This window comes from Scyliorhinus torazame, chromosome 20, assembly GCF_047496885.1.
Source record: "Scyliorhinus torazame isolate Kashiwa2021f chromosome 20, sScyTor2.1, whole genome shotgun sequence".
In the NCBI taxonomy this organism is placed as follows: domain Eukaryota; kingdom Metazoa; phylum Chordata; class Chondrichthyes; order Carcharhiniformes; family Scyliorhinidae; genus Scyliorhinus; species Scyliorhinus torazame.
This window is the reverse complement of record NC_092726.1, coordinates 10,302,070-11,381,793: the sequence shown is the minus strand read 5'-3', so window position 1 is coordinate 11,381,793 and position 1,079,724 is coordinate 10,302,070. Positions and strand designations below refer to the sequence as shown.

At 48.8% G+C, this 1,079,724-nt stretch overlaps 5 protein-coding genes across 8 annotated transcripts; 3 read left to right on the top strand and 2 right to left on the bottom strand.

The window, feature by feature from the left end:
* Positions 1–154,782: 154,782 nt before the first annotated feature.
* Positions 154,783–185,704, bottom strand: actr1b (actin related protein 1B). The gene is made up of 12 exons (XM_072485656.1): positions 185,532–185,704; positions 182,882–182,946; positions 181,904–181,979; positions 181,614–181,739; positions 180,064–180,188; positions 177,600–177,816; positions 173,611–173,703; positions 172,711–172,885; positions 170,836–170,897; positions 169,832–169,872; positions 160,208–160,335; positions 154,783–154,983 (listed from the first exon to the last, which is right to left on the bottom strand). Exons 1-11 carry the CDS (start codon positions 185,577–185,579, stop codon positions 160,233–160,235), a joined length of 1,131 nt encoding a protein of 376 aa, XP_072341757.1. The 5' UTR covers positions 185,580–185,704; the 3' UTR covers positions 154,783–154,983; positions 160,208–160,232.
* Positions 185,705–185,808: 104 nt separating this feature from the next.
* LOC140396865 (E3 ubiquitin-protein ligase MARCHF5-like) lies at positions 185,809–216,370 on the top strand. 2 transcript variants are annotated; one of them, XM_072485658.1, is made up of 7 exons: positions 185,854–185,979; positions 191,493–191,643; positions 198,706–198,908; positions 201,396–201,526; positions 202,618–202,801; positions 205,707–205,873; positions 215,066–216,370. In XM_072485658.1, the coding sequence occupies exons 2-7, from the start codon at positions 191,615–191,617 to the stop codon at positions 215,222–215,224; spliced, it is 873 nt and encodes a 290-aa protein (XP_072341759.1). In that variant the 5' UTR covers positions 185,854–185,979; positions 191,493–191,614; the 3' UTR covers positions 215,225–216,370. The 2 variants fall into 2 exon arrangements, with proteins under 2 accessions (XP_072341758.1, XP_072341759.1); XM_072485657.1 differs by lacking the exon at positions 191,493–191,643 and having other exon boundaries at positions 185,809–185,979.
* Positions 216,371–229,833: 13,463 nt separating this feature from the next.
* Positions 229,834–279,717, top strand: LOC140396863 (cytoplasmic polyadenylation element-binding protein 2-like). Its single transcript, XM_072485655.1, has 8 exons — positions 229,834–230,997; positions 245,073–245,163; positions 253,214–253,381; positions 256,587–256,676; positions 264,561–264,679; positions 269,192–269,306; positions 271,637–271,818; positions 274,384–279,717. The coding sequence occupies exons 1-8, from the start codon at positions 230,284–230,286 to the stop codon at positions 274,609–274,611; spliced, it is 1,707 nt and encodes a 568-aa protein (XP_072341756.1). The 5' UTR covers positions 229,834–230,283; the 3' UTR covers positions 274,612–279,717.
* A 41,724-nt stretch (positions 279,718–321,441) lies between these two features.
* Positions 321,442–844,791, bottom strand: LOC140396862 (netrin receptor UNC5D-like). 3 transcript variants are annotated; one of them, XM_072485654.1, is made up of 18 exons: positions 844,541–844,791; positions 708,735–708,901; positions 574,952–575,167; positions 501,685–501,828; positions 488,060–488,163; positions 437,707–437,887; positions 435,369–435,536; positions 430,348–430,512; positions 426,742–426,774; positions 421,802–421,987; positions 416,616–416,990; positions 388,514–388,598; positions 367,489–367,657; positions 349,191–349,418; positions 336,524–336,673; positions 332,381–332,548; positions 327,524–327,702; positions 321,442–323,516 (listed from the first exon to the last, which is right to left on the bottom strand). In XM_072485654.1, exons 3-18 carry the CDS (start codon positions 575,040–575,042, stop codon positions 323,324–323,326), a joined length of 2,619 nt encoding a protein of 872 aa, XP_072341755.1. In that variant the 5' UTR covers positions 575,043–575,167; positions 708,735–708,901; positions 844,541–844,791; the 3' UTR covers positions 321,442–323,323. The 3 variants fall into 3 exon arrangements, with proteins under 3 accessions (XP_072341755.1, XP_072341753.1, XP_072341754.1); XM_072485652.1 differs by lacking the exon at positions 708,735–708,901; XM_072485653.1 differs by lacking the exon at positions 708,735–708,901 and having other exon boundaries at positions 332,381–332,545.
* A 171,307-nt stretch (positions 844,792–1,016,098) lies between these two features.
* On the top strand, positions 1,016,099–1,016,977 carry LOC140396861 (stathmin-1-A-like). The gene has a single exon (XM_072485651.1). It carries the CDS (start codon positions 1,016,193–1,016,195, stop codon positions 1,016,625–1,016,627), a length of 435 nt encoding a protein of 144 aa, XP_072341752.1. The 5' UTR covers positions 1,016,099–1,016,192; the 3' UTR covers positions 1,016,628–1,016,977.
* The last annotated feature ends 62,747 nt before the right edge of the window (positions 1,016,978–1,079,724 follow it).

The window sequence follows — 1,079,724 nt, the reverse complement described above, 5'->3', positions numbered from 1 at the left end:
TGGCAGCTGAATGCAATTATCTTCCAGACTCTTCCGGTTTCACAATAACTGCCACTTAGCCCAGGTCCTGGCTACTAAATCCTTCACCTGCAATTTGAGACACAAGGATGGGACACTGCAGGAGATGCTGCAGTGTTGGAACAAACACACAATCATTTTCCAGTCAATATTATCCCAAAGATTGTAAAATAAATCAGGTTCCTCACCACTCTGGCACACTGACACTGATGTATCCTTCAAATGAGAAGGTCGCCTGGAGCATCTCCACTCAATGCCACGGGAGGCACTGCTGTAGACTGTGGCCTGTGATGTGCAGTGCCTGATAGTAGAAACAGATTAAACCTGCGCACACCCAAAAAGTGTCCTTATTGGTGCTCTCACACTCATCTGCAGATCGAGCCTACAGTCCAAGTAAAAATGGAGACAAACCAAGAGGCACTTTGTTTCTCATTGTCCATGTCAACTACACCGTGGTCTAGATGGAATATACCCGACACAATGGACATTTTTCTGAGAGGTAGCACGCCACCATAATCACCGTTAGAGGGAGAGGGGGGGGGGAGACCCAACACGATGAACGGTAGTGGGAGAGGGGAGATAGCCAACAGAATGGGCTTCTGAAATCTTGCAGCCGGCACTCAAGTGGCTATTTGCATTTGTGACGATGCAAGATTGGGTATTTTAAAGGAGAGATATTTGTTTACACCATTTTAATTGACACACTAATGGAACCTGAATAAATATGTGTCACCAAAACTCTCCAATCCTTTTAAATGTATATAGTCAGCTTGTTTGTGCAGAGTAATAGTGCTGCGGTTTTCTACCACTCGAGAGCTCCTGGCACAGCGACTCCATCCCAGTGGATGGTAAGAGTGGGAGAGAGACCTGGTCAGCCACACTTGATGTGGAGTGGTGCTCCTCAAACTATAAATTCCTGCCGACATGCTCGGGACCTATTCCCAGAATAACTAGCCATGGGAACAGACGAATGTCTGCTGTCGTGCAGCACTAGGTGCGGGAAGAGAATTCGGAATCAGAATGGAAATCTTCCTCTGCTTTGCCCTTTCAGCACTTCCAAGTCAGGTGAGGTACTGGAGCAGTAAAGAGCAAACCTCCCCTTGTTTCAAGAACCATTCCAAAGTCTGAAATGCCACAGTTCAGTGCTGCTGCCACCATGCCAATGTACCTTAACTGGATGGGTATTCTTTCCTTCACATGCTGGACATTTGTATTTCCCTTACCAGCATCTTTTGGTTCTGAATGCTTAACATTACATTTTGCAGCTGATTTTTGGATCCACAATAACTGGATTCAGGCTGCCTGAAGTCATTTCTCCTGTGGCTCACCCGCCTGAGTCTGAAGGTTGCACATTCAAGTCCCACTCCAAGGGCTTGAGTCAGATACTCGCAGTGGAGCACTGAGGGATGTTGTGTTATGTACTCTGGGATAACACAGGCTGCAACTGGATGCAGCTTTAACCAAAAGATACTCCAGACCTTGAAGTTAGTTCAATCTGATTTATTGAACCAGTAGCAGTTAGCACAGTTCTCTATGGGTTCGACTCTCTGCTAACCTAAGTGTGGTTACTCTGTCTGACTGATCCAGACTAGCTCTTAGCCACGTGCTGGAGGTGTGATACTGTACATACACACTGACTCACTCTGTAGATGTTCATCAGTGGAAAGAGGCGCAGTGTGAGTGCCTCGTGCCTTTTTTAGTGAGATACCACCCCTGAGTGTCCTGCCTGCTCATTGGTCATGTCCTGTTCTCTGTGTTCATTAGCTGCCTGTCTATGCCTGTCTGTATATCATTAGCTGCATGTCTGCATATCATGACACGGGAGAGCGCTGCACGGTCACAAATAACATCTTTTCGATGGGATCTTAGAACAAAGTCTAAGGGGCGGGTTTAGCACAGTGGGCTCAATAGCTGGCTTGTAAAGCAGACCAAGGCAGGCCAGCAGCGCGAGTTTAATTCCCGTACCGGCCTCCCCGAATAGGTGCCGGAATGTGGCGGCTAGGGGCTTTTCACAGTAACTTCATTTGAAGCCTATTGTGATTTTCATTTCATCTGTCCTCTCGGATGAATCCGAAGGCTGCTGTGACATGGGTTGAAGAAGAGCTGGGGAGTTCCCCAGCCCCTCAGCCACTGAAACAGAGTGTCTGGTCACAGACAATGGCTCTTTGTGGGAGCTTGCTGTGCGTGATTGGCTGCTACGTTTCCGACAATACAACAGACAGTTCACTTCAAAAGTACTTAAAGGGTCGCAGACGGCTGGAAATGACAGAAGGTGCGACCCAAGTATGTCTTCCTTTCTTTAAAACAGCAGCAGATACAGGCGTTGCACATCCATCTTGTGCAGTGATTTGAATCCAGACTGCAAAGGTGCAAGGTCAGAGTTCAACCCCACTTCCCACTCTTTCAATTTGCAGATGGAAATCAACAGCCCATGTCTTTTATTGGACTCACAGATGTGCAATGGAGCCCTGTGTTTTCTCCGCCCCGCCCCCCCCTCCAACTCTCGATTCACAGTTCCATTACACCATAATTGCGAGCTGAATAGAACTTAATGGATTCTAATTAGTATTATTTTAGTTTTAAATCAGAATGAAATGGGCAGCCTCGGGCAGATGTTACAGTCAGGCCGAACTTTTGCAAGACCATATTTGCATGTGCGAGTCTCCTGCAGATAATTTGGGAGGCCTGCTGAGTGCAGAGTCAGGAGCCCTGCATTATTGTTCTTTGTGCAGAGTCTTGTTCAGAAAATTGGGCATGCCCTTGATTCGCAGCGTTCCCAACTTGCCAGCCACAATCAGGAAAAAAGCTACTTCAAGACATGGGCTGTGAATACCTATGGGCTGATTAACTGGAGAACTACAAAGCCTCTGCCTGCTCAGTGAAGTGTCCAGCCATGTTGTTCAGCAAGAATTCCTGGCTCCACCCCGTGGCCAGGTCAAGTTAGCTGATTTCAGCTGAGGTGACTATATGAGCTTTGACAAAGGGTCAACTGGACTCAAAACGTTAGCTCTTTTCTCTCCTTACAGATGCTGCCCGACCTGCTGAGATTTTCTCTTTGGTTTCAGATTCCAGCACTCGCAGTAATTTGCTTTTATCCAGTGACGATATGAGTGCCGGCCGCAGTTTCTCAGAGAGTTGGCGGCATGAAATATAGGACGGTGTCCTCCCATTTTGAGACTAAGTGCTGTGGTGTGTGGGTCCGGCAGCACCTGTGCCGCTAGCCAGCATGGGGGGTTCCGCATTTCCGCATTAATTATGTTCTTCTCTGACTCCCAAGCGGGCCGACAGTTGATTCACCTGCTCGCCCTCAGCTGACAGTTTCCAAGGTCCTGACGCCATATTTAAATACCAGTCAAGTACACTCTTATTACTTTCTACAGCCCACCCGTCTTCACCAGAGTGTGCAGAATGTCCGCAACCCAGAGGGCAAAGGCTAGCAGACTCAAGAAGATGTCTGTTCCTTGATTCAACCAATCTCCCCCAAGCCCATCACCTGTGAGGTGCCCTTCCCCACATGGACCTCTACCCACCGCATCTGGGGTTTTGTGCATCCCCTTCCAGTAAACTATATAGTATCCTCAGACTCTCTAATTTCTGAGCTTGTCGGGGTCCAGCTTCCCTCCCCTCAGTCTTTCCTCCGCCTACCATTCTAATCCATCTCCTTGCCCCTCTGCCTCTCATGAGCCTTTCCACCCCTCTCCTTACATAGCCTTCCTTTCACAGAGCCCCCACTTGTTTTGTACAGGCCACCACCCCCACTACATCCCCAAGCCACCCTCCTCACAATCCCAGTCAAATTTCAGGCCTTTGCTGCGGTGGCTGCATCAGTCCTATCGCACAGTCCTGTCCAGTTAGACTCCCCCAGATATCTATCTGACTACTGATCTGACTCACTGTCACAGGAGGGTCCATAGATCCAGCAGCACAGTACTGCCGTCTACGCAGACCAGCTTTTCGCCAGACTGAGAAACCCTGCATATCGCTGACCCACACTCCTGACTTCGGGGGCTCTGAGTCCCTGACTGGTAAATCTTGACCAGGACACTGGGGATAGCCTGCCTGTTCTTCAAAATCCTGCTGTGGAGAGTTTCACACTCACCGCAGAGGGCAGACAGGGCCTCAGTTTAACCTTATATCCAAAAGGCATCTCTGACAGTTCAGCACCCACGCCGTACTGCACTGGAATGTCAACCTAGATTTTCTGTGCTCAAGTCTCTGGAGTTGGGCTTGATCCCACAACCTTCTGGCTTGAGGCCCACGAGCTACCACCTGAGCCACAGCTGATACTGCAGAGAGCACCAAGTCCCTCTGAGCATTCTTCAGAGATTGTTCCCTGGAGTGCCAGCTTGCAAGCACTCAGATGGTCCCATCAGGCATGGTTGTGGTCAAGAAGTGTGTTAAAGCGCACTGCCTCAGGATACAACAGGAGTTAGTCATCACCTTCGGTACACACCATCAGAACACGGGGAGAGTTTTCTTTCCTTTCAGAAGCAAACTAGAAATTAATGTGCAGATTGAGTGCTGCTGATAATCGCGCAGAGAAAACCCTGCTCCAAACAGCATCTTCTCCCATCCCCCCTCCCTGCAACTCCCTGGGGAGTTGCAGTAAACCCAGTCATAATTCCTAATGATAGGGCAGAACATCCTGTACAGTGCACACTGTGGACTGCCTTGACCATGATCTGAGATGTTGTGTAACAGAGACCCATTCATTGACAAATGAAACAGACCTCGGCTGTTAATGCTTCAAAGATGTTACCCTGTCCGCTCTCACCATCAGAGAGGCCGCTGTACATCATCTTAAAGGGGAACTGCATTCACCAGAACAACGTTTGTCCGACAGATGTAGCTGAGCACTTCCTGCCTGTATGTCCCTGCATTTCTCACAGCTGGATAATGTTTTAAAACATCTGTTGGGAGACTGCCTCCCACAGCCAGTTGCAAAGCACATGATGTGGTAACACAGAGCAAATAATTCCCGCTTCTCGCACAAAGTCAGATTCTGTGGAATTGGGAGACACTCAGTCCTTGGTGATGAGAGAATCCCGACCGTGCAGGAGGCCATTTGGTTCACCAAGTCCACACCGACCCACTGAACGAGCAGTCTACCCACTGCATCCCCTGTGATACCCCAACCCCACCTAACCTGCACGTCTTTAGACTGTGGAAGGAAACCGGAGCGCCCAGAGGAAACCCACGCAGACAGGGAGAGAACGTGCAAACTGAAAACAAACAGTGACCCGAGGCCGGAATTGAACCCGGGTCCCTGGCGCTGCGAGGCAGCAGTGCTAACCACTGTGCTACCCCATGATGCATGAACTTTCAGCCGTGGCTCGGTTGGTTCCACTCTCGCCTCTGAAGGTTACGAACTCCGTTTCAATTCCAGAGACTGGGGCACAAAAATCTAGAGACACTGCAGTGCAGTACTGAGGGACTACTTCACTGCTGGGGGTGCCGTAGCTCTGATAAGACATTAAACCAAGGCTTTCTCTCCGAGGTGGACAGTGAATATCCTATTGCACTATTTCAGTGAAGAGCAGGGAAGTTATCCCTCAACCAACATCACTAAAAATAGATCAACTGGTCATGACAACGCTGCTGTTTGTGGGAATTACTGTGTGTAACTTGACTGTTGTGTTTACTAAATGACAATACTGTAGTGATGGCACTGCCAATGTCCTGGCTTTGGGATGATCAAAGTTGTGAAAGGAGTTTGCTCCAAAAGTGTCTTTTTTTATTTCTTCCCTGTGCAGATTAGTTGCTATGAAATCATGGTTGCCAATTTTACCACACTTGCTGCAGACCTTCCCCAGTAAAGAAGGGAAATTCCATGATGGCCTGAGATCCTGAAATAAAACAAATAAATGTCACCACAGTCCTTGAGGACCGTGGGCTGCTCCCGCCTTGTGAGCTGGCAGGTGGTGATCTAACCTGAGGATCACCACACCTCAGACGAGGGGGCGAGGTTGAGAAGGCAGAACCTTCGTGAATAACCTCAGTCTGTATGGGAATTGAACCCACAATGCTGGCTTCGCTTCTCATCTCAAACCAGCCTGCCACCTAACTGAGCGAACATGGCAGAAGCCACAGAGTGAGCCAGTGCCTCATGATTGAGGTTTCCTTGCATTTGGAAAGCCAGCAATGTGGGTCATTGAACCTGTGCCACTTCATTGGTACCCTGTGGCGCACCTCTGGCGTTTTCTAAATGCAAACTGTTCTGCTACCAATATGAAACAAACAGTCAAATCTTCCCAGTACCATTGTGAATTTACAAATGGAGCTTTTCTTTTGTTGGACTTTCGATATTCAAGTCAATCACATCAAGAACTATGGGCACGATTCTCCCAGCCTCGCGCCGGGCCGGAGAATCGCCGCAACTGCGACACACTGCCCCGACGGCAGAGTGCGATTCTCTGAGGTACGGAGAATTTGCGCCATTTGCACCAGCGCATTTGGCGCGGTGCTGGTCGTTATCTGTGGCCGGGCCACCGATTCTCTGGCCCGGATGGGCCGAGCGGCTGTGCGGAAACGGCAAAGTCCCGCCGGCGCCGTTCCCTCTGGTTCCTGCCAGTGGGAACTCTGCGCAAAGGGTCGGGGAGGGCCTGTGGGGGTGAGGGGGGGGGTGAGGGGGGCTCCTTCACCAGGGGGGGGGGCCTCCAATGGGGGTCTGGCCCGCGATCGGGGCTCACCGATCGCCGGGCCAACCTCTCCCACCCCCGGGCTTACTCTGTTCCGCTTCCGAGCCCAGAACCCCCGCGCCATGTTGCGTCGGGGCCGGAGCATTGAAGACGTCCCCTGCGCATGCGCGGGTTGGCGCGGCCCAACTGCACATGCGTGGGTTGGCGCAGTGCCATTTGGCGCCGGGAAGGGAGGCTGGAGTGGCGTGAACCACTCCAGCGCTGTGCTGGTCCCCTGGTTGCCAGAATCAGTAGTCCCCGCTCCTGTTTCGCGCCATCATGAAACGTGACGGCGTTCACGACGGCGTGATCACTTAGTCTCCATTTTGGAGAATCGCACCCTATATTTACAAAAAGACATGTTTCATTGAGTTTGTCGCGCATTCCGTCCAAACAACGTATGGGTTCCAAGCGTTTTCCATTCTCCTGATTCTCCTGAACCGCCCCTTTGACTGAGCATTTTGGCCGCCTCTCAACCTCCGTCTGCAGCTCAGCAACCATTTTCCTCAAGCCTCAACCAGTCATGGGCACATGGACGGCGCTATTTAAATGAAAATTCTCACCACAGGTACTGTTATATTGCACACCATGCCAGTACCGCTGGCTCAGACCATCATATTACCACAGAAGATCTGCAGATTCACAGGTGTCATTGTCCGGGAAAAACTTGAAAAAAGACAGTTTTCTTGGTTGCAGAATATGAGAGCACGGAAAAAGGCCATTCAATCTTGAGTGTGTGTGCCAACACTTTGAAAGAACTATCCCATTCATTTCACACCTCAGCATGTCCTCCCATAATCCTGCACATTCGTCTTCTTCAAGGACACTTCCAATTGCCCTTTGAGCGTTGCTGTGGATCTGATTGTCGAGCCACTCATGTCAGCTCTGACCATCCCTCATCATGAAGATATTTTTCCTAATTTCTCCTCATTCTTCTGCCAACTGTGGCTACCAACCCAAATGCCAGAGTAAATGGCTTCTCCCCAGACCCCTCAGAATTTTGGGTACCTCTCTGATGACTCCCCTGTAACGTCCCCTGGTTGAAGGAGAACAATCCCACCTGCTCCAATCTCTCCACATAATTGAACCCCCTCATCTCGGGTATCATTCTGGTACGCCTCCTTTGTAACCTCCACCCGGAGTTAAGCCGATGATCGGTCAACATATCACTGAATGGCAGAGCAGGTTCAAGGGGCTAAGGATATCCTCAGTTCCTCTCTGGGTTACATTGTTCGATGAGTGTGGTGCCCAGAATTGTACACATTCTCCAGCTGAGGCCTAATCAGTGATTTGTAAAAGTTCAGCACGACTTCCTTGTTTTGTATTCACTGACCCTACATATGAAGCCAAGTCTCACGCAATGATTTCTTATGTGCCTCATCAACTCGTCCTGTTTTCCTCAAGGATGAGTGAATATGCACCCTGAGGTCCCTCTATTTTTGCGTTAACACCCTTTTCCTCCCAATGATTAGTTGCCTTCCCCGAGCTACAAGACACACACACACACACACACACACACACTAATGGAGCTGGGGGTGGGGGCACCGGTATTAAAGAGTCATTGAGCTTCACTCATTCAATTCAGAATCACTTCATCAACCCGGGAAAGCAGGTTCCAGGTGGATATCTTTGCAATGATTCACAGCTTTCTGTCACCAAATCACAATGCCAGCTCTATTGGCTGAGGTTCCAGGAAATGGGCTCCGGGAAATGTTCATGGTTTTGAGTTCTCTTTTGCTCTTTTTGACTGGATTAAGACACCCATTCACACCTCCTTTGTGCTAACAGCTATATTGTGAATATGGAATATCCTGCATCGGGGAAACCACAATTTCCTGTGATTAAATACGATCCCATTCAAACTTCATTCTTTGTCTTGAAAGGAATTGACAAGAGAGAAACTTATTCCACTGAAAGAGGACTGCAGGACAAGGGGATGCAGCCTTAAAATCAGAGACATGCCATTCCAGAAAGAAGTTTAAAACTCCTTCAAACAAAGTGCGGTAGAAGTGCAGAACACTCTCCCACGAAAAGCAGGAATGACTTATAATAACATAACGTCTTCAATTCATAAAACATCCTCAGGGGGCAGCACGGTGGCACTGTGGGTTAGCCCTGCTGCGTCACGGCACCAAGGTCCCAGGTTCGATACCGGCTCTGGGTCACTATTTGTGTGGAGTTTGCACATTCTCCCCGTGTTTGCATGGGTTTCAGCCCCACAACCCAAAGATGTGCAGGGTAGGTGGATTTGCCTTGCTAAATTGCCCCTTAATTGGAAAAAATAAATTGGGTACTCTAAATTTGTATTGAAAAAAAAAAACATCCTCAGGAACTTCACAGGAAACTTACATGAAGGCCTCGTCTTCTCAATCTTGCCCCTTGCCTGAGGTGTGTTGATCCTCAGGTTAAACCACCACCAGTCAGCTCTCCCCCTCAGAGGGGAAAGCAGCTTGTGGTCATCTGGGACTATGGCGACTTTACCTGACCTATGAAATGAAGTAAGACACCAAGCCACATCAGGAGAATATGGGCAGGTGACTAAAAGCTTGGTAACTTTTAGAACAGGGGTGGTAGAGGAATGGGACTTGCTGCAAGTTAAGACACGGGCAGCAGAGCTTTGGGTAACCTCAAGTTACGGGGATGAGAATCGGGCAATGTCACTGAAGTGGAAACAGGGCTGGAACAGATATGAGGTGAAAAGCACATCTCCAGGTCAAAATATAATGCCATGGTTGCAAACAGTAGAACCATTTCATATCTGAGATTGACAGGTTTTACTCCCAGACAAAAGGGTCTGAAGTGGTATGGAGCCAGGGCAGGTGGACGAGTTGCTCCAAAATGGAATCTTCCTCCTTCCTTTGGTTGCATGGCCATTCTTTATACGAGGTGACTCTAATTCTCGGTGACTTCAATCTCACTCTCTGAATTCACTGGCCGTCTGTCTCCTTGAAACCTGCTGCTCCGGACAAAATAGTCGACCTTCATTCTCAGCCAGTCCTTTGACCTCACCATCACTCACCACCTCGTGACTTTCATGTACGCAATCGTCGACTCAGACCGCTGTGACCTCCGATATTCTCCACCACCAAAATCCGTTAATTTCATTCTGGGGCTAACCGCAGCCAAAAGTGTGTTCCACACCCGCCGAGGGCACGTGCCCGATGGATGAAAATTTCAGGCCAAGATAATGTCCATCTTTCTTTTCCCTTGCTTGGGCATGGTGCCCGGGGCTGCCTGACTCGAATGGCCATTATTCTTGAGTACGGACGGAGGTTTCTGTAAATGGGGATGACATTGCAGTAAAGTCCTGTGATCGTACAGCATGAACTCACTCCCTTTCCAGCGGGTCAGATGGGGGAAGGGGTTGGGGGTGTGCTGAGAGGATGGGAATCAGGAGCATGAACCTCCGCTCATTTTCCCTGCTCCCCTGGCCCAGCAATCATGAGCTGAACGGCAGGCCCCTTTTCCCAACTGACAGCCCAGCACAGACTGAGGATCAAATCTGGAACAAACTCACCAAACCATCAGGTGTGCTTCTGTTTTAGATAGCTTACATTGAAAGGTTATCACAACTTTAAAAGAACACACATCAAAGAGGACTAATTGCGCTTTTTTTGGTGAACACTGAAATATCTTTAAGATCTTGATCTGATTATGTGTAACCCAGTCTGAATGTGATAGAGTGAAGATCTAATTACCTTCTGCACTTAAGGCTCTTACATATATCTGGAAGAAAAGACTTTTTATAGTCAGGTTTGATTCGAAAACTAGGAGTGCTGATAATTAATTTGGGCTTGATGCTGATTTGCACCAATGGACTTAACAAAGACCAGTCTCACATTACTGGGTGGGAACAAGTGAGGAGAAAGGACAACAGAATAACCTTCAGAAACATCAAACATCCAGAATCTGACTTGGGTGTAATTCAATCATATTCAGCGGACTGATCATTGAATTAACAGTGACAATGAACCTTGTTGATGCTTGACTGTGTGTCGGTTTCCAGATCAATGATTCCATTTGGTGGGAGTGCATGTGAAGTACTCCGAATAAAGGCAAGGGATCATCCTGTTTCCAACTTCTCCTCTCCTGATGAGCAACCTGACTCTCAATGGCATACAGGTCCCCCTGTCAGTGCTTCAGCCAAGTGACCGTTCTTCATCTGTGAGCCTTGGACACTCGAGTGACATGAAGTTGATGCACAATGGCACAGCCACATTTAATCCTCAGTCGACACTCATTCATTGATCACCTTGGCTGATCCAACTCCCTGCCCACACACCACTGACAGAACCGAGAACCTGCCTACCTTTGATGGCTTGGGTGCCAACTTAAGAATTCACAACTGGTAAGCTTTAATCGGGCCAAGGCGGTGTTGCATAAAAGGAAGGTCAAATTCGGAATGCTGCAACCGGCAAGACTGTGGGTCACACATCTAGGGAAACACCACTACTTCGAAACGGCAGACGAGGCGTGGACATTTATTGTCGAGGAGAAGCTGGAGTGAGCGGGCCAGAAAAAGAACGTTTGGGACAAAAGTGGGGGGGGGGGGGGGGTGAATTTGTGGGATGAAGGGGGGAAAGGGGGAAGAGAGGACTTCCCAAGTTGTTAAACCTGCGACACTGTAACTTCTCTCTCTTCCCCATGTCGTGGGGGAGGGGGTGAGGGAGGATGAGGAGCTGAGGGCGCCGGCCATTGGGGGCGGGGCCAAAAGGGAAGCGCGGGCTTTGTTCCCGCGCTATGGTAATCATGGCGGGAACAGGGAAGCAGGAAGGAGGGGGCCTCGCACAGTGTGAGCCGAGGTCACGGGGGGAAGCCGAGGTCGGCCAGAGTTTGCTGACTTCTGGGAGCAACATGGGGGGTGCAATTACGCTAGCTTGGGATCTAGCGGGGGGTTAACTGGGTTGCTGCTGCTGGGGAGAAGGGGGAGCTGGTATGGGAGGGGGGGTTGGGGCGGGGGGGGGCGCCTCCTGGGGGGGATACAGCTACGTGGGAACCGGGTGAGGAGCTGGATTGAAAAAGGAAATGGCTAGTCGTCAAGGGGGGCGGGGGGGTAAAGAGCCCCCCAACCCAGTTGATCACGTGGAATGTGAGAGGGCTGAACGGGCCGATTAAGAGGGCACGGGTACTCGCACACCTAAAGAAACTTAAGGCAGATGTGGTTATGCTTCAGGAGACGCATCTGAAGCTGATAGGCCAGGTTAGACTTCGCAAAGGATGGGTGGGGCAGGTGTTTCATTCGGGGCTAGATGCAAAAAACAGGGGGGTGGCCATACTAGTGGGGAAGCGGGTAATGTTTGAGGCAAAGACTATAGTGGCGGATAGTGGGGGCAGATATGTGATGGTGAGTGGCAAACTGCAAGGGGAGGCGGTGGTATTAGTGAACGTGTATGCCCCGAACTGGGATGATGCCAATTTTATGAGGCGTATGTTAGGATGAATCCCGGACCTAGAAGTGGGGAAGTTAGAACATAGAACATAGAACAATACAGCGCAGTACAGGCCCTTCGGCCCACGATGTTGCACCGAAACAAAAGCCATCTAACCTACACTATACCATTATCATCCATATGTTTATCCAATAAACTTTTAAATGCCCTCAATGTTGGCGAGTTCACTACTGTAGCAGGCAGGGCATTCCACGGCCTCACTACTCTTTGCGTAAAGAACCTACCCCTGACCACTGTCCTATATCTATTACCCCTCAGTTTAAAGTTATGTCCCCTCGTGCCAGCCACATCCATCCGCGGGAGAAGGCTCTCACTGTCCACCCTATCTAACCCTCTGATCATTTTGTATGCCTCTATTAAGTCTCCTCTTAACCTTCTTCTCTCTAACGAAAACAACCTCAAGTCCATCAGCCTTTCCTCATAAGATTTTCCCTCCATACCAGGCAACATCCTGGTAAATCTCCTCTGCACCCGTTCCAAAGCCTCCACGTCCTTCCTATAATGCGGTGACCAGAACTGTACGCAATACTCCAAATGCGGCCGTACCAGAGTTCTGTACAGCTGCAACATGACCTCCCGACTCCAGAACTCAATCCCTCTACCAATAAAGGCCAACACTCCATAGGCCTTCTTCACCACCCTATCAACCTGGGTGGCAACTTTCAGGGATCTATGTACATGGACACCTAGATCCCTCTGCTCATCCACACTTTCAAGAACTTTTCCATTAGCCAAATATTCCACATTCCTGTTTTTCCTTCCAAAGTGAATCACCTCACACTTCTCTACATTGAACTCCATTTGCCACCTCTCAGCCCAGCACTGCAGCTTATCTATATCCCTCTGTAACCTGCTACTTCCTTCCACACTATCGACAACACCACCGACTTTAGTATCGTCTGCAAATTTACTCACCCACCCTTCTGCGCCTTCCTCTAGGTCATTGATAAAAATGACAAACAGCAACGGCCCCAGAACAGATCCTTGTGGTACTCCACTTGTGACAGAACTCCATTCTGAACATTTCCCATCAACCACCACCCTCTGTCTTCTTTCAGCTAGCCAATTTCTGATCCACATCTCTAAATCCCCCTCAATCCCCAGCCTCCGTATTTTCTGCAATAGCCTACCGTGGGGAACCTTATCAAACGCTTTGCTGAAATCCATATACACCACATCAACTGCTCTACCCTCGCCTACCTGTTCAGTCACCTTCTCAAAGAACTCGATAAGGTTTGTGAGGCATGACCTACCCTTCACAAAGCCATGCTGACTATCCCTGATCATATTATTCCTATCTAGATGATTATAAATCTTGTCTCTTATAATCCCCTCCAAGACTTTACCCACTACAGACGTGAGGCTCACCGGTCTATAGTTGCCGGGGTTGTCTCTGCTCCCCTTTTTGAACAAAGGGACCACATTTGCTATCCTCCAGTCCTCTGGCACTATTCCTGTATCCAATGATGACATAAAAATCAAAGCCAATGGTCCAGCAATCTCTTCCCTGGCCTCCCAGAGAATCCTAGGATAAATCCCATCAGGTCCCGGGGACTTATCTATTTTCAGCCTGTCCAGAATTGCCAACACCTCTTCCCTACGTACCTCAATGCCATCTAATCTATTTACCTGGAGCTCAGCATTCTCCTCCACAACATTATCTTTTTCCTGAGTGAATACTGACGAAAAATATTCATTTAGTATCTCGCCTATCTCTTCAGACTCTACACACAACTTCCCATCCCTGTCCTTGACTGGTCCTACTCTGTCCCTAGTCATTCGCTTATTCCTGACATACCAAGAGAAAGCTTTTGGGTTTTCCTTGATCCTTCCTGCCAAATACTTCTCATGTCCCCTCCTTGCTCGTCTTAGCTCTCTCTTTAGATCCTTCCTCGCTACCTTGTAACTATCCATCGCCCCAACTGAAACTTCACACCTCATCTTCACATAGGCCTCCTTCTTCATCTTAACAAGAGATTCCACTTCTTTGGTAAACCACGGTTCCCTCGCTTGGCACCTTCCTCCCTGCCTGACCGGTACATACTTATCAAGAACACGCTGTAGCTGATCCTTGAACAAGCTCCACTTATCCAGTGTGTCCAACACTTGCAGCCTACTTCTCCACCTTATCCCCCCCAAGTCACGTCTAATGGCATCATAATTTCCCTTCCCCCAGCTATAACTCTTGCCCTGCGGTGTATACTTATCCCTTTCCATCCTTAACGTAAACGTCACCGAATTGTGGTCACTGTCCCCAAAGTGCTCACCTACCACCAAATCCAACACCTGGCCTGGTTCATTACCCAAAACCAAATCCAATGTGGCCTCGCCTCTTGTTGGCCTGTCAACAAACTGTGTCAGGAAACCCTCCTGCACACACTGTACAAAAAACGACCCATCTAATGTACTCGAACTATATCTTTTCCAGTCAATATTTGGAAAGTTAAAGTCTCCCATAATAACTACCCTATTACTTTCGCTCTTATCCAGGATCATCCTCGCCATCCTTTCCTCTACATCCCTAGAACTATTTGGAGGCCTATAGAAAACTCCCAACAGGGTGACCTCTCCTTTCCTGTTTCTAACCTCAGCCCATACTACCTCGGAAGATGAGTCCCCATCTAGCATCCTCTCCGCCACCGTAATACTGCTCTTGACTAGCAGCGCCACACCTCCCCCTCTTTTGCCTCCTTCTCTGAGCTTACTAAAACACCTAAACCCCGGAACCTGCAAAATCCATTCCTGTCCCTGCTCTATCCATGTCTCCGAAATGGCCACAACATCGAAGTCCCAGGTACCAACCCATGCTGCCAGTTCCCCTACCTTATTTCGTATACTCCTGGCATTGAAGTAGACACACTTCAATCCACCTACCTGAACACTGGCCCCCTCCTGCGACGTCAAATCTGAGCTCCTGACCTCTATACTCTCATTCTCCCTTACCCTAAAACTACAATCCAGGTTCCCATGCCCCTGCTGCATTAGTTTAAACCCCCCCAAAGAGCACTAACAAATCTCCCCCCCAGGATATTTGTGCCCCGCAGGTTCAGATGTAGACCATCCTGTCTGTAGAGGTTCCACCTTCCCAGAAAGAGCCCCAGTTATCCAGAAATCTGAATCCCTCCCGCCTGCACCATCCCTGTAGCCACGTGTTTAAATGCTCTCTCTCCCTATTCCTCATCTCACAATCACGTGGCATGGGCAACAACCCAGAGATAACAACTCTGTTTGTTCTAGTTCTGAGCTTCCATCCTAGCTCCCTGAAAGCCTGCCTGACATCCTTATCCCCTTTCCTACCTATGTCGTTAGTGCCAATGTGGACCACGACTTGGGGCTGCTCCCCCTCCCCCTTAAGGACCCGGAAAACACGATCCAAGACATCACGTACCCTTGCACCTGGGAGGCAACATACCAAACGTGAGTCTCTCACGCTCCCACAAAATCTCCTATCTGTGCCCCTGACTATAGAGTCCCCAATTACTAATGCTCTGCTCCTCTCCCCCCTTCCCTTCTGAGCAACAGGGACAGACTCTGTGCCAGAGGCCCGTACCCCATGGCTTACCCCTGGTAAGTCGTCCCCCCCACAAGTATCCAAAGCGGTATACTTGTTTCTCAGGGGAACGACCGCAGGGGATCCCTGCACTGACTGTTTTTTCCCCGTCCCTCTTACAGTTACCCATCTATCTCCAATCTTTGGTGTAACTAATTCCCTGAAGCTGCTATCTATGACCCCCTCTGCCTCCCGAATGATCCGAAGTTCTTCCAACTCCAGCTCCAGTTCCCTAACTCGGTCTTGGAGGAGCTGGAGATGGCAGCACTTCCTGCAGGTAAAATCAGCAGGGACACTAACTGCATCCCTCACCTCCAACATCCTGCAGGAGGAACATTGCACTCCCTTCCCTGCCATTCCTCTAACTTTCTACCAAGATCTGGCTAACAACTAAATTAAATTTTTTATATATAAAAAAAAATAAAAAATTATTAATAACAATAATAAAATATGGTACTTACCTCACACCAATGGGTTTAATTATTAGGTTAGAGGAGGAGGGCGGGTGGGAGACACTACACGTGCAGTGTCTCGGGTTTCCTCTCCACCAGAATTTATTGGTGAGGGTCTTCCCAGAAGTCCGCGGGTCGACTTCCTGTTCCCACCTTAAACACTAACAAAGAACAAAGAACAAAGAAATGTACAGCACAGGAACAGGCCCTTCGGCCCTCCAAGCCCGTGCCGACCATACTGCCCGACTAAACTACAATCTTCTACACTTCCTGGGTCCGTATCCTTCTATTCCCATCCTATTCATATATTTGTCAAGATGCCCCTTAAATGTCCCTATCGTCCCTGCCTCCACTACCTCCTCCGGTAGTGAGTTCCAGGCACCCACTACCCTCTGCGTAAAAAACTTGCCTCGTACATCTACTCTAAACTTTGCCCCTCTCACCTTAAACCTATGCCCCCTAGTAATTGACCCCTCTACCCTGGGGAAAAGCCTCTGACTATCCACTCTGTCTATGCCCCTCATAATTTTGTATACCTCTATCAGGTCGCCCCTCAACCTCCTTCGTTCCAGTGAGAACAAACCGAGTTTATTCAATCGCTCCTCATAGCTTATGCCCTCCATACCAGGCAACATTCTGGTAAATCTCTTCTGCACCCTCTCTAAAGCCTCCACATCCTTCTGGTAGTGTGGCGACCAGAATTGAACACTATACTCCAAGTGTGGCCTAACTAAGGTTCTATACAGCTGCAACATGACTTGCCAATTCTTATACTCAATGCCCCGGCCAATGAAGGCAAGCATGCCGTATGCCTTCTTGACTACCTTCTCCACCTGTGTAGCCCCTTTCAGTGATCTGTGGACCTGTACTCCTAGATCTCTTTGACTTTCAATACTCTTGAGGGTTCTACCATTCACTGTATATTCCCTACCTGCATTAGCCCTTCCAAAATGCATTACCTCACATTTGTCCAGGTTAAACTCCATCTGCCATCTCTCCGCCCAAGTCTCCAGACAATCTAAATCCTGCTGTATCCTCAGACAGTCCTCATCGCTATCCGCAATTCCACCAACCTTTGTGTCGTCTGCAAACTTACTAATCAGACCAGTTACATTTTCCTCCAAATCATTTATATATACTACAAAGAGCAAAGGTCCCAGCACTGATCCCTGTGGAACACCACTGGTCACAGCCCTCCAATTAGAAAAGCATCCCTCCATTGCTACCCTCTGCCTTCTATGGCCTAGCCAGTTCTGTATCCACCTTGCCAGTTCACCCCTGATCCCGTGTGACTTCTAGAATTTTAAAAAAAATTTAAAGGAGAAACTTACCTCCCAGAAATCACTTCCGCACTGCCCCCGCTGAAATGGACTAGCCTGCTCCGCTCCTGCTGAAATCGACTTGGCCTGCAAGGTAAGTAAGTTGTTAATCTGTACTTACCTCACCCAGGCAGCGACCTTTTAAATGGTCCCCTCTGCCTCGCAGCCCCCGCGCTTTTTCAAAATTCCCGCGCTGATTCTAAGGTCCCAGCTCTCACTCCCGAACTCAACAGCTGACCTGCAAGGTAAGCAAGTTAATCTGTACTCACCTCACCACAGACAGCGACCTTTTAAATGGTCCCCTCTGCCTCGCAGCCCCCGCGCTTTTTCAAAATTCCCGCGCTGATTCTAAGGTCCCAGCTCTCACTCCCGAACTCAATAGCTGACCTGCAAGGTAAGCAAGTTAATCTGTACTCACCTCACCACAGACAGCGACCTTTTAAATGGTCCCCTCTGCCTCGCAGCCCCCGCGCTTTTTCAAAATTCCCGCGCTGATTCTAAGGTCCCAGCTCTCACTCCCGAACTCAACAGCTGACCTGCAAGGTAAGCAAGTTAATCTGTACTCACCTCACCACAGACAGCGACCTTTTAAATGGTCCCCTCTGCCTCGCAGCCCCCGCGCTTTTTCAAAATTCCCGCGCTGATTCTAAGGTCCCAGCTCTCACTCCCGAACTCAACAGCTGACCTGCAAGGTAAGCAAGTTAATCTGTACTCACCTCACCACAGACAGCGACCTTTTAAATGGTCCCCTCTGCCTCGCAGCCCCCGCGCTTTTTCAAGTTGGTAATGGGTGGAGACTTTAATACAGTGCTGGACCCAGGGCTGGACAGATCGAGGTCCAGGACCGGAAGGAGGCCGGCTGCAGCTAGGGTGCTTAAGGATTTTATGGTGCAGATGGGAGGAGTAGATCCCTGGAGATTTAGTAGACCTAGGAGTAAGGAGTTTTCGTTTTTCTCCTGTGTACATAAAGTATTTTCACGAATAGATTTTTTTGTTTTGGGAAGGGCACTGATCCCAAAGGTGACGGGGACGGAGTACACGGCTATAGCCATCTCGGATCATGCTCCACACTGGGTGGACCTGGAGATAGGGGAAGAAAAACAACAGCTTCCACCCTGGAGAATGGACATGGGATTATTGGCAGATGAGAGGGTGTGTCTAAGGGTGAGGGGGTGTATTGAAAGGTACTTGGAACTTAATGATAATGGGGAGGTACAGGTGGGAGTGGTCTGGGAGGCACTGAAGGCAGTGGTTAGAGGGGAGCTGATATCTATTAGGGCACATAAAGGAAAGCAGGAGGGTAGGGAAAGGGAGCGGTTGTTGAAAGAACTTCTGAGGGTGGACAGACAATACGCGGAGGCACCGGAGGAGGGACTGTACAGGGAAAGGCAAAGGCTACATGTAGAATTTGACTTGTTGACTACGGGTAATGCAGAGGCACAATGGAGGAAGGCACAGGGTGTACAGTACGAATATGTGGAGAAGGCGAGTAGGTTGTTGGCCCACCAACTGAGGAAAAGGGGAGCAGCGAGGGAGAGAGGGGGGGTGAGAGATGAGGAGGGAGAGATGGAGCGGGGAGCGGAGAGAGTGAATGGAGTGTTCAAAGCATTTTATGAAAGATTATATGAAGCGCAGCTCCCGGACGGGAAGGAGAGAATGATATGCTTTCTGGATCAGCTGGAATTTCCTAAGGTGGAGGAGCAGGAGAGAGGGGGGCTGGGAGCACAGATTGAGACGGAGGAAGTAGTGAAAGGGATTGGGAGCATGCAGGCGGGGAAGGCCCCGGGACCAGACGGATTCCCAGTTGAATTCTATAAGAAATATTTGAAATTGCTGGCCCCGCTACTGATGAGAACCTTTAATGAGGCGAGGGAAAGGGCTATGTCAGAGGCAACGATATCGCTCCTCCTAAAGAAGGAAAAAGACCCGCTGCAATGCGGGTCATACAGGCCCATTTCCCTCCTGAATGTGGATGCTAAGATTCTGGCCAAGGTAATGGCAATGAGGATAGAGGATTGTGTCCCGGGGGTGTCCATGAGGACCAAACTGGGTTTGTGAAGGGGAGACAGCTAAATACAAATATGCGGAGGCTGCTAGGGGTAATGATGATGCCCCCACCAGAGGGGGAAGCGGAGATAGTGGTGGCGATGGATGCCGAGAAAGCATTTGATAGAGTGGAGTGGGATTATTTGTGGGAGGTGTTGAGGAGATTTGGCTTTGGGGACGGGTATATCAGGTGGGTACAGTTGCTGTATAGGGCCCCGATGGCGAGCGTGGTCACGAATGGACGGGGGTCTGACTATTTTCGGCTCCATAGAGGGACGAGGCAGGGATGTCCTCTGTCCCTGTTATTGTTTGCATTGGCGATTGAACCCCTGGCCATAGCACTGAGGGGTTCCAGGAAGTGGAGGGGAGTACTCAGGGGAGGAGAAGAACACCGGGTATCTCTGTATGCGGATGATTTGTTGCTATATGTGGTGGACCCGGCGGAGGGGATGCCAGAGATAATGCGGATACTTGGGGTGTTTGGGGATTATTCAGGGTATAAACTGAACATGGGGAAAAGTGAGTTATTTGTGGTGCATCCGGGGGAGCAGAGCAGAGAGATAGAGGATTTGCCATTGAGGAAGGTAACAAGGGACTTCCGGTACCTGGGGATCCAGATAGCCAAGAATTGGGGTACATTACATAGGCTTAATTTAACACGGTTGGTCGAACAGATGGAGGAGGATTTCAAGAGGTGGGACATGGTATCCCTGTCATTGGCAGGTAGGGTGCAGGCGGTTAAAATGGTGGTCCTCCCGAGATTCCTTTTTGTGTTCCAGGGCCTCCCGGTGGTGGTCACGAAGGCTTTTTTCAAAAGAACTGAGAAGAGCATTATGAGTTTTGTGTGGGCTGGGAAGACCCCGAGAGTGAGGCGGGGATTCTTGCAGCGTAGTAGGGACAGGGGGGGGCTGGCACTACCGAGCCTAAGTGAGTACTACTGGGCCGCCAATGTTTCAATGGTGTGTAAGTGGATGGGAGAAGGGGAGGGAGCGGCGTGGAAGAGATTGGAGAGGGCGTCCTGCAGGGGGACTAGCCTGCAAGCAATGGTGACGGCGCCGTTGCCGTTCTCACCAAAGAAATACACCACAAGCCCGGTGGTGGTGGCTACATTGAAAATTTGGGGGCAGTGGAGATGGCATAGGGGAGGGACGGGAGCTTCGGTGCGGTCCCCGATAAGAAACAATCATAGGTTCGTTCCGGGGAGAATGGATGGGGGATTTGGAGCATGGCAAAGAGCTGGGGTAGTACAACTAAGAGATCTATTTGTAAATGGGACGTTTGTGAGTCTGGGAGCGCTGACGGAGAAATATGGGTTGCCCCAAGGGAATGCATTTCGGTATATGCAATTGAGGGCTTTTGCGAGGCAACAGGTGAGGGAATTCCCGCAGCTCCCTACGCAGGAAGTGCAGGATAGAGTGATCTCAGAGACATGGGTGGGGGACGGTCAGGTGGCGGACATATACAGGGAGACGAGGGGGAGATCATGGTAGATGAGCTGAAAGGGAAATGGGAAGAAGAACTGGGGAAGGAGATTGAGGAGGGGCTGTGGGCTGATGCCCTACGTAGGGTAAACTCATCGTCCTCGTGTGCCAGGCTAAGCCTGATACAATTTAAGGTGCTGCACAGGGCGCATATGACTGGAGCACGGCTTAGTAAATTTTTTGGGGTAGAGGATAGGTGTGCGAGATGCTCGAGAGGCCCAGCGAAACACACCCACATGTTCTGGTCATGCCCGGCACTACAGGGGTTCTGGGTGGGGGTGGCAAAGGTGCTTTCGAAGGTGGTGGGGGTCCGGGTCGAACAAAGCTGGGGGTAGGCTATATTTGGGGTTGCAGAAGAGCCGGGAGTGCAGGAGGCGAGAGAGGCTGACGTGTTGGCCTTTGCGTCCCTTGTAGCCCGGTGCAGGATATTGTTAATGTGGAAGGAAGCCAAACCCCCGGGTGTGGAGACCTGGATAAACGATATGGCAGGGTTTATAAAGTTAGAACGGATTAAGTTTGTGTTAAGGGGTTCGGCTCAGGGGTTCACCAGGCGGTTGCAACCGTTCGTCGACTACCTCACAGAAAGATAGAGGGAATGGAAAAGAAGTAGATAACAGCAGCAACCCAGGGGGGAGGGGGGGGGAGGAATCGGACGGACTCTCAGGGATGTTATTGTATATGTATAGGCATTTGGTATATGTAATTGTATATTGGATTGTTGGATTGTATTTTTGGAGAGTATTTATTTTGGACAAGGCAGTTGCCATTTAGTTTTGTTTTTTGTTTTTGTTTATGTATTACTTATTTATTTGTTTAAAACTGGCCACGGTTATTTATATTGCTGTATTGTTATGTTTGTCCAAAAAACTTGAATAAAATATATTTAAAAAAAAAGAATTCACAACTGCTTCCAATTTTGCCATGCTTCCAACAACCATTTGGGGCAAATAGAGAACACACCCTTGCCTTTTTCTACCACTCTCAGACCAGGGCTTGTTAGTTTCGATTCTGGGAGAACAACATGCCATGGGCAAGCTTAAAGAATTTACTCCACTGAGCTCAGTGGCCAGACCATTGAAACAATATCAAACGTGGAACAGAGTTGTAATTTGCTGTGGATATTTGGGTATCAGCTCAGTCTCATAAATTTCAAGCTACATAAGAGGTCAAACTGTGCACACACTGATCATTCTGCTAAAAACATATTTTCAAGTTTAATTAAGCCTTTTCCCGAATGTGGGTCTGGTCCTTCATCCTCAGGTTCCATCCTACCAGCCTCTGCATGTGATGGATTGTCCTTTGCCATTTTTACCGTCACCTTCAATGTGGCCCCTCAGCCCAAATCCCACTGCCATCATCCCTCACCTCCTAACTCTCACCCGTCAGATTTGCAAAGGGATCGATCTCTCGGCCACACACTGATTCACTCTTCTCTACCATGTTCTCGCCTTTACCTGGTACCTTGCTGGAGGTGTAGCCTCTGTCCATTAACCTCTTCCTTCACCACTGTCTGGAGCCCCAAACACCTGAGTACAACAGCGTTCCCTGTCCATCCATCGTTCAATCTGGTTCACCATATTCACCACTCACAATGATCAGGATTAAGTGACTACTTGGCGAAATACCTCCTGAAAGGTTGACTTTTTGTTTGCTTCTTTCATTCCAGGCCCCACACCCAATTTGGACCTGTCACAAAAATTAAATGCTGCAGGTGCTGGAAATCTGAAATAAAAACTGCAGGTTCCCCTCAATGTCACCCGGTGGGCCGTCAGCTGACGGGTTCGAAAGTCCTGACGCCATATTTAAATACCAGTCCAGCACACTCAAAACACTCTGCCCAGCCCATCAGTCTTCGCCAGACCATGCAGGATGTCAGCAACCCAGAGGGAAAACGTGAGCAACCCTCCCGAGCCCATCGCCTGCAAAGCACCCATGCCCCACGTGGACCTCCACCTACCCGCATCTGGCGTCTTTGTATATTCCCTTGCAGTAAACAATGTGGTACCCCTTAGACCCCCTTGCTCGTGAGCCTTTCATGCAGGCTTGTCGGGTCCACCTCCCCTCCCCTTGGTCTTCCCTCTGTCCATTGTTTAGCATGTTCATCCAACTCCTCGCACCTCTGCCTGCCAGCGCGAGCATTCACCCTCCCCACCTCCACTCATTGCCCAGCCCTTCTTCCACATTGCCCCTCTTGTCTTTGTTACTAACCCTGCCAGGCCTCACCTCGCGCTCTACCCCGCTGCTAACAAGGATGCTGCTCAGGACCGGAGGACCCCATCAATGTGAACGGACGGAGAATCCCGCCCGGTGTGTGTGAATTGTGGGATGCGTGTTTTGACATTTCTGGAATGTGGTAATGGAGTGAACTGGAGACAGTTGGAAGCACATCCCCTGACCTCTCACACAGCCTCAGAACACCACTCTGGCGAGGTGGTCACAACTCTTGGCTTGTCTTCAGCCTCCTAGGACAATGCTGCCTTCACTGCTTCAGCTATTGTCCTTACCTGCCTGCTGCCTTTTTGGCTGTTCAAATTCTTGTGGTGTCTTTGACTTCCTCCTATTGTGTCATGTTTATATCACTTGCCGTTCTCCACTTCAGCTATTTATAGGTGATCCTGTGCTGTTTGTTGCTCCCTGCCCCACCATTTCTTTTGATCTGCTAATTTGTTACATCTTCCAGGTTTGATGAAGGATCCACACCCAAAACATGAACCTTCTCTGTGCATCCTGCTGAGTGCTCTTGCTGTTCTCGTTTGTTCATTCAGGAGATGAGAACATTTTCTAAGAGCACCGCTTTCATCTCCTTAATAACAGATCCAGTATTTTCCACATGGCAAATGTTAGGCAAGTTCCCGCCTTCTGTCACCCTTCTTTCCTGAACAGAGGAGTTACATTCACGATTTTCCGATCTGATGGGACCTTTCCAAAACCAAGGGTATTCTGCATTTAATATTTCAGCAGTCACTTCCTTTAAGACCCTCGGGTGAAGTCCATCAGGACTTGGGGACTTGTCAGGCTTTACTTCTGATAACGTTTTCAGTATAATTTCCCCGGTGATTGCATTGTTCTCCATTTCTCCCTTCCTTTCACCTCTTGATTGAACCATATTTCCTGAATATTAGTGTCTTCTGCAATGAAGGCAGACACAAAAATATCGGTTCGATTAATCGGTCATTAATTCACCAGACTTGTTCTCTGGAGGACCACCACTCACTTCAGTTACTCTTTTTAAATATCTGTAAAACCTCTCAGTATCTGTCTCTATATTTCTAGCTCGCTTTCCTTCATACCCTAATTTCTCCCTCCTTATTACTCTTTTGGTCTCATTCTTTGCTGGTTTTATATTCTGTCCAATCTTCAGACCTGCTTTCATCGTGACAGAATTATACACGTTTTCTTTCACTTGGAAACTATCTTTAAGATCCTTAGATTGCCACAAGTGATGCATCCTTCTCTTACAGTCTTCCTTTCTCATTTGTACATGCTTTCATTATTTGGATGGAGGGGGGGGGGGCATCACTCACCAATGAGTATGACTGTCCACCTAAGAAACTGTGATCCTGGTCATGGGTTCTTCCATGGATGATGAGCACACTCCTAGAGCCGTATCTTGGTCTGCAGCCTTGCCAGGTGCTTCTGGGAGGTGGAATCAGTCCTTGGACTTGAGATTACTGGTATTCCTTTCTCATGCTTCTTTACCGGGTCTTCTCTTGCCATTGGGTGTCTTTGAAGAATTGTTTCCCGTCAATCAGGAGGCGCCTCCAAATAGCTCTCTTCTGAGCAAGGGTCGCCCAGGCATTGACATCTATATTGCATTTCCTGAGGTAGGCCTTCAGCGTGTGTTTGAAGCACTTCCTTTGTCCTCCTTTTGTTCGGAGGCCTTCCTTAAGCTGGGCGAAGAAGATTTGCTTTGGCAGCCGGGACTCTGACATCCTGAGCACATGGCCGGCCCAGCGGAGTTGGCTTCAGATGATCACGGCCTCAATGCGGGTGCCGATGGCTCCTTCAAGGACACTGATGTTAGTACGCCTGCACTCCCAGTTGATGCGGCGAATCTGTCTCAAATAGCATTGATTTTCCGTCACTCCTACCAAGACGGATATGGACATTTGTGACTGGTAGTTTGGCGACAATCAGGTCAAGCAGGGTTTCTTGGTTTTCTCACCACAAGCAAATTTGCCCTTCATGACACAACCTGGCTGGTCAGTCGCGGTGCTGCCAAGCCACTCTTGGTGCTGGACATTGAAGGCCCCCACATAGTGTACATTCTGTGCCCTGTACCCTCACAACTAATGGTGCTCAAAATGGAGGCACATTGATTCATCATTGAGGGAGGGTGGCAGGAAGTAATCAGCAGGACGTTTCCTTGCCCATGTTTGACCCAATGCCTTTTTTTGTTTTGTATGAAGCCAGTTCGAAAGATGTCTGTCATAAGAATCAGCTGCGAGCCTTAACTTGCACTCTATGGACTCTCCTCTCTGAGCTCTGGGGTTGTGAGTTCAAGTCCCACTCCAGGGACTTGAGAAAAAAACCTGCCATCTTTCTGATGCAGTGCTGCATATCAGAAGTGTCCCCTTTTGGATAGACCTGAAACAAAGGCCCTGTCTGCCCTATCAGCTGGGTGAAAGAGATGCATTGGCACTCATTGGAAAAAGAGCTAAATACATCCAGTGTCCAGAAAAATACTTATCTCTTTACCAACTACTCATTTAGTTAGCTATCTCATAGTCGTCTGCTGGATCTTGCCGTGTCCTGGCTTTCGTGCATTCGTGCTTTGAAGCACTGGATATAATTCGTCCTTTCCCATTCTATCGCTTACTAAAAATTGGGAGCCTTTAGTGAAACACCTGTAGGTGCTCCAGGCAAGACCTTGTATATTAAAGGAAGACAATTTGAAGACAGAGAATCAAATTACACAACCCAGATTGCAGTGCTCCAAAGATGGATCAGTGCCAGAAAAACAGGAAAAACGAGAATTATATTTACTTATTTTCACAAACCTCTTCTCTCACTTTCGATCACATCATGGGCGGGATTCTCCCAGCCCTGCGCCGGGCCGGAGAACCTCGCGAACAAGCCACGCCACCCCAGTGCGGAGAATTGGGCCATTGGTGTCGGCGTGGTTGGCGTGGCACCGGTTGCGAGGTTCTCCGGCCCGGTGCAGGGCTGGGAGAATGCCGCCCAAGATGTGATCGAAAGTAAAAGAGGTTCGTGAAAATAAGTAAATATATTTCTCGTTTTTCCTGTTTTTCTGGCAGTGCGGAGAATCGGCTTCATTGGCGCCGGCGTAGTTGGCGTGGCTCCGGTCGTGGGCCTCTCCAAGCGGCTGGCCTGCCGATTCTCTCGCCCGCATGGGCCAAGCGGCCATAGGAAAAGAGCCGAGACCCGCCGGCGCCGTTCTAACCTGCTCTGGGCAGGCGGGACGTCGGCGTGTAAGGGTCGGGTGGTGGCCTTTGTGGGGGGGGGTTCCGACCCCGGAGGGGGCCTCCGTTGTGGCCTGGCCCGCGATAGGGACCCATCAATCGGCAGATCGGCCTCTGTGGCTGGGGGCCTCCTTTCATACACGCCGGCACCTGTAGCCTTACAACATGTTGCATCGGGGCCGGCGCGTTGAGTGAGGCCACTGCGCATGTGCGTGTTGGCGCCGGCGCCACTGCGCATGTCCTCGTTGGCGCCGGCACAACTGCGCATGCGCGGACCCCGCGGCGCACAGTTCACACCGGGATCTGCAGCTGGAGCGGTGCAAACCGCTCCAGCGCTGTGCTGGCCGGGCCAGAATTAGTTGTGGGAGCGACCCGTTCACGTCGCCGTAAAATGCGACGGCATTTACGACGGTGTGGAAACTCTGCCACGGGATGGGAGAATCCCGCCCCATATGTTTCCCTTCCTCCTCTTGATCTCCCATTGTGCAAAGTAAGACTATCCTGGTCATTAATTCTTCAAATGCAAGCAGTCCAGAGCCTGGGAATTATAAGGCGAGTACCTCACCTCCTGATTCCCCAAAGCCTGTCCACCTTCTACAAGGCACAAGTCAGGAGTGGGACGGAATACATTCCACTTTCCTCGATAAGTGCAGCTCCAACAACACTCAAGAAGCTCAACACCATCCAGGACAAAGCAGCTCTCCCTTCCACAAACATTCACTCACTCCACCACCGACGCACAGTGGCAGCAGCGTGTACCATCTATAAGATACCCTGAAGGAACACACCAAGGTTCCTGAGGCAGCACCTTCCAATCCCACGGCCGTTACCATCAAGAAGGACAAGAGTATCAGATACGTGGGAACCCCACCACCTGGAGGTTCCCCTCCAAGTCACTCACCATCCTGATTGGAAGTACATTGCTGTTCCTTCACTGTCGCCGGGTCAAAATCTGGGCACACCCTCCCTCACAGCACAGTGTGTGTACCTACATCACATGGACTTCAGTGGTTCAAGAAGGCAGCTCACCACCACCTCTGAAAGGCAATTGGGGATGGGCAACACATGTTGACCTCATCAGAGAAGCCCACATTGCATAAAAATGAATAAATTAAAAAAAGAAGCTCGCCACTATCCAGGTTAAAGTAACTCACTTGACTGGCAACTTGTCCACTATCTTCATCACCACGGGTGCACAGTGTCAGCAGTGTGATATCCAAGAAGTAATTCACTGAAGCTCCTTCGACAGAAGCTTCCAGACCTGCTCCCCTTACCACCCAGAAGGATGGTCGGGCAACAGAGGCATAAGAATACCATCACCTGTAGGTTTCCCTCCATTCTGACTTGGAACTTCCTTGTTGTTCCTTCACTGCAATTGGTTCGGAATTCTGGAATTCCCTCCCTGACAGTACATTTTCATTTCAAGAAGTCCATTCATTTCTCAAGGAATATTAAGGACAGATGCTGGCCTTGCCAGTGATGCTCTCATCCTCTGAATGCATACACTAAGCCTGTGCTCCCGGGTGGACATTGTTGAGGCTTGGGGACACAGTTGAGTAGGACAATGGGTTGTTGGTGTGCTCCATCAACAGGTGTGGACAAAATGGAAGGCAACTTGTCAATGACCATCTCTGCTGCCTTATCCAATTCATTAATAAAAGTTTTCAAAGCAAAGTGAACTTGGCGTCGGTCCAAGCCAACACGAGGAGCTGGAAGGTACATCAAGGTAAAAGCCAACAGCCTGGAAAACATCCATATTTCAGTAATTGAATGATGATGTGGTTTGCGATCTGTGTAGCCTAGACTTGTTAAATGAACAGTCCGCACATTTACATTTCGTGCATCCAGTGTTAGCTGTCTGTGCCTTTAACAGCGCAGCAAAAGTTACATTGAACAAGCCGATTTGTTACTTCCAGCAAACTGATTATTTTATTCAAACCATGTGAAAATATTATCTATTGCACACAAATCAACCAGCTATTACACCCAAGGGGAACGCCGTGTTTGTACCTTCCCTGGATTAACGCTGCAGCCTGTTTCTCTGTTTCCTGTGCTAAGAATGGACACAATCTCTACTCCTTGGGTGCTGGCGCCAAACTTTGCAGACTCTTGTCCCTTCATGTTTACTTCAAGTGGCCCCTGCCTCCAGATTATCGCATCCTGGAAGTTATCCCTATTGCCTGGCACCAGATCTTCCCATTCTGCTGCACCCTGGAGTATGTCATCTGCTCCAAAAGCCCAGGCCTGCTTTTATTTCATTCTCTCTGGGCAACATATCACAGGACATCGACTTGGGATTTGAGAATGGGAGCTCTTTTCCCACTGGGTGGTGGGTCAATGAACAGAAGGTCACAGTCACAGCAAGAGAAGTTTCTTCACTCAGAGGAATTCTCTACCTCAGAGGGCTGTGGATGCTCGCTTGTTGAATCCATTAAAGATGGTGATCAATAGATCTTTAGGTAGTCAGAGGATCAAGATGAATGGTGATAGACAGCAAAGTGACTTTCAGGTAGAAGATCAGCCATGATTTCATCAAATTAGTAAAGAGCCTAATGGCTGGACACAGATTTGATTTCTTATGTTGTAATGAACTGCTACAATCAGGTAATTTTTTTCTTTCCTCTCGATTCCTCTGGTGAAACTGCTGCTGAGGCAAAGTGTCATTATCGCCACAAAGTGAACAACAGAAGCCTAGTCAGCAAGTCTCTGGGGATTCTTCACCCACCACCTCTGAGCTCGATCCCGTAGTCACTTGATGTCCTCCTCAATGGTGTGCTTCATCGGAAAATCACTGATAACACTGGTATCCTGAAGAAATTCCCCCTCATCAGCACAAGGGTGCTGAGGCAGATCCTCCTACTTCAGCTGGGGTCATATTGGTCCAGATCCTCGAATACACAGAGAAAAGAAGAGCAGTAGAGGCATGAGCGGCGACCAATCTCAGTCAGGGAAAGCTGTTGACTTCAGGGTGGGTCCTTTCGCAAGTGAGGGTAATACTTGCCAGGGCTCCGCTTCGGAATTTAAATCCGGTAATCTTTCATCACAATGGCATTTGGTGTGTTTTGGGTGAAAACAGAGTCAAGGTGAGTAGAGCCTGACTCACCTTTGGGAAAACCCTGCCAACATTTGCATTTCTGCCTCGCTCTCCTCTTCAAAGTCGATCCTTAAAACCTCCCTCTTTGACCAAGCAACTGGTCGTCTGCGAGTATTACCTGACAGGCCTCAGTGTTATATTTGTCTTGCTATTGTTCCTCTGTGCTAATTCCAATCACGGCACGTGTTGAAAGAATGAGTCAAAAGCTAATTTTTATTAGTTTATTGTCAAGAAAGCTCAGTGGAGTGACAGACTCTTCCAGTTGCCTCCATACCCCACTGTTCCAGCTGTGTCCGCTCATACTCTTTTGAGCAAAGCTAACTAACTAAATTGGACAAACTGACAAAACAAATGAAAAGAGCAGCCCCTTGAAGGGATACCTCATCAAAGAAAAGACAATCACAAATGAAATTTGAAAGATTAACCAAAATGTGACAAGAGGGGTCGATAAACACCCCTATCCCTGCGGTGTTCACCGGGCATGGAGTGCCTTGATGATGCCGGGCCATGCCGAATGCTCCCTCTAAAGGGATATCTGGCCGCCAATATCCTGCGGTGAGGGGAAGACAGTCCCTCACTCGCCCTCTGCCTGGACCTATTTATGCCAAGTCTGACCAGGCCCAAGAGCGGGCTGCTGCGGAGATCATCCACCTTTCCTGCCTCTCTCCGCACCGGGTGTCCAAAGACGAGGAACGTGGGGCCGAAGTGCAAAAGTGCAAAAGTCTATGAACCGATGCAAATTGTGTCCTATGTGCGTCCATTTCTACGTTAAAGCCATTGTATAAACTCAAGTTGCTGTTGCTGCTGTTTAGCGAACTGCTGCTACTCCAGAGCACCAGAAGGCAGCTGGCACTCCTGGAACCGTAGCTCAGGCAGAATTAGCAGGAGGGGTGGGCAAAAAAAATCAGGGTGCAGGGGGTACATGTACAGAAAAAAAAAGAAGCTCCTGGATGGTTGGCTCCGAGCTGCGCGTTGAAATTAGACAGCTTCGGTGGAAAGGAAACGTTAATAGAATAGGTCCTGAAACAGCAGTCTGCAATGTGCTCTGACATTCAGTTGCCCTGACAAAGCCGTATTCCCAGTTTCTCCTTTGCTCGGAGGTTGCCTGGAGGTGGTGGGAGAGGGGAGTTGTAAATTGGTGCTCCTGGCACAAAGCTTTGCTCCACAAATGTGCATTAGGGATCGGAGCCCAGAACACGGAAGCTCCTGCAGAGCCCAATGAGTTTTGCATGGCGACTCCTAATTAAGTGATCCTACTGCATGCCTGAACCATGCAGTCATAAAATTTACCCGATGGCTGGAACGCTGACATAAAGAAATGGCAGAATATACATAGTGTCTATTAGCTCACTCAACATCTGCTCAAACCACTTCATATATGTGGCGGCATGTGGCGCAGTGGATAGCACTGGGACTGCGGCGCTGAGGACCCAGGTTCCAATCCCGGCCCTGGGTCACTGTCCGTGTGGAGTTTGCACATTCTCCCCGTGTCTGCGTGGGTTTCACCCCCACAACCCAAAGAGGTTAGGTGCAGGTTAGGTGGATTGGCCACGTTAAATTGTCCCTTAATTGGAAAATAAAAAAATAATAATTGGGTACTCTAAATTTTTTTTTTTAGCCACTTCATGTACAATGACTTTACAACGCACTGGCCATAATGCTGTAGCTACTTGTGACACCTCATATAGCATTGAAATGAATGATCAGCTAATCTGCTTTCTTTTCCGTTCAGAAAATCGTAGGATCCCTGCAGTGCAAAAGGAGGCTATTCGGCCCATCGAGACGCTCCGAAAGAGCACCTTACTTAGGCCCACTCCCCCGCCCTCTCCCCATAACCCCATCTAGTCTGCACATCTTTGGACTGTGGAAACCGGAGCACCCGGAAGAAACCCACGCAGACATGTGGAGAACATGCAAACTCCACACAGTTACACAAGGCTGCAGTTGAACCCGGGTCCCTGGCCTGTGAGGCAGCAGTGCTAATCGCTGTGCCACCGGGTCACTTAAATTGAAGGAATACCCCTGACTGTCAGACCTGGAATACTCACTGCCATACCTCAGATCATGCCATGGGTTGCCATAGCCTCCCGACAGACAAAGCCTCTTCAATACTGCAATTCAGCCAACTGGTGGCACCTCCGACACTGCGGTACAACCTCAGAGTCGTACTCAAGTGCCAGTCCACATGACCTGCTTTCATCCTGGAATAGACTTTAAGCTGACAATCTTCTGATTCAAAAGCAAAAGCACTGATAACTGGGCTGAGCTGTCTCAGTCCTCTGGGACCTCGTCTATACAGTGAGGATACAACGATATTTGTCAAGGCCCCAGCAATTTCCTCCCCTGCCTCCCTCAATATTCTGGGGTCGATCCCATCAGGCCCTGGAGACTTATCTACCTTAATGTTTTTCAAGACACCCAACACCTCCTCCTTTTTGATCTCAATGTGACCCAGACTATCTACACACTCTTCCCCAGACTCATCATCCACCAAGTCCTTCTCTTTGCTGAATACTGAACAATGAAAATGCTGCTCAAAAATTGACCCTCAGAGTCATCAGCAAAGGTGCATCCCCCATCCCTGCCCAGTACCTGAATGGATTGCTTGCTGTGTTTGTATCATCTCTCTTAGGTGTAAGGATGCCAACAACGACACCAGCCCGGTGACTGTCCCCCACAGCAAATCAACATTCACTGTCAATTTTGTAGAGTCAGGACCAGTGACCCTAGGAAATATTCTTTGCTCTGCGTGGCCTGTTTACTTCAATGCACAGTGCATTGAAATGTTTTTTTTGGTGGCTGCAGACGTCAGTCTGTCAAATGAGACAGCCTGTGAGTCGTCTAAATGATTGTTACCTGACTGCGAACAGGAAACGCTGGTCAGGACATGAAGGGATAAGCGGGGCAAAAATAAAAGAAGTTAACCCGGTCACGTATGCCCATCGAAGAGGTGGCAGAGGTTGGTGCAGCTGCCAGCAGGAACCGAGTCCAATTGCCTTTGATCGCTGCCACTCACCTGCACATTGCCTCTCACTGGTGTCTATTCATCTCAATCAGCTTCCCAGTGACGCCAGGCTCAGGTGGCTTTGCAGCTGTCTGTCAGATGATGAAAGGAGTTTGCGTTCAAAGCAAAAGTTTAAGAAAAAGAAATCTGACATGTTCAGACGTTTTTTTTGAATAAAAGGAAACACTATGACAACTGGTAATGGCTGCAACAACTGGCTTTTATCAAAGTGAAATAAACGTGAAGACGTTAGCTCCTGTTTCTCTGCTGCATTGTTCTGGCTAACTCAATTATCTTTCATTCTGTTCTGAAACCATTGACTCAAGCTGGAGTCCAGTTACACGGACACTCCTCATATTCCTCACTCAATTAACCAGAACCTCATATCACCGTCCATCACAAAAAGAGGCCATTCAAGCCATCGGTTCCGCGCCAGCTCGTTGGCAGAGCAAGTCAATTAAATAAATTTCCCAGCTCTTTCCCCTGCATTTCCCCACCCCCCCCTCCCAATTTGGCGTGTTGGTTCTGCCACCCTGGCAGGCAGCGCTTCACAGCCGAGGCAGAAAGCTATTCAACTGCGCGGCATCGTCGCGGAGCTCTTTATCCTTTTGTGAGACGTAGGTGCCCCTGGCAAGGCCAGCATTTGTTGCCCAACACGAGTGCCCCTCGAACTGAGTGCCTTGCTGTGCCATTTTAGAGGACAGTTCAAAGTCAACCACATTGCTGTGGGTCTGGAGTCCCATGTAGGTCAGACCAGGTAAGGATGGCAGATTTCCTTCCCTAAAGGACATGAGTGAATCAGATATATTTTTACAATCATGAATGCTCTTCTGACAATCACCATGACTGAAACTAGCATTATATTAGAGATTTGTTATCTGAACCCGTGTCCCCTGAACGTTAGCCTGGGCTCCTGGACTGTGAGTTCAGTGACATTACCATCCGGCCATCCCATACAGCCAGGGTCCCAGGTTCGATTCCCGGCTTGGGGCACTGTCTGTGCGGACTCTGCACGTTCTCCCCGTGTCTGTGTGGGTTTCCTCCAGGCGCCGGAATGTGGCAACTAGGGGCTTTCCACAGTAACTTCATTGCAGTGTTAATATAAGCCTCCTTATGACCTTATTATAAGATTATTATACCTCCTCACCCCACCTAACTTTCAGAAAGGGCTGAGATTGGGAGTGGATGCCCTGGCCAACTAATCTAAGGCCATGTCACAAATCCATAATCTAAGGCCAATCCTGTGGCCAACTGCAGCGCCCTTCTGCTGCCCTGGATATCGGTATTCCACTCAGCACAGACACCCCGGCCAATGTGCCCATTGGGAGAGCAAAGTTTGGAGTGCTTGAATAAAAGTTAGAAAAAAAAAAGGAGTGCACATTCTTAATAAAAGCAAATGACTGCGGATGCTGGAATCTGAAACATGAACAGAAAACGCTGTAAAATCTCAGCAGGTCTGACAGCATCTGGGGAGAGAGAAAAACAGAGCTCACGTTTCGAGTCTGGATGACTCTTCGTCAGAGCTCGAGAGAACTGGAAATAGGAAGTGAACATTCTTGTTTGGATATCCGATGTAGAGTTTTGGCAGGTGGGGAGATGGGGGTGAGTGATGGGGAAGAGTCAGCATCCCTACAGTGCAGAAGGAGGCCATTTGGCCCATCGAGTTTGCACCGACCCTCTGAAAGAGCAGCCTATGTCGACCCACTCTCTACCCTATCCCCATAACCCCACCGACCTACACATCTTTGGACACTGAGGGGCAATTTAGCACGACCAATACACCTAACCTGTACATCTTTGGACTGTGGGAGGAAACCGGAGCACCCGGAGGAAACCTACGCAGACATAGTGAGAACGAGCAAACTCCACAGAGACAGCCGACCCAAGGCCGGAATCGAACCCGGGTCCCTGGCACTGTGAGGCAGCAGTGCTAACCACTGTAATGCACACTGTAGTTGAATAATCTGTTCTGGCTCAAGCAAAGCACGCCAAGAGGGCACAAGCAGTGCCTGAAACCCAACGCAGTCAAGTCAGCACTTTACAGAGAGAATGGAAAACATTTACTGGCGGTGGTGGGGAGAACTTGATATTTGAAAACACGATTTAACTTTCAGGCTTTGAATTGAAAACTTGAGTCAGCCAAGAAAAAGAACGTTTGCAAATCTGGCCCATTGCATTGATGTTTTCACGAGAACATTTCTCAAAATCTCACAGCAAAACATCGCTGCCATGAAATATTTCCAGTTGTCACTGAAGGATAAAGTACTCAGTCCCCCGGTTTATGCATTTTTCATTGGTAAATATTTTGCAAGCGTTCGGAGCAGATCCAGCATCTTAAACAGAGAACCATGTCACAAATCCCAAAGACAAGAAAATGTGCACTTATTGGCAAAACTCTACTGGTGCCCTTTCCTTCCAGCGCGAGTAAAGGAATGTGGCTGGCTGTCTGTGCTCCCCTAATGATGTCTCTGCCTCAGGCATCTAAGAGGCTAATTAAATATAATGGGAATGGCCTTCGTACATGAGCATTTAGCTGTGCTTGCTGACTTGGCTGCAGCACACAGCGCTGGGAGAACGCTGCACCACACGATAACTCAGTAGTCCCCGTTTAAAACTCTGCCTTGACACCCACGGCCCAGGGATGCTGCGCCACCTGCACTGCCCAGCTCTGGAGCTGTTCAAACCTTGCCCTTTGTTTGCACAATTAGTCCTCCAAAAAATAAAATGGCCAAGCACTCAGCTGCATTTTGAACACTTCAGGTGCCCTTTGACTGCACAACAGATTATTCCAACAGGCCACCCAATGAGCGAACAAGTTCTTCCTTCCATCTACTCAAAAGCTTTTCATTAATTTACAACTTAAATCCTCTGGTCCCCCTGGCAAGCCTTAATTTAAAGTCGTATTCTGGTTCACATTAACCAGACCACGTAGTGTTTCTTGATGTTTTTCTCCCAGCTTTCTCTCATGATTTAAACTGACCTAATATCCACTGCCTTTTATAGTTGAAATCATTCTCCCTGCATCTGCTGCTTTTTTGGAAACACAGGAACTATTAGTCGGCAAAACAACAACAATAACCTATCTTTATATAGCCTCCTTCGGATTAAAGCATCCCAAGGTTTGGCACGTGAGCATTATAAAACCGACGTGACACTGAGCAACATGAACAGGGATGAAGTCAGATGGCAAAGAGCTTGGATAAAAGATGTACATTTTATCAAGAAGCAAGGAAGAGAGGCGGAGAGCTGTCGGGGGAGAGTTTCAGTGCTTGGAGCCTGGACAACTTCAGGTACTGCTGCCGATGGTGGAGCAATTAAAATTGGGGCCTGGAGGGCCGTGGGGACTGGGTGAGGGGGAGGGAGATTACACAAACAGGGAGGGGAGAGACCGCGGACGGATTCGAAAACAAGGATGACAATTTTAAAATCGAGGCATCACTTGACTGGGAGTCAATTTAGGTCAGTGAGCATAGGGGTGTTTGGTGACGGGGATTTATTGCAGGTTTGGACACAGGCAGCAGTTTGGATAACCTCAAGTTGATGCAGCGTAGAATGCAGAGCCCAAGCCAGGAGTGTGTTAGAATATTCAAGTCTCGAGGTAACAAAGGAATAAATGACTCCAACTTGCAAATTTTACAGCTTTGTCAGTCCTCTGTGGACTTGGGACTCCACTGCTCAGACAATATATCCTGACAACTTATTTGCCTTTTTATTAATTGCGTGACCAAAATTCCTCGACATTCCAAGTCACAGTCGCTGTGTTAATTCTATTCTACTTAAGTATGGCAGTGAGTAATTAAAGACCATTTTCAGATTTAAGCCCTTTTGCACAAGTTTCTATGTCTTCCCTCCCGCGTTTCTTCGATTCTTTCACAGGATGTGGGTATCACTGGCTAGGCCAGCATTTACTGCCCATGCCTAACTGCCCCTTGAGAGGGTAGCGGTGAGCTGCCTTCTTGAACCATGTGGTATAGGTACACCCACGGTGCTGTCAGAGAGGGAGTGCCAGGAATTTGACCCAGCGACAGTGAAGGAACGACAAGATATTTCCAGGTCAGGGTGGTGTGTGATTTGGAAGGAACCATCCAGGTGGTGGTGTTCACATGTACCTGCTGCCTCTGTCCTTCTTGGCGGTAGAGGTCCTGGGTTTGGAAGGTGCTGCTCCAGGAGCCTTGGTCAGTTCCCGCAGTGCATCTTGCAGATGGTATTCACGGCTGTCACTGTTCGTCAGTGGTGGAGGGAGAGGTAGTAGATGGGTGCCAATCAAGGGGGCTGCTTTGTCCTGGAGGAGTCAGGCATCTTGAGTGCTGTTAGAGCTGTTCTCATCCAGGCAGGTGGAGAGTATTCCATCACACTCCTGACCTATGCTTTGAAGATAGTGGTCAGGCTTTGGGGAGTCAGGAGGCGAGTTGCTCACCACAGAATTCCCGGGCTCTGACCTACTCTTGTAGCCACAGTAATTATATGGTTGGTCAAGGTCAATGGTAACCCCAGGATATAGGAGATAACACAATGGTAATGCCAGTGAATGTCAAGGGGAGATGGTTGGTGTAGCGCACAATGACTTACACAAGACGAGAAGCGATTAAGTCTATCTAGGCTTTATTAAGCGAGACTTGTTCCCCAGCAGTTCAGTGGCAGAATGAGACTGCGGGGAGAACTCGAGCTCTTATACTCCACCTTCAGGGCAGAGCCAGAAGTCGGTAGATCCAACCAGGACCCGAGACCTGTCAGCCAATAGCCTCTCGGCTTCACGGGTACCATATTACCCCTAATACATACCACCACATTCACCCCTTGTTAAAAAAGGAACCCAGCGGAGTGGTTGTTCGCATAGTGGTAGGGGTTTACAAGGCTGGCCCTGGAACAAATTTCGAACTGTGGCTATACATATTTAGCCCAACATTTAGCTATGTACAAGTTTGTCAGAACTATTTACAATAAGGAAAGAATTTTTTTTTTCTTTTCCAACAAAATTCTTGCTTTCTCGGTGTCACGCGGATTCCACGAGTCGAGCGGGCGGTCTGGTATTCCTCGTCGATCGCCTCAGCCCCGGTGGTGGTGCAGGTTCTGGCTCGGGCGCTGTCGTCTCCGGGAGCGTTGCGCTGTTTGTTCCTGTTTTACTCCTGGGCGGGCACGGGAGAAGGACCGATCCCCCCGGGAAGGGGGCGGTCGTGGGGTGCGCCAGTAGGCAGGGAGGGGGTGATCGGTGTTGGCGGCGGGCGCCAGGTCCCGCAGGGAGACCATGTCCTGTCGGCCGTCGGGGTACGCCACATAGGCGTACTGCGGGTTCGTGTGGAGAAGGTGAACCCTCTCGACCAACGGGTCCGATTTGTGCGCCCGCAGATGTTTCCGGAGCAAGATGGGTCTTGGGGCTGCCAGCCAGGTCGGCAGCAACGTTCCAGAGGAGGACTTCCTAGGGAAGACAAGGAGGCGCTCGTGAGGCGTTTGGTTAGTGGTGGTACACAGCAGCGACCGGATGGAGTGGAGAGCATCCGGGAGGACTTCCTGCCACCGGAAAACTGGGAGATCTCTGGACCGTAGGGCCAGTCGGACGGTCTTCCAGACTGTGCCGTTCTCCCTCTCTACCTGCCCGTTCCCCCGGGGGTTGTAGCTGGTCGTCCTGCTCGAGGCAATGCCCTTGCTGAGCAGGAACTGACGCAGCTCGTCACTCATGAAGGAGGACCCCATGTCGCTATGGATGTATGCAGGGAAGCCGAACAGTGTAAAGATGTGCCCAGGGCTTTAATGACCGTGGCCGCTGTCATGTCGGGGCAGGGAATGGCGAAGGGGAAACGGGAGTACTCGTCCACCACGTTCAGGAAGTATGCGTTGCGGTCGGTGGAGGGGAGGGGCCCTTTGAAATCCAAACTGAGGCGTTCAAAGGGGCGGAAAGCCTTGATCAGGTGCGCTCTATCCGGCCTGAAAAAGTGCGGTTTGCTCTCTGCGCAGATGTGGCAGTTCCTGGTGACTGTACGGATCTCCTCAACAGAGTAGGGGAGGTTGCGGGACTTTACGAAATGGTAGAATCGAGTGACCCTCGGGTGGCAGAGGTCCTCGTGGAGGGCTTGGAGGCGGTCTATTTGTGCGTTGGCACATGTGCCGCGGGATAGGGCATCGGGCGGCTTGTTCAGCTTTCCGGGACGTTACAAGATCTCATAGTTATAGGTGGAGAGCTCGATCCTCCACCTTAGGATCTTGTCATTCTTAATTTTGCCCCGCTGTGCATTATCGAACATAAAGGCTACCGACCGTTGGTCGGTGAGGAGAGTGAATCTCCTGCCGGCCAGGTAATGCCTCCAATGTCGCACAGCCTCCACTATGGCTTGGGCTTCCTTTTCCACTGAGGAGTGGCGGGTTTCTGAGGCGTGGAGGGTCTGGGAGAAAAAGGCCACGGGTCTGCCCGCTTGGTTAAGGGTGGCCGCCAGAGCTACATCGGATGCGTCGCTCTCGACCTGGAAGGGGAGGGACTCGTCGATGGCGCGCATCATGGCCTCTGCGATATCCGCTTTGATGCGGCTGAAGGCCGGGCGGGCCTCTGTTGACAGGGGGAAGGTAGTGGACTGTGTTAACGGGCGGGCCTTGTCTGCGTACTGGGAGACGCACTGGGCGTAATATGAAAAGAAGCCCAGGCAACGTTTCAGGGCTTTGGAGCAGTGGGGGAGGGGAAATTCTATAAGGGGGCGCATGCGTTCGGGGTCGGGGCCTAGCACTCCATTGCGCACTACGTATCCCAGGATGGCCAAATGGTTTGTGTCAAAAATGCATTTTTCCTCGTTATATGTGAGGTTCAGGGAAAAAGCGGTCTGGAGGAACTTTTGGAGGTTGGCGTCGTGGTCCTGCTGATCGTGGCCGCAGATGGTTACGTTGTCGAGATACAGGAACGTGGCCTGCAACCCGTGCTGGTTAACCATTCGGTCCATCTCCTGTTGGAAGACCGAGATCCCGTTCGTGACGCCAAATGGGACCCTTAGGAAATGGTATAGCCGCCCGTCTGCCTCGAAGACGGTGTATTGCGGTCACCTGGGCGGATGGGGAGCTGGTGGTATGCGGACTTGAGGTCCACGGTGGAAAAGACCTTGTATTGGTCAATCCGATTGACCATGTCGGATATGCGGGGGAGAAAGTACGCATCTAGCTGCGTGTACCTGTTGATGGTCTGACTATAGTCTACGACCATCCTTTGCCTCTCCCCGGTCTTTACTACTACCACCTGGGCTCTCCAGGGACTATTGCTGGCCTGGATTATGCCTTCCTTCAGCAACCGCTGGACTTTAGACCGGATAAACGTCCGGTCCTGGGTGCTGTACTGTCTGCTCCTAACGTAGACGGGTTTGCAATCCGGGGTGAGGTTTGCAAACAAGGACGGCGGTTCAACCTAGAGGGTTGCGAGGCCGCAGATAGTGAGTGGGGGTATTGGGCCGCCGAATTGGAATGTTAGGCTCTGGAGGTTACACTGGAAGTCTAATCCCAGTAATGTGGGCGCGCAGAGTTGGGGAAGGACGTAGAGCCTGTAGTTCTTAAACTCCCTCCCTTGCACCGTTAGGTTCGCGATGCAGAACCCTTTGATCTCTACTGAGTGGGATCCTGCAGCTAGGGAAATCTTTTGCGTGCTTGGATGGATGGACAGAAAACAGCGTTGTACCGTATCTGGGTGAATAAAACTTTCCGTGCTCCCGGAGTCGATCAAGCATGGCGTCTCGTATCCGTTGACCAGCACCGTTGTTGTCGTCGTTTGGAGCGTCCGGGGCCGCGATTGATCCAGCGTCACCGAAGCCAGTCGTGGCAGTAGTGTTGCAGCGTTTTCTTCGGACCCCGTGGAGCTGTCTATGCTGGGGTCCTTTGTTGTCAACCAAGATGGCGGCGTCCATGATTCGCACGCGGTCGGGGTGGACAAAATGTCCGCCCCCATGAATCGCAAACGGTCGGGGGTGGACAAAATGGCCGCCCCCATGAATCGCACGTGGCTGGGGGGTCACAAGATGGCGGCGCCCATCCTCCCCTCGTGGTGTCCGGGACCCAAAATGGCGGCGCCCGCGGGTCGTACATGGAACACTGGGGGGGGGGGGGTTGGGGGGGGGGGTCCGGGATCTGTTGTCCTCGTTCTTCTCCGGGGATCGCGGCGACCCCCCGGGACCGGCACACTGCCGTGTAATGGCCCTTTTTGCCGCAGCTTTTACAAGTGGCTGAGCGGGCCGGGCAGCGCTGCCGGGGGTGTTTCGCCTGCCCGCAAAAGTAGCAGCAGGCCCCCCTGGGATGGTCTGGCGCTCTAACCGCGCAAGCTTGCGGGGGGGTGGGGGGTGCCGGGGAGTCGGTCGCGACGGGGGTCCACGGAGCCCAAGGGTCTGCCGCGCGGTCGGGGCCATAGGCGCGGGCGTTTTGGGAGGCCACGTCAAGGGAGGCCGCAAGGGCCCGTGCCTCTGAGAGTCCTAGCGACTCTCTTTCTAAAAGTCTCTGATGAATTTGGGGAGAGTTCATACCTGCCACGAATGCATCTCGAATTAGCAGGTCCGTGTGCTCGATCGCGTTCACCGGCGGGCAGTTGCAGTTTCGTCCCAAAATCAGCAGCGCGTCGTAGAATTCGTCGACCGATTCTCCGGGAATTTGCCGTCTCGTTGCAAGTTGGTGGCGTGCGTGGACCTGGTTTACGTGCCGAATGGAAATGCCCTTCAGCAACGCAAGCGCCGTCGGGAAATCCTCCGCGTCTTCTATAAGCGAGTAAATCTCCGGGCTTACCCTCGAATGCAGTATCTGCATTTTCTGCTCTTCCGTGATCCGGCCGGGGGCCGTTCGAAGGTAGCCTTCGAAGCATGCTAGCCAATGTTTGAACAAGGCCGCCAAGTTTGCTGCATGGGGGCTGATCCGCAGGCACTCCGGGGCGATCCGGAGCTCCATAGTCTTTTAAGCTTGCTTAATAAATTGTAGCGCACAATGACTTACACAAGACGAGAAGCGATGAAGTCTATCTAGGCTTTATTAAGCGAGACTTGTTCCCCAGCAGCTCAGTTACAGAATGAGACTGCGGGGAGAACTCAAGCTCTTATACTCCGCCTTCAGGGCAGAGCCAGAAGTCGGCAGATCCAACCAGGACCCGGGACCTGTCAGCCAATAGCCTCTCGGCTTCACAGGTACCATATTACCCCTAATACATACCACCACAATTGGATTCTCTCTTCTTGGAGATGAGCATAGCCCATAGTGTGGTGCAAATGTGACTTGCCGCTTATTAGCCCATGGCTGAATGTTGTGCAGGTCTAGCTGCAAAAGGACATGCACGGCCTCAATATGTGAGGTGTCACAAATGGTGCTGAACGTTGTGCAATCGTCATCAAATATCCCTGCTTCTGAGCTTATGATGGAGTGGACGTCATTGATAAAGCAGCTGAAGATGTTTGGGCCTAGGACCCTACCCTGAGGATACTACCCTGAGGATACTCCTGTGGCTGCAATGATCGGCCTCCCACAACCACCTTCCGTTCTGCCATGTATGACAACAACCAGTGGCAAGGTTTCCAGTTTAGCTAGGGCTTCCTCATGCCACACTCGGTCAAATGCTGCCTTGATGTCAAGGGCAGTCACTCTCGCCTCACATCTGACGTTGGGTTCTTTTCTGCATGTTTGGAATAAGGCTGTAATGAGATCAGGAACTGAGGGACCCTGGCAGAACCCAAATGGAGCATCAATGAGCAGGATAATGCTGAGTAAGTGCTGCTTAATACCACTTTCAATGATCCCTTCCACCACTCTCGAGAGTAGACAGCTGGGGTGGTAATTGATCAGGTTGGATTTGTCCTGATTTTTCTGGATAGGACATACCCGGGGAATTTTCCACATTACCAGGGAGATGTGAGTGTTGTAGCTGTACTGGTACAACTTGGCTCGGGATGCAGCCAGTTCTGGAGCAGACAGCTGCTTGGCACCGTGCTTAGCTCAAGAGTGGGCATTCAATGACTTAAATTTGGATCCCATTTTAAACCATGGAAATTAACCCAAGGTGCTGGTGACTGGGAATGAATGCTGAGGGATAAATGGAAAAAGGGGGAACTGGGAGCAAAGTTTGGTTGAAGAGATGTGGCTTGGAGAGGGAAAGAGATTTAGGGAGAGGGTTCCAGAGAGCAGGACCTAAATGACCCATTCTTCTCTCACCAATGGTGGGATAATGGGAGGGAGGAATTCACATCGTAACACTAAGAGCTGTGACAACCAGACATGTCTTTTCCCTGTAAAAGCTGCTGTGTTATCTCCCTTTCTCTCTCCTCCCCGGAATGGGCATTGTTCATGTCTGAGCTTCATGCACGGAGTCTAGTTGATGGGGACTCTCATAGCCAAGCCCACATCCTGGACCCATCACTCATGTTGTTTCCAGTGACCATGAACGGGAATCCTCCAGTACCTTGTATTTCCAGGGGACCTTTAACATAACTAGCCTCCCGCGGTGTTTCAGAGGAGTGTTCTCAAATGATTCTCCGTCCATTCACGACAGCGCGATTCTCCAGTACCGCTGCACTGAATGAGGGATTTAGCTGAGCGCCAAATACTCCGTCCTCGCTAACAGAGGGAGCGGGACGGACCCACAACGGAGAATCCCAGCCAAAATCTGCCACAGCGTCAAATAAGGAAACACCGAGACAGGTGATCAAAGAGGGAGGTTTTAAGAGGTTCTGAAAAGACAAGAAAGAGAGCCACAGAGAGTATCAGGGACAGCATTAATTCCAGAGCTGAGGCAGCTGAAGGTATAGCTGTCAATGGTGAATTGACTCAAATTGGGTTGGAGTATCTTTTACATCCCCCAAAGACGGCCAGCTGCAAACTCTAACTTTCTTGCAACATATTTAGTAATGAGTACAGTACACTCCCTTGCACCAGCATCTTTCCATGCTGCTCTCTCCAAGACTCTCACATCACATGAATTTGTGCTACTTCCTTCTGTGACAGCAAAGATTACAGTCAACCCTTTATTACTTATTCCATCTAACTGCGAATTGGGATTCAAGCAGCAGAGCCTATGTCGGTCCAAGATAGGAGGTCAGCGAAGAAAGCAGTCCAATCGTCAGGTGGAGAGGTAACAATGAGAATACTAAAGGCAGTGAGTGGCCTTAGCCAAGATGAGATATTGTACCATTGGCCAGGAATGGAGCCTGAGGCCTTCGTCTTTGTCCGTCTTAGTCTCATTCTGCTATTGTCGGTCTGGCAAAGCGAGTCAATATGAACCATCTTTAATTGCCCTCAGCAGCTGCTTGCTAAATCGAATAGAAATTTGAACAAATTCTACAGAAGGCTTGATTACAGTTCAATCTTTAATTCCCGTCATATTAAAAAAGAATCACCTGTATCTAATTTATCAAATCAAAGCGGGGGTGAAAAAAAAAGACCTCACCAGATGCTGGTTGAAGATCTGACTGAGGCTGCCTGTCTGAGATTTCGCTGTGTCACTTATCCTCAGGCCACAGTCCCCTCCTCCCAAGTGCAAGTAATGCAAGCCAGGTGGTTGAGTGCAAAGGATAGAAAATCAAAATGGATCATGTTTTAGCACTAAACCTCAAGCATCTTAAAACACGATAGCCGGCTGGGAGGCCCAACATCTGTGACGTGCGATGATATTCAGAAACGCACAGAAAAGATTAGATGTTGCACCTCAATGGCTTTATTGTGGTCGAGACTTTTTAGCCCAAATCTTGGAGCATTTGTTTACACAATAAGAAGCCATCCTTGACATACCTTTCTTTGATGCCGGGACTGTGTCTGGTAGAGACTTGAATACATTCAGCAAAGCGTGGCGGTGTTCTGAGAGATTGTTCAAAACCATCTGATGAAAAATGCACAACAGATGTCAGGCAAACAAAGCTTGCTTCACTTTACAACACAGCTCAATCGTGGAATAGAGTGTAAAATAATGGTGATCAAACTGAGAGCAGAGCAAAATGGCAGACACAGCACAGTGTGCTGCCAACTATGGGGATTAACCTTCGCACATGTGCAGTCTCTATTTATATTGTGGCCTCAAATCCCAAATTAGGGTTATAGCAGACATGGGGGCATTGTGCTATGAACTTCAGAGGAACCTCGATACATTTACAGAAGTAAGAGTTCATTCTTTGGCAGATAAGGGTGTGTGTTGCTGATCTTTAACCTACAACTGCAATCACTGAAGTCTCCACGCTCTTTTTTCCCCTGGTATCTTTGACGTTTGGATCATTCGTGTTCTTGGCGCATTTGCTCCCTGTTGTGATATTTATCTCGGTCTCTGCATCTTTCTACTGTCACACTTCATTCATTTTGCTCTGCTCTCAGTTTGATCACCATTATTTTACACTCTATTCCACGATTGAGCTGTGTTGTAAAGTGAAGCAAGCTTTGTTTGCCTGACATCTGTTGTGCATTTTTCATTATTTGTAATTATTTTCTTGTTCACTTTGCTTCCAATGGATGATAAAAGAATCAGTATTGTCGTCGTATTTTTCAGAGAAGGTGGCCCTGAAAGACTTTTTGCTCCTGGTGTGTCAATGTCTTATTCATTACGTTGTTAAACAGGAGATGGGTATTTGTACATTTCTAAATGGGAATAGCTGGGACACTGGGAAGGTTGGAGCAATGTGGACTGTGAATTAAGTCCCGAAACCCTCTCCAGCAAAGAAAGCAGCTGTGTTTTAGCTTTAAGTTCACTAACCAGCGTGGATCCGGTGAACATGTTGTAGGACCCACGCTGTGCATACAGTTTATTCAGGTGACTGGCACAATGTCCTCCTTGGCTCCCACCTCAAGCTGATGGCAAGTGGGCTCATTGTGACCCTGAGGCTAAAACCTGCTGGAAGGCATGATTTGGAGGCAAGGAAAAATTTGGTGCTGAGCAAAGCTGAGCTGTAGAAAGGCGAGCAGGAGGTGCTGACGTTGCGCGTCAGAAACCAATGGGACATGTCTATGCTACAGTTAACAAACACTCAGTATTAAACTGGGTCAATGTACTCACAGTCATGAGTAAAACTAGATTTTTGATCAGAACAAACGGCACTCTGTTATCTGTGGTCAGCAGTGGTGTTTACTTTGAGGCTGGTCAGATTGGTTGGTGTGACAAGTCAGGTCATGGGATTTTTCTAACCTTCTGTAAACTTAATGCATCACAGCCCCATGTGAGGTGAAGGCAGCAAACATGTCAGCTGCTCACAGTCAGCTGCCAGTAACATGCCTCACCCCAGCTCACAAAGAAGTACCATAGAATCATGGCATTCCAACAGTGCAGAAAGAAGCTATTCGGCCCACTGAGTCTGTACCGACCCTCTGAAAGAGCCCCCAACCCTGCCCTATCCCCGGAAGCACACCTAACCTGCACGTCTTTGGATAATTATGTTGTACTTGCAACACAGAGACGGCCCAGCTTGTCCCGGCCCGTGTTTATACTCTTCACAAACATCCTCCTTCATCTCACTCCATGGACATCACTTTCCATTTCTTTCCAACTTGTGTTATCTAGCTTTCCTTCAAATGCATCAGTGCTATTTGCCTCAACCCCTCCATATTATCACCACTGTTTGAGTAAAGAGATTTCTACTGAATTCCTGATTGGATTTATGAATGGCTGTATCATACTAATTTAGACCTTATATTTCAGATCGTTCAGCCGTACATGACTTAGTAGCACTCTGGACGTAACCTCAACACAAAGATGGCAGCGGTTCAAGGTGGATCACTACTACCTTCTCAAGGACACTGAGGGAGGGGCAGCTCATGGGAGTTTCAGATTTTCACTCAGAGACAATGGAGGAACTCTGATCCGATGTATCCTGAAGAAAGCACGGTGTCCGATTTGGAAGTCTCATTCCCCAGGCTGCCATTGTCTTGTGAGGAATAGAGGTTGCATGACTGGTCATGCTACAGGGGGTAACATGTTGGCAAAGTAAAAGATTGGCTGGCTGGGTGGGTCGGCACGTGGCGCAGTGGTTAGCACTGGGACAACGGCGCTGAGGACCCGGGTTTGAATCCCGGCCCTGGGTCACATCCATGTGGAGTTTGCACATTCTCCCTGTGTCTGCATGGGTTTCACCCCCACAACCCAAAGATGTGCAGGCTAGGTGGATTGGCCATGCTAAATTTCCCCTTAATTGGAAAAAAAAATTATTGGGTTCTCTAAATTTATAGAAAAAAAAGATTGGCTGGCTGACAGGAGCAACAAGGTGGTCTTTTTCAGGCTAGCAAGATGGAACGAATGGTGTGTCACAGGGATCAGTTCTGGGGCCTCAACTATTCACAATTTATATAAACGATTTGAATGAAGGGTTGAGGAGATGGTTGCCACATTTTCTGATCGGACAAAGATAATTGGAATCGTAACTTGTGCGGGTGGCATGGTGGCGCAGTTTACACATTCTCCCCCTGTCTGCGTGAGTCTCACCCCCCACAACCCAAAAAGATGTGCAGGGTAGACACAGGGAGAATGTACAAACCCCACACGGCAGTGACCCGGGTCAGAATCAAACTCAGGTCCTCAGTGCCGTGAGGTAGCGGTGTTAACCACTGTGCCACCATGCTGCCTTGAGAAGAATGGTATCTAAATGATAAGAGATCTGGAATACAGAGGGATCTGGGTGGCTGAGTGCATGAATCACAGAAGTATGAAGGTACAGCAAGTAATTGGGAAAGCTAATAGAGTGTTACCGTTTAATGTGAGGGAAATTGATTACAAAAATAGGGAGATCATGCTTCAGCTGTACTGGGCATTGGTGAGACCACATTTTGAATATTGTGCACAGCATTGATCTCCCAATTTAAGAGATGTAAATGTGTTGGAAGCAGTTCAGAGAAAGTTTACCAGGTTTACCTGGAATGAAGAAGGTTGTCTAATCAGGAAAAGTTAGGCTTCTATCCACTGAAGTTTAGAAGAGTGATTGAAACATGTAAGATTCTGAGGGGTCTTGACAGGGTGGAGAGGATGTTTCCCCTTGTGGGAGAAACTAGAACTAGGGGGTCACTGTTTAAAAATTATGGGTCGCCGATTTAAAACGGGGGTGAGGCAAAATGTTTTCATTCAAGAGGGTCGTGAATCTTTCGAACTCTCTTCCTCAAAACGTGGTGGGAGCACAGTCTTTGAATATTTTTAAGGCAGAGTTGGATAGATTCTTGTTCAGCAAGGAGGTGATAGGTTACCTAGCGAAGGCGAGATGAAGCTTTAAGGTAACTATCAGATCAGCCATGACCTTATTAAATAGCGGATCAGGCTTAATGGACTGAATGGCCGAATCCTGCTCCTTGCTGTAGTTGTAAACGGCACACACTGCAGCCACGATGTGCCTACGGTGGGCAGGGGGGGGGGACTTGATGGTGACGAGTTTCTGTTCACTTGATTGTTAACTGCCCCCTGAAAGATTTAATGAAAGCACAGATTCCCATTGGAGCATCATTCGAAGAGCAATGCAGAGCTTTCGGATTCGCCCAATTGATCATTCATTGAGTATCAACATGAACATTGATTTTCTTCCTCGTGTGTCAGGGTTCTGAAAGGAATCGGTTGGCTAAATCAAGAGAAACATTTTCCACTGGCGAGAAAGCACAGGACAAGGGACATAACCTGAAAATAAAAACCATCCGTTCTTTAAATGAGAGTCATTGTTCATTAAAGAAAGAAGAGCGCCATTGAGCAGCAGCACTAGCTTCCCTCTGAATACTGCCCAATGGATCTTCCTCTTCCCTTGGGTCCCTCAACGGAAGATAAGAAAATGATCAGTTCAGAAAAAGGACCAGTAGAACAAGCCTGTTCATCTCGCTAACATCAACCCCACCTATCCGCCTTTTGACCATATCTCTCAATCCTCTCCCTCTGCATGCACCCAAGTCCCTTGAAACCATTTGTGCTCTGCATGTCAATATACCCATTGGGGAAAGCTCACATTCCTTCATTTTATGACAAGGAAACATGTATGAAAGATAACATTTTACACAGCTCTGGCTCCTGCCATGTGTTCTGGGTGTTGTGTTTCCACACTTCTCTTCTAGGATACATGCAGCCCCCAGACCTCTCAGCCAAGCTCAGGAAACAAAGGAGCTCTGTCCAAACTGTAAACGAAAACCCTGGCCTGATCGGCGCTGCCTTCAGAAACAAACCTTAAAAGGAAATTCAGCAACCAACTCTGCCCTATTCCCTCGTGGTCGCTTCTGCCTAAACATCAAGGAAACAGGCTATCAACTATTTATAAGATTACATCTTGGCCACGAACAAGCATGTAGAGATGCACAGCACCAGAAATAGTTGTTTTCTTTAAAAGAGGAGTCGTCTCAATATTTTCACATTTCTTAAAGTGCTGGTTCTTGCAGTGCCCTGGTGTTAATGGTGTCGGAGTCCCTCCAAGTGACTGCTTGTGTGTGAAAGTCGACAGAAAGGTTTGCGGAGTATCGCTGCAAAGGTGCAGGCAGTCCACACGGATGGGCTCTCTGTGGGGATCCGTGGATTGCGATCCAGAACTGGATGACTTCCCCTCAGCTTGTGGGGGGAGGGGGTGAGTGGGCAGGGAGAAGGAAGGAAAGAAAGAGGGGATGTGAAAACAGACCTGAGAGAGAGGAAGGATATTAAAGGCAAAGAAGCTTCATTTATAAAGTGCCTTATTCCACAACCTCTTCTGCAATGTCACAGTGCAGTAGCTAGCTCGGTGCACAGCAAGATCACACAAACAACAATTAAAAATAAATAATTTTAGAGTGCCCAAATCATTTTTTCCAATTAAGGGGCAATTTAGTGTGGCCAATCCACTTAGCCTGTATATCTTTTGGGTTGTGGGGGTGAGACCCAAGCAAACACGGGGAGAATGTGCAAACTCCACACGGACAGTGACCCAGAGCCGGAATAAAACCTAGGACCTCGGCGCCGTGAGGCAGCAGCGCTAACCAGTCAACAATGAAACGAGGAGACAATCCGTTTTAGTGATGATGGCTGTGGGGCAGGGAGAACTCCCGTTCTTTAGTGTAGCATCTAAATGTTCCAACTTACATCAGTGAATTTAAAGGAACATGCGATCCGTCTTGCCCAAATGGGCCAGCCGCGCAGAGGGTGGTGCATTTACAGAGGCATCAAGATTCGTAGGTGTGTTGTGTAAATCACATCGGTATACCGATTCGCAAAACAGACTGCTTTCATTCCAGCAGACGATCTCAGCCAAACCTAATTTCAGTTAATCACAGTATAAAGGAGGAAGAGTTTAGGGATTGGAGGGAGCTGTGGGTGTGGGCGCAGGCAGCAGCAGCACAAAAGTGATGTGTGACTGGAATTTATCATGATCACTGAAGCCCAGCAGGACTCCCCGCTGATGGTGTACAACACATGTGCTTTGCATTGGGCAAACTTGAACTGTAGCAATAAATACATGCCATGAAAAACACGTACAGCAGGACTTGGAATGGGAACACAGGCTGAACTTTGAATCCTCTCCCCACCACGCAATCCACTCTGGAGGCAGTGGTTGTGAAAACGTGTCAAAGGTGGGGGTATTCAGCAGCCAGGGGAGGAGTTGGCTATCAGCAAGGCCCCTGCCTTCTTATTGCTGACTCCCTCAATCAGGCACCGAGTGTCTTAGAGTGAGCGACCTCACCTCTGAAAGCCCACAGGCAACCCCAATAGCCCAATCTTGGGCAGTATGAGGCCCTGAGGTGGGCACTCAATGAACGGCACAGTACGAGACAATTATCGGCATCCTTCAAACAAAGCAGGGCTGGGAAGGCAGCGGGGTCCCCATCCAACAACCTCCCACCCGTTTTAAGTACACCCACCACCACCAATCTCGCCTATGGGGGCAGAGTCCATGAGCAGGGAAGCTAGGCTCAACAGATCTAAAATATTGGTTAGGCCCCAACTGGAGCATCTGGTTCTGGTCATCAGGCCTTACGCAGGATGTGAGGGGGTTTGAGAGCTTCAGAGGATTACCAGAATGATTCTGCAGGAATGACTGAGTTTAAATTCAAGTCAATTTATAGAAGCAAGCTGCACCAGCAGGTTAACCAGTATTTGAAATCTTTACTTCTTTAGCTGCCTTTTTACATTTACGAAGTCTTACAACACCAGGTTAAAGTCCAACAGGTTTGTTTCGATGTCACTAGCTTTCGGAGCGCTGCTCTTTCCTCAGGTGAATGAAGAGGTATGTTCCAGAAACACATATATAGACAAATTCAAAGATGCCAAACAATGCTTGGAATGCGACCATTAGCAGGTGATTAAATCTTTACAGATCCAGAGATGGGGTAACCCCAGGTTAAAGCGGTGAGAATTGTGTCAAGCCAGGACAGTTGGTAGGATTTCGCAGGCCAGATGGTGGGGGATGAATGTAATGCGACATGAACGGTCACCTCAGCACTTCGCTTTACCGCAAACCCACGGATAACCTCACGATGCTCCATTTCTCCAGCTTCCACCCTAAACACATTAAAGAAGCCATCCCCTATGGACAAGCGCTCCGTATACACAGGATCTGCTCTGACGAGGAGGAGCGGAACAGACATCTACAGACGTTGAAAGATGCCTTCGTACGAACGTGATATAGCACTCGACTCATCGATTGACAGTTCCAACGCGCCACAGCGAAAAACCGCACCGACCTCCTCAGAAGACAAACATGGGACACAACCGACAGAATACCCTTCGTCGTCCAGTACTTCCCCGGAGCGGATAAACTACGTCATCTTCTTCACAGCCTTCAACACGTCATTGATGACGATGAACATCTTGCCAAGGTCATCCCCACACCCCCACTACTTGCCTTCAAACAACCGCGCAACCTCAAACAAACCATTGTTTGCAGCAAACGTCCCAGTCTTCAGAACAGTGACCACGACATCACACAGCCCTGCCATGGCAATCTCTGCAAGAAATGCCAGATCATCGACATGGCACTTAGGCACTGAGCAGGCCAGTGGTAGGCCTCACCCAAGGATCAATGACCCTGGGGGCACAAGTCCAGCCCACCAGGAGTTGCAATCAGTAGCTCTTCTCCTCAGATGGAAGAGGGACCCAGGCACGTGAGTGCCGATGGAAAGGGAGTCGTGGGCGGGATGGGGGGGGGGGGGGGGAAGAATCGTGTGAGAGGAGGTGTGAACAGCTTTCAACCCCTCTCCCCCACTCCCTGATCAGGCACCAAATGCCTTTGAACGAGGGAACCCACCCCTCACCCCCGGGGGGCTTCAAGCAAATATGCCAGGGTTTGTTTGTCACGCTGCTGGTATGGAAACTCCCTGACCTGCCACTAGGTTAATGTATTTGTTCTGATTTGAGAGAGAGCTGACTGGAGGTGATTTAACCTGAGAGTCACCACACCTCAGGCAAGAGGCAAGGTTGAGAAGGCGGGGCCTTCATGGAGAACCTCAGTTGGTACGGGAATGGAACCCATGCTTTGACGTCGCTCCGCATCACGAACCAGCTGTTCAGCCAACTGGGCTAACCGACCCCCAATTCCTGTTCACTTCCTGCACCTCGTGGTGCACGAGAGCAGACTTTCACCTGTTTCCATAGTGAGTTATCCTGGAACAGGTCATTAGTCTTAGCCACAAGAGGTTTATAGTTCAAGGGGCATCACTCTTCCTCAAGCACGGCTGACCAAGAGTCTCTCCCGCTCTTACCAGTTCCCATTGGTGCGTGCTGGAAGGATCTGCAGCTTGACCACATTGTGAACACACCTCCCTCAGCCATCAAGTCCCAGGGCGGGACTCAATCTCTGAGCTTCCAGCTCAGGGGCAGGGAAGCTATCCGCTGCGCCACAAGACCCACTGGATTAATACTATTAGCGGCGGGATGAGGCCCTTAAATGGGCCTCAATTGTCCATCAAGGGCCTCAATTGGCGGTGGGGTGGGAAGGCCGTCCATGGGCCTTCTGGCCATGAACTTCATTGGGATGGAGGCGGGAAGGTGGCAGGATCCCACTCATCACCCTCCCGCCTCATTACATACCCCCTCCCGCCAGAGGGGAGAGCACAGAATTATGCCCAGTGTCTCACACCGGGATGTTGACGGGACCAGTCGTCACTTCAAACCGCAGTCTGCACCTAAGTTCGCAGCTCACAGTCAAGCCAGCAGTTGACCATCAAGAAAGGACAAAGCAGCCAAAGGTTCTTCCGTAATTGTTAAACCATGTCTCCTGCTGTTTGTGAATTGAATCTAACCCTGACGTTTACCATCGTTAAATAACATGAGTTTGCTCAATGTCAGGACTCACACAAGAATCACACCGCATGAGGGGAGCTACCAGAGGGTGGCCAGTGCTATGCGAAGCCAGTCAGTGCCTAAAGGACAGAAATATAGTGGAAGGTCATTGATTATATTGTGGGAATGAAGGGCCTGCTGCTTTTTCTAATTATTACTTTAATTTATATTTAGACACAATAAAAAGCAAAGATAATTACCAAGTTGTTTGACGCTGAAATGCTCATAAACAATTAAATCTTAATTTGAAGGGCCTTGAAAATACTGCACTTCACCGGAGATCAGACGAGCTTGAGCATCATCACCAAAAATAGACTCCAAGAAGGCGATGTCATTAGCATTCAGCAGATGTCATTCAAAGACAAATTTGTGTTCCTATCTTCTACTGAGCCAGGACTTGTGTTGAAAAGCTGCTGCTGTCACCAGGGCACTGCCACCGTAAGGGTAAAGCTCCTTCTTGGAAAAGGAATGGGCACTGAACCTCAGCTTCAGCGCAGCCCCCCCCCCCCCCCGCATGCTAATTCAGCAGGGGAAGAGCAGGGAATGTATGCCACTCTACCGACAAGGTCACAAACCCCTCATCTCACTGGCTTTTGTTGACGCTCATTAGGCACAAAACGGTTGCCACGAGTTTGCCAACAACAGTTACAGGTCATGCAGCTCTTCCGAGATGTTTGTAAGAGGTGCGACAAGGCGATGCATGAATTCAAACCTCTGTCAGGAAAATGATAGCCGTCTCTCTCCAAAAATGACCTCTGGATGAGTCACCCGCCCACTCTTTACATTTATGGAGAGAATGGTCGGTTGAAAAACAATTGCAGCAGTTGCATGAAATAAACTTACTGACATAAGGCATGATTTTTTTTTGCTCCAAAGTTGTTTGCAATCTTCTGTAATTACACAAAGTGTGTGCAGAGAATTCAGCTGGTGTCTTCTTTAAAGAGGAAATGACCATCATCGTGGTCAAGATGAAAAGCCATTTGGGGTTTATCTGTGTCTAAATGTGAATAACGCAAGAAATCTGTTGGGGTTCATGTGTCGACCTTTGAAAAGAGCCTCCTCCTCTTCACTCCCGCTCTGCACCACCAGATGACCCGATTATCCATCGAGTGTTTCTCTGGCCTTTCGTGCTGCAAATCATATTTATTGTGTTTTCTTCACACAGAGCAGAAAGGCACATTATTGTGGGCGGGCTGAGAGCCTTTGGGAATTAGTATGGGAGGGGAGGAGAGGGGGGGTGGGAACCTTCATCCTGATCCACAAAAACCGAGGAGCTAAACAAACAGGAAGTGGGAGATAAACACTCAAGTACACAGAAAAGCAAGAGATAAAGAGGCTGAGAAGGAAAGGGAGAAGGGAAAAGGGAAAGGAGGGTGGGAAAGCAAATGGGGGAGCGGTGACAAGAGGGAGTGGAGAGAAAGTTAGATAAAGAAGAAGAATTAAAGAAAGAAAAAGACAAAGACCATGACTAGAGATAGATAAAGGAGGAGAAAAAGACATATAATGATTTGAGAGGGACAGAATGATCTGATCTTTCAGTTCTTAAAAGTATTCAGCATCTGAGGCAGAGTAATTGTAGAGAGTGTGTCTGCTGGGAGCCAGAATCACTTCCATCAGCATGTGTTCAGCAATTTCAAAGTAAAGTGTATTTAAGAGACCGGAATCAGAGTAACAGCGGGTTCTGAGGAGGGTAGAGGTTGTGGGGAGGAGGTGCAGCTTGAAGAGTTGTTGATGCTGTGTATCATAGATTCATAGAATCCCTACAGTAGAGAAAGAGGTCATTTGGCCCATCGAGTCTACACCGACCCTCTGAAAGAGAACTCTACCGAGGTCCATTCCCCCATCCTATCCCCGTAACTCTATATCCCCCTCCTCTATAAGCCCCACTAAGGGGCAACTTAGCATGGCCAATCCACCAAACCTGTACACCTTGAGACCGTGGGAGGAAACCGGAGCACCTGGAGGATACCCACGCAGACACGGGGAGAAAGTGCAAATCCCACACAGTCACCCAAGGCCAGAATTGAATTCAGGTCTCTGGCGCTATGATGCACTGTGCCACAGTGTCGCCCATTATCATTAACGTTATCAAACATATTTGATTTGGACGGGAGGAGATAGGTTTTAAGAAAGAGTGAGAGGTAGAGAGGAAGTTTTAATGTTTTTTAATAAATTTAGAGTAGCCAATTTTTTTTTTTCCAATTAAGGGGCAATTTAGCGTGGCCAATCCACCTAGCCTGCACATCTTTGGGCTGTGGGGGTCAAACCCATGCAGACACGGGGAGAATGTGCAAACTCCACACGGACAGTGACCCAGGGCCGGGATTTGAACCCAGGTCCTTGGTGGCATGAGGCAACAGTGCTGACCACTGCGCCACCGTGCCACCCTCAGACTCAATCAATTAACTGAACTAAATTCCTCAACATTCCTGGTGGAACTTGTACCCGTGTTTGCGAATTACTAGTTTGGCGAACACAACCACTGTCCTACAACACCCATTTGACAACAACCTAGAGTTTCACAACCGTGTGGTTATTGTTTACAGGCTAGCCTGAGAAGAATGGGCGTTAAAACAAACATTGAAAGAGCATCTTATTCCATCTTGGGATCGGTGGCTATTGGTATTTCAGGCTGCGACTCAATGGAGAATCTCTGCCTGATGTATCAACCCATCTTTTCTCGATTTGATGCGGACTAGTCCACTGTGTTCTTTAAGTTTTTTTAATGTCCCACTTCTGGAATTCTCAGGTATTTTACTTTGCGTGTGTGGCTGTAGTTGCAGCATGGAGCATGTTATTTTCCAAGAAAAATAATAGATGCAACAAAAACAATAAACAGGAAGTGGATAAATCTGACTTTGGTCCCATGATAAGTGTGCAGTAATCTCTTAAATTATATCCCTTTGCTCAGCTTTCCTGCACAGACTTGCAATTCCACTGCCAACTCTTTTTGCAAAGAGAAATGACATTTATTTTAATCTACACACGGAAAGTCTTTCACTGAAACTATTTGTGAATCTCAATTGGCGGGATACTTCAAGATAAGTCCGCATAATAAGCTTATCTTTCAATATCTGCATGAGCCACGACCAAATTGGGAAAATAAATTATTTTAACCTGATCAGTATGCGCCTGGTTATTTCCACTCTAATAATTTAGCAATTTAGCATGGCCAATCCATCTAACCTCCACATCTTTGGTTTGTGGGGGTGAAACCCACGCAGGCAAGGGGCGAATGTGCAAACTCCACAGACAGTGACCCAGGGCCGGGATTCGAACCCGGGTCCTCAGCCCCGTAGTCCCAGTGCTAACCACTGCACCACATGCCACTCACCTCAGAGCTGCACTGCGGGGTGGCTTCCTTGGTCACTCCAGAGGGCAGTTGTGAATTTATCACTTTGACATGGACCTGGGGGTTACATATAAACCAGACCCCAAGTTGGGACAGCACGTTTGATGCCAATGGAAAGGTCACAGGCCTGTAACGTTAACTCTGCCTCTCCCCTCCTGGGAGATGCTGCCAGACCTGCCGACCATTCTCCAGCAGCCTTTTTGCTTTTCTTTCAGATTGCCGGGGTATTACACGTTTGCATTCCCCGCCGGACGTGAGTGAAACAAGCTCAATTTCTGGAACGTTCTGACCGTGCTGCTCACGTTTGCTGCTGTCAGTTTTCTCATTTCAGATTTATTTTGAAACGGGATTCAAATTCGCAAATGGCAGTGGTGGAATTTAGCACTCGTTTGTGGCTTCCGGATTGCAAGCCAGGTAACATAACCACCAGATCCCAGGAATGACTGTCGTGGCAGAGGTTCACCGCTCTGTCTTTCGGCAGGGCATTATGTCTGGAGTGGGCGGGAACAGCAACGAGCAAGGATGAAAATATATTTTTGGAAATGTCACCCTTAATATCAAACAGAATTCTACTTACGCCATTATGCAAGCACTGACAAGTAATGCTTGGAGCATTTATGGAAATTTTCTGTGCAGAATAAATTAATCTAATTAGCCTACTTGCACTAGCAAAAGATCATGCTGATTTGCAACCTGTCAGAAATATTCATCTGGGATGAGGTTTCAAAGTGAACACATCCACTTTATATATCCTGATTGGACAGAAGGAATCCTGGCTGTCAGCAGAATAAAGCGACCATTAATCCCAGTTGCCCTGGGCCATGTGCCAATCAAGGGGCAATGAAATGTTCACAGCACAATCCATGTGCTGTGGGCAGCACGGTAGTACAGTGGATGGCACTGTTGCTTCACAGCGCCAGGGACCCGGGTTCGATTCCCGGCTTGGGTCACTGTCTGCGCGGAGTCTGCGTGGATTTCCTCCGGGTACTCCGGTTTCCTCCCACAAGCCCGAAAGACGTGCTTGTTAGGTGAATTGGACATTCTGAATTCTCCTTCTGTGTACCCGGACAGGCGCCGGAGTGTGGCAAGTAGGGGATTTTCACAGTGACTTCATTGCAGTGTTAATGTAAGCCTACTTGTGACACTAATAAAGATTATAAAGAATGGGCAGAAGTGAAGGCTAAAACGCACGAGGGAGAAGATCCCCAAACCTCTCGAGCAGCACTGACCCCTTCATACAAGAGTGAAACATTCAGTGCCTTTGCTGCTCAATCAACACAAACACATACGTCCAGAACCAACGTGGAGCTGACACGGCAAAAACAAAAACCTCAAAATGTACTTTAAATTACAGCTGCCGACCAAGGAGGAGGGTTCAAAGAGACTGAGAGAACTTTTCAACTTCGAAAGCTTTCATTACTCTGCATCCAAGAAAGGCTGTTGCTGTAGGTTGAGATCACAGGCGCAGAAATTTGAAAGAAATTAACTTTTAACCAACAGCAAAAGCAAAAACCTGTAATCCAAATGCATTTGTAAAAGAGCCGACATGTGTTATGTGATGTTTGGTGACTGATGACTGCTACTCTGCTCAGCCTTGTGTTGAAAGTTACTGAGAAGCCACAGAAATACATACCTTCCCATCTCTCACTGCCAAATTACACGAGAGAAGGGGGTCCCGGAATTCTTGGTGAACCTCTTCTCACCCGTTAACTCCTCAAATACCTCAAGGCAGTTGGTGTCTCACCGACAACTTGCATGTATACAGCATAACAGCGGTGTTTAACCAAAGCGATATCAACCAAAAGCATTTTTGACATTTCACTGATGCCGACCCACAGAGACAGGCAAACAGGAAAGATGACAAAATGGTTGATCAAAGGCGGGGGGGCAGTGAGAGACGGTGAGGTGAGGGAGGAAATTCTAGAGCTTCGGGACAGGGCGGCTGAAGGCACGTCCACCAAAGGTACAAACAGTGAGAATCGGGTGTGCACAGGAGGCCAGAATTGGAGGTGGACAGGGGTCTGGAGAGGCTGCAGGGCTGAAAGAGGCAGCACCGATAGGGAGGGACAAGGCCGGGGGAGAGGTGGATAACAAGGCTGAAGATTTAAAAATTGGGGTATTGTCACAGCCAAAGCTTGAACAGCATGAAGTCACAATGGCACTCAGTGTGCTGGTTGCGCCAATCTGCAACACTATATGGGTTCAAAATTGATCAAAGGCATGCCTAAAAATATACCATAACTCCCCTGGAGTGATTTTGCGACCGATATCTAATCTCATCTGAAATATGAGTTTAATTTCCAGCCTGTAACTGACACCCAAGTTTCTATTATATTCTACTCCATCTATCACTCTAAGTGTTGACAAGCATCTGGAAAGGTTACTGGAAGCCTTTCAAATGACAAGTCTCAATAGGCAACACAACCACCTGAATTTCGTCCCTGTAAAGGGATTTCCTCATGGAGATGGATCAAAATATTCACTCTCTTTTTTGGGGAATACAGAGCCACAACGATTCTGCCTCTGGGCTGCTCTGTGACATCTTTCCTTGTGTTAACAGCGCCTTGGGATACTGCACGCAAATTTAATACTGTTTTCCTGATTGTCCCGAGAGAACAGACACAGCCTTGTGCAGTATCACTAATATATCTGAAGACGCCACTGTTGGGAAAAGTGAGTGCGTAGTTAGAGCCGTCGCTCCGGCGAGATGGGACTCTTGAGAGCCGGGGACTGGCTTAAACCAGGTCATGCAGCCATCTTTGAAGGGCACCCTGACCTGTTCTGCGGTGGACCTGCACCCAGGCTGCACCTCAGAAGCCTTGGGGGCTCTTTCCCCCGACAGTCATTGCTGGCAGATTTTTCCACCCCACACTGTTCGCTCTCCCCACCTGGCCACCACACAAATACGCACCCCCCACAGAGCTCCCACTAAAGTCCTGCCCTGACACTGCTCCATGGCATGGGTTGGCACTTCCAAAAGCTCATCACACCAGAAAGAATCACGTTCTTTGCTTCTCTCTAGATTTTGAGTCCACACTGCCTTTCTCACGGACTGAGGGAGAGGGCTAAATATCTCCCCCACTGAGTGTGGTTTTCCCCAGGGCGGTTCTCTGTTGGCTGCTGTTGGACTTAGATCAACAGGCAGATTTGGAAAGCCTCTCCACCCGCCTGGAGTGCTGGCACCACCCACTCCCCACCAGCCGACCTCCTTCAAATTGCCTGAAGTGATTCTTAATTACTTGACTCAGGTATACTCACCCTGTGCAGGATATCCCTGGTGACCCTCCCGAGCCACTTCCACGGAAATTGTCCATGGACAATATGGAGCCAGGGGACTGCCACGCAGGCTGGCACAGCTACTTTCCTTGCTCGCACACCTTCATTCCAAAAGGGGCATTCAAAATCCAGCCTCTGCTGTCTCAGCTGCAGTGCGTGAGTTGTCCTCAGTGCCACAAGAAGTGGGAGGTCAAATAATCAGTCCGGGATCCAGCCAAGTTCACATCGGTATCTGGTCAACCATACTTGAAAGTGCTGAGGTGCAGGGTGGCGCAGTGGTGAGCACTGCTGAGGACCCGGGTTCGATCCCGCCCCCTGGTCACTGTCCGTGTGGAGTTTGCACATTCTCCCCATGTCTGCGTGGGTTTCACCCCCACAACCCAAAAAGACGTGCAGGTTAGGTGGATTGGTCACGCTAAATTGCTCCTTAATCGGAAAAATTAATTGGGTACTCTAAATTTATTTGGAAAAAAGAAAGTGCTACAGTTGGATGAGGCCAGAAATGAAGCTCAGCTTTCAAGCTCCCACAGCTACTTAGAGCTGGAGAAGGGAGTGATTGTTTCCTGGGACGCAGGAGGGCCATTGTTATCCATCTCTAACTGCACTTGAACCGAATGGTTTGCTGGGTCATTTCAGAGGACGGTTAAGAGTCCTTTCAGGGGGCGAGCCCCCAGAGGGTCATGCGACCCAATCAGTCAATGGGGCCGGCGAGCCTGAACCCCGAGGGACAGAGCGCGGTTTCCCGGACCATTGGATGTCTGAGAACATGGTAGCTTTTATCTCAATCTCTGCAGAGAGTTTCTCACTTTCATAAATCGTTTCATTTGTTAAACCATCTGGTGGTCAGCGGTTTGTCAGCATACTGCAGTGGTGTTGAATTGAAATTCCACCAGCTGCTGTAAGTGGTGGGATTTGAACGTCCCGCTCCCTCCCCTGCCTCTTGAGTATTTGCCGAGGCCTCTGGATTAGCAGTTTGGTGACATGACTACTGCACCACCATGTGAAGCACGGAATGGGTGACCCGACCTGGTGTACAGTATCGCAGTTGGAGAAAACTGGGAAATCAAAAAGCAGCAGCTCTCAAAATGTGTTTTGTTCTCTTTTGAGGTTTCCTCCCGAGTGGGACTGCAGTGATTTCTCAGGGCAGCCATACCATCGAGGCATTCAGAACGTTTTTCATCCCGAAAGACTCTGGCAATCGGCTCTGTTGCACGGAGACTCTCATTTCCTGTTCCATTAATCTTGTCAAGGGGCACGAGTGACCTGAAGTAATTTAAATAATATGTCAGGAAATGAACAGGAACTGCAAGAGCCCCGTTTGTACCTCCCATTGGTAGTGTAATTTGTTACTCCCCCCGTACATTAGACATCTGTTGTGGGAAAAGGCTAAAGTCAGGAATACTGACCACTCTGGGAGCTGGTATCTGCTGATGCATTGTCATACGGGGAGGGAAAGGGATTTTGATGACAAAAATTGGCAGGATGCAGAATTGTGAAATGCTGTTCTCTGCTCGTGACTATTTATTCCTCAAAAATTAGCTGGAAAGGGAACTTCAACTAAAACATTGTTAGCAATGATCTTGCTTGACAAAGTGACATTTAAGTTCAAGGGTCCACTTGACGACTCAGTGGGCAAATAGTTCAACGGTGGGATATCGAGCCATTAATACGATCAAGGTCCGAGATTCAATCACAAGAAAGAGGAGCAGCCGGCCACTCGCCACTTGGTGCCTGCTCGGCCATTCAATAAAATGGCTGATCGACCTCAACCAAAGTTGGGTCTTGACAATAAGGAGAAAGTCAGCCGGGGATTCCACTCCTCATCGCCATCCAGTGAACCCGGTTGGAAAGTGCATCCGTGTGGATGGATGAGGGGTGAGACTGCAGTGCTACCACTGTGCCACCGTGCTGCCCTCTCCTCCTCATTCTTTACCCCTACCTCCTGAAGTTGTTTCCTCCTTCGTGTAGTTATCCAATTCCATTGATTTAGTTTACACCCCCCTCTCAGGCTTCCAACCCCCAAACTATTGTTGCACAAAAAAAACCTTTTCTTCATGTTCTTTTCCTGATCACCTTCTACAATGATGAAAATTTATTTAAACAAGCAAACACTTTGATCACCATGTTCTTACTTGAAGCATCTTGCACAGCTTTGATAGTGGCGGTAGATGTTCAAAACCACAAGCAGTTTGAATGAAATAAGCAAGGAAAGACTGGTTCCAGTGGCAAAGGGGTCTGCGAAACAGATTTAAGGTGATTTAAGAAGCAGAGGAGATAAAGGAAAACATTGTTCCCCCCTTTTGCAAAGGGAGCTTTTGCGATTTGTAAAGGTGCTGAAAGCAGATTCAACTGCGACTTGCGAAGGGGGGTGGGTGGGTCAATCATTGAAGGGTTGTGGGGAAGAACACAGAGTGAGTCTGGCTGGGGTCTGACCAAAGAAGAAGCAGATGAGGCCAATGGCCTCCTTCTGCGCTGCATTCCGAACTCTCCCCCAGACAGCTTCCCAGTGCAGGAGAGGAAACTCCCAAACTGGGTAGAAAAGCAGTCAGAGAACAGAAAGTACTCCCTGCGCAGAGTTGAAGCGGGGCTTCTTTACGCAGCGTTTAAACCCACGGAGGAGGCAGAACGTCACAAGCCCTTTCCTGCTCTCATTGTGGAATGATTCAAGACATCTTGCCATGCGTAAAAGAGAAACAGCCTTGAAGCAGATGTCTGAGGCTGTTCCCCACAAACTGATTTATGGGAGATAAATCATGGAAGCAGATGGCCTGTGGTGCTTCATGACTCGTGTCATATATCAAACAATAGCTTCTTCATAACATCAACACTTCTTGCCAAACAAAAGTAATACTTTTAATCTCATGACAGATGATCTATATTTGCTCTGGGAGAGTCGGCCTTTGTAGTATTTTCATCAGTTCAGGGGGCATTTGTTCTTTTTTTTCAATTCCCGAAATGCCCAGCGTGAAGAACAATGAAAGGAAACGGCTTCAATGGTCCAATGGCTGATGAGTTGAGGGATCATCCCAGGTGTCATCCGCGGTCTGTGCCAAACTGAGTGACGGTCACTTCAACTGAGTGACGGTCGGGCCATCACCGATGGGAGCTCCACCCAGTCACTTTCCAGTAAACAGGAAAGGGATCTTCCTGCTCCTCATGCTGGCCAGATAATTCTGCGCGAATCTGCCTCATTAAGCCCATGTTCTGGACTTATGGTCGGCGGGGGTTATCTGAGCTTTTATCCTCTGATAAAGCCTCTTCACGAAGTATGTCTAAAGGATCAGCTGGGACTGGAGTCACCAAAAGACCTCAATTATGCTACTGCTGGACTTCCGGGTGCGGTGATGACCAGCTAAGTCGCACGTTTCGGCAGCTCCCGTTGGAACGGACTTTTGGGCTCTTGATAAGAGCCCCAACGGCAATTTTAAACGGCCAATATCACTGTGCGGTGAAATAGAAGGGAAACCCCCGGATACTGATGGAAAAAGGAGAGGATAGCGGCAGGATTGCAGTGGATCCTTCGGAGCAGCGGCAAGGAAGGGAAGCTCGAAGCAAGATGGCGTCGGAAGATGGCCGTTCGATATGGGGCCCGGAGCAACAAGAGTTCCTGCGGCGCTGTGTGGAAGAGCTGAAGAAGGAGGTGTTGGCCCCGATGCTACAGGCGATTGAAGGGCTAAAGGAGGCGCAAAGGACCCAGGAGCTGGAGCTTCGGGTCGTGAAGGCAAAGGCTGCTGAAAATGAAGATGAAATTCAGGGCCTGGTGGTGAAGACAGAGACGCACGAGGCGCAGCAAAAGAGATGTGTGGAGAGGTTGGAAGCCCTGGAGAATAATTCGAGGAGGAAGAATCTAAGAGTCTTGGGTCTTCCCGAGGGCGCAGAGGGGGCGGACGTCGGGGCATATGTGAGCACGATGCTTCACTCGCTAATGGGATCGGAGGCCCCGACGGGCCCTTTGGAGATGGAGGGAGCTTATCGAGTTATGGCGCGAAGACCAAGGGCAGGAGAAATACCTCGAGCCATAGTGGTGAGGTTTCACCACTATAATGACAGAGAGATGGTCCTAAGATGGGCGAAGAAAATTCGGAGCTGCAGGTGGGAGAACGCGGTGATCCGCGTACACCAGGATTGGAGTGCGGAGGTGGCGAGAAGGAGGGCAAGTTTCAATCGGGCTAAGGCGGTGCTTCACAAAAAGGTGAAATGTGGAATGCTGCAACCGGCAAGACTGTGGGTCACATCCAAGGGAAGCACCACTACTTTGAGACGGCAGAAGAGGCGTGGACATTCATAGTGGACGAGAAGCTGGAATAGTCTGGCTAGAGAAAGAGCTTCTGGGACAAAGTGGTGGGGTGACTATGTGGGACGAGGAAGGGGGGGGCGGAATACGATTTTTCAATTGTTAACTCTTTAATCCTGTAAATTTTCTCTCTTCTCTTTCTCTCTTTGCGGGGGGGGGGGGGCAGTATGAGGAACTGTGGGCGCCGGTGGGTAGGAAAGCGGGGCTGAGTGGGAAACGCGGGCCTCATTCCCGCGCTATGGTAATTATGGCGGGAACGGGGACGCGGGAAGGTGGGGGCCTCACACAGTGAGAGGCCGAGGGCAAACGGGGAAGCCGAGGTCAGCCAGAGTTCGCTGACTTCTGGGAGCAACATGAGGGTTGTAATTACGCTAGAGGGGGAACTAGCGGAGGGGGGGAGCTAACTGGGTTGCTGCTGCTAAGGGGAAGGGGGAGCTGTTATGGGGCGGGAGGGCACCGTCGGTGGGATATACGGGCACGTGGGAACCAGATGAGGAGCTGGGGTAAAAAAGGGGATGGCTAGTCGACAAGGGGGGGGGTGGGGTAAAGAGCCCCCCAACCCGGTTGATCACGTGGAACGTGAGAGGGCTGAATGGGCCGATTAAAAGGGCGCGGGTACTCGCACACCTAAGGAAATTAAAGGCAGATGTGGTTTTGTTGCAGGAGACGCACCTGAAATTGACAGATCAGGTCAGACTACGTAAAGGATGGGTGGGACAGGTGTTTCATTCGGGTTTGGATGCGAATAGGGGGGTGGCTATTTTAGTGGGGAAACGGGTACTGTTTGAGGCAAAGACCATAGTGGCGGATAGTGGGGGTAGATGCGTGATGGTGAGTGGCAGACTGCAAGGGGAGGCGGTGGTTCTGGTGAACGTGTACACCCCGAACTGGGATGATGCAAACTTCATGAGGCGTATGTTGGGGCGTATCCCAGACCTGGAGGCGGGAAAGTTGGTAATGGGGGGAGATTTCAATACAGTGCTTGATCCAGGGCTGGACCGGTCGAGGTCCAGGACTGGGAGGAGGCCGGCAGTGGCCAAGGTGCTTAAGGACTTCATGGAGCAGATGGGAGGAGTAGACCCTTGGAGATTTATCAGACCTAGGAGTAAGGAGTTCTCATTCTTCTCCCATGTTCACAAGGTATATTCACGGATAGACTTTTTTGTCCTGGGAAGGGCACTGATTCCGAAGGTGACAGGTACGGAGTACACGGCCATAGCCATCTCGGACCACGCTCCACACTGGGTAGATCTGGAGGTAGGAGAGGAAAAAGAACAGCACCCACTCTGGAGAATGGATATGGGCCTGTTGGCGGATGAGGGGATATGTCTAAGGGTGAGGGGGTGTATCGAAAGGTACCTGGAGTTTAATGACAATGGAGAGGTTCAGGTGGGAGTGGTCTGGGAGGCGTTGAAGGCGGTGGTCAGAGGGGAACTGATATCCATAAGGGCACACAAAGGGAAGCAAGAGAGTAAAGAAAGGGAGCGATTGCTGAGAGAACTTCTGAGGGTGGACAGGCAATTTGCAGAGGCACCGGAGGAGGGACTGTACAGGGAAAGACAAAGGTTACATGTGGAATTTGACCTGCTGACCACGGGTAAGGTAGAGGCACAGTGGAGGAGGGCACAGGGAGTGCAGTATGAATATGGAGAGAAGACGAGTCGGTTACTGGCCCAACAATTGAGGAAGAGGGGAGCGGCGAGGGAGATAGGTGGGGTGAGGGATGAGGAGGGAGAGATGGAACGGGGAGCGGAGAGAGTGAATGGGGTGTTTAAGACATTCTATGAGAGGTTGTATAAGGCTCAGCCCCCGGAAGGGAAGGAGGGAATGATGCATTTCCTGGATCAGCTGGAATTCCCGAAGGTAGAGGAGCAGGAGAGGGCGGGACTGGGAACACAAATTGATGTGGAGGAGGTGGTAAAGGGGATTGGGAGAATGCAGGTGGGGAAGGCCCCGGGACCGGATGGGTTCCTGGGGGAATTTTATAGGAAATATATAGACCTACTGGCCCCGCTTTTGACGAGAACCTTTAATGAGGCCAGGGAAAGGGGGAAGTTGCCCCCGACTATGTCGGAGGCGACAATATCGTTACTTTTGAAGAAGGATAAAGACCCGCTGCAGTGTGGGTCCTACAGGCCCATTTCCCTTTTGAATGTAGATGCTAAGCTCCTGGCCAAGGTAATGGCGACGAGGATAGAGGATTGTGTCCCAGGGGTGGTCCATGAGGATCAAACTGGGTTCGTTAAGGGGAGACAGCTGAACACGAACATACGGAGGCTGCTAGGGGTGATGATGATGCCCCCACCAGAGGGGGAGGCGGAGATAGTGGTGGCGATGGATGCCGAGAAAGCATTTGACAGGGTCGAGTGGGACTACCTGTGGGAAGTGTTGAGGAGATTTGGTTTCGGTGAAGGGTTCATTGGATGGGTACAGCTGCTATATAGGGCCCCGGTGGCAAGTGTGATCACGAACAGGCAGAGGTCTGACTACTTCCGTCTTTATAGAGGGACGAGGCAGGGGTGGCCCCTGTCTCCGTTACTGTTTGCATTGGTAATTGAGCCCCTGGCCATAGCACTGACGGGCTCCAGGAAGTGGAGGGGAGTACTCAGGGGAGGAGAAGAACACCGGGTATCATTGTATGCAGATGATTTACTGCTGTATGTTGCGGACCTGGTGGTGGGGATGCCTGAGATAATGCAGACGCTCGGGGAGTTTGGGGAATTCTCGGGGTACAAATTGAACATGGGGAAGAGTGAGTTGTTTGTGGTACATCCAGGGGAGCAGAGCAGGGCAATAGAGGATTTACCGCTGAGGAGGGTAGCAAGGGATTTCCGGTACTTGGGGATCCAGATAGCCAGGAGTTGGGGAACCTTACATAGGCTTAATTTAACACGATTGGTGGAACAGATGAAGGAGGATTTTAAAAGGTGGGACATGGTGCCCCTGTCACTGGTGGGGAGGGTGCAGGCGGTCAAAATGGTAGTCCTCCCGAGATTCCTTTTTGTGTTTCAGTGCCTCCCGGTGATGGTCACGAAGGCTTTTTTCAAGAAGATCGAGAAAAGTGTTATGAGTTTTGTGTGGGTTGGGAAGACCCCGAGAGTGAGGAGGGGGTCCTTGCAGTGTAGCAGGGAGAGGGGGGGACTGGCACTACCGAGCTTAAGTGAGTACTATTGGGCCGCCAATGTTTCAATGGTGTGTAAGTGGATGGGAGAAGGGGAGGGAGCGGCGTGAAAGAGATTGGAGATGGCGTCCTGCAAAGGAACCAGCCTACAAGCACTGGTGACGGCACCGCTTCCGTTCTCCCCGAAGAAATATACCACAAGTCCAGTGGTGGTGGCAACACTGAAAATTTGGGGGCAGTGGAGACGGCATAGGGGAATGACGAGAGCCTCGGTGCGGTCCCCGATAAGAAATAATCATAGGTTTGTCCCGGGGAGAATAGATGGGGGATTTGGAGCATGGCAGAGAGCTGGGATTGTGCAACTGAGGGATCTGTTCTTGGACGGGACGTTTGCGAGTCTGGGAGAGCTGACGGAAAAATATGGGTTGCCCCAAGGGAATGAATTTCGATACATGCAACTGAGGGCTTTTGCAAGGCAACAGGTGAGGGAATTCCCGCAGCTCCCGACGCAGGAGATTCAGGATAGAGTGATCTCAGGGACATGGGTGGGGGATGGTAGGGTGTCAGATATATACAGGGAAATGAGAGACGAGGGGGAGAACATGGTGGATGAGCTGAAGGGAAAATGGGAGGAAGAGCTGGGGGAAGAGATTGAAGAGGGGCTGTGGGCAGATGCCCTACGTAGGGTAAACTCTTTGTCCTCCTGCGCCAGGCTTAGCCTGATACAATTTAAGGTTTTGCACAGGGCACATATGACCGGAGCAAGGCTCAGTAAATTTTTCGGGGTAGAGGATAGGTGTGGGAGATGCTCGAGAAGCCCAGCAACCACACCCACATGTTTTGGTCATGCCCGGCACTGCAGGGGTTCTGGGTGGGAGTGGCGAAGGTGCTTTCAAAGGTGGTGGGGGTCCGGGTCGAGCCAGGCTGGGGGCTGGCTATATTCAGGGTTGCAGAAGAGCCGGGAGTGCAGGAGGCGAGAGAGGCTGATGTTTTGGCCTTTGCGTCCCTAGTAGCCCGGCGAAGGATACTGCTTATGTGGAAGGAAGCCAAGCCTCCGGGCGTGGAGACCTGGATAAATGACATGGCAGGGTTTATAAAACTGGAACGGATAAAGGTTGCACTAAGGGGTTCGGCTCAGGGGTTCACCAGGCGGTGGCAACCGTTCATTGACTACCTCGCAGAACGAGAAAGGAAATGGGAAGGTAACAGCTGCAACCCAGGGGGAGAGGGGGGGGGGGGGGGGGGGGGAGGGCTCAGGTGGGTCCTCAGGGGTGTTTTTGTAAAGATATTGGTACTTGGTTATGTATATTGAATTGCTGATTTTATTATTTGGGAGAGCTATTATTTTTGTTATGGCAGTTGCCATTTAGTTTATATATTATTTATTTATTTGTTAAAATACGGTCACGGTTATTTATATTGTTTTGCTGTTGTAAAAAGGGGAAAAACCTTTGTACTGTTTTGTATGGCCGAAAAAGTTGAATAAAATATATTTTTAAAAAAAATTATGCTACTGCTGCTACTTTTGAAAACGTTCTGATAAAAGCTGGCCAGGATGGGTACTGACATCTTAGGTCCCAGCTGGGACTGATGTACTTCCCGTCTCTTGCAGCCTTGCATTTACTTGGTGAATAAACCTCTCTGTTTAAATCCTTCTTGGGTTTAGGCGCGGCACGGCGGTGCAGTGGTTAGCACTGCTGCCTCATGTCGTTGAGAACCGGGGTATGATCCCAGCCCCGGATCACTGTCCGTGTGTTGTTTGCACATTCTCCCCGTGTCTGCGTGGGGCTCACCCCCACCCACAACCCAAAGATGTGCAGGGTAGGCGGATTGGCCACGCTAAATTGCCCTTTAATTGGAAAAAAACATTTAAAAAAAAAATCTAGAGTACCCAATTCATTTTTTCCAATGACGGGGGCAATTTAGCGTGTTCAATCCACCTACCTTGCACATCTTTGGGTTGTGGGGGCGAAACCCTCGCAAACACGGGGAGAATGTGCAATACGGACAGTGACCCAGAGCCGGGATCAAACCTGGGACCTCGGCGCGTGAGACTGCAGTGCTGCCCCTGGAAGAAAACATTTTCAATACATTTTTCAAAATCCTTCTCGGGTCTTCTGATTGTACAACTGGCGACGAGGAAAGGCAGAATTACAGGCTGCAACTCTGGACTTCTGGACCACATTACTGAATCTCCCTTCATGGGAGCAAGGTCACACAAATTTTAAAATATCACTCTTTGGTACAGCAGTTATCATGGGGGATTTTAATCTACATGTTGATTGGTTTAACCAGGTCGGTCAAGGCAGCCTTGAGGAGGAGTTTATAGAATGTATCCGCGATAGTTTCCTAGAACAGTATGTAATGGAACCTACGAGGGAACAAGCGGTCCTAGACCTGGTCCTGTGTAATGAGACAAGATTGATTCAGGATCTCATAGTTAGGGATCCTCTCGGAAGGAGCGATCACAATCTGGTGAAATTTAAAATACAGATGGAGGGTGAGAAGGTAAAATCAAGAACTAGTGTTTTGTGCTTAAACAAAGGAGATTACAATGGGATGAGAGAAGAACAAGCTAAGGTAGACTGGGAGCAAAGACTTTATAGTGAAACAGTTGAGGAACAGTGGAGAACCTTCCAAGTGATTTTTCACAGTGCTCAGCAAAGGTTTATACCAACAAAAAGGAAGGACGGTAAAAAGAGGGAAAATCGACCGTGGATATCTAAGGAAATAAGGGAGAGTGTAAATTGAAGGAAAAAACATACAAAGTAGCAAAGATCAGTGGGAGACTAGAGGACTGGGAAATCTTTAGGGGGCAACAGAAAGCTACTAAAAAAGCTATAAAGAAGAGTAAGATAGATTATGAGAGTAAACTTGCTCAGAATATAAAAACAGATAGTAAAAGTTTCTACAAATACATGAAACAAAAAAGAGTGGCTAAGGTAAATATTGGTCCTTTAGAGGATGAGAAGGGAGATTTAATAATGGGAGATGAGGAAATGGCTGAGGAACTGAACAGGTTTTTTGGGTCGGTCTTCACAGTGGAAGACACAAATAACATGCCAGTGACTGATGGAAATGAGGCTATGACAGATGAGGACCTTGAGAGGATTGTTATCACCAAGGAGGGCAAGCTAATGGGGCTAAAGGTAGACAAGTCTCCTGGACCTGATGGAATGCATCCCAGAGTGCTAAAAGAGATGGCTAGGGAAATTGCAAATGCACTAGTGATAATTTCCCAAAATTCACTAGACTCTGGGGTTGTCCCGGCGGATTGGAAATTAGCAAACGTGACACCACTGTTTTAAAAAGGAGGTAGGCAGAAAGCGGGTAATTATAGGCCAGTGAGCTTAACTTTGGTAGTAGAGAATATGCTGGAATCTATCATCAAGGAAGAAATAGCGAGGCATCTGGATGGAAATTGTCCCATTGGGCAGACGCAGCATGGGTTCATAAAGGGCAGGTCGTGCCTAACTAATTTAGTGGAATTTTTTGAGGACATTAACAGTGCGGTAGATAACGGGGAGCCAATAGATGTGGTATATCTGGATTTCCAGAAAGCCTTTGACAAGGTGCCACACAAAAGGTTGTTGCATAAGATAAAGATGCACGGCATTAAGGGGAAAGTAGTAGCATGGATAGAGGATTGGTTAATTAATAGAAAGCAAAGAGTGGGGATGAATGGGTGTATCTCTGGTTGGCAATCAGTAGCGAGTGGTGTCCCTCAGGGATCAGTGTTGGGCCCACAACAGTTCACAATTTACATAGATGATTTGGAGTTGGGGACCAAGGGCAATGTGTCCAAGTTTGCAGATGACACTAAGATAAGTGGTAAAGCAAAAAGTGCAGAGGATACTGGAAGTCTGCAGAGGGATTTGGATAGGCTAAGTGAATGGGCTAGGGTCTGGCAGATGGAATACAATGTTGACAAATGTCAGGTTATCCATTTTGGTAGGAATAACAGCAAAAGGGATTATTATTTAAATGATAAAATATTAAAACATGCTGCTGTGCCTGGGTGTGACTAGTGCATGAGTCGCAAAAAGTTGGTTTACAGGTGCAACAGGTGATTAAGAAGGCAAATGGAATTTTGTCCTTCATTGCTAGAGGGATGGAGTTTAAGACTAGGGAGGTTCTGCTGCAATTGTATAAGGTGTTAGTGAGGCCACACCTGGAGTATTGTGTTCAGTTTTGGTCTTCTTACTTGAGAAAGGACGTACTGGACTGGAGGGGGTGCAGATGAGATTCACTAGGTTAATCCCAGAGCTAAGGGGTTGGATTATGAGGAGAGGTTGAGTAGACTGGGACTGTACTCGTTGGAATTTAGAAGGATGAGGGGGGATCTTATAGAAACATATAAGATTATGAAGGGAATAGATAGGATAGATGCGGGCAGGTTGTTTCCACTGGCGGGTGAAAGCAGAACTAGGGGGCATAGCCTCAAAATAAGGGGAAGTAAATTTAGGACTGAGTTTAGGAGGAACTTCTTCACCCAAAGGTTTGTGAATCTATGGAATTCCTTGCCCAGTGAAGCAGTAGAGGCTCCTTCATTAAATGTTTTTAAGATAAAGATAGATAGTTTTTTGAAGAATAAAGGGATTAAGGGTTATGGTGTTCGGGCCGGAAAGTGGAGCTGAGTCCACAAAAGACCAGCCATGATCTCGTTGAATGGTGGAGCAGGCTCGAGGGGCCAGATGGCCTACTCCTGCTCCTAGTTCTTATGTTCTTATGTTCAATGCTTTTGATGCAAGCGTAGAAAACTGGGCACAGTAGCTGAGTGACTGTGTTACATCTTTTGGGTGAATGTCATTATAGGGGATAACCGCCAGGAGGTGACACTCCTGACCGCCTCTGGGGCCCCTACATTTAGCATCATCGAAACCCTGACCTACCCTGCAGCCCCAGATTCCAAAACAAACTCTGGCACTTATGGCAGACCCCAAACCATCAATAATTCATAGATTATCATAGAATTTACAGTGCAGAAGGAGGCCATTCAGCCCATCGAGTCTGCACCGGTTCTTGGAAAGAGCACCCTACCCAATGTCAACACCTCCACCCAATCCCCATAACCCCACCCAACACTAAGGGCAATTGTGGACACTAAGGGCAATTTATCATGGCCAATCTACATAACCTGCACATCTTTGGACTGTGGGAGGAAATCGGAGCACCCGGAGGAAACCCACACACACAAGGGGAGGATGTGCAGACTCCGCACAGACAGTGACCCAAGCCGGAATCGAACCTGGGAACATATGGGTTCACCATGGCCAGAGGACCCTGGGGGAGTCAGTCACAGACATTTTGGCACACCTATGCAAGCTGGCCGAGCATTGCGATTATGGGCCAACCCTTTTGGAGATGCTGAGGCACTGCCTTGTGTGCGGTATCAATAACTTGGCGACCCAACCTAAGTTGCTGGCTGAACTACTTTTGGACCTGGAAAGGAATACAGATATATCCCTCTGGCATGAAAATGCAGAGAAAGGAGTCCAGGAGCTCCAGAGCTTGCTACATATGGAGGTGAATAGTCATAGGCTGGCATAGACAAGATGGGCTGAAAGGCCTCCTTCTGTGCTTTCCCTTTTCTAGGGTTCTATGGCAGATGTACCAGAAAGTCCGGACAGGAATCCAACATCTGGGCCTGAGGGAACCCAAGGGACCTTTGTATATGGGAGAGCCGTTGACCATCCTGGGGACGACGATGACTCCAGTTGCCTATGGGTAATAGTCTGTCCGTTTGCCATTGCTCGTGGTACGAGGGCCCAGACCCAGCCTGTTGGGCCACAACTGGCTGCAGAGGCACAAGATGGGTACTGGGATTTGTACCAAGTAGTGGGGAAATACCTGGACATTATCCAGGTTGGCCTGGGAAAAATAAAGGTCGCCAGATCCAAAATCTACTGAGACACTGAAGCCAAACTGAGGTTTTTTAGGGCCTGCCCTGCCTCGCTGCCAAAGATAGATGTCAGGCTCAGCTGGCTGGAAAGCTTTGGGATCATTTGTCCTGTGCAATTCATGGAGTGGGAAGTGCCGGATAAAACAATCCGCCTGTGTGACGTGAACAAGGCCTCACGGCTGGACGGGTATCAAATGCCACGCATGGAGGATCTCTATGCCAAGTTGGCTGGGGGAACACTCCTTCACAATACTAGACATGAGCCACGCTTGCCTCCACTTGGAGGTAGACGCGGCATCCAGAAGGTGAACATCAATACCCACTGGGGTCTTCACCAATATACCAGATTTCCATTCGGAGTATCGTCTGACTGCGCGGTTTTTCACAGGGTCATGGAATGCATCATCCAAGGATGCCAGTTTACTTGGATGATGCCCTGATCAACGGAGCAACCAAAAAGGAACACCCGAACAATTTAGTGGAAGCCCTCCACTGATTCTTTGAAGCAGGTGGCTGCCTAAAAAAAGCACGTGCAGGTCGAAGGTACGACTTATACCCGATGGAGGAGAAGGTACGAGTCATCAAACAGGCTGCCACGCCTGAGAATGCGACGAGCTGGGGCAGCATGGTGGCGCAGTGGTTAGCACTGCTGCCTCACGGCGCCAAGGACCCGGGTTTGATCTCGGCCCCGGGTCACTGTCCATGTGGAGTTTGCCCATTCTCCCTGTGTCTGCGTGGGTCTCACCCCCACAACCGAAAGATATGCAGGGTAGGCCATTTAGCCATGCTAAAACTGCCCTTTAATTGGAGACAAAAAAGAATTGAGTACTCTTAAAAAAAAGGATGCGACCGAGACACGGTTGTTCCTCGGACTATGAAATAATTCTGGCAAATTCACTCCGAACTTGACAACCAGCCTCGCACCACTGCATTCACTCCTCACAAAGTGGCGTTTGTCAATATAAAGCGACAACTATCATCCTCCAGGTTGCTGACGCGCTACGACCATTCCAGGCCACTCTTGATCATGTGATGCCTCCCCATATGGCACTCGGGTGGTGTTGTCCCATCGGATGGATGATGGGACAATAGACTGTGCAGTGAGACTTTGGCTGATGCACCCTACTCAAGCCCACGCTTCACCCTATCCCCATAACCCAGTAACCCCACTTACCTTTTTGGACACTAAGGGCAATTTATCATGGCTAACCCACCTAATCTGCACATCTTTGGACTGTGGGAGGAAACCGGAGCACCCGGAGGAAACCCACGCACACACGGGGAGGACGTGCAGACTCCGCACGGACAGTGACCCAAGCCGGGAATCGAGCCTCGCTCTGTATCCAAGGAAATCCTTCTTTCTATCCCTGGATATCTCTCTCTCTCTCGCTCTCCCTGGATCTCTCTTTCTCTCTCTCAAACCTCGAATCGAACCCGGCACCCTGGAGCTGTGAAGCAACTGTGCCAACCACTGTGCTACCATGCTGTCCGTGATAGAAAGAGAGCGAGAGAGAGATTCAATGGTATCGAGGGATGGAAGGATAGATAGAGAGAGAAAGTGATATCGATCCAGGGATAGAGAGAGAGAGAGAGAGAGATATATCCAGGGATAGAGAGAAGGATTTCCTGGGATACAGAGTGAGACATATCTAGGGTAGGAGGGGAAGATATATCGAGGGAGAGAAAGAGAGAGAGAAGTTCCACCAATACATTTATGTGCAGCGCTTTTCACTCATAGCAGACCACAAACCATTGTCTGTCTTGTTGAAGGAGGACAGGGAAATCCCGCTGATAGCGCCGGTCCGAATGCAGCATTGGGCGCTAATATTGGCGGCATGTGAGTATATGTTCGAGTATCACCGGGCGCACAAATCACACACGTGGACGCCTTGAGCCAGGTCCCACTGAAGCCCACCCCCACCCCCAATCTCATCTAGTGCCAGACAAAGTCATGTTGGCCTTGAATATTATGGACACCTTGCCGGCCACAGCCTCGCAGATCCCTGAATGGACAAAAGGGACCCGACCTCACCCAAGCTACGCCACATGTCACGATTTCAGAAGGGATTTGTTTATCTGATGTCTGAACCGACAGTTGATTTTGTTTCTAGACTGTGATGATTAGATTTTGTGAATGCTTCCTTATCAACCTTGATGAAATATCTACATTTAACCATTGTTCTAGCAGACATTCAGACTGGAGAGGTTCCAGGCCTGAAAGCAGAATATAGAGAATTAGGAAGAAAGTTCAGAAGTCTCACTTCAAAGGTAGTGATCCCAGGTTTACTACCGGTGCCACGTGCTAGTCAGAGTAGAAATAGTAAGATGTATCGGATGAATACGTGGCTGAAGAGATGGTGTGAGGGGGATTCCTGGGCATTGAGACCGGTTCTGGGGGAGGTGGGACCTGTACTTACTGGACAGGCTACACCTGGTCAGGATCGGGAATGATGTCCGAGGGGGGGGGTTACTTGCTAGAGTGGTTGGGGAGGGTTTAAACTAATTTTGAAGGGGAACTATGTAAGGATTCAGAGCAGGGAGAATCAAGAACAAGTGAAAAAGACAGACAGAAGAATAAGAAAAGTGATAGAAAATGGATGAATCAGTTGCACAGATAGACATAAAGGGATATGGTGCAGTTGGGATTGCGGAGACATGGTTCTAAGGGTGACCAAGGATGGGAACTAAACATTGAGGGCCATTCAGTTTTTAGGAAGGACAGACAGAACAGAAAAGGTGGTGGAGCTCTCACTACTGCCGATCCTTGTGTTGTGTGGGCACATTTGGAGAAGTGACTTTCTCCCCCATCATCTGATACAGTGAATACTTGAAATACCTCTGGTCACATCCTGCCAATGATGAACATTATCCCTATTCCCTGTCTCCTAACGCCAATCCATTTCCTTTTCTAAAAATAAATTTAGAGTGCTCAATTATTTTTTTCCAATTAAGGGACAATTTAGCGTGGCCAATCCACCTACCCTTCACATCTTTGGGTTGTGGGTTGAGACGCACGCAAAAACAGGGAGAAGGGGCAAACTCCACATGGACAGTGACCCAGAGCCAGGATCAAGCGTGGGTTCTCAGCACTGTGAGGCAGCAGGGTTAATCACTGCACCACTGTGCTGCCCCAATATTGATACAATATTGAGGAAAGATATCAGTACAGATGATGTAAAATTTCTTTTAGTGAGGAGCTGAAGGAAATTAGTATTAGTAAAAAAAATGGTTTTGGGGAAGTTAATGGGATTGAAGGTGGACAAATCTCCAGGGCCTGATAATCTGCATCCCAGAGTACTTAAGAAAGTGGCCCGAGAAATAGTAGATCCATTGGTGGTCATTTTCCAAAATTCTGCAATGGTTCCTACAGATTGGAGTGTAGTGAATGTAACCCGCTGTTCAAAAAGGGAGGGAGAGAGAAAATAGGGAACTATAGACCAGAGAGCCTAATGCCAGTAGTAGGGACCTTGCTGGAGTCCATTATCTTTTTAAAAAAATTTAGAGTACCCAATTATTTTTTTTCCAATTAAGGGGCAATTTCGCATGGCCAATCTACCTAACCTGCACATCTTTGGATTGTGGGGTGAAACCCACGCAGACACGGGGAGAATGTGCAAACTCCACATGGACAGTGACCCAGGGCCGGGATTCGAACCCGGGTAGTCAGTGCCGCAGTCCCATTGTTTTCCACTGCACTACATGTCGCCCCCGAAGTTCATTATCAAGGATTTCATAGCACAGCATTTGGAAAGCAGTGGTGCAAACAGACAAAGTCAGCATGGATTTACGAAAGGAAAATCATGCTTGAAAAATCTACTAGAACTCTTTGCAGATGTAATCAGTACAGTTAACCAGGGAGAACCGGTGGATGTGATTTATTTACACTTTCAGAAGGTTTTCAACAAGGTTTCACGTATTAATATCTAAAGTTAAACTGATTGGGGGTAGTGTCTGGAGATGGATAAAAAGCTGATTTGCAGTCAGGAAGCAAAAAGCTGGAGTAAATGGGTCTTTTACTGATTGGCAGGCAGTGACTAGTGGGGTACCTCAGGGATCTATGCTGGGACCACAACTGTTCACATTATATATTAATGATTTGGACGTGAGAACTAAATGTATTATCTCCAAATTTGCAGATGATACAAAGTTGGGTGGGAGGGTGAGCTGTGAGGAGGCTGCAGAGATGCTTCAGCAGGATATGGACAGGCTGAGTGAGTGGGCACATGCAGTATAACATGGACAAATGTGAGGTTATCCGCTTTGGTAGCAAAATAGCAAGGCAAATTATTATTTCAATGGGTGTAAATTGAGCGAGACCTTGGTGTCCTCGTGCATCAGTCGTTGAATGTAAGCGTGCAGGTACAGCAGGCAGTAAAGAAGGCAAATGGTATGTTGGCCTTCATAGCGAGAGGATTTGAGTATAGGAATAGGAATGTTTTACTGCAGTTTGTAGGGCATTGGTGAGGCCACACCTGGAGTATTGTGTGCAGTTTTGGTGTCCTTATCTGAGGAATGATGTTCTTGCTATTGTCAGGTGGGTGTACCTTTAAGAAATGGGCGTTTATCAAATAGCTGCAGTGATGTCAGAGTGTGGGTGGAGCTGGGCTGTCTGTCTGTCTTTTTACTTTTGTTTTGAGCTGAAAAGCTGCTTTATGGCTCTGTTTCTGGTTTTGTTTTGAGTTGGAGAGCTGCATTCAAACAAGAAGCTGTATATCTCTCTCTCTCTAAAGAATGTCTTCAGCTCCCTTGATGATTTCAAAGTAATACCTGTTTCTGTAGGGAATTTAAACCTGCTGTCTTTGTTAAAAAAGGGTTTAACTTATGGATGTTGCTAGGAAAGGTATTAAGGGTTACCTATAGAGTATTGTATCTGTAGGGTTAAGTGTGTTGATCGTTGATAAGATGTTTACTGTGTGTTTATAAAATGTTAACTGCGTTCATAGAATAAACATTGTTTTGTTTTTTAAAATATTTAAGTTCTCTGTTGCATAACACCTGGAGAGTGGACCCTTGTACTCCCCATAACCAAAATCTATTAAAAGTCATGGGTCAGGCAAACTCTATGATATACTTTGGAGTTTTCTGAACCCTGGCCCATAATACTATGGAGGTTGTGCAGCGAAGGTTTACTAGGCTGATTGCTGGGATAGCAGGACTGTCATATGAGGAGAGACTAAGTCGGATAGGATTATATTCATTGGAGTTCAGAAGAACCAGCTTTTTAATCCATCTCAGGACACTCCCCGCAATCATAGAAACGTACAAAATTCTTTTTTTTTTAAATTTAGAGTAACCAATTAATTTTTCCAATTAAGGGGCAATTTAGCGTGGCCAATCCTCCTAGCCTGCATCTTTGGGTTGTGGGGGTGAAACCCACGCAAACACGGGGAGAATGGGAAACGTACAAAATTCTAACAGGATTAGACAGGGTAATTCAGAACGAATGCTCCCGATGGTGGGGGAGTCCAGAACTAGGGGGTCGTAGTTTGAGGATAAGGGATAAACCTTTTAGGACTGAGGTGAGGAGACATTTCTTCACCCAGAGAGTGGTGAATCTGTGGGATTCGCTACCACAGAAAATAGTTGAGGCCAAACGTTGTGTAATTTCTAGAAGGAATTAGATATAGCTCTTGGGGCTAAAGGGATCAACTCATATGGGGGGGGGGGAAGGCGGGATCAGGGTATTGAACTTGACGATCAGCCATTTTCATAATGAATGGTGGAGCAGGCTCGAAGGGCAGAATGGCCTCCTCCTGCTTCCATTATCTATGTTTCTATGTTGTGTGCGTGAGTGTGGGTGGGGTTGCGAAGCGTCAAGACACATGGGATTAATGTCTTAAAATATTTTGGTCTCTACCTGGGTAGGTTTTTAAATTCAGTTAAAAACAAAGTCCTTTTTATTTTCAACCTCAAGAAAGCCGGTCAGACTTGTTTCTTTGCAATAATTGTGTGAATGGTTAAACACTGATGTTGAGCAAAATTCTTTCACCTTTGCAACACAGCTTATCATCACAGCGATTGTTACGGTGCAGGAGGCCATTTGGCCCATCGTGTCTGCACTGGCCCTCCAAACGAGCATCATGCCTGCATGCCATTCCCCAGCCTCTTTCTCCCCTCACCCTGCACCTTGTTTCTGCTCCAATAATCATCTCTTAAATGTGCATACTGAACCTGCCTCCATCACACTCCCAGGCAAAGCTTCCAGACCGGAACCACTCGCTGTGGTCAAACTTGGGGGGAGGGGGGGCGGGGTTAACGATCAGGGAGTGATATTCTCCCCCTCCACGTGGCCAAAGCACACAACAAAATGGAGGATGGGATGGAGTTTCACTTTACATTTCATTTGAGAGAGGAAGGACTGAAGAACATTGCAGCACATTTTGGGGGAAATGCTAAAGTTAATTTTGAGGTCGCTTGAGCAGTTTGCAAAGATGCTCAGTGTGCAAATTGCATTCAGTCACTCAGTGAGCCAGCATGGTATGTAATTGAAAGAAAAAAGCACTGAAGACCCATTTTGGGAAATAGGTGAACTTAACTTTCACAAAGATGATGGGGTAATTACGATCAAAGGTTTGACGAAAAGCGAATAAAATAGGACATGAGGACAAAGCAAATGTTTTCCTCACCATGACATGGTCAGGTGGCTGAATCTGAAGCAGCATCTAACCGATGCCATCCACAAGACCCCAGTTGGGCCCATGGCATGGTGAAGAATGATTGCACTGAGATTTTCATTCAGTGGAAGCTGTTCCAAGTGAGATTGCTGCAGATAACATTCTCGAATTAAAGAAACTCTCTCCTCACTGTGTGTATTTCCCCAAACTTAAAAAACAAACTTAGAGGCACAAGGCATCAAGAGCAATAAAATTCAAAACTTTTGGCCAAAGGCAATAAGCTCGAGTGGAAGAAGGAATGCGCAATGAGGCCACAGGCATGAAAATGGTGGAAAAGAATAGTTGCAAATTACAAGTTTTTTTCCTGAGCTAGCAGACGAGGTCCACTGAATTTCATGGAGAGCCAAGCCATGGCAGCCAAGTTCACAGCCACAGAGTCAGAAATTTAGATGCTACCCTTGCTGTGGTAGGCATCGACCATTTAAATGCTCCCCATTAAAGTGCCGTGCCTGTGGGAACGTTGGTCCTGTCCCGATGCCGTGCAGGTGGAGAGGAAAATGTTGTGCTCCAGGTTGTGGTAAAGCTTCAGGTCAGAGCCCTTTACCATGTCCAGATCATGGCAGATATAAAGCTGCTTCAGGAGTCTGAAAATCCTCGAATGAGCATACGATAGACAGGGAAACACATGTTGATGTTATCGTCCAGTAAGATCAAGAGTTGTATTCACTCTGAGAGCAAGAAAAACAGCACACGAAAGATAACAGTAATAGCGCTGACAATATAATCCCAGCACCCACATGGAGATTCCAAACTTACTTTTATCCTTGATACATCTGTGGCATCATCTGTTATCTCAGAAAGACAACATGGGAAACTCCTAATTCATATTCCCTCACACAAAACTGGTGTGAAACTCCTGAGTTATTCCAATAATTGCATTTCAGTGTTAGGCCAACTTAGTCTCAGGGTGATTATACTTCCTGTCACTTGCCTTCGCTCGCAATTGGAGAGCATAAAGTCGCCCTGATGGGAAGAAATTAGCTGAAGAAAATAGGGTCAAACTGGGCAGAGTTATTAGCAGCAGGCATGAGGAAGAGCTCATCTATGAGTTAAGGTATATCTGCTGCTGAAGTGCTCAGAGAGCACAAAGTGGTCTTTGAGCAAAAAAGACCAAATGGTAAAATAGCTAATCGGTCCAGTATTCAATATCGTGAGTCAGCAGACTATGCAAACTGTGAAGACTGATACGAATTAACCGCTGTGTGACAGCTGTGAATTACCCTGCATACACAAATGACATGCCAGTGTCTGTCAGAGAAATCAGTGAAGGAAATGCAAGGCTGTGTTGCTCAGGAAAGTGTTCAATGGTGAATTGCTGGCCTGAAGAGTGCGGTGATGATGCAAAGCTGCAGGAGTATTTCACATGTAGAAATTAAGTGTGGATCAGGGCTGTCTCCTTTGGAATGCAAGAGCCATTCCATGAAGGTTTGGACTGAGATTCTGAGAGGAACTCCAAGAGCATGTCGGGATGGCATGTGCGAAAACAGTAACAAGCAGCTTTTGTTTTGGTGTCCACAGGTGAACAGAGGTATTGAAGAGTTGGTGAAGTGTGCGTCAGAATGAAAAACGATCCAATCATGGTCCCGGTCATTCCAAGGTCAAAGACAAGAAACTATGGGAATGAGTACATGTCGATTTCTTTGAAGTAGCAGGGAAAGAGTACTTGGTGGACAGCTGAGTCTATGTTCAATACCACAAGCGCCAAATCGATTGAGGTTTTGCAAACGTGGTTTGTGGGTTGCGAGAGGCATCGGTGTCAGACAATGGTCAGGTGGGTTTGAGATACTTGAGCAATAATGTAGCCAAGGACACCCTAACCACCAATTCACCAGCATCGAATGTTGAACCAAAGCTCTATTCAGTTGAATGTAAAAGATCCTGTGGCATTATTTTGAAGAAAAGCACATTTATCATCCAACCAACTGCACTTAAACATCTGCTCGGTGTCACATGTCCAATATTCCAACACTGACGACATTTTAAAATCAATTTATTGGCCGTTAAGCACTTTGGAATGTCTGGAGGTCATGAAAGATGCCTGATAAATACAAGTACCCACTTCAGCTGCCGAAGGTGGGTTGACAAAACACTGCCTTGTATTTCCTCGAGTTTAGGGAAGTTGAGGGGCATCCTCAAATGATTGAGGGATTCATCGGCTGGATGGAGACGATATAATTTTACAGGTGGTGGGAATCCAGATCATGAAGGTGTTGTCCTGGGGCAGCACGGTGGCGCAGTGGTTAGCCCTGCTGCCTCACGGCGCCGAGGTCCCAGCTCTGGGTCACTGTCCGTGTGGAATTTGCTCATTCTCCCTGTGTTTGCGTGGGTTTCGCCCCCACAACCCAAAGATGTGCAGGGTCGGTGGATTGGCCACGCTAAATTGCCCCTTAATTGGAAAAAATTAATTGGGTACTCTAAATTTATAATGAATAAAAAAAAAGGTGCAGTCCTGAAAGAAAACTCAGCTGATCTGGGGTGAAATCAGGAAGCACTCTTCCCAGCAAAGGGCAGTGGAAATGCGGGACTCTACACCAAAAGTCTGGGGTGCTGAAACAATTGTAAGACTGAGAGTGCGAGATTATTATTTGGTAAGGATACCAAGGGATATGGAACGAGTAGCAGGGCAAGTGAGCGGAGGTGCAGGTTAGCAATGATCTCAGTGGACGGTGTGGAATAAGCTCATGGAATTCGGTGACTTATTCTTCCTGCTCTGGACCAAGTGTGGCAAACAGGAAGTCCTTGAGGCCGACGATGTCGGAGATGTTCCAATTCTGGACACTTGTGCATCCGCGAATTGAAGTGCCTAGGCCTCAGCTCTGGAATTCATTCACTAACACCAGCCCCCCCCCCACCCCTCCCCCCCCCTCCTCTCTCTCTCTCTCTCTCCCTGTGCCTTTAAGATGCTCCTTCAACCCGGCACTTTTGGCCCCCATCCTCATACCTCCTTGTGTAACTCAGTGTCCAGCTTTGTTGGGGAATGCAGCTGTGAGGCGCCTTGGGACATTGTGCCATGTTCAAGATGCCTTTGAGCTCTCATGGTTCTGACACAAACAGTCTGCAGAGCAGTGCGTCAACCACGAGAAAAGCAAGTGCAGATAAACATTTTGAATCAAAGTTCTGGAAGAAGGAGTTCTTTGTCAGGGTGCACAGTAGATTGTTTCAATAGCAGGACCTTGAACAGCTGTCTTTCTCATCAACACCAGGCAGGCATCTACTCAGAACTGTATCAGTGTACCGCACTCGATATTATGTTTCTCCAGTAAAAATGAATTTATTTACCAGACACTGTTGGAGAATTTACAATGTGATAAAATGAAAGAAAAATGTAAGTGAGAAGGATCGCGTTCCATAAAGCTACCTGCTCCTTCTTGCGCTTTTCAGCAGCTGTGAATTATTTGGAGATCTTTTGAAAGTTTTCTCTCCATCTCTGCTCAAGGTTCTGACCTGTGGTCCGCTGAAGATTCTGCCCCGATTACTGGGACATTGGCCGATTGTTTTTTTAAACTCCCCATGAACTGTTTCCCCCCGCAGTGTGTAAGTGCGGAGCCAGAGGTAAAAATCTGGGACAGGCCATTCAGGGACACTGCTAAAGGTGGTCAAACTGCGGAACTGGCACCCACAGAAAGCAGTAAATGTGAATGCAATCAAAATTTTCAATCGGCGATTGCTCAGATTTTTTATTCCAGCCAAGGATACAGATGGGTGTGCCGTCAAGGCAGGCTGTTGGTGCCAGGACACAGAGCAGCCGCAATCTCACTGAATAGTGGAACAGGGGGCAGCACGGTGGCGCAATGGGTTAGCCCTGCTGCCTCACGGCGCCGAAGTCCCAGGTTCAATCTCGGCTCTGGGTCACTGTCCGTGTGGAGTTTGCACATTCTCCCCGTGTTTGCGTGGGTTTCGCCCCCACAACCCAAAAATGTGCAGGCTTGGTGGATTGGCCACGCTAAATTGCCCCTTAATTGAAAAAAATGACTTGGGTACTCTAAATTTAAAAAAAATGAATAGTGCTCAGGGGGCCGAATGGCTTCCTCCTGCTCCCATGTTGCTGTGTTCTTCCTGTTCAGCCTCACCTTAACGAAAAGTGGAGCAGCATACGTGTAAAACTGATGTAAATGGTAGTTAATATTGTTATTTCTAAATTGGAGGTGGAGCGACTTCTGTTGACCAATGGTATTCGGGGAGATGAGGAGGAAAGACGAGTGGTTGGAATTCAGGTCACAGATCAGCCATGATCATACTGAATTACTGGAACAGATTCTAAGGGTCTCCTGTCCCTGTCTTCCGAATTCATGGTATAATCATCCATTTCGGGACTGACAATAGGTTACACCCGTGACCAAATAGCCTGTATTGCTCAGTGCAAAAGTCTTCTTTTAAAATTCATCCTTGGGAAGTGGGGGTGGCCGGCAATCCAGCATTCATTGCCCATCGCTCAATACCCTTGAGAAGGTGATGGTGAGCTGCCTTCATGACCCACCGCAGTCCATGTGGTGCGGGTGCACCCACGGTGCTGTTGGGGTGGGTGACCCATCGACAGTGAAGGAACGGCAAGGAGGGGAACCTCCAGGTCATGGTGTTCAGTGCATTTTCCCCAAAAAGGTATCACTTTAGACTTTCTTTTCAGGGAGCACTGCATTCATGGAGTGGTTTCAGGGAGCACTGCCTTCATGGAGTGGCACTAAAAGGTTCCAAAGGGACGGATATAAAGCGATTCGTACAAAAAAAAAAATGAGCCAGAATTATTCTTGCTCCCCAAATGAGGGTATTGGTGAAACAATTTGTTGTGAAGAAAATGGCTTCTGCAGGAGGCAGGGCTGCACAGGGAAATGAAGATCAAGTTGATGATTTTACTTTGTGGAGATGTTAACACGGAGTTAGCTGCTGAAAAGAGGTCACACATTTTTGTGATGAGGGGAGGAAGGGGAAGTGGCCCTGATTCAATTTTAACTCTGCCGTCCTCTTGGGATTTTTTTCCAATGGCAGGAGTCCAAAGCTGGATAGGATAAATCACAGCGCTCTCAGTTGGAATAGTAGTCAATGAAGATGGAAGTAGCACTTACAATTAGGAAGCGGGTGGAGGAAATATTAAAAGATCCTGCCTTGTGGTTTGAATGTGAATTTATTTCTATCCCGACAGTGAGCCTTCAGCTGACTGCAAAAAGCAACTGTAGCGTTCAGGACAACTCTTGCTCACGCACGCACACGGACACAGCGGGGGAAACAAAATTAGAGGGCAAAGCTGGATGGTACCAGTGGTGGTATGTATTGGGGGTAATACGGTACACCATGGATGCCGAGGAGCTATTGGAGGACAGATGCTGGGTCCCGATTGGTCTGCCGCCTACTGGGCTCCACCCAGATAAGAGGTGTATAAGAACCCGGTTTACTCCCCGCAGCTGCATTCTGTGACTGAGCTGCTGCGGAACAAGTCTGAACAAGTCTGCTCAATAAAGCCTCGATTGAAGTTCTCTACGTCTCGCCTCGTGTGTGATCGATGGTGCTACAATTTATTGAGCAGACTTAAAAAGGAATATGGAGCTCCGGATCGCCCCGGAGTGCCTGCGAATCGGCCCCCAAGCAGCTAATGCAACATCAGCGTTTAAACACTGGCTGGCGTGCTTTGAGCCGAATGGCCCCCGGCAGACCAACGGAAGACCAGAAGATGCAGGTCCTGCATTCCAGAGTGAGTCCCGAAATCTACGCACTCATCGAGGACGCGGAAGAATTCCCAGCGGCGATCAACTTGCTGAAACAGACCTACATTAGGCCCATCAACCAGGTCTACACACGCTACCAGCTCGCGACGAGACGACGAATCCCCGGGGAATCGCTGGACGAATTCTTCAATGCGCTGACGATCCTGGGAAGAAACTGCGACTGCCCAGCGGTAACGGTGAATGAACATACGGACCTCCTGATCAGAGACGCTTACGTAACAGGTTTGGCATCGTCGCAAATTCGCCAGAGACCTTTAGAGAAAGACTCTCTCGGACTCACAGAGGCACGGGCCCTTGCAGCCTCCCTCGACGTGGCCTCCCAAAACGCCCGCGCCTATGCCCCCGACCGCACTACAGCCCCTTGGGCTCCGTGGACCCCCGCCGCGACCGACCCCCCCGGCAACCCCCACCCCTCCCCAAGCTTGCGCGGCCAGAATCCCAGACCACCCAGGGGGGCCCCGCTGCTACTTTTGCGGGCAGCCGAAACACCCCCGCCAGCGCTGCCCGGCCCGCTCGGCCACCTGTAAAAGCTGCGGCAAAAAGGGGCACTATGCAGCGGTGTGCCAGTCCCGTGGGGTCGCCGCTATCTCCGGGGAAGAAACGGGACCACGGGCTCAACCCCCCCAGCGACCCACGGGCGGCCAACGGGTGCCGCCATTTTGGACACCAGACACCACGAGGGGGGGACGGGTGCCGCCATCTTCCTACCCACGGGCCGCGTGCGATCCATGGGAGCAGCTATTTTGTCCACCCGGCCGCGTGCGACACATGGGAGCGGCCATTTTGTCCACCCCTGACAGCATGCGATCCATGGACGCTGCCATCTTGGCTGACAGGCAAGGACCCCAGTGTGGATGGCTCCACACTGCCTGAAGACAACGATCTGATGCACCAACCACGTTTGGCATCGGTGACCCTCGACCAGTCGCGGCCCCAGACGACAACCACAAAGGTGCTGGTGAACGGGCACGAGACGCTGTGTTTGATCGACTCGGGGAGCACGGAGAGTTTTATTCATCCGGACACGGTAAGATGCTGTTCCCTGGTAATTCGGCCAAGAACCCAAAAGATTTTCCTGGTGGCGGGGTCCCACTCCATTGAAATCAAAGGGTTCTGCATCGCAAATCTAACGGTGCAGGGGAGAGAGTTCAAAAATTACCGGCTGTACGTCCTCCCCCATCTCTGCGCTCCCACCCTCCTGGGGTTGGACTTCCAATGCAATCTCCAGAGTTTAACATTTAAATTTGGCGGCCCTACACCCCCACTGATGATCAGTGGCCTCGCGACACTCAAGGTCGAACCGCCCTCCTTGTTTGCGAACCTCACCCCGGATTGCAAACCCGTCGCCACTAGGAGCAGACGGTACAGCACCCAGGACCAGACGTTTATCAGGTCCAAAGTCCAGCGGCTGCTGAAGGAAGGCATAATCCAGGCCAGCAATAGTCCCTGGAGAGCTCAGGTGGTAGTAGTGAAGACAGGGGAGAAGCAGAGGATGGTCGTAGACTACAGTCAGACCATCAACAGGTACACGCAGCTAGATGCGTACCCTCTTCCCCTCATATCCGACATAGTCAATCGGATTGCATAGTACAAGGTCTTCTCCACCGTGGACCTTCAGTCCGCCTACCACCAGCTCCCCAATCGCCCCGGTGACCGCAAGTACACTGCCTTCGAAGCAGACGGGCGGCTATACCACTTCTTAAGGGTTCCATTCGGCGTCACGAACGGAGTCTCGGTCTTCCAACGGGAGATGGACCGAATGGTTGACCAGCACGGTTTACGGGCCACGTTCCCGTACCTCGACAACGTCACCACCTGCGGCCACGACCAGCAGGACCACAACGCCAACCTCCGCAAATTCCTCCAGACCGCTAACGCCCTCAACCTCACCTACAACGAGGAAAAATGCGTGTTTAGCACCGACCGTCTAGCCATCTTGGGCTACGTAGTGCGTAATGGAGTGATAGGCCCCGACCCTGAACGCATGCGCCCCCTCATAAAGTTCCCTCTTCCCCACTGTGCCAAAGCCCTGAAACGCTGCCTGGGCTTCTTTTCTTATTACGCCCAGTGGGTCCCCCAGTACGCAGACAAGGCCCACCCACTAATCCAGTCCACTACTTTTCCCCTGTCGACAGAGGCCCACCAGGCCTACAGCCGCATCAAAGCAGATATCGCAAAGGCCACGATGCGCGCCATCGGCGAGTCCCTCCCCTTCCAAGTCGAGAGCGACGCATCCGACGTAGCTCTGGCGGCCACTCTCAACCAAGCGGGCAGACCCGTGGCCTTTTTCTCCCGGACCCTCCACGCTTCAGAAATTCGCCACTCCTCAGTAGAAAAGGAGGCCCAAGCCATAGTGGAAGCTGTGTGACATTGGAGGCATTACCTGGCCGGTAGGAGATTCACTCTCCTCACTGAGCAACGGTCGGTAGCCTTCATGTTCGATAATACACAGCGGGGCAAGATAATGAACGACAAGATCCTACGGTGGAGGATAGAACTCTCAACCTACAACTATGAGATCTTGTACCGTCCCGGAAAGCTGAACGAGCCGTCCGATGCCCTATCTCGCGGCACATGTGCCAACGCACACGTGGACCGCCTCCAAGCCCTCCACGAGGACCTCTGTCACCCGGGGGTCACTCGCTTCTACCACTTTATAAAGGCCCGCAACCTCCCGTACTCCGTCGAAGAGGTCCGAACAGTCACCAGGAACTGCCAAATCTGCGCAGAATGCAAACCGCATTTGTTCAGGCCAGATAGAGCGCACCTGATAAAGGCTTCCCATCCCTTTGAACGCCTCAAGTCTGGATTTCAAAGGCCCCCTCCCCTCCACCGATCGCAACACGTACTTTCTTAACGTCGTTGACGAATACCCCCGTTTCCCCTTCGCCATCCCCTGCCCCGACATGACCGCGGCCACGGTCATTAAAGCCCTCTGCACCACCTTTACCCTGTTCGGTTTCCCTGCCTACATCCATAGCGACAGGGGGTCCTCCTTCATTTTTTTTTTAAAAATAATATTTTATTGAAAATTTTTGGTCAACCAACACAGTACATTGTGCATCCTTTACACAACATTGTAACAATACAGATAATAATGACCTTTTTAAATTTAAACAAAAACAACAACAAATAAATAAATATTAAATAACAAAAAATAAAAACTAGCCCTAATTGGCAACTGCCTTGTCTCAGGCCACCCCCCCCATCCCCCCCCATCCCTCCCCCCCCCCCCCCCCCCCCACAAGTCCTGGGCCGCTGCTGCTGCCTTCTTTGTTCTCCCCTATCTATCTTTCCGCAAGATATTCGACGAACGGTTGCCACCGCCTAGTAAACCCTTGAGCCGACCCCCTTAGGACGAACTTAATCCGCTCTAACTTTATGAACCCCGCCATATCATTTATCCAGGTCTCCACCCCCGGGGGCTTGGCTTCTTTCCACATTAGCAATATTCTGCGCCGGGCTACTAGGGACGCAAAGGCCAAAACATCGGCCTCTTTCGCCTCCTGCACTCCCGGCTCTTGTGCAACCCCAAATATAGCCAACCCCCAGCTTGGTTCGACCCGGACTCCTACTACTTTCGAAAGCACCTTTGTCACCCCCATCCAAAACCCCTGTAGTGCCGGGCATGACCAAAACATATGGGTATGATTCGCTGGGCTTCTCGAGCACCTCGCACACCTATCCTCCACCCCAAAAAATTTACTGAGCCGTGTTCCAGTCATATGTGCCCTGTGTAATACCTTAAACTGAATCAGGCTTAGCCTGGCGCACGAGGACGACGAGTTTACCCTGTTTAGGGCATCTGCCCACATCCCCTCCTCAATCTCCTCCCCTAGCTCTTCTTCCCATTTCCCTTTTAGTTCGTCCATCATAGTCTCCCCTTCGTCTCTCATTTCCCTATATATATCCGACACCTTACCGTCCCCCACCCATTTATTTGAGATGACTCTGTCCTGCACCTCTTGTGTCGGGAGCTGCGGGAATTCCCTCACCTGTTGCCTCGCAAAAGCCCTCAATTGCATGTACCTGAATGCATTCCCTTGGGGCAACCCATATTTCTCGGTCAGCGCTCCCAGACTCGCAAACTTCCCATCCACAAATAGATCTTTCAATTGCGTTATACCTGCTCTTTGCCACATTCCATATCCCCCATCCATTCCCCCCGGGGCAAACCTATGGTTGTTTCTTATCGGGGACCCCCCCAGTGCTCCGGTCTTTCCCCTATGTCGTCTCCACTGTCCCCAAATCTTCAGTGTAGCTACCACCACCGGACTCGTGGTATAGTTCCTTGGTGAGAACGGCAATGGGGCTGTCACCATAGCCTGCAGGCTGGTCCCCCTACAGGACGCCCTCTCTAATCTCTTCCACGCCGCTCCTTCCTCCTCTCCCATCCACTTACTCACCATTGAAATATTAGCGGCCCAATAATACTCACTTAGGCTCGGTAGTGCCAGCCCCCCCCTATCCCTACTACGCTGTAAGAATCCCTTCCTCACTCTCGGAGTCTTCCCGGCCCAAACAAAACCCATGATACTCTTTTCTATCCTTTTGAAAAAAGCCTTCGTGATCACCACCGGGAGACACTGAAACACAAAGAGGAATCTCGGGAGGACCACCATCTTAACCGCCTGCACCCTCCCTGCCATTGACAATGCTACCATATCCCATCTCTTGAAATCTTCCTCCATCTGTTCCACCAACCGCGTCAAATTTAGCCTGTGCAATGTGCCCCAATTCTTAGCTATCTGGATCCCCAGGTAACGAAAGTCTCTTGTTACCTTCCTCAACGGTAGGTCTTCTATTTCTCTACTCTGCTCCCCTGGATGCACCACAAACAGCTCACTCTTCCCCATGTTCAATTTATACCCTGAAAAATCCCCAAACTCCCCAAGTATCCGCATTATTTCTGGCATCCCCTCCGCTGGATCCGCCACATATAGTAGCAGATCATCCGCATATAAAGATACCCGGTGTTCTTCTCCTCCCCTAAGTATTCCCCTCCATCCCTTGGAACCTCTCAGCGCTATCGCCAGGGGCTCAATCGCCAGTGCAAACAGTAATGGGGACAGAGGACATCCCTGCCTTGTCCCTCTATGGAGCCGAAAATATGCCGATCCCCGTCCATTCGTGACCACACTCGCCACTGGGGCCCTATACAACAGCTGCACCCATCTAACATACCCCTCTCCGAACCCAAATCTCCTCAACACCTCCCACAGATAATCCCACTCCACTCTATCAAATGCTTTCTCGGCATCCATCGCCACTACTATCTCCGTTTCACCCTCTGGTGGGGCCATCATCATTACCCCTAACAACCTCCGTATGTTCGTGTTCAGCTGTCTCCCCTTCACAAACCCAGTTTGGTCCTCATGAACCAGCCCCGGGACACATTCCTCTATTCTCATTGCCATTACCTTGGCCAAGACCTTGGCATCTACATTGAGGAGGGAGATTGGTCTGTAGGACCCGCATTGTAGCGGATCCTTTTCCTTCTTTAAAAGAAGCGATATCATTGCTTCTGACATAGTCGGGGGCAGTTGTCCCCTTTCCTTTGCCTCGTTAAAGGTCCTCGTCAGTAGCGGGGCGAGCAAGTCCAAATATTTTCTGTAAAATTCAACTGGGAATCCGTCCGGTCCCGGGGCCTTTCCCGTCTGCATGTTCCTAATTCCTTTCACCACTTCTTCTACCGTGATCTGTGCTCCCAATCCCATCCTTTCCTGCTCTTCCACCTTGGGAATTTCCAGCCGATCCAAAAACTCCATCATTCTCTCCCTCCCATCCGGGGGTTGAGCTTCATACAATTTTTTATAAAATGTCTTAAACACTTCATTCACTCTCTCCGCTCCCCGCTCCGTCTCTCCATCTTCGTCTCTCACCCCCCCTATTTCCCTCGCTGCTCCCCTTTTCCTCAATTGGAGTGCCAGCAATCTGCTCGCCTTCTCTCCATATTCATACTGTACACCCTGCGCCTTCCTCCATTGTGCCTCTGCAGTGCCTGTGGTCAGCAAGTCAAATTCCACATGCAGCCTTTGCCTTTCCCTATACAGTCCCTCCTCCGGTGCTTCCGCATACTGTCTGTCCACCCTCAAAAGTTCTTGCAACAACCGCTCCCGTTCCTTACTCTCCTGCTTCCCTTTATGTGTCCTTATTGATATCAGCTCCCCCCTAACCACCGCCTTCAACGCCTCCCAGACCACTCCCACCTGAACCTCCCCATTGTCATTGAGTTCCAAGTACTTTTCAATGCATCCCCTCACCCTTAAGCACACCCCCTCATCCGCCATTAGTCCCATGTCCATTCTCCAGGGTGGACGCCCTCTTGTTTCCTCCCCTATCTCCAAGTCTACCCAGTGTGGGGCATGATCCGAAATGGCTATAGCCGTATATTCCGTTCCCCTCACCCTCGGGATCAATGCCCTACCCAACACAAAAAAGTCTATGCGTGAATAGACTTTATGGACATAGGAGAAAAACGAGAACTCCTTACTCCTAGGTCTACTGAATCTCCACGGGTCCACCCCTCCCATCTGCTCCATAAAATCCTTAAGCACCTTGGCTGCTGCCGGCCTCCTACCAGTCCTGGACTTCGACCTATCCAGCCTTGGTTCCAACACCGTGTTCAAGTCTCCCCCCATTATCAGCTTTCCGGTCTCTAGGTCTGGGATGCGTCCTAGCATTCGCCTCATAAAATTGGCATCGTCCCAATTCGGGGCATACACGTTTACCAACACCACCATCTCTCCCTGTAATTTGCCACTCACCATCACGTATCTGCCCCCGTTATCCGCCACTATAGTCTTTGCCTCGAACATTACCCGCTTCCCCACTAATATAGCCACCCCCCTGTTTTTCGCATCCAGCCCGAATGGAACACCTGCCCTACCCATCCTTTGCGCAACCTAACCTGATCTATCAGTTTCAGGTGCGTTTCCTGTAACATGGCCACATCTGCTTTAAGTTTCTTAAGGTGTGCGAGTACTCGTGCCCTCTTTATCGGCCCGTTAAGCCCCCTCACGTTCCACGTGATCAGCCGAGTTGGGGGGCTTCCCACCCCCCCCCCCCTTGCCGGTTAGCCATCATCTTTTTCCAGCTTCTCGCCCAGTTCCCACGCAGCTGTATTTCTCCCAGACGGTGCCCCCCCGCCCATCCTTTCCTGTACCCACTCCCCCCTTTCCCCAGCAGCAGCAACCCAGTAATTCCCCCCTCCCCCACCCCCCCCCCCGCTAGCGTAATTACTCCCCCATGTTGCTCCCAGAAGTCAGCAAACTCTGGCTGACCTCGGCTTCCCCCCGTGATCACGGCTCGCCCCGTGCGGCGCCCCCTCCTTCCTGCTTCTCTATTCCCGCCATAATTATCATAGCGCGGGAACCAAGCCCGCGCCTCTCCCCCGGCCCCGCCTCCCATGGCCAACGCCCCATCTCCTCTCCCTCCCCACCTCCCCCCATCACCACCTGTGGGAGAAAGAAAAGTTACCATACCGCAGGATTAATCATACAATCCCTCTTCGCCCCCCCCCCCACTCGTCCCACCACTTTGTCCAAACGTTCATTTTCGTAGTCCAATCATTCCAATTTTTCTTCTACAATAAAAGTCCACGCTTCATCCGCCGTCTCAAAGTAGTGGTGCCTCCCTTGATATGTGACCCACAGTCTTGCCGGTTGCAGCATTCCAAACTTTATCTTTTTTTTGTGAAGTACCGCTTTGGCCCGATTAAAGCTCGCCCTCCTTCTCGCCACCTCCGCACTCCAATCTTAGACGCGGATCACCGCGTTCTCCCATTTACTACACCGAGTTTTCTTCGCCCATCTAAGGACCATTTCTCTATCCTTAAAACGGAGAAATCTCACCACTATGGCTCTGGGAGCTTCTCCTGCTCTCGATCCTCGCACCATAACTCGGTATGCTCCCTCCACCTCCAACGGACCCGTCGGGGCCTCCACTCCCATTAACGAGTGCAGCATCGTGCTCACATATGCCCCGACGTCCGTCCCCTCCACACCTTCAGGAAGGCCAAGAATCCTCAAGTTGTTCCTCCTTGCGTTATTTTCCAGTGCCTCCAACCTCTCCACAGATCGTTTCTGGTGTGCCTCCTGTATCTCCGACTTCACCACCAGGCCCTGTATATCGTTTTCATTCTCTGCTGCTTTCGCCTTCACGACCCGAAGCTCCTGCTCCTGGGTCTTTTGTTCCTCTTTCAGCCCTTCAATCGCCTGTAATATCGGGGCCAACAACTCTTTCTTCATTTCCTTTTTTATCTCCTCCACGCAGCGTTTCAAAAACTCTTGTTGTTCAGGGCCCCATATGAAACTGCCACCTTCCGACGCCATCTTGGTTTCTGCTTGCCTTCCTTGCCGTTGTTCCAAAGGATCCGCTGCAATCCGGCCACTTTCCTCTCCTTTTTCCATCCGTGTCCAGGGGGAACACCCTTCTGGTTTACCGCACGGTGTTTTCAGCCGTTAAAATTGCCGTTGGGGCTCCTATCAAGAGCCCAAAAGTCCGTTTCACAGGGAGCTGCCGAAACGTGCGACTCAGCTGGTCATTGCCGCACCCGGAAGTCCGGGGTCCTCCTTCATGAGTGACGAGGTGCGTCAATTCCTGCTCAGCAAGGACATAGCCTCGAGCAGCTACAACCCCCGGGGGAACGGGCAGGTAGAGAGGGAGAACGGAACGGTCTGGAAGACCGTCCTACTGGCCCTACGGTCTAGGAATCTCCCTACTTCCCACTGGCAGGAAGTCCTCCCGGATGCCCTTCATTCTATCCGGTCCCTGCTGTGCACCACCACGAACCAAACGCCGCACGAGCGCCTCCTTGTCTTCCCTAGGAAGTCCGCTTCTGGAACGTCACTTTTACCTGGCTGGCAGCCCCGGGACCCATCCTGCTCCGGAAACATGTGCGGGCGCACAAATCAGACCCACTGGTGGAAAAGGTACATCTACTCCACGCCAACCTGCAGTACGCCTACGTGGCGTTCCCAGACGGCTGACAGGACACGGTCTCTCTGCGGGACCTGGCGCCCGCCGGAGCTCCCCACACCCCCCTAACACCAATCACCACCCCCTCACACCCGCCGGTGCACCCCACAGCCACTCCCTTCCCGGGGGGATTGGATCTCCTCCCAGGCCCGCCCAGGAGTAAGGAAACAGAGAGGGACAGCGCGATGCTCCCAGAGTCGACCGGACCCAAGCCAGCACCACCACCACCACCCGGGCTGCGCCGATCGGAGAGGGCGACCAGAGCACCATCTCGACTCATCGAGTCGACTTAAGATGTATATAATTCAGTGGCCCAGTAAAGCGGCATTGTTGTAAATAGTTAACGCTGCGAATCGGGTAAAATGTGAATAATTTAGTGGCCCAGTAAAAGCGGCATGGTTGTATAGAGTTCAATGGTTAAAGTACCGACCCTGTAAACCCCGACCACCATACCACCCACCACCCCGCCGGGTTCCTTTTTAACAAGGGGAGAATGTGGTGGTATGTATTGGGGGTAATACGGTACACCATGGATGCCGAGGAGCTATTGGAGGACAGATGCTGGGTCCCGATTGGATCTGCCGCCTACTGGGCTCCACCCAGATAGGAGGTGTATGAGAACCCGGTTTACTCCCCGCAGCTGCATTCTGTGACTGAGCTGCTGCGGAACAAGTCTGCTCAATAAAGCCTCGATTGAAGTTCTCTACGTCTCGCCTCGTGTGTGATCGATGGTGCTACAGTACCAAAAGGAATAATGGCGTGATTCTTTTCAGTCCAGTCAAATTGATTGGGAAAGAGCCAATGAGATCTCTCCTTGATGCCAATAACTATAGGACTGGTGTTTGGTTTGGTTAATGCAGCCGGTACTTTGTGCACAGTAGTAATGTTTCAGTCAAATGAGTCAATGGAAATCAGGCACTGGCTGCCCACACAATTCATTATGCTATCATAAAACAAAGAGATTTCCATTTCTCAGAAGGGCAAGGGAGGAAAACCAAAATAATATTTTTATACTTTCCAAACAACTTGGACTTGGTGGTGATGGAAATAAAACTTCTCTCGGGCGAACAGCTGACATAAGCTCGTTCCCATTCACCTCTGAAGAATAGGAGTGATTGCCAAGACAGCAGTTATGTTCATTAAGCAACTGTCTGAACACTTAAGTGAAAGAAATTAGCAACTGCTATTCCCCCATCCTTGGACCATTCCCTAAAATCGCCTCTGCACCCTCACAAGGGCCCTCGGGTTCTTTCTAAAGTCAGAACTAGAGGCAATGCTCCAACTATGGTCAACTGGTTCACCTTAATTTCTCTGCTTTTGACTTCAACATTTATGGAGCCCAAGGTCTCCTATGATTTGTTAATTGCTTTCTCGATATGCCCTGCCACCTCAAAGACCAAGCCCATGGAACCCCAAGCCCAGGAGCCTCACCAGTCTTTGCGAACATTGTCATTCAGTCCATTTGATCCGAGTTGCCACTGACTCTCCTATTCCACGAGTCCCAAACGTCGAACAATATTTCCATAGAATCCCTACATTCAGCCATCGAGTCTGCAGCGACCCTCCCAAAGAGCACGCTACCTAGGCCCACTCGTCTGCCCTATCCCTATAACCCCATCTAACCTGTACATCCCCGGACACCAAGAGGCAACTTACCATGGCAGCATAAGTGGTTAGCACTGTGGCTTCACAGCGTTAGGGTCCCAGGTTTGATTCCCCGCTGGGTCACTGTCTGTGTGGAATTTCTCCCCGTGTCTGCGTGGATTTCCTCCGGGTGCTCTCTATCCCTGGATATATCTCTCTCTCTCTCTATCCCTCTCTCCAACCTCGATATCACTTTCTCTCTCTATCTATGGGCAGCACGGTAGCACAAGTGGATAGGACTGTGGCTTCACAGCGCCAGGGTCCCAGGTTCAAATCCCCGCTGGGTCACTGTCTGTGCGGAGTCTGCACGTTCTGGTAAATGGTTCTGTATCAGACTATTACGACGCAGGAATCAGTTGCAGAAAGTATGACTACTCACCAGCTTACACCACAGCCGGCTTGCTGACTCCCCAAAGGGCCTTGAAAGCTTGTTATGAGACAAAATGGCTGGTGTGCATTGAGATCAACTGTGGAAGCAAATAGAAAAGCAACCGATAAGTAGCATTTGAGACATCTTCTGTAACTCATGACAAATAATATAAAGCTAATTTGATGTGATTTAAACCATACTTCCTCCCGCACATTGAAATCCTGTGTTGCAATTTGGCACTGGCTTCATGAACCTGAACGATATAATTTTTAAAAAAAAGTACGCTATTTCTTTTCCAATTAAGGGGCAATTTAGCGTGGCCAATACACCTATCCTGCACATCTTTTCAGGTTGTGGGGGTGAGACCCATGCAGACACGGGGAGAATGTGCAAACAACACACGGGCAGTGACCGGAGCCGGGATCGAACCCGGGTCCTCAGCGCTGTGAGGCAGCAGCGCTAACCACTGCGCCCCCGTGCCACCCCTTAACGATACAATTTAGCTTATTCTGGTTTGTTCAATGTCGATCTGTGAACTATGTGTGCCAACTTTGAACTCGCTTTGGGGCGGGCATGACTTGTATATACAACAATGAATATGCAGGTTCGAGCTACATGATTTATGGATGCAAGATAACTGGGAATAAGTTCGCGGTGGGAAAACAATCAAAGAGTTTTAATGGTTTCCATCCAGATGGTTCCCAAGGTAATTATACAACAGAGGATACTGACCGCCAAAGCGAATCTTCTTTGCCCAGCTCAAGGAACACAATAAGAAGTCCTACAACACCAGGTTAAAGTCCAACAGGTTTGTTTCGAATCACTAGCTTTCGGAGCCCTGCTCCTTCCTCAGGTGAATGAAGAGGTCTGTTCCAGAAACATACATATATATATAGACAAATTCAAAGATGCCAGGCAATGCTTGGAATGCGAGCATTAGCAGGTGATTAAATCTTTACAGATCCAGAGATGGGGTAACCCCAGGTTAAAGAGGGGTGAATTGTGTCAAGCCAGGACAGTTGGTAGGATTTCGCAGGCCAGATGGTGGGGGATGAATGTAATGCAACATGAATCCCAGGTCCCGGTTGAGGCCGCACTCATGTGTGCGGAACTTGGCGATAAGTTTCTGCTTGGCGATTCTGCATTTTCGCACGTCCTGAAGTCCGCCTTCACACCTCTTTAACCTGGGGTTACCCCATCTGTAAAGATTTAATCACCTGCTAATGCTCGCATTCCAAGCATTGCCTGGCATCTTTGAATTTGTCTATGTATATATGTATGTTTCTGGAACCTACCTCTTCATTCACCTGAGGAAGGAGCAGCGCTCCGAAAGCTAGTGATTCGAAACAAACTGTTGGACTTTAACCTGGTGTTGTAAGACTTCTTATTGTGCTCACCCCAGTCCAACGCCGGCATCTCCACATCACAGCTCAAGGAAGACCTCCGATCAAGAGGAGGACAAAGGAAGCGCTTCGAAGACACCCTGAAGGTTTACCGCAGAACAAAAAGTGATATTGATGTCAATGCCTGGGAGACCTTTGCTCAGAAGAGACCTACTTGGAGGAATCTCTTCATGAAGGGACAGAATTATTCGAGGACACCTGATGGCAAGAGGAGGCCCGGAAAAGGAGCCTGAGAAAGGAATACGAGCGACCTGGAGTCCCTAATCCCACCTCCAGGATACACCTGCCAAGCATGTGGTCAAAGATACGGCTCTAGGGGCAGCATGTGGCACAGTGGATAGCACTGGGACTGCGGCGCTGAGGACCCGGGTTCGAATCCCGGCCCTGGATCACTGTCCGTGTGCAGTTTGCACGTTCGCCCCATGTCTACGTGGGTTTCACCCCCACAACCCAAAGATGTGCAGGTTAGGTGGATTGGCCACATTAAATTGCCCCTGAATTGGAAAAAAAATTGGGTACTCTAAATTTAAAAAAAAATTTTTTTTAAAAGGTACGGCTCTAGGACCGGGCTCATGAGCCATGCAAGAGCCACGGAACGCATGACTAATGACACAGAGTTTCTTAGATGGACAATCATACTCTTTAGCGCACAACACGGTAGCCTTGTGGATAGCACAATTGCTTCACAGCTCCAGGGTCCCAGGTTCGATTCTGGCTTGGGTCACTGTCTGTGCGGAGTCTGCACATCCTCCCCGTGTGTGCGTGGGTTTCCTCCGGGTGCTCCGGTTTCCTCCCACAGTCCAAAGATGTGTGGGTTAGGTGAATTGGCCATGATAAATTGCCCTTAGTGTCCAAAATTGCCCTTAGTGTTGGGTGGGGTTACTGGGTTATGGGGATAGGGTGGCGGTGTTGGCCTTGGGTGGGGTGCTCTTTCCGGGAGCCGGTGCAGACTCGATGGGCTGAGTGGCCTCCTTCTGCTCTGTAAATTCTATGATAACCAAGAGGATGACATTTTGAATTTCAATTAATCCGACCAGAAGGACCCTAGACTCACATTATGCAGCGAGAAGTGAGACTTTGAGGTGGCCCTCTTTGGAATAGAGATTTAACAGCGATGCAGGGGGAAACTGTTCGAGAAGAATCAGTAACCAGAGGACAGAGAGAAAGAGGCTTCAGGCAATCGGCAAGAGAATCAGAGGCGACTTGAGGAAACACAGGTCAAGTAGATTCAGTGGTATGGTTCAGAATAGATTGAGATAAATACTTGGAAGCAAAAGGAAATAGGCTCAAAGAGGAAAAAGGAAGGGAGTGGAGTAATTGAACATCTTTAACAAAAGAGCTGGAACAGACAGGATGTGCTGATTGGCTTCTGTCCACCTTCCGTCCACATGCAGTTATTTCCTAAATTATATTCTGGTCTCTAATGCTCAACCCAGATTCCATTCTACCATTCTTTGTGCTGATCACTCTGCGTGTGACAAACTGCCTGACAAATCCTACATTTGCCTTTCACTGGTATAAACATGAGTCACGTTGCCTAATCTCATAATACAATTGAAAGTAATTATCCTGATGCACTTTTTTCATGTTGGCAACTGCCTCTGCAAGATCACCTTTAACCGGCTGGAATCTAATTGACAGCTCCGAGTGGTCTATATATAGGACTGAGAATACCTCAGAGCGATGAGCAGAGTGTTACAGGCTGTAATCTAATCAAAGCATTTGACCAATGTTAGAATGCATGAAAGTAATGTCACTAGACCTCTTCTTTCAAAACAACCATTTGCATTTGCATTTCATGTAGAAAGCATCCCAAGGCATTTAACAAAGAGGGGGAGAAATATAAGAAACATATGGTGAGACATAACGAGAGAGAGCGTTACGTGAAAGCCAGCTATTAAAATCTGAGTTTATGAGACTTCAGCTAATGTGCATTGGGATATACACGCTCAGGGCTTTTATGGTGTTGTAAATTGTGAGGTGACTGTTTTCTGCCAGTGCAGAGTAACCTGGAACAGTGAGATACAGAGTTCCCGACCTGGGGCAGACACTGAAACACTGGCAGCGACGCAGCCCGGACCAGAAGCTGGGATTGATGAAACCATTTGCTGGAGAACCGCAGGGGACAGAATTGTTCTCTGGGGAGAGATCGAGTCAGCTGGGCCAAAAGTTGACAGGGTTCAGAAGGACGAGAGCTGATCTCATCAAAAGGCCCATAATTCCTGAGGGGCTTGAGATGCTGAAAGGATGTTTCCCCTGGTTGGAACTCAGAACACAGTTTCAGAATACGGTGCCGGCCACCTTGCACTGAGTTGAGGAGAAATTTGGAATTCTCTGTCGTATAAAGTTGTGGGAGCTCAGTTGTTTGAGTCAGGGATGGATGATTTTTGGATCCTAAATCAAGGGGATAGTGAAGGGAGGTTTCTCTGGGATAGAAGATCCGCCACGACCTGACTCAATGTTGGGGCAGGCCTGAGGAACCGAATGGTCTCCTCCTGGTCCTATTCCTTCAGCTCAAGAAGAGATAGATGAGGAGAGTGCAATAAGTCAAATCTTCAATGTGAGATAGCGAGAGAAGGCAGAACTTGTCAGTTATTAGATAGGGTATGGAGGGCGAACCCAGGTTTCATCCCTCTCAGAAGGTTAGTGTGGGTGGATTGAGAACAGGGGCAGGCTTAGCTGCAATACCCGCTTGGTGGAATAACTCTCGAGCACGGAGTACTGTTACGATCCCAGTTGATGTTATGATTGGACGGGATGGAATCCTGGCTCAAAAGACCACAACTTTTCCTTTTTTTAAAATCAGACTTGGAGGAACAGAGTCATATAAGAGCTAACATAAAAAGTTGGATTATAATACATGTTTACAACCCCTTAGTTTAATAAATAGACACAGATTAACATTCCAAAGTGTATCTGCTGCAATGGTCCCTTAACACAAAGTCCCTTTTAAGCACACGTGCCGACTGTGGTCAAATACATGCACGCCGCTCTGAACCCACATTAGTGCCTGTGGTTCAGAATCCCTGCAGATCATTGTCACATGAGAGCTTGAGAGTTTCCAAACTTCACTCCCAAAAACAGTCTTTAGAATCTTCTCTCACAATAGTGCTTTTCCTCAGCTGTTTGCATTCCGAAATCCAGTCCAGGTTTTACAAATGATTCTTAAACACTCCACTCCACTTTTTTTTGTTTAAATTTAAGAGGACTTGATTCTCTTTTTTTCCAAATTAAGGGGCAATTTAGCGTGGCCAATTCACCTACCCTGCACATTGGGGGTGAGACCCACGCAGACACGGGGAGAATGTGCAAACTCCACACAAGCAGTGATCCGTGGCCGGGACCAAACCCCGGTCCTCAGCGCTATTAGGCAGCAGTGCTAACCACTGCACCACTGTGCTGCCCATACTGCAGTGAATCCAGTCCAGGATTTATACCAACCCCTGTAGGATTTCTTTGTCTTGACTGTTGGTACAAGCTGTTCATAACTGCTTTAACTTTCAATTACCTGACTTTAGCAACATTACATCACTTTTGGTTGACCTCTGAAGTTTGGTGTCTCACCCCCAGGGTGAGAGCTCCACTGCAATTATCTCTTTAACTCAGAGACCTGTGTTTACGTTTCCTTGAATTCTTCTGAACAAACCTCGGTCTCTGTTCTCTAAACTCCAGTCATCTTGCACATTCTTTCTGACCCAATTCCCTGGTTATCTGGACAGTGACCTGACATTTTTTCCAATTGAGGGGACATTTAGCGTGGCCAATCCACCTACCCTGCACATCTTTGGATTTGTGGGGTGAGACGCACTTCACATCTTTGTCCTCCATAAGCACAATTGAATCACAGTTGCAATTGAAACCAACTCCCACACATACAAACACCTGAGTCCAGCATGAATCTAGCTAGAGGTTTTACCCTTCCAGGCACAAATATGAAATCAAACTCACTTAAAATTATGCCCTTTTCTAATATTTGCCAATACAAATACAAATCCCTTGAAACTACCTTTGCTTTCCGAACAGTACTGAGGCTCACACACGAAGAATGGGCATAGTGCTGGAGGGCAAATGATAGTGATACCCATGGAACTGGTCTGGCAAGTTAGCAGTTCCGGGAATGGTAGAAGGTATTTTTTCCGGGGTGCTGGTTGCAGCTGGAATACAGATTTTCAGCCAGTTGGATGTCGACATTGGCGGCTCACTGCTAGCACTCAGGCCTGAGTTGCAAGGCTATGTGTTCAAGCATCACTCCCGAGTCCAGAATACAAAGTCTTGGCTGGATCCAAACAGCATCACTTGATGAATGGTGAACCGCTGCCGATGCTGTCTTCCGGATAAGTCACGAGACCAAGGTTGCGCCTGACCTCTGGTGAACATCAAAGATGTGGAGATGCCGGCGTTGGACTGGGGTGAGCACAGTACGAAGTCTTACAACACCAGGTTAAAGTCCAACAGGTTTGTTTCGATGTCACTAGCTTTCGGAGCGCTGCTCCTTCCTCAGGTGAATGAAGAGGTCTGTTCCAGAAACACATATATAGACAAATTCAAAGATGCCAAACAATGCTTGGAATGCGAGCATTAGCAGGTGATTAAATCTTTACAGATCCAGAGATGGGGTAACCCCAGGTTAAAGAGGTGTGAATTGTACCAAGCCAGGACAGTTGGTAGGATTTCGCAGGCCAGATGGTGGGGGATGAATGTAATGCAACATGAATCCCAGGTCCCGGTTGAGGCCGCACTCATGTGTGCGGAACTTGGCTATAAGTTTCTGCTCGGCGATTCTGCGTTGTCGCGGGTCCTGAAGGCCGCCTTGGAGAACGCTTACCCGGAGATCAGAGGCTGAATGCCCTTGACTGCTGAAGTGTTCCCCGACTGGAAGGGAACATTCCTGCCTGGTGATTGTTGCGCGATGTCCGTTCATTCGTTGTCGCAGCGTCTGCATGGTCTTGCCAATGTACCACGCTTCGGGACATCCTTTCCTGCAGCGTATGAGGTAGACAACGTTGGCCGAGTCGCACGAGTATGTACCGCGTACCTGGTGGGTGGTGTTCTCACGTGTAATGGTGGTATCCATGTCGATGATCTGGCATGTCTTGCAGAGATTGCCATGACAGGGTTGTGTGGTGTCGTGGTCGCTGTTCTGAAGACTGGGTAGTTTGCTGCAAACAATGGTTCGTTTGAGGTTGCGCGGTTGTTTGAAGGCAAGTAGTGGGGGTGTGGGGACCAAATTCGTACCCCAATACGCCAACATCTTCATGCACAAGTTTGAAGAGGACCTACTCACCGCACAGGACCTTCAACCGATGTAATACACCAGATACATCGATGACATTTTTTTCCTTTGGACCCACGGCGAAGAATCACTGAAACGACTACACGATGACATTAATAAGTTCCATCCAACCATTAGACTCACCATGGACTACTCTCCAAAATCAGTTGCATTCTTGGACACACTGGTCTCCATCAAGGACGGTCACCTCAGCACTTCGCTTTACAGCAAACCTACGGATAACCTCATGATGCTCCACTCTCCAGCTTCCACCCTAAACACATTAAAGAAGCCATCCCCTATGGACAAGCGCTCCGTATACACAGGATCTGCTCAGTCGAGGAGGAGCGTAACAGACATCTACAGACGTTGAAAGATGCCCTTGTACGAACGGGATGTGGCACTCGACTCATCGATCGACAGTTCCAACGCGCCACAGCGAAAAACCGGACCGACCTCCTCAGAAGACAAGCATGGGACACAACCGACAGAATACCCTTCGTTGTCCAGTACTTCCCCGGAGCGGAGAAACTACGTCATCTTCTTCACAGCCTTCAACACGTCATTGATGACGATGAACATCTTGCCAAGGTCATCCCCACACCCCCACTACTTGCCTTCAAACAACCGCGCAACCTCAAACGAACCATTGTTTGCAGCAAACTACCCAGTCTTCAGAACAGCGACCACGACACCACACAACCCTGTCATGGCAATCTCTGCAAGACGTGCCAGATCATCGACATGGATACCACCATTACACGTGAGAACACCACCCACCAGGTACGCGGTACATACTCGTGCGACTCGGCCAACGTTGTCTACCTCATACGCTGCAGGAAAGGATGTCCCGAAGCGTGGTACATTGGCGAAACCATGCAGACGCTGCGACAACGAATGAACGGACATCGCGCAACAATCACCAGGCAGGAATGTTCCCTTCCAGTCTGGGAACACTTCAGCAGTCAAGGGCATTCAGCCTCTGATCTCCGGGTAAGCGTTCTCCAAGGCGGCCTTCAGGACGCGCGACAACGCAGAATCGCCGAGCAGAAACTTATAGCCAAGTTCCGCACACATGGGTGCGGCCTCAACCGGGACCTGGGATTCATGTTGCATTACATTCATCCCCCGCCATCTGGCCTGCGAAATCCTACCAACTGTCCTGGCTTGGTACAATTCACACCTCTTTAACCTGGGGTTACCCCATCTCTGGATCTGTAAAGATTTAATCACCTGCTAATGCTCGCATTCCAAGCATTGTTTGGCATCTTTGAATTTGTCTATATATGTGTTTCTGGAACAGACCTCTTCATTCACCTGAGGAAGGAGCAGCGCTCCGAAAGCTAGTGACATCGAAACAAACCTGTTGGACTTTAACCTGGTGTTGTAAGACTTCGTACTGAACATCAAAGATCCCGAGGCGTTGTGAAAAACGCATGGGAAGCTCACTTGGGTGTCCTGGCTGATGCTTAACCCCGAAATAGCACCACTGGCAAACAGGTAGCATAGCTCCCTGCAGTTTGTGGGCGCTTGCTGCGCACAATTTGGCTGCCGTGTTTCCTCCAACAGTGACTCCGCTTCAAAGTTACTCCATTGGCTGAGAAAAGCTCTGGGACGTGGGCAGGTCATGAAAGATGCCATGTAAATGGAAAATATTTTCTGTTCTTTTTCTGGTTTCTTTTGCTGTTTTTGGGACCATAGTTCTTACAGTCAGCAGATGTGTTTTTTGTTTAAATTTAGAGTGCCCAATTATTATTTTTTTCAAAAAAAGGGCAATGTAGCGTGGCCAATCTACCTACACTGCACATCTTTGGGTTGTGGGGGTGAGACCCACGCAGATATAGGGAGAATGTGCAAACTCCACACGTCAGTGACCCGGGGCCGGGATCGACCCTGGGTCCTTGGCGCCATGAAGCAGCTGTGCTAACCACTGCACCACCTTGCCAATGCGAATCAGCAGAATGATAAGCGAAAGATGGTTATCATCCACCAAAATCTGCAAATAAAATGGCAGATACAAAACTGCAAGGGTTAGATCGGAGGAAAAAAGCGTGACTGCCTCAGCATGATCATCAGAGCCTGACATGCAGCTATTATTGACTGTGAAAGGTTCTTTTATGTTTCTGCGCAGAAATCCAATTTGAAACAAAGCTTCCCTTTGATATACAGAACACTGGCAATGAAAGAACCAAAGCCTCACTCACAATACTCCTGATGGGTTTGGTCAAAGTTTCCAGCTAGGCATTTTGAGGTTTCTGCTTGCAACAAGCTTAATTTAACTTTAACAGTAAAAGGTTTTAACTCTTCTCTCAATGGTCTCTTTGCAAATGCACCATGGCGAACGAGGACACACAGACCTGAAGGGTGTGTGAGACTCAATTACCTGATGATGCTAAACTGGTTGGCTTCAGCTTTCTTTTTAAATCATTCACGGGCTCTGAATGTTGCCGGCAAGGTCAGCGATTTACTGTCCATTCCCTAAACTGCCCTAAAGCTGAGTGGCTGGCGCGACCATTTCCGAGGGCATTTAAGAGTCAACCACACTGCTGGGTGATGCGCAATCAATTACACTCTAGGCGAAGTGATTTCATAACTGAAGGCTTTAATCTACTAGAACCTGTTCCCCAGCAGCTTTGATACAGAGAGTGAAGGCTGCTGGGACGGCACCATCTCTCATACTCTGCCTTCAGGGCGGAGCTACGTAATACAGCCAATGGTAGACTCCTCGGTCTAACCACTGGTCATCAGCCTCTCAGGTACCGCAATACCTGGTACTACCACATTCACCCCGTTAAAAAAAGTCCGACGGGGGTGGTGGTCAGTGGTAACAGTCGCCTTTAACATGGTATGACCAGGTATGGAGGTACCGTGCTGTCGAGGATATTTACAAAGTTCACAGTTAGAGTCACAGCGAAGCAATCAGTCGATCGGGTGGCCTGGTCGTCCTTCTGGAGCGTCTGGGCTTCGGTGGTGATTCTGGTGGGGGTCCCGGTGGGTGCGACTCCGGGAGCGTGGTTTTGTCATCCCTGGCAGCTTCATCACCCCTAGGCTGCGCTGTTGGGGCAAAAGGTTGACACGGGAGGGGGGGTGCCTCTAGGGGGCTTCGGTGGGTGGGCGGGACTAGGCAGGAGCGGCGGGGGTATTGACCCTCCAGTGAGGTGCTGGGGGGGGGTGGGGAGGGGGGGCAATGGTTCTGGTGCGCATAGGGTTCCGGCGGGCGGCAGGTCCCGAAGGGAGACTGTATCTTGCCGGCCGTCAGGGAACGCCACGTAGGCGTACTGGGGGTTAGCGTGCAGCAGGTGGACCTTCTCGACCAACGGGTCCGACTTGTGCGCCCGCACGTGCTTCCGAAGCAGGATGGGTCCGGGTGTCGCTAGCCAGGTTGGGAGCGAGGTCTTCCTGGGGAAAACTAGGAGACGTTCATGAGGTGTCTGATTTGTGGTTGTACAGATCAGTGACCAGATGGCGTGGAGGGCCATCGGGAGGACTTCTTGCCAGCGGGAGACTGGGAGATCCCTGGACCGTAGAGCCAGTAGAACAGTCTTCCAGACCGTTCCGTTCTCCCTCTCTACCTGCCCTTTTCCCCGGGGGTTGTAACTGGTCGTCCTGCTCGAGGCGATGCCCTTCCTGAGCAGGAATTGACGCAGTTCATCGCTCATAAAGGAGGACCCCCTATCGCTGTGTATGTACGCGGGGAAACCGAACAGTGTAAAGATACCCTGGAGGGCCTTGATGACGGTGGTTGTGGTCATGTCTGGGCAGGGGATGGTGAAAGGGAATCGGGAGTACTCGTCAATCACGTTCAGGAAATACGTGTTGCGGTCGGTGGAAGGGAGGGGGCCTTTGAAATCCATGCTGAGGTGTTCAAAGGGACGGGAAGCCTTTATCAGGTGCGCCCTCGCTGGCCGGTAGAAGTGCGGTTTGCACTCTGCGCAGATTTGGCAGTCCCTGGTGACTGACCTGACCTCCTCGATGGAGTAGGGCAGGTTGCGGGTCTTGACAAAATGGAAAAAGCGAGTGACCCCCGGGTGACAGAGGTCCTCATGGAGGGATCGGAGGCGGTCCACTTGTGCAGTGGCACAAGTGCCGCGGGACAGGGCATCAGGAGGCTCGTTTAGATTCCCCGGACGGTACAAGATCTTGTTGAAGGTGGAGAGTTCTATCCTCCACCGCAAGATCTTGTCGTTTTTAATCTTGCCCCGCTGTGCATTATCGAACATGAAGGCAACCGACCGTTGGTCCGTGAGGAGAGTGAATCTCCTGCCGGCCAGGAAATGCCTCCAATGTCTCACAGCTTCTACTATGGCTTGTGCCCCTTTTTTGACCGAGGAATGGCGAATTTCGGAAGCATGGAGGGTACGGGAGAAGAAAGCCATGGGCCTGCCTGCTTGGTTGAGGGTGGCCACCAGAGCTACGTCGGACGCATCGCTCTCGACCTGGAAGGGGAGGGACTCGTCGATGGCGCGCATCGTGGCCTTTGCAATGTCTGCTTTGATGCGGCTGAAGGCCTGGCGGGCCTCAGTCGACAGGGGGAAGGTTGTGGACTGGATTTGGGGTCGGGCTTTGTCTGCGTAGTTGGGGACCCACTGTGCATAATAGCTGAAGAACCCGAGGCAGCGCTTCAGGGCCTTGGGGCAGGGGGAACTCCATAAGGGGGCGCATGCGCTCAGGGTGGGGGCCTATAACTCCACTTCGCACTACGTAGCCTAGAATGGCTAGACGGTCGGTGCTAAACACGCATTTATCCTGATTGTATGTCAGATTAAGGATTTTCACAGTCTGGAGAAATTTGCGGAGGTTGGTGTCGTGGTCCTGCTGGTCATGGCCGCAGTGACGTTATCCAGATACGGGAACGTTGCGTGTAAGCCGTGCCGGTCAACCATTCGGTCCATCTCTCGCTGGAAGACCGAGACCCCATTAGTGACACCAAAGGGAATTCTTAAAAATTGATAAGAGCCCCCATCTGCTTCGAAGGCAGTGTACTTGCGGTTACTATTACGGAGGGGTAGCTGGTGGTCGGCGGACTTGAGATCCACCGTGGAGAAGACCTTGTATTGCGCGATCATGTTTACCAGGTCGGCTATACAGGGGAGAGGGAACGCGTCCAGCTGCGTAAACCTGTTGATGGTCTGACTGTAGTCAATGACCATCCTATGCTTTTCCCCGGTCTTTACCACAACTACATGAGCTCTCCAGGGACTGTTGCTCGCTTCGATGAACCCTACACCCCAGCAGCCTTTGGACCTCTGACCTGATGAAGGTCCGGTCCTGGGCACTGTACCGCGTGCTCCTGGTGGCGATGGGTTTGCAATCCGGGTGAGGTTCGCAAACAGGGAAGGCGGGTCGACCGTAAGGGTCGCGAGTCTGCAGACAGTAAGGGGAGGTATAGGGCCGCTGAATTTAAAGGTCAGGCTTTGCAAATGGCATTGAAAGTCCAGCCCCAGGAGGGTAGCCGCGCAGAGGTGCGGCAGGACATACAGGTGGAAATTGTTGAATTTCCTGCCTTGGACAGTGAGGTTCGCTAGGCAGAACCCCTTTATCTCCACCGAGTGTGAACCGGAGGCCAGGGAGATCCTTTGATTTGCAGGGTGGGTTACAAGTGAACAGCGCCTTACCGTGTCGGGGTGAACAAAACTTTCCGTGCTCCCAGAGTTAATCAGGCAAGACGTCTCGTGGCCGTTGATGAAGACCGTTGTTGTAGCCGTTGCGAGTGTCCGGGGTCGACTTTGGTCCAGTGTCAACGAGGCCAGTTGAAGCAATTGCGAGTTCTGATCGGGCAGCGTGTAGTTGGCCGTGCTGAGGGCCTGGGGCCCCATCCAAGATGGCGTCACCCATGGGTCGCACATGGTGTCCGGGAATGAACAAAATGGCGGCGGCGATGGACAAAAAGGCGACGCCAACCCATCCAGCATGGTGTCCGGGGGGAGCAAGATGGCCGCGCACGTGGGTCGCACGTGGCCCTAGGATAGGGGGGTGGCGGTGAGCGCTGGCTGGTCAGGGCCTGAAGGAGGGGTTGCCGCGGCGGTCCATAGACGCTGGAGACCGTGGCGGGCCTGGCAGACCCCTACAAAGTGGCCCTTCATGCCGCACCCTTTGCAGGTGGCGGTGCGGGCCAGGCAGCGCGGGCGGGGATGATTCGCCTGCCCACAGAAGAAACAGCGGGGCCCGGCGGCGTTAGCGGGCCGTCTCGTAGCGCAGGCCTGCGGGGTCAGGGGGAAGGTCTGTGGGGATGCCGCTGCGGGATGCCACGCAGCCCAGGGGGCCGCCACGCGGTCGGGCGCATAGGACTGCGCGTTTCTGTAGGCAACGTCCATGGACCCTGCCAGGGATCGTGCCTCTCTAAGTCCAAGAGTGTCCCTTTCTAGGAGTCTTCGGCGGATATCTGGGGAGCTCATACCAGCTACGAAAGCATCCCTGATTAAAAGTTCCGTGTGCTCGCTCCCCGAAACTTTCGGGGAGCCACAGTTTCGGCCCAGCACCAGTAGCGCCCAGTAGAAATCTTATAACGATTCTTCGGGGCTTTGCCGTCTAGTCGCAAGCAGGTGACGAGCGTAGACCTGGTTTATAGGGTGGATATAGTGTCCTTCTAGCAGTTCGATCGTGGCATCATAGTTCGCCGCCTCCTCGATAAGGGGGTAGATCCCAGGGCTGACCCTTGAGCGCAGGAGATGCATTTTCTTTCCTTCTGTGGGGGTGTCTCCGGCCGTCTCGAGGTAGCCTTTAAAGCACGCCAGCCAGTGTTTAAAAATTGCAGCTGAGCTCTCCGCGTGGGGGCTGAGTTGAAGGCACTCCGGTTTGATTCGGAGATCCATCCTTCCAGCTTTAAGTCTAGTAGATTAAATTGATGCGCAATCAATTACACTCAAGGCGAAGTGATTTCATAACTGAAGGCTTTAATCTACTAGAACCTGTTCCCCAGCAGCTTTGATACAGAGAGTGAAGGCTGCTGGGACGGCACCATCACTTATACTCCGCTTTCAGGGCGGAGCTACGTAATACAGCCAATGGTAGACACCTGGGTCTAACCAATGGTCATCAGCCTCTCAGGTACCGCAATACCTGGTACTACCATACTGTGGGTCTGGAGTCACATGGGGAGAAGGGGGTTAATACCCCTGTGTGCGGAGGGTGACATTGTCCATAGGTGTGGGGGACCCACAAGCTCACTTCGAGATCGAGGCACCCTTTCAAAATAATGGCCCGATCTCTAAGGAGCTGGTCTCATCGGCGAGTTCAGCTGTCCACTGTTGAAAAGATTTCTAAGCAAGGGCTAGACCAGGGAGAAATTCCCCAAGACCTAAAAAAAAAGGCTGTGTGTGATGAATACTGGTGTGGATCTCACCCATAAAGCTGGCAGGGACCACCCTGTCAAACCCACAAAATGACACAAACGCTTTTTGGTTTATTTCCGCCCATAAGGTCAGTGGTGGGGGTATTCGCTCATGATTGCACAACATTTAGAACGATGTATGACATCTCCATGCCAATATATAGTGAGAACCGGACAACATTCAGGCTTATGTTTTTTTTTAATGCTTTCACGAGATATGGGTATCACTGGCAACACCAGCATTTATCACTCATTCCCAAATGCCTTTTGAGAGGGCCTTGGATCGCCATCGTTTTGAACCACTGCCGTCCATGTGTTGTCGGTGCACCTGGTGCTATTGGGAAAGGAGTTACAGCTTGGACCAGCGACACAGCGAAGGAACGGCGATATCGTTCCAGGTCAGGACAGCATGAGACCTGGAGAGGTTCTTGCAATTGGTGGTGTTTCCATGCATCTGCTGCCCTTGTTCTTTGAGATGGGATGAGTCACAGGTTTGGAGAGTATTCCCATTAAATAATTATTTTTTGATTGATTGATTGATTTGATTTATTATCACATGTACCAAAGTACAGTGAAAAGTATTTTTCTGCGGCCAAGGGAACGTACACAGTACGTAGATAGTAGACAAAAGAATAATCAACAGAGAACATTGACAAATGGTACATCGACAAACAGTGATTGGTTACAGTGCGGAACAAGGGGTCAAACAAAGCAAATACGTGAGCAAGAGCAGCATAGGGCATCGTGAATAGTGTTCTTACAGGGAACAGATCAGTCCGAGGGGGAGTCGTTGAGGAGTCTTGTAGCTGTGGGGAAGAAGCTGTTCCTATGTCTGGATGTGCGAGTCTTCAGACTTCTGTACCTTCTGCCTGATGGAAGGGTCTGGAAGAAGGCAATGTCTGGGTGGGAGGGGTCTCTGATAATGCTGTCTGCCTTCCTGAGGCAGCCGGAGGGGTATACAGAATCAGTGTGGGGATGACAAGCTTGTGTGATGAGTTGGGCTATGTTCACCACACTCTGCAGTTTCTTGCGATCTTGGACTGAGCAGTTGCCACACCAGGCTCAGTACCATAAATGAAATGAAGGCTTCATGACATATCCATTTGGAAGGGGGTCTGTCAACCAAGGCAGTTTCGGGGGCAGCACGGTGGTGCAGTGGTTAGCATTGCTGCCTCATGGCGCCAAGGTTCCAGGTTCGATCCGGGCTCTGGGTTACTGTCCGTGTGGAGTTTGCACATTCTTCCCGTGTTTGCGTGGGTTTCGCCCCCACAACCCAAAAGATGTGCAGGTTCAGTGGATTGGCAACACTAAATTGCCCCTTAATTGGAAAAAATGAATTGGGTACACTAAATGTATTTTTAAAAAACCAAGGCAGTTTCAGAAGGACCGTCGTGTAGGAAAGTTTACTCTGTATCTAACCTGTGCTGTACCTGCCACTGAATGTCCAGGGAGCTTTCCTCCACCCCTAACCTGTGCTGTACCTGTCCTGGAAGTCTTTGAAATGCAACATAGGACTTACACTCTGCAACTCATGTTCAGTGATTCACCTGGGAGTGTTTGGAGTGGCACCACAAAGGGAATGTACTCCTGTGTTGTGCTGCATTTGTGTTTTATCGTCGAGAAATGGTGCTGACTGGTGGGAATTGGTGTGACGAGCCCCATAGTTGCACCAGCCCGAGTGTCCACAGGTTACTGCAAAATGACTACTCGGTGCGGTGTACAGCGGGAGGCACTTGGCATGATACCAAGTTACACTGAGCTGTTTGAGACGAGCGAAAAACATTCCAAGTGATTTTTAAAAAAAACGGTTCCTGAAATTAATTAAACCATAATTGGAGAAAAAAGCAAGAACGGCTTAAAGGGAAACTGAACTTTAACCCAGTAAATTGCTGGCTTTCATACTTTACAAAGAAATGAATTATGCACAGCTAGCATGCTCCCCCCATTGGAGTATTATGTTACTGCTGCACACAAGGAGTGCTGACAACTTGTGAAAGCATTTCGCTGTGAGATTAGATACAGAGAATTTACACATTACACCTCCTGCCCCAACGAGGTATCAGCTTAGCCTTCTCAGGATGTCTCAAATTGTTGACTCCAAAAGTGTTGTCTGATTTGTTACAGTTTCTCCCCGTGTTTGCGTGGGTTTCGCCCCCACAACCCAAAGATGTGCAGGCTCGGCAGATTGGCCACGCAAAATTGCCCCTTAATTGGAAAAAATGAATTGGGTACTCTAAATTTTATTTTTAAAAAATGATTTGTTGCAGTTCAAAGAAACCTAAACCTTGACAATACAGCAACAACTGGGCGGTACGGTAGCACAGTGGTTAGCACTGTTGCTTCACAGCACCCAGGTCCCAGGTTCGATTCCCAGCTTGGGTCACTGTCTGCGGAGTCTGCACGTTCTCCCTGTGTCTGCGGAGTCTGCACTGTCTCCTTGTGTCTGCATGGGCTTCCTCCGGGTGCTCCAGTTTCCTCCCACAAGTCCCAAAAGATAATTTGGACATTCTGAATTCTCCCTCAGTGTACCCGAACAGGCACTGGAGTGTGGCGACTCGGGGCTTTTCACGGTGACTTCATTGTAGTGTTAATGTCAGCCTACTTGTGAAAATAAAGATTATTAATTATTATTAACTTCAATTTAACACAGCCAAACATCCGAAGACACTTGACCAGAATGTCACCAAACAAAACATGGCATCAGGAGACAGGGGGACAATTGTGCCAAAGGTTTAGTCCAAGAGTTAGTTTTTGAGGAGTGTTTTGTCTTAAAGGAGAAGCGAGAGGTGGAGAGGCAGAGACGCTGAGGGAGGAAATAACAGAGCTTCAGTCCCAGACGGCAGAAGTTATGGGTGCCAACTGTGAACTGATTAAAATTGGGGATGTGCAAGTGGCCAGAACTGCAGCAGTGCTGAGATCTTATGAGGGTTGGAAGACTGGAGGTTCCAGACGGACGGAGATGCATCTTTACCAAGGAAGGTCTTCACACACATCCATGGCAGGGCTAAAAAAAACCCTTGTGAAATGCAATAAAGTCTCTGCCTCACGAAGTCCCCCAAGATACAAACACCCCATTAAGCATTAATAAACACAGTAGAAAACATAAAGTACCCCCCCCCCCTCGGGTTGCTGCTGCTGCTGACCACCTCCTAACGCCCCGTTAGAAAGGTTAGGAACGGTTGCCACCGCCTGAAGAACCCTTGCACAGACCCTCTCAAGGCAAATTTTACCCTCTCCAATTTAATGAACCCTGCCATGTCGCTGATCGCTCGGGGGCCTCGCATCCTTCCACTGCAGCAGAATCCTCCGCCGGGCTACCAGGGACACAAAGGCCAGAATACCGGCCTCTTTCGCCTCCTGCACTCCCGGCTCGTCCGATACCCCAAATAGTGCTAACTCCCAGCTCAGCTTAACCCGGGTGTTCACCACCTTAGACACCGTCCTCGCAATACCCCTCCAGAACCCATCCAGTGCCGGGCAGGCCCAGAACATATGGGTATGATTTGCTGGGCTCCCCGAGCACCTCCCACACCTGTCTTCCACCCCAAAGAACCTGCTCAGCCTCGCGCCTGTCAAATGCGCACTGTGAAGAACCTTAAATTGTATCAGGCTAAGCCTGGCACAAGAGGAGGAAGAATTAACCCTACCCAGGGCGTCCGCCCATGTACCCTCGTCTATCTCCTCCCCAAGCTCCTCCTCCCTTTTACCCTTTAGCTCCTCCACTGAGGTCACCTCCTCCTCCTGCATCTCCTGTTAAATCGCCAAGACCCTGCCCTCTTCCACCCACAACCCCGAGAGCACCCTATCCTGGATCCTGAGTGCTGGAAGCAGCGGGAACTCCCTCATCTGCCGTCTTGCAAACGCCCTTACCTGCATGTACCTGAAGGCATTTCCGGGGGGAAGCCCAAATTTTTCCTCCAGCGCCCCAAGGCTCGCAAACGTCCCATCTAAAAACAAGTCCCCCATTCTTCTAATTCCTGCCCTGTGCCAGCTCAGGAACCCTCCATCCATTCTCCCCGGGACAAACCAATGGTTCTCCCGGATCGGGGACCAAACCGAAGCTTCTACCTCACCCCTGTGGCGCCTCCACTGCCCCCAGATTTCCAAAGTCGCCGCCACCACCGGACTCGTGGTGTACCTAGTCAGCGGGAGCTGCAGCGGTGCTGTCACCAGCGTTCTCAGACTCGTGCCCACACAGGACGCCATCTCCAGCCTCTTCCACGCCGCCCCTCCCCTCCATTACCCACTTGTGTATCATCGCCACATTGGCAGCCCAGTAATACCCACACAGATTAGGTAACGATAACCCTCCCCTGTCCCTACTCCGCTCCAGAAACACCCTTCTCACCCTCGGGGTCTTTTTCACCCACATGAATCCCATGATGCTCCTACTGACCCGCTTAAAAAAGGCCTTAGGGATCAGGATGGGGAGGTACTGGAATATAAAAAGGAACCACGGGAGCACCATCATCTTCACCGACTGCACGCTACCCGCCAAGTAGAGTGGCACCATATCCCACCTTTTAAACTCCTCCTCCATCTGCTCCACCAGCCTCGTCAAGTTGAGCTTGTGTAGGGCCCCCCAGCTCCTGGCCACCTGGATCCCCAGGTACCGAAAACTCCTTTCCGTCCTCTTCAGTGGAAGCTCGTCTATCCCCCTTCCCTGGTCCCCTGGGTGTCCCACGAAGAGCTCACTCTTTCCCACGTTGAGCTCATCCTCGGAAAAGTCCCCAAACTCCTTGAGGATCCGCATCACCTCCGGCATCCTCCCCACTGGGTCCGCCACATACAGTAACAGGTCATCGGCATACAACGAAACCCGGTGTCTCCCCCCCCACCCCGGACCAGCCCCCTCCAGTTCCTGGACTCTATTAGAGCCATAGCCAAAGGCTCAATTGCCAATGCAAATAGCAAGGGGAATAGGGGGCACTCCTGCCTCGTCCCCCGGTACAGCCAAAAGAATTCCGACCTCCTCCGGTTCGTGGCCACACTCGCCACCGGGGCTTCGTAAAGTAGCCGAGCCCAACTAGTGAACCCCTCCCCGAACCTAAACCTCCTCAACACTTCCCAGAGGTACCCCCACTCCACCCTATCGAAGGCCTTCTCCGCGTCCATCGCCGCCACTATCTCCGCCTCCCCCTCCACTGTAGGCATCACGATTACGTTAAGGAGCCTCCGCACATTGGTATTCAGCTGCCTTCCCTTAACATAACCCGTCTGGTCCTCGTGAATCACCCCCGGGACACAGTCCCCAATTCTGGTAGCCAACACCTTAGCTAACAGCTTCGCGTCCACGTTGAGGAGAGAGATTGGCCTATACGACCCACACTGTAATGAGTCCTTGTCCTGGTTCAAGATCAGCGAGATCAAGTCCTGGACATAGTCGGGGGTAGGGCCCCCCCTCCCTCGCCTCATTGAAAATCCTCACTAATAGAGGGCCCAGCAGGTCCATGTACTTCCGGTAAAATTCCACCGGGTACCCATCTGGCCCCGGTGCCTTCCCTGTCTGCATACTCCCCAGCCCCTTAGTCAGCTCCTCCAGCCCTACCGGTGCCCCAAGCCCAGCCACCTGCTCCTCCTCCACCCTCGGGAACCTCAGTCGATCCAAAAATCGACGCATCCCCCCCTCCTCCGACCGATACAGCCCCTCATAAAAGTCTCGAAATACCCCATTTATTCCCACCGCACTCAGCACCGTGTTCCCCCCTTTATCCCTAACTCCCCCAATCTCCCTCACTGCCTCCCGCTTCCGAAGCTGCTGTGCCAACATCCGGCTAGCCTTTTCCCTGTATTCATACACCGCCCCTTGCGCTTTCCTCCACTGCACCTCTGCCTTCTTGGTGGTCAACAGGTCGAACTCGGCCTGGAGACTTCGTCGCTCCTTGAGTAGTCCCTCTTCGGGGACCTCTGCATACCTCCTATCCACCCTTAAAATCTCCCCCACCAATCTCTCCCTCTCTCTCCTCTCCTTCTTCTCCTTGTGGGCCCTAGTGTAGATTAGCTCTCCCCTAATTACTGCCTTCAGCGCCTCCCAGACCACCCCCACCTGCCCTCCCCATTATCGTTAGCCTCTAGATAGCTTTCAATGCAACCCCGGATCCGCCCGCTCACCTCCTCATACGCCAGCAAGCCGACATCCAGGTGCCACAGCGGGCACTGGTCCCTCTCCTCCCCTAGCTCCAGCTCCACCCAATGCGGGGCATGGTCTGAGATGGCTATCCCGAATACTCCGTGTCCTCCACCCTCGGAATTAGTGCCCTGCTCATAACGAAGAAGTCTATCCGGGAGTAGGCTTTATGGACGTGGGAAAAAAAAGAAAATTCCCTGGCCCCCGGCCTGACAAATCTCCATGGGTCCACTCCTCCCATCTGGTCCATAAGCCCCCTCAGCACCTTGGCCGCCGCTGGCCTCTTACCCGTCCTGGACCTGGAGCGGTCCAATGCTGGATCCAGCACCGTGTTGAAGTCCCCCCCCCAGAATCAAGCTCCCTCCCTCCAGGTCTGGAATCCGGCCCAACATGCGCCGCATAAATCCGGCATCGGCCCAATTCGGGGCATATACATTCACTAATACCACCCGCACCCCCTGTAGCTTACCACTCACCATCACATACCTACCTCCATTGCCTGCCACGACGTTCAGCGCCTCAAACGGCACCCGCGTCCCCACCAAAATCGCCACCCCTCGATTCTTTGCGTCCAACCCAGAGTGGAAAACCTACCCACCCCTTTCTCAGCCTAACCTGGTCTGCCACCCTCAAATGCGTCTCCTGGAGCATAACCACATCTGCCTTCAGTCCCTTCAGGTGCACGAACACACTGGTCCTCTTGACCAGCCCGTTCGGGCCTCTCACATTCCAAGTTATCAGCCGGATCAGGGGGCTTCCCACCCCCCCTGCCGATTAGCCATCCCCTTTTTTAGGCCAGCCACGTTCCCGCACTCTCCATTCCCCCCAGCGGCAGACCCCCGCCCCGACTCTCTCTCCGAGCTCCAGCTCACCTTTGGCCAATGCAGCAGCAACCCACATCCCCCCTTCCCCCCTCCCCCAGCAAGGTCCCCCCTAGCTGCGTTGCTTCCCCCACAGCACTCCTGTAAGTCAGCTGACTCCTGCAGACCCCGGCCACTCCCGCTATTCCATCGACCCCCCAGTGTGGTAGTTTCCCCCCCCCCCTCCTCCTCCTCCTGTCCATCAGCGGGCACTCCTCTCCAACACCATCCTTCCCCCCCGGCCCTGCCCCCTTCCTTCCCTAGCATGGGAAAAAGCCCGCGCTTTCCATCAGACCGGCCGCGCCCTCTCTGGCGCATCTCCCTTTTGCGGCCTAATCCCAGCTCCCCCACCTCGGGCCTCCCCCCCCCCCCCCCCCGCCCAACGGGGCCCCGTCCTTCCAACCACCGACGCCCACACTCTCACAAAACCCCCAATTTGAACCATTTCACCCTACCCCACCCAGCACCCAAGGAAACAATACAGAACAGAATAGAACATCCCCCAAAGCACAGTAACCACAGCCCCCTGCGACCTCCCCTCACAACCGACCCTCAGCCCGTGTCCAACTTTTTGGCCTGAATAAAGGTCCCCGCCTCCTCCGGCGTCTCAAAGTAATGGTCCTTAAACGTGACCCACAGTCGCGCCGGCTGCAGCATCCCGAATTTCACCCCCTTCCGATGCAGAACCGCCTTAGCCCGATTGTACCCGGCCCTCTTCATGGCCACCTCCGCGCTCCAGTCCTGGTATATACGGACCTCTGCATTCTCCCACCTGCTGCTCCGCTCCTTTTTTGCCCATCTTAGGACACACTCCCTGTCCACCAAGCGTTGGAACCGCACCAATACCGCCCGCGGCGGCTTGTTAAGACTTGGGCCTCCTCGCCAGGACTTGTTGGGCCCCATCCAGCTCCAGGGGCCTTGGAAAGGCACCCGCACCCATCAACGTGTTCAGCATCGTGACCACATATGCACCAGCATCCGACCCCTCCACTCCCTCTGGGAGATCCAGAATCCGCAGATTCTTTCTCCTCGAACAATTTTCCATGTCCTCGAACTTCTCCTGCCATTTCTTATGTAGCGCCTCTTACGCCTCCACCTTCACCTCCAGGCGCAATATCTCGTCCTCATTCTCCGAGGCTTTCTGCCGCACCTCCTGGATCGCCACCCCTTGGGCCTTCTGGCTCTCGACCAGCTTGTCGATCGAAGCCTTCATCGGCTCCAGCAGCTCTGCTTTCAATTCCGTGAAGCAGCGCTTGAGAAACCCCTGCTGCTCTTGTGCCCACTGCGCCCACGCTGCCTGGTCTCCACCAGCCGCCATCTTGGCTTTCCTCCCTCGCACTTTTCGCTGCACCAGAATTACTTTTTTCACCGTTCCACTCCTGGTCCAATCCATACAGTGCCGGGGAAATCGTACTGTCTCCTTCCCACACTGGTAAACGTCGAACAAATGCCGCTGGGACCCCTCAAACGAGCCCAAAAGTCCGTTTCTGGCGGGAGCTGCCGAACGTGCGACTTAGTTCAGCATTGCCGCAACCGGAAGTCCCACATGTCCACAGTTAACAATTACTTAATCTTCCAGCTGATCTGTCACACAGATTTAATAGAATGTACTGATTGTCAAAAAAAACCCAAGAAATGCTGATTTTATTTTTTGGTTTTATCAGTGTCATAGTTAAACTGGGTGGTAATTAAAGGGACAGAGTGACTGTGTGAATAGAAACTGTGGGTTTGATGTGGCCGTGAGCTTAACAGGACTTCAAACAAATGTTCACATCAGGTAATTCAGTGTGGATGTTGACAGAACAGAAGTAGATTTTAAATGGGTTGCCGTGATTCAAAGGAGAAGATATGCAAGGTGGAAGAGAAAGGTGTCACAGGTAAAGCATGGACAGAGTGAGTTCACTTTTCTTTCAAATTTTAAAAGCTAAAGAGATTAAATGAATCAATTCCGGAGAGTGCAGTTCTAACGAGACCTGATGGGACAGTGGGGAGATGTAAGGGAAAGAACCTATTAAAGGAGATGCTGATAGCTACAAAGGCTTTAGAGCTCAGCAGACAGCAGGAATAGCTGGTCAAACTTCCAGCAAGCAGTGTGAACAAAACTATTTCTGAAAAGCCAGCTGCTGTTTACCTCAGAGGGCACCCCAAGAGAGAATTAAAGGCATTCTACAAGGTGCTGTGCAGCAGATGGGGAAGGTGAGCTGTGAAGGTAGTCAAATGAATCGTTACTGTGTGAAGTCACTGTCATGCTCAAGTGTAATTCTATTTTCCCTCTATTTATTAATAAACATTTACTTTATTATATTATCATCACAAGTCGTCGGGGACATCATTTCCGGATTTCAAAACGTCATGCCCTTAACATCATACACACATGTTTATAAATGGGCTTTAGGTCAACATAAATCACAAATTTACAGATGTGAAGTCAAACAAATGGATGTTGACTCATAAAGAGAAAAAGGAGTTGCATTTATATAATGCCTCTCATTACCACTGGCTGCCCCAAAGCACTTTACGCACAATGAAGTGCAGTCACCATTAAAATCTTCGAAACACACAGTTGTTACTTGGCACACAGCAAACTCCCACACACAGCAATGTCGTAGTGATAATTTGTTTTTAATGCTGTGTATTAAGGGTTAAGTATCGACCTCAAGACATCAGGGTTAACTCCCCTGCTCTTCTTTGAAATAATGCCACGCAGTCTTGCATGTCTGCCTGAGAGGGCAGATGGGAACTTGGGTAAATGCCTCTGAAAGACAACATCGCCAGACAGTGCAGCACTCCCTCTGGAGTGCCAGCCTGGATTGCTCTGTTCCAAGTCTTGGATCATCAAGATATGATAAGGTATAAGATGGGGGGAGAGCAGAAGGAATTTCAAAATGTGGTGCCTTGATAACTTTAAAAAAAATATATATATATTTTATTCAAAATTTTGTGGCCAAACATAACAGTGCATAGTTTTTCTTTTGAACAACAAAGCAATATAAATAACCGTGGCCAATTTTAAACAAATAAATAAATAATATAGAAAAAACAAAAACAAAACCAAGTGGCAACTGCCTTGTCCAAAATAGTTACTCTCCAAAGATACAATCCAACAATCCAATATACATTACCTATAACAAGTGTCTATACATATACAATGACATCCCTGAGAGTCCGTCCGATTCCTCCCCCCCCCCCCCCTCTCCCCCCCCCCCACTCCCCCTGGGTTGCTGCTGTTGTTTTCTTCTTTTCCATTCCCTCTATCTTTCTGTGAGGTAGTTGACGAACGGTTGAACCTGGTGAACCCTTGAGCCGAACCTCTTAATACGAACTTGATCCGTTCTAACTTTATAAACCCTGCCACGTCATTTATCCAGGTCTCCACACCTGGGGGTTTGGCTTCCTTCCACATTAACAATATCCTGCGCCGGCCTACTAGGGACGCAAAGGCCAAAACATCAGCCTCTCTCACCTCCTGCACTCCCAGCTCTTCTGCAACCCCGAATATAGCCAACCCCCAGCATGGTTCGACCCGGACCCCCACCACCTTCGAAAGCACCTTTGTCACCCCCACCCAGAACCCCTGTAGTGCCAGGCATGACCAGAACATGTGGGTGTGAGTCGCTGGTCTTCTCGAGCATCTCCCACACCTATCCTCTACCCCAAAAAATCTACTGAGCCGTGCTCCAGTCAAATGCGCCCTGTGTAGAACCTTGAATTGTATCAGGCTTAGCCTGGCACACGAGGACGATGAGTTTACCCTATGTAGGGCGTCAGCCCACAGCCCCTCCTCAATCTCCTCCCCCAGCTCTTCTTCCCATTTCCCTTTCAGCTCATCTACCATGATCTCCCCCTCGTCCCTCATTTCCCTCACCATCCCCCACCCATGTCTCTGAGATCACTCTATCCTGCACCTCCTGCCTCGGGAGCTGCAAAAATTCCCTCACCTGTTGCCTCGCGAAAGCCCTCAGTTGCATATACCGAAATGCATTCCCTTGGGGCAACCCATACTTTTCCGTCAGCGCACCCAGACTCGCAAACACCCCATCCACGAACAGATCTCTCAATTGTACTACCCCAGCTCTTTGCCATGCTCCAAATCCCCCATCCATTCTCCCCGGAACAAACCTATGGTTATATCCTATCGGGGACCGCACCGAGGCTCCCGTCTTTCCCCTATGCCGTCTCCACTGTCCCCAAATTTTCAATGTAGCCACCACCACCAGGCTTGTGGTGTATTTCTTCGGTGAGAACGGCAGCGGTGCCGTCACCATTGCTTGTAGGCTAGTCCCCCTGCAGGACGCCCTCTCCAATCTCTTCCACGCCACTCCCTCCCCTTCTCCCATCCACTTACACACCATTGAAACATTGGCAGCCCAGTAATAGTCGTTTAGGCTCGGTAGTGCCAACCCCCCCCCTGTCCCTGCTACGCTGCAAAAATCCCCTCCTCACTCTCGGGGTCTTCCCCGCCCACATAAAACTCATAATACTCTTCTCGATTCTCTTGAAAAAAGCCTTCCGGGAGGCACTGAAACACAAAAAGGAATCTCGGGAGGACCACCATTTTAACCGCCTGCACCCTACCTGCCAGTGACAGGGACACCATGTCCCATCTCTTAAAGTCCTCCTCCATCTGTTCCACCAATCGCGTTCAATTAAGCCTGTGTAATTGTTATAACCTGCCTACTGACGATTGGCTGGGGACTAATGATTATCCCACAATCCTATGGGAGTGTGAACTTCCCCAATGAGGGGGGCGGAGAAACTCCTACTATAAATAAGCTGGCCAGTCCAGGAACCAGGAGGAAGGAGAAGGTAGCAAGGGAAGTTACTGCTACTACTATGTATATATTGTCATAGTAAATAAACTTTATTATTTTGTATCCTCGTGCTGGATTATTCGGGGCCTTTACAAAACTGGCGACGAAGGTAAAAGTGAATAGCTGTCTACACTGCTGAAGCCACCTCCCTGGATTTTTGTTGGATACAGGTTGGAAGTTGTTCTCCATTATACCATGCCTCTGTACGGACGTTTGGATGTTTTTGATGCTGCGCTGGAAAGCTGGAACCAGTACACGCAACGGATGCGTTACTATTTCCGGGCAAACAATATCACTGAAAACGAGCGCCAGGTGGTCATATTGCTCACCGCCTGCGGGCCGCATACGTTTGGGGTGATTAGGAGCCTTACGTACCCAGCTGCGCCGGACACCAAAACGTTTGACGAACTTGTGAATATAGTGGGGCAACACTTTAACCCAACCCCGTCCACGATAGTCAAGCGTTACCGCTTTAATACCGCTGAGAGGACCCCTGGAGAATCCCTTGCCGATTTTTTATCCAGGCTACGCGGGATTGCGGAATACTGTGACTATGGTGAGACCTTGTCAGAAATGTTACGCGACCGTTTGGTTTGCGGTATTAACAATGCGGCCACCCAGAGAAAGTTGTTAGCGGAGCCAACATTGACTTTTCAACAGGCAATACAAATTGTCTTGTCCCGAGAGAGCGCAGAGCGAGGAGTACAGGAGCTACAGGGAATGGAAGTGCATGCCTTGGGGCGAAACCCTTTCCGCCCAAAAACGTCCCCCCGCACTCCTGCGGTACCTTGGGCGAGGCAACGACCAGACCGACGCCAGTGGCCATCGGACATTCCTCCCCGAAGGGAGCCTTCTCCAGAGCCAATGGATGAGGAGCCATGTCCGTGTCAGACTTGTAGGCGCCGACCCCGTCGCGGACGGCGGTCCTGGGGACGCCAGAGGCGCCGTCGTTCCGACCGAAACTGGGACCAGCCCAGGGGCCGTAACTGGGACCAGCCCAGAGGCCGTACCTTCCATGTGGATGAACCTGCGGCGACCACTCCTGAGGACGTGGAGACGGAGGACGACTGCCTGCAGCTGCATTGTGTGGCAGCTCCCCGTGTGGCCCCCATTAAGGTGACAGTACGGGTCAATGGCCACCCGCTGGAGATGGAGTTGGATACTGGCGCAGCGGTCTCCGTGATCGCCCAGAGGACATTCGACCGCATCAAGCAGGGTATACAGACCCTTACACTAACTGACTCACAGGCCAGGTTGGCCACCTACACGGGGGAACCACTGGACATTGCAGGAACTACAATGACCCCTGTTGTCTATGGACGCCAGGAGGGGCGTTTCCCACTTATCGTAGTGCGTGGCCATGGGCCCAGCCTGTTGGGTCGGGACTGGTTGCGCCATTTGCGGTTGCAATGGCAGCACATCCTCCAAACAGTTTCTGGAGGGTTGACTGAGGTGCTAGGACGATACCCAGAGGTATTCCAGCCTGGTCTGGGGAAAATAAAAGGGGCCGTAGCCCGTATCCAAGTTGAACCAGGAGCCACACCGCGCTATTTCCGGGCGCGCCCAGTGCCTTACGCTTTGCTCGAGAAGGTAGAAGGGGAGCTCACTCGTTTGGAGAGTTTGGGTATTATCAGGCCTGTCCGTTTTGCTGACTGGGCAGCACCAATTGTGCCAGTAATGAAGCCAGATGCCACAGTTCGCTTGTGTGGCGACTATAAACTTACAGTGAATACAGTTTCCCGACTCGACCGATACCCAATGCCTCGCATAGAGGATCTCTACGCGAAACTTGCAGGCGGACTCTCATTCACAAAATTAGATATGAGTCACGCCTACCTGCAGTTGGAGCTGGACCCTGCCTCCCGACCATATGTAACGATTAATACACACTGGGGCCTGTATGAATATACACGGTTGCCCTTTGGAGTATCCTCTGCCTGCGCAATTTTTCAACGTGTTATGGAGGGCATTTTGAGAGGTTTACCACGTGTGGCTGTCTACCTAGATGACGTGTTGATTACAGGGACGTCGGAGCAAGAGCATTTGGAAAATCTGGAGGCTGTCCTTAAACGCCTTTCGGAGGCTGGAGTCCGTTTACGTCACACAAAGTGCGTATTTCAGGCAAAAGAAGTAGTCTACCTAGGTTATCGGGTGGACCGCGAGGGTCTGCACCCCGTCGCAGAGAAGGTGCGTGCAATTCAACATGCCCCCACTCCGACTGACACTTCGCATCTTCGTTCTTTTCTCGGTCTCGTAAACTATTACGGGAAGTCCCTCCCCAATCTGGCAACTACGCTGGCCCCCTTACACCTGCTGCTAAAGAAAAATCACACCTGGGTTTGGGGTCAGCCGCAAGAAACCGCTTTCCGGCGGGTAAAGCAACAATTGTCGTCGTCTGGGTTACTAACCCACTATGATCCGGGAAAGCCTTTGCTCGTCACATGTGATGCATCCCCGTATGGTATTGGGGCTGTCCTGTCCCACAAGATGGAGAACGGGGCCGAGCGACCGATAGCTTTCGCCTCCCGCACATTGACTGCAGCGGAGAAGAAGTACGCGCAGATCGAGAAGGAGGGCCTGGCAGTGGTTTTCGCGGTGAAACGCTTCCACCAGTATGTGTACGGCCGCCATTTCACTATCGTGACTGATCACAAGCCCCTGCTGGGACTCTTCAGAGAGGATAAGCCGATACCGCCCATTGCTTCTGCACGGATCCAGCGCTGGGCTTTGTTGCTTGCTGCATACGAGTATTCTCTGGAGCACAAACCAGGTACGCAGATAGCAAATGCCGACGCACTGAGCCGATTGCCTTTATCGACCGGCCCCATGTCGACCCCCACGACCGATGAGGTGGTCGCAACCCTAAATGTTATGGACACCTTGCCTGTCACGGCATCACAGATCCGTGAGTGGACCCAGACGGAGCCAGTCCTGTCAAAGGTTCGGCACATAGTCCTGTATGGTGGGCAGCATAGACAGCTCCCAGGCGAGTTACGGGCATTTTCCTCCAAGCCGTCAGAGTTCAGCGTGGAAGATGGCATCCTCTTGTGGGGGACGCGTGTGGTTGTCCCGGAAAAAGGCCAGGAGCTGATATTATCAGACTTGCACAATGGGCATCCGGGCGTGACCAAGATGAAAATGTTGGCCCGGAGTTATGTCTGGTGGCCAGGCCTCGACACCGACATTGAGAAGGTGGCCCAAAACTGCTCCATTTGCCAGGAGCATCAGAAGCTTCCGCCGGCCGCGCCCCTACATCACTGGGAATGGCCAGGGCGGCCTTGGGCACGCTTACATGCAGATTTCGCAGGCCCTTTTCAGGGATCCATGTTCCTCCTACTAATTGACGCCCAGTCCAAATGGCTGGAGGTGCATAAGATGCAGGGGACAACGTCCTGCGCAACAATTGAAAAAATGCGTTTATCATTTAGCACGCATGGCCTCCCCGAGGTGCTGGTCACGGATAATGGCACTCCATTCACGAGTGAGGAGTTTGCTAGGTTTACAAAGATGAACGGCATCCGCCATATCCGCACTGCCCCTTACCACCCGGCTTCAAATGGGTTGGCAGAGCGTGCAGTGCAAACATTCAAAAGAGGCCTAAAGAAGCAGTCTTCCGGATCAATGGACACGAGACTGGCTCGGTTTTTGTTTACGTACAGGACCACCCCCCATACAGTGACTGGGGTAGCTCCCGCAGAACTCCTAATGGGCCGGAGACTTCGCACCCGCCTTAGTATGGTCTTCCCGGACATTGGCGCAAAAGTACGCCGCACACAAGAATGGCAGGGACCGGGATTGTCTCAGCATCGTCCGATTCGGCAGTTTGCACCCGGTGACCCAGTATTCGTGCGGAATTTTGCTGGTGGTGCCCAATGGGTTCCTGGGGTAATCTTTCGCCAAACGGGCCCTATATCGTACCAAGTGCAAGCCCAGGGTCGTCTCCAGCGAAAACATGTAGACCACGTCCGGTCCAGAAGATCATCCCCGCAAAAGATTCCCCGCCCCCGGAGCTCAGTTCAACAGCGGCAAAGACCAGAAACAAGGGAAGGTAGTCCTCCAAATCTTCCACTGGTGCCTCACTCAAAGCCTGCGCAGGTCATGACGGGACCGAATGGGGACAGAGACGCTGACATGACGGAGGCAGCAGACTCTGACTCCGAGATGGAGACACAGGATGAATCAGAGGGAGAATCCTCGGGTCCACAGGCCGTGGATGTACAACCGCGCCGTTCATCACGGAAGCGCCGGTCTCCGTCTCGTTATACGCCGCCTGATCCAGCGCCGCGTGCAAATGGCGTCCGGCCTGCGGCCAAACGAGTTCGACGCCTTCCTTCGCCAGGGCCTACGGTGGATTCCTTGGACTTTGGGGGGGAGGGATGTTATAACCTGCCTACTGACGATTGGCTGGGGACTAATGATTATCCCACAATCCTATGGGAGTATGAACTTCCCCAATGAGGGGGGCGGAGAAACTCCTACTATAAATAAGCTGGCCAGTCCAGGAACCAGGAGGAAGGAGAAGGTAGCAAGGGAAGTTACTGCTACTACTATGTATATATTGTTATAGTAAATAAACTTTATTATTTTGTATCCTTAAAACTCGTGCTGGATTCTTCGGGGCCTTTACAAAAGTAATGTACCCCAATTCTTGGCAATCTGGATCCCCAAGTACCGGAAGGCGCTTGTTACCTTCCTCAACGGCAAATCCTCTATTTCCCTGCTCTGCTCCCCTGGATGCACCACGAACAACTCACTTTTCCCCATGTTCAATTTATACCCTGAAAAATCCCCAAACTCCCCAAGTATCCGCATTATCTCTGGCATCCCCTCCGCCGGGTCCGCCACATACAACAACAAATCATCCGCATACAGAGATACCCGGTGTTCTTCTCCTCCCCTGAATACTCCCCTCCACTTCCTGGAACCACTCAATGCTATGGCCAGGGGCTCAATCGCCAGTGCAAACAATAACGGGGACAGAGGACATCCCTGCCTCGTCCCTCTATGGAGCCGAAAATAATCAGACCCCCGTCCATTCGTGACCACGCTCGCCATCGGGGCCCTATACAGCAACTGTACCCATCTGATATACCCATCTCCAAAGCCAAATCTCCTCAGCACCTCCCACAAATAATCCCACTCCACTCTATCAAATGCTTTCTCGGCATCCATCGCCACCACTATCTCCGCTTCCCCCTCTGGCGGGGGCATCATCATTACCCCTAGCAGCCTCCGTATATTTGTGTTCAGCTGTCTCCCCTTCACAAACCCAGTTTGGTCCTCATGAACCACCCCCGGGACACAATCCTCTATCCTCGTTGCCATTACCTTGGCCAGAATCTTAGCATCCACATTCAGGAGGGAAATGGGCCTATAGGACCCGCATTACAGCGGGTCTTTTTCCTTCTTTAGGAGGAGCGATATCGATGCCTCTGACATAGTCGGGGGCAGCTGCCCCCTTTCCCTAGCCTCATTAAAGGTTCTCATCAGTAGCGGGGCCAGCAAGTCCATATATTTCCTATAAAATTCCACTGGGAATCCGTCTGGTCCCGGGGCCTTCCCCGCCTGCATACTTCCAATCCCTTTCACTACTTCCTCCGTCTCAATCTGTGCTCCCAGTCCCGCCCTCTCCTGCTCCTCCACCTTAGAAAATTCCAGCTGATCCAGAAAGCTCATCATTCTCTCCTTCCCTTCCGGGGGCTGAGCTTCATATAATCTTTCATAAAATGCCTTGAACACTCCATTCACTCTCTCCGCTCCCCGCTCCATCTCTCCCTCCTCATCTCTCACCCCCCCTATCTCCCTTGCTGCTCCCCTTTTCCTCAATTGGTGGGCCAGCAACCTGCTCGCCTTCTCCCCATATTCGTTCTGTACACCCTGTGCCTTCCTCCATTGTGCCTCTGCATTACCCGTAGTCAACAAGTCAAATTCTACATGTAGCCTTTGCCTTTCCCTGCACAGTCCCTCCTCCGGTGCCTCCGCATATTGTCTGTCCACCCTCAAAAGTTCTTTCAACAGCCGCTCCCTTTCCCTACCCTCCTGCTTTCCTTTATGTGCCCTGATAGATATCAGCTCCCCTCTAACCACAGCCTTCAACACCTCCCAGACCACTCCCACCTGAACCTCCCCATTGTCATTGAGTTCCAAGTACCTTTCAATACACCCCCTCACCCTTAAATACACACCCTCATCTGCCAATAATCCCATGTCCATCCTCCAGGGTGGGTGCTGTTCTTTTTCCTCCCCTATCTCCAGGTCCACCCAATGTGGAGCGTGGTCCGAAATAGCTATAGCCGTGTACTCCATCCCCGTCACCTTCGGGATCAGTGCCCTTCCCAAAACAAAAAAGTCTATCCGTGAATAGACTTTGTGGACATAGGAGAAAAACGAAAACTCCTTACTCCTAGGTCTACCAAATCTCCAGGGGTCTACTCCTCCCATCTGCTCCATAAAGTCCTTGAGCACCCTAGCTGCAGTCGGCCTCCTTCCGGTCCTGGACCTCGATCTGTCCAGCCCTGGGTCCAGCACCGTATTAAAATCTTCACCCATTACCAACTTTCCCGCCTCTAGGTCCGGGATGCGTCCCAACATACGCCTCATAAAATTGGCATCATCCCAGTTCGGGGCATATACGTTCACTAAAACCACCGCCTCCCCTTGAAATCTGCCGCTCACCATCACGTATCTGCCCCCACTATCCGCCACTATGGTCTTTGCCTCAAACATTACCCGCTTCCCCACTAATATAGCCACCCCCCTGTTTTTTGCGTCTAGCCCCGAATGAAACACCTGCCCCACCCATCCTTTGCGAAGTCTGACCTGGTCTATCAATTTCAGATGCGTCTCCTGCAGCATAGCCATATCTGCCTTAAGTTTTTTTAAGTGTGCGAGTACCCGTGCCCTCTTAATCGGCCCGTTCAGCCCTCTCACATTCCACGTGATCAGCCGGGTTGGGGGGCTCTTTACACCCCCCCCTTGTCGACTAGCCATCTCCTTTCTCAATCCAGCTCCTCACCCGGTTCCCACGTAGCCGTATCTCCCCCCAACGGTGCCCTCCCGCCCCGACCACCCCACCCCATACCAGCTCCCCCTTCTCCCCAGCAGCAGCAACCCAGCTAACCCCCCTCCCCCGCTAAATCCCTTTCTAGCGTAATTGCACCCCCCATGTTGCCCCCAGAAGTCAGCAAACTCTGGCCCATCTCGGCTTCCCCCCCGTGACCTCGGCCCCCACTGTGCGAGGCCCCCTCCTTCCTGCTTCCCTGTTCCCGCCATGATTGGTGCCTTGATAACTGAAGACAACTCTGCCTGCGTGGACTGAGGGTTGGTTGGGGATCATCGGCCAGACGGAGCAGTAATTTGTCCAGTTTCTAGTTGCTCAGCTGACGTGTGCGCTGCATGGGAGGTACAGACAGCGCTGAATTACAGTTTCTGTTTGCCCTTTTTCAACTAATGTTGCTTTGGAAGAGTGACAATGTTACTTTCCCAAATTTAATGCTTGTTCTGCCCAGATCTGCTGGGTTCACCTATATAATACAACGACAGAGCACAAAAAGCATCAGGCCAGCTCCCGCACCCAGGTAACTGAATCCAGCGGTCTTCACCCTTATTTTCTTGTGTCTCCAATGACATCCGGCTGCTCAAATGACAAATGGATGGATGAAGGAACATGCTTTTATATAACGCCTCATCACATGTTACATGTCAAAACATTTTACAACAAACAAATTAACGATGTACAGTTACTGCCGTCAAACAGGGGGGTAGAGCAAATGAATGGCTGGCAGGATCATTAGCTCGGATATGCTGACATAGTAACCCAGACAAAAGGATTCGGCGACTCAAGTACAAATCCCACAACAGCAGCTGGAGAATTTAAATTCAATTAATGAAATAAATATGGAGTAAAAAGCTTGTTTCAGCAATGGTGACCGTCCTACAATCGCACTGTCATAAAAACCCATCTGGCTCACTGTGCCTTTTAGGGATGGAAATCTGAGATGCTGCCTTCCTGTGACTCCACATCCACAGGCACGTGGTTCACTCTTAACCACTCTCGGCGTAGAATCATGGAATGGTACAACACAGGAGGCCATTTGACCAATTTTGTCCGTACTGGGCCTTTACACCAGCCATTTAGCTAGTCTCGCTCTGCTGTCCTTTCTCCTCAGCCCCACAGATTGCTTCACCTCAGGTGGTGATTCAAATCTCTTCAGAGAGCCGCAATTGAATCTGTTTCCCGCCCACCAAGCAAGCCAGTCAGTTGTATTCTCTGGGGACATGAGGCACAGGTAAGAAATGCTGGCCTTGCCAGCAGCACCCACATCTGGTGAATGAATTAAACAAGGCCGCTGGTGCAGACAGAGCAAACAACACTGCCAGCCATGTCCAATGTGTACTCAGCATGCTCATCTTGGCCAAGCCCAGGAGCAGGTCAATGAGGGGGTCCTCCCATTTCACCTCCATTGCGCTCGGGAACCAAGCACCAGGAGCAAAAGTCTGAAGTACAGGCAGAAATTGGGAGTGGTTCTCTGAAATAAGAGCCACTCTCTGTCTCAGTTCTGATGTGAATCTGATGGCCACGTGGTTCTGGTTCCCAAGCTGTTGATTCCAGTATTGTGTTTTTATGTTTAATGTTCAATCAACTGCATCTAAAAATACTTTGATGGTTTTTCCAGATCGTCCTTTGCTGCAACCTATCGACATTCTTACCCGCAATATAAACTGTGTGATATCTTAATCTCCCATTGCATTATCACGCCGAATTACTGCAGATCCAGAGAACTCATCCGAGAACACAGCTCCTATTCTAACATGCCTTTCACATGGTGAAATATCCCAACATGCTTCACAGGAGAGAGGAACAAACTTTAATACTGAGTCACCCCGCTGATGTGTTACCCACGAGTGTCTCAAAATCCCAAAGGATAACTTGAAACACTAGTTCTTAGCGGTGTATTTTTGTTTGGAATTAATGTGAAGTACAATGTAGAACCCAATGAGGAACCAGTCCAGTCGCAGTGTAAACAATTAATAAAGAATATTTATTCAACTAAAAGAAAAGGAAAAACACACATGACAAGAGAGTTAAGTACATTAATAACTGAACACAGACTTCCGGTTGCGGCGATGACCAGCTAAGCCGCACGTTTCGGCGGCTCCAGCTCGAACGGACCTTTGGGCTCTTTTAAGAGCCCCAACTGGGAATTTTTTTGGCACGAAACCCGGTGTGGGGTGAGACAACAGGGAGTCCCCCCCCAACGAAAAAGGAAAATATCGGCGGCGGCGGCCAGATCGCGAAGAATCCTCGAGGACAGGGGCAGAAGGAAAAAGGAGCAAGATGGCGGCGGAGAGAGCCCAGGCGACGGACCAAGACGAATTTTTGAGACGGTGTGTGGAGTTGCTTAAGGAGGTGCTGGCCCCGATGCTACAAGCAATTGAGGGGCTTAAGGAGGCACAAAAGACCCAGAAGATGGAGCTCCGCGTGGTGGAGCAGAAGGTGACGGACAACGAGGACGAGATCCTGGGCCTGGCGGTCAAAACGCAGACGTACGAGGCGCTCCACAAAAAGTGCATTGAAAGGATTGAAGTCCTAGAAAACAGATCACGGAGAAAGAACCTTCGGATCCTGGGTCTCCCCGAGTGAGTGGAAGGAGCGGACGGCGGGGCTTACGTGAGCACGATGCTACGCTCGCTAATGGGAGCTGAGGCCCCCTCGGGCCCCTTGGAAGTGGAAGGGGCCCATCGGGTCCCTGCGAGGAGACCAAAGGCGGGAGAACCACCTAGGGCGACGATCGTGCGATTTCATCGATTCAATGACAGAGAGGTGGTTCTGAGATGGGCCAAAAAGGTACGATGGGAGAATGCGGTGGTACGGGTGTACCAGGATTGGAGTGCGGAGGTGGCGAGAAGGAGGGCGAGTTTTAATCGAGCCAAGGAAGTGCTACACAAGGTGAAGTTCGGGATGTTGCAGCCGGCGCAACTGTGGGTCACGCACCAGGAGAGGCATCACTACTTCGAAACGGCGGAAGAAGCATGGACCTTCATTAAAAACGAGAAACTGGATCAGAACTGAGGGACTGATGTTAGAGGGGAAATGACAATGCTGATGTATATAGAGATGTAAATTGGGGAGGGGGGGACACTAAGAAATGTGGGCGCCGGTGGGGGGGAAGAAGAGACATAGGCGGGGGATGGGGAATGGGAGTGGGGCGGCAGAGGGAGCTGCGCCACAAGGGGCGGGACAGCTATAGAGAACACGGGGCTTATTGTTCTTGTTCCCGCGCCAGAAAGATGATGGCGGGAAGATAGGCGCAAGGTAGATGGGAGTTCCCCACACGGGGGGTCAAGGAGAGAGCGGGAGAAGCCGGGGTCAGTTGAAGTCAGCTGACTTTCGGAAGCAATATGGGGGGAGCAATCATGCTAGATGGGGATCTAGCGGGGGGGGGAGATAACTGGGTTGCTGCTACAGAGATCGAAGAGGAACTGGTAAAAGAAAGGGTGGTCGGGGCGGGAATGCGCCGCCTGGGGAACGGGTGGGTGCGCGGAACCGGGACATGGGACTGGCCTAGAGAGGGTGATGGCTAGTCGACAGGGGAGGGGGGGCAGGCAGCCCCCCAGTTCGGCTGATCACGTGGAACGTGAGAGGCCTAAATGGGCCGATTAAAAGGGCCCAAGTGTTCGCGCACTTGAAAGGACTGAGGGCAGACGTGGCCATGCTTCAGGAGACGCACCTGAAGGTGGCGGACCAAGTTAGGTTAAGGAAAGGATGGGTGGGACAGGTGTTCCACTCAGGGTTGGATGCAAAGAACAGAGGGGTGGCCATACTGGTGGGGAAACGGGTGTCATTCGAAGCTAGGAACATTGTAGCAGACAGCGGAGGCAGATATGTGATGGTGAGTGGCAGACTGGAAGGAATGGAGGTCATGTTGGTTAACGTATATGCCCCGAATTGGGATGATGCGGGATTTATGAAGCGGATGCTGGGACGTATTCCGGACCTGGAGGTAGGAAACCTGATAATGGGGGGGGACTTCAACACCGTGTTGGACCCAGGGTTAGATAGATCTAGATCTAGGACCGGAAGAAGGCCGGCCGCAGCCAAGGTGCTTAGGGGGTTTATGGACCAAATGGGGGGAGTGGATCCGTGGCGATTTGTTAGGCCGAAGGCCAAAGAGTTCTCCTTCTTCTCCCATGTTCACAAGGTGTACTCCCGGATAGATTTCTTTGTTTTGGGAAGGTCACCGATCTCGAGGGTGGAAGGAACGGAGTACTCAGCCATAGCTGTTTCAGATCATGCCCCACACTGGGTGGACCTGGAACTAGGAGAGGAGAGGGAGCAGCGTTCACTCTGGCGACTGGATGTGGGATTACTGGCGGATGAGGGAGTCTGCGGAGATGTATCGAAAGATACCTGGAGGCCAATGACGGCGGGGAGGTCCAAGTGGGAGTAGTATGGGAAGCTCTAAAGGCGGTGGTCAGAGGAGAGCTGATCTCCATCAGGGCCCACAAGGGGAAAATAGAGTCCAAGGAAAGGGAAAGACTACTGGGGGAGATTTTGAGGGTAGATAAAGAATACGCGGAGGCCCCGGAGGAAGGACTATACAGGGAGAGGCGACGACTCCAGACGGAGTTCGACCTGTTGACCACAAGGAGGGCGGAGGCACAGTGGAGGAAGGCACAGGGGATGAGATATGAATATGGGGAAAAGGCGAGTCGCCTGTTGGCCCATCAGCTGCGAAAGAGGACAGCGGCGAGGGAGATGGGGGGAATTAGGGATGAAAAGGGAGCTACGGTGCGGAGAGCAGGGAAGATAAACGAGGTGTTTAAGACCTTTTACGAGAGACTTTATAGGTCACAACCCCCGGAGGGAAAAGAGGAGATGCGGCAGTTTTTGGACCAATTAAGGTTCCCGAGGGTGGAGGAGCAGGAGGTGGAAGGCCTGGGGGCGCCGATTGGGGTGGACGAGGTTACCAAGGGGCTGGGGAACATGCAGGCAGGGAAGGCCCCGGGACCAGATGGGTTCCCGGTGGAATTCTACAGAAAATATGTGGACTTGTTGGCCCCGCTGCTGGTAAGGACCTTTAACGAGGCCAGAGAAGGGGGGACCCTACCCCCGACAGTGTCGGAGGCGACGATATCGCTAATCTTGAAGCGGGATAAAGATCCGCTGCAGTGCGGGTCCTATAGGCCTATCTCACTGCTAAATGTGGACGCCAAGTTGCTAGCAAAGGTTCTGGCAACGAGGATAGAGGATTGTGTCCCGGGGGTGGTGCACGAAGACCAGACAGGTTTCGTAAAGGGGAGACAACTAAATGTCAACGTGCGACGGCTATTAGGGGTGATAATGATGCCCCCAGTAGAGGGGGAGGCAGAGATAGTGGCGGCAATGGATGAAGAGAAGGCATTTGATAGGATGGAGTGGGACTATCTATGGGAGGTGCTGAGGAGGTTCGGGGACGGATTTGTCAGCTGGGTTAAACTCCTCTATGGGGCCCCAACGGCAAGTGTGGTCACAGGTCGGCAAAGGTCGGAATACTTTCGACTATACAGGGGAACAAGACAGGGATGCCCGTTGTCCCCATTACTGTTCGCATTGGCAATTGAACCACTGGCCATAGCGCTGAGAGACTCCAGAAAATGGAGAGGGGTGATTAGAGGGGGAGAGGAACACCGAGTGTCACTCTACGCGGATGACCTACTGCTGCTGTATGTGACGGACCCAGTGGGGGGGATGACAGAGGTCATGCAGATATTGAGGGAGTTTGGAGATTTCTCGGGATACAGGCTTAACATGGGAAAGAGTGAGCTTTTTGTGATACACCCTGGGGACCAGAGTAGAGGGATAGATGGCCTACGCTAAGGAGAGTGGAAAGAAACTTCCGATACCTGGGGATTCAGATAGCCAGGAGCTGGGGAACCTTACACAGACTCAATCTGACATGACTGGTGGAACAAATGGAAGAGGATTTCAAAAGGTGGGACATGCAGCCGCTGTCACTGGCAGGTAGAGTGCAGGCAATTAAGATGATGGTCCTCCCAAGGTTCCTGTTTGTGTTCCAATGTCTCCCTATACTGATCACTAAGGCCTTCTTTAAAAAAATAGATAGGAGCATCACGAGCTTCGTGTGGGCAGGGAAGGTCCCGAGGGTAAGGAGGGGGTTCCTACAACGTAGTAGAGACAGAGGGGGACTGGCGTTGCCGAATTTGGGCGACTACTACTGGGCCGCCAATGTGGCGATGATTCGTAAATGGATGATAGAGGGAGAGGGAGCGGCGTGGAAAAGGTTGGAGATGAAGTTCTGCAAAGGGACGAGTTTAAAAGCGCTGGTGACGGCGCCACTACTGCTCTCACCAAAAAAATTTACCACAAACCCAGTGGTGGCGGCAACATTAAGTATCTGGGGGCAATGGAGGCGACAGAGGGGTGTGATGGGAGCCTCGGTGTGGTCCCCGATCAGGAACAACCATAGATTTGCCCCAGGGAGGCTGGACGGAGGATTCCAGAGCTGGCACCGGGTAGGAATCAGGAGAGTGGGAGATTTATTTATAGATGGGACGTTTGCGAGCTTGGGAGCGCTTGTAGAAAAGTATGAGCTGCCCCGGGGACATTTCTTTAGATATATGCAGGTGAGAGCGTTCACGAAACAACAGGTGAGGGAATTTCCACTGCTCCCGACACAAGGGATCCAGGACAGGGTACTTGCGGAGGTGTGGGTCGGGGAGGGCAAAGTGTCAGAGAATTACCGGGAGATGAGAGAAGAGGGGGAGGAGTTGGTGGGCGAACTGAAGGGGAAATGGGAAGAAGAGATTGAGGAGGGTTTGTGGGCTGATGCCCTAAGTAGGGTAAATTCCTCTTCCTCGTGTGCCAGGCTTAGCCTGATCCAATTTAAGGTGCTGCATAGAGCACACATAACGGGAGCAAGGTTGAGCAGGTTCTTCGGAGTGGAGGACAAGTGTGGGAGGTGCGGGGGAGGCCCGGCGAACCACACACATATGTTTTGGTTGTGTCCGGCACTGGAGGGGTATTGGAGGGGAGTGACATAGAACATAGAACAATACAGCGCAGTACAGGCCCTTCGGCCCACGATGTTGCACCGAAACAAAGGTGCAACATCGTTGACGGGAGTGATCTCGAAGGTGGTGAAGGTCTGGGTCAAGCCTGGCTGGGGGTTAGCTATATTTGGAGTTGCGGATGAGCCGGGAGTGCAGGAGGCGAAAGAGGCCGATGTCGTGGCCTTTGCGTCCCTAGTAGCCCGGTGTAGGATTTTACTCATGTGGAAGGAAGCGAAACCCCCCCGACTGGAGGCCTGGATAAATGATATGGTGGGGTTCATAAAACTGGAGCAGATGAAGTTTGCGCTGAGAGGATCGGCTCAAGGGTTCACCAGGCGGTGGCAACCGTTCCTCGACTACCTAGCGGAACGTTAGAGGGAAGATAGATGACCAGCAGCAGCAACCCAGGGGGGAGGGGGGTAAATTGTTTGGGTTTTTGGGGGGGGGGCGGGGGGGGAGTATTACTTTGTGTTATTTGGTTAGTTTACCATGTTAGTTACACAATGTTATATTGCAGTTATCATGTTACTTTTATTTCTTTGATTTGTAAGGGAAAAAATTGTGTTTGAAAACTTTAATAAAATATATATTTTTAAAAAAAATAACTGAACACACCGTGCTACCTGAAGTTACATTTTGTTCCCAAAATATACCCACGTTCCCTGAACTCACTTGAGACATCCCTTTCCTCCAGGGACCTGGGTTCAATTCTGGCCTCGGGTGACTTGTCTGTGCGGAGTCTGCACGTTCTCCCCATGTCTGCGTGGGTTTCCTCCGGGTGCTCCGGTTTCCTCCCACATCCAAAGATGTGCCGGTGAGGTGGATTAATCATGAGTCCGAAAAGGTTAGGTGGGGTTATTGGGTTACAGGGATAGGGTGGAGGTGTGGGCTTAAGTGCTCTTTCCAAGGGCCGCTGCAGCCTCGACGGACCGAATGGCCTCCTTCTGCACTGTGAAATCTCTGCTTCTAAGTCTGGGTAAACAGCTCTTCCTGGTTCAGCGAAGTCACAAAACTGCGTCTTTTAGAAACGGATATCTTCAATCTGTCGCGGCTCCACATGGGAGCTGGGCCAGGCCTCCCTGGCTTGGGTCACAGGTGGAACTACCTGTTTTGCGGTTCGATGGAGTACTAGCCTGCTTCCCGAATGAGGCTGCTTGCACTGTTCAATCTCTTTGACATTTCCCTCTGTGGATTCTGCTGTTGACTTGCTCAAATTCCCTGCCTTTTGAAGTTACTATTTGTCTAGCCCCACTGATCTCTGGTAAACAAGCTTCTTAAAATGGTCATTCACAGCTAAATGTCTGAATGCTCCTGCTAATCTTGTAACTGGGCAAATCGGATCTCATTATTCCCCATGGTGCCTGTTCGTATGGTTGCTTTCATGTTATTTTATTTTCACGTCAAATTCACTGTTAAATCTCGTTAATTTACCACATTCCTGACAGCCATGTAAGGAGGTATAAAGTGAGGACTGGCAAACAAACGTTTGGTCAACGGGAGAGATTTTAATGAACAATTTGAAGAAGGGGGAAGAGAGGCAGACAGGTTTCGGGAGAGCAAGTCCAACAGAAAATCTGGGCTTACCGTTCCACTGGCCAGTTCCAATGGATAGAACAAAAAGGTAGTTGTTCAAAAGTGCACTATACTTTTAAAAACTTGCTGAATAACTGGTAATTAGCCAAAGTCCACAAAGGCATCCGTCCACATCAGAAAAACACAATTGCTTATCCGTAACTCGAGTGGCCCCACACCACAAGCCTCGGGCAAAGGGAGGAGGAGGGCTCTGTGAAATAGCACTATTATAACTTATTATTATTAATAGCTATCTGAAGTCTTCCGGTGACGGGGGGGGTGCTGAGAAGTTGCACATCAGGTGGGCTCTCCTCCCACGAACCTGAAAAATAGGCTCTTTTCACTCGAAATAGCCCGCTAACACGAAGGAAAAAACATCCCCACACCTCTACCACCAACACTATGAGAGGCGGGCAGCACGGTGGCGCAGTGGGTTAGCACTGCTGCTTCATGGCGCCGAGATCCCAAGTTCGATCCCAGCTCTGGGTCACTGTCCATGTGGAGTTTGCACATTCTCCCCGTGTCTGCGTGGGTTTCACCCCCACAACCCAAAAATGTGCTGGCGAGGTGGATTGGCCACACTAAATTGCCCCTTAATTGGAAAAAAATGAATTGGATACTCTAAATTTATTTAAAAAAAACACGTTGAGAGGAAAATACCAAACAACAGCCACTCCAGAGGCCAAACGGAAACTAGGAGGGGAAAAAGACTGGAGAAACAAACGGCCATACCTGGCCGACACACGAGGCGGCAAAGCTCGGGCCTCACCAGAGCGAGGGGGACCGGCTGGCCTTGCAAGGAGCCCCCCATACCAGGGGATGGGTGGAGGATGTTTCTCTCAAGAGAACTGAGAGAACATTGGGAAGACACAAAATCAGATATTCAAGCTGCGGTCAAGGGTGTGGTTGCGAAGCAGTTGGCCCTTGACAAGGCAGAGAGGTGACTGGAAGCTCAGGAAAACACTACTAAAGAACTGGAAAAAGCCGCAACAGACCAAAAAAGTGGCAAGGCTGGTCGTGACGCAGGTGAGCCTGAAGGGGAAAATCGACGACCAGAACCGATCGAGGCGCCAAAACCTATGGATCGTGGGCAGGAACCCCACAGACTATATGGCCCAAATGCCGGGCAACCTGGTGGGAAGGGATAGGTCCCCACAACCCACCAGAAATTAACAGAGCACACCGGTCGTTCCACCCAAAGCTTAAGAGCCAGGAAACAGCAGAGGGCGATAATTGGCAAAATGCACCGGTACCAAATGCGGGAACGATTCATGCGCTGGGCAAGACAAACTAAGAACTGTAACTGGGAAGGTCACCGCAACTGGATCTACCAGGACATGGGGGCTGACCTGGCCAAGTGCTGGGCGGAGTCTGCACGTTCTCCCCGTGTCTGCGTGGGTTTCCTCCGGGTGCACTGGTTTCCCCCCACAAGCTCTGAAAGACGTGCTTGTTAGGTAATTTGGACATTCTGAATTCTCCCTCTGTGTACCCGAACAGGTGCCGGAATGTGGCGACGAGGGGATTTTCACAGCCTACTTGTGACAATAAAGATTATTGTTATTAAAAACCAACTCTGCTGGGCCGGCCATGTGCTTCGGAAGGCAGAGTCATGGCTTTCAAGGAAAATTTCTTCGCCCATCTCAGACAAGGCTTCTGAACACGAGGATAAAGGAAGCACTTCAAAAGACACCCTGAAGGCTCACCTCAAGAAATGAAACATAGATGTCAACGTGTGGGAGACCCTTGCTCAGAATAGACTGACTTGAGAAACCTCTTGATTGAAGGGACACAATTCTTCAAAGACAGCCTACGGCAAGCAGAGGCCCGGAAAAGGAGCCTGAGAAAGGAATACCAGTGATCTCGAGTCCAAGGACTGATCCCACCTCCCGGAAATACTTGCCAAGTGTGAGTCGAAGATGCGGCTCTAAGATCGGGCTCATCAGCCATGCAAGAGCCAAAGACTCGATGACCAGTGAGACAGAGTTTCACACTCGTTAGCGAGTGATCGCCGAAGATGATTAAGAATCACTTATGAAGCCGCTGTGATTAAGCAAATGGACTGTCGGAGTCATGTCCATGAAATGGCGTCAATAATAATACAATCCGACTTCTGGTGGCGGTCATGGAGAAGTAGGTCGCACATTTGATAGCTCCCGCCTGTGACGGACTTTTGGACCTTTTTCCCCTGTTTTTTCCTGGATTTTATGGGATAAATCGGGGAAGAGTGAGACAGTGAGGAGAAATCCTCCTCCAGTGTATGGAGAATTGGACCAGAAGTGGCCGTGAGAGGACAAAGTCCAATAAGGAAGATGCGAGCAGAGTTGGCAACGTGGGAAAGTCTGGCGGAGAGCAAGGGTCGACGGAGCAGCTGGTAAAGTTTTTCGAAGATTGCTTCGCCAAGCTGGACTGATTCAGGCTTCAATTGATCAAGTTGTGCAGAATCAAGAGACTCACGGACGAGCGATTCAGGAGGTGGAGAAATTATGTGTGAGCACGAGAAATACATAACCGTGCTGGAGTCCAAGGTGGAGATGATGAATGACCATCAGAAAAGAATGCAGTCGAAGCTGGAGGACCTGGAGAACAGGTCCAGGAGGCAGAATCTTAGAATTGTCAGCCTCCCTGAAGGATACGAGGGCTTATGTGACGGACATGTTGGAGAAGTTGATGGGGCTGAGGCGTTCCCTCGGCCGCCGAGGGCGATGGTGGTATGTTTTCACCGATTCCTGGACAAGGAACATGTTCTGCGGTGGGCCAAGAAGGAACGGAGCAGCAAGTGGGAGAATTGCGAGCTGCGTATTTATCAGGACCTGGGCGCGGATTTGGGCAAGATGCGAGCTGGGTTTAATCGGGCAAAAACGGCCCTCTTTGGGTCACACATGAGGAACGGGACTTCTACTTAGAAACACGAAGACAAAGTATGGACTTTTATGAAAGAAAAAGGCTGGAGGCGAACTAAAAGACACTGAAGCCTTGGAGAGTACTGTGCTGGCGAATTGTTGTGCTGGACTGTACAAGTAGTGTTATGTATATAAGGGGCTGTTTTGATGGCTAAAGTTAACTTTGTCTTGCAGGGAGCTGGTTCGAGGCAAGGTGGTCTTTGGGGCTTGTTCTGTTTTGAGGTGTTTTTGTTTTCTAAAGTGGCTGTTTCTTCACTTGTTTTTTCTGATGTTTGTTTACTGGGGAATGTGATGCTTTTAATATGTTTGCCCAAGTGGGGGGAGGGGGAGAAAACAATGGGGAGACAGTCTGCTTGGTGCCATGGGCGGGCGCTATCAAGTCAGCATGGGTCAGAGGACTCATGGAAGCACAGTGGGGGGTGAGCAGGTGTTAAGCTGGAGCTTGACTTGGGGGCTTTGGTTTTGAGTTCTGTTGCTAGGGGGGGGAGCTGCTTTGCTGACAGGGGAGGAACTATTACGAGGGGACAAATAGGAGGTCGGGAACGGCGAATGCCCGAGGAGGCGGAGGGCGCGAGCTAGAGGCTGGCCTAAATAGGGTGAAGGCTCGTCGGCAGGGGAGGGGGGGGCGGGAAGCCCCCCGACCAGGCTGATTACATGGATCGTCAGAGGGTTGAATGGGCCGGTCAAGAGGGCTCGCGTGTTTGCGCATCTGAGGGGGCCGAAGGCAGACGTGGCAATGCTACAAGAGACCAGACGAGATTGAGAAAGGAGTGGGTTGGCCAAGTATTCCACTCAGGACTGGACTCAAAGACCAGGGGGGGTAGCGATCTTGATCAATAAACGAGTGGCATTCAAGGCAGGAAGAATCGTGTCAGACAAGGGGGGTAGGTACATAATGGTGAGTGGAGAGGGGGTGCGGGTGGTACTCATGAACGTTTATGCTTCGAATTGGGACGATGTGGAATTTATGAGGCGTGTGTTAGGTAAGATCCGAGACTTAGGAGTCATTGATCCGGAATGGGACCTGTCAAAATCCAGGACGGGAGAAGGCCGGCCGCGGCAAAGGAATTGAAGGGGTTTATGGAACAGATGGGGGGAGTAGACCCATGGAGGTTTGCACGGCCAAGGGCGAAGGAGTTTTCTTTTTTCTCACATGTCCACAAGGTACCATCGACTTTTTTGTTCTGAGCAGGGCGCTAATACCAGGGGTGGTGGATATTGAGTACTCTGCAATCGCAGTGTCAGATCATGCCCCACATTGGGTGGATCTACAGGTTAGTGTGGAGAGAGGACAATGCCCGCTGTGGAGACTGGATGTGGGGTTGCTAGCGGACGAAGCAATCTGTGGGCAGGTTAACAAGTCCATCCAAGACTTTGGGGGGGGGGGTACAACTGTGGGGTATCATGTACGGTACTATCTTAGAGGCTGGATGGCGTTGGTTGGGGGGGGGGGGTGTAGAGCTGTGTAGATTAAGGGTGACTGTGGGTAATCCCTGATTCCTTTTTGTCATTTGTTTATGTAAACATGCGGGTTGAGGTTTGGGGGTTGGTGGGCGGATGGGATCGTTGTTATTATGGGGATTGACATATCTTGTTGATTATTGTTTATTGTTGATGGGTGTAAATGTGGGCGAAAACGTGAATAAGGAGAATTTTAAAAAAAAGTCCATCCAGAACTACCAGGAAACCGTCTCTGAGCGACTGTTTGGGAAGCTTTGAAGGCAGTGGTCAGAGGAATTAATCTCGATACGGGCCCACAGAGAAAAGGCGGAACGGGCTGAGAGGGATAGGCTAGTGGAGGAAATAATCAAGGTGGACAGGAGATACACGGAGGCCCCGGACGCAGGGTACTGAGGGAGCGGCGGAGGTTACAGGCGGAGATTGGGCTGTTTACAGGGAACGCGGTGGAACAGTTGAGGGGGGCGATTTATGAGTACGGGGAAAAGGTAAGCAGAATGTTGGAGCACCAGCTCAGGCAAAGGGAGACGGCCAGGGAGACAGGGAAAGTAAAGAGTAGAGGCGGGAATACTGTCCTGAACCCAGTGGGGGTGAATGAGGTGTTTAAGGACTTTTACAGTAAATTATATGAGTCAGAACCCCCGGCTGGGGTGGAGGAGATGAGGCAGTTTTTGGATCAGTTGAGGTTTCCGAGGGTAGATGAGGATCTGGTGGAAGGGCTGGGAGCCCCAATTGAGATTGAGGAAATAATCGAGGGGCTGGAGGGCATGCAGTCGGGCAAGGCCCTGGGACCTGACGGCTACCCGGTGGAATTCTATAAGACGTTTTCAGAGATATTGCGCCCACTGCTGGTGAGAACATTTAATGAAGCACGAGAGAAGGGAGTCCTCCCCCCAGCAATGTCGCAGGCCTCGATTTCATTGATCCTGAAACGGGAGAAGGTTGCGGAGTAATGTGGGTCATACAGGCCAATTTCACTACTGAATGTGGACGCCAACCTGCTGGCCAAGGTACTGACCACAAAGATAAGAGGGTTGTGTCCTGGGGGGTGATAGGGGATTTGTAAAGGGCAGGCAACTCAAGGCCAATGTCCGAAGGCTTTTAAATGTTATTATGATGCCCTCAGAAGGAGAAGAGGTGGAGGTGGTGGTAGCGATGGATGCGGAGAAGGCTTTTAATCGGGTGGAGTGGAATTACCTGTGGGAGGCGCTGGGAAGGTTTGGGTTTGGTGAGGGCTTTATTGACTGGGTGCTTTTGCTCTATCAGGCACCAGTAGCGAGTGTGCATACGAACCGGCTGAGGTCGAGATATTTTAAACTACACCGAGGGACGAGGGAAGGGTGCCCCCTCTTCCCGTTACTGTTTGCTCTGGCCATAGAGCCATTGGCCATGGTGTTAAGAGCCTCTAGGAACTGGAAAGAGCTGAGTCGGGCAGGGGTGGAGCACCAGGTCTCGCTTTACGCAGATGACCTGCTCTTGTATATTTCAGACCCGTTGGAGGGGATGGGAGAAGTAATGCGAATCCTGGGGGAATTTTGCAATTTTTCGGGGTATAAATTGAACATGGGGAAAAGCGAGACGTTCGCGTTCCAGGCAAGAGGAAGGGAGAAGAGACTGGGAGAACTGCCGCTTAGAATGGTAGGAAACATCTTTCGGGATCTGGGAATCCAGGTGGCCCGGGAATGGGAGGCATTGCACAAGTTAAACCTATCCCAGTTGGTAGAACAAATGAAAGGGGACTTTAAAAGATGGGACTTTCTCCCGCTATCACTGGCGGGGAGGATACAGACCGTGAAAATGACGGTCCTCCCCATCTTCATCCCAAAGGCCTTTTTCAAGCGGGTGAATGAGGTTCTTTCGGGCTTTGTGTGGGCGGGTAAAAACCACGCGAGTGAAGAAAGTGTTGGCGGAGCGCAGTTGGGGGGAGGGTAGGTTGGTGCTGCCGAACTTCTGCAATTACTACTGGGCAGCTAATACAGCCATGATTAGGAAGTGGGTAGGAGGGGGGTGGGAAGGGGGTTGGTGTGGGAGCAGATGGAGGCGGCGTCATGTAAAGGCACAAGTTTGGGAGCACTGATTTCGGCACCTGTTCCACTCTCGCCGGCCCATAGTCGACAAGTCGGGTGGTGGTGGCGGCTCTGAGAATCTGGGGGCAATGGAGGAGATATAAGAGAGTGGAGAGAGCATCAGTTTGGATCTCGATTTATAATAATCATCGGTTTGTACCGGGTAGGCTGGATGGTGGGTTCCGTAGATGGCAATGGGCAGGAATTAGAAGGCTGGGGGATCAATTTACAGACGGGAGCTACCCCAGCTTGAAAGCCTTGGAGGATAAATTTGAATTGCCAGCAGGGAATGGGTTAGGTATTTGCAGGTGCAAGACTTCCTGAGAAAGCAGGTTCCGGCCTTTCCACTGCTGCCGCCACGGGGGATACAGGGTAGAGTAGTCTGCAGTACCTGGGTGGGAGAGGGGAAGGTATCGGATATTTACCAGGAACTTTCAAAGGCGGAGGAAACTCCGGTGGAGGAGCTTAAGGGCAAGTGGGAGGACAAGCTAGGAGGATAGAGGCGGATCTGTGGGCAAATGCCCTAAGCAGGGTTAATACATCCTCATCATGTGCCAGGCTTAGCCTGATACAATTTAAGGTAGTCCACCGGGCACACATGACAGTGGTTAGGATGAGCAAGTTTTTCGGGGTAGAGGACAGGTGTGCGAGGTGCGCGGGAAGCCCAGCAAATCATGTCCACATTTTGGGCATGCCCAAATACCTTAAAAAAAAACAATAGTACAATCCAGTCACAGGAAATTTGGTGGCGTTCAGAATTGCCGAGTCCGGGCATCCTCAGATAGGTGTCAGACTAACCGTTTACTTGATAAAGTGGGATAACATTCATTAGAAGGAAGGCAATTAAGGCACGAGTTGATGGAGCTATTAAAAATGATGAAAGCTTGGTGCAGACAAGACGCAGGAAGACAAATCTCAATGACTGAGACCAAGGGTGTGTGGACATAGGAGACGCAAGAGATACAGGACAGGAAAATGGGAGAAACCTTTTTACCAAAAGGGTTGCGGGGCTGTGGAACACAGTAAGAACTACTGACTGAAGAAGGGGGCATTCCCACAATTAAAGAAAGTGGGAAAAAAAGAGTTCTAAGAACAGATTACAATGACTGACTGTTTACACTGAATGACCTATTTCTGTTCTGTAATTCTGGGCTGACATAAATTTGGAATACACATTTAAGCTTGCATTTACCACCCTCTTCTGTGCAGCAACAGCAGCAGCACTGAGTGGAAAGGTTTGAATTGTCGAATTTCATGCTTTTACCCAGACGAGGAAGAACAAAGGCACATTCCTGTGGCACCCTTGACAACCTCCACATGCCCTAAAGTTAACTACTTATTTTCTTTTACGAAGAGCAGTTACACAAGTAACATTTGGAATTGCAGCAGCTTGTTCACACACAGCAAGATCTGACAAGACAGAAATGGCCTTTTGGAGAAAGGCAGGTGAGATGGTGGCTTTCTAAAAAATAATCTTTATTGGCACAAGCAGGCTTACATTAACACTGCAATGAAGTTACTGTGAAAAGCCCCTAGTCGCCACACTCCGGTGCCTGTTCGGGTACAGAGGGAGAATTCAGAATGTCCAAATTACCTAACAGCACGTCTTCCGGGACTTGTGGGAGGAAACCGGAGCATCCGGAGGAAACCCACACAGACACGGGGAGAACGTGCAGACTCCGCACAGACAGTGACCCAAGCCGGGAATCGAACTTGGTATCTTGGAGCTGTGAAGCAACAGTGCTAACCATTGTGCTACCGTGCCGCCCGCTTGCGGAGTACCCAGAAGGAAACAACAGCTTTGTTCAGTATTTGTATTTCCCGTTTCACTGTTTTTGCGTTCTGGGCAGGGACAGCAGTTTGTCTCGGGCCGTTGCTTCAAACTGATTTATTGACACCAGTGGTGGGAAAACAGGGGGGTGAGTGGGCTGTATGAGTGGCCCCTCCTCCATCTCTGTGGGCTGCAAGGTTGAAATCGGGCTTGTTCACGAATTATGACGCCATGAATTAGATTAAATACATTTAATGCATGCTGAATATTTGATTTATAATTTTGTTTTTGCAATTCAGGGGCAAATTTAGCATGGCCAATCCAGTTACCCTGCACATCTTTGGGCTGTGGGGGTGAGACCCACACAGACACTGGCAGAATGTGCAAACTCCACACAGACGGTGACCCGGGGGTGGGATCGAACCCGGGTCCTCAGCATCGTGAGGCAGAAGTGCTAACCACTGCGCCACCGTGCCGCTCCCCCTCGGGTCTGTTATTGATGCTTCCAACGTAAAGATTTCATAAAATTTCCACCCAGTCCTTTATCTTTTTGTGTTCAGTTGTAAATTCCTTATTGCCCTCTGATCAGCAAAACAATTTTCAGTAATATGGTTGTTCCTTTTTATATCTGAAAATGCAGAGCTTTCCCCAACGATGGAAAAGTGACGTGGACAGCTCTGGAAAATCATTGCACAATTGCAACCTCAGAAGTAACAATGAGACACAGCTTTCTGCTTCAGTCTGAACTTGCCATAAATACACACACGGATCGCTCTCAGACGGCACTTAGTTTTCATGATTGCAGCTTTCTAACTGCAGAAACTCACACGAGTGGTGCAGTTGAGGGAATTATAGCAACCAACAAAAATGTAATTGGTGCCCCCACACCCAGCTTGTGAAACACAAACTCTCTACCATCTCCCTTTCATTCAGCCCTTAGAAAAGGCCCCTTCAAACACAGAAATAGTTCCTTCTCTTCCTCGAGTGGCTTGTCACTGAAACGTGTTGAACACAATTTCCTTTAGCAAGGGAAATAACTGGATATATTAAATAGTGGTTACCTCGTTTTCAATTCTCTCTATCGCCTCTCATCTCTGGAACTCCAGAACCCACAGCCCTCGGAAATATCTGCATTCCTCGAATTCTGGTCCCTTGTGCATTCTCAATCAAAATTTCTCCATTGTCGGGGAGCACGGCGGCGCAGTGGGTTAACCCTGTTGCCTCACAGCGCCGAGGTCCCAGGTTCGAATCCCGGCCCTGGGTCACTGTCCGTGTGGAGTTTGCACATTCTCCCCGTGTCTGCATGGGTTTCGCCCCCACAAACCCAAAGATGTGCAGGTTGGGTGGATTGGCCACGCTAAATTACCCCTTCATTGGAAAAAATCAATTGGGTACCCTAAATTTACATGAAAAATAATTTTTGGTGGCCAAGCCTTCAGTTGCCTCGGGCCTGAGCTCTGGAATTCCTACCCCAGTATTTTAGCACATAAGATGCTGCTGAAACCTACCTTTTGGACCAAGCTGTTGCTGAGCAGCGAGAACGCTGTTAAAGCTCCTTCCTTGCAGCAGCTCGCCCTGTTCCAGTGCATGAAGCAAATGGCAGTTGGTGCAGGTGGACATGATTACACTCGGCCTTCTCTCCCAGCTGTTCTCTATCTGGGCTCAGTCTCCCTGACGACCAGCTCGGCTGCTCTTCTCAAACAACAGAGAACAAAAAAAAGTCCGGCACAGGAACAGGCCCTTCGGCCCGTCTAAACTACAATCTTCTACACTTACGGGGTCCGTATCCCTCTATTCCCATCCTATTCATGTATTTGTCAAGATGCCCCTTAAACGTCACTATCGTCCCTGCTTCCACCACCTCCTCCGGTAGCGAGTTCCAGGCACCCTCTACCCTGTGTGTAAAAAACCTGCCTCTTACATCTCCTCTAAACCTTGCCTCTCGCACCTTAAACCTATGCCCCCCCCAGTAATTGACCCCTCTACTCTGGGATTCTCGCTATTCTCACCTGGAGTTCTGTTTTAAAGCTCACACATTCCCATCTGCACGGGCCCCCACATTTCTTTCCAAACTCACCTTTGCAATTGTCTTTGGGACTGCAGTCAAGGGTGTAACAAGTGCTCCACTGGCCAGGTGACGGTCTTTGGACAGCAGGCGCCCCCCAGAGGCCGCACTGGGCCAATACCAGCTGTCAAGTGTGTCTTTCTGAGTCTGCAGTTCAACTGGCTCCTGGGATCAAACACTGAAAATGCAATCGAGCCGTGCATTCCCAACAATGCATTGAGCCAAAACAAACAAGCAATGACTCGGACTTGGCAGCACGGTGGCGCAGTGGTTAGCACTGCGGCCTCACGGCGCCAAAGTTCGATCCCGGCCCTGGGTCACTGTCCGTGTGGAGTTTGCACATTCTCCCCGTGTTTGCGTGGGTCCCCACAACCCAAAGATGTGCAGGGTAGGTGGATTGGCCACGCTAAATTGCCCCTTAACTGGAAAAATGAATTGGGTACTCCAAATTAAAAAAAACACAATGATTCTGACTTAGCCCAAGTCAAAGTGTCCGGCTGCAAATCCTCACACGATGAACGGCCAGGTCCTGGAGGGAGAGACTCCAGCAACAATCCGTGAACTGACATGAACTGGGGGGGAGAAATCCAGGCCATGTTATTCTGTCCTGTAGACCATGAAGCAAGACACTTTGTGCGTTTTGTCTCCCGAGGGAGGTACATTCTTCCCGCAAGGCGCAACTCCACGAGCCTGATTTAAGTGCAAATGGATAACGCGTGACAGTGCAGGTCGTGCTGGGCAACAGGGAGGCAGTCATTCCCCTTCCAGCAAGAGCAGGACCCCAGTCTCACACTCCGACTCCCACAGGCACTGAGGCCGAATGTCTGTACCATGTGCCAAACTGAGATTAGATCACCGAGACCAGCGGGGAACCTGGGATGTCCATCGCCAGTGGACTGCCAGCAACTTCAGAGGGAAGTTGAGATACATTGGGCTGGGGCTAGGGTCACAAATGGCAGTGTCAAGATTATCAGGTTTCCTTCCTGAGCCAGTGAGCCAGTTGGGTTTTTAAACACATCCTCACTTTTACTGATACCATCTTTTATTTCCAGATTTCGCGGTACTTAATTCAAATTGGTCACTGGTGGGTTGAAATGAAACTTTCTCTGGATTATTTCATAGAATCATAGAATTTACAGGCCATTCATCCCATCGAGTCTGCACTGGCCCTTGGAAAGAGCACCCCACTTAAGCCCACACCTCCACCCTATCCCCGTAACCCCACCTAAACTTTTTGACATTAGGGGGCAATTTAGCAGGGCCAACCCACCTAACCTGCACATCTTTGGACTTTGGGAGGAAGCCGGAGCACCCGGAGGAAACCCACGCAGACACGGGGAGAACGTGCAAACTCCACACAGTCACCCAAGGCCAGAATTGAATCCAGGGCCCTGGAGTTGTGAGGCAGCAGTGCTAACTTCTGTGCTCCACTGCTGCCCGTTTGTCATGGTGCAGAACAACCACACCTCCTGCTTGAGGTTTCTTTGCCCACACTCGCAAATACATCAGGTTACTGATTGATGATTTCATACCTGGGTTGACCTAGTGCTGGAAACCGCGGTTTACCATTTGAGCTATGAGGAGAGGCTGAATAAGCTTGGGCTGTTTCCCTTGGAGCAGAGACGGCCAAAGGGACCTGATTGAAGTGTCTCAGGTGATGAGGGGCATGGACAGGGTCGACAGCGAGCAGCTGTTCCCCTTAGTTGAAGGGTCAGTGACAAGGAGGTGAGGTTAAGGTGAAAGGCAGGAGGTTCAGAGGAGTTTGAGGGAACGTTTCTTTCGCCTCGAGGGTGGTGGGAATCCAGAATGAACTGCCTGGGAGGGTAGTTGAGGCAGGAAATATCACAATCTTAAAAAAGAACTTGGGTGAGCACTTGAAATGTCACAGCATTCAAGGCTATGGGGCAAGAGTTGGGAAGTGGGATTTGTACAATTTGTCATTGTAGGTTGATGGGCTAAAGAGCCTCTTGTGTACAGTTTGATTTTAAATTTCTCTGTATCTCAGACTTGTTGTGTGATCGTGATGGTCTCACAAGGTGGCATGTTTAAAAAAAAATTTGGCGTACCCAATTATTTTTTTCCAATGAAGGGGCCAATCCAATAACGTGGCCAATCCACCCAACCTGCACATCTTTGGGTTGTGGGGGTGAAACCTATGCAGACATGGGGAGAACGTGCAAACTCCACACGGACAGTGACCCAGGGCCGGGATTCGAACCTGGGTCCTCAGCGCCGTAGGCAGCAGTACTAACCACTGCGCTACCGTGCTGCCCTACCTTCTGTCATGTTTAAGTCATCATTGCAAACCAGCAGTGTAGCAGGAGAGTATCTGTCATTGATAAGCAGGACAAGGGGTTTGGACCTGTCACCATCGCCTCATCCCGGTTGTCGGAAAGGGATGGGAAAATGCGGAAAGATAGGTTTCCCTACTCAGGGGCCCCTCGCACCATTGCATTGGCTTCAACCAGATTGGCTGGAACATGAGGGGCAAGGCTGCAGACAGAGAAAGTCAAGGAATTGAAAAGAGCGAGAATACGAGAGAAGAAATAGGATTCTCCGATGTGGCTCAGTTTACAAGACCATTCTCCAGGTCTTAAAGTGCAGAAGGTCCTGGATTCAGCCGATTACATGGTTTGAATTTGCTTCAGTGCCCTGTGCAGGAGTGGAGTGTATATCAGACTCCTGCTGGAAAGTGCATCCACCTGGGGGCAGGATGAGGTGTCCTGCCCAAGTACACAGAACAAGCAACGTAGAAACAGACCATTTGGCCCAACTGTCGAGTCTCCACGTTCTCCCCGTGGCTGTTGTGGGTTTCCTCCGGGTGCACCGGTTTCCAGTCCAAAGACGTGCAGGTTAGGTGGATTGCCCGTGATAAATTGCCCTTAGTGACCAAAAAAGGTAAGGAGGGGTTATGGGGATAGGGTGGAAGTGAGGGCTTAAGTGGGTCGGTGCAGACTCGATGGGCTAATGGCCTCCTTCAGCACTGTATGTTCTATGTTCTAATTTGATCCTGAATATGTGAACATGGATAGTTTTGATGACTGAACACTGGACTTTTATTCCTTGCTGATAGAATAATCCCTGTGAGTTGATGCTTTGCTTCAGGGCTGTTCAATTCCTGCTGCTTCCCCGAGCTGGGGGTCTATCGAAAGGCAATTTGAATGTGGCCTTTCATTCATTCTTTATGGGGCAGCTGGTCCAGAAGCTTGGGGTTGAGGTACTCAAAAATCTGGCTTCAGGAATGTCCTCCTTTTTAAACCTAGAGGGCAAGCGTCTTATGATCACAGGGATGTCCTGTATGTGAAGGACAGTCTGTTCAAATACAGAGAGCCATGGGAAAAATGCTAAGAATAGCCAACAGCGTCAGTGAAATCCAGTCTGGAATCCCATCTTGGCTGACCTGGGACATACGCAGAACTGGGGATTTGCTGACAAAAGTGGGGCAAACTGCCTCTTTATACAACTGACATTTTGCCCCCCTTCGTTCCAGCGCAGTCTTTCCTTGTCATCATGACTCGCCTTTTCTTGGGATCAGTGCCTGTCTCAGTGTCCCACTTTCCCAGCCTCCTTTCTGAACTTCATTTCCTTCACGGTATCCTCCCGGTCAGCAAGTCTCTCTCTCTCTGTTCTTTCACACCTCTTCTGCTGTTTATTCCTTGTTGATCGTTTCCCCCTTGTGCTCTGTTGTTGCTGTTGTGCATCAGCAGGGAGGGTCTGACCACATGCTTGCATTCAATGAGGGCTAAGAGTCAGGGAAAACGAAGCAGCCAAACGCTCAGGGAACCATACATACAGCAGTGAAAGAAATTTTCACTGTTCCAACTCTGCTCTTTGTTTTGCCGGTCTTTGCTGTTCCCTCCCAAACTGCAAATACACCTTCCTCCTCCCTGTGTTTAAATACTTATTCTCAGTGTCTCCTCCTCAAACTCTGCCTTGCCAAGTGCTCAAGTGTGGGAATTTTCGTCAAAGCCTTGCCTTAAGGAATGCAAACCTGGCACTACACAAACCTGATGCTGATTTTGTCACCCTTCGACTCTGCCAGCCCCTTACCCGAGTTTATGAATGATGAAGTAATTCAGAAAGAACTCACATTTCCATTGCACCATTCACAAACTCAGAATGTCTCAAAGAACTCCATAGCTCAGTGTTCTTCAAACTTTTTTTCCAGGGAGCCATTTTTACCAACCAGCCAACCTTCGGGACCCAACTCGGCCGGCCCTCGTGACCCACGCCAGCCGACCTTCGCGACCCGTGCCAGCCGACCTTCGCGACCCACCCCTGCCGACCTTTGCGACCCACCCCGGCCGACCTTCGCGACCCACCATTTTCTCTTGGCTTGTTTGCTGCTGACAAAAATGGAGGAAAGGGTTTGGGGTCCCTTTGGCCCTCGTACATGCTACTCCAATGGAACCTGTTGGATGAAGGTGAAGCCTTCTGGTGTCGGAAAGTATGGAGTCTCCAACTGTCCAAAGTTCTGCAATTTTTTCCTGTAAATTTTTATCAAATAAAACACCCCCGAACTTGTAAACCAAAAAATAAAAATAAAATGAATCAAAAAAATAAAAATAAATGAAAGCTGCGACTGTTTAAAAAAATGCGGCCGCACTGCGCATGCGTGCCCGGTCATCGGCACGCATGCGCATAGTTTTGCATGCGTGCCCGATGATCTGGCACGCACGCGCAGTGCGGCCGCATTTTTTAAAAACTTGTTCGCGGCCGTTTTGAAGGCCGCTTGCAGCCGGCGTTATTAACAGCCGGCTGCTGCGGCTGTTGCATGCAGATTTGCACGATCGGGAGCGCCGCGACGGACGGTTCCGCGACCCTCCCGACACCCGCCCACGACCCACCCGCAGATCGTGCTCCCGAGTTTGACAATACCTGCCGTAGCTAAATGAAATCCGACTGAAGTGTGGTCACTGTTTTTATGCATGAAACACAGCAACCAATTTTCTCACAGCAAGCTCACATGGGGTGGATGCTCTGCCCCGCCAATTTCTGCCTCACCACGCTAGCGGGATGCTCCGTCAGCCAGACGCTCAATGGGGTTTCCCATTGTGGGGCAGCCCCACGCCGTCGGGAAAGACGTGGGCGCCGGAAAAACGGAGAATCCCGACGGCGGAGAATCCCACCCATAATAAAAAATAAAAAAAATTTTGAGTACCCAATTCTGTTTTTTCCAATTAAGAGGCAATTCAGCATGGCCAATTCGCGTAGCCTAGATATCTTTGGGTTGTGGGAGCAAGCCCCACGCAGACACGGGGAGAATGTACAAACTCCACACAGACAGTAACCCGGGGCTGGGATTGAACCCATGTCCTCAGTTTCGTGAAGCAGCAGTGCTGACCGCTGTGCCACCGTACCGCCCCAAACAGCAACATGATAATAACCAGTTACGCTGGTTTAGGAATGTATACTGGTCAGGCCTCCAGGGAGAAATCTCCTGCTTTTCTTTTGAAATAGTGCCACAGCATCTTTTTCATCCAGCTGAAAAGAAAGATATTACATCTCATGTAATTTGACCCCACAAGCTGCTGAGTCATCAAGACCCAAGAGCAACGACTGATGGGGTTATTGTACAATATTACCTGTTCTCTCCATCATGTTCTCCATCTCCGAGGAGCTGGATACCCACCCAGTTCGAAATAATGAAAACTGCTTTTTAATGGATTACCAAGGTGAGGGGTCTAAAATTGTCTATCTGGTGTGGGAAAAGAGCGGGACAAAGAAAACGTCTCAGCTTCAAATGTCCCGGCTTAGACAGAGTTAGGCCACTGTGGTAACAAGGTAGCCTAAATTTAGCATCGGCAGCTCGGGGGAAGTCATACCGACTCGAAACGTTAACTCTGTTTTCTTTCTCCACGGGTGTTGCCAGACCCGCTGGGTTTTCCAGCATTTTCTCTTTTTGGTTCAGATCTCCAGCATCCGCAGTGCTTTGCTTTCATTTTTGTGCTAAATTTAGCTTCAGGGACATGGGTGGAGCGTGGAAAAATCTATCTGACCCCAGTTCATCCACTCTGCCGAAAACATGCACATACCTTTCCCCTTCTCAGCACGAAAGATTTACTTAGGTTCTGAACTGGAGTTACATACAGAGTGGAATGGTTCAGCATTTCAACCTCCCAACTATAAAAAAAACAAAAAGCGCAGGCCAAAATAAACAAGGGAACAAAATTCCATGATCAAGCTTGTTGAACAAGGTTTTTACGTTAGTGCCAGTGCCGCATTTCAGTTTCACACCTCATGTCCTGAAGGTGATGGGAGATAGTCTGCGGGGAGGGGGGGTTCAACGAAGGCAGAAAACACACAGGCCACATTCCCACCTTCGACTGGCCTGCACCCACTGGAGTTGGGTCACACACCATTCATGAACTCACCAAATGGTGTGGCGGGCTCTTCCTTCTTTCGTGTCGCAGTCAAGGCTCACCCACCAATTGCCCTTGAACTGAGTGGAGCATTTCAGAAGAGCAGTTCAGAGTCAACCACACTGCTGTGGTCAGAAAGCACACGTAGGCCAGACGGGGGGAGGGCGGCAGATTTCCTTCCCGAAAGGACACGAGTGAACCAGATGGAACTTCGCAACAATCGGTGATTGTCGTCACGGTCAGCAGTCCTGAAACTAGCCTCATCGTCCGGACTGATGAACCGGATTAAAATTTCTCCTGCTGTCCTGGTGGGTTTTGAATCCCTGCCATGGAGCACTGGCCTAGGGGTTCTGGATCTCTAGTCCAGTGACATTGTGCCACCACCTCCCCTCCCCTCGAGAGGATAAACAGTCGAGTCGTGTTCCGATATTCGTAACTGCTCTCCGAAGAAGGGGTTGATCTGTTTCCTGCCTTAATGTCTCAATTGTCTGCATTCCTCAGGAAAACTGCAATGCTGAAAGCAGCTGGGAACAAGCTGCCTGGAGCCCTGGGTTGGAAATGTTGACCGTCTGGCGGTGCATGATGAAGGCTTTAGGCCGTGCTCCGAAACAATATGACCGCGTGTTCTCATTTAGGTGAGGCAGGATGGACAGTAGGGAGGGAAAATGGTATTAATTTAGAAAGATTCCACGAACACCACTGAAGCGCATCAAAAAAATCACATTGTTCTCATTTAAATGCTTTTTATTTATATTATTTTAAATACATGTGAGGTAAGCCTTCCTGGTGCCAGTTTTATTCCCAGATTTTCCATAGCTCTTTGAACAAGATTAAAGGCACTGCAGTACCGACATGTTTTGAAATGTTTGCCGGAGGGAGGAAAAATGATCGGATCCAGAATTCTTTAACAGACTGTTCAATTCTCTGCAAGTTGATACAAAAAAAATCAAAACTGCTTTCAGTGTTGCTTCACAGAACTCTTGCCCCAATTCATGCTTCAGAGACACTTGATGCTCAAAGGTGGTCTCAAGGAGACCTTTGGTATCTTGCCAATAGTCCATGCTCCACCTGAGAGTCTGGGCACTGAGTGTCGGTAGCTTCTTCGTAATACATCACGACCAACTTTCTTCCCTGCCCGATGCTCAAGGGGGATGGGGGAAGAAGAGAGGGAAGGTGAGGGGGGGGAAACCACAAACCCTGGTCAGGAATGAGACCCATACCTGAACTTTCCCCTCCCACTGCCGAGCCTTATTGGTAACTCACTCTGAAACCCCAGCTGAGATCAAATGCAACACTTGATGTCATTCCGTCTGCAGGACACAATGAACAGCACTGGTGTAGACACCTAGTTTTCATTCTCAACGTACCAGGTTGGCAGTAGCTCACTTAAATGGAGGTGTAAGGCAGGCAACAAGGCAAAGAATCCCAACCGGTGCAATGCACAACAAACAAAGGTGAGTACCAGCCCCTGCTATTCAATGAACCCAACCATCTGGCCAACAAACCAGTGCAAGTGACACTCTCATGTTTGTCAGTGGTCAGCAAGGATGGCTGGAAGAGATAGCTGCCAAATTCTCATGGATTAAAGCCCAGAGGCTTAAGGAGTTGCAGACTGATATTGGGGCACTATTCAGGATTCAATTGTTGTATGCATGCACTGGGTAAAGAGCTGGAAGGACAAGTGATCAACCTCAGCAAGTACTTTCTTGAACTTGTCAGTTAGACGTCAACTTTTAAGACTCTCAGGGCAAAAGCTGACTGAGCATCATCTCATTTACAGAAGTGAATACAAAACAGTAGGAATACATCGCAATATTTCTTCAGTCTCCATCTCGACAATAGAATCGGTGCAAAATATGGCAAGCTCCATAACTACCTGATGTTGCGCTGTTTGTTGCAGAACTTGATGCAGCAGCCTCGAGATTGATGTGCTCACTTTTAACCTTTCAGCCACAGCGACGCGCCATGTGGCTGCCATGGAGAGGGAGAGCTTCTTCAGCAATGGAAAGTGACACAGGAGACCCCCAATAAACAATAACAAGCCCCTAAATTTACCCTTACAGGACAAACTGAGGTTCAAAATAAAAATAAAAATACACCCACCCCTTATTACAGGAGGCAGCAGGGCAGCTTTTACAAATCTTTGCTTCCTAATTTGTTTGAAATTATGTATGAAATATTCACTGAATTGGCCAAACAACCTTTGGCTCTCTCCTGCATGGTATGCATAAGGCAGGATTAGTCGACAACATGTTGTCGAGTGCCAAAATCCCAAGCAACCCTTTACCAGAGAACCCCCCATACAATGCTACCATGTGCTGCACCAGAGTGATGAATCTGGGCCCTGAACCAAACAGTAAGCAGTAGGTTTCAATTGTGCCACTGTGAGCAGCTGGCACGTGTATACCACACGTTTCTTGGCCTGCAGGTACAAGATTTGCCACGTCAACTCCTTGGGAGAAAAAAGTGAAAACTATGCTGCTCTGACACTGTTTCTGGAGAGAGAAATGAAGTGCTCACGCCTGCACACCATCATCACAACTGATAACACGTCTGAGATGCAACCGGCTCCAGGCAAGCACACAGGCAGGCAAAGGTGAGGCGGGAGTAGGGCGGTGCAAATGGAGAGCAAAAAGCAAGAACTGAGATAGAACAGAAGGCAGAAGAGGCCGAATGACGAAAGGGATGATGGTGCAAAGCCAAAGCCAAATTCAAAAAACACAAGATGGGTCTCCAGGAGGATTAAAGAGAAAGAGTATTGACATCTGGGGCGCGATTCTCCGACCTCCCGCCGGGTCGGAGAATCGCCGGGGGCTGGCGTGAATCTCGCCCCCGCCGTGTCCCGAATTCTCCGCCACCAGAGAATCGGCGGGGTCGTGAATCGCGCCACGCCGGTCGGCGGGCTGCCCCCGGTGATCCTCCGGCCCGCGATGGGTCGAAGTCCCGCCACTGTCAACCCTCGCCAGTTGGCGTGGATTGAACCACCTACCTTACCGGCAGCGGCAGACGGCACGGGCAGGCTCCAGGATCCTTGGGGGGGGGCGCGGGGCTATCTGGACCCGGGGGGGTGCCCCCACGGTGGCCTGGCCCACGATCGGGGCCCACCGTTCGGGCCTGTGCAGTGGGGGCACTCTTTTTCTTCCGCCTTCGCCATGGTCTCCACTATGGCGGACGCGGAAGAGACCCCCTCCACTGCGCATGCGCGAGGATGCAGTGAGCTTCCGCTGACGCTCCCGTGCATGCATCGCCCGGCGAAGTCCTTCGGCGCCGGCTGGCGTGGCGTCAAAGGCCTTTCCTGCCAGCCGGCAGGGCGGAAATTACTCCGGCGCGGGCCTAGCCCCTCAAGGTGAGGGCTTGGGCCCTAAAGGTGCGGAGAATTCCACACCTTTGGGGTGGCGCGATGCCGGAGTGGTTCCCGCCACTCCATTACGCTGGATTCCCCCGCCCCGCCGGGGAGGCAAGAATCCCGGCCCTGATGTCCCAAACACAAGGGCAGAGGTTATGACCTGAAATGACTTTCAAGTGCCTATGTCCTCGAGCTCAGATTGATCTTCTTTGTCCTCGGCCTCCTAGACTTTCTGAATGAACTCCAAGGAGGGGCATGGTAGAGAATTGGAAGGACAGACAACCGGAAGCTCAGGGTCACAGTTGCAGAGTGAACAAAGGTGTTCTGCAGAATGGTCAGCCAACCTGTGCTCTGTCTCCTCCTCTACTGATCCAAACAAGCTTTTTTTTTGGATAAATTTAGAGTACCCAATTAATTTTTTCCAATTCAGAGGCACTTTAGCGGTGCCAATCCACCTACCCCGTACTTCTTTGGGTTGTGGGGGCGAAACCCACGCAAACACGGGGAGAATATGCAAACTCCATATGGACAGTGACCCAGGGCCGGGATTTAACCTGGGACCTCGGTGCCGAGAGGCAGCAGTGCTAGCCACTGTTCAACCAAGCTGCCCTCTGTTCCAAACAAGCTTGAGGAACGGCACCATCTTTTCCCGAGAGGCTTTACATACTCCTAAACTCACCCAGTCCAACAATTTCAGATCACACTGCTGCCCTCATTTTTCCTGAAAGCAACGGCTGAGAATGATTAACTGTTGCCATCCAAAGCTCCTCTCTACCCTTTATTCTCTTGTTTCATTCCCACCCTCTTGTTGCATTCAGTCTTCTACCCGCCCTTTCATTCTTGGCTCCCCTTACCCCTTTCCCTCCCTTTGTACTTGAAAAAGGCCTGTTACATGTCCAACTTTTTTCCAGTTCTAAAAGACTGACCTGAAAGGTTAACTCTGCTTCTCTCTCCAGAGTCTGTCTGATTTGCTGAGTATTTCCACCACTTTCCAGATTATTTCTCAGCAGCTTGTCACAGCTATTTTAAATGAGGCCCACGCTCTTGACCATGGATATTATGATAACCCAGCCTCCCAACATCAATGCAGGGTTTCCACGTCACCACGTCCCTGCAGCACAAGAGGAAGCTATTCAGCAAACCGGATCCATGTCTGCCGAGCAATCCAGCCACTCACATTCCTTTGCTCTCGTCTGGTAACTCTGCAAGTTCATTTGCCCCAAGTGCCCTCTTTGGAATCATTCTCGATCTCCACTTCCACCAGTCACGTGGCAAGCAGGTTTCTGGTCATTTCCGCTCACTGCGGAATAAAAATTGCTCGTCACATCGCCCCTGCATCTCTTGTCCAAAACCCGCACCCTCCAATACTTGTACCATGAGCTGGCGGGAAAAGCTTTTGCCTGCCCTTTACTGGTATGTGCCGAATCCCATTTCAGGCAACAATCTATAACTACTAGGCCGCGAATGGGGAAGTATATTCGGGCTTCAAGCTCGTCAAGGGCAATAGGTGGAGGGGAGAAAGGACGAGAACGGCAGATTCCAATCCAAGCCCCATTAGACCCTAGTGCAATAGTGCTTCACAAACATGTTGAACACAGCAACCACTCCAAAGCAAAGCTCCCTTTTTAAGTTACAGAACCAGTCTCTCGCAAGCAATTTACTGCAAGTCAGTTTTTCCACTAAATGCAGTTGCCAAAGCACAGCATTAATCTGAAGCTGGGTACCTGTATTTAATCACTGAGTGCTCAAAGGTAGCCTCGTTTGTGAGCAATATGTTTGTCCAATTTGAAAATTTCCCAACTGGAAACAAAATGGTTTTGTCTTCTGAATGAATAACAGCTATGAAACCATCAGGAGTAAATTAAAAACCTATTATCTTTTGCCAGGAAACAAAATAGTTATTTACACTGCGATTGTAAGAATGATTACCAATTATTAAATATTCCTTCAATAATTTTATTCAGTGCCAGACTAGACCTGCAGCTATCATCAAGTGGTCCTCGATAGCCAACTCCTTCCCTCCTCCCCAACAACTGCAAATAAAATGCTTCTTCCGGTGTGTAACATGTTAACCATTTGCTGCGCGCAGCATGTGACATTTGTAGCGCTGTCTAGGACCACAAAATATTTAGCCGGGCCTTCTCTGCAGACGGGAATGCCCAGGGACACAGTACTCTGGTCCCAGCAGCTTTCCATTTCCTGCTAGCATTCCTAGCCCAGCTGGACATGAGAAGACTGCAAACTACTCACTCCCCTGCACATTTACGAAATGGGGACACAGGGAGAAAAGGGTTGGAATGCGGATCAAACACATAACATTACATAATTTCCTTCAGTGAACAAGTGCATTTTGCTTCCTTTATAAATGGCAAGGTTGAAAGCAATTCCAGCCATTAGTCTAAAGTTGTCCCCTCCACAGCAGTCAAATCAAATCTCATTCAATAAAACCAAACCCTGAAGGGGGCAGATAAAGTTTGTTTCGGTAAGTGGTATCCAAACCGTTTCTTCTTATACGTCGATAAATCTCATATTACTTATCCATTACTCATTCTTTTTTAATTTTTAATTTTGTAAATTTTAGAGTACCCAATTCATTTTTTCCATTAAGGGGCAATTTAGTGTGCCAATCCATCTGGCGAAACCCACGCAAACTCGGGGAGAATATGCAAACTCCACACGGACAGTGACCCCAAAGCCGGGATTGAACCTGGACCGCGGCGCTGTGAGGCAACAGGGTTAACCCACTGCGGTCCATTACTCATTCTGCATGGCTATTTTGTACAGACAGGAGACGAGGCTTACACAGCGGCACGTTCACTTCACAACGTTAAAATGTCTTCCGGTGGATCGCACGTGCCCCGTCCTCCTCATACTCTTTCTTTGACACCCACATTTTCTTAAATGTGTCTAAGGAAGCCAGGATGGATCCACTGCGAGAAGAAAAGGAATCAAAGAAACAGTTTTAAAAACAGTGAACTATGGACCCAGGTGATTCAACAGTTTACAGTGCTGCTCGGGAGAGAGATCAGGGGCGAAATTCTCCGTTATCGGCGGAAAGTCCGCCGATCGGCGCAAAAAACGGCGCAAATCCCACTTGCGTCACGTCATAAAAATGGGCCGATAGTCTGCGGCCCGAAATGGGCTAGCAGCGACGTAACGGGATCCGCGCTTGCGCAGTGGTTCACGCCGTGCAGCGTCATACGCGCTGCACGGCGTGACGGCTCATAAAGGCCGCGCAGCTCCCCCCCACCCGACCGGAACAGCCGACCGCAACACCCGACTTGATGGCTGGCCGTCGCTCAGCCCCGAGGTTCGAGTCACGCGATGTGGAGGCGCTCCTGGATGCGGTGGAGCAGAGGAGGGACGCCCTGTATCCCGGGCACGGCCGCAGAGTTGCCCCACGCCACAGCCGGCGTCTGTGGAGGGAGGTGGCAGAGGCCGTCACCCGCTGTGGCCCTGACACCACGGACAGGCACCCAGTGCCACAAGAAGGTGAACGACCTCGTCAGAGCAGGCAGGGTGAGCGTCCCCCATATCCCCCATATCCCCTCTCCCCCAAATCCCCCATATCCCCCCTCCCCCATATCCCCCCCTCCCCCATATCCCCCCCTCCCCATATCCCCCATATCCCCCCTCCCCCATATCCCCCCCCTCCCCATATCCCCCCCTCCCCCATATCCCCCCCCTCCCCCATATCCCCCATATCCCCCCCTCCCCCATATTCCCCCCTCCCCATATCCCCCCTCCCCCATATCCCCCATATCCCCCCTCCCCCATATCCCCCCCTCCCCCATATCCCCCATATTCCCCCCTCCCCCATATCCCCCATATCCCCCATATCCCCCATATTCCCCCCTCCCCCCATATCCCCCCTCCCCCATATCCCCCATATCCCCCTCCCCCATATCCCCCCTCCCCCATATCCCCCATATTCCCCCCTCCCCCATATCCCCCATATCCCCCATATTCCCCCCTCCCCCATATTCCCCCCTCCCCCATATCCCCCCTCCCCCATATCCCCCCTCCCCCATATCCCCCCTCCCCCATATCCCCCCTCCCCCATATCCCCATATTCCCCCCTCCCCCATATCCCCCATATCCCCCCTCCCCCATATCCCCCCCTCCCCCATATCCCCCATATCCCCCATATTCCCCCCTCCCCCATATCCCCCATATCCCCCCTCCCCCATATCCCCCCTCCCCCATATCCCCCCCTCCCCCATATCCCCCATATCCCCCATATCCCCCCTCCCCATATCCCCCCCTCCCCATATCCCCCCCTCCCCTATATCCCCCATATCCCCCATATTCCCCCCTCCCCCATATCCCCCCTCCCCCATATCCCCCCTCCCCCATATCCCCCATATCCCCCATATTCCCCCCTCCCCCCATATCCCCCATATTCCCCCCTCCCCCATATCCCCCATATTCCCCCCTCCCCCATATTCCCCCCTCCCCCATATCCCCCCTCCCCCATATCCCCCATATCCCCCCTCCCCCATATCCCCCCCTCCCCCATATCCCCCATATTCCCCCCTCCCCCATATCCCCCATATCCCCCATATTCCCCCCTCCCCCATATTCCCCCCTCCCCCATATCCCCCTCCCCCATTCCCCCCTCCCCATATCCCCCCTCCCCATATCCCCATATCCCCCCTCCCCATATCCCCCCCTCCCCCATATCCCCCATATCCCCCATATTCCCCCTCCCCCATATCCCCCATATCCCCCCTCCCCCATATCCCCCCCTCCCCCATATCCCCCTCCCCATATCCCCCATATACCCCCTCCCCCATATCCCCCCTCCCCCATATCCCCCATATCCCCAAGTGAATCCAGCCCCTAACCTTAACCTCTGCAATGCACGCGCAACCGATGGCGTGCATTCATATACCTGCCTAACACTGTTGCCTTTTACCCCTGCCACCCCCCCCCCCCCCCAGGAGAAGCGCGCACACAACAATAGGGAGCATGTGAGGACTGGAGGAGGGGCCCGCTGATGAGAGGCCACTGACCGTACACGAGGAAAGGGCCCTGGAACTGGCTGGCGGACCTGACGACCGGGAGGTTGCTGATGCAGAGGTCGGGGCCCCACGAGCAAGTGAGCCACCAACAGCCCGTCCCCATATCCCCCCTCCCCTACATCCCCCTCTCCCGTATCACCTGATCACTGCCTGATGTCTAACCATGCATGCTTCATTGTGTATCGCAGGACCAAACGTCATGCATGCTTCATTGTGTATCGCAGGACCAAACGTCCAGGCACCCATCCCCGCAGATGCAGACCGCCCGCAGGATGCCCCTCGGAGACCACGGGAGACGGAGAGACCCGCACCCTCCAGCATGCGACGCCCGCAGGATGCCCCTCGGAGACCACGGGAGACGGAGAGACCCGAACCCTCCAGCATGCGACGCCCGCAGGATGCCCCTCGGAGACCACGGGAGACGGAGAGACCCGAACCCTCCAGCATGCGACGCCCGCAGGATGCCCCTCGGAGACCACGGGAGACGGAGAGACCCGGAGCAACAGGGAGACGACACCCCCGTCACGTGCGGGAGCGACCACCCAGCGATGAGGGGGGCAGCCACAGGCCCCCGTCACATCCGAGCCAGGACACCACTACCCAGGACACCACTATCCAGGACACCCCTACCCGGGACACCACTACCCAGGACACCCCTACCCGGGACAGCACTACCCGGGACAGCACTACCCAGGACACCCCTACCCGGGAAGACGAAATACCGGACAGTGACTCAGAGTGGATGGGTGGAGACGAACCCCCACCCCGAAGTGCCATGGAGTCAGAGTGGGACGAAGAGCACGACACAACGCCACTGCTGTCACCAACACCCTCCACCATCGCAGAAACACTCACCACGGTTGGGCACTTTAGTGATGAGGCGTCTGGTACACTCACTGGTGCGCACAACACAGCCGTCCCGGTACAGCAGGTGGAGGTAGGAGCAGCAGAGGGACCGGGCGGTCGGAGGGCAGCCCAGGCCAAGCGAACATCTGCCGCCCAGATGGATCCCGGGTTCCTGCAGTTACCACACCCACACATAGATCCGATGCAACCACCGACACGGAGACGAGCGAATAGGGTGACGGGTGGCTTGCGGCGGCTGCGGTCGCAGGTGGAGGAGTCCACCCGCGTCCAGGAGCTGGGAGTGGTCCCGGTCATGCGTGCCACCCAGGCTGACACCGCACGGGTGGCGTCCGCGGTGGAGGCAATGGGTGCGACGGTGTCAGACATGGGGAACGGTTTGCGAGGCCTGGGGCCTTCCGTGCAGGCGGCGTCTGTGGCCCAGGAAATGGCTGCCCTCTCACAGGAGGCAATGAGCCAGTGCCAGCGCCAGATGGCAGAGGCGCTCAACGCCATAGCCCAGTCTCAGCAGGCCATGGCCCAGTCTCAGCAGGCCATAGCCCAGTCTCTGCAGGCCATGGCCCAGTCTCTGCAGGCCATGGCCCAGTCTCAGCAGGCCATCGCTGAGGGCATCGGCGCCAGTGGCCATGTGCGAGCTGGCGTCGCACTGTCGCAGACAGGGTTCGACAACCCCCTGGGCTCCATGGCTGCAAACCTGCAGACCCCTGTCGATACCAGCACGGGCCTCCAGGACTGGCAGCGCCAGATGTCGGGGGCGCGTCGGATGGCCAGTCCGTTCGCATCCCCCACCCATGTAGAGGCCTGGGGGCCATCGGGCACCCCGAGGGAGGAGGAGGTGGTGTGGTCCGTCCCGGCTCCCTCTGTAGGGGAGGTCCCGGTACACCGCGACACCTCGGACTCCCCCCCTTCCGTCCCAGGTGCATCGGGTGGGCAACGGGCAGGACAGGCTGGCAGCTCGCCATCCCAGTCGCCCGGGCCGCAGCCTGGCACATCTAGGCCAGGACGCCCCAGGAAACGGCCGCCAAAGGGATCCAGTGTCAGAGGGCAGGAATCACAGGAGTCCACCTCCAGTTCTGCTGTACCGTCTGGGGAACCACGTAGACGTAGTCAAAGGGCCCGTAAGGCCAAACAATTAGACACTGAGTAAGTTGGCACGGGTGCAGGGCACAGATGAGTTTTAGGCGCTAGGGCACGTGCATGAACTCCTTTGGTTATTAAAGTCAATGTTACACCTACCGAAGCTGCCTTTGTGCTCTGTCCAAAGTGTGCGGGGGTGTCATGTACGTTGAGCGCAAGTGTGTGTGTGAGGGGTGGTCTTACCTCAGCCCCAGGTGAGTCTGCCCCCTTCCCCCTGGGCCGCCATCAACATCCCCCGGGCAGAGGACGGGACCGTGCGCTGCAGTGTCACAGCCGCATGCAGGGATGGTCCGGGTGGATGGTGGTACTGTGGCCATGGGTCAGACATAGTCCAACGATGTAGAGCCAGGAGCTCATCGGAGGCGGGCTGTCATCATTCTCCATGGCCTGCGATAGACACGCGTCCACCCGCAACTGGGTGAGCCCGGCCCGTTGTGCCGCCGGTGGATCGGCAATTGGGAGTGGGGGGGTGGTGTGCATGCGGGTGGGGTGTGTGGGGTTGGGGAGGGGGGTGATGGTGCTGGGTGGATGGATGGGTGGGGGGTGTGGGTGGTCGGCTGTTGTCATGGTGTGCGGTCTGTGGCCATACTACCCGATTCCCACGCCCATCTAGTCAGTGAAGCGGGCGTCTATCAGTCTGTCCCGTGCCCGCTGGGCCAGCCGGTAACGGTGGACAGCCACCCGTCTGTGTCTACCCCGTCTGCCCTGACCATTGCCCCCATCCCCCTCATCTGGGGAGGACTGGGCCTCTTCCTGCTGCTCCTCCACTCCGCCCTCCTCTGCCTGCGGCACATCGCCCCTCTGCTGGGCTATGTTGTGCAGGACGCAGCACACCACAATGATGCGGCCGACCCTATCTGACCGATACTGGAGGGCGCCCCCAGAGAGGTCCAGGCACCTGAAACGCATCTTCAGCACGCCAAAGCACCTCTCGATCACTCCCCTTGTCGCTACATGGGCATCATTGTAGCGGTTCTCCGCCTCATTGCGTGGCCTCCGTATAGGCGTCATCAGCCACGATCGCAATGGGTAGCCCCTGTCGCCCAGCAACCAGCCCCTCAGCCGGGGATGGCGTCCCTCGTACATGCCGGGGATGGATGACCGCGACAACACGAATGAGTCGTGTACACTGCCTGGGTAACGGGCGCAGACGTGCAGGATCATCATGCGGTGGTCGCAGACCACCTGTACGTTCATCGAATAGGTCCCCTTCCTATTAGTGAACACGGCCCTGTTATCTGCAGGTGGCCGCACGGCGACGTGCATCCCATCGATCGCGCCCTGGACCATGGGGAACCCGGCAATGGCAGAGAAGCCCACGGCCCGGGCATCTTGGCTGGCCCGGTCCACGGGGAAGCGGATGTAGCGGTGCGCCATGGCATAAAGGGCATCTGTCACTGCCCGGATGCACCGATGCACCGATGTCTGCGATATGCCGGACAGGTCCCCACTCGGTGCCTGGAATGACCCCGTTGCATAAAAGTTCAGGGCCACCGTAACCTTGACGGACACGGGGAGAGGGTGTCCCCCGCCAGTGCCACGCGGTGACAGGTGTGCCAGCAGGTGGCAGATGTGTGCCACGGTTTCCCGGCTCATCCGGAGTCTCCTCCTGCATTCCCGGTCCGTGAGGTCCTGGTATGACTGCCGGGGCCGGTACACACGGGGCGCCCTCGGGTGCCTCCGATGCCGTGGGGCCGCGACGTCCTCCTCCCCCTCCTCGTCCTGTCGGTCAGGTGTCCCTCCAGCCTGGGCGGCTGCCGCCTGCCCCTCTGCGGCAGCCTGCGCCGCCTCTCTGGCACGCTCCTCCTCCTCCTCCTCCTCCTCCTCCTCCTCATCCAGGGCAACATAGACATGAGCGGCTGCCACCACGGCGGCCAACATCGCTGGATGATCTGAAAACATGACGACCTGGTGGGGGGGAGGGGAACGACGACATGTCATCATTGCCCATATCCCCTCCTCCCCCCAGCCAGGTGGCATGGACCGCATGGGTCCAACTGTTGGAGGCTGGCACCTGGCCAGGTGGACCAACTCATTTGCCCTCCCATCACCCACCCCGGCACGGACCCCCCCCCCCCGCCCCAACCTCCACCCCAGCACGGACCCCCCCCCCCCAACCTCCACCCCGGCACGGAACCCCTCCCCAACCCCCAACCTCCACCCCAGCACGGACCCTCCCCAACCTCCACCCCAGCACGGACCCTCCCCAACCTCCACCCCGGCACGGACCCTCCCCAACCTCCACCCCGGCACGGACCCTCCCCAACCTCCACCCCGGCACGGACCCTCCCCAACCTCCACCCCAGCACGGACCCTCCCCAACCTCCACCCCAGCACGGACCCTCCCCAACCTCCACCCCAGCACGGACCCTCCCCAACCTCCACCCCGGCACGGACCCCCTCCACAACCTCCACCCCGGCACGGACCCCCTCCCCAACCTCCACCCCGGCACGGAACCCCTCCCCAACCCCCAACCTCCACCCCGGCACGGACCCCCTCCCCAACCCCCAACCTCCACCCCGGCACGGACCCTCCCCAACCTCCACCCCGGCACGGACCCTCCCCAACCTCCACCCCGGCACGGACCCTCCCCAACCTCCACCCCAGCACGGACCCTCCCCAACCTCCACCCCAGCACGGACCCTCCCCAACCTCCACCCCAGCACGGACCCTCCCCAACCTCCACCCCGGCACGGACCCCCTCCCCAACCCCCAACCTCCACCCCGGCACGGACCCTCCCCAACCTCCACCCCGGCACGGACCCTCCCCAACCTCCACCCCGGCACGGACCCTCCCCAACCTCCACCCCAGCACGGACCCTCCCCAACCTCCACCCCAGCACGGACCCTCCCCAACCTCCACCCCAGCACGGACCCTCCCCAACCTCCACCCCGGCACGGACCCCCTCCACAACCTCCACCCCGGCACGGACCCCCTCCCCAACCTCCACCCCGGCACGGACCCCCTCCCCAACCCCCAACCTCCACCCCGGCACGGACCCCCCTCCCCAACCCCCAACCTCCACCCCGGCACGGACCCCCTCCCCAACCCCCAACCTCCACCCCGGCACGGACCCCCTCCCCAACCTCCACCCCGGCACGGAACCCCTCCCCAACCCCCAACCTCCACCCCGGCACGGACCCCCTCCCCAACCCCCAACCTCCACCCCGGCACGGACCCCCTCCCCAACCTCCACCCCGGCACGGACCCCCTCCCCAACCCCCAACCTCCACCCCGGCACGGACCCCCTCCCCAACCCCCAACCTCCACCCCGGCACGGACCCCCTCCCGGCACTCCCCCGGAGCCCAGCCTACTCTAACCACCCCCCCCCCCCCCCCGCCGCACACACACACAAGCCGAGACACACCTCTCCTCAGGCAATCAGTCTGCGGCCACGCATTTCCTGCCCAGAGCCAACCCCCCAGGCCGTCACTCACCTCCTCGCTGGTCGGCGTGAGCCTGGAGCACCGGGTCACGCCGATGAAAAGGAGGTTTGATTGACGTCGACGTGAACGGTCATCACGTCGACGGGACTTCGGCCCATCCGGTAGGGAGAATATCGGCAGGCCGAAAATCGGCTGCCTTGCGCAGGCCCGTGACATTCTCCGCGGCAGCGGCGCCATTAACGCCCCGCCGACTTTTCTCCCTTCGGAGACTTCGGCGGGGGCGGGGGCGGGATTCACGGCGGCCAACGGCCATTCTCCGACCCGGCGGGGGGTCGGAGAATGACGCCCCAGAATTTTGAACAATTGACAGTGAAGGAATGGTGACATATTTTCAGATCAGAATGGTTTGTGGATTGGGATTGGAGGTGCTCGTGTTCCCATGCGTCTGCTGCCCTGTTAACTGGGTCATAGAGGCTGTTATGTTCTGGTGCTTGGCCGGTCGGAATAAGTGCAGCAGAGAACGTCTGGTTCAACCAAATTTCTTATTCAAAGGTCGCCTGCTTTCCTATTTGAGGCCCGAGGTGTAAACAAAAGCTCCCACACTCGTGGCACATTGGGTTTAAAACCCAGCTTCTGGATCAAACGGTCTGCTGCTGCGCAGTGACTAGCACTGCTGCCTCATGGCACCGAGGACCATGGTTCGATCGCGGCCCGGGTCACTGTCCGTTTGGAGTATGCATATTCTCCCCGTGTCTGCGTGGGCCTCACGCCCACAACCCAAAGATGTGCAGGGTAACTGGATTGGCCACACTAAATTGCCCCTTTATTGGAGAAAAAGAATTGGATACTCTAAATTTTTTTTTAAAAAATGTCCACTGTTAGAAGCTAGTGCGCAAATGAAACTAAACAGGATTTTAATGGAGGTTGACCAAAACATGGTGCAAAGGAGCCGGTGTCCTTTTCATTTTTAGAAAATTAAACAAAAAGGAAAATCAAATTACAAGCAATGGAAACTTTGAGTGAGTGAATAAATTTTAACTGTCTGGTAGATTTTAATTAAAATGGTGTTCGAATTGAAAGAAAGGAGATTGATTCTTACCTTTAAAAAAAATAAATTTAGAGTGCCCAATTCTTTTTTTCCAATTAAGGGGCAATTTAGCATGGCCAATTCACCTACCCTGCACATCTTTTGGGTGTGTGGAGGTGAGACCCTCACAGAACATAGAACACAGAACAGTACAGCACAGAACAGGCCCTTCGGCCCTCGATGTTGTGCCGAGCATTGTCCGAAACCAAGATCAAGCTATCCCACTCCGTCATTCTGGTGTGCTCCATGTGCCTATCCAATAACCGCTTGAAAGTTCCTAAAGTGTCCGATTCCATTATCACAACAGGCAGTCCATTCCACACCCTAACCACTCTGAGTAAAGAACCTACCTCGGACATCCCTCCTATATCTCCCACCCTGAACCTTATGCCCCCTTGTAACAGCGACATCCACCCGAGGAAATAGTCTCTGAACGTCCACTCTATCTATCCCCCTCATTATCTTATAAACCTCTATTAAGTCGCCTCTCATCCTCCTCCGCTCCAAAGAAAAAAGCCCTAGCTCCCTCAACCTTTCCTCATAAGTCCTATCCTTTAAAAAAAAATTTAGAGTACCCAATTCATTTTTTCCAATTAAGGGGCAATTTTAGCATGTTCAATCCTTGCACATCTTTGGGTTGTGGGGGCGAAATCCACGCAAACATGGGGAGAATGTGCAAACTCCACACGGACAGTGACCCAGAGCCAGGATCGAACCTGGGACCTCGGCTCCGTGAGACTGCATTTAACTCAGATCACAGCCCTCCTGGAAACGCATGAAGGGACAGTAAAAAGGGAAACTTGACCAATTTTGAATTTGACCTGGGCAGAAAATTCATATTCCAAGGCCACAACATTCTTCAACTCACTGAACACATATTGCTGCCTCATCAAATGCCTCAATCCCAACTGCTCCAAGTACTTACCCTATCCACGTCGAGTACAGCCTCTCCTGTGGTGCAGAGATCTGTAAAGAGACACAATTTGTAACTGACTGCTGTGTATAACTAGCACTTGACTATTGTATCCACCTAAAATGGCTGATTCCCTATTAATTTGGCCAAAACCCGATTGAAAATGGCTAACCGAAAAGGCTGATGGGAAAAGCAGGCAACAGGACACAAACGGACAGCTGCAGGCAGAATATCATATTCGGCTCTGGGGAAGTCGGCCCAGATCGATACTCAGGACTATTAGCAGCCCATCAACCCAGACATCTGCAGTTTAATCGGCTATCCCCGGGAACAATTGCAACATATTAGCAATTGAATACCGGGCCAGACCTGTTGGCGCCTGCAGTGGCCGAAACAAAGGCAGGTGAACGACCACCCCCCGATCGGGGAATCGCCTCGCAATTGGACGTATCGAACCCAGTGATTGGGAACAAGTCCAATCACTTGGGACTCAGGGTCAAGGGCCGCCCCGAGAGGCGGGAAGCCCCTGGGCCCTATAAAGTGAGGGGCCAAGTTCAGATCTCTCTCTCCCTTCTTCGCCTGCTCGAGACCTTCGCAAGAACATCAACCAGCAACTGTAAGTTTGAATCCAGCGATCGCTATCCGATAAAGACTCCTAGCCATCGACCTGTATCAGCCTTTTGAATCCCGCGGGCCAGATCCGATTCGATAAGCCATTTGTTTCCCTGACCTGGTGGGCCCTTCCGAAAGTTAAGTATTGGCCAGTAGTGATAGGTTTCTATATAGATAGTAGGATTATTGTGTAAACATTACTTGTTGTATATAATAAATGACCGTTGATTTCAATCTTACTAAGCGGTGTGCTGACTTATTAATCATAACTCGAGCTTGAACCATGTGGCGGTATCAAAAAGATACCTGGCGACTCGTGAGCAAAGGTGACATAATCAGAGCTAATAAACTAAGGCTAAAAAGAGCAACACTATCATGTAAGAAATTCAAACTTGCAGCCATACCTTTATTTTCACGTCTTTTGGAGCCAGTTTCTTAACCTCGCTGAGTAACCGGTCGCCAAAGCCTGAGAGCAATGAAACTTCGATTAAAGCTCTTCTAAGAATGTTTTGACCTCTCTGTGGTTTTTGGGTGAGAGTTTCTGTCCCATCCCACCTGACTGGAGACTGCTAATGTGAACTATGTGCACTCTGCTTCAATCAGCTGGTGAGTCCACTTGGTTTTCCCTCACCATTGTCCCCCTCCTCCCCACCCCACTTGGGCTATCAGTTCCCTGTTCTGAGTTGTCCTTTGACACACTGCTTATCTTTGTTCTGCCATTAAAACATTCTGATCTCTTAATGTGCCACTATCAGCTCCCTTCTTCGTCATCATCTCCATCATTTCCATTCCCTTCGGCTTTGTTCCCATCTTTGTCAATCTCGACCTATCGCTGGCCCTCCATGCAGCCCCACTGCTCCACGTGCCCCTACAGTATAACTCTGATCCTATTTCCCGTTCTCCTCAGCTTTGACGAAGAGTCATCCAGACTAGGAATGTTAGCTCCCTTCTCTCTCCACAGAGAGAAGTCTCTTGCTGAGATTGTCCAGTGTTTTCTGTTTTTGTCTCCTTCAGACCTATTTGGGGGAATGACGCAGGGCAGAGGAGCGAGAGTGAGGGTGGAGTGGAACAAAGTTGGACGGGGGGGGGGGGGGGGGGGGGGGGAAGAGATGTAAGGTGCCTCCCATTATGTTAGGCACTCTCAGAGTCTCTGATTAGTTGAGTAAATCTTTCTGCACTCCCAAAGACATGGGTTTATTGACTTTTCTGGATCATAATGAACAGCAGGTACCATCTGCCTCGGTGAATTCAGCACGTGCAGAATCTGTGATTGATCACGGGAGTTATCAGGGCAGCATGGTAGCACAGTGGTTAGCACTGTTGCTTCACAGCACCAGGGACCTGGGTTCGATTCCCGGCTTGGGTCACTGCCTGTGCGGAGTCTGCACGTTCTCCCCGTGTCTGCGTGGGTTTCCTCCGTGTGCTCCGGTTTCCTCCCACAAAGTCCCGAATGACATTCTGTTAGGTGAATTGGACATTCTGAATTCTCCCTCAATGTATGCCATAGTGTGGCGACTGGGGGATTTTCACAGTAACCTCATTGCAATGTTAATGTGAGCCTACTTGTGACACCAATAAAGATTATTATCTAAGAACCCTCACTGCGTACACTGAGCGTACTTGGGGAAATCAGGTCAAGCCAAAGACTGAGGTTTTTTGTTACGACAAAGGTCTGAGATAACAGGTGCTGGGTGGCACATGGCTTTTATGTCATAAACATAGGCTTAAAGCCAACGCACGTTGGCATCTTGTGTCTGCTGGCTAAAACATTCCCTTCTGAATCTTCCTTGGAGCTCAGTCCCCAGTGGGAATGGCTTCACAGCAGGAAACTGTCTACAATTCTGTACAAACTCAGGGTGCTCCTGAGTTTGAACCTGAAGCAGAACTGGAGGAAGCTTCGTCCTGCCTCTCACCCGGACTGTACCTGCACCAAGGCGGCTTCATCTGTGACTCTCCAATTTAGGAGCAACATGTTGCACCATTCATCAGCCACCGAGCAGCCTTTCAACATTAAACAATAGAATCACAGACTAGTGCAACAGAAAAGCAATCACAGAGTGTGAGCTTGTTTGAGAAGCATTCCAGTTCGACCCAGGCCCCTGCTCTTGCTCATATCCCTGAACTCTCCCATTAAAATATTTCTCCAATTCCCTTGTGAAGGCTCCACTTGAGTCAGCATCTGCCACCTGCTGCTCGCCACACTGTTCCAAAGATATATTCTCAAACAAACACTGGTCTAAAGGCTATCAGCTGTGGGTCAGAAGGCATCTTGCGAGCACCTTTGAACAGGGTGGAACCTCCAGAGAGGACAATATTGCAGAATAACGTCCTGCGAAGGTCCATGTCTGACTTCTGGATCGCAAAGGCTAGCACTTCATGAATTCCTTCACTCTCGTCTCCGATCAGGTCAGGCTTAAAAAGCAACTCCGGGGCTCGGAATCGGGCAGGTCCCACCTGCAGGCAACCAACAAGTGACGGACAGAATGATTAAATACCACAATCACACAGATTAATTTGTAACAGAGTCACAGAATCAAGAGCACAGAAACAGGTTCTTGAGCCCACCATGTCTATGCCGACCACCATATACCAATCTGTACTCATCCCATTTTACCAGCACTGGGTCCATAACCTATTATGCCATGGCGATTTAAGTCATGTTTGCATATCAAGCAGCGAATAATGATTTATGGCAGAAAGCTTGAATGCAGCCCTTAATAGCCAGCACTCAAACATCCACAGGCAATGTGTTTATCAACTGAACCACTGACTGCATCATCCTGTGTGATGTCAAGGCACAAGAAGCCCCAGGATCAAGTCTTTGCCGACTTAGATAACTTTGGCCAGGCCAGAAATCCTAGGCTAAGGAAAGGATTAACACATCAGTCAGAGCTTCCACTCGTGATGACTGTCATATCATTCTGCTGTATACATCTAAGTCAGAAAAGGACAAGGTAGCAGTTGGCAGTGATGCTCTCCACCACTAAATAACTTGCTGATGGTCACCATCCAGGTTCAGACATGAAGAATGACCATTCAAATAAGTCCCAGAGCTTAGAGAATTGGATTTGAATGTCACCCAATACCTACAAGTCATTAGTAGGAGGTCAGGATGCAAGGGATTACACTTTTCCAACCACAGTGTGACCAGGTACTGGTAACTATCTCCACAACAATACCTCTAAAGTGCTCCCGTCAGGCAGGGTGTACTGTGCTTTCTCCGTCTCCAACGTCTCATCTTTCTGTGGGTTTATAGAAAGGTAACAGGCCCGCTGAAAAGCAAGAAATAGGTCAGTTTTAGTCCAAACCACAACAACTTCAAATCTTTTTGCTGAAATGCAAATCCATCACAACAGCTGTGTGGAAGAGAAGTGGTTATTGTTGTTTACAAAGCACAGAAACATTACAATCAACTGTATTTGAAATGCAACTTGTAGCTGTAATTGGTCACAATTTCTGTGATGGGGAGGGGGGGGGGGGTGTCTAAGTTGATTTTGTGAAGGGTTTTCTCTGTGGAATGATGTTGTAATCCAGTATAAAGGTGCGCAGAAGCAATGCTGAAATCAGAGACTGACGAATGAGGGACAGCTAGCTATAAAAAGAACTGTCAACATGGCACAAATCCCAGGTGTGAGGTGTGTAGTTGCAAGCTGTGAATTTGAGGAGTCAACTCACACTACATAATGTAAACACGTTAAAAGCAATGAGCTTGGCTCCCGCCATGGCTGAACAGGTTCCACAGTGAGCAGCTGAGGCACACGGACCTGGTCAGGATTTTGCACTCTCGGTGTGTGTGTGGTATTACCAGGTATTGCAGTACCTGAGAGGTGGATGCCCATCGAAGCCCAGGATGGTCATCGACTATAGCCAGACTATCAACAGGTTTACGCAACTGGACGCGTACCCTCTCCCCCGTATAGCCGACCTGGTAAACAGGATTGTGCAGGACAAGGTTTTCTCCACGGTGGATCTCAAGTCTGCCTACCACCAGCTGACCCTCCGTCATGGTGACCGCCAGTACACTGCCTTCGAAGCAGCTGGGCGGCTCTATCACTATTTAAGGGTTCCCTTCGGTGTCACGAACGGGGTCTCGGTCTTCCAACGTGAGATGGACCGAATGGTTGACCGGTACGGCTTACGCGCGACGTTCCCATATCTGGATAACGTCACCATCTGCGGCCATGACCAGCAGGACCACGCCACCAACCTCTGAAAATTTCTCCAGATCGCGAATATCCTTTCTCTGACATACAATAAGGATAAATGCGTGTTTCGCACCGACCATCTAGGCATCCTAGGCTACGTAGTGCGAAATGGAGTCATAGGCCCTGACCCTAAATGCATGCGCCCCCTCATGGAGTTCCCCCTCCCTCACTGCCCCAAGGCCCTAAAGCGCTGCCTCGGCTTCTTTAGCTATTATGCACAATGGGTCCCTAATTACGCAGACAAGGCTCGGCCCCTGATCCAGTCCATAACCTTCCCCCTGTCGACGGAGGCCCGCCAGGCCTTCTACCGCATCAAAGCGGACATCGCAAAAGCCACGATGCGCGCCATCGACGAGTCCCTCCCCTTCCAGGTCGAGAGCGACGCGTCCGACGTAGCTCTGGCGGCCACCCTCAACCAAGCGGGCAGACCCGTGGCTTTCTTCTCCCGTACCCTCCGTGCCTCCGAAATTCGCCATCCCTCGGTCGAAAAGGAGGCCCAGGCCATAGTAGAAGCTGTGCGACACTGGAGGCATTACCTGGCCAGCATGAGATTTACTCTCCTCACGGACCAACGGTTGGTGGCCTTCATGTTCGATAATGAACAGCGGGGCAAGATTAAGAACGACAAGATCTTGCGGTGGAGGATAGAACTCTCCACCTACAATTACGAGATCTTGTACCGTCCTGGGAAGCTGAACGAGCCTCCTGATGCCGTCCCGCGGCACTTGTGCCACCGCGCAAGTGGACCGTCTCCGAGCCCTCCACGAGGACCTCTGCCACCCGGGGGTCACTCGTTTCTTTCATTTCATTAAGACCCGCAACCTGCCCTACTCCATCGAGGAGGTCAGGACAGTCACCAGGGACTGCCGAATCTGCGTGGAGTGCAGACCGCACTTCTACCGGCCAGAGAGAGCGCATCTGATAAAGGCTTCCCGTCCCTTTGAACGCCTCAGCATGGATTTTAATAGCCCCCTCCCCTCCACCGACCACAACACGTACTTCCTGAACGTGATTGACGAATACTCCCGGTTCCCATTCGCCATCCCCTGCCTGGACATGACCACGACCACCGTCATCAAGGCCCTCTAGGGTATTTTTACACTGTTCGGCTTCCCCGCATACATTCACAGTGATAGGGCGTCCTCCTTTACGAGCGACGAACTGCGTCAATTCCTGCTCAGCAAAGGCATCGCCTCGAGCAGAACGACCAGTTACAACCCCCGGAAAACGGGCAGGTAGAGAGGGAGAACGGAACGGTCTGGAAGACCGTCCTGCTGGCCCTTTGGTCCAGGAATCTCCCAGTCTCCCGCTGGCAAGAAGTCCTCCCAGTGGCCCTTCACTCCATCCGGTCGCTGCTCTGTACTACCACAAACCAGACACCTCACGAACGTCTCCTTGTTTTCCCCAGGAAGTCCTCCTCCGGGACCTCGCTCCCAACCTGGCTAGCGACACCCGGACCCGTCCTGCTGCAGAAACATGTGAGGGCGCACAAGTCGGACCCGTTGGTCGAGAGGGTCCATCTGCTGCATGCCAACCCCCAGTACGCCTACGTAGAGTTCCCCGACGGCCGCCAAGACACGGTCTCCCTTCGGGACCTGGCGCCCGCCGGACCCCACGCGCACCCGCACCATTGCCCCCACCCCCACCCTCCCCGTAGCACCTGACCGGAGGGTCAGTACTCCCGCCGCCCCTACCCAGTGCCGAACAGGCACCGACGCCCCCTACAGGCGCCCCTCCCCCTGCCCACTTTTCGCCCCAACAGCGCCACTTAGGGGTGACGAAGCTGCCTGGGAGAAAGACACCACGTTCCCGGAGCCACAACCGCCGGGGCACCCACCAGGATCATCGCCGAAGCCCAGACGCTCCTGAAGGACGACCAGGTCATCCGATCGTCTGATTGCTGCACCATAAAACCCTCAACATCACGGTGCCTCCATACCTGGTCCTACCATGCAAAAGGCGACAGTAACGCTGGCCATCACCCCGCTGGGTTCTTTTATAACAGGGGGTGAATTTGGTAATACCAGGTATTGCAGTACCTGAGAGGTGCATGACCATTGGCTAGACCAGCTCCGCCCTGAGAGGCGGGGTATAAGAACCAATGCCGTCCCAGCAGCCTTCACTTTCTGTATCGAAGCTGCTGGGTACAGTTCTAGCTGATTAAAGCCTATTAGTTATGACTCACCTTGTCTCGAGAGTAATTGATTATGCATCAGTGTGCACCTTATTTTCTGAAATGGGGAGTGGGAAAACTCCAAACCACCCACACCGTGGCACATGACCCACCAATCTGTGCTGACCTGAATGCCTTTGTGTTGGTGCCAGGAGAGCATTAGGTTTAGTCTCAGTGACTCTCCCCCCACCCCATCCCACCCCCACCCCTGGCCAGCCCCCGCCAGCCCACCTCCAGAGTGAGAGCTCCACCGTGACCATCTATCTGGAAAGCGTTAACATCAGGAACATCTGATACTGATGTAACTTTTATGTAATGTCACATGACTACGGGACAGATTGATGGGAAGCAGAAGTATATTCTCGTGGAGCCTATTCAGACGTACACAGATATGTGAGGAATAAACTGTGTCTCTTTTAGAAATAACAGTCGACAGCAACAATCTTATGGTTACAGGCAAACCCTAAGAAACCCCATCTGGATCCCAAATCCAAGACAAGACACCATTCAGAAGGACAAGGGAAACAGGCACATGGGACGGCCATCACCTCCAGGTCACACACCATTCTGATCTGGCCAGAGATTCCCACTCCTTCACCACCCACTGCGTCACCAATCGGAGAACTCCCTATCTCACAGCACTGAGTGACACGTTGCACCAAATTAGCAGCTGAAGGTCGCAGATCACCAGCACCTTCTCAAGCACACTTGGTGATGGACAGTAAACACTGGCCATGCCTATGACACGCACATCTTGGAAAGGAATGAATGAGAAAGAAAGTGCACCCACCTCTTTAATTGTTTTGACAACCTCAAATTCTGCAGTTGTGTGGAAGTCGTACCCTTCTTTCCGGAGGAGCAGGCGCAGGTAGCGGGACACATCCCTGCCAGCTACATCCACCCTCATGATCGAGTGTGGCATGGCAAAGCCCTCGTAGATTGGGACAGCGTGAGTGACACCATCCCCGGCATCAAGCACGACGCCTGTGGTCCGGCCTGTGGCGTATCTGCAGTTAAGATGGAGACTATTGATCGACAGTGCAGGGTCACAGTGCTCAAGCACCAGGAATAGAGCAAAAGAACAAAGAAAAGTACAGCAAAGGAACCGACCCTTCGGCCCTCCAAGCCCGTGCTGACCATGCTGCCCGTCTAAACGAAAATCTTCTACACTTCCTGGGTCCGTATCCCTCTACTCCCATCCTATTCATGTATTTGTCATGATGCCCCTTAAATGTCACTATCGTCCCTGCTTCCACTACCTCCTCCGGTAGCGAGTTCCAGGCACCCACTAGCCTCTGTGTAAAAAACTTGCCTCGTACATCTCCTCTAAACCTTGCCCCTCGCACCTTAAACCTATGCCCCCGAGTAATTGACCCCTCTACCCTGGGGAAAAGCCTCTGACTATCCACTCTGTCTCTGCCCCTCATAATTTTGTAGACCTCTATTAGGTCGCCCCTCAACCTCTGCCATTCCAGTGAAGACAAACCGAGTTTATTCAACCACTCCTCATAGCTAATGCCCTCCAAACCAGGCAATATTCTGGTAAATCTCTTCTGCACCCTCTCTAAAGCCTCCACATCCTTCTGGTAGTGTGGCGATCAGAATTGAACACTATACCAGCCTCCCCGAACAGGCGCCGGAATGTGGCGACTAGGGGCTTTTCACAGTAACTTCATTTGAAGCCTACTTGTGACAATAAGCGATTTTCGCTTCATTTCATTTCATACTCCAAGTGTGGCCTGACTAAGGTTCTTTCCAGTTGCAACATGACTTGCAATTCTTATACTCAATGCCCCGGCCAATGAAGGCAAGCATGCCGTATGCCTTCTTGACTACCTTCTCAACCTGTGTTGCCCCTTTCAGTGACCTGTGGACCTGTACACCTAGATCTTTCTGACTTTCAATACTCTTGAGGGTTCTACCATTCACTGTATATTCCCTACAAAAATGCATTACCTCACATTTGTCAGGTAAAAAGAGGTAATGTGAGAGAAAAAAGACTGCCAGAGTTTGAGTGACTCAAAAATCCAGCTGCAGTGGGCAGCACAGTGGCACAGTGGTTAGCACTGTCGCCTCATGGCATTGGGTTCGATTCCAGCTCTGGGTCACTGTCCGTGTGGAGTTTGCACATTCTCGCCGTTTCTGCGTGGGTTTCGCCCCTACAACTCAAAGATGTGCAGGGTAGGTGGATTGGCCACACTAAATTGCGCCTTAATCGGAAAAAAAGAATTGGGCACTCTAAATTTGTAAAAGAAAATCCAGCTGCATGACGACTCAGGAGCCATGGAGTCACCTGTAACAGGAAGACATCAAAGACAATCTCTGGTCTGTGCGCAGTTAACTACCATAACTCAGGGAGTAGGTGGAGCACCCCATTTGACTTGAACAGTTCTGGGATGAGGGAACAATAAATCAGATCGTGCCACTGCCCTGATCCCTGTATATGGGCATGAGATGAGGACAGGGTGACATTTCCAATATCTGTCACTCGCCAGGCACGGTTGGCAGCTTAGTGGTAACACCAGAGACCTGGGTTCGATTCCCGCCTCAGGTGACTACCTGTGTGGCGATTGCACCTTCTCCCCGTGTCTGCGTGAGTTTCCTCCGGGTGCTCCAGTTTCCTCCCAGTCCAAAGATGTGCAGGTTAAGTGAAATGGCCACGCTAAATTGCCCCTTAGTGTCCAAAGTTTAGGTGGGGTTTCGAGGATTGGGTGGGGGATTGGGCCGATGCAGACTCAATGGGCCAAATGGCCACCTTCTGCACCATAGGAATTCTATGATTCTAAGATAAAGAGTGACTACATGGATGAAGTTTTTTTCTTTTAAAATTTAGAGTATCCAATTTTTGGTTTTCCAAGAAAGGGGCAATTTATCGTGGCCAATTTCTCTATCCTGAACATCTTTTTGGGTTGTGAGGGTGAAACCCACACAGACACGGGGAGAATGTACAAACTCCACACGGGATCGAACCCGGGCCTTCAGCACCCTGAGGCTGCAGTGCTAATGACTGCGCCACTGTGCCACCTTACATGGTGGAGTTCTAGAAGGCTGCTGGTATCCATGGAGCCATATCCCAACAAGGTTCAGTCTGTTCACGAGAACATGACAGAGAATTGGGAACAAGAAAGACATTGAGGCATTTACTTTCAATCCAAATTCCTTCATTTGTGTTCCCTATTACAAAGTACTTCAAAACAACGAACCACAGACATGTCAGAAAATCTGAGAACAATCGTTCACGGCAGGCAACTTACAGACTCAGGACAGCTTGCATCGAAATGAAAAGTGCGGGGACGTTAAATGACTCAAAAAACACCTCCGCTGCCCTCTCCCGGTTTTTGCTTGGATTTAATGGAGCTTCTGTGAGGAGCACTGGATGCTGCAAAAGAAAGAGATCAATTTTGTTCTGGATTGCCAACATGACCAATGGAATACGAACAAAGCTCAGAGATTCACCTGTTGGGGTCCTTTGAGATCAGAGTGTAGGACTATCGGCTCCACCATACCCGACCTGGGAATATTTGATGGAGAGAGCGCGATAGAGATAGAGAGCCCGAGAGAGATAGAGTGAGCGCGAGAGAGATAGAGAGCGCGAGAGAGATAGCACGAGAGCGTGAGAGATAGCACGAGAGCGATAGAGAGAGCGCGAGAACGCGAGAGATAGCGAGAGCGCGAGAGAGATAGCGAGAGAGATAGCGAGAGCGCGAGAGAGATAGCGAGAGCGCGAGAGAGATAGCGAGAGCGCGAGAGAGATAGCGAGAGAGATAGTGAGAGCGCGAGAGAGATAGCGAGAGCGCGAGAGAGATAGCGAGAGCGCGAGAGAGATAGCGAGAGCGCGAGAGAGATAGCGAGAGCGCGAGAGAGATAGCGAGAGCGCGAGAGAGAGAGATCCCGAGAGATAGAGAGTGGGGTGGCACGGTGGCGCTGTGGGTAGCACTGCTGCCTCACGGCACTGAGGACCCAGCCAGGTTCGATCCCGGCCCTGGGTCACTCACCGTCTGTGTGGAGTTTGCACATTCTCCCCGTGTCTGCATGGGTCTCACTCTCACAACCCACAAATGTGCAGGGTAGGTGAATTGGCCATGCTAAATTGTCCCTTCATTGGAAAACAAATTGGGTACTCTAAGTTTAAAAAAAGACAGGTAGAGCGTGAGGGACAGAGAGAGGGAGCGAGCGCTGCAATCCAGCATGGAAAGAGCACTACATGACATCAGAAAGTATGAAGTGGGGTGGGGGGGAACTGACGAGAAATCACTTCAATAATAGGTGTTGAGGGCCGGTATTGCACCCGGGTCCTCGGTGCTGTGAGGCAGCAGTGCTAAACACTGTGCCACCCCCTGAGATAAATATGACTTGAGTGAAAGATATTATTCAAGAGATGAAGACTAAATACTTGTATGTGATCATCGGCATTATGAGAGACTGTGAAAACCTATCACTACCTGCAATAATCAAAGACCCCTCCCACCCGGCTTACTCACTCTTCCAACTTCTTCCATCGAGCAGGAGATACAAAAGTCTGAGAACACCCACGAACAGATTCAAAAACAGCTTCTTCCCCCCGTTACCAGACTCCTAAACGACCCTCTTGTGGACTGACCTTCTTAACACTGCACCCCCGTGTGCTTCACCCGATGCCGGTGCTTATGTAGTTACATTGTGTACCTTGTGTTGCCCTATTATGTATTTTCTTTTATTTCCTTTTCTTTTCATGTACTTAATGATCTGTTGAGCTGCTCGCAGAAAAATACTTTTCACTGTACCGCGGTACACGTGACAATAAAATCCAAATACAAGCACTCACTTCCTCAGAGAAGGTCTGCAGTTGGTCCTTGCCATAAACATATTGCCAGATTCTCTCCATGTCATTCCAGTCTTGCACAATGCCATGTTCCATGGGGTAACGGATTGAGAGCAAACCTCGATGTTCCTAACGCGGGCAGGGGTATGAAAGAAGAGGATGAGAAGAACAAAATGAATGCACAAAAATAAGAATTTTAAGCACTGTGACATTTCTGTGGCCTCATGGTTGTTTGTTGGACGCGGAAGACTATTTTAATCGGCAAGGTGATCACTTGGAAAATATCACTATACCTCAGCTTTCGGTCCAATGAACAGGTCGCCCTCCAACGCACCCGCCATCACTCGAACGTGCTTTGGTCGTCCCACACTAGGCCGAAACAGAATAATTGTTAATGCTTAATGATGGGACTGACTGCCAGTGAGATTTTGTTGTGGATGGATCAGTTCCATTTGGTGTCACTATGTTATACCTCCTTTTGCACAACCCACAACAACTTCTGGATTTTGACTTGGCATATTCACACAAAGTTTAACCTGCATTGGAATACCAGATTCTCCCGACTGGACCAAAACTTATAATGCACAGCTCGACGGGTAACTTAGCCTCATGGACATTTCAGACCCGAGAGATAGAAAGAGAGAAAGGTGATGATTATCCTCCAGTGATAATTGCACACATACACTTGCCTGCACTCGGTGCTTTCATCCCATGTCTTTTTGTTTAATTTATTAATCTTTTTGTTTTATTAAACAAGTGCACACTAGCGCAGCCTCATTTATTTTGCAGTCGAGAAGGGCATTTACCACACGAGCCAAAGCTGGTATAGAATCAAAACACAAAGCCAGGGGTGGAATCTGGCACCTGCCGGCTCCCATTACTTGGGAGTTTATTAACTGGGCCATCAGGGACCCCAGCACAAAACTGCTCTGATCTCGACCACCTGTCAATCCTCCTTCAGCAGGCAACAGGATCATTTGCATGTGTGAAACGGGAAGGTAAAAAGCTGCTGCAGTTGTGGGGGCTGTTACAAAGCTGGGGAAAAAAAGAGTGTGCTTGCAGCAGCTGCTTTCCTCCACATCCACCTCAGCCCACATCTCATCCAGGAGTGCTTGCAGCATCCAGCCCCTGCTGTTAACATCTGTCACTTGATGAACATTTGTCTGGAACAAAGTAACTACAGAGGGCAAGGCCAAAATAGTCACGTTATTGACATGTTGACACCAACATAGTCACGCACGAAGTATACTGATGCATGTGAACATACTTACTAATTGGGGAAACAGTACTTGGGTATTTGATCTCCAGCAAATCCAGCTTTGACAACCCCGGAACCCTGGATGGATAAAAAAATAGAGAAGATAAGAAAAGTTATACAGGGCGCAAGAAATCTTTCAATTTCTCACCCAAATGAACATTCATCATTGGCCATGTGCTGCCACAGACGATGGCACCACAGCTGTAATCACACCTGACTCCCAGACAGGTTCTTGCCCAACATCCACAGGGACACGTGGCAGCCCTGGGCCAATAGACAGTGATCAGCGACAGGGACCTGGGCTGACTTTGCTCCTTCTCTTCTCCAGCCCAGTGGTACCGGACAAAAGACTGAACCTGGTCCTCGTGCTCTGTGGGTTGCAGCAAAACCATAATCACAATAACCTGACCCTCAGGGAGCTGGAGACGATATACCTCGGAGCAATTTTTATGGATTAAGAATAATAATCTTTATTATTGTCATAAGTAGGCTTACATTAACACTGCAATGACACAGGTGGTGAATTTGCAACACAAATTAAACTCTGGCTGTTGGACACAACTGGTAAAAGATGAGTTTGGAACATCACGAGTGATCACATGTGAGATTTTGGGTAAGGCAGTGGAGCAGAAGTCCTTGACTTCCACTGCTTAAAAGACAAAACCCATGTGTTGTTTTGAACACTCTATGCCTTCAACATTCTGTGATGTATAATCGGAAAAGTTAATCACTTCTGTATGCCAATCATATAATCTCTCTGATTTTGTGGACTGTGCTGCCACTTTAAAAGCCCAAAACACTATCACCATCTTCAGTATGCAGACATGAAGTTCTAATGTTTTACTTCAGCATAAAACAGGGTTCTGATCCTTCTCATCATTAAACTCTTCCATGACAAGTGCTGCCTGGTCACTGTCTAATTAGTGGCAGTATCAGCAATGGATTGAAAAACCATATCAAAAATCCACTGGTGCATGAATAGTGCAATTAAAATGTCAGATTTTGCAGTGTGTTCTCTCTCCCAAACATTTATGAGGATTCGATGGTTCCTCTTCCTGTGTGACCCATTAGAAGGCCAAGCAGGACTGGGAAAGGTGTCAGAGGAGAACTGAGGAGTGTGATCAGAGAGGGATCAGATAATCGTTTCCCCCAAACTATCCTCATCCAACATCTACATTCACTTTCCTTTTTTCCCATGCGAGTCTTTTACAAAAGAATAAGAGTTTCATTGGACTTGAAATATTAACACTGCTTCTCTTTCCACTGATGATGCCAGACCTGCTGAGTGTTTCTTCTCAGCAAGTACTATTTTATTTCAGGTCTCCACCATCCGCACTATTTTGCTTTCACACGAGGAGGATTTCATTTTTATTTAAATTCAAGGTGGCAGCCTGCAGTGACCAGATTAATTCATTCAAATGTGCACTTGGTGATGTGGAAACGGCAATCAGACCCTTCAGGAATGTGGAAGGACATATCCGGGTGTTTGACCCAGCCTCCTCAAAGCCCATCTTGACCGGTCATCTGATCAGCCACCTCTGCCACATAATACCATCACTTTTTTAAAGAACATTTAACCTCTCCTGCCTTTCATCCTGTCATAGGCCTCACCTCTCATTTCTTCCCCGTCTCCGAATTTTGGGAGGACTAACAAAGCAAGGGAATACACACTGAACAGTACGACGCTTGGATGTACAGAGGACCAAAGGGTTTCTTATGTGCATGTCCAAAGATCCCTGAAGGCAGCAGGACGGGTAGATAAGGTGGTTAAGGGATACTTGCCTTTATTATCCAAGGTAGAGAGGTTATGATGGAGCTGTATAAAACACTGGTTAGGCCACAGCTGCAGTTCTTTGTGCAGTTCTGTTCACCACACGATAAGAAGGATATGGTTGATTGAGAGAGGGTGCAGAGGGGATTCACCAGAATGTTGCCTGGCTGGAGCCTTTCAGCTGTGAAGATAGGCTGGGGTTGTTGTCCTTAAAGCAGCGAAGGCTGATGGGGTGACCTGATCGAGACGTCCAAAAATATGAAGGACATAGATGGGGTAGATAGGTAGAAACCTTTCCCCTGAGTTGAGGGGTCAGTAACCAGGGGGCATAGATTTAAGCTAATGGCCAGGGGATTTGAGGAAAAACCTTTCCACCCAGAGGGTGGTGGGAATCTGGAACTCGCTGCCTGATGGGGTGGCAGAGGCAGAATGGGCAACAGATCAAGCGCTGGAAAGCGGGATTGAAGCAGGTCGGTACTTGATGGCCAGCACAGGCATGATGGGCCGAAGAACCTCTTTCGGCACTGCGAAATCCTACGATTGTTTGGCTAACTTGTATTTTTCTCACCAGATCGAGCCTGTGCTCATTCTCCAACTCTCCCCAAATTTAAATACTCTGAGAATCTGACCCCAGCTGAAGCTGTGAATGAGGCCTGAGTGCTGGATGAGGTGCCTGCTGCAGAGAGCTGCAGTGAGAAGACCATCATGCAGAGCACTGAGGGGGGTGAGCTGGGCAATATTTTGGTCAAACAGCACCAAGACTTTAAGTGGCTGCTGCCCTCTTGTTTTCTGTCGGCGGAATTAAATGTCCGCGGGCATGAACTATCCCTTTAAAGGCTGCAGGCAGCCCCACGGACACCCTGAGGACAAGGTAAGAGGGCCGGTTACTCACGTTATCGATTACCACCGGCTGGTTGGTGATTATATCGTAGGACTCCATCGGCGAAACCGGTTTTTAAGTTGTTTCCCCTCAGTGGCCCCCCCACTTCGACGGCGATCCCTGACAGCCGCCAGCTCCCGCGGCGCCTGCGCAAACCGGCCTGTGCGCGCCCCCTCCCTACCCCACACTCCGGCCCACGGGTCCCGATTGGCTGAAGCGGCAGGGCGATTGGCGGACAGCACCGACCAACAGGATCCTCGTTCGGCGGCCCTGCACCAATCCACGGCGGGAAGGAGTCTGATTGGACTGTCGCTCCGCCCCGGTCCAGCCAATCGGTTCGCGGATCCTCGAAGTCGGGCCTTGCGGAGTCAGGCCCGAAGCCTGGGACTGGATTTTTGCGGGCGGCCACACCGGCGTTGGCGAGCATGGCCATGGGAGGGGCCTACTCCGGCATGGAGCGGTGAGTGCGGTCGGAAAGGGAGGCTTCCGGGTTGGGGGTGACGGTCCGCCCCTCCCGGATCCGGGGCGGATCGGATCAGCCGGTAATCCGCCACGGACAGGCCCAGTAGGCCTGGACCGCGCCCCCCCCCCCCCCATCCTCCCCCCCCCCCCCCCCCCCCCCATCCTCCCCCCCCCCCCCCCATCCTCCCCCCCCCCCCCCCCCATCCTCCCCCCCCCCCCCCCATCCTCCCCCCCCCCCCCCCCATCCTCCCCCCCCATCCTCCCCCCCCCCCCCATCCTCCCCCCCCCCCATCCCCCCCCCATCCCCCCCCCCATTCCCCCCCCCATCCCCCCCCCCATTCCCCCCCCCATCCCCCCCCCATCCCCCCCCCATCCCCCCCCCATTCCCCCCCCCATCCCCCATCCTCCCCCCCCATCCTCCTCACAACCCCCATCCTCCTCTCAACCCCCCCCCCCCATCCTCCTCTCAACCCCCCCCCCCCATCCTCCTCTCAACCCCCCCCCCCCATCCTCCTCTCAACCCCCCCCCCCCCCATCCTCCTCACACCCCCCCCCCATCCTCCTCACACCCCCCCCCCATCCTCCTCACACCCCCCCCCCATCCTCCTCACACCCCCCCCCCATCCTCCTCACACCCCCCCCCCATCCTCCTCACACCCCCCCCATCCTCCTCACCCCCCCCATCCTCCTCACACCCCCCCCATCCTCCTCACACCCCCCCCCCATCCTCCTCACTCACCCCCCCCCCATCCTCCTCACACCCCCCCCCCATCCTCCTCACACCCCCCCCCCCCATCCTCCTCACACCCCCCCCCCCATCCTCCTCACACCCCCCCCCCCATCCTCCTCACACCCCCCCCCCCATCCTCCTCACACCCCCCCCCCCATCCTCCTCACACCCCCCCCCCATCCTCCTCACACCCCCCCATCCTCCTCACCCCCCACCCCCCCCCACCCCCCCCCATCCCCCCCACCCCCCCACCCCCCACCCCCCACCCCCCCACCCCCCACCCCCCACCCCCCCACCCCCCACCCCCACCCCCCCCATCCTCCACCCCCCCATCCTCCTCTCACCCCCCCCCATCCTCCTCTCACCCCCCCCCATCCTCCTCTCACCCCCCCCCCATCCTCCTCTCACCCCCCCCATCCTCCTCTCACCCCCCCCCATCCTCCTCTCACCCCCCCCATCCTCCTCTCACCCCCCCCATCCTCCTCTCACCCCCCCCATCCTCCTCTCACCCCCCCCATCCTCCTCTCACCCCCCCCATCCTCCTCTCACAACCTCCATCCTCCTCTCACCCCCCCCCATCCTCCTCACACCCCCCCCCCATCCTCCTCACACCCCCCCCCCCATCCTCCTCACACACCCCCCCCCCATCCTCCTCACACCCCCCCCCCATCCTCCTCACACCCCCCCCCCATCCTCCTCACACCCCCCCCCATCCTCCTCACACCCCCCCCATCCTCCTCACACCCCCCCCCCCATCCTCCTCACACCCCCCCCCCATCCTCCTCACACCCCCCCCCCATCCTCCTCACACCCCCCCCCCCATCCTCCTCACACCCCCCCCCCATCCTCCTCACACCCCCCCATCCTCCTCACCCCCCACCCCCCCCACCCCCCCCCCCCCATCCTCTTCACCCCCCACCCCCCACCCCCCCCATCCTCCACCCCCCCCCATCCTCCTCTCACCCCCCCCCATCCTCCTCTCACCCCCCCCCATCCTCCTCTCACCCCCCCCCATCCTCCTCTCACCCCCCCCCATCCTCCTCTCACCCCCCCATCCTCCTCACACCCCCCCATCCTCCTCACCCCCCACCCCCCCATCCTCCTCACCCCCCACCCCCCCCATCCTCCTCACCCCCCACCCCCCCCATCCTCCTCACCCCCCACCCCCCCCATCCTCCTCACCCACCCCCCCATCCTCCTCACCCACCCCCCCCCATCCTCCTCACCCCCCCCCCCATCCTCCTCACCCCCCCCCCCCCATCCTCCTCACCCCCCCCCCCCCCCATCCTCCTCACCCCCCCCCCCCCATCCTCCTCACCCCCCCCCCCCATCCTCCTCACCCCCCCCCCCCCATCCTCCTCACCCCCCCCCCCATCCTCCTCACCCCCCCCATCCTCCTCACCCCCCCCCCCCATCCTCCTACACTTTCCCTCATCTCCCACACCCCCCCCATCCTCCTCCCCCCCCCACCGACCAACCCCCCATCCTCCTACCCCCCCCCTCATCCTCCTCACCCCCCCCCTCCTCCTCACACCCCCCACCTCCCACCCCCCCCCAACCCACCCCCCACCACCACCCCCCCCATCCACCCCACCTCCCCCCCCACCACCATCCCCCCCCCCACCACCCCACCCCCCCCCCCACCCCCACCACCCCCCCCCACCACCCCCCCCCCCCCCCCCACCCCCTCCTCCCCCACCCCCCACCCCCCATCCTCCCCACCCCCCCCACCCCACCCCCCCCCCCTCCACCACCCCCCCCCCCCCCCCCCCCCACCCCCCCCCTCCTCCTCCCCGCCCCCACCCCCCCTCCCTCACCCCCCCCCCACCCCCCCCTCCTCCCACCCCCTCCACCTCCCCCCACCCCCCCCTCCTCCTCTCCCCCCCCCCACCCCCCCCCACCTCCTCTCCACCCCCCCCATCCTCCTCACCCCCCCCCCATCCTCCTCACCCCCCCCCACCCTCACCCCCCCCCCCATCCTCCTCACCCACCCCCACCCCTCACTCTCACCCCCCCATCCTCCTCTCACCCCCCCATCCTCCTCTCACCCCCCCCCATCCTCCTCTCACCCCCCCCCATCCTCCTCTCACCCCCCCCCATCCTCCTCTCACCCCCCCCCATCCTCCTCTCACCCCCCCATCCTCCTCACACACCCCCATCCTCCTCACCCCCCACCCCCCCATCCTCCTCACCCACCCCCCCCCATCCTCCTCTCACCCCCCCCCATCCTCCTCTCACCCCCCCCCATCCTCCTCTCACCCCCCCATCCTCCTCACACACCCCCATCCTCCTCACCCCCCACCCCCCCCATCCTCCTCACCCACCCCCCCCATCCTCCTCACCCACCCCCCCCATCCTCCTCACCCAACCCCCCCCATCCTCCTCACCCACCCCCCCCCATCCTCCTCACCCCCCCCATCCTCCTCACCCACCCCCCCCCATCCTCCTTACCCCCCCCCATCCTCCTCACCCCCCCCCCTCATCCTCCTCACCCCCCCCTCATCCTCCTCACCCACCCCCCCCATCCTCCTCACCCCCCCATCCTCCTCACCCCCCCATCCTCCTCACCCCCCCCATCCTCCTCACCCCCCCCATCCTCCTCACCCCCCCATCCTCCTCACCCCCCCCATCCTCCTCACCCCCCCCATCCTCCTCACCCCCCCCATCCTCCTCACCCCCCCCATCCTCCTCACCCCCCCCATCCTCCTCACCCCCCCCATCCTCCTCACCCCCCCCATCCTCCTCACCCCCCCCATCCTCCTCACCCCCCCATCCTCCTCACCCCCCCATCCTCCTCACCCCCCCCATCCTCCTCACCCCCCCCATCCTCCTCACCCCCCCCATCCTCCTCACCCCCCCCATCCTCCTCACCCCCCCCATCCTCCTCACCCCCCCCATCCTCCTCACCCCCCCCATCCTCCTCACCCCCCCCATCCTCCTCACCCCCCCCATCCTCCTCACCCCCCCCATCCTCCTCACCCCCCCCCATCCTCCTCACCCCCCCCCCATCCTCCTCACCCCCCCCCATCCTCCTCACCCCCCCCATCCTCCTCACCCCCCCCATCCTCCTCACCCCCCCCCATCCTCCTCACCCCCCCCCATCCTCCTCACCCCCCCCCCCATCCTCCTCACCCCCCCCCCCATCCTCCTCACTCCCCCCCCCATCCTCCTCACTCCCCCCCCATCCTCCTCACTCCCCCCCCATCCTCCTCACTCCCCCCCCATCCTCCTCACTCCCCCCCCATCCTCCTCACTCCCCCCCCATCCTCCTCACCCCCCCCCATCCTCCTCACCCCCCCCATCCTCCTCACCCCCCCCATCCTCCTCACCCCCCCCATCCTCCTCACCCCCCCCATCCTCCTCACCCCCCCCATCCTCCTCACCCCCCCCATCCTCCTCACCCCCCCCCATCCTCCTCACCCCCCCCCCATCCTCCTCACCCCCCCCCCCATCCTCCTCACCCCCCCCCCATCCTCCTCACCCCCCCCCCATCCTCCTCACCCCCCCCCATCCTCCTCACCCCCCCCCATCCTCCTCACCCCCCCCATCCTCCTCACCCCCCCCCATCCTCCTCACCCCCCCCCATCCTCCTCACCCCCCCCCATCCTCCTCACCCCCCCCATCCTCCTCACCCCCCCCATCCTCCTCACCCCCCCCACATCCTCCTCACCCCCCCACATCCTCCTCACCCCCCCATCCTCCTCACCCCCCCCCACCCTCATCCTCCTCACGCCCCCCACCCTCATCCTCCTCACACCCCCCCACCCTCATCCTCCTCACACCCCCCACCCTCATCCTCCTCACCCCCCCACCCTCATCCTCCTCACCCCCCCACCCTCATCCTCCTCACCCCCCCACCCTCATCCTACTCACCCCCCCCACCCTCATCCTCCTCACCCCCCCCACCCTCATCCTCCTCACCCCCCCACCCTCATCCTCCTCACCCCCCCCACCCTCATCCTCCTCACCCCCCCCACCCTCATCCTCCTCACCCCCCCCACCCTCATCCTCCTCACCCCCCCCACCCTCATCCTCCTCACCCCCCCCACCCTCGCCCTCCTCACCCCCCCCCACCCTCACCCTCCTCACCCCCCCCCACCCTCACTCTCCTCACCCCCCCACCCTCACCCTCCTCACCCCCCCCACCCTCACCCTCCTCACCCCCCCCACCCTCACCCTCCTCACCCCCCCCACCCTCACCCTCCTCACCCCCCCCACCCTCACCCTCCTCACCCCCCCCACCCTCACCCTCCTCACCCCCCCCACCCTCATCCTCCTCACCCCCCCACCCTCATCCTCCTCACCCCCCCACCCTCATCCTCCTCACCCCCCCCACCCTCATCCTCCTCACCCCCCCACCCTCATCCTCCTCACCCCCCCCACCCTCATCCTCCTCACCCCCCACCCTCATCCTCCTCACCCCCCCCACCCTCATCCTCCTCACCCCCCCCACCCTCATCCTCCTCACCCCCCCCACCCTCATCCTCCTCACCCCCCCACCCTCATCCTCCTCACCCCCCCACCCTCATCCTCCTCACCCCCCACCCTCATCCTCCTCACCCCCCCCACCCTCATCCTCCTCACCCCCCCCCCACCCTCATCCTCCTCACCCCCCCCCACCCTCATCCTCCTCACCCCCCCCCCCCCCACCCTCATCCTCCTCACCTGCACCAACAAAATGACACTAAACCTACACTAATCCCACTTTCCAGTGGTTCTGCCGTAGCCTTGAATGTTATGACATTTCAAGTGATTTCATCTGTTTCACAATTGTCCTTTAGGGAAGGAAATCTGCCGTCCTTACCTGGTCAGGATGGTGTTGAGCTTCTTGAGTGTTGTTGGCACTCCACCCATCAAGGCAAGTGGAGAGTATTCCACCAGTCTCCTGACTTACACCGTGTAGATGGTGGACAGACGTTGTGAAGTCAGGAGGTGAGTTACTCACGGCTGGGTTCCAATCCTCTGGCCTGTTCTTGTGGCCACAGTGTACGGGTAGTCCAATTCAGTGGGGGACTCGATGATGGCAATGCCATTGAATGTCAAAGGAATTCTGTCTTCTTGGAAATGGCCATTACCTGGCAAGTGTATCACGCGAATGTGACTTGCCAAACCTGGATATTGTCCAGGTCTTGCTGCATTTTGACATGAATTGCTTCACTGTCTGACGACTTGTAAGTTGTGCAGCCATCAGTGAACTTCTCCACTTTTGACTTTATGATGGGAGGAACCCATTGATGTAGAGGCTGAAGATGGTTGTTCCTATCCTTTTAAAAAAAATATATATATTTTATAAAAGTTTTTTGATCAAACAAAAATTTCCCATTTTACAACTCTGTAATAATATATACATTGATCGTTTTTTAAATAAATAATATGCTGACTATCGGCAACTGCCAATAACAAAATAAGAAACAACAGAAATAATAACTAAGATAGTAACTTTGTGAAATCAAATATAAATACCAATATATAAACACACACATAAAACCCCTGAAGGCCCAAATGAGCCCTCCCTCTCCCCCTCCCCTCCCCCTGGGCTGCTGCTGCTGCCTTTTCTATTTTCCCTTATCGCTCTGCGAGATAGTCGAGGAACGGTTGCCACCGCCCGGTGAACCCCTGAGCCGAACCTCTTAATGCATATTTTATCCGCTCCAGTTTTATGAACCCTGCCATGTCGTTGATCCAGGCCACACCCGGGAGCTTAACTTCTTTCCACATAAGTAGAATCCTTCGCCGGGTTACTAGGGACGCAAAGGCCAACACATCGGCCTGTCTCGCCTCCTGCACTCCCGGCTCATCTGCAACCCCAAATATAGCCAACCCCCAGCTTGGTTTGACCCGGACCCCCACCATCTTCGAGATCACTTTTGCCACACCCACCCAGAACCCATGCAATACCGGACATGACCAAAACATGTGGGTGTGGTTCGCCGGGCTTCCCGCGTATCTCCCGCACCTATCTTCCACTCCAAAATATCTACTCAGCCTTGCTCCCGTCATATGCGCCCTGTGTAGAACCTTGAATTGTATCAGGCTGAGCCTGGCACACGAGGACGAAGAGTTTACCCTACTTAGGGCATCTGCCCACAGCCCCTCCTCAATCTCTTCCCCCAGCTCCTCCTCCCATTTTCCCTTCAGCTCCTCTACCATCGTCTCCCCTCGTCTCTCATTTCCCTATATATATCTGACACCCTACCATCACCCACCCATGCCCCCAAAATCACTCTGTCCTGGATCTCTTGCGCCGGGAGCTGCGGAAATTCCATCACCTGTTGCCTCACAAATGCCCTCACTTGCATATTGCGAAATACATTCCCAGGTGGCAACCCATATTTTTCTGTCAGTGCTCCCAGACTCGCGAACGTCCCGTCTAAGAACAAGTCCTGCAATTTCGCAATTCCTGCTTGTTGCCAAGATTTAAATTCCCCCATCTATCCTTCCTGGGACGAACCTATGGTTGTTCCTTATCGGGAACCACACTGAAGCACCCGTCACTCCCTTATGTCGTCTACACTGCCCCCAAATTTTCAGAGTTGCCACCACCACTGGGTTTGTGGTGTATTTTTTCGGGGAGAACGGTAACGGCGCCGTCGCCAGTGCTTTTAAGCTAGTTCCCCTACAGGACGCCATCTCCAGTCTTTTCCACGCTGCTCCTTCCCCTTCCCTCATCCACTTTCATATCATTGACACGTTGGCGGCCCAATAATAATCACTTGGACTCAGCAGTGCCAGTCCCCCTCTGTCCCTACTGCGCTGCAGGAACCCCCTCTTTACTCTTGGGGTCTTTCCAGCCCACACAAAGCTCACAATACTCTTGTCCACCTTCTTAAAAAAGGCCTTTGTAATCAGTACAGGGAGGCACTGGAACACAAAAAGAAACCTCGGAAGGACCACCATTTTAACCGCCTGCACCCTGCCCGCCAATGACAGGGGCGCCATGTCCCACCTCCTAAAGTCCTCTTCCATCTGCTCTACCAGTCGTGCCAAGTTAAGCTTATGCAGGGTTCCCCAATTCCTGGCCACCTGGATCCCTAAATACCGGAAATCTCTTCTTACCCTCCTCAACGGTAAATCGTCTATTCCCCTGCCCTGTTCTCCGGGGTGCATCACAAACAGTTCACTCTTCCCCATATTCAATTTATATCCTGAAAATTCTCCAAACTCCCTGAGTGTCTGCATTATCTCAGGCATCCCCTCCACTGGGTCCGCGACATACAACAACAAATCATCCGCGTATAATGACACCCGATGCTCTTCTCCTCCTCTAAGTACCCCCCTCCACTTCCTAGAGCCCCTCAGCGTTATGGCCAATGGCTCAAGTGCCAACGCAAACAGTAACGGGGACAGGGGACATCCCTGTCTTGTACCCCTATATAGTCGGAAGTGGTCAGATCGTTGCCTATTTGTAATCACACTTGCCACCGGGGCCCTATACAGGAGCTGAACCCATCTAATGAACCCCTCTCCAAATCTAAATCTCCTCAGTACTTCCCACAGGTAGTCCCACTCCACTCTATCAAATGCTTTCTCTGCATCCATCGCCACCACTATCTCCGCCTCCCCCTCCGGTGGGGGCATCATCATCACCCCCAACAGCCTTCGTATGTTAACATTCAATTGCCTCCCTTTAACAAACCCCGTTTGATCATCATGCACCACCCCAGGGACACAGCCCTCTATCCTCGTCGCCATCACCTTGGCCAAAAGCCTGGCATCTACGTTCAAGAGGGAAATAGGCCTGTTTGACCCGCACTTCAGCGGGTCTTTGTTTCTTTTCAGGATCAGCGATATCGTCGCCTCCGACATCGTCGGGGGTAGTGTCCCCCTTTCCCTAGCCTCATTAAAGATTGTCGTCAGAAGTGGGGCCAGCAGGTCCACGTATTTCCTATAGAACTCCACCGGGAACCTATCCGGTCCCGGGGCCTTCCCTGCCTGCGTGTTCCCAATTCCTTTGACCACCTCCTCCACCTCAATCTGCGCTCCCAGTCCAGTCATCTCCTGTTCCTCAATCTTCGGGAACTCCAGCTGGTCTAGGAAACGCATCATTCCCTCTTTCCCTTCCGGGGGTTGAGCCTTATATAGCCTCTCATAAAATACCTTAAACACCACGTTCACCCTCTCCGCTCCCCGTTCCATCTTTCCCTCCTCGTCTCTAACCCCTCCGATCTCTCTCGCCGCCCCCTTTTCCTAACTTGTTGGGCTAGCAGCCGGCTCGCCTTCTCTCCATATTCATACTGCACTCCCTGTGCCTTCCTCCATTGTGCCTCCGCCTTACCCATGGTCAACAAGTCAAAGTCCGTGTGCAATCTCCGTCTTTCCCTGTATAGCCCTTCATCTGGAGCCTCTGCATATTGCCTATCCACCCTCAAAATCTCCCCCAACAATCTCTCTCTTTCTTTACCCTCTTGTTTCCCCTTATGGGCCCTTATGGAGATCAGCTTCCCTCTAACCACCGCCTTCAGCGCCTCCCAGACCACTCCCACCTGGACCTCTCCGTCATCATTGATCTCTAGGTACCTTTCAATACATCCCCTCACCCTTACATATACCCCCTCATCCGCCAACAGTCCCATATCTAATCTCCAGAGTGGGCGCTGCTCCTTTTCCTCTCCTACTTCCAGATCTACCCAATGTGGGGCATGATCTGAAATGGCTATAGCCGAATACTCCGTTCCTGCCACCTTCGGGATCAGCGCCCTTCCCAGGACAAAGAAGTCTATCTGAGAGTACACTTTGTGGACATCGGAGAAGAAAGGGCAGCACGGTAGCCTTGTGGATAGCACAATTGCTTCACAGCTCCAGGGTCCCAGGTTCGATTCCGGCTTGGGTCACTGTCTGTGCGGAGTCTGCACATCCTCCCCGTGTGTGCGTGGGTTTCCTCCGGGTGCTCCGGTTTCCTCCCACAGTCCAAAGATGTGCAGGTTAGGTGGATTGGCCATGATAAATTGTCCTTAGTGTCCAAAATTGCCCTTAGTGTTGGGTGGGGCTACTGGGTTATGGGGATAGGGTGGCGGTGTTGACCTTGGGTAGGGTGCTCTTTCCAAGAGCCGATGCAGACTCGATGGGCCGAATGGCCTCCTTCTGCACTGTAAATTCTATGACTAAGAAGGAAAACTCTTTACTCCTTGGTCTGGTAAATCTCCAGGGATCCACTCCTCCCATCTGCTCCATAAAGCCCTTAAGCACCTTGGCCGCTGCCGGCCTCCTCCCGGTCATAGATCTGGACCGGTCCAGCCCTGGGTCCAGCACCATGTTGAAGCCCCCCCCCCCATTACCAACTTTCCCGTCTCCAGGTCCGGGATGCGCCCCAGCATACGCTTCATAAAGTTTGCATCATCCCAGTTCGGGGCATATATGTTCACCAGCACCACCGCCTCACCTTGCAATCTGCCACTCACCATCACGTACCTGCCCCCACTGTCCACCACTGTGGTCTTCGCCTCAAACAATACCCGTTACCCCACTAGTCTTGCCACCCCTCTATTTTTCGCATCCAAGCCCGAGTGGAATACCTGTCCCACCCATCCTTTTCTTAATCTTGATCCGCCAGTTTCAGGTGCGCCTCCTGAAGCATGACCACGTCTGCCTTTAGTTTCTTTAGGTGCGCAAATACCGCTAGATCCCTCTCTAGCTCAGTTGCTCCCCCCATATTGCTTCCGGAAGTCAGCAAACTCTGGCTGACCTCAGCTTCCCCCATTTATCCTCAGCCTCCCATTATGTGAGGCCCCCTCCTTCCTGCGCCCCCTTTTCCCGCCACAATTTCCATAGTGCGGGAACAAAGCCCGCGCTTCCCTCTCGGCCCCGCCCCTGATGGCGCAGCTCCCTCTCTCCTTCCCCCTCCCCTTCTGCACCGGCGCCCACATTTCTTTGTGTGTCCCTCCCTTCGAGGGGAAAGAAAATTTGCCCCCATTTGATTCACAGTCCCTTGCCACCACCTCGCTACTTCATTTCAAACACATTCTCAAATCTAGTCCAACTTCTCCTCTTCAATAAATGTCCACGCCTCCTCTGCCGTCTCGAAGTAGTGGTGTTTACCCTGGTGTGTAACCCACAGTCGTGCCGGCTGCAACATTCCGAATTTCACTTTCCTCTTGTGGAGCACCGCCTTGGCCCGATTGAAACTCGCCCTCCTTCTCGCCACCTCCGCACTCCAATCCTGATACACGTGGATCACCGCGTTCTCCCACCTGCTGCTCCGTGTCTTTTTCGCCCATCTCAGGACCATCTCCCTGTCCTTGTAGCAGTGGAACCTCACCACTATTGCTCGAGGTATTTCTCCTGCCTTTGGTCTTCTCACGAGGACTCGGTACGCTCCCGCCACTTCCAGGGGGCTGTCGGGGCCTCAGCTCCCATTAAGGTATGGAGCATCGTGCTCACATACGCCCCAACGTCCACTCCCTCTGCCCCTTCGGGAAGACCCAAGATTCTTAAGTTCTTCCTCCTCGAGCTATTTTCCAGGGCTTCCAGTCTCTCCATACACCTCTTATGCAGTGCCTCGTGCGTCTCCGTCTTCACCACCAAGCCCTGTATCTCGTCCTCGTTTTCGGCAGCTTTTGCCTTCACTCCACGGAGCTCCATCTCTTGGGTCTTCTGCGCCTCCTTTAACTCCTCAATCGCCTGCAGCATCGGCGCCAGCACCACCTCCTTGAGCTCCTCCACACATCGCCGGAGGAACTCCTGTTATTCCAGGCCCCATACCAACTGGCCTCCCTCCGCCGCCATCTTGCTTCTCACTTCCCTTCTTTGCCGCTGCTCCAGAGGATCCTCCGCAATCTGGCCACTATTATCTCTTCTGTCCATTCACATCCGGGGGGACTCCCTTCTATGTCGCCTCACAGTGAGTCTAGCCTTCGAAAATTGCCGTTGGGGCTCCCGATAAGAGCCCAAAAGTCCGTTAAAACGGGAGGTGCCGAAACGTGCGACTTAGCTGGTCATCGCCGCACCCGGAAGTCGTTGTTCCTATCCTGAGGAACTCTTGCAGTGATGCCAGGGGACTGAGATGATTGACGTCCAACCACCACAACCACCCTTTGTTCCAAGAATGACTTCAACCAGCAGAGGATTAGTCCCCCCCGATTCCCATTGACTCCATTCTTTAAAAAAAAATTTAGAGTGTCCAATTTATTTTTTCCAATTGAGCGGCAATTTACCTTGGCCAATCCAACACTGCACATCTTTGGGTTGTGGGGGTGAAACCCACGCAAACATGGGGAGAATGTGCAAACTCCACACGGACAGTGACCCAGAGCCAGGATCGAACCTGGGATCTCGGGGCCATGAGGCAACTGTGCTAACCACTTGCACCAATGTGCTGCCCTGATTGACTCCATTCTTGCTGAGGATCCTTGATGCCATACTTGGTCAAATACTGCCGCTATGTCAAGGAGAGTCACTCATTCATCTCTGGCGTTCAGCTCCATTGTCCCATGTTTGAACCAAGGCTTTAATGAGCTCAGGAGTTGAGTGACCTTGACAGAACCGAATCTGAGCATTAGTGAACAGATTATTGCTGAGTAAATGCCACTTAATAGCACTGTTGATGACCCCTTCCATCACGTTACAACTGGCTGATAGGACAGTAATTGGCCAGGTTGGATTTGTCCTGCTTTTTGTGTACAGGACATACCTGGGCAATTTTCCACATTGCCGGGTAGATGCCAGAGTTCTGGAGCACAGGTCTTCAGTACTATTGCCAGAATTTATCAGGACCCATAATCTTCGCAATATCTTGACGTCACGTGGAGAGAATCAACTTGGCTGAAGACTCACATCTGTGATGCTGGTACCTCTGGAGGACGAGATGGATCATCCACTCGCCACGTCTGGCTGAACATTTTTGCCAGAGTTGGCAACCCTACCCTAATTCCCTTGAAAATGTTGATTTTTATTTGCAATTATTTACACATTTAAGAAGCTATTATGGGTTGTGCTACTCTTAGTGAGATACAATATTTCCTTGTGTTTGACAGTATTGTCCTTGATTGCTTTCTGCAGGAATTGTTGGGTTTGCTTTGCTACCGACCTTGATGATCGCTCAGCAGAATGGGTAAGCCCGTGTCGATGTAAAGGATCCACAAAATGGATCCACCAGGCATGCCTACAACGGTGGCTGGATGAGAAACAGAAGGGGAACAGCACAGGCCGGGTGGCATGCCCACAGTGCAACACTGAGTACTTGATAGTCTTCCCAAAGTTAGGTACGTATGAGACTTTTGTCTTTTCCCCGTAGGTTGTAAAGTTTGAAAATAGATACCTTCCAGTAATATGTATTTATGCACCGTTCTGGTCTTGATTTGCCTTTGGATTATGTTTGAAGTAATTCAAGACCTCGAGATTGGCTTCAAGTTTGGGTGTTTGATCTATTATGAATTTGCCTCGCAACAGCAGTGAAACACATTTACCAAAACACAACCAACAACAGGCAGAGATCTGCCTGGAGACAGCAGTAGCCAGTATTCAAAAGGTCCCAATGAGATGTGTCCCTCCCAATAATGAGATTAGAGGACAGTTTCGGTAAGAATCAGCTGTGCCTGGCTTGTGAAGAGAAAGAGATCACATAAATAATTGGGGAAGGTCAATGAGGTATACAGATGTTAATGTCCAAAGTCAAGGAAGTTGATAGGGGAAGACAGCCAAATACATGGAGCACATAATCAAGAGGAACAAAGGTATAATTAGCCGAACCCCCAGAAACAAGGGAGGCCAGTCAACACTGAGCAGGCTCAAGAAACAGATGTGCCAGTTTTCCAGCCAGCAGCCTAAAAGCCAGTTACCAAGCCTGAAGGCCATGTCTACATCCAGCAGTCCCCACGTTCTAGAGCTAAATGGTGCAGAAAACCTTCGGAAAGGCAGTTTATAAGTATATCTTCTAAATAAAAGCAAATTACTGCAGATGCTGGAATCTGAAACCAAAAATAAAATGCCGGAAAAATTTCAGCAGGTCTGGCAGCATCTGTAGGGAGAGAAAAGAGCTAATGTTTTGAGTCCAGATGACCTTTTGTCAAATCTTTGACAAAGTGTTATTTGGACCTGAAACGTCAGCTCTTTTCTCTCCATACAGAGGCTGCCAGACCTGCTGAGATTTTCCAGCATTTTCTTTTTGGTTATAAGTATCTTCGCTGTACCAGGGCAGGACGTTTCCCAGACTTGATTATTTAAAAAAAAAAAAATTTTTTTAGAGTACCCAATTTTGTTTTCCAATTAAGGGACAATTTAGCGTGGCCAATCCACCTAACCTGCACATCTTTGGGTTGTGAGTGTTGTGGGGGTGAAACCCAGGCAGACACGAGGAGAATGTGCAAACTCCACACAGACAGTGATCCCGGGGCCCAGACTTAATTATTATCCATGTATTGTATGGTAACTATTTGCAAGTTTTATCTTTGTCGATTTATTTACTTTGGATGTTGTTTGGGGAAACAGGAAAGTCTGAAGGAGTTCAAAGATCGTATATATAATTTGAAACGAGGGGTACGTTCGACATAAATTGTTGGTGTGGTTATTAATTCAGATAACTTTGTTGTCATGGAATGGAATAGTCCTGTTCGTGTGTATTGGTCTTTACTTTCATAGTCTTTAATAATTGTTACATGATGACTGGGCAGCTTAATCTCACTGGGGTTCATTTGTATCCTCACAGCAAAACAAAACATTACACCCCCACCAACTGGTGTCAGAGGTAGTCAGAGGCTTTTTCCCCAGGGTAGAGGGGTCAATTACTAGGGGGCATAGGTTTGAGGTGAGAGGGGCAAGGTTTAGAGTAGATGTACGAGGCAAGTTTTTTACGCAGAGGGTAGTGGGTGCCTGGAACTCGCTGCCGGAGGAGGTAGTGGAAGCAGGGACGATAGGGACATTTAAGGGGCATCTTGACAAATATATGAATAGGATGGGAATAGATGGATACGGACCCAGGAAGTGTAGAAGATTGTAGTTTAGTCGGGCAGTATGGTCGGCACGGGCTTGGAGGGCCGAAGGGCCTGTTCCTGTGCTGTACATTTCTTTGTTCTTTGTTGGTGTTCCAAGTTGGGATATCCTTCAGATAGCATTAACGTGCTTCGTGACAGATCTAAACTAACACACTGGTGCCCTGCTGAAGTTGGCTGACCGTTACGGACAACCACATTAACTAGATGGATTGTACCTATTTCAGTGATTCGACAGCAGCTTACGTAACGCGCTCTTTTTTTCATGGACAAAAATGTCCCTGGACTCTTCATGGTGAACTGGACACTGAGCCAAAGGAAGAGACTTTAATATTAGTGATCTTGGTTTAAGAGCTGGATGTTAATGCAAGCATTGAAGCTGGAAAAGCAAAGTGGTTCATGGAGGGCTTCCAGTGTGGGAATGAATGGGTTTGGCACTGAGACTCTGGAATTGTGAGTCTTGTTTTCACCATGTTAAGTGTTGAGGAAAAAAATATGTTTAGGTTTGCAGGATTCAGACACAGATAGTGTTAATGAACTAGAGATGCCAAAAAGACCAAGAGAGAAAGATCGTCGATTCTGTCGTTAAAGTCCCCAAAGAGGTTAAAGTCCCCAAAAGAAGTTTTTAGAATCAGCACGACCAGCGATGCTTTCAAAGCAATAAGGATGCATGTCAAAAGAGAAACAAGAGTGTGGTGTGTGTTTGCCGTGTACATTTCTGAAAGTTCTTTCTGATGTTAGTTTTATGCATCTTTTCTTCAGGTCCAGTTGTGTACTCCTTGCATCAAGTTGACCGCATTCTGTCCAAAGCCAGCCCCTTTGCAGCAGCCAGCATCGTGGTCGGGACAGTGTACTGGTCAGCAGTGACATACGGAGCAGTGACAGTAATGCAGGTTGGCATCACACCCCCTCGCCCTCGCGTTCTATCAAATGTATTAGTCCTTATTCTCTGGAACCAAGAATTAGCTTACCACCCACTTCAAATCAGTAATTGTTAAGAGCTGGCCTTTCCCACATGGAAGCCTTGTTCCCCGATAGCTCAGTTGGTAAGTGCGCCGATTGCGTGGATAAGGAGGTCTGTATTGTGTTCTCCGATTACAATTGGCAACAGCGGTCCATCTCTATGTCCCTAGGCTAAGGAACAAGCAGCACAGTGACAATTGCAGTTGGATGGGAATGGGATGGATCTTAGGATTGTGATGCTAAAGAGCAGCACGGTGGTGCAGTGGGTTCGTACTGCTGCCTCACGGCGTCGAGGTCCCAGGTTCGATCCTGACTCTGGGTCACTGTCCGTGTGGATTTTGCACATTCTCCTCGTGTTTGTGTGGGTTTCGCCCCCACAACCCAAAGGTGTGCAGGGTCGGTGGATTGGCCACGCTAAATTGCCCCTTAATTGGAAAAAATGAATTGGGTACTCTAAAATTTTTTTTTTTTTAAAAAAAGGATACTCTAAATTTCTTTTTTAAAAAAGGATTGTGAAGCCAGTGTACTCCTGTCAGTGTTATTGGTTAAGGTTTTGCAGCACCGAGCCCATGTCCCATTTGAATACATAGTTTGCATGTCCTGTAATTGGACAGTGCCCTTTCAGCGGATGGCCATGATCAATGGCCACGGTGATAAGGAGGGAGCAACGGGCCTGGATAGAATGCTCTTTTGGAAAGTTGGTGCAGACTCGATGGGCCAAATGGCCTCCTTCTGCACTGTCGGGATTCTATGTAGGTACGGTGAGAGTTAGAGGTAGGAAGAATGAAGGCCACAAAAGAAGTGAAATAGAAGAATGGGAAATTTTAAAACAGGTTGCTGGAGAGAATGGCATCGATGGATATGGTGGTGGACTTGGGTAAGGAAAGATGGCTTAAATACCATTATGGGCGGGTTGGGCTAAATGATTTGTTTTTGTGCTGCACATCTAATGTAATCCGATTTGAAACGGGGAGTGCAGAAGATTATTCAGTAACTTGGCTCTATCTTGAATTCTCCGCAGGTTGTTGGACACAAGAAAGGTCTGGACCTCATGGAACGAGCAGACCCACTCTTCCTACTCATGGGGCTGCCCACCATTCCAGTGATGCTTATTCTGGCCAAGATGATCCGGTGGGAGGACTTTGTGCTTCGCATGTGGCGCAAGTACTGCAGCAAGTTGCAGGTTCTAAGCAACATATTCCCAGGTGAGACCCCAGCCCCATCCCATGTCACACTGCCCGCAATAAGCCGTCACCAAGGACTGCATGGCGAAAGATTTCAGCTTCTCCTTTATCATGATCCAGTAAAGCTGAGGAGCTGAACAGGTTTTTTGGGTCAGTCTTCACAGTGGAAGACACAAATAACATGCCAGTGACTGATGGAAATAAAGATATGATAGGTGAGGACCTTGAGATGATTGTAATCACTAAGGAGGCAGTATTGGGCAAGCTAATGGGGCTAAACGTAAACAAGTCTCCTGGCCCTGATGGGATGCATCCCAGAGTGTTAAAAGAGATGGCTAGGGAAATTGTAAACGCACTAGTGATAATTTATCAAAATTGACTAGACTCTGGGGTGGTCCCAGAGGATTGGAAAGTAGCAAACATGACACCACTGTTTAAAAAAGGAGGTCGGCAGAAAGCGGGTAATTATAGGCCGGTAAGCTTAACTTCGGTTGTAGGGATAATGCTGGAATCTATCATTAAGGAGGAAATAGCGGGGGACCTGGAGGGAAATTGTCCCATTGGGCAGACGCAGCATGGGTTCATAAAGGGTAGGTCGTGTCTGACTAATTTGGTAGAATTTTTTGAGGCCGTTACTAGTGCAGTAGATAACGGGGAGCCAATGGATGTGGTATATCTGGATTTCCAGAAAACTTTTGACAAGGTGCCACACAAAAGGTTGCTGCATAAACTAAAGATGCATGGCATTGAGGATAAAGTAGTAGCATGGGTAGAGGATTGGTTAACTAACAGAAAGCAGAGAGTGGGGATAAATGGGTGGGGACCAAGTGCAATGTGTCAAAGTTTGCAGACGACAATAAGATGAATGGTAAAGCAAAAAGTGCAGAGGATACCGGAAGTCTGCAGAAGGATTTGGATAGGTTAGGTGAATGGGCTAGGGTCTGGCAGATGGAATTCAATGTTGCCAAGTGCGAGGCTATCCATTTTGGGAGGAATAACAGCAGAATGGATTATTATTTAAACGGTAAGATGTTAAAACATGCTGCTGTGCAGAGAGACCTGGGTGTGCTGGTGCACGAGTCGCAAAAAGTTGGTGTGCAGGTGCAACAGGTGATTAAGAAGGCTAATCGAGTTTTGTCTTTCATTGCTAGAGGGATGGAGTTCAAGATTAGGGAGGTTATGCTGCAATTGTATAAGGTGTTGGTGAGGCCACATCTGTTCAGTTTTGGTCTCCTTACCTGAGAAAGGACATATTGGCACTGGAGGGAGTGGAGAGGAGATTCACTAGGTTGATCCCAGAGTTGAGGGGATTAGAATATGACGAGAGGTTGAGTAGACTGGGACTGTACTCATTGGAGTTTAGAAGGATGCGGGGGGATCTTATTGAAACATATAAAATTATGAAGGGAATAGATAGGATAGATGCGGGCAGGTTGTTTCCACTGGTCAGGGAAAGCAGAACTAGGGGGCATAGCCTCAAAATAAGGGGAAGTAGATTTAGGACCGAGTTTAGGAGGAACTTCTTCACCCAAAGGGTTGTGAATCTCTAGAATTCCTTGCCCAGTGAAGCATTTGAGGCTCCTTATTTAAACTTTTTAAAGAAAAAGATAGATACCTTTCTAAAGAATAAAGGGATTCGGGGATATGGTGTACGGGCGGGAGAGTGGAGCTGAGTCCACAAAGATCAGCCATGATCTCATTAAATGGTGGAGCAGGCTCGAGGGGCCAGATGGCCTACTCCTGTTCCTAGTTCTTATGTAATAGATACATAAGCCTGCTGCCATCCCAAAACCGGGTTTTGACCTTTCCAAGTCAGATTGTTAAACTGTAACAAATCTCTTCCTCCTTTTTATACATCTCTACTGCCTTGTCCTCTCTGTCACTGTAACCTCCACCTCATTTCATCGTTGATGGATGTGTCTTGAGCTGCCAGGGCCCCATCATTACCTCCCTCCACCTCTACCTCTTGTTTCCCTCTTCAAGATGCTCCATAAAAATCAACGTATTTTGTCAATCTGCTTTCATGTCTGCTGAAGTGGCTTTATATCAAATGAAGTGGCTTGTTTTTTTTTTGTTATCTTCATGGAGCTATATAAATATAGATTTTTGTTGTCTTGTGTTGATCTGTCTTCCCTCACTGTCTTGGTTTTTCTTTCCTGACTATTTGCGTCTGGCTGACCCAATCTTGCAATCACTGTCTCTCACCCTCTCTATTTGTTAATGGCAATTGAAACTGCCTCAATTTTCTAACCATTGACTGCAAGTCCACCTTCTGCTGACAGCATTCATCTGTCTTGCCAAAGCACTGCAGCTCAAGGTGTCAGCTTGGCCTGGAAATGATAGATCAGTAATTGCCACAGAGGAGCGGACAGATTTAATACTGAGTTGTTTCAAACTACGTTACGAAACAAGCAAACAACCACCCCCTCGAACATACAGTGTGGGTGGGAGGGTGTGTTTGCATCTCCTGCATTTTTGTGCATCATTCAGACTGTGTTAAGGCAGCATAGTGGTTAGCACTGTTGCTTCTCGGCTCCAGGGACCCGGATTCGATTCCCTGCTGGGTCAATGTGGTGTCTGCACGCTTCCCCCATGGCTGTGTGGGTTTCCTCCAGGTGCTCCGGTTTCCTCCCACAAGTCCCGAAAGATGTGCTTGTAAGGAATTGGACATTCTGAATCTGCAGTGTTAATGTAAGCCTATTTGTGACACTAATTTAAAAAAAAAAGTTTACAGTACCCAATTCATTTTTTCCAGTTAACGGGCAATTTAGCGTGGCCAATCCACCTCCCCTGCACATCTTTGGGTTGTGGGGAGAAACCCACGCAAGCATGGGGAGAATGTGTGAGGCAGCAGTGCTAACCACTGCGCCACCATGCTGCCCGGATTTGTGACACTAATAAAGATTGTTATGGTTCCATTGTGCAGGTTTTGGATGCCCTGTTCCCCGTGTACCAGCTGAGACCAGCTATCAGACTGATCACATGTCCGTATCCCGCATTCTGTGTGGTGCACTCATCTTTCCCACAATCTCCAGCATGGTCGGCAAGCTCATATTCAGCGGTGTCAACTCCAACCTGCAGCGGACTATCTTGGTGAGTATGTGTGCACATTGCCTCTGATTTTTTTCTCCCCCTTCCTCTCCCGGAGACACTGGCTCACGCTGGAGCACAACTACTCTGCATCACTCTGCGGTCATCAGCAAACATCCCCACTTGTGACCTGATGATGGACAGCAAGTCATTGACGAAGAAGCTAAGGATGGTTCAGCCTGAAGGAATTCCTGCTACCCTCTTGGGATGATTGAGATCCGACAACCACAGCCAGTCTGTACAAATGCAGCTGTATCTGGACAACATTCAAGCTTTGGCTGATAAGTAGCACACAAGTGCCAGGGAATGACCATCTCCAACAAAAGAGAATAGAACCATCTCCCCATGACATTCAATGGCATTACCATTGCTGAATCGCACAACATCCTGGGGGGTTTCCATTGATCAGGCATATTAATATTGTGGCCACAAGAGCAGGTCAGAGTCTAGGAATCCTGCGGCAAGTAACTCATTTGGTGACTCTCGAAGCCTGTCAACCATCTACAAGGCAGGAGTCAGCAGTGTGATGGAATACTCTTCACTTGCCTGGATGAGTGCAGCTCCAACAATACTCAAGAAGCTCAACACTATCCAGGACAAAGCAGCCCACTGGATTGGCACCCCATCCAGCAGCTTAAACATGCACTCCCTCCACCACTGTGCACAGTGGTGTTAGTATCTGATAGATTCTGTTTATGGATGTTAAATATCTAGTTGTATCAGGTAATATAGTTAACAGATTACTGAATTATACTCAAATGTGTACATAGAGAAGGCTCATCCAGCGCTGGGCAGAGGGAGTAAGCTCTACAATAAACAGCCTGGCTCAAAAGTATCCTCGTCTCTGTCTTCTTCATATCGCGGCTTGGGAATTTTTCTTCCAAGTAGCAGCGGTCTGGACCATCCACAAGATGCACTGCAGCAACTCGCCAAGGCACAGCATCTTCCAAACCCACTTCCGTTTTACCATCGAGAAGCACAAGTGCAGAGAAATGCATGGGAACACTGCCACCTGCAAGTTCCCCTCCAAACCCCACACCATCCTGACTTGGAAATATATCGGCGTTCCTTCACTGTCACTGGATCAGAATCCTGGAACTCTCTCCATAAAGAGCACTGTGGGTGTATCTGCACAATGCGGATTGTCGAGGTTCAAGAAGGCGGTTCACCACCACTTTCCCGAGAGCAATTATGGATGGGCAATAAATGCTGGCCTAGCTGGTGACACCCACATCCCTGAAGTAAATCAGTTTGCAAAAAATCACCAATGGCTTCAACCTGTGGTCTCATAGATACAGGAGGAGGCCTTTTGGCCCTTCGAGCCCGCTCTGCCATTCATCACGATCATGGCTGATCATCCAACTCAATAGCCTAATCCTGCTTTCTCCCCATAGCCTTTGATCCCATTCTCCCCAAGTGCTATATCCAGCCGTCTCTTGAACATATTCAAAGTTTTAGCATCAACTTCTTCCTGTGGTAATGAATTCCACAGGCTCACCACTCTCTGTGTGAAGAAATGTCTCCTTATCTCTGACGGAAATGGTTTACCCTGAATCCTCAGGATGTGACCCCTGGTTCTGGACACACCCATCATTGGTAACATTTTACCTGCATCTACCCTGTCTAGTCCTGTTAGAATGTTATAAGTCTCGGAGATCCCCCCTCATTCTTCTGAACTCCGGCGAGAATAATCCCAATCAAGTCAATCTCTCCTGATATGACAGTCCCGCCATCCCTGGAATCAGTCTGGTAAACCTTCGCTGCACGCACTCGAGAGCAAGAACATCCTTCCTCAGAGAAGGAGACCAAAACTGCACACACTACTCGAAATGTGGCCTCACCAAGGCCCTGTACAATTGTAGCAGTACATCCTTGCTTCTATACTCTAAACCTCTTGCAATGAAGGCCTACATACCATTAGCCTTCTTTACCGCATGCTCACCTTCAGCGATTGGTGCACAAGGACACCCAGGTCCCGCTGCACACTCCCCTCTCCCAATTTACAACCATTCAGGGAGTAAGCTGCCTTCCTGTTTTTGCTTCCAAAATGAATAACCTCATACTTATCCAAATTATACTGCATCTGCCTATGTTTTGCCCACTCACCCAACCTGTCCAGATCTTGCTGTTGGATCCCTGCATCCTTGTCACAATTCACCCTCCCACCGACTTTGGTATCATCTGCAAACTTTGAGATGTTACATTTTGTTCCCTCATCCAAATCATTAATATATATTGTGAATAGCTGGGGTCCCAGCACCGATCCCTGTGGTACCCCACTGGTTACTGCCTGCCAACTTGAAAAGGACCCATTAATCTCTACCTTTTGTTTCCTCCGCCAACCAGTCTATCCACCTCAATACATTCCCCCAATCCCATGCGCTTTAATTTTGCACAATAATCTCTCATGCGGGACTTTGTCAAATGCCTTCTGAAAGTCCAAATATACCACATCGACTGGGTCCCCCTTGTCGACTGTACTGGTTATCTCTTCAAAGAATTCCAACAGATTTGTCAAGCATGATTTTCCCTTCATAAATCCATGCTGACTCTGACTGATCCTGCCAGTACTTTCTAAATGTTCAGCTATAAAGTCCTTGATAATGGATTCAAGCGTTTTCCCCACTACCAATGTTAGGCTTACTGGTCTATAATTCCCTGCTTTCTCTCTACCTCCCCTTTTGAATATCGGAATGACGTGAGCTACCCTCCAATCTGCAGGGACAGTTCCAGAGTCTATAGAATCCCAGAAGATGACCACCAATGCATCCACTGTTTCCAGAGCCACCTCCTTAAGCACTCCGGGATGCAGATTCTGAGGCCCTAGGGATTTATCCGCCTTCAATCCCATCAGTTTTCCCGGCACCATTTCTCTACTAATGTTTATCTCCCTCAGTTCTTCCCTCTCACTAAACCTTTCATTCTCCAACATTTCTGGGATCTGATTTGTGTCCTCATTTGTGAAGACAGAACCAAAGTATGCATTCAGTTGCTCAGCCATTTCTTTGTCCCTTATTATGCATTCCCCTGTTTCTGTCTGTAGTGGGCCTACATTTCTCTTTGCCAATCTCTTTCTCTTCACATATCTGCAGAAACTCTTAGTGTCAGTCTTTATGTTCCCTGCAAGCTTCCTTTCGTACTGTACTTTCCCCTTCTTAATCAATCCTTTCGTCCTTCTTTGCTGAATTCTAAACTGCTCCCAATCCTCAGACCTATTATTTTTCTTGGCCAATCTGTATGCTTCTTCCTTGTATCGGATACTATTTGTAATTTCCTTTGTAAGCCATGGATTGGTCCTCTTACCCCCTTTGCTTTTGTGCCAGACAGGAATGAACAGTTGCTGTAGTTCCTCCATGCGTGCCTTGTATGTTTGCCATTGTCTATCTACTGTCATCCTTTGAAGTAACTCTCCCCAATCTATCAAGGCCAACTCGCGCCTCATATCCTTATAGTTAGTTCCCTTTATTAAGATTCAGCACCCTAGTCTCCGATCAACTACTTCACTCTCCATCTTGATAAAAAATTCTATCGTGTTATGGTCACTCATCCCCAAGGGGTCTCGTACAGCCAGATTGGCAATGATTCCCTTCTCATTACACAATACCCAGTCTAAGATGGCCTGCTCTCTCGTTGGTTTCTCCACACACTGGTCAAGAAAACCATCCTGTATACACTCCAGGAATTCCTCCTCTACGGCATTGTAGCTAATTTGATTTGCCCAGTCTATGTGAAGATTAAAATCACCCATGATCACCGCTATTCCCTTATTACATGCATCTCTAATTTTTTGTTTAATGCTATTCCCAACCTCACCAGTACAGTTTGGGGTCTATGACACCCACTAATGTTTTTTGTCCCTTGGTATTTCTCAACTCTACCCATACAGATTCCACATTGTCAGAGCTAATATCCTTTCTCACTATTGTGTTAATTTCCTCGTTACCCAGTAGTGCTACGCCACCACCTTTATTTTTGTGCCTGTCCTTCCTAAATACTGAGAATCCTGGGACATTCAGTTCCCATCCCTGTTCACCCTGCAGCCATGTCTCCGTGATTCCAATTATATCATATCCATTTATATCTATCTGCGTGATTAGTTCATCCATTTTATTGCAAATGCTCCATGCATTAAGGCACAGAGCCTTTAAGTTTGTCTTTTTCACAATGCTTGTCTTGCTCCCAATATTTTTCTCTCCTGCCCTGTTTGAATTTTGTCCTTGGTTTCTCCATCTATCACTTTTCTACCTTTTGCTTTTGTCCTTGCTCCCTCTTTCTCTGACTCCTTGCGTAGGTTCCCATCCCCCTGCCACATTAGTTTAAACCCTCCCCAAATAGCCCCCCTAGGACACCAGTTCCAGTTCTGCCCAGGTGTAACCAGTCCAGTTTGTACAGGTCCCACCTCTCCCAGAACCGGTCCCAATGCCCCAGGAATCTGAAACCCTCCCCCTGACACCATCTCTTCAGCCACGTATTCATCCTATATATCCTGTCATTTCTACTCTGACTGCACGTGGTACCGGTAGTAATCCTGAGGTCACTACCTTTGAGGTCCGATTTCTTAACTTCCCTTCCTAGTGCCCTGTATTCCCTTTTATTACCTATGTCGTTGGTACCGATGTGTACCACGACCACTGGCTGTTCACCCTCCCCCTCCAGAATATCCTGGACCTGCGCTGAGACATCCTTGACCCGAGCACCAGGGAAGCAACATACCATCCTAGAGTCTCGTTTGTGGCCACAGAAACGCTTGTCTATTCCCCTTACAATTGAATCTCCAATCACTATTGCACTGTCACACTTATTACTCCTCCCCTCTGCAGCAGAGTTTGTCACGAGTTTGCCAGAGGTGCCACATGTTTGTCTCAACTGAAGCTGAAAAGACTTTGCATTTGTACAGTGCGATTAGGACTCGCCTTGGTTGCATCCTTCCTGTTGGTGTGAGTCATCCAAGCCCAACGTGGGCATGTTATCAAAGCGAGCTGCAGAAATCTGTTCAGGTTAAAACCTGAGACCGTGGCTTCAGCTGAATTTCCTGCTGCAGAGATCTCGTGGTGTTTACATGATTCTCTCAATTGCTGTCCAACATTCCTTCCAGGATGGATGCCACCAGAAACAGATGAGCTGCCCATTCACCTTTCTTGCTTCTGCTTTCGCTGACAAAGCAATACATTCCCCGTGAATGCTCTTCTTATTGAGCGTGAAGAATGCGAGACGGCGCCAAATGAATGCAAGTGTTTTGGATTGTGGATTGCACGTTTAAGAAAGAGTTGAATGTTTGAAGTTCAAGGAAAGAAACATCAGGCCCATGAAGAAAGCTGTAACCATTGCAGGAATCCGTTGGTTAGCTTCAATTGGACTGTTCTGTCCAGTCCTCGGCACCCCACTTGAGGAAGGATGTGAGGGGGTGCAGGAAAAGTTCACCGGAATGTTTCCAGGGCTGAGACATCAAAGGGTAGCTTGAGCACTTTCAAATTCTTCAATGGGATATGGGTTTCGGTGGCAACAGCATTTATTGCCGGTCCTTAATTGCCCAACTGAGTGGTTTGCTCGGCCACTTGAGGCAGTTAAAAGTCAACCATGTTATTGTGGATCTGGAATGACATGTCGGTAAGGGTGACACATTTCCTTCCCCAGAGGATATTTGTGAAGCAGAAGGCTTTTCAAGTCCATTCTTTCACAGTTGCCAGATTGTTCGTTGAATGTAAATTCCACCAGCTCCATGGTGGGATTTGAACCCATGTCCCCAGAGGATTAGCCTGCTCCTCTGGATTACTGGTCCAGTGACATTACCACAACAATCACATGCTTGAGGTGTGACTTCAACTTTTAAAACCAGGACAGTTCAAACCAGCAATGATGGTGAAGATCACAATCCACTTATCCCTGCTGAAAAGTGTCCTCAAATTTCAGAGCCAGCTTGGACTGTGATGTGGTCTTTGGTTGACTCGGCTGTCCATCCTCCTGATTTAGACAAGTACCAGAAACTGGGGAGAACAAGTGGTCGCTGGAGCAGCTGAGCCATTCTATTACAAGCGTTTGTGACTAAGAATCACGTGATGCCAGCAGTGTGCCTCAAATACCTCTGAAGTCAGGCTGGGAAGACATCCAGACAGTGTGTCAGCACCCAAAATCTCCTTCAAGCTGTAGCCCAGCTCACGGAGATGGAAACTGAATCCCTACTTTATTGGCTCATCCAGATCTCAACCTGAGAGTATAAAGGGTTAGGCTTTTTACCAGAAGCATAAAATACAAGGGCAGGGAGGTTGTGCTGTCACTGTATAAATTGTTGGTTAGGGTACGACTGGAGTACTGTGCCGTTCTGGTCACCACATTATAGGAAGGATGTGATTGCACTGGAGAGCATGCAGAGCAGATTTGACAGGATGCTGTCTGGGCTGGAGGGTCCGGGCTGTGGGGAAAGATGGGATAGACTCGGGCTGCTTTCCTTGCGGCAAAGGTTGAAAAAGGACCTTAAAGAGATGTATAAGATTATGGGGCCATAGATTGGTTTGACAGGAAGCACGTAATCCATCAGCAGAGGGTCAATAGCCAGGGGGCATAGGTTTAACATAAGAGGTAGAAGGTTAAGAGGGAAGAAACATCTTCACCCACAGAGTCTGAAACTCGCTGCCTGAAAAGGTGGTTAATTCAGGAACTCCGGTATCATTGAAGAAGTATTTAGGTGCGCACTTGCGCTGCCATAACAATGGGCCAAGCATTGGAAAATGGGATTAGTGCAATCAAACCTTTGTTGACTGGCGTGGGCACGATGGGCTGAATGGCCTCCTGTGCTGTAAACATCCATGAATCCTGAGTGGGGGACAGGGCGCAGGATCTGGAGTACAAGACCATAAGCAATAGGAGCACAAGGAGGATGTACAACCCCTCCACATGCTCCCTCATTGTATACAACCATGACTGCTTGGATCTTGGCCCCAACTCCACTTTCCTGGATGTCCATAACCCTTGACTCCCCTGTGTTTCATCAACTAGACTTTCCAACCTGTCCCCGTATCTCTTAATTCCTCTTCTTTTCAGTGTCCAAAAGGTTATCAGTCTTCATCTTGAGTCTCTTTAGTGATTGAGCAGCAGCACCAGCCAGTCGTACAAAATTCAAATATTAGGGTGACACGGTGGTGCAGTGTCCGTGTGGAGTTTGCACATTCTCCCCGTGCCTGCGAACGTCTCATCCCCACAAACCCAGGGTAGGGTAGGTAGACTGGCCATGCTAAATTGACCCATAATTGGAAAAATTATATTAAAAAAGAAAACTCGAATATTCAGTTGTGAGAGTTTGGAAATCATTCCTTCCATTCCAACTCCTTATCCTGAGACTGTGCCTTCAAGATCGGGACTTTGCAACCAGGGACAACAGCCTCTCACAACCAAATCCTGCTGTGTGCTGCATGCATATCAGTGAGATCACTAAACTGAAGAGAATACACATCTATTATACCCATTTTTCCTTGAAGGACTGCCCCTTCGTCCCAGAAATTAATCCTGTCCAGTCCCTCAAAGGTAACTATATCAGCACACCGGGTGTGTTCGAACCAAAGCCTGGGATAATAGCAGCCAGACTTCATATTCTGAGACTCTAACCTGTTGAATATTGGAAAGCGGGAAGGTAAAGCAAGGGTTGGGTTCCCACAGTGAAATATCCTGCTGACCGTGCACTCCATTCTCCATGAATGGCCATTTGGGTCGAAGCAGTGTTGGGAGGTTTGTGCCTGTGGACCTGTATCCCATTCAGAGCTTTTAAAAAGAATTTCAAGTGCCCAATTCTTTTTTTATTCCCAATTAAGGGGCAATTTAGCGTGCCCAACCCACCTAGCCAGCACATCTTTGGGTTGTGGGGGTGAGACCCAAGCAGACACGGGGAGAATGTGCAAACTCCACACTGACGGTGACCCGGGGCCGGGATCGAACCCGGGTCCTCGGTGCTGTGAGGCAGCAGTGCTAACCACTGCGCCGCCATGCCGCCCAGATGCAGAGCTAACATTTGCAAGAGAGGGGCGGCACAGTGGAGCAGTGGTTAGCACTGCTGCCTCATGGCTTCGAGGACCTGGGTTTGATCCCGGCCCCGGGTCACTGTCCGTGTGGAGTTTGCTCATTCTCCCCGTGTCCGTGTGGGTTTTGCCCCCACAACACAAAGGTGCGCAGGTTAGGTGGGTTGGCCACGTTAAATTGTCCCTTCATTAGAAAAAAAAACAATTGGGTACTCTAAATTTAAGAAGAAAAAAAACATTTGCAAGGGAGGAGTTGGGGGGGGTTAGAGAGAACAGGAAAAGGCAAAATTGTTGAGTTTTATTTGCCAGTGGAATTGCCCAGCATAAACCTGTGCAAGTCCATCTGTGGTTAGTTTGGAAGTAGCCTCACTGACGAGCAGCTCCAAGGGCCAACGGCATATTTCTTCAGTTACGGAAAAAAAATAACTTTACAGCAGCTTAAATGTGTATTGAAGTAACAACCTCAAATGCAGAATATCAGGATGAATGGAATTCTGAATTCTCGGGTGCTTTTGATGAGGTAAATGGAGTGGGTGAGAGAAACTGTTTCCCCTGATCAATGAGCTGGGAAGTTGGAGACCGTCAACAGCCTGATGAAGGGAGAAGTCGGGTGAAAATTGTCTGGCTCTGGGATTCCTGGCTACTAATTGCACAGGAAGCAGAACCCGGTCAGCTCAGTTGGCTGGAGGCCTGGTCTGTGACGCGGAGTCACGGCAACAGCGCGGGTTCGATTCCCCATACCGCCTGAGGTTATCCATGAAGGCCCTGCCTTCTCAACCTTGCACCTTGTCGGAGATGTGGTGACCCTCAGGTTAAATCACCACCGGTCAGCTCTCTCAAAAAGGGGTAGAGCAGCCTATGGTCCTCGGGGGTTGTGGCGACTTTCATTCCAGGGGGCAGGGAAAAGGATTTGAGGAAGAAAAATGAGCCAAACTGTGGGACGTGCCGGAAGATTGACATGCAGAGAGATGGTTCACAGTTGACATCAAGATAATGGGCTGAATAACCTCCTCCTGTGTTGTGAAAAGCTCCAATTCTAAATGAGTATTTTGGTCGGGAGAGTGGAGGGTCGCGAGGATATCTCCAGGAGCCATAAAAGGTTACAGAAAGGGTAATTGTGATACCTTTCATTTTCCAGTTGCCTTTCTGTGCATTTCTGTTTCTCAATTTGTCTCTCTTCTCTTTTTAGGGCGGGATTGCCTTCGTTGCTATCAAAGGGGCTTTAAAGGTTTACTTCAGACAACAGCAATATCTGATGCAGGCAAACCGCCGGATTCTGAACTACCCTGAGCGGGAAGAGGAGCAGGAAGAGCTACATGCAGGCTATGAGGACTCTGGCAGTGACTGAAGCAGTGGTGGAGGGCATGATCGGCTGTGATATGAGCAGGTGCTGTGCTAAGATGGACTGTTTCCTCTTCCTCCTCTCCAGCCCACAGGAACCGGCACCGGACAGAATCTCACTCGGGATTGTCATGACATTCCCAGACAGCCAAGCGCCGGGTGGGAATCCAGCCGCAGTTGTGCTTATCCAGCTCCCATCATTTTTTTTTTTTTTTTTTGTTGAAACCTTGACTTCACATGTGTCTTCCTATTCAGCTGTTCTTCAATTATTTTTGCTGTTTTGTTCATCTCATTTATTTTTTTAATGTTTGAAACTACTGCCACTCAGTACGTCCGTGCCAGAGGCCTATATCCTGAGCAGTACCTCGGGAGTGCTGCACCATGCCATGGCAGGAGATGGCTCGGCAGCTGCCACACTCCTGCCGCTTCTGGGCAGAGACTGGGCATGCCCTCACCACAGGTGATGAACTATTACGCAGTGCTCTGCTGAATTCGCACCCCGTTGTGGCTGTAGCAAAGCTGGGACATCCGGTATTCCCGACAACGTTCTCGTGCTTATTTTTCTGGGGAGGAGACAGCACTCTATCTCGGCTCAGCCAATAGCCCTCTGCTGAGCATCCGAAGAAGAGATGCAAGCGGAGCAGCAGATTTGCCAACAGTGAAGTGCACGTGGGGGTCTGCTGCGATTTCCCCAGGCCTCGTCATTGGTTCAAACCCGCGGAGATTTTTCCATTCACTAATAATCCTTTTGCCAGATCCGGCGATACTTCGGGCCATAAGGAGATACAGAAATGTAGTGACAAGTTAAAGTCGAGGTTCAACTAGAGCTTCACCAGCTTTTGCCCTGAGGAGAGAGTTTTCTGTGCCCATTGCATGTGACTAAAATAGGCACATCCAAATAAGGTGACTTGATTTTATAAATATATATTTAAAAGTAGAATATTTTAGATCACATTATTTTTTTTCTACCCACAGGAAATAATTTATTTTTAATGGATCTTGTTTTTCTCTGCGGTGGGTGGTAGCCATCATAATTGCGTTTAAATTTGCGTTTTGCTTTCTAATTTATGCACAGCTATTTGGAATAATTAAACAGGAAGAAAAAGACAGGTATTCTCGATAAATTTAACTTAATAAAGATGCCAGCTCCGAATTGTTGCCGTCTTCTCATTCTGGTAAATCCCAGTCAGCCACAGGGAGTCTTGCCGTCGGGAGCATTGCTGAACCCTCTGGTTTTATTTCTGTGTGAATTTCAGAACCTCCACTCACTCTGCTATGCACGTACACCGGTTATTTTACGGTAATTGTGCCAGCCTGACTGTTCTTGAGTGACTTGGAGTGCTTGTTCTCTGATCTGCAGAGTTACAAGGGCTGTTGTGTTCCCTGCAGCCTCTCATTCTGCTCCCAAACCAGCTAATTGTTGGGACACCACTAGAAGGACATAACCATGCAGACGTGAGATATGTGCACCTACAACCCTCTGTTCTTCCAATTCTAGCTTCTTGCATATCCCTTTGGATCCCTTTCAGATGCCGAGGCCCTGAGCTCTGGAATTCACTCCCTGAACCCCTCCGGCTCTCCCACCTCTCCTTTAAGAGAGGCTACTTGAACTCTCCCTCTTTTACCAAGTTAATGTTCATCTGTCTTCACATCATCTTCTGGGTTTGGTGTCAGATTTTATTTAGTGTTACTATGTAGCACCTTGGGACATTTTACTACGTTAAGAAGTGTTATATGAAAGCAAGTTGCTGTTGTTGTATGTCAATGGTGCACTTTGATTTCCCTGTAGCTGTAATAACTTCTGACTATCAAACTTCGGAAACTGCACGTCAGCAGGGCTATCATTTGCTGGGATTGCCTATCCCACAGTCCTTAATGTTAACTATATGATGATGACCTTTGGTTTGAGTATTGGTTCCAAACCTTGGGACGCTGAAATCGTCCATCAGTTTCTTTTAGTTTAATGCTCACCATTACCTATACATTTGTGGAACCTCCAGTCCAGAGTTGGAAACCTGCAAAACGAATGACATGTCTGAACTTTGTTGGAAACTGAGCATGGGTGGATTGTTCAGTGAAAATATTGAGTTTGGATATGATGTTCACTGTGACCAGATACCTTCCGCACTGTCAAGGTGTGCAAGTCAAGTGTGGTCATTTTAGCTGAACGTACTGGATGTCTGAGCAAGGAGATCAAACCTAAAAACTCACCAAAGTTTACACCAGTCCTCTGACCTAACTGTGTTTCCTCTTGCCGGATGCTAGCTACATGTGAATTTGATGGGGGTGCTGCTGAGCTCCTGAGATTAACCTGAGCTCCATTTTCTATCCATGCCGAAGGGCTTAATTTGACATGTGGTACATTGCCAGCCTCTGTCCTTCCAAACCACCATCATTGTTGCAGAGCAGAAGGAGGCCATTCAGCCGATTATGTCTGCACCAGCCCTCTGAATGAACAGTTCACTCAGTGTCATTCTCCAGCCTTGTCCTCGTGGTTCAGCACATTGTTTCTTTTCAGAAAACAGTCTGATTCCCCTTTGAATGCTTCAATTGAACCTTCTTCCACCACACTCTGCAGCTGAGCATTCAGACCGTTACAACTCGCTGCGGGGAAATCTTTCTCCTCATTGCTTTTGCCACTCTTATCAGTTGCTTTAAATCCGTGCTTTGTCCTTCTCGATCCTTGCACGAGGAGCAACAATTTCTCACTATCTGCTCTGTCCAGACCCCTCATAATTTTGAATACCTCATTATTTACCTTCTTGTTCTCTTTGTCCATCTCCTCTGTGACTCCGTAATCTCCACTCTCCACAACCAGCAGCTCATCCAGGGATTCACTGCCCGTGTTGTACTGCAGAATAAGTCTCTCTCGCTCAAACCTCACCTTGCTGAACCTCTTGTACTCGATGGCTTTTGATTTCCCCCAAATTCTGTTGCACTTAAAATCGCCACCTGCTCGCCCTTCACTCCGACTGTTGTTGATCTACTTTGGCTTCTGGTCTCCCCAAAAAATGAACAATTTAAAGTTCTCATTATTTGGCTCTCACAGATCACTTCACGGGCTTGCTTCTTGTAATTCTGCAACCCTCTCAGCATCGGCTACTTCCCCACCCAAAAGAACACACTATTTCTCTCTGATTCTGGCTTCTCACTGCACCTCTCTGCCCCCCCTCACTGCACAATTAGCAACCAGCCCCTCAAACAGTCGATGCTCCAGGATCTGGAATTCCTTCTATAAACCCTCTGGTTCTGTCACCTTCCAGTTGAAAAAAATAATTGCTTCTTCTATCAAACTTCCAGTTGTGCATACTTTAGCATGATGTCCATTTTGACTGTGTCAAGTGCCTTGTGCATTTTCGGTAGCACAGTGGTTAGCACTATTGCTGCACAGCGCCAGGGTCCCAGGTTCGATTCTCGGCTTGGGTCACTGTCTGTGCGGAGTCTGCACGTTCTCCCCGTGTGTGCGTGGGGGTTTCCTCCGGGTGCTCCAGTTTCCTCCCATAAGTCCCGAAAGACGTGCTTGTTGGGTGAATTGGACGTTCTGAATTCTCCCTCTCTGTCCCCGAACAGGCGCCGGAGTGTGGTGACTCGGGGCTTTTCACAGTGACTTCATTGCAGTGTTAACGTAAGCCTACTTGTGACAATAATAAAGATTATTATAATTATTATTATAGGAGAGATGGTGCGGTAACTGATAATATCACTGGATCTAGAAATCAGGAGGCCCAGGATCACTTGGGTTCAAATCCCATCAAAGCAGCTGATGGGATTTATCAACTAATCAACCTGGAATATAAATTTGGCTCAGTTACGGTGACCATGAAACTCATTCGATTGTTGTAAAAAAAAAAAACATCTGGTTCACTAAAGTCCTTTGGGGAAGGAAATCTGCCATCCTTACCGGGTCTGTCCTACATGTGTGATGACATGGCACACAGCAGTGTGGCTGTCTTCTCAGTGCCCTCTGAAATGGCCTCCGAGCCGCTCAGCTCAAGGGCAACAAATGCTGGCCCTTCCAGTCACGCCCGTATCCAGTGAAAGAATAAAGACCAAAAAAAAAAGACTGATGAGAAAAGCATTTAGTGTATCATTCGTCACTCCCCGTCCGAACTCAGTGTCCAATTTACCCCTTTGCATTGAGCTGTAAGCTGAAGGAATAAGGGAGACACTGAGATTGGCGAGAGATCGAACGATGAGAAATCCCTCAGAGCAGGAGGAATGGGAGGACAATGCAAATTTCATATAAATAACTGGAAAGAAAGCAGGTCACAAGTCACATCGACAGCTCGGTTTCAGTGTCACTTGTGGCAGATTGACAGATGTGTAGTTGGAGTGGGACTCTCTGTGTACTCACTGACACTATATTTAAAACTTGCGGCATTTTGTGGGTATAGAAGGTTTTTTTTCTGGATCCTCTTTGGCCACACCTGCTGTCAAGCTTCAGCATCTCTCATTTGTCGTCACCATCCTCTCCTCTTGTGTAATGGGTTCACTGTTGCTGCTGCTGTCTGTATCCCTCCCAGCAAAGATATTTCATTGCAGTGAGTCACCCAAAATTGAGCACCATTGACAATTTTGTGGAGGAAAATGTCCCGAGTGTGATTCCTGGAAGTTTGGCTCAGATTCTGGTTCCGTTATTCTTTGCGCTTGCTTAATTGCTTCTCCATCTAAGGTGTGATCTTGTGAGTAAATTAACAGCGTGTGAAATGGCGCATGCTTTCATGAATGTGCCAATCAGTCAGCAAGTTCTCAGGGATCGAGCGATACGCCCTGGCCACCTTTACAATTATTCTTCACTTTTCATTTGTCATTTTTTGCTTTCCCTGAATCCGATCTTTCTTTCCCCCACTATTTCTGTTTCATGCTACTCCATCATGCCTCGGTTTCCCTCTCAGAATCCTTCAGTCCCATTGCTTAATTTGCCGGCTGTTGTTGGGCAGAAAGATTGAAAGATCATGGACAGGGTAGGTTTCGAGAAAATGTTTTCATGGTCGCAAGTATGAGATAGTCACTCATAGATTCAACAGGGGATTGAGAGAAACTTGCTTACCCTGAGAGGAGGCAGAAGGTGGAACTCACTACCACAGGGAATTGTTGAGAAGGTAGTATGTGTGTATTTAAAGGATATACAGAATAAAAACCTAAGGGAGAAAGGAGTAGAGAGATGTGCTGACTGGGTGAGATGAAGTCGGATGGCGGATGTAAATGATCAGCCCCTGGACAGAATTGCTTGTTGTTGTGCTGTACCATTAGAAGTAATTCATCATGGGTCTGCATGTGTTCACTGAGGAATGGTGGAATATAACCCTGGAATCAATCTAGTGAACCTCCTCTGAACTGCCTCCAATGCAACTACATCACTCCTCAAATACAGGGACCAAAACTGTGCAGAGGACTTCAGGTGCGGTCTCACCAATACCTTGTACAGCTACTCTATTCCTTCAGCCATAAATGCCAAAATTCCATCTGCCTTCCTTGTTACCTGCATTTGAGTTTTCTGAGATTCATGCACGAGGACATCCAGATCCCTTTGAACCAAAGCACTCTTATGTTTCTCTCCATTTAGATTCTAAGTTGCCTTTCTTTTTTCTGACCAAAGTGGATAACCTCATACTTATCCACCGGAGGAGGTGGTGGAAGCAGGGACGATAGTGACATTTAAGGGGCATCTTGACAAATACATGAATAGGATGGGAATAGAGGGATACGGACCCAGGAAGTGTAGAAGATTGTAGTTTAGTCGGGCAGCATGGTCGGCACGGGCAGGTTCCTGTGCTGTACATTTGTTTGTTCTATCCATATCCATGACATCCTGCTGCTAATTACAATCCTATCTACTGCATAAATCTGTTAGTGTTCGAGTGTGCACTGCACGTTGAGGGAGAGAATTACACACATTCATTTAAAAACAATTCCAATTAAGGGGCAATTTAGCGTGGCCAATCCACCCACCCTGCACATCTTTTTGGGTTGTGGGGGCGAAACCCATGCAAACACGGGGAGAATTTGCAAACTCCACACGGACAGTGACCCAGAACCGGGATCGAACCTGGGATCTCGGCGCCGTGAGGCAGCAGTGCTACTCACTGCGCCACCGTGCTGCCCTGAATTACACACACTCATGACACTTTGCATGAAATCATTCCTCTGCATTTGTGTTTTAAATCTGGCACCCCTTGTCCTAAAACAATGGCCTCTCATTCTCCAATATCCAACCAAGGGAAACTGTTATGGGTCAGGGTTTAGAGAACCCCAAAGTGTATCATGGAGTTCACCTGACCCACAACTTTTAATAGATTGTGGTATGGGGAGCACACGGCCCACTCTACAGGTGTGGTGCAGCAGAAATGGAAAAGTAATTTTTAAAGCAAAACAACGTTTATTCTATGAACTCAAGTTAACCTTTTAAAAACATACAGTCAACATCTCAGCAACCATCAATTCTTATACAACCCCCAAAGACTACAACACTAAGTAATTCTTAAAGCTTTCCTTTTAACATCCATAAGACTTGGAACACCTTTTACCAGAAGCACATTAGGTTTACATTCACTACTGGGAACATTTATAATTCTGAATTCACCAAGTGATCAAGAGATAGTCTGTTGATGGCAGAGAGATCAACAGTACACCTGCTCTGTCTGGTTTCAGCTCCAACACTGAAAACTAAACTAAAACACACCCTGCAGCAAACAGCCTAAAATGAAAGTAAAAAGTTGACTGACAGCCCAGCTCCACCCACTCTCTGACATCACTGAAGTAGTAAACATCCATTTCTTAAAGGCACTCTCACTACAGATATTTATATACACACCCATTTATAAACACCCATTTCTTAAAGGTACTCTCACATGACAACATTTGGATTACTTGTATTATCACCTTGCTATTAGTGGGAGCTTGACCTGTTTAACGGTGGCTTCGACTTTGTCCACGCTTGGTGGGAAAACAAGATCATCTTTGATTGGGACTTGGGGGATTTCCTCAAGCACATCTATGATTGTTGCACAACATTGATCTTTTTTTCTGAGCTGTTTCTTCATCTTCCGCTTCTTCTGGATGAGTTTGATGGACATGGAGGAGTCGATGAACCAGTGATCTACCAGCAGTCATCTGCACTGGTCGTCGCTTTGGTGATTTGGGCATCCTTTGGTCTCTGGATTGGACGATGTCGAAGTCCATCATGTGCCAGTGCTTTGATTGTGGATGTCTCCAAGAAGTCTTGAGCTTCTCTTTTTGGCAGAACAGTGCGTTAGTGATGACAAGCTGGATTCCACACATTTGGTGAGCAAGAGAACCCCTTTGAAGTTGCAATTCCCAACTCTTTCCTTCCTGATGGTTTCTTTCTCGAGTCGGGAGTTCTTTTTAACCCTCATGTTGAAGTCCCCAAGGAGGATGATCTTATCTTCTTTAGGAATGTTGGAGCGTATGGCTTCCAGGGTGGAGTAGAAGCCTCTTTGGACTCATCATTGGCATCGAGGACTGGGGCGCAGGCACTCATGGCGACCGTTGCCTGCTGGTTCTTGGCAAGTTGTACATGGAAGGTCATGAGGCATTCGTTGATGCCAACCGGGTTGACGAGTTTGGTCTTGATGGCTGATCTTTGGGTTTTCCTCTCTTTAAGAAGGTGTAACAACCACCATCTTCCCTCAGCTGCCCATCGTCTGCTCTTCAGGGCTCTTGCAGGGCAGCAACGTCAGTGTTGGCGCCTGAGTTCATAGCAATAAGGACCATTCTTTTTCCAGTCGATTGTTTTGTTCATTATCCATGAGGGTTTGTACATTCCAGGTTCCAAATTGAGTTTAAATACGTGAAGAATGGAAAAGCTTGAGGAGTGGGCGGGATTCCAGCGGAGATTTTCAAACTTGGAGGAGGGATCACTGTCATCTCCATCAGTTGTTCCTGAAAACCTGGAATACAGAAGAAATTCCTGCCGACCTCAGGGATGTCGTCATAGCCACCATCTTCAAAGCAGACTGTGGGAACTACCGAGGAATCTCCCTACATTCCATCGCCAAGAGGATCACCACCCAAATTCTCGCAAGCCGCCTTCTCCCAGTCTCTGAAGAAAACCTTCTGGAAAGCCAGTGTGCCTTCAGCCCAGAACGGGGAACAGCGGACATGATTTTCACTGCTCGGAACTTCAACACAAATGTCAGGAACAACACCAAGCACTCTACAAATTGTCTTCATCGATCTCACCAAACTTTTAACTCAGTTAATCGAGAAGTGCTATGTAACCAGCTGTCCAGAGAAATTCCTCAACATCCTCTGCTCCTCCATGACAAGTTGTCGACAACAGTCCTCACTGATCAAAAGAAGTCAGAAGCCTTCAAGGTCAAGACTGGAGTCAAGCAAGGATGTGTCATTGCCCCACCCTTTATCCCCATCTTCATTGCCACCATCTTTCACCTTGTCGAGAACAAGCTTCTCAGTCGAGTGGACATCATTTACAGGATAGACAGAAATTATTTTAACTTCAACCGGTTGAAACCCAAGAAGAAAGCAACACTGACATCGCTCGTGGAACTTCAGTGTACAGATGATATCGCCACCTCCACTCTCCTAGAAGAGAATCTCCAAGCCATGCTTGACACCTTCATGGAAGCATACCAAACAATTGGTCTCAGCCTCGACCTCAAAAAGACTCCAGTCCTTTCCCAACCCGCCCTGGGCAAGATCCGGTCTTTACCTCCATCAAGATCAATGGAGAAACCCTCCCAAATATGGAACATTTCCCCTACCTGGGAAGCTACCCCTTATCGAAGGCTGATATTCAATTCGCGAGCATCTTTGGTCGCCGAAAGACGTGATTCTGTGACGACTTTTCCATTCTTCACGTATTTAAACTCAATTTTGGAACCTGGAATGTACAAACCCTCATGGATAATGAACAAAACAATCGACTGGAAAAAGAATGGTCCTTATTGCTATGAACTCAGGCGCCAACACTGACATTGGTGCTGACATCAAGATCCTTGTGTACAAGGCGGCTGTCCTCCCAATTCTTCCGTACAGCTCCGAAACTTGGACTGCGTCACCTCAAGGCCCTGGATTGCTATTATCAAAGCTGTCTGATACTGATTCTCCGATTCAGTTGGGAGGACAGGTGTACTGGCATCAGGGTCCTTGAAGGAGCCAAGAGCACCAGCATCGAGCCGTTGATCATCCAAATCCTTTGCCCAGTTCATGGAAGGCTCCCGAACAAGAGGAGGACAAAGGAAGCACTGCAAAGACACCCTGAAGGCCTACCTCAAGAAATGCAACATCAATGTCAAAGCCTGGGAGACCCTTGCTCAGAATAAACATATTTGGAGAAACCTCTTGACTGAAGAGACACCATTCTTTGAGGACACCCGACTTCAGGAGGAGGCCCGGAAAAGCAATCTGAGAATGGAACACCAACGATCGAGAGTTCATGGACCGATCCCACCTCCCGGAAATACCTGCCAAGTGTGTGGCTGAAGATGTGGCTCTAGGATCGGGCTCGTCAGCCAAGCAAGGACCCACAGAACCGATGACCAGTAACACGATGCTGTGAGGTGGACAATCATACTCATTAGCGAGTGATCACCGAAGAAGCGTGGGAGTTTGCGAAGTGTAAATTGGTTGTCATGTTTCATGCATTACAACTGTGACTGCACTTAAAAAATAATTTCATTGGCTGTGAAGTGCTTGGGGGGAAGGGGGTGTGTGTGCGAGATGCCATCCAAGTACAAGTCATTGTTTTGTTCTTTTTAATTCTGCATAAACATAAGAGTGACTGTTCAGATATATTTCTGTAAAATTGTTTTACTGTTGTGTTTCCTCATATCCTCCAACATGCTCTTCTTTGGGGGTACAGTTCTCTGGGTGTTGGCCAACCGCCAGGACCTCACCTCGAGCCATTATTCAGGCATGTGTCCAAATGGCTGGGTAGATGGGAGACAACAAATGTCGCCAGCAGGCTAACTAGGGCAGTAGTTCTTTGGCTGTCCATGATTTTTCACACTATTACAACCACTGACAGTTTATAAAGTGCTTTTAACACAATAACAACACAAACATTTTGACAGGTACCACAAACAAATGCAGACTTCTAAGGGTGCAGAGTACTGGAGAACTGGATGTAAAGATGGGATTTTAGAGGTATTACATTGAAGATTGCAAGTGGCGGGAGAGTCTTAAGAGGTCAGAAATAGGAGCTGGAGAAGGCCATTCAGTCCTGCAAACCTATACTACCCTTCAATATGATCTGTCTCAACACTGTGGCCGCTATATCAATCTTTATGTTGAATATGCCCAAGCACTCGCCTTCCACAGCCTTCTGCAGTCGTGAATTCCAGATTACAAAACTTTCAAAATTTACTCAGTTTCATTGCCATCTGAAATATTCTATGAAACTTGCACACTGCCAACTTTTGCTATTTTGTCAACATTTGTATGCTCATACAAATGTAATGTTTCTGCAATAAGTATTCTGTACTTTTCTTATTCAAAGTTTGACACGTGTGGTGAATATTAAGCAGTTATACGTGGGCACTGGTGCAATGAATGTTTGAGGAATTCCATTCTGTCGTGGCACCAACTCTTTGTGGACCTTCACCTATTCATCCAGAATATCCCTCGACCATCAACCACCAGGGTGCAAGGCACAATGAGAGAAAGACAATATTTGGGTTTAACACATGAACCCATTCAAACCCCCACTCTTCTCATGTCATGTCTGCATGCTTGTGCTTTTCGCGGGTTTCCTGGTTAACCTTTCTTTCCCTACCCACTGAGGTGTGATGGACATAACTGTAACAATGGTAGGACCACAGCAGAGAGGGAGCCTGCTCGATACCACGCACCATTTACCAATGGTGCCAACCTAGGCATCAAGGCAATTCCACAGCCTGTTGATTCTCGATCACTGCCAGCTCACAAAAGGATGTGTGGGGAGAGAATTTGCTTGCGGTATTTCTCAGTGCAAGGAAAGACAATTATATTAACTTGAGTACGTCACCCTCTCTTCATACATTACAGAAACTCACACAACAAGGATAACCTCAGGACTCAAAACGTGCACACCCACACAAACAGCTGCAAAGCTCAGAATCTTTCTGTACAGGAATGACTCACTGCACAACAGAGATTGTGGACAAAAGGTGGGATCCTTCAAGAAATTACTGTGCAGCTGAAAATCCTGCATGTCAGGGTTAGCCAATTCATTTATGTACAATAAGACAAACACTAAGTATTTTTCAAGGGTGGTATCAGTAGCATTGGACAGATTGCCCTGTACAATCACACTGTTTCCTTTTAGCAGGCACGAGACACCTGAAGTCCCATCCTCTGTTGAAGACGGACTCGACAAGAGTGTGGTCCCATTTGTGCTGGTACCTTGCCCACCTGCCGGCTCTCCATCAGCAAATATCAGCAGACTATCCAGCCACAGTGGGCATCCCAGCTGAGGTTGATCCAGTCTTGGCCCAACATGCAGGATGTTGCAATTTGACTGGACAGTCATTGGGAGTAGTGATCATTAGTGAACTTAATGCACCACCGAGCCCATAGTGTTAAATGCTGATGCCTCGAACACAGCGGACAACCTCTGGACTGAACAATGCAGTTAGGTTCAGCTCGAATGGCAAATGAAGGGCTTGTGTTGGCATAGGCTACGGAGAATCAAATTCATCAAGGTTCCTGCTTCCAGCTTGCTTGTCAACGAGCAATGCTGGAAAATGCAGGTGTTGATTTTAGGTGAGGGTAGGATAGGTTTATCATATGCGATGCCTTCCATCGGCAAAGAGGTTACTGACGCTCAACATAGATTGAGAGATGCAGAATGCTGGCGGAGTTGGGTTCAACACTGAGACCTTGGTTCAAATCTGTCCTAGACTGAGGGTGTCGGCTTTGAAGGCTTTCCTGGAATCATAAATTGTGAGAGTGCAGAAGGAGGCCTTTTGAAAGAGCGAACCAATTGCACCAATGCTGCTCTTTCTCCACAGCCCTGTGCTCGAAGTTCAAGTGTTTATCCAATTACCCCATGATAGCTGCTGTTGTGTCTGTTCACGCCACCCATTCAAGTAGTGCATTCCAGGTCACATCGCATTATCTCCACATGGACTCTTCAGTGAATATCTGAAACCTGTGCCCGAGTCTGGGCCTAAAGTGCAAAACTGTTTCAATTAAATTGGAAATCTTACTCCGATGTACCCCCGGATGCTGGGTGTAAGTAAAATGTCATGCCTTTTCCAAAGTGTTGAAGTACGAGGTGGGTAGAAGGAGCTTTACTCTGGACTTGGCTGCACTGGACTTGAAAATGTTGAAATTGAAAAATGTTCAGGCCATGCAAAATAAAAAATTGACAAAGATGTGCGGTTGACCATACTAAATTGCCCCTTCGTGTGCGAGGAGGTGTAGGTTCAGTAGGTTGGCTGTGATCAGTGCTTGGCGGGGATAGGACAGGGGAGTGGGTCTGGATGGTGTGCTTTTGGAGGGTCAGTGCAGACTCGATGGGCCAAATGGTCTCCATCTGCACTGTCGGGATTCGATGAACTTTGGTTAATATTGCACCTTTAATGTAGTGAAACTGCCTGAGGTGTTCAGTTGGACTCAACTGACACTGAGCCATCAAAGGAGATGCAAGTGCTGATGGCTGAAAGCTTGGTCAGAGGCAGGCTTTGAGGAGAATTTTAAATGGGGGGTGGGAAGAGAGTGAAGATGCTGAAGGAGGGGATGCCACAGCTCAGGATCTTGGAGCTGAAAGCATGACTGCTCATAGAGTGATTAAAATTGGTGACACTCGAGGCCATGATTGGAGGAGTGCTGAAATCCTGGAGGGTGGGGGTGGAGGAAATTATAGGGATAGGCCACGGAGGATTTGAAAACCAAGGGCAAGAATTTTTGCCTCGGGAAGTGATGTTGGTCAGTGAGGTCAGTGGTGTTGGGTGCACGGGTCCTGGAGTGAGGATGGGATGGGGAGGAGGGGCGGGGGGGGACTTTGAATGCCAATGGGCTTTTGGAGGGTTGAGATGAGAAATGTCTTCACCCAGTCGGAGGTCAGCCTGTGGAATTCACAGGCACAAGAAGCAGTTGGGGTGAAGGGAATCAAACCATATGGGGGTGGGGGGGAAGGGGAAGAGGTGGGATCAAAGGATATGGAAGGGGGGGATGAAGAGGTGGGGTCAGGCTATTGAGTTGGATGATCAGCCATGACCATGATGAATGGGGAGCAGGCTCAAAGGGCCTCCTCCTGTTTCTATGATAAGACCCCAGATGTGGAGGAAGATGTCTTGAAGCAAAGGGGGTTCAGTTGATAGTATTAAAAGGACAATGAGCTGTGAGCAAGTGTCAGCATCTTGGGCAGAGAAAGCTGATGAGGGTACTGCAAAGGCCACAATGAGGGAGAGAGGGAAGAAAGGTCTGTGTTCCCCCAGTGAGCAGTTTGTCTTTGCTCCTCGTTTTCCACGTAGGGTCTCAGACTGAACGGGGGTCGGGCTGGGGTGGTGTTTTTTTTGTGAAGTTGTTGCTTTGTCAGGCCCTTTAAAAGCCAGGGTGCCAGTGAAGGTGTGGGCTGGAAATGATTACGTAAGGTGGATTTTTCAGGAAGTGCACGGTGACCCTGCTGTCACACAGCCGCTGGGAGCTGTAGTTTGCAGCAAGTTGCTGCTGCTTCCTCCCGGCCGCAGCACTGCATCTCCCAGAAGCCGGCAGGAGCCCAGGCCAGGCCGGGCTGGCTGCAGAGGGCAGGAGGTGGGCAGCTCAGTGGCAACCACCTCCCACCCCAGGCTGCTGGCCCAACCTCAGGGGTTTGCCCAGCTGGGAGGGAGGGAGCTACAGCCAGCAGCGTGTGAAATGGGGTGGGGGGTGAGGGTGGGGTGACCATCCGTGCCAACATGGGAAAGGGGCACCAAAGGCTGGGCTGGCTGCCCCTCCACAGCTGCCCACTTACCACCACAAGAGGCACCTGCAGACACCCCAGTGCGGAGGGCTGGGAGCTGGGGTGATCTTTGCAACTGGCACAGCATGTCCCCCGACAGAGCCCAATGCCCAATCGACTGGGCGAGCATGAACCACCCGGCTGGCTCTTCAACCACGTGGGCCCTCACACCCAACCGTGCATTCTCACCACGGGGGAACCACTGAGGGGCAACATGAGAACATGCTTGAGCACACATCACGAGCATTCCCTGCTTTACATTGCAGATCTCCAGATTACCCCCTCCCCCAAGGGCGAGGGATGCTGGGGATGAGATTCAGCCTCCAGGCGAACAAAGGGCAGCATGGAGCCGAGGGGCCGAATGGGCTGTGCTGTGACGAGTCTGCAGGCTGAAGTGTTTGGGAATTCTCTGACCTACAACAAACTTTCATTCAAAACAGCTTGTTTTGCTGCCCCCCAGATAGTTGAGGTGGGGGGGGGGGATATAAGGACAAAAGGGGGTTTATTAATTGAATGAAGACATCATTAGCCATTAATTATCCCTGTTCACAAAGAGCTGGGAAGCAGCAATTAGAGTGGGAGGGGGAGAGTGGTGAGGGAGGTCCAGGGGAAGGACACACACAGCGAGGGGGGTTAAAACGCAAAGGCGCTGCTGCAAACCGGGGCCAGATTCCCTGCGCAAGTCAGGTGCAGGAATGGAAAAAAAAATAGAGAGAGAAAAAAATGTGGAGCAACCAGAATGCTTCGGAGTGTCAGAGCTTCAGTTCCGGAGTAAAGCGGCGATGAGCAGGTCATTAAACAGCATCTTGTGATCTTGCTTGTTCCATTTTGATGTGATCGATCAGGAGCTGAGGAGGAGGCAGACAGGGAAGCACACACACACACACACAGAGGCAGAAAGGGGGGTTAGTCTGGGGCCTCCTGTCTTGTTACTGCTTTGGTTGGAAGGGACGCGTTTTGTGTGCAGCTGGTTGTGCAGAGTGGGGCGTCTCAGCTACTCCCTGCCTCACATCGCTGCGCTGGCTTAGGCTGGGCTGGGCAATCGCCAACCCAAGCCGCCACATCTTTTTTATTTTTATTTTTCCGTCTCCTGTGGATTGCAATCCCCCCCCCCCCCCCCCCCAAAAAAAAAAAAATCCCTCCCCTTTGCTAATCCAGTCATGCTCCAGAATGACACTAAAAGGCAATCAGTTTGCTGCCCCTATCTGGAGCAGAACCTGGAGTCCTTGAAAAGTCCTGAGGTCAGCACTGGGGATGGGACTTCCCAGCTGGACTGCCCACCTGCCCCCCCCACCAGCTTGGTTCTGCAAGATCAAGGGGGCAGCACCTCGACGCTGAGTGCCCTCGGTTGGTCGACCGGCCAGACCAGTGACGAAAGCCTTCTGCAGCAGGGGGTCCTGCCGACTGCGATGTTGTTACCAAAGATGGTCCACCTGGGTCCTCTCTTTGGAGGGACATTCCCCTCGGTGCAGCAGATGGGGTTGTCGCAGCAGCAGCAGCACAGGAGGTCACCGCTCACCCACCATCCTCACCAGGGGACCTTCTCTCAGAGGAACAACTTCAGTCCACAGCAGCAAACCTTCAGGGCCCTCAACTGGGGCAGCCATCAGCACCAGAGTGGTGGAGGGGGTGGTGGTGGCGGCGGAGGCTGGGGCAGCGTCACCAATAACTGCGGCAGAGGATTGAGAAGATCGGCTGGAGTAATGGGTGTCTCGAACTCGATTCCTACCTGCTCCTCCAAGAGGTCCTACTCCAGTCACGTGATGGTGCCCCCTAAACTAAACCGAGGCCGGCCGGCATTAGCTCCAAAATCCTGGATGGAGGAGAATCCGTTGAGGACGGATGGGAACAGCAATTGGCTGCCTCATCAACAGGTAAGCCACTTTGTAATTATGGAAATTTAACAATGTGGTGGAAAATACTTGTGTTATTGCTCTTTTAGAACAAGAAATCAGGGCAGGAGTAAGTGTTCCAGCCTGCTGATCTCCTTTCATTCCAAATCCTTACAATTTCCTCGTACCCCTTGATTTCCCCCTCTTGGTTCGGTCTGTTCAAGACTTGAGATCAGTGGAGGTTTGGCCAGTAAACAAGCAGAGCTCTCTGAGGTAGAGAATTCCAAAGGTTCACAACCTTCTGAGTGAAGACATTTTCTCTTCATTTCAGTCTCAGATGGCCAGTCTTGTATCTTGACATCCAGCAGCCTATTTCTTGATTCCTTGGCCAGAGGGAAATATCATCCCCACCCTCTACCCTCCGAAGGCCCCGAAGATATTTTGTGTTTGACTGAGGTGACCCCGTTGTTTTAAAGTTCAGGGAATGCAGCCCAATCTGCCCTGTCTCTCCTTATCGGACAATGGCCCTCACAGAATCAGAATTGTTACAGCTTTGAGGGAGACCAGTCAGCCTATCGTATCTGCACCGGCTCTCCAAGTGAGTCCGAATGAGCATTTCACTGAGTGCTGCTCGTCCCACGAGCAAGTCCAGTGAACCTTCATTGCATTCGCTCCAATCCTTACTTGAGGTCTCCTATAAAATGCACCGCTCCATGCAGATTCGCCTCATGGCCTAGTCAGAACTTAGTTACTCAGCACTGTGGGGAGGGGGGTTGGAGTAGCCTTGGGTTCTATCCCTCCATGAGCAGGATTTGGGGAGTACAGCAGATGTGAGGGAAGGGGGGGGAGAAATTGTCAGCACTTCCTACTTTAGCCACGCCTGGTCCCCTGCTGTGCTTGGAAAAATGCAACAGCTGACATTTACAGTGAGGGCAGGATGGGGACTTAAATGGCATTTCTGCTCACCCCCTTCTCAAATGTAAATATGCATTTCTGCATGCCAACATTATTCCGGGGTGTATTTATATTATTACAGGAGTGTAGCAAATATTTACCCAGTCTGCTTTTTAAAAATTCACATCACACTTCTCCAGACTTTATTGTCATGGGTTTCCCCAGAACCTTCCACGATCTCTGCTATGCTGGCATCCTGCACATCCTTGATTTTAACCTCCAGCACCAGCAGCCAGAGGCCCCAGCTGAACCTGTGATTTCCTCCCTCCACCTCTCTGCCTCTCTCTCTCTCTCTCTTTCTCTCTCCACCTTTGAAACATTGCTTAAAACCTGCCTCTTTGGCCGAGCTGCTGATCACCTGCCCTGATATCTCCCTTTCTGGCTCGCCATCAAAATTCTGTTTGCTAACGCTCCGGCAGGGCGGGGGATGGGGGGGTTAACATTCTGCTGCTTTAAAGGTGCTATAGAAATGCAAGTTGTTGTTTCCATAAATGAAAAGCAAGGTAGACTGAGTTAAAGAAGTGGATGGGTGTATGCAATTGGCAGTCTGGGAGGGAAGGGTGGCAACAACTTCAGCACAGCCTGTCTGATTTTTACCCAAAGCACTAACCTGTCCGAGCTCTGTTCAGCTGCTGGTGGATCTGCAGCCTGTTGAGCATTTTCTGGGCTTCTTTCACATTTTGCAGCATTCTGTATTTTTAAAAAATTGTAAGTCTGTGGCAGAGAGTTCTGAGCTGTCTGTTTTAGCTGACTCTCATTCCCTGAAGCAAAGGGATCGATTGATATTATTGTATTTTTTTTGAAGGCCTTAAACCTGGACTAAGATATCACTCTGGCTCGCGATGCTGGGGAACAAATTGGAGGGCTGCAAATTGTTTATCCTTGTAAACCTCTGAACTGGCGGGCAAAGCAGGCTGGAATCAGCAGAAGGACATTTGCAGAAGTGGCACAGTTTTGGGAGCTGTGACCTTTATTTTGAGGTCAAGGGTAACTGTACAGACCATGTGGAAAAATGGAGGAAGTACTGGTGAAGGATCAGCAGAGGCTGTACCCCAATCGGGTTCAGCCCACATTAACGGGGGAGAAGGAGGTTCACTGGGAGCAACCAGAATCTCCGGATGTAGAGAAGGTCGCTGAGACATGGGTACAATCTGACTGTGATCACCTACCCTTCTCCTTCCTTGTGGCTCGAAATGCCCCCCATGTCGTTGAAAATGGGCAGCTTGGGTTATAACTTGCAGATTTGGCCTCGCAGAAACATTTTCAGTAATGTCTGCTTCGTAAATGAAAACAGAAAACCTGTTTCTCTCTCCACTGACGCTGTCTCACCCGTGAATTTCCAGCACTTTCTGGGTTTTTTTGTTTTACATTTCCAGCATTCTGCTTTTCGATTAGTGCCTTTTTACGAATTGGTTCCAGGTAGGCCGGCTGCCTTGAAAGGGGGGGGGGTGTCTTGGAATGCTGACAATCTGACGTGCATTTACTTTGTTGTTTCTTTTCCTTGCATCTTGCTGAGTTAATCGGAAGGTGCTGCGGGTGATTCGTGGGGACAGGTAGCTAAATGTCCAGTGGCTCGGCCAGACATCCCTTTTGCAACTTGTAAAATTGTGACCGGACTGGATGCAGGGTTGTTGTTTCCCTGGCTGGGGCGGGGGGAGGTCTAGGACAAGGTGGGTCATGGTCTCGGGGCGTAGGCCATTTGGGACTGAGATGAGGAGAAACCTCTTCACTCAGAGGGCTGGTAAACCTGTGGAATTCTCTACCGCAGGAGGCTGTGGGGGCCAAATCATTCAATATATTTGAGAAGGTTACAGATTCATAGACTCTGAAAGGGACAGGGAGAGCGCGGGAGTGTGGTGTTGAGATCGAGGATCTGCCATGATCATGTTGAATGGTGCAGCAGACCCAAAGGGACAAATGATCTACTCCTCCTGTTTTCAAAATTTCTTCATTGTAATCTGGACAGCGAGTGCTCACCTGCGGACTTGAGGGGGCTGGGGTGGGAGGGCATAGGAACTGAACCCAGTGCACTCCAGAGCGCAGGTCACTGGATAAGCATTTGGGAACAGGAATCTTGGCTTCCTCTACTCAGCTCCTTCCCTCAACTCCTGTGAGCAATGACGTTGCTTATTAACTCCACTGACTGCTGCTCCCTAATTGGAAGAGTCTGGACCGAGTCTAGAGGATTGAAAAGCCATTTGACACACCTGCGGAGTTTGGAGGCAAAGTCTTTTTTTCTGGTGACAAAATTCTCAAGAAAGCCAGTTTGCATCAATGGTTTGATTGCCGCTGGCGGCCATTCCTTCAGCTGCCTTGGCTTAGCTCTGGAATCGCCTTCTTCAATCCTTGGGGCACCTCCATCTCTCCTCCTTTAAGACGTTGTTTAAAGTCCAAGTTTTTGGTCACTTCATAGCTTCTTATATGGCCAGGTGTGCCGGTTTGCTTGATAATGTTCCTCTGAAACGCCCTGGGGATGTTTCAGTGTGTCAAAGGTGCCCCGTAAAGACTTGTTGCCGTTGCTTTTAGAATCTGCCATTTGATCTTGGTTTCACTGTATTTTGTGGGAGGGAGTGGGCCTCGAACCCACAGTCTCGCTGGGATATTTGAGGGTCCGGGTTGAGGCAGCCTCTATAGCACCTTTCCTGACCTTCGGATGTCCAATCAGTGCTTTATGGCCATTTGAGTATCTCCGTTTTAAAGTAAGTGTGAGATGTGAGAGCCAATTTGCTCTCAGCAAGCTCCCATAAACAGCGATGAGGTGGTGACTGGAGAGTCTGTTCTTGAATTGGAGCCCGGGGTGAGCTCCCCGAATCCTCTTCAAAATAGGACAGTGGTATGTTTTGTTCACGCTCCAGAGGGAAGATGGGGGTCTCAGTTTAACACCTCATCTGGAAGATAACACCCTTGGATTTTGGTAGGGGTGGGGGAAAAAATGAGGATGCCTGTGCACCAATCATGCTGTGGCACGTGCCAGCCAAGGGCAGAGCAGACTGGTAAAACATTCAGACGTCGATGGTAACATCATGACAGTTTGAGGAGGTACAGCGGGAAATTGAGTTTCCCTGCCAACATACCTTGAAGGTGAAATTGGTGTTTCTGGTGTTAAATTAAGGGCAACTGCAGGGAAGCAGAAAAGAAATCATTCAAAAAAAATCGGAGGATTGCTTGTTTATTGTACGCATTATCTGGCCAGAAATCTGAAGGTCAGGGGAAATTTTCTACAGCTCCATCTACCAGAACCCGGGGAGTAGGAAACACAGGTGTTTCAAGGTGAGGGAGGGCTGCTTTACTGCAAAGTGAATTACATGGCCCAGAAAGATCACAGCTTGTCCTCCTTCTCCACCCTGTCTGAGCCGAACATCGCTACCTGCTGCTGAATGGGTTGGTTCCAGAGAATTGATGCGTGGGGTCCCTGAGCTAGTGAGGGGGCCACTCCGCTTTGCTTCTGATCCCTGTCCGTGACACCTGGCATGAGTGAGCATTGGCGAGAGCAGCTCTAGGGTTCGCCGTGATGCCCCTTGCTGGGCAAATAGCCAGCTGCTGCTGATTGCCTTGGCTCCTGTGTTGAAATGGCCCACTTGGATCAGCTGTTGTCCAGGGACTGGATTCTTTGTCACCACTGTTGTCGTCCCCCCCCTCCCCTCCCCCATTCCCAGCCCCTTGAGAACTCTTGTCCATGTGGTCCAACCCCTCCTTAGCCTCTGCCCTCTGTATTTGCCACATCATTCAGATCGCTCAAGCTCCCAAGAGCTTTTCCCTCTTCCATCTCTGGCCTCTTTTGAGTCAACCCCAATTTCTCTGACCCAGTGTTGGTGGCTGTGCTTTCAGCTTCTCGCTCTTAAGATCTGGGATTCTTACCCGTCAGGCCCTCTGTCGCTTCCCCAAACGTGTCTTTAAAACTCGGCTGGACATTTGCTCCTCTGTCTGAATAATCTCCTTATCTGGCTTGGTGGTTAACTTCGTCTGGTATAGCTCCTGTGAAGCACCTCGGGATGCTTCACTGCAAGGTGCTCGATAAATATAAGTTACTGACAGATCTCCTCTGCTTGTATAACTTTGACACCATCCAGTGCAGTTTCCCCACTCAGCCACTGAGCGAGATTATAACACACACTCAATCATAAAGCATTTCCATCGATTAGACCTGGGATATTGGGCCCAGAGGTCCCAGTCCCTAACTCCTCTGGATTGGACTACGGACTACGTTCCATCTCCTCTGGTACAAATAACCTAGTTATCTCAAATGAAGCAACTCTTGCAACAGAAGTAATCAGCGTTTGACATCACAGCCAAGGTCATGCAGCCTAAATTTAGGGCCTTGAAATGAAGGTTTGGTAGTGTTTACAATAAAACATAGAGCTTCCTGTGCTAAAGTTGCTGAAAATGTCTGCATTATACGGAGCTGCCAACACTGGATAAATTCTTGGTGTGAGATTTTCACTTGTCAGCAACCCGCTCGAGACATAGACCGGAGCCAAAAACCTTTTAATAGCAGCAAATGTGGCAGCCACATGAGATTTAAAAGGGAATCAGTGCTTATTTAGAATGGAAGAGTTAATCAGATAAAGGCAAGTTGTGTTTCAGGATTTTTTTTCGACATGTTGTTGGAAGATTTGCCTGTTTAGGTTGATGAGGGGTCTATAATAAACCAAAGAAGGTGTTTGATAAGGTGTCCCACAGGAGGCTTGTTGCAAATGCTCGGGCATATGGCATGAGGGCAAATGTAACAGCACGGAGAGAAAGTTGGCTGGCACACAGGAAACCCAGTGTAAATGGGTATTGTGCAGAACACTTGAAAGAAAGGAAGAACAAACTTACATTTGTGTAGCGCCTTTCACAACTTTGTTTGCTTTGCAGCCAATAAAATACTTTTTCAAGTGTACTTTACTGCTAAAGTGTAGTAAGTGCGGTTGCAAGTTTGCGCACAGGAAGTTCCCACAGACATCTGTGTGTTAAAAGGGTGAAACGGTGGCAAAGTCAGTGTCACGGGACTGGTAACCCAGAGGCCCGGGCAATGCTCTGAGCAAATGGGTTCAAAGCCGCTGCATTTCGACTCGTGGAATTTGAATTCCGTTCATAAAACTAGTAACTCCGAGCTGGCCTGGGTGAGAGTGACCACCGTTGTCCGAGATAAAAACCCACCTGGTTGACCAGAGCCATTTGGGGAAGGGAATCTGCCATCCTTGCTTGGTCTGGCCTACCTTCTGTAACCTGTTTCGGGTCGGGCCACTTGTGTTGGCAGCTTCCAGAAGTGGAGGCAATTTCACCAGAGGGGTGGCAGGGATGAGACCGAACCTGATGCCAAGAGGACCCCGAGTGAAATAGTCAGCTAGGTAACACATCCTAACTCAGCGTTGTAAAGTGTCATGGTTTAGTGCATTGGGAGGAAATGAGCAGAAAGACCAAGAGGTTTAAATACAAATTCCCTGCAATTCGAAAGCAACACAAATTGCACGTGGATGAACAGGCAAATCTTACTTCAAATACAAAGGTAAATTTCACTTTCAACAGTCTCTGCAACAAAGATTCATTTTACTTAACCACAAGCGTTTGCGTCACTTCCCACATAAATATGGCATTCCATCGCTGCACAGTTCCACAAAATGCTGTTCTTTATTCACGCAGAGGGTAGGTCTCTGACAACCTCTGAATTTCATAGGTACAATTCTCATCAGCGCACTTGCATGAAGCCTTTCTCCCTCAAACCACATCAGTCCTGATGATGTAGATTTCCAGAGTTCATTTTCAACCCATCAACCAGTAATGTTCCAGTTCGCCGTTTAGCCACTTCCGCAAAAACACCCAGCTCTTTAGTGTCTCCAACCTATTCACACAGCATACCAGGTTTTAGACCTATTTAGCCAGCTCAAGAGCTCCTGGGTCCCGTTCTGCTGAACAGAAAAACTGAATGATTGGGTTCTTTTCCTGACAAGAATTCTCTGTTCTTCCTGTGTCTTTCTGCGTTCTGTTGTGTCTGTATCTGCGCACTGATCACCTTCTGCTTGTATCTGCAGCTCTCCGTTGTGTTTGCGAGGCGTTAGGAATTTGGATAATGACACTCTGGAACACTCGTTAAGTGAATTCTGGTGTGTTCTATCTCATCCCTGCAGCTTCACTGTTTCTCCCTCTACCTTGCATTACATCTCTTCCTTGCATACATTATTACATCAGGGCTCTGGGTGAGTCAAAGGAGCAAATATATAACGCAAGCCACACAGCTTTTAGAACATAGAACAGCATAGTACAGGCCCTTCGGCCCACGATGTTGTGCCGACTATTTATCCTAATCTATGATCAACCTAACCGACACCCATTCAATTTACTGCTGTCTATGTGCCTGTCCAAGAGTCGCTTAAAAATGTCCCCAATGACTCAGACTCCACCACCTCTGTTGGCAGTGCATTCCATGCAACCACCACTCTCTGTGTAAAGAACCTACCTCTGACATCTCCCCTATACCTTCCACCAATCACCTTAAAACGATGTCCCCTGGTGACAGCCATTTCCGCACTGGGGAAATGTTTCTGGCTGTCCACTCTATCCACGCTTCTTATCACCTTGTTTCCCTCGATCACGTCACCTCTCTTCCTTCTTCGCTCCAGTGAGAAAAGCCCTAGTTCTCTCAATCTTACTTCAAAAGACATGCCCTCCAGTCCAGGCAGCATCCTGGTAAATCTCCTCTGTACCCTCTCCAAAGCATCCACATACTTCCCATAATGAGGCGACCAGAACTGGACACAATATTCCAAGTGTGGTCTAACTAGGGTTTTATAAAGCTGCAGGAAAAACCCTGGGGAAAAGTTTGAGGGAGCTATGTGCGGAAAGTTCTTTACGCAGAGGGTGGTGGGTGCCTGGAACGCATTGCCGGCGGAGGTGGCAGAGGTGGGCACGATCGCGTCATTTAAGATTTAACTAGACAGATACATGAATGGGCAGGGAGCAGAGGGATACAGATCCTTAGATAAATAGGTGACGGTTTTAGATAGAGGATCTGGATTGGCGCAGGCTTGGAGGGCCGAAGGGCCTGTTCCTGTGCTGAAATTTTTCTTTGTTCTTGTTTTTCTTTGTTCAAAACGTCGCGGCTCTTAAACTCAATCCCCCTGTTAATGAAAGCCAACCCACCATATGTCTTCTTAACAACCCTGTCAACCTGGGTGGCAACTTTGAGGGATCTATGTATGTGGACCCCAAGATCCCTCTGTTCCTCCACACTTCCAAGAATCCTGCCTTTAACCCTGTATTCAGCATTCAAATTCGACCTTCTCAGCTATTTTTCTGTTGATAATGTTTCCAGGTCACATGGACCAGTATTTATTCTTATCCAAGAAAGGTACAAGATGCTGACTTTGGAATTGATGCAAAACTGAAGTCATTTTCAAATATTTGTAAAAATAAATACAGATTCCACAAGACCTTTCAAAATGACCTATTTTCTTCACTGTTTCTGAGTCACAACAAAGTATTCTTGAAGTGTAGTCGCTGTTGTGATATCGGAAATGCAGCAGCCAGTTTCCGCACAGCAGCAATGTGATAATGACCAGATTATGCAATATTAGTGATGTTGGTTGAGGGATGGTCCTTGGTCACAGGGAATTGGGTCTTTAAACTGCTCAGGTGCTCAGCACCTCTGCATCCTTCAGTTTATGCTCCAATTCTAATTCTTCCCAATACTTCCAAAGCAATAATACTAAAATTGTACAAGGATGTTCATTGTTGGGAGACCCCGTTATAGGCAGGATAGGGAGGTCGTAGAGCGCATAAAGCTTGGGTTCCAAGTGTTGCTCAAGATGGTGGCCAGTTACAAGTGGAGATGTGAGGTGCAGGAACCTGGAGGTTTATATAATTGGTTCTGGGTTTGTGAAGGTGAATCGGCAAGGACGATTCTTTAATTTATGACTCAAAATGAGGGGTCACGAACGTTAGAAAGGCATTGAGGAGAGTGGTCCTTGGCCACCTGCTTAGTAACAATGGACCCCTGTGATGTATCAATATCTGATTCTCCGATCTGCCCTGCTTGTCTCTCTCCACAGCCTTGTCTCTTACTTGCTTCAATTATACTTCTACCCGTTTTATTTTAAATAGGTACAATTCTCGGACTCGGCCACTCCCTGTGACCTAACGTTCCATGGCCCAATAAATAATTGGGAAAAGGAGAACAATGCAGTTTGGTTTGATTTTGTTTGTTGCAACAAATTGCTGGTACAGGTACAATGTGTCGAGTAGGCTGCTTTTGGTGTTTGGTTTCCTTCGCGAGCAAGCCACTGTTGGGATGTTGGGATTCCTGCGTTGGTTCTCACTTCCAGGGGAGTTAATCAGGCAAGGCTATGGAGGCACAGTGGTCAACTGCAGGATCAGTCAGGGTTAAGACTCTGCCCCACTCCCATCGTGATGGCTTTCCCTTTTGCCTCTTCAGGTAGAGCTGATAAAGCTAAGCACTGCATCTCATTGCCATTAATACTTGAGTGCATCACTTGGCTATTTCCTGGACCTGCAGGCAGGCTGCACGGCATTCAGGCCAGAATCAAGCTTGGATTGGATGGAGCATAATCTTCGGAACTGGGCCTACATTTCTGGCCTAACATTTCTCCAAGCCAGTATGGGAAATGTGTTCTGTGACTAGTCACAGGAAGGAGGGTTAGACTCCCACATAGGAGGAAGCCATTAAATCCCTCAAACTTCCAAACTTCTACCACTTTTTGCCTTTCTAAGTATTTCCTAATTTTATTTCCGGAAGGCGGACTCTGCCTGGTTTTTATACGCTACCCCTTGCGTTCAATGCGATCCGCAGGCAGTGGAAATGATTGCTTTCAATCTACCCCATCTGTTCCTCCGTTGGGGAAACCCCTTGAGATCAGGCCATCCTAGACTAGGGACTGTGCGATGAGAAAGAAATCATTGGCAATCTAGTTGTGCTCCATGGGGCTGAGCGGCCAGAACATGGTAGAATTTTTCATCAAGGTGGAGTGTGGTATAGCTGATTCTGAGACGAGGTTCTTGAATCTTAATGAAGGAAACTACCACCGTATGAGGCGCAAGTTGGCTTTGATAGGTTGGGAAACGTTACTGAAAGGAATGATGGTGGACAGACAATGCCAAACATTCAAGGAGTGCATGGGAGAAACTGCAACAGCTGTTTCTTCCTGTCTGGCACAAAAGTAAAACTGCAAAGGTTACCGTGTGATGGTTTCCAAGTGAAATTAGAGATAGTATCAGATCCATGGAAGAAGCATACAGGTTGGCCAAGTGATTTTTGCTGGGATAAACCACAAGAGAAAATATTGGACAATCTCAGCAGGTCTGATCTGTGGAGAGACCTATCGCTGGGCCTCTATTCAGCCCCACGCCCCCTCTCCACAACATTATAAATCTGACCCTGTTTTCAGTTCTCCAGCATTGACAAAGAGTTTACAGTCAGCTCCCTTCTTTCTCCACAGATGCTGTCAGACCTGCTGAGATTGTCCAGTATTTTCTGTCTTTGTTTCAGATTCCAGCATTCAAAATCTTATTATTGTGGCTGGGATAAATGTTGCCCAGGAGATATCCTTACTCTGCTCAGATTCAAACTTGCCCTGAGATCTTTATTATTCACCTCCGAGCAGACTGGGCTCTTGTTTAATGCCTCGTGTGAAACATCCACTCCCTCAGTGTTGCACTGGGGTATTAGTCTGGATTCTTTGCCCAGGTGTCTGGGGTAGGTTTCGGGATCATGTCTCACTTGAATGAGAGTGATTAAGTTGCAAGAGGAGACAATTCGCTCAATCAGGTGCACTCTCTGCAGAGTGACCCAGTCCACTCTGTTTCCTCCCGCTCTATCCCCATAACCTGTGAAGTTTATTTCCCTGAAGCACCCATCCAATTTCCTTTTGAAATCACTGATTTTTCACCAACTTGGTAGGCAGCGAGTCCCAGGCCATTATCTCACACTGCAAGAACAAGTGCTCCCTCGTATCCCACCAATGCTTTCAATCTGTGACCCTGAACCCTAGCACCAGCAACGAATTGGAAAAACTTTTCTTTGTCGACCTTCTGCAAATCTGTCACAGTCTTGGACGCTACCAAACGTCTTTTCCAAGGAGAATAACTCCAGCTTCTCCAACCTAACCTTGTGCTTCAGATCACTCATCAGTGGAATGATTTTAGTGAATCTTCTCTCGAGGACCACTTACGGCGAGGCCACAGCTGGAGTTCTGTGTTCAGCACTGGTCACTGCACTAACTATGTGAAGGATGTGATTGCGTGAGAGAGGGTGTCGAGGAGATTTGCCAGAATGTTGCCTAGGATGGAGCATTTTAGCTGTGAAGAGAGGCTGGATAAATTCAAGTTGTTTTCTTTGGAGCTGAGAGGGCACCTGATGAATGTGTTTCAGGTTATGAGAGGCATGGGGACAAGGTGGATAGAAACAGCTGTTCCTCAAGGGTCAATAATCAAGGGGGCATAATTTTACGATGAAAGAAAACTCTCTCCCTCTCTCTCTGCCCCCCCCCCCCCTCCCCCCCCCCGCCTCCTCCGAGGGTGTTGGGAATGTGGAATGCACTGCCCTGGGAGGGTCGTTGAGGCACAACCTTTAACGAGTACTTCGATGAGCATTTGATGTCAGAACATTCAAGGCTATGGGCCAAGTGCTGGGGAATGGGATTAATGTAGATTTAGTAATGTTTTGCCGGTGTAGGCTTGATGGGCTGAAGGGCCTCTTCTGTTCGGTATGTTCACTTGGGAAAGTGGGGTAACCCATACTGGACATGCTACTCCAGTTGTGGCCTCATCAGGGCTTCATGATGAGAGCGTTGCCACGTTCAGCCAAAGCTGACTGCTGCTCCTGTGGAGGCGTTGCCTCGCTGAGCAGACGTTAAGGTCAGCTCTTGTCCAGAAGTAGAATTTATTGCCTTTTTATCTGAGTATCTTGTTCCCAATGACTGCAGTCTCTATTAGCTCTGTCATTCAAAGATGTGGCTTCAGAGGTTTGAAAGTTAAATTAGTGGTGAAGAAGCTGAAACGAGGTGGGGGTGGGTTACCATTGGCCTGGGCAAAGGCCCTGTTTGGGTGGGGAGGGGGTAAATTAAGCAGGATATTTGGCCGGATCTGTTTTTGATCAGAATTATATCAGACCCTGACCACCTCACCCCCTTCCCCCTTTTACAAAAAGCTGTTCATAATCTGCACTTTCCCTCTCGCCATGGTAAAACAGCCCGTTGATAATCACAGAATATACTCGTACGTCAAGAATGGGTGAGGTATCAGATCATGCTGGCTGGTTGTGTAACCATAACATAAGGATAAGGTTACAGCACAGAGGAGGTCAGTTCCGCTCATCCCTCTCGCGTCCTCTCCCCAGGTGCTTAATTCCCTTTACCCAGATTCAACCTGCTCCGCCACTCTCCACTGTTACCCAGGAAATTAAAAGATGAAAAGAAAATAGTGTGCACCTTCAGCAAGTGAAAGGGTGGAATCTGCAGAACAGGCTGCGTGAGAAATGCTGGAGTCATTGCTCCTGTTGAAGAGAGCTAGCCGGTGTTGGGTTTCTTTTTCTTCATGCTCTGTAACCTCTTCACAAACTCTGCCAGATTCTATTCTCCACCAGTGACTCAGCCACTTTTCTCTGTGTCAGAGGGTGCAATGTGCTGTACGATGCTCACTTTCCTTTCATTTCCCACTGTCTGCGCATCGCATCATTCAGGTGGTGGCATAGTGGTATTGTCCCTGGACTAGTAATGCAGACACCCAAGCGACTTCCCTGAGCACCCAGCTTCGAATCCCAACATGGCAGATGGTGCAATTTGAATTCAACAAAAATCTGGAACTAATATTCTGATGATGGCCATTGATGTCGTAAAAAAACTTACCATGTCTTTCAGGGAAGGAAATGCCATCCTTATCTCGTCTGGCCCTAATGTGATTGGAGATCCACAGCAGTATGGCCCTGTGAAATGATCCAGCAAGCCACTCAATACGAGGGCAATTAGGGATGGAAATTAAAATGCTGGCCCAGCCAGTGATGCCCACATGCAGTGGATGAATACAAATCAGGGTGGCACAGTGCAGTGGTTAGAACTGCTTCCTCACAGCGCCAGGGTCCTGGGTTCCATTCCAGCCTCTGCTCACTATCTGTGTAGAGTTTGCACATTCGCCGTGTCTGTGGTTTCCTCCCACAGTCCAAAGAGGTGCAGGTTGGTTGCAGTTACCCCCTGGTGTCCGGAGATGTGCAGGTTAGGTGGGGTTGCGGGGATAGAGTGGGTCTCGGTCGGGTGCTCTTTTGGAGGGTCGGTGCAGAGCCAAATGGCCTCCTCCTGCGCTTCAGGGATTCTGTGGAACAGAATGGTTAGCCTGTTGTGTTCGCACTAGCTCTCTCTAAGAGCAGCTTGTAGTTCCCCTTCCTCATCTTTCAGGCCTGCAATTTTACTCTTTATCAGATAATGATCTAGTTCTCCTATTGAAGGCCATAATACTACCTGTGACAACCACGCTCTGAGGCAGCGCATTGCAGATCCAAACCACTTGGTGTGTATCTTTTAAAAAAGCTTTTCCTGGTGTTGCAGCTGATTCTTTTCAATCACACGAAGATGTCCTCTGGTTCTCAGTTTGGCAGCAGTTTCCCTCTCTGCACTCTGCCTCGACCCCTCGTTATTTTGAACACATAAACACTGAAGGGTGACCTGATACGTGTCCATGTGATGCTGATAGGGCTTGACGGGATAGATGTGAGGAAGATGTTTCCGCTTGCAGGCGAGACCAGGGTTAAAGGCTGCAAATGGACGACCGTTGCTCATAAATCTGACAGAGAAGTTGTGATGAAGCTCATTGAAGGTTGGGTTCCGTTATGGAGGAAAGTAAAAGTAACTGTGCACCCAGGAATCGACTCTTGCCATCCAGGCTCCCACGGGAGAAACAGTCCATTTGCTGGACACATTGGGGAGCTTCAAGCAGCCATGGATCTTGACCCCAAAGGTCAGCAATCCCCAGGGAGGAGAGGAAATTACTTGTGTTTTATGAAAAGAAAGTTGCCACCAAGAACAGTTTTGCTGTACACACTCCCCTTCAGGAATGTGGTATCAGCGCTGGCTGGTTACATCTCAGTGAGTGAATTGTAACTTTTCTTGTGACCTCTGAATTCTTCCCATCTCCTTCCTCACTTTAATAGTTTCTTTTTTAATGTTTTTCCTTTGCAGGAATGGACACACCCGTATGATACATTCAACATGCACTCATTGGAGAATTCCCTGATTGATATCTTACAGAATGAACAGGAACCACTCAAAGGTGAGTCTCATGACGAACTTGCCTTGTGTATTCCTCCTACCTGCATTTCCCCCCCCCCCCCCCCTTTTAAAAAAAACAAAAACAAGAAAGCTTGGTGGACTGGGTCTTCCTGGATGCTGGCCACTATATTGGTTTGCCGGCTCTGTGTTCACACACGCCTTCCGATACCACTGAACCCATTTCACTGCAAGGTGATGTACGGCACAAGTAGGATAGCTGAAGAAACAGTTGTGCCCACATAGGGAGAAATGACTTGCATTTACGTAGCACCTTTGACATTCCCGTCATGTCCCCAAGAGATTTACAGACGACCATGAAGCATGGCCATTTGTGCTCAGCAAGATCCTACCCTCAGCGAGTTAACCAGCTGTGTTTCAGACTTTACCCCGTGGATTTGGACTTGTGAAGCGTGGCGAGGTGGTGGCCGAGGGAAGCATTGTGGATCAGCAGTGTGAATCACGCATTTACAGCCAATGCCTGCATAGCAGGTCCACAACTGAAACTAAGGTGGCAGCCCGTAAAGCGAGGGTCAGCAATGGGGCTGGTGGTGGGGGTTTAATCCACAACTTTCTGACTTGACAGAGGAGGGTGGCACCAGTCGGCCACAGTTGATTCCCCGTGGAGAAACCATGTTGGAATGCAAACCGGATGTTGACGTGGCCTGCACGGACCTAGACCTTGCAAGAGAAGACCATTAGGTTTTCTGGAAAAAAAACCCCAAAGCCTGTCAGAGACTGTCTATTTGCGCTCATCAGGGTTACCAACCCTGATTATCAGAAATTACCAACCGTAATAGTATAGATTGTTGCTTCCCCCATTACTGTTGTAAATTTCTTCTGATGAGTGCAAGACAAAAAACTTTGACAGCATGACTCCCTTTTCAACAATCTCCTGTGTGATTCTGACTCTAATGCTCCTATACGACCAGCAGGCCATCAGGTTGGTTGAAAAATGTTCCCACATTCCCAGATTCTGGGATACGTGGAAGAAGGATTAGGTTTGAATTAATATAGTGAAGAGCTGGTAGTGACATGATCATCAAATGGCGTCTCTTTTGTAATGTGAAGTCTGCTCGTTTGGAAGCAGTGAACTGCAGAAACACGAGCGACCCACTGAGCAATCTGGAGAGGTAGAGAACACTGCTGCAGTGTTAGATACCAGACTGTTTACAGAGTTGTCAGGGGAGGTTGCTGCATTGCCTGCTTCTCCATGTTTCCAGCTTCTCGCCTTTAAGGCTTCAAGATTATTGTTATTATTATAAGTTTCGGCCTGGTTAGAGGAGGGCTGAGGCAGCCACTCTGTGTGGAGCCTTCTCTGAAGGGCTAGTGGTGAAGTACTGGCCCAGTTAGATCACAAATAGGACGAGAGGGCTGTGGGCAGCGTTCCAAGTTCCTGATGGCTGCTCTCGACCTGCCAGTAACAACTGTTTGACAGTGCACAGCACACAAACAAGGGAGGGATCAATCTTTTGCTTCCCTCTGCAGTATATGTAACTGTTGTTTCAGTATGTACATCCCTTTTGTGGCTTGGTGACCAGATTGAACACAATGTTCAAAAAGTGGTCTGACATTATGAAGCCTTAGCATAAACAGCATAGTCTTCTGCCCGTGGCAGTTTGGTTTCTCGGTGACTGAACACACGCTCAGTTTTTTAATCCATCCGCAGCATGTCCTTGGAAGAAATAAGAGCATGTGGAGGCCAGTTGGTCCTCGGAGTCTGCCCCCAAGACTCACTTAGAACAGCAGTCGGCAACCTGTGGCCCATCAGGGTTCTGAGTGTGGCCTGCAAGATGTTGCCCACAGGCACAGTTGCCACTTTGTACTGATGTCTGGCTGCCTAGTTTTTGCCTGCCTGGTTTGACTGATTGACAGGTGAAGTGAGGTGCATGCTGATTGCTGACACCATTGACTGTGAGAGCCGTATACACACACTGTGCCCAATCAAGCGTAAAGATTTCTTTTTGTTTTGACCATTTGAAGTTGATAGTTCTATTAATATATGACAGAGGTCATGGTACATGTTGGTACCAATGACATGGGTAGAAAGAGGAATGAGGTCTTGCTTTAGGAATTCAGGGAGCTAGGCTGTCGACTAAAAAGCAGGACCTCTTGGGTTGCAATCTCTGGATTATTCTTCAGTCCCACCTGCTAGTGAGGACCGAAATATAAGAATAGCGCAGATGAATTTGTGGCTTAAGAGTTGGTGCAGGAGGTAAGGTTTTAGATTCCTGGAATACTGGGACCGTTTCTGGGGAAGGTGGGACATGTACAAGCGGGATGGTTTACATCTGAACCAGAGCGGGGCGGACAGCCTTGTGGGTGGGTTTTTGGGAGGTGTTTCAACTAATTGGGTGGGGAGTGGGGGGAGGGTGGCACGGGGGGAGCTCAGACTATTACCGGAATAGGGACACATCATAATACAGGAAAGCAATCAGGTCAGAGGGAGTACAGCTGAATTAAGTTTCAAGGGAGTAAGGCAAGTCTGGATGACCTGTACTTTAAAGCCAGGAGTATTAAAACGGATGAGTTAAGGGTGAGGTGATAGTCATCAGAAAGACATGGTTGAGGAACGGATAGGATTGGCAGCTCAAGATTCCAGGATATAGAATCTTCAGGCGAGACGGGATGGGGTAAAAAAAAAAAAAAGGAGTCAGTTACTGCAGTAAGGAGAGATGATTGGCAGGGCCATTGAATGAAGCTTTGTGGGGAGAGCTTAGGAATAAAAAAGAGGCAGCCACATTGCTAGCTGTTTATTATGGACCCCCAGCTAGTAAGTGGGAAATTGAGGTGCAAATGTGTGCACAATTCGCAGAGGTATGTGAAAATAATAACAGTGGGATAATTATATTAGGTGATTTCACCTTTCCCATAATGAATTTGGATAGTCAGAGTGTAAAGTGCTGGATAGAATTCTGAGGAATGAAGCCGGACTGGTGGTTGAAATGGTGGTGGTGGGGGGACAGTTTAATGATAGTGACCACAACATGGTACAATTTAAGCCTGTTATGGACCAAGATTATAGACAAGTTGCAAAAAATGTTTTGGATTGGGGGAGAGTGGACTTTAGTAAAATAAGGCAGGATCTGGCCAAGGCAAGACTGGGAAGAGCTACTCATGGTAAAAACTACAGATGAGCAGTGAGGCGGGGGGGAGGATTCAAAAAGGAAATGGGGAGGGTACAGGCCCAACATGTTCCTCGAGGGTGATAGGAAGGAGTAACAAGCCCAGAGAACCATGGATGACCAGAGACCAATATGTTAATGGTAAAATGTTAGTTAAGGAAAAAGTGGGACGTGTCAGAGATGCATTTTTTGTCTCTGTGTTTACGAAGGAAATGTATAATGCAGATACAGTGGTCCAGGAGGAACGCTGAGAAACTGGATGGGATAATCATAAAAAGAGAGGAAGTAATCGAAGGATTGTTAAGTCACCAGGACCAGATTGTTTGTTTCCGAGGTTACTGAAGGAGGTCAGGGAGGATATAGCAGATGCTCTTGAGGATGATTTTCCAATCCTCACGGGAGGACTGGAGAAATGCAAATGCGGTACCATTGTTTAAAAAGGGATCAAAGGAAATGCAGAACAATTATAGGCCAGGTAGTTTTACATAAGTGATGGGCAAATTAGTAGAATCAATTCTGAGAGAAAGGATTAACTGTCACAGAGAAAGGCATGGACTAGTCGGGGATAGTCAGCATGGATTTGTTAAAAATCTTTGAGGAAGTGAGAAGAAGGGTTGATGAAGGTGGTGTAGTAGATGTGGTGTACATGGACTTTAGCAAGTCGTTTGACGAAGTCCCACACAGTAGATTGGGCAAGAAAGTGAAAGCCCATGGGACATAGGGCAGTGTGGCAAACTGGATAAAAAGTTGGCTTAGTAACAGGAAACCAAGGGTAATGGTCGATGGCTGCCCTTGCAATGCAATGTTGTTTCTTTTGATGTTCCACAGGGTTCGGTGTTCGGACCCTTACTGTTTGTGTTATATATTAATGATTTTTGACTTGAACGTGGGGAGCACGATCAGGAAATTTGCAGACGACGCAAAGATTGGCTGAGTGGTGAACTGTGTAGAGGGGTGGACTGTGTAGAGGATAGCTCTATAAATCAGCAGAGGTATTTGTGCAGTATAGAAAGTGCAGGATGAAGCTTAAGAAAGCAATTAGGTGAGCAAGAGGGGATATGAGAGCTCTGGCTGGTAAAGGGTAAGGAAAATCCGATATTCTTTAAGTGTATTAATGGGAAGAGGATAACCAGGGAAAGAGTCGGGCCCAGAAGGGACCAAGGGGACAATCTGTGGGTGGAGCCAGAGGACATTGGTGGAGTGTTGAACAAATATTTTAGGTTCATCTTCTTCCAAGAGAATGAGGATCAGGTATGAAACTCTGGGAGAGAGACTGCAAGGTTCTTGAGCAAATTGACATAGGGAGTGACAAGGTGTTCGAAATGTTGGCAGCTTAAAAGTGGGCACATTTCCAGGTCTGGACTGGTTGTGTCCCAGGATGCTGTGGGGGGGGGGGGAGCGAAGGAGGAGACTGCAGAGACTCTGATCCAAATTTTTAATTCCTCACCGGCCACTGGGTAGGTGCCAGAGGACTGGAGAACCGCTCATGTGGTTCTACTATTTAAGAAAGGTTGCAAACATAAGCCACGGAACTACAGAGCAGTGAGTTTTGGGTCAGTGGCAGGGAAACTCATAGATAGAATTTACAGTGCCGAAGGAGGCCATTCAGCCCATCGAGTCTGCACCGGCTCTTGGAAAGAGCACCCTACCCAAGTTCAGCACCTCCACCCTATCCCCATAACCCAGTAACCCCACCCAACACTAAGGGCAATTTTGGACACTAAGGGCAATTTATCATGACCAATCCACCTAACCCGCACATCTTTGGACTGTGGGAGGAAACCGGAGCACCCGGAGGAAACCCACGCACACACAGGGAGGATGTGCAGACTCCGCACAGACAGTGACCCAAGCCGGAATCGAACCTGGGACCCTGGAGCTGTGAAGCAATTGTGCTATCCACAATGCTACCGTGCTGCCCGAAACTATTGGAGAAAATTCTGAAGGAGAGAATCTATCTCCATTTGGACAGGTAAGATTTGTTTAGGGATAGTCAGCATGTCTCTGTCGGGGGAAGCTCATGCCCAACAAATTTGATTGAATTTTCTGAGGAGGTGACGCGGTGTGCGGATGAGAGTTCTGCAATTGATTTAGTTTATATGGATTTCAGCAAAGCCTATGTAAAGGTCCCACGTGGGAGACTGACAAAGAAGGCAAATGCACATGGGATACAGGTTAACATGATGAGGTGGATTCAAAATTGACTTGGTTGTCGTAGATACAGTTTAATGACAGAAGTCTGCTTTAGTGACTGGAAGCCAGTGTCCAGTGGTGTACCACAGGGATCTGTGCTAGGCCCCCTATTATTTATCATAAAGATGGATGACTATGTGGAGTGTTTTGGGTTACAGGATGGTCAAAAGGGCAAGTAAGTGGTGGGTGGAAGTTAGCCCTGAAAGTATGAAGTGATACACTGTGCAAGGAATAATTTGACAAGGAGGTATTCAATGCACGTCAAGACACTGGGAAGTTTTGAGGCACAAAGGGACCTGGGTGTGTTCGTCCATAGATCTCTGAAGGCGGAAAGGCAGGTGAATATGGAAGTGAAAAGGCAGATGGGACACTTGGCTTTATCAATCGAAGCATAGATTAGAAAAACAGGGAGGCCATGGAGTCGTACAGAACTTTTGAGGCCACAGCTGGAGTACGGTGTGCAGTTCTGGTCGCCACATTGTCGGAAGGATGTGATTGCATTGAAGGGGGTACAGAGGCAATTCAGCAGGATGTTATTTTCATTGGAGCAGAGGAGATTGAGGTGTACAAAATTGAGGGGCATGGACAGGGTGCTTCGGGAGCAGCTGTTCCCATTAGTTGAATGATCAGTCACGAGGGGACAGATGTTCAAGGTGAGGAGCAGGCGGGTTACCTCACATCCTTTAAAAAGTACCTGGATGCGCACTTGGCTGTGGGCCAAGTGCTGGCAAATGGGATTAGGTAGGTCGGTCAGATATGTTTCATGTGTCAGTGCAGACGCAATGGGCCACCTTCTGAACTGTGTATTTTGGTGATTCCTTGAATGATTCAGCATTTTTTACAACTTGCAATGGAATATTCAGTGTTTATTTATTTATTTTTATCAAAATAAATTTAGAGTATCCAATTAGTTTTTTTTTCCAATTCAGGGGCAATTTAGCGTGGCCAATCCACCGATCTTGCACATCTTTGGGTTGTGGGGGCGAAACCCACGCAGATACTGGGAGAATGTGCAAACTCCACACGGACAGTGACCCAGGGCCGGGATCGAACCCGGGTCCTCAGCGCCGTAGGCAGCAGTACTAACCACTGCGCACTGTGCTGCCCGTTTCAGTGTTTATTTAATGTATTCCACTTTATTCAAGGGTTATAGTCACTGAACATCAGTGATTTCAATCGAGTGGCCGACTGAGATGAAGGAGATTGACACTTGCGGCCCAATCTTGGTCAGCACGGTGGTTAGCACTGCTGTCTCATCGCGCCAGGGACGCGGGTTCGATTCCGACCATGGATCTGTGTGGAGTTTGCACATTCTCACTTTGTCTGCATGGGTTTCCTCCCACAGTCTTGATGTGCAGGTCAGGTGGATTGGCCACGCTAAATTGTCCCATGAGGTTATGAGGGGGGCGGGTTAGGCCTAGATAGGAGGCTCTTTCAGAGGGTTGGTGTAGACTCGATGGGTCAAATGACCTCCTTCTGCACTGCAGGGATTCTTTGACTCACTAGGTTGTCCATCACTTGTTACACCTTGCTTGCCGTATTCCCATCTTCTTTGAATCCCTTGGTATCCAAAAATGCATCTGACTTGAATCTATTCAGTACCTGAACATCCATGACCCTCATGGGAAGGGGTGTGAAGGTGAGGGGAAAAAAGGGAATGGGAAGGGAGGGTAAGGAATTCCAAAGGTTCTGTACGCTTTGACTGAAGCAATTTCTCTTTGCGTAGCTTTATGGCTGCCTCTTAGCCCGAGGCAGTGACCCCCTAGTTGTAGACTCTCCAGGCAGTATCATGCATTATACATGATATACGATATATAAATTAATATTACAACCCGCCTGACATGTCCTGCAATGACACTTAGTGGTTGGACAGCCTCTCCTGGACTTCTCATCAGGGAGCTGTTTCCTTCCAATTTCCTAATGCCATTTGAAGAGGCACTGGGGAACTTCCAAAGCCATGCTGCGGCCTAAGGGAAATCTGTCCTGCCAGGACATGTGGTGGTTTCATGGTAGACTCTGACTGTCCTGAAGGAGGCCATGCATCCCTGTTGTGCTTCTCCTTGTCCAAAGCTGTCTAATTTAGTCCATTTGTCCTCTCGCTTAAATCAGCGACCTCCATTCTTAATCAGTTTGCCAGGGGAAACGGTTCTTGCCACGCTCTCCATCAGAACCACTCGTTTTTGCACTCTCCTTCAACCTTCTCAGAGGAAAACAATCCAAGCTTTTCCCAGCTCTTCACGTAACCCCTGTCCCTCATCTCTGGATGTTCTCATCTTGGTCAGCCTCTTCGTATCCCATCCCAGCAAGAACAGCAACAACTTGCATTTCTGTAGCAACCTTAGCAAGAGTAAAATCTCTGCGAGTGAGCTCATCAAATGAAGCTTGACACTGAGCCACGTGAGGAGACATCAGGAATTAGGACAAAATGTTTGGTTTCGAGGAGCAGTGCGAAAGGGGAAGAGTGCGGGAAGGTTTAGGGAAGGAATTCCAGAGCTTCAGGCCTCGACAACTGAAGGCACGGCTGCCAATGGTGGAGCAATTAAACTAGAGGCTGGCATGGGTGGAGTTCAGGAGATTTGAAAGAGGTTGTGGATGGGAAACGGTTGCGGAGATCAAACCGTGGAGAGATTTGAAAACAGCAATGCGCATTTTCACGTTGAGGCTCCACTTCACCAGGAATTTAACGTGAAATGATCAAAGCAATGTTTAACAATTGCCAATCCTCCCCCACTGCAGGTCGTTCAGCTTTGTTCCCAGTTGAAGACGGCTTCCTGGACAACGGCCAGGGTGATCAATCTTTATCTTCAGGCTTGAACTCTCCGGCTCTCAGTCAGAACGGCAAGCCAGGAGAACGGTATTCCCGAAAGGTTTTCGTTGGTGGTTTGCCTCCTGACATCGATGAAGGTGAGTGAACAGTCCTGGTCCATGGGACAAGTGCAACCTCCTTTTCCGAAGGGGCCGGGAGAATAGCCAATGACATGTAAAATTGTATCCTGTTCACCATTGCTGTTTGCGATATTATTTGAGAGGGCACCACCGTTCTGCTTCTTTGTTTCCAGTTAGAGAGAGTGTGCAACCCATTTGAAGACTTCAATAGCACAGGGCTAAATAGCTGGCTTTTAAAGCAGGACAAGGCAGGCCAGCAGCACGGTTCAATTCCCATACCAGCCTCCCCGAACAGGCGCCGGGATGTGGCGATTAGGGGCTTTTCACAATAACTTCATTTGAAGCCTACTTGTGACAAGTGATTTTCATTTCATTTCAATATCGTCGCTTTATTTGAGAGAGCAGCTCACAAGCCACTCTGTCTAGTAATTAGCTTTTCCATCGATTGGCTGGTGGGAATGTATGCTGGCAGGAGCAGGGTGCCTTTATTTGGCTGTGTGCAGACACCATCTCTTTAATCTTAGAACGCATAGAATGCCTGACCTCCTACATTGCTCAATGACAATAGAATTTTAATGTACAGTAGCTGCACTGTGGTGATGTGACTGGACTTGTAATCCAGAGGCCCTGAGTCACCCAAGCAGTTTACAAATTTAAATTCAATTCATTTAGGATCAGCAATAAAAGTAAGGATGTGACTTGAAACAAACCCGAATGGTTCAGTGATCTCATTTTGGGGAAGGAACCCTGCCCTCCTGACTGACGTGTGACTCCAAACCCGCGACAATCTTACCTGCCCTCTGACATAGTCTATCAATTCCCGCCCATTCATTGTCGCTGGGTTAAAATCCTGGAACTCCTGCCTTCACAGTGCAGTGGGTGTATCTGCCCCACATGGGAGTGCAGTGGAGGCAGCACACCACCATCTTGTCAAGGGCAATTGGTGAAGAAATGCTCTCTCGGCCATGCATTACGAATTTGGGAGGAAGATTTTACCCTTAAAAAGCAGAATGTGGTCATAATCAAAGGCAATATCCAGGAGAATGGACCTCTGTTAGATCCATAACCTGACATCACAGCAACGTTTTAGCACAACCCATCAGCTCCAAGATAAACGTGTCCCTGTCCTCCTGTTTTAACTAGTTATCCATTTCTATCCGAGACACGAACTTCATATTATGCTTGTGTCAAGAAACTTCCTGCCATTAAGTGATCTGATCTAAATTGAGCCCTTGCAGCTCCACACAGGTAAAGTAATATCCAAAAGAGCTCCATTGTATCTTCTCCTCGCATTCTCTGTGGGAATGCAAATATATCCAGTGTCACAAGTCTTTGCTCGTAACTACTTTTGCCATCATGGGCTTCTGTGTATACTCTCTAACTTTGTATAAATATGCAGCTCTCATTCGGGTCAATGTGGGTGCATGTTTACCATAACTACTTTATGCTTACTGTGTAAGACTTAAATGCCATGGAGTTCTTTCGGAACCTGACGTTGTGCCAACATGCGCCTTTTAGTTTTTTGGGTCCATGTCTTTCCATTGAGCGTATACTTCCATTCTGTTTTTACTTTCCCAAAACCTCACACTTTGCCCAATTGAGTTGCGTTTGTCCCATGTTCAAGCAATCCTTCCGAAATGATTCAGCTCACCGTTGGCAGTGTCCGATTAACTGGAGACTACTTTCCGAGAACGGTGTGTCATTAAAGGAACTGTAAGAGAGCAGGTGGCAGCATTTGCGTCTTGATTGTGGCAAATACAAGGCTGTTCCTCAGCCGACCCCTAACCCTTCAAAAACAGAGGATACATTTTGCCTTTAGCTGCTTTAAAAGCTGACTGAAGAGTTCTCGGCAATGTAAGCCCCACCTAAAAGACACGGGGTTTTAATTTCGATCCTGAGATGTCAGTGATTGGAGCGGCACTTGGGCTAACACACTCTGACCTTTGCCAGTGCGGCTGTACCTTTCACCAGTGGGTCAGAAGAATAAGGCCACCCGGGTGCTCGGTTTAGGCTTGCTGACGTGATTGAGGAGCATTGGAGGCCAAACCTCAAAGTGCCTACTGAATCAAACCTTGTCTTTATGCATATACACCGTCAAGGAGCTTATCCTGGTCAGGACCTTTAAATCTGGTGTATTGTAGTCCCTCTTTGACCTTTTCCGTCGCCCACTGTACAAGGGGAAGTGAAACGGGACACTTTACTCTGGATCAGACCTGAACAAGGCCTTGAATATTTGGTCATTCGCACACAATGCTGCCTTACCCACCAAGTTGCCCTGATAACTTCATTCAGCCAGTTGAGCAGTAACAGCCCCAACACCAGGGTCCCTTACACCTTCCGCTCGTGACCAGACCCCACAGGGAACCACAACCATTAATAACTGACTTTGGTCGACCAGAGTGTGCAGTCAGTTCCCTTCCTATTCCAGGAATAACCTCACAGGGTTTCATCTTGGTGTGTAGCCTGTGCGTGGCACCATGCAACTTCGAAATGAACAGACATAATCAGGTTAAGTGCATCCACTAGCTTTGTGACTCCTTCAATGACAGTCCACTGTACCGCCTTGTCCTGCTGCTGTTCCTTACTGATCCCCTTTCTGTCAAGGTGATGAGGAGTTTGTGTATAACACAGTGTAGCAAATTGCTGACAGATCAGTCAAACAAATGCGCTGATTAAAATTTTCCAGCTCTGACCTATTGCTCGTGTTCATCACTGGTGCCACCTGGACTTCTCCACCAGCAGTGCCGAGCACCAGGGAGCTGTTAATTTAACATGAGCAAGCTGCTTGTAGAACACAGGTCCCATTTCAAAGAGCACCCTTGGGTGAATGCTGTCTGCTGATGTGGGTATATCTTGCTGCACTGTGCATACCTCAAGAAACTAGTGCATCCTTCGACTCATTGCCAGGAAGCCCACCGATTTGCTTCTGTGGTTGCTCTGTGATTTAGTAGAATCCGAGGAATGGGGAAGGCCATTTAGCTCCCCGAGTCTGTTCCACCATTCAATAAGACCATGGCTGATCTGCAGCTAGCTCCTTTGCCCCAAAATCCCTTCATACCTTTGCTTAACCAATCTCTGATTTTAAATGAACAATCGGCCTGGCATTGGTGGCAGCATTCCCAACTTTACCAGCCTTTCCTTGCAACGGCAAGAGGCCAGTGCCTTCAGTAGAGGAGCGGAAGTCAGGGGTAAATATATCTGATAGTCTTACTTTTCTGTTTAGATGAAATAATCGCAACTTTTTGCTGCTTTGGACAGCTAATGGTGGACTGGCCTCACAAGTCGGGAAGCAAATCCTACTTTCCACCCAAAGGTGAGCAGTTACATTCACATGACCAACTGTATATTTAATTGTTTTTAAAGGGATTGGGCATGGTGCATTGCTAAGTTAGTGAACTGCCTGAAGTGGCACTGAGCTCTGAAGACCAACAAAGGCTTCAAACCAGTGGCTGGCCACTGCTGAATTTGCTTTGAGAGTGGCATTAGCCTGCACACCTTCGACCACGTTGCGCAAAGAGCAACACTGGCTCTCCCCTCATCCCTGCCCACGTGTCTCCGTAGGAAGCATACATAGAAGCACACAGAGATAATCGAAGCAGGAGGAGGCCATTCGGCCCTACGAACCTGCTCCACCACTCATTATGAACATGGCTGATCGTCAAGTTCAATATTTGATCCTGCTTCCCCCTCCCCCTCCATATTGCTTTAGCTCCAAGAGCTATATCTAATTCCTTCTTGAAATTACACAGTTTTTGCCTCAACTACTTTCGATGGTAGTGAATTCCACAGATTCACCACTCTCTGGGTGAAAAGATTTATCCTCCCCTCAGTCCGAAAGGTTTCCCCCTTATCCTCAAACTATGACCCCTCGTTCTGGACTCCCACCATCAGGAACATTCTTTCTGAATATACCCTGTCTAATCCTGTTGGAATTTTAAATGTTTCTTTGAGATCACCCCTCACTTCTAAACTCCAATGAATATAATCCAAACTGGTTTATTCTCTCCTCATTTTACATTCCCACCATTCCAGGGATCAGCCTGGTAAATCTTCGCTGCACTCCCTCCACAGCAAGAACATCCTTCCTCAGATAAGCACACCAAAACCGCACACAATACTCCAGGTGTGGCCGCACTAATGCCATATACAATTGCAATAAAGCATCCTTATTCCTATAGGTACATCCTCTCACTGAAGGCCAAAGTCCCACTTGTGTTCTTTTAAAAAAGAATTTCCAATGAAGGGGCAATTTAGCATGGCCAATCCACCTCGCCTGCACATCTTTGGGTTGTGGGGGCGAAACCCACGCAAACACGGGGAGAATGTGCAAATTCCACATTGACAGTGACCCGGGGCCGGAATCAAACCCAGGTCCTTGGCGCCCTGAGACAGCAGTGCTAACCACTGTACCACCCTGCCGCCCCTGCCCATTTGCCTTCTTTACTGCCTGCTGTACCTTCATGCTTGCTTTCAGCGACTGATGCACGACGACACCAATGTCTTGTTGAATATCCACCTCTCTCAATTTACACTCATTCGAATAACTTTGCTACCACTGTGGGCAGTGCAGTGGTTAGCACTGCTGCCTCACGCGCCTGGGACTCCGGATTCAATTCCAGCCTTGCGTGACTGCCTGTGCGGAGTTTGTACGCCCTCCCCGTATCTGCGTGGGTTTCCTCTGGATGCTCCGGTTTCCTCTCGCAGCCCAAAGATGTACAGATTATGTGGGTTGGCCAAGCTAAATTGTTCCTTAGTAACCACACCTAATATTTTGGATACTGGGTTCAGGGGATAAGAGTGCAGCGTGGGCCTGCATTGGAGGGTCGATGCAGACTTGATGGGCTGAACAGCCTCCTCCTGCACTGTTGGGATTAAAAAATATATATATATTTAGAGTACCCATATTATTTTTTTTCAAATAAGGGGCAATTTAGCATGGTCAATCCACCTAACCTGCCCATCTATGGGTTGTGGGAGGGCTGCACGGTGGCGCAGTGGATAGCACTGGGACTATGGCGCTGAGGACCTGGGTTCAAATCCTGGCCGTGTCACTGTCCGTGTGGTGTTTGCACATTCTCCCTGTGTCTGCGTGGGTTTCACTCCCACAACCGAAAAGATGTGCAGGTTAGGTGGATTCCCTAATTGGAAAAAAATAATAATTGGGTACTCTAAATTTAATTTTTTTTCAAGTCTTTGGGTTGTGGGGTGAGACCCATGCAGACACTGGCCGAATGTGTAAACTCCACAGGGACAGCGACCCGGGGCCAGGATCGAACCCAGGTCTTCTGCACTGTCCAATAGATTTGTCAAGCATGATTTCCCCTTCATAAATCCATGCTGACTTTGTCTGCTTATACCACTGTTGTCTAAATGTTGTGCAATGAAGTCTTTGATACTGGATTCTTGCAACTTCCATACTGCCGACGTTAGGCTCACTGATCTATAGTTCCCTGTTTTCTCTCTACCTCCCTGTTTGAATAGCGAGGTTATATTAACTACCCTCCAATCTGTAGGAACCATTCCAAAGTCCAAAGAATTTTGGAAACTGATCGCCAATGGATCTGCTACTTTCTGTGGTTCTCGGGATTATCAGACCCTGGAGATTTATCTGCCTTCAATCACATTTATTGCCCCAAAACCATTTCTCTACTAATACTAATTTCCTTCAGCTCCTCACGAAAACTTGTGTTTGTCAGAACCTCCGGTACATTATTCATGTCTTCCTTTTGTGAAGAGAGAAGCAAAGTATAAATTTAGTTCCTCAGTTATTTCTTCATTCCCCGTTATGAATTCCCCCTTTTCTGACTGTAAGGCGCCTACAAACGTTTTTATCAATCTTATTCTTTTTACATACCTATAGAAACTTTTACAGTCCGTTTTTATGTTCCCCTCTAGCTTACTTTCATGTTGTCTTTTCCCTTCTTAATCAATTCCTTGGTCTGCCTTTGCTGAATTTTAAACTGTTCCCAACTGGTCTATTGTTTTTTTGTGCTAATTTGTATGCCTCTTCTTTGAATCTAATACTATCTCTAATTTCCCTGGTTGGCCATGGGTTGGCCACAGTTCCCTGTCTACTCTTGTGTCAAATAAGAATACACAACTTTTGGAGTTCACCTATTCATTCCTTGAGTGCCATTACCTGTCCACTGTCCTTCCTTTCAGTAATGTTTCCCAGTCTGTCATTGCCAGCTCATGCCTCATACCATCATAGTTACCTTTATTGAGGTTCAGGACCTTGGTCTCAGTCAGCTACCTCACTGTTCACCTTGATAAAGAATTCTACCGTATTATGGTCACTCATCCCCAAGGGTTCTCTCACAACTAGATTGCCAACTAATTCTTTCTCATTGCACCATACCCAGTCCAAGATGTCCTGTTGCCTTGTTGGTTCCTCAACTTACTGGTCCAGAAAACCATCCCATATACACTCCACAAATTCCTCTTCTACTGTACTGTGACTAATTTGAGTCACCCAATCTATATGCAGATTAAAATCATCCATAATCACAGATGTTCATTCAACACATGCATCACGGTTGCATAATGGTTAGCACAATTGCTTCACAGCTCCAGCGTCTCAGGTTCGATTCCTGGCTTGGGTCACTGTCTGTGCGGAGTCTGCACCTTCTCCCCGTGTCTGCGTGGGTTTCCTCCGGGTGCTCCGGTTTCCTCCCACAGTCCAAAGATGTGCAGGTTAGGTGAATTGGCCATGCTAAATTGCCCTTAGTGTTGAAAATTGCCCTTCGTGTTGGGTGGGGTTACTGGGTTATGGGATAGGGCGGAGGTGTGGGCTTGAGTAGGGTGCTCTTTCCAAGAGCCGGTGCAGACTCGATGGGCCGAATGGCCTCCTTCTGCACTGTAAATTCTATGTTAATCTATGATTTCCTGTATATTATTCCCGAAATTACCACTGCAGTTTGGTGGTCTACGTACCACCGCTACGTGTGTTTTGTGCACCCTGGGTTTCTTAACTCAACCCATACAGATTCCTCATTGTCTGTGGTAATATTCTTCCTCTCTTTTGAATTGATATTTTCTTTAATCTACAATGCAGCTCCACCACCTTTTCCTTTCTGTCTGTCCTTCCGAAAAATTGAATAGCACTCAATGTTTAGTTCCCATTCCTGGAGTCATGTCTCCATAGTCCCAATATATCATACCCCTTTACATCAATCTGCGCAAATAATTCATCCATTTTATTTTGAATGCTCTGAGCATTCGGGTACAAAACATTAAGGTTAGTTCTTTTAACATTCTTTGACCAGTCCCTCCTATTTTTTAGTGTTGCTCTCTGATACTGGCGCTTGGGTTTCTCTGCCGATAACTTTTCTTATTCTCCTTCCTGCTTGATTTCTCTTGTTCTTGATTTCCCCCTGTTCTGAATCCTTACATAGGTTCCCATTCCCCCTGACATATTAGTTTACTATCCCCAATCGCTCTTGCAAGTGACCCCCACCCCCAAGGACATAAGTCCCGGTCCTGCCCTTGTATAACCCATCCAGTTTGTACAGGTCCCCCAGAACCGGTCCCCATGCCCCAGGAATCTGAAACCCTGACACCATCTCTTCAACCATGTGTTCTTCCGGTAAATCTTAATATTTCTACTCTGACTAGCACGTGGCACTGGTAGTAATCCTGAGATCACTATCCTTTGAGGTGCGACTTGTCAACTTTGTTCTTAACTCCTGATATTCTGCTTTCATCCCTTTGTTTTTTTAAACCTGTTATTTGTACCAATGAAATGGAGTCAACCTGAAGCCCACTGGACAATTCATTGAGGTCATGGTTTAAAAAAAATATATTTTTATTCTCCTTTTTCACATTTTCTCCCAAATTTGCACCTATCAATAAACAACAATCAGGAATGAATGCGATGTCAATCCCCACACCAATAACAGCGATCCCATCCTCCCACCAAACCCCAAACATTAGTCCGCATGTTAATATAAACAAATGACAAAAAGGAATCCAGAATCGCCCATAGTCACCATTAACACGTACAGTCCCCCAATCCTAATGTTCGATGTGATCCAATTCTCGAAAGTACAGAATGAATAACGCCCACTAATTGTAGAATCCCTCCATCCTTCCCCTCAGTTCAAATTTGACCGTTTCAAGAATTAGGAATTCCAGCAGGTCCCCCCGCCACGCCAGAGCACAGGGTGGAGAGGTTGATCTCCACCCTAACAGGATCCGCCTTCGGGCGATTAACGAGGCGAAGGCTACAACATCTGCCTCCGCACCCATTTCCAACCTCGGCTGATCCGACACCCCGAATATGGCCTCCCGAGGGCCCGGGTCCAGTTTCACGTGCACCACTTTAGAGATTACCCGAAAAACCGCCTTCCAATAATCCTCCAGCTTTGGATAGGACCAAAACATATGAATGTGGTTTGCCCAACGTTCACACACATCTTCTACCCCCTCCAAGAGCTGGCTCATCCTCGCCCTTGTAAGGTGTGGTCTATATACCACCTTCAACTGTATCAGCCCCATACTTCACTCCCAGCTCCTTCAATCCTGCAAACCGACCCCCAAGAAACAAATCTTGTAGTGTCCTAACTCCTTTCTCCTCCCATCTCCGGAAATTTCCACCCCACTTCCCTGGCTCAAATCTATGGTTCCCCCGAATCGGCATTTCCCTTGACCCTGCCCCCAACCTGAAGTGCTGGCAAAACTGCCTCCAAATTCTCCACAAAGCTATTACTACCGGACTCCCTGAATATCTCCCCGGGGCTGTCCGGAGCGGCGCTGTTGCCTGTGAGGTCATGGTTAATCTGTACCTCGGCTTCATTAATCTGCCAATGTTCCATATTCCTTCATGTCCTTATCGACAGAAGTCTGAACAATTTCAGTTGACCCACACAACAGCCATAGTTTGTGGGGGACAGAGAATTCCAGACTTGCACTCCCCTTGGAAATTCTTGGTGATTTGACCCGTCCGTGTCCAAGCTCCAGTTTTCAGCTTCTGACCCATCTTCTGGATTCTCCACAAAAGGAAATAGATTCTCTATCTACTCGGTAGAATCTAGCATTCATCTTTTAATGCTCGTTTTTTATTTGTCTAATTGTAGACAGACTATGACTTGTAACGGCTTCTTCCCCTCCCAACACCAGTAACCCACTATCCCTGGTGTCCCCTTCGGAGATCTCCCTCGCCCCATTCTATATCTTACCCACTTGCTGTTCCATGGCAAAACCACATGCCCAATGTATGCTCACTGCCACTTTTCACAACCGTTCCTTACGCTCTGACTAGCCTCACTGCTTGTCTGACGTCTGGTCCTGGTTGAGCAGAAATTCCCTCCACTAAATGTTAGAAAGTTGTTTCATTCAGTTTCCACCGCAAACCTGCTCTCCTCCAGCCACTGTCTCCACCCTTCTCTCTAGCACCTATCGGAGGCTCGACCTTGGTGTCACCTTTGAACCTGAGACGGGTTTGCGTCTTCAGAACTGCACCATCGCTAAGATCAGCTAATTCAACCTCCGTTAAATCGCTCGGCTCTGCCCCATTTCAATTCATCTGCAGCTGAAACTCTTGTCCGTCCCTTTCTTAGCTCTTGACCTGCTATTCTTGTTCGGCATCCCACATTCTATCCACCAACCCCAGTAAGGGTATGATCACCCAACACTCTGCTGTCCATGGCCAAACTTAAGTTCATAAGATATCGGAGCAGAATTAGGCCACTTGGCCCATCGAGTCTGCTCCGCAATTCAATCATGGCTGATCTCATCCCAGCCTTAACTCCACCATCTTGCCCAGTCTCCATATGCCTGCAACCCATTAAAAATCTGTCTAACTGCTCACATTTACTGACTGTCCCAGCATCCACCGCACTCTGGGGTAACGAATTCCACAGATTCACAACCCTTGAGGAGAAGTAGTTTCTCCTCAATTCTGTTATCCTAAGATGATGACCTCTCATTCTAGAATATCCCACAAGAAGAAGCATCCGCTCTTCGTCGACTTTATCCATGCCTTTTATCATCCTATATCAATTGGATCTCCCCTCATTCTTCTAAATCTAGAGAGTATCGGCCTAAACTGTTCAATTTGTCTTCATACGACAAACCCCTCATCTCTGGATCAAGCCAGTGAACCTTCTCTGAACTGCCTCTAATGCCACCACATCATTCCTCAAATAAGGAGATCAAAACTGTGCACAATACTCCAGGTGTGGTCTCGCCAATGCCGTGTACAGTTGCAACAACACTTCCTTACCTTTATACTCCATTCCTTTTGCTACAAATGCCAACATTCCATTTGCTTTCTTTATTATCTGCTGTACCTGCATGCTAGTTTTCTGTGACACGTGAACGAGGATCACTAGTTCCCTCTGCAACAGAGCACCCCAAAGCCTCTCCATTGAGATAAGTTGCCTTCCCATTTTCCCAACCAAAATGCATGACCTCAGACTTATCCACATTAAACTCCATCTGCCACATTGTGGCCCTCTCTCCTAACCTATCTATATCCATTTGTAAGCTTCTTACTTCCTCATTGCAACATTCCTCATGGTACCAAGTCCTGTTGTCCTATTGCACCAGTCCTCACTCCATTTGAGCAATGCCTTGATTTTTAAATTCTCATTCTTGTTTGCAAGTCCCTGGCATGGCCTCTCTTCTTCCCCACCCTCCTGTAATCTCCTTCAGTGCTGGAGCCAGAGATATCTGGGCTCCCAGGTCTGGCCTCTTTCCCATCCTGATTATTCCCTCCACCATTGATGGCTTTGCCTTGAGCTGACCTTTGCCGAACGTTTCTGTGCCTTTCATCCTTCAAGGTGCTCCTCAAATCTAGCTTTTTAACCAAGCTTTTGGTCATCTGCCCTAATATCTCTTTAGCTGTCTCATGGTTCGATTTTACTTTACTAAGCTCCTGTGAAGTGCTTGGGGTGTCTTTGTGCACGTTGGCGGTTCTACATAAATAGAATTGTTGTTGCTGAGTCCCTCAGCCATGCCTTTGTCACTTATAGACTTGACCAGCCAGCATTCTACCCATTAATAAATGTCAGGCCATCCAAAACGCTGCTGCCCATGCCCTAACTCACACCAGGGCCCACTCATTAGAGAACGTTTTGGCCGTGTCTTGATTTTCTGTACGGTGAAGGAAGAAGGCAAGACGCTGGGAGGGACGATCTTGAGAATGAGTGAGGTTCAGACAATTTTTTCCATTGACTGGGAACCTCTTCTTTTGCAGGTTACGCCTTCTTGCTCTTTCAGGAGGAATGTTCAGTTCAGGTTCTGATTGACGCTTGCTTTCAAGATGATGGTAAACTCTATTTGTGCGTCTCTAGCCGCACAGTCAAGGACAAGCCGGTGAGCACTGGAGTTGTTAACCCTTTGGTAGTGAGCTGTGCATGCTGTTCCAGTTGTAACACGTGTCTGGAAATGAATTTCAACCTCCTCGAAGGACGATGTTAGTGCTGGGGATCAGAATAATTTCCATTTCCAATCCGGTATTCTGCTGCAGCTTCGGGTTCAGCTACAGGTCAGGTTGGATGCATTGCCCCATCAGTGTGCACAAGGTGCTGGGAAACTTGCCCGGTATTCACACCAGTCACCCTGTGAGCCTGTTTAATTCGGCCAAGATCTGTTTCTGCTTTGGGCTCCAGTCCACTTGGTTCTGGATTGAGAACCCAACCCTTGTGGTGTAGGACCCGTACAGGGACTGTTGTCTGATTAGTCAGCACTGGAATATTGAGTTCAGGACAGACTCTTGTCTTTTATTTTAATCTACTTTTTAAGGGAGTGCACTTTGTAAAGAGAAATTTCTTATTTCAGAGTGGGCAGTGGAGGCTGGGTGGCTGAATGGATGTGTGTTTGAAGTACACAGATATTTGACAAGGGAGTCGAGGGTTATGGGGGACAGGCAGGAGACTGAAGTCAAGGCCACGACCAGACCAGCCATGATCTTATTGAATAGCAGAGTGGGCTCGAGGAGCCGAATCTGCTCCTGTTTCTTCAGTTCTTGTTCTTGGAAAGAATCAGTTGGTTTTAATATGTCTGACATTTCATGCCATCCCATTTCTGAAGGCTATATGGGTGCATCAACTGGTGGTCTGTTACCTCCTTTCTGTAATTTGATGGTTGCCTAATTGATAGGAACATAGGAATTAGGAGCAGAAGTAGACAATTCAGCCCTTCGAGCCTGCTCCACCATTCAATCAGATCATGGCTGATCTCCTCCTGGTCTCAAATCCACCTCCCCATCTGTTCCTCATCTCCCTTTAACCCATTTTGTATCAGAAATATACCTATCTCCTTCTTGCAACCATTTAATGTCTCATATTCCACCGTACTATGAGGCAGCGAGTTCCACAAATTCACTCCACTCCACGAGAAGTAGTTCCTCCTCATCTCGATTCTAAATCTACTGTCTCTCAACCTACATCTGTGACAGCTGTCATCTTAAACAAGTAAAGGTTTGAGTTCTTCGGTGACTGTTCTTCTGTGACCGGGCAGCACGGTAGCACAGGTGGCTTCACAGCGGCAGGATTCCAGGTTCGATTCCCCGCTGGGTCACTGTCTGTGCGGAGTCTGCACGTTCTCCCCGTATCTGCGTGGGCTTCCTCCGGGTGCTCCGGTTTCCTCCCACAGTCCAAAGACATGCAGGTTAGGTGGATTGGCCATGCTAAATTGCCCTTCGTGTCCATAAAGGTTAGGAGGGGTTATTGGGTTACAGGGATAGGGTGGAAGTGAGGGCTTAAGTGGGTCGGTGCAGACTCGATGGGCCGAATGGCCTCCTTCTCCACTGTATGTTCTATGTTTTGGTTAGGTTCTGTGCAAAGGAGCCTCTGGCTCCCAGATGATCTGTAATCCTTCACTTGGGTTGCATTCACCCGTCGAGGTGAGTACAAACTGGTACTGGGAGTGTACCAGGGGATGGAAACCTCAATTCGGGGTCAAAGATGACTTCCCAAGTTTGCAAACGGTCCGATTCCGCCTCCGGCAGTGGCCGGGAAAAGGGATAGAGTCACTGGCTTGGCAACGGAGATTGTGGTGAAAAGTGAGGTTGAGGTAATAACCTTATTTTCAACAGTGATCTGGATGAAGACATCAAGGGCAAGTTAACTGATAAAAAATAAGTCTTGCACTCTGTTACGACACCCTGGGCTGGTGCACGGTTATAGAATTCCAGCTAATTCCAGGTTAATTCCAGCCCCACTTGACCCAGAGTCGCAACACAGAAATTGGATTTTATATTAATACCCGTGGCTTTGCTTGGGTTAAATTGACCAGTCACCAGGTTTGCAAATTTAAACACGAGTAACCTTTTTATTATTCACAGTAATTATAATTAAAAAGGCAAAAATACAACTGTCTGTCTCTCATCTGATTCCCAACTCCCCCGCCATCAGAGGGAGGGTGAAAACACACCCCTCTTCATTCGAGGGTCGAGAGGATTCAGGCAGGTTCTCTGCGGGAAAAAAACCCCACCCGTCAGGAACCAAGCTAGTTCCTAAGATTCACTCGGTGCCGTGGAGTTGGTCTCTCCTCTCCAAGATACAAAACCTAGGAACTCACTATCCTGGCAAGCCCTCTTCTGCTTAAAGACACATTCTGATTATCGGTCCACGGACCAAACATAATAAAAGAAATTGGAACAAAGGGAATAAGTAGTAAGGACTCTTGCAACTCATACAAGACCTTTCACAGCTACAGGACAGTCCCATCATGTTTTACAGGCAATGAAGTGCTTATGACACATAGCTTTTGTTGTACTGTTATTGATGTTGTAGCTTTGTTGTGCACAGTAAGCTCCCACACAGTCATGTTTGTGGGTGGCACAGTGGTTAGCACTGCTGCTTCAGCTCCAGGGACCCAGGTTCAATTATGGCCTCGGATGACTGTCTGTGTGGTGCCCCTTGGGTTAAATCACCACCAGTCAGCTCTTTCTCATTCAAAAGTAGAGAGAGCAGTCTCTGGTCCTCGAGGACTATGGAGACCTTCACTTCCACACAGATGCAAGTTGTTGAAATAAATTGCTTGGAGGCCAATCTTGGTTTGATCTAACAATGCACCATGATGGGGTAAATGGGGCCATGATCTGGCAACTGTCCCTTGATAGGTAAATTGTCATTTTATACCCTTTGGTTGGAGCAAGACCATGATGGGTACATCCCAAAGGATCCAGAGCAGGAGACAGACTTACTGTTATTGGAGATTAATCTCTGAATGTTCACAACTAGAAGCCATGTTGTGACGTGTTGGATTTCAGTCTCATTAAGATATTCATAGTTATGGGTTGTTAAACAGTATTTATTAACTATTAAAAATGATATGCCTGTATACAGTAAAGATCCAAGCCAGGAACTGCCTCCATGATTGCTTCTACACACTGCTCTATCCAACACCACACTGGCCCCTAGGTACGAGTCATATGTTCTCTTACATCACTGTGTGTGTGCAGTACTATATTCAGTCTCATGTACTGAGAGCCACAGTGCTATTGTCAAGCAACGGCAGTTCAAAGATTGCTGGCAGGTACCTTCAGTATTTAGGTATTTTGCCATTTCCTCTCCTTCCATTAACTTCGCAAAGTAGCCGAGCCAGGAGTGCAGGAGGCCGGCATTCTGGCCTTTGCGTCCCTAGTCGCCCGGCGAAGGATCTTGCTAATGTGGAAGGAGGCGAGGCCCCCTAGCGTGGAGGCCTGGATAAACGACATGGCTGGGTTCATAAAGCTGGAGAGGATTAAGTTTGCGTTGAGAGGGTCTGCGCAGGAGTTCTACAGGCGGTGGCAACCGTTCCTAGACTATCTCGCGGAGCGTTAGAGGAAGGTCGGTCAGCAGCAGCAGCAACCCTGGGGGAAAATGGGGGATTGCCTGGGGGGATGGATGAGCAGGAGATAACATGAAGGGTGGGAGAAACTGGCACGTGCGGGAGAGAGCCAGTGTATAAAGCTATGTAAATATACCATTTTGCCATGTATATATCTTGCTCAGTGCAATTTCGTGTTATTTTGTTACGGGGGGGGGGGGGGGGGGGGGGGGGTTGTTTGTAAGGGGAAAAAATTGTGTTGTTAAAAAACTTTAATAAATATATATTTTTTAAAAACTTCGCAAAGTAGCTGCTTTTTCTACTCCTGCGCAATGAAGGTGTTGGGCGGCTCGGTAGCACAGTAGTTCGCACTGTTGCTTCACAGCGCCAGGGACCCGGGTTCGGTTCCCGGCTTGGGTCACTGTCTGTGCGGAGTCTGCACGTTCTCCCCATGTCTGCATGGGTTTCCTCCGGGTGCTCCGGTTTCCTCCACAAGTCCCAAAAGACGTGTTTTAGGTGAATTAAGACGTGCTTTTGGCGAATTGGATATTCTGAATTCTCCCTCTGTGTACCCAGACAGGTGCTGGAATGTGGCGACGAGGGGCTTTTCAAAGTAATTTCAGTGTTAACGTAAACCTACTTGTGACACTAATAATAATATAAGATTGAACATGACAGGGCAGAAGCCGAGCCCAGGAGGAAACATTTAGCATCAAGAGTCAAGAGCTGACCTTGCTGACTGATTGATTTTTACATCTTTCCCACCTCTCCACCCTGTGCTCCTTCCCACCTGTCCCTATTACCCATTCATTCTCCCCTGCCTCTACTGTCCCCACCAATCCTGCCCGCTTTTGCTGGGCTCAGTTGTGGCATCCCATTGCCCCATCTGAGAGGGTTTTACTCGCTCTGGTAAAAGGAAGGGTGTCTGCTTGGACCGTGGACTGCTGTGGTTGGGAGGGGTAACCGTGCAGAGCAGGAACAGCGAATTTGTTTGCTGCAGCTACACGATGGTGAATTTACCACCGGCGGTGCGTTAATGAATCACTTTTGCCTTCGCCCTTCTGGCTTCAGGTGCAGATCAGACCCTGGAGCCTGAGTGACAGCGACTTTGTGCTGGACGGCTCGCAGCCTCTGGATCCCAGGAAGACTGTCTTTGTGGGAGGTGTCCCGAGACCACTGAAAGCCGGTAAATTATTCATCACTTGTTTTAATTGAGTGGGGCCTTTGGGAGGCTGTCCATTATGCGCAGTTAGCTCAGAATGAAAACCTCACCTCTGCTGGGCTTCTGCTGCAAGCCTGCATCAAGTCACCGTGAGAGGTTCCAGTGTGGAGGGTGGACAACATGCTGCAGGGTTGTGTGGCTGGAAGATTTGGCAAAAGGGATACAGGGTATTGGTAAATTGAATTTGCATCAAATCTGATTTGAAACTTCAGCATCTGAGTTGATTTTGCTCACATCTATGACATGCTCAGTGTCTAGAAGCAGGAGTCGAACAGGAGAATAAACACAGTTATGCTGTTGTTGTTCTCCTCTCTGGCTTCAGCTTACACCGTGATCAAACCTTTTGTTCTTGTCTTTTCCTGCAAATGGTGAAGGGCACTCCAGTTCTGCAGAGCTCTCTGGTTCTGCACACTGTCCTAGATCATTCCTAATGGCATGGCAAGTGTTATTGTGAGCCATGTTCTACACCAACGTGAGATAGTTATTACAAAATATACAGTCACTTATTCACCATTGGAATTAAATTGTCTTGCATTCCCCATTTCAAGTTTACCATGGCTATTTCATTTCGCAATGTGTTAAGATCATAGAATTTACAGTGCAGGAGCAGGCCATTCGGCCCATCAAGTCTACACCGGCCCTTGGAAAGAGCAATTTACTAAACCCACACCTCCACCCGTAATCCAGTAACCCCACCTAACCTTGTTGGACACCAAGGGGCAATTTATCATGGCCAATCCACCTAACCCGCTCATCTTTGGACTGTGGGAGGAAAGCGGAGCACCCGGAGGAAACCCACGCACACACGGGGAGGATGTGCAGACTCCGCGCAGACAGTGACCCAAGGTCGGAATCGAACCTGGGACCCTGGAGCTGTGAAGTAACTGTGCTAACCACTATGCTACCGTGCCACAGTCAAACCATTTTGACGCAATCAATACATTTTCTTTCACTTAAAGGGCAGGAAATGTTGAGGGTTCACTCTTTAAGGGCTGCTTTTTTGCCGGCCGCAGCAAGGCCACCTCGAAGGTTGAATCCCCTTTTTCTCCCCCCACCCTTCTCCCGCCCCACTCCCTGACCGACCCAAACCCTCCTGGACTTAGCTGCTCTGGGGAATCCACAGGACTTGAGTCCCCCAGTCTGGGAGCTGCCACTGATACCCTCCTGACATGAATGGAGTTGCCGGCCAATCAGATTGGCTGGTGGCATCAGATGGGCGGGGACTTCCTCCCTGGTGAGGAGCAGAAGTCTCAGTCAGCCCTCGTTAAACCGCCCTGTCACGTTCCATGGTTGCAGGGAGCATTTTGCCTCGTCACTCACTTTGTTTCCGAGAGTGGGAGGGACATGCTGTTTGCCCTCCCTATCCCCTTCCCTCACTATTATTCTGTCTGTTGATGGGGTTCGATACACTCCGGTCGGAGGAGGCCTATGTGAGCATAAGCACAAGAGGAGAGCATTTGGACTCACTGGCCTGTTTCTGTGATGCATATATTGTGCAACTAAATAAACCATGAAACATCCTGTAAAATGAATAGTTTATGATTCCTCACCGCATTGCAAATCCATTCATCAGAAGAAAGCAAAAATCTTAAATAATGACATAGAACTAAATCCTGATGCCTGTGTATTAAGTCCACACAAATAGTATCTTCCAGTTGCTTTCGTAACAAAAGCTTCTGAACGCTTCTTGTTAAATCCTGAGAGACATCTCTGTCTTGACCTTTGCTGCAGTGACCCCTGAACTTGTAGACAAGGCTATCTCATCCCAGCTGTTCCCTCCTGATCAGTTCCTGCAATGGTGCAGGGGAGGAGATGCTGCCCGAGTAACGGGCAGAGCATGCCAGAGTCATGATGTTGTGCCTGTTATATGTGACCGTGTTCCCATGGTCTAGCGCTGGTCCTTCTAAATGGGAGGCCTTGGGAGGAGGTTGAGAGGTGGGCAAGATGGGCACTGACACAATCAGCCTGGTGAATTGCTGCCATCCCTGCTGCTTCAGACTAAATACATTTTTGCAACCCTTCTCTCTTTCCCCCCCCCCCCCAACAAACAAAACAACTGGGATACTCGTCAGAGAACCAACTTGCTGTGTGAGGATATGACTCAAAAAACCGACTTTATGGCCCAAAATGTGAAGCCGCTACCCAAGTCTCATTTTATGTGCATTATGTTTTTCATTCTGGGCCTATGGAACAAATGGGATGTGGTTTGGGAGTGATGCTGGGGCGGGGCTACGAGGTGGCGATGTCGCGTTTTCTTGGTTACTCTGGTAAATGGCATGAGTTTGCTATTGCAGTGGAGCTTGCCATGATCATGGACCAGCTGTATGGAGGAGTTTGCTATGCTGGCATCGACACTGACCCTGAGCTGAAATACCCCAAAGGAGCGGGCAGGGTAGCGTTTGCCAGTCAACAGAGCTACATTGCAGCCATCAGTGCTCGCTTCATCCAGCTACAGCATCGGGACATCGACAAACGGGTAAGAGACCATAGTGCATCCAGTTCGGGGATTGTTCCCCTAAGAAAAAGGAGAGGGGGAAGTTTAATACAGGCACTGAGAATCGTAAAAGAGAAAGCTTGCCTTTATTTAACACCTTTTCAGGACGTGTTTGCAGCCAAATCAGTGCTTGAGAAGTGTGCTCATGCTAGTGATTTACAAAAAGCAGCAGCCAGAGATGATGGACAGTACGAGCACAGCCAATTTCTGACTAAAGTGAAGAGGAATCTCTTCGCTCAGAACGTGGTCAGTCTTTGGAACTCTCTCTCTCAGGGGGAAAAATGGCACGAGGTAGATGATCATTCACGATCTGTTTGAATGGCGGAGAAGGCTTGACTTGCTAAATGGCCTGTCGCTCCAATTTTTAAAAATAAATTTAGAGTAGCCAATTCATTTTTTTTTCCAATCAAGGGGCAATTTAGCACGGTCAATCCACCTGCACATCTTTGGGTTGTGGGGGCGAAACCCATGCAAACACTGGGAGAATGTGCAAACATGGACAGTGACCCAGCCTGTTGCTCCTATTGCCTCTGCTCCCCCGGTGAGTGCTCTTCTGGTCTTGTTGAAAATGGTGCATCTCTTGTCTTGCGTGTATCTGCAAGGACAGATGGGACCTCAGCTTAATGGCGCATAGTTTGAGAGGAACTGTTGCCACGAATGGGTGGGTCAGTAAGAAGAGCATGCATGTTTCATCTGACTGGCCAAAGATTCAGAAGGAGAGATGAGGCGAAGCTCTTCTTCAAATCGTGAGCTGTGATCTGGAACGCACTGACAGAAGGGGTGGGAGAAGCAAGTTCAGCACTCTCTGCTCCAAAGCGCAGAGCATACAGAAACTTGAGCAGGGGGAAAAAATCACAGGGGCAGAGTGTGGTGAGTGGGATCAATTGGATGGCACTTCAGTGAAGGGGGAACAGACACGGTTGGCCAAATGGCTGCCTTCAGCCCTGAGAGATTCTCGGTCGGTTCCCAAACTTGACAATGAATGAAAGGAGCCATGGGTTTTCGCAGGTGAGGTGAGATATGGGCTGAAGTGGCAGCTGTTGACCAAGCTCCCAGATCACACCACAGCTTTTGGAACTGAGCCTTGCGGTGCTTTGCGTCCTCCTGGTCGCTTCACTTTAACCCTGCACTCGGCAAGGGCTTGGCTCGTTGCTATGTTCCCCTTGTCAGGTTCGAAGTCCAGACCAGGATCTGGGCACCCACTGCAGACTGCCACAAGAGGGCAGGAGAGAGCGTTGTATGTGCATTGTTTAGCACAGGGCTAAATCGCTGGCTTTGAAAGCAAACCAAGGCAGGCCAGCAGCACGGTTCGATTCCCGTAACAGCCTTCCCGAACAGGCGCCGGAATGTGGCGACTAGGGGCTTTTCACAGTAACTTCATTTGAAGCCTACTTGTGACAATAAGCAATTTTCATTTCATTTTCATTGTCGGTGAGCTAGTGTGACCATAATGGCTGTTGTTTTGCTTACATGGCTGCACTTCACTGTAATGTGTTACACTGAAGAGCACTGTAACTTTGAGAGTCCAGATAAGGTGCTATATTAAGAGAACCGCTTATTTATGAGTCGGAGATCTTGGACAGAATGAGCACAGCTGCACAAACTGCTGGCAGCTCTGAGTTCTTGACTGGTACAGGCTGCCCTCTGGTGGCTATCTGCAGATGAAGCATCTGTGAAGGTCTGTACATCTTGGGAGATTTGTATTTTTAATCTACAGCAGTGGACAATTGAGCCCCAGCTGGTGACAGAGGGTCAATACCGAAAGGAAAGTGATTTGTGGTGTAAATATCTCCCCAGCACTGATGAAAATGAACTTGGTTGTTTCCAGAAAGCCTGTGTGTGTAATCTGATCTGATAAGTGCCCCATTGCCTCGAGTTTACTCCTGCCATGCCTGTTCAGTGACTTGAGAGGAACATCATCCCTACCATGGACAATCAAGCAATTGTTTTTGACCCCAGTTCCCTCCGCATTGTTCCAAGAGTAACTGGCAGGCTCCCACAGAGGGTCAGATGTGCAGTGTGGGAAGGTGATGGGCGGCTGGACAGGTACAAGAGTATGCTAGCAGAGTGGTTGTGCTGTTGGACTCCTAATCCAGAGGTTTGGACGAAGGTTTTTGAGACCTGTGTTAACGTCCCACCTGTGGCAACGAGGGAATTCAAATGAAATAAATTCTGAAGAGAGCTAGAGAGGAACAATGACCACAAAATGCTCCAGTTGTCGTTGAAAAATCTAACTGGTTCACTCGTGTCTTTTCAGTTGACCCGATGTCCTCCGTCTTTCTGGCCTTCTATGTGACCCGCGTAATGTGGTTGGGATTCAGCTGTGCTTCCCCCCCCCCCCCCCAGCCGAGGTAGCTTCTCCTTACATTTATTCAACAAGGCAGCTCACCATCATTTTCTGAAGGGCAATGTGAATTGAAGGGGCCACGTCAATGAGTTTTAAAAGCAAGTGGCTTGAAGCAAAGGGGCGGTGGGGTGTTTGGTTGCGGGGGGGCACGAGGAAGGAGAGATATTGCTGAGTTTGCTTTGCTTTCTCTCGCTGGCCAGGTGGAGGTGAAGCCCTATGTCTTGGTGGACCAGCTGTGCGATGAATGTCAGGGCGCCCACTGCAATGGCAAGTTTGCCCCCTTCTTCTGCGCCAACATCACGTGCCTGCAATACTACTGCGACTACTGCTGGACGAGCATCCACTCGCAGGCTGGCCGCGAATACCACAAGCCGCTGGTGAAGGAGGGCGGGGAGAGGCTGCGACAGCTTCCGTTCCGTTGGAGCTGAGCGAGCACGGCCTGCCCCGGTCTGTTTTTTTTTTTTTCCTTTTTGGGAAGGTGGCGTGAAGCTGTGGACCCACGAATCGATATTTAGTGGCTATTTGTTAACCTGCCGTTCCTTTATCTAAAAGTGTTTGTGCACAGAATTTCAGACCCAATATATCTTTGTTTAAAAAAAAAAAAAATCTGGCTTTGCCTGTTCATCCATCTTGTTAGCGCAGATGTATAAATGAAGGTGTAATAAGTGTTTTTTTTTTTGCAGTTCTCGACCTATGAAATTGTTTCCTTTTCTTTTTGGTCAGGGGTGAGCAATTTAATTGTTATATGCACCAAGCAGGGTGGGTCTGGGAAGAGGGATCGATGATGCGGCCAGAAGCATGCGTTATTGGGCAAAGGGCTTGCCAGTGGCAGAGGGAGTGTGTTGTGTGTTAAGTGGCGTGGAATTATGTGAGTAGAGTGTGCCGGGAAGGTGCAGTGCTGAGGGGATTGATGGTTTGGCGGATGGGATGGATGAGGAATGGCTGGGGTTTAGGCCTTTTCCTCCTGTGTGCGAGGGGCTGATATGGAGAGTTATTTTGTCCGGTTTCTGTAGAGTGGTGCAGTTGCTTCGTTGGGAGCCTTGTGTTCGATTCGTCTACCTCCCCTTTCCTCCACCTTAGCATGACTTGGAGGAGGGTAGTTTTCACCACTGTGATGATAGTTGTTGAGCATGGGTCCAGAGGGTGTTAGACGGAGTCTTCAGCAGAGCTGCCGACAGCTCGAGGTGCGCACATGCCGGTGGGTCAGCGATTCTCACGCACGCACAACACCTTGGTCTGTGTCTCACTTTGATTGCTCCCGTGTAAGGATTTCGATTGACTGGAACTGATAACTGCAGGTGAGAGCACGGGATGGCCAGCAATACTTTCCACTGCAGACGTGAGTTGTCTGCTTTGGTGGGGCATCCTGCGGGAGGTGGATGTGTAGGGAAGGCGGGAGAGGGTACTGAAAGTTGGAGAAATTAGAGGTGAGGATAGATAAACGGATGAGGGAAGAAGTTAACTAGCCTCCATGACTGACGTACTGTGTACATCTGGAATGTTTTGTGTGTATTTCTAATTCAGTCGTGCAGGGTTTTGGTTGAGATCTCTGTAGCTCTGCTTGTTTTACAGGGGCCAGCTGCCTGATGAGGATCCACCTTTTGGAATGTATTCAGCAGGGACTAAGATTACTTTGCTTCAGTATGTCCTGGGAGCAGGTGTTTGATGTTTTCTGCCGTTAGGTAATCGTCCCAAAGACACTGGTGACAAGGATAGGACAGTCACATTTGCTGGTGAGGTGGATCCAATCTGCCATCGAAGGGAACGGGATGTTGTAGTGAATTAGTCACTGGCCTTTCTATAGCACCCCCTGTCCCGATAGAATGAGCTGTGGTCAGTCACCCAGTGGGCGTGGGCCCAAATCGCAAACTGATTTGCACTATGTTGACGTGGATGATTGCGAAAGAAAGCAATTCAGACAATATTGGCATTCTTTTGGTGTTTCAAGAACTCAGCAGGTTCTGGGGGCAGAAGAGAGTGCAACTTTGCTCTGCAGCTTTTCTGTCTCATAGAGCTTGCTGCTAATGCTCCATGCCTGAAATGGAAAGAGTTTGCACATCTCCTCTTGCTGCGGGCAGAATCCAAAGGATACTCTTTGATGGCCAACAGCAAATCAGACTCTTGCGGGTGCACAGGAGGGACAAGGTCCTGTGTTGACCACCGCACCTTTGGAATGCACACTGCCCCACAATGCTGGAAGAGTTGATGTTACTTTGGATGTCATGGGTAGGCTGGGGTTTGCCTGAAATGTTATTTTGAGACCAGCCATTTTTTCTCTGGTTGTTAGTTTAATGCTGTAAGGATGACAATTTGGAGCAGTGTCACTGTTCAAAGACAGTACCCCTTGGTTTGCAAGCAGACTTCATACTTTGCCACCGCTTCCTGTTCCAGCTGAAAAGGAGCAGCAGCGAAGGCACAATGTGGCTTCCCTCTGTTATGTGGTTCTGTGCTGGGTCGAGGCTGAAGGAGAGTTGGTGCATATCTGAGTAGTAAAGATCAAATGCATGCAGGCAGGCCTTCTGTTGCCATGGTGATGGAAAATGGGATGTCTCAAGGATAAGGTGTTGGTGGTGATCATAGCAAATCTGGGTGGTCTCTTGCTGCTGCACTGAATTGACGTTTTGGAAAGCTGGTTCAGTGAGTGCAGTGCAGAGTAATCTTGGCTCACGTCTATTGTGAGAGCATGCAGCCTTGCACAGCTATGCAACTGTTGCTGAATGGCAGGAGGGAATTTGGCATCCAAGCAGTGGAGTCCAAATGGGCATGTTCTGCAAATGCCCTGTTTTATTGGGGAAAAGTGGATTTTCTAACCTTGCTGACAGTTTGACAACTAAAACTGTTGTCCTCGCCCCAGTCCATCAACCTATCCTATTGTGTGCAGTTTGGGTTTTGAAGCTCGATTTTTATCGTCCGGTCCGAGGGTCTCTTGTTTCCCCCCACCTTGTTGGCACTCTCACTGCCACAGTATTGAACGACAGTGAAAGAAATCACTTCCCAATGTCTTTGCTGGTGTTCAGAAGCCCTTTGATGCGTCCTCCCATCTCTGTCTTTCATTAGCTTCACAGCAAGCCCAGTGTGGCAGATATTGGACCTTGCCTTCACATCATCTGTTGCCTGTCCTCCTGCTCAAGAATCCCCTTTACTTTATGTGGAGTGGGGTGCTGGATGATCTTCCTTTGTCAGGTCCTCTCACTGTTGCTTCCAAGTACAGTGTTCTTATGGTGAGGTTGTGACACCATCTTATGGATCGCACCTACTCTCCTCCCCACACCACTCTCTTCCACTCCCCCACCCTCATTTGTGCTGTCCTGTCTGTTTTGATCCACCTGGTCACATCCTCATTGTTGTATAGATGTCACATCATCCCTTGGGTTATGTCACAGAAGCACCTACACATTTGGGTATTTATCTCTTTCTCCACCCCCCCCCCCCCCCCCCACCCTGCAAGTTTAACCTAGCCCCAGCGTCAGGCTGGGTTTATTTGAGTGGCTTTCACAATGTTCCCCACAATATTATCCTTGTTGCGATCAAACACATCAATTATGGAAAGGCCTGAGTTAAGTGTGTCGTGTTAGCTGAACTGAGATTGTACGATTGTATCCAAAGCCCCGTCGGCAATATCTGGAGGGTGAAAGTCAGGCCAGGGACTCTGCTCACTGTTCCTTTGCGTAGGGCTTGGAGGAGGAGTGGTCGGAGTTCAACCTGTCTAATTGAGTATAGTGTCATGGGTCATTACTGTCATTTTATCGGGAGACCTGCATCTTGGAAGAATACTGGTGCAGAGAGAAAATTGTCCCAATAATTGGCTGCAGATGGTAGTTAAGGAAACTAGTTTAAAGTTGGGTTCAATCTGTTCTGCAGTATCTCACCCTTCCTCCTCTTGTCACCAATCCCCCACCTTCACCTCACCACGATTGGTATAATAATGACAACCCTTCCTCTTGAGTGAATTGACTTGTATGCACTTTGTTAACTTAGTCTTTTATTCATTTGATTTTTGTTCCTGATTTTCTATGAATATTCCATGTTGTGCTCCAGCACTGCTGAGGGAGGGAGCAGAGAGTGCCTGGGAAGGCTCTGCTCTGTCTACCCTCTGATTTCCCCCCCGCCCCCTCTGAAAAGTTAGCACCACTGTCGCAGTTGACTCCTGCTCTGATTAACACAAGTGTCATTGCACCATCCAATAGTGGGCACACATACCCAGCAGTGGGCACACATACTTCTTGTATCCTCGCACCGGGGGGAATTCTTCAGTGTTTGGCACAGTCTTGTCCCTTGGGTGTCAGCTGACATTCTTGAAAGTTGCTGATTAGATGTCCTGATCGACAGAATGAAAAACGGGGCAGAGCAAACAATGTTTGCTGGGGTCAGGAGCTCTCTTGGAGAAGCATTTCCTTTCACCTCTGCTGATAGGTGGTCAGCATGAGTTTGTGACTTAGGGATTCTTAACCTCAAATTGGCCGTTGCCTTTCCTGCAGTGAGAGACGTCTTCCGTCTGATTTGTGCTCCGTCAAGATGGAGGCACTTGGCCACTAACCACCTGCAGTTAGACCAAGCAGTACAACACGAGAGGGGCGGCATCCCCATGAGGTATCGACTTTACCCATCTCTACCTAGGCGGCAGGTGACTGGTCATCCAGGGTCTCCCTGTCCTGAATACCGCTGAGCAACGTCAGGTGGGAGAGGAGGGAGCAGATCACCAGGATGAGCTGTGGTGGCGTCGTAAACTCATTGCACCGAGGGGTGAATAATCGTGTCGGGAGTGCTCCTGCTCCTGGGCTTGCTGCAGGTGTGATTCGATGCAGTAAGAAAACGGCCTCTCTGAAGTGTGTACAAGTGCTCTGTGATACCCTCACAATCCCGTCATTATTGGGGGTAAGATTGCCAGAAGGGCAAGTGTCAGTGGTTCTGATGGGGAGTGGCCGAAGTATCAAGGTGGGGGAGATTGAAAAGGGGGTGGGGGTGGTGTCAGAGAGAACAGGGGAAATGGAATATTTCACGTACAGCAGCTGTTACATCTGCTCTTGCATTAACCTGACTAATAATTCAGCCCCCCTTAACTGAACTACCAGTGTTTGGTATAATTGACACTTGAACTAGATTTTAGCAGTTTTGTAAAGAAAGTATATAAATCAAAAAAATGAGATGCTGCTTTTTCTACTAAAGAGTCACATGATTTTTGTATTTTTGTATCGCAACTTTATTGTCCAGTGATGTTTTCTATTACTAATGCTTGTATGTAATGTTAAACATGGACATGTGACTCTGTAGATATCTAGTAGATACCTCAGTTTTTTTTTCAATTTTAAAATCTTATTTTTTTTTCTCTAAAATAAGTATATTTCGGTTCTGCAAAGACTGACAGATAATTTATCTTTTAGTTTAGTTGGGAGATAACATATGATATATAAATATATATAAATATATATATATAAAACTGTATGCACACTGTAAAATTAAAAATGTCTGAGGTCCTGAGGTATAATGTTTGACAATGAGAATTTGCCAAATAAACGCTTGGTTTCTGTGAGAAATATCCTTTGGTGCACTTTGTACGTGGAATGTCTGTGTGCTGGCCATTAGGACAAGCCCGTCACGCAATGATGTGACCCCAGTGACGTGCGTTTCAGTTCGGCAGGTCTCAATCGAGTATATCGGTGTGGACATGCCTTTTTCTGCCTGTCAGGAGTGCTGCTTGCCTGGTTTGGGGGCGGGGACTGTTGGAGAGGATTCAGGTTTGTGAATTGAGCGGGGGAAAGAAGAAATGGGACCTAAATCAAAGAGGCAACAGTGTCTTTGTGGCATTGACTCGATTTTCTGATTTACCCCTGACGGGCTCCCCATCAGAACACAAAACAACTAAGTCGTGGACCATTTTCTAAATAAAAACGTATAGTTTTGTCTGCTCCTGTTTGCTGAATGACCAACATTTGGGAGAATATGCAATACCCATGAAACCATTAAAGTAATGCAGTCAACCTCCGCTCACCCAGAATTCTGCTGCCCAATGTTTCAAGTCCACCAAGTATGTTCTCCCATTACCTCTGTGCTCACTTGGCTTGGCTCCCAACCCTGCACAAGCTTGAATTTAAAATTCTCATCATTGTTCTCAAACCCCCTCACCTTCCTGCCCAGCTTCCTCCCAGGACCTCTGTGTGCCTCCATTTCTTACCTCTTGTGCATCCCTGACGTTTATCTCTAAACACTGTTGACCACACCTTCAGTGCTGGAATTCCCTCCCTAAACCTTCCTGCTTTTCTGCCAGAAGAGGTTTGAATTCACCAGGCATTCCAAGGTAAATAAAGAGACATTGGGGTGAATTCTCCACTTCCCCCAGTTGCCTGTTTCTCGGTGGCGCGCAGTAGCTGGCAGCGGGATTCTCCGTTCCTGCGGCTGGCCGATGGGATTTTCCATTGTAGCCACCCCAGGCCGTTGAGGAAACCCACGAGTAGGGGGATGTACTGTCGACAGAACGGAGAAATCCGCTGGCATAGAATCGATCTCATTATTTCCAACAACTGAGACGAGATGTGGAAGGCACAGACTTCAGATTGACAAAATGACATGGGGCAATAGGAGGAAAATCTTCCTGACATGTTTGGGATGTGGAATGCACTGCCTGATAGCACTCGGTTGGAGCTTTCCATAGTGAATTGGAGCAATAATTGAAGAACAGAGCCTATGGAATACAGGGTGAGAGCCAGTAATTGGAACGAACTGGATTGCTCTACTCACGAGCCAGCGCAGACTTGCTGTGCTGCAGTATATTGGAGTTCTCCAGCCTCTCCTCATATTCTCTTTAAAACCTATCCTATTCTGACCAAGTTTCTATTCACCTTTCCTCATACATCTCTGGCTTCAAACATGTTCAATTGTTGGCTGTTCACAGTCCTGTCAAGTGTTTTGGCATGGGCAATAAATGCTGACCTTGCCAACAACGCCCACATCCCGCCAAATTATTTAAAAAAATGAGTCCTCGCTCGCTTTCCACTTAACAGGAAATGTTCTGTATCGTCTTGAGCGACTAACCCATGTGCTTTTGTTCACACCTGGCTTGGGCAAGGCAAACCACCATCTTTACACAACAAAAAAAATCTCCAAGTGACACTGGCAGTGGTGCAGTCATAAGGGACGATTCATCCACTTAACTAAAACAGTGGCATCACAACATTATCTGCTCCAAGACCAGATCACAGTCATGGACCATTTTCTAAATAAAAATATAGATGCCTTGCAGCCATTTACTGAATCACCAGCATCCGGGAGAACTCGCCGTACCCATGGAAACGCTAAGGTAGTCCATTTGATTGCAAGCATTAAAAACAGAAATATGAAGACTTCATGCAAATAAAGTTCACCCGATCACTGACATGTACATTGAAACATTTACCCTCAGCTTGCATTTGTTGTTCATTGATTTGGAGATGGCCAAATAGGGAGATGGCGGCACAGGGCAGAACAGTGGATAGCACTGTTGCCTCAGACATTGCCTCCAGGGACCCGGGTTCAAATCTGTGAATTCAGGTGACTGTCTCCCTGTGTCCGCGTGGGTTTCTTGCGGGTGCTCCGGTTTCCTCCCACAGTCCAAAGATGTGCAGGTTAGGTGGATTGTTATGTGTTATGCATGTCTGCATATCATGACAGATTGGTCGTGTTAAATTGCTCCTTGGTGTCCAAAAAGGTTAGGTGGGGTTACTGGGCTAAGGTGGAGATCTGGGCTTCAGCAGGGTGCACTTTTCACTGGCCGGTGGAGACTCGAGGGTTGCTCGCCCTCCTTCTGCACTGCAAATTCTATGGACCAGTAATCCAGAGGTTCAGATCATCATGGAAGTTAATAGAAGCTAGCTGTGGTGATGGTGACTAAGAAACTATCTTTGACTCACCAACTGGCTCACCAACACCCTGAGGGAAGGAAGTCTGCTGTCCTTACCCAGTCTGGTCTACATGTGACTCCACACCACAGAATCGCTACCTTGCAGGAGGCCATTCTGCCAGTTCGGTCTCTACTGACCCTCCAAAAGAGCACCCTGCCTAGACTTGCTCCCAGCCTGTCCAATTCCTTAACTCCACCGAACCTGCACTGCTTTCGACACCAATGTGGTTGACTTAACTGTCTCTGAAATGGTGTGGTAAGCCACTCAGTTCAAGGGCAATTCAGGATGCATAGCAAATGCTCACCCTGCCAGCGATGGCCACAAAATTAGACCCCTTTAGCCTGCTCAGTCTGTGCAATGCATCCTTTACCAGGAGTTGCTCAAAAACATGTGTAATATTCCAAGTCAGAAATTTCATGGCTGAAATTCATGATCAGTCATGGGAGCACAGTGGGTAATATTGTTGCTTCTCAGCTCCAGTGACGTGGGTCCGATTCCCAGCTGGGGTCACTGTGTGGAGTCTGCACGTTCTCCCCGTGTTTGCGTGGGTTTCCTCCGGGTGCTCCAGTTTCCTCCCACAAGTCGTGCTGTTAGGTGAATTGGACATTCTGAATTGTACCCGAACAGGCGCCGGAATGTGGCAACTGGGGGCTTTTCACAGTAACTTCATTGCAGTGTTAATGTAAGCCTATTTGTGACAATAAAGAGTATTATTATTATTACCCTCCCTCAACAAATCCTGGACAAATGTTTGTTTGCAACTTGGAGGAACGACTTGATGTCCCAGTGACTCCTCCTCGAGGTACCATACCTGAAGAGGGCACTGGCGACAGTGGGCATCCATTGGATTTGTCCATGGTTTTGCTTTGCAAAGGACAGCAGTGATCTGTCATTGCGTTCTGGGTGACCCGGAGGCTCCTCTGGTTCCCGCCTCCCAACAGGTGCATTGGAATGGTTTACAGGCTGGTGATCAACCCCTTTGGCCATGTTATACACGCAAGTCTTGGTAGTGTGGATGAGCAGAGAGATCTCGGTGTCCATGTACAAAGATCCCTGAAATTAGCTACCCAGGTTGAAAGGGTTGTTAAGAAGGCGTAGGGTGTGTTAGCTTTTATTGGTAGAGGGATTGAGTTTCGGAGCCATGAGGTCATGTTGCAGCTGTACCAAACTCTGGTGCGGCCGCATTTGGAGTATTGCGTGCAATTCTGGTCGCCGCATTATAGGGAGGATGTGGAAGCATTGGAAAGGGCGCAGAGGAGATTTACCAGGATGTTGCCTGGTATGGAGGGAAATTTTATGGCGAAAGGCTGAGGGACTTGAGGCTGTTTTCTTTAGAGAGAAGAAGGTTAAGAGGTGACTTAATAGAGGCATACAAGATGATCAGAGGATTAGATAGGGTGGACAGTGAGAGCCTTTTTCCTTGGATGCTGATGGCTAGCACGAGGGGACATGGCTTTAAATTGAGGGGAGATAGATATATGACAGATGTCAGAGGTAGGTTCTTTCCTCAGAGTAATAAGGGTGTGGAATGCCCTGCCTGCAACAGTAGTGGACTCGCCAACATTAAGGACATTTAAATGGTCATTAGATGAACATATGGACGATAAGGTAATAGTGTAGATGGGCTTTAGATTGGTTTCACTGGTCGGCGCAACATCGAGGGCCGAAGGCCTGTACTGCGCTGTTATGTTCTATGTAGACACACACACACACACACATCGTCCTTGACCATCAAGTCCTCCAGCGGGACGCGAACCCAGAGTTTCTGGCCCAGAGATAGGGCTGCTACCACATCGCCACACCTTCTCCCGCTGCCTTCTGAAGGCAGTAATCGAGTAGTCTTCCACAAGTACATGGTCTTCCACTTTCAATGCGCTCAAGCCCACAGGTTCCTGATACCTCATGACAACAGACTGACCAGCTGAGTCAAGCTGTTGTCAATCCCATCTTACTCACAAGTCCAGTCTCACTTCAAATAGCAATTTTGGGCAAGCAAGCAAAACCGCTTGAATGCCATATTTCACTCAAGCATTCATCCCAATTACATCACAAAACAGATGCTGGCCAATGTGAGGATGGTGCTAGCTCTGGTTACAGACCATCTGAACTTGGCGACCACCATATTCACCTGGAAGGAAGTGATGAATTGGAATGGTAACAATAGTAATTTACCCTGAAGGTGATCAAAACTCTCCAAATACTCTGTACACCTGTTTAGTTCTCCAGAAATTGTCAGAACATGTGCTTGAAATATCACTAAGAGGCCAGAGGAAATCTCCTCTCCTTAGATTCCGAAGACAGCAAGTTCAATTTTTTAAAAATTCATTCCCAGGATGTGGGCGTGGCTGGTTCGGCCAGCATTTATTGCCCGTCCCTAGTTGCCCTTCAGAAGGTGGCGGTGGGTTGCCTTCTTGAGCCGCTGCAGTCCTGTTGGGAGGGATTTCCAGGATGTTGCCCCAGCGACCATGAAGGAGCTAAGTCAGGGTGGGGAGTGACTTTGAGGGAACCTCCAGGTGGTGGGGTTCCCAGGTATGTGCTGCTCGTCCTTCTGGATGGGAATGGTCATGGGTTTGGAAGGTGCTGTCTCAGGCCTAAAGAACCTTGGTGAGTTACTGCAGTGCTTCCTGTAGATGGTACACACGGCTGCCACTGTTCATCGGTAGTGGATGGAGTGAATGTTTGTGGAAGGAGGAGCAATCAAGCAGACTGCTTTGTTCTGGATAGGGTCGAGCTTCCTGAATGTTATTGGAGCTGCACTCATCCAGGAAAGTGGGGAGTATTCCATTACACTCCTGACTTGTGCCTTGTAGATTGTGGACAGGCTTTGGGGGGTCTGGAGGTGAGATACTCACCGGAGGATCCCTAAACTCTGACCTGCTCTGGTAGCCAGAGTATTAATGTGGCAAGTCCAATTCAGTTTCTGATCAATGGTAACCCCCAGGATGTTGATTGTGGGGGATTCAGTGATGGTAATGCCATTGAATGTCAAGGCGCGATGGTTAGATCCTCTCTTGTAGGAGAGTGTCATTGCCTGGCGCTTGTGTGGTGCGAATGTAACTTGACATTTGTCAACGAAAGCCTGGATATTGTCCATGTTTTTGCTGCATTTGGACATGGACTGCTTCATTATCTGAGGAGTCGTGAATGGTGCTGAACATTGTGCAGTCATCAGCGAACATCCCCACTTCTGACCTTACGATGGAAGCCAGGTCATTGATGAAGCAGCTGAAGATGGTTGGGCCTCGGACTCTATCCTGAGGAACTCCTGCAGTGATGTCCTGTAGCTGAGATGATTGACCTCCAACCACCACAACCATCTTCCTTTGTGCCAGGTATGACTCCAACCAGCGGAGAGTTCCCCCAGTTTAGCTCGGGCTCCTTGATGTCATACTTGGCCAAATGCTGCCTTGGTGTCAAGGGCAGCCACTCTCACCTCACCTCTGGCATTCAGCTCTTTTGTCCATGTTTGAACCAAGGCTGTAATGAGGTCAGGAGCTGAGTGTCCCTGACGGAGCCCAAGGCCCGGTCACCCCAGAAGGGGCCTGCCAATGGGGACCCAGGGCGGGAATCCAAGCAGGCTGTTGTACCTTCTGGGAATCCAGCTAAACGTAGCGTTCAGACCAGTAAGGCCAGGATGTTAGACACCAGTTAAGTTGGCACAGGTGCAGGGCACAGTTTAGTGCTAGGCACAAACCTGTGAATATTCGTTCACATTAAATACCTGTTGCCACCATTACAACCTGCCTCGGTGCTCTGTCTGATAGGTGTGAGGGGTGGGCTGGCCAGCTGGGGGGAGGGGCAACAGTTTCTGCCATAATCCTTCCACGTCCAATTGCATTTCCCGATTTCCATGTCGGCTAATGGACAATCCTGCCCACAAGGTTTTGGCCTGAACTATTTCCTGTGCTAATGAATTCCACAGGCCGATCACTCTCTGGGTGAAGGAATTTCTCTGCATCTCAGTCCTGCATGGTCTACCCCGTATCCTCAAGACTGTGAACCCCTGGTTCAGTACATCCCACCATCGGGAACATTCTTCCTGCATCTACCCTCTCCAGTCCAGCTAGAATTTTATAGATTTCTATGAGATCCCCCCTGTTCCCTCGTGGGCTCCATCACAAGCTGTTCCAAAAAGCCCTCCTGTAAACATTCAATAAATTCCTTTTCTTTGGGTCCACTGGCAACATTATTTACCCAATCCACCTGCATATTGAAGTCCCCCATGATCACTGTGACCTTGCCTTTCTGACATGCCCTTTCTATTTCGTGGTGCAGTTTGTGCCCCTGGTCCTGACCACTGTTAGACTCCCATTATGGGTTTTTTGCCTTTGGGGTTCCTCAACTCTCCCCACACAGACTCCACATCATCTGACCCTGTGTCGTTTAGTGCTATTGATTTAATTTCATTCCGAATTGACAGGGCAACCCCGCCCCCTCTGCCCACCTCTCTGTCTTTTCGATAGGTTGTGAATCCCTGGATGTTTAAATGCCAGCCCTGAACCCCTTGCAACCACGTCTCTGTGATGCCTACCACATCATACCTGCCAGTCACAATCTGGGCCACAAGCTCATCTATCTTGTTTCGTACACTGCGCGCATTTAAATATAGCACCTTTAATTCTCTATTGACCGTCCCTTTTTGTTTTCTTAGTGTGGTGGACCTTGTTTACTGAGCCTTTCATACACTGTGTCATATTTTGTGAGATGGGGACTATCGTAACCTCTCCTGAGTTCTGTCTTTTCGTGCTTTTTTGTATTCCTAAGCAGCTACGCTTCCCACTGATTAATTCACCTCTTGGTTCCCTGACTTTCCCTTCCTCCCCAATCTCTAGTTTAAAGTCCTATTGACCGCCCTATTTACTCTTTTCGGCAGAACACTGGTCTCAGCTCGGTTCAGGTGGAGACCATCCCAACGGTATAGGTCCCCCCTGTCCCAAAACTGATGCCAGTGTCCCATGAAAAGGAACCCCTCTTTCCCACACCACTTTCAGCCACGTGTTAACTTCCCTTATTCTTGCCTCCCTATGCCAATTTGCACGTGGCTCGGGCAGTAATCTGGAGATTATGACCCTTGAGGACCTGTTTTTTAATTTGAATCCTAGCTCTTTATAATCTCTGAACAGGTCCTCTTCCCTAGACTTGCCTATGTTGTTGGTACCGACATGGACCACAACAACTGGATCCTCCCCCTCCCTCTCCAGTATCCTTTCAAGCCGGTCAGAGATGTCCTGCACCTTAGCACCGGGCAGGCAACATACCATGCGGGACTCTTTATCCTGCTCACAAAGGATACTATCTATCCCCCTGATAATAGAATCCCCTACAACTACAACTTGCCTATTTACTCCCTCCCCTTGAATGGCCTGCTGAACCATGGTGCCTTGGTCAGCAGACTCATCTTTCCTGCAGCCCTGTCCGCCATCCACACAGAGAGCAAGTGCCTCGTACCTGTTGGACAGGGTCAAGGGCTGAGGCTCCTGAGTTCCTGACTGCTGGTTCCCTTTACCTGCCTGACTTGAAGTCACACCCTGTTGTCCCTGGCCACTGGCAGGATTTAAACTACTTACTCTGACAGGTGTGACTGCCTCCTGAAACACAGTGTCCAGGTAAGTCTCCCCCTCCCGGATGTGCCTCAGTGTTTGAAGCTCAGACTCCAGCTCATCAACTCTGAGCCGGAGCTCTTCGAGCAGCCAACACTTACTGCCGATATGGTCGCTGCAGCTCGCAATGGGATCTGCCAGCTCCCACATCAAGCAGCTCAAGCACATCACCTGACTAGCCATCTCTAATTAATGAATTAGTTTAATTTAAGTTTGAGTTTAGCTGTGTTTTTAAAAAAATTTGGGGCAAATTTGTTATCAACCAATCAGATCACAGCTTCCCTCTGACATCAGATAATATGGCCATAATTATGGCCAGATAGTCTGCCGCCTTGTTTTTGCTGCCAAAGTGATAACCTTGCATTTATCCACAATATACTGCATCTGCCATTCATTTGCCCACTCACTCAGCCTGTCCAAATCCCACTGAAGCATCTCTGCATCCTCCTCACAGCTCACCCTCCCACCCAACTTTGTCATCTGCAAATTTGGAGATATTACATTTTGTTCCCTCATCTAAATCATTAATATATATTGTGAATAGCTGGGGCCTCAGCACTGATTGCTGACGGACCCCACTAGTCACTACCTGCCATTCGGAAAAATACCTGTTTATTCCTACTCTTTATTTCCTGTCTGCCCACCAGTTTTACATCCATCGTAATACATTCCTTGCGCTTTAATTTTACACACTAAACTCTTATCTGGGACTTTGTCGAAAGCCTTCTGAAAGTCTAAATAAACCACATCCACTAGCTCTCCCTCGTCAACTCTACTAGTTACATCCTCGAAGAATTCCAGTAGATTTGTCAAACATGATTTCCCCTTCATAAATCCATGCTGATGCTGTCCAATCCTACCTCTCCTTTCCAACAGCTCTGCTAGAAAATCTTTGATGATGGATTCTAGAATTTTCCCCACTACTGACATGAGGCTTACTGGTCTATAATTTCCCTGTTTTTTTTCTCCACCTCGCTCTTTAAATAGTAGGGTTACATGAGCTACCCACCAATTTGTAGGAACTGTTCCAGGGTCTATAAAATCTTGGAATGAATTGCTATGATTAGTTAACAACTCCATTCTCATGGTATCATGCACTTAGCTTTTTTCCCCTTATTTAGCAATTTCAATTACAAAACAAGAGGTGCTTCATCATTGCCCCAGGAACAGGGGGAGGGACAATTCTGTGGTTGTTTGTGTTCAGTCAATATGACCATTGAGATTTCCTCCAGATCGTATGTTTTGGCAGAATGGCAGTCTTGAGTTCTTGGTGGTATTTCGAAGGTCGGTAACTGAACAATTCTTAACCAATGTCTCTGCACTTCTGACTGCCGTCCACTTTGACATAGGTGACCACATTCGGGGTGATCCGTTTCTGCTCAAGCACCCCGGAGAAACTCACTGACAAGCTGAGTCTTTGTGTACCTGCTACTGTAACCTTATGCTGCAGTCAAAGAACACCGAAGGAGGCCATTTAGTCCATTAAGCTTGTGCTTAATCGAGTGATCTATCCAATCAGACCCCCCCCCCCCCCCAACCCTCCGGGCTCTTGTCCCATAACCCTGCAAATGTGTCTTTCTAAATCATCCCCCACCACTAAAGCCGAGCATATTTCATAATCTTTATTGTCACAAGTAGGCTTACATTAACACTGCAATCAAGTTATTGCAAAAATCCCTCAGTTGCCACATGCCGCCATCTATTCGGGTACATGGAGGGAGAATTCAAAATGTCCAATTCACCTAACAGTGCTTCTTTTGGCACTTGTGGGAGGAAACCGGAGCACCCGGAGGAAACCAACAGAGACATGGGGAGAACGTGCAGACTCCGCACAGACAGCGACCCAAGCCAGGAATCGAACCTGGGACCCTGGTGCTGTGAAGCAACAGTGCTAACCATTGTGCTACCGTGCCGCCCATATTCCCGTGATGTGCCCGATTCAGGGTATTCAGAAAAATGAGTTGTATGTTTGTACATTCTCCTCTGAAAGTTATTTCTACAGATAGCTCTTCTGTTTATAGACCACAGCCACAGAACAACAGCTTGTTTTCTTCACATCGCAAATGAATTGTACTTTGTACATTGAAACTGGGATAAAGAGCGTCTTATTTTTGAAAACATAATTATTGGTTGTGCTCGGAATATCAAACAGCAATCGAGAAAAGGGATTCAATCTAGATTCTGTTGTGGTAACCTGACAGGGCCTAGCTTTTTCAAATTTAGAGTGCCCAATTATTATTTTCAATTAAGGGGTAATTTAGCGTGGCCAATCCACCTGCCTTGCACATCTTTGGGTTGTGGGGGTGAGACCCATTCAGACATGGGAAGAATGTGCAAACTCCACACAGACAGTGACCTGGGGTCGGGATCGAACCTGGGACCTCAGCGCCGTGAGGCAAGCAGTGCTAACCACTGCACCACCATGCCGCCCCCCAACAGGGTCTAGTTTTGAGTTGGATTACATTGGATGTCCTAAATTAAAGAATTGAACACTTTAAATTAAACTGCAGTCCAAACCTCAAGCAGGCTGATGGGAATTTGGACTTAAAAGACACAATTTACAAAACACAGTCCATGTTTCTAGAAACATGCCTGGAACACACCTGTCAATCACCCATCAAGAGATCATGGCATCCCATTGACAAGCACCGGTCCATTGTCCGCAGCCCAGATCGAGCCAGACTCTCGGGCACCCAGTGTTTCTGCCGTCACCTTATATGGGGACAAGTTATGTGCAGACCAGACCACTAAGGATGGACGCTTGGGGCGGGCTCAGGTGACCTGTCAACCGGACCACTGGGTGCGGAGGCCCCATCCTGAGGCCTCATTGGCAGAAAGCCAGAGGAAATGGCAAACGGTCACGAATTGAGGGGGGATAAAAGTAGGCACATCAGCAGTGAAGAATCCAGGTAGAGGTAATCGAAACATCTGACCAGGGGCGGAAGGAAGCAGCATGCGAGACCCAGCTTTGCAACAATGGACCTGAGAGACTCAGAGAATCAGACCCACGGCTCAACCAAAGTCATCTTTATGGGGAACAGAACAATAAATGTTATTGGGTTAATTTAAGGTTAAATATTGTTGTTGCTGAATAAAGTTGGTTTGATTTTATACTTGTGTTGTCCTTTGTTCTCCTCGCTAAAGACACTTGGTTGAAACTTTGATTAAAATATTGGTCGAAGTAGCTGAGATTTTACAGATACAACAGTGAAGAAGGGGAAGAATTGAGGAAAATGGTGCCCTTTTGGCAAGTTTTGCGATAAGCGAGCACCATTCTGCATTTGGTCTCCAACCCTGGGAGTGACTTTTCGCAGAATCGAATCTTTCAGCTGGCTATTATACTTTATCAGGCAAAGACTGGTTCCCACTTGGAATCTTCTGGCCCAGTTTGAAGGACCGAGGCTGTTTCCTTGAATTCATAAAGAGCACCAGTTCCACACTGGGTGGTCACCAGAGCGGGAAAGAGGCGAACAGCCAGATAATAATGACTGCCTGAGAGGGAAGGTGATTACTCCTTCAGTCTGGCCACGAACCAAACTCCAGGCCCACGGGATATCCCAACAGTCTTTCAGACTGCTCTTTATTGCATGAGCGCATGGCCGAACGTGGGCGAATGGCACATTAAAGTGAGACATTTGGCAGAAGGAGGGTTTCACTCAGATAGCCAAAGTGCAGCTGTGGATAGTTTGGATCTTGGATCCAGGATTCCTCACACCTGGGCCAATTTATGAAACAGCAGCTGGTACGTTAACCAAATTAAAGAGATGAATTAGAATAAATTGTTATATCAATGCTCTCTCACAGCACACTGAAACATTATGACATTACTGGGACTTCTTATTTCAATTGCTTTTTGCTCACTGGATTTTACTTATCTCTCTCTGCTGACATGCCATTCCTCCATCACCCTCAGTGTCTCACTCAACCCGAGTGGAAATCATCTATCTCAGGGCGGTTTTGTTACCCGTCTGACACATCACATGAACACGGCTTGATAGGGTCAAATGATGAGGGCAGGTTGCATAAACTGGGTTGTATTTTGTTGAGTTTACTAACTCAAGGCGGATCAATTGAATTGGGCAGATACAGAGAGCAACCATTTCTTTTAACGACAGATTCCGGAGCAAGTGGAGGGGGCCATAGTGTTAAGTTTTAGAGCCAGGCACTTGTGGAGTCAAATCGTGAAGCACTTTACTACACAAAGCGGAATTCTCTCCTCAACATGGTGGAGATGCCGGGGGACAATTGGACTTTCAAGTCTGAGGAATGTAGACTTTAATTTGGTCAGAGTGTCAAGGGATATGGGTGCAAATGAGATAAATGGAGTCAAGCTACAGATCAGCCATGATCAGATTGAATGACGCAGCAAGCCACAGGGTTGAATGGCCGGATGATTTTTCCAAAGCTCTGACATTCCTATGGGCCATCAAGGGAGCTCTCTCTCCAGTCCCCCCCCCCCCCCCCCCCCCGCCTACTTTGAGCCACTCTTTGTGTGTAGACAAAGACAGCTCTTTTCCAAATATTTCAGGATGCACTCCATAATACAGATGCCCATTGTACCCAATGGGAGGTTTCTCATTTAGTGAGATCAAATATCCACAATGTGTGCAGTTTGACATGACCAGCCCAAGGTTCTTGGATTGTATTGCAGCGATCCGAGCCCTTGCAAAGACAGTTTCACTCCTTCCAGCCAGACTGTTGGCAAAATCAAGAGGCAATTGTGTTATTCCAACTGGCCTTGTCAAAATAGCAAAAGAATCCCTGAATGATGAGAATATCATTGCCACCTATGATGAGCATCAGTGTGCAGATGCAGAGCAGCACTATCCTGTACGTATTCCGATTTCAATTTCTGCACTCCAAACACAGGGGATCCAGCATAGTTCAGGCTGCCCGTGGCAAAGAACATGCGTCCCACATGAAGGGAACATGATGTCTCCGAGGGTGTATTTCCAACTCGCTTTGTTTGCAAATGTCAAGGAAATAACCTGCATGTAAAAAGACATGCGGACTGCAAAGGTTCAAGAAGGCAAATTACCCGCATGTTCTCAAGGGAAGGGCGATACATGCCGGCCTTGCCAGCGCCGCCCACATCCACTGAATCCATTAAAAAAAGACTTGCATTTCTATACCGCCTTTCACAACGTCAAGATGTCTCAAAGCACTTCAATGAAAGCCAATGTTTACAAACAGCAATGTAGCAATGACGAGATAATTTTAAAAAAAGTGATATTAATTGAGGGACAAATATTGGCCAGGACACTGTGAAGATCTTCCAGACTCTTCTGAAAATCTTTTCACCTGAGAGAGCCGATGGGGCCTCAATTAAACATTTCATCTGAAAGGTGGCATCTCTGGCAATCCGCACTCCCTCAGTACTGCACTGAAAGTGATATAAAGACTTGCATTTACACTCGAGCACTAACCTGGGATTTGTGCTGAGGTTTCTGCAGTGGGACTTGAACACAAAACGTCCCACTCAGAATTTTACCCTCTGGAAGCACAGATGGTAGTCAGATAAGCACCTTTCGCCTACCTCAGGACACCCACTTTCAGCATTTGGATGGGACTGGGAAAGGCACATTCCTGCCTGCTGAGCGTGTGGGATGTACGTCTTGGAAGTGAGGTTGTCAGGGTGCTTGATTAGAGAACAGGTAAGGATGAAGTGGGTTTATTTGGCAAGTTCACTTGTTGCAACTTCAGTTGGGCTCCCTTTGCTTCGGTTCAATGAAAGCTAAGGGACAGTATTCTCCAGTTTCCGACGCGGGAACCTGGAGTTGCACCCGGCTCCGCTGCTAGCCCCTCACTGGTCCCGGAATCGGTGAGGGATTGGCACCAATTTCTTCGTTGTCAACCTCCCACAAATTCTCCGTACAATCCGGCACTTAGCCACTGAAAGGAAGAATCCAGCCCAGGAGCCGCGAGTATCTGGTCCGGCGCCAGACTGCCGGCGCCAAAACAGGAGTACTTTACTCCGGCGCTGGCGCAGGTTCCGAGACCCGATTCTCGGGTCCTGGGGGGGCCAGCACCGCTCCAGCTGCCGGTCCCGGCGTCGACTCGGTGCCGTGGGGTCCACGCAAGCGCAAGTGGGCCGGCGCCAACTAGCGCATGTGCAATGGCCGTCATCCCCGTGATTGCCCCGACGCCAAATGGCGCAGGGATCCAGGAGCCGGCAGGGAAGAAAAGAGGACGCAGGCAGAGAGGCCGGGCCGCCGATCGGTGGGCCCCGATCGCGGGACAGGCCATGATGGAGGGCCTCCCAGGGGTTGGACCCCCCCCCACAGGCCACGTCCGGACCATTCAAACCCGAGGTCCCGCCGGCCCAGAGCATGTTAGAACGGCGCCGGCGGGACTTGGATTTTTTCGGACGGCCCATTCGGGCCGGAGAATCACGGCGTCGCCAGAGGATCGCCATTACGACTGTTTGCGGCGATTCTCCGTCCGGCCCGGCACCATGCCGCCCGCCCGTATTTTCACAGGTGGGAGAATGGCATCCCGGTGGCGTGGCACGATTCGCACGGCTCCACGCCGATTCTCCGGCCCGGTGGGGGGTCGGAGAATCGCACCCAAGGTGTTTGTGAATGGAATAAATGGGGCTGGATTCTCCGGTTCACCGGCACCACACTCACGCCCACGGTTTCCCGTTGGCGTGGAGGGTGCCCACAATGGGAAACCCCTTTGGCCAGCTGCTGGGATGGAGGATCCCGCTGCCGGCGGGGGCACGCCGCACCAGAATACGGTGCGGTGGGATGGAGAATCCTGCCCACGGACTTTATATCCCAGTTCCGTCCTATAAAATAGAACTGGAGTGTGATTTATTGTCAGGTCCAGTAGTTGTCGGAGTGGTTAAGTGGTTCGCAATAAACGGAGCAGACCTACGTTCGGGGAACGATTTGGCAGGAGTAAAGGTTATAACTTCACCGGTGATTACAGAGAACACAAGGAAAGATAAGGAGACAGAACAGGTCCAGGAACAGTTTCCAGACATGTTTCCATTATGTGTGGTAACCAGGGAAATGGCTAAACAATCAGATGGTGGGTAGCCAAAACTACCCTTGAGGATGTTTGGTAGGACCTCCTTAATTGAAGTCCAGAAGGCTGAGCCAGAGTTACATAGGTTAGCACTGTCAGCTTTCACAGAGGTTGAGGCTGAGGGGGCTCCAGAGTGCCATTATATTAAGAATGGAGGAGATCTGATGAGGACGTGGAGACATCCTCATCGACCTGCGGATGAGGAATAGACGGTTGTTCTTCAGATAGTGGCATAGCCTAAATATTGTTGATAAACACTGCTGATGGCACCTGAGGGACCAATGGCAGGACATGTGGGAATTCGGAAAACTCAGGCATTCGTCAGCAGGTATTGTTCCTGGCCAGGACTGCATAAGGATGCAGTGCTATTATGTAGAACTGCCATATCTGTGAGATAATAGGTAAACCACAATATGGACTTGAACCAGCACATTTAATGCCCATACCAGCGTTTGAAGAACCATTTAGTTGGGTATTGGTAGATTGCGTAGGACCATTGTCTAAAACAAAGTCAGGGCATCAGTACATTCTCACAGTCATGGATATGACCACCCGATTTCCAGAAGCTATACCTTTGGGAACAATTACAGCTGAGGTACTGATGGAGCAGCTGACACAGTTTTTCACACGCTGTTGCCTACCCTTAGAAGTACAATCTGACCAAGGTTCTAAATTTATGCCTAAAATGTTCCAGGACATAATTCTTAGTTTAGGTATAAAACAACTCTCAAAACCACGATTAAGACTTATTGCCATGAAAACCCAAGAGATTGGGACAACGGGTTGTATTTTTTACTATTTGCCACTGGAGATTTTTCTTTTTAAAAAAAAATATATATTTTATTGAAATTTTTCATTCACAATTTTTTCCCCTTACACATCAAACATAAAGAAAATTTAACAGTACAAGTAACATGATAACTACAATCTAATAAAGAGTAACTAACATGGTAAACTAACCAAATAACATAAAATGAAACTTTCCCCTCCCCCCTCCCTCCCCTCCCCCCTGGTCATCTGTCCTCCCTCTAACGTTCCGCTAGGTAGTCGAGGAACAGTTGCCACCGTCTGGTGAACCCTTGAGCCGATCCTCTCAGTGCAAACTTAATCTGCTCCAGTTTTATGAACCCCGCCATATCGTTTATCCAGGCCTCCAGTCCGGGGGGTTTCGCTTCCTTCCACATGAGTAAAATCCTACGCTGGGCTACTAGGGACGCAAAGGCCACGACATCGGCCTCTTTCGCTTCCTTCACTCCCGGCTCATCCGCAACTCCAAATAAAGCTAACCCCCAGCCTGGTTTGACCCGGACCTTCACCACCTTCGAAATCACTCCCGTCACTCCCCTCCAATACCCCTCCAGTGCCGGGCACAAGCAAAACATATGTGTGTGGTTTGCCGGGCTTCCGCCGCACCTCCCACACTTGTCCTCCACTCCGAAGAACCTGCTCAACCTTGCTCCCGTTATATGTGCTCTATGTAGCACCTTGAATTGAATCAGGCTAAGCCTGGCACACGAGGAAGAGGAATTTATCCTGCTTAGGGCATCAGCCCACAGACCCTCCTCTATCTCCTCCCCGAGCTCTTCTTCCCACTTTTCTTTCAGTTCGCCCACCAGCTCCTCCCCCTCTTCTCTCAGTATATATCTGACACCTTGCCCTCCCCGACCCACACCCCCGAGAGCATTCTATCCTGGATTCCCTGTGTCGGGAGCAATGGAAACTCCCTCACCTGTTGTCTTGTGAACGCCCTCACCTGCATATACCTAAAGAAATTTCCCCGGGGCAGCTTATACTTTTCCTCCAACGCTCCCAAGCTCGCAAACATCCCGTCTATAAATAAATCTCCCACCCTCCTAATTTCCAACTGGTGCCAGCTCTGGAATCCTCCATCCATCCTCCCTGGGGCAAACCTATGGTTGTTCCTAACTGGGGACCCCACCAGGGCTCCCAGCACACCTCTCTGTCGCCTCCATTGCCCCCAAATATTTAATGTTGCCGCCACCACTGGGTTTGTGGTAAATTTGTTTGGTGAGAACGGTCGTGGCGCCGTCACCAGCGCCTCTAGACTCGTCCCTTTACAGGACTTTCTCTCTAATCTTTTCCACGCCGCTCCCTCTCCCTCTATCATCCATTTACGGATCATTGGCGGCCCAGTAGTAGTCGCCCAAATTCGGCAGCGTCAGTCCCCCTCTGTCTCTACTACGTTGTAAGAACCCCCTCCTTACCCTCGGAACTTTCCCTGCCCACACGAAGCTCGTGATGCTCCTGTCTATTTTTTTAAAGAAGGCCGTAGTGATCAGTATAGGGAGACATTGGAATACAAATAGGAACCTCGGGAGGACCATCATCTTAATTGCCTGCACTCTGCCCGCCAGTGACAGTGGCTGCATGTCCCACCTCTTGAAGTCCTCTTCCATTTGTTCCACCAGTCGTGTCAGATTAAGTCTGTGCAAGGTTCCCCAGCTCCTGGCTATCTGAATCCCCAGGTATCAAAAGTTTCCACTTTCCTTAAAGGCAGGCCATCTATCCCTCTACTCTGTTCCCCAGGGTGTATCACGAAAGGTTCACTCTTTCCCATGTTAAGCCTATATCCCGAGAAATCTCCGAACTCCCTCAATATCTGCATGACCTCTGTCATCCCCCCCACTGGGTCCGTCACATACAACAGTAGGTCATCCGCATAGAGTGACACTCGGTGTTCTTCTCCCCCTCTAATCACCCCTCTCCATTTTCTGGAGTCCCTCAGCGCCATGGCCAGTGGTTCAATTGCCAACGCGAACAGTAATGGAGAGAGCGGGCATCCCTGTCTTGTTCCCCTGTATAGTCGGAAATACTCCGATCTGTGCCGACCCGTGACCACACTTGCCGTTGGGGCCCCATAGAGGAGTTTGACCCAGCTAACAAACATGTCCCCGAACCCAAACCTCCTCAGCACCTCCCATAGATACTCCCACTCCATCCTATCAACTGCCTTCTCTGCATCCATTGCCGCCACTATCTCTGCCTCCCCCTCTGCTGGGGGCATCATTATCACCCCTAATAGCCGTTGCACGTTGACATTTAGTTGTCTCCCCTTTACGAATCCTGTTTGGTCTTCGTGCACCACCCCCGGGACACAGTCCTCTATCCTCGATGCCAGCACCTTTGCTAGCAATTTGGCGTCCACATTTAGTAGTGAGATAGGCCTAGAGGACCCGCACTGCAGCGGATCTTTATCCCGCTTCAAAATTAGCAATATCGTCGCCTCCGACATTGTCGGGGGTAGAGTTCCCCCTTCCCTGGCCTCGTTAAAAGTCCTCACCAACAGCGGGGCCAGCAAGTCCACATATTTTCTATAAAGTTCCACCGGGAATCTATCTGGTCCCGGGGCCTTCCCTGCCTGCATGTTCCCCAGCCCCTTGGTAACCTCGTCCACCCCAATTGGTGCCCCCAGGCCTTCCACCTCCTGCTCCTCCATCCTCGGGAACCTTAATTGGTCCAAAAACTGCCGCATCTCCTCTTTTCCCTCCGGGGGTTGGGACCTATAAAGTCTTTCGTAAAAGGTCTTAAACACCTCGTTTATCTTCCCTGCTCTCCGCACCGTAGCTCCCTTTTCGTCTCTAATTCCCCCTATCTCCCTCGCCGCTATCCTCTTTCGCAGCTGATGGGCCAACAGGCAACTAGCCTTTTCCCCATATTCATATCTCACCCCCTGTGCCTTCCTCCACAGCACACCCGCCCTCCTGGTGGTCAGAAGATCGAACTCCGTCTGGAGTCGTCGTCTCTCCCTGTACAGTTCCTCCTCCGGGGTCTCCGCATATTCTTTGTCCACCCTTAAGATCTCCCCCAGTAATCTTTCCCTTTCCTTGGCCTCTGTTTTCCCTTTGTGGGCCCTGATGGAGATCAGCTCTCCTCCTTTAGTGCTTCCCATACCACTCCCACTCGGACCACCACCTTTAGTGCTTCCCATACCACTCCCACTCGGACCTCCCCGTCGTCATTGGCCTCCAGGTATCTCTCGATACATCCCCGCACCCTTCCACAGACTCCCTCATCCGCCAACAATCCCACATCTAATCGCCAGAGTGCACGCTGCTCCCTCTCCTCTCCTAGTTCCAGGTCCACCCAATGTGGGGCATGATCCGAGATAGCTATGGCTGAATACTCAGTTTCTTCCACCCTCGAGATCAACGACCTTCCCAAAACAAAAAAATCTATCCGGGAGTACACCTTGTGAACATGGGAGAAGGAGGAGAACTCCTTGGCCTTCGGTCTAACAAATCGCCATGGATCCACTCCCCCCATTTGGCCCATAAACCCCTTAAGCACCTTGGCCGCTGCCGGCCTTCTTCCGGTCTTTGATCTGGATCTATCTAACCCTGGGTCCAGCACGGTGTTGAAGTCTCCCCCCATTATCAAGTTTCCTACCTCCAGGTCCGGTATACGTCCCAGCATCCGCTTCATGAATCCCGCATCATCCCAATTCGGGGCATATACGTTAACCAACATGACCACCATTCCCTCCAGCCTGCCACTCACCATCACATATCTGCCTCCACTATCTGCTACAATGCTCCTAGCTTCGAATGATACCCGTTTCCCCACCAGTATGGCCACCCCTCTATTCTTTGCATCCAGCCCTGAATGGAACACCTGTCCCACCCATCCTTTCCTTAACCTAACTTGGTCCGCCACCTTCAGGTGCGTCTCCTGGAGCATAGCCACGTCTGCCCTCAGTCCTTTCAAGTGCGCGAAAACTCGGGCCCTTTTAATCGGTCCATTTAGGCCTCTCACGTTCCACGTGATCAGCCGCACTGGGGGGCTACCTGCCCCCTTCCCGTGTCGACTAGCCATCGCCCTCCCTAGGCCAGTCCCACGTCCCGATTCCGTGCTCCCACTCGTTCCCCAGGTGGCGCATTCCAGCCCCAACCACCCTTTCTTTAGCCAGTTCCTCTTTGATTTCAAACTCCTCTATGGGGCCCCAACGGCAAGTGTGGTCACGGGTCGGCACAGATCGGAGTATTTCCGACTATACAGGGGAACAAGACAGGGATGCCCGCTATCTCCATTACTGTTCGCGTTGCAGCAGCAACCCAGTTATCCTCCCCCCCCACCCCCCCCCACCCCCCCCGCTAGATCCCCATCTAGCGTGATTGCTCCCCCCATATTACTTCCGAAAGTCAGCTGACATCAACTGACCCCGGCTTCTCCCGCTCACTCCTTGACCCCCCCATGTGGGGAACTCCCATCTACCTTGCGCCTATCTTCCCGCCATCACCTTTCTGGCGCGGGAACAAGGACAGTAGGCTCCATATTCTCTGTAGCTGTCCCGCCCCTTGTGGCGCAGCTCCCTCTCCCGCCCACTCCCATTCCTCATCCTCCGCCTATGTCTCTTCTTTCCCCCCACCGGCGCCCACATTTCTTAGTGTCCCCCCCCTTCCCAATTTACATCTCTATATACACCGACAGTGACATTTCCCTCTAATATCAGTCCCTCAGTTCCGATCCAGTTTCTCGTCTTTAATAAAGGTCCATGCTTCTTCCGCCGTTTCGAAGTAGTGATGTCTCTCCTGGTACGTGACCCATAGTCGCGCCGGCTGCAGCATCCCGAACTTCACCTTCTTCTTGTGTAGCACCTCCTTGGCCCTCCTTCTCGCCACCTCCGCACTCCAATCCTGGTACACCCGTACCACCGCATTCTCCCATCTACTACTCCGTACCTTTTTGGCCCATCTCAGAACCACTTCTCTATCATTAAAGCGGTGAAATCGCACGATTGTCGCCCTAGGTGGTTCTCCCGCCTTTGGTCTCCTCGCAGGGCCCCGATGAGCCCCCTCCACTTCCAAGGGGCCCAAAGGGGCCTCAGCTCCCATCAGCGAGCTTAGCATCGTGCTCACGTAAGCCCCGCCGTCCGCTCCTTCCACTCCCTCAGGGAGACCCAGGATCCGAAGGTTCTTCCTTCGTGCTCTGTTTTCTAGGGCCTCAATCCTTTCAATGCACTTTTTGTGGAGCGCCTCGTGCGTCTGTGTTTTGACCGCCAGGCCCAGGATCTCGTCTTCATTATCCGTCACCTTCTGCTCCACCACCCGGAGCTCTGTCTCCTGGGTCCTTTGTGCCTCCTTAAGCCCCTCAATTGCCTGTAGCATCGGGGTCAGCACCTCCTTCTTAAGTAGCTCCACACACCGTCTTAAGAATTCGTCTTGATCGGGCCCCCATGTCGCCTGGGCTTTCTCCGCCGCCATCTTGCTTCTTTTTTCCTCCTGTCCCTATCGTCGAGGATTCTTCGCGATGCAGCCGCCGCCGCCGATATTTTTCTCTTTCGTTGGGGGGGGGGGATTCCCTGTTAACTCACCCCACACCGGGTTTCGTCCTGAAAAAATTCCCCGTTGGGGCTCTTAAAAGAGCCCGAAGGTCCGTTTGAGCTGGAGCCGCCGAAACGTGCGGCTTAGCTGGGCATCGCCGCAACCGGAAGTCCCACTGGAGATTTTTCAAACCAATCTACCAGGGTTTAGCCAATTTGAATTAGTTTATGGCCATGAAATATGGGGTCCATTAAAATTCATGTTTGGGATGTTTCTAAAACAGGATGAATCCTCAATGTTGGATTACATGTCCACGTTTCTGGAAAAACTCATGGGTACGTTTCATGTAGCCCAAGGACATTTATAAGTTTTTGGGGTAAAAATGAACATGTGTGCAAACAAACATGACCGGTGCAGGAAACTCCAAGCTGGAGATGAGGTACTGGTATTGTTGAAATGAAATTCAGTGACCCCTGCAAGATAGTTCGGAAGGTGAGTAAGGTGACTTACCTAATAGATACTCTAGACAGTAGGAAGAAGGACTGTTGATGCCGCACAAATATGTTAAAAAATACCACCGTAGGGAAGAGGATACCAAGGACCCTCTGTGTCAGGTGGCAGAAATAATGGAAGAGAACAGAGATGGGAAGAGTCTGTCGGGACTGTTCCAGAATCTATAGAATTTCGGAAGATGACAACCAATGTATCCATTATTTCCCTGGTCACCTCCTTTGGTACCAGTTGCACGCTTGCACTGTGGTTAGCACTGTTGCGTACAAGCGCCAGGGTCCCTGGTTCGATTCCTGGCTTGGGTCACTGTCAATGTGGAATCTGCACGTTCTCCCCGTGTCTGCGTGGGTTTCCTCCCACAAGTCCCAGAAGATATACTGTTAGGTGAATTGGACATTCTGAATTCTCCCTCCGTGTACCCGAACAGGGGCCAGAATGTGGCGACTAGGGGCTTTCCACAGTAACTTCATTGCAGTGTTAATATAAGCCTACTTGTGACACAATAAAGATTATTATTATGATGTAGATTAACAGGCTCTGGGGATTTATTGGCTCTCAGTCCTATTAATTTCTCCAGCACTAATGTTTCAGTAATGCTAATTTCCATCCTTTCCTCCTTCTCACTCGACCCTTGTTTTTGTGTCTTACTTTGTAATGACAGAACTAACGTTGTTTAATTGCTCTCCCATTTCCTGGTTCTTTATTATTAATTCTCCTGTTTTGGACTGGAAGGTTTATCATCACTAATCTTTTTCTTTTTTAATACCCAAGTTTTTACAGTCTGCTTTTATATTCCTTGCAAGTTTACTCTCTTTCTCTATTTCTCCCTCTTTATGAATCCTTCAGTCCTCCTTTGCTGAATTTGAAACCTCTCACAATCTTCAGACTTGCTTGTTTTTCTAGCAACTTTGTATGACTCCTGTTTGGATCTAATATTATCCATCCTTTCTTTTGTTAGTCATGTTGGGCCACTTTCACGTTTAACTCCATCACCTATTACCGCTCCTATTTGAAGGCATATAGAAAATTCTCACTATAATTCCATCCCTTTGTCGCTTTTTCGCCCAACCAGACTGATTCTCCATCTAGATTTTCTGAGCCAATACCCTTTCTCACTCCTGCACTGATTTTACACTTGACTAACTGTGGTAATACCAGGTATTGCGGAACCTGAGAGGTGGATGACCATTGGCTAGACCCAGGAGTCTACCATTGGCTGATGTACATAGCTCCGCCCTGAGAGGCGGAGTATACGAACCAATGCCATCCCAGCAGCCTTCACTTTCTGTATCGAAGCTGCTGGGGAACAGTTCTAGCACATTAAAGCCAATGAGTTATGACTCACCTTGTCTCGAGAGTAATTGATTGCGCATCAATTTAATCTGCTACAACTTCAGTTGAAAGGATTGATCTCCGTATCAAACCGGAGTGCCTTCAGCTCAGCCCCCACGCAGATAACTCTGCTGCTATCTTCAAACATCGGCTGGCGTGCTTTAAGGGCTACCTCGACACGGCCGCCGACACCCCCACGGAAAGACAAATAATGCACCTTCTACGCTCGCGGGTCAGCCCTGGGATCTACCCTCTGATCGAGGAGGCGGAGAATTATGCTGCAGCGATCAAGCTGCTAGAAGGACATTTTATCCGCCCTGTGAACCAGGTCTACGCTCGTCACCTGCTGACGACTAGGAGGCAAAGCCCCGAAGAAACGTTGGAAGACTTCTACCGGGCGCTGCTGGTGCTGGGCCGAAACTGTGGCTGCCCGCCAGTTTCGGGGAACGAGCACACGGAACTTTTGATCAGGGATGCTTTTGTGGCAGGTATGACCTCCCCCGATATCCGCCGAAGGCTCCTAGAAATGGACACTCTGGACTTACTGAGGCACGGGCCGTGGCGGGGTCCATGGACGTTGCGTATAACAACGCGCTGGCTTTTGCTCCCGGATACGGGGCGGCCCCCTGGGCTGCGTGGCACCCCGTTGCGGCAGCCCCTCAGACCTTCCCTCTGACCCCGCAAACCTGCGCGGCGAGACGGGCCGCTACCGCCGCCGGACAACGCTGCTTCTTCTGCGGGCAAGCGAATCATCCCCGCCCGCGCTGCCCGGCCCGCACCGCCACCTGTAAAGGGTGCGGCAAGAAGGGCCACTATGTCGGGGTCTGCCAGGCCCGCGCCGTGGCCACGGTCTCCAGCGACTGTCGGCAGCCCCCCTTTCAGGCCCCGGCCGTCCAGCGCCCACCGCCACCCCCCTATCCTCAGGCCACGTGCGACCCGCGGGCGTGGCCATTTTACCCCCCGGCCACCACGCTGGACGGGTGGGCGCCGCCATTTTGTCCCTCGCCACCACCATCTTCTTCATCCCCGGACTCCATGTGCAACCCGTGGCTGACGCCATCTTGGATGGAGGGCCTCAGGCCCCCAGCACAGCCGACTACACGCTGCCTGACCAGAACTATACCCCCTATACCCCCCTTACGTCTGCGGCCTCGCGACCCTTACGGTCGACCCTCCTTCCCCGTTTGCGAACCTCACCCCGGATTGCAAACCAGTCACCACCAGGAGCAGACGGTACAGTGCCCAGGACCGGACCTTTATCAGGTCGGAAGTCCAAAGGCTGCTGAGGGAAGGGGTCATCAAAGCGAGCAACAGCCCCTGGAGGGCTCAAGTAGTGGTGGTAAATGCCGGGGAGAAACATAGGATGGTCATTGACTACAGCCAGACCATCAACAGGTTTACGCAGCTGGATGCGTACCCTCTCCCCCGTATAGCCGATCTGGTGAACAGGATTGCGCAATACAAGGTTTTCTCCACGGCGGATCTCAAGTCTGCCTACCACCAGCTACCCCTCCGTAATGATGACCGCCAGTACACTGCCTTCGAAGCAGATGGGCGGCTCTATCACTTTTAATGGGTTCCCTTCGGTGTCACGAACGGGGTCTCAGTCTTCCAATGTGAGATGGACCGAATGGTTGACCGGTACAGCTTACGCGCAACGTTCGCGTATCTTGATAACGTCACCATCTGCGGCCATGACCAGCAGGACCACAACACCAACCTCCGCAAATTTCTCCAGACCGCGAATATCCTTAATCTGACTTACAATAAGGATAAATGCGTGTTTATCACCGACCGTCTAGCCATTCTAGGCTACCTAGTGCGAAGTGGAGTCATAGGCCCAACCCTGAGCGCATGCGCCCCCTCATGGAGTTCCCCCTCCCTCACTGCCTCAAGGCCCTAAAGCGCTGCCTCGGATTCTTCAGCTATTATGCACAGTGGGTCCCCAATTACGCAGACAAGGCTCAACCCCTGATCCAGTCACAACCTTCCCCCTGTCGACGGAGGCCCGCCAGGATGTCTGCCGCATCAAAGCAGACATTGCGAAGGCCACGATGCGCGCCATCGACGAGTCCCTCCCCTTCCAAGTCGAAAGCGATGCGTCCGACGTAGCTCTGGTGGCCACCCTCAACCAAGCAGGCAGACCCGTGGCTTTCTTCTCCCGCACTCTCCATGCTTCCGAAATTCGCCACTCATTGAATTTATAGTGCAGAAGGAGGCCATTCGGCCCATCAAGTCTGCACCGGCTTTTGGAAAGAGCACCCTACCCAAGGTCCACACCTCCACCCAATCTCCATAACCCAGTAACCCCACCTAACATTATGGGCAATTTGGACACTAAGGGTAATTTAGCATGGCCAATCCACCTGACCTGCACATCTTTGGACTGTGGGAGGAAACCGGAGCACCCGGAGGAAACCCACGCACACACGGGGAGAACATGCAGACTCCGCACAGATCTCGGTCGAAAAGGAGGCCCAGGGCATAGTAGAAGCTGTGCGACAGTGGAGGCATTACCTGGCCGGCAGGAGATTCACTCTCCTCACGGACCAACTGTCGGTTGCCTTCATGTTCGATAATGCACAGCGGGGCAAGATTAAGAACGACAAGATCTTGCGGTGGATGATCGAACTCTCCACCTACAATTCCGAGATTTTGTACCGTCCGAGGAAGCTGAACGAGCCTCCTGATGCCCTGTCCCGCGGCACTTGTGCCACCGCACAAGTGTACCGCCTCCGATCCCTCCACGAGGACCTCTGCCACCCAGAGGTCACTCGTTTCTTTCAGTTTATCAAGACCCGCAACCTGCCCTACTCCATCGTGGAGGTCAGGACAGTCACCAGGGACTGCCAAATCTGCGCGGAGTGCAAACCGCACTTCTACCGCCCAGAGAGGGCGCACCTGATAAAGGCTTCCCGTCCATTTGAACGCCTCAGCATGGATTTCAAAGGCCCCCTCCCCTCCACCGACTGCAACACGTACTTCCTGAACGTGATTGACGAGTACTCCCGGTTCCCATTCGCCATCCCCTGCCCAGACATGACCACAACCACCGTCATCAAGGCCCTCCAGGGTATCTTTACACTGTTCGGTTCCCCTGCATACATTCACAGTGATAGGGGGTCCTCCTTTATGAGCGACGAACTGCGTCAATTCCTGCTCAGCAAAGGCATCGCCTCGAGCAGGATGACCAGTTACAACCCCCGGGGAAACGGGCAGGCTGAGAGGGAGAACGGCACGGTCTGGAAGACCGTCCTGCTGGCCCTACAGTCTAGGACTCTCCCAGTCTCCCGCTAGCAGGAGGTCCTCCCGGTGGCCCTTCACTCCATCCAGTCGCTGCTCTGTACTACCACAAATCAGACACCTCATGAACGTCTCCTTGTTTTCCCCAGGAAGTCGTCCTCCGGGACCTTGCTCCCAACCTGGCTAGCGACACCCAGACCCATCCTGCTTCGGAGACATGTGAGGGCGCACAAGTCGGACCTGTTGGTCGAGAGGGTCCACCTGCTGCACGCCAACCCCCAGTACGCCTGTGTAGCGTTCCCTGACGGCCGCCAAGACACGGTCTCCCTTCGGGACCTGGCGCCCGCCGGAGCCCCATGCGCACCCGCAGCAGTGCCCCCACCCCCACCCTCCCTGCAGCACCTGACCGGAGGGTCAGTACTCCCACCGCCCCTGCCTAGGCCCGAATAAGCACCGCCGCCCCCTACAGGCGCCCCCCCCGCCCATGTTTCGCCCCAACAGCGGCGCCTAGGGGTGACGAAGCTGCCTGGGAGGACGACACCGCGTTCCCGGAGTCGCAACCGCCGGGGCCCCCATCAGGATCACCGCCGAAGCCCAGACGCTCCAGAAGGACGACCAGGCCACCCGATCGACTGATTGCTGCACCATGAACACTTTGCTATTACCCTCGACATCACAGCACCTCCATACCTGGTCCTACCATGCGAAAGGCGACATTAGCGATGGCCATCACCCCGCCGGGCACTTTTTTAACAGGGGGTGACTGTGGTAATATCAGGTATTGCGGTACCTGAGAGGTAGATGTCCATTGGCTAGACCCAGGAGTCTACCATTGGCTGATGTACATAGCTCCACCCTGAGAGGCGGAGTATAAGAACCGATGTCATCCCAGCAGCCTTCACGTTCTGTAGCGAAGCTGCTGGGGAACAGTTCTAGCAGATTAAAGCCGATTAGTTATGACTCACCTTGTCTCGAGAGTAATTGATTGCGTATCACTAACAATGCCACTCCACCTCCTTTTCCTTTCCCCCTGTCCTCCCTAGATATCGAGTACCCTTCAGCCATGTCTCCATAATTCTGCCACACTATTTACATCTCTTTGTGCTGTTAATTTGCCTCCCTAATTGCGAATGCTCCATGCATTCAGATGCAGTGCCTTTAGAATTGTGTTTTTAACACATTATCAGGTCGCCCTCAGCCTCCGCCTGTCTAGGGAGAACAATCCCAGTTTATTGCTAATACCCCCCATACCAGGCAACATCCTGGTAAACCTTTACTGTACTCTCTCCAAAGCCTCCATGTCCTTCTGGTAGCGTGGTGACCAGAATTGGACACAGTGGGCGGGAACCAACAGGATGGCAGTGAGGAGAGCGGCACCCCATTTTACATACGTCGAGCTGGAGAACCTCCTGGATGCGTGAATCCCGCCCCCGCCGTGCCCCGAATTCTCCGCCACCAGAGATTCGGCGGGGGCGGGAATCGCGCCGCACTGGTCTGCGGGAATCGCGCCGGTCGGCAGGCCCACCCCTGGCGATTCTCCAGCCCGCGATGGGCTGAAGTCCCGCCGCTGTCAACCCTCGCCAGCCGGCGTGGATCAGACCTCCTTTACTTTGAAAAAAAAAAATTTTTTTATTCAAGGGTTTTCATAAAATATCAATAACACAATGAAAAAGATACCCAACAGGGTTAAGTACAAAACACAGTCCTGAATAACAACCCTCCATCCCCCCCTCCCCCCCTGTACATAAATAATAAATTAACATTAACACCCCGACTTAATACAACAAGTATATACAACCCCTCAGACCCTCCAGTATAATAACAAAAACAAAAAAGTAAAGTGACTCCCCCCACACCCCCGAGTTGCTGCTGCCATTGACCAATGTCTACCGCTCTGCCAGGAAGTCTAAGAACGGTTGCCACCGCCTAAAGAACCCTTGTACCGACCCTCTCAAGGCAAGCTTCACCCTCTCCAACTTATTAAACCCCGCTATATCGTTGATCCAGGATTCAACGCATGGGGGCCTCGCATCCTTCCAATGAAGAAGGATCCTTCGCCGGGCTACCAGGGACGCAAAGGCCAGAATTCCGGCCTCTTTCGCCTCCTGCACTCCCGGCTCCTCTGCCACCCCAAATATTGCGAGCCCCAGCCCGGCTTGACCCTGGATCCTACCATCCTCGACACCGTCCTCGCTACGCCCTTCCAAAATTCCTCCAGCGCTGGGCATGCCCAGAACATATGGTGTGATTTGCTGGGCTCTCTGAGCACCTAACACACCTGTCCTCACCCCCCAAAAAACGGCTCATCCTTGTTAGACCGCCTTTTCAACAGTGGGACAAGGCGGCGCGGGCAGGCTCCGGGGTCCTGGAGGGAGGGGGGGGGGGGGGGGCGTGGGGCGATCTGACCCTGGGGGGGTGCCCCCACGGTGGCCTGGCCCGCGATCGCACCGATCTGCGGGCGGGCCTGTGCCCTGGGGGCACTCTTTTTCTTCCGCCTTCACCATGGTCTTCACTATGGCGGAGACGGAAGAGACCCCCTCCCCTGCGCATGCGTGGGGATGCCGTGAGTGTCCGCTGACGCTCCCGCGCATGCGTCGCCCGGTGAAGTCCTTTCGGCGCCGGCTGGCGTGGCGCCAAAGGCCTTTCCCGTAGCCGGCGGAGCGGAAACCGCTCCGGCGCGGGCCTAGCCCCGCAAGGTGAGAGCTTGGCCCTTCTCCGCACCTTTTGGGGCGGCCCGACGCCAGACTGATCCGTGCCGTTTTTGGCACCGGGTAGCGGACATTGCGCCGTTTGCGGAGAATCCCGCCCAGTATTCTGAATGTGGCCGAACCAAAGTTCTATATAACTGTAACATAATTTTCAAGCTTTTATACTCGATATCCCGTCCGATGAAGGCAAGCATGCCATATGCTTTCTTTACCTATGCTGCCACTTTTAAGGATCTGCGGACCTGGACCCCAAATCTGTGTGTCTATGCTCCTGATGGTTCTGCCATTTATTTTATAACTCCCACCTGAATTGGATCTACCAAAATACATCACCTCGCATTTCTCCGCCCAATTTTGCAGCCGATCTAACCACTGGTAGAAGAGTGCATCAGGTGTCTATTCACAGCGCCAGGTCCCAGGTTCGATTCCCGCTTTGGTCGCTGTCTGTGCGGGGTCTGCGTGTTCTTCCTGTATCTGCGTGGGTTTCCTCCGGGTGCTCCAGTTTCCTCCCACAATTCCCGAAAGACGTGCTGTTAGGTAATTTGGACATTCTGCATTCTCCCTCCGTGTACCGGAACAGGTGCCGGAATGTGGCGACTAGGGGATTTTCATAGTAACTTCATTGCAGTGTTAATAATGTAAGCCTACTTGTGACACTAATAAAGATTATTATTATTTTGTGCTACGGCCCTATTTGTTGCTAGCCCTTGTTTCCTATGCCTTCCACTTTTGCTTCCTACTTTCTGTCTTTCATTTCTATCTGTTTCCCGATCTTGTGTCTCCCCGTTCAGGTTTCCACCCCCTCCCACTCTAGTTTAAACCCTTCCAAACTGTACTCGTCAACACCGCTGCGAGGGTATCGGTTCCATGTCCTCCTATTGGAATGCAACCCATCCAGTTTGTACAGCTTCCTCAAGAAAACACTTCCCTCCTGCACCATTTCTTCAGTCACCCATTCATTGGGTCTACTCCTGAATTTGCTTGCACGTGGCACCAGGCGTAATCGTGAGATGACTACCTTTGAGGTCCTGCTTTTCATTTGTATCCGAGCTCGCTATATTCTGCTTTCAGGACATCATCTCTCTTTTTACCTGTGTTGTTGACCTCTAGCTGTTCACATTTTCCCTTCAGAATGTCCTGCAGTTGCTCAATGATATCCTTACCCTTGGCACCAGGGAGTTAACATGCCAGGCTCATGTTAGGTCTGCAGCCACAGAAATGTCTACCTGTTTCCTTCCGATAGAATCCCCTGTCACTCCTGCTCTCCCAACAATTTGGGGGGACTGTGTTGAGGTGAAGCATCTTAAATTGCAACAGCAGATTATTATTTATTTGCAGGTTAAACTCACTGAATCAGTGCACGGCTGCAGCTACCTTCTCCTACCAGTGGAGGGAGTTCAGATCCTTCTCAATGCTTCCACCCACAGTAAAGCCAGCTGCCTCGCAGCAGTGAGTGTGGATGTAAAGTGGTTCAGGGTTTCAATCCCCCTCCCTGACTGCTTTGGGTCGCAACTCCGATTCCATTCCACACCTCACCCACGCCAGGTGCCAGGGGGTACCCACTCTTCCCCCAAAGGTTTTTCATTGCATGTAATCGATGCTGTGCTTTACCATTTGTGGGCCGGGTGAAAGAGACCAAACTCCCTGACTAAGCTGGTCGATTGAGAGCTTTGCCTTTCACCCACTTTATGTTCAATGGATTAATCATTACCGTACCTTGCAGTCCAGTTTCCAGACTCACATTTACAACACATAATCAAACAACTTTTCCAAGAAGGGTGAAATGGGACAGCACAGTAGGCCACCCTATTCCTGTAACCCTATAACCACACTTAACCCGCACACTCCTGGACACTAAGGGGCAATTTAACACAGCCAATCCACCTAACCTTTTTAAAATAAACGTTCTCACCAGAGTTTGCTGCTCTGGACTTGGCTGAGCATCCTCACAGGTTCATCACGAGTGCTCCAGCCACCAACCTCACCAGCTCAGACACAAGGCAGAGCACCCGGGGAGACTATCCCTCCTTCCCGCATCAGAATGGAGCCGTCCTGCTGAGGGGTCCAGGTTTACATTGGGAGCGATTGAGCAGAGAGATGGATGAAGGTGAGCCGGGCTCTTCTGACCCCTGAGCGGTGCAGAGTGCATGTGCAAAGAATGCATATTTATTTATTTTCTGAGGGTGTTGGGATGAAACAGTAAAGTGAGAAAACCTGGGCTCGCTGCAGGCTGGTGTCTTCACTCACCTCCCTCTGGCATTGCCACATTGAGCCTGTGAAAACCCCTCTCGCAAACATCAACCTTCCTTATCGGCCTGCTCTTATCGACGGTACTTCCAAGCCTCCAAGAATTCAGTGAGCATGGTCGTTCAGGCAATGGTGTGGAATGATCTGGTCATGATCACAAGATTTATTCCTGATGAATGATCTCAGGGTGCGTGCTTGTGGCACAAGTCATTGCGTCCTTTGACAGTCTGAAAGAAACTAAGCTGCTGCCTGCATCCTCCGACACTCCCCAAATCTCAGAGTTCAATCTTGAGCCGGACAATTTTCATTGATATAGCGCTGGTAACAGAATAAAATGTCCCCAAGCGCTCTGGAGATATAGCGATGGCAAGGGAACGTGGGTGGGGAAAAGTAGAATAACTATTCTGCGGAAGGGTGGTCCAGGAAGTGTGTTTGGTGATTTTCCTCTGAAAGGATTTGCTTTGGAAGAAGCGAGACAGGGAAGCAGACAGAAAGGATGAGAGAGCGAGGGGTTTCATGACACCAGGCTAGGATAGGGATAGGTTACTGTAGGGGGTGGAGGAGAGAGATGGTGCTGATTGTTGGACATGGGAGGGTCAAAGAGGCTTCAGCTGGGGGTCATGCACTGGATTGCAGGTGCAGACAAATCCATTGCCGAACATTTTGGGGCAGCAAATAAAATCTAATATACTGGGAGTGGGATGCCTTTGTCACATATGCATCGCAGAGTTTTAGAGAATGAGGGGAATTCTCATAGAAACCTAGAAAATTCGAACAGGACTGGACAGAGTAGATGTAGGAAGGATGTCTATGGGCCAAGTGCTGGAAAATGGGATTTGAATACTTGGGTGTTTGTTGTTTTTTAAAAATAAATTTACATCACCCAATTATTTTTTCCAATTCAGGGGCAATTCAGCGTAGCCAATCCACCGACCCTGCACATTTTTGGGTTGTGGGGGCGAAACCCACGCAAACACGGGGAGAATGTGCAAACTTCACATGGACAGTGGCCCAGAGCCGGGATCGAACCTGGGACCTCCGCGCCGTGAGGCAGCTGTGCTAACCACTCGGCCACCGTGCTGCCCCAGGTGGTTGTTTTTGACTGGTGCAGAAGCGATGGGCTGAAGGGCCTTTTCCGTGCTGGAGACCTCTGTGGGTGTATGGCTGGGGGAGTTCAGAACTCAGGGTCACTGTCTATGCATACGGGATGGACCATTTAGGACTGAGATGAAGAGAAATGTCTTCCCCAGAGAGTGGTCGGCCTGTGGAGTTCATTACTACAAGAAGCCATTGAGGCCAAACATTGCATGTTTTCAAGAAGGAGTTAGAATGAACAAGTTCCAGAGTTGGATGATCATCCATGATCATGCAACTGGTTTAGCACACTGGGCTAAATCGCTGGCTTTGAAAGCAGACCAAGGCAGGCCAGCAGCACGGTTCAATTCCCGTACCAGCCTCCCCGAACAATCGCCGGAATGTGGCGACTAGGGGCTTTTCACAGTAACTTCATTTGAAGCCTACTTGTGACAATAAGTGATATTCATTTCATGTCATGATCAGAATGAACGGCAGAGCAGGCTCGAAGGCCAAATGGCCCTCTCCTGCTCCTATTTTCTATGTTTCTATGCCTCCCCTCGAAGGGGAGCACGCATGGAGGAGCATTGAAAGCGGCAATGAACAGGACTGGCAGCCCACACTCCCCAAGGGGAGAGGCCACTGCGATCAGCCTTGTTCGAGAGACGGGCTTTATAAATAGTTGAGCAATTCCATTCAACAAAGAGGCATCTAAGTACTAATTCACTCAGACATTCGGAGTCACATATCAGATTATAATTTAGAAGGGAACCTTGTGGTTGTTCCAATTCTGGGCGTCGCGCCCAACAATAAAGTTTGGGACGCACGGAGCGAAGAATAGATTTACAATAGTGCTTCTGATGAAGTTGACGCTCCTGATTCTTCTCACAGGTATTCAAATGCCTGTGAGAAGAGCCTCATGGACTTTGCACTAAGTGGACACAGTGAGAGGTAGTTTCAATGTGTGAACCAGTCATGTGAACCGTGTTGGCCCCCTGGATCAATGGTTTCAAAGTGCCACCATCTGTTCTTCCGCCTTGTGAATGTGAAGTGTTAAGTTCTGGTACAATGAGGCGCCACAGTGTGCACACCTCATCACAGTTCCCGGGATTGCAACTTGTGAAGCAGGAATGAGCCAACACTGGCCCAATTTTAAGACCTGGCCTCACTCACATCTTCGCAAAGCCGGACAGGTCCCTACGCGTTCCACTTTAATCGTTCATGTCCAACATTGCAAAGCCACAAAGGGTCCTTTTGTTATGGTCACATTCCACTTTTCAAAATCGATTCTACCCCAGTTCTGACCGCTGCCAATTCAATTCTGCATTTACTCGTTGTGCCTTTAACTTGGCAACATCCCCCCCGCCCAGTGTGGCCAGTTAAAAAAACACCCACTTGCACAATTTGAAAGCACATTTTCTGCAACTCTTTGTTCGCCTGCTTTCCTGATCTCCCACCTCAATTGTTTGTGAAAAGCCTTGACACAACTCATTAAAATGGGACACGTCCCTGAGCTGCCAAAACAACCTACAACCAGCAGTATGGTACAGAACAAAGCTGGCACGATGGAGGGAAGAATGTTGTGCTTGGATGGCACTGTGCATCAGCACAGCGGGATTCAAACAGGGAGAGCGAGATAGAATAACGCTGGACACCTGGCTTTCCATGGTGAATCCATGCGGTAGAATTTCACCTTGCATCATACTGGCCTTGGAGACGGGTCACCGCTGGAGCTAAAGCGCCCGCTTTTACATGGAATAACGCAAAAGCATAATCAGCCCGCTTGATTGCTCCCCCTTCCACAAACATTCATTCCCTCCACCACCAACAAACAGTGGCAGCTGCAGTAATTCACCAAGGTTCCATAGACAACACCTTCCAAACCCACGACCACTACCATCTAGAAGGACAAGAGCAGCAGATACCTGGGACCCCCACCACTTGGAGGTTCCTCTCCAAGTCACTCACCGCCCTGACTTGGAAATATATCGGCCGTTCCTTCAGTCACTGGGGCAAAATCCTGGAACTCCCTCCCTAATAGCACAGTGTGTGTACCTACATCTCAAGGACTGCAGCGGTTCAAGATGGCAACTCAACACCACCTTCTAACGGGCAACTAGGGATGGGCAATAAATGCTGGCTGATCCAGCGACGCCCACATCCCATAAATGAATTTTAAAAAAAGTAGCCAAACAACTCACAAAGCAAACCTACCGGGCGGGGGGAGAACGTGTCATGGGGTGTGCACCCAACTCTCCAGTGTCACTACAGGGGTTTCCATCAATCTTAAGCCGAGGGTTGGATTGTCAATCGATGGACTGTCCCCTGGTAATCAATGTTCCACGACATATACCCATGTAGATAATTCAGGTTGAGTTAAACCGACTCTCCAGTGGAGATTCAGCAGTATGAAGAAGTCGACGCAGAAATATTATGTAAATACCAATCAGACTTGTCAGCGGTCAGCATTCGAAGAAATGAAAAATCTACCTTATTTGAAAACAAATGACCATTTGAACGATAGTAATTGATGCACCAGGTATAATAGTTAAAACCGGGCTGTGGGCGACGAAATCAACCTTGTCCACTTTCCACCATCACAACTGATTAAATGGCCTTTTCTCACAGGAGGTGGTGCTGTGAAGGTAGGTGGATGCAACACTGCAGGCACAGTGGTCCCACTGTAAACCGTTTTAGTTGCTGTGATATGAAGGGTCTAAAGTTCTTGTTCCTTTTCACCAAACACCATTTATTTCACTTCCACAGCCTCTGCTCAAAACTCTTAACAACACATCACCTGACAGAGGCCACCTGAAGCCCCTTTACATATCAGGGTCAATTAATGGATACTTAACATAAATGAGACAACTAATTGCAATGTCTCTTAACCCATTACTTAACAGTCTCCCCTTCCTGGGAGAAAAAAAATAATTAGGTGAAAACAACATTTCAAGAAACTCAAAAACACACATGTCCCCCCCTTTTTTTTGTTTGGACGAGAAGGAGAAAAAAAAAGTCACAGAAACAAGCGCCCTTCGTTAACAATATCCAAAAGTTTCTGTGAACTCGCCCCTCTTTTTGTTAAACAGTCTGACAGTTGATAGCTCCTGTCGACCCATTTAATTTTTGTTATTTCCCCTCTGTCCAACATCTGCTTCAAACTTGCGATGTCTATCCGTAACCTCTTTTCATTAACACGTTTTCCCACAGGGATTTGTCACTGTGACAGTCAATAGGTATATTACCCAAATCCCCTAATCCCAAAATTTCTGTCAATATCATACTTATATAAAAGGTCATATCCACCGCCTCTACAAGGCATAACGTCTCAGCAGCCGAAGTGCTTTTTACCACTCTCCTTATTTTCTTTGTTTCCCACAAAAGCGGGCTACATTTACCATTGTTCCCCAAAAGGAAAATTATAAAAACCCCTGCGCTTGAAACCCCATCACATAAATTTGCGTAGGACGCATCAGTATAAACTATGAGTTTCAAGTGCTTAAGGTCACCTAAAACCGGGAACTTCAAAACACACTCCTGCATTTTTAGTTTGGCCAACGCTTTATTTGCTCTTATTATGTCTTCCACTTTGGGATCATTCATTTTTGTACTCAACTCTAAGACATTAAAACTTACGTCCGGTCTAGTCTGTCTACCTAACCAGTTCAGTTGCCCAATTAAACTTCGCAGTTGCTCTTTTTCTATCTTTGAAACCATTGCGTCTTTTTGTGAAACTCGGCCACGACTAATTGCTATTGGGGTCATGCTTTCCAAATAAGATTGCTGACGTAAAGTTGCCCCTAATTTAGTCTGTCCAATTTCCAGTCCAATATATTTAAACGCACCGGAAGCCTGATTTCCAACCCTGAATTCTTTCCTCAAACCAGAGATTACAATAGCTTCAAAATCACTAATCCTACCCCACAAAAAATCATCGACATGCATCATAAAAATGTCAGAAAGATTTCCTTTATAGTGCCAGTAAAACATTGCAGGATCTGCTTTCAACTGGCAACAGCCTAACTTTAACAAAACTGACCTTACCGAAAAATACCAGACTCTAGATGCATAATTTAATCCATATACACATTTGTTCAACTTTCAGAGTACCCCTTCTGTGTTAGCTGCTTCTTTAGGAGGACGGAGAAAAATGTCTCTCTGGAGCTGATGCCCCTGCAAAAAGGCAGCTTTTATATCTATAGATTTGCATTCCCATGCCTTTGTGGCTAATAGAGCCAAGAAGATCTTTAAAATAACCTTTCCTGCTGTAGGTGAATCTACCCTTAAATCCTGATCTTCTAAGTTTTCTTCAAATCCCCTTGCCACGAGCCTGGCCTTTGCCTTATAAGTTCCATCCGGAAGAACCTTTTCCCTGCAAATCCATCTGTGGGATAGAGCTCTTTGTCCCCTATCCGGTACTTCCGTGTATACCGCAAATTCACTCCAACTATGCAATTCTTGCTATTTAGCTTCTTTCATAACTTTTTCATCTAATTTAATTGAAGCCACCAAAATCTCACGTGCATGTGGGCTTCTACTCCTATTAGTATTCGTAGTCTTACTCATGTTCTGAGATCTTGACAAACTATGTCCCCTCTCCCGCCTGGTATCTCATTCTGTACTGCTGCTGCTTGAGCTTTCCCTTCTGCTGTGGGATGTCCTTTCAATAGTTCACGATCTTTTCTGCGGACCTGTTCACTATCCGATGTACTATCTGAACTGGCACTGCGTTTCTGTGCCCTCCATTTTTGAACTTCGTTTTCCCAATCTATTGTCTTGACTCCTTCCCCTGAATGCTGTACCAATGTTTATACTTTCCAGTGGCCTTCCCTGCTCTGCTAAGAACAGTTGCATCCTTCCATTGACTAGACCCTTCAGGCAAGTATGTCACTTTTGTACCAACTTTTGGCAGTTGCCCTTTCGGAATAATGGCCTGTTGTAATTCATCAGAAGTGTTGTGTTCCTTCACAGAAACCCTGTCTATATCAGTTAATTGGTCCTCATAGTTCTGTAACACATGCGTACCAGATGACTCTGGTTCCTCGTCATGTCTGTCTGCTGTGCCTAAGTTTGAAAATTTGTAATCTGTACCCATTATCCTTGATGAATGTACCCTAACAGTTTGATTACCATGTCGCAAAAATAATTGTTTTGCCATCTATGCCTATGATCTTCCCTGGGCCTTTCCATTCATTAGAATTGTCTCTCTTATAGTATACCATGCGTCCTTGCTGAAAAACGACATCTGATGGCCGTACGTTATGTCTTAAAGCTCTGTGAATTCTTTCAGAGACTTCTGCTTCCAAAAAAGCTTTTCTACTGCGCTGTAATGCATTTAAATGTTCAGCAAAACCAGAGCTAATTGTAGTCCCCTCCCAATCTGGAGGCTGGTCACCCAAAATCGACGGAATTTTAGGATTTCTACCAAACACTAATTGATAAGGACTATAGCCCCCAACCATCTGCAATGAATTCTTTGCATGTACTGCCCATGCTAAAGCTGAATTTAGCCTGCAATTGGTCGATCTGCCAAAATTTTCCGAAGCATGTCATCGATGACAGCATGATTCTTTCACAGACACCATTACTAAATGGGCTTTCTGCAGCCACATTCATAACTCTGATATTCATGTTTTCACACATAACCCTAAACTCATCATTAGCAAATTCTCCCCCATTGTCCGTAAGGAATTTTGCCGGTGGACCCATTCCTGACCCTATCCATTTTTCCACGATTTGATCCAGAATTACTCTCTTTTCTTTACTTCGTACAATCGTTGATTGACTAAATCTGGTTGCTAAATCTACAAAATGCAAAATAAATATATCATTTGCTTTATCCCAGATCTTAAGGTCCATGGCCACAATGTCGTAAAAATCCCTGGCCAAAGGTACGGTTACTATCGTTCGTGCTGGTCTCCTTCTGTACTTCCTACAAATTCCACAGCGGTCACTAACCTGTTCTATCAGTTTAGTATAGTCGTCACCCCTTACCCCTGCATCCTTTAATAAATTTTTCAGCCTCCGAGGAGACGGATGTGCAAATTGCCTATGCAGTTTTAATACCACAAGCTTTTTATCAGCTAAAGTCCCATTTTCAACTGCCATTAACACATCCTTAACCACTCTACTTGAAAAATTATTTGTCAGTAATGGAATACAATAGTGTCCCGACTGTGTAAATTGTAAGTCCACCGTCTTTCCAAAAACTGTTGCCTTATCCTGTTCCATATCGTTTCATGTGTGCTTTCTTCATCAACGGTCTGCTCAGAAGCAAAGGTATCTCACTTGATACAACATCCGTGCTAATGAAATGATTCACTCCGGCAATATTGCAAGGGATCACCACTCTTTTCAGCGACTTCAGAGTATATCCCCAAACCTGAAACTTGTGGAACTTTCAAATTCCTTAACCTTGTTACGATTTTCAGCATTCAAAGAGTCCAGGTAACATTTTAACCAGTCAATTCCACACACAGTAGATGTGCAGCCACTGTCCAATACAGCACAGTTGAAGGATTCTGCAACCAACATCCTCATTACCGGCGTAAAACTGCTTGTCAATAGGACAATGCCTTCTTTTTGGTCACTATCTTTTACCTCTTCTGACTCTTCCGTGTCATGTGTCGCTTCTAACACTCTATCATAACGAGTTGGACAGTTGAAAGCATAATTGGTATTGAGAGTCACATCGAAAACATCGTTTTATCATGCCCCGTGCATTTCTGGGGTTCATCTTCCTATTGTAGGTTCTAACTGTGTTTATGTCTTCATAATTTCCTTGCCTCGGTCTCCGTCTATCGTCTTGAGCCCTGTTCGTAGCCATACAATTTCGCTATCCTGTTAATAGTGTTTCTTCCATATTCTGCCTTATTGCAGGCAGACCTATTTGGGTCATCAGAGCCATCGGAATTGAATGTTTCACCAGAAACTTTTGTAAAGCTTTTGTCATCTGTTCGAATAAGGTATCCTTATCAGTAAACTGAACTCCTGTCAAAACCAGGAGCCTATCTATGTTGCTCACTCTAGCACAGTCAAGTAATTTAAAGGCCAACACAGACTGTGGAAATTCCAGGTTGTGTTTCTGCAGCCTTTTATATAGTCTGCCAAATTCCATTATATAGTCTTCCATGGAGATATCTTCAATTTCCGGAGCTTATCAAAATCCGACCATGCTTCATACGCACTTAACAAGTCATCTTTCTTATAAATCTTATCCATATAATGTAATAAAGTCTCCAGACCTTCTTCTGAGTCTAACTCTTCCAAAACCAGCTCAGAAAGCACTTTGTTTCGGATTTTACTGCATATGGCAGAGAAAGAGCCAATGCCATACCTTGTTTTCTCTTTCCCATAGCAGTTACTTTAGTCCACATAACTACTGCACTTCTCCATTGGTCGTACGATTCCCTTTCAGAAAATAAGGGAGGATAGTCATATCCAGCCATCTTTATCCTCGGTTCAGCCATATATCCTTTTTTTTTTATTTTCTCACTCACTCCTTGGTTTGATTCGGAAAAGTTGTATCTTTCAACCCTTCACATTTACACAGCAACCATCCTCTGCTACCAATTGTTAACCGTTTTAGTTGCTGTGATATGAAGAGTCTAAAGTTCTTGTTCCTTTTCACCAAACACCATTTATTTCACTTCCACAGCCTCTGCTCAAAACTCTTAACACACCACCTGACAGAGGCCACCTGAAGCCCCTTTACATATCAGTGTCAATTAATGGATACTTAACATAAATGAGATCACTAATTGCAATGTCTCTTACCCCATTATTTAACACCCACCACCCTCCCTCATGCTCCAACTTTGCCTGCCTTCTTCTCCCTGTTGGCCAACAAGCCAAGTGACTCTCCCCAGCGAGCTCCAGAAACCAGCGCAGGGGCTAAATTACAAACAAAAACCGGCAGGAAATATCAACTACCTGGAGTAAAAACACATACATTGTGCTTATTCTTGAGTATCACTACTTGTCACTAAAATTTATCTTCTCTCTCTATGAACGCTTTCATTCTTATCTCCAACTCTTTCTCTCCTTTAGACCTACCTCAGCATCCTATTCCTTTCATAGTTCCTGCTCTCCATCTTTGTCTCACTTGCTGATGTGTGCCTAGGTCTTCCTTTGACTGCAACTGGGCATTAAAGTAGCCTTAAGTGAAAGAGGCAAAAAGAAACCATTTGAATTTGAATTACTGATGTCCAAAAATTAATTTGACTCACTTAATGCAACGTCTAAAGATTGCCTTCAGGGTCCTTCCTGGTGGGCTGCTTCAGAAAGCATCCAGCAATCTAACAATCTTCAATTGCTACGGTGTTCATCACAGTGATTAGTGCCTCAGGAGGGAATGAAAGGGAAGGGGAGAGACAGGCAGGGCCGAAAGCACAATTCAGGGAGAACAAATTGAAAAGTATTCACAAGTTTTTAAGGAGGTTTCTAAAAGAAGGGAGGGAAAGGAGCCACAGTGGTTAGCACTGCTGCCTCACAGTGTCAGTGACCCAGGTTCAATTCTGGCCTCGGTTGACTGTTTGGAGTTTTCACATTCTCCCCGTGTCTGCATGGATGCTCCTGTTTCCTCCCACAGTCCAAAGATATGCAGGTGGATTGGCCATGATCAATTGTCCCTTAGTGTCCAACGGCTAAGTGGGGTTATGGGGTTTTCAGGGAGAGGGCAGGGAATGTGCCGAGGTAGGGTACTCTTTCAGAGGACTGGCGTAGACTCGATGGGCCGAATGGCCCCTTTCTGCACTGTAGGAATTCTATGGTGGTGAAGGTTGGGGGATTTAGGAGAAGTTCTGAAGGAAAACAATCAACAAGAGTAGAGAGCAAGGGGCGCTCCAGACCCTCAGCGATGTGGTCAACTCTTTAACTGACCTCGACAATGGCCTGGCAAGCCACTCAACTGTACGAAACCGCGTCAATAAAAATAATCATGGAAATCCCTGCCCAACAGCACACATTCACCGCATAGATAGCAGCATTTCAAGAAGGTGGCTCACCAACCCCTATCGAGGGCAGTTAGCGATGGGGAGCATGTGGCTGCCCTCCTCCCCTGAAGGAGGGGAAATAAAAAATCCACGCTGAAATAAAAACCAGAAAGCACATTCAGGCTCTATACCATTGTAGGGAAGGGCAATGTTGGGGTGGGAGGCAGGCAGGTAGCCTTAAACGGCACTGGGGATCATGCAGTCAATGCAATGGGGGGGGGGGGGGGGGGGGGGGGAACAGGGAGTTGGTATTGCTGCTGCAGTACAGCTAAACCAAACACAGTATTCTCAGAACTTCCCTCACAATCATCTCGCCATCCCGGGGATCCATGGAGTGCACCATCAATCAAAACAAAGAGAAAAATCAAGACCCACAGAGATTTTTATGATTATTCGTACACAAATAAAACCACAAGGACCCACCAATCTGTGGAGTAACCTGTTACAGGTGGATTTGGATAGAAATAGGGCTGTGTTGGCTGATGAGCAGAATGGAGGCATTAGTAAATAGCTTACAAAATCCGTCAAGAGTTCAGCTGATACACGTACGTCAGATGTGAATGAACAAGACAATATTCACAAGGAACAAGAGGAGAATGGGACAGTTACTTCAGCAGAAGGGTGCAACAATTATTTCAGCAACCGATTCAACCAGCGCTTGATTTGAATAAAGATACTGATGCGCCTCTCCGACCGCCAGATCGGGGAAAGTTGGTATTTTCCTGTGTCTCTCATGGTAATGTGAGCTTTTATTAAAAAAAACCAAGAACCATGGGACTCCAATGCTTGCAGGGCAAAACTTCCCTAACCCTCAGGATGTTTCGCAGATTAAACATTTAAGATTCAATCACATTGCGTGAAAAAGGGAAAATGGTATTTGAATGCTGAGGTGGTTGTTTTTTGAGTGGCGCACACACGATAGGCCCAAGGGCCTTTTCTGTGCTGGCGACCTCTGACTCTGCATCACGGTCCACACTCCAGAAGACCCTGACTTTGCCGTGTCCAGATGCGTCTGCCTTCAGCTGATTGTTTACAATGCCACGTTTACACATCAACAAGCACCGGACATTACCCTACTCAATGGCGTTGGGAGCATGGTTCATTGCCGGGAGTCTCTCAGGTTACCCAAGGTGTGACAGTCACTCACAGACTCAATGCTGAAGGAGGGTGAGGCTCACCCATTCCGTGCCTCGGTGGCCACAAATTTGACTGTTACTCGGGATCATTTAGGTGGGTGTCCCCCAAACGGGAGAGGCAAGAGATGGCAAATGTTTGGGAGGGCGGAAACTGAAAGCAAGGAAACGCCGACCGGGAGATTGTGATAAATGAATAGTTACAACGCGATGTGAGGGCCTCAGGTGCTTGCCAGCAACCGTGGCTGCCACAGCCCAGGAACAAAAACTCACAATGACGAGAGTATGGGCACCGCAAGCTGCCAGTGCTGTAGGCTTTCGAACAAGGTCTTCAGTTCGCGTAGGCTCAATGACATGTGTTTTATCCGTTTTTTCTTTCCCACAAAGAGTTGGTTGAGCGAGCAGGGGAAGTTTTTATTTCTTTGTTCATTCATGGGATGTTGGTACCACTGGCCAGGGTGGCATTTTGCTAACCTCTAATTATCTTGGCACTGCGGATATTTAAGAGTCAACCACATTGCTGTGGGCCTGGAGTCACATGCAGGCCAGACTGCCAAGGACGGCAGATTTGCTTCCCGAAAGGACATTCGCTGGGATTGTTGGTGGGTGTCCAGGTGGTGAAAGCTTCAGGAGTATGAGCGAAGAGAGTTGGCAAAACTGTACTTGCTCCCTCACCCTTACAAAATAAACCTGGCAGCTGGGAACTAGCTGTAATGTTATTCTGAGGCCATTTAACAAGCTCCCATCTGTCCCATGATCTCCTCACTTCACAGTTGGGAAATCTCGGAAAGCGTGCTTTCTGGGACTTCTGACGCAGAATAATAACTCCATGAATCTCTGAGCCAAAAAATGGACGGAACTGCTCTCATCTGTGACTGATCGACACTGATGATTAATTGGCCCGATCAATTATAATTGGTGCACCCTTTTTTTTAAGAAATATTTACAAATAAATCATATTTACATACACATCCAAAGATCTGGACAGTAAACCATATAGCATTTCCTGAGAAATCTTTCTGATAATGTGACTGAGCGGAGCTTGCTCAGGCCGGGGGGAAGTAGGGAGGTGAGCTGAAGCCCGGGTTGGTGGCAAAGAGCTCTCTCCCGCGATCATCCCCCATAGTTGTAGTCTGATTCATCACCATCGCCGTCGCCTCTCACTGGGACAGGGCAGTGGACTCTGCCGATTTCCTCCAGAGCACTGGCTAAGGAGTCAAGGTCTCTGTCATTTTGATGCTGTGCCTCCCATATGTCCAGGATTGTACCGGCTGGGCTGCTCTTCACTGCAAAGTAGCTCAGGTTCCTGCCAATGTTAAAAGAAAAAGGGTCAGAAAGTTCCAGTGTCCCTGCAGACTATTGGAATCAGTCACAGATCATGTCCTAAAACAGTTATGGGCAACTGAGGCAACCTTGGGCGGTGCCTTCGCCTCAATGGGCCGCAAGATTGAAATTGGGCTTGTTCACTAACTATGACCCCGTGAATAAGATTGAATACATTTGATACACGCTGTATATTTCATAACAAGTTATAGAAAATGATCAATCATTCCTGTGTCAATGGAACGGTCATCAACTTCAAGTGGTGAAAACAAACAAATATTTCCGCTTGATTGGACGCAGAGGGAGAGCACGGCTCTCACAGTCAATGTTGTCAGCAATCAGGGCGGCACGGTAGCACAGTTGCTTCACAGCTCCAGGATCCCAGGTTCGATTCCCGGCTTGGGTCACTGTCGGTGTGGAGTCTGCACATTCTTCCCGTGTCTGCGTGGGTTTCCTCCGGGTGCAAGCAAATGGACGTATTAGTGAGAGGCAGCATGGTTTTGTGAAGGGGAGGTCGTGTCTCACTAACTTGATAAGAGTTTTTCGAGGAGGTCACAAAGATGATGGATGCAATAGGGCAGTGGATGTTGTCTATATGGACTTCAGTAAGGCCTTTGACAAGGTCCCTCATGGTAGACTGGTACAAAAGGTGAAGTCACACGGGATCAGGGGTGAGCTGTCAAGATGGATACAGAACTGGCTAGGTCATTGAAGGCAGAGAGTAGCAATGGAAGGGTGCTTTTCTAATTGGAGGGCTGTGATTAGTAGTGTTCCGCAGGGATCAGTGCTGGGACCTTTGCTGTTTGTAGTATATATAAATGATTTGGAGGAAAATTTAACTGGTCTGATTAGTAAGTTTGCAGACGACACAAAGGTTGGTGGAATTGCGGATAACGATGAGGACTGTCAGAGGATACAGCAGGATTTAGATTGTTTGGAGACTTGGGCGGAGAGATGGCAGATGGAGTTTAATCCATATAAATGTGAGGTAATGCATTTTGGAAGGTCGAATGCAGGTAGGGAATATACAGTGAATGGTAGAACCCTCAAGAGTTTTGAAAGTCAGAGAGATCTAGGTGTACAGGTCCACAGGTCACTGAAAGGGGCAACACAGGTGGAGAAGGTAGTCAAGAAGGCATACGGCATGCTTGCCTTCATTGGCCGGGGCATTGAGTATAAGAATTGGCAAGTCATGTTGCAGCTGTATAGAACCTTAGTTAGGCCACACTTGGAGTATAGTGTTCAATTCTGGTCGCCATACTACCAGAAGGATGTGGAGGCTTTAGAGAGGGTGCAGAAGAGATTTACCAGAATGTTGCCTGGTATGGAGGGCATTAGCTATGAGGAGCGGTTGAATAAACTCAGTTTGTTCTCACTGGAACAACGGAGGTTGAGGGGCGACCTGATAGAGGTCTACAAAATTATGACTGGCATAGACAAGAGTGGATAGTCAGAGGCTTTTCCCCAGGGTAGTGGGGTCAATTACTAGGGGGCATAGGTTTAAGGTGCGAGGGGCAAGGTTTAGAGTAGATGTACGAGGCAAGTTTTTTACGCAGAGGGTCGTGGGTGCCTGGAACCTGCTACCGGAGGAGGTGGTGGAAGCAGGGACGATAGTGACATTTACGGAGCATCTTGACAAATACATGAATAGGATGGGAATAGAGGGATACGGACCCAGGAAGTGTAGAAGATTGTAGTTTAGTCGGGCAGCATGGTCGGCACGGACTTGGAGGGCCGAAGGGCCTGTTCCTGTGCTGTACTTTTCTGTGTTCTTTGTTCTTTGCTGCGGTTTCCTCCCACAGTCCAAAGATGTGCAGGGTAGGTGGATTGGCCAAGATAAATTGCCCTTTGTGTCCAAAAAGGTTGGGTGGTGTTGCTGGGTTGCAGAGGTGGGGTGGAGGTGTGGGCTTGGGTGGGGTGTTCTTTCCAAGGTCCGGTGCAGACTCGATTGGTTGAATGGCCTCCTTCTGCACTGTAAATTTGATGAAATCAGCACGCACCTTACTTCATCTGCCCTTGCTTTAGGTGCACATCACCTCAGTCAAACGGGTAGGAATGGAAATCAGCAGAATGTGACAACTCTGCGTATAGGCGACAGTCAGAAAGATGCACTCAGAACCCTGATGAGCAGCAGACTGCCCACCACTGTCCTAAAACCAGTCCTGTCTTTTTAAAAGTGACTACTTGCCTGCTTTTTACTGCAATTGTCGAGTCGAACAAAAACGAGTTGAGGGATGGTCGAGGACTCTGGGTCTGTACTCGTTGGAGTTCAGAAGGATGAGGGGGGATCTTATTGAAACATACTGGATACTGCGAGGCCTGGTTAGAGTGGAAATGGAGAGGGTGGATTACCCTTCTAGGAAAAACTAGAACCAGAGGACACAACCTCAGCCTAAAGGGACGATCCTTTAAAACAGAGATGAGGAGGAATTTCTTCAGCCAGTGGGTGGTGAATCTGAGGAACTCTTTGCCGCAGAAGGCTGTGGAGGCCAAATCACTGAGTGTCTTTAAGACAGAGATAGATAGGTTCTTGATTAATAAAGGGATCAGGGGTTATGGGGGGAATGGGGATGAGAAAAATATCAGCCATGATTGAAAGGCGGAGCAGACTCGATGGGCTGAATGGCCTAATTCTGCTTCTATGTCTTATGGAGATGAGTAGTGGATGATTGCTCCAGCATCACACCGAATACAATCCCATCCAAAGTAAAAATGATCCCCGATGTCAGCAGATCTTCGGTTGGGAGTTGCGATCTCTGTTATTGGTCTCATACGTTGAAGAGCAATGACCACTGATCAAATACCCTACCATTTCATGGTGTCTGCTGGGAATGTGTAGTATGGATACTGGCGAGGAATAATCGAAGTGGACAGCAATGTCATTCACAGTTGAATATCTTGGTTGATCAAGAGCCACTTGGGAAACGTTCCTGAGGACACTTGGCAGAGATGATGTGGCATTAAGAGGAAGAGAGCAAAGAAAAATATTGGGAAGGGGGGGTGATAATTTCCATCCCCAGATCCTGTCCTCTTCTGCCTCTCCGTGGCCACGTGATAGATACCCCTTCACAACATGTAATCACTGATGAGAGACTGACCCAAGAACTGAGTTTTATGCAAAGCCAATATGTGGGCTGCTGGACTGGGTCAGTGTCCACTTTCGTTTCTAACCTCCCCATCTCAAACACGACTCAAGATGATGGTGACTCTTTTACAGTTTCTCAGTCCTCGCAACACTGAACCACAGGGGTTCTCAAACGTTCCTGTGTTGGGGATGCAGCCTCGGAAAAACCTTTGCATGCTTCAATGTATCATGCCCGCATAAACAGTGACACACTGCCCGGAAGCTCTGCAAATACTGGCACACACTGAGGAACTCGAAGGACAATTGGCCCAATATCTGCAGTCTCTCCATGTAACTGAAGCCCTTCACAGCCACATCCCATTCTTGCAAATCCCCTCTGCACCCTCTTGACATCCTTCCTAAAGGGTGGAATTGGGGCAAAGGGGATCAAAGGATTTTGGGGTAATGTGGAATCCAGAATTGGATACAGTCTCAGATGAACTGAGGCAGGAGCAGTCACACAAGCTGGATGAGCTGTTACAGAGCTGGAAACGGCAGTTACAGAGCTGGAAACGGCAGTCCCAGCAATGGTGTGGCTATGTGCAGTCAGAATATGATTCCAAGGCTGCGAGTGGACTGCTTAAGGGAATGTTCATGTGTGACCAGTGAAATCGTACGCACTCTGGCTCTCCAGACACTCCTCCCAAGGTCCTTTTACACGACGACAGCAACACATTACATTAGATTAGCCCAAAATAGCCTGTTTGTCCCTTTCCCTGGTGACCCAGGACAGCCACATTCTTGTTCTGCACTTTCAGATACACTGAGGCAATATTAAGACAACTGTGCAAACTTAAATCCAAATGAAGGTGAAGTCTCACTTTTAGAAAGGGTGAAAGCTGCTGATTTCCTTAGTTCGCGCTTACCTGTCTATGTGGAGTTTTTGTGCTAACAGCCGCCAGTCTTTGCCTGAAGCACTGGGAACGTCAAAGGTGGAACAGATTTTCTGTCTGATGGAATACGGGATCTTAAACGTCTTGGGCCCTGCTAATGTGGCCACATCACTTGCAGCCTGTGCACAGAAGTGAGCAGCTTCTCTCTCGTTCTGTAAGAGTAGACAGGCATGTTTAATGATCATTGTGAACTGCAAATAGCTCTCACTCAGTTATATTAAACCATCGGTGGTTCAGCATTGTTAATAACTTGGATTTACAGAATCATAGAATCCTGCAGTGCAGAAAGAGGCCATTCAGCCCGTCAAGGCTGCACCGACCCTTCGAAAGAGTCCCCCCGCCCCCCAACCTAACCTTTTGGACACCAAGGGGCAATTTAGCATGGTCAATCCACCTAACCTGCACATCTTTGGACTGTGGGAGGAAACCGGAACACCTGGAGGAAACCCACGCAGACACGGGGAGAATGGGCAAACTGCACACAGCTAGTCACCCAAGATCAGAATCCAATCCCAGTTCCTGCTACTGTAAGGCAGCAGTGCTAACCACTGAGTCGCCCTTATATCACATTTAATTTTATAAAACACCCCAAGATGCTTCAGAGGAGCATTTTCATAGAACATTTGACATCAAGCAATGTAAAAAACTATTAGTTAAAGTTTCATGTCGATTACCTTTTGTTACAAATAATGAGGCATTATCATATTGTGATGTTTTGGGACTGTATCTTTAATTCAGGTACCATGGAAGAATGAAGAGCATCATATGATCCCTTCTGAATTGTGCGAACAAGCCTGGGAGGCTTGGTTATTAAAGGTTAAAGGGGAGGGGCAGGTTGTTTACGAGGAAGAATATGCAAAATCGCCATACTTATAAATAATGACCTAGTAGCTATGCTGATGGTGGATAGACTGTGAGTCTCCAAGTCACAGGGAAGTATTTGGAATGTTAGGTCTTGTAAATAGTGATACTTTAAACTGTCTATTTAATGCCAAGATAGAATGGAGTTGCGGGGAGACTCTGGAGGATAGCATATTACCGTTTCTACCTGATACAAGACCCATGTGATTCACACTAACATCGAGATGGATTTTGAGAGGGGAGGAATTCTGAGGAAGCCATTCTAAGAGTGGGTTTTCCGAAACATCACTGAACCTCACAGAAAGGATCGGTCTGCAAGAATCCAAGGGAGCGGAGAGATAAAGGTCGTAAGTCTTTATTGGTCACCATGCAAAATGAGGGTGGATGGTCATGTTTGGATTGCAGGGACAAAAGAGGTGACAGTTTAACTGAAGCTGGAAGATTTTCCTAGTTTGGGCTAAAGGGTAGAGTCTCCAGGATATTCAACACCTTAAAAGTTAATTTGGGGACGAGAAGTTACCCAGCAGGAAAATAAAAAGATTAGCTAAGAATCACTTTGGGGTGGCACAGTGGTTAGCACTGCTGCCTCACAGCACCGAGGACCCGTGTTCAATCCCGGGTCACTCTCCGTGTGGAGTTTGCACATTCTCCCCGTGTCTATGTGGGTCTCACCCTCACAACCCAAAAAGATGTGAATTGGCCATCCTAAATTGCCCCTTAATTGGAAAAAAAGAATTGAGATCTCTAAATTTATTTTAAAATAGAGAAAAAAACCTAAGAATCCTGGATCGCGGAGTATCTACTGAAGGGACAGTGTAAAGTATAACCAGAGAGGGATATTTTCCTTCATTTTACATGTAAGATGGGGGATCCTTTCTGAAGTTTAGAATATAAGTTGCCTCCTGAAAGTGTTTCCCAATGTTGCTTTGAGTTTGTGTGTTGCAGTAAAAGGTTTAAATCTTGAGATCTTGTCGAGTGATCCTATTAGCCATTTACTGAAAGTTCAAAACACTTCTTATAAGTTATTAGTCTCTCCAGGGATCAATCTGATCTGGTCAACCATCTGTAGTAAATTCTGTTGCTCTCTCTCTCTCTGCAGATGCTGCCTGACCAGCTGAATATTTGCAGCATTTTGTGTTTCTGTTTCCAAGTTTCATCATCAGGTTTGTTTTGCAAGGAGACAATAGCACAGGTGATGAAAAGGTTGGTCCAAGAGATAGGTTTCAAGGATTGCCTTGTAGCAGGAAAGAGAAGCAGGGAGGTTTGGAGAGGTTATTCTTCAGCCCAGGGTCCAGCAAGCTGAAGGCACTGCCATTTGCATGAATCAATTAAAACTGGTGACATGTAAGAGGCTGGTATTGGTGAAGCACAGAGATCTCGAAGGGTTGTGGGACTGGAGGAGACAGGGAGGAGGATAGGCCATGGACAGATTTGAAAACAAAGTTGGGAATTTTAAAATCAAGGCATTGTTATACCAGGAGCTAGTGTAAGTCAACAAGCACAGGGTGGTGAGGACTTGGTAAGAGTTAGGATATTGGCTGGAAAAGTTTGGATGAGCTCAAGTTATGGAAGGTCGGATGGAAGGTCGGGTGTCAGGCCGGAGAGCATTGGAATAGTTGGGTCTAGAGGTAAGAAGATGTGGACGGGGATATCAGCAACAATGGTCTGAGTTAGGGGATGAGTGACATTACAGAATAGGAGGTCGGCAATCTTGGTGATGGTGCAGATGGGTGCCAGCAATGTGCCCATCCTGCAAATGAAGCTGACAAAAGACCATTTATAACGCACCAGTCTGAAAACAGCTAATCGTGGACTTGATATTTTGATTAAAATGCTCATTAAGTACCAGCTGAAAATGGCCCATGGTTAACGAAAGAAGGCCACGTTGTGAAGGACTAAGCTTGATCTAACTCCGAGGAACATATTATCCTCTCCGAATGGGACACTCGCACGGAGCATCTATGTTGGCAGAAGTAGGTGACACCACAGGATCTGAATTAATCCATGTGGAAGCTTGATCAAATCCATCAGGCAGCTCCCGTCGAGGCCTAGAGCAAGGGCCATAATGGAGAACTAGAGCAGCTTAGGTTTAGAGGATCCAATCATCATGGACCTGACCTCCTGCACAAACCGAACTTGGAATGTTTTCTCTTGTTGGCAAAGGATCCAAAACTTGTACATGTTTCAAAAACAAAACACAGTAAAACCTGCAGGATGTTTTAAAATATATATATATATATATATACAGATAAGTACATCTTGCCTTCAAACAAAAAAAGCATTTTATTGCATGACACAGCTCAAACATTGGCCATTCAGCCCATCGTGCCTGTGGCAGACTCTTTGAAAGAGTTATTCATTGACTCCCACTCCCCTGCTATTTCCCCACAGCCCAGCAAGCTGTTACTTTCCAAGTATTAATACAAATCCCTTTTGGAAATTATTATTGACTCCCACCTTTTCAACACAGCGCACTCCAGATCACAACATGGTGTACAAAAGAATTTTCTTCCTCTTGCCGCTGGCTATTATGTCAAGCATCTTGAATCTGTTTCCTGTAGTTGATGACCGTTCTGCCAGTGAAATTACTTTCTCATTCATTCCTCGATCAAACCACATTCGTTCTCTGCACTACCGACACACAGCAGCAGAAGGAGTTGCCATCTGCAAGAGGCTCGGCATAGCTCCTTTGGCAGCTCGTTCCAAACCTGCCACCTAAAAGAACAAGGGCATCGGATGCACAGGAACACGACCATCTGCAAGTTGCCTTCCAAGCTAAACACCATCCTGACTTGGAAATATATCACCGTTCCTTCACTGTCGCTGGGTCAAAATCCTAGAACTCCCCCCTTTCTTGAAAGATTTCGACCCAGGAAATAAAGAAACAGTCCCCAATGATTGAAGAACTGACCAGCAAAGGACGCAGACTTCAGCTGACTGGCAAAAGAACCAGAAGTGAGTTTTTATTCAACGAGTGCTGAGGATTTGGATTGAATCAACAGATATGGTGGTTGACGCCATTCAATAAGAGGTCTCAAGAGGGAATTGAATAGATACTTCAAGGAGAAAAGGGGACACGGCATTGACTCAATGAACTGAATGGCATCTTTCTCTGCTATGGTGGTAGAATCCAGAGAACCAAAGAATCTCCACAGTGCAGAAAGAGGCTATTCAGCCTATTGAATCTGCATGGACCGTCTACCTTGGTCCACTCCCCCGTAACCACACTTATCTTTGGGACTTGGTGGGAAGTCAAAAGATCACAAATGGAGTTTGAGTAGCTGTGGCAACACACCCTTTTATAAATATTCGAGTCTGCAGCCATGGACAATGGGAGAGGCTCACATTTTTATTCCATCACATAGCTGACCTACTCTTACACACCAATGACAAGTGTTGGAAGGATTTCCAGGTTGATACTCAACCCGTGTGGCCATGTTATGAATGCACCTACGTTGGCCAACAATTCCCAGAGCCGGACATGAGCCCAGACTTTCTGGCTCAAAGACAGGCAAACTGCCGAATGGATGGACTGTGTGCATCGCTGGCTGGGCCAGCATGTATTGCCCATTCCGAATTGTCCATGGGTGGAATGTTAGCCCTGAGGGGCTTGCTAGGGCAGTTCATAGGGTAGTCAAGAGTCACCCACATTGCTGTGTGTCTGGAGTCACATGTAGGCCAAACCAGGTAAGGGCGACAGATTTCATTCCCAAAAGGGGATTACCACAATCATTTCATGGTCATCATTGGACATTTAATTCCAGATTTTTAAAACTTGGATACAAATTTCACCATTTGCCATGGTGGGATTCAAACCCAGAACATTAACCCTGTCCACTGGATAACTAGTCCTGCGACAAAGCCACTCGGTCACCACTCCCACCGGTAGTCCAGAATTTGGCTATTGCAATGGTCTCAAGTCCAACACAAAATCTAGACTCCCTGGGAAAAGTAGTTCCTAAAGTTTACCTGAAGGATGGAGGTATTGAGATGAAAGATCTGCTCGTCTCCTTTGCGCTGCCGGATGCAGATCTTACAGGAGAGCTGTGTGGTTGCTGAGTTGAATCTTTCCACCCTGAAGGCACACGGCAGAGGCTGCTGGTTCCTGCACCAGATATGGGAAAAGGCAAATTCCTGCTGGAGGTAGAAGGCACAATGAGATTTCCTCTGGAAAATACATACACATTTCAAAAAGTAGATCGACATGAGCAAGAGTTCACTCTTACAGTACTCCATTTCTCTTCTCCAGCATTCCTGAATCTGAAGACAAGGCAGGATTTAATTACATTGGGAAAGAATAGACTGAAAGGGGATGTGATCAATATATTCTTGGAATAATCCAAAGGGCTGGAAAATACGGAGGCGGCACAGTGGCATTGCTGCCTCACAGCGCCAGGGACTTGGATTCGATTCTGGCCTTGGGTGTGGAGTTTGCACGTTCTCCCCGCGTCTGCGTGGGTTTTCACCGGGTGTTCCGGTTTACTCCCACAGTCACAAAGATGTGCAGGTTAGGTGGATTGGCCATGCTAAATTGCCCCTCAGTGTCCAAAGGTGTGGCAGGGTCGTGAGGATGGGGCAGGGAGTGGCCTGGGTAGGGTGCTCTTTCAGAGGGGCGATGCAGGCTCGAAGGGCCGAATGGCCTCTTTCTGCACTGTGGAGAGTCTATGATTCCGTGAATACACTTGTAAGCAGGTTGACTTCAGGGGGTCCATGGAAGATAAAACAAGCATAAGAGAGGAATGGAAAGGTAGAATTTTCAGGAAAAGGGCTTCAACTTGTCGAGAGTGGCATCCATTGCGCAAGAGTTTGAAGAACCATCTGGCAGTTGATGCTTGGATGGGTAAGCTGAGACACAGGGCCATATTTCCATTCTTCATGGAGTAAAATTAATTTGCTTTTTATATTCGTTTTAATGGACAACAAGATGGCAGCTAAGTGCAGATGATTTTGGGAAGCGCAGATTGGCGACTGGGAACAATCATAACACGCCTGTGGCCTCACACACTTCTCCAGCTGCGACAGAGCCTCTGAAGGGGGACAAATGTCAACTGAGTCAGCAACCACGTAAGGCTCGAATGAAAGTCCTCCGGTGAACAAATTCCTCAAAAGCTATCTGCAAGACTCTGCAAATAATTCATCTCTGATGCTATTCATACCATTTCCCTTCCTCACAATATTCGCTGACCCACACCAACTCCCATTCGAGCAACATCCTGAGTTTAAAACTCTCATCCTTGTTGTCAAGCCTCAGCCCTCTCTGTCACCTCTTCCAGTTTTACAGCTCCACAATTCACCAGGACATCTCCGCACATCTTATTCTGGTCACTTGAACATCCTGGATTTTAGTTGTGTCATCACTGGGGGGCTGTGCCTTCACTGAGATTCATACGGCTTGGAAATCAAACAAACAAACTTTTTCAACTCTCTGTCTCTTATTCCTTTTTCTGTCTTGTTAAAGAAGCCTCTTTGGGCAGGTTTTTGGCTAACCTAATATTGCTTTCTGTGGTTCACTGTCGAATTATAAGCAATAACTGCTGCTGCAAAATGCTTTGGGATATTGTTTGAAAATTCATTGAAGTCATACACTCAACCGATAGTCTTTAACATAAATAAAATATCATTAAGATGGTGGGTAGGACTGTGGTTCAGCTGTTCAGTTCTCTGAGACAGCACCAGACTATGCGCAGCCTTGGTGTTCTAGTTAAACTTGAGCTCAGTTTCTGACCCCATGACCAACTCCATCACCAAAACAGTCTGCAACCACCTCCCTCCATCGCTGCCTCAGTTCATTGGCTTCTGAAAGCCCTGACCCATGTTACCTCCTGGCTTGCTTCAGCTATTCACTGCGGTAGAGAGCTCCATATTCCCAGTGCATAGGAAATGTGGATAATTACAGACCGCAAAAACAAAATCATCTTTTCATTCATAAAATCATTGCACCTGTTCATACAAACAAGTCTTCGTCAAAAGATACCGGCTGTTATCACAGTTACAGAGGTGATATCAAAGAAATTGTAGACTATCATTAGAGAGTGAACAACATCAATTAATAATTATGCCTATTGGTAGTATTTAAATTTATGGTCTGGAATATCCAAATAAAGTAATTTTTACATAATTTAAAAAGAAGTACATTCGCAATTTACAAAATGCATGGACTCACTGAAATGAATAGATTAATTTTATATATAATTACATTTCCCAACACTCAAACAGACATAAAAATAAATGGGTTCCTATGCAATATTAATATCAGTCTGGGTTTACTGCATCACCCTCTCAAAGTGTAAATATTTCTTTTATTTTCACCATTCGAAGTCGATGATAAGCATTTTCTAGAACTCATTATGAAATATTTGGTGTGTGCTAATTCATGAGGTCATGGTCAGTGAACTAGCCCGATTCGACCTCGTGGCTCACTGAGATGAAGGCGGGTCACTCATGCAGCTCATTCACCAGCCCAGGTTGCCCATTACTGGTCTAGTTGGAAAAGCGAGAAGGGGGGGGGGGGGCGGGTAGCGCACATCTTTTCTGTGTGTGTGTGTGTGTGTGTGTGCGTCTGGGAGGGGAGAGGGGGGGGGGCGTCCTGCGCACATTGAAATGGTAACCCCCTTTTGTGCCTCTCCTACCTGGCATCCAAAACCCGACCCAGCCCGTTCGCACCTGCTGCTTCCTTCCTGAAGGGTAACTGATCCGTTCCCACCCAAAAAGCTTCAACTCATCTGAGTCCAGGATCCAATGTTCTCTTGAGCTTGAGCTCTAGCTCTGCTGGGACGGCAGTCGATCAGATCGTCTGGCAGCTCTGAAGGGTGCAACTTCCTCCCACTGTGGAATGAAAAGTCCCACACACTCTCTGCTTGTTATCGCTACAGGGTGGCCTTTATTAAACTCGGTCGGTTTATGTAACTGGGGGTGGGGCGGCGAGCGTTATGCTCCACCCCTCTCTCTGTTAAATCCACCCCTTGAAGCACATCACCGAGGCTGACATTCAAATGCATTCCCGATTGGGTGCTGTCTCAGGTGAGATGTTAAATTGAAGCCTTTTGTGCCCTCTAAAGTGTGTATGCCACTAGCCAAATAATAACAGGGGGGTTCTCCAGGTATCCAGACCGTCAGCATCAAAATAAATTCTCCAGCCATTGATTCCAATGCTGCAGTGCATCTTGTGGCTGGTTGAGACTGCGCCAGTGGTGGAGGGGGCTGGCTGACTGTTTAAGGTGGTGGATGGGGTGCCAATTATGCTGCTTTGCCCTGAATGATGTTCAGCGTTTTGAGCTGCACTCCTCCAGGCAGGTGGAGAGTCTGCAAATAAAGTTTAAAACCCAATGGGGCACAAATTGATCTCAGGTGGCAGAGAACGGGAGGTAGTGGATCAGTGCAGCAGCATTCAATATTCAAATCCATTGCAGACAGTGGCATTCCAAGTTCGATCCCAACATTTTTAAAAATAGATTTACAGTACCCAATTCTTTTTCATCCCAATTAAGGGGCAATTTAGCGTGGCCAATTCACCTACCATGCACATCTTTTTGGGTTGTGAGATCAAATCTGGGCCCTCGGCTCTGTCAGGCGGCAGTGCTAACCACTGTGCCACCGTGCTGCCTACCCCAACATTTTTGACGCCATCTCGCTCACATCAAGCCCTAACATCTATATTTTGCACCTATCATTTTGTGTTTGTGGACCACCGCTGCTCCGGAAATCGTTCCCCGTGACTGGAATACCAATCCAACAGCTTCACACTCACCCTTACTGATCGCAGATCTCAACTAATTTCAGCGGTGCGATCTGAACTCATTTACTTGGAACGAATCTAGATGAAGGTCAGTCCAGTTGCATTATCACAATGCGACCAAACTGTCCATGAGGCAGGGTTTGTTTTGGCATTGGCAGCTTGCTGACGCACATATCGATATGAACTGAAGATCAGAATCTATCTGCGCCCACCTCCTTGGACATGTCTCGATTGTATTCTACATTCCATCCACCGCATTTACTCGCAACACCAAAATTGGACATGTTCACTCATTTCTTTATGGGCAAACATTCATCCACCGCCACTTCTGAGTTTGCACGCATGCGGCAGGTGGCATTCAAACAAACGGAAAGTACCTGAAATACACTCAGCGGTTTCATTCTCCACAAGAATTGGGGTACATCAAGCATGGAGACTTGAAGGCCGTAAGAGTTTGCTTTGAAGTGTAAAGTTCTGGGTTCGTCCAACAGGTGACCACCTTGGCTTCTCTCCTCGCTCATCACTTCCTGGCATTGCAAGAGCACAGCAGTTAATATCCGCCAATGAAGAGCACATTCTCTCACATCTACAGGCACATGGGCCACAACAACTTCCTGCTGTGCGACCGAACAAGAGGCTGAGTTGGTCAAGTGTAAATCATTCAGGACAATTAAAATAGAAAAAGAATGCATTCAAATCCTGCCTGTTCAAGTGTGCCAGGAAAATCCCAACGCACCATCCGATGTGAAATTCTTGGAAGTGCTTCCAACTGCCCTGCCCCCACCATTAGTTACACATGTGGCCATCTAAAATGGCCACCCGCAAAGGATAAAGGGAATTGTGGTCAAGTCAGGACACAGTGCACAGCCTCTGTGTAATGGGCAAAGGAAAACCAGATCGAATTGAAACTTGCACCTGTTAAAGGTCAATCACCGGTTTCCCCAGGACAATAGACTCAAATTAAGGAATAGCAACAGTAGCAGACTCCCTGGAGCCACCTCCCCTTATTTGGAAAAGCCTACGCACTTGGAACAGTAAGGACTAGGACCCACCCAGCCATCAAGGTACCCGTCCTGAATTGGCCCGTATCGATCGGAGTGATCGAGACTCTATCCATCCATTGGATCGTGAGTTAACCCCGCACAAAAGGGCGCGAAAGAGAAGACGGATAAGAAGCCCTACGCACTAGAGATCGGTCTCTTTTGGGACCGACCTGTGCCCACTCCAATTGCAGCATAACGACCAGCCAAGTTCAAGACCACGATCGCTAACTGAGAGAGACGAGCCGCAGCCGAGATGAACCTGACGACTTCCAGCCGACACACGTGGGGACACAGATAAAGGTCTTATCTACCTGCACAGAGCCGGTCACCCAGAAGTTAAGTAAAGGTCATCTTAGTTGATAGGTGTAGTTTCATACGTAGCCGCGTGTATCATTGCACAGGGAGATAAGTCTTGTGTTTAATAATAAACTGTCTTTTGAACTAACATACTGGTTGTGTGGTCATTTGGTCAATACAAGAAACATACTCGCGGCTTGAGGTTCGATAATAAAAGTAGCAACACCCAACATGTCCAGTCTTATATTCCCATGTCAACTGCAGAACAAACAGATTCTTCATAAACGGATCGTATGATTCCTAACTGTAATTCAAATTGAGGTTTTTTTTTCCTTCAGGTCTCTTTTCTTGAAAACAAATAATGGACAATAATAGTGTCCAGAGAAAATTAAACAAAAGAAACCCAATTCCTTTGTGCCCGATGATTTATCTCCCAGGTGGCTCGCAGCAGTGTGCTGAAGATTAATTGACAATTCCTGGAGACTCCCGGGCAATCCCAGGGGATGAGCAACCCTAACTTCACCGGAGAGTGAGGAAGATACAATGGTGTCAGAAATGAGTTTTAAACCAGAACGTCAAAATTACTAGGACTGAAGAAGAAATGAGAGCAGTGTGAATGAGAAATCCATGGCTCAGGAACACAAGCTGTTTCAGTGGGCAGCACAGGACTTATGTACAAGCACCATCATGAGAAACAACCATTCATTCCTTTCATAGAAAATATAGAAAACATAGAAAATACAGCACAGAACAGGCCCTTCGGCCCACGATGTTGTGCCGAACCTTTGTCCTAGATTAATCATAGATTATCATTGAATTTACAGTGCAGAAGGAGGCCATTCGGCCCCTTGAGTCTGCACCAGCTTTTGGAAAGAGCACCCTACCCAAACTCAACACCTCCACCCAACACCAAGGGCAATTTGGACATTAAGGGCAATTTATCATTGGCCAATTCACCTAACCCGCACATCTTTGGACTGTGGGAGGAAACCGGAGCACCCGGAGGAAACCCACGCAGACACGGGGAGGACGTGCAGACTCCGCACAGACAATTACCCAAGCTGGAATCGAACCTGGGACCATGGATCTGTGAAGCAATTGTGCTATCCACAATGCTACCGTGCTGCCCTTAAGAACAAATAAATCTACACTATATCATTTTCCCGTAATCCATGTACCTATCCAACAGCTGCTTGAAGGTCCCTAATGTTTCCGACTCAACTACTTCCACAGGCAGTGCATTCCATGCCCCCACTACTCTCTGGGTAAAGAACCTACCTCTGATATCCCTCCTATATCTTCCACCTTTCACCTTAAATTTATGTCCCCTTGTAATGGTGTGTTCCACCTGGGGAAAAAGTCTCTGACTGTCTACTCTATCTATTCCCCTGATCATCTTATAAACCTCTATCAAGTCGCCCCTCATCCTTCTCCGCTCTAATGAGAAAAGCCCTAGCACCCTCAACCTTTCCTCGTAAGACCTACTCTCCATTCCAGGCAACATCCTGGTAAATCTTCTTTGCACCTTTTCCAGAGCTTCCACATCCTTCCTAAAATGAGGCGACCAGAACTGTACACAGTACTCCAAATGTGGCCTTACCAAGGTTTTGTACAGCTGCATCATTACCTCATGGCTCTTAAATTCAATCCCTCTGTTAATGAACGCGAGCACACCATAGGCCTTCTTCACAGCTCTATCCACTTGAGTGGCAACTTTCAAAGATGTATGAACATAGACCCCAAGGTCTCTCTGCTCCTCCACAATGCCAAGAACTCTACCGTTAACCCTGTATTCCGCATTCATATTTGTCCTTCCAAAATGGACAACCTCACACTTTTCAGGGTTAAACTCCATCTGCCACTTCTCAGCCCAGCTCTGCATCCTATCTATGTCTCTTTGCAGCCGACAACAGCCCTCCTTACTATCCACAACTCCACCAATCTTCGTATCGTCTGCAAATTTACTGACCCACCCTTCAACTCCCTCATCCAAGTCATTAATGAAAATCACAAACAGCAGAGGACCCAGAACTGATCCCTGCGGTACACCACTGGTAACTGGGATCCAGGCTGAATATTTGCCATCCACCACCACTCTCTGACTTCTATCGGTTAGCCAGTTCGTTATCCAACTGGCCAAATTTCCCACTATCCCATGCCTCCTTACTTTGTGCAGAAGCCTACCATGGGGAACTTTATCAAATGCCTTACTAAAATCCATGTACACTACATCCACTGCTTTACCTTCATCCACATGCTTGGTCACCTCCTCAAAGAATTCAATAAGATTTGTAAGGCAAGACCTACCCCTCACAAATCCGTGCTGACTATCCCTAATCAAGCAGTGTCTTTCCAGATGCTCAGAAATCCTATCCTTCAGTACCCTTTCCATTACTTTGCCTACCACCGAAGTAAGACTAACTGGCCTGTAATTCCCAGGGTTATCCCTAGTTCCTTTTTTGAACAGGGGCACGACATTCGCCACTCTCCAATCCCCTGGTACCACCCCTGTTGACAGTGAGGACGAAAAGATAATTGCCAACGGCTCTGCAATTTCATCTCTTGCTTCCCATAGAATCCTTGGATATATCCCGTCAGGCCCGGGGGACTTGTCTATCCTCAAGTTTTTCAAAATGCCCAACACATCTTCCTTCCTAACAAGTATTTCCTCGAGCTTACCAATCTGTTTCACACTGTCCTCTCCAACAATATCGCCCCTTTCTGCCGCGAAGGCTGGGGAAATAGCAGCCAGCAGAAGTCAGCCTGGTAGTGCATTTGCCAGTCAGAAGGTTGTGGGATCACGCCCATACTCCTTACCCACATCACCTCTTGCTGACAAGTGCAGTACTGAGAGTCCTGCACCGTCAGAAATCCCACCTTGTTCTGCACAAACGTACACCGAAGGAGTAATGTGAAAGAGCTATTCAATTAATCACGCTCCCCCTTCTTTCTCTTGAGCCTTGTCATCGTTTTTTTTCCTTTTCAAGTTCATATTCAATTGCTTTTGAAAGTTATGATTGCATTTGAAACCATCACCCTTTTACACTGCAGATCATAGCAATGAGCAAAAAGGTTTTCCTCACCACGCCTCTGGTTCTTATGCCAATTATCTTCAACCTGTGTCTTCTGATTACCAATGCACATGTCAGTGCAAACAGTTTCTCCTTATTTGAGCCATTAAATCCTCCATGATTTTGGACACCTCTAAGTCTAAGAACGGTTGCCACCACCTAAAGAGCCCTTGTACCGACCCTCTCAAGGCGAATTTCACCCTCTCCAACTTAATAAACCCCGCTATATCGTTGATCCAGGATTCCACGCTGGGGGCCTCACATCCTTCCACTGAAGAAGAATCCTTCGCCAGGCTAACAGGGTCGCAAAGGCTAGAATACTGGCCTCTTTCGCCTCCTGCACTCCCAGCTCCTCTGCCACCCCAAATATTGCGAGCTCCCAGCCCGATTTGACCCTGGATCCTACCACCCTCGACACCGTCCTCGCTACGCCCTTCCAAAATTCCTCCAGCGCTGGGCATGCCCAGAACATATGGTGTGATTTGCTGGGCTTCCTGAGCACCTAACACACCTGTCCTCACCCCCCAAAAAACGGCTCATCCTTGTCCCTGTCATGTGTGCCCTGTGCAGCACCTTAAACTGTATGAGGCTGAGCCCCGCGCACGATGAGGAAGAGCTCACCCTCCCCAGGGCATCTGCCTCAATTTCCTCTCCCAACTCCTCCTCCCACTTACCTTTTACCTCCACCACCGAGGCCTCCTCCTCCTCCTGCATCACCTGGTAAGATTTCGAGATCATCCCCACTCCCACCCAGCCCCCCGAGAGCACCCTGTCCTGTACTGTGTGTGGCCGTAACCGCGGGAATTCCACCACCTGCCGCCTGGCAAACGCCCTTACCTGTAAGCACCTGAAGATGTTCCCCGGGGGTAGCCCGTACTTCTCCTCCAGCTCACCCAGGCTCGCGAACTTCCCGTCCACAAACAGGTCCCCCAACTTTCGTATCCCTGCCCTGTGCCACCCCGCAAACCCTCCACCTGTTCTTCCTGGGGTGAACCGGTGGTTCCCCCGTAATGGGGTCCCCGCCGAGGTCCCAACTTCCCCCCTGTGCCACCTCCACTGCCCCCAAATTTTGAGGGCAGCCACCAGGCTCGTGGTATACCTCCTTGGAGGGAGCGGCAGCGGCACCGTTGCCAGCGCCCCCAGACTCGTATCCACACAAGACGCTGTCTCCAGCCTCTTCCATGCAGCCCCCTCCCTCTCCATCACCCACTTGCGCACCATTGGCGGCCCAGTAGTATCCACAGAGGTTGGGCAGCGCCAGTCCCCCCCTATCTCTACTCCGCTCCAGGAACACCCTTCTCACCCTCAGAGTCCCTCCCGCCCACACAAACCCCATTATATTCCTGTTAACCCGCCTGAAAAAAGCCTTCGGGATAAACACGGGGAGGCACTGGAACAGGAACAAAAACCTTGGGAGCACCGTCATTTTGATTGACTGCACCCTACCCGCCAAGGACAGCGGCAACGCGTCCCACCTCTTGAACTCCTCCTCCATTTGCTCCACCAGCCTTGTAAAATTAAGCCTATGCAGGGCCCCCAGCTCCTGGCCACCTGATTTCCCAAATACCTGAAGCTCTTCTCCGCCTTTTTTAGTGGGAGCTCGCCAATCCCCCTCTCCTGGTCCCCTGGATGAACTACGAACAGCTCGCTCTTCCCCATGTTGAGCTTGTACCCCAAGAAATCCCCGAATTCCCGAAGAATCCTCATTACCTCCGGCATTCCTCCCACCGGGTCCGCCACATACAGCAGCAGGTCGTCCGTATAAAGTGACACCCTATGCTCCTCCCCACCAGCACCAACCCCCTCCAGTTCCTTGACTCCCTCAGTGCCATAGCCAGGGGTTCAATCGCCAGTGCGAAGAGCAGGGGTGGGACAAGGGACACCTGTCTCGGACCTCCTCGTTTGTGGCTACACTCGTAATCGGGACCTCATACAACAGCCTAACCCACCTCACAAACCCCTCCCCAAACCCGAACCTCTTCAGCACCTCCCACAGGTACCCCCACTCTACCCTATCGAAGGCTTTCTCAGCGTCCATCGCAACAACTATCTCCGCCTCCCCCTCCCTCGCCGGCATCATGATAACGTTCAAAAGCCTCCGCACATTCGCGTTCAACTGCCTCCCCTTCACAAACCCCGACTGGTCTTCATGGATGATCTGCGGCACACAATCCTCAAGGCGAAGACCTTCGCCAGCGCCTTGGCATCTACATTTAGCAAGGAAATCGGTCTGTAAGACCCACACTGCAGGGGATCTTTGTCCCGCTTCAGGATCAAGGAGATCAGTGCCCGGAACATCGTCGGGGGCGAAGCCCCCCCCTCCCTTGCCTCATTGAAGGTCCTAACTAACAGCGGGCCCAACAGGTCCATATATTTTTTATAGAATCGACTGGGAAACCGTCCGGCCCCGGTGCCTTCCCCGCCTGCATGCTTCCTATCCCTTTGATCAGCTCCTCCAGCCGAACCGGGGCCCCCAAACCCGCCACCAGTCCCTCTTCCACCTTTGGAAACCTCAATTGGTCCAGGAAGCGGCCCATCCCTCCCTCCTCCCGTGGGGGTCGGATCGGTACAATTCCTCGCAAAAGTCCCTGAAGACCCCATTGATGCCAACTCCACTCCACTCCACACTCCCTCCCCTGTCCTTAACTCCCCCGATCTCCCGAGCTGCGTCCCGCTTCCGAAGCTGATGCGCCAGCATCCGGCTTGCCTTTTCCCCATACTCGTAAATTGCCCCCTGGGCCTTCCTCCACTGCCCCTCCGCCTTCCTGGTGGTCACCAGGTCGAATTCGGCCTGGAGGCTACGCCTCTTCCTCAACAATCCTTCCTTGGGCTCCTCTGCATACCTCCAGTCTACCTTCACCATCTCCCCCACCAGCCTCTCCCCCCGCTCCCTCCGCTCCTTGTGGGCCCTAATGGAGATCAGCTCTCCCCTCACCACCGCCTTCAGTGCCTCCCATACCATCCCCACTCAGACCTCTCCGTTGTCGTTGGTCTCCAAGTACCTCTCTATACTTCCTCGGACCCCCTCGCTCACCTCCTCGTCCGCCAACAGCCCCACCTCCAAGCGCAACAGCGGGCGCTGGTCCCTCTCCTCCCCCATCTCCAAGTCCACCCAATGCGGGACGTGGTCCGAAATGGCGATTGCCGAATACTCAGTATCCTCTACTCTCGCTATTAGCGCCCTACTCAAAATGAAAACGTCGATTCGGGAATAAGCCTTATGGACATGTGAGAAGAATGAAAATTACCTAGCCCCCGGCCTTGCAAACCTCCAAGGGTCCACCCCGCCCATCTGGTCCATAAACCCCCTCAGCACTCTAGCCGCACCGGCTTCCTACCCGTCCTAGACCTGGAGCGATCCAGTGCCAGATCCAGCACCGTGTTAAAGTCTCCCCCCATTATCAGGCCTCCCACTTCCAAGTCTGGGATCCGACCTAACATACGCCGCATAAAACCCGCATCGTCCCAGTTCGGGGCATACACATTGACCAGTACCACCCTCTCTCCCTGCAACTTACCACTTACCATTATGTACCAACCGCCATTATCTGCCACAATGCTCGACGCCTCAAACGACACCTTCTTTCCCACCAAGATCGCCACCCCTCGATTTTTGGCATCCAGCCCCGAGTGAAACACCTGACCTATCCACCCGTTCCTCAATCTTACCTGGTCTCCCACCTTCAGGTGTGTCTCCTGAAGCATAACCACATCCGCCTTCAGCCCCTTCAGGTGCGCTAACACGTGGGCCCGCTTAACCGGCCCATTCAGTCCCCTTACATTCCAGATTATCAGCCGGATCAGGGGGCTACCCGCACCCCCCTCCCCCGCCGACCAGCCATGACCCCTCCTCGGCCAGCCACGAGCCCGCACCCGGCCCGTTCCCCACAGCGGCATACCCCCGTCTCGACCCCCCCACTCGCTCCAGCTCCTCCTTGACCAGCAGCAACTCGATTCCCCCCCAGCCAACCCCCCACTCCCCCCCGCTGGCTAGGACCCATCCTAGCTGATTTACTCCCCCCATTGCACTTCCGTAAGTCAGCTGACTCCTGCTGACCCCGGCCACTCCCGCCTCTCCTTCGACTCCTCCCATTATGTGGCATACCCTCCTCTTCCGTCCCCATCCATAGGCTCTCCCCCTCCCCCTTCCGTTCTAAGTGCAGGAAACAACCCTCGCTTCCCCGCCCCGGCCCCCTCCAGTCTGCAGCGCGGGGAAAAAGCCCGCGCTTTCCACCTACCCGGCCCCGCCACCTCTGACGCAGCTCCTTTTACAGGCCCGGTCCCCTCACCCCTGACTCGGGCCTCCCCCTCTCCCGCGTGGCCCCATCTCACCGCCATCCAACCCCCCCTGTTCCGTTTACTAACCCCCCTCCAAGAGCCCCCCCGACCAACCCAACCAAAACAGTGCCCAACCCGCCCCAGCCACCCTCACCGACCCAAAAGAGAAAAACACAGAGAAAAAGAAACCCGGAGCAATACATAGGCCCCCCCCCGAAACAAAAATAAACATAGCATATCAACCGCAGTCCCCAATCGCCCATCCCGACCCTCAATCTGTGTCCAACTTCTCGGCCTGAACAAAGGAGACTCAAAATAATGGTGCCGGTCCTTGTAGGTAACCCACAGTCACGCCGGCTGCAACATGCCAAACTTCACCCCCTTCCTGTGCAGCACCGCCTTCGCTCGATTGTACCCGGCCCTCCTCTTCGCCACCTCCGCACTCCAGTCCTGGTATATCCGAACCTCCGCGTTCTCCCACCTGCTGCCTCTCTCCTTCTTGGCCCACCTGAGCACTCACGATTGACGAACCGATGGAACCTCACCAGCACCGCCCGCGGAGGCTCGTTAGCCTTGGGCCTCCTCGCCAGCACTCTATGGGCCCCTTCCAGCTCCAGGGGCCCCTGCTCCCATCAGCGAGTTCAACATGGTGACCACATAGGCCCCCACGTCCGGGCCCTCCAGCCCCTCCGGGAGGCCCAGAATCCGCAGATTCTTCCACCTCGACCGATTCTCCACCTCCTCGAACCGCTCCTGCCATTTCTTGTGGAGCGCCTCGTGCGCCTCCACCTTTACCGCCAGGCCTAAGATCTCGTCCTCGCTGTCGGAGATCTTTTGTCGGGCCTCGCAGATCGCCACCCGCTGGGCCGTCTGTGTCTCCAGCAGCTTATCAATAGAAGCCTTCATCGGCTCTAGCAGGTCCGTTTTAATCTCTCTGAAGCAGCGCTGGATACCGTCCTGCTGTTCTTCCGGCCACTGCATCCATGCTGCCTGGTCTCCACCCGCTGCCATTTTGTCCTTCTTCCCTCGCACCTTCTTCGGGTCCACCACCACCTTTTTTGTCGCCCCGCTCCTAGTTGAAGCCATATACTGACGGGGAGCTGTTATAGACTCCTTCCCACAGCGGGTACGTTGAAAAAGTGCTGTTTGGGGCCCTGAAAAGAGCCCAAAAGTCAATTTTTGCGGGAGCCGCCGAATGTGCGACCTAGCTCCGCATAGTCGCAACCAGAAGTCCAGTTGGAGTGGTTAAACCAACGTCCCATCTACCCTCCCATAAAACAATCAATGAAAAAAAATGAAATGAAAATCGCTTATTGTCACGAGTAGGCTTCAAATGAAGTTACTGTGAAAAGCCCCTAGTCTCCACATTCCGGCACCTGTTCGGGGAGGCTGTTATGGGAATTAAACCGTGCTGCTGGCCTGCCTTGGTCTGCTTTCAAAGCCAGCGAATTAGCCCTGTGCTAAACAGCCCCAATTATCAGAGGTCCGAGCCAATATTTGCCACATAACTAACAATACCCAAACATTGTAAGTTCAGTTTCTATCATTGTCGTTTGCTGTGCCCAAATGGTTGCTTTGAACCAATTTATTACCACAGCGAAAAGACTTGGAAAGAACTGCAATGGTTGCCAAGTGCATATGAGTGTCCAGCGGTTGTGATAAGACATAATATGAATGCAAGTTCTCCATTGTACAACATGCACAGTGCACTTTCAGAAGTATGGAACAGAGCCAGACTTGAAACAATGGGTGGGATGTAGCGACCAACCTGCCACGTGGTTTTCAGAGGCAGAGCCAACGGGATTTTCAGGTTCCCGCCGTTGTCACAGGGATTTCCTGCTGACCGCACCCCTCGTCGTGAGAAACCCGCGCACCGTCAGTGGGTCTGGAATATCACCCCCCCGGCATGAACAGTTGGGAAATACCACCCAATATTTCTGAACACGTGGCCCATTCGTGTGAATCTTCCTTTGACAAATTTCTCCAACACAAAGCAAAATATATCATCCGTGCAAAAAGGGAGGGGTCACCTCGCAAAGTTGAAGCCAATGAGAGAAATGCCCATTCTCTCTTGTTCAGCTACAATCCTTGAAGGGCCCATGAAAGAAATGCGGAGTTCATAAAGTGTGGGAAGCCAGTTCCTTAAAGGTTCCTCTTTTTTGGGGTTTGCGTGCGAACAGAGATGGGGAAAGACTTGATTCAGGAGCTGGTGCGCCCGAGGTATGAAAATAGCAGTGGGCTCTGATAAAACTCCCAATCACAGTCTAAACGCAGTTGAACCTCACCATCCAAAATCAGTGAGAGCGAAAACGGACAGGGTGTAAAAAGGTTTTAAAATTGGGTTTCAGCTTTCCTAATGTGAATGCTCAGCTCTGTCCCTCATTTATATTCTCTGGTTACGAATCTCCCCAGAGATTATTTTTTTAAAATCCTTTTCATCTGAGAATGAAGTTTGATCTGACTCACATGGCAGGAAGGGGCTGATCTGATCGTAAGGCGGTTTGTGATAAATTTGTCACACTTTTTTGTGTGACAGGAGAACTCCTTTTATTAGATTAATCTTGCGAATTCATTTTGCCGTAATTATGTCCAATTACTGCAGCTAACGATAATTTCTTCAGCACTGACAGCGAGGAGTGGAGGAGGGGAGAATTTCCAATCAGTACAAAGGTTCTGCTGTCTGAGTTCTTACCTCCTTAATACACCTTTTTAAACCTGCCATTTTAGAAAGAGAGAGCACAACCCAGAGAACATCACTTGCATTTATATCGCACCTTTATCAGAGGAAAACATTGTGAGGTGCTTCACGGGCAACATTAGATACTGAGCCATATGAGGAGATTAGAAGGACAGAAGACCAAAATCTTGGCCAAAGAGGTATGTTTTCAAATTTTAAAAAAATACAGAAAATGCTGGAAAAAAACAGCAGATCTGGCTCAGCATCTGTGGAGAGAAAGAAGAGTTAACATTTCGAGTCCGTACGGCTCTTCTTCAGAGCTGAAGAGAGGGAGCAATGCGATGGATTTTACTGTTAAAGGGTGGGTGGAACAAAATAGAAGGTCAGGCACTGGTGGGAGCGAGGAGCGGTTGCACAAAGATGTTTTGGGCGCAAGGCAAAGGAAGTGTTAGTGGCAGTGCTGAGGACTAAAGGTAAGATTGCAGAATGTGTTAGCAGCAGGTAGGTCATGGGTTTTAATGAAGGTCTTAAAGGAGGACAGAGAGAAGCAGAGGTTGTAGGGAGGGAATTCTGGAGCTTAGGGCCCGTGCAGCTGAAGACTGTCAATGATGGAGCGATTGAAATCGGGAATGTTCAAGAGGCCAGGATTGGGATAGTACAGAGAACTAAGGGGGTTCTAACTAACCATCATTATGTCTGGTTGAAAGGATCATCATTTACATGTACATTACATATTACACAGCATTGACAATCCAGAAGCAGGCCAAACTGATCTTGTGCCAGCTATGTTTCATTAATACACATGCTGTGCACTTAATAAATCTGCTATACTTGGTATTCAGTGGATAAGAATGTAATTAATTGGAGGCGTAATTAAAAGTAAGAGTACTCAGGCTCGAATAGGAGGGTGGCGTGCTTTGCCGGCAGGGTGAAGATGGCTTATTTACCAATTCCACAGTCACCTCAGGATGCCCTTTGATTAGGGCTACTTCCAGGGATGCAGTAAAAGGTGGGAATCCTTTCGGAGCTGCACAGAGGGTGACGGCACAGATCGAAAATGCAAACAATATGTTCAAGGACCTTTCAAAGGAAGATGAGACTGCAGATGGGGCATTAGTTTACAAGCTCGGCGAGGAGAGGGGTGAGGATGGCAGATTTGAAATGGAGGAGGTCATTGCCTGAAAAGGGGAGTGACAGCACTAGGAGACATGGTGGGAAATCCCGGCTCATGGTTACGGTGAGATGTAAACACATTCCACTGCTCCCTGTGCGATCTATCCGTTTGGTCCAATTCACAGTGGAGCAGTCAGTTTTAACATGTGATGCCCAAGTGCAAATTAGATCTGAATGCGGCTCTTCGTTGAATGGATAGGCAGTGGAAGCTGATTCGGTCAGAGCTGTTAAAAGGGAATTGGGTATGCAGGTGACAAATGAAAAATAATGCAGGGCCAGTGGGAAAACGTGGGGGAGCGGGATGAACGAGAGCACTTTCAAAGGCCTGGCACAGCTACGATGACCCGAATGGCCTCCATCTGCGCTGTAACATTCCAACTGATTGCACCAGACAAACATCCAAAGTTCTCAAATAAACGTCTCAGCCACATTGCAAGCATGGGGTCAGATGTGAACCTCTGTTGTTGTGATGAGCGAAGGTAGTCAAGAAATTCTATTTTATTACCTGTAAAGTACTTGGAATATCGTCCATACAATATACTCTGAAGTTGTACTCAAGGGAACTGTAGGACAGACGGCCAAAGACAGCAAGCTTCAGTCTCTTCTCGGCGCACTCTGTTACTGCCTCACCCACGAGTGCATACGTGCCAAGGTGGTCCAGCAGGATGTGACAGGAATGTGAATCCAGCAGGCAGTAGCAGGATGTGGTCTCATCTTCAAGCAACATCACTTCCTGCAGAAGATGAATGAAAAATTGGCAATTGAAACCAAATTCATGTCAGCAATTATACAATTACCCATGATGAAAACAAAAAATACTCTGAATATTCAGGCCGCACCCGGCAGGGACAGAAACAGTGTCAACTCTGGTTGCAATTTTAACTTAACACTTCCCTTGGGAGGTGGATGTTCTGCATCTACATCGCCTCCCGCCCTCCCCCCCTTCCCTGCCTCACGTTCCAACCCCACCCTGAGCAATATTACTCCCCTTTGCAGTTAACAGCCAGAGATATTGGACACATTTGACACCGATCATCTGGGTACCCCAATCATGAGTGAGTTTGATGAAAATGAATGCCAATGTTATGGCTCAAAGGCCTTTCACCAGATTTCTCATCACCCAATACGTCTGTCTCATTCAAAACGAGTAAGCATGACGTTGCAGCCAAATTTCCACCTGGCACAGAATTTATTTTCTTCCCATTTCTCAGTTGACATGAATATTTGGGTGATACGCTAAATTCCTCAGACCGCTTTCTCCGAGAAGAGGCGTCAACCTGCTGGGTGGGCGGGCAAGGGATCCCTGTGCTGTTCGTCCAATTCCATTCGATTTTCACCCTTTTCTTTTGGGTCTCAACACGTCTCAAACTAAATGCTCACAGAATGGCTCAGGAAACGCTTGTGGATGAGAAACGACAGCAACTGAAAATCCTCCCTCCGACTTCTAACCAGTGCTGAACCACCGAAATGCCTTTTTGTCATACTGAGATAATAGAGGAAGACTTGTCACATGGGGCAACAGAGCTGGAGTAAAATTAACACATGTAGCGATTGGCATTGCAAGATTGTTAGCAGAACAATGTAGTGTGCAGTAACGAGAGTAAAAATGGTGGTAATTTATGTGGAAAAAGACTGAAGAAAATTTGTAAGAACTGGCGATTAAATTAAATTTAAATATTAAATATGAAGTCTGATTCAATTCACATTAATGTTGTCTTAATTCACTGAGACCTATTCTTCAGTGAGCCCTCATTTACACAGTACCAGGCAATTGTTTACACGAGGGCATAAAGAATCTACTTAATCACTGACGCATGTGAAGTGCCTTATCCACTTCAAACAGATGATGCTGTGTACATGCAGATGCACAGCGGGTAACCAGAATCTTATTAAAAGTGATAGATAATATTTCTCCATTTCTCCCTATTTGGATGCTACATTTGTGACCGATACGAATGACTTGAACCACTGCAGGATGAAAGGTGGTGTCGTTTTGAAGTCTGCACCATGCAGCACATCATGAGCTAAACTCATTCATTCTTCCTCTTCACTTGTATCAACATCACAGACAAGAAATTTGAATGCACCCAAAGAAGGGAGGTAACATGGGCCACAGAAAACCCCTGCATTTGAATAGACTGCGCAAGGCTGGGGGGGGGGGGAGAGAGAGAATTTACTGGACTTTGGGTCTCATTACTGTCAATGTCTTATCGATGACATTATTAAGGTTAAGAGGAACAGGTGATGAATATTAATTGTCCTGGAGCACATATAAGGAGAGGATGCCCCCAAATAATGATATTTTGGTTTAGTTAGTAAAGTTTCCTTTGAGATTCTGTTTTAATTGCAGTGCCCCACCAGGGCATTTTTATTAAATTTATTGATTATTGGTATTATTGCAAGAGAATAAATAAGGGATTCCTGGGCCTGGTAAGGTGGCCATTACCAGGTCCAGCCAGCAGGTGGTTAATGGGGTTGTCTGACATGACTGTCTGCCCTTATACTGCGGCAACATTTGCAGCCAGATGGCCCTGAAGAGGAAGCATGTGGAGCTGACTGGTACGCTATAGGCCTTCTGAGGTTCATGGGCTCCTGGTGCTCAGTGCATCTTCACCCCCAGGTAATGATATTTTAGTTTGATCAGTTAAGGTTCCATTGATGTTTTGTTTTAGTTAAATGCCCCCACTAGGGGCTGTTACCCCTCTTCAATTTGCTCATCATTTGGTAAGTTCGGAAGAGTATAAATAGGAGATGACTGGGACACTGGGTTATGTGGGAGGAGAGCTGCGAGACTGAACAAGTCAGTAAACTCTCTCAACACAGAAACACTCTGCCTCTAGGTTTCAGCTTCACCAACTGGCTTGACTACAGTCAGCAATTGGTCATTCCTTTATCATTGTGGGGTGAAAATCTTCGAACCGCTCCCTAACAGCGTGACTACACAGACGGTAGCGGTTCAAGAAGTAGGCTTGCCATTACCTTTTCAACGAATGGGCGATAAATGCTTCCCTTGCCAGCAACACCCATCTCAAGTGAAATAAATAATGTTTAGAAGTGAACATGGAGCCAGCGAGCTGCGGATACCTGACCGATATTCCCCCAGGCAGCTTGGCAGAGATGCTTCTCCAGTCCACCAGCCTCATTTTCTCGGCAGCCCGCCATTCGCTGGCTGCGGAATTCTCTCTTCCCGCCACTTGTCAATGGCATTTCCCATTGGAGCCCCCCTCGCTGGCGGGAAACTCGCGGACGGGGAGCACTGCCGGCGGGAAAAGAGAATCTCAACAACTGGAGAATTCCGGCCTAGGTCTCTGTGACTATAGCAGTAACCCTCTGCTTTATTTGTCCCTCCTCACAGGCAAACTATTGAATATCTAGACAGGTAACATTCTCTCAGCACAGCACAGTGATTCATATTCAGTGAGTGTGTGTTAATCGCAGGCTATCCGTATTCCTGTAATCCTCTCCGAGTTAATAACTTGGTTCCTTTTTTTTGGAGGAATTAAACAAGGTGGCTGAGATTTATTCACCTTAAACCCGTGTCCTTCAGTTCCGCACCCACGGTCTAAATCAAACACAGACTGTTTTAGTCACCATCATTTACTCAGCTCTTATGGTGGTCACGTCCAGTCATTAATCTTCTTTACAGAAGGAAAAACAAGTTAGCCGTCCTTCAGTTTAACGTCTGTGCTGACAGTGCAACACTTCCTCAATGCAGCACCATCTGTGCTGTTGGAAGGGTACGAACATCACTTCATTCACTCCTCCCTGTTGGCCGGTTTAATGGATGTAAGCAGGTCCCTCCCTCTTCTGGCTCAAGACAGAGAGTTTCTCTGAGCCTCAGACGGGAGGAGAGTCTGTTTTAGACCAGAGAGTCTCAGTTTGATGACAACACCTGTGGGGCTGGTGTATTCTGCCCCGCCCGCCGCAAGATGGCCACGGGCGGGACGCGGACTATGTAAAGGTCCACTGACCTCGGGCGGGAATTTCCGATCACCAAACAGGTGCGGCCGGAGAATCCCATTTATATATCCAGTGCGCCGTTCACACTTCCGAAGGCACTTCAGAGAGGTGTTAGGAAATAAAATTTGACGCCAATCTACGATTAAGGTTGGCTGAACAGAATGGTGGACAAAGTTGTAGGTTTCAAGGAGCGTCTTAAAGAAGGAGAGGGAGGCAGAGATGTTCAGGGAGAGAACACATGGGTGTCAGGGCCCAGGTACCGAGAGCATGGATGTTACTGGTGGACTGTTTAAAACTGGGCATTCGGACAGTGTTAGAGAGGGGCAATTATCTCGGAGAACTATAGGGCCAGAGGACATTACAAAGGTGGGGAGGGGCAAAACGATGAAGGGATTTGAAAACAAGGATGACATTTTAAAAATGAAGGCATTGCTTCATCAGGAGCCAAGGTAGATGAGTGAACAAGAGGTGATGGGAGAACGGGACTTGGTAAGAGTGAGGATTGACAAGTGCTGTCTGGATATAGCATAACCAAACACCGGGGGCGTCATTCTCCGACCCCCCAGAGGGTCGGAGAATGGCCGTTGGCCGCCGTGAATCCCGCCCCCGCCGAAGTCTCCGAAGGGTGAAACGTTGGCGGGGCGTTAATGGCGCCGCTGCCGCGGAGAATGTCACGGGTCTGCGCAAGGCAGCCGATTTTCGGCCTGCCGATATTCTCCCTTCCGGATGGGCCGAAGTCCCGTCGACGTGATGACCGTTCACGTCGACGTGAATCAAACCTCCTTTTCATCGGCGTGACCCGGTGCTCCAGGCTCACGCCGACCAGCGTGGAGGTGAGTGACGGCCTGGGGGGTTGGCTCTGGGCAGGAAATGGCGTGGCCGCAGTCTGATTGCGTGAGGAGAGGTGTGTCTCGAGTTGTGTGTGTGTGTGTGTGCGGCGGGGGTGGGGGGGTTAGAGGAGGCTGGGCTCCGGGGGAGTGCCAGGAGGGGGTCCGTGCCGGGGTGGAGGTTGGGGGAGGGGTCCGTGCCGGGGTGGAGGTTGGGGGGGGTCCGTGCTGGGGTGGAGCTTGGGGGGGTTCCGTGCCGGGGTGGAGGTTGGGGGGGGTCCGTGCCGGGGTGGAGGTTGGGGGGGGGGTCCGTGCTGGGGTGGAGGTTGGGGGGGTGGTCTGTGCTGGGGTGGAGGTTGGGGGGGGTCCGTGCCGGGGTGGAGGGTGGGTCCGTGCTGGGGTGGAGGTTGGGGGGGTCCGTGCCGGGGTGGAGGTTGGGGGGGGGTCCGTGCCGGGGTGGAGGTTGGGGGGGGTCCGTGCTGGGGTGGAGGTTGGGAGGGGGTCTGTGCTGGGGTGGAGGTTGGGGGGGGGGGTCCGTGCCGGGGTGGAGGTTGGGGGGGGGGGTCTGTGCCGGGGTGGAGGTTGGGGGGGGGTCCGTGCTGGGGTGGAGGTTGAGGGGGGGTCCGTGCCGGGGTGGAGGTTGGGGGGGGTCCGTGCCGGGGTGGAGGGTTGGGGGGGGGGGTCCATGCTGGGGTGGAGGTTGGGGGGGGGGGGGTCCGTGCTGGGGTGGAGGTTGGGGGGGGTCCGTGCCGGGGTGGAGGTTGGGGGGGGGGGTCCGTGCCGGAGTGGAAGTTGGGGGGGGTCCGTGCTGGGGTGGAGGTTGGGGGGGTCCTTGCCGGGGTGGAGGTTGGGGGGGGGGGGGGGGTCCGTGCCGGGGTGGAGGTTGGGGGGGTGGGGTCCGTGCTGGGGTGGAGGTTGGGGGGGGGGGGGGTCCGTTCTGGGGTGGAGGTTGGGGGGGGGTCCGTGCCGGGGTGGAGGTTGGGGGGGGTTCGTGCCGGGGTGGAGGTTGGGGTCAGTGCTGGGGTGGAGGTTGGGGGGGGTCCGTGCTGGGGTGTAGGTTGGGGGGGGTCCGTGCCGTGCCGGGGTGGAGGTTGGGGGGTCCGTGCCGGGGTGGAGGTTGGGGGGGTCCGTGCCGGGGTGGAGGTTGGGATGGGGGATCCGTGCCGGGGTGGAGGTTGGCGGGGGTCCGTGCTGGGGTGGAGGTTGGGGCGGGGGGGGGGTCCGTGCTGGGGTGGTGGTTGGGGGGGGTCCGTGCCGGGGTGGAGGTTGGGGGGGGGTCCGTGCCGGGGTGGAGGTTGGGGGTTGGGGGGGTCCGTGCTGGGGTGGAGGTTGGGGGGGGGTCCGTGCTGGGGTGGAGGTTGGGGGGGGGTCCGTGCCGTGGTGGAGGTTGGGGGTTGGGTCCGTGCTGGGGTGGAGGTTGGGGGGGAGTCCGTGCCGTGCCGGGGTGGAGGTTGGGGGGGGTCCGTGCTGGGGTGGAGGTTGGGGTGGGTCCGTGCTGGGGTGGAGGTTGGGGGTTGGTCCGTGCTGGGGTGGAGGTTGGGGGGGGGGTCCGTGCTGGGGTGGAGGTTGGGGGGGGGTCCGTGCCGGGGTGTACGTTGGGGGTTGGGGGGGGTCCGTGCTGGGGTGGAGTTTGGGGGGGGGGGGTCCGTGCCGAGGAGGGGGATGGGAGGGCAAGTGAGTTGGTCCACCTGGCTGGGGGGAGGAGGGGATATGGGCAATGATGACATGTCGTCGTTCCCCTCCCCCCACCAGGCCGTCATGTTTTCAGATCATCCAGCGATGTTGGCCGCCGTGGTGGCAGCCGCTCATGTCTATGTTGCCCTGGATGAGGAGGAGGAGGAGGAGGAGGAGCGTGCCAGAGAGGCGGCGCAGGCTGCCGCAGAGGGACAGGCGGCAGCCGCCCAGGCTGGAGGGACACCTGACCGACAGGACGAGGAGGGAGAGGAGGACGTCGCAGCCCCACGGCAACGGAGGCACCCGAGGGCGCCCCGTGTGTACCGGCCCCGGCAGTCATACCAGGACCTCACGGACCGGGAATGCAGGAGGAGACTCCGGATGAGGCGGGAAACCGTGGCACACATCTGCCACCTGCTGGCACACCTGTCACCGCGTGGCACTGGCGGGGGACACCCTCTCCCCGTGTCCGTCAAGGTTACGGTGGCCCTGAACTTTTATGCAACGGGGTCATTCCAGGCACCGAGTGGGGACCTGTCCGGCATATCGCAGACTTCGGTGCACCGGTGCATCCGGGCAGTGACAGATGCCCTATATGCCATGGCGCACCGCTACATCCGCTTCCCCGTGGACCGGGCCAGCCAAGATGCCCGGGCCGTGGGCTTCTCTGCCGTGGCCGGGTTCCCCATGGTCCAGGGCGCGATCGATGGGATGCACGTCGCCGTGCGGCCACCTGCAGATAACAGGGCCGTGTTCACTAATAGGAAGGGGACCTATTCGATGAACGTACAGGTGGTCTGCGACCACCGCATAATGATCCTGCACGTCTGCGCCCGTCATCCAGGCAGTGTACACGACTCATTCGTGTTGTCGCGGTCATCCATCCCCGGCATGTACGAGGGACGCCATCCCCGGCTGAGGGGCTGGTTGCTGGGCGACAGGGGCTACCCATTGCGATCGTGGCTGATGATGCCTATACATGGGTGTCAGGGCCCAGGTACCGAGAGCATGGATGTTACTGGTGGACTGTTTAAAACTGGGCATTCGGACAGTGTTAGAGAGGGGCAATTATCTCGGAGAACTATAGGGCCAGAGGACATTACAAAGGTGGGGAGGGGCAAAACGATGAAGGGATTTGAAAACAAGGATGACATTTTAAAAATGAAGGCATTGCTTCATCAGGAGCCAAGGTAGATGAGTGAACAAGAGGTGATGGGAGAACGGGACTTGGTAAGAGTGAGGATTGACAAGTGCTGTCTGGATATAGCATAACCAAACACCGGGGGCGTCATTCTCCGACCCCCCAGAGGGTCGGAGAATGGCCGTTGGCCGCCGTGAATCCCGCCCCCGCCGAAGTCTCCGAAGGGAGAAACGTTGGCGGGGCGTTAATGGCGCCGCTGCCGCGGAGAATGTCACGGGTCTGCGCAAGGCAGCCGATTTTCGGCCTGCCGATATTCTCCCTTCCGGATGGGCCGAAGTCCCGTCGACGTGATGACCGTTCACGTCGACGTGAATCAAACCTCCTTTTCATCGGCGTGACCCGGTGCTCCAGGCTCACGCCGACCAGCGTGGAGGTGAGTGACGGCCTGGGGGGTTGGCTCTGGGCAGGAAATGGCGTGGCCGCAGTCTGATTGCGTGAGGAGAGGTGTGTCTCGAGTTGTGTGTGTGTGTGTGTGTGCGGCGGGGGTGGGGGGGTTAGAGGAGGCTGGGCTCCGGGGGAGTGCCAGGAGGGGGTCCGTGCCGGGGTGGAGGTTGGGGGAGGGGTCCGTGCCGGGGTGGAGGTTGGGGGGGGTCCGTGCTGGGGTGGAGCTTGGGGGGGTTCCGTGCCGGGGTGGAGGTTGGGGGGGGTCCGTGCCGGGGTGGAGGTTGGGGGGGGGTCCGTGCTGGGGTGGAGGTTGGGGGGGTGGTCTGTGCTGGGGTGGAGGTTGGGGGGGGGTCCGTGCCGGGGTGGAGGGTGGGTCCGTGCTGGGGTGGAGGTTGGGGGGGTCCGTGCCGGGGTGGAGGTTGGGGGGGGGTCCGTGCCGGGGTGGAGGTTGGGGGGGGTCCGTGCTGGGGTGGAGGTTGGGAGGGGGTCTGTGCTGGGGTGGAGGTTGGGGGGGGGGGGGGTCCGTGCCGGGGTGGAGGTTGGGGGGGGGGTCTGTGCCGGGGTGGAGGTTGGGGGGGGGTCCGTGCTGGGGTGGAGGTTGAGGGGGGGGGGGGGTCCGTGCTGGGGTGGAAGTTGGGGGGGGGTCCGTGCCGGGGTGGAGGTTGGGGGGGTCCGTGCCGGGGTGGAGGGTTGGGGGGGGGGGGGTCCATGCTGGGGTGGAGGTTGGGGGGGGGGGGGTCCGTGCTGGGGTGGAGGTTGGGGGGGGTCCGTGCCGGGGTGGAGGTTGGGGGGGGGGGGGGTCCGTGCCGGAGTGGAAGTTGGGGGGGTCCGTGCTGGGGTGGAGGTTGGGGGGGTCCTTGCCGGGGTGGAGGTTGGGGGGGGGGGGGGGGGGGGGTCCGTGCCGGGGTGGAGGTTGGGGGGGTGGGGTCCGTGCTGGGGTGGAGGTTGGGGGGGGGGGGGGGTCCGTTCAGGGGTGGAGGTTGGGGGGGGGGTCCGTGCCGGGGTGGAGGTTGGGGGGGGTTCGTGCCGGGGTGGAGGTTGGGGTCAGTGCTGGGGTGGAGGTTGGGGGGGGTCCGTGCTGGGGTGTAGGTTGGGGGGGGTCCGTGCCGTGCCGGGGTGGAGGTTGGGGGGTCCGTGCCGGGGTGGAGGTTGGGGGGGTCCGTGCCGGGGTGGAGGTTGGGATGGGGGATCCGTGCCGGGGTGGAGGTTGGCGGGGGTCCGTGCTGGGGTGGAGGTTGGGGCGGGGGGGGGGGTCCGTGCTGGGGTGGTGGTTGGGGGGGGTCCGTGCCGGGGTGGAGGTTGGGGGGGGGTCCGTGCCGGGGTGGAGGTTGGGGGTTGGGGGGGTCCGTGCTGGGGTGGAGGTTGGGGGGGGGGGTCCGTGCTGGGGTGGAGGTTGGGGGGGGGTCCGTGCCGTGGTGGAGGTTGGGGGTTGGGTCCGTGCTGGGGTGGAGGTTGGGGGGGAGTCCGTGCCGTGCCGGGGTGGAGGTTGGGGGTTGGGGGGGTCCGTGCTGGGGTGGAGGTTGGGGGGGGGGTCCGTGCTGGGGTGGAGGTTGGGGGGGGGTCCGTGCCGTGGTGGAGGTTGGGGGTTGGGTCCGTGCTGGGGTGGAGGTTGGGGGGGAGTCCGTGCCGTGCCGGGGTGGAGGTTGGGGGGGGTCCGTGCTGGGGTGGAGGTTGGGGTGGGTCCGTGCTGGGGTGGAGGTTGGGGGTTGGTCCGTGCTGGGGTGGAGGTTGGGGGGGGGGGTCCGTGCTGGGGTGGAGGTTGGGGGGGGGTCCGTGCCGGGGTGTACGTTGGGGGTTGGGGGGGGTCCGTGCTGGGGTGGAGTTTGGGGGGGGGGGGTCCGTGCCGAGGAGGGGGATGGGAGGGCAAGTGAGTTGGTCCACCTGGCTGGGGGGAGGAGGGGATATGGGCAATGATGACATGTCGTCGTTCCCCTCCCCCCACCAGGCCGTCATGTTTTCAGATCATCCAGCGATGTTGGCCGCCGTGGTGGCAGCCGCTCATGTCTATGTTGCCCTGGATGAGGAGGAGGAGGAGGAGGAGGAGCGTTTCAGAGAGGCGGCGCAGGCTGCCGCAGAGGGGCAGGCGGCAGCCGCCCAGGCTGGAGGGACACCTGACCGACAGGACGAGGAGGGGGAGGAGGACGTCGCAGCCCCACGGCAACGGAGGCACCCGAGGGCGCCCCGTGTGTACCGGCCCCGGCAGTCATACCAGGACCTCACGGACCGGGAATGCAGGAGGAGACTCCGGATGAGGCGGGAAACCGTGGCACACATCTGCCACCTGCTGGCACACCTGTCACCGCGTGGCACTGGCGGGGGACACCCTCTCCCCGTGTCCGTCAAGGTTACGGTGGCCCTGAACTTTTATGCAACGGGGTCATTCCAGGCACCGAGTGGGGACCTGTCCGGCATATCGCAGACTTCGGTGCACCGGTGCATCCGGGCAGTGACAGATGCCCTATATGCCATGGCGCACCGCTACATCCGCTTCCCCGTGGACCGGGCCAGCCAAGATGCCCGGGCCGTGGGCTTCTCTGCCGTGGCCGGGTTCCCCATGGTCCAGGGCGCGATCGATGGGATGCACGTCGCCGTGCGGCCACCTGCAGATAACAGGGCCGTGTTCACTAATAGGAAGGGGACCTATTCGATGAACGTACAGGTGGTCTGCGACCACCGCATAATGATCCTGCACGTCTGCGCCCGTCATCCAGGCAGTGTACACGACTCATTCGTGTTGTCGCGGTCATCCATCCCCGGCATGTACGAGGGACGCCATCCCCGGCTGAGGGGCTGGTTGCTGGGCGACAGGGGCTACCCATTGCGATCGTGGCTGATGATGCCTATACGGAGGCCACGCAATGAGGCGGAGAACCGCTACAATGATGCCCATGTAGCGACAAGGGGAGTGATCGAGAGGTGCTTTGGCGTGCTGAAGATGCGTTTCAGGTGCCTGGACCTCTCTGGGGGCGCCCTCCAGTATCGGTCAGATAGGGTCGGCCGCATCATTGTGGTGTGCTGCGTCCTGCACAACATAGCCCAGCAGAGGGGCGATGTGCCGCAGGCAGAGGAGGGCGGAGTGGAGGAGCAGCAGGAAGAGGCCCAGTCCTCCCCAGATGAGGGGAATGGGGGCAATGGTCAGGGCAGACGGGGTAGACACAGGCGGGTGGCTGTCCACCGTTACCGGCTGGCCCAGCGGGCACGGGACAGACTGATAGACGCCCGCTTCACTGACTAGATGGGCGTGGGAATCGGGTAGTATGGCCACAGACCGCACACCATGGCAACAGCCAACCACCCACACCCCACAACCCACCTAGCACCCTCCCCCCCCCCCCCCCCCCCCCATTGCCGATCCACCTGCGGCACAACGGCCGGGCTCACAGTTGCGGGTGGACGCATGTCTATCGCAGGCCATGGAGGATGATGACAACCCGCCCTGCCATGAGCTCCTGGCTCTACATCGTTGGACTATGTCTGACCCATGGCCACAGTACCACCATCCACCGGGACCATCCCTGCATGCGGCTGTGACACTGCAGCGCACGGTCCCGTCCTCTGCCCGGGGGATGTTGATGGCGGCCCAGGGGGAAGGGGGCAGACTCACCTGGGGCTGAGGTAAGACCATCCCTCACACACACACTTGCGCTCAACGTACATGACACCCCCGCACACTTTAGACAGAGCACAAAGGCAGCTTCGGTAGGTGTAACATTGACTTTAATAACCAAAGGAGTTCATGCACGTGCCCTAGCCCCTAAAACTCATCTGTGCCCTGCACCCGTGCCAACTTACTCAGTGTCTAATTGTTTGGCCTTACGGGCCCTTTGACTACATCTACGTGGTTCCCCAGTCGGTACAGCAGAACTGGAGGTGGACTCCTGTGATTCCTGCCCTCTGACACTGGATCCCTTTGGCGGCCGTTTCCTGGGGCGTCCTGGCCTAGATGGGCCAGGCTGCGGCCCGGGCGACTGGGATGGCGAGCTGCCAGCCTGTCCTGCCCGTTGCCCACCAGATGCACCTGGGATGGAAGGGGGGGGGAGTCCGAGGTGTCGCGGTGTACCGGGACCTCCCCTACAGAGGGAGCCGGGACGGACCACACCACCTCCTCCTCCCTCGGGGTGCCCGATGGCCCCCAGGCCTCTACATGGGTGGGGGATGCGAACGGACTGGCCATCCGACGCCCCCCCCCGACATCTGGCGCTGCCAGTCCTGGAGGCCCGTGCTGGTATCGACAGGGGTCTGCAGGTTTGCAGCCATGGAGCCCAGGGGGTTGGCAAACCCTGTCTGTGACAGTGCGACGCCGGCTCGCACATGGCCACTGGCGCCGATGCCCTCAGCGATGGCCTGCAGAGACTGGGCCATGGCCTGCTGAGACTGGGCCATGGCCTGCTGAGACTGGGCCATGGCCTGCAGAGACTGGGCTATGGCGTTGAGCGCCTCTGCCATCTGGCGCTGGCACTGGCTCATGGCCTCCTGTGGTCCGCCAGCCAGTTCCAGGGCCCTTTCCTCGTGTACGGTCAGTGGCCTCTCATCAGCGGGCCCTCCTCCCTATTGTTGTGTGCGCGCTTCTCCTGTGGGGGGGGGGGGGGGGGGTGGTGGCAGGGGTAAAAGGCAACACTGTTAGGCAGGTATATGAATGCACGCCATCGGTTGCGCGTGCATTGCAGAGGTTAAGGTTAGGGCTGGATTCACTTGGGGATATGGGGGAGGGGGGATATGGGGGAGGGGGGGGATATGGGGGAGGGGGGGATATGGGGGAGGGGGGATATGGGGGAGGGGGGATATGGGGGAGGGGGGATATGAGGGATATGGGGGAGGGGGGGATATGGGGAGGGGGGGATATGGGGGAGGCTCACCCTGCCTGCTCTGACGAGGTCGTTCACCTTCTTGTGGCACTGGGTGCCTGTCCGTGGTGTCAGGGCCACAGCGGTGACGGCCTCTGCCACTTCCCTCCACAGACGCCGGCTGTGGCGTGGGGCAACTCTGCGGCCGTGCCCGGGATACAGGGCGTCCCTCCTCTGCTCCACCACGTCCAGGAGCGCCTCCACATCGCGTGACTCGAACCTCGGGGCTGAGCGACGGCCAGCCATCCAGTCGGGTGTTGCGGTCGGGTGTTGCAGTCGGGTGGGGGGGGAGCAGCGCGGCCTTATGAGCCGTCACGCCGTGCAGCGCGTATGACGCTGCACGGCGTGAACCACTGCGCAAGCGCGGATCCCGTTACGTCGCTGCTAGCCCATTTCGGGCCGGAGACTATCGACCCATTTTTCCGACGTGACGCAAGTCGGATTTGCGCCGTTTTTTGCGCCGATCGGCGGACTTTCCGCCGATAACGGAGAATTTCGCCCCAGAGGTTTCTCCCATTTCAGCACATTACCATGTAAAGACCTTCGTTCTTCAGGGTTTCAATGAATTCTCAACGGCAGTAAAGCAAACATTAAGAACAAGGGAAAATCTGTCGGGCTGCTAGGAAACAGCAGGGGGTGGGACTAATTGGATAGTTCTTTCAAAGGCATGATGGAAAGAACGGCTCCCTTCTGTGAGGTAAGACTCAATGACTGAAAACAATCCCAACCTGCATTGCAACTGATACTCTCCGAGAACTCTGCACTCATTAATATCTGGTGGCTTACGTATCCGCAATTTACTTTGCCCCACCAGATGCTGGGCCCTCGAATTCCCTCCCTAAACCTCTTACCTCTCTCCTCAGTGTCGACATGTTCAACAAAGATCATAGATCATAGAATTTACAGTGCAGGAGGCCATTCGGCCCATCGAGACTGCACCGGCTCTTGGAAAAGTTTGGTCGCATGTCACAGAACCTTTTTATTTAACTCGGTCAGGCTTTCTTTGATAACACCTCTGTGGTGTGGTGCCCTGGAATATTTTACCAAGTGAAAAGCCATGTCTAAAAGCTGGTTGTTGTTACTGAATTTTTGGATGCAACAAAATGGGGCAAACAAGTGAATCCTTCACCATTTGATAGAGCGGCTTGTGCAATTATATTTTTTTTAAAAAGCAGCCAACCAAAGACGTTTGAAAGAGGAACACTGACAAATTGTTGAGTAGTGACTGCACACACTGCACCCCGCATTCTAGGTGTTAAAAAGCTGTCTCTATTGCTATTAATGAGGCTTTGATGATTGCTATTTTCTAGCACTGAACAGCAGAACGCAAGCACGACACACTTGGAAAGCCAATTAATGCAGATTGGGAAAAAATAGAGTTACAAGAAGCATGGGCTGGAGGAATTATCCGTACTGAATATAGTTCAGTATTTTGTCAGCAAGAGAATACACAGGGTACTGAGAGAAACCATTAATACATGAAACCTGAATATCACAACTAGCTCGAGATTCTTTTTTAATAAGTGTTCTGCACAGAGAACGTAGAGGTTGAGAAAGGTCTATTCCGGAGATTTGACCTGGCTTTGTGCCTCATTAGCTCACAGGGCAGCCCACATATGAGGGAACCTTTTCACGCCGAATCCGCACCCAGTTTAGTCCAGGGCATCATGTCAGCGGCCAATCTGAAATGTGTGGGACATCGGCTTGCCGTTTCATCTGGAGGGCAACCGTCCCGCATGACAGTAAGTGGTTTCTGGACAGTACCTCGAATGGCTCCCTCCCTGACAGCACAGTGGCTGTGCCTCCACCTCGGGGACTGCAGCAGTTCAAGATGGCAACTCACCACCACCTTCTGAAGGGCAACTAGGGACGGGCAATAAATGCTGGCCAAACCAGCGACGCCCACATCCCGTTAATGAATAAAAATAATACAGGGGGGAAGGCGGCCATTTGACCAATCATGTCAATTCTGTGAAAGAGCTGTCCAATAAGTCCAACTCCCCTGCTCTTTGCCCATAGCCCTGAACATTTCTTATTTTAAAGTATACTCACTTCTCAATTGCAAGTTGCTATTTAATCTGCTTCCTCACCTGTTCAGGCAGTGCATTCCAGATCTTAGCAACTCTCTGTGTAAAATAATATCCCCATATTCCACAGGTATCTTAAATCTGTGCCTTTTGGTTCCCGACCTTCCTGTCAATACAAATGTTATGCTGCAGTGAATTGGGTAGGTACTCCGCAAGGTAACAAATGAAGTGGAACCTTGCTCCTTCTGAACCAATGTCATTTAACATTTCAAAAATCCTCTCCTGCATGGCCTGCATCGTTAACTAATGAAGCAAAAAAAGCCAGGGCAAATCTCATGATACCTTTCTCAACCTGCACTTTCTCCATCCTGAAGGCCTCCTTTTTTTCTGCTGTCAAACCCCTCACAATTCTAAACACCTCTATTAAATTCCTCTTGACCCTCCACCAAAACAAGTCCCACATCCCTGCCACCATTTTAATAAAGCAACTCTGTGCCCTCTCCAAAACCCTGCAATCCTTCCAAAAGTGTGCTGCCCAAAACTGCCCACAATTATCCAGCTGACGCTTCACCAGCCATTTTTAAATGGTTCAGTGTAGCATCATTGTTTTCCTCTAGCCGTTGATTCCTCTATTTATTAAGCCAAAGGTCCCTTGTGCTTTGCTCTATTTTACAACCTTCTGACACTGTCCTGTAACCTTCAAAGATTTACCAAACATGCATTGAATATGCTCAAGTTTGGATTTGAGGATGTACCGACAGCGGCTATTCCACAGGGAAAAGCTGGGACAGGAGATCAGGAACATTTCTCTGGAGGGGAAATGCATCAAGGGTGAGGGATGGTTGAGAAAATTAAAGGTGGAAAAGCAGCTGCAGCAAATGGAAAACGAGGAGCTCGACATTTGCATGGGGCTGCATGTTATTTGGGGAAGGTTTATTCTCGGGGCGATGTGGAAGGAAGAATCACAGAATCTTTACAGTGCAGGAAGCCATGTGGCCCATCGAATCTGCACCGGCTCTCCGAAAGAGCATTCTACCTCGTCCCACTCCCCTGCCTGATCCTCACAACCTTACACATTCTTTCGTTCCAGACAGCGATCCAATTCCCTTTTGAATACCTCGATCAAATCTGCCGCCACAATCCTCACAGGAAGTTCATTCCAGACTCCAACCACCCACTGGATGAAAACGTTTTGCCTCCGACAGGGAGGTTAAGGAGGACAAATTCCAGCGTTGCTGGAACAAAGTGCCTGGATTGGGAGCTTGAACCCTCTAAGCTTCTGACTCACTGGCCAAATTTGTCACAGCCAAGCCAGGCTGCTCTGGATGGTGTTTCTCAGCTCCTCGTTACTCAGCACCCATTGTAAGGGAAGCACATCAAAGAGATGACTTTGCTAAAATCATTCCATATTTTGAATTGATGCAAAAGCAACAATCCACATGGGAACAGGTTCCAGTTTATGCGCTGATGTGGTGGTGCATGTTGCTACTATATCAACTTATTAATGACTTTGGGCGCGACTTAATGGAAATCAAACAAAATCCTTGTGGTAGTCTGTGTAGAGGTATTACGGTAACTAGTAATGCTGGAACACCATTGGTAGATATAGTATGTTTCCTATTGGTCAAGCTGTATGTTAGCTGCCGCCCCAGCAGCCTTCATTCTGTACCTGAGCTGCTGGGAGAAACATCTAGCTTATTATAGCCTTCAGTTGGACTACAACCTCGCTTTAGTGGTCATTGATCGTGCATCAATCCTGTTTTGGACCCATTTAGCGGGATGTTTGCCAGCGATTGCTGCGCTAAGAACAACCTTGCTATTAGACAGGATTCTGTTTTGTTTCTGAGGCTCAGTGAGGAACATCCCACCGGGGCCACACTCCAGCTCATTTCCTGCACTAACAAGCGCAGCTCGCCAATGCAGGAAGAGATCCCCAACCTCTGCCCCCCCTCCGTGGCCTCCGGACCCCTAAACGCCCCAACCTCGAGCCCCCCGCATCCCACCTCATTAGGGTAGGGCACCTCTGGTTCTAATCCCCGTCACGGGCAAGTTGACACCTTGGTACTGCCAGCCTGGACACGTGCCCGGCAAGCGTCGGAAGTGCCAGGGTACCCAGGTGTCCCCAATCACTTGAGACCCAAGTGCCGGTACGCCTAATCCACATTTGTGGAAACCAGTGCTAAACAACGCCCGCTTGGAGTCTCCGATGCGAGGCTGTTGGTCCCGCACCTTGGGTAACTCTGGCATGAAGGCGGGATCCAGATTACGATGCCTCGCAAGGTCTTGTCCGATTTCATGAGAGGCCTCTTGCGAGATTCACTGGCCTTGTCGCGTGCCGAGTCGGGCACAACAAGGCCATTTGATCGTGCCTTTTGTGAACTCTTCGCACCATGACAAACTGTGACTGTGCTGCTCCTGCATTCACTCTCACTGTATTGATATCCAGGTTTCCCACAGTGTCTCCCACTCTGAGTTCTTCTTTCCCAGGACTTTGTTGAAGAGTGTGGGTGTTAAGAGTTATTGAACTAAGGTGGGCATTCCTTTCAAGACCAATCTGTCCTTTGTAAAGTGTAGTGCCCAGAACCGAACACTCCTCCAGATGTGGTCTGTATAGTTGGGCTTTGTATCGTCGCAGTGAAATTCAGTCACTGGCCAATAGATTCTGCTTGTGCTTCCATGTTGCCTTTTCTTAATTTAGTTATTAGCTTGCTCTGCCCAGCCTTCGTAAACGGTTACTCAATCCGGTTTGAACCTTCACAAAGACTCACAGAATATTTCCCTCATAATCGGCCATTAACTTTCATTGCTTTCTGTCAGTCGTAATCTTTTAGGCACTACTGTCTGTCCCTGGTATGTTCTGCAAGCTGGACGTGTGTACCCATGCCTGGGCCAATGTATGGCGGAAGCTGACCTACCAAAATCACACAAGGTGGGTGAGCAACATGTTCAGGCCAGCCACGAGCTGGGAACGGGATGGACTCCAGCAGAGAAAGAAACATAGGGAGATATACATGGACACGTATTGGGACAAAGGCAGATATCATTGCAGAGAAATGGATATACGCACGCACACACACACAGACACAAAACACTCGGAGTTCACGCAAATGTACTCGCACACCACATCAGACATACAAATAAAAGCAAAATACTGTGGATGCTGGAAATCTGAAATAAAAACAGTAAATGCTGGACAAGCTCAGCAGCACCTGTGGAAAGAAACAGTTAACGTTTTGAATCCGTACAACTCTTCTGCAGGACTGTAGTGGGATAGTTAGAAACATAATGAATTACATCGTTGGAGAGGGGGGTGGAGCAAAATAGAAGGTCAGGGATAGTTCGGAGCTAAGGAGGGATTGAGAAAGATGTCATTGACACAAGACCAAGGTTAATGGTCGCATTAAGGACTGAAGAACTGCTTAAAGGTAAGATAGCAGAATGTGATAATCGGACAACAAAGGCCAGTGCTTGACGAAAATCTCCCTTCAGTTCTGTGCACACAGTAGAAGCAAACTTAAGTTTGCATTAGAAAGGTTTTCAAGTTTTTAAGGCAACACAGTTCAAATTTCTGGTCTTCAACTTGATTTCTGTGCTACGTTGTTCAATCCAACTTTCCAATTTATTGAAAACATTCTGCAGTTGCTGTTGAGTAACTTCAGGAACATCAACACCACATTCACATTAAAATAACTTGATGAAATGTGCTTTCAAATGTTGCTTATAATTTGCTTCCATCATGTCACAAGCAAAGACTCGGCAGCTGGGCCAACATTAAAAATAAATCTATTTCTCCAGCTCTGCTGGAGCAGGGGTGGAGGGGTCCAGAATGAATGCAAATATGTAAATGTGGCCGTTGCGAGCGATCTCCAAGCTTCTCCAAACTTACCTCCCACTTTCCTGTCACTGTCTGTCTCTTCAGCTTTATGCTCCAGTGCTCTGAACATACCATTGCACAGTGAGGGACCGTCAGAGCGATGGGGTTGGACAAGGTCAAATCTGGTGGCCCACAGGTGACCTCAGGACTCAAGATGATCTCAGCTCCTTCTGTCTGCAGACTTTATAGAGAAAAGAGACAAAACAAAGAGTGATTAACACACCGATTCATGAGAGTCAACCAGTCCACTCACTGGATAAGTGGCGAACAATCAGACTTTGTTGGTTCATAATAACAATGTGCCAACAACTGACAAGCTTGTACAGTACTCTCTGCTATTTTACTCAAGGCATTTACTGATTTGGCACAGATAGGAAATGCCTTAGTTAAAATAGTAGACAAAAGAAGGTTTAATGAACACGTTCATTTTTGGACTTGAAGATTGACAATTGGCACTTTTGGCTTTTACTACCAGTCTGGGACTGGCATTACTGATTGCGGCTGGCAAACAGGTCACTAAGTAAAAGCTTCCAGATGCAGTCAATCTGGTGGCACCAGGAGTCTGAAGGTTCATTGCAGAGGTCGAAGAGGTTTCAAAGAAGGGTGAGCAGTGACTTATAGATTAGGCTGTGCATTCGCTCAAAGGTTGCTGGGGCTCTCTGCAGAGTTTATGATTGAACTCTCGGTGCTGTATGCCACTGACTTCAACTTGTAAATACTTTGGATCTCCTCCGTAACTAAAATACCCAAGCTAATGGACAAGAGTGGTCTGATTTTAATAAGTACTGCTCTCGCTGCTGCTCATGGCAAGTTGGGGCAAGCGCTGCTACATTATGACAGGACCGTTGTATGATTCCATGCATGCAGGTAGTGTGCCTCAGGCGAAGTATGAGACCATGACACTCGTCTCGCAGGTCACAAGTGAGTGGCTGTAAATAGATAGCTACAACAGAGGTCAGAAGTGATCAGGGTTTGAAGGAGCTTCCAGATCAGTGGTTTGATTTTGATTTGCTGTTGTCCTGTGATGTTTGAGTCCATCAGGAGCCAGTATAACACAAAGTGTCAATTTTTCCAAGTGTGACTGATGGATGCTGTAGATGGGTGACCTCCAGAAGGATATACAGATTATGGTAAGCATTGGTTTTGTCCGTTGGTTTTCAATCAGGGGATGGAATAAACCAAACGCCTCTGTTGCCTGCAATAACCAAAGCCAGTGTTCTCCAAAAGTAATTCAGTACCTGGAACATTTTGAGATGTTTCACGGGCGAGAGAAATCCTAATATTTGTTTTCTCCTTTCTGAATTGATAATTTAAATTTTTTTAACGAACAAATGCAAAACAGAAAACACAGATCACACTTTTTGACGTACTCACTGGGTGTATCCATGCTGGGAAGGAGCATGAAGACCTTAGATTCTTTTGTCTATCATTATTTATGCTATTTTCACTGTACTGTTAGAAACATAGAACAATAGAAAAGATACAGCACATTCGGCCCATCTTGTCCATACCGACCCAAAGACAGGTTCCCTTTCTAACCTCATCTCCCTGCACACAGCCCAAAACCCTGCAGTTTACAGCACTTGAAGTGCAGAGCTCCTTTTTCAGACTTTAGGGTGTCTGTCTCCATCACCAACTCAGGCAGTAAATTCCTGATACCCACCATCCTCTGCGGAAAAAGGTTTTTCCTCATGTCCCCTCTGATGCTCCTGCCACTCAGCTTGAATCTATAACTCCTGGTTATTGAACTACCTGCCAAGGGAAACAAGTTCCTCCTGTCTCATCTATCTCTACCCCTCAATATTTAATATATATTAATCATGTCAACACTCAGCCTTCCCTGTTCCAAGGAAAACAACCCCCCCAACTTCTCCTCGTAGCTGCAATTCTCTAGCCCTGGCAACATTCTAGTAAATATTCTCTGCACTCTCTCCACAACGATTACATCCTTCCTGTAATGTGGTGACCAGAACTGCGCACAATACTCCATGATGTGGAGATGCCGGCGTTGGACTGGGGTGAGCACAGTAAGAAGTCTTACAACACCAGGTTAAAGTCCAACAGGTTTGTTTCGATGTCACTAGCTTTCGGAGCGCTGCTCCTTCCTCAGGTGAATGAAGAGGTAGGTTCCAGGATTGTCTAGAGATATGCTTCTGGAACCTACCTCTTCATTTATCTGAGGAAGGAGCAGTGCTCCAAAAGCTAGTGATTTTAACCTGGTGTTGTAAGACTTCTCAAAATACTCCAGTTGGGGCTCACCAGTGTCTTATACAGTTCCATCATTATATCTCTACTTTTGTATTCTATACGTCTGCCAATGAAAGAGAGCATTCAATATGCCTTCTTTACAACCTTATCTATCTGTTCTGCAACCTTTAGGGACCTGTGCACTTATACTCTCACTCCATCCACCCCTCTCAGTATAGTCCCGTTTCCTGTGTAGCCCTTCTAATGTTTCTAGATGTATGACCTCACACTTATCAGAGTTGAACTCCAGCTGTCACTTTCCTGAGCATTCCACCAACCCATCGATATCATATTGGAGCTTACAGCTCTCCTCTACATTATCCACTACACAATCAATTTTTGTGTTGTCTACAAATTTCCCAATCGTGCCCCCAAGTTCAAGTCCAAATCGTGAATATATACAACAAACAGCAGGGGTTCCAACACCGAGCCCTATAGAACACCACTTGAAGCAGCTTTTCACTCGCAAGGGCAGCCATCGGCCCAACTTTGGATCCAATTTGCCACATTACCTTGTATCCCATGGGCTTTAATTTTCTTTACCAGTCTGCCATGTGGGACCTTGTCAAATGCCTTGCTAAAATCCATGTAGACAACATCCACTGCACTACCCTCATCGATCCACCTTGTCACTTCCTCAAAGAATTCAATCAAATTTGTACGGTATGACCTTCCCTTAACAAAGCCATGCTGACTATCCCTGACTAGTCCATGCCTTTCTGATGACCGTTGATCCAATCTCTCAGGATTGATTCTCACAATTTTCCTACCACCGAAATAAGACTAACAGGCCTATGATTGCTTGGCATTTTCTTCAGACCGTTTTCAAACAACGAAACCACATTTGCATTCCTCCATTCCTTCGGCACCTCCCCTGTGTCTAGTGAAGGTTGCAAAATAATCCTCAGCAATCAGTAAACAAGTCTTTCACACTACAGTCCCTGTTGTTATGCCACAAGGCAAACAATTGCACATGGCAAGATTCCACAAGCAGCAATTAGGTCAACAACATATCAATCTGTTTTTATTTGGAGGCATGTTGGCCAGGTCCCAAGCTCTCGATCCTTCTTTCATTGGTGCCACGGACTTGGTTGTGCTCATCTGAACTGGGGGTTTGCTTTTTAATGTCTCATCTGAGGAGTGACGCCTCTGGCAATATAGCACATACTTGGTGCGACGCTGAACTTCTGATTCAGAAAGATATCAATGGAGTAAAGCATGATGCCCAAATGGTGACCCATGTGACCAGGAGCCCCGTCAATCTGACCCACAATGCCCAGGCAGCTTAAACGTCTTTGCCTTCAGGCATTTGCTTGTCCTATTGGAAGTTAAAGAGCCTGTGGGATTTAAGTGTTGGTGTCACTAATGTCTGAATCTGAACACCACGAGTAGTTTCTTATGAGGACACGGGTTTATACTTGGCTTCTGAGGCTTCAGAATGGTTACTTGTGACGATTAAAGATAAAGACACAAAGTTAAAATTAAAATAAAATCAAAGATCACAGTGCACTTCCCTCATTTTCATCCAATTGAGTTGTATTGGTATGTGCATGCCATACAATGAGGGAAATAGAGCCGATCTTATGAACTTTGGAAAATGCATTGATCAAATTCTCTCATGACATTTAATGAAGAGTTCATTTCTGACGATGTCTCAAATTCAAGGAAATGGCCTGGAGCAGGGCCATCTGCCTACAAAGCCGAACACATCACACCGTGGTCAAAACCCAGGAGGGGTTATTATTTAGAACAAGGCAGAGAGATGTTCTTGCAATGCAAAGTGCATGAAATTGCTCTCTGTTCACAGAGGGAAAGAAATAGCAAACCTGTGCCCTGGTGGCAGCCTGACTAACTTCCCGTGAACAGGAATACAAATGAGCACGGCCAGAAGAACCACCTATCTTTCGATACTGATGACGACTCGGGACACTGAAACATTTGATGATACTGTGAAACTGCTACCTTACCCTAAAGCTAGCAAGCCCCGTTTCAAACCAATGTTTCTCACTTGTGTTTAATCTTCCAAACATTCAGATTAATCTGACTGAAAAGGCTTACTTGTTACTTCAACAATCAGAAGTAGAAATATCGGAGAGGCTCCTTGCACACAAACAGAATTTCTATCAATTTATTTTCATTTCCTCCACTGATCTGTTGTCCCCTCACCACTGTTACCCCTCCCCCTGCTCCCATCCCACTTGGACCATCAGTTCCCTGTTCCTCATTACCCTTTGACACACTGCTCACCTTTGTTCTGCCATTAACACATTCTAATCTCTTAATGTGCCACTATCAGCTCCCGTCTTCGTCTCAATCACCCCATTTGTTATTCCTTTTGTCTTTCTGTCCATGCCATCTTTGTCAATCTCCACCCATTGCTGGCCCGCTGTCTAGCCCCGCTGCTCCCCCCTCAAAACAGTATAAATCTGATCCTGTTTCCAGCTCTCTCCAGTTTTGACAAAGAGTCACCTAGACTCGTAAGGTTAGCTCCCTTATCTCTCCACAGATGCTGCTGAGATTGTCCAGTATTTTCTGTTTATGTTTCAGAATCCAGCATCTGCAGTAATTTGCTTTTATCAGATTGAGTTGGGTATGCTTTGCTCAATCTTCAGTGCTCACATAGCCAAATTGAATAAGAATGGGTTAGTTAGACCCGTTCACGCAGATCTCAGTTTTTTTTTTACAATAAACAGTTTCTAGAGGTACAAACCGATGTTCGCACACTGAGGGCATCGGGGCATAGAAATCACAGAATCATTGAAATATACAGCACAAAATGAGGTAATTTGGCCCTTGAAGAGCCTGCACTGACCAAGAATAATCCCACTCTTGCCTCCTTGCTCTGTAGCCTTGAAGGTTACTGCACTTCAGGTGCAAATCCAAGTACTTTATTAATGTTATGAGTGTTTCTGGCTCTTCTGCCCTTGCACAGCAGCAAGTTCTAGATGCTCACCACCTCCCAGGTAAACCATTTCCCTTCTAAAATCTCATACCTCTTTGCTTCACTCTATGCCCTGATCAACTATTCGCTCTATGAACCTTTGAGCAATCGTACAAATGGTCTTGTTGATGAGATTTAAAGCCTGATTCCCAGGATGGCAAGATGAGCAGAGATTGGGGCGACATGACCTGTATTCACTGAAATGGAGGAGAGGAAATTAATTGAAAAGTTTCAAATTCTGACAGCTGGATAGACTGGATACAGGTCTAGAACAAGGCTTCACAGTCTCAGGATAAGGGATCCATCAGTTAGGGCTGAGATGAGGAGAAACCTCTTCACACAAAAGGTGGTGCACCTGTGGAATTCTATACCACAGAAGGTTGTGGGGGCTAAGTCACTGAATATATTTAAGACAGAAATGGAGAGATTTTGAGACTCTAAAGGCTTCAAGGGTTATGGGGAGAGCGCGGGAGTGCGACGTTGAGATACAGGATCAGCCATGATCATACTGAACAGCAGAGCAGTAGGCTCGAAGTCCAAATGGCCTAAACTGGCTCCTATTTTCTATGTTTCAAGGCTGAGCTAGATAGATTTTGGATCGACAAGAGAATCAGAGGTGATGGAAAATCTCAGCAAGTCTGGCGGCATCTGTAGGGATAGAAAAGAGCTAACGTTTCGAGTCCAGATGGCCCTTTGTCAAAGCTTTGATAAACGTTAGCTCTTTCCTCTCCCTACAGATGCTGCCAGACCTGCTGAGATTTTCCAGCATTTTCTCTCTGGTTTCAGATCCCAGCATCGGCAGTAATTTGCTTTTAATCAGATATGATGCAAGGGCGGGGGCACACGGGGTGGCGGAGTGGTGCAGGAAGGAAAGTGGAGTTCAGGCCAAAATCAGCCATGGTGGAGTCCGGGTGTGGCGATGACCAGCTAAGTCGCACGTTTCGGCAGCTCCCGGTGGAACGGACTTTTGGGCTCTTAATAGGAGCCCCAACGGCAATTTTAATGGCTAAAAACACTGTGCGGTAAACCAGAAGGGAATCCCCCCTGGACACGGATGGAAAAAGGAGAGGAAAGCGGCCGTATTGCGGAGGATCCTCTAGAGCAGCGGCAAGGAAGGCAAGCACAAAGCAAGATGGCGTCGGAAGGTGGCCGTTTAGTATGGGGCCCTGACCAGCAAGAGTTCCTGCGGCGCTGTGTGGAAGAACTAAAAAAGGAGATGAAGAAGGAGCTGCTGGCCCCGATCTTCCCGGCGATTGAAGGGCTAAAGGACAAACAAAAGACCCAGGAGCAGGAGCTTCGGGTCGTGAAGGCAAAGGCCGCTGAAAATGAAGACGAAATACAGGGCCTGGTGGTGAAGACAGAGATGCACGAGGCACAACACAAAAGGTGTGTGGAAAGGCTGGAGGTGCTGGAGAATAATGCGAGGAGGGAGAATTTAAGGATTCTTGGTCTTCCCGAAGGCGCAGAAGGGGCGGACGTCGGGGCATATGTGAGCACGATGCTGCACTCGTTAATGGGATCGGAGGCCCCGACGGGCCCGTTGGAGGTGAAGGGAGCTTATCGAGTTATGGCGCGAAGACCGAGGGCTGGAGAAATACCTCGAGCCATGGTGGTGCGATTTCTCCGCTATAGTGACAGAGAGATGGTCCTCAGATGGGCTAAGAAGACTCGGAGCAGTAGGCGGGAGAAGGCGGTGATCCGCGTATATCAAGATTGGAGTGCGGAGGTGGCGAGAAGGAGGGCAATTTTTAATCGGGCTAAGGCGGTGCTTCACAAAAGGAAGGTCAAATTTGGAATGTTGCAGCCGGCAAGACTGTGGGTCACACACCAAGGGAAGCACCACTACTTTGAGACGGCAGAAGAGGCGTGGACATTTATTGTGGAGGAGAAGCTGGAATAGGCGGGCCAAAAAAAGAACGTTTGGGACAAAGTGTAGGGTGATTACGTGGGGTGAAGGGGGGAAAAAGGGGGAAGGGGTGATCTTTCAAGTTGTTAATCATGCGACCCTGTAACTTTTCTCTCTTCCCCATGCTGTGGGGGAGGGAGGATGAGGAACTGTGGGCGCCGGCCATTAGGGGTGGGGCCAAGTGGGAAACGCGGGCTTTGTTCCCGCGCTATGGTAATCATGGCGGGAACAGGGAAGCAGGAAGGAGGGGGCCTCGCACAGTGGGGGCCGAGGTCACGGGGGAAAACCAAGGTCAGCCAGAGTTTGCTGACTTCTGGGAGCAACATGGGGGGTGCAATTACGCTAGAAAGGGATCTAGCGGTGGGGGGGGGGTTAACTGGGTTGCTGCTGCTGGGGAGAAGGGGGAGCTGGTACGGGGTGGGGTGGTCGAGGCGGGAGGGCGCCGTCGGGGGGAGATACGGCTACGTGGGAACCGGGTGAGGAGCTGGATTAAAAAAGGGGATGGCTAGTCGACAGGGGGGGGGGGTAAAGAGCCCCCCAACCCGGCTGATCACGTGGAATGTGAGAGGGCTGAACGGGCCGATTAAAAGGGCACGGGTACTCGCCCACCTAAATAAATTAAAGGCAGATGTGGTTATGTTGCAGGAGATGCATTTGAAACTGATAGACCAGGTCAGGCTACGCAAAGGATGGGTGGGGCAGGTGTTTCATTCGGGGTTAGACGCAAAGAACAGGGGGGTGGCTATATTAGTGGGGAAACGGATACTGTTTGAGGCAAAGACCATAGTGGCGGATAGTGGGGGTAGATACGTGATGGTTAGTGGCAGATTGCAAGGGGAGGCAGTGGTTCTAGTGAACGTATATGCCCCGAACTGGGATGATACCAATTTTATGAGGCGTATGTTGGGACGTATCCCGGACGTAGAGGCGGGAAAGTTGGTATTGGGGGGAGACTTCAATACGGTGCTGGACCCAGGGCTGGACAGATCGAGGTCCAGGACCGGGAGGAGGCCGGCTGCAGCTAGGGTGCTCAAGGACTTTATGGAGCAGATGGAGGAGTAGACCCCTGGAGATTTAGCAGGCCTAGGAGTAAGGAGTTCTCGTTTTTCTCCTATGTCCACAAAGTCTATTCACGGATAGACTTTTTTGTTTTGGGAAGGGCACTGATCCCGAAGGTGACAGGGACGGAGTACACGGCTATAGCTATTTCGGACCACGCTCCACATTGGGTGGACCTGGAGATAGGGGAGGAAAAAGAACAGCACCCACCCTGGAGAATGGACATGGGATTATTGGCGGATGAGGGGGTGTGTTTAAGGGTGAGGGGGTGTATTGAAAGGAACTTGGAGCTTAATGACAATGGGGAGGTTCAGATGGGAGTGGTCTGGGAGGCGTTGAAGGCAGTGGTTAGAGGGGAGCTGATATCTATCAGGGCACATAAAGGAAAGCAGGAGGGTAGGGAAAGGGAGCGGTTGCTGAAAGAACTTTTGAGGGTGGACAGACAATATGCGGAGGCACCGGAGGAGGGACTGTACAGGGAAAGACAAAGGCTACATGTAGAATTTGACTTGTTGACTACGGGTAATGCAGAGGCACAATGGAGGAGGGCACAGGGTGTACAGTACGAATATGGAGAGAAGGCGAGCCGGTTGCTGGACCACCAACTGAGGAAGAGGGGAGCAGCGAGGGAGCTGGGGGGGTGAGAGATGAGGAGGGAGAGATGGAGCGGGGAGCGGAGAGAGTGAATGGAGTGTTCAAGGCATTCTACGAAAGATTATATAAAGCTCAGCCCCCGGAAGGGAAGGAGAGAATGATGTGCTTTCTGGATCAGCTGGAATTCCCTAAGGTGGAGGAGCAGGAGAGGGCGGGACTGGGCGCACAGATTGAGATGGAGGAGTTAGTGAAAGGGATTGGGAGCATGCAGGCGGGGAAGGCCCCGGGACCAGACGGATTCCCGGTGGAATTTTATAGGAAGTATATGGGCTTGCTGGCCCCGCTTCTGACGAGAACCTTTAATGAGGCCAGGGAAAGGGGGCAGCTGCCCCCGACTATGTCAGAGGCAACGATATCGCTCCTCCCAAAGAAGGAAAAAGACCCGCTGCAATGCGGGTCCTACAGGCCCATTTCCCTTTTAAACGTGGATGCTAAGATTCTGGCCAAGGTGATGGCGACGAGGATAGAGGACTGTGTTCCGGGGGTGGTTCATGAGGACCAAACTGGGTTTGTGAAGGGGAGACAGCTGAACACGAACATACGGAGGTTGCTAGGGGTAATGATGATGCCCCCACCAGAGGGGGAAGCGGAGATAGTCGTGGCGATGGATGCCGAGAAAGCATTTGATAGAGTGGAGTGGGATTATCTGTGGGAGGTGCTGAGGAGATTTGGCTTTGGAGATGGGTATATCGGATAGGTACAGTTGCTGTATAGGGCACCGATGGCGAGTGTGGTTACGAATGGACGGGGGTCTGATTATTTACGGCTTTATAGAGGGACGAGGCAGGGGTGTCCCCTGTCTCCGTTATTGTTCGCACTGGCGATTGAGCCCCTAGCCATAGCACTGAGGGGTTCCAGGAAGTGGAGGGGAGTGTTTAGGGGAGGAGAAGAATACCGGGTATCTTTGTATGCGAATGATTTGTTGTTGTATGTTGCGGACCCGGTGGAGGGGATGCCAGAGATAATGCGGATACTTGGGGAGTTTGGGGATTTTTCGGGGTATAAATTGAACATGGGGAAAAGTGAGTTGTTTGTGGTGCATCCGGGGGAGCAGAGCAGGGAAATAGAGGATTTACCGCTGAGGAAGGTAACAAGAGACTTCCGGTACTTGGGGATTCAGATAGCCAAGAATTGGGGAACCTTACACCGGCTTAATTTAACACGACTGGTGGAACAGATGGAGGAGGATTTCAAGAGATGGGACATGGTGTCCCTGTCACTGGCAGGGAGGGTGCAGGCGGTTAAAATGGTGGTTCTCCCGAGATTCCTCTTTGTGTTTCAGTGCCTCCCGGTGATGGTCACGAAGGCTTTTTTTAAGAGAATCGAGAAAAGTATTATGAGTTTTGTGTGGGCCGGGAAGACCCCGAGAGTGAGGAGGGCGTTCTTGCAGCGTAGTAGAGATAGGGGGGGGGGGGGCTGGCACTACCGAGACTAAACGATTATTACTGGGCCGCCAATATTTCAATGGTGTGTAAGTGGATGGGAGAAGGGGAGGGAGCGGCGTGGAAGAGATTGGAGAGGGCGTCCTGCAAGGGGACCAGCCTACAAGCAATGGTGACGGCACCGTTGCCGTTCTCACCGAATAAATACACCACAAGCCCAGTGGTGGTTGCGACACTAAAAATTTGGGGGCAGTGGAGACGGCACAGGGGAGGAACGGGAGCCTCGGTGCGGTCCCCGATAAGAAATAATCATAGGTTTGTTCCGGGGAGAATGGATGGGGGATTTGGAGTATGGCAAAGAGCTGGGGTAACACAACTGAGAGATCTGTTCTTGGATGGGACGTTTGCAAGTATGGGAGCGCTGACGGAAAAGTATGGGTTGCCCAAAGGGAATGCGTTTAGGTATATGCAACTGAGGGCGTTTGCGAGGCAACAGGTGAGGGAATTCCCGCAGCTTCCGACGCAGGAGGTGCAAGATAGAGTGATCTCAGAGACATGGGTGGGGGATGGTAGGGTGTCGGATATATATAGGGAAATGAGGGACGAGGGGGAGATCATGACAGAGGAGTTGAAAGGGAAATGGGAGAAAGAGTTGGGGGAAGAGATCGAAGAGGGGCTATGGGCTGATGCCCTACGCAGGGTAAACTCGTCGTCCTCGTGTGCCAGGCTAAGCTTGATACAATTTAAGGTTTTACACAGGGCGCATATGACTGGAGCACGGCTCAGTAAATTTTTCGGGGTAGAGGATAGGTGTGGGAGATGCTCGAGAAGCCCAGCGAACCACACCCACATGTTCTGGTCATGTCCGGCACTACATGGGTTTTGGGTGGGGGTGGCGAAGGTGCTTTCGAAGGTGGTGGGGGTCCGGGTCGAGCCAAGCTGGGGGTTGGCTATATTTGGGGTTGCAGAAGAGCCGGGAGTACAGGAGGCGAGAGAGGCCGATGTTTTGGCCTTTGCGTCCCTAGTAGACTGGCGCAGGATATTGTGGGCATGGAAACCTGGATAAACAACATGGCAGGGTTTATAAAGTTAGAACGGATCAAGTTCGTATTAAGGGGTTCGGCTCAAGGGTTCACCAGGCGGTGGCAACCGTTCGTCAACTACCTCACAGAAAGATAGAGGGAATGGAAAAGAAAGAAGACAACAGCAGCAACCCAGGGGGGAGGGGGGCGGGGAGGATCCGGGCGGGCTCTCAGGGATGTCATTGTATATGTATAGGCATTTGTTCTAGGTAATGTATATTGGACTGTTGGATTGTATCTTTGGAGAGTAACTATTTTTGATAAGGCAGTTGCCATTTAGTTTTTGTTTTTATATTATTTATTTATTTGTTTAAAACTGGCCATTGTTTTTTATATTGCTTTATTGTTGTTTACAAGAAAAACTATGTACTGTTATGTTTGGCCAAAAAACCTTGAATAAAATATTTTTTTTAAAAATCAGCCATGATCTTACTGAATGGCAGAGCGGGCTTGAGGGGCCAAATGGCCTCTTTATGATCCTGATAACCGATGAATGCACTGTTCAGACACTGTACGGTAGTCAGCAAAATCAGGCCCTTTTTGCAGGGTGCCAGGTCAGTGCAGAGCAGGGAGCAGATGGAATGAAAACACTGTGAATGCATTGGGAAACGAAGATACATCCAAGTAAGTGATCATGATGTGCCTCAGGAGAAATACAGCAAACGTATGCTTGCTGGTTCATGTTCAACTCTTCCGAAATACGTTGAAGTGGCTATATAAACGCCAGTGGTTCTTCTTTCATATTGATGAATGACAATTCTATACTATTATTCTCAATGGTTGTAGTTGTTTGTGTGCACATGATGAAGGAATTCAGTGGAAAGAAACTGTTGAAGATTGAAGGCAGTGAAAAAGAAGAACTTGCGTCTCTGACATTTCTCAGGATGTTATGAGGGAACGTGGTAGTTCCCGGAGAACCAACAAGAGGCCTGGACAGTGATCGATACAGAATATTCAACTGGTTCACCGGTGATCCGTCGGGAAGTAAATGCACCGGGTGGGATTTTCCAGCGCTTCCTGCTGGCGCGATCTTCTAGCCCTGCCAAAGGCAGCCCTCACGGCGAGTTCCCTGGTAGCGGGATGGGCGAGCCACGCCAGAAGCTGCTGACATTGCAAGACTGGAGGGCCCGGTCGGCTGCCAATGGCGATCCGCTTCTGCCGCTGGGAAATACTGGGAAAATCCTGACCGCTATCTTTACCCAGTCCAGCCTGTACGTCGCTTCATACCCGTGGCAATGTGCATGCTCTGAAATGGTCCAGCAGGTCACTCAGTTATATTCAAGGTGGGGATTCAGCACCTTGATCCCCACCTTGTTGATAATGGGGCATTCAGTGGTGGTAATGTCATTGAATGTCATGAGGAGATGGTTAGTTTGTGTCCTGTTGGAAATGGTCATTGCCTGGCACTTCTGTGGCGTGAATGTTACTTGCCACTTGTTAGCCCAAGCCTGGATATTGTCCAGATCTTGCTGCATGTGGACATGGCATCGCACAGATTCACTGAAGTGACTCTTCTTGTCTAATTTGCTGACAGAATAATGAGGTCGTTCATTGAGGGGAAGTTCAGCCTCAAAAGGCCGTTGAACTCCACTGACGGGTCCATCTTGGTTTCCGGCCTGCCACCAGAACAGAGTGGGGACACCCAATGGGAAGTGAATAATTGCGCAACAAAATATTCCCGGATTATTATTTCTCAAAGCAAATGTTGCTCTGTCATTTTCCTGGCAAATTACAATTCACAAAATATCAAATTATTCTGACATTTTTGCAGTGACAGTCACAGCACGACAGTAATTAAAAGCCTGCAGACTTGTCAGTGAAATGATCCGGAGAGATAATACCAAGCAGGCAAAAAACAAAAGAGAATGAGGAAGAGTGAAAGTTCTGAGTCCCGCAGTCAATGCCACTGAACGAACTTGGGCGGGATTCTCCCCTACCCGGTGGGGCGGGCCATACTGGCGCCGAGGAGTGGCGTGGACCACTCCGGCGTCGGGCCGCCCGGAAGGTGCGGCATCCTCCACACCTTCAGGGGCTAGGCTGGAGGCGGTGGGGTTGGCGCTGTGCCAGCCAGTGCGGAAGGGCTTTGCACCATGCCAACCAGCGGCGAAGGGTCTCCGCCGGCCAGCGCGAGGTGGCGCATGCGCGGGAGCGCCAGCGTGTGCTGGCGTCATCCCAGCGCATGCGCAGGTGGGGTTCTTCTCCGCCCCGGCCTTGGCGTTGGTTGACAGCAGCCAGGGCGGTGGGAAAGAGTGCCCCAACGGCACAGGCCCGCCCGTGGATCGGTGGGCCCCAATCACGGTCCAGGCCACCGTGGGGCACCCCCCGGGGCCAGATCCCTCCGCACCCTCCCGAGAACTTGGCAGGCCGCCCGTAGAGCCATGTCCCGCCGTTAAGGACCTGGTTTGATTTACGCCGGCAGGACCCGCCGAAAACGGACGGCCACCCAGCCCATTGCGGGCCGGAGAATCACCGGGGGGGGGGGCGCTGCCAGCGGCCGGCGCGGCGTGATTCCCGCCCCCCCCGCCAAAATTCCGGCGCGGAGAATTCGGCAGCCGGCATCGGGGTGGGATTCACGCTGCCCCCCGGTAATTCTCTGGCCCGGCGGGGGTTCGGAGAATCCCGCCCCTTATCACTTCAAAATCTTGGATGCTTCAAATCTCTGCAGGTGGTTTTCTCACAAGCTGAAGGAAAGTCATTAAACTTTCTTAAGTGAGAGCTTCCTTGATCATCAAGAAAGTCCATCCCCATTGACAGTTGCAAGTGCTCCACCCAAGTCTGAAGCGAAGTGGCTGAAACAAAAATATCACACCCAACTGTGCACGCTGTTGTGTCATTAATGAAAAAGGAGCCATACGGACGCTTTTTGTCTTGCACACGTTGGCAAGTGGGCTCTGATTGAGCCAGCAAATGGCTGTCACTGAAATTGGACAATGTTCAATTTTGCAACACAGGTGCCCCCACGGTGGCCTGGATCGCGATCGGGACCTACCGATCCACGGGCGGGCCTATGCCATGGGGGCACTCTTTCCCACCGCACTGGCTGCTGTCAACCTCCGCCATGGCCGGCGCGGAGAAGAACCCCCTCTATACTTGGTATATAGGTCGTATGTCCTAAAGACTGGCAGATTGTATCAAACTGCTGTTCGCAACGGGCAAGGTACAGACCGTACCAATCAGCCTATGTTGCAAAATTGAACATTGTCCAATATTACACATCATTCTGCAATTGGACAACATTGTCTAAATTATCCTCAGTATGCTAAGAATTACCAATTTAAGATTGCGAGTCCAGCTCGCAGTGTGGCATATTTGTGAGTACTGGAAGCTACGTGTGTTAATGCACTTCGTCCTTTTCTTTGCAGACAGAACGAACATGTGTGCACATTGCATCTGTTCCAGCTGAAAACAAGTGACAACCATTCACTGACTCAAACTCCAGCCACATGGGAATACCCCCCCCCCTCACTAAACACAACCCCGGATCCCGCCCCACCCGATATCCAAACCCCCCACCCACCCAATGTCCAATGCCGCCAACCGCATTTTGATGCGTGAGCACCCCCCCGCACCCACCGATCTCCATCACCACCCAAATCCTATCCACTAACCTTGGACACTGATCTTCTCTCTGGTGTGTCATTTTCAATTGAACTTTTAAACTTGGAAGCAGTGCAGTTAAAAAATGGGGGCATGGCCTCCTTCACTCTGATTCTCTTCGACTTCGACGCTGGGCTTTAGAGGCAGCTGTATTGCCTGGTTCTCACCCGGCCTGAGTCAGAAGGCTTGGCAAGACAGGCACGGAAGAAATTTGGTGCAGGTAAGTGGGCATGGAGTGGCAATCCAACGCCCATTCCCACTACGGGAAAGTTACGGCCCTCAGTTCGGTAGCCACTGCTCTGGGATTCCTGATCTGGCCCCTTGGTTGAAATATTTAATGGCTTGATTTTCACAACTCAGAAAACCAGGTGACAATCGCTCCAGGGATTGAAATACATTTCCAATTTAAGTGCGCAGGGAAAAGAGTGAGCCTTTCCCCTCGCACAGTGAAGCTTTCCATACCCAGTCTGATGCAAGAAAGGAATCTTTGCCCAGCGTGGTCTCATCTGCTTCCCTTCTCGTGCCTCAGTATTTTTTCATGAGGCCGGTTTGCATACTTTGGACCAGTGGTCACGTGCTGTGGCTCGCAATGATACTTCAATCCTGCAGGACCCATACGTTTCTGGAGATACTCTGTCATAGGATCGAGGGCAGACAGCAAACTAGAATTGAGGCCTCAACCAAATCAGCTCTGACCTTGGTGATAGGTAGAGCAGGCTCAAAGGGACAAATGATATACTCTTGCTCCTCAGTCCACCGAGCAGTCACCTACATGATGCCGAATGACCTTTTGCAAACATTTTGCTTCGTAAGTGCTTCATAAATCGCTTTCCAAACAATAAATATGTCTTTATTCCTTCACGGAATGTGGTGAGGCCAGAAATGCTCCAACAACCACTCCAGAAGCTCGTCACCATCCAGGACAAAGCAGCCCGCTTGATTGGCACCCCTTCCACAAATATTCAATTCTTCCACCACCGATGCACAGTGGCAGCCGTGTGTACCATCTACAAGATACACTGCAGCAATTCGCCAAGGTTCCTTAGGCAGCACCTTCCAAACCCAGGACCATTATCATCTGGAAGAACAAGAGCAGCAGGTATCTGGGAACACGTCGACCTGGAGGTTCCCCTCCACATCACTCTCTATGCTGACATGAAAATATCTCACCATCGCAGCACCTGAGGCCGGAGATGTTTGTTCCGGGGGAGGGGGGGGGGGGCGGTTCCGGGGTGGCAGCGGGCGGGGATTGAGCAGTTTGCAGACCTGTTTGTGGGGGGCAGCTTTTCAAGCTTAGAGGGGTTGGTAGTAGAGTATGAGCTGCCCAGCGGGAATGGATTCCGGTACTTACAGGTTCGGGACTATGTGAGGAAACAGGGTGCCGTCCTTTCCTGACCTGTTGCCCCAGGGCTGCAGGACAAGATGGTGTCGAAAACAGGGGTTGGTCAGGGCAGGATGTCAGGGATTTACAAAGAATTAATGGACTGGAGGGCGCCCGATTAGGAGACGTTAAGCAGAAGTGGGACGAAGAGCTGGGGGGGCTGCTGGAGGCTGAGTTATGGGAGGGGGCTCTGAGAAGGGTAAATGCATCCTCTTTGCACGCTGGACTAGGCTTCATTCAATTTAAAGTAGTTCACAGGGCACATATGACGGTGCCAGAATGAGCAGGTTTTTTGAGGGGGTGGACAGTGGGCAGTGGGCGTGAACCATGTCCACATGTTTTTGGCCTGTCTGAAGCTGGAGGGATTTTAAAAAAAAATAGATTTAGAGTACGCAATTCATTTTTTCTAATTAAGGGGCAATTTAGCATGGCCAATCCACATCTTTGGGTTGTGGGGGCGAAACCCACGCAAACACGTGGAGAATGTGCAAACTCCACACGGACAGTGACCCAGAGCCGGGATCGAACGGGATCGGCGCCGTGAGGCCACAGTGCTAACCCTAGCTGGAGGGATTTTGGCGGGAGTTTGCTAACGTGGTCTGAGTTGCTGTGGGTGAAGATGGTCCCGAGTCCAGAAGTGGCAATTTTTGGAGTGTCAGAAGACCTGGGAGTCCAGGGGGTAAGAGAGGCCGACGTTTTGGCCTTTGCCTCTCTTGTAGCCCGGAGACAGATCCTATTGGGATGGAGGGAAGCGGAGCCTCCGAACCCGGGGGTGTGCGAGAGCAATCTCGCGGAATTCCTTCTGTTGGAAAAAAATCATGGCTGGAGGGTAATAGAAGGGGGGGGGGGAGGGGAGCGGGGGAGATGGTTATTTATTTGTTCTGAGATTTCCTTTTTGGGTTTGGTTGTGTTTGATGTATATATAAATGCCTTCATAAAAACATTTAAAAAACAAAAATATCTTGCCGTTCCTTGTTATGGGTCAGAGTTTAGAGAATCCTAAAGTGTATCATGGAGTTCACCTGACCCACAACTACTAATAGATTGTGGTATGGGGAGGACACGGCCCACTCTACAGGTGTGGGACAGCAGAAATGGAAAAGTTATTTTTCAAAGCAAAACAATGTTTATTCTATGAACTCAAGTTAACCTTTACAAAACATACAGTGAATATCTTAGCAACCATTAATTCAAATACAACCCCCCAAAGAATACAACACTAAGTAATCTGTATGCTGTCCTTTTAACACCCAGAAGAATTAACAAACCTTCAAACAGAAGCATAAGGGTTTCCATTCAATACTGAAAACATTTAAATTTCTGAATTCACCAAATGATGAAGAGATAGTCCTTTATGGCAGAGAGCTCAACAATACAGCTGCTTTGGCTGACTTCAGCTGCAACACACTGAAAAACGAAACCAAAAAGACAGACACACCCAAGCTTTTCTCAAAGTGAAACTAAAAAGCAGAGCCAGAGCTCAGCCCCACCCACACTCTTGACATCACTGCAGTAACATGAGCAGCCAAATATTTCTTAAAGGTACCTTTCTCATGACACTTCTCTGTCGCAACGTCAAATTCTTGAAATTCCCGCCCCAACAGCATTGTGGGTGTAGCTTCACCTCAGAGACAGCAGGGTTTCAAGAAGGCAGCTCACCACCACCTCCAAGAAGGCAGCTCACCACCACCTCCTCAAGGGCAACTTGGGATGAACAATAAATGCTGGTCCAACCAGCGACACCCACATCCCATAAATGAATTGTTAAAAAACCCAGCCCTGGGGCTCATCCTCAACATCTTTTGCTGGCGGGACCCAAATGCCCAATTGATTGTGACTTCAGTTTATTTAACTTAATTTATCTGTCGTGTGTATATGCCTGATATGCAATCAGAATAATCCTGCCTCTTCATGCATGTGTTTCTGTCCACTTGCTGTATCACAAGTCTGATTTTGTATTAACCATACTCTGGTCTTTGGTAAAATTCGCTGCCAAACATTTATGAAGATGAGGACATGGGAAATGTGGCCGTGAGTAGAGTGGATTTTATTCTTGTTCCCACGCCAAGATAAGACGAACGGTAGCTTGAGTGCTTGTCATGATGTAGGCCCACGGGTTTGGAAGCAAGGGGTGCGATTTCTCCGAGCCGGGCCGAGAATCGCAGCAAACGCGCCACGCGATTCTCCAAGGTGCGGAGAATTGGCGGCATTTGCACCGGTGCGTTAGGCGCGGCGCCGGCCACGGGCCGCTGCAATCGGCGGGGCCGCCGATTCTTTGGCCCGGATGGGTCGAGCGGATACGACAGAGTCCCACCGGCGCCGTTCACCCCTGGTCGCTGCCGGCGGGTACTCTGCACGAACGGTCGGGGGACGGCCTGTGTGGAGGGGAGGGGGACTCCTTCACCGGGATGGGGCCTCCGATGGGGTCTGACCCGCGATCGGGGCCCACCGATCTGCGGGCCGGCCTCTCCCCCACCGGGCCTACTTCCCTGCGTGGCCGGCCCCTGAACACCGACGCCATGTTGAGTCGGGGCCGGCGCGCTAAAGAACTCCCCCGCGCATGCGCGGGTTGGCGCGGCACTTCATTGAAGCCTACTTGTGACAATAAGCGATTTTCAGTTCATTTTTCATTTCATTTGGTGCCGAGAAAGGAGGCTGGAGTGGCGTGAAGCGCTCCAGCGCTGTGCTGGCCCCCTGTGAGGGACAGAATAGGTCGTACCCGGGCCCGGTTCGCGCCGTCGTGAAACGCGACGGCGTTCACAACGGCCCGAACACTTGGGCTCTATTTTGGAGAATCGCCCCCAAGATTGCACATTTATCATGTTGGTTTCAGAATGCTTCGCATTTAAGAAGGTAAATGATCACCTTTTTGCAGGTTGTAAAGATTTGATTTGATTTGAGCAAAATGGTGGTTAGCTTTCTGACGTATCCAGAAAGCTGCACATGTGTCGAGTGTCATTACCTGCTCACATTCATCTTGTCATTCAGGCTTCAAGCGGAGACCCCCTCTGCCCTCTCAGGTAGATGTACAAGACCCCATGGCACCAAAGAAGCTCTGAGAATTCCTCAGGTTATCCTTCAACCAATCTCTCAAATATATTATCTGTTTTCCAGAAAATGCTGAAAATTCTTAGGGGAGGGGCCAGAGTAGCTCACTGGATAGCTCTCCCGTCTCTCAGCCAGAAGGGTTCCACTCCAGGACTTGTTTGCCACTGAAGAACCCAGCCACTGGTGCAGGCAAGCTGGTGTGGATTGGTGCCGCTACCCAGCCTGGATAAATGGGGAGGGTTTGCGGCAGGAAAACAGCCTGCCAAATGGAACTGATGGTTGATAGGAAGGGTGATCAACCAACATTGTGACGACCCAATGTAACCGAGGGAAAGAATCGAAAGCACCAGGAAGGCTGGGAATCTGACACAAGCTGCAGAGAGAGAAACTGTTTCAGGTCTGTGACCCTCCGTCCGAACAGTGCTCATGAAAGGTCACAGAGCAGGAAAAGATCAACCATGATCTGAGTGAGTGGCGGAGCAGGCTGGAAGGGCTGAATTGACGACCTCTGCTCCCAATTGCCATGTTTCTATCACCTGAAATGGTTAACTCTGTTTTTTTCTCCCAAGGTGCTGTCTGACCTGCTGAGTTAAATCTGACATTTTCTCGACTTCATTTCCGATTCCCAGAATCTTCAGTGTGTTGCTTTTGCACCCAGCTATTTGTCTGTCGTAGGACCTGCTGCACATAAATTGGTTGCCATATCTCCTACATTGCAACAGAAAGTGCAGCAGAAGGGTCTGGGACATACAGGGTCAATGTGAGACTGAGGACAGGACCGTCCACACAGTGATGTCTGGAGGCACATGGCCCAGAGTCAAGGCCAGTCTGGAGATGGGCAGAGTTGGATTAAAATCTGAGGATACAGTCTGCTCCTGACCTGTACCCTTTGCTGTATGTATGTATGTATGTACGCAGTTATGACTTATTCATACAGACCTGCATTCCATACAGTCAAGACTACGAAGTTTGCTTCATGGTGTCCGAAGCATAATTCTTCAGCGAATACACTTCAAAAGTACCTTACTGTCTGTAAAACGCTTTGGGATATCACAAGATTGTGAAAGGTGCAAGACAAATCCAAGCCTTTCTATATGAAGCAACCAAGGCTAAGGCACTGAAAGATGTAATTCCTGTCAATTAGACAGCATACAACAATCAGTAATGTTTTGTTAAGAACGAGGTTAATCACCAGGAGAGATACACCCAATCTCAACATAATTAGAAGTGCACTCATGTGTTATTATAACAATCTATAATTAGCTGATGTGAAGCTAATTATTTATAATAAATACCCTTAATAGTTCTGATATTTCAGTTGGAATTTTCAATGGCAAAGTGCTACTGAAATGAAGCATTGTGAATATATAATGACTGTGTTTTACTTTTTTTAAACCATGCAATTAGATTCCAAAGCTTTAATTATTTACGATTAAAAATATTCCAGACAAACAACATAATTTCATGCTTTTTGAGATGCAATCCCCAGAAGCCAAGCCTAAGATCAGAGCGACAGCTCAAAAATGACCAAGCACTCTGGTGGATTTTTCAGATTGTTCCTTTGTCTGTGAACTATCAGACAATGAAAGGTCTATTTAATAAATCCAATTCTCCACTTCAATTGACCGCTTAATTTCCCCACAATCCAGAATCCCAAATACGCAGTCTGCAACTTTCCCCATTCCATTCTGCACAGAATTTAAAAGTTGCATGTTCACTTGAATATTTGTTGACTCCTACCTGTTTTCACCTTGATTTACTGCGATGTACATTTCCCATGAATTTCCCTCTGGAATTGCTCCCAGTGGAACCAATAAACGGATTCCTGATGTTAAAAGAAAAAAAATCACTGTGTCACATGCGGAAACAAATGTAATAATCATCAATAATTGGGGCAAGGGTTGAAGATTATCAATGCAAGATCGAGGTCATTTATTCTGACTGAAGATTATTTGAACAGGGAATACTCCACCATGAATGGGAAGAAAGGCGGACAGGATAACAGTTACAAAGGAATTGGTTGAGCATTGAAAATTACGCTTCATGACTGTTCCAAGGAAAGGAGAGATCGAGGAATGGACAGCCCCAAACTCAAGCTAGTATGGGCAGAGATGCAACCAGGCTGCTCCGTTCCCTGTTGTAACTTCTCAAATTCATTCATGTGTAGGTTTCAAGGCATGATATCTTGCAAAAGCCACCTGCAATCTGCCTGCTTCATCTCAGCCTATTGGCAGCAGGATAAAATGTGTCAGCAGCTCATTCCTTCCAGTCTGATGCCCATTCAGTAATTTGGACTTGCTTTTGCTGTTTGTCTGCTTCTCTGGTTCCCTGACTTTGTCTGCCACACATCTGCTGATGATGGGTCTGGTATGGGGACATGCCAGGAGGGACAACACATTCAGCCTTGCACAAACACACATTGAACTCGTGCACACGGGAAATCAGAGATCCTCAGAGGGTTTGAAGGCTGGAGGAAGTTACAGAGCCCATTCAAAACAGTCGGGATCTCAATGTGATTCAGATCTCACGTCCGCTCAAAGAGAATTAGAAACTACGACTGCTGAGCTCTGATGAACTCTGAGAACCACTGGACATTCATTACAAACGCGGCACTCATGGGTTGCAAACCTAGCAAGATCATCTCCCCGAAATGGGTTTCGAAAGAACAGTTTTTCCAATTTCACTGTGCCAAGTGCACAATGGAAGTCTTTTCCTGGAGATCTCTGTCCAGAAAAAAACTCATAAATCAGAGAAATTTGGCATTCATTATGGAAAATACAAAATGATTTGGAACTGAGAAATCTTTCCCAAATTCTAAAATATAGGAAATTCTCTGGACTGGAAAGTTCATTTATTACACTGACATGAAGGTGAGATTGTTCCTTCTAACTCATGGGATGAATGTTTCAAGACCTTGTCATTTACTTTAATGACTGGTATAATTGGGAGGCTGCAAACTGGCAAGGCTGTAACCTCACTGAAGTCTCTGAATATTTAAACTCCGGGAAGGAGATTGATGTGTGTTTTTTCTGTTCCTTGGTTCCAAAACTGACGCATGGGATACTTCTTCAGCAGAGATATGGCCTTCATCCAATCTGTCTCACAGGCCTCGCCACTAACAAGAATGGGTCTGCATAAAGTAGGCATTCGGTCCCAGAATCGGTTAACTAAAGGCGTAATGCCTGCTGAAGGGCCCAGCTGCAAAGTTAATCAGTGATGAGCAGAGCAACCAATGGTAGATTTATTTGTAAACTAAGGAAAATGTTCCATGGAGCCAGGAGGAGAAGTCGTGCTTTCCCAGGCTTCATAGCCATTTTCACTGCCTTTCCATGGTCAAACACTTCCACACCCCTCCGCCCCTCCAGGAACTTAGCTGAATGCTGGTAAGCCAACTGGTCACCAAGAGAAGAGCAGAGCACAAATAGCAGATGTGACAGCTGCCTATAGATCAACTGGGTTGCTTATGCTCTTGTGGCTACAAAAGTACATCAGAGGCTGGGAATCCTGCAATGGCGAACTCACCTCCTGACTCACCCAGAACCTGTCCACAAGGCACAATTCAGGAGTGTGATGGAATACTCTGTCATGATATTCAAACACACACATCATGATGGACACACTAACAGGCAAATCAGAGTACACAACACCACAACCAATCACAGACAAGAACACCAACCACATAAAAAGCACGAGCACGACACCTGGTGGTCAGTAGGTCTGGGGAGAAGGGAACAAGAAAGAGCTGTTGAAACACCACAAGCAGGGAGCCCCCCACGTGCAGAGTGCAAAGACCAAACTGTAAATAGTGAGTTTAAATAAAGAAGCGTTGTACCATATGCAACTGTGTTGGCTCATCTGTGTGTCAGAACACCCAACACCACATGGTACAGGAGTGGATCGATACCTGCCTACTAACCTGCCATTCTGGACATGGACCACACCGGCAAACCGCAGCCGATGCAAGTCACGGGGAACCTAGGCACCAACTGGAAGCTCTACAGGCAGCGATTTGACCTGTACATCCGTGCCACCGAAAAACAGAATGTCTCGGATGACTCGAAGATTGCAATGCTCCTCTTCTACGCAGGCCCGCACGCAACCGATGTTTTTAACTCACTGGTGTTCGAAGAAGGCGAAAACCAGGCCAAATATGATACGGTCATCCTCAAACTGGACCAGCACTTTCAAGTTGAAGTAAATGAAAGTTTTGAAAGATACATCTTTCAGCAACGCCTGCAAGGTAAGGAGGAGCTTTTTCAACCCTTTTTGACGCACCTCCGGATTCTAGCGCAGTCCTGCGGTTACGGCACCACTACAGAGTCCATGATCAGGGACCAGATTGTTTTTGGCGTTGCCTCTAGTGGCCTACGCCAGCAGCTTCTTAAAATGAAAAGCCTCACCTTAGCGTCTGCTGTGGAAGCCTGTGTCCTCCACGAAAATGCTACCTGCCGTTTTGCCCGATTTCAGGCGTCCGAGCTGGCACGGAGGGGGTCCCCAGCCGTCGAATCGGCAAGCCAGGCCGCCCACGACGTCGAACGCATCCAGGCCGTCGATTACTTCCCGACCCACGGCCCGGACGACAGCGGCCGCTTCCCGCGCTTTTCGCGGTCTCCCGCGCAGGTGCGCGCCAAAAATAACGGCCACAACGAGGGACGCACTGCGCAGGCGCGCCCACCGCAAGATCGCACTGCGCATGCGCAGTGGCGCAACGAACGCCGTGACGTCATGACGTGCAGCAATTGTGGAGGTCTACACTTAAAAGGGCAATGTCCTGCAAAAAACCGACAGTGCCACAGATGTGCCATGATGGGCCACTACGCAGCCCGCTGTCGTGCGGCTCAACCCATGGATCCAGCGCATCCTCGACAACCTCGCACACGAGTCAGGACCGTCCAGCCCACGCATCAAGACTTCCAGTTAAGTGATGCAGATGACCAGGATGCCTTCCGAGTCTCCGTCATTGATGTCAACAAGGTCAATGCCATCAATCCAGCCGATGAGTGGTGTGCCACCCTGACGGTCAACCGATCGCGCGTCGCCTTCCGTCTGGACACCGGCGCATCCGCCAACCTGATTGCTTACTCTGCAGTCCAGGCCATGAAGGTCAAACCACCCATCACACCATCCCGGCTTAAGATGGTTGACTATAACGGGAACGTTATCCCGTCCATAGGATCTTGCCAGCTACAGGTGACTCACAAGAGGTACACGGCCACACTCCCCTTCGAAGTTGTTGGCTCATCAAAGGACTCGTTACTGGGCGCACAAGCGTGTAAGGTCCTTCACCTGGTACAGCGCATTATGTCTCTCTCTCCAGATGAGATATCCGAGTTCCCGGATGCTGAGTTCCACGCAAATCTCCATTCCCTCCTCGCTCACAACCAGGAGGTTTTTGAAGGCATGGGGACATTGCCACACACGTACAAAATTCGACTCAGACCGGACGCCATCCCTGTCGTTCACGCACCTCGCAGGGTTCCTGCGCCTCTCAAAGACCGCCTCAAGGCACAACTGCAGATTCTTCAGGACCAAGGGGTCCTATCCAAGGTCACGGAGCCCACGCCATGGGTCAGCTCCATAGTCTGTGTAAAGAAGCCCTCTGGCGAGCTCCGTATATGTATAGATCCAAAAGATCTGAACAACAACATCATGCGGGAACACTATCCCATCCCGAAACGAGAAGACCTCACCAGCGAGATGGCGCGAGCCAAGATATTCACCAAATTGGATGCGTCCAAAGGATTCTGGCAGATCCAACTGGACCCGGCCAGCCGAAGACTATGCACATTCAACACCCCTTTTGGCAGATTCTGCTACAACCGGATGCCATTCGGCATCATTTCGGCATCTGAAGTATTCCACCGCATTATGGAGCAGATGATGGAAGGCATCGAAGGGGTACGTGTATATGTGGACGATATCATCATTTGGTCCACCACTCCGCAGGAACACATGCATCGTCTACGACGTGTCTTTACCCGCATACGACAAAATGGCCTGCGTCTCAACCGTGCGAAGTGTGCTTTCGGCCAGACGGAGCTGAAATTCCTCGGGGACCACATCTCAAGGTCCGGGGTCCGTCCCGATGCAGACAAGGTTAGCGCCATCACAGCCATGCCACGACCGGCTGACAAGAAGGCTGTTTTAAGATTCCTGGGCATGGTCAACTTCCTTGGGAAGTTCATTCCCAACCTGGCTTCTCATACAACAAATATGCGCCATCTCGTAAAAAAAATCGACGGAATTCAACTGGCACCAATCGCATCAGCGGGAATGGGAGGAGCTCAAGCACAAACTGGTCACGGCACCAGTGCTGGCCTTCTTTGACACGACTCGCCCTACAAAGATCTCAACAGACGCCAGCCAATCTGGTATTGGAGCGGTACTCCTGCAAAAAGACAGCACGTCATCATGGGCCCCGGTTGCGTATGCCTCACGAGCCATGACCCCTACCGAACAGCGCTACGCGCAAATCGAAAAAGAATGCCTGGGCTTGTTAACTGGACTGGACAAGTTCCACGACTATGTGTATGGCCTGCCACGATTCACGGTCGAAACTGACCACCGCCCCCTGGTCAACATCATTAACAAAGACCTGAACGACATGACTCCTCGCCTCCAGCGCATCTTACTTAAACTCAGGAGGTACGATTTTGAACTGATCTACACTCCGGGGAACGAACTCATCGTGGCGGACACTCTTTCCCGAGCAGTGAGCACACCACCAGATGCAGAGGGGTTCGTGCGTCAAATTGAGGCACACGTGACTCTGACAGCAGCAAATCTGCCAGCTGATGATCCTAGTCTGGCCCACATACGCGCAGAGACGGCGACTGACCCCCTTCTGCAGCGAGTGATGCGCCACATGACGGAAGGGTGGCTAAAAGGGCAGTGCCCCCAGTTTTATAATGTGCGGGATGATCTCACCAATATAGACGGGGTCCTTATGAAATCGCACAGAATCGTTATTCCACACAGCGTGCGCCAGATGATTCTTCATCAACTACACGAAGGCCACTTGGGCGTCGAAAAATGCAGACGAAGGGCCCGGGAGGCGGTATATTGGCCGGGTATTAATGAAGACATAGCCAACATGGTGCTCAACTGCACAACCTGTCAGAGGTTTCAGCCGGCGCAACCTCCGGAAACACTTCTACCACACGAGATGGTGACGTCCCCCTGGGCGAAGGTGGGTGTTAACTTATTTCACGCGCTCGGCAGAGATTACATTGTTCTTATAGACTACTTCTCAAACTACCCGGAAGTCATGCCTCTCCATGATCTGACGTCGTCCGCAGTCATTGGGGCCTGCAAGGAAACGTTTGCTCGCCATGGCATTCCAAGGACTGTCATGTCAGACAATGGACCTTGTTTTGCCAGCCGTGAATGGTCGTCCTTTGCCGCAGCATATGGTTTCACTCATGTGACATCCAGCCCTCTGCATCCACAATCGAACGGGAAGGCTGAAAAGGGTGTCCACATCGCAAAGCGGCTACTGTGCAAGGCGGCTGATGCCGGATCGGACTTTAACCTTGCCTTGCTGGCCTATCGATCGGCCCCGTTATCCACGGGCCTCTCGCCAGCGCAGCTACTAATGGGTCGCTCCCTCAGGACGACGGTACCTTCCGTCCTGGCACCGACAACAGACCATGAGGCGGTTCTTCGGAACATGCAACTGCAGCGTGATCGCCAGAAAGGTCGGTACGACACACGAGCGACGGACCTGCCCCCCCTGTCCTCCGGAGACAAAGTACGCGTCCATCAACCGTATGGTGGCTGGTCAGCACCGGCCGAAGTCCTCCGACAAGTGGCTCCCCGATCGTTCCTGGTTCGCATGCCGGATGGTTCCGTGCGTCGCCGCAATCGGCGCGCCCTTCGCCGACTTCCACGCTCACAGCCACACAGCACGCCAGATCCTCAACAGGCTTCCGAGGATGACTTTGTGGAGCTGCCGCACATCACGCCCTTTCCATCGCCACCCATGGCCATGCCTGCACAGCAGCCGGTGGTTCTTGATCCACCCTTGAGGCGGTCAACCCGAATTCGTCGCAAACCCATTAGACTGGACTTATAATACAGTTCATATGTTTAACGAGTTGCACAATTTTACATGATAACCTGTTGTTGTTTATCGTTCCAGATGTCGTCTGACTGGACAACTGTTCAAGTTTTTTTTTCTTCTTCTCTCGTTCGCATTTCTGTTATGTTATGGTACAACTTGATTCATGTGACGCACCCGACATCGCCCCATGTACATAGTTCCGTCATACGCACATGCTGCACACGACACACACACACTCTTAGATGCACTCACGTCACGATCATATTTATTACCACGTAGGCACATATCTTTGTAAAAAGGGGGGATGTCATAATATTCAAACACACACATCATGATGGACACACTAACAGGCAAATCAGAGTACACAACACCAAAACCCATCACAGACAAGAACACCAACCACATAAAAAGCACGAGCACGACACCTGGTGGTCAGTAGGTCTGGGGAGAAGGGAACAAGAAAGAGCTGTTGAAACACCACAAGCAGGGAGCCCCCCACGTGCAGAGTGCAAAGACCAAACTGTAAATAGTGAGTTTAAATAAAGAAGCGTTGTACCATATGCAACTGTGTTGGCTCATCTGTGTGTCAGAACACCCAACACCACATACTCCCCACTTGCCTGGATGAGTGCAGCTCCAACAACACTCCAGAAGCCATCGAGAACAAAGCAGCCCGCTTGATTGGCATCCACAAACATTCATCCCCTCTCCCGCCACTGATACAAAGTAGCAGCCGACTGTACCATCTACAAGATGCACTGCAGGAACTCACCAAGGCTCGTGCGACAGCACCTTCCATAACCTTCTTCATTTCGAAGGACAAGGGTAGCAGAGGCACTGGAACACCACCAACTTATCATGGTTCCTTCACTGTTGCTGGGTCAAAATCCTGGAACTCTCTCCCTAACAGCACTCTGGGTGTACTTGCAGCGGTTCAATAAGGCAGCTCACCACCACCTTCTGAAGGGCAACTAGGGGTGGGCAATAAATGCTGGCCTAGCCACTGACGCCCACATCCTATGAAGGTAGAAAAGAAAATGAGGCTTGAGGACTAATTTCAGGCCGACTCAGTTTGAGCACAGGCTGCCCAGACAGCGGTCAGTTTGACCCTGGACGCCATCGCAGGATTATCGCTCTCACTGAAGTTTTCTCACGAGAGAAAGGTTTCTATTACTGTGTTCATAATATTCCTGTTTTAGACCTGTGTTTTGACAGCAACAGCACAATGGGAAAAATAGTTTGCACCTATTTCGATTATAAAAGCAATTTTTGGTTGCTTTCATTCCTAAAGGATATGCTCATGAAATAACTACCTTTGTGCAGCAAACAGTCCCAGTGGACTGCCTTATAACACTATGATTGAAAAGTGCCACAGAGATGTGTTTCTTTTCTGTGATGTGATATTGTACAGCATAAACTGAAACCCTTCTTATGCCACAGGATTGACAGGTTGGAAAAGATCAATACAAACCGATGGTCCAAATTCATGTTTCATGTTGTAGAGTCTTAGCTTCATTGTCATAGACTTTCTGCTGCTGACCCAAGTGTGAACTCCAACAACTAGCTGACCAAATATGGTGCAAAACCCAAACTGCAGTGTTTCCCAAAGGTTCGAGATGTTTGGCGGATCTAGCATCTTATTCCAGGTTTTGATCGTAAATTCAGTATGTGACTCTTGGTTCCATTGATGCCTGGACTGGATTAATACCATGTTCCTTAATGGGACACCAGCTGTTTTTTACATAGAATTTACAGTGCAGGAGGCCATTCGGCCCATCGAGTCTGCACCGGCTCTTGGAAAGAGCACCCTACCCAAGGTCAGCATCCCCATAACCCAGTAACCCCACCCAACACGAAGGGCAATTTTGGACACTAAGGGCAATTTACCATGGCCAATCCACCTAACCGGCAGATCTTTGGACTGTGGGAGGAAACCAGAGCACCCGGAGGAAACCCACGCACACACGGGGAGAAGGTGCAGACTCCGCACAGACAGTTGCAATATCTTCTCGGATGAAACTCAATTCCTCAGGATCTCCGCCTGCTTCGGGGGTCTTCAGAGTTATGCTGTCATTTCTTGACTAGAAGCTCACCATGACCCGTGTGTATCAGTGCAAAAGTTAACGATCCGTCGGCAGTCTTTATGAAACTAGGGTGTAGTGAATGATCACTTTTTCCTCAGCAAAACACATCAGAGATGGTGGATTAACACCCTGAATTCTAACTGTGCAAAGTAGAATCACGAAAACGATGAAAAATCACACGCCAGTGTGGGTTGTTGTCCTGGGGCAATTGCAAATATAACTTTTCAATGAAAGCGACATGCTTATCCTCTCATCACAGCTGGGGGAGTCTGCCCTCCGCAGCCCGGTGGGAAAGAGTTCCACTGGTGTCTGTGAAAAGTGAGGGTTAAATTCAAAAGGGGCAACAACGGGGCTAGAAATGCATTAAGCATCGTGGCCCAGGGACTGGGAAGGCATGATGTGGCATTGCCAACTCGTGGCTTTCCAATCTCACTAGATGGAGGGGAAGGGGGTAAGTCGAGGGGAGTGGGGGAGGATAAGATGAGCCATCCTCGTGCATGTTGCAGCAACAAATCTCAAACGTGTCTTCCCTCTCTCTCAGAGCCAGGAATTGGCACCGAGCACAAATGGAAAGACCTAAACGGACCGAAAAGGACGTGGGGAAAGCACCCCCAACAACAGGTCTTGTAGATAAATGAGAGGTAACTAGGTTAAATCAACGTGCTTGACCCAGCTCACCAAAAGCAAAGTAACTTCCAACTCGGGGCTTCAACAATCTCTCAATCTCAGGCAGGGTTGTCTTTCAACCCTCAAGAGAAAATACTTCCCCCAAAGCTAAATAAATGATTGGTTTTATTTATAAACCAGCTCTTCAACCTAAGGGCTTACGCACATGGTAGAAACTCACCAATACCCACTCTTCTGGCTGCTGGTGAACATCATCGATAGTGGAATCTCTGGGGTGATGGTGTAGTCTGTGCAAGGAGAGAGTGTGAAAATTTATTTTCAGTTGGCTTGGCTTGTTTGTAGGGGAACGGTGATGTATTTATTTCACATGGGAAGAAAACCAATGGTGCGGGACTCTCCGTTGGCTGACGCCGAAATCGGGAAATGTGATTGGGTGGAGAATAGGATCCGATGCCAAGATCGCGGCGGGTGCCGATTTGACACCAAATCACAATTCTCCATCACGTCAACAGCATTGTCAATGCGGTCCGGAACACACAGACAGTAAACACCATTTGCATATCATTAGCGGGTCTGACCCAGTATTCTCTGGGGTCATCGCAATTCTCCGCCTCCGATACGCCGAGTTCTCTACGATGTGGTTCACTTGTGCTTTTAAAAATTGTGAAACCAGCATCGTAGCTGGTGAGGGAGAGAGAGGGGGTACAGAAAGTGTCCAACATTGCCATAGTTTGCTGACAATTGTGCTGCTGGCCGAGAGGGTTTCTGCCAGGCCGAGGGGGACGAGCGGAGGGTGGTCAGGAGGTGGGCTATGGGCTCAGGGTGGATGGGCATAGAATACCACTGCCGCAGCTGGAAAGGCAGCCAGGCAGCGGCGTGCACCGCTGACAGCCCACAGTGAACTTTGGGGCACAGGTCATATGGGTGTCCCCCCAAGGGCACCCCCCTAGGTGCCCTCTGGCCCCAGCTGCTCCATCAGCTGTATGGGCGTGCTCCAACACAACCAGTGGCTGGAGCGCACTGGGATGTTTTTAATTTAATAATCTTTATTGGCACAAGTAGGCTGACATTAACACTGCAATGAAGTTACTGTGAAAAGCCCCCAGTCGCCACATTCCGGCGCCTGTTCGGGTACACGGAGGGAGAATTCAGAATGTCCAATTCACCTAACAGCACGTCTTTTGGGACTTGCGGGAGGAAAGCCACGCAGACACGGAGAGAACACAGACAGTGACCCAAGCCGCGAATCGAACCTGGGACCCTGGAGCTGTGAAGCAACAGTGCTAACCACTGTGCTAACATGCCGCCCATTGTGCATGGGAATTGTAATGTGTATATGCGGCTGCAGCTTGTCAGCCTCCCGAGTGTAAATCATGGCTCTGGCGAATCCCACACCGTTTTTCATTGGAATCGATTGTGTTCCACGTGGCGCCAGTGCTGAAGTCCACAGTCGCTGAATCGGTCCAGATTCGGTTCCTGTTTTGCTGTTGTGAAAGTCCATGAATCCTGCCCCAGCATCAGGAATAGAGTGTATTCAGCCCATGGCGTCCCAGAGATTGAAAGAGACTTTGGGGTGGGGTGACCAAAGGTCTGATTAAAGAGTTGGGTCTTAATGAAGATTTTAATGGGGTTCTTAAGAAGTAAGAAGAAATAAAAGGTCAAAAGGGAGAGACAAACGAAGAGGGACAGACAATGTTTTGGCAAATTTGTACCTCAATTTTGTTGACCCACCTTGCAATCTTTGGGCGTGATTTACTGACCAACCCGCCGTGTGCATTTCGGCGGCAAAGGCGGACCGCCAGCGGGATGTTCTGGTCCCGCCGTTGTCAATGGGATTTCCCATTGACTGCACCCTTCGTCTCCGAGTAGCCCGTGCGCCGTCGGTGGGAGCGGAATACCCTGCCGGTGTGAACAGCCAGTAAATTCCGTCCATTATTTTAAAAAAAAATTTGAGTACCCAATTAATTTTTTCCAGTTAAGGGGCAATTTAGCGTGGCCAATCCACCTAGCCTGCACATCTTTGGGTTGTGGGGGCGAAACCCACGCAAACATGGGGAGAATGTGCAAACTCCACACGGACAGTGACCCAGGGCCGGGATCGAACCTGGGACCTCGGTGCCGTGAGGCAGCAGTGCTAACCTCTGCGCCGCCGTGCTGCCCCCGCCATTATCTTTGACAGATATCCATTAGGATATCAATTTCAGGGTGCAATTCTCCCAAAAGGGAACAACGTCCCCTGGCGAGCGCGTTTAGTCACGTGTTTCCTGGCGCTTGCAGTGCCGAGAAACACGTGGCCAAAATGAGGTCGCACATAGCCCCGTTTTGTACAGTTGGGATGTCCACTCGCCGGAACTCCCCATTGTAGCAAGATATCGGGATGCCATTTACACCTCCAAGGTCCCCAAAACAATCCCTGACTGCACCCCCCCCCCCCAACCTAGTCCGAACGCACTGTGGGACGTTCGGGAGGGTCCCCCTAACACCCAAGTGCCAAAATGGTACACTGGCAGAGCCTGTGCCAGCTGGCAGTGCCACCTAGGCACCTTAGCAGTGCCAGGGTACCACCATTCCCAAAGGGCATGCAGCTGGGGGCCTCCGATCCCCTGGGAGACCCCCACCACTGCTGTTTCATCTGGTGCCCGTTTGTGGCGACCAGTGCTAAATGGCGCTCGCCCGATGTCTCTGAGGCAAAAGGGTTGAATCCCAAAGCTTCAGGTCTGCACATCAGCTTGAAGCTAACTGCCTCATTCTAATATGCAGATCTGCCAAAACGTGGATCAGGTGAGGCGCGGCGAGCTGGGTAGATCCCGGGAGTGGGGTCTCCTGGCATTCAATGGCCATGCAAGGGTGGCACGATGGTGCAGTGGTTAGCACCGCTGCCTCACAGCGCTGTGGACCCGGGTTCAACCCTGGCCCCGGGTTACTGTCGTGTCTTCATGGGTCTCATGCCCATAACCCAAAAAGATGTGCAGGGTAGGTGAATTAGCCACGCTAAATTGCCCCTTAATTGGAAAAAAAGGAATTGGATCCTCTAAACTTAATTTAAAACATTTTTTCCATTCAGCGGCTACGCTGTGCCGCAGCGAGCTGCTTTTCAGGCACAATGTGGCTGTTGGATCATGCCTTCAGTCTTGAAAGTTTGAACGGATCAACAGCCTCCAGGGGGATAGAATTCCACATATTCCCTACCCCCTTCCTTGAAAAGGAGTTTCCTCTCCAAGGTTGGTTCTGGACATCAGAAGCATCACGTTTCTTCAACACCCCCCCTCAAACATCACCACCAACCCTTTGTATTCTAACTCTCTTAAGATGAAGGTCAACATTCCATTAACCTCTTTGAAATGTCACGATTTGTATTCCAGGACACCCTAAATCACTTTGCTCTTTCAGTTTCTGGTCTCTTTGATTTGTCTTTCTCAGATGCCCACACTGATTTCCAATTTCCACAGTTTTGCCTCGAGCCTAATCTGTCACTGTCACTTTGTAATGCCCTGCAGGTAAAGATAGAGAAGTGGAGGAGTTGACTGAGCATTGGAATTTCAGAATTCCTGAAGAAAAAAATATAATTCCCAGGGATATGCTATGGTTATAGCCGCATTTCCCCGAAATTCCTGCAAACACAGATCCTCGGGATCTCTCGCAACACTCACATGGATCACCGGAAATGCAGCCACACTCACAGGAACTCTATGTAAATATAGGCAAAGTCCAAGGAATCTCCTGCAAAAATAGACACCCTCCCAATTATATAGTTATGTAACTGCAGGACCTGCTGTTTCCCCACAATGGAACATGTGTGAGAATGGATGTTAATGTTGAAGTATTTGCATGTGTGCATGCTGAAAAAGAATTAATGGAAACTTTTTGTATCACAATTCCACACCAAACCACATAAACAGATATCAGCACATCAGTGGACGAAGAGGTAGGCTTTCAGGGGAATCTTAAAGGAGGAGAGAGAGTCCGTCAGTGGTTTAGGGAGGAGGTTTCAGAGCCCAGGGTGCAGCCAGCTGAAGGCATGCTGCCAATGGTGGAGTGAAGAAAACTGGGCAAGTCAAGAGGTCAGATCTGGGGTACAGGAGTCTTCTCAAACACATTCAGCTCCATTTCTGTCAATATTCATGGTAAAAAGCCTCTGTCAGACCCCACCCAGAGTGCTGAGTTTAATTTGGCGCATGAAGCTCAGGAAGGAAATAGGCCTTGGACGTGTGTGTGGTGCAGTTTGATCAAAATTGCACTTGGGTGTAAAGGGTTCAATTTAGAGGCGAGATTTCACCAACATAATTTGTAGTCCCTTCAATTCAGCAGGTCTTTAACGTGATATAACTTGGATACAGAGAAAGAATATCTTTCAGTGGGGGTGACCAGACCAAAGTATAATCTTTAAATTAGAGCTGGGCCATTTCGGGGTGAAATCAGCGGGCATCTTTTTTTCACATTAAACGGTAACACAATGTTGAAGCCCACCAAAACCTCGAGAACTCCTGGAAATGGTGACAGAAGAAAACTGGTCCTGATATTTCAACTTTGGTCCAATCAAGCATTGACATCCGTGGCCTTTTGTTACATTTCTAACTGCTTCTCTTGCTGCAAGTATTAGTACAGCACAGGATTTTTGGAAGGATGTCGTGATAATGCACAGAGTGAACATTATGACTTCTCTCAGCAAGTACCCCATTCAAATTCATTGTGCATGGATGGCAGTGTAAAGGATGTCAACTAGCATCTTTTATAACAATGTCACTGCTGTCAAACTAAAAGAAACAGAATGTTTCAGCTTTTCACTGTTGAATTTCAAGTGGGTTATAAACTGTTCTCAATGAATTGTGCAGACAGTAGCTGCAATATAATGGCAGAGGTAGGCAAGTGGGATAAACCTGAATGAGACTGTGGTGACAGTGAGGAACCCTCCCCATTAAACCACTTCAGGGAAAAGAAAACACACACAAGGGACGCGATCTACCGGCTGTTCGCGCCGTCTGGATATTCCGGATCCACGCCGGCGCACGTGTTTCCCGGTGACAAGGGCTGCAGTCTCTGGGAAAAGCCATTAACAGCGGCAAGGTCCCTAAATCCCGCTTGTGGCCCGCCTCCGCCGCCGAGAAACACGCGGTGGGTTGGTCGGTAAACCCACCATCAGAAGTTCCCCTTGTCCTCTCTTATTCTTTTATTCATGGGATGTGAGCGTCACTGGCTGGCCCAGCGTTTATTCCCCATCCCAAGTTGCCCTTGGACTGACTGGCTAGCCACACCATTTCTGAGTCACATGTCGGTCAGACCAGGGAAGGACGGCAGATTTCCTTCCCTAAAGATGGATTTTTACAACAACCAACAACGGTTTCATGGTGATCATTGGTCTTTTAAAAAAAAATTCCAAATTTCCGTGGAATTCAAACTTTACCATCCGCTGCGGTGGGATTTGAACCCAGGTCCCGAGAGCATCCTGGATTACTAGCCCAGTGACAATACCACAACGCCTCCCCGTGCTGGGCTGCTTTACTCCACATCACTATTGTTTAGACTTCCTATTCCCTGCCACAGCTGGGTCAGCGGATGACAATGTACAAGGATCAGGCTTGGTTTGATGTCAACTTCTGCTGATCTGTCGTAAAAAGAGTGAAATTATTGAACTAGTTTTTAAATGACAATCCTGCAGGCTTGTTGGAATAAAATAAATAAACAATATTTGAAAGGTGTGACACAGGACAATTTTAAAAACCGATAACAGACATTAATTCGCCAACAACATATGAGAACAAGACATGGTAGGACACAGGACCAGATGGTCAGGAGACAACTAATACAAAGATGAAATGCTCAAAACATGTAAAATGGCGCATGATGTACCAGAGATGGAGCAATGAACAGCTGATAGTTCATGCTGCGTAATGACATTTATGACATAAATGACATTTATGAGGTGTTCGCAAGGGCCAGTATAATTATATTGAACTAGATTTAGGTAAAAGATGTTGAATCTTATTGGCATATACAATCCAACAGAAGTTACAACACTCTAAAGCTCTGTTGGGACATCAATCTTCAGTCACATGAAGTGAATATGGAGTCATGGCTTGCCATTTCCCTGATGAGTCCTTTAAGGGCAAGTGACTATCGGTGCCAGCTTGAAAGAAACTACATGGACTGCATTGTATTATCTTTTGTGAATAAAAGGTGTGAATCAGGAGGTTCAAAGTTTCCTAGTTCCTGGCCGTGTTTAAAAGGTTGTGCGTGTGGATTAATCTGCAAAAACACAATACTGAATAATTGAGGGGTCTGTTATATGCATTACCCAGGAAGACCCAACAGAATGAATGAAAATGGAGGGAAAGTTCGATTAATCCTACATGAAGAAGTTGAAGAACCCCGTGTGTGGAGAAATTGGTTATTTACTTTACCAATCAGTCAGCAAAGAGCACATATATTCTTTAAACAAACACATCTTATGCTGAAATGAAGATTGGGAATACATATATAGATCATGCTGGTCTGTGAGCAGCTGCCATCACTTGGATTCAGAACACCTACGCAAGCTCCCGATTGAAAATACAAAATTCTGATGCTATCCTGAAAGTAATCATCAAAAGAAGCATTTGTACTTGCGTTACCATCAATTGTGCATTCATGGACAAGGTACAATCAGTGTTATTGCAGAATCATCAAGAAAGCTTCAGAGTGAGGTTAAAGTAGATACTACAAACACTTGTAACTTTCTTTCTCAGTTATCTGAGGTTCAGAAAGCCTGTTTAATATAAGGTTAACTATGTTTGTTTAATGTAAAATGCACTTGCTGGTTAAACGAAGTGTTACTTCCCCGCATGATAAGAGGATGACATTTGTTTCTGGCAGTGGCTCAAAATGGATGACAATAAATTGGTAGCAATGCAACAGTACAGAGGGAGTTCTACTCTGTATCTAACCCATGTTGTCCCCAACCTGGGAGTATCTGATGGGATCGAGTGATCTACCCGAATGGGGTCAGAGTCCTGTAGAGGGAGAGATTAGCCGGTGTTTCCCAGTGCTCGGAGCGCCAAGAGACACCGGTATCTGAGGCCCAGCTGAGTAGATGGGGGGCCTCAGCAGGGAACCTCCCCTCGAGGCCGCACCATCACGTTTTCTGCATCGAGGATCTCTGTTCGGCAGAACGCCTCAGTGCAGTGAGAGATCAGGACACCATTTCAGATTGAGACTTGCTGTCTCACTATAATATGTAGATTTGTCGGAAAGTGATTTGCATCGTGACATCTCGAGGGGGTCACGTTAGATCTCATGGGGAGTGGCAGACCGGGTAGAATCTCCTGCCATCGACTGGTTGCGTTGGGCCACGCTGCGCTGCTTTGCGGGCACACCGCAGCCGGTATATCCCACCCACTGTGTATCTATACTCATCCTAGGAGCATTTGATGGAATAGAGTTGAGCTAGCCTTACTATGTATCTAACCCATGTCATACCTGTCCAGGACAAGTCTGATGGCACAATGCAGAGGGAACTTTATTCTATATTTAACCATGTGATCTGCCAGCCATGTTGTGCTTGAACGGTATTACGACACGGCTGCCCGATGCCATGAGAAGCTTTCCACGGGTTTCACGACAGCTTTGTGAGATTGCCCAGGTCTCGCAAAACATCCCACAATGGGCGGGACCAAGCCTCACTCGTCTAAATAGGTTTAAAAGCTGCTCAAGCATGCTGACCAGGGATGTATCAGGCTCCCGGCCTTCACTGGCCTCCCCACGGACAACCCAGCCAGGCGCCGCTCAGTAATAGTCCACACAAATGTTGATCGACAGCCGTGGAGTCCCCCGGGCCAACGGAGGCTCCTGGGTGGTCGTAGACAGGGCAGGGTTGCCCCCACCCGCCCCCCCCAGACTGGCACCCTGAATTGTCACCACCAAGGTGCCCAGGTGGCGCTGCAAAGCCGACAGGAGCACTGCCAAGGGCAGCATGGTAGCATAGTGGTTAGCACAGTTGCTTCACAGCTCCAGGGTCCCAGGTTTGATTCCCCGCTGGGTCACTGTCTGTGCGGAGTCTGCATGTTCTCCCCATGTCTGCGTGGGTTTCCTCCAGGTGCTCCGGTTTCCTCCCACAGCCCAAAGATGTGCGTGCTAGGTGGATTGGCCATGCTACATTGTCCATTGCGTCCAAAAAGGTTAATTGGGGTTACTGGATCAAGGGGATGGGGAGGAGGAGGTGTGGGGCTTGAGTGGGGTGCTCTTTCCAAGGGCCGGTGCAGATCCGATGGGCCAAATGGACTCCTTCTGCACTGTAAATTCTATGATTCTATGATCCTAGGTGCCAGGGTGGCACTCCCAGCAAAATGGGGAGGGGGAGTGGGCTCTCCTAGGCCATCAGAGACCCCCTAGATGGCCAGGGATAGTGCAGGGTGACCCCCGGCCCTAGAATGCAGGTGCCTTGGCACTGCCATCTGGGCATTGCCAAGCTGGCAGTAGCACTGCCAAGCTGGCACTGCCAAGGGTCAGGGCCCGAGGGGGACCATGTCCATGAAAGGAGGGTGGAGGAGGGTTTGGTGGGACGGTGCATGGCAGGTAAGCAGGGGTCTCAAGGAAGTTGGCTGGGTGACAGGTGGGGGTTCTGGAGGGGGGGGGGGGGCTGTCACATGAAGATTGGGGTAGCCGTTTAAAATGGCAGTCCAACCTCTGATTTCAGCTCCTTGGTGCTGAAAGAAATTCTCAGTATGGGCGAAACCGGTGTACAACTCCCCAGGACCCGTTAAGTGACTAAGGGCTGGATCCTTTGACCGTGCCCACCACGGATGGGGCGGAGAACCATGTAAAGGTCCGCTGACCTCGGGCAGGAATTTCCAGTTGCCGGGTGGCCGCGGCCGAGGAATCTCACTCTGAGTGCCGTTTGGTAGCGGTGGGGAGCTCGCCGGCAGAAAACCCCCTGAGAAGCCCACCACAAATGAAGTGAGAAATTCTTCTGCTAAATTCTGCGCAGAAACCTTTCCGTCAGGTCGCGCCCCTGATCATTAGCGCTGACAGTAGGGGGCAGCACAGTTGTGCAGTGGTTAGCACTGCTGCCTCACGGTGCCGAAGACCCGGGTTCGATCCCATCCCCGGGTCACTGTCCTTGTGGAGTTTCCACATTCTCCCCGTGTCTCTGTGGGTCTCACCTCCACAACTCAAAGATGTACAGAATTGGCCACGCTAAATTGGCCCTTAATTGGACAAAAAAAATGAGTGCTGACAGTGATGTTGAGCGCTTCAAAGAGGGAATGGTCTATTCACCTCACACTAACATCCCCCACTCTCATGAACATGATATTTGAAATAAACAGTTTCTAACCAAGAGCTTATTTCCAAGTCCTTGAGCACAAGCATCATTTTCTGCAATAATATTCAGCCCTTTCTGAATACATGTCTGGCTTTTGTGTCGACATTCCAAATTGCATGCACGATTCAGACATTTGCAATAAATTATTTTCCCCATCAGACGTGCCTGCTGAAATGCTATCACGCATTTAAATTACAAGTTCCATCTTTAGAGTGATGAATTTAACCAGTGTATAATGGGACACAAATTGTACAGCATTCATTGAACAAACCTTTACAAGATAGGTCTCTGATATACCCGTTCTGAATCAAAAAACAATGAGCTTTTCCAGCTACAATGATTAAAGTTAAAAAGTCACCGCTAAAAATTATTGCACATCACTGTTTCTCATCCATTTGGCAAGGTTCAGCTTGGAGCTTGCGAGTTCTCATTAGTTTTCGTGAATGAAATGACATTTACTTTCATTTGCACTTCCAGCGCAGGATATAACCACTTGTATTCAGGGCACCCAAACTATTACAGAATCATTTGATTTTCCTGCACGGAAGGAGGCCATTCAGCCCAACTGGCCTTGTGCTGGTTCTTTGAAATGAAAGCAGTTTCACCTCCAGGTGATGGGTTCCGATCCCAAGGAAGAATTCAGTGTATCAGCTGAGGCTGACTGGGAATGCAGTCTTGACAGAGAGTACTGCCTGTCAGGCAGGATGTTAAACCTCTTCCTTGATGCACGGAATGCAAAAGGTCCCCTGGCACGATTCAGGGGGGGGGGGGGGGGCGAGTTCTCCGACAGCCCTCTCTCGGCTGACATTACCACCATGTGATTGATACCTCATTCATCTCGGAGCTGTTGCTGGAGACTTACTGCTCACCCAATTCCTCCTCACAGACACCGATTTCCAAAGAAACCCATGGCTGGTGAAATGCTTTCAGATGTTTCCGACAAGTCACAGAAACACGGTCAAACAACATCTCGGCAAAATGGACATTCTTCATATAGAAACTCGAAATGGTGGCCGGCCATTTGAGAGTGGGGAACGTCACAGCTGAATCTCTCTATTCCCCCAAAACCACCACCAGATCACGGTTCGGTATCCTTCCCGCTCGTGTTGGCATTGGGAGAAGACCCAATCGCACTCAGCTTAAACAGCCTTAAAAAAATCAAGCAGACCTCCTACAATGACTATTAACGTGAATAATCCGCCACAATCAACATCATTGGGTAACCATTGACCAGAAACTGAACTGTACCAGTCATACAAATACTTTGGCTGCAAGAACAGGCCAAGACTTGGAATGCTTCAGAGAGTAACTCACCTCCTGACTCCCAAAAGCCTGTCCACCATCTACGAGACACCAGTCAGGAGTGTGATGGAATACTCTCCACTTGCCTGGATGAGTGCTGCTCCAACAACACTCAAGAAGCTCAACACCATCCAGGACAAAGCAGCCCCGCTTGATTGCTCCAATTTCCACAAACATTCATTCCCTCCACCACCGACGTACAGTATCAGCCGTGTGCACCATCTACAAGGTGCACTGCAGTAACTCACCAAGGCTCTTTTGGCAGTACCTTCCAAACCCACGACCTCTATCATCTAGAAGGACAATGCCAGCAGACATTTGGGAACACCACCACCTGGAGGTTCCCCTCCAAGCTACGAACCATCGTGAGTTGGAAATATATTGCCGTTCCTTCACTGTCACTGGGTCAAAATGCTGGAACTCCCTCCTTACAGCACATTGGGTGTACCTACGCCACATGGACTACAGCGGTTCAAGAAGTTGGCTCACCACCCCCTTCCCAAGGGGAAATGAAGGATGAGCGATATATGTTGGCCTCACCAGTGAAATCCAAATCCCGGAAATGATTTTGATTTTTAAAAGGTTACTTGTGGAGAGACTGGTTATTGGCACGTGTCCTAACCAGTCATGAGTATGAAGATAGGAATTGGCCACAGAGGAAGCTTTTAAAGAGCTATCTGAAGGAGGGAGAGGTAGCGAGTTGAAGAGGGTTATGAGTGGGACTGCAAAGCTTCGGGCCTTGGCAGCGGAAGGTACAACTGACTGGCCAAGGTGGAGCGATTAAAGCTGCGGTTAGCAAGAGGCCTGCACTGGAGGTGTGCATATTTCTGAGTGGGCAATGGGATGGGATGAGGTTACAGGGAGAGAGGGAAGGATTTAGAAACAAGGATGAGAATTTCAGGATCGAGGCCTTGTTCAACGGGAGCCAATGTAGGTCAGAAAGCACAGCCCTTAATTTGTTAACACTATCATTGATTTTCAGGGTACTGTTTTTTTTGGGCAGTAGCAGCGTGTCTCACAGATTGAGGATGTAAATAAACACAGCGTCTGCTCTTATACAAGATTCTGTGCTACGTGAGAGGCATTCTAAAATGCAGTCTGTGAGAACACGAGTCACTTCTTTTTATTCCAATTATAGTCATACAGATTATTTGTTAACTGGAGGAACCAAATCATTCACTATCTATGTACTTATGAAGAACCATATGCCGTGTCATGAAAACTAATTCAGCTGCAACAATTCTGTATTCAGTGGCTGTTAACTGATGGAGCAGATTTCACAAGATTTATTGTGGTGGGAACACAGAATCCTTTAGGAACGATAAAAAGAGCATTCAGCTTAACTAGCCCATCTCTTTGTGATCGATTAACCCACAGCAGTATCTGCAATCTCACCCTATCCCTCACATGCACCTCTCTCCAGCAGTGAACCCAATCCTGCCATGGTCAATTTGAATACTTGCCAGTCCAATGACTGGAACGGAGAGATGGTCAAAATGGTGGCTGGCTGCTTCTCATTGGGCTCTCGATACTTTGGTGCTGAGTGTCCTTTTACCCCCTTGTAGCACAATCAATTACTCACGAGGCGAGAAGAGATGAAGTCAATCGATGGTTTTATTACGCAGAGTTGTTCCCCAGCAGCTCGGTTACAGAATGCGGCTGCTGGGAGAACCCGGGTTCTTATACTCCGCCTTACTGGGTGGAGCCAGCAGGTGCCAGATCCAATCAGGACCCAGTGTCTGTCCACCAATAGCCTCTCAGCATCATTGGGTACCGTACTACCCCTAATACAATCCACCACATTCACCCCTTGTTAAAAAAGAACCCGGCGGGGTGGTGGGTCGCATGGTGGTAGGGGTTTACAAGGTTAGTACTGGGATTCCATTAACACAGTGGCTATGCATCGATATCAACTGTTAACTATTTACAATGCCGCTTTTACTGGGTTACTGAATTATTTACAGATCTTGCTTTGTCACGCAGATTCAATGAGTCGAGTGGGTGCCCTGGTCGTCCTTGCCGATTGTCTCAGCTCCGGTGGTGGTGCAGGCGCTGGCTCGGGCACTGTCGTCTCTGGGAGCGTCGATGTTTGTTCCTGTTTCACTACTCCTGGGCGGGCACGGGAGGAGGACCGATCCACCTGGGAAGGGAGCGGCTGTGGAGTGCACCGGCGGGAGGGAGGGGGTGATTGGTGTTGGGGGGGGGGGTGTGGGGAGCTCCAGCGGGCGCTAGATCCCGCAGGGAGACCGTGTCCTGTTGGCCATCGGGATATGCCACGTAGGCGTATTGAGGGTTCGCATGGAGAAGATGAACCCTCTCGACCAACGGGTCCGATTTGTGCGCCCGCACATGCTTTCGGAGAAAGATGGGTCCTGGGGCTGACAGCCAGGTCGGAAGTGGCGTTCCGGAGGAGGACTTCCTTGGGAAGACAAGGAGGCGCTCGTGAGGCGTTTGATTAGTTGTGGTACACAGCAGCGACCGGATGGAGTGGAGGGCATCTGGGAGGACTTCCTGCCAGCGTGAAACTGGAAGACTTCTGGACCGTAGGGCCAGTAGGACGTTCTTCCAGACCGTTCCGTTCTCCCTCTCTACCTGACCGTTCCCCCGGGGGTTGTAACTGGTCGTCCTGCTCGAGGCGATGACCTTGCTGAGCAGGAATTGACGCAGTTCGTCGCTCATGAAGGAGGACCCCCTATCGCTATGGATGTAGGTGGGGTAACCGAACAGTGTAAAGGTGGTGCAGAGGGCTTTAATGACTGTGGCCGCGGTCATGTCGGGGCTGGAGATGGCGAAAGGGAAACGGGAGTATTCGTCAACCACGTTTAGGAAGTACGTGTTGCGATTGGTGGCGGGGAGGGGGCCTTTGAAGTCCAGACTGAGGTGCTCAAAGGGACGGGAAGCCTTTATCAGGTGCGCTCTATCTAGCCTGAAAAAGTGCGGCTTGCACTCCGCGCAGATTTGGCAGTTCCTGGTGTCTGTTCGGACCTCCTCGACGGAGTAAGGGAGGTTGCGGGTCTTCACGAAGTGGTAGAACCGAGTGACCCCCGGGTGGGAGAGGTCCTCGTGGAGGGCTTGGAGACGGTCCACTTGTGCGTTGTCACATGTGCATAGGGCATCGGACGGCTCGTTCAGCTTTCCGGGATGATACAAGATCTCATAATTATATGGGGAGAGTTTGATCCTCCACCGCAAGATCTTGTCGTTCTTGATCTTGCCCCACTGCGCATTATCGAACATGAAGGCTACCGACCGTTGGTCCGTGAGGAGAGTGAATCTCCTGCCGTAATGCCTCCAATGCCGCACAGCTTCTACTATGGCCTGGGCTTCCTTTTCCACTGAGGAGTGGCGGATCTCTGAAGCGTGGAGGGTACGGGAGAAAAAGGCCACGGGTCTGCCCGCTTGGTTGCGAGTGGCCGCCAGAGCTATGTCGGATGCGTCGCTCTCGACTTGGAAGGGGAGGGACTTGTCGATTGCGTGCATCGTGGCCTTTGCGATATCCGCTTTGATGCGGCTGAAGGCCTGGCGGGCCTCTGTCGACAGGGGAAAGACGGTGGACTGAATTAGTGGGCGGGCCTTGTCCGCGTAGTTGGGGACCCACTGGGCGTAATAAGAGAAAAAGCCCAGGCAGCGTTTCAGGGCTTTGGAACAGTGAGGGAGGGGGAACTCCATAAGGGGGCGCATGCGTTCAAGGTCGGGGCCTATCACTCCATTACGCAGTACGTAGCCAAGGATGGCTAGACGGTCGGTGCTAAACACGCATTTTTCCCTCTTTTAGGTGCGGTTCAGGGCGTTAGCGGTCTGGAGGAATTTGCGGAGGTTGGCGTCGTGGTCCTGCTGGTCATGGCCGCAGATGGTGACATTGTCGAGGTACGGGAACGTGGCCCGTAAACCGTGCTGGTCAACCATTCGGTCCATCTCCTGTTGGAAGACCGAGACTCCGTTAGAGACGCCGAATGGAACTCTTAAAAAGTGGTAGAGCCGCCCGTCTGCTTCGAAGGCAGTGTACTTGCGGTCGCTCGGGCGGATGTGGAGCTGGTGATATGCGGACTTAAGGTCCACGGTGAAAAAGACCTTGTACTGTGCAATCCGATTGACCATGTCGGATATGCGGGGGAGAGGGTACGCATCTAGCTGCGCGTACCTATTGATGGTTTGACTAGTCTACGACCATCCTCTGCTTCTCCCCGGTCTTTACAACTACCACCTGAGCTCTCCAGGGACTATTGCTGGCCTGGATTATGCCTTCCTTCAGCAGCCGCTGGACTTCTGACCGGATAAATGTTCGGTCCTGGGCGCTCCTAGTGGCGACGGGTTTGCAATCCGGGGTGAGGTTCGCAAACAAGGAAGGCGGTTCAACCTTGAGGGTCGCCAACGATTTAGCCCAGTGTGCTAAACCAGCCCCAGATGGATTGGAACGTTAAACTCTGAAGGTTACATTGAAAATCTAACCCCAGGAGAGTGTACCGACGTAAAGTCGGTAATTCTTAAACTCTCTCCCCTGCACCGTTAGATTCGCGATACAGAACCCTTAGATTTCTATGGAATGGGATCCCGCTGCCAGAAAAATCTTTTGGGTACTCGGGTGGATTAAAAGAAAACAGCGTCTTACCGTATCCGGATGGATAAAACTTTCCATGCTCCCAGAGTCGATCAGACATGGCGTTTCGTACCCGTTAACCAGCACCATCGTCGTTGCCGTTTGGAGCGTCCGGGGCCGCGACTGGTCCAGGGTCACCGAAGCCAGTCGCGGTTGCTGCATCGGGGCGTTTTCTTCAGGCCCCGTGGGGCCGTCCATGCTGGGGTCCTTGGCTGTCAGCCAAGATGGCGCCGTCCACGGATCGCACGCGGTCGGGGGGGGGGGGATAAAATGGCGGCGCCCATGAATCGCACGTGGCCGGCGGGCACAAGATGGCGGCGCCCATCCCCCCCGCATGGAGTTCGGGACACAAAATGGCGGCGCCCGTTGGCCGCACATGGATCGTTGGGGGGGTTGAGTCTGTGATCCCAGTTCTCCCCCGGAGATTGCTGCGACCCCCCGGGACTGGTACACCGCTGAATAATGCCCCTTCTTGACGCAACTTTTACAGATGGCCGAGCGGGCTGGGCAGCGCTGCCGGGTGTGTTTCGATTGCCCGCAAAAGTAGCAGCGGGCCCCCCTGGGTGGTCTGGTGTTCTGGCCGCGCAGGCTTGTGGGGGGATGGGGGGTGCCTGGGAGTCGGTCGCGGCGGGGGTCCACGGAGCCCAAGGGGCTGCCGTGCGGTCGGGGGCGTAAGCGCGGGCATTCTGCGATGCCACATCGAGGGAGGCCGCAAGGGCCCGTACCTCCGTGAGCCCCAGCGAGTCTCTTTCCAGCAGTTGCTGGCGAATTTGGGATGAGGTCATACCTGTTACGAAAGCACGCCTGATTAGGAGTTCCGTATGTTCGTTAGCCGTCACCGATGGGCAGTTGCAGCTCTTCCCAATATTAGCAGTGCGCTGTAGAACTCATCCAGCGATTCGCCGGGGATTTGCCGTCTCATCGCGAGTTGGTGGCGTGCGTAGACCTGGTTTAGGGGCCGAATGTAGATCCCTCTCGGCATGGTGTGCGCCGTCGGGAAATCCTCCGCGTATTCGATGAGCGTGTAGATCTCCGGACTCACCCTGGAATGTAGGACCTACATTTTCTGGTCTTCTGTAGGTCTGCCAGGGGCCGTTCGGAAGTATCCCATAAAGCACGCTAGCCAGTGTTTAAAAGTGGCCGCTGAGTTTGCTGCATGGGGGCTGATTCGCAGACACTCGGGGGCGATCCGAAACTCCATAGTCCTTTAAAGTGTGCGTAATAAATTGTAGCACAATCAATCACTCACGAGGTGAGAAGAGATGAAGTCAATCGATGGCTTTATTACGTAGACTTGTTCCCCAGCAGCTCGGTTACAGAATGCGGCTGCTGGGAGAACCCGGGTTCTTATACTCCGCCTTACTGGGTGGAGCCAGCAGGCAGCAGATCTAATCAGGACCCAGTATCTGTCCACCAATAGCCTCTCGGCATCACTGGGTACTGTACTACCCCTAATACATACCACCACACCCCTCATCCATCCATGCGGTCTGGGTGGCACTGCCGATGCCCACCCCTTTGATCTCCCCATCCCTAATTGCCCTTGGGAAGGTGGTGGTGAATTTCCTTTCTTCTTGAACCGCCGCATCTCCAGCGTTGTGAGGGAGGGTATTCCAGACACAAGTCTGATCCAGCGACAGTGAAGGAATGACAATCCCGTTTGGTGTGTGACTAGGGGGGGGGGGGGGGGGGGGGGGGGACTTGCCTTTGCCCCTCTCGCTGGCAGTGGGTGGGAGTGGGTTTGGACGGTGCTGTAGAAGCAGCCTTGGCTGCAACACTCCACCTCAGTGGGTGATCCTTTAGCACTTAATGATCTACATCAAAATTCAACTGCTGCTTCCCATCGTGATGCAGTCAGTGCTGTGGGATTGCAGGAAATCTGGCAGCAATGCAGGAAAAGCAACAACTTGTATTTCTCAAACAATTTACACACCCACAGGACATCCCAACACCTTTTACAGCCAAGTACGTACTTTTCTCATGCGCAGCCATTGTCCTTAAATAGGAAATATAACAGCCAATTTTCACACAGCAAGCCCCCACACACAACAGTGTGATAATAACCAAGATAATCTGTTTTAGTGATGTTGGATAAATATTGTTCAGTGCACCAAAGATAACTCCTCTGCCTCTCTTCGTAATGGTGCAATGGGATATTTTACTTCCACCTCGCAAAGCAGAAGGGTCTGAGCTTAACACCTCATTCAAAAGACAGCACCTCTGACAGTGCAGCACCCCCTCAGTCCTGCACTGAGGCAGCTGAGTCCTTGCCAGAAAATGGACAGGTAAGTTGAATACTTTTTTGTGGTATCCCTGTGGAACACAAGGGGCAGCACAGGTCCTCAGGTACTCACAAGAAAATATTGTGCCTCGGCATTGTGGGATTCCCTTTCCCTGCCCACCTGCCTTCAGACCACTTCTTGCCACCACTCATCCTAATGCTGGGGATGTTGCCTTCAGCTGAGTGACACCCCACTCCATCCATTCCTGTTGGGCTCAGGCCAAAGTCAGAAACCAGTTCCAGGCATTAAAGCCTCCCAGTGGGGTGCGACGGACAGTGGGAGGGTGCCATCAATTATTTTTTCATATAATAGTGGAGTAACAACAGATGGCGATTGGATGCAAATGTGAAGAGACAACTCTGTTGGTTCTGAGAAGAATAAAAGTCCTGCAGACAGTGACACGACAATCACATCTTCTTTAGTGGTTTACAGGGACACGGGCTTCGCTGAAGTCGTGTGGCTCAGTAGGCAGGAACATCCATCTGAGTGAGAAATTCTAACTTCAAATCGCACTCCAGGACCTGCCGTCCAGAAAAGAAGTGTTCATGACGCTGTGCAAACAGGTTAATAATCAGCCTGCAAATCCTCCCCACTGTTCCCCCAAATGGGAAAGAAGTGCTTGCGTAGATATGAAACAAAAACATACTCCCAGAATGCCTTGATCCACTGCAATTCGCATACAGCTACAACCGGTCCACAGCAGATGCTATCTCCCCGGCCCTTAACTCATCCCTGGAGCATCTCGACAACAAGGACTCCGACATCAGACTTCTATTCATTGACTACATCTCCACCTTCAACACTATAATCTCAGCCAAGCTTATCGCAAAGCTGCAAAACCTAGAACTTGGCTCCACACTCTGCAACTGGATCCTCGACTTTCTGACCCACAGACCACAATCAGTAAGAATAAACAACAACACTTCCTCCATGATAGTCGTCAATACCGGGGCCCCGCAAGGCTTTATGCTTAGCCCCCTTCTATACCCCCCATACACACATGACTTTGTGGCAAAACTTGGTTCCAACTTCATCTACAAGTTTGCTGATGACATGATCGTAGTCGGTCGTATCTCGAACAACGATGAGTCAGAATACAGGAGGGAGATAGAGAACCTTGTGGAGTGGTGTAACAACAACAATCTCTCCCTCAGCAAAACTAAGGGGCTGGTCATTGAATTCAGGAAGCCAGGTATTATCACATCCCTGTCTGTATCAATGGGCCAAAGTGGAGCTGGTTGACAGCTTCAAATTGGTTGAAAGAACTCTTATCTTTGAGTTAGAAACCTATGACTTCAAGCCCCATCTGTGCAATTCAGCATGTAACCTAAGCTTCATTGCAGTGCAGGAGAGCGAGAGGCGAGCTGTCCTTTCAATGAGAGCTCACAGTCCATCTGGTCATGTATTGTGTTTTAAGGCTATAAACTATGTGTGAAGTCCTTTTGGACACAATGCCACCCTTTCTTCTTTCTAAATAAAGGATTGAACTTCAGGTTACGGCAGAGCATTGTAGTCAAGGGAAGCTGAACTCAATCGTTTGAATTAAAGTCAAAGCAAGTGAGAAACTAGTTTGCACGTTCTTCTGCTTCCTACCTTTAGTTGGTCCCTCCAAGCATCCACCGAGGCAGCTGAATATGCCAGAAGTCCTGTTTTCAGCCCTTGGAACTAAGGCAGGGAGATGTTGCGAACTTGATGCATTGCTTCTCGCGTGTATTTTATCAATGCCTCTGCTATTACGAGGGTATGTCCGGGATGATACCCTGCCATGATACTCCACTCCATCTGCAACTCCAAGTGAGACCATTAAAGAACTTTGCACTTTAACTTTGATCCCCGGTAGAGAGTCAAAGAGAGGTGACTGGGTCATGAGCTCTTTGTTCACGGGGTCCTGGAAACAGATGGGTCCATTATATGTCCTGCTCACCGTCAGGTCGGGCTGCATTGATGGGTTCAGAAGCAGAGAATTACCTGGGAAAATGAAACAGGAAACAATATTACTTTTCACCTATTAAAAAAACAATGTATTCTGTATTTCAGAGTAAACATCCAACTGGGCGAAAGCATCTCCTTTTTTAAAATTTAGAGTACCCAATTTTTTTTTTCCAATACAGGGGCAATTTAGAGTTGTCAATTCACCTACTCTGCACATCTTTGGGTTGTGGGGGTGAGACCCACGCAGACACGGGGAGAATGTGCAAACTCCACACGGACAATGAGCCAGAGCCGGGATCGAACCCGGGTCGACGGCGCCGTGAGGCCGCAGTGCCCGTGCCGCCCGGGCGAAAGCATCACTTGGTGAATTACCAGTCAAAGAGATGAGAAGGACTCAGATTTTTTTCCCCCCCTCTGAGTTATATTAGCTTGACAGGGTAAATACTGAGATGCTGTTTCCCCTGGCTGGAGACCAAATGGCCAGGAAAAGGGCTTGACAATTTCGGACTGAGATTATCATAGATCCAAACTCTCGATCCATAGTCCAAATAAACTCAATCGGGACAATCATCGATTATCCTAGAATTTACAGTGCAGAAGGAGGCCATTCGGCCCATCGAGTCTGCACCGGCTCTTGGAAAGAGCACCCTACCCAAGGTCAACACCTGCACCCTATCCCCATAACCCCACCCAACACTAAGGGCAATTTTGGACAGTAAGGGCAATTTATCATGGCCAATCCACCTAACCTGCACATCTTTGGACTGTGGGAGGAAACCGGAGCACCCGGAGGAAACCCACGCACACACGGGGAGGATGTGCAGACTCCGCACAGACAGTGACCCAAGCCGGAATCGAACCTGGGACACTGGAGCTGTGAAGCAATTGTGCTATCCACAATGCTACCGTGCTGCCCCAAATTAGGGTTAGACAAAGAAACGTTGCTAACCTCAGTGACCCCAGAGGACTGTGGATACCCATGCCTTCTTCTGTCTGTCTGTGTGGCACATTTGGAGGTGGGTAGGTATTTAATAAGGTAGGGAGGTGGCAGGTGAGGAGCCTGCAACCTTCCACCTCCATGCCAATTAGGTTTGTATTGGGAAGCTCAATTGCGAATGGCCTTTCTGCCCGCCATGAATTGAGGTCCTTATGTCGGCAATTAATGTCCATTTCTGGGCCTCTTCCCACTGCCATTGCTGTTAACCAGTGGCAGGTGGAGGTTTGCCAGATACGGAGGAAGACAAGCAAACCTGTGTGGGGTGGTTGGCATGTTCCTTGAGGGGTCCCTCATTCAAAGGAATGCAGTGCCTTATTGAGGGATCCGGCGGGGTGCTCATTGAGGGCTGCACCTTGCTCCAAGTTCTGACCCCTCACCTCCCTCCCCTTCCCTGACGCCACTCACCCTGTGACACCCCCATCCCTCGCCATCTCTCCACCAGCGACGATCTGAGGCCTCAGGTGGGTGTAGTACCAGAACAAGCCACCACCAATTGCGCTGCTGTTCAACAGAGTTGCCAGCCTCTTGAGTGACTGACGGCTCTCGGCTGGTGGGGGCCTTGATCCCTGGGAATGAACCGCTGCCGGCCTGTTACGTGCCTGAGTGGTAGAAGATGTGGCGGGCCGACTCGGAAAGAGATGACACAGAGCTGTAGCAGGCTCTCCAGCCATGGCCGAGTTCCCGTAATCACCAGAAGATTCCGGTCTCAGATGCTGAGCATTGCAAGGCGAAGACCGATAGGTTTTTGGTGCTTAGGGAATGCTTAGGGAATAAAGGGATATAGAAATAGTGCAGCAAAGTGGAATTGAAGCTAAAGGTCCGCCAATGAACATATTGAATGGTGGAACAGTCTCGAGCCACCGTCTGATCTACACCTGCTCCTAATTCCAACGTTGCCACATTGCAGGCATCTGGAGGATCACAATGGGCCTCAGAATCGTTGGGGGAAGAGAACCCGCCAAAGGTTCTGTTTCTGATGACTACAAATTTGGATGTTGGCTGAGAGGATTGTTTCAGCTTGGCTTTTGATGGTCTAAAGAGGCAAAACATCAATGATATTTTTGAAGGTGATAGGACTGTACTCTGACAAGGAGGAACTGTAAGCACATCATGGGACTCACATAAACACAAGTTTATTTGCACAATCTACTGTGTGTACGTAGTTGGTCACGAGGAAGGCACATCTCCTTTCAGAGTACTTGGCACGTTATTCCCTGATGTCAGAGCTACAGCATCTTGTACCCCACTGATTAGCATATCCATTCTGCCACAGATAGCACCTTTGGAGCCGTGCCCTGACACCAGCTTGCCATGAGCAGGTGAGGGAATAGGCTGCGCATTTGCCCCAAAAAGGTGGCACGTTGGATTACAGGTTTTCTGGTAAATGAACTTCTGAACAAGTTATTAGGGTTTACCAACAAGCAATTTACAATAAATCAATCAACGCAAAGTAGGCATTAGTGACAAGCAAGGACTGACACCGACCCAGTGTTTACAGAAAATTCAATTTGATTACAAAGTGGTTGTGCGAGGTATTAATCAGCTGTGTACAGAATAGACAGAGTGTTTTGTCAATGACAAAAATGCTTTGAATAAAGCACTTGCAATTGATTCAGTTTATCTGTTTATTCTAGTGGGTAATGCTTTTTGTCCAAGTGTACTTGTGCACAATTATGAAAGCAATTACAATGCTACAAATAGAAAATTACTGTCCTGAAGTTATTAAGCTACTTCCTTCAAGTCTCTGCTTCTCTAAAGGTAAACAGTCTTCCCTTCATTCCCATGGAACACTTGTCCACAAAATAACAATGACCTTTATTGTTGCTGCTCACTTAAGTGTCACGTTTTAAGTACCTACACATTTAGCGCACTCAAAAAACAGGTTAACAGGGTCCGGAGTTACCCTGGTGAACAGTAAATTGAAGAGCACTCGTCTGAGTGGGTCAATTTCACATTAAGCTGGGAACTCTGCCACACCTCTCTCTTTCTCTAGCTAGCTTCAAACGGGCCCGTTAGCCATGGGCGCAAATCCCTCAATGGCCGCTAAATCGCGTGAGAGGCCTAGAACAGGATCTGCACTGGTTGGGGTGGAGGTGTGAACAACAGTGAGGATAGAAGGGCACCTGAGTGGTCTAAACTCGCTGCTTCCAGGTCCAATCGGCCAATGGTTCTGGGGGAGTACTGATCTTATCTGGCTGTGTCACCAACTCTCTCATCCCTCTCAGGAAACTGATCGATATTGGTGTGGAGTCAGTGGAATTGTCTATTCTACGTATCACTGCACTGGAGGAGTACAGGATCCAGCAGCAATGTGCGGCTGGATAAGCTGGGAAGAGTCGACGGCAGGAGACCACGGGCCGCAGCGCAGGCTAAGGCGCCCCATCAGCTGTGCAGGGGGAACAAAGGCGCAGAAGGAGGCCAACATGTGCCGTAGAAGGTTACACCTTACCAGGGAGACTGTGCGGTACCTGTGCGGACTTGGCACCACCTGGCGGCGGAGGAAACCCGCATCCTGTGGCCACAAAGGTCATGGTATTCCTCAACCTTTACCCAATGAGGTGGTTCCAGGGCTCTTGCAGTCATCTGTCCATAAGTGCATCCATTGGCTCTGCAGCAGGGCGATGACCTTTACGAGGAAGACCCGGAGAAGCAGCACAAGTCCTTGGATGAGAAGGACATTCAGGAGGCAGTGAGGAAGAGGTCACTGAGGATCTGGGGAACGGAAGCCAGAAGGGGGCAAGGGTGCGCAAGGGCAGGAGGGCTAGGGATGCCCTCATTGCCTCCCATTCCATGGGGTAGGATCAAGTCTGACAGTGCAACACTGCAGGACATCATGACCCCGCTGCGACCAGAGGATGAAGGTTGCAGAGATCGTAATCATCAGGATGCTGGGGCTGGGGAGTGCTTGCAGCCCAGTCAATGCAGGAGGGTGCTGATGGCTAGCAGTGAGGAATGAGCCTTGATGCTCCTCAGCTATTGTTTGTGTCTGTTTGCTGTCAGCACGCTGACTCCCCAGCTCATGTCTGAGTGGCACTGAGTCAGATGGGGGAATAAAAATTCCTCAAAATGCCTGAAAATTACAGTCCGGATTGCGCTGGCTTCGCCGGCGGGAATCACACCGATTTCCGCGCCAAAAATAGTACTTGGTCATTTTTTGGGATAAGTCCGCCCAAGTGGTTTTGCAACAATGACCGGAGATGAATTAGCCACGGAACTGTTCTTTCCCCTCAGAGCTGCATGTGGTGGATGGTTAGTGCCTTTTGACAAGAATGTGAATGAGATGGGAGAAATTGCTGACCCACAATAAACTGTGTCAGCAGGCGTGCGACCAGTACTCAGAGAGTAAAAATTAGACAAATTTCTAAAAGTCATGGCAAGTTACATTTCCCCAGGTTTCCTTCTGCATTTGCATTCTAGGTTTGCTGAGTGCACCGCATTGGGGAGACAGCTCAATGATTACAGGAAAGCCAGCCAATTCAAAGCGCACCTCCCTGATGGTACCCACCCCATTCTACATCTGTGGATTTGAACGGATAAAATTGAGGAGGGTCCTTGATGGACCTGCGACCTTCTGTCTGACTTTCCTGTGTCCCATGATCCAATGCCATCCTGCTCCTTCCTTTTTAAGAATCAATTTGGTGTTTCGCTAGAAGTAGCAGGTGTCTACGATGTAAGTAACACACGGGGGCCACAGCAACTATCCCGTTCCCCAGCCGGTCTTGCGGGACATTTCACGTGGCTTTGCTGAGTGTATGAAATATTGACCAAGCTATTCATTCAACCTCACGTTGTACACATACAATTCAGGAGAACATTCCAGAAATAATGAATTTAACACCGGGGCACGAACCCTGTCTGGCAGTCTTGAAGCTGAAGGACTGAAAGCCACCGGTCAGGGCGGACGAGTCAATAACATCGACACCATATTGACTTTGGCTCCTTCGGTACAATGTGATGCCCACCACGAGCATTGCAACTGCAATCACTGCTGCACCAAGACCCGAGTACAGAGCCACGTCACTGTTGGTCTCAATACCTAGAAGAGGCAGATGTATTAGATGTAACTCTGCAGTTGATAAGTCTGCATTCCTTCTCTTCCTCAGCCAAGCTGTCACGACATTGGCAGCGATGACAGCTGGAGCTGTCCACGCACATCGAGTCATAATTTAACACCCATTCTTTTATACAGGACAAAGAAGGCACCAGCACAGAAATGGAAAAGAAAAACTGTTCCCAAACCGTTCGCAATCAGATATATTATTCACGGAAATGAACACTGATCTGTGGAATTCGCTACCCCAGAGTGCGGAGGATGCTGGGATAGTGAGTCAATTTAAGGAGGAGTTAAGACAGATTTTTAATTGGTAATGGGTTGAAGGGTGATGGAGAACTGGCAGGACAGTGGTGTGAAGGTCAGGATGAGACAGCCGCGATCGAATGGCGGAGCAGACTCGATGGGCCAAATGGCCCAATTTTGCTCCTATATCTTTTGAACTTATGAACATAAAAGGGCACTAGATTTTGGTCTGACAGTCCATGGATCATAGAACTTACAGTGCAGAAGGAGGCTATTTGGCCCATCGAGTCTGCACCGGCCCTTGGAAAGAGCACCCTACTTAAACCCACGCCTCCACCCTATCCCCGTAATCCAGTAACTCCACCCAACCTTTTTGACACTAAGGGACAATTTATCATGGCCAATCCACCTAACCTACACATCTTTGGACTGTGGGAGGAAACCGAAGCACCCGGAGGAAACCCATGCAGACACAGGGAGAAAGTGCAGACTCCACACAGGCAGTCACCCAAGGCTGGAATTGAACCCGGGTCCCTGGAGCTGTGAGGCAGCCGTGCTAACCATTGTGCCATCGTGCCGCCCATCTGGACCGACATTCCTCCAACTGGCTCCAGCAAAAGAAATCCCAGATGAATGGGTCAGTCATTCATTCCACTTGTGTTGGTGAGATTTTGCTGTGCATAGACCACAGCAGGCATGGCACTCCACTGTAACTGTGTTTGAGGGAGGATATCGTGCTCACAGATTTCTTAACCTGCAACAATAGAATTAGATGCAAAGTAACATGCAAGAGAGCTGTAGAACTAACTGAGCACCGATGCCTGAAAACGGGACCTCGGAAGGCATTCAATGCCCAGTGCATCTCAGTGCATGACAACACATTCTGAGTTGCTGCCTGCACAGACACATGTTGCTGCTTGGCTCGTTGACAGTTTGATTTCAGTCACGGTAGGATTAACAAACACTCTGTTGTAATGAATATGCTCATAACACCCATGATTATATCGCTTAAGCCACCTGAAGACAATTAACCAGTTGCAGCTGTTTAAAGAATCCATTTTACAAAATAACAAGAAAAAGATTCATTAAATTACCAACGGCTCTGCGTAACAAAATGGTTTCTTTTTCTAGCACACGTTTAGTTCGAGTCATTTAATTATGTCCGCCAATCCTTCTTTTGCGTCCTCAAGCAACGGGCTCTGCATTTTCTCCGGTAACGCAGCACTGCTCTGGGTGTTTCGGCTCTAGTGCTGGGGTGGCACTTAAACTCACAACCTTGGAATCAGAGGCTGCCCGCTGAGCCACAGCTGACAAAATTATGCAAACAAAAATGACAAAATGACCATCCGAGGGATGGCTGCAACTGTGGGCGAGTTGTTGCAAAAGCTGGTTTGACGGCTTTCAAAGATGACTGAATGGTGAAATAACTCAAGTCCTATCTTTGTCCCAAGAGGTTCCTGAACTTTCAAGACGCCTACCTCGCGTTTTCCGGTCTGGATTGTGTAACTCTGTCCATTTCAGCATGAAATTGGGGCTCTTGGGATATGTTATAATTTTTCTACGATCGGTCAGCGGAGTATTGAATAACAGTTTGTTTAATTTTAAATGTTGTCATTCAGTTCATCTGGGTTATGTAGGACACAAGCAGGAGCTAGGATGTTGATTATTCAGCTATCTCTCTCTGCATTTCAAACACTCGGTGAAAATGATCTCCATAATCAAGGCCTTTTTATTATTTTTTAGATTTAAAAACAAATTCCAATGATGGGACAATTTAGCGTGGCCAATCCACCTATCTAGCTTGCACGTCTTTGGGTTGTGGGGCTGAAACACGGGGAGAATGTGCAACCACCGCACGGACAGTGACCCAGGGCCAGGATCGAACCCGGGTCTTCGGCGCCGTCAGGCGGCAGTGCTAACCACTGCGCCACCGTGCTGCCCACCTGAAATTCTGAACTGAGTGGTTTTGTGATGTGGATTGATGCCCATTAAGGGAATCAACGGGTACAGAGGTCGGGCAGGAAAGTGGCGGTGAGGCAGAAATTCAACCATGGTCACAGTGAATGGTGGACCCGGCTTGAAGGGCCAAATGCTTTGCACCACGTCCGAGTCACCTTGTTACGGTTAGGAACACAGGATGTACGAGCAGGACTCGGCCATTCAATACGATCATTGCTGATCTGATTGTGTCTTTCCTTTTGGCCTCCCATAACACTTCGCTCCCGTGTCTATCAACAGTCTAACCAACTCAGTCTTGAATAACTTCAATGTCCCAGCCCCGACTACTTCCTGGGGAAGAGAATTCCACAGGGCAACAGCCCCCTGAGAGAAAGGTTCTGAAGAAGGCCAAGAGAAATAAATGGATTTTGCAGCAAGTAGTACATAAATGCTCCATATTCCTCTGCATTCCTGTCTGCTCACGGCTCAGTCTGCTCAGTCAGCGGCTGTATTCTCAGTGGGCAATACATAAAGCATGACCATCATCAGCAGAAGATAATCGCGAAGCACTAATCCCAACCATTCCAAGGTAAAAGACATTTCTATCGGTTAGTGATTAAAATCCACATTTAACACCAGAATTTACAGGGTGTGATTTCCATGCATCAATGCTCATCGTATTCGCACGCATTTATTTTGTTTGCTATTTGAACAGCTGCATTCAAATGGGTCAATCCCTCCATTAAAAAGTAAAACGATTCCACATGTGGACATTTAGCATTCGTACGCTAACACTGAACACACTGATTCCTGGGGTTTAATCCTTTATTTTTTGCCAACCCACAACTGATTTCTGTAACTTAGACTCCATGGCCAAAGGTGAATTCAATGTGCGGTTAAAGTTGATACGCACAAGCATCACGCGGTGCATCCGGTTTGGAAGACCAGGGTGTACATGTTACAAATTAAATTTGTGAATGCATTTTGGAAGGTCTAATACAGGTAGAGAATATACAGTGAATGGTAGAACCCTCAAGAGTATTGACAGTCCACAGGTCACTGAAAGGGGCAACACAGGTGGAGAAGGTAGTCAAGAAGGCATATGGCATGCTTGCCTTCGTTGGCCACGGCACTGAGTATAAAAATTGGCAAGTCATGTTGCAGCTGTATAGAACCTTAGTTAGGCCACACTTGGAGTATAGTGTTCAATTCTGGTCGCCACACTACCAGAAGGATGTGGAGGCTTTAGAGAGGGTGCAGAAGAGATTTACCAGGATGTTGCCTGGTATGGAGGGCATTAGCTATGAGGAGAGGTTGAATAAACTCGGTTTGTTCTCACTGAAACGACGGAGGTTGAGGGGCGACCTGATAGAGGTCTATAAAATTATGAGGGGCATAGACAGAGTGGATAGTCAGAGGCTTTTCCCCAAGGTAGAGGGGTCAATTACTAGGGGGCATAGGTTTAAGGTGCGAGGGGCAAGGTTTAGAGGAGATGTACGAGGCAAGTCTTTTACACAAGAGGTTAGTGGGTGCCTGGAACTCGCTGCTGGAGGAGGTGGTGGAAGCAGGGACGATAGTGACATTTAAGAGGCATCGTGACAAATACATGAATAGGATGGGAATAGAGGGATACGGACTCCAGAAGTGGAGAAGATTTTAGTTTAGACGGGCAGCATGGTCGACGTAGGCTTGGAGGGCCGAAGGGCCTTTTCCTGTGCTGTACTTTTCTTTGTTCTTTGCAAATCTCCAATTGCAAAGTGCCGCATGCTGGCAGCATAACCGTGTCTGGATGGATATTGTCGATGTACGTGATGCCCTAAGGTGTATGTTAACCTCTCTGCTTGAGTTTGAAGTACAGCCGGGTGAAATCTATTCTTGTCCACACGTGGATCTTCAGGGAAACAACTGAGCAGTGGTTTGTGAAAATCATAAAAGTTGAGAAAAATTAACATTTTTTGGCTTAGAGAAAAACCTGTGAGAATGGGGTGCATTGCTTTCAAGATATGGGATCATCAGTCTTAGCCCGTCGGCTCACTGAAAAATGTAAAGATTGATATTGCGAGACACAAGGGAAATACTCAAACCATCAAGGTGCTGTGCAGAAGAATGCATTAAAATATAAAACAGATAAGCGATTCAGCGTATGTCGCTTCCCATTATTGTAAAGTTCTGGCAGGCGTCTTCTTACATAAGTAGAGCAACACAAATTCTTTCTTGTTGGAGCTGATCCATGGTATCAAAGGAATAACTTATGAGGAAAGAGCAGAGAAGGTGGGATTTACTCACCTTGAGAGGAGGCAACTAAGAGAAGGTTTTATCGAAACATGCCCTCTATTAAACGACAACAAGGAAATCATTCAGGGGCACTACTTGAAGGTAATCCGACAACAAAGGGGGCATAGTCGCCAAATGGCTGGCGTGGAGGGAGAGGCTGCAGGTTTTTATTAAGATTTGTGAGCTCAGACAGATTTACGTGCCCTCCCTCAGCCGCACTTATCTTGTTGGGCACAGCTTATCGCTAGGAAATTAAAACTAGTATCATTAGAAGTACTCACTTTGAGGCTGCACTTCCTGCAGAGGCGTCTGGCCTGTTGAAAGAAAACAGAGCAAATGAATAGTACGCGTTCAAAAGCTTTATATGCAAATGCTATTTCTCATTTTGGTCTAATTTTATTTTGCTGTAACATTTCACCAGCTGGGATAGGTCATGTGTGGATTGCAGTTGCTCTCAGTGGCTCCACGTGTGTCTGATTAGCTAGCAGGAGGCACATCTCCATGGAGTGTGATTGACAGGATTCATATTTCCCCTGTGTCTCGCCCAGCAACCCTCGACGGCAATCTGGCAAACTCATCAAAGTGGATGGACCAAAGTGTACGAGGCACATTGCGGCTTCAAACCTGTGAGCGAGTGACGACGAGCAAACCTTAACCCGATTCACTTTGAGGCAAGCAGCTCTGACCGCTAGCGTTGGCAGCGAGTGCAGCTTCTTTCATGCTCCGAAGCGAAGAATGACGGGAAACAGAGCTGGTGAAGTTTTTTTGCAAAGTGGGTGCAGGTGCAGTTTTTGATTCATTTTTAATCTCTCAGTGTATTTCCTGCCTCCCCTTGTGAGCATGTGTGTTGCATTGGCAGCATTTGTACCCATTCAGTATCGTGCCCAAATGTCTATTGTATTATGCAGAGGGTCTGGTTAGCATCATGAAGCCTGTACTTCAAAGCTTACTGGCCCCTCAGTGGTGCGAACTCCGAGGAAGTACTGACAGCATAGAAACAGGCCATTCAGCAGAGTATTCTTCTTGGTCAACCCATCAGTATATATATCCTTCTACTCCTCTCTCCCTTGCATGCTTATCTGAAATGCACCTGTTTAGATTCGCCTCAACTGCTCCCTGTGGCAGTGAGTTCCACGTTCTGAACATGCTCCAGGGTGAAGGTGTTTCTCCTGAATTCCCGGAAAGAAAATTGCTTTCTCACCTCCTTGGATGAGGCCAACGGGTAAATCAGGGATCAGCAAAAGTCAGTCAGCAGACCGAGAATTCCGCTGCCCTCGATAACTCTATCCTGGTTTTAGACACTGAGCCAGCTCCAACCGTTCAAATTAATTTTAGCTTTGTATGATTTGCGCAGATTGGCCACCAATGATTAAAATGCAGTGTTGCACATGCTCATGTTTACTTGCCACTGGATCACTGAGCTTGGCTTCTTATCCTCAGCAGCAGGTGATCCACAGCATGATTGCTGGAAAGGATGAGGGAGCTACCCATCTCTTTCTTCATAAACAGCAGGATCAGCTTGGTTCAAATATAGTCCTGTACCCTCAAAATCCCAGTTCCAGTCAGTAAAGGCTGCATTTGCCGAGGCAACAGTCACTGCGTTCCCAAGTCATTCCATGGGTGCAAACAGCTTTGACAGCTTCATCCTTGCCAAAGCCAGATGCAAAGTGCTCATTTAGCACCTCGGACCTTTCCTGCCTGCATGCGCGAATCCTTTTTTATGCCCCACCCTTCTTTTACCACCCTTTTACTCCACATATGTGCCTGTAGAAAACTTGTGAATTCCCTTCACATGAGCTTGGATGCTGGGAAAATGAGAAAAGCACAATGGGGAAGGCAAATCTAGTCACAGCAAATAAATTCGAACAGTTTAAATAATTTACGAATCCTGAGCAGATAATGATCAGAGTGCACATATAACAGAGGGTGTTCCACCATCCGTTTCAGCTGCATCATCCTCAAAGAAGTGAAGGAGCTTTGAGGAGAGATTAGGGAAGCTTAACATTTGCATCACAGAAATAAAAGAGAAACTCAATGAAAATATTAATTTCTAAAAGTAATGTAAATTACTGTGTAGGTGCAAAACACCTAAGTGACAGCCAGTGGAAAATAAAACTCAAACAGGTATAAGAACTGAATTACTCAGACACTGATGAATGTCGAAGCAAACGCTGCTGTTTCTTCATATATTGCCTGAAGCCCATTGGAAAGCATTTCACACAGCCTATGTGGACAAACCAAGCAATGGGCAGGCAAGCAATGTGTGGGATTGAGGTTTCTAACTGAGGAAATGCGAAGGATGCAAGGCAGCCCTACGAGAGACCTGTGTGTCAGTGGAATCTGAGAAACATGAGCTGCCGCTTTGTCATTGGCTGCAATTTAACTGTGGAGATTCCTGTTCTTCTAAACATACATAGATACAGAGAAGATAGGAGCAGGAGGAGGCCTTTTGGCCCTTCGAGCCTGCTCCTCCATCCATCACGATCATGGCTGATCATCCAACTCAATAGCCTAATCCTGCTTTCCCTTTGATCCCATTCTCCCCAAGTGCTGTATCTAGCTGCCTCTTGAATATATTCAATGTTTTAGCATCAACTACTTCCTGTGGTAATGAATTCCACAGGCTCACCACTCTTTGTGTGAAGAAATGTCTCCTTATCTCAGTCTGAAATGGTTTACCCTGAATCCTCAGGCTGTGACCCCTGGTTCTGGACACACCCATCTTCCCTGCAACTACCCTGTCTAGTCCCGTTACAATTTTATAAGTCTCCATGAGATCCCCCCTCATTCTGAACTCCAGCGAAAACAATCCAAACCTCGTCAATCTCTCCTCATCTGACAGTCCTGCCATCCCTGGAATCAGTTTGGCAAACCTTCGCTGCACTTCCTCGAGAGTAAGAACATTCTTCCTCAGAGAAGGAGACCAAAACTGCACACAATACTCCAGGTGTGGCCTCACCAAGGCCCTGTAAAATTGTAGCAACGCATCCCTGCTTCTATACTCGAATTGTCTCGCAATGAAGGCCAACATACCATTAGCCTTCTTTACTGCCTGCTGCACCTGCATGCTTACCTTCAGCGACTGGTGCACAAGGACACCCAGGTCCCGCTGCACACTCCCCTCTCCCAATTTACAACCATTCAGGTAGTAATCTGCCTTCCTGTTTTTGTTTCCAAAGTATAACCTCACACTTATCCAAATTATACTGCATCTGCCATTAATTTACCCACTCGCCCAACCTGTTCAGATCATGCTGTAGGATCGAAAGAGAAAATGCTGGAAAATCTCAGCAGGTCTGGCAGCATCTGTAGGGAGAGAAAAGAGCTAACGTTTCGAGTCCAATAACTCTTTGTCAAAGCTAACAGACAGAAAAAAGTTTGCTCTTTTCTCTCCCTACAGATGCTGCCAGACCTGCTGAGATTTTCCAGCATTTTCTCTTTCGTTTCAGAATTCCAGCATCCGCAGTAATTTGCTTTTATCATTTTGTAGGATCCCTGCATCTTTGTCACAATTCACCCTCCCGCCTAACTTGGTATCATCTGCAAACTTCGAGACGTTACATTTGTTCGCTCATCCAAATCATTCACATATTGTGAATAGCTAGGGTCCCAGCACTGATCCCTGTGGTACCCCACTAGTTACTGCCTGCCAATTTGAAAAGGACCCATTACCCCTACTCTTTGTTTCCTCTCTGCCAACCAGTTTTCTATCCACCTCAATACATTTCCCCCAAAAGGCAATGCCTTTTCATTCACCTTAATTCTCATAGTTGTCTTTGACTCGAAGCTAACTCCTGCCGAATTAAGCGCCAATTCAGCATGACGAAGTTTGCGGCAGCTTAATGGCATACTGCAGCTATGTTCATAAAAGCTACATTGTTACGTACCTTGAATGCACAGCCCCTCGGTGCAGTTCTCCGAATCCTGGTTCACTCCCTCACAGAACCTTCCACCATATCTCGGTTCGGGAGCCACGCACGCACGGACTCTTTGGTGCTCGCATTCAGAGGAGCAGACCGACCAGCCATTCCAAGGCTCCCAGCCACCGTCCACTTCATCGCACAGAAGGAATAAACAGAAATATGTTTTACTTCTGACAATTCAGTTATAGAAAGATCAAGTGAGAGAACATGCCCTCTTCTTTTGTTATGTTGTCCAGACAGCAGTTTTTATGAGCGGTGCCAGCTGTTTTTGTCAAGGCAAAGGGCTGTAAAGGCAGATGTGGGCAAACATTAATTTTCTCGCCTGTTTGTTGATCACAATTCACCAAAACGGCAGTGGACATGTTCAAACATGAGGGGTACTGGGCAATGTGCGAAAGGCTGAGCAGCATGATACAGAACTGAGGGGGTTTTCCACTCCGGAAAGACTGCAGGCTGAGGCTTCTTTTCTCAGTGCAGAGTTTGAGGAATCATAGAGTCCCTACAGTGCAGAAGGAGGCCATTCGGCCCATCAGTCTGCACCGGCCCTTGGAAAGAGCACCCCACTTCAGCCCATGCAGACACGGGGAGAAAGTGCAAACTCCACACAGTCACCCGAGGCTGGAATTGAACCTGGGACCCTGGAGCTGTGAGGCAGTAGTGCTAACCAATGTGCCACCATGCTGCCCAGGAAGCAAAACTTCAAATAGTTCCTCCATCTCTTGAAAGCCCCATCATCTACCATGCATTACTTAACTTACAGGGGTGGATTCTCTGTTTTGGAGACAAAGTCCCCACGCTGGCATGAAAACGGTGGTGCATTATACCAGGAAAACTGGCAAAAACGATCACCGATTCCCTGTTTTCTGGGGACTAACAGGGACGCAGCGTAGAACTCGCAGCTCTAGCAGCCAATATGGCTCTCAGCACTTCCGGTTCCGAGGCTGCGCATGTGCACAGTGGCGGCCTGCAGCAGCCGCGCCTGCTCCATGGCGGACTCACCCCGCGGACCGCCAAACTAGTGCCTCCTTCCGGCTGCTCGCGCGCCCCCGACCGCCCTCACACAGTGCCCCCAGCCCCGAATGAAGACCCCCCCTGCTTTCCGATCAGTCCTCCTCCTCCGACTGTGGCGGCCCCGGGCTGAGTCTGCAGCCGTCAGGCCGAGTTCACAAATGGTGTGAGCACATGTAACCCACGCCGCCAGGAACCCGGCCGGATGGGGACGGAGCATCGCGGGGCGGCTCTCAGTAGAATGCCGCTTTTCAGGGGGCGGAGAATTCAAAAACCGGCACCACTCCCAATTTTGGCACCAAAACGGATTGTCCGCCCTGTCGCTGAACGCGATTTCGGCGCCGGGGAGCAGAGAATCCAGCCCATGATCTTACACAGTGAGCATTTCACCAACTAGAAAGGCAGGGGAAGGGTGTCATCATGACCAAGTCTGATACCTTACTCACCCAAGGTTCATACTTGTGGACTGTGACTGACCTGGCTGAGGTCTTTTACATTGCGACAGAGTTTGACACAGCACAAGTAGAGATGTTTCAACTTGGAGGGGAAGACCAAAATTTGGGGTAATAAATCTAAGATAGCCACTAATCAATTTAGTAAGAGATTCAGGGGGGACCTCTTTGCCCAGAGCATGGTTAGAATGTGGAATTTTCTGTCACAACAAGTATTTGAGATGAATAGCGCAGACGTTTTTCAGGGGAAGCTCGTGATTGGGAAAGATGAATTAAGGCGAGAGTAAGCTCAGGTGGAGCATGAACATTGGCACAATGCAGGAAGGGAGTGTCGGATGCCATTTTGCCAGTGGCAGATAAGTTCGCAGAAATGGCCGCCCAGCAGGAGGCCAAATGAGCTATTAAAGTAATTAATAAAGGGCTACTTTCTTGCTCTGTGAAGATATTGCCTAGTTAGGAGGGGGACGGTGCTGCCAAGTGAAATTTGTCATGTAAACCTGACATTAATAGATCTTTATTATCCAAAGGTACTGACGGATACGGGGCGAAGTTAGGATGCAGATCATCCATGATCTCAATGAATGGCAGAAGAGGCTCGAAGGCTCAATAGCTTCCTCTATTTCTATTGGTTTTGATGATAATCAGGATTAACATGGTTAACCCTCCAAACGGAAACGAGTGTCGAGTGCTGAATCTTTTAGGATTCTTGCTAATCCACAGAATAAATTCAGACAACCTAATTATGTCTTGAATTAAAGCTCAAGCCTGCTAAAAATTAGTGCACCTTTACAGAGAATGTTTTTCCCCAATACTTCAACAATAAACCTTGATGGGAAAAAGTGTTGCACTAATTCAATAGCTCAGCAGATGTGAGCTCCTCTATGAATACACTTTGAAGATTATGATCAAATGATTAACAAAGAGAGGTTTAAGACAAAATGTCTGGCACATTGCAAATGGCAAATGTGGCCGAGATTCAACTTGTGAAGGACGCAGCTGTCTTTTCTTTGCAAATGGATCTTAATAAAATTAGAAATGGAGCTCACGCTGAGGCGGAAAGCCTGATCCGGGTCTTAACTACTTGGGACAATAACAACAAACTTTAAAACTGAACTGTTGAGTTGTGTGCTAAGATGTGTTTAGCAAGGGGCAGAGGTCCGCAAAATGTTACAAACAAATTAATGTCCTGGGTGGGTGTGCGCAGTGATGACAAGGTCAGCCTTTGTTACACCTGCCCATTTGAACCTTGAGAAGCCGGCGTGCTGCCTTCTTGAAACACTGCAGTCTGTTTGGATGAGAGCCCCTCTGGGCACAGCTAACATACCTGTTGGGCTATTTCAGAGGGCACGGAAGGAGAAACCACATCGCTGTGTGGATTGGAGTCACATGTAGGCCAGACTGGGTGAGGATGGAGCAGACTCATTTCAGAAGAGCATCAGCGAGCAAGCTGGTTCTTTACGATTATCCAGTGGTGACATGATCTCTATCGCTGATGCCAGATGTTTATTCCAGGTTGATTTAATTTATTGAATGTGAATTTCTCACCTGCCCGGGTGGGATTTGAACTCATGTCTCCGGACTATTTATCACTCGTTTGTTGTGATATTTATCATTTGTTGTGATGTTCTGTTGTAATCTAGCCTGCCCTTTCAGGAGGGTTGTGAATGCACCATCTGGGCAAGTGGCCCAAACAGTGGCACTGAGCTCCATCAGGGGCTAATTACTGGTGTCTCTCAAGGCTGGAGGGTTCCTTCAATTCTCTCTGTTGACAAAACCCAGGCGACTGGATCGCCCTTGTAGGATCTGAACCCCGTCTTCGGGTTCAAATCAAGGTCAGAAGCCTACACCAAGAAGGAAGCAGTTACTCAATGGAGTGGTTAATTAATGGCTGCAGAATGGGCTCTCCGCCTGATTAAAGAAGAGGCCTTATGGCTTGAAAGCAGAAGTACGATGCAATGGTAGGTGGGTGTTTTGTAATTTAAAGTTTAAATTAAACAAGGCTCTTGCCAGCGGGCCAACACTGTGGGGTGGGGGCAAGACACGAACCACACACTGGCCTGTGGTTGCTGCTGCACCCAGACAGACAGGGAAGGGTACTAAGCCTGTCAGGATCACTGATTTGTCACCTCTGGAAAAATGGCCTCGTGCGGGTCGTGGGTGAGGGGGCGCAGCCATGGTGGCGGCTGAAAATCCAGCCCGCACGCGTGAAAAGGCAGAAAATATCGGCAGAAAGTGAGTGACTTCCTTTTCATGTCTTAGTAAAATTGGTTAAGAATAGCAAGTTTGCACATTCTCCCTGTGTCTGCGTGGGTCTCACCCCCACAACCCCAAAAAGAGGTGAATTGGCCACGCCAAATTGTCCCTTAATTGGAAAAGAATTGGGTATTCTAAATTTATTTTAAAAAATAGCAAGGAGAAAATTTTGCTTATTTTTTACACGAAGTGTGATCTCTGAACTCTGATGTACGAGTGCGGCGGGCGGCTTTCAAACTTTTTCCAGATATCTGGTAGAAGTAATCTTTGAAATCAACCAGAATTCGTGGAGAGAAGGTTGGTAATGCAGTCAATTAAAAGCCTTATCCTTTAAACAAGTCAAAGTTTAAATCAGAGCACCAACTAGATAGCATTTTCTCATTATCAAACTATTTCGCAGCGGATCAACTGAATCGAGAAGAATTCGGAGTAAGAAATGCTTTTAGCTTGTTAATTGACACTCATGAATGTTCTAATCTTAATACCTATTAGCAGTCCAAAGTGAAGGGTGAGAAATGTATCCTCAGACCAACCAATTATTGTCAACCGTTGAGACTTAACATCAAGTTCAATAATTTCAGATGGTAATTTCTTCCCCGTTATTGTGAATGGGAGCTACTGCCGGTGAATCTGCTGTTCCCCTTACACAAGCCCTCTGTAAACTCTGGCTGGTTCTTTGCTTGTCACATTACCATCTTCTTTTGCCTTGCACCATCATCCCTTTTTGCCACCTTCCCTTTCCCCTGGTTCCTTCCCTTTTTCCCGGCTGCTGGCATTTGTTTCAAACCAGTCACGTCTCGAACATTTTCCTGTTCTGATGAAGGCTCCCCCACCTGACTGGCTAACTGTGTTTCTCTCATTTTCTCCCGTTATTCCTTCATTACCACTCTGTGACTTCTGAATGGTAAGAGTTCCACTGATTGTAATGATGATGGAAGGGAGCTGGCTGGGTTTTATATCAGCTCTCTGAGCGTCACCCACTTCAAGCTTTTTTGATTGTTGCACTGGTTCAAAAAAAAATCTAATTTATTACTTTAAAGGAGCTAAAATTGCTCAATTCATCTGCTTTATATTGGTTTCAATACTATGGCTATCAAGCATAAGGTATTTCAGTGTAATAACAATACCTATCGCTCTTAGTGGTCTGTTGCGCGGATCCAGTCTTCACAAATATTAGATTGACAAAAATCTACATTAACATCTTGCGGCTGCCGAGCAACCCCAATGTTTGCAATTTTGCCAGTTCTTTTATCTTTAGGTTGAGGCTCTAACCTGGGCAAAGCGAGGAGCAGACAATCTTCTGCACCGAGGTCCCTTCGCAAAAGGTTCCTCCGTTGAGTGGCGCTGGGTTGGTACAGGTCCGTGTTCGTTTTTGCCAGCCTCTGCCACAGTGGATACTGCAGGGTGACCATTCTGTCCATGTCGACCAGGCACCATTCACTGAAACAAGGACATCAGTGAGACATATCAACTGCACTGTGAAGTCGATGAGCATCAACAGACTATTGACTCCAGTTGCTGGCGAGGTGGCAGCTTAGGCCCTGCTGCTAACACTCACGCCTCTGAGTTAGAAGATTGTGCGTTCATGCCCTGATTCAGAAACCCGAGCCCATAATATAGGCTGTTTCCTCTGCAATACCGAGGGAGTGTTTCACTGTTGGAGATATTGGGCTAGATTTTACGCTCCCCATCCAGCAAGTTTGAAGGTTGGGGTGGGTGAGGGGGGGCTCATTAAATTCAGTCTGTGGCCTGTCTGCTGCCTCTGGCCTGGCCCATTTTACAGGGGGTGGTGAAGGCATTGGGCAGCCTAACTGCCATTGGATCTATTGAGAATAATTTTGGTCACTTGAATGCTCACCCACACTATTATTTAACCTCTGGCAGGGCAAGACGCAGGCCCAGCAGGTGGCCTGGCAGCTTTCACTGGGCAGGAGGATGCGGGCAGCAGTGGGGGGAGTACTTCAGATGGGGATCCCCTGAGCCTATTGAAGGCATTCCCCTCCCAAAGTCTTGACCTGCCTTTAACCCTTCCTCACCCCCCGCATCCCTGGCCTTTCAAACCTGGTCCTCAGTCCCTCACTTCACCTGTCAGCCAGGTCATGCTGATACCTGGGCTTTCCCTTCAGCCTAGCAACCACAACCTCCTCTCTTCAGGGACAGGCTGGAACCCCAGAGTGGCTACCGCTTGAACCTGGTGCCGATTGGCTGGCAGCTCTTCCTCGCCAGAGGACGGACAGCCATGAGCCTATTAACACCACCCTTCCCCCGCCCCCCCACCGAGTGTAAAATAGCTGATGGACAGCCAGCTTTTTCATCGGCGGGCTCCCAACTGACCTCTTGGTTTGGGGGAGGGGGGTGGGAAACATGTCTCCTGTAAAATCCAGCCCGTTGTGTTTTCGATGAGAGGCAGGAGCAAGAGCAGTTGGCATTCGACCTTTGGGGCCTGCTCTGCCATTCAATTACATTACGGCTGATCATCAAGTCCTCTTTCCAGTACCACATCCATATCTCAATTTCCTTCATACGCAAGAAGACATCAACCTCTGTCTTGAATATACTGAATAACTGAACATCATCAACGTTCTGGGGTAGGGAATGCCAAATACTCACACCCCTCCGAGTGAAAACAGTCTCCTCACCTCAGTCCAAAATGGCTGACCTAAAACGCTCACGGGGGCTCCCCCTGCCCTCTCAGATGGGTGTAAAAGCTCCCGTATCACTGTTCCAAGTAGAGCGGGACAGTTCGCCTGGTTTCTCAGCAAACATTAGACTGCCGACCAACACTTAAAACATTTATTTCAATGCTGTGTGCGTGAGGGTTTTGTCATGTGAATGTCCCTTCAAGAAATGTTTTTGTCTTATCACGTGGCTTCAGTGATGTCAATGTATGGGTGGATCCGGGCTGTGACTCTGCAGGTTTTACTTTCTTTTTGAGTTTGGACTGGTTTTGAACTGCACAGGTTGAAAGAAGTGTCTCTCTCTATCTTCATTTTAAAAGCTGTTTCCAAACTGCTTGGTAACTTAAAAGAGATAATTGCATTCTGGAAGGAATTCAAATCTGCTGTTTGAGAAGGGGAGCAGAATATCAATGACAACCGTCCTATATAAGTAAGAATGCTGTGTGCTGGGCCACTCCTTTGAAAAAGGGTTTCTGGTTTTTATTTGGATTTTGTTATTGAATTGGAACAGTTCAGGGTGAAGTCATTAAGGACATAGATTACCGCAGCTGTGTGGGGTCTTTATGTTTGTCGTTGATAAAATTCTTACTGTGATTACACAAATGTTAACTAAATTTATAGAATAAAGCATGTTTTTTGATTAAAAGTGTCGAAGACCTCTGATGAATAACACCTGAAAGGCAGGCTCTTGTGGTCATCGTAACCAAAATCTATAAACAGTTGTAGGCCAGGTGAACTCCATGATATACTTTGGAGTTTTCTAAACCCCGGCCCATAACAGTTTTCTTTCATGAACAAGTCGGCCACACCTGGTCCTTCACTTCAAAGGCTTGGCTGTGAACTGCTTTGGGACGTCCTGAGGTTGTGAAAGACGTTACTCAAGTGCAAGTCTTACTTTAATCCAAATATTGCAAAATGATTGCACTTCTTACCAAACACAGTCAGCGTGGTGGCAGTGCCGCGTCGCTTGGCAACTACATTTGAAGCAACGCAGGTGTAGTTGCCTGAATCGGAGAGATGCGCCTGCTCAATGACTAGGTCGTCCTCTGCCGTGGTGTAAATGTTCGGATCACGCTGAGGGTCAAGTGCTTCTTCATTCTTCAGCCATTCGACCTACAAAGCAACGCAAAGGATGTGCTAAGATACGGGTTTTCCAAGAAACAATGCTTAAGAACAGAAGAATTTGGAGCAGGTGCAGCTTATTTGGCCCCTCAAGCCCCCTTCATGATTCAAGAAGATTATTTCAAAGCAACTCCACCTTCCTGCCCTGTAACCATATCCCTTGATTCCCCTAGTGTCCAAGAACAATTTACTGCTCTCCGTCATGAAATACTCAGCAACAGAGTCTCACTCTGGGCTCCAGAATTTCAAAGACGAACAATCCTCCCAATGAAAACATTTTTCCTCATCCCAGTCCGAAAGGGCTTATCCTTCATCCAGAGGTCATGACCCCTCGTTCTGAACTCCCCACCCAAGGTCAACCACTCCCCTGGCACCTGTGCAGTTAATGAAATTGAACAGCGGTGCCTGCGACCCCAGAATCCACAACCATCCAGAAACTCTGCGCAATACCAGGGGCACAGCAACTCCCTCAAATCTTTCCTTGCAACCCTTAACTTTTGAGTGTATGACATTTGGATGGCAATTTTAGCGGGGAGGCGCAATAGAGGGAAATATGGAAATGAAAGACAGGAAAGTAGAAAGCAAAATTGGAAGGCAGAGGAGACAAGGATTGGCAGCACGGTAGCACAGTGGTTAGCACAGGTTTGATTCCCGGCTTGGGTCACCGTCTGTATGGAGTCTGCACCTTCTCCACGTGTCTGCGTGGGTTTCACGTTTCCTCCAGTTTCCTCCCACAAGTCCCGAAAGATGTGCTGTTAGGTGAATTGGGAATTCTGAATTCTCCCTCTGTGTACCCGAACAGGCGCCGGAATGTGGCGACTAGGGGCTTTTCACAGTAACTTCATTGCAGTGTTAATGTAAGCCTGCTTGTGACACTAACGATTATTCTGAAAAAAAACAGCCATAGCACAAAAAACTATGGATGGGATTCACAGGCTGTTCACGCCGGTGGAAAATTCCAGTCCCACGCCAGCACAAGGGTTTCCTGGCGACTAGGGGCGCAGTCAATGGGCAATTCCATTGACAATGGGGAGACCAGTAGATACCGCTGGCGGGCAGCCTCAACGAGTCTGTACCGACCCGCTGAAAGAGCACCCTAACTAGGTGCATTCTCTTGCCCTATCCCCGTAACCCCACCTAACCTGCACATCTTTGGACTGCAGGAGGAAACCCAGGGTGACAGTGCCCTTGGGTTGTACTGTCAAGGCCCAAGGGGGTCGTGCCCATGAAAGGAGGATGTAGGGCGTGTATGAAGGGTGGGGGTGTGCAGAGCGGGTATGAAGTGGCCTCTGGAAGATTGGTTGGGTGAAGGGTGGTGTTTCTGGCAAACGGGGGGGGGGGGGGGGGCATGTCCTGAAAAGGTGAGCCCTCAGCGACCCATAGCACGGTGTCCTCGCTTTGTGGGGGGGGGGTGGGATGGATAATGTCTATGTGTGCAGGGGGTGGGAGGGGTGTGGGGGGGGGGGGGTAACATTGCCATGGGTGTGGTGTGGGGATTCCTGAAGCTCACTTTGAGATCGGGGCACCCTTTCAAAATGGCAGCTCAATCTCTAAGGAGCCAGTCTTGCCAGTGATGAAAACAATTCTAAGTGTGGGCTCGCCCAGTGAGAAAGTGCCCAAAAAGTGACTGAAGGCGGGATTTACCCACTGCGTGTTCTTCGGCGGCAGAGGCAGCCCGCTAGCAGGATCAACTGGTCCCGCTGTTGTTAATAAGGTTTCCAGTTGCAGGTTCCCAGCAATGTAGCCACTTAAAATGGCCAACTCCCGATTCAAAATGGCGAATGGCAAAGGCTGATGGGAAAGTCAGCCAACAGGACAAAAACGAGCAGCTGCAGATTGGCTGTGTATTTACCTCTGGAAAGGCCAGACAAGATCTATACCAGCAACCATCAGCATAACAAAACACCAGCCATCTGCATTCTAATGAGCAATCCCCGGGAACAATGAGCAACATTTAGACACACAAAGCAAAACCAGACTCTTCGGCGCCAGCAGAAGCCAACACAAAAGGAGGTGAACGAGCACCTCAAGACCGCCCATCGATCAGGGAACCGCTCCAGCATTGGAGAAAATCGAACCAAGCGACTGGGACAAAGTCCAATCACTTGGGACCAGGTACAGGGTCCGCCCCGAAAGGCAGGAAGCCCCTGGGAACTATAAGAATTGAGCCCCAAGTTCAAGTCGCTCTCTTCTCCACGTCCTCTCCAGCTCTTCACGCTTCAGCAGCTCCTCTTCAGCTCTTCGTCCTGCCCGGGTCACCCAGCAACAACAAACCAACATTGACCGTGACCAGGAGCAGTGACGATCGAACCTGTAAGTCTTACTTCAACGCTCGCTACGAGATAGGCGCTCCTAGCTACCAATCTGTACCAACTTCGAATCCCGCAGGCTCAGAACCCAAACGAAAGGCCATTTGTTTCCCTGACCTGGTGGGCCAGTTCCAAGTTAAGTATTGGCCTGTTAGCTGTAGAAGTAGCTTAGATGTAGAATTTGTGCATGAGTAGCGATTACTGTGTATAATAAATGTGCTTTGATTTAAACCTTACTAATCGGTGTATTGGATTATTGATCATTACTCGGACTTGAACCTCGTGGCGGTATCATAAAGGTACCTGGCGACTCAAGAGCAAAGGTAATAAAACAGAGCAATTGAACTAAGGCAAAGTTAGCAACAGCAACCCCCCCCCAAACATCCACGTGGGGTATCCCCGGCCCAATCGCTCGCATGCAAAACAAAATGTCAGTTTGCCACCTTGGCAGTGCCAACCCAGCACCCTGACAGTGCGCATATCAGTGCCACCCGAGAAGCTTGCAGTGCCAGGCTCACACCCAGGTGGCACTGCCAGTGTGCCAGCCTGGCACTTCCAGGGTACCCAGGTGGCACCACCCTGCCCAAAGGGCATGCAGATGGGGGCCAACAATCCTCTGACCACCACGGTTGCCATTCCGTCTGGCCCCTGTTAGTGGGGACCATTGCCGAACGGCACTTGCTCGAGGTCTCTGAGGCGAAGAGGTTCAATCCCAAAGCCTCAGGTCTTCGGGAATCTTACTGCCTCGCTCTAATATGCACATTTGCTGAAAAGTGATCCCGCCCATTGTTGGGGTCTTCCGGCTTTCAATGGCCAGGCCGTACGGCACACAGCTGTCTGCTATTCGGGCACAGCTTGGTCATGAGATCCTTAGAAACCTATCCGTTGGATCACACCCAGTGTGGGTGACGGGAAGCACCCCGCCAAACTCACCCAAAAATGACACTTGGAAATAGTTTGGTGAAATCATGCCCCATGTTTCTACATCCTGTTCTATGTACACTGCGAAACCCCAGCCACAGGCCACAGATCCTACCTGGCATGCCTCTCTGATGATTCTGCAGTATTCCAAGTGACATGAAGGCAGACTTCGAAGGCAAGTTAATATTACACCAGGCTCAGCATCCCTCTGCTTATTGAATTACACAGTAAGAAACTAATATTTCCTGCCCATTAGTGACCGATATGTCCCCAGCTACAGCACAAATTCTGTTCTTTTCTTATTTCGCCAAATTTTTTATGAAAACTGTGATCCCCAGGGGTATTTTGACTGACTCCAGAGAGTACAAGAAGGTTAATGTTATTCAACATCTTAGAATATCAGATGGATGTTTTTCATGTAATAATGCATCAGTGATGAATGGCTAACAGTTTCCCTCGTGATCGCCTTTTCAGTGCATGTACAAGCTGATAGTTCCTCAGAATTACCTACTGGTTAAAAAGAAATATAATTGCTGCAGCAGTCACCATGGTGACAGTGGCTGTCTTTTGTCTGGTGCCTGATTGTGAGGACGAGGTTATACTGAATGATTTTGCAGCACAGCATGCGTAGATCAGCGAAGGGGCAGTTTGGTATTAATTATCTCACTTTAGAAATGTTTGCATAGTGTTTATGTGCCCGTCTTAATCGCCGCCCGAGAGCTACGTTGTTACGATTATACCGGCACTGACTGCCACACGTCCTTGGCTGTTCCTAGTGTCATGATATGCAGACATGCAGATAATGATATACAGACAGGCACAGACAGGCAGCTAATGAACACAGAGAACAGGACATGACTGATGCACGATCAATTATTGCGAAAGTGAGATTAGAGAATAATCAAAGGCTTTATTAGACAAGATGTGTTCCCCAGCAGCTCGTGACTGAAAATGGCTGCAGCCGGGGATGAGCACCTCTTTATACCGTCCACTGGGCGGAGCCAGCAGACAGGGATTTACCCATGTGTCTCTAATACAGTAGTACCTCCAACACAGGTACCGTAATACATAAAATACGGTCTATCACATTCACCCCCTGTTGAAAAAAAGAGTCTGGCGGGGGTGGTGGCAAAGCCTTTAACAGTAACAATAACAGCCACAGTAACAATTACAACGAAGAAATCAATCGATCGGGGGCCTTGAAGGTCCTCTGCGACCGTCGCAGTCTCGGTGGTGATGCAGGCGCCGACTCAGGCATTTTCGACTCCGGGAGCGTGCAGTCCTCTACTTCGTTACCTCCGGGTGGAACCAGTGGGTGGACGGATCCTCCTGGGGCGGGGGCTGCGTTGAGGTGCGCTGGTGGGGTAGTGGGTGGAGCAGAGAAGAATGGTTCGGGTGGAGGGGTTGGTGAGGGTGCCGTGGGTGGGGATCCAGCTGGTGCCAGATCCCGGAGGGAGACCGTGTCCTGGCGTCAATCGGGGCGTGCCACATAGGTGTACTGCGGGTTAACATGAAGAAGGTGGACCCTCTCAACCAACAGGTCAGACTTTTGGATCCGTGCATGCCTCCGGAGCAGGACGGGTCCAGGAGCTGCCAGCCATGTTGGGAGTGATGTCCCGGAGATGGACCTCCTGGGAAAAACAAGAAAACGTTCATGAGGGGTTTGATTAGTTGTGGTACACAGGAGTGACCGTATGGAATGGAGTTCATCGGGGAGGACCTCCTGCCAGCGGGAGACCGGGAGATTGCTAGACCCTAGAGCCAGCAGAACGGCCTTCCAAACCGTCTCGTTCTCCCCCTCCACCTGCCCTTTTCCCCGGGGGTTGTAGCTGGTCGTCCTGCTTGAGGCAATGCCCTTGCTGAGCAGGAATTGACGCAGCTCATCACTCATAAAGGAGGACCCCTATCGCTGTAAACGTAGGTGGGGAAACCGAACAGTGTGAATATACTGTGGAGGGCTTGAATGACGGTGGCAGCAGTCATGTCGGGACAGGGGATGGCGAAGGGGAACTGGGAGAACTCATCGATCACGTTCAGAAAGTACGTGTTGCGGTTGGTGGAGTGGAGGGGACTTTGAAGTCCATACTGAGCCGCTCAAAGGGGCGGGAGGCCTTCACCAGGTGTGCTTTATCTGGCTGGTAGAAGTGCGGCTTGCACTCTGCGCAGATTTGGCAGTTTCTGGTGACGGTCCTGACCTCCTCTATGGAGTAGGGCGGGTTGCGGGTTTTGATGAAGTGGAAGAACCGGGTGACCCCCGGGTGGCAGAGGTCATCGTGTAGGGTCCTGAGTCGGTCCACTTGTGCGCTGGCACATGTACCGCAGGATAGGGCGTCAGGAGGCTCGTTAAGCTTCCCAGGACGATACAAGATCTCATAATTGTAGGTGGAGAGCTCAATCCTCCACCTCAGGATCTTATCGATTTTTATCTTGCCCCGCTGTGTATTACTAAACATGAAGGCAACCGCCCGTTGGTCAGTGAGGAGCGTGAATCTCCTGCCGGCCAGGTAATGCCTCCAATGCCGCACAGCTTCTACAATGCCCTGGGCCTCCTTTTTGATAGAGGAGTGTCGGATTTCAGAGGCAGGGAGGGTGCGGGAAAAGAAGGCCACCGGCCTGCCCTCCTGGTTGAGGGTGGCAACTAGAGCTACGTCCAATGTGTCACTCTCGACCTGGAAGGGGAGGGACTCATCGACAGCTTGCATCGTAGCCGTTGCGCTGTCCGCCTTGATGCGGTTGAAGGCCTGGCGGGCCTCAGCCGACAGGGGAAAAACTGTGGATTGGATTAGTGGGCGGGTCTTGTCCGCGCAATTGGGGACCCACTGGGCGTAATAAGAGAAAAACCCCAGGCATCGTTTCAGGGCCTTGGAGCAGTGGACAAGAGGGAACTCCATAAGGGGGCGCATGCCGTTGGGGTCAGGCCCTATTACTCCATTCTGCACTAAGTAGCCAAGGATGGCTAGGCGATCGGTGCTGAACATGCATTTCTCTTTGTTATAAGTGAGATTAAGGAGTTTGGCGGTATGGAGGAATTTGCGGAGGTTGGCATCGTGGATCTGCTGATCGTGGCCGCAGATGGTGACGTTATCTAGGTACGGGAAGGTGGCCCACACCCAATACCGTCAACCATTCGGTCCATCTCCATTGGAAGACCGAGACCCCATTAGTGACACCGAAGGGGACCCTAAGGAAGTGAAGGAGCCGGCCATCTGCTTTGAAAGCAGTGTATTGGCGGTCGTCCGTGCGGATGGGGAGCTGGTGGTAGGCAGACTTTAGGTCCACTGTGGAGAAGACCCGGTACTGTGCAGTCTGATTAACCATATCAGATATGCGTGGGAGGGGGTACGTGTCGAGCTGCGTGTATCGGTTGATGGTCTGACTGTAGTCAATGACCATCCTGTTCTTCTCCCCGGTCTTTACAACTACCACTTGGGCTCTCCAGGGGCTGTTGCTAGCCTCGGTGATGCCTTCCTTCAGCAGCCGTTAGATCCGACCTAATGAAGGTCCTGTCCTTTATACTGTACCGTCTGCTCCTGGTAGCGACGGGTTTGCAATCCGGGGTGAGGTTCGCAAACAGGGAAAGCGGGTTGACCTTAAGGGTCGTGAGGCCGCAGACGGTGAGTATAGGTCCGCCAAATTTAAAAGTCAGGCTCTGGAGGTGGCACTGTAAGTCCAGGCCCAGGAGTGCGGCAGCACAGAGGTGGGGGAGGACGTAGAGCCGGAGGTTGTTTAACTCTACGCCCTGGATAGTGAGGTTCGCAATGCAGTACCTCCGTATTTCCACAGAATGGGATCCGGAGGCCAGGGAGACATTCTGCTTAACAGGGTGTGCCGTGAGCGAGCAGCGCCTTACTGTGGTGGGGTGAACAAAGCTCTCCGTGCTCCCGGAGTCGAAAAGGCAGGACGTCTTGTGCCCGTTGAGTTCCATCGTCGTCGTGGCGGTCGTGAGGTTCCGTGGCCGAGACTGGTCCAGAGTAATGGAGGTGAGATGCGGCAGATGTTGGGAGGCCCCGGGTTGAACAGCGGCGAAGGTTTCAGCAGGCGATAAACGGCCAGTCGGGTCAGGGTCCTGCAGCGCCGTCCAAGGTGGCCTCCCCATGTGTCACACATGGCAGTCGGTGGACAAGCTGGCGGTGCGCACGGGCCGCACGCAGCCTGCGGAGTACAAGATGGCGGCGCCCACGGACCGTACATGGCTTGCGAGGGGGAGAATGGCGTGGGACCGGGTCACCCGCGGGGTGTGCGGAGACGGCGGCAGCTGACCGGGCCTGGCATACCGCAACAAAGTGCCCCTTCTTACCGCATTTTTTGCACGTCACTGATCGGGTCGGGCAGCATTGCCGGGGGTGTTTGGTCTGCCCACAAAAGTAGCGTCTGGGCCCCCCAGGGTTGACCGGCTGCCGCGCGGCGCAGGCTTGCGGTGAATTGGAGGATGAGGTTGGGTTGGAAGCAGGTGGGGTCCACGCTGTCTATGGGGGTGCCGCGCTGCCGGGGGGGTGCGCCTGGGCGTTACGAGAGGTCAACTCTAAAGAGTTTGTGAGTCTCCTAGCCTTCTTAAGATCTAGTGTATCTCCGTCTAACAGCCGCTGTCGGATCTGTGTGGACAGCATGCCTGTGACGAAGGCGTCCCAAATAAAGAATTCAGTGTGCTCGGTAGCTGAAACATTCCGACAGTCGCAGTTCCCACCGAGGGCCAGCAGGGCGTGGTAGAAGTCATCCAGGGATTCCCCCGGGATTTGGCGTCTTGTGGCCAGAAGATGTCTAGCATATACTTGGTTCACCGGGTGAATATAGTGCCCTTTCAGCAGTGCCATAGCTTCAGCGTACTTAGGCGCGTCCCTGATGAGTGGAAAAATTTCAGGACTCACCCTCGAGTAGAGGATCTGTAACTTTTGGTCCTCCGTGAGTGGGTCTGTGGACATTCTGATGTAGCTCTGGAAGCAAGCCAGCCAGTGATCAAAGGTGGCCGAAGCGTTTGCCGCGTGGGGGCTCAGTTGCAGATGGTCCGGCTTGATGCGGAGATCCATCTTTCAATATCTTGTCTAATAAATTGATGCACGCTCAATTATTGCGAAAGCGAGATTAGAGAATAATGAAAGGCTTTATTAGACAAGATGTGTTCCCCAGCAGCTCGTAACAGAAAATGGCTGCAGCCGGAGATGAACACCTCTTAAAACCGTCCACTGGGCGGAGCCAGCAGACAGGGATTTACCCACGTATCTCTAATACAATAGTACCTCCAACACAGGTACCGTAATACATATAATACGGTCTACCACAATGACCAATGAGCAGGCTGGACACTCAGGGGTGGTATCTCACTACAAAAGGCACGAGGCACTCACACTCCGCCTCTTTCCACTGATGAACATCTACAGAGTGAGTCAGGGTTTATGTACAGTATCACACCTCCAGCACGTGGCTAAGAGCAAGTCTGGTTCAGTCAGACATAGTAACCACACTTAGGTTAGCAGAGAGTCTAGCCCAGAGAGAACTGTGCTAACTGTGCTACTGGTTCAATAAATCAGACTGAACTAACTTCAAGGTCCGGAGTATCTTTTGGTTAAAGCTGCATCCAGTTGCAGCCTGTGTTATTCCAGAGTACACAACACATCATGCTACCAGGAGACTGCTTAATCTAGGTGGTTACCCTCAGTCCCTTCCTTGAAGACCAGCGAATGTATCCCGGCACCATGGAGAAGATTCAGGCTCCTCACCAGCTCAGGACCTCCGGCAATCTCAGTGCCAACTGGCGGACATTCAAGCAAAAGTTTCTGCTGTACATCGGAGCTTCAGACCACGTGAGTGCGTCTGATGCAAGGAAGATCGCGCTTCTCCTCTCAACAGGGGGTGATCACGCCATCAAACTCTTCAACTCTTTTCACTTCACCGAAGGCCAGGACAAGATAAAGTTTCAGACCACCCTGGACAAGTTTGACAGTCACTGTGAAGTGGACACCAATGAAATCTTCGAGCGCTACATATTCAAACAGCGTAAAGGTAAAGATGAATCTTTCAACTCCCTAACTAACCTCCGCCTGCTAGTGCTGTCCTGCAACTTTGGTGATATTGCTGACTCCATGATCAGAGACCAAATCGTTTTCACAATGATGCTCTGAGAGAGCAGCTACTGAAAATCAAGCATATGACCCTGCCAGTCACGATTGAAACATGCACAGTGCATGAGCACGCCAAAAATCGCTATGCCCAGTACAAATCGGCTGAAAATGAGAAACTTGCCTCCCACGAGGCAGAGAGTGTGCAGGCCATCTCCCGGATACAGCGCCTCAGCATTGATGAAAGCGGCCATTTTGCACGCTTTTCCCGGGGCCCCACGCATGCGCGACGCGAACGGGATAACGAAGCGGCCGACACCCACACTGCGCATGTGCGACAACGCGCGGAGCGTCAGGACGCCGACGTCATGATGTGCTCGAACTGCAGCAACGCCCACTTAAAGAAACACTGCCCTGCAAGAGGCAGGCAATGTTTAAACTGCGGGAAGCCTGGATACTATGCAGCTTTGTGCAGGTCTGCACCACCAGTCAGGCTTTCATCCCGCCTGTCAAGGCGCCGTCGTTCCCACCACCACCTCTCCGGCGGTCGACAAGGATCAGACGCAAGCCCCAGAGACTGGACTTATGAACATTTGTTTTGTTTGCTATGTTCTGTTTTCTCACATTAGACAGCTGTCTTCATATGTAAATACGTTCACATATGCCACCGCTTGTAAATATGTTAATATATGTCACCACATGTAAGTACGTTCCCATGTGCCAAGAAAACATTTTTAAAAAGGGAGATGTCATGATATCAGACATGCAGATAATGATATATAGACAGGCACAGACAGGCAGCTAATGAACACAGAGAACAGGACATGACCAATGAGCAGGCAGGACACTCAGGGGTGGTATCTCACGAAAAAGGCACGAGGCACTCACACTCCGCCTCTTTCCACTGATGAACATCTACAGAGTGAGTCAGTGTGTATGTACAGTATCACACCTCCAGCACGTGGCTAAGAACGAGTCTGGTTCAGTCAGACAGAGTAACCACACTTAGGTTAGCAGAGAGTCAAACTCAGAGAACTGGTTCAATAAATCAGATTGAACTAACTTCAAGGTCTGGAGTATCTTTTGGTTGAAGATGCATCCAGTTGCAGCCCGTGTTATCCCAGAGTACATAACACATCACCTAGCCGGCACTTCGACTCATGCGTTTGCTCGAGGGTGAGAGAAGCAATCTCTCAGATGCAATCCACATGTGTCGGTTGCGCACTGATGAGGATAAGGCAGTCGTTTACCACTCATTCATTTTGCAGTGTCTCAGAGAAAATCTCGCCAACAGCACTGCTTCCCTCCCCAAGCTCCAGAAACATTCACCAATGGTTGCCCTGCGAAGCACTCACAGGGATGGCTCTCGGCACCATTGGCGTAGAAATCGTTCATGGCCGTAAACCATGGGGTGGGAGGGAATCATGGGTGCATTGTGGCGGTGGAGAGGGTGGGGTGGGAAGCTGGAAGGAATCTGCACCGGTAATTATTTTACGTCTTACTTTCATGGTGGCTACAGGCCCCTTCCCATCCATGTCAAGAAGCCCAGGTCCAGCGCAGTGAAGCCCTCTACGGTATTAAACAGACACTCATGACCAGAAAACGGACCTAATGCCTGTTAGGAAGCCCACCAAAATCTTCAAATTTCATATGGTGGCTGACGTACCTGAGAGATCATTGGAGCCAGCAGCATAAATCTGTGACCATTGCTAATTTCATCCCTGTTTATTATCCTAAAGCAATGAGAAGCAAACCTTTGTTAAATACAAAGACATGTGCTCCATTCAGCCCCCAATTCAAATTCATTGATCCATTTCCCTGGGAGAGTCCAGCAACTCCATCCAGCAGGGTCTGCATCGCCTGGGATGTTGACTGAGATTTCTGAACAGGCTGTCTCGCTATTTCCAAAGGGTTCCCTGTGGTCAGCATCCTTCCGTTTGAGAAAGGCGATGGACAGGCAGCAAGTGAGGTCCATGGAGCAGCTTCACACAGTCTGTCCTCACCTCAAGTTGTGGTTGCTGAAAATTGTGACTCAAAGTGAATCACGGGTTGCCAATTTGCAAATTGAAACACTATCCCAGACACATGCAGCACTGTGCATTTCTAGCTGCAACAACTTGCAAAATACAACAAATTACTGAATAGAACAGAAATGTGGCATACACAGGCCGGTATTTGCTGGCTCTGCCAATCATTGTGGGGGGGGGGGGTTTGACAGAGGACGAGCCGGTAATGCTGGAAACTGTGGAACAAGGTGGGGAGGGAAAGCAGCAGAAGGAACTGGAGGCCCTGCTCCTAGCCCCAGGTTACGCACTACGGACGTGATTCAGCAGACCGAAGTTAAAGTTTGCTGAGCGGCGCTATCCAACGGCACTTTGCAATTTTATTTGGCCTTGGGGAGCTTGTCCCCGTCGAGGCAGCACTTAGCGGGATTTCCCGCTGGCGAGCTAACGCAGATCGGAGTGCCATTTTGTCCGACAGTCCTGTTATGCGCCCCCACCCCCTCCTCCTCCCCCCCAACAAGATCTTTTTACCCCATCACCCTCCCAACCTTGGGGAGACCCTCGGGAACACCCACCTCACCACTCCCTCTACCTGGCAAGGGGGAGTGATCAGGGTGCCACTCTGCCCTGTCCCGGACCACCCGGGGGTCTCTAATGGCCAGGGAGGCCCCCCCAACGTGCCTGGTCCATGTTTGTGCGGACCAGTACCATACTGTGCCCCGGCAAGATCTCCCAGACATGGCCGTTGTGTCCCGGGCGCCGGTTGAATCTGGCATCCAGGTATCTAAACGAGCTGTGAGAATCATTTAAATATTCAGATCTGGATCTCACCCAACAAGGGCGAAACCCAGATTTGGCAGACGGAGCGAGCTGGGTGACTTGCAATCAGCCAGGCGCCTGGTACGGACCCCGCACCAGTTGGGGGGCACTAGTGATACGGGGTTGCTGAATTGCGTCCTGCGTCAGCCTGGGCCTCTGGCAAATGCGGCGGCGACTTCAGCGTCACAACATGGCCACGGACAACCCAGAGTTGAGTACAATGAGGCAAATGAAGCCAGAATGCAGCCAATGTAAAACTGAACATGGGGATGCAACTTGACAAAATGACCCGAAAGAATAAAGGACAATGACGCAAAACAACTTTAAGCAGGGTGACTTAAAGTGAGGACGTTTACTATATTGTACAGTTTCTCTAATGTCTGAGGTGACTAATCCATGACAGGCAACCACATGCGAGGTGGTTATTCAGTGTGGCAACCTGTTTCCTAGACCACTGGAGATTTTTCTTTTAAAATTTAGAGTACCCAATTCTCTTTTCCCAATTAAGGGGTAATTTAGTGTGGCCAATTCACCTACTGTTATAACCTGCCTATTTACCATTGGCTGGGGACTAATGACTATCCCACAATCCTGTGGGAGATTGAGCTTCCCCAATGAGGGGGGCGGAGAAACCACTAGTAAACTCCTAGTATAAATAAAGCTGGCCAGTTCAGGAACCAGCAGGAAGGAGTATGTAGCAAGGGAAGTTACTGCTACTGTTATGTATATATGTTATAGTAAATAAATGTTATTACTTTGTATCCTTAAAACTCGTGCTGGATTCTTCGTGGCCCTTACAAAACTGGCGACGAAGGTTAAAGTGAATAGCCGTCTACACTGCTGAAGCCACTTCCCTGGATTTTTGTTGGATACAGGTTGGAAGTTGTTTTCTATTCTACCATGCCTCTGTACGGACGTTTGGATGTTTTTGATGCTGCGCTGGAAAGCTGGAACCAGTACGCACAACGGATGCGTTACTATTTCCGGGCAAACAATATCGCCGAAAACGAGCGCCAGGTGGTCATATTGCTCACCGCCTGCGGCCCGCATACGTTTGCGGTGATTAGGAGCCTTATGTACCCAGCTGCGCCGGACACCAAAACGTTTGATGAACTTGTGAATATAGTGGGGCAACATTTTAACCCAACCCCGTCCACGATAGTCCAGCGTTACCGGTTTAGTACCGCTGAGAGGACCCCTGGAGAATCCCTTGCCGATTTTCTATCCAGGCTACGCAGGATTGCGGAGTACTGTGACTATGGTGAGACCCTGTCAGAAATGTTACGCGACCGTTCGTTTGGTTTGCGGTATTAACAATGCGGCCACCCAGAGAAAGTTGTTAGCGGAGCCAACATTGACTTTTCAACAGGCCATTCAAATAGTATTGTCCCGAGAGAGCGCAGAGCGAGGAGTACAGGAGCTACAGGGAATGGAAGTGCATGCCTTGGGGCGCAACCCCTTCCATCCGAGGCAACGTCCGGACCGACGCCAGTGACCGTCGGATATTCCTCCCCCAAGGGAGCCTTCTCCAGAGCCAATGGATGAGGAGCCATGTCCGTGTCAGACTTGTAGGCGCCGACCCCGTCGCGGACGGCAGTCCTGGGGGCGCCAAAGGCGCCGTCGTTCCGACCGAAACTGGGACCAGCCCAGGGGCCGTAACTGGGACCAGCCCAGAGGCCGTACCTTCCATGTGGATGAACCTGCGGCGACTACTCCTGAGGACGTGGAGACGGAGGACGACTGCCTGCAGCTGCATTGTGTGGCAGCTCCCCGTGTGGCCCCCATTAAAGTGACAGTACGAGTCAATGGCCACCCGCTTGAGATGGAGTTGGATACTGGCGCAGCGGTCTCCGTGATCGCCCAGAGGACATTCGACCGCATCAAGCAGGGTATACAGACCCTTACATTAACCGACTCTCAGGCCAGGTTGGCCACCTACACGGGAGAACCACTGGACATTGCAGGAACTACAATGACCCCTGTTGTCCATGGACGCCAGGAGAGGCGTTTCCCACTTATCGTGGTACGCGGCCATGGGTCCAGCCTGTTGGGTCGGGACTGGTTGCGCCATTTGCGGTTGCAATGGCAGCACATCCTCCAAACAGTTTCTGAAGGGTTGACTGAGGTGCTCGGATGATACCCAGATGTATTCCAGCCTGGTTTGGGGAAAATAAAAGGGGCCGTAGCCAGTATCCAAGTTGAACCAGGAGCCACGCCGCGCTATTTCCGGGCGCGCCCAGTGCCTTACGCCTTGCTCGAGAAGGTAGAAGGGGAGCTCACTCATTTGGAGAGTTTGGGTATTATCAGGCCCGTCCGATTTGCTGACTGGGCAGCACCAATGTACCTGTAATGACGCCAGATGCCACAGTTCGCTTGTGTGGCGACTATAAACTTACAGTGAATACGGTTTCCCGACTCGACCGATATCCAATGCCTCGCATAGAGGATCTCTACGCGAAACTTGCAGGTGGACTCTCGTTCACAAAATTAGATATGAGTCACGCCTGCAGTTGGAGCTGGACCCTGCCTCCCGACCATATGTAACGATTAATACACACTGGGGCCTGTATGAATATACACGGTTGCCCTTTGGAGTATCCTCTGCCTGCGCAATTTTTCAACGTGTTATGGAGGGCATTTTGAGAGGTTTACCACGTGTGGCTGTCTACCTAGATGACGTTTTGATTACAGGGATGTCGGAGCAGGAACATTTGGAAAATCTGGAGGCTGTCCTTAGACGCCTTTCGGAGGCTGGAGTCCGTTTACGTCGCACAAAGTGCGTATTTCAGGCAAAGGAAGTAGTCTACCTAGGTTATCGGGTGGACCGCGAAGGTCTGCACCCCGTCGCAGAGAAGGTGCGTTCAATTCAACATGCCCCGCCCCGACTGACACTTCGCATCTTCGTTCTTTTCTCGGTCTCGTAAACTATTACGGGAAGTTCCTCCCCAATCTGGCAACTACGCTGGCCCCTTGCACCTGCTGCTAAAGAAAAATCACACCTGGGTTTGGGGACAGCCGCAAGAAACCGCTTTCCAGCGGGTAAAGCAACAATTGTCGTTGTCTGGGTTACTTTTTTTTTTTAATAAATATTTTATTGAAAATTTTTGGTCAACCAGCACAGTACATTGTGCATCCTTTACACAATATTATAACAGCACAAATAACAATGACCTATTTTATATAAACAAAAAAAAGAATAAATATTAAATAACAAAAATGAAAACTAGCCCTAATTGGCAACTGCCTTGTCACAGGTTACACCCCCCCCGCCCCCCCCCCCCCCCAAATCCTGGGCTGCTGCTGCTGCCTTCTTTTTCCCATTCCATCTATCTATCCGCAAGGTATCCGCCTGGTGAACCCTTGAGCCGACCCCCTTAGGACGAACTTAATCCGCTCTCGCTTTATAAACCCCGCCATGTCATTTATCCAGGTCTCCACCCCCGGGGGCTTGGCTTCTTTCCACATTAGCAATATCCTGCGCCGGGCTACTAGGGACGCAAAGGCCAAAACATCGGCCTCTCTCGCCTCCTGCACTCCCGGCTCTTGTGCAACCCCAAATATAGCCAACCCCCAGCTTGGTTCGACCCGGACCCCCACTACTTTTGAAAGCACCTTTGTCACCCCCATCCAAAACCCCCGTAGTGCCGGGCATGACCAAAACATATGGGTATGATTCGCTGGGCTTCTCGAGCACCTCGCACACCTATCCTCCACCCCAAAAAATTTACTGAGGCGTGCTCCAGTCATATGCGCCCTGTGTAATACCTTAAACTGAATCAGGCTTAGCCTGGCACACGAGGACGACGAGTTTACCCTGCTTAGGGCATCTGCCCACAGCCCCTCCTCGATCTCCTCCCCCAGCTCTTCTTCCCATTTCCCTTTTAGTTCATCTACCATAGTCTCCCCTTCGTCCCTCATTTCCCTATATATATCTGACACCTTACCATCCCCCACCCATGTCTTTGAGATCACTCTGTCCTGCACCTCTTGTGTCGGGAGCTGCGGAAATTCCCTCACCTGTTGCCTCGCAAAAGCCCTCAGTTGCATATACCTGAATGCATTCCCTTGGGGCAACCCATATTTCTCGGTCAGCGCTCCCAGACTCGCGAACTTCCCATCCACAAATAGATCTTTCAGTTGCGTTATTCCTGCTCTTTGCCACATTCCATATCCCCCATCCATTCCCCCCGGGGCAAACCTATGGTTGTTTCTTATCGGGGACCCCCCCAAGGCTCCAGTCTTTCCCCTATGCCGTCTCCACTGTCCCCAAATCTTCAGTGTAGCTACCACCACCGGGCTTGTGGTGTAGTTCCTCGGTGAGAACGGCAATGGGGCTGTCACCATTGCCTGCAGGCTAGTCCCCCTACAGGACGCCCTCTCTAATCTCTTCCACGCCGCTCCCTCCTCCTCTCCCATCCACTTACTCACCATTGAAATATTAGCGACCCAATAGTACTCACTTAGGCTCGGTAGTGCCAGCCCCCCCCTATCCCTGCTACGCTGTAAGAATCCCTTCCTCACTCTCGGGGTCTTCCCGGCCCAAACAAAGCCCATGATGCTCTTTTCAATCCTTTAAAAAAAAGCCTTCGTGATCACCACCGGGAGGCACTGAAACACAAAGAGGAATCTCGGGAGGACCACCATCTTAACCGCCTGCACCCTCCCTGCCATTGACAGGGCTACCATATCCCATCTCTTGAAATCTTCCTCCATCTGTTCCACCAACCGCGTTAAATTTAACCTGTGCAATGTGCCCCAATTCTTAGCTATCTGGATCCCTAGGTAACGAAAGTCTCTTGTTACCTTCCTCAACGGTAGGTCCTCTATTTCTCTACTCTGCTCCCCTGGATGCACCACAAACAACTCACTCTTTCCCATGTTTAATTTATACCCTGAAAAATCCCCAAACTCCCCAAGTATCCGCATTATTTCTGGCATCCCCTCCGCCGGATCCGCCACATATAGTAGCAAATCGTCCGCATACAAAGATACCCGGTGTTCTTCTCCTCCCCTAAATACTCCCCTCCACTTCTTGGAACCCCTCAACGCTATCGCCAGGGGCTCAATCGCCAGTGCAAACAATAATGGGGACAGAGGGCATCCCTGCCTTGTCCCTCTATGGAGCCGAAAATATGCCGATCCCCGTCCATTCGTGACCACGCTCGCCACTGGGGCCCTATACAATAGCTGCACCCATCCAACATACCCCTCTCCAAAACCAAATCTCCTCAACACCTCCCACAAATAATCCCATTCCACTCTATCAAATGCTTTCTCGGCATCCATCGCCACTACTATCTCTGTTTCTCCCTCTGGTGGGGCCATCATCATTACCCCTAACAACCTCCGTATATTCGTGTTCAGCTGTCTCCCCTTCACAAACCCAGTTTGGTCCTCGTGGACCACCCCCGGGACACATTCCTCTATTCTCATTGCCATTACCTTGGCCAGGACCTTGGCATCCACATTTAGGAGGGAAATTGGTCTGTAGGACCCGCATTGTAGCGGGTCCTTTTCCTTCTTTAAGAGAAGCGATATCGTTGCTTCAGACATAGTCGGGGGCAGTTGTCCCCTTTCCTTTGCCTCATTAAAGGTCCTCGTCAGTACCGGGGCGAGCAAGTCCAAATATTTTCTATAGAATTCGACTGGGAATCCGTCCGGTCCCGGGGCCTTTCCCGTCTGCATGCTCCTAATACCTTTCACCACTTCTTCTACCTCGATCTGTGCTCCCAGTCCCACCCTTTCCTGCTCTTTCACCTTGGGGATTTCCAGCCGATCCAAAAAGTCCATCATTCTCTCCCTCCCATCCGGGGGTTGAGCTTCATATAATTTTTTATAAAATGTCTTAAACACTTCATTCACTCTCTCCGCTCCCCGCTCCGTCTCTCCTTCCTCGTCCCTCACTCCCCCTATTTCCCTCGCTGCTCCCCTTTTCCTCAATTGGTGTGCCAGCAACCTGCTCGCCTTCTCCCCATATTCATACTGTACACCCTGTGCCTTCCTCCATTGTGCCTCTGCAGTGCCTGTAATCAGCAAGTCAAATTCCACATGCAGCCTTTGCCTTTCCCTGTACAATCCCTCCTCCGGTGCTTCCGCATATTGTCTGTCCACCCTCAAAAGTTCTTGCAGCAACCGCTCCCGTTCCTTACTCTCCTGCTTCCCTTTATGTACCCTTATTGATATCAGCTCCCCCCTAACCACCGCCTTCAACGCCTCCCAGACCACCCCCACCTGGACCTCCCCATTGTCATTGAGTTCCAAGTACTTTTCAATACATCCCCTCACCCTTAGACACACCCCCCTCATCCGCCATTAGTCCCATGTCCATTCTCCAGGGTGGGCGCCCTCCTGTTTCCTCCCCTATCTCCAAGTCCACCCAGTGTGGGGCGTGATCCGAAATGGCTATAGCCGTATACTCCGTTCCCCTCACCTTCGGGATCAATGCCCTACCCAGCACAAAGTCTATGCGCGAGTAGACTTTATGAACATAGGAGAAAAACGAGAACTCCTTACTCCTAGGTCTACTGAATCTCCACGGGTCTACCCCTCCCATCTGCTCCATAAAATCTTTAAGCACCTTGGCTGCTGCCGGCCTCCTTCCAGTCCTGGACTTCGACCTATCCAGCCCTGGTTCCAACACCGTATTAAAGTCTCCCCCCATTATCAGCTTTCCCGTCTCTAGGTCCGGAATGCGTCCTAGCATCCGCCTCATAAAATTGGCATCATCCCAGTTCGGGGCATACACGTTTACCAAAACCACCGTCTCTCCCTGTAGTTTGCCACTCACCATCACGTATCTGCCCCCGTTATCCGCCACTATAGTCTTTGCCTCGAACATTACCCGCTTCCCCACTAATATAGCCACCCCCCTGTTTTTCGCATCTAGCCCCGAATGGAACACCTGCCCCACCCATCCTTTGCGCAGCCTAACCTGGTCTATCAGTTTCAGGTGCGTTTCCTGTAACATAACCACATCTGCTTTAAGTTTCTTAAGGTGTGCGAGTACCCGTGCCCTCTTTATCGGCCCGTTCAGCCCTCTCACGTTCCACGTGATCAGCCGAGTTGGGGGGCTTCCCACCCCCCCCCTTGCCGATTAGCCATCATCTTTTTCCAGCTTCTCACCCAGTTCCCACGCAGCTGTATCTCCCCCAGGCGGTGCCCCCCCCGCCCATCTTCTCCCGTACCCGCTCCCCCCTTTCCCCAGCAGCAGCAACCCAGTAATTCCCCCCTCCCACCCCCCCCGCTAGACCCCCCGCTAGCGTAATTACTCCCCCCATGTTGCTCCCAGAAGTCAGCAAACTCTGGCTGACCTCGGCTTCCCCCCGTGAGCACGGCTCGCACCGTGCGACGCCCCCTCCTTCCTGCTTCTCTATTCCCGCCATAATTATCATAGCGCGGGAGCCAAGCCCGCGCTTCTCCCTTGGCCCCGCCCCCCATGGCCAACGCCCCATCTCCTCTCCCTCCCCACCTCCCTCCATCACCCCCTGTGGGAGAGAGAAAAGTTACCACACCGCAGGATTAGAACATAAATCCCCTCTTCGCCCCCCACATTCGCCCCACCACTTTGTCCAAACGTTCTTTTTAATAATCCACTCATTCCAGTTTTTCTTCTACAATAAAAGTCCACGCTTCATCCGCCGTCTCAAAGTAGTGGTGCCTCCCTTGATATGTGACCCACAGTCTTGCCGGTTGCAGCATTCCAAATTTTATCTTCTTTTTATGAAGCACCGCCTTGGCCCGATTAAAGCTCGCCCTCCTTCTCGCCACCTCCGCACTCCAGTCTTGATAAACGCGGATCACCGCGTTCTCCCATTTACTGCTCCGGGTTTTCTTCGCCCATCTAAGGACCATTTCTCTATCCTTAAAACGGAGGAATCTCACCACTATGGCTCTGGGAGTTTCTCCTGCTCTCGGTCCTCGCGCCATAACTCGGTATGCTCCCTCCACCTCCAACGGACCCGCCGGGGCCTCCGCTCCCATTAACGAGTGCAGCATCGTGCTCACATATGCCCCGACGTCCGCACCCTCCACACCTTCAGGAAGACCAAGAATCCTCAGGTTGTTCCTCCTTGCGTTGTTCTCCAGTGCCTCCAGCCTCTCCACACATCGTTTCTGATGTGCCTCCTGTATCTCCGTCTTCACCACCAGGCCCTGTATATCGTCCTCATTCTCGGCTGCCTTCGCCTTCACGACCCGAAGCTCCCGCTCCTGGGTCTTTTGTTCCTCCTTTAGCCCTTCGATCGCCTGTAGTATCGGGGCCAACAGCTCTTTCTTCATTTCCTTTTTTATCTCTTCCACGCAGCATTTCAAGAACTCTTGTTGTTCAGGGCCCCATGTGAAACTGCCACCTTCCGACGCCATCTTGGTTTTTGCTTGCCTTCCTTGCCGCTGTTCCAAAGGATCTGCTGCAATCCGGCCACTTTCCTCTCCTTTTTCCATCCGTGTCCAGGGGGAATTCCCTTCTGGTTTACCGCACGGTGTTTTTAGCCGTTAAAATTGCCGTTGGGGCTCCTATCAAGAGCCCAAAAGTCCGTTCCACCGGGAGATGCCGAAACGTGCGACTCAGCTGGTCATCGCCGCACCCGGAAGTCGTTGTCTGGGTTACTAACCCACTATGATCCTGGAAAGCCTTTGCTCGTCACATGTGATGCATCCCCATATGGTATTAGGGCCGTCCTGTCCCACAAGATGGAGAACGGGGCCGAACGACCGATAGCTTTCGCCTCCCGCACATTGACTGCAGCGGAGAAAAAGTACGCGCAGATCGAGAAGGAGGGCCTGGCAGTGGTTTTTGCGGTGAAACGCTTCCACCAGTACGTGTACGGCCGCCATTTCACTATCGTGACTGATTATAAGCCCCTGCTGGGACTTTTCAGAGAGGATAAGCCAATACCGCCCATTGCTTCCGCACGGATCCAGCGCTGGGCTTTGTTGCTTGCTGCATACGAGTATTCTCTGGAGCACAAACCAGGTACGCAGATAGCAAATGCCGACACACTGAATCGATTGCCTTTATCGACCGGCCCCATGTCGACCCCCACGACCGGTGAGGTGGTTGCAACCCTAACCTTTATGGACACCTTGCCTGTCACGGCATCACAGGTCCGTGGGTGGGCCCAGACGGAGCCAGTCCTGTCAAAGGTTCGGCACATCGTCCTGTATGGTGGGCAGCATAGACAGCTCCCAGGCGAGTTGCGGGCATTTTCCTCCAAGCTGTCAGAATTCAGCGTGGAAGACGGCATCCTCTTGTTGGGGACACGTGTGATTGTCCCGGAAAAAGGCCAGGAGTTGATACTATCAGACTTGCACAATGGGCATCCAGGCGTGACCAAAATGAAAATGTTGGCCCGGAGTTATGTCTGGTGGCCAGGCCTCGACACCGACATTGAGAAAGTGGCCCAAAACTGCTCCATTTGCCAGGATCATCAGAAGCTTCCGCCGGCCGTGCCCCTACATCACTGGCAATGGCCAGGGCGGCCTTGGGCACGCTTGCATGCAGACTTCGCAGGCCCTTTTCAAGGATCCATGTTCCTTCTACTAATTGACGCCCAGTCCAAATGGCTAGAGGTGCATAAGATGCAGGGGACAACGTCCTGCGCAACAATTGAAAAGATGCGTTTATCGTTTGGTACGCATGGCCTCCCCGAGGTGCTGGTCACGGATAACAGCACTCCATTCACGAGTGAGGAGTTTGCGAAGTTCACGAGGATGAACGGCATCCGCCATATCCGCACTGCCCCTTACCACCCGGCTTCAAGTGGGTTAGCAGAGCGCGCAGTGCAGACATTCAAAAGGGGCCTAAAGAAGCAGTCTTCCGGATCAATGGACACGAGACTGGCTCACTTTTTGTTTACGTACAGGACCACCCCCCATGCAGTGACTGGGGTAGCTCCCGCAGAACTCCTAATGGGCCGGAGACTTCGCACCCGCCTTAGTATGGTTTTCCCGGATATTGGCGCAAAAGTATGCTGCACACAAGAACGGCAGGGACAGGGATTTTCTCGGCATCGGCCGATTCGGCAGTTTGCGCCCGGTGACCCAGTGTTCGTTCGGAATTTTGCTGGTGGTGCCCAATGGGTTCCTGGTGTAATCTTTTGCCAAACGGGCCCTATATCTTACCAAGTGCAAGCCCAGGGCCGTCTCCAACGAAAACATGTAGACCACGTTCAGTCCAGAAGACCACCCCCTCAAAAGATTCCCCGCCCCCGGAGCTCATTTCAACAGCCGCAGAGACCAGAGACAAGGGAAGGTAGTCCTCACAATCTTCCACTGGTGCCTCACTCGAAGCCTGCGCAGGTCGTGACGGGACCAAATGGAGATAGAGACGCTGACATGATGGAGGCAGCAGACTCTGACTCCGAGATGGAGACACAGGATGCATCAGAGGGGGAATCCTCGGGTCCACGGGCCGTGGATGTACAACTGCGCCGTTCATCACGGAAGCGACGGTCTCCGTCTCGTTACACGCCGCCTGATCCAGCGGCGCGTGCAAATGGTGTGTCCGGCCTGTGGCCAAACGAGTCCGACGCCCTCCGTCGCCAGGGTCTTCGGTGGATTCCTTGGACTTTGGGGGGGGGAGGGATGTTATAACCTGCCTACTTACCATTGGCTGGGGACTAAAGACTATCCCACAATCCTGTGGGAGTATGAGCTTCCCCAATGAGGGGGGCGGAGAAACCACTAGCAAACTCCTAGTATAAATAAAGCTGGCCAGTTCAGGAACCAGCAGGAAGGAGTATGTAGCAAGGGAAGTTACTGCTACTGTTATGTATATATGTTCTAGTAAATAAACGTTATTACTTTGTATCCTTAAAACTCGTGCTGGATTCTTCGTGGCCCTTACAAAACCTACCCTGCACATCTTTGGGTTTGTGGGCGTGATACCCACGCAGACATGGGGAGAATGTGCAAACTCCACATGAACAGTGACCCAGGGCCGGGATTGAACCCGAGTCCTTGGTGCCGTGAAGCAGCAGTGCTAACCACTGCGCCACCGTGCCGCCTGCCAAGCCAGTATAGACGTTGATAATCACGATTGTGTATTGAGGCACACTGGTAATGTCACCATTTTCCTCTGTCATTGGCTAGTGTCTTGCAGGTGTAAAAACTGTGCATTCATACCACGCTTGCAAGCACCCTTGAAGCAGAGCTTTGTGCATCCTACAGGTGCTCAGGCCCTGGCTAATAAACCTTTCTCTGTCTGACAGTCTTGCCAACAAGCCAGAGCAGGTGATGTTTCCTGTTTGATGGGGAGTTTTGTCTGGGAGGACTGCCACATTGTCCTTCCATGAGGTGCCCAGAAGGTGCCACAAACAGCAAAGACTGAACTTGTTGAATGCCCTTTTTGATAATCCTTCAAACCTTTGCAATTCACAAAGAGACTGTAGCTTGCGCTGAATGCCTTACTGTGCGGACATGGTGGTAACAAGTGTATCGCTGTTATCCAGTATTCTGCTGGTGCCTCCCCAAGTAAATTCCGGTGAGAAAATTGTGACCAAATGCAACTTTGACGGATGGCATGCAAAAGTCCAATCCTTTCCAGGAGGAGAACTGAGTCCAAATGAAGTTTAAGACTGATTTTCTCTGCTCTCTTTTATTCCCCTCCTTCGTCAGGTTTGAAGAGGTCACACGCTGTTTCTCACTGATGCGATCCATCTGCTGGAGCGTTTTGTCCTAGTTGTTTAAAATGTAAGAGGGCAAAGACTGTTATTTTGCTCCTGGGAAATCAATGGTTTAATTCTAATCAGCAATAGGGGGTCTTAAATTGGCTTGTCTCAACGGCACTCAAAAAGGATGAACTGCTTCAAGACAGGTAAATGCGCGGCTGGAATCAAAATCCCGAGGTTGTAAATTGATGCACGACTCCAAGCCTGGAAGCCCACAAACGAAGGGCACACCAGCCCAATTGAAATTCCAGTGCAAACCCAAGCTCCTGGCAAATAATGAAAAGATCTATAGTGGAAATGCAAGGACATATATGGATTTGTTCAATAACCCTGCATTGGGCGTCAAGGGATAACTTTGCCTAATTGGTACATTTGTTCCAATTATGGAAAATAATTGCCACATGCTGACTGACACGGCAGTCTGGAAATGAGCTCCGTTAAAGCGAATCGGAGCCCAATCAGGCTGATTGTGGTCAACGGCAGCTGTTGCCCCCTTCTGCCTCTGAGAACCGGCGCCCTCCTCGAACAAGTGCAACATTCCCCGTCTTTAAACAATCAATTTGCGTTGGCATTTCAGTGGTGCCTGCTAGGAGACGTCCTCAAGTTAAAAAGAAACAACACATATATCGGGCAGCGGAATCACGCCAACACTGATTCATCAAAGACCCATGTCAACCTATTTATCCTGTTCACTTGTACCTCTACGATTATGCTGTGATTTCATCGCAACAATTAAACACATTAATCTTCATCGCATGGCACTTGTCAGCCACATTCTGGGTACAAAGGCCATTATATTACCTAGTGCATTGTCTAAATTAATCCATGGGGGAATATTGAATCACTCAATCGTGGTGCAGTCATGCAGCCCCGGTAAGCACATTTTACCTTCATCAGATTTAATACATTTCTCATTACACACTGCAGCCACTCAGATGACTGGTGCTTTACCGAAATGAATTTGTCCTCTTTTCCTGGTTTAGCAGATTCTTACAGAATAAAAGATAGAACCGAGGCCACTTGGAAAAGCTAAAGTTCTGCTAAGCATTGATATGAATCCATCAAGCTTAGCATTTCACAATCCAGCATGTGGGCTGGAATGATTATTTTGAATTTAACGTTCTCAGCTTTTCTCTGTGGGCCCTGCTGCTTGCGAACAGACACCAGGGAGAAGCCAAGTTCTACTCTCACAATTCCACCTGAGGAAATTAAACCGCGAACCCTGTTTTTAATCACTGACCTCAATGGAGGGTCAAAGCCAGTGTTCCACCCAGTCCTGTGAGCTTCCTGATGGGCACGTTAGGCTCAGATTGCCCCCCTGGTGCCTCATTAGCATCGAAAACAATCTGTGCATGAAGACAAGTGCAAAAGCATTGATCCTTCCCCGCTGCCACGTTTGCCCTGTGTTAAATGATCAATTGTTTTGGGTGAATTTGCACTAGTTGCACCGAGTTTGCAGCAAAGAGACAGTCCAACAGCCCCATGAACCACCTCCTCATCCTTCTACAGCTAAGCCCAGCTTCCTTCTGGTCAGGTTTACACGCAGGGATGGCCTGTAAAATTCCCCATGCCACCTTCCCTCCACCTTTCTGCCAGCCTTGACTTGTGCGCAATTTTACCGTGGAAGAGTGAGGTCATGGATGGCAGGCCGATAACCCCAATTGATCCTCAAAGTGGGAAATGAATGACCACAAGGGTGTTTCCTGTGCGAATTCAATTTTAAGGCTGGAGGGAGAGATTCAGGAGAGGGGGTGGGGGCCCAACAAGTCATCCTCCGCAGGGCTCGGGTGGGAAATTGGGGGGCTGACTTCCTTCTATGGCCTATACTGGACAAGCCTCCCCCTCCCCCATCGCAAGTGTGCGGATATGCCAATGGGCCATATCATCGTTGGACGTTGTGGGCCAACAGGTGGCGGTACAGACACACCATGTGGTCATGTGACCTTTAACTCCGATACAAAGACACATCCGGCCATTTTCAGAAGAAGATTAAGAGGGTGATAAGACATACATGTGAATGGTCAGTGCGGGGTGCAAGTTCAAGAGGGATCGTTCACAAACTCCATGATAACGTGCTCTGTATCAGATTGCTATTTTACCACATATGACTCAGTAAAAGCTTCTGGTTTGGACAAGACGCAGTGTTTGGTGGATTCCTCCGTGAAGTACAAAGGACTAAAGACAACAGCAAGGTCTGTCCCTGAAGGATCTCTCTATCAAGAACCCCACCCTGTTCTCCCCACCTCCTCGGGTTTCACCTCCCCATCACCCAGCCCGGAGGCCACCTGAAATTACCTGGTCCTGGATTCTGGTAGGATTTGCACTGCCAATCCTGGCCACTGTGCTGCTGGGACAGGAGAGCTGCTGGCCAATCAGATTGATTGGCAGCTATTGATAATAATAGTAAGAATCTTTATTGTCACAAGTACAACACTGCAATGCAGTTACTATGAAAAGCCCCTAGTCGCCACATTCCGGCACCTGTTCAGGTACACGGAGGGAGAATTCAGAATGTCCAATTCACCTAACAGCACGTCTTTCGGGACTTGTGGGAGGAAACTGGAACACCCGGAGGAAACCCACGCAGACAGGGGGAGAACGTGTAGACTCCGCACAGATGGTGACACAAGCCGGGAATCGAACCTGGGACCCTGGCTCTGAAAAGCCATAGTGATAACCATTATGCTAACGTGCTACTTGAAGATTCCACTTGAGGTGGGACTTCCTCCCAAGTGAAGGGCAGGTCCCTATCTCCAGCCAACTCGTGCTCCAAATCCCTCAAGGCAGTCATTGCCAGCGGCGATGCATTCCCCGCTGCCTCTTCATACAGCTGGGTGGGAAACCAAGCCACCCAAAAAACTCCTAACCCGTGTGTTTATCTAGCCAGCTTCCCTTCAATGCATCTCTGTGATTCACCTTGAGCACTTGTTCAGCTAGTGGCATTCACTTTATTACACTGTCTGGGTAAAGATGTTTCAACTGAACCCCAGACTTAACTATTTAGTCAGCAGTTGGAACTTCAGCCCTTCAGCTCAGGTCTTGTCGGCAAGTGGAATCATCACCTCTACGTTTATCCAATCAAATCCTTTCATTATCTGAAAGACCTCGGGCGGGAACAACCTGGAAGCAATACTTGCTAAACACAGCACGGCTGGAGACCTGGAGGTGCACCTCAACCAAATTCTCACCTTCCATACACAGTCAGAATGAAGCGAGGCTCACTGGTCCGTGAGCAAAGGTCCGCAGGAGAATGGGTTGTTGGAGCATAAAGGGGAAGCCTGACAGTCAGCTCTGTGAGGCTGGTGTGGCGTGCAGCACAAGTTCAGAATTGCCGAAGGATTCCTATTCCGCAGCATTGTGAAAGTAGGGACACAGATATGACATGTGCCCACCGGAGGTTTATCAAATTAAGCTTCGTACATATCATGGAGGAAGTCGAGGCCCATCGCTTCATCACAGTTTTCATCTGAATGGCCCACGTTCTTTTGGAGTTGTTCATTGCCTTTCCTTGGAGTCCTTTACAGTGAAACAGACTCGAACGGGTAATAGCCACCGTTTTCTTTTCATCAGTGCAAGTGCGTTTGACATCACATGCTTTTGCTTTGTGAGCCTGTAAACTGTTCCAACAACTTGTGTGTTTCTGCCAAGCCAGCCAGCCATTCGTTGTACAGGGAAGAGTCTGAGCCACCAGCAACCTCGGCTCGCTCATCATCATCATCCAAGGGTCTGGCACTGCGATTGTCCGGAGGCTGCCTGCGTTAGAGTGAGTTACCGACACAGAAACCGGTGAGAGCACGACATTGATGGGAAGCTGCCAGCCTATTCCCGTCATACTCATATCCCTCCTGGACTTCAATTCCGTCTGTGAGCCACCAATCCGGTCGAGCACCATGGGTGGGTTGGGTGGTGGTGGGGAGGCCGGGGTGGGGTTGGGGGGAATGGGGGGGGGGGGGGGGGTGGTTTGCAAGGTGAGGGGAAATTTGAAAGAAATGACTTTGGTCCTCCCAATGTTTAAATTGAGACGGTGCAATTTATCCCCATTGGATATCAGAAAAGCAGTTTGGCAGTCCAGAGATTGAAGATTGTGAATTGAGATAAATTTCTGCAAACAGAAAATCCCCATTCCCAGATACCGGTTCTGTGTGACTTTCATTTCTTTCCCCATTATTGTTGACACAAATCAGATTTGAAAGTTGAAAAAGTCATAAATACGCAGTTATTATATATAAGCAGGTGTTGTGTCAGCTTTTGTGCAGTGTAAGAAAAGGTTATGAAAGGAATTTCAGACTGAATCTTAATCAAAAGTGCTGCAGAGTGGTGGAGGATTGTTACGGGGAGAAAGGACAGGTAGAAATCTGTGAGAGAAGCACTGTTTCTCAAAACCTCCTCAAAAGGCTGCGATGATGTGACGTTCCTTCATTTGTGATGAAATCAGGTGCGGGATTCTCTGTCGACTGAGGCCGAAATCAGGAAATGCGATTCGGCGGAGAATCTGAAATCGTGGCGGTTGCTGGTTTCACGCCAAATTGCAATTCTCCAGTGTCTCCACATCGGCGCCAATGCAATCGGCTCCGCATGTACAGTAAACACCATTGGCATATCATTAGCGGGCCTGACATTGTCTTACCCAGTGCTCTGCACAGAGGGGAGACGTACCCCCTCAGCACGGTAGCATTGTGGTTAGCACGATTGCTTCACAGCTCCAAGGTCCCAGGTTCGATTCCCGGCTTGGGTCACTGTCTGTGCGGAGTCTGCACGTTCTCCCCGTGTGTGCGTGGGTTTCCTCCAGGTGCTCCGGTTTCTTCCCACAGTCCAAAGATGTGCAGGTTAGGTGGATTGGCCATGCTAAATTGCCCTTAGTGTCCAAAATTGCCCTTAGTGTTGGGTGGGGTTACTGGGTTATGGGGATAGGGTGGAGGTGTGGGCTTGGGTAGGGTGCTCTTTCCAGGAGCCGGTGCAGACTCGATGGGCCGAATGGCCTCCTTCTGCACTGTAAATTCTATGATTCTATGTACCGACGCAAGGTCCCTTGTGCTTCTAAAAATCGAGAAACGGGTTGATGAGGAAAGAGGAGGCAGGACACAGAGGCGCGACCGTGGGCTGCCGGTCCTGACACTGGGATGGGGGCCCTGCCAGGGGCTGACAGGAATGGGGCCGGGGTGAGCCCCCACGGGACTGGGGCAGTGTCCAGGCACTGACCACCATTGCCACGGCCTGCAAGGCAGCCATCTTGCTGTGCACCCCACTGACTACCCATCTTGGCCCCTGGTTCTGCAGAGTGACACCAGCGTATGGGTGCCCACCCCGCCACCCCAGCCCTCACTCTCCACCCCACCAGTCGCCACCTGCCAGCAGGGGATCACGCAGCCCAGATGCTGCTCAGAGATCCCAAGTGGCGTGGTGCCACCCTGCTCTGCCTGCTGCCCACCAGATGTGGTGTTCCAGCACCTCCCCTTTGGAGTCTCCAGCACGGGCCCCCTCACCTCCTCCTCCGATGGCCCATGGGCTGCTCCATGGGACAGGGGTGCGAATGGAGATAACCCCTGAAACTCTCCCGCCACCTGGCACTGGCAGTCCTGGAAGCCCACTGCCGTCTCGACCAGGGTCTGCATGCTCACGGCCATGGTCCTCCTCCATCTGGGAGTGCGCCACATCATGCTGTGACTGTACCACCAGCGTCTGTGACTGTGCCACCAGCGTCTGGGTCTGTGCCACATCAGCCATCTCCCTCTGGTACTGGGCCACCTCCTTCTGTGTCTGCGTCACATCGGCCAGCGCTTGGGCAATGCCGCCAATGCTCTCAGCCATGGCCTGCTGTGGCTGGGCCATGCTCAGGAGTGCCTCTGCAAAGTCCAGGTGTTTCTGGTATCTGGGCCTCGGCCAGTGCCTGCACAGATTGCCCCAGGCTTTGGACATGCTGACCCATAGCCAAAATGTTCGCCCCAAGGCTTCCACTGCGAATGCTACCTGTGTGGTGTTGGCCTGGTTGGCATGCATCGTCGGCACCACCTTCTGCTCCTGCACATGGTTGGACTGCTCCACCTGCACCTGCAGCTGCTGGATGGTTGCCGACAATCCGTCATGCAGTCCTTGGCCCCGCGACTGCGCCCCACGATCGATGGGACTGTCCGTTCCAGAAGGCCAAAACCTATCTGGATGCCAGCTAGTCCCTGGCAGCACGACTGTGGTGTACATCAGAGAGTGTCCCAGGCGCTCCGTCACTAAAGTGCCCAACCGAGGTGAGTGCTTCTGGGATGGTGGAGGGTGTTGTGGAGACAGCAGTGATGGGAAATCCGTGTCACCCTTGGCCTCGAGGTCCGGGGTGTCCAGGGTCTCGGGTTTATGGCTCGGATACATGTTGCTGTCCTTGTCACTGCTCGGCAACTTAGCGGGGTCTTACTTTCTCGCCCGACTCTGACCTCCACCCAGCAACTCCCCTTTCCTCGGGCCCACCGGCCACGTCCAGAGCCCACTATTCTGCCACGGTGAGGTCCGGCGGTCCCCTTCAGTCTTTTTCCACTCCCGACGGTTGAGTGGCCTTCTCTTTGGGGATGGGAACAGAAAACGCGCAGTGTTAGACAGCCTGACGCATGCAGCCCAGGGGGTGGGTAGCTGATGGCTTCAGCGGCCAGGGATCCCGGCCATGGCGGCCGGCATGGATGCTGCATGTGCGTGCAGGGTGGAGGTTTGGACCCCCTTTGTTTGGGGGGCTAGGGTTACGGATGTGTGGGAGGGGGGTTGGTGCCAGTGGCACAGTGCTGCCTACTCACCCCGGCCGCCCTGAGGCGGTCATGCAGTTTCTTATGGCACTGCTGGCCGGTCCGGATGGGGTGGCTCATTGAGCCTACAGCCTCTGCCACTGGCGCCCAGGCATGGTGAACGGCAGCAGCTGGCAGCCTCCTTCCCGGGCTGGGGTACAGGGTCGTCCGTCTCTCCTCCCGGCATCCAGCAGGGCCTCGAGCGCTGCGTCCGTAAAAGGGGTCTCATTCTCCTCGCTGCCATCTTGTTGGCTGGGATGGTGTGTGGGGAGTGCAGTGTGTCTATGCGGCTGCATCTCGTCAGCCTCCTGAATGTCAATGGGAATCGGCGAATCCCGCACCGTTTCCCATTGGAACCGATTGTGTTCCACGTGGCGCTGGTGCTAGCCGCTGAACAGTTTTCGAATTGGTCCAGGTGCGGCGCCAGTTTTGCTGTCGCAGAACTGCGCGAATCCTGCCCCAGCGTCAACACATAAGTGTCAGGAACGGAGAATTCCGCCGGAGGAGATTGTAAGCTGTTGTCTGCATTTACCTTGGTTTCATGGCTGCTTTTTTTCTGAGACAGCCCCCAACTGAAAGAAACCCGACTCGCCTGGTTTTCTGGCAGGGGTGTTGTAAATTGGAATTCCTGGCTGTGACACCAGACTTCTGAGAAATCAGCCTGTGGTTTTGGTTGCTGGAGAATCAGAAGCTTATAGGGAAGAATGTACAAAGATAGGAGTCAAATTTCAGCCAGCTTTCAGAGGAGGCAGGGATTTGGGCATTTAGGTTTTTTTGCGCAGAAGGTGAGCAGTTCAATGGCGGTAGAGCAGCCACGAGTGTCAGACCGCTAAGGTGGAAAGTCGAGGCAAGCTGGAGAAGGAGATGAAACACGCTGATGCTGGGAGCAGAACTATAAATGATCCGGAAAGGTGTGCCTTTTGGAGGACATTGTACCGTGGAACCCGGGTGTCGTAAGGCTGCTGTCAGATGGTCCAACTCCTGTGGGAATGAAGGAACTCAAAATTCTATTTGGAAAGAACTTGGGGGCGATTATCCCAAATGGAGCCCAAGTGTTCACGCCGTCGTGAACGCTGTCGCGTTTCACGACGGCGCAAACCGGGCCTGGTTACGACCGATTCTGTCCCCCACGGGACCAGCACGGCGCTGGAGCGGTTCACGCCACTCCAGCCTCCCTTCCCGGCGCCAAATGGGCGTCGTACCAACCCGCGCATGCGCATTTGGGCCGAGCCAACCTGCGCATGCGCGGGGAACTTCCTCTGCGCAGCGGCCCCGACTCAACATGGCATTCAGGAGCCGGCCGCGCATGAAAGTATGTGCGGTGGGGGAGAGGCCGTCCCGCCGATCGGTAGGCCCTGATCGTGGGCCAGACCCCATCGGAGGCCCCCCCGTGAAGGATCGCTTTTCCCCGCCCCACAGGCCGCTCCCGGCCCTTCACGCCTAGTTCCCGCCGGCAGCGACCAGGGGTGAACGGCGTCCGGCGGGACTCTGTCGTATCCAACCGCACCGGCACAAATGGCCCCGATTCTCCGCACCTCGGAGAATCACGTGCCAACATCGTGGCGCGGTTGCGGCAATTCTCCGGCCCGGCGCGGGGCTCGGAGAATCGCCCCCCCAGAGCTTTGACAACAATTATTGCCATAGATATTGAAGGGACCACTGAAGAAATCGGAGAGATTCAAATGAAAGTAAAATTTATCGCATCTATGGAAAATAATTTGCCTGTTGTCATGTTTAATTTATTTTGCCTTGGATTGTTGCAGGAAAGGTTTGCAAAAGTGAAATCTTGTCCATCGGTTCCTTCCATTTGGGTCATTTTGTGAAGTTCAGTTCTTTCATCTTATTGGGATCCACAAGGCTGGAACACATTGCTTAAACTGATGACTTAACTCCACCGACCTGCCCGTTCTCGATAACCCTTCAACCCATTACCAATTTAAAATCTGTCAAACTCCTCCTCAAATTTACTCAACTGTCCCAGCATCCACCGCACTCTGGGGTAGCCAATTCCACAAGGGAGACGTAGTTTCTCCTCAACTCCGTTTTAAATTAGCTATCTCTTATCCTAAGGCTATGGCCTCTCATTCTAGAATGCCCCACAAGAGGAAGCATCCGCTCCACGTCTACTTCATCCAAAAACAGTTATCACCTTGTATGCCTCAATTTGATCTCCCCTCATTCTCCTAAGCTCTCGAGAGGACAAGCCTAAACTGTTCAATCTCTCTTCATCAGACAAACCTCTCATCTCTGGAACCCAGTGAACCTCATCTGATCTGTTGATGGGTGTTCAGAATTCTGCCCTGACTTAGCTTGCTGTCTGATCAATGTCGGATGCTGGGCTTCGAAGGCGGAATATTTGAGCCTGTACCTCTTCCATTGCGCTTCCTGTAACACTTCCAGTTTAGGACAAGAGGGCACAGTCTCAGGATACAGGGTAGCTCATCTAAGACTGAGATGAGGAGAAATTTCTCCACTCACAGGGTTGTGAACCTGTGGAATTCTCTATCAGTGAAGGCCATGGAGACCAAGTTCCTAATTACATTTAAGAAGGAAATAGACAGATTTCTAGTCTCTAATGGCATCAAGGGGTTAGGGGAGAGTGCTAGAGTATGGTGTTGTGCTGGAGTACCAGCCATGGTCATATTGAAGAGTGGAACAGGCTTTGTGGGACGAATGGTCGGCTCCTACTATTTTCTATGATTCCTGGTGCATTTCTCCAACACCAGCTAACACCTGCCATCCCTCCTCGCTTCCTGTTCAGGTAACCCTCCCCTCCCTTTGTCCTCAGATGTCGCCCAACTTCCGCAAGCGCTCCCAGCTGTTGTTTTTTTAAAATGTTTTTTCAAACTGGCAGCCTCAGCGGCATTTTGTTTGTCATAAAGCAATGTTATTGTTCCTATCTTGCGTGTCAGCCTTTTCCAACAGAACCCGCTGCAGCAAAGCCGAGTGCCTGGCTGGAAAAAGATAACAAGTATGCTTAAATACACCGATTGAAGCTGCAGCAGACTTGTGGCACAGGGTCAGGAGGCGGCAGGGAACATTTTGGATCTGCTTCTTAGAATTCAGATCAGCACCTCACTAATGTGGAAGTTTTCTTATTATCTTTGGGCTTAATCCAACAAAGCAGGCTTCAAGCTCTACCCGTTGGAGCTGCGGAAATTGTATGCTGCATTCTCATGTCACAGAGTGATTTGTATTTAATTTCAGTGCAGAATGGCTGATGCAACGGCAACAGGAGAGAGTAAAGAGGCATCAACCGACAAACAAAGGTGCCAAAAATGCCTGGTTGCTCCCCAGCTCAACACAAATAAAAGATTGCAATTGGCAGGATTTTATGTGACAATTTTACACAAGGAAAGGATCAGCAAGCATGGAGTTGGCAGGAACTGATTCCGTTAACTGTGTTTATTGAATCTCAGGTTAAGGGCCTCTGGCCTGAAGTCCCACACCAATCTGCACAAATTTAAAAATGCGAAAGTCAGACCATCTGATCTTGGTTCACTTATCCCTCATATTCCAAATAGAGATTTTAACCCACAACAACGCCGTTACCTCAACTTCAATACGTGATGCGATTTGAAGGTTGGTAGAGGACTGCGGCTGCAAGATGATCCTGCAGATTTAATTGTCAGCTCTGAAGCAGGGAGGAGGCTGTGGGTCCAAGTCCTCTCTTTCTCTCATTCTTTCACAGGGGTGGGCATCGCTGACTAGCACAGCATTTGTTGTCCATCTTTAAATGCCCAACCGCTGCAGTCCATGTGGTGTAGGTACACCCAGACTGCTGTTAGGGAGGGCGTTTCAAGGATGTGACCCAGCCACAGTGCAGGAACGGTGATATATTTCCAAGTCAGGATGGTGAGTGGCTTGGAGGGGAACTTGCAGGTGGTGATGTTCCCATTTATCTGCTTGCCCTTGGCCTACATGATGAAATTAATTGGTGTGCAAGGCGCTGCCGAAGGAGCTTTGGTGAGTTACTGCAGTGCATCTTGTAGATGTTTCACATGGCTGCCACTGTTCGTCGGGTGGTGGAGGGAGTGCATGTTGAAGGTGGTGTGTTGCCTGCCAATCAAGCGGATTGCCTTGTCCTGAACGGCGTCGAGATTCTTGTATTGTTACAGCTGCACTCATCCAGGCAAGCGGAAAGTATTCCATCACATTTCTGACTTGGGCCTTGTAGATGGTGGACAGGCTCTAAAGAATCAGAAGGTATGTTAATCACCACACAATTCCCAGCATCTGACCTGCTCTTTTAGCCACAGTATTTACAAGGCAAAACTACTTCGGATTCTGGTCAATGGTAATCCCGAGCATGTTGATAGTGGGGGATTCATTGATAGTAATGCCATCGAATGACATGGGGAGATGGCTAGATTCTCTCTTGTTGGAGTTGGTCATTGTTTGTATGGTGTGAATATAGTTGTGCCGTTAACGGCCCTCTTATCTCTTTACACATTTTCTCTACTGAGTATTACTGCACTCCTGTATGCTCCACCCGATGCCTGTGTTTCTGTATTTACAGTGTGTATTTATGTTTGCACTACATATTATTTCATTTATGGAATGATCTGTCTGAACTATACACAAAACAATACATTTCACTGTACCTCAGAACACGTGACAATAAACAAATCTAAATCCTAGGATACTATGCTGAAGAACTCGTGCAGTGATGTCCTGGAGCTGAGATGATTGACCTCCAAACATCACTCTGTGTGCCAGGTATGACTCCAACCAGCGGAGAGTTTTCCACCTGATTCCCATTGACTCCAGTTTAGCTCGGGCTCCTTGATGCCACACTCGGTCAAATGCTGCCTTGATGTGAAGACCAGTCACTTGCACCTCTCTTCTGGAGTTCAGCTTTGGACCAAGGCTGTAGTGAGGGCAGGAGCTGAGCGACCTGGCGGAACCCAAAATGAGTATGAAGGAACAGGTTATTACTGACTAAATGCCACCTGATAACACTTCCGATGACCCCTTCCATCACTTTCCTGATCATTGAGTGGGGACTGATGGGGTGGTTTTCAACATTGCCAGGTAGATGCTAGTATTGTAGCTGAACTGGAACAGCTTGGCTAGGGGCAAGGCAAGTTCTGGAGCACAAATACCGTTGCTGGAATATTGTCAGGACCTATAGCCGTGTCTTTAGTCATTTCCTAATATCACGCGCAATTACTCCAATTGGCTGAAGACGCATCTGTGATGTTGGGACTCTGAAGGAGGCCGAGATGGATCATCCACTTGGCACTTCTGGTTGCAGATTGTTGTGAATGTTTCAGCCTTGGCTTTTGCACTGGTGTGATGTGCTTCCCCATCATTGAGTTTGGCGATATGTGTGGAGCCTTTTCTTCCAGTTGTTAATTGTCCACCACCATTCACAACAGGATTGCAATCTGTTGGTTGTGGGATCACCTAGCACTGTCTATTTCATGCTGCTTTCGCGGTTAGGAGTACAGGTAATCTGTGTTAATTTTTTAAATATAAATTTAAAGTACCCAATTTTTTTTTTCCAATGAAGGGGCAATTTAGGGTGGCCAATCCACCTCCCCTGCACATCTTTGGGTTGTGGGGGTGAGACCCACGCAAACACGGGGAGAAGGTGGAAACTCCACACGGCCAGTGACCCAGAGCCGGGATTGAATCCGGGTCCTCAGTGCCATGAGGCAGCAGTGCTAACCACTGCGCCACCATGCCGCCGAGGTAATTCTGTGTTGCAGCTTCACCAGGTTAACACCTACTTTTTAGGTATGCCTGGTGCTACTTCTGGCATGTCCACCTGCACTCTTCATTGAACAAGGGCTGACCCCTGGCTTGGTGGGAATGGGAGAGTGAGGGATATGCTGGGCCATGAGGTTCCACATTGTGGTTCAGTACAGTTCAGGTGTTGCTGATGGTGCACAGTGTCTTACGGTTGTCCAGTTTTGAGTTGCTAAATCTATTCCATTTGGCACGGTGGTAGTGTCACACAACACAATGTGAAGGTTGGACTTGGTCTCCACAAAGTGGCCACTGGTACCCAGACTAACATGGACTGATGCATCTGTCGCAGGCAATTGGTGAGGATAAGGTCAGGTATGTTTTCCCCTCTTGTTTCCCTCATCACCTGCCACAGGCCCAGTGTAACAGCTGTATCCTTTAGGACCCAGCCAGCTTAGTCAGTAGTGGCGCTACCAGGTCACTCATGGTCACAGACTTCCCTGCCCTGAGTTAATTCTGTGCCTTACCACTCTGATCTTTGTGTTCAGCATAGAGGAGATCTGATTCATCAGCTGAGAGGGAGAGGGGTGGTGGTCGGTGGTAATCAAGGGGATTTCACTGCCCAAGTCTGACCCGATGACATAAGACTTCATGTGGTCCAGAGTCAATGTTGAGGACTCCCAGGGCAACTCCCTCCCGACTGTTCTGCCACCATGGTGGTGATGGTAGCTGGGATATTGCCTGCACGATATAATTGTTGAGTATGGCGATGTCAGACAGTTGCTTGGCTAGACTGTGAGACAGCTCTCCCATAGAACATAGAACAATACAGCGCAGTACAGGCCCTTCGGCCCTCGATGTTGCACCGAAACAAAAGCCATCTAACCTACACTATACCATTATCATCCATATGTTTATCCAATAAACTTTTAAATGCCCTCAATGTTGGCGAGTTCACTACTGTAGCAGGTAGGGCATTCCACGGCCTCACTACTCTTTGCGTAAAGAACCTACCTCTGACCTCTGTCCTATATCTATTACCCCTCAGTTGAAAGTTATGTCCCCTCGTGCCAGCCATTTCCATCCGCGGGAGAAGGCTCTCACTGTCCACCCTATCCAACCCCCTGATCATTTTGTATGCCTCTATTAAGTCTCCTCTTAACCTTCTTCTCTCCAACGAAAACAACCTCAAGTTCATCAGCCTTTCCTCATAAGATTTTCCCTCCATACCAGGCAACATCCTGGTAAATCTCCTCTGCACCCGCTCCAAAGCCTCCACGTCCTTCCTATAATGCGGTGACCAGAACTGTACGCAATACTCCAAATGCGGCCGTACCAGAGTTCTGTACAGCTGCAACATGACCTCCTGACTCCGGAACTCAATCCCTCTACCAATAAAGGCCAACACTCCATAGGCCTTCTTCACAACCCTATCAACCTGGGTGGCAACTTTCAGGGATCTATGTACATGGACACCTAGATCCCTCTGCTCATCCACACTTCCAAGAACTTTACCATTAGCCAAATATTCCGCATTCCTGTTATTCCTTCCAAAGTGAATCACCTCACACTTCTCTACATTAAACTCCATTTGCCACCTCTCAGCCCAGCTCTGCAGCTTATCTATATCCCTCTGTAACCTGCTACTTCCTTCCACACTATCGACAACACCACCGACTTTAGTATCGTCTGCAAATTTACTCACCCACCCTTCTGCGCCTTCCTCTAGGTCATTGATAAAAATGACAAACAGCAACGGCCCCAGAACAGATCCTTGTGGTACTCCACTTGTGACAGAACTCCATTCTGAACATTTCCCATCAACCACCACCCTCTGTCTTCTTTCAGCTAGCCAATTTCTGATCCACATCTCGAAATCACCCTCAATCCCCAGCCTCCGTATTTTCTGCAATAGCCTACCGTGGGGAACCTTATCAAACGCTTTGCTGAAATCCATATACACCACATCAACTGCTCTACCCTCGTCTACCTGTTCAGTCACCTTCTCAAAGAACTCGATAAGGTTTGTGAGGCATGATCTACCCTTCACAAAGCCATGCTGACTATCCCTGATCATATTATTCCTATCTAGATGATTATAAATCTTGTCTCTTATAATCCCCTCCAAGACTTTAGCCACTGCAGACGTGAGGCTCACCGGTCTATAGTTGCCGGGGTTGTCTCTGCTCCCCTTTTTGAACAAAGGGACCACATTTGCTATCCTCCAGTACTCTGGCACTATTCCTGTAGCCAATGACGACATAAAGATCAAAGCCAATGGTCCAGCAATCTCTTCCCTGGCCTCCCAGAGAATCCTAGGATAAATCCCATCAGGTCCCGGGGACTTATCTATTTTCAGCCTGTCCAGAATTGCCAACACCTCTTCCCGACGTACCTGAATGCCATCTAATCTATTTACCTGGTGCTCAGCATTCTCCTCCACAACATTATCTTTTTCCTGAGTGAATACTGACGAAAAATATTCATTTAGTATCTCGCCTATCTCTTCAGACTCTACACACAACTTCCCATCCCTGTCCTTGACTGGTCCTACTCTTTCCCTAGTCATTCGCTTATTCCTGACATACCTATAGAAAGCTTTTGGGTTTTCCTTGACCCTTCCTGCCAAATACTTCTCATGTCCCCTCCTTGCTCGTCTTAGCTCTCTCTTTAGATCCTTCCTCGCTACCTTGTAACTATCCATCGCCCCAACTGAAACTTCACACCTCATCTTCACATAGGCCTCCTTCTTCCTCTTAACAAGAGATTCCACTTCTTTGGTAAACCACGGTTCCCTCGCTCGGCACCTTCCTCCCTGCCTGACCGGTTCATACTTATCAAGAACACGCAGTAGCTGATCCTTGAACAAGCTCCACTTATCCAGTGTGTCCAACACTTGCAGCCTACTTCTCCACCTTATCCCCCCCAAGTCACGTCTAATGGCATCATAATTTCCCTTCCCCCAGCTATAACTCTTGCCCTGCGGTGTATACTTATCCCTTTCCATCCTTAACGTAAACGTCACCGAATTGTGGTCACTGTCCCCAAAGTGCTCACCTACCTCCAAATCCAACACCTGGCCTGGTTCATTACCCAAAACCAAATCCAATGTGGCCTCGCCTCTTGTTGGCCTGTCAACAAACTGTGTCAGGAAACCCTCCTGCACACACTGTACAAAAAACGACCCATCTAATGTACTCGAACTATATCTTTTCCAGTCACTATTTGGAAAGTTAAAGTCTCCCATAATAACTACCCTGTTACTTTCGCTCTTATCCAGGATCATCCTCGCCATCCTTTCCTCTACATCCCTAGAACTATTTGGAGGCCTATAGAAAACTCCCAACAGGGTGACCTCTCCTTTCCTGTTTCTAACCTCAGCCCATACTACCTCGGAAGATGAGTCCCCATCTAGCATTAGCATCCTCTCCGCCACCGTAATACTGCTCTTGACTAGCAGCGCCACACCTCCCCCTCTTTTGCCTCCTTCTCTGAGCTTACTAAAACACCTAAACCCCGGAACCTGCAACATCCATTCCTGTCCCTGCTCTATCCATGTCTCCGAAATGGCCACAACATCGAAGTCCCAGGTACCAACCCATGCTGCCAGTTCCCCTACCTTATTTCGTATACTCCTGGCATTGAAGGAGACACACTTCAAACCACCTACCTGAACACTGGCCCCCTCCTGCGACGTCAAATCTGAGCTCCTGACCTCTATACTCTCATTCTCCCTTACCCTAAAACTACAATCCAGGTTCCCATGCCCCTGCTGCATTAGTTTAAACTCCCCCAAAGAGCACTAACAAATCTCCCCCCCAGGATATTTGTGCCCCGCAGGTTCAGATGTAGACCATCCTGTCTGTAGAGGTCGCACCTTCCCCAGAAAGAGCCCCAGTTATCCAGAAATCTGAATCCCTCCCGCCTGCACCATCCCTGTAGCCACGTGTTTAATTGCTCTCTCTCCCTATACCTCATCTCACTATCACGTGGCACGGGCAACAACCCAGAGATAACAACTGTTTGTTCTAGTTCTGAGCTTCCATCCTAGCTCCCTGAAAGCCTGCCTGACATCCTTATCCCCTTTCCTACCTATGTCGTTAGTGCCAATGTGAAACACGACTTGGGGCTGCTCCCCCTCCCCCTTAAGGACCAGGAAAACACGATCCAAGACATCATGTACCCTTGCACCTGGGAGGCAACATACCAAACGTGAGTCTCTCACGCTCCCACAAAATCTCCTATCTGTGCCCCTGACTATCGAGTCCCCAATTACTAATGCTCTGCTCCTCTCCCCCCTTCCCTTCTGAGCAACAGGGATAGACTCCGTGCCAGAGGCCCGTACCCCATGGCTTACCCCTGGTAAGTCCCCCCCCCACAAGTATCCAAAGCGGTATACTTGTTTCTCAGGGGAACGACAGCAGGGGATCCCTGCACTGACTGCTTTTTCCCAGTCCCTCTTACAGTTACCCATCTATCTCCAATCTTTGGTGTAACTAATTCCCTGAAGCTGCTATCTATGACCCCCTCTGCCTCCCGAATGATCCAAAGTTCTTCCAACTCCAGCTCCCTAACTCGGTCTTGGAGGAGCTGGAGATGGCAGCACTTCCTGCAGGTAAAATCAGCAGGGACACTAACGGCATCCCTCACCTCAAACATCCTGCAGGAGGAACATTGCACTCCCTTCCCTGCCATCCCTCTAACTTTCTACCAAGATCTGGCTAACAACTAAATTAAATTTTTTATATAAAAAAAAATTAATAACAATAATAAAATATGGTACTTACCTCACACCAAAGGGTTTTATTATTAGGTTAGAGGAGGAGGGCGGGTGGGAGACACTACACGTGTAGTGTCTCGGGTTTCCTCTCCACCAGAATTTATTGGTGAGGGTCTTCCCAGAAGTCCGCGGGTCGACTTCCTGTTCCCACCTTAAACACTAAAATTTAAAAAAAAAAAAAAAATTTAAAGGAGAGACTGACCTCCCAATGTTGGCACAGCCCCCAGAAATCAGTAAGGAGGACTTTGACAGGTTAACAGATCTGGATCTGGTGTGTGATTGTCTTTTTTTGTTGTTCGGTTGATGCCAGGTGATCTGTCTGGTTTCATTCCCTTTTATTGGCTTTGACGCAGTTATTAAAACTGAGTGGCTTGCTGGGCCATTTCAGAGAGCAGTTGAGTCAACCACATTGCTGAGCCACATGTAGGCCAGACCGGGAAGGACGGCAGATTGCCTTCCCTAAAGAGCATTTGTGAACTCGATGGTTTTTACAACAATCAATGACTGCTATGCTCACCATTTCCAAGATTAGATTTTAATTCCAGATTTTATTTATTGACTTTAAATTCCACCAACTGCTGCAGTGGGATTTGAACCCCTGTCCTCAGAGCATCAGTCTGGGTCTCTGGATTACTGGAGCATTGACATTACTGCTACTCCACTGTTCCAACCTACTCCATCGTCCTGAGCACCAGATTCTCTGCTGATATTGTCGTGTTGGGTGTCCTGATACACAAATGAGCCAACACGGCTGTAGATCGTACAACTTGATTTTATTATGTTAACTAACAGATGCAACTAACAATATACTTGGGTACGTTCGCTACCAGCTAACCTATGGACCGAGCCCTATCACTAATGTTGGCGAGGCACTCAGCACATGGTCTATGTCTGAGTGTCACGCTGCAAGCTCTGTGTCCCGAGCTGTCTCCTACCAGAAGGAGCGGGAACTCTCTTTTATAGTGCGTGTGCTCTTACTAGTGATTGGCTGCGATGTTGTGTGTGGGCTGGTTGGTCCAAATGCCTGTCCATCAGTGTGTGTGTGATTGCACCATGATATGCTGATCTGGATATCATGACATCCCCCCTTTTCACAAGAAATATGTGCTTGCATGATAATAAATAAGATTCTGTACTGGGTGCAACTAAATGTGTGTGTGAGATTAACTACAAAATGTACAGGAGGCTAACTATATACATAGCAAGATGTCAGGTGCAACATAAGAACAAAAATGTACCAAAAAAGGAACAAATGCAAACTCTCGAACACAGTACGATAATAGAAACATGTCAACAGTACTGTAAACCAGTTCAGTAAGTCCAATGGAACAAAAGAACCAAAACAGGCTCATAAGTTCAGTCTCTCAGGTGGGCGATGAATTCGGGTTGACCGCCTCAGGGGTGGTTCAGGAGCCACCGGCTGAGGAATGGGCCTATCGACGGGCGAGAGAGGAAAATGCATCGTGGCAGGAAGCTCAACAAAGCCGACATCAGGGGCAACAGGAGGGCATGGCACCGGTGCAGTAGCGAGCGTGGAGTCAAACGAAGGGCCCGCCGATTGTGGTTGCGAACAGAGCCATCAGGCATGCGAACAACGAATGATCGGGGAGCTACCTGGCGGAGAACCTCAGCCGTTGCTGACCAGCCATCGTCCGCCAGGTGTATGCGGACATTGTCGCCAGGCTCCAGGGCAGGAAGATCAGTCGCCCGAGCATCATGTGTCACCTTCTGCTGATCGCGCTGTTGCTGCACCTTCCGCAAGACCGGGGCATGATCGAGGTCAGGAACATGAATGGACGGAACAGTTGTCCTGATGGTGCGACCCATCAACAGCTGAGCCGGCGACAGGCCCGTGGAGCCAAGCGATAAGCCAGGAAGGCCAGACAGAAGTCAGACCCGGCATCAGCAGCCTTGCAGAGAAGCCTCTTAACAATATGGACGCCCTTCTCCGCCTTGCCATTCGAATGAGGATACAACGGACAGGACGTCACGTGCGTGAAGTTTTTGGCAGTGGCAAAGGAAGACCATTCCTGACTCGCAAAGCAAGGCCGTTGTCAGACATGACGGTGAGCGGAATGCCATGGCGAGCAAAGGTCCCTTTGCATGCCCGGGTGACAGCAGATGATGAAGTGTCGTGCAGGCGTATGACCTCCGGGTAACTCGAGAAATAGTCAATGATAATAACGTAGTCCCTGCCAAGCGCGTGAAAGAGGTCAACACCGACCTTCGACCAGGGGGAAGTGACCAACTCGTGGGGCTGAAGAGTCTCATGGGGTTGAGCCAGCTGAAACCTCTGGCAGGTGGGGCAGTTGAGCACCATGTTGGCGATGCCGTCGCTGATACCCGGCCAGTACACAGCCTCTCGGGCCCTCCCTCTGCACTTCTCAACTCCGAGATGGCCTTCGTGCAGTTGCTCGAGGACAAGCTGGTGCATACTGTGTGGGATCAAATCCGATCCAATTTTAAGAGGATGCCATCAACGACGGCCAGGTCGCCCCGGCCACTCCTGGTACCATGTCGTGTTGGGTGTCCTGATACACAAATGAGCCAACACGGCTAGAGATGGTACAACGTTATTTTATTATGTTAACTAATGATGCAACTAACTATATACTTGGGTACGTTCGCTACCAGCTAACCTATGGACCTAGCCCTATCACTAATGTTGGTGAGGCACTCAGCACATGGTCTATGTCTGAGTGTCACGCTGCAAGCTCTGTGTCCCGAGCTGTCTCCTACCAGAAGGAGCGGGACCTCTCGTGTTCCCCCTTTTATACTGCGTGTGATCTTACAAGTGATTGGCTGCGATGTTGTGTGTGTGCTGGTTGGTCCAAATGCCTGTCCATCAGTGTGTGTATGATTGCACCATGATATGCTGATCTGGATATCATGACAGGTATTTGCAGTGCAGTGAGTCCTGCATTGGCATGGGGTGCCATCGTTCTGGTCAGTCAATCAATGGGCAGTCTATGAGTCAGAGGTCACTCTAGAGCAGTGGTGGGCAATCTGTGGCCCGGGAGCGACATGCGGCCCATCAGGGTTCCGAGTGCGACCCACAAGATGTTTTTTTGACTGTTGCCCACGTGCAGAGTGATACGAATGTAAAGCAAGGGCAAGTGAAGCGAGGTGCTTGCTGATTGCTCACAACATTGACTGTGAGAGCCAGCACTCACTCTGTGTCAAGTCAAACGTAAATATTTCTTTTGTCTTCATCACTTGAAGTTGATGGTCGTTCCATTAATGTATGAATGATTTAGCAATTTCTATAACTCATTATGAAATATTCAGTGTGTATTAAATGTATTTAATCTTATACAAGGGTCACAGTGACTGAACATGCCAGATTTCAACCTTGCGGCCCACTGAGATGGAGAGACCACTCTTGCGACCAACTCACCAGACCAGCTTGCCCATTGTTGCTCCAGTGGATTGACCACATATTCTAGGCTGACGCGCCCATTGCAGGACCGAGAGAGTGCTGCGCTGTCGGAGGTGCTGTCTTTCAGATCAGTCATTGAGCCACTGCTTTCTCTCAGGCGGTCACACAACATTCCATGGTATTCTTCAAGGAAGAGCACAAGAGTATCTTGGCAAATATCCTGCCCCTGAATCAACATCAGTTGTCATCCTGCTGCTGGTGAGACCTTGCTTTGCACAAATTGGCTGCTACATTACCGACATTGCAACAGCAACTGCTCTTCAAAAGTACTTGATTGGCTGTAAAATGCTTTTGGGGATCCTGAATTCGTGAAAGACAACCACATGAACACACAGATTGGCAGGCTGCTCACTTTGGTACATCAAGAGTTAAAATCGGGTGTCTGTATCGCTGTACATTCAGCTTTTCGGGAAGAAAACGACGCCAAAGAACGAACGAATGATCACGATACACCGCATTCCATCCATCTGAACTAGAACGGGCAACCTGAACAATCATAAGGTCTGGAACCAAGACAGGTCAGCAGAATTAAGATACAGATCAGCCATGATCTAATTGAATGACGGAAGAGGCTTGAGAGGCTGTTCCTGTTGCCAAAGCAACATTTCAAAGACCAAAACTGGCTGTAAAGCATTTCGGGACATTGTGACGTATTGAAAGGCATATTTAAATGTAAGATCCTTCTCCATTTTATTGGCCTGCTGCTGTGACAAGTGCACTTTGGAAGCAGACCCGTGGAGATCTGTATCCCTGTGAAGCAGCACGGTAGCACAAGTGGATAGCACTGTGGCTTCACAGCGCCAGGGTCCCAGGTTCAATCCCCCACTGGGTCACTGTCTGTGCGGAGTCGGCACGTTCTCCCCGAGTCTGCGTGGGTTTCCTCCGGGTGCTCCGGTTTCCTCCCACAGTCCAAAGACATGCAGATTAGGTGGATTGGCCATGATAAATTGCCCTTAGTGACCAAAAAGGTTAGGAAGGGTTATTGGGTTACGGGGATAGGGTGGAAGTGGGTCGATGCAGACTCGATGGGCCGAATGGCCTCCTTCTGCACTGTATGTTCTATGTCTATGTTAAGCAGGGAGCCAGCACTCTGAGCCCCTGCTTGGTACCAGCTGGCACCTGACAAATGCTAACCCTCCCTCATCTTACGCTTCCCCAGTAGCACCAACCCCTGCAGTGTGTGTGTGTGGCTGTCCACGTGCTTCCTTTGAGTGCAGGTGGCGACGTCTGTGTGCTGTTCCTCCAAAGTAGCTGGTTCTCCACAGGGTTTTCTTAGCTGTGTGAAGAGAGCAGATGGGACATTATCTGTACATTAGCACACTTGCCCCATTTACATTCTGTCTCCGCAATTCAGCCACCGCTCAAGCATTTGTGCTCAGGAAGTGTCTATGGACACATCCATCTCATGTAACGCACAAATCTCAGAATTTCTCATCGATATGGCACCGACCATGCATTCGCTATGACACAGCCTCAGTCATTTTCATGCACTGCATTTCAAACAAATTCATCACTTTTAATCAATACATATCTTGGCATCTGCCAACTGTTGTATATATGAACTTACAGAGTTTAAAACATGCACATTTGGCCATGGAAGTTTCTCTTTGCAGTAGAGGAGTTAGGGAGCCAAACTAATCTTTCTTAAGAACAACAATGCCTCAACCTTGTCGTGCAGGCGTGTACAAATACATTTCAGTTTAAATTAATGATCCCATTAACTTTCATCCTTTCATATCACCATTGCTAAAGATCTTGTTGTTCTATTTTATCTATCAGCCTAAATGCAACCCTTTCTGACAACGATAGAATCTGAGATATCGGAGCAGGAGGAGGCCAAATGGCCCCTCGAGCCGGCACAGCCATTTACTAAGATCATGGGTGTTCTGGAGCTTTTCAAATCAGGTATAGCAGCTAACCTGAACCAGGAGAACAAACAAGGCTTCAAGCTCCAGAGGAACATGCATCGAGTCTGCATGTCAGACTGACCTCCCCAAAGCCTGCCAACCATCTACAAGGCACAAATCAGCAGTGTGATGGAATATCCTCCACTTGCTGGATGAGTGCAGCTCCAACAACACTCAAGAAGCTCGACACAATCCAGGACAAAGTAGCCTGCTGGATTGTTTGTGACAGGGGTGCCATTCATTCCCTCCACCACTGATGTACAGTCGTGGCAGTGTGTACCATCTCCAAGATGGACTTCTGGAACTCACCAAGGCTCCTGAGGCAGCACCTTCCAAACCCACGACCACACCATCTAGAAGGACAAGGGCAGCAGATGGGAGAAGATGGAAACACCACCATTTGGAAGAAGTCCCCCTCCAAGTCACTCACGAGCCTGACTTGGAATTATATTGCCGTTCCTTCACTGTCGTTGGTTCAGAATCCTGGAATGCCCTCCCTGATAGCACAGAGGGTGTACCGATACCACATGGACTGCAGAAGTTCAAGAAGGCAGCTCACCACCATCTTCTCAAGGGCAATTAGGGATGGGCAACAAATGCTGGCCTAGCCGGCAAAGCCCATATCCCATAAATTAATTTGAAAAAATGATTGCGCTTCCACACGCCCCTGGGCCAAAGAATTCCAAATCCATACAACTCCCTGAGTGAAGGAATTCCTCCTCATCTCAGTCCTAAATGGCCTGACCCTATTCTGAGACTGTGTCCCCTGGGCCTAGGCAGGGGAAACATCCTGGAGGGAGTACGTAATGACAGAACGACCAGTTTACACTAAGGTTGCTTCTGACTCAGTGATTTGCTCTGGCACTTCAGAGGATAGCAGTAGTCAACTAATTAGTGCAAGACTCGGGAGCCCCATCTTCATTAGGACGAGGGACATGAGTGGTCCAGTTGGATTTTTCATCGGGAAAATTTTGAATATATTCCATGTCGGTCTTTGTTAAACATCGTTGCTGGAACACAAAATGTAATTACCTGGGAAAGGTGCCAAATGGAAGTTGACAGAATATACACTTTAATTAAATTATGGAAAGAATGTTTACTGCCTCATTCCCCCTGGACAAACAGGAGACATCCCATAATTATGCAGCTTTCCCTTGTCTGAAATTGTGACGGACGAGCACAGAACCCTTTGTGAATTGGACAGTGACTTTCAATGAGTTGGAACACAAAGGCATTTTTGCTGACAACAAACAAAGTAGAGCAATTAGCCACTCAATGGAATATTCCTTGCATTCAATTAGAAGCTAAATGCAGCAGAAGCATTGTAATAAAGTTGACAAGAAATCTTGTCCCTTTTCTCGTCGTCACACTTTTCCCGTAATCGCAGAATAGGCACCCGGAAAATGCAGCCTGAAAAGAGCACATTTGGCCCAGCCACTGGTTGTTGATGTTTACTCTCCACACAAGAGAACAGTTTTGGCCATACTTCACCCCTTCACGCTCTTTTCCTTTTTCCCTTTCTCCGACTTGAGCTTGAGTGTCAACATAGCTTTGGGGCACAGCCACTAATCCTGGAATCGAATTCCACATTGCACACTGGAAACAAGATTTCCCTCGCCTTGGCTTTAAACCTCTTACATTTAGACTTATCACAGTGGTCTACTGTTCTTGACTGCCTACTTCTATTTGTGCTCCACTGTTGTCTGATCATTTTAAACACTTTTGTCATCTCATCCTGCTTTATTCTTAAAAAAAAAACAATGGTTCAAGTCTTCCTTCATAATTGCTTCCTCCACCAGGCAGTAAACAAGAGTTTCCGCATTGTACCGTCTCTAAAGCCGCAATATCTTTCCTGTGGCGCTGGGCCCAGGAACAGCGTGCGAGATTGAATCTCAGTTTATCATTAACGCTTGCATTTTATATCCTATCTCCATTGAGATCAAATTTTATTTGCTGTTCTTTCAACCGCCTCATCAACAGGAGATTCTGCCTTTAGCCATTTGTGAACCTATGCTGACCAAACCCCTGTGCTCTTCTGCAGGATGAGAGGAGATTGGAGAAGAAGTCAAGGATTGGAAGAGAGCTGAGGAGAGAATTCTTGTCACCCAGAAAGCGATGAAGGTCTGGAGCTCGCTGTCTGAAGGATGATGGAGGTAAATGACCTCTTCGCATTCAAAAAGCTGTCGGATTTGCCTCAACCGGCAGGGCTATCCTTCACGAGATGGGAGGTGGGATTGGGAGGGATATCTCTTCTTCAGCCAGCAGCCATGATGGACCGAGTGGCCTCCCTCCGCGCCGTATAATTTTACAGGCTAGATTTTACGAGGCATCAGAGTCCCTGTAGCACTGCCTTCCCCAGCCGGGGTCAGGCCAAGCATGCTCCCAATCCGGTGGGTTGCCCTGCAAGTATTTAATGCCTGTCAGGAACATTTGTCTGAGCAATTCTCTATCCTGAGCAAATTTGAATCCACTTTGCTTCCTCTGTAACATACCATCGCAATTTAACTTGCTTATGTGGGTTGAAGCTCCACACGAACGCCCCAGTACATTATTAATGCTGACACTTTTTTCATTTATTCTTTCAATGGAGGTGTGCATCTCTGGCAAGGGCAACATCTGTTGCCCATCTCTAATTGCCTTTGAGGGGTTTATTGGGCCTCTTCTGAGGGTAGTTGATAGTCAGCCATATTGCTGTGGATTTGGAGTCACATGTCGGCCAGACTAGGTAAGGATGGCAGATTTCCTTCCCGAAAGGACATCAGTGAACCAGATGGATGAGTTTTTAAAGACAACCGATGATAGGTTTGTGGTCTCACCACTGAAAATAGCTTTCAATTCCAGGTTTGATTAATGGAATGGAAATTTTCAGTGCAGCATTGCCGTAGGTGCAGTTCAGGGATAGGGTTGGCCGGCCCCGCCAGCAGTGGACATGGTCGCGGGCCGGACACGGAAAATGTGGAGAGCCGCAACGGTGCCGGACAATCCCGGATTCTGTCAATCTGTCACATCAATACACTCGACCAGGACCCGGTCAGCTGTTCATTCACCTTGCTGCTATTTGTGGGATTGCGCAGTTGCACATCCTGGCTGATACTTTGACTGCACCAGTCACAGCAATACCGTGGCTCTGTGTAATGACGTGCTTTGGCATGTGTAGCGCTCCATGACTTACGCGAGACGAGAAGCGATAAAGTTTATTAAGCGAGACTTGTTCCCCAGCAGCTCAGTAACAGAATGAGGCTGCGGGGAGAACTCGAGCTCTTATACTCCGCCTTCAGGGCGGAGCCAGAAGTTGGCAGATCCAACCAGGACCCGGGACCTGTCAGCCAATAGCCTCTCGGCTTCACAGGTACCATATTACCCCTAATACATACCACCACAGTGTGTCTCTGAGAGATGTGATAACATATACAAATGAGAATGCTTCTTTCTTTTATACAATCATGTTCCCAGCAGGGGCAGGCAAGGCCCACTTTTTATCCATTTTTAAATGAGTTGCTCTTGGGAAATCTGCTGGCAGTCGGACACCCGCTGCTCCATGGGAGCTGAAACTAAATATAAACACTGCTTGATAGTGAATTCTACCAGGTACTGGAAATCCAGGAAACTAATCCCGCTGTGTCTGTGAAAATCAAATTAAAATACTCAACCGAATGATCGGAATCGAATGTCCAGCAAAACGCCCTTTCAGGTAATGGCGCATGCAGATCACCAAGAAGAAGTAGTTGTCAACATTTTGCGGTGGAAAGCAAAAAAAATTCACTGAGTTTCTTTAATTATGGCTGTTTACCAAGAGTCAAAAGCTGCTCTTTACCTTAGCAGAAGGAACTCCCTCAGGGGGGCGACAGTGCAAGATGATCTTCCCTTCCAGGGGAACCTCTTTTGCCTGTGAATCCTGCTCAAAATTCTTCCTCAAATCTATTGGGGGCAAAGAAAGAGAATCAGATTAACATATTTTGGAACACTTCGTGACTTAAATTTCACTCCTTGTCAAGGGTTTGAGCACCAGATCCCATCGTGGCCACTCCCTGTGGCTGACACTCGTTTCCTTGGCACATGAAAAGAATGCCACACGGCTGGGGTGTCGTAAGGTGCTTCATGCCAATGAATCCATCCACAGCAAGATCCAGCGTTTTAGAGGAGGGGAAATGCTGGGGAAAGAGCAGGGGAGTGGGCTTAATTGGATAGATCTCACAAAGAGCCAACACAATGGGCAAAATGACCACCTTCTGCGCTGTATGATTCTTTCAAACCAACGCAATCATCTGGCGTTTTATAAAGCCTTGGCAACTGACACGGCAGCTCGCTTTTAGTTAAACCCTAACTTTTTTGGCCCGCTGGTTCTGTTTAGTCTTTCTGCTCAGTCTATTTGTTGTTCTGATTATGGAAGGCCCTGACTGAAACAGTGGTCGAGGCAGATTCAAGTGTAACTTTTCAAAGAGAAATTGGTCAATACTTGAAGGGCTGTGGAGAAAGGGTTGAAGAGTGGGCCCAATTGGAGATCCCGTTCAAAGAACTGCCACAGGTGCAAAGGGCCCATTTACCTCCTCCTGTGTTGTGTCCTTCTCCCCTTTCAATCACTTTGAGAATTGACATTGATTATAAATGATGAATATGGCTTCCAAGGTTTTATGAACATTATTGTAAAAAATGAGGAGCCAGGGAATAAACCTGCAGGGAAACGATTTCATTCACAGACATTTGATGGAGAATATTGATCCATAACCATCCTGTGAGGCTGACAGAAATCCCGGTCTTGTCAGGAACATCCACATGCCGAGGATTGGTGATGCAGCAGCTGTAACAATTGGACGAAACGTCCATAATTCAACCTCAAAAAATGGCAAAGAGGGAGAAACGGAGAGCGTCAGTGATGAATTTATGTAGTGTGCTGCCCAGGTCACACACACATCGGGTCAGTGTGGTAGAGAACTCCGTACAGGCTCTCGAAGAACAATCCAGTCAGTCCCATTGCTTCGCTCTATCCCTCAAATGCCATTCAACTTATATTTGAAATCACTTGTTGTGTTTACACTGCCCTTGCAGGTAGCTGTAGTGAATTCCAGGCCACCGCAACGCATTGTGCAACCACTCCTCCTTCCCCCGATCCCCACCCCACGTCTCCCTGTATTTCCTGCCCGTCTAAAATGAATGATCCCTGCTGCGTGAATGTATCATCACTTGATGGGAACAACTTTTGTTTATCTACTGTATCTAAAACTGTGCACCCATATCAAAACTCCCTCCTCAGACTCCCTCTTCCATGGAGGTCAACCAACGCCCTACTGGCCCAGTCCTGAGGCCAAAATCCTCCATCTCTGGAGCCCCTTTGGCAAACCTCCTGTGCACCCTCTCAAGTACTCCCAAACTCTTTCCAAAATTTGATGGACAAAGAGTTCAGTCAAATCAATACGAATATATACGGACATATGAATTGGGAGCAGGAGTCATGCACTCTGCCCCTTGAGCCTGCTCTGCCATTCAGTAAGATTATAGTAACTGTAACCCCACATAACCTTTCACCCCCTTGATCATCAAGAATCTATCTCGCTCTGTCTTATAATATTCAAAGGACAGGATTTAGCCGGCCCATTCGCAGCGGGGCAAATCCCGGAATGGCCGCAAAGTACCAAGAGGATTTGCGCTGACGAGATTTCAGAATGCCTTCCTCCTGGGACCCTCCGTGATGACCCGATTAGATTCACACCCAGGAAGGGCACGAACCTGATTTACATCAATTTGAACCCATGGTAATGTACATCACATCTTCAGGCCTCATTGAATCTTCCCACCCACCAGGCGTGATGTCAAGTGGATGGATGGATGGATGGATGTTTGGATTTGTTTGTCACGTGTACTGAGGTACAGTGAAAAGTATTTTTCTGCGAGCAGCTCAACAGGTCATTAAATACTTGGGAAGAAAAGGGAATAAAAGAAAATACATAATCGGGCAACACAAGGTATACAATGTAACTACATAAGCAGTGGCATCGGATGAAGCATACAGGGTGTAGGGTTAATGAGGTCAGTCCATAAGAGGGTCATTTAGGAGTCTGGTAACAGCCGGGAAGAAGCTGTTTTTGAGTCTGTTTGTGCGTGTTCTCGGACTTCTGTATCTCCTGCCCGATGGAAGAAGTTGGAAGAGTGAGTAAGCCGGGTGGGAGGGGTCTTTGATTATGCTGCCCGCTTTCCCCAGGCAGCGGGAGGTGTAGATGGAGTCAATGGATGGGAGGCAGGTTCGTGTGATGGACTGGGCGGTGTTCACGAAGTGGGAGCAAATGACTACGGCTTTTTAAAAATGGGAACCAGGACTCGGCGAAGGAAGGAGAGAACCACTGACTCCAACTAGCAGCAGGGAGGTGAAGGGGAGAGAGCCCTCTGTCAAGCTCCAGAGAGGTTGGCGGGAGGAGTGGGTACGGGGATTACCAGGATGGGGATCACGGATGGTGCGGGTGAACCTGAAGTCTGTTGCCTGGTGTTGTTTAAATAGTTCTTATAGACTTGGGTAGGTCAGCTCACTGTGCGTCTGTAGCATGAGGGTATCGGCCGGCTGCGGGCCACATGGGGTGGGGGGGTAAGGTGTGATGAGAGTGAAGAAGGCCTGCCTCCAAAAGAAAAGGCAACATGTTTCCCAGCCTGGGTGGGTCTGAGTAAGAAGGATGACTATTAGCTTTGCCTAGCTGTGAAATAGGAAGCGATTGTGCCCTCCAAAATTCCTGAGATTCATGCTCGTCAAACTATTTGGCCATCGACAGTCAACCGTTAACAATATCAGCTACCGGACTTCCGGGTGCGGCGATGACAGGCTAAGTCGCACGTTTCGGCACCTCCCGTTTTAACGGACTTTTGGGCTCTTATCGGGAGCCCCAACGGCAATTTTCGAAGGCTAAACCCACTGTGAGACGACATAGAAGGGAGTCCCCCCGGATGTGAATGGACAGAAGAGATAATAGTGGCCAGATTGCGGAGGATCCTCTGGAGCAGCGGCAAAGAAGGGAAGTGAGAAGCAAGATGGCGGCGAAGGGAGGCCAGTTGGTATGGGGCCTGGAACAGCAGGGGTTCCTCTGGCGATGTGTGGAGGAGCTCAAGAAGGAGGTGCTGGCGCCGATGCTGCAGGCGATTGAGGGGTTAAAGGAGGCGCAGAAGACCCAAGAGATGGAGCTCCGTGGAGTGAAGGCAAAAGCTGCCGAAAACGAGGACGAGATACAGGGCTTGGTGGTGAAGATGGAGACGCACGAGGCACTGCATAAGGGGTGTACGGAGAGACTGGAAGCCCTGGAAAATAGCTTGAGGAGGAAGAATTTAAGAATCTTGGGTCTTCCCGAAGGGGCAGAGGGAGCGGACGTTGGGGCATATGTGAGCACGATGCTCCATACCTTAATGGGAGCTGAGGCCCCGACGGGCCCCCTGGAAGTGGAGGGAGCGTATCGAGTCCTCGTGAGAAGACCAAAGGCAGGAGAAATACCTCGAGCAATAGTGGTGAGGTTTCACCGCTACAAGGACAGGGAGATGGTTCTGAGATGGGCGAAAAAGACACGGAGCAGCAGGTGGGAGAACGCGGTGATCCGCGTGTATCAGGATTGGAGTGCGTAGGTGGCGAGAAGGAGGGCGAGTTTCAATCGGGCCAAGGCGGATTCACCGGAAATCCGGAAATAAGGTAAAGAGGAAAGTGAAGTTCGGAATGTTGCAGCCGGCAAGACTGTGGGTTACACACCAGGGTAAACACCACTACTTCGAGACGGCAGAAGACGCGTGGACATTTATTGAAGAGGAGAAGTTGGACTAGATTGGAGAAAGAGTGTTTGAAATGAAGTAGCGAGGTGGTGGCAAGGGACTGGGAATCAGATGGGGGAAAATGTTCTTTCCCCTCGAAGGGGGGACGCACGAAGAAATGTGGGCGCCGGTGGAGAAGGGGAGGGGGAAGGAGAGAGGGAGCTGCGCCATCAGGGGCGGGGCCGAGAGGGAAGCGCGGGCTTTGTCCCCGCGCTATGGAAATTGTGGCGGGAAAAGGGGGCGCAGGAAGCCTCACATGATGGGAGGCTGAGGATAAACGGGGGAAGCCGAGGTCAGCCAGAGTTTGCTGACTTCTGGAAGCAATATGGGGGGAGCGACTAAGCTAGAGAGGGATCTAGCGGGGGGGGTGGTTAACTGGGTTGCTGCTGCTAAGGGGAAGGGGGAGCTGTTACGGGATGGGATGGGAGGGCGCCTTCGGGGGGATAAGCGGGTGCGTGGGAACCGGGTGAGGAGCTGGTCTAAAAAAGGGGATGGCTAGTCGACGAGGGGGGGGGGGTAAAGAGCCCCCCAACCCGGTTGATCACGTGGAACGTGAGAGGGTTGAATGGGCCGATTAAGAGGGCAAGGGTACTTGCGCACCTAAAGAAGCTAAAGGCAGACGTGGTCATGCTTCAAGAGACGCACCTGAAACTGGCGGATCAGGTCAGATTAAGAAAAGGATGGGTGGGACAGGTATTCCACTCGGGCTTGGATGCGAAAAACAGAGGGGTGGCAATACTGGTGGGGAAACGGGTATTGTTTGAGGCGAAGACCACAGTGGCGGATAGTGGGGGTAGGTACGTGATGGTGAGTGGCAGATTGCAAGGTGAGGCGGTGGTGCTGGTGAATGTATATGCCCCGAACTGGGATGACGTGAACTTTATGAAGCGTATGTTGGGGCGCATCCCGGACCTGGAGATGGGAAAGTTGGTAATGGGGGGGGGGGGGGGGGACTTCAACACGGTGCTGGACCCAGGGCTGGACCGGTCCAGATCTAGGACCGGGAGGAGGCCGGCAGCGGCCAAGGTGCTTAAGGGCTTTATGGAGCAGATGGGAGGAGTGGATCCCTGGAGATTTACTAGGCCAAGGAGTAAAGAGCTTTCCTTCTTCTCCCATGTCCACAAAGTGTACTCCCGGATAGACTTCTTTGTCCTGGGAAGGGCGCTGATCCCGAAGGTGGCAGGAACGGAGTATTCGGCTATAGCTATTTCAGATCATGCCCCACATTGGGTAGATCTGGAAGTAGGAGAGGAAAAGGAACAGCGCCCACTCTGGAGATGAGATATGGGACTGTTGGTGGACAAGGGGTATATGTAAGGGTGAGGGGATGTATTGAAAGGTACCTAGAGATCAATGATGACGGAGAGGTCCAGGTGGGAGTGGTCTGGGAGGTGCTGAAGGCGGTGGTTAGAGGGGAGCTGATCTCCACAAGGGCCCATAAAGGGAAACAAGAGGGTAAAGAAAGGGAGAGATTGTTGAGGGAGATTTTGAGGGTGGATAGGCAATATGCGGAGGCTCCAGATGAAGGGCTATACAGGGAAAGACGGAGATTGCACACGGACTTTGACTTGTTGACCACGGGTAAGGCGGAGGCACAATGGAGGAAGGCACAGGGAGTGCAGTATGAATATGGAGAGAAGGCGAGCCGGCTGCTGGCCCAACAACTTAGGAAGAGGGGGGCGGCGAGAGAGATCGGAGGGGTTAGAGACGAGGAGGGAGAGTTGGAACGGGGAGCGGAGAGGGTGAACGGGGTGTTTAAGGTATTTTATGAGAGGCTATATAAGGCTCAACCCCCGGAAGGGAAAGAGGGAATGATGCGTTTCCTAGACCAGCTGGAGTTCCCGAAGGTTGAGGAACAGGAGATGACAGGACTGGGAGCGCAGATTGAGGTGGAGGAGGTGGTAAAAGGAATTGGGAACATGCAGGCACGGAAGGCCCCGGGACTGGATGGGTTCCCGGTGGAGTTCTATAGGAAATACATGGACCTGCTGGCCCCACTTCTGACGACAACCTTTAATGAGGCTAGGGAAAGGGGGACACTACCCCCGACGATGTCGGAGGCGACGATATCGCTGATCCTGAAGAGACAAAGACCCGCTGCAGTGCGGGTCATACAGGCCTATTTCCTTCTTGAACGTAGATGCCAGGCTTTTGGCCAGGGTGATGGCGACGAGGATAGAGGACTGTGTCCCTGGGGTGGTGCATGATGATCAAACGGGGTTTGTTAAAGGGAGGCAACTGAATGCTAACATACGAAGGCTGTTGGGGGTGATGATGATGCCCCCACCGGAGGGGGAGGCGGAGATAGTGGTGGCGATGGATGCAGAGAAAGCATTTGATAGAGTGGAGTGGGACTACCTGTGGGAAGTACTGAGGAGATTTAGATTTGGAGAGGGGTTCATTAGATGGGTTCAGCTCCTGTATAGGGCCCCGGTGGCAAGTGTGATTACAAATACACAACGATCTGACCACTTCCGACTATATAGGGGTACAAGACAGGGATGTCCCCTGTCCCCGTTACTGTTTGCGTTGGCAATTGAGCCACTGGCCATAGCGCTGAGGGGCTCTAGGAAGTGGAGGGGGGTACTTAGAGGAGGAGAAGAGCATCGGGTGTCATTATACGCGGATGATTTGTTGTTGTATGTCGCGGACCCAGTGGAGGGGATGCCTGAGATAATGCAGACACTCAGGGAGTTTGGAGAATTTTCAGGATATAAATTGAATATGGGGAAGAGTGAACTGTTTGTGATGCACCCCGGAGAACAGGGCAGGGGAATAGACGATTTACCGTTGAGGAGGGTAACAAGGGATTTCCGGTATTTAGGGATCCAGGTGGCCAGGAACTGGGGAACCTTGCATAAGCTTAACTTGGCACGACTGGTAGAGCAGATGGAAGAGGACTTTAGGAGGTGGGACATGGCGCCCCTGTCATTGGCGGGCAGGGTGCAGGCAGTTAAAATGGTGGTCCTTCCGAGGTTTCTTTTTGTGTTCCAGTGCCTCCCTGTACTGATTACAAAGGCCTTTTTAAAGAAGGTGGACAAGAGTATTATGAGCTTTGTGTGGGCTGGAAAGACACCAAGAGTAAAGAGGGGGTTCCTGCAGCGCAGTAGGGACAGAGGGGGACTGGCACTGCCGAGTCTAAGTGATTATTATTGGGCCGCCAACGTGTCAATGATATGTAAGTGGATGAGGGAAGGGGAAGGAGAGGCGTGGAAAAGACTGGAGATGGCGTCCTGTAGGGGAACTAGTCGAAAAGCACTGGTGATGGCGCCGTTACCGTTCTCCCCGAAAAAATACACCACAAACCCAGTGGTGGTGGCAACTCTGAAAATTTGGGGGCAGTGGAGACGACATAAGGGAGTGACGGGTGCCTCAGTGTGGTCCCCGATAAGGAACAACCATAGGTTCGTCCCGGGAAGGATAGATGGGGGATTTAAATCTTGGCAGCGAGCAGGAATTGCGAAATTGCAGGACTTGTTCTTAGACGGGACGTTCGCGAGTCTGGGAGCACTGACAGAAAAATACGGGATGCCACCTGGGAATGCATTTCGCTATATGTAAGTGAGGGCATTTGTGAGGCAACAGGTGATGGAATTTCCGCAGCTCCCTGCGCAAGAGATCCAGGACAGAGTGATTTCGGGGGCATGGGTGGGTGATGGTAGGGTGTCAGATATATATAGGGAAATGAGAGACGAGGGGGAGACGATGGTAGAGGAGCTGAAGGGAAAATGGGAGGAGGAGCTGGGGGAAGAGATTGAGGAGGGGCTGTGGGCAGATGCCCTAAGTAGGGTAAAGTCTTCGTCCTCGTGTGCCAGGCTCAGCCTGATACAATTCAAGGTTCTACACAGGGCGCATATGACTGGAGCAAGGCTGAGTAGATTTTATGGAGTGGAGGATAGGTTCGGGAGATGCGCGGGAAGGCCGGCGAACCACACCCACATGTTTTGGTCATGTCCGGTATTGCATGGGTTCTGGGTGGGTGTGGCAAAAGTGATTTCAAAGGTGGTGGGGGTCCGGGTCGAACCAGGCTGGGGGTTGGCTATATTTGGGGTTGCAGATGAGCCGTGAGTGCAGGAGGCGAGAGAGGCCGATGTTTTGGCCTTTGCGTCCCTAGTAGCCCGGCGAAGGATTCTACTTATGTGGAAAGAAGCTAAGCCCCCGGGTGTGGCCTGGATCAATGACATGGCAGGGTTCATAAAATTGGAGCGGATAAAGTACGCACTAAGAGGTTCGGCTCAAGGGTTCATCAGGTGGTGGCAACCGTTCCTCGACTATCTCGCAGAGCGATAAGGGAAAATAGGAAAGGTAGCAGCAGCAACCCAGGGTGGGGGGGGGGGGGCTCATTTGGGTCCTCAGGGATTTTATGTGTGTGTTTATATATTAGTTATTTATATTAGATGTTACGAAGTTACTATTTTAGTTACTATTTCTGTTGTTTCTTATTTTGTTGTTGGCAGTTGCCGTTAGTTAGCATATTATTTATTTTTAAAAACGATCAATGTATATATTATTCCAAAGTTGTAAAATGGGAAATTTTTGTTTGATCGAAAAACTTTAATACAATATATTTATAAAAAAAACAATATCAGCTGCCCACAGTTTCATAGTCAAGGGTTCAAGGATAAATGTTTGGATAGACAGAATGCAGAGGGACTGTGGTTGTTTATGTCCCAGATCTCAGCGCCTGCCATTGAGGATCCATTAGTCCCTAAGGAGGACATCACTGTCCAGGGTGCGTGCCCATAAGTGATTGTGACCATGTATACCTCCTGTCAGAACCCCCAATGATATTAAGGAAAAAAGAGCGGAGGACCAGGCGGGAGGCCAAAGGCGACTCTGATTGGGCGCCGGCATAGTCCCAGGCCACTCATTCAATGGAGATGGAATGGTACCTGTATTGTGAGTAAGCATGATAATCCATAGAATCACGACAGTGCAGAAGGAGGCCATTTGGCCCATTGAGCTGCAACAATCCTCTGAAAGAGCATCCTACCTAGGCCCAATCTCCTGCCCTATCCCTGTAACCCATCTTAACCTACACATCTTTGGATACTAAGGGGCAATTTAGATTCGCCAATCCAAATAATCTGCACATCTTTGGATGGTTAATTGTTGGAAAAGGTGTAGTTTCCAGTCTGGGATGCCAATGGGGAAGGGAAGGTTCCGTTGTTCAATGGAAGCGACCCCAACCTGACTCGCTCTCTCTCTCTCTCGCGCTCAACCCTTGCAACTAATTGCGTGACATCGGTATGGAGCCAGTTTAGCTGGCTACTCTTCTTATCATAGATCATAGAATTTACAGAGCAGAAGGAGGCCATTCAGCCCATCGAGTCTGCACCGGCTCTTGGAAAGAGCACCCTACCCAATGTCAACACCGCCACCCTATCCCCATAACCCAGTAACCCCACCCAACACTAAGGGCAATTTTGGACACTAAGGGCAATTTATCATGGCCAATCCACCTAACCCGCACATCTTTGGACTGTGGGAGGAAACCGGAGCACCCGGAGGAAACCCAGGCACACACGGGGAGGATGTGCAGACTCCGCACAGACAGTGACCCAAGCCAGAATCGAACCTGGGACCCTGGAGCTGTGAAGCAATTGTGCTATCCACAAGGCTACCGTGCTGCTCCTCCAGCATTATCACAATGCTGGAGGAGCAAAGCCTGCAGCAGCAATGAACGGCGGTACCCAAGGAAGGTCCAGCTGCAGGAGACCAGGGACTTGAACCAGGCTCAGGGGCTGGAGGCCGCACCAGCCAAACAGGGGGCACAAGGGCACAGAAGGAGACTGAGAGTATACAGGGCCCAAGTGTCCTTCATGGAGCTGTCAGACAACATGTGCCACAGGACACTCTGCCTCACTAGGGAAGGTACCTGTAATACATCATTTCCAACTTGGTGCCACATGGAGGCAGAGGACACCATCTCCCTGTGGCCATGAAGCTCTCACCTTTTATGCAACGGGGTCGTTCCAGAGCCCAATGGGTGATCTGTGTGACATTTCGCAGACAGTCGCCCATAATTACATCTGTGAGGTGATGGATACAGACTATGCAAGGCCCTCAGCACCTCGGCACCACAGTTGGTATGCCACAGATAGAGGGGGCGATCAATTGCATTCATGTCGTTCTCTGCCACCCATGGTCTCAGGGAGACCTCTTCATCAACAGATCGGGATTCCACTCCCTCAATGTCCACCTGGTGTGTGACCACTAGATGTGGTTCATGAACATTCTCGTTTTGCAGGGAGCGTGCATGACAGCTACATTCTTGTGCAATCACAAATGCCTAGAATTTTCAAAGGTCACCCAGGCTACAGGCTTGGCTTGGAGAAGACAAGGGCTATCCCATGAGGTACTGGCTGATGATGCTACTGCGGAGGCCTGAGACCAAAGCAGAGGCCTGATACAATGAGGCTCACAGTGCCAGCCGGTCTGTGACAATGTGGTGCATCGCTCTCCTCAATATCCATTTCCGCTGCCTCTGGTGGAGCCCTCCAGTACAGTCCCCAGAGGGTCTCCCACATCATGGTGGTCCGCTGTGCCCTCTATAATCTGGCTCAGTAGTGGGGCGACGACCTTACTGATAAAGACCTGGAGGAGCGTCGCGTTTCCTCGCATGAGAAGGTGGTTCTGGAGGATGGAGGCCAGGCACGGGCAAGGGTTTGCATAGGTAGGAAGGCTAGGGATGTCCTCGGCGCCCCCGCTTCAGACAATAGGACCAGCATGTTGCCCGACTGTTCAGCAACTCCCTCCCCTTCCCCGGTCCATCGTTACCCCTCTGAACCATGGGAAGAGAGTTGCAGAAACTTTCGTCAGGGTGCTGGGGCTGGGAAGTTCCGGAGTGCCAGTTCACTAGTCAATGCAGGAGGGTGAAGATGACTCGCAGTGAGGAATGGGCTGTGTTGCTTAAGCCTGACTGCTGTCCGTCTGCTGGCAGCAAGCTGACCCCCGGGCTCATGAACGAGGGAGGTTCGGTCCTAGATTCCATTGTCCCTTAGCATTTAAGGAATTTTATGGACAAGGGTCTAGGGGTCACTGATTCACACCTGAATCCTTTCACAATTAATGAAACATTGACTACAAGATAGTTTCACCGTCTGCCTGATATTGAGGGCCTGTAAATACTGGAATACTTCCAGAGATCCTGTATAAATATCGACACACTCCCAGGGACTCACGGTAAATGCTGAAACATTCCTAGGGACTCCCTGTAAATAATGACACACTCATAAAGAACTTTTTTCCCAACCTTCAAATTACTGTGTTAGTTCACAAAGAAAAATACTTGCTTCACTTATACAAAACCACTTAATATTTGTCAACAGGAATAATGTGAGGGTGAGTAAAAACTCACTGAAAAACGGAGAAAACAAGGCATGCTTGCTGAGAATGAGACTGGTACTGAACCATGACATTTTGCACACCTGGGGGTTGCACTCTCAGGAAGAGGTTGTCCTGTTTGGTATTAAAAGCGGCAGTAACTGTTAATGGGACGAGCTGGCTAAAAAGATCTAAAACCTCAACAACCCAGAGATGCTAAAGAGCTGGGTGTTTTCCCAGAAGTGGCCAACCAGTGAACCGGGATGTTATTGGTCGGTCAGTTGAAAAGGAACTCTGGGAAGCTACGACATCAGGACTGTCGTGACCAGAGAGGGAAAGTGTTTGTGGAAGTATGTCTTGCTGATGACAATCGTACCCGTGAAATTTGAAGGTTAAAGCGGTCAGACAGAATTCTGGCCCACCCTGCTCGAATAAACAACTCATATTGTCAAACTGTGCAATTACAAAATGCCACATTTGTGCAGGGGGTGATGTGGGCGATAGTCGTCCTGTAAGTTGTACCTTTTTGCATCGACTATTTAAAGTAAAATTTACTTTTTTATTTGAATTCTCATTCTCTTGTTAATTCCTTTCTTTGACTCTGACTTGTGTTGAATTAAAAACAGGCAAAAGTGAAAAAAGGAAGACAATGCAGGTACAGTCCACTCATGCTCCCATTTCTTTTGACCTTCAGGGTAAAATGTAAAAATGGGTGAGCAAATAAGTCCCCTTTTTGTACACCCTGCCCAATCTTATTTTCTGTCCAAGTCAATGGAAAAGAATATGGGGTGCGATTCTCCGCTCCCGCAACTAAGTGCCCACCGAGATGAACACCGTCGAGATTCACGACGGCGTGAAACTGCCCCGATCTCGACCGATTCAGGGCCCGAAAATGGGCGAGGATCGGGGCCGCGAGAAACTCGGGGGGGGGAGCGTGTCCCTAAAGCAACGTCGTCAGCGCGCGCCGGGCATTGGCGCCGCATAAAAGCAGCGCCACGTCATCCGCCGCCTAACTGGCGTCACCTGCGCATGCGTGGTTACCGTCCTCCCTGAGGCCGCCCCGCAAGAAGATATCGGATGGATCTTGCGGGGCACGGAAAAAGGAGGTCCTCCTTCAGAGAGGTCGGCCCGCCGATCGGTGGGCACCGATCGCGGGCCAGACCCCTTTTGAGTGCAACCCTAGTGAAAGAACCCCCCCCACAGGCATCCCCCCCAGTGTTCCCGCGTTGTTCCCGCCGGCAGCGACCAGGTGTGGATGGCGCCGGCGGGAAGCCGTCATTTTGGGCAGGCCGCTCGGCCCATCCGGACCGGAGAATAGCGGGTGTAGCGGAGAATCGGCATTTTGGGTGTCCTGGGCGATTCTCCGGCCTGCGCCGCGCAGAACCCGAAGGGGCCGTTCCCGCCGCTTGGGTGCGGGAGGACGTCGGACCGGCGTCGCGGGGAAAAATGGCGCGCCAGGTGATTCTCAAAACCGGCGCGGGAGCGGAGAATCGCGCCCAGGGAGAGAGGAGTAAAACAGGCTGGCAAATTGCTATCAACTGGTTTGAGTCACCCCTCGAAGATTAAACACACTCATCCCCGGGAATCTATTTTGAAAGATCTATGTTATGTGAGGGCAGCACAGTGGCACAGTGGTTAGCACTGCTGCCCCACAGTGCCCGGGACCCGGGTTCAATTCCAGCCTTGGTGACTATCTGTGTTCAGTTTGCACGTTCTCCCCGTGTCTGCGTGGGTTTCCTCTGGGCGCTCCAGTGTCCTCCCCCAGTCCAAATATGTGTCAAGTCAGGTGGATTGGTTATGCTACAATTGGCCCTTAGTATTCATGGATGTGCAGGTTAGGTTACCGGATAGGTGGGGCAGTGGGTCTGGGTAGAGTGTTCAGTTTTGTCGAGTTGGTGCAGACTCGATGGGCCAACTGGCCTCCTTCTGCACTAGGATTCAATGGGGGAAAAAACACTCATGATTTCACTGCGCTGAGCAGAGAAGGGAAATACTTTGGTATTTTATATCTCACAAGTTATGCCTCGGCAGTGCTCATTCAGAAGCCCGTGTGGTTATAAGTCTGGTGAAGTGCAGAAGCTGGCCTATGCATTATTCAGGCCCCGTTGTCCGACGCTGCGCTTGGAGGTTGCTTGCGCACTGTAATTCACACATTGTTGCAGTGTGGAATTATTCAGGGAGAATCACAGTTTGATGGACTACCTACCCTACAGCAGCCAAAGCTGCATAACAATAGGAGAGCTGCGAAGTTCAGACTTTCAGTTTGTGTGTGTCTGTGTGTGTCTTGCTGAAGTGAAAACAATTGATCATCAGTAATCACCGTTTTCTTTCTCTGCTTACATGCTATTCGGACTGTCGCTTTCCTGCTCTTCGTTGTTCCCTGTTGACTCCAGGCTACGCAGAGGCACCAGTAATCTTCTGGACCGTGAAAATCTTCCACTTGCTGTCGGGAAACATTGATAAGGACCTCTCGAACACTCAACCCTACAAGAGAAGAAGAGAAACAAGTACAAAGTAAATAAAGGTGAATTTACTAATCGGCTCATCGGAAAAGAAAATATATGTTAAAAAAATTGCATGAACTATGCGGCAAGCCAGGAGCATGTGTGGGGAGGGAAACAAAGCCAGCATTTTACATCAATGACCTCTAACTCGCCAATCTGTAACGTTAATTCTATTCCTCGCTGCACAGATGCTGCCTGACCTGCTGAGCATTTCCAGCATTTTTATTTTTATTTCGGACTCCAGCATCTGCAGAGTTCTGCATCACAGAAATATCGGAAATTTAAGGCTCAGAAGGTGGTCATTTGGCCCATCATGTTAGTGTCAGCAGAAAAATAGCCAATCAACCATATCCCATCTCCCATCTATTGGTTCGTAGCCGTGTAGGTTATGGCAGTTTGAGTGCAGAACCAAGTAATCTCTTAAAATGTAATTAAGATTTCTGCCTGTATCACCTTTCAGATTGTGACTTTCAAATCTTTAGCATCTTTTTCATGAAAAAAAAACCCTCTGACTTTCTCTTTGATGGCCCCAGTTTTCACCTCTCCGCCAATCAAAATGAATCCTTCAAACCTACTGGATCACGACCCCTCTTAATTTTATACAATTAAATCTCCCCCCATGTAAAAAAAAACAACCTCAGGCTATCCAATTTTTTCTCATACTTAAAATGTATGGATGGCAGGGAAGGTAGTGCAATGTTCGTCCCGCAGAATGTTTGAGGAGAGGGACGCTGTCAGTGTCCCTGCTGATTTCATCGGTGGGAAGTGCACCCATCTCCAACTTCTCAGAAACCGCGTTAGGGAACTGGAGCTGGAGCTGGATGAACTTCGGATCAATTGGGAGGCAGAGGTGGTCATAGATAGAAGCTTCAGGGATGTAGTTACTCCGAAGAATAAGGATAGATGGGTGACGGTGAGAGGGGCTGGGAGGAAGCAGTCAGTACAGGGAGGCCCTGTGGTCGTTCCCCTTAGTAACAAGTATACCGCTTTGGATACTGTTGGGAGGGGATGACTTACCAGGGGTAAGCCATGGGGTACAGGTCTCTGGCACAGAGTCTGTCCCTGTTGCTCAGAAGGGAAGGGGGGAGAGGAGTAGAGCATTAGTCATTGGAGACTCCATAGTTAGGGGGATAGATAGGAGATTCTGTGGGAACGAAAGAGACCCGCGGTTGGTGTGTTGCCTCCCAGGTGCCAGGGTGCGTGATGTCTCGGATCGTGTTTTCAGGATTCTTAAGGGGGAGGGGGAGCAGCCCCAAGTCGTGGTCCACATTAGTACCAATGACATTGGTAGGAAAAGGGATAGGGATGTGAGGCAGGAATTCAGGGAGCTAGGGTGGAAACTTAGATCTAGGACAAACAGAGTTATTATCTCTGGGTTGTTACCCGTGCCACGTGCGAGCGAGATGAGGAATAGGGAGAGAGAGGAGTTGAACACGTGGCTACACGGATGGTGCAGGAGGGAGGGTTTCAGATTTCTGGATAATTGGGGCTCATTCTGGGGTCGGTGGGACCTCTACAAACGGGATGGTCTACACCTGGACCAGAGGGGTACCAATATCCTGGGGGGGAAATTTGCTAATGCTCTTCGGGAGGGTTCACACAAGTTCAGCAGGAGCTTGGGAACCTGAATTGTAGCTCCAGTATGCAGGAGGTTGCGAATAGTGAGGTCATGAGTAAGGTTTCAAAGTTGAAGGAGTATACTGGCAGGCAGGAAGGTGGTTTAAAGTGTGTCTTCTGACACAGTATGTAGATAGGCCAGAGAGGCGAGGCCATATTGGATTTGGTACTGGGCAATGAACCAGATTTGGAGGTAGGTGAGCACTTTGGTGATAGTGACCACAATTTGATTACGTTTACTTTAGTGATGGAAAGGGATAGGTATATACCGCAGGGCAAGAGTTATATCTGGGGGAAAGGCAATTATGATGTGATGAGGCAAGACGTAGGATGCATCGGATGGAGAGGAAAACTGCAGGAGATGGGCACAATGGAAATGTGGAGCGTTCAAAAAACAGCTACTGCGTGTTCTTGATAAGTATGTACCTGTCAGGCAGGGAGGAAGTGGTCGAGCAAGGGAACAGTGGTTCACTAAAGCAGTCGAAACACTTGTCAAGAGGAAGAAGGAGGCTTATGTAAAGATGAGACATGAAGGTTCAGTTAGGGCGCTCGAGAGTAACAAGTTCGCTCGGAAGGACCTAACGAGAGTGCTAAGTAGAGCCAGGAGGGGACATGAGAAGTCTTTGGCAGGTAAGATCAGGGATAACCCTACAGCTTTCTATAGCTAGCGTAAGAGTAGGGCCAGTCAAGGACAGTAGAGGGAAGTTGTGCGTGGAATCCGAGGAGATAGCAGAGGTGCTAAATGAATATTTTTCGTCAGTATTCACACAGGAAAAGACAATGTTGTTGAGGAGAATACTGAGATTCAGGCTACTAGACTAGAAGGGCTTGAGGTTCATAAGGAGGTGTTAGCAATTCTGGAAAGTGTGAAAATGGATAAGTCCCCTGGGCCGGATGGGATTTATCCCAGGATTCTCTGGGAAGTGAGGGAGGAGATTGCTGAGCCTTTGGCTTTGATCTTTAAGTCATCTTTGTCTACAGGAATAGTAGCAGAAGACTGGAGGATAGCAAATGTTGTCCCCTTGTTCAAGAAGGGGAGTAGAGACACCCTCGGTAACGATAGACCAGTGAGCCTTACTTCTGTTGTGGGCAAAATCTTGGATAGCTTTATCAGAGATAGGATGTATAATCATCTGGAAAGGGATAATTTGATTAGAGATAGTCAATACGGTTTTGTGAAGGGTAGGTCGTGCCTCACAAACCTTATTGAGTTCTTTGAGAAGGTCACCAAACAGTTGGATGAGGGTAAAGCAGTTGAAGTGGTGTATATGGATTTCAGTAAAGCGTTTGGTAAGGTTCCCCACAGTAGGCTACTGCAGAAAATAGAGAGGCATGGAATTCAGGGTGATTTAGCAGTTTGGATCAGAAATTGGCTAGCTGGAAGAAGACAAAGGGTGGTGGTTGATGGGAAATGTTCAGACTGGAGTCCAGTTACTAGTGGTGTACCATAAGGATCTGTTTTGGGGCCACTGCTGTTTGTCATTTTTATAAATGACCTGGAGGGCGTAGAAGGATGGGTGAGTAAATTTGCAGATGACACTAAAGTCGGTGGAGTTGTGGACAGTACAGAATGATGTTACAAGTTATAGAGGGACATAGATAAGCTGCAGCACTGGGCTGAGAGGTGGCAAATGGAGTTTAATGCAGAAAAGTGTGAGGTGATTCATTTTGGAAGGAATATCAGTTGTTCTTTGTTGTTGTTGACAGAGTACTGGGCTAATGGTAAGATTCTTGGCAGTGTGGATGAGCAGAGAGATCTCGGTGTCCATGGACATAGATCCCTGAAAGTTGCCACCCAGGTTGAGAGGGTTGTTAAGAAGGGTACGGTGTGTTAGCTTTTATTGGTAGAGGGATTGAGTTTCGGAGCCGTGAGGTCATGTTGCAGCTGTACAAAACTCTGGTGCGGCCACATTTGGAGTATTGCGTGCAATTCTGGTCGCCGCTGTAGCCACCTGAGTTGGCAACTTCCCGGCTTAAAATGGAGAACCGCAAAGGCTGAAGGGAAATTCAGCCAACACAGGCAAAGACTAGCAAATACAGAAATCATGTGTATTGAGACCTGTAAGGAACCAGACAGCATTGAAACCAGCAGCCATCTGCATAGTAATGTAGCAGCCATCTGCATAGTAATGTGCGATTCCCAGGCACAATGGCAACAGTTAAGGTAAATAAAGCCAAGCCAGACTCCTCGGCGCCAGCAGGAGCCAAGACAAAGGAAGGCCAACGAACATTTAGGGACCGCCTGGCGATCAGGGAACCGCTCCAGCATTGGAGAAATCGATCCAAGTGATCAGAAAGTAGGCCAATCACTTGGAACCAGGTACGGGGTCCGCCCCAAAGGGCGGGAAGCCCCTGGGGGACTATAAAGTAAAGCCCCCAAGTTCAAATCGTCCTTCTTTGGCAGGGTGACTCAGCAACTTGAACCAACCCTTGTCAGTGACCTGTCTTGTTGCCTCCGAGCAAGTAAGTCTCAAGTCAACGCTTGCTACAAGATAGGCGCTCCTAGCTACCAGTCCATAACAGCTTTTGAATCCCGCAGACTCAGGACCTGAACGGAAGGCCATTTGTTTCCCGGACCTGGTGGGCCAGTCCGAAGCTAAGAATAGGCCTGTTAGTTATAGAAATAGCCTAGAAAGTAGAGTTTATGCATGAGTAGCGATTTACTGTGTATAATACATGTGTTTTGATTTGAATCTTACTAATTGGTGTACTGAGTTATTGATCATGACATGAATTTGAACCTCGTGGCGGTATCATAAAGATACCTGGCGACTCGAGAGCAAAGGTTATAAAACAGAGCCAATTGAACCAACCAAAAGTTAGCAACACCGCATTTCGGAAGGATGTGGAAGCATTGGAAAGGGTGCAGAGGAGATTTACCAGAATGTTGCCTGGTGTGGAGGGAAGATCTTATGAGGAAAGGCTGAGGGACTTGAGGCTGTTTTCGTTAGAGAGAAGAAGGTTAAGAGGTGACTTAATTGAGGCAGACAAGATGATCAGAGGATTGGATAGGGTGGACAGTGAGAGCCTTTTTCCTCGGATGGTGATGTCTAGCACGAGGGGACATAGCTTTAAATTGAAGGGAGATAGATATAGGACAGATGTCAGAGGTAGGTTCTTTACTCAGAGAGTAGTAAGGGCGTGGAATGCCCTGCCTGCAACAGTAGTGGACTCGCCAACACTAAGGGTATTCAAATGATCATTGGATAGACATATGGACGATAAGGGAATAGTGTAGATGGGCTTGAGAGAGGTTTCACAGGTCGGCGCAACATCGAGGGCCGAAGGGCCTGTACTGCGCTGTAATGTTCTATGTTTTCTCGACATCCTAGGAAACTTTCTCTCTACTTTCTCTGGTGGGATCACACCCTTCCTATAATATGGTGGCCAGACCCGTGCGCAGTACTTTAGCCCTGGTTAAACATGTATTTTATGTGAGCCGGCGATTGGAAATAAGCAAAGGATTGATGATTAAGCTTGACAAAATACTGTATGAATGCCCTCAGCAAAGAAAAATAATTGCCCAGAAATAGAGAAGAAAAAAAAGATCATTTTGTAAAGAGTCAGGAAGCTATTGCTGATCTGAATGAGCGTGTGCTGAATTCACTCCAACTGCACCTTCATTAGCACCTCCTGTAGTGCTGCTTCTCTGCTGCTGTGTTGACCTCTAAATTCGGGACAATGGGGCTTCCCAGCCTTTGTTTTTGAAGCATTTTCAATTGTCAGCACCCATGAACTGGGTAGATGCAGTTTCCATGGAAGGCAGGAGAAAGACAGGATTGGCTACATTGGTTTACATTCCTCCCTCCTTGTGAAAACTGAGGTAGTTTATTCTTGGGCAAGAGTGGATGGAGTTGAGATACAGACGAGCCATGATCACACTGAAAGCTGGTACAGAATCGAGAGGCTGAATGGACTACTCCCATTCCACCACTCCCTTTCTCCCCACCTCCCCATCCACTCAGGAACTGCCTTGGGAGGCCCAAAAATCCAAAATCATGATTGTTCAACATAATATTGATTTTAATCTTCATTATACCAACACAGATTACCATTTAAAAAAAGAGTTTACTATTCACTTTGCAAAGTTCAATGAACTTAAATCAGAACTTGTTGCTACATATCTGACTATAAAAGAATGGAATAGTTGCAAAGCATTTTACCAACCCTTCCAGAATTCTCACAGTGTAATTTGTGTAGTTTTGCAGTGAATGTTGGCCATCAATTTGCTCACAGTAAAGGCTACATACAATCCTCATTTTTGTTGGTGATGTTAGTTTGCAGGTTTTTAAAATTCTTTCTTGGGGCATGGGACTAGACCAGCAGTTCTATCGCCCATCCCAAATTTCCCTTGAGAAGGTGGCATTGAACCGCTGCAGTCCACGTGGCGTAGGAACATCCACAATGCCGTTTGGAAGTTCCAGGATTTTGACCCAGCCACAGTGAAGGAACGGCTATATAGTTCCATGTCAGGTGAGAGGGATGGGGACTTGCAGTTTGTGGTGTTCCCATGTGCCTGCTGCCCTTCATCTTCTAGGCGGTAGAGGTTGTGGGTTTGGAAGGTGCTTTCGAAGGAGCCTTGGTGAGTTACTGCAGTGCATTGGTGGCACAGGGAGTGGATGGGCTGGTGGTTAGCATGGATGCTTTGTTCTGGATGTTGTCAAGGTTCGTGGCATATGTTCATGATAACACCAGTGGACGGGGTGGTGGATTGATGGGACATCAGGAGTGAAGTTCCGTCATCCACTGTATCTTCTGGGATATCCCACTGGAGTGTCCGACTGTGGCTGGATGTAAGGTATCAGCAACAAGGATATACCACGTACCATTGTTCCCAGCATTTCTGCAATAGCAACACCAAGGAAGGTAGGGAGGGAGAGAATTTGACACCTTGAGGGTCCCTAAGACCTGGAAGCATCTGGCCATCCTTCTATTTTCCTCTTCAACAGTCCCATAGGTTGCCAAGCTCCTCAGACTGCTCTAATCATTTCTCTCTAAGCAACCCAGGTAGGGATCCTGCGGACAAGCCCACGTCACATCCGAATTGATCCTGACATCACACACTTCAGGGTGTGGGGTGCGTCAGAAGAAAACCACCCGAATACCCCCACCCCGTTCCAACTGTTGGAATTGGGGTAAAGGAGTTAGAACTGGTTGCAATCCTTCTAACTTTACCTGAGCAACTGTTCTGCTGAGAGAACCGGAACCAAAACCATCCAGATACTGGGAAATGGCCCAACGCAAGTTGAAGCTTCTTGGCAATTCCTGTGCAGTTCTCGCCTGGGGACCTATGAGGGTCCCCCAGTGCATTTTACAGGGGACCTCCCTTCGGGGAATTGAAGATCTGGGCATCATTTTATCATGTCATCGGCTAGACATAATAGTGTTAAATGTTTTGAAAAGGACACTTTTGGGACACTGGATTATAGCAGCTACTATGCTGTATTTGCGGAGGGCACAAGCTACTTTGTGGAGATCCAGTCAATGGACGGCTCAGAGACAGTGGCTAAGACTGAAACCAGAGAGAGATCATATGACCCATCTCTTGGGTGTAACAGAACGATTGCCACGGAAACATCCTTACCCCCAATTTCTCTTTCTCCGAAAACCCTGTCATCAAAGCAGAGCTGTTTGTGACTGAGAAACCCACCATTTCTGCAAACCTCTGAAAGAGGATTCTGAGTCAACACCACTGTGTCTAACAGGAAATTGAATTGACCACCCAGGACTGCGGGCCCAGTGATCCAGTGCAAAGTCCAAGTCCCAGCAGCTATTGTCGAAAGTCACCTTTCAGCTGGAAACATGTTTCCCGGCAATTTCTCTCTGACTTTCCTTTTTACTTAGCCAAGTTTTAAGTTCTTTTACTTTGCTTGTGGGGGCTGTGAGCAAGTTGTTTTTGAAGTAGTGGGTAGTTGGGACATACTTTGAAAGATCTGTACGTTTCAAACCTATTGTTCATCATTTCTGCATATTTACCCGGTGAGTTTCAGCAATGAATCTAACTCTGTACTTGTTGAAGTTTCTGTATGCTGAGCTGGCAACATCTCCTTTTTACATTTTAAACTCTGTTCTCACCAACACAGCACAGTGCTGTAAATAAAGAAAAGTCAGTCCAGCTCTCTGAACCTGGTCGTAACATTACAGTCTCTCAGATGTCAGCTGATGCTCGTTATATTATGATTTTGTAATATATATATATCACTCTTTTTGTCCAGCCAAGTTGTTGAAATATCGACATAGACTTTCAGGTGATGACAAAATAATTTAATGAGTAATATGAAATAAACTAGTGAGTTCTTTTTACTTCAATACTGAACTAGTAAACAAACAAATAACTATAGATTAAACTATTAAATAAGATGCTATATGCTAAGATCTGTTAACTTCTCTCTAGCTGTTTCCCTTCTGTACTCTCCACACTGTAGCCACGTAAAATGGCTGCGTTCCGATTAATCTGGCCAAAACCCAGTTTGAAATGGCTAACCCGAAAGACTGCTGGGAAAAGCAGCTAACAAGACACAAGCAGGCAGCTGCAGACAGTATTGCATATTCGGCTCTGGGGAAGTTAGCCCAGATTGATACTCAGGGCTATCAACAGCCCATCAACCCAGGTATTTGCAGTTACATTCAGGACTGTTTGCAGCCCATCTATCCAGGCATCTGCAGTTAAATCGGCTATCCCCGGGAACAATTGCAATATATTAGCAATTGAGTACCGGGCCAGACCTGTCGGCTCCTGCAGTGGCCGAAACAAAGACAGGTGAACGACTACCCCCCGATCGAGGAATCGCCTCACCATTGGACACATCGACCCCAGGGATTGGGAACAAATCCAATCACTTGGGACTCAGGGTCAAGGGCCGCCCCGGGAGGCGGGAAGCCCCTGGGCCCTATAAAAGTGAGGGGCCAAGTTCAGATCTCGCTCTCTCTCCTCTTCGCCTGCTCGAGACCTTCGCAAGAACAGCAACCGGCAACTGTAAGTTTGAATCCAGTGATCGCTATCCGGTAGAGACACCTAGCCACCGACCTGTAGCAGCCTTTTGAATCCCGCGGGCAAGATCTGATTGGACAAGCCATTCGTTTCCCTGACCTGGTGGGCTCTTCCTAAGTTAAGTATTGGCCAGTAGTGATAGGTTTATTATATAGAAAGTAGTATTAGGGTATTAATATTGCTGGTTGTATACAATAAATGACCGTTGTTTTAATCCTTACTAAGCGGTGTGCTGTATTATTAATCATAACCTGAACTTGAACCACGTGGCGGTATCATAAAGATACCTGGTGACTCGTGAGCAAAGGTGACGTAATCAGAGCCAATAGACTAAGGCTAAAAAGAGCAACAACACTCCTAACACAGTCTCCTTGAGGAAAGAGCGGGGAAACCTTTTTATAGGTCTTGATAGTGTGGCCATCTAGTGATCATTTGCCAGTACTTGCTTAACATTACTTGATCATGTATTACTACATACAGAGATCATTACAATGCTTAACCATTTGGATGTTTTTAACACCTTTCTGGCCAACCAAACATTTGCTCAGTTTCCCAATAGTTTAAATCCTCAGCTACCTTCCCCCCAAAGCATCGCACAAACCAGGTTATGTCTAAAATTCAGTACCGCAATGGCATTTTAAAAAGTACACTCAGTCGTCGTACTGAAGTTCGTTTTCGTCAATGAGCAAGGAAACCCAAAGTCGGGTTTCTTACACAAGCATATTGCCAAGGCTCTGAGTGAGCAACAATAAGGAGCTGAACCATCTTCACTGCCTCAGCTAAAGGTAGTTCCTGACAAGTGTGCAGCACACCTTACACGATATGCTCACATCCCGTGACCTATTGAGACAGAGGTAAGTGTGCCACCTGTTCCGTGTGAGTTTCAATGGCTTCTGCCTGAATACTTTACTCGCTTCAGAGATCACATGATAATAGCAAGCCACAGTAGACAACAGGCACCTGTGCACGAAAGGCATTTCTCCAAACACCATCGACCAACACTGCAGCATTAATGGATCTCTCTGCCAGTTAAGCGACAATTCAGTTCAAAGAAATGTGCCCAGGCTGGAGGCCAACAAGTAAATTGCTTAAATATAAAACAGGACATTCGTAAATGGGCAACGTATTGAGAGCATTTTGACAGCATTACTTGTTCTTCCTGTTTGGCGGAAAGTTTTAACTCCAGGAACCGACCCACTTTGAAAGATCTGTACAGCCAGTGAGCTACACTTCCTGCATTCCACTCCACCCCAACTCACTGCCTCTGGACAGTGCAATATTGAACAGCTATTTTAAAAAGAAAAATCCAATTAAGGGGCAATTTAGCGTGGCCAATCCACCTAATCTTTGGGTGGTGGGGGCGAAACCCACACAAACACGGGGAGAATGGCCAAACCCCACATGGACAGTGACCGGGCTGGGATTGAACCTGGGTCCTCAGCGCCGTGGGGTAGCGGTGCTGACAACTACGCCACCCCAATATTGAACAGCTTTGACAGGAGTTTCAGCATTTTGCAGAGATGAGTCTGCCTTTGTACCCCGAGCCAGTCAAGAGTCTGGCTTCAGATCGCGAAAGAGAAAAAGGAAATATGAGGGAGATACAAAATGAAAGATGAATTGAAGAAATGAAAAGAAATGATATTAGCGACTGAAATGGTAACTGTGCGCTGGGCACAAAGAAACCAAGCGGAAACAGGGAAGGAGAGAGTGAGAAAGACAGAGTAATAAAATTAATCACAGATATTAAAGTGGCAATGTAAAGTGTGTGAGTTATATCTGGAGACCACTTTGCATGTTGGCACAGATAGAAGCTTGGCTGGCTAACAGGAAGCAGAGAAGGGGCAGAAATGGGTATTTTACAGATTGGCAAGATACAATGAATGATGTAGCACAGGGATCAGTGCTGGGACCTCAACTGTTTACAATTTAGAGAAATGACTTGGACGGAGAGATTGAAGGGAGGGTTGCCAAATTTACTGATGAATAGGGAAGAAAGTAAGTTGTGAACAGGACATCAGGAGGCTATAAAAAGATGTACAAGCTGACGTGACTGGGCAAAGACCTGGCAAATGGCGTGTAATGTGGGGAAATGTGAAATTGTCCATTTTGGCAGGAAGATTTTTTTTAAAAAGCTTATTGAATAAAGAGAACTGAGATGCAGAGGAATCTGGGTGTCCTTGTGCATGAATCACACAGGATGAAGTAGGTACAACAAGTAACTAGGAAAGCTAATAGAATGGTATTATTTTTTGTGAGGGGAATTGATTCCAAAAATAGGGAAGTTATATTTCAATTATACAGGGCAGTAGAGAAACCACATTTGGAGTACAGTGTACAATACCAATCTCCTTACTGGAGGAAGGATGTAAATGCGTTGGAATAGTTCAAAGAAGATTTACCAGGCTGATACCGGGAATGGGTGGATTGTCTCCTGAGGAAACGTTGGACAGGTTGGGCTTGTATCCACTGGTGTTTAGAAGAGTAAGACACGACTTGATTAAAACATCAGAATGGATGTGGAGAGAATGCTTCCTCTTGTGGGAGTATCCAGAACCAGGGGTCACTGCTTCAAAATAAGTGGTCGCCCATTTGAAAGCGAGGAGAGAGAGGTATAATTGTTTCACACAGAGGGTTGAGTCTTTGGAACTCTCTTCCTGAAAAAGCAGTGCAAGCAGAATCTTGGAATATTTTTAAAGCAGAGGTGCACAGACCCTTGATAAGCAAGGGGGTGACAGGTTATCGGGCTGCAGATTTGAGATTACTATCAGATCAGCCATGATCTTATTCAATGGCAGAGCAGGCTTGGGGGCTGAATGGCCCACTCATACTCCTTGTTCATAGGTTCATATCCTGAGAGACAGAGAGATCAAGGGGAGAATGTTTGCGTTTGGAGCAGGAACCAGTTCCTGAACCTGCCCCTGGGGTATATAAAGGGTGAACAGAATGGATGATGGCATCAAGCATTCACATTATTAGGTACACGAGGCAGCAGACAAACAACTCTGAAAGGAGATGTGCCTTCTCTGTCACCCACTGTGTACACACTGTAAATGGTGTAAATAAACTGGTTATGAAGTTAATACCCTGATGTACCTGCAGGTCTTCCTTGCTAGAGTTTAGACCAAGCACATTCCACAACACCTGGTGGGGAAATAATCACCGTGCTTTGATCTTCACAGATGCGTCTCCTGGACTGACATAGAGGCAGGGTTTCCTGACCAATTAAGGGTGGAAGGCAGCTTCTCAAAGCTAGGGAGTTGATCAGAGGCCTCCCAGCTTGACAGGAGCAGCAGGATGCAGTAAAGGGGAAGTTACAGAGAGAATTCTTCAATATGAAGACGCCCTCTCATCTACTTTCTAAAGGAAATGTCAACAAAGGATACAAAAAGCAGCAAGAGTACCATTGTAATGGGGTGTGGGGGAATCCCTCTTTATGGCAGCTTTTGCCTGAACCTGTGGCAGGAGGAATGGAGGATGTGCTTTCAATTTGCTGAACAAGGTTCTTGGAGGTCTTGTGGTGCAGTGGGTAGTGTCCCTGTCTCTGGGCCAGAAGCTCCGGGTTAGAGTGTCACCACAGGACTTGATGGCCCAGGAAGATGTGTTGATCACAAGGTCAAACAGGTTGAGTGTGTCAGCCTGCAAATCCTTCCAAACACACCAGTAAGAGTGGGGGATACGCATGGTCAGCCCAGCTTAATGTGGAGTGGCGTCCATCAAGCTGTAAGACCCTGGTGACAGATTGGCATCCTGTACCAGAAATAACATGGAAACAGATAAGAGTCTGCCTTAAGTGCATCACTCTGTGCAGGAAGAAATTTAGTTGTTTAGGAATGAGAGGGGGTAGAGAGGTTTAGGGATTTGTTCGTGGAGGGTAGTTTTGCGGAGCTGGGGGTACTGGTGGAGAAGTTCCAGCTTGCAAAGAAGAATGGGTTCAGGTATGTACAAGTGAGGAACCTTGTTCGGAAGGAGCTTTCTACGTTTCCTTCTCTGATGGATAAGGTAGTGTATTTGCATGAGATAGAGGAAGAGAAGATCTCTGATATTTATGGGCAGTAGATGGAATGGGAGAGTTTCGCTGCAGGAGACAAAGAGAAAATGGGAGGAAGAGTAGGTTTGCGCATTTGAGGGGGAGTTGTGGAGTGAGACCTTACACAGGGTAAGCTGTACCTCCTCGTGTGCGAGGCTGAGCCTGATTCACAGAGCGCACACGGCTAAAACACGCACGATTGGGTTCTTTCCGGGGGCGGAGGATAGATGCGAACGTTCAAGGGGGCCGGCTAACCACTCGCACATGTTTTGGTCAGCAAGTGGGGCGAGGGGTAGATGGGGGAAAAACGGGGTGGTTTGCATAAAAGAGGGACGTAGGGGATTGGTTTGTGGGGATAGTTTATTATACAAGTTGGATGAAGTTGAGTGTTTGTCGTGTCTGGTTGAAAATGGAAAATGTCTTGAATAAAAATATTTCCAACAAAATAGAATTGGAACCAGTTTCGTTGGCTCCCTGCCTCATGGGCTGTGAGTCTGTGTGGGCTAAAATTGCTGACACTGGGAATAGGGTCAGGAAACAAGTTGATTGGCGTTGGTATGTCTGAGTCCTGTCCACATACATCCCTTCTTGATTTTGGTGGGTCTGAAATTTCTGTCCAAAGAGGAAGGCAGTCTCAAATCGCTAAATTGAAAAAATTGAGAAATGGAGAAAAGCAGAGTCCGAGGAACAAAGGGACATCATTTTTTCTTTTTTTTCACTTTGCAATGTTACCTGGGGCAAACACACAAGAGTAACTTATTACCCAGAGAAAGAAATAAAAAGCATTTCATTGCGCAGTTCTAATTGGCACTCCTATTTAGTCCGGTATGTGCAACTCACTTCACTGTCCAGTTATTCATAGTAACAGAGATAATTCAACATGAAAGTTAAATTGTGTTTCAATGTTTTAGCATAAAATTACAATTAGCGTTACTGTCAATGCCCTCCACATCTTCCTCTCGATGTAGCAGCGAAGAAACATCTGCCACATAATTACTGCAAAAATACAATTTGTCAAAACATAATCATTAATTATGCAGGGAAGAATTTGAATAACGTCATGGATTCTGTAAAAAATTGTACAATGTACATTTTTGTGAGACAAAATATAATGCTCCATTTTAATCCTGCTCTATTCGTTGAAGGGATTTTGGACATGATATTGTGGGCGCGATTCAATGGCCATCTTGCATTAAATTGCGGGAGAGGCCAAAAATGAGAGCTGCGCCGGGCGCCGTTCTGTTGCTGATCTAACCGGCCCGCTCGCCTTGGCAAAATCTGGATCTCGCCTTAGCGTGGCAAGAAACCACTTAAGTCCAATCTCCATGCAATTACCGGGAGCGACTCCCGATCTGACGGCCTCCCTGTGATCTAACCGCCTCCCCAGCACGCTGGTGTTGATGAGTACTCCTTTTTAAAAACGTGAAACTGTCAGAGGAGTTGCTATGGGGACCCAAGGAGGTGGGTCGCCATCTTCGCTCAGAGGGAAAGAGCCCAGGGGCGCTGAGGTTGTTGCCCCGGTGCTTGGAGGGGGGCAACCGGGGCGCCAGCCTCGGTCGGGAGCGTAGAGCGGGGAGGGGGTCCATTGTCTCGGCTGGCAGGGGCAGGGAGGGGGGTCTAATCACCCATAGGTCCACCATGTCAACCCCTGAAATGTGTCCGTCTGCCCCACCACCCATAGCCCCCAATGGCCACGGAGGCCTCTGGCCGTGCGGCTGAAGGCTATTGCTAATTGGAAATTGGCAATCATAGTTAAGTGAGCACCTCACATTCCCCAAGTGGATGAGATAACCAAAAGACAAGGAGGTTTTGAGGAGAGTCTGAAAGGAGGAATGTGAGATCGAGGGGTGGAAAGGCAGAGAGGGCGGCAATTTCAGAACTTTGGGCAGGGACAACTGAGGGGACAGCAACCAATGGTGGACTGATCAAAATTGGAGAAGTACAAGAGGTAGGGTTAAAGGAGCGTGGATATCACGAAAGGCTGCAGGTTTGGAGGACATTAGGGGTATGGAAGGATGTGGCCAAGGAGGGAAATGAAAACGAGGCACAGCACATCACAGAATTGTCAGCTTCACGTTTTGACTCAAATCTATAGTGTGGAGCTTGAACACTGGATAGTGTGCTACTTCGCGAGTCTAGAAAATTCTGAATTCTGTCTTAGATCGCTTTTTAAAAAATTCATTTATGGGATGTGAGCGTCGCTAGCTCGGCCAGCATTTATTGCCCATCCCTAATTGCCCCTTGAGAAGGTGGTGGCGAGTTGTCTTCTTGAAGCGCTGCAGTTCATGTGGTGCAGGTACACCCACAGTGCTGTTCGGGAGGGAGTGCCAGCGACAGTAAAGGAACAGCGATATATTTCCAAGTCAGGGTGGTGAGTGACTAGGAGGGGAACCTCCAGGTGGTGGTGTTCCCAGATATCTGTTACCCTTGTCCTTAGATGGTCGTATTCATAGGTTTGTAAGGTGTAGCCACTTAAAATGGCCAACTCCCGATTCAAAATGGCGAACGGCAAAGGCTGATGGGAAAGTCAGCCAACAAGACAAAAACGAGCAGCTGCAGGTTGTCTGTGTATTTACCTCTGGAAAGGCCAGGCACTATCGATACCAGCAACCTTCAGCATAACAAAACACCAGCCATCTGCATTCTAATGAGCAATCCCCGGGAACAATAAGCAACATTTAGACACACAAAGCAAAACCAGACTCTTCGGCGCCAGCAGGAGCCTATACAAAAGGAGGTGAACGAGCACCTCAAGACCGCCCATCGATCAGGGAACCGCTCCAACATTGGAGAAAATCGAACCAAGCGACTGGGACAAAGTCCAATCACTTGGGACCAGGTACAGGGTCCGCCCCGAAAGGCAGGAAGCCCCTGGGAACTATAAGAATTGAGCCCCAAGTTCAAATCGTTCTCTCTTCTCCACCGCTTCGCCAGCTCGTCACTCTTCAGCAGCTGGTCAAAACTGTAAGTCTTATTTCAATGCTCGCTACGAGATAGGCGCTCCGAGCTATCAATCTGTACCAACTTCGAATCCCGCAGGCTCAGAACCCGAACGAAAGGCCATTTGTTTCCCTGACCTGGTGGGCCAGTTCCAAGTTAAGTATAGGCCTGTTAGTTGTCGAAGTAGCTTAAACGTAGAATTTGTGCATGAGTAGTGACTACTGTGTAAAATAAATGTGCTTTGATTTAAACCTTACTAATCGGTGTCTTGGATTATTGAACATTACTCGGACTTGAACCAAGTGGCGGTATCATAAAGATACCTGGCGACTCAAGAGCAAAGGTGATAAAACAGAGCAATTAAACTAAGGCAAAGTTAGCAACAAAGGTGCTGCAGGAGTTCCTGCAATGCATCTGGTAGATGCTACTGTTCATTGCTGGTGGAGGGATTGAATGTTTGTGGAAGGGGGAACAATCAAGCGGGGCTGCTTTGTGAAAAATGAAATGAAAATCGCTTATTGTCACAAGTAGACTTCAAATGAAGTTACTGTGAAAAGCCCGTAGTCGCCACATTCCGGCGCCTGTTCGGGGAGGCTGTTACGGGAATTGAACCGTGCTGCTGGTCTGCTTTCAAAGCCAGCGATTTAGCCCTGTGCTAAACAGCCTCTAGATGGTGTTGAGCTTCTTGAGTGTTGTTGGAAGCTGCACTCATCCAGGCAAGTGGAGAGTATTCCATTACACTCCTGACCTGTACCTTGTCAATGGTGGAAAGGCTTTAGGGAGTCAGGTGAGTTACTCGCCAGAGGGTTCCTCGACTCTGACCCGCTTTTGTATCTACAGTATTTAAATGGCTGGTCTACTCAGTTTCTGGTCAATGGTAACCCCCAGGATGTGGAATTCAGTGATGGTAATTCCATTGAATGTCAAGGGTGGTGGTGAGATTCACTCTTGTAGGAGATGGTCATTGCTTAGCACTTGTGTGGCATGAATGTTACTTGCCACCTGTCAGCCCAAGCCTGGATATTGTCCAGATTTTGCTGCATTTACCTAAATGAGTATTGTTTCCTTTGGATATCACTACCTGTTCTCCTGTTTCGCTGACCATACCAGATTGGTATGATCAGCAAATGTTCTTCCATACTTCACTGGAAGGCCCTTACTCGGCACAATTTTTGACTCGTGCAAAGGTCAAATCATGCCTCCCGCAGACCTCCATAAGTTACTTAACTGACAGATCTTTGGCCATTTATCACTTTTTGCCCCTTGTTCTTAAACATATCCGTCAATCCGCTTAATCCCACACTCTCTTCAACACTCCAGAACTTGAACTTTATCCAATGCCTTATTAAACTTCAGGGACTCTCCTCACACTGAATGATCCTTATTCACTATAATTATAAAAGCTTTCACTTGTCAACAGCTCCATAGATACACATGTTTACAGCTCCACAGATACACATGTTTACAGCTCCACAGATACACATGTTTACAGCTCCACAGATACACATGTTTACAGCTCCACAGATACACATGTTTACAGCTCCACAGATACACATGTTTACAGCTCCACAGATACACATGTTTCACACAGTTTAGCAAAAGCTGACTATGAAGGGGATAAATAATTTGGGTGAAGTGAGTCGGGGAGGAAAGGAATTCAACAAAATGTTGAAACAGCAAGCTTCAGAGAAAGCTTTAGAATGTGTGCCAGAGGACAGTGAGGCACAGGGATGTAGGGAGAGAATTCCCGAGGGCAGGTCTTACGAACCTCCACTGATGTTAAAACCCCAAACCCATCGGGGGAACTTGGAACACCAATTTGTCGTGTTTTCTAAAATTAATTTGCGGGATTTGTGTCGTTGGCTAGGCCAGCATTTATTGCCCATCCCTAGTTGCCCTTCAGAAGGTGGCGGTGAACTGCCATCTTGAACCGCTGCAGTCCCTGAAATGTCAGTATACCCACAATGCTATCAGGGAGGGAGCTGCAGGATCTTGACCCAGCGACAGTGAAGGAACGGCCGCCATATTTCCAAATCAGGGTGGTGAGTGACTTGGAGGGGAACCTCGAGATGGTGGGGTTCCCAGGTATCAGCTGCTCTTGTCCTTCTAGATGGTAGTAGTCGTGGGTTTGGAAGGTGATGTCTAAGGAACCTTGATGAGTTACTGCAGTGCATCCTGTAGATGGTACACACGGCTGCCACGGCGGTGGAGGGTTTGAATGTTTGTGGAAGCGGGATAAATCAAGTGGGCTGCTTTGTCCTGGATGGTGTCGAGCTTCTTGAGTGTTGTTGGAGCTGCACTCATCCAGGCAAGTGGAGAGTATTCCATCATACTCCTGACTTGTGCCTTGTCAAACTTATGGAGGTCTGCAGGTTTGACATGCCTTGGTAGTCACAGTATTAATTTGGCTAGTCCAGTTCAGTTTCTGGTCAATGGATTTTATGGTTTTTTTCTGGTATAATGTGAGGAACGATGTACACCCAGTGAGGACTATAATACACTATGACACTTGCGTATATTGATGACTATACATCATTTTACATTAAACTATTTCTTGGTCCCCCAACTACCTACGTTTACCTGAACCTTGAGACACATGCCTTTTCCCAAACATCCAATTTTCAGTAACTTTATGAGCTAAATCCAGCAAGTAATTACCACAACCAGGTCAAGGTGGTCACGTCTAGGAAATAGTCTTCAGGTCCAACAAAGGCAGAAAACGGTTGCTTCTCATCCCTTTCTCAGTTATTTCAACCCTCTTCCACCGCCCTGATGGGTGCCATGTGCCTGAAACATTTCTGAGTTTCTTTCCAGAAGCCTTTGAGTTTACTGAGCAGCTGCAATCTGGGTCTAGCTTATTGAAGCTCTTGCCTGGCACTGAGGTTTTTAACGGGAGACTATGGACTGGATTCTTCTGCCCATCCCGCAGCAAGAACGCCACGGGTGTGACGCCGACAATGGAGAAGCCAATTGACCTGGGGCAGGATTGTCCGGTCGCCGGGCAGACGAGGTTGGATAATCCCGCGCTGTACCAGTAACTTCCTGTTAGTTGTCTCTCTCGTTAGGGTTCTCCAGTTATGTTGTTTATTTCCCTTTCATGTTAGTCACTCTGTGGAGTTGGCTTTTGGCAGATCCATCTCCTTATCTCGCCGCTTTGAAGTTACCAGCTCTACAGCCCCACTGTTTTCTCTAATCAGAGATTTGTTTTCCACTGATAGGCGAATTCGCATCTCATAACTTTTCGCCAGACATTTTCCTCAAATCAACTCCCTGTTTTTTCTTTCTTTCTAATCTTAATTTTCCCCAATTCTTAAATACAGGCAACAGCGGCTGAATTATCAGCTTTCATTGATGGAACAGAAGCTGTGTCTAAAAGGCATAAGTCCGGAGAAGATTGTAAGATTGTTGAATTTAGCTGGAACTGGGTACTGGACACCAAGATCATTAGGGGCCAATCTGCTCTGCAACCCCACCCCCACCGGGCACAGGGAATGAGTACATCAAATCAGAACAGAGGGAATCAAAGACTGCCAGTGGAATTGTGAGGCACATCTTACTGTTCCAATCGGCAAAGAACCACCTGTGCTCTCCATTTGGATGAAATGAGGAGTGACAGTATTTTCCACAACAATCGATATCCTATCCCCATCTCATTCCTTTATCAGGGTCATGGACCAGAAGGTCTGAAAATCACTCACTGATTTACCAAACTATTCAAATGATTGTGGGGAAAATGGAAAACATTTCTTTGTGTCTTCGAATTTGTGACAGGCTCCCCCGAAGTCTCATCTCTTTCTCAGTTATTTCAACCCTCTTCCGCCGCCCTGTTGGGTGCCACATACATGAAACATTTCCGAGTTTCGTTCCAGAAGCCTTTGAGTTTACTGAGCAGCTGCAATCTGGGTCTAGCTTATTGAAGCTCTTGCCTGGCACTGAGATTTTTAACGACTGAAGGAATCATTTAAAAATAAATACCAAATCAGCTTCTGCCAAGATAAAATCCTGAGCTGTGGAAATAATGTTTGCGAAAAATAAATGGAATCTGTGGGGTTTTTTCCGCTACAAACTTTGTTCAGCAGATAAAACCGCTGTGTCACAGAAACTGAAAATTGAAATATATATCTGCCGGGAATTCTGTTGATAGAACCAGGGATCTCAGGACAAAACTGGAAGGTAATGCTTTGTGCAAAGCCAGAAACTGGGGAAAGTGTTCTTTCCATTATATATAAACTTTCAATCAGAAAGCAAATTCTCACAAGGGAAACAACATTTTAGATGAATTATGGCTGAGGGAGAATGCCAATACGGAGATGGGCAGGAAAGTGGAGTTGAGGTGGAGGATCACCCAAGATCTTCGTTGACAGTCGGTTTATTCACAGGGCGCACACAGGGTTACAGAACTCTGCCTCCACCTCGCCACCCAAAGTCCCAGCTGATTCACTTTATATATACTCTCAGTTCTTCATCAAACACCAATATATCCTCAACAACAGCATCAACTAACTATCAACATTAATGAATGGCAGAGCATGCTCAAGGGGCCATGTGGCCTATTCCTGCTCCGATCCATCGGGAATTGGGTCATATCTGTTTGTGGGCCACCTGACAATGGATTCTCTTTGGACTGCCCATTTGTGGACTATGTCCGGTCACGAAGCTCCCCAAGCCTGACAAGGTGCAGGAGGTGAAGGTGGCTGTGAGGGGGCCTTTGGAAGGGTGAGGGGGGTCCCGTAATAGGGGGATGATCTCCAGGCCACCAATCTGGGGCGCGATCAAACAGAAACGTTTCTAAGTGCCATTGGCGGCGGGTTTTGCTGGGAGTTTCCCGCTAGCGCTGACAGCGAGCTCCCCACCGATATCTAACCACACTTAATCACTCTTGTGGGCCCTGGGGAGTTTCTCACTGGGCTAGTACACACTTCGAATTATTTTCCTCACTGGGTAGTTGAACTTGCTAGCCAGACCGGCTCCTCAGAGGTGGGCCGTCAGTTTGAAAGGGTGCCACGATCTCTAAGTGGGCTTGAGGGCTCCCCACACCACCCACCCACGGGCAATGTCACCCCTCACATATATGGACACTACCCCACTCCTCACCAAGTGATGACACCCCGATTTGGGGTCGCAGAGGGCTCTCCTTTTTCAGGCTGTCCCACAGCCTCTTTCGCCCCCCCCCCCCAACCTCTTTATGGGACCTCCATGTTTCACAACCCCCACACTTCCATAGACACCCTCATAACCGCCTTCACCTCCTGCACCTTCCATCAGCCGTCATCCCTCCTTTCTGGGCATTACTCCCATCAAGCCCTCACCCATGGCAATGCCATGGCAGTGCCACTCAGGCACATGTGCACTGCCATCTAGGCATCCTTGAAGTTCTCCTGACAGACTGGCAGTGCTACTCTGTCATGTTGGCACTGCCAGGGTGCCAGTGCCAAGGTGCCGTGTGTTGGGGGAGAGCCACAGTGCCACCCTGCCCTGTCCCTGACCACCCAGGGGCCTCCAACGGCCTGGGAGACACTCCGGGTGCTGTTCTGCCTGGTCCTCATTCGTGTGGACCAGTACTAACTGTCATTCACGGGACCTCTCGCTGGAGGGCCGTTTAGATCCCTGGTGGCCGTTAGATAGGGTGACCATCTTCTCAATGAGATAGAGATTGGCCTTGATTGGTGATTATTGGTTTCTTGCCGCGCCGAGGTGAGTTCTGGAATCCACCAATGGGAGGGAGCTGGTTACCGCTTGGCACCTGGCGAGTTACCTGATTTAGGCTTTGCAGTGATCTAACTGGCTCACATGGATTCTCGCAAGGCCGAACATGGCCGTTAAATCGTACCCTTGGTCTCCAGTTGCAAATACTAAACTATCTCTGGTCCTTAGGCGGCCGGAAAATGGATGATCTGTAGTCCCCAGGCCATCTCATATTGCAGTGTTTCCAGACGACCCAATATTGGACTACCACTGGTCTCCATGCCCTCCCCACGACCTGCTTTGGAGGCCGGCTGACATTGCGCAGGCCTCAGGTCAGTGAGCTGAAAGGCGGCTGCCCTTTTACAACGAGTACCTGGCCAGTAAATTTAAATGACAGTCCGTCCTCGACATAGATCTGCCTGACCTCCCCCACACTACTCCCCCCCCCCCCCCCCCCCCCCGAAAGGGTGAGCATCCTGCACATCGCTCGTTGACTGTGCCTCACCTTCAAAAGTCAAAACTGACAAATAGATTCTAGGGACTATTTCGAGACAGATTAATATGTTAGGTCTTTTATTAATGCATTACCTAAGGCTCTCGCACACAGTACCTCATTTTCCTGTTTTAGGAGAATTAACTTTATGCGTAAACCTTGACAAAAATCCCTACATCTTTTAAATTTTAATCTGCTGCATTATTAATAGAGCAATGTCCTGGCTTAAATTACTTTTGTGCACTTTCATTGTGAATATGAGTTGGGCAGCAGGTCGTGGACATTCCCCATTAACAGATTTCCAAGCACTCTCAGTCTGTATCACACAAAATTCAGGGCTCTGTGGCTGGACTCTGTCTGACTCAATTGCAGAGGGGAGGGGGGAAGAATCTGTCAAAATGCCCTGGTCTCTACAGTCAACACTGTCTCTCTCTTTCCCTCCTTTGAAACTGGGAGGACACCTTATCCACCAGAAACGATGGTGGAAAATCTCTCATGGGGTGACAGGACAAGATTCCACTTCTTCTTCTGCTGCCGATGCAAAGTCTTGCATTGTCCATCTGAAAAATCCACCGCATCCCACCTCTTCGCACAAACAAATCAGTGGCAACGCACTGCCCGCCGGATTTCAATGTAAGGTAAAAAAACTTTCGCATCAACTCCGCTATTCCTGCTGCTTGCCCTTTGCAATTCTATCTTTTACATTTACCAAACTTAGACTCCCCCACGCGAGTAAATATTCTCTCAGCATCTGCCTTGTCAAGACTTCTTAGAATCTTATATCTTCCAAGAAGATCACCTCTCATTCTTCTGAACTTCAATGAGTAAAGGTCCAACCTTTTTCCATGAGACAAACTCTTCATCGCAGGAACCAGCCTCGTGAATCTTCTCCGACCTGCGAAAGGTGGTGTTGAGCTGCCTTCTTGAGCCGCTGCCGTCCATGTGGCGTAGGTACACCCGCAGTGCTGCTAGGGAGGGAGTTCCACGGTTTCCATCAAGTGACAGTGAAGGAATGGCGATACAGCTCCAAGTCAAGATGGCTTGTGGGTTCAAGGAAACCTTGCAGATGGTGGTGTTCCAATTCAGCTGATGCCCTTGTCTGTCTAGGTGGTAGAGGTTGTGGATGCTGTTGACGAAGCCTTGACGGGTTGCTGCAGTACAGCTTTGTAGATGGAGCGTACAGCTGCCACCGTGTGCATGGTGCTTTAAGGGATTTGGGTGAAACGCATTCCAAAATCAGTGGACCCTTTGAAAGCTGGTTCACTTGGGCAGCCAGCATTCTGTGCAACTCCCAGAAGACATTTAATCTCACAGCTTCAAATTGACATCATCATTCTCGACACCTGTGTGCTCATTAACGCTCATACTCATTCAGGCTCTGTCTCAAGTTGCATTATACGAGGAACACTTTGAGAAAATATATTCGACAGGATTTCACAAATAGATGCGGTTCTGTGACTACTTTTTCCGAAATAAACTTGCAACTGCCTTGGGCTGCCTCTTCCTATAATATCAGTGTCAAAATTCAGATGGTGGCTGGTTCATCTTGCTTGCTTGATTTTAATTTTGCTGCTGTACGGAGCTGGTTTGAAAAGTTCAGGTAGTTTTGTGGGTTTCATTTTCAGAAAGAAAATGAAGAGGGCCAAATGCAACACCACCGGTCTGACACTGGGTGACCAGTCACCTAGGCACTTACACACGTCAAGAAGGCATACTGCATGCTTGCCTTCATTGGCTGGGGCACTGAGTATAAGAATTGGCAAGTCATGTTGCAGCTGTATAGAACCTTAGTTAGGCCACACTTGGAGTATAGTGTTCAATTCTGGTCGCCACACTACCAGAAGGATGTGGAGGCTTTAGAGAGGGTGCAGAAGAGATTTACCAGGATGTTGCCTGGTATGGAGGGCATTAGCTATGAGGGGCGGTTGAATAAACTTGGTTTGTTCTCACTGGAACGACGGAGGTTGAGGGGCGACCTGATAGAGGTCTACAAAATTATGAGGGGCATAGACAGTGTGGATAGTCAGAGGCTTTTCCCCAGGGTAGAGGGGTCAATTACTAGGGGGCATAGGTTTAAGGTGCGAGGCGAGGGGCAAGGTTTAGAGGAGATGTACGAGGCAAGTGTTTACACAGAGGGTAGTGGGTGCCTGGAACTCGCTGCTGGAGGAGGTGGTGGAAGCAGGGACCCAGGAAGTGTAGACGATTTTAATTCAGATGGGCAGCATGGTCGGCATGGGCTTTGAGGGCCGAAGGGCCTGTTCCTGTGTGTGGTAGTATGTATTGGGGGTTATGTGGGACTGGAAGCCCTAATGTCATTGGCTGACAGATCCCGGGTCCTGGTTGGCCGTTGACCTCAAGCTCCGCCCTGAAGGCGGAGTATAAGAAGCCGGAGTCTTCCCCCGCAGGCCAGTTTACTATCGAGCTGCGGGGGAACAGACACGCTTAATAAAGCCTCATCGACTTCACTCTATTCGTCTCATGGAGTCTTTGTGCGCTACAATTTATTAAGCGTGCCTAAAAAGGACTATGGAGCTCAGGATCATTCCAGAATGCCTGAGGATCAGCCCCCACGCAGTGAATGCGGCAGCAGCCTTCAAACACTGGCAGACTTGCTTCGAGGCCTACCTCAGAACGGCCACCGGCCGAGTCTCAGAAGACCAAAAACTGCAGGTCCTGCACTCGAGGGTGAGCACGGAGATTTTCACCCTCATTGAAGACACCGACGATTTCCAGACGGCGTTCGCAGCACTGAGAAGTCTCTACGTTCGCCCAGTTAACCAAATCTACGCTCGCTACCAGCTCGCGACGAGACGGCAAGCTCCCGGAGAATCGATGGACGAGTTCTACGCCGCGCTGCTGATTTTGGGACGAGCCTGCAGCTGCCCGTCGGTGAACGCAAACGAACACACGGACATGTTAATGCGCGACGCTTTTGTGGCAGGTACGCAATCCTCCCAAATCCGCCAAAGACTTCTAGAAAAAGAGTCGCTAGGACTCTCAGAGGCACGGGCCCTAGCAGCCTCCCTAGACGTGGCCGCGCGTAATACCCGCGCCTACGGCCCCGACCGCGCGGCAGGCCATTGGGCCCCGTACGTACCCGTCGCGGCAAACCCCCTACCCCCCCCCCCCCCCGGACACCCCACAGGCTTGCGCGGTCCAAATGCCGAGTCGCACCGGGGGCGCCCGCTGTTATTTCTGCGGCCAGGCGAAACACCCCCGGCAGCGCTGTCCGGCCTGCGCAGCCATCTGCAAAAGCTGCGGGAAAAAGGGCCATTATGTGGTTGTGTGCCGGTCCCGCGTGGTCGCCGCCGTCCCGGGAGCACAGGGAGCCCTGCAAGCAGTCTATGCGCCCCAACCCCCCCAGCACGCCATGTACGACCCGCAGGCGCAGCCGCTCTGGGTTCCGACCACCGCGGTCCCGGGAGAACTGGGAGCCCTGCACGCCGCCTACGCTCCCCAACCCCCTTCCCCGCAGCCCGTGCATGACCCGCCGCCGGCGCTACCGCTTTGGGTCTCGGCCAACACTCTCCACGGAGAGGAGGGAGTTTTTCGCGTCCCTAACGCCACCCTAACCCCCGTCCCGCGCCCCACGCCTGACCCGCCGGTGCCACCTACTTGGACCCCGACCACCGCAGTACCCGGTGAGGGAGCTCCGCGCGGTCCTTGCGCTCGCGGCCCCACGCCTGACCCGCCGGCGCCGCCGACTTGGGCCCCGACCACCGCTGTCCCCGGTGAGGGAGCTCCGCGCGGTCCTAGCGCTCGCGGTCCTAGCGCTCGCGGTGAGGGAGCTCCGCACGGTCCAACGCTTGCGGTCCTAGCGCTCGCGGTGAAGGAGCTCCGCGCGGTCCTAGCGCTCGCGGTCCTAGCGCTCCCCAGCCCGCCCAGCACACCATGTGCGACCCGCAGACGCCGCCATTTTGGGTCCCGACCACCACGAGGGGAGGAGGGGCGCCGCCATCTTGGACCGCCCCAGACCTGTACGACGCATGGGGGCGGCCATTTTGTCCACCCCCGCCGCCATCTTGTGACCCCCCAGCCACGTGCGATGTATGGGGGCGGCCATTTTGTTCATCCCCGACGCCATCTTGGATGGCAACAACGGACCCCACTCCACTACTACAACCACGGCTCGCTTCGATTACGCTCGATCAGGCTCGGCCCCGGACACTCCAGACGACGACGACAACGGTCCTAATAAACGGCCACGAGACGCCATGCCTAGTTGACTCCGGGAGCACGGAAAGCTTTATACACCCCGACACGGTAAGACGCTGTTCCTTGACCACCTATCCCAGCGCACAAAAGATTTGCCTAGCTGCAGGATCCCACTCCGTACAGATCCAGGGATTCTGCATAGTTACCCTTACGGTGCAGGGGAGGGAGTTCAAAATCTACAAACTTAACGTCCTTCCCCAACTCTGTGCCCCCACCTTGCTGGGATTAGATTTCCAATGTAATCTACAGAGCCTTACGTTCAAATTCGGCGGCCCCATACCCCCACTCACTATCTGCGGCCTCGCAACCCCCAAAGTGCAACCCCCGTCCTTGTTTGCGAACCTCACCCCGGATTGCAAACCCGTCGCCACTAGGAGCAGACGGTACAGCGCCCAGGACCGGACCTTCATTCGGTCCGAAGTCCAGCGGCTACTAAAGGAGGGCATAATCCAGGCCAGCAATAGTCCCTGGAGAGCGCAGGTGGTAGTAGTGAAGACAGGGGAGAAACAAAGGATGGTCATTGACTATAGCCAGACCATCAACAGGTACACACAACTAGACGCGTACCCTCTCCCCTGCATATCCGACATGGTCAATCGGATTGCCCAATATAAAGTCTTCTCCACCGTGGACCTCAAGTCCGCCTACCATCAGCTCCCCATCCGCCCAAGTGACCGCAAGTACACAGCCTTCGAGGCAGACGGGCGATTATACCATTTCCCACGGGTCCCTTTTGGCGTCACAAACGGGGTCTCGGTCTTCCAACGGGAGATGGACCGAATGGTTGATCAACATGGGTTGCGGGCCACGTTCCCGTATCTCGACAATGTAACCATCTGCGGCCACGATCAGCAGGACCACGACGCCAACCTCCAGAAATTCCTCCAGACCGCCAAAGCCTTGAACCTCACGTACAACGAGGACAAGTGCGTTTTTAGCACCGACCGGCTAGCCATTCTGGGCTACATAGTACGCAATGGGATAATAGGCCCCGACCCCGAACGTATGCGTGCACTCATGGAATTTCCCCTCCCGCACTGCCCAAAAGCCCTGAAACGCTGCTTGGGGTTCTTTTCGTACTACACCCAGTGGGTCCCCCAGTACGCAGACAAGGCCCACCCCCTAATACAGACCACGACCTTCCCTCTGTCGACAGAGGCTTGCCAGGCCTTCAGCCGCATCAAAGCGGATATCGCAAAGGCCACGATGCGCGCCATCGACGAGTCCCTCCCCTTCCAGGTCGAGAGCGACGCCTCCGACGTGGCTCTAGCGGCCACCCTTAACCAAGCGGGCAGACCCGTGGCCTTTTTCTCCCGGACCCTCCACGCCTCAGAAATCCGCCACTCTTCAGTAGAAAAGGAAGCCCAAGCCATAGTGGAAGCTGTGCGACATTGGAGGCATTACCTGGCCGGCAGGAGATTCACTCTCCTCACCGACCAACGGTCGGTAGCCTTCATGTTCGATAATGCACTGCGGGGCAAAATCAAAAACGACAAGATCTTAAGGTGGAGGATCGAGCTCTCCACCTTCCACTACGAGATCTTGTATCGTCCCGGAAAGCTGAACGAGCCGTCCGATGCCCTATCCCGCGGCACATGTGCCAACGCACAAATTAACCGCCTCCAAACCCTCCACGAGGACCTCTGCCACCCGGGGGTCACTCGGTTTTACCACTTCATCAAGTCCCGCAATCTCCCATACTCCTTAGAGGAGGTCCGTACAGTCACGAGGGACTGCCACATCTGCGCAGAATGCAAGCCGCATTTTTTCAGGCCAGATGGAGCGCATCCGATTAAGGCTTCCCGCCCCTTCGAGCGCCTCAGTCTCGATTTCAAAGGGCCCCTCCCCTCCACCGACCGCAACGCATATTTTCTTAACGTAGTGGACGAATACTCCCGCTTCCCTTTTGCCATTCCCTGCTCTGACATGACCGCGGCCACAGTCATTAAAGCCCTGAACAGCATCTTCACACTGTTCGGTTACCCCGCATACGTCCACAGTGACAGGGGGTCCTCTTTCATGAGTGACGAGCTGCGCCAGTTCCTGCTCAGCAAGGGCATAACCTCAAGCAGGACGACCAGCTACAACCCCCGGGGGAACGGGCAAGTAGAAAGGGAGAACGGCACGGTCTGGAAGGCCGTCCTACTGGCCCTACGGTCCAGGGACCTCCCAGTTTCAAGGTGGCAGGAGGTCCTCCCGGACGCTCTCCATTCCATCCGGTCGTTATTATGTACGAGCACTAATCAAACGCCGCATGAGCGTCTCCTTGTCTTCCCTAGGAGGTCCTCCTCTGGAACGTCGCTGCCGACCTGGCTGGCGGCCCCAGGACCCATCCTGCTCCGAAAGCATGTGCGGGCACATAAGGCGGACCTGTTGGTCGAAAGGGTTCACCTCCTCCACGCGAACCCCCAGTACGCCTACGTGGAGTACCCCGACGGCCGACAGGACACGGTCTCCCTGCGGGATCTGGCGCCCGCCGGCAACATACACACCCCCCCGACACCAGCAACCCAACCCCCCCCCCTTCCTGCCACCGCCGCACCCCGCGACCGCCCCCCTTCCCAGGAGGATCGGTCCCCCTCCCCTTTGCACCGACAGTTGAAACCGTACGGCTCCTGGAGGCGACAACACTGGTACAAGCACCACCACCACCGCCGGGGCCGAGGCGATCGACACGGACGACCAGACCGCCCGACCGACTCGTGGCGTCGATGTAAAACAAATATGGACTGTTCACAAGAACATTTTGCTTTTCTTCCTATACCCTCTGTAAATAGTTGCAACAGGACGAAATTGTCCAACACTGTATTGCCATGTGAATGTTTTATCCTCCCAGGACCAGCCCTGTAAACCCTTACCACCATACGAAGCATCACCCCGCCGGGTTCATTTTTGACAAGGGGTGAATGTGGTAGTATGTATTGGGGGTCATGTGGGACTGGAAGCCCTAATGTCATTGGCTGACAGATCCCGGGTCCTGGTTGGCCGTTGACCTCAAGCTCCGCCCTGAAGGCGGAGTATAAGAAGCCGGAGTCTTCCCCCGCAGGCCAGTTTACTATCGAGCTGCGGGGGAACAGACACGCTTAATAAAGCCTCATCGACTTCACTCTATTTGTCTCATGGAGTCTTTGTGCGCTACAATGTGCTGTACTTTTCTTTGTTCTTTGTTGTCACGCCACCATTGAGAAAAGTCAAATCGGGGATGAGTTCAGTTTCGGGGATATGGATTTGTGGTCATCCAGGTCTTGACCTGCTAATTTTGTCAACATTACTGGATTGCTGATACCTGGACTGTAACCAGCTTAGACATCGCCTTCATCGGCACAGTTAAGAGTTATTCCTGCCAGCTGTCTGAGCACATTGTTCTGGTTGATAGGGACCACAAACCTTGCTAAAACATGCCAATGTCACTAGTCAATGCTGAGCACAGGAGGAACTGGAACACCCTCACTTAAGGCTGAAAATTGTGGAAATAAGAGTGACAAAAGGCCATGGACTGGGTTATAAATGAGAATGAGGATTTATAACGTTCAAGGGCAGGGAATCTGATGGATTTTGACACAACAAATTATAGATGAACAGGACATGACACGGGAAAAGACCGAGGTGACAGAGTGCGATTGAGATGAAATTTGTGTGAGTTTCAGTTGGGAGGTCAGTGAGTACATTATTAGAGAAATGGCTGGTGGAGCACACAGCACAATAAAAGAAAACATGTTTTGCAGAAGTTACTGGTGAACATGATATCGTTCTTCTCTCTACCCACACAATAATCGGCTTCTAAACACTTTCCTCGATGGCTAGGTCCCTTTTTTAATCTGAAAATGTTTGTTATGTTGTGCGTGGGAGCGAATACTCAGTGGCAAATACATTCTGCCTCATCCCTTTCATTACATTTTGCCAAAGGCTGACACTTCATTCTGCCAATGTGCAACACATAAAACTGGAGAGCGGCTGTTCCAAATGAAATTCGACGGCAGAGTCCTCCAGCTTATTCCCGCCCCTCCCCATCTCGTTGAACATTATTGATTGCCTCTTGCTCACTTTCACCACAACCTGCAATGTGGGGCCCAGGTTGTGCAGACCATAACTAAAGCGCTTTGAAATATGCCTGAATTTCCACTCACCCATTGCATGAAGCTCTGCTTTGACTGCGCTACGTTGTGCCAGCGTGCCACTAAACGCTCAGCGCTGCATCTTCCACAGCTGCACAGGACTCAACTTCCTGGCACAGCCCTTCATAACAAGGGGGAGATAGCGAACATATTGGAGGGGAAATCTAATCAAGCCATTTAAAACGATAGATTCCGGATTGCCAGATAATAAATAGCACCCCTGAATTGCTACTTCAAATTCAACTGTGATAACAGGTGAAAGAAATTGTGATTCAAGCCAGGGAAATTCAAATATAGGAGCGTGTTTAAGAGAGGAGCGTTTGGCTGTGATCCACGATCAATTGCACAAAGACTAAAGTTGTGTACAACTGTGGCTTTATTACAGTCCGATGCGTGGCCTCCTGCTGCAGCTGGCGAAATGGCAGGGCACTGGAGGTCATGCATATTTATACAGTTCTCCCTGGGCAGAGCCAGCCGGCAGGAGCTACCGGCGAACCTGTAGTACAGATCCTACCTTACATCTCCTATTACAGTGGATCACCACATTCACCCCCTGTTAAAAATGAGTCCGGCGGGGGTGACGTGAAACTATATACAATTAGTGGAATTATGTACAGTGGTAGGGAAAGAAAAGTCCATGTTGACAGTCCGGAGCCCGTCAAAGGTTCAGCCGATCCGGTGCTTTGATGCTTCATTGGGATCGGCGTAATGGTGGCAGCGAAGTCGGTGCTGGCGGTGGTGGAGGTGGCGCCGATGGCGGTGCTGATGCTGGCCAGTCATCGGGGAACTCCGGGAGTATGCAGAAGTCCTCTTTGTCCTCTTGTGTGGAAAAGGGGAAGGGGGCGGGGCGGTGGTCTGGTGGGGTCAATATTGGCGGCGCGGTGGGAGGTGGGGGCGCATTGGTGGGGGGGGGGGGGGGGGTGTTGGGGTGGAACCTGACGGTGCCAGGTCCCTGGGTGAGACAGTATCTTGGCGGCCGTCGGGGAACTCAACGTAGGCATATTGAGGGTTGGCGTGGAGCAGGTGAATCCTGTCCACCAAGTGGTCCGCCTTGTGGAGTTCGACGTGCCTACGGAGAATGACCGGTCCTGGAGCAGCGAGCCAAGTCGGGAGCGACCGGATGTGGGCTTTCTGGGGAAGGTAAAAACACGTTCATGGGGTGTGTTATTAGTGGCGGTGCACAATAGTGACCGGATGGAATGCAGAGCATCAAGGACCTCCTGCCAGCGAGAGGCTGGGAGGTTCCTGGACCGTAGGGCCAGCTGGACGGCCCTCCAAACCGTCCCATTTTCCCCTTCTACTTGCCCGGTTCCCCGGGGGTTGTAGCTGGTCGTCCTGCTGGAGGCTATACCCCTGCTGAGCAGGAACTGACGCAGCTCATCGCTCATGAATGAGAATCCCCTGTCACTGTGGATGTCGGCGGGGAAACCGAGCAGAGTGAAGATGGTGCTGAGGGCCTTGATGACGGTGGCAGACGTCATATCGGGGCATGGGATGGCGAAGGGGAATCTGGAGTACTCATCGACCACACTGAGAATATACGTGTTACGGTCGGTTGAGGGGAGGGGCCCTTTGAAATCCACGCTGAGGTATTCAACGGGGTGGGAAGCCTTCACCAGGCGCACACGGTCTGGCCGGTAGAAGTGTGGCTTGCACTCCGCACAGACCTGGCAGTCCCTGGTGACTGTCCTTACTTTCTCGAAGGAGTAGGGCAGATTGCGAGCTTTTACCCGATGGTACAATCGGGTGATGCCCGGGTGACAAAGGCTGTCGTGTCGGGCCCGGATTTGGTCCACTTGTGCACTGGCACATGTACCTCGGGAGAGGGCGTCTGGGGGCTCGTTGAGTTTACCGGGGCGATACAAGATCTCGTAATTATAGGTGGAGAGCTCGATTCTCCACCGCAAGATTTTATCATTTTAGATCTTGCCCCGCTGTGTGTTATTGAACATGAAGGCAATCGACCGTTGGTCCGTAAGGAGAGTGAATCTCTTACCGTCCAGGTAATGCCTCCAATGCCGCACAGCTTCAACGATAGCTTGAGCCTCCTTCTCGACGGATGAGTGTCGAATTTCAGAGGCATGAAGGGTGCGGGAAAAGAATGCCACGGGTCTGCTTGCCTGGTTTATGGTGGCGGCAAGGGCGACGCCTGAAGCGTCACTTTCTACTTGGAAAGGCAGTGACCCGTCCCACTGCGCGCATCCCGGCCTTGGCGATGTCTGCTCTGATGCGGGCGAAAGCATGTTGTGCCTCGGCCGCAAGGGGGAATTGGGTGGACTGAATGAGTGGGCGGGCCTTGTCCGCATAGTTTGGGACCCACTGAGCGTAGTAGGAAAAGAACTCCAGGCAGCGTTTGAGGGTCTTGGGGCAGTGGGGGAGGGGAAGTTCCATGAGGGGGCGCATGCGCTCGGGGTCAGGCCCGAGAAGACTATTTTTGACTACATAGCCGAGAATGGCTAACCGGGTCATGCTGAACACACACTTCTCTTTGTTGTAGGTCAGGTTGAGAAGAGTGGCAGTGCGGAGGAATTTATCGAGGTTGGCATCGTGGTCCTGCTGGTCATGGCCGCAGATGGTGACATTATCTAAGTACGGAAAGGTGGCCCGCAAACCGTACTGGTCGACCATTCGGTCCATCTATCTTTGGAAGACCGAGACCCCATTTGTGACACCGAAAGGGACTCTAAGGAAGTGGTAGAGGCGACCGTCCGCCTCGAAGGCAGTGTATGGCCGGTCCAACTTCCAGATGGGGAGCTGGTGGGAGGCGGATTTCAGGTTAATTGTTGAGAAGACCCGGTACTGTGCAATCTGATTGACCATATCAGATATGCGTGGGAGGGGGTACGCGTCGAGCTGCGTGTACCGAGTGATGGTCTGGCTGTAGTCCACGACCATCCTGTGTTTCTCCCCAGTTTTAACCACTACCACTTGGGCTCTCCAGGGGCTTTTGCTGGCCTTGATAATACCCTCCTTAAGCAGCCGCTGGACTTCGGGCCTGATGAAGGTCTTGTCCTGGGTGCTGTACCGTCTGCTCCTAGTGGCAACGGGCTTGCAATCCACAGTTAGATTTGCAAAAAGGGAGGGGGGATCGACCTTGAGGGTTGCGAGGCCGTAAACGGTAAGGGGGGGTAAGGGCCCGCCGAATTTGAGGGTGAGGCTCTGGAGGTTGCACTGGAAGTCCAGGCCCAACAGGAGTGCAGCGCAGAGATTAGGAAGGACATAGAGGGTGAAGTTACTAAATTCTACACCCTGGACCGTGAGGGTGACTGTACAAAAGCCTCGGATCGGGACGGAGTGGGATCCAGAGGCTAGGGAGATACTTTGATTGGCCGGGTGGACCGCGAAGGAGCAGCGCCTTACCGTATCTGGATGAACAAAGCTTTCGGTGCTCCTGGAGTCCAGCAGGCACGAGGTCGCGTGGCCGTTGATTTTAACCGTCGTCGACGTGGTGGCCAGGTTATGCGGGCGAGATTGGTCCAGCAACATTGAAGCAAGCTGCGTATAACCATCGGATGCTTCGGGTGGCGAGCGTGTGCGGTTCCGATGTCGAGATGTCCGGGGACCCTGTGCGGAACAAGATGGCGGCGCCCATTGCGTGGTCGGGACAAGATGACGGCGCCCATTGTAGGGTCGGGACAAGATGGCGACGCTCATTGGTCGCACATGGACCGGGGAGAAGATGGCGGCTCCCATTGTGCGTCTGGTGTGGGGGAGGGGGCGATAGCGGGCGCGATGGCAGCGACTGCGCGGGCCTGGCACACAGCCGCGAAGTGGCCCTTTTTACTGCAGGCTTTACAACCTGCAGTGCGGGCCGGGCAGTGTTGGCGGGAGTGCTTCTGCTGACTGCAGAAGGAGCAGCGGGGACCCCTGGGGTGCGCGGATCGGTGTGCGGCGCAGGCGTATTGCGAAGGCAGGGCCCCGGCTGAGGAGGTCGTCGGCCGGGTCCAGAAGGGGTAGAAGGGTGGGCAGCGCGGCGGGAAAGGTACGATTGTACGTTACGGGATGCGGCCGTCATGGAGAGCGCCAAGATTGTCGTCTCCGCCAGTTCGAGTGTGGCCCCTTCCAGCAATCATTCTCGGATGCGGTCCGACGCAATCCCCGTCACGAAGACGTCGCGCATGAGGAGATTTGCGTGTTCGGCGGCCGTGACGGCCTGACAGTCACAGTCCCGGGCAAGTGGAATTAGGCCCCGCCAAAAGTCTTCGATGGACACCAGGTAGTTGCGAGCGGGTGGCAAGTACATGCCTGGCGAAGGGTTTGTTCGCCTTCTGTGTGTAGTGTTCTTTGAGGAGTTCCATCGCTTTTGTGTATGTTGTGGCGTCTTGAACCAATGGGAACACGCTGGAGCTCAGTCTGGAGCCTCCGTTGGCGCGGGGTCCGCCGCGTTGATGTAAGCCTCGAAACATGCTAGCCAGTGAGTAAAGTCTTTCCTGGCGTCGGGCGAGTGAGGACCCAGCTGCAGGCGATCAGGCTTAATTCGGATATCCATTCTGTGGAAAATCTGACTGTAATAAATTGATGCACGATCAATTGCACAGACTAAAGTTGTGTACAATTGTGGCTTTATTACAGTCAGATGCGTGGCCTTCTGCTGCAGCTGGCGAAATGGCAGGGCACTGGAGGGCATGCATATTTATACAGTTCTCCCTGGGCGGAGCCAGCCGGCAGGAGCTACCGGCGAACCTGTAGTGCAGGTCCTACCTTACATCACCTATTACAGTAGATCACCACAGGCTGGCAGCGGGAAACCTACACTGTTGGCAAAAAGATTTTCAAACCAAGTTAGTAATTTTGACTGTGGTGATAATATGAACCGGACATCAATAAATCAGCATTTCCTTTCCCCCATCTTTTTCCCACTCCCATGTTTTCTTAAAATTTAGAGTACCCAATCTTTTTTTTCCCAATTAAGGGGCAATTTAATGTGGCCAATCCACCTTTTATGTTGTGGGGGTGAAACCCAAGCAGACACGGGGGAAATGTGCAAACTCCACACGGACAGTGACTCGGGGGCCGGGATCGAACCTGGATTCCCCCCTCCCACTTCCATGTTAACCAAAGTCTTTGAATGTGAAAAACACGCGAGTGACAATTGTGGCCACTCCTCTCAGCAGCGACACCTGAAAAATGGGCAATACATGGAACGGACCTCCAGGCTCTAATCGTACCCACGTTTTGTTGCCAAGTAAAATTCCTGTTCGTTTAGCCGCCTTGTTGATTGTCTGTTCCTCGCAGTCATTACATGCTACAGCAGGCAATCTGCACACAGCCAACCCCCGTGAGCAACAATGCGATGATTATCTTATTGTTGTTTAAGTGCTAAACACTGTCCAGGGCACCAGGGATAACGGCCCCACTCTGCTTCAAAGCTTTAACCTCTCATCTGTAAAGCAGCACCTCCAGCAGGACAGTCCAGAAACCCGCAAGACCATAAGACATAGGAGCAGAATTAGGCCACTTGGCCCATCGAGTCTGCTCCGCCATTCAGTCATGACTGACATTTTTCTCATCCCTATTCTCCTGCCTTCTCCCCATAACCCCGATCCCCTTATTAATTAAGAACCTATCTATCTCTGTCTTAAAAACACTCAGTGATTTGGCCTTCACAGCCTTCTGCGACAGAGTTCCACAGATTCACCATCCTCTGGCTGAAGAAATTCCTCCTCATCTCTGTTTTAAAGGATCGTCCCTTTAGTCTGAGATGGTGTCCTCTGCTTCTAGTATTTCCTGCAAGTGGAAACATCCTCTCCACGTCCACTCTATCCAGGCCTCGCAGTATCCTGTCAGTTTCAATAACCCCCCCCCATATCCTTCTAAACTACAACGAGTACAAACCCAGTGTGCTCAACCGTTCCTCATACAACAAGCTCTTCATTCCAGGGATCATTCTTGTGAACCTCCTCTGAACCCTTTCCAAGGCCAGCACATCTTTCCTTACAATACTCCAAATGGGGCCTGACCAGAGCCTTATACTGCCTCAGAAGTACATCCCTGGTCTTGTATTCTAGCCCTCTTGACATGAATGCTAACATTGCATTTGCCTTCCTAACTGTCAACTGAACCTGCACGTTAACCTTAAGAAAATCGTGAACAAGTCCCAAGTCCCTTTGTGCTTCTGGTTTCCTAAGCATTTCCCCATTTAGAAAATAGCCTAGGCCTAAATTCCTCCTTCCAAAGTGCATAACCTCACACATTTCCACATTGTATTTCATCTGCCACTTCATTGCCCACTCTCCTAGCCTGTCCAAATCCTTCTTCAGCCCCCTTGCTTCCTCAATACTACCTGTCCCTCGACAGATCTTTGTATCATCTGCAAACTTAGCAACAGTGCCTTCAGTTCCTTCTTCCAGATCATTAATGTATATTGTGAAAAGTTGTATTCAGCCAATCCTCTATCCATGCCAGGATCTTACCCTTAACATCATGGGCTCTTAACTTATTTAAAAGTCTCCGATGCTGCACCTTCCTCAAAGAACTCTAACAGATTTGTCAGACACAACCTCCCTTTGACAAAGCCGTGCTGACTCAGTCCTATTTTACCATGCACTTCCAAGTACTCTGCGATCTCATCTTTAATAACCAACTCTAAAATCTTACCAATGACCGAATTCAGACCAACAGGCCCATAATTTCCCGTCTTCTGCCTCCCTCCCTTCTTAAACAGTAGTATTACATTCGCCACTTTCCAATCCTCTGGGACACTTCCTGCCTCCAGTGATTCCTGAAAGATCACCACCAATGCCTCCACAATTTCCTCAGCTATCTCTTTTAGAACCCTGGGGTGTAGTCCATCCGATCCAGGTGACTTATCCACCTTCAGACCTTTCAGTTTCCCCAGAACCTTTTACTTAGTGATGGCCCCTGCACTCACCACTACCCCCTGATTCTCCTGGAGCTCTGGCATCCCACTGCTGTCTTCCACCGTGAAGACCGATGCAAAGTAACTATTCAGTTTGTCTGCCATTTCTTTATTTCCTATTATTACTTCTCCAGCCACGTTTTCCAGTGGTCCTTCCGTACTGTACAGGGGCGAGAAGCTTGATTTGTGTGCTTTCGCTCTGTAATGGGACTTGGTCACAGGGTGCAGAGACTCAAAGGCAAGGGTGCTTCCGCAGTTGAGCCACAGCGAACACACATTGGTGACCCGAACTGTGCACAGTGCTCCAGTGTTGGTTTAACCAAGGTTCAACACAAGTTTCAGATGACTCCTCTATATTTCAATTCTATCCCACTTGACCCGAGTGCCAAATTTGCTTTTACTCTGGCATTATTAACCTGTTTCGCTACTTTTGGTGCTTTGTTCATCTATACTTCCAGATCATTTTTTCTCCTTTACCCCCTTTAGATTTTTTTCCTTTTCAAGTGACACCTATTTTTCTTCCCAAAACATCTCACCCTTGGCTGTGTCGAAATGTATTGGCCAATTACATCCCATTCTGATCCCTGTTGGAAAAGCAGAAAATGCTGGGAAAACTCAGCAAGTCTGGCAGCATCGGCAGAGAGAAAAACAGAGTTAACACCTCAAGTCTGTGCGACTCTTTTCAAGTCAGGCGGGTTAAGACACAGTGTTCACGGCCTTCCGTGTCTGGAATGGGGTGCTTTAGTGACTCTTTTATCCACATTTCAGTTTCATGTTTTAAGTTTCAATTGCACTTTGTTTCTGTTTCGGGTAGTGTCCCTTTCAGGACATGTCCTTTTTATTGGGTCCCTCAGTTTGTTTACTTCAGTTTAATTGGTTGAACTAAAACAGTTCGAAATGTTGGGCGGGATCTTCCGGTGGGATGGGTGAGCCATGCAAGTTGAAAACTCCGGCTAGAAACTCTTCTTTCCCACTCCACAGATGCTGCCTGACCTGCTGGGTTTTTCCAGCATTTTGTTTTTATTGCAGGTTGCCAGCGCCTGCAGTATTTTGCCTTTATTTTACTGATCACTGGTGTTGTGCTTCACTGATGGATTGGAGTAGAGTGGTTGTCTGCTCTCTATCCGTGGGCCAGCTGGGGGTGACCTCAAGCTGTGTGGGCTTAGAGCACAAATAAATGTACCACCGCATCTGGATGATATTCCTATCTGTTATTTGGACCATGTTGCAAACCCATTCAAAGCAACAGTTTAATGCACTCTGAAGTGGCAGGAGACGGTTGCCTTTTGAGTTTTGCTGAGGACATTTGCCCTGTGAAAGGTTATGTTAATGAATGAGAAATATACATGAGGTTAAAATTGAAAAGAAAATGATTTAGTGCTTGTAAATCTGACGCAAGTAAATTATGCTTTCAAAGCAATTTGCATTGAAAGGCAAAGGATCCAAGAGTAGCCATTGTTTTGAGATTACCCAAATGATTTGCTGCAGGCCGGTACAGGTGGCCTATTTTTACCTCAGAATAATTAACACCATTTACATTCTGCACTGACAAACTACCGCAGCTAATGTATCAGGAGCTTCTGAGTGTGGTCCAGGTTAACATTCGGATACTTTACGGCACCCCTTAATCTGTCATTCATTCTGTCCATCTTTCTTTCAGCATCCTCCATCAGTGACAAAGTTCGGATTCTGCAAATCTCCAAACTCCGACCAGCTGCATGGCACTCTCCCATTTCACATTCATGCTGGGAGCACCACTGCCTCGTTAATATATTCTGCAAGCCTCAGGCCAACCCTGAGAGGTTTTGCTGAGCCAACTCATTGACTTGCTTCCTGTGCAATCAGTCAACCGCATGTGTGACTGAAAAGTTCAGAACAAAATTAAGCTGCCTTGCTTTATTTTCCTCGAGTAGCTCACCCAAATGCTCTGATGCTAAACTCTTGTTCCTGTTCTTCTCTAATTCTTGATTCTGTTTCACTGTAGTGGGGGGGGGGGGGGGGGGGGGGAAACATCCAACATCCTGTCTCTGGCACTCATCCAACACACTTCAGGTGTCACACTCGCAAGTTGCTTTCTTCCTAGAACTGGGACCAGAGCTGCTAGCTGGTCACGTTCCTTCACCGACTGACACTGACTTCTAAATGGCTTGGCCTGGATTCTACATTTCCTGCCCATTCCACGCCAACCTGACTGACTCCTAACTGACCCCTGTAGTGGTCACTCCGTCCCACCACACTGCGAGCCAGGGTCAAGTTGGGTTGGGCCACATCCCGACAATTAATTATTTTTATGTGGTCAAGTGCAGAAGCTTCGGGAGATTCATGTCACGAACGAGTCAAACTTTGGGCACAGTGGCCCTGTACTTGCTGCAGTGACGGGGATGTTTACCAGGCTAGCTAGTTAGTAGCTGCGGCTTTGCTGTAGAGATCTGAAATTCTAATAATCTATCTGATAACCTGTGAATCACTACATTGTTAAAATTTGTTTTTTTGAAAAGAAATCGCAGTTAAGTGTTCAGGCTGAAGAAGCTCTCATTTTTCAAAGCATGTCATTTCTAGCCTCTTCTCTATTAAGGGTTCTTTGTGAGATATTAAGGACATTTAAATTCATGCTTAGACATGATGTTGCCTAGCAATCATGAAAATTAAATAAATGAAACAAAAATTCTTGATTTGGAAGTCGTGTGAGTACAATCGTGAATTGGATCCAAGATCTTTCAATTTTAGTCAAAAGAGATTGTCGGAAATAACAGTCACCCGATGCTGGCCTCATTTTCCTCTTTTTCAGTCGGTCACATTGCAGCTTGAAGGGGGGATTCATATTGAGCCGCACTCATCAGCAATGTCCCAACCTGAACCCCAGTTTCTGTCGAATTGGCCGAGTCCAAGGGTCAATGAGGGACGCTGCAGATAACCTCAGCATCCCTAGTCCAGGGAGTAGAAAGGAGGAATGGTAGTGGGGGCAGCAGAGTGGTCTTGTCGCTGAACTAGTAATCCAGAAACCCGGGGCAACAGTCTGAGGTTCTGGGTTCAAATTCCACCACAGCAGATAGTGAAATCTGAATTCAACAAAAACCTGGAATTAAAAGTCGAATGATGACTATGAAATTATTGTCCAGCCCTTGGATTTATGAGCGGAGGAACAGGGTACAGTCCAAACACTGGTTAGGTCTCAGCCAGAGTACTGTGTTTAGGTCGTGGCACCTCACTATAGGAAGGATGTTGAGTCCGAGAGAGAGTGCAGAGGAGTTCTTATGGTGCCAGAAGTGAGTTATCTGGAGACACTGGGGGCTGCAGTTGCTCTCCAGAGAACAGAGCAGGTTAACAGGGCATCTGATAAGAGTTGTTCAAAATCATGAATGATTGTGAAAAGAGGAAGTCATGCAAAAACTGTTTCCGGTGGGTAAATGGTTTGGAAGTCAGATTTAAGATGACTGACGAGAATCAGGGGCGACGTGTGGACCACGTCTTTACACAGCGAGTAGCTATGTCATGGAATGTCCCACCGGAAAGGGTGGTGCAAACAGATTCAATAATTCAAGATTCAACTCCTGTAACCCCCTCCCTAACAGCACTGTGGGTGTACCTACATGACGTGGTCTGCAGAGATTCAAAAAGGCAGCTGGCCCTCTCAAGAGCAATAAATGCTGGCCTAGCCAGCCGCCCAACATTCCATGAATGAATTTAAAAAAAAGTTACTTTCAAAAGGGAATTAAATAAGTAGTTAAAGAGGGAAACATATAGAGCTATGAGACATGACGAAGGGGGGGTGATTGCTCTGCCAAACAGCCAGAGAAGGAACAAAGGATTGAATGGCCCCCTTCTGTGCGGTGTAGTTCTGTGATTCCAAGATAGTTTTTTTTGTTGGTTAAACAACACATTCGGAGTTACAGGATCAAAATGGGATTAAGATACCGATCAGCCATGATCTGATTGAATATCGGAATGGGTTTGAGGGGTTCAATGATCCACTTTAGTTCCACATTCAAATGTGCAGGCTGAGTTATCTCAATTCAGACACTCCGGGCGGGATTCTGTGATCCTGAGGCTAAGTGTTGATGCCGTCGGAAACGTCGTCGCGTTTCTCAATGGCGTCAACACGGCCGCAGGATCAGCAATTCTGGCCCCTACAGCGGGCCAGCACAGCACTGTAGTGGTTCACGCCTCTCCAACTGCTGATCAGGGCGAGAACTGGGTGCTGTGGTATCCGCGCATGCGCAGTGGCCCCGATGCCAACGCGCACATGTGCAGTGGCACCGGCACCATCGCGTGCATGCGGAGTGGCTCCCTTCAACGCGCCGGCCCCGACGCAACATGGTGCAGGGCTGCAGGGGCCGGCGCGGAAGAAAGTAGGCCTCTGACCAGAGTGGCCGGCCCGCCGATTGGTTGGCCCCGATCGTGGGCCAAGCCACATCGGAGACCCCCCTGTGCTGCGAGCAGGTGTGGACGGCACTGGCGGGACTCGGCTTTTTTACGACAGCCACTTGGCCCATCCCGAGCCAAGAATCGGCGGGAGGGGCCATGTAGAGCGGCCCCCGACTGGCGCCGTGCCAACCATGCCAGCGGCAACGATGCCGATTCCCGGCATCGGGGCGCAATTCGTGCCGGTCGCAGGGATTCCCCAGCCCGGCCCCGGGCTGAGAGAATCCCGCCCCCCATGTTCACACGCTGCCGACATTTTTATTCATCGCTCAAGCACCAAGATGCGAGAGGACTGCGAATGCCCATGGGGCAAATGCTCAGCTTGCCGGATCCCTCAGGACAATTTGAAAGTAAAGGGTAGATGGTGGCGTCACTCAGCTCGTAATCCAGAAGCCCAAGCAAATGCAATGGGGACAGGGGTTTAAATGCCATCAGAACAGGCGGCGGAATGCAAGTGCAATTAATAAAACTCTGGAATAAAGAAGCTGTATTGGTGACCAGGAGAGCGATCGTCGATTGTTGGAAAAACCCATCTCGTTGTCCGTGAGGGAAGGAAATCTGCCGTCCTGGCTTTGCCTGGTCGAAATGTGACTCGAGACCCACAGTATGTGGTTGACTCTGAACTGTCCTCTGAACCAGCTTCACCAGCCACTCAGTTCAAGGGCAATTTGGGAAGAGCAACAAATGCTGGCCGAGCCAGAGATGCCCACATCCTATGAACGAATAAAAAGAAAACTGGACACAAAGATAACGTGACAGTTTTGTTTGTCATGCCAAGTTAAAAAAAATCATTAACCGTTCCAAAATGGCTCCTGGGTTTATGAAATTTATCATATATCATCTCATATATTACCTGACATTACTTTTCCCACCATTTTGCAGGAAGTGTTGACTCATTTCAGGTAAGCAGAGAAATGTCCCAGTTGAAATCGCAGGGAGACAAATATCCTCCACACCAACACGTTAAATGTCTGGTCACGGATATCAACAACAAACTGTTCTTCGCTGAAATGTTTAATTCAGGGAATGAATGTCACTTCAATAAAATCCTGACAGTCAGATTCCCGGACAGTTACTGTGTCAAAATTAAGTGTAATAAAAATAATCTGATTATTTGTCGCTCCTTATTTATTTTCACTGCCGAGCTTGATAGTTTTTTTTGCTGAGCGACTTAGTTTAATGGCGTGTACTATACCAATGTGGAGCAGGCAAGCAGAAAAAGATGAAAAGATGATTTTGAAGAAAGACACTGGGCTGGATCCTCCACTACCCGGTGCCCCAGCGAGAATCGTGATCTGGCGGAGAATATTTGGTGAAGCAAAAATGGAAATTTGCGCCTGACGCTGATTCTGACGCAATGCTCCGGTCCCCCGCTGGCGGTGGCAGTGAGGTTTGCGTCCCGTGCTGCCACACCCAAGCAATACTGTCATTTGCATGGATTTGAATGTCATCAGCAGGTTGGACACCACATGCTCCACCGCTCTGCGATGCTCCACCACCGCAAGTATTTACAATCCATGGCTGTTGAGAGGGAACGAGAAGGTGAGAAAATTCTCTGAACTGTTGTTGGCAGCCTGAGCTGCAGGGGGTGGTGGGGGAACACTCAGTACCATGTCTGTGCACTCAGGGTGTCCCCCTCAGGATCGGGTGGCCTGGCTCGCACCGCCATTGGACCACCTATTTAAACACATCCCTTTGGTGCAATTTACAGGCGCCTGCCTGTTCACACCGCTGACTGTTCACTGTAACCTATAGATGTTCAGACAGCCTCTGGGCATGTGGGAGGCCAACCAACCTGCCGCTCTGGAAACCCTCAGATCCCAGCAGTGTCATCAACGGGACTGGCACGGCCATGCTCAGTCGCTGGCACACCCTGCCGCGATCAAGGGTTGGTTTAGCTTAGTGGGCTAGTCAGCTGGTTTGTGATGCAGCACAAGGCCAGGAGCGCGGGTTCAATTCCCGTACCAGCTTACCCGAATAGGCGGAGGAATGTTGCGACTAGGGGCTTTTCGCAGTAACTTCATACTTGTGACAACAAAAGATGATTATTATTGTTCTTATTTTCACCTCACGTGTGATTCCCCACACAATTGCCTTTACCGATTTCGCTGGACATAGAATCCCGCCTCGTATGTCCTGTGCAGATTATTACACAATCATTCTTTGGTGTGACAGGAGGAGTAGTGGAGATGGATAAACTGCGCATTCCTCCCATCCCACTCGTACCAGGTTCAACTGCACAGCAGCAAAGTGGTGGCATTTGAACACAGTTTTTGCAGTGGGACGTGACAATTGCCCTTCGATTGTGAACGGGTCACGTCTAATTGCAAACCAGAACACAGTGCAACTGAAGAAAATGTAAAATGAACAAAGGTCATTGATTAAACAGCTACAACCAAAAGTGCAACTGTCCAGCCCGGAAAAAGAAGCTACTGCTGTCAAATCAGCTTATTAACCGGGAGGTCACTTGCAGGGAGCTCGCACTCCACTACATTATCTTTATGAAACACAAATTTCTCATCATCATTGCAGCTTCAAATTCAGGTGCTGGTTGCAAGGAACAGACCAGTGCATGAATTTCCTTGCACTCACAGCAGCTGTATGGTTTCATTAAGGAAGTGATCTTCCATTATTGCCCGATCTGTTTGGAACAGGCACACAGATTAAACTGCATGTCTCGGAGCACATCCGGAAGCTCTGTCCTCAGATGCATGGTCAGAGTCCCACACCTTGACACTGTAGAGGGAATTTTAACTCCCTCAGTCCAGTGAAAAAGGCAGAGTGATGATGATGGTGGGGGGGGGGTGTCATGGAGGTAAAATCGTTTTTTGTTCTCTCGGAATTTGCTTGGAAACCTCGGAGAAAATGCCATTCTGTAATCTGGCACTTTCACTCGAATTCAGAGGTCCAGAGGTAATTATGAGAAGCGACCCCCAATTGAAGAAAAAAAAATTGGGGAAGATTCGGTGTGTAATTTAACTAAATGGGAACATAGTCCCATCGCGGCCGTGTTTAATCGCTTGTTTCCCGGGGCAAACACACGCTATAAAACAGCACTCGCGTTCGGTAGGGGGCCTCAGTGGGGAACACACGCACATAGTCCCCGCACTGAGGAGCTCCGATTGCCGGAACTCCTCAGTATAGCGAGAGATCGGAAGGCCATTTTTAAATGAAGTCCCAATCTCTGGAGCCCCCCGAAGCTATCCCCGAGCCCCCCCTAAGCCCTAAAGCACTCCCCAACACTCCAGTGGCCCAATCACCACCACACAAAAAATGCTAGCTTTGCACCTTGGCAATGCCAGTGCCACTGGGGCACCCTGCCAGTGCCAGGCCAGCAACCAGGTGGCACTGTACCAGGCTGGCAGTACCAGGGTGCCCAGATGGCACCAACAGTGCCATACTACCACCCTGCCCAAAGGGCATGCACCCCGTTCCATCTGGTCCCCATTTGTGGAGAATAATACTGAACAGCATTTGCCCGAAAGGGAGAGATCCCTATGCCTCGGGTACCTTGGGAATCTGCACATTAAAATGAGACTCTCGCGAGGCGGGTTAGCTCCTGGGAGCTGGGTCTCCCAGTTCTACTGGCCACGCTGTGCCATGGCGAGCTGCTTTCCAGGCGTAGCGTGGCTGTAAAATCGAACCCTAGGTTATCATTGCAAGAGAACATAAACCAGCTCACTTTGGTGTTAGGGGAGGCAAGAGGAATCTGTGCCATTGCTCTGCAGTCTTGGAAATAAATCTGGCTCAGGGGAAAAACTGGCTTCAGATTCATCCTTTCCTCAATATGTGATACTGGGAGTGACAATTTGATTGCTGCTTGTAGGACTCCACATGGATTAATCAATTTACACCACTATTCCTAAACAGGAAAACCGGAGGCTATGGCCTGCACTAAAGGGATTTAAATTCATAACTGTGGATAGAGCAGGGACAGTTTAATCCATGTGCGTGTTCCAAACAGATTTGACATCAGTCTTTAATGCAGTAAGCCTAGCCATATGATGCTGAGAACAGTCACTGCAATTAAACTATGCAACAGCCCTTGGTGCAAGGAAATGCAGACACTAGAGAAATGTCTCTGTTGTCGGTCACACAAGAGTCCTCCTTCTTCGCCTTCTACCTGAAGAGCTCCTCCCAGTGTCGGACTGCGAATTCCATCCACTAAGAGTCACCGCAAGGGATTATAGGGCGGCCTCCTCCGTTTCAGCCGTCTCCAAATGTTTGTCACCATTGTCTACCTGCTCCACAATGACATGTAAGCCATGATCCTAACCAACGAGATCCATCATAGACCCAATTCATGTTCAGACTGTGGACAAGCAAGGCTGTGTCATCACACTGACGTTCTTCTCAACCTTCCCTACTGAAATGCTTCACGTCCCTGCCGGAGTCGAGCTAACCCACAGAACCAATGGGAATCTATTCAACCTCTGCCAGCTGCAGGCCAGATACAAGGTCGTGCCACCCTCTGTCCTTGAATTACAGTATGTAGACAGTGCTTTCATCTGTGCGCATTTTAGAGGCCGAGCTCCAAGCTATCTATCTATTTACTGGGGTGCACGAGAGCATGAACCTTCGGCTAAATATCCGTGAGACAAAGGTCCTCTACCAATCTGCCCCACCACACAATACCACCCCCCAGTCATCAGAATCCACGACAAATCCCTCAACAACATAGACCACTTTCCAGACCTTGCGAGCCGACTGTCAACAAGGACAGACATCGACCACGAGGTTGAAAACCTCCTTCAGTGTGCCAGGGCAACCTTCAGTCACCGGAGGAAGAGAATGTTTGAAGACCAGGGCCTCACACTTGGCACCTAGCTCATGGTCTACGGAGCAGAAGGGACTTTCACTCTCAGTCAGAGACGTGTACTATGTATAGCAGCCACTTCAAAACCCCGGAGAAGTGCTACTTGTGCTGCCTCTGCAAGATCCTGCAAACCTATTGTCAGGATAGGGCACCACGTCAGTGATCTTGCACAGGCAAACATAGAAGCATGTACCACACTCGGTCAGCTCCACTAGGCAGGCCATATCGTACGTATGCCTGACACAACACACTGAAACAATAGCTCTACTTCGAGCTTCGACACAGCCAGCGGGCTCCCGATGGGCAAAGGAAATCATAGAATCACAGAATTTACAGTGCAGAAGGAGGCCATTCGGCCCATCAAGTCTGCACAAGCTCTTTGAAAGAGCACCCTACCCTAGCCCACACATCCACCCTATCCCCATAACCCAGTAACCTCATCCAACACCAAGGGCAATTTTGGACACTAAGGGCAATTTAGCATGGCCAATCCAGCTAATCTGCACATCTTTGGACTGTGGGAGGAAACCGGAGCACCCGGAGGAAACCCACGCACACACGGGGAGAATGTGCAGACTCCGCACAGACAGTGACCCAAGCCAGAATCGAACCTGGGACCCTGGAGCTGTGAAGCAATTGTGCTAACCACCATCTACCGCTGAAATACTTCACGGACACTCTCAAAGCCTCCTTGAAAGACAGAATTTTCCCCACCGACACCTCGGAATCCCTAGCCCAAGTCTGGCCGTGGTGGAGGAAAAGCTTCCAGTAGGAGCTGAACACCTCGAATCTCATCACCGAGAGGAAGCTGAAGATACGCGTTGAATGCACAAGGAACACATGGCAACCTGGCACACGACACACTCACTCCTCCAACGGCCATCAGCCCCACCTGTGGCAGAGCTAACGCACTGGACTCCTCAGTCACTTCAAAATTCATTACCCGCATGGAAGCAAGACACCTTCGACTCCAAGGGACTGTCTGAGAAGAAGATTAGACCATTTCAGCGAGTGAGTGGTCAATTGATGGAACAGGTTCCCTGGTTCAGTGGGGGGGGGGGGGGAGGTCATGGAAAGAACACTGACTGGTTAAAACTGGCAATGCCAGAGTACCAGGCTAGCAGTGCCAGGGTGCCCAGGTGGCACCAACCGTGCTAGGGTAGCACCATGCCCAGAGGGCTTGCACCTGTGGGGGCTTCCAATCCCCTGGGAGACCCCGGGTGTGCTATTCCGTCTGGTCCCTGAGTGTGGAGACCAGCACTGAACGGTGCTCACCCAGGTTCTCCAAGGCGAGGGAGGTAGATCCCAAGATGCAGATTTGCCAGAAAGTGATCCTGGCCACAATGTGTGGACTTCATATCGCGACGGAAGTGGGATCTCCCGGGATCTACCAGTCGCACTGCGCCGCGCTGCTTTTCAGGCACGGTGTGACCAGTAGATCCCGCCTGTTAAAACCTCACTTCTACACTGTTGCAAATCAGAAGCCATTCCATAAGAAGCTCTTTTCAAGGCAGCAGGGTGGTGCAGTGGTTAGCACTGCTGGCTCATGATGCCGAGGACCCAGGTTTAACCTCGGCCCCGGGTCACTGTCCATGTGGGGTTTGCACATACTCCCCGTGTCTGCGTGGGTCTCACCCCCACAAACTAAAAAGATGTGTGGGGTAACTGGATTGGCCACACTAAATTGGAAAGAAAGAATTGGGTACTCTGAGTTTATAAAAAAAAGAAGCCATTTCCCACGTATGTCTGACGCCCACTGTGTTTGGTCTGTTGTCTGATTTTTGTTTTGACAAACAACACAATTACTTTCCAAAACTCTCCAGGTAATTTATCAATTATCATTTCAGCCTCCTTGAGCCGAAGAAACCAAAAACAGTTGAGAAAGAATGAGTGAAAGGGCTTGAGTGAAATTGCATTGTTCATCAAAGAGTCAAGAAGTGAGACAGCTGGTCAGCCAGTATAGATGACTTCATGCTTGGACAGAGCCAGGAGACGAAACGGGAGAGCTCACAATCCAATCTTAAATCTGCACACAGTAAGTGATCACGTCATCGCCAGAGTTTACAATCCGCATATGTGAATAGCTTTGATAAATATGGGAAAGTCAAAGCTTATATGAGGTAAGCAAACCAAAGTGGTAGATTGCAAAGGCTTAAACGAGTATGTGGAAGATTGATGATTGGTTTAAAGACATACAGAGCTGAATGTAATGGTGGTGTCAGGATCCTGCTGCCAGCCAAACTTACTTCAGTGGTCAATGGTCATCGAATCATAGAATTTACAGTGCAGAAGGAGACCATTCGGCACATCAAGTCTGCACTGGCCCTTGGAAAGACCACCCCATCTAAGCCCACACCTCCACCCTGTCACCGTAACCCAGTAACCCCACCTAAACGTTTGTGGACACTAAGGGGCAATTTATCATGGCCAATCCACCTAACCTGCACATCTTTGCACGTAGGAGGAAACCGGAGCACCCGGGGGAAATCCACGCCAACATGGGGAGAACGTGCAAACTCTGCACAGACGGTGACCCAAGCCGGGAATCGAACCTGGGACCCTGGGTCATTAAAGAGGACGGCCGCCTGCTCCCAAGAACTGCTGCCCAATGGGAGGGCCTGCACCTGGAGGAGTAGGAGGTGGACAGACGCAGAACCAGTTAACTGGGACCTGGGTGTGCCAGTCAGGCGGGCTGCTGGGTTTCCGAGGCTACAACAGTGACTGCTGTTTGGAGATCCAGACTTAGCTCATCGTCTGGAGGCTGGGAACGACAACCCCCAGCATGTCCCGTGAGCAGACTGGGCAGCAGGCATTGCACGTGCAGTACAACGGAACCTAAAGAAGAGTCACAGTGTACTTGAAACCGTAACTCTGTTTCTCTCTCCACCGTGCTGCCAGACCTTCCGGGATTTCCAGCATTTCCTGATTTTATTTCAGATCTCCAATATCTGCAGTATTTTATTTTTATAATTTGTTCATAATTTTCAAGATTTCCATCAGGCAGTTGATCCCCTCAACCTTTCTTTGACCTTGAGACAAGCCCCCAGCTTACTCAATCTTTCTGGATGTTCCAGCAGTTACTGAGCTATTCTATTTTATAAATGTTTCCATTTTACTTTGAACTTGCTGCTGCCTCACGTAACCTGCAGCACTAAACTGTTAGCCGATATTATAAATAAGCGGTGTCCACAGCTGAAGCCTGGACCATTGGGAATTTACAGGTAACACACACCTAATCAAGTTTCCCATCACAAACTATAATCCCTTCTTTCTGAAAACTCTTGTTTCAAATCAGAACATTCTTCTCGTTGCAGTTGCCTTTTCAAATGCCCCTCAAAATCCCCTTTGTAACGCCCGTTCTGTTCAGTTTCATTCATGTTGCTGATCAAAGAAAAGTGTCTTTCTCCTATTCCGATCCCGTATCAGACCCCGGATAAGACTGAGCAAAGCATACCTCGCTGATTTCTCACAAAATAGGTATATGGTACATTAAACCAACGCTATTACTAACACAGTATTAAAAACATCTTTACATCACACAAGAAAACAGCTGACAATTACCCCTTAAACAATGCAAATCAATACTGTGACACAATTGGTGGGATTCTCCACTCCCGCGCCGTCGTGAACGCCGTCGTGGTTCACAACGGCGCAAAACGGCCCCGATCCCGACTGATTCAGGCCCTGACAATGGGCTAGGATTGGGGCCACGTCATCTACATGCGCCAGGCCTTGTCGCCCGCGTAAAGGCGGCGCCGCATAATGACGCGGCCGGCGCCGCATAACTGGCGTCATCCGCGCATGCGCGGGTTGGCCGGCGTCATCCGCGCATGCGCGGGTTGGCCGGCGCCAACCCACACATGCGTGGTTGCCGTCCTCTCTACGTCCGCCCCGCAAGAAGATGGCGGACGGATCTTGCGGGGCCGTGGAAGGAAGGAGGTCCTCCTTCAGAGAGGACGGCCCGACGATCGGTGGGCACCGATCGCGGGCTACCCCACATTTGAGGTACCCCCTGGTGCAGGATCCCCCTCGCCCCCCCCCGCAGGCCGCCCCCACAGCGTTCACGCGCTGTTCCCGACGGCAGCGACCAGGTGTGGACGGCGCCGGGGGGAACCCGCCGTTTTGGCCTGGCCGCTCGGCCCATCAGGACCTGAGAATAGCGGGGGTGCCGGAGAATCGCCATTTTGGGTGTCTCCGGCGATTCTCCGGCCTGCGGAACTCGACCGGGACGTTCCCGCCGCTTGGGAGAATCGCGGGAGGGCGTCGGACTGGCATCCCGGGAAATTTTGGCGGCCCAGGCGATTCTCCCATCCGGCGCGGGAGTGGAGAATCTCGCCCAATAACCCTGACAGCTACCTTTATTTCCACTCAAACAACAAAAACATCTCAAGTCCCAATCCACATTTAAATGCAGTTAGCACTGAGCAATAGTTGCTGTGCAGAGATGTCTTGGATACTCCACTTTGAAGAGAGATCATTTGAGACTGCTTAAAGAAATAGACCTGACAGCCTGTCAGAATAATGCAGCATCTTTGGCCGTATTTCTTCAGAAAACTTTCTCAGCTCGCCTTCCAGCCCAAAACTGAAACTCACTCAAAACCCTTGACACCTGACTGCTTAAACCCTTGGCTCCTCCCATTAACTGCATCATCTCGTTAAACTGAACACAATGTATCTAATTATCTACTCTGCAGGGAACCCTCTTAATATAAATAAAAGTCCATTCGCCCAAACATTTACAATGCTTTAATTGCACCTCTGGCTCCAAAACATCGACCTGACTTGAAAAACACTACAGCAGCAGTCATACACACACTAACCCAGGCTTTTAACTCTTACTGCACCAAATACATACAATACAATATATCTGAAATTCCTACATTCATCACACTCCTTCTTAATGCTCCAGGCTCAGTGGCAGCCACCAAGATGGAAAAGGGAGAGCAACTCTCCTCAAGGCTCTGGGTAGGGCATCCCCCTTAACATTCAATGATAGTCAGTGAATTCCCCACTAACAACACCCTGGGGGTTACCAACTGACCCAGAAACTGAACTGAACTAGCTATATAAATACTGTGTCTCTAAGAGCAGGTCAGAGGCGAGGAATACTGCAGTAACTCACGTCCTGACTCCCTAAAGCCCGTCCACCATCTTCAAAGCTTCAGTCAAGAGTGTGATGGAATACTCTCCTTTTGCCTGGATGAGCGTACCTTTAAAAACAGTCCAGAACAAGGCAGCTGATTTGATTGGTATTCCATCCACCATCTTCAACATTCACTCCCTCCACCACTGAAGCACAATGGCAGCAGTGTGTACCTTCTACAAGATGCACTGCAGGAACTCACCAAGGCTCCTTCGAGAGCATCTTCCAGACACACAATTTCTACAACCTAGAAGGAGATCGGTAGCGGATGCATGGGAACACCACCAAGTTCCTCTCCAAGCCCCACACCACCCTGACTCGGAACTATAGCATCGGTACTGTCGTTGGATCAAAATCCTGGACCTTCCTCCCTAACAGCACTGTGGGTGTACATACACTAAGTGCACTGTAGAGGTTCAAAAGGGTGGCTCACCACCACCTTCCCAAGGGTAATTAGAGATAGGCAATAAACGTTGGCCTCGTCAGCGACCCCACCCCATGAAAGAATACGTACAAAAATTGAACCCGATTCCCCAGAGCATCAGCCTGTGTCTCTCGATTACTAGTTCAATAACATTATCATTATGCCACCATCATTATGTCCCAAATCTGAGCTGCTGATGGTTGAAAGTTCTCACTGCATTGAGGAAAATTATTAATCTTTGGAAGCTTCGGAACAATCAAGTTCCAGCAGGTCTACAGACTTGAGGAGAACACGAGGGCAACAGAACACAGCTGAATTTCAAATCATTGAGCATCTTGATGAGTTCCACGAAACGCAGACTGACTTCTCGACAAACTCCACTTCTCTGCATTGTCCTGTCCTGCAACAAACTGAAAGCCAATTCTCCTGCGCAATTCGACGTGACGGTCCAGCAGTGCCAGAGCTAACTCAAAGAGCATTGACCGTATTCTTTCATCGTGAACGCTCCTAAAGATTTTGGTACGTATCGCTTTTAGTACCTCCCATTCAGAGTATTTACTGCAGTGTAGGCAAAGCCCAGAGGCCGTTTTCAAACTCCTTTCATCATGCAGTCTAGCATCTTTACTATGCAACTCACCTTCGTTCCCAGCGAGCAGATAAACTCAAATTCACCCCTCTCCAAATTTCCTCATCAGGAATCAAATGAATGAGTCCCCACCACAGCCGCTGTCCTGCATTAATGCGTGCTATTTATTGCCCACTGCACAGGGTATCTTTCCATGCTTTTTCACTGACTTCCTGAATTGCTTCCTACTTCATTTTATCACCCACTCAAACCTGAGCACCCCTTCCTTGATGATATCTTATTACCATCAGTAACTCAACAGGAGTCACAAAAGCAAATTGCATCCCATTACGATTCTTCTCGAAACAATAAACATGGAAATCTGCCCTCTGCTTGGTGATGTCACTGGCTCACAGAAGCTTGAGATCATCTCCTTTGATTCTTCTCCAATATTTTCATATTTTACCTCTCACAGCCTGTCACAACTTTTTGACAAACCTCTCTTTGCTTATAAATTAACCACCAGGGGTACTTTGTGACTGGCACTGTTACATTAAGGACACTTTACAAGCTCTGACTAAGTCTGTTTTTTTACCCCCTGAGCCTTAAAAATCAGGGGCTGGATTCTCCGTTTGGGAGACTGTAGGCGAGATTCTCCGTCCCGCCGCACCCATTTTCTGATGCCCCCCCCCCCCCTTTCGGACAGCAGCATCCCAGCTGCCGGCCAATGGGGTTTCCCATTGTGGGCGTGAGTACGCTGCCAGAATGGCACAGGATCCCGCCGGTGGGGGAATCCAGCCCCATGTTCCTCTGCCTGGGGTGAAGTGCAACCGGTTTACGATCCCCCTGGGAGCGCAAACCGGAGAGCAATTCTGTATTCCTTGCATTGCAATTTTATGCATAGTGTGAAATGCGAGGGATTCCTGCCATCAGGCCGCCAATTTGAGCAGGCGGCCCGATAGCACATTCCTGCGGTCAGCCACCGCCCCTCCCCCCCCACACCGCAAAGCAGCCCCCTTCCTAAATTGCAGGGGTGTCCCCCCTACCCCCACCCACCTTCACCCCACTGGACATCTGTCATAGCGTCCCCCCACCCCAGGGAATTCTGTAATCGGGAGACCACCCCCACAGGGATCCCGGTAATAGGGAGACACCCTTCAGGGACCCCTGTATTAGCAAGGCCTCCCCCCACAGGGACTCCTTTAATAGGGGAATCCCCACAGGGATCCCCTACTTAAAGGGACCATCCCCTCACCAAGACGTAGCCCACACCCAAGAAAATAGACCTCTGTCTGGAAGCTAGAGAGCAGTCTCGACAGGGGCAGTGAGAAGAATTACAGGTGTACCACTTACTTTGAAGCGCCATGTGTGATTGCACTGCACTTACCTCTCTTTGATGTGGTCGATGTTTATAAACATTGGTTTCAACACTTAGGCTCCTGAAACCTGAATGGAGTTGAATGAATCAAAACTGCAGATGGTCTACAGAAGCGGTCAATCACAGATCAGTACTAGAAAGCTATGAATGGCTTGCAGCTAATAGATCTGTGAGAACTAGGCGCAGGTCACAGCAGTTTTCCTTTGAGGAATGGACACATGCAGCTTCAAGATAAGTGGTACACCTGTAATTCTTTTCACTGCCCCTGTCTGGACTGCTCTCTATAATCCAGGCAGGGAGCTATTTTCTGGTGGGGGTCCATGAAGGGGGGGGATCCCTTTACACCGGGGGTCCCCTGTGGGGATAGGGGGAGGGGTCTCCTGATTACATGGGTCCCTATGGGGCATCACCCTATTACAAGAGTCTGGCAAAGGGGCTGGGCAGGCAGTGCAAAGTGGGGGGGACGAGGGGAGGGGGGGTGGGGGGGGGGGGGGTGGCCCTCGATTGGGGAGGGGTTACTCCCTTGGTTCCCCGTGAGGTCCACCACACCAAGGTTACGCTAGTATAGACCACAAGTGATCAGTGTGGACCAGGGTATCACGGAGGACCGGAGCATAGGGCGACGGGCCTGCTGAAAGGATGCAAATGGGTGATTAAGACCCATTTGTATTAATTTACATCCCACCACCAGCGCGCAGCGTGGACCTGTCAAATCCTGGCATCGATCCCGATTTTGCCCTGACTCCTGATTCTCCGTCCCATCGGGGAATCCGATCCGGCCGTCCCAGGACGGACAATCCCGCCCCTGGTCTCAATCTATCTATTTTGTTTCCTGGTTTGAGGAGAAAAGCACAGAGCAACTTGCATGAGCGAACAGAGATAGCACTGGTTGGAAAATATGGTACACCACTGCTTATTCGTATAATATATTCCGCAGGGATCATCGTGTTTCCTTCCTTAAAACAATTTAATTCCTCTCTCAAGAACACATCTGAGCTACATAATATTTGTTGGGGGACAGTCATCTCAGTCCCTGGACATCTCTGTAGGAGTTCCTCAGTGTAGTGTCCTAAGCCCAACCATCTTCAGCTGCCTCATCAATAACTTTCCTTCTAATATAAGGTCAGATGTGGGGATGTTCGCTGATGAGCAAAATGTTCAGCACCATTTGCAACTCATCAGACACTGAAGCAGTCCATGTGCAAATGTAGCAAGACCTGGACCACATCCAGGTTTGGGTTGTGGCAAGTAACATTCGTGCCACACAAATGTCAAGCAATGACCTTCTCTAATAAGAGAGTACCAAATCATCACCCCTTAACATTCAATAGCATTTCCATCACTGAATCCCTATCAACATCCTGGGGGTTACCATTGACCAGAAACTGACCTGGTCTAGCCATATTCATACTGTGGCTACAAGAGCAGGTCAGAAGCTAGAAATTCTGCTTCGAGTATTCACCTCCTGACTCCCCAAAGCCTGTCCAGTATCTACAAGTCACGAGTGTAATGGAATACTCTCCACTTGCCTGGATGAGTGCAGCTCCAACAACACTCAAGAAGCGTGACACCATCCAGGACAAAACAGCCCTGTTTGATTGCTCCCCCTTCCACAGACATTCACTCCCTCCACCACCAATGCACAGTAGCAGCTGTGTGTATCATCTACAAGATGCACTGCAATAACTCGCCAAGGTGCCTTAGACAGCACCTTCCAAACCCACAACCAGTAACATCTAGAAGAACAAGGGCAGCAGATATATGGGAACCCCACCACCTGGAAGATTCCACTCCAAGTCACTCACATCCTGACTTGGAAACATATCACCGTTGCTGGATCAAAATCCTGGAACTCCCTCCCTAATAGTACTGTGGATGTACCTATACCACATGGACTGCAGCGGTTCAAGAAGGCAGCTCACCACCACCTTCTCAAGGGCAATTAGGGATGGGGAACAATTTCTGGCCTAGCCACATCCCGTAAAAATTAACTTTTTAAAATCTAACTTTTTGAAGTTTCATCCTCATTTTCAAATCTGTCCAGGTCTTAGCCCCTCTTCACCTGTGTAATCTTCTATAGCCCTACAACCCTCCATGGTAACTGTGTTCCTCCATTTCTGGCCTCTTGGGATCCCCAATATAATCACTCCACCATTGATGGCCCTGAACTTAACTGCAAAGGCCCTCGGATTTGCTTCCCCAAGTCTCTCTATCCTCCTTTATGGTGGTTCTTGAAATTTCCCTCTCTTCCAACGTTTTGACAATGTGTCCTAATATCTCATGTGGCTCGAGAAGGCAGTGGCGTAGTAGTATTGTCGAGGACTAGTAATCCAATCCAGAGACCCAGGGTAATGTAATACTCTGGGGTCTGGGTTCGAATCCCGCCATGGCAGATGGTGAAAATTGAATTGGATAAAAATAAAATCTGGAACTAAAAGTCTCATGATGACCATGAAACCATTGTCGTAAAATTCCACCTGGTTCACTAATGTCCTTTAGGGAAGAAAATCTTTTATTTTTTAAAAAACTTTTAAAAATATAAATTTAGAGGACCCAATTCATTTTTTCCAATTATGGGCAATTTAGCGTGGCCAATGCACTCAGCCTGCACATCTTTGGGTTGTGGGGGCGAAACCCGCGCAAACACGGGGAGAATGTGCAAACTCCACACGGACAGTGACCCAGAGCCGGGATCAAACCTGGGACCTCGACGCCGTGAGGCAACAGGGCTAACCCACTGCGCCACCGTGCTCCACTTTAGGGAAGGAAATCTGTCGTCCTTACCTGGCCGACATGTGACTCCAGAGCCATAGCAAAGTGGTTGACTCTTAAATACTCTCAGGGATGGACAATAAATGCTGGCCCACCCAGCAACGCACACATCCCAGGAACGGATTTTCAAAAATGTCAAATTTTGCTTGACGCCCCTCCTGTAGCATGTGGAATAATTTAACTACATTCACAGCAACATATACATTCACGTTGTCGTTATTGTTGTGGCCCTATCTATTGTGAAACAGAAAAAAAGCACATGATGGAAAAATAAATAGAAGGTTATGTTGCTGGGGCAGGGGAAAACAGGAAGAGATTTGTGCGCAACATGAACATCAACACAGGCCAGTTGAGCTTGAATGGATTGTTTCTGTGCTCCAAATACTTAGTAACTTCTTTAATGAAGACTTCCCAAAGTTGTTATTTTCTGCACATCAGTGGGCTGGGTTCTTCCGCCCCGCCCACCACGAGATTGTGGGACGTGGACAACGGAAAAGTCCATTGACCTCAGGCGGGATTCTCCGGTCACGGGCGGAGAATCCTGCCCAGTATCTTTGCGAAAAAGCAGACAGAGAAATTTGCCCTCAATGGGTTAAAATTAGAGGTTGCAACTTGACCTTCCATCCACTAGGTCCCAATCTTCCCTTCTTGATTGTTTCAGAGTCTCAGGCCTCTCATACATGTCGGCCACCCTTTCAGCATCATGAACGTGCAAGAACTTGGTATCCCATGACACGACTTCAAGGCCTCCACCTCTCAAGTTTATTACTGGTCCGGAAAACCTTGCCAATAATTGAACAAAATGCTCAAAGCGTTGAAAAGGATTATTTCCCATTACATTTAAATCTGCACTGGCAAAGTTACCTGGCGCATAAAGTTTTGTGAATTCAGTCGAGTGCCAAAGATCAAGGGATTTGGGATTTTGACTTTGAAGTACTGCAGTGCACTAATGTCCAGACCAAAAAGCTTTAGTGATTGATTCCTTACATGTAATATGTTGAAGTTGGTAGATTGCATGCAAGTTTTCTTCAAACTGAATTGCCTCAATTGTTTTTAACTTCATTCATTTCGTGGTGCACAGAATAATTAACTACTCTGCCAGAGCAGTCAATTAAAAGTAATGGGCTGTTTTCTTCAAACTAGTTAATATCTCTGAACTGATCTGAATTTATTACCCTGTTTAGCTGATGCACAAACCACTGAAGAGGGTTCTGACTTACTGAGAAAGTCCTTAGCCTCGTATTGTTCAATCTGGACCAGGGACAATAGAGCTTGCTGTCGCACCTGATTATGTCACACAGAAATATCTGAAAGGCTAACAGGCAATGGCTGTAACTCAAAAGTACTGTGGTTTTGAAAGGACGCCTGCCATTCATTTTGTCTCACCTCGTTCAACACCTCATCTGAAAGATCCACCCAGACCCCTGCAGATCCACTTCCCCTGTTCCAACCCCACCTCCTCCTCTTCCTCATAAACCTCCAACATTAATGACAAAGTAGTCACCAATAAACACAATACAGAAATAGGAAGACAATTATTTCCTCAGAGATTGATCGGAGTGTGAAACTTGCTGGGACAGTAAATGATTGAGGCGATTAGCTTAGGTGTTTTCTGCAGAAACTAGACAAGAACACTTAATTGGATATTAATTGTTTAATTGTGTGCAAGTGGTGGCCATTAACTAGTGAGTCACTATAAATAGACACAGTTTGAAGTTGTAATTGTTGGGCGAGGCGATAGAATGCCTGTAGCTAGATATGGAAGTGTATCAGGATTGATTCTAGTTCTATACGTCACTAACTGGCTTTCTGATGTGTAACATACAGAAGACAAAAGGGATTTTAAAAAAATAGACTACCAGGCTGAGATTAGCTGGATGGAATGAGAAGGGACTTGTGCTGAGTATAAGCAATGGCTAGTTGGATTGAATAGCCACTTCTGTGCAAAAAAAAAAAAAAAAAGAGCCTCTTGACCCACAAGCAGACTGTTATCAATCAAACTGAGCTGGTATTAAACAGAACTGATAAGAAAGAACTGAACCAAGAACTGCTGAAAATGCCCTGAAACAGGGCAAGAGCAGCCAGATGCAGTCTTGGGGAAAACCAGGGTGTGGACATGTAGTTGGAAGCATTCTTTTCAGAAAGGCTACCCAATTGCTGGAATAGGTTGCTGTGAGGTATTGGCACGATGTTATAATGATTGGTATTCTGAAAGCAAAGAATTTCATGTGGCAAAGGATCGCCTTCATCTTCCAGGTAATGGGCAAACAATCTGGAGGAGAAATATTTCCATATTGTGAATATATTTCGGGGAAGTCGTGGTGCAGGGGAATTGTCACTCGACAAGTGATCTGGAGACCCAGGGTAATGTTCCAGGGACGTAGGTTCAAATCCAACCAGGGTGGATGGGAAATTTGAATTCAATACAAATCTGGAATTAAAAGACCATGAAACCATTGTCGATAGTCATTTCAAACCCCATCTGGTTCACTCATGTCCACTCTGTTAGAAACTCTGCCCTCCTTACCCGGTCGACCTACATGTGACTCTAGACCCACAGCAATGTGACTCTTAAATGGCCTCGCAAGCCACTCAGTTCAAAGATAATTAGGGATGGGTAATAAATGCTGGCCCAGTTAGCAACGGTGATTTGTGGAAAAATGGTTTGTGATCTGGCAATAACTATTTAAAAGGCTCGAGGAGTCTGTTGAACAGTAAACTTGCAAATGGAAATTGGGAACATAGTTGCAAGGTTGTGCAGAAAAGGCAAACCAGTGGGACTAATTGGATCGCTCTTTCAAAGAGCTGGCATTGGTACAATGGGCCAAATGGCCACCTCCTGTGATGCAAGATTCTGTTCTGTGATCCATCTATCGGGATAGATCCCTCTTAGCCCTGTCCAGATATTCACCTTCACTGAACTGTCCTTCCATATAGGGTTACCTGATCACTGTAGGTCTAAGTTGCACATTTCAAACGGGGATTTAAAAAAAACTCCTAACTGATTTCAGTTGTGGAATAAGTGAACAAAAGCATGCTGTACCTGTTTAAGGTCTTTGTGTAATGAGTTGGATACTTCTCATACAGGTCCCTAAATGAAGTGGTTTCCAACAATGTGTGTTGAATGGGTATTTGCTGAAGTTGCACGAGATTGAAGGTTCCTTGATGAAGTGCCCATCTCTGAGCCATTCAATCTATTTCTCGACATATCATAGCTTCTGGATGATTTATTCACAATCAATTTGATTGAAGTCTAGTTCTGAAGTAGGTTAAATAAGCTTTGCATCCGTGTCTCAGATTGAAGAGCGAGGGTTCCTCCAGTATTGAGAAACTGAAATAGGTGGCCCTACACTGAGACTAGCTCCACACAGAAAATAGAAGCAGGAGGCCATTTGGCCTCTTGAGCCTGCTACACCATTCATTATGATGGCTGATCATCAGGTTCAATAGTCTGATCCCACTTTCCCACCATATTCCTTAATTCCTTGATCCCCAAGATCTGTATCTAATTCCTTCCTGAAATTACACAATGCTTCAGTCTCAACTACCTTCTGTAGTAGTGAACTCCACAGATTCACCACTCTCTGGGTGAAGAAATTTCTCCTCCCCTCAGTCCTCAAAGGTTTGCCCCTTATCCTCAAACTGTGACCCCGAGTTCTGGACTCTCCCACCATCAGGAAGATTCTTTCTGAATATACCCTGTCTAATCCTGTTTGAATTTTGTAAGTTTCTATGAGATGCCCTCTCTTCTAAACTCCAATGAATATAATCCTAACCGACTTAGTCTCTCCTCGCCTGAAAGTCCCACCATCCCAGGAATCAGCCTGATAAACCTTTGCTGCACTCCTTCCATAGCAACACCATTCCTCAGATCAGGACACACAATACTTCAGGTGTGGCCTCACCAATGCCCGATACAATTGCAATATAGCATCTCTATTCCTGTACTCAAATCCTCTCGCTACGAAGGCCAACATACCATTTGCCTTCTTTGCTGCCTGCTGTACCTGCCCGCTTCCTTTCAGCGACTGATGCACGAGGACACCAAGGTCTCGCTGAGTATCCGCCTCTCTCAATTTACACCCATTGGAATAATAATCTGCCTTCCTATTTTTGCTACCAAAGTGGATAACCTCACATTTATCCACATTGTATTGCATGTGCCCACTCACTCAACCGGTCTAAAATCTGCTGAAGCATCTCTGCATCCTCCTCATAGCTCACACTCCCACCCAACTTTGTATCATCTGCAAATTTGGAGATAATACATTTAGTTTTAGTTCCCTTGTCCAAATCATTAATATATAATGTGAAGCGTTGGGGTCCCATTGGGGACGGATGATCTTGGACAGGTCCTTCTTGACAGCAGGAGTGAGATGTGTCTTTATTTTGGGAGCAGAGTTTTCTGAATCTATTTGTTGCTTGGATATGGAGCAATGATTGCTCATGCAGAACCTTCATTTGAAGCAGAAAATGTTCCATTTGCTGATATTTGATCTGATAAATCAATGTGAATACATTACTGGACTGGAAATCCAGAACCCACACACAACTCTCCAGCGAGATGCATTCAAAGCCCCCCGTCCCGTCCTTGGCCTCTGAATGGCTTCATGATCCAGTCCTGTCCGGGTGAATAAATGCTAGTCTTGCTGATGATGCCCACATCACATTAATGAATAAAGAAAAGAACAGATATTTGCACGCGAAGAACACCAATCCTATTTACTCGAGGTTTCTTTATTAAATCCATCTCTGCCAATCACCTTAATTACCTCCTGTAGAGGGCGGCATGTGGCGCAGTGGATAGCACTGGGACTGCGGCGCTGAGGACCGGGGTTCGAATCCCGGCCCTGGGTCACTGTCCGTGTGGAGTTTGCACAATCTCCCCATGTCTGCGTGAGTTTCGCCCCCACAACCCAAAGATGTGCTAGTTAGGTGGATTGGCCAGGTTAAATTGCCCCTTAATTGGAAAGAAATAATTGGCTACTCTAAATTTTTTTTTTTTAAATTACTTCCTGGAGTAGTGAGCTGCACATTCCCACTCTCTGGGTGAAGAACTATCTCCTCAATTGCTTATTGTGATTGCTAATGATGATCAATCTTTTTATGGCCCTTCGTTCTGATCTGACCTGCAAATGGAAGCATATCATCCACATCTATCCACAAAACCTGTTCATGTATTTTGAAGCCCTCCTGTGAGGACACCACTCAGTCTCCTATTTTTTTTTGTGTCAAACAACAAGTAAAACTGAATGGGAAAGGAAGGCCCTTTTTCTGTAGCAATAGCACCTCTCATCCAAGGACAGTTCCTATCTTTTGATTGGGTCAGGTTGGACTGGATATGTTAGCTTCTGGGCCATGGCGCTCCCTGGTCCCACCCCCGCCCGATCTCTGGAACCTGTTCCAGCCATTGGGCGGCACGGGAGCACAGTGGTTAGCACTGTTGCTTCACAGCGCCAGGATCCCAGGTTCGATTCCCAGCTTGGGTCACTGTCAGTGCGGAGTCTGCGCGTTCTCCACGTGTCTGCGTGGGTTTCCTCCGAGTGCTCCAGTTTCTTCCCACAAGTCCCAAAAGATGTGCTGTTGGGTAATGTGCACATTCTGAATTCTCCCTCTGTGTACCCGGACAGATTCCGGAATGTGGCACCAGGACAAGGTTATAAAGTAAACCACCAACAACAGTGTTCCCTTGGTGATCTTGATGATGGATTGCATTAGGAATGTCAACAATCTCCACAGGATGAAAGGCACAGATGGAGAGACCTAACCATGCAGATTGATGAATCGGAGGGAGATAGGAGGCTCCACTCCGATGAACATCTAACGAGATGATGCAGGGACACACACCTAGGACAAAATGGGGTCCACCCGGGACAAATAAATAAAACACAATACAATGATGTTTTTTAAAAAAGCTTCAGGAAGAACTGTTGTGAGAAAGAATCATCTGGCTGCAAGTTGGGGTACACCCGGGACAAATAAATAAAACACAATACAATGATGTTTTTAAAAAAAGCTTCAGGAAGAACTGTTGTGAGAAAGAATCATCTGGCTGCAAGTTAAAGCAAGCAGATAAAATGATCATCAGGATATGCATCAGGAAATTGAGCCAAGGCAGTGGGAGTGGGGCAAAATCACTGAATTAACTTGATTAATTCACCAATAATGGCAATTTCATGGATGGGGAAAGATCGGAGTTGTCTTAATTAGGAATGGAAAGTTTCTTGCAGATAAGGTCTCACGGCATTACAGGGAATATGTCAAATTAGGCCGATAAAGGATGAGAAAGCGATGAACGATTAATCGAAAGGAATGAGAATAGTCGAGTATCATGGGAGCAGGGAACACTGGAATTCCACATCTTCCTTCAGTGACCTTGAAAGTTACAATAATAGAGGGAAAACTGGAGTCCAGGGGAAGATAAAACCGAGCAAACAACTTTGAAAAGCTCAATGCCTGAGTGGTTTCATTGCAAATATTGAAGTAGATATGGAGGTTAAATCATGCAACTAATGGAAGGTTCACGGCGAATTTTGCATGGTATTCTGGGGAACACTTTCTGATAGTTTACTTCAATCTTTTGTGTACTGCAGGAGTCACCTGTAACTGCGCAAATTACCTTCCAAGGTTTGACTTTGACTGTGTGAAGGAATGCACTTGCTGCTGCTGCTGTGAAAATCGCTCTGTCATCTATGGGTCAGTGGGTAGCAGTCTTGTCCTTAGGGTTGTGGATTCCAGCCCCACTGCAGTCTGGTACGAAAGGTGAGTCCGAAGATGTCAAACTGAGGCCCCGACTGCATCCTCTCAGCTCGACACAAAAAAATGTCACAGCACTCTTGAGGGTCGAGAGGCTGAAGTGTTCATCGTGGGTCTGGGAGAATCACTTCTTCCGCAGCTTTGCCAAATCCCAGGAGGAAAGGAAAAGTAAAGGGAGGCCCCTTACGAGAGCAGAAGCATTTTGTCGGCGGCAGTGCTGGGCCGTACACAGCTATGTCCAACTGACGACGTGACCTTTACTCTGACTGGGGAGACAGAATAGAGGGACAATCTTCCATGACCTCCACACCGCGTCCTGTTTCTCAACTCGAATCTTTCGGAAGTGAAAATTGATGAGTTTTCCCGAAACGTCCCGAAATTATTCAAATTCGTCAACCAGTGTGCATTCAAATTCCTTTCAAAAACTTATAACCTGAAGTAACAGCATGATAGAATGTTGCAGCACAGAAAAGACCGTACTTTGAAAGCTGTTCACATTTTTAGAAAGTGGAAGTGATCTTCTGGAACGTTCTTGAAGCTGCTCACAGTCAGAATTTGTGGATATCTCGGTTTGTCTGGCATCATGGTGGGCATATAGCTCACTGCCGCTCTGCAGAGCCTTGGACCATTTTGTGAGGGCCACATAGTTTGTGAGTCAAACAAAACTTAACTTGATTTGCACAGCACCAGTACTTTGCTGCTGGTCTTCTCTCTGGCTGGTACTTAACTGGCTAGTTCTATTTCTACAACAGAAAAGGTTCACGAATGCCCCACCTCCTTATCGGGGGAGCTTAGGGTAACTAATTGTCCCGACCCAATAGGATTTGTGCAGGTTACAATTGTCCACATTGACACCGCATCACAAACTTCTGCAGACAGTCAGAGGTGTGACTGGAGGTTGTCCCTCTACCTGCTCCTGTCTCAACATCCTATCTCCAGCACTGTGCCCAGAATTAAGTAGGTTTGGGGTTTGTAAAGGTTAATCTGGGGCACTGTGTAAGTAGCACCTCCAACTCGGATGATGTGAGAGAACACTTGAGTTGGAGAGGAGGGGGGTGAATGTTCATGGTTTCAGCAGTGTAACACCTAGACATGGATAGCTGTATAGAACATAGAACACAGAACAGTACAGCACAGTGCAGGCCCTTCGGCCCACGATGTTGTGCCGACCATTTATCCTAATCTATGATCAACCTAACCGACACCCCTTCAATTTACTGCTGTCTGTGTGCCTGTCCAAGAGTTGCTTAAACGTCCCTAATGACTCTGACTCCACCACCTCTGCTGACAGTGCATTCCACACACCCACCACTCTGTGTAAAGAACCAACCTCTGACATCTCCCTTATACCTTCCTTCAATCACCTTAAAATTATGTCCCCTCGTGACAGCCATTTCCATCCTGGGGGAAAAGTCTCTGGCTATCCACTCTATCCATGCCTCTCATCACCTTGTACACCTCTATCAAGTCACCTCTCTTCCTTCTTCGCTCCAGTGTGAAAAGCCCTAGTTCCCTCAACCTTTCTTCATAGACATGCCCTCCAGTCCAGGCAGCATCCTGGTAAATCTCCTCTGCACCCTCTCCGAAACATCCACATCCTTCCTATAATGAGGCGACCAGAACTGGACACAACATTCCAAGTGTGGTCCAACCAGGATTTTATAAAGCTGCAGCAAAACCTCTTAAAATCAATCCTCCTGTTAATGAAAGCCAACACACCATACGCCTTCTTAACAACCCTATAGTTAAACTGTATAAAATAATCCAATTGTTGTTTTCAACATAACACCTCATCATTCTCAAACTAGATTAACCAACTGAGAACAAACTGGACATGATGTTCAAGCTGAGAACTGACCAGTGTTTTATAAAGATTCACCATAACGTACCCACTTTCGTGTTGAATGCTTTAGTAATAAATAAAAGAATTACGTGTCTTTCAACAGTCTTCTCAACTTTCCCGGGATTTGTGTATGTTGAGCCCTACGTCGCTCCATTCCTGCATCTTCCAAAAACTGCTCCATCTTTTAAAATGATCCTTTCAGCAACCAATGCAAAAATGACCAGATGCCATGGGTGTGCAGTCTGTCGCGTTTTAAGGGGGAGCGTTTTTAATTTGTCTCTGACACGCCAAATGGAAACTTGACCTGAACTGAGTTGTGCAAGTAACATCTGTGAATAGGTCAGGAGGAATGGCCAAAGCGACACCATCAGAGGTGGACAATTGCCCTTGGGTGTGCAAAACACTGATGGTACCGCCTGGGAACATGGCCCATTCTTCGTGCGTTCCGATTGCAGACTTCTTGTGTTCTGGGAACAATCACCAGCTCTGGGCAAGAGCATCAACTCTGTTGTCAGCTTCTGAGAGAACCTGATGCCTCCAAGTAAAAATTAATGATCGTTTTTAATGAAGGATTATTTGCATGAAATGCAGCAGCTTTCATGATCGCAGCATGCCTCCAAGTACTTTGAAGCCACTTTGGACTGTTGTCTGTTTGCAACTGTATCAGCTAATTTACACACAGCAAAGTGTCACAGACAACAAATCAGATGAATGGTTAGGGAGTCAGAACTGCACAGAGGGAGGCCATTCACCCATAAGCCATGCCCTGGCCCTTTTGAAAGATTAATCCAATTTACTCCCATGCCCCAGTGCTTTTCAACAGTCATCCTGTAAATCCGAATCTACGTGATGAGTTAATCTCTGCTGTTATCCGGTGAACGCTAGACTTGAATTTGATCTGACCTCCTTCCCTCCCTGGGTTTAATGCTGAATCATGATGAGAGCCCTGTTCAGCAGTTAATATCAGATCGATACTCTCACATGCTATTTCACATTCCTTGGCAGAAAGATAGTCATGGATGAGAATGATCATTCACACACACAATCTCCCGATAATCAGCTGCAGACATGATAATGATGTTACTAAACAGTAGCTCGCCCTGGAGAGATTCCAGGCAATAAGGGTTCAAATGAGATCATAAATCGCAAGGCTGAAATTTTACTAATTTATGACAACAATTTAAAACTCGGGGATAAAAATTTTCAGCTTTGAAGCGGCTGCAGGCTACGTTTTTACTTTTTACTGTGTGTGGACAAGGTCATGAGGGTGCTTTAATTCAATAATGCAGCATAGTGGTGAGGTACCATGAATGAAGGTATCTTCTGACAAGTGGCAATCATCGACATGTTGCTGCTTCACTCCTACTTTACTGCACCACAGTGGGCGCACTTTGTTCTGGCCGGTACAACTGATCCCGACCTTTTGCAAAAATGTGGAGCATCTCAGAAACCAAACGTCTTCCTCGTAGCACTGGATAATCGGGGAAGGTGTGCAGGGGCAGGGAAGAAAAGTCATTGTATGTAACTCCCCGGATACAATGATGTTGGTGAGAGGAGCCCCAGCTGGGTGATACAGGACAGGCATTTGAGGAGGATGGACTCGTTAACCAAGAGCTGGGTTGAGAAAGACAAGGAGGGAAAGTTAAAATTTGAATCAAAAGCCCACTGCAGGTCGGGGAGGCAGTTTCTTGAGAAAGTCTCGGTGGTGGGTCAAATGACCCTCCTTTGGTGCTCCACAAGTCCACATTATCTGGCCTGATCCTGGAGGGCATTCCCTGGTACATGCTGCGTTGTTGGGGATGAAACAGCAAACCTTGGGATTGTCTGCTTTTCCAGTTGGGCACTGGCAATCCAACGGCATTATTCAAAGAGGAGCAACGTCCTGGCCCACGTTCCCCTCTCAGCCAGAGCGCCAACCTAAAGGCTAATTGGCCTTCCAACCCCAGGCTATTTGTGAGATGTTGCTGAATGGGAACTGGCCTCTGAGTTTGCCAATAAAACAAGTGGCGACGCTGTCAAGTGGTTCGCTGCTTATGAAGTGATTTGTGACACTTCTGAAAAGAAGTGGGGTGAGGTGAAAAAATGTTTTTAAGAGGTCCTCCTTTCTTGTTGAAACAGGCTGCAAAACCTCCTGCACTAAATTAACACGACAGATATGATCGATATATATGTATATACACATAAACATCAAATTGGAACAAATACAGGAACAGAGTGCATTCAAGTCTATAATGTAATACCTAATTTTGAGATGACGGTAACAAGCTGGCCATTTGTGGTATAATCTGAACACTTTGATTAAATGCCAGCCTCACAATCACTCCCCAGGTATCCATTATTCAAAACCTCCCATCAGCAGGTAGTGTGTGTGCTTTGGCGGCGCTTTGCAGTGGATTCTGGAACTGATTTCAAAAGCCCTTGGCTGGTACTCTTTTTACTTTGACACATGCTGCTGGCCACACTCCCCAATGTGTCCGTTTGTATGCTAATCTTGCACAGCGTGATTTTGCACCAATTGTTGCTGAGACTTCGAGTGAAACCATCGACAGAAATGCCTTCACTCAGGCTGGTGCGGCAGTGCTTTGAATGTATAAGGATAAACTGGGAGTCAAGTTTGTTCCTGTATGTTTCACCCTTTTATTGAATTAAAAACAAATACCTTCCACAGATATCTTTCTTTTCTTAAAGATTCAATCTTGGGATGTAAATGTTGTTGACAAAGCCAGCATTTATTGCCCTTTCTTAATTTCCCTCGAGCGGGTGATGGTGACAATTTGAGTGGCTTGCCAGGCCATTTCAGGGGGCAATTAGGAGTCAATCACACTGAGGTCCCACCCCGGGCCAGTTTTAGAGGATGTTGGATCACGATTTATGATTCCAGATGGCGAGAGCTCGGTGAACTGTTCAGTACTGCACGGCTAGTTCCAGCTTTAAGAAGGGAATTGCCAGGGCATGGGGGAACCATCAAGGGTTTATGGGCTCCTTCAGTTGGTCTTGCATGCACGAGGATGACATTCCGGTGCCTGTTAGGGTACACTGAGGGAGAATTCACAATGTCCAATTCACCGAACAAACATGTCTTTCGGTACTTGTGTGAGGAAACCGGAGCACCTGGAGGAAACCCAGGCAGACACTGGGAGAACTTGCAGACTCCGCACAGACAGTGACCCAAGCCGGGAATCGAACCCAGCACCCTGGCGCTGTGAACCACTGTGCTACCGTATCCCATAACCAATACCAAAAAGACAGACTGTCTGGTCAAGATCACATTTACTCTTTGTGGGATCGTACTGTGTGCACATTGCCTGCTGTATTTCCTGCACAACAACAATGATTTCAGAAAGTACCTCAATGGCTGCAAAGCTTTTTGGGACGTTCAGTGGTTGTGAAAGGCACCTTATAAATACAGGTCTTTTTTTTTCATTACAGTATTGACTACATTTTAACTGTGCTTCATGTGCTGATAAACACTTGTGAATACTGTCTGGTTATTAAAGGCACTATGTGAGGTGTTTCTTCATTCCCAGGATGTGGATGTCACTGGTAAAGCCCAACGGTAATTGCCCTGAGAAGGTGACTTGTTGAGAACTGCCTTCTTCATGTATCCAAGAGACTTGTTAGGCCACTTCGAAGATCAGTTAAGAGTCAACCACATTGCTCTTGGTCTAGAGGAATGCATAAGTCACGCTGGGTATATGCATCTTCCCAAAAGGACACTGGTATCAGTAACTCAAGTTAATCCACAGGAACCAGAGCTGTATTTTTTAAACATTCCACATTTATTAAATTTAATTTAATTTCCCCAGCAGCATTGTTGGCTCTTGAACATGTCTCTGGATTGTTCCTCCAGTTCTCGAGATTACTGGTCCACTAACACAGGCATAACAAAAATACAATCTTTTTCTTCTTCTGCATCCTGTACATCTCCCTAAGGTTTGCTCGTTTTTTTTTGTTGAGCGCCTGCATATCAGATCGCTTCTTTGTAGCTCTTGGCTCTCTTGTAAAGATCAACTGAGTTTTCCTCTGCAGCTCGCTCAGCTTGGAGCACAGGAGGAGGCCAAACCTTCATGTATTGCTACAAACATATCTGATGCCTCCTGTAACTCTCTCCTCATCAGTTATTCATGTTGTAATAATTTTGAAACTACTTTCCCTCCCGATCCCCCCTCCATCCTCTTACTTGTGAGATGAAGCGTTTAGGTTTGCAAGTGTAAATATTATAATGATAATGCGATTTTATGTACTGGAAACTCTCACTGCTGAAAAGAAATCTCAAAAGAAATGAAAACTGTCAACAACCTGGGGGTTGGGCGGCACGGAGGCGCAGTGGTTAGCACTGCTGCCTCATGGCGCCGAGAACCCGGGTCACTATCTGTGTGGAGTTAGGACATTCTCCCCGTGTCTGTGGGGGTCTCACTCCCACAACCTAAAGATATGCAGGGTTGGTGGATTGGCCAATCTAAATTGTCCTTTAATTGGAAATTTTTTTTTTTTTTAAAAACATCCTGGGGGGTTACCACTGACCAGAAACTGAACTGGACTTGCCACGTAAATACTGTGGCTACATGATCAAGTCAGATGCTAGGAAACCTGTGGCAAGCAACTCGGCTCCTGAATTTCCAAAGTCTGTCCACAATCTACAAGGAGCAATTTAGGTGGATGAGTGCAGCTACCGACAACACCTGAAGAAATTTAACAGCATGCATGGCAACGCAGCCAGCTTCACTGGTACTCCATCAGCAAACATTCCCTCCCTCCACCATTAACGGACAGTAGCAGCCGTGTGTACCATCGACAGGATGCACTGCAGCAATTCCCCAAGGTTCCTTAGATAGTACCTGCAAACCCACAACCACTACCATCTACAAGGCGCCGCAGATTAATGGGATCAGCACCACCTGGAAGTTCCCCTCCCAAGTCACTTTCCACCTCGACGTGGGAATATATCACCGTTCCTACTGTCGCTGGGTCAAAATCCTGAAACTCCCTCCCTAACAGCACTGTGGATGTACCTACACCACTTGGCTGCAATAGCTCAAGAAGGGAGCTCACCCTTTCAAGGGGCTATCAGGGATGGTGATAAATGCTGACTCAGCCAGTGATGCCCACATTCCACGAATGAATAATTTTTTAAAAATTAAAAACAAGTTGGCACGGGCTTGGAGAGCCGAAGGGCCTGTTCCTGTGCTGTACATTTCTTTGTTCTTGTTTTGTACCCGTCTCAGAAGAACTGAAAATTCTGTGGACCGCTAATGTACTTGCTAGATTTATGCCAAACACCGTTTTTATTCCACGGTCTGCGGCGAAATTACTGAGACCAGAAAAATGACGACATGGTGGCACAGTGGTTAGCACTTCTGCCTCACAGCGCCAGGGACCCGGGTTCAACTCCGGCCTTGGGTCACTGTCTGTGTAGAGTTTGCACTATCTCCCGTATCTGCGGGGGTTTCCTTCGGATGCTCCGGTTTCCTTGGCCAGGTGGAGTGGCCATGATAAAATTGCCCCTTATCCAGGGATGTGCAGGTTAGGTTACGGGAATAGGGGGAGTGGCCATGTGTAGTGGTGTTCATTCGAAGTGTTGGTGCAGACTCGACGGGCCAAATGGCCTCCTTCTGCACAGAGGAATTCAATGAAAAATACAAACTGAAGTTGAAAAATAAGCCAATTGGTGAAATTGCTTCCGTCAACAGAAATGGAAAATTGCAGTTAAGTCTTATGTGTGGGATGGAATTCAAAACAAAGAACTACAATAAACAATGTCGAAGAAAATCACTACTCAACATCGGGTGGAAAATCGGTGCATACTTTAACTGAGCAATGATATTAAAAGTAGCTGCACGGTCTGGCTTGGGTCCCGGAACCAGGTGATTGGAACCAGAGCAAATGACTCTTGCTGGTGACCTGACCAGTTGGAGGTTCAGCCTGTAGTCCAGCCAAAGTAGTTTTGGACAGCATCCCAAACACAAGAGGTTTTCAGCAATTTCTTTTTAAAACTTGCGAGTGTCGAACCTTCATTGTCAGAAATGTGCATTATTTTGCAAACTGACATAACAGTGAATTGATCGGGGGAGCTAGGGAGGCCCACAGTATTGTGGTTAACTGCTCTATTAAACGGCCCAGCAAGCTACTCCGTTCTAAGGCAATTAGGGATGGGTACCAATGCTGTCCCAGGCAGGGGAGCCCACATCCCATGAATAGAAAAAAAAATCAACCAGTTGTAGCCACCTAAAATGGCTGATTCCCGATTAGAATGGTCAAACCCCGATCTAAAATGGCGAACGAAAGAGGCTGATGGAAAAATCAGCCAACAGGACTCAAACGGACAGCTGCAGGCAAAACAGTGTATTTGGCTCTGGGGAAGTCGGCCGAGACCGATACCTGCAGCCATTAACAGCACAACAACCCAGCCATCTGCAAACTAAGCAGCCATCCCCGGGAACAATTGCTACACATTAGCAACATAAAGCCGATCCAGACTTTTCGGCGCCAGCAACGGCTGTGACAAAGAAAGGTGGACGACCACCCCCCGATCAAGGAATCGCCCCATTATTGGAGCATATCGAACCAAGTGATTGGGACCAAGTCCAATCACTTGGAACCAGGGTCAAGGTCCGCCCCGAGAGGCAGGAAGCCCCTGGGAACTATAAAAATAGGGGCCAATTTCAGATCGACCCTTCTTCTCCTGCTCGCAACCTTCGAGACCCTTTGAGAAAAGAAACAAGTCAGTGTTACTCCAGTGATCGCTATCCGATAGGCACTCCAGACTATCGACTCGTACCAGCCTTTTTGAATCCCGCAGGCCAGACCCAATTCGATAGACCATTCGTTTCCCTGACCTGGTGGGCCATCACCAAAGTTAAGTATTGGCCTTTAGTGGTAAGTAGTAGTCTAGAAGTAGGATTATTGTATAAGTATTTATTGCTGTATATAATAAATGATTGTTGATTTAACTTTTACTAAGCGGTGTGCTGCATTATTAATCATTACTGGAGCTTGAACCACATGGCGGTATCAGAAAGATACCTGGCGATCGTGAGCAAAGGTGACAGAATTAGAGCTAATAAAGCTAAGGCTAATAAGAGCAACACAGTATCAGCCGAGTTGATGTCAAATCTTTTCTCGTTGACGGTCTCTGTGTTTATTTGAGTTGTTCATGGGTTTTGAATGGTTGTCAAGAAGTGTGGCTGCGGGCAGTAAAAATGAGTCTGGTAAGCTTGACGCTGTTATGGGAAGAGGGCTGGATTGGTATTCTGAGTGAGACAGACTGAAGGGAGTGATGAGGTGAGACACAGAGAAGGTGCAGAGGAACACAGGAGAGGAGAGAAAGAGAGGGGGCCAGAAGAGACAACCGCCAGATAGATGGATGTGGCAATTGCGGAGTGGATGTGATGCAAGAGAGAGAAGGTCTGAGTGATGAGAGATAATGCTAGAAAACAGGACAATTCCGGAGAGAGAGACAAAGAAAGAAATGCGAGGGGAGCAAGGCCAGGGAGAATGATATGTAAAAGTGAAGAGACATGAGAAAGATGGCAAAGTAAGAGCAGGTAAGCAGGATGAAGAGTCCACGAGAGTAGTTGATTGAGAAACAGGGAGGAATGAACGTAAGTAAGGAACTGACAAGATCGGGGGAGTGGGGAAGAGAGAGGGAGAGAGAGAGAAAGAAATGGAAGTGTGGGGGAATATCTAAATCGCTACCGGTGGAGTCTGGCTTCACTAAATGGAGTGTTTGTAGTCCTGCCTGATCTTCCCAAACACCCACAGCTTCAGATGAGTCATCTAAAAATCATGACTAAAACAAGTACTCCACACTGCCAACTCTCCGATGTGAACCTTCACAGTAATCATCTGTGTTTGAAGATGATTCACTGCTCACCCACATTTCCAACACCCCCACTACCCTCCCAACGTCCCGGGCAGAGGATAAATCATTTCAATTAGTTTAACACTGCTGCGCACAAATTTATTGTCGGGATGATTAAAGCAGCTGTCTGATGTGATCGATGCGCCCTCCACCGAAACCCGCACAAAGGAGCTAGCGTTACCTGTGTACTCGTCCACATGTTCTTCAAGCACGTGTTCATTCTGGTGGACCCAGTCTCCGTTGCACTTGAAGAAAATCTGCATGGCAGGCATTGCTTTGCAGCGCAGCTTGATGGGGTTGTTCTTCACAATGTAAGAGTCCTCTGGTTCAACCAGGAAGCGTGGCAGGGTCCCCAAAGGTATGGATTCGGGCAGGCTATCTCCATTACCTCCCCCTGCTGAGGAAGAACATGGTGAAATTCTGTCAGAATGTGAATACTGTTGGACAAAACATGCATGCAACCTCTTGAGTAGAGAACCCCTGAAAAAGGCTAACCACCCTGGAATGGATGCCGATTTCCAAGTCCCTTCAAGCGACAGCTGCTAGACCTGATTCCCAGTGGGAAAAGGTCATCCTTAACATGAGAAAAAAACCATGGGTGGGATTCTCCGTTCCGCCAGCACTGTTTTCCCACACCTCCGTCGACAGCGGATCTCCATTCAGGCAGCTGGCCAGTGGGGTTTCCCATTGTGGGCCACTCCCACGCCGTCGGGAGTGGGGGCACTGCTGGTGGGGCGGAGGATCGCACCGACGGAGAACCCCGCAGCTTTTTTTACACAGCGAGTGATCAGGATCTAGAGTGCACTGCCTGAGTTTTTCTTCCCCAGATGTTTTGTGCAGGGTAGCCCGGGTGGAGCCAGAAGGTTGTCTCCTGTCCGTCATAGTTTGTACTGTTCCAAAGTAAATCTGCAAGAAGGTAGAGAACTTTAAATTGCTTCTCGACACAAATGTAAATGAAGGACAAGCTGAAGATACGTCCCACACATTCAACTCTCTGATTGCATTCCATGAAAACATTCCATGGACAAAGCAGCATAGAATTCATCATGCTGCACACAGCAGGTATTTTGAGAGGCAGGACCATAGGGCTTTCCAAAATGAGATAAAATAAGATGAGGCTTAACGGCGGGGCTCATTGATACCTCACATGTAATTCATGGAACCTCACATCTTCAATTCATCTCTCGCTCTTCAATCTGGCGATCACTCTCGTTTAGAACTTTCTGCCAATTCTGGTCTGAAAGGGGAGCGTTTCTGCTCTCCCCAGGACACCTAGCACGGCTGGCTGAGATAAACACTCGCCATGACTGAAATATCACCAGCTAATTCTCAATTTCTAGACCTAGCCCAGTAATGGAAAATCTCCTCACTGAGCTTGTGGTGGGAGGGGTGAAAGTATTTGAAACTTGGCTCAGCATGTTTCCTATCAGACAACTGACCCACACTCCAGCTCCTTCAGAAAAGCCACTGAAATCTGGTCACTTGTTCAGCTGTTAACTGAGCACAAGCTCACAGAAATTGGCTAATTCCCCTGGGTAATCTGCCTGTTTTGAGTGATTGGGTTAATGTGCAGGAAGGCTCTTGATCAAACCATATCAGTCAATATGTCTGCGCTGAAACAATTATCTGTAGGCTGTGGCGTCGGTTGGAATATTTAACTCACCAGGCAATTAAGAACAGAGAAGTGAAGTGGGGGGTGGGTGGGGGGGAAAACAAAAACTGCAAATATGAATTACTCGTAAAGGTTTCTTTGAAAAGTTCACGTTCAGGAGAGAGACTTTTGTCAGTTCCGATCTGACGTGTCCTTTTTTCTTAAGATGATGACGGAGCTGTTCTGTATTTCCAACATTATCTGCCTTCACTTCCAATACAATTAGGTAGTGCATGTCCCAGTGAGGTAGTTTCACATGCTCAGCATATATGTATTTTTCACCATCGGTAACAGAGGATCAGCACAAAGCATGCAAGTCCTTCTGAACCAACAGCAGTTGAAGAGGATTTTACTTTTTCCGCATTCACTGCCCATCCCTAATTGCCCTCCCAAGGCGGTGGTGAGCTGTCACCTTAATCTGTCACAGTTTCTTTGGTGCGGGTATTGGAGCGGGTCTCCCCAGTGCTTGACTCGGCGCCAAATGAAGCAACAGTGACACATTTACAAGTTCAGCACGGTGTGTTACTTGGGGGAGGAACTTGAAGGTGGAGGTGTTCCAAAGTGTCTGCTGCCTTGTGGGTTTGGGAGATGCTGTTTCATTTATAAGTGCATCTCCTACTCGAGCAACCTTTTTTTTTCTTTGGAACCACGAACTCCGAGATCAATCGATGTCTGAACTATCGGGGGGAAGGAGAGGGAGAAAATCAAATTCAATCATGCTTTGCTGAATATCAGCATCTGCGGTAAATATTGATTTATCCTGAAGTGGTAACAACCCTGACTTTCCTCCTTTTCAGACATTCTTTAAAACCTACCTCAAGCCTGTTACAATACCTCCCTATGTGGCTCGTGTCTAGTTTTGTGAACGAACACTTTGTGTGTGTGTGTAGCACTTTGAGACATTTTATGACTTTGAGGCACGAGATAAACAAAGTTGATGTTATTTTTGCCCCTGAGAACAAAATGGGTCACAATGCAGACCGTGATTAATTTTCCCTCAAGCGGTACTGTTTGTGGGAAGGTGTGCAGAGCAGTTATTTATTCAGTGGAAGTAACATCTCCAGTTCAATGGGATGAGATATGCTCCTGTTCTGGAGCCTGTTTTCAGACTGGCAGCGGCTGCAGCTTCAATTGCACAGCCATTGTGGAAGACAAAGATCAACAAGAGTGGCAACACAAGCTGGTGTTACCTGATCAAAGACACAGCTCAACCATTCCCCCTGGATTGGAGGAGAATTTCAAAAAAACACAAGCTGATTTACACTGTCGGGCCTCCACTGAATAAGCCAGGGCTTTTCAAACTTTGAGTTCAAGACATCCTGTGCATAAAATCCCAAGGACTCCAGAAAATGTTGATGTACACCCAGGGGCTCCTGGGAAATGTTAACACTGCCTCTCTCTGGGGGACCCCCTGAAATATCAATGTCCTTTCAGGCATACCTACAAATACTGGCATATTCCCAGGCAACCCCTACAAATGCTCGTGTGTACCCAGGTCTCTGATTAAAAACTGACACAAACACTCTCAACGACCGGGTGAAAATACTGATGAACCATTTGAGACCTCTCTCTGTAATACTAACAGACTCCTGGGAGCCTCCTACAAACATCAGCGCACTCCTCGGAACTCCTCTGTAAACAATGGTGTATTCTCAGTGAACTCCTCCAAATGCCGATGCAATACCGCAGACTCTGTTAACACAGATGCACTGCCAGAGACATCTCTGTAATCACAGGTACAGTAGTGAGGACCTATCCAAATATCGTTACAGTGGGTCTGAGGGTAATCTGTGTCCCTGTGTTTTTCCATACTGGCTGAGGTTGCCACTCACCTGGTTTAACACCATTCCACTTGTCACAGAAACTGCCAAAATCAGAACAATCAACAAAACTCATACAAATCTGTTGCCTTTGTGATCCCTTCACTTTTTAACGGTGCGGGCATTTTAATTGCTTTGTTGCAAAGATCTTTCTGTAGCACTGTCAACACATGGCATTTCCATACAGCTTGCCTCCCACCCAAGTACTTGGGAGCATTCAGAAAATTGAGGTACCACACCCTTTAAGGGATAGCAGCAAGCCAACACTCGACGGGAAGTGTTGCGTGATCCAGTCTCAGTTTCATTTGAGCTGTGAGCAGAACACAACCGACACAGCTCTGCTGCTGATGTCTTCTATGTGCCCAAGTCTTAATACATGAACACACAGGCTGTGGGATTCTCCGTCGGCGGGATCCTCTGCTTCACAGGCAGCGCACTCACGCCCGTGGGTTTCCCGACGGCGTGGGGAGGCCACAATAGGAAACCCCATTGGCTAGCTGCGGGAACAGAGAATCCTGCTGCTGGTGGGGACGCGCCGCACCGGAAAACGGTGCTGGCGGGACGGAGAATCCCGCCAACGTGTTTACCCAATTCCTTGTGAGTGATTTGGTTCCTTTCTTTCATTCATTGTAAAAAAATACAACACCCCATGGAGAGCAGATTTCTTCCCTCAGCGTCCTGGAAAACACTCATTCACTGCAAATATGAGTCACGGGCCAGTCAGCTTATTTGCTGTCATGTTTGCCACTGCACTTCAAAGCGATTTTGTGTTTGTGAAGAGCCTGAGATATTTCTGGCTGATGTGATAAGATGTGACAATAACCATTCAAAAAAAAGCACAACAGGGATCTCTGTCAATTTGGAATATAATTAGGTTGTGGGGATTTAAGGTGTTTTTGTCAGTGATAGTGGAGTAAGTGCATACACTTAGTATCCTGATGCAAACACTGAATTACTTTAAAAGTAGACTTGTTTCTTTTCATACTGCGAAGTTGAATTCTAAACAATTTAACGGCAAAACACTGATCGAAGCATGAGGGCACTTTCAACAATGCTGTCAGGTCTTCACCCATGGAACTCCACAAAGACTAGCTGAGATATGGACAGAAAATGGTGAAAACACTGAGTAGACCAATGTTTAGTTCTGCACCCCCTCCCCTCCTTCCAGGTGCAGCAGTCATTTACTTGTATTTCTCTCAATTTAGAATACAGCATTTGCCACTCACAATGTGTCCTCCCCTCCGCTGGGAAGATCAAACACAGATTCGACGGCCACTTGGTAGAATGCCTCAATTCAGGCTTCAAGTATGACTCCAAGCCTTGTATCCATTCGCAATGTTCTTCACCATCCCATTCTCTCTTTGACTTCAAACGCCGTTCCAATGGAATTCAACAGCAACCTGACAAACAGCACCTCCACTTTTTTTTGATTTGGCACTTAAGCTTTCCAGGCGCAACACTGAATTCAATGATTTCAGATCGTCATCTCTGCCTATTTTTTACCATCAGCGAATGCTGCTCATGATTCTGTTGCTGTATTTACAGCTCATTAGTGGCCACAAAGGAGTCCCAAACGAGAGGCGTAAAGAAATTTATATTATTACAAAATAAACTGGCCACAGTACACTTTGGGTCCCAGCTGGGGCTACTCTTACTTGGCTGTCATTTTTTTTACGTCAGGGTCGACTTTTATGTCAGGGCCGACTTACTCTGCTGATGGGCCCCCACCCCTCAGCAGGACGAGTGTATTCAACGGGAAACCCCGTTGACAATAGTGGGACACAGGTATTGGATGAAGCAGATGGGGCGCAATTCTCCCATCGGGAGTCTAAGTGCCAACGCCGGAGTGAAAACCGGAGTGTTTCGCTCCCAGCCCCCTGTTTTCCTGCCCCCAGGGGGCTAGGAGCGGCGTTGTGTCATTTACGCGCACCGGGCCTTGGCGCCACGTAAAAGCGGCGCCGTGTAAATGACGCGGCCGGTGCTGCATAAATGACGTCACCCGCGCATGAGCGGGTTGGCAGGCGCCATCCTACGCATGCGCAGTTGCCGTCCTCCCCGCAAGCAGATGTCGTCGGATGGATCTTGCGGGGCGGTGGAGGAAAGAAGGTCCTCCTTCAGAGAGGCCAGCCCGCCGATCGATGGGCACCTATCACGGGCCAGACCCCATTTGTGGCCCCCTCGGTGCAGGAACCGCTCCCCAAACAGGCCGCCTCCCCCCCCCAGCGTTCCCGCGCTGTCCCCGCCGGCAGTGACCAGGTGTGGATGGCGCCGGCGGGAACCCGTCGTATTGGGCAGGCTGCTCGGCCCATCCGGGTCGGAGAATCACCGCTCGCCCGTTGCAAATGGCGTGCGGCGATTCTCCGAGCAGCCAGCCATGGTTCTCGCCGCGCCGGTTTGGGGGTGGGTGGGAGAATCGCGTGCGGGTGTTGGGGCAGCGTGGCGGGACACGCGGCGCCCTGGCGATTCTCCCACCCGGCGTGGGGGGGGGAGAATTCCGCCCACTGAGTGCAGTACTACTCAGTAGAGAAGATGTGTGAGGAGATCAGATCAGTCTATAAGAGTGTTGTTTAGACGTCTGGTAACAGTGGAGAAGAAGCTGTTTTTGAATCTGTTTGTGCGTGTTCTCACACTTTTGTATCTCCTGCCCGATGGAAGAAGTTGGAAGAATGAATAATCCGGGTCGGAGGGGTCTTTGATGATGCTGCCCGCTTTCACCAGGCAGCAGGAGGTGTAGACAGAGTCAATGGATGGGAGGCAGGTTTGTGTGATGGACTGGGCTGTGTTCACGACTCTCTGAAGTTTCTTGCAGTCCTGGGCCGAGCAGTTGCCATACCAGGCTGTGATGCAGCCTGATAGGATGCTTTCTATGGTGCATCTGTAAAAGTTGGTAAGAGTCAATGTGGACATGCCGAATATCCTTAGTTTCCTGAGAAAGTACAGACACTGGTGTGCTTTCTTGATCATAGTGTTGGCGTGGGTGAACCAGGACAGGTTTTTGGTGATGTGCACACCTAGGAATTTGAAGCTGTCCACCATCTCCACCACGGCACCATTAATGCAGACAAGGAGGGGTATACGATACTTCTGCTTCCTCAAGTCAATCCCCAGCTCTTTAGTTTTGCTGCCATTGAGGGAGAGATTGTTGTCGTTGCGCCACTCCATGAGGTTCTTATCTCCCTCCTATACTCCGACCCACGATGTCCCGTTCCATCAAGTCGCAGACATGAAATGTTCATTCTACTTTGCTCTCCACAAATGCTGCCTGACCTGATGAGGTTTTTTTTGTTGCCCTGCATTTCTGCTGCCAATATTTTGAGATTTCCAGCAGCGACGGTATTCCAACACCAAGATGGCGTTAAACTGGACAAAAATAGCTCTCTCCCCACTCCTAGCCCTCCCCTGCCACAAAGTAAATTGCCATAACCTGGATGCCGATGGTAAACATCCATCTGTTTGAATTACGCCTCCGAATTACTAGAGAGAGAGGAAGCTACCCCTCAAACAGAATCAACAGCAGCGTAAAATACAGATCAGCGACTGATCCTCCTGCATGCAGTCAATGACCGTGCAAAATGGGTGTCATCTTTTCCAAAATAAAATCAGCTCCACCATTTCAAGAAATAACTGCTTGCAGAGCAGTTTTTAATGCGTATGCTGATGTTAAACACCAGTATTAATACGCAGATTTTAATCAAACATGGAAGCTATGACCTTTTGTTATCAGCTTCTCGCCTACAAATTTGATGGAATAATTGTGTGTAAGGCGTTTCAAAGCAAATAGCCTTCTGTGAAGTACTAGCTTATTATTAAAGTAGGCTTTCAATTAGACATCCACCACCACTGAATATCAATTGGTTGATTTCCAGAAAGCTCAGCAGCAGCATGAGAGGAATTTTCGAGGAGTCAGAAGTTTATTCTGTCCGAAGGACAAGTTTGCTCTCTGAGTGTTGTTCCCTGAAGGAACATGCCCAGGTATCATTTGCTTGCTTTTTGAAAAATTTGATGCTTCTCTCATTTGCCGGTTTCAATCACACACATTTGCACACTGTCTGAATGTTAACGCACAGGCAGATGGCTTCAAACTCAGTTATCAACACCACTTGACTGTGCAGGGGTAAATATGACAGTGCAACAGTCTGATGTGTCCTTCCCCTATTTTAATTCTGCCGCAAACTCAACCTCACCGGTAACCATCTTCCCGCTGGTAACAACGGGGTTTGAGGTGAAGCATCATTCTGGGTTTTCAGCTCTGATCGAGGTTCATTTCTGGGCGCTGGAACTGAAAAGCTGGTGGGACTACATCTGGGGCTGGATTCTCTGTCCTGAGACGAAGACTTCAAAACGGACGCCGCACATGGACCGATTCAGCGACCGTGGAGGGGCTAGCACTGACGGCAGGTGGCACAAACTCTATTCCAATGAGAAACGGTGCCGGATTCGCCGGGTCCATGATCGACACTCGGGAGCTGACAAGCTGCAGCCGCACATACATATGACACCCCCTCCCCCCCCCCCCAATCTCATCCCAGCCAACAAGATGGCACTGGTTGCACTGGAGCACGTCCATCCCGCTGATGGGTCAGAGGGCACCTAGGGGGGTGCCCTGAGGGGACACACATATGACTGTCGCCCTAAGCTTACAAGGCAGTCAGCGGTGGGCATGGCTGCCTTGCAGGCTGCGGCAATGGTGCTCCGTGCTAATCCACTTCGACCCCACAGCCCACCTCCGAGTCCGTCCCGGCCGTCCCTGGCAGAAGCCCTCCCGGCCAACGTCATTACTGTCAGCAAACTACGGCGCTGTTGGGACACTTTCCGTACCCCCCCCTCTCTCCCTCAGCAGCCATGGCGTTTGTATCACGATTTTTAAGTGCACAAGTGAACCTCGCCTTCGAGAATTCGCCCCAGTGGAGGCGGAGAATCGGGGAGGCACCGGACAATACCGGGTCAGGCCCACTAATGATCTGCCAACGGTATTCTGGAATGCATTGACGCCGCTGTTGAGGCATTGGAGAATTGCGATTTGGCTTGGAACCGACGCCCGCCATGATTACTGTGTCAAAACAGATTCTCCACCCATTAGTGGTAACCCATTCTTACATAAACCCAAAAGAGATGAAAGTGGACATTCATTTAATTGCAATATTATCCACGTGGCACTGGCAACAGCACTTCAGATAAAAAGCACAACTATTGCATAGTCAGATGCAATGACAGGCTGGTGCATTGCAACTACAAATATTATTTCCTGACACCGATTTTGCATCTTTGGTCAAGTTTTCCTTTCCAATTCAGACAAGCTCACAACTTTCTTTTGTTTGAACCTTCAGGTTGGTCTGCATTCTAAAGCCTGGAGATTCACTGGGAGTTTGTCCAGTGGTGGAAAATGGCTGACAGTGGGCCAGCCCCCAAGTTCACAATTCTCTCCATTTATGGGGCGTCATTCTCACCCCCAGCGGGTCGGAGAATGGCCGTTGGCCGCCATGAATCCCGCCCTCGCAGGTTGCTGAAGTCTCCGGTACCGGATATTTGGCGGGGGCGGGAATCGGGCCGCGCCGGTTGGCGGGCCCCCCTGCTCGATTCTCCGGCCCAGATGGGCCGAAGTCCCGCCGATAAATTGCCTGTCCCGCCGGCGTAAATTAAAGTACCTATTTACCGGCGGGACAAGGCGGCGTGGGCGGGGTCCTGGGGGGGGGGGGGCGCGAGGCGATCTGACCCCAGGGGGTGCCCCCACGGTGGCCTGGCCCGCGATCGGGGCCCACCGATCCGCGGGCGGGCCTGTGCCGTGGGGGCACTCTTTCCCTTCCGCCTCCGCAACGGTCTCCACCATGGCGGAGGCGGAAGAGACTCTCCCCACTGCGCATGCGCGGGAAACTGTCAGCGGCCGCTGACGCTCCCGCGCATGCGCCGCCCCGACATGTCATTTCCGCGCCAGCTGGCGGGGCAACAAAGGCCGTTTCCACCAGCTGACGGGGCGGAAATCCCTCCGACGTCGGCCTAGCCCCTCAATGTTGGGGCTCGGCCCCCAAAGATGCGGAACATTCCGCACCTTTGGGGCAGCGCGATGCCCGTCTGATTGGCGCCGTTTTGGGCGCAAGTCGGCGGACATTGCGCTGTTTGGGGAGAATTTCACCCATGTTTCCGGACATATAGCCTACGTTCCCAGCAGGTGGAAAACGGAGCAAACTCCACACCACAGTTTTGCTATCCTGCCTTCTGCTCCACAGCGTGCTTCGATCCCACAAACCAGAGAAGAGGCACAGTTGAAGCAAAGTTGATCATTAGCTCAGCCAACTATCTCCGCACCATGTTGGCGCTCCTACACCGTTATGTTCTCACACTGCGACCAACGTATGATGAACTCGGCCCATTTGGTGACTGCACCCGAGGAAGAGAGCTTTGTGACGTAAATTGTAAAGAGATTCGCAAGGGCGATACCAGAATTGGCATATGGTGGCACGGAGGGTATGAGCAGACAAGGTGTTGTGATCTGGAATGAACCACCTGATAGCTCCGGAGAAGTGGTTCAAGAGCAACATCCAAAAGGGAACGGGATAAAATACTCCGAAGGATAGAATCGCTACAGAGCAGAATGAGGCCATTCGGCCCATGGAGTCTGCACCAACCCGCCGAATGAGCACTCTACCCATGTCCACCCCACCATATCCCCATAACCCTGTAATCGAACCTGCACATCCCTGGACACTAAGGGGCAATTTGGCATGGCCAATCCACCCAACCTGCACAGCTTTGGACTGTGGGAGGAAATGCTGGCACTGAGAGAATGGACAAACTCCACACAGTGACCCAAGGCTGGAATTGAACCTGGCGCTGTGCAGCAACAGTGCTAACCATTAAGCGCCACCGTGGGGCTAATGATGTGCTGGGTTCTGGTGGAGAGGGCAGTGGAGCAGTAAACTTTTATTTTGTATCTTACCTATACAATACATCTATAGACCAGACAATACTGTCAGCATTTACTGACAAGGGATTGCTATTATGGAAAGTATTCCATTATCCGATACTAAAAGTTGGAGACTATATATTTTGGGACCAGTGATGCAAAGCTGCAACTCATTAACTGGTGTTCTTATATTTTATGTGTCAAAACACGGTACTAATATCTTGCAAATAAGTGCACGGAGCTGCAGAGATTTTGATGAAACCCACTGTTAGCACAGTGACGTGTGATAGGTGCTGTACAATCTGCAAGTAATTAATTACACTAATCTGCTGCCTGTTTTATTTCCTTGTGCTCACAGGACTGAAGGATTTGGAGGGTACAGATAATTAGATCAGGGTAGTAAGAAAGTGAAGAGACATGCTTGTTAGGTCTAAAGCTGACAAGACGGCACACACTCTATTTCAGTCATCACATAAAAGAGAATGCGCAGGGTCAACTAATGGTTTTCAAAGTTATGCAAAGGAGTGATCGGGTAGGAGACATAGAGCTGCCTAATTGAACAAGGAGCCATGAATATCAAATGGTGATTAATACAGTGCTTGCTTATATTTTTTCTTGATGTGCCCCAGACCCCATGTTAATGCTCCTCGTGCCCCAGACTTCACATGACCCCAGTGTGAATATTTGTGGGTTGGGCGAGTGGGTTTATCGGGATTGTTGAGGACTGATTACCTTCATCTGCTGACTGAGGCGCTGGGGGCCAGACAAGCCTGGTAGGAATCAGGAAAAACTGGAGGATTTTAATCTGTCACGGCGATGCGGCATGTGCAAGGTGGATTATTAATCATTAGTTTCATTATGGGGTGTACCATCTGGGATATTTAAAACAAGGAATAGTAGAACAACGCAGGAGGCTGACATTAAACGCAAGATAGATTTACTTACAATGGTCTGTGTAACCCAGCATCTCACTCCCAGTGAAATCCTAGCTGGGAGAGCTTATCTCAGCAGGTCCAGATTTGGCCCTGCTTTTAACCTTTGCCGAGCTCCAGGTGGAAGTGTCGTTTCCCCTCCCACCATCTTCGGAGCTCGTAGTCCACAGTTCCACGGGGAGATCAGTGATGGTTTCTCTATGGTCCTCGTGGGGATTATGATAAATAGAGACAGCTAGAATTACAAAACCACTTATTTTGCTGACCGACAAACTGGCCAGGTTTCTAGAAGCATCTGAGCGTGGATTAGCAGGGGAAAAGGCTGGGCAGTCCCTCTGATGGACTTCACACCTGTCATTGTCTATACTCTCTCTGCTCCTGGAACCACAAAGTCCGGTGGCCTACCATCCTCATGTTTTGCAAAGAAGGACCACCGAAACACGTAATGCCAGGAAGGTGCAAAGGAAAAGCGATGTCGACCAGGATTTTGAGCTCAGGACAGTGTAAATGGAGTTTCATTGTTGGAGGTGCCAGAAGAGGCATTGAACTCGGGGGCCCAGTCTTCCTGTTCCAGGAACCAAGGCAGTGAGATCTCCTGATTTTCTGATCAATGTTCTTCCCTCAACGCATGCCGCCAAGACGTTACTCACCTCAATTCTGTTTTGAGGGATTGTATTGCGATAGCTGCCAGGTTCCCTACCATGCAGCAGTAAGTACAACTACATGTGACCGACTGGCCCTATATCAAGCTGCTCACCTCGGGCGGGAGGGGATGGACGACATGGCCAACCTTGAAAGACGCACACAATGCACAATGCACCTGCCCGGGTCACAGCAGGTAGCCATCCAAACACGTGTCCCACCATTTAGGAGAGGTGACCCACCACATCAACAGATTTGAATCAGGATCCCATTGCGCGATTGGGAGCCTGATTCAAATGTTAATACTGCCAAGTTCATTTCCCAAGGCTCGGGAAACCTGACAGCCAAAGGGGGTCAGGAATGTCGGCTCAAGGGCATCTTATAGTAATTTTCATCGACCAGAAGTACCAGACATGTTACCCTGTCCACCAGCCCCACAAGAGGAATGTAGCCTCCCCAGCCCCACATAACTCCCACTCCCTAATCAGTGGGCGCCTTCTCCAATATTTCCCGGTTTCAATCTTCGGGAGCTGGTTTTCCAATCTGGCCATGTGGGAAAGTGAATTTAAAACATGACAATGAGATCCTGTGAATTTAATTTCTGGTTTCCTCACCACCTTCTGCTTCCCGGAGTTTGGGACATGGTGTGACATGGGACACGATGCTAAATAATGCACGTCTGTTTTTATTGCCACGGCAAATGAGCAATTTCTAAAATACTGTAGCTACTTCAATTATAACTGAATAAGTGGGTTTCGCAAGAAAGGAAAAGCCAAATCCCTCGAGGTTTTAAGTTTTCCAACCATCACAAGAGCTTATTGGTCGCATCCATCAGATGCTCAGGATTGTAGGCAAGTTAGTCAAGGGAAATATTTCACTTGAACGCCACGTGTCATTCCGTAAGAGAAGACTTGAAGTGGTGTCACTTTATTTCCGACAAGCTGAGGCAGCCTATCTGACAACCTTGCTGGCAAATGACAGAAATGATCATCACTGACGATTCGCAAGTCGCTTTCAAAAAGCTTCTCGGTATTTCCCCAAGTATGTGTTTGGCCTTCTGCGCGTCGTGCATTCTTGTAACATCACAATTAACACTGAGGCTCAATGGTGTTTTAACTGTGGTGAGTGAATGCTCCACCAGGTCCTTGGCTATCAACGATTTAAGCAGACAGGCAAGTCAACAGCCGTGACTCACATTTCTATATAGTGATACTGCAGCACTGCCAAATAAAATCTGACATGGAGCCGCACAGGGAGAAATTAAGACAGCTCACCAAATGGTTGTTCGAAGAGGGCAGTTTTAAAGGTGGACAGAGAGGTGTGGAGGCTTCGACGAGAGCTTGGGGCTCAGGCGAACACCAGGGTGGGGGCCTACAGTGGAACAATGAAAACAGGAGATGAAGAGGCCAGAATTGGAGGAACGCAGATATTTTCAAGGGTTGCAGGGAAGTTAGAGTCTGACGGGGGCAATACCACGGAGAGGTTCTGAAAACTCTGTTCCCTTCAAGGAACGTGGGTAAGCTGCTGTTCCCAATGTCCTGAATCACCCAAACATCTGAACCAACAGTCATTTTGCTGAATTAAATGATCACAATTTTTGGACAGACTGCGATTCACAATTTACCAACGTCAGGGCCTGGCATTATAATGTGGATGCTTCACAGCTATCCAGAAAATTGCTTTGCTATTCTCACCCGTTGCCAATAGAACTGGTGTCTGGCTCAGCTGAAACAGGCGGCAGCAGAATTTGAAATGAACACATTAAATGCTGCTGCAGTAGTAATGCATTCTGTGAATTCAAACTCCTTTACTTGTAGAAGGTAGGTCTGTCAACCCCCAGACTTTTATATGTATAAAAACAAAAAGAAATGCAGGAAGAAATGTATAATCTACTTCAGCAAACTGCACTTAATTCGGAGCAATCTTGGGGCGCTTCCTCACCAAGCAAATAGCTGGTGAGGCGAGCCAGGTTCAACACGAGCACCATTGTCCAGTCCGGAGCCTCACAGCCTCGAATAATGCAAAGGGCAGTTGGCAGAGTGTGATCACACTCCAGTCCCTGGGAGTAAAGTCCTTCACAAAATCCCCACAATGGAAATTGCTGCACTGGAAACCTTTTTAAAGAAAGGTGGCGTTCACCTTGCATGGCAAGGAAAGAACATCAATACTGAGGAAAGGACACTCAGCCCATCAAACCTGCTTCGTCCGTGGTTTACCAGAGTTCTCCCCACCGCCACCCTCTCAAATCAGTTCACTTCTATTCCAAGGCAAGGCATGTAGAACAAATTTAGAAACAGCAACATGCACCTGTATATAGCACCCTCAGTATCATAAAAAGTCCCGAGGCATTTTCGAGAAGAATTATGGAAGAAAATTTAAACCGCGCCGCATAATAAGACACTGGGCCAAATGACCAAAAACTTGGTGAAAGAGAGAGATTTTAACGAGTGTCTTAGAGCAGGAATGAGAGGTGGAGGCCCAGGCAGCTGAAGGCACAATAATCAACTGATGAAAATCAGGAATCCTGAAGAGGCCAGAATTGGCATGGAACGGAGCTTAGAAAGGTTGTACGATTGAAGAAGATAATGAGAGATAATTCTCTCTCTCAACAGATTTCACATGTTCACACTGCACTTGATCGAAATCTTCTCCTCCTGAACAATGTTTTTGTCCCTTCAATCCCCTTGTTAATAGACACAATAGCAGAATAAATCCTGCTCCTTATTTTGAATGAAAGCCATGCTTTGAAGATCACCTGCGAGATGCTGTTCAAGTGGGCCTGCAGAAGCCGAGCAACAGCAGTGTATGTTTGCGACTGTCTTCGCATGGTCCATCTCATTTGCTGCTTCCTAGAAATGAAAATGTCATCCATCATCATCCCTGCGTTATGTCAGAAATTGTGAGAATGCGCTAATTGATGAATTCAGAGCAATCTCGGGGCGCTTCCTCACAAACACATAGCTGGTTTTCCCTTTGATGGGAAAGAACAATATGTCTCCACATCTCTCAAACACTGCTGTGGCTGTGACGTTATTTCTTTCCCCAGATGGTAACTGTGTTAGCAGTAGTCCTGGCCCGAAGTGAAAACTTAATGTCCGAGGGCATGAAGCTAGCACCGGTGTCACAACAATGTTAATTTTGTCATCACTAAATATTGTCTATTATATCAGTTTCACTTTATTCATGCTAGTCGTAGGAAATGGTTCAATGGGAGAACTAACTGTCCTGGCATGCCTGATGGTTGGCACACATTTGTTTTAAATTGTTTTTCTTGGTGCCAAGTTGGTGGCTTTCTATTTCGGGCATGGTAACAACCTTCCTGGTGTCCGTGGCTCATGGTGATATCAAAATATTTGAACGTCAGAAAGCACGAGGAAGGTTCCTGCTGAAATTAATACTGCATTTACCATTCACCAAGGATTGTTATTTAAATCAACCCAACTTGACCACAGTCAGTTTTACAAGCACCTTATGTGCCTCTGCAAGAAGACGCGTTCATCAATTAAGCTGATAAGTAATCGCTTTTAAAAGCTTCTGGAAAATAATCTCATTTCAACGCTAATGAGATCCTCGGGAGGCAGCAGACTCCAGTCCCCTTACATTTTAGGCCACTGAGAGTTTGCTTCAACGTTACAGTTGATAAGAATATGAGAACTCCATCCCAGGCACCTATTGGGATCCCGGGTGAGATCCCAACTATTTTCAAGTTGGAAAACGGTGAGGAAATGTTACTGCACCACAGGAGTGATATCACTGACCCATTGATCTTTTATGTCAAAACAAACTTCAACTTAAACAGAGAATTAACAACAAAGAAATAACTTTACACATGACAGGTACAGCAGTTCTTAAATAAAAGGAGAAACCTTAACTTATTTTACAAACATGCCTCTGTATTCCAATTAAGCAAACCAATATAGTCCAAATACCACTCAAGGTATTAACCTTGTTAATGCCACACGGGTTAACAAGGAGGTTGCTACTTGCTCTTCTCTGTGCAGAATCTTTGGAGAGAACCTTTCAGGACCAAAACTGAACACCACCTGTTCAGATTAACACCCCAGGAAAAACTACATCTTTAGACCTGCGTAGCTCTTCCCCTTAATTACATCATCTGTACCCAAAGCATAAGGTATTCTTCTGACTCCTCCCACAAGATGTTCCATTACCTGTTTAGCCAGGTCCAAACACAATAACCCTCAGAAATGATCTACACCCCAGTTGTCCTTTAAACATAAACAATATGTCATGAGCAGAACACTTCACCACCTACAAATATCAATCATTATCCACTTTTACAACCCCTTAATCATCTCTTCAGTGGGCATACTGGGTGCGATTCAGCAGAATAAAATTAGAGTCTGCTGTTGGATGCATTTGGCGGGGTGTTCCTTGACGGCTGCAGCACAGAGAATAACCCTGTTATTCAATGGCACTTTGCCAGTTTTTGGAGTCTTGGGGAGTTTTTTTCTGCTGAGGCTACACTTAGTGGGCCCCGCTCAGATTGGGCAGCCATTTTGGAAGGCTGCCCTATCTCTAGAACTGCCGCCCTCTCCCCGGTTCGAAGGACTTCACGTCCCCAATCTTCTCTAGTTCCTCCCAGGCCCAAGCCCGACCAACTTGGCACACGGGCACCTTGTCACTGGTAGCTTCACAATGCCACCTGGGGGAGTGCCAGGGTACTGTCCCCTGGGAAATAGATGCACTCTGATATTCTCCATTTAGGAAATAAATCGCAGCTTTTTCTTCTTGTTTTAAAAAAAAATTTAGAGTACCCAATTCGTTTTTTCCAATTGAGGGGCAATTTAGCGAGGCCAATCTGCCTACCCTGCACATCTTTGGGTTGTGGGGGCGAAACCCACGCAAACACGGGGAGAATGTGCAAACTCCACACGGACAGTGACCCAGTGCCGGTGATCGAACCTGGACCTCGGCGCCAGTGCTAACCACTGCGCCACCGTGCTGCCCCGGAAATAAATCTCAGTTGAGATCAAGCATTATTACAGTACAAAGAACTGGACAGTGATCTTGAGCTCCCTTCCATGTACAGTAGAATTTTGCCCACCGCGATAAAGTAAAGCTTGCCATCTGCAACATCATCACACTTTGAAATGCCCATCGGCATAGAGGAGAGAGGGAGACTCGACAAATAGGCCTGTTTTTTGCATTGGGGACGAAGAGGAGATGCCTTTAATGATCAGGGTTAAGTGGTTTGTGCCTCCTTACGGTTTGGGTCAGAACATAGGAGAAAGATGCCTGCAGCATGACAGAACTTGCCTCCGAACCTCAAAAGAGCTTTGAAAAGCCAGTTCGTACTTCATGTCAGAGTTGTCAATAATGAATAAAACCAGCGTGACAGCTGTAATTATAAGAAGAAGGAGCTGAAAACCTCAAAGGCCTTCTCCCACCCCCCATCCCCCGTACAACTCTTTCGCTGTGGGAATCCTTATTAACTGAGTACCTGCTGATTTTCCATGAATATAGGTCGCGGTTTCTGAGGAAAGAATTTTGCTTCTGTAATTTTATTAACAGTTACATTAAGATTTCTCGAACAATCATCTTCCAAACCAGAAGCCAACTGAAAACTGCGAAACGTAAACACTCCAGTCTTTGCACTGCAGCTTTTTAGAACTCCTGACATCTCAGGAATTTGAAAAAATAGAAAAACCACAAGTTTCAAAGCTAGGCATTCGGTGGTACAGGATTTGAGTATTGCTGAGAAAAATAATTTTTTGTTCAAGTTTTGGGTCTTGCATTCATTGTGTGGCTAAATTTCCAGGTTGGTTTTTAAGATCAGTTTACCCTGAGTTGCTTGGATGCCTTTCAACTGGGGTCGAAGACCTTTGGTGGAATCTGTTTGCAAAGCAGCTTATTGCTGTTAATTGAAATGTGGGCAGCAAACATGTGAGTCAGACAGTGTTTTGGTGTCGGAATGGCTCATCCAATTTGAAAATACCCTTTTGAATTGGTTCAGGGAACGTTAATGGGCGAGATTTACCGGCTGCATTATGGTACTACGGGGGCATTACAGTAGCATTGTGGTTAGCACAATTGCTTCACAGCTCCAGGGTCCCAGGTTCGATTCCGGCTTGGGTCACTGTCTGTGCGGAGTCTGTACATCCTCCCCGTGTGTGCGTGGGTTTCCTCCGGGTGCTCTGGTTTCCTCACACAGTCCAAAGATGTGCAGGTTAGGTGGATTGGCCATGATAAATTGCCCTTAGTGTCCAAAATTGCCCTTAGTGTTGGGTGGGGTTACTGGGTTATGGGGATAGGGTGGAGGTGTTGACCTTGGGTAGGGTGATCTTTCCAAGAGTCGGTGCCGACTCGATGGCCCAAATGGCCTCCTGCTGCACTATAAATTCTATGAAATTACGCCCGAAAAGGCGGCACGGCACAATGCAACCGTAAAAAGCTGGGAGATCCCTCTTCCGGGATCTACCGGCTCGCCAGGGCTCGCGTGATCTAACGTGACGTTGCGATGTGAATCCCACCCATTGTGAGACAGCTAGCTTCACTCTAACCCAGGCGTGAGATCCAATCCCCTCGCCTTGGAGATCTTGGGCGAGTGTCATTCAGTGCTGGTCTCCACAAACTGGGACCAGATGGATAGTTACTTGTGGGGACATCCCAGGTAATCGGAGACCCCCAGATACTTGCCCTCTGGGCAGGGTGGCACCCGGACCCTGCTCGTGCTACCTGGGCACCTTGGCACTGCCAGCCTTGCACCCTGGCAGTGCCAAGATGCCAGGCTGGCATTTCCCCACGGAGGGGATTGGGCCTCGGGGTACCCTGTCTGGGAGTGGGGCCCCCGAAAGAACACCTCAGGTGTGAGTCTGGGCTTTGGGGGGGGGGAGGGGTTGAATGATCGAAGGGTTGGGTTCGAGAGATTGGGACGCCATTAAAAGTGGCGTCCTGATCTCATCCAGTGAGCGGAGCTCCTCAGTGCAGGAAACGGGATGAAGTGCCGGCCTCTGCCCGCATTCCCCACGGAGGCCCCCAATCTACCCGAATGGCTGGTCGAGACACCCGGCGCTACCGGACTCTATTCCCATGAGGGTAGATCGCACCCAATGAGTCAACATCAGCCTGGGAATTTCCTTGTGTTCCCTCTTGCGACAGGAGTGTTTCAAACTGCAAGAGAAATCAGGTGATGCTTGGGCTGCCATATTTTTCTGTAGCTTTTCGTGGATTTAATACGCCTTGACTGAAAGTTCATCATATCCTGAAACTTAACAAAATGTAACTGCAGTGCAGTTTAAGCTGCCGTTCGGAAGCTCTGGGGGGGGTTCTGACTCCAAATGGAATATCTAACCAACATCATAACTGCAGCCCAGTCATTTTTCTTTGTTTAATGTCTTGGTGCAGCGTGTTCATTGACAACACTGTCAAGCCAATGAGTAGAAGCACAGTCTCTCGGCATGTTTGACAGAGGATTTATCCCGTTTAGAGCCGTTTACACCATGCAGCCCTCCAGACTTAAGGTTCAACAACAGAAGGATTACAGATCGCATATCTCTAGATTTGACAGGACCTCTTCCTTCGAAGATTGCATCGTCGTTTGAGGTGGGCACCTCTCCGCTCCAGACACCGAAAGCATTAAGATGTTCATGTCGTACAACAGCATCCACCAGTGATAACATTATGTTCTCTCATAAATATGGATCGTTTTTCACAGCTTTGGGAAGGGAGTTTGAAAAGAGTACAAATTATGCCCAGTGTTTTCTTATGTTTCGAAGTTCTGGTTGCAGGGTTGCCCAGATCTACATGAAAACATGAAGGAAGTATTGAATTAGACAGAGGATTTTTTAAAAAACATTGAAAAAAACCCAAAACTCTTTTTTTACTGAGTGACAATTATTTACGGATTCTCTTCCCTGGCACAAATCCCACATTGGAGCGAAACAACTACAGTTCAATCTCAGTGAAATGTCTGCCTGATTCCCAGGGGTAATCAACAAAACCTGAACCGAAAATCAACATTACAAACCCCACTTGGAAATTCGACCCCAGCAGAACACAATGTGTTCAATTGCGTTTGTCTATGCTTATCCTTGTATCCAATGTTCCCATTCTTCAAGAGATGTCTATCTCGCGACGCCAACATCGCATGTTGCTGTCGCTCAGCGTCCTTTCCGCATATCCACTTCTTAGCAGGGAAAAAAAGCCTTTTCATCCACCTGTCTTGAGTTTTGGTGATTTTGTCGTCTTCTAGCTTTATCATCCAAGGCTACTAAATATAAGAACTAGGAACAGGAGTAGGCCATCTGGCCTCTCGAGCCTGCTCCGCCATTTAATGAGATCATGGCTGATCTTTGTGGACTCAGTTCCACTCTCCGGCCCGTACACCATATCCCCGAATCCCTTTATTCTTTAGAAAGGCATCTATCTTTTTCTTAAAAACGTTTAAAGAAGGAGCCTCAACTGCTTCACTGGGCAAGGAATTCCAGAGATTCACAACCCTTTGGGTGAAGAAGTTCCTCCTAAACTCCGGCCTAAATCTACCTCCCCTTATTTTAAGGCTATGCCCCCTAGTTCTGCTTTCCCCGACCAGTGGAAACAACCTGCCCGCATCTATCCTATCTATTCCCTTCATAATTTTATATGTCTCAATAAAATCCCCCCGCATCCTTCTAAACTCCAATGAGGACAGTCCCAGTCTACTCAACCTCTTGTCATAATCTAATCCCCTCAACTCTGGGATCAACCTAGTGAATCTCCTCTGCACTCCCTCCAGTGCCAATATGTCATTTCTCAGGTAAGGAGACCAAAACTGAACACAATACTCCAGATGCGGCCTCACCAACACCTTATACAATTGCAGCATAACCTCCCTAGTCTTGAACTCCATCCCTCTAGCAATGAAAGACAAAACTCGATTAGCCTTCTGAATCACCTGTTGCACCTGCACACCAACTTTTTGCGACTCGTGCACCAGCACACCCAGGTCCCTCTGCACAGCAGCATGTTTTAACATCCTACCATTTAAATTATAATCCATTCTACTGTTATTCCTCCCAAAATGGATAGCCTCACACTTGGCAACATTGAATTCCATCTGCCAGACCCTAGCCCATTCACCTAACCTATCCAAATCCTTCTGCAGACTTCCGGTATCCTCTGCCCTTTTTGCTTTACCACTCATCTTAGTGTCGTCTGCAAACTTTGACACATTGCACTTGGTCCCCAACTCCAAATCGTCTATGTAAATTGTGAACAACTGCGGGCCCAACACTGATTCTTGAGGGACCCCACTAGTTACAGGTTGCCAACCAGAGAAACACCCATTTATCCCCACTCTCTGCTTTCTGTTAGTTAACCAATCCTCAACCCATGCTACCACTTTATCCTCAATGCCATGCATCTTTAGTTTATGCAGCAACCTTTTGTGTGGCACCTTGTCAAAAGCTTTCTGGAAATCCAGATATACCACATCCATTGGCTCCCTGTTATCTACTGCACTGGTAACGGCCTCAAAAAATTCTACCAAATTAGTCAGACACGACCTACCCTTTGTGAACCCATGCTGCGTCTGCCCAATGGGACAATTTCCCTCCAGGTGCCCCGCTATTTCCTCCTTAATGATAGATTCCAGCATTTTCCCTACAACTGAAGTTAAGCTTACCGGCCTATAATTACCCGCTTTCTGCCGAACTCCTTTTTTAAACAGTGGTGTCACGTTTGCTACTTTCCAATCCTCTGGGACCACCCCAGAGTCTAGTGAATTTTGATAAATTATCACTAGTGCGTTTACAATTTCCCTAGCCATCTCTTTTAACACTCTGGGATGCATCCCATCAGGGCCAGGAGACTTGTCTACCTTTAGCCCCATTAGCTTGCCCAATACTGCCTCCTTAGTGATTACAATCATCTCAAGGTCCTCACCTATCATATCCTTATTTCCATCAGTCACTGGCATGTTATTTGTGTCCTCCACTGTGAAGACTGACCCAAAAAACCTGCTCAGCTCCTCAGCCATTTCCCCGTCTCCTATTATTAAATCTCCCTTCTCATCTTCCAAAGGACCAATATTTACCTTAGCCACTCTTTTTTGTCTTATATATTTGTAGAAGCTTTTACTATCTGCTTTTATGTTCTGAGCCAGTTTACTTTCATAGTCTACCTTACTCTTCTTTATGGCTTTTTTAGTAGCTTTCTGTTGCCCCCTAAAGATTTCCCAGTCCTCTAGTCTCCCACTAATTTTTGCCACTTTGTATGTTTTTTCCTTCAATTTGATACTCTCCCTCACCTCCTTCGATATCCACGGTCGATTTTTCCCCTTTCTACCTTCTTTCTTTTTTGTCGGTATGAACCTTTTCTGAACACTGTGAAAGATCTCTCGGAAGGTTCTCCACTGTTCCTCAACTGCTTCACCATGAAGTCTTTGCTCCCAGTCTACCTTAGCTAGTTCTTCTCTCATCCCATTGTAATCACCTTTGTTTAAGCATAAAACACTAGTGTTTGATTTTACCTTGGCATCCTCCAACTGTATTTTAAATTCCACCATATTGTGGTCGCTCCTTCCAAGAGGATCCCGAACTATGAGATCATTAATCAATCCTGCCTCATTACACAGGACCAGATCTAGGACCGCTTGTTCCCTTGTAGGTTCCATTACATACTGTTCCAGGAAATTATCCTGGGCACATTCTATAAACTCCTCCTCAAGGCTGCCTTTACCAACCTGGTTAAACCAATCGATATGCAGATTAAAATCTCCCATGATAACCGCTGTACCATTTCTACATGCATCCGTTATTTCTTTGCTTATTGCCTGCCCTACCATCCTGTTACTATTTGGTGGCCTATAGACTACTCCTATCAGTGACCTTTTTGCCTTACTATTCCTGATTTCCACCCAAATTGATTCAACCTTGTCCTCCATAACACCAATATCATCCCTTACTATTGCCCGGATGCCATCCTTAAACAACAAAGCTACACCACCGCCCTTACCGTCCATTCTATCCTTTCATATAGTCTGATACCCTTGGATATTTAACTCCCAGTCGTGACGATCTTTTAACCATGTTTCAGTAATGGCCACTAAATCATAGTCATTCACGATGATTTGCGCCATCAACTCATTTACCTTATTTCGTATACTACGAGCATTCAGGTAAAGTACACTTATGCTGTTTTTTATGTCTTTGTTATGAATCCTAACACCTTGATCAGTAACTTTTTGCAATTTATTTTTCCTCTTACCCTTTCTCCTAATTTTCCTTGTCTTTGAACCAATATCTCTACAGAATAACCTCTCACGTAACCTGCTGCCTTGATCTCCATTAACCATTATACTGTCCATAGCTTTACACTTCCCTTATAATCTGCTTACGCACCCATTATCCTTGGTCCTCATCAAATCATCTCTCTCCCAACTTCCTTTATTTCCTGCAACGTGCCCTGTTAATTTTGTTCGCCCTGAGGCCAAAAAGGTCGCTGGATCATTTTGGTCAACCTGGTGTGAACTATTCATTTTAAAGTCACCAACATCTACAAACTCACCCAAACATCTTGAAGGTTCAACGTATCCCAATCAAACCACATTTGATTGAGCGATCTCTGTCACCGGATACATTGCCATCCCGTTGGGAGTATGGAGCAGGCAAGGTGGATTCCTGTCCCTGCCACTATATCTTTGCACAGATCTCAACTTTGGCCCAGGCACGCCATTAAGTCTTCTTTCATCTGGCAAAAGTTTGCATTTCCTGGAGGAAAATATAACTTGAAGGAGTTTCCTGGCGTGAACCCCAGACAGAGGCGTCCAAACACAACTTGACTAAATTACCGAGGGGGGTTAAAAAGCACAGCTTAATCGGTGGCCAGCGGAACACTTTTCAGTTTCCTCTTTAGGCTTTCTTGGCTGTCAGGAGACCAATGAAACAAACTGGATGAAAGGCATGGGTAAATTAGATTCAATAACAGGAAAGGAGCAGCAGACAGAAAATGATGTCCTTATTGAAGAGGAAAGTAATGCAGCTAACAAATAACACAGAGACAACGTGTATATATCATTGGGTTATTTGTGTTTTCTTTTTCTATTGATTTTCCCTGTGGCAGATATTGATCCCAATGGCTTAGCTTGGGCTTTGTGCTTGATGCCTGGCTCTTTCTTTAATCGAGCTATGGTCAGAGTGGCAATTGCAAATAATCCTTGCAGCACTGCAGAGAGGAAAGAAAAACAATGGCACATTTTCGGCCAGTTTGAGTGTTGATAATTGATCTGAGCAGAGGAGAGTCAAGTCTATGAGTTACTAGCAGATCACCCATGGCACTGAGTTATGGATGCAGTTCTTTATTATATCTGTCATATACAGTATTTGTGTCGTTGGTGGGATTTTGTGTCAATGCGCAGAGTCCTTAAAGCCACAAATGTTATAAAGTTTGACATACATCCAGTGGTGAATAAGAGCATTTCTTTTTAAAGTCGGGATGTTTGTTGCAATGAACCAAGCAATGATCGAAAACAAGTACATAAAAGGAAAGCTTAGGTAATAATAATAATAATCGCTTGTCACAAATAGGCTTCAATGAAGTTGTAAAAGGCCCCTTTTCACAGTAAAGCCCCGTTTAATACGGATTAGGAAATTGTAACTTTTTTAAAAATTCAAGAGTAGGCCTTGCTGGCAAATCAGCAACCTTATTGCCCATCCCGAATTCTGAGTGATTGTTGGTTGCAGAGCAAGGGCAGCACAGTGGTTAGCACTTCACAACGCAAGGGTCCCAGGTTCGATTCCCGGCTTGGGTCACTGTCTGTGCGGCGTCTGCGTGGGTTTCTTCCCACAAATCCCGAAAGTGCTGTTAGGTGAATTGGACATTGTGAATTCTCCCTCTGTGTACCCGAACAGGTGCCGTAATGTGGCGACTAGGGGCTTTTCACAGTAACTTCATTGCAGTGTTAATGTAAGCCTACTTGTGACAATAATAAAGCTTATTATTATTATCGTCCGCTGCCTTGAATTTAGTCCTTGTGACTAATCGGAGGAGTGGCGGAGAAAAATATTTGTCTGATTCAGATAGTGCCTTACTCAAGGCCTTGTGTGCACAAAGTACGCAAACACATATTTTCAACCTAAAGACGGTAACTACAATCAGTCTCCTGTTGTGAGAACACGCTTCTCCCAGATGTTTCTTGAACTACGAGGCGAGGAAACGTACTTAGTGCATTGAACCATGAGGTATGAGGGCATTTTTCTTTGCAATTCCTCTGCTGAGTTGGTGGATCCACAGCACAGAGCGCCGTAATCTTACAAGTCATGAGTGCTGGCCCCCATGCAAATATATTTTTAAAAACTATTTATTGAGCTTTTAACATTTTTTGACACAAATTCACAGGGCCAAACAAGACCCATAAATATATCAGCAAAAGAAGGAGTTCCAACCGACAACTGTAACAATAGCCCCCTTTAACAAAAATATTTCCCTTGCAGACTTCACATTGCCAGACATGGCCAAAGCACGTGTTTACAGTGGTGTATGTACATTGTGGTCCAGGCATTAATTTGCCATCAAACCGGTCTCTTCTGGATTCCTTCCCTTCTGCCTCTCTCTTGGGTGCACTCATCCGTCCCACTTTCCCTTCCTTGTTCTGTGACATTCTCTGTGCCCCGTCCATTCTCCCTACTTTATTGGTTGCTGGCCACAAACAGGTCTTGAAACAAGTTGGTGAATGGCTTTCACGTCCTGTGAAAGCCTTCTTCCGACCCACAGATGACGAACCTTTCCTTCTCCAGCCTGAGAAACTCCGCCAGGTCGGAGAGCCAGACTGCATCCTTATATGGTACCGCTGATCGCCAGTCTCCGGCAGGCGATTAGGGAGCCAATGGCACGGGCGTCAACCCCCCCTTCCCCATGAAGAGCTCTGGCTGCTGTGATACCCTGAAGACTTCCACTCGTGGACACGGCGCCACCCTCGCTCCCACACCCCTGGACATGGCCTCAAAGAAGGACCTCCAGTACCCGACAAGTCTGGGGCATGCCCAGAACTGTGGGTATGGTTGGCTAGGCCTCCCTGGCACTTCACATTTTTCCTCCACCTCCAGAAAGAACCAACTCATTCCTGTTCTTGTTAGGTATGCCCTGTACTACCTTTAGTTGCGTTAGACTCAGTCCTGCGCACTTGGAGGCTAAGTTTGCCCTGTACAGCACTTTTATCCAGAACTCTCCCTATCTCCCTGCCTAGTTCTTCCTCCCACTTTGGTTTTTGTCTCGTCGAGAGGTGAGCATACCTCTTCTAACAGTTGTACATACATGTCCGCACAGTCCCCCTCCCTAGGTCGCCCATGTTTCATAGTTTTCTGGTTAGCAAATGTTATGGTATTTGGGGGTATGTTGTTGTTTCCTTGCCGAGGAAGTTTTTGACCTGTATGTACCTCAGGATTTTCCGTCTAGGTCGCTGAAACTTCTCCTTGAGTTCCCCCAGGGTTTTTACTCTGCTGTCTGAGTACATGTTCCTTTTTTAAAAAAATATATTTTATTGACATTTTTTTTCCCCAAACAACAATTTTTCCTCTTACAAAACAAACGCAACAGTAACAATACAGAAAATTTTAACAATACACAAGTAACAAAACCCCCTTATCTATTGACCTAAACTAAACTAAACCCCCCCCCCCCTCCCCCTGGGTTGCTGCTGCTGGTCATCTGTCTTCCCTCTAACGTTCCCCTAGGTAGTCGAGAAATGGCTGCCACCGCCTGGTGAACCCTTGAGCCGATCCTCTCAGGGCAAACTTTATCTGCTCCAGTTTAATGAACCCCGCCATATCGTTTACCCAGGCCTCCAGTCCGGGGGGTTTCGCCTCCTTCCACATGAGTAGGATCCTACGCCGGGCTACTAGGGACGCAAAGGCCACAACGTCGGCCTCTTTCGCCTCCTGCACTCCCGGCTCTTCCGCAACTCCAAATAGAGCTAACCCCCAGCCTGGTTTGACCCGGGCCTTCACCACCTGCGAAATCACTCCCGTCACTCCCTTCCAATACCCTTCCAGTGCCGGGCACGCCCAAAACATATGTGCGTGGTTTGCCGGGCTCCCGCCACACCTCCCACATTTGTCCTCCACTCCAAAGAACCTGCTCAATCTTGCTCCCGTTATGTGTGCTCTATGTAGTACCTTAAATTGAATCAGGCTAAGCCTGGCGCATGAGGAAGAGGAATTCACCCTGCTTAGGGCATCAGCCCACATACCCTCCTCTATCTCCTCCCCTAATTCTTCTTCCCACTTTCCTTTTAGTTCGCCCACCGACTCCTCCCCCTCTTCCCTCATCTCTCGATAAATCTCTGACACCTTGCCCTCTCCGACCCACACCCCTGAAAGCACCCTGTCCTGTATCCCCTGTGTCGGGAGCAACGGAAATTCCCTCACCTGTTGTCTAGTAAACGCCCTCACCTGCATATATCTCAAGAAATTTCCCCGGGGCAACTTATACTTTTCCTCCAATGCTCCCAAGCTCGCAAAAGTCCCATCTATAAATAAATCTCCCACCCTCCTAATTCCCAACTGGTACCAGCTCTGAAATCCTCCATCCATTCTTCCTGGGGCAAACCTATGGTTGTTCCTGATAGGGGACTCCACCAGGGCTCCCCGCACCCCTCTCTGTCGCCTCCACTGTCCCCAGATATTCAGTGTTGCCGCCACCACCGGGTTCGTGGTAAACTTTTTAGGTGAGAACGGTAGCGGCGCCGTCACCAGCGCCTCTAAACTCGTCCCTTTACAGGACTTTCTCTCCAGTCTTTTCAACGCCGCTCCCTCACCCTCCATCATCCATCTACGTATCATTGCCACATTGGCGGCCCAATAGTAATCGCCCAAGTTCGGGAGTGCCAATCCTCCTCTGTCCCTACTACGCTGAAGGAACTCCCTCCTTACTCTCGGGACTTTCCCTGCCCACACGAAGCTCGTGATGCTCCTGTCTATTTTATTAAAAAAGGTCTTGGTGATTAATATAGGGAGACATTGAAATACAAATAAGAACCTCGGGAGGACCATCTTCTTAATTGCTTGCACCCTGCCCGCCAGCGACAGAGGCTGCATGTCCCACCTCTTGAAGTCCTCCTCCATTTGTTCTACCAGCCGTGTCAGATTAAGTCTGTGCAAGGTTCCCCAGCTCCTAGCGATCTGAATCCCCAGGTATCGGAAGTTTCTTTCCACTTTCCTTAGAGGCAAGCCTTCTATCTCTCTACTCTGGTCCCCTGGATGTATCACAAATAATTCGCTCTTCCCCATGTTCAGCCTATACCCCGAGAAATCCCCGAACCCCCTCAAAATTCGCATAACCTCTATCATCCCCCCGCTGGGTCCGACACATATAACAATAGGTCATCTGCGTATAACAAGACTCGGTGTTCTTCTCCCCCTCTAATCACCCCTCTCCATTTCCTGGAGTCTCTCAACGCCATGGCCAGAGGTTCAATTGCCAACGCGAACACCAATGGAGATAGCGGGCATCCCTGTCTTGTTCCCCTATATAGTCGGAAATACTCCGATCTATGTCGACCTGTAACTACGCTTGCCGTTAGAGCCCCATAAAGAAGTCTAACCCAGCTAATAAACCCGTTCCCAAACCCAAACCTCCTTAACACTTCCCATAAATACTCCCACTCCACCCTATCAAATGCCTTCTCTGCGTCCATTGCCGCCACTATCTCTGCCTCCCCCTCCACTGGGGGCATCATTATCACCCCTAATAGTCGTCGCACGTTAACATTCAGTTGTCTCCCTTTTACGAACCCTGTCTGGTCTTCGTGCACCACCCCCGGGACACAGTCCTCTATCCTCGATGCCAGTACCTTTGCCAGCAATTTGGCGTCCACGTTCAATAGTGAAATAGGTCTATAGGACCCGCACTGCAACGGATCTTTGTCCCTCTTCAAAATTAGCGATATCGTCGCCTCCGACATCGTCGGGGGTAGAGTCCCCCCTTCCCTGGACTCATTGAACGTCCTCGCCATCAACGGGGCCAACAAGTCCACATATTTTCTGTAATATTCCACCGGGAACCCGTCTGGCCCCGGGGCCTTCCCTGCTTGCATGCTTCCCAGTCCCTTAATGACCTCGTCCACCTCAATCGGTGCCCCGAGGCCTACCACTTCCTGCTCCTCCACTTGCGGGAACCTCAATTGGTCCAGGAACTGCTGCATCCCCTCCTCTCCCTCTGGGGGTTGAGACCTATACAGTTCCTCATAAAAGGTCTTGAACACCTCATTTATCTTTCCTGCCCTTCGCACCGTGTCTCCCCTTTCGTCTCTAATTCCTCCTATCTCCCTCGCTGCTGCCCTCTTTCGCAATTGATGAGCCAACAGGCGACTAGCCTTTTCCCCATATTCATACCTCCTCCCCTGTGCCTTCCTCCACAGTACCTCCGCCTTTCTGGTGGTCAGAAGGTCAAACTCCGTCTGGAGTCGTCTCCTCGCCCTATACAATTCCTCCTCCGGGGTCTCTGCAAATTCCCTGTCCACCCTTAAAATCTCCCCCAGTAATCTTTCCCTTTCCTTGGCCTCTGTTTTTCTTTTATGGGCCCCAATAGAGATCAGCTCTCCTCTGACCACCGCTTTTAGTGCTTCCCAAACCACTCCCACTGGGACCTCGCCGTCGTCATTGACCTCCAGGTATCTCTCAATACACCCCCGCACTCTTGCACACACTCCCTCATCCGCCATCAGTCCCACATCTAATCGCCAGAGTGTTCTCTGCTCCCTGCCCTCTCCTAATTCCAGGTCCACCCAATGTGGGGCATGATCCGAAACTGCTATGGCTGAGTACTCAGCTTCTTCCACCCTAGAGATCAACGACCTTCCCAAAACAAAAAAATCTATCCGGGAGTACACTTTATGGACATGGGAGAAGAAGGAAAACTCCCTAGCCCTAGGTCTAAGAAATCGCCATGGATCCACTCCCCCCATTTGGTCCATAAACCCCTTAAGTACCTTGGCCACTGCCGGCCTTCTTCCGGTCCTTGAGCTGGATCTATCTAGCCCCGGGTCCAGCACCGTATTAAAGTCCCCTCCTAAAATCAAGTTTCCAACCTCCAGGTCCGGAATACGCCCCAGCATCCATCTCATAAATCCCGCATCGTCCCAATTTGGGGCATACACATTAACCAACACGACCTCCATTCCCTCCAGCCTACCACTCACCATTACGTATCTACCTCCGCTATCTGCTACGATGTTCTTTGCTTCAAATGCTACCCGTTTCCCCACCAAAATGGCCACCCCTCTGTTCTTTGCGTCCAGTCCTGAGTGGAACACCTGTCCCACCCATCCTTTCCTTAGCCTAACTTGGTCCACCACCTTTAGGTGCGTCTCTTGGAGCATAACCACGTCTGCCCTTAGTCCTTTCAAATGCGCGAGCACTCGGGCCCTTTTTATCGGTCCGTTCAGGCCTCTCACGTTCCACGTGATCAGCCTCACTAGGGGGCTACCTGCCCCCCTCCCGTGTCGACTAGCCATTACCTTCTCTAGGCCAGTCCCATATCCCGCCTCCGCGCTCCCGCTCGCTCCCCCAGCGTCGCACACCATCCCCGCCCACCCACTCTTTAGCCATTTCCTTTTGGATTTCCGCAGCAGCAACCCAGTTGTCCCCCTCCCCCTCCCGCTAAATCCCTATCTAGCATGATTGCTCCCCCCCATATCACTTTCGTAAGTCAGCTGACTTCAACTGACCCCGGCTACTCCTGCTCACTCCTCGGCCCCACCCCCGTGTGAGGGAACTCCCATCTGCCTTGCGCCTGTCTTCCCGCCTTATTCTTTCTGGCGCGGGAACATCCGTTTACCTGACCCACCTTTTATGGCGCAGCTCCCTTTCCCCTCCCCCTCCCCTTCCCCATTCTCCGACTATGTCCCGTCTTTCCCCCCTCACCGGTGCCCACATTTCCCCAATGTCTCCCCCTTCCCAGTTTGCTTCTCAATTAACTTCACCCATAACATTAACAAAATCAATAACAATAACATTTCCTGCAGCATCAGTCCCTCAGTTCCGATCCAATTTCTCTTCTTTGATGAAGGACCATGCTTCCTCCGCCGTCTCGAAATAATGGTGTCTCTCCTGATACGTGACCCATAGTCTTGCCGGCTGCAGCATCCCAAACTTCACCTTCCTTTTATGCAACACCTCTTTGGCTCGGTTGAAGCTCGCCCTCCTTCTCGCCACCTCCGCACTCCAATCCTGGTATATCCGTACCACAGCGTTCTCCCATCTGCTACTCCGCACCTTTTTAGCTCATCTCAGGACCTCTTCTCTGTCCTTAAGGCGGTAAAATCGCACGATTATCGCCCTCGGTGGTTCTCCCGCTTTTGGTCTTCTCGACGGAATCCGATTTGCCCACTCCACCTCCATGGGGCCCGTAGGAGCCTCAGCACCCATCAGTGAGCTCAGCATCGTACTTGCGTACGCTCCACAGTCCACTCCTTCCACACCCTCAGGGAGACCAAGTATCCAAAGGTTCTTCCTTCGCGCTCCGTTTTCTAGGGCCTCGATCCTTTCAGTGCACTTTTTATGAAGTGCCTCGTGCGTCTGAGTCTTAACCGCCAGGCCCAGGATCTCGTCCTCAATATCTGTCACCTTCTGCTCCACCACGCGAAGCTCTGTCCCCTGGGTCTTTAATGTCTCCTTGAGCCCCTCAATTGCCTGTAGCATCGGGGTCAGCACCTCCCTCTTCAGCAGCTCCACGCACCGTCTCACGATTTCATCCTGCTCAGGCCCCCATGTCGCCTGCGCTTTCTCCGCCGCCATCTTGTACTTCTCTCCCTCTGACCTTTTGGTCGACGATTCCTCGGGCTGCAGCCGCCGCCGCCGGTTTTTTCCTCCTTCGTTTGGGGGGGGTGCTCCCTTCTCCCACACCCCACACCGGGCTGGGTCGACAAAAAATTCCCCGTTGGGGCTCTTAAAAGAGCCCGAAGGTCTGTCGGAGCTGGAGCCGCCGAAACATGCGGCTAGCTCGGCATCACCGCAACCGGAAGTCCCTGAGTACATGTTCCTAACCTTCAGTGTCCCCTCGTCCTCTCTCCACCTCTTGAAGGAGGTGTCCACTGTTGCGGGAGTGAAGCTGTGATTATTGCAGATGGGGGCCACGGTGGACATTGTGGTTAGTCCGAAGTGCTACCTCATTTGATTCCACGTTGGGAGTGTGGCTACTATCTGTTTTGTACAATGAGAAGCTCTGCTCACCGGAACTCCGCAGTGTACCGTGGCCCCTGACCTCTCCCTCCCAAGCTCCAATGCACTATGAGGGAGACCCTGGCATCCCCTAACATCTGTACAGAGCACTCTGACCTGATCGTACCCATGCAAAAAATGCCAGCCTGATACCTAGGCAGTGCCAACTGGGTACCTTAAGTTCCAGGTGGCAGTGCCAGGGTGCCACCTTGCCCAACGGGCATGCACCTGGTACCCTCCGATCCCTTGGGAAACCCCCTTGAGTGCCATTCCATCTTGTGGAGGTTGATCCCACGTCTCGGGTAACTCAGGAATTTGCACATTGAAGTGAGGTGAGACTAGCAGTTTCTATTTGGTATTCACCAAGGAATCAAATGAGGATTTCAGAGGAACTTTTGTCCCTCCTTCAGTGGTGAGATTGTGGAACTCCGCAGGGGGTGGTTGAAGCTAACAGTGCAAATAGATGCATTTAAGGTGAAGCGAGATGAGCAGATTAAGGAGAAGGGAATAGAGGGTTGTTATGCTGATAAGAGTTAGATGAGGAAAGATGGTGGAGAACTCAAGTGCAGTGTGAACACCAGCGAGGAGTGATTGGGCCAAATGGTCCATTTATGTCATATATTCTGTGTAATTGTCTAAAGTATGGTCATGGTTTGTTAAATATGTGCAAAATCAGAGTGATGGTAGAGTGTGAAACATATTTCCAGATAGTCTTTGGACTTTAGTGCTGAAAACTTCTGATATATGGCAGACTAAGTCTGCATAAGTAATGGAATTTAAAGGGGGAGAGCTGATTGTTTTTTTAAATTGGATGCACGTCATTCCGATTTGTTAAGTAATGGGTTAAGAGACATTGCAATTAGTTGTCTCATTTATGTTAAGTATCCATTAATTGACACTGATATGTAAAGGGGCTTCAGGTGGCCTCTGTCAGGTGATGTATAGTGAGAGTTTTGTGCAAAGGCTGTTGGAAGGAACTAAATGTGTATTTGTGAAAAAGGAGCAGAACTTTAGACTCTTCATATCACAGCAACTAAAACGTCTAACATGATTAATTCCAAAATCTAAAGCTGTGCAAGATTCAACCTGGCACATGGAGAAATTAGTTGTGGAGCAGAGGTCCTCTTCATATCCCAGCCTATGGCACATGTGGCTTTGAGTCGGGAGGCTGCAGGTTCGGGTGCCACTCTGGTACCTCAGGAGACACGGATCCAGGCTCGAACCATCCAGTGGAGCTCCTGGGGAAGGTTGCGAAGTTGCAGCTGGCTTCCTCCAAAGCGTCCACGAAAGAGTTCCTGTCCGTTCCGTCTTTGCAGGTGGATATTAAATATTTAAATGTTCAACCATTCAGATTTTAGGGCAATTTAGGGAGCAGCAGCAATGGGGATGAAGGTGTGTAAGTGCCCAATTAGTTTGTTTAATGCATTCAGGTCAGTTCCAAGCAGGTTGACCTGAAGGCAGGCAGCTTGTTATATCGAGTGCTATTACCTTTCCACCTTTAATATGACAGTGTTATGGATTAAATGTGCAGTGGTAATGTGCATTCTTTACTTAAGTTATTCAGAAAGGATTGACAGCTGGGCTGTTAGTGGAATTCATTTAAGCAGCAGAGGTTCATTTATTGGTAAACATTAACCTACAGTATCAAAGGACTATTTCACCGAGCACTAATTTGCACGGACGTATTACTCTTGGTGTCAGACAGGGGGAAGGCTCGGGTTTTAACTTGCAGTTGAAGTCTGAGGTGGACACCAATGTGGTCCGGCCTGCCAGAGTGAGGAATGCTGTCCAAGGAAACTGACTGCATTTCAAAGGAGGCCCATTCTACCCACCTGTTCATCAAACATGCCACATGAAACCACACCGGGAGCTTCCAAAATGGCAATGAGACATCAGAGAGGCCCTGATGAAATGTCAGAATCCCTAGCTGAGGTGATGGACAGGAGTTCTATTCCTCTCAGGAGGTCAAAGCCCTCCAGGAAACACCTTCACAGCCAGTGGAAAAGAGGTAATTGAGGAGGTCAAGAGCAGGAGTTGGTTTCCCAGTTCATATCACTGTAACACAGAAAGAAATATGTCCTCACCAGAGCTGAGGAGGTGAGATTCTGACTTCTCAACATATTCTCTCCTAACCAGAGTAACCATTTAAACACCAAGGCTAACCATTTAAACACCCAGACCGAGCCACGCATGGGACACCCCGCACACGCGACCCCCTCCACCATCGTCTGAATCACATCATTCTCCTCCCAGCCCCTGCATCATTTCACTTCTGTAATCTCCTGATACTCTGCATCTGCGCTCTTTCAACTTCCAGCAATTGCATCTCACACGTGTCTGCACTATTTAATTATGACAGACACATTCTCACAATAGCTCACAAGGCTGTCACTGATGTACTCGCTCCTTTCTTGCACTGTATCAGACAATAGGCAGCAACTGGAGGAGGCAGGGAGGGGGAGGGGAGGGGGGGCTGAGCACAGCCATTCAAGGAAGACGTGCGTGGCATCAGTGACGTACAGGGAATAAATGTCTCAGTAACAAAGACACATTTTTGTACGAGGAGTATTGTGTTGACCACCTCCCTGCTCCTCAGAACCCGACTTTGCGATGATGCTGCATCCTGCTGGGGTGCAGGCACTGACCCTAGTCCTCATTCTGGAGGGCCTAGCACTGAATGGAAGAGCACTTTCTGAAATGGCAGTGAAAACAAGATCATGGGAACCATTCAGGAAACACCTTTATAACCCCTATTTAAAATATTCTTTGCAGATCTTCAAATCTGCACGAGGCAGTTTTGAGATTTTTATTTATCATTCTCCATGATAGTGCGTGGTGAAGATATTGCGTGAGTTCAGGTGGTTTTCCTTCTCTGTATCTCAAGAGAACTCGTGAATTTAATGTATCCCACATGAACTTCCTAAGGGTGGCAATCTCCACCGCATTGCCACTCTGGATGGACTTCCCTCTGCTGAAATTCCAAAGCTCCGGTTTACTCCAACCTTCCCCATTCAGGCTGGGTGAGACAGGAGAAGCAAAGTGTGCCTCTGGTAAGGAGTGCAAAGAGAAGGCCAGAACGGGGTTGGGGGGCATTGCTCAGACAAGTCCCGACATCTGTCCTCTCATTGTTCCAAACGTGTTTCACACTGCCGGAGAATCCGTCATGCAGGGATCGGGCCTTCAACTGCAGCCCATTAACAGGATGCAGGCGAGGCTCACGCTGCCCTCTAGTCAGTTTTCAGCTGCGCCGAGGCAGGCACCAGAGGAAGATCCCGCTGTCAATTCATGCCAGCATGAAACCTCTGGGCCTCCTGCCATATTCTCCTCCCACATCCGCCATCGAACGTGCCAGGTAAGGCTCAAAAGCGGAATTTTCTCATATCTTTGCAGACTGTGGCAGCAGGAGGGAAAAACGGCTTGGAAGCCGTGGGCCCCAATGGCAGCACTGCGAGGCAAGTAGAAAAACATTGTCCAAAGAGCGGGTGCAAAGGCACCACGCTGGCAGGGCAGCAACTTGGGTTCTAAAAGATTGGGGTGCCCTACTCTCACCGCCCCCCCCCCACCCCCCCTGCTGCAATGGGAATGGGGGGTGGGGGGCCTCGGTATGACGCTCACGATCCCCCGAACTCCTCTGCAGGTTCTGCTTGCCAAGTTCATACTGTTGGGTCCTGCTGTTGTTCACATCGCCATTCCCTCAGTCTGATGAGAATGGACAATGTAACAGTGTGGTGCGGGGAAGAAGAGGAAAGCCAGACAATTACATTTAAATGTATTCTAATGGCGATCCCCACATCCAATGTCGGGATTCCCCGTTATGTCACTGTCAGGGAATGGGGACAATCGGAAAGGGGAAACCCGTCGGGGTGAGTAGAGTTTTGACAGTCCCACAGGATTTCCCATTCCCGGAGCCAACCACGCCTCCCACAGCCCAGAAACCTGGGGCGGGATTCTCCCTTACCCGGCGGGGCGGGGGGCCCCGGCGTGATGGGAGTGGCAGGAACCACTCTGGCGTCGCGCCGCCCCAAAGGTGCGGACGTCTCCGCACCTTTAGAGGCCAAACCCTCACCTTGAGGGGCTGGGCCCACGCCGGAGCGGTTTCCGCTCCACCGGCTGGCGGGAAAGGCCTTTGGCACCACGCCAGCCAGGGCCGAAAGCTCTTCGCCGGGTGACGCAGGTCCGCGCATGCGCGGGAGCGTCAGCTGACGTCATCTCCGCACATGCGCAGGGTAGGGGGTCTCTTCCGCCTCCGCCATAGTGACGACCATGGCGAAGGCGGAAGAAAAAGAGTGCCCCCACGGCACAGGCCCGCCCGCGGATCGGTGGGCCCCGATCGCAAGCCAGGCCACTGTGGGGGCACCCCCGGGGCCAGATCGCCCCGCGCCCCCCCCCCAGGACCCCGGAGCCCGCCCGCGCCGCCTTGTCCCGCCGTTCAAAAGGTGGTTTAATCCATGCTGGCAGGACAGGCATTCCAGCAGCGGGACTTCGGCCCATTGCGGGCCGGAGAATCGGCGGGGGTGGGTCCGCCGACCGGTGCGATTCCCATCCCCGCCGACCGGCGCACCGCGATTCCCGTCCCCACCAAATCTCTGGTGGCGGAGACTTCGGGACACAGCGGGGGGGGGGGTCTCGGAGAATCCCGCCCCTGGAGTGGAAAATTCCCCCCTGACACCCCCCCCCGCATCCCCCCCAATCTCTTTTTTTTATCAGGATGACGAATTAAGATCTAATCTGTTCCTGACTGATAACTTCATAACCTACCTAATGTTGAGCCTCTGCCTTTAAAACAAAATTTAATATCACAACCTTTGGAAAATATATATTTTCAATTAATTTCTGCACTCCAGAGTTCTGGTTCCCTGAGGCAAATCATTTCTGGAGCATTAAATGGTTGAGAGACAGACTCGTTCGTCCCCTCATCCGAACTCATTGTATGACTCCCATATTGCTTTTTAATTCACTTTGTTGCAATGCTTTAACCAATACTCCATTTCCCTGCATTGTTGACATACTTGGTCGGTACGAAATGAAATTTGACAGGAGATGGCTACCGAGGTTCATTAATGCAGGAACGACATGAACTGTTGCAGATGGGAGGCCGAATAAAGAGACTGAATCCTGTCCCTGGGCATCTCAATAACTAAATTCTAAATGCTTTTGCCAAATGTTCACTTAGAGCTCATAAAACGCTTGTGCATTAAATTGAATAAATTCTCACATCAATGTGATTATTATCGGAGCATAAATCCAGCAAAGTCGTGTATCTGTGCTGTTGACTAACAGCAATGTAATGCAAGATCCACTTGCTTTGAAGTTGCACTCAGTGAGCCAATAGCTAACTTGGCAAAGGTATACTCCAACACAGTTGTGCAGAGGAGGAACAGTTCTAGGCACAATCCTGTGAAAAATTGCTGGAACAGTTGGTAGTTCAACTTTCACCGTCAGTACCTCCTGTAGAGAGGAATGAGGCAAGGATTTAATTTCTCAATTAACACAGTTATGGACATTGGCAGGGCACAGGATCAGGTTCATCTGTGTCCCTCACTTCTTACTGTGTAGCTTCACAGTGAAGAACAGTCAAAAGCTTAGTCAAAGAGGTAGATCTTGAAGAGTTTAATTTCATGTGAAGTGCTTTGAAATGTCTGAAGGAGGATCTGATAGGATATTGGATGAATGTAAGTCTTTCTTCTTGAATGCCTGTATTTTTGTTAAATTCATTTACGGGCTAGGGCAGCACGGTGGCGCAGTGGTTAGCACTGGGACTACGGCGGTTCGATCCCCAGCCCTGGGACACCGTCCGTGTGGAGTTTGCACATTCTCCCGTGTCTGCATGGGTTTCACCCCAACAACCCAAAGATGTTCAGGTCAGGTGGATTGGCGACGCTAAATTGCCCCTTAATTGGAAAAAAAGTAATTGGGTACTCCAAATTAAAAAAGAAAATTCATTTATGGGCTGTGGGCGTCGCTGGTTAGGCCATCACTTGTTGCCCATCCCTAGGTGCCCTTCAGAAGTTGGTGGTGAGCCACCTTCTTGAACCGCTGCAGTCCCTGAGGTGTAGGTACGCCCACAATGCTATCAGTGAGGGAGTTCCAGGATTTTGACCAAGCAACAGTGAAGGAACGGCGATATATTTCCAAGTCGGGGTGGTGAGCAACTTGGAGGGGAACCTCCTGGTGGTGGGGCTCCTCGATGCCTGCCGCTTTTGTCCTTCTAGATGGTAGCGGTTGTGGGTTTGGAAGGTGCTGCCAAAGGAACCTTGGCAAGTTCCTGAAGTGCATCTTGTAGATGGTACACACGGCTGCCACTGTTCGTCAGTGGTGGAGCGAGTGGACGTTTGTGGATGGTGTAGCAATCAAGTGGGCTGCTTTGTCCTGAATGGTCCTGCAACCTTTAAACCAAGGTTGTAATGCGGTCAGGAGCTGAGTGACTTTGGCTAACCCAAACTGAGCATCCGTGAGCAGGTTACTGCTGAGTAAGTGCCACTTGATAGCACTGTTGACGCCCCTGTCCATCACTTTGCTGATGATGGAGGAGAGTAGACAGATAGGGCAGTAATTGGCTGCCTTGCATTTGTCCTGTTTCTTGCATACAGGACACGCCTGGGTAGTTTTCCACATTGCCAGGTAGATGTCAGTTTTGTAACTGGACTGGAATAGCTTGGCTAGGGGTGCATCAAATTCTATTCCCCTTCGGTTTATGGTCCCTCCATGAGTGCTGTGATGACTCAGGACCTGGGCTGGGTCCTGAGTAGTTATTATCTGGGTGGCATTTCGGTTTGGTCTTTTCTCTCTTCTCCTTCTATGGGAGACCCTGGATCTGAGAATCCTTGACTTGTTGCTGCCTGTCCTCTCCAGTATTTTTTCTCTATATGATCAATATTGTTCTGTTCTGTGCCTGGATGGGGGTTAGATAGCATTTTGGGTACCTATATAACTTCCCTTAGAGCTGGGGTTTTGGCGGACTTTCTTTCTTTTTTTTTACAGCTGTGTCAGATATCCAAAAGAGATTGCTATGTCGGGTTCCTGACGCCTGCGGTGTTGCTGGAGCTGAAGGCTTTGTGTGTTGGTTGGCGCCCGATCTGGCTGCGAGTAGAGCGGTGTTAGAGGGTGTGCATGGTCCTGCCATGTTTTTAACTTTATCCTGTCCTTCCCCTGGTTTCTGATGGGGTCCCAGGAATATTTGGTTTTGCCCAATGATTTTACGGACCTAGTTACGATGTGGTTGTCTTGATCCATTTTGTGCCCATGTATGTAGAGACATTTTTTCTCACTTTTTATAGAATCCATAGAATCCCTACAGTGCGAAAGGAGGCCAATCGACCTATCGAGTCTACAATGTCTCTCTGAAAGAGCACCTTACCCATGCCCTACCACTGTAACCCCACCTATCCTGGACACCTTATGACAGTATGGGGCAATTTAGCATGGCCAATCCACCTAACCTGCACAACTTTGGACTGTGGGGGGAAACCGGAGCACCCGGAGGAAACCCACGCAGACACGGGGAGAGTGCAAACTCCAATCGAAACTCGGACACCTGGCGCTCTGAGGCAGCAGTGCTGACCACTGTGGTACCGTGCCGACCTGACATACAGTATTATTTTGCAACTCTGTTGCATCGGTTTCTAAAATATAATATTTTAATTAAGATTTTGAGTTTTTAAAATAAATCAAAAAACCTTGGAATGGGGGGCGCGATTCTCCACTCCCACGCCGGTTGGGAGAATTGCCTAGGCCGCCCAGATTTCCCGCGACGCCGGTCCGACGCCCTCCCGCGATTCTCCCAAGCGGCGGGAACGGTCCGGTCGAGTTTCGCAGGCCGGAGAATCGCCCGAGACACCCAAAATGGCGATTCTCTGGCACCCCTGCTATTCTCAGGCCCGGATGGGCCGAAGTCCCGACGGCGTGACCCCAGTTCACGCCATCGCCGTTCACACCTGCTTTTTAAAGTTGTCAGCCAGTCATGCTGGCTGACGCTGAGCAGGGAGGAGGTGAGCGGATTGTTGCGCAGCGCCTGGAAACCGGGTCGGCATACCCGAGAAGGTTGCGGCCAAAGGGGGGGTGCGGGAGAGTGTGCAGGTGGGGTGGGGGGGGGGGGTGGGAGAGGGTGCAGGTGGGAAGGGGGGGTGCGGGAGAGTGTGCAGGTGGGGGGGGGTGGGAGAGGGTGCAGGTGGGAGGGGGGTGCGGGGGAGTGTGCAGGTGGGGGGTGTGTGTGGGAGAGGGTGCAGGTGGGGAGGGGGGTGTGGGAGAGGGTGCAGGTGGAATGGGGGGTTGCGGGAGAGTGTGGATGGTATCGTCCATCCGTGGATGCCACAGGTCAGCCGCCCTGATATGGCAGGACGGTGACGAGGACACGGCCGCAGGGTGCGTGTGGCTGATGGGCACAGGAGAGTGGCACACTGGTGAGCAGTACGGTGTGAACTGACCGTTGGTCGCAGACAGTGACCAGGTGTTAGGCTGGCTGCGTGTCTGCAGCGCAACCAGGCCACCACGGCACACAGGTATCCCATGCAGCCCGGCTGGCGAGGTGTGGAAGAACCTCCGTGTAACACGTTGTTTCTCTGCCCCCCACCACCCTCCTGCAGGTCACCATGTATGCCAACCAGACAGCGATGTTCACTGCCGTGGTTGGAGCAGCAGCTCTGGAGTTTGCCATCCGGCAGCGTAGAGTCGGACGGTCCACAGTGGCTGCAGATACAGTGGTCGCCGGTGCAGCAGAGGGGATGGCCGCGGAGTGGCCCGTCGTCGCCGCGCAGGCCGCAGGCGCTCAGGACCCGAATGTACAGGGGGATGCCGAGGGGATCATTGACCTCCAGACAGTGAGGAATGCAGAGGAAGTGCTTCAGGGAGGAGCAGGAGGGGGGGGGGGGAGCAGGAGGAGGATGAGCAGGTGGAGCAGGAGGATCCACCGATGGTGGTGCCAGGGCGCCACAGGCGTCCAGCAAGCCCGAGGGTGTACCATGACAGAATGTCGTTCGAAGCACCTCGCACCACGTGGAATGGGACGAGGACACGTGATACCAGTCTCCGTCAAGGTGACGGTGGCCCGAAACGTTTATGCGACCGGTTCCTTCCAGGCGCCGAGCAGGGACCTATCCGGGATATCACAGGCATCAGTCCACAGGTGCATCAGGGCCGTCACCGACGCCTTGTACGCCATCGCGGACAGGTACATTCAATTCCCCGAGGACCGAGCACAGCAGGAAGCACGGGCACGTGGATTCGCCAAGGTGGCCGGAATACCGATGGTCCAGGGTGTCATCGATGGTGTGCACGTCCCCATGCGCCCACCTGCAGACAGCAGGGACGTGTTCATGAACAGAAAGGGCGCATACTCCATGAACATTCAGATGGTGTGCGACCCCCACATGAAGATCATACACGTGTGTGCAAAGTATCCCGGCAGTGTGCATGACGCCTACATTCTGGCACAGTCGTTCACCCCCGCAATGTTCGATGGATGCCCCCCCCGGCTGAGGGGATGGTTGCTGGGCGACAAGGGCTATCCATTGAGGTCATGGCTGCTGACGGAGGCCTCACACTAACGCGGAGAGCCTATACAACGAGGCACATGCAACAACCAGGGGTGTGGTGGAGCGGTGCTTCGGGCTGCTGAAGATGCGATTCAGATGCCTGGACCGATCAGGAGGGGCCCTGCAGTACCAACCCGACAGGGTCGGTCGCATAGTTGTGGTCTGTTGTGCGCTGCACAACATTGCCATGCAGAGGGGAGATGACCTGGTGGAGGAGCCGGAGGGAGGACCCGACGGCACCGGAGCCAACGCAAACGAGGGGGATGGGGAGGAGGGGGATGCGGAGGATGAGGATGATGGGGCGCATCAGGGTGGGGGAAGGGGCGCAGGACGCAGACACTGCCCGGCTGCTCGTTACGCCCAGAAGGCTGCGCGACGGCACCGCGGCGGACAGCGGGCACGCAAAGCGTTGGTGGCCGCACGGTTCACGCACTGTGGGGTTGGGATTCGCTGAACACTGCCACTTGCACCATCACTCCTGTACACGGGCACCACACAGCATCTCCCACACAGCACCCCCCCCCCCCGCCCCGCGTTCACGGCAACAATTCCACTTCACCGTACCAATGCGGCACTCCGGGATTGCACAACATTGATGATTGGGTAAGCGGGTGTGATCAGTGCCATGTTGAATGATGACAGCCCGTTCTGCGATGAGCTGTGTGCTCAGATTCGCCAGCCGAGGTCTGACTCATGGCTATTGCTGAACCATGCACTCCGGTGGTCACAACCTTCGTGACGGATATTTCACCACATGACCGTGTGGGGTGGCTGGCGTCGGTGTACCGAGGACAACGGTGTCCGATTTTGGGGGGCGGGGGAAGGGTCAGCACATCCGGAACAGACCTTGAACGGCTCGTATACCACTACGCCAATCGTGCACCCTCACGAGCCCCCTGGCACCGGGCATAGCACACAGTCTTACAAGTCAGATTTAACTGTGCGTTTACTCGTGTGGTAAACATAGGTGCCCTACCCACTACAACTAGACTGTGCCCTGCACCCGTGCCAACTTCTTACGTGCCGAACGACTTTGCCTTACTGGCCCTACCACTACGTCTAGGTGTGTTCCCAGATGGTGCAGCAGGAGTGGAGGTGGACTGCTGTGAATCACGCCCTTCGGGACTTCCGGGTGCGGCTATGCAGAGCTAGGTCGCATATTCGGCAGCTCCTGCTTGGAACGGACTTTTGGGCTCTTTTACAGGGCCCCCACGGCATTTGTTTGACATTTCCCGGTGTGGGAAGAAGGCTGCAATATTCCCCCGCCAGTGTCCCCCAGGAAGGGTATGTCTCTTGGTTGCCAGACACACGCAGAAACAGTAAAAGATTTGGCTGCAACTGCAGGATAAACAGGGCCTCTTCCAGCATGCAGGCGGGGGAAGGGCAAGCTTAAAGCTGCAAGCTGACCTGAGGGCCTGTATCAAAAGTGAATTCTAGCAGCAGAGGGAACAACTGTGAAAAGACCTCATCAAGGCCACTGAAGGGACTTCCGGTTGCGGTGATGCCTAGCTAGCCGCACGCTTCGGCGGCTCCAGCTCCGACGGACCTTCGGGCTCTTTTAAGAGCCCCAACGGGGAATGTTTCGACGACGCAACCCGGTGTGGGGCGTGTGAGAAGGGAGTCCCCCCCAAACGAAGGAGGAAAAAACCGGCGGCGGCGGCTGCAGCGCGAGGAATCGTCGACCAAAGGGTCAGAAAGAGAGAAGTACAAGATGGCGGCGGAGAAAGCGCAGGCGACATGGGGGCCTGAGCATGAAATTGTGAGACGGTGCGTGGAGCTGCTGAAGAGGGAGGTGCTGACCCCGTTGCTACAGGCAATTGAGGGGCTCAAGGAGACATTAAAGACCCAGCAGACAGAGCTCTGTGTGGTGGAGCAGAAGGTGACAGATATTGAGGACGAGATCCTGGGCCTGGCGGTTAAGACACAGACGCACGAGGCACTTCATAAAAAGTGTACTGTAAGGATCGAAGCCCTAGAAAATGGAGCGCAAAGGAAGAACCTTCGGATACTGGGTCTCCCTGAGGGTGTGGAAGGAGTGGACTGTGGAGCGTACGCAAGTACGATGCTGAGCTCACTGATGGGTGCTGAGGCCCCTACGGGCCCCTTGGAGGTGGAGTGGGCAAATCGGATTCCGGCGAGAAGACCAAAAGCGGGAGAACCACCCAGGGCGATAATCGTGCGATTTTACCGCCTTAAGGATAGAGAAGAGGTCCTGAGATGGGCTAAAAAGGTGCGGAGTAGCAGATGGGAGAATGCAGTGGTACGGGTATACCAGGATTGGAGTGCGGAGGTGGCGAGAAGGAGGGCGAGCTTCAACCGAGCCAAAGAGGTGTTGCATAAAAGGAAGGTGAAGTTCGGGATGCTGCAGCCGGCAAGACTATGGGTCACGTATCAGGAGAGACACCATTATTTCGAGACGGCGGAGGAAGCATGGACCTTCATCAAAGAAGAGAAATTGGATCGGAACTGAGGGACTGATGCTGCAGGAAATGTTATTGTTAATGTTACGGTGGAAGTTAATTGAGAAGTAAACAGGGAACGGGGGAGACATTGGGGAAATGTGGGCGCCGGTGAGGGGGGAAAGACGGGACATAGTTGGAGAATGGGGAAGGGGAGGGGGAGGGGAAAGGGAGCTGCGCCATAAGAGGCGGGTCAGGTAAAGGGATGTTCCCGCACCAGAAATAATAAGGCGGGAAGACAGGCGCAAGGCGGATGGGAGTTCCCCACATGGGGGGGGGGTCGAGGAGTGAGCAGGAGTAGCTGGGGTCAGTTGAAGTCAGCTGACTTACGGAAGTAATATGGGGGGAGCAATCATGCTAGAAAGAGATCTAGCGGGGAGGGGGGGAGGGAGGGGGAGGGGGGGGACGGGGGACAACTGGGTTGCTGCTGCGGAAATCCAAAAGGAAATGGCTAAAGAGTGGGTGGGCGGGGATGGTGTGCGACGCTGGGGGAGCGAGCAGGAGCGTGGAGGCGGGATATGGGACTGGCCTAGAGAAGCTAATGGCTAGTCGACACGGGAGGGGGGCAGGTAGCCCCCTAGTGAGGCTGATCACGTGGAACGTGAGAGGCCTGAACGGACCGATAAAAAGGGCCAGAGTGCTTGCGCATTTGAAAGGACTAAGGGCAGACGTGGTTATGCTCCAAGAGACGCACCTAAAGGTGGCGGACCAAGTTAGGCTAAGGAAAGGATGGGTGGGACAGGTGTTCCACTCAGGACTGGACGCAAATAATAGAGGGGTGGCCATTTTGGTGGGGAAACAGGTCGCATTTGAAGCAAAGAACATCGTAGCAGATAGCGGAGGTAGATATGTAATGGTGAGTGGCAGGCTGGAGGGAATGGCGGTCGTGTTGGTTAACGTGTATGCCCCAAACTGGGACGATGCGGGATTTATGAGACGGATGCTGGGGCGTATACCGGACCTGGAGGTAGGAAACTTGATTTTAGGAGGGGACTTTAATACGGTGCTGGACCCGGGGCTAGATAGATCCAGCTCAAGGACCGGAAGAAGGCCGGCAGCGGCCAAGGTACTTAAGGGGTTTATGGACCAAATGGGGGGAGTGGATCCATGGCGATTTCTTAGACCTAGGGCTAGGGAGTTTTCCTTCTTCTCCCATGTCCATAAAGTGTACTCCCGGATAGATTTTTTTGTTTTGGGAAGGTCGTTGATCTCTAGGGTGGAAGAAGCTGAGTACTCAGCCATAGCGGTTTCGGATCATGCCCCACATTGGGTGGACCTGGAATTGGGAGAGGAAAGGGAGCAGAGAACACTCTGGCGATTAGATGTGGGACTGATGGCGGATGAGGGAGTGTGTGCAAGAGTGCGGGGGTGTATTGAGAGATATCTGGAGGTCAATGACGACGGCGAGGTCCCTGTGGGAGTGGTATGGGAAGCACTAAAAGCGGTGGTCAGAGGAGAGCTGATCTCCATTGGGGCCCACAAAAGGAAAACAGAGGCCGAGGAAAGGGAAAGATTACTGGGGGAGATTTTAAGGGTGGATAGGGAATTTGCAGAGACCCCGGAGGAGGAATTGTACAGGGAGAGGAGACGACTCCAGATGGAATTTGACCTTCTGACCACCAGAAAGGTGGAGGTACTGTGGAGGAAGGCACAGGGGAGGAGGTATGAATATGGGGAAAAGGCGAGTCGCCTGTTGGCTCATCAATTGCGAAAGAGGGCAGCAGCGAGGGAGATAGGAGGAATTAGAGACGAAAGGGGAGACACGGTGCGAAGGGCAGGAAAGATAAATGAGGTGTTCAAGACCTTCTATGAGGAACTGTATAGGTCTCAACCCCCAGAGGGAGAGGAGGGGATGCGGCAGTTCCTGGACCAATTGAGGTTCCCGAAAGTGGAGGAGCGGGGGGTGGTAGGCCTGGGGGCACCGATTGGGGTGGACGAGGTTATTAAGGGACTGGGAAGCATGCAAGCAGGGAAGGCCCCAGGACCAGACGGGTTCCCGGTGGAGTATTACAGAAAATATGTGGACTTGTTGGCCCCGTTGATGGTGAGGACGTTCAATGAGGCCAGGAAAGGGGGGACTCTACCCCCGACGATGTCGGAGGCGACGATATCGTTAATTTTGAAGAGGGATAAAGATCCGTTGCAGTGCGGGTCCTATAGACCCATTTCATTGTTGAACGTGGACGCCAAATTGTTGGCAAAGGTACTGGCATCGAGGATAGAGGACTGTGTCCCGGGGGTGGTGCACGAAGACCAGACAGGGTTCGTAAAAGGGAGACAACTGAATGTTAACGTGCGACGACTATTAGGGGTGATAATGATGCCCCCAGTGGAGGGGGAGGCAGAGATAGTGGCGGCAATGGACGCAGAGAAGGCATTTGATAGGGTGGAGTGGGAGTATTTATGGGAAGTGTTAAGGAGGTTTGGGTTTGGGAACGGGTTTATTAGCTGGGTTAGACTTCTTTATGGGGCTCCAACGGCAAGCGTAGTTACAGGTCGACATAGATCGGAGTATTTCCGACTATATAGGGGAACAAGACAGGGATGCCCACTGTCTCCATTGTTGTTCGCGTTGGCAATTGAACCTCTGGCCATGGCGTTGAGAGACTCCAGGAAATGGAGAGGGGTGATTAGAGGGGGAGAAGAACACCCGAGTCTCGTTATATGCGGATGACCTATTGTTATACGTGTCGGACCCAGCGGGGGGAATGATAGAGGTTATGCGAATTTTGAGGGGGTTCGGGGATTTCTCGGGGTATCGGCTAAACATGGGGAAGAGTGAATTATTTGTGATACATCCAGGGGACCAGAGTAGAGAGATAGAAGGCTTGCCGCTAAGGAAAGTGGAAAGAAACTTCCGATACCTGGGGATTCAGATCGCTAGGAGCTGGGGAACCTTGCACAGACTTAATCTGACACGGTTGGTAGAACAAATGGAGGAGGACTTCAAGAGGTGGGACATGCAGCCTCTATCGCTGGCGGGCAGGGTGCAAGCAATTAAGATGATGGTCCTCCCGAGGTTCTTATTTGTATTTCAATGTCTCCCTATACTAATCACGAAGACCTTTTTTAATAAAATAGACAGGAGCATCACGAGCTTCGTGTGGGCAGGGAAAGTCCCGAGAGTAAGGAGGGGGTTCCTTCAGCGTAGTAGGGACAGAGGAGGATTGGCACTACCGAACTTGGGCGATTACTATTGGGCCGCCAATGTGGCAATGATACGTAAATGGATGATGGAGGGTGAGGGAGCGGCGTGGGAAAGACTGGAGAGAAAGTCCTGTAAAGGGACGAGTTTAGAGGCGCTGGTGACGGCGCCGCTACCGATCTCACCTAAAAAGTTTACCACGAACCCGGTGGTGGCGGCAACATTGAATATCTGGGGACAGTGGAGGCGACAGAGAGGGGTGCGGGGAGCCCTGGTGGGGTCCCCTATCAGGAACAACCATAGGTTCGCCCCAGGAAGAATGGATGGAGGATTTCAGAGCTGGTTCCAGTTGGGAATTAGGAGGGTGGGAGATTTATTTATAGATGGGACTTTTGCGAGCTTGGGAGCATTGGAGGAAAAGTATAAGTTGCCCCGGGGAAATTTCTTGAGATATATGCAGGTGAGGGCGTTTACTAGACAACAGGTGAGGGAATTTCCATTGCTCCCGACACAGGGATACAGGACAGGGTGCTTTCAGGGGTGTGGGTCGGAGAGGGCAAGGTGTCAGAGATTTACCGAGAGATGAGGGAAGAGGGGGAGGAGTCGATGGGTGAACTAAAAGGAAAGTGGGAAGAAGAACTAGGGGAGGAGATAGAGGAGGGTATGTGGGCTGATGCCCTAAGCAGGGTAAATTCCTCTTCCTCATGCGCCAGGCTTAGCCTGATTCAATTTAAGGTGCTACATAGAGCACACATAACGGAAGCAAGATTGAGCAGGTTCTTTGGAGTGGAGGACAAATGTGGGAGGTGTGGCGGGAGCCCGGCAAACCACGCACATATGTTTTGGGCGTGCCCGGCACTGGAAGGGTATTGGAAGGGAGTGACGGGAGTGATTTCGCGGGTGGTGAAGGCCCGGGTCAAACCAGGCTGGGGGTTAGCTCTATTTGGAGTTGCGGAAGAGCCGGGAGTGCAGGAGACGAAAGAGGCCGACGTTGTGGCCTTTGCGTCCCTAGTAGCCCGGCGCAGGATCCTACTCATGTGGAAGGAGGCGAAACCCCCCGGACTGGAGGCCTGGGTAAATGATATGGCGGGGTTCATTAAACTGGAGCAGATAAAGTTTGCCCTGAGAGGATCGGCTCAAGGGTTCACCAGGCGGTGGCAGCCATTTCTCGACTCCCTAGGGGAACGTTAGAGGGAAGACAGATGACCAGCAGCAGCAACCCAGGGGGGGGGGGGGGTTTAGTTTAGGTCAAAGATAAAGGGGATTTGTTACATGTGTATTGTTTAAAATTTCTGTATTGTTATTGTTGCATTTGCTTTGTAAGAGGGGAAAAATTGTTGTTTGGGAAAACATTTTCAATAAAACATTTATATATAAAAAAAAAAAAAAAAAAAAATCACGCCCTTCGACATGGATCCCTGTCGGCACACGTTTCCTGGGGCGGCCCGGCTTCCATGGGCCAGGCTGCTCTGCGGGCGTGCGGGATGGCGTGGTGCCACCCTGACCTGCCCGCTCCCCACCAGATGCGCCAGGGACAGAACGGGGGAGGCCGAGTGTACCAGGACGTCCCTTGGTGGAGCTACCGGGACGGGCCCCAGAATCTCCTCCTCCCTCGGGGAGCCCGGTGGCCCCCGGGCCTCACTGTGGGACGGAGATGCGCTCAGAAACATGCCCCGTCGCACCCTCGACACCTGGCCCTGCCAGTGCTGGAGGCCTGCAGCGGTATCGACCACGGTCCGAATGTTCACCAAGACGGGGCCCAGGGAGTGCCACATTCCTGCCAAGGTCTGTGCGATCTCGACCTGTGAGTGCACGACGCCATCCATCACGTGCGCCAGGCGGTCAATGCTCTCCGCGACCGACTGCTGGGACTGAGCCATCGCATGCTGGGACCGGGCCATGACATGGTGAGACTCAGCCAAGGCCCGGAGAGCGGAGGCAATATCGTGTTGGCTCTGTGAGATGGCTGCCTGTGAGAGGGCAGCCCGCTCCTGGGCCATGGATGACGCGTGCACGTGAAGCCCAACGCCTTGCAGAACCTGACCCATGGCCGAAACCCCTTCACCCATTGCCTCCACCGCGGACGCCACCCGTGCGGTGTCGGCCTGGGTGGCTGCGATGAGCGGCACCACTCCCTGCTCCTGGATGCGGATAGACTCCTCCAGCTGCGTGTGCAGGTCCTGGAAGATGGCCCTCATCCCGTTACTCAGTCCCTGGGTGTCCACACGCATCGGTTGTCCGGGGGGGTCTATTACATCCAGAAACCCGGGAACCGTCTGGGTGGCAGCTGGTTGCTGGGCCTGGGCTGCCCTCCGACCGTCCAGCCCCTCGGCTGCTCCAAACTCCACCTGCTGTACCGGCTCGGCTGTGGGGTGTGCACCAGACTGTGACCCGGGAGCCTCATCACTTATCTGCCCAACCGAGGTGAGTGTCTCTGCGATGGTGCCGCAAGCTCGAGGTCATCATCCGTCCAGAAGTCTGTTGTGTACTGGTCCCACTCATGGCCCGGCGCAAGCTCCATGCGGGCCATGTCGTCTTGAGTTTGATCCAGCGGGTGTGTGGCCGTGATGTGGGCTTTGGCATTACTGCCCACCCTGTGCCCCTGACTAATGTCTGTCCCGGTGGTCTCAGCGTCCAGGTCCTGTGTCCCAGACTGTGAGGTCTGCCCTCCTGTCCGACCAACTGCCAACCTCTGGCGTGCGTCCCTGGGTGCAGTTGCGGTGGGCGGCGTTGCGCTGCTTCCTGGGCGAGACGTCCCTGAAGGTTCGGCGGATGGCCCTGGGAAACATAAAAGATTCGGGATTCGTTAGACACGGTGGCCCGGGTGTATGGTGGTGGTGGGTGCACAGTGTGAGGGGGGGTTGGGATCGGGGATGCACAGTGGCCAGAGTGTGAGGGGGATGGGATCGGGGGTGCAGTGGCCAGAGTGTGAGGGGGATGGGATCGGGGGTGCAGTGGCCAGAGTGTGAGGGGGGCGATGACGGGTTGGGGGTGGAGAGGACATGCAGGGTTCTCTCACTTGCTTCTGCGCCTCCGACCTGGCATGGCGCGGCCTCCCGGGTGGCGGATCCCCCAGCGAGGTCCAGGGCCCTCTGCTCGTGAACAGTTAGGGGGTGCAGGACCGGAGAGCCCCCTCCGGTTCTCATGCGCTCCCGCTCGTTGTGCGCTGTCTTGTCCTGGGAGGGGGTGGGGGGGTGGATAAAGCATCACCATTAGGCGGGTATCATCAGGTCATGCAGATATAGACAACATTGTTTCTGGTTCAGGAGACAGCACGCCATGGCTTCGCTCCAGGGGGGTCCCGGGGCTCATGTGGGTCGAGTCGATAGTTGGTCACCGTGACCCCCCAAAACCTCCCTGACCCCCCCAACATCGCCCCTGATGCCCCAGTCCCCCCCAACCGTGCTGGGGGGAAGGGGGGGGGGAAGCCTAGGGGGCACCCTCATGGCACTTACCCTGGCAGCCCGGGTGAGGTTGACGAATGTGATATAAAATAGTTACTTTAGAGATATTAGTTACTGTAATGTAGAGATAGGCCAGTCACATTCTGGTGAGTTCACAGACAAAGGATTTCAGACCGCATGGCATAGCAAGGAGGAGGTGTGTCCAGCAAAGGAGGAGAAAAGGATGCTGGGTAATAGGGGGCAGAGGAAGGGATTGGAAGTGAGCCAATCAGAATGTATGACCAGGTCAGGAGGGATATAGGATGACCTATGGGAATCGTGTATGTGAAACGTGATACCATTTGAATTGATTTGCAGATATCCCTTTGTCTCTTTGTTCATTCGCTTTCCGAGGTGTAGGAGACTGGATGTGTCTTATGCCTCTGAGATGAATCAGGCTTGCAAGCCAAAAAAATAACTAATGCTGTACCTGCAAATCCATCTCGACTTTTATTGAGGCCAGACTGACGGGTAAAGAAATTTGGGATTTGTCATTTGGTGCCGAAAACCCGGGATTTCTCAAGACGGTTCTGACCAACTGCGAAATCAGAATTAGACTGATTATGAACAGGGAGAGTGGGAAGAAGGTGCCCACAATGTATAGGTGGAAAATCACCGCGCATTGCTTTTTCCCCTCTTCTTATCGTCTGATTAGTCTGGTCACTCGCGGTTGGTACGGAAAGATCGTCTCGACGAAATCAAAGGTCAGTCTGGGGATTAGCAAATTAAACTGATGGGATATCATAATTGATAGTTCAGTTTTGGGTTAATTGTGTTGTTGACGACTGATGTGACTTCAGCAGATGAGGGTTCAGTTAAATAAGTGTTTTTAAATCTGAAGATTGTTCAACTCCATGTGTGAGTTCTGATTCGGCTTGGGTTAGGTTATGGGTTGATGTGACATCTAAAACAGATGGTTCAACTCCATGTGTGAGTGTTTTAAATCTATAGTTGATTAAGCTAAAATTGTACCCTTGGACTGTGGTGGGGAAGGGCGCAGTTCTGAGGACTAGTTGAGATTGTGGGGAATTGCTTGGATAAATTTCAAGACAAGAACATCCATAGAGCTGGATGCTGCATATTGGTTGAAGCAGAAGTCTCTCAAAGGGTTAACAGCAGCAGCCAAAGTTAAAGACGACAGACAGTGCTTCTCACTCAGGCCTTGAGATAACAGCAGCAGCCTGGAGTGTAATCGGATACCTTTCCTTTGAGTCAGTGAACTCCAGCAAAGTTACGTTTTGAATTAATTAAAGGAAACCAGTGGGTTTCTCCACCTCTTTGATAAAAGTTATTATTTTCGAAAGCAATTGATTGAAATTGCCAGAATCTTAAGTTTCACTTACTTGAAATAATGTTTATCTCATTTTATTTGTGAATTAATAGAAACTTAAAGAAGATCACTGACACCATTTAAAAAAGTGTAAATCTGGAGATGATAGTTGACTTTGCTCCGGTATACATCACCTCCCTCATTGATAGCAGCCAACATTTTTGAGAATGTAAGAAAAACTTGTTAAAAGAAAAATTGTTAAGATAAAGAATTAATTAAGTTGTAAATGTTATACAAGTTTGTGTTAAGCAAATCGTAAATTTAGTTCTGAGTTGAGAACAGAGCTAAGCTTGCAGGTTGCAGTAATTCAATTTGAATTTTCAAACATTTTTAAGTTTTAAAAGAACACTGTTAGAACCTTTTCAATCGTTTTGCCAAGGAAAAAAAAATTGCCATTGGTTATAAATAAGCAAATAAAAAAACATATATATAATTTAAAAAAAAGAAAGAGCCAAAGTATGAAAGCTAAAGAATTAATTGGATTATGGAGACAATATTGTCAAGCGGAAAGAGATAAGATCATGTCATCAAGTTGGCAGGACAATGCCCTTAAAATGGGAATTCCAATTCGTGAACAGGGTTAAAAAAAAACATTACAGGTCTTGAAAAAGGAATGTGCATTCAAAAAAAAAAGCGCAAGTGGAGACAGGAAAGGCTCGGGTCAAACAAAAGATGGGCTACGTAGTTCAATGGCTGGCCTTGAATTGACAGAAAATGATTAATTTGATAATTTAAAAATGTCAGTAAAAGTTCCGACTGCACCTGTAGCATTGTCTGCACTAATTCCAGAACCACCAGAGTATAATAATTTATATCCAGTCACTGCTCTCCAGATCCCAATCATGCCAGTAACTCCAGCCCTTTTGGTTGATAGTGTGGGTCCCGATTTACCATCTTCACGATCAAGGGGAAGAGGAGCTTTGTTCCGCAAGCCCAGTTAGCTCTAGGACCAGATCTCGGACAGCGAGAGAAGTGCTTGATCCTAACCAGAAACAATTAAGCATACCACCTAAATCCCTCCAGACCAAGGGGAAACCGCAAATTTCGAGAACAAAGGGAGATGCAACAGATGATTTTGAAGAGAAAAAACTCCCTCTAGTGACAGGGAGGGACGTCGAAGTCTTGGAAGAACCAGAGGAAATAGCTAGAGTACCCCTGGTGAGACTCGGAGACAGTTGCCGATTAGGAAGATACCAATCACCTGAATTATGCTAGCCACGCCGCACTTCAGCAAGCCCATGCGTTAGACTACGATAGAGGGACACAAATCCTGAATGCGTTAAATAGCACATTTCAAAAGCCCATAAATATTTCTGCTATCTTAGACCTAAAACCTAAGAAGATTGAAGAGCCAGAGGAATTTCTGGAATGTTTTAATGAAATCTACCGTGGGCAGTCAGGCGACTTGCCATATCAAAATGGTTGGAATTCCCCTCAATATTGTGCTATGTTAATGCATTGCCTACCACCTTCCGTGGCTACTGCTGTGAAATGTAATAACATGAATTGGACAGAGAGCGACCCTTCCCAGATGGCAAGGGCAGTCAGATTTTATTGGAAGGAGGGTGTAGGCCAGGAAGGAAACTCAGTTACAAAGATTAAGACTGAGTATGTAATGAAAAAGGATGATCTGCGACCCCAACAAGCGGCAGAAACGGTAGCTTACCAGCTGGAGCCCCAATATTGTGACTTTGGGTGAGTGGATCAGCGAGGGGGAGGACATCAAACCCACCCAAAGGGACCCTCAGCTCCTTTTTATGGCCCACCGTATGCATCAACAGCTTTACAACCGCCGCCCCCTCTGAGGGGCCATTGGTCTACTGGGAGACAAGGATGGGGCAGATATAGAGGGAGCAATGCATGTTATAATTGCGGCCGTGCAGATCACTGGCAACAGGAATGCCCCTTTAAAAGACAGGCAGCAGAAGGAGATTATCCGACCCAAAGGAGGGGGTACCCACCAAGGGGAGGACAGACGAGATACACTGACTTCTCCCAGGCAAACCCTTTCCCAACACAGGATTGACTGGCTAATTTAGTCATAAGGACTCTCCAATCGGACAGGGAACCTATTATCTCTCTGCAGATAGGAGATCAACATCACTCATTTGTAATCGACACTGGAGCAGCCATGTCTTCTGTGCAATCAGAACTTCGACTACCATTATCCAACCACACGCAGCAATTGTCGGGGTTCCAAGGACAGGTGAGTGAGTATCCTATTTCTGAACCTGTGACAGTCACTTACGAGAATAAGTCTGCAGATCATCAGTTTGTAGTGACTACTGGATTGGACTGTAATTTGTTGGCCCGAGATTTACTGTGTATCTTCCAGCTACAGCTAGAGTACGGAGACAAAGGGGTAACGGTCCAATCATGGAGGATGAGACAACATTGCTATATTTCTATCACCCCCAGTGGTGGACGTTAGACATTGAACATTCACTGCATCACGTTACCCTGGCCTATGACAGAACCGGACAAAACAGGGAGTTGGAGGACAAATACCGGCCATTAATTGGGACCGAATGGCCAGTCAAAGTTACAGCCACAGTCACGGGAAAAGAAGGTACAGCCGATTTTGTTACAATACCCCCAATTTTATGGCCACAGTCAGCTTCGGTCAGCCCTCATATTACACGTCAGGTCCACGACCAGTACCATGCCAGGGATTTGGGGCCTATGGTAAGGAGGGCAGTGGATCATTCAGATCCAACAGAGTACGCACTTCAAGTCACGCCAGACGGCACTGCCATAAAATATTTTGAGGTCCCAGAAACGATTAACACTCGACTGCAGCCCCGTCTATGGACAAATTAATCCGAGAGCTGTTGCAACAGGGTATTTTGGTCCCTTGCCAATCAGAATGTAACACCCCCATACTTGCTGTGCCTAAACCAGCCAAGCCAGACCAGTACTGATTAGTACAGGATTTACGTTCAATCAATGCCATCGCATAGCCGTTACATGCTCTCACTCTCCAACAGGATATTACGGTGTATAGCTTCCACTCGGTCATCGCACTACTGAGGCAACTGCAGACTCAGCATCTTACCGCAGCTCGTCAGAATAGGTATGAGATATACCTTTTGAACAATCCACGTCTGACATTTAAACACTGTACCACTATCAATCCAGCCTATTTTCTTAGTGGTCCCCCTGTCCATGAAGGCGCACCTGGCCACGACTGTTTAGCCTTGATTCAGGAAACTACCACAATAAGGGACAATTTGAGTGACATTTCGTCAGAACAACCTGACATGATTATGTGTGGTCAAATATCCCACCGGGGTTTAGTTAATGACTTACTGCAGGCCCTCCTTTTGCCCGCGCAGATTTTCGTCATGAAATGCGCTGCCCACACAAATGGTAAGACCCCAGTTGACGTTGGTAATGAACAAGCAGATTGTGTAGCGTGGACAGCCACGCAAATTCAGCAAGAGATGGTGCCTAAAATGTTAAGTCAGACTAAACGATCTACTATAAATATGTCTGCTTCTGACAAGTCAATGCCAACCATCCAAGACGTCATAAGGTTACAGGAGGACGCTCCTGAGAGTGATAAACAAATGTGGAAACGGTTGGGTTGTACATATGATTCTGTTTCCTCTTTATGGACCACGCCAGCATATCAGACTTGTATGTTTGATGTACTGGCTTTATGGGTCATCGAATGTGTACACTTTGCAACTCATTGTGGGGCTCAGGGGACTAGTGATTTGTTGCTGGACACGTGGTGGCACCCTGAAATGCAGGGGTTGGCCCAGAGTATCAGTAATCGGTGTTTGATTTGTCAGCAGTATAACACCGGAAAAGGTATCCCTTGTGGGATGGGGCAAACCCCGTTGCCCAGTGGTCCCCTTGAGACGCTACAAATGGATTACATGGAGTTGGAAAGGTGTCAATGTTATAAATATGTTTTGGTCATTGTGGATGGGTTCAGCAGATGGGTTGAGGCGTATCCGACTACCGATAATAAAGCTGCTACTGTGGTTAAAGTTCTGATGCGGGAAATCATTCCCCGGTACAGTATACCAGCTCAGTTGAGTTCTGATAACGGGCCTCATTTTCTTGGACAGATTAACCTGCCTCCATTGCCCAGTGCTATTTTACAGGTGTGGAGCATGATGGGGTGGCTACGCACCACCTGTGTGACCTACGGCCTCACCTCGCTTGGAGTGACATCGGGGACGGACATGGAAAAGGGAAATATTATCTACATTTGTAACCCCAACCAAGCTACAAGGACATTTCAGTGTGCAAAGGTGATGTTCTTCGCTGCCCCCACATACGAGGACATGGTATCGACTCATGGAAGGTCGTCAAAGTTAAGGAGAATGCAGGAGTCATGAAGCAATTGCACCGGTCCCGGCGATGGGAAGGGAACATTATATGGACATTGCCTTGTTTTTGGAGTACATGTAAATTTGATTTGGATGTGTTAAGATTGGTGCGATAAAGGTAACATCAGACCGTCAGGAGAGCGTAGGAAGAGGCTGTGAGAGAGAGAGACCAGAGAAAGGACGGGGCGTGTGAGAAGGGAAGTACAGCTAGAACGTAGGTTATCGGGAGATACACTTAATTTAGTTAAAGGCCAAACTGAGGAAAACCTGGGTAGCATGAATCACTTCTACCAGATTTACCATCGCTTGTATGGCCACGGACGGGTTGTCTGCTACCCGAACCCCGTAGCGGTGTCTAGGTTATTTTCTGTTTCACCGCTTTGGGGCACTCCCCAAACGGTGGTTCATTGTCAGCGTTCCGAGCCACCGCCTGAGCAAGTCACTCTTCCTTACGATCCGGGTTCAGCACCACCGGCTATTTGCCTTCCCCTTCCTTGGGATAATCCCCACTCACAGTATGATAGGCTGCAACGGTGGAGGGCGTACATACCTAGCCACTTCGCTCCCAATAGGGATTCCCGGTCGGACGAGAATTGTTTCAGCAGTGAAGGATACGGCTGTTTGCTGGTAGAGGTGGAAACGAATATAACATGTCTGTTCCCCACCTGTACGGACAGGTGTCATATCACCCAGGCGTCTGGCCAATGCGTTTGTTACAACACCACTTGCGTTCCATTGAACGCCGGTCTCCAGCTCCTTTGTGGCTGGGTGAATGTCTCTCATATCACTGTTGGGACTAGGGCTTTCCGCATTGCTAGGCGGCCCGAATGGGCGTTCCAAAGCTGGATAAACTGGGCTACTGGGGGATCGTTACGCAACCGATATTCTGATTGTGATGCTAGCCTGCACACGGAGCAAGGATACTACTTTTTATTTAATGGCACAGCGACCAATGTTTTGTCACCCCCATTTCCCCACCAAATTGCTATTGGGACTCTAGTCCCTACCACAGTCCCCTGCCCTTCGGCGTGGATGCTGCATAATCAGTTATGCCGGGCAGTCTCAGCTGAATTCTGTGAGAACTGGAAAAAACTTCAGGTTCTCGCACCCAACCGGGACTCCTCAGCCCGGTGGGGGATTCGGAGCGTCTTGACACTGGGAGGTGTGGGGGTTCCTTGGCTGTCAGCAATAGGAATTATTTTATTTGTGGCCTTACCATCTTGGGAAATGAAACCTTGGGAGCCCTCGGGGCAATAACCAAGGAATTGTCTCAGCTACGGTTGTTTGCAATGCAGAACCGGTATGCTCTTGACTATCTTCTGGCCCGTGAGGGTGGGGTATGCGCCATAGTACAGGGCAAGTGTATCATGGGAGTTCAGGACTTGACCGCTAACATCACTAAATTTATGGATCACATACGGGATCACCTGGACGGAATGCAGGATCCTGGCGCTTGGGGTAACTGGGGATTTGGAGGTTGGAAGGACTGGTTGATAAATATGGCCATGTATTTAGTGGTGGCTATTGGCTGCATCTTTGTGGGCTTAGCCATCCTTAAATGTGTGATGGGTAGAACGCGGGGTGCACTGGAACAGATCAACGCCCCTAAAATCTTGGCTGTCAAAATCCATGAGGGTGCAGCAGATGAAGGGGGGCTACGCCAGGAATTGGAAATGCAGCGACGGATCTTTTTAGATGAGGGACCGTAGCTATGGATTGGATAGTTCGGTTATCATGGAATGATAAAAGGAGGGAATGACGAATGTGATATAAAATAGTTACTTTAGAGATACTAGTTAATGTAATGTAGAGATAGGCCAGTCACATTCTGGTGAGTTCACAGACAAAGGATTTCAGACCGCATGGCATAGCAAGGAGGAGGTGTGTCCAGCAAAGGAGGAGAAAAGGATGCTGGGTAATAGGGGGCAGAGGAAGGGATTGGAATTAAGCCAATCAGAATGTATGACCAGGTCAGGAGGGATATAGGATGACCTATGGGAATCGTGTATGTGAAATTTGATACCATTTGAATTGATTTGCAGAGATCCCTTTGTCTCTTTGTTCATTCGCTTTCCGGGGTGTAGGAGACTGGATGTGTCTTATGCCTCTGAGATGAATCAGGCTTGCAAGCCAAATAAAATAACTAATGCTGTACCTGCAAATCCATCTCGACTTTTATTGAGGCCAGACTGACGGGTAAAGAAATTTGGGATTTGTCAAGGTCGTGCAGCTTCTTGCGGCACTGCTCCCCGTCCGGGGGGTCTGCCCCACACCACTGACTGCGGTGCCCACCTCCCGCCAGCCGCGCCTCACCACGCTGGATGGCTGGCGATGCCCACGTCTTCTCCACTCCAACTCATCCACCAGGGTGTCCAGGTCCGTGTCCCAGAACCTCGGTGCGGCTCTTCGGGGCTCAGCCATCTTCTCTGTTCTCCACCGGGTCCTCTGTGCGCGGATCGCGCAATTTATGACGCAGCGTGCGTCATTCGGGCGTCGCGCGGTGACGACGCGGCCTTCTTAGAACGCCCCCCCCCCCCCGAGGTTCTCGCGGCCCCGATCCTAGCCCATTTTCGGGCCCTGAATCGGTCAGGATCGGGGCCGTTTCGCGCCGTCGTGAACCTCGACGGCGCGGCCACTTCGGCGTGGGAGTGGAGAATCGCGCCCGGGTTCTTTCACTGACAAATCAAGAGTCATCCCAATATACGGGTACCAGATTTTCAAAAGTCAAGATGGGCACAAATTGAAGAGCCATGGGAAGGCGCAGGCTCCACGCTGATTTGGTGACCAAATGGTAAGAGTCTGGGAGAAGGCAGTTGATGGTGGGGGCCCACTTTATGACATCTATCTCCCAGAGTACGTCGAACCAGCGCAACACAACGTGTCGACCCATAAACTGGAAATTGGACACTTCAAAAACTTGGGGAGTGCTGAGGTTCTCATCTATGTTGTAAATCCCTCCATTTCATTCCCCCTGTCCTTATTTCTGTGACTTCTGCCAGCAGTCCTCCGAGACCTTTCAGCTGCCAGAGGCCCTGAGGTCTGGAAACCCCTCTCGAATGCGCTCTGCCTCTCTCTCCTCCTGCAGGACATTCTTTAAAACCCACTTGATCTTTGCCCGATCTTGGCTAATATCTCCTCTGTGGTTTGATGAATTCTGTTTGCCAGTGCTCCTGTAAAGCACCTTGGGATGTTTTACAACTTTAAAGGCACTAAATAATTGCAAATTGTTGTATTTTAAAAAAAAAAAATCCTGTTGCATTTATCTGTGACTTAATAAAGGTTGTGTTGCATATAATATGAACAGATAAATGCCGCGGGTAAAATGCCCAAATAAGTCAAATGAATTTGCCAGCTCGTATTGCAAACAGTAATGTTCTTCACTGTCACGGCACATCCCCCCCCACCCCCCCCAACTCAACAGTAAGCCTCCTCCACATATCCTCTGGGTGTGCAACCCACGACGGCAGAACAGTGGACATAAAAGTTTGAGGGGTTACAAAAGCAGCAGAGGTTTGGCGCTGAGCTTGTGACTCAGACGACTGAGGCTGTCGAAGTTTGTAAAAAGAAAATGCCCCAGTCTTTTACATCAGTACAGCTGGAGTGAGTTAGGGCCTTGTAAACTCACCGTCAATCGTTTGCATTCCATGCTAGGTCCCTGTGCAGCGGGGAATGCAGGATAGATTTGGCGACATTTAGCCAAACTAGATTTTGTGGCCTTGCATCCTTTTGCTTTTGCTCAGAGCTGCAGTTCTGGGGGGGGTGGGGGGGGGGGTTTATGCACTGTAAAATCTAATTTACATTAATGTAGCCTGTTAAGCATTAATTTATGATGCAATAAACATTCCATTTATAATTGAACAATGCTTTGAACACCTTTGGGGATAAGAGCTTCAGGACATTATCTCTGACAGATCAAGCCATTTTGTTCTTGCACTATCATGCTCTTGTACAGCTTACTGTTTCAGTTTCCTGCTTTTATATTGTTTTTGATGCTGTGTCCCACAGAGACCCAGCTTCTTCGAAGTCCATCTGCGTGATCGTGCGAGAGAGAGTTTCTTCACTCAAGTCATCTGCAGGGATACATTGAATGAGGTCCGTCGCATTGAACTGGAGCCCGGCGAATGGTTGTGGTGCTGGTGGAGGAGATATCTGAACTGAAAATGTTGAAGGAGATTTTCTGCATTCATTTCACAGGGCTTTTAATTTAGTTAATCTTCATTCAGTGTTTTAACAGAAAGGCAAAAGTGGTTTGCCAAGTGGATCTTTGGGAGTCCAATTCCTATTCTTTTCGGAAGATCAACTCCAGTTACATGAGGAGAATGTAAAATAGGTATTTTATTAAAAATCAGAATAAGATCACTTCATGAATGGTGATTATTAATGACTGGAAGAAGATCTTCATTAGAAGACATTGTTGATCAAAGATTTCAGAGTTTAACCCAAGAGATGAAATCTATGCATTATTAAAGAGGGAGAGAAGTCTCGTGCTTGGCCTTTTCCAGAAGTAACTCGGAGTCGTCAAGCACAGAACTATTAACAGAGAAAGAAATTCCTCTGATGGCTTGTAACCTTTTTAACTTGTGCACACAATTATTATTAAGGTCAAGCTCTGTAGCTGCAGCAATAATATTGCTGATTCTCATTCATTTGGGTTGGAACATGCAGATGTGGGCGGCAAATGGCAAGAAAATTTCAGCAATAATCTGGACATTTATGAAATTCTGTAACTGCAAATGTGTCTCTGATTACTTTTAGTGCCGCGAGGAGCTGGTTGTGGATTTCTCCTTGATGCACCGCAGTGTGCCTTCGGGCCTGAACTAGTGGGGATTACCACATATGACTCGACTAATAATCCAGAAATCTGAATTAAAGATAGAGACGCGAGTTCAAATCTGATTGCTGGAACCTGGTTTAAATCAATAAATTGAAATGGCCTATTGCTAATGCTGTCCATGAACTGTCCGATCATCGGACACACTTATCTGGTTGCACCATTGCGTCTTGGGGGATGCATTAATTCTGCTGTCTGAATCTAGTCTGGCCTATATTTGACACAGACCCTCTGAAATGAAGAGCAAGCTGCTCAGTTAAAGGCAATTCAGGATGGACAATAAAAGCTGACTTTGTTCACACCCATGAATAACTTTAAAAAAGACAAATGGATGTGTTTGAATGAACCCTACGTACCCAACGCTGCTTCTCAAAGTCACCAGACGAATCTATAATCATTTCAACCTGTTGGGTCGGAACGCTCATTTTCATTCATTTCTTTCATCTTCTCCGCACGTAATAACACTGAATGCTCCATATCTTGGGCTGTTAATCTTTTTAAAGGAAATGGAAATAAATGGAACAAAGGAGCTCTCAACGTTTCCAGGAAGGATAGATGCAGAGTTGAACAATAAATCTGCCAATGGCTGATTATGTTGCGGCAGTTTACCGAGTTCTCCCCCTATGAGGAGCAACATGTCATGATTAAATCATTGAGGCTGTAAAGACTTTCTTGGCAAAGGATAATTCACTTGGAGGGAATGAAGACTTACGACACAAACCCTTTTAGAACAGTCTTGAAAGATGCAAGCTACCGTGATCCAACCTGCACTGAGACAAGCTCTGCATATCCTCATCTCTCAGACCCATGGGGGCAGATAATTGCTGATGGGAGGAGATGAGTGTCGTCCATCACGAAGCCCCAGTGAAAGCTATGATGCAAGTTAAGTTACTGTCGGTAGCCCTTAGATTCTGGAGGTTGGAACAAGGGGCTGGATTCTCTTTTTCTGCGACTATGTCCCCACGCCGTCATGCTCCATGGCGGACTCAGACCGCGGTGCTCAACCTTAAACATAGTGCCCCCGATCGGCCGCGTGGCCGACCTGGACTGCCCACCCAAAAATTGCCCGGTCACAGAAAGGCCCCCCTTGCCCTCTGATCGGTCCGCCCCGACCAGGGCGGCCGCAGACTGAGTCCGCAGCTGGCACGCCAGTATCCCGACCGGCAGGACCATGTTAGGTGCAAGCCGATAGGGGGCGGTGAATGGCAGGGCAGGCCTCCAGCAATGGCCACAGGTAGGCGATATGCGGCGCACTGTACTCACCGAGTACACCGCTTTTCAGGGCCCGGAGAATGGGGGAGCCGGTCCCGATTCCATGCCGGGAAATGGATTCTCCGCCCCGGCTGCGATTTAGGCATCGGGGTGCGGAGAATCCAGCTCACAATGTTTCATCATCCACATGAAGAATCAAAAGCAATATTAGCATTGTGTCAGACGGACCAGGATTAAGGATGGGATTAAGCCAATTTCTAAAATGGACCTAAACTCCATGTAAAGTTCCACTGCTATGGAGACGAGGAATCCAAGATGTGCATCACCCAGAACAGTGTGTCATGTGGCATGAAAATTAGATCCCAACAGCACACAGGCTGTGCCATTTTTTCATTTCTAAGAACATAAGAAATGCCAAGGATGGGAGTAAGCTATTATACTTCATTGCAGGATAAAACAAAATCCACAATTCTATGAATGAATCTCCACTGACCAGCCCTGGGAGATTACTGCAATCACTTATCATTCCCTGAGTAATGAAGTTACAATTAATACATCTATCAATTATACTTCGTTTCCACTCTTTTTACATTGTGACATGCAGTTTGGCTTTAGTTTAATGCGAGGTTTGCCAATCTATACAATTTAATATTTTTTCCCTTCGTAAAATCTCTCTTTTCAATATTCTTCCTCCAGCACCATAGAGCAGCTGTCTCAAATCCTTTTTCACAACACGCTTCCTTTGCACCTCAAACAAATCTTATCTCTTCTCTGGCCTCCCTGAAATTTGATCTATAAATTGAATAGAAACATATGCACCACAGCTTCCTGCCGATGATCGGTCACACACCTTAAAGTCAAGATGCGATGCAAGCAGCAGCAGTAAATGTGTAGCCTATTCCTCTCAGGAGCAGCACACACAAGGGGCAGGATTCTCCGAAATGGAGGCAGAGTGTACGCCGCCGCGTTTCATGACGGCGCAAAAATGATGCGGACACTACCGATTCTGGCCTCCAGAGGGGGCCAGCATGGCACTGGAGCGGTTCACGCATGCGCAGTGGCGCCGTGCCAATCCGCTAATGCGCATGGGACTTCCTCAACGCTCTGATCCCGCTGGCTGCGAGCAGGTGTGGACGGCGCCGGTGGGACTCTGCCGTTTTCGCGCGTCCGCTCGGCCCATCAAGGCCGGAGAATCGGCGGCCCAGCCGCAGACAGTGGCCCGTGACCGGCGCCGCGCCAAACCCGCTGGCGCAAACGGTGCCGATTCTCCGCACCTCAGAAAATCGCGTGCCGGCGTCGGGGCAGCATGGCGCGGTTGCGGTGATTCTCCGGCCCGGCGTGGGGCTCGGAGAATGCCGCCCAAGATGTATTGGAGCAAAGCGCACTTGCACCCAAGTTTTGCATCACTGGGTTTACAATGATTTGCCATTCAGTCCATTGCGTTTGCATCAACCCTCGGAAAGAGCACCCTACCTGGGACACTGCCTTGCCCTATCCCTGTAACCCCACCTAACCGATATCCCTCGATATCAAGGGGAACTTTAACATGGCCAATCCACCTAACCTGCACATCCTTGGACTGTGGGAGGAACCCGGAGGAAATCCACGCAGACACGGGGACAATGTACAAACTCGACAAAATCACCCAAGGCTGGAATTGAACCCGGGTCCCTGGCGCTGTGAGGCAGCAGTACTCACCACTGTGCTGCTCCTGTGTAAAGAAATATATTTTCTGAATATCATGTGTGTGCGTATAAAACTTAATTAAACTGAAAACCATTGGACTGCAAGGTCAAAACATAAAAAGGAGGTAGGTGTGAAACCGAGCAGGCTGGAGTGGAGGTGAGCCAAGCTAAAATTGGATACCTATGAGCAGCATGAATAGAAATTTACATTCGAAGATAAGGGGGTGAATTGAAGTTTAGATTATGGCATTTCAAAATCAAAATTTGATACTGACAAAGATCATGAATGAGTAAAGCAAAATATTGGGATTACTTTTAATGATAATAATCTTTATTAGTGTCACAAGGAGACGGACATTAACATTGCAATGAAGTTACTGTAAAAAGCTCCGAGTCACATTCCGGCGCCTGTTGAGGTACACAACTGAGGGAGAATTCAGAATGTCCAATTCACTCAACAAACATGACTTTCGGGATTTGCGGGAGGAAACCGGAGCACCCGGAGGAAACCCACGCAGACACAGGGAGAACGTGCAGAATCCACACAGACATTGACCCACGCCGGGAATCAAACCCGGGTCCCTGGCGCTGTGAAGCAACAGTGGTAACCACTGTGCTACCATTTACCCCAAACCAGCAGCCATAAAGCAGCAGAAAATATTTTTAGATTCAGGAAAGGGGATTGGCAAAGAAATTTAAGAACAATAGATTGGAACATGAAAGAGAATAAATATATCTGAAGAGAGATTGGAAGCTGTATGAGAAGAACTGATATCCTGAAAAATGTGCTGTGCTTCAAGAAAGCTTTGAAAGAAGCAGAGTGAACCTAAGCCACCTTGATAGGGAGAAATGCCTGCGAGGTTTAGACACAAAGCTTAGATTTCCATTATCGAGTGTACAAGGGGAAAACAGTGTGAAATAATTCCCCGATAGCAGCAGTGGACGTTACTGGGATTTCTATAGATTATAAACCTATGGGGACTGTTGCCTGAAAAGGAGTGTTTAGCTCTGAGTTTAACTGAGCAAGATTATTTTGGGAAATGTTTGTAAAACTATTTTTAATTGTGCAAATGTATGTAATCCTGTGTTTTTGAAGTTTTTTCTTTCTGTTAATAAATGTTTCAATGTAAAATTTAAAATCTTCAGAAGTGGTTTTTGAATTTAACTCCTGACATGAGTACACATACTTGCTCATAATAAAATACAAATAGTTGTGACAGCATGTCCAAATTTCCCTTTGAGATTTGGACAACCCAGCAATTATCATCTGCCATCTCATAACACTTGTCTCAGTCGGATCACTCTAATTTCTTCTGAGTTCAGAGGATAGGTTGTGAGAATTGAACCTGTAAACTAGGCAGGCACTTTAATGCAATACTGAGAGAGAGTGATGCAGTGGAGACGTTGTCCTCAGCTTTGTGGCATGAAATCCAAGGCCCCGTTTGCCTTCTCGGGTGAATGTCGGCTTATCTGAGAAAGAACAGAGGAAATCCACCAGGGCCAGGGCCAATTATTGATCATTGACGTAAATCACGACAAGTCTCCTGAACGCCCCATCTCTCCATCATGTGGAGGAATAAAGACGATGATCGCTTGTCAACTCTCAACGTCAGACTGAGTTCATCAGATGTTCAGATCTGCTTCGAAATACTAACATCAACTGATGTGAGAAGGCTGAAAGGCTCCATGAGGGACGTTGTCTTGTGCACTGACCAGAAGCGCAAGGGGTCAAGATGAATGGATGCCACTGTAAACTGACCCAAAACCTATCAATGGGTTGCTGAGATGGAAGAATGTTGAAAGTTGCACTGGCTATTCGGTGCTGCAGTTTCTTCAGCCTGTGGTATTCTCAGTGGTTAGAAGTTGAAGGAATGATTGTACAGTAGCTTTCAAATCATTGCACCATCCTCACCAGGACAAGGTCCACAATGTCTCCAGAAGATGCATGACAGGAGGCGATATATCAAACCTGGCCACCTTCATACCAATGGAGGAGGTGGTGTTGGAGCTCACTGCTTCAGTTCATCGGAAGAGGTGGGACAGGAGAAAGCCCCATGGTGGTGAGACTGCAAGGAGTAATATGAGCAATTGAGAGAGGTGTGTGAACAGGGCTATGGGTAGAGTGTACGTTGTCTGGTATTTTGATGTGAAAAATGCAGTGATCGCACCTGCTTGCGAATGCTCTAATGCATTGGGGGGAAATGACTGACATTGAAAATTGTGAAATCCAAAGAGTAACAACTGTGTTTGAAATGCTTAAAAGTGTTGCCAATGAGCAAGTCTGCCGATGCGCACTCACTTCAATGGTTGAAGATGGCATTAACCTTCCTTATTTTTGTCTCCTGCACAGGTTGGGAGTCAGCTGCTGCTCAAAGTCACCAGAGTCTGGCACGAATGTCTGAGGAGGAAGAGGAAGCCCGTCCGAGCAGCTTCTTAGCTTTGTTTTGCACCCAGAATCAGCACAGCGGCTAGCACCTCGGGGGGGGGGGGGGGGGGGGCGGGGGGAATCAAACCTCGGAACAAAGGGATCATAAACTAGGGTGAGTCCATCATAATTGCATACATCCAGGCCATGAGCTTTTGGCGGACAGGTCACATTAGGGGAATTTTTCACTTTGTCAAGTTGGATGCCAGTGTTGTAGCTGTACTGACGAGAGGCACAGCTACATCGTCCTTGGGCACGAGTATTCAGAAGTGCTGAAATGCTCTCGGGGCCCATGGTATATGCTGTACCCACTGCAACTCAGCCTTCTCTTGATTTCACGTGGAGTGAATCGCTTTAGCTTTAAACTGGCTTCTACATTAGTGTGGGCCTCCTGAGTTGGCTGCGATGGAGCATTCACTCAGCCTGAAGATTGGGGAGGGAGGACAACTATGTATAGAAGAGTCTTAATTCGAAGTGTGCAGATACCTTGTTTCCTTAGCTATGCACTCATTAGCACAACAGATTCAAGATGAAGTGGGTTTCATCTGATTCATTCACTTAATCTCCCAGGAATTTGGATCACATCTATAATTCATACGCATTGTTCAGCAGAGTGAAGAGTTCCTACGCGAGGGGATCCTGAAATTGAGCACACTCAGCAACACGTTCTTCTGGATGATATGTGGGAAAACTGGAGTGAAATGCAGGTGCTGTCGTACTAAGTTTATAACATAGCAGTTTGCATCATGTATGTCATTAGCTACCAGGGTTGACACGTTTTTAAAAAAATATTCCTCAGTGACATCATGCACTGAAAACATCAACTTCACCCTGAATCGACTTCCACTGAGTGTCTCCCCTGGAGGTTTGTCCCACACACTTATCAACCTTTTTCTGAAGCAGTTAATTCTGAAGTGGTTAAATCCAAACTGTGTTGTTCACGCACTCCTTTTGTGAGCTTGAGTCACACCCATGGATACAGAATATGTGGTTACGTCAAGCATTTTTACCCCTTTTTTATATGCTGAAAACTTCAATAACGTCTCCCCTGAGTCATCTTTCCTCCAGTGTTAGATTCTGGTGTGAATTGTACTCCAATCTGGCACCAAGTACAGAGGGACAGATGCTCTCTCACAGCATGTGCATAACACTGACAGTTCTGCTGCTACCTGCATCGCCTTAAACAGCATCTGTTTCCAGCTTAATTTGGAACAATATGGCTGGTTTCCAGATACAGGGTGTAGGCTGTGCATGAAATAGATTATTGTGGACTTCAAAGTCCTCAACTTTCCATTTAGTTTATTTTCCAGCAAGCTGTACTTCACCATCTGTGCATCTTTATGAGAATCTTGTTGAAAACCAACTGGATTACCATTTATTTTTGAGCACTTTCGCCCCATCTCTTCCGGTGACACAGACACGTTCCTTGATTTTATCTCCTGCCTCAGACGCACTACTCTTTTCAAACTGGAACGTTGTCACTACAGTTGAAGATTTTGACAAACATTTGTCTCAGCTTTATGTTGTGTGCAGAACCAACAGGTTCTGTGCCAGGGCTGGTCGTGCACTTGTGTTGCAGTCACGAGGTCCTGGTTCAAGCGCTACCCCGGGATTCGGGCAGAGGGATCATGCTCCAACGCAGCACTGAGCGAGTACTGCACGGCCGGAGGTGCTTTGTTTCGGATGAGATGTTAAGCCAAGGCCACACCTGGCTACTTAGGAGCAGATACTATGGCATCAGTTCATAGACGAGCAGGGACAATATCCCTGGAGTCCTGGTTAACATTGGTCCCTCAATCAACATAACAGAATCCCTGAATTAACATCACACAATCAGGAGTTCGCTGAGGGTGAATTAGTTTTTCCTGCATTTACTACACTGACCGGCATCTAAAAAGTACTCCATCAGGATGTCTCCAAGTGGTTGTGAAAACACACTAAATGAAAGCCTTTTCTTTGGCTTTTGAGAGTACAAACTGTTTCATATGATGCTTCCAACAGAATGAACGGCCACGAAAAGACGACTTTTTTCCTTATTTTTATATATTTTTTATTTTTAAATATAAATTCAGAGTACCCAATTTCTTTTTCTCCAGATTTTAAGGGGCAATTTTAGGTGGCTAATTGACCTATCGTGCACATTTTTTGGGTTGTGGGGGTGAAACCCATGCAGACACTGGGAGAATGTGCAAACTCCACACGGACAGTGACCCGGAGCCGGGATTGAACCTGGGCCCTCCTCAGCGGACTAAAAGAGGGCTTGTGACAAAGTTTCACCTGGGCCCTGGTTCCTACTCAGACAGGAGAAATAGGAGTATAGAGCCCTGTCTGCTGGCTGAGAAGATTCTATTTCAAATGAGTCCAGGAAATCTCAGCAGAGCAAACCGGCATGGACACAAACCTGGCACTGACGAGCAATCATCCTGACCTGGGACAAAGGACGGACAGCGAGGAATATGGAAAGCTCTTGCAGCACTGAGTGTTGTGGGATTGGGAGTGCAAATGAGTCTTTGAATTGTTACAAATTGTTACATCTGACCTCGAGTGCCTAACGCTGACACTGGCTAACTGAAATGAAAAGCGTACCGTTTTCCAACATCAATATCCTTGTGCAAAGCACAAACTCTGTTTTAAATCAGGAAGGGCTTAGATAAGAGTAAATAAAAAAAAAGTTTACATGGCTGGAGGGTGGATAATGAGGGTGGCACAGGTTTATGATGATCGGCAATCCACCCGGAGGTGTTGTGAGAAAAGCACTTTGGTGCAACACATTATCATGAGATTTGGTGCGTGAAAGAGTGGTTGAAGCGTATTCAATAGTAGCTTTCAAAAGGGATTTACATAAATACTTGGAGAAATAAAATGGCAATGATAAGGGGCAAGAGATCGGGGTACAGGACTGTTATAACCCGCACAATTAGTCTCCCCGTAAGCTTCGTGGAATACAAGTTTCCCGCTGTGGAGTTTTAAATAAAATAATTCAAATTTCCTTTATATAACTAAGGGGCAATTTCACGTGGCCAATCCGCCAACCCTGCACATCTTTGGGTTGAGAGATGAGACCCACACAGGCACAAGGAGAATGTGCAAACTCCACACGGGCAAGGATCGAACCTGGGTCCTCGGCGACATGAGGCAGCAGTGCTCACCACTGCATCACCGTGCATCCCTCCATCAGCGACGTTAATGAACTCTGTACAAAAGCCAGCCCAGATGAGAGCCAAGCACAAGTAGTCCAGAGCTGATTACAAAATGGCGCTCTTCGGGAGACTTGATGCATTCAATGCTAGCGTGGAGGATTGAACGCAATACGCAGAATGTATGCAATACTTTTGTAGGAACACCACAGCGTGTAGGTTGTGCATGAAATAGATCATGGACATCAACATCCTCAGTGTTTCCATTTAGATGACGAGCGACAGACAGTGATGCTCTTGGTTGTCTGTGGCACCCCGCTTTCAGTAGTTTTATGAAGGCAAACGGTGTGACACATCCTCAGAGCCGTGCATCACCTGGCTTTGAATGGGTTGGCTGAAAGGGCGGTGCAAACGTTTAAAAAGAGGCTTGAAGAAAGACCTCAGGGTCTCTCGGCACACGACTGGCCAGATTCCTCTCTTGTTACCATACCACCACACATACCGTGACCAACTTAGTGCCGGCTGAACTTTGAATGGGTTGTAGACTTGATCCGCCTCAGCCCCGCGCTCCCAAATGTTGGTGGGAAAGTATGCTGCAGACAGGCAGAAGCTGACGAGCAACTTACATACAGAACTTCGGAGACGGCGCCAAGTGGGTCCCAGGAATGGTAGTTCAACAGACAGGGCCAGTTTCATACCACGTTTGTGCTCACAATGTGTGATGAAGAAGCAAGGAGATCACCTTAAACCCAGGAGACCGATTCAACATAAGGTTCCTCCGATGGCACCAAATTAAAGTCAGATCGATGCTTCCTGACCAGCTTCGCAGACTCAGGACGCACTGCCATGGGCAAAGAAGCGCAGACACCCTCTTGCTCCACCTTCCTCCAACAGATCTTCGGACTTTGAGGGATGTTAGAACCCACACAGGGCCTACAGGGATGCACGCAATAGCCTCCCTGTAAGCCTCGTGGAATCGGAGCATCTGAGGAGCGGAGGTCCTGTCCAGGTGAGAGCCAAGCATGGGTAGTTCCGCCTGGGACCTGAAGTAAACTGTAAATAGTTTACATTAAAATAAAACAGTTTTCGTTAAGTCTCTGTGGCTACTGAAAGGACTAAATGTGTTCCTCTTTGAAAGAACCAACTATGATCTGGAGGGGAAAGAAGTATATATTTTTTCAAGTGAAAGACAAAAGTTTGCCAACTTTAACTGGTTGCCAATTGCTTATAACAGTCTGTGATAATCGCAGGCAGATTAAAAAGCAGACTGTTCAGTTTGGAAATTGTTGTGTTGGGTGTTCTGGTCTACAAACAGGTCAACACGGCTGGAGATGGTGTAACTCTATTTTATTAACAACTCAACTGTAATAACATACTGTAAGCTTGGGTACGTGCATTACCAGCTTATCTGTAGACCCTGTCCTATCACTATCTAGGTGAGGCACTCAGCACATGGTGAATGTCTGAGAGGCAGGCTATGAGCTCTGTGCTCTGAGCTGGCTGCTGCTAGAATGAGCGGGAACTCTGGTGTCCCCTTGTCTTTATAGTGCGTGTGCTCTCACTGGTGATTGGCTGCGATGTTGTGTATGCTGGTTGGTCCTACTGTATGTCCATCAGTGTGTGTGATTGCACCATGATATGCTGATGTATATCATGACAGAAATGTCTCAAGATGTACCCACAACAGAGCAACAGTATATCTGAAGAGGTACATGCTGTTTTTATCTTCTTCAATAATGGGCTCACAGGACACCAGTTAACAATGGCTGGAATTTATAGCAGAGGTGTTGCCTTAACAGGGACTAAAGTCTGGATGAGCGTACCGCTGCATGGTAACCTTCAGTTGGCAGCCATTGATTGGGCTGTTAATCGGCTGAGGGTGAAACCTCTGCTGACTCCTCATCCCTCTCCTCAGGTGGTCAGCGGCTCTTCAGTTCCAGTTGGGCCTCTTCTGGATACAGGGTGCCTGATCAAAACTCCGCTGTGTCCTCCAAGTGACCCATGGGCGGATTTTCTGTTATTATGCACAGTGTGGTGGCTTAGGTGAGAGAACTGGCATGCAGCTGACAGGCTGCAAAAGGCCGGTTTCCTCGCCACATTCTGCAGCAGCCTGTACCGAAGGAACCCCTCCCAGCGTGACCCATACCGCCATGCTGGTGGAGGGCCTAATGGTGGAGGGCCTAATGGAGCCGGCAGAAGAGATCAGGGGGCATCCTGATCTTGGATATAAAAAGAAATCTCCCACCATCCCCAACATTCAAAATTCACAAGGACGAAACCCCCCCCCCCCCCCGCAACCTCTCAGGTGGCAGTCCCTCTCCCCCCAGGGGTTATACTTAACTGTGGGGCCCCGGCGAGTTCCTTCACCTGGTTCACGTTCTGGGAGACCAGCTGTAAACCTTGCTGACGTGACGGCACGCCAGCGAGTGGGCATTCCATTTGTGTGTTTGTGTGTGTGGTGGGGGGCATTTTATTCAATTATGATTGATCGAAAACAGCACGGTAGCACAAGGGCAGCACCTTAGCACAAGTGGCTGAAACTGTAGCTTCACAGCGCCAGGGTTCCAGGTTCGATTCTCTGCTGGGTCACTGTCTGTGCGTTCTCCCCTGGTCTACGTGGGCTTCCTCCGGGTGCTCCGGTTTCCTCCCACAGTCCAAAGACGTGCAGGTTAAGTGGATTGGCCACGCTGAATTGCCCACTGCCCGGTGTCCAAAGAAGGTTAGGCGGGGTTATTGGGTTATGGGAATAGGGTGAAAGTGAGGGCTTAAGTGGGTCGTTGCAGACTCGATGGGCCGAATGGCCTCCTTCTGCACTGTATGTTCTATGTTAAAACAGATTCCCGACTTTCCTGGATGGGAACCTTTTTACATGACGAGGAGAATCAGAAAAAAAGGTCGCGCCGGCGAGATTCTGGCTTTCTGAGTCTGGTGAGATTTTGCGCCCATGGCGAGCAAAACCACAGCACAATTTAATTGCACTGTGACTGATTTTCTCTCCTTGCTCTGTGTCCCTCAGGGACACCGTTAATCCCATATTTCAAGGAGAGCCCGCGGAAGACTGATTCTGCAAACCTCCAGAATGCATTTTGAGTGCCTGCGCTTGGTGAGTTGGTCAGCAGGGACGATAAAGTGGCTCGAAGGTAAAGTTGGATGACTTTTGAATCCTCCCCCCACTTATATTATGATGACAAGACCCCACCCCACCCCCTTTCGTATTTGAAACCAGCCCACAAATCCCACGTGTCCCCTTTTTGATTTCGTAAGTTGGTCACCTATGGCATCCTCCTTATTTTTCCTCGGCACCTTGCCTTCCTCCTCGATGATCGTCTTAAAATCTACCGGGGCCGGTTTAGCTCAGTTGGCTATATAGCTGGTTCGTTAGCAGCGCGGGTTCAATTCTCCGTACCGGCTGAGGTTACCCATGAAGACCCCGTCTCTCAATCCTTGCCCCTCGCCTGAATGCAGTGACCCTCAGGTTATATCACCACCGGTCAGCTCTCCTCCTCAAAGGGGAAAGCAGCCTATGTCGTCAGGGACTATGGTGACTTTACGACTTTCGTCTTTAAATCTATCTCTGCCCAAACTTTCAGTCATCTGCCCTGTTTAACGACATGTTTCTGTTCAGAATTGTTTTCCTTTCCCCTGAATCTACACAGAAACCCAACGAATGTGACATTGCCCAGAGCTGTAAAAGACCACCACAAACCCAGAAAAAGTTCAATTCCAATTTGGCCAACTTCAGTTTCTTATTGAGGCACAAATTGTGTGTATTGACTCACTCTACCAGCGCTGTTTCAAAAGGCCACCTCGGGCAACAGGTTTTTTTTATTGAAAGTATTTATATTACGTGATAATGGAACAGAAGTGGCAGTGGCTGAAGATGATGCCTGGGAGGCAGACACATCCATCCAGAACTGTTGCAATAACCCTGAGACTCTCCATTAAAGTAAATGCAGATGGCATAAACTGTAGGTCTGAATACATTGCTTTAATTTAAATTAACAGGGTGCTTATTAGCTGGCGAACAGGATATAAATCTACAATGAACATAACACTCTCCAGGAGCTGCATCTCCAGCTTTTAAATTTTTAGGTTTATTGCTTCACAGATGGCAGAAACACGCACCTTTGCCAAAGCAGCTACTCTGAGGCCAGGAATTTACCACTCTGCCACAGCAGGTCTTTGGCTCCCCCGCCCAGCCCTGGCGGACATGGCACGCCGTTTAAATCTCCATTCAATTCGGCAGAACCAGAATATTCTGCTGGGTTGCGGGGCCGTCAAATCGTTCGCCAGTTTGGTCCATCAAGAAGGAGTCATCACTTTGGCCAGTACATGTCTTCTACCCACCAGAGGTGAACACTGGACATTACTGTTCATTGTTTATTGATATATTCTGCGTACAGACCTGACAGATCACTCCATCGTATATACATAAGTACAACACACAAAAAATAATTACAACTCTAAAAAAGGAAAACTGCATAGAAAGATCAATTTAATATATCGCCTGGCCATTTAAGAGTCTAGGACCGGCAGGAATTTTTTTTTGAATATGTTAGAACGTGTTCTCAAGCTTCCGCCCGATGGAAGAAATAGGAAAAAATAACTGGGATGGGAGGGGTCTTTGATATATTGCCCGCTTTCCCAAGGCAGCGAGAAACATAGACATATGGATGGAAGACGGACTTGAGTGATGGATGGAGCTGTGTTCACAATTCACTGTCATTTCTTATGATCTTGGGCAGAACAGTTGCCATACCAGGCTGTGATGCAACGCGATAGGATGCTTTCTTTGGTGCATCTGTAGCAATTGGTGCGAGTCATTGTGGACATGTCGAATTTCCTGAGGAAGTAACGGCGTTGTTGCTCTTTCTTAATCGTTAACGTTCTGGTCCTGGGTGAACCAGGACAAATTGTTGGTCAAATTCACACCTAGGAACTTGAAATTGTCAACTATCTCCGTCTCTGGGCTGCACGGTGGCGCAGTGGGTTAGCCCCGCTGCCTCATGGCGCCGAGGTCCCAGGTTCGATCCCGGCTCTGGGTCACCGTCCATGTGGAGTTTGCACATTCTCCCCGTGTTTGCGTGGGTTTCACCCCATAACCCAAAGATGTGCTGTCTAGGTGGATTGGCCACGCTAAATTGCCCCTTGATTGGGAAAAAAATTAATTGGGTACACTAAAAAAAAAACTGTCTGCACCTCGACATCATTGATATCAGGACTACACCTCGTTTCCTGATGACGATGACCAGCTACTTTGTTTTGCTGACATTGAGGGAGAGATTGCTATCATTGCACCATGCGACTAAGTTCTCTATCTCTCTCCTGTACTCTGACTCGTCGTCGCTTGAAATTCCATGTATCATCAGCAAACGCATCGATGGAGTGGGGTCTAACTTTTGCCATACAATCATGTGTGAATAAAGAGCATAGCCAGAGGGTTGAGTATGCGGCCTTGAGGGGCCCCAATGTTCAGGACTATCGTGGAGGAGATGTCGTTACTTGTCCTGACTGAGTGCAGTGTGTGCGTCAGGAAATCGAGAATCCAGTTACAAAGGGAAGAGCAAAGTCCTAGGTTTTGGAGTTTGGACATGAGCTTGGTTGGAATCATGCTATTAAAAGCATAACTATCGTCAATAAACAAGAGCCTGACATAGGTGGCCTTGTTGTCAGGACATTTCAAAGATGAGTGTAAGACCAGGGAAATAGCATCGGCTGCAGACCGGTTAAAGCAGTAAGCGAATTGCAGTGGATCAAGGAAATGTGGAAGGTTGAAGATGACCGGTATGATAGTGATTTTCTTAAAGCAGGTGAGAACCTGAAAACAGAGTAAGGAGAGGATAAATATGCCTGCGAACACACCCATCAACTGGTCCACACAGGATCTAAGTGCATGGCCAGGGTCTCCATCAGGACCCATTGCCTTCCGTGGATTCACTTTCGAGAAGGCCAATCTGACTTCTGAGGCTGTAACTCTCGGTATAAATATATCCAAGGCTATTGAGGCAGGTGACATTAATTTGTTAGGCTGTAAATTCCATGTTTCAGCAAAACATTACATTAATTGGCATCCTTCATGGTCTCAACATCTCTCCTATCTCTGTAACCTCCTCCAGCTCCAGAACTCTCAGATCTATCTGTTGCTCATCTAATTCTTCCACTTGAGCAATCAATTGTAAGTATTCCACCACTGGTGAGTGTGTCTTCAGCTGCCGATTGTTGTAAGGTCTGGAATACCCTCTCGACACGTCTCTACCTCTATTTCCTCATTTGGTACTGCAGTATTTCAGTTCTTCCTTCAGTGTTCAGCCTTGATTTGCTTTGCCAAGCACTAGCACTCCATGCAGTAGCTGTCTCGGCATGCAATGGTCCTCCATTCCTCACCCAGCACAGTTGGGCTCCCAGGGGCATTGCTGCAATGCTTGTTGCCAGGGCAGGGTCTAAGATATTCAGGTTTGTGATCGGATTTGCCAGTGGATGCCAAGGATAGAGCAAAGAATATGCATGCAAAATTGTTCAAACGGTCTTGTGTCTTTGCAGTATAACGTCCATGATTCAGCCACACAGGAGGGAAGTATTGACAAGAGCGTTGTACACTCACATCCTTGTGGACAGCCTGGTGCAGTTATGGTCTGCTGCTTTGGTGCGAAGCGTTCTGAGTGCCAAGCTTGCCTGCCTGATCCCAGTTGATCTCTCGTGTTCAAGTGAATTGCTATTTGGAGGTGTTATGGGCTAGGGTTTAGAGAATCTCCAAAGTGTATCATGGAGTTCACCTGACCCACAACTTTTAATAGATTGTGGTATGGGGAGCACACGGCCCACTCTACAGGTGTGGTACAGCAGAAATGGAAAAGGATTTTTTAAAAGCAAAACAATGTTCATTCTATGAACTCAAGTTAACCTTTTTAAAACATACAGTTAACATCTCAGCAACCATTAATTCAAATACAACCCCCAAAGAATACAACACTAAGTAATCCTTTAAGCTTTCCTTTTAACATCCATAAGACTTAAAAACAAAACCATTAACAGAAGCACATCAGGTTAAAGTCACTACTGAGAGCAGTTCTTAGTTTTCAATCACCAAAGGATCGATTTACAGTTTTTAGATTAGAGAGAGAAAGACTAATACCCTTTCTAGCTGTGACTGCAGCTATCCAGCTCTGAAAACGAAACTAAAACACACCCTGCAGCAAACAACCTAAAACTAAAGTAAAAAGCTGACAGACAGCCCAGCTCATCCACTCTCTGACATCACTGCAGTAATAAACACCCATTTCTTAAAGGTACTCTCACTACAGATATTAAAAACACACCCATTTATAAACACCCATTTCTTAAAGGTACTCTCACATGACAGGAAGTAATGGTTCCAAAGGATTTGAAGCTATACTTCAGCTTTGTATCATTGATGGAGAATTTGGCACAGGCTAGTCTAGAACCTCAGTCTTTTCAAGATTGGTCAACCCAGGGAACTTTGAAGCTCTTGAAAATCTGTCAACCATGAAGTGGAAATCGCATGTTTTGTGAGGTATTAAGGCACATTCATTGGTGAAAATAAACTGGATGAGTTCCTGTTTTGGGTCTTTTTTGCAGTGAGCCGTCAAGACAATACCAAAGACACGCTCCCTCTTTGAGATCTTTGACAGTGTGGCTAAAGACATGGGTTGGGTAAAGGGCAGAGGAAAGAAGATTGGTACCAGAACACAGCCCTGCTTCACTCTGTTCCAGATCTATATGGGAGTTCGTGATTCACCATTTGAAAGGACCTGGCCCATCATTCCTTCATGAAACAGCTTGACGGATACATTTGGGCAACCGCAGAGTTCCAGGATCGTCCAGAGGATGTCAAAGGATTTTTCGAGGTCAACGAAAAAGAAAAAAACATTTTTCTTGGATTTATTTCTCATTGTGAACATCATAGCCACTGTGCTGCGACCAGGTCGAAATTCACACTGAGCCTCAGGTAGATTTGTTTCTCCCACAATGGTTATGTCTATTCAGGATATTTTGAGCAAATATCTTTGCAGCTATGTTGTCTTTCTTTTGTAGAGCAACATTCATGGCATTGTAAAAAAATCATTTGTCATCTTTTCTTCATTCCAAATGTACAAGAGATTATATTGTGTCAAAGCCTGCCACTTCATAAATTTCAGCTGGGATTCCATCTTTTCCTGCAGCTTTGATGTTTGCGTGTTTGTGTCCTTGCAGATGGCAACGTGAAAATGAAACATTGCCATTGGCTGTGGATTTGCAGGTGGCTTATGAGCACTATCTGAGCCTTCCAGGCTCTCGCACGGTGAGGACACCGGTTGTCGGCTGGTACTCGCGGTGGAGGATTCTGGCTAGAGCAGCTGTCCTCCTCTGTGTGTCTCTCGCTGTTCGCTCTCCGTTCCTGCTTTTGTTGATTGGAAGGTCCCATCACCATTTTCCAAGATGGATCCTTGTTTTGGTTATGTGAGACTATGATGGCCCCGAGAGTTGGCATATTTGCATGTTTTGAGGGTGCTCATTCTTGTTCTTTTACCTTCCCAGTTGATTCGCAAGATCCTTTTAAGGCAGCGTAGGGATGATATTGTTCTTGGGCCTTGATGTGGCATTTGTAAGTTGTCCAAGCTACAACATCGTACAGAAGCATGGGGAGAACCATTACCCGAGAGATTGAGTTTAATGTCAGGTCTGATGCAGAACCATAGAATTCTTCCAGTATAGAAGGATGCCTTTTGCCCCATCGGGTTTGCACCGACCCTCTGAAAGACCACCCTGCCGAGGCCGACTCCCCCACCCTATCCCCGTATCCCCTCCTAACCTGCACATCTTTGGACAGTAAGGGGTAATTTAACATGGCCAATCATGTTGCAGAACATTCAACCTCCACAAAGACAGTCAGCCAAGGTCAGAATTGATCCCGAGTCCATGCCGCTGAGGCACCATAGTCCTCTCTAACCACAACAGAAACACAGTTGGAATTAAAGCTAACCCCCACACATACATTAGCATGGTAGCACAGTGGTTAGCACTGTTGCTTCATAGCACCAGGAACCCGGGTTCGATTCCCGGCTTGGGTCACTGTCTGTGCGGAGTCTGCACATTCTACCAGTGTTTGCCTGGGTTTCCTTCGGGTGCTCCGGTTTCCTCCCACAAGTCCCAAACGACGTGCTGTTAGGTGAATTGGACATTCTGAATTCTCCCTCCGTGTACCCGAACAGGCGTCGGAATGCGGCTACTGGGGGATTTTCACAGTAACTTCATTGCAGTGTTAATGTAAGCCTACTTGTGACACTATTACGATTATATTATTACAAACTCCTTTGCCCAGCCCAACTATAGATTGTACCCTTCTAGGCACAGAAGCATGAAATGAAACCCATTTAAAACAATACCTTCTTTCTAATGTTTACCGAGACAGAAACTGAGAGCGATATCGGGGAGCTTTGGCAAGTTGCTGAGATGCATCCTGTTGCTGGTGCACAAGCAGGGGCCAGCTAACATGAAACTTAATGATTGTAATTTCATTAAAAAAAGGAACAGACAATGTGATAATGGAATATCACATTTGCTGTATTCAGACTGTGTGAACAATGACAAGTATTTTTCTTGTGAAATTTGGCCTGGATCGCAGCACATAGCTGCACCAACACAAACACCGCAGAGAATATCATGAGAAATAATTACAGAGTGCCAATAAAGAATACTACAATAGAGTCAAACTGTCAAGAAATGTTGAGAAGCTAGTTCTCCTCCCACAGTTGAAATATTGTACCCAACCTGGCGGGCCAGATTCTACTGAAAAAATATATCTTGCGCCGCCTTTTCAGGTTTTACGTTAGATCAGATGACATGACTTAAAGAATAGCAGCAGACTTCTCCCCAGTATCCTGTGTTATGGGAGAGGTGTATTCAGAACCCCAAAATGTATCATGGAGTTCAACCAACCTCCCCCTTTAATGCTATTGTTGCTTTTCCGAGCACACGGCTTGTTCCCTAGGTATGGGATTACAATTATGGACACGTGGGTTTTTAAACACAAAACAATGTTTACTCCATGAACTCAACATCTTAAATAAACATTGGATCTCTTAACATCCCTTACTTCAAAGATAACCCCGAAAATATTACAACACTAAATAATCCTTCAGTTATTCCCCTCAACATCCATGAGACTTAACACCTTTAAACAGAAACACATCAGGTTAAAGGCTTTACTATTATGAGTTTAAATCACCTAAATGATCCAGAGAGAGTCTTTCATGGCAGAGATCACAGCAGATCCAGCTCACTGAAAACACAGACACACGCCCAAGGTCTTTTCAAACTGAAACTAAACTGCAAAATGGCTGAACTAAAACCAAGCTCCACCCACAATCTGACATCACTGCATTTCTTAAAGGTACATTGCTTAAACATCCATTTCTTAAAGGTACTCTCACATGACACCTGGCCAACATCATCAATCAGTGTCGTACAGGCAGGATACCTGATCATCTGACTCCTTGTTGTTTGTGGAATTTGCTTGAGTCAAATTGACAGCTACATTCCCTCCATTACAATACTTCAAAAGTACCTCATTGGCTAGAGTGCTTTGGGGCATCCTGAGGTCATCAGAGGCAACATACAAACCTAAGTTTTTCTGAAACCACTAATTAATGTGGAAATCAGCGAACAGCTTGTGGTGAGGAAGAGACAGCCAATGAATTGCCAACTGACACTGTGCTGATTTGCACCGCTGTTGTGAGCTTTGTGCGAAAGGCATTTTACCCTTACCCAGCTTATGAATTTCATTAAGATGTACATCAGTTGTCCATTAAACTCCTCATAGTAAGGTAAATTGCAGAAAGTAAATTTTATAACTGTGCAAGTGCCTTGTTAACAAAGTGATAAATATCATGAGTACCGTACTCGATAATTGTGGAGTCCCATTCCTTCAGGTTGTAAATTGTTTCAGCAGACATAAAACATGTCAAATTTTAAACGTAAATGTTTTCTAACTTTTCCTCTTCTATCTCTCTCACTCGCGCACTTTCTCAATCTTATCTGTATTATCCCTCTCTTTCTATATCTGATCTGACAATGAGCTTACATTGTAATTCACTCACCTCTCTCTGTCCTTTACTTATTTCTCACTTCTTTAAACTCAGGCGGGAAAAGCGCAGTTTTCCCTGTTGGTCACTGGAGTCCCGATGTCTCCATTGCAATTATCAGCTGATGCACCTGCAGCAAGTGGGCAAAAGAAATGCCGCAATCTAAAACACCCAAAATCACGTCGAATTGAGGGGGTACTCTGCGAGTTGCCAAACCCAAGATCAGGAGAAGAGCAGCAGATACCTGGGATCCCCACCACCTGGAGGTTCCCCTTGAAAGCGCTCACCACCCTGACTTGGAAATGTATCGCTGCCGTTCCTTCACTGTCGCTGGATCAAGGTAGTGGAACTCCCTCCCTAACAGCACTGTGAGTGTACCTACATCTCAGGGACTGCAGTGGTTCAAGATGCTAACCACTGTGCCACCGTGCCACCCTGGCTGATATGATCACTGCTGAGTGGACAGATGGATTAAGACTGCTTTTGGAAGTGGATCTGACTCCTGATGAGTCAGAAACCTGAGGAAAGCAGGGAAAAAGGTGTAGAAATTGGGAGAGAAATTGAGTAACTTCCCTAAAGAAAGTAATGTCACATGGAATAATCCGTAACATTCCTACAGTGCAAAAGGAGACCATTTGGCTCATCAGGTCTACACCGTCCCTACCTCGGACCCCAACCCCACCCAATCTGCACCTCTTTGGAATGTGGGGGAACCGAAGCACCAAGAGTAAACCCACGCAGACAGGGAGAGAACGTGCAAACTCCACACAGTCACCCAAGGCCAGAATTGAACCCAGGTCCCTGGCGCTGTGGAGCAGCAATGCTAACCACTGTGCCACCCCTGATGTCACACAGAGAGATCTGACATGGAGCATGTGTTCAGTGGAGTGTGAAACCTGGCTTGAGAAGTGCTCAAAAGGGCAATTTGTATCTGACTGAAACACCACAGACTGAAAGAAAGATGTTTTCATGCTCTGAGAAACTGCGTGCCCTGCCTCTCAAGACACTACAGCCGGGATTCTCCGAAAACGGGGCTATGTCCCCAAGGCCGCCGAAAAACGGGCTGGAATCACTCCGGACTTTTTGAAAGTTGGATTCTCTGACTTCAAGAGGAATAGCAGGGTCCCGACTTTCGTCGCGCAGCTCCTGCTCCTGATACGGGATCCTGTACTTCCGGCCGCAGGTCCGCACATGCACGCGGCGGCCGTTTTTGTGTCAGCTCCCGCGCAACATGGCGGAGCCATACAGCGGGCCAGCGCAGAATAAGATAGCCCCCCCCCCCCCACAGATCCCTTTCGCCCGCTGATCGGTAGCCCCCGATCGCGGGCCTGTCTCCCGAAGGCCACCCCCCACCCCCCGAGTCTGATCTCCCCACCAGGTTGGTCGCCGCGCCCGCTAGTCCGAGCTCCCGCCAGGTGAAATCATACGAGAGCCACGCCGGCGGAACTATGCCGGAGAATCGCGTCCAGGCATCAGAGCCGATCGTGGGTCTGAGAGCCCATTCTCCGCTCCCGTGTCGAGCGCCATTTTGGCGAGGAGGCTCTGAGAATCCCGGCCTACGTGTCTGCTCAGTTCGTTCCAGGACATTGGGTTGCGAGCTGAATGGCAGGTCATATAAACAAGATGGCTGCCTAGATGCTGACGGACAGTGGATTTTCCCATTGCTTTGATGGATGAGGTGTTCAGCGTGTAGTTTGGTGTCCTCTCTCAAATGATCTCAAAGCGAATCTTGATTTGCCGATCCAATTGCAAAGATTTGTGTGTTTAAAAAATATATAAAAACTGTTGCAACATAATTTGTAAAGTGTGAGGCCATTGAAAGTAATGAATCCGAATGAGCTTATTCTGAAACTCACTCATTATATGCCAATAAATTATGGTCTTCGTGACAATCACACAGATACTTGTAAACTGTGGTTCACACACAATTCCAATTACTGGACACTTATCCTGCATCTTGAGCTCAACATCATTGTCAAAGCGTTCACTGACAAAAATAAGCAGCAGGATCTAAAGTCAATGTCCTGACTTTTTGCAATCCTTTATTGATGTCAGTGCTGAGGTGAATGTATCAGAATCATATCACTGAAGGGTGAGCGCAAATGAAATTGACACTGTTCAGCTTGGTTAATATGTTGGCTTCACTCCAGGATCATACAAGATCTGCATTTGCATTAGGGTTTAGTTATTTATTTAGACAAACACGTAACTGCTTGCCCGTGGGACGGGACACAACAACAACTTACATCATCTTTATAAAGAGAAAATGAAGAGCTGGAACCTGTTCCTTTATTTTAACATAAAGTGCTGGAACAAGCAAGTCTGGCAACACCTCTGGAGAGAGAAAGTGAACTCATGATTCGTGTCCAACAGGACTCCTCCTCGGTATTCCGGAGCTTTGGATGCTCTTGGGGACCTGGGTTCAAATCCCACCGTGTCAGCTGGCAGGATTTAAATCCAATGAGTTAATAAATCTGGAATTGGGGAAAGAAAACGGCTAGTCTCAGCAACATTGTTGATTGCCGCAAAAACCCCTCTGGTTCTTTTGGAAATGAAATATGCCGTCCTTGCCTGGTCTGGCCTTAACGTTGCTTGTGGGTCTTAAACTCTCAACTGCCAAAAAGGGCAATGTGGGATGGGTAACAAGTGTTCAACTTGGCAGTAATGCCCACATCACATTGATGAATAAAAAATATTGACATTTGGGTCAAGAAAGTGTGAATTTTGTTCTTGAAATCTTAGCATCGGTTTACCATCACTGTGCCAACATTGCATGCCATAATGGCACCACAGCAGGTGCATTATGTAGAGGAGATATATTACAAACATTACATTTTGCATTACTTGTTAAGTAATGGGTTAAGAGACATTGCAATTAGTTGTCTCATTTATGTTAAGTATCCATTAATTGACACTGATATGGAAAGGGGCTTCAGGTGGCCTCTGTCAGGTGGTGTGTTAAGAGTTTTGTGCAGAGGCTGTGGAAGTTAAATAAATGGTGTCTGGTGAAAAGGATCAAGATCTTTAGACTCTTCATTTCACAGCAACTAAAACGTCTAACAATGGCAGCAGAGGATGGTTGCTGTGCAAATGTGAAGGTTTGAAAGATACAACTTTTCCTGATCAAACCAAGGAGTGAGCGAGAAGGAAAAAAAAAAAAGATACATGGCAGAACCCAGGATAAAGATGGCTGGAAAAGACTATCCTCCCTTATTCTCTGAAAGGGAATCGTACGACCAATGGAGAAGTGCAGTAGTTATGTGGACTAAAGTAACTGCTTTGGGAAAGAGAAAACAAGGTATGGCATTGGCTCTTTCGCTACCATATGGCAGTAAAATCCAAAACAAAGTGCTTTCTGAGCTGGAATTGGAAGAATTAGACTCAGAAGAAGGTCTGGAGACTTTATTACAATATATGGATAAGATTTATAAGAAAGATGACTTGTTAAGTGCGTATGAAGCATGGTCGGATTTTGATAAGTTCCGGAAAATGGAGGATATCTCCATGGAAGACTATATAATGGTATTTGGCAGACTATATAAAAGGCTGCAGAAACACAATCTGGAATTTCCAGTCTGTGTTGGCCTTTAAATTACTTGACTGTGCTAGAGTGAGCAACATGGATAGGCTCCTGGTTTTGACAGGAGTTCAGTTTACTGATAAGGATACCTTATTCGAACAGATGACAAAAGCTTTACAAAGGTTTCTGGGGAAACATTCGATTCGATGGCTCTGATGACCCAAATAGGTCAGCCTGCAATAAGGCAGAATATGGAAGATACACTAGTAACAGGATGGCAAAATCGTATGGCTACGAACAGGGCTCAAGACTATAGACGGAGACCGAAACAAGGAAATTATGAAGACAGAAACTCAGTTAGAACCTACAATAGGAAGATGAACCCCAGAAATGCACGGGGCATGATAAATCGATGTTTTCGATGTGACTCTCAATACCATTATGCTTTCAACTGTCCAACTCGTTATGATAGAGTGTTTGAAGCTACACATGACACGGAAGAGTCAGAAGAGGAAAAAGATAGTGACCAAAAAGAAGGCATTGTCCTTATGACAAGCAGTTTTACGCCGGTAATGAGGGTGTTGGTTGCAGAATCCTTCAACTGTGCCGTATTGGACAGTGGCTGCACATCTACTGTGTGTGGAATTGACTGGTTAAAATGTTACCTGGACTCTTTGAATGCTGAAAATCGTAACAAGGTTAAGGAATTTGAAAGTTCCACAAGTTTCAGATTTGGGGATGATAATACTCTGAAGTCGCTGAAAAGAGTGGTGATCCCTTGCAATATTGCCGGAGTGAATCATTTCATTAGCACAGATGTTGTATCAAGTGAGATACCTTTGCTTCTGAGCAGACCATCGATGAAGAAAGCACACATGAACGTGGATATGGAACAGGATAGGGCAACAGTTTTTGGAAAGACGGTGGACTTACAATTTACACAGTCGGGACACTATTGTATTCCATTGCTGACAAATAATTTTTCAAGTAGAGTGGTTAAGGCTGTGTTAATGGCAGTTGAAAATGGGACTTTAGCTGATAAAAAGCTTGTGGTATTAAAACTGCATAGGCAATTTGCACATTCGTCTCCTCGGAGGCTGAAAAATTTATTAAAGGATGCAGGGGTAAGGGATGACGACTATACTAAACTGATAGAACAGGTTTGTGACCGCTGTGAAGTTTGTAGGAAGTACAGAAGGACACCAGCACGACCGATAGTAACCTTACCTTTGGCCAGGGATTTTAAAGACATTGTGGCCATGGACTAAGGTCTGGGATAAAGCAAATAATATATTTATTTTGTAGATTTAGCAACCAGATTTAGTCAATCAACGATTGTACGAAGTAAAGAAAAGAGAGTAATTCTGGATCAAATCGTGGAAAAATGGATAGGGTCAGGAATGGGTCCACCGGCAAAATTCCTTACTGACAATGGGGGAGAATTTGCTAATGATGAGTTTAGGGATATGTGTGAAAACATGAATATCAGAGTTATGAATACGGCTGCAGAAAGCCCATTTAGTAATGGTGTCTGTGAAATAAATCATGCTGTCATCGACGACATGCTTTGGAAAATTTTGGCAGATCGACCAAATTGCAGGCTAAATTCAGCTTTGGCATGGGCAGTACATGCAAATAATTCATTGCAGATGGTTGGGGGCTATAGTCCTTATCAATTAGTGTTTGGTAGAAATCCTAAAATTCCGTCCATTTTGGATGACCAGCCTCCAGCTTGGGAGGGGACTACAATTAGCTCTGGTTTTGCTGAACATTTAAATGCATTACATTGCAGTAGAAAAGCTTTTTTGGAAGCAGAAGTCTCTGAAAGAATTCGCAGAGATTTAAGACATAACGTACGGCCTTCAGATGCCGTTTTTCAGCAAGGACGCATGGTATACTATAAGAGAGACAATACTAATGAATGGAAAGGCCCAGGGAAGATCATAGGCATAGGTGGCAAAACAATTATTTTGCAACATGGTAATCAAACTGTTAGGGTCCATTCATCAAGGATAATGGGTACAGATTACAAATTTTCAAATTTAGACAGAGTAGACAGACATGACGAGGAACCAGAGTCATCTGGTACGCATGTGTTACAGAACTATGAGGACCAATTAACTGGTATAGACAGGGTTTCTGTGGAGGAACACAACACTTCTGGTGAATTAAAACAGTCAATTTTTCCGAAAGGGCAACTGCCAAAAGTTGGTACAAAAGTGACATACTTGCCTGAAGGGTCTAGTCAATGGAAGGATGTAACTGTTATTAGTAGAGCAGGGAAGGCCACTGGAAAGTACAAACATTGGTTGAATATACAGCATTCAGGAGAAGGAGTCAAGACAAAGGATTGGGAAAACGAAGTTCAAAAATGGAGGGCACAGAAACGCAGTGCCAGTTCAGATAGTACATCGGACAGTGAACAGGCCCGCAGGAAAAGGTCGAGAACTATTGAAAGGACATCCCACAGCAGAAGGGAAAGCTCAAGCAGTAGCAGTACAGAACGAGATACCAGGCGGGAGAGGGGACGTAGTTTGTCAAGATCTCAGAACATGAGTAAGACTACGAATACTAATAGGAGTAGAAGCCCACATGCACGTGAGATTTTGGTGGCTTCAAATAAATTGGATGAAAAAGTTATCAAAGAAGCTAAACAGCAAGAATTGCATTGTTGGAATGAATTTGGGGTATACACGGAAGTACCGGATAGGGGACAAAGAGCTCTATCACACAGATGGATTTGCACGGAAAAGGTTCTTCCGGATGGAACTTATAAGGCAAAGGCCAGGCTCGTGGCAAGGGGATTTGAAGAAAACTTAAGACGATCAGGATTTAAAAGTAGATTCACCAACAGCAGAAAGGTTATATTAAAGATCTTCTTGGCTCTATTAGCCACAAAGGCATGGGAATGCAAATCTATAGATATAAAAGGTGCCTTTTTGCAGGGGCATCAGCTCCAGAGAGACATTTTTCTCCGTCCTCCTAAAGAAGCAGCTAACACAGAAGGGGTACTCTGGAAGTTAAACAAATGTGTATAGGGATTAAATGATGCATCTAGAGTCTGGTATTTTTCGGTAAGGTCAGTTTTGTTAAAAGTTAGGCTGTTGCCAGTTGAAAGCAGATCCTGCAATGTTTTACTGGCACTATAATGGAAATCTTTCTGACATTTTTATGATGCATGTCGATGATTTTTTGTGGGGTAGGACTAGTGATTTTGAAGCTATTGTAATCTCTGGTTTGAGGAAAGAATTCAGGGTTGGAAGTCAGGCTTCCAGTGCATTTAAATATATTGGACTGAAAATTGGACAGACTAAATTAGGGGCAACTTTACGTCAGCCATCTTATTCACCCCAATAGCAATTAGTCGTGGCCGAGTTTCACAAAAAAGACGCAATGGTTTCAAAGATAGGAAAAGAGCAACTACGAAGTTTAATTGGGCAACTGAACTGGTTAGGTAGACAGACTAGACCGGACGTGAGTTTTGATATTTTAGAGTTGAGTACAAAAATGAATGATCCCAAAGTGGAAGACATAATAAGAGCAAATAAAGCGTTGGCCAAACTAAAAATGCAGGAGTGTGTTTTGAAGTTCCCGGTTTTAGGTGACCGGAAGCACTTGAAACTCATAGTTTCTAGTGATGCGTCCTACGCAAATTTATGTGATGGGGTTTCAAGCGCAGGAAGTTTTATAATTTTCCTTTTGGGGAACAATGGTAAATGTTGCCCACTTGTGTGGAAAACAAAGAAAATAAGGAGAGTGGTAAAAAGCACTTTGGCTGCTGAGACGTTAAGCCTTGTAGAGGCAGTGGGTATGGCTTTTTATATAAGTATGACATTGACAGAAATTTTGGGATGAGGGGATTTGAGTAATATACCTATTGACTGTCACATTGACAATAAATCCCTGTGGGAAAATGTGCACTCTACAAAAAGTGTCAATGAAAAGAGGTTACGGATAGACATAGCAAGTTTGAAGCAGATGTTGGACAGAGGGGAAATAACAAAAATTAAATGGGTCGACAGGAGCTATCAACTGTTTTACGAAAAGAGGGGCGAGTTCACAGAAACTTTTGGATATTGTTAATGAAGGGCGCTTGTTTCTGTGACTTTTTTTTTCTTTCTCGTCCAAGCCAACAAAAAAAAAAGAAACGGGGGAGGGGGACATCATATCATGTGTGTGTTTTTGAGTTTCTTGAAATGTTGTTTTCACCTAATTATTATTTTTTCTCCAAGGAAGGGAAGACTGTTAAGTAATGGGTTAAGAGACATTGCAATTAGTTGTCTCATTTAAATATCCATTAATTGACACTGATATGTAAAGGGGCTTCAGGTGGCCTCTGTCAGGCGGTGTGTTGTTCAGAGTTTTGAGCAGAGGCTGTGGAAGTGAAAGAAATGGTGTTTGGCCAAAAGGAACAATAACTTTAGACTCTTTATTTCACAGCAACTAAAACGTCTAACATTACTGATGATACCACTCGGCCACCACCTCCCCATAGTAATAACCAGGTCCATCCTTTAACATGGGACAACATCAAACAACATTACATTTTACATTTGTGATAAGTGTGCAAGCTGTGGAGTGCTTTACAAGATGGCTGCAGATACAGAAGGCCATACTGTCATATCATCTTATTGTCTCTTCAATGCAGATAAGGCTTTGTCTCTGCTACCCTCTGTAATATCCCACGTGGGACTTATGAGATGGGAATGATTATCTTCCCCGTGGTCCTTGCAGAGTATGAGGCCCCCTGCCCTATTGTATAAAAGGTCGACCAGTAAGACACCGACCAGAGAGAGACCCGGTGGGGATTTGCCAGGAAGTTTTCTACCATTATTGTAAATAAATCAAGGTTCTTTATGTTAATCGGTGTGGATTCTGTGTCGTTATTAAACCCTTTTGCATATTGGTCATACTTTCTGCAACTGTTCTTTCAGTTCCAGTGTTTGCCTTCTGGTGATGGTGCCTTGGCTGCACTGCGCCAATTAATTTCTCGTGTTTTCTCTCAGTCAAAACCGCTTCCCACGTTAAAGGATGGACCTGGTCATATCCATGGGGAGGTGGTGGCCTAGTGGTAGTATTACAAACCGAGTAATCCGTTGACCCAGAGTACTACTCTGCGACTCCAGGTTTGAAGCTCACCACAGCAAATGGGGAAAAATTAATTCCAGATTTTTTGCCCCACTGAATTCAAAGGTTTAACGATGACCATGAAACCATCATCGATGGTTGTAAAAACCTATCTGGTTCACTTAACGCCCTTTCGAGAAAGAAATACGCCATCCTTACCTGACCTGGCCTCCATGTAACTCTCAACTGCCCTCTGAAAGGGCCGAGCGTGCCACTCAGTTCATGGGCAGTTAGGGATAGTCAATAAGTGACCACTCCATTCTCCATTCATGGGAATCGGATGTCCACATCCCATTCGAATGAAGGTACAGAAAAAAAAATCCATGCCTTCCTCATAAATCAATTCTTTGGATCAGTCTCTCTACTCGCTTCCCCCCCCCCCCCCCCCCCCTCAATGGATCTGGAAGCCAAAACAGTACACGGTGATTAATGAGTGGTCTGGTCAGCCCACAGCTACTTTAAGCGCAACACAGCCCAACTGACAATCTATTATTGATGCACAGATTTTGTTGTGTTTGGTCTTTTTTGTTGCTGCTACTTTGCGGTGATTAGACACAATGGGGTATAGGTTAGGCTCAGGTGGAACAGGCAGTATATTAGAACCTGCCTGCGACTACCCATCCTCGTTACATCTGCCACGCCGATATCCCGTTTTACTCAAGTTAATAGAGTGCAGCCTAACACAATCCACTTTACAGTTTGTAGAATTTTAAAACAAAGCAGGTTGCGGGGAGGTTTATTACACCTAAATTCAAGACAATACAATCAGAATGCTAAGTTGTGAAGGAGCTGAGCTCAGCCACTGGAGTTCATGTGTCCTTTTTGTCCCTGTCTGCAACCAAGATTGGGAGCAGCTGTGACAACTCAGCTGTATCAATGACATTCAGCCAAGTGTTCCACTTAACAAAAGAACACTGAAATGAGATCTCAGTCAGACAAAATGCCATCCACTCCTCTACTAGATTGTACTCAAATTTCAAACTCATGAGTCAACAGTTAAAACTAAAGATGGAGCTTGTTGAGCCTAAGTGAATGATAAGGAGTGACAAATAGGGGGGCACAAAAGGTCTCGATTACATGTAAAAGGCAAGGGAAAAAACAGAGATTCCAAGGCAAAATGGTGGTGAAGATCCATGTTTGGGAATGACATTGAAGAAAGATTGCGACATCAGAGTGACGGTAGAGGGATTTAGGAAGGCATCACCACTTAGCTGGGAGAGTGACTGCCGAGGGTGGGGTGCAGGGAACCAATGGCATTTGCCTGGGCGCAGAGTAAGAGGCAAGCAGCCAAGCATATGCTCACAGACAGACAACGGAACCTCTGCAAATCCTGACACACCTCCAGAGATCCCCAGCAGATAGGGACAAGACTCCAAGCACCCCTAGAATTTCTGATGGATGTCTTCGGCTCTCCTGCAACGACCGACACACTCCAGGGACCCTGCTCCCTCGCTCGATGCAAAGCGGTAAAGCTTTGGGAGAATAGGTCATTGTTGCCACAAAATGAAAGCACGAAAGGACAACAAATGCAGATAAAATAAAGATATCTGATGACCTTGCAGGTACCTGACTTTGTTTGTTTCAGGGATGCCGATAAACATGCTCTGTATTTGCCGCATTTATATTTCTCCTAAGAATTCGATCTGTTCCTTTCGACTGTGAATGGGCACCTGTTCTGAGCCAGAGGAAGGCCAGATAGCATCAAATTACAGGTTGTCAGCTCAAAAGAGCCATTTGCTGAGAAATTAAATGTGTGTACCTGTGAGTTTTGGGGAGAAGGGGGAGGGGATCTTTTTGCCATGTGTTTAAGTTTAAGTTGGGAGCAGTTTTATTGATGTGTGGAAAGAAAGTCTTCTTCCCTTAAGTGACATCTAAGAAGCTTCATTTTCACCGCTCAGATGGCACATCTGATTAAAACAGCTGGAAGATTTGTGCAATTCGAAATTCACAATGACACTATAAGAAAAGGTGAATCATTTTGATAGTTCTGGATGTCATATCACATTTTGATTACTTCTGTCCATGAAAGGTGGAAACAAGATTCCCTTCCACAACAATCTCCAGATTCTGCGCTCCCCAAATAACTAAAATGCAAAATGAGAAAGGGAGGGATTGCAGAAGTGTTGGCAAAAACTGATGACCCAGTTTTTCTTTAACCGTTTGTGTGGACGGTAACGGCCCTTTCTGAAACACACACCTAAACATACAATCTGAACTTAATTTGCATTTACTTATGAAAATGATTCTATCATTAATGCTCACAAATCACCATTTGTTGGCATTAACGCGAGATTTTGCTGTCATTGTTGAAATAATTTGATTCATTTTCTTCAACGTTTATGTCACATCAGTGGACTGTCATTAATACATGCAAAAACTTGCTTGCCCATTGTCACTGTTACGATTGACCACGCAGCTCGATGAGTTTACTCTGCCATTCTACTAGATCTCAGATCATCTGTACCAAAGCTCCATTTGTCGTAGTCTGTCAGTTTTGTACCATTCTTGCCTCTGAATCGGAAGGTGGTGGGGTCAAGCCACACTGCAGGATGCGAACACAGCAATCTCGCCTTGCAATCCAGTGCAGTACTGAGGGAGTACCGCACTGCCAGGTGAGACTTTCGGCTGGATTCTCCGTGGCGGGTCCGCCCCTCTACCGCTGCTAGCGAGGATGGAGAATTTGGCCGCGCTGTTGGCTGGGATTCTCTACTTCCGCCCCCTGTCAATGTGATTTCCCATTGAAACCACCCGTTGCCACTGGGAAACACGCAGGCAGGGGTGTGCTTCCGGCGGGACCACAGAATCCCACCGCCAGTGAATGGCCGGAGAATTCCGGCCAATGAATGAAAGTCTCGCCAGCTCTGATCCAGATCCAGATCCAGCAAAGGGCAGTAGAGCGGAGCTGCTGATTGGTGATGTAAGGGAAATTTGCATACCTCCGTCGTGGTCACCTTAAATTGAAGGTGTACCTGAGCTAAAGACCCTAGCTGTTCGAGTGAAGACAAGCATCCAGCAGAGGGCAGTAGAGCGGAGCTGCTGATTGGTGTTGCAAGGGAAATTTGCATACCTCCGTCGTGGTCACCCTAAATTGAAGGTGTACCTGAGCTAGAGACCCTCGCTGTTCGAGTGAAGACAAGCATCCAGCAGAGGGCAGTAGAGCGGAGCTGCTGATTGGTGTTGCAAGGGAGATTTGCATACCTCCGTCGTGGTCACCCTAATTTGAAGGTAGTTTGTGGAGGAGCTGTTGTCAAGTGACACTTATACCCGAAACACTTCTTCAGTGTTTCCCTCCCTACCCCCTCCTCGAACCAAAAAAAACAACCGCTGTGAAGATCAAGAGGAAGGCTCGAGGTCAGTGACTGGTAAGTAGTGTTTCTGTTTTCTTTTTATTGGTATAATTGGTATTTTTTCTTCTTCGTTGTTTATTTATTTATTTAATTTTTGGGGGTAAATTGTAATTGGTCAAGTTAACCGAAGGTTTAAGACATGGCAGGATATCTCAGACCCGTGCCATGCTCCTCGAGCTCAGGGACACGTCCACTGTCCCTGGCTCCTTCACGTGCAAGAATTGTGTCCAGTTGCAGCTCCTGTTAGACCGCTTGATGGCTCTGGAGCTGCGGATGGACTCACTTTGAAGCATCCGCGATGCTGAGGACGTCGTGGATAGCACGTTTATCGAGTTGGTCACACCGCAGGTGAAAGGTACAGAGGGAGATAGAAAATGGGTGACCAAAAGACAGAGCAAGAGTAGGAAGGCAGTGCAGGTGTCCTCTGTGGTCATCTCCCTGCAAAACAGATAGACCGCTTTGGATACTGTTGAGGGAGATGGCTCACCAGGGGAAGGCAGCAGCAGCCAGGTTCATGGCACCGTGGCTGGCTCTGCTGCGCAGCTGGGCAGGAAGAAGAATGGCAGGGCTATAGTGATAGGGGACTCAATTGTAAGGGGAATAGACACGCGGTTCTGCGGACGCAAACAAGACTCCAGGATGATATGTTGTCTCCCTGGTGCAAGGGGCAAGGATGTCTCGGAGCGGTTGCAGGACATTCGGGGGGGGGGGGGGGGGGGGGGGGGGGGGGGGAGAGGGTGAACAGCCAGCTGTCATGGTGCACATAGGCACCAACGATATAGGTAGAAAAGGGGACGAGGTCCTACAAGCAGAATTTAGGGAGTTAGGAGTTAAACTAAAAAGTAGGATCTCAAAGGTAGTAATGTCAGGATTGGTACCAGTGCCACGAGCTAGTCAGAGTAGGAATGTCAGGATAGAAAGGATGAATGCGTGGCTCGAGAGATGGTGCAAGAGGGCGGGATTCAAATTCCTGGGACATTGGAACCGGTTCTGGGGGAGGTGGGACCAGTACAAACCGGACGGTCTGCACCTGGGCAGGACTGGAACCGATGTCCTGGGGGGGTGTTTGCTATAGCTGTTGGGGAGAGTTTAAACTAATGTGGCAGGGGGATGGGAACTGATGCAGGAAGTTGGAAGGTAGTAAAACAGGGACAGAAACAAAAGGCAGTAAGGGGGAAAGTGTAAGGCAGAGACAGTACAAGGTACAGTGAGTGAGGGGAGCTCAGTGAATAGGACCAGGAATACTAAAAGGAATAAAACGGGAAGTGAAAACATAAATGGTAAGCAACGCAGCAGGTTGTTACATGAAGATATGGGTTCAACGACAAGGAAAATTAGGAGAAAGGTTAAGAGGAAATATAACTTAGGAGAGGTGACTGATCGAGGTGTTAAGATTCAGAACAGAGGTAAAAAAAAAGCCAACATAATGCTACCTGAATGCTCGTAGTATTCGGAATAAGGTAAATGAGTTGATGGCGCAAATCATCGTGAATGACTATGATTTAGTGGCCATTACTGAAACATGGTTAAAGGATGGTCACGACTGGGAGTTAAATATCCGAGGGTATCAGACTATTCGGAAGGACAGAGTGGATGGTAAGGGAGGTGGTGTGGCACTGTTATTTAAGGATGACATCCGGGCAACAGTAAGGGATGACATCGGTGCTATGGAGGATAAGGTTGAATCCATTTGGGTGGAAATCAGGAATAGTAAGGCGAAAAGGTCACTGATAGGAGTAGTCTATAGGCCACCAAATAGTAACATTATGGTGGGGCAGGCAATAAACAAAGAAATAACTGATGCATGTAGAAACGGTACAGCAGTTATCATGGGGGATTTTAATCTACATGTCGATTGGTTTAACCAGGTCGGTCAAGGCAGCCTTGAGGAGGAGTTTATAGAATGTATCCTAGAACAGTATGTAATGGAACCTACGAGGGAACAAGCGGTCCTAGATCTGGTCCTGTGTAATGAGACAGGATTGATTCAGGATCTCATAGTTAGGGATCCTCTCAGAAGGAGCGATCACAATATGGTGGAATTTAAAATACAGATGGAGGGTGAGAAGGTAAAATCAAGCACTAGTGTTTTGTGCTTAAATGAAGGAGATTACAATGGGATGAGAGAAGAACTAGCTAAGCTAGACTGGGAGCAAAGACTTTATAGTGAAACAGTTGAGGAACAGTGGAGAACCTTCCAAGTGATTTTTCACAGTGCTCAGCAAAGGTTTATACCAACAAAAAAGGAAGGACGGTAAAAAGAGGGAAAATCGACTGTGGATATCGAAGGAATATAGGGAGAGTATCAAATTGAAGGAAAAAACATACAAAGTAGCAAAGATCAGTGGGATACGAGAGGACTGGGAAATCTTTAGGGGGCAACAGAAAGCTACGAAAAAAGCTATAAAGAGTAAGATAGATTATGAGAGTAAACTTGCTCAGAATGTAAAAACAGACAGTAAAAGTTTCTACAAATATATAAAAAAAAGAGTGGCTAAGGGAAATATTGGTCCTTTAGAGGATGAGAAGGGAGATTTAACAATGGGAGATGAGGAAATGGCTGAGGAACTGAACAGGTTTTTTGGGTCGGTCTTCACAGTGGAAGACACAAATAACATGCCAGTGACTGATGGAAAGGAGGCTATGACAGGTGAGGACCTTGAGAGGATTGTTATCACCAAGGAGGTAGTGATGGGCAAGCTAATGGGGCTAAAGGTAGACAAGTCTCCTGGACCTGATGGAATGCATCCCAGAGTGCTAAAAGAGATGGCTAGGGAAATTGCAAATGCACTAGTGATAATTTACCAAAATTCACTTGACTCTGGGGTGGTCCCGGTGGATTGGAAATTAGCAAACGTGACACCACTGTTTAAAAAAGGAGGTAGGCAGAAAGCGGGTAATTATAGGCCAGTGAGCTTAACTTCGGTAGTAGGGAAGATGCTGGAATCTATCATCAAGGAATAAATAACGAGGCATCTGGATGGAAATTGTCCCATTGGGCAGACGCAGCATGGGTTCATAAAGGGCAGGTCGTGCCTCACTAATTTAGTGGAATTTTTTGAGGACATTAACAGTGCGGTGGATAACGGGGAGCCAATGGATGTGGTATATCTGGATTTCCAGAAAGCCTTTGACAAGGTGCCACACAAAAGGTTACTGCATAAGATAAAGATGCATGGCATTAAGGAGAAAGTAGTAGCATGGATAGAGGATTGGTTAATTAATAGAAAGCAAAGAGTGGGGATTAATGGGTGTTTCTCTGGTTGGCAATCAGTAGCTAGTGGTGTCCCTCAGGGATCAGTGTTGGGCCCACAACTGTTCACAATTTACATAGATGATTTGGAGTTGGGGACCAAGGGCAATGTGTCCAAGTTTGCAGACGACACTAAGATAAGTGGTAAAGCAAAAAAGTGCAGAGGATACTGAAGTCTGCAGAGGGATTTGGATAGGCTAAGTGAATGGGCTAGGGTCTGGCAGATGGAATACAATGTTGACAAATGTGAGATTATCCATTTTGGTAGGAATAACAGCAAAAGGGATTATTATTTAAATGATAAAATATTAAAACATGCTGCTGTGCAGAGAGACCTGGGTGTGCTAGTGCATGAGTCGCAAAAAGTTGGTTTGCATGTGCAACAGATGATTAAGAAGGCAAATGGAATTTTGTCCTTCATTGCTGGAGGGATGGAGTTTAAGACTAGGGAGGTTATGCTGCAATTGTATAAGGTGTTAGTGAGGCCACACCTGGAGTATTGTGTTCAGTTTTGGTCTCCTTACTTGAGAAAGGACATACTGGCACTGGAGGGTGTGAAGAGGAGATTCACTCGGTTAATCCCAGAGCTGAAGGGGTTGGATTACGAGGAGAGGTTGAGTAGACTGGGACTGTACTCGTTGGAATTTAGAAGGATGAGGGGGATCTTATCGAAACATATAAGATTATGAAGGGAATAGATAGGATAGATGCGGGCAGGTTGTTTCCACTGGCGGGTGAAAGCAGAACTAGGGGGCATAGCCTCAAAATAAGGGGAAGTAGATTTAGGACTGAGTTTAGGAGGAACTTCTTCACCCAAAGGGTTGTGAATCTATGGAATTCCTTGCCCAGTGAAGCAGCAGAGGCTCCTTCATTAAATGTTTTTAAGATAAAGATAGATAGCTTTTTGAAGAATAAAGGGATTAAGGGTTATGGTGTTCGGGCCGGAAAGTGGAGCTGAGTCCACAAAAGATCAGCCATGATCTCATTGAATGGTGGAGCAGGCTCGAGGGGCCAGATGGCCTACTCCTGCTCCTAGTTCTTCTGTTCTCTCAAGTAGATGTGAAAGATACTGCAGCACTATTTTGAAGGAGAGCAAGAGAGGTTTCCTGAGTTACTCTCAACCAACATTCCAAAAACAGATGATCTGATCATTGCCACAATGCAGTTAATGGGATCTTGTGTGTCATTTCCTGCATGACAAACACTTTACAAGCATTTCATTTGCTGTGAAATGCTTTTGGGATGTCCAGTGGTCATGAAATGCAAGTCTTTCTTATTTCTCAACTTTGCTCCCAATCTCTTGATCTCCTTTATTCCGATCCCGGGCCAGACCCCAACAGTTGCTCAGATACTGGACAGAAACCCCAATATTATTTCAGTTGTAAGACTGTGAGGAAAGGATACTTTGCTCTTGGAATGATTCCATGTACAAACAGGGGTATGGGATATTAAAAGAAACTTTATTCTGAACACAGGGGGCGTCATTCTCCGCCGGCGGGAGTCTCCGTTCTGCCGGCACCGGGGGGTTTCCCGACGGCGTGGGGCTGCCCCACAATGGGAAACCCCATTGACCGGCCGGTGTTACGGAGACTCCCGCCGGCCGGTCGACGCAGAAATGTGGCGGGGCGGGTAGGAGAATTTCGCCCAGGATTACAATAACTTGAACATCTCACAAGAAAATTACCATTAAACAAAGCTTAGTAATGACAATGAAACACTAATTCCTAACTTATATCACCACTCAAGCAAAACTCATCTCAGGTCACAATCCACTTTTAAATACAGTTGGCAGACTCAAGAATACTTGCTGTAAAGAGATGTCTTGGATAAACCACTTTGAGAAAGAGATCCTCGAGGAAACAGCTGGCAGATTGTTGCCTGTGCCGAACTACTGTTTACACTGCCAGCCTTTTCAGAAATCTCGGTTTTGTCCACAAGCAAAATATTTTTTAACTAAACTGCTCGGAGAGCTGACAAGCTACCGCCCCATATCAGCACTCCACTCCCCACATACACACACTCATCCCAGCCAACAAGATGGCACTACTTGTGCTGGAGTGCACCCATCCCGTTAGTGAGTTGGCTGGGGCCGAGGAGGATGGCCTGAGGGGACACCCATATGACCTATGGCACAAAGTTCACAGTGGGCAGTCAGCGGTGTGTGCAGCAGCATGGCTGCCTTGCAGGCTGTGGCGGAAATTATGTTCCGTACCCGTCTACTCCGACCCCATGGCCCATCTCCTGGCCACCCCTCGCTATTCCTTTCCCCACCGTCCCTAGCAGAAGCCCCGGCCAGCGGCACAACTGTCAGCACACAATGCCGATGTTGGACACTTCCTCTGTGCTCTCGGTATTTAAGGTGGCTTGAGGCTTCTGATGGTTCTTTTCTTGTTGGTTAAGTGGGAACAAAGACAGCAATTAAGGGTATTGTTTTCATATTACTGAGTAGCATTGTTTCAGCGGCAATTGTAAATTATTTTTGGGTGTGATGTTAATGATAATAATGTGTAGTAATAATGTTTGCTTCAATCTACCATATCCCTATTTCTTTGTGCAATCACTCCTGGAGTGAGGTATCCTTCCCTCACAGTCTTACAAAATTAATATAAAATATTGGGCTTTCTGTCCAGTATTCCAGGCACGGTTGGGGTCTGGCCTGGGATCGGAATACTATAGACACAAATGCAGATCTGATGTGGCTTTGCTAACGCTGAGCTTGGAAACATGCTGCCACTTTGTCCAGAACACATCATACATTATCAGGGCCACTGATCTCTGATAATTAAGTAAGAGACATTTCTTTCAGAAAAACATGATGGGAAATGTTTTGGGTTCAAATCATGCCCATTTTTCTAATGGAAGTTGTCTGTCGGTTTGGCAAGGAAGTGAATTTTCTGTTTCACCAAAGCAAGGTCATAAAGAGAATGCGACAGGTTGCAGGTAGCTGGAGGCACAGAGAAATTCATCTGATTGGAAACTGGGTTGATGGAGTTACAGGTGGCCAAGAGCAGCTGGTAGGATTTGGAGCAGCGACAAGAAAAATCCTTGGAGTAATGCTGGGACATGCAGACTGTGAATGAATCATGGTAAAGTGGCAGAGGTGGCTGGACGGTCAGTGTATAGAAACTCTGGGAACATAATGGCTGTGAGTAGAGGGAAGCGGGGGGGGCGGTTTAGTGGTACATCGTCGACCTCTTTGTCACTCCCTGAATACCATCTCTGAAATCGGGGGCGGGATTCTCATGGGTTCGGAGGCTAAGTGTTGACGCCGTCGTAAACGCTGTCACGTTTCTCGATGGCGTCAACATGCCCTCAGGAGCAGAAATTCTGACCCCAACCAGGGGCCAGCACGGCACTGGAGCGACACACGCCGCTCCAGCTGCCGATCCCCGTCATCAGATGGGCGCCGTGGGTCTGCGCATGCGCAGTGGGACTGGCGCCAATGCCCGCATGCGCAGTGGCTCCCTTCTCCGTGCTGGCCCTGACGCAACATGGCGTAGGGCTACAGGGGCCGGTGGGGAACAAAAGAGGCTCCCACTCGAAAGGTCGGTCCGCCGCTCGGAAAGCCCCGATCGCGGGCCAGGCCACGCGGAGGCCCCCCCGGGGTCGCCCCCCTACCCCTCTTCCAGGCCACCCCCGGGTGCATCCACGCTGAGGTCCCGCCGGGTAAGAGCAGGTGTGAACGATTCTGGCGGGACTCGGCTTTATTTGTGGGGCTGTTCGGCCCGTCCTGGGAGGAGAATCGCCGGGGGTGGGCCCATAGTGAGGCCCCCGACCAGCGCCGTATCGACGCCAATGGCGCCGAATCTCCGCTCTCCGGAGAATCGGCGGCGGGGCGCGATCCGCGCCAGTCCCGGCGATTCTCCGGCCTGGCCCCGGGATGAGAGAATCCCGCCACGGATATCATCAATGATATTTTTGCTGACAAGAATCACGCATCTGGTGACATTGGATAAAAGGCTTTGGGAAAAGTCCTCTTTGGAATTCAAATAGTCTCTTCAGCCATGGTTAGAATTTTTGAAAGGAATGGGTGGAATGGTTAAGAGAGCACATGCTTGTAGCAACAGAGCCAAAGAAGGAAGTCAAACCCACATTCATCCATCCCTGGAAGATACAGAAGGTATTGGAAAAATAAACCGTTGCGAATATTGTGCAAATTTGTACATTCACATGCAAAGCGCAGACATTCATGCATTTTTTTCTTTCTCCGAGATGTGAACGTTGCTGACGTCAGCATTTGTTTCCTGTTCCTGACTGCCCTTTCACAGAATGGCCTCCGAGGCCATTTGATTGCTGTGGGTCTGGAGTGGCATGTAGGCTAGGCCAGGTTCGAGTACCTGATTTCCTTCCCTAAATAACATCAGTGAACCGGAGGGGTTTTTAACGTCATCTGATCATAGCTTTATGGTCATCCTTACTGAGGCGAGGACCGGGGTTCTCCGTCGCGAGACCGTCCCGCTCCTGCTGCCAGCGAGGACGGAGAATTTGGCGCCCAGCCAAATCTCCCATTCACCACAGTGGGACCGGAGAATGCCCCCACTGCTGTGAACGAACGGAGAATCCCACCCTCGTTTCCGATTCCAGAATTTTGAAAATGTCATCACCTGGCGGAGTGCTTTACGAACCCACATTCCTCTAGCATTACGTGGGTCTTTGGATTACTGGTCCAGTGACATCACAACACCACCATCTCCCTTGAAGTGATGGTCATCTAAATACAGTTGTCAAATTGTCCCACAAGTTTCTTTACTTGAAATTATCCACCAGAGGGAAAAAATGGTAACAGATGCGACCCAGGCGGGAGACAGCAGCACAAGATAACTGATAAATAGCGCACTAGGAATGAGATAAAAATCATTCTCATTCCCATGTAAGAACAAGTTACAACTGACTGTTAAAAGGCCTGCAATGAACACAGATGAGGTGAAGAGGTGAAACAACCTGCAACGCGAGTTTATATCAATTAATTTTCCAGTCCGAGGCCATCTGAATATTATGCGTTTAGATTTGTATGAATCTCTAATTAACCCTGATTTAAATAAAAAGACCGAAACACATCGCTAAAGCTGGCGTCCTCTTTGGGTTCCAGATGGTCAGATCTGGGGACTGCTGAACACTTCCCTCCAATGGTTTACAGGGGCTTTCCGAAGGACATGTCTCTGGATCACATTAATATTCCACAGTTCTGTGTTCCTGAAAAAGTGCAGGCCAGTGTACGAAAGAGGAATCTGGCATTTACTTTCACGCCCTCCGGACTGATTTGCAGTGTTTTTTTGAAATATAGTCACTCTTGCAATGTCAGAAAATTAGCAGCCAATTTGAGAACAGTCAGGTACCACAAAGAATAATCGGATGATCAACAGATAATCTATTTATTTTGAAATGAATGAAATGAAATGAAATGAAAATCGCTTATTGTCACGAGTAGGCTTCAATTAAGTTACTGTGAAAAGCCCCTAGTCGCCACATTCCGGCGCCTGTTCGGGGAGGCTGTTACGGGAATTGAACCGTGCTGCTGGCCTGCCTTGGTCTGCTTTCAAAGCCAGCGATTTAGCCCTGTGCTGTTGGCTGAGAAATTAAGATTGGCAGAGAAACCAGGGAAAGCTCCCATGTTTGTCTTTGAATTCGTGCCAAGGGACATTTCGCATCCACCTGTGACAGTGTGATTAGGCTTCATTCCAACACAGCCAAGATATAGGAAGGGAGGATTATGTGCAATTCGGCTGTTTTGTGATCAGAGCTGATATTTACATGTTATTATCCCTGTCATCCTACTGTTGCTCAATCAATTCATGTATGTATGCTTACAAGCAAGCCTGGACAAAATTAGGCTGCACCATGCAGCTACTTTGTTTGGGAAATGCTTACTTTACATACAGTGTGGCTCCCACCTGTTTACCATTGGGCAAATGAACCTCATTTTTGGACTATCTTTCTTCATTCAGTTGCTGATTTGCAGGTGCGTTAATACAGCAGTTAACGCTGTTGCTTCACAGCACCAGGGGCCTGGGTTCGATTCCCGGCTTGGGTCACTGTCTGTGCGGAGTCTGCACGTTCTCCCCGTGTTTGTGTGGGTTTCCTCCAGGTCCTCCGGTTTCCTCCCACAAGTCTCGAAAGACGTGCTGTTAGGTGAATTGGACATTCTGAATTTTCCCTCAGTGTATTTTCCTTCAGTGTACTAGGGGATTTTCACAGTAACGTGATTACAGTGATAACGTAAGCCTACCTGTGACACCAATAAAGATTATCAAAGTGTCTTCCTCTTCTGTGTCCATCCTTACCAAATGAGTCAGCTGTGGCGTTCATAACTCTGTATGCTCTGAGTGATTTTATTGCATGCACCCACGTCCCCAGCCATCTTTCCCAAGCACTCCCACATTCGGTTGTCCACTCCAAAACATCCATCTTTGCACTGTTGTGGAATTTTCAAATGTACCATAATGGAACACCTGGGGGGGATTCTCCGGTCGGCGACGCCAAAATTGTGTTCGGGATCCGACGGAAAATACCCGTTCACATCCAAATCAGGGGCGGCGCCACTTTCGCGATGTTCTGCCCCCTCCAAAGCTATCATCCGTCAGGAACTCGGCGTGGCGGCTGCAGACTCAGTCTAGCACCGCCACAGTCGGGGGAGGACTGATCCGCGGGCAGGGGGCACTTTGTCAGGGTCTGGGGTCACTGCTGGAGGGTGAGTCCGCAGCCGCCACCCGACGTTCCTGACGGCCGATAGGGACCTCGGTCAATTGTGTGCGGAGAATCACGGGGGGGGGCGGGTCCTCTGTCAATGGCCCCCTACCCGCGCCACATAGTTCACGCGTACGGTTCTCGAGCAATTCTCTGGGTACCGGAGAATCACGGGAGTGAGGCCGGTCCAAATTTCCGGTTTGACGACCATTCTCCGCCGGACGCGATTTTGCCGCTGAGACTGGGAGAATCCAGCCCCAGGTCTCAATCATTCGCCTCACACATGAACTCAAAGCCAAAATTATTAAAATAGAATTAGTTCTTGGCCTTTGTGTCAATTGTTATGAGCCACAATCATGTTGAATGAGAAGGTATCCCAAAACCCAGAAGGGTAACTTGAAACATCGTTTCATTGTGGTCGGTGTGTTTTGCCTGGTATAATGTGAGGAGTGGAGTACAACCCAATTCTGTCGTTATGTGAACAATTAATAAGTAAGATTTTATTGAAGCAGTGATTTTTTTTGTCACTGCCTCTGTCTGGACTGCTCTCTCGCTTCCAGACAGGGGTCTATTTTCTGGGGGGTTTAATGACGGGGGGGGGTCTCTTTATTTAGGGATTTCCTGGTCTCCAGCGAGAGTGTAACAACAGTTTGCCAAGTGAACAGATGTTTTATTACTCATATGGGTGACTCCTGACTGTCAGTCAAACAGCCAATTTTGCCATCTCCAATATTGAAAATGAAAGCGACAATTCAATTTTTATTAATGGCATGGAAGCTTATTTTCCCCTTGGCTTCAGATGGCTGGAATCAATCAACCCGAGTCATCTGTGCTCCTAGGTCTCTGCAACTGGGTACCAGTAAAGATGAGCAATGATAACTCAGACTTTTCATCGCTCTTGTTGAACATTCTGCAAGGATTGTTACCGTAGCTATTACAAGAAACCCAGAACCTTAAATGTCAGGTAGATTCCACTGGTTCTCCTAGATTCTGAGGAGTTTCAAGCTTTAAGCATTACACCAGGATGCATGGGAATATTTTAGGCATGTAAGCCGCCTTGGTTTTGACTAAATATTTGCAGTTCGTTGGAAGCGTCATCCTTCAGATGTGTGTTTGACTGTTCAGATGGACTTTCATTGTTCTGAAGAGTATAGAGTTCTTCCAATGTACTTGCTGACCCAGTCACTGTTCATTGGAAGGCAGAACAGCTGCTGTGTTTGCTGACAGAACAGTCAGTGCACGCCAAAAAGTAATTCACTTTGTGAAAAGCTCCCCAAAAGGTTTAGCATGATAAACGTGTGACGTACATCTTGCAAGGGAGCCAAAATCTATTGTTTTGGCACACTCTGGGTCACAATGGCCAGAATTTTCTGGTTGTTGCGATTCTCTTTTCCCGCCGGCAGCGCACCGTACCCGCAGGTTTCGCAGTGGCATGTGATGGTTTCAATGGGAAATCCCATTGATAAGCCACGGGAAGATTGAATCATGCCGCCAGCGAATGGCGCACGGCTGGTGGACCGAAGAATCCAGCTCCATGTCTCAGACCATTTGCTACCTAGTCATAAAAGCCATTCTTCGTATTTTGACCTTCCTTGCTAGGCTCAGTTGGCAGCAACGTTGGTCTGAAGGTGCCGTGCTCAAGCTCTGTTCTAAGATCCTTCATGGAAGTTTGTTGTTGATCCGAATTTTGCTCTCGGGACACGTGGGAACAGCAAACTCTGATCACAAGGAAAAGTGACCAACTCTTCATCTTGCTGCTGAGAGTGAAGTCTAAGCTGTATTGCCCCAAGTACAGTACACTCGGACCTTCTGCGAGGCATAATTTATGCAGCAATTCCCAATGAGATGTCAAAAGCAAAACTGTGAAACCTCAATCCGTTTGCTCGCAGATCTCTATTTCAGATGGCAGGTGTGGAATATTGGCTGTTGAGACTTAACAATGGGCAATAACTAAGTGTGGGATGTAAAAGAGCACAAGTGATGAAGTGAAACCTTATTTTAGGCCACGAGCCAATGGTGCAAAAATGAACAGAAATAGAGAAAAGGTAACAAAATGACTGCAACTTTGCTGTCATATACTCGCTACTTTTGATAATACTGCACCATTTTCATTTCTGTTAGAAATTAACATTTTGGGATGCCTGAGTAACTTGAGATACGATGCATGGCAAGTGTGTGTTCATGCGTGTGAAGAAGATATGATTTTGATTCCCAAATTCCTCACCTTCTATCTGGGTCGGTTTTAAATAAACGAGATTGGTTGCTGTGATTGGGCAACAACTCCATCAACGCGTCATGTAACTATCATCATGGTAGATGCTTTGCACCATAGAAAGAGGCCCTTCAGCCCATCATGTCTGCACAGCCATCAAGCATGCTATCTATCCCAATCCCATTTTCCAGCACTTGGTCCGTAGCCTTGTATGCTCTGATATTTCAAGTGTTTATCCAAATGCTGCTTTTATCCTCCAGACATTGCAAGACTCCTATATGCTATAATTTCCAACTTTGATATCCTTCATGCAAGTTCCTCAATTTATAACATGTGTGAGGCTGCTCCGGATAGTTGAGGTGAAATGCAAACTTCATGCGCGTCGATACATTTCAGTGTTTGAAATGAGTGTGGGAGGTTTCAGTTCTGAGCCTTGTGACACTGTGTTCAATGACACCTTTCCTGGTCAACTGAAGAAAAATCTTGCAGAATGGAGGAAGAGTAGACAAGGCAATAACTTAATTCCTTGCCTCCTCACACAATTTTAGTTCCAATCTTAAAGCAACCTTTCTTTCTGGTAGAACTAAAGTCATGGACTGCCAGGTCCAAAAAGTACACAATTTACTGGTTGTGAATCAATGATCAATGCACATTGCAATCAATTTCCCTGGACATGTAGCAATACTTGTTGGGGTCCTTTGGTGCAAGTGAATACTTGATGGAGTCTCTGGGTGTATATTAATATTTGTAACCGTCCCTGTGTGTGTATCTGACAATATTTGCAGACATCACTGGGTGCACATTCTAATTTGCTGAGATTCCATCAGTATATCAATAATTGCAGAGGGGTTTTCACACAAATGAAGTAACAACAACAGTCTAAAAGGATTCAGTAATTTCAGTCTGCATTTCCAATTGCTGCTTTGCCTTTTGTTTGTGTACCAGCCCAAGCGCCAGTATTAGCCCAATAAACAAGATGTTATTTTTATTAAAAATGGATGAAAATCTGACATTTACAAATGCCTACACTTACAACCATGATTTAATAAACCTCACCCTTTAAATAATGAAAGCTTCTAGAATATATTAAATAAATCTTCATGGGTCAGTAAACATGAAATGAAATGTAATAAATGTTTAATTTCAGTAATATCTAATAACAATGCAATTTGTGCAACAAAAGGTTTGTGCTCAAATTAAATAGAGAACCGTGTGCAAAATTCCAGACAGCACATGATACTCTCCAGTGAATAAATCATTAAATTCTTAAAATTGGCTTCATTCTCCTACCTGTTCTTTTCATTGGGAGCAGCATGATCGGTCGTCCTGGTTGGGACCGTTTGTGCTGTATGCCACATTGCCACCATTTCCTTTAGCTGTTTGGGTTTCTTGAGCTTTTGGAGTTTAGAAGAATCATAGAATTTCTACAGTGCGGAAGGAGGCCATTTGGCCCATCGAGTCTGCACCGATTCTCTGATAGCCCACTTCCCCACCCTGTCCCAATAGCCCCTTAACCAAACCTGCACATCCCTGGACACCAAGGGGCAATTTAGCACGGCCAATCCACCGAACCTGCACATCTTTGGACTGTGGGAGGAAACCGGAGCAACCAGAGGAAGCCCATGCAGACACGGGGAGAATGTGAAAACCCCACAGAGACAATCACTCAAGGACAGAATTGAGCCCAGGTCCCTGGCGCTGTGAGGCAGCAATGCTCACCAGCGTGCCATCCCAAAATGAGGTGATCTCGTTGAAACCTAGAAAATACTTAAAACAAATAGACAGGGTAGTTGCAGGTAAGATGTTTCCCTTTGGTGGCGAGTCTGGAACTAGGGAACACAATTTCAATATAAGGGGGATGCCACTTGGGACCGAGAGGAGAATTTCTCACAGAAGGTGTTGTGAATCTTTGGAATTCTATATCCTATTGGGCTGTGGAAGCTCAGTTACTGAGTATGTTTGAGGTGGCGATTGATGGATTTCTGATGAACAATAACGTAAAGGGTTATGGGAATCGTGTGGGTAAAAGGCATTAAAGTGTCCAATCAGCCATGATCGTATTGAATGGCAGGGCTAGCTCGCCGGGCTGAATGGCCTACTCCTGTCTGAGATTGGAAGTAACTACTCTCCCCCTCAGCAGCCATTGCACCAGCTTCACGTTTTTGAAAAGGAGTGCTAAGTGACCCCCGCCTGATCTCTCGCTCAAACATAATTTCCTTTTCATAAAATCATGCTGACTCTTCCCAGTTACATTGAGCTTTTCTAAGTTCCCAACCATAACCTCCATAATGATCGATTCTAGCACTTTCCTCACGACAGACCACAAGCTACCTGGCCAATTGTTGCCTGTCTTGCACCTCCCTTCATGAGCAGAGTTCCAATTTGATACTTTCCAGTCTAATGGAACCTTTCCAGAATCTAGGGAACTCTGGGAAATGAACATCAACCCATCTACCACCTTATTAACCTTTAAGACCCTTGGACCAAGTCCATGAGGACCCAGAGACTTGTCAGCCCTCAGCTCCATCGGTTTTCTTAGTACCTCTTCCCCAGTGATTACAATTCCATTAGCTTCCCCTTTCTCCTTTCCACCTGATTTACAGCTATTACAGGAATGTTTTTGCATCTTCTATAGTGAAGACAGCATCAGAATATTCGTTAATTTCAACTGTAATTTCCGAATGAACTCGTCATTTTCTGCAGGATTTATTACTCACTCACTCTTACCAGCCTTTAAAATAGCTGTGGAAACTCGAACTATTATTCTTACATTTCTAGCTAGCTTCCTCTCATACTCTAATTTCTTCCTCCTGATTCACCTGTTCAGTCATTCCCTGTCATTCTCTATCTTCTGACAAATCATGTTCAGCATTACCAGTTTTCTCCTTAGAGTTATGCTGGGCAAGGAGGCAGCTACTGAGCTAAACTAGCTCCAGCAGCCAGACTCAAATAGAACAGCGACCACTGATTATCAATTAGAGCAGTAAAGCAACAATAAACAGCAGGATGTGCCTTCTGCAGGATGCACGGGCTCATAGGTGTTCTTTCACTTTATTCACAGCAATACCTCAAAGGAACATTCATTCCTCGAACAGGCTTGATTTACAAATACTGTCTCGATGCCCAGGACACCGACATATTCAACAAGAACAAACTGTCAGAAATCATGAAAAGGAAGGGACTATGCTTATCTTCAACACCCGAGATCCTCGCACCCGTGTTAAAAAGCTCCCTGTACAAAAAGGCACTTGTGGGCCCCTCATTGAGTAGATTCTTCAGAAATATTTAGTGAGGGACCTTGCAACAGATCAAAACCTATTTGCAGAAAAAGAATTATGTGAATGATTGATTTATTAGAACAAATAATTGCCACCTATACTAGCCAGGACATTCAGGCTGCATACCTGCCTAATCTGTCAAAGAACTGTTCTACTCAAATATGGTTAGCACGGTAACTTGGGGCATTCCAGACTAGTCCTTTGTTGTTGCTCGAGCAACTTTTGCAGTAAGGGCTAACAACATAAATTCAGTGTCGAATTTCAGGATGCAGTTCACTTAAAAACAGCAAGATATGCTCTGTATCTCATGGTAGGTGCAGCACATTCAATGGCTGTTGGCTTAAAACCGAGGTGCAGCTCCACTGGTCACACAAGATATTTCTGAGCATTTCTGTCACTCCTATCTGCCTTTGAAACACATGAACACATGCCCATATAAGGACAACTGTGCCCTCAGCTGAGGCTAGCTTCCGTTATATTTCCCTGAAATTCATGCCCATTAATTTTAACTACCTGGGTCATACACTGTGGAAGGGCCTGCATGCTGGTCACATCTTGTCCAGCTGCTAGAGATTTGTGGGCTCCCTTGAAGATATCCCACTGTCGCTTTAGTACAGTTTCTATGAGGATGTGAAAGACATCATCATTGAACTTTGCCCTTTGCTGCTGCCAGATACAAACCATTTACAGCAGGGACGGCAAAATCCATTACAGGATCTAAAATTGCACTTGTTTTAAACACGTAAGGATTTAGTAACAGCTGGGCAGGATTTATGAAGCATTATCAAAGTTGATTTTTCATTGCAATATGGAGCTCAGCTTAAAACTGTGAACTGCTCAGATTCACTTCACCAATTTAGCTCCGCTCCAAGGTGCCAGACAGAGATCACTTTCTTTTCCTTTTACTTTCCAAACATAATTTCAAGCCAATCTCAATCTCAAAATTCAAAATCTCTTTGAATGAATGCTCTGTTCCACCAATGTAGACAAGTCTTCCTGTCCCACAGCTAGTTACACCTCTCCCTACAAAGCATGCACCCTGATTACACCTTGGCCAACTCAGGCTCCTATTCCCCAACTCCTTGTCGATGACCAGCTCTGACCATGTCTGCTTGTGAAACACTTTTTTGCAATGTTGGACCAAAGTGGAACAGCCTTTTATCTTCCTGCCACCCAGCGATCCGTACACATACCTGTCCGCAAACATCAAATACTTCTTCAGTCTCAAAGCTCAATTAAATTGGTTAGCCCTTAGGCACCCTAAGTATTTGTAGTTTTTAAATTCCTTTCACGTTTTGTCGGCGTTGCTGGCTAGGCCAGCATTTATTGCCAACCTCTAATTGCCCTTGAACGGAGTGACTTGGGCTGAGCCATTTCAGAGTCAAAGACGGAGAGGATGGTAGATTTCCTTCCGTAGAAGGCATGAGGGAACCAAATGGGTTTTCACGACAATTGCAGACACCAGAGCACTCGGATTATTGGTCCAGTGATATAACCTCTTGGCCACCATGTCACAGAACATTTGCATACAAGTGATTTACAACCCCCCTCAAACGCATAATAGTTTACTGGGACTTGATCCAAACTTGTCACTCTGAATGGCACACAGTTTGCTTTTATCTGATTAACTCAACTTTCTCTCTATGGAGAAATGTTGTGCTATTTATTTGATGATTTCCTCTCAGCATAAATGCTGAATTTAAAATAGATGTTCGACAAGGGTATCAGTCATTATCTAACTGGGAATAAGAAAAAAACGGCGCACTAATTCCAGTTGTGCACAAGGGGAAAAAGTATGATTGTGCTCTTGAATATACCTCAAGAAGATTGTGCTCTTGAATACACCTGTGGGTGCGATCTACCGGCGACGTCGCATCCAACTCGGAACGTGTTGAGGTCATTAAATCTCGCAAGAGGCCTCTCGCAAGATTTAAAATGCTCAATAGGCGGAATCAAGATCTGCATACTCAGTAAGTAGTTCGTCTCACTTGAATATACTTATTCCGGAGGTACCCAAGGCCTGGGATCCAACGGCCTCACCTCGGAGACCTTGCCGTGGCGCCGTTTAGCACTGGTCTCCACAAACATGGACCAGGCGTTTTGGCACTTGGGGGCGGGATGGCAAGAGGGTAGGTTACCCAGGCAATCGGGGGCCCCCGGGAGGTTGAGCTCAGGGCAGGGTGGTATGCGGCACTCCCGATACCACCTGGGCACCATGGCACTGCCAGCCTGGCACCCTGGCCATGCCAACCGGGTGCTACCATGGCAATGACCATCTTCTCATGGGATGGATGGGCAATAAACGCTGCCCTTGCCAGTGGCTTGAATCAAAACAAAAGGTTCTCATGAATGATTCCGCAGAGAACATCTGGGAAGACTTCAAGATTTAATAATAATCTCTATTGTCACAAGTAGGCTTACATTAACACTGCAATGAAGTTAATGTGACAACTACTGTGATATTGCGTAATGTGTGGAGCCTCGCATGTACACTCTGGAGAAACAGCCATCACCCGGTCTCCATTTCAGGCTGATGGCTTGTAAGACTGTCACTATTTAAAAATAAGGGGTCGCCCATTTACAACGGTGATGAGGCAAAACGTTTTTTCTGAGGCTCATCAGTCTTTGCAGTGGAGGCAGTGAAAACAAAGTATTTGACTGGAGCTTTCCAGTTGTTCACGATGGCGGCATCTTCCGGTCCTGCGGATTGCACACCTCTGCCGGGAAAGGGGTGGATTCAATGAGGAACCCCGCTGATAACTCCGGTGAGTGACGCGCCGCCTCCATCACCACAAAACACTCGGCGGGTTGCATGGAAAATCCTGCCCTTTTAATATTAGTTATTTAATATTTAATATAGAGGGTGATGGGTACTCGCGGGGGGGGGGGGGGTAAATCTGATGCCAATTTGAAACCATTAGCCATGGTCTTATTAACTGGTGAAGCAAGTTCGAGGGGCTGAATGGTATACTCTTGCTCCTGGTTTGTATGTCTTCATTCTGGCAAGAGAGGCTCACATAATTCCCCCATTTACTACCAATATCATTCAGACACAAACTTAGCTGCTTGTGTGTTCCGAGAACCATTTCTAGTTCTCGCACCAGGTGAGGTGACTTACTTCTAAGACTGATTTGCCGTCAAGCTCCTCCTGAGTGTTTAGTTTCCAGTTCTTGAAGTTCAGTCATTTTCTTTTTCTCCAACAGCTGTGCCATTTAATTTGCGAATTTCCAAAAACAGATTTTTACATCGTGGATCCCCCAGAGAAGTCCAAGAGTGAATTGTGGTGTAAACAACTTCAAATCCTTGCCACTGCTTGAGTGAAGTTGTCCTGGCGTTTTAGCAGGAAATTTATGCAGCTGACATAAATGCTAAAGACGAAACAACATGAATGCCAAAACTTGACTGGGTATTGAAGCTTATAATAATACCAGCCTGCCCAAGAGATCGCTCCTGTTAATTGGTATTTTCAGCTGAAGCTGCTGACAATCTCTTGATGAAGTTCTGTCATTACTAATTGCCTGGGCCTTGGGAGATTCTTTGATGACACTTCCTTGCAGACCATGGAGACACTGCTCAATATTTGTTCGCGGGTGTCTATTGAAGCAGCTTCGCTCCAACTTTCCCATCCCTCAAGATATTAAAATAAGGCCTCACCTACTGCATGTTAATCACACTCATTATGTACAGTCAGGATAACCATAGTGGGAGAGGATTTAATGCCTTCTGCCTGGTAGAAATGAGGGCAGCTGCAGGGTAAAAATGGAGGCAATGGATTTTCAGCCACGCTGGCACTGTCCCTGCAATCTTGTGCTGGATGGTTGACGTTCCCCATAACCCTCTGATGGGAGGTTTTGAGGGACATGATCTTGCAAATTGGGTCTTTGGTTGGGTCTTTGGACATGCCACTTTAGGTGCTTAAAGGACACAGCCTCTATTCTGGATGTTCCACTCACATCGTACTGCAGAAGAGGCCCGAGAAGCAGGAGGGCTGCAGGTACCCCATGCTCGACCCAGTCCTGAATATTCCCAGTTGCAATCCCCTCCCTAAAGACCCACAGCTTTGCTGGCCACGTCATTAATCTTCAAACAGCCTGTTGTTGTGCTGATCCGAAGTCAACGTCATAAGACTTTGCCAGGTAAATGGATCTGACCATTTTCCTCGCCCCCTCAGCGCTCCCACGCGCCCAGCCACCACATCTGCATGTGTGCCACACACAACTTCAAAACTACTCTGGTCTCTGGAATGGCTGTTGGGCGAAAACTTTACATGGACATTGACATAGCATAGAGCATACAGTGCAGAAGGAGGCCATTCGGCCCATCGAGTCTGCACCGACCCTCTTAAGCCCTCACTTCCACCCTATCCCGGTAAACCAATAACCCCTCCTCACCTTTTTGGTCACTAAGGGCAATCCACCTAACCTGCACGTCTTTGGACTCTGGGAGGAAACCCACTCAGACACGGGGAGAACGTGCAGACTCCGCACAGACAGTGACCCAGCGGGGAATCGAACCTGGGACCCTGGCCCTACAAAGCCACAGTGCTATCCACTTGTGCTACCGTGCTGACCACAAATGTCTTATTGGCCAGACGCATATGAAGATCCACTGTGTCCCATAACACTCATTCCACAGTGGTTTCATCTCAAATCTGTAATCTCAAGGCACCCCGCCATGGCCCAGTGGCCTCCATGGCAGAGATGGTTGATTCAAATACCACTCCGGAGACTCGCATATTATCCACACCAGCATTCCATGTGCAGTAGTAAGGAAGTGCTGCACTCCCAGAAATACTGGAGCAATGCCCCATATACTCTTCGGGATCGATTCCACAAGATTCCAAAGTATATATCTTCCAAGTGGAAGTTGTGACCACTCGAATGGCCTCCTCCTGCTCCTATTTTCTATATTTCTCCATGATTACAGACTGGCGACAAGCTGAATGACTGGGCGGAACTCTCCAGCCTCCCTGTGGCAGGTTTCCCACGGCGGAGGGGGTTTGCCAATGGGATCTTCCAGTCAACGGCAAATTGCACTCCTTGCCCATGCCGGCGTTGGGGAACAGGCGTGTACTTTGGCAGGATTGGAAGATGCTGCCAGGGGGAAGGGCGATCTGTTGTGTTTTGGTGGGGTGATACTGGGGAGCAGTAAAGAAAGCACCTTTATTTGCAATGTGTTATCACTGACATGGCTTTCTTTCCCACGCCCGGACCTATAATCTCATTTCTGGCAAATACATTAATACAACAGAGCTTCACTAGAGCTAATAAGCAGTGGTTAGCACTGTTGCTTCACAGCTCCTGGGTCCCAAGTTCGATTCCCGACTTGGGTAACGGTCTGTGCGGAGTCTGCACGTTCTCCCCGTGTCTACGTGGGTTTCCTCCGGATACTCCGGTTTCCTCCCACAGTCCCGAAAGGCATGCAGGTTAGGTAATTTGAACATTCTAAATTCTCCCTCTGTGTACCCAAATAGGTGCCGGAATGTGGCGACTAGGGGCTTTTCACAGTAAAATAATTGCAGTGTTAATGTAAGACTACTTGTGACAATAAAGATTATTATTATCTCTTCAGCAACTGTGTGTTTCTGAGCTAGTAATTTTGCAAAACTTGTGCAGTACATGCGAAGAGTCAAAAATAGGCAATCAGGAGGTGCCTAGTCAGGAGTGTGATGGAATATTCCCACTTGCCTGGATGAGTGCAGCTCCAACAACACTCAAGAAGCTGAACACCATCCAGGACAAAGCAGCCGATTGATTGACAGTCCATCCACCACCTTGAGTATTCACTCCCTCCACCACTGACACACTGTGGCAGCCGTGTGTACCTTCTGCAAGATTCACTGCAGTAACTCGCCAAGGGTCCTTCGAAATATAGCACCTTCCAAACCTGTGACCTCTAACCCCTCGAAATATAAGGGGAGTAGATGCATTCGAAACACCGCCACTTGCAAGCTCGCCTTCAAGTCATACACTCTCTTGACTTGGAAATGTATCACTGTCCCTTCCATGTGGCAGGGTCAAAATCCTGGAATTCATTCCCTAACAGTACCTTTACCACATGGACTGTGGTGGCAGGTCACCAATGCTTCTCAGAGGCAATTAGGGACGGCCAATTATTCTCCTGGATTTGCCAGGACTGCTCTCCTTTGGGAAAACCAAAAAAGAATAAAGACAGCTGAAAGGACAGTCAATGGTTACGGTGGAAATCCCTTTTGTCAGAATTGCACACGGTCTCATGAGCAACATACACCCCTTAGACGGTTTCATCGCCAACACATACTGGCTTAGCTACATTTTTCTGTCCTCGAGCAATCCAACACTGCGGCAGATTTTCCCTTTTTTGCACAGAGTGCTGGCTGAGGTGAGAAAAGCAGCGTGCAGCTCGGCAGCTGCACATCTGGCTTTTCCCGCACAATTGTGCAGCACATTGTGCAAAGCAAATCTGCAGGCGTCTCCCACGTCATTAGGAGGTGGAGTGGGGCAAAATGGTGCCCTGATCTCCGATTTAAAAACAAACAAAGCACTCCACCCCCCCTCCCCCCACACACCTACACATAGAGCCCCCCCCCCAGACACACGAGCGGAATCCCACCCTTCGGCACCCGCTCCTCCACCCCATGGTGTTTTGCCAGGGGGCAGTGCCAGGATACTGCCAGGACATGTCCTTCTCCCCTCGGCGGCTGTACTTGCCTGTGCACCCCCAGCTAGTTCCCTCCTCCTGGTTCCCGTTCAAATAAACCTGCAGTAAACCTCACTGATATCACGTCAACAAGGGGGGGGCAAACGGTCGTCAAGTTCTTTAATGAAGTGTTAATTCATTTAAAGGAGGTTCCTGCCATTTCTGGACAGGAGCCTCATTACATCACCCATGTGGAAACGAGATGTCGCCGGCGAGATTCTCGTTTTCTGACTCACAAGGAATTTTGTGCCAAGTCGCTGCCTGCCTGGACCCAAAATCCTGGCCACTGCTTTTAGCTCTTTCCCTAACCCTCCACAAGACTCCACCGCAGAGAGGTGAATGATTAGGGTCATTGATCAGTTTCAGTGTCATACTACATCAATGATATTAATTCACAACAGAAACTGATGCACAACAGAGTGGAATAATTATACACAGGATATGCTGACAGCTCTCACTGGTTTAATTAACTGATCAATTTGGATTTAGTGGTGTTCTACTACATGGTTCTGACATTGCTCTGGATGAGAGATAAAGCAGTGAATCTGTGACTTTGCCTCACTGCCATGCCAACCTTTGGAGAGAGCAGGCCGATACAGCAGTGGGAGCAGTTCTATTTCCAACACCAGCTCTTGTTGCAGTCATTGCTTTGTTATGGGCCAGGGTTTAGAGAACCCCAAAGTGTATCATGGGAGTTCACCTGACCCACAACTTTTAATAGATTGTGGTTATGGGAGCACACGGCCCACTCTACAGGTGTGGGACAGCAGAAATGGAAAAGTATTTTTTAAAGCAAAACATTGTTTATTCTATGAACTCAAGTTAACCTTTTTAAAACATACAGTGAACATCTCAGCAACCATTAATTCAAATACAACCCCCAAAGAATACAACACTAAGTAATCCTTACTAACTTCCCAAACAACATCCAGAAGACAGAAGAAACACCTTTTAACAGAAGCACATCAGGTTCACATTCGCTACTGAAAACATTTGTAATTCTGAATTCACCAAATGATCAAGAGATAGTCTTTTCATGACAAAGAGATTAACAGTACACCTTCTTGGTCTGGCTTCATCTCCAACGCTGAAAACGAAACTAAAACATACCCTACAGCAAACAAAATTTTACAAAAGTAAAAAGCTGACAGACAGCCCAGCTCCACCCACACTCTGACATCACTAATAAACACCCATTTCTTAGAGGTACTCTCACATGACAGCTTGCTTTTCTTCCACCCCTGTTTTCATCTGCTCCAGGTTTTTTTCACGCTGCAAAACTATCAATTCAACATGGTTACCAAAACATCCAAAACAAGAATTTAGGGGAAACTTGCTGACCCAGGGAGAGGTGAGGCAAGGGACTGTTGAGGCGAATAGTATAGATATATTGAAGGGGAAGCTAATTAATCATCTGAGGAAGGAGTGAACAGAGGTTTATGCTGATTATGAGTTGCAAATCATTCCATTATCAGGCAGCATGGTAGCACAATGGTCAGCACAGTTGCTTCACAGCTCCAGGGTCCCAGGTTCGATTCCCGGCTGGGTCACTGTCTGCAAGGAGTTTGCACTTTCTCCCCGTGTCTGCGTGGATTTCCTCCGGGTGCTCCGGTTTCCTCCCACAGTCCAAAGATGTGCAGATTAGGTGGATTGGCCATGATAAATTGCCCTTAGTGTCCAAAACGGTTGGGTGGGGTTACTGGGATAGGGTGGAGGTGTGGGCTTAAGTGAGGTGCCCTTTCCAAGGGCCGGTGCAAACTCGATGGGCCGCATGGCCTCCTTCTACACTGTAAATTCAATGATTCTTCCTATGCCTGAATTATGCCCATCACCTGCAACGTGAAAAAAGTATCCATTCACACGGACATGAGGGCAGAATGACATTAATCACGACAGGTCTCCAAAGGCGTGCGCCAAGCGTGCTTGGGTGAGTGCATCTCCTGGGTGTGTGTGGGTGTCTGTGTGTGTGTTTGGGGTGGGGTACATGGGTGGCCATTGCATGGCCGAGGCATTGCTGATTAACCTTAGTGTCTTGGGGTCGCCTTTAGAAATGGTGCTCTGATCTTCAAAAAAAACCCAGTTGCTGGCAAGGAGGGCTGTGACTTTGCGGGACCCACTTGTTGCCCTTTTTAAAATCCTAAATCCAAGATGATATGGCAGAGATAGCCACTGTTGATGCCGACGGCTTCAACACCACCTTTCAGGCCTGCTATCAGCGTTTTGAAAGTTGCTGCTGAATCTGCTTTTGCAACACATATCTGAACCATAACCCATTACTGCTTTTCGGAGAAAAGTTCTCTGCCACTCTCCTCTGGATCTTTTGCCAGGTTGTACGTGTCCTGGCACATGAAAAGAGTATTATCAAGTTAAAATCAGCAGATAGCATTGGGGTGGGTGGGTGGGTATGGGGGAAAAAGAAAGGCTGAAAGCATAGGTCATTAAAAGTCAATTCAAGTCTGCGTGTTGACAAAAGCTAATGCCGAGCTGAACCGGCCTTGAACTAAAAACAGAGCAGGTAACCTGAGGGCATTGCATCCTTTCATTGAGCTTCACATTACATGCAGCTCACCATACCAAAATAAATCGCAACCAACAATCAAACTGTACAATTACAAGGTACTCCTTTCTCAAAGACTACGAATGCCGGTGCTTTTAGATGCCTGGTCATTGAATCATGTCACTCACTTTCGAGTGCAAGAGACCATTTGGCCCACTTTCTATGAACAATCTGGTTAGCCCCACTCCCCATATCGCTGCAGTTTCTCTCTCCTTCAATTGCTCATCCAATTTTCTTCTAAAAGGTACAACTGAATCTGGTGGAGGGAGTGAATGGAAAGTTCAATCGTCCCTGGTCCCATGTTCGGTCAATGAACGAGGGTTAGCATTTAGATACACCCCAGTCGGCTACCAACAACCACCGCACAGAAGAATCTGAAAGATGCTGGCCAAGGAGGTGACGCCTCCTTCAGCACCACTTATATTTTCTTTGCATAACATGAATTTAATTAAACTGGTAGGCTGGGACTGTTACTTAAATAATACAAGGGTTTGACAGCTTTATCGAGATATAATATAAATCAGTTTTACACCAAGATAAACAGGTTTGTGTCAAATGTTAAAATATTCCATTTGTTACTGTGCAATCAGCACTGGGCTGAACTCAGCTGAGTGGAGGTTCAGTGAAAAGAAAAGTTACTTTGGCAATTTAACATGCAAGATAGAATGCATTTCATTATTCATGTAGGACAAGGTAAAGTAGTGAGTTGTCAGGGAAGAAATATAGACAGCTTAAGATAAGGAATAGAAATGAGTATTTAAATGCTTAAACTTATTAGTATATTAAGCTGATGTGCCTCTCGATACTCCCACAGGCCTTCTTACCACCTGTTGTACATGCAGAAGGAGCCAATATGTAAATAGGAGCCTTGGTTCATTCATAAAACATGCGGATAACAAATTTGTCAAAATAAATTTGCCATCTAAACTAAGAAGTGCCGACTAACTTTGTGATCTTGGAAGCAAGGAAAAGACTGCCCTTTCATTCGCAGATAGCAAGGGGCTGATGGCCCCGTTGGCCACAAGGTTTTGTTTCCCCCAAAGGCCAGCTGTCAGTGGAACTGGAGGAGATTTACTGCGACTACACCAAGCAACCTTTTGGCTGCACCTTGTATGAGATACGAGCCTGAGCCACAAAGCGATTGGCCCCACTGGGGCTGTGTTTGCAGAGTTGACTCACCTCATGATCTGCAGGCTCAAACTGGCTGATAGTCGAATTGCAGTGAGTTTATTGGAATAATTATTCCTTTTAGATTGCAGTTAAGTCCTTTCAAAGGCAGAAGTGAATGTTGCAACACGACGGTCTGCAAGTTACGTGTTTTGTTTCCATTTGGATTGGATTGGATTGGTTTGTTTATTGTCACGTGTACCGAGGTACAGTGAAAAGTATTTTTCTGCGAGCAGCTCAACACTAAGTACATGAGAAGAAAAGGGAATAAAAGAAAATACATGATAGGGCAACACAACATATACGATGTAACTACATAAGCACTGGCATCGGATGAAGCATACAGGGTGTAGTGTTAATGAAGTCAGTCCATAAGAGGGTCATTTAGGAGTCTGGTGACAGTGGGGAAGAAGCTGTTTTTGAGTCTGTTCGTGCGCGTTCTCAGACTTCTGTATCTCCTGCCCGATGGAAGAAGTTGGAAGAGTGAGTAAGCCGGGTGGGAGGGGTCTTTGATTATACTGCCCGCTTTCCCCAGGCAGCGGGAGGTGTAGATGGAGTCAATGGATGGGAGGCAGGTTTGTGTGATGGACTGGGCGGTGTTCACGACTCTCTGAAGTTTCTTGCGGTCCTGGGCCGAGCAGTTGCCATACCAGGCTGTGATGCAGCCTCATAGGACGCTTTTTATGGTGCATCTGTAAAAGTTGGTTTATGCAAACACTTGCTCACTGAAACAGAACCTTCTGCTGCCAGTTAAACAAGTCAGAAGTTTCTGAAGCGATAGGGGCCAAGATTACTCTGAAACTCCCCCCTGCCCAACAGCCTGGCCTTGGCATATTGCTGTAGTTTTTCCTCGAGTTCACCTCATGTCCCCTCTGAGCTCATCTTGTCCATTACCTGTCTTTCTCCCTCAATCTGATTCCTACTGAACTGCTGAGCATCCAACTTGCCTTCCAGATCCCCGTGTTAGCCGATATTGTTCAGGGTTCTCTCTATGTTGTCTCTCTCTCTGGTCAAACTGCCTTATCAGCCCTCTCCTCAAATAAACAGCCCTTGATTCCACTGTCCTTGCAAAGTATTGTGCTATCACCAACCTTCCTTTCCTCTAAAATCCTTGAGGATACTTTTTGCCTCCCAAAACCATGCCCACCTGGCCTGGATCCACAACTTGAAAATCTTCAATCAGGTTTCTGCCCCTGCCAGAAATGGCTCTTTATCAATATCACATATAATATCCTCTGGGACTAAAGGGAAACATTCCTTGCTCACCCTTCCTGATCTGTCTGTAATCTTTGACACGGATGATCACACCAACCTCCTCCAATGGTCTCCTCGGTCCTCCAGCTGAGTGGGGCTGCTTTCATCTAGTTCCATTCTTATGTATGTTACCACAGCCAGAGAGTCATTTCAGTGGCTTCTCTTCCTGTTCCTGTACCATTACCAATGGTCTTCAATAAATATAAATCGAGAGAGAGAGCGGCGGGGTTAGAGAGAGAGAGCGGCGGGGTTAGAGAGAGAGAGAGCGGCGTGGTTAGAGAGAGAGAGAGCGGCTGGGTTAGAGAGAGCGCGGCGGGGTTAGAGGGGGGGGGTTAGAGAGAGAGCGGCGGGTTTAGAGAGGGGGCGCGATATTCGAGAGGGGGGGCGATGTTCGAGGGGGAGGGGGAGGGGGAGGGGAGAGGGAGGGGGAGGGGGAGGGGGAGGGTTAGGGGAGGGGGGAGGGGGGAGCGGAGGGGTTAGGGGAGGGGGAGGGGTTAGGGGAGGGGTTAGGGAGAGGGAGAGGGGTTAGGGGGAGGGGTAATGGGAGGGTTGGGGGAGGGGTTGGGGGAGGGGGGAAGGGTTAGGGAGAGGGGGGAGGGGTTGGGGGGAGGGAGGGGGGAGGGGTTGGGGGAGGGAGAGGGTGAGGGGTTGGGGGGAGGGGGTAGGGGTTAGAGGGGTTAGAGCGAGAGGGGTGGGGTTAGAGAGAGGGGGTTAGAGAACGAGGGGTGGGGTTAGAGAACGAGGGGTGGGGTTAGAGAACGAGGGGTGGGGTTAGAGAACGAGGGGCGGGGTTAGAGAACGAGGGGCAGGGTTAGAGAAAGAGGGGTGGAGTTGGAGAGAGGGGGCGGGGTCAGAGAGGGGGCAGGGTTAGAGAGGGATTGAGTTACAGAGAGAGGGCCGGGAATAGAGTGGGAGGGGTGGGATAATAGAGAGGGCATGGGGTCACAGAGGGCGGAGTTAGAGAGACAGGGCAGAGTTAGAGAAAGAGGGGATTAGACAGGGGCGGAGTTAAAGAAAGGGGGCGGGGTTAGAGAGAGTGGATGGAGTTGGTGAGTGGGGTGGGGTTAGAGAGAGGGTCGGGTTAGAGAGACGGGCGGGGTTAGAGAGGGACAGGGTTAGAGAGAGGGGCAGGGTTAGAGAGTGCGAGGCAGGGTTAGAGAGAGGGGCAGGGTTAGAGAGAGAGGGTGGGGCTAGAGAGGGGATGGGGTTAGAGAGAGGGGCGGTTTAGAGAGAGAGAACTGTACAGCACAGTACAGGGCCTTCGGCCCACGATGTGCCGAACTAGTCTGAAACTAAGATCAAATCAACCTACTCCCAATCATTCTAGTGCACTCCATATGCCTATCCAATAACCGCTTAGAAGTTCCTAAAGTGTCTGACTCCACTACAAAGATGGGAGTGCGTTCCACCCCCCCAACCACTTTCTGAGTAAAGAACCTGCCTCTGACATCCCTCCTCTATCTTCCACCATGAACCTTATAGTTATGCCCCCTTGTAACAGCTACATCTACCCGAGGAAAAAGTTGCTGAACGTCCACTCTAACCATCCCCCTCATCATCTTATACACCTCAATTAAGTCGCCTCTCATCCTCCTTCGCTCCAATGAGAAAAGCCCTAGCTCCCTCAACCTTTTCTCATAAAACCTACCCTCCAATCCAGGCAGCATCCTGGTAATTCTTTGCACCCTTTACAATGCTCCCACATCCTTCCAATAATGAGGTGACCAGAACTGCACACAATACTCCAAATGTGATCTAACCAAGGTCTTGTACAGTTGCAGCATAACCTCACGGCTCTTCAACTCAATGCCCCCGTTAATAAATGCTAACATACTATAGGCCTTCTTCACGGCTCTATCCACTTGGATGGCAACTTTCAGAGATCTATGGACATGAACTCCGAGATATCTCTGCTCCTCCACATTCTTCAGAACCCTGTCGTTAACCCTGTAATCCGCATTCGAACGTGTCCTACCAAAATGAATCACCTCACATTTATCAGGGTTAAACTCCATCTGCCACTTTTCAGCCCAGAGGGGCGGGGTTAGAGAGAGGGGCAGGGTTAGAAGGAGTGAGGGGCCGTTTAGAGAGAGAGGGGTGGGTTCAGAGATTGATGGGTGGGATAGAGAGAAAGGAGTGGGGATAGAGAGTGGGGGACGGGGTTAGAGACAGAGGGGCGGGTTTAGAGAGTGAGGGGCGGAGTTAGAGAGATGGGGAGTGGGGTTAGAGAGAGGAGGGGGCGCAATTAGAGAGAGGGTAGAGTTCGAGAAGGCGGAGTTAGAGAGAGGGGGTGGGGTTAGAGAGGGGGTGGGGTTAGAGAGGGGGTGGGGTTAGAGACAGGGGTGGGGTTAGAGATAGAGGGGTGGTCTAGAGAGAGAGGGGCGGCGTTAGAGAGAGGGTCGGGGTTACAAGGAGAGGGGGCCGTTTAGAGTGAGAGGGGCAGGGTTAGAGAGAGGGGCGGGGATAGAGAGTGAGGGGCGGGGTTAGAGAGGGGTGGGGTGAGAGAGGAGGCGGCGTTAGAGAGAGAAGGTCGGGGCTAGAGTGCGGCCAGGTTTAGCGAGAGAGTGGCGGGGTTGTAGAGAGAGGGGTGGGGTTGGAGACAGAGCAGCGGGGTTAGAGGGAGAGGGGCAGGGTAATAGAGAGAGGGGTGGGGTTAGAGAGAGAGAGGCGGATTAGAGAGTGAGGGGCGGGATAGAGAGGGGGTGGGGATAGAAAGTGAGTTGGGGAGAGGGTGAGTGGGGTTAGAGAGAAAGGGGGTGTGGTTAGAGAGAGGGGGCGGGGTTGGTGAGGGGATGGAGTTAGAGAGAGGGTGGTATTAGCGAGGGGGAGGAGTTAGAGAGAGGGGCGAGGTTAGAGTGGGAGGGGCAGGATAATAGAGAGGGGATGGGGTCACAGAGAGAGGGCAGAGTTAGAGAGGGGCGGAGTTAGAGAAAGAATGGGGGTTAGACAGAAGGGTGGAGTTAAAGAAAGGGGTGGGGTTAGAGAGAGTGCACGGAGTTGGTGAGGGGCGGATTCAACAGAGAGAGGGGTGGGGGGAAAAAAAAAAATATATATATATATAAATCCATTCCTCATCTAACTACTGCCCCCGAGAGATACCATCCAGAAGAACAGCATTTATTTGGTGTTGGTGACACCTAGCTCTACCTCTTCACCACCTTTCTCAGCTCCTCCACTGGTGCTGGGCTGTCAGACTGCTCATCCGACATCCAACATTAGATGAGCCGAAAGTTCCTCCAACCTAATTCTGGGAAGAACTAAGCCTTTGTTTCTGGTCATTGCTCCAAACTCTGCTCCCCGTCTCACAACTCCATTCCTCTCCATGCCAACAAGAGATCAAAGCAGTTACTTGTAAACTTTCTCGTACCTGACCCCAAGCTGAGATTCAAAGCATGCACGGACAAGATCACACATTACCATCTCAGTTATTTATTTATTTAGTGATTGCCAAGTCCCTAAGCCAAGCAGTTTCTTTCACTGTGCTGTGTTGAGTGCATATAGGCCTCCGCTCAGTCTGTGGATTGGACATTCTTCGATGAGTGGTGCATAGGTTGCTCCCTCCCACAGGCACTAATGCTGGTTGGAGGTTGGCCAAGCAGGGGCCAAGGCCGGCCCTGAACCTGTTGAGGGTGAACCACTCTATCCTTGGAAGGTTGAAATCAGGCAATTTATGACAAGATACTTGTCTGTCATGTCCAATGATTCCCATTAATTTGCCCAATTTGCGTTGAAGTCCTGTGCAGGAGGGTTTATCAATATCAGCCTTCTTGATGTCATACATGGGCTGAATAAATCTAGGTATTGCAAATCGTTGCTATAATTTTGTGGGTTGTTGCAAGTGGCCGGATCAATGGAGGAATGATGTTTGCCAGGATAGGGGACCAAGGCATAGTGTTCCAGTAATGAGGGTAGCATTCAGCTGAGTGGGTTTTGATTCTTTTGGGGTGTGGGCGTTGTTGGCTGGATCAACATTGTTTGCCCATCCCTAATTGTCCTTGAACTGAGTGGCTTGTGAGGCCATTTCAGAGGGCAGTTGAGAGTCATCCACATTGCTGTGGGTCTGGAGTCACATGTAAGCCAGACCAGGTGAGGACAGCAGATTTCCTTCCCCAGAGGACATTACTGACCCAGATGGGGTTTACAACAATCGACAATGATTTCATGGTCATCACTAGACTTTTTAAATCCAGATTTTTATTGAATATAAATTTCACCATCTGCCATGTGGGATTTGAACAAACAGGGGTGCAGTTTTTAGCTGCTGAATATGAAAGTGTGAGTGTTGAGGTTCAGAGGGTGGCTGGCAGCACCCCATGTTAGGGTGACTAGTTTGGCAATCAAATTGTTTCTGGACTTGACCTTGACTGCAGTTGTTTTTAGATGTTCCCGGGTGGTCAATGTCCTAATTTCGGGTCCGATCCGAGATGTTAAAGTTGGCGGTTTGAGTTGTGAGACAGATGTCGTGGCATATATGAATTTTCAGAAGGTAGTTTTTGGAAGATCATTGTGTAGAAGTTGAACAGGGTTGGAGCCAGTCCTGAGCATTGAGGGAGTCCATTGCCTTGTCCTTTTTGCCTGTCCAAGGTGAACTCTAATAAACCTTTGATTGTTCAACAGTGTGTCGGATGCTTTTAGTTGCCCGGTGATGATGGGGGGGGAACCAATTTTTACCAACCGGCCATCCTTCAGGACCCACACCAGCCGACCGTTGCGATTCACGGCGACTGACCTTTGAGAGTCATTTCACTTCCCTTTAATGTGACAGGTGAGCCTGCTTGATCCTCACCATCTCACTTGCTTTGTCATTCAATGTTACATGCAGATGATGATTTAAGATCTCATTGCACCGATTAAAAAAAAAAGTGGTTGGTCCTCGACCTTGCCATTGTCTTCAAATGTCTTTTGAAGTTTTAGAGGGTTTTAAACTTTTCATTTTCCAGCGCCTCCCTGCATATAACACACATGAAGTTTGAATAATTGTTTGCAGTGGCACAATTTATAAACCCACACCTTAAGTAATCATCTTTATGCTTTGGTCCTGTTTTCAGCTTCTTCTTCATGGGTTGTTCACCAGAGGCCCTGGCGTTCACACCAGCACTGCTGCCAGCTGATAAATGGAGGAATCTCTCTCAGCCCAGAACCCATGACGTCAGTGTACAGGAAGCGTGACCTGCTCTATGTCGCTGCTTCCAGTGGGAGGACCCTATTGTTTGCTGAAAAGAAAACTGGCCCTGGACAGCACGCTGACATCAGGGGGAGGCGGTCTGCCATGCTGGGCTCCGGGCCTGTGCACTCCTTGATCCGGCACTCATGCGCGGGAAGGCAGGCAATCTTGAAAGGTCGGTGGTAAGGGCCAGTACCTGCTTTCTGTGCTGCAATCCTTGCCGAAACCAGGTTGGTTGATGCTAAGACCTTCTCCAATTGGGGATATACGCTGAAGGATGAGACGTTCAAAGATTTTATATTGGACCAACAGGAGAGAGACTGAACCAGAGCTAGCTGCAAGTATGAGGTCTTTTCCGAGATTTAATACAGCAATGACTTTTGCTGTCGGCCATTTCTTTGGACTGGTGTAGGCATTTATAATCATTGTGTATAACTGGGTCAGCCAAACAAAGAGACTGGGCCCCAGGTGTTTCATTAATTCTGGCATGGTATTGTCATATCCTGCTGCCGTGCCACACTTCAAGCTTTGTCCGACCTTCGTTAGTTCTGCAACCTCAAAGGGAACAGGACTGATATCTTCTCTGAGTTGTTGATGGCGTTGTCTTGGTTCACCCTGGATGATTTGTTTGGTGTTTTTGTCCAGGGGTGCCAAAGCTATGGCAAGTCGGTGGCGGGAAACCTGGTTGGGAGGAACTGTGGGGTGATTTTGAGCGGGTAGTTTTTGGGCTGCTAGGCTTCAGCACTTCCTTCTGGAGTTGGTCAAGTTTAGCTCTGGTATGGTTTCCTCCACTTGGTGCAGTATGTGGCATTGCATGACTCGCTCAGATGGTCTCCTACCTCTGAGTCCCCTGATGCTTCGTACCCTTTAGGAGGGCAGCATTCGCTTCATCTAAGCATGGCATATTAATGGCTTGGTCACCTCAGGAAATTGCCGTGCAGTCTTCCTCGTAGATAGCACCACAGAGATGGTTATATATGTCATCAACAGTGATGTTTTGCAGTGGATATGTTCAGATGCAGCATTCCAAGATTTCACTATCTTGCCCAGTTGGTTTCCTGTTGCATCTTCTTGGGACTGTTGACTACTGGAACACATAGGCCAATATGAACGAGTAAAGGACGGTGTTGGCTGTGCAAGAAATCATTGAAGACAAGGTTCTGTGGAGGCTGGGGACTCCCATTCAAAGAACTGACCCAGGGAGAGTAATCCCTTCACCATTTGACTGAATTGAACCTTCCTCTCTGTTTGGGGTTGTGCATCAGTGTCAGATCATTTTTGGATGCCCTCTCTACAAGCACTTCACCAATATCCCCAGTCTGAATATCAAAGTGCCCCACAAAGATGGCTGGATGGGGGAGGGTGGACAAGACTTGCTGCTCCCAGCTAGTGCTTGTAGACATTAGTTAACATCTGATGACCGCGCCCCCCCCGCCCGCCATCTCAGCTCACAAAACCTCCAGCAAAGCCTTTGTTACCTCTTTGATACCTTTGACCACACCAACACACTCCAGATTGGTTTTCCAAATTCTACCCTCTGTGACCATGACTTTATTCAAAACTCTGCTGCCCGTGTCTGAACTAGCCTCAGGCCCTGCTCACTGGTCACCGAGGGCTTACTAATTTAGACTGGCTCCTGGTCAAGCTACCTCTTGATTTTAAAAATTCCCACCATTATTTTCAAAATCCAACCATCATCTTTCCCTTCCATACCCTCTGCAATCTCTTCCAGCGCCACAACCCTCTCACTCAGATACTGCACTTATCCAGTTCTGGCCTCTGTGCATTCTCCATTTTAATTGCTCTGCATTTACTTGTCATGTATTTTCCTGCCTCGGTCCTGAGCTCCAGAATTCCCACCGTAAGCTTCTCCACCTCTTTACCTTGCTTTCCTCTTTTGAGACCTTTTCCTTAAAACCTAACCCCTTGCCCAAGATTTTGGTCATCCAACCTAATATCTGCTTCTGTGGCTTGGTGTCATACGTTGATTTACCATGCTTGTGTGAAACACTCGAGGGATATTCTATTTTGTGAATGATAATGCATAATTATGGACTACTGTATTTTTGTTGTATTGTCGTATCTGCGTTTTGGCCTCAGTTTCTCTGCCCAGTCACACTGAATACTAGCACAGCACTCATGTACACAGTTAGATATAAATTTAAATATTGGTTAAACACTGCTGCCAATTATTCAGCAGACATGCATTGTGTGACACTGAAAGGTGACAACACAGTTCTTAAGAATCTGTACTCATCATTCAGGGAATGCCTCGGTTAGGATTCCATTCATTGGAGTTTAGAAGAGTGAGAGAGTATCTCATAGAAACCATTTAGGATGGAGGTGGAAAAATGTCTTCATCCAGAGAGTGGTGAATCTGTGGAATTCAGTACCACAGAAAGTAGTTGAGGCCAAAACGTTGTGTAATTTTAACAAGAAATTAGATACAGCTGTTGGGGCTAAAGAGATTAAGGGATATGCAGGGAAGGCAGGATCAGGGTAACAATAATAATAATCTTTATTAGTGACAAATAGGCTCACCTTAACACTGCAATGAAGTTACTGTGAAAAGCCCTGAGTCACCGCATTCCCACACCTGTTCGGGTACACAGAGGGAGAATTCAGAATGTCCAATTCACCTAACAAGCATGTCTTTCAGGATTTGTGGGAGGAAACCGGAGCAACCGGAGGAAAGCCACACAGACACGGGGAGAACGTGCAGACTCCAGACAGACAGTCACCCAACGGGGGAATTGAACCTGGGACCCTGATGCAACAGTGCTAACCACTGTCCTACCTTGCTGCTCACACTGAACTTGATGATCAGCCATGATCATAATGAATGGCGGGGCAGGCTGAAAAGGCCGAACGGACTCTTCCTGCTTTTATTTTCTATGTTCCAAGACACAGAAGGAAAAAGAAGAAGCAAAAACATCTGAGGCGGGATTCTTCATCCTGCCAGTCCTGTTTACCAGTGCAGCGCACCCCCGCCAGCAGTGGGATTCTGCGTTCCTGCAGCCGGCCATGGGGTTTCACACTGTGGCCACCCACACGCCGTCGGATAACCGGCGAAGCGGAGGATCCTGCCGACGGAGGACCCGCAGCCTGTTCTGAGGCACAGGACTGGCAATGAGAAACTTGATTCAGAACAAACTATCCTTCATAACCAGATTAATTAAATCCACCCTTCAATTGACCTGTTCAGATTGTGTCCAAACAAAAGGACACTGGTCCTTCACCTTTGGGAGTAGACTTCAAATCAAGCACAGATTGATGGACTTGTATTCATCTTTCAGAATGTCCCTAAGCAACAAGGCAGCCATTTTGCACACAACAAGGTCCCATGAACGACAATGAACTAAGTGACCAGGTAATACTTTTTAGGTGTGAAATACACTCACAGGGAGCTTGCGAATCAACAAACCACAGCATGGAGAGCAGCGTTTTGTCTTGTTCTTGATGTGTCAGCCTTGGCTCAGTTTCTGTGCACTCAGCTTTGATTTCGAAGGTTGCAGATTCGTGCACCGCCCCAGGGACTGATGCACAAAATCTAGGCTGACAGTTCAGTGCCGGGCTGAGGGGTTGCTGCAAGCTTTGAATTGAGACACACTCAATCTGCCCTCTCGGGATAGACTTACGGTAGGAAACAGGGACTGCTGCGGGATTATCGACAGGAAATAAGTAAAAAGACTGAGGTACGTTATTAGCTAGTTGGCACTTTTCTGACCGAAGATCTCCTGATCGGTGTCATACTTTGATTTGATTTGCAATGCCCATGTGAGGCATCCTTGGGATATTTTATTTTGTTAATGAGACTCTGGAACTGTGAACTGTTGTATTTGTCACATCAGGGTTCATCATAACAGCATCTGTGTTCAGTTTCTCTGACCAGTCGCACTGCCAATTTGCACAGCGCACCTGTGTACAGTTCAATCTAAATTTAAATATCGGTTAAACACTGCCCAGCACTGGTCATCTTCCTCATGATGAGTACAGATACCTCTTCCTGACACACAGAAGAAACAAGGTAAGTTAACGAGCTTAAAAAACATTTCTTTGATGCCGTGAGATGACAATGTACCAAGAGGGCCAACGAAACACACTTGCATCTACCAGGATGCAAATAAACCTGCTTCAGTGCAGTGGTGATGCATTCCCTGGAACAACCCAGCCTAAGTGCTCGATGCAGCATGTTTCCATTCAATAATCAGCAGCTGGATAATTATCACAGCGTATAATCAGTTGCAATGGTGTATAAATGTGTTCTCATTGGAACACTGCAGGAAAAAAATAATCAATAATGCTCGACTCCAACTTCCCGGCAGTTCTAACCTGTGAGTTGGGGCTGCTGGCATTCATGAAGTTTGCGCAATGATGAATTTCATCTTGGTGCTTTCAATTCCTGGCTCGCAGACAGAGCGAAGGGGAAGGCTTTGATTGTGTGCCTGAAATTGGACAGAGCTGAAGTAACAGCACCGAAATCCATTACATCCTGATTACATCCATCAGCCATGGCTGTGTGCAGTCAATTGTGAACATCAGTATTTAATCCGTAAAAGGGAACTAATGAGAAAATTTAAAATGGAATCCACGCACCAGTAGCTTTGGAGGGTTTTTTTTCTGCTGGGATTAATGGTCTGCCGGCATGCCATCTACATGCTGATATGGGATGCTCAGCGAGGTTGTTCAGTGGTTGTTTTTTTTTTTGTTGCTTGCTTTACATTCATTACACATGGTTTGGCTCCCAGCCTGTTTCTAAAGGCTGATGTGCAGCAGTAATCCCTGTCGTCTCATTTGCCCTATATATACTGTCCTACTTGCACCACAGTTGGGACCATAGAACTGAAGATATTTACAGCACAGAAGGAAGTCCCACAGGTCTATCGCAGCCCGTGACAACAATGATGTCAAAAGTAATCTCACTGCCACTGTTCTCTCCCTGTAGCCCGATAAATTCCTCTGCTGCAAATAGCTACCAGTTTTCCCTCTAAAAGGGGCAATGATTTATCCTTGAACTGCAGCAAAGCCTTCCACATTCCGGCAACTCTCTCCCTTCCGAAACCCGTCCTCTGGAACACCTTCCCTGAACCCTCCACCTCGCTCTCCTCGTCCATTACAGCTACTCCTTAGAAACCGGCCTTCTCGCCCAAGCTTTTGATCAACTGTCTGAAAATCCGTCTGTGGCTTGGTATCAAAGATTGTTTGCTCATGCTCCCCTGGAGGACATTTCATGAAGGCCTTTTGTCGAAGATGAGCATGAGGTCAGGTGTAATGCCTGGATTTAGTGCATCTCTCTTGTGGGGACCATGAATTAGATTCAATTTGAATTGGAATTGGTTTTTGGAGCAGGCAAGGAGCTGGATTAGGGTTTTGCCCCTGTCCACTCTTGAGCTCTCTGGTTTTGTAACTCTAATCAAGTAATAAAAAAACAGGTGTAGTCAAAATACGTGTTGTTGCTGTTGGTGGGTTTCGAGCAACCTTGGCTCCACCCTGAAAACGACAGGATCAGGGGGGGAAAAAAGAACGACTATTGTGCGACTTGTGTTCCGGTATTAAAAATAAAAGCCTTGAAGTTACACTGTGTGAAGATCAGTGTACAAACAGTCAGACACAAGGGGCTGGATTCTCCACCACTGGCAGCGAGAATCGCAATCGGGCAGAGAATACTGGGTGAAGCAAAAATCTGAATTTGCGCCTGGCGCCGATTTGGCTCGATCCCATCTCCGATTGGCGCCGTTAGTGAGATTCGCGCCCCCCGCCGCCTGCCCTTGCAAATCCGTCGGGCGGAGGGGGGACTTGGTGCCAAGTCCATGGACGTGGGATCAGGGTGGTCTGTCTCAGACCGCCATTGCTGGAGTGTGTTATTTAAATGGACCCCTTTGGTGCAACTGACAGGCTCCTGGCTGTTCACATTGTTGACCCTTCACTGCAAAGCCCATAAGATATAGGAGCAGAATTAGGCCACTCGGCCTATCGAGTTTGCTCCACCATTCAATTAAGGCTGATATGTTTTGCATCCCCATTCTCCCCATAACCCCTGATCCTCTTATTAATCAAGAACCTATCTATCTCTGTCTTAAAGACACTCAGTAATTTGGCCTCCACGACCTTCTGCCGAAGAGTACCACAGATTCACCACCCTCTGGCTGAAGAAGTTCCTCCTCATCTGTTTTAAGGATTGTCTCTTCAGCCCTCTGGTTCTAGTTTTTCCTACCAGTTGGACCATCCTATCTCTCAGTACCCTGTAAGTTTCTATAAGATCCCCCCCTCATGCTTCTAAACTCCAATGAGTACAGACCCAGGGTCCTCAACTGTATCCTGTAAATGCTCAGACAGTCTCTGTGCCCAGCCTGCCCCTCTGGAAACCCTCAGACCCCAGCAGTATCATCAATGGGATGGATGTTGCCATGCTCAATCCCTGGCCCATCAGGTGCCGGCCCTCCTCAGTGCACTCCTCAGAATCAACCGCACAGCAAAGGAAGCAAGGCAACAGCAAAGCTCACCCCAAATAAGGACATATGCACCTTGGCATGTGGCACCCTCCCTGGCACACTGTCAAAGCTTCACCAGTGACACTATCAGCTAGCCCACCCACAGGATCACAACGACTCCAAGCACTGCGGGTGGCCTGGTGTCACAGTGGTTATCACTGCTGCCTTACAGTGCCAGGGATGCTGGTTCGATTCTCACCTGAGGTTGCTGTCTGTGTGAAGTCTGCACTTTCTCCCCGTGTCTGCGTGGGTTTCCTCCGGGTGCTGCGGTTTCCTCTTACAGTCCAAAGAAGTGCAGGTTAGGTGAATTGGACATGCTACATTGCCCCTGAAGGTGAGATTACAGGGCGATAGATTGGACCTGGGTAGGGTGATCTTACGGTCGGTGCAGACTCGATGGGCCGAATGGGCTCTTTCTGTACTGTAGGGATTCTATGATCTCCACTGTGCCCCTACACCCATCCATCCTGCCCCCAGCCAGGAAACCTGACCAGCTCTCTGTCACAACGTGTGTCACACCCAGGCCCCACATCATCCTGCAGCTAAGATCACCCTACCCAGGTCCTGCAAGTGCACACTTCGCTCGCTCACCCCACCCCATCTGTAGGACCTGCCCACACACAAGCCTTTAAACATGGAGGTGATTGATAGCACACGTTAACCGTCTCCACCACAGAATCAGTTGACATCCTGTTGGCGGGATAAGACATGGCCCACCCAGTAAGGAGACGCCTAGTAGTCTCCAATGGGGGAAACAGGACAGCGGCCACAGAGCTGATCGCTAACACAGATTACAGCATTGTCGGCACCATCTCCAGCGCCTAGGCTGTTGGACTTCTCCAGCTGTACCTGCAGGCACTGGAAAGTTCCTGGCAGACCCTCCTCTAAATCCTGCCTCTGTGTCTGCATCTCTACCAGTAATGGGATCATACTTTCCAGAAGAGCGACCCCCGTCCGGGCCGTTTTCTGGGACCGGGCAGCCCTGCGTCTGCCCGCTCCCTCGGGAGTCCCTGCCTCCACCTGATATATTGCAGCTGTGTGTAGTGCACACCAGAAGATGACCCAGGAGCCTCATCACTAAAATATCGCAGAGCAGTGATTGTCTCCGCGATGGCGGAGGGTGCAGGTGACAGCAGTGCTGACTTTTGCCCTGAAATGGTGCTCCAGGATGTGCCGGGAATATGGCTGGGGGCCAGTGACCCCAGATGGCCCGGCCTCGTCTAATGGTGATTCTTCAAAACAAAAGACATGGGGTGAGATCTTGGTAAGAACTGCTCTCTGGGAGAGAGTGATTCACTTGCTATAGGGACATCAGTGTGGCATTGGACTCTCACTTGTTTGGCACATGCCGACCTCCATGTCAGCCACTGCCCTCTCTTCTGCCCTCGCCTGCAAGTTGCATGGCCCTCCCCTCCTCTGGTGTGTGTGCCCGAAGATCTGGGATTCCCCTTCCGGATTTCTGACACGCCTACCTATTGTGGGTCACCATATTCTAGGGGACACAAGGGACATAATGAGACACTGGGAGGTGAGTTCTACGGGGATCTGTAGATACTGGCATGTGTGTCCAGGGCTCCTGGGCAAAGAGGACAATCCATACATTGAAATTTGGAGGAGGGTGGGTTTTAAGGCTGATGCAGACAGATGGGGTGGTTGTGGGTTCAAGGGGATTGGGGAGCTGAGAACAGTGATGTGAGGAGTCAGCGATAGGAGTGATGCCAGGGACATAGAAATGCTGACTCACCTCAACGGCCATGTAGAGGTGATTCATATTCTTCCTGCATTACATGCCGATCCTCCTGGTGATGCTGGCAGCACGAACCGCCTCGGTCTTGAGAAGGACGGGCTTCGGTCCGTACCGCACCCTGGGAAAGATTGTCCTTCCCCCGCACCCTCTCTTCGATGGCATCCAACAATCCAGGGTGGAGTGGGGTGGGGTGGAGGGTGCAGGTCTCCATTGAGCCATCTTATGAGCTGGAATGGGTGTGTGTGCTGAGTGGAGCGCAGAGAAAGAAGCTCCAGCTCGTCAGACCCTTTAACGCACATTCCGGCCCCAGTGAATCAAGACGCTAGCGGGGATGGGAATTGCTGGCCCATCTGCATCTCCTTAATATTGTTCCAATCGCGCCCCAAACGGGAATGCGAACTGCACGCCATTCCGTTCTGACCAAGTGTTGCAGTTCCAACACTTAGCCCTTTAAGTAACACACATTATTAATTAACTGGTCGCTCAAATCATTTGGGACCTTGCTGTGTACAAATTGGCTGCTGCATTAACTTAAGCAACAACAACAGCTGCAGTTCAAAGTGATTCATTAGCTTGAGGCCTTTTCATAGAATGCAAGAGTTGACAAGGTATTCCAGACAAATGCAGCTCACTTCTTTCAACATAATATGTCCAACATTGGCAGGGGGGCAGCGGCAGGGGTTGTCAGTGAAATCAACACAAATAAACTTACTGATCTTTCAAAACAGTGACAGAAATAAGAAATTAAATTCTTGCTGCCCTGACCTGTAATACGGTGTTGTTCCTGGTAAAATCATATCAGAGAAAGCTTCGACCCTTTTCAGACTGTTCAATGATGCACACACTCATGCAGTGATCAAACAAAATCAAATCAATGCTGATGGAAATTATAACGTCACGACTGAAATGCATGAAGGTATGAGAGGTTCAACCTGTGGGTCAAGAAAAGGAGATGTAAGCTAAATAAACAGCAACCAAAATAATCTATCGGATAATTAAAGTTGAACTGAGGGGGAAAATACCATTTACACAAAGCCAACAAAGGGTTAAAGGTATGGGATGAAGCTGCAGGATTATTGAATTTCACCAAAACAGATTTAAAATGCAGCACAAGGGATGCACAATAATGCTTTGACGGGCACAGAAAGGTGGTACAATGGTTAGCGCAATTGCTTCACAGCGTCAGGGTTCCAGGTTCGATTCCCGGCTTGGGTTACAGTCTGTGCGGAGTCTGCATTCTCCCTGTGTCTGCGTGGGTTTACTCCGGGTGCTCCCGTTTCCTCCCACAGTCCAAAGATGTGCAGGTTAGGTGGATTGGCCATGCTAAATTGCCCTTATTGTCCACAATCGGTTAGGTGTGGTTATGGGGATAGGGTGGAGGTACGGGCTTAGGTATGGTGCTCTTTCCAAGAGCTTGTGCAGACTTGATAGGCTGAATGGTCTCCTTCTGCACTGTAAATTCTATGATATTGAGTCAATGGTGACGTTTCAGCGCAGAATGTCGAGTGCATTGATTACATATATTTTGACAACCTTCTTTTCAATCTCAAAACAACTTCTATATTTCAATATCAGGGGTGAAATTCTCCGGTATCGGCGCAATGTCCGCCGACCGGCTCCAAAAACGGCACAAATCAGTCGGGCATCGCGCCGCCCCAAAGGTGTGGAATCCTCCGCATCTTGGGGGGCCGAGCCCTAACATTGAGGGGCTAGGCCCGCGCCGGACTGATTTCCGCCACGCCAGCTAGCGGAAGTGCCCCGACAGCTGGCGCGGAAATGACATTGCCGGGCGGCGCATGCGCGGGAGTGTTAGCGGCCGCTCACGGCATCCCCGCGCATGCGCTGTAGAGGGTGTCTCTTCCGCCTCCGCCATGGTGGAGACCGTGGTGAAGGCAGAAGGAAAAGAGTGCCCCCACAGCACAGGCCCGCCCGCGGATCGGTGGGCCCCGATCGCGGGCCAGGCCACCGTGGGGGCACCCCCCGGGGCCAGATCACCCCACGCCCCCCCCAGGATCCCAGAACCCGCCCGCGCCGCCTTGTCCCGCCGGTAAGGTAGGTGTTTTAATCCACGCCGGCGGGGGCAGGCATTCTAGCAGCGAGACTTCGGCCCATCCGGGCCGGAGAATCGCGTGTGGGGGGGGGGCACCAAACAGCACGATTTGATTCCCGCCCCCGCCGAATCTCCGGTGCCGGATAATTCGGCAACCGGCGGGGGCGGGATTCACGCCAGCCCCTGGCGATTCTCCGACCCGCCGGGGGGTCGGAGAATCTCGCCCCTGACCACTGTAAAACTGTTTTAATATTGTAATCACCCTTCTGTGCCCCTTTTTAAAAACTATTTTAATTCAAGGGCAATTTAGCGTGGCCAATCCACCTACCCTGCACATCTTGGGTTGTGGGTGCGAAACCCACGCAAACACGGGGAGAATGTGCAAACTCCACACGGTCAGTGACCCAGGACCGGGATTCGAACCCGGGATCTCGGTGCTGTGAGGCAGCAGTGCTAACCACTGCACCACCGTGCAGCCCCTTTCTGACAGAATGACGCTCCTCCAATCATCTTTCGTAAATGACTCTTCACAATCCACTTCTGTTCATTTAAAAAAAATAAAAATAACAGCCCCAAACTGTTTTCTTCCACAACAATTTGCATTACCACACTGTTTGCAATGGGCATGACAAATTGCGAAGCCAGTAGCACAAACTGCGACCTAGCTGTGCTCAACATTATGTGCGGGAGCAGCAGCACTTCAGGAAATGAAAAAACGTGACAAATGAGCTTTATTTTGGAATGAAAAGTTTTACACGGCCTGCTTGGTTTCATCAATTACCTTAATAGTCTGCCAGTTTTGAGCCAATCTTTCCCTCTTACTGAAGCTAATGATTTTGAAAACTAACCAATTCTACCTCTTGTCGACTTGGCGCAGTTGGTAGCACTCTTGAAAGGCAGGCAGCAGTCTGTGGGCTGAACTCCCACTCCAGGCTGTTACTCCCACGCACTGCTTTATGAACAGATATGGCTGTCCTTCAGATGAGGCATGAAGACGAACCCCTCCAGGTGGTCGGTGGAAAAGTTTTCATGGATTAATTGAAATCGCAGCATGGAATTGTACCAGCGTTCTGGCCATTGATCCTTCTATTGTTCGTCATGAGCCAGAATCTGCCAAAGACAGATGGGCCAGCCATCCACTTCCTTGCCTTCCAGGTCATTTCGCTGTATGAAATGGGAACGGTTTGTCTGCATTATATTTCAAGATAACTGACTGAGTGTGAAAGACTTTCACATGTTTGAGAGATGTGATCAGGTGCTTGTCTTTGCTTGCAGCAGGGCAATAGAGTTCTTTCTCTTATTGTCAACTTGTTCTGTGATCGATTGCAGTCGGCCCCACCAAGGGATAGGAGAAGAACATTCAGTATTTTCAGCCAGTTTTGACAATCATTAAGATCATGCTGAGCCACAATCCAACTCCATCCACCCGTCTTGACGTCAGGGGCGGGATTGACCCACTATTCATGGCGCCGGGAAATTCCGGTGCACGGGGTTTCCAGGCCACGAGGGGTGCTGTCAACGTTAAATTCCATTGAGCTTTTTTTGTGGGCGAGAGCTCCATACTTGCACTATTATGCTTTGTACCAGCTCAGGTTTCCTCACTGAATGGCCTCCTCTCTGGCGTCACCTTCATCACTTCAGAAGATGAATATAATTGGCTGTGCTAAACACTTCTCCTGTCAGAGGCTAAACTGTTCTTCAGCAAAGTTATTTACAAAAGCATGGGGTATAGATGAGACAATGACTAGTCTGTTTTTCATTAACTTGATGCCGTTTAAGTGTCCACTATAACCCCAGATATAACTTGATACACAAAAGGACAATTATTCCAATAAACAGATCATAACTGTTCTGCAACAGGAGAGATTTCAAATCAGTTTGTGAGCATTCTGCCTGCGGAGTCATTGTTATTCATGTATTCAGAATGGGACTTGCCCTGTAATGAGCTCAAAAGAGCCCAAAGCATTTTGTTAGTCACCCCAACAACATCTCTGGAGAAGTCATTCAGTTTCTTTTGTGCGGTCGTGATGGGAATCTCTCGTCCATGTCGAGTGGCTTCAATGTTATCCCATTCTTATCTTCAGTTACTCCAAATTCAACATCCCATGAATGTCAGAGGGCTGTTCTTCCAACTACTCCATGCCTGCCCCTGCAAGTACCCCCTCTACCTCTCAACTGCACTCACCATTTTCATGGACCTCCTAGCAACTGCACTTTGATGTGTCCAAGCCCTGTTCTTGTTCTCTCCCATTTGCACAGCTTTCTCTGCACCAGCATTCAGGCATCTCTGTGAAGAATGTAACGAGAAATCCAGTGAATGTCCCTGATTTAATAATTCAGAAGATGGAAAGAGGAGTAGATCATTCACCCCCTCGAACCTGTTTCATCATTCAATTAGGTCATGATTGATACATCCACCTGCCACCTCATTCAATAATAGTGCAGGAGGAAGTGATTTGATCCATGCTTTTCCACACTAATCCCATTTCCCAATCTTTCTCTATTCCCTCTTTCATCAGCTTCAATAGCCAACTGGTCAGGTACTGTTGAGAGCATTTGGTGGTTTGACATCCTATTTTTAAAGAGTAAAATGGAATAAATATTTGAATTAGATGACGGCACAGGTCTATCTACGGGCAGAGAGTAGTGCATTGATTAACTCTACATTAGTCCAGTCAAAAGATATATGATGCACACGGGATTCTGTCAACTTCAATGATTCTGGGCGCGATTCTCCACTCCCGCGCCGGTTGGGAGATTTGCCTGGGCCGCCAAAATTTCCCGGGATGCCAGTCCGACGCCCTCCCGCGATTCTCCCAAGCGGCGGGAACGGCCCGGTCGGGTTTCGCGGGCAGCAGAATCGCCGGAGACACCCAAAATGGCGATTCTCTGGCAACCCCGCTATTCTCAGGCCTGGATGGGCCGAGCAGTCAGGCCAAAACGGCGGGTTCCCCCCGGCGCCGTCCACACCTGGTCGCTGCCGTCGTGAGCGGCCCACCGATCGTCGGGCCGTCCTCTCTGAAGGAGGACCTCCTTCCTTCCGCGGCCCCGCAAGTTCCGTCAGACATCTTCTTGCGGGGCGGACTTAGAGAGGACGGAAACCACGCATGCGCGGATGACGCCGGCCAACCCGCGAATGCGCGGATGACGCCTGTTATGCGGCGCCGGCCGCGTCATCTATGCGGCGCCGCCTTTACGTGGGCGACAAGGCTTGGCGCGTGTAGATGACGCGGTCCCGATCCTGGCCCATTGTCAGGGCCTGAATCAGTCGGGATCGGGGCCGTTTCGCGCCGTCGTGAACCTCGACGGCGTTCACGATGGCGCGGCCACTTCGGCGCGGGAGTGGATAATCCCACCCTCTATGTCCTCATGACACTCAGTGTGAAAGTATTTCTTACAACTCCTCACCCCGCCTCCTTTGCCCTAAGTGCAATATTCCTCTATTCAATTCATACCAATTCTATCTATTGGGTGCTTGCCCTCCCAAAACTATTCAATTTCACTGAAAAAAAAGCCCAGTTTGTTGTAAATCAGCTGTTGTTCAGGGCAACAGAAATCTGAACCCCACTCCCCCAAAAGGCTAAGGGTGCTGGAACAATTAGAAATTGAGGTCAATATATTTTTGTCCAGCTGCATGCTGAAGGGGCTAAATTGGCCTATTGATGTTATTACCCTTCATACACTCCTCACAATAAACTCACTTCTGGCACTGTGCCGGACTCACCGTCCCATGTCTCTGGCAACGGTACTCTGGGCTGTTCCCGCCGAAATCAAGGTTCACGCTGGGCGTCGTGGTGGGATCAGGGTTCTCGCCCGCCCACCAGCGGGAGGATGCTAATGGATGCCGGATGCAAATGAGTCCTAATGACCAATTTGCATTCACTTAGCGGGCAAGGCGCCAGATCCTCCGGGCCCTTGCGATTCTCCAGTCCGGGAATCACGTGGGTGCGATCACTGCAAGTGTTGCCCAGCGTGGCCCTGATGTGGTGGACCTTGCCGTGGGTCAAAGGGGTGACGCCTCAAAGGAGTTGGTCCCAAAATCCATCTGAGGGCCAACCTCCCAACTGCGCACAACCTGCCTCCCTCCCCCTCCCCAAAAACAGGAGACACCCCCAGAGACCCCCCCAATCGCGAGGAAGAGCCAGTGAAATAGAATAGATTTTCTAGCCAGAAAAAGCCATATTTGTTTTTAATCACCTGCGATACTTCTGTCCTGAGATCTAAAGATACTTATTGTGAAATCCCAGCAATAATTGTCTTGCGCAATCTGTAGAGTATCTCCACTGCAGTAGTCACTAATGTTGTAGTCTCCTGTCACCAGTCTCAGCATGTTTTGACAAGTTTCACGATGTACCAACTTCTTTCTGCTTCTGCGGCCTTTTGCTTTGCCTCAGGGTGAATAACCGAGAGCTGTTTTCCACTGAGACCTTTGCAAGTAACCTCCTCAGTGCACTCTCACATCACCTGCAGCCACCCCCCCCCCCCCCCTTCCGCCCTCTCACCCACCACATCCCCTCTCCAGAAGCACCTCAACTTGGATCATTTTCAGCCACCTCTTTCGCATTTCCTCAGGCGCACAGTAAACTGGCCGAGTTCTGACTGCAACTGCTCATTTAACAATCTGTCCTCCAGGTGACAACTGTCGTTCTTTGCAAGTCTATTTTTGGGAATGCCTCGAGCTTTTCTCTTCAAGCATCTGTCAGTCGCCAGCTTTCTAACTGGTACAGAGGCCGCGAAGGCACGGTAGCTTCCAGTGTTGTGTAACTCATCAATGCTTCGTGGAATAACACATTAATAAATATTAAATCCATGCCGCGTCTCACAGAACACAATGCGTCGTGAAATAAGTTCATGGGTGGCTGAGGATCTGAAGAACTATCCGGAAATTTTCCCCCAGTTGAAATCAAGTGAAGGAATATACCGTTGCCTGGAAGATAATCACCAGCACTTCAAGTGTCAACCAAGGATTATGAGTCAGTACTCTCACGTCCAAGTCAGAAGGCTGTCACTTCAAGCCATCAAGCAACAGTCCAGAACACACAATTCAATCCAACGGCGCAGTGCGTCACTGCAGGAGTGCTGCAGAGTTGTAAGCGCAGCCTTTCAGGCGATGTGTGAATTTGTGGCTCCACCTGCCCTCTCTGCTGGATGGGGAAAGGATCCCCATGGTATTACCTCAAATCTGGCCAACTTGGATCCTTTAATCAAGATGACGAATTGAGATTACCTGGTCAGTTATTTAACTGATGTTTGTGAGAGCTTATGTGTAAATTGGTTGTTTCCTTCAGAAAGTGAGCCTGGGGAACTAAAAATGGAAAACAAGGGAGATGCCAGATGAGTTGAACAGGTATTTTATCTTCGGTCTTCACTATAGAGGATACAAGTTACATCACTACTATCACAGAAAGCAGGAAACTATAGGTCAGTTCGCATAACATCTGTCATTTGGAAAATGTTAGAAGTTATTATTGAAGACAATATTGGGAGAGATCTTCTGACTGTTCACACCAGCGGGATCTCCTCGTCCCGTCGATGGTGCAACCCCGCCATGGGTTTCTAAGAAGCATGGGGAAGATGACCAGGACCAGAAGGTCCCACCACCCAGCTGCCTCCTGCCACCAGGAAACATACATGGGAAGAGGGCAGCTTGGTGGCACTATGGTTAGCACCGAGGACCCAAGTTCGATCCCGGCCCCGGGTGACTGTGTGGTTTGCACATTCTCCCAGTGTCTCAACCCCACAACCCAAAGATATGCATTGTAGGTGAATTGGCCACGCTAAAGTGCCCCTTAATTTGAAAGGGAATAGCGTACTCTAAATTTATTTTTAAAAACACATGCATGGACAGGGAGGCCAGAGTACCTCACCCATTATAGTAGGGCACTTGGATAAATTCAAGGTAACCAAGCAAGTCAACATGGTCTTGTGAGATGGAAATCATGTTTAACCAATTTATTCGAGTTCTTTGAAGAAGTGGGCAGCACGGTAGCATTGTGGATAGCACAATTGCTTCACAGCTCCAGGGTCCCAGGTTCGATTCCGGCTTGGTTCACTGTCTGTGCGGAGTCTGCACATCTTCCCTGTGTGTGCGTGGGTTTCTTCCGGGTGCTCCGGTTTCCTCCCACAGTCTAAAGATGTGCAGGTTAGGTGGATTGGCCATGGTAAATTGCCCTTAAGAGTCCAAAATTGCCCTTAGTGTTGGATGGGGTTACTGGGTTATGGGGATAGGGTGGAGGTGTGGGCTTGGGTAGGGTGCTCTTTCCAAGAGCCGGTGCAGACTCGATGGGCCAAATGGCCTCCTTCTGCACTGTAAATTCTATGACCCTTCTCTGTGAAGTAACGTGTGCTGTGGATAAAGGGGAACCAGTGGAAGTTGTGGCTTGGGTGTGTGCGGTGTGTGTGTGTGATGTGGTTAATTCATCTGAAGAGTTAGACGGCAAGGTTAAAAACATGAAAAGGAAGTAGCTGTGAAAGCGAGGATCATAGAATCATAGAATTTACAGTGCAGAAGGAGGTCATTCAGCCCGTCGAGTGCATCGGCCCTTGGAAAGAGCACCCTACTTAAGCCCACACCTCCTCCCTATCCCAGTAACCCCACCTATCCTTCTTGGACAATAAAGGCAATTTAGCATGGCCAATCCACCTAACCTGCACATCTTTGGACTGTGGGTGGAAGTAGAGGTGAGCCAAGGTGAGATGTGAAACCAGTGAGCAGCAGGAACAGAAATTTGCATTAGAAGGTATGGGGTTGAATTGAAGTTTAGCTGTCTTATTTCCAAAGTAAATTTACAACTGTAAAAGATCATGATTGAGGATAGCAAAATATCGCCATTCCTTTTACTCAAAAGTAGTAGCCATAAAACATGAAAGATTTTTATATTCTGGGAAGACGACTTCCAAAGAAATTGAAGAACAATAGATTTAAATGTGAAAAAGAATAAACATATTTAAAGAGAGATTGGAAGCTGTATGTGAAGGAGTGGCCATGACATCCTGAAGAATGTCCTGTGTTTGGAGAAAATTGTGAAAGAAGCAGGATGAACCTTGGCCACCCTCACAAAGAAAATTGTTTTGTCTGCAAGGTTTTGATACAAGTCTTAGATTTCCATGAATACTTTCCTTGCAACAGCAGTGGATGTCTTGTGGTAATCTTTTCCTGAGGAAGGAGCAGTGCTCCGAAAGCTAGTGATTTGAAACAAACCTGTTGGACTTTAATCTGGTGTCGTAAGACTTCTTACTGTGCTCACCCCAGTCCAACTCCAGCATCTCCACATCATCATAAATTAAAGAATTGAGCATTTTAAAATCAAACTGCAGGCAAACCTCAAGCAGGCTGTGCGGAATTCAGACTTGGCCAACGTCAAATATGCAACCAACACACAAAACACTCAAGAACATGTCTGGACCTGCCCCGTCAATCACCCATCAAAGATCATTGCACCTTACTGATATGCACAGGTTTATTGTCAGTAGCTCAGATCAAGCCAGACTTTCCGTCGCCCAGAGTTTCTGCTGTTACCTTATTTGGGGACAGGTTATGTGCAGACTTCACCACCCGAGATGGTACACCTGGGGTGAGCTCAGGTGGCCTGCCAAATGGTCACCAACTAGACCATTGGCTGCTAAGACCTCCCTCCCGAGACCTCATTGGCAGAAAGCCAGAGGAGAGTTCAAAAAGGTGTGAAGGGACGGGGATTAAAAACAGGCACTCTGGACAGGCACTCCGGATCCCTCGGCAGTCCGGACCCCTCGGCATGCGAGATGACGTTGACCAGATCGGGGAAGTGAAAACCAGACCAGACCAAACCATAGGAATCCCAGTGATCAGATCTAGAGCCTACCAAGCCACCTTTACGGTAGTCTCCACTGATCCTGGGTAGCTCTCGTATTTTGTGGGTAATATAAGGGTTAATTGTGTTCATAAATACTGGTGAATTCTGAATTTATGTTTGAGGGTTGTTTCCTCGTAAATGAAGACCCCCGAGGTAAAACCTTTGAATAAGTAAACTGGTCGAAAGTAGCTGAGGTTTTACAGGTATAATAGTGGTTTACAACAGGCCGGAAAAAATGAGAAACAGTCGAGAGAAAGGCCAGTTAACACTTCTGTTCTGTTCCTTTAAAGATAGCGCCTCCATTTCTGAGGGGCTTGCTCTATCAGGCCCCGCCCCATCAGAGTGACGACACGGGGGCGGGAGAGAAATTGTTAAAGAGGCTGAATATAGTTTGAGTTTCCCTGCCGCATTCTCCCTGCCTTTCTCACTGGAACTGCACTTTGAAAAATGTATGGTAAGATTCCTCCTGGTGAGGGGGGACTCATGTGGTTTTGGGGGGATGGGTAATCAGATTAAAATGTATATACATTCATTTAAATGAGGTTCTCGCCCTTTGTGGATGGGAACCTTGCTACGTCACCGGTGAGGGGTGTGGAAAATCGAAACACGAGATTGATTCTCGCGAGATATTGCGCCAACTCCGCCATTCTCGTTGATGGCAGGCACGGCAACAACATCACATCCAAAGTCTGAAGAGTACTTTCTTGAACAATAAAATTGGATGATGTGAAAATTGTTGGTATTATGCTGCTGTGTGTCTCATTTTAACTTGAAGCATTGAACAATTTAAAATAAGGCAGAACCAGAAGTCATGGAAACCGACAAATTATCGCACAGGATGAGACCAAAAGTCCATCATACCAAAGTATTCAGCTGCTAATATCACACCATAAATTATAAGTGAACTGTCCCTGTGTTCTTTAAAAATACAGCGATAAGCTCGCCGCTAATTATAAATTTGATGGCTTGGTCAGAGACGGTTCATTAGTTTCTTTCGGATCTAACAGCCTGTCACGCTAACACTGCCGTTCACTTGATTGATGCTTACGAGGCCTTGGGGGTTATTCTATCGCCATAACTCTTTGTTATTTTTATCTGTAGTCCTAAAATAATGAGCAGTCAAACATGAAACTCTCACCTCTCCCGCGTGCAGACACACACGCGCAGTCAATTCATGTCTCACTTTGGTGATGTTCAATGTCGGGGAAGATGGTGGCAACCTATCCAAAACATTTTGGATCGGGGTCGAATTTCGGACAGTTTCGGGCTCAAGCGGCATCTCAAGGCCTTCAGAATATAATTGCAGGTGACACTGCAATGCACTGAAGTAAAGAAATTGTGCTTTTTCAGTGTCCTCGAATTGCCACGCACTATCATCCCTTCTAAAATCACAATCGCTGTTGCGGCCAAGTGAATTACGATAGCCAATTCACCCTCAGCAAGGTCTCTCAAACACTAACTGAGTCAAATGGTGGCTTTGATGCACAAGAGAAAAGTCAGGCCACTGACCCAGGAGATCTTTCACAGTCACCTGAGCAGGCAAACCGGGCTAGACTTAAATTTTTCAACTGACCATTGACGGCGCAGCATTTCCTTCAGCTGTACGGGAACCTAACATCAGGGGTAGAGGCAGAAGCTGACAATAAAGGAATACTGCACTGGCATTTCATATTTTTCCCTGACTTCCCCCTCATCTCCTGAATGTGCTGACTCATTACTAAAAGCCTTCTCAGAGCCCAGAGCCTCATCCAAACTTTATCAGTGAACTTTGACAATCACTGTCACAAGATCAAAATCCTGAAACGCCCTACTGGCGAATACTATGAATGTAACCACCGCAGAGCGCAGCAGTTCAACTATCCCTTCTCAACAGTTGTTACGGATGGATAATACATGCTAGCCTTTCCCTAGTCACGTGGATGATCTCAACATCCACAAATATGTTGGGTGGGATTCTCCCATGTCCCCACTGGTGGGATCAATGGCGGGTTTGGGGAGAGGGGGGGTGGGAGGGGGGGGGGGAGGCGCAGGGATGGAAGATTTGGCCTGAGGCCCAAAATTTGGTTTCACTCTGGGGTGAAAATATAATGGACCTTCCGACGTTGCCCGCCATGGCGGATAGGGAGTCCCACTGGCGGCCAACAAGAAACCGATTTTTATCCGCTTAATGGGATGCAGATCGAGGCCCAGCTGGAATCTAACCTCATCCTCCCCCCTCCCCGCCCTCCCCAATTCTCTGGAACGCCCTGTAGCGGGAAAACACACTGGTCCAGAACAACGTGGCATGTAGAAGTCCGGACTTAACTGAAGAAGATGGATCTTCCAGTTTAAGTGTCATTGAGAGAGTCCATCTTCATTCTTCATGTTGGACATCTTTTTGAAGTGTGACACCCAGGTATGGCAATGGGACGCGTGCCATCAAGCCCACCCTTCCACAGAGAATGGCACAAAATCTCCAGATGCGTAATTAATTATGCCAGGGATGTGAGATGTGGTGTATTTGGCCGTCACCCTCCCCAACGGGAAGCAGTCCCAATCCCCGCCACGGGACTTGGTCCCAAATGGGGGGATTTCACCCATTCTTTTCAGCATGGAGCGATGATCAGGAGCAGGCACACGCTATCACAGTCAATTCAAGTTTGTGGGATATCACCGGAGTTGATCTTACCCTAACTCAACAGTGTTCAGGCGGTGGTGAATTTGAGAACAGTGCGAGGAGCTCCGCTGGGTTGGGCAAGTTGGTGGGAGGGATTTTCTAAACGAGTTATACGAGTACAGAAAGGTGTCAGCGGACAAACCTCCATTGATATTGCACCACATAGTGAACAGGCCGAAGGACCGTCAGCCGAATGGCACCCTGGACTCGAGTGCATAATCTCGGCTCACATTCCAATGCATCACTGAGGGAGTGTGACATTGTCAGAGGTGCCGTCCTGGGACAAGCTGCATCCCGGTGTGCGTGGGAGATCCTGAGGCACGAACAAAATACAGGTCAGTCTCCCATGACACTGGCAACGTCCTTTCCTTCAAACAGCACCACCAAAAACAATAGCTGGCCTTTCAAACTCTGTGATGGCTGTAGAATCCCTGGACAAGAAACCTGCTTGCGTAACAATGATTGCTGTTCTTCAAAGTTAGCCATGATAATTTGAGCGCCAGAAGATATGTCTGAGCAACATAAAAGGGCTTGTTCATTAAGGGGTATCAAAGGAGTTGGAGCCAAGGTAGGAAAATTGTGTTGATGCAATCTAATTGAATTGCACAGCAGATTTGAGGGAACTAGCCTCTTCCTGCACCGAGTGTTCATAGAACTTGGTATCTTTCTCCTCTGCACTGAAGATTGGAATCTCAAATCTGTTTGAAAGACATGTGGCTGAAATGTCTTTTCCCACAAATGATGAACTCTCTAATGGTAATTTTTTTTAAAAATGCAAATTTTCAGAATTTGATCCGTCGCTTTAAAGGGGATTAAAGCAACGATCGGGGAAAGGAGAGCAGGCGCAGCCAAAACCAAACCCCTCATGGGCCACACATAAACAATTACAATTGAAAACACCTGGTAGCCATTAACAATAATCACTTCTCTCAGCTTAATTGCTTTTATATTGCGCTTTAATCGCGTCAAAAATAATCAGGAAGCAACAAAACTGATGGATTTCACGTTGCCTGCTCCCCCACTCCCCCCGGGGATTTCAATATTTATTGATGTTTGAGAAACTTTTGATGCGTCAAACACCAATGAAACTTCAAGTCCCCGGAGAAACGAGCAGAGTACGTGCTGGTATTCAGTGAACTCGCTGCTGTTGTCTGCTTCTGCTGCTTTCTGTCTGCCTTTGGCTGTTGATCATTTTTCACGGAATCGTTTTGGAGGGAAGCTGTTCATTCTCTGATGAAATTGTGGCCTGACTTCTTACCCACCTGGCACCTCGTGTGGGGGTGGGCGGTTTTGCTGTTACACTACTTTCTACAACTCTTGTTCCTCGCCTGCATCCCACTTACAAATCATCTTCTGGCGTTTTCCAGACACCCCCTTGCCCCTTTGCGGCAGGGCCTCCTGTGGTGAATGTATTTTGCCAATAATCCACCATTGTATTTGTATCTGTGCTGTTGCCCTTGTATTTGTATCTGTGCTATGCTGTTGCCCTTGTGGGCTCCTCCTATGGGCCATTGTATGGCATTATCCATAGGGGAACATTTGGGGCCTGTATGGGCTCCGCCCCTTGAAGGGAGGTATAAAGAGCAGTCGACCTGTAGGTGGTTCTCAGTATTGGATCAGTCACAGGCAGGCACTGTTCTAAGTTGATTAAAGCCACAGTTTACTTCTACTCCCGTCTCGAGTGAATTGATGGTCGCATCACCTCCCCATGGCAGGGGAGGCTTGCATTGGCCACTGGTAGGGTCTTCCGCTCCCGCCAAGGTCTAGGCTCCGCTCCCGCCCCTTTTGAGAATCCCTCCGAGACCTCTCTGCTACTTACCTCTCAGATCTCTGCTCTCCTTGAATATCGGCCCCTCGAACATCCCCGATTTTAACCATCGCACCAAATTTTGGGTGATAACTGACCCTTGGTAAATTTTACTGTGTTAAAGGCACATTGCAAGTGAAAGATTTTGTTGGTCAGCAGCAATGTTCTATATCCACGCTGTTCAATAAAATAAACAAAATACAGCCTCCCCTTTGTGCTTGCGTCTCTTTGTTCCTTTGTAAATTCTACATGAACCCCTCGTCTGTTACAGCAGCGGGTTTCCAATGTGTGGGGATTAACATATACCACTTGTGCAAAATTAAACATTGGCCTAATTGCTTTCCATGCCATGAATAAGCTTAAAATGGCACACGCCCACAACTTGAGTAAATGTTTGTGACCGTACGGTTGCCGGAGAGCGAGAAGAATTTCAGTGCAGCAAAGTGCAGATCTTTGCAATGAACACAAAGTTCCCCGATATTCATACTTATAATATTCAGATAACGGAGCCCATCCCGTGGAGAATTTCACCTCGCTACCTAGCTTCCCGTGGTGCAGTTAAGAGAATGCAAAATACAACGAAGGGCAAGTGAATGGTGAGTTAGTTGCTCAAGTAGACTGCCATTTTCCAGGGGTCTATCCAAGGACTGATGGAATCCATCAGATATGGCTCATCAAGTTTCATTGCAGTGCCTGCAGGAATCTTTGACAATGGGAAATGAACATGTTCTATCTTTGCATCTAACTTTGAATTTCTTTCCAACTACTCCTGCAGAGAAATATTTTGATACATTGGATTTGCTCACGGCTACCCAGCGTTGTCAGGTCAGCCAAGCTCCAGCTCCTTCGGTATTGGTTGCCTGGGATTTGCCTGGGCAATCCCGCCTTCACGAGCATGGTCCCCCATTTGTTGCAGGGAAAGGGATTCATTGCTCCTGCCTTGATTTATTTTCTGTCTCAGTGGGTAGAACTCTCATCACCCGAGTCTGAAGATGAGAGACTCTTAGAACAGCAACAGTACAGAAAGAGGCCATTTAGCCTGTCGCGTCGGAGCCGGTTCCCTCTCCAAGCTACTTACCTCATTCCTCTTCGCCAAAGTTTGGCAATTTTCCCTCCAGTCACCTGCGGCTCTTTTGCTAGTGAGTGCTTATTGGAGGTGATGTATTTAGAATTGACATTGAACCAAGATCCTGTCTTATCTCTCAAGTGGACATTGAAGAGCTCGGGACACTATTTTTTGAGAAAATGTCATGGAGCAATATTTATGAAGCAACATCACAAAAACTGATTATTGGGCCACTGAAAAACAGGCCTAAGGGTTGACCTGGTCGATGTTATTAAAATGATGAAAGGTGGGGGCAGCACGATGGCGCAGTGGTAGCACTGCAGTCTCACGGTGCCGAGGTCCCAGGTTCAATCCCAGCTCTGGGTCACTGTCCGTGTGGAGTTTGCACATTCTCTCAGTGTTTGCGTGGGTTTCGCCCCCACAACCAAAAGACGTGCAAGGTAAGTGGATTGAACATGTTAAATTGCCCCTTAATTGGAAAAAATGAATTGGGTACTCCAAATGTATTAAAAAATAACAAAAATTATGAAAGGTTAAAAAGAGTGGATATGGTGAGAATATTTCCACCTCTGGGAAAGAGCATTACTGGAGGTCATCAATTGCAGACAGTCACCAAGCTATACAATAGGGAGATCAGAAGAAACATCTCCACCCAAAGAGAGGTTAGAATGTGGAAGTCGTGACCAGAGGAAGTCGTTTAGATTAACGGCATAGATGCTTTTTAAGGGGAAGCGACTCCAGCATTTGAGCGAGAAGGTTACAATGGTCGATTAGATGAGAAAAGATGGGAGGTAGTTTGAGTGGAGTATAAACATCGGCATGGACTGGTTGGCCTGTTTCCAGGCAACAAACCATGGGCGCGATTCTCCACTCCCACTCCGGTTGGGAGAATCGCCTGGGCCGCCAACATTTCCGGGGACGCCGGTCTGACGCCCTCCCGCGATTCTCCCAAGCGGCGGGAACGGCCCGGTTGAGTTTCGCAGGCCGGAGAATCGCCGGAGACACCCAAAATGGCGATTCTCCGGCACCCCTGCGATTCTGAGGCCCGGGTGGGCCGAGCGGCCAGGCCAAAACGGCGGGTTCCCCCCGGCGCCGTCCACACCTGGTCACTGCAGTTGTGGGCGGTGCGTGAATGCTGGGGGGGGGCGGCCTGTGGGGGGGGCAAGGGGGGATCCTGCACCGGGCTTCACCTGCAATGTGGGGTGGGCCGCGATCGGTGCCCACCGATCGTCGGGCCGTCCTCTCTGAAGGAGGACCTCCTTCCTTCCGCGGCCCCGCAAGATCCGTCCCCCATCTTCTTGCGGGGCGGATTTGGACAGGACGGCAACCATGCATGCGCGGATGACGTCCGTTATGCGGCGCCGGCCGCGTCATCTATGTGGCGCCGCTTTTACGCGGGCGACAAGGCCTGGCGCGGGTAGATGACGCGGCCCCGATACTGGCCCATTGTCAGGGCCTGAATCGTCGGGGCCGTTCCGTGCCGTCGTGAACCTCGACGGCGTTCACGACGGCGCGGCCACTTCGGCGTGGGAGTGGAGAATCCCGCCCCATATTTATTCAGCTGATTATCACATGGTTTTGTGGGAGCTTGCTGTGTGCAAACTGCTGCCGTGTTTCTGATGTTTCAACAGTGGCTAAACTTAAAAAAGTACTTGATTGGCTGTAAGGTGCTGAACGATAACATGTTTTAAAATTCATTGGATGTGGGCATCACTGGCTTGGCCAGCGTTTACTGCCCATCCCCAGTTTCCCTTGAACTGAGGGTGTTTTAAGAGTCAGCCACATCACTGTGGGTCTGGAGCCACATGTAGGCCAGACCAGGTAAGATTTCCTTCCCTGAAGGACATCAGTGAACGAGATAGGTTTTAATGGCAATCGTTTCATGGTCATCGTCAGACTTTTGATTCCAGCTTTCTATTGAATTCAAATTTCACCATCTGCCGTGATGGGATTCAAACTCATGTTCCCAAAGCATTACCCTGGGCCCACAACCTCCCCTCTCATGTAAGGCATGATATAAATGCAAGTCCTTTTGTCCTTGCCTCCATCCCCACTATGCCTCTTGCATAACTCTCCTGGATACTTCAAAAGTTATTAAATTAACATCATTTATATTGTAACTGTTCTGATTTCATTTTTAAAAAATCTAATGAAGGTTATGCTCCCAGACCAAAGATATGCAAACGATTGCTGGAGTGCTTGAAAGACAAAATGAGGTCTCCTCCTTCTCTTGAAACCCCAGTCTGACAATTGGTTCAGCGCCAAAGAATTAATTTCACCAAGTCAATCTCATCAACGATTGCTTATTTGTGCAGATTGCTGCAATAACTTAGGACAATAAATCCCGAGAGAGGCTTTATGTGCATGAAGGACACAGGTCACCCTATTTGGCTGGAGGTGCTGTTGTTTTTAACGCTCTCAGCCTCCGTGTAGCATCCTCCCACTACAAGTGCTGACCTACATCTGACTTGTTGTCACTGTTCATTTGATGAAAGGGGACAGAAGAGGAGATTGCAAGCTTTCGAAATTCAGCCAACCAAAGTGTCACATTTTTGTCTGTAGCCATTAACTAGATCAAGTGAAACTGTTTTTTTTTTGCTTTTTGAAACATTGGCCCGGAGTGATCATTTCCATCTTCCCCGCACAGACTCATGCACTTCGAGGGCAACATACTGTAGAATAGATTAAAACTTTAAAAACCACTCCTTGTGGCAGTGTTTCCAAAATGTTTAATTCAGAGAGCAATAACGCTGCTGCAAAGTGTCACATAAAAATAATTTCACTGGGGATGATGGGCAGGCGCGCAGGGTTATTTATCCAGCTTCGTTTTTCTTGATCTCTGCAAGTATGTATTTCCAGAGCTGTACAACAGCCGAGCCCACCTTGGTCAGGAGTTGAGTCGCCACACATCACTCGAGAGTGAGGAAATGGAGTTTCCGAACAGTGATTGCTCCAGAATATTCAAGATATTCAAGGAAGAGAGTGATGGACATGGAGCTCCAGCTCACAGAAACATTTGCTGCGCCACACATGATAACCTGGGGACTGCCACCTCTGAGATCTTACTCACTATTGCCCTGAAAGTCATTGAGTCTGTGGCTGAACTTCATGGTGCCAAAAGGTGACTGGTCATGACAGGTAAAGCACCAGCAACCACTTTTGGACTTCAGGCAGAGTCGGATGGCCGCCCCCTGCCTGGAAGCGGTGTCCTCGGCCCCTGTGCAATGGAGCAAGCCAAATTCAAGCGGCGTGAAATAAGGATCAGTCACCCTTCTTCAGGGATCTAGGCCAGCGGCGCCGCATAGATGACGCGGCCGGCGCCGCATAACGGACGTCATCCGCGCATGCGTGGTTGCCGTCCTGTCCAAATCCGCCCCGCAAGAAGATGGGGGACGGATCTTGCGGGGCCGCGGAAGGAAGGAGGTCCTCCTTCAGAGAGGACGGCCCGACGATCGGTGGTCACCGATCGCGGGCCACCCCACATTGCAGGTGAAGCCCGGTGCAGGGTCCCCCCTTGCCCCCCCTCCTCTCAACTCAGCCGAGTGTCTGATCTGAAAAACCCCTGAAAGCCAGCACCTGAGTCAATGTGGCGCCCCCTCAGCGTCCGCCTTCTGACTGGAGAATTGAGAGTGACACCAAAGTTTCTTCGGTGGAAATCTTGTGACGCAGGAGGCCATTCAGCCTGTCACACCTGTGACAGCTTTCAACCCACACATCTGCTTCTTCCCCATAATTTTGCAAATTAGTTCTCCTCAAGTGTAGGTCCAATTATCTTTTGAAAGTCCTGATGGAATCAGGTCCCACCACACTTTCAAATGCTCTATCCCAGTTCTTAACAACCCTCTGTATGATGATGATAAGTCGACTAATTTTCTCCCCTGGCTCTTTTTGCCAATTATTTTAAGGTTATGACCTCTGGTTACCAACCCACTTGTCAATGGAAAGAGTTTCTCCCCACTTGCTCAATTAAAAGTCTTCAACAATTTTGAATTCCTCTGTCAAGCCCTAAGGTGAGCATCTGATTCAGAAAGCAGCACCCAGGACAATTCAGCACTCCCTCAGTCTCAGCCCCGATTTACTTGCTCAAGCTCTGTCTTACGGTGCAGAGTCGTGAGTGCTGCCAGCTGACCTATCGGAACCTGATGAATTGAAAATCTTGCAAGCAAGCATGCTGAACACGTACAACAGATGGATCTCTGCCCGTTTCCAATCCCGGTCAGCCCCCGCACTCCAGCTCATGATGGGTAGGTGGTAGGTGTTCCCACTGACCCAGCAGGCACAGAGCACAAATTAAATGTACACTTTGACAAATTCAGTAAAAACAAGGATGAGTCATTCTGCTGGAGATAAAACCAATCTGCTCAGGCACTGAATCCATAATCCATCTGAACAAAATGATAGCATTCAGAAAAAAAAATGCATTGTTCTTCAAATGGTTGTACCAGTCAACACGGTTGCTTGCAATTAACTGTTTCACTGCTAACTTTGCTAACTGACCCTGCAATGTCTAGTCAGCCTAATCTTCTATTCAAGTTAATTCTGTGATTCAGATACAGCTGACCTTGGCGTCGATATTACTCTCAACGTGAAAATATTTACCTGAGCCAAATCTCTTGCTTGGAACCCATCTGCTGTTGAATTCTCTCTCGTCAGGAGTAACAGCAGCAAAACATTAATTCCAGACTTTGGGAAGGTGAGCTCAAGTCTCGATGTGTCTATTATGCCTGTGTAGAACCCGTAATATATTGATGTGTGATACTCCCCTGCAGTACACGGTGAACATACAAAACAATTTGATTCATTCCAAAAAACCCCATCTCATTCAGTCACAACCACCAGCTGTCTGCTGGTTCGTAATGACAACTGTTTTCAGCTGAGTAAGTGACCGCATCTCCAGATATTAGAAAGATAAATGTAATATGAAGCATTTTCAAGGACAAACATTTCTTGTGCTCAATGTCTGGCGTGCGAACATCGAAATTTATGAAGTATTATTCACTGGGGAACACACCCTCCCAAGCACATGACCTTCCACAGAACACATTGTTGCCCACATCGCACACCCTCCCAGCATGTTATCATCCATGTAACATACTCATTCCCGACACTCATTCCTCTTCCAAATTTCCCCCCATATGTCACTCCCTCCTGTAAGCGAGCACCAGTGTAGAGTAGAGCGAAATGACTTTCAAAAGGACACCAGGAAAGTCAAAGAACAAGTGGCACCACCAGTGATGCAAATGAGAGAGAGGACTGACAGAGGTGCCGAGCGAAGTTTTAACCCAAACTTGAGAGAAAGTGAATGCGAGAGGAAGGTCTTGCGGAGGCCATGGATCCACAAATAGAAATGATTACTTTTCGCAAGCTTGACTAAAAGTAGAAGAGCCACGAGGGCCCAGATGGTTCCGATCCCAGGATGCTGTAGAAAATGTATTTGCGGACGAGAATTGGGCTGAAGGAAATGTAAAATAGACTACGACAGTGAATGAGCTAGTATTGGCTCATGTACAATGGGCTGAATGGTCTTCTTCTGAGCTATATGCCACCAAAATAATTAGCCCTGCGGAAGAATTTAGGGAAGAGGCCATTTTTGAAATGTTAAGAAAAACAGACTGAGTTGAATGTAGTAATTCAATCTTACTTTCATGGTTTCTGACACTGACTGAATTACTGCTTTGGAACTGCTGCATGAGTCATGTATTAGGCAACAGGCAGGTTTTACTGCTGCTTAAGATTGGAAAGAAATCTACATAGGCAGTCAACCAAATCCGATTCTTCAAACAGTCTTAGCTCCTGCCTCGCATTTCTATTTAGACTGAGCGTGTCTGACAACAGTCTACCACCAACATCATATCACATTACAGCACTGTCACATCAATAATAATCGTGACCCAAGAGAATCCAAACACAATGTCTTCATCGGCCGCATTGCCGTGAATCACATAGCCCCACAGGTGACATTATAATGTCACCCTGACACATCCCCTGGTCACCCCTCGCCCAGATACTCACACCAGCACTGGCAGATGATGCCAACCCCCTCTTCCCCCCCATCCAGCCAGCCATGCCAGCAGCAGGGCCAGCAGTCCACGGTCTAGGAATGTGACCTACCTCCCGTTCTCTCCCTCAGCAGCCACTGCGCCAGTTCCCCGATTTTTAAAACCACAAGTGAACCTCTCGCCGTTGGTCATTCCTCCTGGTGCAAGCGGAGCATTGTGGGACCCTGGGGGAATACTGGGACTGGCCCATTAAGATATGGCAATGGCATTTACTGGACGTGTGGCGTAGAATGAATTCACACTGCTGTCAAGGCACCGGAGCTTGGCATTCCGTCGTGCGTCGGCCTCAATTTTCAGCTAACATGCAATCCTCCGCACAGTCATGTTTCCCGATTCTGGCATCGACCAATGGAGAATCCCACCGTAGGAGTTGTTTTATGAGAGATTGAGCAGTTTAGACCTGTCCTCTCTCGAGTTTAGAAGATAGTGAGGAGATCCAATTGAGATATATAAGATGATAAACGGTATTGACAAAGTAGACGTAGAGCGGATGCTTCCTCTTGTGGGGCGATCCAGAACGAGAGGTCATAGTTTTAGGATAAGGGGGAGGAGATTTAAAACAGAGATGAGGAGAAATGACTTCTCTGAAAGGGTCATGAATCTGTGGAACACACTGCACAGAGTGCAGTGGGTGCCAGGGCCTTGAGTAAATTTCAGGAGGAGAGTGACAGATTTTTAATGAGTAATGGGTTAAAGGGTTATGGAGAATGAGTGGGAAAGTGGAGTTGAGGCCAAGAGGATATCAGTCATGAATGGCAGAGAGGGCTCGAGAGGCTAAACTGCCTACTCCTGCTCCTACTTCTTATCTTTGTGTGTCTCACCCTTTCAGGCAGTGAATTCCAGATTCCCATCACCCTCTGGGTAAAAAACCTTTTCCTCAAATCCCCACCTTGAATCTGTGCCTCCTGATTATTGATCCTTCTACTATGGGAAAAAGCTTTTTCCCATCGACCTATATTCCTCATAATTTTGTATACCTCGATCAGGTCCCTCGTCAGCCTTCTCTGCTTGAAGGAAAACAACCCCAGCCTGTCCAGCCTCTCTTCATAGCTGAAACGCTCCAGCCGAGGCAACATCATGGTGAATCTCCTCTGCACTCTTTCTAGTGGAATCACATCCTTCCTATAGTGTGGTGTCCAGAACTGTCCAGTACTCCAGCTGTGGCTATAACTACTGCACAGTACTCCAGCTGTGACTATACCCAGCGTTTTATACAGCACCGTCACAACTTCCCTGCTCTTATATTCTAAGCCTCCGCTAATAAAGGCAAGTATCCTATATGCCTTCTTAAACCCTAATCCTAACCCCAATTCCTCCTGCCTCCATTTTAAATGGCAGACCCCTTTGTTTGAAACTGTGCCCCCTAGTTTTAGATTCCCCCACAAGGAGAAACATCCTCTCATCATCTACCCTACCAAATCCCCTCAGGACCTTACATGTTTCGATAAGATCACCACTCATTCTTTTAAACCCCAATGAGTATAGGCACAACCTGCTCAACCTTTCTCACTAAAAGCTTTTTGAGATGGTCCTTCCATCTTGGAATCAGGGCATAGCACTCGGTTAGTCGACAGATTGCATGCGTACTCTGGTAGCTGCTTAACACTTGTTTAACAGTACCACCTCCAAACAGGTTACACTGTAGGCATGTTGCTCTAGGCAACATGCCTCTCGAATAACACATCATGTCAGTGGTACATCATCATCTACCCCATACATTGAACATGTCCCACCTGGTTTGTTTTGTACATTTGGGGTTTCCTAATCCAAAATTGAGAGAATTTTGGAAGAATACAACCAATACACCCACAACTTTCTTGAGTAGATAATTCCCAAGATTGAAAATTCTTGGACTAAGCCCTGTCCTAAATAGCCGACCCTGCCAGTTCCAGTCCATTTAACGGAGAGAAAAAACCTCAACGTTCACCCTGTCAAGCTATCTCAGAATGTTACATTTTGATGAAATCACCTCTTTCTAAAATGCATGAAAATGCAGGCCCATTTGACTCCATCCCTTCTCAGAGGACCACCCTCTCAATTTAGTTTCACCTGACTTTTAAGGCAAGTTTACTCTCCTTGAGTAAGGCGGTCAAAGCGGTACTCCAGCTGCGGGGGCTCACTACCAGGTCTCACCAAACCGGATGGAAGGCAGGAAGGGAGCAAAGAACCCGCATCCTGGAGCACCTTTCACAACCTCAGGACATCCCAAAACACTCGACAGCCAATGAAGTACTCCTGAAGAGTCGTCACTGCTGTAATACAGGAAAGTGGCCGCAACTGTCTGCACTGCAAACTCCAACAAACAGAAATCTGAAACTAACCAGGTGATCTGACTTTGATAAGACTAAAATATCAGGAAGCCTGGTGATCTTCGAGGACCATCGTGGGGATCTTTTAAATCCCTCACAGGGCAAATGCGGGCCTGGGTTTTAATGCTACATCTGAAAGAAGAAACCTACCAGAAAGCATTCCCTCAATCAGCCTAGATTCTGTGTTCAAATGTCTGGATATCTCGAGCTACTCATACCACAAACCTTCGTGGTCGGATTTTACGTCCACATCACTGGTCATGCTGAGAACGAATTTGCCAACTACTGGGCCCGACGAGATAGCGGACAAATCAGTGAGTTAGGATATGTCAACACAAAAGAGGAACATAATTGGTTCTTGAGCCAGACAGTCAGGGCTGGATGACAACAAATATGCACCAACGTGAACACTCCCAGGCTTACTCATGCATTTACTCACTAACTTCAGGTGAGAAATAAGCCTGCACAACATGTTCCAAATGTGACTGTGTCTATAAAAAAAGTTAACCAGTCTAATATAAACATACAGCCCTTGTTAGCTCACCAAGGAATTTTATACCGTCAGCTGTGAACAGCATAGGGCCTGATTTTCAACTAACTTCTGTACACACCATTATTCTGCTCATCACTCAAAGGTATTTGCTAATGATCTGACCTCAGCTGGTGTTTCTGACGGTCTATCCCATCTGGAATTGCACTACTCCAAACACCCATCCCCACCACAAGTTATCAGTTTCAACAAGCTGCTGTGTATTTCTGTTGTAATAATTAAATCTTCTGCTGCTGGAACATCTGTCAATCCAGGAATGCTGAAGATATAGGGTCTGAAGGACATTTGTGTGGTTCATTCTACTCTGGCATGCCATTGCTGGGAACAGCACGGTGATTAAGCAGTGATCTGGGGGTCTGATCACACTATAGCACCCTGTTTTGCTTGCGATGTGCCCCTGGTGCCTGTTTAACCAAGTGAAAACCCAAAACACACACAGCCTCATCCTTTCTTCAATAGCTGCTCACAGATCCCAGCAAATCTGGAGTAGGCAGAACTGTGAAGACACCATTAATTGCAAAGGGCCAGAGTTGAACCCCTGGACTAAAACCAGATCTTTTTTTAAGTTTTGGTAATTGCACACCTTTAGAAAAATATATAACAGCCGTTTGATCTTGCGATTCTGAGCAGCAGTGAATGTTGAAACATGGGGTGGAATTCTCAGCCCAAATTCAGAAACAGAGCCCAACCCCACCACTCCCCACAAATACCACCCACCACCAGCTGCTCCTCTTCAGCAGTGCTTCCCGTGCATGGCTGCTGCAGCTGGGATTGTCAGACCTGGCTGCAAGGACGCAGGAAGGTAGGGTCAATGTCAGCACTGATGTACTCAGCATTGCCCCCTGACCCGAAGATCTGGGTCACTGCGTTTTCTATGAACAATGAAGACATCTGTGGTAATTTCAGTACATGGTCTCCTAAGTACTTCAGAATCTGTGACATTCCCCGCATCACAATGTGCAGGGAATGGATCTGTTCGGCCGAATAAAAAAAAAAAGTTGCCTTTTTGTACGTAAGGAGTCTTTTGTTCTGATATCACGTGAAGAGAATATGAAATGATGTGCATGTGTCATCATGGAACCAGGATGTATCGCAGCATGTGACCAGCCGGCTGTGTTGCTGTACAGATTGGAGTGACACAGTGGTTAGCACTACAGCGCTAGGGAGCTGGGTTCAATTCCGGCCTTGGGTGACTGCGTGGTGTTTGTACGTTCTCCTTGTGTCTGCGTGGATTTCCTCCGGGTGCCCCGGTTTCCTCCCACAGTCCAAAGATGTGCAGGTTAGGTTGGGTTACGGGGATAGGGCGGGAGTAGGCCTAGGCAGGGTGCTCTTTTGGAGAGTCAGTGCAGACTCATTGGGCCAAATGGCCTCATTCTGCACTGTAGGGATTCCATGGTTATTGTTGTGTGTTGCTGGAGCAAACCTACTTGTTGAGTTCTTCTGTAACGTGCGTATATAAATGCAGAATATATATTAGTTCTACTCCTCAAACAAATGGAACCAACTTACAGTTTAATCAATACTGTGCATGTGAGTGGTGAGTTTGCATCAAGAATCACAAGAGCCATTCAGTCCATCATGTCTCTTTGGCCCTTTTGTAGAGCTATTAAATTGGTCTCACCTCCTTGCATTTTCCCCATAGAACTGTAGCACTTTTTTCAAATATCCGATTCCTTTCCGATGTTTTATCAGATGTGTATTCAATGCATATCAACAATATCTCTTGTGCTCCTTTTCTCAAGCTTTGACATCCTTTGTGCAGTATGCTGTCCAGAATGGAACACAGAATTGCACTCCAGCTGAGGCTTTAGTATTAATTAATATAATGTCCCGAACTTCCCATATGTGGTCTGAGCAATAGGTTTCTCGGAGGCTTTTTATTCATAGAATCATAAAATTCCTACAAAGCAAAAGGAGGCCATTCAGCCCATTGAATTTGCACCGATGCTCCAAAAGCATACCATACCTCGGGCCAATCCTCCACCCCATCCCTGTAATCCCAATTAAGCATAGCCAATCCACCTAACCTGCACACCTTTGGACTGTGGGAGGAAACTGGAGCACCCGGAGTAAAGCCACGCAGACACGGGAAGAATGTACAAACTCCACATAGACTGACCCAATGTCGGAATTGAACCTGGATCCCGGCGCTGTGAGGCAGCAGTGCTAACCACTCTGCCGCCCCTGAAGATGGGAACAGGTTTACTAAGGGGTGATCCTTCACGTAGGGAATCTTATCGAATGCAGGGCTAAGGACTGTGTCAACAAAAAGAGCGCACTCACTGATGTCCGACCATATGGGACAGAGGCTGGTACTTAGCATTCTTTTATTTCCAAAGCTCAGAACTCGAAATGTAGTTTTCTGCTCATCATCTTACTCTGCCAATTCACAACATGCGCAACTAGTTTGCACTGATGAATGTGAAGAGAAATAGCACTGCTGCAAATGGAAAATCAAGTGTCTGTGCTCATTTTAGATTAACGAGCATTGGTCAACCACAAGATTAATGTAAAGCACCAGAAGGGCTGAGGTTACAGCCTCAGTGGCTCAGACTGGTGTTTGTCAAGCATGTAAACCAAGAGTGAGAGCGATCAAACTAGAGAGACAAACTGAAATGAGGGCAGACAGTCTGGTGGAAATGTTACTGGATTATACCCAAGGTCAATTCAGAAAAATGGAATTGAAAGCTTGTCTCAGTAATGGTGACCATGTCGGTTGTGATAAAACCCCATCTGGTTCACAACCTTCAGGGAGGAAATCTGCCATCCGCACTTCGTCTGGGTCCACAGTTCAAGAGCGATTTAAGGATGGGCAGAAAATTGACAGCATGAAAGAATAAACTCAAATTTAAAAAGATAATGCCAGAAAGAGACATGGAGGAACAGGAAACGGAGGTGGAAATGCATCTGAAAGTGAAAGATGGTCTGGCTTCATAGCTGGGATCTTTTTTGTCCACTTTCTATATGATTTTTCTTGAGGGCATTTCAGTTGGTTAGGTCACAGTTAAAAGAATAAATGTCTGCAGGTTTGGGCCCCACTATTGTACATTTAGCCCGAGAGCCACAGAGAGTGCATGGTGTAGGGTCATCAGATAATGCCACGGACTGGAAACAATTTCGGAGAGGCGATTAGAGCTTTTAAGACAAGTTCAGCGGGAGTAGACTGCCTTCAAGGACAATTCATAGTGTGTTTTTCCTTGAATATGAAGGGTTTTGATGGACTGAATGGGGAGATTTCTTTCTCTGGTTCCGGGTTTAGTGGCGAGGGTGATCATTTAAAATGGCTGCATAGACAGCGAGTAGAGCGGGAGAAATTGCTTTATGCACCAGGTTGATGGAAGCACAGAATGTGATGCTACAGAGTGGCTGTAGAAGAGACCATTGCTTCTCATAAGGATGAAAGGATATATATTTGAAGCTCAGGAGGTTACAGAGCTGTAAGATTAGTTTTAGGTTGCTCTAGCATAAATGTAGTACAAGGACAGTTGGTTTAAGGCCTCCTCTGCCTTGCAAACTTCCTTTCAGTTGTAACATGCACAGATCCTATTGGGTAGGGACAATCGGTTCCCCCATCAATCTCTGGGAATGTGAGCTCCCCCGGGACATTCATTAAACTTTCCTTGCGAGTGCAATCATTATCCCTGCGTTTCTGGATGGGACCTTTCCAAGGACCAGCAGTTTCTATGCATCTGTATTAGTCAGCACTTCTCTGTGGATTCCCCACACCTCCAAGAACCTTCTTCTTCAGCCGACTCGAAAAGGCATTAAATCTCACGATAGGCCTCTCATGAGATTTATCAGCCTCGTTACGGCCCAAGAGATCGAACGCAATCTCACGAGGTGCCGCGATCTGGATCCCGCCCGTTTGTGCAGTCAGGCTCACTTGAATATGTTCGCGCTGGAGTTACCCAAGACACGGGATCTAACAACAGGGACTCGGAGACCCCGAGCAAACGCCATTTAGCACTGGTCCCCACCAACATGGGGGATGGGTCCTCCCAGACGATTGGGGTCTCCTGGGTGGTTGGGCTCTGGGTAGGGTGGTACCCTGGCACCCATGATGCCACCTGTCATCACGCCACTGCCACCCTGGCTCCCTGACAGTGCCACCAGGGTGCTACCCTGACACAGCCAGGGTGCCCAGGTGGTGCTGGCAGGGGCACAACTGCCAAGGTGCCTGGGTGGCATCTTGCCCACGATGGGGATCAGGCCCAGGGTGCCCAGCTTTTAAGAGATGGGGTGCGGAGGAAACGACGACCACCTCATTGATAATGTGAGGCATTGTCCGGAGGCCATGATGGGGTTGACGAACGATCAATTAAACTCAAAGACGAGGTTGTAACATAACTGAAGGCTTTAATAGACTAGATCTGTTCCCCAGCAGCTTCGGTACAGAATGAGGGCTGCTGGGACGGCACCCGTTCTTATACCCCGCCTGTCAGGGCGGAGCTACATACCAAACAGCCAATGGTACACTCCTAGGTTTACCCAATTGCACAATCCTGTTCATCAGGTCGGATATGCGGTGGAGAGGGTACGCATCCAGCTGCGTAAACCTGTTGATGGTCTGAGTGTAGTCAATGACCATCCTATGTTTCTCCCCGGTCTTCACCACCACTACTTGAGCTCTCCAGGGACTGTTGCTAGTTTCAATGACCCCTTCCCTCAGTAGCCTTTGGACCTCTGACCTGAAGGTCCGGTCCTGGGCACTCTACCATCTGCTCCTGGTGGCGACGGGTTTGCAATCCGGGGCGAGGTTCGCAAACAGGGAAGGCGGGTCGACCTTAAGGGTCGCGAGGCCGCAGACAGTAAGGGGGGAGGGGGTATAGGGCCGCCGAATTGGAAGGTCAGGCGTTGCAAGTTACATTGGAAGTCCAACCCCAGGAGTGTAGCCGCGCAGAGGTGCGGCAGGAGATAAAGGCGGAAATTGTTGAATTTCCTGCCTTGGACAGTGAGGTTCGCTAGGCAGAACCCCTTTATCTCCACTGAGTGTGACCCGGAGGCCAGGGAGATTCTTTGGTTTACAGGGTGGGTAACAAGTGAACAGCGCCTTTACCGTGTCGTGGCGTATAAAGCTCTCCGTGCTCCCAGAGTCGATCAGGCAAAACGTCTTGTGGCCGTTGATGAAGACCGCCATCGTTGCAGTCGCGAGTGTCCAAGGTCAATTTTGGTCCAGTGTCAGCGAGGCCAGATGGCGCAGTTGCGGGTTGTGATCGGGCAGCGTGTAGTCGCCCGTGCTGGGGGTCTGGTGCCCCATCCAAGATGGCGTCTCCCATGGATCGCACATGGTGGTTGGGGATGGACAAAATGGCGGCGGGGATGGACAAAATGGCGGCGCCCATCCATTCAGCGTGTTGTCCGAGGGGCAAGATGGCCACGCCTGTGGGTCGGACATGGCCCTAGGTTAGGGGGGTGGCGGTGAGTGCTGGCTGCCTGGGGCCCGAGGGGAAGGTTGCCGCAGCGGTCCGGAGTCGCTGGAGACCGCGGCCAAGGCTCGTGCTTGGCAGACCCCCACCAAAATGGCCCTTCTTGCCACACCCTTTGCAGGTGGAGGTGCGGGCCGGGCAGCGCGTGCGGGGATGCTTCGCCTGCCCGCAGAAGAAACAGCGGGGCCTGACGGAGTTAGCAGGCCGTCTTACAGCGCAGGCCTGCGGGGACACGGGAAAGGTCAGTGGGGCTGCCGCTGTGGGATGCCCCTGCCCCTGCCAGGGCCCATGTCTCTCTCAGTCCCAGGGTGTCCTTTTCTAAGAGTCTTTGGCAGATCTCTGAGGAGCTCATACCTGCTACAAAGGCATCCCGGATTAGAAGTTCTGTGTGCTCGCTGCCTGAAACTTGCGGGCAGCCACAGTTTCTGCCCAGCACCAGTAGCGCACGGTAGAAGTCCCCCAGCGATTCCCCGGGGCTTTGCCATCTAGTTGCAAGCAGGTGACGTGCATAGACCTGGTTTACAGGGCGTATATAATGTCCTTTGAACAGTTCGATCGCAGCATTGTAGTCCTCCGCCTCCTCGATAAGGGTGAAGATTCCAGGGCTTACTCTCGAGTGCAGGAGATGCAGTTTCTGTTCTCCTGAAGGGGTGCCTCCGGCCGTCTCGAGGTAGCCTTTAAAACATGCCAGCCAGTGCTTAAATATCGCCGCCGGGTTCTCCGCATGGGCTGAGTTGTAGACACTCTGGCTTGATTCGGAGATCCATTCTTTCAGCTTAAAGGTAGTCTATTAAATTGATGCACGATCAATTAAACTCAAAGACGAGGTTGTAACATAACAGAAGGCTTTAATAGACTAGATCTCTTCCCCAGCAGCTTCAGTACAGAATGAGGGCTGCTGGGACGGCACCGGTTCTTATACCCCGCCTGTCAGGGCAGAGCTACATACCAAACAGCCAATGGTAAACTCCTAAGTTTACCCAATGGTCTACAGCATCTCGGGTACTGCAATACCTGATAATACCACAGGGGTTTTCAGAGATCACGATGCCGCACTGGTGAGGGGAGCTCGCCTGTGCAGAAAACAGGACTAAGTGCAGCTTCAGCGAGGTGTTCCTCGCCAAGGCCCAGAAAGGAATGAAATGAGTCCCAGTTAATAACAGCACCATTCTCAGCGCTGGCAACACTCCACTAAACGCGCCCGACACGGGACTCGATTTCTGTCATATCTATGTTCTGTATCGCATTCAGCATCTCCAACAGCACAATTAGTAAAATATTATTTTATGTGGCAATGGCGTCACTGTCTGGGCCGGAGTTTATTGCCCATCCGTAATTGAGGAGGCAGTTAAGAATCAACCACATTTCTCCAAATTTGGAGTCACATGTAGGCCATACCAGGTAACCATGCAAGATTTGATTACAATTCTCCCTCAGCCCTGCACTGGAACGTCAGCCTTTATTTTTGTGCTCGAGTGGGATTTGAACCCTGGACCTAGTGATGTGAAGTTACGCGTGCTACCAATTAACATTTATGACTCAAATCAAACATCCAAATAAAAGATGACAACTTGATTGCTCCTGGTCTGTTATAATGACTGACCCGAGCATAACCCTGTTACCCGGATAACCTTAACGCTCAGCACAACCCTGAGTCCCAAGGAAACTGTTCATCGTTTCATCAAATATTTTATTAATTAGTGTGGTGCACATATGCTCCTTATTCACTGTAAAGAAGGCGTTGAAACACTCAAAACAATGAAGAGCATCAACACATCCACTCACAACTGCACAGCTGTGCAAAGACCTTGAACTCTGCCCCACGGGCCGGCTTGCAGATTTTCAACCCGCGCTTCACTTAGTTGCATATTCACATTCAGATGCTGTCACTGTGCAGCTCCCCAATGTCTGACAATAGCAAATCCTGCTCTCCGGAGAGCCTTCCAGAACGCCACTTCAGTATATCTGTAGCGCACACGCAAGAGCCACTTAATTGATCTTTAACTGATTTGTGCTTCAATAGATTCGGAGGGGAAAAAACAAGGCACTGATGTCTTGAAAGGTTTAAAGGAAATGGACTTGCAGAGATCCCCATGAGGGAAGTTGTATAATCATTTAGAGCACGAGATAGATTACACACAAACATAGGAAAACCTTGAGAACTAAAATTGGATACACAAATCAAGTCACATGTCGAGTGAGATTCACAAAATCAGACTTTAAAATAGCGAGTGACGAATGGCGCTGGGCAAGTTTAACATATCAGGCTGTCCAGAGTACTGGGGCAGTGATTAATAGGACTCTAAGCTAATAAACGACAGTGATAGCTGCTCTGTGTATGCAGCAAAACTCCATGAGGAACACAAGTAATTCACGCAGTAACGACAGGAGAATCATCAATAGCTCATCTTGTTTATTGGATGTACACCACTGTTGGATGGGAGTCATCACTCATATCACAGTGTCAGCACATGCAGATAGGATTATGTTAATGCAGCGGACAAAATATCGGTGTGGTGAAAGCCTCCTAATTAGGATACACCATCATGGAAAAGAAACGGAGCCTTCTTCTGCAACACCATTCGGAACAGCCATGGCAGAAATTCTTCCTGGGACCAGCTTGCTCATCCGCTACGACAAGAACAGCAAACAGTTCCATGACATCGGGGCAGGTCGTTGTTTGTGCTTTCTTGCGGATCCCCTAATATCCAGGAGTACTGAATGGAAGCAGCCTGCTGTTTTATTGACTCCCTCTTGTCGAGTGCAAGTGAAGCTGAAGGCAGGCGCGTGGAGGTTGAACACAGAATTTTAATGGCGGCTTCTTCTTGATTCTGCTGCGTGTGCTGCTCAGCGTGCAGGTTAACTAACGTGGCTGCTGCACATGACATTGATGACAAGAGTACACATCAACATATATTTAAATATCCTGGAAACGACATCTTAGCAAACACACAGTCACAGCATTCCCTTTCCTGGAATGTATTCTGGCATCAATATATCCCAAACTCCTGTAAACCGGTATGGAACAGAATAACTCTCATCACCATTTGCAGGTAAATCCAACGCTGACAAGAACGCTTGAGAAGCTGAATGCTGCAGATTCTGAAATAGAAACCTTTGCAACACTCCTTTTGAAGGTGTTGGGCGGGATTTCCACGTCCTCCCCACAGCGTGTTTTGCGGCGGCGGAGTCAGCCTGCCAGTGGCCAGCAGTGGGATCTTCCAGTCCTGCTGACGTCAAGGGGTTTTCCCCTTGTTTGCAGCCCTCTGCCGCGGGGAACCTGCAGCGGGCGTTCGCCGTCAGCGGGACTGGAGGACCCCGCTGACGAGAACGGCCGGAAAAGCTGGGCCCATGTCTCTGCAGTCTTAAAAGCATACAACTGGGAGGCTGACTCAACCAGAACTTGGACACTCCCTGAGGGTGTCATTTCAAACATTCTGTGCCTTCACCCTAAAGATTGCATTCAGAGTGTCAGTGCAGTTTTTAAATGATGTTCGGCATGTTGTCTTTGTTTGCAAAATGTAACTGCTTGCGTGAAGGTGATGCGAGTTGCTTGGTTTATGATTAGCTGGCAGGCAGTTTCCTCGGGGTGAGGTCAATTCCTTTGCTGTGCCGCACCATTTAGTGTTGTCATCTCACATGAATGTGATACTTTGCCTACCTTGAACACCATTGCTGGGGACCAAATCTTTTCTTCAAAGAACAAAGAAACAAAGAAAATTACAGCACAGGAACAGGCCCTTTGGCCCTCCCAGCCTGCACCGATCCAGATCCTTTATCTAAACCTGTCACCTATTTTCCAAGGATCTACTTCCCTCTGTTCCCCGCCCGTTCATATATCTGTCTAGATGCATCTTAAATGATGCTCTCGTGCCAGCCTCTGCCACCTCCGCTGGCAAAGCGTTCCAGGCACCCACCACCCTCTGCGTAAAAATCTTTCCACGCACATCTCCCTTAAACTTTCCCCCTCTCACCTTGAAATCGTGACCCCTTGTAATTGACACTCCCACTCTTGGAAAAAGCTTGTTGCTATCCACCCTGTCCATACCTCTCATAATTTTGGAGACCTCAATCAGGTCCCCCCTCAACTTCCGTCTTTCCAACGAAAACAATCCTAATCTACTCAACCTTTCTTCATAGCTAGCACCCTCCATACCAGGCAACATCCTGGTGACCCTCCTCTGCACTCTCTCTAAAGCATCCACATACTTCTGGTAATGTGGCGACCAGAACTGCACGCAGTATTCCAAACGTGGCCTAACCAAAGTCCTATACAACTGTAACATGACCTGCCGACTCTTGTACTCAATACCCCGTCCGATGAAGGCAAGCATGCTGTATGCCTTCTTGACCACTCTATCGACCTGCGTTGCCACCTTCAGGGTAAAATGAACCTGAACTCCCAGATCTCTCTGTACATCAATTTTCCCCAGGACTTCGTAGCAGATAGTGGAGGTAGATATGTAATGGTGAGTGGTAGGCTGGAGGGAATGGAGGTCGTGTTGGTTAATGTGTATGCCCCAAATTGGGACGATGCGGGGTTCATGAGACGGTTGCTGGGGCGTATTCCGGACCTGGAGGCAGGAAATTTGATTTTAGGAGGGGACTTCAATACGGTGCTGGACCCGGGGCTAGATAGATCCAGCTCAAGGACTGGAAGAAGGCCGGCAGCGGCCAAGGTACTTAAGGGGTTTATGGACAAAATGGGGGGAGTGGATCCATGGCGATTTCTTAGACCCAGGGCTAGGGAGTATTCCTTCTTCTCCCACGTCCATAAAGTGTACTCCTGGATAGATTTTTTTGTTTTAGGAAGGTCGTTGATCTCTAGGGTGGAAGAAGCTGAATACTCAGCCATAGCGGTTTCGGATCATGCCCCACATTGGGTGGACCTGGAAGTAGGAGAGGACAGGGAGCAGAGAACACTCTGGCGATTAGATGTGGGACTGATGGCGGATGAGGGAGTGTGTGCAAGAGTGAGGGGGTGTATCGAGAGATACCTGGAGGTCAATGACGACGGCGAGGTCCCTGTGGGAGTGGTCTGGGAAGCACTAAAAGCGGTGGTCAGAGGAGAGCTGATTTCTATTGGGGCCCACAAAAGGAAAACAGAGGCCAAGGAAAGGGATAGATTACTGGGGGAGATTTTAAGGGTGGACAGGGAATTTGCAGAGACCCCGGAGGAGGAGCTGTACAGGGAGAGGAGACGACTCCAGACCGAGTTTGACCTTCTGACCACCAGAAAGGCGGAGGTACTGTGGAGGAAGGCACAGGGGAGGAGGTATGAATCTGGGGAAAAGGCTAGTCGCCTGTTGGCGCACCAACTGCGAAAGAGGGCAGCAGCGAGGGAGATAGGAGGAATTAGGGATGAAAGGGGAGACACCGTGCGAAGGGCAGGAAAGATAAATGAGGTGTTTAAGACCTTTTATGAAGAACTGTATAGGTCTCAGCCCCCAGAGGGAGAGGAGGGGATGCGGCAGTTCCTGGACCAGTTGAGGTTCCCGAAAGTGGAGGAGCAGGTGGTGGCAGGCCTGCGGGCGCCGATTGAGGTGGACGAGGTTATTAAGGGACTGGGAAGCATGCAAGCAGGGAAGGCCCCGGGGCCAGACGGGTTCCCGGTCGAATTCTACAGAAAATATGTGGACTTGTTGGCCCCGTTGTTGGCGAGGACGTTCAATGAGGCCAGGGAAGGGAGGACACTACCCCCGACAATGTCGGAGGCGACGATATCGCTAATTTTGAAGAGGGACAAAGATCCGATGCAGTGTGGGTCCTATAGACCTATTTCACTATTGAACGTGGACGCCAAACTGCTAGCAAAGGTGCTGGCATCGAGGATAGAGGACTGTGTCCCAGGGGTGGTGCACGAAGACCAGACAGGGTTCGTAAAAGGGAGACAATTGAATGTTAACGTGCGACGGCTATTAGGGGTGATAATGATGCCCTCAGTGGAGGGGGAGGCAGAGATAGTGGCGGCAATGGACGCAGAGAAGGCATTTGATAGGGTGGAGTGGGAGTATTTATGGGAAGTGTTAAGGAGGTTTGGGTTTGGGAACGGATTTATTCGCTGGGTTAGACTACTTTATGGGGCACCGACGGCAAGCGTAGTTACAGGTCGACATAGATCGGAGTATTTCTGCATGTGCCCAATTCTGGACAGGCTGAAAATAGATAAGTCCCCGGGACCTGATGGGATTTATCCTAGGATTCTCTGGGAGGCCAGGGAAGAGATTGCTGGACCATTGGCTTTGATTTTTATGTCATCATTGGCTACAGGAATAGTGCCAGAGGACTGGAGGATAGCAAATGTGGTCCCTTTGTTCAAAAAGGGGAGCAGAGACAACCCCGGCAACTATAGACCGGTGAGCCTCACGTCAATAGTGGGTAAAGTCTTGGAGGGGATTATAAGAGACAAGATTTATAATCATCTAGATAGGAATAATATGATCAGGGATAGTCAGCATGGCTTTGTGAAGGGTCGGTCATGCCTCACAAACGTTACCGAGTTCTTTGAGAAGGTGACTGAACAGGTAGACGAGGGTAGAGCAGTTGATGTGGTGTATATGGATTTCAGCAAAGCGTTTGATAAGGTTCCCCACGGTAGGCTATTGCAGAAAATACGGAGGCTGGGGATTGAGGGTGATTTAGAGATGTGGATCAGAAATTGGCTAGCTGAAAGAAGACAGAGGGTGGTGGTTGATGGGAAATGTTCAGAATGGAGTTCAGTCACAAGTGGAGTACCACAAGGATCTGTTCTGGGGCCGTTGCTGTTTGTCATTTTTATCAATGACCTAGAGGAAGGCGCAGAAGGGTGGGTGAGTAAATTTGCAGACGATACTAAAGTCGGTGGTGTTGTCGATAGTGTGGAAGGAAGTAGCAGGTTACATAGGGATATAGATAAGCTGCAGTGCTGGGCTGAGAGGTGGCAAATGGAGTTTAATGTAGAGAAGTGTGAGGTGATTCACTTTGGAAGGAATAACAGGAATGTGGAATATTTGGCTAATGGAAAAGTTCTTGAAAGTGTGGATGAGCAGAGGGATCTAGGTGTCCATGTACATAGATCCCTGAAAGTTGCCACCCAGGTTGATAGGGTGGTGAAGAAGGCCTATGGAGTGTTGGCCTTTATTGGTAGAGGGATTGAGTTCCGGAGTCAGGAGGTCATGTTGCAGCTGTACAGAACTCTGGTACGGCCGCATTTGGAGTATTGCGTACAGTTCTGGTCACCGCATTATAGGAAGGACGTGGAGGCTTTGGAACGGGTGCAGAGGAGATTTACCAGGATGTTGCCTGGTATGGAGGGAAAAACTTATGAGGAAAGGCTGATGGACTTGAGGTTGTTTTCGTTAGAGAGAAGGTTAAGAGGAGACTTAATAGAGGCATACAAAATGATTAGAGGGTTAGATAGGGTGGACAGTGAGAGCCTTCTCCCGCGGATGGAAATGGCTAGCACGAGGGGACATAGCCTTAAACTGAGGGGTAATAGATATAGGACAGAGGTCAGAGGTAGGTTCTTTACGCAAAGAGTAGTGAGGCCGTGGAATGCCCTAACTGCTACAGGAGTGAACTCGCCAACATTGAGGGCATTTAAAAGTTTATTGGATAAACATATGGATGATAATGGTATAGTGTAGGTTAGATGGCTTTTGTTTCGGTGCAACATCGTGGGCCGAAGGGCCTGTACTGCGCTGTATTGATCTATGTTCTATTTCCGATTATATAGGGGAACAAGACAGGGATGCCCGCTGTCTCCATTGTTGTTTGCGCTGGCAATTGAACCTCTGGCCATGGCGCTGAGAGACTCTAGGAAATGGAGAGGGGTGACTAGAGGGGGAGAAGAACACCGAGTTTCGTTATACGCGGATGACCTATTGCTATACGTGTCGGACCCAGCGGGGGGGATGATAGAGGTTATGCGAATCTTGAGGAGGTTCGGGGAATTTTCGGGGTATAGGTTAAACATGGGGAAGAGTGAATTATATGTGATACATCCAGGGGACCAGAGTAGAGAGATAGAAGGCTTACCGCTAAGGAAAGTGGAAAGAAACTTCCGATACTTGGGGATTCAGATCGCTAGGAGCTGGGGAACCTTGCACAGACTTAATCTGACACGGCTGGTAGAACAAATGGAGGAGGACTTTAAGAGGTGGGACATGCAGCCTTTATCGCTGGCGGGCAGTGTGCAAGCAATTAAGATGATGGTCCTCCCGAGGTTCTTATTTGTATTTCAATGTCTCCCTATTTTAATCACCAGGACCTTTTTTAAAAAAATAGATAGGAGCATTACGAGCTTTGTGTGGGCAGGGAAAGTTCCGAGAGTAAGGAAGGGGTTCCTTCAGCGCAGTAGGGACAGAGGAGGACTGGCACTACCGAACTTGGGAGATTATTATTGGGCCGCCAATGTGGCAATGATACGTAGATGGATGATGGAGGGTGAGGGAGCGGCGTGGAAAAGGCTGGAGAGAAGGTCCTGTAAAGGGACGAGTCTAGAGGCGCTGGTGACGGCGCCGCTCCCGTTCTCACCGAAAAAGTACACCACGAACCCGGTGGTGGCGGCAACACTGAACATATGGGGACAGTGGAGGCGACAGAGAGGGGTGCGGGGAGCCCTGGTGGGGTCCCCTATCAGGAACAACCATAGGTTCGCCCCAGGAAGAATGGATGGAGGATTTCAGAGCTGGTACCAGTTGGGAATTAGGAAGGTGGGAGATTTATTCATAGATGGGACTTTTGCGAGCTTGGGAGCACTGGAGGAAAAGTATAAGTTACCCCGGGGGAATTTCTTGAGATATATGCAGGTGAGGGCGTTTACTAGACAACAGGTGAGGGAATTTCCGCGGCTCCCGACACAGGGGATACAGGACAGGGTGCTTTCAGGGGTGTGGGTCGGAGAGGGCAAGGTGTCAGAGATTTATCGAGAGATGAGGGAAGAGGGGGAGGAGTCGGTGGGCGAACTAAAAAGAAAGTGGGAAGAAGAATTAGGGGAGGAGATAGAGGAGGGTATGTGGGCTGATGCCCTAAGCAGGGTAAATTCCTCTTCCTCATGCGCCAGGCTTAGCCTGATTCAATTCAAGGTGCTACATAGAGCACACATAACGGGGGCAAGATTGAGCAGGTTCTTTGGAGTGGAGGACAAATGTGGGAGGTGTGGCGGGAGCCCGGCAAACCACGCACATATGTTTTGGGCGTGCCCGGCACTGGAAGGGTATTGGAAGGGAGTGATTTCGCAGGTGGTGAAGGCCCGGGTCAAACCAGGCTGGGGGTTAGCTCTATTTGGAGTTGCGGAAGAGCCGGGAGTGCAGGAGGCGAAAGAGGCCGATGTCGTGGCCTTTGCGTCCCTCGTAGCCCGGCGCAGGATCCTACTCATGTGGAAGGAGGCGAAACCCCCCGGACTGGAGGCCTGGGTAAACGATATGGCGGGGTTTATTAAACTGGAGCAGATAAAGTTTGCCCTGAGAGGATCGGCTCAAGGGTTCACCAGGCGGTGGCAGCCATTTCTCGACTACCTAGGGGAACGTTAGAGGGAAGACGGATGACCAGCAGCAGCAACCCGGGGGGGGGGGGGGGGGGGCAGTTGAGTATAGGTCAATAGAGTACGAGGTTTTGTTACTTGTATATTATTATTATTATTGTTAAAAAGTTTTTAAAATTCTGTTTTGTTACTGTTATCGTTTCGCTTGTTTTGTAAGCGGGAAAAATGTTGCTCAGGGAAAAAACATTTCAATAAAATATATTTTTTAAAAAAAACTTTCCCCAGGACTCTTCCATTGACCGTATAGTCTGCTCTTGAATTAGATCTTACAAAATGCATCTCCTCGCATTTGCCTGGATTGAACTCCATCTGCCATTTCTCTGCCCAACTTTCCAATCTATCTATATTTTGCTGTATTCTCTTGACAGTCCTCCTCGCTATCTGCAACTCCACCAATTTTAGTATCATCTGCAAACTTGCTAATCAGACCACTTATACCGTCGTCCAGATCATTTATGTATATCATAAACAACAGTGGTCCGAGCACGAATCCCTGTGGAACACCACTAGTCACCTTTCTCCATTTTGAGACACTCCCTTCCACTACTACTCTCTGTCTCCTGTTGCCCAGCCAGTTCTTTATCCATCTAGCTAGTACACCCTGGACCCCATACAACTTCACTTTTTCCATCAACCTGCCATGGGAAACTTTATCAAACGCCTTACTGAAGTCCATGTATATGACATCTACAGCCCTTCCCTCATCAATTAACTTTGTCACTTACTCAAAGAATTCTATTAGGTTTGTAAGACATGACCTTCCCTGCACAAAGCCGTGCTGCCTATCACTGATAAGTCTATTTTCTTCCAAATGTGAATAGATCCTGTCCCTCAGTATCTTCTCCAACAGTTTGCTGACCAATCTATTAATAATGGTGGCAACTCTGTAACTGCATGCATGTCATGAGATTTTATCATCTGCGTCTGATGGTAACCCTACGGCATCTTTGCGCCGCTTTCCGGCTGCACCAGCGGGGAACCCGCCGTGGGGTGGTCAGAAGATCCTGCCCCTTGTTCTGTTATAGTGCCTAGAATATTGTGCCTGCAGACATTTCAGACCCATGGCTGACAAAACACCGTCCCCACTGCAACAATCATCTTGTATCTACATCCATCCGATAACGTGTTCTCCACGCCTTGTCTCTTCAGCTTTTCCAGGTGGACCTGCTGGAACACTTCAATAGGAGTGGAGACACAAACCAATTCCATAATTCATTCCCAGAGCTCAGCATCAGAGAAATCTCTCTGCGTTGTTCAATAAATTTGTCTTCACATTTGACGGCTTTCAGTCCGTACCGCACAAACTCCAGGGTGTGTACCCTGTGGTTGTCTTTGATCTTAAGCTGATTTGCCAATGTTGCCCAGGGATCTGCAGGAGTGCTCCGGAGTCCTCCTCAGACAGCTCAGCGGCATTCATTCTGCACAGACCTTCACTTCCACTGGCAATGCTAAACTCAATAGTGTGTTTCTCCCCATCCACAACCTCATGGTAACCGAGTTTAATTCTTTGCCTGAACAATCAGAATTCGCCGGGGGCACAGAACGTTTCCCACAATATTCCATCTTTGGAAATCTGGCTGATAATGAAGCCTTTTTCTCCTCGAATGAGGAGAGCTTGGTTGAAAAGTTGGAGCAAGCTGGAATGTCTGCAGAGCTGAGAATGAGCTGTGCTGTGAGCAGTGTCACTCCGTGCAGGCTTCTGGTCCACAGGTGAAAGTCACCCAGGTCGGGATCGACAGATGGCGGGTCAGATGCAGTAATGACGGGAGGGATTGCCCGCCAAAACCTGGCACTGCACTTAACTCAGCAGCTGAAGCTGCCGTTGTTTTTTTGTCATGCCATTTCGGGCTAAATCAGGGGCGGAGTTTTCTATTTTATTTGCACAAAATGCTGGCTGAGGCGAGAAAACCGGCGTGCAGCTGGCCGAATGCACAGCTGGCTTTTCTCGCCAGATAATTCAGTGCCCTGCCCAAAAACAGAAATGGAGGCATGGCCCAAGATGGTGGGGCAGGGCCAGAAAAAGCAGCACCACTGGGAATCCTGAGATAGAGTGCCCTTTAAAGGGTGGCCTGATTGAAGTACTATCCCCTCCCCCACCTTTCAGTGGAGCTCCCGAGAGGGCCTCCCCCCCATTGGCACTGCCCTTATGCCAGGGTGCCAGGTTGGCACTACCAGACTGGTGGAAATTAAAAGGGGGGGGGGGAATCAATAGGTGCCTTTAAGGTCCTCGAGATGTTCTAAAATTCTCTAACACCAACACGGTACTTTTGAAGTGTAGTCACTGCTGGACGGTTGGAAGTACACACATTAAGGTCTCACAAACGGTATTGTGCTAATGATCACATAATTTGCTTTCGTGATGTCATTGGAGGGATAATTATTGGCACGGGCACCGTGGAGAACACTCCTGCTCTTCTTTAAAATAATGCTGCAGAATAATTTTTTCTCCACACGAGAAAGTCTCATTGGCAACTGCAGCAGGATCGGAGTACGGTAGAGAGAGTGCTGTCACTCAGTCCACACTCCAGTTTCAGCCTAGTTTTCTGTGCTCAAGTTTCTGGAGTGGATCGTAAACACACAACCTTTTCAACTCTACCACATGAATGCTGGAACAACGCATGTGAACTGCAACGGGAAACTACGGTATCGTAAGAGCTTAGGTGTTAAAGCTCTGTATGTCGTGGACAGCTAGGAGGTTAAATTGATCCCATGGGACGTGGAAATGATCTCCTCTGGCTGGTGATTTTTCAGAAAAAATGCAAAACTGCCACTGTGGTGATATGCCTGTGCACAGTTCTGTCCGTAGTTAGCGATGCGACCACAAACCAGCTGATGGCGATAGAGATCTATCATGTGACTTGAGACACCTGCCAGTTGGTAGTAAGATGTACAAGAGGACAGTCGCACTGAGAGGAGCTCCAGGAGAATTCACTGAATTCATTTAATAGCCATCATCTGTAATAGTTTGTCAGTTATCTTTCCACATGTTTGTTAATAAATCATCTTTCAAGTTAAAGAACCAGATGTTCTGTGTACATCACAACACAGAACACTACAGCCACGCGGATTATTCTTCAGACCTTCAGTCAGGACAACAGAAGTGGTTTACGAAATGACAAGACTGCTACATGAAACAGAGACTAACACCAGTCCCGTGTACTGAGGGATAAAGAATCGAGGGGTGATCCAAATAAGAGAATAATTTCAACATTGGCAGGGGACACCATGCAAGGAAAGCTTTCGGGACTTAGATTAAACAAATGACCAAAGCTGGACTGCATTTAACAAGTGTCTGAGGAGGAAATGGACAAGATCAGAAGGGACGCAAACCTTTGAAGGTGACGGGAAAAGATGACATAGCTGTTGTAAAAGTAGGTGGAAGTCTTAGCTAAATAAACAGAAGACAATGTCTACAAAAGCAAGAACACGATGTTAAGACCTCGAGACATCAGGCTTCCACTGTAGAATTGTGTGGAATAGTGCCTTGCTCTGCGGTGAGCTCGGTGGCAGGAGTGAACCCTGTCACCTTCCCACCTCCATTTATCTCCATGGTGTAAGGCCCATGGTTCACTGAGCAGACCTGCCGCAAACCGAGGTCCTGAAGTGGGCAATTAATGGTCACAATATGTCGCTGCTGCTGTTAACCCAGCCGTGGATGGGAGGGGCTCATCACACAGGGAGCACGACAAGCAAACCCTGACGTATTTGCTCACTTGCAATTATTCCACTTCACACATCTTTTTCCCTTCCCATTTCACACTCCGCTGAAAGGAAAGGCTTGTTGTTGCCATTCCCCCCCCCCCCCGCAAATAAATCAAGATACGTTTTTATATCTGTATATGAAGCACATATGCGTATTACATGTTCATTATGTCAGTATGTAAATGGTAGCTCTAAATTGACTGGGTAAATCAGCCGTGTACATTTGCATTTCTGACCACACATGGTTGAAAGCACAAATGATTCTTTTTCTAAAGACAACGGTGCCCTTGCACTCCCCTGCACTGAATAGTCTCCCAAGTGTTGTGCGCACTTGAATTGCTCTGCACACACAAGGGGCCGATGTTGGTTCTCCATCGCACTACTTTTGTTCAGGAGGAGTGGAGTTGGCTGGAGATCTCCATTTCTTCCTGTGTCAATTGGACCCCTCCATTTAAATAGAGGAGAACATTTGGAAATGTTGTATTTGTGGATGCGATAAGCACAGTTCATGGGGAGCAATTCTTCTGCGTTTGTTCTTCCATCAATGTGTGTTCAAGCACCCATTTCATGGAAGGAAAAATTTACATTTATGTTGTGCCTTTAATGTGATAAAATTTCTGGCTTAGTAATGGCGGCATCAAAACAAAATTTGCCACCAAGTCACCTAAGATGGTATTAGGACAGATGGTCAAAAGCTTGGTCAAAGAGGTAGTTTGTGAGGAACATTTTGAAGAAGGGGAAAGTGGTAGAGAGGTACATGAAGGGAACAGCAGAGCACAGGGACTTGGCATCTACAGACATGGCCATCAATGGAGGACCGATTAAATTTGGGATGTTCAAATGGGCAAACTTAATATGAGCACAGATATCTGAGAGTTGCTAGGAAGGAGGATATTACAGAAATAAGGAGGGGAAAGGGATTTGAAAACCAGCATTTGGCACGCAACGGTTCAACAGTAGGATGCTGCAGAGTATCGGGTTTGCTTTCAGATGTTACTGACCTCATCCTGGAAACAAATCTCCTTCTGTGTGTTCCTGAAGAAGGACATGATCCCAATGAATCTGAATGAAGATGTGCTTGGAGTTACTAGGCTTTCTGAAGACTAGAACAAATTCAGGATGAACAATGAAGAGCAGCACACGGCAAAGACTGAAATAGGAACTGAAGATGGGAGTCCAGCTGTTGTGAGGTCGGAATCAACTACGAGGTTATGACTTGTATGGTCCAAAAGGCTTCAGGTTCCATTTCCACTCAGTTATGTGAAACGGAGGGACTAATGGAATTGACCTCAGCGCTCCATGATAAGCTGGGAGGGAAGTGGGGCAGCAGGGGTGACTGAGGCAGAGAGCACTTTACTGATTATTGTACAATACTCTGTGGTGGGTCTGGATCAAGTTAGGTCCACAAGTGATCAACCTGCCCAACCCTCACGGTCTCAGCAACCCATTGAGGATCGGAGGGCAGAGAAGTAACTAAGTCAGGGAGGATAAAATTAGAGGAAAAACTATTTCCCAAATGTTTTACTCTTGTCTTGTGTGTAGCAAAATTCTCATAGTAAGTCTGATTGTAAAGTGATGTTTGAAGGGCGGTATTCCAACTTCATGCTGAACTTCTTCAGGATAATGCCCGTCTTGTCACTTTTCCCTCACTTGTTAGCTTTCAATATGCGGCTGGATTATCAATCTGCCAACACCTTCAAGAGCAGCAGGAGAAGCCTGCACTTTGAGACCATTAAGCCGGTGCATTGAGTGAGAGTAACGCAGTAAATGGAAAGTAAATTTTAACAAATTATAGCCTACTTCAGGTCAGGGTAATCAAACACTTATCTGGGAATTTGAATGAAGACAGGAAGCAGATTTTTCAAATTATTGGGGATTTAACCTAGCATACATAACTTCAGAGCACATTCAATGACTGCACTATTTCTGCATCAATTTACTTTGCTCAGCAAACTGAGCATTTTCTTATGATTGTTCACAGAATTTGAGATTGGAGCACAATTTATAATAAAATACCCGTCACCCCTGTTTTGTGCTTTGGTGTCAAATGCATCATTAATTCTTCACATATTCTGCTCTTCACATTTCTTCTCAGTGCAGCACTGTCAGCATTGCCATCCTTCATGAGATGTTAAACCCAGACCCCAGCCACACTTTTCATCTGGCAGAACAGAATTCATATGGGAGTTGTTCCTGGTCAGTATTTATCCCTTAACCGCCAGGTCACACTGCAAACTTTGATTTCAAAGGCTGGTGTTTGCAGGACTTGTGGCAGAACTTTCTTCCAATGGGTTTGTTGGGTTTTTCCACAGATCACGTTATTTATTAGCTGGGAAGTGCTTTGGGAGAGTCTGAGGACATGAAAAGTGAGACAGAGGTGGAAGCTTTTTTTCAATTTACAAGAGTTAGATTGTTCTGTTTGAACAGTGGGACAAAATTGAACATGGGGGAAGGGGAAGCACAAATGATGCAGCACATTCCCACACAGCCTCGAATTATATGTCTCATACCGTCGCTTCAGCCCAATTTCTCAGCTAACTGCGTCTTTCAAAACTTAAGAATGCCTCCAGGACACAAGGGTACTTAATCACAACCAGATATTTACACAGCTCACCTCCAAGAGAAATTTTGGGACTTCAGCAAAAATGATGTTTTCAGTCACGATCCTTAAAGACTGGGCTGAGTGATGGTGGAGTTACGACTGCTTCTACCTCTGGGGAACGGAAGCAGGAAATTGGCTACATACGGGAGAGGCGGCAACAGAGAGAGAGACGGGGATAGTGGAACAGACCAGCCGAGGGGTGGAGAATCAGAGACACACACACACAGGAGAGACTGAGAAAACAGAGCAAGAGAGAAAGGGACAATGTGAAAGTTTTTTTTGCAGTTGTCAACTCTGACAATAAATCATTAAGTAGATTGTGTATTAAATGCAGTTTTCCTGCTTGGATCTTGACTATGCTGTCCCAGTCATCACATGGATCTTCTTGTCATCACATAAATGGATCAAATTAGCACCTCAACACTTCACTCCTTAAGTCGGTATCTATTCTCAAAAAGATCAACCCGATGTTGCCCATCCACCACATGATTTAAATGTTCAGGCAAAGAACCAGCATGACTGAAAAAGTTAAGAGATGAGTGGTAATTGATCAAAAAATTGTGACGACTTAGGTGTTCTTTGTAGTTTATGGTTAGACTGCGCAGACTCCTTTCTTGATAAGTCAACAGAGCAATGGACTGGCTGTGCCATCCACCCTCTTGAGGGGATGTTGGACACATTGTCAGCCTGTGCAAGTTCCTCACCGAGACACTTTGAAAGACTTGGACACAAGCACAAGAGTGGGAGGAAAAGTCACCTCCCACAGTGTCTGGATGAGCCCAGTTGAATGTTGCAGTGTTGGGTCACTCCACAATCTCAGTAAAATGGAGGGTATTGCATGCTGGAAATAAAAACAGGCGGGATACCAGCTTCGCCGCTGGGAACAAACACGGCTATGGGGTGCAATGGACAAATGGGATGCAAAAGGTGTTACTTTCGGTGTCCAACACTGTCTCATTGAAACAAGATGGGGCAGCAATTAACAAAGCAAATAGGAACCTGGACGACACTCCCAAATCAATTACTGTATGTTCAAATCTCCAGATGCCCTGTTGAAGAGTAGTAAATTGTGTGTTGGATTGAGGTCTGATCATTCCCACCAACACTGCACCTGGATCTGAAGTGAAGGGAGGAAACAATTAGCTGATCCCTCAGCTTGGAGAGGTAGGATATTTGTCAGAGTAAATAACCCAAGGCTCTTCACACTCGAAAGGAAAGGAAGTCTAAAAGGTAAACGGTTGCGGAATAGAAATAGGAAACCCAAAATAATGTTTTCAAATAATGTCACGGCAACAGAACGAAAGGGCAAAGGGAAAACAGTAGCATAGACACCTGCAAGTATTTATTTAATTATATAGAAAGCCAACCACTGGCTCCATCAGTATTACAGTGCAGAAAATCAACTCCGGGAAGGCTTAACCTCTGACGATGCAGCTTTGAGGCCGTCACGGAAAGTTAATGAAGTCGGTGTTTTGGGGAGGATGAGGTGGAGTGACCCAAATTCATCTGTCCTCAACTTGTGATCAGTGATAATCATCAGGAATAATGAAAGGGTCTCCAGTTCACACTGGCTTAGATTCAACACTGTTCCTCAAGACCCAATGTCAGGTCAGCCACGAAGAAATTGTCGAATGGAGTTGGTCCAAAAACAAAGCGCTGTGTGTGCTGAGAAATGTTAGTCTCCATCACCAGGCTGGTGAAGGAAGAAAGAAAGAAACAGAAAAAGGGCGACAGACTGTAAAATGCTCTGTCAGGGCTGATGGGCTCTTTTACAAAGGCTCAAATAATGAGAAAATTACCTTCCGTTCTGATATAACAGCTAATAATGAAAAGGAAAGCTAAGTACACAATTACAGTGCCTTCGGAGCCTGATGTGGTTGCAGTTCAAATATTGAAATATGAAATTACTGGTGGCAACACTCAACCGATAGTAGCCCATTTGCCGTGGTCCATTACCACGAACCCAGTCTCTCAAGCTTGGTCATTCATATAAAAATCCCATTGAGCGCTGTTACATATCCATCCCTGAAGGACATTTTCATTGGCATCTGTTTGCCCAACCAGTAACTGACTTCATCCGGGTTTCTTTCGAACCTGTAAATCAGTATTCAAGTATGTGTGTTGGAAGGTGCGAGCCGTAATGTGGCTTTGCTTATAACCACTTTCTGAACAGTCATTTCACATCGGTTAGCAAAGAAGGTGCAATAAAAGAGAACGTTTCCACCTCAAGACTGATCATATCTTGCTGAGATAGCCATAGAACTATTAATCAGATCCTATCTTGAGCAGAATAGAAGTGCAACTATCCCTTCTCTCCATGGCTAAACTTCTATTTCTGGGCATTTTGCCCTTGAACTGAATAGCAATGCGATGAATAAAATGTTTCTGCATCAACCTTTGCCCCAGAGCATTTACAAACTTGAGGCCCCCCCCCCCCCCCCGGGCGCTTCCAAAATATTCACAGCACAGAAATGGGCCTTTTGACCCAAAGATCCAAGCTACTGTTCCGGCTTCACATGAACCTCTTCCCACACCTTTTCACCGAACTTCACTCCGGGCGGCAGGGTAGCACAGTAGCACTGTTGCTTCACAGCGCCACGATCCCAGGTTCGATTTCCGGTTTGGGTCACTGTCTGTGCGGAGTCTGCACATTCTCCCCGTGTCTGCGTGGGTTTCCTCCGGGTGCTCCAGTTTCCTCCCACAAGTCCTAAAAATGTGCTGTTAGGTAATTTGACATTCTGAATTTTCCCTGTGTGTATCCGGACAGGCGCCGGAATGTGGCGACGAGGGTCTTTCCACAGTAATATCATTACAGTCTTAATGTAAGCCTACTTGTGACAATAAAGATTATTATTATTACCAGGGGATTTTCATAGTAACTTCATTGCAGCGCTAATGCAAGCCGATTTGTGATAATAAAATATTATTATGAATATATCCTTCCAAAGTCTTTGCTTTAGGTTGCCTTGTTTTAAGCCTTTTCAATTTAATGGGACCTGTATTTGCATGTCGCGGTTGGGTCGGCCAGCAAGCAGGTCGAGGAGCACTATTGGCCACGGGCCCGAGGGTTTGGGAGTAGGAAAGTCACAGAGTGGGAGGTAAATACAAAAGAGTCGGTGTATTCATTTTATATTTTGTAATTTATTTTATTTCAAAAGTTATTTCTTTAATGAATATAGTAATTTAGCAATGAATGGACAAGCAATGACTGTCCCCAGTGTAGAAAGCCTAATAGCTGCCATGAGACATTCAATGGCATTACCATTGCAGAGATACTCATCCAAAGGATCTCCATTGACCAGATGCTCAACTGGAATAGCCACTGAAATACCATGGGCACAAGTTAAAGGCAGTATATTCTGCAGCTTGGCTCACCCGACTCCCTAAATCACGACCCCACTTAAAAGTCCGGACTGCTCTTTACTTGCCTGGATGAGTGCATCTGTAAAAACATTAAAGAATCTCTACAACATCCATAAGAGGTATGTGGTTGGCATCCTAACCATTGGCCTCAGCGCAAGGGCATGGCAGCAAGAATTACGACTTGTCTCCCAAGGCGTCCGCCTGGTGAGCAGACCGTCCAGAGGAGCTACGGTGAAAGCATCGGTCAGGGGGGGGGGAAAGAGAATCCTGCCGGGGGCAACACCTGGTAGTACTGCTGGGAACAATGCCCAGAGGCAGTGCTGGAGCATAGGCGGGTGGGTTTGGGGGGGGGGGTCCATTTTTACTTTGGTTCACCAGGACAGCCTTTAAAAATGGTGCCTTGATTGTCACAAAACTAAGTTTCTGACAGGGCGAGACAGTTTTTGCGCGATGTCCCTAAAAATGCAAAGGAGCAAGTTGACATTAGTGCTGCCGGCTTCAAAGCCACCTTCCCACCCATTGCCACGTTATGTGGGGAATAAAAGGTAAAATTCCACCCATTGTCTTGAAACATCCACTCCCCCAACTGCAGTATTTACAAGACGCGCTGCAGCAACCCGTCGAGGTTCCTTCCGCAGCATCCCCAAAACCTCCACGACATACAAAGAACAAAGAAATGTACAGCACAGGAACAGGCCCTTCGGCCCTCCGTGCCGACCATGCTGCCCGACTAAACTACAATCTTCTGCACTTCCTGGGTACGTATCCCTCTATTCCCATCCTATTCATGTATTTGTCAAGATGCCCCTTAAATGTCACTATTGTCCCTGCTTCCACCACCTCCTCCGGCAGCGAGTTCCAGGCATCCACTACCCTCTGCGTAAAAAACTTGCCTCGTACATCTACTCTAAACCCTGCCCCTCTCACCTTAAACCTATGCCCCCTCGTAATTGACCCCTCTACCCTGGGGAAAAGCCTCTGACTATCCACTCTGTCTATGCCCCTCAAATTTGTAGACCTCTATCAGGTCTCCCTCAACCTCCTTCGTTCCAGTGAGAACAAACCGAGTTTATTCATAGCTAATGCCCTCCATACCAGGCAACATTCTGGTGAATCTCTTCTGCACCCTCTCTAAAGCCTCCACATCCTTCTGGTAGTGTGGCGACCAGAATTGAACACTATACTCCAAGTGTGGCCTAACTAAGATTCTATACAGCTGCAACATGACTTGCCAATTCTTATACTCAATGCCCCGGCCAATGAAGGCAAGCATGCCGTATGCCTTCTTGACTACCTTCTCCACCTGTGTTGCCCCTTTCAATGACCTGTGGACCTGTACTCCTAGATCTCTTTGACTTTCAATACTCTTGAGGGTTCTACCATTCACTGTATATTCCCTACCTGCATTAGACCTTCCAAAATGCATTACCTCACATTTGTCCGGATTAAACTCCATCTGCCATCTCTCCGCCCAAGTCTCCAAACAATCTAAATCCTGCTGTATCCTCTGACATGAAAGACAATGACAGAAGGATGGTCGCCATCACTTCCAAGTCATGCACTTGGAACAACATCCTTGATCATCGCTGCATCAAAATCCTGGAATTCCTCACCGAAGAGCTCTGCAGGAGCACCCTCACCGCACAGACTGCAGCGTTCAAGAAAATGGCTCACCACTTCTCGAGGCGAATGGTGGAAAATAAATGCCAGTCCTGCCAGCGGAAGCCCCAAAATACAATTCTGTACAACTCTGTACAACTGCAATCGCTGTACACTGAATCCATCTCTGGTCTGTGCCAACTTATACTCTGTGCACCTGGGTAGGAGGGAAAGCGAACATTAACAAGATTTGCTACTCCTGATGGTTTTCTATTCGCCAGTGCTTCAATTATTCGCAACAGAAAGGTCCTTCATGCTGCTATTCGGTGAAAACCAAGGATTTCTCCCAATTCCTTGCCCAGTATTTCTCCCTCAACACCACTTAAAGAACAAATTGTGAACTGGTGTTTGAGGGATCTCGCTGTGTGCAAGTTGTACAACAAATGGCAATTTGAATTCATTGTATGTGAGGCTTTAACTTGTTTGAGGTGAGGCGTCCGATAACTCCATCTCTACTTCGTTCAGTGGCCTTTGGGACGGAGCACGCAATGTCTACCAGTACGGTTCAGGCCTACTGTGAGCAGTGGGCACCGCGGGGCAGAGGTGAATCATCACCCACCGCCCCCCCCTCCCCGCCCACAGGAATAACATTTTAATTTAATTGGTTGTCACATTTGACTATCTATTTGAGTGACAGTGCCTGACCAGAGGCTGTCACCCCTTTCATTTTTAAAAATGTATTGATGATTGTTTTATTAAAAGGAACGTGACCACACCTCTCTTGGGAAACCTACATTCAAAAGATACATTTTTTGTGTCGAGGTCAGTTTCTTTAGCACCCCAAAATAACATAGAATTTTGCTCATAAGAAAGCATCTATTCCATCTATTACATTCGATAATACAATTAAAGCTCACAATCTATTTCACTTCTGTTGATTTCGATCCTTGAGGGAACTGCAGGCCATCTTCAAGGTTCACAGTACTTACTAATCCATCTCAGTCAATTTACACTTTCTTTAATGATCAAAATTCTCAAGCATTCATGTCTTATAACTTAAAGAGAACAAGTTACATGAGCCATCATTATTAGTTCCTTGGAAATGAAAAGCTTTGTGCCTCCACTCGCATAACCTCAGCCGGAGCAACCAGTGCAGTTCCACGTCAATGCCAATATTGCACATGGCAACTGATACTGGACAGAATTTATATAGAAAAATAATCTTGAACCCATTTCCGCTGTCATTTTCTGGGTAAATATTCTTTGTTGCAATTCATATTTTCACATTTGTGAGTCCAGCTTGATCTCCAAATGGGTTTGAAAGAAGAATCAGTTGCAATGTGTAAGTGAATCACCTTCTGCCAAATACAGCTTCTGACCTGCTCTATTGGCCATGGCAGGAGTGTGGCTGTGTCATTTTCACTTTTACTCCATGGAAACTAGTGTGTTCCAACAGTCTCACACCACCAATTGTTAAATGAATGCAGTATTTGACGTACAAAGCAGAAGTGTTCAGCTGCTATTACTTAATCGATAGCTGAAAATGGAAGCAGGGATTCCAAAAGAGGTAAAGGCAAACAGCAAGAGAGAGAGACGGGAGATTGTATGTGTGTGTGCGCAGGTGTTGGTTTCTTTCTCCCTGGAGCATTCCTTTAGTTCACAGTCCACCTTACTTATGACAGAACATACGGTTAAGGACATAATAGTAATACAAAAGAAAACAAGCTATTAGTTCTTGGGCATGATGCCAAGCCTCTTCATAGATGATGAAGGTAGATTTAAATAAAAGTGGATGGTCCAGAAATTCTTCAAATATAATGGCTTCTTAAAACTATCGGTTTTCATTTTAAATTTGCAGCAGTTTTACCCTGTGTGGTGACCGATGGGTAATCTTAGATCTCAAGCTGCTTCGAATGGATTTGTGAATGGCTCAGTTAACTTTTCTCTCAGTCAACAAGCGACACACACACTCAGAAAATTCAATGCAGTTTACAATGCACACGTTAAAATGGTTGCTATTTGCACTCCTAAATTGGTTCTGCAGAAGAGTTTTATCCCGAGTGTGGCGCATTAAACACACCCAGAAAAAGATAAATATTGAATAAGATTCAAATACCAATAAGATAGTAAACGTAATTCAAACAGAACAAAATAATCAGCAGTCAAGCAGGATAAAGGGACAATTTTCAGCCCGCATTCGACGCCAGAGAGAATGGCGATGCAGGCGAAAAATCTCCCAACTTTTCATGCCCCTCGCCAGGAACGAAGTTCTCGCCTAATAACCTAATTTTATTGGATTTCAGTAAGTTTTAATATCGATGGCGAGAGACTCCCATGATTACCCCCCTCACTGAATATTCGATTCCTGCCGATGTGATGTCACGTTGACAAGGTTTACATCAGGTTTTGAAAGATGAGATTCAGTCAAGGGGCGCTCTCCGGGAGCGCAAGAGAACTTATAGCCCCCCGGAGTGGTGTGTGTGTGTGGGGGGAGGGGGGGGGATGGGGACATGCCCTGGCACTGCCCCCAGTCACAGGATGAAACTGTATGGCTGTGCCCCATAGCGGAGGGGGGGGGGGCATTGAGTAGCGCGTGGGGGAGGGGGAGAACATGCAGGCATTGAGTGAGGGGAACATCGGTGATACTTCCACAGTGGTGGGAGCAGAGGGGCCCAATAATTGGGGGGGGAGTGGGGGGGAGGGGGGAAGAGAGGAGGTTCAGTGTTCATCGGGTTCTCTAAAGATGCCGCCCCTTCTCTGGTTCCCGATCTCTGGACCCCAAGCCCCCCCCAACACCCCAACACCTTGCCCCCTGCCCCTGGGAAAAAGAGAGTTAACATTTCACATTGCGGGTCAATAACCTTGGCCGGGATTCTCCAGTTCAAATTCACTCCGCTACCGTTCTCGCCAGGATTGGGAGCAATGTAGCCACTTAAAATGGCCATCTCCCGATTCAAAATGGCGAACGGCAAAGGCTGCTGGGAAAGTCAGCCAACAAGACAAAAACGAGCAGCTGCAGATTGGCTGTGTATTTACCTCTGGAAAGGCCAGGCACTATCGATACCAGCAACCTTCAGCATAACAAAACAGCCATCTGCATCCTTATGAGCAATCCCGGGAACAATAAGCAACATTTAGACACACAAAGCAAAACCAGACTCTTCGGCGCCAGCAGAAGCCAACACAAAAGGAGGTGAAAGAGCGCCTCAAGACCGCCCATCGATCAGGGAACCGCTCCAGCATTGGAGAAAATCGAACCAAGTGATGGGGAAAAAGTCCAATCACTTGGGACCAGGTACAGGGTCCGCCCCGAAAGGCGGGAAGCCTCTGGGGACTATAAGAATTGAGCCCCAAGTTCAAATCGCTCTCTTCTCTTCTCCTCTCTCCACCACTTTGCGCTCTTCGTCCTGCCCGGGTCACCCAGCAACAACGAACCAACATTGACCGTGACCGGTGCAGTAACTCCAGTGAAGATCAAACTCGTAAGTCTTACTTCAATGCTCACTACGAGATAGGCGCTCCTAGCTACCAATCTGTACCAACTTCGAATCCCGCAGGCTCAGAACCCGAACGAAAGGCCATTTGTTTCCCTGACCTGGTGGGCCAGTTCCAAGTTAAGTATAGGCCTGTTAGTTGTAGAAGTAGCTTAGACGTAGAATTTGTGCATGATTAGCGATTACTGTGTATGATAAACGTGCTTTGATTTAAATCTTACTAATCGGTGTATTGGATTATTGATCATTACTCGGACTTGAACCTCGTGGCGGTATCATAAAGATACCTGGCGACTCGAGAGCAAAGGTAATAAAACAGAGCAATTGAACTCAGGCAAAATCAGCAACAAGAGCTTGGCTGTGCCATTCGCTGGCAGCGGGATTCTCCACTCCCGCCGACTGCCAATGGGATTTCCCACTGAAACCATCCCACAGGGCCAAAAAGTCCCCGGGCAGCGGAGTGCGGCAGGTGGGGGACAGAGAATCCTGCCGCTAGTGAACAGCTGGGGACCCCGCCTCTTGTGTCAGAACTCATCCGAGGCCTGTTTGTTGACTTGAAACCTTCACTTTGTATTTCTTGCTCTCTCCAGCATTGTTATTTCCAGCATTTCCTGTTTCTATTTCAGATTTCCAGCAACAACCATGTTCTACATGTGAATTTAGTACCCATTTCCTTTAAGTACCAGCAGTTGTACATTGTGTTAAATGCATCTCTTGAGACGTTGTCCAACAACGAACATCTCAGGAAAACTAGAGGGCAAAGTAAGTAACCACTTTTAAATTGGGATGGGTATTGTCACAAGTACACGGCATCTGTGGATATCTTTCTACATTGACGGTGACAAATAGGTGGGAATTGTTCTTGTTGCTCTTATTGTAGCTGGAACAGGACTTTAGGCTCCAAGGCATCACTCACTAAAGAAAATATTTTTGATGCAGCTTAAACTGTTTGAAAGATTCCATTCCACGCCACATTTTGTCAGCAATAACAGCAAGGAGTTGGCACAAACTCTGATGAGCTGATGATGGGAAGGCGAGAAATAAATTGAGCAGCGGTGGGGAGCAGGATTAGTTTGCAACGGAGCACTGATGAATCAACAGCAGGTCGCTCTTCAGCTGTCTAATTGCAAATCCAAAGTCTTACAGTCACAAGCACAAAGCTCAGTCGAAATTACAACAGTAACACCAAAACCCAGGACCAATGCTGTCAGTGGTGAGTGAGGCATCATAACAGGGCCTGTGAGTTGTTAATGTTTTTTCATACAGCAGGCGACACCTGTGTGGACAGGGCGTGCTACTGCTCAAATTGTTGTCCTCGTTACAAAAGTGAAAGCAGGAGCTCCCTGCAGGTACACAGCATCTGAAAAGCCTTGCTCACCTGTCTTTTCAGCTCTGTTTTAGGTTTCCAAGGTCTATGGTTTTCTTTTCCTTTGCACCTCCACTGTCATACAGAGATCAAACAAAGCAACAAAGATTTTTCAAGGATTATTTCTGATTGCTAGACTGGTTCCAGGAGTTGATGGAAAAACTATTATTACTTTCTGCACATTAAAAGTTGACCTTCTGTGGCCTCCACACAGTGGCTGTGAGGCTTAATTGGCCAGGGTTCACCCTCACCCCCACTCCCATTCCAAAACAGTCGCCCAGTGCGCAGAAAAGAATGAAGATCTTGACTCTCAGTTCTTTCGTCAGCATGCCACGTTCTCATTTTCCAAACACTTTCTTCCAGGCTTCCTCAGGCATGGTTTTCCTGTCATTAGTTTGTGCAGTAAAGGTATTGCGGTAACGCACAAGTGTCTCAGTGATGGCAATTAGCATTTTGTGCCTTCCATTGTGCAGCATCAAGATTCTAAATTATTCATTTGCACTTTTCTGTATTTGAGATGCTCCACAGAAATCAGTTCCTGTTTCTCCGTCGATCTCCTCTCAACAGTTCCTCACAGACAAGTTTGATGACTGGCTCTGCGCGCGAGGAAACGTGGTCCCAACCGTAACATGACAAGGGGACGATATCTTGCCGGTTGCGTTTGTGCACAAATCCAATCATCCAGACTTGTAAAAATGCCAAATCTTCCAGGCGTTTACCTCATCATATTTATTTGCAAAAGAAACCATAAATCATCCAAGCGAAAAAGAAAATATTAGGGGGAAAACAATAAACACCACCCAGGCTGGGGTTTACCACACCATGCAGAACTTCAAATCCAAAATATTTTCAACTAACACAAAACTGCTCCGTAAAGGATAAAATAAGTTATGCCAACTGCCCCAGAAACGTGATAGAATTCATCTAATTTATCCAAACACTTAGCTGGTACCAAGCTCAGATTCACACAGATTATTTTTAGATTTCCATTTCTAAATTGTCTTCATATTTGCACCAGCAGACGTTTCACAGACTAAACCGGCATGATGAGTCGATCAGTGATTAGTGAAGGCGTTACTCTGCATTCCTCGAAATACTCTTTTTTTTATTCGTTCGTTCATCTCGGAGGGCATTTAAGAGTCAACCACATTGCTGTGGGTCTGGAGTCACATGTAGGCCAGACCGGGTAAGGAAGGCAGATTTCCTTCCCGAAAAGACATTAGTGAATCAGATGGGTTTCCATGACAATTAACAATGGGTTCATGGTTGTTAGGAGACTTTTAATTCCACATTTTTATTGAATTCAAATACCACCATCTGCCCTGGTGGGATTTGAACCCATGTCTCCAAAACATTATCCTGGGTCTCTGGATTACGGGTCCAGCGACAATAACCACTCCGCCACTGCCTCAAAATATTTCTACAATGTCGGTGATTCTCAGATAATAAGCTGTACACTACATAGGAGTTTAATATGTAAATACTTTCATTTCTATTCTCGGGCTTTGTCGCCTTTTGTGCCACCAAGTATCGCGAAAAGCAGATCTACGTCATTTAACCCTTACAGGACCAGGACAACCCATCAAGCCTCTGCTGTCCTCCAACAGGAGGTTGAGTCAGAAGCTGCCTGGTTTGTCGCAGCACCCCAAGGCAAAGGTTAACCTGGTTGCGTGCCCATCTAAAGAATCTGCACGGCCCCATAAAGAGCTTGGAAAATTGATTCCGAACTAAAATATAAATCCTTGTTTAAAAAAAACTGCTCGCACTGCGAAATAGGTGGTAGGGCATGGACGGGTTAGTAAACGATACAAAACTGCATCGATCAATGGGTTGCAACGGATGGGGGCAGATAGAAAAGAGTAAGATTGAAGTTTAAACTGAAAGACATGCGAACAGGATAAAGGCAGAGCGCAGGGACCAAGTGTCAGACAACATGGAGGGTTACGGGTTAATAATCCAACTTGTTTCTATCTTGGAGAGGCAGCCTTTCCAACGTAAAAGGGAGTGGTTTGAAGTTGCTGAAGGAGGCAAACTTAGCTGTCCTCAGCTTTAGAATATTAGACGTGAGCAAGGAAGGTTTGTGTATGTGGATAGAGCTACAAAATAGTGCAGAAAAGCACAGGAGAAGGTCATTCAGCCAACCAGTCTATATCGAAGAGCAATCTAGTAAGTTCCACTAGGAAGCCCTTTTGGCTTATTCCAATCTAACCACTGTCTGAGAAATTAATTTTCTTCTGGATAAACGTTTTGAGTAAATTTCAGCAATAGTGCTCCTCGGGAAACTCAAGTGCAACTTTCGTGACTCGGGTAATAAACACAGGTGGAGGAACGTCTTAACTGTAGCATAGAAAAACAATGGTCAATGAAGCCTGTTCTTCATAGAGGCCACAGCTATTTCAAGCAGTCTTTGGAATACAGACCAACTGTTTACATGAAGAGGCTGTCTTCAAAGGTCATAAGGTATTATCTGTGATATGGATCTTTGCAATATATAGAATGGTTTTAAACAGGTTTACAGAGATCAAAAGATACAAAAATCAATTCTGTCTGCAGTTAGGCCAATCACCTTGCTGTAAATCAGTAACGTCTGTCCTGCAGGTTCCACCATCAAGTGAGTCTAGATGTTTTGGTGTGAAGCAGGCTAAATACTCAGACCAAGCTGACAAGGAAATGAGAATGATGCAGTTTCTGTGAAGGGTGGCTCATTATATTGTGCTGCCCGTTCACTCGGTTAAGGAGGATTCTGCAGCCAATCTTTCCTCAACACAGGTTTGTTCACAAAACGAGAGATGGGGTAATTTGGCCCAACTTCGCGATACTTCTCCGTCCTCCACACACGCCTTCTCTCACTTCAATTTACAATTCCCACCGGAGCACCCAGCGCCAATCCTCATCGGGTGCATAATGCTGAAAGAAATTTAACAAACAGAAAATGCTGGAGTGAGAAACGTTTGGGGTCAATGACCTTTCAGAGTTGAGCTGAAATGGTAGCTCTTCTCCCCCCCCACCCCACTCTCTCTCTCTCCACAAATGCAGTGCCTGACCTGCTGAGATTTTCCAGCATTTTCTGTTCTCATTTCAGATTGCCAGCATCTGCAGTACGTTGCTTTTCAACTGGGAAGAATAATGCTGCAAATTGTGGCTCGGGGAAGGAAATTCAAAATGCTGGGATACCAGATATATCTGAGGCAAGGCCTCCCAGTGGTTTTGTCATTGCCTTGTCAGTTTGGTACTTCTACCAATTACTGGACAGAAATAGTGGCAGGTTGTAGGAAAGTATGGTCCCTCTGTGAGGTTATTTCCAAGCTCTTTCAATTGGATTCAGGGCAGTATATATTGTCATGAGTTGAATGCATGTGTCTTCCAGTACCTATTGCATGTTTCAGTGCACATATTTAAAAAGAGCTCCTTCTCAAGATGTCCACTCCTCACTGCTGGGTGTTTCCACCAGGTTGTCTCCTGGTACAGCACACACGTGGCCACTGTTCTGATCCGATCCTGGATGAAAACCATTGGTTGGCTACCAAGGCTAATCTCCACCCTATTGAGCCAATTGATTTCCTCCCTTGTACCCCAACAGATCACCCAGTTAGTCCTTAAACTGCCGGCCCAGCTGAGCTCTGCTGTGGATTAATCACAGGTCACCGGTCAATCCAGGGTACCTACTCCTAGCGACTCGCAAATAAACCTGCTTAACCATCAGAGGATGCTGCCTTCTCAACAGGAACAGCTGCAAAGAGCTGGTGCGACAGTCATAGCACTGCAGGAGAGGGGATCCAAGACACGTTTGGTAACAAGACTCCAGAGATCTATTTGCAACCAAGGAACAGACTGCAGCCGTCATTAAAAACAAACTCTGCACTATTCCCATTTATTATTGCCTCATTTTACATTATGTGCATCAGTTTTTGCAGTGTTCCTCAATCAAGAAATAATCAATTATTTTCATGCTTAGAAATCCTAATTGAAATTGTTAAAACACATTTTCTCATTTTTGGTGCACTTTGCCAAGTCTCCATACAATTTATGAAGTGGTTCAATTACAGACTTTATTCATCATGCAGACCAGTCTCTGTTTATTTTATAATTACTACATCATAATTGCAGTCCAATTACAATTTTGTAATCAATTCAACTGTGCAGAGGAAAAGTTTGTATTATGTTGTGACATTAATTTGGTCATCATTTCTCCATATAATGACTCGCTTTACAGTGATTGGTTTACTCAATCCGAGTTTATGATTAACTAAATGAAGTGCCACCAAGAAACATTTAATTCAACATCCAACTGGTAAATCATATAATAAAGCAGCAAAGGATTCTCAGCAATCCCAAAATAAGAGGCTGTAAATGGCTGTGTTGCTTCAGAGTGGAAGTCAGGCAGGGCACACACGTGGTCTGGAATTCTCCAGTTCTTGCGATTCTCTTCTCTTTTCCCTCCAGCACCGCACCCCCGCCCATGGCTTCCCGGTTGGCGTGGGGCGGCTTTAATGGTAAATCCCACTGACGAGCAGCAGGAATGGAGAATCCCGCCACTCACAAATGGCGTGCTGCCGAGAAACACACGGCTAGGGGAATCGGAGAATCCAGCCCACGGTTCGGAGGTTGCAAGGACAATTTCTACAACATTCTTCATCATCCGTTGAGAAACAGGAGGTTGTCTTATTCATTGCACCGTATCTTGTAGTTCAAAACGCAGTCCTGAACTGTGAGCAGCAAACAAGGAGGAAGGAGCAAACTGAGTGAAAAAGGCAACCGGCATCTTCTCCCACATCTCAGAAACTTGTGTATATTGAACCAATGTGCACAAAGCAAGACATCAAAAGGAATAGGGATGATGACATTTAAGCTGCTTTCTCCGGTTGATTTTAGGGAGAATTGTTGGAGTTCAATGTGACGTTTTACATTCATTTACGGGATGTGGGCGTTGCTGGCTAGGCCATCACTTATTACCCATCCTTACTTGCCTTTCAGAAGGTGGTGATGAAATGCCTTCTTCAACCACTGCAGTCCCTGAGGTGTAGGCACACCCACAGTGCTATTAGAAAGTGAGTTCCAGGATTTTGACCCAGCGATAGTGAAGGAACAGCAATATATTTCCAAGTCGGGGTGGTGAGTGACTTGGAGGGGAACCTCCAGGTAGTAGGGTGTCCAGGTATCTGCCGCCTTTGTTCCTCTAGATGGTAGGGGTCGTGGGTTTGGAAGGTGCTGCTGAAAGAGCCTTGGTGAGTTACTGCAGTGCATCTTATAGATAGTACACACAGCTGATACTGTGTGACAGTGGTGGGGGGATTGAATGTTTGTGGAAGGGGTAATAATAATAATCGCTTACTGTCACAAGTAGGCTTCAATGTTTAGCCCACTGTGCTAACAAGCGTGCTGCTTTTATGTATTAAAAATAGGACCATCCATCATTCCCTCAACACTGCACAGGAGTGGCAACGTGGCTTCCACAAGAGGAGCTTGACTCCTCAATCTCTTGACTAAATCGATACGCCAGTATGGTCCTAATAAGGATGATCCTAAGTTCTTTCCTGTTTAGGCCACCATGATGTTCTGGGAAGATCTCCATTAGCTGAGTTTCAGATAGATGAATTGTCAGACTGAAACAGGAATAACAGGAATTGTCACATAACTTAGAATGGTCCTCTTTTACAAATGGATGCAAACATGACATAGAGGGACCAGATTTCCTGGTGTGTGCGAACGATGAAGAAACTCTTCCAGGAAGAAAGGTCAATGAAGTAACAGAGGTTTGTTGCTGTTGATCTCTGTCAGCAAGCACACATTTCAAAGGCCTGACATGCAGATGTGCATCTGAGAGGCCCTCAGCTCTACTCAGATTGTCTCCTTTGGTCAGAACTTGGCTCTAACACCTAAATGTTCTAAGACAGGAAATAGCAGCACTTGGCTGGTCAGAGGAAGGATGAGAAAATCCTTCCCAAGCAGTTTGCTCGGTCCTCGGTCCCAAATAGATTCTATACTAAAACAAGCATGAATTGGAAATCCATCAAGCCTATCCACAGTGCGCTTAAAGTGCTCTGTTGATAATCTGAGTTGGCCTCGCCATCATCACTCATGCATCCACAATGAGCAAGCAAGGCTGAAGAGAGAGTTGTGTGTTGGTCAAATGTCTCACAAATTGGTCAAAGTGAACAAATGCTTGATCCGAGCTAGGCTTTCAGGAGCATCTTCAAGGAGGAGAGGCAGGTAAAGAAGCAGATGAGGTTAAGGGAGGGAATGACAGAGTCTCGGATCCAGGCAGCTGAAGGCACAGGGTCAGCTTCGGCAGGAACGCCAATGGGAAAGGCCACCCCAGAATTTGAACAGCACAGAGATTTTGGAGGGCTGCAAGGCCCGTCAAACTCACAGAGATACTTGTTGCAGACTTAATAGTTGTAAGTCAGTAAGTCTGACCTGTGCAAGGTCAGCAAAGTTATAGCTACCTGGAGCATTCTCACTTTATCATCCCATTTGCAATGCGTGCTTCAGCGTTTGTGGAAGGCAACTTCACATCTTTCTCAGTCCATTTATTTTCTGGGCCCGCGCCGGGAGGCCAGGGCACGGCTTGTAATTGATGCACAATAACTTCTTCACAGAAGGATTCTTCACAATAATCACTGCAAGGCAACTGGAATTCAATGTGCAGATGATGGCTGGGAAAATAACCCAGTATGAACTAATTTATATACATTTGTTTAATCTCCACTCAGCTCAGCACTGACGCGGGCTCCTTCTAAAGACTGCATCAACTTGGAGAAATAGCACAGATACATGGGAGTGCATTCCCAGCTGAGCTAAACATGAAACTCAAGCGAAGAAGTGGTAAACATCTGTGTAAAGTACGAGCAAAACACTGCGGTGCGGGAAATCTGAAAACTTAACTGGCGCACTGTTAACAAGCGAATGCAAAAACACATAAAAGATACTGAAGACCGTTCCTACATTTCTTGGAGATACACAAAAGAACCTTTTAATATCTGGCTGATATGTAAAGGCTGCCAAAAACCTTTATTTGCACAATGCCCACAAATAATTACATTCATCCCGGTGATCAAATGTTTGCTGCAATAATTAAACAGATTACAGTGTTGTGCAGAATGCAAATGGCTGCCAAGAACTGCAACAACAAAAGTAGCTTTAAAAGATTCTTGGAAGTTACACAATGGGGGCGATTCTCCAAAATGGAGACTAAGTGTTCGCGCCGTCATGAACGCCATTGCATTTCACGACGGCGCGAAACGGGCACGACCGATTCTGTCCCCCACAGGGGGCCAGCATGGCACTGGAGCGGTTTGCGCCGCTCCAGCTTCCCTTCCCGGCGGCAAATGGGTGCCACGCCAACCCGCACATGCGCGGGGGACTTCTTCATCGTGCCGGTCCCTACGCAACAAAGTAGGCCTGGGGTGGGGGTGAAAGAGAGGGGGGGGGGGGGAAAGAGGCCGGCCCGCCGATCGGTGGGCCCCGTTCGCGGGCCAGACCCTGTCGGAGGTCCCCCCGATGAAGGAGCGCTTTCCCCCACCCCACAGGCCGCCCCCCGACCCTTCGCGCAGAGTTCGCGACGGCAGCGACCAGAGGTAAACGGCGCCGGCGGGACTCTGCTTTTTCCACGTGGCCGCTCGGCCCATCCGGGCCAGAGAATTGGCGGCCCCGCCGATTCCAGCGGCCTGCGGGGGGTGCCGCGTCAAACGCGCCGGCGCAAATGGCGCCGATTCTCCGCACCTCGGAGAATCGCGCGCCGGCGTCGTGGCTCGGTTGCGGCGATTCTCCGGCCCGGCGCGGGGCTCGGAGAATCACGCCGAATATTTTCAGATTCCCTGACTTGAGTGCATCAACATTCAACAAAGGGATACTGTCTCAGACAGCAGTAATTTCAAACCAATTGATCACTTTAGGATTGACTGCAAAAGACATAAAGAGCGTTAGTTTTCCTGGTGCTGGCCATTCAGTTCTGTGTCCCACCTTGTGTCATGGCGGCACTGGCTCCTCTGCATCGTCTGCAACCTTGATGTGTGTGTGTGTGAGTGTGATCTCCTAACTCTGCAGCCTGACCCTTTCCTCATCCAGCATCCACGCAGAGCACGGGTGAGTGTGAAGCAAGCCAGGAGTGTCATGTTTGGCTGATCTTGCCTGCGCGAAGTTTGGTTTGGCACAGCCAATATTCGCGGCTTAACTGAACTGCTTGACAGGGAGCTGGCATGGACTCAACGGGACAAAGGGCCTCCTTCTGTGCTGCAATGACTCCCTAACTGCCTATCCCAACTCAGATTAGCTATTTGTTGGATACGTTTACTGACCCGTCAGGAGATTCCGATCTTTTTGGATCCTTTGCCGGAAAACCTCATGCCTAATAGCTGTGGTGATATGCATCACTGTAAATACACAAGGGGTTAATGTAAATACACTACGACTAAGTAAACACTAGAGAGAGCACCAGAGATGTCATGATATGCAGACATACAGCTAATGAACACTTAGAATAGGACACAACCAATGGGCAGTCAAGACACCGAGAGGTGACACTACCACAAGGGGGCATTACACAACCCTTATACAAGGACAGGGCACACATGCTCTGTCTCTTTCCACACATGACACTTAGAGAGCAGGACAGGGGCAGATCAGAAGCATCACACCCACCACATGGCTTAGAGCAGACTGGTTAGTTGGACTGAGTTACTATAGCAAGATTTGCAGGAGAGTCGAACTCATAGAGAACTGTGCTAATGGTTCAATAAATCACAGTGAACTTACTTCAAAGTCTGGAATATCGTTTGGTCAAAGCTGCATCGAGTTGCAGCCTGTGTTATCCCAGAGTACACAACAGAATAGCGAGGTCAGCCATGCGAGGCTTCTGTCAACTGAAGCAGCTAGGTGTTGGCAGATTTTATTAAAAGTTCAGCAAAATTTGTCAGAATGAATTGCAATTATCGTCCTCCAGGAAAAGCAACAGAAGACGAAGTGAAGCTGTTGACCATTACAGCAAAAAAAACTGTGCTGAATTGAAACGTGAAAACTGTGTCTGAGAAATGGTCCAGAAAAGGCCATTTCACAGATGATGTGCCCTCACTATAGAGGCAGCACTGGCCTGGAGGGCAGCAATAATCATTTCAGGCTCACATTCAATCTCCTTTCTCCACAACACCAGAGGGAAAGAGAAACACAGAGCATAAAATAAGCCGAGCAGGGCAGTGCAAGGAAGGCTGAGTGAGAGGTCAGGGAGTATTTCCCTCCTGTGAAAAATTAAATAACAAAAGGCAAAAGCTGTCCTGCAGTGACTAAGCACGTAAGACTTTGGATGGAGGGTCTACAAAGGCTCAAAATAATCTTAACTTTTTAGAACAGGTTTCTGTGGTGATTTGCCTGCAAGCAATATCATCAACAGTGGATGGTGTGACCTCCAATCAGCAGGTGGCAGTACAGACACACCAAGCGGTCTCAAGACAGTGGTCATGTGACAAGGCACTCCAATATAAGTGCAGGCACGTCCTATCACAGCCAAATAGTAGTAAGATGTATAAGTGGACAGTCGTGCTAGATCTGGTTCCAGAGGAGTACAAAAAAAAAATCCATGATATCTTGCTCTGTAACAGATCGCTATCTTACCACGTGTGACTCAATAAAGATCCTGGTTTGGACAAGACTGAAGTCGTTTGGTAGATTCCTTTCTGGACATCGAACACCAAACTCAACAGTTTCTGGGCATGCTGGACGTGGCTATGATGTTCCCTACCCAGTGAGAGTTTGGAGAAGGTCATGGTTATGTGGATTACAGTACTCAAAGATATTAACTAGGCCTGGAACACAGTTGTCTGACCATTTTCGAAATAGAGAAAACATCTTGTTCCCTGTATGTTTCTAGAGTAATTTCCAATCTCTCGTTGCCCTGAAAGGGTGATGTTCTCCCTGAACCACTGCAGCTGACATTAATACCACACATTCTGTGCACTAAAATGACCTCAGGCACTTCACAGGCATGCTTCAATCCAGAGCCACCTCAGGAGGTTTAAGGGCAGGTGGCCAAGAAACGCGGCCAAAGGTTTTAGAACCATCTTCAAAAGGAGGAAAGAGAGATGGAGAGAGAGGCTGACAGGTTTAGGGAGAGGATCTCCGACCTTTGGACAAGGCAGCTGAAGGCATAGCCACCAATGGTGCCGTGAGTAAAACTGAAAACAGTGTGTGACTTTGCAGCGAGGGTGTAACTGACACTGTTGCTTGAGCACGGTTGTCTGCGAAGATTACACAATTGTTGTTTATGTAGTATTCCTATTTAGCACACCCATTTATAGATCATTAAAAAGTTGTGTGTCGTGAGCAATTTCTATCCACAAATCTGATTACTGTCATGATTTCCCCCCCACAATTTTGAGTCAACATGTGAATTAACATTTGGTACATTAATGGTGTCACCATTGCGCAGCCGCTGGCCATTAAATGGCTCCATGAATTGAGATCATGAGCCTTTTACTAAACTCCATCTTATATTTCAATTATTTTGCATCCCAGCTTTAGCCAAACTGCTTCACAGGGTCCCTGATACCCACATCACATAGTTCCTCACAGACTAGGAGCGGAGTGAAATTGATCTGTGCCCTGATGAGCTGATTGTGAATCTCTAGTTCATTTGATGTGAGGGCAATCTGCAGAAGGGCAGTTTCTCTGTTCGTTTTCCCACTCCTTGTGGTCTTGCGCTTTTCTTTTCAGTTGTTGGGAAGGGCTTCCCATTTTCGGTTTCAAATTGTCCAACCTACTCATTCCTTTATTCCTCTCGGCTTCCTTCGCCCATTCCCTCCAGCAAGTCCTCATACCTTACAACAGTTAGGCCAATCCAACCCCGTCCCCTTTTCTTGCAGACATGAAGAAACAATGTTTCCTGCTCCACCTCTGTGAAAACTTTTTCATTAACTCCTGTGTCATCTCCAACTGACCCACTGCATCCTTCTCTCTGTGAGTTGCCCCTTGCCATAGTCCAGTGTTCTTCAAACTTTTTTCCGGGGACCCATTTTTACCGACCTGCGCGACCCACCATTTTCTCGTACCTTGTTTGCTGCTGACAAAAATGGAGGAAATGGTTTTGGGTCCGTTTGGCCCTCGTGCTCGCTCCTCCAATGGAACCTGTTGGATGAAGGTGACGCCTTCCGGTGTCGGAAAGGATGGATTGTCCATCTGTCCAAAGTTCTGAATTTTTTTCCTGTAAAATTTTATCAAATAAACCCCCGGGAACTTGTAAAAAAAAATGAATAAAATAAATGAAAAAAAGGAATAAAAACCCCCCGAACTTGTAAAAAGAATAAAGTGAATTAAATTAATGAAAAAAATAAAAATTAAATGAAGGAAATAAATGAATAAAAACCACGACAGAACTTGGAAAACAAAAAGCGGCAACCGTTAAAAAAAAAATAGCGGCCGCAGTGCGCATGCGTGCCCGATTACCGGTGCGCATGTGCGATCACCGTGCGCGCTTGCGCAATGAGGCCAATTTTTTTTTTTACACATGTGGCGGCCGCTTGCAGCCGGCGTCATGAAAAGCCGGCTGCTGCGCGGGGATTTGCGCCATCGGGAGCGCCGCGCACAACAGCTCCGCGACCCACCCCCGACTTTGAAGAACACTCTGCTACATATCCTGCCCGAATTTGTTTTTTCAATGGGCTTCGATCGGAAGGCATGGTGTACAACAGGTTTCTCAATTACAATCAACCCACTGGATGCTACTGATGTAAATCAATGTCACCGTCCCCACCTTGATCACCAGCCTGAAGTCCATTTGTCACACAGGCTGATGACTTGAACGTCTCCCCGCTCTGACCATGTACCCCGGGTGAATCAAAGTTCACGATAACAGGACAATTAACCTGTGGTAAACGAGTTGATAAACATTTGTAACTTTATCTTTGCCTGAAATTTCTTCCACACATTTTAACAGCAGCTCCAACCTGCCTACTAACTTCTACTTAAGCTGGCAGAATGAGGGATTTCACTTGGAAGTGTTTACATGTCAACACCTTTATGGTATAATTTCATGATGTGGAGATGCCAGCGTTGGACTGGGGTGAGCACAGTAAGAAGTCTTACAACACCAGGTTAAAGTCCAACAGGTTTGTTTCGAATCACTAGCTTTCGGAGCGCTGCTCCTTCCTCAGGTGACTGGGATTGTCATTGTCACATTGTTGTGTGTGGGAGTTTGCTGTGCACAAGTACAGAGAGTGACTCCTGCCGTTTAGTGGGAGGAGGTCCCACCCTCGAAAGATGCCAGGCAGTCTGGTTGACCAGCAGCGTTGGTACTCCACAGGGGGCACTGCTGGGACCGCGAGCAGTCCCATGATTAAGGACGCAGAGGATCCCACACTCACGATAAAATTTGGGGCGGGGAGGGATTGGGCACCCTCAGATTGTGGCGAAGGCAGTGTGAGGTGGGTGGGTTTTGGAGGCCTGGTGGTGAGCCATAAATGGCTCAAATATGGGGCTGGGGTTATCCCCAATGTGCACAGAGCAACATCCATGATGTCTCCCCTACACCATCCATGATGTATCGCCTAAGGATGCATGCCCTTCCTTCCCACTTTTTCGACCTCATGGAATCATAGAATTAAAAATGAAGGAGGCCATTCAGTCCATTGACTCTGAACCAGCTCTTGGAACGAGCAACGTGCATCCTACCTAAGCCGGTACTTCCATCCTATCCCCACACCTCCACCCTATCCCTGTAACCCCACCTAACCTTTTTTGAACACTAAGGGCAATTTAGCACGGCCAATCCACCTAACCTGCACATCTTTGGATTGTGGGAGGAAATCGGAGCACCCGGAGGAAGCCCATGCAGGCACGGGGAGAACGTGCAAACTCTGCACAGCCAGTGACCCAAGCCAGGAATCGAACCTGGGACCCTGCGCTGAGAAGCAACTGTGCTACCCACTGTGCTACCGTGCTGCCGACTCGTGAAAGGGCAGATTCTCCACTCTCGCCAGCCTGCCCACACCAACCACACTGTGGCATGGGCAGCTGAGCATTTGGGTCAATTGGCTCGTTAACAAGCTCCCTTTTCTGTGAATTACTTTCTTTTAAAAACGGCAGACTGCCGATTTTGGCGCAGAACTGATTATGGCAATCCTCTTGCCCTCTTTCAGCAAAACCTCCGTCAAAGTAGGAGTCTTTACGGCAGAAGCGATTTCTTCATGAATAATCTCTGGCTCCCATTCAGGTTTGTGTGTGTTTGGAAGACTTGCAACATTTTGATTCTGCCCACACTTTTTTTTTGATCAGTATCTGAATGCTGATCCTCGGAGCTCAGGGAACCGCAGATTTTAAAACACACACAACAGAGAAGCAGGAGATAAGGAAGCAGCCGCACAGTATTTGAAAGTCTATCATTTCGTTTATGAGATGTGAATGCTGATGTAATTCTTACTTCAACTTTAGCATCCTGATATATAATCTGATAAAGACTTCTTCAATTTGCAGATTGAATTTAACACCCACCCATGACATGAAATATAATGAAATAAGTTCAGTTTGTCTGTGTCACTCCTGCTACTGGTACTGGGAGATAAACACTTCATTGCCTTGATAATAAAGTTTCAGCAGAGCCAAGGGTTTTGCACAATGAGCACTCCAACAGGCTTCTGTTTTTTTTTAGTATTCCCATCCATCAATGTGACAGGAGGCATTCCAGCAAGCAATTACTGATTACCTGATTTTAAAAGCAGTGGAGGTGACGAGAAGGTTGGAGAATAGGTCAGTAACACAGCAGGTGCGTGTCCCTTGCAAGTGAAGCAGTGAAGTTCAAACGCACGGGTTCCACTGAGTTTCCCAGTACCGAAAACACAAGAATAGGTCATCTGGGGAGCAGTACTTTCTTCCCCACCATCTCCCCCCAATATTTTTCTGTCGGTTCAAAAATGCATGAATTCTCTCAGAAGTTATTTCTAAAAACAAAATTACTTTGATATCAGACCCTCACGTTCGCAGGCAGCAGTTCACAGAAATCCTCTGTGTGCGCGCAGCATAACAAGTGTGGCTGTACAGCAGTCACAGGTAGATGTTCTGAAGGTCTTGTCTTCCGAGTTGGAGACCAAGTACACATCTTCAACTGACTTTCTCCCTGCTTTGATCACAGACAACTGGGCAGCGGTAAACTGCACTGGGTCAGTTACTAACAGATTGCATCATGATCGCAATGCAAATGTTGCAATGGACCCTGCACCTGCTGCTCACTCAAGGGGAAAAACATTTGAATGGTGAGTGATATTTTTTGTTCATCGTCTTACACTGCTCTCCAGCAGTGGCGGCACGTTAGCACAGTCGTTAGCACTGTTGCTTCACAGCGCAAGGGTCCCAGGTTCAATTCCCGTTTTGGTCACTGTCGGTGCAGAGTTTGCACGTATCGGTGCAGAGATAATGCGGCGACTGGCCTCCTTCTGCACTGTAGAAATTCTCTGGTTCATAGTCGTGACTGGGTGGGTTTCCTCCGGGTGCTCCGGTTTCCTCCCACAAGTCCTGAAAGACGTGCTTGTCAGGTGAATTGGACGTTCTGAATTCTCCCTCTGTGTACCCGAAAAGGCACTGGAGTGTGGCGACTCGGGGATTTTCACAGTAAATTCATTGCAGTGTTAATGTAAGCCTACCTGTGACAATAATAATAAAGGTTATTATTATTTAATGCGCATGGGCGGCTTGCTTATCCGGCACAGGGTAATCACGAGGTCAAATAATTTGGATGGAGCTTAAAATATCGCACAGCACAGTGGGCTAAACAGCTGGCTTGTAATGCAGAACAATGCCAGCAGCTCGGGTTCAATTCCCGTACCAGCCTCCCCGAACAGGCGCCGGAATGTGGCAACTAGGAGCTTTTCACAGTAACTTAATTGAAGCCTACAAGTGACAATAAGCGATTATTATTATTATGATGCCAAGCAATTGTAGGTTCAATTTCTTTTCAATCTTCATTTTTCTGTAACAGGAATTGGTTCGAGAATTTTGAACCGAATTATGGAATGGTTCCAGCACTGGAGGCCATTCAGCTAGTCATGACTATGAAGCACAGAATTTCTACAGTGCAGAAGGAGGCCATTCGGCCCATCATGTCTGTACCAACCCTCTGAAAGGGCACCCTACCGAGGCCCGCTCCCCCATCCTATGCCCGTAACCCCATAACCCCACCTAACCTGCACATCCCTGGAGACTAAGGGACAATTTAGTATGGCCAATCCACCTAACCTGCACTTGTTTGGACTGTGGGTGGAAACCTGAGCACCTGGAGGAAACCCATGCAACATGAATTCGTTGAGTTCTGACAACCTCCCGTAAATGGAAACAACATTTGATAAAATGGAATAAAGTGATGTTTAAATTCTGCTAGGTCAATGTTAATGCACGCAATGTGATTTCTTCAAGGTTCATGTGATAGCCTCTGTCAACGGCAGACAAAGAAATGGCAAAGACATGAAGCATTTGTAAATAAATATTTAGCTGGTGTATGTTCATCCGCCAAAACCTCCATTTTCAAGAGACACGAGCTGAATAAAAATCTGAATGTTGGTGGGGTGGTCCATTTAGGATTGAACGGAGGAGAAATTTCTTCACTCAGAGGGCTGTGAATCTGTGCAACTTTCTAGACTATCTCGCGGAGCGTTAGAGGAAGGTCGGACAGCAGCAGCAGCAACCCAGGGGGGAGGGGGGGGGGGGAACATTTGAGCAAGAAAATACATGAATGATCTGGGAAACTGATATATACGGGAAGAATCCAATGTACAAAGCTCTGTATCATATTGACTTGCCATGTTCATGTCTTGCTATGCGAGCTTTCTTTCTTTTGTGTTACGGGGGGATTTGTTTTGTATGGTTGAAAATTCTGTTAGAAATTCTCAATAAACATATTTTTTAAAAAAAGATTACTGCCTTTCTGGAGAGGTAATAAATGGCCTTGTTATCCAGAGAGTAAGGAAATGGACAGGTATTTTCCAGTTTCTCAATATGATTGGTGCAGTTCAACTGCTTTGAGTTCACAAAGTAGCAGGCTGAGGTGTCAAAACTCTTGGCAGCCCCACAGACTCCACTTGTCTGCCTGGGTGGAGAAACAGTAAAAGGTGCTCCTGCAGAGGGGCCTCCCCTGCCCATGATGGTGACTGCGAAGACAGCCTCCTGTTGAAATGCCCTCTCGATATCTGACCTTTTCACGCAGCTGGGAGATCCTCTAAAGCTACATACAGAGCCTTTGATTGCCCTTCCAGGTTTGATAGGCCAACAACTGCCTTTGAGACATGCCTCCATGCCAATTAAGTGGGCGTCACAATCAAATTCAAAAGAGTGGCCAGTTTGGCATCTGGAAACTGCTGTTTCTTGATACCTGCCACCAAAGTGAAAAATGGGACCCTTAAATCTGGAGACCCTGAGATTAAAATAATGAAATTTATCTGTTTATGTCATACAGCTTTTTTTCGGGCATGCACTCTGTGCAGCCTTCAATTCCATTGGAACACATATGTCTTTATGGTGCCAGAATGTAAATCAGGTACAGCATCAGCTCGGCATGGCGTGGTTGGGGAAAATAGCCTGATTCTGCCCTGTAAATTCTACGTACGCTCACAATGTCACGTGACCAGGTCATAAATGTTTTGAACACATTTGTTCAATGCAAGTCACAAATCAAATCCATTTTCCACTTGGGGCTTTTCATCCAGAAAGAATTCAATTTAATGCATGTCCTATTGAGAGTTTTATTAACCCCCTACTTAAACAGCTGACGATGGAGAATGGATCTCAAGTACAGCTGGTCCTCTTCAAAGCAGTTCAACATTGCTTGAGAGAGCATTACACTGTTTCAAAACTGCAAATAATCCCCAAAGCATTCAGATTTGTAGTACAGACATCCTGTATGGAAACAGCAGCCAGGGATACGGCTGGTAATTCAGGTACAGACAGTTAGCTCCACAAAGGTAGAGCAAGGCAGTTACGAGAACTACAGTCCCATCAGACATGACACCAGCTGAAGAATACATTTCAAACAGCTGTGAGCTGGAAATCAGTTGCAACGAGCGTCGTCCGTAAGCAAAGCACCTCACGCCAAACACTCCCAAGCATGTTGATTTTCTGCACTCTGGGAGCCCTGCAAAACTGCCAACCAAAAACTGAGCTTATTCTGAATTGATAAATCACGGGAAAATTGCCTCAAGTGAAAACGTAAATACGATGCTTATTTTGGTGGAGCTAATCTATAAAACTTACTTGCAACTAATTTTTATGTTAAGACAGCCTCTTTTTTGCTTGTTAAGAGCGCTCAAAAACCAACCATCCTCCCCTCGCTTGCTGCAAAATGCTGCAACATAATTTGCCGGACAAGGCCTCTCTTCATGCAGTGAGCCCCTGTTTGCAACTGGAGCTGCGCACACTGTTGTCCCGCGAACATTCCATTGTCATGAATAAGTGTGTGGAATAACAAAATCCAGCACCAGCCCCTGGCCCAGTATTTGCCTCAGAGAGGGGAAAAGGAATGGTGGCCCAGGCCAGATGGCTGCATGGAGCTACACGCCTAAGGAAAGGACAGAGGTTAGGCAAGGCCTTGATTTTTAACGTTCTCATCCTGGTTTTCAAATCCCTCCATAGCCTTGCACCTCCCTATCTCTGCAATCTCCTCCCACCCCAGAACCTCCCGAAACGTCTCCATCCCTCCAGTCTGGCTTCTTCAGCATCTCCCATTTTACTTCCTCCACCACTGCTGTCTGTGCCTTCAAGCTGCCAATCCCTAAAACTCTCCACATTTCTTTTGTCTTATCAAGGCTCCCTTAGCCTCTTTGACCAAGATTTTGGTCACCTGCCCGAATAACTCATTAGTTCAGTGTCACAATTTGCTTTCAAATGCTCCTGTCAAGCATTTTCGGACATGGTTAAGGCGGAGCCGTCTGCCATAGCACCTCACAGGAGCTGTATCGATTCATGCAAGTGGCTGTTGTTTCAAAAGATGACAAGGCGTCATTTGAGTGCTACTGACCTCGCAGTACTCTCCTATTTAGTAGTCTGACGTTCGTTCCAAACAATTGCACAAGTTTCTTCCTGGACAATAAATTGAAGAAAACTGTTGGGTTTTTGCAGGTTCTTCATTCAGAACTTGATGAATCTGGTGGAAACTTTGCTGCTCAATTCAGAAAATGAAACGGGGTTGTGAAAACATCGGGCGCGATTCTCCGGCCTCGTGACGCTCTCGCGTGAGAAACTCGCATGCGGCAAACAGTTTGTGATGCAACTGGCCCGCTCCCATCGGCAAAACCGGGATCTCATCGTAGCGTGACGAGAAACCAATTATCACCATTTAAGTCCCATTTCCATCCAATTAATGGGAACCACCCCATACCCCCTGGCCTCCCAGCAAGTGGTCATACTGGCGCCGATTAGTGCTTTTTTTGAAAATGTGAAGCTAGCATTAGGGCTTCTGTGCTGAGCCGAGGAGGTGAGTAGCCTTCTTTGCTCACAGGCAAAGAGCCTTGTGGTGTTGGGCTTGCCACCCCAGTCCTTGGTGTGGGGGGGGGTTCGGGACCCTCCACAGGGGTGGGCCACCATGGGAAGGAGCAGGGTGGGGGGGGGAAGCAACCGCTCACTGCACCATGCCTGGTGTTTACCCATTCCGGGGGCAATCCTTGTCCCTGCCCGATGGGCATGTCACAGATGCCCTGTATGCCCAGGCGGAAAACTACTTCATCTTTGACATGGACCACGCCCAACAGGATGCCCGGGCTGTAGATTTCTCCGCCATTGTCAGGATGCCCCTGTTCCAGGAGGTCATCTCAATGCCCTGCGCTCACCAGACCATCTTGAGGTGCCCTAAGTTAACCGAAAGGGGTTCCACTCCCTCAACATATAGCTCACGTGCGACCACCAGATGAAGATAGTGCGCGTGTGCGCGCACTTCCCAGGAAGTGTCCACGAAAACTACATCCTGGGTATCGATCATCCCCAGCCTCTTCCGAGGAGCACCCCAGGATGGGCAGCTGGCTCTTTGGTGAACCCGCTGAAGAACTGGCTAATGACACTACGGAGGCCAGTGACCAAAGGGGTGGTTCCGATGCCTCGACTGCTCCAGTGGTGCACAGCAGCGTGGTGACGAGCTGGAGGTTGGTGATGAGGAACGTGGCCACCGCCAAGGAAAAGGAGGAGGAGGAGGAGGATGACGAGGTGGCACTAGACCAGCCAGAGGATGAGGTCGGGGAGGAATCTGAGGACCAATGCAGGACTAACGGCAGCAGCGAGGGTCCGGCCAGGCCAGAGGGCCAGGGAGGTCCTCATACTCGCCCGATTCACTTCGGACGTGGTCTAGTCCGTCACCACCAATCACATTTGCCACCCTCCCAGGGTATGTGTCAGATCACTCCAGGGTGATGGGATTGTGTCGGCACCGTCAGAGGGTCACTGTTCAGGGCAGGGGCGGGGATGATATCCCGCAGAGAGCTGAGCGCCGGTGCTCCTTAATCTATGCCATAGTCTGAGCCCTGCCTGTCTGCTGAGTGCTCGCTCACACCCATCACCTGCACGTGATATGCCCGGGGGGGGGGGGGGGGGGGGGGGGGTAGAATTGTCTGGAGAGATGGGCCATGGGTTCGGTCGTCGGCTCGCATTGTGGAGGAATGGGACAGAGACATCACACTGGTTGTGCACTACTGTGTTTAATGTGGAATACAATTCCCCACTCTCCCAATGGTGCCGCTCCCACCCATCTCGCTACCTGCATCCTGGGATCCAGCAGACCTCCAACTGCTGTCTCACCTGGGGGCTCCTGCCTCCACCTGATGTACATCAGCAGCAGTGTGGTGCTCACTAGATTGTGCCCCAGAAGTCTGACCACTAACATGTCGCACCGAGGTGTGAGTATCTGCGATGGTGGAGTGTGGAGATGACAGCTGTTAATGCAATTATTATGGTGGCGTCTCGCAGCGTTCCTCAGAAGTGGTCTCCTGGTAGACTGGAGAGGGGGGACACCTGGGATGGGCCGGCACCGTCGGCTGGAAGATCAGCGGGAGAATGAACATGTGGTGAGTGGGAGGAATGAGTCAGTCAGTAAGGCAATAATTCACGTTTGACAGGTCCTCCAGGTTAGAGCACGGTGGTTCCTCACCTCTGCGGGAGTGTTGGTGTCCACCCACTCGTGCTGCCCGGTGTAGGTCACTGACCTTCTTCCTGTACTGGAGGCCAGTCATCCTGGTTACACTCCCCTACCTCATCCAAGGCGGCACTGCTGACCCTCCTGGACCCTGGGGTGAATAGGACATCCCGCCTTGCCTCCACTGCGCCTAGCAGCCTCCCCAGGCCAGTGTCCCCAAATCCTGGGGCTGGTCTCCTCGGTGCCATTGTTGCAACCTGGCTGGGATTGGCTGAGCAAGTGCAGTTTAAGTGCTGTTTGACCTTGTTAGTGGGGGGCTGGCGAGCGTGGTGCCGGCCAATCAGCTGGAGAGCCTTCATTGGCCCGTGAGGCCTCTAAGTGGATCAATTAACGTTGAATAGCGTTACGGGCCTCGCTGGGCCGAGCATCAGGAAGCTCGCGGCATTTCCTGCTCGCTACAACACTGAGAAATCTTTCCAGGGAAAATCGTCCACAGTAACCAGCAGAATTACCACCTCATTAATATGCAATCCACAATTTTGCTCCCCCACCCACTGCAGAATCAGAATGGATAATCCCTTGTGAGCTACTGATGAAATGACAAAGACGTGCTCAATCGCATGTGAAGAAGTCAAGCTATTTCCATCTGGATGCTAAATGAAACACAGAACAAGTTGTGTTGGTGCCTTACCATTCTATATGCCCGCCAAAATTATAAATCTGAAAACTGGAAAGTGGATTAGTCATGTGAAGCTCAATAAAAATATCATTGTGCGCAAATTATAATTGATCAAGATGAAAGTAATTAAATCTGTCGATATTCAACAAGGCTTGTGACCTTGTTCATTGATCCATCGTCCGAATTAACTTAATTCATTTAAACTGTATGTCCAAACATTATTGAATCTTGTCGAGTTTCAAAATTACATTGATGCAAATTAAACTGCAGGAACTAGAACAAGGCAAACCCAGGTAATTTTAGGACTGTTAGCAGGAATTTCTTCACACAAAGTTAATAAATAAGTGACGAAAATAAAACATGCAGAGTCGTGGAGATAAAAGCACTAAAATCATTTAGCACCACATAAGTGCGAGGCAATAACAATATCCAACGAGAGAGAATCTAACCATCACCCCTTCACATTCACGGCAATACCATCACTAAATCTCCCATTATCAGTATCCTGGGAGTTACCATTGACAAGAAGCTTAACTGGGCCATCCATATAAATGCTGTGGCTACAAGAGCAGGTCAGAGCCTAGATATTATGTCATAAGTAATTCATCCCCTGGCTTCCCAAAGCCTGTCCATCTACAAGACACAAGTCAGGAGTGTGATGGTATACTCTACCTTTGCCTGGGTGAATGCAGCTCCAAGAAACTCAACACTAGCCAGGGCAAAGCAGCCCATTTAATCAGCGACCCCTCCACAACCTTCAACATTCAGTCCCTCCAACACCAATTCACCCTGCCAGCTGAGTGGACCATGCACAAGATATACTGCGGCAGCTCGCCAAGGATCCTTCCGCAACCCTTCTAAACATGCAACCTCTCCTGCACAGAAGGACAAGCGCAGCAGATTCACTGGAATTCCTTGTACCCTTCCAAACACTGACCATCCAAACTTGGAAATGTTTACTGTTACTTCACTGCTGCTGGATCAAAATACTGCAAACTGCAGTGCATGCAGCTAGGGCTCACCACCACCACCTCCTCCAGGGCAATCAGGGATGGACAAGATATGTGGGCTTTGCCACCGATGCTCAAGCCCAGTAACGAATGAAGATAAATGGATGTTCTAACTGGGGAGCAACGTTAGAGTCCCTTTGGATCGATGAATTAAGATGGGATGAATGTTCTTTCTGAAAACAATCGCGTGAATTAATGATGGAAATTGTAATTTGTTTCATGGCAATCGTAAATTTCCCAAGATTGTGTAATCTTGTCGCTTCACGATGCCAGAGTCAGCAAAAAGATCTCTTTTTTCCCCTCAAACCAGTGGAATGGAAGTCATGGAATGATGCAACACAGAAGAAGATCACCGTAACTCTCTGAAAGATTGATCTAATTAGCCTCATTTCATTTTCTCCAGTTTCTATGAAAGAACTGTTAATTATTTTACTTCCATTAAGGTGCTCTGTCAGGCATTCCATGTTTTGACAACCCCATTCATAAAAAGAAAATCTCCAAACCAGTTACTCTTCGGTGGCATGAACCTTATATTCATGCCACCAGCTCGCAATTCAACCAAGCAGTTGAAGTTGAATAAATCAAGCTCGCTTGACCAGCTCCTCACAGCCCCCTGTATTCTGAAGGCAAAGACAGAGAGAATGTCATTCGTCTCCACTCTAAACTTATGCCTCACCCCAAACATCACCAGATTGACTTACTCTGCACCCTCTTCATGGTTAGAATAAAACATGCTGTGCCTTTCCATTTCAAAGGAATATGCGGGAAATAAGTGAGAGGTGGGATAACTGAAAGCTATTTTATTTTTTCAGAGAGATTTGTTCCGCAGATCCTCAAGTAGCCTCACAACAGACAAGTTTTCGGAAGGGGACAGTGAGTGAAAAGATAGTTAATTACTTGGGGTTATTCAAAGTTAAGCCCATGTAACTTTAAACTGACCGGGTTCAAAAATTGGTCAAAGCCTCACACCAAGGTTGTGCTGGACTCCAAGTCAACTTGTCACCCAGTCATGGCCTTGAAAATGTCCAGCCTTCTAATGGATTGGTCGATGGATTCGATCAAAACAACCTGCAAGTCCAATACCTCTGTTTGCTCGCAGCTCTGAGAAGGGAATCTGCCATCCTTACATTCCGCACTGCACGTGACTCCAGACCCACAGCAATGTGGTTGACTCTGACCTGCCCTCTGATATGAGCTAGAAATGAAATAAAATCGCTTATTGTCATAAGTAGGCTTCAAATGAAGTTACTGTGAAAAGCCCCTAGTTGCCGCATTCCGGCGCCTGTTCAGGGAGGTGGTACGGGAATTGAACCGTGCTGCTGGCCTGCCTTGGTCTGCTTTCAAAGCCAGTGATTTAGCCCTGTGCTAAACCTTGAGCCAACCATTGAGGGCAATTAGGGTTAGGTAACACATGTTGGCCCTGCCGGTGACACCCACAGCATATCAAAGAATAAATGGGGGAAAAAATCTACACTGGCACAAAACTGTCTCAAACATTTGGCTTCAGAGAATGTTATTTGTACATTCGTATGCTGCGAATGGCTTGTATAAAGCTAGTCATGATAAATGGACATCCAAAAGGATTATTGCTTCATCAGTATTACTTCTGCGACTGAGGGAATATTATCTTGGATATCAACATTTCCAGCTGAGACCATTTCATCTTCCTGCATACAGCCTGGGTCAATCCCAAAAGGCAGATGTGTCATGTGCACTTCACTGTTCTTTAAGAGCCCCAGCATATAAACAGGAGGTCCTGTGGCACAGTGGGTACTGTTCATGCCTCTGAGCCAGACACCCCCGGTTCCAGTCCCAACTCAGGACCTGATGGCCGAGGAAGGTGCATTCATAACACGGCCGGATAGTTTCAGTACCAACCTGCAAATTCCTTCCAACACGCCGACGGCAGGGGATAAGAGTGGGGAAGAGTCCTCATCAGTCATGCTTGAAGCAGAGTGGTACCCCTCAAGCTGTAAGCCCCTGGCAACAGTCGAGGCACGTGGTCCAGGAAAAACCTAGCTGTGGAAACAATGGGCTGGATTCTCCGATTGCGGACTGTGTTCAGCGTCCGGGAGGGCTTCGGCATGAGCTGGGAGGTTACGGGGGCACTCTGGCAGGCCGGATCAGCATGCAGCGGGTGCCATGTTGTACGACGCGACTGTTGCAGGTCGCCACCGTGCGCATGATCGGCCATGGACCCAGCATGTCTCCGCCATATCTGCAGATAAAGCCGGGACGTGGTGCTGCTGCTAGCCCCCCACCGGGTGGAACATCTGTGCAGGAGGCGCCGACTTTTTAATCCAAAGACTAGCTCCGGACATAGCCTCAAAATCAGAGAATCCTGCCCAATATCTGTGTGCGGGAAGACAAACAAACGTAAACTGGTTACTTGGAGACTTTAGATTTCTTAATAAAGCTTCTTTGACCTTGATAATAGCATGAAAAAGAGACCATACAGCTCGCATGGAATACGAGTTATCCACATTGACTGGAACCATTCCTTGAGGTACGCCATCAATTGAGACCGTAAACAGCGGCCAAAAGCAAAAAAAAATTGTTACTGAGCTGCGGGCTCACGGAGACTGTGCTGAAGTTTCCACAAAACTCATTTCACTGCAGCTGTTAACTGGGAATGCGGTAAAGACCTTTCTCAATTTCCTGCGCAGATTTTAAGACCCTTTTCCATCCATCAGATTCTGGCAACATTAATAACAGGAGGTTTGCAACATCATTACAGGCTTCTGCATTTCTAAGATTCCAAAGTGCCGATCTGTTCGTGTTCATTTACTCTCCCTTGCCGAAAACACAGATTTAGCACAGCACTGTTTAAATATTACCTTTGAAATGTGAAGAAGTTGGGGAATTCAATGGTACAGCTGGTTGCAAATCCTTCACTTTCTCTCCACAGCCAGTAAAGGAAGAATAAAAAGCAAAGGAAACCTGCGGAGAAAATTTTGACTAAAATATTTGGTTTCAATTAGCATAAGAGCCTGAATAAGAGCCAAAGAACTGTATTGATGAGATGTCTAAATTTCATCCTCATGGCCGCTAAGGTATGCAGCTATGAGCTCCACATTGCCAGATCGAACGTTTAGATCAATTTGATGCACGATCAATGACCACTAAAGCGAGGTTGTAGTCCAACTTTAATAAGCTTTAATAAGCTAGATGTCTCCCCAGCAGCTCAAGTACAGAATGAGGGCTGATAGGGCGGCACGGGTTCTTATACCCCGCCTATCAAGGCGGAGCTAACATACACTCGAACCAATAGAAAGCATACAGTTTCCACCAATGGTGCTTTAGCCTATCAGGTACCGTAATACCTATAATACCACACAATTGTTCTTGCGAGAAACCCATTTTTTTTTCTTATTAATTCATGAGACCAGAATAATTTTGATTATGTGTGCGAGTATATAAGATGTGTAATAGCAAGCTGTTGTTCGCCTGCTTTACATCTCTCCCAATAAACATTTGCATTCAGTTCATAGTGGACTCCAGTGGGTACCATGGCCACTAGTCTGGACAATCCAGTGAGAAAGGAAATTGTGCAGCACAAAAGGCTGCCATTTGGCCCATCGTGTCTGTGATGGCCCTTTAAACGGAGTTTCCAGGTTAGTTCCACTCCTCCCTCTCACCTCGGTTTCGTTTGCCAATCACCTTAAACATGCCGCTTCTGGTTACTGACCTTTCTGTCACTGGAAAAGTTTCTTGTCAATTGCTCCATAAAAATCTTTTCTTCAAAACTCCTTTTACCCTGTTCAGCTTCTCCCACAGCTTTTCCAATCTCTACATGCAAGTCAAGTCCTTCATCCCTGGTTCCATTCCAAAGAATCCTCCGCACTCTCTCCAAGACCTTGACCTTCTTACCAACATGTGGTGCCCAGAAATGAAGGCAATACTTTGAGTGAGGCCCATGAGGCTCAATCAGTGCTTCAACACAGCTGCCTTGCTGATGCGCTCCACAAGCAAAACCATGTTTTTTTTTTAAAACACAGCCTTCTCGTCTGGTTTTCCAACCTTCAGAGATGAGCAAGAAGACTATGCTCCAATTGACATTGACTCACAATAAATGCTAACCTTGCCAGCGAAGCCCACATCCCATGAACACATTTTAAAAAATTATTTTCCTTCACGTTCACAAACCTTTGTTTTGTTGCTGACCCACTGGCATAAGACGCGTTGTCAAATAATATTGCCAACTTCGCAACATGACTCACAGTAAAATTTAATTCAAGTTTCGTGCAACAGAAATGGTGAAGGACAGAAGTGATGTTCAGCAATAACAGGTGACCAATAAATATTGAATTCCTTGTGTGCTGCACATAAAACACCTCCCTTTCCCGTAGAACTGTTCAATGTGACCAGTTGATGCCGCTTCCACCTTCGAGTCAGAAGTTGTGAGTTGAAGTTCTATTCCAGCAACTTGAACATAGAACATTACAGCGCAGTACAGGCCCTTCGGCCATCAATGTTGTGCCGACCTGTGAAACCACTCTAAAGCCCATATACAGTATTCCCTTATCGTCCATATGTCTATCCAATGACCATTTGAATGCCCTTAGTGTTGGCAAGTCCACTACTGTTGCAGGCAGGGCATTCCACGCCCTTACTACTCTCCGAGTAACAATATCTATCTCCCCTCAATTTAAAGCTATGTCCCCTCGTGCTAGACATCACCATCCGAGGAAAAAGGCTCTCACTGTCCACCCTATCCAATCCTCTGATCATCTTGTCTGCCTCAATCAAGTCATCTCTTAACCTTCTTCTCTCTAATGAAAACAGCCTCAAGTTCCTCAGCCTTTCCTCATAAGATCTTCCCTTCATACCAGGCAATATTCTGGTAAATCTCCTCTGCACCCTTTCCAATGCTTCCACATCCTTCCTATAATGCGGCGACCAGAATTGCACGCAATACTCCAAATGCGGCCACACCAGAGTTTTGTACAGCTGCAACATGACCTCATGGCTCCGAAACTCAATCCCTCTACCAATAAAAGCTAACACACCGTACGCCTTCTTAACAACCCTCTCAACCTGGGTGGCAACTTTCAGGGATCTATGTACATAGACAGCGAGATCTTTCTGCTCATCCACACTGCCAAGAATCTTACCATTAGCCCAGTACTCTGTCTTCCTGTTATTCCTTCCAAAATGAATCACCTCACACTTTTCTGCATTAAACTCCATTTGCCACCTCTCAGCCCAGCACTGCAGCTTGATCTATGTCCCTCTGTAACTTGTAACATCCTTCCGCACTGTCCACAACTCCACCGACTTTAGTGTCATCTGCAAATTTACTCACCCCTCCTTCTACACCCTCCTCCAGGTCATTTATAAAAATGACAAACAGCAGTGAAATGAAATGAAAATGAAAATCGCTTATTGTCACGAGTAGGCTTCAATGAAGTTACTGTGAAAAGCCCCTAGTCGCCACATTCTGGCGCCTGTTCGGGGAGGCTGGTACGGGAATTGAACTGTGCTGCTGGCCTGCCTTGGCCTGCTTTAAAAGCCAGCGATTTAGCCCAGTGAGCTAAGCCAGCCCCTGGCCCCAAAACAGATCCTTGTGGAGGCGAACCTTCAGACTGCACTGTCACAGGGGCTGCCTTTCAGACGAAAGGTTGAACTGAGGAGCTTCTGCTCTCAGAGGGACAGGTGCCATGACACCATCTCAAAGAAGAGCAGTGAAGTTGCTCCGAGTATCCTGGGTCGATATTTATCCCAAATTCAATATCACTAAAACAGACTATGGTCAGATGGTGAAAAGCAGGAAGGTAATGTGCCTCTGCCTGGAGAGCAAAATAAAAATACTTCATTCGACAGACATCTTAAAGTGTGCTACGTGGGTGTTAAAGTTTGCAGGGAAATTAAATAAAGTATTATTTTTCTCCATTTCCATTGAAACTGCTCATCACACTGCACTGAATTATGTAGAATTGCATTTTAAGCACAAATCCTGCTTATAGCAGATGGTGCGCTATTATAACATAATGCAAATCCAGTGCAGGAAAAATTAAACGGCATTACCCACTTTTTAAGCAGAAACAATGCTAATGTTTCTGGCAATTTACCAAATGCCAAAACATCACTACAATATATGCAAATAAATCAATTTAGCTCAACCTGACATCAACAGCTGCTGTGATTTTGCATTTACATTTTTACCCTGCCCATTTTATACATTGCCAGTCTATGCAATTTTCTCCTCTGGTGCCCGATTTTAATTGTTTGCAGCTTTAAGCTACCCTGACACTGCTCATTTGCAGAACTTAAGGCAGTCAGTGCAGGCACAGACTGGAAAAATACAATAAATGGTTACAGTCAACAAGGAGAATAAACGGCCAGCTGGAATCACCACAAGTGACCATCATTGTCACCGATCCAAACCAGTAAACTTTCACTGTATAAAACTGAATAAATCACAAACTGTTGCCTGCTTGGCAGCCAAATCCACCAAGCATAACAAAAGCAGGTGAAAACTCAAAGCTCTGCAGGAAAGGAGAAAACCAAGAGGAGATCTAATGGTACAGGACTGTGAATGTTTGGATATCTGTGGAGAAGATCTTTCCACTTCCGAGCAAGATCATTATCAGTACAATAAATCCACTTGGGAACTTGCGAGAATGCGGACCCAAACCCTAGCCACAAGGATGGGCTGAGGAAAATAGAACAGAAGCTCGATAAACACGAGGGTGGTAGGAAATGAAAGGTTGTGTGAATAAGCTTAATTGAAGTGGTGTGGCAGGAGGTTCGTATGGAACATAAAGGCTTGTGTGGACCTGTTGGGCAAAATGGCTGATATCTGTGGTGTAAATACTTTATGCAGCAGGGGATTTGGGGCTGGGGCTCCACCAAGCATGTGATGGAGGAGAGTGTGGGGGGATGCACCAAATTTGAGGATCCTTATTGAATAGACACTTTTGCTCATATTTAAATTTGCTCACTGGTGTGAGAATTTCCCTGGCAAGACCAGCATTTATTGACCATCGCTATCTCCCTCATTTTTTTTCCCACTGGACGGTCGAGAATACAAGTCGTGTTCCGGGTGCGGCGATGACCAGCTGAGTCGCACGTTTCGGCAGCTCCCTGTGAAACGGACTTTTGGGCTCTTGATAGGAGCCCCCAACGGCAATTTTAACGGCTGAAAACACCGTGCAGTAAACCAGAAGGGTGTTCCCCCTGGACACGGATGGAAAAAGGAGAGGAAAGTGGCCGGATTGCAGCGGATCCTTTGGAACAACGGCAAGGAAGGCAAGCAGAAACCAAGATGGCGTCGGAAGGTGGCAGTTTCATATGGGGCCCTGAACAACAAGAGTTCTTGAAACGCTGCGTGGAGGAGATAAAAAAGGAAATGAAGAAAGAGTTGTTGGCCCCGATATTACAGGCGATTGAAGGGCTGAAAGAGGAACAAAAGACCCAGGAGCAGGAGCTTCGGGTCGTGAAGGCGAAAGCAGCAGAGAATGAAAACGACATACAGGGCCTGGTGGTGAAGTCGGAGATACAGGAGGCACACCAGAAACGATCTGTGGAGAGGTTGGAGGCACTGGAAAATAACGCAAGGAGGAACAACTTGAGGATTCTTGGCCTTCCTGAAGGTGTGGAGGGGGCGGACGTCGGGGCATATGTGAGCACGATGCTGCACTCGTTAATGGGAGTGGAGGCCCCGACGGGTCCGTTGGAGGTGGAGGGAGCATACCGAGTTATGGTGCGAGGACCGAGAGCAGGAGAAGCTCCCAGAGCCATAGTGGTGAGATTTCTCCGTTTTAAGGATAGAGAAATGGTCCTTAGATGGGCGAAGAAAACTCGGTGTAGTAAATGGGAGAACGCGGTGATCCGCGTCTATCAAGATTGGAGTGCGGAGGTGGCGAGAAGGAGGGCGAGCTTTAATCGGGCCAAAGCGGTACTTCACAAAAAAAAGATAAAGTTTGGAATGCTGCAACCGGCAAGACTGTGGGTCACATATTAAGGGAGGCACCACTACTTTGAGACGGCGGATGAAGCGTGGACTTTTATTGTAGAAGAAAAATTGGAATGATTGGACTACGAAAATGAACGTTTGGACAAAGTGGTGGGACGAGTGGGGGGGGGGGGGGCGAAGAGGGATTGTATGATTAATCCTGCGGTATGGTAACTTTTCTTTCTCCCACAGGTGGTGATGGGGGGAGGTGGGGAGGGAGAGGAGATGGGGCGTTGGCCATGGGAGGCGGGGCCGAGGGAGAGGCGCGGGCTTGGTTCCCGCGCTATGATAATTATGGCGGGAATAGAGAAGCAGGAAGGAGGGGGCGCCGCACGGGGCGAGCCGTGATCACGGGGGGAAGCCGAGGTCAGCCAGAGTTTGCTGACTTCTGGGAGCAACATGGGGGGAGTAATTACGCTAGCGGGGGGTCTAGCGGGGGGGGGGGGAGGGGGGAATTATTGGGTTGCTGCTGCTGGGGAAAGGGGGGAGTGGGTGCGGGAAAGGATGGGCGGGGGGGCACCGTCTGGGAGAAATACAGCCGCGTGGGAACTGGGCGAGAAGCTGGAAAAAGATGATGGCTAACCGGCAAGGGGGGGGGGGGGTGGGAAGCCCCCCAACTCGGCTGATCACGTGGAACGTGAGGGGGCTTAACGGGCCGATAAAGAGGGCACGAGTACTCGCACACCTTAAGAAACTTAAAGCAGATGTGGTCATGTTACAGGAAACGCACCTGAAACTGATAGATCAGGTTAGGTTGCGCAAAGGATGGGTAGGGCAGGTGTTCCATTCGGGGCTGGATGCGAAAAACAGGGGGGTGGCTATATTAGTGGGGAAGCGGGTAATGTTCGAGGCAAAGACTATAGTGGCGGATAACGGGGGCAGATACGTGATGGTGAGTGGCAAATTACAGGGAGAGATGGTGGTGTTGGTAAACGTGTATGCCCCGAATTGGGACGATGCCAATTTTATGAGGCGAATGCTAGGACGCATCCCAGACCTAGAGACCGGAAAGCTGATAATGGGGGGAGACTTTAACACGGTGTTGGAACCAAGGCTGGATAGGTCGAAGTCCAGGACTGGTAGGAGGCCGGCAGCAGCCAAGGTGCTTAAGGATTTTATGGAGCAGATGGGAGGGGTGGACCCGTGGAGATTCAGTAGACCTAGGAGTAAGGAGTTCTCGTTTTTCTCCTATGTCCATAAAGTCTATTCACGCATAGACTTTTTTGTGTTGGGTAGGGCATTGATCCCGAGGGTGAGGGGAACGGAATATACGGCTATAGCCATTTCGGATCATGCCCCACACTGGGTAGACTTGGAGATAGGGGAGGAAACAAGAGGGCGTCCACCCTGGAGAATGGATATGGGACTAATGGCGGATGAGGGGGTGTGCTTAAGGGTGAGGGGATGCATTGAAAAGTACTTGGAACTCAATGACAATGGGGAGGTTCAGGTGGGAGTGGTCTGGGAGGCGTTGAAGGCGGTGGTTAGGGGGGAGCTGATATCAATAAGGACACATAAAGGGAAGCAGGAGAGTAAGGAACGGGAGTGGTTGTTGCAAGAACTTTTGAGGGTGGACAGACAGTATGCGGAAGCACCGGAGGAGGGACTGTATAGGGAAAGGCAAAGGCTGCATGTGGAATTTGACTTGCTGACCACAGGCACTGCAGAGGCACAATGGAGGAAGGCGCAGGGTGTACAGTATGAATATGGAGAGAAGGCGAGCAGATTGCTGGCACACCAATTGAGGAAAAGGGGAGCAGCGAGGGAAATAGGGGGGGTGAGAGACGAAGATGGAGAGACGGAGCGGGGAGCGGAGAGAGTGAATGAAGTGTTTAAGACATTTTATAAAAAATTGTATGAAGCTCAACCCCCGGATGGGAGGGAGAGAATGATGGAGTTTTTGGATCGGCTGGAAATTCCCAAGGTGGAAGAGCAGGAAAGGATGGGATTGGGAGCACAGATCGAGGTAGAAGAAGTGGTGAAAGGAATTAGGAACATGCAGACGGGAAAGGCCCCGGGACCGGACGGATTCCCAGTTGAATTTTACAGAAAATATTTGGACTTGCTCGCCCCGCTACTGACGAGGACCTTCAACGAGGCAAAGGAAAGGGGACAACTGCCCCCGACTATGTCAGAAGCAACGATATCGCTTCTTTTAAAGAAGGAAAAGGATCCGCTACAATGCGGGTCCTACAGACCAATCTCCCTCCTCAATGTAGATGCCAAGGTCTTGGCCAAGGTAATGGCAATGAGAATAGAGGAATGTGTCCCGGGGGTGGTTCATGAGGACCAAACTGGGTTTGTGAAGGGGAGACAGCTGAACACGAACATACGGAGGTTGTTAGGGGTAATGATGATGGCCCCACCAGAGGGTGAAACGGAGATAGTAGTGGCGATGGATGCCGAGAAAGCATTTGATAGAGTGGAGTGGGATTATCTGTGGGAGGTGTTGAGGAGATTTGGGTTCGGAGAGGGGTATGTTGGATGGGTGCAGCTGTTGTATAGGGCCCCAGTGGCGAGTGTGGTCACGAATGGACGGGGATCGGCATATTTTCGGCTCCATAGAGGGACAAGGCAGGGATGTCCTCTGTCCCCATTACTGTTTGCACTGGCGATTGAGCCCCTGGCGATAGCGCTGAGAGGTTCCAAGGGATGGAGGGGAATACTTAGGGGAGGAGAAGAACACCGGGTATCTTTATATGCGGATGATCTGCTACTATATGTGGCGGATCCAGCGGAGGGGATGCCAGAAATAATGCGGATACTTGGGGAGTTTGGGGATTTTTCAGGGTATAAATTGAACATGGGAAAGAGTGAGCTGTTTGTGGTGCATCCAGGGGAGCAGAGTAGAGAAATAGAAGACCTACCGTTGAGGAAGGTAACAAGAGACTTTCGTTACCTGGGGATCCAGATAGCTAAGAATTGGGGCACATTGCACAGGCTTAATTTGACGCGGTTGGTGGAACAGATGGAGGAAGATTTCAAGAGATGGGATATGGTAGCATTGTCAATGGCAGGGAGGGTGCAGGCAGTTAAGATGGTGGTCCTCCCGAGATTCCTTTTTGTGTTTCAGTGTCTCCCGGTGGTGATCACGAAGGCTTTTTTCAAAAGGATAGAAAAGAGTATTATGGGTTTTGTTTGGGCCGGGAAGACTCCGAGAGTGAGGAAGGGATTCTTACAGCGTAGTAGGGATAGGGGGGGGCTGGCACTACCGAGCCTAAGTGAGTATTATTGGGCCGCTAATATTTCAATGGTGAGTAAGTGGATGGGAGAGGAGGAAGGAGCGGCGTGGAAGAGATTAGAGAGGGCGTCCTGTAGGGGGACCAGCCTGCAGGCTATGGTGACAGCCCCATTGCCGTTCTCACCAAGGAACTATACCACGAGTCCGGTGGTGGTAGCTACACTGAAGATTTGGGGACAGTGGAGACGACATAGGGGAAAGACCGGAGCACTGGGGGGGTCCCCGATAAGAAACAACCATAGGTTTGCCCCGGGGGGAATGGATGGGGGATATGGAATGTGGCAAAGAGCAGGTATAACGCAATTGAAAGATCTATTTGTGGATGGGAAGTTTGCGAGTCTGGGAGCGCTGACCGAGAAATATGGGTTGCCCCAAGGGAATGCATTCAGGTACATGCAATTGAGGGCTTTTGCGAGGCAGCAGGTGAGGGAATTCCCGCAGCTCCCGACACAAGAGGTGCAGGACAGAGTCATCTCAAAGAAATGGGTGGGGGACGGTAAGGTGTCGGATATATATAGGGAAATGAGAGACGAAGGGGAGACTATGATGGACGAACTAAAAGGGAAATGGGAAGAAGAGCTAGGGGAGGAGATTGAGGAGGGGATGTGGGCAGATGCCCTAAACAGGGTAAACTCGTCGTCCTCGTGCGCCAGGCTAATATGTGCGCCAGGGCACATATGACTGGAACACGGCTCAGTAAATTTTTTGGGGTGGAGGATAGGTGTGCGAGGTGCTCGAGAAGCCCAGCGAATCATACCCATATGTTTTGGTCATGCCCGGCACTACAGGGGTTTTGGATGGGGGTGACAAAGGTGCTTTCGAAAGTAGTAGGAGTCCGGGTCGAACCAAGCTGGGGGTTGGCTATATTTGGGGTTGCACAAGAGCCGGGAGTGCAGGAGGCGAAAGAGGCCGATGTTTTGGCCTTTGTGTCCCTAGTAGCCCGGCGCAGAATATTGCTAATGTGGAAAGAAGCCAAGCCCCCGGGGGTGGAGACCTGGATAAATGATATGGCGGGGTTCATAAAGTTAGAGCGGATTAAGTTCGTCCTAAGGGGGTCGGCTCAAGGGTTTACTAGGCGGTGGCAACCGTTCGTCGAATATCTTGCGGAAAGATAGATAGGGGAGAACAAAGAAGGCAGCAGCAGCGGCCCAGGACTTGGGGGGGGGGGGGGGGGGGGAGGGATGGGGGGGATGGGGGGGGGGGGTGGCCTGAGACAAGGCAGTTGCCAATTAGGGCTAGTTTTTTTTTTTGTTATTAAATATTTATTTATTTGTTGTTGTTTTTGTTTAAATTTAAAAAAGGTCATTATTATCTGTATTGTTACAATGTTGTGTAAAGGATGCACAATGTACTGTGTTGGTTGACCAAAAATTTTCAATAAAATATTATTTAAAAAAAAAGAGAATACAAGTCGTGGTTTATAAAGCTGGAACGGATTAAGTTCGTCCTAAGGGGATCGGCTCAAGGGTTCACCAGGCGGTGGCAACCGTTCGTCGAATACCTCACAGAAAGATAGAGGGAATGGAAAAGAAGAAGGCAGCAGCAGCAGCCCAGGGGGGGTGGGGGGGGGGAGGAACCAGAAGGACTCTCAGGGTTGTTAATATATATGTATAATATGTATAGGTCGTTGCTATAAATAATTGTATATTGGACTGTTAAATCATATTTTTGGAGAGTGTTTATCTGAGACAAGGCAGTTACCATTTAGTTTTAGTTTTCGTTTTTGTTATATATTATTTATTCTTTGTTTATAAAACAGGTCATTGTTATTTATACTGTTATATTATTGTGTAAAGGATACACAATGTACTGTGATGGTTGACCAAAAATTTTCAAGAAAATATTTTTTTAAAAATGAGAATACAAGTTGAGCTTTCTCATGCACCTTGGCCTGAAGTCTGACCAACCCGCAAATGTACTTGAATATTTTTGTGCTCGTCGATGGACAATGAACCGTATTTGAATGCTGGCATCTACTGTCCTTCCGGAATACGGATGGCTTCTCCTGCACTGCTCAACAAAGATTAATTGTGTAGGCTGAGGGGGGGTTCTCACACAAACCACCCTGCCAAAGTCAGACGGCCAATTTGTACCAAGTAAACCCAATTTCTCCACTCTGGACACATACCTACCCGGGATTCCTGGTGAAACTTTGGACTCCGAGACCAGAGGCAGACTTGCAGTTAGTGGGACCTTTGACGATCCCAGACCAGACCCCAAAAGTGGCTAGGGTACTGGACCGAAACCCCAACATTTTAGTTTATTCTGTAAGAATGTGCTGAAAGAATACTAAACTCCACGAAGAAATAGCGATTTGGTATTTTAAAAAAAAAACTTTATTCCTGCAATGTTAAACTCTTCAACATCACACCCAAAAACAGCTCACAATTACCCCTTAAACAACCCAGTATTACTCAACACAGCAAATACACTACCCTTAATTACTATCTCTGTCCCCAATTAAACAACAATAACGAAAAAAATATATATCTAGCTCTCAATCCATCCCACATCCCAATGGCACAGAGTAATACTTGATTTGCCTCCTCTTAGAACCCCTGCAGAATCTTGCTGGATGTCTTCAAAAAGCTGTTTCAATTGGTTTGTTTCGGCTGCCCCTTGTCCTCACACAAGTCTGAACTGCTTAAAATACTATTAATTTTTTTTTAACTAGGCTACTATGAGAGCAAAAGACCTTGGGCTGCATTCTCTGCTTCAGGGACTATGGCCCCACACTGTTGTGATATCTGTGGCCTTTTATGCCAGAAACACTGGTGTCAAAAGGCCACATATTCACACACCTACAGGGGGCTAGCATGGAGCCGCTATAAGGCTCGCTGCTCTAGCTGCAGATACGCCCGCCCGCACGTGTCAGAGACCGCGCATTCGGACTCAGACCAGGGAGCTGGACCGCACAATTAGTGCCGCCGGACCGCCCGCTAAAAGGTACCCCAGTCCCGTATGAGGCCCCCCCAGCCCTCCGATCGGCCCGCCCTCGACCATGGCAGCTGTGGGCTGAGTCCACAGCCACCACTCGAGTATCCCGAACGGCAGGACCATGAGTGATCCACGCCGTCGGGACTTCGGACGGTTGGGGGCGGAGAATAGCGGGACAGGCCTCTGCAATGACCGCAGGTAGGGGATATGCGGTGCGGCGTACTCCCTGAGTACACCGCTTTCTGGGGGCCAGACAATCGAGGAACCGGTGCCGGTCCCAATTCCATGCGTGGGACTGGATTCTCCGCACCCCCACGCCAAAATCACATCCGGCGCCAGGGCAGAGAATCCAGCCACTTACTTGTGGATTCAGTGTTAGCCGGTCAGAACTCAACTCAAAAGCTTTCTCAAAATATCTGAATACCTCACAATGACATCATCCCACCAAGCGGTCAACAAATTAAAGTGGTTATCACTGCTGCCTCATTGTGCCAGGGACCCGGGTTCAATTCCAGCACCTGCGTCGGTTTACTCCGGGGGCTCAGATTTCCTCCCACAGTCCAAAAATGTTCAGTTTACGTGGATTGGCCATGATATAAAAATATCCCCTTTGGTGTCCTGGGATGTGCGTTAGGTGGGGATACGGTGTTATGGGGATAGGGTGGAGGATGAGGTAGGGTGCTCTTTCAGAGGGCCAATGTGGATTTGATGGCCCGAATGGCCTCCTTCTGCACTGTAAGGATTCTATATTCAAACTTCCTAGGCTGCATTACCCAGGCTTTTACAATGGTCAACTTCAACTCTGGCTCCAAAAGCTTTCTGGTCTTGCAAAATGAGATTCTTTAAAAATCATATGGCGACTGCAGTCAAACACACTCTACCCCAGATCTCCAAGCCAAACTTGCCAAGTGTTTCTAATCCAATATATCTTAAATCTTGCATTCGTCATAGGCCTCAAGCTCACCTTTATTTCTGCCCCCCCCGCCAAACTCACGCCCTTCCACACCACCCTCTCCCCATAGAATGCAAAGGCAGAAGCCACAAAACGGCACAAATTGATCACTGCTTTTACACTTGTAAAGACATGTCTGTAAAAACCCATCTGTATGAATAATTGCTGAAATCCAAGCTTGCCTCTCGTCAGAATGACAGTAAAGATGGTCAGTATTGGGAGTTTTGAGGTGAGCAAACATGGAACTTGGTGATGAGCAATGAGTCTTGCCCTGGAGTCTTTCTGAAGGGCCAGTCTTGAGAGCTACGTGGTTAGAAACAACAGCACGCCGACCAGCTGCAGCCATTCTATTAGACCAACAATGATCCATTTTGAAAAACAAAATTTATACAGAAGAATGTGGAATAGGGACAGATTTTTAAGGTTTTCTTGCTTGATCCCTTGTTGACATGGCAATTCAGAAAGTTATTTTTCTGCACTTTCTCTTCACAAAATCATCAAATACATCATTGCAGGTAAAATCATTTAAAAACACTTTCAATTGTCAATATTGCTGAACTTGTCAAATATTCCTGACTCAATGTACTTTGGAAATTATTTTTAAAATCTTTTCAACACAGAAAAAGAACATTAACCAGAAGCATTTGTGAGAGGTATTGTGAAAAATATTTTCAGAATGGCTTCCACATCTGGAAACGTTGCCTGCAAAGCATCACGTACAAGTCAGCTGGTGATCTCAAAGCACAGAACTCATCATTGTCTATTAAATAAATTAATTGTTTCACTTCAACTTCAAAAGATTTGTATCTTTGTCCTCCCGGTAGAATTCACTTCATTTATCACTACCGTGGATTTTAGCATTTTCATCCAAACCGAAAGCACGGCAAATGAATAAACAGTTTTCTATAGATTCACTTCTACTCTGCAATTGCATTGTTACTGTGTCAAAAATAATATTGAAAGTCTCAAAGATGATCTTCTCTTCCCCTTTTATATTGATTTCATTGTGTCTAGCCTCATTAAAAAAATAACTTCCTGCGTCATGTGCTTCTCATCAGATATATCAGGGTCCTATATTTTTTTGTTAATGTTAACGCCTCTGCTTTCAATGTGTTACAGTCATATCGAACATCCATGACAAAACTTTTAACTGAGGCTAACTGTTGTGCAGCATTCAATAAATTTGTATCGATATTTTGCTGCAATTTGTTGATGGCATAAATTTTTTTAAGTAATCCGTTCCACTAAAGAGTAAAAACTGAACTTTTCAAAATTCTCTGCTTCGGATTTTGTTTGTTTTAAACAAGTGTTTTTTCTGAATTTTGTGTGGCTCTGTCTAATACGGTTTCCGTTAGATTAGCGAAGTTCATTTTCAAAGCCAAAATGGTATCTGCATGAGCAGACCACCTGGCGGCACAAATTATTTTGATCGCCAAATGTTTTCCATTTGCCTGCTCCAAGAATGATTGCAGCATATTCCACCAATGCCTGGAAACCGAAAAAAAGACATACACATTTTGAACAAAGTCAAAAGAATGTACAGCTCCCTCACAGGATTCAGCTGCAGCATTGCAGATTAAATTCAAGAAGTGACTGGAACATGGTATGAGTAATGCACAAGGGCTTGCATTATTAGTGTTGCCTGTGGACCTGAATATTTTCCTGCCATTATCGAAGCTCTTCCCACGACAAGTTTTGATGTCCAAGCCAAATTTGCAATGATCAGAAGTGTGGGGTCTTAGATGGGCCAAACAAAGAAATCGCACTATAACTTTACCATCACTGGTCACATATCTTAAAATTAATGTTAATTAGTCCGCATGGCTCGCATCCATCTGATGGTGAATCAACTTTTCTAGAATAGTATTTGCCATATTTTACTTTGTTAGTGAATTGGTTTCTGAGCTGCTCGACTGTTATAGTGAAGTCAATCGTAGGTTTGGTGCATTAAAAGGTTGGTCTTTCCTGAGCCACAATCTTGATAATTTATCAAATGCTCTTTGAGAAGCTCATCAAATTCACGGAGACATTCAAGGCAGGCTAAAATTTGACAATGGTGACTCATCAGGTCCTCTTAAAGGTAGTCCCAAAGAAGACAGCGGTTTGACGGTGGCAACATGTCTCAGAACATTCCTCCAATCAGACACTCCTTTTCAAACTGAGCCCGATAACACAGAATCAATTCTTCCATATAGTTTACCTATTTGAGCGAACTCACATATATAGCTTTAATATGAACTTTGGAAATTTCATGATCAGCACTATCTCTTCCAATATTTCTCCAGTTGAGTACTCGTTGATGAATGCGTGTTTCCTTTACTAGTGTCAGGGAATAATTTGCAAACGTAACAGTAGATTACTTTCGCGATTTCTGAAAAAAACAACCAATTTCTAATTTCCGTCATCCCATTTCACTATTCCAGTGGAAGATATTTTGGCCACAAGGCAATATCTTCAGAGTAGATTTCCTCCCTCACTTCAACAGAATCAACAATATCTTGTAATTACGTTGTCATTTCAGAGTCCATTTCTTGTTCAAATTTTTGGTATCTTTGGCAATCAGCAAGTCTAAGTCAGCAGATAATTCACCCACTCTTTTGGACAAGGATGAATGTGCAGTCAAATACATCGAACTTTTTAAAGAAAAAGGAGCAGTGTTTTGTTTCTCAGCTTCCTCCTCTTGCCTCGCCTTCAATTTTCTGTGTTGCCGTCAAGCGCCTATTGCTGGCATTGGGGGGGGGGGGGGGGGGAGCAGAAACAACCCACTAAATGCGCCGTTCAGCAGGCTTTAACTCCTGTCCACTGAATCGCGTCCAGAGACTTTGAACCTATTCATACAGAAGCGTAAAATACTGCAGGTTCTGGAAGTAGGATAGAAAAACATAAAATGTTGGAAATACTCAGCAGGAGTGAGAAACAAGAGTTAAGATCATTGACCGTCCACCCTCGCCCTCTTGAACAGGTGCTCCCTTTGCCCTATTTCCCCCTTTGGCTGCCTGATGAATACTTCACTTTGTTGGGGGAAAGTCTGACTATGGATATGGGGTGGGATTCCCCGTCCCGGCAGCCAGCCAGTGGGGGCTTCCCATTGTGGGCACCCCCACGCCGTCAGGAAATCCGCTGGCGTGAGTGCACTGCCAGCAAAACGGAGGATCCCGCCGACGGAGAATCCAGCCCATGAACTTTAAAAAATGGTGACTTCACCCACTGCTGACTGTCAATCATCCTCTTTATGGTGCATTTTGTCCACAGCTCCCACTGGTGAAGCAAACTGATTTTCTACACATGTGACCAATCACACCTGGATGTAAAGGATTCCATGTCACATTCCTCAGTCGAGTAATCAGCCTGTTAAGGAGGTCACAGCAATCACTCAACAATTCTCTCTTTCTTAACTTTCAAAATGACCAGGATACAAAATGAGAAATTACAGGCTCGGATCAGTCACAGCAATCATCACCATTCCCAACAGCAACAGTGGCAGAGTCACAAAAAGAATGGGGAATCAAGAATGTCTGCCACGGATAAATTGAATGAATCCCATGTCATAGAAACTGACCACGGGACATTCACGAACAAATTTGGAAGAACTAATTTTTTTATTAAAAGTGAAGATTAGTTTTGCAAGGCAGACACCCATCCAAGATCGGTGAGCAAAGCCTCGCCACCAATTGCTTAATGGTGTCGCCACGTTGATAAAAGTTATGATTTTATCGGGAGGGGGAACTGGTTATTGTGTGACTGGATTTAAAGGGGGAGTGTGCTTTATTCAATGGACAGGTTTCCCCATGTCCCCCAGTCACGTGTTTCTCGGCAGGATTCTATCTTCCCACCGTTCGTCAATGGGATTTCCTGTTGTAAACACCTCATGCTGCCGGCAAAACCCGCGGGCGGGGCTGTGCCGACGGGAAAAGTGAATCGCAGTGACCGGAGAATTCCGGCCAATATTTTGCCCGACTATCCACTGGCACGTGCACTTGATCAAAATAGAGCTCAGCTGAACGCAGAAATTGAAGGGTTGCTTGAATTCAAAGTTATTATCGTGGATGATACCGCACCTCACACCCGATACATTCCAGAACGGACTCTCCAATCCCACTCCCCCTTCTTCTGCACTGGCTGTCTTCTCTCTGTCCATCCCTGTCTATCTCTCCGTCTCTCTTCATACAGACTGAGGCACAGTATTCAAATTCTGTTCTGTGGAGAGTTACAGCTTCAGCTCATTAGGTAGCATTCTGACCTAAAGTCAGAAGGCAACGGTTTCAGGCCCCGAATCCAGCACAGGAATCGAGGCTGACCCTCTCATGCCGTACTAAGGGACTGTTGAACACCCTCCCATTGGTGCTGTCTTTTAGGTGAGACCGTACTCGGTCTCATCTGCCCTCGCAGGTGGAAAAAAGATCTGTCCCAGCTTTTCGGATCAGCAGCACCAAGAACCATTCTGCTATCAAACGGGGTTGTTTGATTTTTTTTTCCGGCCAATAGCGAGGAACGTCCTGCTGAAGCCGTACTTGTCTTCATTTCCTGCACTTACGAGCTCAGATCTTCAGTACTGGCAGTGATCAGGGCGCCATTTTTAAATTCAGGCCCGATCTCGGCACCCCCGCCCGCTCCCCCACCCCCGACCGCAACCTCCGGACCCCCTAATGCCCCAGCATACCAGTTAGGGGGACATCACAAGGGCAGGTCACCCCGAACATGATCCTGGCAGTGCCAAACGTCGCAGTGGCAGTGGCAGCGGGAGTGCCAGAGCCCGACCACCCGGGGGCCTCCGATGACCTGGGAGTCGTCGTCCACCATCCCCCTCCCCAGCGTTACATCTGGTTAACGTTTGTACAGACCTGTTTCCCGGCAATTAAAACCAAAACCATGAGTTTAAAAAAATGTATTTGCTGTCCTGGAATTGAGTGCTACTAATTCAGAAGGCACTTAAAAGTCAATCACATTACTGTGGTTCTGGAATCATACATTGACAACACGAGCTGAGGAAGACAGATTTCTTTCCTGGAGGACTTTAGGGACCACGGTCAGAATCAGACTTTTAATTTCAGATTTTCTAATTGATCTGCTGTGTTGGGATTTGAATCTCAGCCCACTGAGCAATGCCCTGGGTCTCTAGGTTACCGATACTGCGACAATACCACAATGCCACCACCTCCTCCTAACTGGGGAAGGAAAGAGGTTACATGCAGGGTGGAATTTAAGTTGAAATCCCCACTTTGACAAAGAGTCATCGGACTCTTTTCTCTCCCTACAGATGCTGCCAGACCTGCTGAGATTTTCCAGCATTTTCTCTTTCCTCCTAACTGCATGTGTCAATCCACATCCACTGGATCAGGAGGAGACAACACATGCTGACTATATTCATTGGATGGATTTTTTTTAAGTAACAAGAAAAATGGCACAGAATTTTGGAATCAGTGTGTGATATTTCAAAATTGCGGCTTAAGGAATGGTGCCAATTCAAACAAATCTCTGCAAATCAAAATGCCGCGCTGAAACTTTAACACTGCTATATTGTAAAGAAATAGGAACTAATTCTTCTGAGAATATACATCCTGAGGGTCTCAGTGCACTGCTGCAACTGCAGTCACGCGCCGAGTAACAACATGTCAGTCCACCAGCCACACGGAGCGCTCCATCATTTTGAGTGGAAAGTGTATTTATTTCCACCTTAATGAGGACCGGAAGAGGGCAGTCAATGAAATAATTGGCGATCACCAGTTAGCTAACTAATGACAAAGGGTTTATTGTAAATATGAACTCTCTTACAGAGCACTGTAGTCGATGTCTTCATTCTCAGCACGATGGGTGTAAATGCCCGTGCTCTGCACCCAGAGGGGTCACCTGTACCTTGCGAAGCATGCCCCATTAAAGGAGCTAGCTGCTACAAAGAGTTGACAAATACCTTCTCATTTAATTGTGCAAAGACTGAAAACACTGGGCTCCTGTTTTTTTCCTGGTTTTAAGTATTCAAGCACTTTTAAAGATTTGTACAGGCAGAATCAAGTTTTGCCTCTTTTCTGTAACCTTGGGTTCGTTGAAGCACCAGCCCAGGTGCTTAGATTGCTGGCAATAAAGACTCCCCTTCAAAATGAAATGTATGAAATCAAATAAAAGTATCTCCTGTGAGTGCATTGACTTCAGTTTTGAGTAAGTCGCAATATAATAAATGCTGTGATTTTGTGCAAGACATTTGACTAGATATATATAAAAAGCCTCTGCCTTCTTTGTTTTCAGCCAAACTACAATGATTATTCTTCCCCCAACAATTCTTGAATAAAATTTGTTCCCTGTTTATAAGAATCAGGCCAGCCGATCTCTCATTGAAGCACCATTGCTTGAATTTTTCAGGCACGTGGTTTTGTTCCAAAATCCATTCCTTAACAACGTCCCTCAAACTTTGCTGAGGCGTTTGCAGGAACTATCAGCAGCTGTGATAGTTACTCAACGTTACTGCAGACCATCAAACCGTCCCACGCGTAAATTCAAGTTCCCAGCACTGAACTGCGATTGATAGGATCGTTTGTCAGAGAATCAATTCAACCATAACGTAGCCTGATCACCGACACACTCTCCGCCTGCCGCTCTCACTGCCAGCACACTGTCGGTTAATATTCCTCAAGGGATCAGCTGGGAAATAATGAAGAATAATGAGGCTTGGGGGAACCGTAGGATCATATTTGAAGCATCAAAACCTGATCTGTTCCGACCTGGTTTTATGGAAGTGGATTTGGCCTGTTTAGGACTCTGCCCTCCCACTCATCTTCCAGTGACTGACATAGAAGGGAGAGAGAGACACATACACACACACACCGAGAGATAGAGAGAGACAGAGATAGAGAGAGACAGGGACAGATAGTGAGGGACACACACAGAGACACAAAGGAAAATCATCTTGAGTTCCTGAATGCAAACATGCGGCCCTGCGCTGAAAAGGCCTCGAGTTTGGAAGCCAAATGGATAACTTCAATAATAATCATTATGAGTGTCACAAGTAGGCTTACATTACCCACTGCAATGAAGTTACATTGCAATGAAGTGAAAGTCTCCCAGTCGCCACACTCTGGCGCCTGTTCGGGTACACAGAGGGAGAATTCGCAATGTCCAATTCACCGAACAAGCACGTCTTTCGGGACTTGAGTGAGAAACTGGAGCACCCAGATGAAACCCACGCAGACACAGGGAGAACGTACAGACTCCGCACAGACAGTGACCCAAGCCAGGAATCGAACCCGGGTGCCTGGCGCTGTGAACCAACAGTGCTAACCATTGTGTTACTGTGCCACCCACGTGGATTCTGTTGTGATGTCTCTCTGTGGTCAAGACTTGGGACAAGGAGCCTGACAAGTGTGTAAGTATACCTACACAAGCATCAATGTTTTTTTTGGGGGGGCCTGCGGTGCAGCAGGGTGGGAAATCAAAATAACATGAAGGTGCATTTAGGAGGCGTTGGACTTTGAAGCCCATTCCCTTTATTTTATTTTTTTAAAATATATTTTATTAAAATTTTTCAAACAAAAGTTTTTCCGTTTTTACAACTCAACAAGGGATTATACATTAACTGGTAAATAACATTCTTTAAATAATATAGCGAACTAACAACAACAACTAAAAAAAAACAAATAGCAAAAACACAAAATAGTGCTCCCCGCCCCCTCCCCCCTGGGTTGCTGCTGCTGTCATTTCTATCTTTTCATTATCGTTCCGCGAGACAGTCATGGAACAGTTGCCACCGGCTGGAGAACCCCTGAGCCGATCCTCTCAACGCAAATATTATTCGTTCCAATCTTATGAACCCTGCCATGTCGTTTCTCCAGGCCTCCACGCCTGGGGGTTTCGCTTCCTTCCACAGGAGTAGAATCCTACGCCGGGCTACTAGGGACGCAAAGGCCAAAATATCGGCCTCTTTCGCCTCCTGCACTCCCGGCTCTTCCGCAACCCCAAATATAGCTAACCCCCAGCCTGGCTTGACCCGGACCTTCACCACCTTTGAAATTACCCTTGCCACGCCCCCCAGAACTCATGCAGTGCCGGACACGACCAGAACATGTGTGTGTGGTTCGCCGAGCTTCCCAAGCACCTCCCACACCTGTCTTCCACCCCGAAAAACCTGCTCAGTCTTGCTCCCGTCATATGTGCTCTATGTAGAACCTTAAGTTGAATCAGGCTAAGCCTGGCACACGAGGACGAGGAATTTACCCTACTTAGGGCATCAGCCCATAGCCCCTCCTCAATCTCTTCCCCCAGCTCTTCTTCCCATTTTCCCTTCAGCTCCTCTATCATCGCCTCCCCCTCGTTCCTCATCTCCCGGTATATTTCGGACACTTTGCCCTCTCCGACCCATACCCCAGAAATCACTCTATCTTGGATCCCCTGCGTCGGGAGCTGCGGAAATTCCCTCAGCTGTTGCCTTGCAAATGCCCTCACTTGCATATACCGGAAGGCGTTCCCCGGGGGCAACTTATATTTTTCTTCTAGCGCTCCCAGACTTGCAAACGTCACGTCTATAAACAGGTCCCTCAGCTTCCTAATTCCTGCTCGTTGCCAACACTGGAACCCCCCATCCATCCTCCCTGGGACAAACCTGTGGTTATTCCTTATCGGGGACCACACCGAGGCACCAGTCACTCCCGTGTCGCCTCCACTGCCCCCAGATCCGCAAGGTTGCCACGACCACTGGGTTTGTGGTATACCTTTTCAGGGAGAACGGCAGCGGCGCCGTCACCAGTGCTTTTAGGCTTGTTCCCTTACAGGACGCCATCTCCAGCTTCTTCCACGCTGCTCCCTCTTCCTCCCTCATCCACTTACAGACCATCGACACATTGGCGGCCCAGTAGTAGTCGCTCAAACTCGGCAGCGCCAGTCCCCCTCTGTCCCTACTGCGCTGCAGGAACCCCCTCTTTACTCTCGGGGTCTTTCCTGCCCACACAAAGCTCGTAATGCTCCTGTATATTTTTTTTAAAAAGGCCTTTGCGATCAGAATGGGGAGGCACTGAAACACGAAAAGAAACCTCGGGAGCACCAACATTTTAACTGCCTGCACTCTGCCCGCCAGCGATAGCGGCACCATATCCCGCCTCTTAAAGTCCTCCTCCATCTGCTCCACCAGTCGCGTCAGGTTAAGTCTATGCAGGGTTCCCCAGTTCCTGGCCACCTGGATCCCCAGGTATCGGAAGTTCCTTTCCACTCTCCTCAGCGGCAGAGCATCTATCCCCCTTCCCTGTTCCCCGGGGTGCACTACAAAAAGCTCGCTCTTCCCCATATTTAGTTTGTATCCCGAGAACTCTCCAAACTCCCTAAGTATCTGCATTACTTCTGGCATCCCCTCTACCGGGTCCGCAACGAATAGCAGTAGATCATCTGCGTAGAGCGACACTCGGTGCTCCTCTCCCCCTCTAAGCACCCCCTCCATTTCTTAGAATCCCTCAGCGCTATGGCCAGTGGTTCAATTGCCAACGCGAACAATTGTCGGACACCCTTGTCTTGTACCCCTATGTAGCCGAAAATACCCACGATCTTTGCCAGTTTGTGACTACGCTTGCCACCGGGGCCCCACATAAGAGTCTGACCCATCTAATAAACCCCTCACCGAACCCAAACCTCTTCAGCACCTCCCACAGATAGTCCCACTCCACCCTATCGAATGCCTTCTCTGCATCCATCGCCGCCACTATCTCTGCCTCACCCTCCGGTGGGGGCGTCATCATCACCCCCAGCAACCTTCGTACATTAACATTCAGTTGTCTCCCCTTTACAAACCCTGTCTGGTCGTCACGCACCACCCCTGGGACGCAATCCTCTATCCTTGTCGCCATCACTTTTGCCAGCAGTTTGGCATCTACATTTAGGAGTGAGATAGGCCTGTATGACCCGCATTGCAGCGGGTCTTTATCTCGTTTCAGGATTAGCGATATCGTCGCCTCCGACATTGTCGGGGGTAGCATCCCCCTTTCCTTAGCCTCATTAAAGGTTCTCGCCAAGAGCGGGGCCAACAGATCCATATACTTCCTGTAGAATTCCACCGGAAACCCGTCTGGTCCCGGGGCCATCCCTGCCTGCATGTTCCCCAGTCCTTTAATCACCTCATCCACCTCGATTGGCGCCCCCAGACCTCCCACCTCCTGCCCCTTCACCTTCGGGAACCTTAGCTGGTCCAGAAAGTGTAACATTCCTTCTTTTCCCCCCGGGGGTTGGGACTTATATAGCCTCTCATAAAAGGCCTTGAACACCTCGTTCACTTTCCCTGCTCTCTGCTCCATATTTCTCGTTTCGTCCCTAACTCCCCCGATCTCTCTCACCGCCATCCTCTTCCGAAGTTGGTGGGCCAACTGCCGGCTCGCCTTTTCCCCATACTCATATTGCATCCCCTGTGCCTCTGCCTTTCCCGTGGTCAGCAGGTCAAACTCCGTCTGTAGTCTTTGTCTTTCTCTGTATAGCCCTTCGTCTGGGGCCTCCGCATATTTTTTATCCACCCTCAGAATTTCCCCCACTAATCTCTCTCTTTCTTTGCCCTCTTGTTTCCCCTTGTGGGCTCTGATGGAGATCAGCTCTCCTCTAACCACCGCCTTCAGCGCTTCCCATACTACCCCCACCTGATCCTCCCCATCGTCGTTGACCTCCAGGTATCGTTCAATACACCCCTTCACCCTTCCGCAGACCCCCTCGTCCGCCAGTAGTCCCATATCTAGTCGCCAGAGTGGGCGCTGCTCCCTTTCCTCTCCTAGTTCCAGATCCACCCAATGCGGGGCGTGGTCTGAAACGGCTATGGCCGAGTACTCCGTTCCTGCCACTTTCGGGATCAGTGCCCTTCCCAAAACGAAAAAGTCTCTCCGGGAGTATACCTTATGGACGTGGGAGAAGAAAGAGAACTCTTTCGCCATCAGCCTGGCAAATCTCCACGGATCCACTCCCCCCATTTGTTCCATAAATCCCTTAAGCACCTTGGCCGCTGCCGGCCTTCTCCCGGTCCTGGATCTGGACCGGTCTAGCCCTGGATCCAGCACTGTGTTAAAATCCCCCCCCATTACCTCCAGGTCCGGGATAAGTCCCAGCATTCGCTTCATAAATCCCACGCCATCCCAGTTCGGGGCATATACATTCACCAGCACAACCGCCTCTCCCTGCAGTCTGCCACTCGCCATCACATATCTGCCCCCACTGTCCACCACTATATTCTTAGCCTCGAATGATACACGTTTCCCCACCAATATTGCCACCCCTCTGTTTTTCGCGTCCAACCCTGAGTGGAATACCTGTCCCACCCAACCTTTTCTTAATCTCACCTGATCCGCCACCTTCAGATGCGTCTCCTGGAGCATGACTGCGTCCGCCTTCAGTCACTTTAAGTGCGCAAACACCCGTGCCCTCTTAATCGGCCCATTTAAGCCTCTCACATTCCACGTGATCAGCTGGATTGGGGGGCCATTCACAACCCCCCTCGTCGACTAGCCATCCCCTTTTTTAGGCCATCTCCCCATCCAGGTCCCGCGCACCCGTCTGTCCCCCAGGCAGCGCCATCCCGCCCCGATCACCTCATCTCTTACCAGCTCCCCCTTGCACTCAGCAGCAGCAACCCAGTTAATCCCCCCCCCCCCCCCCTCCCGCTAGATCCCACTCTAGCTTGGTTACTTACCCCCCATATTGGTTCCGGAAGTCAGCTAACTCTGGCTGACCTCGGCTTCCCCCGTTCACTCTTTGACCTCCCTGCGTGTGGGGCTCCCTTCCTTCCTGCGCCCGTTTTCCCGCTATAATTTCCATAGCGCGGGAAAATACCCGCGCTTTCCTCTCAGCCCCGCCCCCTATGGCGCAGTTCCCTCATTCCCCGTCCCTGTCTCTTTTTCCACCGGCGCCCACATTTCTTCGTGTCCCCCCCATCAGGGGGAGAGAAATTCCCATCCAACATTGCTGTACAATAGCCCTCCCCTTTCCCCACTTTACATTCCTGTACCACCACCTCGCTGCTTCTCTCCAAACATCAGACTCTCAAATCGAGTCCAGTTTCTCTTCTTGGATGAATGTCCATGCCTCCTCCGCCGTCTTGAAGTAGTGGTGCTTGCCCTGATGCGTGACCCACAGTCGCGACGGCTGCAGCATCCCAAATTTTATTTTCTTCCTATGGAGAACCGCCATGGCCCGGTTAAAGCTCGCCCTCCTTCTCGCCACCTCCGTACTCCAGTCCTGATACACACGTATCACCGCATTCTCCCATTTGCGACTCCGTGCCTTCTTGGCCCAGCTCAGGACCATCTCTCTGTCCCTGTAGCGATGGAACTTCACCACTATTGCTCTTGGTGTTTCACCTGCCTTTGGCCTTCTCACGAGGACCCGGTACGCTCCCTCCACTTCCAGGGGTCCCGTTGGGGCCTCAGCTCCCATTAGCGTGTGGAGCATCGTGCTCACATAAGCCCCAACATCAGCTCCCTCTGCTCCTTCGGGCAGACCTAGAATCCATAGGTGTTTCCTCCTCGAGCTGTTCTCCAGGGCTTCCAGCCTTTCTGTGCACGTCTTGTGTAGTGCCTCGTGTGTCTCCGTTTTTACCACCAGGCCCTGTATCTCATCTTCATTCTCGGCTGCCTTTGCCTTCAGTCCACGGATCTCCATCGCCTGGATCTTTTGTGTTTCCTTCAGTCCCTCGATTGCCAGTAGCATCGGCGCCAGCAGCTCTTTCTTAAGCTCCTCCGCACATCGTCAGAGAAACTCCTGCTGGTCCGGGCCCCATACCATCTGGGCTCCATCCGCCGCCATCTTGCTTCTCCCTTCTCTTCTCTGCCGCTGCTCCAAAGGATCCTTCGCAATCTGGCCACTACCGCCACTCCTTTCCATACACACCCGGGGGGACTCCTTCCTTCGTCACCCCACACTGGGTTAGGTCGAAAAAAAATTCCGTTGATGCTCCCGATAAGAGCCCAAAAGTCCATTAGAAGGGGAGCTGCCGAAACGTGCGGCTTAGCAGTGCATCACCGCAACCGGAAGTCGCCCATTCCCTTTATAATAATCTTCAGACCTGAGCTCGAACCAAAAAAGAGGCAGAGCATCAACTCACGATCGTTAGAATGTTTCAGAACATAGAACAAGCATGTAAACATCGTCTGAGAGGGCACTAAAAGTGCAATATAAAAAAATAAATCAAGCAGGAGAACAGATTAGAGTGGGCAGCTCCAGTAATAGAGCTATCAGTGTCACATGCGCAAGGGGGTTGAATGGCCTCCATTTGTGCAGTGATTTTTCTGATATCTAATGTGGAAATAATCAATTATGCTCTCGGTTGGAGATTCACCAACAATTTCTGAGGAGTTAAGTTTCTAGGTATCCAAGTTGGGCCATCTAAAAATTACAAGTATATACAGCACCACATCATAAATGTGCAACGGTGCACTGAGACACAGTTCTAAATAAGCCAGACGAGATGGATGCACAAACCCGCCAGCATTGAAAGAGGAAGAAAATGTATATATTTCAGTCTGTGCTTGTTCTGGGTTAAGTGTTTATCATAGAAGCATGGGGCAGCATTGATAGAAAGTCAGTTTGTTTTGTGTTGCAAAGTGAATTTGTGTGGGAGTTAACTTGGATCCTGTGTAGGTGGGCTGAGGAAGGTCAGCGATGTAAATAAATCCTTAGTAGATAGATAATTGTTGTCTCCCAGCTTCTTCACGCTGAGCATCAGGAGTAAATTGTCCTGGAGAACAGCTTAATTTTCCCTCATTACTTGGTGCAAAAGCTGCTTCAACATCCAGAAAAAAGTAATTGCGTGAGATTGTATTTCAAATAAGAACTTAAGGGTAATGAGGCAGTCAAAAAAAAAGTTCATTTCAAGCAATTTAAAAATGCCTGAACTACAGGACTGTGAGATGAATACAAGGTGGTATAAGATTGTGATAATCCTATTCTGGTACAGGAGCAGTGCAGTATCATTAAATCCTTGGACAGGAACCCTAAGCCTAATTAACTCCACTTTTGACTATTGGCTGGTGACTGTGTGGGTAGAGTGACAGCATTTCTGCCCACTCGGCCAGTGCACATGTATGCTCTTGGCAGCAATTAAATCAGGGAAGCTAATCACCGAACAATAAATAGAACATAAATCTTTGACCCCAGATCTCAAAATTAAAACATACGACTCTTGTGTACCGAGAAAGATGAATGCTGCAGCACTGAGCACTTATATACAGACAGGTGACCGAATACAGGTAGAAAGAAATAAAATTCTAAATATTGAGTGATTTTCTGACAATTACTTCCTACATTTCCAGCATCAGGCTCTCCAGCAGGCAGCCAATCATTGCAAAGTTAGCACACTCGCAGTTGCCACGTACTAACAGTTTTTATACTCCTACGGCAGCACCGTCCATCTGTATGTTCCTCATATACTTAGCTGATAGCAGGTTATTGACCTGAAGCTTTTGTGTGCAATTTATTCGGTTATCTTCCATCGACATGCAAGGTGCAGCGTGTGTGCAACCTTCATGTCACTTTAAATTTGCTCTGAAACGTAAACTCCGCTACAGGTTTCCAACGTGGCGGGACTTTGAAAAGTAGTTACTGTTGTTACCTACACACAGCTCATTTCATATCCATATTAAAGAGCAGGAAGTCACGTCTGAAGAAACAACTTAATGCAATTTTTAAATAAAGAAAAAAAGAAATGTTGGGAATACTCTGTCGGCCAGCCAGCAGCTCTGGCTGTAGAAACAGAGTTAACGCTCCAGGTCTTGTGTGAGTAAGTTAATGTGCCATTCAAGTGGAAAGCAGCAACCAAAACTCTGAAATAATAAGTGAAAAAAACCCTGCATCTTCTGAAGTGTTGGGCGAGTTTCTATTAGAGGCCAAACTCAATCTAATGCAAGAGTCTTGGCTGCTAGCATTGTCTAGATTATCGCCAGCTGTGCTTGGCAGGAAGACTGGCCATTTGTTACTGACAATCCGCACGCCACCCCTCGTGAAAGATTAGTAAGAACGAGACCCCTGCCCTTGAAAACGTGTATTTGTCCAAATAAAATAATCCAAATTAATTTAACAGAATCAAAAATAAACTTGAAACACAGAAGGAGGCCAGTTGTCCATTGGGTTTGTGCTGCCTCTTGCAAAGGGCAGCAGTTCTCGCTTTTTGTCTGAATCCTGTCAGTTCATCATCCTCAAGTTCTCTTCTTTCCAGAAGATTTATGGAATCAACTTCCACTACTTTTTCAGGCAAAGTGTTCTAGATCGCCAATGGAAGAAAAAAATGTTTTCACTTGATCTCTTCTCTTGGACTTTTGCCTCTCCTTTTGAATCTATGGCTGCCAGTCTCAGAGGACCGTCCCTTTTCCTACGCTACCAAAACTTCCCACCATCCGAACAACCTCGAGGAGGCGACATGAAGTGACAAAGCCAAGGTGAGGCCAAAGCTCCACTATTTTTCTGAAAATACTTGAAGCTGCAAGGTTGAAGTGTCACGTTTTGTCTGAACCATTCCTGTGTAGTACCTTGGAACTAACTTGGGACCTTTAATTAGGTTAAAGGTTCCAGATGAATGCAAGTTGCTGTCCCTCAGCCTGGATTACATGGGAGACAAATGAATGATTAAATTATACCAGACTTGGATGTAGAAGGTTAGTTCGTAACTTTAGCTGGTTCTGGCAACTACCTTTATTCTGTCTGTTTCAACAAATGAAAAGAATAATTTCCATTGAAACAAGGATACCAATCATTTTCTAAGCACCAATCAAACAAATACTTCCTCTCGTGACTCTTGGGAGATTTCTTGATGTTCTTTCTAAATTCTCTCAGTGAAAATGTGCGCCTGCTTGTATCTCCAAAATCCAGCACCGCTCTTCCGAAATCAAAATGCAATGTCTGATTCGCTGTGAGCAGAGCCACGGGAAATAAGCTCGAAAGGTTTTGCATCTAATCATATCAAGGTGCCAGTATTAGTCAGACCTTTCTCCAATTGGCCCAAATATCATTGACAAAAGAGCAGATCAAAACAGCTTGGGCGATCATACCTTTTTGCGGGGTGGGGGGGGTAAATAAAATGCCAGCTGTTTGCTGATTATTTTTCTGGTGTGCACCAACGTCCCACAGCAACAGCAATTCACCTCTGATTGACCTCAGGATTCCCCGATCGGCGATAATAATTGCAACAGGAAGGAGCGATTAAATACCTGCTCAGAAATATTCTGCAAACCGCAGATTTCCCATGAACAATGTCACAAGAGATCAGTTAGTTGCAGAGATTAATTAATTATGTATTACAATTCCAAAGGTGAAATTAATAGTGTAATCTCATTAGAGTTGTTATACAGAATACATAGATGTTGGGCCGTACAGATCAATTTCAACAGCCACAATGGCATCAAACTACAAGCACTTCAAACACTACGGTGATAGCCTTTCGCATGAAATGGCAATGAATTTGGCATTACTGGTCGAGCTATGGCACTGTCAAACAATAATACAGGCACGGCTTTCTTGATATTTCCCACCTCAGTTGCAAAAGGGCAGTATACCTGCTAATGACCGAGGGAAGTTTGTGTCTTCAACCATCAGCATTTCGTCTTGCCTTCACCAGCAGAGGTATTAAGCTGCCAAGTTCACAGAATACTACTGCAGAGTGTTTGTCTGAAGGAAGTGCCTGTGCAGTGTCTGAGATTGCTTTCCATGCAATTTGCAACAGCAGCTACTGATAACTATCAGACATTTGGTGGAACAGAAAACGTACAACTATCTGGGCTTCCCACGGGAGTCTGCGACTGGGGAAAGTTTATTAAATGAAAGCACGATCAATGGAATTGCAATGATTAACTAGAGCAATTAACAAGTAAACACCCCAGATTCATCACATTTTATCTGTTTGCAGGTCATGGCTCTAAAAAGGTGATTATACAGGTAGGATACTCAAGAAAAGAAGGAACTAATTATCCATCTAGAAGTGATTTACTGAATGACAATCTGCTTTAGTTCAGTGCATATTTACAATATTTAGTACAAAGTCCAGAGTGCATGGGTTGGCGGGGCTGAAGTAGTAATTCAATCTCAGGTTTGGATGCAAGAAGCCCTCTCGTATATTTGATCGCATCCTCTGGGAATACTACTCTATCTTTTCCTCATTGCAGCTTCAGCACAGCTGGGTTCAGCATTTCATGCAAAATCAGTGCCGCCTACACTCCTTCAGCAATGCGCTGGATCCTCAGCTAAAACAGTCCAGCCAAGTCCTGGTGTAAGGTTTGCACTTCCAACTTAGCGACTTGCAAGTAAAAGGTGCTGTTAGCGGAGGTAAACGTAGCACGGTGGTGCAGCGGTTAGCACTGCTGCCTCACAGCGCCTCAGACCCGGGTCCAATCCCAGCCCCGTGTGGAGTTTGCATATTCTCCCTGTGTCTGCGGGGGTCTCACCCCCCACAATCCAAAATGATGTGCAGGGGGATTGACCACGCTAAATTCGCCCTTCATTGGAAAATAACGAATTTACATTTATTTTTTTAAAGTGGAGGCTTCAAAATCCACGATACAGCAACATGGTTACCTGGCACGTGGTAGGTGTCAGCTGTTGTTCAGTGGGAGTGCTCGTGCCTCTGAAGCAGATGGTTGAGGATCAAATCCCGTTCCAGAAACCTGAACAAAAAAAAAATCCAGGCTGACGCATAAGCAATGCTGAGCATGTGCTGAATTATTGAGCCAGTGTCATTTTTCAGACACATGGAGTACTGCACACAATCCTGGGTACCGTCTTAGGAAGGATGTGAAGACAATGGTGAGAGTGGAGAGTGTGCAGAAGAAAACTTTGGATAAATGCCAGTTCTGAAGATAGATTTGGGGAATTGGGCCTCTTTTGCCGAGAGAAAAGACGGAGAGGAGAACTGAAGGAAGTATACAAAATCACGAGGGAGAGTCAGGAGATTGCCCCACAAGGGGGACCATTTGGTCTATGCTTACTTTACAAATCCCTTTTAGTATTTGATATACCTCGACCAGATCCCCCACATCCTTCTAAATTCCAGCAAGTATCAGTCCAAACTGTTTAATCTCTCCTCTTATGTCAACCCTTTCATCCCCGGAATCAATCTGGTGATGCTGGACAAAAGAGGCATTAACGATCTGAATGCCAAGCGAGATGGATTTTCTGACGCCCAATTTTTCAGACCTGCCAACAGTGAAGTCAGAGGTAAAGTTTGCTGTTCAAAGACAAAAGCATTTTGCAATGTATTATTGAGCTGCATTGAATCTAGCCTGTGCCTTCAAATCCACAAGTAATGGAAAGAAACACCTTCCTTAAACTGAGGTCCATTACTATTAGGCACAATCTGAAACAATTGTTTGTCTCAATTGCTCTTCGAAAAAGTTAGCCCAGACTCAGTGGGCCCGATGACATCCTTCTCGACTGCACAATTCTTTGATTGGCAATTGGCTGTGGGTCAAAGCCAACAAGATATGCTGCTCCCTCTTCCTGTTTTCCTTTGTCTTTTACTCCCCAACCACTTTGCTGACTCACAAGTATCTCTCCTTCTCTGTCTCTGACCTTAAGTCCCCTTGTTTTTCACTCTGACGTTCGAATAGGCATGGGTAATTGTTGAGTGTGAGGACAAGTCAGACAATGTCAGTCTAAGGTTGGGGAGGCACAATTTGGAGAACGTGGAGGACCAGAATGAACTGGTAGTGGTTGGAAAAGTCAGTTCAGACATGATGGAAGGATGAAAAAAGCGTAATGACAAGACTACAAATAGTGAAAATGTTTTGTCTTTGAAGACAAATGAATCACACTTTCCTGCATTTTCTATTTGACATTTTACATTGCCCATTTTTCCAGCCTCCCCTTTCCCTCTCCTCTACTACTCAGTGACAAGACCAAAGAACGGAATCCCACCCTGTACATACTCCAAGAAGGCTCCATGCTCAATAGCTGGGGCTGCAATTTCAAGCCAGCCAAGATGGTGCCAGTGATTCCAGGAAGCCAATGCTGCCATCTGGAAAATCTACGTCTCAGGCAACGTGACCAATTCTCAGGCACCCAGGGCTCCGAATAGAGTTATCCAGCTCTGGCTGGTTTGAGATTGCATCACTTGTGATTTTCTGTGCAACTGCTTGTGGTTCAGAAGGAGTAGCCTACGACTCAGTGTTGCAAAATGCCAAACCGAATTCTCATCAGGTTATTTCCAGCTGTGGCTCAGTTGCAAATACTCTTGCCTCCGACGGTTGTGGCCTCAAAGACGGGTCCTGTGCACAGAAATCAAGGTTAACAGTCAAGTGCAGCATAGAGGGGGTTTTGTGTTACAGATGAGATGTTAAATAATGACCCCTCCTGCCCTTTCACCAGGATACAGAAGATCCCACGGCACGATTTTAAAAAACAGAAGTACTAGCCCTGGTGTCCCAGTAATATTTATGCATCCACCAACACCACAAAACAAATTACCCGGTCATTCCCACCTGCTGCCTGTGAGAGCATACTGTGTGCAAACTGACTGCGGTGTTTCCCACATTACATGTTTACGCTCCCTCCCATGAGGCTTTGAAGATGGGGAGAGCATTTAATCAGGTGGGATAGTGCCAAGTAGGGAGCCTGCCACCTTCTCACTTCCACCCTGATTAAGTCCGTGGTGGGAAGGGCCATGGATGGCCTTCCCACCCCACTGCCAATCGACGCGCTTAAGTGGGCAATTAATGCCGAATTAAGAGTCTCCTCTGCTGTTGCTGGTCCAAGCCCAGTGAGAGCTACTTGCCCTCCCTTGCTGTTGACTGCCACCCTCCCCACGCACACATCCAATACATTCCTGCCATTACCAACCTGAATCCAGGGATTGAACAAAGTTTCAGGTATTGGATGGGCGTCTTTGTTGCAGCAGCCAGCCCCTCCCCAGTGTCTCTGCTGAGCAAAACAGCTCAGCGGGCAGCTTCCTCATCCGCCCCGGGATTCTGATCCTGTAGAAGGCCACCCAGTGACATCTCAACTGCCTGACTGGCATGTAATGCAGCGGTCCTCCCAGGAGGCGGCAATGTGGGTCTCTCGCTGGCTCTCTAGCCGGTGATCGAGACTCCCGTCACCTCCATAAAATTCCTCCCGGCCCATTGTTCCAGAAGTGCTTAACTGGCTGTGAAGCACTTTGGGTGAAAGTTGCGATAGAAATGCAAGACTTTCTTTCTTTTCCTTTCTCGCCTGTCAACAAGTGCTACACTTAATTCCCCTCACTTTCTACACTGTACCCTGGCTCGTACTAGGCTGACCAGCTGACTAGCTCCTGCTTTCAGCCAATAAAGTCAATTGCCATGGGGCCACCAATTTTCGAATGTTCAGTGTTTCAGTAGGAAAGCGTCAATATTTTGGATGGTATTTACTGGAATGTTTCCAGCAGATAGGCCAAGAGACTGGAGAGGCTGAGATTGGGCTGAGATTGTTCTCCTCTGAGTAGAGACGGTTCATGGGATATTTAACAAAGGAGCTTAAAATCATGAACAAATTTTGATCGGAGTAAATAAGGAGCAAGGAAATTAGAAGCATCTGTTCCCACTGGCAGGAGGGTCGGGAACCGGATGCGAGGCAAAAGAACCAGGAGGGGACATGAGGAAAAACATTTCCACAGGGAGTTTTTATACCCTGGTATGCAGATTCAATAACTTTAAAAATGCAATTAAATATTTTAAGCATTAAATTTGCAGGGATGTGGAAAGGAGGAAGAAAGATTCAGAATAATTAGATTGCTCTTTCATAGAGCTGGAACAGGCTGAATGGGCCAAATGGCCTCCTTCTGTAAGTGTGTCATTACAGCAGCTATCGAATCCACGAAATCTCGGACTAAAAATACAGTTTCCCACTACACTTGGTGAATCTGAGGAGTTGGACATGCCGATACATCAAGAGATTCAGCTACCTTGGAATATTGTTCATTTTTGGCATGATATATTGGAGTCAAGACAATGCAAAGCCAATGTCATAACACTAGCAGGAGGTAGGTCCTCAAGAAATAACACAGTCACAAGCATTAAAGGAATGTCAGCTCTATAATGGAATTTCATACAGCTGCAGTGATATGAATTCTTAAAACCCTTCAATAACACATAGATGATTTATCAGGAGACAGACTACTGCAGAATGTTACTGCAAGGTGGCTGGCTGTAAATATTGTCATGTGCTGCCTCTTCTGTGCATGGTAGTGATCAGAGAACAATGTGACTGAGGCGACCACGTTCCAATTCGTTAAAAAGTCCAATCAGACTAGTTCTGGGCACAAGATGGGAGGTGTGGGAGGAGGGGAACTCGGGGGAATGGTGAATGCACAGAAAACCCGACAGTGCAGAAGGAGGCCATTCAACCCATTGGCTCTGCACTGGCCCTTGGAAAGATCACCCGACTTAAGCCCACGCCTCCACTCTGTCCCCGTAACCCAGTAACCCCACTGAAGGACAATTTATCCTGGCCAATCCACCTAACCTGTACATCATTGGATTGTGGGAAGAAACCGGAGGAAAACCACGCAGGCACGGGGAGAACGTGCAAACTCCACACAGTCACCTGAGGCCGGAATTGGACCCCGGAACCTGGGGCTGTGAGGCAGCCGTTCTAACCACTGTGCAGCCATGAGCAACAAGGAATTGAAACATATTCCTCCCAGTGTTCTGACCTTATTCTACACTCCGTTGCCTCCCACTGCAATCTAAGAGATTGGTGGAAAATATAACCATCAGTCACTCAATCTTCACTTCACTCAGTGAAGCCACAAAGTTTGTCTCAAAGTATTATTCCGCTGCAGTGCTTACATGGCACAAATGCATACTTAATGGAAACTCACCTTTGCACTGCAGTTATTTTGATGTCAGCTGAAGGCTAAAGCGAGGTTATATAATACTTGCCACTTTCTGTGAGATAGTGTTTTGTATTTAATAGCTGGATTCGCAAAGCCCAAGCAGAGACACTGTGAAAGAAGGGCATTCAATGGGGCATTCTATGTATCCCGCTGTTGTTCTCGCAGGTTTGATCCTGGGAAAACGGTGCTGAAACATGACCTGTCAATGAGATCCAGTGAGCTGCTGACCTCAGCTTGTCTCTACATGCTTCAGGATGATGAAACTACTTTAGAGACAAATTGAAAGGGAAGAAAACACTCATGGGATAGAATGCAGACTGAAATCCATGGTAACCATTTGCCATGATGGAGATGCTCTCCGACGTGGCGAAAACCTCAGAAATGGCTGAAAATTCAAAGTCCTGCCCCTGAACACGGCATATTCTTTTTTCATGGGAGCGAGAGAGGAGTCGGAATGGGGTTCGTCCATGTGCATCTAGAGGCATCTGACCATTTAAATCACCAGCTCTCTCCATTGAAATTGGAGTTTGGAATGTGAAACCCAAAGTCTGCAGGCTAGGGTGGGTAGGATTCATTTGGCTAGCCAGGGAGGCCCCTTTGAGAGTTATGGTACCCCTTTGTATATGATAAATGGACAGCTTGAGATTGTTAAAAGTGAAAAAAATTTTTTACACTTTGTGAAACTGTCTAGAAACTGTCACAGAACTGCCCAGCTGTCAAATAAAACTGTCAAGCTATCAAAGATGTGAGATATTGGATGGGATAATGGTAAAGAGAGAGAAAGTACTTCAAAGGGTTGAAATCCTTGAAAGTTGACAAGTCGCCACTGGCCAGGACCAGTCGCCAAACAGATGGATTGTTTCGCCCGCTACTGAAGGAGGTCAGGGAGGGGTAGCAGATGCTCTGGGGATGATTTTCCAATTAAAAGTGAGGCAAAGCAGACACAACCAGCAGTGACTAAAAACATGTTGAAGGAGGAAAGTGGGAAGCAGAGGAGGAGACAGATAGGCTGGGGAACTTGGCTCTGCAGCAACAGTCAACACTCTGTCTGGCAGAAAGCAGTAACGTTTCAGCTAAACAAAGCTAAACAAAGCCCAGTCACCAGACTCCTAAATGACCCTCTTATGGACTGACCTCATTAACACTACACCCTGTATGCTTCATCCGATACTAGTGTTTATGTAGTTACATTGTATCTGTTGTGTTGCCCTATTATGTATTTTCTTTTATTCCTTTTTCTTCTCATGTACTTAATGATCTGTTGAGCTGCTCGCAGAAAAATACTTTTCACTGTACCTCGGTACACGTGACAATAAACAAATCCAATCCAATGACTTGGGGTGAGAGCTGCATGGTTTAAATTTTCAAACAATGTCAGTCACCATGAACTGGTGCATTCTCGTTGGCAAAGCCTTTGCAAATCAGAGTCCACTTGCCAACCAATCAGCACTTTCTTCTCATACAGAACGAGTTATTGTTTCTCCTGACATTGATAAGACTTGTGATTGTCTTTGTTATGGGCCAGGGTTTAAAAATATTATGGAGTTCACCTGACCTATAACTTTTTGTTGAATTTGGCTAGGATGAGCACAAGAGCCTTCACTTAAGGTGTGATTCAAGTCTTCCCAGACACTTTAATCAAACACGCTTTATTCTAAGAACTTAGTTAACATTTATATAAACACAGCAAGAATTTTTATCAATTACAAACATAAAGATAGCCCACAGCCACAGTAATCTATGCATAACACTGAATGAATTTCCCGTTAACTGTTCCAATTCAAGAACAAAAATCCCAAAACCTAAAACCCCTTTTTAAGGGCCCAGCACTCTTCATCTCACTTGAATAAGACTAGCTTTCAATGAGATTCTGACCCTTTCTCACCAGCAGGTTTAAACCCTTCTGGAGAGCAAACTACATCTTAAAAGCCACCACCAAGGTGACTTTTACTGAAACTGATATTTAAAATGAAACTAGAGAGAGAGAGACAGGCCAAAACATTTCTTTCTCCTGTCTGAGTCCACAGCAGTCAAAACTGAAAGCGAAAGCAAAAACAGCTCACACAGCCACTGCCCAGCTCCACCCACAAAATGACAAAACTGAAGCCATGTGATAAGACAAAAATGTTTCTTAAAGGGACACTCACATGACATCCTGATGAGTGCAAGACAAAAAGCTTCAACAAACTGTCTTTATTCAGCAATGCCAAGTTGCACACGACAAACGACTATTTAATACACAACTTGCGAGGAGAAATCTCAAATTAAACAGCTGCACATGACATCTGGGGTTCATGAGGCAATGGGCCTTTACAGTAACTCTGCTTGTTTTCTTCTCACAAGCAAGGAAATTGACAACAAAAAAAAACGTGCCTCACAACCGATCTTTAAATTGGAGAGGATCCAATGAAGAGAGGACAAGCTCAATTATCACAAGTTTCAGGTACAAGTCATGTTCATGTCATTGAAGTGGAATAGCTGGCAGGAAGCAATCTATTCACGAGCAAAGCATTTGGGAAATAACTGCAAGAGTGAATACTTGATCTACATCACACTATCGGAGACAGAAAGATTATCAAAAACTTTCTTCACTGAAGTAGACATCAATAAAGCTGTGCCAGTTCAGTCAAAGATCTTTAGTTCAGCGTTGTGTTTTTTGAGATCTGTCTTTGCTTGTGCAACCCATTCCCTTCCATATCGATCATAATCACTCCATTAACTAGTAATACTTCTGTACTTCATGTTTAGACATGTGGTTAGTTTGTTTCTTCATTCACCTTCTGAACAGGAGTCTTTATCTGGTTTGAAACGATGGTGATGTTGCTCTGACGAAGAACTAATGCTTGAAAAATACTGCACGAAACCTAAAATTGTGCTCTGATATTGCAGTCTTTGTGAAGCGTGTTCAAGTGAGAATGGGTTTTGAGTGAGTTAAAATTTCAGATGGTCAGATCAGATTTTCCCAGAATTAACAATTTATTATGTGGAGATGCCGGCGTTGGACTGGGGTGAGCACAGTAAGAAGCCGAACAACACCAGGTTAAAGTCCAACAGGTTTGTTTCAAACACTAGCTTTTGGAGCGCTGCTCCTTCCTCAGGTGAATGAAGAGTTAGGTTCCAGAAACATATATATAGACAAATTCAAAGATGCAAGAAAATGCTTAGAATGAGAGCATTTGCAGTGAATTAAGTGTTTACAGATCCAGAGATAGGGGTAACCCCAGGTTAAAGAGGTGTGAATTGTCTCAGTTGGTAGGATTTCGCAAGCCCAGGCCAGATGGTGGGGGATGAATGTAATGCAACATGAATCCCAGGTCCCGGTTGAGGCTGCACTCATGTGTGCGGAACTTGGCTATAAGTTTCTGCTCGACGATTCTGTATTGTCGCGCGTCCTGAAGGCCGCCTTGGAGAACGCTTACCCGGAGATCAGAGGCTGAATGCCCTTGACTGCTGAAGTGTTCCCCGACTGGAAGGGAACATTCCTGCCTGGTGATTGTCGCACAATGTCCGTTCATTCGTTGTCGCAGCGTCTGTATGGTCTCGCCAATGTACCATGCTTCGGGACATCCTTTCCTGCAGCGTATGAGGTAGGCAACGTTGGCCGAGTCGCACGAGTATGTACCACGTACCTGGTGGGTGGTGTTCTCACGTGTAATAGTGGTATCCATGTCGATGATCTGGCACGTCTTGCAGAGATTGCCATGGCAGGGTTGTGTGGTGTCGTGGTCACTGTTCTGAAGGCTGGGTAGTTTGCTGCAAACAATGGTTTGAGGTTGCGCGGTTGTTTGAAGGCATGTAGTGGGGATGACCTTGGCAAGATGTTCATCTTCATCGATGACGTGTTGAAGACTGCAAAGAAGATGTTGTAGTTTCTCCGCTCCGGGAAAGTACTGGACGACCAAGGGTGCTCTGTCGGTTGTGTCCCGTGTTTGTCTTCTGAGGAGGTCGGTGCAGTTTTTTGCTGTGGCGCGTTGGAACTGTCGATCGATGAGTCGAGCACCATATCCCGTTCGTACGAGGACATCTTTCAGCGTCTGTAGATGTCTGTTATGCTCCTCCTCGTCTGAGCAGATCCTGTGTATACGGAGGGCTTGTCCATAGGGGATGGCTTCTTTAATGTGTTTAGGGTGGAAGCTGGAGAAGTAGAGCACCGTGAGGTTATCCGTGGGCTTGCAGTAAAGCGAAGTGCTGAGGTGACCGTCCTTAATGGACATGAGTGTGTCCAAGAATGCAACTGATTTTGGAGAGTAGTCCATATTGAGTCTGATGGTGGGATGGAAGTTATTGATGTCATCGTGTAGTCGTTTCAGTGATTCTTCGCCGTGGATCCAAAGGAAAAAAATGTCATTGATGTATCTGGTGTATAACATCGGTTGAAGGTCCTGTGCAGTGAGGAGGTCTTGTTCAAACTTGTGCATGAAGATGTTGGCATATTGAGGTGCGAATTCGGTCCCCATGGCTGTTCCGTGCGTCTTGATGAAGAACTTGTCGAAGGTGAAGACGTTGTGATCCAGAATGAAGCGGATGAGTTGCAGAATTGTGTCTGGAGATTGGCAGTTGTCGATGTTGAGTACTGAGGCTGTTGCAGCAATGCCGTCGTCATGGGGGATGCTGGTGTAGAGTGCCGAGATGTCCATTGTGACGAGGAATGTTCCTGGTTCAACTGGTCCATGGGTGCTGAGTTTCTGTAGGAAGTCCGTTGTGTCGCAACAGAAGCTGGGCGTACCTTGTACGATGGGTTTCAAGATTCCCTCGATGTAGCCAGAGAGGTTCTCACATTGCCTGAAACGATAGGACGGCCTGGTGTGTTGTTGGCCTTGTGTATTTTCGGGAGGCAGTAGAGATCTCCAATGCGGGGAGTACGTGGGATGAGAGCACGTAGGGTGCTCTGAAGGTCTGGATCCAAGGTCTTGATCAATCTGTTGAGTTGGCGGATGTGTTCCTTGGTCGGACCTGCGGGTAACTGTCTGTAGTGTTCCTTATTGTTGAGGTGTCGGTATACTTCTTTGCAGTAGTCCGTTCTGTTCAGTATGACGGTGGCCCCTCCTTTGTCTGCTGGTTTGATGACGATATTGCAGTTGGTCTTGAGAGCGCGGATGGCATTGTGTTGTGCTTGGGTGACGTTCGGGGCTGTCTTGTGAATGCGACTGATGAATCTGGCATTGACGCGACTCCTGATGGCTTGAGCATACATGTCAAGTCTAGGGCAGCGGCCTTCCGGAGGGGTCCAATTCGACTCTTTCCTCTTCGGTTGCCACACCGCAGAGCTCTCGGTCTGCTGTTCCGGTTCATTTGTAATCTCCTTGGGTTTGCTGTCGGCCTCGACTGATGGGGTCCATTTTGTTGGTGGTGCAGAAATTGAGCCATCTGCTGAGGACTTTGATTTCGTCTGGTTGAAGGGTGTAGTCCGACAAGTTGACAATAGATTTCCCTGTATTGTTTTCTACTGTGGTACCGGGGAGGCTTGGTTGCTGCTGGTGGTGATGCCGAGTTTCTCAAGCTTCCCGTTCTTGGTGTGCATATAGGTGGCATAGTATCGTTGTCTCATCTGTTTGGCGGTGTTCCGCAGCTGGTCTGCTGTGTTCTAAGTGCAAGTTGAGAATATGGCCTATCTTGGTTTCCAGGTTGCGTCGTCTGCTGTAGAGCTGGCGTACGAGGTGGTTGAGGAGTGTGGGGAGAGGTGCGATGGCATCTTCTTCGCAGCCTTCAACACGTCATCGATGAAGATGAACATCTTGCCAAGGTCATCCCCACACCCCCACTACTTGCCTTCAAACAACCGCGCAACCTCAAACAAACCATTGTTTGCAGCAAACTACCCAGTCTTCAGAACAGTGACCACAACACCACACAACCCTGCCATGGCAATCTCTGCAAGATGTGCCAGATCATCGACATGGATACCACCATTACACGTGAGAACACCACCCACCAGGTACGTGGTACATACTCGTGCGACTCGGCCGACGTTGTCGACCTCATATGCTGCAGGAAAGGATGTCCCAAAGCGTGGTACATTGGCGAGACCATGCAGACGCTGCGACAACGAATGAACGGACATTGTGCGACAATCACCAGGCAGGAATGTTCCCTTCCAGTCGGGGATCACTTCAGCAGTCAAAGGCATTCAGCCTCTGATCTCCGGGTAAGCGTTCTCCAAGGCGGCCTTCAGGACGCGCGACAAAGCAGAATCGCCGAGCAGAAACTTATAGCCAAGTTCCGCACACATGAGTGCGGCCTCAACCGGGACCTGGGATTCATGTCGCATTACATTCATCCCCTACCATCTGGCCTGGGCTTGCGAAATCCTACCAACTGTCCTGGCTTGAGACAATTCACATCTCTTTAACCTGGGCTTACCCCTATCTCTGGATCTGTAAACACTTAATTAACTGCAAATGCTCGCATTCTAAGCATAGTCTTCAATCTTTGAATTTGTCTATATATATGTTTCCGGAACCTACCTCTTCATTCACCGGAGGAAGGAGCAGTGTTCCGAAAGCTAGTGTTTGAAACAAACTTGTTGGACTTTAACGTGGTGTTGTAAGACTTCTTACTGTAACAATGTATTGACCAATATAAACTATGAATGCCTTTATCAAAATAAGGAATTTGTGAAGTTTTGAGATGGCATTACAGGACTACTTGCATTCACACTGAGCCGATAACTCAGAGAGTGAAAGTAGGGGAGTGGACTGGGTCTGCTTCAGCATGAGACTGACACGCTTCAGATGACACAAAATGCATCTTTGAGGAGATTTTTGGATGTGGGAAGCGACATTAAGGTTGCTGGTAAGGTTGAGATGGAAAATCTGTGGACTTTAAAGGCATAGCTACAATATCATGTGAACCGTGGAGAGGAAGGAGGGGAAGCAGTGGAGTCATAGACTAGAGCAGCAAGTGCAGCCAGGGCGAGAATGGGGACACAGATGAGAAGGTGATCGCAGAGGTAGCATGGGGCAAGAGGAACAAGGATTTTAAAAATCAATGTGCTGTAGGCCAGGGAACCAGTGGAAAAGAATAAAGATGGCCGGGAAAGTAATCTAGAAAGAAAAATTAAACCTGTGGCAGGTCAATGCTTATTCACCAAAGAAAATGACAATGAACCTCAAGGGAACTCCTGGCACAAAGTAAAAACTCTAGATTTCTTCTTCCAATTACGATCATCTGCCACAAGCAAAATTCCTCCTCGGATTAAAGTTATTCAGAAGGAACAGAATGAGGTGAAAGTTGTTTTGCACTAATGCAGCTGTTTTTTTCCAAGACGGAAACTGACTGTGGGCTTGAGAGGCGAGTCCTCGTACCAGACATTCGGTAAACACTGAATGTGATGATTGAAAGTATGGATATATGTATTGAATATGTATTGAGCTTCCAGTAATAAGATGTATGCTCCCCCCACCCAACAAACTTGGCACAGCCAGAAAAGCATATGTTGTCAATGGTGTGACCTACACATTTAAAGAGATGAGAAATCAGGAATGAGAGGGGAAAAGATGATGCCGATGAGTGCAAAGCACCTGGGATAAGCCATGTTGCTCAGCAGCCCCTGCAATGGTGCAAAAGGACAAATCCCCCTCTTTCAAACTCCGAAGAACAAATTCAATTTCTCGTCGCACATCTGAGTAACTTTCACTCGAGCATGTCGAATTACAAGACCAAGGTCAATCTGTTTCATCATTTACCCATCTGACAACTGGCAGCTGTGCAATGCAATTAGCATGGAATTGTTGACTAATCATCACAATCGATCTCTTACCAATTAGACTGCAGTAAATCCAGACACAAAGACAAGGAAAAGCTCCACGGGGGAAAGCTTTGAGTTCCAACATCACGTGTCCGTGCCTCCCAGACTTGCTGCACATCACTGGTACGTCGAATGGATCAAATTACTTTCTCTCCTCTCAAATGGCAATCCGCCGTTACTTACCACAGATTAATTTTTTCACCCGAACATCATTTTTTAAAAAACGTTCACACACTGTAAATTGTTCAGTAATGGCGGACTGTTTCAGCTAAATGCATGACACAATGTGAATGACACTCAATGGCAATTCTGCTCTCACTGCACAATTAAGGGGCAGAAGTGAAAGGTCAGCTCATGCGGACTTTCTCAAGATAAGTGTTTGAAAGTGCTGTAATGTCGAGTCAAAAAAGACTTACACTTGGGGAAACTTCTCTCAGGAACATTCTAAAGTGCCTCCCATTGAATCACCATGCAGCAGAATGGCTTATGTCAGAGAACACATAGTTTTTTTTTTTTTATAAATGTTTTATTGAAAATTTTTCCCCAAACAACAATTTTTCCCCTCTTACAAAGCAAACGCAACAATAACAATACAGAAATTTTAAACAATACACAAGTAACAAAACCCCTTTATCTTTGACCTAAACTAAACCCCCCCTCCCCCCCCCCCCCCCTCCCCCTGGGTTGCTGCTGCTGGTCATCTGTCTTCCCTCTAACGTTCCCCTAGGTAGTCGAGAAATGGCTGCCACCGCCTGGTGAACCCTTGAGCCGATCCTCTCAGGGCAAACTTTATCTGCTCCAGTTTAATGAACCCCGCCATATCATTTACCCAGGCCTCCAGTCCGGGGGGTTTCGCCTCCTTCCACATGAGTAGGATCCTGCGCCGGGCTACTAGGGACGCAAAGGCCACAACGTCGGCCTCTTTCGCCTCCTGCACTCCCGGCTCTTCCGCAACTCCAAATAGAGCTAACCCCCAGCCTGGTTTGACCCGGGCCTTCACCACCCGCGAAATCACTCCCGTCACTCCCTTCCAATACCCTTCCAGTGCCGGGCATGCCCAAAACATATGTGCGTGGTTTGCCGGGCTCCCGCCACACCTCCCACATTTGTCCTCCACTCCAAAGAACCTGCTCAATCTTGCTCCCGTTATGTGTGCTCTATGTAGCACCTTAAATTGAATCAGGCTAAGCCTGGCGCATGAGGAAGAGGAATTTACCCTGCTTAGGGCATCAGCCCACATACCCTCCTCTATCTCCTCCCCTAGTTCTTCTTCCCACTTTCCTTTTAGTTCGCCCACCGACTCCTCCCCCTCTTCCCTCATCTCTCGGTAAATCTCTGACACCTTGCCCTCTCCGACCCACACCCCTGAAAGCACCCTGTCCTGTATCCCCTGCGTCGGGAGCAATGGAAATTCCCTCACCTGTTGTCTAGTAAATGCCCTCACCTGCATATATCTCAAGAAATTTCCCCGGGGCAACTTATACTTTTCCTCCAATGCTCCCAAGCTCGCAAAAGTCCCATCTATAAATAAATCTCCCACCCTCCTAATTCCCAACTGGAACCAGCTCTGAAATCCTCCATCCATTCTTCCTGGGGCGAACCTATGGTTGTTCCTGATTGGGGACCCCACCAGGGCTCCCCGCACCCCTCTCTGTCGCCTCCACTGTCCCCAGATATTTAATGTTGCCGCCACCACCGGGTTCGTGGTAAACTTTTTAGGTGAGATCGGTAGCGGCGCCGTCACCAGCGCCTCTAAACTCGTCCCTTTACAGGACTTTCTCTCCAGTCTTTCCCACGCCGCTCCCTCACCCTCCATCATCCATTTACGTATCATTGCCACATTGGCGGCCCAATAGTAATCGCCCAAGTTCGGTAGTGCCAATCCTCCTCTGTCCCTACTACGCTGAAGGAACCCCCTCCTTACTCTCGGAACTTTCCCTGCCCACACGAAGCTCGTGATGCTCCTGTCTATTTTATTAAAAAAGGTCTTAGTGATTAGGATAGGGAGACATTGAAATACAAATAAGAACCTCGGGAGGACCATCATCTTAATTGCTTGCACCCTGCCCGCCAGCGATAGAGGCTGCATGTCCCACCTCTTGAAGTCCTCCTCCATATGTTCTACCAACCGTGTCAGATTAAGTCTGTGCAAGGTTCCCCAGCTCCTAGCGATCTGAATCCCCAGGTATCGGAAGTTTCTTTCCACTTTCCTTAGAGGCAAGCCTTCTATCTCTCTACTCTGGTCCCCTGGATGTATCACAAATAATTCACTCTTCCCCATGTTTAGCCTATACCCCGAGAAATCCCCGAACCCCCTCAAAATTCGCATAACCTCTATCATTCCCCCCGCTGGGTCCGACACGTATAACAATAGGTCATCCGCATATAACGAGACTCGGTGTTCTTCTCCCCCTCTAATCACCCCTCTCCATTTCCTGGAGTCTCTCAACGCCATGGCCAGAGGTTCAATTGCCAACGCGAACAACAATGGAGACAGCGGGCATCCCTGTCTTGTTCCCCTATATAGTCGGAAATACTCCGATCTATGTCGACCTGTAACTACGCTTGCCGTTGGAGCCCCATAAAGAAGTCTAACCCAGCTAATAAACCCGTTCCCAAACCCAAACCTCCTTAACACTTCCCATAAATACTCCCACTCCACCCTATCAAATGCCTTCTCTGCGTCCATTGCCGCCACTATCTCTGCCTCCCCCTCCACTGGGGGCATCATTATCACCCCTAATAGTCGTCGCACGTTAACATTCAGTTGTCTCCCTTTTACGAACCCTGTCTGGTCTTCGTGCACCACCCCCGGGACACAGTCCTCTATCCTCGATGCCAGTACCTTTGCCAACAATTTGGCGTCCACGTTCAACAATGAAATGGGTCTATAGGACCCGCACTGCAACGGATCTTTATCCCTCTTCAAAATTAACGATATCGTCGCCTCCGACATCGTCGGGGGTAGAGTCCCCCCTTTCCTGGCCTCATTGAACGTCCTCACCATCAACGGGGCCAACAAGTCCACATATTTTCTGTAATACTCCACCGGGAACCCGTCTGGTCCTGGGGCCTTCCCTGCTTGCATGCTTCCCAGTCCCTTAATAACCTCGTCCACCCCAATCGGTGCCCCCAGGCCTACCACCCCCCGCTCCTCCACTTTCGGGAACCTCAATTGGTCCAGGAACTGCCGCATCCCCTCCTCTCCCTCTGGGGGTTGAGACCTATACAGTTCCTCATAGAAGGTCTTGAACACCTCATTTATCTTTCCTGCCCTTCGCACCGTGTCTCCCCTTTCGTCTCTAATTCCTCCTATTTCCCTCGCTGCTGCCCTCTTTCGCAATTGATGAGCCAACAGGCGACTCGCCTTTTCCCCATATTCATACCTCCTCCCCTGTGCCTTCCTCCACAGTACCTCCGCCTTTCTGGTGGTCAGAAGGTCAAATTCCGTCTGGAGTCGTCTCCTCTCCCTGTACAATTCCTCCTCCGGGGTCTCTGCAAATTCCCTATCCACCCTTAAAATCTCCCCCAGTAATCTTTCCCTTTCCTTGGCCTCTGTTTTCCTTTTGTGGGCCCCAATGGAGATCAGCTCTCCTCTGACCACCGCTTTTAGTGCTTCCCATACCACTCCCACCGGGACCTCGCCGTCGTCATTGACCTCCAGGTATCTCTCAATACACCCCCGCACTCTTGCACACACTCCCTCATCCGCCATCAGTCCCACATCTAATCGCCAGAGTGTTCTCTGCTCCCTTTCCTCTCCTAATTCCAGGTCCACCCAATGTGGGGCATGATCCGAAACCGCTATGGCTGAGTACTCAGCTTCTTCCACCCTAGAGATCAACGACCTTCCCAAAACAAAAAAATCTATCCGGGAGTACACTTTATGGACATGGGAGAAGAAGGAATACTCCCTAGCCCTAGGTCTAAGAAATCGCCATGGATCCACTCCCCCCATTTGGTCCATAAACCCCTTAAGTACCTTGGCCGCTGCCGGCCTTCTTCCGGTCCTTGAGCTGGATCTATCTAGCCCCGGGTCCAGCACCGTATTAAAGTCCCCTCCTAAAATCAAGTTTCCTACCTCCAGGTCCGGTATACGCCCCAGCATCCGTCTCATAAATCCCGCATCGTCCCAGTTTGGGGCATACACGTTAACCAACACGACCTCCATTCCCTCCAGCCTGCCACTCACCATTACATATCTACCTCCGCTATCTGCTACGCTGTTCTTTGCTTCAAATGCGACCTGTTTCCCCACCAAAATGGCCACCCCTCTATTCTTTGCGTCCAGTCCTGAGTGGAACACCTGTCCCACCCATCCTTTCCTTAGCCTAACTTGGTCCGCCACCTTTAGGTGCGTCTCTTGGAGCATAACCACGTCTGCCCTTAGTCCTTTCAAATGCGCGAGCACTCGGGCCCTTTTTATCGGTCCGTTCAGGCCTCTCACGTTCCACGTGATCAGCCTCACTAGGGGGCTACCTGCCCCCCTCCCGTGTCGACTAGCCATTACCTTCTCTAGGCCAGTCCCATATCCCGCCTCCGCGCTCCCGCTCGCTCCCCCAGCGTCGCACACCATCCCCGCCCACCCACTCTTTAGCCATTTCCTTTTGGATTTCCGCAGCAGCAACCCAGTTGAGAGAACACATAGTTAAGCACAGAGCAAGATGCCACAGGAGGGAGAAGTCGCAACAGTGTGAAATTTTTGACATTCACTCAAACCACTGAATCGGGAGAGATGACGTTTCAGTTTGATCCCCGAATGCCCCCACAATCCTTCCGCTTGTTTTAAGGAACTGGGAAACATGTTCTGTCAGCAACCCCAAAGAACAGTGTGTGTTTTTATCTGTTGCTACATTTGGCAAAGGGCAGCATCGATTTCATCATTAACAGGGATAGCAATCTACTGCATACTGCAGAATCAGTAGCTCTTTGACTACATCGCCTGCCTATCCTAATGATGAAAAACCTCACATGTTAAACAAGCTGAACCACTCTTATTTAAGAATAAAACGCACAGAGCAAAAAGTAATTGGTTAAACATTAAATGGTGCGAAACAAATCAGGAAATGAGAAAAGTAGAATTAGTTCATGAGGAAGTGATGTACCTTAGCAACGAGGACTCTTTTTTGTTGGTTCTTTGAATGAAATGAAGAGCTATCTTTCTCCTGTTTACAGCCGTCGATCTTAAAATATATCTTTCAGGGTAAGGTGTGTAATTTGGAAGCTTCCAGTAACCAGCAAACCAGAACTGAAGCTTTCCAGACAGAAATTGAATATTTATTCCCACACAACTTTCCTGGTATAAAACCACTTACTTTAAAGAAAGTCAAAAGATAATAATCATCGCTCCTTGAGAAACAAAGGTCTTGCGATTTCCACAAAATACGTAGATTATTTTAAGACCGCACAATGTTTTAGAATTGAGAAAATGCTGCATCTGTCAGTCACTATCTGCTCCCCAGAATTTCTCGGGAACGTTTCCAGATGCATGCGATATCCGTGGTTTACCATTTTGTACTTCATGAAGAGTAATCTCTCTTTCACAGTCCAGCTCGTTGGCAGCATACCAGAATGTAGAACTAAAGACAAATCCCTTTCTAGTCAAAGACCGATCCATTATTTTAGGGTGTGCCTGGAGCACAGCACCCCGGCAATACAGCCCACCCTCAGTGGATGCTGGGGGTGTCAGGTTAAATAAAATCAAGTGCATGGGGCGGAATTTTACAGTCCCTCCCTTTGGTGGGATTTTCTGGTCCTGAAGTCGATGGACTTTAGAACGCTTGCCGCCTCATATTACGGACGCCACACAGCCCCTGAGTGACTCTTCAACTCAAAGTGTTGAGACTTGAAAAGCAGGAGGGTTGCCAACTGAGCCAAAGGAATGCACAAAACATAATCCTGTCGGGATACCGCTGATTTATTGGATTGTCAAAATATTCTCGGCTTATGTTTTTGCTGAGGGGGTTTGGTGAGAATTTATAATCTTGCTATGTTTTCTTCTTCCCTTGTGGAACTTACGAGAGTGAAAGAGACTGATTTGACAATTAGGAGTAACCCTCCTCACAAAAGCTGCAATATCTAATTGGAAGAGGACAACCCTAATTGGGTCAGGCTCTCGTATCTCTAGAAACAATCATTGCAGCAGCCCATTTTCAGTCGACCTCTCAATGGCTCAACACATTGACCAGAACAGAATTTCTCCTTTGGATGCCAATATTCGGAAACCAAACTGGGTCAGCTTAAGAGTTCAAGTTTCCAGACGAATGTATTTGCATAAATACAAACATAAAATCTTGAACTAGTGGAATATAATGCAGTCATATTTTCTTCTTTGCACAGAAAATCATGGATATATTTCAGGGTGGTAACCTGGGGCGAAATTCTCCCGAAACGGCGCGATGTCCGCCGACTGGCGCCCAAAACGGCGCCAATCAGACGTGCATCGCGCCGCCCCAAAGGTGCAGAATGCTCCGCACCTTTGGGGGCCGAGCCCCAACATTGAGGGGATAGGCCGACGCCGGAGGAATTTCTGCCCCGCCAGTTGGCGGAAAAGGCCTTTGTTGCCCCGCCAACTGGCGCGGAAATGACATCCCCGGGCGGCGCATGCGCGGGAGCGTCAGCGGCCGCTGACAGTTTCCCACGCATGCGCAGTGGAGGGAGTCTCTTCCGCCTCCGCCATGGTGGAGACCGTGGCGGAGGCGGAAGGGAAAGAGTGCCCCCACGGCACACGCCCGCCGATCGGTGGGCCCCGATCGCGGGCCAGGCCACCGTGGGGGCACCCCCCCCCCCCCCAGGGCCAGATCGCCCCGCGCCCCCCCCAGGACCCCAGAGCCCGCCCACGCCGCCTTGTCCCGCCGTTCAAAAGGTGGTTTAATCCACGCCGGCGGGACAGGCAATTTATCGGCGGGACTTCGGCCCATCCGGGTCGGAGAATCGAGCGGGGGGGGCCTGCCAACCGGCGCAGCCCGATTCCCGCCCCCGCCGAATATCCGGTGCCGGAGACTTCGGCAACCGTCGGGGGCGGGATTCACGGCAGCCCCCGGCAATTCTCCAACCCGGCGTGGGGTCGGAGAATGACGCCCCTGATGCAGCTTTATCAATCCAAGCTGAAAAGTAGCTCTTCACAAATGTGTTTTTTTTTAATAAAGTGTGCACTGTCTTCCATTTGAACAAAAGCTATTCTGAACTATTTACAACTTTCATCAATGTACACTCGCCAGTTTTTAAAATAAATTTGATCACTTTTAATGAGTAAAGAAGTGTTAAATACTCCCTGCGCAGTTCCGAAAATTGAACACAATCAGGTTGGCAAAAAAGTGAATTTTTACTCTCGGGTGGCACTTGCAGTTGTGTCCAGTCCCAAATGCAATGTTAGCCACAGACACATATGCAGCCACCATCCCCTATCATAGCTCCTCATCCAACAAGGTCAGAGTACAAAAGGGAGCACGCAATTGCCTCCAGCAATTTGAACATAGATTTGTCACAAAGCCAGCAGCTGTCTTATTCGTCACCATGCAGACACCTCTCGTATCCACTACCAACCCACTGGCAAAGAATTGAAGCTCTTTTATGTTAAAAAAAGACATTGCAGTGACGGAATCCAATCAGGAACGGCCTGAATTCTTCACAGGGTCCATTTAAATGGTCATCAAAACATGGCTGAACAGTAATAGGCAAACCAGAGAGTCCCTTTCTGATCAGCTTGGAATGATTCAGTCAGCTAAGCTGAGGACACTGCTCACACGAGGCTAATTTGTATGCTATAAATGTGGGACAGCCCATGTAGATGCCGATTTGGCGGTGGAGGAGCGGGGGGGGGAAGAAACAGCAGAGTAAACAGAAGACAAGAACGGGTTGATTAGCGTACATCCACGAATCTAGCCACATTACTGCCACATGCAATATTGCACATTGAATAAATAGAAGACAAATAATACTCTCCTGAGAAGCTTGCCACTCAATTAGTGATAGGCTGATAACCAGCAGGCATTCCCTATGGCAGTCAAAGATATTTACCATCAGCACAGTGGGTTCAGTCAAGCTGAGTGCAATTGTGCCCTCGAGGTATAGAAATCACACTATTTGCCTGTAATGTCAGGAAAAAAAAGAACATATACACACACAGCAGAGGGCACAGAATAAAACTTGCAGGAAATTAGAAGATTATGGATGAAAGAGGTAAAATGTTGGAATTTCTCAGCAGGCACAATCTGTTGAGAGGGAAACAGAGAGCCAACGTTTCATGTCAATGACCTTGTATCAGAACGTTCATCCACCTTAAACATGCACTCTATTCTCTCTCCACAGATGCTTCCCGTCGTGCTCTGCATTTTCTGTCGTTCTCTCTTTTTTAAATTTCAGGTTTTCACCATCTGCAGCATTTTGGCATGTTAGGAATTGCTATGCTACACACAGTTCATCCACAGCACTATTTCATCCAGTCATCACGCCCTGTGCGCCTACACCCACAGGGTGCAAGTGGCACCTCGGCCTCTTTTCTCCCAAGTTGATTTGGGATCTCACTTTGAACATGGAAGCAAGTTGGTTCTGTATTCCCTTTCTGTCAGCTGTGACGTACGGCGCTTTAAAAGCTGGAGCAACTGGTAGATGGAGCGAAAACAATTGCACCGATGTCACTGAAAACTGGATTGGTATATTCAGTAAAGCTTCCAACAACGACAAGAACTTGCTTTGAAATGGAGGGCGGGATTCTCCCATCCTGCGGCAGTGTCCACGCCGCTCACAGGACTAAATCTGGCGCCTACAGATCCCGGCACAAACTGAACGCTGAGGGATCCGTGCATATGCAGTTGCGCCAGCGCCAATGTGCACATGCGCAGTGCCCTCCTTTGAGGGGCCGGCGCGTAGGAAAGGAGGCCTCCAGCCACAGAGGCAGGCCCGCAGATCGGTGGGCCCCGATCGCGGGCCAGGCCACATCGGAGATCCCCCCGGGGTCAGACCTTCCTTCCCCCGCCCCCCCCCCCCTCCCCCCCACCACAGGCCGCCACCCGACCCTTCGACGCTGTGGTCCTGCGGCCCAGAGCAGACGGGACTTGGCTCTTTTCGTACGGCCGCTCGGCCCTGCGAATCGGCGGGCCGGCCGCGTAGAGCGACCGGCGCCGCGCCAATCACGCTGGCCCCAATTCTCCGCTCTGCGGAGAATCGCTAGCCGCCGTCGGGGCTACGTGGCCCGTTGGCGGGGATTCTCCGGCCCGGCCCAGGCGAATCCCGCCCAGCACCTTTGAACGCAGTGTCAAATAAAACCTGACAGGAAGAAGAAATTAAGGCATATCAGCAAGAATTTGCAAAATCCTTTAAGGAGGAACAGGGGCAGAAAGGAAGAGGGGATTAGGGAGGGGATTTCAGAGTCAAGGGTCTCGGTGGCTGAAAGAACAGTTTCTAAAGGTGGAGCAGTAAAAAACAAAATCAAGGATGCACAAGAGGCCAGAACTGGCAAACTTTAGGGTGAGTTTCAAGGCTGGAGCAAGAGAGGGGTGGGCGGGAGAGGCCATGAAAGGGTTTGAAAACAAGGATGTGACTCAACCAGGAGCAACAGACTCAGTCGATCCAGCAGGATATGTTAGGTGTAGGATAGACTCACATAGAGGTCATGGATCTCTGTTCAAGAACTTAACCTGACCCTTCATCAAATACGCACAGGTTTAATTTCCCCATTTGCTGGTGGGTGACAGGCTGAGTTGGAATCTCATCACTGTTACTGATACCAAATGTGTGCTTCTGTCGGATCCACACTGGTGGGGCTGGCTCATCATTGTCGGCTGCAGGACGTGTCAGCTTAAGAGAGGTGTGACGATGGGGAAGTGGGCAGGCTGTGACAAAGTGGGCCAATCAGAAGAACGAAAGAGATATTATAGTGCCACGCGTACATTTTAAAAGTGATGCACATTACACAAAGCTTTTATTGCAGAAGATAAATAGTCTGCCCCAAGGGAGGTTGCAGTTCAGTAATGCATTAGAAGACCGATAAACAGCAAATGAGTCTCCAGGGTCAAGTTTACACTTGGCAATCTGGCAGTTGTGCCAGGCCTGCCCATCTGCACTGGAGGAAAGTAAAAGCATCTTAAATGTGTTCCTGGATGATGAACCTCTGAACCTCAATTCCTCCAACATGTTGCCCTTGATGCGGAATGAGTGATGCATCGGTTGAAATAGGATCCTCAATGATTGGATTAACTGCAGGATCCTTGAAGCGGATGGCTTGCCCCTGATTGTTTTCAAATTTTGTTGTACAATTTAGGGTCGGCTGGTGGGGTGAGGATGGGAGGGGGAATAGGGATTGTATTCACAACCCATATATCTCACTGCAATTGTAATACTGTAATTAAAATGTAATTGAAACATCAGAGCATTGTGGAAACGATTAAATTTGCATTAATTCTAAATTACATCCTTCACATCTCAGCTTTCTCGGAGACAAAGAAACGACAAGTCTTTTCCAGTACATTTGTTTAACCTAGAGAGAGCGAGGGAAGGAGAGCGAGATGGAGGAGACTAAAAGTGAGCGAGGATGGGTCGGTCAATCAGAAGAGAAATTTTGCCACTTCCACAAAAGTCTGCTAGATTCTGTGAGTCTGCATTCACTCACATTGTCGATGTTAAAATGGAGCTGCCCACTGCTGCCAGCAATTTATTTTAACGTAACAATTATCCAATTCTGGCCAAATGCTCAATCACATCTGTATCATGCATGCAAATCGCAACTCCGATATCTGCAGGCTCCCGATTTAAAAAAAAAAATCCAACAGGTTGGAGGAAAATGGAAAATTTAAAATCCAGTAAATAATGATTCTTCCACTCAAACCTCAAAATAATATTCCAGTGATAAAAATGTAGAGTTAAATGCCAAGTCAGCCATTCAACCAACCAAATGTTGCTGTGCATGTGGGATGTGTATTTTTCTTGAAAGAAAACAGTTCAATTTGTTCCCCTCTCTCCCTCCCTTAAGAAATGCCCTTTGACATCAGCGAGACCATTGTCCAAGTTGCTCTTTCTGCTCTATATTATCTGATAGATATTGGGTGTGATTTAATGGAAGTGAAACTGAGTCCTCTTTTTGGTGGTTTAGCGGGGTGTTTCCCAGTGCTTCCAGCACCAAGAACTGTTCACTATTAAACGGGCAAGATGTGCCCCTGCAAGCCTGGCAAAGCAGCACTGCCAGGATGGCACTGCCACATTGCCACTGCCAGAGTGCCAGGCTGGCATCAGGAATGCCAGGGTACCATCATGTCCAGAGTCCAACCACCTGGGGGGCAACCGATCGCCTGGGAGACCCACCCCCCAGTACTGGTACGCCTGCTCCACATTTGTGGAAACCAGAGCTAAACAGCACCCACTCGGGGTCTCTGAGACGAGGCCGTTAGGTCCAGCGCCTTTGGTAACTCCGGTGCGAACATTTTTGAGTGAGCTTCACTCATAGTTAAATATGCAAATCTGGATCCCATTCAATGAGGGCGGGATACATATCGCGATGCCTTGTGAAGTCAGAAATCTACCGCGAGATTTACCAGCCTCATCGCCTCCCTAGTCTGGTGCGACCAAGCCATTAGATCGTGCCCATTGTCTGATATGCATCTGTTATATACACCTCGACCCTGGTGTTTAGCGCACAATTTCAAAGTTTGCAAATAATATGTAACTTGGAAGCATTATGAACTGTGAGTAGGCTGATGTAGAACTTCAAAGGGACACAGACACATTGGCAGAATGGGCAGACAGGTAAGATGAACAGCGAGGGACAAGATAAAATTCTAAAATGGGTCCAGGAGCAGAGGGACCTGAGTGTGTAAGCGCAGAAGTCATTGACGGTGGCAGGACAGTTTGAGAGCACGGTTATTAAAAGAGACAGCCTCCTGGGGTTCATTAATGATGCAAGGAGCACAAGGGCAATGAGGTGATGTTGAATTTGTTACTAGTTTGGCTTCAACATTGTTGCTCAGCTGGAGTACTGTGTTCAGTTCTGGGCACCGTACTTGATGTGAAGGCATTGGGGAGGGTGCAGAATAGATTCACGAGTAATTTGCTTTTATCCTTAAATTCACGAGAATGTTCCCACAGATCGAGGAACTTCACTCATGGTTACAGATTTGAGAAGTTGGGGCTGTATTCCTTGGAGAAGAGAAGGCGGAGAGGAGATTTGATAGGAGGTATTCAAAATCATGAGGGGTCTGGACAGAATAGATAGGAAGAAACCCGTGAAAGGATTGAGAATGAATGGGCACAGATTTAAAGTAATTGGAGAAAGAAGCAAAGGCGACATGAAGAAAATCTTATTCACACAAGTGAGTGGTAAAGGTCTCAAATGCACTGCCTGACAGTGTGAAATGAAATGAAAATCGCTTATTGTCACAAGTAGGCTTCAAATGAGGTTACTGTGAAAAGCCCCTAGTCGCCACATTCCGGCGCCTGTTCGGGGAGGCTGCTTTGATGGAGGAAAGCTCAATTGAAGCATTCAGAAGAGAACTACACTATCTGAAAATCAAGAATGTGCAGGGTTACGGGGAGAAGACAGGGAACAGCATTCAATGAATTGCCAATTCGGATAACTGGTGCAGATAGGAAGGGCTGAATGGCCTCCTTCTGCACTGTCGCAATCCACAAGTCTGTGAAGTATTCACCCAGTTTCCAAACTGAAGCACTGCTGTGGGGAAGGGTACAAAGCTTTTCTGAAGGCGAAGGACACATCTTATTTGGCAGCAGCCAACTGCTGCTTCAATTAAAGACATCAGCAATAATGAATAGAAACAACTGGAAAATCTGGAAGGAGAGTTTAATGAATGCGAAATTTTGCTTTGCTCTTTGACCGCAATACAATCACAAGGATTTTTTTTTCAGCAGGAGATTGCACTGGGAAGGAATACAATTGATTCCATTAACATTCAGATTAAGTAGAGCCCGGACTGTTGATGGAACCTGAAGACTTTTTCTGAAAAGACTTCCGACTGTCCTTGGAGAAGGTCAGACGCACATGTCTTAAAGGGATTCCCGGACTGATGCAGTGTCTGGGACTTCCAGAAGGAGGCACACTTGGACAGGATGAAAACCGTCAATCAATCACAAGTGGGCACATTACCTGAAACTCGTCCAAACACTTGGACGCACAGAGGCTGAACGTTCACAACACAAACTTATTTTCTGTACAATAGCCAACGGCATTTTTTAAAAACGAGATTGCGGTCAGTAAAAAACCCAACCTCCGCTTTCCCGAAGATTTGCTACATCTGGAAGGTTCGTTTCTAAGCAGAAATGCATTTGAGCCCCTGTCCCTAAGTTAGGCTGGTTAAATTTACAGCATTGCCATTGTTTTAATGCAGATAATTTTTTCTCCCCAATCTGATCTACGGCCAGCCAATAGATCCTGACCTACCATAACTCAAACACATGGGCCAGATTTATACCCTCTGTGATGTGAATATCCCACACGGCGTTGTGCAAACGAGGAAGAGTATTTAAGTACAACTTTTGAAAGAAAGGAGTTCACAGGGAATTAACTGCTAATTTATTAACGTGCAGAATAGTATCCACAAACGGCATGTGTGCATTGAAACATCCTCAGGGTGTGCATGCCAGGTGTGTTTACCCCTCCGGCGCATGTGTTCATCTTCTTGTGCAGTCAGTGGCCAGGCCACTCTGCCCGTGCTCAGGAACCTCTCCTACATGCCTGGCACACAACTGCCCTCCCTACCGGACGGGAACCCTGCTTCAGTTAGGAGGCCAAGTTCTCCCCTCCGGAGCGCACTTGATAGACAGTCCTGTAAAACGCCCGCTTCAGGACATCAATTGAGAAAACAAAGCTCCCTGTTGTGCCTTACCCGGCTGTCAAGAGTTAATTGTGAGATGACAATGCGCAAAAAAAAAACCAAGTATCTTAATAGTACCAAAAAGGGAGCGGCAAAGTGATCTTTTCACAAACTTCTCAAACTGGTACTCCCCCCCCCCCCCAAAAAAAATCTGATAATCGACCTTGAATTTTGCTTGCTGGGAGTACTGTTCAAAATGTAATATAAGTGTTACACTGAAATAACTCAATGGAGGGCAACTTTGAAGTCAAGGAGTAGTGCTGAACCGGGGGTTCGCTTTTGGCTTCGGGTTGGGACTTGCAAAGTCTGCTCCCAAAACAGTCATTGAAGATTGACACTGCTGCCACGGAACGGTTTCTTTAAAACAAGGTGACAGGAGCTGTTCGCAACACAGCCTCTCGGTCACTGCGATCCAGTCATTGAAAAATCGATGCAGTGTCCTGCAGCAGACAAATACAGAGAAATAGCGGGCAGTGAAAAACAGAGGCTGTGTTCACGTTGCCCAATTCACAGCCTTTCAGTCCCCATTCATTCCGCAGACTGCTCGCCCCCGGCCACTGCCAGCCTCTCAGATACAGGAGGACTGCCTCGGCTGGGCATCCGTTCCCCACCTGGCATCACCCCCCTCAGTTTGACAACTAACTGCATGCAGACTGGGACGAGTCAGGCTGCGGTGACACAAGTGAATCAGTTCAGTGTCAGGACAGAAATCTGATGAATAAGAGGGCACAAACTGGTGAGCGCTAGCTGGAAAGTTGAGCGTGAATTTCGGGTCAGGTGCAGGCTGCCACTCTTTGCTCTTGCCATGAACTTAGTGGCTGTCACTTCTGTCCGGACCTCGCACACAGACACTCATCTCTGCCAGGGGAGACAGGTCCCCGGGAGAGCAACGCTTCACATTGCACTGCACTGCCAACCAGCAGGAGGAGGGGAACAAGCGACAATTCACCCCCTTTCTCTTCTTACCCTTCTCGCCTCGACTCGTGGCGCAGATAGCCCCGGGAAGCAGCCAGCACCACCACCAGCAGCAGCATCCCGACAGCAGTTTCCTCATGGCTCCCTCGGAAGCGGGAAAAGCTCCTCAAACCCCGCAGCTGCTTGAACTCTGACGGCGGTCCGGCAGGCAGCGGCGGCGGCTTCTTCCCCCTGCCCAAAGTCGGGACTCCATCCGGCCAACCAGCCAGCGAGCTCGCCTCGCCCGGCTTCTCCCTCGCTTTTTTTTGGCGGGGCGGGGGTCCAGCCTGACGGACGGACGGCTCCTCCAATCAGCGGCGCGCTGCAGGTATCGGCGTTCCATAGGTGGAACATTCAGACAGCGGGCAGCCAATGGGAGTGTGTGTGGGAGGGGCCTGGCGCCGGCCCGGCTGTCTGCAGCAGCCGGGCTGCAGGAGCTGCTGCTCTCTGTCCTTTTCTGTGTCTCTCCGCTTAGCTGAAACCTGTTGCATTCGCCCCGGCGCCGCGACCCATCCCTGAAACCTCACCTCAAAAAGGACACTGCCACTCACAACAATCAGCCACCTATTTATTTATTTTGAAAAACATTCTTTTAATTATGAATGGTGATGGAATTTACATTTTTTGATGGAAAGTGTCAGATTTTCAACGTGCACAACATGAACCCCACTCAGGCGAGGTGACAAGACCGGTCAGAGTAGACGGTGCATCATTACTCGAGGTGCTCTTTCGCTCCGGACAAAATACATATCAGAATCAATAAAGTAAGCCAGGCTGGTGTAACCACCGTATTACAACCCTTTAGTTCACGATGAACATTGTGTACTGCACTAGTTGAGTCGAGTTAGCATGGCAGTGACTGGATTGGTAATTAATGTTACACCGTGCGTATTACACAGCGGCACTTTGTCTCACCTCTCTCTGAGTCAGAAGGTAGGAGGATCAATCACACAACTCGAGCTACTTTTGCTACCAGTGGTGTCTCTGAGGAACATCCCTCTAATGAGATGTTAAACCGAGGTCTGATTTGGCTGTTCAGGTGGAAGTAGAAAGGTTTCTGGGCACCAAAGGAAGGGGTGATGCCCCCAATGAAAATGGCCAGCATGCCTCCCTCGATCAACACCAGGGAAGAAACACTTACATTTAAATACCGCCTTGCTTGATCACAAGACATCAAAAGCACTTTAAAACCAGTGAAGGACGTCTGAAGCTCTTTCTGTGTTGTAAAGTCGGAAATGCAGCAGCAAATGCGCACACGGCAAGCAACTTGGCGATGGCCAGTTAATCTATTTGTATGGCATTGTTTTTTTTTGGCGGGGGGGGGGGGGGGGGATTGGACAGGTGACCAGAGCCAACATACTCTTTCGCAATAGTGTCATTTGCAAAACACATGAGAGGGTAGACAGGGCCTAAATTTAACATCTCACCAAAAAACAAACTGAACGGGCCATATAAATACTGTGGCCACAAGAGCAGATCAGAGGCTGGGAATTCTGCAGAGTAACTCGCCTCTTGACTCCCTCAAGTCTGTCCACCGCCTACAAACCACAAGTCAGGAATGTGATGGAATGCTCTCCATTTGCCTCCAACTCCCAACAACACTCAAGAAGCTCGACACCATCCAGGATAACTGATAACTGCAAACTGTTTGACATCCCATCCACCACCTTCATCATTCTCTCCCTCCATCACTGTCGCACAGTGGTGCGGTGTGTACCATATGCAAGATCCTATGCAGCAACTAATCAAGCCTCCTTCGGCAACAGCTTCCAAATCCACAGAAACGATCATCTAGAAGGACAAGGGCAACAGGTGCATGGGAACACCAGCAACGTCAAGTTCCCCTCCAAGCCACACACCATCCTGACTTGGAAATATATTGCAGCTCCTTCACTGTAACTGGGTGAAAATCCTGGAACTCCCTCCCTAACAGCACTGTGGGTGTACCTCCACCACATGAACTGCAGCAGTGCAAAAAGATGGCTCACCATCACCTGATGAGTGATTTCAAAAGGGAATTGAATGAGTACTTGAGGACATAAACCTGCATGACTATGGGGGCAGAGCAGGGAAATAAGACTGACTGGATTCCTCTACAGAGCTGGAATGCAGCCAGTGGGAATGTGATGAATGCCTGGTTCATGGCTCGTGTTATTATTTCAGACGTAATGTTTGGTTCCGGGAAGATTAATTGTAAAAGATATGAGAATTGCAACCAAAGCATTTTGGAGTCTTATTACTTAAAAGGTTGGGACCATATTGCGTAAAAGGGTTAACAGCTAAAAGGATAACATCCTAAAAAATAGCAGATGGGCTTACCTGCTGGAGAGGTGCAGACGTGATGTCAACACTGCTTGCAAAGAAGTGCAGTCCAGAGAGATGTTTTGTTTTGGGAGTGAGAGTTAAATTCAGTTGAAAGCATTCAGTGAACCCTGAAAGACCGTGTGCTGTTGTGGAGATGGGTAGACCCCAAGAAGGTTATCTGGATTCAATTTATCTGGGTGTTTGTTGGGGAATACGGGTGAGGTTGCAGTTTGGCTCTCTTGTGGTTTAGAACATAGAACATACAGTGCAGAAGGAGGCCATTCGGCCCATCGAGTCTGCACCGACCCACTTAAGTCCTCACTTCCACCCTGTCACGGTAACCCAAAAACCCCTCCTTAACCTTTTGGTCACTGAGGGGAATTTATCATGGCCAATCCACCTAACCTGCACATCTTTGGACTGTGGGAGGAAACCGGAGCACCCGGACGAAACCCACACAGGGAAGAATGTGCAGACTCTGCACAGACAGTGACCCAGGGGGGAATCGACCCTGGGACTCTGGCGCTGTGAAGCCACAGTGCTAGCCACTTGTGCTACCGTGCTGCCCATGTTTGCAGCTCACGGAGATGCCCTGAGAGCTGCGAGCAGGCTCCAGACAATTATGTCTCAGGAGAAGTCCAGGGGAAGCGAGATGGTGGCAAAAGTCACAGGTTCTATGCTGGAGAGAGTTAGGACTCAAAAAGCATTGAAAGTAAGTTACAGACCGGTGCAGCTGGTAAATGGAGTTCCGAGAAACCCTGGGCAGTGTCATGTAATTAAGCTAGCAGTTTGCAAAGTAGATGGAATTGTACCAAAAATTAAGAGTGGGGTGCAACTTTGTGCATCCAGTGGAGGAATACAGTCTCATGAGGAGAGATTGAACCATCGGGAGGTGAGCAGTCATTGAGGCAGTCAGTCAGAGTGACTTTTGAGGGAATGCAGAGGCTAGATCTTTGAAAATTAAGAGTTGAAATCTCTCCTGAGGGAGGCAGAGCTTTCCATAGAATTTACAGTGCAGAAGGAGGCCATTCGGCCCATCGAGTCTGCACCGGCTCTTGGAAAGAGCACCCTACCCAAGGCCAACACCTCCACCCTATCCCCATAACCCAGTAACCCCACCCAACTCTAAGGGCAATTTTGGACACTAAGGGCAATTTATCAACCCCAATCCACCTAACCTGCACATCTTTAGACTGTGGGAGGAAACCGGAGCACCCGGAGGAAACCCACGCACACACGGGGAGGATGTGCAGACTCCGCACAGACAGTGACCCAAGCCGGAATCGAACCTGGGACCCTGGAGCTGTGAAGCAATTGTGCTATCCACAATGCTACCGTGCTACCCTGAAATGTTCTAACAAACAATAGTCACTGACATCTGGGTTGCTGAGAAATTCACGAGGCCTGTCTTGGTAGCATCTGCCATTTGATGTGCCGTGTGGTGTGTTTGATCACAGTTTTCCTGTTAATTCACATTTATCTTTTACTCTAACATGCAGAATGAACATAAAGGTAGATATTGTAAATTGTGTTACTTTTCTTTTTTTTTAAATTTAGAGTAGCCAATTATATATTTTTTTGAATTAAGGGGCAATTTTAGCGTGGCCAATCTACCTAACCAGCACATCTTTGGGTTGTGGGGGTGAAACCCACGCAGACAAGGGGAGAATGTGCAAACTCCACACGGACAGTGACCCATGGCCGGGATTCGAACCCAGGTCCTCAGCGCCGCAGCCCCAGTGCTAATCACTGCACCACATGCCACCCTCTCTTAGTTTTATACTAAAGTTTACTTTGTTTGTTTAAAACAATGGTATATTTTGGTTTTATTATCCAAGTGGGGAACTGGATTTAAAACGTTTTCTACATTGAACAAAAGGTACTGGTTTCTAACCCAATCGTAACAGGACAGGACAGGTTTTCAAGTTGGGCCACATTTGGTGGCTTTTAAAAAGGGTAGGTGGGAAGCAGGTGCAGAAGTCCATTTACAGCAGATAATATTTTTACTGGCAGGGTGTGAATCAGACAGAAAAACAAAACTCAGTAGGGCAGCAGGTAGCCTGATGATTAGTACAATTGCTTCACAGCTCCAGGGTCCCAGGTTCGATTCCCCGCTGGGTCACTGTCTGTGCGGAGTCTGCACATCCTCCCCGTGTGTGCGTGGGTTTCCTCCGGGTGCTCCGGTTTCCTCCCACAGTCCAAAGATGTGCAGGTTAGGTGGATTGGCCATACTAAATTGCCCTTAGTGTCCAAAATTGCCCTTGGTGCTGGGTGGGGTTGCTGGGTTATGGGGATTGGGTGGAGGTGTGGACTTGGGTGGGGTGCTCTTTCTAAGAGCTGGTGCAGACTCGATGGGCCGAATGGCCTCCTTCTGCACTGTAAATTCTATGTAAATTAATGTTGCAAATGCTGTGGCAATTGAGTGCATGCTCTCGTTAGGATCAATAGCATCTGTTACGAATTGGAGAAAGGTTTGGGTACATGTATCAGAACCAGTTTCCACCTATCTGGGGGAGAAACTGTGTGAAAGGGAAAAGTATTCTGCACTTAGGTTTATTCACAAAGTCAAGTATAACATCTGTTGACGACAAACTAATTCCAGTTTATTTCTTTACCAGATGCTTTCTCAGCAAAATAACAGCAGGGAAATTTGAAATTCATGCTGAGTTCAAACATATCCTATTTCACTTTACCAAGGATTTTAACTCGGAGTGAGAGTCACAGATTTAAGGGGAAAAAGGTCAATACTCTTGAAGGATGGATAGGTCTGTTTCAGTGTCATTATCTGGAGTTATTTAAATCCACATCCCTTTAAACATGAAAATAGGATGCCATTGTCAGAGTATTTTTTTAAAAAGCTGCTGGACTGCTTTGATTGACTGGCCACCTGGTGTAGGTTAAAAAATCATTACAATATATCCCTCACTTTCAATAGAATTTATTGCTGAAATTTCCCGAGGGTTGATATTACAGCTAAACCCATTATGAATGTTTGGTTGAGTTTCAAAAGTTCCAAATGCACTTGAAACTGTTGAGTTTTAAGAGTCTACTCAACTAAAGGACTCGTATATTAAATGTGGTTACTGAATTGATGTCTGGTTGTTGTTTTATAGCAGATTGACTACTTATGGGAATTTAAAATCTTTGAATGGGAGTTTTTCTATACCATGTGCACATGAGTGAGAGCTCTATTAGATTGTTGGAAGTTCATATTTTCTTCATCTTTACATGGTTCTTGAGATCCGCCTACTGTGAATACTGGATGAGTGGCTAAATACGAGATGAGTGGCTATGGAAGTGATACAGTGGATATGATATGGCATGGCAGCTGTGAGTGGTCATGGAGGTGGGTGGAGATGGGAGTTGACATGAGATAATGAAGGGGGCATAGAGAATGGGTGGGGGGTGAGGGCTAGAGGGCAAAGCCTACACCAACTAGACAAAACTGGCACAACAGTGTAGCCACGAGATAAATAAGTCAAATACAATATTGGATGCTTCGCCAACTTTTTAAACTTAAAAAAAAAATTCAAACACGGTAGCACAGTGGTTAGCACAGTTGCTTCATAGCTGTAGGGTCCCAGGTTTGATTCCCAGCTTGGGTCACTGTCTGTGCGGAGTCTGCACATTCTCCCCGTGGCGGCGTGGGTTTCCTCCGGGGGCTCCGGTTTCCTTCCGCAGTCCAAAGATGTGCAGGTTAGGTAGATTGGCCATGATAAATTGCCCTTAGTGTGCAAAAAAAGTTAGGTGGGGTTATGGGGATGGAGTGGAGGGTTGGCCTTAAGGGGGGGTGCTCTTTCCAAGGGCCAGTGCAGGCTCGATGGGCCGAATGGCCTCCTGTTGCACTGTAAATTCTATGATCCTATGAAATTAATCCAGGTGAAATAACAGATGGTAAAGAGCCGCCAAAGTGAAAATGGGCGTGCAAAGGCTATCTGACACTTCCACAGTACAGCTGTGTGTGATTGCCTTAAGATCTCACTCTACTTCGATTTGGCACGACATGGAACCCAGCTCCAGTGCACCTTAAAAGGTTCTGAGACTATCAGGTACATTTCATGGACATTTCCTAAACTCGCCCCAAGCACCAAGTGGGTCACACACTTGGCTCCTATCAGAAAGTTGGGAGTTCAACTTTCACTCCAGCGGTTTGAGCACCAAATTGAGACTGACATTTCAAGACTGCGACTGAGACAGCCTCACACTGTCAAAGGGCACTGTCTTTCAGATGAAGCATTAAACTGACGCCATCTGTTCTTTCAAGCTGGTGTGAAAGATCCCATGTACCTTTTCAAAGGTGAGCAGAGTGGATTCGACCAACGTTTAATCGCACAACCAACAGGACAGAAAGCAAACAGATGATCTGGACCTTGCTGCTGGTGAGACCTCGTTGTGTACAAGTTAGCTGCCATTGCTTTCTGCTTCACAATAATGACCATGCTTCAAAAAATATTCATTGGATGCAAAACACTTCGGGACATCCTGAGGTTGCGAAAGGCACTTTCTGAATGCAAGCCTGTTCTTTCCTGCCCCTTTTCTCTCTGACAGCTAGCGTCTTGATGGTGTGAACTTTCTCACTTGCACTCTTAAAATGCTTAAAATTCACCATCCGCGAACGGAAATCTGAGAGTGCGGACGCGATGTGCGCAGATCTATCTCTCTCCTGACGACAAGAGTGAAGATCACAGGCAGCCAGTGTGAATAAAATGTTGCTGGCTTTGAATGCATATTGTAGCGGATAATCTCAGAATGGGAGTCACAAATTTCAGGGAGAGGTTTTGCAATTTTTCAATTATTTCCCCTTCCTGTTATTCTGAAATTATGAATTGTTTTTCCCTGTTGGGCTTTACTTTATTTTAAAATATTTCCCCAGATCACTGGAATATGGAGTGAGAACTTTCCTCCCACGTGTCCTGTCGAAACACAGTCTGTTGGGTTTTATTTGGTGATGTAAAGCATTTACATCGATACTGCAAACATGTCACTCTCCTACGCTTCAAAACAAACAATCACACTGCCACACAGGCTGCTAGTAAAATCCAGCTGTTGTACTTTCACTGGCTGATTTGCTCCTGTTGCTTTCTCCACGTAAACAGAGATACAGACACAAGAGGCACTATTCTCTCGTAAGTGCAGTCCACTGAGAGGCCTGTAGTTCCTGCACCGGAGGAACCGGTTGCAGTCGGAAAGTGAGGAAGGAACCGACAGCATTACGTTGTGGACATGCAATCTGCCATTGGGCGAAGGCAGCGATAAGAGTGTTCAATGATGCTCCAGGTCTGCGTGGAGCCCAGTCATGTGAAAGAGATTATCTGGCACTGAATGGTCAATTCAGTTCGCCCATTGTTCTTACATTATTTGAAGAAACATCCGAATACATAGGATTACACAAGACAAATGGCAGAAACAGGCCATTCGACCCAACAAATCCATGCTGTTCTTTATGTTCCAGTCGAGCCTTCTCCCATCTTTCTTCTGCAAGGAGCCGTGTGTTGTGATTGGGGTGTAGAGCTTAATCTTTTACGAATCTAGGGACTATGAGGGCCTCCCTGGTCTTCCTGACTTGTTGGACCCTTGCCGCCACCAGTCCTCCATCCTATAGGTCCTTGGGCTCATCCTCCAGTTCTTGCTCCTCCTCATCATCCAGCATGTTGCTCCACTGCTGTGCCAGGTTGTGGAGGGCACAGCCGACTACCGCAAAACAGGAGACTTTCTAACGGCTGTACAGCAAAGCACCGCCAGAGCGGTCCAGGCAGTGAAACCGCTTTTGTTAGCAGCTTGATGCACCACTCAATGACAGAATGGGTGGCATCGAGAGCCTCATTGTAACGGGTCTCTGTCTCAGTCTCAGGCCTCCGCACTGGCATCATCAGCCATGACCTCAGCTTGTATCCCTTGTCACCCACAAGCCAACTCATCATCCTGGGATGGTCCTCGAAGACACCGGGGATCTCAAGTGCCCCAGGATGTAGCGATCATGCACGCCCTTTCTGGATGAGATCCTGATCTCATTGGGAGGGAACCTGGAGAATGGCAAACTGCTTGACGCCAATGGTATAGGATTGGCGTTGGGCGCAGCACAGTGGGGACAAGTGCCCCCAGAGGTGTTGAATATATTAAACATAGGAGAAAACAGATGTAAAATAATTATTCAGCTCATTGAATTTCACTCCTCTCCCACCACACCATTCAATTTTATTACAAAGAAACCAATGCTCTTTGCTTTCTGAAGCAGATTCTAAACATATCTCAATGAGTAAGGAATTTATTCCCGATGACTATTTTAAATTTACTTTTCACTTAAGTATATTCATATCTTCTGGTCCTATCTTCCAGGGTTACTTCAAGGAAAAACTCAATTTATCTGCACCTTTGAATATGTTCTGAATCCCATTAAGGAGATCTCCTCTCACTGTCTCCCTAGACCGCAAAGCTAAAGCTTCTCGAATATTTCCTCAGAGATTATTTACACTTGGGCTTGATCGTGGCAAGCTTTTATAGCCTCACCATGAGAAGTCTTGGGTTCAGTATGCATCCTGTCCGCTACATTCTCAGTCATCAGAATGAACTGGCAAGGCGAGGAATTTTGAAACTATGCCGACATCCCTTCAGGCCACCAGTGCAAATGACACATTCAGTCCGAAAGATCTTTTCCAGAGGTTTGTGAAGGAGATGTGGTAGATGTGCGATTGTAAAACTAAATGTACCATCAACAGACAGTGCTAACACATTTGTTGAGTAACTATAATAAATCTCTATCAATTATTCCACAAGAGGCCCAGAAATCATTCAGGAATAATCCCAGGGGTGGAGAGCTTTGGGGACTCTAGATTCACCACCATCTTTTCCTCACAATGAAAATGCACCTGTAGAATAGGACTGAACACACCTCGCCAGAACCAGGTGGACAAAAGAACCCTGGATGTTTAAGAGTGAGCAGCTTGTGGGCTGCATGGGGAGCTGAGGAAGCTTAGTGTGGTGAAGTGCCCTGTTCTGTAAGCAACCACACAGACATTTTGTTTCAAGACCGCCATCCAATCCCACAAAGTTGACAATTTTCCCAGACGAAAGGGTAATCAGAGAGACACAACCTCCACCCTCCTCCGAACAGCGTCTCAAAAGGCTATACGCTGGCCAAACCTCTCCACACAACAAACCTCTCAACAGCTCCGTGATCCAACCCCACTAGCAACACAATCCGTCATTGGCTAATTGACCCCAATTGGACCTCACCACGCATGAGAAAAAAAAAGACTAAATACCATCCAAAGTCCTGGCCCAAGGAGGGACAGTTTAACCCAAGAAATAACAGTAATAAAATGTACTCACATCATACATATAGATTTCTTTGCTGGTTAATTTCAGAGTAAACCACTTCTGTTAAAAACAGGGGATATGTTTAAATATTCCAAATACTGAATCTATCATATATTGTCACCAGTTTGTGTATTTGATGTCAGTCAGGAGGAATGGAACAGTCTTTTGCTTCAGTAAATCAAACTAAAATCACATGTAATAGTCCAATTTGATGAGTAACCTGCCTCATTCCCCTCTCGGCTTGTGTTCTGAATCGAACCATAATATGTGCTTTGAATTTGCACACTGATTCCACCTGACACCATGTAAATTAAGCTTTTGACAAACAGGCAATGCCATTGTGGTGCCAGCATGTCACAGATGAGCGCACTTCTCTTCCGATCAAAGGGAACACTCGGCACTTTTTTGCAGCTGCTTCTGGTTTTCCCCTTTTGTCACTGAAGACACTGCAGCAATAATTTAAAGACATTGTAAACTATTATCTGAAAATCATCCAGCTAGATGTCGCTGTGTATGATGTGCTGCTGTGTGGAATTTGGTACAGACCCAGTACATGCCGACAACCAGCAGAGCTCAGGGGCTTTTTAATGCAGGCCAACTGTGGCTCGTTAAAATTAAACCTCACAATTGGCATTCAGTGAAATTGAAGGGAAGCAGAACTGGCAAATTAAGCATTACATTCACTGATTTTTAAGACAATTTGTAGAACTCCACCTCAATGCACTTTCTATGTGGAGACAGACGTCTTAGTATTTACAAAGATTTCAAAATATTTTTTTGTTCCTCACTCAACCACCCCCTTTCCCACCTCATCTCCTTAGGAAACATTAACACTTTGTGTGGTAGTTTTAAAAACACCAGACCCCCTGTGGCGGCGTAGTCTGGCAGAAATTACTGACCAGTCACATGGGCAGCAAAGTGGATAGCACAGTTGCTTCACAGCTCAGGGTCCCAGGTTCAATTCCTGGCTTAGGTCACTGTCTGTGCGGAGTCTGCACGTCCTCCCCGTGTCTGCGTGGGTATCCTCCGGGTGCTCTGGTTTCCTCCCACAGTCCAAAGGTGTGCAGGCTAGGTGGATTGGCAATGCTAAATTGCCCTTAGCGTCTGGAAAAGGTTGGGTGGGGTTACTGGGTTACAGGGATAGGGTGGAGGTGTGGGCTTAAGTGGGGTGTTCTTTCCAAGGGCCAGTGCAGACTCGATGGGCTGAATGGCCTCCTTCAGTCACTACTGTTGGTATGATGAAACCGCGCTGGTCACATGGACTAATCTAGTTTAAAAAGTGCCTGGCAACACCCGCATATAATGTTCTTCAGTATGTTTATTCTTCACGAATATCTATCACTGTTCAGTAAACAAGGAAGTAACATACACAAACTTTAAAAACTTCTATTTTCATCTCAGAATTTTTCCGACAAATTAAAAAATAATCCCGTCAGCAAATGGTCTTCCACTTACTAGAGGCACTGCAGAGGATAGCAACAAAAAAAGATCTCTTGCACAAGAAAGATTAGCTCTGAGGAATTAATAATAAACAAGCAATCAAAAGGGTTCAAGTCCCCCTGTGGACAGTAAATCGCCAATCGGTGAATGAGCAGTCAGGGTGGAGGGAGGAATCTGGACTCGGACAAAGAGAACTTTCTCTACCTGTTACAATCGTGCTGGGAACTCATTGCCATCCACCAAAACAGCCATATGGAGATGCACAACATCTCATCCTAAGGAGCATTGTGGATAGCACAGGCAGCACGGTAGCATTGTGGATAGCACAATTGCTTCACAGCTCCAGGGTCCCAGGTTCGATTCCCGGCTTGGGTCACTGTCTGTGCAGAGTCTGCACCTTTTCCCGTGTGTGCGTGGGTTTCCTCCGGGTGCTCCGGTTTCCTCCCACAGTCCAAAGATGTGCGGGTTAGGTGGATTGGCCATGATAAATTGCCCTTAGTGTCCAAAATTGCCCTTACTGTTGGGTGGGGTTATGGGGATAGGATGGAGGTGTGGACCTTGGGTGGAGTGCTCTTTCCAAAGCCGGTGCAGACTCGATGGGCTGAATGGCCTCCTTCTGCACTGTAAATTCTATGACACAGCCACTCAGTAAAGCACTGCAGTGCCAGGTTAGGTTCGGTACGCAAACATGTTGGTGCTTGAACCCAGTCAAGAATGGCACCCATTCCCTCTGAGGCTGAACAACTTTAGCTTACCTGTTCATTCCTCAGTGCTATCTCTCTTACAATAGAGATGATTTTTGTTGCTTTCCTCTGCATTGCTCTGGTAAGTGAACACCACGTGCCTGCGGGACTATTTTTTAAATTGGTACAAGATTTACCAAGTAACCTAATACCATGATACTGCCCTCATTCTTCTCTATTTAAATTTTGCTAAAGAAAAGAAACCTGAAAGGTACTTTTTAAAAATAAATTTAGAGGACCCAATTATTTTTTGTTTTCCAATTTAGGGGCAATTTCGCGTGGCCAATCCACCTAGAGTGGCTGCAGCTGCTCTCTGTCTCTGTTGCTGACTTGCCTGCAGGACGGAGAGAGGGAGGAGAGAAGGAAGGAAGGAAGGAACAACAACAACAACAATAACAACAACAACAGGAAGGTGGCTGCAAAACAAGGTGGGAGGAAAGCCCCTTTGCACTGTTTGTTTGCTGGGCCCCTCCCAGGCTGAAGATCCCTTACACCAGCAGGGAGGGGATCGGTTCCATTGGGTGGTCATTCTAGGGTGGAGCACAGACTGTATTTTGCTGAGCCCTACTTGGGCTGAAGACTTCTTTAAACCAGCGTCAGTTACCTCAGTGTGGTGACCTAGGGTGGGAGCACGGACTGTTTTTTTTTTTTGCTGGGCACCCTCCTGGGCTGAAGATCCCCAATCCTCCCACCCTCCAGCTTCACCCAGAGTCTCAGGAGTCTCTCACCTCGGGCACCATTCCATCTACGGTGCCCCACCCTCCTGTGTTGCTGACCTCCTCCAACAGTGCTCCTTGTTCTCTCTTCTCTTCCCTTCCCTGCTTTGCTCCCCTTTATACTTTCCACGGAAGAGAGTACGTCATTCCACCTCGCCCTTCCCCTGACAACCCCTTTCCCACTATCTATTTCGTCAATTAAATTCCAACACGACAAAGGCCACATTGGGGTGGGCGTGGCACTTGCCCTGTGGCCACTCCACCTACGCCAGTGGCAGGGCTGACCAGTGCCACCTATGCGGGGGTGGTAGCCTCCTCAGCCTCAACTGCTACCGCAGCCCAACCACCTTTCTGGTTGCTGACCCGAAAGCTGGGGGTAAAGTGCTACGCTCACCCCACCGTCACCATAGAGGCGTGCGTTCGCGCGATGGCTGAGGTTGTCTGCCCCACGGCCATTGTGGCCGCCTCTCAAATGTACGGGAAAGTCGTTCTGAGGTGGCACCGCTCCCTCTCGGCCTGAAGGACGCCCCCCTCAGGCACATCTGCTCCAGGCTTTCATCCGCTTGGCCCGGGAGGATGTATTAGAGAGGGGATTCGAGGTATCCCATCTTGGGGAGAACTTCTGCATCTTCTGGTCTGCAGATGGCGTGCGGTGCCACGCCTGCAAGAAGGTGGGGCACGTGCGGAAGAACTACCCCGCTTCCAAAGCCACCACTGACACCAAGGTGGCTGCGAGTGGCACCGCCGGCCCCTCCCCCTCAATTGGATAATTTTGGGTCCATCAGCAGCGAGATGGTGGACTCCCTCGTTGCCGACACTGAGTCACCTCTCATCCCCCAAGGGGAACTCCGGGATTTATGCGTGCAAATCGCGGTCGCCGAAACCGAGCGCAGCTAGCCCTCGACCGGTGGTCGGACTTAGCGCTGCTTATCCAGTCTTCTCGCACCGACGTTAAAGAGGCGGGAGACGCGGACGCTTCTGAGCAGCGCTGGCAGAAATCTTTGCTCACCGGACTCCTGAGGTCACAGAGGGGCCCACGCTCCTCTGCTCCTTCTGAGCACTGAAAAGGTGGAGGTAGCACTTTACTACTGACATAGCCAGCCTCAACATTAACGGCAGCAGGGACGCGCTCCGCAGGTTCCAGAACTTCTCGGTCCTCCGGGACGGGAAGTATGCGCCGTGCTTCCTTCAAGAAACCCACACCGCCCTGGAGACAAAGCCACATGTCTCCTGGAGTGGCGGGGGGGTGGTCTACATGAGTCACCTAACCTCACATTTAGGCGGGGTAGCTATCTTGTTGGCCCCACATTTTCAGCCGGAGATCCTGGGGGTCAATAAGCCAGTGCCAGGCCGGTTGCTGCACTTGACGGTCCCCGAGGGGGTCGAGATACTTCACTTTGTGAATGTCTACTCTCCCCACGCTGGCCAGCAGCAGACGACTTTCTTCGAACAAGTGTCCACTCACCTTGGCACCATCGCGGGGGCGAGTGCATCGTCCTGGGGGGGGGATTTTAATTGCACCCTCGGGACAAAGGACCACCTTGGTACCCAGTGCAGCTCTCGTGCAGTAGTGAAATTAAGGAACCTGGTCGGGTTCTTTGACTCGGTGGATGTCTGGCGGACTCTCCATCCTGACTCCAGCGTCTTCACTTTTGGGAGGCCAGGGGTTGGAGCGTCCAGAATCAAGCGCCTCTACATTTCAAGGGCGTACCTGCCCCATGTCCTGACGCCCTCTGTGCAGCAGGTGCCGTGCTCGGACCACCTTCTTGTGTGGGCGGGGCTCGCCCTGTCTCTCAGTCACGGTTCGCGTACTGGCATTTTAACAACCTGCTGCTGGAGGACGAGCGGTTCCTGGGCTCGTTTCGTCACTTCTGGACCGGCTGGAGAAGGAAGTGGGGAGGCTTCCCCTCCTTGAGGCTATGGTGGGACGTGGGCAAGACTCACGTGTGTCCCTTCTGTCAGGAGTATGCATGGGGGTCGACAAAGAGGTGGAAATCCAGGGTCGAGTAGTTGGAAAAGGAGGCGCTCAACCTGGAGTCACGTCTCGCTCAGCCCGATGAAGACCCGGCCCGCGGCTGGTGTACAGAGAGAAGAAGGCCGCGCTGCAGGACCTGTAACTTGTCGGGTCCTGGGGCGCGTCTGTCAGGTTGCGGATCCAGATCCTTATGGACATGGACCGTGTCTCCCCCATCTTCTACTCGCTGGGAAAAAGGCGCTGGGTACGTCAGCAGCTCCTCACGCTGCTGGCCGACGACGGGTCCCTCGTCTCGGATCCAGAGGAGGTTTGGACCCAAATCCGAAGCTTCTACAGAGCTCTCTTCTTTCCGGATCCGTCCAGTGAGGATGCTTGCAGAAGTTTTATGGGAGGACCTGCCGCAGGTCGGCCCAGAGGGCGTCGGTAGGTTTGATATAAGCCTGGGGTAGCTGACCGGCACCCTCGACAGCCTGTCCAGGGGCAAAACCCCAGGGCTGGACTGGCTGACCGTGGAGTTCCTCAGGGCATTCTGGAACATCCTGGGGAGTGACTATGTGGGGGTCCTAGGGGAAAGTATCGCAACCGGGGAGATGTCCCTCTCATGGCGCAGAGCCACCATTACCTTGCTGCCAAAGAGGGGGGATCTCCGCCACCTTAAAAACTGGCGTCCAGTCTCCCTCCTCAGCACAGGTTACAACATTTTCGCCAAGGCAATGAGTTTGCGCTTTGGCACCGTGCTGGACCACATGATCCACCCTGATCAGTCCTACACGGTCCCGGGCCGCACAATCCATGACACCATTCATCTGGTCCGGGACCTGGTCCATCATTCCCAGAGGGCTGGTATGTCGAGTGCCTTCCAGTCCCTTGATCAGGAGAAGGCTTTCGACAGGGTGGATCACGAATATTTATTCAGGACTCTGCAAGCATTCGGGTTTGGGACACAATTTGTCGCCCGGATCCGACTTCTGTACACTGCCGCAGAGTGTCTCGTTAAGGTTAACGGGTTTCTGACGGCGCCCTTTCGCTTTGAGAGAGGAGTGCGTCAGGGTTGCCCTTTGTCTGGCCAACTTTATTCTATTTGTGTGGAGCCTTTCCTGCGCCTCCTGCGGAGGAAGCTGCGTCTGCGCAGGCCAGGCATTGTGGTGGTCCTTTCAGCTTACGCTGATGATGTGCTCCTTATGTTCACTGACCCTGCTGACCTGCGGAGGGTGCGAGAATGCCAGGCTGTGTACTCCGACGCATCCTCTGCCAGGATCAACTGGGCCAAATGTTCCGGACTCCCGGTTGGTCCGTGGCAGATGGACCCCCTCCCAGAGGAGCTCAGGCCTTTCACCTGGAGCAGGACCAGCCTCCCCTATTTGGGAGTCCATCTTTGCCGGCTGAGGAATCCTGGCCGGCTAACGGGCAGGAGCTGGAGACCAAGGTCGCCGCTCGCTTGGCACGCTGGACAGGACTGCTCCGAGTGCTGTCTTACAGGGGTCGAGTTCTCGTCATAAACCAGCTGATAGCCTCCATGTTGTGGTACCGGCTGGTCACCTTGACCCCTCCCCCTGACTTTGTCAAAAAGATCCAGAGAATGCTCGTAGAGTTCTTCTGGGACAAGAGACTGCACTGGGTCACTGCTGAGGTTCTGAGTCTCCCGCTAAGGAAGGGCGGCCAGACGCTGGTGTGCCTTCACACCCAGGTGGTGATCATCCGCCTTCAGACCCTGCAACGATACCTTTACGTTGAGCCCCCTCCACGATAGTGTGCCCTGGCGACACATTTCTTCCGCCAGGTGCACGGCCTGAATTATGACGTGCAGCTCCTGTTCATAGATCTGCAGGGTCTTCGTTCCCCTCTGCAGGCGTTGCCCGTCTTTTACCAGGACTTGTTCAAAGTCTGGAACATGGTCGCCTCGCGCCGCAGTTCCCCCCCACCCCGGTCAGGAGTGGTGGCTGTCGTCAGGGAGCCGCTGCTCAGGAATCCGCACCTCCACCAATACCATTTTGAGTGGCTGGCAGAGGAGTGAGCTGTGGCTGCCAGGGTGACCAGGATCGGGGACATGCTGGGTGGCGGAGCAGTGGGCTGGATGACACCCTATGAGTTAGCACAACGTGTAGCGGTGGACATCCGGCTCACGGCCAATTCCATCCGAGAATTCAAAACGGTCGTGCTCGGACCTGATGGCACTTGTGGTTTGGAGGACGCGCAGGTGTCTGGTGGTATCTCGTCTGGGCGAACCCCTGCCCGGACAGAATTCCACATTGGTCCCAGGCCCCGAAACCTCCCTCGGGGGCTAGTGCCCCACAATCCTAGCCACCTCACGGAAATACCCTCCATGCCTTTTCGCACTGCGTGGAGGGGTTTCCTGTACGGGCTGCCGCTGCACACCCTTCACCTCCTTACCCTCGCCTGTCGTCCGGACACGCCATGGCGTGCCTTGTTGCCGTCCGGCGGCGGAGGTCCCTACTGGAGGTCCCTCTATGGAGGAGTCCTCCCCCTCAATCTTGGGGACCTGGGGTGGCGAGTGTTGCATGCAGCAGTGCCGTACAATCACCGATTGCATCGGTTCACGGACTCCCAAGAAGCCTGCCATTTTTGCAGCCTTGTGGAGTCTGTGGACCATGTCTATGTTACAATGATTTAGGCTGCACTCCCTTTTTAATTTTCTAACCAATCTTTTGCTGGAGTTTTGTTTGCACTTCAGCCCCACACACCTGATCTACAGGCACCCGGTGCGGAGAGAGGCGGGGAAGGCAGAGGACCTCCTTGTGGACCTGCTCCTGGGCCTGGCGAAGCGCACCATTTATAGGTCCAGGCAGTGGGAAACTGAGGGGGTCATCCGTCCAGACTGTCTGCCCCTCTTCCGCGGCTACATTAATGGCCGGGTGTCACTGGAAAGGGAGCATGCGATGTCCACGGGCGCCATCGAGGCCTTCCGTGCCCGGTGGGCACCGCAGGGGTTGGGATGCTTTATTGACCCCTTTAACTGCACTCTTATTTGATGTTTTTTAAGTTTCCGTTGATCTTTGTTATGTTATGTTTGGGCAGTGCGCCTAACAGAAGCAGCCCTTTTTTGCTTTGTCCCTCAGTTTGTTTTCCTTTCTTCTGTTTTGTTGGTGGACCTCAAACGACTGGCCAATCCGCCTACCCTGCACATCTTTGGGTTGTGGGGGTGAAACCCGTGCAGACAAGGGGAGAATGTGCAAACTCCACACGGACAGTGACCCAGAGCCAGGATTGACAGCACATCCCAAACCTGCAAGCCTCGAAGAAGAAGGACTGCAGCTGTTTGGGAATATTGTCGGGAAATCACTAAAATGAAAAGCAAGGTGTGGGATTCTCCATCCTGCCAGCCCCATTTTTTGCCCCCCCCCCCCCCCCCTCCTGTCAGCAGTGGGATCCTCCATTCCGGCAGCATGTGGCCATCCCATGCCGTTGGAAAACCCATGGGCGTGTGTGCACTGCCAGTGAAGCAGAGGATCCTGCCGATGGAGAATCCCGCAAAAGGAATTCCAGTAATTGGGAATGTGTCCTGATGGTTGTATGTTTTAAAAAAAACAAACTGTTTAAAAATGGAAACTGTAGTAGAGACAGGTTGGCTGGGCTGGAGGAATGAGTGCTTTGATAAGTTGATAAGTGTTTTCATATGTTGGTCATACTGTAAACAGATGTGTACCTCAGACAAGTTGGCAACAATGGAGGATAGAATGTCAAAGGTGGAAGTAAAGATGTTCGAAGGTATGACGGTGTCCCGGATGAGCAAGTTTTTTGGGGTCGAGGACAGGTGTGCGAGGTGCGCAGGAAGCCCAAGAAATCATGTCCACATGTTTTGGGCATGCCCAAAGCTTAGAGGGTTTTGGCAGGGTTTCACTGAGGCAATGTCCACGGTACTCAAAACACGGGTGGTGCCAAGTCCGGAGGTGGCGATCTTTGGAGTGTCGGAAGAGCCGGGGGTTCAGGGGGCGAAAGAGGCCGACGTCTTGGCTTTTGCCTTCCTGGTAACCCGGAGATGGATCTTATTAATGTGGAGGGACTCAAAGCCCCCGAGTTCAGAGACCTGGGTTAGTGACATGGCTGGGTTTCACAATCTCGAGAAAATAAAGTTTGCCTTAAAGAGGGTCAATGGTAGAGTTCCCCCGGAGATGGCAGCTGTTCGTCGACTTTCTCTGGGAAAATTAAAATGTCAGCAGAAGCAGAATTCCAAAAGTGCGGGGGAGGGAGGCGGGGACAGACTGATTTTTTTTCCTATTTGGGGGGGGTGAAGATTGGGATGGGGGTGGAAATGCTTATTGTACCATGTTTATGTCACTGTTATTGTTATAAAAACTTGCAAATACCCTCATAAAAGTATTTAAAACAAAAAGATGTCAGAAGGTAATTGTGTGTGATTTTTGAGAAGATTCATTCAGTTAAGGAAAGATGAAAAGGGAAACCAGTATTGTTTTGTTTTCATGTATTTCCTCGTTAGAATAAGGTCACTTTGAGAGTCCGAACATGTGACATATTGATGACATCATCTGCCGTTTGCACGGAAAAAGGGGCACTCAATCCTTCTATCCGGTCGAGGAAACACCTTTCCAATAAAGCTCTTGTTTGTTTGTACCTTTATTCTCTGCGAGCTTATCTTTTAAAAATACCACAAGTATATCAGGGTGCACCCGATGCAAGCTTTCTGTTTTTGTGAATAGGGCCCACAGCAGGAAGCTGTGTCAACTCCCAACAAGCTGTGCTTCAAGAAAAGCCTGTTTGAGAAACCAGTTTACCTATCCTAATTCGGAAGCAACTCCAAAAGATATCAGTGCCTGGTGTGGTAACCAATGCAAGATTTTGCCAATAGTTTTAGAACCTAAGGGATATTGTTTGGGGAGGCTTAATTCTGAAGTTGGAAAAATAGAGGGTTTCGGAACTTGGGAAATTGAAAGTTACTGGCCGAATTCTCCGGTCGTTGAGATTCACTTTTCCCACTGGCAGCGCATTCCCACCAGCAGGTTTCATGGTGGCATGGAGTGGTGACAATGGTAAATCCTTTTGATAAGCGGCGGGAAGGTAGAATCCAGCCGCTAGCGAATGGCGTGCCGCAGAACCAGAGAATCCCGCCCACTGTGTGCAGCTATTAAGTGCAACTCCAGCTGACTTTCTTGTGATGTGTTTTGTTGTTTAATAAACATTTTATTTTGTTTAAAGTCTTCATGAAAATATTTGGGGCATCCTCCAAAGTCGTCACATCTTTCTTCACATTATAGCAAGTTATACCCATTCAGGTGAGGAAGTACCTCACTGTTTCTTCTTTGATTCTGGAAGTGTGTCAACAGCAGATGCCCACGTGTGATTGGTGTTATACTTCAAAAATAATTCACTGGCTGTGGGGCAGCCTGAGGAGATGGTGAGATGTTATGTAAATGGGATTTATTTTCTCACTGTTGCATTCAAAGCGTTTTTTTTGTGCATTCCAAATGGGTAAATGGTGGAATGGGTGTGCCGCAGGAAGCAGCCATTCAGCCCGTTGTGTCCGGGGCCAGCCCTTACAACTCACTGAGTCCAACTTACCACGCCCCCTTCCTCTTCAGGTGATTATCCAATTTCTCTTTGAAAGCCATGGCTGAATCCTGCTCCACTACACGCTCAGACAGTGCACCACTGTCTGCATAAATAAGTTTCTTCCTCAGGTCGTGTTTTTTTTTTGCCTTTCGCCTTAAATTGGTGTCCTCTTCTGGTCTACCTGGCCACTAATGGAAACATTTTCCCCTACTTCTGCTCTGCCCAGACCCCTGATCATTTTGACAGCAAAAAAGTTTATTTCCTGGATTATAAATTGAACCAAGGCTGTGGTGGTGCAAGCATTAAATCCTTATCTTTAAACCACCAGGAAATCTATGGGGGATGTGGCTCTGGTCAATGAGCCAGGTACACCACAGTTAAATTCTAAAAAATTACTTTGAGACAACGTGGAATTTTTCAGTTTTCACATTAGCCATCTTCTCTGCATGAGGTTATTACTCATCTTGCTGAAGCACCATGTCCATCCTCAATGTTATACCTTTCAGGTCCATTATGTATGTTTCTGATCGTCCACCTGGAGCTCTTGAATCATTCTAGATCTGCTTTCAAATGTCACTGTATGATGTTAAATGGGCGGTGTCCGAACCACTTCCATCGGCTGAGCTCCATCGCTGACAGTTAATATCAGCTCTTCTACCATGACCTCATGCCCAGTCGAAACTCTTCTGCTCTCTGCTGGAGGTCATCACAGCATCATTGAATTCTAATGCAGCCCCTGAACACCATTCGCTATTGGAGAGGAAAGGCAGGCTGCCTTGCCCTTGGGTTTAACATCCAGGTTAATCCTGGACATTTTATTTGTATGCTTCTTTGTCCTCTTCTGATGCTTACTGTTCATGGACTTCCCCATTTACCTCTTGCAAGTTTTAATGGATTCTGCATTCATTGTGATTGGCAGTAGTTTGCTGCACAGAATTACAGCTCACAGCAAGAAGAAACTGTGCCTGTGTTCAAGACTCCAATGGATTGCCATGTCAGGAATTATGGCTCTTGGTTGATTGTTCCCAATTCTGCAAAAAGAACTTGCCAGCTTTTCATTTATCGATTTGCTTCATAACCCGAAACAATTGAATCTTGTTTGACACACAGTTCTTTGACATTTTGTGAATCACACATGGCTGATTGTGAAGGACATTGAGCTGAACAGCACAATCAGCAGTGCCTTATCCTTGGGTTCAACGTAGCTGACATAAACCTGAAGAAAAACATTCAGAATTTAGACAAGATATGCCTGTGTTAAAAACAGTCAAAAGCTTGGAAAGGGAAATGCATTCCGTGCATGACGAAGAGAATTCTTCTTCTCCACCAAGAGTCGTGTTTAATTAAGACAACAGATATTTCTGGATCATGCCGTGATCCTTTCTTTGGGAAACTGGAGAGGTTTTATATTTGTTATGTGCTGATATACCATGGGGTATGCATGTGCAATGCCCTTTCCTTAGAAATCAACCAGAGTGATGGAGCATTACCGAGTTCTGATTGCAGGTTAAAAAAAAAAACCTTACCCCAGTGGGGCATCACTTTGGTGAGATTGAAGATTTCTACAACTGGTGGTGTTGGCAGGTTTATTGACCCGAGTTCCCAGTTTGTAAGTTGGCCTTCGTCTGGGCAGGCTGTTCATCCATCACAAGTGGTGCCCGACTGGGGGAAAGCTATTTTTACCTGTAATCAGAACTCAAAAACGTTCCTTCAGCCTGGTTGATTTCTAAGGGAAGGGCATCTATAAATGCTCATGCTGTAATTTGACAGGAACCTGCTGTGTATTTTCAGTATTTTCTCTTTCCGTATTGGAAAGAACTTCAATCTTGTGAGCTTTATCTTTTCAGAGAACTACATTAAGGCAGATTTATGGCTGGTTGTATTCTCTCAGCAATAAAACCAGAGGGATATTGAAGAACAGCAGAGGAAACATCATCTTTCAAGTTACGTTTCAATATTTTTTGACAGATATTCAGACATGTGATTTCCAGAGTGCTAATTTTCAAAAGGAAGGAAGTGATGAATAGCCGTGAGTCACTTGGCATGTTGTGAAATATGACTTTTGATTAAATCTGAAGAATTTGCTATTTGTGTGAGCTTACAAAATGCTCCATAAAAACATTCAAAGAACATGAATTATAGGGCAGTGGATCTTTTGGTTGGAGGACTGGTGAATCTTTCAGTGTGTGGCAGGTTAGGGGAGTGCACAAGTGAAGCTTGCTTCAGACCTATAGACCACATTGAGCACTTGAAGACACTGAAGTGACTTGACCGGGGAGGAACTGGGACTGGGTCAAATTCCTTCCCAACATCACTGTGCGTGTATCTGCATCACATGGACTGCAGCGGTACAAAAAGGCGGCTCACCAGAAGCTTCTCAAGGACAAGTAGGGATGGGCAATAAATGCTGATCTAGCCAATGATGCCCACATCCTGCAAAAGAATAGAAGAAACACATGGTTTCCCCTGGCTGGGGAATCTAGAACACTGGAACACAGTCGCAGGTAGTGGTCAATCAGTTAGGCAAGAGATGAGGAGAACATTCTTCACTCAGAGGGTCGTGAATATTTCAAATTAAGTACATTCAAGTGCCGGCTAGACAGACTTTTGGTCTATCAGGGAGTCGAGGGATATGAGGAGTGGAGCGTAAAGTGAAGTTGAGTTAGCAGATCGGAACTGGTGGCTAAATGATAATGTAGTGGATAAGTAATCCAGAGACCCAGACTAATGCTCCAGGGATGTGGGTTCACATCCGACATTGGCAGCTGGTGGAGTTTGAAATCAGTGAAATCTGGAATTGAAAGCTGGTTTTACCCGGACTGGCCTACATGTAACTCCAGAGCCACAGCGGTGTGATTTGACTCTTGACTGCCCTCTGAAATGGACTATCAAGCCACTCAGTTCAAGGGCTATTATGGATGGGCAACAAAAGACAGGCCCATCGAAGAATACGTTTTGAAAAATGATTGCACCGAATGATGGGACAGGTTTGAGAGGCCGGGTGGTTGACTTCTGCTCCTTCGTTCTTGTGCATTATTCGCACAAAGAAAAGGCTAGAAGGAAATGAAAAATGCCCCGAGCGTTTCAGGAATGAAGGGAGGGAATTTTACAGCTAAGGGCCTTGGCATCGGAAGACGTGACTGCCAATGGTGGAGCAATCGAGGTAGCTGGTGTCACGAAAAGGCCTCTTTATTCTTCAGAAATTTTTTAATACTTTCAATTTACTGGAAAATATGAGACAGCAAAATGCTTTAAAATGTGAGAAAAGCAAACAAGAATCCCCTCAGAAAGGAACCGTGAAGACTGACATTTGAAATGAAACCAATCGACATCAAAACACAACACTGAGGAAGAGATTAAAAATGTAAAGTCCTGAATTTTAATCAACAGTAAAGATGACGAGAACAGTTAACCAGCCAGATGCAACCAACAGACACTCAAACCCCATGATGGAGGACAAAGTAACTCCATCTCCTGTTAGTGTCTACTATCTCGAAAGATGTCAGATGTTTCTGAGATGAAAGATCAAAATGTGATTACTTGTTCTGCAACAATGCCTGCAAGACATGTTAATCGAATTCCTGTTTGGGAATGAACAGGCTGGAGGATTTTAAGAACTGGTTTTGCTAAGGCAGAGACAGAAAGATCATCTGGGAAAAGTGATGAAGTGAGCATAAAGGAATCTGTCTCTCTCTCTCTCAAGTTGAGAAATACCCTCTCTCTCAAGTTGAATCCTGGACAGGATTCTCTGTTGGGCGACGCCAGAATCGGGAAATGCGATTAGGCAGAGAATTGGTTTTGACGCCAAAATTGTGACAGGCAATCGCAATTCTCCGGTGTCTCGACAGCAACGTCAATGCTTTCCACTCCGTACAGTAAGGCCGTTAGCATTTCATTAATAGGCCTGACCTGGTATTGTCCAGGGCCTCTGCGATTCTCCGCCTTCACTGGGAGAAATTCCCCATGGCGAGGTTCACTTGTGCTTTTAAAAATTGAGAAACAGGCACCATGGCTGATGAGGGAGAGAGAGGAGGTAGGACACGGAGAGGCGTGACCGTGGGCTGCCGGTCCTGACACTGAGGGGAGGGGGGCCTGCCAGGGGCAGTGGAGGGGAGGGGGAGCGGGCCGCAGGGCTGGGGTGACCACCCCATGGGACTAAAGTGGTGTGCAGGCACGGACCGCCATTGCCGCGGCCTGCAAGGCATCCGTCTTGCTGTGCATCCCAATGACCACCCACCTTGGCCCCTGGTTCTGCAGAGTGACAGCGGCCTTAGACATGTTGATCCACGGCCAAATTCCTCACCCCCAAGGCCTCCACTGCGACGCCATATATGCAGTGTTGACCTGGGTGGCACACATGGCTGGCAGCACCTCCTGCTCCTGCGGTTAGACTCCTCCACCTGCACCTGCAGGTGCTGGATGCTCGCCGACAACCCGTCATGTTTTACCCGTACCATATTTTATTATATTATTATTATTTTTTAGCCAGATCTTGGTAGAAGGTTAGAGGAATGGCAGGGAAGGGAGTGCAATGTTCCTCCTGCAGGATGTTTGAGGTGAGGGATGCAGTTAGTGTCCCTGCTGATTTTACCTGCAGGAAGTGCTGCCATCTCCAGCTCCTCCAAGACCGAGTTAGGGAACTGGAGCTGGAGTTGGAAGAACTTCGGATCATTCGGGAGGCAGAAGGGGTCATAGATAGCAGCTTCAGGGAATTAGTTACACCAAAGATTGGAGATAGGTGGGTAACTGTAAGAGGGACTGGGAAAAAACAGTCAGTGCAGGGATCCCCTGCGGTCGTACCCCTGAGAAACAAGTATACCGCTTTGGATACTTGTGGGGGGGACGACTTACCAGGGGTAAGCCATGGGGTACGGGCCTCTGGCACGGAGTCTGTCCCTGTTGCTCAGAAGGGAAGGGGGGAGAGGAGCAGAGCATTAGTAATTGGGGACTCTATAGTCAGGGGCACAGATAGGAGATTTTGTGGGAGCGTGAGAGACTCACGTTTGGTATGTTGCCTCCCAGGTGCAAGGGTACGTGATGTCTCGGATCGTGTTTTCCGGGTCCTTAGGGGGGAGGGGGAGCAGCCCCAAGTCGTGGTCCACATTGGCACCAACGACATAGGTAGGAAAGGGGACAAGGATGTCAGGCAGGCTTTCAGGGAGCTAGGATGGAAGCTCAGAACTAGAACAAACAGAGTTGTTATCTCTGGGTTGTTGCCCGTGCCACGTGATAGTGAGATGAGGAATAAGGAGAGAGAGCATTTAAACACGTGGCTACAGGGATGGTGCAGGCGGGAGGGATTCAGATTTTTGGATAACTGGGGCTCTTTCTGGGGAAGGTGGGACCTCTACAGACAGGATGGTCTACATCTGAACCTGAGGGGCACAAATATCCTGGGGGGGAGATTTGTTAGTGCTCTTTGGGGGGGTTTAAACTAATGCAGCAGGGGCATGGGAACCTGGATTGTAGTTTTAGGGTAAGGGAGAATGAGAGTATAGAGGTCAGGAGCACAGATTTGACATCGCAGGAGGGGGCCAGTGTTCAGGTAGGTGGTTTGAAGTGTGTCTACTTCAATGCCAGGAGTATACAAAACAAGGTAGGGGAACTGGCAGCGTGGGTTGGTACCTGGGACTTCGATGTTGTGGCCATTTCGGAGACATGGATAGAGCAGGGACAGGAATGGATGTTGCAGGTTCCGGGGTTTAGGTGTTTTAGTAAGCTCAGAGAAGGAGGCAAAAGAGGGGGAGGTGTGGCGCTGCTAGTCAAGAGCAGTATTACGGTGGCGGAGAGGATGCTAGATGGGGACTCTTCTGCCGAGGTAGTATGGGCTGAAGTTAGAAACAGGAAAGGAGAGGTCACCCTGTTGGGAGTTTTTTATAGGCCTCCTAATAGTTCTAGGGATGTAGAGGAAAGGATGGCGAAGATGATTCTGGATATGAGCGAAAGTAACAGGGTAGTTATTATGGGAGATTTTAACTTTCCAAATATTGACTGGAAAAGATATAGTTCGAGTACAATAGATGGGTCGTTTTTTGTACAGTGTGTGCAGGAGGGTTTCCTGAAACAATATGTTGACAGGCCAACAAGAGGCGAGGCCACGTTGGATTTGGTTTTGGGTAATGAACCAGGCCAGGAGTTGGATTTGGAGGTAGGAGAGCACTTTGGGGACAGTGACCACAATTCGGTGACGTTTACGTTAATGATGGAAAGGGATAAGTATACACCGCAGGGCAAGAGTTATAGCTGGGGGAAGGGCAATTATGATGCCATTAGACGTGACTTGGGGGGGATAAGGTGGAGAAGTAGGCTGCAAGTGTTGGGCACACTGGATAAGTGGGGCTTGTTCAAGGATCAGCTACTGCGTGCTCTTGATAACTATGTACCGGTCAGACAGGGAGGAAGGCGTCGAGCGAGGGAACCGTGGTTTACCAAGGAAGTGGAATCTCTTGTTAAGAGGAAGAAGGAGGCCTATGTGAAGATGAAGTGTGAAGTTTCGGTTGGGGCGATGGATAGTTACAAGGTAGCGAGGAAGGATCTAAAGAGAGAGCTAAGACGAGCAAGGAGGGGACATGAGAAGTATTTGGCAGGAAGGATCAAGGAAAACCCAAAAGCTTTCTATAGGTATGTCAGGAATAAGCGAATGACTAGGGAAAGAGTAGGACCAGTCAAGGACAGGGATGGGAAATTGTGTGTGGAGTCTGAAGAGATAGGCGAGATACTAAATGAATATTTTTCGTCAGTATTCACTCAGGAAAAAGATAATGTTGTGGAGGAGAATGCTGAGCCCCAGGCTAATAGAATAGATGGCATTGAGGTACGTAGGGAAGAGGTGTTGGCAATTCTGGACAGGCTGAAAATAGATAAGTCCCCGGGACCTGATGGGATTTATCCTAGGATTCTATGGGAGGCCAGGGAAGAGATTGCTGGACCTTTGGCTTTGATTTTTATGTCATCATTGGCTACAGGAATAGTGCCAGAGGACTGGAGGACAGCAAATGTGGTCCCTTTGTTCAAAAAGGGGAGCAGAGACAACCCCGGCAACTATAGGCCGGTGAGCCTCACGTCTGTAGTGGGTAAAGTCTTGGAGGGGATTATAAGAGACAAGATTTATAATCATCTAGATAGGAATAATATGATCAGGGATAGTCAGCATGGCTTTGTGAAGGGTAGGTCATGCCTCACAAACCTTATTGAGTTCTTTGAGAAGGTGACTGAACAGGTAGACGAGGGTAGAGCAGTTGATGTGGTGTATATGGATTTCAGCAAAGCGTTTGATAAGGTTCCCCACGGTAGGCTATTGCAAAAAATACGGAGGCTGGGGATTGAGGGTGATTTAGAGATGTGGATCAGAAATTGGCTAGCTGAAAGAAGACAGAGGGTGGTGGTTGATGGGAAATGTTCAGAATGGAGTACAGTCACAAGTGGAGTACCACAAGGATCTGTTCTGGGGCCGTTGCTGTTTGTCATTTTTATCAATGACCTAGAGGAAGGCGCAGAAGGGTGGGTGAGTAAATTTGCAGACGATACTAAAGTCGGTGGTGTTGTCGATAGTGTGGAAGGATGTAGCAGGTTACAGAGGGATATAGATAAGCTGCAGAGCTGGGCCGAGAGGTGGCAAATGGAGTTTAATGTAGAGAAGTGTGAGGTGATTCACTTTGGAAGGAATAACAGGAATGCGGAATATTTGGCTAATGGTAAAGTTCTTGAAAGTGTGGATGAGCAGAGGGATCTAGGTGTCCATGTACATAGATCCCTGAAAGTTGCCACCCAGGTTGATAGGGTTGTGAAGAAGGCCTATGGAGTGTTGGCCTTTATTGGTAGAGGGATTGAGTTCCGGAGTCGGGAGGTCATGTTGCAGCTGTACAGAACTCTGGTACGGCCGCATTTGGAGTATTGCGTACAGTTCTGGTCACCGCATTATAGGAAGGACGTGGAGGCTTTGGAGCGGGTGCAGAGGAGATTTACCAGGATGTTGCCTGGTATGGAGGGAAAATCTTATGAGGAAAGGCTGATGGACTTGAGGTTGTTTTCGTTGGAGAGAAGAAGGTTAAGAGGAGACTTAATAGAGGCATACAAAATGATCAGGGGGTTGGATAGGGTGGACAGTGAGAGCCTTCTCCCGCGGATGGATATGGCTGGCACGAGGGGACATAACTTTAAACTGAGGGGTAATAGATATAGGACAGAGGTCAGAGGTAGGTTCTTTACGCAAAGAGTAGTGAGGCCGTGGAATGCCCTACCTGCTACAGTGGTGAACTCGCCAACATTGAGGGCATTTAAAAGTTTATTGGATAAACATATGGATGATAATGGCATAGTGTAGGTTGGATGGCTTTTGTTTCGGTGCAACATCGTGGGCCGAAGGGCCTGTACTGCACTGTATTGTTCTATGTTCTATGTTCTATGTCATCCCTGGCTCTGTGACTGCCTCTGCCCGATCGATGGGACTGTCCATTTCCAGGTCTCTTTGCATATTCCCCTTTCAATCTGTCACCTTTCAGATAATTTGCCTTCTGTTTTTGCTGTCAAAGTGGATAACCTCACATTTATCCACAACCAAAATTGGTCGGGAAAAACAGTTCTTAAAACCCGCCTGTTTCTGCATTTGCCCACTCACTGAACTTTCCAAATCACACTGAAGCACCTCTGCATCCTCCTCACAGCTCCCCATCCCAACCAGCTTTGTACCATCTGCAAATCTCAAGATACTCCATTTAGCTCCCTCATTTAAATCATTAATATATGTTGTGAATAGCTGGAGACCTAGCACTGATCTCTGTGGTACCCTACTAGTCACTGCCTGCCATTTGGAAAAAGACCCTTTTATTCTTACTCCTTGTGTCCTCTCTGCCAACCAGTTTTCTATCCATCTCAATGCACTGCCCCCAATCCCATGTGCTTTAATTTTACATGCCATTCTCTCATATGGGATTTTGTTGAAAGCCTTCTGAAAGTCCAAATAAACAACATCCACCGCCTCCGCCTTGTCAACTCTACTGGTTGCATCCTTGAAGAATTCCAGTAGACTTGTGATAGAGTCTACTTTTATTCATATAGTAAGAAGTCTAACAACACCAGGTTAAAGTCCAACAGGTTTGTTTCGAATCACTAGCTTTCGGAGCGCTGCTCCTTCCTCAGGTTTTCATATAGGGAATAGTTGAATGCATAGTAATCCTGAATGTGGGAACTCAGTCATTTCCCATATAATGAATTAACCATTGTATTCCATTGTATTCAAGACTGAGAACAGAGTGTTCCTTGTGTAATGAACTAATCAATGTTTAGTCAGGCCAAGCTATGAAATATGGTGAAGCATGAAAAATACATTAATAATAACTCAGTACTTTTCCTAAGGCTACGCAAGCAAACACTAAGCTAGATTTGATAGGCACCAATCAATCTCAGGTAATGTCCAATGTTTGATTAACAAGTTATCCTCAAGTTGTTCATTTGAACAAACTGGGAGATCCCAGCTAAAAATTAGAAGCCAATGAACGCAAAGGAGGGGTTAAACCAGAGAGAAGAATTCTCTTAAAAATAGTTCTGGTTTAAGTTTTTGTCCCTGAATTCTTGAATCATTCATCCGTTTTATTTGCGTTTGATGATTTTTTTTTGTGCTTCTGCATTTGCCACGTGCTTGATTTTTTATGTTATTGTTTGATATTTCATTTCTAAGTTTTATTCAGTTTGTACTTGCCCACGGGCCAAGTTTTATTCAGTTCTGCAGTTCTTATCCAAGTGTATACCAGTGAAGTGACTAGCAATGAAGACTTTCAAAGAAAAGACTCTACCCACTGGACACCCCGATTCTTACTGAGAGAAAAACCACCAAGAGTCCCATCAACTTGTTAAGCATAATTTCCCTTTTGTAAATGCATGCTGACTTGTTCCGATCCTGTCACTGTTTTCCAAGTGCTTTGCTATTAAACCTTTTATAATGGACTCCGCCGTTGGGCTGACTGTAATTCTCTCTACCTCCCTTTTCAAATAGTGGGGTTACATTAGCTACCCTCCCTCTGGAGGAATTGTTCAGAGTCTATAGAATCTTGTACGATGACTACCAATGCATCCACTATTTCTCTGGCCACTTACTTAACAATTCTGCAATGTACGTTATCAAGCCTAAGGATTTATCCATCTTCAATCCCATCAATTTCCCTAACACCATTTCCCTACCATTACTGATTTCCTGCAGTTCCTCCCTCTCACCAAATCCAACATTTCTGGTACGTAATTTGTGTCCTCCTTTGTGAACACAGAGCCAAAGTATGTATTTCGCTGGTCAGCCATTCCTTTGTTCCCCATTAGAAATCCCCCCGTACTGCAAGGGACCGATATTTTTGTCTCCATTAAACTTTTTCTTTCCACATGCCCATCTTTACATTCAGGCAGATACGATTGGCGGGACGGATTTAACTTCACGACAAATGCCAAGTCATGTTCCCAGACGATGGCGAAGTGCCAGCTGTAAACATGTTGATAAAATTTCTTTGCCGCATAAATGATCACCTGACCTTCTTTGTTGATCTGGGAATATCTCATCTCAGCATCCGACAATATTCTGGATGCCAAGGCGTTGGGCCTTTCTACACCATCTTCCACGAGTACCGCCCTGATGCCATAAGGTGATATATCGCACATGACTATGATAGGTTCATCCGGGTTGAAATGGCCCAGAAAGGCTGACGACTGTAGGGCCTGTTTGACCTAATCAAAAGACTTCCTCTGGGAATCTTCCCATTTCCAATGTTGGAAATACGTTCAACCACTGCAGCGGCCACTGTGGATAAGCTGCGCCAAATCTTTGCCATTCACGACCTACCTGAGGTGATTGGCTGTGAAAGCAGTACCATTGTCTGAGACAAAGTGTTTCAACTCTTCGTTAAGTCTAGTGGGATCCAGCACAAAAGGACAACCCCCAGCACCTTGCATCAAACAGGCTGGCTGAAAGAGCTGTCCAAACTTTTGAAATGAAAAGCAAGCTAATCGACCACCACGGCTTTGTTTCACGGACTTCTTGCTCTTGTACAATTCAACCCCACATACCAAACTGGGGTCACCCCTGCTGAGTTGTTAATGGGCAGTTGTCTCAGAACCCGGCTTGACCTAATTCTTCCAAATTGTTAGGGGAGGGTGGAGGCTCATTAAGCTTCACAGAAAGGCCACCACAATATCGCCAAGAAGGACAGGTTGTTTGAAACAGAAGATTTAGTGTACCTACGGAACTTTGGTGGAGGACCAGAATGGTTATCTGAGAGTTGTTGCCAGGACTGAGCCAGGATCCTATGTCGCAGACCTACAAGACTGTGAATCTAGAAAACAGGTTGATCATTTGAGAATGAGAGAAACTGTCATCCCCACAATGGAGCGGGTAGACCCAATTCCAGCTACCAGTGTACCATTTGCCAAGAAGGTGGTGTGAACACCAAAACCTTCTCAGGAGAATCATCAGGGGCCACAGAAGGTGTTGAAGGGGTAATCAGTATTGCCCCTATTTCGAACTCCACCGATTTGCCTGCCTTGCTGTGGACTCGAATGCCTCCAATCTGGAATTCCAGTTGCCAAGTTGAGACGTTTGGCGAGAGTTAGAAGGTCACCTAATAGACTTACTTACCGTACAAACTTTATTTTTCAGTTCCCTATCTGTAACTCTCTTTGTCTTTTTATGAGTTTTCCTGTTTTTGTATTTCAGGGATCTGTAAAGGAACTTAAGGGATTGTGGTAGTGTGGTCCGTTTAAGGGGTGATACTTCGTGGGCCACGTGTCAAGCCCTGAGCCCATGCGAACATGAGCTTTACCAGGTGTTTAGGTGCAAATCTGGCTGTTGGGGTTTGGCCAGTTCGCCTGGGAGTCATGGGAACATGGGAACAAGACCTGTGTCGTAGTTTGCTGTTCTGTGCAGCTAGTTCTTCTTCGTTAAATTATCACTGTTGTGATTAAACACTGCCTCACCGCTTGACTCGCAATACAACAGTTCCATTTCAGCTTGCCACACTAAAAACAAACAGAATTTACCCAAACTTCTCTCTGGACTTCTACAATGCTGAAGACCAAGTATTTGCAGATTCCCAGGCAGAGTCAATACGAGCAGGAGGGGGGTCCTCCGAAGAGCAGTCTTCTCAGAATTCCTCACTCACAAAGGTTTGAATGGTCCTGATGTTTGCCCGCTGCAAACAAAGATCGAGAAAGTGCAAATTGATCATATACGTCTGCAAAAATAGTGCGCAGGCTTCCCAAAAATCCTCATGCAATGGAAAAGTGCCTTTGTTTCCTTCCCAGGTGTTCTTTGCAAAGTTTACTGGAGTGTCTTTTCAGCAGGGTCATTGTTCATATAAAACAACAGAAACAACTTGCATTTATACAGCGCCTTGAGTAAGGTACTTCACAGGAGCTTAACCAAACAAAAGCTGACACTGAGCCACTTCAGGGGAATGGGAACAGGTGATGAAACACTTGGTCCAAGAGGGCGATATTGAGGAGTGTCTTCAGGGAAGAAAGAGTAGCGGTGAATCAGAGAGCTTGAGGGAGGAAAATTCCAGAGGTTACAGTTTAGGCAGCCGATGGCATGGCCATCCATGGTGTGGTGACTGCACTCAGGGATGGGAAAGGGGCCTGCTTTTAGAGGAGTGCAGTGATGTTGGGGGTTTGGCGGAGTTTGCAGAGTTACGGGTGGGGGGGGGTGGGCATGTGGGATTTGGAAACAAGGATAGAGAGTTTAAGAATGCAGTGCTGTTTAACTGGAAAGATGCGAGCAGATGGTCGATGAGCCTCAAGGACTTGGTGCAAGTTTGGACAAAGGCAGCAGAGTGTCAAGTTCAGCGAACATTGTAGAACACTGTGTAGTGTTACTTTCGTGGTCGATAACACGTGTTACTCAATCTTTGGCTGATGGTGAGGTCCTCTGAATCTTTGTTGAAGAAGACTCGAACTCGTCCAGTAACAACAAAGGTTTATTGAGTAACTATAACTATTAATGCGTGAGTTCCTTACCTTAACATGGGAGCTATGAATTGGATAACAAGATTTAACAATTGTAACTAAATGTAACTCCACTGACTATCTATGTGATTCTGATGTTTTCCTGTTCACAGCACACGAGAGAGAGAGCGACAGAGACCCCGTGTGGCTGCCTTTTATACCCCTGTTGGTCCAGCCCTCTGGTGATCATGTGGTGCTGCTATCTACCCAGTAACCCCTTGTGTGCATGCAACCACAGAGATCACCACACACTGTGCGAGCAATCCGACGACCGCATTTTCTTTGCTGAGCCGAAGTGTTCACTCCGCAAGGGTTTGAAATTGGGAAATCAGAAAGACAACTATGAATAGAAGTCTCACTTTGATGGACCTATTAAAATGCACACATTGAACCTGCAGATGGAAACATTCCTTGTCAACCCTCCCTGGTCTCCAAAGACAATCGTGCAAAACTGCAGAATGTTCGTCCACCCCTCGCAGCTGCATCATTCAGCCTGGCATCCTCACTTCTGCTCTCCAGCCGTCCCAAATAAACCCACAACAAGGGAACATACTGCATCCCAGAGAATATTTCACAATTCCCAGGGCCACCCTCACCACGTCTGCACACTTTATTGAAAGGAAAAGGAAAACTGACACACTGTTAAATGCAATTAAGCAGATATAAAATAACACTTATCAGTGCAATTTAATTCTATTGTGTTCTGAATAATTGATCAGCTGGTCGCTTTCTGAACCCCTTTGGATAATCAATGTCTTGATATTTCTGCTCGCATTGCTATTATCTGATGATATTAGTTTTCCAAATTCTGCTGGAGCTCTTTTTCTCCACGACTTCTCAGCCTTCTCCATCTGGTGGTGGGAGGGGTGGGTGGCGGAGGGTTGGGGGAGGGACCGTGGCACAATAAGAGATTCACAGCATCTCCAGATTCAGTGCCGTCGCACCAATGCATTTCCACTCAGCCACTATTCCAGCACAATGGTTTACGCTTTCTTACCTGGTGTGTGGTTCATTCTGCAAAGCCAGGGCCCTATTTATTCCTGAGCTGCTGTTGCTGCTGATCTGAAATCACCTGTTGAGCGTTCACCAGCGTCTGAGTACAAAGACAGAAAAAGACTTTGGGTTATACGGTGCCCCTCACACCTGTAGGACACCCTAAAGCCTTTTACAGCCAATAGAGTACCTTTGAAGTGTGGCCTGCAATGTTGGACACACGCAGTCAATTTGTACACAGCAAACCTGCACAAACACTGATGTGACAATAACCAAATAATCTGCGATGTCGACTGGAAGATAACTATTGTCCTGGACATCGGGGATAAGGCTCCTGTTCTTCTTCCAAATAATGCTTTGGGATCTCGAAGAGTACAATTTGAGCATCCTTGCGTGAATAAATGGTAAATTGCAACCATTTTAAAACCTACAGTTTCACCATTTTACTGGGGAAGTTGAATTCTTCAATTTCAGACTGTGGAATTGCCATGTGGAACAGATATTACAAGGACACGGTGTGCCTTAAGAAGTCCGTTTTTCGGGCAAGAGAAACTGCATATGTTACAATTCAAGGTCTACTCTACAATATGTAGCAAGGTACCATTGTGATGGCCCCAGTAAGTCTGCTGATAGCAAAAGGGAGATGATTTAATGGCTACACCAATATCACCACGTGCAAGCCAACATATGTGCCTTTGTAATGATTGGACAGTTGAATTAAGCATGCAGACCTTCAATGTGATTGGTTAAGTATTCTCATATACTATGCATAATGTAACCTTAATCGATAGTCACGATTAGACATAGATAACTGGTAACAAATCATTGGTATATGCTAATTTCTTGTAATCGAATCTTAAAGTGTAACTGTGTGTACCACTCTTGGATCTGGGCTTTTTGGTGTCCTGGTCAGAATTCCAATAGCCCTCGCTATAGCTTGCAAATAAAGACTAGTTGTTAACTCCAAGAGTCTTTGCTCTCGTATGAGAGTGAGGGTGAAGTACACTGCAGTCAAACAGCTGTGTCATTTTTCCCTCAACAGATCTTGTACACCTATCTGAGGGGCAAATGGGGCTTTCGCTTCATGTCTCATCCAGCATTTGGTATCTGTTACAGTGGTCCTTTGGTACTCCATCGGAGTATCAGCCAAGACTGTTCTTCTCGAGTCTCCAGGCGTAAACCCATAAGTTGCTAACGCACCGCATTCCCTCCCATGGGTTTCCTGGTGGCGTGGGTGATGCGACCATCAATTCACTCAAGGACTCGTGTCGGAGTAAAACAGTGGTTTTAATTAACTCTCAACTCTGCCTGCCTGCGACTGGCACATACTGAGGACAGCCCCACAGCCCAGCTACTCTTATACTCCTTCAAAGGGGCGGAGCCATGGGCGGAGCCCGTACATGCTCCAACATCTCCCCCTGTGGGTGAAGCCATACAATGCCCCACAGATAAAACCCACAGGGTTAATAACATAGAACATAACTGGTGAATTAACTGTATTTACAAACATAGAACGTAACTGGTGAATTAACTGTATTTACAAACATAGAACATAACATAACATGGGCAGCACGGTAGCATTGTGGATAGCACAATTGCTTCACAGCTCCAGGGTCCCAGGTTCGATTCCGGCTTGGGTCACTGTCTGTGCGGAGTCTGCACGTCCTCCCCGTGTGGGCATGGGTTTCCTCCGAGTGCTCCGGTTTCCTCCCACAGTCCAAAGATGTGCAGGTTAGATGGATTGGCCATGATAAATTGCCCTTAGTGTCCAAAATTGCCCTTAGTGTTGGGTGGGGTTACTGGGTTATGGGGATAGGGTGGAGGTGTTGACCTTGGGTAGGGTGCTCTTTCCAAGAGACGGTGCAGACTCGATGGGCCGAATGGCCTCCTTCTGCACTGTAAATTCTATGATAACTGGTGAATTAACCATATTTACATTCACCACAGTGGGGTGGCTTAATTGTGAAATCCCATTGGCAAGCAGCAGGAGTAGAGAATCCCGCCGCCAGTGATTGGGGTGCCGTTGAGAACATAAGAACATAAGAACTAGAAGCAGGAGTTGGCCATCTGGCCCCTCAAGCCTGCTCCACCATTCAATGAGATCATGGCTGATCTTTTGTGGACTCAGCTCCACTTTCCCGCCCGAACACCATAACCCTTAATCCCTTTATTCTTCAAAAAACTATCTATCTTTATCTTAAAAACATTTAATGAAGGAGCCTCTACTGCTTCACTGGGCAAGGAATTCCATAGATTCACAACCCTTTGGGTGAAGAAGGTCCTCCTAAACTCAATCCTAAATCTACTTCCCCTTATTTTGAGGCTATGCCCCCTAGTTCTGCATTCACCCACCAGTGGAAACAACCTGCCCGCATCTATCCTATCTATTCCCTTCATAATCTTATATGTTTCTATAAGATCCCCCCTCATCCTTCTAAATTCCAACGAATACAGTCCCAGTCTACTCAACCTCTCCTCGTAATCCAACCCCTTCAGCTCTGGGCTTAATCTAGTGAATCTCCTCTGCACACCCTCCAGTGCCAGTAAGTCCTTTCTCAAGTAAGGAGACCAAAACTGAACACAATACTCCAGGTGTGGCCTCACTAACACCTTATACAATTGCAGCAGAACCTCCCTAGTCTTAAACTCCATCCCTCTAACAATGAAGGACAAAATTCCATTTGCCTTCTTAATCACCTGTTGCACCTGTAAACCAACATTTTGCGACTCATGCACTAGCACACCCAGGTCTCTCTGCACCGCAGCATGTTTTAATATTTTATCATTTAAATAATAATCCCTTTTGCTGTTATTCCTACCAAAATGGATAACCTCACATTTGTCAACATTGTATTCCATCTGCCAGACCCTCGCCCATTCACTTAGCCTATCCAAATCCCTCTACAGACTTCCAGTATCCTCTGCACTTTTTGCTTTACCACTTATCTTAGTGTCGTCTGCAAACTTGGACACATTGCCCTTGGTCCCCAACTCCAAATCATCTATGTAAATTGTGAACAGTTGTGGGCCCAACACTGATCCCTGAGGGACACCACTAGCTACTGATTGCCAACCAGAGAAACACCTATTAATCCCCACTCTTTGCTTTCTATTAATAAACCAATCCTCTATCCATGCTACTACTCTCCCCTTAATGCCATGCATCTTTATCTTATGCAGTAACCTTTTGTGTGGCACCTTGTCAAAGGCTTTCTGGAAATCCAGATATACCACATCCATTGGCTCCCCGTTATCTACCGCACTGTTAATGTCCTCAAAAAATTCCACTAAATTAGTGAGGCACGACCTGCCCTTTATGAACCCATGCTGCGTCTGCCCAATGGGACAATTTCCATCCAGATGCCTCGCTATTTCTTCCTCGATGATAGATTCCAGCATCTTCCCTACGACCGAAGTTAAGCTCACTGGCCTATAATTACCCGCTTTCTGCCTAACTCCTTTTTTAAACAGTGGTGTCACGTTTGCTAATTTCCAATCCGCTGGGACCACCCCAGAGTCTAGTGAATTTTGGTAAATTATCACTAGTGCATTTGCAATTTCCCTAGCCATCTCTTTTAGCACTCTGGGATGCATTCCATCAGGTCCAGGAGACTTGTCTAGCTTTAGCCCCATTAGCTTGCTCATCACTACCTCCTTGGAGATAACAATCCTCTCAACAATCTGTCATAGCCTCATTTCCATCAGTCACTGGCATGTTATTTGTGTCTTCCACTGTGAAGACCGACCCAAAAAACCTGTTCAGTTCCTCAGCCATTTCCTCATCTCCCATTATTAAATCTCCCTTCTCATCCTCTAAAGGACCAATATTTACCTTAGCCACTCTTTTTTGTTTTATATATTTGTAGAAACTTTTATGTATTTGTAGAAACACACTGCTCGGTAACCGGAGAAGCCTGGCACAATACGTTTCCTTGCTTTATACTGTAAGTTTCCTTTCAGTGGATTGCCACCTTGCTGTGAGGCTTCAGTGATGCCGTCGGGAGTCTTAAACATAGAACGATACAGCGCAGTACAGGCCCTTCGGCCCACGATGTTGCACCGGCATGGGAAGTCAAAAAACAAAAGCCATCTAACCTACACTATGCCATTATCATCCATATGCTTATCCAATAAACTTTTAAATGCCCTCAATGTTGGCGAGTTCACTACTGTTGCAGGTAGGGCATTCCACGGCCTCACCACTCTTTGCGTAAAGAACCTACCTCTGACCTCTGTTACCCCTCAGTTTAAGGCTATGTCCCCTCGTGCTAGCCATTTCCATCCGCGGGAGAAGGCTCTCACTGTCCACCCTATCTAACCCTCTGATCATTTTGTATGCCTCTATTAAGTCTCCTCTTAACCTTCTTCTCTCTAACGAAAACAACCTCAAGTCCATCAGCCTTTCCTCATAAGATTTTCCCTCCATACCAGGCAACATCCTGGTAAATCTCCTCTGCACCCGTTCCAAAGCTTCCACGTCCTTCCTATAATGAGGTGACCAGAACTGTACGCAATACTCCAAATGCGGCCGTACCAGAGTTTTGTACAGCTGCAACATGACCTCATTACTCCGGAACTCAATCCCTCTACCAATAAAGGCCAACACACCGTAGGCCTTCTTCACAACCCTATCAACCTGGGTGGCAACTTTCAGGGATCTATGTACATGGACACCGAGATCCCTCTGCTCATCCACACTTCCAAGAATTTTACCATTAGCCAAATATTCCGCATTCCTGTTATTCCTTCCAAAGTGAATCACCTCACACTTCTCTACATTAAACTTCATTTGCCACCTCTCAGCCCAGCTCTGCAGCCTATCTATGTCCCTCTGTAACCTGCAACATCCTTCCGCACTGTCGACAACACCACCGACTTTAGTGTTGTCTGCAAATTTATTCACCCACCCTTCTGCGCCCTCCTCTAGGTCATTTATAAAAATGACAAACAGCAACGGCCCCAGAACAGATCCTTGTGGTACGCCACTTGTAACTGAACTCAATTCTGAACATTTCCCATCAACCACCACCCTCTGTCTTCTTTCAGCTAGCCAATTTCTGATCCACATCTCTAAATCACCCTCAATCCTCAGCCTCCATATTTTCTGCAATAGCCTACCGTGGGGAACCTTATCAAACGCTTTACTGAAATCAATATACACCACATCAACTGCTCTACCCTCGTCTACCTGTTCAGTCACCTACTCAAAGAACTCGATAAGGTTTGTGAGGCATGACCTACCCTTCACAAAGCCATGCGGACTATCCCTAATCATATTATTCCTATCTAGGTGATTATAAATCTTGTCTCTTATAATCCCCTCCAAGACTTTACCCACAACAGACGTGAGGCTCACCGGTCTATAGTTGCCGGGGTTGTCTCTACTCCCCTTCTTGAACAAAGGGACCACATTTGCTATCCTCCAGTCCTCTGGCACTATTCCTGTAGCCAATGATGACATAAAAATCAAAGCCAAAGGCTCAGCAATCTCTTCCCTGGCTTCCCAGAGAATCCTAGGATAAATCCCATCAGGCTCCGGGGACTTATCTATTTTCAGCCTGTCCAGAATTGCCAACACCTCTTCCCTACGTACCTCAATGCCATCTATTCTAATGATGTGGAGATGCCGGCGTTGGACTGGGGTGAGCACAGTACGAAGTCTTACAACACCAGGTTAAAGTCCAACAGGTTTGTTTCGATGTCACACCTGGCGTTGTAAGACTTCGTACTCATCTATTCTAATAGCCTGGGTCTCAGCATTCTCCTCCACAACATTCTCTTTTTCCTGAGTGAATACTGACGAAAAATATTCATTTAGTATCTCGCCTATCTCTTCAGACTCCACACACAACTTCCCATCCCTGTCCTTGACTGGCCCTACTCTTACCCTAGTCATTCTTTTATTCATGACATAACTATAGAAAGCTTTTGGGTTTTCCTTGATCCTACCTGCCAAATACTTCTGATGTCCCCTCCTTGCTCGTCTTAGCTCTCTCTTTAGATCCTTCCTCGCTACCTTGTAACTATCAAGCACCCCAACTGAAACTTCACACCTCATCTTCACATAGGCCTCCTTCTTCCTCTTAACAAGAGATTCCACTTCTTCGGTAAACCACGGTTCCCTCGCTCGACGCCTTCCTCCCTGCCTGACCGGTACGTACTTATCAAGAACACGCAGTAGCTGTTCCTTGAACAAGCTCCACATATCCAGTGTGCCCAACACTTGCAGCCTACTTCTCCAACCTACCCCTCCCAAGTCATGTCTAATGGCATCATAATTGCCCTTCCCCCAGCTATAACTCTTGCCCTGCGGGGTATACTTATCCCTTTCCATCACTAACGTAAACGTCACCGAATTGTGGTCACTGTCCCCAAAGTGCTCACCAGCTCCAAATCTAACACCTGGCCTGGTTCATTACCCAAAACCAAATCCAATGTGGCCTCGCCTCTTGTTGGCCTGTCAACATATTGTGTCAGGAAACCCTCCTGCACACATTGTACAAAAAACAACCCATCTAATGTACTCGAACTATATCTTTTCCAGTCAATATTTGGAAAGTTAAAGTCTCCCATAATAACTACCCTATTACTTTCGCTCTTATCCAGGATCATCCTCGCCATCCTTTCCTCTACATCCCTAGAACTATTTGGAGGCCGATAGAAAACTCCCAACAGGGTGACCTCTCCTTTCCTGTTTCTAACCTCAGCCCATACTACCTCGGAAGAAGAGTCCCCATCTAGCATCCTCTCCGCCACCGTAATACTGTTCTTGACTAGCAGCGCCACACCTCCCCCTCTTTTGCCTCCTTCTCTGAGCTTACTAAAACACCTAAACCCCGGAACCTGCAACAACCATTCCTGTCCCTGCTCTATCCATGTCTCCGAAATGGCCACAACATCGAAGTCCCAGGTACCAACCCATGCTGCCAGTTCCCCTACCTTATTTCGTATACTCCTGGCATTGAAGTAGGCACACTTCAAACCACCTACCTGAACACTGGCCCCCTCCTGCGAAGTCAAATCTGTGCTCCTGACCTCTATACTCTCATTCTCCCTTACCCTAAAACTACAATCCAGGTTCCCATGCCCCTGCTGCATTATTTTAAACCCCCCCAAAGAGCACTAACATATCTCCCCCCCAGGATATTTGTGCCCCTCAGGTTCAGATGTAGACCATCCTGTCTGTAGAGGTCCCACCTTCCCCAGAAAGAGCCCCAGTTATCCAGAAATTTGAATCCCTCCCGCCTGCACCATCCCTGTAGCCACGTGTTTAATTGCTCTCTCTCCCTATTCCTCATCTCATTATCACATGGCATGGGCAACAACCCAGAGATAACAACTCTGTTTGTTCTCGTTCTGAGCTTCCATCCTAGCTCCCTGAAAGCCTGCCTGACATCCTTGTCCTCTTTCCTACCTATGTCGTTAGTGCCAATGTGGACCACGACTTGGGGCTGCTCCCCCTCCCCTTAAGGACACGGAAAACACGATCCGAGACATCACGTACCCTTGCACCTGGGAGGCAACATACCAAACGTGAGTCTCTCTCGCTCCCACAAAATCTCCTATCTGTGCCCTTGACTATCGAGTCCCCAATTACTAATGCTCTGCTCCTCTCCCCCCTTCCCTTCTGAGCAACAGGGACAGACTCCGTGCCAGAGGCCTGTACCCCATGGCTTACCCCTGGTAAGTCGTCCCCGCTCCAAGTATCCAAAGCGGTATACTTGTTACTCAGGGGAACGACCGCAGGGGATCCCTGCACTGACTGCTTCTTCCCAGTCCCTCTTACAATTACCCATCTATCTCCAATCTTTGGTGTAACTAAATCCCTGAAGCTGCTATCTATGACCCCCTCTGCCTCCCGAATGATCCGAAGTTCATCCAACTCCAGCTCCAGTTCCCTAACTCGGTCTTGGAGGAGCTGGAGATGGCTGCACTTCCTGCAGGTAAAATCAGCAGGGACACTAACGGCATCCCTCACCTCAAAAATCCTGCAGGAGGAACATTGCACTCCCTTCCCTGCCATCCCTCTAACTTCCAACCAAGTTCTGGTTAATAACTAAATAAAAAATAAAAAATAATAATATAATATGGCACTTACCTCACACCAATGGGTCTTATTATTAGGTTCGAGGAGGAGGGCGGGTGGGTGACACTACACGTGTAGTGTCTTGGGTTTCCTCTCCACCAGAATTTATTGGTTTGGGGGGAGGGGGGGGGGGACCTTCCCAGAAGTCCGCGGGTCGAACTTCCGGTTCCCGCCTTATATTAAAAAAATAAAAAGTAACACAGAAAAGAACAGAATCGGGACCAGGTAAGTGTTTTAAAATCAAACACTCACCTCCCGACAGGCCCCTGCACTCTTCTCCCACCGAAAGTCTGAGGACTGCTCCTGTAAGGTAAGTGTTTTTAAATCAAAAACCCACCTCCCGACAGGCCCCTGCACTCTGCTCCCGCCGAAATTCTGAGGACTGCTCCTGTAAGGTAAGTGTTTTTAAATCAAAAACTCACCTCCCGACAGGCCCCTGCACTCTGCTCCTGCCGAAATTCGCCTGGTAGATGCATGCATGACGGTAAGGTCAGAGGGGAGAAACGAGACAAAGTGTCAACGTCAGTGATAGTGGATGAAGGCTGCGGCAGTAGGTGTGATCCCCACTCGCCGAGGTTCTCTTGCCACTGGAACTGGACCTCCCCTCTATCGAGGACCATGTCTCTGCCGATGTGCAATGACATTCCCACGTTAAAAGATGTCTCGCACCAGGCATCTGCCTCGAGGAAACCAACACACTCCCCAGACAAACAAGCCCTTCGGCAATTGGCGAGAGGTGTCAGCGACAGGACTGTGAGATCTGAAAGTCCCTAGCTTTGGACAGGCACGTATGCGGTGTGGTTTGATTCAGTCATTTCGCTCTTGAGAGCATTTTGGCAGCTTGGTTGATGACTGAGCAGCCCTTTTCAGGATACACTCTGCTCACTCATGTTCCATCTGTTCTGTCTCCGACCTGGCTGCAAACACGCTCATTGGGTCAGAAAAATCAAAATTAAACTCAGTTTCGGGATCGCGAATGTACAAACTCTCATGGGTAACCATCAAAACAATCGACCGGAATGAAGAACTGCCCTTGTAACCGGTGAACTCTGGCACTTCAATACTGACGTTGCAAGAGCCCCAAAGAGCAGATAAATTGAGGGTAGAAGGCAGCACGGTGGCATAGTGGTTCACACTGCTTCCCCACAGCTCCAGGGACCAGAGTTCAATTCCGGCCATGGGTGACTCTGAGTGAAAGCTGCACTTTCTCCCCGTGTCTACGTGGGTTTCCTCCTTGTGCTCCAGTTTTCTCCCACAGTCCAAAGGTATGTGGGTGAGGTGGATTGGCCACAATAGAATTGCCATTTAGGTGTCCAGGGATGTGCAGGTTAGGTAGGGTTATGGGGATAGGGCGGGGGAGTGAGCCTAGGTATGGTTGGTGCAGACTCAATAGGTTCCTTCTGCACTCTAATGATTCTATGGTGGTGCTTGCCCCTTCCTCTGGAGAAGAAAACCCGAGGATCAGCCTAGAACACATGGAATTGGATTCGCCATCAATAGCGAACTCGTCAACTGACTTTCGGAGCTCTCTGTTGTCATCAACGAATGCCTCATGACCCTCCATCTACAACATGCCAAGAACCAGTAGGCAATGTCGTGAGTGCCTGCGCCCCAGCCCTTGATGCCAATGATGAGTCCAAAGAGGCTTCTACTCCACCCTGGACACCATACTCTCCAACATTCCTGAAGAAGATAAGATCATCATCCTGGGGGACTTCTGCGCCAGGGTGGAAACGAGTCATGCTAGCGAACCTACAGTACTGTCTTCACCAAAATCTCGAAAGTGTTCATTCTAATGGGGTACAAAGAAGAACAAGGAAAATCACGAACCAATGGACTGAGAAATTCTTCTGTAAATCCGAGCAAACCGTGGAACAATGGACATGATTTTCACTGCTCGACAACTTCAAGAGAAATTCCAGGAACAACATCATCTACTCTACATTGCCATCATCGATCTGACCAAGGCTTTTGATTCACTCAATCGGAAGTGCGATGCAAGATGCTGTCAAATGCCGGCTGTCCAGAGAAATTCATCAACATCCACGGACTCCTCCACAATCAGCGACGGTCCACACCGATGGAAATAATACAGACACCTTCAAGGCCAAGAATGGAATCAAGCAGGAATGTGTCACTGCCCCACCCTTTTCTCCATCTTCATTACTACCATTCTTCACTTTGTCAAAAACAAGCTTCCCAGTGGAGTGGACATCGTCTACAGTATGGACGGAAAGTTTTTCAACCACAACTGGTTGAAATCTAAGAAGAAAGTGACAATGACATCGCTCGTGGAACTTCAGTATGTGGATGACAACACCATCTCCGCTCACTCAGAAGAGAACCTGTAAGCCATGTTTTCACCTTTTTGTAAGTATACTGAAGAATTGGTCTTAGCCTCAGCCACAAGTAGATTAAGTCCTTTACCAACCCACCTCGGGCAATATTCTCCATCAAGGAAAACGTGGAATATTTCCCCATCTGGGGAGCCACCTCCCCGCTCAGACTAACATCTATGCGTCGATCCAACAATCCAGGACTGCCTCCTTCCAGTCCCCAAAGACAAGGGTCTCTGATGACCAAAACATGCTTGCTGACACCACGGTCTCGTGTACAAGGCAGTTGCGCTCCCAACTTTCTATACAGCTCAGAAACTTGGACTACCTATAGACGCCACCTCAAGGTTTTGGAGAGGTAACACCAATGCTGTCTGAAATGGATTATCTGCATCAACTGGGAGGACAGGCGTACTAAAATCAATGTCCTTGAAGGAGCCAAGGGCACCAGCCCTGAGGCCACAATCATCCAAAACTAACCATGCTGGACTTAGGATGTCAGAGTCTCGACTGCCAAAGTAAATCGTCTTCACCCAGCTCAAGGAAGGCTCCCGAACAAGGGGAGGACAAAGGAAGCGCTTCAAGGAGACGCTGAAGGCTTACCTCAAGAATGAAGGGACACAATTCTCTGAGAACAGCCGACAGCAAGAGGAAGTCCGGATAGGGAGCCTGAGAAAGGAATATCAGCGATCTAGAGTCCGATCAATCCAACCTTCCGGAAACACCTGCCAAGTGTGTGACAGAGATGCATCTCGAGTGTCAAGCCTTGCAAGGACCCACAGATCCCATGGCCAGTGGCACGGAGTTTCTGAAGTTGACAATCATACTCATTAGCAAGTGACTGCTGAAGAAGACTATGAGGTAAATAACTGATGGGATGAATGCATTCTGGTAGTATTCACATGGTTAGTCCTATCATTACACTTTTGATGCAATATTCTTCAGAAATTTTACACGTCTCTTCTTTGCCAAACGTAGTTTTTGATTTCACATAGCTGAATAAAACAATGTTGGTCAAATATGAAGAGAGATAAATCATAAAGCTGTTTGCTTTTCTGTAAATAATTGGATGAGCGAATATCAGTTGCTGACACCAGCAAATATCCAGCAATTCCATCTGTCTGTATTTTGTGAAGGAAGAGTGAGGAGGCCGCAACTGCTTTTGGCAAATAAGAGGCCAAATGGAATAAAGGAGGAAAGGGATTTATTGGGACAAATATGCAAACCATTCAGAATTTCGGGTACGGGTTAATAAGGCTAGGGAAAAGGCAAATAAAATATTGGAATTCATTCCTAGATCATTAGAATTAAAATATAGGAGGTTATATTGGACCACACTATGCACAGTCTCCAGCTGATGAAAAGATATAGATGCACTTGACAAGGTGCAGAAATAAAATTACACGGATGATGCTGGAAATGAGAAGATATACCTCACAGGAAAGGCTGAACATGCTGGGCTCTTTTATCTGGAAAGGAGAAGGCTGAGGGTCGACAGGGCAGAGGTCGGGCAGGTGGCAAAATATTTTGACATAAATGTGATGAGGAAGATGTTTTCCTCTTGTGGGGGAGACCAAAGCTCAGGAGCATGGGGCTAAGATCATCACAAATAAATCCAGTCAGGAATTCAGGAGAAACATCTCTGCCTAGAAAATGTGTAAAATGTGGAACTCTCTGGCACAATAAGTATTGAAGCAAAGATCAGAGATGTGTTTAAAAGGAAGTTAGAAAACCGCATGAGGGAAAAGGGAATGGACGGTTATGTTGGTTGGTTTAGATGAAGTACGGTGGGAGGAAGCTCATGTGGACATGTTGGGCTGAAAAACCGGTCTTTATTCTTAATGTTCTCTATTCTTGCCCCTTTTCGACAGAAACTCCGATCTGTCCCATTACTAACTTGCCAGTGATCTGTAGGTCCCCTATCAGGGAGCTGTTCCTGTCTGCTGCTTGTTGGTGACTCCCTGACAGGTAATAGTTGACCAGCTGTTGTGTTGCTGCTGTCACTGTGTGTATTCAACAGGCTCAACTTTCAGGGCCTGATGTTTATTCACTCGTCTGTCCAAGGCAGACACTGTGAACATGGAAGCCAGAACAGCAATAGGCAACAGTGTTCCGTGTATCAATGTACTTGTGCACAATAACACACATTTCATTAGAAAGTGTCTGCACCCAGCCTCAGGCATCTGATCCAATATACAGAATCAGTATTGCAGCAACAGTGGTTAGCACTGTTGCTTCACAGCGCCAAGGTCCCAGTTTTGATTCCCGGCTTGGGTCACTGTCTATGCGGAGTCTGCACGTTCTCCCCATGTCTGCGTGGGTTTCCTCCGGGTGCTCCGGTTTCCTCCCACAAAGTCCCGAATGACATTCTGTTAGGTGAATTGGACATTCTGCATTCTCCCTCAATGTACCCGAACACGTGCTGGAACGTGGCACGAGGGGCTTTTCACAGTAACTTCATTGCAGTGTTAATGTAAGCCTACTTGTGACAAAAAAGATTATTATATATTATATATTCTATGAAAGTAACAGTTTACAATTACTCCTCAAACACTACTACTCAATTTTCCATTAAACAACAAGAAACATAGAGCTCTCAATCTATCCTACTGTGGGAGAATTCTGTCAGGCTGAAGTCAGCCTCAGTTCCTCAACATGCCCAGGAATATCGCAGCATTTATACATACATTCTGATTCTCTGTGGCAAAATATCTCACTGAGGCACAATCTCATAATCTTGCTCGACATTGATCCAACACATTGACTGATAGCCCGCCTATTACATTACCTCATTTGCCAATCATATTGTCAGTCCCAGGCAGGCCATAAATGGTAAATAATTGCAAACTTGTCTTGAAAAGAACAGATTGTTAATTGCAATTTGCAATATGATTTTCATCAGCATGGATCTAAAAGTGCCCAACAATGGAAAGTAATTGTGGATTTTAAGTGTAGTTTAAATACAGCATTAATGCAAAAAATAGATAATTCCAGGAAGAGACATATCACTGCCAACATCACATGCGGCAGCGTGGCACTCTCTGCTGTCATTTTTCAGCTGCTTTTAACATTTGAAAACTTTGATTCCTAACACCGAGAGGCATTCGATGCTATCGATCACTCAACCTTAAATTGGTTGTCTGCACCTGTAATGCGGGAAAACTTCCCCGTGTGCTTCACGCAGGTGTAGACAGAAAATAATGGATGCCATGTGAAAGGGGGAGCTATGAGGGGATTTGACCAAATGCTCGGACAAAGAGTTGGGTTTTAAGGTCATGGTGTTGGGAGGGCAGAGGTGTTTAGAGACAAATTCCATGGCATGGGGCCCAGACAACCGGAGGCGTGGCTGCCAATGGTCGGGATTAGAGAGGAAGAGATGCTCAAGTGGTCAGAGTCAGAGGAATGCAGAGCTCTTGGGAGGGGAGATTATGGGGCTGCAGAAGGTTACAGAGATAAGGGGTGAAATTTGCCTAACACTGGACAGCGGGTTAGATCAAGTGTGAAAAGCTGTGCGAAATGTGTCAGCTTCACCGCCACCTTTCCTCGGCTGATTTAACAGTGTTGCTCTTTTTAGCCTTAGTCTATTTGCTCTGTTTATGTCACCTTTGCTCATGAGTCGCCAGGTATCTTTATGATACCGCCACGTGGTTCAAGTTCAGGTTATGATTAATAATACAGCACACCGCTTAGTAAGGATTAAAACAACGGTCATTTATTATATATAACAAGCAATATTAATACCCTAATACTACTATTTATATAATAAACCTATCACTACTGGCCAATACTTAACTTTAGGAAGAGCCCACCAGGTCAGGGAAACGAATGGCTTGTCCAATCAAATCTGGCCCGCGGGATTCCAAAGGCTGCTACAGGTCGGTGGCTAGGTGTCTCTACCGGATAGCGATCATTGGATTCAAACTTACAGTTGCCAGTGGCTGGTCTTGCGAAGGTCTCGAGCAGGCGAAGAGGAGAGAGAGAGCGATCTGAACTTGGACCCTCACTTTTATAGGGCCCAGGGGCTTCCCGCCTCCCGGGGCGGCCCTTGACCCTGAGTCCCAAGTGATTGGATCTGTCCCCAATCTCTGGGGTCGATGTGTCCAATGGTGAGGCGATTCCTCGATCGGGGGGGTGGTCGCTCACCTGTCTTTGTTTTGGCCACTGCAGGCGCCGACAAGTCTGGCCCGGTATTCAATTGCTAATATGTTGCAATTGTTCCCGGGGATAGCCGATTTAACTGTGGATGTCTGAATAGATTGGCTGCAAACAGTCCTGAATGCAACTGCGAATACCTGGGTTGATGGGCTGTTGATAGCCCTGAGTATCGATCTGGGCTACCTTCCCAGAGCCGAATATGCAAAACTGTCTGCAGCTGCCTGCTTGAGTCTTCTTGGCTGCTTTTTCCCAGTCTTTCGGGTTCGCCGTTTTAAACTGGGTTTTGGCCAGATTAATCGGAACACAGTCATTTTACATGGCTACAACAGCACTATGTGCAATTTTGAAATTTTGGCGAGGATCACACAATCGGCTGAGTGGTGGGGTCTGCTAAACTCGCCGGCAATGCTGGGAACCTGAGATCAGGCACCCATTAAAAAGGGTTCCCCAATCACAAAGTTAAATTTAGGGCCCTGTCCTGAACAGTTCGGAAAACCCCTCCCAAATGGTGATCAGGACACCTCCCAAGCATCGGGGCTCTACCACCCCCCCCACCCCCCCTCCCCGCTCCCACCAAACCGACACTACGTATAAAGGGAGCCCCTCCCAGTGGAGGGTGGTTACTTTCCCCGCCAGAGCCTCCGTGGCACCGCCCCCTTCTTCCGCCCCCTTGGGATTGCCAGGGGATGCTGCCAGGGTGCTTGGGCCAATGCCCAGTTTTGTCCCTCAGCCCCCGGGCTTCCCCAGCATGGTCATCGTGATTTGGTTTTTACTGTTGAAAACCAGCAGTGGTTGCTTCGGTGTGATATCATGCCGCCTTTCAGCACAGTACGAAGTCTTACAACACCTGTCTACAGATCAGACTGCTGCGGCACCACTGCCCCTTCCCCTTTGACAAAACATCTTGTGACTGCACTGGCCCCTTTAATTCTAAACTGTACTGCAATGGAGCAAACCTGTCACACTGACATCTGAACTAAAGGTCTCGCTCACATTGTGTCAATCCATTGGCTGTTTCAGATTCCTTGCTCTATTTTGCTGCATCAAATTCTTTCCCGTTAACATTTGAAATGAAAATTCTTCAAGAAAACAAAACGCCGCCGACTACGGCAGAAATGTCAGAATATTTTATGGTTAATGATCCTTGTGTAAATATTTCATGGCAGATATGTTGTTAATGTCATTCCAATGAAAGCGTGTTATAATGATCTTTTCAGGGAAAAAATGTCAAAGACAGATTGGAAGTAACAAAGATAATCCAACAGTTATGTGAGGTCAGTTCACCATGTACGATAATTCATACTGTTGTGTTGTAAAATGACTGGGTGACAAGAGTGCTCCAAACACTGGTTCATTGCCCTAGATGGCAGTACAAACACCAGAAGCATTCATTAACCTGCATTTCTTGTGAAAGCAGAATAGCTTTGGAAGCCAGGCAGTGACAGAACCAGAATACATGCGGCTTGATCTTGCTGTTTTGCCTTTTCTATCCCCGATCATCTTTATTCGCGCCACTTTTAACCAGTTTGTGCCCAGACAGAACCTTTCAGATCATTTTGACTGAAGCATTGTTAGGCTAGAAAAGGTTGTGTGGAGCAATGACACGATGAAGTCATGCACACAAGACCTTTTGTTCATGCTCAACAAGAGCTTGGTTGCACAGGATTTAGGATCAGGAGTGGCCCATTCAGCCCCTTGAGCCGTTCAATTACACCATGGCTGATTATCTATCTCAATGGCATTGTGATTTGGTTTAAAATGCAACCCTATCATGAATGCATTGATCCGGCTGTGCCATTTACTGACGAAGCAACAATTCCTCAAGTGTGGGACCAGCATATTGTCTTCTCTACTTTGGAGTAAAGTCCAGCCCAGAACGGCAGGGTGGTGGATTCCTCTCAGTGCAGAAATCATAGAAAACAGAAACATGATGACACAGAAAGAAGCCTTTGGGCCCCATTGTGTCTGTGCCTGTCAACGAAGGGCGAACCGGCCTGATCCCATCTTCCTGCACAGGTCTGTAGCCCTGCAGGTCACAGCACTTCAAGGAGGCATCCAAGTACTCATGCTTTAGGCACGATTTAATGGGCGCGTTGCACTTAAGCGAAAGCACAACGAGTCAGTTAGATCGCGGGAGAGGCCGAAAACGCGCCTGGCGCCGATCGGTTTGCGATCTAACCAGCCCACTCCAGTTGGCAAAATCAGGAACTTGCCGCAGCGTGGCGAGAAACCAATAATCACCACTTAATGCCAATCTGCATACGATTAACGGGAGCGACCCCCTATCCAAAGGCATCCCCAGCAAGTGGTCACACGGAAGCCAATTAGTACTCCTTTCTAAAAACGTGAAGCCGGCGGGATGGCTGCTGTGGGATCCGAGAAGATGAGTAGCCAACTTCGCTCCCGGGCAATGAGCCCAGGAGCACTGGGTTGCTGTCCGGTGCTCGAGGTGGACTGGACGAGCCCCTGGGGGGGGGGGGGGGGGGGGAGGGTGGGGGTCACGGTCAGGATGGCCCGCCATCGGTGGTGGAGGGATGCTGAGCCAGCGGGGATGTGCCCATCCATGGCTTGGGGGAAGTGGGGGGGAGATGGGTGTCTCATGATCTGTGGGTCGGCCATGTCACCCCCTGGATCATATGTTCCTGTTGGCAATCGTAGTTATGTGAACACTTCACAGCTCCCGAGTTGGTTCCGTGGGTAGGCATGTGTGCCATGTGGGAATTATTGCCTCGCATCACAATCAGACCATGATGCCTGGACTCTGAGGGAGACAACACCATGGATGTAACGGCCAACATCCGAACACCCAGGAGCTGGGCCCCAGCACACGGGACGTTTCAGCGACCAGAGAGTGAATGTGTGCACTGGAGAGCGGACCAGTGCTTAATCTAAGTGATGTTATGTGTGGGTGTCTGGGGGACAAGGTCTGGGGTCCGGTGAGCAGGGGCCCCCGCTACGGCCAGGGCTGTGTCGGATGGCAGGGGATTTGGTGGGGGGAGCAATGTGGGAATGTAGGGTCCCGGGTCAGTCTCACACCCTCTCCAATTTCTTACACATATTACACGGAATGGATGATATCTTGGACCCCGCAGAAGCTGCCATCATGGGCCAGATGCCAGAGAGGATGGTGGCAGCAGCATCGACAGAGGCTCGAGGCAGCGGCCCATGTGCATGACACTGCCCCACACCTGGGAGGGACAGAGGGAGAGGGCAGCGATGGCCCAAGGTGTACAGGTGTCGTTGGTCTTTTGAACAGATGATGGACAGCATGTGCCGCAGGAGGCTCCGCCTCAACAAAAGGGCTATGAGGCACCTGTGCCATGTCCTCGCAGACTTGGCACCGTGTGGAGGAGGAGGATATCTGCTCCTGGTGACCGTCAAGGTCAGCGCAGCCCTGAACTTTATGCCTCGGGATCATTCCAGGGCCTGAGCAGGACTTGTGCGGCATCTCACAAGCTACAGCCCACAAATGCATCCGTTAAGTCACAAATGCACTGTTTGCCCGGGCAGCAAACTATATCAACTTTGACAAGGAGCAAACCTAACAAGATACCCGTGCAGCAGGATTCTCCGCCACCAATGGGATGCCCCAGGTTCAGGGCATAATAGATGGCCTGCATGTCACCTTGCACTCACCGGGCCATCTGTGAGTGGCCTGCCTCAACAGGAAGGGATTCTACTCCTTTGACATCCAACTCGTGTGAAGTTCATGCACGCTTCCCAGGGAGTGTGCACGACAGCTAAACCTGGGGCAGTCGAACATCCCTGGCCTCTTCGAGGCCCACCCCAGCATGGCTGGTTGCCTCTTGGGGGGATAAGGGGTACCTGCTGAGGACCTGGCTATTGACACCAGTACGGAGACCGGCGACTGATGTGGAGACCCGATACAACGAGGTCCATGCAGCCATCCAGGCTGTCATTGAGTGGTGCAGTTCTCCTCAAGTTGCAGTTCCGTTGCCTCAAACGTTGTGGTGGTGCATTGCAGTACACCCTCCAGAGGGTCGCCAGTTTTATGGTGGTCTACTGTGCCCTCTACAACCTGGCAGAGCAGCGGGGTGATATGCTGGATGTGAAGTGGGAGGAACCTGTGGCCACCTCCGAGGAGGGGGAGGAAGACTAGGATGCGCCGGACCAGGAGAGACTGGAGGACATACCCAGGGAGGACACACAGCTGGAGGATGGACATCCAGGACCTCAATGCCTGGGTAGCTGGGGTAGGGGATTGGAAGAGTGCATTGTGGAAGTGTCAGAAGCATCATATTTCTCGAGTGCGACATTTTCTGATGCTTTACGCATTTGTCCCCAACTGCCCCAATCCCCCGATTGTCCTCCCTTCCCAACCCCTCACTCCCCCCCTTCATCGCACCCTTACCCCCCCTAACCTCCCCCTCCAAGTCAGGAGTGTGATGGAATACTCTCAATTTGCCTGGGTGAGTGTGGCTCCAACCACACTCAATAAGATCGCACCATCCAGGACAAAGCAGCCCGCTTGATTTACACCCCTTCCACCACCTACAACATTCACTCCCTCCACCACCATTGCACAGTGGCAGTCGTGTGGACCATCTGCAAGATGCACAACAACAATTCACCAAGACGCCTTCCAAATCTACAACCCCTATCACCTAGGAAGGCAAGGGGAGCAGATGAACAGGAACATCTCCACCTGCAGGTTCCCTTCCAAGCCACACACCATCAGGACTTGGAATTAAATCACCTTTCCTTCCTTGTTGCTGGGCCAAAATCCTGGAACTCCCTCCCTAACGGCATTGTGGATGTATCTTTCCCACAGGGACTGCAGTGGTTCAAGAAGGCGGCTCACCATCCAGGGGGGGTGGGATTGACATTTTTGGAAATGGGCGGAGAAGGGGATTAAGGCACTAAAAGATTTGTTTCTTAAGGATTGGTTTGCAGGTCTGAAGGAGCTGGAAGTGAAGTATGGGCTGGAGCAGGGGGAAATGTATAGATACATACATGTTAGAGATTTTGCCAGAAAGGAGATACAGAACTTCCCGGTGGAGCTGACGACAGGGAGACTGGAGAAGGGGGTAGTGTCAGCGGTTTATGGAGCAACTTTGGAAGAGGACAAGGCACCAGTGGAAGGGATCAAAGCAAAGTGGGAGGAAGAGTTGGGAGAGGATATGGAGGAGGGGTTCTGGTGTGAGGTGCTCCGGAGAGTGAATGCCTCCACCTCGTGCGCAAGGTTGGGGCTGATACAGCTGAAGGTGGTGTACAGAGCACACCTCACGAGGGCGAGGATAAGCCAATTCTTTGAAGGAGTAGAAGATGTGTGTGAGCGTGGGGGGGGGGGGGGGGGGGGGGGGGGGCACTAATCATGTTCATATGTTTTGGTCCTGTCCAAAGCTAGAGGATTACTGGAAGGAGGTTTTTAGGGTAATTTCTAAAGTGGTGCACGTGAAACTGGACCCGGGCCCCCGGGAGGCCATATTCAGGGTGTCGGACCAGCCAGGGTTGGAAACGGGTGCGGAGGCAGATGTTGCAGCCTTCGCCTCGTTGATCGCCCGAAGGCGGATCCTGATGGGTTGGAGAGCAACCTCCCCACCCTGTGCCCTGGCGTGGCGGGGGGACCTGTTGGAATTCTTGACTCTTGAGAAGGTTAAGTTTGAACTGAGGGGAAGGATGGAGGGGTTCTACAATTCATGGGCGTTATTCATCATGCACTTTCAAGAACTGGATAACATCGAACATTAGTTGGGGGGGGGGGTGAGTGGGAGGGTTGGGGGGAGGGGGCTGTGTGTGTTAATGGTGACTCTGGGTGATTCCTGATTCCTTTTTGTCATTTGTTTGTGTGAACATGCGGGCTAATGTTTGGGGTTTGGTGGGAGGATGGGATTGTTGTTATTGATATGGGGATTGACATATTTGTTACTGATTATTGTTTATTGTTGGTGGGTGTAAATTTGGGAGAAAATGTGAAAAAGGAGAATAAAAGAATAAAAGAATAAAAAAGGCGGTGGGGGCTCAGCACCACCTTCTGAAGGGTAATTAGGGGAGGGCAACAAAGGCTGGTCTAGCCAGCGACACCCACATCCCATGAAAGAACAGAAGAAAAATTGTTGGCTGTGACCGACTTCCTGTTCATGGCATAATCCCTTCCCACAAAACATCCCGGCCTACATGCCTGATTGGGCGCTTTTCACACCATGAATTGGCTGTCTTCCTGCTAACTGACCACCCAATGATTGGTTCACTGTGCAAAGATGGAGCAAGCAGAACACTCGCTTACTGTTCTGCCCCACTCACCCAGCTGAAAACAATAAAATCCAGCCCCGTGAGTGACTTCATGATCTGACAGGCCGAATGGCCTTCATCTGTGCTGTACTAGCCTATTACGAAGTCTTACAACACCAGGTTAAAGTCCAACAGGTTTGTTTCGATGTCACTAGCTTTCGGAGCGCTGCTCCTTCCACAGGTGAATGAAGAGGTATGTTCCAGAAACACATATGTAGACAAATTCAAAGATGCCAAACAATGCTTGGAATGCGACCATTAGCAGGTGATTAAATCTTTACAGATCCAGAGATGGGTAACCCCAGGTTAAAGAGGTGTGAATTACATCAAGCCAGGACAGTTGGAAGGATTTTGCAGGCCAGATGGTGGGGGATGAATGTAATGCGACATGAATCCCAGGTCCCGGTTGAGGCCGCACTCATGTGTGCGGAACTTGGCTATAAGTTTCTGCTCGGCGATTCTGCATTGTTGCGCGTCCTGAAGGCCGCCTTGGAGAATGCTTACCGGAGATCAGAGGCTGAATGCCCTTGACTGCTGAAGTGTTCTCCGACTGGAAGGGAACATTCCTGCCTGGTGATTGTTGCGCGATGTCCGTTCATGCGTTGTCGCAGCGTCTACATGGTCTCGCCAATGTACCACGCTTTGGGACATCCTTTCCTGCAGCGTATGAGGTAGACAACGTTGGCCGAGTCGCACGAGTACGTACCGCGTACCTGGTGGGTGGTGTTCTCACGTGTAATAGTGGTGTCCATTTCAATGATCTGGCACGTCTTGCAGAGATTGCCATGGCAGGGTTGTGTGGTGTCGTGGTCACTGTTCTGAAGGCTGGGTAGTTTGCTGCAAACAATGGTTCGTTTGAGGTTGCGCGGTTGTTTGAAGGCAAGTAGTGGGGGTGTGGGGATGACCTTGGCAAGATGTTCATCGTCATCAATGACGTGTTGAAGGCTGTGAAGAAGATGACGTAGTTTCTCCGCTCCGGGGAAGTACTGGACGACGAAGGGTATTCTGTCGGTTGTGTCCCATGTTTGTCTTCTGAGGAGGTCTGTGCGGTTTTTCGCTGTGGCACGTTGGAACTGTCGATCGATGAGTCGAGTGCCATATCCCGTTCGTACGAGGGCATCTTTCAACGTCTGTAGATGTCTGTTACGCTCCTCCTCGCCTGAGCAGATCCTGTGTATACGGAGCGCTTGTCCATAGGGGATGGCTTCTTTAATGTGTTTTGGATGGAAGCTGGAGAAGTGGAGCATCATGAGGTTATCCGTGGGTTTGCGGTAAAGCGAAGTGCTGAGGTGACCATCCTTGATGGAGACGAGTGTGTCCAAAAATGCAACTGATTTTGGAGAGTAGTCCATGTTGAGTCTGATGGTTGGATGGAACTTATTAATGTCATTGTGTAGTCGTTTCAATGATTCTTCGCCGTGGGTCCAAAGGAAAAAAATGTCATCGATGTATCTGGTGTATAACGTCGGTTGATTGCGCAACAATCACCAGGCAGGAATGTTCCCTTCCAGTCGGAGAACACTTCAGCAGTCAAGGGCATTCAGCCTCTGATCTCCGGGTAAGCGTTCTCCAAGGCGGCCTTCAGGACGCGCAACAACGCAGAATCGCCGAGCAGAAACTTATAGCCAAGTTCCGCACACATGAGTGCGGCCTCAACCGGGACCTGGGATTCATGTCACATTACATTCATCCCCCACCATCTGGCCTGCGAAATCCTACCAACTGTCCTGGCTTGATGAAATTCACACCTCTTTAACCTGGGGTTACCCCATCTCTGGATCTGTAAAGATTTAATCACATTCCAAGCATTGTTTGGCATCTTTGAATTTGTCTATATATGTGTTTCTGGAACATACCTCTTCATTCACCTGAGGAAGGAGCAGCGCTCCGAAAGCTAGTGACATCGAAACAAACCTGTTGGACTTTAACCTGGTGTTGTAAGACTTCGTACTGTGCTCACCCCAGTCCAACGCCGGCATCTCCACATCAGTACTAGCCTATGGAAGCTAGGAGCTGACAATATTGTGGGAACCAACTGCACTGCAAGGCCGTACCACATGAGAGAATGCTGACGCCTTGAACGGAAGGCTTACTCAGGTCATAGATCATAGATCATAGAATTTACAGTGCAGAAGGAGGCCATTCGGCCCATCGAGTCTGTACCGGCTCTTGGAAAGAGCACCCTACTCAAGGTCAACACCTCCACCCTATCCCCATAACCCAGTAACCCCACCCAACACTAAGGGCAATTTTGGACACGAAGGGCAATTTAGCATGGCCAATCCACCTAACCTGCACATCTTTGGACTGTGGGAGGAAACCGGAGCACCCGGAGGAAACCCACGCACACACGGGGAGGATGTGCAGACTCCGCACAGACAGTGACCCAAGCCGGGAATCGAACCTGGGACCCTGGAGCTGTGAAGCAATTGTGCTATCCACAATGCTACCGTGCTGCGCACAGGTGGAGGTGAAAAATCCCAAAATGTTATTTGAAGCAGAACAGGGCGGTATTCCTCGTGCGATAGTCGGGAGCCCTCCTCCCACATTCACTACACTGTTTCTTGTGTATGAAGGTGTACTTCAAAGTAATTTGATGTTTATGATGCACTTTGAGATATTTTTTAGAGATATGATGCAGCATAAAGTCACCTTCCTTCGACTGTGAAATACAACTCAGTGTGATATTTAGCGCATGATTCAAAGGGCAAGTGTTCTGAGCAAGCCTGACTCACGCAGTAACACACACATTCCTGTTGCTGCACCTCTTCAATCGTACATGCTGACTGATTTTGAGTTCACTGAAGCTGATTTTTGAAAACTGGGACCATATGGTGAGCTATTGCAATGGGGAATTTCTATTGTTGACAGCTGTTGCTACGCACTGTGATGCAGAGGTGTGCTTTGACACCATTATGTGCCATTTGATGAAATGAGTATGGAGATGAGATGCCTGGTGCATGCATCATGGAGAGGCATGAAACACATTTCATTTCCCCCCTCAATGTTACTTTCTCTCTTCTCTTGATAACGATGACTTATGTTACAGTTTCTTTGCTGATGCTACCCTCTGCTTTCTCATTCAAATAACCATTCTTTGCACGTGATAAGGCAATGAGTTTTCACAAACTATTGGACATGGATCAGAATTCAGTCCACTCACCCGGTGGTTTAGTTTGACTAAATAGCAATGTAAATTAAGCGGGTCACACCTACGTACTTTGCTTATTATGTCAACCTGTTGATTCTCTTATTTTCCATTTCTTTATTTTTGCTGATATCATTTTGATCCATGGATGCTTAATGGCCATGTATCTTTAAGTTGAGCAAGTGAAGTGAGGAACTCAAAAGTTAGAAAAGAGAACACTGAGCTCGCCTTCAGGCATTCTGGCACCCGAGAGATCGGTGGTACTCGGTTCGATTGGTTGGCTGGTGGCCAATGAATTGGTCAAAAGACCGTATTCTGCCTGTAACAGGTGGCGATAGGATCCTACCCGAGTGGGATGTTTTTTTTCAGAGAACTATGGAAAGCACACTCAGAGGAAACAACCTCTTCTCTCTCTCTCTTTCTCCAGAAGAGCTGCATAGCTGTACAGAGACCAGAATGAATCTTGTTGCTAACTTTGGTTGGCTCTTAAATGTTGCTCTGTTGTGTCTTTACTTAATTTGCTCTGTTTCAATAACCTTTGCTCTAGAATTGGCAGGTATCTTCATGATACCGTCACGAGGTTCAAGTTCAAGTGCTGAGCAATAACTCAATACACCAGTTAGTAAGATTCAAATCAATGCACATTTATTATACACAGTCAATAACTACTCATGCATAAAACTCTACTTGCTAGACTATCTCTAACACTATAGGCCTATACTTAGCTTGGAACTGGCCCACCAGGTCAGGGGAACAAATGGCCTTTCGTTCAGGTTCTGAGTCTGTAGGATTCAAAGCTCGAATAGACTGGTAGCTAGGAGCGCCTATCTCATAGCGTGCGTTGACTGGAGACTTACTTGGTTGATGCAGCAACTAGGCAATTCATTGTCAAGGGTTGGTTTGCGTTGCTGAGTGACCCTGCCAAGAAGGACGAATTGAACTTGGGGACTCTACTTTATCGTCCCCAGGGGCTTCGCGCCGTTAGGGGAGGATCCCGTACCTGGTTCCAAGTGATTGGACTACGTTCCGATCACTTGGATCGATTTCTCCAATACTGGAGCGGTTCCCTGATCGCTGGGCGGTCCCTGAGTGTCCGTTGGCCTTCCTTTGTCTTCGCTCCTGCTGGCACCGAAGAGTCTGGCTTGGCCTTATTCACCTTAAATGTTTCAATTGTGCCCGGGGATCGCTCATTAATATGCAGATGGCTGCTGGTTTCAGTGCTGTCTGGGTTTCTGCAAGTTCTAATACACAGGAAACTTTGCACCTGCTTGTTTCTCCTGTGTTGGCTGAATTTCCCTGCATCCTTTGCGGATCTCCATTTTAAGTCGGGAAGTGGCCAACCCAGGTGGCTACAATCTACAGTGAAAATCATTACCGATTGAAAGCAGAAACCTCAAACTGAATGCATAAATTGAAGGAAGGTGTGCCAGAAGACAACCATCTGAAACAAAGACTTTTACCCTTTTTACTTTTACCAATATTTTACACCCCTCTTTTCATTCTGTGTTTGTCTGCCTTGTGTGTGTGTAGAGGGTGGAGTGGGTTAAAGTGGGCGGGGGGGGGTTAGAAATTAGATAATAGTTAACTGTTGTATATGCTGCATATTTAATCATATTTATTGTTCTTAATAAAATGAATTGTTTAAATTTACAAACCTGGTGACTGGAGTTATTTGGCAGCTCAGGGCCAAAGTCTTCGGCTGTTTTTCTAAGAATTATTTACTAATTTCAATTGTGTTGCAGCTCTGAGTAAAGTGGGGCTAGAATTGACCCCACATGAGTCCAGGGGGTGGTAACAATTAACTGCTCAGTAAAAGCAGCTTGCATTAGAACAGGAAAGCCTACATCATTCCAACATTGCCAATATCTTAATAATCCTTAATAATTTTTTCAGTGTGACAAGTAGGCTTACATTAATACTGTAATGAAGTTACTGTGAAAATCCCCTAATCGCCACACTCCAGCGCCTGTTCGGGTACACAGAGAGAGAATTCAGAATGTCCAAATTACCTAACAAGCACGTCTTTCGGGACTGTGGAAGGAAACCGGAACACCCGGAGGAAACCCACGCAGACACGGGGAGAACGTGCAGACTCCACACAGACGGTGACCGAAGCCGGGAATCGAACCTGGGACCCTGGCTCTGTGAAGCAATAGTGCTAACCACTGTGCTGCCGTGCTGCCTGTACCTCCCATTTGAAGGTACTGGAAGAGGCTGCAGAGGTCTGGCAGTGAGCAGAGCGGAGCTGGCAGTATTGGCTGAAGGATGGACCTGAGGCACTGAAAAATATCAGAGGTGGAGGTACAGATCAATTCTGACAGCACAGCCACCACCAATGTATTTCTTATCTGGATCTCAGCATGCGATAACTAAACGGTCTCAACTTCGAGATACCATTAAGGAGCAGCGATTGGACTAGGTAGAACTGAAAGCAAGGACCATACTCCACTTCTGCACCACTGCATGCTTCTGGACACCAGCAGGAGACATCAGTTTGATCAGTCAGCATGTAGTGCACTGCTGCATCACTGTGACGCTCTCTTCTGCACGGTGCTAACATGAATCAAGTTCAAAAGCAATACCCAGCACCAGGAGAGCAAGACTAAATTTTTTAGGAATTGCGTGGCATTCCTTGAACACCAGGAACTATTAATTGCACTCCTGCAGATGCTCACAGACTCACAAAGTTCCATCAGTATTCGGGTGTGGGGGGAGGCACAGACTACCAAATTATATTTGGTATCTGGGAAATGTGGTCTACCCATTTCAAACGTGGTTCATGATAACTTGGTGGAACTTCAGTCTGACAAATGAATGACAAGTACAGAAGAGTACTCATCTTGTTCAAACCATTTTCCTAATGCTTTAAATGTTCTTCTGGTTTTATCATATATATATGATCCATATATACACACCTCAATAAAGGATAGCCAAATCAACGCCTGTTGAACTATTGCTCTGCAATGAGTTTCTGCTACACTTGACTTGGAAATGCTTGACACCTCCTGTCTGCAGCTGAAGCGTCCTATCGTCCCCTCAATGAACACAAGAAATTCAATTCAAATCACAAATAGTCAAGGAATCTCTGCCAAGTGGACGGGGGAAACTTAATGAAAGTTGCCGAAAACTCAGCTAGCGTGTGTTAGCTTAAAATTAAAAGCTTAATTAGCGTGCGATTAAACTGCCGCAGCCAGTCCGAATAAATTACAGAGAAATATAATCAGGGAGTATTAATACTCAGCTTGGACAATATGATTTTAAAAAGCTTTCTTTCAGAAGTGATAATTATAATGGGATGTGACTTCACATATTAATAACTATTGGATTGACAAAGCACCATGACAAGTGACTTGCTTGCCTACCTTTGAATGACATTCAATGTAATTATCTGAAGACAGAATAAGATTAAGTAAACTCAGAACTGTTTTGATGATGTTATGCAGCATTATTATCATTGGCGTTCTGATGCTGTTCTGGCATTGATGCATAATGCAACATTATTGTCAATTTTAAGTCTGGTCCTGAAGGAACACTGGTTATTTTACTGATCTATTTATTCACTTCCCATAAATATACTTACTGCCTATTATGTCTGAGAATAACAAGCTTCCTGCAATTTACCATTTTCTGATCACTGCAGATTTATGTGAAACTTTGGAAAACTCATGGCAATATAACGTTGGGATATTGGCTGTGTTTTCTCTCAGGCCCCTGTATTGCTGTCTAGCATCTGTGATTGCGGCAGCATTCAGTGTTTGTTCCCATCATCGACACACAATCTTTGATTTTCTATTTTAATTTGGTGAAGTCATCTCTGGCTCAGAGAGAGACAAATGTCACTAAAACCAATATCCCTGCTTACTCATTGCACCGCTCACACAGTTAGAATTCTCACTTCAGCAGCCCAGGTAAGTGCCAGGCGAGCTTGACGATCATATTCTGTCCTGCAGCGTGGTGCATTTGGGTAGCATGGCACTTGTCTGTTCTACCTCTCCATCATTGTTGCCAAAGGGAAGGGTGAGCAAGTGATGATCAATAATGGCACATGCTCGCCTTGCATGTGATTAAGGCAACAGCGGTAAGAGTAACATTTTTAAAAGTTCATTCATGGGCTAGCATTTATTGCCCTTTTCTAATTGCCCTTGAACTGAGTCGTTGATTTGGTTTGGATTGCTACATATTGCTGGAGTTCTGGAATAAAAAGATCAGACCAGGTAAGAATGGCAGATTTCCTTCCCTCAAGGAGGTTTTGGTAAACCAGATGGGTTTTCACGAGAATCCACATTGATTTCGCAGTCATCGCTCGACTTTTACTTCCGGAATGTTATGGAATTCAAATTTCTCCATCTGCAACACTTCACTTGGTCTGAGAGGTAGTTTTAGGAAGTGTCTTAAAGAAGAAAAATGAGGTAGCAAGGCGGGAAGTTGTAGGAAGGGAATTCCAGAACTTGGGGCTCAGGCAACAGATGGCACGATGACCAATGGTGGAGCAATTATAATTAGGAATGGACAAGAACATGGAATATGAGGAGCGCAGTTATTTCGGGATTTTGGGGTTGCGGGAGATTAGAGATCGGGAAAAGACCCAAGCCCATGCAGAGGTTTGAAAAGAAGGATGAAACTTTTCAAGTTAAGGCATTGTCAGATGGGGAGTCAATGTCGATCAGTCAGCACAGGGAAAGGGGTGTGGAACTTGCTGTGAATCAGGATATGGGCAGTAGGTTGCTGCAAGAGGGTGGAATGTGAGAGATCAGTCAGGATTGCATTAAAATAGTCAAGTTGAGAGTGAATGAAGGCTTTCAATAGCTGATGCGCAGACGGGAAACGTCAAGCAATGTTTCGGAGGTGGAAACAGGTGGTCTTAGTAATTGCAGGAATTTGAGGTTGGAAACTCAACCTGAGGTGCAGTCAGTAGCTGGGGAACAGAGTTTGGAGCTGAAAACGATGGCTGGAATTTTAAAAATAGATTTTTCAGTGTTGGCTGCGGAAAAGCGGAGGGTAGCCCTCCAACTGCTTTGCCTGGCTTTCCTGCCATATTTTTAAACACTTTGGGCGGGATTCACCGCAATTGGCGAATTGGCCCAACATAAACCACTCCGGCGTCGGGCCAACTGGAAGTTGCGGAATTCTCCGCACTTCCGGGGGCTCGGCCGGCATCTGAGGGGTTGGCGCTGTGCCAGCCGGCACCAAGGGGACTGCGCGAGTTAGCGCATGTGCAGACCGGCCGGCATATTCTGGTGCGTGCGCAGGGAGGTGTCTTCTCTGTGCCGGCCATGGCAGAGCCCTACAGGAGCCGGCGCAGAAGGAACGATGGCAGAGGGCGGAGAGTGAGCAGCGTGGGGGCCAGACCAGCAGGAGTTCCTCAAGCGATGTTTGGAGGAGCTGAAAAAGGAGGTGCTGGCGCCAATGCTGTTGGCGATCGAGGGGCTGAAGGAGACCAAGAAGACCCAGGCGGTGGAGCTTCGTGAGGTGAATGAGAAAGTGAATACCAACGAGGACGAGATCCTGAGCCTGGCGGTAAAAATGGAGGCGCACAAGGCGGTGCACAGGAGGTGGGCCGAGAGAATTGAGGTCCTGGAGAAAAGATCGAGGAGGAAGAACCTCCGGATTCTGGGTCTTCCCGAAGGAGTGGAGGGAGCTGATGCCGGGGCGTACGTGAGTACGATGGTCCATTCGCTGATGGGTGCGGAGGCCTCTCCGACCCCTCTGGGGCTGGAAGGGTCTCACCGGGTCCTGGCGAGGAGACCCAAGGCTGATGAGCCGTCAAGGGCGATAGTGGCAAGGTTCCATCGCTTCACGGACAAAGAAAGTGTGCTGAGATGGGCCAAGAAGGTGCGGAGCAGTAGATGGGAGAACGCGGTGATCCGAGTATACCAGGATTGGAGCTCTGGAGGTGGCAAAGAGAAGAGTTGGCTTAAACCGGGCCAAGGCGGTGCTGCATAAAAAAATGAGTCAGGTTCGGCATGCTGCAGCCTGCGCGACTGTGGACCGACACCATTATTTTGAAACGCCAGAAGAGGCTTGGACCTTTATTCAGATGGAAAAACTGGACTCGAACTGAGGGGATGTGGTTGTATATGGGGTTGTAAATATGGGTAAAGAATATTTCATGGGTGGGATGATGGATGGGGATGTGGGTAGAGTTCTGGTTATAATTCATAAAATTTCCTTTTTTCTTTTCTGTAGACAAGATGATGATGATGGGGAATGTGGGCGTCGGTGCTGGGGGGAGGTGAGACTCGGGGATGAGGGAACTGGGATAATGGGATAATGGCTGCAACAGGAGCTGTGCCATAGGGGCGGGGCTGGTTCAGGAAAGCGCGGGCTTTTTCCCACGCCAAAAGGGGAGGGATGGAGGAAGGTAAGGAGGAGGAGAGACTCCCACACGGGGAGATCAACGGGAAGGCGGGGGAAGCCGGGGTCAGCAGAAGTCAGCTGACTCACGGAAGTAATATGGGGGGAGCAAAAGAGCGAGATGTGGATCTAGGGGGGGGTTCTAGGGTTGCTGCTGCACTGTCCGAGGGGGAACTGAAAATGGAAGAGGTGGTCGGGACGGGGTTCCCCGCCTGGGGGACTGGAGGGTGCGGGAGGCGCGAGCACGGGACTGGCCTAAGATCGGAGATGGCTAGTCGGCGGGGGGGGCGGGGTAGGTAACCCCCCAATCCGGCTGATCACGTGGAATGTGAGAGGCCTAAATGGGCCGGTTAAGAGGGCCTGACTGTTCGCGCACCTAAAGGGACTGAAAGCAGATGTGGTCATGCTTCAGGAGACACATTTGAAGGTGGCAGATCAGGTCAGGTTAAGGACGGGATGGGTGGGACAGGTGTTCCATTCGGGGCTGGATGGGAAGAATAGAGGGGTGGCAATACTGGTGGGAAAGGGGGTGTCGTTTGAGGCCAAGAACATAGTAGCGGACATAGTGATGGTGAGTGGTAGGTTGCAGGGGACGGAGGTGGTACTGGTGAATGTATATGCCCCAAACTGGGATGATGCTGGATTCATGAAACGGATGTTGGGGCGTATTCCGGACCTGGAGGTAGGGAGTTTGATAATGGGTGGGGATTTTAACACGGTGCTGGACCCAGCATTAGATCATTCCAGATCTAGGACGGGGAAGAGGCCAGCTGCGGCCAAGGTGCTTAGGGGGTTTATGGATCAGATGGGGGGAGTAGATCCGTGGAGATTTGCCAGGCCTTTGGCCAGAGAATTTTATTTTTTCTCCCACGTGCATAAGGCCTACTCCCAGGTAGATTTTTTTGTTCTGGGCAGGGCATTGATCCCGAAAGTGGAGGGAATGGAGTATTCGGCCATAGCTATTTCAGACCATGCCCCACACTGGGTGGAGCTGGAGGAGGAGAGGAACCAACGCCCGTTGTGGAGGTTGGATGTGGGACTGATGGCAGACGAGGAAGTGTGCGGGAGGGTGCGGGGGTGTATTGAAAGGTATCTGGAGGCTAACGACAATGGAGAGGTGCAGGTGGGAGTAGTATGGGAGGCGCTGAAGGTAGTGGTTAGGGGAGAGTTCATCTCCATCAGGGCTCACAGGGTGAAGAGAGAGGGCAGGGAAAGGGAGAGGTTAGTGGGGGAGATTTTAAGGGTGGACAGGAGCTATGCAGAGGCTCCTGATGAGGGACTACTCAGGGAGAGACAAAGTCTCCAGACGGAGTTTGACCTGTTGACCACAGGGAAGGCAGAGGCACAGTGGAGGAAGGCACAGGGGGCGATATATGAATATGGGGAGAAGGCGAGCCGGATGCTGGCACACCAGCTCCGTAAGAGGATGGCAGCGAGGGAAATAGGTGAAGTCAAAGATGGCAGGGGAACTACGGTGCGGAGTGCAGGGAAAGTGAATGAGGCTTTTAAGGCCTTTTACGAGGAACTGTATAACTCCCAGCCCACAAGGGGAAAAGAGGGGATGCGGCGATTCTTGGATCAGTTGAGGTTCCCAAGGGTGGAGGTGCAGGAGGTGGCTGGTTTGGGGGCGCCAATTGGGGTGGAGGAGCTGGTTAAAGGACTGGGGAGCAGCAGGCAGGGAAGGCCCCGGGGCCGGATGGGTTCCCGGTGGAGTTCTACAGGAAGTATGTAGACCTATTAGCCCAGTTGCTGGTAAGGACCTTCAATGAATCAAGGGAGGGGGGGACCCTGCCCCCGACAATGTCGGAGGCGACGATCTCTTTGATCTTGAAGCGGGATAAGGACCAACTGCAATGTGGATCGTATAGACCGATCTCGCTCCTTAATGTAGACACTAAGTTGCTGGCAAAAATGTTGGCCATGAGGATTGAGGACTGTGTCCCGGGGGTGATCCACGAGGACCAGATGGGATTCGTAAAGGGTAGGCAGTTACGAAGGCTCCTAACTGTGATAATGATGCCATCGGTGGAGGGAGAAGCAGAGATAGTGACAGCCATGGACGCGGAGAAGGGACTTCCGGGTGTGGCGATGACCAGCTGAGTCGCACGTTTCGGCTGCTCCCGGTGAAACGGACTTTTGGGCTCTTGATAGGAGCCCCAACGGCAATTTTGACGGCTAAAAACACTGTGCGGTAAACCAGAAGGGAATCCCCCCTGGATATGGATGAAAAAAGGAGGAGAAAGTGGCCGGATTGCAGTGGATCCTTTAGAACAGCGGCAAGGAAAGCAAGCAAAAACCAAGATGGCGTCGGAAGGTGGCAGTTTAACATGGGGCCCTGAACAACAAGAGTTCTTGAAATGCTGTGTGGAAGAGCTCAAAAAGGAAATGAAGAAAGAGCTGTTGCCCCACGATACTACAGGCGATCGAAGGGCTAAAGGAGGAACAAAAGACCCAGGAGCGGGAGCTTCGGGTCGTGAAGGCAAAGGCAGCCGAGAATGAGGACGACATACAGGGCCTGGTGGTGAAGACGGAGACGCAGGAGGCACATCAGAAACGATGTGTGGAAAGGTTGGAGGCACTGGAGAACAACGCAAGGAGGAACAACCTGAGGATTCTTGGTCTTCCTGAAGGTGCGGAGGGAGGGACGTCGGGGCATATGTGAGCACGATGCTGCACTCGTTAATGGAAGCGGAGGCCCCGGCGGGTCCGTTGGAGGTGGAGGGAGCATACCGAGTGATGGCGCGAGGACCGAGAGCAGGAGAAATTCCCAGAGCCATAGTGGTGAGATTCCTCCGTTTTAAGGATAGAGAAATGGTCCTTAGATGGGCAAAGAAAACTCGGAGCAGTAAATGGGAGAACGCGGTGATCCGCGTTTATCAAGACTGGAGTGCAGAGGTGGCGAGAAGGAGGGCGAGCTTTAATCGGGCCAAGGCGGTGCTTCATAAAAAGAAGATAAAATTTGGAATGCGGCAACCGGCAAGACTGTGGGTCACATATCGAGGGAGGCACCACTACTTTGAGACGGCGGATGAAGCATGGACTTTTATTGTGGAAGAAAAACTGGAACGAGCGGGTTATTAAAAAGAACGTTTGAACAAAGTGGTGGGGCGAATGTGGGGGGCGAAGAGGGGGGTTAAAAAGGGGGGAAAGAGGAGTTTTATGTACTAATCCTACGATGTGGTAACTTTTCTCTCTTCCACAGGTGGTGATGGGGGAGGAGGGGAGGTGGAGGAGATGGGTCATTGGCCATTGGGGGCGGGGCCAAGGGAGAAGCGCGGGCTTGGTTCCCGCGCTATGCTAATCATGGCGGGAATAGAGAAGCAGGAAGGAGGGGGCGTCGCACGGTGCGAGCCGAGGTCACGGGGGGAAGCCGAGGTCGGCCAGAATTTGCTGACTTCTGGGAGCAACATAGGGGGAGTAATTACGCTAGCGGGGGATCTAGCGGGGGGGGGGGAATTACTGGGTTGCTGCTGCTGGGGAGAGGGGGGAGCTGGTATGGGAGGGGATGGGCGGGGGGGCACCGCCTGGGGGAGATACAGCTGTGTGGGAACCGGGTGAGGAGCTGGAAAAAGGGGATGGGGGGGTAGGAAGCCCCCCAACCCGGCTGATCACGTGGAACGTGAGAGGGCTGAACGGGTTGATAAAGAGGGCACGGGTACTCGCACACCTTAAGAAACTTAAGGCAGATGTGGTTATGTTACAGGAAACGCACCTGAAACTGATAGACCAGGTTAGGCTACGCAAAGGATGGGTGGGGCAGGTGTTCCATTCGGGGCTAGATGCGAAAAACAGGGGGGTGGCTATATTAGTGGGGAAGCGGGTAATGTTCGAGGCAAAGACTATAGTGGCGGATAACGGGGGCAGATACGTGATGGTGAGTGGCAAACTACAGGGGGAGTCGGTGGTTTTGGTAAACGTATATGCCCCGAACTGGGATGATGCCAATTTTATGAGGCGGATGCTAGGACGCATTCCGGACCTAGAGATGGGAAAGCTGATAATGGGGGGAGATTTTAATACGGTGTTGGAACCAGGGCTGGATAGGTCGAAGTCCAGGACTGGAAGGAGGCCGGCAGCAGCCAAGGTACTTAAAGATTTTATGGAGCAGATGGGAGGTGTAGACCCGTGGGGATTTAGCAGACCTAGGAGTAAGGAGTTCTCGTTTTTCTCCTATGTCCATAAAGTCTACTCGCGAATAGACTTTTTTGTGCTGGGTAGGGCATTGATCCCGAAGGTGAGGGGAACGGAGTATACGGCTATAGCCATTTCGGATCACGCTCCACACTGGGTGGACTTGGAGATAGGGGAGGAAACAGGAGGGCGCCCACCCTGGAGAATGGACATGGGACTAATGGCAGATGAGGGGGGTGTCTAAGGGTGAGGGGGTGCATTGAAAAGTACTTGGAACTCAATGATAATGGGGAGGTCCAGGTGGGAGTGGTCTGGGAGGCGTTGAAGGCGGTGGTTAGAGGGGAGCTGATATCAATAAGGGCACATAAAGGGAAGCAGGAGAGTAAGGAACGGGAGCGGTTGCTGCAAGAACTTTTGAGGGTGGACAGACAATATGCGGAAGCACCGGAGGAGGGACTGTACAGGGAAAGGCAAAGGCTACATGTAGAATTTGACTTGCTGACTACAGGCACTGCAGAGGCACAATGGAGGAAGGCACAGGGTGTACAGTACGAATATGGGGAGAAGGCGAGCAGGTTGCTGGCACACCAATTGAGGAAAAGGGGAGCAGCGAGGGAAATAGGGGGAGTGAGGGATGAGGAAGGAGAGATGGAGCGGGGAGCGGAGAGAGTGAATGGAGTGTTCAAGACATTTTATAAAAAATTATATGAAGCTCAACCCCCGGATGGGAGGGAGAGAATGATGGGCTTCTTGGATCGGCTGGAATTTCCCAAGGTGGAAGAGCAGGAAAGGGTGGGACTGGGAGCACAGATCGAGGTAGAAGAAGTGGTGAAAGGAATTAGGAGCATGCAGGCGGGAAAGGCCCCGGGACCGGATGGATTCCCAGTCGAATTCTATAGAAAATATGTGGACTTGCTCGCCCCGGTACTGACGAGGACCTTTAATGAGGCAAAGGAAAGGGGACAACTGCCCCTGACTATGTCTGAAGCAACGATATCGCTTCTCTTAAAGAAGGAAAAGGACCCGCTACAATGCAGGTCCTATAGACCTATTTCCCTCCTAAATGTAGATGCCAAGGTCCTGGCCAAGGTAATGGCAATGAGAATAGAGGAATGTGTCCCGGGGGTGGTACACGAGGACCAAACTGGGTTTGTGAAGGGGAGACAGCTGAACACGAATATACGGAGGTTGTTAGGGGTAATGATGATGGCCCCACCAGAGGGAGAAACGGAGATAGTAGTGGCGATGGATGCCGAGAAAGCATTTGATAGAGTGGAGTGGGATTATTTGTGGGAGGTGTTGAGGAGATTTGGTTTTGGAGAGGGGTATGTTAGATGGGTGCAGCTGTTGTATAGGGCCCCAGTGGTGAGCGTGGTCACGAATGGACGGGGATCTGCATATTTTCGGCTCCATAGAGGGACAAGGCAGGGATGCCCTCTGTCCCCATTATTGTTTGCACTGGCGATTGAGCCCCTGGCGATAGCGTTGAGGGGTTCCAAGAAGTGGAGGGGAGTACTTAGGGGAGGAGAAGAGCACCGGGTATCTTTGTATGCGGACGATTTTCTACTATACGTGGCGGACCCGGCGGAGGGGATGCCAGAAATAATGTGGATACTTGGGGAGTTTGGGGATTTTTCAGGGTATAAATTGAACATGGGGAAAAGTGAGTTGTTTGTGGTGCATCCAGGGGAGCAGAGCAGAGAAATAAAGGACCTACCGTTGAGGAAGGTAACAAGGGACTTTCGTTACCTGGGGGATCCAGATAGCTAAGAATTGGGGCACATTGCATCGGTTAAATTTAACGCGGTTGGTGGAACAGATGGAGGAGGATTTCAAGAGATGGGATATGGTATCCCTGTCAATGGCAGGGAGGGTGCAGGCGGTTAAGATGGTGGTCCTCCCGAGATTCCTCTTTGTGTTTCAGTGCCTCCCGGTGGTGATCACGAAGGCTTTTTTTAAAAGGATTGAAAAGAACATCATGGGTTTTGTGTGGGCCGGGAAGACCCCGAGAGTGAGGAAGGGATTCTTACAGCGTAGCAGGGATAGGGGGGGGCTGGCACTACCGAGCCTAAGTGAGTATTATTGGGCCGCTAATATTTCAATGGTGAGTAAGTGGATGGGAGAGGAGGAGGGAGCGGCGTGGAAGAGATTAGAGAGGGCGTCCTGTAGGGGGACTGGCCTACAGGCTATGGTGACAGCCCCATTGCCGTTCTCACCGAGGAACTGCACCACAAGCCCGGTAGTGGTGGCTACACTGAAGATTTGGGGACAGTGGAGACGGCATAGGGGAAAGACTGGAGCCTTGGGGGGGTCCCCGATAAGAAACAACCATAGGTTTGCCCCGGGGGGAATGGATGGGGGATATGGAATGTGGCAAAGAGCAGGTATAACGCAACTGAAAGATCTGTTTGTGGATGGGAAGTTCGCGAGTCTGGGAGCGCTGACCGAGAAATATGGGTTGCCCCAAGGGAATGCATTCAGGTATATGCAACTGAGGGCTTTTGCGAGGCAACAGGTGAGGGAATTCCCGCAGCTCCCGACACAAGAGGTGCAGGACAGAGTGATCTCAAAGACATGGGTGGGGGATGGTAAGGTGTCATATATATATAGGGAAATGAGGGACGAAGGGGAGACTATGGTAGATGAACTAAAAGGGAAATGGGAAGAAGAGCTGGGGGAGGAGATCGAGGAGGGGCTGTGGGCAGATGCCCTAAGCAGGGTAAACTCGTCGTCCTCGTGTGCCAGGCTAAGCCTGATTCAGTTTAAGGTATTACACAGGGCACATATGACTGGAGCACGGCTCAGTAAATTTTTTGGGGTGGAGGATAGGTGTGCGAGGTGCTCGAGAAGCCCAGCGAATCATACCCATATGTTTTGGTCATGCCCGGCACTACAGGGGTTTTGGATGGGGGTGACAAAGGTGCTTTCAAAAGTAGTAGGAGTCCGGGTCGAACCAAGCTGGGGGTTGGCTATATTTGGGGTTGCACAAGAGCCGGGAGTGCAGGAGGCGCGAGAGGCCGACGTTTTGGCCTTTGCGTCCCTAGTAGCCCGGCGCAGGATATTGCTAATGTGGAAAGAAGCCAAGCCCCCGGGGGTGGAGACCTGGATAAATGACATGGCGGGGTTTATAAAGCTAGAGCGGATTAAGTTCGTCCTAAGGGGGTCGGCTCAAGGGTTCACCAGGCGGTGGCAACTGTTCGTCGAATACCTCGCAGAAAGATAGACGGAATGGGAAAAAGAAGGCAGCAGCAGCAGCCCAGGATCCGGGGGGGGGGGGGGGGGGGGGGGGGGGGGGGGGGAGGGGGGGGGGAGGGGAGGGGGGGGGAGGGGGGGGGAGGGGGGGGGGGAGGAGGAACCAGAAGGACTCTCAGGGTTGTTAATATATACTGTATAGTATGTATAGGTCGTTGCTACAGATAATTATATATTGGACTGTTAAATTATATTTTTGGAGAGTGTTACTTGTGACAAGGCAGTTGCCAATTAGGGCTAGTTTTCATTTTTGTTATTTATTATTTATTCTTTTTTTTTTTGTTTATAAAATAGGTCATTGTTATTTGTGTTGTTATAATATTGTGTAAAGGATGCACAATGTACTGTGTTGGTTGACCAAAAATTTTCAATAAAATATTTAATAAAAAAAAAGGAAAGGATAAAGTTTGCCTTGAGAGGGTCTGCGCAGGGGTTCTACAGGCGGTGGCAACCGTTCCTAGACCATCTCGCGGAGGGTTAGATGAAGGTCGGACAGCAGCAGCAGCAACCCAGGGGGGGAGGGGGGGGGACATCGTTCGTTTGAGGGATTTGAGCAAGAAAACACATGAATGATCCGGAAACTGACATGTCCGGGAAGAATTCAATGTACAAAGTTTTGTATCTTATTGACTTGCCATGTTCATGTCTTGCCACGCGAGTTCTTTTTCTTTTCTTTGTTACGGGGGGGGGGGGGGTTTGTTTGTAAGGTGGAAAATATTGTTATTGAAAAATTCTTAATAAAAACATATTAAAAAAAATAAAATCTATGTAATGAATTGATCGGGTACGGCAAACTGCCAATTAGAGGCTATAGGAGCTAACTTGTAGCCATTTATGGAATTGAAGATGCATGTTATGAATTGTGACGCGAACAGAATTGATTGGGTATATGTAAATGCGAATGCAAACTAATTCCGCTTTCCTTCTGTATATTAACCCAGTGTGACCTCAGCTCAGGCGAGAAAAGGTGCTGCACAGACCGTGGGGGGGGTCAAAGGCCTTTTCTTCGGGAGCTCTGAAAATTAATAAATTGCTTCTTTACTCACTCAAAGGTCTATTTGTGAATATTTTCACCTACAAATGCAAGCATAAATTACACAATGCTCCAAGGCTCAAAAAAAGGGGCAGAATTTCAGCTCATTGCCCAGGTTAACAGTCTCATGCAAGCGAGCGCTCCTTTGCTTTTGGGCATTCCCATGACTGGAGTCAGAAAGTTGTGGATTCTTGACCAACTTCAGAGATTTAAGCACAATGTCTCGTCTCGCTCTACAGTATTGTCGTCATCTGACCTGCCCGATTTCAAACCAGACATTAAATCAAGGCCCTGTCTTCCATGTCAAGAGGATGTAAAAAGATCCCCTGGTCGTGTTTCACCGAGGGGGTCTCACAGAGTGCTCGAATTACAACATTCAGTGGATGGATAACACAGAGAGCGCGTACCACCAGATTCACTGAGACAAGTAGCATAAGTTAGAATCACAATAATGGTGAATGGGGTGGCTTAAAGTGCAACAATTACAGCTTTCAGGGACTCGGGGTGTACAACCTGCTGAGAAAGTTACAAACAGTTACATGGGCAGGGTGGGTACAGAGGGATTATGGGCCAAATGCAGGCGTGGGACTAGCTTAGTGATAGAAACTGGACGGCATGGACCAGCTTGGCCGAATGGGCCTGTTTTCATGCTGTAAACATCTATGACTAAAGCCCCTGAAATGAACACATAAATGGCATCTCTTGAATATATTTCAAGGCAGTACCGTGCTGAAGGTTTAAAATGATGAAAGGTAACTTCTCTTGATTCTATCTCCTGTCTCACTCTAAACTGTGCATTTTTCCATAGTATGTACCAATGTGACAATTAATAGCATATTTAATTTCTTTCTATTTTCATGCTGACAGCAATGGGGTGTTGTGCCTTGCAATCCAATACTATGGTTTATAAGAATTAGTACTGTTTCAGCAGATAGGCAGATGACCCCACTCCGAGTAATGGGGAAATAACCATAGCAAGAATGCAGTATGGTATCTCTGATGAAAGGGCACATAGTGACGGTAGCAGTGCTACGTGCGTTGAAATGCTGATTTCACGAACCATTTTGCATGCTTTCAAAAAGTAGAGGATTTCATAATAAAGGTTATGTTGCTTGGAAACTGTCCAGAACAATGTTTAATGTAGAAATTATGGAGCAATCAATCTGTCCTACCAGTGCTTCCAATATTGCTGAACAAGCTGCTCTGTCAACAGCTACATCACCGTATAATGAATTTCGTAAAAGATTAAGGTGAAGGTTTGAAGCTGTTCAATGTTTCCTCTGCACGATATTAAATATTGATAGCTTACGTTTGGTGTGAATTAAGCCCATAATTGCTATATGTATAAAAAAGCTCTTTGGTTCTTCCATGTGTTAGGCAGGATGTACTTTCGCACAGTTTATTTTTATGGTTTATCTTCCAAAAGGGCGAGCAGATCTTCGGGCGTGTTCCTCAAGAGAAGTCAGAGGATTGTGGGTTCAAGGTCCATTCCTCAGACTTCAACACTAAACCTAGGCTGATGCTCCCAATGCAGTACAGAAGGAGTGCCGCATTGTCATAAGTGCCGCCTTTTGGCTGATGTGTTAAACTGGCTCACATGGCCTCTGAGGACCCATAGACCATTCTCATCTAATCACCCTTGCTATCTGATCTGAGGCATGAATGGCATCCAAAAACTGTGGTGAGTTGAAACGGAATAACAGTTGGGTCACAATTCAAAGCATTTTATTTGCGCACTGCTTATCATGTGCCAATATTGCTGAACAAGCTGCTCTGTCAACAGCTACATCATCGTATAATGAATACTTTGAGGGAGCACGAAGGATGCTCAATTAGATGATTTGAATGGCATGGTAGGCGGCACTTGGAGGTAAAGGCTGCGATGATACCTGTTTTTTAAAATGAATTTTCAGCAACTGACTGAAAGGATCACACGGCAAACTCTTAAGTTTTAAGGCCTTGACTGTACTGAACAAACTAAAAGGAACAATGTTGAAACACAATTCAGTCAGTAACTTACACTCTAAACTTTGGAGAAGAAATTCCCCATTTCGCTTTTAAAATGACCAAAAATCTTCAGCTAGGTTTATACTTTACACTGTCCCTTCAGTGGGTAATATATTCTCCAGAAAACTGTCCCTATTTACCCTCAGCTCCTTATTAAAGCTTATTTCCTTTTTTCTACCCTCACCATGAAACTTCTAATCCCAAAACTGACTTTTATTGTGAGGGTGACACTGGAGATCCCTTGCCTAAAGCTCCAAGCGAGGTAAATCTTCCAGTTTCCATTAAATTTCACAAACTTATTTTCTTCAAGCTAATGTTCTATTATAGTGCCCATTTGAGTCAGCATTTTCTCTGCTTCAGGTGCAAGACTGGCTACCTCTGTCTCCTGCTCTGTCTCAAATGGCTGCAGATAGACGTACATCTGTGAGTTTCAGAAAACAGTAAAAAAAAACTGAAATCGAATACTACAACGGACCTTTCCCTTCTCAAAGTCGCTGTCCATAACACTGTGAATCACATGGGTCTGTATCCAGGTAGAAATGCTAATTTGCTATCTTCCAGATCTGAACGTGCAAACTCCACACAGGAAGTCACCCAGCTCCCTGGCACTGTGAGGCTGCAGTGCTAACCACTCAGGAATTGCCCCATCTCTGATCCAGTTGTCTTTTTAAACCTTCCCTGGTTTTATGTTCAACAACCAGCAATAGTCCCGAAAGACGTGCTTGTTAGGTGAATTGGACATTCTGAATTCTTCCTCCGTGTACCCGAACATGTGGCGATTAGGGGCTTTTCACAGTACCTTCATTGCAGTATTAATGTAAGCCTACTTGTGACAATAAAGATTATCAATTATTATCAATTATCAAATGCTATTTTATCTTAGACAGCTTAAAGCATAACTATTTATGAAACCCGACACACCTCGCACCTCCCTGTGAGAGCGAGAGACTAACAGTCCACCCACATTCAGCATGACTGTTTTTAACATTGTCTGCAAGTGTGACCCTTATGCACCTTCCTCCCAGTAAGTCACCCTGAGTCCCTTTTCACCATTAATAACCACATTGTTGGACAGAATTCAGAGCATTGGGCAGAATTCAGAGTAAGTCACATGACTCTCTTCATTTCTTCATTTTAGCCTAAATTAAAGATCCATTCCTGAAACATAGCAATCTTATGAACTTCAAATTGTAACAACTACCTCTAAAATATGAAATATCAAAGTATTTCTACACGATTCAAAATAGAACAACTTGTAACATTCCATACAATTTAACAACTAACCTCTTTATCTCACTCCACTACTGACTCACAGTGGTCATAGTGTATACGATACACAAGATGCACTGCACCCCACTCGCCTCTTTCTACAGCACTTGCCAAACCCACCACATCTACCACCTGGAAGGACAAGAGCACCAATCGCACAGGAACACCAGCAGCTGCGGGTTCCCCTGCAAGCCACATACCACGCCGACTGGGAAATACATCACCGTTCCTTCAATGAGTCAAAATCCTGGAACTCGCTTCCTACAAGTATGGTGGGTGAGCCAGCACCAGATGGACTGCAGGTGTTCAAGAAGATGGCTCGCCACCACCTTCGCCAGAGCGACGAAGGGAGAGCAACCCACCACCCATGTCTCATATAACACAGAAGGATTGGAGATGTCAGGGGTGGCACCAAAACTACCGGAAACAGCCTCAGAATTTGTCACTGTCGCTGATCTTTCTAATTCAGTGTTGTCTGATCCAGGTGATTATCAGGGGCAGGTCTAATCTTTCTCTGGTCATTTATTGTCCCATTGTGCTCTATTTAGTGAGAATTGTGTGTGAAGGTTAAGCAAAAGTGGGTACAGCGATATTTCCGGTAATTAACCCGATTACTTACAATGGACGGACTTTGAATAAAAATAAAACATACAACTTGCATTGCTTTCCATTCATCACACTGAGAACTCATCTGGTCTTATTAGCTCTTGCACAATGTTTTTTTACTGTGGCACCGTGCTTCAATGCTCTTGCAGTTAGTTGTACATCTCAATTCATTTGAATTCATTCCAATAACCCATCCATTTTCTCTCAGAATAACAGATCAATGGATCAGCGATACAATGACCTGTTAAGAAAGGAACTTTTTTTTCCCACCAAGTAAAGCTTTTGTAATTACAATCTTCTTGTGAAGCTGATCTGTCTTTTTGCTCGTGAATGTATCTCTCATTCTCTGCAGACACTCCTTTGAATATTAATTGTTTCCTGCTCATCTTTTTTATTTTAAATAGATACTTCCCAAATTTAATTTGACTATTCCAGCAGCACTGCTCTATCTACATTAGGTGTTTTTTCCCCCTCTGCGAGATAATGTGCTGCAGTGTTAATTGTTCCTTCAGTTGTTCATGATCGGCAGAGTATAGACCGTCCTCAATCAGCCCATATTTGCATATTTCAAAACAAAACTTGCACTGTTAGATGTGATTCTGTAATTGGGCAGCACTTACTGAACAAGCTGGACTAGTAGCTACACTAACAACCAATTTAAGATAATTAGTCGAGCTCACAATTATTTAGGATTGTTAGAAGGTGCATACATTCATCCACAAGGACCCCTTTTCTGCAAACAAAAGGAATATATTCAAGCCTTGCACTTCTTTTTTGAATTACCTGGGAGCTTGGGGAGCAGAGAGTTCCCTGATACTTTCTCCATGGTCACATCTCGCCCAATCAAAGTTGACCTGACAATCAATCAGCACCTTTTTCTCCTGTGGGGCAAATTGTTATGATCATTTGAAATGTGGCATTCTCACATTTTATCCTGATGAATGCAAGAGAAAAAGCTTCACCAACATGTTTCTCTTTTCAGGTGTTGAATGGACAGTAAATCTTGTAACTTCTTCTGGTTTCTTGGGGAGGCTTTATGTATACGTTTGCATCAGTGAACTGGCAGCGCGGGTCCAGGTACCAAATCCGTTTTCACACTGGTCATCCAGGTCCTATGGTGGCCATCGTATCGTTGAATTTGTGTACTTTTCTGATTTTTGTTTCCAGCTTAATTTATTTCTGTTTCTGAGTACATGCACCAACTTCCTTTGGGTAGTTGGTGCTTTCTTTTGAAAGTCTGCATAGGAGATCCCAAAAAGTGCTCCACGACAGGTTTGATACCCTCTGAGGTAGCAGAAATGCTTTCCAATATCAGTTCCAATGACCATTGCCCCTGGTAGCAGCAGCCTGCCAAAAGCTGCCTACAAAAATGCCTCTTTTCAAAAATGCCCAATACACGGAACGCATTCATTATTTCTTCCTGGCGAATAATATGTGGGAGATGAGAAGTAGAGAGTGATTCTGCTGACAGCATGTGGGACCGCCTATTACATTAGGCGAAATAAAAAGCCTGACCTACCCAGATGCCTGACTCGGAAACTTTTGATGAGCTCGTAGACCTAGTATCAAATCAGTATGACCTGAAGCCCTCTATCATCCTCCAGAGGTACTGCTTTAATATGGCAGGGAGGACCCTGGGGGAACCTGCCACTGAATTTTTAACCAGGTTGTCAAAACTGGCAGACTATTGTCACAGTTCAAAAAAGGTTATTGACAGAGTCTAATCTGGGTCTAAAATTAGGTATCGCTGGAGAATGCACAAAAAGGGGCTCAGGAGCTATAGGAAGCATCTGAGAAGAATGTCCTCCAGTTAGGGGTGTGGTACTGAAAACAGGCTGAGAAGATACACATAGGCCAGGAACAGAAACTGTCTCATGAGAACCTGGCTGGAATCGATACTGGCCATCTGCAACAGCATCCAAGTCAAGGCATAAACCTGTTATTGCTATATGGATTTTGATTACCCACTCCAAGTCGATGAATATGTAACAAACTTCCAGACACAGGTGATCAACCTTGCAGCAGGACGAAGAGCAGACAAAATAGGCCATCAGACTCCTGAATGAGCTGATGGCTGGTCAGACAAGGGGCGTTTCAGAGGACAATGGGTCTTGATTGAACCACCATGAATAAACAGGAGTATCCTGTCCTTCTCATTAACACTTTGGGGTCTGGCTCGGACAATGGCCGGTTGTTGCCGTACACATATGACTCAATCCAAGCTTCCTCGTATAAAGAAAGCAGTATTGAACAGATCTTGAGCGATAACCTGGGAGTTGCACAACCATTGCAAGAAGAAAGGACCCTGAGAAGACATCAACATCAAGTGATCGAAGCCTGCCAGCCTCCTTTACTAAGTGCGGGTAAAACCCAAAGCTCTGTGAGTCTGAGTCATATTTTCTTGAGTAATAGAATTGTGAATAAAATTGCGTTAAACTGTGAACCTGTTTTGTCCTTTGTTCATCTCGCAAATTCGAACACCTGAGTAAAACCTTTGAGCAAGTAAACTGGTCGAACGTATCTGAGGTTTTAAAGGTACAACAGGGGGAAGGACCTCGTGTAAAGGCACTCATTCCTCGGTTGAACGCGCCTAGTCCAGCACCAAGTCGGAACTCAGCTCGTGCCCCCTGACAGTCAAGGAAAGTTCATGACAGTCCTCAGGTTGCTTGGGAACCCACTCCAGAAGCATGCAGATGCCAGATGATGGGCTACTGCAGGCACTGTAAAAGGACATAACTAAAACAAGGCTATCGGAATCAACAATATGCGTGCTACTCAGAGAAAAAATCCAAGGCCAGTACAGGCTCGCACATGCAGGCAGCTCGACTCTCAAATAAAGAGATCATGCAATTAAACTGTAACACCACGATCAAGGTCACCCTAATAATGATAAAGCTACCAGTAAATAGTCATCCATTCGAGATGGAGGTGGACATGGGGGCCAAGAGAAGACCAATATGCCAATTAGCAGGTGGCCAGGCCTTCACTAGGTTAGACATTAGCCACTATCTGAATATCAGTAAACTCTTTTAAAACAGTGTCCTACAGCAAATCGACTCTTTTAAAACAGTGTCCTACAGTAGACCGACTCTATTGAAACAGTGTCCCACAGTAGACCGACTCTATTGAAACAGTGTCCCACAGTAAACCGACCCTATTGAAACAGTGTCCTACAGTAAACCGAATCTATTGAAACAGTGTCCTACAGTAAACCGACTCTATTGAAACTGGCCCGACAGTAAACCGGCTCTATTGTACCAGTGCCCTACAGTAAACCGAATCTTTTAACACATTGCCCTACAGTAAACTGACTCTATTGAAACATTGTCCTAGAGTAAACCGACTCTATTGAAACAGTGCCCTCCAGTAAACCGACTCTAGTAAAACAGTGTCATACAGTAAACCGACTCTATTGAAACAGTGCCCTACAGTAAACTGACTCTATTGAAACAGTGTCCTACAGCAAATCGACTCTTTTAAAACAGTGTCCTACAGTAGACCGACTCTATTGAAACAGTGTCCCACAGTAGACCGACTCTATTGAAACAGTGTCCCACAGTAAACCGACCCTATTGAAACAGTGTCCTACAGTAAACCGAATCTATTGAAACAGTGTCCTACAGTAAACCGACTCTATTGAAACTGGCCCGACAGTAAACCGGCTCTATTGTACCAGTGCCCTACAGTAAACCGAATCTTTTAACACATTGCCCTACAGTAAACTGACTCTATTGAAACATTGTCCTAGAGTAAACCGACTCTATTGAAACAGTGCCCTCCAGTAAACCGACTCTAGTAAAACAGTGTCATACAGTAAACCGACTCTATTGAAACAGTGCCCTACAGTAAACTGACTCTATTGAAACAGCGTCCTACAGTAAATCGACTCTATTGAAACAGTGCCCTACAGTAAACCGACTCTATTGAAACAGTGCCCTCCAGTAAACCGACTCTAGTAAAACAGAGTCCTACAGTAAACCGACTCTATTGAAACAGTGCCCTACAGTAAACTGACTCTATTGAAACAGCGTCCTACAGCAAACTGACTCTATTGAAACAGTCCCTACAGTAAACCGACTCTATTGAAACAGTGTCCTACAGTAAACCGACTTTATTGAAACATTGTCCTACAGTAAACCGACTCTATTGAAACATTGTCCTACAGTAAACCGACTCTATTGAAACATTGTCCTACAGTAAACCGACTCTATTGAAACAGTGTCCTGCAGTAAACCGGCTCTATTGAAACAGTGTCCTTCAGTAAACCGACTCTATTGAAACAGGCCCTACAGGAAACCGACTCTATTGAAACAGTGTCCTTCAGTAAACCGACTCTATTGAAACAGGCCCTACAGGAAACCGACTCTATTGAAACAGGCCCTACAGTAAACCGACTCTATTGAAACAGGCCCGACAGGAAACCGACTCTATTGAAACATTGTCCTACAGTAAACCGACTCCATTGAAACAGTGCCCTACAGTAAACCGACTCTATTGAAACAGGCCCTACAGGAAACCGACTCTATTGAAACATTGTCCTACAGTAAACCGACTCCATTGAAACAGTGCCCTACAGTAAACCGACTCTATTGAAACAGGCCCCACAGTAAACCGGCTCTATTGAAACAGTGCCATACAGTTAACCGGCTCGATTGAAACATTGTCCTACAGTAAACTGACTCTTTTACAACAGTGCCCTACAGTAAACCGACTCTATTGAAACAGTCCTACAGTAAACCGACTCTATTGAAACAGTGTCCTACAGTAAACCGACTCTATTGAAACAGTGTCCTACAGTAAACCGACTCTATTGAAACAGTGTCCTACAGTAAACCGATTCTATTGAAACAGTGTCCTACAGTAAACCGACTCTATTGAAACAGTGTCCTACAGTAAACCGACTCTATTGAAACAGTTCCCTACAGTAAACCGACTCTATTGAAACAGTGTCCTACAGTAAACCGATTCTATTGAAACAGTGTCCTACAGTAAACCGACTCTATTGAAACAGTGTCCTACAGTAAACCGACTCTATTGAAACAGTTCCCTACAGTAAACCGACTCTATTGAAACAGTGTCCTACAGTAAACCGACTCTATTGAAACAATGCCCTACAATAAACCGACTCTATTGAAACAGTGCCATACAGTTAACCGACTCGATTGAAACATTGTCCTACAGTAAACTGACTCTTTTACAACAGTGCCCTACAGTAAACCGACTCTATTGAAACAGTCCTACAGTAAACCGACTCTATTGAAACAGTGTCCTACAGTAAACCGACTCTATTGAAACAGTGTCCTACAGTAAACCGACTCTATTGAAACAGTCCTACAGTAAACCGACTCTATTGAAACAGTGTCCTACAGTAAACCGAATCTATTGAAACAGTGTCCTACAGTAAACCGACTCTATTGAAACAGTGTCCTACAGTAAACCGATTCTATTGAAACAGTGTCCTACAGTAAACCGACTCTATTGAAACAGTGTCCTACAGTAAACCGACTCTATTGAAACAGTTCCCTACAGTAAACCGACTCTATTGAAACAGTGTCCTACAGTAAACCGATTCTATTGAAACAGTGTCCTACAGTAAACCGACTCTATTGAAACAGTTCCCTACAGTAAACCGACTCTATTGAAACAGTGTCGTACAGTAAACCGATTCTATTGAAAGTGTCCTACAGTAAACCGACTCTATTGAAACAGTGTCCTACAGTAAACCGACTCTATTGAAACAGTTCCCTACAGTAAACCGACTCTATTGAAACAGTGTCCTACAGTAAACCGACTCAATTGAAACAGTGCCCTACAGTAAACCGACTCTTTTCAAACAGTCCTACAGTAAACCGATTCTTTTAAAAGTGTCCTACAGTAAACCGACTCTATTGAAACATCGCCCTACAGTAAACCGACTCTATTGAAACATCGCCCTACAGTAAACCGACTCTATTAAAACATTGTCCTACAGTAAACCGACTCTATTGAAACAGGCCCTACAGTAAACCGACTATATTGAAACAGGCCCTACAGTAAACCGACTCTATTGAAACAGTGTCCTACAGTAAACCGACTCTTTTAAAACAGTTCCCTACAGTAAACCGGCTCTATTGAAACAGTGCCCTACAGTAAACCGACTCTATTGAAACAGTGCCCTACAGTAAACCGACTCTATTGAAACATCGCCCTACAGTAAACCGACTCTATTGAAACAGGCCCTACAGTAAACCGACTCTATTGAAACAGGCCCTACAGTAAACCGACTCTATTGAAACAGTGCCCTACAGTAAACCGACTCTATTGAAACAGTGCCCTACAGTAAACCGACTCTATTGAAACTGTGCCCTACAGTAAACCGACTCTATTGAAACATTGTCCTACAGTAAACCGGCTCTATTGAAACAGTGTCCTAGAGTAAACGACTCTATTGAAACAGTGTCCTGCGGTAAACCGACTCGATTGAAACAGTGCCCACAGTAAACCGACTCTATTGAAACTGTGCCCTACAGTAAACCGACTCTATTGAAACATTGTCCTACAGTAAACCGACTCTATTAAAACAGTGTCCTGCAGTAAACCGACTCTATTGAAACAGTGCCCACAGTAAACCGACTCTATTGAAACATTGTCCTACAGTAAACCGACTCTATTAAAACAGTGTCCTGCAGTAAACCGACTCTATTGAAACAGTGCCCTACAGTAAACCGACTCTACTGAAACATTGCCCTTCAGCAAACCGACTCTATTAAAACAGTGTCCTACAGTAAACCAACTCGATTGAAACAATGCCCTACAGTAAACCGACTCTACTGAAACAGGCCTTACAGTAAATCGACTCTTTTAAAACAGTCCTACAGTAAACTGACTCTATTAAAACATTGTCCTACAGTAAACCGACTCTATTGAAAGTGCCCTACAGTAAACCGACTCTATTGAAATAGTGCCCTACAGTAAACCGACTCTTTTAAAACAGTCCTACAGTAAACTGACTATTAAAACATTGTCCTACAGTAAACCGACTCTATTTAAACAGTGCAGTAAATCAGTTTTAAAAGAGTCGGTTTACTGTAGGACACTGTTTCAATAGAGTCGGTTTACTGTAGGGCACTGTTTCAATAGAGTCTGTTTACTGTAGGGCACTGTTTCAATAGAGTCAGTTTACTGTAGGACTGTTTTAAAAGAGTCGGTTTACTGTCGGGCACTGTTTCAATAGAGTCGGTTTACTGTAGGGCACTGTTTCAATAGAGTCGGTTTACTGTAGGACACTGTTTCAATAGAGTCGGTTTACTGTAGGACAATGTTTTAATAGAGTCAGTTTACTGTAGGACTGCTGTAAAAGAGTCGGTTTACTGTAGGACTGTTTTAAAAGAGTCGGTTTACTATAGGGCACTGTTTCAATAGAGTCGGTTTACTGTAGGGCCTGTTTCAATCGAGTCGGTTTACTGTAGGGCCTGTTTCAATAGAGTCGGTTTACTGTAGGGCACTGTTTCAATAGAGTCGGTTTACTGTAGGACACTGTTTCAATAGAGTCGGTTTACTGTAGGACAATGTTTTAATAGAGTCAGTTTACTGTAGGACTGCTGTAAAAGAGTCGGTTTACTGTAGGACTGTTTTAAAAGAGTCGGTTTACTATAGGGCACTGTTTCAATAGAGTCGGTTTACTGTAGGGCCTGTTTCAATGGAGTCGGTTTACTGTAGGACTGTTTTAAAAGAGTCGGTTTACTATAGGGCACTGTTTCAATAGAGTCAGTTTACTGTAGGACACTGTTTCAATCGAGTCGGTTTACTGTAGGGCCTGTTTCAATAGAGTCGGTTTACTGTAGGGCACTGTTTCAATAGAGTCGATTTACTGTAGGACTCTGTTTCAATAGTGTCGGTTTACTGTAGGGCACTGTTTCAATAGAGTCGGTTTACTGTAGAACACTGTACTAATAGAGTCGGTTTACTGTAGGGCACTGTTTCAATAGAGTCGGTTTACTGTAGGGCACTGTTTCAATAGAGTTGGTTTACTGTAGGACACTGTTTCAATAGAGTCGGTTTACTGTAGGGCACTGTTTCAATAGAGTCGGTTTACTGTAGGACTCTGTTTCAATAGAGTCGGTTTACTGTAGGACACTGTTTTAATAGAGTTGGTTTACTGTAGGACTCTCTTTCAATAGTGTCGGTTTACTGTAGGGCACTGTTTCAATAGAGTCAGTTTACTGTCGGACTGTTGTAAAAGAGTCGGTTTACTGTAGGACTGTTTTAAAAGAGTCGGTTTACTGTCGGGCACTGTTTCAATAGAGTCGGTTTACTGTAGGGACTGTTTCAATAGACTCGGTTTACTGTAGGGCCTTTTTCAATAGAGTCGGTTTACTGTAGGGCACTGTTTCAATAGAGTCGGTTTACTGTAGGGCACTGTTTCAATAGAGTCGGTTTACTGTAGGGCACCTTTTCAATCGAGTCAGTTGACTGTAGGACTGTTTTAAAAGAGTCGGTTTACTGTAGGGCACTGTTTCAATAGAGTCAGCTTACTGTAGGACTGTTTTAAAAGATTCGGTTTACTGTAGGGCACTGTTACAATAGAGTAGGTTTACTGTAGGACTATTTTAAAAGAGTCGGATTACTGTAGGACACTGTATTAATAGAGTCGGTTTACTGTAGGGCACTGTTTCAATAGAGTCGGTTTACTGTAGGGCACTGTTTCAATGGAGTCGGTTTACTGTAGGGCACTGTTTCAATGGAGTCGGTTTACTGTAGGGCACTGTTTCAATAGAGTCGGTTTACTGTAGGGCACTGTTTCAATGGAGTCGGTTTACTGTAGGGCACTGTTTCAATAGAGTCGGTTTACTGTAGGGCACTGTTTCAATAGAGTCGGTTTACTGTAGGGCACTGTTTCAATAGAGTCGGTTTACTGTAGGGCACTGTTTCAATTGAGTCGGTTTACTGTAGGGCACTGTTTCAATAGAGTCGGTTTACTGTAGGGCACTGTTTCAATTGAGTCGGGTTACTGTAGGACACTGTTTCAATAGAGCCGGTTTACTGTAGGACACTGTTTCAATAGAGTCGGTTTACTGTAGGACACTGTTTCAATGGAGTCGGTTTACTGTAGGACAATGTTTTAATAGAGTCAGTTTACTGTAGGACACTGTTTCAATAGAGTCGGTTTATTGTAGGACACTGTTTCAATAGAGTCGGTTTACTGTGGGCACTGTTTCAATAGAGTCGGTTTACTGTAGGGCCTGTTTCAATAGAGTCTGTTTACTGTAGGGCACTGTTTCAATAGAGTCGGTTTACTGTAGGACACAGTTTCAATAGAGTCGGTTTACTGTAGGACACAGTTTCAATAGAGTCGGTTTACTGTAGGACACTGTTTCAATAGAGTCGGTTTACTGCAGGACACTGTTTCAATGGAGTCGGTTTACTGTAGGGCACTGTTTCAATAGAGTCGGTTTCCTGTAGGACAATGTTTCAATAGAGTCGGTTTACTGTGGGGCACTGTTTCAATAGAGTCAGTTTACTGTAGGACACTGTTTCAATTAAGTCGGTTTACTGTAGGACACTGTTTCAATAGAGTCGGTTTACTGTAGGACACTGTTTCAATAGAGTTGGTTTACTGTGGGGGCACTGTTTCAATATAGTCCGTTTACTGTAGGACACTGTTTCAATAGAGTCGGTTTACTGTGGGCACTGTTTCAATAGAGTCGGTTTAATGTGAGGAGCCTGGGCTCTCCATCAGGAAATTACACCAAATGCGGTCTTGATGGAGAGGAACTCCCCAGGGTCAAAGTAAATGGCAAAGTGCCATTAGATAGCAGAGTGTTTCTTTAGTCAACGAGAAACACTGTGCTAAACATGCCCAAACCAGAAAAGATTTGTTCTGCTTAAATCTCACCCAAAGGTAGAAACGTTATGGAAACCTTCACTTTCTTTCCAATTTCCCCCCCATCATATCCTGACCTGGACTTGGCTTGCTGTTCCTCATCACTAGGTCGGAAATCTTGGACTTAACTCCCAAATATTATAATGTGAGAACCATACGCACAAGGACTACAATGGTTTGAGGAGAAAGCTATCTACTGTCACAGTCTCCACCTGCAAATGTTGTCCGACCTCCTGAGACTAAATAGAGCAAAATGCCCACAGAATAGCTTTGCAAAACTGGCCAGCTGTTTGGCAAGATCCACCTTTGAAGTTCCTTTTCTTGTCTGCCTCCAGTGCTTTGCCTAAGAAGCATTCTACGCCTGTGAGTTTGTCGGTGCGAGCTGCATGAGTATGTATATAGTTGGAATAAAGACTGGAGGGGATGGGGGGTGCGAAATGCAGAGCAAAGGGGTAACATCAGGAGCATTGATACTCATGTAACTACAGATGTAACTATGAAGTAATGTCACAAGACTAAGAGACTGAGATCTGGTGGAAAACAAAAGTACAAACCCGTGTATAGTACTTAGATGTAAATAGATCCATAAATAAACAACAGTTTTGTAATAACCCTCACGAGATGCATGGGGCCTCACCAATTGATCTCCCCATGGGACTCGTGGACTACGATCACCCCCGCTAGTGGTCGGAGGCCATCAGCTGGGGCTCATGGAATTCACCCCATAAAAGCTGGCCTGGACAGGGACCGGCGAAAAGTCCCATTTCGAACCATGGAGCTGTAATCCGCGTTATGGCCTTTATTTTTGTTGAATTAAACTTCTTTTGGATTTCCCTTCTCGGGCCTTCTGATCTTTTTTATAACAACTGCTGCAATCCTGGATGTCCTGACCACACCAATATTCTCCAGCACAAGAAAACGTTCAGTGACACGTTCGCGGCCGGGTGCAGATGAACATTTTATCGTGGTTTTTGTTTTTGTTTCAGTGTCTGCCGGTCTTTTTGCCCAAAGCGTTTTTCAAGGAGGTGGACAGGCTGCTTTCTTCGTTTGCCTGGGAGGGGAAGGTTGCCAGGATAAGGTGGGTGATACTGAAGAGGGGATGGCAGTCGAGGGGGATAGGCCTCCCGAATTTGATGTAATATGACTGGGCGGCGAATGCAGAGAAGGTACGGGGTTGGAATAGGGAGGTGAAGGCTTTGTGGGTAAGGATGGAGGCGGGTTCATGTAGAGGGTCTAGGTTGTGAGCGCTGGCAATGGCGTCGCTCCGGTGGTGATGGCCTTGCCGGCGATTTGGAGGCAGCTCCGGCAGCACTTTAGATTGGGAGTGCAGTCCAGGGTGATGCCAATCAGGGGCAATAACGGATTTGAGCCGAGGCGGATTGATGTAAGGTTCCAGGAGAACCGTGCAAAAGCACATGGACCACATCAAAGGTGAGCCCTGGAGCAAATCCTCACTACCTTCAGAGGACATTACAGTTGGATACAGATCTTCGGCAGGGCCCTCTCGATATTCGCCGCATATAAGGTGTGCCCCAACACGATAAACACCCCCCAACCCGAACCCAAAGTTGCAAGAAGCACAGCCATTGGGCAAAACAGTGAAGGCAAGTCCTCCACAACCGGCCACGGAGGCAACTTCGGACTTTACTGGGGGGGGGGGGGAGATATAATAACCCTCACGAGACCCATGGGACACCTCAATCGATCTTCCCATGGGATTCCCGAAATACGAGCTCCCCGGAGGCCCAGCATGTAGGCTCATGGAAATCACCCAATAAAAGATGGCACAGACTGGGCTAAAAACAGCAGTCCCGTTGCACCTTTTACTTCTGTTCTCGAATTAAACCTCCTTTGGATTTACCTTCTCGGGCTTCCTGAGCTTTTATAGATTTTTTTGAAAACATAACAATCTATGGTGGTATTCTAAAGGTAACAGGCAAACCTTAAAGAAACCCCCATTAAAATCCCGAACCCAAGGCAAAACCTAAGTGCGCGCAGGCTTTCTTCAATGGGTGGCAACAAAGCTGAGACAAATCTGTTCCTGTCAGATCACCCCACACACACACACACACACACACATACACACACACACGACGAGTTAGCCGGTTCATATTTCCATTTTCGAATCAAGAATTAGTGAGGAATATTGTTGCATCTTTACCAAAGTCCGTTCATCGCACTGATTCTAATAACACAACCTTTTGACTTTCAATGATCAAATTATTGCACAGAAAACCTGGTTTCAGACACCATCCTCTGAACTACCCTTCAAGTAATAAGTCTTCAGATCTGAGCTCTACTTAGTGACGACAGACTGACATGTAAAGATTTTTTTCCCTCCTGACCTTTTGCTTCCTCACCAAAGACGCCGCATCGGTAATTGAGCAGTCTGCTGAAAATTTTCCCAAGGTTCAGAAGCAGTATCTGGAACATACTTCTCATAATAGTCAGAGGGACATTTCTCCATGTCAAGACGTGTGAGTACTCTTCAAGTACAACAGAACAGCAAGGCATCAGCAGAACAGTTCAATAATGCACAAGGCAGCATTAGAAAGCACTGTCAACACAAAGACTCATCTGTTCAATGCTGCAAAGCTCCTCTTTTTATAACATTTCCGATTCAAGTTTACTTGACTCTTAAAAAAAAACTGCTTTGTGCTTAATGCAATACGGCCATGCCTTCACTCGCTCTTTAGAACATGAAAAGGCATGGAAGGGGGAAAGGTATTCACCTGACTCAGCAGTTGCTTCCACAGACGATGTAAAACTTGACCTATCATGGACTGTGCCCATTCATCTCCTCTCCTGAGGAAGATGCTCGTGCTCTGTGTTGATGCTCTTAGATCCTCAAAGATAATCAAACAAAAGTTGTGGAATACCTATCCATCTTCACATCTCTGCTCATCAAGCGTGTTGTCTCTGGACAGAATTGTTCTCCTCACTAGGCGGGAACTGAAGAACATAGATTGGGGGCGGATGTTTGAGGGCAAATCAACATCTGGCATGTGGGAGGCTTTCAAGTGTCAGTTGAAAGGAATTCAGGACCGGCATGTTCCTGTGAGGAAGAAGGATAAATACGGCAATTTTCGGGAACCTTGGATAACGAGAGATATTGTAGGCCTCGTCAAAAAGAAAAAGGAGGCATTTGTCAGGGCTAATAAGCTGGGAACAGATGAAGCCTGCGTGGAATATAAGGAAAGTAGGAAGGAACTTAAGCAAGGAGTCAGGAGGGCTAGAAGGGGTCACGAAAAGTCATTGGCAAATAGGGTTAAGGAAAATCCCAAGGCTTTTTACACGTACATAAAAAGCAAGAGGGTAGCCAGGGAAAGGGTTGGCCCACTGAAGGATAGGCAAGGGGATCTATGTGTGGAGCCAGAGGAAATGGGCGAGGTACTAAATGAATACTTTGCATCAGTATTCACCAAAGAGAAGAAATTGGTAGATATTGAGTCTGGAGAAGGGTGTGTAGATAGCCTGGGTCACATTGAGATCCAAAAAGACGAGGTGTTGGGTGTCTTAAAAAATATTAAGGTAGATAAGTCCCCAGGGCCTGATGGGATCTACCCCAGAATACTGAAGGAGGCTGGAGAGGAAATTGCTGAGGCCTTGACAGAAATCTTTGGATCCTCACTGTCTTCAGGGGATGTCCCGGAGGACTGGAGAATAGCCAATGTTGTTCCTCTGTTTAAGAAGGGTAGCAAGGATAATCCAGGGAACTACAGGCCGGTGAGCCTTACTTCAGTGGTAGGGAAATTACTGGAGAGAATTCTTCGAGACAGGATCTACTCCCATTTGGAAGCAAATGGACGTATTAGTGAGAGGCAGCATGGTTTTGTGAAGGGGAAGTCGTGTCTCACTAACTTGATAGAGTTTTTCGAGGAGGTCACTAAGATGATTGATGCAGGTAGGGCAGTGGATGTTGTCTATATGGACTTCAGTAAGGCCTTTGACAAGGTCCCTCATGGTAGACTAGTACAAAAGGTGAAGTCACACGGGATCAGGGGTGAGCTGGCAAGGTGGATACAGAACTGGCTAGGTCATAGAAGGCAATAGTAGCAATGGAAGGATGCTTTTCTAATTGGAGGGCTGTGACCAGTGGTGTTCCACAGGGATCAGTGCTGGGACCTTTGCTCTTTGTAGTATATATAAATGATTTGGAGGAAAATGTAACTGGTCTGATTAGTAAGTTTGCAGACGACACAAAGGTTGGTGGAATTGCGGATAGCGATGAGGACTGTCAGAGAATACAGCAGGATTTAGATTGTTTGGAGACTTGGGCGGAGAGATGGCAGATGGAGTTTAATCCGGACAAATGTGAGGTAATGCATTTTGGAAGGTCTAATGCAGGTAGGGAATATACAGTGAATGGTAGAACCCTCAAGAGTATTGAAAGTCAAAGAGATCTAGGAGTACAGGTCCACAGGTCATTGAAAGGGGCAACACAGGTGGAGAAGGTAGTCAAGAAGGCATACGGCATGCTTGCCTTCATTGGCTGGGGCATTGAGTATAAGAATTGGCAAGTCATGTTGCAGCTGTATAGAACCTTAGTTAGGCCACACTTGGAGTATAGTGTTAAATTCTGGTCGCCACACTACCAGAAGGATGTGGAGGCTTTAGAGAGGGTGCAGAAGAGATTTACCAGAATGTTGCCTGGTATGGAGGGCATTAGCTATGAGGAGCGGTTGAATAAACTCGGTTTGTTCTCACTGGAACGAAGGAGGTTGAGGGGAGACCTGATAGAGGTCTACAACATTATGAGGGGCATAGACAGAGTGGATAGTCAGAGGCTTTTCCCCAGGGTAGAGGGGTCAATTACTAGGGGGCATAGGTTTAAGGTGAGAGGGGCAAGGTTTAGAGTAGATGTACGAGGCAAGTTTTTTACGCAGAGGGTAGTGGGTGCCTGGAACTCACTACCGGAGGAGGTAGTGGAAGCAGGGACGATAGGGACATTTAAGGGCATCTTGACAAATACACAAATAGGATGGGAATAGAGGGATACGGACCCAGGAAGTGTAGAAGATTGTAGTTTAGTCGGGCAGCATGGTCGGCACGGGCTTGGAGGGCCGAAGGGCCTGTTCCTGTGCTGTACATTTCTTTGTTCTTTATTGTTCTTTGGAACTTAGTGGAATTATTCAATCAACACATTCTGCAACTTACAACCAAATATTTATGCGGCTTTTTTGTTGAAGTACAGATAACAACAGGATCATTTTTTTTTGATGAGATTCTGATTCCCGGGTCCTGGACTCACGCGTTCCTCCACCTCCCTCCCCAATCTCTGATCTCACTTGTTAATTTAAAACCGTAACCTCAATTCTTTCCTGACACTTGAAAGGAAATACCCCGGCTACCATGAATCTGGTTTTTTTTTGGTGGTAGGTCGGAAAGAAATATGAACTAAGATAACCCAGCAATTACTCTACCCAGTCAGACAGTGCTATGAGACATTAAACCCCCACCTGAATTCCACCAACAGGCCAGAAGGACATCGGTTTAATGTCTCAAGGACAGCACCTCCAACAATGCAGCAGCACCATATTTAAATGCAATCTTCCGCCTGTGAAATGACTGTGCTATCACATGAGCCAAGTTTAAAGCTTATAATTTATCATGAATGATACACATGACTGCCAAAGCCAGAGGTTGTTTCTCAATTTGCACCTTGAGTCACAGAACCATGGGATGGTTACAGCCATTGGGCCTGATATATCTGTACTGGATCGCTGCAGGACGAGTTCATCAGTGCCACTCTCTCGCCTTTTCTCTGCAGCCCTGCACATTGTTCTTTCTCAGATAACAAGACAATTTCCTCGGTTGAACTTGCTTCCACCCCTCTCTCAGGCGTGATGTTTTCGACCCTAACCACTCGCTGCATGAATAGGTTTTTCATCATGTTACCATTGCTTCTTTTGCCAATTACCTGAAATCTGCACCCTCTTGTTCCACACAGGAAACAGTTTATCTCCAACAGTTGTGTCCAGACGCCTCAAGACTTTGAAAGCTCTATCAAATCTCCTCTCAACCTTCCTTTCTCCAAGGAAAACAGTCCCGACTTCTCCAGTGGATCAAGATAACCAAAGTTGTCCATCCGTGGTACCATTCCCATGAATCTTTCCTGCACCCTCTCCAATGCTTTCACACCCATCCTAAACTGTGGTGCCCACAACCGAATGCTGTATTCCAAGGCCAAATTTTATGCAAGTTTAACATAATTTCCTTGGTTTTTTTACTCCATTTCTGGTACGATAAAACTTAGAATACTGCTTGCGTCATTAACTGTGCTCTCAACTTATCCTGCCACCTTCAATTATTTATGCATTTTTATATTAAGTCTCCAGGTTTCATATTTCTCTGCATTCAGCTTAATTTGCCACTTCTACACCCATTCCACCAATCAGACTATATCCTTTTGAAGATCTGCATTATCCGCCTCACAGTTCACCGTACTTCCTAAGATTGTGTCATCCACAAATTTTGAAATTGTGTCCTCACAGGTCATTATTATATATCAGGAAGAACAGGGATCTTAACAGTAACCCTGAGGGAGTGACACTGTAAATCTTCTTCCAGTCTGAAAAACAACAATTAACCATTATTCTGTTTTCTAAAATTCAGCTAATTTTGCACCCAAGTTGTTACTTTCCCTGTTATTCGTCAGCTGTATCATTGCTCACAAGTCTGTTGTGCAGTGCTTTTGGAAGTGCATGGACACTACATCGACAATGGGCTGGATGCTCCCAAAATGGGGATGTGTCCCCAAGCCGGCGTAATAAACGGTGGAGTTTTACTCTGGAGTTTCCTGCAGAAACGATGAGCCAATTCAATGACCTGCAGGGGGCTAGCATGGGCCCAGAGTAATTCACGCAGCTTTAGCTGCGGATATGGGCCCCTGTTTTGAGTCCGCATATGTGCACAGCAGCGGCCTCCAGCGGCCCCGCGAGCGACATGGCGGACTCGGACCACGGAGAAACCCCGCATCGGCAAAATGCCCTTGCATCCGACCGTGCACAAGCACTCCCCGGCCGCCATAAAGCCCTCCCCAGTGTCCGATTCCCCCGCCCCCCCCATGCGAGAGCCCCGACCGGCAGTAGGTGGTTAGAACCACGCCGTCGGGAACTCGGCTGGTCCGGAGCACAGGATCGCTGGGCGGGCCTCTGGCAATGGGCCCTCAGCCGCGCGGAGTACTCCGCGAACACGCCGATTCTCGGGTCCCGTAGAATCGCCGTACCGGCGCCGGGAACAATTTTGGCGTGAAAGTTGATTCTCCCCCCCCCCCCCCCCCCCCCCCAATCGCTGAGGAAAATCCAGCCCAATGTCTTTCAAATTGTTTTGCCCAGAACCGATTTTTACCAACCGGCCATTCTTTGGGATACACCTTTGCTACCCTCCATTTTCACTTACATTTAACGTGACAGTCTCACTTGTTTTGCTATTCAATGTTACATTTCTGATAATTATTTCAGCTGACGATATAAGATTTCACTGCATCTTTTGAGAAAAATCAAGACGTTTGTCCTCGGCCTCGCCATGTTCAATCTTGAAATGTCTTGTAACTTTTGAGAGTTTTAAACTTTCATTTGCCAGTGCTTGCCTGCATACAACACACATGAACTGTGAATTCTGATTTGCAGATGGCACAATTAATAAACCCACACCTCAAGTAATTATCTTTATGCTGCTTTGTTCCTGTTTTCAGCTTCTTCTCCATGGGCTGTTTACTAGAGGCCCTGGAGTTACACCAGCACTGCTGGCAGCTGCAAAATGGAGGGATGTCTCTCGTGGCCAGAACACGTGACATCAGTGTACGGAGAACATGACCTGCTGTTTGCCACCGCTTCCAGTGAGAGGACTCCATCGTTTGCTGAAAAAAGTGGCCCTGGGCAGCGCGCTGCTGTCAGGAGGAGGAGGTCTACCCCTTTGGGCTCCGGGCCTGCGCACTGCCTGATTCGGCACGCATGTGCAGGATGGCTGGCAATCTCAAAAGTCCACCGTGGACGGCATTTTTAAAAGCCGGTTGCGGCCGGTTGGCATTCCTCCCGCAATCGGCAACGCCATGGCCGATCGCATCACGACACTCCCGAAACCTGCCCATGATCCACCCACGGGTCGGGACCCTGAGTTTGAAAATGACTGCACGACATCAACAGTGCCCTCATCAACCCTCTCTGTCACCTCATCAAAAAACATCAAAAAGGTAGTTAAACATGTTTTTCTTTTAAAAACCTGTGTGGATTTTCCTTAATTGACCTGCATATGACCAAGTGACAATTGATTTTGTCCTGATTTCCTATTTCTAGAAGCTTTCCCACCACTGAGGTTAAACGGACTGGCCAGTCTCATGAGTAAATCCCTTGAAAAAAAACTTTTGCGTCCCTTCTGGGATTCTGCATGCCCATTTCCTTTGATTTTATTTGAATAGTTTTGTTTAAATGTTGAATACTGATGACATTACTGGATGAAGTTGACTCTGAAGGCTGTCTCAACGCAATACTGTGTGGGAACTGAATTAGCAGAGGAAATTGCTGAAGCACATTGGGTTGATGCCGGTACACATTGATGTTTATTCAATTGTTTCAGACTGTCAGCCTCAGTCATGCCTCCCAGCTGGTAGCTCACTGTTTAAATATCAATATTCAAAACTAAACAAGAAAAAGCCAAAGTATGTTGTTTGGTAACAGCTGGGAATTTATAATCACCCTCGGTTTTCCTGGGCTTTGAAGGGCAAAGCGACCCAAGGATCCTGCACCTGATGACTCTCTGCCTGTTGACGGTATGAGGACATCAGGGAGTACAAAGTATTTACAACTCTGAAACCCATATTGGAGGATAGGATGATGCTTGGCTGTGATTCCAACTGTAATTGAACAATTTGTCGACACGCACACGCAAAGAAAAGCCCTGCAGAGACTGGGAACATTTTAAAAAGCGATGAGAATTTCCCATTGACCAACAAAAAGGGCCACATGACAAAGATATACTTTATCGCAACAAGTTGAAATGAACATTGAATAAAGTAAAGTCGCCAAAGTCCCAGGTGACCAGAGGCTGCTTTCCCCTTTAAGGAAGAGAGCTAACTGGTGATGATTTAACCTGAGGAACACCACACCTCAGGTGAGGGGACAGGCTGAGAAGGCGAAGCCTTCATGAATAACCTCAGCTGGTACGGGAATTGAACCTGCGCTGTTGGCCTCGCTCTGCATCAGGAACGAGCTGTCCAGCGAACTAAGTTAAACTGGCCTAACATTACTTAGTAGGCAACTAATACATTAAACCAATGATAGGTTATTCCTTGTGAACTTCTTAATAGAACCGGAAACCCCACAATGCATTTAGAAATTACACCACGCCCTCAACAGAAATATAGCCTTGCAGATTCAAGTCCAAATCCTCCTTGGCATTACAGCTGGCACTCTTCAGCCAGGGTGAATCTTCCAGTGTCCTTTTCAAACAAACTCTAATTCACTCAATCTTCTGGGTATAATCAAATGGACGTACAGCCACAAACCCCACTTTGGTGGCTCTTCAGTCTTCAAAGATCACATCTGTTCTGTCTTATTTACAAACCGAACATCAACTCTTATAATCACCTCACAGCTGTAACTTCCCTGCTTTGCGCACACACACAACAGCAGCAGTATCATCTACCTCGTTCGCTCTCCAGGACACTTGAACAAAGAACAAAAGAACAAAGAAAAGTACAGCACAGGAACAGGCCCTTTGGCCCTCCAAGCCCGTGCCGACCATGCTGCCCGACTAAACTACAATCTTCTACACTTCCTGGGTCCATATCCCTCTATTCCCATCCTATTCATGTATTTGTCAAGATGCCTCTTAAATGTCACTATCGTCCCTGCTTCCACCACCTCCTCCGGCAGCGATTTCCAGGCACCCACTACCCTCTGTGTAAAAAACTTGCCTCGTACATCTACTCTAAACCTTGCCCCTCGCACCTTAAACCTATGCCCCCTTGTAATTGACCCCTCTACCCTGGGGAAAAGCCTCTGACTTTACACTCTGTCTATGCCCCTCATAATTTTGTAGACCTCTATCAGGTCGCCCCTCAACCTTGAGTTTTAAAGTCTGGCACCAATAAAGGAAGCTGCCTCTTCTTTTGTGTCCAAGTGATAAAGATTGCACCCTACTGCACAGTGAGACCTACCACTCAGCTTAACCTCATCAGATAATTAATCCATTGTGGAAATTGTTGATGACACCACTGATTGATCATTGTGCTGCTCTGATATTCGGCTGAGCCCAGTTCTGCTCCTATTTCTGGTGTTGGACATTAGAAACGTTTATGCAAATAGAAACTGTAAAATGGTTCATTTATTTTTGGTTCTGTCACTGAGTTATTTGAAAATATGGAATGAGTCACCATAACATCCAGAAAGCAAAAGAAATACAAGTATTAGTTGTCCGTTGCAAAAGCAGATAAGGGCAATGTACATATTCTGAATCATAAGGGATAGAGCCTTCTTGCGAGGAATATTCAGCTGTGGAACTTTTAAAAGGGTAAAGGGTATTTGAAAAAGTTAAACTTGACAAGGACAGAAAACAGCACAGAAAAAGATTAATTACGCTTTTTTGAATCTATTCTTCCTTGTTAGAAAGTAGGAATATGCTGAGAATAAACGTATAATAGTCAGCCTGGAATAGTCAGCCAAGTTTAATTTCCCCGGACATTGCCTGAGGTTTTGTCTGCACAAACAAATCAGTGGAACAATTATTCTTCAGTGATGACCACTGTAGCTGGCCTGAGAAGGAGCCATGGTCAGACAAAGGGGGCGGAATTATCCCCCACCATGCCAGGTGGGAGAATCGCCCGGGCGCCACGTGAGTCCCGTCACGCTGCCCCGATGCCCGCACGCAATTCTCCCACCCCCCCAAACTGGCGCGGTGCGAATCACGGCTGGCCGCTGGGAGAATCGGTGCTTGCCGTTGGTAATGGGCGAGCGGCGATTCTCTGGCCCGGATGGGCCGAGCGGCCTGCCCAATGCGACGGCTTCCCGCTGGCGCCATCCACACCTGGTCGCTGCCAGCGGGAACGCTGGGGGGTGGCCTGTGGGGGAGGCGAGGGGGGTTCCTGCACCGGGGGGGGGGGGGTTCAAAAGGGGTTTGGCCCGCGATCGGTGCCCACCGATCAGCGGGCCGGCCTCTCTGAAGGAGGACCTCCTTTCCTCCGCTGCCCCGCAAGATCCATCCGACATCTTCTTGCGGGGCGGCTGCGGGGAAGACAGTAAGACAGTAACCGCTGGTGACGTCATTTATGCGGCGCCGGCCGCTTTTACGTGGCGCCAAGGCTCCTAGCCCCCCGGGGGCGGGGGAATAGGGGGCTGGGAACGGCCTCTGATGCCGGAGTGAAACACTCCGGTTTTCACTCCGGCGTCGGGACTTAGTCTCCCGATGGGAGAATTGCGCTCAGGGTCCGCAATAGTGGGGCACCAACTGGGTAGATACTTGAAACAAGCCATCATCATGGGCAGCATGGTAGCACAAATGGATTGCACTTCACTTCACAGCGCCAGGGTCCCAGGTTCGATTCCCCGCTGTGTCACTGTCTGTGCGGAGTCTGCACGTTCTCCCCATGTCTGCGTGGGTTTCCTCCGGGTGCTCCGGTTTCCGACCACAGTCTAAAGACGTGCAGGTTAGGTGGATTGGCCATGATAAATTGCCCTTCGTGACCAAAAGGTTGGGAGGCGTTATTGGGGATAGGGTGGAAGTGAGGGCTTCAGTGGGTCGGTGCAGACTCGATGGGCCGAATGGCCCCCTTCTGCACTGTATGTTCTATACTCCAAAGCTGTGTTTGGCTTTTCATTTCACCTTACCAAATTAAGATGCTTGCTGAAATATTAAGTTGATTAGTGTGCGGAGGTAGAATAGGAATAACACAGGTGAACAACCCAATAGTTCAGTAGTCTGTAAGAATGAGAAGAGCTCAACTGAATGACCATTATGAACAGCTTGTCATCAGACCTTAGACACAGCTTTCGGCATAAACGGCTCAAAATGGAACAGATGCAAATAACTAATCTCCTGTTGAAGAGTGAAGAAGGAACATTTCTGGGGTAGGTACAACTGATCGGGGGATCAGGGGGTCTTTGGGGTTTAAATCCCGCCACTGCAGACGGTGAAATTTGAATTCAGTAAAAATCTGCAACTGATCAGAGAGCACAACTTGACATAAGGTATAGATGATCAATATTAATGGAAATTACTTTGTTCGGGTGTAATGGCAATTAAACAGGTTGTGGGTATTTGTATACCGATATATGGGGATAGCTGGGACACTGGTGGGGTGGAGGAGTGTTGACTCTATACTCAGTCAATAAACTCCCATTGCAAGGAAAGACTTTGGCCAGGGTTCTCCGGTCCACCAGCCGCATGTTTCTCGGTCGTGGGCCATATGCTGGCGGCGGGATTCTATCCTCCCGCCAATTGTCAATGGGATTTCCCATTAGAACCACCCCACGTTGCTGGGAAACTCGCTGGCAGGGGCTGCTCTGCCGGCAGGAAAATTTAATCGCAACCTCGGCTACTGTCTCAGTCTTAAATTCACTAAATAGCTTGTATCGCTATCACAAGGATGATGTAAAAGCCGAGGCTCAAGATGTTAATGGAAGGTGGAAAACATTAAAGGTGGGATTTCTCTCTTTAGTTTAGATGAAGAGCTTCACGTTTTATTGGGTATTTGAAAATAAAGTAAATCTGCAGGTGACCAGAAGGCCTTTTCGCAATCCATTCAGTCCACTCCTGAAAAAGAGTGTGAGATCTCAGTGCTGTCGATGGTGGAGAGAAACTCCGAAGGATAGATCCATGCTGACACAGATGGGTAGTTTGAGAGGTCCTGAGGACAGGAAGCACCGACAACAAAAGAGAAAGAAGAAAGAAGGAAGCATCAAATAAAAACAGTATACCGCGGAATGCTGGAAAAACTCAGCAGGTCTGTGGAGAGAGAACCAATTAACGTTCCAAGGTCGTGTGACTCTTCTTCAAATGATACAAAATGAGTTGTTTGTGCATACCATCTGCCCTGCCCGACCTGGCTCAGTCCTTGTTACTTGTCCAGGTTGTCTGTTTTTAATTGTATGACTTGTGTGTTATGTTTCATCTTAAGTTCTGATTAAACTCAACACACCCAGTACATTGATTGCAGCTGATCTCATTTGATTAGATAATTGATAACATCAACAAATGGGAAAGATTACAATTGTCAACCTCCTTCTCCTCTGTGCACAAACGCTCACCACAAGTGAAAAGACAATTACGCCACCTGCTCACTCCCCTTTGCCAATATAGTATTTAGACTCCATTCATACTTCCTCACGTCTGGAAGACGCACGTACAACTCAACAAAAGCACGGTGGAACTTAGACAGCTGTCAGTCACAGTAAGCAGGAAGGAAAGGGTTTGATGGAATGCCTTGGTGAGAGTTCGTCTGCGAGCACTTGCATTGCTTTGGAGTTACACTGTTGAAATGGATAATTCTTGTCAATAACAGCAGGGGATCACAATGAAACGAATGGTGCTTTTTAAGTGTCAGATATTCAGGTTGCCAAGGCGAATTCACGAACACATACTCACTAATGTGACAGCAGACTGCAAGACACGTAGCTTAAACAAAAGTGAAGGTAAATAGAGCCAGATTTCCAAGATCATATAATAATCTCAAACACTTCAATCTTCATTGAATGAAATGTTAAGTGCCGACAGGATCTGTTGAAGGTGCAGTGCTATCCTTTGCAGATTCAAGGTTCTGATGTGCCTTGTTGTCGTTGACAACTATTGCTTTCTGAGTTTTCTTTTGCTGGTGTTTCCAATCGGCACAGGAGTAATGTCGCCAATTAATAATGATGCTCTTTAGAGTCGTCAGGTATTAAATGATACCACCACAAGGTTTTACCGGAAATCGATCAAAGACCAAACAACCAGTTAGTTAGTTCAAGTTCAATGATAGTTTATTTACACACAAGAATTACTTCGACATGCAACATAAAACACTACAAGCTAAATTACACCTAACACTACAACAACCTGTACTTAACTTCAGGCACCCGGCTTTATGCAGAGGAACAAGGCCTTTGTTCGGATCTTGCGTGGCTGGTTCTGGAGAAGGGACTTTGTTTCTGCTGGGCTCAGCCGTCTGGTAGCAATCGTTGGTCTTGAACTTGCTTCTGGTCGTGATGCTGCAATTAGTATTAGGCGTAAGCCGGGGCCAAGAGAGACTGAACACATGGCAGTTTCTCTTTTTATCCTTCGGAGATTTCGCGCTCTTTTGGGCAGTCCTCAGTTTGGACCCTATAATTCGGCAGGCTTCGATTACTGCCTTCGATTTTAGCCAATAAAGGGGCGGGTGCCTTGATGGCGGGGTGTGTCCTGAGCGGTCATTGAACTTGGCTGCTTGGGCTTCCTGGGTGAAGGGAGTGGTGCTGATGAGTCTGTATCTGTATCTGATACCTGAGTACAAGTCTTTTGTTCAAGATAAATGGGCCATTAGAATGCAAATTGGCTGGGGGTTTCGATCGTGTCTGGTTATCTAGTGGCAAATATACACTTAAGCTCTGAATTCGTCTGGATCCTGCATTGGCCATATTTCCCATATTTCCCATGATCCCAAGTGCCTATATTTTTGTAAGTGGCCATCCCAGATGGCTACACTGGACACAACCCTAACAAGGTTATCTTTTCAAATATGTTTACTGATAGTACATCTCATCCAAAGCTTGTTTTGATTAGTTCTTATATTCATGACTGCAGGGTACAATCATTCAACCGATGGAAATAAATAACGAGTTTAATGAGAATGATGAAGGAAAGGCTTACAGTTCAGTATAGCTCTTTACATTCAGCATTTTTCACCTACAGTGACTACTTTCAAACTTCGTGACTGCTATTATGTTGGAAAATACAACATTCTTTTTACCCCGGACAATGTCGGGTAAAAAACAGATTTTTGATTTGTGATTTAAGATGAACTGAACAGCCAGAGGTGTTGAGCTCATCTGACAGGACTTTCAACAATGCGTCAAACAATAATTGACGGGAGGAATATCAGCTCCAATTCTCGTGATGGCGCTTAATTGTAGACACAACTTTTCCCGAGTGCCAACCACATTATCAGCTGAGCTAAGGTAATGCACAATCTGATGAGAATCCTTGAGGAAATCTTCTGCATTGTGAAATACAGATCCAGATGTTCCTGTCTCTAGATTGTCGGAGACCAGACATACACTGGAAGATCCGCCACGGAACCCCTCAGAAGTCCCATTACTCTGTGGGAAAGCCAAGTTCCGCACACATGAGTGCGGCCTCAACCGGGACCTGGGATTCATGTCACATTACATTCATCCCCCACCATCTGGCCTGCGAAATCCTACCAACAGTCCTGGCTTGACACAATTCACACCTCTTTAACCTGGGGTTACCCCATCTCTGGATCTGTAAAGATTTAATCACCTGCTAATGCTCGCATTACAAGCATTGTCTGGCATCTTTGAATCTGTCTATCTTTATGTTTCTGGAACAACCCTCTTCATTCACCTGAGGAAGGAGCAGCGCTCCGAAAGCTAGTGACATCGAAACAAACCTGTTGGACTTTAACCTGGCGTTGTAAGACTTCTTACTGTGCTCACACCAGTCCAACGCCGGCATCTCCACATCTGTGGGAATTGTCTGTTGGAAGTTTTGAACTTCCCTGCTCCCCGGAGAAGTTGATTGTGTTATCCTTTAACTTCTCTGGATAGTTACGCTGGAATTGTTCAAAAAAATTATACAGCTGACACCCCCACCCGCCCCAAATCGCTCACACTGTGACTCTCTTCCGCAACAACCCGTAACACACTCTCTGATTCCCACTCCCCCTGATTCCTTCCCGACCCAACCTGCCGAACTCTTCAACCACCTGACTCACACACAGATCCAATCTGAGCTGACCCCATCACCTGATTCATTCCCCTTAGACCACCTATGTCGGTCCTGTGGCCTGACTGACACAAACCCACCCGACAAAGTGAGCTACTCATTTGGAGAACTGATGCAGATGGCCATTCCTTGAAAAAATCACGTTTCAGAGAGAATGGCAACATGGCCGGAAAATATGGTGGAGAACCAGGATTCTTTTTTTGAAATTTAGAGTACCAATTAAGGGGCAATTTAGCATGGCCAATCCGCCTGCCCTGCACATCTTCAGGTTGTAGGGCTGAGACCTACGCAAACACGGGGAGAATGTGCAAACTCCACACAGACAGTGGCCAGAGCTGGGATCAAACCCAGGAACTCGGCGCCGTGAGGCAGCAGTGCGGTCCACCGTCGTGATTCATAATGGCCCGATCGAGGGAATATGGAACGTTCCCCACTGCGGTGGGAAAACACACCAAACCTTCCTGAACCAAATTCATTAATGAAATGAAATCAAATGAAAATCGCTTATTGTCACAAGTAGGCTTCAATTAAGTTACTGTGCAAAGCCCCTAGTCGCCACATTCCGGCACCTGTTCGGGGAGGCTGGTACGGGAATTGAACCGTGCTGCTGGCCTGCCTTGGTCTGCTTTAAAAGCCAGCGATTTAGCCCAGTGTGCTAAACCAGCCCCATGCAACCAGGCATTTTGTGCCATGTTCCATGTGCGGAGCAGGCCAGATGGTGCATAGTCCACCATCCTATCTGAGCGCCATATTGAAAAGGTGCCCCATATCACTGAACTACAACTGAATCAAGATGGACCTCCTGAGAAAGAAGATGGATCGCCAGGCTGGAACTTGGTTCCCCCCTCCAGGACACCGAATCTGGAACATCCACCTGTCTGCCCCACCCACTGCTGTGGTGTTCTTGGGCTGAGGGTTGGACGGCAGCCTCCGTCCTGAGTGCAGGAGGCAGCCTCAAGCATTGTTCAGCTGAGTCTCTACATCTGCATGCCACGTTGCTCCAGACGTGTTTTGCACCGGTGTGTTTTCTTCCTGGCGTTATGGAGAATCGGGTGGGGGTGGTCGAAACTTCATCTGCATCCCATTCACGGATGCGGATCAGTTTCATGCTGGCCTCCAGTGGGTTTCCCGATACGCCTCGGTGGGCAGCACCGACGGATCCTGCAGGAAATTCAAACCGGGCTTAAAACTGATTCATGGACCTCTCGCTGAATTCCCTCCGCCTGCCATTGAACCTGTCGGCGGGGGAGTACGTGACCATTCCGCCCTTGATTCTGCAACAGACTGTAGACATACTATGGTGTCTGCTTAACATTTATTTATTAATACCACACCTATATAGGCTACAGGGTAGCAGGCAAGTTGCTTCTCAGCATGACTGCACCCTCTCTCCCTGTCTCTCTCTCTCTCCCGACTAACACATGACTGACTAATGTCAGTGGTATATCATCATTTATGTCAAACATCAGCATATCCCATCTATTAACCCTTCATACTACATCTACAAGGGGATTGAGGTGGAAGGCGGCACGGTGATGCAGTGGTTAGCACTGCTGCCGACGGCACTGAGGATCCACTTTTGATCTTGGCCCCGGGCCGCTGTCTGCATGGAGTTTGCACATTCTCCCCGTGTCTTCATGGGTATCACCCCCACAACCCAAAAATGTGTAAGTTAGGTGGATTGGCCCCTTAATTGGAAAAGAAAATAACTGGGTACTCTAAAATATTTTCAAAAGGAAAAATAAAGATTGAGGTGGAACGCTTTAGGGAGGGAATGCCAGCATTTAGGAGCTAAACTAATGCGAAAGCACAGCAGTCAGCGAAGAAGTGATGAAAATCCAGGATGCACAAGAAGCGAGAATTGGAGAGTTGCCGGGCTGGAGGTCCAATCTTCTCGCTTGAGTCCAAGTTAAAAGGCACAAAATGGGTAGATTGTGGAATTGGTGACATCGAAGGAAGAGGATCAAATCAACAGAGGATCATATTAAATTTAAATTACACACCAACAGCAATATCTGCTTCAAATTAACATTTCAATTTTCAGAACCTGAGTACGAATAATTTTCCAAATGAACAAAAAAGGCAAGTTACACAGGAAAAATAGAAGAACATTGCATTAGGCTTAAAGTAAGAAAGGTAATACATTTATGAAAATATGCTATTTAATTACCAACCTATGTCCATCTCTATAGGACACATGTAGTATGAGTGTGAAATTGATCCAACAAGCGAGTAATGATCCTTCTAATTGGTGCATTACATTTTCTTGTCAGCACCTGTAGTCTAACTGTGGTACATGCCAAGAGAAGTGAAGACTAATTCAACTTGTTAATGTAATAATTGGTTTTCTGCATTCCTGCAACAACAGCCTACATTCATCTTTAACCTTAATGTGGTAAATCATCACAAGGCACTTCACAGGAGCAATTACAAACTAAATTTGGTACCAAGTCACGGAGAGAGATATTGGGGAGGCAGCGTCACAGTGAGGGAGCCCAGTACAATTAAGGGATGACGCCTTGAATTGACTTGGGAATTTCATTGTTTCCAGGAAGGGCCATGGACAATATATAAATATTCAAGTGCCTCCTTAAGCAGCCCACTTGATCGGCAATCCTTCCACAAACATTCACTCCCTCACCACCGACGCACAGTAGCAGCCATGTGTACCATCTGCAACATGGTTTTCCAAACTGGGGGTCGCGACCCACGGTAGGTGGCGGGTGGGTCGTGGAGCGATCAGTCGCAGCATTCACAATCGCAGGAGACGTGCCCAATGGTTGAGACCGGCTTTGAAGTTGACAATGCCGGCCACAGCCGGCCTTTAAGTACAAAACGATGGAGTCTTCCCGCCAGAGGCAGCGGCAGAGAGCAGGTCATGCGTCCGGCACGTACAATGACTTCATGTGTCTTGTACTTCGGCCGCAAAATCACAGAGGTGAGTGTGGTATTATAGGTATTACGGTACCTGAGAGGCTGAAGTGCCATTGGTAGAACCTATATGCTTGCAATTGGCTAGAATGTATAATAGCTCCGCCCTGATAGGCGGGGTATAAGAACCCGTGCCATCCCAGCAGCCCTCATTCTGTACCTGAGTTGCTGGGCGAAACATCTAGCTTATTAAAGCCTTCAGTGGTCATTGATCGTGCATCAGAGAGATTCCCCCATTTTAAAGCTGCCAGCAAGCAAGCAACAGGATTGTGCAAAGAACTGAAGAGGGGCCATTTTGTAATAAGGAGGAGGGAGCCAGAGACACAAGGCCAGGGTCTCACAATTGGACCTGCTGGAGAGAGCTTCACAAGAGAGTCCATGGCAGGACAAAGCAGTGATGGCGTGAACTGTATGCATAGTCCCAGGGCCTCTGGTGAACAGCCATCAAAGACAAAACTGAAATTGGGAACAAAGCAGTCGAGAATTATTTCTTGAGGTATGGCTTTGTTAATTGTGCCAATGCACTGGATTGTGCAAATTCCTACAAAGGAACTGCAGCAGTTAAAGAAGGCAGCTCTCCACCGCCGTCTCAAGGGCTAGTAAGGCAATAAAAGCAGGCCCAGCCAGCAATACCTACATCCTGTCACTGAATTTTTAAAAAATGACCAGGCCATCTGCATTTTCTTCCGACCGTGGATAGACACTTCCAGGTAGGGAGACCACCAGCTGAATGCAGGCAGCCTCCCAGCAGGAGTCCGTGGGAAATTGTTTTAGAAATCAAAGCGAGGGCCGCAGGCAGAGAAGGCAGACCCTGTGCCCCTGGTGCTTGGCCCATCGGGATTTGCTCTCCATCAGTTAAAAGTGGTCCAAATATAAATGGAATTTACGCCCACTCGGTGTAGGCTCCAGTGTCCCTGCACGCTTCAGCAGTGAGCACCTCTAATGGTGGCGCTGTTAAGCAGCCATCCCTCCGATTGGACTGGGCTGGAGGCCGTCCTGAACAGGATGACAAGCCTGGTGGCAGATTGTTAATGAGGGGCCACCAATTAAATCGAGGGGAATTCCTGAAGCCCAGCCATAGGTGTTGCCAACATGCATTCTGGTGCACTGTCAGGACCCCGACTCCATTGGTTTTTACCCATTGGGACAAGTGCCCCAATGTTCTGTGAAAAAGGTAAGTTTAAAGGATGAAAGAAACGTGGAGAGTTTTACGGAGCAAATTCAAGAGCTTTGGCAAGGCTGCCAATGGTTGAGCAGTGCGACTGGGGAACATGCAAGAGGCCAGAATCGGAAGAGCGCAGTGATCCCAGACTAGTGGAGGTTGCAGAGATAGGGAGGTAGACAAAGCCACAGAGGGATTTGAAAACAAGACTGTTATTTTAAAAGGGAGCTGATGCTGAATAGGAAGTCAATGTGGATCAGTGAAGACACTGGGGTGAATGGGACTTAATGTGAGTTAGTACGTGGGCTGTAGAGAACAAAATGTGGGAGAAAAAGAGAAGGAGGCACTCGCTGTCTTCTGCCACTGATCTTTTGTGCAGCCAGAGCTCCAGTCTTCAATTTACTTCCATCAAAATTACACAGAGATTAAAAGTTTAGCATTGCATTTTCTTCTGTGAATTGATCATGCATTAAATGAGCACTCTTTTTGACTTTTGTTTACTGCAGTAGCAAGACTGTGCCAATAATGTTTAGTTTTTCTTGGTCACTTTGATCATGAGATCAACAGAACTCAAAACTGGGAGAGATGTAAATGTGCCCCTGCTATGTTTTACACGAATGCACAATAATAATAGTAATAATAAAGGTCCACGTTACCCCGTTTTTAATCCCTCCATTGTTCCAAAACAGGTTTCTTCTAAAGTTTCAAAAACTAATACTTATTTCCATCAGAGGTGGATCAACTTGAGAACATCATTTTTTTTTTCATGATAGCTGTCAGCAGATTTTTAAAAAGTTGTCAAATGCCTGGCAATTTTGAACAAAATCAGTGTGGGGGCAGTGGATCTGTGTGAATGAACTGAAGGGGAAAATAATTTGCCGCGATGAAATCCTTTCAGTTTAACACAAAGATGCCAATGCGACATTCTGACTGATGTCAGTTGCCTTCTACCCAGTGCATGCCAAAGATTTAATAGTTTATAGTATTTTTGCAACTTGTGTCAGCAAGAATACAAAATAAAAATTAACATATTGGCTCAGCTGGTGGCAGTCGTAGCTCTGAACATTTGGGATTTAAATCGTTTGTGGATGTAAGCCCATGGCCCAGGCTGAAACTACAGCGCAGTATTGGTGGGGGGTTTCTGTTCGAGGCATTATCCTTCAAATGCGACATAAAGATTCCCTGGCAGACCAGTCGGCTATTCTTGGATCCTGGTCAACATTCCTCTCTCAACCAATACTGCCAAAGGTAGATTAGCTCGCCTTCCATCCTAAAGCAACATGTGAGATGTACTGTATGCAAACCAAATGCCATACATCGATAATAATTGCACGGCAGGTTATCAATTTTAATGAAAAAAGTTGTAATAAGAAGTTACTTTGATGACTGGAAGACCTAAGGAATATTGGGTTCGAAGTATTGGGTAATTTAAGGCTGAAAAGCCTGGGGTTAGATTGTGTATGACTGCAGTGGTCATGTTTTTTTCAAAGAATTCTGTCTTGCAGTGCCTGGGTGCTTTTCACAGCCAGAAGGTGAAATTGAGAAAGGAATGTGTTTTTCAGTCTGGACTAATGGCCAGTGGTTTGATTGGGAAAGTCCCTTGGGAGGTAATGTGCTTTGCAGCCTTCAGAGATCATTTGTTTTTCAGTTTGGGGAGATGAGGTCATTGCTGGATGAAGCCAAGGAATGCAGAGAGACATTTTGAAAAGTTCAGAGAGACAGTTTTTGGAGAAAGCTCTGGAGGGAGGGGTTGAATTCTGATCTGCCTGACACTGGGTCCACAATTCTCCCACAGTAGGACAGATTGAGAGCTCGATGTTTCTTGTTGTTCAATGGGCAATTGAGCAGTAGTGTTTGAGGGGTAATTGTAAGCTGTTACTTTCAGGTATGAAGTTTAATATTGTATTTATAATAAAGTTTTTGTTTTAAAAATACCCAAGTCTTATTTCTTCAAGCAATCACTCCTTGAGCGAATCATTCTTTCCGCACAGTCTTACAAATAAGCTAAAATATTGGAGTCTGGTCTGGGATCGTAATATTACCAAAATACATTTTTCCTTAAATAGTCTACAAAATGTTGGGAGGAATTAAGAAAATGCTTATTCTTCATTCGCCCTGGACAGCTTTTCAATATCTATCCTTCCCAACTTTAGATTTCTCAGAACCATGAGAAGTGGAAATTCTGACATTTTACAAATGGAGGTTCCACACCCAGCTCTCACCATCATTTGTGCGCTCTCTTTCTAAAGTCTAAAGTCAAGATCAGACTCCTGCCAGTTGCAATGAGGAGGTGATAGGGTCAGCACACTGATATCAAATTGGCCATATAATCTTCTTCACCTGAATATAACTTGTGAACCTACAGATCTTGCACAATCTTCAAAATGTTTCTAAATTAGATTCCAAGATTCCAGTTGGTTAGATATTTCTTCATTACCTTCCTACCTCAGCATTACCTTCCTACCTCAGGGTGATAATATACTGTGCTCGCAAATACATGTGACACCAGTGGACGTTTTGCACCAACCAGGTCTTACTTTTTTGTGGAATTATTATTCACAGGACAGTGGGGAAAGTCCTTTGCGACAGTGGCATACCTGGATCAATTGCTCTGGAGATATCTCCACCTTCTATCTGTGGCCCAATCTTCACAATCTCAAAACGTGGTCCAGATGATGAGGCAGTTCATCGTAGTTCTCTGATGAAGAAAGATGTGGCAAGTCCCTCATCCACCTATTTCTCATGATGTAAACTGGTACAGAACTAGCAGTTTCAATTTAACAAATAATCTGAGACTGCTTCACAATTTTGGCTCAGATGCAAATAAGAGTGGAAGGGAAACAAGAGAAAATGGCCGAAAGCCTCGGTCAACAAGGTAGGTGCGAAGTATGCTTTTTGAAATCAAAATTCTTGTCCCGATTTTTCATTTTATATAATGCAAAACAAATCAGAATAGAACACCAGTACAAATATAAAACCCCCAACACATAGCCGACCCCCTCCTACAGCCTAACCCCACTCCTATTTCCTTCTCCCCCTCTTCTCCTTAACAACTACGGTGACCAACTCCTTAAAATAAACAACAAACTCCATCAGACCTCCCAGCCACATTGAGGCACTGGGTAGAGAGGGAGGCCTCCACCCTCTTAGTACTCGCCTCCGGGAAATCAGCAAGGTGAAGACTAGGACAATCACCCGCCGTGCCCATCTGCAGCTCTGGCGCGTTTGACACGCCAAATGTGGCCACGAAGGGAGGGCTCCAGCGCAATTTTCAGAATCGCAGACATGGTGCTAAAGAAGCAGACTCAGAACCCAAGTTCCACGCTGCCCAGGGGGCTGCCGCGCGGTCGGGAACGTAAGCGCGGGCATTCCTGGAGGCCACGTCCAGGGAGCCTGCAAGGGCCCGTGCCTCCCTGAGACCCAGGGTGTCCTTTTCTAACAGATGCTGGCGGATTTGTGAAGATAGCATACCTGCCACGAAAGCGTCCCGGACTAAGAGTTCCGTGTGTTCGCTCGCCGAAACCTGCGGGCAGCTGCAGCTTCTTCCCAACACCAGGAGTGCTCAGTAGAATTCCTCCAGCGATTTCCCAGGGGTTTGTCGCCTTGTTGTAAGCAGGTGCCGGGCATAGACCTGGTTTACCGGGCGAATATAGTGTCCTTTTAGCAGCTCTATTGCTGCATCGAAGTCTTCCGCTTCCTCGAAGAGGGTGTAAATCTCCGGGCTCACCCTTGAGTGCAGGACATGCAGTTTCTGCTCTCCCGTGGGTGCCGTCCCGAGATACCCTTTAAAGCACGCCAGCCAGTGCTTAAAGATTGCCGCTTAGTTCGCCGCGTGGGGGCTAAGTTGCAGACACTCCGGCTTGATTTGGAGCTCCATCCTTTCTTCTTAAAAAACTAGCTTATTAAATTGATGCACGATCAATGACCACTAAAGCAAGGTTGTAGTCGAACTGAAGGCTTTAATAAGCTAGATGTTTCCCCCAGCAACTCAGGTACAGAATGAAGGCTGCTGGGGCGGCACGGGTTCTTATACCCCGCCTAGCAGGGCGGAGCTATCATACATTCTAACCAATAAAAAGCATACAGTTTCCACCAACGGTGCTTTAGCCTTTCAGGTACCGTAAAACCTATAATACCACACTCAGGAAAGATGGTTTCCTGTAATATATACATTTACCAAGTGCCTCCTTCTGAGACTGTTAGCTCCAAATGTCTCCAGACTTCCTTCCTAACAGTTATTTGAGGCTAAGATTTATCTGGAAAGAGAGACTATGTTGTTTCTTTTTCACATTTTTAACACCAAATGTCCAAATGCAACATTACCTAGACAATATCCAGGCTACGGATGAAAAGTGGAAAGTAACATTCGTGCCACCCAAATGCCAGGCAATGACCATCTCCAACAAGAGAGAATCTAACCATTACCTCTTGACGTACAATAGTATTACTATCTCTTAATCCCGTACTGTCAACATCCTGGGGGTTACCATTGACCAGAAACTGAACTGGACTAACCATATAAATACCATGGGGAAAGAGCAGCAGAGGCTAGGAATCCTGCCGCAAATAACTCACCACCTGACTCTCCAAAGAGAGCCTAGCATCTACCAGGCACAAGTCAGGAGTGTAATGGAATACTCTCCACTTGCCTGGATGAGTACAGCTCCAGCAACAGTCAGGAAGCTTGACACCATCCAGGACAAAGCAGCCCGCTTGATTGCTCCCCCTTCCACAAACATTCACTCCCTCCACCCGACGAAAAGTGGCAGCCGTGTGTACCATCTACAGATGCACTGCAGGAACTCACCAAGAAATCTTCCAAACCCACGACCGCTACCATCTCGAAGGACAAGGGCAGGAGATACCTGGGGACTACACCCACTGGCGGTTTCCCTCCAGTCCCTCACCATCTTGACTTGGAAATATATAGCCACTCCTTCACTGGCGCTAGATCAAAATCCTGGACATCCCTCCCGACTGCACTCTGCACCTACCTACACCTCAACACCTCAGGGACTGCAGTGGTTCAAGAAGGCAGCTCACCACTGACTTCTCAGCGGAAACTAGGGCCATAAATGCTGACCGAGCCAGCGATGCCCACATCCTGTAAAAAATTAATATCAAAATATTCACAACGTCATGAATTCCCAAGTATTTTACAGCCAGTGGAGTACTTTTGAAGTGTCGTCACGGATACAATATGGGAAATGCAGCAGCCTTTTTTTTATTAATTCAAGGGATGTGGTCTCTGTTAGTTCGACCAATATTTATTGCCCATCCCTCATTGCCCTTGAGACGTGGTGGTGAGCTGCTTCAATTTGCACAGCAAACTCCCACAAACAGCAATGTGGCAATGCCCAGAGAAATTGTTTCAACACTGAATGAGGGATAAATGTTGGCTGGGACAAAAGGGATAACTTTGCATCCTTTCTCAAAATATGACTTTAAGATCTTGTACGTGCACCTGAGGGAGCAAGAGGGCCTCAGTTTTTCAGCTTGTCTGATCGACAGCACCTGCTACACTGCAGCACGCCCTCAGTACCATATTGGAATATCAACTTGGACTTTTGGTTCAGGTAACTGGAACTCGAGTAGGACTTGAATCCATAATCTTCTGATCCAGGGCTGTGAACGCTATCAACCAAGCCATGGCTGTCACTCAGCTTTCAATTAACATCCCTAATCCGTCACCGATCATTTTTGGCTGTCTGGTTTTGCCTCTGTGAACCACGCTATTGAATTCTAAATAAATGCAAGTGGCGGCTATGAAGAGAAATCATCAATTCGTTATGATTTTGTTTCCAGCGCTACCTCACATGAAGATTCAATCTTCCCGTCATCCACAAAATGTGGGCGCTTTAAAAATATCTCTTGAAGCAACCGCATTAGAATTCCAGCAAGCATTTAATTACTGAGCCTGAAAAACAAAATATTTATGTTTCAAACATGAAATACCACTGTTGGAGCGAGACTGCAGATTGTTTTACAAGCGGACTTTGAGATAGTCACCTATGCATGTAACTGGACACCTTCCTCCTACTCTTCACAACTGTGAGGTAGGTGTCATTCCAATAGTCCTGACATACAGATGGAAGTCAGACAAAGATATTTTCAATGTGGGCAGACCTGCTTCCATCTGCTGTTAAACCATTTTTACAAATCATTTCACTCATTCCAAATTCTCTCTGTGCTGTAAATTTGCCATTAAAATGGGAGCATTAATACAGACAGAGAAATTTAAAAAGAGTTTATTGTTCAAAACAAAATTAAATATGTAAATGTGTTGCCTGAGGCAGGTGGGGGTGTTGTCAGGGAGCTGTGATTTTTTTTTTGGCAAAAGAAAGCACTGATGGATGGTTGTCATGGAAATGGGGCAGACTGTGTGCAGTGTGCAATGCTCGAGGAACATCTCTGCTGGGCGAGTGTGTCATTGAAGTTCAGCAACAACACGTCTGCTTCCTTAAGAGCACTTTACTGATTTAGAAACTAAACTGTTTATTTCTGCTTGATTTATCTCAACTGCATAAGTTAAATGACAAAGAGATACTGCAAAAGAATTTTACTGGAGCCATTTTAATGCACCAAAGAATCTCATTGCTCTGTCTCACCTTGCCGTGTGCCATGACGCCAAAAGTTGAGCAATGAGCCTCTGCGATCCTGTTGGGGCAGGGGTTTGGAGGACTCTTCCGCCTTGTTTACTTGTCCCCTAATTTGGTTTTCTCCACTGTGTCACACTCTACTCCAAATATCAGAGGGTCAACAGATAACTGCCCTAGTTTCAGATATGAATTGGACAAGTACTATCCACGTGAATGAGGCATGCTTGGCGTCGCTGTTCACCAGATGACACATGAAACTGAGGTCGTACTGGTAGATTCATGCAGAAGAGATCCCACGGCACTCCTGGCAGTTGAGGTGGATGACCTCGTGGCGAACCCTTGGTCAACATTCTTCCTTTAACCAGCACAATATGCTGCTTGTAGGATCTTGCTGTGAGCAAGCAGACTGATGCTTTTCCTTCTGTAGCAATGACCATTCTTGTGAAGTGGTTGGAATGCATTTTGAGACATTCTGAGGGCCTGCTAAGAGGCTGTGGTCTTGCAAGTCATTTATTGTGCATCCTAAGTCAATGTAGGTAGTCAATCAGAAGAAAGAAACTCAGGTGACATTTTTCACTTGGTCTGTCAGGGGCATTCGCTACATTGTCGCAGCACAATTTGGAGATTTGTCAGCTCATTCCAATGCATCCTTTACTTCTTAGCTGATGCCCCCGAGTCATTGACAATCAACCCATCTTTTGCATGAAGGTGTTGTGGACCTTATTATTAAATCGTTGTCAAATCAGTCAGAGGAAAATTCTTGCAGTGCTTTGTGAACTGGCACATATTCTCCTTGAAAATGCGATAATGGCAAAAAGCGACAGGCTTTTACAATTTCATCCTGAATGTTCCACTGAGGAGAACTTTATTGAAAAGGAACAAAGGCCTATCATTGTCACTTCACACTTAGTGCTTTGTTTTCGACAGGCACGCATGAATGTGACAGTCATAGAAATCCAATATGTTCGTGAGCAATGCCAGGAGGAGTCAGCAAATAACAAGGTCGCAAAACACAGAGAAGTATTTGATCGAATTTAGTGCAGACTGCTCCAACCAGAATTGATTTGCCAGAGGGCTTAGTGCGCATATTCTCAAGATGTGGATTCGCTGGCAAGGACAGCATTAGTCTTTGCTTAATTGTCCTTGGGAAGTTAGTCATTGGTTGCCTTCTGGAATCACTGCAGTCTGTGTGGTGAAGGTGGTCCCATAGTACATTTAATGTGTCTGAATCTGATGCCATAAGACATAAGAGCAGAATTAGGCCATTCAGCCCATCGAGTCTGCTCCGCCATTCAATCATGGCTGATATGTTTCTCATCCGTATTCTCCTGCCTTCTCCCCATAACCCCTGATCCCCTTCTTAATCAAGAACCTATCTATCTCTGTCTTAAAGACACTCAGTAATTTGGCCTCCACAGCCTTCTGAGGCAAAGAGTTCCACAGATTCACCTCCCTCTGGCTGAAGAAATTCCTCCTCATCTCTGTTTAAAGGATTGTCCCTTCAGTCCAAGGCTGTGCCCTTGGGTTCTAGTTTTTCCTACAAGTGGAAACTTCCTCTCCACATCCACTCTATCCAGGCCTGTAAGTTTCAATACGATCCCCCCTCATCCTTCTAAACTCCAATGAGTACAAACACAGAGTCTTCAACTGCTCCTCATATGATAAGCTCTTAATTCCAGGCATCATTCTTGTGAACCTCCTCTGGACCCTTTCCAAGGCCAGCAGATCCTCCCTTAGATACAGGGCCAAAATTTGTATTCTAGCCCTCTCGACATGCTAACATTGCATTTGCATTCGTAACTGCCGACTGAACTACACATTAACCTGAAGAGAATCTTTAACCAGGACTCCTAAGTCCCTTTGTGCTTCTGACTTCCTAAGCCTTTTCCCAGTTAGAAAATAGTCTATGCCTCCATTCTTCCTGCCAATGTGCATAGTCTCACATGTTTGCCACATTATATTCCATGTGCCACTTCTTTGCCCACTCTCCAAGTCTGTCCAAGTCCTTCTGCAGCCCCCCCCCCCCTCCCCCCCCGGCGTCCTCAATACCACCTGTCCCTCTGCATATCTTTGTATCACCTGCAAACTTTGCAACAGTGCCTTCAGTTCCTTCTTCCAGATCATTAATGTATATTGTGAAAAGTTGTGGTCCCAGCACTGACCCCTGAGGCACACGACTCATCACTGGCTGCCATCCTGAAAAAGACCCCTTTATCCCCTCTCTGCCTTCTGCTAGTCAGCCAATCCTCTATCCATGCCAGAACTTTATCCTTAACACCATGGGCTCTTAACTTATTTAACAGCTTCCTCTCCTGTACCTTGTCAATTCACCTTTGCATCATTCACCATCTACAACTACTTCATGAGCACCAGCAGCGATGTGTTCTTAGCAACATTTATTTCAAAGTTACAAGTTGCAAATTTGATTTCTTGCTGTTTCTCCTTTGCTTTTTGCTTGGGAAGATCTGCTGTTGCAATTTTTTAGTTATTCATACAATCTCTGCTTCTATTAGTCTCTGAATCTTCTGACTCCTTGTCAGTTCATTGTGCTTATTTCAGGATGAGAAGACTGGTCTCAAGACCTACACAAGGAATTACAGGATTGCAGAATTGTTACGGCGCAGAAGGAGACCACTTAGCTCGCCATGTCTGCACTGTTTCTCCAAATGAGTATTATGACTGAGTGACATGCCCCTGCCTTTTCTCCATACTCCTGCACATTCAAGTAATCATCTGATACCCTTTTGAATGCCTTGGTTGAACCTGCTCCCAAGCTTCCAGACAGTGCATTCTCGACCCAACCCACTTGGTGTGTGAAAAAAGTGATTTTCTCCCATCATATTTGCTTCTTTATCAAATCACTTTAAATCAGTGCCCTCTTGGTCTTGATCCTTTTGCGAGCAGGAACAGTTTCTCTCTATCTATTCTGTCCAGCCCCTTCATGACTTTAAACATCTCTTACGCCCTGCTCGTTGAATACTTCAATGCAGTGCTGAGTGAGTGCTGCATTGCCATTGCTGCTGTGTTTTGATCTGATGTTAAATCGAACACCATCTCTTTGGATGGGCGTAAAAGATTTGCAAGAAAAGAAAAGCACCACATCAACTCAATTTCTTTGTCCCCCACAATCTGAAGTCTGCACGTTCTTGCTGCACTGTCCTTGTAGAGGTTAACCCCACCATCCACCACTCCTCCTGAATGGGGTTAGCAGTTCCTCACATGCAGCAATCACCCCACTAGACCCAAAGCAATATCGTGCAAAATAACTCAATTATGTTTGAACCGACAGGTATTAAATATCATAACAGCCATGCAGACAAAAGCCATACTTTAGACCTCAAAATTACCGCAGGCATAATATGGAGATCATTTATCTGATCAGAGGTTCCAGACTTCAATTCAAGTAAGGCTCGTGACCTTCGTGATCCTGAAAATTCCCTTAATTGACTTGTTGGTCCGTGTCAACGGAAGGATGATGCAAAGGTGGAAGAAGGTGCCTTGAGTAACTCACTTTTTGGGCAGTGTTATTTGTCAATGTTAATCTGCTAATATTCCCATTGTTTTCATGAAAAATCTACCAGTTGTTACATTAACAGATATTTTTAAAATAAGCAGGCACAATGCCAAGAATTCACCTGGAAAATATACACACTAGCAGCGTTGAGCAGGTATGGTTTTTGGAAGGATCATGTACGACCTTGAATTTCCTGATTATGTTGATAATGTTACACCTTTCCATTCTTTCACACCATTCAATCGTTTTCTTCTTTTCCTACCTCTTTGATCTATCACCTTCTTTTTCAGACAGTAACAACCTCAGCAACTTTCCCTCTGATTCCCTAATGAGGTGTCATTTTCTCAACATGACCGGCCTCCTTTCTTTTACCAGCTCAAGGACGCTGTCATTCTTCATTTATTTTTGTCCAACAAATTTTCAGTGTATGTCTGAAGCACCATAACTCAAAAAACCTCTGTCCACCACGTATTACAGTTCAGTATTCCACTCATCATCTTCTTGATTTTGCTGTTACATAGCAACCCTTTCTGTTGTTCACTGCCTCTCAATTTCCATCCTCCATTCAGCATCTTTGTTCATTCAGCCACCTGATGAACATTTATTTCAAATCCATACTCCAAACCTATCTGATTTACCTTCTCAAGTACCTCTCGGAAAATGTTCACAATCAACACTGTCTCAACGACTTAGTTTGTTTATTAATTTTCCATTGATCTTTAACAAACATTTTACGTCAATGAAGCCCAACTCTGAACATTGAAAGAGTCATTGGAGTTTGAATTGGTGAAAATAAAAATGCCGGAGCTAGTTGACAAGAAGAATGATACAGTGGTGTTATTTCACTTAACTTCTTTTTTAAAAAAATATATATTTTATTAAAGATTTTTGATCAAGAAGAATTTTCCATTTTTACAACTTTGTAACAAAATGTACATTGACCGTTATTTAAACAATATATTAAACTAACAACAAGTGCAGAAAAAGAACAAGAAAAAAGAAATAATAATACTGAAAAAATAAATATAAACAACTAGCATGGAGAGAAGGGAAAAAAAAAACCCAAACACTGAATACACCCCCCCCCCCCCACCCCCTCCCCCTGAGTTGCTGCTGCTGTCTTTCCTGATTTCCCTTATCGCTCTGCGAGATAGTCAAGGAACGGTTGCCACCGCCTGGTGAACCCTTGAGCCGAACCTCTTAGTGCGTATTTTATTCGCTCCAGTTTTATAAAACCCTGCCATGTCGTTTATCCAGGCCTCCACGCCCGGGGGTTTGGCTTCTTTCCACAGAAGTAGAATCCTTCGCCGGGCTACTAGGGACGCAAAGGCCGAAACATCGGCCTCTCTCGCCTCCTGCACCCCCGGCTCTTCTGCAACCCCAAATATAGCTAACCCCCAGCTCGGATCGACCCGGACCCCCACCACCTTTGAGATCACTCTTGCCACACCCACCCAGAACCCATGCAATACCGGACATGACCAAAACATGTGGGTGTGGTTCGCTGGGCTTCCCGCGCATCTCCCACACCTATCCTCCACTCCAAAAAATCTGTTCAACCTTGCTCCCGTCATATGCGCCCTGTGTAGAACCTTGAATTGGATCAGGCTAAGCCTGGCACACAAGGACAAGGAATTTACCCTACTTAGGGCATCTGCCCACAGCCCCTCCTCAATCTCTTCTCCCAGCTCCTCCTCCCATTTACCCTTCAGCTCCTCTACTATAGTCTCCCCCTCGTCTCTCATTTCCCTGTATATATCGGACACTTTACCTTCACCAACCCATGCCCCCGAAATCACTCTATCCTGGATCCCTTGCGCCGGGAGCTGCGGAAATTCCCTCACCTGTTGCCTCGTAAATGCCCTCACTTGCATATATCGGAAGGCATTCCCAGGTGGCAACCCGTATTTTTCTACCAATGCTCCCAAACTCGCGAACATCCCATCGAAGAACAAGTCCTTCAACTTCCCAATTCCTGCTCGCTGCCAAGATTGGAATCCCCCATCTATCCTCCCCGGGACGAACCTGTGATTGTTCCTTATCGGGGACCACACCGAGGCACCCGTCACTCCCCTATGTCGTCTCCACTGCCCCCAAATCTTCAAAGTCGCCACCACTACTGGGTTTGTGGTGTATTTTTTCGGGGGGAATGGTAACGGCGCCGTCGCCAGTGCTTTAAAACTTGTTCCCTTACAGGACGCCATCTCCAGCCTTTTCCACGCCGCCCCTTCTTCTTCCCTCATCCACTTACATATCATAGACACGTTGGCGGCCCAATAATAGTCACTCAGACTCGGCAGTGCCAGTCCCCCTCTGTCCCTACTGCGCTGCAGGAACCCCCTCTTTACCCTCGGGGTCTTTCCAGCCCACACAAAGCTCATAATACTCCTGTCCACTTTCTTGAAAAAGGTCTTTGTAATCAGTATGGGGAGGCACTGAAACACAAAAAAAAACCTCGGGAGGACCACCATTTTAACCGCCTGTACTCTGCCCGCCAATGACAGGGGCACCATGTCCCACCTCTTAAAGTCCTCCTCCATCTGCTCTATCAGTCGCGTCAAGTTAAGTTTATGCAAGGTTCCCCAGTTCCTGGCCACCTGGATCCCTAGATATCGAAAATCCCTTGCTACTCTCCTCAGCGGCAGATCGTCTATCCCCCTGCCCTGTTCCCCGGGGTGCATCACAAAAAGTTCACTCTTTCCCATATTCAATTTATATCCCGAGAACTCTCCAAACTCCCTGAGTGTCTGCATTATCTCTGGCATCCCCTCCACTGGGTCCGCCACATATAGCAGCAAATCATCCGCATATAATGACACCCGATGTTCCTCTCCTCCTCTGAGCACCCCCTCCACTTCATAGAGCCCCTCAGCGCTATGGCCAATTGCTCGATTGCCAACGTGAACAGTAACGGGGACAGGGGGCACCCCTGTCTTGTGTCCCTATGTAATCGGAAATAGTCGGATCGTTGCCTGTTTGTAACCTTGCTTGCCACCGGGGCCCCGTACAGGAGCTGAACCCATCTGATGAACCCCTCTCCAAATCCAAATCTCTTCAGTACCTCCCACAGGTAGTCCCACTCCACTCTATCAAATGCCTTCTCTGCATCCATCGCCATCACTATCTCCGCCTCCCCCTCCGGTGGGGGCATCATCATCACCCCCAGCAACCTTCGTATATTGGCATTCAATTGCCTCCCTTTAACAAACCCTGTCTGGTCGTCATGTACCACCCCGGGACACAGTCCTCTATCCTTGTCGCCATCACTTTGGCCAGTAACTTGGCATCTACATTTAGGAGGGAGATGCGCCTGTATGACCCACACTGCAGCGGGTCTTTGTCTCATTTCAGGATCAACGATATCGTCGCCTCCGACATTGTCGGGGGTAGTGTCCCCCTTTTCTTAGCCTCATTGAAGGTTCTCATCAGGAGTGGGGCCAGTAGGTCCACATATTTCCTGTAAAATTCCACCGGGAACCCATCTGGTCCCGGGGCCTTTTCTGCATGCATGTTCCCAATTCCTTTAATCACCTCCTCCACCTCAATTTGCGCTCCCAAACCTGCCACCTCCTGCTCCTCAAACCTCGGGAACTCCAGCTGGTCCAGGAAGTGTATCATTCCCTCTTTCCCCTCCGGGGGTTGGGACTTATACAGCCTATCATAAAATGACTTAAACACCCCGTTCACCCTTCCCGCTCTCTGCTCCATTCTTCCCTCCCCGTCCCTAACTCCTCCGGTTTCTCTCGCCGCCCTCCTTTTGCTAAGATGTTGGGCCAGCAATCGGCTCGCCTTTTCCCCATACTCGTATTGTATTCCCTGTGCCTTCCTCCACTGCGTCTCCGCCTTACCCGTGGTCAGCAGGTCAAACTCCGTCTGTAGTCTCCGTCTTTCCCTGTATAGCCCTTCATCCGGGGCCTCCGCATATTGCCTATCCACCCTCAGAATCTTCCCAATCTTTCTTTACCCTCTTGTTTCTGCCTGTGGGCTCTTCTGGAAATCAGCTCCCCCTAACCACCGCCTTCAGCGCCTCCCATACTACTCCCACCTGGACCGCTCCATCATCATTGACCTCTAGGTATTTTTCATACATCCCCTCACCCTTCCACATACCCCCTCGTCCGCCAACAGTCCCATGTCTAGTCTCCAAAGTGGGCGCTGCTCCTTCTCCTCTCCTAGATCCAGATCCACCCAATGTGGGGCGGGATCTGAAACGGCTATCTTTCGGGATCAGCACTCTTCCTAGGACAAAAAAGTCTATCCGGGAGTATACTTTATGGACGTGGGAGAAGAAGGAAAACTCTTACTCCCCGGTCTAGCAAATCTCCAGGGATCCACTCCTCCCATCTGCTCCATAAACCCCTTAAGCACCTTGGCCGCTGCCGGCCTCCTCCTGGTCCTCGATCTGGACCGATCCAGCCCTGGGTCCAGCACCATTACCAAATTTCCCATCTCTAGGTCCGGGATGCGCCCCAACATACGCTTCATAAAACCCGCGTCATCCCAGTTCGGGGCATATACGTTCACCAGCACCACCGTCTCACCTTGCAATCTGCCACTCACCATCACGTACCTGCCCCCACTGTCCACCACTATGGTCTTAGCCTCAAATGATACCCGTTTCCCCGCCAGTATTGCCACCCCTCTATTTTTCGTATCTAAGCCTGAGTGGAATACCTGTCCCACCCATCCTTTCCTTAATCTGACCTGATCCGCCAATTTCAGGTGCGTCTCCTGAAGCATAACCACATCCGCCTTCAGTCTCTTCAGGTCGTCGACTAGCCATCCCCTTTTTTAAACCAGCTCCTCACCCGGGTCCCACGCACCCGTTTGTCCCCCAGACGGCGCCCTCCCGTCCCGACCATCCCATCCCGTATCAGCTCCCCCTTACCCTCAGCAGCAGCAACCCAGTTAATTCCCCCCCCCCCCCCCCCCCGCTAGATTCCCTTCTAGCTTGATTGCTCCCCCCATATTGCTTCTGGGAATCAGCAAACTCTGGCTGACCTCGGCTTCCCCCGTTTACCCTTGGCCTCCCTGCGTGTGAGGCCCCCTTCCTTCCTGCGCCCATTTTTCCCGCCGCAATTTCCATAGCGCGGGAAAAAACCCCGTGCTTCCCTCTCGGCCCCGCCCCTAGTGGCGCAACTCCCTCTCCCCTTCCCTGTCCCCTTCCCCACCGGCGCCCACATTTCTTCGTGTCCTCCCCCTCAGTGGGGGGGGGGGGGGGGAGAAAAATTCTCCCGTCGAACATTTTTACAGATAAACCCTCCCCCTCTTCCCCCTTTGCATTTCTTTGCCACCACCTCGCTACTTCTTTCCAAACATCAATTCCTCAAATCTAGTCCAACTTCTCGTCTTGAATAAATGTCCACGCCTCCTCTGCCGTCTCGAAGTAGTGGTGTTTGCCCTGGTGTGTAACCCACAGTCTTGCCGGCTGCAGCATTCCAAATTTTACTTTCTTCCTGTGGAGCACCGCCTTGGCCCGATTGAAACTCACCCTCCTTCTCGCCACCTCCGCACTCCAATCTTGATACATGCGGATCACCGCGTTCTCCCACCTGCTACTCCGTGTCTTCTTAGCCCATCTCAGGACCATCTCCCTGTCTTTGTAGCGGTGGAACCTCACCACTATTGCTCGCGGTGTTTCCCCTGCCTTTGGTCTTCTCACGAGGACCCGGTATGCTCCCTCCACTTCCAGGGGGCCCGTCGGGGCCTCAGCTCCCATTAAAGTATGGAGCATCGTACTCCCATACCCCCCAACATCAGCTCCCTCTGTCCCTTCGGGAAGACCCAAAATCCTTAGATTCTTCCTCCTCGAGCTATTTTCCAGGGCTTCCAGCCTTTCTATGCACCTCTTATGTAGTGCCTCGTGCGTCTCCGTTTTCACCACCAAGCCCTGTATCTCGTCTTCATTTTCGGCTGCCTTTGCCATCACTCCACGGAGCTCCATCGCCTGGGTCTTTTGCGTCTCCTTCAATCCCTCAATCGCCAGCAACATCGGCGCCAGCACCTCGTTCTTGAGCTCCTCCACACATCGTCGGAGGAACTCCTGCTGTTCCGGGCCCCATACCATCTGGGCTCCCTCAGCCACCATCTTGCTTCTCCCTTCTCTTCTCTGCCGCTGCTCCAGAGGATCCTCCGCAATCTGGCCACTACTATCGCTTCTTTCCATCCACACCCGGGGAGACTCCTTCCTTTGTCGCCTCACACTGGGTTTGGCCGTCAAAAATTTCCGTTGGGGCTCCCGATAAGAGCCCAAAGGTCCGTTGAAACGGGAGGTGCCGAAACGTGCGGCTTAGCTGGTCATCGCCGCAACCGGAAGTCCCACTTAACTTCTTTTAACCAAAGCCAATGATAATTCTTTTCATAAACAACAGCAAAATGAAGTATTCCTCAATAAATAATTTGCCTTTATTTCGCACATTCATGGCCACCAGATATCTCAAGATGCTTTACAGTTGCAATGTATGGAAACACAGGAGCCAATTTGCACACTGTCAGCTGTCACGAACATCGATACCGGACAACTTTGTTTTGTGACGTTTACTGAGGGATATATAATGACCAGGATACTGGTGATAGCTACCCTACTCTTCTTAAAAGCAGTGACCTCGGAACTTTTGTATCCATTTGGTAGGGCAGATGGGGCCTTGATTTTATATCTCATCTGCCAGGGTGCCAGAGGACAGTACCATGGCACTGCCCTGCCACATCCCCGCTCCTTCCTCCATCCCCCCCACATCTGTAAATGCTGGCCTTGCCAGTGACACCCATCATGTGAAAGAATAAAGATACATCTGTGACACATGCCAGTTCTGACTAAACATCACCGACCTGAAATGTGAATTCTGGTCCTCTCTACAATCGCCACCTGAACTGCTGACTGGCATTTCCAGCATTTAACATCCATCTCCTATTTACCCTCAGGTGCATTTGTCTTCTGATATCCCTTGTTCAGTTCAACAAACTGCGTTTCCGAAGCTGTAACGGCTTCCCTGTGAAAAACAAATCTCAACAGAGAGGGATGCGGAGAAGTTTCTGCAGAGAAGGCTCCTTCAACAGCACCTTCCCAATCTGTGACCTCTCCCATCCAGGAGGACAAGGGCAGCAGACGCACGGGAACACATGCAAGTTCCCTTCCAAGCCACACATGATGCCGACTTGGAACTAGCTCACCATTCCTTCACTGTCTCGGAGTCAAAATCCGGTAGGTGCACTTACACCAGGCAGGCTGGCAGTGGCTCACCACTGCCTTTGCAAAAACAGTTTGGAATGTTGGCCTTACCAGAGATGCTCGCATCCTATAAAGAATCATAAATTGAAACAATGCTTCATCGAACTAACAACAGAAAATAGGCATCACAAAGTAATGTATGTTTAGCTCCTCTGTTTCAAACATGCAACTTTGAATAGCAAGTTATTTCTGACGATAGAGAAAACACTCCAAACTAATTTACAGGGAACAAACCATTTGATCTCTTCACTGCCTGACCCACACAGCAGCAAAACAGGCAATTCAATCTTTATATTTTACAAAGGCAACTTGTACATGTACAGTACCTTCACCATGAATGTTCAAAAGCGCTTTACAGGAGCGTTATCAAACAACATTTGACACCAAGCCACATGATCAGATATTAGGGCACGTTCCCAAAAGCTTGGTCCGATAGTTAGGTTTTAATGAGCGTCATGAAGCACAATAAATGAAGGTGGGAGGCGGAGAGGATTCGGGAGGGAATTCCAGAGCTTCGAACCTCAGGCATGGTTGCAAATGGTGGGGACAGACGAGATGAGAATTGGGGGGACACGATGACCTCAGAAGATTGTAGGACCAGAGAAGATGACACAAGCTCAGAAGGGGTAAAAATGAGCATTTCAAAACTGTGGCACTGATCAACCTGGTAATGGATGATCAAGTTAGAACGCAGGTTGCAGAGTTTTGGATGAACTCCAGTTTTCAAAGAGTGGAAGGTAGGAGGCCAGCTAGAAATGCGTTGGAATGGGTCAAGTCTGGAGGTAACAAAGGCATGGCTGAGGGTTTCAGCAGCAGATGAGCTGAGGCAGAGGATAGAAGATCATCTCAGGCTCAACTATGTCACAGGCAAATACCTTTCAGGCAGCTTATATTGAACAACTATCTATCACTATCCACTGTAACAGGATATGTGGGTTAGTCTCATGACTTGTTAAGCAGTCTGTGAGCAGCAGTTCTCGCACTAAGATGTGTGGAGAGTATTTTCCCAGAAAACGTTATTTGTAAATAGTCTTATCTTCAAATAAAGAAGCCACATTATTGTTTTACCAAACCTTGTGTAAGTTTGGTACGTTCGCATCATTGAAAATAAGAACAAACATTGGGCCACAAGGCAAAATAGATGACACTGGATGTTTTGCCTCAGTCAAGATTCTTCTCGCCTATCATAATAATGTCAGAAAGGTTCATTGGCACCACACACACTCAGGTAAATGCAGAAAGTTAAAAGGAACATAGGTTGAAGGTAGGGCTATGACAATGTCGAACTGATTGTTCAACTTGTGTCCTTCTTCGATTCGGGGATACAGGATTGGAAAATCCGCACTGATGAAAGGAGGATGAGATTCTGCAGAGAATATTTTCGCAGCCAAATAGCCAGCCAACACTCGCTGTGGAATCCAGCACGTGAAGAATCGCAAATTACAAACTTGTTAAGACCTTTCAATTTCAATGGTGTTTCGCAGCCGTTGAGTACAGTCATTGTTACATTGGGAATGTGATCTGCTATTTGCAGAGAAAGCGCTTCACTAACAGCAAAGTAATGGATGTGCAGTGCTACCAGACCCCAATTCATATCAGGAAACCAGGCAGGGCCCCAACAGTTTATCAATTTGTAAACTGTGAGGAAAGTATACTTCGCTCCAGGACTGATTCCACTGACAACTCGGGATCTTTTCTATTAAACCAAACATTATTATTAACACAAGGTTAACCCCATTAACATCCAATAAAAAACAGCTTTCAATTAACATTTAAACAGCTCTAAAAAAAAAAGAAATGTATTTGAACTTAATTTTCCCATCTACTTCTAAACTTTCAATTCAGCAAAATCCACATAGACAGGTCAAATGCTAACACAGATAACACTCAGTGGCTTACAGATTTATGCACAAGGTCCTTGGGTGGAAGCTTTCAGAAGTCCCACAATGGGAAACCACAATGGCTGGCTGGCAGGATGAAGAATCCCACTTCCAGTTTACGCACGCCACACCAGAAAACGCGTGCAGTGGGACGGAGAATCCCGCCCATGGAGTGGAATTCTCCATCGGCGGGAACCTCTGGTCTGCCGGTAGCGTACCCACACCCCCGCGGGTTTCCCGACGCTGTGGGATCCCCACTGGCCGGCTATGGGAATGAAAAATCCCGTCACAGGCGGGGGCACGCAGCGTCGGAAAATGCGTATGGCGGACCGGAGAATCTCCCCAATGATCCAGATACCTTAGCCAAAGTAAGTTCCTTTAATAACATTACTACAGCAGACACATAGTACAATACGTATAAAAATCTGCTATGTTCATCACAGCAAGTAATGTGGTTTGGAATTGCTCGAGGGACAATACTGGCCAAGACACCAGGAGGACTTTATTCTCTTAATCAAATGGGGCCTTCATATTTGCTATGTCCATGTGCATAGGTTGTCAGCTTCACATTTTATTCAAGAAACAGCACTTCCAACAATGCAGGGCTCCCTTCGGCTTTGAGTGTCAGCTGAGAATATATACCCCTTTTGCACTGGGCATGAACACACAATCTTTGAATTCAGAGGCAAAAGTGTCAGTCTTGAGGCAGCGAAGGGCGTCCCCTGGACTGGAACTCCAACAAGAGTCATCACAAAAAGTGAAGATTTGGAGATGCCGGTGTTGGACTGGGGTGGGCACAGTAAGAAGTCTTACAACACCAGGTTAAGGTCCAACAGGTTTGTTTCGACCTGAGGAAGGAGCTGCGCTCCGAAAGCCAGTGATTCAAAACAAACCTGTTGGATTTTAACTTGGTGTTGTAAAAATTCCAAGTGAAGAAAAGAGGGAAAAGAGAGTAAATGCAGCTGTGAGTTGAGTTATGAATAAATCTCAAGGAATCGCAGTGCTTCTAAATTTAAAATAGCTGTAATTTGTAGATGTATGCGTATACAAAAGAAAGGTGTATTGGATTTTTGATGTTGTTTAGTTACTTTGCAAAACAAATAAATTGGACAGTGGTTAAAGGTTTTTGTAATGTATCTATAACTCAAAGCATTGTTCCACACATGAATACTGTTTAACGAGTACGATGCAATTCTAAAGAGAGCATGGTGTTAAATCGGTCTATTGTTTTCATAAAGGAAGCATGTGCACGTTTATTGGTATTTCTCCAGTGCTATCTGTTGCCATGTCTTACACTGCTGAACTGATAGTTCATGGTAATGCAGAAGCGGACAATTTGTGGGAAGGTCTCCGGATATGAGCTGAAGAAATCCCCAGACATTGTGAACGGTAACAATATGTTGTTAATTCCTGAATTCACGGGACTGGAACAGCATATCATGTGCAGGCAAGATTTGTGCAAAACTGCTGCTCCCACATTGCATCTATCCTTTAACACAAAGTAACAGGGTTGACTGAGAGGTGGCAACTCGTGGAAGGGTACTTCCTTTTGCAATATTTAAGGATGATGGGACTTCTCACTGAGATACATATCATCTTCAGAGAACACTAGCACTAAGATTTTCATACATTTGAAGATGTCATAAAGAGTCCACACCGAATTGCATCTAAGAAACTTTACAAGGGTAAAATACACAGCTCCCGGAAATTCCCAACTGGTTTTAACAGGTCAGTGCCGAATGAGGGAGCTCGTACTCCGCGAGGGTCACTGGGAAGACAATCATTCCCACTCCGTACGTTCCATGCAGGTTATGACATCCCCCCCAACGTCCGAAGGAACCCCTGATGGCTGTGGAGGAGGAGGAGCCTGGGCCCTCTTCGGTTCAGGCGGAGCATCATGTACCCGAGGTACTGGGTCTGGCGCCGTATACTGCGAAGGGGAAATGCCATTTTCTACAGGAACGCCACAGCCACGGTCGGTTGTGGATGGCTGGATAGTGGAACCTGCATCAGAGACTTCAGGAGCCTCTATATCCATGTTGGAATCCGAAGAGCTGACATCCCATTTGTCAGCTTCGAGACATCCCCTGGTTGCCACAATGGGCTGATCTGGCATCGGGTCTGAATGATCCAGGACAGGTCGCCCATAAGGAACTTTACAGAGGAGCGGCCTCCGCGACCGAAGGTGATCCAAATCCATTTCATCACCTGGCCGTGGACTTGAACCTGGTAGGGGGCAGACCCATCCAGCGGAAGACAGTCCCCAAGAGCCAGTGAGCACCGTCTGTGAAGTTGCTGGCGAATACCGTGTCGCCTGGTGCGAATTGCTGGGGGCGACATCGAATGGGACAATGCCCTTGCAGCTCCTAGTTATGGCGCAACTTCGCGCTGATATTGGGAAACAGCAAGCTCTTGCGGGTACAAAGTTGTCAGCCCATGAGCATCTCAGCCAGTCACTGTGTGAGGTGTGACCCGATCGGAGAAAAGGAAAAGGACCAGTCTCGTATCCATTGAATCCAAAGTCTGCTTTTGGAGGCCCCTTTTAAACATCTGCACATGGCCTGATCTGCCAGCCTGTTCGAAGCCGGGTGGTATGGGGCAGTCCGCACATGGCAAATCCCGTTGGCCTTCAGGAACGCCGAGAACTCCTCATTCATGAAAGAAGCACCATTGTCCGTGATGAGAATCTCAGAAATGCCGTGCGTCAAGAAAGACTTACACATCTGCACAATGGTCATAAGGGAACTAATTGCCATCATTTTGTAGATCTCCAACCACTTGGAATGGGTGTCTACCAAAAGAAGGAACAGCATGCCCGGGAACGGACCAGCCAAGTTGGCGTGCACTTGAACCCAAGGGCAAACCAATCACTCCCAGGGGTGAAGTGGTGCAGCCGAAGGGAGCTTTAGGTGCTCCTGACAAACGGAACTCTGCTGAGCCATCTTCACGATCTCTGTATCCACGCCTGGCCACCAGACATAACTCCATGGCAACATCCTAATTCTTCATTTTGGACACCCCAGGGTGTCGTCCGTCTTGCGAGGCGGGGGGTGGGGGGGGTGGAGGGGGGGGTGGGGTTGGGGGTGGGGGGAGGTGCAGCATTGGCTGGCAAAGGCAAATGGCTCTGCGCATCGGCAAATGCGATGTGGGTATCCAGCCGATGCTCAAAGGAGTACTCATAATCAGTCAGTAATCCGTGCAGAGGCAATGGGCAGGACCGCCTTGTCTTCACGGAAAAGGCCAAGCTAGGGTCCATGGTCCATAACGATGAAGAAATGGCGGCTGTAGACATGTTGATTAAACTTTTTCACCCCGCACACCCCCGCCAGACTCTTCTATTCAATCTGTGAGTATGTACATTTGACCGCAGGCAAGGTTAGGAGGCAAAAGTGATCGGTCGCTCCCGACCATCCGCCATCTGCTGGGCCAGGACTGCCCCAATTCCATAAGATGACGTGTCACACATAATGATCAAAGGCTTGGCTTGAGTCTTGGCACAGTGAGTCTGCACTCCGGAGGACAACAATCGTCTTTTGACATGCAGAAAAGCCGCCTGGGCAGCATTCCACACCCAGTCCTGGTGTTTCTGAAGGAGGAGATGTAAAGAAGCCAGTATGGCCACGAGATTCAAAACAAATTTTCAAGAGTAATTATCCGACCCCAAAAACAAGCAAAGTTCCTTGGTGTACTTGGGGTGAGGGCAACTGGGTGGTATGTGCTTTCTCAGCAACCAAGTGCAAGCCATCATGGTCCACCCGATACCCTAAGTAGACAACCTCTTTCGCTTGGAACACATACTTCGCACAGCGCAGAAGGACATCATAGTCCGAGAATCGTTGCAACATCGCCTCAAGATTTCCTAATGCTCCTATCGGACCATACCTCACACAGACCCTGGGACCTGTACACTGTCCAAATACACTGCAATGCGGGATAGTCTCCGTGATGCATTGAAAGATCATACACGCCGACGACACACCGAAAGGCAGAAGCGTGTCCTCATCGAGTCCCCGTGCGTATTTCCTGTAACATACTTGTGGGAGGACCAGTCAAGTTCAAGTTGCAGATGCGCTTTACTCACATCTAGCTTCGCGAATGAGTATCCACCAGACAACGTAGCATTCAGGTCCTCGATGCGGGGGATGGGATAGCGATCCAGCCTCAAAGCCGGATTGGCCGTCAGTGTATAACCCTGCACAAATGACCGTTCTGTCAGGTTTCATGACAGGTACCACCGACGTCGTCCAATCCACAAAAAAATACGGGCCAAATAATGCCCAAGCTCTCCAGGCTGTCGAGTTTGGTTTCCATCTCATCTACCAAGGCATGTCCAGAAGTATTGCGGCTGGGTCAACCTGGATCTTGGCCACAGCCCCTTTATGGTTCCCAAGCTGGAAGACTTCAGGGTACTTGCCAAGAACCACGCACAAGCCATTGGACCACATTTGGGAGAATATGCTGCTTGTCCAAGCGCAAATGGTGCAAACAATCGTGGTCAAACATGCTGGGGCCGTTCCCTTGAACAATGATGAGAGGAAGCCGAGCCGACTGACGGCCATAAACCACCAGAGTCAATATCGTCCCCACAATACTCAGCTGCCCCCCAGTATACATGGCCAACTGAGCCGCTGTCTCCGCCAATGTCAAAGTCTGCGCGCCCCACTTTATGTGCTCACAAAGACACCGCCACACCAGTATCCAACTCCATGTTCATCAAGTGGCCGTTCACCTGCACCGGAACCCGAATGGAGGCCACACAGGGAACCGCCACACGATGAACTGCATCCCGGCTTCTTCATCCGGCTCAACCTGATTAAAAGTCCAGTCCCGAGACAAAAGCCGCACGTTGGACCCTCTAGGTACGTCTCTGCCGTGATGGTCGGGCCTGTGGCCATAGGCCGAGTCTCTTCGGCAGTCAGACTAGGTGGCGGGAACCCCTCAGGAGGGACCGCACCCCAGGGTATTCACCTCCATCCCCTAGATCTCCTGCACCACTCACTCAGCGCTCTCACAGGATCAGAAGAGCTGCAGCACTTGCTGCAGATTCAGTAAAGGCTCAGCCAAGCGCTTCTTCTGCTTCTCCACCTTGTTGATGCCGTTGACCAGACAATGGCGCAGCATTTCCGACAAAGCACTCCATACCCACAGAGCTTGGCAATTTTTCTCAGTTAGGACACAAACTCAGTGACTGAGTCACCTGGGATCGTTCCGCCATTTTGAAGCGATACCGCTGAACAATAACATATGGCGTCGGTTTGAAATGCACACTCAAGTGTCATGAGTTGATCGAAGGTGCGGGCATCAGGTGCCACCAGGTACGTAAGGCTCCGAATTACCCCATACACATGGGCACCACGAGTAGTCAGCAAGATCACTCTGGTGATAGTTCTCCGACATGTTATTTGCACGATAGAAATAGCGCATTCGCTCCGTGTATTGATTCCAATCCTCGACTCCAGCGTCAAACGCATCCACCGCCCAAACAGAGGCATGGCAAAAGAAACAGGTTCCGTCTTGGATTCACCGAGTCAGGGAAGTGGCTCAATCGACAGGACTGCAGCGTCGACCGCAAACCAGTTTTCTCCTTGTTGCCAGTTTTAAGATGTCATGTCGAATCCACTCCAAGTTGTATCAAAGGAGCTTAGGTTTATTTACAAGGCTAAAATACACAGCTCCCGGCAGTTCCCAACCGGGTCTTAACAGGTCTGTGCCAAACTGGCGGATCTTATAGACTGCATAAATTGAGTTTACCCAGCCTCCTTAATGGGGAAGTTCATACTCCGCAAGGGACACGGGGAAGACAATCGTACTCACTCCTCCATAAGTCCTGTGTGGGTTATGACAACACGCCAGAAGCTTTTCCCCCCCCAAGGAGCATTGTTTAACTTGTAGCAAGCTTCACATTTCTGTGCCCACACTCCCAAAGCTGTCTGTGTGCTTCACTTGCCTCCGACATGGCTGGTGTCTTTTTTTAAAAACAATACTGGTGGGAGCAAGGTTACATCAAGCAACAAACTTTCCCTCTGTTTGCAAACGACATCCAACATAAATGTTTCAAGCATAAAAGCACTCTTGTTTGGAAAGACATGGGAACTGTGAGCTGCTGGGCCTTGTAAAGAGGCGAGTGAGAGGAGTAAAGAGGAGACCTCATGGACAAGAATGAACTGGGAAGTCTGTATAAAATTAAATGAAGTCAACAAACAGACACAGATCACAGAGGAAGGCAAATTTAATGCAGTAGTCAAACATTTTCACGTGCTGAACAATCAGCATTAAATAAATCCTGGCCAGGGTTGTTCTTCATGGGAGAAACCCTGGAATTATTTCAGACACCGTTTGATGTTGTAATTTCTGATTGATAAACATGATGTATTCTGCTGTCACACTTCTGGTTACATCTTCCCCATGATTGTTGTCCATCACACTTTGTTCAAAACACCCTCATTCTGCTTTGCAATGAAATGCGTTTAAAACCAATTTCTGACCAAAAGAAATCTTCATGAAAATATTTACCATGTCTTGACGTGCAGGACCCAGAGAAATTCTTTGACCTAAGTGTCGTTCAAACCCAGGAAGGAGAACAAATAGTGAACAACAAAGGAAGGCAGATGAAAAGTCAGTGACAATCATCCTTTGGTGTGCCTGTTGGTTAAGAAGTGGATGCCGTTGAAATTACTGGCTCTGATGTCTTTCGTATTGTTTTCCGAGAAAGCAGCAGGTGTGGAATACAATACGATGGGCTGAGAAGCCTCTTTCTGTACCACAACAATTCTGTGATTCGCTGATCTTTTGCTCATTTCTTCAAAAAGAAAAAGTTACATTTTTTCCCAATTGTGCAAAACGCATTACTGCATCAAAACCAAACAGTTTTCGAATCAACAGTAAAATAAAAGAACAACCAACTGAACAAAATCAAACCTAAGTATAAGAAATGGAGTTGGAAAGAACGGGACTGATTCATCAGTCCAAAGATGTGCAGGTGAGGTGGATTGGTCATGCTAAATTGCCCCTCAGTGTCCAAATGTTAGGTGGGGGTACGGGGATGGGGCGGGAGAGTGGGCTGAGGTAGGATGCTCTTTCGGAGGGTCGGTGCAGACTCAATGGGCTGAATGGCCTATTTCTGCACTGTAAGGGTTTTATGCTAAAGGACATGGAGTTGCCCGCATTGCAGTGTGGACAAGTTCCTTTGGAAAAGATGGGTGGTCAGCATCTCACATAATGCAACACTCCCTCAGCACCACAGTGAAGTGCCGGACCTGAATCAATGGTGCTTCAACCCACGGTAGTCTGACTCAGAAGCAAATGTACTACCAACTGAGCCGAACTGCCATGAAAGTTAGCATGAGATTATGATCCGTTGGTTTGAACAGTGATCTGTTGTGTCCCACACTCTTTCCACTCGCGGAATGACAATACTTGTGGAGCACTCAAATGCTGCTTCTATTTATTCAGAGAATGCATTGGATGTGCTGTCCAGGTGGTGGGAGAGGGATGTTGGGAAGCACTTCCTCTTTCCAAACACAAACGCATGCATTCCTCCATCACAAGCTGTGGCACATTTATTCTGGTAGAGTTCTCTGCAGGGTTTGAGCGAACTATGTTACATGGCTCCACTAAAGATAGACCAGGTCTACCACCACGGAAATTAGTAATGGGGGCTGAATGCTCACATTGCCAGCAGCACCCACATCCATCGAATGAATTTTTAGAAATAATTTAAAATCTGTAGACGACAATGTCGACACGTTGCAAAACAGTCCTTGCCAAAAGTAGTTGAGCCCAACGTGATTGCTGGAATTCTGGCAGAGATCATTCCAAATCTCAGTGTCAATGACATGTTTGATGAAGAGTTCAGGCGAACAAACGATCGCAGGATGAATGAGCACTGTTAATCTTCTCTTGGAAAAAAAAAGAGTCAGCCCAATCAGCACCTTGGACAGCAGGAAGCTGCTATCTCTGTTGCTTTGATGAGTGATGTAAGTTGAAGCACCACATTAGCTCTGTAGCATGGGCTGATCACATTTGGGCATCAAATAGCTGATAGTTTTGCATATACACTTGTTGCAAAAAGGAAGAAAATGAGGATTGAGAAGATTATATATCAAGTCAAAGCAAATGTTTGGTTTATTGACCGATACTGACTGTGAAATATGCCCTCATTATTTGGCAGAGACCGGTCGCAGTGGGTGATAGTTAAACAAGAGCAAGCCAAATGAACAAACATGAAAACAGAGAAATCAAATACATGTTAGTATTTAAATGGCAAATCTTCAATTTTCATGATTTTTGACACAGAACGTAGGAGCAAATTATTGCTCTCTCCTGCGTCATCTTGTCTTACACGAATAATTAATGTCTTGTTTTGTTTTTTGAAGATTCAGCAGATTAAGGTTATTTGTTGTTTCTTAAAAGAAACTGTCATCCAAGCCGGAGCTTGTGTGTTGCGTGTCAGCAATTAGCATGCTCCAGGCGAAACATGGTTCATTACCAATCTGCAAAACTTCGAATAGGAAATAAAACACCGAAAATGCACTCAGAAAGAAACATATTCGGTTTCATTTTAATTGCTTACGCTCGTCGCAATAAATTGACACTGACAAATATGGCAAGCCTGACAAACATCTTCTGCGGTCTGCAGGCACATTGGATGCACAAGCTATTCCTCAGTGACTTCATTTACTTACGCTTGACATTCTTCAACATGTTCGGTTGCTTAGTATTATTTGCGGCACACTCTCAACAGCTGTCTGAAAGAATACGCTTTATTTGATTCTGTTGTCTCAACTTCCCAGCAAATATCGGCTCCTCATGGACTGTTACAGTTCTTCAAATGCACTAAAAGGCTCTCTGGCTTTGAAATTGTTCCACACAGCATCCAGTTTTCAGGCACAGCCCTGCCGACTAATTCAGTCCGATCCTCTTCCCGCACCTGGTAGTGCCCTGAGGCAGACTTTGGTCAGTTTCGATAGTTAGTTATTCCTGTCGCCAGAGGCTGAGAGCTTATGGGGCGCCATTCCACATCAGGTGTGGCTGAAGGTGAGTCTCTCCCGCTCTTATGGCCAGCCACTGGTGTGGTGGGAGGATTGGCAGGTTGACACTAAATCTGTTTGACCGCGTTATGAGCACACCTTCCTTGGCCATCGAGTCCTGGGGTAGGTCTTGAACCCTGAGATTCTGACGCAGGGGCAAGGCCACTACCCACTTTACCAGAAGACCACCTCTGTCCACCAAAGCTTCTCCCGTAGTCAGGAAGCAAGCATGCATTCCTGATCAGCGGTGCGCCACATGCCATATTGGAGAAATAAATATATTTTACCCACACCGGATACAAAGTTTAGCTCCTTGCTCGATACAAATAAGCAGTCTCGTTCCTGTTGGCCACCTTCAGTAAAATGGCAGTATACACAACACCAACAACAAAGCCAAATTATTTTAATATACTGCTTCTTCCCACACAACTTTCCCATCATGGTTACTACTCCCTATCTGATCCCTGCTTTGATTGGTCCACTGCTCCTGACACCGAATCCTGCAATCCCCAACACCAATCTCCCTACTATTTAGACTCGCCTTCGCCAGCAGACTTTGCTGGCAGTACAGAAATAAGCCTCAGTGCTCGATATCTGGAAATCTTCAGGGCTCGCTTTTCAGACATCAAAGAGCACAAACAGTGCTCCCAGCATGTCCAAAAGTTGTTTGCAACCCGATTTCATTGGCTGCTGTACTTCAGGTCGAGGAGTGCTGTTATCTTTTCATTGTGACTTGGAGGTATTTATTTCAGCTTTGCGAGGCAACAGAGAAACATAGAAAATAGGAGCAGGAGGAGGCCCTTTGAGCCGGCTCTGCCAAACATTATGATCCAACTCAATTACCTGAGACTGCCTTTCCCCCCATATCCTCTGATCCCCTCCCACCCCCCCCCGCCCCCCCAAGTGCTGTATCCAACTGCTTCTTGAAAACATACAATATTTTTTGGCTTCAATTACTTTCTGAGGTTGCAAATTCCACAGGCCGACCACTCTCTGGGTGAAGGAATCGCTCTTGATCTCAGTCCTAAGTGGTCTACCTCGTATCCTCAGACCGTGACCCGTGGTTATGGCATCTACCCTGTCTCGTCCTGTTAGAATTTTGATTCTATGAGATCCCGTCTGACTCTTCTGAACTCCAGCGAAGACAGTCCCAATCGACCCAATTTCTCCTCACACACGTCAGTGCTGCCATCCCGGAATCAGTTTGGTGAACCTTCGCTGCACTCCCTTGCCAGCAAGAAAATGTTGATTGTCTTTGTTAAGATTCAACACTTTATATTATATGTCAGGCATTCTATTACTTTGTTGTGGATTTTCCTTGAAGAACTACCTACATCTGGACCAGAGTAACTCATCGTCCACATTGGCAGCCATTATGTGGCAAACATAGAGCAACACACAGTAAATCCTCATTTTTGGGATTAGCTGCTGGCCAGGTGCACCGGCTCAGGAAGGTTATATTAAAAGGGCCTCCTGCCCCTCCTCTCATCACACAATCCCTGGCGTGTTACCATGTTAACTACATGTACTCTCAGCACATTTTACGTTGTCTATCTTTCGAGCGTGAACACTTTACGCTTCAAATCACGTTGATGAAAACAATAAATTATTCTGGGACTGTAAAATAGTTATAAGAGGTTTCTTTTGCTTTTTGATGCAAATTGCTATTCCCTAGATTGTGGAGACCCCTTCACTGCACTCACTCTTTAGCAAGAACATCCTTCCTCAGTTAAGGAGACCAGATCTGCACACAATATTCCAGGAGTGGTCCCACTTCTCCATTACCCCCCTCCCCTTCCAAGTGTTGCCCCTTCCCCATTGCCGCTCACAAGTTTCCCTGTCCTGCCTCCCTTTACAGCACCTTCTGTGTGATGGAGATGGTGGCCAGTGATGGATCACTCACTGGTAAGCTGTCACACAAGATGGTCTCATTCCCTGCCACCACTCTGAGGGCGACCCCAGGTGGACCGCACAAGTGCTCTGGGGGCCCTCCAACATCCCCTGGTCCCCACTGCCCCCTCCCCCCCTACTTCACAGGTCGGCGCAACATTGAGGGCCGAAGGGCCTGTACTGCGCTGTAATGTTCTACTTGGCAGACCCTCTACACCCTCTCCACCAGCCAGAAGGGTTTGGTGCAGGGTGACATGTAAGGGCGATGCAGGCAGATGAGTTTTGGTTGGCTTCCAGGGGAGCAGGGAAGGTGATGTGAAGAGTGATGGAGAGGAGTGATGCCAGGGGAACAGAGGTGGTGACTCACTCAAGCTGCCCTAAGGAGGCCGTTCATCTTCTTCCGGCAGTGCGTGCCGGTACTACTGGTCAGGCTGCGAGCTCTGACTGCATCTGCCACCTCCGCCCAGGCCTGCTCAGGACGGCTGGCTTGAACGTCCTCCCCACCTTGGGGAAGAGAGTGCCCTGTCCCTCCTCTACCGCTTCCAGCATCCTGTCCAACTCACTTTCAAGAAAGCGGAGGGCAGGTTTCCTCTGTGCCAGCTTCTTGGCTGGATTGGGAGTGTGTGGGCAGTGTGTGCAATTCTTATCAGCAGCTCCAGCTTGTCAGGCTCACCACCACCAATGCCGACCCACTGAATCACAAACCGGCGGGAATAGGAATTGCTCCAGATTCAAGTGGGCAGAGTGCTGGTCCATTAGGATGTCCTCAATTTCTCCCGGAATAGAGCCCCAATGGCAACGTGAACCATACACAATTCAGTCCCGGCATTCAAACTTAGGGTGTGATCTAACAGAAACATTTTGAAGTGTCATTTGTGGCAGGTCTTGCTGCAAGCTTCACCCCGGTTCTGTTAGCAAGTTCTTCACTGATATCTAACCACACTTAGTTATGTTTTTGGCCCCTGGGGAGTTTCTCACTGTCCAAGTCCACACTTAAAATTATTTTCATCGCTGGCCACACCGGCTTCTCAGAGATTGGGCCACCATTTTGAAAGGATGCCCCAATTTCAAAGTGGTCTTGTGGGTCCACCACTCTCCCCCCCCCTCCCCCCCCTCCCAACCAAGTGATGACACCCTACTATAGGGTCGCTGAGCACCTCCCCCATTCCAAGACCCCCACCCTTCATCCCCTCAAAACTTTCCCGAGGCTCCTTCATACCGACCCTGCACCCCCTAACCTTCACCCCCCTCCATCTTCCTTTCATGGGTATGGCCTCCCTCAGGCCCTGACCATTAGCAGTGGCTCCCTGATACTGCACCCTGACATACTGGCAGTGTTCCAGACAGTTTTTCAGTGACATCTGGGCACCTTGGCCAGTGAGCCACCCTACACTGTCCCTGACCACCCACGGGTCATTCCACCTGGTCCACATTTGTGGACCAGTACTGAACGGCACCTGGCTGCGGACTCCCGAGGGAGGCAGGTTGATGCCGGGAGCCCGATCGATCACGGGACAGGCAGCCTAAGTGGTTTTAAACCTGCATCGGTGTCTGAGGCTTGGTCTCGTCCATTGAGACCTGGATAGATCTCGCGAGGTGTACGGGCTGTCGGAAAGCCTCTCCCAGCTATCGGCTGCATTGCGCTCCCCTTCAGTGCAGCTGGTAGACTGTGCTCTTAGTCTCCCAAATGGAGAATCCCGGCATGACAACTGTTACAACCTTTCGCCTCTGTATCTATTGACTGGTTGCTTATAAATACCAGTCAAGTGCAACAAAGTTAAGATCTCAAAAATAAGTGATTTTAATGTCTTACTGTTGTGTACTTTGGATAGTACAATGGAGCCTGCAATCTCGTTATTGTCAAGCTTGCTGATTCAGGACAACTGGACTGGACTTACTCTTTCGGCAACCCGAGGCAATGCAACTGAATCATCAAATTGCACCTTCCTGACATCTTCATTTGACTTCATTCCAAACCTTATCAGTGGGTTTTCAAATCTCCACTCTAATCAATGTTATATCACAGAACACTGCAGAGCCTGATATATATTCCCAGGAATCACAGCCTGAACATAACCCTGCTGTACACGGAATAAAAACAGGAAATGCTGCAGGTGCTCAGCAGATCTGGCAGCATGAGTGCTGAGAGAAATGGAGTTCAGGTTTCGGGTCATTGACCTTTCATCAGGAACCTGCTGTGCACGCACAGTTCCTAATAAAGAGCACCAAGTGGAGTTATGAACATTGTGGTTTCTGAAAAAACAAATAAATTCAATTCAAAATAATATATAAAAGCAACCACAGTTGAAGCAGTGAGTTCCAGCAAGTATGATAGTTGAAAGACTGGACTAATTAAATTATGTGAGCAATGCTAGTTCATTAGGGATTCACAAATTAAAAATCATAAGGGTGATGATCTGAGTTACAGGCATGTGAGATCTGTTCAGCCACTTGTCATGAGGTGGCTCTGAAATACCATCCAGCATAAATTAAGGCTGTAAATTCAGACATCCAGTCAGAAGCAGGTCTTACAAACATTTCTAATAATAATCTTTATTCGTATCACAAGTAGGCTTACATTAACACTGCAATGAAGTTACTGTGAAAATCCCCTAGTCGCCACACTCTGGTGCCTGTGCGGGTGCACTGAGGGAGAATTCAGAATGTCCAATTCACCTGACAAGCATGTCTTTCGAGACTTGTGGGAGGAAACTGGAGCACCCGAAGGAAAACCATGCAGACACAGGGAGAACGTGCAGACTCTGCACAGACAGTGACCCAAGCAGGGAATCAAACTCAGGTCCTTGGAGCTGTGTGGCAATAGCACTAACCACTGTGCTACCGTGCCAGCATAATTTTGCACCTTCCATAAAGCCAGGATTTTAATAAGGACGGGGATTCGAGTAAAAATAAGAACAAGTTTTATTTACAAACAAAATCTATCCAATTCCCAGTGGACCTTTGCCGGGTTCCTGCTTGGTCTGTGCCATTTGGCTGACCTTCCATATACTGGGACATTGGGATACTCGACTCCTTGTGGGGGGTCTCGTACTCCGCAAGGAGCACAGGGAAGACAAGCATTCCCAAACCCGTCGGTCTCGTGCGGAATACTACAGGGATGTTCCAAGGTGAACATCCGATTAAACTCTTGTACACAGTTTGTAATGTAGGATTCACGGCAGCCAATTTGTGCACAGCAAGATTGTTGGGAAGGCCGCAGCGAGAGTATTGTGTCCTTCTGGGGCACCACACTTCAGGAATGATGACAATGCCTTGAAGACAGTGCAAAGAGGATTTAAGAGAACTGTACCAGGGATGAAACGCTTGAGCAACGTGGATAAACTACAAGAGTTGGAATTGCTGTTGTCCTTAGAGCAGAGAGGGTTAAGGGGAGATTTGAACAAAGTGTTCATAACTCATCAGAGTTTTGATAGAACGGCAAAGAGAAAATCTTTTCCACTGGCAGGCGGGTCAGCGGGCAGGGAACTCGGATTGATGATAATTGGCAAAGGAAGCATAAAAGGATAGATATTTCATCAAGGGTTGTATTGATCTGCAGCGCACTACTTGAGGGGGTGGTGGAAGCAAAATTAATATTAACACTCAAAAGGAACTTAGTTAAATACTTGAATGGAACAAATTCACAAGGGTTATGAGGAAAGGGCACGGAAATGGGACTAATTGACTCGCTCTTTCAAAGAGTTGGGATAGGGACAAGAAATTGAATGGACTCCTTACATTGTCTGTTCTGTGATTCTACGGGTAGAATCGCTCGCCATCCTGAGAATGGGCAGCCTCCGACTCTCTAACTCCCACTGCCATTTCATGCTCAACATGGGCATGGATTGCCAGAGGGTGGGGCTTCCATCTGCCATTGGAAGGAAATCCCACCCATGAGGGCTGTCGGCCAATCAAATTGGGCCGACAGCTCTTGAACCTGACAGGACACAGTGTTGGAGCGGCCAGAAGCGGGATTGCAGTGCTCTATCTGGGGCGAGGTCCCAGGGCCCTTTGAAAAGTAAAGTCCCGGGCATCCTGGGGCAAGATGATAGGGACGCCCATGAGGGGTTGGAGGGGGGCAATCGCGACGTTGGGTGGGGGGAGGGAGCCAGAGGTGGAGGGGTTCCAGATTTCCAACATCTAATGGTGGAGGATGCCCCAACTCTGAGGCGGCCTTCGGAAAGGGACGCACTCCCCCTTCCCACCCAAAAGATGGCAAGAGATGGGGAAAAGTGTAAATGTCACTTTACTCGCATCCACTCACGCCAGCCTAAAACTTGAGGCAAGGTGGGGTAAGGGCCTGAATAAGTGAATTGGTAGATTTTCTGCCTGAGGCCCTACACTACCATTGCATCTGCGTTTGAGCATGTGCTTTCCTGGGAGAATCCTGTCCATTCAAATTTATTTTCCACCCCACCTTAGAACCTGCCTGCAGGTGGGAGGTGGAGGGCGCGCCCTATGAATAGTATTTAGATTGCTCCAGTTGTTAGGTGTCCCACAATTGTAACATATTCACCAAGGTTAGCTCTCGTCTGAACTTCCAATGGACTCATGGCCATATTCTTTTTGATAACACTGCTTTAGAATGGAGGCAAGACAAATTGTTATTCCAACTGTGATGAACGTACTAAAAGTGATGGAGACATTACCCCAGAAATTATAATCAGTGAAATTAGTGGAAGAATACTAAATGAAACTAATAGGGACATTAGTACCTCCATTAAAAAAAATGGGCAGGGAACTGTTACAAAAAAATCAAAGGGCAGATCTACTGATCTTCAAAATACATGTCGGAGATGTTTAATGTTTTCCTACATTCTCATTTTTACAATTTGTATTTATGTGATTCTTTTAATATAGAAGAAAAATCCTAAGCACTTCACAGAGGTGAAATGAGAAATAAATGGATGATAGGGTCAAGAATGGAAGTGAAATGAGGTTGGTTTTAAGGAGGGGAAGGAATTAGGGAGGTGAAAGCGTCTGGGGAGGAAATCTGTGGGAACTGGATGACTAAATGCCTTTGCACCAATGGTGAGGTGAAATGAGGGCAGAAGCACGAAAGTGCAGAATCAGAAGAATGACGACTTTGGTGGTGAGGGTGGGATGTGTTTGAGCATTGACCCCTCTCCTTCTTAAACAGTCTCTCGGGATCGAGGATGACTTGCTTCCACTCAAGTTTGATGGGTTCGGAGATGGTTGATCAGTCCAATGTGTGCGATCTCATGACTCTGCAACATGTGGGGCGGATGGTGCTTGAAGTGCTGGGTAACTCAGTTGTTTGGGGCTGTGTGTGGTCCCTTCGACACTTTGACTTTGTCCCTGCGCGATCCCGGCGAAGTATCTTGATGCGTTTGGTGCTTTCCCGACTGAGTCTTTCCCATCATGGTCAGTCACAAGCCAGGGTCTCCCATGAGATGGTGGGATTATTTGACCTCTTCAGCATGCTTTGAGGCCAATCCAAAAGCATTTCTGCTGTCCTCCTGGGAGTCCGAGTTGAGTGGTTGCTTTGGGAATCTTGTGGTTAGGCATACAAATGACATATCCACAGCTGGTATTGAGTGATTCTTGCCTCGATTCTTGGATTATGTTGCTAAGGTGTGAGTTTTGTGGATCAAGAATAGATCTTGGGCTGCTCTGATCAGATAGGTAACAATGGAACTGAACAGACAGTGGTGAAAGCTGATTCAAATGTACCACTTGCACTGGACAACTGTATATATCTTTGAAAAGAGTAAGTGAGCGGGACTCTTCGAATAACTCATTTTAAGATTAGGCACAGCAACAATGCACTGACTAGCTTCTTTCCGTGCACTGTCATTCTGCAGTGGGTTAGGAGTCAATGGAGGTCAGCGAGAAATTGTGATATTCTTTGTGTTGCTTATTCACAATGGTTGGCATAGTGTTCCACAAAGACCACAGTATAGCTTTTACTTAAACAAAGCTCTGATTTTATGAACAATATTAAAACTGGGATTCGACACGTAGTCCCCTTAAGAATACAGAATTGATCAATAACATCTAACTACACTCATCTACTATTAATCTCACTACTAGTATAAACTATAATCTAACCTTACTCACACTATCTGCTCTTATGACCTTCACTAGCTATCTCCTGCATACACTCCTCCACTGAGGTCTAGCATCACTGCCTTATCTAGTTGTATCTGCAGCTCCCTCCAGTGGCGATTCACAACACTACATCAACCCTTGTAATGCTGACAGCTATGATAATGCCACAGCAGTGATAATAGGTGAACAGGTTCTGGCTAGAGCAGCAGAGCTTTGGATGGGAACAAGCTTGGATGGGAAGGGAAGAAGGAGGTTTGAAGAGTCAGTGTTTCTTACTTTTATGGCATGGACCAAATGGCCCTCTTCCCCTCTCCAGTCTAAATCCTAGAATTTCTTATGAGGTCCCCTCTCCCCAAATACTCATATGTGATTTTGTGTGCAGTCTTGGTTACCACTGGAAGAGTCGGTTCCCCTCTATTAACATTGGTAATACACTGAATACACTGCCTATGGTACAAAGGTAGGGCATCTGTTGCCTCCACCTGCCCCCCCTTCAAGAGGAGCACAGACCATTCTGTCAGAAAACATAAAACAATGACAATCAAGTTAACAGTCTGAGTGGTTCTGGCAGGAACCTGCTGTTAAGATGGCCAAGAGACCGAGAGAATGAGATTCCTGTCAATTTAATCACCAAACAAAAAGATAAAGACTGAGACAGCAGACACGAAAGAGAAACAGGATCTGAAAGAACTGGATAAAATAGAGAACACAGAGCAGAGATCAAAGAAGAATTTGCCGTTTCTGTATTGTTTCCCTAGCTCGAGTGTTCCTGGGGTATATAACACTGAAAAGTACAACACGGCTTAACATTAAGGCTTTAGGGGCCATTTTCTGAGGCAGATACTGTTCAAGAGCAACATGCTCACACCAATGTGCTGCACTCCGGGAAGTGTTGAAGCATGGATGGTTCCTGCTGGCTTCATTATAATGAAGAGCGTGGGCTCTGTGCACTGCTGGAGACTCTTGAATGGGCACAGGGCCAACGAAGGCAGAAAAATTGGAAGCAATTCAGATATTAAAGGTAGCAGCACCATTAAAGGGGCAGGTGTAGTATTTTTTGAAAAGCAAATCGGGAGGATGTTTGTGGAGCCAGCTTTCAGAGTGGTATTTGTGTGCCAGTAAGTGTGATTTGTATGTTGGCAATTTAAAGTCATCGTTCCTTGTCAATTAATTCATGGTGTTGTGCTATCCCTAGTGATGAGTGAACAGAATCAGGCTGGAGTTGGGAAACGGAAAACAAAGCCTTGGATGAGTTCATGCTGGAGTGGGGAAAGGAGGAATAATCGCAAATGCCCTCCAAAAAAAAAAAAATCAGCTGCAAGGAAGAACTTGGGATGGGGTCATGGGCATGGGGTAGGATCTGAGGGTTGTAGGATGGCTGGCATGGGCAATGGATAATGGTTGCACTGGTACACTCTGACAGCTGGAACTAATGGATATGGCAGAGATAAAATAGTGGGTGTGTTACTCTGCATTCATTTCAGCTGAGGTAGCTGAAACTGAAACTTGGAACTGGATTTTTAAAAGTACTGGGGTCTGAATCAGAGGGGGAAGAACCCGCAGTTTGGTGCCACTGGCTGTTGTATTTGGCATCCTGGCCATGACCCCAACCACGAGCCACCTTGAAGAGGCCAGCATGGGATCTAATGGCTACTCACATTTTTCTATCTGGACCAATGTCCAGGGATACATGGTGGATTCTGGGCAGCAAAGGGTGGGGCATGGTAGATCACGCGAGGGACCTCCACCCTGCACCTGGATTACCCAGCGGACCACCGCTGGAACCTCTGGCTGTCCCCATGGGCGGTCGCCCTTTTGGATCCTGGTGCAAGGTGGTCTGTGGCATTTTTAAAGAAAGCTAACTTACCTAGTTTGTCCAAAGTGATGGGAATCCTGACATCAGTAGCTCCCACCTGGGCCGATGTGGCCAATCTCTGAGTGCTGGAAGGTCTTCCTTTGGTCCTGTGGTGTTGGGAACCTGTCCATCATCCTCTTATTGGATCGTCGGCCTTTGGTTGACCGAAGCTTTAAAAATTGCAGTGGGTGTTATGTCTTCGGGGTCCCCTAAGTTTGAAATAATCACAATCAAAATGCTGAACCCAACTGAATGTAATTCTTACAGCTCTCCATATGGCTTGTGTAATGACACATTGTTGTTTGGCACTCATCTGCAATGCAGCAGTAAAGGTGGCATCCTGGGTATACATTCGCACAACAAATAACTCCGAGCTCTTCATGAATAATATAACAATTTTGCAATGAATGTGTCTAAAGCACACCATGGGCGGGGGTTCGGTCTCTCAACTTCCCCTGTGTCCAGTTCCTGACCCATGATTAAAAGTTCAACCCCTGATACTTGAAATGGTCACCAGCTCTTTGATGAGGCAATTCTTTACAAAAATATTTGATGTGACAGCCACTCATTGCAGAAGGAGGGGAGGAGTGTGCTGCTGTTCAGCACAAGTGGGCTTGAGTTTTGCTCCTTTCATTCAGCATGAAATCAAATGAACGTTCATCTTTTAACAAATGCCAAGCAATTACAATAAAGAGTTGGCAAAATTAATTACGGTTCAATCATTTTTGCAAACAAGCGCAATTTTTCAGTGAATCGTTTCATCCATCTGTGTCCTGACTCTCCAAACATTACAATTTATTCACTGCAACGCAATGTTACAAAATGGTTTTTCTGCTCCACTTATGTAGTCCATTGCAGCCAGTGACGATCTGCACTCGGAATGGTGAATTTCCCTTCAATTGAGCAAGCACCTGCTCACCTCAGGTAATAAGACTATAACCCATCCGGAGATAAATGGAGTCTACTATGGTGGCAAGCGGTTAGCACTGTTGCCTCACAACTCCAGGGACCCGGGTTCAATTCAGTCCTCGGGTGGAATTTGTACTGTCTCCCCATGTCTGCATGGGTTTCCTCCGGGTGTTCCAGTTTCCTCCCATAGTCCAAAGATGTGCCGGTTAGGTGAATTGGACACACAATGCTATGTCTCTCCCACCTCCCACGATGACAACATAGTAAAGCCGTGCTGCTGCTGGCATGGGCCCCCAAGTATCCCTCCCCACCCCCATCCATGGAAGGTACACCCCACACCCCCCAGCAGCAACGCTCAGCCCTCTCAAAGCTGCATGTATTCTCTAGTTCTGAGGGTGCCAAGGGCTAAACACATGTGGTCTGCCACCTCGTCAGTAGGTGGAGAAAAACATTGGGAGCTCAAACCTCGCAGGAGGGAGTCTGAGTTGAGATGCGTCATCCAGCATCTCTGGGCCCCAAGATAAATCAGTTCATTGGCAGGTTGCATTCAGCTCTCTGTCAGGTCAGCTAAGAGGAGCACCGCTCTATTATCACTGCAAGTCATTATCGTTCTCCTGCAGCGTTCGGCCAATCACTTCAGCGCCCTCCCATGAATGTAGCCACCATCATGATGTCCTCCCGCAGGCAGCACAGTAGTGAACAGATGTCAGAGCCCAGAGTGGAAGAAGTTGTCACAATTTCTGGCCATCACCAAATCAAGAGGCTAAGAGGTCCTGCGCCCCATAGGTGCCCTGGCATGAGTTTCCCCTCCTTGACACCCTCCTCCAGATCCAGTTGTTCTCCCTGCTGCAGTGCCATATTATGCAGCAGAGCGCAGCAGACCACTATGATGTGTGTCATCCTCTGGTTGCTGTATGGGAGTGCTCCCCAGAACACTCCAGGCACTGAAACTGCATTTTGAGCAATTCAATCGTCTGCTCGACCAGCGCACACATTCATGCATGAGCCGGCCGCGGGCGTGAAATACACCAGGTCCTTACCAGCATGACTTGGCCCTGTGGGCTGCCTGTGGAGTCCTCGGGGAAGCGCGGGGGGATCTGGCCCGGGGTGGGGGGGGGGGGGGGGCCTGGCCCGCGATCGGGGCCCACCGATCCGCGGGCGGGCCTGTGCCATGGGGCACTCTTTCCCTCCACACCAGCCGCTGTAATGCTCCGCCATGGCCGGTGCGGAGAAGAACCCCCCTGCGCATGCGCTGGGATCACCCCGGCATGCGCCAACTCGCGCCAGCTGGCGGAGGCCCTTCGCCGCCAGTTGGCACAGCACCAACCTCGCCAGCGCCGGCCTAGCCGCTGAAGGTGCAGAGGATTCCGCACCTTCCGGGCGGCCCGACACCGGAGTGGTTCATGCCACTCCTCGGCGCCGGAACGGCCCGCCCCGCCGGTTACGGGAGAATCCAGGCCGAGGTCACCAGGTTCCTGTTTTTGTGAGCTGTTGTAAATTGCGCCGGCCTGATGTCACACCGGCACCCTATGAATAATCAGGGAGGGCTCACTCGCAAGGTGCTAATATATTTAAATGAGGGTCCCGACCTTCTGGCCCGGAAAATCAGAAAACGCAATCTCGCCGATTCCTTTCACAATTTTGCACCCACAATGCCGTTCTTGCTGACATGTAACATGGGGTGAAAATTGCCCCCATCATGTCCACATCAGATATGATTTCGCATTTGGACAACAGTTGTTGAAGAATCCTGACTGTGCTAAGAATCACACTGGCAACCAATTTAAGATGATTATCAGTCGGGCTTGACGTGTGGCTCACTTACATGTGCTGCATATATACACACACAAGGCCATGTCTTTTGCAAACAGAAACACCATGTCCACACGTTGTGCCTTTTTCAACAAAATAAATGCTTGGGGAACAGCTATTCCTCGTTTCATTCCCCATGGCAATGTCTTGACCAATCAAAGACGAACTGCTTAGTTTGAATTTTAAAAAAGCTTGGAAGTTAACTGCTCCCTGGTGCATTCTTGTCATCCCAATCAGAGTCGATATGCCAACCATTCAGCATCGTCTTTTCATGTAATATAAATTATTCCATTTGAGATTTGTTATTCTTGTGAATCTGTCCCGATGAGTGTAAGATGAAAAGCTTTGATAGCATATCTTTTTTTATCAGTACTGCTCTTTAACTTCTGTTCTGATATGGCTCGATGAGGGATGCCAAGACAATAGTGTCACCAGGCTAATTGAGCACAGGGGATATCAGAGCCTAACCCATTTCCTTGCAACGCTGACACATATCCAGTTCCCGCAGGACCAACTGGATAATGATCAGGAGAAGGAACCTCATTTGGCTTTTCATTACCTCCGGTGGTTGTCACACCACCTGGCCAACTGAATGCACAGCAGGAATCATGCAGAACATTCTTTAGATCTACTTAATTCAGTACCACACTGGGCAAGAAGAATATTTAATATTTCAGAATCAAAAGGAAACAAATGTATAACTATGACTTAAGCATGAATGGAAATAACTGATTCACGCAGCAGTATTAATCTTTCTAACCTCACCTGATCTATAATTATTATCAAGTGTTCCTACTTCACTTTTCCTCCTTTGTCATGTGGAGTAAATCCTGTTGAAGTGCCCTTATTATTGGCGACAGAAGCACTCAAAGCTGGTGAATTGAAGGCACTTTTTGTTCATACTCAAGCTGGTGGTCAATGGACTGCTTCCACCAGCTGCCAGTTCAAGCTGCGACTTCCAATTATTCTTTTCATCCTACTCCGTGTAATTATTTTTGCACGACCTTTGAGAATTTATTTCCCTGCTAGCTCAGTAGGTAATTATGAACTTCTCCGTCTTGTGAGGAAAGCGACTTGCCCAAGGGCCACTTCCATGGGCATTTTATACGGCATCTCCGCATGTTCTCAAAAATAAAGAACTCTTTATTCCCCCGTTGATCTCTCTTTTGCCTCCTCCTCTCCCCTTTTGTCACCTTTCCATCAATACCCTGTGTTTTCCAATTCTGACCATCAAGCACAGGAAACAGAAGGTCAGCTTGGACACTTCAGGCAAGGTCAAGTAACTCACTATTTTGTTTTAAACAATCTATTTAATCAGTAACTGTTCCAAGTGTGGCTGTGCTCCAAAGCTGGAATAAGGGACAGCACCTGAGAGAGGACAGTGGGTTGTATCAGCTCTGTGAGTTGGCCTGAATAATAGAGTACGGTGAACCATGGTCTCCGTGAATCTGCATGATTGCCCTATGCAATTGGGAAGGGTTTTCCCATTGATTTTTCTGGTCCTCCCTGACCCCTTCCGCTGGGCGTGAAAGGATGTTCCACTGAGCACCATTGGCCTGATGAGTTATACTCACGCTTCCCTTTGCTCGTTCCTAATGGCTACAATTTTGCTTGATGTGCTCACGGCGCACTTCAAAGTGCAATTTGTATTCTCGTGCTAGCTTGCACACTTAGATTGAGACTCTTTACGTGCAGAGGTGCTTAAACTAATGCTGCGACCTAGTCAAGAAATCCCTCTGTGCAGTGCATTAACAGTACTGTTTAATTATTTATATGAATGATTATTTCTATATAAAACTCCCGAAGTGAATTACTGATCATCCAGCCCCCAAGTTGGACTCTGTGACTTGCAGCAGTCCTTGTGGCTCCTCCGAGTATAATTATTGCAAGTCTGACCTTGTGGCACAGTTGGGTAGAGAACTACAGTAGTCACATTTCAACAGCACTGTAAATCTGTTTCTTGCAAATTATCCCCTTGAAAGTTTGAAGAATGGGGTACAGGACACAGGAAAAGGGTATTCAGCCCACTGATCTTCTGATATCAGCACTTCAGCCTTCCACGTCAATGGCTTGTGCTTATTTGCATATCCCTGGCGACCTTTAATTCTCAAACATCCATCCTCCTTTTAAATGCCTCCGTTTATTCTGTATCCACAGCCCTGAGGCGTTATGCATTCCATATCCTCATCCTCCATGTGAAAGCTTTTCTCTCTCGATTTGCTTTCATCCTAATGTCAGGATTTTGTCGTTTTGTTCTGGAATCCCAGAACAGAGGGTAGAGCTATTTCTTATCTGCCTTGTAAACTCTGTTCATTAATTTAGACATCTTAATTAGATCGTCCATTAACTTTCTCAAGTCCGGAGGTTACAATTCAAATTTCCCCAGTCTCTGGACTCCCTTTCAGGCCAATACCCCCACATTGACCAAAAGAACAACAAAGAACAAAGAAATGTACAGCACAGGAACAGGCCCGTCGGCCCTCCAAGCCCGTGCTGACCATGCTGCCCGACTAAACTACAATCTTCTACACTTCCTGGGTCCGTATCCCTCTATTCCCATCCTATTCATGTATTTGTCAAGATGCCCCGTAAATGTCACTATCGTCCCTGCTTCCACCACCTCCTCCGGTAGCAGGTTCCAGGCACCCACTACCCTCTGCGTAAAAACTTGCCTCGTACATCTACTCTAAACCTTGCCCCTCTCACCTTAAACCTATGCCCCCTAGTAATTGACCCCTCTACCCCGGGGAAAAGCCTCTGACTATCCACTCTGTCTATGCCCCTCATAATTTATAGACCTCTATCAGGTCGCCCCTCAACCTCCTTCGTTCCAGTGAGAACAAACCGAGTTTATTCAACCGCTCCTCATAGCTAATGCCCTCCATACCAGGCAACATTCTGGTAAATCTCTTCTGCACCCTCTCTAAAGCCTCCACATCCTTCTGGTAGTGTGGCGACCAGAATTGAACACTATACTCTAAGTATGGCCTAACTAAGGTTCTATACAGCTGCAACATGACTTGCCAATTCTTATACTCAATGCCCCGGCCAATGAAGGCAAGCATGCCGTTTGCCTTCTTGACTACCTTCTCCACCTGTGTTGCCCCTTTCAGTGACCTGTGGACCTGTACTCCTAGATCTCTCTGACTTTCAATACTTTTGAGGGTTCTACCATTCACTGTATATTCCCTACCTGCATTAGACCTTCCAAAATGCATTAACTCACATTTGTCCGGATTAAACTCCATCTGCCATCTCTCCGCCCAAGTCTCCAAACAATCTAAATCCTGCTGTATCCTCTGGCAGTCCTCATCGCTATCCGCAATTCCACCAACCTTTGTGTCGTCTGCAAACTTACTAATCAGACCAGTTACATTTTCCTCTAAATCATTTATATATACTACAAACAGCAAAGGTCCCAGCACTGATCCCTGTGGAACACCACTGGTCACAGCCCTCCAATTAGAAAAGCATCCTTCCATTGCTACTCGCTGCCTTCTATGACCTAGCCAGTTCTGTATCCACCTTGCCAGCTCACCCCTGATCCCGTGTGACTTCACCTTTTGTACTAGTCTACCATGACTGACCTTGTCAAAGGTCTTACTGAAGTCCATATAGACAACATCCACTGCCCTACCTGCATCAATCATCTTAGTGACCTCCTCGAAAAACTCTATCAAGTTAGTGAGACACGACCTCCCCTTCACAAAACCATGCTGCCTCTCACTAATACGTCCATTTACTTCCAAATGGGAGTAGATCCTGTTTCGAAGAATTCTCTCCAGTAATTTCCCTACCACTGAAGTAAGGCTCACCGGCCTGTCGTTCCCTGGATTATCCTTGCTACCCTTCTTAAACAGAGGAACAACATTGACTATTCTCCAGTCCTCCGGGACATCACCTGAAGACAGTGAGGATCCAAAGATTTCTGTCAAGGCCTCAGCAATTTCCTCTCCAGCCTCCTTCAGTATTCTGGGATAGATCCCATCAGGCCCTGGGGACTTACCTACCTTAATATTTTTAAAGACACCCAACACCTCGTCTCTTTGGATCTCAATGTGACCCAGGCTATCTACACACCCTTCTCCAGACTCCACATCTACCAATTACTTCTCTTTGGTGAATACTGATGCAAAGTATTCATTTAGTACCTTGCCCATTTCCTCTGGCTCCACACATAGATTCCCTTGCCTATCCTTCAGTGGGCCAACCCTTTCCCTGGCTACCCTCTTGCTTTTTATGTACATGTAAAAAGCCTTGGGATTTTCCTTAACCCTATTTGCCAATTACTTTTCGCGACCCCTTCTAGCCCTCCTGACTCTTTGCTTAAGTTCCTTCCTACTTTCCTTATATTCCACACAGGCTTTGTCTGTTCCCAGCCTTTTAGCCCTGACAAATGCCTCTTTTTTCTTTTTGACGAAGCCTACAATATCTCTCGTTATCCAAGGTTCCCGAAAATTGCCGTATTTATCCTTCTTCCTGACAGGAACATGCCGGTCCTGAATTCCTTTCAAATGACACTTGAAAGCCTCCCACATGTCAGATGTTGATTTGCCCTCAAACATCCGCCCCCAATCTATGTTCTTCAATTCCCGCCTAATATTGTTATAATTAGCCTTCCCCCAATTTAGCACATTCATCCTAGGACCACTCTTATCCTTGTCCACCAGCACTTTAAAACTTACTGAATTGTGGTCACTGTTCCCGAAATGCTCCCCTACTGAAACATCTACCACCTGGCCGGGCTCATTCCCCAATACCAGATCCAGTACCGCCCCTTCCCTAGTTGGACTGTCCACATATCTTTTTAAGAAGCCCTCCTGGATGCTCCTTACAAACTCCACCCCGTCTAAGCCCCTGGCACTAAGTGAGTCCCAGTCAATATTGGGGAAGTTGAAGTTTCCCATCACCACAACCCAGTTGTTTTTACTCTTTTCCAAAATCTGTCTACCTATCTGCTCCTCTATCTCCCGCTGGCTGTTGGGAGGCCTGTAGTAAACCCCCAACATTGTGACTGCACCCTTCTTATTCCTGATCTCTACCCATATAGCCTCACTGCCCTCTGAGGTGTCCTCCCACAGTACAGCTGTGATATTCTCCCTAACCAGTAGCGCAACTCCGCCACCCCTTTTACATCCCCCTCTATCCCGCCTGAAACATCTAAATCCTGGAACGTTTAGCTGCCAATCCTGCCCTTCCCTCAACCAGGTCTCTGTAATGGCAACAACATCATAGTTCCAAGTACTAATCCAAGCTCTAAGTTCATCTGCCCTACCCTTCTTGCATTAAAACATATGCACTTCAGGCCATCAGACCCGCTGTGTTCAGCAACTTCTCCCTGTCTGCTCTGCCTCAGAGCCACACTGTCCCTATTCCCTAGTTCTCCCTCAATGCTCTCACCTTCTGACCTATTGCTCCCGTGCCCACCCCCCTGCCATACTAGTTTAAACCCTCCCGTGTGACACTAGCAAACCTCGCGGCCAGGATATTTATGCCTCTCCGGTTTAGATGCAACCCGTCCTTCTTATACAGGTCACACCTGCCCCGGAAGAGCTCCCAGTGGTCCAGATAACGGAAACCCTCCCTCCTACACCAGCTGTTTAGCCACGTGTTTAGCTGCTCTATCTTCCTATTTCTAGCCTCACTGGCACATGGCACAGGGAGTAATCCCGAGATTACAACCCTAGAGGTCCTGTCTTTTAACTTTCTGCCTAGCTCCCTGAACTCCTGCTGCAGGACCTCATGCCCCTTCCTGCCTATGTCGTTAGTACCAATATGTACAACGACCTCTGCCTGTTTGCCCTCCCCCTTCAGGATGCCCTCTACCCGTTCGGAGACATCCTGGACCCTGGCACCAGGGAGGCAACATACCATCCTAGAGTCTCTTTCACGTCCACAGAAGCGCCTATCTGTGCCCCTGACTATAGAGTCCCCTATTACTATTGCTCTTCTGCGCTTTGATCCTCCCTTCTGAACATCAGAGCCAGCCGTGGTGCCACGGCTCTGGCTGCTGCTGTTTTCCCCTGATAGGCTATCCCCCCTGACAGTATCCAAAGGGGTATACCTGTTCGAGAGGGGGACAACCACAGGGGATTTCTGCACTGGCTGCCTGCCCTTTCTGGTGGTCACCCATTTCTCTGCCTGCACCTTGGGTGTGACCACATTTATATAACTGCGATCTATGACGCTTTCCGCCACCTGCATGCTCCTAAGTGCATCCAATTGCTGCTCCAACCGAACCATGCGGTCTGTGAGGAGCTCCAGTTGGGTGCACTTTCTGCAGATGAAGCCATCCGGGACGCTGGAAGCCTCCCGGATCTGCCACATCTCACAGTCAGAGGACTGCACCCCTCGACCTGACATTGCGTCAATTAATTAAAATTAAAAGTTTTAGTCGATTTCGGCGGGAGAACAGCTGGTGAGTCAGTTTCAGTGGGAGCAGTGCAGAAGTGGCTGCTGGGAGGTAAGTCTGTCCTTTAAAAGCACTTGTCTTTGCAGGGGCAGGCCAGTCGATTTGGCGGGAGAACAGCTGGTGAGTCAGTTTCAGCGGGAGCAGTGCGGAAGTGGCTGCTGGGAGGTAGGTCTGTCCTTTAAAAGCACTTGTCTTTGCAGGGGCAGGCCAGTCGATCTCGGCGGGAGTGGAGCTGGCTGGTTAGTCAATTTCTGCAGGAACTGAGAATTAAAAAAAAAAAAATTCGTGTTTTAGGCGGGAACAGGAAGTCGACCCGCGGACGTCTGGGAAGACCCTCACCAATAAATTCTGGTGGAGAGGAAACCCGAGACACTATACGTGTAGTGTCTCCCATCCGCCCTCATCTTCTAACCTAATAATAAAACCCATTGGTCTGAGGTTTTATTATATTATTATTATTTTTTATAAAAAAATTAATTTAGTTGTTAGCCAGATCTTCGTAGAAAGAGAGCCAGGAGTTTACAGGAAGTGTAGCTGACTGGGAGCAGAGTCGGAGGGCGGAGATCTAGTTAGTCCACACAGCAGCTATATTCTGTAAGGTAAGAGGGGATGGAGGCTAGGCCAGTTACATGCTCCTCCTGTAGGATGTGGGTGGTGAGGGATACCACCGGTGTCCCCACTGACTATACCTGCGGGAAGTGCACCCAACTTCAGCTCCTCAAAGACCGTGTTAGGGAACTGGAGCTGAAGCTGGATGAACTTCGGATCATCCGGGAGGCAGAGGGGGTGATTGAGAAGAGTTACAGGGAGGTAACCACACCCAAGGTACAGGACAAGAATAGCTGGGTTACAGTCAGGGGGAAAAAAACAAACAGGCAAACAGTGCAGGGATCCCTCGTGGCCGTTCCCCTTCAAAACAAGTATACCGTTTTGGATGCTGTTGGGGGGGATGACCTACCGGGGGAAGGCCCTAGCGGCCAGGTCTCTGGCACTGAGTCTGGCTCTGGGGCTCAGAAGGGAAGGGGGGAGAATAGAAAAGCAATAGTTGTAGGAGATTCAATGGTTAGGGGAATAGATAGGAGATTCTGTGGTCGCGAGCGAGACTCCCGGAAGGTATGTTGCCTCCCGGGTGCCAGGGCCAGGGATGTCTCGGATCATGTCTTCAGGATCCTTAAGGGGGAGGGGGAGCAGCCAGAAGTCGTGGTGCACATTGGTACCAACGACATAGGTAGGAAAAGGGGTGTGGAGGTAATAAACAAGTTTAGGGAGTTAGGCTGGAAGTTGAAAGCCAGGACAGACAGAGTTGTCATCTCTGGTTTGTTGCCGGTGCCACGTGATAGCGAGGCTAGGAATAGGGAGAGAGTGCAGTTGAACACGTGGCTGCAGGGATGGTGTAGGAGGGAGGGCTTCAGGTATTTGGATAATTGGAGCGCATTCTGGGGAAGGTGGGACCTGTACAAGCAGGACGGGTTGCATCTGAACCAGAGGGGCACCAATATCCTGGGAGGGAGGTTTGCTAGTACTCTTCGGGAGGGTTTAAACTAATTTGGCAAGGGAATGGGAACCGGATTTGTAGTCCAGCAACTAAGGTAGCCGATATTCAGGACGCCAAAGCTTGTAATGAGGCAGTGGGGAAGGGAACACTGACAAAGGAGAGTATTTGCAGGCACGGAGATGGGTTGAAGTGTGTATACTTCAACGCAAGAAGCATCAGGAATAAGGTGGGTGAACTTAAGGCATGGATCGGTACTTGGGACTACGATGTGGTGGCCATCACGGAAACTTGGATAGAAGAGGGGCAGAAATGGTTGTTGGAGGTCCCTGGTTATAGATGTTTCAATAAGATTAGGGAGGGTGGTAAAAGAGGTGGGGGGGTGGCATTATTAATTAGAGATAGTATAACAGCTGCAGAAAGGCAGTTTGAGGAGTATCACCCTATTGAGGTAGTATGGGTTGAAGTCAGAAATAGGAAAGGAGCAGTCACCTTGTTAGGAGTTTTCTATAGGCCCCCCAATAGTAGCAGAGATGTGGAGGAACAGATTGGGAAACAGATTTTGGAAAGGTGCAGAAGTCATAGGGTAGTAGTCATGGGCGACTTTAACTTCCCAAATATTGAGTGGAAACTCTTTAGATCAAATAGTTTGGATGGGGTGGTGTTTGTGCAGTGTGTCCAGGAAGCTTTTCTAACACAGTATGTAGATTGTCCAACCAGAGGAGGGGCAATATTGGATTTAGTACTGGGTAATGAACCAGGGCAAGTGATAGATTTGTTAGTGGGGGAGCATTTTGGAGACAGTGACCACAATTCTGTGACTTTCACTTTAGTAATGGAGAGGGATAGGTACGTGCAACAGGGCAAGGTTTACAATTGGGGGAAGGGTAAATACGATGTTGTCAGACAAGAATTGAAGTGCATAAGTTGGGAACATAGGCTGGCAGGGAAGGACACAAGTGAAATGTGGAACTTGTTCAAGGAACAGGTGCTACGTGTCCTTGATATGTATGTCCCTGTCAGGCAGGGAAGAGATGGTCGAGTGAGGGAACCATGGTTGACAAGAGAGGTTGAATGTCTTGTTAAGAGGAAAAAGGTGACTTATGTAAGGCTGAGGAAACAAGGTTCAGACAGGGCATTGGAGGGATACAAGATAGCCAGGAGGGAACTGAAGAAAGGGATTAGGAGAGCTAAGAGAGGGCATGAACAATCTTTGGCGGGTAGGATCAAGGAAAACCCCAAGGCCTTTTACACATATGTGAGAAATATGAGAATGACTAGAGCGAGGGTAGGTCCGATCAAGGACAGTAGCGGGAGATTGTGTATTGAGTCTGAAGAGATAGGAGAGGTCTTGAATGAGTACTTTTCTTCTGTATTTACAAATGAGAGGGGCGATATTGTTGGAGAGGACAGTGTGAAACAGATTGGTAAGCTCGAGGAAATACTTGTTAGGAAGGAAGATGTGTTGGGCATTTTGAAAAACTTGAGGATAGACAAGTCCCCCGGGCCTGACGGGATATATCCAAGGATTCTATGGGAAGCAAGAGATGAAATTGCAGAGCCGTTGGCAATTATCTTTTCGTCCTCACTGTCAACAGGGGTGGTACCAGGGGATTGGAGAGTGGCGAATGTCGTGCCCCTGTTCAAAAAAGGAACTAGGGATAACCCTGGGAATTACAGGCCAGTTAGTCTTACTTCGGTGGTAGGCAAAGTAATGGAAAGGGTACTGAAGGATAGGATTTCTGAGCATCTGGAAAGACACTGCTTGATTAGGGATAGTCAGCACGGATTTGTGAGGGGTAGGTCTTGCCTTACAAATCTTATTGAATTCTTTGAGGAGGTGACCAAGCATGTGGATGAAGGTAAAGCAGTGGATGTAGTGTACATGGATTTTAGTAAGGCATTTGATAAAGTTCCCCATGGTAGGCCTCTGCACAAAGTAAGGAGGCATGGGATAGTGGGAAATTTGGCCAGTTGGATAACGAACTGGCTAACCGATAGAAGTCAGAGAGTGGTGGTGGATGGCAAATATTCAGCCTGGATCCCAGTTACCAGTGGTGTACCGCAGGGATCAGTTCTGGGTCCTCTGCTGTTTGTGATTTTCATTAATGACTTGGATGAGGGAGTTGAAGGGTGGGTCAGTAAATTTGCAGACGATACGAAGATTGGTGGAGTTGTGGATAGTAAGGAGGGCTGTTGTCGGCTGCAAAGAGACATAGATAGGATGCAGAGCTGGGCTGAGAAGTGGCAGATGGAGTTTAACACTGAAAAGTGTGAGGTTGTCCATTTTGGAAGGACAAATATGAATGCGGAATACAGGGTTAACGGTAGAGTTCTTGGCATTGTGGAGGAGCAGAGAGACCTTGGGGTCTATGTTCATACATCTTTGAAAGTTGCCACTCAAGTGGATAGAGCTGTGAAGAAGGCCTATGGTGTGCTCGCGTTCATTAACAGAGGGATTGAATTTAAGAGCCATGAGGTAATGATGCAGCTGTACAAAACTTTGGTAAGGCCACATTTGGAGTACTGTGTACAGTTCTGGTCGCCTCATTTTAGGAAGGATGTGGAAGCTCTGGAAAAGGTGCAAAGAAGATTTACCAGGATGTTGCCTGGAATGGAGAGTAGGTCTTACGAGGAAAGGTTGAGGGTGCTAGGCCTTTTCTCATTAGAGCGGAGAAGGATGAGGGGCGACTTGATAGAGGTTTATAAGATGATCAGGGGAATAGATAGAGTAGACAGTCAGAGACTTTTTCCCCAGGTGGAACACACCATTACAAGGGGACATAAATTTAAGGTGAAAGGTGGAAGATATAGGAGGGCTATCAGAGGTAGGTTCTTTACCCAGAGAGTAGTGGGGGCATGGAATGCACTGCCTGTGGAAGTAGTTGAGTCGGAAACATTAGGGACCTTCAAGCAGCTGTTGGATAGGTGCATGGATTACGGGAAAATGATATAGTGTAGATTTATTTGTTCTTAAGGGCAGCACGGTAGCATTGTGGATAGCACAATTGCTTCACAGATCCATGGTCCCAGGTTCGATTCCAGCTTGGGTCATTGTCTGTGCGGAGTCTGCACGTCCTCCCCGTGTCTGCGTGGGTTTCCTCCGGGTGCTCCGGTTTCCTCCCACAGTCCAAAGATGTGCGGGTTAGGTGAATTGGCCAATGATAAATTGCCCTTAATGTCCAAATTGCCCTTGGTGTTGGGTGGAGGTGTTGAGTTTGGGTAGGGTGCTCTTTCCAAGAGCTGGTGCAGACTCAAAGGGCCGAATGGCCTCCTTCTGCACTGTAAATTCAATGATAATCTATGATTAATCTAGGACAAAGGTTCGGCACAACATCGTGGGCCGAAGGGCCTGTTCTGTGCTGTATTTTCTATGTTCCATGTTCTATGTTTAAAGTTAGAGGAATGGCAGGGAAGGGAGTGCAATGTTCCTCCTGCAGGATGTTTGAGGTGAGGGATGCAGTTAGTGTCCCTGCTGATTTTACCTGCAGGAAGTGCTGCCATCTCCAGCTCCTCCAAGGCCGAGTTAGGGAACTGGAGCTGGAGTTGGAAGAACTGCGATTCATTCGGGAGGTAGAAGGGGTCATAGATAGCAGCTTCAGGGAATTAGTTACACCAAAGATTGGAGATAGGTGGGTAACTGTAAGAGGGACTGGGAAAAAGCAGTCAGTGCAGGGATCCCCTGCGGTCGTTCCACTGAGAAACAAGTATACCGCTTTGGATATTTGTGGGGGGGGGGGGGACTTACCAGGGGTAAGCCATGGGGTACGGGCCTCTGGCACGGAGTCTGTCCCTGTTGCTCAGAAGGGAAGGGGGGAGAGGAGCAGAGCATTAGTAATTGGGGACTCGATAGTCAAGGGCACAGATAGGAGATTTTGTGGGAGCGTGAGAGACTCACGTTTGGTATGTTGCCTCCCAGGTGCAAGGGTACGTGATGTACGGGTCCTTAGGGGGGAGGGGGAGCAGCCCCAAGTCGTGGTCCACATTGGCACTAACGACATAGGTAGGAAAGGGGACAAGGATGTCAGGCAGGCTTTCAGGGAGCTAGGATGGAAGCTCAGAACTAGAACAAACAGAGTTGTTATCTCTGGGTTGTTGCCCGTGCCACGTGATAGTGAGATGAGGAATAGGGAGAGAGAGCATTTAAACACGTGGCTACAGGGATGGTGCAGGCGGGAGGGATTCAGATTTCTGGATAACTGGGGCTCTTTCTGGGGAAGGTGGGACCTCTAAAGACAGGATGGTCTACATCTGAACCTGAGGGGCACAAATATCCTGGGGGGGAGATTTGTTAGTGCTCTTTGGGGGGGTTTAAACTAATGCAGCAGGGGCATGGGAACCTGGATTGTAGTTTTAGGGTAAGGGAGAATGAGAGTATAGAGGTCAGGAGCACAGATTTGACTTCACAGGAGGGAGCCAGTGTTCAGGTAGGTGGTTTGAAGTGTGTCTACTTCAATGCCAGGAGTATACGAAACAAGGTAGGGGAACTGGCAGCATGGGTTGGTACCTGGGACTTTGATGTTGTGGCCATTTCGGAGACATGGATAGAGCAGGGACAGGAATGGATGTTGCAGGTTCCGGGGTTTAGGTGTTTTAGTAAGCTCAGAGAAGGAGGCAAAAGAGGGGGAGGTGTGGCGCTGCTAGTCAAGAGCAGTATTACGGTGGCGGAGAGGATGCTAGATGGGGACTCTTCTTCCGAGGTAGTATGGGCTGAAGTTAGAAACAGGAAAGGAGAGGTCACCCTGTTGGGAGTTTTTTTATCGGCCTCCTAATAGTTCTAGAGATGTAGAGAAAAGGATGGCGAAGATGATTCTGGATAAGAGCGAAAGTAACAGGGTAGTTATTATGGGAGACTTTAACTTTCCAAATATTGACTGGAAAAGATATAGTTCGAGTACAATGGATGGGTCGTTTTTTGTACAGTGTGTGCAGGAGGGTTTCCTGAAACAATATGTTGACAGGCCAACAAGAGGCGAGGCCACGTTGGATTTGGTTTTGGGTAATGAACCAGGCCAGGTGTTGGATTTGGAGGTAGGAGAGCACTTTGGGGACAGTGACCACAATTCGGTGACGTTTACGTTAATGATGGAAAGGGATAAGTATACACCGCAGGGCAAGAGTTATAGCTGGGGGAAGGGCAATAATGATGCCATTAGACGTGACTTGGGGGGGATAAGGTGGAGAAGTAGGCTGCAAGTGTTGGGCACACTGGATAAGTAGGGCTTGTTCAAGGATCAGCTACTGCGTGTTCTTGATAAGTATGTACTGGTCAGGCAGGGAGGAAGGCGTCGAGCAAGGGAATCGTGGTTTACCAAGGAAGTGGAATCTCTTGTTAAGAGGAAGAAGGAGGCCGATGTGAAGATGAGGTGTGAAGTTTCAGTTGGGGCGATGGATAGTTACAAGGTAGCGAGGAAGGATCTAAAGAGAGAGCTAAGACGAGCAAGGAGGGGACATGAGAAGTATTTGGCAAGAAGGATCAAGGAAAACCCAAAAGCTTTCTATAGGTATGTCAGGAATAAGCGAATGACTAGGGAAAGAGTAGGACCAGTCAAGGACAGGGATGGGAAATTGTGTGTGGAGTCTGAAGACATAGGCGGGATACTAAATGAATATTTTTCGTCAGTATTCACTCAGGAAAAAGATAATGTCGTGGAGGAGAATGCTGAACACCAGGCTAATAGAATAGATGGCATTGAGGTACGTAGGGAAGAGGTGTTGGCAATTCTGGACAGGCTTAAAATAGATAAGTCCCCGGGACCTGATGGGATTTATCCTAGGATTCTCTGGGAGGCCAGTGAAGAGATTGCTGGACCTTTGGCTTTGATTTTTATGTCATCATTGGCTACAGGAATAGTGCCAGAGGACTGGAGGACAGCAAATGTGGCCCCTTTGTTCAAAAAGGGGAGCAGAGACAACCCCGGCAACTATAGACCGGTGAGCCTCACGTCTGTAGTGGGTAAAGTCTTGGAGGGGATTATAAGAGACAAGATTTATAATCATCTAGATAGGAATAATATGATCAGGGATAGTCAGCATGGCTTTGTGAAGGGTAGGTCACGCCTCACAAACCTTATTGAGTTCTTTGAGAAGGTGACTGAACAGGTAGATGAGGGTAGAGCAGTTGATGTGGTGTATATGGATTTCAGCAAAGCGTTTGATAAGGTTCCCCACGGTAGGCTATTGCAGAAAATACGGAGGCTGGGGATTGAGGGTGATTTAGAGATGTGGATCAGAAATTGGCTAGCTGAAAGAAGACAGAGGGTGGTGGTTGATGGGAAATGTTCAGAATGGAGTACAGTCACAAGTGGAGTACCACAAGGATCTGTTCTGGGGCCGTTGCTGTTTGTCATTTTTATCAATGACCTAGAGGAAGGCGCAGAAGGGTGGGTGAGTAAATTTGCAGACGATACTAAAGTCGGTGGTGTTGTCGATAGTGTGGAAGGATGTAGCAGGTTACAGAGGGATATAGATAAGCTGCAGAGCTGGGCTGAGAGGTGGCAAATGGAGTTTAATGAAGAGAAGTGTGAGGTGATTCACTTTGGAAGGAATAACAGGAATGCGGAATATTTGGCTAATGGAAAAGTTCTTGAAAGTGTGGATGAGCAGAGGGATCTAGGTGTCCATGTACATAGATCCCTGAAAGTTGCCACCCAGGTTGATAGGGTTGTGAAGAAGGCCTATGGAGTGTTGGCCTTTATTGGTAGAGGGATTGAGTTCCGGAGTCGGGAGGTCATGTTGCAGCTGTACAGAACTCTGGTACGGCCGCATTTGGAGTATTGCGTACAGTTCTGGTCACCGCATTATAGGAAGGACGTGGAGGCTTTGGAGCGGGTGCAGAGGAGATTTACCAGGATGTTGCCTGGTATGGAGGGAAAATCTTATGAGGAAAGGCTGATGGACTTGAGGTTGTTTTCGTTGGAGAGAAGAAGGTTAAGAGGAGACTTAATAGAGGCATACAAAATGATCAGGGGGTTGGATAGGGTGGACAGTGAGAGCCTTCTCCCGCGGATGGAAATGGCTGGCACGAGGGGACATAACTTTAAACTGAGGGGTAATAGATATAGGACAGAGGTCAGAGGTAGGTTCTTTACGCAATGAGTAGTGAGGCCGTGGAATGCCCTACCTGCTACAGTAGTGAACTCGCCAACATTGAGGGCATTTAAAAGTTTATTGGACAAACACATGGATGATAATGGCATAGTGTAGGTTAGATGGCTTTTTGTTTCGGTGCAACATCGTGGGCCGAAGGGCCTGTACTGCGCTGTATTGTTCTATGTTCTATGTTCTAAGTTAAAAAAAATTTTTTTAAATATATATATATATTTTTTTAAAGTTACTGTTAACTATCTGTTTCCTAGCACTAGATTTCTAATATAAATGCGAAAGCTAAACATAGTACTCTCCGATCTCTGGCCTAGATACCCCTCTAAATTGTAATTAAGTAATTATGTTTAATTAGTTACCAATGCTTAATTTTTTTAATTTAGTGTAGATTCCCAACTAGCCACTCAGGTCACAGCTATTCTGTGATGTCACTTCAGTTTCCCCCCGACACACACAATTTGAAAAAGGTATAAAAGTAAAAATGAGTAAAAATCACTTACTTACCTTCTTACCTTCTGAGTGTCTTAGATGTTCTCAGAATCTCTCCCTGACAGAGACTGCTCCTCCTCCTCCATACGGCTCCCAAAACTAGGCCGCGATCTTTTAAAATCTCCGCTCTGACTCGCAGCTCCCGCGCTTTTTAAATCTTCCGGCTTTCTCTCCTCTCGCGCTGTTTTCACTGTGCCGGCTGTCTCGCCTCCCGTGCTGTTTTCAATGTGCCGGCTGTCTCTCCTCCCGTGCTGTTTTCACTGTCCCGGTTGTCTCTCCTCCCGCGCTGTTTTCAATGTGCCGGCTCTCTCTCCTCCTGCGCTGTTTTCACTGTCCTGGCTGTCTCTCCTCCCGCGCTGTTTTCACTGTCCCGGCTGTCTCTCCTCCCGCGCTGTTTTCACTCTGCCGGCTGTCTCTCCTCTCGCGCTGTTTTCAATGTGCCGGCTCTCTCTCCTCCCGCGCTGTTTTCACTGTCCCGGCTGTCTCTCCTCCCACGCTGTTTTCCATGTCCCGGCACGCTCTCCTCCCGCGCTGTTTTCACTGTCCCGGCTCGCTCTCCTCCCGCGCTGTTTTCACTGTCCCGGCTGTCTCTCCTCCCGCGCTGTTTTTAATGTCCCGGCACGCTCTCCTCCCGCGCTGTTTTCACTGTCCCGGCTCTCTCTCCTCCCGCGCTGTTTTCACTGTCCCGGCTCGCTCTCCTCCCGCGCTGTTTTCACTGTCCCGGCTGTCTCTCCTCCCGCGCTGTTTTTAATGTCCCGGCACGCTCTCCTCCCGCGCTGTTTTCACTGTCCCGGCTGTCTCTTCTCTCGCGCTGTTTTCACCCTTCCAAGGGTCCCTAACTGAAGGAACCCTCCCACAGAGGCCCCCGAATTAGAGGGATCGACACAGAGACCCCCTAGTTAAAGGACCCCCTAACGAAAGGGACCCTCCAGAAACCCCTTAACTAAAGGAACGCCCCACAGGATCCTCCTAACTAAAGAACCCCCTCCCCCCACCCACACAGAGACCCCCCTAACTAAAGGGACCCCCCCCGCCCCCCGCAATAGGCCTCCCCTCACCCCCTGCCATGAAAAGAGACTCCTGTCTGCGAGCTAGAGACCAGTCCAGATCGGGGCAGTGAAAAGAATTACAGCTGTAATACCTGGGGCAAGGTAGTGGTGGTGACTCGAGGACGTCATGCAGCTTCTTCCTGCACTGCTGCCCGGTCCTGGCAGTGGAGCCCACGGCACTCATGGCCTCTGCCACCTGCACCCAGGCCCAGGTGACATTTTCAGGCGGCAGCTGCCTTCCCACCCTGGGGAACAGGATGTCCGCCTCTACTCCACCGCATCCAGTAGTATCTCCAGCTCTGCATCAGCGAATCTTGGTGACGGTCTCCGGTGTGGCATCTTCTTGGCTGGAATGAGAGCGTGTGGGGAGTGGACTGCTTATATGCAGCTTCAGCTTGTAAGGCTCTCCAGTGCCAATCGCAATCGCAGTGAATCCAACATCCGGCATTAGTTGGAATTGCAGTAGTTACATGTGGCTCCAGTGCTGGCCCATTAGCATGTCCTGAATTGCACCGAAGTAGTTAATTGTCTGACAAGTACTTTGGGATGTACTGAGGTTCTGAAAGCTGTTCACTCTTGTTTGTGGAACATACTCTTTATTATGGAATTACCATTTGTGACGCCACCCAGGTATTCCAAAAGCAAAACACACACTTACGGTTATTTCGTGCAGGTCCTATGAATTTGCCCAGTATTCTTTCAACTCTGGAACCTAGATTCAAATTGAATCCAACCTGCCATGATAAAGGTCTCTAGCCAAATGTGCAGGAAATGGACTGATTTGGGGGTAGTTCCTCGCAAGAAACACGAATGGACAAAGAATTGACAAGAGAAATAGAAAGATTCCATACTGGTGCGTGGGAAGAAACATATTCTTTGGCGGCTGTCTCTGTTGTAGCCCCATCTGGTGTTAAAACCTTTGGCTAAATAAGCAAGAGCCATAGTGATCCCCATCTGAAATTAAAATGTCGTCACAGTCCCATGGGCTGCCCTCCCCTTTGAGAGAGGGCTGACTGATGATGATTTAGCCTGAGCATCACCGCCCCTCAGGGAAGGGTGACAAGGTGTGGCCGGTAGAGGAATTGAAACTGCGCTGTTGGCGTTAGTCTGCATCAAGAACCAGCTGTCCATCCGTCTGAGCTAACCAATCCCCATTCTACATAGCCCATTGAATCTTCAAGGAATGCTGTAAAATTGGTGAAGCACAGCACACCTGATAAATATCCTGACTTCTACATGTTAAGTCAATATTTCTTCAGATTCTTCATTATTCCTTTCTTCAGAATCCCTGTTGTGATATTTGTTTCATGTATCTGGTAGATCCCAGTGTGACTCTTTTCCATTACCTCTTATTATGCCCTGTTCATACTCAGAGCCTATCTGCCACCTCGATTACTAATTTCTGTCACCTCGATTACTAATTTCTGTCACCTCGATTACTAATTTCTGTTGCAACGATTGATTTTCTCAACTAAACCTGGAAGCCTGACCTTTGTGTTTACAAGGGGCACCTTGATCTCCTATTTAAGATGGACATAGGCAGGGCCAGATCTTACTGAAAAGAATAGCACATCTTCATGACACAAGCCATTATTAAAGTCTAAATAGGCGAGCAGATTCAGGTGGATTAAGATGTACATTGTGAGTTGTGAATCTCTAAAACCTTTGCGCAAATGACGACTTGCCCTCATCTTACTTTCGAGAACAGCTGAATTTACACATTCATTGCCCATTAAGTTCAATATAAATCATTAAGCTTGATGATTATGAGCTCAAGTATCCTTGTGGAAACAAGTTAAATGTTCGTGCAATTTCATGTCAATCTTTCTGACCCAAACATTGAACCACTTAAACTTTTCAATCCCATCCCCTCAATTGTAACATTTTCCTGAAGATTGGAAGAAAGATTAATTTTAAACTTTTCCCTTACTTTTCCCTTCTCCCTCTTTTTTCTGGGTCCAATCTTTTTTCCCTCTGTCTATTTATCTTCCTGCAACCGATTTGACTCTATTTCGCCTTCCTTCTTCATTGTCTCTCTATTTTCTGTTCAGTCTTAAATCTCATAAGTTAAGGAGATAGGCTTTGTCACTCAAGTCGCAGGTGCCCTCACTGTGCTACTGTTGGCTTGCAACTTTCCACTAAAGGTGCCACAAAAAATAAACCTGAGGAGGCAGGGAACAGTGCAACTCACGGCACAACCAGCAAGGTGCCCTCCTCCAGCAAAACTTGGGCCAATGATTTGCTATTTCACCATTGTGACGAATGTGATATAAAATAGTTACTTTAGAGTTACTAGTTAATGTAATGTAGAAATAAGCCACTTTGATTCTGGCAGTTAGGGACAAAGGGGTTTGAGACCGCATGGAAAAAGCAGGAAGAGGTGTGTCTATGAGAGTGATGCTGCATTGATAGGGGCCAGAGAAAGGGATTGGAAGTGAGCCAATCAGAATAGATCGAACAGGTCAGGAGGGACATAGGCTGACCTATGTCCGTCGAGTATGTGAAACTTGATACCATTTGAATTGATTTTGCAGAGATCCCTTTGTCTTTTAGTTCAGTCGTTTTCTGGAGTGTAAGAGGCTGGATGTCTCTTACGTTTCTGTAAGATGATTCAAGCTTGCAAGCTAAATAAATAACTTATTTTTACGTGCGAATCCGTCTCAACTTTTATTGAGGCCAGACTGACAGAGAAAGAAATTTGGGGATCAACATTGGATACTCACAGCGAAGGGAATACTTCGAAATTACATCTACGATCAATCTGACCACTTAATTTGAATTATTAATAATTAAAGTTTCAGCACGAACTTCCCACTCAAAATTTACATTGATTAATTTGAGCAATTTCTTTCTAAGCAGAAGGATGACTGAATTATCAGGAGCAGATTGATGCAGGCTTACACTTGCACAAACTTAGTGTAGTGGGGGAACCGTCCACAAAGCCTCCTGCTGTATCATTACAGGGCACCCCCCCCCCCCCCCCCCCATACCCCCACCTTCTGCTCGTGCTTTACCTCCTCTGCAGGAACTGAAACACTGCCATGTGTACTTGATAAAGAAAACAGACAATAATTGGCCTATGCATTATAAATACTGGGCGGGATTCTCTGGTCGCCCAGCCGCGTGGGTTTCTTGGAATTCTACCTCACCGCCGCTCGCCAATGGGGAATCCCATTGAAACTGTCCCACACCTTCAGGATACCCGCAAGTGGGTGTGCACTGCCGGCGGGAAAAGTGAATCACGACGGCCAGAGAATTCCAGCCACTTTTCCTGAAGGCTGGGCTAGTATGATGAAGGGATTAAGAGTAGGGTGGACTTTTCTGTGTAGTGGCGATTTAAAAAAATCCTCACTGAATTACTCCTTCAACTTATTCATTGATTATTTCTCCAATCTTAAAATATTATATGAGACGCATCTGGTAATCGGATAAAATCATTTGATACTGAGTCCCAGGGGTTCACATCATCCCTGGTTGATGTGGAGTTACCTGATTTCAGTTGGGTTCATGGTAGCGGTGCTACAATAGGCTCGGTGCCTTTGTAGAAGAGGAACTAAAAGTCAGGCGGATATCCCTGCATCTGACCTTTTGTAAACGGGTTGGATATCGGATGGGAGGCAGGGTAACCCCCACCCTAAATAGCCAAACCTACCAGCTCAAGTTGTAGTCTCCTGTTTCTGTGCACCCCAGCCACCTACCCTTCCCCCCATTAAAGCCATGGATCAGAACATCATGGACTCAGTGATACAGGGACAGTGTGAGTCCCCACTTGGCCCTGACAAAACAAAGAGGTTCTGAAGGGCAGTCGGTATCCATGGAGACAAACTTGGGTCGGAGTCCGTTGTGGTGGGAGAGGAGAGAAAAAAGGCAAATAAATATTGGGAATACATTCAGCCTTGATTGATAGGAAGTTGAAGATATCACTGAGAAAGGAGAAGAAATAAATACAGGGAGACCATGTAAAAATAGGAACTTGGGCAGCACGGTAGCATTGTGGATAGCACAATTGCTTCACAGCTCCAGGGTCCCAGGTTCAATTCCGGCTTGGGTCACTGTCTGTGCGGAGTCTGCACATCCTCCCCGTGTGTGCGTGGGTTTCCTCCGGGTGCTCCGGTTTCCTCCTACAGTCCAAAGATGTGCAGGTTAGGTGGATTGGCCATGATAAATTGCCCTTAGTGTTCAAAATTGCCCTTAGTGTTGGGTGGGGTTACTGGGTTATGGGGATAGGGTGGAGGTGTTGACATTGGGTAGGGTGCTCTTTCCAAGAGCCGGTGCAGACTCGATGGGCCGAATGGCCTCCTTCTGCACTGTAAATTCTATGATAATTCTATGATATCTGAACTCTGAAAATGTTATTGATTTTGTGCAATAAAGACTGACTTTAATGTCAAGAAATGTAATTTTCACTGTGTAAGCAATACATTCAATCTAATATTGTTTTACTTATGTGACTGCGGGAAGCTTATATGAGAAAGCAACAGAATCAAATTAAAGGTGAATCATGCAGCAGACAATGCTTGAAGGGAGAAGAAACTGAAGGGAGGCTCCAGTTGTAGCATGTTCAACCTAGGTAGAGGTTGCAGGGTCAGAACCAGAATCTGTGGCCAACAATGGTGATATACTAAGTGAGTGCTTTTAATTGGAATTGCAGGGCAGAGTTCTGTGAGGTGGGGTAGCTGATAGTGGCACTGGTGGGGCATCTACTCTGAGAGGGACAGTGTGTGAGGGTGGGTGCCAAAGGCCAGGGTGCATGCGACCACAGTTCGGGGTGCATTCTGCTCTTCCCCTGCTCCCCTGCAGTGGGGAAGCATCTTGGATGGGTGCACTGAGGAGTGCCAGCATCCTGGTGGGCCACTGGCTGCACTGGACCACGGTCATCCCCTTGCTGGGGCAGCTGGGGTCTGAGAGCTCCGAAGGGGGTGGCCTGGGTGGGGGCACCCATACGGCCGGTCGCACTCTGCACATTTCCGGGTCACATTGGGCAGTCGAAGCGGGACATGGAATGCGTCCATGCCGCCATCGAAGCACCGGAGCATGGCGCTCCTTTGGGCGCCTGGCACCATCCTCGATTTTCGCCACCCGATCATGATTCGTGATTCTGGCGTCGCTTGACAGAGAATCCCGCCTGTAGTCTTTCGAGTGAGTTGCTGCATCAAGAACTTGCTTGACTATTTTGTTGGTTCAGACAGGTACTAAAAATTCCACGCCACCATTGTTTTTTCCTTGTGTTCCAGCCGACAATCCTTCCTCTGCCTCCTCTCATTGTCTCAGGCCAGTTACTGCCAGTGGGGTGTGACTATTTGGATACCAATAGACTTCTGGTGGCTCAACCAAAACATCATTCGGTATAGGTGAAACTCTTTAAAATGATTCAACCCTTTCGGTTTGAGATGAGGAGATATGACCTGACTCATTGTGAATCTTGGCTATTCCATTGTCCGCTACAGAGGACTCAGCATACTGAGGTGTTCAGTGTATTGAAGGGTGAGATCAAAAGATTGTTTTAACACTCAGGGAAATCAAAGAATATTGGGATCAGGTGAGAAACTGAATATTAGCCCTGGTCTTATTGAATGGTGCAGTCAGTTCAAGGGCTCATTTTATCTACTCCTGTTCCTTTCTTCTGTTCTTATTCATGAAATAATCATGATTGAGTTTGATTTTCCCGCCGACATGAGATAAGCACCAAGGTTACCAGTTAGTGATCAAGTGTTGGAAACCATTATTCCTTCCCAAGCCACGTAATTCTAAACCCCGCCGTTGCCTTAGTTGAGGAGATCTGGCACCGCACTTAACAGCCTGCAACGGTTTTTTAAAAATGAATTTTTTTCAGTTCACTTCGGCATCTCTGTTTTCTGTTTGGGCTACAAAGTTGAACACATCAGTCTTCATACCTTGGTGGTCATTAGGGGCCCTCTGACACTCAACACGGTACACCCCCCCCCTGGCAGTTGCAAGCTACAACTGAATTAGTTTTACTGTGACAGTGGTTACTGGAAAGCTGGAAAATCAATTGCTTAAACTGGCGATATTCCCCAAGAGCAAGATTTCTGTCAAAGTCATCTTCTCCGGTCATTATCCAACAATCTCAGTGCAGAAGACAGGCTGACATTCCCAAGAGCCGCCGTTTGTTGCTGAGCGTCTTTTACTGGCCTTCCATGGGCAATAAATGTAAGCTGAGGAATTGAATTCTGATCATCATAGTTCAGCTTTAAGTTCCAACCCCGTCATTCCCAGAAGCCTTAAATATTTTAGGTAGGCTCCCCAAAAGGAAGGGTGGAATAATGATGCTCCTAATTTATCACAAAATAGATGTTCTCTTCAAATGCCCAGCCCTGTTGCAAAGTTTCCTGAATAATTTGCATCGTTTAGAAGGATTGTGGCCCAGCATGGGACTTACGGTGAGGGGATAAATGCTCCTTGAGGAGTACGAGCTCCCCCAATAGGGGCGTGGTAGCTTACAAAGAACAAAGAAAAGTGCAGCACAGGAACAGGCCCTTCGGCCCTCCAAGCCCGTGCCGACCATGCTGCCCGACTAAACTACAATCTTATACACTTCCTGGGTCCGTATCCCTCTATTACCATCCTCTTCATGTATTTGTCAAGATGCCCCATAAATGTCACTATCGTCCCTGCTTCCACCACCTCCTTCGGTAGCGAGTTCCAGGCACCCACTACCTTCTGTGTAAAAAAACTTGCCTCGTACATCTACTCTAAACCTTGCCCCTCGCACCTTAAACCTATGCCCCCCAGTAATTGACCCCTCTATCCTGGGGAAAAACCTCTGACTATCGACTCTGTCTATGCCCCTCATAATTTTGTAGACCTCTATCAGGTCGCCCCTCAACCTCCGTCATTCCAGTGAGAACAAACCGAGTTTATTCAACCGCTCCTCATAGCTAATGCCCTCCATACCAGGCAATATTCTGGTAAATCTCTTCTGCACCCTCTCTAAAGCCTCCACATCCTTCTGGTAGTGTGGCGACCTGAATTGAACACTATATTCCAAGTGTGGCCTAACTAAGGTTCTATACAGCTGCAACAGGACTTGCCAATTCTTATACTCTTACCCACACTTGTATAATAGGTTGGCCAGTGTGGAACCGACCGACAGGTGAGTGTAGGTGAGGTTCTACCGGTACAAGTATAAATAATTGTTGTAAAATAAATGTTGTTTACTTTTAATCACTCCTCACTCCCCAAGCCTTATTAAAAAATTAACCCTGCATCTCTCACCATTTGAGAAATATTCTGCCAATCTGTTTTTTTCTCGACCAAAGTCAATCTGCGGGATTCTCCATCGGCGAGATCCTTCACCCCCACGGCATTGTGTTTCCCGACGGCATGGGCTGGACCACAAAAGGAAACCCCATTGGTTGGCTGCAGGAACAGAGAATCCTGCTGCTGGCGGGGCACTCTGTGCTGGAAAACAGAGAATCAGGTGGGCTCTGTGGGCCCTGAAGCGAAAAACATCTTTACTCCACCCACAAGTATTGTGGCTGTCGTCTGCTTGAAACTATTCGTTCTCTGGATCCGCTGGGTATTCTTATTGAATGTTCACAGGCACATATGAAAGATATGGGTATTAATTTGTATGTCTGCAATAACCCCAAAGCACACAATATATTATTACTTTTGAAACTAAATGATACGTTTTAATTTGTTCAGGAAAAACACAGATGCCTAATAAGTGGAAGGAAGGTTTTCTTGTTGTTAATAAGAAACAAAAGAATGCGGAGCGCGGGAGACAAAGGGAACGAATGAGAGGAGCGAGGGATCTGTTCACATTTGGATAGCATTCAACACCTGAAAGTTCACAACCTGTCTTGTTACACAATGGCATTGGCATCAGCTGATATCCAGGTGAAAGAATTGGACAAGCGATCTTCTGGCCAGGCTTTAGAGTTGATCCTGAGCCCACCTGCAGCTGAAGCTATTCCGGAGTTTCCCCTCTCTCCTCCAAAGAAAAGGGACCTTTCGTTGGAAGAAATCCAGCGCAAACATGAATCTGCAGAAATCAGGCGAAAGTCACATGAAGCTGAAGTGCTAAAGCAGTTGGCTGAAAAGCATGAAAAGAAAGTGCTTCAGAAAGCTATTGAAGAAAGCAATAATTTCAGAAAAATGGCAGAGGAGAAACTGACCACCAAAATGGAAGCTAATAAAGAGAATCGTGAAGCTCAACTAGCAGCCAAACTGGAGCGCCTACGTGAGAAGGAAAAGTGGATGGAAGAAGTCCGAAAGAGCAAAGAGAAGAAAGAAAGTGAAGACTAACACATCCTCCCTTTTTTGTTTGGAATTTGACGGTTTTCAAACATCCAAAGATGTGTTTTTTTAAATGGCCAGTGTGTGTTAATAGGAACTCCAATTTGTAATAATACTGTTAAGTGTACAATTACAAGCCAAAAGCTGACTAGAGGGAAACTTGTATTTTGTATGCTTTCCACCTTTTTTGTAAGCATCCTTCGTGGGTCCCCCATCCCATGTAGATATATGGAGCTCCTGCATTTTTTTTCTACAAAGTAGTGACTTCAATGGGATTGCTGGTTTGGTTATTCCTTTTTGTGAAATGTGTAATTTCCAGCATGCTTTACTGATGTGTTACATGTCTAGTAACTGTGTAGCACGGCAGCACGGTAGCACAGTGGTTAGCACAGTTGCTTCACAGCTCCAGGGTCCCAGGTTCGATTCCCGGCTGGGTCACTGTCTGCGCGGAGTCTGCACGTTCTCCCCGTGTCTGCGTGGGTTTCCTCCGGGTGCTCTGGTTTCCTCCCACAGTCCAAAGATGTGCAGGTTAGGTGGATTGGCCATGCTAAATTGCCCTTAGAGACCAAAAAGGTTAGGAGGGGTGACTGGGTTACAGGGATAGAGTGGAAGTGTGGGGTTAAATCGGGTGCTCTTTCCAAGAGCCGGTGCAGACTCGCTGGGCCAAATGGCCTCCTTCTGCACTGTAAATTCTATGGTCTATACCTGCCTAACCTGTTGCATCTGACTTGATTTCAATAAAACCGCACAATTGCTGTTGAAAAAAAAAAGCAACAGAATGCATTGAACTTTATCCTGATTGCATTAAAATTGCTCTTGAAAGCTCAATGTTCAAACTTGCAATGTAATGAGAGCTTTGTCCGTTTCAAAGGCATTGATCGACTGACGCTCTTAACTGGGGGGCACCATACAGCTCTCCACGTGTAAAGTGTGGCAATGAACAGAGATTCCACCATCAGGCATCAAGGACCCTACCTTCCGAACAAGCTTCAAACATTTGAAAAGGATCATAAAATTCTTAACAAAAATGTGTGCTGAATCAACATCAGATCTCACCACTAGCTTCAAACAGCAAAGTCACTGACATGCTCATTGCAAACTACTTCAGTATCTTTCAAGAATGTACTTCAGTGAGATAGCCAGGCAAAGGTGAAAGAGACGGTTTTGACAACTGGCACCTGGGATAAAAAGCAAAAGGTAAACTCATGTGTCTATCACTTCCAACGCAAGTTCCCTGACAGCTCATCGCCACTCATGTGCGTATTTGGCACAGAGAAACAAAAGTTTAAAAAATGTTTCATCATTTCAAACTATCAGGTTTGAACAAAACAAGCCCCTGCACAATGTTAACAAATAGTAGTTTATTCACGAGCTGGGCAGCTGCTTCATGCTTGTACTCTGACCGTGCTTCCAGGGAGGACCCCCGCTCTCCAAACACGTGACCCTTTTTGTAGCTGAGTCATCACGTGACCACTCGGTCCACAAGCAATAATAATAATATTTATTGTCACAAGTAGGCTTACATTAACAGTGCTATGAAGTTACTGTGAAAAGCCCCCAGTCGCCACATTTCGGCACCTGCTCGGGTACACAGAGGGAGAATTCAGAATGTCCAAATTACCTTTCAGCACGTCTTTCGGGACTTGTGGGAAGAAACCGTAGCTCCCGGAGGAAACCCACTCCGACAAGGGGAGAATGTGCAGATTTCGCACAGACAGTGACCGGAACAGCTAAGCACTGTGCCACCCGGATGTGAGGATAAACTCTTTCACCCAGAGGGTGGTTGTAATCTGGAACTCACTGCCTGAAAGGGTGGTAAAGGCAGGAACCCTCACAACATTGAAGAAGTATTCAGATGAGCATTTGAAATGCTGTAGCATACAAGGCTGTGGACCAAGTGCTGGGAAATAAGGGGCAAAATTCTCCGTTATCGGCGGAAACTCCGCCGATCGGCGCAAAAAACGGCGCAAATCCCACTTGCGTCACGTCATAAAAATGGGCCGATAGTCTGCGGCCCGAAATGGGCTAGCAGCGACGTAACGGGATCCGCGCTTGCGCAGTGGTTCACGCCGTGCTGCGTCATACGCGCTGCACGGCGTGACGGCTCATAAGGCCGCGCAGCTCCCCCCCACCCGACCGGAACAGCCGACCGCAACACCCGACTTGATGGCTGGCCGTCGCTCAGCCCCGAGGTTCGAGTCACGCGATGTGGAGGCGCTCCTGGATGCGGTGGAGCAGAGGAGGGACGCCCTGTATCCCGGGCACGGCCGCAGTTGCCCCACGCCACAGCCGGCGTCTGTGGAAGGAGGTGGCAGAGGCCGTCACCGCTGTGGCCCTAACACCACGGACAGGCACCCAGTGCCACAAGAAGGTGAACGACCTCGTCAGAGCAGGCAGGGTGAGCGTCCCCCATATCCCCCATATCCCCTCTCCCCCAAATCCCCCCCTCCCCCATATCCCCCCTCCCCCATATCCCCCATATCCCCCCTCCCCCATATCCCCCATATCCCCCCTCCCCCATATCCCCCCCTCCCCCATATCCCCCCTCCCCCATATCCCCCATATTCCCCCCTCCCCCATATCCCCCCTCCCCCATATCCCCCATATTCCCCCCTCCCCCATATCCCCCCTCCCCCATATCCCCCATATTCCCCCCTCCCCCATATCCTCCCTCCCCCATATCCCCCCTCCCCCATATCCCCCCCTCCCCCATATCCCCCATATCCCCCCTCCCCCATATCCCCCATATTCCCCCCTCCCCCATGTCCCCCCTCCCCCATATCCCCCATATTCCCCCCTCCCCCATGTCCCCCCTCCCCCATATCCCCCATATCCCCCCTCCCCCATATCCCCCCTCCCCCATATCCCCCATATCCCCCTCCCCCATATCCCCCCTCCCCCATATCCCCCTCCCCCATATCCCCCATATTCCCCCCTCCCCCATATCCCCCCTCCCCCATATCCCCCATATTCCCCCCTCACCCATATCCCCCCTCCCCCATATCCCCCCTCCCCCATATCCCCCATATTCCCCCCTCCCCCATATCCCCCTCCCCCATATCCCCCATATCCCCCCTCCCCCATATCCCCCATATCCCCCCTCCCCATATCCCCCATATTCCCCCCTCCCCCATATCCCCCCTCCCCATATCCCCCCTCCCCCATATCCCCCATATTCCCCCCTCCCCATATCCCCCCTCCCCCATATCCCCCATATCCCCCCTCCCCCATATCCACCTCCCCCATATCCCCCCTCCCCCATATCGCCCATATCCCCCCCATATCCCCCCCTCCCCCATATCCCCCCTCCCCCATATCCCCCATATCCCCCTCCCCCATATCCCCCCTCCCCATATCCCCCATATTCCCCCCTCCCCCATATTCCCCCCTCCCCCATATCCCCCCCTCCCCCATATCCCCCATATTCCCCCCTCCCCCATATCCCCCCCCCTCCCCCATATCCCCCTCCCCCCATATCCCCCCCTCCCCCATATCCCCCCTCCCCCATATCCCCCCTCCCCCATATCCCCCCCTCCCCCATATCCCCCATATCCCCCCTCCCCCATATCCCCCATATTCCCCCCTCCCCCATATCCCCCCTCCCCCACATCCCCCCCTCCCCCATATCCCCCATATTCCCCCCTCCCCCACATCCCCCCCTCCCCCATATCCCCCATATTCCCCCCTCCCCCATATCCCCCCTCCCCATATCCCCCATATCCCCCCTCCCCCATATCCCCCATATCCCCCCTCCCCCATATCCCCCCTCCCCCATATCCCCCATATCCCCAAGTGAATCCAGCCCTAACCTTAACCTCTGCAATGCACGCGCAACCGATGGCGTGCATTCATATACCTGCCTAACACTGTTGCCTTTTACCCCTGCCACCCCCCCCCCCCAGGAGAAGCGCGCACACAACAATAGGGAGCATGTGAGGACTGGAGGAGGGCCCGCTGATGAGAGGCCACTGACCGTACACGAGGAAAGGGCCCTGGAACTGGCTGGCGGACCTGAGGACCGGGAGGTTGCTGATGCAGAGGTCGGGGCCCCACGAGCAAGTGAGCCACCAACAGCCCGTCCCCATATCCCCCCTCCCCTATATCCCCCTCTCCCGTATCACCTGATCACTGCCTGATGTCTAACCATGCATGCTTCATTGTGTATCGCAGGACCAAAGTCCAGGCACCCATCCCCGCAGATGCAGACCGCCCGCAGGATGCCCCTCGGAGACCACGGGAGACGGAGAGACCCGCACCCTCCAGCATGCGACGCCCGCAGGATGCCCCTCCGAGACCACGGGAGACGGAGAGACCCGCACCCTCCAGCATGCGACGCCCGCAGGATGCCCCTCGGAGACCACGGGAGACGGAGAGACCCGAACCCTCCAGCATGCGACGCCCGCAGGATGCCCCTCGGAGCCCACGGGAGACGGAGAGACCCGCACCCTCCAGCATGCGACGCCCGCAGGATGCCCCTCGGAGACCACGGGAGACGGAGAGACCCGAACCCTCCAGCATGCGACGCCCGCAGGATGCCCCTCGGAGACCACGGGAGACGGAGAGACCCGAACCCTCCAGCATGCGACGCCCGCAGGATGCCCCTCGGAGACCACGGGAGACGGAGAGACCTGGAGCAACAGGGAGACGACACCCCCGTCACGTGCGGGAGCGACCACCCAGCGATGAGGGGGGCAGCCACAGGCCCCCGTCACATCCGAGCTAGGACACCACTACCCAGGACACCACTATCCAGGACACCCCTACCCGGGACACCACTACCCAGGACACCCCTACCCGGGACACCACTACCCGGGACAGCACTACCCGGGACACCCCTACCCGGGACAGCACTACCCGGGACAGCACTACCCAGGACACCCCTACCCGGGAAGACGAAATACCGGACAGTGACTCAGAGTGGATGGGTGAAGACGAACCCCCACCCCAAAGTGCCATGGACTCAGAGTGGGACGAAGAGCACGACACAACGCCACTGCTGTCACCAACACCCTCCACCATCGCAGAAACACTCACCACGGTTGGGCACTTTAGTGATGAGGCGTCTGGTACACTCACTGGTGCGCACAACACAGCCGTCCCGGTACAGCAGGTGGAGGTAGGAGCAGCAGAGGGACCGGGCGGTCGGAGGGCAGCCCAGGCCAAGCGAACATCTGCCGCCCAGATGGATCCCGGGTTCCTGCAGTTACCACACCCACACATAGATCCGATGCAACCACCGACACGGAGACGAGCGAATAGGGTGACGGGTGGCTTGCGGCGGCTGCGGTCGCAGGTGGAGGAGTCCACCCGCGTCCAGGAGCTGGGAGTGGTCCCGGTCATGCGTGCCACCCAGGCTGACACCGCACGGGTGGCGTCCGCGGTGGAGGCAATGGGTGCGACGGTGTCAGACATGGGGAACGGTTTGCGAGGCCTGGGGCCTTCCGTGCAGGCGGCGTCTGTGGCCCAGGAAATGGCTGCCCTCTCACAGGAGGCCATGAGCCAGTGCCAGCGCCAGATGGCAGAGGCGCTCAACGCCATAGCCCAGTCTCAGCAGGCCATGGCCCAGTCTCAGCAGGCCATAGCCCAGTCTCTGCAGGCCATGGCCCAGTCTCTGCAGGCCATGGCCCAGTCTCAGCAGGCCATCGTTGAGGGCATCGGCGCCAGTGGCCATGTGCGAGCTGGCGTCGCACTGTCGCAGACAGGGTTCGACAACCCCCTGGGCTCCATGGCTGCAAACCTGCAGACCCCTGTCGATACCAGCACGGGCCTCCAGGACTGGCAGCGCCAGATGTCGGGGGCGCGTCGGATGGCCAGTCCGTTCGCATCCCCCACCCATGTAGAGGCCTGGGGGCCATCGGGCACCCCGAGGGAGGAGGAGGTGGTGTGGTCCGTCCCGGCTCCCTCTGTAGGGGAGGTCCCGGTACACCGCGACACCTCGGACTCCCCCCCTTCCGTCCCAGGTGCATAGGGTGGGCAACGGGCAGGACAGGCTGGCAGCTCGCCATCCCAGTCGCCCGGGCTGCAGCCTGGCCCATCTAGGCCAGGACGCCCCAGGAAACGGCCGCCAAAGGGATCCAGTGTCAGAGGGCAGGAATCACAGGAGTCCACCTCCAGTTCTGCTGTACCGTCTGGGGAACCACGTAGACGTAGTCAAAGGGCCCGTAAGGCCAAACAATTAGACACTGAGTAAGTTGGCACGGGTGCAGGGCACAGATGAGTTTTAGGCGCTAGGGCACGTGCATGAACTCCTTTGGTTATTAAAGTCAATGTTACACCTACCGAAGCTGCCTTTGTGCTCTGTCCAAAGTGTGCGGGGGTGTCATGTACGTTGAGAGCAAGTGTGTGTGTGAGGGGTGGTCTTACCTCAGCCCCAGGTGAGTCTGCCCCCTTCCCCCTGGGCCGCCATCAACATCCCCCGGGCAGAGGACGGGACCGTGCGCTGCAGTGTCACAGCCGCATGCAGGGATGGTCCGAGTGGATGGTGGTACTGTGGCCATGGGTCAGACATAGTCCAACGATGTAGAGCCAGGAGCTCATCGGAGGCGGGTTGTCATCATTCTCCATGGCCTGCGATAGACACGCGTCCACCCGCAACTGGGTGAGCCCGGCCCGTTGTGCCGCCGGTGGATCGGCAATTGGGAGTGGGGGGGGTGGTGTGCATGCGGGTGGGGTGTGTGGGGTTGGGGAGGGGGGTGAGGGTGCTGGGTGGGTGGATGGGTGGGGGGTGTGGGTGGTCGGCTGTTGTCATGGTGTGCGGTCTGTGGCCATACTACCCGATTCCCACGCCCATCTAGTCAGTGAAGCGGGCGTCTATCAGTCTGTCCCGTGCCCGCTGGGCCAACTGGTAACGGTGGACAGCCACCCGTCTGTGTCTACCCCGTCTGCCCTGACCATTGCCCCCATCCCCCTCATCTGGGGAGGACTGGGCCTCTTCCTGCTGCTCCTCCACTCCGCCCTCCTCTGCCTGCGGCACATCGCCCCTCTGTTGGGCTATGTTGTGCAGGACGCAGCACACCACAATGATGCGGCCGACCCTATCTGACCGATACTGGAGGGCGCCCCCAGAGAGGTCCAGGCACCTGAAACGCATCTTCAGCACGCCAAAGCACCTCTCGATCACTCCCCTTGTCGCTACATGGGCATCATTGTAGCGGTTCTCCGCCTCATTGCGTGGCCTCCGTATAGGCGTCATCAGCCACGATCGCAATGGGTAGCCCCTGTCGCCCAGCAATGGGGATGGCGTCCCTCGTACATGCCGGGGATGGATGACCGCGACAACACGAATGAGTCGTGTACACTGCCTGGGTAATGGGCGCAGACGTGCAGGATCATCATGCGGTGGTCGCAGACCACCTGTACGTTCATCGAATAGGTCCCCTTCCTATTAGTGAACACGGCCCTGTTATCTGCAGGTGGCCGCACGGCGACGTGCATCCCATCGATCGCGCCCTGGACCATGGGGAACCCGGCAATGGCAGAGAAGCCCACGGCCCGGGCATCTTGGCTGGCCCGGTCCACGGGGAAGCGGATGTAGCGGTGCGCCATGGCATAAAGGGCATCTGTCACTGCCCGGATGCACCGATGCACCGATGTCTGCGATATGCCGGACAGGTCCCCACTCGGTGCCTGGAATGACCCCGTTGCATAAAAGTTCAGGGCCACCGTAACCTTGACGGACACGGGGAGAGGGTGTCCCCCGCCAGTGCCACGCGGTGACAGGTGTGCCAGCAGGTGGCAGATGTGTGCCACGGTTTCCCGGCTCATCCGGAGTCTCCTCCTGCATTCCCGGTCCGTGAGGTCCTGGTATGACTGCCGGGGCCGGTACACACGGGGCGCCCTCGGGTGCCTCCGTTGCCGTGGGGCCGCGACGTCCTCCTCCCCCTCCTCGTCCTGTCGGTCAGGTGTCCCTCCAGCCTGGGCGGCTGCCGCCTGCCCCTCTGCGGCAGCCTGCGCCGCCTCTCTGGCACGCTCCTCCTCCTCCTCCTCCTCCTCCTCATCCAGGGCAACATAGACATGAGCGGCTGCCACCACGGCGGCCAACATCGCTGGATGATCTGAAAACATGACGACCTGGTGGGGGGGAGGGGAACGACGACATGTCATCATTGCCCATATCCCCTCCTCCCCCCAGCCAGGTGGCATGGACCGCATGGGTCCAACTGTTGGAGGCTGGCACCTGGCCAGGTGGACCAACTCATTTGCCCTCCCATCACCCACCCCGGCACGGACCCCCCCCCCCCCAACCTCCACCCCGGCACGGACCCCCTCCCCAACCTCCACCCCAGCACGGACCCCCTCCCCAACCCCCAACCTCCACCCCGGCACGGACCCCCTCCCCAACCTCCACCCCGGCACGGACCCCCTCCCCAACCTCTACCCCGGCACGGACCCCCTCCCCAACCCCCAACCTCCACCCCGGCACGGACCCCCTCCCCAACCCCCAACCTCCACCCCAGCACGGACCCCCCCCCAACCTCCACCCCGGCACGGAACCCCTCCCCAACCCCCAACCTCCACCCCGGCACGGACCCCCTCCCCAACCTCCACCCCGGCACGGACCCCCTCCCCAACCTCCACCCCGGCACGGACCCCCTCCACAACCCCCAACCTCCACCCCGGCACGGACCCCCCCCCCAACCTCCACCCCGGCACGGACCCCCTCCCCAACCCCCAACCTCCACCCCGGCACGGACCCCCTCCCCAACCCCCAACCTCCACCCCGGCACGGACCCCCCCCCCAACCTCCACCCCGGCACGGACCCCCTCCCCAACCCCCAACCTCCACCCCGGCACGGACCCCCTCCCCAACCCCCAACCTCCACCCCAGCACGGACCCCCCCCCCAACCTCCACCCCGGCACGGACCCCCTCCACAACCCCCAACCTCCACCCCGGCACGGACCCCCTCCCGGCACTCCCCCGGAGCCCAGCCTACTCTAACCACCCCCCCCCCCCCGCCGCACACACACACAAGCCGAGACACACCTCTCCTCAGGCAATCAGTCTGCGGCCACGCCATTTCCTGCCCAGAGCCAACCCCCCAGGCCGTCACTCACCTCCTCGCTGGTCGGCGTGAGCCTGGAGCACCGGGTCACGCCGATGAAAAGGAGGTTTGATTGACGTCGACGTGAACGGTCATCACGTCGACGGGACTTCGGCCCATCCGGAAGGGAGAATATCGGCAGGCCGAAAATCGGCTTCCTTGCGCAGACCCGTGACATTCTCCGCGGCAGCGGCGCCATTAACGCCCCGCCGACTTTTCTCCCTTCGGAGACTTCGGCGGGGGCGGGATTCACGGCGGCCAATGGCCATTCTCCGACCCGGCGGGGGGTCGGAGAATGACGCCCCTGATGTGAGTAGATTCATGCTTGATGGCCAATGGGGATGGGTTGAAAGGTCTCTTTCCGTGCTGTAAAAACTCTTTGACTATGGCAATATTGTTTAATAGTTATTTGACTCCACGATTCATCCGTTTTAGTTGCAATGTTTCGCTCTGTTGAAGTCGTTAAGAAAGCACAGCCAAAAAATAAATGTTGGGAGGTGTGAGAAAAGATACTGTGGCTTTGGGTACATTGAACAAATGTGACAGCAAGATTCCCCTGCAATGAGGTTAATGACCTGTTGATCTGCTTTTTGGAGGTGTCACTTGACAGAGGACCGAACATTGCTTGGGAGAATTCTCTGATCTTCGAATGGAGGCACAGATCCTTTAGTGTCCTTCTGAATCATCCAGAACATTTCAGCCCAATTGTTTGTTTGGCACCTTGTTATTCATTTGTGAGTTTATTAGACAAGTAGTAATTAAATATTTTATTGGCACTCTGCAGTTTAGCTTCCACATATTTGGTCCCTTCTATCCAGTAAAATTTGAAGACAAGCTAAAGGAAATCAAATAGCTTCTATAAATACCTCTTGAGTTCATTTTTCTTCTGTGAAACCCAGGTTGCCGCATCAGATGAGCAATTCCACAAAGGCGAGGTAGTCAGATGTAGGAACAACAACAACTGTTTTTAAAGAGAACCTTTAAGGCAACAACGTGTCCAGAGGTGTGTTAAGATCCCTGATTTGCTGGAATACTAGATAAGAACCCCGAATACTGCAATTAATTTGTAAAACTATGAGGAAAGGATACTTCACTCCAGCAGTGTTTCCACTGACTAACAGATATCTGTTATATGAAAACAAACTTCATTCTTCACACATGGTTAAACACATTAACAACACAGAAAATAGCTTTTCAATGAACAGTTAAACATTTCTTAAAATGAAAGGAAACTCTTTTTACTACTAACTGATACCTTCTCGATCACCAGTTAAGCAAAGCCCATCACAGGTCAAAAACCACTTCGAAGTAAAGTTAGCAAACACCGGGATACTTGCTGTACACTTGGATAGACCTTTCTTGGAAGGACTGCATGGAGAGAGAAGAAAAAAACCTTTCAGACACAAGCTGCAAGACTTTCTGCCTTTGGCTGACTAAAAGCTAAACTGCTTCTGACAGACTTAGGGCTCCTCCCATTAGTTACATCATCTCTATCCCACAAACTGGCTTATGGCCATCCTACTGAGGCTAACACAACTTTTCAATTATCTAAACCCCAGGGAACCTTCTTTCCATAAACAAAATTCCATTTGCACTGTCTAGGTAATCAATTACATGGTTGAAATTAATGCTGATCTCACCTTTATGACATCTTAGTTGCACCTATGGCAGATACAGAGTCTGCCTGTATGTTAAGCAAGGATTTTTGCAAATATTACTGCAACATATATACATATAAAATACAATCTAAATAAAAATTTCCCACGTTCATATCAAGAGTTACCAATACATTTTCAAAATAAATATGTATCAATAAAAAATAAATGTATACGAAAAATGATCATCAGGTCTCCATTATATTCCTGTTTGTGGGGTGTGTCAAAATTGTTAGAAAGCATCCCTTCTGGCTGCATCATAGCCTGGTGAGGCAACTGCTCAGCCCAAGACCGTAAGAAACTACAGAGAGTCTTGAACACAGCCCAGTCCATCACGCGAACCCGCCTCCCATCCATTGATTCTGTCTACTCCTCCCACGAGCTTGGGAAAGTGGGCAGCATAATCAAAGACTCCTCCCACCCGGGTTATTCATTCTTCCAACTTCTTTCATCGGGCAGGAGATACAAAAATCTGAGAATATGCACTAACAGATTCAAAAACAGCTTCTTCCCAGCTATTACCAGACTCCAGAATGACCCTCTTATGGACTGAACTGATCTCTTCAAACATCTTCTCTACTGACTAGTACTGCACTCTGTATGCTCACCCGATATCTGTGCCTATGTATTTACATTATGTATTTATATATGTCTAATGTTTTTTCATGTATCGAACGATCTGTCTGGACTGTACGCAGAACAATACAACATGTGACAAATCCAATCCAAGCTGGCGGCTGTGTTTCTGACAACAGTGACTGTTGAATTACTTCACAGGCTATTGTTTGTTGAAGGCAGTAAAGAAATGCATGTCTTTTTTGTTTCCATTCACACTGATCATATGTACACGGTGAGTCCATTGCTTCGCTGACCATTGAAAGAGAATAATTCACAATGCCAGCCTTCTAACTTGATGTAATGAGGCAATTAAGCCGAGAGGCAAAGTGGTAGCCTGACTGCGGGGGCCAGAATATTGAAGGAAATGTGAAGGAGTGGAAAGGAAGTTATTATTTTTTGAGCAGGGAATTCAAAAAGGTCATAACCTAAACATTAGAACTGATCTGATTCAAAGCAAAGCAGAAAAGGATTGCGCTGTTTCTCAAGGCCACAGATGTCAAATCAAATAGGATGTTGAAAAGGGAGATAGTTATCCTCGTGACAGGTCGGGTACAAGCACTTCATACACTTGCAACAAAATGCTGCATGGATAATTTTTAGACGCTACAAAATGTTTACAGCATTGAAATAAACCATTTAAACTGGTCCATTGCAGTGTTTAGGCTCCACATGGGTTTTCTCAGATCCCAAGATCATCTAACCCCATCAACCTTTCCTTGTATTCTTTTCTACCGCACTCACTAAACATAACAAGGGGAGTCACCCCTGATTTTAAAAAATCAGTTTCAAACCGACTGGCTTAAAAAGCCACCCTGCAACCATAACAAACTGCCAACAGCCGTCATCAGCACAGACTGGATTTCCGCCACTCAGTGGGAAGAAACCCCATCCTTGAGAGCTGCCTGACATCTGCTTAGCTGGTAGCTGTCGCAGTCCAACAATGCCAGAGCTCAGTAGTGGGTGCTACTGAGATTGCAAGCAGGCCCTCGGAAGAAGAGCAATGGATCCTGGATTCGGGTAAGACCTGGACTTTTTGGCAAGGAAGCAATAGACACCCAGAGGATAGGTGTGAAGGGTGGGGGGGGGGAGAGAGAGAGAAGAGGGGGCTAGGAGGCCAGGCGGGGATGGGTCATCTTGAAGGGAATACCTTTGATGTGCACAGGGGATGATCCGGAAGGATGTACCCCTCCCCACCTTATTACCAAATGGGTTAAACCAATGGCCTGTCCACTCCCACCCATCTGCCTAAGTCAACCATATTAAGGCATGTAATTTTCACACCAATTGGCTTGTGAACAAAGTCAACTGCCTGTTAATTATTATTTTGCAAATGAAGGGTGGGCCGGAATGGGGGTCAGGTGGGAATGCGGTGGGCTAGCCATCATTCATATTTTATATCGAAACACACCTCGTTGGGGAGGGATGTTGCTTGGCTCAACCACTGATTGTAGCATTTGATTCCACTTTCTGGGTAAATAAATTCTCCTGAATTCCCTGTTGGAATTGCGAGTGACCACCTTGAATTTACAGGCTCTCGTGTTGATGCGCCAGAATCTAAAGGGCCTCCATCAGGTTACCTTTCTGTCAGTTCTTCTCTCTTCTCGAAACAACAGTTTACTTTATAGGTACAACACTCTGAGCAAATCTTTTTGAACTTACTCCTGTGCTTTTATATTCCATTTTCATCGACGGAAACAGTACTCGAGGCGTGAGCGGACTCATGTGCGTGGAAGCTGATGATAGGATTAGGTTCGTAGTTCAACAGCTTGATAACAATGTGCCACCAGTCTTTGGGTTTTTGGGGCTATCTCCAAAGCACGTCCAGAGTTTGGAGCCAATGACAAGCAGAAGCAAAGTTGACAAATTGGGGACGGCACATTTTCACACATTTCCCCTCGCTCACGGCAATGTTTCCACATATTCCTTGAAATACTCACCATCCAGTTTCACACTTGGAGCCAATATGTTGGCTCAATAGAAATTTGTTGGCGGTCTGTTGGTAGAAATAACAGCCCGCATCCCTCCCACGGTACTGCTAACCACGAAAGAAGAGTCTGGAGAACTTTTTCCTCTGTGCATTCAATAGAGTGGCGTTGCAAGGTCACACAGGTTCTCCTCACAGACGATGAGTGCAATCATTGACTCGTTTCAGGGAAGCAAGAGAATGTTTTGTGCATCACGATGTAAACGTGCCAGCATGTTGTCAGAATGATTGTTCCACTGGACTTCACACATTTTTGACATCCCGCTTAAATGATACCAGCATGACAATATCTAAGACAATAATTTGGATTGTTCTGTTTCACGTAGGTATAAGACCAGGTATTTTAAGCAGATAAACGCCTCTGCTAAAGAGACAGAGCAAGACTTCCGATGACGGCGGGCGGGAGGCAACTGCACAATGGAGGACTCCCGTTCGGGAACGGCATTTTCGGGGCTTTAAGCCCGATCCCAGGGTCCACGGGAGCAGTAAAAGCAGGGAGAAGGCCCAGAGGAGACACAGTAAAGGAAAATGTTGAGGGTGAGCAAAAAAACGGCCGTAAAAAAAACAGCTGAAGGTCCGTCGGGGAGTGGATAGGTCACCGCAGGGTCACCAAGGAAAATGGAGGCTGGAGCACCAGGGGAGGCCGCATTGCTTATGGCTGAAGAAATAACTAAGATGATGGCTGCGGAATTCGCAAGACAGTTTACAAAATACATGGAGACAATGAGGAAGGAGATGATAGAGGTTTTGAGTGTGCTGGTGGAGGAGGCGATTTCCCCGGTGACGATGGCTGTGGCAAGTGCAGTGGCGGAGGTGCGAGAGCAAGGGGACGCGCTGAAGGAAGCGGAGGAGACATTATTGCAGCGCGGTGATCAACTTACCTCAATGGGGAAGGAGATGCGCAAGGTGATGGAGATTAACAAGGATCTGCGAGGAAAAATCGAACACCTGGAAAACAGATCCAGGCGACAGAATTTGAGGATTGTGGGCTGCCCGAAGGAGTTGAAGGACCGAGGCCGACTGAGTATTTTGCCGCAATGCTGGCAAAACTATTGGGGGAGGGGGAGGATCCCTCCCGATATGAACTGGATCGGGCTCATCGGTCGTGGAGGCCTGTACCAAAGGTGTGTGAGCCGCCAAGGGTAGTGTCTGTGCTTCCGTAGGTACAGTGTGAAGGAGAAGGTCCTGTGCTGGGCCAAGCAGAAGTGGGTGGTGCAATGGGCTGGAGCTGGGTATACGTGTATACCAGGGCTTTACGGTGGAGCTGGCGAGGAGGCGGGCTGCCTTCAACCGGGTGAAGAGGGCACTGTACATTAGCAAGGTGCAGTGCGGCATTGTCTCTCCAGCGAAGCTGAGGGTGACTTACAAGCTCAAGGACTTTTATTTTGGAACGGCGGAAGTAGCGGAGGAGTTTGCGAAGGCAGAAGGACTGTGGCAGAACTGAGAAATTGAGAAATGGCCATGTGCCGATGTAACCTCATGACTGTATTTTCTTCTTTTTTGTTTCACTGCGTGCGAGTGTATGGGCTAAAGGAGCCAATGTTGTATATATTTGGACAAGGGAAGTGATGGGACTTTCACTCGAAATGAGAGCTCTTTGGGGTGTAGGTGGATATGCGGGGTGTGTGTGCTAAAAGCGGGTTTCTGGGCTTTCCTAGGGCCAGGCAAGGGGGAAAGGGACCAGGGCGGGGGCCTCCTCGCTGGCCGATTTAAGCCGGCCAGTGAACGGGAGTAAGGTGGGGGGAGGGGCTGCGGCCATCGGAGCCTGGCAGAACAGGGTCCGAGTGGTCTAGCCGGGGTGGAAAGTTGGGGGGAAGGAACCGAGGTTGGGGGAAGGAGTTTTACAAGAGGTAGTGGACGGGAGGACTTGGGGGGGCGGTGTTTACAACTCTTGGGTATCATGTATGGTACTCTTTCAGAGGTTGGATGGCGTTGAGTGTGGGGGGGGGAGGAGGGGGGCGGGTGGAGTGGACTCTATAGGTTAATGGTGACCATGGGCGGTCCCGGACTCCTTTTTCTTTTTCTCCTTTGTTTTTTGTTTCCACCGTGGAAGGGTTTGTTTTATTGGATGCATATATTGACAGGTGGGCCGTTGTTTGGGGTGGTGAGAGGATGGGATCGTTGTTATTGTTAAGGGGATTGATTTTGTATTTGTTACCGTTTACTGCCTGTGGGTGGGGTGTAAAGTTTGAAGGAAAATGTGAGGTCACATGTGAGTATCCCAAGAGGTCAGGGCCACCTGGGTAGTCGGGTTCTGGGCATGGTAGTAATCTAGCATCCCCAATGCCACCTGGACAACATGGCACTGGCAGCCTGGAAGGGGCACTGTCTTGGTGCCAGGTTGACAGTGTCATGGTGCCCAGGTGGCATCATGCTGGGAATCGACCCGGGGGTGCCATGTCCTTATGAGGTGAGATGAGGAGACTCAATGACCCCCTTATTATTTAGTTGGGGAGCTGGTAGTGGGAGGGGGGGTCGCGGGGTCATGAGGCTAAAAATGTCTAGATTTCTTTGTCCAGGCATAAAATGTTCAGATATTTTAAAATACCACTAATTTTATATATTCTTTTAAAAAACTGGACAAAAAGATTGGTAAAGATGGCCGACCAAGAGTCACCAGACTTCTTTTCTGGATTAGAGCCACTCTCCTGTCCAAAGCTGGAATAAAAGAACACTCCAGAATGATGTAAGTCAGTATCACTCCTTGAAACCAATCATAATGGTATTATCGATTTTGAATGCATCATTCTGAAAGACACCGGCTGTCTCAAACCCTCAGGGGTGTCAACCAGCCACACAGGTTGTCTAATTAACATGAGCACCAACCGTATTTGAAAAAGGACATTGAACTTGTTAAAAGTCGCATGGAAGTAGCCATGTTGTCTTATCTGCTTTTAAAATTGGCTCATTGTAGTTAGTCATCAGTTGTCAGTTGGCCAGAAAGCCAAACCATGAACTAACTGCAAGCCATCAAGCAGCTCAGGTAATTAACAGCAATAATTGAAAGAGTAAGGTCACAGCGGAAAAATAACGTACCCCCAACCTGTCCGAGATTAAAGTTCACCTGAGAACCAACCTCCTGGCAATTCTTCGACTGCAAGGAAAATCAGAACCTGCTGTGAACTCCTTACATTACAAGACCCTCACTTCAATTGAAGCCATTGAAGTTATTCAAGAAGCCAGGCCTGCCACATGGGAGACGTGGGGCGGGATTCTGCCATAATCGGCGGGGCGGGCAACTCCGGCGAGAAGGAGTGGCGTGAACCACTCTGGCGTCGGGCCGCCCCAAAGGTGCGGAATCCTCCGCACCTTCAGGGGCTAGGCCCGCCCCAGCCGGCGGGGAAGAGGCTTGGCGCCATGCCAACCGGCGCCAAAGGGCCTCCACCGGCCGCTGCGAGTTGGCGCCTGCGCGTGAGCACCAGCGTGTGCTGGCGTCATCCCAGCTCATGCGTGGGAGGGTTCGTTCCGCAACAGCCATGGCGGAGGACCACAGCGGCTGATCTGGAGGAATAGAGTGCCCCCACAACACAGGCCCGCCCGCGGATCGGTGGGCCCCGATCGCGGGCCAGGCCACCGTGGGGGCACCTCCTGGGTCCAGACCCCCCGCCCCCCGAGAATCCCGGAGGCCGCCCGCGCAGCCAGGTCACGCCGGCAAGGACCTGCTCTAATTTACGCCGGCGGAACTGGCAAAAAATGGGCGGCCACTCGTCCCATCGCGGGCCGGAGAATCGCCGGGGGGGGCCGCTGCCAGTGGCCGCCGACTGGCACGCGGCGATTCCCGCCCCCGCCAAATCTCTGGTGCCGGAGAATTCGGGGGTGGGATTCACACTGACCCCCAGCGATTGTCCGATCTGGCGGGGGGGTCGGAGAATCCCGCCCCAGGAGTCATAATTCAGAGACTGGAGTTCCTGTGTACAACTTGTGTGTGTGTGTAAATGAGAGATCAAGTGGGTAACATTGCATTAATTTAGGCTAAGTGGTTGAGAATAAAAAAAAGTCTTCATTTTTTAACTCACAAAAGCAAGCTGCTGATGTTTAAAAATTCAAAAGCACAGTCAAAGGGGAAAGAAATGCATCTCTTTCCGCACAAAACATGCTGATCTTGTGCAGTCTGTGATAGCCTTTACCCAAACGTTTGCAGGTAAGTGGATTTCAGGATGCGCAGCAATGAATGTCTGCAAAACTTTTTCAGTATTTGTAATTCTCAGTCTTTGATAAAACTGTAAGTGCGAGCAACATAATAAGATATATGAAAATCAATTGTATCAAAAGGCTTTGTGAGGAAATGATGATTGCACAGGGTGGCAGGTCACAGCAGCATGAGGACGGAATTTTATAAATCCTGCTGTCTTTTTAATCTTTCGAATACAGATGGAGCAAGATCAAACTAATAAATCAAGCCATTCTGTAATGATTAAAGTTCTTCGTTGTTCACAGAACTCCTTTGACTGTCAGAAAGCCTCACTGAGGAATATTAATGCACTTCTGGTGCATGTGAGGTGAGAACTCCAGTGGGAAAATGTTGCATGACCTGCTTGATCAAATAACTCTGCTGATCTGACCATTTCAGTTCAATGCAGTTTACTGCTTTCTTCTTTCATCACTCAAATATCTATTGCAACAGGTGCTGGATGTACAATTGACGGTGAAAGAAGGATCTGCCATACTGATTGAAACAGTCATCAATTGTAGATTGCTGTGGACTTGAAGAAAAAATTGTATTCTGCACAGTTCCTTACCACCCCTCAGCACAACACACGGTATACGTTAATCTGAAGTGGACTTACTGTTGTTGGGCTGCAAACACTTTGACCTATTGCGTACACAGCAAGATCCCATAAACTGTTCAATAAATAACCAGTTGATATGTTTTTTGTGTCCTTGAGTAAGCAAGGCAGAGTTTGGGAGAACATCCCCACTGCCTTCTTTGACTAATTGCATGGGGTATTTAACCCATCATGAAATGCAGAGAGGGCTTCACTTTAAATGAGGGAGAGCCCAGCCCGGATTTTCACCGTGGTGGAGAGGCTCTCACCGCCTTGGCAAAAATTCCACAAATGGTCAGAAATCCAAAATCCCACTCCTGAATTTGGCATGTTCCATTTCCAAGGGGGTGTGAAGGGAGTCAGGCAAGGTTTTGCACATGCATGGTTTGCAGATGGAGTTGGTTATTTAAATCACCAGCTACCTCCATTGAAGAGGGAATTTGGTCGGCCAGGGATGTGAAGCGTGCAGTTTAGACCAGGCAAGAAGAGCTCTGAACTTGGTGGATTCCTTAGGCTAGCCAAGGTACCCATTCAGAGAGATAAACTACCCCTTTGGACTTGGTCCTGGAATACCTTTTGGACAGATAAGGCACCCTCTGGGGTTGTTAATAGTAAACAGGATGTTGCATAAAAAGTTCATGAACCCATTGGAATTTAAATGTTGTCGAGGGCGGCACGGTGGCGCAATGGTTAGCACTGCTGCCTCAGGGCAACCAAGTCCTGGGTTCGAACCCAACCCCGGATTACTGTCTGTGAGGAGTTTGCACATTCTCCCAATGTTTGCGTGGTTCTCACCCCCACAACCCAAAGATGTGCAGGGTAGGTGGATTGGCCACGCTAAATTGCACCTGAAACGGGGAAAGAAAAAAGAATTGGAAAAAAGGAATTTAAATATTGTCAAAGAATTGTTGAGCTGTCAAATTTGTCAAGGAATTGTCAAGGGGTACTAGGTGATTTGTCATTGAGAGAGTAAGAGCAAAGGGTGTTGGGCATGGGTTGGCACTAGGTTGGCATGTGGACTATAAATGTCATGGGGATGTGGGGGTATGGGGGGGGATGAGGTTACATGGGGGTTGGGTAGACCGGCATGTGTTGGCATCAGGTATATGAGAGGCTGCAGGGTGTGTGGGGGTCAGCATGCATGGACATGCAAGGTGTGTGGGGGCGGTGAGGGCTGGAGGACTGTATTTTGTTGTATTTTTTTATTTAATTCTTGGGTGGAAGGCCTGCACAGAGGCTGGCCTTCAGGCTACCTACGCAGCAGGCAGCCTCTGTATTACCTACAAGATCGGGAGCTGGTCCGGCCTCTAATCCAGGCGCCACCCACCCCTCCCAACTCAACGCACCCAATCTGGGAATGAAAATCTGTTCACTTTCATTTTCCAATCAGCCTGTAAATACATACTGCAATGGCATTATTCCCATCATGAAAATATCATAGCCTCACGGAAATATCACTGTGTGGTCGATTGCACAGTGACTGTTTCTTGGGTCCTTTCCAGCTCCTTTTATCTGCAGTGCTCCAAGTATCAAAACAGCCTCCTTTACTGAGACTCCACGATGCGAAGTGAGAAACAGCCAGAGAAATTGATAACTTCTCAATAGGCATTTCAGAAGCCTGCGTCCAAAATCAAGATCAGCATGTGGCTAAAGGTAAGAACTCAGAGCTGACTGGCAGGAAGTCTGGTGTGCAACCTTCGTCCTGGCATTAAAAGATTTTATGGCCAGAATTCTCTGGCCGTTTGCTTGCTGGCAGGGTTCTCTGTCCTCACCGGCAGTGTACCCACCGCCCACTGGTTTCCCAGGGGCATGTGGTGGCTTCAATGGGAATTCCCATTGAGTAGAGGATTCTGCTGCCAGCAGACGGCATGGCTAAATTCTCCATCCTCACTGGTGGCGATAGCGGGGCAGATTCACAATGGAGAATCCAGCCCTATATATTGAGGTGCAATTAAAGTAAGACATAATTCACCATCAACTACCCGGTTATTGGGGCGGTGCGGGGAAATTTCCGACGCTGAAAATGATGGAGAATCAAGCGGCGGACCCAAAGTCGCTTTTATGCCCGCGGTATTTCCCCGCTGGATTGTCCCCACTCCCCCCCGCCAATGACGGAACTGAGATCCTGACTTTTAAAGTCAATATCTGACTTTGCTTATGCACATCAGGCTTTTATGCCTGATTGTCCCGTGTTGGACTGTCCATTCACACAGTGTGAGGCAATGCCAACGCGAATGAAGACAGATCCCCCACGATGTGCACCAGGAGAACAGAACCTGCCAGTGGTTCACAGCTGAGTACATCCCAGTGCCAGGCAGCAGTGGCGGAGTGGAGGGGGGATGGGGGGCTTTCCGGGGAGAGGTGTTGGTTGAGGGTGGGCGGAGGGACCTCTGAAATGCTGGGCCGTGCACGAGGGGGAGGGTTCCATGTCCATGGGGAGCTTCGTGTTCATGGAGAGTCCGATTTTATTACAGCAGGGCACCCCTTCTAAGTTGCTGGCGGGGGTGGACTCAATTAGAGCCTGCACCACCAAATGGCAGTTGAGTTGACACCAGAAATGCCACCAGAGTTGACACTTTGCCAAAAAAATGGCAAAATTCCATCCATTGTCTCCTCACCATTCGCCAATTTCAAGTTTGAAATCTGGGTGCAACAAAAATGTGTCATTACGGCAGTGGAAACCTTTTGAGAGCACTTAATTGATGAGAAGTCACTCTGGAACATCCGCAGGTTATGAAACGTGCTCTGTAAATGTGCATCTTGCACAAACTTCCAAGCTACCAAATCCTCCTGGAGTGCACCCATCTGTTTAAAGAAGCACCAAAATTCAATCAAGTCTGCTAATTTTCCTAAATACCATCATCAATTCACCCTCGCCCTTTCCTGAAAAAATGAAATGAAATGAAAAGAAAATCGCTTATTGTCACAAGTAGGCTTCAAATGAAGTTACTGTGAAAAGCCCCTAGTCACCCCATTCCGGCGCCTGTTCGGGGAGGCTGGTACAGGAATTGAACCGTGCTGCTGGCCTGCCTTGGTGTGCTTTAAAAGCCAGCGATTTAGCCCAGTGTGCTAAACCAGCCCCTGTGTTACATAGAGTAGCTATTTCATTTGCCACTCCAACTGACAAGCAGTTATCAATATCACCGGAGTGATGACATCGCCAATTATTACCCCAGCACTGAAAAGCCAGCAGATGGTCAAACCATGTGAGAGCAGCGAAGAAAGTAAACAAGACCCAGTCAGAGAGATAGGCGGTAAGTCTCAGAGAGATCATCTTTCTGAACAATCTGTACCCCCGATTTGATTACAGCCCGTAAATCATTCTCACATATCTACAATTCCACATACAAATCATCCAAAGCCCTCCAATCGATTCTAGCCTGTAGCTCACTCCTGTCCATCTATTAATCTGTACATAAACCACCCAAAACCTCACTCTCCACTGTACTTTATTGCTTGTAGGTGACCAAGTGGCTGCTGTATTCGGATTTGTTGCCAAAAAACTGATCTTCTTTCCCAAAAAAGCACACTGTCAGTGAGATGCAGGAGGCAGCAGGTTCAATAACCCTTCAGCATCCTCTCTCCAAACAAATGAATACCATTTTTAACTTGACATCATTTATGTAGATGATTAGTAGTTAGCCAACTTCACCCTGCCTCTCCATTGCTCATCGAGTGAAAGCGCTGATGCTATCTGGAAAGGTTGTGGAAGAAAAATATGGCTCTGTAATAGTCAGCTGCATAAAAGATATCACGTTTGTGACAGGATTTGTGGTCGCAAACTGCGTTGGAGATGTATCACAAAATCTTTAACAAATGGAGCTCGTTTACTGATTGCTTTCTGTGTGAGGCGGGAATTCAATTTTTCTTGTTCTTTTTCGTGTGTCAGCATGTTCCAATTTTTCTTCCGGAATGTATCATAGGATACAGCCCTGAATAGACTGATGTGCAGAATATGTGAAGTTTCAGGTAATAATTCGACTGTGCTAAATTGCTGGATCAGTGATTCACACAGGCTCTGAGAAATCAACGTGACTTCAATATATTAAGCTGCAAAGCCCTACTCGGCCACAGGTCAATAATTTTGCACCGATTACTGCAGTTTTCAGGAATAACGGATGAGTTGAATTGTACTGTTTTTGTAACAGTGAAGCTTTTGATGTATTACAACATCCCAAAATAGAAACAGTGGATGCATTTTTAAGTGTCATTTTGGGCGTTTTTGGCGGGGTGGTTCCTCGATGGCCGCATTGGCGTGATCGCGGCCCGTATTCAACGGCATTAAGTGCCAAACATGAGCTGCCACAAAATCCTCACCATTTCTGTCTATCTGGTCGTCTGATTCACAGACACACGCCTCAGCATCATGCCGCAAGCAAGGAGGAGCTTCTTTTAAATGCTCCCTCGCCACTCACTCCCAGTCAACTCACAAACATGGTAGCGCGCAGACCTGCTCCTCGCACTAGGGATGCCGACCTGGCCAGGCTTCCCGATGCTGTGGTGCAAGGCAGGACATTCACAAGGGGTCGAGAGACCAACAGCAGGGTCAGCAATTCCGCCTGGGAGCACTGGGCAGCGGCTGTCAGTGGTGGCAGTGCAACCACGAGGACCACCGTCCAATGTCGGAAGACGATCAACGACCTCCATCGAGCTGCAAGGGTACGTTACCACTTCTCTCCTGGGTCTGAATCCTCACCTTCTATGAGGAACAGGCTCTGGAGATCACAGGGTTGACCGAGGATAAAGCAGTAACCAACAGCAAGGTTTGGTCTGCACCACAGAGGTAAGGATCCACTGCCCCTTCATCCAGATGACCTGTCATGTCAGACAAAATGATCCTTCCCTCTCACTGACTACATGTCATCTTGGAGGAGAACTCCGAGGAGACCATCATTGAGGCGTCACAGCTATCACCCCCACCTTCCATCAGCGCAGAGACACACACCTTGGTGGGCAACATTAATAGACAGGCCTCTAGGGCGCAATCTGCTGAGCATCACTCAGTTGCTGGTGCACATCAGGTATGGCAGGAACATCCAAGGGAGTCAGCAGTCGATGGTCAGCTGGATCCTAGGACTCTGCTGGGTCCCAGTCAGATGCCGAGCCTCTGGATAAGGTTCTCCCAGAGCTGATGCAGATGATAGGCCAGAGCTGTGACATTCAGGAGGGGACATCAGGTACATTCCCCTACTGCATAGCCAATTGGAGGAGTCCCAAAGGCGTTGGGTGCAGGAGATGGTGCTGACAATGTGTGGCACCGAGGCCAACACTGCTAGGGTTGGACTGCAGTGGAAAAACCTGGAGCACAATATTCACATCTTGAGTGGTGGTGCCCAAGGCATGGCTCGGTATGTAACGTCCATAGCTGAGAGCCTTGACATCATGTTCCAGTCACTGAGGGACGTGTCCTAGATGCAGGTGGAAATTGCCGAGGCACAGCAAGCATGACCCAGTCACTGAGGACTATCACTGAGGGTGTCGACACCGTGGTGGAATCGTCCCTTCCTAACACCGGTGCATCTCAAGGGCAGTGGGCAGAACAGCGATGCCAGTGACACAGTAAGTCGACCGGGACCCTCTGGCTCCAGGTCCTTCAGAGGACATCCACCAAGGAAACCAACAGCCAGAGGGCGCAGGGAGCAGCAGGCTGCCTCCAACTTGAGGTGTGTCCTGGTGACATACCTAGATGTAGCAGTAGACCATGAACGGTCAAGAGGATTGAGGAGCAGCCAGCAGAAAGATAGGAGTCAGACTTTTGAAGAAACTGAGGAGTGTAGCAATGTAAAATGGCTGACTCCCGATTAAAATGGCCAAACCCCGATTTAAAATGGCGAACGGAAGAGGCTGATGGGAAAATCAGCCAACAGCACTCAAACAGACAGCTGCAGGTAAAACAGTGTATTCGCCTCTGGGGAAGTCAGTCCAGACCGATACCTGCAGCCATCAACATCACAACAAACCAGCCATCTGCATAGTAATCAGCCATCTCCGGGAACAATTGCTACAAATTAGCAACTCAAAGCCGACCCAGACCTTTCGGCTCTAGCAGGAGCTGACACAAAGAAAGGTAAACGACCACCCCCCGATCAAGGGATCGCTCCAGTATTGGAGCATATCGAACCAAGTGATTGGGACCAAGTCCAATCACTTGGAACCAGGTACAAGGCCCGCCCCGAGAGGCGGGAAGCCCCTGGGGACTATAAGAATAGGGGCCAAGTTCAACTCAACCTTTCTTCCCCGCTCCGCACCCTTCGAGACCCTTGCTGCAAGAAGACCGTAAGTTTTACTCCAACGATCGCTACCAGATAGACACTCCTGACTATCGACCTGTACCAGCTTTTGAATCCCGCAGGCTCAGAACCCATTCGAAAGACCATTCGTTTCCCTGACCTGGTGGGCCATTTCCAAAGTTAAGTATTGGCCTTTTAGTGGTAGGTAGTAGTTTAGAAGTAGAATTATTGTATAAGTATTAATTGCTGTATATAATAAATGAGCGTTGATTTAACTCTTACTAAGCGGTGTGTTGCATTATTAATCATTACTTGGACTTGAACCGCGTGGCGGTATCAGAAAGATACCTGGCGCACAGCAGGATCCCATTCAGGTGCCCAATTGGACAGGAGCTACACTGACTGAACACTGGAGTGAATCTCCAGGTCTGTGTGTGGGGGAGTGTATCTGTCACAGCCCCTTGACAATGGCAGCGGAAAGCATGGTTCTGGGTCTCTGTTCTCTAAGTAAACTAAGGCTAAAACGAGCAATAGGAGCATCAGAGCTTTCCGCGCAGCAAGTTAGAGCTATTATGTAGTGACCTGCTGACAGTGCCCACAAAGGACCATCACACGGGAGTGCCGTTTCACAGACCCTTGGAGGGTGGAATACGGTGGTCGTGGAGGGGGCGGTGTGATGGGGTTACGGGAATGGGGAGGGGGGGGGGAAGGTGGAGAGAGGTATTGAGGGAGGAGATAAAATGGGGGGCAGGGATTGGGGAGATTGAGGCAAAGGAGGGAAATGGGGGTGAGGGGGAGATTGGTGTAAGGAGAAATTGGGGGAGGGTGGGAAGCTGCAAGGGGACGGGCTGTTGAGCGACATAGCCTCGTCTTATGAGAATCTGGTGTGTATGAGGCCTCCCTGGTCCTCTATGCATATCTGACCCTTGCCATCACCTGTCCTCCAACCTCCGGCCCCTCCTCTAGCCTTGCCCAGGCACGTTCTCCAGCCCCTCCTAGTCCACCTCCTCCTCCTCCTCCTCTTCCTCCTCCTTCAGCATGTCGCCCTGCTGTGGAGGGCACAGCAGACCACCACAAAGTGGGAAACCCTCTGGGTGTGTTCTCCAGGATACCACCAGAATGGTCCAGGCATCGGGACTGCATTTTCAGCAGTCCAATGTACCGCTCAATGGCAGCACATGTGGCAGCATGGTCCTCATTATAACAGGTCTCTGCCTCGGTCTCAGGCTTCCGCACCAGCATCATCAGCCAAGATCTCAACGGGTATCCCCTGTCCCCCAAGGGCCAACCTGTCATCCTGGGGTGGTCCTCGAAGACGCCAGGGATCTCGGAGTGTCCCAGGATGTGACTGCCATGCACGCTCTTACGTGTAGCAGGCACAGGCGTGCATGATATGGAGGCTGTGGTCACACACAATTTGAACATTCAGGTAGTGGAGCCCCTTCCTGTTAATAAAGGGCACTCTCTGATGCCCTGAATGCAGTCTGGTGAATGCTTTCTCCAAACTTTTGCTTGGAAAGTCCAAATGCAGTTTTTTTGTGGGACAATGTCCATAGGAGAAAACTTGCTTGTATCAAAACCTGTTTCAAATGAGTTAATGGCACTGTTAAAACAGTAGATACAGGATATATATTTGATTTTTTACATGTTAATGTTCTACAAAGGCATTGCAGGGGTTGAACTTATATGTAAAGTGAAATGCAATATTCAATCCTGCATCATTGCATTACATGCTGATAAATCAACTCAAGGACCTTGAATGAAAAGTAGTAGCACTTTTTTAAAAAAAATCATTTTATTGGCATTTCTCATATTTATAAACAGTTGTATATATACACATCACATTTTTCTCGCCTGCGCTAATTTCCTTTATTATACAGAGGTTTTTTTAAAAAAAATCTTATTAGGTTACTCCTCATTGTTGGCCTCGAACAGGTTTTGGAACAGACCGCCAAGCTGCCCCCCAGTATCCAGGCAGCCTTCCTCTGACCCTCAGATTGCATACTTAATCTTCTCCAGGTGGAGAAATTCCGAAAGGTCAGCGAGCCAGTCTGCAGCTGTGGGTGGTGCTGCCGATCGCCAGCCGAGCAGGATTCTCCGGCGTGCGATTAGGGAAGCGAAAGCAAGGGCGTTGGCCCCCTTCCCCATGTGTAACTCTGACTGCTCCGATACCCCGAAGATTGCCAGTATTGGGCCTGGCTTCACCCTCACCCCCACAATCTTGGACATTGCCTCGGAGATGGCTGTCCATAACCCAGCAAGCTTGGGGCAAGCCCAAAACATATGGGTGTGGTTGGCCGGGCCCCTCTGGCACCGCTCACATTTGTCCTCCACCTCCGGGAAGAACCTGCTCATTCGGGTTCTGGTCAGGTGTGCTCTGTGTACCACTTTGAGCTGCATTAGGCTTAGCCTTGCACAGGAGGAGGTGGAGTTCAGCCTGCTTAGTGCTTCGCTCCAGAGTCCCCATCCTACCTCTGTCCCCAGTTCGTCCTCCCATTTTTGTCTGATCTCGTCCAGTGGAGTCCGGGCTCTGTCCAGTAGCTGTCCGTATATTTTCCCACATAGCCCCCCCTTCTCGTTGCTTGTGCCTATCAGGTCCTCTAGTAGTGTGTTTTCTGGGGCCCCAGGGTACCCCACTGTCTCTTTGCGGAGGAAGTGTTTTATTTGGAGGTGTCTCATTTCCTGTCCTTTTGCTAGCCTCCACTTCCTCGTCAGTTCGTCTAGTGTCGCCAGTCTGTGCCCTACATAGAAGTCCCCGACCGTCAATGTGCCCCCGGCCCGCCTCCATCTTTTGAAGGTGGTATCTAGCATGGCTGGGGGGAATCTGTGATTGCCGCAGATGGGGGCCATGGGGGACATTTTAGTTATCCTGAAGTGTTGTCTGAGCTGGGTCCATGTTCTCAGCGTGGCCGCTACCACTGGGCTTGTTGTGTATCTTGTTGAGGGGGATGGGAGTGCTGCTGTAGCCAGGGCCAGGAGAGTCATTCCTTTACAGGATGCCTCCTCCATTTGTACCCAATCTGTGTCAGGTTCTTGTACCCATCCCCTCACTCTTTCTGCCATTGCTGCTCAGTGGTAGTATTGTAGGTTTGGTAAGCCCAAGCCCCCTTTGATTTTCCTTCTTTGCAGTGTCTGTTTTGGGATTCTCGGGTTCTTACCTCCCAACACAAACGCCATGATTAGACTGTCTACGTTTTGGAAAAAGGCCTTGGGGATGAAGATCGGAATGGATCTAAACAGGAAGAGGAACCTTGGCAGTACGTTCATCTTGATCATCTGCACTCTCCCCGCTAGGGAGAGTGAGAGTGAGCCCCACCTTTGAAGGTCTCTTCTTACTTCCTCCACCAGGCTGGTCAGGTTCCACTTGTGGATCTGTGTCCAGTCTCTGGCTATCTGGATCCCGAGGTAGCGGAATCTGTTCTGGGCTGTTTTGAATGGGAGCCCCTCCAGCTCTCTCCCTCCCCCGTTTGGGTTCACTGGGAATGCCTCTCTTTCGCCCAGGTTAAGTTTGTAGCCCGAGAAAGTTCCAAACTCTTTCAGCATTTGCAGTATTGCCTTCAGTCCTTCCAGTGGCTTCGAGACATAGAGGAGCAGGTCATCTGCATAGAGTGAGACTCTGTGCTCTCTGTCTCCTCTCCGGATTCCCTATCAGCTTTTCACGTCCCGCAGGGCTATCGCCAGGGGTTCGATGGCTAGCGCGAACAAGAGTGGGGACAGGGGGCAGCCCTGTCTTGTTCCTCTCTGCAGCTGGAAGTATTTAGACATCACCTCTGGTGTTCTCTCCCCAGAGGGGGTCATTATTACGTTCAGCAGCCGCCTGATGTTCGCTGTGAGCTGCCTACCCTTGACAAACCCGGTTTGGTCCTCTGCGACCACCTCTGGTACACAGCCCTCCAGCCTTTTGGCCAGGGCCTTTGCGAGTATTTTCACATCCACGTTCAGCAGTGAAATGGGTCTGTATGATCCGCATTCCATCAGGTCTTTATCTTTTTTGGGTATCAGTGAAATTGTGGCCTGAGCTAGCATTGGGGCAGGGTGCCCCTTGCCAGTGAGTCCGCGAATATGCCCCTTAGGTGTGGGGCCAGGACTGGTGCAAATATTTTGTAGAAGTCTGCCGGGAACCCATCGGGTCCCGGTGCCTTCCCCGCCTGCATGGAGCTGATGCTCTCCATGATTTCTCCCAGGTCTATTGGTGCTTCCAGCTCCGCCCATCTGTCTTCCCCCACAACTGGTAGTTCCAGTCCGTCTAGGAACAGTTTCATCCCCGCGTCCCCGTTGGCGGACTCGGAGGTGTACAGTCCTGGGTAGAAGGTCTCAAATGCCCAATTGACCTCCTTTGGTTCTGTTACCAGTCTGCCTCTGCTATCCTTTACCTGAGCTATTTCCCTTGTGGCTGCCTGCTTTCTCAGCTGGTGAGCCAATAGGCGGCCAGCCTTGTCTCCGTGTTCGTAGAAGGACCCTGTGTCTGACGGAGTTGGTACACTTCTTTCCTAGTGGATAGCAGATTAAAGTCCATTTGCAGCTTTTTCCTCTCCGCCAGCAGCCCTACGGTCAGTGCCTCGGAGTATTTTCTGTCGACTTCCAGGATGGAATCCACCAGTTGTTGCCTGGCCACCCTCTCTTCCCTATCTCTGTTTGCCTTGTAGGCTATGATCTCTCCTCTAATCACGGCCTTCAGTGCCTCCCAGAACGTGGAGGGTGAGACCTCCCCGTTTTGGTTGTTAAACACGTAGTCGCCTATGGCCCGCGATGTTTTCTGACAGAAGGCCTTGTCGGCCAGGAGTTCCGTGTCCAGCCTCCATGTGGGGCGCTGGGCACGGCCTGTCTCCAACCTCACATCCATATAGTGTGGAGCGTGGTCAGAGATAACGATCGCGGCGTACTCCGTTCCCGTGACCCCTGGAAACACCGATTTCCCCACTGCAAAGAAGTCGATACGGGTGTATACCTTGTGTACTTGTGAGAAGTATGGAAATTCCTTCTCTCCCGGGTGCAGGAACCTCCATGGGTCCACCGCCCCCATCTGCTCTATAAATGCTCCGAGTTCCCTAGCCATGCCAGTTTTTTTCCTGCTCTGGGGTTTGATCGGTCGGTCAGTGGGTCATGTACACAGTTGAAGTCGCCCCCCCCATGATCAGTCGGTGTGTGTCAAGGTCGGGGATTTCTGCCATGGTCTTCTTTATGAATTCTGTGTCGTCCCAGTTGGGAGCGTACACATTTGCCAGTACAACCGGTGCCCCTTCCAGGACACCGCTGACCATGACGTACCGTCCCCCTGGGTCCGTAACTGTCTTGGTTTTCGTAAACCTCGTCCTCTTACTAATTAATATTGCTACTCCCCTAGCCCTCGTCGGTAGCATGAGTGGTAGGTCTGTCCCACCCAGCCCTTCCTTACCAGCCGTCGGTCCTTCTCCCTAAGGTGCGTCTCTTGTAGGTAGATTATGTCTGCTTTCAGGCTTGTTAGGTGGGTGAAGACGCTGGATCTTTTGACCGGGCCGTTGAGTCCCCTTATGTTCCAGGTAACAATCCTGGTGGGGGGGTTTTGACCCCCCGGTCCTGCGGGGTCACCCATACTTACCTGGTGGATGCGCCCCTGCCCTCCGGGGTTTCCCTTCGTTAGGGGGCTGTACAAAATGGCCACGGTCACCGCTCTCACCATGAGGTCGGGCCCCAGGGCTCCGGGGTTTCCTTTTGTCCAGGGGGCACCCACCATAGCCGCAAGCTGTGTGTACGCCATGTGGCTGCGCCCCTGCACTCCAGGGTCTCCCTTCGTCCTGAAGCCCTCCCGAGTGGCTGTTTGTGGCACCGTCTTGGTTCCTCGCCCTGCTCCATGCCTGCCGAGGCCTGTGTTCGTGCTGCTTATCTACCTCACCCTTCCCTTTGCTTCTCTTTTGTTCTGTGCCCTCCCCCCGACTCCTCCCCCCCCCCTTAGTCCCTGTTCCTCTGTCCCCCCCCCTGTATTCTTCCCCCCTTCTGCCCTGCCCCCCCTTCTCTTTGAGCCAGGCGCTCCCTCTCCCCTGAGAAGCACGCCGCGGCCCTCCTTTCTTCCTGCCCTCCCGTGTTAGCCCTCCTCGCTAGCACGGTGGCCCCTCTCCCAGCACTTGCCCTGTTCTGGCCCTGTTTTACCTTCCTTTTGCTAGCCCTTGTCTCGCCATCCTGTCCGCCTTTTTCACCCTCATTCAGCTTGCTTCGCTCCCCCCATTGCATTGACAGGTGGAACGAGCCCGGGAACGAGGCAGGACAGTCCCGCACAGTGCACCAAGCACATGTGTACAGTTCGTGATCTTATTGTCTCTGTTTGCGGTCTGCCCGCTGCTCTTCGTTCCGATTCTTCCTTTCTTTTCCATCCCCAACGCTTTCATGATGGCCGTTGTGGCTGTCCCTCCCCCAGTTTGTTTGCTCTAACGAACTCCTGCACTGCTGCTGGGGTGTTAAAAAACAGCTCCTCCCCCTTAAATGTTACCCAGAGTTTGGTCGGGAATAACATCCCAAATTTCACACTACTTTTGTAGAGTGCTGATTTGGCCCTGTTGAATTCAGCCCTTCTTTTGGCCAGGTCCGCCCCAATGACCCTTATGGTCTTCCCTTCCCACATGCTCGCTTTCGTCTGCCGGGCCCACTTTCGGATTTTTTCCCTGTCTTGGAACCTGTGCAGCTTCACGATGATCGCTCTGGGCTGCTCCCTGGCTTTGGGCCTGGGTCGGAGCAACCTGTGCGCCCTGTCGATTTCTGGGGGTTTTGGAAACTTCTCCCTTCCCACTAGCTTGCCCAGCATTTGGATAACGTAGCCTATTGGATCTCTGCCCTCCATCCCTTCTGGCAGACCCACTATTTTAACATTCTGCTGTCTGGACCTATTTTCCTGGTCCTCCACTTTCCCTCTTAGGCTCCTCAGGGTCGTTACCAGTCTTTTCACCTCGGTTTCCTGAGTTACCATCCTGTCGCTCTGGTCCGAGGCGGCCCTCTCCAACTCCTGAATAGTTTTCTCTTGCACCTCCACCTTCCTTTCCAGTTGATGGTTTGCTGCATTTTTTCTGTTGTCTCCGCCAGCATCTCCTTCATCATTGTGTGGAGCTCCGTCCTGAGTGCCTCCCTCATGGCATTTATCTCCGTTTTTATCTCCTCCTTTATGGCGTTTATTTCCGTTTTCAGCACGCTTCTCCATTCCTCCCCCTGTGCGGGGGTGGTCTCCACGTCCTGTTCCTGCTCAGCTGCTCGGCTCACCAGCTTTTCCGCTTCCTGATTTGCCTGAACCTCCGCCTCGCCCCGTGGGGTCATCTGCCTGTGCGGCCGCAGCTCCTGCTTTTTTCCTTCACCGATGTTCCTTCTTACATCTCGCCGTCCCCTCAATTTATTATTTGGAGGCATATTTCTGTCTGTGCCTTCCTTTTAAAAATAATTTTTTAAAATATAAAAAGGGATTTTGTTTTTTTTAATTGAAATATTTTTTTTCCCCTTTCAAAAAGTTTTTCTTTTTTCTTAAAAATTTGCAGGCGAGGAACAAGGAAGATTGAATTTTTAAAATTCTTATTTTGTCCTTGTGATCCTCTCCGTGCTCCGACTTTCAGGCCGTTTCTGAGCGATCCCCACTCCTCCTCCACGTGCAGCTCACCGGGCCCAGTCTCTCCTTTTTTCCTCTCCCTCTCCAGCTCCATGGAACGGAGCTTTGGCGCCTGGGCAGGGCCAAATTCACGGGGCCTAAGGAATTTTTAAATTCCCCGGGAAAACCCCCGCAAAAAAGCCGTGATTTTGTGGCTGTGCAGGAGCGTCTTTGCTGCGGCCGCTCCATTCGCGATCGCCACCGGAAGTGGGGCATCTCAGTGATGGCAGAGAATCCTGCAGCCTGGGTATCTTGGTGGGTGTGGTCCAGGTTGACGGTGATGAAGTCTGATACCGGGGCATAGGGCATTCGTTACCTCCTGGATGCACCTGTGGGCTGTTGATTGTGAAATACCGTAAAAATCCCTGCTCGAGCCCTGGGATGAACTGATGGCATAAAAGTTCAAGACTGCAGAGGAGATAGCAGCTGTAGGGAGAAGCCAAGGCCAGGTGGGATGTAAAGATGACATGAATGATTTTAAATTTGATCGGCTGCCGAATGTAGAGGCAACAAAGGTTAGCGGGAGGGTGAACTACAGGGATGTGACACTCAACGGGCGAGGTTGTTGGTTATTAGCTTTGGATAAGTGTTATAACCTGCCTACTGACGATTGGTTGGGGACAAATGATTATCCCACAATCCTATGGGAGTATGAACTTCCCCAATGAGGGGGGCGGAGAAACTCCTACTATAAATAAGCTGGCCAGTCCAGGAACCAGGAGGAAGGAGAAGGTAGCAAGGGAAGTTACTGCTACTACTATGTATATATTGTTATAGTAAATAAACTTTATTATTTTGTATCCTTAAAACTCGTACTGGATTCTTCGGGGCCTTTACAAAACTAAGTTGGACATTACATGAAGTGGAACTCAGGAGGGTGGTGAGGAGATCATTGGGCGGATTCAGCTTGGACTTGATTGGAGGCTTGGTGAGACAATGGGGGGACAGTAGTGGTGAGAGATAGTTGATACTGCAGAGATGGAAAGAGGAGGTACGACTGGTGACTGGGGTGTCATTTCAAATGGGTTGCCACCTTTGTTGAGAGGACAGACAAGAGGAATGTCACATCAGTAATGTGCAGGATGATATCCTCTGTAAACATGTGTCTAGAGCTGAGGTACAGTACTTTGCTGCAGTCCGCAAAGAAATTGGTTATTTAGCTGAAGCGGCACCACTCCTCACCAAATGTGGGGAAAGTGGGACAGGTCTCCATGAACTATCACAGCTGGCATGCTTGAACCACCATTTAGCCAATGGAGAAAACGGACTCCTCTCACAGTAGTTCCCTGCAAAGAGCAAAGACTTGCACCACACATGCTTTTTTAAAAAAATCCTGTTGAAATAATGTTTGAGTTGAGATATTTCAATTTAATTAAATTATAATCTTCAGATTTGGACGGCTGGATATTTAATTTTGAAGCTGTAAGATCGATTATGAGGAAGACAATGTGATCGCCAGCAACTCTCCAAGGGTATTTGTGCTCCTCTGATTCTGACCCCTTGAGCATTCCTGAGTTTAATCGCTGCACTATTGGTGGGCACGCCTTCACTGGCGAAGGCATGAAGCTCTGGAATTCCTTCTCTCAACCTTTCCATCTCTCTTTCTTTCTGTGAGATGCTCCTCTAAACCTACGTCTTCCGACTGCCGTCATGTCTCTCCATGTGGTTGGTGTCAAAGCTTGTTTTATTATCCTCTTGTGCTGCAGCCTGAGATGTTTTCTTACCTTAAAGGTGCATTATACATACATGTTGTTGTTGGGTGTTATTGGTGTGGGTTATAGGTAACGATTGGACCTGAGCTTTTGTGTTCTGTATGTCTCAGCTGCTGCACATCTCAGAGGCAAATCGAGCCCACAAACCAAGACATGATCATTAGATAGAAGTAACAGCACATAATAGGCCATTCGGCCCAACAGGATCACTTCTGTCGTTTCTGCTCCACTGGATCCATCCGGCCTCCCAGTTCCTCTCACCCATAAACTTCTATTCCTTTCTTTCTCAGCTGGATTATCTAAAATGAATGCATCTGTGCTCTCTGCCTCAACTACTCCTTGTGGTAGTGAGTTCCACACTCTAATTAGTCTCTGGGTGCAGATGTTTTTCCTGAACTTATTAATGAAACTATACGTGACTACTGAACATATATGGCTCTGGTTTTGGTCCCCTGCACAAGTGGAAAAGCTTCTCTTCATCTAACCTATCAGGTCCTTGCATTATATTAAACATCTGTCTTCTCTGTTCTCAGGAAAAGAGCTCCAGCCATTTCAAGAATTCCTGATCGGTATGACCTCTCAGTTGTGGTATTCACCTTCTGTAGTTTTGTGCAGTAAAAATGGCGTGCTGATCTCTCAAAATGAGGTAAGTGAGGCCTCTGCGGGGAACATAAAAAAAACACCAGGGTTCCGTTTAATAGCGGGTCGTGGGCACTTGCAGCATCGAGAAACACGCCGCTATATGTGCCGAAAAGGGGACTCTGTTTTCTGTCAAATCACGCCCTTCGGGTACCTTGTCCAAAGCTTCTCTATCCTCTCTCTAAAAACGTGCCCGGAGCACATAGGCCTGGTTTAACTGTTTTCTCCTTGTGGCTCGAGGAGTATGAGCTCTGCCACTAACTACGGTATTACCATGTGTATATAAGGTTGGCCATATTGGAACTGACCGTTAGAGAGAGTGCCGGCTCAGGTCTGACCAGGCCCCCTTTGTACGGAGTACGTGTTGTAAATAAACACCTTCTTAATGTTACTCGTCTGCCTCCTTTATTAAACTCTCATCATCTTGAACCAGAACTGTTGCAGAGTTCTCCAAGCTTGATTGCCGCATGGTGCCGAGCAAGATGATCTGAGATGAAGCAGAGGTGGATTGGTATGAACTGCTTCACGGCTCTGGGCTACGGAGGGTGGAAAATCTGCCAGTGGAGAGCATAAATTAGAATTAGAGCTGCTGTGTGTATTGGACCGGCTCCTCAATGAACCATACTGCTTATGCAAGGTTTACTGTGTGAAAGGCCCAATTACCACTTGTGTGTAAACTTAACCATTTTGTATGTGTTTGCTGTACTTTCTGCTCTGCTGTGCATGAAATACAGTCATTTGGGGGAAAGGAGGGTAGGATGAATGTAACTGTGGATTATTATTCCTGCAGGAATTAGCATCGAGAGAGGTTGGAAGGAGTATTTTTTCTCAATTAATTAATGGGATGTGGATGTCGCTGGCTGCACCAGCATTTATTACACATCCCTAATTGCCCTTGAAGTTAGTGTCTTGCTCGACCATGTCAGAATCAACCACATTGCTGTGGATCTGGAGTCACATGTAGGCCAGATCAGGTAAGGGCAGCAGATTTCTTTGTCTAAATTACATGAGTGAACCAGATGGGTTTTTACAACAATCGACGATTGTTTCATGGTCGTTAAGCTTTCTATTGAATTCAAATCTCACCATGTGCCGTGGTGGGATTCAAACACGGGTCTCCGGATTATTACCCTGGGCCTCTAGATTACTAGTCCAGTGACACTAACACTATAAATATATACTTAGAGTCAAACAGCAAAGAAAAGGCCCTTCGGCCCATCGAGTCACCAGCGATCAAAAACAACCACCTAACTATTCTGATCCCATTTCCCAGCACTTGGCCCAGAACCTTGTCTGCCTTGTGATCACAACTACACATTTAATCTTCTGAAATATTATGAGGGTCTTTGCCTCCACCACCCTTTCAGGCAGTGAGTTCCAAACTCCCACCACCCTTTGCGTAAAAAGGTTTTCTCTCACATCCCTCTAAACCTTACCTTAAATCTATGTCCCTGGTCATTGATCCCTCCAGCAAGGGGAAAAGTTTATTCCTGTCTGTTCTATCCATGCCCCTCTTAATTTTATACATCTCAAGCATGTCCCCCCTCAGTCTCCTCTGCTCCAAGGAAAACACCCCCAGTCTGTCCAATCTCCAGCACAGGCAACATCCTGGGAAATCTCCTCTGCATTCTTTCCGGTGCTTTCAATTCCATCCTATAATATGGATTATAGAACTGCACACAATACTCGAGCTGTGGCCTAAGCAACCTCTAGTTCCAGCATAACCTCCCTGCTCTTAACTCTATACCTCAGCTAATAAAGCCAAGAAATCCAGATGCCTTCTCAACCACTGTATCCACCTGCTCTGCTTCCTTAAGGGACCGATGTTCATGCACACCAAGGTCCCTTTGATCCTCCGTGCTTCGCAGGATTCTGCCATTTATCACGTACTCCCTTGCCTTGTTTGTCCTGCCCAAGCGTATCACCTCACACTTATCCGGATTGAATTCCATTTGCCACTGATCAGCCCATCTGCATGCTCCTAACTATTTACCATCCCACCAATCTTTGTATCATCCGCAACTTACTGATCAACCCTTGTATATTCATATCTAAATCATTTATATAATGGTTGGCTTTTAATACAATAATAGGGAAAATATGGTGGAACAGCTTTAACATGTGACGAGTGACTTCAGTAATTTTGGGTGAAGGTGCAGTAAAGTCAACAAATCCTGAATCCCACATGCCAAAATATGTTTAGGACACACTAAAAGATGTGCAGCAATTCATAAAAGAACATTAAAGACACAGAATCACGTACAATGTAGACAATCAAGGTGGTGCAGATGAGAAACTGGAATCATTTGGAAAGACTTGAAATACTGGGTCTATGTCCCCAACAGCACAGAAGGGGCAGCATGGTGACACAGTGGTTAGCACTGCTGCCTCACAGCGCCAGGGTCCCGGGTTCAATTCTGGCCTTGGTTGACTGTCTGTGTGGAGTTTGCACTTTCTCCCCGTGGCTGCGTGGGTTTACTCCGGGTGCTCCGGTTTTCTCCCACAGTCTAAAGATGTGCAGATTAGGTGGGGTTACGGGGATGAGGCGGGGGGGGGGGGGGGGGGGGGGGTGGAGAGTGCTCTTTCAGAGGGTCGGTGCTGACTCAATGGGCCGAATGACCTCCTTCTGTGCTATAGGAATTCTACGGTTCTAAGGCTAAGGGGCGATTTCAAAACTCACAAAGCATTATGGTTGGGGAGTTAGAGGCAAGGTGCGGGCAGGGAAGGCTGGTCATTGATTTAAAATTTGTATTAAGTGGCAATGAGTAGGGCAAAGAGAAATTCCCTTGGAATTTGAAAATGCTTTATCAATGGCTGTGGTTGAGGGAGAGATTATAGATGAAAAGTTGATAAATATCTGATGCAGAGGTTGATGTAAGGATTTGGAAGGGATGGTTTAGGGAGATAGCACAGTGCACTGTGATTAGTTCTGGGCTGTAACAAAGAACCAAGACAAATACAATCGGTCAAACGACTGCTTTCTGAAATGTAAACTGCTATGGATCAAAGACTACCTCGTTTTCAATAGCTAACAAGCAAACAGAGCAAGAATGTGCTGAGTCTGTTAATCTGTGAAGTTTGGTTTGGTAAAATCTATTCAAATCCTGCATGGCTTCACTGCACAGTTTTGCAAAGAATAATCAATGATTGCCTGGAGGCACTTGCACATAACTCTAGCAAGGTTGAGTTTGCAGCAGAAACGGACATCACCTCTTCTTGCAATGGTTTGAATCTGTGTTCTTCATGGCTGATGATATTAGAATGTGTGTCAAACAGACGGAGGGCCTCAACTTGAGGTTTGGTGTGTGAACTGGGTGGAAGAGTGAAGACAGGCCGATGGCTGGGGCTGCTGACACAACTGCAAAGCCTTTTGGCATCTACGGATAAATAGCGTTGGCAACCGTTTGAATCACTGACTTCTGACAATGCTGATGTGTGAGACAGTTCACTTGAAGGCTACCTTAGATTGGACCCAAGCAATCTGCTTTGGGTTACTCGTTAAACAGTCAGGAAACACATCCAGGGTTCAACAATCGATACTGGAAAATCACATGAGTATGAGAAGTAAAAGTAATGGGCGGGATTTTCCGCTCCGCAGACCAAGTGTAGGGGCGGTCGGGAAAAGCTGAATTTTCCTGCCAGCTGCAATGACAGGTTCTCGTGCCAAATGGTACGCTTCTCAACTCATTAAATATGCCTCAACAGGAAACATGTCGTAATGCCTGCGGCCAGCCTGTTATTTCCCACCCCGCCTGACCTAAGCAAATAATCGTAGTGGGCACCATATTTAAACTGCAGCTATGCACAGCCTTCTCAATGTCTGTAGCCCAGGACTGCTGCAACAGAGAGATGGCTCCCAGAGAGAAGAAGGCTGCAGCGACGTGTTGCTAGGTTACCTTCTCGATGCTGTTGAGGATCGCCCAGCAGGCGCTCTGCCTCGCATGCTGGCCAAAACCCTCTCAACTGCACTTGGGAGGTGGTGGCCAGGGCGGTGAGCCCATACAAGATCAGCCATCCATTGTAGGAAGAGGATGACTGATCTCATCCACTTGGCCAGGGTAAGTTAACCATCTCATCACTCTGAACTCATATGTTTGCAATCCCATCAGCTATTCGAAGGATGAGTCTCTGATGGAATCTCACACGCTCACAGCTCAAGGGATATCACCATTCACTCTTTCACACACCGCAACCTAACATCTCCATCTGCGCTTCCAGCCTGTGCAGCTCGCATACCCATTCTCTGCACGGCTCCACTCGGCACCCACACAAAATCAGACATGCATATCTTCTGCCTTGGCCTGCGTCCTGATCACACTTTCGCCATCTGTCTTTATGCAGGACAAGCTTGCCCACAATAAGATGGAGAAGTCCCAGACTGGTGATGGGATGCCTGAGCTTAAGGCCCTCATTCCTCATGAGGAGCGTACTATTGAGCTGGCTGGAGAGAACCAGGACAGTGCCTGTGGCAACAATGAGATCAGCAGCGTAGATCCAAGTAAGAGTCATTCCCCAGCTGATCCTGCAGGCAAGTGCATTGCTATGCTTTCGGGTCTGCTGCCATGCATTGAATATTTCTATTCTCTTTCATAGGCACCACAGCCAAACACCCAGGGACATCAGGAACCAGCCCCTCATCTCCAGAACGGAGGACATCTCAGAAGATCATGACACGCTGCTGGAAGATCCGTCACAGTGCTCACCCAGCAGTGCAGAGACACACATCATGCCCAGTGTGAAACGCGTGCTGCCATTGATGTCTGGATATTGACCTGTTTTCGTGCCTGACTTTCTGCACTCCCACGATATTTTCCCATCCTGTCCAAAGTGGAAAATTCTACCCAATGTGTGCATGGTGGCACATAATGCTTCTGCTTTAATTCTGTCAGCATCACACACTTAACATTTATTCCACCAATATTTATAAGGCAGCGCCAGCTAAATGGGAGCGAAATTCACCATGGGGAGTAGCCTATTTCATATTCCACCCAGCGTTCTCTCCCACAATGAAAGAGAAAATTGGGACGACAGTGAAATAAGCTGCAGACTCACTATCGCCTTCTTTTCAGTATAACTCGAGACACATTTCTCCCCCAATGTGTTTGGGGGTTTGCATGTTTGGCTCAGTAGGTAATGCTCTTGCCTCCAAGTCATAAGGAATGGGATTTTCCAGCCCTTCCCGCTGGCGGGATCCTTTGGTCCTACTGAAGGCGATCCCCTGCCTCGGGTTCCCTGGCTGCGGGAGGAGAAAGCCGTGCAAAAACACCGGAGACATTGGCGGGAGTGGGACATCCCACTAAGCCGCCTCCGCCCTTGGAAAATACTGCCACAGAGTTCAGACAACACTCTAGAATTTCATCACACAATCCTCAGAGAATTCCTCCTACTTCCTGTCTAACATTTACCTCTCAGCTAATATCTCCAAGGACAGATGTACTGAGTATTCGTCTATTTCTGCCTGGTGGACTTTGCCCTGTGCAAAATTGCTACTCCATTTTCCTACAGAACGACATGCACCATACTGTCTGTGAATGCTTTGGGAAGCTCTTGAGAGATTCGATGAGGTGTTTCATCAATTTTTTTGTTTTAAACATTCATTTAATCCTTAATGAGTAAGTTATTTATGTCCACAAAAATTACTCCACCATAAGGGCAACACCAGAAGATTGAGAAAAGGCAAGGTCACCTTTGCTAATTGTTTTATTGTTACTTCTTTCTTTGGTAGGGACTCCAGGGAAATGATTAATATATTTTCAAAGCTGCTGTTGAATGTCCTGTCACCTGCAGGCAGTCAGGTCTCGTTCAGAGTCCGTGCTTTCTCAGTGTAGGAGGCTTCAAGGTTTAAAGCAGCTTTATTGCTTTCTGTTATTGCAACATGTTTTTCTGAAAGGGATAATGATAATCAGTTGCAGTATAAGATAGTTTGAATTTCTAACCTCATCTGGACCAGGAGTCTGAATTTAATGAAATATTGTCCAGCACATGTGAAAATCAATGAGCCGGATTCTCCGTTTCTGAGTATAAGTGATGACGCCAACGGAGAATCCGTGGACTCTCATGTCAGAAAAATCGGTGCCACACCTGCACCGATTCTGCTACCGGTGAGGAGCTAGCACTGGCGTCGTGTAGAACACCCTTGAAACCCATTGAAAACGGTCCGTGATGGACACTCACAGGGCTGACAAGCTGCAGACGCGCTTAAACAAGACACACACATTCACACACACACGCATTGATCGGGGCCGAAAAGATGGGACAGGTTGTGTTGGAGCGTGCCCTTACAAGTGATGGGTCGGCTGGGGCCAGAGGGCACCCTGCTGGGTGCTGGGGCGGGGAGGCACCAGGGTTACAGCGGGCTGGCATGGGCATGCGCAGCCGCATTGCTACCTTGCCAGCTACGGTAATGGTGTTAAGTACCCGTCCACCCTGACCCCATAGCCCATCTCCTGGCCAGCCCCCCACTACTCCCCCCGGCCCTGGCAGAAATCCCCTGGCCAGCGGCACGCCTGTCAGCGAAGTATGGTGGTGCTGGACACTGTCCATACGGGGCTCTCTCTCAGCAGCCACCACGCCAGATTCAGGATTTGTGAGAGCACACTGGGATCCAACTGGTCCACACCAATGTTTGTGCTTCATAATCCTCTTCCCACCTCTTTTAGTCTGACCCCAGATCTCCAGATCATCTCGTCCTTTCTCCCTCATGTGTTCAGCCCACGCTCCCTGAAAAACATCTGCACTATAGACCGGTGATTACTATAGACCGGTGAGCCTCACGTCTGTAGTGGGTAAAGTCTTGGAGGGGATTATAAGAGACAAGATTTATAATCATCTAGATAGGAATAATATGATCAGGGATAGTCAGCATGGCTTTGTGAAGGGTAGGTCATGCCTCACAAACCTTATTGAGATCTTTGAGAAGGTGACTGAACAGGTAGATGAGGGTAGAGCAGTTGATGTGGTGTATATGGATTTCAGCAAAGCGTTTGATAAGGTTCCCCACGGTAGGCTATTGCAGAAAATACGGAGGTTGGGGATTGAGGGTGATTTAGAGATGTGGATCAGAAATTGGCTAGCTGAAAAAAGACAGAGGGTGGTGGTTGATGGGAAATGTTCAGAATGGAGTTCTGTCACAAGTGGAGTACCACAAGGATCTGTTCTGGGGCAGTTGCTGTTTGTCATTTTTATCAATGACCTAGAGGAAGGCGCAGAAGGGTGGGTGAGTAAATTTGCAGACGATACTAAAGTCGGTGGTGTTGTCGATAGTGTGGAAGGAAGTAGCAGGTTACAGAGGGATATAGATAAGCTGCAGTGCTGGGCTGAGAGGTGGCAAATGGAGTTTAATGTAGAGAAGTGTGAGGTGATTCACTTTGGAAGGAAAAACAGGAATGTGGAATATTTGGCTAATGGAAAAGTTCTTGAAAGTGTGGATGAGCAGAGGGATCTAGGTGTCCATGTACATAGATCCCTGCAAGTTGCCACCCAGGTTGATAGGGTGGTGAAGAAGGCCTATGGAGTGTTGGCCTTTATTGGTAGAGGGATTGAGTTCCGGAGTCAGGAGGTCATGTTGCAGCTGTACAGAACTCTGGTACGGCCGCATTTGGAGTATTGCGTACAGTTCTGGTCACCACATTATAAGAAGGACGTGGAGGCTTTGGAACGGGTGCAGAGGAGATTTACCAGGATGTTGCCTGGTATGGAGGGAAAATCTTATGAGGAAAGGCTGATGGACTTGAGGTTGTTTTCGTTAGAGAGAAGAAGGTTAAGAGGAGACTTAATAGAGGCATACAAAATGATCAGAGGGTTAGATAGGGTGGACAGTGAGAGCCTTCTCCCGCGGATGGAAATGGCTAGCACGAGGGGACATAGCCTTAAACTGAGGGGTAATAGATATAGGACAGAGGTCAGGGGTAGGTTCTTTACGCAAAGAGTAGTGAGGCCGTGGAATGCCCTACCTGCTACAGTAGTGAACTCGCCAACATTGAGGGCATTTAAAAGTTTATTGGATAAACATATGGATGATAATGGTATAGTGTAGGTTAGATGGCTTTTGTTTCGGTGCAACATCGTGGGCCGAAGGGCCTGTACTGCGCTGTATTGTTCTATGTTCTATGTTCTATTCACCTCAACCACTCTGTGTGGCAGCGAGTTTTACTTTTCTGCCACTCTCTGGGAAATCAGGTTTCTTCTGAAGGAGAGGGCTGAAGGGAGAGACGGCCATGTGTCCACAGGCAGCGTTGCAGGGAAAAACCTGTGGGAGGAGAGGTACAGCAGGGGGTTGCAGGATCAGTGGGGGAGCAAGGCAGAAGGGACCATAGAAGAAGCCACAATCCTGCACACAGTGATCCAGTTCCCTCAACACGTCGGATGTCCAGTGCTTCCCTCAGGACACCAGGACATCATTCTGCCAGAAGACTGGGTTCGAGATCGCCTCCAACAGTGTGGTTCGGCACCCAATGCCAGTGGCTCTGAAGGTCACGGTAGCCCTCAATTCTTTCCAGGGGTCATTGGGAGGATCTATATGGAATGTCCCAAACAGCTGTCCACAGTTGAGTCAAATTCATCACTGACCATCTGGTCAGCAGGTCCTCACATTCATTCATTACTGGACGGACCAAACAAGCCAGGCTGAGCGAGCCTGAGGCTTTGGAGCTCTAGCTGGGTTCTCCCCCAAGCTGGGTTCTCCTTCCCCGCCCCCCCCTCATCCAGGTGCCTTAGGCTGCACTCAGGTGGACATCAAAGAGCCAGCGGGTAAGCCGGGTGTCTATGTGAATAGGAAGGGTTACCACTCCATGAGCGTGCCGATAGTATGGGGCCACAAAATCCAAATTCTGCAATTATGTACAAGGTACCCTGGTAGCTTCCATGATGCAGGTTTGTGACTGAAAGCAGAAATCGTAGCTGCTCCTGGCCCCGTTGACGTCGTGCACTCATCAGACCATAAGATATAGGAGCAGAATTAGGCCATTTGACCCATCGAGTCTGCTCTGCCATTCGATCATGGCTGATATGTTCCTCATTCCCATTCTCCTGCCTTCTCCCCATAATCCCTGCTCTCCGTATTAATCAAGAAATCCCATTAATCACCAGATTTGTGCTTGAGGTGCTGATTACCACAGGGCTGCAGACCAAGAGCTAGAATGTGGAATTGGGCAGAATAGTTCTTTCTTAGAACATCAGAACTAGGAGCTGGAGCAATTTAGCCTCTCAATCCTGCTCCAACGTTCAATACGATCATGGCTGATCTCATTATGGTCTCAAAACCACCATCCTGCCATCCTCCATAACCCTTCAACCCATTCCCAATTAACAATCTGTCTCACTCTCCTTAAATTTACACACTGTCCCAGCATCCACTACACTCTGGGGTAGCCGATTCCACCAGTGGGTCCTATGTAGAGTCGAGGGTTAATGGTTATGTTAATTTGTCAGTGATGCTAATGATGATGAAAGCATGACATAAGGGTCAAATGAGGAAGAGGCTTCAGGAGTGTGAGACACAGAAGAGTGTGCCTCGATAACCAGAATATCTTTGTAAATAATGCAGATACATAATTCAAGAAAAGCTAAATACTGACTGTCTCCAAGTCACTCCCACCACTCCCTGGGCAAAGAAGATTTTTCCTGAATTCGCCTTTGGATTCATTAATCACTACCTTAAATTTACAATTTCTAATTTTGGCTCCTCCGTAGATTTTTTCCACTTCTATTGAATTAAACCATTTCATTATCTCACGGGTGCAGCCCAGGAAAAGAGGAATACTTAATGTTAGTCTGAGGACAGTTGAGTGGTTTATGCAGTAATATATACAGGTAGCGATGAGTAAAGGGGGATGTTTATTCCACTTTCAGAAATTATTGGGTTTATAATGTTGTTGGCAGGTGTCATCACAGAGTCGTGATCAATTCACATCCAAAGGTAGATGATATACCACAGTAAGTGATGCACAATCAAATTGTGTTCACTGAACTGCTGTGATTTCTGATTTTAGTCCTTTTCTTGTTACAAGAAATAGCAGGCCCTGCACAGATTGTGATATTACAATAGCATCGTAATGTTAATGGTCCTGAAAGGAAATTTAACCCAGCCGGCAGCGGACTCTCCAGATGAATCCAGGACACCTCTGAACACCCTCAGAGTAGGTGCAATCTCAGTTAGATTGTTTCTTATGGTTGGACCACTGTTGTGTTATTAGTCTACATTAGGAGAACACTGGGTAAGATATATGAGACATTAAAAAAGATGCGGAAGCCAAGTTATTATCTGAAAGCCACATTATCACTCTGCCTGGGTTGCACAGACTGAAAAGAGTGGCTACATTATTTTAATCAGGACATGGGGAGTCTACACCAAGTAAGATAAGAACAACATTTTACTTACACAAGTGATACATACACTACCCAGTAGATCCCTATCCGGTTCCTCTCCTGCTGTGCCTTACTGGCTGACCTTATAGACATTGGTGAATTGAGCTACCCCGCCCATAGCGGGGGAGATTATACTCCACAAAGAGCAGGGGAAAAACAAGCATTCCTACCCCGTAGGTCCCATGCGTGATATTACATGCCTCCCCTCCCAAAGTCCAAAGAACACCCCTCAACGAGCGATGAAGCAGAAGAGGAGAAGCAGGTGGAGGCTGCCGGAGTCTCTTTGGCTCCGGTAGGTCATTATGGAGCTGATGCGCTGGACCAGTCGACATGAACCTCACTGGTGAACACTGTCTGCAACATGAACGGCATGGCGGATGATCATCAGGAGGTGGCTGAACTACAGAGTCGGCGTGTGAGACCTCCGAAATCTCAATTTCAGTGTCGGAAGACACAAAGTCAGGCATGTCGGCGTCGAGAGAGACTGGAGGCTGGTTCGCAGCTCCAGGGTCCCAGGTTCGATTCCCAGCTTGGGTCACTGTCTGCGTGGAGTCTGCATGTTCTCCGTGTCTGCGTCAGTTTCCTCCCACAGTCCAAAGATGTGCAGAATAGGTGGATTAGCTATGCTAAATTGCCCTTCGTGTCCCAAACAAAATACAAGGTTAGGTGGGATTACGGGGATAGGGTGGAGGTGTGGTGATAGGGTGGATGTGTGGGCTTAGGTAGGGTGCTCTTTCCAAGGTCCAGTGCAGACTCGATGGCCCGAATGGCCTCCTTCTGCACTGTAAATTCTATGAAATTGTATTTCCTCTCTTGCCTCCCACAGTTACCTGGAATATATCCCATCCGGCTCAGGGGACTTGTCTACCTTAATGCAGTTTAAGATATATCTAAAACTTCCTTCATTATGCTGACATGTGCTAGAGTATTCACATACTCATCCCTTGCGTTCACACACAACGTCCGCCATGTCCCTCTTCTTGGTGAATACCGATGCAAAGTTTCTCTTTACCCAGTGTATTTTCCACTTGCTCACTTTGAGACCTAAAAGAGGGCATGGAGTGTCAGAAAAATAGGCACTGTGTAGCCCAATTGAACCCCCAGGAAACATGAAGGGTTCAGAGCAGGAAACACTGAAGTTCCTGAAATAAGAAAGAAATCCTGCTCACCACAACCTAATTAAGCTTATTACTGACAAATCCACCTTCTTCAGGATCACACGGACCTTTGTTAGTTCATAAGTAAATAGCATTTGGCAATCGGCGCAGCCCATATATTCCAATTGATGTCAGCCTCTCATATTCCAATGATATATATTCAATTAAAGAACATCAGTATTGGCTGATGATCATCATGTTTTTCTTTATTGTTCAATTCTCTTTGATGCCGAATTTTGTTTGACTTAATTGCAGTGAACAGTGCACTAATATTTCTGGTTTGAGTGATATTCATTGCGAGGGAGAGAAAATCCATAAAGCACATGTGACTCCTGCTGATGCATTTACAAATGGTGTTCAGTTAATTTAAACATAAATAGACAATATCTCAAGAACCTACAGCTTCATTGCAGGGTCCAAATCGAAAATGTATCCAATTTTTTCTACTTCATTTTCGAGGAAGTAGGAGACAGAAATGTTAGTAATTTATAAAAATGTTTCATAATTAATTTTTAAACAAGTAGCAACTCCATTTGTGCAGAAGAAAAATAATTAAACGCTTAAAGAGGATGTATATGAGCTATATAGTCTGGCAAATCTCCTGTGGCACTTTTTACAGTAAATTGGAGGGTGTATTTCGCATACAAATTACAAAACACAACATAGTTTATCAAAATGTGGGTGTATCTCTCAAAGGGTGCCATGCTGGACGTGTTCACGCAGAGGTCAGTTCAGTTCCGTATCCAATAGCCTCTGATCTTGGCGAATCCTTTTTTTCTGATGCATATTTTATTGGTTTGCGTGTGTTACTTGAGGAATGACATAGAAGTGACAGAAATGTACACTGAAAAAACTGCTTTAATAATATTATGGCCTGAATTTTACCACGATCACTGGGACAATGGCCTCACGCTGAAAAGTGGGTCCTGTCCCTGCACTTGCTGGCAGTGGGTCCGGTTCAGCAATTTTACCGCGGGCAGCCTCCAAAGCATATAGGCCCAACCTGCTTGACCTTTCCTCAAAAGATAACCTCTTCATTCCAGGAATCACTCTATTCTAATGCAGTTATAGCCTTTCTTTAGTAAGGAGACGAAAACTGCACACAGTAATCCAGATGTGGTTTCACTCAGGTCTCACTATACATCTGCAGCAACATTACACTTGACAAGAGACAGCAACATTGCACCTGCTTTCCTCATCAATTGCTGTACCTGTATATGATGTTTTTGCGATCTATGCATCAGGACATCCAGGTCCCACTATACCAGAGTTCTGCAATCTCTTCCCATTTAAATAATATGCTGCTTTTCTATTCTTCCTGCCAAAGTGGACAAGTTCACATTTTCCCACATGAAACTCCATCGGTCAAATTTTTGTCCACTTACTTCGCCTATCTATGTCCTTCTGCGCACTCCTTATGGGGATTCTCCAGGTCCGCTAGCTAGCGTTGGGATTTGCGATGGCCCGTTGAATCGGATGTCGGACAATAAACAGATTCCAGCGCCAAGCGTGAAACCTGTTGCGAGTCTCCAGGTCTGACCCGCTGGACCCACTGGAATTCCCGCCCAGACCAAGCAGGAAAATGCAAAGTCCTCATCTGTATTTATTTGAATGCAATTATCAGGTTGGAGGCCCAATTTAACAGCCTCCTGTGATGCTCCCGCCCTTTCCCCCAACAGGCACGAGTCCCGTTGACGTGAATTAGTTTCTCAATTGAGATACGGGAACCTGGCTGCTTGCACTCCGAGGTGAGGCAAGGGGATGAGTGGCCACCTTCAAGGGTGCCGAGGGGGGTCCTTCATGGGAGTGGAGCTAGTGGGGGTTTGAGCTGGGCTCAAGGGGTTCAGGTTGGGGGAGTCCTTCCAAGGACGGGGGTCATTTGGCTGGTCTTCCTTTCTGTTACCATTGAACCCTTTAAATTGTCTGTCAGCATGTCAATATCAAAGATGTGTGAGAACAAAGTGTAAGTCTTCCAACCTGCAACCTTAAAGCACAGTGGTTAGCACTGCTGCATCACAGCACCAGGGACCCGGTTTCAATTCCAGCCTCAGGTGACTGTGTGGAGTCTGCACGTTCTCCCCGTGTCTGCATGGGTTTCCTCCGGGTGCTCCAGTTTCCTCCCACAGTCCAAAGATGTGCAGATTAGGTGGATTGGACATGTTAAATTGCCAGTGAGTATCCAAAAGGTTAGGTGGGGTTTATGGGATACGGGGATAGGGTGGGGCCTGACCCGAGGTTGGGTCAATGCAGACTCGATGGGCTAAATGGCCTCCTTCTACACTGTATTAATTATATGATTTTAAATTCTCTGCAGGCGTAATAAAAGGAAAGATCTGTGAGATCTTTCTGATAATGTGGAAAAAACCTTGGAAGTACTTTTTTTCACAGTCAATTTCATGCCCATTATCTTTTTCAAGCCTGTGTGCATGCCTGGAAGTGTAAAAGCTTTGAACTCCATCATTTACATTTAATTTCATGGACCATTGCCTTTTAAAAGCCAATTGATTGAAACGTCCACGCAGTTTCAAAGAAAGAAATCTGTTGCTTATTTTCTAGCTCGTCAGGGCTTCATTAACTCACAAGTACTTCAGAGTACTTTTGAGCAGTTCATCTTTTGAACCACAATTTTTTTAAGAGACTATTTCTTTGTTCTGAAGAGCTTCCTCGGAAAACCAGGTGCTCTGTCTGAGTTCTGCCCCTGCACCTACTCTTTCTCGGGTGATTTTACACGGCCTTTGATGCAGTGAGGTTTGCCCTCATAAATGGTGGGAACCTCATTTAAGTACATTTTAATATACTTACCGATCCACCACACCTCCTGATTCTTTCTCACTGAATATTGTCACCGTAACGTCGGCAAGGTTTACAACAGCTATTTTAAAACATGAATCAACAGAAGGGATCCTTCCGGGGCGTGAAGGTAACAGGGATATGCCCGTGAAATGCACTGTCGAGCCGGCATCGTCAACTCTATCACGTCTTACTCCGCCACAGTGATGGTGTAACCCTGAATTTCTCTTTCAGAGTGGCTCAAGATCTGGACTAAAAACTGGGCTGTGCAGCTGGGTTTCAGTCAGAGCCTGACACTCTGGAAAAAAATAAGGGAAAATTGAGAAGCTTCATGTGTCCTTTAATAACCCTGCTCATGTGATGTAATAATTCCCTCTCCCCAACATGGCGAAGGAATTGAACCTTTCTAAAAAATGGAATTTAAAATGCACTGTGCAATACACGGTCAATTTCTCAAAAGTGATGCTCCAGAGAAATATCAAAGAGATCTTGATGAAAGGTAAAGCATCTGTGAGATGGTCCGCATAAACTGAAGCTCAACAAGACACAGTGATGTCCTGTTCCTTGTTTCTTTTTGTAGTTTGAGTGGAAAAAGTGAGAGTGTTCACTTCGCTTGTAATTTTGTTTTGCACAAAGCTTTCTGACATGAGAGTCTGCCAAGGTTTAATGGAATCAGGTTTTCTTTCAATACCTGTTTGCATTCCTTCCTTGTAAAGAGAGAACTTTACCCAATCTGATTACATAGGCAGGGGAGACGTTCCCTTTAAATCCAAACTGAAATTCCCACACTGTCTTTTGCTTATTTTGCAGCCTTTGAGCTCTATATGTTTTCTTTCCCTCGGTTGTATCAACCAATACCCTGTTACGGTTGAAAAATGACCTTGCAAAGAGGTTATTGATGATTCAATGGTGCTTATACTTGGCTTGTTAATATGTCAAGTATTTTGCTACCAGAGATCTAGTTGGGTTCATGCACCAGCCATGAAGCCGATCTCCCATGTTAATAAGCTGAACCAACTCCCATGAAAATGTGCTTAACGCTCTCAAAATCTCAACTCTTAATTAAGCACTTCTTATGCAGTTTGTGTTTCACACGTGTCACCAACCTGTGACATTTAATCGCCTATGTAATGTGTGTAAAAGGCTCCCTAGCTGCAGAATACTGGGTTTTCTTCCTGAAATGTTACAGACTGTTATTTATGACAGCTAGAGGCTTTTTTTGTACAGCTGAAGCCATACTTAGATATTTGCGGTCAATTGAAAGTGCAAGACATACACCAAGGACTGCAAACAGAAAATGGATCCATTCTTCTCCTTTGAACAATTACTTTCAGCTTGTGGTGTAAAATCAGCTCTTCTTAGACCTACGTTAGAAGAATTGGTAAGAACATGAACGCTCACTGTTATTCTGGAATAAATTGGACAGCAACTCCTGGAGTTTGCACACACGCAGTTAAACATAAAAAGCCCAGAAGCTGCTGTCCAGTTACCCTCCTCCAATGCAGGTTGTTCCACGATAGTAGCCTGTGGAGAGACTGGACATTGAAATTCATGAAAGGGCGAGAAGTTGCTGCGAATTAAACAGAGCAGAAAAATTGGTACGTTCTGTCTCAAGTGTAATTTTACTGGCTTGACAAGTTTACACTTGTTGCCAAATAAGCTCTCTGTCAGTGAAAACTTTATATCACAAATGTAGAATCTCATTTCTTCAGAATTAAATTATTATTAGAAATGTAAAAAATACAACTTTCTTTTTATGATAAAGGCCCATAACATCTGAGCTCTGGGGTGGCGTTACTGAGCGGTGCTCCAAGGATATGTTGGCACACCCCTCTCCTCCCTATTCCCCCAATGGATGTCGTCTGGTGGGGATTGCATGGCAATTGGCCAGGACGTTCAAATTTCCTTTGGTCAACTGTCCTGTCATGGCAATCATCAAAGTATGTGATAAGTGACAAACTTTGAAGTTCCATCTGTTTAACAGTATTAAATTACAAACTTCAATTAGAAAAATTAAAACTACTTCTAAATGCTGGGTAACTATAGTACTAACCCCTGTGACCCACACCGACCTCTGCCCTACCCATTGACCTCCAGGAAAATACCCTGACACCACCCATGACTGCCAATGGGATTTCCCCAACCCCTGTGACTCCGCTCCCCTCTCCCCACTCATCCACAAAAGATTTTTTTTTAAAGCAGTCCTAGTCCCCAAGCACAAACACAACTACTGAAGTGTGAGGCATCAAGATTGACAACCCAAAACTCCATGTAGTGGCAGTAGTATTCCCACTCCCAAGTATTCCTGCCCAGTTGTATTTCCACTTTAGACCCATTCCACACACACACGAACATGATTGTTACCTTGAATCAGTTGATAGATCTCCAATCTCTAAGACAGTCATTGCGATTAAAGCTGCACTCCATGATTTGAGTACATCATACAGGCTAATGCACCAGTGCGGTACTGCAATCCATGGATGAGTTGCTAACCTAAAGTCTGCCGGCCTTTTCAGGTGGACACTGAAAGATCCCAACAGCGAACAGCAAGGGAATGCTCCAGGTGTCCTAGTCAACTTTATCACTCAGCTCATGGATGCAACACTATATTCTTTATTCCTTTAATGCCTCATCTTTTCGAATGTCACTTCCAACATTTATTTCTAAATAAGGGTAACAGGCTTGCAAGCACATTTACGTGGATGAAGAATGTCATGATGTGCAGACACACAACCAATGGGTCATCAGAACAGGACACAACCAATGGATAATCAGGACACCCAGAGGTGGCATTACCACAAGGGGGCACCACATGACCACTATAAAAAGGACCAAGGCACACAGGCTCTGCCTCTTCCACCGGCAGAAACCTAGAGAGCAAGACAGGGTTGATTAACAGCAACATCTCACCCTAGCACGGGGTCTAGAGCAAGCTTGTCCAGTTAGCTGAGTAGACTGAGTTACTAGAGTCAGATTAGCAGAGTGTCGAACTCATTTAGGAGCATTGTTAATCACTCAATAAATACGTTGAACTTATCTCAGAGTCTGGAGCATCCTTCAGCAAAGCCGACATCAAGTAGCAGCTTAAGTAACATAACACAACAAAGAACTCTTCAGAAGATGTTTAAAAAAAGACCCAGCGTTCATGAGTAAATCTTTGGAAACCGATATGTGCTCACGTGATGTTGCATTCATTCACAAAATTTGTTGTTCTCATGCATGAATTTTTGTTGCTGAGGTCAAGCTAAGGTCAGAGCCAATTATAGTTTACACCTCAATGTTTATGTCGCATAAATTGTTTCTGGTGGAACTGAGTCTCTTTATAAAATAGCACTTACAAATTGTGCCTGGGCCCTGCCACTTGCCAAGAATGTGTATCAGGAAAGGGAACGGCATTCTGTAAAATTTCTTCATCTTCTCATGGTCAGAATTAATAAATTCCTTACATTGCAGAGCAAAACAAAAACCAAACACTTCTTCGCTGCATAAAGGGTCAAAGATTCAACTTTGAACTTGACATTTTGTTGCTGCCTTGCTCTCGTTTCAGTCGCAAGATGTCAGGCCAAGTCTTCTCCTTAATGTGATTTTTAAAGAGTCTTTGGTGCCTTAAGAATTTCCAAAGCTCTCTTTTAATCCCTTTGACTGCTGATCCTTATTTACAGGGACTCAAACATCACTGACAGGGCTGGGACTCCCTGGTTTATGGGCTGGCACAGTGGTAGGCAGAATGGAGATTCCCAGTTTACCGAGACTTGGTCTCGGTGAAGGCAATGATTTTTGTTTCTGTTGCTGAACCACATGACTGCGGTCTCCCTTTTCACCGTCGCTTCAGCTTCATTCGGGGAAAGGAAAGTCTGAGGAGTTAAATCCAAATCCTTTCCACTCGGACCAGGCGATTCGCCTGTGGTTCTAAAAAATAGAAAGGAACCGTCAAGCATTAACATAAAAACCAAGGTGGATTTGCCCCAGTGAAATGTTGTCCTGGAGACCCAACAGCAGCTTTACGACTTGGTCGGTCACATTGAAACTGGAAGTTACCCTGCGTGCAATGGAGAGTGGCCACACGTTCTGCGTGGATGTATTTTCTGCCGTTTGCCATGAGATTAATCTTGCTGTTGGGACCTCGTGCAGGAGATGGGTCCATGTCCCACAGCAGCTGCTCGGGCAAGACATTGTACTTCCGTTGATCTTGACTTTGGGTTTTGCATTGCTGCGGGCAATGTTTAACGTAGCAACTGTTTCACCTTTCCCCACAGTGGGGGGGTTTTGAGAGGCTCAGAGCTCCTCAGTGAGGCGAGGGCTGCAACGTCTGCCCCCGACCCCGTTAGCAGCTCCAGCAGGTCCTCCATCCCAAATATGGCCCCCTGAGGACTGGGCTCCAGGTCCAAGTACAAAATCACCGACATGGTGCTGTACAAAGACCTCCAAAATGTTTACAACTTTGGGCAGGCCCAGAACATATGTACCTGGTTGGCCAGACCTCTCCCACGCCGCTCGCAAGTATCCTCTACCCACTTAAACAACTGGCTCATCTGTGACATCGTCAGGTGCACCCTGTGCACCACATTTAACCGTATTAACCTTAGCCTGACACACGAGGTTGAAACATTCACCTCACACCACAACCCTCCTCCAGCACCACCCTCAAGTCCTCCTCCCACTTAGCCTTAGCCCCCCAGACCTTCTAAACAACCAAACATGCTAAACACCAAGCAAAGGGGAAAAAAAACCCGATCCATTATCCTGCCGTCCCCAAGCCAGCCCCTCATATCCACAACATAAGAAATCAGTTCAGTCACAGTCCTTCAGCCCGCATGATCGCCTCCACCATCTCAAAGAAATGGTCCTTGGACTCATATGTAACTCTCAGCTTCGTCAGGTCGACCACCCCGAACCGCACATCATTCATGTAAAGTGCTGCCTTCGCCCTATTAAAGGCCACCTGCCTTCTTGCCAGCTCCACCATGACATTTTAGTATGTATGAATACCAGTACCTTCCCCCCTCACCTCCCGATTCTGCTCAAGACCCTCTCCTTCATCTGATGGTTGTGAAAACAGACTATCACAGCTCTTGGTGGATCATTCGCGTTTGACATCGGCCCCATACAGCTCAAAAAGAGAAGTGTTCTTCTCCTCCTCCCCCAATAATCTGGCGAACATCCCCAACAAGTACTCCGTCGGCCCCGGGCCCTCCAGCCCCTCAGGCAGTCTCACAATCCGAAGATTCTGCCACTGTGGCCTGTTCTCCGGGTCCTCCATTTTTTTTCTTAGTCCTTTGTTACTCTCCTCCTCCTTCTTTCCCATCGAGGCGCGCTGGTTGCTGAGCTGCGACAATGCCTCCCCCTTCAAAACCTCACCATGCTCCCATCCCATCTTCCAAGTGCCTTCTTTATCGGGGCCAGCGTATCAACCACCATCTGTTTGAGCGTTCCCATCATCTCCTTCCCATGCCGCTCAAAATGTTTGGCAAATTGCCGCTGAAACTCGACCACCATCACCTCGACCAGCATGTCCACCGTAATAGGTGCAGCCCCACCGGGCGAGCTTGCTCCCGCCATCTTACCTCCCACAGAACTCCGCAGCGAATGCAGACCTGCAAGCAGATAGGCACTCGTTTCTCTTCGTGCCGTATTCTTTCATTGGGATTTCGACATCCTCTAATTCCCACAATTTTACTAAAGGCAGCTGATATAAAAGTTGCCCTCGAAACCGAGTGAAAAGGGCCAAAAAACAAGAATTCAAGTGGGAACCACCCAACGTGTGACCTCCACCGACATGTCGCCACCGGAAATCAGTTGTTGGGTTGTATAGAGTGACAAGACAGTAACAGGTAATGTGTTTATTCAACAGCCTGAGCAACTCTTACATGCTGCGTGTCTGCCCATGCTGGGGAAGAACACCTGTGCTCCTGACACATCAGTTCATGTGTCCACGTAACCACCCCGTCTACAGAGGTGATGGCACACAGTGAGAAATGTTCGGGTCCTGGTGAATTCAACTAGAACATCCATGCAGTTGATCTGGGTTTGATTTCTATCCAAAGTAGGTTGGTCGTTTTTTTTTCCAATTAGGACTGAGATGAGGAGACATTCCTTCACTCAGAGGGTTGTGAGTCATTGGAATTCTCTACCCTGCGTGGCTGTAGTGGCTCAGTTACTGAGTATATTCAAGACTGAGATTGGTAGATTTTTGGACACCAAGGGGATCAAGGGACAGAGTAATAGTGATAGTGTGATGACTGGAAGACTTTAGGAATATTGGATTCTGAGTATTGGGGTTAAGTATTTAAGTTATAAGCCTGGGATTAGGGTGTGTTTGACTGTAGTGGTTAAGTTTCAAAAAATAATAATTGTTTTTCAGGGCCTGGGTGCTTTTAGCAGCCAGAGGGTGAAATTGACAACGGAATATGTTTTTCAGTCTGGATTAATGGACTGTTGTTTGACTAGAAAGGTCCCTGGGGATTTAATGTGCTTTGCAGCCTGCAGGGATAATTTGCTTTCAGCTTGGGGAGAAAAGGTCCTTGCCGGGTGGAGCCAAGGAATGCCGAGAGACATTTTGAAAAGCTTTAGAGAGGCAGTTTTTGAAGAAAGCTTTGGAGAGAGTTGTATTCAGGTCTGCCTGATGCTGATTCCACAATTCTCCCGCAGTAAGATGCATTGGGTGCTGTATATTTATTTTCTTGTTGTTTAATGGGAAATTGAGCAGTAATATTTAGGGAGTAATTGTAAGCTGTTCTTTTCAGGTGTGAAGTTAAAAAGTTTAATATTGTATTCATAAAGTTTTGTTTTAAAAATACCAAATCCTTATTTGTTCATGCAATCACTCCTGGAGTGAACCTTTCTTTCACCACAGTGTTACAAATAAACAAAAATATTGAGGTTTCGGTCAGTATCCTCGTCACTGTTGGGGCCTGGTCTGGATCGTAATACTAGAATATGGAATAGGCGGAGCAGGCGCGAGATGCCAAATAGCCTACTCCAGCTCTAATTACTTATGTTCTTAGATTCTTATTCCATTGTGTGCTATTTTAAGACATGAACCTATTTGCAGATAAACTGATGAGAAGCCCTGGTAAAATCGCGATGAGAGGAACACTCTTTCTTTTAGTATATTGTCAGGGGGTTTTCTCCCTCATCCCATCCTTATAAATTCATTGATTCTCCAGATTAATCTTGTACATTCGCAGTGAATGCAACCCACTGAATTATATTTTCGATTCCCTTGTAGCTAATGGCGTGTAACCATACCTATCAGTGCAAAGATGTAATGAAAATGATATATACACAGGCGGTAGAATGCCAAATGAAAAGCCTTCAGGACAGCATGACCCTAATTATGCCTGAAATGCGATGTATAAATCAACCTACTTAAAGCCGGATTGTTGCTTGAGTCCAGAATAATGCAGATTACACCTGATCGGCTTACTATTAAACACTATCCATCGGTCTAATAAATAAACATTCATTACATGTTCATTGAACTGATAATGAAAGAAGAAAGTGTACAGCGCGTGCCTGTTGTGAAAATTGCATTGTGTGTTTAAATTAAACTAAGACACCGGAGATTTCATCATCTAATTGAAGGTTTCAAGCCTTCTGGCCATCTTCATAATTTTAAGATTCAGACGATAAAAGGTACAGAAAAGGGAAGTGATTCCACAACTGTGTACATGAGGTTGTTTAGGTGAAGGGCTAAAATAAGCACCAATTTGCAAAGTACCAGATACATAGAATGAGCGTCAGTGATTACCTGAAGTGAGTGGACCCATGAATTCATGACTGAGTTATAGCCAGTGCCACACGTGAATGGACTGGATCCTGTTCTTTGAGGAATAGACTAATAAACTAATAAGACTAAAAAAAATTGAGCTGTCTAAAATTAGAAATAAGGGTCATAAATAACACAGCGAAGTTGGAATTTCGTGCTGATAAGGAATGAATTATCAGAGCAGCTGAATTAAGCAAATCTGAATTAATGTTGGGATTATGGTTAAAGCTCACATAATGAAAGCGTGACAAGAAAGGGAGACTTGCATTTACAAAGTGCAGTTACTGTCAGCTTTTGCTGCCTCTGGGGCATCATGAATGGCACTGATTTTTGAAGAAGTTCTTAATTTTACTGTGCCACATGACTGGAATGATGGACTGATCTATGCAGCGGGGGGTGTATCAAAATGTATGTACATGCAAGCTGAGAAAAAACTTGACAAGCCGATATTGCTCAGTCTTAACAGAACCTTGGCCTGGGACATAATGTTTTCATCAAGGTTGTCGATGTCACGTGTCTGAAACTAAAATCTTGCACAAGAATATAAAATAAAATCACCACTGAACTCCAGCAAGCATTTGTCATTGTCAATCAACAAGGATTGATAGCCTGGCAAATGATATGAAGTAATCCTCCATATTCCATTGGCGCCTTCCATTTAAACCCATCAGGTGTTCCTGGTGAGGCCAGCATTGGTGATGCATCAATACTTGCCCTTGGAACTGAGTGGCCTGCTCAATCATTGCAGATGGAAATTCAGAGTCAACCACATTACTGTGAGCCTGGAGTCACATGTTGGTCAGACCCAGTTCGGATGGCAAGTTTCCTTCCCAAAAGGGCTTTCGTGAACCAAATGGGTTTTTACAACAATCAATGAGAGTTCCGAGATCACTGTCACTAAGGCTGGCTTTGTGTTCCAGATTCAGGAGTTGAATTGAAATTCCATCAGCTGCCGTGGTGGGATTTGAATCCATGTCCCCCAGAGCTTGGGGTCTCAGCCGATGGATGACTGGTCCAGTGACGTTACTGCTATCTGTCACCATCTCCAATGTTGAATGCTGTTGGCTGTTCTTCACAGGAACAGGAACATCGCCACCTGTCACACAATAACACAAAGGTAAAGGTCCAGCCTTGAGACCCTTAGATGATTTTTAAGAACTGATGAGTGGGGACATGAGAAAGAGCTGTTGTTGCAACTCAAAAAATGTGACTTGAACGTGAGCTTTTACCCCATGATTTGGACAAAGAACTCTACACATTGTTGCATATTTTCGATTGAGCAGTATTTTTAGAAGTCACTAAGCTCCTTGCCAATAAACATCCATGTCCATTTTGGAAAAAGAAGTGTAAAAGATGTTCAAAAATAGCCTTCTTCATTGCAGTTGAAAGAAGAAGTCACAGACGAACCTACGATCAGGTGATTTTATGCATTATTTCTTGCAACATATCTGAGCATTTTTTTTCAAGTGCTGTTGGAGTCTATGGTCGATCCTTGATGTCTGACTAGCCTGGTAAATACTCAGATATTTGAAGGTTTTCCACAATTCTCGCCATTCGTGAGTTTGAGCAGTGAGGTTCAGGGCTGAAAGCCTTTAAAATCCAAACTTATGTCACTACTTCATGATTTTTACCTCTTTTTTATTGTTTTCAAGCTTTGTGGTGCCTTACGCTTTCTTTCTAAGCAGACATTCAATCACCACTCTCCTGTCCTTGGAGAGATACTTCTGACCTGCCTTGACAGAGCAAGCAGATTGCATTAACCGGAGTGCAGCTTGTAATTTTAACAACTGAGTCCTTCAGCACATGGGTTACAAACAAGAAGTATAGTCAATAGGTTTCTCCGTGAAAATGATATGGAACCCATCGAGCTTCCACCACCGATTGTCAATGTTCAGCATATTAGGACATTGTAATGGTGAAAATTTACCTTTAATTTTGAGTAAACCCAGCTGACTCCAATTTTTTTCACAGTTGGGCCCACTGACGACATGGCATCACATTTTCCAAAATGTTCTCTGATGTCTTATTGAGTGCGGATCACCTGCCTGGTCACACATCAACAAAGACATACAGGCTGGCTGTTTCCATACAGTGATTGTCAATAGTGCTGTTATGCTTTGAAAACTAGGGAAAGCTGTTCACCCTGTGAGCTCACCCCTCAGCCCAAATGATGAGGCAAGGTCCTTGATTTGTTTGTGCTTCTCTTGAAGCGCACAGTTCTACACGCGAGAGCATCCAATGTGTTTTTTTCCCTTTGTCCTCAAATCCTGACAACGTTTTAATCTGTGTCCTCACACAAAAAAAATCTTATCACTCCTCCATTCAATTGGTACCCAGAGAGGACCTTGGTTCAATCTGCAACAGAATCGCAGTGATTTAACATTTGTTGGGAAATTTAGATCACCAGGGGAGAAGACATTTAATCACTGCTCTCATGTCCTTGGAGAGGTACTTCTGACCTGCCGTAACAGAGCAACTAGATTGCATTACCCGGAGTGCAGCTTGAAATTTAAACAACTGAGTTCTGCATTGCACAGGGGGAAAGCAAGAAATAGGGTCTATACTGGGGAGCTGAATAAGAGGTGAAAGTGTTTTGTCTTGCGGATGAAACCTCATATAGTCCAATTTCTCCTGATGTCTCCAATATAAATTCCAAAGATTTTTATTTGCTCTATATTTTTGTTTCAAAGAGCCAACTGTTTACCATGAGTTCAGTGGGAAAAAAAATCACAACAATGATCAGGTCACCAGAGTATTTGGAAAAAAAAAACGTTATCATGAAGCAACACTGTGATGCATAATAATTCCAGATGAATATCCCTTGTGTCATGCAAGAGTGCCTTTAAGATGTTTAAGCAATGTACCTTTAAGAAAACAGTGATGTCATAGAGTGGATGGAGCTCAGCTCAGTTCAGCCATTTTGCAGTCTGTGTTTTGCAAGTTTTTAGTTTCAGTTTAATAGCAGTGTCTGTGTGTTTCCAGAGAGCTGCAAGTTTTGCAGTTTGGTTTTGCTGAGAGCAGTTTAAAAAGAGCTGGGGGGGTGTCTGTGTTTTGCAGGGAGCTGTGATGTCTACCATAAAAGACCATCTCTGGATCATTTGGGTGATTTAAACTCATAATAGTAAAACCTTTAACCTGATGTGATACTGTTTGAAGGTGTTAAGTCTCTTGGAAGTTTGAAGGAACATTTTAAGGAAGTATTTACTGTTGCAATATTTTCTGAGTTATCTTTGAAGTAAGGGGTGTTAAGAGATCCAATGTTTATTTAAGATGTTAAGTTGAGTTCATGGAATAAACAGTGTTTTGTGTTTAAAAACCCACGTGTCCATAATTGTAATCCCACACCTAGGGAAAAGCCGCGTGCTCGGAAAAGCAACAAATCCATTAAAGGGAGAGGTTGGTTGAACTCCATGATACATTTTGGAGTTCTGAAAATGCCACACCCATAACACTTGTCTGATCGCTTAGTATTCATCACCAAATAAGTACATGAGATCTAATAAAAGGACGTAAGCAGTGATCAAAGCAGCCTGGTTACACAAAACTTTCACTGTTATTTGGATCCGTGACACTTATTGCCAGGGGGAAAAAAATCAATCAACCGTATACTCAAAATAATACCAATTGTATCCACAGGGACCAGGCAATTAACAATAAATGTAAACTGGAGTGGAAACAATATTTGCACACTCCACACATACCTCAGAATGGATTCAACTCCCGAACTGTCTCATTTTAACGCTGCCACTCCTTGCATGACTCCTCATGAGGTTTTTCTGGGTATCAGGTTGAGCAGCCAGGAAAAATGTCTTTCCCTTCCGTTGCAATGTCCACCTTTATTTCACCTGAAATCACATTTGAGCCATTGGTCTGACAGGCTAAAATTACTACTAATCTACTTCATTTACAAATATAGGGGAAAGTGACAAAACACCAATACTCAAGACAATTGGCACTTACAACATACAGTTCAGCAGAGCTCGCACTGTCCCTTCTGCAATAGCTACAGCAGTCCCGAGGGACAAAAGCAATCTTTTGGAACAAGGCAAAGTTCTCAGACAAATTTGTTGTCCCTTCTGCTAACAACAACTTGTCTTGAGCCATATTCATCAGGTAATAGGGAGTTGTACGTGGAACATATACACATGTAGACTGAAAAATCTTCAGAATACAGCAGGAGCTAGCGACCCTACAGCAAAGGCTCCATGGTACGATTTTGATGAAGATGTGCACTGCAGCACAATCGGGCATGGCAGATAACAGAGGCTTCAATGTATTACTTAAAATACAAAGAAAATTGTTTATTGTCACAAGTAGACTTCAAATGAAGTTACTGTGAAAAGCCCCTAGTCGCCACATTCCGGCACCTGTTCGGGGAGGCTGGTACGGGAATTGAAACGTGTTGGCCTGCCTTGGTCGGCTTTCAAAGCCAGCGATTTAGCCCTGTGCTAAACCAGCCCGTGCTAAACCAGCCCCAATGGAGTAAGTTTCTGATGGTTGTGAAACGTTTTTATCTCCCCGACGTCAGTGTCTTTCATGGATGATTTCAAACTTATCACCTGGACGTTTCAACGCTCACCATTATTCATGCCAAACTTTGATATCTGATGCTGCACAATGAACAGATTCACAGAAAACAGTTCCTGAAGCACGCATCGATTTGTAAAAAGTTACGTTTTACGCAATGCACGGCTCGATATTTACACTTCGGGCTTTCGGACATGAGCTCAAATTCGCTCAGGCAAATAACACCCATTGACAGAGAGAAAAAGGCAGCCGTCCCTTTTCACCTTACTTTGGGAGGAATTTCACTGGCGATACTTTTTTTAATGCAATTTGTGCTTTTGCACTTTGAGCTGAGGAAACCAATTTGGAAGTTCTTTCTTGAGAATATAGTTCTGACCCTTCGCTCCCCTCTATTCCTTTGGATTTGTGTACTGCGGAAGAGTAATTTTTGAAACATTAAATGCAGAGCATAAAGGGAGTGAAGGAAACTAGCTGAGAGATCCTTTCTGTAAATAAAATGCACATATCTACTTTTGGTACTTAGGTTGAATGGAACCGATGCAATATCTGCTATGAGTACGTGGCAGCAAGGACATTTTTAAAATTATCCTCTTTATAATACATGTCAGTCTAAAATGTAATTACAATTGCTAAACATTACAGTCAGCAACCATATCAAAAAATACAGTAAAGAAGGAAATTACATTTGTTTATTTTGTTCTGCTTCCTTTTTTGCTCCCTCAGCTAAATCATCTCCAGCTATTTGATTTCCAGGTTGTATTAATAGCCCAAGTAGATCAGATCCAGTGGTAAATCTTCAGTGAACCAATATCACATTGTGAAAGTTAAGGTTTTTATCAGTGAACTCTGCTTGATCACATCAGCAGCAGTGCTATCAATCCCCCTTGTTCTGCATTTGTTTGAAACGACACGCAATGCAATCACAAAAGACCTTGTTCTAAAGCAAAAGTAAGATATAGGTTTGTAGATACCATTCACCTTGGCTTTCATTCAGAAAACTGAGTATTCGTTCTGACTGGAGAAGAAAAAGCAAATTGCTGCTGCAATTATTCTTGCAAAGAGCTTCCAATTCTGCATCCATTTTTCTTGCGACCTCTCCTATGATCTCGCACAAACCTTTTCCATGTAAATTCTCCCGTACCCCCCTCACGTTCCCCTCTGAAAGCACTACTGGAGGATTGTACTGCTTGCAATGGCAGCCCCCAGAGCCGCATCCAATTCTCCTTCCTGAGCCTCGAGAGTTTGCATCTTCAGACAATTCAACAGCAGGGGCTATCACAGCCTCCGTTCACGTGATGCATGTATCGTTTCCAGCAGAGGCCACCGCTTCAGAAGCAGTATCATTGGTTCATTTCTTGTTCTCTTACTGACTGAGCCTTGGTTCAGCGGCCAGCGCCCTTGCTTGCATCAGAAGGTTGAAAGTTCATAATCCTACTGCAGCGTCTTAACCACAAAAATGTAGGTTGACACATTGAGGAGCCTCAGCCCTTGTCCAACAGGTTTGAGATTCTTGCTCCATGTGTGGATGAGAGCGGGGACTGTGGGGAGGATCAGCAAAATGACCACGGCACCCTGGTACAAGGAAACATTCAAGTGGGGGAGAGAAACAAAATGTAGTTGTAATTGGGAATAGTGTAGTTAGGGTCATAGACACAGCTCTCTGTGACCAGGAACGGGGGTCTCAATGGTTGTGATTCCTGCCTGGTGCTCGGGTTCGGGATATCTCATCTGGGATGCAGAGGAACTTGGGAGTGGGAGGGTAAAGATCCAGTAGTCAAGATCCACGTTGGTACAAACGACATTGGTTGAACAAAGACAGAGATTCTACTGAAGGAATATGAGCAGCTCGGGGCAATTTCTCAAGCAGAACCAAAAATGTAATAATCTCCGGATCACTACCTGAGCTCTGAGCTAATTGGTACAGGGTCGATAAGATTAAAGTGCTAAATGCGTGGTTCAAAAGTTGGTGTGGGAGAAATGGGTTTGAATTCATGGGGCATGGGCAGCCGCACTGGGGAAGGAGGGTGCTGTTCCAATGGGATGATCTTCACCTGAGTCAAGCTGGGACCAGAGTCCTGGCAAATCGCATAACTAGGGCAGTAGATAGGACTTTAAACTAAATAGTAAGGGGACGGTTCAATTGTATGGAAAATTAGAAAATCAAAGTTTAAAGGAGAAGGAAGAAGTGAAGGTTAATGATGGGGAGTTCAAACTAGTTAAGGGGGATAAGAGGGCTCAGAAGTGGTCAATAAA

Bases quoted from the DNA above. Each gene is read 5' to 3' on its own strand.
- actr1b (XM_072485656.1), bottom strand. From the start codon at position 185,579: ATGGAGTCCTACGATATAATCACCAACCAGCCGGTGGTAATCGATAAC. The intron at 170,898-172,710 runs GTGCTCGCAAGA...CATTGCTCTCAG, and splicing joins AGGTTCCACCCTGTTCAAAG to GCTTTGGCGACCGGTTACTC. The intron at 169,873-170,835 runs GTATGGCTGCAA...GTCTCTTTACAG, and splicing joins CAAAAGACGTGAAAATAAAG to ATCTCTGCACCACAGGAGAG.
- LOC140396865 (XM_072485657.1), top strand. From the start codon at position 185,945: ATGGCCATGGGAGGGGCCTACTCCGGCATGGAGCG. The intron at 198,909-201,395 runs GTACGTATGAGA...TCTTTTCTTCAG, and splicing joins GATAGTCTTCCCAAAGTTAG to GTCCAGTTGTGTACTCCTTG. The intron at 205,874-215,065 runs GTGAGTATGTGT...TTCTCTTTTTAG, and splicing joins ACCTGCAGCGGACTATCTTG to GGCGGGATTGCCTTCGTTGC.
- LOC140396863 (XM_072485655.1), top strand. From the start codon at position 230,284: ATGCTCCAGAATGACACTAAAAGGCAATCAGTTTGCTGCCCCTATCTG. The intron at 245,164-253,213 runs GTGAGTCTCATG...CCCCCACTGCAG, and splicing joins TGAACAGGAACCACTCAAAG to GTCGTTCAGCTTTGTTCCCA. The intron at 256,677-264,560 runs GTGAGCAGTTAC...CTTCTTTTGCAG, and splicing joins ATCCTACTTTCCACCCAAAG to GTTACGCCTTCTTGCTCTTT.
- LOC140396862 (XM_072485652.1), bottom strand. From the start codon at position 844,628: ATGAGGAAACTGCTGTCGGGATGCTGCTGCTGGTGGTGGTGCTGGCTG. The intron at 488,164-501,684 runs GTAAGCAGAGAA...TGCCCCCAATAG, and splicing joins AGCGACAGTCCGAATAGCAT to ATTTGAGGAAGAATTTTGAG. The intron at 323,517-327,523 runs GTAAGCGCGAAC...TAACATTGGCAG, and splicing joins CAAAAACTCCACATAGACAG to GAACCTGAGCTACTTTGCAG.
- LOC140396861 (XM_072485651.1), top strand. From the start codon at position 1,016,193: ATGGCATTGGCATCAGCTGATATCCAGGTGAAAGAATTGGACAAGCGA.